Source organism: Nomascus leucogenys, chromosome 16, assembly GCF_006542625.1.
Source record: "Nomascus leucogenys isolate Asia chromosome 16, Asia_NLE_v1, whole genome shotgun sequence".
Taxonomy (NCBI): Eukaryota; Metazoa; Chordata; class Mammalia; order Primates; family Hylobatidae; genus Nomascus; species Nomascus leucogenys.
In genome coordinates, this window is record NC_044396.1 from 35,944,054 (window position 1) to 37,097,486 (window position 1,153,433).

At 42.3% G+C, this 1,153,433-nt stretch overlaps 7 protein-coding genes, 1 long non-coding RNA gene, 3 other non-coding genes and 5 pseudogenes across 26 annotated transcripts; 7 read left to right on the top strand and 9 right to left on the bottom strand.

The window, feature by feature from the left end:
* The first annotated feature begins 42,378 nt into the window (after positions 1 to 42,378).
* On the top strand, positions 42,379 to 550,404 carry SPIDR (scaffold protein involved in DNA repair). 13 transcript variants are annotated; one of them, XM_030795010.1, is made up of 20 exons: positions 42,379 to 42,430; positions 65,282 to 65,437; positions 69,635 to 69,701; positions 77,624 to 77,701; positions 80,457 to 80,620; positions 185,619 to 185,869; positions 197,001 to 197,101; positions 230,852 to 231,071; positions 405,691 to 405,886; positions 408,871 to 409,121; positions 488,560 to 488,700; positions 515,121 to 515,208; positions 516,438 to 516,581; positions 516,673 to 516,732; positions 526,787 to 526,997; positions 527,615 to 527,767; positions 541,619 to 541,712; positions 543,338 to 543,507; positions 543,818 to 543,871; positions 549,715 to 550,404. In XM_030795010.1, exons 1-19 carry the CDS (start codon positions 42,398 to 42,400, stop codon positions 543,862 to 543,864), a joined length of 2,625 nt encoding a protein of 874 aa, XP_030650870.1. In that variant the 5' UTR covers positions 42,379 to 42,397; the 3' UTR covers positions 543,865 to 543,871; positions 549,715 to 550,404. The 13 variants fall into 13 exon arrangements, with proteins under 13 accessions (XP_030650870.1, XP_030650869.1, XP_030650874.1 ...); XM_030795009.1 differs by having other exon boundaries at positions 543,338 to 543,452; XM_030795014.1 differs by lacking the exon at positions 543,338 to 543,507.
* Positions 270,320 to 287,265, top strand: LOC115830630. The gene is made up of 3 exons (XR_004026158.1): positions 270,320 to 270,331; positions 271,207 to 271,208; positions 287,178 to 287,265. It is a non-coding gene; the product is annotated as an uncharacterized LOC115830630 (long non-coding RNA).
* Positions 303,008 to 305,021, bottom strand: LOC105739668 (annotated as a pseudogene). The gene is made up of 2 exons (XR_001115629.2): positions 304,990 to 305,021; positions 303,008 to 304,551 (listed from the first exon to the last, which is right to left on the bottom strand). The product of XR_001115629.2 is annotated as an NSFL1 cofactor p47 pseudogene (transcript).
* LOC100585560 lies at positions 345,855 to 347,003 on the bottom strand (annotated as a pseudogene).
* LOC100584130 lies at positions 401,943 to 402,766 on the bottom strand (annotated as a pseudogene).
* Positions 480,624 to 480,730, top strand: LOC115830773. The gene has a single exon (XR_004026312.1). It is a non-coding gene; the product is annotated as a U6 spliceosomal RNA (small nuclear RNA).
* Positions 550,405 to 551,266: 862 nt separating the features above from the next.
* Positions 551,267 to 553,336, bottom strand: CEBPD (CCAAT enhancer binding protein delta). The gene has a single exon (XM_030795023.1). It carries the CDS (start codon positions 552,471 to 552,473, stop codon positions 551,664 to 551,666), a length of 810 nt encoding a protein of 269 aa, XP_030650883.1. The 5' UTR covers positions 552,474 to 553,336; the 3' UTR covers positions 551,267 to 551,663.
* Positions 553,337 to 597,776: 44,440 nt separating this feature from the next.
* Positions 597,777 to 782,548, bottom strand: PRKDC (protein kinase, DNA-activated, catalytic subunit). Its single transcript, XM_030795536.1, has 85 exons — positions 782,361 to 782,548; positions 779,795 to 779,871; positions 779,611 to 779,703; positions 778,351 to 778,425; positions 777,130 to 777,238; positions 776,604 to 776,716; positions 776,417 to 776,516; positions 767,112 to 767,167; positions 766,990 to 767,020; positions 766,346 to 766,503; positions 762,784 to 762,930; positions 759,603 to 759,767; positions 758,975 to 759,143; positions 758,299 to 758,348; positions 757,259 to 757,384; positions 756,305 to 756,457; positions 753,968 to 754,083; positions 753,146 to 753,305; positions 752,383 to 752,469; positions 751,075 to 751,194; positions 750,498 to 750,657; positions 740,960 to 741,066; positions 738,005 to 738,095; positions 736,587 to 736,750; positions 735,088 to 735,240; positions 727,568 to 727,675; positions 725,262 to 725,488; positions 723,076 to 723,170; positions 721,167 to 721,266; positions 719,861 to 719,994; positions 715,811 to 716,059; positions 712,621 to 712,844; positions 711,390 to 711,598; positions 710,892 to 711,024; positions 709,939 to 710,097; positions 708,348 to 708,551; positions 704,325 to 704,510; positions 703,826 to 703,930; positions 701,148 to 701,275; positions 687,961 to 688,168; positions 686,788 to 686,966; positions 685,769 to 685,937; positions 685,458 to 685,523; positions 684,280 to 684,352; positions 682,995 to 683,143; positions 682,229 to 682,366; positions 681,897 to 682,016; positions 680,515 to 680,658; positions 678,558 to 678,709; positions 677,420 to 677,551; positions 676,032 to 676,143; positions 672,746 to 672,870; positions 672,521 to 672,670; positions 663,411 to 663,584; positions 662,547 to 662,645; positions 660,597 to 660,804; positions 659,716 to 659,905; positions 657,874 to 658,074; positions 655,197 to 655,309; positions 653,985 to 654,116; positions 651,556 to 651,735; positions 650,088 to 650,293; positions 647,219 to 647,357; positions 644,968 to 645,156; positions 644,082 to 644,306; positions 642,787 to 642,895; positions 640,871 to 640,982; positions 630,542 to 630,731; positions 626,688 to 626,862; positions 624,163 to 624,356; positions 623,160 to 623,340; positions 622,189 to 622,349; positions 618,195 to 618,406; positions 613,095 to 613,182; positions 612,850 to 612,993; positions 609,118 to 609,322; positions 607,740 to 607,807; positions 606,397 to 606,617; positions 606,181 to 606,273; positions 603,084 to 603,173; positions 602,808 to 602,879; positions 602,539 to 602,740; positions 601,764 to 601,952; positions 600,916 to 601,055; positions 597,777 to 599,050 (listed from the first exon to the last, which is right to left on the bottom strand). The coding sequence occupies exons 1-85, from the start codon at positions 782,512 to 782,514 to the stop codon at positions 598,846 to 598,848; spliced, it is 12,219 nt and encodes a 4,072-aa protein (XP_030651396.1). The 5' UTR covers positions 782,515 to 782,548; the 3' UTR covers positions 597,777 to 598,845.
* Positions 782,549 to 783,285: 737 nt separating this feature from the next.
* On the top strand, positions 783,286 to 801,443 carry MCM4 (minichromosome maintenance complex component 4). Of its 3 annotated transcripts, none has more exons than XM_003278463.2 (17): positions 783,286 to 783,396; positions 783,513 to 783,596; positions 783,898 to 784,062; positions 784,432 to 784,595; positions 784,684 to 784,785; positions 785,141 to 785,236; positions 785,323 to 785,418; positions 787,265 to 787,403; positions 788,876 to 789,096; positions 790,052 to 790,172; positions 792,465 to 792,724; positions 793,182 to 793,547; positions 794,013 to 794,140; positions 795,824 to 796,031; positions 797,690 to 797,918; positions 798,666 to 798,799; positions 799,955 to 801,443. In XM_003278463.2, the coding sequence occupies exons 2-17, from the start codon at positions 783,527 to 783,529 to the stop codon at positions 800,045 to 800,047; spliced, it is 2,592 nt and encodes an 863-aa protein (XP_003278511.1). In that variant the 5' UTR covers positions 783,286 to 783,396; positions 783,513 to 783,526; the 3' UTR covers positions 800,048 to 801,443. The 3 variants fall into 3 exon arrangements, with proteins under 3 accessions (XP_003278511.1, XP_030650884.1, XP_030650885.1); XM_030795025.1 differs by having other exon boundaries at positions 783,300 to 783,375; XM_030795024.1 differs by having other exon boundaries at positions 783,293 to 783,396; positions 783,513 to 784,062.
* A 1,276-nt stretch (positions 801,444 to 802,719) lies between these two features.
* LOC115830785 lies at positions 802,720 to 802,824 on the top strand. The gene has a single exon (XR_004026322.1). It is a non-coding gene; the product is annotated as a U6 spliceosomal RNA (small nuclear RNA).
* Positions 802,825 to 834,667: 31,843 nt separating this feature from the next.
* Positions 834,668 to 894,139, top strand: UBE2V2 (ubiquitin conjugating enzyme E2 V2). Its single transcript, XM_003278451.4, has 4 exons — positions 834,668 to 834,722; positions 869,716 to 869,864; positions 876,833 to 876,958; positions 890,084 to 894,139. Exons 1-4 carry the CDS (start codon positions 834,707 to 834,709, stop codon positions 890,228 to 890,230), a joined length of 438 nt encoding a protein of 145 aa, XP_003278499.1. The 5' UTR covers positions 834,668 to 834,706; the 3' UTR covers positions 890,231 to 894,139.
* LOC100582564 (uracil-DNA glycosylase) lies at positions 883,506 to 885,530 on the bottom strand. Its single transcript, XM_030795537.1, has one exon. The coding sequence runs from the start codon at positions 885,465 to 885,467 to the stop codon at positions 884,526 to 884,528; it is 942 nt and encodes a 313-aa protein (XP_030651397.1). The 5' UTR covers positions 885,468 to 885,530; the 3' UTR covers positions 883,506 to 884,525.
* Positions 894,140 to 1,092,313: 198,174 nt separating the features above from the next.
* Positions 1,092,314 to 1,092,743, bottom strand: LOC115830665 (annotated as a pseudogene).
* A 1,624-nt stretch (positions 1,092,744 to 1,094,367) lies between these two features.
* Positions 1,094,368 to 1,094,939, top strand: LOC115830680 (60S ribosomal protein L7-like 1). Its single transcript, XM_030795374.1, has 2 exons — positions 1,094,368 to 1,094,787; positions 1,094,898 to 1,094,939. The coding sequence occupies exons 1-2, from the start codon at positions 1,094,368 to 1,094,370 to the stop codon at positions 1,094,937 to 1,094,939; spliced, it is 462 nt and encodes a 153-aa protein (XP_030651234.1).
* Positions 1,094,940 to 1,125,419: 30,480 nt separating this feature from the next.
* Positions 1,125,420 to 1,125,526, bottom strand: LOC115830767. The gene has a single exon (XR_004026306.1). It is a non-coding gene; the product is annotated as a U6 spliceosomal RNA (small nuclear RNA).
* Positions 1,125,527 to 1,142,848: 17,322 nt separating this feature from the next.
* On the bottom strand, positions 1,142,849 to 1,143,560 carry LOC100582909 (annotated as a pseudogene).
* Between the last annotated feature and the right edge of the window lie 9,873 nt (positions 1,143,561 to 1,153,433).

The following is a 1,153,433-nucleotide window of genomic DNA, read 5'->3' on the forward strand; positions in this document are numbered from 1 at the left end:
AATAAATAAATGGAAGTAAAAACAAAAAGCAAAAGCTGCAAATGAAAGTCAGAACCCCAAGCTGAGCCATTTCCTGATTCTCCCAATAGAGGGGCTCTCATTCTGTCTCTCCCTGCTTTGATTGTTCAAACTGACATATTGACGCCTGCTTGAGAAGATTAAAAGAGGACAGAATGTGGGAGTCCCTGGGGGAGGTATCCAGGCACCTACTTCTGCAGGGGCCTCTGTGGACTCTTTGCACTCGGATGCCTGGAGCTGCGGGGCTTTCTGTCTCCAGGACCCGGATGCAGCAAGAGCTGCCAACACCTTCCAGCTGCCTCAGGACTGGGGCTGACTTTTCTTGCCATGCAACTTTCTGAAGCCCTTTTCTCACCTGTCAGAAGGGACACAGCATCCTCCTTGGCATTGCCTTTGTACCACTCGACCTGTCCAAGACTGTGTGGCCTGGAAAGCCTGGCCCCAGCAGCCTGAGCAGAGGGGTGCTCAGGGTGGGTCAGCAGGTGGTGGCCCTGGGTGTTTGTGATTATGATGATGTTGGGATGCTGATGGTGCTGGTGATGGTGCTGCACAGAAACCACTCTCTTGGTTTGCTGGGGACAGGGCAAGTTGGGGAGGAAGATATAGAACAGAGGTCAAGGTCCTTCCTCACTCTCTGAGGCCCTCCTGCACCCCCACATCTTTCATATTTTGCTCTTAGACTTGGAACTCAGCCAACAGATAGACACAGAAGAATGGGGCTTTCATGCCACTCTCATGAGGATCATTTAGCCTGTGGGGGCCCTGAAAGCTTTCATGTGTTTATTTACTTTGCATTGGATTTTCCCCCCAAGCATTTCATTTTGTGGTTACTACAAGAAACATACATTTTCATTTTTTGTTTGTTTGTTTTGTTTTTTTGAGACGGAGTCTCGCTCTGTCGCCAGGCTGGAGTGCAGTGGTGCAATCTCGATTCACTGCAACCTCCACCTCCTGGGTTCACACCATGCTCCTGCCTTAGCCTCCCAAGTAGCTGGGACTACAGGCACATGCCACCACGCCCAGCTAATTTTTGTATTTTTAGTAGAGACGGGGTTTCACCATGTTGGCCAGGATGGTCTTGATCTCTTGACCTCGTGATCCACCCGCCTCAGCCTCCCAAAGTGCTGGTTCACTTTTAAAATATAAGAAAATTTAGATAATCAAATGAAATAACATTTTTCCAATAAGCCCACTTCTCTCACCACTTTTATCATGTTGATATGTAGCTTTATAGAACATTTATTTCATATAAATTACCACCTTTTAAAGTATACACTAAATTACAGATACCGTGATGTAGGATTTTTTCTTTGCTTTTTAGTGGATAGAATAAAGAAAAGAAAGCTTGAAATGATCAGATGGAGATGGGATCTTCATCCCTGTTAATGGAAAAAACAAACTCTGTGACATACTTTGAAGGGGTTTATCTTGAGCCAATGTGAGTGACCATGGCCCAGGGTATAGTCTCAACAGATCCTGAGAAAATGTGCCCAAGGCAGTTGGGTTATAGTTTGGGTTTATACATTTTAGGGTGACAGGAATTGTAGGTAACATCATAAATCAAAATATGGAAAGTGACCATTGGTTCAATCTGAAAAGGTGAGATATCTTGAAGTGGGTGGCTTACAGGGTATAGGTGGATTTAAAGATTTTTCTAATTGGCAGTTGGTTGAAAGGCTTAAGCTTTGTCTAAAGACTTGAAGTCAGTAGGAAGGAATGCTTGAGTTAAAGTGAGGGGGTTGTGGGGCCAAGGTTCTTGTTATATACATGAAGTCTCATAGGTAGCCTACAGCCACCAGAGAGGATAGAGGGTTAGTCTCTTCTCAGATCTTAGAGGTGTCAGGCTCTCAGTTAATCTCTCCTAGATTTGGAAAAGGCCTAGAGAGGGAGGCCTGGCTGCATGAATGGAGATTCTCTACAGATGCAAATTTCTCCCACAAAAGACAGCTTTGCTGGGCCATTTCAAAATATATTAAAGTATATTTTAGGGTAAAATATTTTTATTTCCTTCAGGGTCTGCCATCTGCCATGTGATGCTATACAAGAACCAGGTTGGAGTTTGCTATCTCATTGCCAAAAAACCTCTGTTCTGTCAGTCTCATGATCTTTATTTTAATGTTAATGCTGGCCAGTTGTGCCTAAACTCCAAAAGAGAGGGGGTATAATGAGGTGTGTCCAACCTCTCTTCCCATAATGGCCAGGAATTGAGTTTTTCAAGTTCCCCTTGGCCCAGATGGAGTAAGTTCAGTCAACTGGGGGGCTTAGGATTTTATTTTGGGTTGACACTCGATATAAGGGACTCCCCCAGTTTGCACAATGAGACCAAGGTGGGTTGTACCTTGATGGGGAGGTGTGGTGGGCTTGGGTTACAGGGTGACCACTGACCTCAGCCCCTGTCCATGCAGCCTCAGTGCTGCAGGAAGAAGGTCCTTCAGTGAACAAGGTTGGAAAACATGAGCATGTCCCAAGCAGGAATTTTCTAGTAGTTGACCTGGGTTCAAGTCCCAGTTCTGCAATCTGTGACTGTGAGCCCTGGGACAAGTCACAGACATTCTCTTAGTTTCTGCAATTGAGAAACAGAAAATAGAATTATAAAACTCTCAGCATAGTTGTGAAAAATAAATGGAATATTGTTGGAGAAGCTTGTTTGTGACCACAAACCCTTGATGTTCTGTTCATCTTAACAGCAAACCCATGGTTATAGACATTTCTCATATGATACCCACAAAGAGCATATTCTCGACAAAACTACCTCCCCCTTCCTTTTACAGTAAAACCAGGAGTAAGTGTGGAACTCCTTTTGGGATCAAGACAGCATTATTAGGCCACATCTTTCAGGTTTGGTCACTTAACAAAGCACAAGTGGCAACCCCTGGTGCCTTGCAGGAAGCAGGGCTTCCGGAGCCTGAACATGGCTGACCACCAGACCCTGAGCTACCCACCGAGCCTGCCCTGTAGTCCAGGGCAGCACAGAAGGAGCTGGGATCCAGCCACAGTTTGTGCTTTCCTCTCACAGGAAGAAGCAGAGAGCTGCGGAGAGCAAGGTCTGTGGACCCAAGGACTAAGGGGGCCCCAGCATGTCCATCAGCAGGGTCACAATTGAGAAATTGGACCTTGTTGTCTGATGAGTCAGCCTCCAGGCTATTTATTCACCAAAATAACCTGCCCTGTCTCCCCTGCCGTGTCCAGGCCATTCCTGAGTTCCATCTACAGGCCATAACTAGAACTATCCGAGCAGCCACCAGGACATTTTGTTTTCTGGCCCCATCCATGTGGCCTCCTGGGGCTGTGGAGTGGAGCCAGGCTGAGGGTGTCACTGCAAGAGCCAGGGGAGGACTGAAGCAGCTATGCAGGGGCTTCACAGACACCACTGCACACAGCACTGGAGCAGCTTTAGAAGGGATAGAGGAGAGGCAGTGAGTGAGGGGCTGAAGCAACTGAAAAATTGGACCCCCTGAGTCTCACCCCTTACCCTCCATCAGACCACCTAACACCCTGTTTCCATGAGGCAAAGGAGGGGATCATGCCCATGTTACCAGTGGAGACACAGAGGAGGCACGAGACTCTGGCACAGCTTCTTGAAGTGTCAAGGGGAGGACCAGCCAGGCAGCTGAATTTCCAGGTAGCACCTTCTCTGGGAGAGTGCAGGGCCTGGGATCCTGTGGCCCCTCTTGCTAGGTGGACAAAGTTCCTCCTGCTTTTCACAGGAGCCTCTTCAAAACCATCATACCCACCACACAAAAAAGGTGAGGGCAGCTAGGCTCCTGTGGGAATACAACTCCACCTCTCTCTTCTGAGTGCTACCCTGAGCCTGCACTGAGCTGCTAGGCACTGAGGGCTCCAACAATAAACAAACCACTGCCAACTTTGCAGAGCTTTCCGTCTTGTGACAGAGACAACACGTTGACGAAGAGCAATAATATTGTGGGGCCAGAACTTATGTGGGGCTCATGAACTCTGCCTGGGCTTCTGCTGGGCTCCACCATACTCTACACTGCCTGCACGGTCAGAAGCCAAGGCATTCAGACCACAAGTGGGAAATCCAGGAGGGAAGCCACAGCTGTCCAGGGCCTGGGATTCTCTCTTTCTGTGCCCAGAAGAATCACTGCTTCTGGAGACATTCAGAGCAGGGTGAGGTCTCAACAGGTGGATCAGCAGGCAGTCAGAGCTTCCTATGTGGTTTCTGTGGCCTACCTGGAGGACAATGTCACATTGGCTAGAACTTTCCCATGTCGATTGCTCTCACATACCTTACTTGCCTTGCACTTGTTGTCATCCCAGCTGCAAGGTGACTCTGGACACACTGCTCAGATCCTCCGGGCCTACTGTCTTCATCTGAAATAGTGAGACATTAATACCTGCTTCTTAGTACTGCTGTGAGGAAGAAATGAGACAATGCCTGATGAGAGCTCACTGCAGGCCCTATCACAGCATATCCACCCCATAAATAGTGTTTTCACTATTGCACTGTTGCTGTGAGTATTATTCTTACCAACATCTTCACTATCAGCAACACCATCACCATCAGCAACACCATCATTATCAACAACATCATAATGATCACCAGCACCATCACCAACCAACACCATCATCATCAACATCCTCAGCATCAGCACCATCACCATCCCCAGCATCCTCACCATCCCCAGCATCATCATAATCACCAACACCATCACCATCACAAACATTATCACAACCCCAGCATCATCACCATCCACAGCATCATCACCATCACCAGCATCATCACCATCCCCGGCATCATCACCACCCCTAGCATCATCACCATCTTCAGCAGCATCACCATCACCAACATCATCACCATCATGAGCATCATCACCATCACCATCCCCAGCATCATCACAATCCCTGGCATCATCGCCATCCCTGGCATCATCACAATCCCTGCCATCATCACCATCACCGGCATCATCACCATCCCTGGCATTATCACCATCACCAGCATCCTCACCATCACCGGCATCATCACTATCACCAGCGTCATCACTATTATCATCCGCAGCGTCATCGTCATCCCCAGCATGATCACCATCACCAGCATCCTCACCACCCCAGCATCATCACCATCCCCAGCATCATCACCATCACCAGCATCCTCACCATCCCCAGCATCATCACCATCACCAGCATCCTCACCATCCCCAGCATCATCACCATCCCCAGCATCATCACCATCACCAGCATCATCACCATCACAAGCATCATCACCATCCCCAGCATCATCACCATTCCCAGCATCATCACCATCCTCAGCATCATCACCATCACCAGCATCATCACCATCACCAACACCATCGCCATCCCTAGCATTATCACCACCCTCAGCATCTTCACCATTACCAGCATCATCACCATCACCAACATCATCATCATCACTAGCATCATCATTATTATTATCATAATAATATTACTGAGTCTAACAATTGTCCTATAGGGCAGAGAAGGCATTATCATCCCCATTTTTAAGGTAAAAATTGAACCTCATCAAGTCTATTAGGAAATACTTGATTATTCCAATGTAACTTATTATGCAGAGTTGCCTTTTCTGACAAATGAAAGCTGCTTCCATAAGCAGAATTGTTAACAGAAAGGTTTTCAGCAGGCAAACAATCTCAGCTTGGAACCTGCCTATGGCTCTTGTTTCTCAGCATAATATACCATTAGGGACAGACTCCAGAAAAATGCCCAAGAAGAAGTCCAAATCCTGTGTCCTGTGCCCATCAGGCCAGACTGTATAATCCTGAGCATTCAGCCAGCATTGTTTACACTCTATAATCATTTAGATCTACTCTCCTATTGGATCCTCAACATCTCTGTTCAGGACAGCCACCTAGTGTGCAGAGCCCTGTCAGTATAAACAATTTCATTAAATGACACATTGCACAATTTTTGCACTCATGTGATTTACAGGGAATAATCAAGAAGAATTTAGAATAAGGTAGAGAAAAGATACTTGCATATTTGCTTCATGTCTTATGCACATGAAGATTCTAGTAGAACATGGCACAATCTTTTCCTTTCAGTTATCTTCTTTCTTGTCAGATGTGTCATTCCTGGATAATTTCATATCTCCCAGTGGCAGAAAAGGCAGCAACACAGTTATTACTCACAGTGCCATGGCTCTTCAGAACCTATTTGCATGGAAATGACACCAGTCACCTTGCCTCTGCAGTCTCCTAATGCAATTTATCTGACGCTGGGTCTATCTCACTCATGATGCTGTGTCACCTGCCATGCTGCAGTGAACACTGGATGCCAGTGACTCTCCCAAAAGTTATTGTTGTGCTTCATTCACAGTGACCATAGATTCAAGTGTATCCAGAGTGTGCAGAATGTGAACGATAATTTAATTTCTGCCCCATTAACTTAACTCTCAGAATTTTACAACACAAGTGGAAAACAACACATTTTTCTCTTGACTTCCTCAGGTCATAACCACGGTGCTGCTAGACGTGATCTCTTCCAATGTTGGTTTTGCTCCTGCCTGCCACCCAGTACCAGCAGGAAGGAGAGGCAGGGGCTTGTGGAGGAGTGAGAGCTGTGGACCCACTCACACATGGGATGACTGTTTCTTGCCCAGGCAGGGTTTGGGAGCAACCTGGGAGAGAATAAGTTCACCATAGCAATGAGAAACAAGAGAGAATGTTGATCAGAAGATCGGAAGGACCAATAAGTATTATGTGACCACAACCTGCAAAGTCCTCTGAGGGGGTATCCTAGACGACTGCCTGGCATTTGAGTTGGGGTCTCTGTGTAGAGGTTGATGTCCCTGGATACTAGAGGCAGAGGCTACATAGGGTAAAGAATGCCTGCCACTGGCCCTGCCACCCTCACAGCTATAGTCCAGAGGTGGTGCTGTAGTCAGAATATGGACAGGCCAGAGCACACTCATGTGCCCCCGCTTGGCTCAAGCCCAAGTACTAGACGTGGGGCCTCCACAGCTGGAGCCCTGAACTAACTCATCCTGTGCCCAATGTGAGAGTCACCCCAAATTAGCATGTTACCATTCTAGTAGCCCAGTCTTGTGTGATTCTTTGAGAGAAATTCTAATCCACCCAATGAGAGAAATCTACCTCCTGGATCTGGGGACCTGGGATGACCCCACTGAACAAGTCCGAGAGCTGCTCCTTGAGGCATCTGATCAACCCCATGTGTGGCCTACAGGGTCGGAGCATGCCCTGACATAGGGGACGTGGGTTCTGGTATGAGTTCAGGGCATCCTGTTCAGATGGCACAGTCAGCCCTGGCTGGGCCTAACTACAGGAAGAAGATTTAGAAAATTTTGCTTAAGGCAGTTCCAGGCCAGGACCCCTGAGGCATGGAGTTCTGGGCCAGGACCCCACTTGCTTAGGTCTAAGGAGGTGCCCTCCCTGTGAAGCTATCAGGGCAGACCTGATTCTGTTTGACAAATGAGAACAGGAGGTGCAGAAGGGTTATGATCCCTGCCCAAGTCGCCCAGCAGACCCACCCCATTGTGGAGCTGAGAGTGGAGCCTGGGTCTTCAGCCTCCTTCCTGTTCAGTGTCCCCCTCTGCTGTGCTGAAGCTCTGAGCCACTGCCCTTTAACATGCATGGACTCCTGCCCAGTTTCACTGTGTAGCAGTGGGCGTGTGTGCAGGTGGGAGTGATTTCTTTCCAGAAGTAGCTTGCTATATAGTAAATAGACCAGGGCTGATAATCAAAGAAGTGGGTTCTAACCTTATCCCTGATATTCATGTTCACAGCTTTTGAATATCTACCTTGAGTCAGGTGCTATGTTTATATGCTTCCTATTGATTCTTCACAGCAACACAATGAATTAGATACTATTATGACTGCCTTACAGGTGAGGAAAGTTAGCTTCAGAGAGAAGGGATTTGTTCAAAGTCATAGATTGGCAAGTGGTGGAGTTAGGAAAAGTCACTCTGTCTCATGGGCCTCCGCAGCCTCACCTGAGTGGTGAGTGGGGGCCTTGGGTGCCCACTTGGGCACCCAAGCATGCAACATCCTATATTTCTGGATGCACAGAAGAGTGGGGCACTGTGCAGGAGGCTGAAGACCGCGGCTGCAGTCTCAACTCCTGTTCTGCCTTTCATTCCCTGGAGGAAGTAACAGAAGTGACCATAAAGTCTGGCAAATGTCGGCTGGATGCTATGGCTCACACCTGTAATCCCAGCACTTTGGGAGGTCGAGATGGGCGGATCACGAGGTCAGGAGATCCAGACCATCCTGGCTAACACGGTGAAACCCCGTCTCTACTAAAAATACAAAAAAATTAGCCGGGCGTAGTGGCAGGTACCTGTAGTCCCAGCTACTCGGGAGGCTGAGGCAAGAGAATGGTGTGAACCTGGGAGGCGGAGCTTGCAGTGAGCCGAGATCGCGCCACTGCACTCCAGCCTGGGTGACTACTGAGCAAGACTCCGTCTCAAAAAAAAGGCTGGCAAATGTCTGCTTCAGGTACAGGTACACCAGTGGGGAAAGCAGGAGTGAAGTCTGGGCTGTGGGGGAAACGAGTGATGTCTGGACTTGGGCATGGCTTGTTACATCCTCTGAACTTTTTTCACCCTATGAAACGCAGAAACCAAATAATGATGTTGCAGTTCTTGTTACCCCAACTTTCACTCTCTGAAGCCAAAGCCAAATTGATCCAGATAGTGAGGGATACATCTATAAAAGTGTTCGGAGACTCAAAAAGTACTAAATACTATTATTTAAGCAGTCAATCAAAATATATTTACTGAGCTTCTATTGTTTGCCAAATGCTGCCCTAGGAGCTGGGGATGCAACTGCTTTGAACAACATTTCTCTCTCTCTCTCTCTCTCTCTCTGTCTCTCCCCCCTCCCTATCTGTCTCTTGCTCTCACTCTACGGACCTCATGTAAGTGGAATCATACAGTCTTTTTGTATCTTTCTTATTTCACTTAGCATAATGTCCTCAAAATTCATCCATGTAATAGCATATGTCCGAATTTTTTTCCTTTTTAAGGTTGAATAATATTCCTTTGTATGTATATACAACATTTTGATTATCCACTCATCTGTTGATGGACACTTGAGTGGCTTCTATCTTTTGGCTATTGGGAGTAACACTACAATGAACATGGGTGTATTAATATCTCTTCAAGATTCTACTTTTTAGCTGGGCATGGTGGCTCACGCCTGTAATCTCAGCACTTTGGGAGGCTGAGGTGGGAGGATCACTTGAGGTCAAGAGTTCAAGACCAGCCTGGCCAACATGGTGAAACCCCATCTCTACTAAAAATACAAAAAAAATTAGCTGGGTGTGGTGGCACACGCCTGTAGTCACAGCTACTTGAGAGGCTGAAGCAGGAGAATTGCCTGAACCCAGGAGGCTGAGATTGCACCACTGCACTCTACCCTGGGTGATAGAGTAAGACTCTGTTTCAAAAAAAAAGATTCTACTTTGAATTCCTTTGGATATATACCCAGAAGTAGAATTGCTGGCTTATGGCAATTCTATGTTTAATTTTTTGAGGAATGGTCATACTGTTTTTCACAGTGGCTATACCATTTTACATTTTCACTAAGTGTATAAGGGTTTCAAAATCTTCTTATCCTCACCAATACTTATTTTCTGGGGTTTGTTTTTTTTTCCACAGTAGTCCAGGGGTGTCCAATATTTTGGCTTCCCTGGGCCACATTGGAAGGATTGTCTTGGGCCACATATAAAATAAACTAACACCAACAATAGCTGATGAGCTTTAAAAAAATCACAGGAAAAAAACTCATAATGTTGGTTTTTTTTTTTTTTTTTGAGACAGAGTCTTGCTCTGTCACCCAGGTTGGAGTGCAGTGGCGCAATCTCGGCTCACTGTAAGCTCCACCTCCCGGGTTCACGCTATTCTCCTGCCTCAGCCTCTCCGAGTAGCTGGGACTACAGGCGCCTGCCACCACGCCCGGCTAATTTTTTTGTATTTTTAGTAGAGACGGGGTTTCACTGTGGTCTCGATCTCCTGACCTCGTGATCCGCCCGCCTCGGCCTCCCAAAGTGCTGGGATTACAAGCATGAGCCACTGCGCAAAAACTCATAATGTTTTAAGAAAGTTTATGGGCCGGGCGTAGTGGCTCACGCCTGTAATCCCAGCACTTTCGGACGCCGAGGTGGGCGGATCACGAGGTCAGGAGATCGAGACCATGGTGAAACCCCATCTCTGCTAAAAACACAAAAGATTAGCTGGGTGCGGTGGCGGGCGCCTGTAGTCCCAGCTACTCGGGAGGCTAAGGCAGGAGAATGGCGTGAACCCAGAAGGCGGAGCTTGCAGTGAGCTGACATCGCGCCACTGCACTCCAGCCCGGGTGACAGAGTGAGACTCCATCTCAAAAAAAAAAAAAGTTTATGGATTTGTGTTGAGCCGCATTCAAAGCCGTCCTGGGCTGCATGTGGCCTATGGACCGCGGGTTGGAGAAACACTTTGGGAAGTTGGGGCAAGAGGATTGTTTGAGCCCAGGAGTTTGAGAACAGCCTGGGCAACATAGGGACCCTCTCTTCATCTCTACAAAACAATTTTAAAATTAGCTGGGTGTGGTGGCTCGTGGCTGTAGTCCCAGCTACCTGGGAGGCTGAGGCAGAAGGATTGCTTGAGTTCGGGTGGTTAAGGCTGCAGTGAGCCATGTTCATGCCACTGTACTCTAGCCTGTGTGACAGAGTGAAATCCTGTCTCAAAAAACAAAAACAAACAAAAAAACAAAACACAAGAGCTGTAGAACAATTGCAAAAGGTGTAACTACATGTAATAAAAATATCAGAAGGAGAAGAGAAAAAGGAACAAAAGAAACATTTGAAGCAATAATGACTGAGAACTTCCCTCAAATTAATCTCAGACAATAAATCAAAGATCCAAGAAGTTCAAACTGGATAAATGGGCAAAAAACCCTACACCTAGGCATATCATTTTCAAACTACAGAAAATCCAGATAAAGTCCTGAAAGAAGCCAGAGGGAAAAAGCATCTTACCAAAGCAAGGGCAAAAATAAGAATTACATCTAACCAACTTCTCAGAAACCATGCAAGCAAGAAGAAAGTAGAGTGAAGTATTTTAAATACTGAGAGAAAAAAAAACCCACACCTAGAATTCTATACTCCATAATAGTATCCTTTGAAAGTGAAGAAGAAATGCTTTCTCAAAATTGAGGACATTTATTGCCAGTAGATCTGCCTTGTAGGAAATGTTAAAAGAAATTCTTCAGAAAAAAGGAAAATGATATAGGTCAGAATTTTAGACTACAAAAAGAAGGGAGGAGCATCAGAGAAGAAATAAATTATGGAAAAATAAAAACTTTTTTTTTTTTTGAGACAGAGTCTCACACTGTCGACAGGCTGGAGTACAGTGGCATGATCTCAGCTCACTGCAACCTCCACCTCCCGGGTTCAAGTGATTCTCCTGCCTCAGCCTCCTGAGTAGCTGGGACTACAGGCACGTGCCACTATGCCCAGCTAATTTTTGTATTTTTAGTAGAGACGAGGTTTCACCATGAGGCCAGGATGGTCTGTATCTCCTGACCTCATGATCTGCCTGCCTCGGCCTCCCAAAGTGCTGGGATTACAGGCGTGAGCCACCACTCCCGACACTATTTTTCTTATTCTTAATTGATGCAGTTTGTTAAAAGTAATAAAAGCAATAATGCTATTCAATTACTTATGCTTATGAATATATACTATATATGTTTAAATGATATGAATGACAGTAATGATATAAGGATTGGGAGGGAGAAATTAGGATTATTTTGTTATTAGAAGGTACATAAACTACCTGTGAAGTAGTATAGTGTTATTTGCAAGTGAGATTTGATTAGTTGTAAATGTATATTGCAAACTCTAGGGCAACCCGTGAAAAAAGAAGTATAATGAATATGCTAAGAAAAGGAAAAAAAGAATCATATACAATGCTCAATTAAAACCAAAGAAGGCAGAAAAAGAGTGGAAGACAAAAATAAGAACAAAGACAATAAATACAAAAATAGTAACAAATATGGTAGATACTAGTCTAACTATATCAATAATCATGTTGAATGTCAGTGGTCTTAAATGCACCAATTAAAAGATTGTCAGACTGATTTTAAAAACCTGTTTTAAATGTAAAGACACATGTAGATTAAAAGTAAATGGATATCGGCCGGGCGCTGTGGCTCACGCCTGTAATCCCAGCACTTTGGGAAGCCAAGGCGGGTGGATCACGAGGTCAGGAGATGGAGACCATCCTGGCTAATATGGTGAAACCCCGTTTCTACTAAAAATACAAAAAAATTAGCCAGTGGTGGTGGGAGGCGCCTGTAGTCCCAGCTACTCACGAGGCTGAGGCAGGAGAATGGCGTAAATCCAGGAGGCGGGGTGTGCAGTGAGCTGACATTGAGCTACTGCACTCCAGCCTGGGAGACTTCTTCTAAAAAAAAAAAAAAAAAAAGTAAATGGCTATCATGCTAACACCAATCAAATCAAAGCAAGAGTAGCTATACTAATTGCAGGCAGAATAGACTTCAGAGCTAGAAGAGTTATAAAGGATAAAGAGGGGTATTACATTCAGCACTTTGGGAGGCTGAGGCGGGCAGATCACCTGAGGTCAGGAGGTCAAGACCAGCCTGGCCAACACGGTGAAACCTCGTCTCTACTAAAAATACAAAAATTAGCCGGGAATGGTGGTGGGCACCTGTAATCCCAGCTACTCAGGAGGCTGAGACAGGAGAGTCACTTGAACCTGGGAGGCAGAGATTGCAGTGAACCGAGATTGTGCCACTGCACTCCAGCCTGGGCAACAAAGAGTGAAACTCCGTCTCAAAACAAAAAAAAAAAAACAGGGGTATTACATAATAATGAATAGATCAGTTTTCCAAAATGACATAACACTTCTTAACATGTATGTACCTGACAACAAAGTGTGGAAATACCTAAGGCAAAAACTGATAGAACTGCAAGGCTGAGGCAGGCTGATCACCTGAGGTCAGGAGTTCAAGACCAGCCTGGCCAACATGGCAAATCTCCATCTCTAGTAAAAATACAAAAATTAGCCAGGTGTGGTGGTGTGTGCCTGTAATCCCAGCTACTCGAGAGGCTGAGACACAAGAATCGCTTGAACCTGGGAGGCAGAGGTTGCAGTGAGCTGAGATCATGCCACTGCACCCCAGTTTGGGTGGCAGAGCAAGACTCAAAAAAAAAAAAAAAAAAGAAAGAGAGAAAGGAAGGAAGGAAGGAAGAAAGAAAGGAAGGAAAGAGGACATTACATAGATCCCATGGACATCAAAAGGATAATAGGCCAGGCATGGTGGCTCATGCCTGTAATCCCAGCACTTTGGGAGGCCGAGGTGGTCAGATCACAAGGTCAAGAGTGCAAGACCAGCCTGACCAATATGGTGAAACCCTGTCTCTACTAAAAATACAAAAATTAGCCGGGTGTGGTGACACACGCCTGTAATCCCAGCTACTTGGGAGGCTGAGGCAGGAGAATTGCTTGAACCCAAGAGGCGGAGGTTGCAGTGAGTTAAGATTGCATCACTGTACTCCAGCCTGGGTGACAGAGCAAGACTGTCTCAAAAAAAAAAAAAAAAGAAAGGATAATAAAGGAATACTACCAATATCTCTATGCCCACTAATTTGATAACCTAGTGAAAATGCACCAATTCCTTGAAAGACACAATATGCCACAAGTCACCCAAGAAGAAATACACAATTTGAATAGGCCTATATCTATTAAGAAAATCAGATCAATGTTTAAACTTTCCAACACAGAAAGAACCAATCCCAGATGTGTTCACAGATGATATCTATCAAACATTTAAAGAAGAAATTATAAAAATTCTCTACAACCTCTTTCAGAAGATAGAAGCAGAGGGAATACTTCCTAACTCATTCTATGAGGCTATTATCTTAATGCCAAGACAAGAAAAGGACCTTACAAGGAAAAAGAACTAAAGACTAATATCTGTCATGAACATTGATATAAAACCTCGGCAAAACTTAGCAAATCAAATCCAACTGTGTAGAAAAAGAATTATATACCACAACCAAGTGGGATTTATCCCAGGTTTGCAAGGCTGGCTCAACATTTGAAAATCAATTAACATAACCTATCACATCAACAAATTAAAGAAGAAAAATAATATCATATAAATAGATGCAGAAATAGCATTTGACAAAATTCAGCACTCACTCATGATCAAAACTCCCAGTAAACTAGGAATGGGGAGGAACTTTCTCAACCTGATAAAGAATAACAACCAAAAATATCCCTACAGCTAACATTATACTTAATGATGACTAAGCAGAAACATTCCCACTAAGATCAGGAACATGGCAAGGATGTCCCCTCTCACCATTCCTTTTCAGCCACATACTGGCAGTCCTAGCTAATGCAATAAGATAAGAAAAGGAAATAAAAGGTACACTGATTAGGAAGAAAAAAATAACACTGTCTTTGTTCACAGATAACATGGTCACCTAGGTAGAACATCCAAAAAATGACAAAAACACTCCTGGAATAATAAGCACTTATAACATGGCTGCAGGATACGAGGTTAATAAACAAAATTCAATTACTTTCATATATGCCAGCAATGAACAAGTCGAATTTGAAATTAAAAACACAATACTGGCCAGGCATGGTGGTTCACACCTGCAATCTCAGCACTTTGGGAAGCTGAGGTGGGGGAATCGCTTGAACCCAGGAGTTCAAGACCAGTCGGAGCAACATGGCAAAACCCCATCTCTTCAAAAATATACAAAAATTAAATAGATCTGGTGGCACGCACTTGCAGTCCCAGCTACTCGGAGGCTGAGGTAAGAGGATCACTTGAGCCTGGGAGGGTGAGGCTGCAGAGCCATGATTGCACCACTTAGATTCAATAAAATCCCGATGAAAATCTTAACAAGTTACTTTGTCAATATTGACAAACTGATTCTATAGTTTATACTGAAAGTCAAAAGACCCAGAATAGCCAATACAATTTTGATGAGAAAAATGTTGGGGGACTGACATTACCAGACTCTGAGTCTTACTATAATCCTTCAATAATCAAGACAGTGTGGCAGTGGCAAAACAATAAACAAATAGATTAATGGAACAGAAAGCAAGCTCAGAAATAGATCCACCTATATATAGTCAACTGATCTTTCACAAAGAAGCAAAGGCAATACAATGTAGCAAAGTTGGTCTTTTCAACAAATGGTGCTGAGACAACTGGACATCCACTGGCAAAAGAAAAATGAATGTAGACATAGACCTTATTCATTTTATAAGAATTAACTCAAAATGGATGATGGATCTAAATCTAAAACTCAGAAATATAAGACTCCTAGAATATAACATAGGGGAAAACTTAGATGACTTTGGGTTTGGTGATGATCTTTTAGATAGAACACTAAAACCATGATCCATAAAAGAAAAATTGATAACTGGGTCATATTAAAATTAGGAACATCTGCTTTGTGAAAGACAAGAGAATTAAAAAGAATTTAATTCAAGAGAATTAAAAAGCCACAGACTAGGAGAAAATATTTGCAGAAGACATATCTGTTAAAGAACTGTTATTGAAAATATACAGGCCGGGCGCGGTGGCTCACACCTGTAATCCCAGCACTTTGGGAGGTCGAGGCAGGTGGATCACGAGGTCAGGAGATAGAGACCATCCTGGCTAACACAGTGAAACCCCATCTCTGCTAAAAATACAAAAAATTAGCCAGGCGTGGTGGCGGGCGTCTGTAGTCCCAGCTACTCGGGAGGCTGAGGCAGGAGAATGGCGTGAACCTGGGAGGCGGAGCTTGCAGTGAGCCAAGATTGCGCCACTGCACTCCAGCCTGGGCGACAGAGCAAGACTCTGTCTCAAAAAAAAAAAAAAAAAAAAAAAAGAAAATATACAAAGAAGTCTTACAATTCAACAATAGGAAAATTAGCCCATTTAAAATTAGTCAGAAAACCTTAACAGACACCTCATCAAAGAAGATATGCAGATGACAGACAGGTATATGAAAGATGCTCCACATCATATGTCATCAAGAAAATGCAAATTTAAACAAAAATAAGATATCACTACATGTGAATTAGAATGACCCAGATCAGAACACTGACAGCACCAAATGCTGGTGAGGATGTGGAGCAACAGGAACTCTCATTCATTGCTGGTGGGGATGTAAAATGTTGCAGCCACTTTGTAAGATAGTTTGGTAGTTTCTTACAAAATTAAATATACTTGTACCATGTGATCCAGCAACTGTGCTCCTTGGCATTTACCCAGAAGAATTGAAAACCTATGTTCACACAAAATTTGCATACAGATGTTTATAGCAGCTTTTGCCAAAACCTGAAAGCAACCAACATGTCCTTCAGTAGGAGAATGGATAAATAAACTGTGGTTCATCCAGACAGTGGAGTATTTTCAGCCCTGAAATGAAGTGGGTATTAAGTCATGAAAAAACATGGAGAAAAAAATGCATATTACAAAGTGAAAGAATGCAGTCCGAAAAGGTCTGTATACTGTATGAATCCAACTATATGAAATTCTGGAAAAGGCAAAACCAAAGAAACAGTAAAAAGATCAGTGGTTGCCAGTGGTTAAGGAAGAGAGAGGGATGAGTAGGTACAGCACAGAGGATCTGGGGGCACTGAAACTACTCCGTGATGCTATAATGGTGGATAAATGTCATTATACATTTGTTAAAACCAATAGAATACATAACACTAAGAGCGAACCCTAATGTAAACTATGGACTCTGGGTGATAAGGGTAGGTTAATGTAAGTGCATCAATTGTAACAATCAAAGGTGTTATTCTGGTGGGGATGTTGATAATGGGGAGGCTATGCATGTGTGGGCAGAAGGTACATGGGAAATCTCTGTACCCTCACTCAACTTTGCTGTGAACCTAAAACTGTTCTAAAAACTGAGGTCTATTAGAAAAGAAAAGAAGCAGAAATGAAATCACTAAACAAAGTAATACATGCACTACACATTATTAATAGTGTTGACTTGGTAATGCATACACATAGCTGTGTTTTAAAATATTTTCCCAGTCAAAACAGTAAAAGCACATAAACTCACAGAGTGAGCATGCAAACACTGCTAAGCACACTTTTGTTTTTTTTTTTTGTTTGTTTTTTTTTTGAGACGGACTCTTGCTCTGTCGCCCAGGCTGGAGTGCAGTGGCATGATCTCGGCTCACTGCAACCTCCGCCTCACAGGTTCAAGCAATTCTCCTGTCTCCACTTCCCAAGTAGCTGGAATTACAGGCATACACCACCATGCCCGGCTAATTTTTGTATTTTTAGTAGAGATGGAGTTTCCTGGTGTTGGTCAGGCTGGTCTCGAACTCCTGACCTCAGGTGATCCGCCCGCCTCAGCCTCCCAAAGTGCTAAGATTACAGGCATGAGCCACTGCACCCGTCCCACATTTTTTATCCCATAAACACACACATGCACACACACACACAACCTCCCTAGCTTAGCAGTGGTTCGTATATATCACTAAACACAGAAGTTCAGTATATATCACTAAAGTGTGAAGGATGTGCATCCATATGGTTAACATACTCTTTCACAAATATTATTTTCTGTATCACATGAACCACCTGTATTAAACAAGTTCCAACGTATATTATTAAACCAAGTAGAACATGCACCCCACATGTTAAACCCAGTGTCCCACACATATATCACAATGTTGGTTACACACACTAAACTCGTTAACACACATACAGAACTCTGTTAAACAGTTTCAACTTATGTCACTAAACCACATATATATGCATAACACACTTCTACACACATTTCACACATATCACTCTACTCAATTAAACAGGCACTTAGCTAAGACAAATACAGTTTTTCAGCATAAATCTCTAAGTAAAGTAGTATATGCACTCCACACTGCTAAACGCAGTGTTTCCTGTGTATATTCCAATCCTCAAGATGGTATGCACCTAGTCTTGTAAGCACAGTGTTCTAACATATCCCAAAACAAAGCAGTATCTGCACCACATACATCTCTCTTTTAAAAACTAGCACATTTAGTAGGTGCTACTAACTTATCCCATATTTCATATATCCCTTATATCACTATATGCAGGCAACACATGCACCTCTCCTAAATGCAGTTTCAAAATGTCACTAAACAAAATAGTGCATGCACCTCACACTGCTAGCACAATGTTTCACACATATATCACTACATACAGGAACACACAACACTATCTTTGTGGGTTTTTTGTTTGTTTTTTGTTTTTTTTTGTTTTTGTTTTTGTTTTTTTTTGAGACGGAGTCTCGCTCTGTTGCCAGGCTGGAGTGCAGTGGTGTGATCTCGGCTCCCTGCAACCCCCGACTCCCCGGTTCAAGCAATTCTCTTGCCTCAGCCTCCCGAGTAACTGGGATTACAGGTACATGCCACCACATCTGGCTAATTTTTGTATTTTTAGTAGAGACGGGGTTTCACTATGTTGGCCAGACTGGTCTCGAACTCCTGACCTCGTGACCCGCCTGCCTTGGCCTCCCAAAGTGCTGGGATTACAGGCGTGAGCCACTGCGCCCGGCCAACACTATCTTTGTTAAACACTAAGTCCTACATGCCTCACACAGTGTAAACTCAACTGTTTTTCATATGTATCATTATACTCAGTAACATGGGCTCTGTAAACAGTGTTTCAATATATGTCACAGATAACAGCACATGTACTGCACACTGCTAAACAGGATGTTTCAAACGTACATAATAATACTCTTACCCACCACTCTTAAATATATTATGGCATATCATTTAGCAAAGTAACATACACACATATTAACCCCATGTTTTTGTTTGTTTGTTTTGTATATATTCATGGGGTACAATGCAATTTTGCTACGTTGCTACATTGCATTGTGGTGAAGTCAGCCTATCCATCACTGGAGTAATACACATTGCACCCAGCAAGCAACTTCCCATCATCCACCCCTCTCTCACTCCCACTTCAAGTCTCCTGTCCATCATTCCACACTTGGCTTAAATGCAGTGTTTCTAACACATATCTCAATACAGGGTAGCATGCTCACCTAACACTATTAAACACGCTGTTTCACATATATCATTAAAAAGGTAAGGGTCAGACTGAGGCACAAGGTACAGGTCAGGGCCAGGACAGGTTCAGGATCATGGTGAGGTTGGCTCAGGGTAAGGGTCAGGGTTAGGACAATGTTCAGCATGATTCAGGGTCATGGGATCTTCATGATGAAAATAAATGAAAGAATTCATGTCAGGGTTCATATCAGGATGAGGGTCAAGGTCAGAGTCAGGGTCAAAGTTATGAAGAAGGTTATATTCAATATTAGGGTGATTACAGGACAGGGGGTGGTCAAGGTCTAGCTCTAAGTGAATGTGAGGGCACAGGGTAGAAGAAGGTCAGGGTGAGGGACATAGAACGTTCAGGATAATGGTGAGAGTCAGGCTCAGGGTCATGGTGAGGGCCAGGATAAAGCCTAGCTCTGGGTGAGTGGCCGTGTCAGGGCTGGGGCCAGGAGGAGGGTCAGTGTCAGGCTAAGGCCAAGGGAAATGTCAGATGCCCTGTCATAGTGAAGGTCAGGGTGTCTATTCATTTCCTAGGGTTGAATAACAAAGTGACACAAACAGAATGACTTAAGACAATGGAAATTATTATCTCGTGGTTGTGCTGATCAGTCTAAAATCCAGGTGTGGGCAGGACCACACCCTCTGAAAGCTCCAGGGAAGGATCCTTCCTTACCTCTGAGGCTTCTGCAGGCTCCTAGAGTGCCTTTTCTTGTGAGCATCACTCCAATGTCTGCCTCTGTCTCCACATGGCCATCTTCCTGTGCATCTCCTCGAAGTCAGTCTCCTCCTTCTCTGTGTTTCAACACATGTTCCTAAACAAATGTACACATTCAATCCACTATGAAGCAGTGTTCCACACTCCCATCTCAAGGTTCTTAATTACTTCTGCAAAGACTCAATTACCAAATCACATTCGTAGACATCAAGAGTTAAGACATGGACGTACCTTTTTGAGGTCACTATTCAACCCAGTGTAGAGTCAAGGTCAGATACAGTCGAGTCAGAGTCAAGTCCAGGTTTCATAGTCAGCCTAAGGGTAGTGTCAAAGTAAAGATGAGGGGTTAGGTCAAGGTCAAGGGCAGGGTGAACTGCAGGTTCAGATTAACAGATGAAGGGGAAAGTGATGGTCATGACCAATGTCATGATGAGGGTCACAGAGAAGTCCAAGTCAGCATATGGGTGGGTGCCAAGTTTAGAGTTAAGGTCTGAGTGAGGGTAGTATTAGAGTCAGGGTCATTATCAGGGTTAGGTGCTAGCTCACAGTGTGGTTAAGGTCAGAGCAATGCCACAGTAAGGAGAAGTGTGAGGTGGGGCATCTGAGGATCTGTGTCATGATCAGACTCAGTGTAGGCATATTCAGGTCACAGCCAGCATCAGGGTGAAAAGGCCTTTCACGGATCAGCATCCAAGTCAATGTCAGGTTCAGACTCATGATGAGGGTCAGAGTCAGGGTCATGTGAAAGGCAGATGGAAGGTAAATAAGGTGTATTGCCATGGTCAGCAGTAGAGTGAGGTTCAGGGTTAGGATCTGTGGTGGTCAGGAGTACAATGAGGCTAGGGGTTATGGTCAGGGCCAAGATCATAGTGAAGATCAGGGTCAGAATGAGGATACAGGTCAGGCTTGGGTGAGGGTAAGTTCAGATATTATTATGGGGATATTATCTTGGATTATCCAGGTGGGCCGAGTCCAATCACATGAGTCCTTAAAGGCAGAGGACCTCTCCCGGCTACAGTTATAAAGCGAGATGTGACTAGAAAAGGAAGGCCACGGAAATGCAGCACCACTGGCTTTGATGATGGAGGGAAAGACCATAAGCCAAGGAATGCGGATGCCTCCAGAAAGTTAAAAGGTGAAGAAACAGATTCTCCTTTAGAGCCTCCAGCAAGGAATTTCAGGCCAGTGAGGTCTGTACCAGACTTACAAAAGCTACAGAACTATAATGTAACATTAAAAATTTGCATCCACTTAAGCCACTAGGTTAAGGTCACTTGTTATGTTCTACATAACAAATTATGTTATGTAGAAAACTAATAGTTAGGATCATGTTGTCTGTTAAGTTTAGGGTCCATGTGAGTGTCGGCAGGGGGTCAGGGTCATACCAAAGGTCAAGGGCAGGTTTGGGATCAGAATGAGGGTCTGGATGAGGGTCAGAGACAATGTGATGGTCAGGGTAAGCGTGAGTTTGATGGTCAAGGTCAGATTCAGTGTCAGGGTCCAAGCAGAAATGAGGTTCAAGGTCAGAGCAAAGGCAAGAATCAGAAATAGTGTTAGGTGAACATCAGAGTCAAAGTGTGAGGGCCAGGGTCATGTCAAGGGTTAGAATCTACTTGAGAGTCACACACAGTGTCAGGGACAAAGTAAGTGTCAGAGACCAGGTCAGGGGAGAATCAGATATGGGTCAAGGTGATGATGAGGCTAGGAGCCAGTGTCAAGTTTGAGGTGAGTGTCATGGTCAGGGGTAGGGTGAGAGTCACCATCAGGGTGAGATTCAGGTTCAGGATAATGGTTAGAGTTGATGATCAAGGTCAGAGTGAGCAAAATGTTGGGGGTCAGAGTCAGGGTGAGGGTCAGGGTCAGAGTGGGGGTGGTCTGTTATGGGGTCAAAGTCAAAGTCAAGATCAGGAACAGCATTAGGGTCTGGCTGGGTCATGGTGGTCATCACAAGCAGTGTCAGAGTGAATGTCAGTACCAGGCTGTGGGTGAGTGTGAGATCCATAGATAGGATCATAGTCAGTGTGATGTCAGGGTCAAAGTGAAGGTCACCTTAAAATAAGGATGTCAAAGTGAAGGTCACTTTAAAATAAGGATGTCAGAGGGAAGGTCAGCATCAGAGTCAGTTCCAGGGTCAAAGCTAGTTCAAGGTAAGAAAGAAAAGATAGTCAAGCTCTAGGTTGAGTGTGAGAGTCGAGGTCATGGTCAGGTTTAGGCTCACAGCAGGGGTGAGGTTTAGGATCAGGGACAGAGTCAGGATCAGGCTGAAGGTGAGGGTCAGATAATTTTCAGGATGGGTGTCAGGATCAAAAATAGAGTGAGAGTCAGGTGAGGGCCAGTGGATGGTCACGGTCAAGATCAGGTTCTCAGTAAGGGTAAATTAAGGACGTGGGTTAAGGCTGGAGCAAAGCCCAGGTCTATGCAGCATAAGGGTTATAGTCTTTCAGTGTCAACTTCATGGTCAGGCTGGGTGTCAGGGTCAGGCGACTGTCAGGGTCTTTGTGGCTCCATGTCAGTCATGGTGAAGGGTCAGTTAAGTTCAAGGTCAGGTACAAGCTACTGTGGAAAACTGAGAATGTTCAAAGCTGTGACTTTCACTAACATTTGTTAACTACATTTTTTCCCCTAGAGAGTGCAAATTGACCTATTTATTCCAGGCAGAGAAAAAAGGCAGAAAAGCCCAGGTGCTATGAGAAAGCAATTAAGAAGGGCCTAGACACCCACTAGGTCAGCGTTAAATCACAGCCCACCTGAGCCTAAGCCCCCCCAAAGAGAAAGGTGTCTAAACCACAAATGCAGACAAGTTCCCTGCCTACTGATGATTAATAACTTGAGGATAGCCTCAAGAAACTAAAAAAGCATTGGATGTTGGAGCCAGACTTGGTCAAAGCAGGGTCTGCACCAGAAGCTGTGGAGTCGGCTTGGCTGCGTTTGAATAGGGCTGTGCCACTTACCGGCCCTAGGCCCTCTGCTAACTATACTACTACCGTCCTTGGGCCTCAGTTTCCCCATATGTAAACAGGAACATCCTATCTCCCAGGGAGCTGTTGTGAGAATAAATGAGATGAGGCCAAATAAACAAATAAACTGCAGCTGTTGCTATTCTTATTTCTTACTATGGTAGATTATTTTAACAGAGGCTCAGGAGTTAGGTACGACAAATGAACACTTCCCCAGGGGACAAGGTAGATGCAGGCCCCTGAGAGCCTGGGTCAGAAGGCCAGAAGACCAGCCTCCTCTTGGTCCACACTCTGATTGCTAGCCACCGCCCCGCCTCCCACCCACACTTCGGTTCACCAGTGCACTAGGCAGAGGCTGCCATGCAAGTCCCAGCCTTCTCTCAATGCCATGCAGGTGCACTCTCCTTGGTCCATGGTGCTTCCAGCCCCTGCCACATGCCAGCCTGCACAAACCCAACTTTCTTTTTTTCTGTTTGTTTTTGAGACAGGGTCTCTTTCTGTCACCCAGGCCGGAGTGCAGTGGCGTGATCTCGGCTTATAGCAAGCTCCACCTCCCAGGTTCAAGCGAGTCTCCCACCTCAGCCTCCTGAGTAGCTGGGACTACAGTCATGCGCAACCACGCCCAGCTAATTTTTGTATTTTTTGGTAGAGACAGGGTTTCACCATGTTGGCCAGGCTGGTCTTGAACTCCTGACCTCAAGTGATCTGCCCACCTGGCCCTCCCAGAGTGCTGGGATTACAGGTGTGCACCCTGTAGCCAGGCCTCAAGTTTCTTTAGAAAGGACAGGTGGTCACCTTACTTCCAGGTCCTTCTCTCCCCTGGGGGAGAAAGGGGATTGTAATATCCCTCAGCCCATCTCTATGTGTAACCAGGCAGCTTAACTTCAAAATGCATTTTAAAACTTCTTTCCCTTTCTCTTGGGTTTCAAGATATAACCTTGAAGAAACTGTAGAAGCCTTTTCCTTAGCCTTAAAATAGCTTCCACATCCCTCCCTTTCTCACCATCAACTCCTTTCACATTTCTCTAATTGTATGCTAATATCTAATTATGTGTCTTTTTAAAAGTTCCAGGGGCTAATCTTGAGATGGACAGACAGACCTAGCCTGGAGACCCAGCTGCAAAATTCCAGAAATTACTTCAAGTCAGCTAGTCAACCACCTGGGCCAGTGTTGCGATGATCCTGGCCCATGCTCCAGGTGGACTGCGACCCAACATAGCCACAGAAACAAGACACACAGACCTTGTACTCAGTACAACTCCTGCATGCCTCCCATATCATGTTCCCCTTTTTTAAACCATTGCCTTCTCCCCAGAAATTCAAACTGGTTGCTTTAGATGGGAATATGGCCACTTCCCCATTACGTTTTGGTTAATAAAATCTCTTTCTACCAGACCTCTTTCTTGTTAATTGGACTCTGCAAGTGGCAAGCAACTGAATCTGTCTCTGGTTACATATATCCTCTCCTTCTCCAGTGAACCAGGTCAGATCACAAGTTTTGACGCTTTCAATTTTTCTTCTTAAATTGAGGTGAAATAAACATACAATAAAATTAAGAGTTTTAGAGTGAATGCAGTGGCTCATGCCTATAATCCCAGCACTCTGGGAGGCCAAGGCAGGTGGATCCCTTGAGGTCAGGAGTTTGAGACCAGCCTCACCAATATGGTGAAACCCCATCTCTAATACAAATACAAAAAGAAAAAAAAAATTACCTGAGCGTGCTGTAATCCCAGCTACTCAGGAGGCTGAGGCAGGAGAATCTCTTGAACTCAGGAGGCGAAGTTTGCAGTGAGCCGAGAGCGCGCCACGGCACTCCAGCCTGGGTGACAGCGAGACTCCGTCCAAAAAAAAAAAGTTTTAGAGAGTACCATTCAATGGTATTTTGGACATTCACTAGGTGGTGCATGCACCACCTACCTCTAGTGTTAAAACATTGTCAGAAAACAATGTACCCATTAGCAATCTCCCCTCCCCACAGCAATGGCAACCACCAACTTATTTTCTGTTTCTATGGGTTTGTTCTAGATTTTTCATATGAACTTTATGTCTGGCTTCTTTGTTTTGTTTTGTTTTTGGAGACAGAGTCTTGCTTTGTTGCCCAGGCTGGAGTGCAGTGGTGTAATCTCAGCTCACTACAACCTCCACCTCCCAGGTTCAAGCAATTCTCCTGCCTCAGCCTCCCAAGTAGCTGGGATTACAGGTGTGTGCCACCACACCCAGCTAATTTTTGTATTTTTGGTAGAGACGGGGTTTTACCATGTTAGCCAGGCTGGACTCAAACTCCTGACCTCAGGTGATCCGCCCACCTCGGCCTCCCAAAGCGCTGGGATTACAGACGTGAGCCGCTGCACCCGGCCTTGGCTTCTTTGTTTTCAAGGTTCATCCACGTTGTAACGTGTGTGAGTACTTAATTTCATTTGGTGGTGAATTCCATCATATGTATAGACCATATTTTGTTCATCCATTCATGCACTGATAGACATTTGCGTTATTTCTGCCTTTTGGCTATTGTCAATATTATGAATATTTGTGTCCAAATATTTGTTTGAGTACCTGTTTTCAATTGTTTTGACTATATACCTGGAAATGAAATTACTGAGTTGTTGTTTTTTTTAATAGACGTTGAGTGGTTGTAAAATGGTATCTCCTTGTGGTTTTGGTTCACATTATCCTCATGATGAATAATATTAAGCATCTTTTCACATGCCTATATCTTGGCTATATCTTCTTCAGAGAAATGTCTATTCATGTCCTTTGTCATTTAAAAATTAGGTCATTTGGGTTTTAAAAGTTAGGTTGTTATGTGTTCTTTTTATATTCTGGCTATGAGACCTTTATCAGATATATGATTTAAAAACATTTTCTCTCATTCTGTACATTGTCGTTTCACTTTCTTGATAATGTTCTTGGTTACACAAAAGTGTTTCATTGCCATTAAATCCATTTGACCTATCATTTCTTTTGTTCCTCCTGCTTTGGTGGCATAGCTAAAAATCCATTACCAAATCCAAAGTCAGAAAGACATAACTGTATGTTCTCTTCTAAGGGTTTTATAGTTTTAGATTTTTTATTTAGGTTGTTGATCCATTTTGAGTTTTTTTTTGGTAAATGGTGGGAAGTAGGGATCCAACTCCATTCCTTTTCATGTAGATATCTGGTTGTCCAGTATCATTTGTTGAAGAGACTATGTTTTCTATATTGAATAATCTTGGTTCCCTTGTTGAAAATCAATTACTTATAAATATATGGGTTTATTTCTGGATTCTCAATCCTGTTCTATTGGTCTATATGTCTATCTTTATGTGAGTACCACACTGTTTTGATTAGTATAGCTTTGTAATACATTTTTTCTGTTATTATTTTAATTGACAAAAATTGCAAATAATACATTGCAAGAATAAATATATGCAACTATAATAAATATGTACATGTTGTTTTGAAATATGTATACATTGTAGAATGGCTTAATTAACCCGAAATAAGTTTTAAAATCAGGAAGTTTGAGTCTACCAAGTTTGTGCTTCTTTTTAGATTGTGTAGGCTTTTTGGGATCCCTGCAGCTCCTTCTGAATTGCAGAACTGACTTTTCCACTTCTGGAAAACCAGCCATTGGAATTTTAACAGGGATTACATAGAATATATAGATCATTTCATATATTAATATCCCAACAACATTCAGTTCTCCAAAATATGAACATAAGATGTTTTTCCATTTATTTGGTTGCAATTTATTTATTTCAGCAATATTTTGGTGTTTTCATTGTGCAAACTTTCCAGTTCCTTTTTTTGTTTTTTATCTTTTTCTTTTCTTGAGAAAGAGTCTCACTCTGTTGCCCAGGCTGGAGTGCAGTGGTGCCATCTTGGCTCACTGCAACCTTGGCCTCCCAGGTTCAAGTGATTCTCCTGCCTCAGTCTCCCGAGTAGCTGGGATTACAGATGTGCACCACCATGCCTGGCTAATTTTTTGTATTTTTAGTAGAGATGGGGTTTCATGATGTTGGCCAGACTGGTCTCAAACTCCCAACCACAGGTGATCTGCCCACCTCAGCCTCCCAAAGTGCTGGAATTACACGTGTAAGCCACCACACCCAGCCTCCAATTTTATTATTTTAGGTGCTATTACAAATAAATTATTCTCTTAATCTTCTTTCTGGGTTGTATAGAAGTATAAATGACATTTGTATGTTGATCTTATATCTTACAACTTTCTGAATTTGTTTATTAGTGCTAACAGGTTTCTTTGTGGATTTTTGGGATTTTCTATTTATAAAATAATGTCAATGGTGAATGGAGATAGTTTTACTCTATTTATTTGTTATTTATTTCTTTTTCTTCTCTAACTGCCCTGACTAGAACTTCCAGTATTACATCTAATAGAAGTGGAAAAAGTGGCATCCTTGTCTTGTTCCCAGTTTCTGAGGGAAAGCTCTTAGTATTTCACCACTAAGTATGCTATTAGCTTTGGGTTTTTCGTAACTCCTATATCCAGCTGGGGAAGTTTCCTACCAGTTTGTTGCATGTTTTGTTTTGTTTCTCCATAAAAGGGTGCTAGATTTTGTTAAATCCTTTCTCTGCATCAATCGAAATGATCATGTGGTTTTTCTCCTTCATTCCACTAATATGATGTATTATACTGATTGATTTTCATATTTGAACCATCCTTGCATTTCTGTGATAAATCCCATTTGGTTGGGCATGTAGTCCTCTTAATATGCTGCTACACTCAGATTGTTAGGATTTTGTTGAGGACCTTTGCATCTATATTTACAAGGGATATTAATCTGTAGGTTTTCTTTTTTTTTGGCAGTTGGGGGAATGGAGTTTTGCTCTTGTTGCCCAGGCTGGAGTGTAATGGCGTGATCTCGGCTCACTGCAACCTCCACCTCCTGGGTTTAAGTGATTCTCCTGCTTCAGCCTCCTGAGTAGCTGGGATTATAGGAGCCCACCACCATGCCCGGCTAATTTTTTTGTATTTTTAGTAGAGATGGGGTTTTGTCATGATGGTCAGGCTTGTCCTGAACTCTTGACCTCAGATGATCCACTCACCTCGACCTCCCAAAGTATTGGGATTACAGGCGTGAGCCACCACGCATGGCCAATTTTTCTTTTTTAAAGGAATTTTGTTATGTTTATTTAAGGTATACAACATGATGTTATGGGACACATATAGATAATAAAAAGGTTACTGTAATGAAGCAAATTAACACATCCATCATATCACAGCTACCCATTTTTGTGTGTGTTTTTAACAAGAGCAGCTAAAATCTCACTTAGCATGAATACCAAATACAATACAACTTTATTACCTGTAGTCTTCATGTTGTACATTAGATTTTTAGACTTGTTCATCCTACATATCTGCTACTTTGTGTCTTCTCACATCTCCGCATTTCCTCCCTGCCTCCTCCTGGTTTTTGTTTTGTTTTGTTCTCTAGCTCTGTATATTTGTTTTTTTTTTTTTTAAAAAGATTTTACATAAGATCATGCAATATTTTTTTTCCTGTGTCTGGCTTATTTCACTTAGCATAATGTCCTCCAGGCTCATGCATGTTGTGGCATATGGCAAGGTCTGATTCTTTTTTAAAGCTGAATAATATTTTAGCTTTAAACATACTGCAGTTTCTTTATCCATTCATCCACTGACAGACACTTAAGTTGTTTCCATATCTTGGCTATTGTGAATAATGGTGCAATGAACATGAGAGTGAAGATGTTTCTACAAGGGTATATTTCCCTTGGGTAGATGTCCAGGAGAGGGATTGCTGAGTCATATTGTAGCTCTATTTTTAATTTACTTAGAAACCTCCATACTGTTTCCATAATGGCAGTATCAATCTACATGCCTACAACAGTGTACAAGAGTTCCCTTTTCTCCACACCCTCACCAACACTTGTTATCTTTTGATTTTCTTATAATAGCCATCCTGGCCGGGCGCGGTGGCTCACGCTTGTAATCCCAGCACTTTGGGAGGCCGAGGCGGGCGGATCACGAGGTCAGGAGATCGAGACCACAGTGAAACCCCGTCTCTACTAAAAATACAAAAAAAAAAATTAGCCGGGCGTGGTGGCGGGCGCCTGTAGTCCCAGCTACTCGGAGAGGCTGAGGCAGGAGAATGGCGGAAACCCGGGAGGCGGAGCTTGCAGTGAGCCGAGATTGCGCCACTGCACTCCAGCCTGGGTGACAGAGCGAGACTCCGTCTCAAAAAAAAAAAAAATAGCCATCCTAATGGGTATGAGGTGGTATCTCACAGTGGTTTTTATTCGCATTTCTCTGACTAGTAATGATGTTGAGCACCTGTTTATATACCTGTTGGCCACTTTTATGTCTTCTTCAGAGAAATGTCTATTCAGGTCTTTTGTCCATTTTTAATTGGGTTATTTGCTTTTCTACTATTGAGTTGTATGAGTTGCCTGAATATTAACCCCTCGTTAAATGCATGGTTTGCAAATACTTTTTCCCAATCCACTGCCACTTTGTTGATTGTGTTCTTTGTTGTGCAGAAGCTTTTCTTTTTTTTTGTTTGTTTGTTTTTATTTTTTTTTGTTTTTTTTATTAATTTTTTTGCACACAAAACAATAAACATTTTCTAAAAATACATACAAACAAAAAGATGCGTATCAAACATATTAGGAAGGTTGCACATGGGAAGATGGGGAATAGAAATGGGGAGTGGGAATTAAAGAAAATGAATGAGAGAGGGACTTTGTATGGATCAATGATAATAACTCAATCCTCTATTTGACAAAGAAGAAGGAGAAGGAAGAGGAAGAAAAAGAAAGTGGGATAAAGGATCAGAAAGGGAGGAAAATAGAAAATATTAGAGTATGACTCCAGGGTAGACCTGTTTTGTTGTCGCTGGGTTGGTTGGTTGGTTTATCTGTTGTATTTTTCATATGTTTCGCCATGTTGGCCAGGCTGGTCTCGAACTCCTAGCCTGAAGTGATCAACCCGCCTCGGCCTCCCAGAGCGCCGGGACTACAGGCGTGAGCAACCACATCCAGCCCTCACATTGCTTCTGGCCTCCGTGGTAGACCTCCCAGAGGGGGCGGTCAGGCAGAGGCACTCCCCACATCCCAGACGGGGCAGCCGGGCAGAGGTGCTCCTCACTTCCCAGACGATGGGTGGCCGGGCAGAGGCGCTCCTCACTTCCCAGACGGGGTGGCCGGGCAGAGGCGCTCCTCACTTCCCAGACGATGGGTGGCCGGGCAGAGGCGCTCCTCACTTCCCAGATGGGGGCGGCCGGGGCAGAGGCGCTCCTCACTTCTTCCCAGACGGGGCAGCCAGGCAGAGGCGCTCCTCACTTCTTCCCAGACGGGGCGGCAGGGTAGAGGCGCTCCTCACTTCCCAGACGGAGCGGCTGGGCAGAGGCGCTCCTCACTTCTTCCCAGACGAGGCGGCCGGGCAGAAGCGCTCCTCACTTCCCAGATGATGGGTGGCCGGGCAGAGGAGCTCCTCACTTCCCAGACGATGGGTGGCCAGGCAGAGGCGCTCCTCACTTCCCAGACGGGGCGGCCGGGCAGAGGCGCTCCTCACTTCTTCCCAGATGGGGCGGCCGGGCAGAGGCCCTCCTCACTTCTTCCCAGACGGGGGGGCCGGGCAGAGGCGCTCCTCACTTCCCAGACGATGGGTGGCCGCACAGAGGTGCTCCTCACTTCCCAGACGGGGCAGCTGGGCAGAGGCGCTCTGTGCAGAAGCTTTTCATTTCATGTAGTCCCATTTATTTATTTTAGCTTTTGTGGGCTGAGCTTTTGTGTGATATCCAAAAAAATCATTGTCAAGGCCAATCTCCAGGAGCTTTCAGCATGTAATCTTTTAGGGGTTTTATAGCTTCTGATCTTACATTTAGGTCTTTATCCATTTGAGTTTAATTTTGTGTATGATGTAAGACATACGTGCAATTTCATTCTTTCAGATGTGGAAATCCATTTTTCCATGAACCATTTATTGAAGAGACTATCCTTTCTCCATTGTGTCCTCTTGGTGCTCATCAAAAATTAGTTGAACACATAATTGAATTTATTTCTGGGCTCTCAATTCTGTTCCACTGATCTATATGTCTGTTTTAATGCCAGTAACATGCAGTTTTGTTTTTTTTGTTTGTTTGTTTTGTTTTTGTTTTTGTTTTGGGATGGAGTCTTGCTCTGTCGCCCAGGCTGGAGTGCGGGGGTGCAATCTTGGCTCACTGCAATCTCTGCCTCCCAGGTTCACCCAATTCTCCTGCCTCAGCCTCCTGAGTAGCTGGGACTACAGACGCATGCCACCATGCCAGGCTAATTTTTTGTATTTTAGTAGAGACAGGGTTTCACCATGTTGCCCAAGCTGGTCTTGAACTCCTGAGCACAGGCAATCTGCCCTCCTTGGCCTTCCAAAGTGCTAGGATTACAGGCATGAGCCGCTGTGCCTGGCCTGCAGTTTTTATTACTATAGCTTTGTAATATAATTCTAAATCAGGAAATATGATGCCTCCAATTTTGTTTTCCTTTCTCAGAATTGTTTTGGCTATTTGAGATCTTTTATGTTTACATATGAATTCAAAGTTTTTTTTTTCTGTAAAGAATGCCATTGGGATTTTTTTTATTATTATACTTTAAGTTTTACGGTACATGTGCACAACATAAAGGTTAGCTACATATGTATACATGTGCCATGTTGGTGTGCTGCACCCATTAACTCCTCATTTAACATTAGGTATATCTCCTAATGCTATCCCTCCCCCTGGGATTTTGATAGGCATCGCATTGAATGTGTATATTGCTTTTGGTAGAATGGTAGTAATATCATTAAAATTAACCATATTAATTCTTCTTTGTGTTTTATCTGTGTTGGGGATCCTTTAAGCTTCATGGATGTTGATGCTCCTATCTCTCCCAAGGTTTGAGAAGTTTTCAGGAATTATTTCATTAAATAACCTTTCTGTTCCTTTCTTGGTCTTGTCTCTTTCTTTAAAATCCACAATGCTTTCTTTAAAATCCTAACAGTGTCCCACAAGCCCCATAGGCTGTCTACACTTTTTTTCATTTTTGCCCTTTTTCTGAGTCATTTCAAAAAACCTGTCCTCAAGTTCAGAGATTCCTTCTTCTGCTTGATGTAGTCTGCTATTGAAGTTCTGTAATAAATTTTTTAGCTTCTTCGGCTCTAGGATTTCTGATTCTTTTTAATGCTACCTATCTCTTTGCTGAATTTATCATTTAAATCATAAGTTGTTTTTCTAATTTCATTGACTTGTCTATTTGTATTCCCTTGCATCTCTTGGAGTTTCTTTTCTTTTCTTTTCTTTTTTAGAGACAGAATCTCACTATGTTGCTCAGGCATGTCTCGAACTCCTGGCCTCAAGTGATCCTCCTACCTCAGCCTTCCAAAGTGCTGGGATTACAGGTCTAAGTCACCACACCCAGCCTAGTTTCCTTAAGATAATTAATTTGAATTCCTTTTCAGGTAATTTGTAAATTTCTATTATTTGGGGTCAGTTACTAAAGAAGTATTGTGTTCTTTTAGTGGTGTCCTGTTTCTTTGCTTTTTCATGTTCTTGTGTCCCTGTGTTAATGTGTGTGCGTCTGGTGGTGCAGTTACCTCTTCTAAACCTTTCAGATTGGCTTTTGTAGGGGAAGACTTTCTCCTATATATGGGTCTGAGGGTGTTGGTTAAGCAGGGTGCAGTGGCTCTGTTTCTGTGTCAGTGCATTGGTGTAGTCTGCATGCAGTTTCTTCAGTTGTGACGAATGTCAGCAATGACTGCAGTGCCTGGGTGGTCTAGGTTGCAGAAGTTTGTGGAAGTGACAATGGCTGTGTAGGTTATTAGGGCAAGGGCCTTAGGGATCCATCTATTCCTGTCTTACCCACAGTGGAGAGTCTTCACTAAAGGGACCTCTCTTGGTGTAGAGTCTGACACAACCCACTGGCAGCCACAATGGCACTGGGATTCAGGGCATGGGTGCATAGGTGTTCAGAGCAGCTGTGAAGCTGGGTTCCTGGGCTCAGGACTTGAGGTACTGGTTCCATTTCCAAGGCACAAGTAGATGCAGTTCTCTTGCTAAGATAGGGTCTTTTGCTGAGGCACACTCCAGCAGTTTGGGCCGAGGGGGCTGGGATGTAGCTATAGTTCTGACCCTGAGGGCAGGGTGGAAGCCCTGACACAGCTACGGAGTAAAGAGGTGCTCTGGAGGCTCAGGTCCTGGGGAGCAGGACACAGCTGCAATTTGGAACACAGAACCAAGAGGGTACAAAAACAGCTTAGGCTCTGGGAGATGAGGTACCAAAGTGGTCACTCTGGACCCTGGGATGGTGGGACATGGCAGTAGCCAAGTCTCTGCGAGTCTAGGGGCAGCAACAGCAAGGACTTGGACATGGCAAGATGCCCCTGTGCTTGGGACCTGGGGGGAATAGAGCAACACAGCAATGACTCCACTCTCCACAGAGGTAGAGCACCTCAGCAGCTCAGACTTTGAGGGACTAGTCTAGTTCCAGGTAGGTGGGGCACTATGGATGTTTAGCCTGGAGGTTGACATGACCCAGCTCAGGCAAAACCCTGATTCCCTGGGGTGTAAGGTGCAGCTAAGACCCAGAAAGCATGGCTACATGGGTCAGTGGAGGCTCAGTTCCCTAGGGCATGGTTCTATATCAGCTGTGGCACTGGTGGGTGCAACTGCTCCAATGTGCCAGAGGCTCAGAGCCCCAGAGCAAAGTGCTGCCTCACCTGTGGTGGCTCTGGAGTGCCAAAGACATAAGGTCCCTGGGGAGCAGGGCATGCCTCAGCCATGGCACCAGGATTGTGTCTGCTGTGGTTTGTAGGATGCTTGAGGTCCCTGGGAGGTGGGGAGTCACTTCAGCTCAACCATAAGGGGAGGGTGCACCAGTGTCTCGCATGGGGGTGATGGAGCTTGGCCCTAGGGGATAGAGCTTGGAACAGCCTGTGTTGGAGATGACGTGCTACTGGGTAAGACGGTTTTAGTGTTGGCAAAGCCACAGGGATGAAGGGGTACATAGCTGCACGCTCCCAGAGCACAAACACTCTAGCAGTGGCTCTGGTTCCAAGATGGTGCAGTGCAGCAGCAGCACAGACCATGGTGGAGGGCACAGTATCAGCTCTTTCTCTTGGATAGCTCAGCATGTGAACTCTGGGGAGCTCCCTCAGTTGGGCTCAGAGCTTGTGAGGACTGTGGGAGCCTCTGGTAATGAAGACTGCATGTGTCCACGGTGGTGATGGGGGTTGCCAGGGTTCTCCTGCTCACCTTTTCCCTGCAGGAAGAAGGCTCTCCTGGTTCCAAGCTGATCCTGAGTGGATAGGGTGGCAGAGATGAGGTGTATCCTTTCCTTCCCTGTGCATCCATCCTGGGTTTCCATACTCTACAGAATTTCTGCTGTTTCTTTTATTGTTCTCCAGAGCTCTCCTTTAGTTATTTTGATTGAAATACAGTTGTTTCTTCACTATATTTTGATTTTTTGTTGGAGTTGGGGATGAACCTAGGAGCTTCCAGTCAGTCAGCCATCTTGTGACATCCAAGAATTACTTTCTATTTTTCTTTTTGTATGGTATTTTTGCCTGGCATTGGTATCAGGGTAATACAGGCCTGATAGAATGAATTGGGAAGTGTTCCTTCATATTTTATTTTTTAAAAGAGATTGAGAATAACTGGTGTTAATTCTTCCTTTTTACTTTCTTCCTTTTTTTTTTTTTCAGACAGGGTCTCACTCTGTCACTCTGTTACCCAGGCTGGAGTGCAGTGCTGCAATCATGGCTCACCGCAACCTCAAACTCCTCACCTCAAGCAATCCTCCTACCTTAGCCCTCCCAAGTAGCTGGGACTACAGGCATGTGCCACTATGTCTGGCTAATTTTTTTTTAAATTTTTTTGGGCCGGGTGCAGTGGCTCACGCCTGTAATCCTAGCACTTTGGGAGGACAAGGTGGGCAGATAACGAGGTCAAGAGATCGAGACCATCCTGGCCAACATGGTGAAACCCTGTCTCTACTAAAAATACAAAAAAATTAGCTGGGCGTGGTGGCACGTGCCTGTAGTCCCAGCTACTCGGGAGGCTGAGGCAGGAAAATTGCTTGGACCCAGGCGGTGGACGTTGCAGTGAGCCAAGGTCACGCCACTGCACTCCAGACTGGGGACAGAGTGAGACTCCGTCTCAAAAAAAAAAAATTGTGGACATAGAGTCTCACTATGTTGCCCAGGCTGGTCTCAAACTCCTGGGCTCAAGCAATCCTCCTGCCGCAGTTTCTCAAAGTCCTGGGATTACAGGGTGTTACTTCTTCTTAAATGTTTGGTAGACTTTACCAGTGAAGCCACCTGGTCCTGAATTTTTCTTTGTTGAGACTTCTTGTTAATAGGGTCTCTTAAGTGCATTTGTAAATTCCCAGTAATTTAAGCCTAATTTTGTGTCACTAAAGCAAATGATAATGTGTTGTAAAGTTGTGGTGAGCGATTTTCATTTAAAAGATCATTTTAGAAATTAAAAAAATGTTTTATTGTACAACTTTGCCTCAATAAAGCAAGTTTGGTACACCCCAGATACGTGTTAGCCAGTAAGAACTCCAGGCAAAACAATAAAAACTCTTAAACTCCCAACCAAAACAAAGGCAACCCATTTTAAAAATAGGCAACTGATTTGAATAGATATTTCTCCAAAGAAGATAGAGAAATGGCCAAAAAGCACGAAAAGATGCTCAATATCATTAATTATTATGGAAATACAAGTCAAAGTCAGTAAGATACCATTCCGTAGCCACTAGCATGGTTAAAATATTTTTAAAGGGGAAAATTGTAAGTATTGGCAAGGATGCCCTCTAACATGGCTGTAGGGAATATAAAATGGTGCAGCTTCTGTGGAAAAGAGTTTTGTGGTTCTTCAGAAAGTTAAACATAAAATTGTAAATATAATCTAGTCATTCCCCTCCTGCATGTATACACCCAAGTGAAAACAGGTGTTCAAACAAAACTTGTCCACAAATGTTCAGGGCAGCATTATTCATAATAGGCAAAATGTGGAAACAACACAAAGGTCCATCAACTGATTAATGGATAAACAAAATAGTAATCCACCCAATGGAATATTATGCAGCCATTAAAAAGGAATGTAAATTAATATAGCCATTAAGGAAAAACAGTATGGACATTGCTAAGAAAACTGAAAAATGAAACTACTATGTGATCCTGCAATCTCACTGCTGAGTATATACCCAAAGGAACTGAAATCTGTGTGACAAAGAGATATCTGCACTGCCATGTTCATTGCAGCATTACTCATAATAGCCAAGATATGGAATCACCCTGTGTCCATCAACACGTGAATGGATAAGGAAAATGTGGTATATATACACAATGGAATACTATTCAGTTTAAAAAAAAAAGAAAATCCTGTCATTTGCCACATGTATGAAGCCGGTGGACATTATGTTAAGTGAAATAAGCCAGACACAGAAACACAGATACTGCTGATTTCATATGTGGAATCTAAAAAAGTCAAACTCATAGAAGCAGAGAGTAGAATGATGGTTATCAGGGGCTGGGATGAGAGGTGGATAGGACAGGCCAAATTTCAGTTAGATGGAGAAATAAGTTCAAGAGATCTATCTATTGTACAAGATGATGACTATAGTTAATAACAATGTATTGGGTGGGCACACTGACTCATGCCTGTAATTCCAACACTTTAGGAGGCTGAGGCAGCAGGATTGCTTGAAGCCAGGAGTTTGAGACCAGCCTGGGCAACATGGTGAAACCCTGTCTCTACAAAATTAAAAAAAAAAAAAAAATAGTCAAGTGTGTTGGCATGCGCTTGTGGTTCCAGCTACTTGGAAGACTAAGGCAGAGGATCTCTTGAGCCCAGGAGGCTGAGGATGCAGTGAGCCGTGACTGCGTCATTGCACTCCAGCCTGGGCAACAGAGTGAGACCCTGTCTCAAACAAACAAACAAAATGTATCATATACTTGGAAATTGCTAAGGGTAGATTTTAAGTGTTTTCAACCACAAAAAAGTTAAGTATGTGAGGTAATGCATGTTTTAATTGGCTTAATTTAGCCATTCCACAATGTATACATATTTCAAAACATGTTGTACACCATAAATATATACAATTTTTGTCAATTAAAAGATAAGTTTAAAAAAAGAAAGTGGGACTTTTGGCAGTGAATAGGTAATGAGGGTAAATCCCTCATGAATAGGGTGAATGCCTTTAAAGAGACCCCAAAGGGATAACTAGCCCCTTCCGCCATGTGAGTGAGAATACACTAGAAGTGCCATGAGGAATGGGCCCTTACCAGACACTGTATCTGCCAGTGCCTTGATCTTGGACTTCTTAGCCTCCAGAAGTTTGAGAAATAAATTTCTATTCTTTTTTATTTCTTTTTTTGAGACGGAGTCTCGCACTGTCACCCGGGCTGATGTGCAGTTGTGCAATCTCAGCTCACTGTAACCTCTGCCTCCTGGGTTCAAGCGATTCTCTTGCCTCAGCCTGCCAAGTAACTAGGATTACAGGGGCCCCGCCACCATGCCTGGCTAATTTTTTTGTATTTTTAGTAGAGACAGGGTTTCACTATGTTGGCCAGGCTGGTCTTGAACTCCTGACCTCGTGATCCGCCCACCTTGGCCTCCCAAAGTGCTGGGATTACAGGTGTGAGCCACTGTGCTTGGCCTAAATTTCTATTCTTTTTAAGCTATGCAGTTATGGGTTGTTAGTTGATGGGTTGTTATAGTAACCCAAATGGACTAAGAAAACCAACTAAGGCCTAAGGCCTAACATAAGCTGGCACATAGTAAACTTCAATATTTGTTTGTTGAATGAATGAATGAATGCACATTCCTTGAATAATCTGCATTTGACTCTATTTTCCACTCCTACTTTTTATGTATATAAAAACCATTTGTATACCTTTGAGAACCTAGATCCATAGTTCTCAAAATGCGATCAGGAAAAAGAGATAAAGTGAGATTCACCAAAGTTGAAAACCTCTGTGCTTTGGGCTTTACCACTTATTGGATTTGTGGCTTTTTGCAAGTTATATAACATGTCTGTAGTGCAATTATCTCATATGTAATCATAATTGTACTTCACACAATTGTCATAGAGATTTTGTGAGATAAATGATAATAATAATTGCTAACACTTCCTGGGCACTTACTATGTATCTGCTGTGTTCTAACCCATCAGGTGAGGTTCGTTTCATATAAAGAGATTAACATTGCCTGCACATATAAATGTCATATTATTATTATTAACATTATTGTAGTCAATGATTAAAGAAAAGGCTGATGAGGCCTTTTCTTCCCACCCTGAGTACATGGATCTCCTAGTAGGATGTTTTGTGGGCGACCACTGTGCAACAGCCTGTTACTCCGTGCAATTGCATCCAGTCCAGTGCTTCTCACAGGTGAGCATGCATCAGAGTCAGTTGAAGGGCTTGTCAAAACAGATTGCCAGGTCTTGTCCACCAGGTTTCTGATTCAATTGGTCTAGTATGGAGTCCAAGAATTTGCATTTCTGACAATTTCTCAGATGCTGCTGATGCCAGCCCCTCACCAAACATTTTTAAAATAATTATTTTATTGAAATATAATTCAAATACCATAAAATTACCCTTTAAAGTGTACCATTCAGTGATTTGTTACAATATTCACAGTTGTACAACCATCATCATTCTAGAACAAAGTACACATTTTTCTTAATTTTTCAATCTGTTTTAAAAATAGGTATACAAAACAACATAAAAAAGTAGAGATGGAGAAGTTTTCCTCCCCTCATCCCAATCACTTGGTTCCTCCCCTCCACTAGGTAACCCCTTTTATTTCCTATACATCTATTTCGATGTAGCATTTCTTCATGCAGATATAAGCAATATATGGTCTTTTCCTGTTTTCTTGTACTAGAGAGGCAGCACACTATGAATCATATTCTGTCAATTTTTTTTTTCATTTAGTAAAGCTGGAGATCATTATGAAGGTATTACCGTGGCACATTTAACAGTCTCCTTACTCTCCAAGTAAACAAATATTCAATTTTTTCTAGTCTTTTGCTATTGCAAACTATGCCGCAAAAAATACCCTTACATACATATCATTTCACATGTGTTATCATTTCATATGTGTCTCCTCTAAAATTCAGGTGTTGCCAAATAGGCCATGAAGACTCCTCCATCACTAATGGGATTAATGCCCTTAAGAGGCTTCATGCAGTGCAGCATTTGGCTAGCTTGCTTTCTTGCCCTTCTGCCTTCTGCCATGTGAAGATGCAGCAAGAAAGCCCACACCAGACACCAAATGCCAGCTTCTTGATCTCAGATTTCTCAGAGTGATAAAGTAAGTAACTGCTTTGTAAACTACCCAGTCTCAGATATTCTGTTATAGCAGCACAAAACAGACTAAGACAATATGTGTGCAGGTGTATGTGTAGGATTAATTCCCAGAAGTAGGACTGCTAGCTTAAAGAGTAAATACACTTACAATTTTGAAGCATATTTCCACAGTCCCATTGATAGGAGTTGCATAATTTTGTACTTTTGTTAGCAATACATGAGAGGGTCCTTACCCCAATATGTGTTGTCCAGGACTTGGATTTTAGCCAATATGGTAGGTGTGCAGTTTAAATTTGCATTTCTCATGTCATGAGTGAGACAGTACATTTTTCATATGTATAAAAGCCATTTGTGTTCCTTTCTCAGTGAACTGCCCTTGTCCTTTGCCCATTTTCTACTGGGTTTCCCCCAAGGAATACTCTTGCTTACTCCTCCAAGAGTAATTTATACTTTAGGGGGTTGTTTCTATATAACATCAATATGAACTATTCTTCAATTTTGCCATTTGTCTTTGCTTACTGTGTTTTTTTGCCATGCATAAATAGAGTTTTTATGTAGTTGAATCGATCAATCTTTCCTATTATGACTAAGGCATTTTGAGTCATAGTTGGAAAGACTTTCTCCCCTTTCCCCCACTCTAAGATTATAAAGGAATCTGGTCATGTTTTATTCTAATACCTTGACATTTTTTCACATTTAAATCTTGGATTCTTTTGTAGCGTAGAGCACTGTCATCTACCAGACTAAAAAAGAATATGGATGAGTAGATTCTAAACATTTTCTCCCCATATTAGATCTTTCTTTAAATACAATCTTGCCCCATATATAAGACAGATGGAAGGAGAGCTGCCCTGAAGGTGCAGCAGAGACCCGCTTGTGAGTCGCACCCTCCCCAGACTCCATGGATCTCCATGGAATCCTTAGGATGGCTGTAAGCAGAGTGAAGACCACAGATATCTGCAAAACAGCAACTAGGCCAAATAGTTTGATGAGAAAAAAAGTTAAAAGAAGGACTTTCTGGTTTGTCTTGATGTTTGCCATTGAGTGTTTGTTGAGGAGGAAATGAGACAACACTGGAGAGGACTTAAGAGTCCCTTTCTGCAGGGGCTCATCTTTCTTATCAACAGTTCCCTTTTGCTGAGTTCATATGTTCTAGTGAAAAATTCCTCATGATTCTACTATGATCTGATTGGTGTAGTGGAGAATGCATGGACCTTGGTATCACATATGAGTTCTAATCTTGAACACTTACTAGCTGTGCAGCCTCTGGCAAGTCATTTCTGTTTCACAATTAGTAGTTCATCCATAGTAAATAACTGAGTACTTTGTATATATATGGAAGACACTGTGCTAACTGATAGAGATACAAAAACGGAGAAGATAGAAATGGTATTACCTTACAGCATGGAGGCAGAACCACATGGTAAACAAATAACTATCGTAATTATTTAGATTCTAATTGTCATAACATCTTCAACAGAGCATGGGGTCCTGTGGACATGAAGAGCAGGGAGGTTCAGGCTTGCTAGTTTAGGGAAGCTGGCCACCAGATTCAGGTTTGACAGGTGCATAGGAAATGACATGGCAGAGGGAGGCCAGAGCCTTTTAGGCAAAAGGAAGAGCAAATGCTTATTAGACCCCAAGGCTGCAGGAGCTAGACACGTTTGACCACCGAAAGGAAGGCCAATGTAGACAGTATCAACCTCACTGTGGTCTGTGTTGAGAATGGATTGTATGTGTGTGCTGTGTGAGGGGCAAGAGTGGATTAGGGGACACGGGTTAAGAGCTATTAGCAGTCTGGGCAAAAGACACTAGTGGCCTGGGAAACAGTGGTGGCAGTGGAGAGTGGACAGATTGGTAAGACACACAAACGTGTTCACAAAAATTCCTAGGTTTCTGTGTGAGCTCTGGCCAGGTAGATGTCCATGCCACTACTGAGATGGTGAATTCCGAACAAGAGGAAGTTTGGAGAAAAACCCCAACATTTCGGCAGGACAGCACCTCCTGGTGGAGATGACAAGCGGGAGCCTTACCACAGGCCTGGTTGTGGGAGTGAAATGGGGGACTCCCGGCACGGTTGGGTGCACTTACTGTGCTAAGACAGCGAGGCCCCGCGGAGGCGGCAATGGCAGACCTGGTTTCTTGGCGGAGTCCCAGTGGGAGGCCCGGTGTCCAAAATCCTCAACTAGATTGGGCATGCCGTTTATCCTGTTCCAACTGTTGACAGTAATGGCACTAGCAATAATGTCCTTCTCAGGCAAAGATGGTTTTTCTTCCGTGTTTTCAGCCACTGCAGAGTGGACATCTACTATGAACCAAGTATCTGCGGCTTTAGGTACCAGATTCAAACACAGGATGGTGGCAGAACACGGACTAGGACGGAGAGAAAACCTGAAGATGGATCAACCAGAAAGCAATGCATTCTCACAGAGGCACAAAAAAATGCCTCTGAAGCAGAAGATTCACTTCCACTTCTGCGTCCTTTTGAGACAACTTTCTGAGCATCCTTTCCTCCTCCCCAAGCCAACGCTTTACACCTTGTTAAACTACCCGATAGCTTTCTTCATGGGAGGCGCCTTCTTCACAGTCCTCGGACCCAGTCAGACTCGTGGCCTTCCCTGGCTTCTGCTGGGCCGGCTATGGTCGACGCCGCACGGTCTCAGGCCTTCTCCCGCGGGAGCGGCGGCCCCAGCGGAGCCCCTGTGCGCCCCGGCGAACGGGGTAGGAATGCAGTCTCCCGCCCCTTCAGACTGGCACCCCGTAGCCTTTCCTCAGGCTCCACGAGTTCTCCCGGTGATGTGATGACAGACATGCCGTCTGGGCTCTGGACACTTAGACTTTACTCCTTCGCCCCCGGCCCCCAAACATGGGGAAACCACACCCTCTCTGCTCCAGTCACCAGCAGCCACTCCCATTCCTTCAGTATCTATTATTGCATGTGTAGCCTATTGCATGTGTAGTCTACTTCTGGTTTTGATTTTTATTTAAGGTCAGTTGTTGGCTGACAACACAGACGACAGTAACTTAGTTCGAAAGACAACACTTGGAGGCGGCCCCCGCTCCAGGTACCAGCCCAGCAGCTCCCCCGAACTCCCCAGGAGCTCGCGGGCGAGCAACGCCACAGCCCAGAGCGCTCTCCGCAGACCACCCCAGCCCCGGGCGAGGAAGCTCTACCCTCCGCGGCGCACTCCTTCCGGGTTCCGGGCCCAACTAGGCCATCCGGCAGGCCCCGGAGCGCTGGGGCCCGGAGAAGCCCTGCCCCCCGCCGAAGCCCCGCCCTGCGCCCGAGCGCCCGCCAATGGCAGGGCGCGGTGCGGCGCGCCGAGGTGGGACGGCGGCGCGCTGAGGAGGCGGTGCGCTCAGGCGGCGCTCCGGAGATGCCTGGAGGCAGCCGCTCTCGAGGTTCCAAGGTAGGCTCTGGGGCGGGAGTGGGCGCTGCGCCGTTTCCCGCGTTGCGGGGAAGCGGCGGGCCGGCGCGGGGCCGGCCCTGGGCTGTGGGGTGAGAGAGGGTGGGCTTTGGGGGTGGAGGGCTAGGTGGGGGCGGAGGGCTAGGTGGGGGCGGGTCCCGTCTGCGCGCGTGGAGCATGCCCGCGCAGCGGGGTGCCGCCCCCAGGTCCGGCTCCGGTCCAGGCGTGCGGGCCGGGCCCTCAGCGGCGGTACGGAAGGCGAGGGGTGGGGCCGCCGAGGGATGCAGCGGGCGGGAGCATATGTCCGCCTCGGGGGTACTTGGCGGTACTTTTGTCTCTTTTTGATTCTGGTGTAATGTACTAAATAGCAGGGAATCCTGGCTTGGCTTTGCCCGTCTCCGCGGATAATTCACTGTCAACTCTGTCTCTCTTCCTGCCGCACTCGGAGGGGACTGTGCGGCTGACTGCCCAGTCCGTGGGCACCGCGCTGCCTCGGGTTCCAGAACGGGAGCGGGTGCCTAGGAATCGTTGCTTGAATGGTGTTTGATTGCACCTGTATCCGCGAGTGCATCCTTTTTTGTTCTGCTAATTGTGCTTGTCCTGGCATGTGTCCTTTATCGTTTTAAAGTTCCTTCTAACTTGCTTTCAAATACGTTTGCCTCATAGTAAAACAGTTTTTAAAAAGCAAGCACAGGACCTCCTTTCTTGACTCTTCCCTTTACTTGAAAACTTCCTGGAAAAAGTAGTCCACATATACTGGTTCAACTTCTTTACCACTACCATGCTTTCTCGCTTCTCAAATACCATTGATTATCAGCCCACACTATCAGTTTTGTGACTGGCTTTAGGGAATAAAGAAATTCATTTCAGGCACCTCTGTTGATTATAAGATACAGTCTGATTTCTGAAGTATTAATGTGTGAAAAAAATCAAGGAAATATATAAATTTGCTAAATCCAGTGTAAGTTGTTTACTTGGTCATTGGAGCATTTGACACATTCACCACCTGGTTTTATTTCTTTTGGGACATCCCTGATTGTCTTCCTGTCTTGCAACAGCTCATTTTCTTCTCTTTACTGTGTTCGTGCCATGTTCTAATTTTTGACCTTTTGCTTTTTCTCATTTTCCTTATTTGCTTTGGACAACGTCATACATTGAAGTTAACTGTATAGATGACTTTCAGATCTATATTAGATCTTTCCCTAGAGCTCAAACTTGGTGCATCACATAATCATCATCTCACCCTTAGTCCTCCAGGCCCTAACAGTTTCTCTTGACAGAAATCTTAGTATTTTTGAATTGACGTTCACTTCTGGTCTCTTCATCTTGTCATTTTTCAAGACTTTTTTTTTACTCAATTTTTTTTAGTAGTCGTACAGTTGTCTATTGTGTAATACGTTGCTGAAAACTGAAGTAGTTCATAACAAATGTTTATTATAGAGTTTCTGAGAGTCAGGAATCTGAGAACGGCTCAACTACGTGGTTGTAGTTCAGGCTCTCCCACAAGGCTGCAGTCAAATAAAGGGTCGTTGGAGCTGAAGAATTCAGTTCCAAGCTCACTCACATGGTTGTTTCTTGACAGCTGCGTAGGGCAGCTCACAACAGGGTCCTGGCTTTCCCAAGAGCAAGAGAGAGAGCAACAAGATATCCGTCCCTGTGTCTTTTATAGCCTAAACTCAGAAGTGACATCCCATTCTCCTGTCTATTCATTACATGGACCAACCCGGTACAATGTATGAGGAGACTATAGAGGATCCCCAGGAGGTGGGGATCACAGGGCCCACGTTGGAGGCTGGCTTCCACAGTATTTCCCAGGAATTTTGTTTCTGTCTCCCTCGGTCAGTCTCAAAGTACTTAATGGTTGGAGTGTTGATGTGTAGTTCCGGCTAGCATGCTCCCATTCCATCTTCAGAGGTGACTTTCCCTTAGGCACTACTTTGATGATATTGTTAGTCCTCTACCTAAATCTCATTTTACTTCTTACTGGCTACATCATAATTTATTTCAGACTTACCCTGTGTTTAGTGCTTTATATGTATTAACTAATTTAATTATTTTAACAGTCCTGTGAGGTAGATACCATTAGTCTCATTTTATGGATGAGGAAACTGAGGCTCAGAGAGGCTAAGTAATTTGCCTAAGGCCACACAGCAATTAAGGGAAGAAGCTAGGATTTATATCCAGGTAGTCTGCCCCAGACCTTGCTTTTGTTCAGGCTTTCAGCCTGTTATTCACAGCCTTCATAATATCTTATTCCTTAACTTTACAGCTTTGTTCATTATTTATCTTATAGGTAAACTAGACTACCGCTGTCACTGTACTTTCTTGCCCCTTGGTGGTAATTGCATATGTTCTTGGTTTGGAATAATGCCAGTTCTCCCATTTCTGCTGATTGAAACCTTTTTTTTAATTTATTTTTTTTTGAGACGCAGTCTCGCTCTGTCGCCCAGGCTGGAGTGCAGTGGTGCGATCTCGGTACAGGCGCCCACCACCACACCCGGCTAATTTTTTTAATTTTTATTAAAGACAGGGTTTCACCATGTTAGCCAGTATGGTCTCGATCTCCTGACGTCGTGATCTGCCCGCCTCGGCCTCCCAAAGTGCGGAGATTACAGGCGTGAGCCACCGTGCCCGGCCATGAAATCTTAATCATCCATTGAGGCCTACTCCAAATCCCACCTTCTCCCAAATTATCCCAGCTATAAATGAACTTTATTCTGTATGTTCTTGGTTTGGAATAATGCCAGTTCTCCCATTTTTGCTGATTGGAATCTTAGTCATCCATTGAGGCCCACCCCAAATTTCACCTCCCAAATTATCCCAGCTGTAAATGAACTTTCTTCTGTAGTCTGTGGAATTTTATGTAAATAACTCTTACTATTCCATGTCTTACATTAGATTTATTTGTGTCTATACCTTTATTCCCTTGTAGTCTAGACATTTAAGATTAGGGACTATTTCTTCAGCCCATATTCCCCAGAGTACCTGTCATATCCCTTGTATGTACTAGATATCCGATGAATTAATGAAAGGGGAACTAGTTTAGATTTGCAAGTATTCCAGGTGTGAAGAAACAGGAGGAAATACCCTAGTCCAAAGACTTGGATATCAGCCTCAGCAATACAGCTGAATGATTTTGCAATTTTGGACAAGCCACACAGATATATCAGGACTCTTAAGATGAAAGGTGATGTGGTTATGGACTAAAGTAGTGGAATTAGGAATAGAATAGAAAGGACTGAGTTGATAGACTACAAATGGAAGGTGAGATTTAGGCAACTGCATTTGAAAGAGGAAGAGAAGGAAACCCGTGGTGATTCAGAAAGTTGAACCTGTGAGAAGTGGGAAAGTTGTTTGCCTCTTAATTGATGTTAGGATATATAGATATGTATCCTATGTATCACATATATAGATACGTGGTATTTAAGACCCAGGGAGATTAGGGCAGTCAGTTGCTCAAAGGCTGGGGTATCTTAGTTCTTTCCGCACTCCCCTCTCCTCCATGGGTTTCTCCTGCCCTCACTATCTCTTAACATGCTGTGATTCTTCCCTTTATGCCTTGTGTTCTCCCTTTCTTTATGAAGTAGCCAAGGACGACCACATATACTCCTGTTCTTGGGCGGCAGCTTGCCTTTTGAGATTTTCTTTTTTTTTTTTTTTTTTTGAGATGGAGTCTTGCTCAGCCACCCAGGCTGGAGTGCAGTGGCCTGATCTCGGCTCACTGCAACCACTGTCTCCTGGGTTCAAGCTCTCTGAATAGGGCAATATACCTAACATTGAGTTGTTGTTTCTTTATAAAATGGGGTTAATACCTATATTGCTGGGTTGATGTGAGGATTAAATGATGAGAATGCATGCGATGATATACTGAGCATGTAAGCACTCAATAAATGTTGGTGATAATGAAAGCAATTAATAATGAAACACCATGATAATTAAAGAAATCATATGAGGACAAAGATATTGTACATCCTCTACTGCTTTGTCTCTGGATTTCCCTGAAATTGCTGTCTTTCAGCTTGTTGAACAAGAAATAGGAAAAAGGCTCATTTTCAAGTTTCTCAGTGATGGCAGGAAATTCTCATAGTTATCTTGGTAGGAGTACCTCATGGTTCCAGTTTAAGGCCTTGATAGTCTCATTGAATGATTTACTGGTGGCTCTACATCTCAGAATTAGACTACTTAGTATTGACATCTCAGTTGTCTTTTTTTTTTTTTTTTTTTTTTTTTTGAGACAGTCTTCTGTCGCCCAGGCTGGGGTGCGGGGCGCTATCATGGCTCACTGCAGTCTTGAGCTCCTGGGCCCAAGCGATCCTCCCATTTCGGCCTCCCAAGTAGCTGGGACCACAGGCCATGCCACTGCGCCTGGCTAATATTTAAATTTGTTTTGTAGAGATAGAGTCTTGCTGTGTCACCGAGGCTGGTCTTGAATTCCTGGCCTCAAACCATTCTTTCTCCTTGGCCTCCCAAAGTGCTGGGGTTACAGCGTGAACCACTGTGCCTGGCCTAGAGGTTGTCTTATTCCTCAAACCAAAGGGAAAGAGAGGAAAGAGAGCTTTTATTGAAAACTTTCTATACGTCAAGCACTTTGCATAGAGTACCTCACTTAAGGGAAAACGTGTTTCCTTTTTAGTCAAAATAATACATGTTCATAGATAAGGTAAAATAGTACAAAAAAGTGTATTGTAAAACCCAGCAGTCCCTTGCACATCTCGTTCCATTTATTTTTATCGAGATAATTGTAAATTCACAGACACTTGTAATATAGAGAATAATTGTTTTATAAACTAATTCTGGAGGTTGGGCCTTGCTACATCAAAGTGTTGACAGATTTCATGTCTGGTGAGGGCCTGCTTTCTGGTTCATAGACAGCCATATTCTTACCATGTCTTTATATAGTGGAAGAGGTAAAGGAGCTCTCCAAGGTCTCTTATAAGGGCATCAATCCCATAACTTATCATCATCTGCCAAAGGTCCCACCTCCTAATACCATCAGGTGATCCGCCCGCCTCGGCCTCCCAAAGTGCTGGGATTATAGGTGTGAGCCACCATGCCCAGTCTGAGGTTTTTTTTTTTTTTTTTTAAATACAACATAAAACTCTCATGATTTATCCAAGTTGTTGTGCATATCAGTAGTTTCTTTGTCTTTTTTTTTTTTTTGAGCTGGAGTCTCGCTGTCTTGCCCAGGCTGGAGTGCAATAGCGCAGTCTCGGCTCACTGCAACTTTCCGCCTCCCCAGTTCAAACAATTCTGCCTCAGCCTCCCGAGTAGCTGGTACTACAGGCACCTGCTGCCATGCCCGGCTAATCTTTTGTATTTTAGTAGAGATAGGGTTTCACCATGTTGCCCAGGCTGGTCTTGAACTCCTGAGCTCAGGCAATGCAATCCACCCGCCTCGGCCTCCCAAAGTGCTAGGATTACAGGCATGAGCCACTGTGCCCGGCCGATAGTTTCTTTGTTTTAATTGCTGAGTAGTGTTCCATATAATGGATATACCAGAGTTTGGATTAACATTTATTATTGAAGGACCTCTAGGCTGTTTTCAGGTTTTGGTTATTACAAATAAAACTGCTATAAACATTTGTGTACAAGTTTTTGTGTGAACATCATTTCTCTGAGATAAATGCCTAAATATGTAATTGCCAGAACCTATGGTAATTTGATGTTTAACTCTATAAGAAACTGACAAACTTTTCCAAAGTGGTTGTATCTGTATAATTTTACAGTCCCATTGGCAATGTTGTTATTCAGTTTTATAGATAACAAAATCTATCCTTTTAAAGTGGAAAATCCAGTGGTTTCTAGTATATTTACAGAGTTGTACAAATGTTCCTAATTGTAGAATATTTTCATGACCCCAAAAAGAAACCAAGAAACCCCATAGCTATTACTAGTCACTCCCCATTCTCTCTTCCCTCATCCATTGGCAACCACTAAGCTACTTTCAGTGTGTATGGATTTGCCTATTCAAGACATTTCATATAAAGTGTGGTCATTTTGTGACTGGCTTCTTTCATTAAACATAATGTTTTCCAGGTTTATACATGTTGTTGCATGTATCAGTACTTCATTCCTATTTATTTTGAATAAATTTTTCATTGCATGGACATACTGCATTTAAAAAATCCATTTATTAGTTGATAGACATTTGGATTATTTCCACCTTTGGGCTGTTAAGAATAATGTTGCTTTGAACTTTTTTTTTTTTTTAATTGAGATGAGGTCTCATTATATTGCCCAGGCTGGTCTCGAACTCCTGGCCGGGCTCAAGAGATCCTCCCATCTCAGCTTTCCAAGGTATTGGGATTACAGCCGTGAGCCACCGCGCCTGGCCTGCGTTGAACATTTGTATATGCATTTTTATGTAGACCTAAGTTTTTCTTTCTCTTGCAGTGGAATTTTTGGGTCACATAATAACTGTATGTTTACATTTTGGATAACTGTTAAAATTTTCCAAAGTGGTTGCACCTGTTGCAGTCTCACCAGCAAGGAATGAACATTGTAATTTTGCCACATTCTTGCTAACACTTGCCATTGCCTGTCTTTTACTTTTAGTCATCCTAATGGTTATGAAGTGTTACCTCACTGTGATTTGGTTTGCAGTTCTCTAATGAGATTGAGCATCTTTTCATGTACTTATTGGGCATTTCGGTATCTTCTTGAAGAAGTGTTTATTCAGCTTATTTGGCTGCGTTTGCATTGGGTTATTTGCTGTTTTATTGTGGAATCATGAGTTCTTTAAAATTCTGTATACTGTTCCCCTATAAGATGTATGATTTGCAGATATTTTCTCCCATTCTTTGGGTTTTCTTTTCATTTTCTTACTGAAGTACAAATGTTTTCAGTAATTTTGATGAGGTCTAATTTGTTTTTTCTTTTGTTGCTTGTGCTTTTTGGTGTCATGTCTAATAAATCATTGCCTAAACCAAGGTCACAAAGATTTATTCCTATGTTTTCTTCCAAGAGTTACAGTTTTAGCTCTTACATTTAGGTCTGTGATTCATTCGGAGTTAATTTTTCTACACACTGTGAGGTAGGGGTACAACTTCATTCTTTTCGATGTGGATACCCAGTTGTCTCAACACTATTTGTTGAAAAAATTGTTCTTTCTCCTTGAATTGTCTTGGCACTTTTTTGTTTTAATTGAAAATCAGTTGACCATAAAAGTAAAGGTTTGTTTCTGGCCTGTGAATTCTATTCCACTGATCTGCATGTCTGCCTTTATTCTAGTACCATACTGTTTTAATTACTGTAACTTGGCAGTGTTGAAATTAGAAGTGTGAGTTTCTGACTTGTTTTCTGTTTTGAGATTTTTTTTTAACTGTTTTGGGTTTGTTGCATTTCCATATGAATAATAGCAGCTTGTCAATTTCTGCAGAAAGCCATCTGGGATTTTGACTGTGTTGAATATATAGACAAATCGGAGAGTATTATCATCGTAACAATATTATTTCCCGTGAGCATGGGTTGTCTTTAAGTTTATTTAGATCTTCTTTAATTTCTGTCTATGTTTTACAGTTTTCAGTGGAAAAAGTCCTGCACTTCTTTGGTTAAATTTATTCGTAAGAGTTTTATTCTTTTTGATACTATTTTGAATGCAGTTCTACTGGCACATGCTACTGCACCTGGCTAATATTTTTTGTTAATTTTTTGGTAGAGATGGAGTCTCACTGTGTTGCCCAGGCTAGTCTCAAATTCCTGGGCTCAAGGGATGCTCCTGTTTTGGTCTCCCAAAGCTCTGGGATTATAGGCATGAGCCAACTGCACCCAGCTCAATTGATTTTTTTAAATATTGAGATTGTATCCTGCAACTTTGCTGAACTCATTTATTGGTTCTAATAATTGTTTGGGTTTTCTCAAGTGTGGATTCCTTAGGATTTCCTATGTACAAGGTCATGCAGCTAGGCATGGTGGCTCACACCAGTAATCCCAGCACTTTGGGAGGCTGAGGTGGGTGGATCACTTGAGCCTAGGAGTTCAAGACCAGCCTGGGCAACATGGTGAAACTGAGTCTCTACAAAAAACACAAAAATTAGCAGGATGTGGTGGCTCATACCTGTGGTCCCAGCTACTCGGGAGGCTGAGGCAAGAGGATTGCTTGAGCCGAGGAGGTAGAAGCTTCAGTGAGCCATGATTGTGCTACTGCACTCCATCCAGCCTGGGCAACAGAGTGAGACCCTCTCTCTTTTTTTTTTTTTTTTTTTTTAAGGAGATAGAAGCTTCACTGAGCCATGATCGTGCTACTGCATTCCAGCCTGGGCAACAGAGTGAGACCATCTTTTTTTTTTACCCCCCCAAGACAGAATCTTGCTCTGTCACCCCGGCTGGAGTGCAGTGGCACCATCTCAGCTCACTGCAACCTCTGCCTCAGCCTCCTGAGTAGTTGGGATTAGAGGCGTGTGCCACCATGCCTGGCTAATTTTTGTATTTTTAGTAGGGACAGGCTTTCACCATGTTGGCTGGGCTGGTATCGAACTCCTGACCTCATAATCCACCCACCTTGGCCTCCCAAAGTTCTGGGATTACAGGCATGAGCCACCGCACCTGGCCAACCATGTCTCTTGAAAAAAAAAAAGAAAGAAAGAAAACAAAATACCATGCTGTCTGTCAGTAGAAATAATTTTACTACTTCCAATTTAGACATCTTTTATTTCTTCTCCTTGCCATGGCTAGAACCTCCAGTCAAATATTGAATGTAAGTGGGAACAGTTGACATCCTTTCTTCTTCCTTCTTTTAGGGTTAAAGCATCCAGTATTTCACTATTCTGTATGATGTTAGCTGTGGGTTCTTTGTATATACATTTTTATCAGGTTGAGGAAATAACCTTCTATTGCTAGTTTGTTGAGTTTTTGCTGTGGAATAGTTGTTGGCCTTTGTCAGTTGCTTTTCCTACATCTAATTGAGACAATACTGTGGTTTTTATCCTTTATTTTGTTAATACATGACATTGATTGAATTTTCAATATTACATCAACTTTGTATTCCTGGGAAAAATCTCTATTGGTTATGGTGTATAACTCTGTATATGTTGCTGGATTCAGTTTGCTAGTATTTTGTTGAGGATTTTTGCATCTATATTCATAAACAGTTTTACTCTGTGCTTCCTTGTTAGGTTTTGGTTTTATCAGGGTAATACTCGTTTCATGGTGTGAATTAGGAAGTATTCCCTCTTCTGTATTTTGGAAGAGTTTGTGAAGGATAGATACTGTTTCTTAAAATGTTTGGTATAAATCACCATTGTACTCTGAGCCTCAGCTTTTCTTTGTAGGAAGTTTTAAAGTTATGACTCAATCTCTTTATTTGTTATAGCTCTCTGATCAGTTTTTTATTTCTGAGTCGGTTTTGCTAGTTTGTCTTTCCCGGAATTTGTTCATTTTATTTTAGTTATTTAATTTGTTGGTATGTAGTTCACATTATTTCCTTATAATGTTCTCTGTAATCTTTTGGGTTTCTGCAAAATTGGTAGTGCGTCCTCACTTTCTTCTATTCCTGAGTTTTGTAGTTTAAATCTTCTCTTCCCCACCCCCAAACCTCCTTGGTCAGCCTAGCTTGTCAATTTTGTTGATCTTTTCGAGGAACTAACTTTTTATATTCTTTGTTGTTTTTCTATTCTCTATGTCACTTATTTCTGCCAGATGGAAGTTTTATTGACTAAAGATTTTTCTTCTTTTTAAATGTAGTCATTTACAGCTACAGATTTCTCAGTAAGTACTGCTTTAGCTGCATCTATAGGTTTTAGTGTATATTGTTTTCATTCCTTTTAAAATTATCTTCTAATTTTCTCATGATTTCTTTTTTTGATCTATTGGCTGTTTAGGAGTGTGTTTAATTTTTGCATACTTGTGAATTTTCATTTTGTTTTTATTGTACGGTTTAAATTTCATTCTATTATTGTCTAAGAACAGTGTTACTATGATTTCACTCCTTTTAAATTTATCGAAGCTTGAGTTATGGCCTAACGTGGTCTGTTGGAGAATGTTTCATGTTTATATTAGAATAATGTGTATTTTGCTGATCCTCGGGGTAGAGGGGTGTCTTCATGCAGCTGTTACGCTTATTGAGGATCCTTTGTATATGATGAGTTTTGTATATGATGTATATTTTCTTTTGCTACTTTCATAGTTTTTTCTCTTTTTCACCAGTTGACATGGTATGTTTAGGGTGGATCTCTTTAGATTTTATGCCATTTGGAGTTTTTAAGCTTCTTGGTTGTATAACGTCTCATCAAATTGAGGAAGCATTTTGGGCTTTGTTTCTTCAAATATTCTTTCTACCTCTGTCTCTCCTTCCTTCTGTGACTCTTACTATGCATATATTTGTGTGTCTGATGGTGTCCCACAGGTCTATGAGGCTCTGTTCATTTTTCTTTACACTCTTTTTTTCCTGTTTCTCAGCTTGGATAATCTCATTTGTCTGATTTAAAGTTTGTGAATTCCTTCTTTTGCCAGGCCAAATCTGCTGTTGAGCTCCTCTGGTGAATTCTTCATTTCAGTTACTATAGTTTTCAACTCCTGAATTTCTGTTTGGTTCTGTCTTTTTATAATTTCTGTGTCTTTATTGATATTCTCTATTTGGTGAGGCGTTTTTATAATTTTCTTCACTTTTTGGATATAGTTTCCTTTATTCCTTTGAATACGTTTATAGTAAGTGATTTAAAGTCATTGTCTAGTGAGTCCAACTTCTGGTTCCTCTCAGGGACATTTTCTCTTGACTACATTTTTTCCTTATCATGCTTTCCTGTTTCTTCATGTGTGTTATAATTATTATTATTATTATTATTTTTTGAGACAGAGTCTCGCCACGATGCCCAGGCTGGAGTGCAATGACATGATCTCAGCTCACTGCAACCTCCGCCTCCTGGGTTCAAGCGATTCTCTTGCCTCAGCCTCCTGCCTCAGCCTCCTGATCCTGAGTAGCTGGGATTATAGGCATGTACTACCATGCTGGGCTAATTTTTGTATTTTTTTTTTTGAGACGGAGTCTCGCTCTGTTGCTCAGGCTGGAGTGCAATGGCACAATCTCGGTTCACTGCAACTCCTGCCTCCTGGGTTCAAGCGATTCTCAGCCTCTTGAGTAGCTGGGATTACAGGTGCACACCACCACACCCGGCTAGTTTTTGTATTTTTAGTAGAGATGAGCTTTCACCATGTTGGCCAGGCTGGTCTTGAACTCCTGGCCTTGGGTGATACACCTGCCTTGGCCTCCCAAAGTGCTGGGATTATAGGCATGAGCCACATCGCCTGGCCTGTAATTTTTGCTTGAAAACTGGGCGTTTTAAATAGTATGATTTAAATTAATTCATATTAATTTCTGGATATTAAATTCTCCCATCCCCTCCCCAGGGTTTCTGTTTGTTGTTGGTGCTATAATTTTGTTTAATGATTTTCCTGGATGAATTTTGTAAAGTTTGTATTGCCTGTTGTGTGTAGCTAATGAAGACGTTATGTGGTTCGTTTAGTTGTCTGTGGACTATTGGATAGAGATTACCTTAAATGCTTTGAGCCAGTAAGTCTGTCATCTTTTACGGAGGGACTCTGTTGAGATGTATGCTTTGGCAGTTTGTAATGCCAGTTTAACCTTCATTTCCTCCTTGTGCAGAGCCTCAAGATGATCCAGAGTTCAGAGGTTAGGGCCTTTTCAGTTTTTTCCTGGGCATGTGCATAGTGATGCAGGGTTTTTTGCTCCTTAGTTCAGCTAAAATCCGGGTTCTTGTCTCATGATCAGGAAAAATTAGGCACACGGACACACTGAAAGGTGAGGAGAGCAGTATTTATGAAAAGAAAGCTGTCGGTGGAAGAAAGGGGGTCCTGCCAACAGGCTCCCACCTCACAGATTGAATACCAGGCCACCCCACATGAGCTGAAGAGGCCAGCCTCCTCCCTGCCCCCACCCATTGCCCTAAGGCGTGAATTCCTGTTGGCTCCACCCCCATTCTCCCAGTTCACAGGCCGGGCTTTAGTCTGAGCCACTCCACGTTGATTTATTTCCCTTACTGTGCCTGTGTTAAGGGATGGAATTTTTCACCATTGGCATGTTTAGGCAAGCCCCCGTGCACAATGACATGGGTGGCATTTGGCTTACTCCTGTGTCTGTCATAATTAACATTGTTATGTTTTCCTAGCAAATTGATCCTCTTATCATTATGCATTCTCTCTCTTTGTAGTAATTACCTTTGCTCTGAAGTCTCCTTTATTAGATGTTAATACTCTTATTCCTGCTTTTTTGATCAATGTTTGCCTGGTATAATTTTTTCCATTCTTTTACATTCAGCCTCCCTATAATGTTGAATTTAAAGTTAGCTTCTTCCAAACAGCGTATGATTGGTTTATGATCTTGGCTCACTGCAACCTCTGCCTTCCAGGCTCAAACCATCCTCCCACTTCAGCCTCCCAAGTAGCTGGGACCACAGGTGTGCGCCACTATACCCAGATAATGTTTGTGTACTTTTGGTAGAGACGAGGTTTCACCGTGTTGCTGAGGCTGGTCTCGAACTTGTGAGCTGAAGTGATTCGCCCACCTCAGTCTCCGAAAGTGCTGGGATTACAGGCATGAGCTACTGTGCCTGGCCTATTTAAGATAATTACTGATATTGTTAGTGCTCAAGTCTGCCATCTTATTTTTACCCCTTCTGAGCTCTTTCCTGCTTCTCTTTTTTTGCCTTCTTCTTGGGGTTACTTAAACAAGTTTAGGGTTCCATCTTTTTTTTTTTTTTTTTTTTTTTGGACACAGAGTCTCGCACTGTCGCCCAGGCTGGAGTGCAGTGGCGCGACCTCGTCTCGATGCAAGCTCTGCCTCCTGGGTTCACGCCATTCTCCTGCCTCAGCCTCACAAGTAGCTGAGACTACAGGTGCCCACCACCACACCCGGCTAATTTTTTGTATTTTTAGTAGAGATGGGGTTTCACCGTGTTAGCCAGGATGGTCTCGATCTCCTGACCTTGCGATCTGCCCGCCTCGGCCTCCCAAAGTGCTGGGATTATAGGGATGAGCCACCGTGCCCGGCCCCCCCGTTTTTTTTTTTTTTGAGGTGCAGTCTCTCCCAGGCCGGAGTACAGTGGCACCATCTTAGCTCACTGCAACCTCTGCCTCCCGGGTTCAAGCAATTCTCCTGTCTCAGCCTCCCAAGTAGCTGGATTACAGGCGCCCGCCACCATGCCTGGCTAATTTTTGTATTTTTAGTAGAGATGGGGTTTCACCATGTGGGTCAGGCTGGTCTAAAACTCCTGAGCTCAAGTGATCCGCCCGCCTTGGCCTCCCAAAGTGCTGAGATTATAGGCGTGAGCCACCATGCCCGTTTTAGTTTTCTTAATGGCTTCTTTAGGTATTATAATATACATATGTAACTTACCACAGTCTACATATGCAACATTTTACTACTTCAAATGAGTTGCAGAAACTTGACTTTTCACTTAGGTACCCATAAAAAGGAAAAACAAACTGTTTTCCCCTCTTCTCTCATACTTAACACAGTACACTTCTATGCCCAGATGTGTGGGGTGTTTTATCTTGACACCAAGCATCCAGCAGTCACCAAGTGGGTATCCTATAATTTAATCCAATTTTGATGCTCTCTACCTGGAGATGGTGTGGGATCACACAGGTTGAGGGCTCAGTCCCACGAGACTGGCCCCACTTCAGAGGCCAATCGCAAGTAGTAGGTTGTCACTCATACTTCTAATCAATTGAATATAAATAGGGATTCCCAAACCTTCCTCCTTAGGTTCAATTAATTTGCTATGTTGGCTCACATAAGTAAGGGAAATACTTAACCTTTACTGATTTATTATAAAGGTATTCAGTAGAAGCAGATGAACAACCAGATGAAGAGATGGATAGAGCAAGACATGGACATTATAAAGGAATTCAATAGAAGCACATGAACAGCCAGATGAAGAGATGGATAGAGTAAGACATGAACAGGTTGAGGGCAGGTGGTGTGCTTGAAGCTTCCATGCCCTTTCTGGGCGAACCACCCTCCCAGTACCTCTGTATGTTTAGCAACTGAGAAGCTCATTGAATCTTGTTAAAGAGTTTGTTTTTTTTTTTTAATTGTTCATTTGTTTTTTTTTGAGATACAGTCTTGCTCTGTCACCCAGGCTGGAGTGCAGTGGCTTGAACTTGACTTACCGCAGCTTCGACCTCCCAGGCTCAGGTTATCCTCCTACCTCAGCCTCCTGAGCAGCTGTGACCACAGGTTCATGCCACCACATCTGGCTGATTTTTGTATTTTTTTGTAGAAATGAGGTCTTGCTATGTTGCACAGGCTGGTCTCAAATTCAGGCTCAAGAGATCCTCCACCCTCGACCTCCCTAAGTGTTGGGATTAAAGGAGTAAGCCATGGTTCTGGCTGTTAAAGTGTTTTTATAAAGCTTGATCTCCAGCTTCCCCCTTTCCCAGAGGTCACTGAGTGGTGCTGATAATACCAACCCACTAATCCTCTAATCCCTTGGCCCTCTTGCTAAGTGACCCCATTCTGAAGTTATCTAGGGGCCCCACCCTAAGTAACCTCCGTAGGGTAAACTTAGGAGTTATCAAAGGGATTCTTTATAAATAACAAAAGATATTCCTATCACTTAGGAAATTCCAAGAGTTGTAGGAGTTCTGTGACAGGAACCTGGGATAATGACCAGATATAGTTCATGTTATAGCACGGTATCTTTACCTTCCCTATTTAAAATACCGTATTGAGTGTCAAATGATTTTACAATTTTTTCTTCAATCACTGATTATAATTTATTTATAAAGTTCATGAGGAACATTTTAGTTGCACAAGAGTAAATAATTGCTACATATTTTCCTTTGCATTGTTCTCCATCTCCCTGTACTTAAATTTTTAAATTCTATGCTCATTACTAGTCAGACAAGATGTCTTCTTTCCTTCTCGTTGAGATACATTCTCCAGTATCTTCCTAATAAAGGAATCACGAGAAGTAAAATTGTAAAGTTCTTGCATGTTTTAAAAATATCTTTATTTTTTTCCCCTTGATAGTTTGGCCGGGAATAGAAGTCTAGATTGGAATTCAGTTTTCCTCAGAATTTTTTTTTTTTTTAGATGGAGTCTCGCTCTATCACCCATGCTGGAGTCCAGTTGCGCGATTTTGGCTCACTGCAACCTCTGACTCCCAGGTTCAAGCAATTTTCTGCCTCAGCCTCCTGAGTAGCTGTGATTACAGGCGCCGCGACCACACCCGGCTAATTTTTGTATTTTTAGTAGAGACGGGTTTTCACCATCTTGGCCAGGCTGGCCTTGAACTCCTGACCCTGTGATCCACCCACCTCAGCCTCCCAAAGTGCTGGGATTACAGGCGTGAGCCACCGCGCCCGGCCTAGAACAGTTTTAAACAATTGTTCTCATACTAATCATAAGAATAATACACAGCTGTTGTGGAGCTGCTAGAAAATAAAGACTACAATAGAAAATATCCCCCATAGGCCCCGCGCGGTGGCTCACACCTGTAATCCCAGCACTTTGGGAGGCCGAGGCGGGCAGATCACGAGGTCAGGAGATAGAGACCATCCTGGCTAACATGGTGAAACCCCGTCTCTACTGAAAATACAAAAAATTAGCCGGTCGTGGTGGCGGGCGCCTGTAGTCCCAGCTACTCGGGAGGCTGAGGCAGGAGAATGGTATCAACTTGGGAGGCAGAGCTTGTAGTGAGCCCAGATTGCACCACTGCACTACAGCCTGGGTGACAGAGCGAGACTCAGTCTCAAAAAAAAAAAAAAAAAAAAAGAAGAAAGTAAATATCCCCCATAAACCTATAAAACCTATAATCAGCATAACATAAGCATTTTGATAATGTAAGCATTTGGATCTGTTTCCTGCCCGTTTTTATACGAATGCTTATATATATTTAAAAATTTGTGCATTATTATTTTAAAATTTAATGTCATTAGTTTTACATGGATGTGTTGTTTGAAAAATGGGTAAGAATAATATTTTCCATTCTGATAAAATCAAAAGCAGAGTATGCATTCTTATGTGTAAATAAGATTTCCATTGGCTTTGCATATATTTTTGTTTTAGTTTCCATTCTACAATGAGTGGAACCTCTGTATAAAGAAAATATTTTATTATTTTAAATAAACAAAAGGAGCAGAATACAACACTGTCTATTTTACAGTTATAACTGGAAGATAATGTCTAATCAGAAGACTCAAATAGGGTAGGAAAACATTAAAATAGTTATGTCACGTTGGTAGCTGGGTGCCCCATACGTAATTTTGTATTTAGTAAATATTTTTGGAATGTGGACGAATAGACCATGATGACTTTTTTCTATTTATTTATTTTTTTAAATTTTCTGTGTGTGTGTTTTTTGTTTTTGTTGTTGTTTTTTGTTTGTTTGAGACTGGAACTTATTTCTGTTGCCCCGGCTGGAGTGCAGTGGTACGATCACAGCTCACTGCAGCCTGGGTCTCTTGTGCTCAAGGAATCCTCTTGCCTCAGCCCCCTGAGTAGCTGGGACTACAGCAACATGCCACCATGCCTGGCTAATTTTTGTATTTCTTTTTTGAACAGATGGAGTTTTGCCATGTTCCCCAGGCTGGTCTCAAACTCCGGGGCTCAAGCGATATGCCTTGCCTTGGCCTCCCACAGTGCTGGGATTACAGGCATGAGCCACCATGCCTTGCCTGTTATAATGTTAAGAGAATAAATAAAGAAGGTGTAATTTCTGGCTGGGCGCGGTGGCTCACGCTTGTAATCCCAGCACTTTGGGAGGCCGAGGCGGGCGGATCACGAGGTCAGGAGATCGAGACCACGGTGAAACCCCGTCTCTACTAAAAATACAAAAAATTAGCCGGGCGCGGTGGCGGGCGCCTGTAGTCCCAGCTACTCGGAGAGGCTGAGGCAGGAGAATGGCGTGAACCCGGGAAGCGGAGCTTGCAGTGAGCCGAGATCGTGCCACTGCCCTCCAGCCTGGGTGACAGAGCGAGACTCCGTCTCAAAAAAAAAAAAAAAAAAAAAAAAAAAAAAAAAAAAAAGAAGGTGTAATTTCTTTTTTTTTTTTTTTTTTTTTTGAGACGGAGTCTCACTCTCTCCCCCAGGCTGGAGTGCAGTGGCGCGATCTCGGCTCACTGCAAGCTCCGCCTCCCGGGTTCACGCCATTCTCCTGCCTCAGCCTCCCGAGTAGCTGGGACTACAGGCGCCCGCCACCGCGCCCGGCTAATTTTTTGTATTTGTTTAGTAGAGACGGGGTTTCACCGTGTCAGCCAGGATGGTCTCGATCTCCTGACCTCGTGATCCGCCCGCCTTGGCCTCCCAAAGTGCTGGGATTACAGGCTTGAGCCACCGCGCCCGGCCAGAAGGTGTAATTTCTGTAAATATTTATACACACCTGAATAATTTATTTGAAAGTTACCTGTCCAGTTTGTATAGCTCTAGATTATATTCTGTACTTGTTAAATGCTCTGACCAAAGAAAAGCAGTATACAATATCATCTGTCCAAGTGCTAGTTTATTTATAGAAAAAAGCAAAACCTACTTTGTGCCTGAGTTTTTATGTACTTTTACCAAGATCTTGAAAATATTTCTCTTTGTACATTACCCTGTAAGATCTTCCTTATTTCAAACCAGTGTATTGAATTTCATGTTGTTCTTTGTCATTTACACATTAATAAAATGTAGGTAACAAATATACTTGTACATCTATAATGTGGACAAATACAGTAACCAAGGGGAAACAAAATAAAAAACTAAAGAAAAAACCAAAGGGAAAACAATTTTGATGGAAAGACTAGTAAAGAATTTGCAATGGTTGGAAAAATAAATAAGATATTCAAGTGGATAACTATGTATAAGGCTGCTGGAGAAGGGAGTGAGCAAGCTAGATGGTGTCAAGGTGAGGGAGAGATTTTTATGGTGTTTAGTGTTAGAGACTTGAACATGACTGAATGGTGGACTTAGTGATGGAACTGGTTAAAGTGGAGGGGATTGGAATCCTGATTGCTATGTCTCATGGTCAGCACCCTGTTCTTCTGTTCAGAATTTCCTTTTTACAGCTTCAAACCACTGAAATGTAAGGCATTATGAGTTTCTTCCTCAGCCTTTTTTTTATTTTTTTTTTTTTGAGACAGAGTTTCACTCTTGTTTCCCAGGCTGGAGTGCAATGGCACGATCTTGGCTCACTGTAGCCGCCGCCTCCCAGGTTCAAGCGATTCTCCTGCCTCAGCCTCCTGAGTAGCTGGGATTACAGGCATGCGCCACCGTGCCTGGCTAATTTTGTATTTTTAGTAGAGACGGGGTTTCTCCATGTTGGTCAGGCTGGTCTCGAACTCCTGATCTCAGATGATCTGCCCGACTCGGCCTCCCAGAGTGCTGGGATTACAGGTGTGAGCCATCGTGCCTGGCCAACCTTTTTTTTTTTTTTAAACTTACCAAAGTTTGTGATATTTTTACTGTTTTACCCAACATTATATACTCCAATAAAAAATTTCAAGCGTGCACAGAGAAGCTTGTGGTTTTGAATTAGATCCTGAGGATCTAAATTTTGTGTTTAATTTACCTGTTACAGATTGAATTCTTTATTTTTATTTTTTTATTTATTTATTATTTATTTATTTATTTTTTTTTTGAGAGGGAGTCTCGCTCTGTTGCTCAGGCTGGAGTGCAGTGGCGTGATCTCCGCTCACTGCATGCTCCGCTTTCCGGGTTCCCGCCATTCTCCTGCTTTGGCCTCCCAGGTAGCTGGAACTACAGGCGCCCGCCATCAAGCCCAGCAAATTTTTTTTTTTTTTTGTATTTTTAGTAGAGACGGGGTTTCACCGTGTTAGCCAGGATGGTCTCAATCTCCTGACCTTGTGATCTGCCCGCCTCAGCCTCCCAAAGTGCTGGGATTACAGGTGTGAGCCACTGCGCCCGGCCTACAGATTGAATTCTAATCCAACATGCTTAACAGTGGTCTCAAACATTTGTGGAATAAGAATCAGCAGAGATGGTTGTCAAAATGCAGATTCCTGAGCCTTGCCTCTCTCAAAATTCTAACTTGTGATTTGGGTACCAAGGTATCTGTAATAGCATCCCTGATTCTAATGTGCATGTTCCCTGGATTGCATTTTTTAAAAATTTTGAGATATATAATATATATGCTGTGAAATTTACTGTTTTAACCATTTTTAGGTGTGTAGTCCTATGGTATTAAATACATTCATATTTGCTGTAGATTGAATGTTTCTCTCTCTCCAGTATTCAGATGTTGAAACCTCCTTCCCTACGTGGTGATATTTAGAGTTGGGGCCTTTGGGAAAAGATTAGGTCATGAGGGTACCCTTGTGAATGAGATTAGTGCCCTTAAAAAAAAAAAAAAAAACTACCCAGAGATTCTCTTCTTCCTTCTGTCCCATGGGGATGTAGTGAGAAGATCCAGGAAACCATCAGTGAACCAGGAAGCAGACTCTCACTGGACACTGAATCTGATGGCCTTAATCTTGAACTTCACAGCCTCTAGAACTATGAGAAATTTCCTTTGTCTCTGTGCCACTCTGTTTATGGTATTTTGTTACAGCTCCCAAAACAAAGATAGCATCGTTTTTCAACCATCACCACCATCCATCTTCAGAACCTTTTCATCATCAAAATGGAAATTCAGTACTCATTAAACTATGACTCCTCATTCTTCCCTCCCCATCCCCAGCAGCCATTCTACTTTCTGTCTTTGTGAATTTGTTTCATAATATGGGTCAATTCTGATTGACCTCATATAATGTTTGCCCTTTTGTATCTGGCTTATTTTACTGAGCATAATGTTTTTGAGATTCAACCATGTTGTAACATGTATCAGAAATTCATTCCTTTTTAAGGCTGAATTAATATTATATGTTCCACATTTTGTTTAGTTATTCATTGATGGACATTTGTGTTCTTTCCACCTTTTGGCTATTGTGAATATTACTGCTATGAACATTGGTATACAAGTATCTGTTTGAGTGTTTTTTTGTTTTTTTTTTGAGAAGGAGTCTTGCTCTGTCACCCAGGTTGTAGTGCAGTGGCGCGATCTCGGCTCACCGCAAGCTCCGCCTCCTGGGTTCAAGCAGTTCTCCTGCCTCAGCCTCCCGAGTAACTGGGACTACAGGCGCCCGCCACCATGCCCGGCTACTTTTTTGTATTTTTAGTAGAGACAGGTTTTCACCATGTTAGCCAGGATGGTCTCTATCTCCTGACCTCGTGATCTGCCCGCCTTGGCCTCCCAAAGTGCTGGGATTACAGGTGTGAGCCACCGCGCCTGGCCCTGTTTGAGTTTTGGGTATATACCGAGCAGTGGCATTGCTAGATCATGGTTGTTTTATTTTATTTTATTTTAATTTATTTTAATTTGTGTTATGTTACGTTATGTTACGTTACGTTACGTTATGTTTTATGTTACGTTAGACAGTCTTGCTGTGTTGCCCAGGCTTCAGAGCTGTGGCGTGATTATAGCTTACTGCAGCCTCAAACTCCTGTGCTCAAGCGGTTGTCTCGCTTCGGGCTCCTGAGTAGCTGGGACCACAGATGAAAATTCCCACCCCTGTTAATTTATTTTTTGTAGGGACTTGCTGTGTTTCCCAGGCTGGTCTTGAACTCCTGGGCTCAAGTAGTCCTCCTGCGTTGGTCTCCTAAAGTGCTGGGATTACAGGTCTGACCCATTGTGCCCTACCCTGTGTTTAACTTTTTTTTTTTTTTTTTTTGAGACAGAGTCTTGCCTTGTCACCCAGGCTGGAGTGCAAGTGGCTCAAACTTGGCTCACTGCAACCTCCGCCTCCTGGGTTCAAGCAATTCTCCTGCCTCAGCCTCCCGAGTAGCTGGGACTACAGGCGCACGCCACCATTCCCGGCTAATTTTTTGCATTTTTGGTAGAGATGGGTTTTCACCATGTTGGTCAGGCTGGTCTTAACTCCTGACCTCATGATTCGCCTGCCTTGGCCTCCCAAAGTGCTGGGATTACAGGCATGAGCCACCATGCCCAGCTGTGTTTAACTTTTGAGGCTCTACCAAATAATTTTTAACAACTGCAACATTTTACTTTTCCACCAGCAATGCACAAAAGTTATAATTGCTACACATGCTTGGCAGTGCTTGTCATTTTTTTTTTTTTTTTAATAATAGCCATTCTGATGGGTGTGAAGTGGCATATCATTGTAGTTTTTTGCTTTTTGTTTTTGGAGATAAGATCTCACTCTGCCACCGAGGCTGGAATGCAGTGGCACAATCAGTGATGCAGCCTTGACCTTCCAGGCTCAAGTGATCCTCCCACTCCAGCCTCTTAAGTAGCTGGGACTATAGGCACATGCCACCACACCCAGCTATTTTTTTTTTTTTTTTCAAAGACAGGATCTTGCTCTGTCACCCAGGCTGGAATGCAGTGGTGCAATAATGGCTCACTGCAGCCTTGACCTCCTGGGCTCAAGCAATCCTCCTACCACAGCCTCCCAAGTAGCTGGAACTACTGGCGCGTGCCACCATGCCTGGCTAATTCTAAAAAAACAAACAAACAAAATTTGTAGACATGGGGTCTCACGATGTTGCCTAGGCTGCTGACTGATTTTTCGTAAGGACACTAATCACATTTGTGGGGGCTCTGGTTTCATGTTCTAGTCACCTCCAAAGGCCTCATTCTCTCTCTCTCTCTCTTTTTTTTTTGAGATAGAGTCTTGCTGTGTCGCCAGGCTGGAGTGCAATGGCAGGCTCTCGGCTCATTGCATCCTCTGCCTCCTGGGTTCAAGCGATTGTCCTGCCTCCGCTTCCTGAGTAGCTAGGACTACAGGTGCATGCCACCACGCCCAGCTAATTTTTGTTTTTCCCTAATAATAATTTTACGAGATTTAGCTTTTATACCTTCCTGTTGCTTATTTTTATGTCTCTGTCTTCTGAAATGATGGAAGGTGGCAGGATTCAGGATAGCTTTTCTTTTCTTTTTCTTTTTTTAAGGACGTGGACTCTCACTGTGTTGGCCAGGTTGAAGTGCAGTGGTGCAATCATAGCTCACTGCAACCTCAAACTCTTGGGCTCAAGCGATCCTCCTGGTTCAGCCTCCTGAGTAGCTGGAACTACAGTCGTGTGCCACCATGCCCAGCTCACTAAAAAGTTGTTTTTTTTTAGAGATGGGGTCTTGCTGTGTTGCCCAGGCTGGTCTTGAACCCCTGGGCTCATGGAATCCTCCTCCCTTGGCCTCCCAAAGTGTTGGGATTACAGGTGTGAGCCATGGCACCCGGCCCAGCGTAGCTTTTATACCTTGTGTTGTTTTCATATGGCTTGTAAAAATATGGCCACTTGTGTATTTGTCTTGTAGACTCTCCCTGACTCTGCTCATGTGGACCTTTTCTGTGTGTCTGCCACCCCTGTGCTGCTGAGTGGATTCCACTTCCAGCACTTTCTCAGTGACGGGTCCAGAAGGGAGTCCAGGGTGACCAGTTTCAGGTGGCCCAGGCTGCTCTCATCTCTTCACATCTTCTTATGGTAGAGCCCCTGCTCTCACCTAGTTTCAGGCGCTGTTCTCAGTTCTATCAGATAACTGTTCTCAGATCTGTCGCCTGCTCTGCTTCCTAGTGAGCACTGATGTCTAGGTTCTCAGGGCCTCCTTGACTCTCTTACTTTCCTTGGCTTCTTTCCTCTCAGATACTGCTACCATGCTGGACTTCGGAGGGTTGGTGGTTTGTCTTTACCCGCTTGTGTTTGGAGTTTGCTGATTAATCGTATTTCTGTTTTTGGCTTTGCTGTCCAGTTGCTCTTTATGTGAAGATTTAGAGACATTCAAAAACTATGCCTTTACTGATGGCACTTCTAGGTTTTCAGATTGTAAATTGTGAACTTAATGTCTATTTAATGAAGTTGATTTTGTTTTTTTGTTTCGATTTTTCTTTTAATAATCATCTCCACAGAGAAAAAGGAGTTGGAATATAGAATGCCCATCCTTTCCAGGAGAAAGACCACTGCAGGTCAGAAGAGCAGGTCTCAGGACAGCAGGGGCAGCTGCCTCTCTATCTGAAGCATGGCTCAGGTGTGGAGAAGGGTTTCAGGACACTTCTGGGACTCTGGTAAAGTATCTGTAGAATTGTTTTCCCTGAATGCCAAAGAGGAAATCCTGAGTGTTCAGAACATTGTAATTACATTTCATTGTGATTCCCTTTCTTATTCTTTCAGGAGACTGTAACTGGTACACTCCTTTTCTTCCCTTTCATTCCTTGAATTCCTTTAATAATCGTGGCAAGTTATTAAGTTAGTATTCACCCTTTTTTTTGGAGACAGAGTCTCACTTTGTTGCCCAGGCTGGAGTACAGTAGTGCAATCATAGCTCATGGCATCCTTGAACCCTTGAACTCCTGGGCTCAGGCTATCTTGCCTCAGCGTGTCAAATAGCTGGGACTACAGGTATGTGCCACCATGCCTGGGTAATTTTGTTTTGTTTTTGTTTTTGTTTTTTTTTTTTTTGGAGACGGAGTCTCACTTTGTCACCCAGGCTGGAGTGCAGTGGGGCTATGTTGGCTCACTGCAACCTCCACCTCCCGGGTTCAAGCAATTCTCCTGCCTCAGCCTCTCGAATAGCTGGGATTACAGGTGCGTGCCACCACACTCGGCTGATTTTTGTATTTTTTGTAGATACTGGGTGTCACCATGTTGGCCAGGCTGGTTTGGAACTCCTGACCTCAGGTAATCCACCCACCTTGGCCTCCAAAGTGCTGGGATTACATGCGTGAGCCACTGTGCCCAGCTGCCTGGCTAGTTTTTTAAAAACTTTCTGTAGAGACAGGGTCTTGCTATGTTGCCTAGGCTGGTCTCTAACCCCTGGCTGCAAGTGATCCTCCCACCTCCGCCTCCCAGAGTGCTGGGATTACAGGTGTGAGCCCCTATGCCCAGCTCACACCTGTACCTCTTTAATCTATGCAGAACCTTTCTACTTTGTTTGTAAATGAAGGATATTTACCAAGAATGTTCTCAGAAGATGAAACCATTGAGCATACCACTCTTCACAAGAAATGTATGTTTACTCTGGAGGCATACTCTGGAGATATTGCAGGTTTGGTTCAGGACCAACACAATAAAGTGAATATTGCAATAAAGTGATCACATGAATTCTTTGGTTTCCCAGTGCCTATAAAAGTTATGTTTATATTATAATGTAGTCTGTTAAGTGCAATAGTATTATATCTAAAAAAGCAATGTATATACCCTAATTTAAAAATACTTTATTGCTTAAAAAAATGCTAACAATCATAGGAGCCTTCACCAAGGTGTAATCATTTCGCTGGGGGAGAGTCTTGCCTTGATGCTGATGGCTGCTGACTGATCAGGTGGTTGGTGGTTGAAGATTGGGGTGGCTGTGGCAGTTTCCTAAAATAAGGCAAAAGTGGAGTTTACCACATCTATTTACTATTCCTTTCATGAAAGATTACTGAGTAGCGTGTGATGCTGATAACATTTGACCTGTAATAGAACTTCTTTCAAAATTGGACTCAATCCTTCCAAAGCCTGACACTGCTTTATCAACTAAGTTTATAGGATATTCTAAATTCCTTGTTATCACTTCAACAATGTTCACAGCATTTTCACCAGCATTTATCTCCAGATACTACTTTATCTCCAGAAACTACTTTATTTGTTCATCCATAAGAAGTAACTCTTCTTCCATTCAACTCTTAGGAGATTGCAGCAATTCAGTCTTCAGGTTCTACTTCTAATTCTAGTTCTCTTGCTGTTTCTATCACATCAGTTTTTCTGCTGAAGTCTTGAACCCCTCAGTCATAAACAAGGGTTGGAATCAACTTCTTCCGAACTCCTGTTAATGCTGTATTTTGACCTTCTGTCATGAATCATGAATGTTCTTAATGGCACATAGAATGGTGAATATTTTTCTGAAAGTTTTCAATTTACTTTGCCCAGATCCATCAGAGGAGTCACTATCTGTGGCAGCTACAGCCATATGACATGTATTTCTGAAATAATAAGATTTGAAAGTCAGAATCACCCCATGATCCATAGGCTGCAGAATGGAAGTGGTGTTAGCAGGCATGAAAACAACATTAATCTCCTTGTACTTCTCCATCATAGCTCTTGGGTGACCAGGTGCATTGTCAATCAGCAGTAATAGTTTGAAAGAAATCTTTTTCTTCTGAGCAGGTCTCAACAGTGGGCTTAAAGTATTACAGTAAAGAATGCTGTAAAGAGATGTGCTGTCATCCAGGCTTCGTTGTAACATTTATAGAGCACAGGCAGAGTAGATTTATCATAAGGGCGCTAGGATTTTCAGAATGATACATGAGCATTGGCTTCAACTTAATGTTACCAGCTGCATTAGCCCCTAATATGAGTATCAGTCTGTTCTTGGTGAAGCTTTGATGCCAAGCATTGACTTCTCTCTAGCTACGAAAGTCTTAAATGGCATCATCTTCTAATATAAGGCTCTTTCATCTATATTGAAAATCTGTTGTTTAGCGTAGCTACCTTCATCAATGATCTTAACTAGATCTTCTGGATCACTTGCTGCATTACCTTGTACTTTTATGTTATGGAGATGATTTGTTTCTTCAACTTCATGAACCAACCTCTGCTAGCTTCAGACTTTTCTTCTCCAGCTTCTTCACCTCTCTCAGCCTTCACAGAATTGAAGAGAGTTAGGACCTTGCTCTCGATTCTGCTCTGGCTTAAGGGAATGTTATAGCTGATTCAATTTTCTATCCAGATTGCTAAAGCTTTGTATTAGCAATAATGCTGTTTTACTTTCTTATCATTTGTGTATTCACTGGAGTAGCACTTTCAATTTCGTTCAAGAGCTTTCCTTTGTATTCACAACTGGCTTAACGGTTTGGTTCAAGAGGTCTAGCTTTTAGCCTATCTTAGTTTTTTTTTTTTTTCTCTCTTTTTTTTGTATTATTATTATACTTTAGGTTTTAGGGTACATGTGCACAATGTGCAGGTTTGTTACATATGTATCCATGTGCCATGTTGTTTTGCTGCACCCATTAACTCGTCATTTAGCATTAGTTATCTTAGTTTTTGTCATGCCTTCCCTTCCTACCTAAGCTTAATCATTTCCAGCTTCTTTTTTCTTTTTCTTTTTCTTTTTCTTTTTTTTTTTTTTTTTGAGACGGAGCCTCTCTCTGTCGCTTGGGGTGGAGTGCAATGGTGCGATCTTGGCTCACTGCAACCTCCACCTCCCAGGTTCAGGTGATTCTCCTGCCTCAGCCTCCTGAGTAGCTGGGATTACAGATGCCTGCCACCACGCCCAGCTAATTTTTGTATTTTTAGTAGAGACGGGGTTTCACCATGTTGGTCAGGCTGGTCTCGAACTCCTGACCTCAGGTGATTTACTCGCGTTGGCCTCCCAAAATGCTGGGATTACAGGTGTGAGCCACTGTGCCCGGCCATTTCCAGCTTTTGATTTAAGGTGTGAGACATTCAGCTCTTCCTTTGCTTGAGCACTTTGAGGCCATTGTAAGGTTATTAAATTGACTTAATTTTAATATTGTTGTGTTGCAGAAAATAGGAGGCCTAAGGAGAAGGCAAGAGATGGAGGAACAGCTGGTTGGTGGAGCAGTCAGAACACACACAGCATTTATTAATTTTGCTCTCTTATATTGGTTTTGACTGCGGCACCCCAAATCAGTTACAGTAGTAATACCAGAGATCACTGATCACAGACCATCATAGCAGATTTAATAATAATGGTAAAGTTTGAAATCTTGGGATAATTACCAAAATATGACACAGAGACACAAGTATATAGGTGAGCAGATGCTGTTGGAAAAATGGCGTACAGAATTGCTTGACACAGGATTGCCAGAAATTTTCAATTTGTAAAAAAATGCTTTATCTATGAAGCACAGTAAAACAAGGTATGCCTTTATATTCAGAATCTTTTGGCAATGAGATATTCTGGATAATTTTTGTGTTTGTGGTAACTTACAGAGTAATACTATTACAAACTCAAGATAATTTGGGTATGAGTAGTAATGAGTACCTCATAGGCAATCGGAGTCATATGTATGAGCAGGTATTACATTGAATGTTAACGTGAAACATTTTGGTCAGTCAGATCTTTTTAGATTCTGGAAAAATAGAATGAATTTATAAATATACAAGGAGTACATGCTTTGGGAATACTGAAATTGGTGAATTGGTAAAGGAAATCAGAGAAGAATATTTTAAGGAGAATGTACTTTAAGATTTTGAATATTTTATAAAAGTTTTTTTTAGCATTTGTCACATAAATTCCATGATTGTTATTTTGCCTGCAGTCATTAACAGCTGAAGAGAAGACGATTACAGAAAAGCACCTTGAATTATCCCCTAGACCCAAGCAAGGTAACTATTTTGTTGATTTCTTGACAGAGAAGATATAAGACTAATAAATCCTTCTGTGATTATTTTAAAAATTTGCTTTTTTAAAAAAGTTATGTGGTTTGGGTAGACTATATTCATAGTTAAAAAACATCAAGATAAGGTAAAAAGATATTTTTGAGAACTTTGTCATCGCTGTCACCATCTACCCCATTTCTCCTGCCTGCCTACAGTTAACTAACATTTTTCGTGTGTCCTTCCTGAGTTCATTTTTATCACAGAGCCCAGTAGGTTAGCTCATGCTCATAGCTCCAGGGTTTTGTTTCTTTGTTTTTAATCTGATTTGGGAAAGAAATGTGACCTATGCCATAAGAACTACACTGCTTCAGGCTCTGAAATTCTTTCTTGATGAATTAGGGAACTTTCAATAAGTAGTAGAAAACTCTGTTCAAACACTAGAGTATTTGGATAAATGAGGTTGAATTTGTCTCCTGCAGCAGGACGTCCACAGGGCTAGATTGTTTCTGAATTCTGTAGCCTGAGTGTGGAATTGGTTCTCATGGTCAGGAGGTGTTGACTGAATTCTGCAGGCTGAATTCTTGGAAGAGTGTAGGTGCTGAGGATTTTCGCCAAGTCAGCTTTGCCTTTCCTTTGGGAAGGAATGCCCTTCCCAGTACCTCTACCTTCGACTAGAACCTGTTACAAACGGTCACCTCCACTAAAGATACTTAAGTGAAATTAAGGATTTTTAGATAGGTATGTTGCTGCTAAAGAAAACTGGGGTTATTAGTAATGAAGAGGGGGTGGATATCAGGTAGGCCGCTGGTTGTGCCGCCATAGGCAGTCAGCCCCGCTGTGGGTGTGTAGGAAGAGTGAGGGCTTGTAACTTCCGGGATCTTGCTGTGTCCTGGCTCTCTAATCTGTGAAAACTAAGCTAAACATTCGCAGTCTGTTTTGTATCTGGAGAATAGGCATAATCATTGGGTTATCATGAATATTAAGTGAGCTGAAAATAGTAGATTAAATGCCTAATTAAAGGTGCTTTAGTAGGTACTTGATTGAGGACAGCAGTTGCTCATATGTCTGATGACAGAAGGAGCTATGTGAAAGCCTACTCAGAGTTCTACAGAGTGAACTAACTTTCTGTGACATTCTAAATCATGTTACTATTTCAGTGAGACAGAAGAGGTTCTATGCAAATGAAAAATAAAATTTGCCAAAATGTTTCTTTAAAATTTATAAAGTGTTGCTTTATGAAATAGACTAGTATACATCTTTTAAATTCTATAATCTTCTGATAGAATTGCAGAAGCTGTTGGCAGAGACAAGCCTCTGACCTTAGGCACACATTACAAAAGCATGTTCCTCACTCTGCTTCCCAGCTGTCATAAAAATACTACCTCCTCACCCAAAATATAGTATAGAATTTTTATCTTGGAATTTTTATTAATAGGATGTCTTAAACTAATACTTCAGTATTAGTTCAAATGAACCAGTTTAAATGAACTTGTTAAAAATGAACCATTTCTACAAAATTCCTCGAGTCTGTTTTTCTATCAATCTCCACTACAAATAGCAAGCCTTTATTAAGTTATTAACAATGGTTTTTTGCCTTAACAAAGCTGCATATGTTATAAATAAAGTAACTATACATTCATACAAGGTCTTTTAACCTTTCAGAATATATTGATCATCCTGTAGAGTAGAAAGTACACCAGAGTATGGGTCAAATAAATACTGGCATGGGAAAAATCATCCAAAAATAAATTTTTGTTATGAAATACAAGGTAACAACTTCTTTAATATTTCTTTTTCAAAGTTGAATTTACTTATACATGTTTAAAATCTCCAGAAAAGATTCAAGCCATATGTGTTTAAAGAAAAACACTTTTCTCCCCCACATATTATAAAGGTTTAGAAACCAAAATTAACTTGAACTTTGAATATTATAGTATTTGGCAGTAATGAGAAAAGGAGAAAACTAAAATTAACCAGCTAATAAAAAATTGCTAACTACTATTATTATTTCTTGACCTGCCTGTTTCCCCACTGGACCACTGGCTTCTTAAGGGCAGACCCCATCTCATCTTTATATCCCTGCTGAACTAGCACTACAAACTGGGTGGCTTAATCAGCAGAAACTGACTGTCTCACAGTTCTGTAGGCCAGAGCTCCAAAATGAAGCTGTTGGCAGGGTTGGTTCCTTCTGAGGGCTGTGGGGGAAGAATCTGTTCTAGACCTCTCTCCTTGGCTTGTAGATGACTGCCTTCTTCCTCTCTCTCTTCCCCAGGTCTCTTCACATTGTCTTCTCTGTGCATGTCTATCTTTGTGTCCAGATTTCCCCTTATAAGGATTTCAGTCATCTTCGATTAAGGCCCACCCTAATGACCTTATTTGAATTCGATTACCTCTTTGAAGACCCTGTCTTCAAATAAAGTCACATTCTGAGGTACAGAAGGTTAGGACTTCAACATATGAATTTTGGTGGGGGAGGGGGCAGTTCAGCTCCTAACACCAGGTGCTAGGACAGTGCCTAGCACACAGTGGGCACCCAGAAATGTTCAGTCTGGCTAATATTTATCCTACGGTTCCATTGGAATGAGCCTTGATATCAAGGACACCCTCTTTACAGCAAGTAAAATGAGTTACTAATCAATTCCTGGTAGTGATTTTAACTATCTAGTTGTGCAGTCAGGTGCCTATAATTCATGGGTTTATAAATCTAGAGTCTTGGTCTGTGAGGTTTTGAATGACGTAACTAATGATTATCCTGTCTTTTAAATTAGACGGTACAGAAGCACCAGACAGTTACATATTTTCTTAGATACTCACACTAAACTAATGGTGAAAGCAACTGCAGGTCTCTGACTTGGGAGCTACGCATAATGGTTAAGAACATGGACTCAGAAGCTCAACTGCCTGGGTGTGCCTCAGGCACCACAGCTGCTGGCTGACAAAAGGCATTACACTTGGGAAGTCCTTTCCAATGAATGACTCATAACATAGAAACTGTACGAATAAAGCTGGTAAATTCACCTAAACATAAAGGGAAAAACAGCATGGCCAAAATTACATATATAAGTCTGGTAGAGTGGCATACGTCTATAGTCCCAGTTACTTGGGAGGCTGTGGCAGGAAGATCACTTGAGCCCAGGAGTTTGAGGCTGCAGTGTGCTGTGATCATGCCTGCATACAGCTGCTGCAGTCCATCCTGGGCGACATAGCAAGACCACATCTCCTACAAAAAATTACACGTACATACACAAAATTTAAAATTCAGAAAAACCAGGGAAAATATTGTGGCTCATGTCACAGACCAAGGCTGATCTTTCTAATAAAGAACCATCAGAACTAATCTAGGGGGAAAAAGGTAACTATTGCAAAAATAATGATTATGGAGGAACTGCTTTCAAAAAAGGAAATATAAATGATTTTCAAATCTATGAAAAGATGCTCAGCCTCAAGGCAGTGAGAGGTCATTTTTTTCTGATCAGATCATCCAAAATCTTACTATATGTCTTTCTGTTTGTTCTTTTATGTTCTTTTGAAGTCTTTTAAAAACAGGTACTTTGTCTCTTAAGTATTGGGGGAACCCGCCCACAATATTTCAACGTAGGTTCTTTCTATTTTCCCTAAGTGTTGGCTGGCTGAGAAATAAAAAGAAAGAATAAAAGGAGAGGAATTTTACAGCTGGGCCTCCAGGGGTGACATCACATATCAGTAGGACCGTGATGCCCACCTGAGCCACAAAACCAGCAGGTTTTTATTAAGGACTTCAAAAGGGGAGGGGGTGTATGAACAGGGAGTAGGTCACAAAGATCACATGCTTCAAAGGGCAAAAAGGAGAACAAAGATCACATGCTTCTGAGGCCAATAAAGATCACAACACAAAGGGCAAAGCAAAGATCATAAGGCAAAAGGCGAAATCAAAAACTCCTTGATAAGGGTCTGTGTTCAGCTGTGCACGTATTGTCATGATAAACATCTTAAACAACAGAAAACAGGGTTCAAGAGCAGAGAACTGGTCTGACCTCAAATTCACCAGGGTGGATTTTTTTTCCCCACCCTAATAAGCCTGAGGGTACTGCAGGAGACCAGGGTGTATTTCAGTTCTTACCTCAACCACATAAGACAGACACTCCCAGAGTGGCCATTTATAGACCTCCCCCCAGGAATGCATTCCTTCCCCCAGGGTATTATTAATATTCCTTGCTGGGAAAAGAATTTAGCAATATCTTCCCTACTTGCACGTCCGTTTATAGGCTCTCTGCAAGAAGAAAAATATGGCTGTATTCTGCCCAACCCCACAGGCCATCAGACCTATGGTTGTCTTCCCTTGTTCCCTGTAAATTGCTGTTATTGTGTTCTTTTTCAAGGTGCACTGATTTCATATTGTTCAAACACACGTTTTACAATCATTTTGTACAGTTTAACACAATAGTGGTCCTGAGGTGACGTACATTCTCAGTTTACGAAGATAACAGGATTAAGAGATTAAAGACAGGCAGAAGAAATTATAAAAGTATTAGGGCCAGGCGCAGTGGCTCACGCTTGTAATCCCAGCACTTTGGGAGGCCAAGGCGGGCGGATCACGAGGTCAGGAAATCGAGACCACGGTGAAACCCCGTCTCTACTAAAAATACAAAAAAAAAATTAGCCGGGCGTGGTGGCGGGCGCCTGTAGTCCCAGCTACTCGGAGAGGCTGAGGCAGGAGAATGGCGTGAACCCGGGAGGCGGAGCTTGCAGTGAGCCGAGATTGCGCCACTGCACTCCAGCCTGGGCGACAGAGCGAGACTCCGTCTCAAAAAAAAAAAAAAAAAAAAGAAATTATAAAAGTATTATTTGGGGAGTGATAAAGGTCCATATTAAAATGAAATCTTCACAATTTATGTTTAGAGATTGAAGTAAAGAAATTGTAAAAGTATTAATTTTGGGAACTGATATATGTCCATATTAAAATGAAATCTTCACAATTTATGCTTCTCTGCCATGGCTCCAGCTGGTCCCTCTGTTCGGGGTCCCTGACTTCCCGCAACGCTTAAGTTTCTTGTAGGTATTTTATTGGTTGTTGCTACTGCTTTAAATTTGATTTCTGTATTGTAGTTTGTACCTTGCCACCTTTATTGGACTTTCTTATTAACAGTAGTAATTTTTCAGTTGGTTTCTTGACTTTTCCATGAATTCATTTTATAATCTGCAAATAGTGATAACTTCCTTCTTTTTTTTTTTTTTTTCGAGATGATGTCTCACTGTGTCACCTAGGCTAGAGTACAGTGGCGTGATCTCTGCTCACTGCAACCTCCGCCTCCTGGGTTCAAGCAATTCTCTGCCTCAGTCTCCCGAGTAGCTGGGATTATAGGTGCCCACAACCATGCCCGGCTAATTTTTTGTATTTTTAGTAGAGATGGGGTTTTGCCATCTTGGCCAGGCTGGTCTTGAACTTCTGACCTGGTGATCACCTGCCTCAGCTTCCTGAAGTCTGGGATTACAGGCGTGAGCCACCGCTCCCTGCTGATAACTTCCTTCTTGACTTATTTTTCAGATGCATAATAATGATAGAGATTGATAATGTCTTTTGCAAGTACTCAGTTTATTTTATTAGCTATTTAGATAGATATAGAATCTTAGAATATTCTGAATAGTTTATTTTTCCTTTTGTGACATGAACAATAGGCCACTTCAGTAATTCTAGATGTTTGTGGCACAAAGTAGTAAGTGTTCAGTAAATGTTGACTATTCCATGTTTTTGTGCCTTTGTAAGTACTATTTTTTCAGTGAATCCTCTTTTCCTGATCAATGCAAAGTGGAACATACCGTTTTTTTGTGCCACCATTATTCCATGACATACATCTGGTATATTGTTAGTTTTTTTCATGATTAGTGTTTCCTTCCAGACCACACATATTCCTTGTGGGAAGGAGTTTTCTTTTCTTTTCTTTTTTAGAGATGGGATCTTTGTCACTCGGGGTGGAGTGATGTGGTGCAATCATAGCTCACTGCAGCCTCAAACATTTGCTCTTAAACTCGTCCTCCTGCTTCAGACTCCCAAGTAGCTGGGACTACAGGCATGCACCACTATGCCCAGCTAATTTTTTAACTTTTTGTAGAGATTGGGTCTCATTGTGTTGCCTAGGCTGGAGTTTTTTTTGTTGCTTCATGGTTTACTGTATCAGAGGGGTTCTGTAAATATGTATTTAATGAAGCCTAGGTTTATTTTTTGTAAAACATGAATTTTATAAATATCTAATCTCTTAATTTCATAGTGTATTAAAATGCGCTTTGAAATATATCAAATACCGTACTGCATAGGATAAGATACATGTGTATATATGTACATATATATGTTTTAGCATTATATTTACAATTATGAATATAAACAGAATAATTGATTTTTATTAGGTATATATTCCTTTTCTGACCAATATCAGAGAAGTTTGCTGTTGACTTTTGATTCTGCCAAGATGAAATAGCCCCATTCTGTCTAGGTTTTCCACCTATCAGAACGGCTACAATAAAAAATAGTGACAATACAAAATGCTGGTGAGATTGTGGAGAGACTGGATCACCACTACATTGCAGGTGTGTAGTAAAATGGTACAGCCATTCTGGAGAACAGTCTGGCAGTTTCTTAAAGACTAAACATGCAATTACCATATAACCCAGCAACTGCACCATTAGGCATTTGTCCCAGAGAATGAAAATTAAATTCACATAACATCTTGTACACAGATGTTCATAAGCAGCTTTGTTCATAATAGCCCCAAACTAGAAACAAAACAGATGTCCTTCAGTAGGTGAATGATTAAACAAACTATGGTGCATAGTACCATGGTGTACTATTCAGTAATAAAAAGAAAATAAATGTTGATACACACAACTTAGATGAATATCTAGGAAATTATTCTGAGTGAAAAAAGCCAATCCTAAAAGGTTACATAGTGATTTTATTTATATAACCTTTTGTTGTGTGTGTGTGAGATGGAGTTTCACTCTTGTTGCCCAGGCTGGAGTGCGGTGGCTTGATCTCGGCTCACTGCAACCTCTGCCTCCTGGATTCAAGTGATTCTCCTGCCTCAGCCTCCCTGAGTAGCTGGGATTACAGGCGCCTGCAACCATGCCTGGCTAATTTTTTGTATTTTTAGTAGAGACAGGGTTTCACCATGTTGGCCAGGCTGGTCTCGATTACATAATATTTTTAAAATGACAAAATTACAGAAATGCAAAACTGAGTAGTGGTTGACGGAGTTCAGGGATTGGTATGGGGCCAGGAGATGGTGTAGCTATAAAAAGGTAATACAAGGCATCCTGTGGTGATAGAATTGATCTGTATCTTGACTGGATCAGTGTCGGTATCCTGGTTGTGTTGTACTACAGTTTTGCAAGATATTACCGTTGGAGGGACTGGGTGAAGTATACAAGAGTTTTCTCTTATTTCTTACAACTATATATGAATCTAATATTATCTCAAAATAAAAAGTTTAATACAAGGTTTGGTCTTAAGTGTTTTTTAAGCACCCTGCTCCCAGAGCTCTTAGCATAGCAAAGGAAGCACACAGGAGCATTCCTGTTACTCGTAAGTTTTGACTTTGTGTTTTGCATTTTAAACAATTTTTTGTTTTCATCAAATACCCCAGGAAGTTATACTTCTATAAATGTTATTTCAAGTTATTTTTCCGGTTTTCTTTTGTGCTGTAGTCACTTTCCTTTTTTTGTATAACTTAACCAGTTCTACTTCTTTTTCTTCTTGGAACTTGGTTTTGAACTCAGAGAATGTTAGTGAGATTGTACATAGAACTTTAGGTAGGAAGATTTGACGTAGACATTGCTTTTCCTATCACAGAGTTTTGTGTATTTGTGACTTTGGCAAAATTACATGCATAAAATTGTATTCTGATAAATGACCATATAAGGAGATCATATTTATGTGCTTTCTTTTTCTTCAACAGAAACCACCACATCTAAAAACACCAGTGGGCTTACAGACATAACATGGAGTTCCAGTGGAAGTGATTTGTCGGATGAAGATAAGACACTTTCTAAATTACAGAGAGATAATGGACATTGCTCTAGAATAGACAGATTTTGTAACAGGAACATTTTGTGTCCAGAAGATTGGACTAGTGAAGGTAAATTGATAATTTTGTTAGAAATCCAGTTTCTGTTAAATATTGGATTTAATATTGGAAGAAACTTACATTCTTTTCTAGTATTTATCATTAACATTCCAACTATCAGAATGGCACAATAAAAAATAGTGACAATACAAAATGCTGGTGAGGTTGTGGAGAAACTGGATCACCAGCACATTGCAGGTGTACAGTAAAATGGTACAGCCACTCTGGAAAACAGTCTGGCGGTTTCTTAAAGACTAAACATGCAATTACCATATAGCCCAGCAACTGCACCTTTAGGCATTTGTCCCATAGAATGAAAATTAAATTCCTTTCTAATAGGATTTAATGAGTCCCACCCTCTATGCTAAACACTTCAGAAACATTTTCTTGTTTAATATTTCTCAAAACAACTCTAAGAGATAGGTATTACAGATATTATTTTTACAGTTAACAACTTAAGCTTGGACTGATGAGAATGGATTGGGATTCCATTTTAGGTCTCTTTGTTCCATAGCCAGTTCTTTCAACTTCTACACAGTGCCACACCCACACTGCCTTCTCCCCAACCTGTTCAGTAAATACTGTGACAACCAGTGTGTGGTAGAGGTGTAACATACTGACAAATTTCTATTCAGATGGCGTTTTATATTGTGTCATGTTTTAGACAGTTGAAAGCAGAGTTTCTCATCCTTGACACTCTTGACATTTTGGGCCAGATGATTCTTTGTCATGGGGAGCAGCACCTTCCTATGCCTGTAGGATATTCTGCTGTGTCCCTTGCCTTTACCTGCTGGGTCACGGTAGAATCCCAGCCACAGTGATGATAACCAAAGATGTCTCCAGATGTTGTCAAGGGTCCCACAAAGGACAAAAATCACCCCTAGTTGATAACCACAGATGTTGAATTATGGAAATCATGTCCTTTTAGAATTTTTAAAATTACAACTCATCTATAGAGTATTTAAATGTCTTAATGTTTTCAAAGTAAGCTTATGAGTTCTAACTCTTGACAGTTCATGTTAGTTACCTAGGGTTCGGTTTGTACAGACAGCTTCTCGGGAGGGTAGTTAAATTCTTTTGACCACTTTGTATGTCATTTTGGTAACTATTAATACCATTGACATTTTAGTAGTTACCAGGTGAAGTGGTATTTTAAGATTATATATAAGCTGATAGCAGTTCTATTATTAATTCAACCATATTAAATGAAATTTATTGTTACTTGGTTTATCTTCATACATTTCAGAATACAAAGTTTATAAAAATGGGTAAATAGTATGGTTTGTGCCTCCCAAAGTGCTGGGATTACACATGTGAGCTGTCGCGCCCAGCCTCCCTTCCATTCGGTTTTTACCAATTGTCTAAAAGATTTTATAACTTTTGGAAAATCTCTTAAATTATTAGAGACCCAATTTCCTCATCTGTAAAATGCAAATTTAAGTGTAATAGTAGCTTCCTGCTTTTTAAATGTTTTGTGACCACAAAAGTTTTGTGACGAAAGCTCCAGTTATTTCATAGCATGCATCACATTGCAATATGTATTAATCTGTGGGCTACTTCAGGTTAGGAATGGTGCTGTTTTCTCTATTGTATTTATTTTGTATTGTGAGTATCTCGAATGGTGTGATGGGCTCTTTTTAGGCACTTGCTTTGTCTAATGAATGAAGGAGTGAATGAATGAAGAAGTGAATGAATGAATGAGTGCTGCACAGATGTGTGATACCGGCAGCAGCTCTGAGGGCACTTGTGTTTTTCCCTTCTCTCTCCCTGGCTTCCTGTTGAGAAGGTTCAGCAACCTGGAAAATCTCTAATGTGTTCCCCTGCCTGGCTTCTGTGGACTAAATTTGATGTTAATGTGGGAAGCAGTTGCCATTATGCGTCTGCTTCTCTCAGTGGTGGTCTGACCTTCAGTCTGTTATGATCGTTATAGTGGCTGTTTTTTTTAAGAGATGAGGTCATGCTCTTGTCACCCAGGCTGGAGTGCAGTGGATCATAGCTCACTGCAGTTTCAAACTCCTGGGTTCAAGTGATCCTACTACATCCTCTTAATCATGTTTAGTGAAAAAGTCTAGCTGTGTAAGAAAGGAGGAAAAACATAACAATACATAGTTTATGTGCTTAAACATGCTGGAGAAACTCTACAAGGATACAGAAACACCTAATAAAAGTAGTTAACTTAAAATTGGGGTTGGGATAAGATTTGGGAGAAACAGTGATTTGAGATAAGAGTAGAAATATACTTTTCACTGTCTTAAATTTTTTTGAGACAGAGTCTCGTTCTGTTGCCCAGGCTGGAGTTCAGTGGAAAGATCTCGGCTCACTGCAACCTCCACCTCTTGGGTTCAAGCGATTCTGGTGCCTCAGCCACCTGAGTAGCTGGGACTATAGGTGTGCGCCACCGTGTCCAGCTAATTTTTTGTATTTTTAATAGAGACAGCATTTCATCTTGTTGGCCAGGCTGGTCTTGAACTCGTGAGTTTTGGCATTCCGCCCACTCTGGCCTCCCAAAGCGCTAGGATTACAGGCATGAGCTATTGTGCCTGGCCCTGAATATATTTTTTAACATTATTGAGTGACATGGATATATTAACTACTAAGAATAAAAGAGATTTAAAAGTGAAAGATTAAGGAGATAATTAAGCAAGTTAAAAATTGTATTTTTTAGATGAATTACAGTTTATCGACTGGGAGATTGACAGTGACAGGGCAGAGGCTAGTGACTGTAATGAATTTGAAGATGACAAGGGTGCTGTGGAAATCTCAGACTGTGCTTCTTGTGCAAGTAATCAGTCTTTGACAAGTGATGAGAAGCTATCTGAACTTCCCAAGGTAAGAATGAAGTATTTCAAAACTTTTATTCACTTTATAACATTTGCTAATCACAGTTGTCTTGTTTTTGTTTTTGTTTTTGTTTTCCTGTCCTTCCTCAAGAACAACCACTTTTGACTCTTAGGGGATTCTTTTGTTCTTTACTCACTTTTCTCTAAATAACATGCTTGTGCTGTACTTCTCAACATGGATAAATATTGATCTCACTTCTCATTCACTTCCCACCCTCACTGCACACCGAACGTTTTTTATCCTACTATTCTCCCGGTGCAGATATATCAAAGTTTGGTTAGATTATATTCATCATTTACACAATAGTGAATAAATAATATTGATAGCCAAGGGAAATATTAATTATTATCCTTTGCAACTATTTGCTTTCCCTAGACTTAATAATTATTTTGGTTTTTGTTCTAGTTTTACTTATTGATGAAAAAAATACTTTTTCACCATTGCCTAGCTCTCTTGTTAAGATTTTCAGACAGCAGTCATTCTGTGAGTTTCATTTTTTTGGAGAACTCTCCCACAACCTCCTAGCTGCTCCAGTTTGAACTCAGTGTCCTCTCTCCTTTTGCGTACATTGTCACCCGGACTTTGCTCTCATTCTGGGAATTTGTTAACCTCTCTCCTGTATTGAGCTCCTTTATCCAGGATTTCATGTTTTCCTCTTTCTTGGTTTTCACCCTGTTTTGATTGAACACATCTTACCATAACTTCCTGAGGAATTATTTGGCATGTCAGAAGATGCTTTTGTCCTATTTTGATGTGTGATTGAAAATTTGTATAGAATTTTTAGGTTGGAAATAGTTTTCCTTCAAAGTTTTGAAGGCATTGCTTCATTATCTTAGCTCAAGTTGCTGTCAATAAGCTTGAAGCTATTCTCATTCTTGACCTTTTAAGATTTTTCTCTTTATTACTGGTTTTATGCAATTTGATTGTGATATGCCTTGGTATGATTTTTCAGTTGGTGTTTGTCAAGCCTTTTGAATCTATGGTGTTTTGGGGATTCCCCAAGACCACCGCCAGGTTCAGCAGTTGACTAGGAGGATACACATGACTTAGCATATAGTCATACTCGTGGCCATCGTTTATTACACTGAAAGGATACAAATCTATTTTTATTTATTTAGAGACAGGGTCTGGCTGTGTCACCCAGGCTAGAGCGCAATGGTGCGATCATAGCTCACTGTAGCCTTGATCTCCTGGGCTCAAGTGATCCTCTCACCTCAGCCTCCAGAGTAGCTGGTCCTACAGGCATGTGCCACCACGTCTGGCTAATTGTTGTATTTTTTGTAGAAAGGGGGTTTGCCATCTTTCCCCAGGCTGGTCTCGAACCCTTGTGTTCAAGGGATCCATCCACCTTGGTCTCCCAAAGTGCTGGAATTGCACGTGTCAGCCACCATGGCCGGGCAAAAAGATACAAATTTAAATCAGCAGTCTTCCACAAGTCCTCTCCCAGTGGAGTCGCACAGTATATGCTTAATTCTTCCAGCAAAATGTTTAGACGACATGTGTGAAGTGTTATGTACCAGAGAACTCATTAGAGACTCAGTGCCCAGGGTTTGTATTAGGGGCTGGTAACATAGGCACCCTTGCCCTAGAATCTACCCAAATTCCAGACTTCAGAAAGAAAATGGGTGTTCAGCATAAACCATATTGTTTGCACAGTTTAGGCACAGTGACCCACCATTATTTATTATTTATGGAATGATGAAGATTCTCCTGAAATCTGTTTTTAGAAGCTAGGCAACGACCAGCTTTGCAAGCAGGGTTTTCTAAGGATAGCTACTTTAGGCCAACTATGTTAACTCTTTTCTGCATATATGTGAGTTTGTAGTTTTCATCACATTTGGTAAGTTTTTGGCTTTGACTTCTTAATTTTTTTTCTGACTCCCCTTTTCGTTTCCTCCTGTGACTCCAATTACATGTATATTAATTAGGCTGCTTAATGTTGCGTCATGTCCCATTTTTGCTGTCATTGTTTTTTCCCTTTCATTTCATTTTGGGTGGTTTCTGTTGCTACATCTTCTAGTTTAATAACTTTTTAAAAATTCTTCAGTATATTCTGCAGCTAATACTATCCAGTGTATTGGTCATCTCTGACATTGTATTTTTCATTTCTAGAAGTTTGATATGAGTCTTTTTACATTGTCCATGTCTTCTCTTAACGTGACATATTTTCTTCTATATTTTGAACATATAGAGTATATTTATAATAGCTGTTTTTAATGACTGTTTTGGTAAATCTATCTGTGTCATTTCTGTGTCTATTTCTCCTCCTTATGGGTTGTATTTTCCTGCTTTTTTGCGTGCCTATAAATTTTAAAAAATTATAAAATACAATGCACTATTATTATAGTCATCATTCTGTGTATTAGATTACTAAAGCATATTCCTTCGGTCTAAATGAAATTTTGTATCCTCTAGTCAGCATCTTCCCTTTCTCCATCCACTTTTCTCTCCCAGCCTCTGGTAACCAGCATTCTACCCCAATTCTGTGAGTTCTACGTTTTTAGATTCCGCATGTAAGTAAGATCATGCTGTATTTGTCTTTGTGCACCTGGCTTATCTGAGTTAACGTAATATCCTCCAGGTTCATTCATGTCGCAGATGATAGAATTTCCTTCTTTATTAAGACTGGATAGTATTCCATTGTGTATATATACTACATTTACTTTATGCATTCATCTAGACACCTAGATTGCTTCCAAATCTTAGCTATTGTGAATAGCACTGCAATTAACATGGCAATGGAGATTTTTTTTAGCATACTGATTTCAATCGTTTGGCCCAGAAGCGGGATTACTAGATTATATGGTAGTTCTATTTTTATTTTTTTCAGAGACCTTCATACTATTCTCCATAATAGCTGTGTTAATTTACATTCCCAGCCACAATGTACAAGTTCCCTTTTTGCTACACGCTCACCAACACTTGTTATCTTTCATCTTTTTGATAATAGTCTTTCTAATGGGTGTGAGGTGATACCTCATTGTGGCTTTAATCTGCATTTCCCTGGTGAGTGGTGATGATGAATGAGCATTTTAATATGTATCTGTTGGCCATTTGTACATCTTTTGAGCAATGTCTAGGTCCTCTGCACATTTTTAAATTGGGTTCTTTGTTTTCTTGCTATTGAGTTGTTTGAGTTCTTTATGTATTTTAGATATTAGTCCCTTATCAGATATATAGTTTGTAGATATTTTCTCTCAATCCATGGCACATCTTTTGCTCTATTGTTTCCTTTGCTGTGTATAATCTTTTTAGTTAGATGCAATCTCATATGTTTTTGCTTTTGTTGTCAGTGCTTTTAGGGTAATATTTAAGAAATCTTTGCCCAGACCAATGTTATGGAGCGTTTTCCCTATGTTTTATTTCAGTAGCTTTACAGTTTCAGGTTTTATGTTTAAGTCATTTCCATTTTTAGTTGATTTTGGTGTATGGTGTGAGATAAGGGTCTAATTTCATTCTTTTGCATGTGGTTAACCTATTTTCCCAGCACCATTTTTTGAGGATTGTCCTCTTTCCATTGTGTATTCTTGGCACCTTTGTTGTAAATAATTGACCACAAATGTGTGGGTTTACTTCTAGGCTCTCTACCCTGTTTGATTGGTTAGTTGGTCAGTTTTTATGCTGTGCTGTTTTGGTTACAATAGCTTTGTAATAGGTTTTAAAATCAAATAGTGTGATGCCTCTAGGTTTGTTCTTTTTGCTTTGGCTATTTGGGGTTTTTTGTGGTTCCATATGAGTTTTAGGATTGTTTTATTCTGTGAAGAATGACAAGGGAATTTCGATAGGCATTGCATTGAATCTGAATATCACTTTGGGAGGTATGAATAGTTTAACAATATTCTTGCATTCCGTGAATATGGATAGCTTTCCATGTGCTTGTGTCATCTACTGTATCTTTCATCAGTGTTTTGTATTTTCTAGTATATACATCTATTGCCTCCTTAAATTTACTTCTAAGTAGCTTTTTAATGATGCTACTGTAAATGGGATTGAGTTCTTAATTTCTTTTTCAGGTACTTCATTGCTAGCATAAAGAAACACTGTAGATTTTGTATCCTGCAACTTTCCTGAATTTGTTTATCAGACATAACGGTTTTTTGGTGAAGTTTTTAGCATTTTCTATATGTGAGACCATGACATCAGCAAACAGATGATTTCTCTTCTTCCTCTGATATGGATGCCTTTATGTCTTCCTCTTGCCTAATCGCTCTTGCCAGGACTTCTAACTATGTTGAGTAGTAGTGGCAAGAGCGGGCATTCTTACCTTGTTTTTGATCATAGAGGAAAAGCTTTTACTTTTTTACCATGGAGCATGGCAGCTGTGGGCTTGTTACATATGGCCTTTATTATGTTTATGTATATTCCTTCTATACCTAATATGTTCAGTTTTTATCAGGAAGTGATTTTGAGTTGTATCACATGCTTTTTCCATATCTATTTTTTATTATTATTATACTTTAAGTTTTAGGGTACATGTGCACAACGTGCAGGTTTGTTACATACGTATACATGTGCCATGTCGGTGTGCTGCACCCATTAACTCGTCATTTAACATTAGGTATATCTCCTAATGATATCCCTCCCCGCTCCCCCACCCCACAACAGGCCCTGGTGTGTGATGTTCCCCTTCCTGTGTCCATCTGTTCTCATTGTTCAATTCCCACCTATGAGTGAGAACATGCAGTGTTTGGTTTTTTGTCCTTCCAATAGTTTGCTGAGAATGATGGTTTCCATCTTCATCCATGTCCCTGCAAAGCACATGAACTCATCATTTTTTATGGCTGCATAGTATTCCATGGTGAATATGTGCCACATTTTCTTGATCCAGTCTATCATTGTTGGACATTTGGGTTCGTTCCAAGTCTTTGCTATTGTGAATAGTGCCGCAATAAACGTACATGTGCATGTGTCTTTATAGCAGCATGTTTTGTAATCCTTTTTGGTATATACCCAGTAATGGGATGGCTGGGTCAAATGGTATTTCTAGTTCTAGATCGCTGAGGAATCGCCACACTGACTTCCACAATGGTTGAACTAGTTTACAGTCCCACCAACAGTGTAAAGTGTTCCTATTTCTCCACATCCTCTCCAGCACCTGTTGTTTCCTGACTTTTTAATGATCGCCATTCTAACTGGTGTGAGATGGTATCTCACCGTGGTTTTGATTTGCATTTCTCTGATGGCCAGTGATGATGAGCATTTTTTCATGTGTATTTTGGCTGCATTAATGTCTTCTTTTGAGAAGTGTCTGTTCATATCCTTCACCCACTTGTTGATGGGGTTGTTGTTATTTTCTTGTAAATTTGTTTGAGTTCATTAAAGATTCTGGATATTAGCCCTTTGTCAAATGAGTAGATTGCAAAAATGTTCTCCCGTTCTGTAGGTTGCCTGTTCACTCTGATGTTAGTTTCTTTTGCTGTGCAGAAGCTCTTTAGTTTAATTAGATCCCATTTGTCAATTTTGGCTTTTGTTGCCATTGCTTTTGGTGTTTTAGACATGAAGTCCTTGCCCATGCCTATGTCCTGAATGGTATTGCCTAGGTTTTCTTCTAGGGTTTTTATGGTTTCAGGTCTAACATGTAGTCTTTAATCCATCTGGAATTAATTTTTGTATGAGGTGTAAGGAAGGGATCCAATTTCAGCTTTCTACATATGGCTAGCCAGTTTTCCCAGCACCATTTATAAAATAGGGAATCCTTTCCCCATTTCTTGTTTTTGTCAGGTTTGTCAAAGATCAGATGGTTGTAGATATGCGGCATTATTTCTGAAGGCTGTGTTCTGTTCCATTGATGTATATCTCTGTTTTGGTACCAGTACCATGGTATTTTGGATACTGTAGCCTTGTAGTATAGTTTGAAGTCAGGTAGCGTGATGCCTCCAGCTTTGTTCTTTTGGCTTAGGATTGACTTGGCGATGCGGGCTCTTTTTTGGTTCCATATGAACTTTAAAGTAGTTTTTTCCAATTCTGTGAAGAAAGTCATTGGTAGCTTGATGGGGATGGCATTGAATCTGTAAATTACCTTGGGCAGTATGCCCGTTTTCACGATATTGATTCTTCCTACCCATGAGCATGAAATGTTCTTCCATTTGTTTGTATCCTCTTTTATTTCATTGAGCAGTGCTTTGTAGTTCTCCTTGAAGAGGTCCTTCACGTCCCTTGTAAGTTGGATTCCTAGGTATTTTATTCTCTTTGAAGCAGTTGTGAATGGGAGTTCACTCATGATTTGGCTCTGTGTTTGTCTGTTATTGATGTATAAGAATGCTTGTGATTTTTTGCACATTGATTTTGTATCCTGAGACTTTGCTAAAGTTGCCTATCAGCTTAAGGAGATTTTGGGCTGAGACGATGGGGTTTTCTAGATATACAATCATGTCATCTGCAAACAGGGACAATTTGACTTCCTCTTTTCCTTATTGAATACCATTTATTTCCTTCTCCTGCCTGATTGCCCTGGCCAGAACTTCCAACACCATGTTGAATAGGAGTGGCGAGAGAGGGCATCCCTGTCTTGAGCCAGTTTTCAAAGGGAATGCTTCCAGTTTTTGCCCATTCAGTATGATATTGGCTGTGGGTTTGTCATAGATAGCTCTTATTATTTTGAGATACGTCCCATCAATACCTAATTTGAGTTTTTCGCATGAAGGTTGTTAAATTTTGTCAAAGGCCTTTTCTGCATCTGTTGAGATAATCATGTCGTTTTTGTCATTGGTTCTGTTTCTATGCTGGATTACATTTATTGATTTGCGTATGTTGAACCTGCCTTGCATCCCAGGGATGAAACCCACTTGATCATGGTGGATAAGCTTTTCGATGTGATGTCGGATTCGGTTTGCCAGTATTTTATTGAGGATTTTTGCATCGATGTTCATCAGGGATATTGGTCTAAAATTCTCTTTTTTTTGTTGTGTCTCTGCCGGGCTTTGGTATCAGGATGATGCCGGCCTCATAAAATGAGTTAGGGAGGATTCCCTCTTTTTCTGTTGATTGGAATAGTTTCAGAAGGAGTGGTACCAGCTTCTCCTTGTACCTCTGGTAGAATTTGGCTGTGAATCCATCTGGTCCTGGACTTTGTTTGTAAGCTATTAATTATTGCCTCAATTTCAGAGCCTGTTATTGGTCTATTCAGAGATTCAACTTCTTCCTGGTTTAGTCTTGGGGAGGGTGTATGTGTCGAGGAATTTATCCATTTCTTCTAGATTTTCCAGTTTATTTGCGTAGAGGTGTTTATAATATTCTCTGATGGTAGACTGTATTTCTGTGGGATCGGTGGTGATACCCCTTTATCATTTTTTATTGCATCTATTTGATTCTTCTCTCTTTTCTTCTTTATTAGCCTTGCTAGCGGTCTATCAATTTTGTTGATCTTTTCAAAAAACCAGCTCCTGGATTCATTAATTTTTTGAAGGGTTTTTTGTGTCTCTCTTTCCTTCAGTTCTGCTCTGATCTTATTTCTTGCCTTCTGCTAGCTTTTGAATGTGTTTGCCCTTGCTTCTCTAGTTCTTTTAATTGTGATGTTAGGGTGTCAATTTTAGATCTTTCCTGCTTTCTCTTGTGGGCATTTAGTGCTACAAATTTCCCTTTACACACTGCTTTGAATGTGTCCCAGAGATACTGGTATGTTGTGTCTTTGTTCTCATTGGTTTCAAAGAACATCTTTATTTCTGCTTTCATTTTGTTATGTACCCAATAGTCATTCAGGAGCAGGTTGTTCAGTTTCCATGTAGTTGAGCAGTTTTGAGTGAGTTTCTTAATCCTGAGTTCTAGTCTGATTGCACTGTGGTCTGAGAGACAGTTTGTTATTAATTTCTGTCCTTTTACATTTGCTGAGGACTGCTTTACTTCCAAATATGTGGTGAATTTTGGAATAAGCGCGGTGTGGTGCTGAGTAGAATGTATATTCTGTTGATTTGGGGTGGAGAGTTCTGTAGATGTCTATTAGATCCGCTTGGTGCAGAGCTGAGTTCAATTCTTGGATATCCTTGTTAATTTTCTGTCTCGTTGATCTGTCTAATGTTGACAGTGGGGTGTTAAAGTCTCCCATTATTATTGTGTGGGAGTCTTAAGTCTCTTTGTAGGTCTCTAAGGACTTGCTTTAGGAATCTGGGTGCTCCTGTATAGGGTGCGTATATATTTAGGATAGTTAGCTCTTCTTGTTGAATTGATCCCTTTACCATTATGTAATGGCCTTCTTTGTCTCTTTTGATCTTTGTTGGTTTAAAGTCTATTTTATCAGAGACTAGGATTGCAACCCCTGCCTTTTTCTGTTTTCTATTTCCTTGGTAGATCTTCCTCCATCCTTTATTTTGAGCCTATGTGTGTCTCTGCATGTGAGATGGGTTTCCTGAATACAGCACACTGATGGGTCTTGACTCTTTATCCAATTTGCCAGTCTGTGTCTTTTAATTGCAGCATTTAGTCCCTTTACATTTAAGGTTAATATTGTTATGTGTGAATTTGATCCTGTCATTATGATGTTAGCTGGTTATTTTGCTTGTTAGTTGATGCCGTTTCTTCCTAGCCTTGATGGTCTTTGCAATTTGGCATGTTTTTGCAGTGGCTGGTACCGGTTGTTCCTTTCCGTATTTAGTGCTTCCTTCAGGAGCTCTTTTAGGGCTGGCTCGGTGGTGACAGAATCTGTCAGCATTTGCTTGTCTGTAAAGGATTTTATTTCTCCTTCACTTATGAAGCTTAGTTTGGCTGGATATGAACTTCTGGGTTGAAAATTCTTTTCTTTAAGAATGTCGAATATTGGCCCCCACTCTCTTCTGGCTTGTAGAGTTTCTGCCGAGAGATCCGCTGTTAGTCTGATGGGCTTCCCTTTGTGGGTAACCCGACCTTTCTCTCTGGCCGCCCTTAACATTTTTTCCTTCATTTCAACTTTGGTGAATCTGACAATTATGTGTCTTGGAGTTGCTCCTCTCGAGGAGTATCTTCGTGGCATTCTCTGTATTTCCTGAATTTGAATGTTGGCCTGCCTTGCTAGACTGGGGAAGTTCTCCTGGGTAATATCCTGCAGAGTGTTTTCCAACTTGGTTCCATTCTCCGTGTCACTTTCAGGTACACTAATCAGACGTAGATTTGGTCTTTTCACATAGTCCCATATTTCTTGGAGGCTTTGTTCATTTCTTTTTATTCTTTTTTCTCTAAACTTCTCTTCTCGCTTCATTTCATTCATTTCATCTTCCATCATTGATACCCTTTCTTCCAGTTGATCAAATGGGCTACTGACGCTTCTGCATTCGTCACGTAGTTCTCGTGCCATGGTTTTCAGCTCCATGAGGTCCTTTAAGGGCTTTTCTGCATTGGTTATTCTAGTTAGCCATTCGCCTAATTTTTTTTTTCAAGGTTTTTAACATCTTTGCCGTGGGTTTGAACTTCCTCCTTTAGCTTGGAGTAGTTTGATCTTCTGAAGCCTTCTTCTCTCAACTCGTCAAAGTCGTTTTCCGTCTAGCTTTGTTCCATTGTTGGTGAGGAGCTGCGTTCCTTTGGAGGAGGAGAGGCACTCTGATTTTTAGAGTTTCCAGTTTTTCTGATCTGTTTTTTCCCCATCTTTGTGGTCTTATCTACTTTTGGTCTTTGATGATGGTGAGGTACAGATGGGGTTTTGGTGTGCATGTCCTTTGTGTTTGTTAGTTTTCCTTCTAATAGTCAGGACCCTCAGCTGCAGGTCTGTTGGCGTTTGGTGGAGGTCCCCTCCAGACCCTGTTTGCCTGGGTATCAGCAGCGGAGGCTGCAGAACAGCCAATATTGGTGAACAGAAAATGTTGCTGCCTGATTGTTCCTCTGGAAGTTTTGTGTTAGAGGAGTATCCGACCGTGTGAGGTGTCAGTCTGAGGAGGCAGTCTGTCCGTTCTCAGATCTCCAGCTGCGTGCTGGGAGAACCACTACTCTCTTCAAAGCTGTCTGACAGGTACATTTAATTATGCTGAGATTTCTGCTGCCTTTTGTTTGGTTATGCCCTGCCCCCAGCGATGGAGTCCACAGAGGCAGGCAGGCCTCCTTGAGCTGTGGCAGGCTCCACCCAGTTCCAGCTTCCCCGTGTTTACCTACTCAAGCCTCAGCACATCGGTCACCCCTCCCCCACCCTCGCTGCTCCCTTGCAGTTTGATCTCAGACTGCTGTGCTAGCAATGAGCGAGGCTCTGTGGGCGTAGGACCCTCCAAACCAGGCGCGGGATATAATCTCCTGGTGTGCCGTTTACTAAGACCGTTGGAAAAACACAGTATTAGGGTGGGAGTGACCTGATTTTCCAGGTGCTGTCTGTCACCCCTTTCTTTGACTAGGAAAGGGAATTCCCTGACCCCTTGCACTTCCAGGGTGAGGTGATGCCTGGCCCTGCTTCGGCTTACGCTCAGTGCACAGCACCCCCTGTCTTGCACCCTCTGTCCAACACTCCCCAGTGAGATGAACCCAATACCTCAGTTGGAAATGCAGAAATCACCCGTCTTCTGCGTCGCTCATGCTGGGAGCTGTAGACTGGAGCTGTTCCTATTTGGCCATCTTGGCTCCACCCCTTTCCATATCTATTGAGATGATCATATGGATTTTGTCTTCCATTCTATTAACTTGGTGTATCACATTTATTTATTTGCATATGTTGAACCATCCTTGCATCCCAAGGGTAAATGCCACTTGATCATGGTGAATGATCCTTTTAATGTGCTGTTGAATTCAGTTTGCTGGCATATTGGTGATTTTTGCATCCTTGTTGATCAAGGATGATATGGTAGCTTGGATTACAGGTGCCTGTCACAATGCCCAGCTAATTTTTGTATTTTTAGTAGAGGCAGGGTTTTACCGTATTGGCCAGGCTGGCCTTGAACTCCTGACTTCAGGTGATCCACCCACCTCGGCCTCCCAAAGTGCTGAGAGTACAGATGTGAGCCACCGCACCCGGCCTGCGGTATTTTCTTTTAGGACATTTAACAGATGTGTTTGATTACTGATAAGAGTTTCCATATTAAGTTGATAGTACTTTGTATTCTTGTCTGGGTTTTTATAATTTATCTTATTGGTGTCTTCCAAGAAGCATTTGCTATTATGGTTTGAATGTCCTCTCCAAAACTCTTGTTGAAATTTAATTACAATGGTTACAATATTAAAATATGGGACTAGTATAGTTTGGGTCTGTGTCTCCACCCAAATCTCATGTTGAACTGTAATTTCCACTGTTGGAAATGGGGCCTGGTTGCAGGTGACTGGATCATGGGAATGGATTTCTCATGAATGGTTTAGCACCATCCCCCTTGGTACTGTCCTCACAATAGTGAGTGAGTTCTTATGTGAGCTGATAGGCTAAAAGTGTGTAGCGGCCAGGCACTGTGTCTCCTGCCTGTAACCCCAGCACTGTGGGAGGCCAAGATGGGAGGATCAGTTGAGCCCAGGAGTTTGAGACCGACCTGGCTAACATAGCAAGACCTCATCTCTATTAAAAAAAATTAAAATAAATAAATACGTAAAAGTGTGTAGTACTGCCCCCTTTGCTCTCTTGCTTTCACCATGTGAAGTGTCTGCTCCCCCCTCCCCCTGCTTTCCCCATGTGAAGTGCCTTCACCCACTTTGCCTTCCACCATGAGTGAAAGCTCCCTGAGGCATCCACAGAAGCATATGCCACCATGCTTCCTGTACAGCCTACAGAACTGTGAGCCAGTTAAACCTCTTCTTTTATAAATTGTATACTTCTGGTATATCTTTATACCAATGTGGGAATGGTATATATTGAAAGAATGATATATATTAAAATAACCTTTTAATGGTTCCTGTATTAGGATTAGGCTATGAGGGCCTTGCCCTCATGAATAGATTAATATCATTATCACAGTAGTGGGTTTGTTACCACAAGAATGTGTTGTTACAAAAATTTTCTGTCCCTTGCTCTCACCCCCGATTGTCTTTCTGCTTTCTGCCATGGGAAGATGTAGGACAAAGGTCCTTACTAGGAGCCAGCACCTTGATATTGGAATTTTCAGCTTCCATAACTATGAGAAATAAACTTCTTTTTTTGTAAGTTACCTACCTTGTATTCTGTTATAGCAAAGCAAAGTGGGCTGAGACACCATACCTACAGAGGGCAGCAGAGACATAGCAGTGAATTCTCATAACCTAATTTTTCAGGAAGTGTGAAGGAAATTGGATTTAGGTGAACTTTGTTATGTAATTCTCATATACTTTATGTAGTGACTCCTATGCAAATACAGGCTAATAGACATAATGAATGTAAAGTAATGTGAGTGAGACTCAGGCACGTTTGTGAGAAGGTAAACAACAGAAGCTGGCTGGCACAGATAAGAGATCTGAAAGTAGTTCATGTAGTATTAAAGGAAAAGTAAATGTGGCTTTCAAATTTGAAATATGGATTCATTTTTATGAAACAGATATTTTGTTTGTATTCTTATCAGTAAGGGTAGGAAAAATGATTCAGTAACTCACAGAAGATGGAATTACGGAAAAGTTTAAAAAAACAGGAATAAACAAAATTTTGTATTACATGGGAGTGTATTATAATCTTGCAGAAAGTGATCTGACAAACCTTTAAAAACATTTCTAAATTTAATGTGCATATATATAATTTTCTTTATTTTTACTTATATAAATTTTTGAAAATAATTCAGTTTTGCTTTTAATCAGTTTTAATAGTGAGTTAGAATAAAATGATGACTAGGTGTACTAATTGTTAATGACTAAGAACTGCCCATTGTTTTCATCTTTTTTCCCAATGTTTTACATTGTAAAATACACATAACATAAAATTTACTATTTTGACCATTTTAAAATGTGCAATTCAGTGGTATTGAATATCTTCATAATGTTGTGTGACTACCATCACCACCATCTATCTCCAGAACTCTTTTCATCTTGTAAAATTGAAATTCTGTACTCATTAAACAGTAACTCCTCCTTCTGTCTTTCCCTAGCTCCTGGCAACCACCATTCTACTTTGTGTATGATTTTGACTACTGTAATTACCTCATATGAATAGAATCGTATAGTATTTGTTTTTCTGTGACTGGTTTATTTCACTTAGCATAATATCCTTAAGGTTAATCCGTGTTGTTAGAATTTTTTATTTTTATTTTTTGAGATGGATTCTCAACTCTGTTGGCCAGGCTGGAGTGCAGTGGTGCGATCTTGACTCACTGCAACCTCTGCCTCCTGGGTTCAAGTGATTGTTGTGCCTCGGCCTCCTAGTAGCTGGGATTATAGGCGCATGCCACCATGCCCAGCTAATTTTTGTATTTTTAGTAGAGACAGGGCTTCACTATGTTGGCCAGGCTGGTGAACTCCTGACCTCAAGTGATCCACCCACCTCAGCCTCACAAAGTGCTGGGATTACAAGCATGAGCCACTGAGCCTGGCTAGAATTTCCTTCTTTTCAAAGGCTGAATAGTATTCCATTGTATGTTTATACCACATTTTTTACTTAATTTGTGGCCTAACATATGGTCTATCCTGGAAAATGTTCTATATTCACTTGAGAAGAATATGTATGCTATTGTTGGGTACAGTGTTGTGTATATGTCTGTCAGATCTAGTTGGTTATTGTCTGAGGTCCTCTGTTTCCTTACTTATCTTCGATCTGGTTATTCTATCCACTATTGAGAGTAGGCTGTTGATTTAATCATCTGTTATTTAGAAAGGTCTGTTTCTCCCTTCAATTCTGTCCATTTTTGCTTCATGTATTTTTGAGGTCTTTTAATTGGTGCATAAATGTTTATAATTTTTGTCTTATTGTTGTATCAAATCATGTATTCATATATAATGTCCTTTGTCTCTTGTAACCTTTTTTGATTTAGACTGTTTTCTCTGATATTAGTATAGCCACCTCTACTCTGTTCTGGTTACTCTTTGCATGGAATATCTTTTTCTATCTTTTAATTTTCAAACTGTTTGTGTCTGTCTCTAAAGTAAATCTAGTATAGGCAACATGTGGTTGAATCCTCCGTCTCCATTCTGTCAATCTCTTGTCTTTTGATTGGAGAGTTTAATCCACTTGAATTTAAATTATTTGTACAGAAGGATTTCTGTCATTTTGTTATTTGTTGTTTATATAACTTACTGCTTTTTGTGGGGGCCCTCATTTCCTGCATTACTGTCTTCTTTTGTGTTTACTTGATTTTTTTCATGAAATGTTTAAATTCCTTTCTTATTTCTTTTTTTTTTTTTTAATGGAGTCTATCGCCCAGGCTGGAGTGCAGTGGCACGATCTTGGCTCACTGCAGCCTCTGCCTCCTGGGTTCAAGCAGTTCTCCTGCCTCAGCCTCCTGAGGCTGGCATTACAGGCATGTGCCACCACGCCTGGCTCATTTTTGTATTTTTAGTAGAGATGGGGTTTCACAATGTTGGCCTGGCTGGACTCGAACTCCTGACCTCAGGTGATCGATGCACCTCGGCCTCCCAAAGTGCTGGGATTATAGGTGTGAGCCACCGCACCCGGCCTCTTTTCTCGTTTCTTTTTCTTTTCTTTTTTTTTTTTTTTTTTTTTTTTTATTTTGAGACAGAGTCTCACTCTGTCACCCAGGCTGGAGTGCAGTGGCACAATCTCAACTCACTACAACCTCCGCCTCCCAGGTTCAAGCGATTCTCGTGCCTCAGCCTCCCTAGTAGCTGAGATTACAGGCGTGTGCCACCATGCCCAGCTAATTTTTGTATTTTTAGTAGAGACGGGGTTTCACCATGTTGGCCAGGCTGGTCTCAAACTGCCGACCTCAGGTGATCTTCCCTCCTTGGCCTTCCATAGTGCTGGGATTTACAGTCATGAGCCACTGTGCCCGGCCTAGTACTTTGAACAACTTTAAAACAGTTGTCATAAAGTCTTTCTCTGGAAGATCTGCCATCAGGTCTTTTTCAAGGACAGTTGTGTTGTTTTATTTTTTTTTCTTTTGAATGTGTCATGCTTTCCTGTATATCTTGTTATTTTTTGTTGAAAACAGGGCATTTGAATATAATGATGTGGTAAGTCTGGAAATTAGATTCTCCCTCTTCCCCAGCATTTGCTGTTTGTTTTGTTTTGTTTTGTTTTGTTTTGTTTTGAGGCAGAGTCTCACTCTGTTGCCCAGGCTGGAGTGCAGTGGTGTGATCTCGGCTCACTGCAACCTCCACCTCCTGGGTTCAGCCAATTCTCCTGCCTCAGCCTCCCAAGTAGCTGGGATTACAGGTGTGTGCCACCATGCCCAGCTAATTTTTGTGATTTTTAGTAGAGATGGGGTTTCGCCATGTTGCCCAGGCTGGTCTCAAACTCCTGACCTCAGGTGATCTGCCCACCTCAGCCTTCCAAAGTGCTGAGATTATAGGCATGAGCTACCATGCCCGGCCTGCTGTTTTTTTTTTTTTAATGTTATTGTTTTTGTTTATCTTTATTGTTTTAGGCTTGTCTCTGTGAAGGATCCGCCTGAGGTATAAACTTAAGATTCTCTGAGTCTTTTCTAAGCCTGAGTTTTTCTCCAGGAATGTGCAGGAAGTTTCTAATTTTTCCCTTATATACAGTTGCTTTCAAATGCCCTAGTCTTTAACATCTGACTCCCAAAAGGGAAAAAGAGAAAAACTAAATCCTTTAAATCCCCAGCTGTTACTTTGTGGGTGGGGGTGGGGGTGGGAGAGGGCTTGTAACGGTGAGTGGATGAAGCAACAATGTGTGTGTCCACCTCTTTGTCCCATTTCTGTGATCAGAAGTAGTGTTCAGTGATCAGGGCACACATCCCCTATATTTGGAAGAGAGGGTCCTTTTTCCCTGTCCTTGGTTCCTGTAAGGTGCATGCAAGCTGCTCCTCAAAATGCATGCACAACTGCCTGCCTTAGGGCTGAGGGTGGCAAATGGATAGCTGCTACTGTGCTAATACCTGCAAGTGGTTAAAATTATGTTCAGGCCTTCCCCTGGACATTACAAGCCTTCAGTAGATTCCAGAGTTTCAAAATAGTTAAATAGAACAGATTTATGAATGATCTTCTAGGTGGAGCAACACATTCGTGGTGCTTCCTACTCCACCATCTTCCCAGAATCCTCTGATTGCATATAATTTACATATAGTTGAAAGAGTTTAATTCTGATCATCATACATTTTAGAAACCTCTCATATATGTTTATATAAAAACTGATAAAATTTAGTGCTCGTAAATGGAATTCTGGAGTTCTTAGTCAAGCTTTTTGTGTGATTATATTTTAAAGATTTAATTATAGAAACATTGTACTGAAGTCTATATTCCAGTGTGTTCTCATGGTAAAAAGAAAAGGTTGGAGATTTTATTGAGGAGTCTGTATTTTTTTACTATTATTTTATATTATAACTCATGTATTATATACTATATCTGTTCATTATCTTAGTATAGCATTTTCGGGCTTTTATTCTCTTTATGAAAGTGGGTAACTGTAGGTACCAATATCAATTGTTGCATCTGTGCCAGAAATTATATTTTATCTTTTCATCATCTACCTTCTTGTATAGCTGAACTTTAGCTTAAAAGATGCCAGGACAAGGAGTTTGTCAGATTGTTCCTTTTCTTTGCATGAACCTTCTTCTCCTTTCACTATCACTGGGTCATCTCATTTCCCTTCATTCCCCTCTTTCTTCTTCATCTTTTCATTTCTCAAATACTTCTGTTTTCTGATATAAGAAGGACTATAACAGAAAAGGATTGCTTTAGGAAATATTGTTACAACTATGTAATGTTAAGTAGTAAGTTGGCCAGGTGCAGTGGCTCATGCCTGTAATCCCAGCACTTTGGGAGGCTGAGGTGGGCAGATCACGAGGTCAGGAGATCAAGACCATTCTGGCTAACACAGTGAAACCCCGTCTCTAAAAAATACCAAAAAAAAAATTAGCCGGATGTGGTGGCGGGCGCCTGTAGTCCCAGCTACTCAGGAGGCTGAGGCAGGAGAATGGCGTGAACCCAGGAGGTAGAGCTTGCAGTGAGCCGAGATTGCACCACTGCACTCCAGCCTGGGCGACAGACTCTGTCTCAAAAAACAAAGTAATAAGTCGGCCAGCGCAGTGGCGCATGCTTGTAATCCCAGCACTTTGGGAGGCCGAGGCGGGCAGATCACGAGGTCAGGAGATTTGAGACCATCCCGGCTAACGCAGTGAAACCCTGTTTCTACTCAAAATACAAAAAATTAGCCAGGCGTGTTGGTGGGCGCCTGTAGTCCCAGCTACTTGGGAGGCTGAGGCAGGAGAATGGCGTGTGAACCCAGGAGGCAGAGGCTGCAGTGAGCTGAGATTGCGCTGCTGCACTCCAGCCTGGGCGACAGAACGAGACTCCATCTCAAAAAAAAAAAAAAAAAAAAAAGTCACTATGGATGTGACTTTATAGTCTTCTAGTATTATAAACAATTCTTTGGAGTTGTACTTTTATTTATTTATTTATTTATTTATTTATTTATTTATTTATTTATTTTGAGACGGAGTCTCTCTCTGTCACCCAGGCTGGAGTGCAGTGGCGCAATCTTGGCTCACTGCAAGCTCCACCTCCCGGGTTCACGCCATTCTCCTGCCTCAGCCTCTCCGAGTAGCTGGGACTACAGGCGCCCCCCACCACACCCGGCTAATTTTTTGTATTTTTTAGTAGAGACGGGGTTTCACCGTGGTCTCAATCTCCTGACCTCGTGATCCGCCCGCCTCGGCCTCCCAAAGTGCTGGGATTCCAAGCGTGAGCCACCGCGCCCGGCCTGGAGTTGTACTTTTAATAATTACAGAGTGGCACATGTCGGACTACCTTTCCTGAAAATAACAATGGCAACTTTTGGACAAAATATAAAAAAAGTATGTGAAAGCACAGTAGGAGGACAGAAAGTAGGAAGAAACTGAAGGATGTTGACATTTGGAAGATAGAATGGTATAAGATGAGCATTTCATTTTTTGTGGATGTTTACCAGGGGACAGGACTCAGTCATTGGTTGTGTAGGTGATGGAAGCTTGAATAAAAACCACAAGACAGAGTTAGGGGTGACTCTAGCAGCTAGAAAGTTAGTGAGTATAAAGTAGTCTTTCATAAAGAAGGGTGTCCCAAATTCTGCATAAAAGTCTTAGGCTAAAATAACTAAAGATATTTCATTTGCACAAGAAAGAGTTTAGAGGGGTATAGCCAACTTACCTACATATTAAGCAAAAAAAAACAAATAATCTTCAGAAGAACATAATCAAATTCAGAGTTTCTAAAAATGTACTATGCACAGTGTCCAGAATACAATCCATATTCAGTAGACACACACATACACAAACAGAAAAATGTGACCCATACTTAAGTGAAAAGCCAATTAATTGAGACTGGCCTTGTTATGACTCCTATGTTAGAATTAGCAGCTGTTATAACTCTTCTTAAGGATATATAAAGAAAATATGTACACCATGAATAAACAGATAAGAAACCTCAGCTGAAAAATGGAAACTAGATAAAAGGACTAAATGAAAATTCTATAGGTAAAAAATACAATATTTCAAATGAAAACTGATTAGAGATTACAGAAGGTTAGGAAAAGAAGAGTCTTTGAAGTTGCTAGATTCATAGAAGTTATTCTTTCTTAAAAAGTGAAAAAGAGATTTCAAAAAATGAAGCTAGCCTCAGTGGCTGGTAGGACAATATCAAAAGGTCTAACACTTGGAGTCCTAGAAATAGAGGCCAGGGGAAATTGGGTCAAAAAATTCTGGAGAAATTATGGCTGGAAATTTCCCTAAATTGGTAAAAAACATGAATTTACATGTTGAAGAAGTTCAGTGAACTCCAAACAAGATAAATACAATAAAATAACACTTAAGTACATTATCGTGAAGCTGTTGAAAATAATAGACAAAAAATCTTGCCTAGGTGCAGTGGCTTATTCCTGTAATGCCAGCACTTAGGGAGGCCAAAGAGGGGGTATTGCTTGAGCTAAGGAGTTTGAGACCAGCCTGGGAAACGAAGTGAGACTTCATCTCTACAAAAAGAAAAAAGTCTTGAAAGCACCCTGAGAAATGCTAATGAATGGCAGCTGACTTCTTATCAGAAGTAATGCAGGCCAGCAGGCTATAAACACCTTTAAAGTACTGGTAAAATAAAAATCAACTCAGAATTCTGTAGCCAAATAAGAAAACATACTTTCTAGCTAAGAAAATCTTTATACTACAAGAAATGTTTAAGGAGATACTTCAAGCTGAAGGAAAGTGCTACCAGCTGAAACTCAGAACTTCAGGAATGAAGAGCACTGCAATTGGTAAAAATGTAAGTCTTCCCCACTCCATTAAGAAATATACAATTCTGACTGTTTAAAGCAGAAATTATAATGTTACAATATGGCATTTATATATGACTGCTGGGCATAAAGGATGAGTCTAGGTAGATGGAGCTATGTGCTTACTGTTGCCTTTATGAAGGGGTAGAATTAGCTTTAAGTACACTGTGCGAAGTTAAAGATAAACATAATTCCTAGAACAAACACTGAAAAAGAAAAAAATGCGAAGAGGTGATAGCTAAAAAACAAGAGAAGTCAAAATGGAATTCTAAAATGTATTTAGAGAAAATGAAAAAAGGTATAAAGGAAGGAACAGCAGAATATAAAACAAATGAGATGTGTATCAGTCTGTTCTCATACTGCTAATAAAGACATACTCGAAACTCGGTAATTTATAAAGGAAAGAGGTTTAATTGACTCAGTTCAGCATGGCTGGAGAGGCCTCAGGAAACTTACAAACGTGGAGGAAGGGGAAGCAAACATGTCCTTCACAGGGTGGCAGCAAGGAACAGAAGGAGAGCAAAGTTGGGGGAAAGCCCCTTATAAAACCATCAGATCTCCTTAGAACTCACTCATTGTCACGAGAATAGCATGAGGGTAACTGCTCCATGATGCACTTACCTCCCACCAGGTCCCTCCCACAACATGTGAGGATTATGGGAACTACAAGATGATATTTGGGTGGAGATACAGCCAAACCATATCAGGATGTAAAGAAAACAAATAGCAAAATTACAAACCTAGGTCAGGTCTATCAATAATTACCTTAATTGAAAATAGATTAAGTGTTTTATTTGAAGGTAGAGATTCATACACTGGATAGAAAACAAGACCTTCCTGTATTCTGTCTACCAGAGATGCATTTTAAAAATAATGACACAGATAGATTGAAAGTAAATGTGTGAGAAAAGGTGTAGCATGCAAACAGTAAGTATAAGATGGAGTTGTTATATTAATATTAGATAAAGTAGACTTCAACACACTATTGGAGATAAAGAAGGGCATTTCATAGTGATAAAACTCATTAGAAATACATAGTAATCATAAATTTGTATACACCTAATAAGATCTACAGTTATAGGTGGAAATTTTAACACTACTCTGTAACTTATAGAAAACCTAGACAAAAAATCAGTTAGAATATAGCAGATCTGTAAAATACTTCAACCACCTTGACCTAACTGACATTTGTAGAATATCATGGGCAACTAAAATAGAGTGTACATTCCATTCAAGTACACATGATATGCATACTGAGATAAGTAATATGTGGGTCCTAAAATATGTCTCAGTGCATTTCAAAAGTTTGAAATCCTAAAGAGTATATTATGTAACTACAGTAGAATTTAAAGTAGAAATCAATAGCAATAAGATATTCAGGAAAAATCTGAATATTTGGAAGTTAAACAACACAGTTATCCCTAGTTGATCTATGAATTTAATGTGATTCAAATAATTTTCTTAGCAGGACTTTCCTGTTTTGGTAGAAACTGACAAGTTGATTATAATATTTATATGAAGATAGAAAGGACCTATGTTATACAAAGCAATCTTGATGACTTACAAGGTGGAAAACTTAAATTTCCTTATTTCAAGATTTACTCTAATAATACAGTAAGCAAGACTGTGATATCAGCATAAGGATATATAGGCATATAAATGGAGCAGAACAGAGAACTGATAAATTATTTTTAACAAAGAAAGCTATCCAATGAGGGAAAAGAAATGCTTTTAAATAAAAGTGCTGAAACAACTAGACATTTGTATGGATGAAAGTTCACCTTGACTCCCTACCTCACATGGTACCCAAAAGATAAATCAAGATGAATCATAGATCTAAATGTTGAAGCTAAAAGTATAAAGCTTTTAGAATAAACAAAGAACAGGCAAAGGTTTCCTTGATAGGATACAGAAAGCAGAAACTGTTTTAAAGAAAACACCTAACACTATAAACTTCTTCAAAATAAAATACTTCTGCTCATCAAGAGACATGAAGAAAATAATAGCAAAACCTGTATCTGTAAAGGACTTGTATTAAGACTATGTAAAGAAATTCTACAACTGAACAATGAAAATACAACTTGATTAATTGGAGAAGGATTAGTACAGATACTTCATAAATGATGCTGTATTGAATGGCCAGTGAACACATGAAAATGTTACTAAACATTGTCAATTATTAAGGAAATACAAAGTTAAACGGCAAGGAGATGCTACTTTACTTGTCCCGTTAGCTTAAAGAGTAATACTATCCATATGTACAGCAATGAGAACTCTTATAAAATTAAGAGTTTTTATACTCTAACCCATGACTTAGCAGTTCTACTCCTAGTTATTTACTTAATAGAAAATGAAAACACATCTACAAGATTTGTTCAAAAGTGTTTATAATAAGCTGAAACTGGACACAGCTCATATATCCACTAGTTGGAGACTGGATCAACAAATAGGTATAGTCATAAATGGAATGCAACTTAGCAATGAAAAGGAACACTGTCTTGGTACATCAACAACATAATGAATTTCAAATACATGGTAGGCGAAAGAAAGCTTACACAAAAGAGTACATTCTGTATTCCATTTACATCAAGTTCTAGAACTGGCAAAATTGATATATAATGGAAGAAAAAGCAGTGTTGTCTTCGATAGTGGGGTGAGAATTAATTGCGAAAAGTCTTAGAGGAACTTGCTGGGTGATAGGAAGTATTTTATTTCTTGTTTGGAGTTTGAGTTCAGTGCTATATGTATATGTTAAAACTTATCAAATGGTATGTCTTTTATTGTATATAAAACTTACTGAAAAAAGTACATATTAATAGAAATATGCATTGAATTCTTGTTATTGATGTTCATGCTGAGATACAATGGGGTGATGTGATCTGCAACTTTGAAATGCATCAAAAAGTAAGATGGATTGGTGGAGCCAAGATGGCCAAATGGGAACAGCTCCAGTCTAGAGCTCCCAGCTTGAGTGACACAGAAGACGGGTGATTTCTGCATTTCCAGCTAGGTACTGGGCTCATCTCACTAGGGAGTGTCGGAAAGTTGGTGCAGGACAGTGGGTGCAGTGCACCCAGCGTGAGCCGAAGCAGGGCGAGGCATTGCCTCACTCAGGAAACGCAAGGGGTCAGGGAATTCCCTTTCCTAGTCAGAGAAAGGGGTGACAGACGACACCTGGAAAATTGGGTCACTCTGACCCTAATACTGCGCTTTTCCAACTGTCTTAGCAAACGGCACACCAGGAGATTATATCCTGCGCCTGGCTCAGAGGGTCCTACACCCACGGAGCCTTGCTCACTGCTAGCACAGCAGTCTGAGATCAAACTGCAAGGCAGCAGCCAGGCTGGGGGAAGGGCGCCCGCCATTGCCAAGGCTTGAGTAGGTAAACAAAGCCACAAAGCCACGGGGAAGCTGGAACTGGGTGGAGCCCACCACACCTCAGGGAGGCCTGCCTGCCTTTGTAGACTCCACCTCTGGGGGCAGGGCATAACCAAACAAAAGGCAGCAGAATCCTCTGCAGACTTAAATGTCTTCAGCTTTGAAGAGAGTAGTGGTTCTCCCAGCACGCAGCTGGAGATCTGAGAACGGACAGACTGCCTCCTCAGACTGACACCTCACACGACTGTTGGTGGGACTGTAAACTAATTCAACCATTGTGGAAGTCAGTGTGGCGATTCCTCAGGGATCTAGAACTAGAAATACCATTTGACCCAGTAATCCCATTACTGGGTATATACCCAAGGGATTATAAATCATGCTGCTATAAAGACACATGCACACGTATGTTTATTGGGGCACTATTCACAATAGCAAAGACTTGGAACCAAGCCAAATGTCCAACAATGATAGACTGGATTAAGAAAATGTGGCACATATACACCATGGAATACTATGCAGCCATAAAAAATGATGAGTTCATGTCCTTTGCAGGGACATAGATGAAGTTGGAAACCGTCATTCTCAGCAAACTATTGCAAGGACAAAAAACCAAACAGTGCAGGTTCTCAGTCATAGTTGGGAATTGAACAATGAGAACACAGGGACACAAGAAGGGGAACATCACACACTGGGGCCTGTTGTGGTGTGGGGGGAGGGGGGAGGGATAGCATTAGGAGATATACCTAATGTTAAATGATGAGTTAGTGGGTGCAGCAGACCAACATGGCATATGTATACATATGTAACAAACCTGCACGTTGTGCACATGTACCCGAAAACTTAAAGTATAATAAAAATAATAAGAAAAAGAAAAGTAAGGTGGATTAATGGATGGAGAAATGTGATAAACTGGTCATAGCTAAATAATAATAATTGTAAAGCCTTGGTGATGTATATATTGGTTTTTGCTAGTATCTCTTAAAAATTTCTGATCAAAATTTGCATAATATTCTGTGTGAAAAATCTTCTCAGGGAACATAGAACTATGTTTTTGTATTTATGTAAGTAGTTGTCATATAATTCTTTGATCTTAGAGAATCTGAAGTTTCCAATGTGGGTGTACAGTGTTTCACCACCACCTGAGTTTATTTCCGGTTGTTGTAAGACAGTACAATTGATAATAAAATTTTTTTGATATTTTTGCCTTAGACATGGAATATATAGTGCTCTAGGTTTTACTTTTTGAGAGACAGAAAAAGGCCCTGAGCATTGGTTTTGTGTCAATCATCCTAGGCTCAGATCTCCATTCTACCTCTCACTCAATGCTTGGCCTTAAGCAGGTATTTAACTTTTTTTAGATCCAATTGGTTTGTCTCTTAAATGACTTCAGTAACATATTCCTCACATAGTTGCTGTGAAGATTGGTGAGTCATGGCACAGCACACAGCTGAACATAGAAGACATTCAAGCAATGCCAGATTCCTTTAGGATGCAGGTAGACATTCCTAGGGCTTATAATACATTTAGAAGTGGAATTAGTCTTTTACTTCTTCAGATCTCCTTTGAAGTCTGAGTGACTACAGAACCCATGGACACCTTTATTTACTAAATGCTGTGTTTCTGGTCTCTAAGGCCTGGTTGCATCTTGATTGGGAACTATTAAACATTTATAAGAAGTAGTACTGTAACTTTTGTTTAAGCTAAAAATTTTTTTCTTGAATTTTAGTTTATTGGTCTTAGTTAATACTGTAACCTTTACAGTGCTAAAAAGTTATAATCCAGTTGTGTTCTCTGGTGACATTAACTGAAATATGTGTTCTTTTCTAGAGACCTTTATTCTGTAATTCATAATATAAAAATATATCTTAAGAAATTAAGTCTTTATAGATATCTCATTTAATTCTTACCATTCTATTAATAAAATACATTTTTATATTACTTATATGTATTGAGTATCTTGTCTGAAATCACGCAACTAGAAAGTAGAAAGTTGTCATTTGAACACAACTCTGTGTGATTCTTAACCTTGTTTTCTTAGCCATTTTGCTGAATGGCCTTTCCTTCTTTCCCCATCCCCCATTTTCATGTATGTGTATGTTGTCATTCTCTACTAGCTTTTTCTTCTTATGTACAAATAGATCAGATGTCTACATTGAAATAAACAGGATCTTTAACCCTGCTGCTCCCATACTCAAGACAAATTGACAAGTATGTTATTATCTGTGCTGTGAAGTGAAATTAGATCTTTTGATTTCAACATCAAAACCTTGTAAGATATTTTATCTTTTTTAAAAGTCCTTAATCGCAAGTTAGAGCAATTAACATCTATATTACTAATAATATTTCCAGTAGTATGGATGCTTTGGTTATGGTTAAATGGTTCTGAAATCTACACATGAGATGCTTCCCTTAAAGGGGCTTTTTGGCCAGTTCACCAATTACTTGGAAGAGGAAGAGAATGTCTAGGTTGATTATATTGCTTTGAGTTAGAATATCTGAGAAAGTGGTACTTATATTAGTTTGCTAGTGCTGCTTTGATAAAGTACTATATACTGGATGGCTTCAATAACAGAACTTTATTTTCTCACAGTCCTAGAGGCTGGAAGATCCTCTGGGACAAGTCCAGGTGCTGGCAGGGTTGATTTCTCCTGAGGCCTCTCTCTGTGGCTTGCAAGGTGGCTGTGTCTTGACATGGCCTCTTCTCTGTGTGTCCCTCCCCCTTCTTAAAAGGATGTCAGTCAGATTGGATTAGGGCCCACCCTAATGGCAGCATTTTAACATTCACCTATTTAAAGACCTTATCTCTAAGAACATTACATTCTGAGGACCTGAGACTTCAGTGTATGAATTTGGGAGGACACAATTTAGCTTCTAATAGTGCTATAAAGAGAAGTTCAAAAATGAAGATGGAGATTTTATTTTTTAAGCAAAAAAATAAGTTTGCTTTTAGAGTGTTAAATTGGGAATGTACACTAGATATTTGATGTTGTCAGTTGGGATTTGGAATAGAACACAAGGTTGGTTGCTTGATTTGGAAAGCATTTGCTTAGAGGTAGTATATTAAAATTAGAGCAACATAAGGAAATTGATTTTTCTCCACATTTCTGGGACAAGAGGAAAAAATAGTATAAGTAATCGTAAAAATTCTTAGAAAGTATGAAGAAAGGAGCCCACAAGAGAAATTTGAAGGATAATATTTGTTTCTCATGGACTTATTTCAGTTGGTCAGTTTATTTTCCTTTTTTTAAATGCCAGAAATTTTAAAACATCAATTGTAATGAAAATATTTTTCAGATTAGAAATATTTTGGAAGGGATTTACTTAAAACAAGTTACTGATCTAACCAACTTCTTGAGATCCAAAGCCATGGAGACATCTTATGGTGCTCCAGACAGTCTATCCCTCTTTCTGTCCCTGGCAGCTGTAGCTTCAACATTCGAGACAGAGTTATGTGATTTGTGCCCTTTCTTTGAGAGTGGAGGACTCTTCTGGGCATGGATGCCTGATGTCCTGAGGTGGGATCATTGCCTCCTCTTTCTGTTTTCCCCACATGCCTCTGCGATGTCTAGGTTGTTGAAATTTTCCTGGGCCTAAGCACTATTTTAGGGGATCTAAGAGGAAGAAAGAAGTCTTCCAGCACACCTAAAGGTGAAAGGAAGGTAATGGCAACTTGACTGTCCTTTCTTTTGACCATCTCTGTATCTTTTTCCAAAATAAGTTTCATCCACACTTTTTTTTTTTTAAGACAGGGTCTGGCTTTGTTTCTCACAGTGGACTACAGTGGTGTGGTCTCACAGCTCACTGCAGCCTCCACCTCCCCAGTCTCAGGTGATCCTCCCACCTCAGCCGCCCAAGTAGCTGAGACTAGTGGTGCATGCCACCACGCCCTGCTAGTTTCTGTATTTATTTTTTTATTTTATTTTTTTTTTTTAGAGAGACAAGGTTTTGCCATGTTGCCCAGACTGGTCTCAAATTCTTGAGCTCAAGCCATCTGCCTGTCTCAGCCTCCCAAAGTGCTGGGATTTCAGGCATGAGCCACCACACGTAACTTCTTTTATGTAATAATGGAAAGTGCAACTCTTTTCTTTACAGAATGTTTGCTTTCAGCCTTGCCACATACATACACATCTTTAGCAACATCCAGTTTGTTACCAGGTCTCTCAGTTTACTTTTTAAAAATTTTACTTTATTGAGGTGAAATTCACATAGCATCAAATTAACATTCAAAAGTGAATAATTCAGTGGCACTTGGTGGATTCACAATGTTTTGCAACTAATACCTCTATCATTCTAAAACATTTCATCACCCTAGAAGGAGACACTATACTATTAAGGATCCATTCCATATTCCCCACCTCATCTCAGTCCTTGGTAACACCAGTCTGCTTTCTGTCTCTGTAGTTTTACCTGTTCTGTTATTTCACATAAATGGAAATCATACAGCATGTGACCTTTTGTGTCTGGCTCCTTAACAAAATGTTTTTGAGGTTCCTCCACACTGTAGCATGTATCAGTACTTCATTCCTTTTTATACCTGGATAATGTTCCATTGTATGTATATGCCACACATTGTTTAGCCATTCATCCACTATGTGTATTTATTTCCTCCCTTTGGCTACTGTGAATAGAGCTGCTAGAACCCTGGTTTACACATTTCGGAGTACCTGTTTTCAGTTCTCTTGGATATATATGAAGGAGTGGAATTGCTGGACTATATGGTAATTTTATGTTACTCTTTGAAAAACTACCTGTTTTCTGCAGTGACTGAACCATTTTACATTCCTGTCAGCAACGCACAAAGGTTTCAGTTTCTCCACATCCCTTGCCAGCACTTACATTATGGTCTCTTCTACCCACTTAAAAAAAAATCCTAGTGGGTGTGAAATGATACCTTATTAAGGTTTTGGTTTGCAATTCTCTAATGGCTAATGATGATGAGCACTGTTTCATGTGCTGGTTGGTGATCTGAATATCTTCTTGGAAAAAATATCTATTCAAGTTTTCTGTTGATTTTTTTTCTGGTTGTGTTATAAGAGAATGATCTATATACTCTGGATACTAGACCCTTGTCAAATATATGACTGGCAAATGTTTTCTCATATTCAGTAGGTGGTTTTTTCACTTTTTTTTTTTTTTTTTGAGACAGGGTTTTAATTCTGTTGCCCAAGCTAGAGTGCACTGGCACAATCATGGCTCACTGTGGCACTGCAGCCTCAACTTCCCCAGGCTCAGGTAATTCTCCCACCTCAGCCTCTCGAGTAGCTGGGACTATAGGCACGCACCAGCATGCTTGGCTAATTTTCCCCCCCCCGCCCGAGGCAGAGTCCTGTTCTGTTGCCCAGGTTGGAGTGGAGTGGCACAATCTTGGCTCACTACAACCTCCACCTCCTGTGTTCAAGTGATTCTCCTGTCTCAGCCTCCCAAGTAGCTGGGATTACAGGCACGTGCCACCATGCCTGGCTAATTTTTGTATTTTTAGTAGACACGGGGTTTCACCACGTTGGCCAGGCTGATCTCAAACTCCTGACCTCAGGTGATCCACTTGTCTTGGCCTCCCAAAGTGCTGGGATTATAGGCATAAGCCACTACACCTGACCTGATTTTTGTTTTTGTAGAGATGGGTTCCGCCATGTTGCTCAGGCTTGTCTTGAACCCCTGAGCTGAAGCGATCCACCCACCTTGGCCTCCAAAAGTGCTGGGATTACAGGCGTGAGCCACGACACCTGGCGGTGTTTTCTTTTTTTCCACTTTTTTGACAATATTCTTGGATGCACAATAGTTTTTAGTTTTGAAAAAAGTTCAGTTTATTATTTCTTCTGTTGCTCATAATCTTGGTGTCATATCTAAGAAACAATTGCCAAATCCACGATCGTGAAGATTTATTATCTATGTTTTCTTAGGCTTTTATAGTTTTAGCTCTTCTGTTTAGGCCATTGATCTATTTTGAGTTAATTTTTGTGTATGGTGTGAGGCAGGTGGTCCAACTACATTTTTTTTTTTTTTTAAAAGAGATAAAGTCTTGCTCTGTCACTCTGGCTGGAGTGCAGTGGCATGATCATAGCTTACTGCAGCCTTGAACCTCTGGGCCCACCCAAGTGATCCGCCGACCTCAGCCTCTCAAATAGCTAAGACTTCACCAAGACTGGCTAATTTTTTTTTTTTTTTTTTTTAGAGATGGTATCTTGCTGTGTTACCCAGGTTGTTCTCAAACTCCTGGCTTCAAGTGATCCTCCCACCTAAGCCTCCCAAAGTGTTGGGATAACAGGCGTGAGCCACCACGCTGGGCACCAACTTCATTTTTTTTTTTTCAGATTTCAATGACCAGCTTTATTATTACTTTTTTGCACAAAAAACAATAAACATTTTCTAAAAATACATACAAACAAAAAGATGCGTATCAAACATATTAGGAAGGTTGCACATGGGAAGTCGGGGAATAGAAATGGGGGGTGGGAATTAAAATAAATGAGAGAGGGACTTTATGTGGATCAGTGATAATAACTCAATCCTCTGTTTGACAAAGAAGAAGGAGAAGGAAGAGGAAGAAAAAGAAAGTGGGATAAAGGATCAGAAAGGGAGGAAAATAGAAAAAATTAGAGTATGACTCCAGGGTAGACCTGTTTTGTTGTCACTGAGTTGGTTGGTTGGTTTGTCTGTTGTATTTTTCATGTTTCGCCATGTTGGCCAGACTGGTCTCGAACTCCTAGCCCGAAGTGATCAACCCGCCTCGGCCCCCCCAGAGGGCCGGGACCACAGGCGTGAGCCACCACATCCAGCCCCCACATTGCTTCTGGCCTCCGTGGTAGACCTCCCAGACAGGGCGGTTGGGCAGAGGCGCTCCCCACATCCCAGACGGGGCGGCCGGGCAGAGGCGCTCCTCACTTCCCAGACGGGGCGGCCTGGCAGAGACGCCCCTCACTTCTTCCCAGATGGGGCGGCTGGGCAGAGGTGCTCCTCACTTCTTCCCAGACGGGGCGGCTGGGCAGAGGTGCTCCTCATTTCTTCCCAGACGGGGCGGCCAGGCAGAGGCGCTCCTCACTTCCCAGACAGGGCGACCGAGTAGACGCGTTGCTCATTTCTTCCCAGACGGGGCGGCTGGGCAGAGATGCTCCTCACTTCTTCCCAGATGGGGCGGCCGGGCAGAGGCGCTCCTCACTTCCCAGACAATGGGTGGCCGGGCAGAGGCGCTCCTCACTTCCCAGACGATGGGTGGCTGGGCAGTGGCGCTCCTCACTTCCCAGACGATGGGTGTCTGGGCAGAGGCGCTCCTCACTTCTGAGACGATGGGTGGCCGGGCAGAGGCGCTCCTCACTTCCCAGACGATGGGTGGCAGGGCAGAGGCGCCCCTCACTTCCCAGATGGGGCGGCCGGGCAGAGGCGCTCCTCACTTCCCAGGCTATGGGTGGCCGGGCAGAGGCGCTCCACACTTCCCAGACAATGGGTGGCCGGGCAGAGGCACTCCTCACTTCTTCCCAGACGGGGCGGCTGGGCAGAGGCGCTCCTCACTTCCCAGGCTATCGGTGGCCGGGCAGAGGCGCTCCTCACTTCTTCCCAGACGGGGCGGCCGGGCAGAGGCGCTCCTCACTTCCCAGACGGGGTGGCCGGGCAGAGGCGCTCCTCACTTCCCAGGCGATGGGTGGCCGGGCAGAGGCGCTCCTCACTTCCCAGACGATGGGTGGCCGGGCAGAGGCGCTCCTCACTTCCCAGGCTATGGGTGGCCGGGCAGAGGCGCTCCTCACTTCCCAGGCGATGGGTGGCCGGGCAGAGGGGCTCCTCACTTCCCGGACGGGGTGGCCGAGCAGAGGTGCTCCTCACTTCCTGGATGGGGCGGCCGGGCAGAGGCGCTCCTCACTTCTTCCCAGACGGGGCGGCCGGGCAGAGGCACTCCTCACTTCCCAGACGGGGTGGCCAGGCAGAGGCGCTCCTCACTTCCCAGACGATGGGTGGCCGGGCAGAGGCGCTCCTCACTTCCCAGGCTATGGGTGGCCGGGCAGAGGCGCTCCTCACTTCCCAGACGATGGGTGGCCGGGCAGAGGCGCTCCTCACTTCCCAGACAATGGGTGGCCGGGCAGAGGCGCTCCTCACTTCCCAGACGATGGGTGGCCGGGCAGAGGCGCTCCTCACTTCCCAGACGATGGGTGGCCGGGCAGAGGCGCTCCTCACTTCCCAGGCTATGGGTGGCCGGGCAGAGGCGCTCCTCACTTCCCAGGCGATGGGTGGCCGGGCAGAGGGGCTCCTCACTTCCCAGACTATGGGCGGCCGGGCAGAGGCGCTCCTCACTTCCCAGACTATGGGCGGCCGGGCAGAGGCGCTCCTCACTTCCCAGACGGGGCGGCCGGGCAGAGGCGCTCCTCACTTCTTCCCGGACGGGGCGGCCGGGCAGAGGCGCTCCTCACTTCTTCCCGGACGGGGCGGCCGGGCAGAGGCGCTCCTCACTTCTTCCCGGACGGGGCGGCCGGGCAGAGGCGCTCCTCACTTCTTCCCGGACGGGGCGGCCGGGCAGAGGCGCTCCTCACTTCTTCCCGGACGGGGCGGCCGGGCAGAGGCGCTCCTCACTTCTTCCCGGACGGGGCGGCCGGGCAGAGGCGCTCCTCACTTCTTCCCGGACGGGGCGGCCGGGCAGAGGCGCTCCTCACTTCTTCCCGGACGGGGCGGCCGGGCAGAGGCGCTCCTCACTTCTTCCCGGACGGGGCGGCCGGGCAGAGGCGCTCCTCACTTCTTCCCGGACGGGGCGGCCGGGCAGAGGCGCTCCTCACTTCTTCCCGGACGGGGCGGCCGGGCAGAGGCGCTCCTCACTTCTTCCCGGACGGGGCGGCCGGGCAGAGGCGCTCCTCACTTCTTCCCGGACGGGGCGGCCGGGCAGAGGCGCTCCTCACTTCTTCCCGGACGGGGCGGCCGGGCAGAGGCGCTCCTCACTTCTTCCCGGACGGGGCGGCCGGGCAGAGGCGCTCCTCACTTCTTCCCGGACGGGGCGGCCGGGCAGAGGCGCTCCTCACTTCTTCCCGGACGGGGCGGCCGGGCAGAGGCGCTCCTCACTTCCCAGACGATGGGTGGCCGGGCAGAGGCGCTCCTCACTTCCCAGATGGGGTGGCCGGGCAGAGGCGCTCCTCACTTCCCAGACGATGGGTGGCCGGGCAGAGGCGCTCCTCACTTCCCAGGCTATGGGTGGCCGGGCAGAGGCGCTCCTCACTTCCCAGGCGATGGGTGGCCGGGCAGAGGTGCTCCTCACTTCCCAGACGGGGCGGCCGGGCAGAGGCGCTCCTCACTTCTTCCCGGACGGGGCGGCCGGGCAGAGGGGCTCCTCACTTCCCAGACGATGGGTGGCCGGGCAGAGGCGCTCCTCACTTCCAGACGATGGGTGGCCGGGCAGAGGCGCTCCTCACTTCCCAGACGATGGGTGGCCGGGCAGAGGCGCTCCTCACTTCCCAGACGATGGTGGCCGGGCAGAGGCGCTCCTCACTTCCCAGACGATGGGTGGCCGGACAGAGGGGCTCCTCACTTCCCAGACGGGGCGGCCGGGCAGAGGCGCTCCTCACTTCTTCCAGGACGGGGCGGCCGGGCAGAGGCGCTGCTCGCTTCTTCCCGGACGGGGTGGCCGGGCAGAGGCGCTCCTCACTTCTTCCCGGATGGGGCGGCCGGGCAGAGGCGCTCCTCACTTCCCAGACGGGGTGGCCGGGCAGAGGCGCTCCTCACTTCTTCCCAGACGGGGCGGCCAGGCAGAGGCGCTCCTCACTTCCCAGACGATGGGTGGCCGGGCAGAGGCGCTCCTCACCTCCCAGACGGGGCGGTGACCGGGCAGGGGCTGCAATCCCAGCACACTGGTAGGCCAAGGCAGGCGGCTGGGAGGCGGAGGCTGCCGCGAGCCAAGACCACGCCACCGCACTCCAGCCCGGGTGAGCGAGACTCCGTCTGCAGTCCCAGCACCTCGGGAGGCGTGCAGAGCACTCGGGGTCAGCAGCGTGACCAAGATGGCGAAACCGCGCCTACAGGGAAAGGAGAAAAAGCAGGCGGCGAGTGCGGGCAGTCACAGGCAGTCCGCGCTGCGGGGCAGCAGCGAGTCGAGTAGATGGGAGCCTGGGCCACAGAGGGAAAAGAAAGAAAGAGAGAAAGAAAGAAAGAAGGGAGGGAGGGAGGAAAAACTTTAAAAATTAAGGACCGGGCGCGGTGGAAGGAAGGAAGGAAGCCAACTTCATTTTTTTGAATATGGAAATCTGGTTGTCCCAGCACCATTTGTTGAAAAGATTATTCTTTCCTTACTAGCAGGTCATGACACCCTTGTTTAGTGTATTGCATCTCTTATACAGAGTATACAGTGGAATCTTCACTTTTTTATCCTGCATGACAGTCTCTACCTTTGGCTGGGTTAATTTATATGCATTTGGTGTTATTATTGATGTAGTTGCATTTATGTACACCAGTTTACTTTTTCTAAATGCTTCAGGGTTTTTTTTCTCAAGTCTTTCCTCATTTACTTTAAAGCAATATTTTCTTTGGTAATATTTAGTTCTTCTAATGTCATTTTCACAATTTTTTTTTTCTTTTTGGAGACAGCATCTTGCTCTGTTGCACAGGCTAGAGTGCAGTGGCAGAATGTTGGCTCATGGCAAACTCCACTTCCTGGGTTCGAGCAATTCTCGTGCCTCAGTCTCCCGAGTAGCTGGGATTACAGGCATGTGGCACCACGCCTAGCTAATTTTTTTTTTTTTTTTTTGAGACAGAGTCTTTTTCTGTCACCCAGGCTGGAGTGCAGTGGTGCAATCTCAGCTCACTGCAACCTCCGCCTCCTGGGTTCATGCCATTTTTCTGCTTCAGCCTCCCGAGTAGCTGAGACTACAGGCACCCGCCACCACGTGCAGCTAATTTTTTTTGTATTTTTAGTAGAGATGGGGTTTCACCGTGTTAGCCAGGATGGTCTTGATCTCCTGACCTCGTGATCCTCCCGCCTCAGCCTCCCAAAGTGCTGGGATTACAGGCGTGAGCCACTGCGCTCGACCCAATTTTTGTATTTTTAGTAGAGACAGGGTTTCACCATGTTGGCCAGGCTGGTCTCTTAAATCCTAGCCTCAAGTGGTCTGTCCACCTTGGCCTCGCAACGTGCTGTATGACAGGCGTGAGCCATTGTCCCCAGCCTACAATATGTTTTTGAGTGAGATTTCATGGGTTGCTTTAGTGCTTATGTACATCTCAACCAAATCTCCCTCAGATTTGTTACTAGTTTTATGCCAGTCAGGCATAGAAATCTTACCACTATATGGCTCTACTTTTTCTTCCTCCTTTTTATGCCATTATTGTTATACATATTGTATCTGTTATAATTATTAGTATAATTTTGTCTTTTATAGAAGGGAAAAGAAAGGAGAGCAAGTATACATTTATAGTGTTAGATGACCCTTCTGATTTACCATTCTGTGTTCTCTTCGTTGGTTCCTATGGAATCCTCTTACCATCTGGTGGTGTTTCCTTAGTTTGATAAAGCTTTGTTCCCACCCACCACTCTTCTGTTACTCACAGATATATGACATTTCTATATGTTATAGGTACAATAGTACAATTATGTACATATTTTATGCAGTTTTTTAAAATCAGCTAAGAGAACAAATGCACACATATGCTGAGTTTTAATTAGATAATTACTTTTAGTGACACCCAAATTTTTCATGTGGACTTGTGCAGATTCTTAGGTCACTTTCCTTCAGCGTTAAGAAATTCTGTGTGTATATTTTATCAGGTGGATCTGCAAGCAATAATCAGTTTTTGTTTATCTAAAAATGTATTTATCATGCCTTCATTTTGTTGGTGGTGGTGCTTTTCTTAAGGTGCTTTTTGTGTTTTTTAAAGCATCTTTAGTTTTACAGAAAAATTGAAAGGAAGGCACGGAGATATCCCATAATTCCCGCCCCCACATATGCATAGCTTTCCTATTATCAACATCCCCCACCAGAATGGTATATTTGTTACAGTTGATGAACCTGTGTATACACATCTTTCTTACTCAAAGTCACCAGTTTCTATCGGGGTTATTTCTTGGCGTTGTATATTCTGTGTTTTAACAAATGTATAAAGATATATATCTACCATTATAATGTCATACAGAGTGGTGACACTGCACTAAAAATCCTCTGTGCTCTGCCTAGTAATCATTCTCTCCACCCTAATCTCTGGCAACCACTGATCTTTTTACCATCTCTATAGTTTTGCCTTATCCAGAATGTCATACAGTTGGAATCATATAGTATAGCTTTTTTGGAGTGCCTTCTTTCACTTAGTAATATGTGTTTAACTTTCCTCCATGTCTTTTCATAGTAGCTTGATAACTTATTTCTTTTCAGCACTGAATTATGTTCCATTGTCTGGATATAACACTTTATCCATTCGTCTACCGAGAAACATCTAGGTTGCTTCTAGGTTTTGGCAATTATGATTAAAGGTGTTATAAACATACATGTGTAAGTTTCCATGTGGAGATAAGCTTTCAACTCCTTTGAGTAGATACCAAGCAGAGCAATTGTTGGATTGTATTGGTAAGAGTATTTTTAGTTTTATAAGAAACTGCCAAACTGTCTTCCAAAGTGGCTGTAACATTTTGCATTCCCACCAGCAAAAGAGTTCTGTTGCTCCATATTCTTGCCAGCATTTGGTGGTGTCAGTGTTCAGAATTTTAGCCATTCTAGTAAGTATGTCATGATATCTCAGTGTTGTTTAAATTTGCATTTCTCTGTTAATATATGATGTGGAGCATCTTTTCTTGTACTTATTTGCCATCTGTATCTGTATCTTCTTTGGAGAGATATCTGTTAAGGCTTTTGGCCAATTATTAATTTCTAAGGTAGAAGCTTAGATTATTGATTTTAGATCTTTTTTTTTAATGCAGTCACATGTCATTTAGTGATCAGAATACATCCTGAGAAATGTGTCATCATTAGGTGATTTTGTCCTCGTGCGAACATCATAGAGTGTTCTTACTCAAACCTAGGTGGTTTAGCCTACTATACACCTACACTATATGGTAAAGCCTATATCTAGGCTGCAAACCTTTATAGCATTTTACTGTACTGGATACTGTAGACAATTGGAACACAATGGTAATTATTTATGTATCTTAAGCATAGAAAAGGTACATTATAATAGGGCACTTACCATGAATGGAGCTTGTAGGACTGAAAGGTGCTCTGGGTGAGTTAGTGAGTGAGTGTTGAGTGAATGTGAAGGCCTAGGACATTACCATACACTACTATCAACTTTATACACATAGTACACCTAGACTACACTAAACTTACTTTTAATGTTTTTCTTTCTTCAATAATAATCTTAGCTTACTATAACGTTTTTACTTCTTTAACTTCATTTTTTTCACTTTTTGACTCTTTAGTAATACCACTTCGTAATAGCTCTTTTGTAATAACACTTAGCTTAAAACACAAACATATTGTTCAGCTGTACAAAAAATTTTTTTTTGAGAGGGAGTCTCTGTTGTCCAGGCTGGTGTGCAGTGGCGTGACCTCAGCTTATATATCCTTATTCTGTCAGCTTTTTTTCTATTTAAAAATTTTTTTTTAACTTTTTTGTTAAAAACTAAGACACAGACACACACATTAGCCTAGGTCTACACAGGGTCAGGATCATCAGTATCACTGTCTTCCACCTCCGTATCTCGTTCCACTGAAAGGTCTTCAGCGGCAGTAGCATCTTGTATGATATCAGTGCCTTCTTCTGGAATACCTTCTGAAGGGATGTGCTTGAGGATCTTGAGGATGTTTTACAGTTAACTTAAAAAAAATAAGTGAAAGGAGCATACTTTATTATTATTGTTATTATTTTTTGAGATGGAGTCTTGCTCTGTCGCCCAGTCTGGAGTGCAGTGGTGCGATCTTGGCTCACTGCAACCTTGGCCTCCTGGGTTCAAGCAATTCTCCTGTCTCAGCCTCCCAAGTAGCTGAGATTACAGGCAGGCACCACTACACCTGGCTATTTTTTTTGTATTTTTAGTAGAGACAGGGTTTCACCATGTTGGCCAGGCTCGTCTCAAACTCCTGACCTCAGGTGATCCCCACCTCAGCCTCCCAAAGTTCTGGGATTACAGGCATGAGCCACCACGCCTGGCCATGGAATATACTTCAAAATAATGATAAAAAGTATAGTATAGTAAATACATAGATTAGTACGATAGTCATTATCAAACATGTACATAATTATATGTGCTATAATGTTATACAGCTGGCAGCATATAGTAGGTCTGTTCACAACAGCTTCACCATGAACATGTGAAAAATGCATTGCACTATAAGGTTACAACTGCCATGACATCATTAGGTAATGGGAATTTCAGCTTCATTGTAATCTTACAAGACCAGCGTTGTATATGAGGTGTGTCACTGACAAAAACATCATTATGTGGCACATGACTGTATATGCGTTTAGTGCTGTAAATTTCTCCTCTAAGCATTGCTTTCACTACGTCCCACAAATTTTGATAAGTTGTGTATTATTTTCATATAGTGAAAACATTTATAAATTTCTCATCAGATTTCTTCTTTGACCCATGTGTATTTAGAAGTATTTTGTTTAGTTTTCACATATTTTGGGATGTTCCATGTATCTTTCTGTTAATTGATTTTTAGTTTAATTTTATTTTAGTCTTAGAGAAGATGTTGTATAATTTCTGTTTTTAAAAATTTGTTAACATGTATTTTATGGCCTAGAATGTGATGTGTTTTGATGAATGTTCCATGTAATCTTGATACGTATTCTGCTATTGTTGGATGAAGTGGTCTGTAAATGTCAATTATATCCAGTTGATGGTGGTGTTGTGTTCAAATATATCTTTATGGATTTTCTGCCTGCTAAATCTGTCCATTTCTGTGAGAGATCTTGAAGTCTCGGATTATGAAAGTGGACTAATTTATTTCACTTTGCAGTTTGTTTTTACTTTATGTATGTTAACACTCTGTTGATAGGTATATACATGTAAAGGATTGTTGTGTCTTGGACAATTGAATCCTTTATCATTGTGTAATGCCCCTCTTTATCCTTGATAACTTTCCTTGCTTTAAGTCTATTCTGCCTGAAATTAATAGGCTACTCCTGCTTTTCTTTGGTTAATGTTAGCATGATACATCTTTCTTCAATCCATTTACTTTTAGTTTATATGTATCTTTACATATGAAGTGAGTTTCTTGTAGACAACATGCAGTTGGCTCTTGTTTTTTATTGCATTTTGACAATTTGTCTTTTAATTGGTGTGTTGACTTTTAAAATCATCATTGGTATAATTGGATTAATATCTACCATATTTGTTACTGGTTTCTATTTGTTGTTCTTGTCCTTTGTTCTTATTTTTATTTTCCACTCTGAGCATTTTATATGATTCTATTTTTTTCTCATTTTCTTTTTTTTTTTTTTTTTTTTTGGAGACGACAGAGTTCCGCTCTTGTTGCCCAGGCTGGAGTGCAATGGCGCGATCTCGGCTCACCACAACCTCCGCCTCCCAGGTTCAAGCAATTCTCCTGCCTCAGCCTCCCGAGTAGCTGGGATTACAGGCATGCACCACCACGCCCGGCTAATTTTGTATTTTTAGTAGAGATGGGGTTTCTCCATGTTGAGGCTGGTCTCAAACTCCTGACCTCAGGTGATCCGCCCACCTCGGCCTCCCAAAGTGCTGGGATTACAGGCGTGAGCCACCGCGCCCGGCTCTCATTTTCTTAGTATATCCCTTACACTTCTTTCTTAGCTTTTAAAATGGTTGCCTTAGAGTTTGCAGTATACATTTACAACTAATTCAAGCCAACTTTCCAATAACACTGTTACACGTTTACAGATAATGTGGCGTATAATAGCAAAATTATCCTAATTTCTCCTCCTGTTCCTGGCATTCATTTTACTTATATGTAAGCATACATAAATATATATAAGAGCATACATAATTGAATATATGTTGCTGTTACTATTTTGACCAAACCATTATCTGTTAGGTCAATTAAGAATAAAAAAATAAAATTTCACTGTCTAATGTATTCCTTCATCAGCTCTTCCTTTCTTTATGTAGAACTGAATTTCTGACCTATATTATTTTCCTGCTTCTGTAGAACTTCTTTTCATACTTCTTGCAAGGCAGTTTTATTGGCAACAAAGTCACTCAATTTTTGTTCATCTGACAAAATGTTTTTTTTTCAGTTTTGAAGTATAATTTTACTCACTACAGAATTCTAGATTGGTAATTTTTTTTCTCTCGACAGTTCATTATGTGTGTGTGTGTGTGTGTGTGTGTGTGTGTGTGTGTGTTTTCTTTTGAGATGGGAGTCTCCTTCTCTTGCCCAGGCTGGAGTGCAGTGGTGCAATCTCAGCTTACTGCAACCTCCACCTCCCAGGTTCGAGTGATTCTCTTGCCTCAGCCTCCCGAGTAGCTGGGATTACAGGTGTGCACCACCACATCTGGCTAATTTTTATATTTTTAGTAAAGACGGGGTTTTGCCATGGTGGCCTCAAGTGATACACCCACGTCGGCCTCCCAAAGTGGAGATTACAGGCGTGAGCCACCATGCCCAGGCCTCTCACAACAGTTTAAACATTTCACTCTACTGTTGCTTGCACTATTTCTGAGAAGTTACCTTTGCTTCTCTATAAATAAGGTATTTTCACCCCCTTCAACTTCCTTCAGAAATTTGTTTTTGTTAGATTTTTCTGTAGTTGAAAAATGATATGCCTAAGTTTTTGCTTTTTTTCTTCTGCATTTATCTAGCTTGCTGTCGTTAGTTTCTTGGATCTGTGTGTGATTCGGTGTGTGACAGTAATTTGGGGAGATTCTCAGTCGTTTCAAATATTTCTAATGTCCCTTTTTCTCTTCTACTTCTGGTATTCCCATTAAGTGTATGTTTTATCTTTTATAGTTTTCCCACACTTCTTAGATATTCTATTTTTTTCATTCTCTTCCCTGTTTGCTTTCCAGTTTTGGAGGTTAGTAGTAGTCGATTGTATAGATGTAGCACATTTTAAAAATCTGTTCACCACTTGTTTTATGTTTGGTGTTTTTACACTTTTTGCTATTATGAATACTGTTGCTCTGAAATTGATATGCAAGTTTTTCTGTGAACATACTGTTAACTGAAACACCAGGGGTTTGGTCTAGGTTCTGTTGCTTGCTGCACAGAAAGCCAATGACTGAGAGAGTATTGCCAAAGAAGAAGGCTTTAATTGGGTGCTATGGCTGGGGAGATGGGAGCTCAGTCTCAAATCCCTCTCCCTGACCAACTAAAATTAGGGGTTTAGGTAGCAGGGAAAAATGTAGCAATGTGTAACAAAACAGGAGCTAGGGAGGGGCAAGGAAGCAATCATGATGAAGCTTCCAGCATCTCATTGTTTGGATGTGGTGATCTGGTGAATTTCAGTTCTTTGATACTTTTTGAGAGCAGAAGGTCATTTTCTGAGGAAAGAACTCAGAGCAGAAGGTTGTTTCCTGAGGAAGGAACTCAGATAAATATAAGTTTTAAGCTTAAAATAATTTCATATGTTTATGTTAAAAAACTGTGGGACTGTTGAGTTGGTTTCAATATGTGTGTAGTTCTCTTGTATATATACCTAGAAATCAAATTGTTAGATCATGTTATCTTTGTATTTCACTTTTTAAGGAATTGACATTTTTCTCTGAAGTGGCTGCACTGTTCTGCATTCCCACTAGAAATGTTTGAGGGTCTCCAGTTTCTCCATATTCTTATCAACACAGCCCGTCACCTCCTTTTTCATTATAGCATTCTAAGTGGGTGTGGAATGGTATCTTTTTTGTTTTGATTTGCATTTCTCTAATGGCTAATGATATTTTCATGTGCTTATTGGCCATTTGTATATGTTCTTTGGAGAAACGTCTATTTAAATTCTTTGCCCATTTTTCAATTGGCTTAACTGTGTGTGTGTGTTTTGTTTGGTTTTGCTTCTTTTTTGAGACAGTCTTGCTCTATCGCCCAGGCTGGAGTGCAGTGGCCTGATGATAACTTATGACAGCCTCAACCTCCTGGGTTCAACCTGACCTTCCACCTCTGCCTCCCGAGTAACTGGGACTACAGAGGGGCCTACCACCACCTCTGGCTAATTGTTTAATTTTTTTGTAGAGACAAGATTCTGCTGTGTTGCCCAGGCTTGTCTTGAACTCCTGGGCTCAAATGATCTTCCTGCCTCGGCCTCCCAAAGTGCTGGGATTATAAACATGAGCCACCACACCTGGCCCTTATTTGTGTTTCTTTTATTGACTTGTAAGAGTTCTGTATGTATTCGGTGTACAAGTCTTTTTTTTTTTCCAAATGTATGATTTGTAAATATTTTTTCCCATCATTGGGTTTTATTTTCACCTCCTTAATACCATCTTTTTCCATAAAAGTTTTTGTTTTTAGTATGTTTCTGGTTGCTGCTGCTTTTTGTGTCACATGTAAGAAACCATTGTTTAAAAAAAAAAGGTCATGAAATTTATACCTGTGTTTTCTTCTAAGATCTTTATAGTTTCAGCTTTTCAATTTAGATGTATGGTCCGTTTTGAATTAACTTTTTTGGTGGTGTGTTAGGTAGGTGTCCAGATTTATTACTTTGCATGTGAATATTCAGCTGTTGTAGCACCATGTTTTAAGAAGAGTGTTCTTTTACTATTTAAAGGTCATGGCACCCTTGTGAAAAATTAGTTTACTGTAGGTGTATAGGTTTATTTCTGGATTTTCTATTCAGTTCCATTGGTCTATATATCTATCCTCATGTCAGTTCCACCTTACCTTAATTAATGTAATTTTATAATAGGTTTTAAAATTGGAAAGTGAGAGTCCTATAACTGATTTCTTTTTCAAGGTTGTTTTGGCTCTTCTTATTCTTTTGTGTCTCTGTATGAAGTTTAGAGTAAGCTTTTCCATTTCTGTACTCTTTTCCCCAGCCCGTAGACCTACGGGTCTCTTGCCTATCCCTTTCCTGGTGGTGGTGTGTGGGAGGCCGGAAGTGCATTCCAAATGGAAAGAGATTACATTCTTGTAATGATCTAGTGGTAAGCTTGGTCTGAAGATTTCAAGATGGGGCATGGTTAAAAGATATGTTGTTCTACTTTTATGGTATGAAATTCCCCATATAAATTTAACATGATCAGAAATTTTGAGCTTGTCAAATGAAACACAGTAACTACCTTTGAGAGAGTCATTGGAAGTTTGTATTCATATATATTACAGTGGAAGATGCAGCATCATTAGTAATGATTGAACCAGCATTAAATAAATGGCATTAATGAACTGCAGCAGATACATGTTGTTTGAATACTAAGATGTCATAGGAGCCATGGCATTGTGAGTAATATGAGTGTTGTTGCCTTTTTCTTGGGTGAAAGTTAAGAAATCAGCCAGGAAAAGCAGATATAACAATGAAGAACTTAGAGATGGTGCCTGGACACTTTGAAGAAAGTTCATGTGCATGATTGAACAATAAATAAATACTTGAGTGTCTATTTTCTATCTAATGTTCTAAAACTTTATTGAAAAATCATTCTAGTGTCCATTGGCCCATGATTTTGTGATATACTTTAAAATCAAATTATTTATACATAAAGAGGCCTCACAAAAAATTATTTGCCCAGGGCTTCCACGTATCCTAAGGGTAGTCCTGCTCAAATTTACGTTAGTAGATAACCATGCCAGCTGTTGTTGGGGGGTCAGCCTTGATGTCTTTCAGCCTCAATGGCTTAACGTAGGTGAGAATAGGGAATTACTTTTAAGAGTAAAGGACAAAATGAATAAAATCAATTGAGCTTGCATTGTTGTAGTTTAGATGAAAGTACTACTTAGAGTGAGTGTTCATGAGCGAGAGGTCAGTATGAGGAAGTAAAGAATTTCCTTAACTAGATCTATGAATTTGTCTTAGTACAACTGCTCAGAGGGGTTTTAAATATTTAATATTTAACATTTCCGTTTTAAATATTAACTTTAACAAATGATTCACCTTTCAAGAATTAATGTGTCTGGAATTGGTGGGTTCTTGGTCTCACTGACTTCAAGAATGAAGCCGCGGACCCTTGTGGTGAGTGTTACAGCTCTTAAGGTGGTGCGTCTGGAGTTGTTCGTTCCTTCCGATGTTCGGATGTGTTCGGAGTTTCTTCCTTCTGGTGGGTTCGTGGTCTCGCTGGCTCAGGAGTGAAGCTGCAGACCTTTGCGGTGAGTGTTACAGCTCTTAAGGCGGCGTGTCTGGAGTCGTTCGTTCCTCCCGGTGGGCTCGTGGGCTCGCTGGCTTCAGGAGTGAAGCTGCAGACCTTCGTGGTGAGTGTTACAGCTCATAAAAGCAGCATGGACCCGAAGAGTGAGCAGTAGCAAGATTTATTGCAAAGAGCGAAAGAACAAAGCTTCCATAGTGTGGAAGGGGACCCGAGCGGGTTGCCACTGCTGGCTCAGGCAGCCTACTTTTATTCTCTTATCTGGCCCCACCCACGTCCTGCTGATTGGTAGAGCCGAGTGGTCTGTTTTGACAGGGCACTGATTGGTGCGTTTACCGTCCCTAAGCTAGACATAAAAGTCCTCCACGTCCCCATTAGATCAGTTAAATACAGAGTATGGACACAAAGGTTCTCCAAGGCCCCACCAGAGCAGCCAGACACAGAGTGTCGATTGGTGCATCCACAAACCTCGAGCTAGACACGGGGTGCTGATTGGTGTGTTTACAATCCCTGAGCTAGACATAAAGGTTCTCCACATCTCCACCAGACTCAGGAGCCCAGCTGGCTTCACCCAGTGGATCCTGCACCGGGGCTGCAGGTGGAGCTGCCTGCCAGTCCCGCGCCGCGCGCTTGCACTCCTCAGCCCTTGGGTGGTTGATGGGACTGGGCGCTGTGGAGCAGAGGGTGGCGCTCGTCGGGGAGGCTCCGGCTGCACAGGAGCCCATGGAGGGGGTGGGAGGCTCAGGCATGGCGGGCTGCAGGTCCCGAATCCTGCCCCGCGGGAAGGCAGCTAAGGTCCGGTGAGAAATTGAGCGCAGTGCCGGTGGGTTGGCACTGCTGGGGGACCCAGTACACTCTCTGCAGCCACTGGCCTGGGTGCTAAGCCCCTCACTGCCTGGGGCCGGCAGGGCCGGCCGGCTGCTCCCAGTGAGGGGCCCACCAAACCCAAGCCCACCCAGAACTCCAGCTGGCCCGGAAGTGCAGCGCGCAGCCCTGGTTCCCGCTTGTGCCTCTCCCTCCACACCTCCCCCTCCACACCTCCCTGCAAGCTGAGGGAGCCGGCTCCCGCCTTGGCCAGCCCAGAAGGGGGCTCCCACAGTGCAGCGGTGGGCTGAAGGTCTCCTCAAGTGCCGCCAAAGTGGGAGCCCAGGCAGAGGAGGCACCGAGAGCGAGCGAGGGCTGTGAGGACTGCCAGCACGCTGTCACCTCTCATTAAGATTTAACACAGAATCATGGGATTAGATTTTTGGAAGTTTAGCAATTTTGTGCCTTTTTTATAAAAAACAAACTGAAAATGTTCTAGGTTGTGCTTTAATAAGATTGCCCCTTCTGTTTAATTTACTGTGTTTCTAGTGAGAACGAATTTACTATGATCTTACTGTTTTTCTATGGAGAACTAACCTAACATGCTCCTATTAAAAACTAATTCACCATGTTTGTGTGATTGTAGCCAGAGAAAAATATTTGAAGATGAAAATTTATTTACCATTCTTTTTATGTAATTAACCTGTATCTTAATAATTTCCATGTTTTTCTCACTTACCTGAAGAAGATCAGTAGATGAGAGTGAACTAAGTACTGGGGCTTGTGAAAATGGGTATTTATTTTAAAAACCCACAAGATAAGGATATTCTTTACATTTTGAGGACTTGTTTAGAGTGAAAAGGAAAACTCACTTTTTTATTTAAAACAAAAACTTTAAGCTGAATACATGTTGAGCATAACATAATTGTTTACAATCTTTTCTTTTTTGAGGTGGAGTCTCGCACTGTCGCCCAGGCTGGAGTGCAATGGCGTGATCTTGGCTCACTGCAACCTTTGCCTCCCAGGTTCAAGCAAGTCTCCTGCCTCAGCCTCCCAAGTAGCTGGGATTATAGGCTCCCACCACCACGGCTGCCTAATTTTTTGTATTTTTAGTATAGACGGGGTTTCACTATGTTGGGCAGGCTGGTCTGGAATTCATGACCTCGTGGTCCGCCCACCTCAGCCTCTCAGTGCTGGGATTACAGGCGTGAGCCACCGCACCTGGCCTGTTTACATTCTTCTATTGCTGCTTTCATTTCTATCCATAAGTGTAAATGTAGTCTTTCCATAAATGTATTATGGATGTGGTATAATTCTGTGAGGCTTTTCCAGTTTTTCATGCTTATTATTTTTAGTGGCTGTTATAATTTTATATTATGCCTTCTTTCTTCACCTTCCAAGTAGATAAAGTTTGTAACACAAAAGAGGTTATGGGCTTTATCAATAAATGTGTGCTTTAGGGGCATTTTGTCCTGTATGGCTACGAGTTCCCAAGGGGAGATACAACCATGGGACTCGAAGTTTAAGTTCAGTTTCTGGCTTTTTCTCAACAATAAACATTAATAGGCCAGGTACAGTGGCTCATGCTTGTAATCCCAGCACTTTGGGAGGCCGAGGTGGGTAGATCACTTGAGGTCAGGAGTTCGAGGTGAGCCTGGCCAACATGGCGAAACCCTGTCTCTACTAAAAATACAAAAACTATCTGGACATGGTGGCACCCTGTAGTCTCAGCTACTCAGGAGGCTGAGGTGGGAGAATCACTTGAACCCAGGAGGCAAAGGTTGCAGTGAGCCGAGATTGTGCCACTGCACTCCAGTCTGGGTGACCGAGTGAGACCCTGTGTGGAAAAACAAAACAATAACAACAAAAAAAACCCATCAAAAATCCTTGGAGTGTCTTTGTTACGTAATTAGGTGGAGATCTCTGAAGGCTCATCTCTAGAAATACCAAGCACATGTTTAGAAGGCTAGGAATTCAGCCGCCTGAACTCTAGGGAGGTCACTGATGTAATCAATCATTCCTGCATAATGAAACTTAAAATTCTGGATACTAAAGCTCAGTGGCTTTTCCTGGTTAGCAAACACATCAGTGTCTGGAAGCTGATGCATCCTGGCTCCACATCATGGAGTTAGGAGAGGTTATGGAAGCTCTGTGTCTGGGACCTTCCCAGACCTCACCCTGTGTGTATCTTTTATAGTTAAACTAGTTGTAAGTGTAGCACTTTTCCTGAGTTCTATGAGTTGTAGTGAATTATTAAACCTGAGTGGACTGTGGGAGCCCCTCTGTAGCCAGTCAGCTTGGGGGGATGCCTGTTCCTGAGACTGACATCAGAAGTGAGGGCAGCCTTGTGGAGGACTTTACCCTTCATCTGTGGGGTCTGTGCTAACTCAGGTAGTTAATGTCAGAATTGAATTGCAGTACACTCAGTTGGCTTTAGAAAAATTGGAGTTGAAACAGTGTACTGATAGATAACCTTTCCTGACATATTTACCTATGTCATTTAATTCTCACAGCAAGGGTATGAGGTAGTACGATATTCCCTTTCCAGATGTAAGAATATGTTCTTAAAAGTGTCTCATAGCAGAAGAATTTCTGTGTAAGTAACTTAAAACCTATGGGAAAAATAATACCAGCAGGACTTTGGTTGCAGGTCAGGGCCTTTAGAGATAAATAAACATGCATGGTTTTTGTTTTTTTTTTAAAAAAAATTGGGAACTAAAAAGTATTTCACACATTTAAATTAGTAATAATAGGTTAGTAAATACTAAATTCCATTTTCTGTTCCGTTTTCAAATTTTTTTTCTCAGTTTAATGTTTTACTTTGTTGCAGATAATTCTTATGCAAAGCAGAACTTTTTTTTCCCTACACCTGGGTCTCCACCCCTGTGTTGGCTGTTGTCTAAGTTTTACATTGTTGATACCCACTTCCTAAGTTTTGGTTTCCAGAGCCACTAGTAACATTTGTCCCTCATGGTGGAAAAACACATGGGAATATTCCTGTGTGCATCCAGGAGCGTTTTTCAGATTCTTCTGCTAAAGCTTTATTGCCATCTATGATAACTTCTCATCACAGCACATAGAAAGCAGCAGCACTATCTGACTTGGCATTCTCAGCAGCTCCTGCAGAATCTTCCCCTCTGCAGTCCCTGCCAAAACCACACAAGACATGTTTCTCGGAGTTGCGCATGGAGAATACCACCAATGTATTTGCTGCAGCTCTGCCTTCTATTGGGCTTTTTTCCATTCTTCACCTTTTTATTACTATTTCTAGTGATCTCAAAAAATATTTTATGTGAAATTGTGTATTTAAGGAAACTGTTAAAGAAGTCTAACTATTTGTACTAAGATTTAGTATGGGAGGAGGATTTTGTCTAGTTTGGGAGACATTTCCATTTGTTTATTGTCATACGGAATTGTCTGAATTTTAGAGCTGGGACAGCAGCCTAGGGCAGGCCTGACCTCCTGCATGGGCTCCCCCATGCTGCCCTACGTATTTAGTTGTCATGGGAACACAAGGCAGATTCTCTTCCTCATATTTCTCACCTATCTTCTATTGTACTTTTAAATGTCTTTTTTTTTTTTTTTTTTGAGATGGAGTCTTGCTCTGTCACCCAGGCTGGAGTGCAGTGGTGAGGTCTTGGCTCACTGCAGCCTCCGCCTCCTGGGTTCAAGTGATTCTCCTGCCTCAGGCTCCCGAGTAGCTGGGATTAGAAGCGCACGCCACCACACCCGGCTAATTTTTGTATTTTTCATAGAGAAGGGGTTTCACCGTGTTGGCCAGGTTGATCTTGAACTCTTGACCTCAGGTGATCCACCTGCCTCGTCCTCCCAAAGTGCTGGGATTACAGATATGAGCAACTGCACCGGCCTGAAATGTCTAATTTTTTATATTTTTAAAGGTAGCTTTTAGCACACATTGTACACTCTTTTCTTATTATTTCCTTTCTTATCGACGCTGGTGTTTAAATGTTTATGTACCTTTAGTGCAGATACCTCTCTTGGCTACCCTTTCTTTCTGACTTTGGGCTCTACTGTATTAATAAAGTAATTGTGAGCATTTTCCCAGCATGTTCTTAAAACCAGACTAGTCATATTTATGAGCAGATATTTCAGAATATGTACATAATTTATAAAAACAAATCTCCCAGTCGCATCTAGGATTCTGTTTGATTGGAAATTGTTGAGACACACACTCTCTAAGCTCATTATCTAGCTGTTCTAACTTTATTATACTAGTAAATTAATATCATGTTTAGGTGGGTGTCGTATCATCCATGTTAACTCTTAGAAGTTTTGAAGATTGTAGCCTTGTTTTGTTTGTTGATGGTATTTTTTCTCTTTTAAATACCCATTACAAATTCTGGTGTTTGAGAATACAGAGTGCCTTTAATATAAAAAATTTATTTGGAATATAAAAATCTGATAGTATTAAAATTAAGATGCAAAATAGGAAAACAAAGATTCCCTTTATCTGTACTATTTTTGACATCAGGTATCTGAAAACTGGACTTTTGTGTTCGAGGAGAGACTTGAGTCTCTTCTTTAGGTTAAGATTTCTCATTCCCAGTACCTAGCATAGAGGTTGGCATGTGCTAGATACTCACTAAATGTTTGTTGAATCAATGAACTAATGGAGTGGAGGATGTGAAACAGGGTCACTGTGCACTGGTTACCAACTTGTCCAGGTTCAGTGAGACACAACTTACATGAAGCTGCTTTATTACTTACAGACAGGCAGTGACGGCCAGAAGAAGCCTGAGGATTTCTTGTGCGCCAGTCTCAAGGCTGAGGAAAGCTGCCTGGGGTGGATGGAGTCTCATCTGCGTGTGCTTCACTTGCAACACAGTTGCAGGACCTCAGAAAGCGGCGTGACATGGGTTTTCTAGGGGCCACAGAACTGTTGGGCTAAAGTGTGGAAGGACATCCTGTTTCGGGCAGGGATTTAAACAGAACCTGGGCTTTTCCTGCCAGTCCTTCCGTTTCTCAGGATGTTTCATTCCCAGAACGTTCTACAGTTAATTCTTAAGAATACAAGGAGGAGCAAGGAGAACTGGATCCATCCAAGGCCACCTGGATAATTGTCCTTCAGGGGGAAAGAGAAAATGCTTGTAGGACATTCTTACGTATTTAATCTTCTGTGGCAGAGACTCTACTGGGTCATTTTATGTATTTTGTTGGCTTTTTCTTTTTTTATTATTATTATACGTTAAGTTCTAGGGTACATGTGTACAACATGCAGGTTTGTTACATACGTATACATGTGCCATATTGGTGTGCTGCACCCATTAACTCGTCATTTACATTAGGTATTTCTCCTAATGCTATCCCTCCCCACTCCCCCAACCCCACGACAGGCCCCTGTGTGTGATATTCCCCACGCTGTGTCCAAGTGTTCTCATTGTTCCATTCCCACCTAGGAGCGAGAACATGTGGTGTTTGATTTTCTGTCCTTGTGATAGTTTGTTCAGAATGATGGTTTCCAGCTTCATTCATGTCCCTACAAAGGACATGAACTCATCATTTTTTATGGCTGCATGGTATTCCATGGTGTATATGTGCCACATTTTCTTAATCCAGTCTATCACTGTTGGACATTTGGGTTGGTTCCAACTCTTTGCTATTGTGAATAGTGCTGCAGTAAACATCTGTGTGTATGTGTCTTTATAATAGCATGATTTATAATCCTTTGGGTATATACCCAGTAATGGGATGGCTGGGTCAAATGGTATTTCTAGTTCTAGATCCTTGAGGAATCACCACACTGTCTTCCACAATGGTTGAACCAGTTTACACCCCCACCAACAGTGTAAAAGCATTCCTATCTCTCCACATCCTCTCCAGCACCTGTTGTTTCCTGACTTTTTAATGATGGCCATTCTAACTGGTGTGAGATGGTATCTCATTGTGGTTTTGATTTGTATTTCTCTGATGGCCAGTGATGATGAGCATTTTTTCATGTGTCTGTTGCTGCATAAATGTCTTCTTTTGAGAAGTGTCTGTTCATGTCCTCTGCCCACTTTTTGATGGGGTTGTTTTTTTCTTGAAAATTTGTTTGAGTTCATTGTAGATTCTGGATATTAGCCCTTTGTCAGATGGGTAGATTGCAAAAATTTTCTCCCATTCTATAGGTTGCCTGTTCACTCTGATGTTAGTTTCTTTTGCTGTGCAGAAGCTCTTTGGTTTAATTAGATCCCATTTGTCAATTTTGGCTTTTGTTGCCATTGCTTTTGGTGTTTTAGACATGAAGTCCTTGCCCATGCCTATGTCCTGAATGGTATTGCCTAGGTTTTCTTCTAGGGTTTTTATGGTTTTAGGTCTAACATGTAAGTCTTTAATCCATCTTGAATTAATTTTTGTATAAGGTGTTAAGGAAGGGATCCAGTTTCAGCTTTCTACATATGGCTAGCCAGTTTTCCCAGCACCATTTATTAAATAAGGAATCCTTTCCCCATTTCTTGTTTTTGTCAGATTTGTCAAAGATCACATGGTTGTAGATGTGTGGTATTATTTCTGAGGGCTGTGTTCTGTTCCATTGGTCTATATCTCTGTTTTGGTACCAGTACCATGGTGTTTTGGTTACTGTAGCCTTGCAGTATAGTTTGAAGTCAGGTAGCGTGATGCCTCCAGCTTTGTTCTTTCGGCTTAGGATTGACTTGGCGATGCGGGCTCTTTTTTGGTTCTGTATGAACTTTAAAGTAGTTTTTTCCAATTCTGTGAAGAAAGTCATTGGTAGCTTGATGGGGATAGCGTTGAATCTGTAAATTACCTTGGGCATTATGGCCATTTTTACGATATTGATTCTTCCTATCCATGAGCATGGAATGTTCTTCCATTTGTTTGTGTCCTCTTTTATTTCATTGAGCAGTGGTTTGTAGTTCTCCTTGAAGAGGTCCTTCACATCCCTTGTAAGTTGGATTCCTAGGTATTTTATTCTCTTTGAAGTAATTGTGAATGGGAGTTCACTCATGATTTGGCTCTCTGTCTGTTATTGGAGTATAGGAATGCTTGTGATTTTTGCACATTGATTTTGTATCCTGAGACTTTGCTGAAGTTACTTACCAGTTTAAGGAGATTCGGGGTTGAGACGATGGGGTTTTCTAAATATCCAATCATGTCATCTGCAAACAGGGACAGTTTGACTTCCTCTTTTCCTAATTGAACACCCTGTATTTTTTTCTCTTGCCTGATTGCCGTGGCCAGAATTTCCAACACTATGTTAAATAGGAGTGGTGAGAGAGGGCATCCCTGTCTTGTGCCAGTTTTCAAAGGGAATGCTTCTAGTTTTTGCCCATTCATCATGACATTGGCTGTGTGGGTTTGTCATAAACAGCTTTTATTATTTTGCGATACATTCCATCAATACCTAGTTTATTGAGAGTTTTTAGCATGAAGTGCTGTTGAATTTTGTCAAAGGCCTTTTCTGCATCTATTGAGATAATCATGTGGTTTTTGTCTTTGGTTCTGTTTATGTGATGGATTACGTTTATTGATTTTCGTATATTGAAGCAGCCTTGCATCCCGGGGATGAAGCCAGCTTGATCTTGGCGGATACGTTTTTTCATGTGCTGCTAGATTCAGTTTGCCAGTATTTTATTGAGGATTTTTGCATCGATGTTCATCAGGGATATTGGTCTAAAACTCTCTTTTTTTTTGTTGTGTCTCTGCCAGGCTTTGGTATCAGGATGATGCTGGCCTCATACAGTGAGTTAGGGAGGATTCCCTCTTTTTCTGTTGATTGGAATAGTTTCACAAGGAGTGGTACCAGCTCCTCTTTGTACCTCTGGTAGAATTTGGTTGTGAATCTGTCTGGTCCTGGACTTTTTTTGCTTGGTAGGCTATTGTCTCAATTTCAGAACCTGTTATTGGTCTATTCAGGGATTCAACTTCTCCCTGGTTTAGTCTTGGGACGGTGTATGTGTGCAGGAATTTATCCATTTCTTCTAGATTTTCTAGTTTATTTGTGTAGAGGTGTTTATAGTATTCTTTGATGGTAGTTTGTATTTCTGTGGGATCGGTGGTGATATCCCCTTTATCATTTTTTATTGCCTCTATTTGATTCTTCTCTCTTTTCTTCTTTATTAGTCTTTCTAGTGGTCTATCTATTTTCTTGATCTTTTTAAAAAACCACCTCCTGGATTCATTGATTTTTTTTGAAGGGTTTTTTGTGTCTCTATCTCCTTCAGTTCTGCTCTGATCTTAGTTTATTTCTTGCCTTCTACTAGCTTTTGAAGGTGTTGGCTCTTGCTTCTCTAGTTTTGTTAATTGTGATAGGGTGTCAATTTTAGATCTTTCCTCTTGTGGGCATTTAGAGCTATAAATTTCCCTCTACACACTGCTTTAAATGTGTCCCAAAGATTCTGGTATGTTGTGTCTTTGTTCTCACTGGTTTCAAAGAACACCTTTATTTTTGTCTTCATTTCATTATTTACCCAGTAGTCATTCAGGAGCAGGTTGTTCAGTTTCCATGTAGTTGAGCGGTTTTGAGTGAGTTTCTTAATCCTGAAATCTAACTTGATTGCACTGTGGTCTGAGAGACAGTTTGTTATGATTTCTGTTCTTTTACATTTGCTGAGGAGTGCTTTACTTCCAACTATGTGGTGAATTTTGGAATAAGTGCGATGTGGTGCTGAGAAGAATGTATATTCTGTTGATTTGGGGTAGAGGGTTCTGTATATGTCTGTTAGGTCCACTAGGTGCAGAGCTGAGTTCAATTCCTGGATGTCCTTGTTAACTTTCTGTCTCGTTGATCTGTCTAATATTGACAGTGGGGTGTTGAAGTCTCCCATTATTATTGTGTAGGAGTCTTTAAGTCTCTTTGTAGATCTGTAAGGACTTGCTTTATGAATCTGGGTGCCCCTGTATAGGGTGCATATGTATTTAGGATAGTTAGCTCTTCTTGTTGATCCCTTTACCATTATGTCATGACCTTTGTCTCTTTTGATCTTTGTTGGTTTAAAGTCTGTTTTATCAGAGACTAGGATTGGAACCCCTGCTTTTTTTTTGTTTTCCGTTTGCTTGGTAGATCTTCCTCCATTCCTTTGTTTTGAGCCTGTGTGTGTCTCTGCAGGTGAGTTGGGTCTCTTGAATACAGCACACTGATGGGTCTTGACTCTATCCAGTTTGCCAGTCTGTGTCTTTTAATTGGGGCATTTAGCCCATTTACATTTAAATTTAATATTGTTATGTGTGAATTTGATCCCATCATTATGATGTTAGCTGGTTATTTTGCCCATTAGTTGATGCAGTTTCTTCCTAGCATCGATGGTCCTTACAGTTTGGCATGTTTTTGCAGTGGCTGGTACTGGTTGTTCCTTTCCATGTCTAGTGCTTCCTTCAGGAGCTCTTTTAGGGCAGGCCTGGTGGTGACAAACTCTCTCAGCATTTGCTTGTCTGTAAAGGATTTTATTTCTCCGTCACTTATGAAGCTTAGTTTGGCTGGATGTGAAATTCTGGGTTGAAAATTCTTTTCTTTAAGAATGTTGAATATTGGCCCCCACTCTCTTCTGGCTTGTAGAGTTTTTGCCGAGAGATAAGCTGTTAGTCTGATGGTCTTCCCTTTATGGGTAACCTGACCTTTCTCTCTGTCTGCCCTTAACAGTTTTTCCTTCATTTCAACCTTGGTGAATCTGACAATTACGTGTCTTGGGGTTGCTCTTCTCGAGGAGTATCTTTGTGTCGTTTTCTGTATTTTCTGAATTTGAATGTTGGCCTGCCTTGCTAGGTTGGGGAAGTTTTCCTGGATAATGGATAATATCCTGAAGAGTGTTTTCCATCTTGTTCCATTCTCCCTGTAACTTTCAGGTACACCAATCAAGGGTAGATTTGGTGTTTTCACATATTCTCATATTTCTCGGAGGGTTTGTTCATTTCTTTTTACTCTTTTTTCTCTAAACTTCTCTTTTCGCTTCATTTCATTCATTTGATTTTCAGTCACCTTTCTTCCACTTCAATGAATCGGCTACCATAGCTTGTGCATGCGTCATGTAGTTCTCGTGCCATGGTTTTCAGCTCCATCAGTTCACTTAAGGTCTTCTCCACGCTATTTATTCTAGTTAGCCATTCGTCTAATCTTTTTTCAAGGTTTTTAGCTTCCTTATGATGGGTTTGAACATCCTCCTTTAGCTTTGAGAAGTTTGTTATTACCAATATTCTGAAGCCTACTTCTGTCAACTTGTCAAAGTCATTCTCCATCCAGCTTTGTTTGATTGCTAGCAAGGAGCTGCGATCCTTTGGGGAAGAAGAGGCGCTCTGGTTTTTAGAATTTCAGCTTTTCTGCTCTGGTTTCTCCCCATCTTTGTGGTTTTATCTACCTTTGGTCTTTGATGATGGTGACCTACAAATGGGGTTTTAGTGTGGATGTCCTTTTTGTTGATGTTGATGCTATTCCTTTTTCTTTGTTGGTTTTCCTTCTAACAGGACCCTCAGCTACAGGTCTGTTGGAGTTTGTTGGAGGTCCACTCCAGACCCTGTTTGCCTGGGTATCACCAGTGGAGGCTGCAGAACAGCAAATATTGCAGAACAGTAAATATTGCAGAACAGCAAATGTTGCTGCCTGATGCTTCCTCTGGAAGCTTTGTCTCAGAGGGGCACTCGGCTGTATGAGGTGTCAGTCAGCCCCTGCTGGGAGGTGTCTCCCAGTTAGGCTGCTTGGGGGTCAGGGACCCACTTGAGGAGGCAGTGTGTCTGTTCTCAGATCTCAAACTCCATTCTAGGAGAACCACTGCTCTCTTCAAAGCTGTCAGACAGGGATGTTTAATTCTGCAGAAGTTTCTGCTGCCTTTTGTTCAGCTATGCCCTGCCCCCAGAGGTGGAGTCTACAGAGGCAGGCAGGCTTATTGAGCTGCAGTGGGCTCCAGCCAGTTCGAGCTTCCCGGCCAGTTTGTTTACCTACTCAAGCCTCAGCAGTCGCCTGGGTTCAAGCGATTCTTCTGCGTTAGCGTCCCACTTAGCTGGGATTACAGGCATATGCCACCATGCCTGGCTAACTTTTGTATTTTTAGTAGAGATGGGGGTTTCACCACGTTGGCCAGGTTGGTCTTGAACTCTCGACATTAAGTGATCTGCCTGCCTCGGCCTCCCAAAGTGCTGGGGTTACAGGCGTGCGCCACTGTGCCCAGCCTAATTTCTTAAATAAAGGAGCAAATGTAAACTTTAGTACTTTATTATTTTGCGACCATATCTAATATCTTTTCCTAGCTGTTGACCACAGCCCTCATCATAGTATGGTCAAGAATGGCTGGCTTAAATGAAAGTTTAAATTTGAAAGCAGTACTGTAACATTTGAGAAACAACTTTTGTGTGATACACAGTAATCCCCCCTTAATCCACAGTTTGGTTTTCTGAGGCCTGAGTTACTTGCGATCAGCCATAATCTGAAAGTATTAAATGGAAAATTCTAGGAGTGATTAATTTTAGAGCACACACACACCATTCTCAACTGCATGATGAAATCTCTCGCCACCCCATTCTGTCTCATCTGGGACATGAATCCCCTGTTTTGTCCCACCTATCCATACTGTAGATGCTCCTGCCTGTTAGTTTCTTCGTAGCCGCTCTGTTATCAGATTGACTATCCCAACATCTCAGTGCCGTGTTCACATCACTCTTACTTTACTTAATAGTGACCCCAAAGTGCAAGAATAGTAATGCTGGCATGTTGTTATAATTGTTCTATTATTATGTTGTTAATCTCTTTACTGTGTCTGATTTATAAATTAAGCTTTATCATGGCATGTATTCATGGGAAAAACTATGGTGAATATAGCATTTGGTACTATCCATGTTTTCAGACATCCACTGGGGCTCTTGAAACGTATCCTCTCAGAATTGATTATTATTTTGAGGTCTCATGTTTTAAAAGCAGTGTGAAGAAGGTAGGTGTGTTCAGAAAGGAAACTGAGTTGGGTTTTGAAGACAGAGTGGGATTTACCACATTTAAAGTAGAAAATGTGGTAAAGAGCTGGGATGAAACAGGTGTGTTTAATTGTCATGCAGGCTGGTGTATCGGACCGTAGGGTGGGGAAGATGTTACCTAGAACTTAACTTTTTGAACACAAGTTGAACAAAATGATGTCTTAATTTTGAAAGCATAACTTTTAAAGTACAGTTGGCCCTCCATATCCACGGGATATGTGGATTCAATCAACCATGGATCTAAAATATTTGGAAAGACAAATTTTACAAAGTTCCAAAAACCAAAACTTGATTTTGCCACACTGAGTACTACACTGAATGAAGTGATATGTAGGCATTGTGTTAGGTATTATAACTAGTCTAGAGATGAATTAAAGTATACAGGAGGATATACAGAATGTTATATTCAAATACTACATCATTTTAGATCAGGAACTTGAGCATCCTTGGATTTTCTTGTCATCAGAGTGAGCAGGTCCTAGAAGCAATCCCCCATGCTTACTGAGGGATGACTGTATATTATAATTTTGAAAGAACAAGATGTTCAGAATCCTTTAAACATTTTACTGTGTTAGAGGATAATTTGGGCCGGGCGCAGTGGCTCACGCCTGTAATCCCAGCACTTTGGGAGGCTGAGACAGGCGGATCACGACATCAAGAGATCGAGACCATCCTGGCCAACTTGGTGAAACCCCGTCTCTACTGAAAATACAAAAATTATCCGGGCGTGATGGTGCGTGCCTGTAATCCCAGCTACTCAGGAGGCTGAGGCAGGAGAATCACTTGAACCCGGGAGGCGGAGGTTGCAGTGAGCCAAGATCGCGCTACCGCACTCCAGCTTGGTGACAGAGCCGGACTCTGTCTCAACAAAAAAAAAAAAAAAAAAAAAAGAAAGAAAATAATTTTACCGTGTACTTCTTGTTTTCATCTGGAGTCTAGGCTATAAAATATAAACATTACAGTTAAAGGCTTTATATGTCTATTTGTCTTAGCCTAGACATTGGATATGTATTGCTATAGGATGGGAGATCTGATTTATTTTAGCCACTAGCAGTAAATGTGGTGAAAAATTAAGACTGAAAACTACAATGTTGAGGGGTGAAAGGAAGGGCTAAACTTTTTTCATTGTGGTGGATTCTGCCAGCGTAGACTGCTAAATGTTTGTGGTTTGGATCTTGTTCACTCTGAACGCTTTAGGTATTGTGTAGGTTTTCCCCAGAGTATGAGGTGGTTGTGAACTGCTTTTGCTAATAGTGAGAATGAACTATCATGATGTTATATAACAAGGATGGCATTTTGGGAGACCCAAAATTTAAAGTAGGGGAAAAGGAGGATGGCAAAAACTAAGTTAGTAAAGTAACTTGAAAAGTTATTCTTTCTGCCGGGCGTGGTGGCTCATGCCTGTAATCCCAACGCTTTGAGAGGCCGATTCGACGAGGTTGAGAGATCGAGACCATCCTGGCCAAAGTGGTGAAACCCCATCTCTACTAAAAATACAAAAATTAGCTGGGCGTGGTGGCATGCACTTGTAGTCCCAGCTACTTGGGTGACTGAGGCAGGAGAATTGCTTGAACCCGGGAGGCAAAGGTTGCAGTGAGCCGAGATCACGCCACTGCACTCCAGTCTGGTGACAGAGTGGGACTCTGTCTCAAAAAAAAAAAAACAAAAAAAGTTATTCTTTCAAAATAGGATACAATTTTGTTCAACTTAATTTTGTTAAGTTTTTGTTCAAAAAGTTAAGTTCTAAATAACATCAAACATGGTGGGAGTCAAAATAATTAAAATAGTATTTTTTTCTGAAAGTGTATAGACTGCCTGCATACTTATATATATGCCAGATTGTATTTTACTTGCCTTCTCATTTGCATCTTACCCTTGTGGCTGAATTAGCAGGACCTGTGTGGGAGTGACATAACTTTACCACCTCTTACCTGCTCCAGCTGCATCGCGTGAGAGTGCTGAACTGTGGCCTAGATTTTTCTCTAGGGCTTTCCACGGAAGTGAGTCAACACATTATTTCTGGCTTTACTTGCTGTCCCTCCCTAATATGCAAGCTTAGGGTGCTTTGGAATTTTCCAGGTACAGTGTTGGAGAAGTTGTAACACAGGAGGAGGCCAGAGCGTAGGTTCAGTGTGGTAGGGAGAGGGTTGGAGCAATTATTCAAGGGAAGCATTGAACGTGACCAAAATGGCATGAGGATAAAAATGTTACCTGAATTAAATATGTACCAAACACTGAAAATCCCTTATTATATTTTAGTGTCTTTTATCATTGTATTTTAAAATTGATTTAAATCTATGCTGAGTTTTTTTTTTTTTTTTTAGTGTGGATTTCAACACTTTTTTTGTGCTTTTGCCAAGAACACAGTGTTCTGTTAAGTCATTCAGTGACGAAGATTGCTGGCTTGCTGCCAGCCCGGGTCAAGTTCATTCACATAAGTTTCAGTGTGGATTCTGACTGAGGAATGTTCATCTTGTCTTTGCATGTTAGGTGGGTCTGGGAAATCAGTTGTTTTAAAAAGGCTTATTGATACTTTTGTTTTTTTCAGGGTTATGGGGTTTTTTTTGTTTTTAAGGCTTCATATACAGACAATGCTTTGATACTAGTATCACATTCTTGTCTATTTACTGATTTTCCATGCCTGATTTGGTGAAATAACAGCTCTCCTAACCATACCAGATTAGAACCTACCGTATAAAGTATTGACTCTGCTGTATCATTTTAAGGTATTATTTTATATCTTTAAAGAAAATATATTCACAAAGTGCTTTTCTCAATCATATATGTGAATTAAAAAGTTGGGAAAGGTGACTTAGAAGCTACAAAAATATAGTGTTTGATAAGGTGTATATACCTATGAAGATATATTCATTTTTATGTATTTTATTAATTCCTTCACTCATAGTTCTTCCTCAGTTTCTTTTATTTCGTTTGCCATCTTTTTTTTTCTCAGCCACAGAAGTGCATTGACTTTTTTGCATTAAAAATGCAACCAGTATACAAAAAGCTAAGGATTGGAGCTTATGGATCACTCATTTTGGCACTTAGCAGTTTTGCCTGAAATTACGCATATTTAAATAATTTTTTTAAAAAATTTGATTTCTGAGTGAACAAACATATTCTGCCTTACAACTAGCTTACAAGACATTCAGATGATAATGTTTTTTTCCATTCATTGTAGTATTTAACCAAGGTAATAAATTTATGTTGATACTGATGACTTTTAAATTTTTTATTTTTTTTTAGAAACAGGGTCTCGCTCTGTTGCCCAGGCTGAAGTACAGTGGTGCAATCATAGCACACTGCAGTCCTGAATTCCTGGGCTCAGGTGATCCTCCTGCCTCAGCCTCTTTAGTAGCTGGGACTGTAGGCGCGTACCACCATGCCTGGCTAATTTTGAAATTTTTTGTAGAGATGGTGGTCTTGCTATATTGCCCAGGCTGGTCTCAAACTCCTGGACTCAAATGATCCTCCTGCCTCAGCCTCCCAGACTGTTGGGATTACAGGCATGAGCTACCACACCAAGCCCTAATGAAGGTTTTTTGTTTTTGTTTTCTTGAGCTGGAGTTTCACTTTTGTCACCCAGGCTGGAGTGCAGTGAAGTGATCTCGGCTCACTGCAACCTCTGCTTCCCCAGTTCAAGTGATTCTCCTGCCTCAGCCTCTTGAGTAGCTGGGATTACAGGCACCCGCTACCATGCCTAAATAATTTTTGTATTTTAAGTAAAGACCACATTGGCCAGCTGGTCACTAAACTCCTGGCCACAGGTGGTCCACCCACCTTGGCCTCCCAGAGTGCTGGGATTACAGGCGTGAGCCACCGTGCCTGGCCGATGAAGGCTTTTTGTAAAAAAAAAAAAAAAAAATACTGCCTTAATGTCTGTTGGAATGTGTGATTTTTTTTTTTTTTTTTTGCTCATGTCTGGTAATTAGCATTTTTGTGATCATTCATTATGTCCTTATTCATTAATGCCTTTCTAGAATCTGATAGAATGCCTAGCCTACAGTTGCTCACAAGGTACTCAATACCTGAACAGTGAATGGGTAACAACCACATCTCAGATTCGCAGTAATGAAGCATTTATGTCTGGAAACCTGTTTGATATCACACATATATGAAAAATAAGTGAAGCAAATAAATCACAAGTATATGTTTTTACAGACATAGAATAAGTATTTAAAACCAAACATATCAGAAAGCTATATTTATAACCATTCCTTTGGGACGTTTTTCTGCATGGGTTACATTGGCTGGGCTACTTAAAATCAGAGTCCAGTGAAGTTCGAATGGAAGTTACATATTTTCCCATTAAATCGTCCTTTGACAAAAATATTTATTCATTGTTCTTCCAAGGACCTCTAAACACTATTAAATATTTTTTAAATGTAGATTGAATGTGCATAGATTTCTCAGAAAACCTTTTCCTGTTAAATTCTGGAAGGAGTTTACTGCTTCCTCCCACTTCCCCTCTGGTGGCTCTTTTGCAGTTGTTAGTTAAGAGCTGGGCTTGGGTATCACATCACAATAGTGCCAAGAGCCTTGGCATAGCTCTTGGTAATCATTTTCTTATTTACCTCTCTCCCCAAATAGGCTGCAGGTTCCTTGAGGGCCAGGATCATCATGAATGAGTGAGTGAATGAATGAATGTAGCAGACACAACACATGTGGACAAGTAGTGGCAGGGACTAAAACTGGTGGCAAAGACTTGTATGCTCATGAGCTAATGATCAAACTACCTATATCTATGATAACAGCATAATAGATACAACTGTTTAAACATTAAGTCCTCTGGAAAATAGAATTGGTGATATTATACTTTTTGGTTTATACTTACTCCCTTAAATTTCTCTACTTTTATCAAACAGTTTTACTCCTGAAATGAAGGTGATGGGATAAAGTTAAGGGATCAGAGTCGCTGTCTTGGGAGCATAATTTCTCATTCAGTGAAGGCTCCCTCAGAGCATTCATCAATATCGACGCATTCCTATGGGAGCTGAGAATATTTAACCAAATATGTCTCCTGATATAATCAAAATTTTCAACCATGAGAAGAATTAAGTGGAGAAAGATTCTGCACTTAATTAGGAAAAATAGTTAAAGAAAGGAGTGTCTAATGATCACGTGGCTTGGTCATTTGAAAACTTATTACCAGGATTATATATGATAGTTAAATTTTAAGTAGACTGCTCATTAACAAAGCTGAAGTGTCCCATGGGTTGACCATGTGGCTATGATTGTATAACTTATATTTCCAGAAGAAATGTTAGTGGAAAACATGATTGCACAGACAGTACATTTGCAGTGGGTGGTAGCAGGGGATAGGGGGTGGTTTGCAACTGTTACCTAAAGTAAGACCAGTATGAACATAAAGTCCTAGAAAAATTTGGATACTGAACTTTGGTTTTTAAAATGCATACAGTAAATGAAGCTGCTGTTTTGTGAGCACCTACCTACTATGTGGGGTGCTGCAGAATCTATTTTACACATATTTTCTCACTCAGTTTCCTCAATGACCCTGTTGAAATGGGGTTTATTTTGCATATGGGATAACTTGGCTGTGTCTCAAGTAAATTAAAAAGTTGCCTAGCATTACTTGCCAAGAAGGGGCAGAATGAGAACAACCAAGGGAATGTTAGAATTAGGTCATAAGAGAAGTATCCCCTTGTGTTCTGCCAGTCAGTTTAAGCTGAGTGCTTGTGTAACATATTTTCTTAAATAGGTAGGAAATTAGGGGAAAGAGTGTGAATTTATCGGCTAGGCTTATAAGAGAACAGTTAAGCTTTCTGTGCTAGCCTGCTTCTTGTTCATCTTTTACTAAGAGTCTGGCATCCAAATTTCTGGACCTTGGCACACTTTGGTATTTGGTATGAAGAAAGGAAAATCATTCCACCTGATTCCCATGTCCCGACACCCACGCCATAACTACCTGTCAGAACTCGCTGTGCTTATCTGTCCTGCGTGGGAGATGGCAGCACTCTGCCCTGCTCAGTGTATGTCTCGTGGTTACTTGAGACATCCACCAGGCTTAGCTCTAGGATATCTGCCCGAAGAAAAGATGGGGTGGAGGGGCTTAGATGGCCAAGAGAAGAAAGAAATTCACTCAAATCAAACTTCTTTATTTATCTTATTTTTCGTCCATCGTTTTACTCTGGTTATGGGTTACATTCTTTCTGTGGTATGATGGAGCAAGATAGCATTTATTTTCCTCACCATATAATTTTTGGTTCTTTTGTTTCAATTGAATTGAACTTCTAAGAAGGCAAGCACAATGAGCGTAGTACTCATTTCCATAAATATGTGCTTTTGTTTTGTTTTTCACTTTTTTTTTTTTCTGGATATATACTAGGCTTTTATTTTCTTTACTAATGTATATAGTTTTTTTTATTTTTATTTTATTTTATTTTATTTTTTATTATACTTTAGGTTTTAGGGTACATGTGCACAATGTGCAGGTTTGTTACATATGTATCCATGTGCCATGTTGATTTCCTGCACCCATTAACTCGTCATTTAGCATTAGGTATATCTCCTAATGCTGTCCCTCCCCCCTCCCCCCACCCCACAACAGTCCCCGGAATGTGATATTCCCCTTCCTGTGTCCATGAGTTCTCATTGTTCAATTCCCACCTATGAGTGAGAACATGCGGTGTTTGGTTTTTTGTCCTTGCGATAGTTTACTGAGAATGATGTTTTCCAGTTTCATCCATGTCCCTACAAAGGACACGAACTCATCATTTTTTATGGCTGCATAGTATTCCATGGTGTATATGTGCCACATTTTCTTAATCCAGTCTATCGTTGTTGGACATTTGGGTTGGTTCCAACTCTTTGCTATTGTGAATAGTGCCGCAATAAACATACGTGTGCATGTGTCTTTATAGCAGCGTGATTTATAGTCCTTTGGGTATATACCCAGTAATGGGATGGCTGGGTCAAATGGTATTTCTAGTTCTAGATCCCTGAGGAATCGCCACACTGACTTCCACAGTGGTTGAACTAGTTTACAGTCCCACCAACAGTGTAAAAGTGTTCCTATTTCTCCACATCCTCTCCAGCACCTGTTGTTTCCTGCTTTTTTAATGATGGCCATTCTAACTGGTGTGAGATGGTATCTCATTGTGGTTTTGATTTGCATTTCTCTGATGGCCAGTGATGATGAGCATTTCTTCATGTGTTTTTTGGCTGCATACATGTCTTCTTTTGAGAAGTGTCTGTTCATGTCCTTTGCCCACTTTTTGAAAGGGATGGAGGAAGATCTATCAAGCAAATGGAAAACAAAAAAAGGCAGGGGTTGCAATCCTAGTCTCTGATAAAATAGACTTTAAACCAACAAAGATCAAAAGAGACAAAGAAGGCCATTACATAATGGTAAAGGGATCAATTCAACAAGAAGAGCTAACGATCCTAAATATATATGCACCCAACACAGGAGCACCCAGATTCATAAAGCAAGTCCTGAGTGACCTACAAAGGGACTTAAACTCCCACACAATAATAATGGGAGATTTTAACACCCCACTGTCAACATTAGACAGATCAACGAGACAGAAAGTTAACAAGGATATCCAGGAATTGAACTCAGCTCTAAACAAAGTGGACCTAATAGACATCTACAGAACTCTCCACTCCAAATCAACAGAATATACATTTTTTTCAGCACCACACCACACCTATTCCAAAATTGACCACATAGTTGGAAGTAAAGCTCTCCTCAGCAAATGTAAAAGAACAGAAATTATAACAAACTGTCTCTCAGACCACAGTGCAATCAAACTAGAACTCAGGATTAAAAAACTCACTCAAAACCGCTCAACTACATGGAAACTGAACAACCTGCTCCTGAACGACTATTGGGTACATAATGAAATGAAGGCAGAAATAAAGATGTTCTTTGAAACCAACGAGAACAAAGACACAACATACCAGAATCTCTGGGACACATTCAAAGCAGTGTGTAGAGGGAAATTTATAGCACTAAATGCCCACAAGAGAAAGCAGGAAAGATCCAAAATTGACACCCTAACATCACAATTAAAAGAACTTGAAAAGCAAGAGCAAACACATTCAAAAGCTAGCAGAAGGCTAGAAATAACTAAAATCAGAGCAGAACTGAAGGAAATAGAGACACAAAAAACCCTTCAAAAAATTAATGAATCCGGGAGCTGGTTTTTTGAGATCAACAAAATTGATAGACCGCTAGCAAGACTAATAAAGAAGAAAAGAGAGAAGAATCAAATAGATGCAATAATAAATGAAAAAGGGGATATCACCACCGATCCCACAGAAATACAATCTACCATCAGAGAATACTACAAACACCTCTATGCAAATAAACTAGAAAATCTAGAAGAAATGGATAAATTCCTCGACAAATACACCCTCCCAAGACTAAATCAGGAAGAAGTCGAATCTCTGAATAGACCAATAACAGGTTCTGAAATTGTGACAATAATCAATAGCTTACCAACCAAAAAGAGTCCAGGACCTGATGGATTCACAGCTGAATTCTACCAGAGGTACAAGGAGGAACTGGTACCATTCCTTCTGAAACTATTCCAATCGATAGAAAAAGAGGGAATCCTCCCTAACACATTTTATGAAGCCAGCATCGTCCTCATACCAAAGCCAGGCAGAGACACAACCAAAAAAGAGAATTTTAGACCAATATCCTTGATGAACATTGATGCAAAAATCCTCAATAAAATACTGGCAAACCGAATCCAGCAGCACATCAAAAAGCTTATCCACCATGATCAAGTGGGCTTCATCCCTGGGATGCAAGGCTGGTTCAACATACGCAAATCAATAAATGTAATCCAGCATATAAACAGAACCAAAGACAAAAACCACATGATTATCTCAATAGATGCAGAAAAGGCCTTTGACAAAATTCAACAACCCTTCATGCTAAAAACTCTCAATAAATTAGGTATTGATGGGACGTATCTCAAAATAATAAGAGCTATCTACGACAAACCCACAGCCAATATCATACTGAATGGGCAAAAACTGGAAGCATTCCCTCTGAAAACTGGCACAAGACAGGGATGCCCTCTCTCACCGCTCCTATTCAACATAGTGCTGGAAGTTCTGGCCAGAGCAATCAGGCAGGAGAAGGAAATAAAGGGTATTCAATTAGGAAAAGAGGAAGTCAAACTGTCCCTGTTTGCAGATGACATGATTGTATATCTAGAAAATCCCATTGTCTCAGCTCAAAATCTCCTTAAGCTGATATGCAACTTCAGCAAAGTCTCAGGATACAAAATCAATGTGCAAAAATCACAAGCATTCTTGTACACCAATCACAGACAAACAGAGAGCCAAATCATGAGTGAACTCCCATTCACAATTGCTTCAAAGAGAATAAAATACCTAGGAATCCAACTTACAAGGGATGTGAAGGACCTCTTCAAGGAGAATTACAAACCACTGCTCAATGAAATAAAACAGGATACAAACAAATGGAAGAACATTCCATGCTCATGGGTTGGAAGAATCAATATCGTGAAAATGGCCATACTGCCCAAAGTAATTTATAGATTCAATGCCATCCGCATCAAGCTACCAATGACTTTCTTCACAGAATTGGAAAAAACTACTTTAAAGTTCATATGGAACCAAAAAAGAGCCCGCATTGCCAAGTCAATCCTAAGCTAAAAGAACAAAGCTGGAGGCATCACGCTACCTGACTTCAAACTATACTACAAGGCTACAGTAACCAAAACAGCATGGTACTGGTACCACAACAGAGACATAGATCAATGGAACAGAACAGAGCCCTCAGAAATGATGCCGCATATCTACAACTATCTGATCTTTGACAAACCTGACAAAAACAAGAAATGGGGAAAGGATTCCCTATTGAATAAATGGTGCTGGGAAAACTGGCTAGCCATATGTAGAAAGCTGAAACTGGATCCCTTTCTTACACCTTATACAAAAATTAATTCAAGATGGATTGAAGACTTAAATGTTAGACCTAAAACCATTAAAATCCTACAAGAAAACCTAGGCAATACCATTCAGGACATAGGTGTGGGCAAGGACTTCATGTCTAAAACACCAAAAGCAATGGCAACAAAAGCCAAAATTGACAAATGGGATCTAATTAAACTAAAGAGCTTCTTCACAGCAAAAGAAACTACCATCAGAGTGAACAGGCAACCTACAGAATGGGAGAAAATTTTTGCAACCTACTCATCTGACAAAGGGCTAATATCCAGAATCTACAATGTTTTTCACGTTAAAGAAAGAAATTTGAAGTGTGGAATTTGGAGTTCTGAAACAAAATTAGGGAAGGAAATGGAGAGGAAATGAGAAAGGAAAGGAGATCTCATACATGTTGATCATCTAGTGTTTAAGGCCACATGAAGGTCAGTAAATGATACTGGAGAGCATTAAATAAGAAGTACTCACCTGTGATTTCAGCAGGCTTGCATGTAGTCACGCATATATGTGTGGTTTACATTCACTCTGGCAGTCTTTCCTCTCCAACCTGGTGAGAATTAGCATCCTTGTTTTCCAGACCTGTTAACCAGTAAATGACTGTTCGGCAGACTATTTTATTTTTCATTCTTGTTTGCGTGTTTGTTTGTTTTAGGTCTCACTCTGTTGCCCACAGTGGAGTGCAGTGGCTGTTCACAGGTGTGATCATGGCTCACTGCAGCCTTGAACTCCTGGGCTCAAGGAATCCTCTAACCTCAGCCTCCTGAGTAGCTGGGACTACAGACATGGCATACCACAGTAGCTAATTTTTATAAAAATTTTTATAGAGTTTCACTATGTTGCCCCGGCTGGTCTCAAACTCCTGGGCACAAGTGATTCTACTGCCTCAGCCTACTGAGTTGCTAGGATCACAGATGTGAGCCTCCTTGGCTGGTCATTTATTTTTTTTTTAATTTTTAAAGAAATATCGAGAGATTATCTTATTTTTTCTCAAATACCTTATGTTAGAAATGATAAATTTACAATGTATACTCACTTCTGAGTTTGGCCTGCTTTCCTGAGGTGTCAGAAGACAGGATCTAACACTAGATTTTAAGATTAAGGTTTGAGGCTAAGATCTCTCTACAGCTTTCCCACAACAATCTCGTGAAGAAGAAATGATGAACTCAAGCCATGTCATTTCTCCCTGTTGCTATTTCTAAACATGGCATGGCATTGGCTTGGATTGTCTCATTAAAATTTGTTTTGCAGTTCAATTGCATTACCTGATCCCTATATTTCTTCAGTAGCAGAATTTTAAACATTTTATATCCATTTTCTGCTTTTATGGGCTTTAGTCCTGCCCATTGGTATTTACATTTAGGAAGTTAGGACGTAGGATACATATATACAGACATACTCCTCCCACCCATTCCAGCACAAATAAATATCATTGATTTTTGTCTCTATTAATAAAATAACCCGTGATCACATAAATTTCTGGTAGTCTCTAGGTGGAGGCAATTGGAGTTAACATTTTTGTACAGTTTGTTTTCATGTTAAGACACTAACTGTAGCATGACTAGGATTTCAGAGACATCTGTTTATAGGATTGAGCACAGAGATCTGATTCCCTCCCACCAGTTAAAAAAAATTGTTAAAAAAAAGTTTTTTTTAACAAGTTTCGTATAGTTCTGTTTTATAATATCCACCTTGGCACATTCGATGAAAGTTTCAAACTTTGAACTTCTCTTTTTTGGAAAGCACCATGGGTCAAGGGCCCTGTTTGTTTAGGAGTCCTGGGTCCCCTTTGTGTGTTAGAGCATGTAAAGGAAGCTGGAACAGCCTTTTTTCTGGGCTGTCCTCAAAGGGGCAAAAAGGAAAAAAGAGTTGATGAATGCAAGATAGTGATTTTATGACTCACCTTTTCTGCAGTGACATGCATGGGTAGAGGATGAATTTGTTTAAATTCTTTTTTCCCATATTTCTAGAAAATCAATTACTACAGGTAGATGTTAAATGAGATTTTGATCGCTCAGCATTGTGCCCTATAGAGTTTGTGATTATTCTGTAGCGGGTAGAGAGCATCCTGTCTCTGTAGAAAGTATAGTCCTTGTTTCTGTGTGTTATGAGTGTTTTTTGACTCAAGAATATATCATAATTAGTGGTTTTCATTTTGGAATGTGCTGCCAGCCTCTTTCTCTAAAAAAGTGGGACACTTCGTAAGAACAAGCTATGATATTGTGGTAAGTATTGGCTTCCATGCTATATTGTACATATGTATGCATGTATGTCAAAGTGTTTGAAAGAGCCCGGAACAATTTATCACTCTCTCTCATTGAAATAGAAGGACTGGGCTGGGTGCGGTGGCTCACGCCTGTAATCCCAGCGCTTTGGGAGGCCGAGGCGGGCAGATCATGAGGTCAGGAGATCGAGACCATCCTGGCTAACATGATGAAACCCCATCTCTACTAAAAATACAAAAAATTAGCCGGGCGTGGTGGTGGGCGCCTGTAGTCCCAGCTACTTGTGAGGCTGAGGCAAGACAATGGCGTGAACCCGGGAGGCGGAGTTGGAGTGAGTGGAGATCGTGCCACTGTGCTCCAGCCTGGGCAACAGAGTGAGACTCCGTTTCAAAAAAAAAAAAAGAAAAAAGAAATAGAGGGATTGGCTTTCCCTGGAGAGAGGCAACAAGAATCAGGCTCTTTGTCTAATTGCTGTGTGATTAGTGATTTTTCTACTATTTCTCAGTAGTCCCTAAATAGCCAAACTGTATCATTCTTCTGTTTTAATTTGGTGAGCCAGGAGAAATTAATTTTGCTCAAGTTGTTTGTCATTGATCTATTTTAACTATATTACAGAATAAGCTCCAGGGCAGGAGCCTATGAATGCCTGTGGACCAGGCAGGTGGTGAAAACCCATAGGCTTAGAGGGCTCTGTTTGACTGGAGAGACTGCCATGGCTGAGCACCGGGGCTGTTGGTAAACTCCAGCCAGCTACGTGTGCCCTGAAAGGATGTGATTCCAGCGTTGTCAGGTCTTCTCAATTTTAAGAGAGCTGGCTGTCCAGATAAGTATGTGAAATCTCCCACTTTCTACATGTTGGCAGCTAGTTCAAATGAAAAGTAAAACAAAAAACAGAAGTGAAAAAGTCTGTGGGACAAAAATTTGTCTGCTGGTCGCCAGTTTGTGTCCAGTGCTTGAAGGTATCTAGTAGTGTTTTCAGCCTTCTTCTTGGACGTGCTGGACCACAAACACTTCTTTGGTGCTGTTTGTGTTCATGGTAGGATAAGACTTTGATTCAACCAGTACTTCTGGAGTGTATGGTGAGCATTCACATATTATTTCACACTTTTAAAAAATGCTGATGATTTTTTAATATTAAAAATAAATAAGTGATGCTGATAAAAGTGTAAAAAATGTTCAACTGATAAATGGATTACATGACCACAGTTACCTAAAAGAAGGTAGCAAAAGTCCCAGTGCTGTGATCTCAGGTACCTCTGACCTCAGTTTTATCATCTGTAAATTGGGAATGGTAATACCTATTTCTAGAACTTGTGATGTTCATATGGAGCATCAGGAGGAGGAAAACTGCATTGTCAGCCACAAGGCAGTACATGAATTTATCATGGGAATAGATCATTAATTTTTATAAGAATTCAGTTGAGCCTTCCATCCCTCTGACCATTGGTTAGGAGGAGACAGGATGAGCACTCAGTGCTGCTGGTTTGTGGATCTGTGGCACACTGTGGCTCCCAGGAAGGGCCTGGGTGGGGATGGGCATCCCACTTGTGAATTGGGCAGTCCACAGTCCCAGAGCTAATGAGCTTAGGTTGGATGAGGCTGGGTTAGGCAGGTAGGAACCAAAACCAAATACTCACACATGAGTGCTAGTTAGAGCTGTGTTTCTCAAAGGATGCTCCTCCAACCACTGACTACAGCAGCTGGGAACTTGTCAGCAACGCACATTCTCAGACCCTTCAGCCACCTCTGAATCAAACTCTGGGGTGGGGCTCCACCCTCCTTGTTTTAACAGCTCTACAGGTGGATTCTCTGGTTTGAGAGTCACTGAGATCTTTGAGAGGGCCATGCTGAGCAGCAGGCTTGTAGGTGGGAGAACTACAGTTTAGGGGAGATGAGGAATGTAAGACGGATGAGGGCAGGCAAGGGCAGGAGCACCAGCCTGAGGCCAGGCTTTATTTTAGTTGGCTCCATATGGTTTGAGAGAACAGGCCCTTCATGATGAAAGTTAGGGATGCAGGGACCCTTAGTTATGAGGGACAGCACATGTGCTCCCAGACTGCCGTTTGGTATAATTGTCCAGACCAGAGGCTCCACGTGCTACACATTTTTTTCAGCCCTTGATAGTCAGAGGTAGACTTTGAAGTATCCAGAGTGGGCCCAGCACAGTGTATTGGTGGCCAGAAGTGTGATCACAGGTGCCAAAGCCTGGCAGGTGTGGAACTGGGTGCTGCAACAGTGGGTGTGCCACCTGTGTATTTGCATGCAAGTGTGGTACACTCATTTGAGGTCAGCTCAGTGGAGGCCAGCTCTGCTGTCCTAGACATGGCGTATGGTGCCGCAGCCTGAGAGATTCTGCTGAGAGTGTGACTGCCTTTTATAGTGCTGACAGAATCCATTGTATCACTTCTAAAGACCTGTAATGATTGTGATTAGCCACAGAGTTGAAAACTCTCTTAAGTGCTATTGCTTACTACTGGGAGTCAGGACTGATGTGTCCTCCTGTGCGTCCTATGGCTTGGAAGACTGCCTTGAATACATCTCCCCTGGTATGAAGGGCCCGGACCCAGCGTCATCTCCAGCATTTCCTCCCCTTGCTCTTTGACCACACATCACTACACATTGGCATGCCAGATCTCTGCCGGTTTTAGAATGTATATTGATTGTGTCTTCCTCTGTCTTCGTTTTAAATGAAATAGATCAGGCACACAAAAGTGTAAAGAGAAAAAACAAAAAAATGTAAAGAGAAGGAATGAACACTCATATATGGTGGGTTTTTTTGTTTGTTTTGTTTTGTTTTTTGAGACGGAGTCTGACTCTGTCGCCCAGGCTGGAGTGCAGTGGCACAATCTCAGCTTACTGCAACCTCCACCTCCCAGGTTCAAGCGATTCTCCTGCTTCAGCCTCCCGAGTAGCTGGGACTACAGGCATATGCCACCATGCCCGGCTAATTTTTTTTTGTATTTTTAGTAGAAACAGGGTTTCACCATGTTGGCCATGTTGGTCTTGAACTCCTAACCTCAAGTGATCCACCCGCTTTGGCTTCTCAAAGTGCTGGGATTACAGGCGTGAGCCACCACGCCCAGCCAGTGTTCTTTTTGCTGACCAACATCGCCCATTAGACAACATACCTATTCTCACCAAATCCTATTCCACCTGCAGATGGTCAGGCCAGATGTGTCGTCTCTACCTAGCAAATTGACAGGCCAGTGAGTTTCTCAGGGCTCACATTACAGTAAGCTCCACAGAGTCCCTTAGACAAGTTCATGTAGCAAAAGCATCTCTGAGGGAATTAAAAGGTATAGAAATTAAAGCTGTTTTTTCTTTTTCTCTCTTTTTTTTTTTTTTTTTTTTTTTTTTTTTGGAGACAGAGTCTTGCTCTGTCACCCAGGCTGGAGTGCAGTGGTGCAATCTCAGCTCGCTGCAAGCTGTGCCTTCTGGGTTCACAACATTCTCCCGCCTCAGCTTCCCAAGTAGCTGGGACTACAGGCGCCCGCCACCACTCCCGGCTAATTTTTTTGTATTTTTAGTAGAGATGGGGTTTCACTGTGTTAGCCAGGATGGTCTCGATCTCCTGACCTCTAGATCCGCCCGCCTCAGCCTGGGATTACAGGCGTGAGCCACCACGCCCAGCCTTTTTTTTTTTTTTTTTTTTTTTTTAAATTAGGTCAAAGAGTATTTCAGACTGTTCACTCTCCTGGTTTCCCTTCTTTCGGCCCCAGGCTCTGGCAGTGATCTCTGGGGAGGAAGCTTGTTGGATAGCTACTTTCCACAATGCTTATGTTTGGAACCGTAGGGAATAGTTATTTATGTTACCGAAATGATATTTAAAGAAAAATACTCCCTTTCTGATTTTGCCGTCCATAGAACTGAACTGTGCTCTATGCTACAGTTCAGTTTGGGGACCCCTGAGCTCACATTCTAGTTAGAAGGGTGTGGTGGCCAGCTACCAGAGTGGTATCTAGGTGGTTTTTCTGTTTTGTAGGTTGTTTTTTTTTTTCTCTCTCTCTCTCTTTCATTTTGGTGGTGGGTAAGGAAAACCACCTCACTCTCTTCTAGCAAGGTCTATGAGCTATTTTGGGGACATGAAGGAAGGTGGTGGATATCCATTTAGAGGGTCTATGCTCATTTGAAGGTAGGAGTCTTTGTTCTAAATACACTTGGATTATTGTTTCAGGAGAGAACATGGAGAAGGGGAAAATAAGCTCTTTGTGCTCAGCCATTGCTTCTGTAAAAGTGTTATTCTTCAGCTAAATAGGAAATAAAACGTTTGGTTTTTGATGAAAGTATTTCGTACATTTTGCCTAGAACAGTAACTGGTCACATTTAATCCTGTATAGGCTTGAAACTGACCTCAGCCTCTTCCAGACTCTCACAGGGCTTCTGCCTTCTTGGACAGCAAGCCAGGGTTACTATGAGTTGATATTCCTTTGGTACCTTCTGTGTCCTTGACCTGTATTCTGCAGCTGGAGCCTCCTGGTAGCTCCCAGCCGAAGTTCACCTGGAGAGTTACTGCCATTGTGTTGGCCTAGTTTGGGTCAAAAGTAATCAAAAGAACCCTAGCTCTTGTTCCAAGAAGTGTTTTTGATGTAGAGCTTAAATGCAAGTTTTGTTTTTCAATATGTAAGGTGTGACGAACCTACCCCAGGAAGAGGGAGTCATTCCACTAGTTGGTTCAGGGTGCTCAGTTGTTTAATTATCAGTTTTTCAGGCCCCAGTTTTTCTTCAGTTTACAAATAGAATTCTCATTTGGAATATATCCAATGTTCATTTGGTTTCTCTCAGTTGCAGCAAATCTTACTATGATTTGAGTTTTTTAAATACCATGTTTCTCAGGAAGTCTTTACAGTGGCATTTTCTGATAATGCCAGCCTCATAATCCAAAAAAAAGTCTGTTAAAAAGCAGATTTGCCTGTAATCATTACCTTTTTTCTGAGTTTGTAATCAGACCTTGTCTTGAATCTGTAAATCCTGTGGAGTCTCAGGTGATTTTCCTGACTTTCCCTGCATGCACGGAGGCAGGTAACAGATGGATGAGCCTTTATGCCCTGTCATGTGCAGGTGCCCTGGCAGAGCCCTGCTGCTGCCCTCCGTCTTCCCCACAGCAAGCCTGCGGCCTGTACAGCTTGTGCTTCTCTGTGCATGTACAGCACAGCATCTGTAGCAAAAGCAGTCTGCAAGTATTTTGGAGAGTAAGACCTGCATGGCTTGTTTCCTTCTGCCAGAGAACCTAGAACAGGCAAAGACATGTGTTTTTCCTTTGGAGGCATCAAGCTCGTTCCTGGACGTTGAACTTTATAACAATCTGTGGGTGAATCTGCCCTGTTCCTGGACTTGCAGAGAGGATCTACCTGGCCTCCTTCCACATTCACGTGGTCCAAGTGGCATGAGAAAGGATGGCAGCCTCCTCACACCTGTCCCCATTTACCTAGAGTCCCCTTTCCCTCTTTGCGTTTCTTCTCTGGAAGAACGCAAACACCATTATTGCGTTCTTCCAGAGACTTAAATAAATGTTTTTGAAGATCTGTTGCCTGCCCTTTATAGACACATGGCAGCATATTCCACAACTGCTCAGGAGACCCATGCACATTTTAGCATGCCTCGGGTCTTTTCCGAGCAACATGGGAAGGTTTCTTTTTTAACCCCCATGGTGTGCAGCCTCGCATTGTGTGGCAGTACCCTCATCTGTTTAGTTGTCCTCTCTAGGTGGACTTTCAGATTGTTTCCCATCTTTTGCATGTGAAAATGCACATTTTCCAAGTTCTGTTCCTTTTCCTGCTTTAAAGCTTCTTGACCTTTTTCCTAGAATTTTTTGTTTACTCCTGTTTTAAGAGTTTTAAATTTTATTTAATTGAAACATGAAATAAATGTACTTTTCTATGCCTCTGGGCTGTTATTTATGCTGTCACTTCATTCATGCAGAGGCAAGGGTGGATGACCTATTTTATTAACCTCTATTCTAAAGACTGTTCTTCCAGGCAAGTAAAGATAAAGAGATTATAAAAATAGGTGAAAGGTCAGGAGAGGAAATGGAGATTGGATTGTGAGAAAAAAGAAAAGCAAAATTTGTTTAATTTCTTGTGTGTGCTGCATAAATGCTATGGGATAAGAAAAAATATGTATGTTTACCCGTACATGCACAAGCACACACACACACACACACACACACACAAACACACAGAGTTCCTGATACAGTGGGAAAGGTAAACTGTACCTATTAAAAAAATGACATGAAGCCAAACTAAGGTAAAGATAAAACCAGGTGGTATAGGTCAGAGGACAGCAAGTAAGTTGCAGATGAGAGCGATGAGACGTCTTTTTGGAGCTGACCCTTCCCTGCTAGGGTGTGTCTGCCTGAGAGAGCAGCTGAGCAGAGGCTGAAGGTGGGGTCAGAAGGTGAGGTGTCCCAGGGACTGAGGGTGTGGTGTGGCATTGGATGACGGGGTTTGGAGTATGACTTTGGGGTCCAGGGGACACTGTTAGCCTTGAGTGCTGGGATGAGGAGCTTGGATAGCTGTGATTAGATTGAGGGGGCTGTGGTTCCTGAAGAGGAGAGCATGGAGCACAGTGTTAGGGACTTCCTTGGGAGATATATGTAGGATAGGGCAAGGCTGTGCACAGACAGAAAGAACAGGAAAGAGAAGCGAGATCAGTGTAGGAGACCAGTGTTTCTAATGATTCTGCTCTAGGTACGAAGTGTGTTTCAGAGTGGCGAGGAAGGGCAAGTTGTTAAGATTGGTTGTTGAATTAGTTTCAGTTTGATGTTAAAGAGAACATAGAGTAAATGATAATCCCTCGAAGGTGGAGATCTTGGCAGGCTGGCAGCCTGGTGGTGTAGTAGAAATCTGAGAAAGGGGGAGGTTATTAAGTCAGTTTTATCAGGTAAGGTTGAATGAAATAATCAAGTTTAAGTGCCTCTTGGGTATTTGCAAAGATGTATAGATTAAGGCTAAAAGGGTTGGAGAAATAGATTTGGGAGTTGCCTATGATTTTTTTTTGGTTATTCTGCTCTCAGGATTGAAAACTAAAGAATCTCAGAACCATATTTCTAATTAGTGCCATAAAATTCTTTATTGATGCCAAGTTTTTGTTTTTTCCTTGTAAATTGTGGTAGGTAGAATTCTAAATGACCTCCAGTAGACCCACTACCAGTATACATTGCATAATCCATGGGACTGTGACTAGGGTGGCTTATACTCCTGTGATTATGTTTAATATATGGCACAGTTGACTTTGAGAAGGGAATTTATTGTCAGTGGGCCTGATCCATTTGCCAGAGCCCTTTAAACCTGTATTTAGAGGTCAGAAGCTGAGGAGGTAAGAGATTCGAAGCAGGAGAGGGGTTTATGTGCTGTTGCTGGCTTGGAGATGGAGAAGACTACCTGGCAAGGAATGTAGGAGTATCCAGGAGCCCAGAGCAAACCCCAGTCGATAGCCAGCAAGGAAACAGGGACCTCAGTCCTATCACCGCAGGAACTGAATTCTGCTAGTACAAAGAATGAGCTTGGAATTGGATTTTTCTCCAGAGCTCCCAGAGGAGAACTAAGCTCCACCACCACCTTGATTTCATCTTTGTGACACTCTGAGCAGGGGACCCAGTTAAAACATGGCCAAACTTCTGACTTCTGGAGTTGGGAGCTAATAAATGAGTGTTGCTTTAAGCCACTAAGTTTGTGGTAATTTGTTACACAGCAATAGGAAACGAACAGTTTTTGAACAACAGTTGAAAGTTGCAGGTAGTATGGACCATTATATAAACTCACAAATTTAAGACAGTGGGAATATGGGAATAGAAAGAAGTTAAATGGCTGGCAAGAAATTCTACCACTTAGCCCCCATTGCCACCCTTCCCCTGGCCAGCCCACTCCACTCCTTTCATAGCACTTAGTGGAGTGTGTCCATAACCTGCCCAAGTCTTGCTCAGTGTTGTAGCAGCAGCATTGTAGTAGATACTTGGTTTTCAGCCTGATTGTATTCAGTGAATGAATGTAGGAAGGAATTGTGAAATGCTAGTTGGAGAAAATAAGCAGCTGGAGGAAAGAAGGCAAGCTGGAGATTGTAGGAACACAGTGATTCAAAGCCAAATTACAAATTGTAGGACGATGCTTGTTATCCTAGTCCATTGGGGCTGTTGTACCAAAGTACCACAGATTGAGTGGCATATAAACAATGGAAATGCATTTCTCACAGTTCTGGAGGCTGGGAAATCCAAGGTCAGGGCATCAGCAGATTTGGTGTTTGGTGAGGGCAGCTTCCTGGTTCATAGGTAGCCATCTTTTTGCTGTAACCTCACATGATGGAAGGGACAAGGCAGCTCTCTGGGACCTTTTTTATAAGGGCACTAATCCCATTCATCAGAGTTCCACCCTGTTAACCTAATTACCTCCCAAAAGTCCCACCTTCTGATACCACCACATTGGTGATTAGTTTCAATGTACAAGTTTTGGGGAGGACACAACATTCAGTCTATAGCATATGTCAGTGGTTGTTAACAGAGTCAGAAGGAGTTGAGAAGTCAAAAAAAAAAAAAAAAAAAAGATTTTGCTAGGGAGATCCCACTGCTGAGTGCAGATGGCTTTCTGTGAAATACTGAAAACTAAGATAAGATTTCAGTAATTAGAATTAAAAAGCAGATCCTTGGATCCTGATGTCATCTTGCCAGCCATCTTGGTAAACATGCTGTGGTCTTGATGAGACAAGAAAATTGCCATGTGTGGGCATGTTTTTCATGCTTGCCTTCAATGCACATGTCTTTTCTGTGCAGAAGTGGTTAACATATGACTATATGGAAAAGAAGGTCATGTGTGGTCTTTTATGAAAAATTATCAATAGTCTCCTTGTTAATATCACTAATAACTTTATACCGCCTATTGAGTGTAAAACATACATGCAATATTCAGTTTCCTGTTTAATGATGGAAAAGGTCTGTTCTGTGAATGTTTATTAGCACCAAAGAATACTGGGCACGATTTTTAAAAACTGAAAAGGGAAATAAGTAGGTGAGATACGAAGTCCCCATATGGTTGAAATGTCTAGAGATGAAAGGGCTGGAAACAGCTTCTAACAGAGGTTTGTTAGAACTTATGAAAGTTGTAGTAAACTGCTGTGATGCCAGATAAATGACTGGTAATGTGTCTCTGTGTCCAGTATATGTTTCTAGGCACGTGAGAACAAACAAACTTTAGAAGGTAGCCATTTATTATATAGAAACTAGAAGCTTATTGGGGAGTGGGTTTGTATATGAAGAGGACATTGCAGGATATCATAAAATGAAGAGAAATGTGACTAAGATTCTCACATTGTGCAGGAGCAGGTGAGTGAGAGTGTTCTTCCCTTCTGCCGCTTTCAGTTGGTATCATTATCAGGTATTTTTTCAGAAAAGGTTTCTGCAAGGAGTAAGAGAGGCAGCTTCTAACAACAAAGGTTACACAGATGTGATTTACCTTTTGTGGACTAGCTTTACCCCAAATTGCATTGTTAAAGTTTTGAATTTATAATTAATGACAGTGTGGACTACTTAGTGTTTTAACTGTATTTGAGACCACAAGTAGTTTCTTCAATATTTTCTCAAGCCCTTAAGACACTTAATTCTCCCTCTTGACTTCCTCTTCATCTTAGAAACTGCAATTTCCTTTGTAGGAACAACTTCCTGCTGGGTGCTGCCCTCTTTGGCCACTTCTGTCTTGGGTGCCTATGTTTTTATCTAAAGCCATAAGTGCATTGCAACACTAGCCATTTCATCATCATGTGAATTGAGAAAGTCTAGCAGGAAGTCACAAGTTGATTGTCCCCAATACAAGCCCAAATGTTTTCTTGGTTGCTGTGTCATAGTAGGCAGTTGGTGTTCTGAATGGCAGTTATGAAGAGGATACTTTGTAGAAAGGACTTCTTTTCTAGAGATATATTTAAGAGCCTGATCATTGGAGAACAAAATGCATGCGGAAAGGAAATATTTTAACCACAGTCTAAAAAAGATCTTATGGTCCAGTGCTGTTTTCCTTATAGTCATATTAAATTCATTAATTTCCAATGGGGACTTTCTTGGCTTGTCTAGGTTTTTTTTTTATTTTTTAAGGGGTCCCTACCCCCCATTATAAGGGAGAGTCTTTTCCTTTAACACAATGTAAAGAAATCTCTTTTTTTTTTTTTTTTTCATCTTCCATTGTCTTTATTTTCTGCACTGCAAGTCTCTTCTGTTAGTTTCATCTTTCTGTTCAGGACCTGGCTTCATGATTGTCTCCTAAAAAGATGGTTTTGTAGGCACAACGATAGGTCAGCAGTAATTAACCTATGAAGTGAGTAGTGATTACAAATGTGGTTGTGGACTCTGGAGTGTCTTTTCCTGTGTGTAACATCTTATGGAGAAAGAAATCTGTCTCCTCAGAAGGCAGAAGGGACCTCTTTAGTTGCCTTCTGCATCAACTGCATAGGAGGCGCAATGTTGATTTTCTCTGTTGCTATTCATATAGAGCAGTTGCCTGTAGGGCTACCAACACATAAGAAACAGTATATCACAAAAAAAATATTTTTCTGCTATTGTTATTTAGAGATCAGATAAGCAGAAGATTTTGAGTGAAGTGGTCAAGATTTTTTTTGTTGTTGTTGTTGTTGTTTTTTGGTTTTTTGACGGAGTTTTGCACTGTCGCCCAGGCTGGAATGCAATGGTGCAATCTGGGCTTACTGCAGCCTCTGCCTCCTGGGTTCAAGCGATTCTCCTGCCTCAGCCTCCCGAGTATCAGGGATTACCGGTGCGCGCCATCACGCCTGGCTAATTTTTTTTTAACCTTTAATAGAGACAGGGTTTCACCATGTTGGTGAAAGGCTGGTCCCAAAACTCCTGACCTTGGGATCCACCCACCTCAGCCTCCCAAAGTGCTGTGATTAGAGGCGTGAGCCACCATGCTTGGCCAAGATTTATTTATTTTATATTCTCTCGCATAGTACATTTTTCTCAAAGAAGGGACAGATGTGTATACAAGTTATTGTAGTACACAGAAATTAAGTAATAGAAACAGTATAATAAGTGGTGGTGACCAGCCCTCTGTGGCTTCAGAAAGACCCTGTAGTAGATGATGCTAAAGCAGGTATAGGGTAAGATGAATTGTAGAACCTAGGTGGATGTCTACTAAAAATATAAAAAATTAGCCAGGTGTGGTGGCATGTGTCTGTAATCCCAGTTACTTGGGATGCTGAGGCAGCAGGTGGAGTTGCAGTGAGCCGAGATTGTGCCACTGCACACCAGCCTGTGTGACAGAGCGAGACTGTCTCAAAAAAAAAAAAAAAAAAAAGAACCTAGGTGGATGCCGTCAGATTCACTCATCATAGACCGTTGGGGTGGGAGAAAGGCTTTACAGATGAAGGAAGTTTCAATAAAGTCTTCTGCACTGAGTAGAAGTTTGCCAGGTGAAGAAGAAAGAGGAAGGGCATTCTAGGTAAAAGAAACAGTATGTTAAAAATATGAAAAAAAAAAAAAAAAAAAAAAAAAAGACCATCTAACTTTCTGGTGGAAACTTCAGTAATTTGGTGTAGCTGAGTTAGGCATTTTTTTGTGGAAGAGCAGCAGGAAATGAGATTAGACAATTAAGATCATAAGGGTCCTGGATTGCCAGACTGTTTGGTTTTTATTTATGCTTGTAAATAATAGAGTTTTTTTCATGTGTGTATTTAAAAATCTAGTAACTGGCCACTGAATATGAAAAAAAAATTTTAAGTTAAAAAAAAAAACTCACCTTTTTCAACCACAGTTCCCTGTAGCCCCTGCCACATTTCCTGCTCCTGCTTAACAAACCCCCTTGAGATAGTTGTCTAGGTTTGCTGTCCCTAGTGTCTCCTCTCCCATCCCCCCCATGCTGACTGCAGTGCAGCTTCTGCCTCTGACCACTGTGCTGGTCACCAAGGACCTACACAAGGTAGAATCCAAAGGCAGACTGTCCAGCCTACATGGCTTACAAGCAGCACTGGGACTGTTGATCACTTGTGCCTCCTTGGATAACACAAGGAGGGATTTTTTTTTTTTTTTTTTTAAGGAAAAAAAAGAAAACCATTAAAGTATAGATGCCACTACATGAAACTGTTGTTTCAGTTACTGACACGTCAGGTGAAATGTGTGTTGTGGTCCAAAGAAGTTTGAAAAAAAATTGAAAAAAAATTGAAAAAAATTGAAAACCCTTATTTAGATCACAGGGATTAACAGCATGGACAACCTGGACTCAGATAGCCAGTTTGGAGCCCACTGGTCACTAACTGTGCCTGGAGCAAATTACTTAACCTTTTTGAGTCTCAGCTTCTTAGGTGGCTTATAAACAACAGAAATTTCTCAGTTTTAGGGGCTGGAAGTCAGAGCTCAGGGTGCCAGCATGATCTGGTTCTGGTGAGGGCGCTTTTCCAGGTTGCAGTCTGCCGACTTCTCATATGCTCACATGGCAGAAAGAGAACAAGCTAGCTCTTTGAACTCTGCTTATAAAGCTCTACTCTCATGACCTACTCACCTCCCAAAGGCCTCACCTCCACGTTGTGGATTAGATTTTAACATACGAATCTTGGGGGGAGACACATTTCAGTGTAATGGTTTACTTCTCTGTAAAATGGGTATAATAATTTCTATCTCATAGGGCTGTAGTAAGGATCAAAAGAGGTCATGGAATAAAGCCTCTGTCACATAGTGCATTGCTTCAAAAAATTAATAGGAAGTAACTGGCTAGATTCCACCAGGTAAGACAGAAATCTTCTGCTTGGAGCTTTCTGGGATGTATTAATCTCCTTTCAGCCTAACTACTCATATTGTTTGTCCCCTGGTTCTGCCGTATTGACTACATGGTGACTCTCCAAACATGGTGGACCATTCAAGTGTTCATTCCTCCATCTCTGTTCTCCTGCTATTGCTTTGCAGGAGCACCCTTCTCTTCCCAGGCTTGGCCCCAGCCTATGAAACATTTACTCATTTTCAAGTCGCCTCTTCTGGGAAGACTTCCCCATCAACTTCCATGCCTAGAAACTCAAGTCCGCCCATGTCCCTGATCTATTACAGCACCTGTGACTCTGTTGTTTTTGATGTATTTGCCTTTCTGATCCTTCTTCTATACTTTGAGTTTCTGAGGTCAAGAAAAATGTTTTATTTATCTTTTGTCCCCAGCCTAGGACATTATCAGGCTCACAGTAAACATGTAATTAGTGTTTGATGAGTGAATAACAACAGGAAAGCTTATCTTTGCATAGCCGGTGCTGGGCATTAGGGAGACAAGCTACTATCCTTGTCCTTAAGAATTTTAACTTTGGGAGTCCAAGTTGGGTGGATCACCTGAGGTGAGGAGTTCGAGACCAGCCTGACAAACATGGTGAAACCCCATGTCTACTGAAAATACAAAAAATTAGCCAGGTGTGGTGGTGCATGCCTGTAATCCCAGCTACTTGGGAAGCTGAGGCAGGAGAATCGCTTGAACCTGGGAGGGGGAGGTTGCAGTGAGCCGAGATCGTGCCACTGCACTCCAGCCTGGGTGACAGAGCGAGACTCCATCTCACAAATAATAATAATAATAATAATAAAATAATAATTTTGTAGTGTCTTTCATTTAATCCTCATGATGACTTTGTGGAATAGGTATTATTCTTTTACAACTTTTTAAATTTTAGATTCACAGGGTACATGTGCATGTTTGTTACATGGGTATATTGCATACTAATGGTGATTGGGTGTCTAGTGTACCCATTACCCACATAGTGAACATTGTGCCTGATAGGTATTTATTATTCTTTCTCTGAAGTTGGAGACAGTAAGGCTCAGAGACTTTGCAAAACCAGGTTACACCACTAACAGAACACTATGCCTGAAATTCTTAGCAGGGGTTAGGTACTGTGTTAGTCATGAGGGCAATGAAAAGGAAGAGGTGATAGGGCTAGGATTAGGATTAGGATCTCCAAGAATTTATTTCTTAATTATGAACCTTGTGATCTAACTGGAAATTGGAGATACCCCTGAAAATACTCAGTGCACTACTGTGGAATGTATTCCTGGAATGATAGTATAAAATTATTAAAAATCTTCAGTTCACCAGAGAAGTAATATTTCAGATAGGAGTCTCCTATCTCCTAATTGAAAAGCATAAATTTAAAAAAATCATATTTGTTAAAAATTCCACAGACTAATTTCCTAACTTGCCAATTTTTATATCAAAAGAATTAGAGACTATCAATCATTGTGTCACTCTTATTTAGGGTATATTAAACATTTCTGATCCAAGCAAAGTTTTACTTATAGTGTGGAGAAAATTGGGCATATGGTTGGTACACATTAGTACTTTGTGTGGTGTTTGGCAATTTGAGGGAGATGTGCATTCAAAGCACTTGAAATTTCAAGGTTTAAAATGCGGCAGTAGTTTAGATGGGATTTTTTTCTTTTTTAAAAATTCTTATTTTTGTTATTATACTTTAAGTTCTGGGGTACATGTGCAGAACATGTAGTTTTGTTACATAGGTATAAAAGTCAATGCTTTTCATTATGTGAGTGTGAAGTATATGCTGTAGCCATATTGCTTCGGTGATTTTCAGTAGATTAAAAGTAAGTCATCCATCGTCTTTGCAAATCAAGGAGGGTGTTAGTGGTAGGCCCAAACTGCTATTATTTAAAACTTCTATAGAACTCACATTAATATTTGATTGTGTTGAAATGCAGTTTTCTGGCTTAAAATCAGTTTTTTAAAATTCCAAATTAAAAAGATAAATGTGAATGGTAATGATTTTCAGTTATTAATAAATATACAGGGGCACAGGCCTAGGAGAAATAAGTTGTGGTAAGTGCTTACCCTTGAGGTTTACTTTTTAAAGTGCTACATACAGTCAGCCCTGGTAGGCATGTGTTTCTGTTTTATTTGTTCTTGTAATGAAAGTTGAGCTGTTTCTGACCTGTTGGTGTATGCTGTTTTAGGTTTGCTTATTTTATTCATTCTAGGTGTGGTGATGGTTTCTACTGAGCCATCTTTTTTCTCTTGTTCATCTGGAAAATTTAAAAACTAGGATTACGGACAGATTTGGAGAAAGTCTATCAAAAGGGATTTTAGAAGAAAATAAATAGATAAACCTGACATTTCTCTAGAAGTTAAAACAGGATAATAGAAAGCAGTTCCATTAAAACCTTATTTGCTGGCCGGGCATGGTGGCTCACGCCTGTAATCCTAACACTTTGGGAGGCCGAGATAGAAGGATCACTTGAGCCCAGGAGTTCGAGACCAGCCTGGGCAACATAGTGAGACCCTGTCTCTTAGGGAAAAATAAATTCTTATTTGCTTTGTGTCCTGAGTTACTCATTTAAACTTGTAAAATAATGACTGTATCTATTCAAAAGCAATTAAACTTTATTGCCTGGAAATATAAATTGTTCCATTTTGGTTATATTTTCAAATTATTTGGGCAGAATTATTTTGTCTTGCATATGTAGTTTTAAGTCTAAATATCCAGCCAGGTGGACTTTTGGTTTACTTCTTTTTCATGTGTCAGAAGAGAATATCTTCCTGTTTGTCTCCACCCCAGGGCTTTTCATGAATTTAGTTTTAGATGCTTTCTTCATTTTTAGCTAAGTTTTAATCTTCTAATTTGTTATGGACAGCTCGGCTTTCAGTTATACCTAATTTAATCAAGGAGACAAAGCCTTCTGTTTCAAGAATGTGACTTAAAAACACACGTTTAGGTGGGGCGTTGTGTCTCATGCCTGTAATTCCAGCACTTTGAGAGGCCAAGATGGGCAGATCACTTGAAGTTAGGAAGTTTGAGACCAGCCTGGCCAACATGGTGAAACTCTGTTTCTACTAAAAATAAAAAATTAGCCAAGTGTGGTGGCGGAGACCTGTAGTCCCAGCTACTCAGGAGGCTGAGGCAGGAGATCACTTGAACCCGGGCGGTGGAGGTTGCAGTGAGCTGAGATTGCACCACTGCACTCCAGCCTGGGCGACAGAGCAAGACTTGGTCCACCTCCTCCCCCAAAACACCCCAGACATTTAATTATAACAGACAAGGCCAGAGAGATTGTGTAGCCAAGGTTGATGGACAGTTTTCAAGGGATATGATTTTCTTATTTTGCTTTGTCTAGTTTAAAAGTTTTATCCTTTTGAGGGGCAGTAGGGAATAGATTGAGTTAAGAGTTAATAGGCTTTTTTTTTTTTTGGAGCCAGAGTCGCACTCTGTTGCCCAGGCTGGAGTGCAGTGGTTCGATCATGGCTCACCACAACCTACACCTCCCAGCTTCAAGCAGTTCTCCTGCCTCAACCTTCCAAGTAGCTGGGACTACAGGCGCACACCACCAGGCCCAGCTAATTTTTGTGTTTTTAGTAGAGACAGGGTTTCACTATGTTGGCCAGGCTGGTCTCGAACTCCTGACCTCATGATCTGCCCGCCTCGGCCTCCCAAAGTGCTGGCATTACAGGCGTGAGCCACCGCGCTGGTTGTTAATAGCTATTAAGAAAACAAAAATAACAATTGTTTTCTAAAGCATGGCCTTCAAAGAAATAGGTTTAATTGTTGCATGTTCTCAAGCTACTAGAAAAATTTTTTTAAAGAGACAATGTCTGGCTGTGTTGCATAGGCTGGCCTCGAATTCCTGGGCTCAAGGGATCTCCCTGAGTAGCTGAGACTACAGGTGCGCACCACTGTGCCCAGAAATGTCTTGTTTTGTTCAGTTTCTTTTAATATAGCTGTCATTAAATCGGTAAGTTGTAGATGATGAAGAAAGGAATTTGAATACATTTGGGGCTCTTACAAGCATTATTAAGAATCTAGCACAATAGAAAAGCTTTTTAAGTTTGACTTAATTCAAAGTTCTACATTACCTGAATGCTTAAGATTATGTTAATGCTGAGACAGTGTTCCCAGGAAGTTTGTTATTAATCCCAGGAAATCCACCATTTTACATGACCTTAGGATGGAATTATTTCTAAGAAAAAAATCATTTCAAAATCATCTCTCACTGTGCCTTTTTAGGGACTTTGATTGTGTTAGACACACTTTAAGGTCTCTGAGCAACACTGAATCTAGGTAAATTAAACTTTTTTGTTTTAAGAGCCAGTTACAGGAACTGAGCAGGAATTGAAGAGCAAAAAGATTATTTCTGGCTAGCTTTAAACATGGATGAGATCATGTGCCAAGTAATGTGAGCAGCCTTTTGAAGTTGAGAGCAGCCTCAATTGCGTGCAAGGAAACAGGGACCCCATTGTGGAAGGAACTGAATCACACCCCAAGCAGGTGTGATTGGAAGAGGATCCCGAGTTCCAGATGACAAGGGAGCCCAGCCAGGACCTTGATTTTAGCCTTGGGAAGCCCTGTATATAGAATCCAGTCATGTCATGCCCAGCCTTCTGTTTACCCCAATAAAGTTTGAAGAGAGCTGTGAGCTAAAAATGGGTAGTGTTTTAAGTTGCTAAGTTTGTGGTAATTTGTTGTGAAGCATTAGAAAACCCATACAGGGCAACGTTAACCAGTCTGGAATATCCCAGTGCCAGTGGCAGGATCCCATACATCAATGTCTCTTCAGAACATTTGATGTTGTACTAAGGTCATAGTAGGTTCCAGTAAATAGTAAGTTGAATTTTCAAAATCACTATACTTGTAGTTTAGGTCATTTGAATTTTAGAGTTTTGTAGCATGTCAAGGTACATTGAGTGATGAGGAAAAACATCTTGGGATTTTCCTTAAAAAAAATTTTTTTTAACATAGAAAAGAAATTGAGAAACATCATTTTTATTGAAGCGCATTTGTTCTGGATTGGGGTTGGCAAACTGTAACTTACAGGCCAAATCTGGCCTATCACTTGTCTCTATAAATAAAGTTTTATTGGAGCACAACCACACTTACTAGTTCATGTGTTATCTCTGGCTGCCCTCGCATTACAGTGGCAAGGTTGGGTATTTGTGACAGACACTGCATGGCCCACAAATATTTACCATATAACTCCTTTATAGAAAAGCTTGCTGACCCCTGTTCTGGATGGTGATTTGCTTTCTAGCCACAGCCACATTCATTTAACCCTAAATGGCTTCCATCTCTGGGGAATGGTATTTCTTTAAGTCCTTTAAGTTACTATTTTTAATGTATTTAGCTATACCTGATTACCAGGGTTGTATAGACTGGTTTTTACATCTCACTGTACTGAAATGATAGGAAATGTGATAAAATTAATAAAATCCTATAAACTTTGTGTGTTTGGGGTCCCTAAGATTATCTCCAAGTTCAGTGATTTGCTAGAAGGAGTCCTAGGACTTAGAAGTGGGTATACTCATGACTACAGTTTATTACAGCAAAGGAAGCAAGCGGGAAAGGTGTGTTGGGAGCAGTCTAGAGGAGACCAGGCACAAGCCTCCAAGTGTCCTGTTCCATGGGTGTTGCACAGGACACACTTAGTTCCTCTAGCAATGAATTATGGCAGTTCATTATGGGCAAATATTGTCACTTGGTCCTAACAGTTCAGGATTTTTATTCTGATTCAGTTTTGTAGATTCACAGTGCCTGTGTGACTGACCACAGCTACTGAAACTGCAGTCCCTCAGGAGGAAACAGCAGGTTTCACCATAAATTATGTTCTTTGCACAGACTATGTAGACAGAGTGGTCAAGGTTTCAAGCATGCAAACATTTCTATCAGAATATTCCAAGAACTCAGTTCCCAAGTGGCCGGGTCAAGGGCCAGTCACCTGAACAGGTTGGAGCAACTCAGCCTGCTAATTCATTCCCAAGCTCTCCATAATAAGAATCTCTAGTGGCATATATTTCAGAAACACAACATGTTTTGCTAGTTATACTTATATTACAAAATGTCCTTTTAGTGCCTTGATTATTTTTATTCAGCAGTATCTTATCTTCATTTAAGAAACATTTATATGATTTTGTAACTCAAGCCCAGGATAATTTATAGTACTTAAAGTTATGGGTAAAGCTACACCAAGATAAACATTGTTTTGTTTGGATTCATAACTTAAACCAAGTGTCTTCCCAAGAGTGGGGTTTCCAGCACTACCTTTGACATTTCTAGTTTTTCTTAGGGACTGAGAGTACCTGGCATTTTTTCCCATAGTTCATGTTCTTGCATGAATAGCAAAGAGTAATTATTTTCAGAGATGACTTATGTCCATAATATTGTTTTAGCTCATTGTGGCCAATAAAATTCCCAACAGTATATTAAAGACTATCTTTTCACTATTGAAATAATGATGAAACAAGCATTATGAAACATGACACCTTTCAAATTCCTTAATACTAAAGTCCTTGGGAAATCACACTTGTTGAATGTCATGGTCATGGAAAAATACATAGGACAAATTTGTTCTTTAAAGAGAATTCATTTTGCCTTCCTTTGTAATTGCAGCTATCAAAGTTAAATGTTATCTACATACATATAGATTTTCCTCTCTTACTCTTCTGGCTTCCATTATTTTCTAGACAGAGCCTGGTACGTTGTATGTAAGATGCTGTGTGGATAGTGGTAGTTCCTGAGATTTTTCTCTTAACTTGTGTGACTGTGAACAACTGCATATAATTCATTTAATCTTGTGTCAGTTTACCTCATTTGTCTTCTTTCACCCCAAAGTAATCTCATGAGGATTATTTTGCTCAAGTTTGATTATTTCAAAGAAGGATCATTATGTACACCTAAGATGGCAAGATGGCACTTGCCAAAAGTCCAGCCAGTGCCTTTGGAGCTAACCTTGGATCTTGAAGGGAGCCCTGGGACTCTGAAATAATTGCTAGTAGATTTGCTTTACAGTTGAGTGTTTTGAGCTCTCAGTGGCTCAACTTAATTGTGAACAAGTAGCCAGATGTAAATCTCTGAAGAGCAGAGCCTATATTTTATTCATCTTTATAGTCCCTGGTGTCCACATTGAGTCTTGCTGTTATCTGGCCCCTAAACCCAAGGCAAACTGGAAGGGGCTCGTGGCTTTGGCATCAGTCAGAAAAGGCTGTTAGGGCAGTCTCCGGCACCCTAGGAGTGGGGCCAGCGAGCAGAGCAGCCTGTAGCCGGAGGGAAGGAAGCCCAGCTGGGAAGCAGAACTGCACTACCTCAGAGTCCAAAATAATGGCTCTCCACAGGAATGCCTGTGGGCTGTCATGAGATTATTTGCCTATATTCAACATATAATAAGAAGCTAGAAGAGGCTGGGCTTGGTGGCTCACGCCTGTAATCCTAGCACTTTAGGAGTGGGCAGATGGCTTGAGTCCAGGAGTTTGGGACCAGCCTGGGCAGCATGATGAAATCCCATCTCTACAAAAAATACAAAAATTAGTCAGGTGTGGTGATGCACGCCTGCAGTTCCAGCTACTCGGGAGGCTGTGGTACACCTGGGAGGCAGAGGTTGTAGTGAGCCAAGATAGCACCACTGCCCTCCAGCCTGGGTGAATTGGGTGAAAGAAGAAATGATGGAAAACTTCACTTGCAAGAGCTTCTTATTAAAATAATTAAAATATAAGATTTTAGAAAATTCAGCTCCATGAGGTGCAGTGAAACACTGGTTAAATTGTGGCTAAAGGAGTTTAGGAAAGACTACTTACTGCAGACTCCTCGTAGAGGGCACAGTGCACACAAGCATATTCAAGGTTTTTGGGGCCTATGACAAGGCCTATTTAACTTTATTCACCTGAGTGTATTCAAGCCCATGTGCCTACGGAGCTCCGTGTTCCCTTGATCCCTGTTGCCTTTGCTCCTTGTGGAGCTTCTGGGTGAGGAGCACCCTCTGGGCCCACAGCTCAGGGCTGTCCACTCACTGATTACTGCTTTTGCTTTTCTTTATTGCTTTTGTTATCCTAGAACACTCACCTGGCTTGATTCCTCTGAAATCTTCTACCTTCTCAGGACTTTTCTCTCAATTTCTTCCATTTTCCCTGTCCATTGTGTAGCATTTTAATTCTTTGCCTTGAATAAAAATAAAGCTTGGCTCATAACCAGAAGCAACCTGTCTTGCCTTGGGTCCAGGGGCATAAGTGAACAGATTTATTTTTAAAACATGCCATCGTGTTTGTTTCTACTAATTTTGAGGCCCAGGTTTTGAGTGTAGGTCTGAGTCAACGACCTCTCAGCCTGCACCACAGCAACGCGTGCTGCCCCTGCCTGGGCCTGGCAGAAGGCACCCTTGCAGCAGCTCAGGACTCACACTCACTGAGCAGGTTTTAAAACACACAGAATGGCCAAAGAGGTCGTATCACAGTTTGTATCAGAATTCCACAGGTGTACGCTAGTTTTTTTTTTGGAGAAGGGGGTACTTTTCATCTGTGATCACTGCAGACAAGATGCTTCAGGACCTCAGAGGACCGTGTTGCTGGGCAGGGCCTGCTGTTTGCTGTGGAGCCCCCTGGCCTTGGTCACTGCCGCCTTCTCCACCCCCTGCTACTGCTTGGTGAACTTTGACTGACCCGGCAGGTGCCTTTCTTGGGCCTCGTGATTCCCCTCCCCTCTTGCCCCGCTGTCTCTCATTTCTCCTTGGGCTCCTCAGAGCAGGTGCCGGGCTGACGATAGGTGGAGGGGGCTTCTGTAAGCCAGTCCATAGGTTTGAGTTAAGTTCTCTCCTTCTCACTGGGCTGCAGCTGAGGTTGGAAACATGTATCTGGTTTGAGGAAGGCAAGCCAGGTGGTTTTCAGAGGTGTAACTATGGGTGTAGCTTGTTAAACCTGTTTACCTCAGAAAAGATTTTTTTCCTTGAATGTGTGAGAAAACCTGTAGCTTTTGTTTTGCCTCTCACTAGCTTGCTGATTTTCACGGATAAAGTTTCAGTCACAAAAAGCACACCATGTAAACAGTGAAAGTAGATCTCTTATTGGTGGCTTAAGCCTTTCTATTGTCTGGAATTGGTGTTGCTTTATTGGTTTTAATTCAATAGAAAATAAAATTTTGTTAGCAACTGGGAGTCCAGTATACCCTTTATTTTGTGCTGTTTTGCTGTTCTTTTCCACACAACCAGTGAAGTTCTTAATGCGTAAACAGAGAGCATTCCACGTGAATTAATGTATGTGTGCCATGACTGCACTGGGGTAATAGACCTGTGGATAAAGACTTTGGGTCCCTCCCTCCCTCCCTCTGCCCATTGTACCCAGAATGATTCCTGATACACAGTAGGCACTCAGTTAATGTGTTACATGAATAAATTTCATTTTAGAAGTGAGAGTGGAAACGCAGGCATATGATAACCAAATTTATTGACCTATCAGCCACCAGTACTCTTTCATTCCCCTCAGTGTGAAGAGCAGTCTTGGTTTTGATGATTTTACTTGCCATGGTGTATCTTCTGTAGCATTTTTGTTGTTGCTCTTACCATCCAACCTCCTTAAAACAGTGATTTGTATGGGATTTAAAAGCTTCTAGGCAGCCAGGGCCTTCTGACTCTCTTGTTCTTTCCTTATGGTGCTACTGACTGTACTCGTTTGTAGTGTGACTTTAAGAAAGGGAGGCTGAACTCAGGATAGGCAGGGTGAACTTGGCATAACACTGCTCTGGGTGTTCTCAGAAGATCCTACTCAGGCAGGTCTGGGCCTGGTCAGTAATTGGGTGGGAGGCCTCAGAGAGCAGAAACCAGCGATTGGCAGGAAGTGGCATGGGGAGCTCACCTGGCCTGCGAGTCTGGGCTCAGCTGGACCTGCCCCACATGGCACCAGGCGCACAAGGTGTCTTCGCAGAGCCGCCCCGTGGCACCCCTTTGCATGTTGGCCAAGACCAAAGACTTGAGACTTTTGTTTTTGCATGAAATATGAGTCAAGTGAGAAGTTTTCTTTCTTATGATTGGTTATCTCAAAGAATGATATTAGTTTAGTTACCATCCTCCCTTTGTTCTACCAGCTGGGTAGCATTTAGCTACAAAGGTGTAATTTTAAAATAAGGATGTGATAATTTATTAGTGATATTCTATTATTGCTCTTGGTGTGACCTTTCTATAAATTTTAGAATTAAGAGCTTTAATTTCTGAACATTAAAGAATGGTATTTCATCTGGCTAATTTGTTTCATACCACAGAGGCACTGCTTCATCTTGAAATTACACTTCAATGTCTTCCTGACTTGATAGCAGACACAGTTTTTCATCTAGGAGGACCCTACACGTGTAGACTGTCATACATGGACTTAGATTAAGATTTGGTTGATAGGAACTGGGACACTGCAGTTCAGGGGTAGGACTTCAGGTATTCAGGGCAATCACAAGTTTTTCTGAACATTTCATAAAGAAGTGTGTAGGTAAGATTACAGGAAGTAACATTAGCTTAAAGAGTAGCAATTGAATTATATAAAGCATTGTGCTAATTAATTTTTAAATTCAAAGTTTTTTCTCATTTTTTGAGATGGAATCTCGCTCTGTTGCCAGGCTGGAGTGCAGTGGTGCGATCTTGGCTCACTGCAACCTCTGCCTCCCAGGTTCAAGCGATTCTCCTGCCTCAGCCTCTGGAGTAGCTGGGACTACAGGAGTGCACCACCACGCCCAGCCAATTTTTGTATTTTTAGTAGAGACGTGGTTTCACCATGTCGGCCAGGATGGTCTCAATCTCTTGACTTCATGGTCCACCCACCTCGGCCTCCCAAAGTGCTGGGATTACAGGCATGAACCACCAGGCCCAGCCTGAAGTTTGTTATTTTTTTTAAAGATAAAGTGATAATGTTGAATATTCACCACTTGAGTGAATTGTAGGATTTTAAAATTGTTTTTTCTGGTCAGCTCCTATAATTATATGCCCGCATTTCTCCTTTTACGCACCCCTTCCCCCCATTGCATACGTTACCAAAACACTGGAGGATTTCAAGTTAGAGAAACAATAGGTCTTTTTCTTATCGTTTTGACTGCCCAGTATTACAGATTGTCAAAATAAAGAATCCCCAAAAGGAATGGAATCATGGAGTCATTTTAACGCCTAGTATACAGCCTGTGGGAGGCTGTCTGTGGTGAGGCGAAGCTGTAGAAATGCACCCGAACTGTTGCAAGCCCAGGAGTTAGGGCGCTGCTGCATCCTCACCCTACCCACCACAGGGGCATCTCACTGGGATCTTTTCTTCTCCATAGTCTCTTTGCCAAACAGCTGCTTTTCCAGCCTCCTGCCAGGTGCTCTGTGTCTTTGTGCTGGTCCTCTTGAGCATTTAAAACTCCAAATAGTATTTTATTTCTTCTTTCTTTGCTCCCTAATATTTTATCTGTTTCAATTAATACCTTTATCCTGGCTGGCATGAACTTTGGCCTCTTCTAGTATATCACTTGAACCAACTGACTCTTTCTCTGAAGTGTTTTCATTAGTACTATTTGGTTACTGAACTGTTTTAGAATAATAGTTATTAAAGTAATGGGCCGGAAATGAATCAGCACTTGCCAGTGTGCTGAATTACTACATTAAAATGCTGTATTAACTTAATTTGCCAGAGCATTTCATCAGTGGAGTTGGAGATGGAGATAAGTCAGAATGCACAGACTTTACCACTGACCCCAAGACCCCAGTGTCTCAAAGCCCTATTTAATGGATGTGGGTGAATTTGCCCAAGTTCATCATCATTCTAAGAAAATACATTTAGAGCGTTGTCCCCACTGCTGATGGTTCTGTTGATTTATTTGCCTTTGTGCAAGAGGACCTGTGTGCTCTCTTTCTATACATCCACCTGCAGGCACACACTTGTATTTAATTATGCTTTAGAAAATTATTTTTATAAGTAAAACTATATATTTGTGTTTTTTAACTATAATCTTTATAATTAATAGAAAGGAGGCTTGGGCTTGCCATTTTGATTATTTGCTTTTATCTTTTTGACTAAAGGACAGAAATTCCAGGTAGTCTGTTCACCTTTTGCAGTGCAGTGTTTCAGTGAACTTGGTAGGCCTGAATACCACCAGGTATTATTAGTATAAAATGTTCATGTTTTGATATATGGTATTTAATTCTTGCAACTTACTGTTTTGGTAGGGCATTCACGAAACTCTAAAACTGGAAAGAGAATTCACCTGAACAAAAATGACAACAGTTTATCAAGGATTCCATTTTTCCCTACCAAATTCTTACGGCTACATTAGCATGTATTGGTTTGTTGAATTAATTAGGGAATGAGAGTTTACCACTCATTTTTAAGCCCACCCAGCCCCCTCAGTAAAGCAAAACGTCAATGTTTCTGGTGAAACTACTGTCAAATCTTTGTTCTTACATAGTTGTATATATACGTTTTTGTTAGCCTTTGAAAAAATACAGCTTTACTGATACTTCTGGTTTTCTACTTACTTTCAAAATACTAAAATAAAGCTTTTATGTTACATAAGACTGATGAAGCCTAGCATTGAAGAAAAGCTGGAAATATTATTAGAAATCACTTTTTCTTTTTTTAGTACTTCGGTGTAATTTGTGTAGAAACTGGTATCCTCAGGCTGTAGTGCGCGTATACCATATTTAAAAACATTTTTTTTTTTCAGTTAGTGGCAAACATTTTAAAATTAGGAAAATTCACTTAGGTTTCAGATTTCTTTATCTTCCCTTGAAGAAACTCTTCTAGTTATTGGGCAGATTGCCCATGTTGCAGGAGGCGGTTCACTCTGAGCAGCAGCTGCCAGTTTAGACAGATGCGGGGCTTCCCTCACACCCCTGCCATCCTCTCCTCCTCCTCCCTCTCACCCTCTGGGCTGGAGGCCATGAACTCAGACCCTCTGCTAAAAAATTCTATTGGTGACTCAAGTCAGTGGCCACTGATATATTTTTGTTTATCTAGATGGCCTAAGAAATATTTCTGTATTTCTTGTTCTGCTCACTTTGAAGGGAGAACAAACATCCCTAGTTACTTAACAGATTGAAATAATGTGTCCTCTCCTACCCATGAGATCACTTCTTGCCAGTCTCTCTCTTTTGTTCCTTCTCCCTCCATTTTGTTTTGTTTTGTTTCCTCTTTTGGCACCTGAGTGTCTGGATCCTCTAAGTGGCTTTTATACTCTCTACTTTTAATTTACTAAATTTTAAATATTTTTAAATAAAAAATACATACTTATGGAAAAAATTTCAATTAGAACAGTAAAGCAAAGAATAATAACCTCAGCTCCCAGAATTAATCATTGTTGTTTCTTGTGTAGTCTTCAAGAACTGTCCTGTGTAGTCTTCAAGAACTGTCCTGTGTATATAAGAATATTTGTATGTGTTCTTCTGTATTTTTTTGTTTTTTCCACCCATAAGATCTTCCTATACATACATTAGTTTTGTAATTTTCTGTATTCTTATCAAGACTTATGGATCTATCACATTGTTTCTAATGGCTGCATGATATTTTCTTGTATAAATAACATAACCAGCACTTGATTAATGGATGATTCCAGTTTTTTGGTTTTGGGTGTTCTTTACATATAAACTATGCTACGCTATGCCTCCATGTACATATGTGTCTGGACAGTTGAATGAATAGACCCTGTAAGAGAATTGATAGGTTAAAAGTATTTACATTTTAAGTTTTAACATACCTTGCTTGCTTTTAGTCTCCCAGCACAGTCACATGAATTCACTCTTTCTCTCAGTGGCCAAGTGCTTCTGCCAGCATCTGGTTCCCAGGGAGACTGATCATCTTGTATTGGTAGTTTGTATCACGTTTCCTTGGAATGCCTGTTTGCATATTTTGCTCATTTTTTCCATTGGGTTGGCTTCCCATTTCTTATTGATTCATGGGAGTTTTTTGTACATCAAAGAAAACAAACTGCTTGTTAATTGTGGCAGATTTTTTCTTTTTTGTCCTCTTTTGTTGTTGTTGTTTTACCAGTTTGCTGTCTTTTAGATGTTTCTACTTGGGGAAATTTTTGGACACAGTTTTAAATTTTTATGTGGTCAGTCATTTCTTTTATGGACCTTGTGTCATACTAGAAAAACCTTTCTCCAGTTTACAATTATGTTTAAAATGTATCCATATTTTGTTTTAGTTCTTTATAAAAATATTTTGATTTTTTGATCTTTTGGAAATTTATTTTGGTGTAAATAGAAAGGGATCCAGCTTTTTTTTTCCTCTCTGGATAGGTAGTCAGTTATTCCTAAGTAAGTTTCTTTTGCTTAGTGATTTGCACTCTTATTTTTATTATTTTTATATGCAATCTTATTTCTATTTAGGTATACTTCAGGAATATCAATTTGGGTATACTTCAGGAATATCAATCATTGGGTGGTCTATTCCCGTGTTGGTACTAAGCTTTTAATAACTATAGTTCTACAGTATGATTTATTATTTGGTAAGTGTAGTTGCCCTTCATTTATTTTCTTTTTTAGAATTTTTCTTGCTTGAATGAAAAAAGCTTAAGGGAAATTCTTTAAATTTAATGGGGTAATTCTGCTTGACGTAAGTATTCATATACTTCATATACGCATATTTTAAAATTTTTTGGTTACAGTGAGGCTCCTAGTTATTAACTGTTGCTTTGAGATTCACTGAAGAAATCAGGTGTGTAGGCCTGGAGAGGTGGGACAGCATTTTGAAAGAGTGGAGTCAGGAGTGGTAGGAAGTGGGCTGCTTCCTGCCTCTGTTACTAGATTGCTGTGGGGGCTCGAGCAAGTCACTGAAGTGTCCCTCATGCGTTCCCACGTATAGGACAGCCTCTCCCAGTACAGTTACTTATATTTAGATATAATGAGTAGTTTTCCATCACTATTTTTCATTCAGTTGTGAGAAATAAATGAGTTAATACATTTATAAATATTTCAAAACCGGTGGAGCCTAGTATAAGAACTTGATGATGATGATATTGTTGTGGTTATTTTTTCTGTTTTACTTTAGTTGAAGGGAGCCTAATTTTCTCATGTTTCAGAAAATAAGGAGGAAGTTGGGGGGACGAGAGGAGAGAGAAAGAGAGATACAGATATAGATACAGATATAGATATAGATATAGATACAGATATAGATTGAACTTCCTGCTGTTGTCCCAGCCCCAGCACTCACCAATTTCTGCTAGGGTGCTGAAGGCAGACCTGTGTGATGAGGGGATATTTAAGCTGAAACCTTGAAACATGAGAAAGACTTAGGGAAAGATTTGGGGTGGGAATGAGGAAGCATATTCTAGGGCAGAAAGGGCTATGGCGTCCACAGGCAGGGAAGAACATAGTGTGGAAACCTGAAAGCATGTCAGAAGGGCCGAGGAGCAGCGAGGAGGCAGACAGCTGTGAATGGAGGCCTGGTGGGAGCAGGGGCCACCTGAGGGCTTAGAGACCCCAGGGCAGGTGGGGGACATTGAATGGCATCCTAGATGTACTGGGAAGTTGTTTATCGGATCTTAAGGAAGAGCATGGAATGCTCTGACTTAGGTTGTTCTGATTGTGGTGTGTAGGGCAGACCCTGGCAGGAGGGCAGGAGCGGAGCAAGAGACCAGCTATGAGTCACAGCCATTGTGGTGCCAGGTGGGAGTGGGTGGAGAGAAGGGGGCACATCCTGGTTAGTTTTAGAGGTAAAACTTAGTCATGAATTGAATATCAAGGGATTTCTGACTTGCACATAGGTGGCATGTGGTATTATTGATCCAGGTGATACTGAGGCAAACAACTGGTTTTGAGGAACATATTAGGAGTTTGATTTTGAACTTGTTGTATTGAGATATTTGTGAATATGTGAATTGAACCCTTTAAGAGAAGATGGGCGGCTCTGAAATGGAGAGAAGTTGGCCGGGATATTTACAGTAACTTACTGCATGAGCATTTCCCTTCTTCAAATACATCCCCGTATGCAGTCTCCACAACAGTCTTCTCAACGTGTCTTCCAAGTTCATCCTCCTTGCCTACTTGGAAGTCTTCAAAAGCTTTCTGCTTTCTTCAGTGGTATCTAAACTGTTAAACCTGACATTCAAGATCCTCCACAGCTTGCTCCTCACCCAATCCATAGGATTATGTTTTTCACATTACTGTCTCTTGCCTCCCAGTATGAACTCTAAACTCTGAGTTGTCTAGACTCGTCTATAGATCATGAAAGTCATTGTACTTTCCTACCTTATGTGCTTTCTTCTCTCTTTTTGCATCTTTATCGGTTGAGAATTTTCTAATCCTCTGAGACCCAGTATAGGTTTTACCTCTTCCACTATGTCTGCTGGTTTTAGATCAACCAGAAATAAGGGCTCCATTTTTTGTCCATTTGGAGCACTAGTGTGAGCCATGCTTATATCTGCTTTATTTTATTTCAAGCTCTTTATGGAAGTGTGTCTCATTATATTTTCTCTATTCCATAATACCTTGTACATGGTGTGTACTGAATAAATATTTATTTAATATTTTCTCTATTTGGAGATATTTTTCAGGTAGATATCCTTTTGGTTGCAAGTAACAGGAACCAAATGCAGCTGGTTTTAAAAGAAGAGAAAATTCACTAGAACAGTACTGCAAATTTTGAGTAACTTAAGATAAAGTTGAAGGATGAACTGAGCCTTGGGGCAGCCCTGGGAACCTCACCAGCAGGAGCTCATGGACTTTTCATCTAGAGGTTTGTCATTAGTGTAGCTTAACTTCCACTTCCCAGACTCTATGTCAATTCAAAATCTGGAGGAAAAAAATCTGATAGGCTTAGCATTGGGCAGTTGTCTACCTGAGGCCAATCAGCTCTGACCCCTGACAGAAGTCTTATCCTAGACACATGGCTACTGAGATGTGAGATGTCCATAACCCCATGGCTGCCAGAGGTTGAAGGGTTTCCTTCTGTGGACAGAGACATTTGTTCTCTGAAAAGAAGAGTCAGAAATAAATTGCAACAGATGTGTACTACAGCAGTATTGCTAACTTTGGAAACAGAGTCAGTATTGAATACTTTATGGTTTTGAGAAATTGCAGATGGCTTTAACCAAGGTCATGTTAGTATATTGCAATGGAAATAGGACCAGACTGTTGTCTTTGTTGACTGGCTTCATAAAAACTATTCCTTGCCTCATGCCAATCTTGTTGTTTGTGATATTTACTCACTAAATCAGAAGACTTCACCTTCCAAACTTCCGTACATCAAGGAGGAAAAAAAGTCCTGATGATAATAATTTTATTGTATTTAAACATTAGCAGATTATGATAATAGCTACATAGTCATTCTTTGCTCTGTGCATTTGACCATTGCAGATGTTTTAATGCTATAAAAGATCCTGACTTACTCGTCTATATTATTTATATAACTGGGCTATATATCTGAAGGAAGTAATCTGTGAAAGTTTCAAGAGGGCATCAGTTGGGTAACTTTGAAAAAATAGGAAAAATATGGAAAATGTGTTTTAAAAGAAAAACAAATTTAAATCTTTGTTCTTGAAATTCATTTATGCAAAGTAATTTTTTTTGTAAGGATGATTTGGTAAAGGATAAAAGTTTCTGGCCAGGCGCGGTGGCTCACGCCTGTAATCCCAGCACTTTGGGAGGCCAAGGCGGGCGGATCACGATTCAGGAGATCAAGACCATCCTGGCTAACACGGTGAAACCCCGTCTGTACTAAAAATACAAAAAATTAGCCGGGCGTGGTAGTGGGCACCTGTAATCCCAGCTACTCAGGAGGCTGAAGCAGGAGAATGGCGTGAACCCGGAAGGCAGAACTTGCAGTGAGCTGAGATGTTGCCACTGCATTCCAGCCTGGGCGACAGAGCAAGACTCCATCTCAAAAAAAAAAAAAGTTTCCATGGAACAAAAATTTCGCCCAAGTACATTGGGTCACTATGTGGCAGCAGTAGGCAACCTATCAGGAATAACTGTGGTTAAGAAATGTGGTTGATGTTTTTAAGGTACTGGGAAAGATGTCAGTGGTGTATACCAGGTCCTTCTTCTGTCACTTAAAAATTTTAATAACAATTTTCTGACCACCTTCTCTCTATGGAACACATAGATCCAGATGATTGAAAAATTCATTTTCTCTCCTACTGGAGAAATGGTTAAAGGATATGAACACACAGGAGGAAATGTGAAGAGCCGATCAACAAGTGCAAAGATGCTTAACCCTGTGAATGATCAGGGATGTGCACACTTAAATAGGAAAGATAAAACATTTCACACCCATCAGATAGGTATGCATTTAAAAGTTTAAAATTACTCAGTGATGCTGATAATGTGCCACAGCTTTTAAACACTGCTGCTGGGCATTTCTGTCAGCACAGGGTCTCTACAGAGCCATCTCACAATTGCCAGTGTAGTTGAGAACAGACTGTCCAAGAATCCACTGGGCTAGTGTATACCACTGAGAAGCTAGCATGTATGTGCCCAGTGAAACAAGTATAGTACATACATGTTACAGTTTTGTTTTAATGTGAAAATTTACAAAACTCATAAGTGTCTACCAACAGTGAAATAGATAAGTAAAAAGTGATATAGTCAGAATACTTTATAGCAATGAAAATTAATGATCTACAGCTGCTGTGTCCTTGCAAAATGGTTCGTTTGTATGTGTGCTATTAAAAAAAATAAAAGCAGATAATAATGAAATGCCAGATTCAGGAGAGAGTTGCCTCTAAGGAGAACAGGCACAGGAAGAGGAATATAGGACATTTCAACCATACCATTAAAAAAAAAACTAAAGAAAAATTTGCATCATGTTAAAATTTGACAGAAGGTGATGGGTACATCTACTTGTTATTTTTTTTTCCTACCTTTCTGTGCCCTTAAATATTTCATAATAAATAGTCATTATCTGTATCTTAAAATATTTCTCAAAGAATTTTTCCATTTTTGGATGATTAAGCTGGGAATGGGGGAGTCAACTTGTTCAAAGTAACAAAGTAATTAAGTAGTTGAGCTGTGATCAAAAACAAGTCTGTCTTGTTCCAAAATTCATGGCCCTCCTTTCTCGTTAGTCTGATTCTACGATGTAGAGAGGAAATATAAGCTTGAACCTATGAACCTGCAGTCGCCTTTGACCTATCTCTGACTATTCCCTCTCTCTTCCACCCTCTCTGGCACACACTTGTCTGTGCACACATGCACACCTGTACATATCATCCTTTCTGAAAGATCGTGTGTTTCTCACAGTCAGGGTCAGTCCAAGACAGCTGGTGTCTGGTGAGCCAGTAGGTCCTCTCTGTCCGTGGTATGAGAGTTCCTCCATGTTCATCTGTGGTTATGGGCATGCGGGATGTTCTAAAATACAGTATGCTAGGCCGGGCGGGGTGGCTCACGCTTGTAATCCCAGCACTTTGGGAGGCCGAGGCGGGCGGATCACGAGGTCAGGGGATGGAGACCACGGTGAAACCCTGTCTCTACTAAAAATACAAAAAAAATTAACCGGGCGTGGTGCGGGCGCCTGTAGTCCCAGCTACTCGGAGAGGCTGAGGCAGGAGAATGGCGTGAACCCGAGAGGCAGAGCTTTCAGTGAGCCGAGATTGTGCCACTGCACTCCAACCTGGGCGACAGAGCAAGACTCTGTCTCAAAAAAAAAAAAAAAAAAAAAAAAAAATGTATGCTAAAATGGTGGCTTCTAGTTATCCTTTCCTAAAGGTGTTTCTTCTGCCTTGGTTCCTGTTGGAAATGACTACATGGGCCGGGTGCAGCGGCTCACACCTGTAATCCCAGCACTTTGGGAGGCTGAGGTGGGAGGATGGCTTGAGCGCAGGAATTTGAGACCATTCTGGGCAACAAAGTGAGACCTTGTCTCTACAAAAAAAATTTAAAAAATAGCCAGGCATGGTGGTACATATCTGTAGCCTCAGCTACTTGAGAGGCTGAGGTGGGAGGATCACTCAGTCCTAGGAGAGTCAAGGCTGCAGTGAGCTGTGTTCATACCACCACACTTCAGCCTGGGCAATGGAGTGAGATCCTGTCTTAAAAAAACAAAAAACAAACAAAGTAAATAATTAATTAAAAAATGACTACACGAAGAATTCAGGATTTGCTCTGCGGGTTAAGACAGTATTTGTCTTTTTGGTTGTCTACAGAAGACATTCTTGGTGTTCCTCATTGTCTTTTGTATAGAAATCTTAGAAACCAAGAGAAAAGTTTTAACAGAAAAATAAATACAAATTTTAAAATATTAAATTTAAAACCAAATGACATGTAAACTATAGGGGCTAAAAAGAATAGCTAACATTTGCTAAATGCTTATATGTTAGCATTTATTACTGCATCTCCAATTTGAAGATGAGGAAACAACCTTATCAAGGAAACTACCTTAGGGAAGTTAAATAAATTCCCTAAGGTAGCCCACTAGTAGGGAGTAGGGCTGAGACCACAACAGTGTTTGAGTCAGACACCACCTTTATGGGGAAAGACCTTCTAGGCTACTACCACTCCAAGTGGTCTTCTCCATTTCTACATCTGCTGTATGCAGGGTACATTTGCTTTGTATTTTTAGTTCAGTTTTTCCTTCAGCTTTTAAATTGGATATAAGGATGCAAGAGCAAGGATGGACTTGAAAATTTCTTTATACTGCTGTAGCAGCTAACATAGCATGTGGGAAGCTGGCATTCAGTATATTCTTAGATATTAGCTAGTTCTCACCGAGGAAGCAATAGCTTAAGCCGAAGGTACCTAAAATTTGTTATGGGTTGATGCTGAGAATTTTGCAGTACTACCTGAGCTGCTAAGTCTCACCAGTCTTACTGATGTTAAATTCTTCACTGAGGAAGTTCATTTGGACTTCATGGTTTTCATGATTTTAACTTAAGCATCGTCGTACCAGGTTGTTCACAGCTGAGCAAATGTACCTTTTTATGCCATCCTTTCTGGGAAAGAAAATTAAATATGCCTATCCAAACTTTCTTTTTTTTTTTTTTATTTTTTATTTTTTATTATACTTTAGGGTTTTAGGGTACATGTGCACAATGTGCAGGTTTGTTACATATGTATCCATGTGCCATGTTGATTTCCTGCACCCATTAACTCGTCATTTAGCATTAGGTGTATCTCCTAATGCTGTCCCTCCCCCCTCCCCCCACCCCACAACAGTCCCCGGAATGTGATGTTCACCTTCCTGTGTCCATGAGTTCTCATTGTTCAATTCCCACCTATGCAAACTTTCTAAAACAAATTATCAGGTCTGCTGTTTTCATTTTATCTTCCGTTTATTCTTTAAGGCACATTCTTACCAAGGTCCCATGGATTTCTTGTGTCTGTACAATTTCTCTTTTGTCAAATGCAGAACACTTTTCAGTCTCTTGTCACCTGAAGACAGCATGAATGTTGTTGATATTTCCAAGGTTCCAATCTGGACCTTCTCTTCTTCCTTTCACATACTTTTCCGTAGATAGTCTTCTCCAGCCCTTGTGCCTTCACATCCTGATTCTCATGATTTCTGAAGTTGTGTTTCCATCCTACATCACTCTTAGAACTCCAGACCTGCAGAGCCACTGCCTGTTGACCAGTTTTTCCCCAGGTATCCCATAGGCACCACAACATTCACGCATCAAAACCAGCTTGAGTATTAGCAACTCCTGCCTGAATGTATTTCCTGCTATTGAATTTGGTCCTCAAGTGTTATTGCATCCTTTTCCTCATTTTCTTTTCAGTCCACCTCTCTATTCCCACTACCTCTCAGATCCTCTCAGTGTCTTGCTCTGACTATGGAAGAGCCTTCTAGCTAGCTGCCCTCCCCCACACCAGTGTGGTTTCCTCCCTCTCTCTATCACCATTCAAATGTTGTTAGAACGGTCAATTCCACATTACAATCTGAGGTTGTTGGCTCCTGTGTCAATCTTGGTCCTCTTCTTTCTTCTCCCTGGAATGTCCTTCCCTCCTCTCTCTGCCTAATTAATCCACACTTAGCATTGAACTTCAGGTGCCAGATTCTAGGAAGCAAACCTCTTTTTTTTTCTTTTTTTTTTTTTTCTTTTCTTTTCTCTTTTCTTTTTCCTTTCCTTTCCTTTCATTCTTTTGTTCTCTTTCTTTCTGTCTTTCTTTTCTTTTCCTTCCCTTCCCCTTCCCCTCCCTTCCCTTCCATCCTTTCTTTCTCTTTCTCTCTCTCCCTTTCCCTTTCCCTTTCCCTTCCTTCCTTCCTTCCTTCCATCGTTCCGTCCTTCGTCCTCTCCTCCCCTCCCCTCCCCTCCCATCCCTTCCTTTCATCTCACTCCGTCGCCCAGACTGGAGTGCAGTGGCGTGATCTTAGCTCACTGCAGCCTCCACCTCCCAGGGTCTCAAGTCATTCTCCTGCCTCAGCTTCCCCAATAGCTGGGATTACAGGTGTGCGCCACCACACCCGGCTAATTTTTGTATTTTTAGTAGAGACAGGGTTTCGCCATGTTGGCCAGGCCGCTTTCAAACTCCTGGCCTCAAGTGATCTGCCTGCCTTAGCCTTCCAAAGTGCTGGGATTACACCCACCCAGCCAGAAACAGACCTTTTCTGACACTGAACTCTTCTCTTTCCCTGTGTCCCTCCTGGCTTTGTTGCCCTTCTTATGTGTTCTCCTTGGAGCCCAAGCAGTACCTCCATGGCAGCATTCCTACCAGTGTTTTATAACTATCTGGGTCTGGCCTTCCCCATCCTCACAAGCAGCATGAATCCTCTTCACGGTTGCATGTGAATCCCCAGCCCAAGCCGCCTTGTGGTTGGTTATTTGTTGACTTATTTCTAGGATAGTGGTTCTCAACTGGAGGTGATTTTGCCCCCAGGGGACATTTGGCAACCTCTAGAGACCTTTTTGATTGTCCTGACTGGTGGGGCAGTGCTCCTGTCATCTAGCGGGGAGAGGCCAGGGTGCTGCCAAGCACCCCATTGCACACACATCGGCCCACCTCATGGTCCAGTCCCAAATGGCAAGAGTGCCAGGGTTGAGAGACGGTGCTGTAGGACAAAGGGCAAAATTTTATGGTACTTAAGAGATGTCATAACAGAAAAGATGAAGTTAATTAAATATGGAGTTCTTAAGTAATGTGTAAAGGGTTTTAGTGTTAGAGAGCTTCGTTTTCATTCTGAACTGCTCTGGATCTCTTGGTGGCCAAATTTGATTGTTTATTCACAATCTCACTTGTGAGGCAGACCTGTGCCCCAGTGGTTACTAATGGGTTAACAGGGACCTGGAGTGAGTTAGGCACAAAACTAAAATGGTGAGGACAGTAGAACTAAGCTCTGCATTTATTTTAGAAATTTAGACATTTACTTTTTCTCATTTTCAGTGCGCCTGATAGAAGGTGACTTCCCAAGCAGTTTTTTTGACGAGGTATGGAGATGAATGGTTCCTTTTTTTGACTCTTAAAAGGAATTTAGCTGGGATTGGTGGTTCATGCCTGTTATCCCAGCACTTTGGGAGGCTGAGATGGGTGGATCACTTGAGGTCAGGAGTTCGAGACTAGCCTGGCCAACATGGTGAAACCCTGTCTCTACTAAATATACAAAAATTAGCCGGGCATTGTGCTGGGCACCTGTAATCCCAGCTACTTGGGAGGCTGAGGCAGGAGAATCACTTGAACCCGAGAAGCAGAGGTAGCAATGAGCCGAGATCATGCCACTGCACTCCAGCCTGGGTGACAGAGTGAGACTCCGTCTCAAAGAAAAAAGAAAAAAGAATTTAACCATATAATCCTCAGAAAAAAGGCCATTTGTTGTATGTAGATTAGCTAATGATGTAAATCCTAGTGCCGCCCCCAATATTTAGGTAGTGAATTAGATGGGACTTTTGGTGCACTGGAAGTTAGGATATTGAAGGATGAATTGTTGCTGACACAGAATAACATGGGATTGACCTATACAATCAAGTGATAGGAAAATAAAATCCTATTGTGCTTTAAATTTGGCATGTGTCTTGGCAAAGACAGAAAACATCAGAGAAGGTTTTGATTCTTCCCGCCAGAATTAGCCATATAATGTTTTTTCTTTTTTATTGGCCATACGATATGAATTCTTGTTTTAATATTATACAGTTTTCAAAAAATTATTATTTTGAAAGTTTAGAAATCTGAGTTGGAGAAAGAAACATTTTAGGAAATGTTAGGAAAAGGAGACAATGACTCATATTCTTAAATAGTTCCTGTTGATATTTGCAATTTCAAACTAGTCTCTGGAAAATAATTATATAATTGTATGGAGAGAGTCAAGTCTTTATCTTTACCCTTGGGGACTTCTTTTGGCAAATTAAATGATTTATACCTGAAGAGAGAATTTAGCTTCGTGTTAAATTTCAAAATCCAAGAAATACTTTCTTTCCAGTAGCTGTCAGATTGTAGTGACGATCATCAGCCTTTCAGATGAGTGTTACTAGTTCAGTTTTGGAGATTTCCTCTATGTGTGGTACTGTCTTGTAGTTTTCTGAAAGAAGATTGAAGTATTTGTACTTATTTTTGTGGGTTCTGTGAGATAAAGTCCGGCTTACAGTTGATTTAACCTCTTCTTATCTTTGTTACTTTTGGATTTTGTCAGAACAGAAGTTTAAGCTGCAGATACTGTATTCAAAAAGGTCCTTCAAGAACTATAACTGTAAGGGAATGGAATGATAGAGGTATATAAATGTGGACTTGAATAAAGTATGCTTTGTATTTAAAAATATGCCTTTCTTTTAATTTTTTTTCAGCGAAGTTCTGTAGAAATTTTAGAGTATTCATCAGATAGTGAAAAAGAAGATGACTTGGAAAATGTCCTACTCATTGATTCAGAATCCCCTCACAAACACCACGTGCAGTTTGCATCGGATGCAAGACAGATTATGGAGAGACTGATAGTTCCAAGGACAAAATCAACAGAGACCATTTTGCATACACCTCAGAAACCCACAGCTAAGTTTCCCAGGACTCCAGAAAATTCAGCAAAGAAGAAGCTTTTAAGGTTAAATTATACCCTTTTAAATACTCTTTTTAAATTTTTCTCTTTCTTTAAAAACCCAAATATCTAAAATGTTAATTTTAAGATACTTGTATACGAAGTCCTAAATTCTGGAGCTGATCAATGGAACGTTCATCCAAGTTGAGGGTCATGGCTTTACTCATGCCCCGCGGATGTGACTGCCTTTCTTAATGGAGATTTATTTGGGTTATCAAATGTTATTGAGAGTCAGTGTTCTAGATGCTGTGGAGACAAGTGTATAATTGTTCTGTTCTTGAGTAACTTATAATGTAAAAAGGGAAATGGAAGTATGTATAGATCGTGTCAGATTACTTTTATGGGAGAGAGGGCAACACTTGCAAGTGCGAAAAAGTATGAGAGAGCAGAACCCACAGACAAGACGTATCTGGTGTGCCATGAACTACAGTGTCATTTAGGGGCTGGCCCGTGGCCATGGTGAGCAAAGCAGGAAAGATAACGTGAAGGAGCCTGTAGGGACCTTCCCCAGCCCTGTGTAATACAAAGTGCTCTTTGTTGTTTGACCAAACAATGCCAAGCAAAGACTCAATGAAAGTAAGAAAGAGGGGCCGGGTGCGGTGGCTCACGCCTGTAATCCCAGCACTTTGGGAAGCCGAGGCGGGTGGATCACGAGGTCAGGAGTTCAAGACCAGCCTGGCCAACATGGTGAAACCCCGTCTCTGCTAAAAATACAAAAATTAGCTGGGCGTGGAGGCGCACACCTGTAATCCCAGCTGTGCGGGACGCTGAGGCAGGAGAATTGCTTGAATCCAGGAGGTGGAGGTTGCAGTGAGCTGAGATCGTGCCATTGCACTCCAGCCTGGGCAACAGGGCAAGACTCCGTCTCAAAAAACAACAACAAAAAAAAGAAAGTAAAGAGAACCTGTAGGAAGCATTGCCACAAAAGCAAAAGTAGTAGAGCATTTCAAGGCAAAGGAGTTTCAGTAGAAAGAGTAAATGTGATCATGAAGAGCGTAGGTGTTGGATCCACGGATGATATTGTCACATCATGACCTGGCGTGCACTGAGGGGAGCCCAGGGTCTGTGGCTGAAGTAGCACAAGGTTCAAGAAGTGAGGACAGGGTCATGGCTCTTATGTGGGAACTGGGGACCAGGTAGGAGGGCTTCGATAACTCTCTTCGGGATTGCCAGTCACCTTGAAAGGATCCAGCCTCTAGAGAGGGTGCAGGGAATAGGCGAGACAGATTTCGAAAACAGTGGGGGTCTGAATAAACAGAGTTTGCACCATGGCTCTATCAGCATCCTGGAGAAGAGGTAGGGAAGGAAGGTGGAGAGGAGAGCCCCGGCTTGAGGACACCAGTGGAGGAAAGAGCTTGAGGATGTGGCCAAGTCTAGTGGGATGGCCAGGGCACAGAGATCCATTTGTGCCTACTCACCATGAGACAGAAGGCCTTATGCCCAAAGTGAGGAAGTTGTGGCCTCAAAAAAGAATGTAATTTGTAATAGTAATAGAATGTAATTTGTAATAGAAGGTGGTTTATAATAGTCTCTGGGAAGAAAGGAAGGGAAGCCCATTAAAGGAATTAGCATGTCTTTGTTGGTGAAGGTGATGCCATGCAATTACAGAAAGTCATGTCCCCAGCCCTGCTGAGGGCCTACCACTTGCCAAGCACTGTTCATGCACAGGAGCAAGCAAAGTGGAATGGTTGCTTATAACAGAGAGCAAAGGTGAATGGAGCCCCACTTGTGTCGAGGGAAGGGTAATAAGGAGCCAAGAAGTAAAATAGATGTCAACTCAGAGAGAGAAATTTTATGGAGAAAAAGCAGAAAAGGGGGACAGAGAAGGGTCCAGAGGTGGGGGAGGACATTTCAGTTTGAAACAGACTCAGGGAAGCCCTGAGGAGGTGCCTCATTGAGCAGCTGGAAGAATGGAGTGTGCAGTGGAGCAGGTGCTTTTGGTTTTGTATCTTTGGTTGACAATCATGAGGCTTTTGGCCATTTTCAGTTAGACATTATACATCTTAGTGGGACTATGAGTCTGCAGTCCACGGGCAGGCCTGGTGTTGGAGATGTGAATGCGTAGACTTCAGTGTCCAGATCTTTTGAAGCATAGCTAGGTCGGGTCACAGGAGATCCAGTGCTGGGCGAGAGGAGAGCCTGTCCAAGGCCTGAGTCCTGGGTGCTCTGCCAAAGTTGGGGTGTGGAGGGAGAGACTGCTGAGGGAGGAGCCAAAGCGAAGGGAGCATGGTGTGCTGAGGCAAGTGAGGAGAGAGGGTGACCCACTGTGACAGATGCTGCCAGGGCTGACCTCTGTGATTCCACGGTGAAGGGCAGGGTGTGCAGCCGTCTCAGCGGTGTGACCAGGCAAAGCAGACTGCCATGGACTCGAGAGAATGGAAAGAGAGAAACTGAAGACAGCATGATGGAACTCTGGAGAAGTTTTGCTGTAAGGGGAGCAGATCAAAGTGTGTTAGTTGAAAGTGAATGTGAGGGTCAAGGTTTCTGATTTTAAAGGTGGTAGAAATTTCATCATGTTTGTGTGTTGATAGGAAAGCCCAGGAGAAAAGGGGAAAATACTGAGGCAGGGGAGGGAGGGGACAACTGATGGAGTTGTCTCTGCCGTGGTGAAGGGAGGCACAAACGGGGGTGACCTTGTCAGGAGTTCAGAGTGTGCACCCATGGCCAGGGCAGGCAGAGCCCACGCAGGTGCCGGGATGGACCTGGTGAGGAGCAGACAGGCCATCCACGGACAGCTGGGAAGGCGGAGTCCCTGCTGTTACAGGCACATGTATCTGGCTTAGGAACTAGTTCTTTCTGATCAATTCTATTCCAGTAAAATAGCGCAGTCCTTCATCAGCTGACAGGGAGGATGAGGAGGGAGTTGCAGAGGTCTGAGGAGGAGAATCTGTGACACGGGCATGTAGTGGGGACAAATGAACTGGAGAAGGGCTCCAGGGCTGTCTGACAGGATCAGGCCCCGTTGGGGAGTCGTGGTCATGGACTGAGTTTGAGACCGATCAGCCAGTGTGGATTCGACCCTTGGGCTGCCCATGTGGGCAAAGCACAAGGATGGTCCAGGGGCACACTAAAAGGGGTTGACAGGAGTTCCGAGAGTAGCTATAATAATGACCCGTGAAGCCTAAGCTGGGTAAGGTGAGAATGAGAACATGCAAGATGTGGAGTATGGTGAGTTGGGGTAGAACTCACTGATTGAGGACTGGGGAAAGGTTGGTCAAACACTTACAGAGTCACGCTACTAGAGGTGATGAGCTGGGGCAGTAATGATGACAGGCGCCCAGAGTTGAGCCACTGGAGGGAGGCAGTTTGGGACTCCAAGATTAGAGTGGCTGAGGCAGGTGGAGGACACCATCTTGGAGCTGGGCAGGCACTGACATCAGCAAGAATGGTGGCCAGAACCCAGGAGATAAGGCCTCTAAGGGTGGCAGGTCAGTGCCAGGTGCCTGCCCTGGCATTGGGCAGGCTGGGTTGGAGCTAGAGTGTAAGGGAGGGTACCAGATGGTCTTGTAGCTGCAGTGAAAAGCAAGGCCATCCTTCCTGGCCTTTCAGGCCCGGTGAGAGGGTAGGGGAGACAACACAGTGCTGTTTAAGGTCACTGTCAGGCAGTCCTCAACAGAAGGTGGAGGGGACATTCATAGAAGTGGCTGGAGCTGCTCAAACAACATGTAATTGATCATTTTCTTCTTGTGATTTCTAGGAACAACTGAATGAGGATGTCTGTTTTGAAGTTATTATACTTAAATACTAAAAATGAGATTGATGTGCTTAGAGTTGTTAGTCTCAGGCCTTCAAACTGGAAGACTTCCTGTTTTACTGAGCTGACTAGAAAGGCCTGTGACTGCCTTGTCTGCCTTTGGTGAAGGGATGGTGGTTTGTGGTGATTAAAAAGAACTTTTTTACCTGATAAAGGCCAGGTAGCAAGGATTGAGAGAGGTAGTTGGCATTTGAAGGATGGAGCACACTGGCCCTTCTCTCTCTGGTTTGCCCTGCGGGAAATGTCACTCAGTCTCTTGGGATTTCTTTTTCTTTCTTTCTTTCTTTCTTTTTTTTTTTTTTTTTAATTCATGGAACTATTCAAAGCATGAGTAACAAACATCAATGCAAAATTGTTAGATATTTAAGTGTGTTGGTAATAATAAAGCTATATCTATCTCCCCAGTTTGATGGTCAAGTTGTCTTTCACAGTATTTATTATATCATGAAAAGACAAAATCTACGTCTGATGGGTGTACCTGAAAGTGACAGGGAGAATGGAACCAAATTGGAAAACACTCTTCAGGATATTATCCAGGAGAACTTCCCCCACCTAGTGAGGCAGGCCAACATTCAAATTCAGTAAATACAGAGAATGCCACAAAGACACTCCTCGAGAAGAGCAACTCCAAGACACATAATTGTCAGATTCACAAAGGTTGAAATGGAGGAAGAAACGTTAAGGGCAGCCAGAGAGAAAGGTCGGGTTACCCACAAAGGGAAGCCCATCAGACTAACAGAGGATCTCTCGGCAGACACTCTAGAAGCCAGAATAGAGTGGGGGCCAATATTCAACATTCTTGAAGAAAAGAATTTTCAACCCAGAATTTCATATCCAGCCAAACTAAGCTTCATGAGTGAAGGAGAAATAAAATCCTTTACGGACAAGCAAACGCTGAGAGATTTTGTCACCACCAGGCCTGCCCTAAAAGAGCTCCTGAAGGAAGCACTAAACATGGAAAGGAACAACCGGTACCAGCCACTGCAAAAACATGCCAAATTGTAAAGACCATTGAGGCTAGGAAGAAATTGCATCAACTAATGAGCAAAATAACCAGCTAACATCATAATGACAGGATCAGATTCACACATAACAATATAAACCTTAAATGTAAATGGGCCAAGTGCTCCAATTAAAAGACAGAGACTAGCAAACTGGATAAAGAGTCAAGACCCATCAGTGTACTGTATTCAGGAAACCCGTCTCATGTGCAGAGACACACATAGGCTCAAAATAAAGGGATGCAGGAAGATCTACCAAGCAAATGGAAAACAAATAAAAAGCAGGGGTTGCAATCCTAGTCTCTGATAAAACAGACTTTAAACCAACAAATCAAAAGAGACAAAGCCATTGCATAATGGTAAAGGGGTCAATTCAACAAGAAGAGCTAACTATCCTAAATATATGTGCACCCAATACAAGAGCACCCAGATTCATAAAGCAAGTCCTTAGAGACCTACAAAGAGACTTAGACTCCCACACAATAATAATGGGAGACTTTAACACCTCACTGTCAACATTAGACAGATGAATGAGACAGAAAGTTAACAAGGATATCCAGGAATTGAACTCAGCTCTGCACCTAGCGGACCTAATAGACATCTACAGAACTGTCCACCACAAATCAAGAGAATATACATTCTTCTCAGCACCACATCACACTTATTCCAAAATTCACCACATAGTTGGAAGTAAAGCATTCCTCAGCAAATGTAAAAGAACAGAAATTATAACAAACTGTCTCTCAGACCACAGTGCAATCAAATGGTACTGGTGTCCCAGTACCAGTATCTCTGGGACACATTTAAAGCAGTGTGTAGAGGGAAATTTATAGCACTAAATGCCCACAAGAGAAAGCAGGAAACTTCTAAAATTGACACCTTAGCATCACAATTAACAGAACTAGAGAAGCAAGAGCCAACACATTCAAAAGCGAGCAGAAAGCAAGAAATAAATAAGGTCAGAGCAGAACTGAAGGAAATAGAGGCAAAAAACCCTGCAAAAAATCAGTGAATCCAGGAGCTGGTTTTTTGGAAAGATCAACAAAATTGATAGGCTGCTAGCAAGACTAATAAGAGAGAAGAATCAAATAGACACAATAAAAACTGATAAAGGGGATATCACCACCGATCCCACAGAAACACAAACTACCATCAGAGAATACTATAAACACCTCTATGCAAATAAAATAGAAAATCTAGAAGAAATGGTTAAATTCCTGCACACATACACCCTCACCAGACTAAACCAGGAAGAAGTTGAATCCCTGAATAGACCAATAACAGATTCTGAAAATGAGGCAATAATTAATAGCCTACCAACCAAAAACAGTCCAGGACCAGACGGATTCACAGCCGAATTCTAACAGAAGTACAAAGAGGAGCTGGTACCATTCCTTCTGAAACTATTCCAATCAATAGAAAAAGAGGAATCCTCCCTAATTCATTTTATGAGGCCAGCATCATCCTGATACCAAAGCCTGGCAGAGGCACAACAAAAAAAGAGAATTTTAGACCAATATCTCTGATGAACATCAATGCAAAAATCCTCAATGAAATACTGGCAAACCTAATCCAGCAGCACATGTAAAAGCTTATCCACCACAATCAAGTTGGCTTCATCTCTGGGATGCAAGGGTGGTTCAACATACGCAAATCAGTAAACGTAATCCATTATATAAACAGAACAAAACACAAAAACCACATGAACATCTCAATAGATGCAGAAAAGGCCTTCGACAAAATTCAACAATGCGTCATGCTAAAAACTTTCAATAAATTAGGTATTGATGGGACATATCTCAAAATAATAAGAGTTATTTATGACAAACCCACAGCCAATATCATACTGAATGGGCAAAAACTGGAAGCATTCCCTTTGAAAATTGGCACAAGACAGAGATGCCATCTCTCTCATCACTCCTATTCAACATAATGTTGGAAGTTCTGGCCAGGGCAGTCAGGCAGGATAAAGAAATAAAGGGTGTTCAATTAGGAAAAGAGGAAGTCAAATTGTCCTTGTTTGCAGGTGACATGATTGTATACTTAGAAAACCCCATCATCTCAGCCCAAAATCTCCTTAAGCTGATAAGCAATTTCAGCAAAGTCTCAGGATACAAAATCAATGTACAAAAATCACAAGCATTCTTGTACACCAATCACAGACAAACAGAGAGCCAAATCATGAGTGAACTCTCATTCACAATTGCTTCAAAGAGAATGAAATACCTAGGAATCCAACTTACAAGGGATATGAAGGACTTCTTCAAGGAGAACTGTAAACCACTGAACAGCGAAATAAAAGAGGAAACAAATAAATGGAAGAACATTTCATGCTCATGGATAGGAAGAACCAATATTGTGAAAATGGCCATACTGCCCAAGGTAATTTATAGATTCAATGCCATCCCCATCAAGCTACCAATGGCTTTCTTCACAGAATTGGAAAAAAATACTTTAAAGTTCATATGGAACCAAAAAACAATCCACATTGCCAAGTCAATCCTAAGCCAAAAGAACAAAGCTGGAGGCATCACGCTACCTGACTTCAAACTCTACTACAAAGCTGCAGTAAGCAAAGCAGCATGGTGCTGGTACCAAAACAGAGATATAGACCAGTGGAACAGAACAGAGCCCTCGGCAATAATACCACACATCTACAACCATCTAATCCTTGACAAACCTGACAGAAAGAATGGGGAAAGGATTCCCTATTTCATAAATGGTGCTGGGAAAACTAGCTAGCCATATGTAGAAAGCTGAAACCGGATCCCTTCCTTACACCTTATACAAAAATTAATTCAAGACGGATTAAAGACTTAAATGTTAAACCTAAATCATAAAAACCGAGAAGGAAACCTAGGCAATACCATTCAGGCCATAGGCAAGGGCAACACCAAAAGCAATGGCAACAAAAGGCAAAATTGACAAATGGGATCTAATTAAACTAAAGAGCTTCTGCACAGCAAAAGGAACTACCATCAGAGTGAACAGGCAACCTACAGAGTGGGAGAACATTTTTGCAGTCTACCCATCTGACAAAGGGCTAATACCCAGAATCTGTAAAGAACTTAAACAAATTTACAAGAAAGAATCAAACAACCCAATCAAAAAGTGGGCAAGGGATATGAACAGACAGTTCTCAAGGGAATACATTTATGCAGCCAACAGACACATGAAAAAATGCTCATTGTCACTGGCCATCAGAGAAATGCAAATCAAAACCACAATGAGATACCATCTCACACCAGTTAGAATGGCAATCATTAAAAAGTCAGGAAACAACAGGTGCTGGAGAGGATGTGGAGAAATAGGAACACTTTTACACGGTTGGTGGGTCTGTGAACTGGTTCAACCATTGTGGAAGTCAGTGTGGCGATTCCTCAAGGATCTAGAACTAGAAATACCATTTGACCCAGCCATCCCATTACTGGGTATATACCCAAAGGATTATAAATCATGCTGCTATAAAGACACATGCACACGTATGTTTACTGTGGCACTATTCACAATAGCAAAGACTTGGAATCAGCCCAGATGTCCTTCAGTGATAGACTGGATTAAGAAAATGTGGCACATATACACCATGGAGTGCCATGCCGCCATGAGAAAGGATAAGTTCATGTCCTTTGTAGGGACATGGATGAAGCTGGAAACCATCATTCTGAGGAAACTATCGCAGGGACAGAGAACCAGACACCGCATGTTCTCACTTATAGGTGGGAGTTGAACAGTGAGAACACTTGGACGCAGGAAGGGGAACATCACACACTGGGGTCTGTCATGTAGTGGGGGGATGGTAGAGGGATAGCATTAGGAGAAATACCTAATGTAGATGACTAGTTAACAGGTGCAGCACACCAACATGGGACATGTATATATATGTAACAAACCTGCACATTGTGCACGTGTATTCCAGAACTTAAACTATAATAAAAAAAAAACCAAAATTTTAAAATACTGTATTTACAGTCATTTTAATTGTTTATTCTTTACCTGGTTGTATAGCTTATTAAAAATATTTTGACTGGAAATCAGTTGGAATATTCTTGAATCTTTATCCTTCTTTACTTCTCCATATTGTTTTTATAGAAATGTTTACCAATGTCAAATTGATACCAGTCATCTTTTGAGATAGGTTACCAGTCTGTTTATAGAAAAGATAATTAGGATATCTTAACTTGCTCAGTGAATTCATCATATTTTTATTCCATCGGAGTTTGGCCTTTATAAATAACTTATCTGGCTATGTTCAAAAGAGTTAATTTGGATATAGATGGCAGGGCCTTCCTGAACTTTTGGTATGATTTAATTTTTTTACATGAGATATGTTTTCACTAGAAATAGGATTGTTGATTAGAGGACATGTTGTTTCGTAAGCTCAAGTTCTTAAGTTCAAGTGCATGTGACCAGAATTCCTTGCAGTACAGGCCCTAAAGGCCAAACTCAGGTGAGATGCAGATTTTTTCTGAGGGCTCCAGATACTGCTGTGTGTAGAGAGCTCCTGTGCATATGTTTACTGTTGCTCTTACCTTTCGTCCTGTAATCCCCACAGTTTTCTTACAAGGTTCTAGGCTTGACTTTAACCAGATAGTATTTTCAGAGTTCATTTTGCCTTTTTTTTTTTTTTCCCTGTAAGGTCACAGCATTGAAAAGCAACATTTGGCAAATAATTATCTAGATAATTGGGCAAAGAATACAGCGTTTGCTTCTTGTATTTACTATGCATATCATTTTAAGTAATACTGTTTAAGAGGTGCTAGGTATATTATCAAGACTAAGAGTTTGAACTCTGGAACTAGACTGCCTAGGCGTGGATCCAGCTACACCACTCATTAGACATTTCACCTTGGACAGATGTTTAACATCTTGGTGCCTCAGTTTGTCATCTCTCTATAAAGTGGAATAATAATAGTACCTACTTCACAGTATTGTGTAAAGGGGAAGCATAAACGAGTTACTTCATATAAACAGAATGATATGAGGAAGGGCTTAATAGGCAGTAGAGGTTGACATGTAGAGGTGCTATGGCATATTTCTGAGCATAAGAGGTTTTAACTTTCTCTGTTACATGTGCTACACACAAGTACATTCAGAAATAGTAACCTATAGGAAAACATACTAGGTTTTTCTATAGGTATTAATACTAGCAATTATATATTTATTAAAATATTTCCATCATAATGGACAGAGCTGTATATAGGCTGCAAGTAAAAAACAACAAAAACAGTTACACCAGTCATGGGCATTTTTTGAAGGTTTACTAAATGCCACGTGCTGCACTAAGTCCATTCTGGTTTTAACAGCTAGTTCCTCATCTGGTTAGTTACGTAATGTTGGAGAAGTTTCTTAATCTTTCTCTAAATTCTGGTTTTATCATCTGTGCAGTGGGTATTGATATCTGTTCTTTTAACCTCAAAGGGATATTATTTGAATAAAGATAATGTAGTGAAACGATTAATGAGTTGGTAATAAGATAATAAACGTATGAGATAATACATTGATACCCTATATAGCATGTAGCTATAGTGGTAATTAACAACTGATCTTGATTTTTCTTGAAATTATAGTTATGTTAGTAGTTGATAACTTCTCTTTCTCTCTACATATGTATGTATTTATTTACTTATATTTATAATTTACATACACCTATATATTTATAAGCATAAATATATCTCAGTAAGTATATGTGTTCATTGATAGGTTAATGCTCTTCTGCAGTGCCTGCATGTCTATCGTTATAAATTGTCTTTCCCTGTACATGGAAGTTTTCTTTTTTATAACATTGGTATCCTTGCTGTGTGTTTGTGATTGATACTCAAATATCTCTGGAGTCCAAATAAGGGACCCATACCCAAGTGCTCTTATTTGAGTGTTCTGTCAACAGTTGGCAAGGTTATTCTTGACTGGAACTCTGAGCCCACTTTACATTTCTTTGTTTCCTCCTATGTGCTGAGCTCATTGGGAGCTTTCCCACCTCCATGGCAGCACTCAGCTGTCCTTGTGTCCCTGGTACCTAACGAAGTGCTAGGTGCCAGCATATAGCAGGTGGTAAGTAAGCAGTACTTGTTTTAGGATTGAATAAGTGAACTAAGAAAGAATAGAAAAAGAGGTAAGCTGATATTTAGCTGTCATATTTCCAAGGATATGATGTTTTTTGGATATAATATTAGCCCATATTTCTAAGAATCAGAAAACCAAGCTTCTAAGAAAACAAAAAAAACGAGGATATGGCCTCTGGGAAGATAATGTGGTAACAAATATACTTAAAATTTTGCATGTTTTATCTGTTTGTCTCTGGTTGGGGGGTATACAATATAAATGTTCCAGTGATTCTGAAGTTTTCCTTTTAACTAAACTTAATAAATTATAATTCATTAAACAGAGGTGGACTAGCAGAAAGACTAAATGGACTGCAGAATCGAGAGAGATCTTCTATTTCTTTGTGGAGACATCAATGTATTTCTTACCAAAAGACACTTTCAGGTAAGGCTTGTGCGGGCACCTGAGACAATGTATAAAAAAATATTTTAGTTAAAAGAATTCTTACATTAAAATATATGAAGTTGATTGTTAATATTTTCATGACTTTTTAAAAAAATTTCCAACATTCTAATTTTAACATATAAAAACCATATATAGTAAATATATTTAACTTGATGAGTTTAAAAATAAGTATACTCTTATGAAAACATCACCACAATCTGTGCTATAAATCTACCCTTGACCTCCAAAAGTTTTGTTCTATTCTTATCGTTAAGAGCACTCTACCCTCTTAGCAAAATTTATTTTATTTTATTTCATTATTTAGAGACAGGGTCTCACTGTTGCCCAGGCTGGAGTGTAGTGACATAATCATGTAGCCTCAAACTCTTGGGCTTAAGCAAATCCTCTCACTTCAGCCTCCCAACTGGCTAAGACCACAGGCTTGTTCCACTGTGCCCAGCTCCTCTTAGCAAAATTTTAAGAATACAATGCAGTATGTTAACTATAGGCACAATACTGTACTGCAGATCTCTAGGACTGGTTTATCTTACATCATCAAAACTTTGTACCCTTTGACGAATACCTTTCTATTGGCAGCCACCATTGTAGTCTCTGCTTCTGTAGCCAGAGCACTGTTAGTCAAGAAAAAGAGACAAAAGATATCCAAATTGGAAAGCAAGAGGTAAAGTTGTCTCCGTTTGCAGATGACATGATCTTATATCTAGAAAACCCTGTAAGACATCCTGCCCCTGCCAAAAAAAAAGTTAGAACTAATAAATGAATTCAGCATAGTAGCAGGATAAAAAATCAACATACAAAAATCAATTGCATTTCCGTATATTAACAATGAAATTTCTGTATATTAACAATGAGATATTTTCTTTTCTATTGGAAATTAAGAAAGCAGTCTCATTTACAGTAACATCAAAAAGAATGAAATTCAGGACCGGGCACGATGGCTCATGCCTGTAATCCCAGCACTTTAGGAGGCCGAGGCAGGCAGATCATGAGGTCAAGAGATCGAGACCATCCTGGCCAACATGGTGAAACCCCATCTCTACTAAAAATATAAAAATTAGCTGGGCTTGGTGGTGCACGCCTGTAGTCCCAGCTACACGGGAGGCTAAGGCAAGAGAATCACTCGAACCCAGGAGGCGGAGTCTTCAGTGAGCCAAGATCGTGCCACTGCACTCCAGCCTGGCAACAGAGTGAGACTCCGTCTCAAAAAAAATGAAAAGAAAAAGAACAAAATACTTGGGAATAAACTTAATCATGGATGTCAAGGACTTGTACTCTGAAAACTGACTTTTTTTTTCAGGTGCCATATAGGTCTCAGAAATTATTCCAAGAAATGAGTTTATTCCTCCAAGGTCTAATGACTGAAAACTCTTGTTTTTCAACAAATTGCTTGATATTGAAGAGATTGCACATGTCTAGAAAAGCCTCCTCTCTTCCTAAACAGTGCTGATTTGGTGGTTTTTTCCTGTGTGTTCCCTCCACTAGAGTGGGGGGATGGGTAGGTGTGGGCCCAGTCATGTATTCCAAACCAACTATTATTAGTCTTTCCTGAGGGATCATTGGGATATACATTTTAATAGGTTCCCAGGTGGTTTCTGCACATGCTAGAATTTAAGAAACATTATGCTTAGAGTTGATCCCCTCATTCCCAATAATATATTCTACTAAATAGATCACTGAACTGTTATGTTCTCAACTGTTATATTACACATTTCTTTAGAAGACTTTTCAATTCTTACCTCATTTATTCCTTTTAAAATCCTTTCCGAGGCCATTTGTGGTGGCTCATGCCTGTAATCTCCATCCTTTGGGAGGCCAAGATGAGAGGATCACTTGAGGCCAGGAGTTCAAGACCAGCCTGGGCAATGTAGTGAAACCCATTCACTGCAAAAATTTAAAGATTAACCGTACGTGGTGGCACACGTTTATAGTCCTAACTACTCGAGAGGCTGAGATGAGAGAATTGCTTGAGCCTAGGGGTTCTAGGTTACAGTGAGCTATGATCGCACCTCTGCACACCAGCCTGTGTGACACAGCAAGACCCTGTCTCTAAAAAAAATACAAAAAACTCCTTTCCCAGCTGTCACTTAGCAATTGCCTTCTCTCACATTCTTGCATTAGGTACTTTAATATGAAATACGTATATATGTATCAGGATGACCTAATATGTACGATCCAAGAATACTTTTTCTTTTTTTATTTTATTTTACCTTTTTTTTGAGACAGCGTCTCACTCTGTCACCCAGGCTGGAGTGTAGTGGCATGATCCTGGCTCACTGCAACCTCTGCATCCTGAGTTCAAGCGATTCTCCTCCTCAACCCGCCGAGTAGCTGGGACTATAGGTGCCTGCCATCACGCCTGGCTAATTTTTGTATTTTTAGTTGAGATGGGGTTTTGCCATGTTGGCCAAGCTGACCTCGAACTCCTGACCTCAGGTGACGCACCCACCTCAGCCTCTCAAAGTGCTGGGATTACAGGTGTGAGCCACCATGCGCAGTCACTGTTTCTTCTATACATATCTGTGGGTCAATCCATTGTTGTACTTACGACTTTGTTTCTTGGGTTTTTTTTTATATTAATGATTATGACATTAAATAATAATCTTTACAGCTCATTTGACCACCCTGAAGGCCAGGCAAACATAAAGGTTGCCTGGTCTTATTATTTAGAGAAGTCTTTTTTTTTTTTATTATTATACTTTAAGTTTTAGGGTACGTGTGCACAACATGCAGGTTTCTTACATATGTATATATGTGACGTGTTGGTGTGCTGCACCCGTTAACTCATCATTTAGCATTAGGTGTATCTCCTAATGCTATCCCTCCCCCCTCTCCCCACCCCACAACAGGCCTCAGTGTGTGATGTTCCCCTTCCTGTGTCCATGTGTTCTCATTGTTCAGTTCCCAGCTATGAGTGACAACACGTGGTGTTTGGTTTTTTGTCCTTGCGATAGTTTGCTGAGAATGATGGTTTCCAGCTTCATCCATGTCTCTACAAAGGACATGAACTCATCCTTTTTATGGCTGCATAGTATTCCATGGTGTATATGTGCCACATTTTCTTAATCCAGTCTATCGTTGTTGGACATTTGGGTTGGTTCCAAGTCTTTGCTATTGTGAATAGTGCCACAGTAAACATACGTGTGCATGTGTCTTTATAGCAGCATGATTTATAATCCTTTGGGTATATACCCAGTAATGGGATTGCTGAGTCAAATGGTAATTCTAGATCTAGATCCCTGAGGAATCACCACACTGACTTCCACAATGATTGAACTGGTTTACGGTCCCACCAACCATGTAAAAGTGTTCCTATTTCTCCACATCCTCTCCAGCACCTGTTGTTTCCTGACTTTTTAATGATCACCATTCTAACTGGTGTGACATGGTATCTCATTGTGGTTTTGATTTGCATTTCTCTGATGGCCAGTGACAATGAGCATTTTTTCATGTGTCTTTTGGCTGCATTAATGTCTTCTTTTGAGAAGTGTCTGTTCATATCCTTTGCCCACTTGTTGATGGGGTTGTTTGTTATTTTCTTGTAAATTTGTTTGAGTTCATTGTAGATTCTGGATATTAGCCCTTTGTCAGATGGGTAGATTGCAAAAATATTCTCCCATTCTGTAGGTTGCCTGTTCACTCTGATGGTAGTTTCTTTTGCTGTGCAGAAGCTCTTTAGTTTAATTAGATCCCATTTGTCAATTTTGGCTTTTGTTGCCATTGCTTTTGGTGTTTTAGACATGAAGTCCTTGCCCACGCCTATGTCCTGAATGGTATTGCCTAGGTTTTCTTGTAGGATTTTAATGGTTTTAGGTCTAACATTTAAGTCTTTAATCCATCTTGAATTAATTTTTGTATAAGGTGTAAGGAAGGGATCCAGTTTCAGCTTTCTACATATGGCTAGCTAGTTTTCCCAGCACCATTTATTAAATAAGGAATCCTTTCCCCATTTCTTGTTTTTGTCAGATTTGTCAAAGATCAGGTAGTTGTAGATATGCAGCATTATTTCTGAGGGCTCTGTTCTGTTCCATTGGTCTATATCTCTGTTTTGGTACCGGTACCATGGTGTTTTGGTTACTGTAGCCTTGTAGTATAGTTTGAAGTCAGGTAGCATGATGCCTCCAGCTTTGTTCTTTTGGCTTAGGATTGACTTGGCAATGTGGGCTCTTTTTTGTTTCCATATGAACTTTGAAGTAGTTTTTTCCAATTCTGTGAAGAAAGTCATTGGTAGCTTGATGGGGATGGCATTGAATCTGTAAATTACCTTGGGCAGTAATGGGCCATTTTCACGATATTGATTCTTCCTACCCATGAGCATGGGATGTTCTTCCATTTGTTATTTAGTATTTAGGGAAGTCTTAATAACACATTGGCTTAAACATAAAAAAGAATTTAATGGTACTTGTAATTGAATGCCACAGAGACCATGCTTCAGGCATATTGGTTGAAAAGGCTGGCAGTCATTCTCTGTGTGGTAACTCTCCTCTTCAAGTCCAATAACAAGAATGCTTTCTTTCCAGTATTTTACCAGAAATGCCCAAAATGACTTTCATTGATCTGGTAGAGACAGGAATCCCTGCTTGAAATCATCCTAATCACTCTGGCCAACATGGGCTACAGTCAGTAGCACACTACCAGCGATATCCTTAACTCGTGATTATTTTATTTCCAGAGTTATTTCATAAAAATCAGCAGGAACTGTTCGTCATTCTACAGCATGTTATCTCATTTTAGTCTTTCAATGATTCTTCATGTTCTCCTGTTTATAAGTATTTGCATGTGTATATTTAACCTCTCAAATGTGAGTGACATGGAACTGGAGTGACCACTGTCTTCTTATAATCTACCTCCCTCCATCCCTAAATAGTTTCTGTTTAATTTGTGTGTCACTCATTGCTTTCAATTTAGTTTGGGGTTCTATGCATTATAAACTTCTTTTGTTCTGTTTGAACCAGAAAAATATTTCCTTGCCACTTAAATTCTCAAATGGCTCCTCCTTCTTTTGACTCCCTTCTTTTGAAGTAATGATATGAGAGAATGGTAAGCTTGAATGTCTTTCAACTGGATATAAATATTTGCATTATTGGGTTTCAGGAAGGCCACTTTTAGTTCTTAGTTGTAACATTAGCTTTGTGTTGGGTTGTGGTGGATGGTGAACTATCAGATGGAAAAGAGGAGCATGGCACACAGGACTCTGGCTACTGGAGGCCTAAAAGGCCAGAACCTGAAGATATCATTTGCATACTGCATTGACATTCATGCAGCGCTTTTGTTTCCTTTTTCCACATGAGGAGATGGAATGCTAATTCTGTGAGGACTCTTAGAGACCTTCCAGTCCAAGCTCCTCTTTGGCAGATTGCCTAGAGGAGGGAGGTGACTTGCTCTGATTATCTAGCCAAGGAAGAGACAGGGCCAAAACGAGGCCTCCTGGTTCCCAGTGCCATGCTCTTTCAAACCCTGCCACTCTTCTGCCATATGAAAATAATCATTTTAATCCTCTTCCAGTTTCCTCTTCATATTACTAGTGGGGAATAACCAAATAGTCCAAATTGGACTTTGTATGTTTAGTTCAGGTAGCTGTCTTGAAGTTTGCTGATGTCATTATAGTATTGACAAATTGTAAATGTCTTCCAAGTAGGAGCAAAACATGGGCGAACTTTGAATTGGATCATAAATTCTTAAATAGTTTGGGTTCTATCTGTCCTCTTTCCCCCTTCAACATGATCCTCATTGTTGTATCACAGTTTGGAGGTTTGATGTTGGTGGGTACAATGCTGAAGGTATTAAATCATTTAGTATGCAAAGTAATCTTCTAAAAGAGTTTGCTTTCCTTATTTTTCAGATGAAAAAAACCATAGGTTGAGTATATGCTATAGATGACCAAGCCCACATTTGAACTGTCAAGTCGAAGTTCTTATTTGCTAATCTCTGCAGACCTTCATTAGTTAATCTGTTTGGGCTGGAGAAAGTTAGGCTTAAGAAGACAAGGGATTAAGGAATTAGCAAAATTAGAAATACTAATACAAATGTTTTTCTTTTGGGAAAAATCTTGCCAGGCACGGTGGCTCAAGCCTGTAATCCCAGCACTTTGGGAGGCCGAGGCGGGTGGATCACGAGGTCAGGAGATCGAGACCACGGTGAAACTCCGTGTCTACTAAAAATACAAAAAAAAAAAAAAATTTAAAAAAAAAAGAAAAAATCTTTAAAAATGTAGGTCTGTATCATATTCTTGAGACAGCACTAATTGGCTAAGCATAGGACATAGGTTTGAAGGTTGCAGAGACTGTAAATTGTGGAACTGTATAGGATGCGCTAAAGTCTTACGATTTTGATGGGAAGTGGCAGATTGTCTTCTTAATTATTGATATTAATATACATAGAATTCACTAGACATTGTCATCCTGGCTACTCACTATAGTGAATTGATCAAATTGTCAAGTATGTAGTTGACAGAGTGTCTTCTGCTTGTCTGGATAGAAAATTACCAAGTTAGACATGTATGACTGGTGGTCCAGAATGATGGGAGAAAAAGGTGATTTTTTTTCTTTGGCTCAAACCAAAACATAACTTATTTGGAATGTTCCTTACAATATCACTTCTTAAATTTTGTTCTAGATATTAAGTGTAGCATGTCAAACTAAGATTCTCCTTATCTGCTTCAGCGATGAGAAATTATGGCTTACAAAATTGATCTGTAGATTATAATGATTTAGCTTGAGATCTTTCTTTCCACGTGTCTTCCATTTGGGGAGTATTTAATTACCCCATGGTTGAGAGGTCTGTTTTTGTCTGTATATTTATCCAAGTTGTTGTGTATGTCAGTATCCCACTCCCTTATATTGCTGGGTACTATTGCATGGTACGAATGTGCCACAGTTTGTTGAACTATTCTTTGACTGAAGGGCCTTCGGGTCGTTTCCATATTTGAGTCATTACAAATAAAACGTGCTGTGAACATTTGTATACCAGTTTTTGAGTGAACATATGTTTTTATTTTTCTGGGATAAATGATCAAACGATTTAAAATGTTTGAATGTCTCTAACACATTATTCTGCCCGTTTTTTTTTTTTTTTTTTTTTTTCTTTTGAGACAGAGTCTCACTGTGTTGCCCAGGATAGAGTGCAGTGGCGTGATCTCAGCTCACTGCAAGCTCCGCCTCCTGGATTCACACCATTCTCCTGCCTCAGCCTCGTGAGTAGCTGGGACTACAGGCACCCGCCACCATGCCCGGCTAATTTTTTGTATTTTTAGTAGAGATGGGGTTTCACCGCGTTAGCCAGGATGGTCTCGATCTCCTGACCTCGTGATCCTCCCACCTCGGCCTCCCAGAGTGCTGGGATTACAGGTGTGAGCCACTGTGCCCGGCCTATTCTGCCCTTTTAAAATACTTTGTGTTTAAAAATAATTGTAGATTCACATGCAGTTAGAAATAATACTGAGAGATCCCTTGTACCATGCCCCCGGTTTCCCCCGGTAATGCCATCTTTTATAACTGTAGAATGACAGGACAGCCAGGATGGTGATCTCTGATACAGTCCATTGACCCTGTTCAGATTTCACCAATTTTACATGCATTTACTTCTGTGTGTATTTTTTGTTTTATGTAATCTTATCACCTGTTACTGTGGTCTGAATTTTTGTATCTTCCCAAAATTCATATGTTGAAACCTAATCACCAATCTGATGGTATTAGGAGGTAAGTATGGCTTTTGGAAAGTGATTAGGTCATGAGGTGGAGCCCTCATGACGGGAATTAGACCATAGAGAGCTAGCTCGTCCTTCCACTGTGTGAGGATACAGCAAGAAGAATCCATCTGTGAGAATATAGGTCCTCACTAGGCACAGAATCTGCCAGAGCGTTGATCTTGGACTTCCCAGCCTGCAGAACTGTGAGAAACAAATTTCTGTTGCTTCGAAGCCACACAGCTCTGGTTTTGTGTTATAGCAGCCAAGATGTACTAAGATATTTGTGTAGATTCATGTGACTGTCACATAGTCCAGACACAGAAGGTTGCATCACCATAAGGATTCTCATGCCACCCTTTATAGCCACAGTCATCTCTTTCCCACTTTCCTCCCTGATGCCTTGCAGCCACTAATCTGTTTAACATTTCCATAGTTTGTCATCTAAAAATGCTCACGCCTGTAATTCCAGCACTTTGGGAAGCCAAGGCAGGCGGATCACAAGGTCAGGAGTTCGAGACCAGCCTGGCCAACATGGTGAAACCCTATCTCTACTAAAAATACAAAAATTAGCCAGGTGTGGTGGCAGGCGCCTGTAATCCCAGTTACACGGGAGGCTGAGGCAGAGAAGTACTTGAACCTGGGAGGCGAAGTTTGCAGTGAGCCAAGATCATGCCACTGCACTCCAGCCTGGGTGACAGAGCAAGACTGTCTCAAAAAATAAAATAAAATAAGTTACAGAAATGGAATAATATAGTTTATAACCTTCGGGGATTGAGTTTTTTCATTCAGTTTAATTCCCCGGAGATTTATCCAAGTTGTTGGGTATGTCAGTAACACACTCCATATTGCTGGGTAGTATTCCATGGTACAAATGTGCCACAGTTTGTTGAACTATTCGTTGACTGAAGGGCCTTTGGGTTGTTTCCATATTTGAGTCATTACAAATAAAAGGTGCTGTGAACATTTGTGTACCAGTTTTTGAGTGATCATATGTTTTTATTTTTCTGGGATAAATGAACAAGATTGCAATTGTCAGGTGTTAGGGTAAGGGCATGTTTTGTTTTGTTAAAAAATGCATATGAATACCAAATATTTCAATGAATTCTTTTTTTTTATACTTTAAGTTTTAGGGTACATGTGCACAACGTGCAGGTTTCTTACATATGTATATATGTGCCATGTTGGTGTGCTGCACCCATTAACTCGTCATTTAACATTAGGTATATCTCCTAATGCTATCCCTCCCCCCTCCCCCCACCCCACCCCACAACAGGCCCCGGTGTGTGATGTCCCCTTCCTGTCTCCAAGTGTTCTCATTTTCCAATTCCCACCTATGAGTGAGAACATGTGGTGTTTGGTTTTTTGTCCCTGCGATAGTTTGCTGAGAATGATGGTTTACAGATTCATCCATGTCCCTACAAAAGACATGAACTCATCCTTTTTTATGGCTGCATCATATTCCATGGTATATATGTGCTGCATTTTCTTAATCCAGTCTATCACTGTTGAGCATTTGGATTGGTTCCAAGTCTTTGCTATTGTGAATAGTGCCCCAATAAACATACGTGTGCATGTGTCTTTATAGCATCATGATTTATAATCCTTTGGGTATATACCCAGTAATGGGATGGCTGGGTCAAATGGTATTTCTAGTTCTAGATCCCTGAGGAATCACCACACTGACTTCCACAATGAATGAACTAGTTTACAGTCCCACCAACCATGTACAAGTGTTCCTATTTCTCCACATCCTCTCCAGCACCTGTTGTTTCCTGACTTTTTAATGATGGCTATTCTAACTGGTGTGACATGGTATCTCATTGTGATTTTGACTTGCATTTCTGTGATGGCCACTGATGTGTCTTTTTGGCTGCATAAATGTCTTCTTTGGAGAAGTGTCTGTTCATATCCTTCGTCCACTTGTTGATGGGGTTGTTTTTTTCTTGTAAATTTGTTTGAGTTCATTGTAGATTCTGGATATTAGCCCTTTGTCAGATGAGTAGATTGCAAAAATGTTCTCCCATTCTGTAGGTTGCCTGTTCACTCTGATGGTAGTTTCTTTTGCTATGCAGAAGCTCTTTAGTTTAATTAGATCCCATTTGTCGATTTTGGCTTTTGTTGCCATTGCTTTTGGTGTTTTAGACATGAAGTCCTTGCCCATGCCTATGTCCTAAATGGTATTGCCTAGGTTTTCTTCTAGGATTTTTATGGTTTTAGGTCTAACATTTAAGTCTTTAATCCATCTTGAATTAATTTTTGTATAAGGTGTAAGGAAGGGATCCAGTTTCAGCTTTCTACATATGGCTAGGCAGTTTTCCTAGCACCATTTATAAAATAGGGAATCCTTTCCCCATTTCTGTTTTTGTCAGGTTTGTCAAAGATGAGATAGTTGTAGATATGCGGCATTATTTCTGAGGGCTCTGTTCTGTTCCATTGGTCTATATCTCTGTTTTGGTACCAGTACCATGCTGTTTTGGTCACTGTAGCCTCGTAGTATAGTTCGAAGTCAGGTAGTGGATGCCTCCAGCTTTGTTCTTTTGGCTTAGGATTGACTTGGCGATGCGGGCTCTTTTTTGGTTCCATATGAACTTTAAAGTAGTTTTTTCCAATTCTGTGAAGAAAGTCATTGGTAGCTTGATGGGGATGGCATTGAATCTATAAATTACCTTGGGCAGTATGCCCATTTTCATGATACTGATTCTTCCTATCCATGAGCATGGAATGTTCTTCCATTTGTTTGTATCCTGTTTTATTTCATTGAGCAGTGGTTTGTAGTTCTCCTTGAAGAGGTCCTTCACATCCCTTGTAAGTTGGGTTCCTAGGTATTTCATTCTCTTTGAAGCAATTGTGAATGGGAGTTCACTCATGATGTGGATCTCTGTTTGTCTATTATTGGTGTATAAGAATGCACGTGATTTTTGCACCTTGATTTCGTATCCTGCGACTTTGCTGAAGTTGCCTATCAGCTTAAGGAGATTTTGGGCTAAGACGATGGGGTTTTCTAGATATACAATCATGTCATCTGCAAACAGGGACAATTTGACTTCCTCTTTTCCTAATGGAATACCCTTTATTTCCTTCTCCTGCCTGATTGCCCTGGCCAGAACTTCCAGCACTATGTTGAATAGGAGTGGTGAGAGAGGGCATCCCTGTCTTGTGCCAGTTTTCAAAGGGAATGCTTCCAGTTTTTGCCCATTCACTATGATACTGGCTGTGGGTTTGTCATACATAGGTCTTACTATTTTGAGATACGTCCCATCAATACCTAATTTATTGAGAATTTTTAGCATGAAGCGTTGTTGAATTTTGTCAAAGGCCTTTTCTGCATCTATTGAGATATTCATGTGGTTTTTGTCATTGGTTCTGCTTATATGCTGGATTACGTTTATTGATTTACATATGTTGAACCAGCCTTGCATCCCAGGGATGAAGCCCACTTGATTATGGTGGATAAGCTTTTTGATGTGCTGCTGGATTTGGTTTGCCAGTATTTTATTGAGGATTTTTGAATCGATGTTCATCAGGGATATTTGTCTAAAATTGTCTTTTTTTCTTGTGTCTCTGCCAGGCTTTGGTATCAGGATGACGCTGGCCTCATAAAATGAGTTAGGGAGAACCCCTTCTGACGTACAGATGGGGTTTTGGTGTGGATGTCCTTTCTGTTTGTTAGTTTTCCTTCTAACAGTCGGGACCCTCAGCTGCAGGTCTTTTGGAGTTTGGTGGAGGTCCACTCCAGACGCTGTTTGCCTGGGTATCAGCAGCGGAGGCTGCAGAGTAGCTGATATTGGTGAACAGCAAATGTTACTGCCTGATCATCCCTCTGGAAATTTTGTCTCAGAGGAGTACCTGTCCTGATGAGGTCTGCCCCTACTGGGGGGTGCCTCCCAGTTGGGCTATTCGGGTCAGGGCCCCACCTGAGGAGGCAGTCTGTCTGTTCTCAGATCTCCAGCTGCGTGCTGGGAGATCCCTCTTTTTCTGTTGATTGGAATAGTTTCAGAAGGAATGGTACCAGCTCCTCCTTGTACCTCTGGTAGAATTCAGCTGTGAATCCATCTGGTCCTGGACTTTTTTTGGTTGGTAAGCTATTAATTATTGCCTCAATTTCAGAGCCTGTTATTGATGTCTATTCAGAGATTCAACTTCCTGGTTTAGTCTTGAGAGGGTGTATGTGACCAGGAATTCATCCATTTCTTCTAGATTTTCTAGTTTATTTGCATAGAGGTATTTATAGTATTCTCTGATGGTAGTTTGTATTTCTCTGGGATCAGTGGCGATATCCCCTTTTTCATTTTTTATTGCGTCTATTTGATTCTTTCTTTTCTTCTTTATTAGTCTTGCTAGCAGTCTGTCAATCTTGTTGATCTTTTCAAAAAACCACCTCCTGGATTCACTGATTTTTTGAAGGGTTTTTTGTGTCTCTATTTCCTTCAGTTCTGCTCTGATCTTAGTTATTTCTTGCCTTCTGCTAGCTTTTGAATGTGATTCCTCTTGCTTCTCTAGTTCTTTTAATTGTGATATTTGGGTGTCAATTTTGGATCTTTCCTGCTTTCTCTTGTGGGCATTTAGTGCTACAAATTTCCCTCTACACACTGCTTTGAATGTGTCCCAGAGATTCTGGTATGTTGTGTCTTTGTTCTCCTTGGTTTCAAAGACCGTCTTTATTTCTGCCTTCATTTTGTTATGTACCCAGTAGTCGTTCAGGAGCAGGTTGTTCAGTTTCCATGTAGTTGAGCAGTTTTGAGTGAGTTTCTTAATCCTGAGTTCTAGTTTGATTGCACTGTGGTCTGAGAGACAGTTTGTTGTAATTTCTGTTCTTTTACATTTGCTGAGGAGTGGTTTACTTCCAACTATGTGGTCAATTTTGGAATAGGTGTGTTGTGGTGCTGAGAAGAATGTGTATTCTGTTGATTTGGGGTGGAGAGTTCTGTAGATGTCTATTAGGTCCGCTTGGTGCAGAGCTGAGTTCAATTCCTGGATATCCTTGTTAACTTTCTGTCTCATTGATCTGTCTAATGTTGACAGTGGGGTGTTAACATCTCCCATTATTGTTGTGTGGGAGTCTAAGTCTCTTTGTGGGTCTCTAAGGACTTGCTTTATGAGTCTGGGTGCTCCTGTTTTGGGTGCATATGTATTTAGGATAGCTCTTCTTGTTGAATTGATCCCTTTACCATTATATAATGGCCTTCTTTGTCTCTTTTGATCTTTGTTGGTTTAAAGTCTGTTTCATCAGAGACTAGGATTGCAACCCCTGCTTTTTTTTTGTTTTCCATTTGCTTGGTAGATCTTCCTGCATCCCTTTATTTTGAGCCTATGTGTGTCTCTGCAAGTGAGATGGGTTTCCTGAATACAGCACACTGATGGGTCTTGACTCTATCCAATTTGCTGATCTGTGTCTTTTAATTGGCACATTTAGCCCATTTACATTTAATGTTAATATTGTTATGTGTGAATTTGATCCTGTCATTATGATGTTAGCTGGTTATTTTGCTCAGTAGTTGATGCAGTTTCTTCCTAGCCTCGATGGTCTTTACAATTTGGCATGTTTTTGCAGTGTCTGTTACCGGTTGTTCCTTTCCATGTTTGGTGCTTCCTTCAGGAGCTCTTTTAGGGCAGGCCTGGTGGTGACAAACTCTCTCAGCATTTGTTTGAAATGGTTATATTTCTCCTTCACTTGGGAAGCTTAGTTTGGCTGGATATGAAATTCTGGGTTGAAAATTCTTTTCTTTAAGAATGTTGAATATTGGCCCCCATTCTCTTCTAGCTTGTAGAGTTTCTGCCAAGAGATCAGCTGTTAGTCTGATGGGCTTCCCTTTGTGGGTAACCCGACCTTTCTCTCTGGCTGCCCTTAACATTTTTTCCTCTATTTCAACTTTGATGAATGTTACAATTACGTGTCTTGGAGTTGCTCTTCTCGAGGAGTGTCTTTGTGGCGTTCTGTGTATTTCCTGAATCTGAATGTTGGCCTGCCTTGCTAGATTGGGGAAGTTCTCCTGGATAATATCCTGTAGAGTGTTTTCCAACTTGGTTTCATTCTCCCCGTCACTTTCAGGTACACCAATCGGACGTAGATTTGGTCTTTTGATATAGTCCCATATTTCTTGGAGGCTTTGTTTGTTTCTTTTTATTCTTTTTTCTCTAAACTTCTCTTCTCACTTCATTTCATTCATTTCATCTTCCATCACTGCTACCCTTTCTTCCCATTGAGCGAATCGGCAACTTAGGCTTGTCCATTCATCACGTAGTTGTCGTGCCATGGTATTTAGCTCCATCAGATTCTTAAATGACTTTTCCGCGTTGATTATTCTAGTTAGCCATTCGTCTAATCTTTTTTTAAGGTTTTTAACTTCTTTGCCATGGGTTCGAACTTCCTGCTTTAGCTCAGAGTAGTTTGATCATCTGAAGCCTTCTTCTCTCAACTCATCAAAGTCATTCTTTGTCCAGGTTTGTTCCATTCCTGGTGAGGAGCTGCGTTCCTTTGGCGGAGGAGAGGCGCTCTGATTTTTAGAGTTTCCAGTTTTTCTGCTCTGTTTTTTCCCCATCTTTGTGGTTTTATCTACAGATGGGGTTTTGGTGTGGATGTCCTTTCTGTTTGTTAGTTTTCCTTCTAACAATCAGGACCCTCAGCTGCAGGTCTGTTGGAGTTTGTGGAGGTCCACTCCAGACCCTGTTTGCCTGGGTGTCAGCAGCGGAGGCTGCAGAACAGCCGATACTGGTGAACAGCAAATGTTGCTCCTGATCATCCCTCTGGAAGTTTTGTCTCAGAGGAGTACCCGTCTGTATGAGGTGTCAGTCTGCCCCTACTGGGGGATGCCTCCCAGTTGGGCTACTCAGGGGTCAGGGCCCCACTTGAGGAGGCAGTCTGTCCATTCTCAGATGTCCAGCTGCATGCTGGGAGAACCACTACTGTCTTCAAAGCTGTCACACAGGGACATTTTAGTCAGCAGAGGTTTCTGCTGCCTTTTGTTTGGCTATGCCCTGCCCGCAGAGGTGGAGTCTACAGAGGCAGGCAGGCCTCCTTCAGGTGTGGTGGGCTCCACCCAGTTCGAGCTTCCTGGCAGCTTTGTTTACCTACTCAAGCCTCAGCAATGGCGGGTGCCCCTCCCCCAGCCTGGTTGCCACCTTGCAGTTTGTTCTCAGACTGCTGTGCTAGCAATGAGCGAGGCTCTGTGGGTGTAGGACCCTCCGAGCCAGGTGTGGGATACAATCTCCTGGTGTGCTGTTGGCTAAGACCGTTGGAAAAGCACATTATTAGGGTGGGAGTGATCCAATTTTCCAGGTGCCGTGTGTCACCCCTTTCCTTGGCTAGGAAAGGGAATTCCCTGACCCATTGTGCTTCCTGGGTGAGGCGATGCCTCGCTCTGCTTTGGCTCATGCTCTTTGCACTGTACCCACTGTCCTGCACCCACTGTCCAACAATCCCCAGTGAGATGAACCCGGTACCTCAGTTGGAAATGCAGAAATCATACGTCTTCTGTGTCGCTCACACTGGGAGCTGTAGGCTGGAGCTGTTCCTATTCGGCCATCTTGGCTCCACCCCTCCTCAATGAATTCTAATACATCTTTCTAGGCTTAAGAAATTTTATTTTTAACATCTTTGATATGTGGATGTCAATTTTTCCTTTCTTCCCTCCTGGGTAGCTAACTTTGTTGGGCTGTTTTATAACTCCTACTTGTAACTTTTAAGAATCGATGTTATCTTCCTTATTGGTGCCTTCTAGTGCATTTCAGTATAAAAGACATATATCTCAAGATTCTTTGTGATACACTGAGAAGGTATTGAGCTTGACTTTAAAAGAGCAGCCAAAGACGGGGCGTGGTGTCTCATGCTTATAATCTCAGCAATTTGGGAAGCCAAGGTGGGTGGATCACAAGGTCAGGAGTTTGAGACCAGCCTGGCCAACATGGTGAAACCCCATCTCTGCTAGAAATACAAAAATTGGCGTGTCGTGGGCACCTGTAATCCCAGGTACTCAGGAGGCTGTTGCAGGAGAATCGCTTGAACCGGGAGGTGGAAGTTGCAGTGACCCGAGATTACGCCACCACACTCCAGACTGGGCAACAGAGCGAGACTCTGTCTCAAAAAAAAAAAAAAAAAATAGAGCAGCAAGAGCCAGGCACAGTGGCTCATGTCTGCAATCCCAGCACTTTGGGAGGGTGTGGCAGCTGATCACTTGAGGCCAGGAGTTTGAGACCAGTCTGGCCAATATGGTGAAAAAGTACTAAAAATACAAAAAAATTAGCCAGGTGTGGTAGTGCACGCCTACAATGCCAGCTATTCTGGAAGCTGAGGCATGAGAATCACTTGAACCTGGGAGGCAGAAGTTGCTGTGAGCCGAGATCGCACCACTGCACTCCTATCTGGGCAACAGAGCAAGACCCTGTCTGAAAAAAAATAAAAATAAAAAAATAAAAGAGCAACAAAAAGCACAGGTATTACACACAACGGCCTTGCAGAGAATGCGGTTTGATGAAATGGCATGGGGTGGGCAGGGGAGCCCAGATCATGCAGGGCCTGAAGGCCTTGGCTGGGTTTCACTTCCAAGGTAATGCCTTGGAAACCTGCACTTTAAAATGTAGCTGTGGCATAGAGAATGGACAGCTATAGAGGCAAGGGGAAAGTATGTTCTATTTATCCTCACGAATCATTGTATTTTTCCTTTTTTAAAAGAGGAAACAGTTTCCCAACATTGCTTTGCTCATTATCTGCGTGATGGTGAGCAGCGATTACTAAGTGATACTCAAAGCATTTTGCATGTATATTAACCACAGTTACCCTTCCAGTTAGGTCCTGCTCTCCATTACTTTAGAGATGAAGACAGTGTGGACACAGGAGAATATGGATGGGTACAGCCCTGTGTGCCTGCCAGTGGGTAGCAGAGCCAGATTTACATTGGGCAGCCTAACTTGGTGGCCCATGTTCATAGCCTACTTGTTTTGGGGGCAGGTCTGGGCAGAACTGAATTCAGGAGATGTGAGTGCAGCAGTGGTTGCACCCTGGCTCCGTTGTTTGATCTCTGTTTAGTAACAGGGTGACAAATTTTTTCACAATATGTTTGATATCATAGTTTTTAAAACTAAAAGTAGTTACAAATGTTCTTTTATTTTTTTGAGTAGGGTCTCCCTCTTTTGCCCAGGCAGGAGTACAGTGGCACCATCACAATTCACTGCAGCCTTAACCGCCTGGGCTCAAGGGCTCCTGCTACCTCAACCTCCAGAGTGTCTGGGACTACAGGCACATGCCACCACACCCAGCTGTTTAAAAAAAGTTTTTTTTTTTCTCTATAGAAATGGAATCTTGCTATGTTTTCCAGGCTGGTCTCAAACTCTTGGCCTCAAGGGACCCTCCCTTCTCAGTCTCCCAATGCATTGGAATTACAGGCGTTAGCCATCATACTCGGACCCTTAGATGTTCTTAAATGCAAAAAAACTTCTTGTATTATACAGAAAGAGAGTAAAGAAAAAAGAAGAACAAGCGATAACAAAGAAATTGATGGGCTTCAGATAAATTATTTTTCATGATCAGATTTTTTGGGGGAAAGGGAAAGGTCTTGCTCTGTTGTGCAGGCTGGAGTGCAGTGGTGCAACCTTGGCTCACTGTAACCTCCACCTCCTGGGTCCAGACAATTTTTGTGCCTCCTGTGTAGGCTAAGATTACAGGCGCCCGCCACCACGCCTGGGTAATTTTTGTATTTTTAGTAGAGTCTGCCTCGGCCTCCCAAAGTGCTAGAATTACAGGCATTAACCACCTTGCCCAGCCTTTACCTGCCTATTCTTAAGCAAGATACTTTATTTTTGAAATTTAAGATCACTTCCATTAGCTAATTTAAAAACAATGATTCTTATTTAAATTATATTATAGAGGGTAAGCAACCAAGTAATATTCTCAGTGTTTTTCAGTCATACAGAGGAAAATTTTGTATATGCTCATATTTCTGTATTTATTCTTGTTGTATGAAGTAAATGCTTTACTGGTCACTATATCTGGTGGTGGAGATGGGATAGTGGGAAGTGAGGGTCACAGGTACCAAGCTGGCAGGTCACACTCATTTACTCAGCAGTTGCTCAGCAGGGGCCTGCAGTGTGCCAGGCTCCTTGCTGGGCTCTAAAGATACACTGTGAATAAGCAAGATCTGGTCACTGCACCCTTAGACCTTCTCTTTTAGTGGGTTAGATGGATGACAAGCAGAGAGAGAAAATCGGGACAGGTTAGTAAAGTGGAGGGTCTGCATGAGTGTGGTGGGAGCTGTGCAGGACAGGCTATGGAAGCGAGCTTCATATTTACAGTGGGTAAATACAAACCTCTGTCTAGTTTCTGAGCCAGAATATCAATGTGAGGTGCCTAAACAGTTTTGGGATGGTGGAAGTTTTGCTATTTGTTCTTGCTAGAAAAATTATATTTTATGTAGTAGATTTTAAATGTTCCATGTTTTATATATTTTTTGTTGTATAAAATTATTATATTTGAAAGATTTCTTTAGGTTATTATTGAAGTTCAGTAAGAAGCAGTTTATTTAGTATACATTATACTCACACAGTAAAAAGTGAGTACAACTTAGACCTTTGGAAAATTGAGGGTGGGACAAAATTTTGGTTTAGGAGTACCTTTGTCATGTGAATATTTGCTTTTATTGAATTATCATTTTGTATTGAAATATAAGAAACTACAGAAAACACAGATATACAGCTTAACAAGTGTTATATAGAAGGTGCCCGTATTACTACCAATACTTAAAGAATAGAAATAGACTGGGCACGGTGGCTCACGCCTGTAATCCCAGCACTTTGGGAGGCTGAGGCAGGCGGATCACGAGATCAGGAGTTCAAGACCAGCCTGGCCAACATGGTGAAACCCTGCCTCTACTACGATACAAAAAAAAAAAAAAAATAACCAGCCATGGTGGCACACGCGCCTGTAATCCCAGCTACTCGGGAGGCTGAGGCAGGAGAATCACTTAAACCCGGGAGGTGGAGTTTACAGTGAGCTGAGATCATGCCATTGCACTACAGGCTGGGCGACAGGGCTAGACACAGTCTTAAAAAAAAAAAAAAAAAACCATAGAATAGAAATAGGTGGTTTTCTATTCAGTATTATTTAACTCACTACAGCAATATTGTAAATTGATGCCTTGTGCCTTTTTATTTTTTCTTGCCAAATGGCTATAATATTTTGGCTAATCTTTTTTTTTTTACTTTGTTCCTTACTACCTTCATTCAACATTTATTAAGAAACAAGTAGATTATCATCGACAGAACTGTCTGATTCCATCATAACATTATAATTCATTTTTCCTTGCTTCCTTTTGTAAGATATTGAAGTTTTATTCTTTCGAAGGAAACAAAACCATATTTTACACTTGAAGATGTTTTAATAACTGTCTTAGTCTGTTTTGTGTTGCCATAATAGAACACCACAGACTGGATAATTGATAAAGAAATTTACTTCTCATCTGTCTGGAGGCTGCGAAGCCTAATACCAGCCTCAGCAGAAGAGAAAACAAGTGTGAGAGAGGGAGGGGAAGGTGGTAGAACTCATCCTTTAATGAGGAACCAACTCCCATGATAATGACATTAATCCATGAGAGCAGAGCCTCAGGGTCTAATCACCTCTTAAAGATCACCTTTCAACACTACTGTGTTGGAGATTAAGCTTCCAACACATTAACTTTGGGGGACACATTCAGACCATAGCAATAACATCTGTAACTTTCCATTTATTGAAGTACGTTTTGAAGAATTAGAAGAAAGAAAGAAACAAAGCCTAAGAGAATAAAGTATTATTTCTTAGGATTTGTAAAGGAGAAAAACTGTGATGACTTACTGCTTGAATAATATTGTATTTATGCAATTTCAAGAGAAACTGAAATCATATACTATTTCCATATTCTGATGATTATGATTAAATACTCAGGATAACACTCCTGGACACTTCTAATGCTTTTAGACTTTCTTCACATTATATAATGGTTTGGAAATATTTGTAAATATTATAAATACTTTATAAATATTATAAATATAAAATAAATTGTCAGAAGCAGTTAACAAGGATTATCATTGGAAAAGGGTTGGGACAGGGGTTTTTTGTTTTAAATATGCCTTTTACAAAAAAAGAAACTTGTCAAAATCAAATATTGTTTTTACCATTATAGGGAGATAGATGTGAAGTGATAGAAAACTCCACCCTGAATTTTACTTATGAAGTACTAAAAAATTAATACTTCTGTGTCAGAAGTGAAAAATTCAATAACAAGACTGCTTTTTATAGTGCGGTAGTTTTCCAGAATGAGGAGTGTAGTGATCCTTTTTCTTTGGACAAGATTATCTGTCAACAGCCTGACAGGCTTGGTATGTAATCTCCCATATTTCTGCACCCTCCTTGTTGCCTGTGTGAACCTTAGGTGAGTGTCTCTGTGCACCAGATGCAGGGGAACAGGGAGGCTGGGGCGGCCCTGACCATCAGGCTACCTCAGGAGCAGTGGATGTGGTGCCCCACAGTGCAGCCCACAGAGTGGGGTTTCCTCGGTCTTGTCGCAAGCATGTAGCCAGAAATCTGGTCCCCCACCTGTTTCTTACTGCTTCCAGGAACTGCTCTGAGGCTGGGGGCCCCTGAGATGGGGCTGTGGTCCAGGGTCACCACTTGAGTGGCTGGGAGAGGAAGAAGGAAAGTTGGGGTCGGCGATTTCTTTTTTCTTTTTTTCTTTTTGTTTTGAGACACGGTCTCACTCTGTCCCCTCAGGCTGGAATGCAGTGGCACAATCTCAGCTCACTGTAACCTCTGCCTCCCGGGTTCAAGTGATTCTCCCGTCTCAGCCTCCTGAGTAGTTGGGATTACAGACGTGCACCACGACGCCTCTCTTAATTTTTGTATTTTTTTGTAGAGACGTGGTTTCACCATGTTGGCCAGGCTGGTCTCGAACTTCTGACCTCAAGTGATCTATCTGCTTTGGCCTCCCAGAGTGCTGGGATTATAGGCATGAACTACCATGCCCAGCCTGGGATCAGCAATTTCTATACAGAAACTGGTGTGAGCAGGAGGATGAACAAAGAATCCTGTGTAGATACGTGGGTGTCTACAAGATTTCACTAATTTCCTTGATGTGGTATTTTCCGATAATTAAAGCTTAATTTGGGGTAGAAAATGGTAGACTGGTCATTCCTACCAAAGCAAGTCAGTTGGTAAAATAAGATCCCTTTATTTAATTAAAAAATAAGTGTTAGAAAATACATATGATTTAATCTGTCTCCTAATATTATGTATTTAAACCCAGAAAAGGTAGGTGTATGGTGAGCTGCTTATTTAGCCAATTCTTGGCAATATTTTATGCCTTTAAAATCTTTAGTTTCTCTGGGGATTTTTTTATGTAATATGAAACATTATTAAAAACAATTTGTTTTTCTAGATTCAAGAAATGCGAATAACACGGATTAAAGAAGGGTTGTTAATTTTGTAGGTCAGCATCTTTTAAAAAGTCATTTAAAATTTGTCCTTAAACTTCTTTGCTACGTTGTCTTCTCCCTCCCTGTGTTTCAGTTGAAGGGATACTGCCAGTGCCCACTCAGTATGGGTCAGCTCTGATTTGGCCAGAGAGGTTTTGCTTCTGTTCCTTTTCTTACATCCCCTTTCCTCTGGGGTCAGGGGAGCTGACTCTGGATTATCTCCAGCTTCCCTCTGACCAATAAAACCACAAAGCCAACTAGTGTTCAAACTTTATTTTTCCCTCTGTTGTATCCTTACCCACGTTTCAGTGCAACAGTGATATTTATTATTGTTCTTTGTAGTCGTGGGCCAGAATATTTTGTATGAATACTGAGGCTGAACTATTCAAGTCAGGAAACAAACTGTGATACTAGTTTGTTCACTGTTAGAGGTAGGATTCCATGTCAGAAAATATCATAATTTCCAGTGATCATTTTAAGTTTGTATTAACAGAACAGTAAAGAGTTCTTATTAGAATTTAATAATGCCAAGTTATTTGATAATTTTATTAAAAATAATGGTGGGACCTAAGAAATAGAGGAAGGGGTACTTAATACCATACTCAGTTCCCTAGCTAACGTATCTGCCACTCTTTAGCTGTCTCCATTTATACCTTTGTTCCTAGAAATACATTATTTCTTCTGAATTTTCATACCTAAAGAACTATGAAGTGAGATTCAGTGATAATTCACAGAATTAAATGATGTGTTTGGATTCCCAGTGGATGTATTTCATCTGTACGTTCTCCATTTCTTTTTCCATGAAAAGAAAAATGTAGTTCTACAGTTTTAAGATTGGTTTCTCATAGACCTGAAGTTTAAGAGATTCTTTCTTTCTACTGTGTTGTAAATGATCCAAAAGTAAGACTGAAAAGTTAGTCTATTCTAAATATATGGTGGGTAAAACATGTTTCCTGTTGAAACTTGTTGATTTCTGTATGTGGCTTGATAAATAAAAATTTGTTCATAGAGTTAAATTGGGATATTGTTTATGATGAAAATTATCTATACATTGAAAACCCTGTTTTTGGCCTTAGGAAAATTATTGATACTGGCAAGGGAGCATTTTCTTTGCTTGCTCAACAAATTGTCATTTTGACTCTCCAGCCTGGTTTGGAATCATGTTAGCATTTTTCCATGCTATGAAATTTTGTGTATGCCATCTTAACCTTTCCACTAATCTGGTTTTCCAAACTTCTTCAGCTCACTTTTATTTTCCAAAGGGTTCTAGGTTTTCTGTTGGGAACCTTTTGCCTTGAGAAGCCTGTTGGAATGCACAAGCCCAGACTGGATTTCTCCTTATCTTTCATGCAGCTTGCTACAGGGGGCGTGGGTCACAAGGCAGGCATCCGTGCTCTGCTCAGCCCCTGGTGAAGATCTTCTGGGAAGGTGATCCTAGAGTGGATCGCTTCTATCATTCGGTAGTTGTTATTTTTCTTACCAGATGGTAAATTTGTTTTTCTATTATAATATAGGGAACTTTTTGGCTGGCAGGTGGAATAAACAAGTTCTTGAGTTAGTAAAATTCCTTATGAAGTTGGAAAAAATGGAAACTTTTGTACTGTGAGAGTGATTTGAAAGAGTATCCTGTGGCCCGCGTTCACTCTCCTTCCGTCCTAGGACTGCACAGTCTCATTTCCACCAGTGTGCAGAAATCGTCATCTTCCTGAGTGCCACCTCCTTTCAGCACATGCATGGCCTGTCACCTGTCTTCCTCAGCTTCAAGGACAGCATTCCTTCTTGGTTTTCTGCCTTCTGTGCTCATTTCTCTGTATTCTTTGCACACTCTTCTGTGTGCTGCTTCAACATGGGCTCCTCAGGATTCTGCCCACGCCTCTTTAGTTCTTGTTCCATGTACCCTTCCTTGGTTTTCGGTGACTTCATGGCTGCTGCCGCCCAGTCTCTATTCTGCTGGATCTCGCAGCCCTGCCCCAGTCCACCTGCACTTGAGCGTCCTGCACGCCTCAGACCCAGCATGCCTCTTGCCTCGCCTTGCCTTGCCTGTTAACTCAGCAGTCTTTGATTGGGCTTTCTCTTAACATGTTTTCTGTTTTCTGTTTTTTGTTTTTTTGTTTTGTTTTGTTTGGTTTGGTTTTTGAGATGGAGTCTCGCTCTGTCACCCAGGCTGGAGTGCAGTGGCGCAATCTCTGCTCATTGCAACCTCTGCCTTTCGGGTTCAAGGAATTCTTCCATCTCAGCCTCCCAAGTAGCTTGGATTACAAGTACTTGCCACCACAGCCGGCTAATTTTTTGTATTTTTACAAAAAATACCAGCCAAGCTGGTCTCAAACTCCTGACCTCAGGTGATTCACCTGCCTCAGCCTCCCAAAGTGCAGGGATTACAGGCATGAGCCATTGCACCTGGCCTCTCTGACATGTTTTCAATCCGTCTGGTCCCCAGATTCGGATGATGATTCCACTTCAGAGTCATCTCTCAAGCAGATCTCCTCATTTACCCCATTTGCTGCCACCTCCGCTCAGGCCCCTATTCTCCTATGCCAGGATTGCCCTGTCAGGCTCCACCTGGTCTCCCTGCCATCAACCTTCCCTTGTGTTCACCCTATCAGGATTATCATCCTAAGAGGCAAAACTGATACTATTACCCTCCTGTTTTAAGACGTTTTCATTGACTGCCCAGTGTCCATGGGACAAAGCTTCATTACCTGTAAACTCTTTTGTGTGACATTCTTTGTCACACACTCAGCCTAGCTGCCTTGGACTCATGTCTCACTGCCCCCTTTCTGTGGCCCCCCACCTCCGTATGCACAGCACGCAATATCTCCATGAGTCAAAGCCGTGGCTTTCATGGGATAAGCTGGGCACCAGGCCTAAGACATGCACTTTTAAAACTCTTAATGGTTTGTTTGTAACTATACTTCCAGTATCCCGTAGTTAATACAGTTAAAATAGAAGCAAATAAGAACTGCACAAAGTGCAAGTACCTATACAAAGATGTATAGGGCATCCCTGAGCCATGCCCAGTAATTTAAAAATGTTACAACATGGCATCAGAGTGCAGAAATAGCCCTCATCAGGCAGTGTTGGTTCTGGTCCAAACTTGGCCAGGGCTGAAGACCTATGTGGGTTACTTCATCTGTGCTGCAGTTTTTTTACTGACAGAGGGTGACTTTGTTAAACCTTGGGTTATTTCCACTTTTTAAATTTGGTATCGCTGTTTTCCCCTGCCTTGTCTGTTATTCCCATGTGAAAGTCTCTCTCAGAGTGCTTTTTACTTTGTGTCTTTTAACTTTTGCGTCTTTTGTGTCTGACGCTGGTGAGCCTTCCCAGCAGTGGCGCTCTCTGGTCTTCTGCACACCTTTCAGGAGAGGCACTTCACGGTAATGGTTGCTCTGTGTTTTTGTTACTACATTATCTATTTTAATCCTTAAGCTAATTTCTCTTCTCCTTTTTCTTCTCTTCCCTACCCATTTGTTGAAATGCCATGGGAAGATGGCAGCAAGACACAAACACCTCCTTGTATCTAGGGGTTATGAATTTGCCATGCTCCATTTGGACATGCCTTATTCTGGTTCAACATAGGTTTTGCCTGTTTCCACCCAACTTAGGATGAATTAGAAGTTGTTCATTAGAACGTCCTTTATCGATAGTCATTATGGCAGGGGCCGGATTGATGTTGGAGTTTAAGAATCAAGGATAAAGTGACAGTGGGGACGCCCTGGATTCTGTCAGTTCATTAGTAAGCATATTTTCAACTCTTGGTGCTACAGAGATTCAGTGTGTTGGCCTCGTGGTAGAGAGGCCGGATGCCCACGTGCTCCTGGCATTCCTCGGGATGGTTTAAAGGTAGGTTTAGGAAGATTATAGTGACCACCCATAATTAGTAACTTGCTATTTTAACATTGGATTCTTGCAGTTTTTCCCAACACATTTGTTTCTCAGTTGATGCCACATTTATAAAAATAGAAATACTTAAATAAATATCTATTTCTGTACTTTGTCATTAGCCATATGACCTTTTAAAAGTTGTTTTCAGTGTGATTACTGGACACCATTTTAATCCTATTTTCTGAGCCAAAATTAGCATCTATAGTTGTATGAAATAAGGTGTTTTAAATGAAGAATTTTTCAAGAAAGAAGAACTCGTATTCTGGATACTCAGAGTGGAAGGCACGGCTGGTCATCAGTGTCAGTGTGTGTGTTGGGCGGTCCTGTATGTATCGCATTCTTCTGTCTCAGCTCAGGCTGCCATCACAAAATCCCACAGACTGTGACGTAAAGAGCAGACAGTTCTTTCTCACAGTGCTGGAGGCTGGTAGCCAGGGCGCAGCATGGTGGAGTCCTGGTGAGAGCCCTCTTACTGGTTTTAGGCAGTCACCTTCTTGCTGTGTGCTCACAGAGCCTTTCCCGTGTGTGTGCATGGAAAAAACAAGTCCTCCAGTCTCTTAGGAGGAGACTAAGCCTGTCAGATCAGGCTACCCTTATGACCTCATTTAACCTCAATTACTTCCTTGGAGCCCGCATCTCCAAATACAACCAGATTGAAGATTAGGACTTCAACATAGGAATTTTGAGGGGACACCAACATTCAATCTATAACACACCCCTGTTGTCTGGCTTAACTTCGCTTAGGGATCTGTTGCTTTTCTAGAGCCTTTGTATGCTTTATTCTTACGTGGAATTTCTTTTAAAATTGGACATTTCATTGCCCACTCACTTTCCGAACAGGCTATTCCTACAGAATGAGTCACAGCGACATGCCCAGTGGGAGGTGGGGTCACTGTGACACTGTGACCCTGGAGGTGGAGGTGCTCAGCTAGGCTTTGACTACTCTCATCACTGCGGATTGTGAAAACATTCTGATCGCCTGGTCAGTCTTGTCTACTTTTTTGTTTTTGGGTTTTTTTTAAGAGTTGGGTTTCAGATTTCTGTTTCATGCTTAGAATAATTGTGGCTTTTGGAGAAGAATATTTTAAACTGGTGAAAAGGCAAAAAATGTGGAATCAAGAAGTGAAAGCACAATTGTTTACAGTTCAGTAAGCAGTTGTGGTAAAGAAATGTGTCTATTCATCATTGCCAGATGACTTTAAATTTTATGGGAGAGCATACATTTTAAACAAAAATGAATTGTGCTGTTTGTAGGATAAATGTGTGAATTTCTTCAGAATTTGTTTTTTTAGATACTGTAATCAGGATCTCTTGCTTACAGCTTTATGAATTTTATCCTGAAGTTATCTGTGAAATGAATCTGATGGCATCTTATAAGATTTACTCAGAAATTAGAATTTTGGTTTACCAATCATTAATAACACAATCAATAATTTAACAGGTATTTACTTACTGAATACTTATGGGAGCATATCAGTGCTATGTGTTTGAGAATCATTGGTAAAATTAGGTGTGGTTGTAACTTCTCAAAAGAAAAAACAATATAAACAAGTAAATACAACTAAGTTTTTAGTGCATGTTAATGAAAAAATGGTACAATACAGCGAATAGATAAAACGTCATTTGGATCTGATTTTGGAACGTATTATTTGTTTTTCTCTTTGGAGCATCATTTGAGTCATAGTTTAATTTGTATTCTCTGGGTACACGCAAAGTGCAGTTGAGATGAAGGGGAGACGGGTCAGGAGCATCATGGTTAGCAGTGAAATCAAGACTGGAAACAGAGTCCCCCACATGCTTTACATCAGTTTGTATTAGGATTCATTCATTTCTTACATATTTATTGGTACTGATCCAGGCGCAACACAGAGTTCATGGTTTAATAGATGAAATTGTTTACTTTTTTAAATCAGAGGTATAAACAAGATGTACAGTGATAACATGAAGAGAAATGATAAACTGCAGAGTGGAAAGGAGAGTCATGCCCAGGGAGAAACTCACCAGGGAGACAGTGATGGAACTGTCTTAATGCACAATTGCTTATTTTTCACCTTGTCATAGAAATAATTTTAAATTGCTTGAAGGAAGCTACGGAATTTGAGGCTAGAGTGATAAGAAGTAACAGGTAACAAAGGACTTTCCATACAATGGCAAGTAGTTTGGATTTAATCCAGTCAGGGTGGCTATCATTACATCTACATTTAAGAATGCCATTCAGGTGGGCCTTATGAAGAGTAGGTTGGAAGAATCAGGTACTAGACTGGGGAGGTTAGTTAGTGCCAGACTATTGTAGTAACTAAGAGGCATCTCAGTCTTAATGTATAAAAAACTTATGTCTTGATATCGGTATTCTCATACTACCTGCACCTCCCAGAAAAGAAACACATTTGTCTAGAAATGTTTACTGTCTCAGTAAATGTTAATTCTGTTCTTATTCTTGCTCAGGCCAAAAACACTGGAGTCATTCTTATACTCTGTCTCATATTCACTCCTAGTCCATTAACAAGTCCTATTGGCTCTACCTTCAAAGAATATCTAGAATCTGACCCATTTCTTACCACTCCTGTCACTCCCTAGATCCCAGACACCATCATCCATCCTGGATTGCTGCAGACCCTCCTAACTAGCTTCCCTACTTAATCCCTTGTCCTCTTCAGTCTGGTCTCAACATGGCTCATATTTGACTTCCCTGCTGGCTTCCCATCACACCCAGAGGAAACACCCTGGTTCACACATCTGAAGATAGAAGAGCTGTTTCTTCCCTGCTTCATCATTCTGAACTGATTCGATCTTCTTTTTCCCTGCCTAGGCTCCAGCTGACCACATTTAGTCCTAGGCAGAACATGAATGGGCTGTTCTCTAAAAAGCTGTGGTGAACTTTTGGGGAAAGCTAAGACTACTAATGGGTATGCTGGGGCCACCAGAATGATAGTCCTTTTTCTGTTTGGTATTTGGAAGGCGTAAATGATCATAAGAATTATTACAGTCAAATCATTTGACCTAAGTCTGAGATATTCTCATTTAAATGCAATCCTAAGACCCTGGTCAGATACTGAATTTTGTTTATATAATTGTGCTAATATAAATTTGTTGATTATTTGTTAACTCTTGGAGTCAGACTATGGCTGGAGCACGGAGATTTGGCATAGGTTATAGGATATACTGTGAACATTAACCTTGACAATGAAAGTGGAATTATGTGGAATTAAAATTGTGTAGCATGTTGGGGAGGAAAAACATAGAGCAGGGTATACACCCTTCTTCATTTTACAATGCTAGGAGCCTCAAAATGCTATGAGAAGTCAGTAAAATAGGGCATATAGAGTTCGTTAAAGATACTAAATTTCACAAGTAACTAACAGAAACACCCCAAATAAAACCATTTTAGTAATGGATACATGTATTACTTTGGGGGGAAAGCTATAAAATACCATTTCAAAAATAGTAAAATGTACACTGAATATATAGCATGGTAGTTTGGAGTGAGTGCAGCAAGATGAATTATTATCATCACAGCTGGTGGTAACCAGTGTCAGAGTGTTTATTAAAGACAGAGGTCCTGTCCACATGGGAAGCAGATGGACTTTAAAACCCCCTGATGTCCATCCCTGACCCCTGGTGCTTGCTGATGATTCTGTGTGTGTGTGTGTGTGTGTGTGTGTGTGTGTGTGTGTCTGCACACTCGCATGCTGGGTGAGAGTGAGAGGGAAAAGGAGTGGTGGACACTTGATGAATTGACCTGAAGAAGACAAAAGTACCAATTTCAGGGAATACTAGAACATATGTTTTAGAGCAAAATAACTGGGTAGGCTAGCCTTTTGGGATATCTCTGAAGATAGAGAGAGACAGAACAATAACGTAGGAGGAAAATTCCAAATTACCATGTGGTCAGTGTTTGGAAAATGGACAACTTAACATTAGTGGCAACAATTATGTTATGAAAAGTATTTCTGTTAGAAAGATTTACAGGTGTTCCTTCCCTCTATTGGAGAATAATTTCAGTATCTCTCCCCTCATACTAACTTGCTTCACTTTGTCCTGTCTTGTATAGTTATTTGTTATACTCATATATTAATTCAATATAACCTACTTAGGAAGACTTAAGTTGACGTGAGTATAATTGGACCCTGACTACCTGTATATTTCAACAACAGCAAAAAAGGCATTTAACTCAGTGGTCACAGACATATTTTGTTATTCTATCATTTGCTCAATTTATTGTTTTGTGTTTCTTTTTTTTCTTTTTTTTTTTTTTTTTTTTGAGAGACACGGTCTCACTCTGTGAGTCAGGTACTTGACTAGGGAGGCCAGTTAGTGCAGTGTGTGATCATAGCTTACTATAACCTCCAATTCCTGGGCTCAAGATAACCTCCTGCCTCAGCCTCTCAAGTAGCTGAAACTACAGTATACTCCACTGTGCCTGACTCATTTTTGTATTTTTATTTTTGTAAAGCTGGGGGGGGTCTCACTGTGCTGCTCAGGCTGGTCTTGAACTCCTGGCCTCAAGCTGTCCTGCCGCCCTGGCCTCCCAAAGTGCTGGGGTTACAGGTGTGAGCCACAATGCTCAGTCATTTGCTCAGATTTGTGTGTGTGTGTGTGTGTGTGTGTGTGGCCTCTTGGTTGTTTAAAATGAAAGACTTTTCAAAGAGCAGTTATCTGATTAAATAACGAATTCATGCAGTTGTTCAGCAAATGTTGTTATTCTTTAAGTTAAATACTGTCTATTTTTAACTAAGAATTCTGTTAAGGCATATGCATGGATAGATCTCTTGGTGTATCTTCTTCATTGAATCTTTCTGTTCCTGTTTCTTAATCGTTTAACATCTTTGCTATTGTATATTAGTATTTGTGGTCTCCATTTGATTTTTATGGCACTTTCTCTTTGATGATTAGCACTTGACAAGTTACCTTCTTTTTCAGTGCAAGTTCTGTTGAAACCCTCACTGTGTCCAGCCACAGCAATAGGCCTCAGAGTCTGTTTCTCAACCTGAAGCATTGTCTGTCTTTGCATTTTAAACAAGCCCTATGTCTTAGCATAATGAAGTAGGGGGAAAAAACCCCATCAATCACAATTTCCTATTCTTGACTGGCATTTATCTGAGAGATATTTTGGTCCTTGGCTTGTAAGGATATTTGATTACTGGGATTAGACCTGCCAGTCATCCTCTCTGTTCTTGAGAAAGTCACGTGAGCAGCCAGCTTTATTTTTCAGTTTTCTCATCTGCCACAAAGGGAGATTAATATGTTCCTTACCTATTTCATAGGGTTGTTGTGGATCAAGTATGAGAATGGCCTTGAAAATGCCTTGAAGAGCTGATGGTGGTGACAGTGGCTGCCATCCTTGCATGGCCAGGCACTTCGTGGTACATTTGCTGTGTTTGCACCTGTGATTGTAGTGCTCTTGGGGTAGCTGCTACTGTGTCCATTTAAAACTGAGAACACTCTTATAAGAGAGATAAAGTATTTGGGGATTTTCAAGGGAAGGAATAGTTGCTTCTGTCTGAGATTCAGAAAACACTTCCTGGACAAGGTGATATTTTGGCTGTCTTGTAGCAGTTATGGAAAATGTTGCCTGGTAGCACTGAAATGGCCTTTTATGTACTAGTTATCTAATTGCAAAACGTTGTTGTTTGTTTGTAAAATGAGTATATCCCCTGCTTGGATTAAAAGCTTGCTTCTGCCAGGCATGGTGGCTCTCACCTGTAATCCCAGCACTTTGAGAGGCTGAGGCAGGAAGATCACTTAGCCCAGGACTTCAAGACCAACCTGGGCAATAAAGTGAGACCCTGTCTCTACAAAAAAATAAGAAAATTAGCTGGATGTTATGGTGGTGCGAGCCTGTCATCCCAGCTACTTGAGAGGCTGAGGTGGGAGGATCCCTTGAGCCCAGGTTATTGAGGCTGCAGTAAGCCAAGGTCATACCATTGTACTCCAGCCTGGGCAACAGAACAAGACCCTGTCTCTAAAAATAAAATAAAAGCTTGCCTCAAGCACATTTTTGGTATAAGTTGTCCCTTGCTTTTTTCTCTCTCAGACAAGGAGGAGCTTACCCTGCTTTATTTTCTTCTGGGAAGGAAGGCCCTGGAGGATGTTTTGTAGAAAGAGCTTTAGAATGCTCAGTGTAAAGGGTAGCCCTGTCCCTGACCTAGTGTCACAGCCATGGGAGCGCCGCTCAGTATTGCTTCCAAGGCCTACTTAGTCACCACATGAGCTGCTGTATGCAGCACTGCAGTGATAGCCGACATCATAAAATGTTATTCTGCAAGTTATTTGGTGCTATAGATCTTGATCAAAATTCATGGTTACTGGAATATTGTCAAGATTTATCATAGAAATCTTTGAAGAAACTGTAGTCAGGCAGTATGATTCATCTTAGGTACATAAGTATTTCTTCTGTAATACTATTTATGTATTTCTATAATAGCCTGCATTTATAAAATCTGTCAGGGTGTATGGGGCCTTGAGCTGCCCAAGACAAGAATTAGTTTCTGAAGAGAGCTTATGCTGCTTGGGCAGGCAGCTGAGCATGGCTGGGGGCTGCCACAGTGCGTGGAACCAAGAGCCTGTGCTCAGCTGGCACACTTGAACTTGAGCAGACCCCTGGGTGCTTAAGAGCAGAAGTGGCCATGGAGCCTTGACAGCTGCTGCTGTCAGTGGGAGACGGGAGGCTTCAGGCCTGTGCATTGCTGGGAATGAGCCCTGAGTTGAGTATCGGTACAAGTTTTAAAAATTCTTAAATTGTGTCTCAAACTGCTCCTGTGGCCACTGTAGCTCCTCAGTCTAGGGCTTTTCCCTTTGCTTCTGAAGACTCTAATTCTGTACACACTGCTCTAGCTGCCCTGCTGAGGAAAAAAATTTTGTGGACTGAAGTGACCTCTGCATTATCCTGATTTCTTTTCCAATTTACCAATTGAAGATGAGCTACTTTTCATTAACAAAACGCCTGTTGTGGCGAAGCATCTGTGTGTTCACTTCTTAGTGCCTTTCTTTACAAGTTGGTTTCATTCCTCTGTTCCCTCCCCTAGAGTGACCAGCAGAAGCTCGTTATATGCTGCTTGTACATTGTGCTTATTCATATCCTTCCCCCATTCTGTTTTCTTGCCTTAAGAAATAGTTGTCCAAGACAGTGCCCAGAAATAGTTGCCTTAAGAAATAGTTGTCTAAGACGGTGCTCAGGGGAGGCAAGGTGGCCCAGGGCCCAGTATATGGGCATGTGCCATGGACACCTAGATAAAGGAAGAGATGAAAAATTTGGGATTGAATGGGAAATGAATGAAGAAAAAGTGAGAGGGAGAAAGAAATACATGATTAAAATCTTACCACCGTCTAAATATTAATTTTTACTATTCACTATTAACCAGTTGGCTGAAGTGGTAGAGAAACTCATATTAGTGAGTATCTGTTATTAATAAGGCAGTATGTTGTACCCTTCATTTTTGTTGTTCTCAATTTATGTATTTTTTAAATTTTTTTAATTAAAAAGCACAGAGAGTAATAGAAACACATAAGCATACTCACTGCCTAGAATTAGTAACACATGTCAATCCTTTGTCTTTTTTTTTTGTTTCCCATACTTTTATAATAGAAACAATATGATATATAAATTTGAAACCCTCTGGGTTCCCCTCCTGAGTCATACTCCTCTTTCTCTCTCCTTAGAGACAGTGGCTTTCATGACTTTTCTGTGAATCCTTCTATTTATATTTTATACTTATCTTGTATTCATAAACATTGATTTCTGTGCTTTTTAAAATTACATTACAGATGTCATACTCTATATATCCTGTTTATCCCCTTTCATTTCTCGAGACCTCTCCATCTGATTCTTAGACGTCTAGTTCACCTTATTTTAAGTGCCGTACAGTGTTCTGTTGTATGAACACACCGTGGTTTACCCGTCTTTCTGATTTATGCTGGGTGCAGTTTTCTACTCTTATAAACAACGCTGAGATGTATATCCTTGTTTAGGTATACTGGTGCATCTGACAGTTTCTGGGTACCTACCTAAGATTTCTGGGGTATAGGCTATGCACACTATCAACTTCAGTTATCTCATTTAATCTGAACAAATGTTTCCTGGGGCAGGTGGCAGGATCTCCATTTTACACATAAGAAAATTGAACAATTGAATGCCATGGAACTTGGCCAACTTAATAAGGAAACCAGTACTTGAATCCAGATCAAATTCCACCCATTTCAATCTAGAGCTCTAATACCCGGCAGTCCACATAACTCTTCAACTGTTGGCCTTTCTGATCATTGGAACAGTTACAGCCAGCTAGTAACATACATGATTTCAAAGCAGAGAATCAAAACAGTTAATAAAGAGGAGGGTCCATCCTTAAGAAGAAGAAGAATCCACAGTGGCCATATTTTCCGTGTGGTCATCAAAGGATTTGAGACTTGGAGTAAAAGGCATGCTCCTTAAAATGATGGGTCTAAGGTTTCTATTTATACAGGACTATTTCTTCATGACAGAAGACTGTTTATTTTATGTTGCTTAAAATCCGTGTATTAAATGCAACATGCAGGCCTATTTTGATTAAAGAAAAATGTTATAGTGAGCATGGTAGAGTGTCTGTTTTACTTTGTGAAATGTGGAGACCATTTTCTCCAGGTGAAGAGTGCTATCTGCATGTGGATCTTTTCTTCATGATGGTTTAGTCACGCTTGAATCATCTGTCTTTTGACTTCATTTTTGCTTTGTTCTTTTCTTCAACTTCTAGGTAGAAAATACGGTGTATTAACTGTGAAAATTTTAGAGCTGCACGAGGAATGTGCCATGCAAGTTGCCATGTGTGAGCAGTTATCGGGGTCACCAGCCACCAGCCTCTCCCGAAGTGTGGCCTCCAGGCCTGGAGCTGGCCTGAAAGTTCTCTTCACCAAGGAGACTGCAGGCTACCTCAGGGGCCGTCCCCAGGACATTGTCCGGATCTTCCCTCCCTGGTGAGTGCGCAGAACTTAATCCAGCAGTCACCAACTGTGAGTCAGCCTCATAAGAAAAGACATTTTTATCAGTTACATTTTTGTCAGTTTATCATAGAGCAGTGCCAGAGGAAGAGAGCCAGGATTGGACGTGGGTTTTCTGTCAGAGAAGCACTGGATTGTCTCTGATAGCTCGTTTCTAGTTCTGTCAGCATATTTCTGATAATTTGGGGTGAGAGGGTTGAGGAAACAACCATATTAAGATTCTTGCCCAAGTGATGTGTTATAAGATCTGGCTGTTTTTGTTTTTATATTTCTTAGAAAAATAATTTTGTTAACAGGCATTATGTGACAATAGGATAACACATTAATTAAATATTTCTTAGTCACTTGAGAGGGGAGGATAAAAAGCATGAATTAAGATATACTAGAGTTTGAACTGCAGGAGCAAAAATGGTCATTATTGGATCAGAAATTATTTTAAAGGATGCTATGTTTGTTGTCTTTTGCAGTGGGATATTGATTTTTACCATGAATAGAAGAAAATCATACTACTTTTGAAGAAAAGTTTGAGCAGCCTTGTTTTAAGAGCTAAATATTAATTTGTTGGTAATTTTTTATAAGTTTTCATTTTGTATGTATGAGGAAGGGCTATAGGATAAATTTTTATAAGTATTATTGCTGGATCAGTGCCTCTTTAATTTTAGCAGACTTTGTCAAATGGCACCATTTTACATTCCCACTGGCAATGCCTGAAGTGCCTTTTTCTTCTCCTTTACAAACCTACTTTGTTGATCTAGACCAAGTTAAAAATTGGAAATACGATGTTTATCATTTTAGTTTGTATTTCTCTTATATAAAATGGGCTTAGGCATTTTTCTCCATGTTTAAGAATCAGTTGTATTTCATTTTATGTCCATTGATGGCTTTTGACCTTTCTTCTCTTTAGACTCTTGGTCCTAGTGATTTCTACCATCTTTTTATAAGTGATCAAAAAAAAAAAGCGCCTTGTCAGTCATATACATTGCAGTTAGTTCGTTCCCCATTTATCATTTGACTTTTGATGTTTTTAGGGGGCAGGGGTTTGTTTTGTTGCTTTGTTTTTGATGAGCAGAACTTTTCTATTTTTCTGTGGTTGATTTTACCCATCTTTTATAGCTTCTGGGTTTTGTATCATAGATAGAAAGGTTTTCCTTACTATGAGGTGTAAAAGTTATTCTATGTTTTATTCTAAGACTTTCATGAATTTAAAAATTTTTGTATTTAAATCTTTTGACACTCCTGGAATTTATCTTTATGTGTAATATGTGAGGTAGTAAGTGCAATTTTTTTTTTCCAAGTGGCCACCAGGAGTCCCAACGTTATTTATTGAAGATTCTCTTTTTTCTTCATACAATTTTAAGGCTGCCTTTATCATGTACTAAATACCTATATATATTTTGGGCTATTTACTCTTTTAATGTAACTGTATTTGTACATGCTAGTATTATACTATTTCAATTACTATAGTTTTATATGGTGTTTTAATAACTGCTAGGACAAACTCACATCTCATTAAGCTTAATTTTTAGAACTTTCCTCCTAATAATTGCTTCCTTTCCTTTTTGCTTTAAATATTTGCCTTAAACATTTATTTTCAAATATGCATTGTAAAAGTCAAAACAATTCAGAAATATATAACTTAGAAAGTGAATCTTCTTACCCTCACCTCTTCAATTAATCACACTCATTCTAGATGACCGCTGTTAACAATTTGGAGTATAATCTTCCAGCATTTTTTAATTCTTAAATACTCAATTATGTATTTAACACATCCCAGTGACTATACATAATCTATATACTGTAAGTTATGTAATCCTGCCTATTTTTCTATAATAACTTTAGGTTTAACTTACTGGATTAAAAACAGATTGATAGGTTTTTTAGGGTAGGCTAATCTCTGCATTCATGGAGTAGGGCTTTAAAGGTAGTGTCTGGCAGGGTTCTGATGTGATGCTCCCCTCTCCGTGTTCATGGAGTGCATAGCAGCACAGGACTTCTATCAGCATCTCTTACCCTGAACCTGTCTTCCGTCCTTCAGAAATCTGTCCTCATTCGGATCTTCTTTGTTCACCTCTTAGTTTTACTCCCTTGTGGAATTTAGCTCTTTCATTAGTGTCAAAGTTCATTTGTGGTGGCAGAGTCTTTTATTGTTATTATTTTTAAAAAGTCTACTCCCTCCTCAGCTTTTTAAATTCTTTTTTTCTTTTTCTATTTTTTGTAGAGACAGAGTCTTGCTATGTTGCCTAGGCTGGTCTCAAACTCCTGGCCTCAAGCAGTCCTCCCACATTGGCCTCCCAAAGTTCTGGGATTATAGGCCTGAGCCACCAGGCCTGGTCCCTTCTCAACTTCTAATTTTTTTGGCACACCTTTATATGTTTTAAAATGCATTTATTAAATGACCTTGTTTTTTTAATACCTAAATATGATTATTTTTCTTCAGGGAAGATGTTTTAGAGGCTTTAAATGTAGGACATTTTCTTGGGCTTATGAGAAGTAAAATTAGATCAGGATTATCTACAAAGATTTATATGACCAAGAATTTCTAAATCCCACTGACTCCTTAGACTTTACAAGTAAATGAGTTATTATCATTAGACTTTGGAATGTTTGTAGGTCTGGATCTTACCAAACAACCCCTGGGTGTTACTCTCCACAGGAATGCCTGTGGGCTGTCAAGAGATTATTTGCCTGTATTCAGCATATAATACTTAAGAAAATAGAAGAGGCTGGGTGCGTTAGTTCACGCCTGTAATCCCAGCAGTTTAGGAGGCCAAGGCAGGCTGATCATTTGAGGTCAGGAGTTCGAGACCAGCCTGGCCAACACGGCGAAACCCCCTCTCTACTAAAAATACAAAAATTAGCTGGGTATGGGTGGTGCGTGCCTGTGGTCCCAGCTACTTGGGAGGCGAAGGTGAGAGAATCGCTTCAGCCCAGGAGGTGGAGGTTTCAGGGAGCCGAGATTGCACCACTGCATTCCAGCCTGGGCGACAGAGCAAGACCCTGTCTCCAAAAAAAAAAAAAAAAAAAAAAAAAAAAAAAAAAAAACACCTCATACTTAATGAAAGAAAACCAAAATAATTTTTTGTAGGGCTAGTCTTTTTCTTTTTCTATGGAAACTTGAGAAATAATAGTGAATGTATTTTTCCTTGTGGGCTGGCTGTCCTTTTCCCACTGGCACCCTTCTGTGTTCATTTAAACTGTTTTTTTTTAACATGGGCACAGTTTTTTAAAAGAATCAATAGACTTTAGATACTCCTGTTGGTCCTGTAGTAATAAATATGAGTTTAGGTACAATGGCTGCTTACCCCGAGGAGCTCAGAGCCCTCTGTAGATATTACCTGGTAAATTCTCATTGGATTCCAGCGAGGTGTAATGCAGCTTTGCCTGTGGCAATCTGAAAATAAAGATAGAAGTAAAATGTCTTGCCTCCAATTAATTGCATTATGAAATAGTCATAGAATTATATAATAGTAACCAACTTTTAAAAAATGCGTTAATCTATATAATTTCAGACATATAAAAATAAAATAGTATAATGAATCTCATGTCCCATAGTTTCAACATTTATTAACTAATGAATGAACAGCTTTTACTATTCAAGCAAACTGAAAGTTTTATAATGATTCCAAAGAAACATCTCACCACTTGAACACAGATATACTAGAAAAAACAAATGAAGGAATTTACTATAATGATACTGGGGAGAGAGGAAGGTAGAAACCATCTGCCTGATTACATCCAGCCATGAAATCTAATGCCAGAATGAGGGCGGATGAGAGGTTAAGTGTGTGAGAGTGTATCCAGAGACAACCAGGACACCTCTCATTCATTCAGAAGTATTTATTGGTATCCCCTGTGCCAGATACTTTGCTTCTCCTCAGAATACACATCCCAGTATGCTGGAAGAGTGAAGTCTGACTTTCCCTGTTGTAATGAGTATACCCTTCCATTGGTCCATTCACATCGTCATCTTTTTAGTCACCACTTAGTATTCCACTATATGGATATGTGGTAATTTAAACATCCTCTTATTTAGGATTGTTAAGATTGCTTTCTATTTTTAGCTGTTTTAAACACTGCTTGGGTGAAATATTTATCATATCTCCCTTGTGATTTCGTTCTTAGATTATTTCTAGAAGTAGAAATTATTGGTCATAGAATACCAGTGGGTTTTGAGCCTTTTGATATATGATTTCCATAGTAACCTGTAAAGGTTGAAGCTGTCTCAGCTGCTGCCAGTTTCTCATCACACCACACTCAACCTTTTTTATGGCTACACAGTGTGATGTAGTTTTTAAAACACTTTCCATATTCTCAGGATGTGGTACATATTGGTTCCTTTACTATCATAAACAGCTATGTAGTAGATATTGTTATATATGTAGTTTGGTATGTACTTCAGATATTGTTTCAAAGTAGCTTTTAGGAACTGTTTTAGTATAGTAAAGGGTATGTGTTTTGTTTTTGTTTTTGCTGTTGCTGCTTTGACTCCTTGACATTGTTAAGTCATCTGTAAACCTCATAGTAGAGTCTCTGCAGCTGGTCACATCGAATATAGCCCACCTCATTTTACTATGCTTTTTTGCTTGTATAGCACTTCACACGTGTTGCACTTTTTACAAACTGAAGGTTTGTCAACCCTGAATCCAACAAGTCTATCAGTGCCATTTTTCTAACAGCATGTGCTCACCTCCTATCTCTATATCACATTTGAATAATTATCCCAATATTTCAGAGTTTCTCATAATTATTATCTGTTATGGTGATCCGTGATAAGTGATCTTTGATATCACTATTGCAATTATTTTGAGGTGCCGTGAACCGTGGCCATATAGGATGGCAAACTTAATTGATAAATACTGTGTGTGCTCTAACTGCTCCATTGACCGGATGTTCCCCCATCTTACTTTCTCTCCTCAGACCTCCCTATTCCATGAGACGCAACAGTATTGAAATCTGGCCAATTAATCACCCTAATATGCCCTCTAAGTGTTCACATGAAAGGAAGAATTGCCCATCTTTTACTTTAAACCAAAAGCTAGAAGTGATTAAGCTTAGTGAGGAAAGCATGTCAAAAGGCAAGATAGGCTAAAAGCTAGGCCTCTTGTGCCAGTTAGGCTTCTTGTGCCAGTTAGACAAGTTATGAATGAAAAGAAAAAGTTCTTGAAGGAAGTTAAAAGTGCTATTCCAGTGAGCACACAAATACTGAGAAAGTAAAGCTGCCTTATTGCTAATATGGAGAAAGTTCGAGTTGTCTGGAAAGAAGCTCAAACAAGCCATGACATTCCCTTAAACCAAAGCCTAATCCAGAGCAAGACCCTAACCTTCTACAATTCTTTGAAGGCTGAGAGAGGTGAGGAAGCTTCAGAAGAAAAATTTGAAGCTAGCAGAAGTTGATCCCCCATAACATAAAATTACAAGATGAAGTAGCAAATGCTGATGGAGAAACTGCAGCAAATTATCCAGAATAGCTAAGATCATTCATGAAGGTGGCTACACTAAACAACAGATTTTCAGTGTAGATGAAACAGCCTTATATTCGAAGAATATCACCTAGGACTTTCATAGCTGGCGAGGAAAAGTCAATGCCTGGCTTCAAAGCTTCCAAGGACAGGCTGACTCTTTTATTAAGGTCTAATACAGCCGGTGACTTTAAATTGAAGCCAATGTTCATTTACCATTTTGAAAATTCTAGGGTCTTTAAGAATTATGCTAAATCTACTCTGCTTGTGCTCTATAAATGGAACAATAAAACCTGGATGACAGCACATCTGTTTACAGAATGGTTTACTGAATAAACCAAACTTTTGAGACCTACTACTAAGAAAAAAAAATTTTTTTTAAAATACTACCCCTCATTGACAATACACCTAGTCAGCCAAGAGCTCTAGATGTACAAGGAGATGAATGTTGTTTTCATGCCTGCTAACACAACATCCATTCTGCAGCCTGGGATCAAGGGGTAATTTTGACTGTCAAGTCTTGCTTATAACTGCCATAGATAATGATTCCTTTTTTTTTTGGAGATGGAGTCTCAGTCTGTCGCCCAGGCTGGAGTGCAGTGGTGCAATCTCAGCTCACTGCAACCTCTGCCTCCCAGGTTCAAGTGATTCTCCTGCGTCAGCCTCCTGAGTAGCTGGGGTTACAAGTGTGCGCCACCACGCCTGGCTAATTTTTGTATTTTTAGTAGAGACAGGGTTTCACCATATTGGTCAGGCTGGTCTCGAACTTGTGACCTCGTGATCCACCCACTTTGGCCTCCCAAAGTGCTGGGATTGCAGGCGTGAACCACTGTGTCCAGCCACCTTTCAAGGATCTGGGCAAAGTAAATTGAAAACCTTCCTGAAAGGACTCACCATTCTACCTCCCATTAAGAACATTCATGATTAATGGGAGGAGGTCAAAATAGCAACATTATCAGGAGTATGGAAAAAGTTGATTCCAACCTTTATCAGTGACTTCAGGGGTTTAAAACTTCAGTGGAGGAAATAACTGCAGATGTGGTGGAAAAAGCAAGAGAACTCAAATTAGAAGTAAAGCCTGAAGATGGGACTGAATTGCTAAAATCTCCTAACTTTAATGGATGAGGAGTTGGTTCTTATGAATGAGCAAAGAAACTTTTTTTGTTTTGTTTTGTTTTGTTTTGTTTTTTTGAGACAGAGTCTTGCTCTGTCAGCCAGGCTGAAGTGTAGTGGCGCAGTCTTGGCTCACTGCAACCTCCGCCTCCTGGGCTCAAGCAATTCTTCTGTCTCAGCTGCCCTAGTAGCTGGGGTTACAGGCATGTGCCACCACGCCCGGCTAATTTTTGTATTTTTAGTAGAGATGGGGTTTTACCATGTTGGCCAGGCTGGTCTCCAACTCCTGACTTCAGGTAATCCGCCCACCTCAGCCTCCCAAAGTGCTGGGACTACAGGCGTGAGCCACCACGCCTGGCCAGAAACTGGTTTCTTTAGATGGAATATATTCCTGGTGAAGACGCTGTGAACATTGTTGAGAGGACAACAAAGAATTTAGAGTATTCCATAAACTTAATTGATAAAGCAGCATTAGGTTTGAGAGGATTTACTGCAATTCTGAAAGAAGTTCCAGTAATGCCATCAAATAGTATCTCATGCTACAGAGAAATCTTTCTAGAAAGGAAGAGTCAATTGATGCAGCAAACTTTATTGTTCTCTAAGAAACTGCCACGGCCATTCCAGCCTTCACACACCACCACCCCAATCAGTCAGTAGCAATCAACATCAAGGCAAGACCCTCTCTCAGCAAAAAGATTATGACTTACTGAAGGCTGCATTTTTTACCAATAAAGTGTTTTTGATTAGGGTATGCACTTTTTTTAGATATAATGCTGTTGCACACCTTATAGGCTATAATATAGTGTAAACATAACTTTTATATGCAATAGGAAACAAAAATTCATGTGACTTGCTTTATTGTGATAATAACTTTATTGGAGTGGTCTGCAGCTATACTTCCAGTATCTCCAAGATATGCCTGTACTTTTTCTTATATTTATTTACTGGTGACAGCTTTTCTTTTTATGGTTATATCACTTAGAATAATAATTTTGTTATTTCCTTCCCAATACTCATGCTTCTTTATCTGATTAATGTCTTATTGCTTTGGCTAAAACAGTCAATTCAAAAATTTTTTTACTACTGTATTCCCAATGCCTAGAATAATACTTGAAACATAGTAGGCACTCAGTAACTATATGATTAATACTGTATTAAATCATCATGAAGATGTTGTCAGCCTTGTTTATCCTCCCTAATTGAATGAGACTTTGTTGATTTGTATATTCATTTAAAAAGATTTACTGAATGTTTACTTACTTACTCTTTAATAAGCCTTGTACTAGAATTCCTGGGAATACAACATTCAACATGAATGTCAAATTGTTTCTGCCTTTAAGGAGCTCACAGTGTGGTGGAAGAGAAAAGTAATATAAACAAGTTATAAAAGACCATTGTAGGCGTAGTAATAGATATCTGTACAGAGGTTGCAAGAGGATTGAGGAGGTAAGCACAACCAGTAGGTAGGTCAGTAGGGTGGGTGGTTATGTATGTGAGTGTATGTGTGAGAATATGTGTGTGCACCTGTGTTTGTGTGTGTGCTGGGGAGAGTACAGACCGAGAGATGTGGTGTCAGGGGTAGCTTCCTGAACTTGGTGATGCCCTATCTGAGCTAAAAGGGCTATGTTAGAAGCAGGGGAGAGACTATGAGGGCATTTGGAGTAGAGGAGACCACATGAGTAAAGACCAAAAAGTCAGAATGGCCTAGTGTAAGACATATGCAGGAGTATATGTAGTGCTTTGTGTACAGAGTGGAAATTCCAAGGCAGTAGTGCAGAAAGTGAATCTGGAGAACCTCCCTGTGTGCAGTGTTAACAAGCTGAGATTTACAGGAGAGGCGTGATGATCTGATTCACCCTTTAAAGTCTGTGGAGGATGACTGAGGGTGGAAGGGCAGAATAAATGCATCTCAGAGGCTGTGGGAGTAGCTCAAGTATGGAAAAAGGTGGTGCTTTGGACTATGATGGTGAATAGTGGATTTGGAATATATTTTGGAGTTAGAGGCAACAGGGTTTGCTGATAGGAAACAAGGAAGACAACTAAGTTTTTGGCTTGAGCAAACAAGTGAATGATCATGCCATGTACTGAAATGGGAGACTTGGAATCGATTTGTGGGGCCCAGTCAATGGTAGTTTTTTGGTGTCAGCAGTAATTAGAGCCTAGAGTAAAAACACAAGAGAGGTTGTGATTCCAAAAGAGAAACTCTGTCAGCTTGTCTGGGTTTTTAGTATAACCCATGTGTGGTAATTGGCAGAGGACAGAGGTAGAGCCCATGGGCCCATTCACAACTGCTTTGGTTCCTGTTTTACATTTGCCACATGAGATTCTTTGAAATAAATAAATTGCTGGCTCCTATTGCAGAGACCAAAGCAGTACTAAAGATGGAAAGTTTGTTTACTGGGTGAGATTATCTTCCTGTTGGGACAACAAGGAATTTAGTCTTTTCCATCAAAATTACAGGGTGTCTTTAAAGGAAATAAGTAGGAAAGAAAATTAATGCAGTGTGAAAAGGGAAAAGATACAGACTATGAGGATAATCTGGATAATCTGAAAAACTGGAAGGAAGAGAAGGAAGGCAGTCATTTATTCCACATGAGGAGGAAGTGAAGTTAGATGACACTTTTCAATGGGGTGTATCTTAGTCTGTTTTGTGATGCTATAACAGAAAACCTGAGACTGCGTAATTTATAAGCAATAGAAATTTGTCAGCCCAGTGCAGTGGATTACGTCTATAATGCCAACACTTTGGGAGGCTGAGTCGGGCAGTGGATTGCTTGAGTCCAGGAGTTCGTGAGCAGCCTGGGCAAACCCCATCTCTACAAAAAATACAAAAATTAGCCAGGCACGATGGTGCATGCATGTAGTCCCAGCTCCTTGGGAGGCTGAGGTGGGAGAATCACCTGAGCCCAAGGAGGTCAAGGCTGCATTGAGCCATGATCACACTACTGCACTGCAGCCTGGGTAACAGAGTGAGACTCTGTCTCAAAAAAAGAAAAAAATTCATTTGTCTTATGGTTCTAGAAGCTGGGAAGTCCAAGAGCATAGCACCACTATTTGTTGAGGGCCTTCGTTTTTCATCTTCCCATGGCAGAAGGTGAAAGGGCAAGAGAGCACAAAAGCAAGAGGGAGCCAAACTTGCTTTTATAACAAGGCCATTCTTGTGATAGCTAGCCCACTCCCATGGTAATGACATAAATCCATTCAGGAAGGTAGCACCCTCATAATTTATTAGGTCCCACTTCCCAATACTGTTGAATTGGAAATTAAGTTTCCAATGCTTGAACTTCAGTAAACACATTCAGACTATAGCAGGTTGTTCATAGAAATATGATTAAAGTGTTTTGTGCTCAAATAAGTTTGGAAAAGGCTCCTCAAATGTGTACCAGTTGTTGTATTGTAGGACTGCTCAGAGTCTCTCATATGCAAATGTATATTGTTTTTTCCAGTAGAGGGAAGCAGAAATGGCAACATTTGAACAAAATATTAGCAAACAAATTACCATGCTCTTCCTAATCTAAGATACTGAGTAAAGAGAGCAACTGAGAAGAGTGATGTCATTAAAATGGTGTAGAGTAGGAAGTTCCAGAAATCCATCCCTCTATCGAAATAACTACCAACCTGGAAGGAACCACATGAAGTGCCTGTTGTGGAACTCTACAGTCCAGTTGAACACTTACAGCAAATATTAAAGCATAATTTGGAAAAATCACAGGTGGACAATTCCAGTCTTCAGCAAATAAGATTCTGCGATCCCTGAGGAGTGGGATAATTAGATTCCTAGAGTTTTTATAAAATACTACTCAAATGTCCAGTTCTTAACAAAAAATTACAAAACACACAAAGAAACAGGAAAATATGGCCCAATACAGGAAAAACATAATTTTACATAGCCATCACTGAGGAAATTGAGATATTGGAATCATTAGTCAAAAATGTAAAATCAGTTGTCTTAAATATGTTCAATGAGTTAAAGGAACCCATAGGTAAATAACTAAGGGAAATCAGGAAAATGGTATCAAAACAAAATGAAAATATCAATAAAGATACTGAAATTATTTAAAAACCAAAGAGAAATTCTGGAGCTGAAAGTACAATAATTTAAATTTCAAAAACACACTAGAGATTGGGTGTGGTGACTTACACCTGTAATCCCAGCACTTTGGGAAGCTGAGGTGGGTGGATTGCTTGAGTCCACGAGTTCAAGACCAGCCTGCACACCATGAAGAAACCCCATCTCTATAAAAAATGCAAAAATTACCTGGATGTGGTGGTGCACTCCTGCAGTCCAACTACTTGGGAGGCTGAGGCACAAGAATGGTTTGAACCTGGGATGCGCAGGTTGCAGTGAGTTGAGATGATGCCACTGCGCTCCAGCCTAGGCAACAGAGTGAAACCCTGCCAAACACACACACACACACACACACACACACACTAGAAAGATTCCACTGCACATTTGAGGAGGCAGAACACAGGCTCATTGAACTTGAAGAAAAGAAAATGGAACTCTTTCTGTCTGAGAAGCAGAATGAAAAAAATGAACAGAGCCTGAAGGACCTGTGGGACACTATCAAACATAGAACCCTGTGTATTATATAGGAGGACCAAAGGAGAAGAGAAGAGAGGGAGGAAACACCAGAAAAAAATATTTGCAGAATAATGGCTAAGGAACAATGTCTGCCAGCTTTTGTGCCATGCCCTCAGTGATCAAAAGCAGCAAATAGCAATCAAAACACATAATCAGCCCTGGTCCCAGAAATCTGAACCAGGATTGTGGAGCTAGGGAATGTGGCATGGTAATTGCTACCACTTGAAAGGCTAATTTGAAATTCTTGAAGAATAACATAACTCCTCAAATTGATGAAAATCTTTAATGCACATACCCAAGAAGGTCAATGTACCTCAAGCATAATAAAGTCAAAGAGGTCCACACCAAGGCACATAGTAGTGAAACTGATGAAACCCAAAGACAGAGACAGTGTATTGAAAGCAGCAAGAGGGAGGCAACTTGTTTCGTATAAGGGATCCTCAATAATATTAACAGCTTATTTCTTATCAGAAACTATGAGGTCCAAAATCAATCAATCAATGAAAAAACAAAAGAAGCAGAAAAGAAACTATATGGGGGCCAGAAAGCAGTGGGATGATGTATTTAAAGACCTCAAAGAATCTTCCCTAACTCATGAGGCCAGCATCATCCTGATACCAAAGCCTGGCAGAGACACAACAAAAAAAGACAATTTTAGACCAATATCGCTGATGAACATCGATGCAAAAATCCTCAGTAAAATACTGGCAAACCGAATGCAGCAGCACATTGAAAAGCTTATCCAACATGATCAAGTGGGCTTCATCCCTGAGATGCAAGGCTGGTTCAACATATGCAAATCAATAAATGTAATCCAGCATATAAACAGAACCAAAGACAAAAACCACATCATTATCTCAATAGATGCAGAAAAGGCCTTTGACAAAATTCAACAGCCCTTCATGCTAAAAACTCTCAATAAATTAGGTATTGATGGGACGTATCTCAAAATAATAAGAGCTATTTATGACAAACCCACAGCCAATAACATACTGAATGGGCAGAAACTGGAAGCATTCCCTTTGAAACCTGGCACAAGACAGGGATGCCCTCTCTCACCACTCCTATTCAACATACTGTTGGAAGTTCTGGCCAGGGCAATCAGGCGGGAGAAAGAAATAAAGGGTATTCAATTAGGAAAAGATGAAGTCAAATTGTCCCTGTTTGCAGATGACATGATTGTATATTTAGAGGGCCCCATCATCTCAGCTCAAGATCTCCTTGGGCTGATGGGCAACTTCAGCAAAGTCTCAGGATGCAGAATCAATGTGCAAAAATCACGGGCATTCTTATACACCAATGACAGACGAACAGAGAGCCAAATCATGAGTGAACTCCCATTCACAATTGCTTCAAAGAGAATGAAATACCTGGGAATCCAACTTAGAAGAGATGTGAAGGACCTCTTCAAGGAGAACTACAAACCACTGCTCAATGAAATAAAAGAGGACACAAACAAATGGAGGAACATTCCATGCTCATGGATAGGAAGAATTAGTGTTGTGAAAATGGCCATACTACCCAGGATAATTTGCGGATTTAATGCCATCCTCATCGAGCTACGAATGACTTTCTTCACAGAATTAAAGAGGGCTGCTTTGGAGTTCATATGGAACCAGAGGGGAGCTGGCATTGCCAAGACAATTCTAAGCCAAAAGAGCAAAGCTGCAGGCATCACGCTGCCCGACTTCAAACTATACTACAAGGCTACAGTGACCAAAACAGCATGGTACTGTTACCAAAACAGAGATATAGACCCATGGAACAGAACAGAGCCCTCAGAAATAATACCACACATCTACAACCATCTGATCTTTGACAAGCCTGACAAAAACAAGAAATGGGAAAGGATTCCCTATTTAATAAATGGTGCTGGGAAAACTGGCTAGCCATATGTAGAAAGCTGAAACTGGATCCCTTCCTTAAACCTTATACAAAAATTAATTCAAGATGGATTAAAGCCTTAAATGTTAGATCTAAAACCATAAAAACCCTAGAAGAAAACCTAGGCAATACCATTCAGGACACAGGCATGGGCAAGGACTTCATGTCTAAAACACCAAAAGCAATGGCAACAAAAGCCAAAGTTGACAAATGGGATCTAGTTACACTGAGGAGCTTCTGCACAGCAAAAGAAACTGCCATCAGAGTGAACAGGCAACCTACAGAACGGGAGAACATTTTTGCAGTGTGCTCATCTGACAAAGGGCTAATATCCAGAATCTACAATGAACTCAAACAAATTTACAAGAAAAAACAGCCCCATCAAAAAGTGGGCAAAGGATATGAACAGACACTTCTCAAAGGAAGACATTTATGCAGCCAGCAGACACATGAAAAAGTGCTCATCATCACTGGCCATCAGAGAAATGCAAATCAAAACCACAATGAGATACCATCTCACACCAGTTAGAATGGCGATCATTAAAAAGTGAGGAAACAACAGGTGCTGGAGAGGATGTGGAGAAATAGGAACACTTTTACACTGTTGGTGGGGGTGTAAACTGGTTCAACCATTGTGGAAGACAGTGTCGCGATTCCTCAAGGATCTAGAACTAGAAATACCATTTGATCCAGCCATCCCATTACTGGGTATATACCCAAAGGATTATAAATCATGCTTCTATAAAGACACATGCACATGTACGTTTATTGCGGCACTATTCACAATAGCAAAGACTTGTAACTAACCCAAATGTCCATCAGTGATAGACTGGATTAAGAAAATGTGGCACATACACACCATGGAATACTATGCAGCCATAAAAAAGTATGAGTTCATGTCCTTTGTAGGGACATGAATGAAGCTGGAAACCATCATTCTCAGCAAACTATCGCAGGGACAAAAAACCAAACACCACATGTTCTCACTCATAGGTGGGAATTGGAAAATGAGAACACTTGGAGACAGGAAGGAGAACATCACACACCAGGGCCTATGGTGGGGTGGGGGGAGGGGGAAGGGATAGCATTAGGAGATATACCTAATGCAAATGATGAGTTAATGGGTGCAGCACACCAACATGGCACATGTATACATATGTCAGAAACCTGCACATGGTGTACATGTACCCTAGAACTTAAAGTATAATAAAAATAAAAATAAATAAAAGACCTGAAAGAAACTGTCAACCAAGATTGTATATCTGAAAACAATATCTTTAAGAATAAAGGAGATGGGGGTGGTGGAGCCAAGATGGCTGAATAGGAACAGCTCAGGTCTACAGCTCCCAGCGTGAGTGACACAGAAGACGGGTGATTTCTGCATTTCCATTTGAGGTACCGGGTTCATCTCACTAGGGAGTGCCAAACAGTGGGTGCAGGACAGTTGGTGCAGCGCACTGTGTGGGAGCCGAAGCAGGGCGAGGCATTGCCTCACTCGGGAAGCGCAAGGGGTCAGAGAGTTCCCTTTCTTAGTCAAAGAAAGGGGTAACAGATGGCACCTGGAAAATCGGGTCAGTCCCACCCTAATACTGCTTTGAAAAAGGTACACCAGGAGATTGTGTCCCGCACCTGGCTCGGAGGGTCCTACGCCCACGGAGTCTCGCTGATTGCTAGCACAGCAGTCTGAGATCAAACTGCAAGGTGGCAGCGAGGCTGGGGGAGGGGTGCCCACCATTGCCCAGGCTTGCTTAGGTAAACAGAGCAGCCAGGAAGCTCAAACTGGGTGGAGCCCACCACAGCTTAAGGAGGCCTGCCTGCCTCTGTAGGCTCCACCTCTGGGGGCAGGACACAGACAAACAAAAAGTCAGCAGTAAACTCTGCAGACTTAAATGTCCCTGTCTGACAGCTCTGAAGAGAGTCGTGGTTCTCCCAGCATGCAGCTGGAGATCTGAGAACGGGCAGACTGCCTCCTAAAGTGGATCCCTGACCCCCAAGCAGCCTAACTGGGAGGCACCCCCCAGTAGGGACAGACTGACACCTCACTCGGCCGGGTACTCCTCTGAGTCAAAACTTCCAGAGGAACTATCAGACAGCTGAATTTGCAGTTCACAAAAATCCGCTGTTCTGCAGCCACCGCTGCTGACACCCAGCCAAACAGGGTCTGGAGTGGACCTCTAGCAAACTCCAACAGACCTGCAGCTGAGGTCCTGTCTGGTAGGAGGAAAACTAACAAACAGAAAGGACATCCACACCAAAAACCCATCTGTACATCACCATCATCAAAGACCAAAAGTAGATAAAACCACAAAGATGGGGAAAAAACAGAGCAGAAAAACTGGAAACTCTAAAAAGCAGAGCACCTCTCCTCCTCCAAAGGAACGCAGTTCCTCACCACCAACGGAACAAAGCTGGACGGAGAATGACTTTGACAAGTTGAGAGAAGAAGGCTTCAGACGATCAAACTACTCCGAGCTACAGGATGAAATTCAAACCAATGGCAAAGAAGTTAAAAACTTTGAAAAAAAATTAGACGAATGGATAACTAGAATAACCAATGAAGGGAAGAGCTTAAAGGAGCTGATGGAGCTGAAAGCCAAGTTTCGAGAACTACGCGAAGATTGCAGAAGCCTCGGTAGCCAATGCGATCAACTGGAAGAAAGGGTATCAGTGATGGAAGATGAAATGAAAGAAATGAAGCCAGAAGGGAAGTTTAGAGTAAAAAGAATAAAAGGAAATTTCGAACAAAGCCTCCAAGAAATTTGGGACTATATGAAAAGACCAAACCTACGTCTGATTGGTGTACCTGAAAACGATGGGGAGAATGGAACCAAGTTGGAAAACACTCTGCAAGATATTATCCAGGAGAACTTCCCCAATCTTGCAAGGCAGGCCAACATTCAGATTCAGGAAATACAGAGAACTCCACAAAGATACTCCTCGAGAAGAGCAACTCCAAGACACATAATTGTCAGATTCACCAAAGTTGAAATGAAGGGAAAAATGTTAAGGGCGGCCAGAAAGAAAGGTCGGGTTACCCACAAAGGGAAGCCCATCAGACTAACAGCTGATCTCTCGGCAGAAACTCTAATGCTAAATGACGAGTTAATGGGTGCAGGAAACCAACATGGCACATGGATACATATGTAACAAACCTGCACATTGTGCACATGTACCAGAAAACCTAAAGTATAAAAAAAAAAAAAAAAAGAATAAAGGAGATGAAGCTGGGCATGGTGGCTTGCATCTATAGCCTCAATGACTTGGGAGACAGGGAGAAAGATTGCTGGAACCCAGGAACTTGAGGCTGCAGTGTGCTATGAGCATGTGCGTGAACAGCCACTGCATTCCCTCCAGCCTGGGCAACACATCAATCTGCTGTCTCAAAAAATAATAATAATAAAAAATAAGAATAAAGGAGAAGTTAACACATTTCCAAATATTATAAAAGCCAAAGTAGTTCACTACTGATAGACAAAAAATGCTACGGCAAGTCCTTCGGGCTGAAAGGAAGAAATACTAAACAGCAATTTGAAGCCAAAAGAAAAAAATAAAGACTGTTGGTCAAGGTAGTTACATAGGGAAACGTAAAAGCCAATGTTACTGTGCTTTTGGTATTGTTTGTTATTTCCCTTTTTCCAATATAATTTTATGGGCAAATGCATTTAATAATACTTACAAATCTATATTAGGATGTATATAACGTATAAAGATATAGTCTGTGACAATCAGAATAAAAAGGGAGGGGGTAGAGATATAGAGGACCAGAGTGCTTGTAGACTATTGAAACTTAGTTGGTATTATTCGAAGGATGTTATTTAAGATACTGATTGTAATTTCCCAGAAAATTTTTAGAAAATAACTAATATAGGGAATGGGAGAAAAGAAGCAACTTAAAATGAAACACACACACACACACACAAACAGAGAAATAGTAATGAAGTAATTGAAAAGCAAAAAAGTATGTAAGGCATAAGAAAAAATTGTATAAGGCATAAGGAAAAAGTGAATTTCTTCTTTATTGATAATCATATAAATGAATGAAATGCAATTCTTAAAAGGTAGCAATTGGTAGAAAAGATTAAAGAAAACAAGAATCCATCTGTAAGTCATCTACAAGAGAATCAAATTAAACATAAGGATACAAAATGGTTGATAGCAAAAGAATGAAAATGCTAAAAAAGAACGGGGTGACTATATTATTATCAGACAAAATTGACTTGTTAAATATAAAAAAGTTTTCAAGGGATGCAGAGGACATTATAAATTGATAAAAGGTTTAGCACAGCAAAAACATAAAATAATTTTAAATATATACACATTTAACAAAGGAGTCCCAAAATATATGAAGTAAAAATGGACAGAATTGAAGGGAGAAATAGATTTACATTAATTGTTGAAGACTTTAATACCCACTTTCAATAATGGACAGAACAAACATGCAGGAGAGCCGTAAGGAAATAAAGGATTCAACAGCTGTATAAACCAATTAGACCTAATAAAAATGTGTAAAACATTCCATTCAAAAATATAATACCCATTCTTGAGTGCACGCATAACATTGTCTAGGTTAGACCATATGTTAAGCCACAAAACAAAGTGTTATGAATTGAATTTTCCTGCAATTTATATGCTGCAGTCCTAACTCCCATTACACTTCAAGCTATACGGAGATAGAGCCTTTAAAGAGGTAATTAAGGTTAGAGTGGGTCCTAATTTAATATGACTGGTGTGCTTTTAACAAGAAGGAGATGTATGCACATAGAGAAAGTGCCATGTGGGGACACAGTGAGAGAGACAAGCCAAGGAGAGAGGCCTCAGGAGAAACCAGGCCTACTTAACATCTTGATCTTGTACCTCCAGCATCCAGAAATGTGAGACAATACATTCTGGCTAAGTCACTCAGACTGGTATTTTGTTATGATAGCTCTAGCAAACTAATACATTTTAAAACTTTCAAATTACCAAATATCTTTTCTGTTCACAATGGAATGAACCTGGAAATCACTAACAGAAGGAAACTGTAAAATTAATAAATATGTGGAAATTAAACAACACAGCCTTATATAACCATTTGGTCCAAGATTTTATTTTCTTTTTTTAAAATTAATTTATTTCCATAGGTTTTGGGGAAACAGGTGGCATTTGGTTACATGAGTAAGTGGTAATTTGTGAGACTTTGGTGCACACATCACCCAAGCAGTATACACTGAACCCAATTTGTAGTCTTTTCCTCACCCACTTCCCACCCTTCCCCCACCCCCAAAGTCCACTGTATCATTCTTATGCCTTTGCATCCTCATAGCTTAGCTCCCACTTATGAGTGAGAACATACGATGTTTGTTTTTCCATACCTGAGTTATTTCACTTAGAATAAAAATCTCCAATCCCATCTAAGTTGCTGCGAATGACATTAATTCATTCCTTCTTATGGCTGAGTAGTATTCCATGGTGTATATATACACCACAGTTTCTTTATCGACTTGTTGATTGGTGGGCATTTGGACTGGTTCCACATTTTTGCAATTGCAAATTGTGCCACTATAAACGTGCATGTGCAAGTATTTTTTTCCTGTAACAGCCTATTTTCCTCTGGGTCAATACCCAGTAGTGGGATTGCTAGGTCAAATGGTAGTTTTACTTTTAGTTCTTTAAGGAATCTCCACACTGTTTTCCATAGTGGTTGTACTCATTTACATTCCCACCAGCAGTATATTAGTGTTCCCTTTTCACTGCATCCACATCAACATCTTTTATTTTTTGATGTTTTGATTATGGCCATTCTTGCAGGGAGTAAGGTGGTATCGCATTACGGTGTTGACTTCCATTTCCGTGATCATTAGTGATGTTGAGCATTTTTTCATATGTTCATTAGTCATTTGTGTATCTTCTTTTGAGAATTATCTGTTCATATCCTTAACCCCCTTTTTGTTTGGATTGTTGCTAATTTGTTTGAGTTCCTTGTAGATTCTGGATATTAGTACTTTGTCAGATGTATAGATTGTGAAGATTTTCCCCTGCTCTGTGAGTTGTCTGTTACTTTGCTGACTGTTCCTTTTGCTATGCAAAAGCTCTTTAGTTTAATTAAGTTCCCCCTCTTTGTTTTTGTTGCATTTGCTTTTGGGTTCTTGGTCATGAAATCTTTGTCTAAGCCAATGTCTACAAGGGTTTTTCCGATGTTATCTTCTGGAAATTTTACAGTTTCATGTCTTAGATTGAAGTCCTTGATCCATCTTGAGTTGATTTTTGTATAAGGTGAGAGCTGAGGATCCAGTTTCTCATTGTCTTACATTTGGCTTGCCAGTTTCCCCAGCACCATTTGTGCTGAATAGGGTGTCCTTTCCCCACTTTATGTTTTTGTTTGCTTTGTCAAAGATCAGTGGCTGTAAGTATTTGGGTTTATTTCTGGGTTCTCTATTCTGTTCCAGTGGTCTATGTGCCTATTTTTATACCAGCACCATGCTGTTTTGGTGGCTGTGGCCTTATAGTATAGTTTGAAATCAGGTAATGTCATGCCTCCAGATTTATTCTTTTGGCTTAGTCTTGCTTTGGCTATGCGGGCTCTTTGGTTCCATATAAATTTTAGGATTGTGTTTTCTAGTTCTGTGAAGAATGATGGTGGTATTTTGATGGGAATTGCATTGCGTTTGTAGATTGCTTTTGGCAGTATGGTCATTTTCACAATATTGATTCTACCCATCCATGAACATGGGATGTGTTTACGTTTGTTTGTGTCATCTCTGATTTCTTTCAGCAGTGTTTTTTAAGTTTTCCTTGCAGCTGCCTTTTACCTCTTTGGTTAGGCATATTCCTAAGTATTTTATTTTATTTTGTTTTATTTTATTGCAGCTATTATAAAAGGGGTTGAGTTCTTGATTTGGCTCTCAGCTTGGTCACTGATGGTGTATAGCAGAGCTACTGATATGTGTACATTAATTTTGTATCCTAAAACTTTGCTGAATTCATTTATCCATTCTAGGAGCTTTTTGGAGGAGTCTTTAGGGTTTTCCAGGTATACAATCATATCATCAGCAAACAGTGACAGTCTGACTTCCTCTTTACTGATCTGGATGTCTTTTATTTCTTTCTCTTGTCTGATTGCTCTGGCTAGGACTTCTAGTACTATGTTGAATAGAAATGGTGAAAGTGGACATCCTTGTCTTATTCCACTTCTCAGACAGAATGCTTTCAACTTTTCCCCATTTAGTATTATGCTTGCTGTGGGTTTATCATACTTTGTTACATTGAGGTATGTCCTTGTATGCTGATTTTGCTGAGGATTTTAATCAAAAAGGGATGCCGGATTTTGAGGGATGCCAGCTTTTGTGAAATGCTTTATTTAAACTGTGTCTGTTGAGGTGGTCATGTGATTTTTGTTTTTAATTCTTTTTATGTGGTGTATCACATTTATTGATTTGCGTATGTTAAATTGTCCCTGTATCCCTGGTATGAAACACACTTGATCATGGTGGATTGTGTTTTTGGTAGTTGGATGCGGTTAGCTAGTATTTTGTTAAGGGTTTTTGCATCTATTTTCATCAGGGTTATTGGTCTGTAGTTTTTTTGCATGTCTTATGTGCTTTCCTGGTTTTGTTATTAGGGTGATACTGGCTTCATAGAATGATTTAGGGAGGATTCTCTCTTTCTCTATCTTCTGTAATAGTGTCAACAGGATTGGTACCAGTTCTTCTTTGAATGTCTGGTAGAATTCAGCTGTGAATCTGGTCCTGGAATTTTTTTTTCTTGGTAATTCTTTTATTACCGTTTCAATCTCTCTGCTTTTTATTGGTCTGTTCAGGGTTTCTAATTCTTCCTGATTTAAGCTTCCTGTATCTTTCCAGGAATTTATTCAGCATCCTCTAGGTTTTGTAATTTATGTGCATAAAGGTGTTTATAGTAGCCTTAGATAATCTTTTGTATTTCTGTGGTGTCAGTCTTGATATCTCCCATTTCATTTCTAATTGAGCTTATTTGGATCTTCTCTCTCCTTTTCTTGGTTAATCTTGCTAATGATCTGTCAATTTATCTTTTCAAAGAACCAGCTTTTTGTTTCATTTATCGTTTGTATTTTTTTGTTTCAATTTCATTTAGTTCTGTTTTGATCTTGGTTATTTCCTTTCTTCTGCTGGTTTGGGTTTGGTTTGTTCTTGTTTCTCTAGTTTCTTGAGGTGTTTCTCTAGTTCCTTGAGGTGTTTCTCTAGTTCCTTAGATTGTCTGTTTGTACTGTTTCAGACTTTTTGATGTGGGCATTTAAGGCTATGCAGTTTCCTCTTACCACCACCTTTGCCGTCTCCCAGGGGTTTTGATAGGTTGTGTCACTATTATCGTTCAGTTTGAATAATTTTTTAATTTCCATCTTGATTTCATTGTTGACCCAATAATCATTCAGGAGCAGGTTATTTAATTTCCATGTATTTGCATGGTTTTGAAGGTTCCTTTTGGAGTTGATTTCCATTTTTATTCCACTGTGGTCTGAAAGAGTACTTGATATAATTTCAGTTTTCTTAAATTATGACTTGTTTTGTGGCCTATCATATGGTCTATCTTGGAGAAAGTTCCATGCGCTGATGAATAGAATGTATATTCTGTGGTGGTTGGGTAGAATATTTTGTAAATATGTTAAGTTCATTTGTTCCAGGGCATAGTTTAAATCCATTGTTTCTTTGTCGACTTTCTGTCTTGATGACCTGTCTAGTGCTGTCAGTGGAGTATTGAAGTCCTCCACTATTATTTTTGTTGCTGTCTATCTCATTACTTACATCTAGTAGAATTGTTTTATAAATTTGGGAGCTCCAGTGTTAGGTGCATAGAATATTTAGGACTGTGATATTTTCGTTTTGGACAAGGCCTTTTATATTAGGTTGGTGCAAAAGTAATTGTGGTTTTTGCTATTTTTTCTGTCCTTTTTAACTGCTGTTGCTTTAAAGTTTGTTTTGTCTGTTATAAAAATAGCTACTCCTGTTCAGTTTTGGTGTTCATTTGCATGGACTGTCTTTTTACACCCCTTTACCTTAAGTTTATCTGAGTCCTTATGTGTGACATAAGTCTCTTGAAAGCAGCAGATACTTCTTATCCATTCTGCCATTCTGTTTCTTTTAAGTGGAGCATTTAAGCCATTTACACTCAACATTAGTATTGAGATGTGAGGTACTGTTTCATTCATTGTGCTATTTGTTGGCTGTATACCTTGGTGGCTTTTTTAATTATTATATTTTTGTTTTATAGGTCCTGTGAAACTTATGCTTTAAAGAGGTTCTGCTTTCATGTGTTTCCAGGATTTGTTTCAAGATTTAGACCTCCATTTAGCAGTTCTCGTAGTGCTGGCTTGGTAGTGGCGAATTCTCTCAGCCTTTGTTTTTCTGGAAAAGACTGTATCTTTCCTTCATTTATGAAGCTTAGTTTCACTCGATACAAAGTTCTTGGCTGATAATTGTTTTGTTTAAGGAGGCTGAAGATAGGGCCCCAATCCCTTCTAACTTGTAGGGTCTCTGCTGAGAAATCTGCTGTTAATCTGATCAGTTTTTCTTTTTAGGTTACCTGGTGCTTTTGCCTCACAGCTCTTAAGATTCTTCATTTTGACTTAGATAACCTGATGACAGTATGCCTAGGCAATGATCTTTTGTGATGAATTTCCCAGATGTTCGTTCTTGTATTTGGATGTCTAGATCTCTAGCAAGACCAGGGAAGTTTTTCTCAATTATTTCCCCAAATATGTTTTCCAAATTTTTAGATTTTTCTTCCTCAGGAACACCAGTTATTCTTAGGTTTGGTCATTTAACAGAATCCCAAACTTCTTGGAGGCTTTGTTCTTTGTTTTAGATGGAGTCTCGCTCTGTCGCCAGGCTGGAGTGCAGTGGCACGATCTCGGCTCACTCCCAGATTCAAGCGATTCTCCTGCCTCAGCCTCCCAGGTATCTGGGACTACAGGCATGTGCCACCACGTCCAGCTAATTTTTGTATTTCTAGTAGAGATGGGGTTTCATCATGTTGACCAGGATGGTCTCGATCTCTTGACCTTGTGATCTGCCCACCTTCACCTCCTAGAATGCAGGGATTACAGGTGTGAGCCACTGCGCCCAGCCTGTTTGTTTTTTTGTTTTGTTTTTTAATTATTTTTTCTTTCTCTTTAATGGCTTGGGTTAATTCAAAAACCTTGTCTTCGAGCTCTGAGGTTCTTTCTTCTGCTTGTTCAGTTTTATTGCTGAGACTTCCCAGAACATTTTGCATTTCACTGTTTTGTTTACTGAAGTTGTGATTTTTTTTTATTTATGCTATTTCACTGAAGATTTCTCCCCTCATTTCTTGTATCATTTTCTTATTTCCTTAAATTGGACTTTATCTTTCTCTGATGCCTCCTTGATTAGCATAATAATTGGTATTCTGAATTCTTTTTTAGGTAAATCAGAGATTTCTTCTTGGTTTGGATCCCTTCCTGGTGAGCTGGTGTGATTTTTGGGGGGTGCTAAAGCACCTTGTTTTGTCATATTACCGGAATTGTTTTTCTGGTTTCGTCTTATTTGCATAGGCTATGTCAGAGGGAAGATCTGGCACTCAGGGCTAGTGTTCAGATTCTTTTGTCCCACAGCGTGTTCCCTTGATGTAGTACTCCCTGCCTTTTATGCTAGGGATGTGGCTTCCTGAGAGCCAAGCTGTGGTGATTATTATTTCTCTTCTGGATCTAGCCATTCAGCAGGGCTGCCAAGCCCTCGACTAGTACTGAGGGTTGTCTGCGCAGAGTCTTGTAATGTGAACCATCTTGAGATTTCTCTGCCAATGATACCAACACAGTATTTAGGGTGTCTCTTGTGTCCTGAAGGAGCAGTCTGCCTCCTTCAGAGGGTCTGTGGATTCTCTTGGCTTTCCTGGTATATTCCTGCAGTAGTTCTGGAGCAAAAGTTCATGATGCGAGTCTCTGTGAGCTGCTGTCTGTCCGGCTGAGGGCTACAATCTAGTCCTGCCTCCTGTCTATCATGTTCCCCCCAAATCTCCAAGAAGAAATTATTGAGATGAATGAAAACGAAAACATAATGTACCAAAACTTACGGGATGACATGAAAGCCTTATGAAGTTGGAAATTTGTGGATGTAAGTACATATACTGAAGAACAGAAAGATAGGTTATTATTAAATCAATAACCGATCTGTACATGTTAAGGTACTAGAAAAAAAGAAGAGCAAACTAAATGCAATGCTAGCAGAAGGATGGAAATAGTAAAGATTAGAGTGGAGATGAAAGAGTACAAACATTAGAGAAAATCAGAGAACATTTCTAAAAACATCACATCTTTGCAGAAGTCAGCAAAATAGACCAAACTTTAGCTAGATTGACCACGAAAAAAACTGGTCAAATTACTAGAATCAAAACTAAAGAGACTATTACTGATTTTACAGAAATGAAAAAGATTATATGAGAATCCTGTGAGCAACTGAACACCAACAAATTGGGTAACCTAGATGAAATGTACAATTTTCTACAAAAACAGTCTGAAAGAACTGACTCATGAAGAAATAAACATCTGAATAGACCTATAACTGGTAAGGATATTAAATCAGTAATAACCTACCAATGGCCGGGCGCGGTGGCTCGCGCCTGTAATCCCAGCACTTTGGGAGGCTGAGGCAGGTGGATCACGAGGTCAGGAGATCAAGACCATCCTGGCTAACACAGTGAAACCCCGTCTCTACTAAAAAATACAAAAAAATTAGCTGGGCATGGTGGTGGGTGCCTGTGGTCCCAGCTACTCGGGAGGCTGAGGCAGGAGAATGCCGTGAACCTGGGAGGTGGAGCTTGCAGTGAGCCGAGAGCACACCACTGCACTCCAGCCTAGGCGACAGAGCAAAACTCCATCTCAAAAAAATAAATAAATAAATAAAATAACTTCCAGTGAAGAAAGACTCACTATCAGATGGATTCATGAGTAAATTCTACCAAACATTTAAAGAAGAATTAACACCAGTTGTTCTCAAATTCCTCCCAAAAATTGAAGGGAAAGGACCACTTCCTAACTCATTCCCTGAGGCTAGCATTACCCTGGTAACAAACTAGACAAAGATTTTACAAGAAAACTGGAGACCAGTATCCCTGATGAATATTGATTAAAAAAATCCTCAATAACATTCTAGCAAGTTGTATTGAGCAGCATATTAAAAGAGTTACACCGCATTTCCAAAAGGGATTTCCCAGAATACAAGGATAGTTCGCAAAAACCAATTCATGTAATATACCACATTAATGGAATGAAGGAGAAAAACCATACAATTGTTTTAATTGATGCAAAAAGCAATTGACAGAATCCAACACTTTATGATAAAAACACTCAACAAACTGGGAACATAAGATTACTTCCTCAACCTGACATACAGCAGTTATGAAAAACCCATAGCTAACATACCAAATGATGACAACTTAGAAGCTTTCCCTCTAAAATCAGAAACAAGGCAAAGATGTTTGCTTTCACCACTTCCATTTAAGATAGTATTAGAAGTTCTGACCAAAGCACTTAGGCAAGAAAAAGAATCTAGATTGGAAAGAAAGAAAGAAAATTATCTCTATTCAGAGATGGCATGACCTTATTTGTAGAAAACCCTAAAGATTATACACACACACACACACACACACACAGAGAGAGAGACAGAGAGAGCACATTAGTAAATTGAGGAAAGTTGCACAATGCAGATTAATATACAAAAATTAGTTGGATTTTTATCAATAGCAGTACATAATCTAAAAAATGAATTTAAGTAAACAGTATCAACTACAATAGCATTTTTTAAAAACCACTTAGGAAAATAAATAGATGCCAGACTTTTACAATAAAAACTACAAAACAGATTTGGGCAAGATGGCCAGCTAGATGCAGTTAAGGTGGAACAGCTGTCACCAAGGAACTGGGAAGACCTGGTGCATTCCTAATAAATCTTCAGAGGGAAGGTACTGACAGTGGATGGAAGGAATAAACAGAAGCTGGGCTGAAGGGATAGGAAGCTGGGAACCTGGCACAGGGTTACTGCATACTGGGACTCCTTCCTAGCTCCCGGTGATTCTGGGGGAATGGCTGAGTTGAACTGACAAGCAGCAACCTGCTCTCACCACAAGCCTCTGGAATCCCAGGAGGCAAAGAACCCTTTTGTCTTGTTCTGTCCTGTCCTGTCCTGTCCTCTCCCATCCCCTCCCCTCCCGTCCCATCCTGTCCCGTCCTTGCCTCACCTCACCTCGCCTCATTTTTCTTTTGGTTTTCTTTTTTTTTTTTTTTTCTATTTTGAGAAGGAGTCTTGCTCTGTTGCTCTCTCTGTCACCCAGGCAGGAGTGTCTTGGCAAAGTTTTGCCTCCCTGCAACCTCAGCCTCCCGGGTTCAAGTGATTCTCCTGCCTCAGCCTCCCAAGTAGCTGGGACTAGAGGCATGCACCACCACACCTGGCTAATTTTTGTATTTTTAGTAGAGATGAGGTTTTGCCATGTTGGCCAGGCTGGTCTTGAACTCCTGACCTCAGGTGATCCTCCTGCCTCGGCCTCCCAAAGTGCTAGGATTATGGGCATGAGCCACCAGGCCTGACCACTCAGCATTCTTGAAGAAAGAAATTCCAACCAAGAATGTCACATACAGCCAAACTAAGCCTCATAAGTGAAGGCAAATAGGATCCTTTTCAGACAAGCAAATGCTGAGGGAATTTGTTACTACCTGACTTGACTTACGTGAGCTTCTGAGGCAAGCACTAAATATCTAAAGGAAAGACCATTATCAGCCACTACCATAAGATGCTTAAGTACACAGAGCAGTGACACTATAAAGCAACCAGACAAGTCTACATAATAACCAGCTACCATCATGATGACAGGATCAGATCCACACATACCAATACGAACCTTGAATGAAAACAGGCTAAGTGCCCAAATTAAAAGGTACAGAGTGGCAAGCTGGATAAAGATTCAAGGCCCAATAGATGGCTGGGCCTGGTGGCTCATGCCTGTAATCCCAGCACTTTGGGAGGTCAAGGCGGGCAGATCATTTGAGATCTGGAGTTTGAGACCAGCCTGGCCAACATGGTGAAACCCCGTCTTTACTAAAAATACAAAAAAAATTAGCTGGGTTTGGTGACATACGTCTGTAATCCCAGCTACTGAGGGAGGCTGAGGCAGGAGAATCACTTGAACCTGGGAGATGGAGGTTGCAGTGAGCCAGGATCACACCACTGCACTCCTGCCTGGGCAACAGAGCAAGACTCCATCAAAAAAAAAAAAAAAAAACAGACCCAGTAGTATGTTGTCTTCAAGAGACCCATCTCACGTGCAGTGACACCCATAGGCTCAAAATAAAGGGATGAAGAAAAAATCTACCAAGCAAATGGAAAACAAAAAGGCAGGGGTTGCAATCCTCATTTCAGACAAAATGACTAAACCAGCGAAGATAAAAAAAGACAAAGAATCACATTACATAATGGTAAAGGGTTCAATTCAAGAAGACCTAACTACCCTAAATATATACGCACCCAACACAGGAGCATCCAGATCCATAAAGCAAGTTCTTGGAAACCTTCAAAGAGATTTAAACTCCCACACAATAGTAGTGGGAGATTTCAACATCCCACTGACAATATTAAACAGATCATCAAGGCAGAAAATCAACAAAGATGTTCAGGACCTAAACTCAGCACTGGGTCAGATGGACATGATAGACATATGCAGAACTCTCTACCCAAAAGCTACAGAATATACATTCTTCTCATTATTACATAGCACATACTCTAAGATTGACCACATAATTGGACATAAAACACTCCTCTGCAAATGCAAAAGAAGTGAAATCATAACAGCCATTCTGTCAGACCACAGCACAATCAAATTAGAAATCAAGGCTAAGAAATTTGATCAAAACCATACAATTACATGGAAATTGAATAATCTGCTCCTGAATGATTTCTGGGTAGATAATAAAATTAGAGCTGAAGTCAAGAAGTTCTTTGAAACTAGTGAGAACTAGGATACAGCATACCAGAATCTCTGGAACACAGCTAAGGCAGTGTTAAGAGGGAAATTTGTAGCACTAAACACATCAAAAAGTTAGAAAGATTGGCTAGGTGCAGTGGCTCACACCTGTAATCCCAGCACTTTGGGAGGCCAAGGCAGGCAGATCATTTGAGGTCAGGAGTTCAACACCAGCCTGGTCAACATGGCAAAACCCCGTCTCTACGAAAAATACAACAACAACAAAAAAAGAAAGATTTCAGTTTAACAACCTGACATCACAACTAAAAGAACTAGAAAACCAAAAGCAAACCAACTCAAAAGCTAGCAGAACATAAGAAATAACCAAAATCAGAGCTGGACTGAAGGTGATCCAGACATGAAAAACCTTTCAAAAGATCACTGAATCTAGGAGTTGGTTTTTTTGAAAAAATATATATAATATACTGCTAGCTAGACTAAACAGAAGAAAAGAGAAGATCCAAATAAACACAATTAGAAATCACAAAGGTGATATCACCACTGACCCCACAGAAATGCAAATAACCATCAGAGAATATTATGAACATCTCTGTGCAAACAAACTAGAAAATATAGAGGAAATGGATAAATTCCTGGATTCATGCACCCTCCCAGGATTGAACTAGGAAGAAATTGAATTTTTGAACAGACCGGTAGTGAGCTCCAAAATCGAGTCAGTAATAAATACCCTGCCAACCAAAAAAAGCCCAGGACCAGATTCACAGCTGAATTCTACCAGATGTACAAAGAAGAGCTGGTATCATTCCTACTGAAACTATTCTGAAAAATTGAGGAGGAGGGATTCATCCCCATCTCATTCTGTGAGGCCAGCATCATGCTAATATCAAAACCTGGCACAGACACAACAAAAAAGAAAACTTCAGGCCAATATTTTTGATGAACATTGATGCAAAAATCCTAAACAAAATACTGACAAACTGAATCCAGCAGCACATCAAAAAGCTTATCCACCACAATCAAGTTGGCTTTATCCCTGGAATGCAAGATTGGTTCAACATATGCAAATCAATAAATGTGATCCATCACATAAACGGAACTAAAGACAAAAACCACACGATTATCTCAATAGATGCAGAAAATGCTCTTGATAAAATTCAAAACCCTTTCATGTTAAAACTCTGAATTACGTATTGAAGGAACATACCTCAAAATAAGAAGAGCCATCTATAAAAAACCCACAGCCAACATCATACTGAATGGGCAAAAGCGGGAAGCATTCCCCTTGAAAACCAGCCCAAGACAAGGATGCCCTCTCTCACCACCCCTATTCAACATAGTATTGGAAGCCCTGGCCAGGACAGTCAGGCAATAGAAATAAATAAAAGGCATCTAAATAGGAATAGAGGAAATCAAATTATTCCTGTTTGCAGAAGACATGATCCTCTATCTAGAAAACCACATAGTCTTGGCTCAAAAGCTCCTTAAGCTGATAAACAGCTTCAACAAAGTCTCAGGATGCAAAATCAGTATGCAGAAATCACTAGCATTTCTGTACACCAGCCATCAAGCTGAGAGCCAAATCAGGAATGCAATCCCAATCACACTTGCCACAAAAAGAATAAAATATCTAGTAATAGAACTGACCAAGGAGGTGAAAGATCCCTACATGAGTACTACAAAACACTGCTTAAAGAAATCAGAGGTGACACAAATACATGGAAAAATATTCCATGCTCATTAATAGGAAGAATCAATAGCGTTAACATGACCATACTGCCAAAAGTAATTTACAGATTTCAATACTATTCCTATCAAACTACCAATGACATTTTTCACTTAACTAGTAAAAACTATTTTCAAATTCACTTGTATTCAAAAATGAGCTCAAATAGCCAAGGCAGTCCTGAGCAAAAAGAACAAAGCTGGAGGTGTTAGGCTACCTGACTTCAATCTATACAACAAGGCTGCAGTAACAAAGACAGTATAGTACTGGTACAAAAGCAGACACATAGACCAATGGAACAGAATAAACAACCCAAAAATAAGGCCACGTACCTACAATCATCTGGTCCTTGACAGTGCTGACAAAAACAGGCAATAGGAAAAGGACTCCAATAAATGGTGTTGGGATAGCTGGCTAGCCACATGCGGAAGATTGAGCCTTGGACCCTTTGCTTACACCATATATAAAAATAACTCAAGATGGATCAAAAATTTAAATGTAAAACTTAAAACTATAAAAAGCCTGCAAGACAACCCAGGCAGTACCGCTCTGGACATAAGATTTAGGCAAAGATTTCATTATGAAGACACCAGCAGCGATTGCAACAAAAGGAAAAATTGACATACGGGATCTAATTAAATCAAAGAGCCTCTGCACGGCAAAAGAAACTATCAACAGGGACAACTATCAAGAGCCTACAGAAAGGGAGAAAAATTTTGCAGACTACACATCTGACAAAGGTCTAATATCCAGCATTTATAAGGAACTTAAACGTATTTACAAGGAAAAAACAAAAAGCCTCTTTAAAAAGTAAGCAAATGACATGAACAGACACTTTTCAAAAGAAGACATTCATATGGCCAACAAGCACATGAAAAAAAGCTGAACATCACTTATCATTAGAGAAATGCAAATCAGAACCACAGTGAGATACCATCTCACACCAATTAGAATGGCTATTATTAAAAAGTCAAAAAAATAACATGCTGGCAAGGTTGTGGAGCAAAAGGAACGTTTGTACACTGTTGGTGGGAGTATAAATTCCTTCAACCATTGTGGAAAACAGTATCGCCATTCCTGTGGAAAACAGCATTGCCATTCCTCAAAGAGCTAAAATCAGAACTCTCATTTGACTCAGAAATCCCATTACTGGGTATATATACCCAAAGGAATATAAATCATTCTACCATAAAGACACAGGCAAGCATATGTTTGTTGCAGCATTGTTGACAATAGCGAAAAAGTGGAATCAACCTAAATGCCCATCAGCGGTAGACTGAACAAAGAAAATGTGGTATGTATATACCACAGAATACCATGCAGCCATAAAAAAAAAAAATGAGGTCATGATTTTACAGAAACATGGATGGAGCTAGAGACTATTATCCTAAGTAAACTAATGCGTGAACAGGAAACTAAATACCACATGTTCTCGCTTATAAGTGGGCACTAAATTGTGAGAACACATTGACACACAGGAACAACAGACATGGGGGCCTACCGGAGGGTGGGTGGAAGGAGGGAGAGGATCAGGAAAGATAACTAATGAGTACCAGGCCTAATACCTGGGTGATGAAATAATCCGTACAACAAATTTCTGTTATGTGTTACCTATATAACAAACCTGTACATGTAGCCCTGAACTTAAAAGGTAAAGAAGAAAACTACAAAACATTGCTGAAAGAAATTAAGGAAGACATAAATAAATATAAGGACATCCCATGTTCATGAATTTCAGGCTTTAATATTGTTAAGATGACAATATCCTACCAAGCAATCTACAGATTCAGTGCAGTCCCTATCAAAATTCCAACAGCATTTTTGTAGAAAATCTATTCGAATATTCATATGGACTATCGGCAGACCTCAAGTAGCCAAAAAATTTTGAAAAGGAGGAGCAAATATGTAGGACTCACAATTCCTGATTTCAAATCTTAATATAAATCTACAGCAATTAAAACAGTAGGGTATTAGTATAAGGAGAGAGATAGAGATCAATGGCATAGAATAGAGGGCCCACAAATAAGAACTCTTACATGTATGGTGAAGTGAGTTTTGTTTTTTGTTTTTGTTTTTGTTTTTTGAGATGGAATCCTGCTCTGCCATCCAGCCTGGAGTGCAGCGACATGATCTCGGCTCACCGCAACCTCCACCTCCCAGATTTAAGCGATTCTCCTGCGTCAGCCTCCCAAGTAGCTGGAATTACAGGCGCCCACCACCACACCCAGCTAATTTTTGTATTTTTAGTAGGGACAGGGTTTCACCATGTTGCCCAGGCTCGAACTCCTGACCTCAGGTGATCTGCCCACCTCAGCCTCCCAAACTGCTGGTCAGTTACGAGCTACCATGCCTGAACATGAAGTGAGTTTTGACAAGGGCACTATGATCATTCAATATGAAGAACAGTCTTTTTCAACAAATGGGAAAATTGGAAATCCCTGTGCAAATTAATGACATTGAGCCCTTGTTTTACGCCATATACAAAAATCAACTTAAAATACATTAAAAGACCAAAACTCTTAAGAGCCAAAACTATAAAACCATTAGATGAAAATATAGGGGAATGTCTTGATGACACTGCGTTTGGCAGTGATTTCTTGGATATGACACAAAAGCACAGGCAACAAAGGAAAAAAATAGTTAAGTTGAACTTTATCAAAATTTGAAAGTTTCCTGCATCAAAGAACACTGTCAAAAGAGTGAAAAGTCAACCCATACAGTGTGAAAAGATTTTCAAATTGTATATCTGCTAATGGATTACTATCCAGAATATATAAGGAACTCCTATAATTATAATTCAATGTCAAAAAAGAAAAAAAAACAGCCCAGTTCAAAAATGAGCAAAGGACTATAATGGACATTTATCCAAAAAAGATATACTAATTGCCAATAAACATATGAAAAGCACTCCACATCATTAGTCATTAGGGTAATGCAAATCAAAGCCACAATGAAATACCACTTTTTGATCAAAGGCCACAGAGAATAACAATTTTTGGCAAACATGCAAAGAAATTGGAACGCTTTTGCACTTCTTTTGGAAATATAAGAAGGCACAATTACTAAGGAAAACAGTTTGGAAAATGAAAGTGTTCTGGAAATAATGTTGAAGTTTATGTAACATCATGTATATACTTAATGCCTCAGAATAGTCCACTTAAAATGGTCAAAATGATAATATGTTTTATGACAATAAAAATGAATATAAAAAGAAGGGAGCAATTAAAAGTTATTATTGGCTCCTTCTTCTCTGGTGTTTGTTTCAGTTCGTAAATTAGTTTTCTAACCCAAATTCATACTGGTGTAGTAAATTTACAATTTATAATAAAATATTTAGTAAAACTTAGTTCTCATATTAGGAATGGGTATATTGAATTAAGGGCAATAACTCCTTTATTGTAATGTCTGTGAGCTCACAAGTTTCCAAAATTCTAGTTATGCCCCAACTGATTAATCATTAGACTTATAAATAGTAGAAGAGTGGTGATTGCAAACTTTTACATTCATGTTCACTGTATGCCGGTACAGTGCCCAATTCCTGAATCTCCTTTAACCTTGCAGTAACCCTCAGAATTTTTCTGTATCTTCCCCATTTTCTATACAGTCTCCCTGAAAGTAGTAAATGCTGCACAGGAAGGCTGCAGTCAAGGCCTTGCTGTGTTGAACAAAGCTGCAGCTTGTTGCAGACGTCCGTGTGCAAGTCTGCTTCTCTGGGGCTAATCCCTCCTTCACATTCTCTCCTAGGAGAGATTGGGATGACGGCTGTCACCCTGCAAGGTCTGATCATGTAACTCAAGAAGGCTTGGTGGAGAGCTTGTGTCTGACTGACCCAAAGGGTGGACACTCTGTTGAGACCACTGATGAGGTGGCCACAGAGGGAGTAGTGATGACCAACGTTCCAGGAGAGTGTTCTGGGTTAAGGGGCCAGTGGGGCAGAGGAGAAATTCTTCAGGGAATTGTAACATAAATATTTTGCAAAGTATTACAGATGTTCAAGGGTCAAGTAAAACACTGTTGATATCACACATGTAGTGTAAACTAAGTGAAATAGAGGTGAGATGTCCTATTTTGTTTCTGAAAGAATGTGAGTTATTGAGAGGATACTGTACTTTTTCTATCTAGAGCACAGTTAATTTACTTCAGAGAAGCTAGACATCACTGACCTCAAAATAAGTAATTTTCATGCAACAACCCAAGTAATTACTTGTCAGAGATATAAAATAGTTTTGACCCAGCTTTGAAGCCCTAGTTAAGAACTTTACTGTTAAAGCAATAAACTTATGGTTAAATATTAAACAGTATTGAATGAATGGAATGCTTCATATCTAATGCAGCCTCTCAGTGGGTCCATTTCTATTCTTTATCACAAAGGTAAAGACTGGAAAAGCAAACAATTACACTGCTTAAGAAAATCTTTCCTTTCTGGCCGTGGTCTTCTGGGGGTTGGGTGTTAACCAGCACACCCATGAGTTACTGGCCTCAGTACAACTCATTGTTGTACCGTGATTGCCTAGATGGTCAGGCTGTGCCAGCCCCTGCACTCTCTCCAGGGCTGCCGCCTGGAAGAACACGCCACTTAGCACACTCGTGCTTTTGGACACATAATACACCCGTCAGGTTAATTATATATATGAATAAAATATTTTATAATTTAATACAGATTTATTCTAGCTTACAAGGTCTTGGAAGCAAGCATATTCTCTGTCTTCTGTGAGTTCACAGCTTAGAAGCGTAACGTGTTACACCCACACATGTCCAAGCTAGAATGAAGAAGGTTTTCCTTACTTTTTCCAGCTTATTTTCTTTTTTCAACATAATCTATAAGCTAAAGGCAAAGGATTAGGATAGAGATGGCCTTTGACTTGGCTTGTTCTCAAAATGATAGGGGCTTATTGTGACCACTGAGGGTTCCCATTGTGTCTCCCTGCTTTGTGGGCTCTGTTAATTCCTCCTGGAGTAACCTTTCCCACCCCTGGTCTGCCTGAAAAGCTCATAATTCTCCTGCTCCTTTTCTTTGTACCTTCACTGCCATCTTTTTCCCAACGCTGGACATACTTGGTCCCTCTATTCTGCATGGCACCATGGTGCCTTCCACACGCGTCTATTTTAGCACATTCAATAGGATCTGTGGTTGCATTTCTGCCTTCTTTTCTACACTATGAGCTTCTGGAGTGCAGGCAAGTATGATTTGTAGCTTCAGTGGAAATCTTGGCTTTGCAAGACCAGTGTAGCCATATAGTCTTAATGTTTTCTCACAGGATCTGGAAATTAGATCCCAACTGATTTGTGAGAAACCAGGAGGAGGATGGGAATTTGTATGCTAGTATTTGCAGCTATGAAAGTACATGGTTCAGTGGATCTTCCTACCCCAGCTAAGATACAAATGGTTGGAAAGTTTTTATTCTCATCCCCACCTTGTAGGTCAGAGGGCTTACAGTAGTAGAGGTAGGTGGTGTTCACTCAACAATAGTGCTTTCTTGCTAAATTAGTGCCAAGCAGACAAGGAGAACACGAGCAGGCATGATCACTGGGCTTCCAGTTGTTCTCACGTGGGTGAGTTCTCTCCAACCTGTGTGGTCGTGCTATCTAGAATCCCTTCAGCATTCCTTATTGAGTGAAAAAAACTGACCAAAAGGAAAAATATCAAACCTGTCTGATGAATGATTGCTAAGTGGAGGTCCTATCTTTCTATATATTTGACCATGAATCCTCAGCATATTGTGGCGTGTAGTTCTCATAAAATAGGTCTTTTAATTCTGTGTCGAATACCCATGTGTATTCTGAAAATTCAAAACTAGTATTTTGAAAATGAGTGTCTTATTTATTTGGGGCTTAATAATTTTTCTCAATAAATATGCCATCTTTAGCTGTTTGAGAGATACAATCTTGTGAGAATAATGCAAAGGGTAAAAATGTAGGAATGCCAATGCCTATTATTCTAGCCCCAGTCACAACATCTCACTCTCAGGAGTAGTTCTGAGTGTTGATTCTCTTTCTGGTGGGAGTGACGGGCAGCTCTTTGCCTTTAGGAGATCTGTGAACTGGTCAGGCTGCCGTCTGGCATATTTTCTCCTTCAGAGAAATCAGTAATGTGAAAATGGAGTTCTCAATCTCTTCCCTTTTCAAAGTTGGCTTCAGAGATTTTTCTGTGTCAACAAAAAAGATAAAACACCTGTTTGATTTATTCTGACATCTAGAATCCTAAGGGTTTTTTAAAGAATTGATTTAAGAAATGAGAATTCAGTCCAACACAGAGTTAATTTATTACCTGTTCTCTTTTGTAGAATGTCAGTAGAATTTGTTATTTTCATGTTACAGATAAGAGTACAGTTTTTAACTGTAGTTCATTTGCTGAAAGCAGTTATATCTGTGGCTAAGCCATAATTAACATTTAATTCTTTGGCTTTTATGTCAGCTTGGGTTTTATCTATTGTCATTTTTCCCAGTAGTTTCAAAAACACAAAGTTATGGAAAGCCAATTCTGTTATGTTGCTTTAAGCTCCTTTAGACCTCTGGTGAAGCAGCTTGATGTTCTGGAAGTGTTTCATAGATTTTCTTCAACTACTAACATGACAGTGGACAAATAAGAGAGTGTGTTGGGAAAGGAAGCTTTTTATTTGTACCACTTGAAACAGCAGTATTGTCCTCACATGCAGCTCAGAAGATGAATGTAGCTGAGTTCGTATACCTGCTGGTCCCTTCTCTCCTGGATTAGCAGATCTGCTAGGAAGACAGGCTGGTAGCACACCCTGCCCTCAATTCACAGTTCTCCCAGGGCATGCCCTGCCGGGCCCAGAGCATGCTCGGATTAGAGTGCAGTCAGGAAAGATAGCAAAGATGTTTGGTCTGTTGTCTCATACTTACTTTATTTTTAACTTACTTCCTACCTGTCACGTAAAGAAACAGATATCGAGGAATAGTTGTGTGTCGGACCATTGTTTTGTAATTAAAATAATCCGAAGATCATGCAGTGATCTTTAAAGCCATGCACTAACTTAAAGAATAATTTCTATTACAATAAAATTGCAAGTAAAATATCACTTTGATAATCTTTAGGTAACTGGTAGCCTTGTATGTACCTAAGCATTTGAATGTAACTCTTTTCTGTGAAAGAAAAATTATAATAAAAGGCTACATGTTTCTTGCCTTTTATATCACTTGGAGAATGCAGTGCTGACTTTACATTCAGTTTTAACTATGGAGAGGAGAGGAAATAATAAGTGTATTGGTACCAGAGCCAAGAAGGCACATATAAAATGACCCAAAAAGATAAGAAGTAAATGGTTAAGATTTCTTTGTCTAAACCAATACAGTATTTCCCCCCCACCCCTTTTTGTAAAGCCAGTCAAATTTAGCAGTGGAAGAGTTGTGGGAGGTTTGATACAATATTATAACTGGAAAAAGAAAAGTCTATTTTTTTGGTTATTGGTTTCTTTTTAATAAAAGACATAGTGTTTAGAAAATGTTTATAGATGATTTAAGAGGAAATACAGTTGTTAGATTTACCTCTGAGGTTTTTCTTACAGAAATGGTTTCTAGCATTCTGTGATCTGTGAATATCAGGCAGGACCAATTTAAGGGTAGCCATTGTAACACAAAAGTTAAAGCTTTTGTGTATCCCTTAACTTGGGTAGCCATTGTGTTACAGTGTCAAAGTGTGACTGTTCTTGGAGCTGTGAGTTTAGGCATTGCTTGATGGATGGTCTGTTGTGTCTACACTCCAGGGGACTGCCATGAAATAACGGGTGTTCAGCTACTGGAGGGCAGAGTTATAAGAGCACTGGCATTGTAGTGATGGCTCTTGAGTTTGTGATCAAGATTGGACAGGCTCCTTGACTGCCATGAATTCCCTTTTCCGCAGCTGTGACACAGCATTTACAGCTACCTCATTAGGGTGATGAGGAGATATGAAAATACCATGTGAAAGCATCCAGCATGCGGCCAATAAGCAGCAGCAGTTCAATAAATGATAGTCCAGATTGATTGCAGTTAAGTTACAAGACACAGTCGTGCCATTGTGAGTCACACAGTTCCCCACAGGTGGCCTTCTGTTCCTCCTGAGACACACCTTGCCCCTTTCTCACCTCACCTGCTCCGAGACTCCCTCCACCCCTGCCTGGACTGCCCCAACCCGGTCCTTCTGATTCTTCACCGAACCAAGGGTGTGTCTAAGTCACCAGTTCTCATTTATTTGCTTGTTTATTTTGCATCCTATCTTGTTTAAAAATTGATTTTAATTTGCTTAGAAAAATACCAGGATTCACAGAATGCACAAATCTGTATGCAAGAGAAGCAGCAGGCTGCGTTAAAGTAGGAGACTCGGTCAACACCAAGGCTCAGGGCTCTGCCCAAAAACAGATTTGTTAACAAGAAAAACAGCAACATCTGGTAGTGACACCTTAGAAAAATTTCCTTATGAGGAGGAAGCTATAATACAGAAATAAAATAATACAGGAGAACAAATATAACCTGTTTAAATGAGGACAGTTTATGTTAATATCTGTTAGTACAAGCTGCCAGAGTAACAGCTCAGTGAAATTGCATATTCTGTGGTATTTATTGGCCCTCTTATCATGGGAAAGTTTTAAGCATCTCTGAGCACAGTTTCCTAATGAGTAAAATGGAGATTAAAAACACTTCAGGGGCTATGAAACACCTAATGAAACATAGAGTCTGGTACCAGAGTCTGTATATAGAAGACGCTGAATATTTTTTTTTTGTTTTTGAGACAGAGTCTCGCTCTGTTGCCCAGGCTGGAGTGCAGTGGTGCTATCTCAGCTCACTGCAACCTCTGCCTTCAGGGTCCAAGCAGTTCTTCCTCAGCCCCCTGGGTAACTGGGATTACAGGCGCTTGGCGAGCACGCCCAGCTAATATTTGTATTTTTAGTAGAGACAGAGTTTCGCCATGTTGCCCAGGCTGGTCTCAAACTCCTGGCCTCAAGTGATCTGCCTGCCTCGGCCTCCCAAAGTGCTGGGATTACAGGTCTGAGCCACTGCACCTGGCCAGTGCTCAATTAATTTTAACTATTTTATTGTTCATAGTAATTGGTAATATTTTATATAGTAGAGGTAATTTTAGAAATCTAGTCCTGGAATATTCCTTAAGCTATCTAGAGGAGAGAGTAAAAGAGCCAAACTTTTAAGCTACTGCTCAATAAATGATGGCTTCTTGCAGATTGTCCCTCAATAAGTATTAAAGTGGCAGTGAGTTTAAAGTTATACTGCTGGCATACTTTCATCCTTTGTTTCATTCAGTAAACACCTTTAGTGTGGAGTGCTGAGGATGCAGCCATTTCAGGGTCTTGGTAGAAATGACCATCCTGTAAGTAGACAGTTGCCATGCAGGGTGCAGGTGGAGCCTGCCAGGGCTCAGAGGGGAGCATGGGGAGGCAGAGCCCTAGGGGAGGCGCCCCCAGGAAAGACAGCTGCGCTTAGCTGGGAAGGAGGAATTGGAGGGGCTGGCTGCAGGATTAGGGGCAGCAAGGGGCAGGGTAACTCGCCCAAGTGAAACATGTGAAGGGGAAGTGGTATGGTTGAAGCTAGAGTTGAAGGTTGAAGCTAGAGTGCTAGCAGCACCCAGGGCGTGAAGGGCTGACACTTTGTGTGAGGAAAAGATGCAGTATGGTAGGCACAAGGAGTACCAGAGGACACGCATCAGGTCTGTGTTTTAGAAAACCCGACAGAAATAATGTGAAGAATGAATTGAGGGTGGGCTGGGCATCCAGCCTGACGACAAACACACCTCTGAGGAGACAAAAAGCAGTGAGAGGAGGAGCAACCAGCGGGGTGGTGACAACATGGTGGGGAGGATTAACCAGCAGCAAGAAGGGACAGGCTTCTTAGAGTGCCATGGATGAGGATTGGGGTTGTGCGTGACAGTTTCATCTTGGAAGTTTTAGGCTGCCATGACTGGGAGATGGTGGCACCTTCACAGAGACGGAAGAAGCAAGAAGGACAGACCTCGGTTATGTTTCATTTCTTGGTTGAGTGCAGATGAACTAACTGCTTTAAAAGTCAGCTGAGGTTGCAAAAAGTGAGGAGCCTTAGAGCAGCATGTGCCAGAACACAGCAGTGGGAAGCCCCTGCTGCAGAGCCACATTCATCCTAGCAAGGACAGTTTGGGTTCATATGAACACATAGTCACTGTGGTTTAAGTCTTCAAGATTCTCCTCCATAAAGTGGCAGCATTTCTCAGTGTTCACAGATACGCATCTCTCCATCAAAAAGGAGATCCCAGTAAAATGCTCATAAAATGTAATTGCAGTGAGACATCAGGTGGACCTTCCTAAATTGGTTATAAAATGTGTAACTGAATGCTTTACCTTCGATTATAGCTCTAAACCTGTTGAATGTAGGGAAATGTTCACCACAGAAGATAGCTTTGATTTCTGAGGAATTAATTGGAAGCCGTGTTTAATTAGCAGAGGCGCTTAATCATCCAAGCCGTTCTTAGCTTCTGGTAATAATACATGATTTGCTTTTGAGTCGTTTTTTTCCATTTGTTCGTTGTTTTTGTTAGGGAGGTATTCATCTCATCCAAAAGTGGTATAAAATCAGTGAAAAAAAAATTTTAAAGAAAGGGATGTGGGGCGGGGTGCAGTGGCTCACGCCTGTAACTCCAACACTGAGAGACTGAGGCAGGCAGATCACTTGAGGCCAGGAGTTCGAGATCAGCCTGGCCAGCATGGTAAAACCCTGTCTCTACTAAAAATACAGAAAATTAGCTGGAGTGGTGGTGGGCGCCTGTAATCCCAGCCACTCAGGAGGCTGAAGCAGGAGAATTGCTTGAACCTGGGAGGCGGAGGCTGCAGTGAGCCGAGATTGCGCCAGTGCACTCCAGCCTGCGCAACAGAGTGAGACTCTCTCAAAAAGAAAAAAAAAGAAAAAAAGAAACGAAAGAAAAGAAAGACATGTGGAGCACAATTCTGTCTTACTTTGCTGGGAAGTATCTTATATAAGAGGAGGTTTCCCCTGCTCTGACTCCCATAGCGGCTACAACTTCTGTCTCAAGGTCATAAACAGTCTCCTGTGGTGAGCTTAGCAGCACAACCCACAGCTGAATTCCACTCCCCAAGTAAAGCGGGGCAGTCAGGGGGAATGCAGGGAGAGCTGCACCTGATCCTGTGGCTGAGGTTCTCCTTCAGGTGGTACAGCAGCCATGAGCAGGGGCTGGGGAGTGGCCTGAAGCCAGCCTGCTCTTTACAGATCAGGAAGGGAGGGGCTCAGGGCAACTTGTCAGAAAGGAATTCGCTACACATTCTAGTGGAAAGTTCTTGTAGACTAATAGAACTGTAAGTTTGGGGGAAGTAAGGCTTACTAGTTTTAGAAAGCAGAATAGCTTGTGCGCAAGAACTGAACAGCAGCTAGGAACACTTAACAGTTCAAGTCCATAGTGCTGTGAGAACTGCAATAGCTTCTTCAGTGTTTACTGTCCAGTTTCTCTTAGTTTGTGCCTCATGATGTTTTGAACTTTAAATGAATCACAGTAAAAAGATTTGACCAGATGGTCTCAGCCAAAAAAGGTGAATTCATCTCATTTGAGGCTCAGGGTGAAAGAAAAGTAAAATAATATCTTGGAGAACTTCTTCGCCTATTTTACCAGTATTTTCCTGTTTAAAATCTACCTAATGAAGGAAAATGTATCCATCCACTACTCATGAGAGCCTGCCTAAGTTTGAGACCAGCCTGGCCACAGTTGAATACTGTGCTGGGCACTGAAGATTTAGAGGTGAATATAAGGAAAAGGCAAGATGGATTTAGTGTCTAAAGTAGAAGATTGGGAGGAAAGCAATTAAGCAGTTACCTGATTTAAAATGTTACCCTTCAGTGTTCATGGAATTGTTTAAAAGCTATGTCTTAGATACAAACATGTTTGTCTCTTAATGTGTGGGTTAAGTATTTGATTAGATGAGTATGTCCTAATTGAGTAATCCAAGAGGAAAGGTCCTAAATCCCTAAAAGTAATAGCATGTACTATTTTGTTAAAATGTAAGGTCTGTACTTGAAACTTTCCAGCTCTTTAAAATGAGGAAATTCCAAGCATTCTGCACTAATAGATAGTGTTAGTGGGTAGTTGGTGGATGACGTCAAATGTCAGAATGGTGAACAGCTTCGTTCATATAAACTGAAAGTGTACAATCTGGGATCAAGTGTTCTCGCTGCTCTCAGGGATCGGCGCACAGCCTGTGTGCTCCCGTGTGGCCTGACTTGGATTTCAGAGTTTATATGAGGCACAGCTGAGAATCTGGAAAAGGCACAGCATCTTCTCCTTCCTGTCCAGATGAGCCAAGTCAGCAGGAAGGGTCTCAGCATCTATTCCTGAGGCCTTATGAGAGGTTTCTTCATTCCTTTATAATGATTAAGCCCTTCATTGGGAATGGGTTTGATTTGTCATTGTGCAAACTTCAGAGGCTTTAATGGTAATTTTATTAACCTTGCCGGACCTTAGGGAATGTTGATAAAAGCAACCACTCTTTGTTATGAAAGCAAAAAGGGATATTGAAAAGTTAATTCAAGATAATTGGCAAAGCCAGCTGCCATCATGAGATTGTTGAATAGTGACAGTGGTAATGGCAGAAAAGGTGAAGGCTCTTTCTTGAAAGACAGCACAGGAATCACCGCTCTAATGCTATCTTTGTGATGTTACTGTTGAATATATGTGAGGTGCTGCTGTCTTCTGACTGACTTCTTGGTCACTATCACAATGTTATGACTGCTATAAGGTGTAATGGTCTTTTCTGGTCATTACATTCCATTTAAATTTTGTATTGTATGAGAGAGATCTGGGGAAAGAGAGATATAATTGGACATTTGTATGTATAATGGTAAGTGAAAAACTGAGAGTTATAATGCAGCTCTAGGTTCCAAGATTGATGGTTGGCCAGATGTGTTGGCTCATGCCTGTGATTCCAGCACATTGGGAGGCTGAGGTGGGCAGATCACTTGAGGCCAGGAGTTCAAGACCAGCCTGGCCAACATGGAGAAACTCCATCTCTACTAAAAAAAAGATAGAAAAATTAGCAAGGCAGGGTGGCACATGCCTGTAATCCCAGCTACTCTGGAGTCTGAGGCAGGAGAATCGCCTGAACCTGGGAGGCTCCATCAGGGCGCTGCCTGTTTTGCTTACCACTGTATTTCTGGCCACTTCAGTGTTTGTGTTCAATGTGTATTTAATGACTATGGACAGAATGAATACAAAGGAAAAAAAAGAACTTGGAGGTAGGAAAACAATTGTGGGAGACCAGCCCATGTGAGTGACCAGGCTGATTATATGATTGACAAGGTTGACTCTACATAATTGAGTTTTAAAAAAGACTAGAAAGGACTACTTGAAGTCATTGAAGAGGAACTCTCTGGAGATAATGGAGTTCTTAGTCTCTGCTCTTTGTTCTTAAAATATTCAGCTACATTTTAGGTAAGGTAGTGATCTGCCTTCAATTGCAAATAGATGATAATATCACTTTTAATGTAGACTAAAGCCAACAGTTTTCATGTATTCTATTCGGAGTGAATAACACATTTTGGCTTGGTTCTTCATGTCTTAGCATCTGTCAGTTTTCATGTGAGGACTCAGTTTACAGGTTATGTACAGCACATGTTGAGCGTGGTCAGTGGGTATTTGTACCTGAAGTATGTACTTCCCTTCTGTTGCTGATATTGTCATGAGCAGTTCCACCCTCAGTGTTTACCTCTATGCTTTGAAATCTTCTCTCAAACGCTTATTCATTGCTATTTTTTGTATCCTTTGGGACTCCTCAATCTCATATACATCTTCCCATTTCTGACCTAATCCCAGCACTTTGGGAGGCTGAGCCAAGCATGGTGGGGTGTGCCTGTAGTCCCAGCTACTCAGGAGGCTGAGGTGGGAAGATCACTTGAGCCCGGGAGCTGGAGGTTTCAGAGAGCTCAGATGTGCCACTGCATTCCAGCCTGGGCTACAGAGCAAGACCCTGTCTCAAAAAAAAAAAAGTCTCATGACTTCGTCTCCTAGATGAGACCATCTCTAGCTGATGCCTTTGCTTGCATTCTCATGTGCAGGGCCAGCAGATACTGATGGAGCAGATGTTCTCTGAGGCTGTAGGTGCTGGGGCACAGATCTTTTCCTCATCCTACTACCTAATGAAGGGGAGAAATGATGAGTGAGGCAACTACAGGTGAAAAGTGTTTGGAGAGAGGTTTCTGTAGGGCTCCAGTCTATGCACTGAGCCCAGGCATAGACTTCAGAGATGCTTCCTGAAAAGAAGTTGGCAAGATATGAGGGAGGAAGGCGCAGCTCCTGATTCCTCTCACCTTTCTGTTGTAGGTTTGATGCCCCCTCCCCAGCTGAGTCCTCATGGGCAGCTGTGTTTTGTTTTGTTTTGTTTTATTTGAGACAGAGTCTCGCACTGTCGCCCAGGCTGGAGTGCAGTGGTGTGATCTCGGCAGCTGTGTTTTTAAGAAGTGTTTCTACTCCTTTCCTTACTCAATCCTGACCCCGTAAAATTCCCACTTGCTGGCTCCCAAGGAAAGGCCCCTCTGCCCCTCGACAGTGGGTGGTGCCCAGAGTCAGGGGACAGGTCTGGGCTTCCCTATTCTTGCTGACCCAGCTATAGAGACCCTGCTGTTTCTCATTCAGAGAGTCATAGCTACTTGGTTTTTTTTGTTTGTTTTGTTGTGTGTGTGTGTGTGTGTGTGTGTGTGTATCATTTTACACTTGGGGTTGTCTTTTTGAAACTTTCTTTTATTCTTTTATCTTGGGATAATTACTTATTTTAAAGTAAGCCTTGTTTGTTTTTGTCTGTTAAAAGTATTTACAGCCATCCAGCTTATATCAACTTTTTTATTTCCTGCCAGTCAACAAGAATTAATAGAAAATGGCAGCCCAAGAGGTAAGATGTGCAGTCTGTCCACACCCCAAACAGGGCAGGATAAATGCCTTTCTTGGTTCTAATAAGCCCTGAAGAGATACTCCCTGTAGCACCAAGTCATTTCCCTCTGCTGCGCCTTTGAGGTGACTGTATGCCCAAAAGTAGTCAGTGTAGAGGAATGGATGGCCCATTTAGGACAGGTAGTTACGCAGATTATCTCTGAGGGAGGTGACTAAGAAGCTGAACTCCAAAGACAAGACAAAGGAATTGATGAAAAGTATTGTCTTAACTCTGGGATAGGGATTCTGTGAAGGTTAATGTATGCTCTTTTTTCTAGGGAGAGGATCCCTTTATATCTGATTATCATGGGGATCTGTGGCCCAGAGTAAAATCAGCAGTCCCAGCTGTATAGACTTTGAGGTTCATTATGGTTGTGATCTGAAAACCTTGGTCACCTCTGTGGTATGTGTCATTGGATTCTAGCTACTTGAGTGAAGTGGCTCCTGTGCATTCTTAGAAGCGAGTATGAGGGAGGATGGGGTGGAGTTCCAGTTTTACTAGAGAAAGCTCTCAAGAGAATTTTGATACCCAACTTGAAACCTGGAAAATTACCAAGCACAGCTTCATGTTTTAAAAAAAAAAAATGTCGATGCGTCTTTATCAAGTTAGCAAACTATTTCTGTGATTGTCTATTTCCAGAGTAATTTGATTGAACGGGTTCTCAGGTTTCCATAGCTGGGGTTGTAGGAGTATTCTCCACAAGGGAAGATAGACCGAGTGCTTGACACGTGACCTCACCCAAAGAAGTCACTTAATAAAGTGCGGAATGAACGAAGGGAAGTTGCAGGTGCAGTTTTCTTCACCAAAGTCAGGAACCCAATAGAAGCAATCATAGCAATGAAAATAGTAACTTTTCATGAGCGCTCACTTGTCTTTTAAGGGCTTTATACATATCAACCCTTTGAGGGCAGATCTCACTGCTCTTCGCATCTGCTGTGAATTTGTTGGTAAGGCCTAACAAGGTGGACCATCTCACCTAGGGTGGGTTCAGCTGTCCTGGGCCACGTCCTGCTCCTGAGGTCCTGGTGAACCTCATAGTCCTGTGTGCAGCACCTCCTTGAAGGTAAATCCATCTTCCAGAGCAGAACATGGTGGCAGAGGCACAGTAACACTGGTCCCTTATCCTCCTCATGCAGTGGCTCAAGCTGTTAGGTTTCCTGATGCTCAGTTGCTACAGATGGGTGTATTTGGGGGAGATGGTCTCATAGTTCTGGACATATAAAAGCAAAAGTAAAAACCAGGTATCAAAAAGCTGATGCCAGACACAATTGTGATCCTGGATTAGAAAAGAATTGTTATAAAAGACATCATTGGGACCAGTAGTAATATTTGAACATGGATTGCATCTTGGATTACAGTATTGTATCAATGTCACATTTCCTGAATGTGTTCACCACACTTGGCATTCAGAGGGAATGGCTGTGTTCTTAGAAACAGATCCAGACCTGGACGGCAGTTCCAAGACGGCCAAACAGGAACAGCTCCAGTCTACAGCTCCCAGCATGAGCGACGCAGAAGATGGGTGATTTCTGCATTTCCAACTGAGGTACCGGGTTCGTCTCACTTGAGCTTGTCGGACACTGGGTGCAGGACAGTGGGTGCAGCCCACCAAGCATGAGCTGAAGCAGGGCAAGGCATGGCCTCACCTGGGAAGTGCAAGGGGCCAGGGAATTCCCTTTCCTAGCCAAGGGAAGCTGGGACAGACAACATCTGGAAAATCGGGTCACTCCCACCCTAACACAGTGCTTTTCCAATGGTCTTAGCAAACAGCACACCAGGAGATTATATCCCGTGCCAGGCTCGGAGGGTCCCACGCGCACGGAGCCTCGCTCATTGCTAGTACAGCAGTCTGAGATCAAACTGCAAGGCGGCAGCGAGGCTGGGGGAGGGGTGCCCACCATTGCTGAGGCTTGAGTAGGTAAACAAAGCAGCCAGGAAGCTCGAACTGAGTGGAGCCCACGACAGCTCAAGGAGGCCGGCCTGCCTGCCTCTGTAGACTCCACCTCTGAGGGCAGGGCATAGCCAAACAAAAGGCAGCAGAAACTTCTGCAGACTTAAATGTCCCTGTCTGACAGCTTTGAGAGACCAGTGGTTCTCCCAGCATGGAGTTTGAGATCTGAGAATGGACAGACTGCCTCCTCAACTGGGTCCCTGACCCCCAAGTAGCCTAACTGGGAGGCACCCCCCAGTAGGGGGAGACTGACACCTAACACCTGACACTTCACCCCTCTGAGACAAAGCTTCCAGAGGAACGATCAGGCAGCAACATTTGCTGTTCAGCAATATTCTCTGTTCTGCAGCCTCCGCTGCTGATACCCAGGCAAATGGGGTCTGGAGGGGACCTCCAGCAAACTCCAACAGACCTGCAGCAGAGGGTCCTGTTACAAGGAAAACTAACAAACAGAAAGGACATCTGTACATCATCATCATCAAAGACCAAAGGTAGATAAAACCACAAAGATGGGAAAAAAACAGAGCAGAAAAGCTGAAAATTCTACAAATCAGAGCGCCTGTCCCCCTCCAAAGGAATGCAGCTCCTCACCAGCAACGGAACAAAGCTGGATGGAGAATGACGACTTTGACGAGTTGAGAGAAGAAGGCTTCAGATGATCAAACTTCTCCGAAATAAAGGAGGAATTTCGAATCCATTACAAAGAAGCTAAAAACCTTGAAAAAAGATTAGACGAGTGGCTAACTAGAATAACTAGTGTAGAGAAGTCCTTAAATGACCTGATTGAGCTGAAAACCACGGCACGAGAACTACGCGACAAATGCACAAGCTTCAGAAGCCGATTTGAACAACTGAAAGAAAAGGTATCAGAGACTGAAGATCAAATGAATGAAATGAAGCACGAAAAGAAGTTTAGAGAAAAAAGAGTATAAACAAACAAAGCCTCCAAGAAATATGGGACTATGTGAACTGACCAAATCTACGTCTGATTGGTGTACCTGAAAGTGACGGAGAGAATGAAACCAAGTTGGAAATCACTCTGCAGGATATTATCCAGGAGAACTTCCCCAACCTAGCGAGGCAGACCAACATTCAAATTCAGGAAATACAGAGAATGCCACAAAGATATTCCTTGAGAAGAGCAACTCCAAGACACGTAATTGTCAGATTCACCAAAGTTGTAATGAAGGAAAAAATATTAAGAGCAGCCAGAGAGAAAGGTCGGGTTACCCACAAAGGGAAGCCCATCAGACTAACAGCGGATCTCTCAGCAGACACTCTACAAGCCAGAAGAGAGTGGGGGCCAGTATTCAACATTCTTAAAAGAATTTTCAACCCAGAAGTCCAGCCAAACTAAGCTTCATAAGTGAAGTAGAAATAAAATCCTTTACAGACAAACAAATGCTGAGAGAGTTTCTCACCACCAGGGGTGCCTTACAAGAGCTCCTGAACAAAGCAGTAAACATGGAAAGCAACTAGTACCAGCCACTGCAAAAACATGCCAAATTGTAAACAACGTCGATGCTAGGAAGAAACTGCATGAACTAACGAGCAAAATAACCAGCTAACATCCTAATGACAGGATCAAATTCACATATAACAATGTTAACCTTAAATGTAAATGGGCTAAGTGCTCCAATTAAAAGACACAGACTGGCAAATTGGATAAATAGTGAAGACCCATCAGTGTGCTGTATTCAGGAAACCCATCTCACATGCAGAGACACACATGGGCTCAAAACAAAGGGATGGAGGAAGATCTACCAAGAAAATGGAAAAAAAAAAAAAAAAGCAGGGGTTGCAATCCTAGTCTCTGATAAAATAGACTTTAAACCAACAAAGATCAAAAGAGACAAAGATGGCCATTACATAATGGTAAAGGGATCCATTAAACAAGAACAGCTAACTATCCTAAATATATATGCACCCAATACAGGAGCACCCAGATTCATAAAGCAAGTCCTTAGAGACCTACAGAGACTTAGACTCCCACACAATAATAATAGGAGACTTTAACACCTCACTGTCAACATTGGACAGATCAACGAGAGAGAAAGTTAAAAAGGATATCCAGGAATTGAACTCAGCTCTGCACCTAGAGGACCTAATAGACATCTACAGAACCCTCCACCTCAAATCAACAGAATATACGTTCTTCTCAGCACCACTTCGTACTTACTCCAAAATTGACCACTAGGTTGGAAGTAAAGCACTCCTCAGCAAATGTATAAGAACAGAAATTATAACAAACTGTCTCTCAGTCCACAGTGCAATCAAACTACAACTAAGGATTAAGAAACTCACTCAAAACCGCTCAACCACATCGAAACTGCACAACGTGCTCCTGAATGACTCCTGGGTACATAACGAAATGAAGGCAGAAATAAAGATGTTCTCTGAAACCAACGATAACAAAGACACAACATAACAGAATCTCTGGGACACATTCAAAGCAGTGTGAAGAGGGAAATTTATAGCACTAAATGCCCACAAGAGAAAGCAGGAAAGATCTAAAATTGACACCCTAACATCACAATTAAAAGAACTAGAGAAGCAAGAGCAAACACATTCAAAAGCTAGCAGAAGGCAGGAAATAACTAAGATCAGAGTAGAACTGAAGAAGATAGAGACACAAAAAACCCTTCAAAAAATCAATGAATCCAGGAGCTGCTTTTTTGAAAAGATCAACAAAATTGATAGACCGCTAGCAAGACCTAATAAAGAAGAAAAGAGAGAAGAATCAGATAGACGCAATAAAAAATGATAAAGGGGATATTGCCACCAATCCCACAGAAATACAAACTACCATCAGAGAATACTATAAACACCTCTATGCAAATAAACTAGAAAATAGAGAAGAAATGGATAAATTCCTGGAAACATACACCCTCCCAAGACTAAACCAGAAAGAAGTTGAATTTCTGAATGGACCAATAACAGGCTCTGAAATTGAGGCAATAATTAATAGCCTACCAACCAAAGAAAGTCCAGGGCCAGACGATTCACAGCCGAATTCTACCAGAGGTACAAGGAGGAGCTGGTACCATTCCTTCTGAAACTATTCCAATCAATAGAAAAAGAGGGAATCCTCCCTAACTTATTTTATGAGGCCAGTGTCATCCTGATACCAAAGCCTGGCAGAGACACAACAAAAAAAGACAATTTTAGACCAATATCCCTGATGAACATCAATTCCGAAATCCTCAATAAAATACTGGCAAACCGAATCCAGCATCACATCAAAAAGCTTATCCACCACGATCAAGTGGGCTTCATCCCTGGGATGCAAGGCAGGTTCAACATACGCAAATTAATAAACGTAATCCAGCATATAAACAGAACCAAAGACAAAAACCACATGATTATCTCAATAGATGCAGAAAAGACGTTTGACAAAATTCAACAACCCTTCATGCTAAAAACTCTCAATAAATTAGGTATTGATGGGACGTATCTCAAAATAATAAGAGCTATTTATGAGAAACCCACAGCCAATATCATACTGAATGAGCAAAAACTGGAAGCATTGCCTTTGAAACCTGGCACAAGACAGGGATGCCCCCTCCCACCATTCCTATTCAACATAGTGTTGGAAGTTCTGGCCAGGGCAATCAGGCGGGAGAAAGAAACGGTATTCAATTAGGAAAAGAGGAAGTCAAATTGTCCCTGTTTGCAGATGACATGACTGTATATTTAGAAAACCCCATCGTCTCAGCCCAAAATCTCCTTAAGCTGATATGCAACTTCAGCAAAGTCTCAGGATACGAAATCAATGTGCAAAAATCACAAGCATTCTTATACACCAATAACAGACAGAGAGCCAAATCATGAGTGAACTCCCATTCACAATTGCTTCAAAAAGAATAAAATACCTAGGAATCCAACTTACAAGGGACGTGAACGACCTCTTCAAGGAGAACTACAAACCACTGCTCAATGAAATAAAAGAGGACACAAACAAACGGAAGAACATTCCATGCTCATGGATAGGAAGAATCAGTATCGTGAAAATGGCCATACTGCCCAAGGTAATTTATAGATTCAATGCCATCCCCATCAAGCTACCAGTCACTTTCTTCACAGAATTGGAAAACAATACTTTAAAGTTCATATGGAACCAAAAAAGAGCCCGCATTGCCAAGACAATCCTAAGCCAAAAGAACAAAGCTGGAGGCCTCACGCTACCTGACTTCAAACTATACTACAAGGCTACAGTAACCGAAACAGCATGGTAGTGGTACCAAAACAGAGATATAGACCAATGGAACAGAACAGAGCCCTCAGAAATAATACCACACATCTACAACCATCTGATCTTTGACAAACCTGACAAAAACAAGAAATGGGGAAAGGATTCTTTATTTAATAAATGGTGCTGGGAAAACTGACTAGCCATATGTAGAAAGCTGAAACTGGATCCCTTCCTTACACCTTATTCAAGAATTAATTCAAGATGGATTAAAGACTTACATGTTAGACCTAAAACCATAAAAACCCTAGAAGAATACCTAGGCAATACCATTTAGGACATAGGCATGTGCAAGGACTCCATGACTAAAACACCCAAAGCAATGGCAACAAAAGCCAAAATTGACAAATGGGATCTAATTAAACTAAAGAGCTTCTGCCCAGCAAAAGAAACTACCATCAGAGTGAACAGGCAACCTACAGAATGGGAGAACATTTTTGCAGTCTACTCATCTGACAAAGGGCTAATATCCAGAATCTACAAAGAACTCAAACACATTTACAAGAAAAAACAAACAACCCCATCAAATAGTGGGCAAAGGATATGAACAGACACTTCTCAGGGGAAGACATTTATGCAGCCAACAGACACATGAAAAAATGCTCATCATCACTGCCCATCAGAGAAGTGCAAATCAAAACCACAATGAGATACCATCTCACACCAGTTAGAATGGCAGTCATTAAAAAGTGAGGAAACAACAGGTGCTGGAGAGGATGTGGAGAAATAGGAGCACTTTTACACTGTTGGTGGGACTGTAAACTGGTTCAACCATTGTGGAAGACAGTGTAGCAATTCCTCAAGCATCTAGAACTAGAAATACCATTTGACCCAGCCATCCCATTACTGGATATATACCCAAAGGATTCTAAATCATGCTGCTATAAAGACACATGCGCACGTACGTTTATTGTGGCACTATTCACAATAGCAAAGACTTGGAACCAACCCAGATGTCTATCAATGATAGACTGGATTAAGAAAATGTGGCACCTATACACCATGAAATACTATGCAGCCATAAAAAAGGATGAGTTTATGTCCTTTTCAGGGACATGGATGAAGTCGGAAACCATCATTCTCAGCAAACTATCGCAAGGACAAAAAACCAAACACCGCATGTTCTCACTCATAGGTGGGAATTGGAAAATGAGAACACTTGGACACAGGAAGGGGAACATCACATACCGGGGCCAGTGCTAGGGTGGGGGAAGAGGGGAGGGATAGCATTATGAGATATACCTAATGTAAATGACGAGTTAATGGGTGCAGCACACCAACGTGGCACATGTATACATGTGTAACAAACCTGCACGTTGTGTACATGTACCCTAGAACTTAAAGTATTATAATAAAATAAAATATAATCATTGAAAAAGACTTTCTACACATGTCAAAAACATTTTAAGCCAAAACTTGTAACTACAAATAGCATGCTTCACATTTTGTGGTACTTCAAACTTTAAAAAGACATATTCAGAAATAAATCAACCAACATGAATACGGAAGTTGTTAAAACAGTATTATAATCATAAATCGGTCTTTTAAGTTTTTTACTGGAAGAATAGCTTTCACTAAATTTTACCTAAATCAAAAAAATAGAATAAACACTGTCAGAATATATATTGAGTTAAAAATGACTAAGTATTTTTATGTTTCTGTCAATATATGGAATTTTTCTTAAAGGTGGTCAATAAAGTAAAATTCTGTCTATTTAAAAGAAAAAAAGAAAGAAACAGATCCAGACCTATTTAGAATTAAATGGCCATGATATCTGCAGTTTATTATCTGTGGTTCAGCAATGTGATAATATCAGTAGCCACAGTGACCACCACTACTATATATATATATAGTTGCTCACCGTTCATGAACCTAGGTCAGGAGTACAAAAGTTCTGGCATGCTTTCTGTAAGTCTGAAACAATTTCAAAAAAAAATGTCGAGGCAGAGCGGCTACCTGAGGTAGCCACAAAACCTACGTGCAGAGATCAGAAGAACACAAATACAGTGAACGTGCTGCGGGCCAGGGGCAGCTGTTCAGAGTTGCTGTTCTCTGCTGTCTGCTTTGGTGTTCCAAAAGGGTGTGGCCCCAGCATTAGCTTGGCACAGTGGCATACACCTGTAGTCCCAGCTGCTCCAAGAGGCTGAGGCAGGAAGATAGCTTGAGCCCATGAGTTCAAGGCTGTAGTGAAGTATGATCCTGCCACTGCACTCCAGCCTGGGCAACATAGTGAGACCCTGTCTCTTAAAAAAAAGAAAGAGGCCAGGCGCGGTGGCTCACGCTTGTAATCCCAGCACTTTGGGAGGCTGAGGCGGGTGGATCACGAGGTCAGGAGATCGAGACCACGGTGAAACGCCATCTCTACTAAAAAAATACAAAAAATTAGCCGGGCGTGGTGGCGGGCGCCTGTAGTCCCAGCTACTCGGAGAGGCTGAGGCAGGAGAATGGCGTGAACCCGGGAGGCAGAGCTTGCAGTGAGCCGAGATTGCGCCACTGCACTCCAGCCTGGGTGACAGAGCGAGACTCCGTCTCAAAAAAAAAAAAAAGAAAAGAAAAAGGAAAAGAAAACCAGCCAATATGGAACTTTTTGTTTTTACAGTGATTCTATGCTGAGGTCTCTAACTACACAGCAACCTACAATGATGTGAGAAGGAGCCAGGCCCCAGAAGGCCAGGCAGTACAGGAGGAACGAGGTGACGCTGTCTTATGGTTAACCATGTGACACTACCCATGGATAGTGCCTAGGTCTCTCACTCCCCAACCTGAAAAGAGACGCCTGCATAACTAGACCCCTGCGCATCAGATTCACCCTGTCCCTGTGCTACATGTGAAGAAGCTGGGTGGACATGATGTGTCAAGAATGGCCCAGGCTGTTCTCTAGTGGCAAACTCCCAACCTACATATCATGTCTTTAGTGCATGGTATGACTCTCCCCTGATTTCCATCTGCCAGACGCAGACGTGGCCTGCACTCCACCCACACATAATTTTATTCTTCCGAAGGTATAAGACCAGTATCTGGCAAGCAGGCAGCCTTCTCACAAAGGCCATTTCCTCTACAGAGGGGTTGGTTTTGAAAATCAGCCAGGTATCTCATCCCCCAGAAACAGATGAACCATGGTGCATTTTAGCCCTAATGAATTCACTTCTTGCACCCTGCTGATTGTAAATCAGTGGTTAGCATGGAATACCAAATTATTAGTGACAAATGAGTGCCTTTTTCCATTTTCACTGCTGCCCTTTTACCTCTTCTCTGAATCATTGCAATGGCCTTTAGCTGGTTACCTGCCTACTTCTGGGCCCTTCTTTTCTCAAGCCATTTTTGGTCCTCCTTTGTGTGTTGTCACAGCTATTATGTAAATTTAGGAAGCATACGTCTGGCCATATTGCTCGTCTGTTCAGAAATCTTAGATGGTTCCTTGAGATGTATGTTAGAGCCTGCTTCTCAGTATACAAGTTTTCCATCAAGCAACTTCTCCAAGTGCATTTTCTGTTGTTCTGCCATTCATTCTTTGGCCCAATTAATGAACTAACTTAATATTTCTGGTATTTCCACCCTCATTGTGCCTGGAGTGTCTTGATTGGTCATTTAAGACATCTCAAATTCTACTTCCCAATGAAGTCTCTACTGATACCTTCCAGCTGGATGGGCTTTCTCTAGTGTTTGAACCATTGGAGAGAGAGAGAAAGTGTTTAAATAGAACTTCGCAGATCGCACCTGTCATATTCTGCTAATGCAAGGGTTATACATAGGTTTGTGCTATCTTTCTGCTTTGGAGACTGCTAGCTCCTTAAGAGCAGAAACAATGAATATGGTATGGTGCCATACACAGGACAGATCTCCAGTAATAGAATTTGTTATAATTTGGAATGACATTGTGGAAAAACTCATATATTCCATATAGGTTTGATGTTATTATCGTTAAACCTGCTACCAATAAGAAACCCAGAGTTAATGCCACAAATACCATTATTATTTTAATATATTAAACAGGTTTTAAAATTTATTTTCCAGAAAACATTTAAGAAAGGAAATTAATGCTGTGGGACTCCAAAAATAGGATGTCTTTCAAGTATTGTGCTTTGTTTTTTAACACTTCAGGATCAAATATGAAAATGTTAAATGTAGATTTTTAAATTTTGAAAGGCTACTTATTTTTCAGTAACACCCTGAAAGAAGAATTGCAAACCCTGATGGCTGCTGTTGTCCTGGTGATCAGAGCAGAGGTCTGGAGCCTGGGAGAGGCCCAGCAGCCTGGAGTGGTAGCAGCAGGGCTTAGATGATGAGAAAATCTTATTGTTTTTTCTCATTCTGTCATAGGACTTGAAAATGTTCCATCTAGTGACAATTCTTTAAGAATACTTTTGCATCCAGGAGTTGATAGATTTTGAAGGTTTTGGGTTTTTTTATATTATTATTATAGTGAGACTCTGGTCCCTTAGGAGCTGGATATTTACTATCTAGAATGAATAAACCCTTCCCCATCCCAAGTTAACACAAAGCTTTATTTATTAAACAGAGCATCCCTTTAAAACAATTTTATGTTCCCTTCAAAAAGCATAAGGGGGAGACCAAATTATGGAAGCTTTCATTGCCTCCCTCCCTCCCTCCTTCCTTCTTTTCTCCTTCCCCTCCCCTCCCCAGGCTGGAATGCAGTGGCACAGTTATACCTCACTGCAGCCTCCAACTCCTGGGCTTAAGCGATCTTCCTGCCTCAGCCTTTTTTGTAGCCAGGACTCCAACACCATGCCTGGCTAGTTTTTAAATTTTTCATGGAAATGGGGGGGGGGGGGGGTCTGTGTTGTCCAGGCTGGTCTTGAACTGCTGGGCTCAAGTAATCCTCCTGCCTCAGCCTCCTAATTAGCTGGGACTGCAAGTGTAAGCCACCATGCCTGGCCTAGAATTTTTTTTTTTTTTTAAGACAGGGTCTCACTCTGTAGCCCAGGCTGGAGTACAGTGGCACCATCACAGCTCACTGCACCCTTGACCTTCCCAGGCTCAGACAATCCTCCCACCTCATTTTTGAGAAATAACATTTTTCAAATACAGTGTCAATGAAAATAGAAATAAATATTAGTGTAAATAAATATTTTAAAAATTACACTGAAACTGTGGACGATTTGTTTATACTGTCAGACTTCATATTGATTGAATTTACAGGATTTATAAATCACAATTTAGTCTCTGATTTGATCATTTGAAACAAAACGGCTTAGGATACTAGATTTCACAAGGCTTTTGTGAGGATCAAATGAGATTATATATCTGAAAGTCTTTGTATGGCTTTTACTATGGCTATTAGGATGTGAGATTGAGACCTTCCTCCTCCCCTCTTGAAAGCAAGAGAGACGTCCTATCTCTAAGGATTTCTTTCACTCTCACTCAGCTTGCCCTGCTAGTTCTTAGGAGTGAAGTGAGATACTTCTTATTTTTCAATCCATCTATGAAAAATTTATGCATCTTTTAGTAGGGTGTTCATCTGCATGATTTATTTGTTTTCACCCCAGTGAAGGGGAAATGATATGGGGCTACAGGTGACTTTTGTAATGTTCTCCATTGATAAGACAGGGCCACCCCAGTGAGTCTTCTGAGTTGTAACCAACTCTATTTCAGTGACAGTATTTTTGTAAAGTTACTGTTTGGAAACTTAGCTTGTTATCTTGTATGTGTATTGCATAGATCAAGGATCTGATTGAAATAACATGGCAACAATATTGCCACCAAGAACATGCATTTTAACCACAGTACCCTTCTATTGCATAGTGCACATGTCCAGGAATTGAGCTGGCTTTTACTAAATGAATATTTTGTATCCAGATCACTTGGGACTGTGGGCACATTGGGAATTTCACCTCAGTCTTTCTCTCCCTGTCCTCTGAGATGGTACAAGTATCATCTAAAAGGATGTATAAAACAGGTATATGAGAGCTGCTTTACCCCCTCCCACCCAAAAAAAAAGATATAATTAACATAGTATACAATTCTTCATTTTAAAATGTATAGTTAAGTGGTTTATTATATACTCACAGAGTTGTACAACCATGAGAACGTTTTCATTACCCCGAATAGAAACCCTGTACCCATTAGCTATTACTTTTCATTCCAGCTTATCTATTTTTTTTATTTTTGTCATGTCCTTTTGGTATCATATGTAAAGAGCCATTGCCTGGTCCAAGGTTTCAAATATTTGCTCTGATTTTTTCTTTCAAGACTTTTATAGTTTTGGCTCTTACTTTTAGATCTGTAATCTATTTTGAGTTAATTTTTGTGTATGATGTAAAAAGGGGTTCAAAATCATTCTTTTGCCTGAGAATATCCAGTTCTGGCACCATTTTTGAAAATATTACTTTCTTCTTCCTGAATTTTCTTGGCACTCTTGTTGAAAATCAATTCACTGTAAGTTCAAGGATCAATTCTTTCCCATTGATTTATACTTCTGTCCTTATGCCCCTATTGGCTTTAGGTCTATGTACCATCCCGTCAAGTATTTTTTGATACTATCGTAAATGAAATTTTTGTTTTTAATTTCATTTTCGTATTGTCTGATCATATAGAAATAAAATTTAAATTTAAGATAAATACAATTGATTTTTGTATATTGATCTTGTATCCTATAAACTTGTTAAACTCATTTATTACTCATAATAGTTTTTTTAAGATTCTTTATTATATACAAGATTACGTCATCTGCTAATAGGGAGTTTTACTTCTTGCTTTTCAATCAGGATGCCTTTATTTTCCCCCCCCCTTGCCTCATTTCCCTGACTGGCACCTCTAGTACAATGTCGAATAGAAGTGTCAGAGCAGACATCTTTGTCCTTTTGTGGATCTTAGGGGGAAAGTGTTCAGGGAAATCATTCACCATTAAGTCTGATGTTAGTTGTAGGGCTTTTGTGGATGCTGTTTGTCAGTTTGAGGAAGTTGTCTTGTATTTCTGAAGTTCTTGAGTGTTTTCATCATGAACATGTATTAAATTTTGTCAAATGCTTTTTCTGTGTCTATTTAGATGATTATGTCACTTTTGTTCTTTAGTGAGACGATTCTGTTACATTAATTGAGTTTCAAGTGGTAAAGCAACCTATGATTCATGGTATAAATATCATTTAGTTGTGGTATATAATCCCTTTTATGTGTTGCTGGATTTGGTTTGCTTACATTTTGTCAGAGTTTTTGCATATATATTCATAAGAGATATGGGTCTGTAATTTTCTTGTGATGTCTTTTATTTTGGTATGAGAGTAATACTATTGACCTCATAAAATGAATTCCCTACTCTTTTTTTTTTTTTGGAGTTTGTAAAAGATTGTTATGAATTTCTCTTTAAAAATTTGGTAGAATTCACCACTGAAGCTATCTGGACCTATGTTTGTTTGTTTGTTTGTCAGAAGTTTTAAGTTACTGACTTAATTTCTTTATTTGTAATAGATTTATTCAGATTTTTAATTTCTACCTGTCAGTTTTGGGAGTTTATGCCTTTCTAGAAGTTTGTCCATTTTATTTCCATTTTCTAATTTGTTGGCGTACGGTTGCTCAGTGTATTTCCTTTTAGTGTGCTATAGAATCCCTTTGCTTTCTGTAAGCTTGGTAGTGCTTCTTCTCTTTCAATTCTGATTTTCACAATTTGAGCCTTCTCTCATTTTTTCTTAGTCAGCCTAGCTAATAGTTTGTTAATTTTGTTGGTCTTTTCAAGCGACCATGTTTTGGTTTCATTGGTTTCCTTTATTGTTTTCTATTCTCTATTTCATGTATTTCTGCCTAATATTTGTTATTTTCTTCCTCTGCGTGCTTTGGGTTTTGTTTTTTCTTGTTTTTCTGGTTTCTTAAGATGAAAGTTTTGGTTGATTTGAGGTCTGTCTTTTTTAATACAGGCATTCACAAATATAAATACTCTTCTAAGCACTGCTTTAGCTTGATGTCATTAGTTGTGCTTTGTTGTATTTTCCTTTTTATTAATCTCAGAGTATTTTCTAATGTCCCTGTGATTGCTTCATTGGCCCATTGGTTATTTAGGGGTGTGTCATTTAAGTTCCACATCTTTGTGAATTTTCCAAATTTCATAGTGCTATTGATTTCAAATTTCATTTCACCGTGGTCAAATAAGATATCTTGTATGACTTCAGTCATTTTGAATTTACTGAGCATATGGTCTGTTTGGGAGAATGTCTGTGCACTTACAAGGAATAAGCTTTTTACAATTTTTCATTTAGCATAACCATAGCTTTTAATTTTGTCTTGATTTTTTTTGGTAAGGCTTGATGGAATTATTAGTTCTACAAGGGTAAAGGGTTTAGTTTAAATTGACACTGCATGTAAATATAGTGTTTTAGAGGGCCTGGAGTATCTGTCTACAGTCCATCTGGTATTTAGACAGCTGTTGTCAGGCATCACTCTAAAGACAGGCTAGCAAGGAAACTACCTAAGGCAGCGTCTTCATGTGGAGAGTCTGTTCATTATGTTAGTTTAACAAAGGGAATTGTGGCAGTTACATACAGTGCATACAGTGCTTCGTTGCTGAAAGAAGGCATGCATTTGCACAGCAGAGTTATTTAGAGGTACCCAAAGAGGAGCGGGTAAGCAAGATGAGCACTGCTTTCTTTTCTGAATTGATCATGACATCAATACAAACATAATGTCAAGAATTAACTGTACCTTTCAATGTTGAAACAAAGAAAAAGACCGATGTGTGTTTTCTTATAAGATTGGAGGACAGATGATGCCTCTTTCTGTCTTTCTCTCCCTTGTTTTGGCAGTGATAGGCCAAAGGGAAGCACATTGTTGGCCAGTTGATCTAAAAGTTCCTATGCATCATTCTGGTAATGAGCAACAAAGGCATTCATTGGCAAACGTTCCATCTTGAATAACTGAGGTCAGCAGTTTCTTTATCAAAGCAACCCAGGTTAAATATGCTCTTTTATGATCTAACACACTGTAATAATCAAATCACCATTTTTAAAAGCAACCCGGCACATTATTGAAAAATAACTTTTTTGTTTTAAAATAAAGCACTAATACAAAACAGTGCTTAAGTTATGGGTTACAATGAATACTTTCAGTGTTTATGACCTTCCCAGATAGTCTGTAGGAAGATTGTCTATATTCTGACTATAAAAATAGGACCAGGATGAAGTTTTTTTGACTGTTACTGCTGGTATATCCTAGATACTCTGTGCTATTTTCTGGACTTTCCCTTTGCTGCCTAAGGGAGAGAGTATCACATCTATCAGGTCAAGACTTGTACATTTGCCACACCAACTTAGACCTAACATGTTTGCATTTATGTTCAATCAGTCCATTGTGTATAATATACTCCATTGTCTTTGCTATAAAAAAAAGGCATAATGTTAAGAATATCTTTTGTATCTCTATTGAGTAATTGTCGTGCCTTTGCCTAGCTGGTTCATTTTGATCCCAAATTCAGTGTTCTTCATTTAGCTTTTTGATGATGTACTGAATAAACAGTATCGCAATATGTACCTATTTTGCTCATTTAAGAAAATATTTGTAATTGCTACCACGAGGGTTTTTCATTACCATCTAGAAGCAAAGACCTCTGTTTTCATTCAGTTAACTTTCAGTATCAGAAATTCTGTTTAGCAAAAAAAAACCATAAAAACCATTTATGTGGATCAGTGAGCCTTTACTGCTATCTGCCCAGGAGGAACTCAATAAATGCCTCTTGACTGATGGAAAATTGCTTTGGTAATATTAAGCAGAGAAAATATGAAGAGTACATAACACATTGCTTGATGCGTGATTCTTGGCTGTACTGCACTGACATGTAACTAAGGACAGAAGTTCATGCGAAGTCTATGACTGTCAGACTTTTAGAATATAGAGTGGTATCATGCAAATGACGGATGTATGTTTGCACCAGTGTTGGCTCCGAAAGTTTCTTAGAGCTTTGGGGTTGCCTCTAAAATATAGTTCCACCCCAGGCTCGCTCTCTCTCCTGTCAAGCAGATTTGAATCCCTGAATGGCTCTAGAACCACTTTGACTTCATTAAAACATTTGAACTACTTGTGTACAATTGAGCACCATGACTTTCAGAAATAGAGACCATCAAATGATACGGCAACATTTCTATTTTTTTTTTTTTACCCTTGATTTTTGTTTTGTTTTATTTTGTTTACTAGATTCATTTAGCCATCTGTGGAAAATTTTTCCAGGAACACAGCCATAATTGTTTTTTTTTAATTATACTTTAAGTTTTAGGGTACATGTGCACAACGTGCAGGTTAGTTATATATGTATACATGTGCCGTGTTGGTGTGCTACACCCAGTAATCGTCATTTAACATTAGGTATATCTCCAAATGCTTTCCCTCCCCCCTCCCCGCACCCCACAATAGGCCCCAGTGTGTGATGTTACCCTTCCTGTGTCCATGTGTTCTCATTGTTCAGTTCCCACCTATGAGTGAGAACATGCGGTGTTCGGTTTTTTGTCCTTGCGATAGTTTGCTGAGAATGATGGTTTCCAGCTGCATCCATGTCACTACAAAGGACATGAACTCATCCTTTTTTATGGCTGCATAGTATTCCATGGTGTATATGTGCCACATTTTCTTAATCCAGTCCATCACTGTTGGATATTTGGGTTGGATCCAAGTCTCTCCTATTGTGAATAGTGCCACAATAAACATACATTTGCATGTGTCTTTATAGCAGCATGATTTATAATCCTTTGGGTATATACCCAGTAATGCACTGGCTGGGTCAAATGGTATTTCTAGTTCTAGATCCCTGAGGAATCGCCACACTGACTTCCACAATGGTTGAACTAGTTTACAGTCCCACCAACAGTGTAAAAGTGTTCCTATTTCTCCACATCCTCTCCAGCACCTGCTGTTTCCTCACTTTTTAATGATCACCATTCTAACTGGTGTAAGATGGTATCTCATTGTGGTTTTTGACTTCCATTTCTCTGATGGCCAGTGATGATGAGCCTTTTTTCATTTGTCTTTTGACTGCATAAATGTCTTCTTTTGAGAAGTGTCTGTTCATATCCTTCGCCCACTTGTTGATGGGGTTGTTTGTTTTTTTCTTGTAAATTTGTTTGAGTTCATTGTAGATTCCAGATATTAGCCCTTTGTCAGATGGGTAGATTGCAAAAATTTTCTCCCATTCTGTAGGTTGCCTGTTCACTCTGATGGTAGTTTCTTTTGCCGTGCAGAAGCTCTTTAGTTTAATTAGATCCCACTTGTCAGTTTTGGCTTCTGTTGCTATTGCTTTTGGTGCTTTAAACATGAAGTCCTTGCCCATGCCTATGTCCTGACTGGTATTGCCTAGGTTTTCTTCTAGGGTTTTTATGGTTTTAGGTCTAACATGTAAGTCTTTAATCCATCTTGAATTAATTTTTGTATAAGGTGTAAGGAAGGGATCCAGTTTCAGCTTTCTACATATGGCTAGTCAGTTTTCCCAGCACCATTTATTAAATAGGGAATCGTTTCCCCATTTCTTGTTTTTGTCAGGTTTGTCAAAGATCAGATGGTTGTAGATATGCTGCGTTATTTCTGAGGGCTCTGTTCTGTTCCATTGCTCTATATCTCTGTTTTGATACCACTACCATGCTGTTTTGGTTATTGTAGCCTTGTAGTATAGTTTGAAGTCAGGTAGCGTGATGCCTCCAGCTTTGTTCTTTTGGCTTAGGATTGACTTGGTGATGCGGGCTCTTTTTTGGTTCCATATGAACTTCAAAGTAGTTTTTTCCAATTCTGTGAAGAAAGTCATTGGTAGCTTGATGGGGATGGCATTGAATCTATAAATTACCTTGGGCAGTATGGCCATTTTCACGATACTGATTCTTCCTATCCATGAGCATGGAATGTTCTTCCATTTTTTGTATCCTCTTTTATTTCATTGAGCAGTGGTTTGTAGTTCTCCTTGAAGAGGTCCTTCATGTCCCTTGTAAGTTGGATTCCTAGGTATTTTATTCTCTTTGAAGCAATTGTGAATGGGAGTTCACTCATGATTTGGCTCTCTGTTTGTTATTGGTGTATAAGAATGCTTGTGATTTTTGCCCATTGATTTTATATCCTGAGACTTTGCTGAAGTTGCATATCAGCTTAAGGAGATTTTCGGCTGAGATGGTGGAGTTTTCTAGATATTCAATCATGTCATCTGCAAAAAGGGACAATTTGACTTCCTTTTTTCCTAATTGAATACCCTTTATTTCCTTCTCCTGCCTGATTGCCCTGGCCAGAACTTCCAACACCATGTTGAATAGGAGTGGTGAGAGAGGGCATCCCTGTCTTGTGCCAGTTTTCAAAGGGAATGCTTCCAGTTTTTGCCCATTCAGTATGATATTGGCTGTAGGTTTGTCATAGATAGCTCTTATTATTTTGAGATACGTCCCATCAATACCTAATTTATTGAGAGTTTTTAGCATGAAGGGTTGTTGAATTTTGTCAAAGGCCTTTTCTGCCTTTATTCAGATAATCATATGGTTTTTGTCGTTGGTTCTGTTTATATGCTGCATTATGATTTGCGTATGTTGAACCTGCCTTGCATCCCAGGGATGAAGCCCACTTGATCATGGTGGATAAGTTTTCTGATGTGATGCTAGATTCGGTTTGCCAGTATTTTATTGAGGATTTTTGCATCGATGTTCATCAGGGATATTGGTCTAAAATTGTCTTTTTTTGTTGTGTCTCTTCTGGGATTTGGTATCAGGATGATGCTGGCCTCATGAAATGAGTTAGGGAGGATTCTCTCTTTTTCTATTGATTGGAATAGTTTCAGAAAGAATGGTACCAGTTCCTGCTTGTAACTCTGGTAGAATTCGGCTGTGAATCCATCTGGTCCGGGGCTTTTTTGGTTGGTAAGCTATTAATTATTGCCTCAATTTCAGATCCTGTTATTGGTCTATTCAGAGATTCAACTTCTTCCTGGTTTAGTCTTGGGAGGGTGTATGAGTCCAGGAATTTATCCATTTCTTCTCTATTTTCTAGTTTATTTGTGTAGAGGTGTTTATAGTATTCTCTGATGTAGTTTGTATTTCTGTGGGATTGGTGGTGATATCCCCTTTATCATTTTTTATTGCGTCTATCTGATTCTTCTCTCTTCTTTATTAGGTCTTGCTAGCGGTCTGTCAATTTTGTTGATCTTTTCAAAAAAGCAGCTCCTGGATTCATTGATTTTTTGAAGGGATTTTTGTGTCTCTATCTTCTTCAGTTCTGCTCTGATCTTAGTTATTTCTTGCTTTCTGCTGGCTTTTGAATGTGTTTGCTCTTGCTTTTCTAGTTCTTTTAATTGTGATATTAGGGTGTCAATTTTAGATCTTTCCTGCTTTCTCATGTGGGCTTTTAGTGCTATAAATTTCCCTCTTCACACTGCTTTGAATGTGTCCCAGAGATTCTGTTATGTTGTGTCTTTGTTATCGTTGGTTTCAGAGAACATCTTTATTTCTGCCTTCATTTCATTATGTACCCAGGAGTCATTCAGGAGCACGTTGTACAGTTTCCATGTGGTTGAGTGGTTTTGAGTGAGTTTCTTAATCCTGAATTCTAGTTTGATTGCACTGTGGTCTGAGAGACAGTTTGCTATAATTTCTGTTCTTTTACATTTGCTGAGGAGTGCTTTACTTCCAACTATGTGGTCAATTTTGGAATAGGCGTGGTGTGGTGCTGAAAAGAACATATGTTCTGTTGATTTGAGGTGGAGAGTTCTGTAGATGTCTATTAGGTCCTCTAGGTGCAGAGCTGAGTTCAATTCCTGGATATTCTTGTTAACTTTCTGTCTCGTTGATCTGTCTAATGTTGACAGTGGGGTGTTAAAGTCTCCCGTTATTGTGTGGGAGTCTTAAGTCTCTTTGTAGGTCTCTAAGGACTTGCTTTATGAGTCTGAGTGCTGCTGTATAGGGTGCATATATATTTAGGTTAGTTAGCTCTTCTTGTTGAATTGATCCCTTTACCATTATGTAGTGGCCTTCTTTGTCTCTTTTGATCTTTGTTGGTTTAAAGTCTGTTTTATCAGAGACTAGGATTGCAACCCCTGCCTTTTTTTGTTTTCCGTTTGCTTGGTAGATCTTCCTCCATCCCTTTATTTTGAGCCTACGTTTGTTTCTGCACGTGAGATGGGTTTCCTGAATACAGCACACTGATGGGTCTGTACTCTGTCCAGTTTGCCAGTCTGTGTCTTTTAATTGGAGCATTTAGCCCATTTACATTTAAGGTTAATATTATTATGTGTGAATTTGATCTGTCATTATGATGTTAGCTGGTTATTTTGCTGGTTAGTTAATGCATTTTCTTCCTAGCATCGATAGTCTTTACAATTTGGCATGTTTTTGCAGTGGCTGGTACCGGTTGTTCTTTTCCATGTTGAGTGCTTCCTTCAGGAGCTCTTTTAGGGCAGGCCTGGTGGTGACAAACTCTCTCAGCATTTGTTTGTCTGTAAAGGATTTTATTTCTCCTTCACTTATGAAGCTTAGTTTGGCTGGATATGAAATTCTGGGTTGAAAATTCTTTTCTTTAAGAATGTTGAATATTGTCCCCCACTCTCTTCTGGCTTGTAGAGTTTCTGCCGAGACATCCGCTGTTAGTCTGATGGGCTTCCCTTTGTGGGTAACCCGACCTTTCTCTCTGGCCGCCCTTAACATTTTTTCTTTCATTTCAACTTTGGTGAATCTGACAATTATGTGTCTTGGAGTTGCTCCTCTCGAGGAGTATCTTCGTGGCATTCTCTGTATTTCCTGAATTTGAATGTTGACCTGCCTTGCTAGACTGGGGAAGTTCTCCTGGATAATATCCTGCAGAGTGTTTTCCAGCTTGGTTCCATTCTCCTCGTCACTTTCAGGTACACCAATCAGACCTAGATTTGGTCTTGTCACAAAGACTCGTATTGTTGGAGGTTTTGTTCGTCTCTTTTTATTCTTTTTTCTCTAAACTTCTCGCTTCATTTCATTCATTTCATCTTCTATCACTGATACCCTTTCTTCCAGTTGATCAAATCGGCTACTGATGCTTGTGCATTTGTCACATAGTTCTCGTGCCTTGGTTTTCAGCTCCATCTGTTCTTTTAAGGACTTCTCTGCATTGATTATTCTAGTTAGCCATTCATCTGATTTTTTTTCAAGGTTTTTAACTTCTTTGCCATGGGTTGGAGCTTCCTCCTTTAGCTTGGAATAGTTTGATCATCTGAAGCCTTCTTCTCTCAACTCGTCAAAGTCATTCTCTGTCCAGCTTTGTTCCATTGCTGGTGAGGAGCTGCGTTCCTTTGGAGGAGGAGAGGCACTCTGATTTTTAGAGTTTCCAGTTTTTCTGCTCTGTTTTTTCCCCATCTTTGTGGTTTTATCTACCTTTGGTCTTTGATGATGGTGACATACAGATGCGGTTTTGGTGTGGATGTCCTTTCTGTTTGTTAGTTTTCCTTCTAACAGTCAGGACCCTTAGCTGCAGGTCTGTTGGAGTTTGCTGGAGGTCCACTCCAGACCCTGTTTTCCTGGGAATCAGCAGTGGAGGCTGCAGAACAGCTGATATTGGTGAATAGCAAATGTTGCTGCCTGATCGTTCCTCTGGAAGTTTTGTCTCAGAGGTGTACCAGGCCGTGTGAGGTGTCAGTCTGCCCCTACTGGGGGGTGCCTCCCAGTTAGGCTACTCCCAGTTAGGCCCCACTTGAGGAGGCAGTCTGTCCGTTCTCAGATCTCCAGCTGCGTGCTGGGAGAACCACTACTCCCTTCAAGGCTGTCAGACAGGGATATTTCGTCTGCAAAGAATTCTGCTGCCTTTTGTTTGGCTATGTCTTGCCCCCAGAGGTGGAGACTATGGAGGCAGGCAGGCCTCCTTGAGCTGCGCTGGGCTCCACCCAGTTTGAGCTTCCCAGCCGCTTTGTTTACTTACTCAAGCCTCAGCAATGGCGTGCGCCCCTCCCCAAGCCTCGCTGCCACCTTGCAGCTTGATCTCAGACTGCTGTGCGAGCAATGAGCAGGGCTCCGTGGGCAGAGGACCCTCCGAGCCAGGCACGGGATATAATCTCCCGGTGTGCCATTTGCTAAGACCATTGGAAAAGCGCAGGGTTAGGGTGGGAGTGACCCGATTTTCCAGGTGCCGTCTGTCACCCCTTTCTTTGACTAGGAAAGGGAATTCCCTGATCCCTTGCACTTCCCGGGTGTGGCAATGCCTCGCCCTGCTTTCGCTCATGCTCGGTGCGCTGTACCCACTTTCTGACACTCCCCAGTGCGATGAATCCTATACCTCAGTTGGAAATGCAGAAATCACCCGTCTTCTGCATCGCTCACACTGGGAGCTGTAGACTGGAGCTGTTCCTATTCGGTACGGCAGCATTTCAAATGCACTGACGTGCAGTCAACTAGTGAGAACACTAGCAGTGCCACCCGGGCTTCCCCACTGAGGATATTAGTGTTCACTCTCTCCAAACCGTTACCTTTTGTGAATTTTTTTCTATCACTTCCCAACCATATGTATACTTAGCCTGTATCTTGCGCATAATTTCAGTGTATGTAATTCTATTATTTTTGAGTATCGCCCTCCTGGCACATTGAATATATCTTCTGACTCATCATTTTCTGAATCTTAAACTATAAAATGGAAAATTATGCCTTCTGTAGATGTTTCTATACTTTCTCAAACCATTTCTGCATATATAGTACCTCCTTTGTTTCTTGTAGTAATGCTACAGGAGTTGAGAGCTCAGTTGCAGATGACAGAATCCAGGCGAGGCTTTCTAAGCAGAACATGTTTGGCTGCTGCCCACCCACCTGGAAATAACACAGGGAGGAGGGCAGCTACTAGACAGTTCAGCACAAATGCTGCTATTTCAGCTGCATGTTTGTGTGTTCTGTGTCAACATAAACCCCCCTTACATTTCCAAACAACAGCACCAACAATTTATTTACACCATCATACAGCTCTCCGCTATAGAAATAATGAGGGTCTCACTCTACCTAGAGGGCAGTCCCAAAATCTCGTTTGTTTCTGCAGTCAGTTCCACCAGTGCAGGTTCTCAGAGTGATCGTTCTTTCTTTCTCTAATTTAGGCAGTGTTCTGTCTTAGAATTCTGGGATCCTGTAACCTATAGAATGAATTGCAAGGCTAATATCACCAATAGACCCTATCTAAAACTGGGGAAATGGAGAAAGGAAATTAGTTAACATGCATAAATATATACTTGCCACACTGAGAGAGGAATAAGTATGCATAATTATTAGACTTCTCATTTGTACAAGTGGTTACTACCCATTTCATGGTCTACATGCCCTAAAGTATCCAAATGTATTACCTAGTGGGTTGACGGACATATGCAGTGTTACTGGCAGACAGTGAAGACAAAACCAAACCTGAGTAGGTATATATTCTAGTGAGGATAAAATGGTATCCTGTCGTGATAGAAGGGATTGAGTGTAATTAACCGGTTATTATGTAGCAGGCGGTCCCTCCAGATCGATTGTTGTTCCTAGCAAGTTGACACTCCACTGTGTTGGGAAATAGCTGAGCTCTGTGCAGGGAGGCTGCCCATGTTGTATTTTTACCACTGTGGTCACTTTGCTGATGAGCCCACTATGCAACCTCTGGGCTACTGTGGAGAGAGTGAGACAAGCATTCATAGGGTGATTTATCATGTCCACCTGGTTTTTGAGAGCCTTCTCTCCAGTAAGCATTCAGATGGACACCGTATCTATCTTACTCCTGGTTCAAGAAATCCACCCATATGCCTCTTCCCAGCCGCCTGCTGCCAGCTCCTCAGTCTTCTTCCTTCTTTGTCTGTGCTGGTCCGTGTAAGTTCTGATTCTTTGTGAGTAGAGGCTTGTACTGCAAGCTGTCTTTCGGTTGGGTCAGATAGTCCATGATATGTGCCCATAAAGCGTGTTCCCAATGGTTTAGCTCAGTAGTTGCTGCTGCCCATGAATCAGTGTGATCCATACCTCATGCCATCTCTTCTGGTCAGACTGGACCCAAGACATGCCATGGGAAGCTCTGCTCCTCTGTCAGGGCCCTCTGTGAAGGAAGCTGCAAAGCTGTAACAGCCGACTTCAGCTGCTCATATCGTGTTGCTCCATCTGGATACCAGCTCCTCGGACAGCTGGTCATGCGGACTTTCCCATGAGCCCTGGTGGGGGCTGAGAGAAGGATGGCAGGATGCAAGAGTAGGTACATCAGTAATATAAGCTTCCTGTTGACGGAACTTAATTTTGGATGCTATTCACACCTAAATATGCTATATATATATGACTTTTACCTGAGGACACAGTATCCTGGACATGTCCTTCTCTGTAGCCCCAATACCCAGTTCATGTGGGTCCCATGGCCATGGTTTCACGGTTAACTAACTTGAAATGTCAGCTGTTCATTCTTCACTAGGAGCCAGTATTAAGCCAATCTGTGTGTATCAAAAGGAAAATAGTTACTTACTATATGGAGTATTGTGTGACCCCAAAACCTTGGGACTTTCCACTATTCTGTTTTGACTTCGAGTATCCCAGTTCATTGGCCACAGGAGCAAGGGCAGAGTTGCTTGCCTTCCATCCTAGCCCATATGGAGGGCTTTTTCTTGACCCATTCAATACTGGATTGAGTAATTATGGGTTACTCAATAAATAGATCAAGGTAGTACTCAAAAGGCTACCCTGGGAGCAGACTGTAAGAATGTGCTCTCTGCCCTCCTGCAAATACTTGCCTTACCAAGCTATTCTCAGGTATTGTTACTTCTCACTAACAAATCCTATCAGCATGATACCATCATGTCTTGTGGGCTGGTAAGATGATTGAGGTTCCTATAGACTGAGTTATGGCACAGAACCAGAATTGACATAGTGCTCAGGCAAGATGGTGAAAGCAAGTAGCTTTCTGTTTTCCTGCTATTGGGATAGGAAAACACGCACATGCAAACACATACCACTTTTGTCATATCAGTAGCTACACACCAGATAAGGGAATGCGTTGACTTGATGTACTGGGTTTGATCAACTGGAGTTTCTCCTTGATAAAATTTGTTATAATCCACTGTCATTCTCAAAGACCTGTGTGTCTTCTGTACAGGCCTGCACACAAAAAAAGAGATGTGATAGGAGTCATCACCCTGAACCTTTCAAGTCTCTGACAGTGGCATTAATTTTTGCAGTTCCTCTAAAAGATGCCGTATTGCTTTCGGTTGCTATTGTGGCAGGGAAGAGAAGTTCAGAAGTTTTCTTGAGCCCCTCGAATTCTAACAATGCTCACTGCATAGGTCAAGACACAACTGTGGAAATTCTCCCTGTGTGTAAGTGTAGATCCCATCTGTAAACCCAGGTTCTGGGCAGGTAATAATACCACAGCCTCCATTTGTGTCTGACTCCCACGCAGCTTCCACCCCACCATCAGGACACAGAGGTGTTGAGTCCTCTGGGAGAAGGTCCAATAAGTGCTGAGAAGTCCAGTTATTTCTTTTTCTCCTCAAAAGTAGCTGCACATCCTTTGGGAATGGGTAGAAGAAAGACTTGTTACATGATTATATATTATGGAAGTGTCCTTCCTTAAAGGACCAACCACTCCTTCAGTGAGAGGCTGTCAGACGAGAGAAGAGCGGCTATTGAGGCTGTCGTGCTGGATCCCTCTAGGCCTCTGTCACCTGCCTACAGATCAGATTAGAGTGTCTGAGGCTTTCCCACTATTCTGGCCCTACAGACCCTCTCATTAACTGCCCACTCCCAAATACCTGGCTAGCTTACACAGACTTTGGCCCTTCGGCTTGTTATGTTAGCCAGATCCTCTTGCCTCTGGACACTTAGCTCTGCTACCTCAGCCGTTCCTGTTCTTGTAGAAATCCGGAAGCCCTTGAGGCAGCATCTGCAATGCTGGCCGGAATTCCTGTCTGTGGCCTCCTGGGAGTGTAGTTACGAGGTGGGTAAGCAGGAGACATGGTAGATCCCCCTAAGTCTATATTTCTACATCTGTATTTTATCAAGACATTCCTGGCATCTAGCTATTCTAGTTTGTATTACAGGGGGCTGTTATACTATGCAGAAGGTAGAAGTTTTAAGGTACTTGGTTTTAGGGCCCAGGAGAGTGCCACTTATAGACTGGCATTTTGGCAACTATGATGAACTCCCAGTTTTATACCTTGGATATCTTTCTCTAGTAACATATTACAACATCTAACAGACAAAAAAGCAAGTCGCGTAACTTTACAGCCTACTTTCACATTTATTTTCTTACTTCCTCTTTAGATAACTGTATGGTATTCATAAAACTAGATTCTTACAGATGAGGAAAGAAATTTAGAAAAGGTAATTAACTTTTCTGGGGCAGAACTAGGTCTACAACATGTATCTCTTGACTTCTTGTCCTCTTTTGTTACAACACAAATACCATAGTGGCACGTGGATATGTGCATGTGTATAATATGGTGCACTCACACATACGTGACACACACACCTCTCATCACATACCACTTATGCACATACCACACACATGCACACACACACATGACACACACTTAACACACATCTGTACACCATACACACACTCCCTATCCAGAAACTACAATTTGTGTCATGTCAAATGTTGATGCTCCAAAACAGCATATATTATTAAGAAACTCAAATACAGCAATTTCTTTTGTTTGGATGAAGGTAAAATCTGCATTTCGATTTCAGCTATAATCATTACTTGCAATGTGGGTTTTTTTTTTTCCTAAAAATTCTCACCTCAGTAGTTGTCCAAAACCCAACTCATGAAGGAATCTTCAGTCTCATTATTAATCAAAGAAACTTAAATTAAAATATCTTGGCAAAATGTCTATGTCAACTCTATGTGTAATTATGTGCCCACACACAAATGCTGACAAAGTTACAGTGGGTAAGCCGAAATGTGTAATTGTCTTACTGAGTACAGTTCTTTTGGAAATTAGCATGGCAATATGTAGCAAATGTCAAAAGAAATTGCATACTTAATCTAGATGTCCATGCCTGCAAGTTTATTCCGAGGAAATTGTTTAGCATAAAAAAATTATGTGCATAAAGCATTTTTTTGCAATGGAACTCTTCTCTCCCTCCCGAAAATTATTTTACAGTTTTAGTGTTTCATAAAGTATGAAAGATCATAATATATTAAATAGAATGGGGAAATATTCAGTAGAGTATTTGCAAAAAAACAAAATGTTGTGTATAATGTAGTTGCACATATAGTTAACAAATATACTTGTTGAATTGTTGGTAGAGTCTAGGAAGTTACAAATGAAAAATTGTATAAGAATTATGTGTATGTTTGGAATTTTTGCAATAATTACAATCTTCAGTTTCTATGTCTATATAATATTTCTTTTTAGTGAAAATACATCCACTACTCGTTTTTGGTTGTTTTTATTTTTTTCACTAAAGTCCATTGATCGTCACAAAAACTCAGGAAATACAACTAAGGAGAAAGCAAATGTTCAACCAAGACCTAAGAACCCAGAGCTATGGAGGAGATGTCACACTGGACTACTGGTGTGCACAAGGGGGCAGGAGCGATGATCCCCATGGGGCATGGCCACTGGCTGTGGGAAACACAGGAGAGAGGCCAGGCAGCTGCCTGGGAAGTTAGGTTCACCACTGCATGATGGCAGCATTGAGCAGGTTGGCTTCCTTCAGGGTCCAGCTCTCATCAGCCAGCTCTTTGTTTGGGAAAGTAGTCATGAGGATAAAGCTGGTGGCAGCCATGGCTGGCCGGGCATCCACAATGAAGAGTTGGATGTTGCTGATCCTGTGGCTGTGGTTAAATTTCTGCACCAGCCTCACACCGTCTGCAAGCCGAATTTGGATGTTTGTGGTAGTCTCTGATTCGACGATTAAGATGGAAGAGCTGGCTTTGGCTTCATTTTCTGCCAGTTGGACTGGAGAGATGGTACTCAACACCTAGAGGGCAGTGCTGCTCAGTTTCTGACCCTCGCCAGTGAAGGCTTTGAAGGCTTATTTGGACTTCATAAAGTCCTCGTCCTGATGGCCTCCATATCCAAGTTCGCTTGTCCACTGTGAGCTAGCCTCCACAGCTCTGCTGGCACCTCCCCTCTGTGGATAGACTCCAGAAACTGGGCATTGGATGGGTCTCAGTAGCTTCTGAGTTCTCCATTATCCAGGCTGAATCCACTCTTGCAGAGTTTCAGTACTACATGAACATCTTGGCTGGAATGCTGTCTCTTTTCTCCTGTCACATAAGCAGACTCTTCCTCTGGTGCTGTCCCAAGGCCATAGCCACCTCCTGCAAATGGTCTTGGTGTACTGGTCTCTCCAGGTCTCTTGGTCACTCGCTCCACAGCTACAGCTCCATGCTCTTTGGCACCTTTAAAGAGATCATCCACCAGCTCATTGGGACTTTTCTTTCTGGGAGGGCCAACAGTCTGCTGTCCACTTCTCTCTGAGGCCCCAGCATGAAACCTCTGGCCTTCCTCCTCTTCCTCATCCTCATCTTGGTCATGAGTGAAGTCTCTAAAGGATGTCACTCTATTATCACTAGGGGCTGTGCCTCTGGACACTGAACGGGAGGTTGCCTGTGAAATGGTTATGATGTCTTCTTTCTCTGTGTCATAAAAGCTCGCTAGCGCAATCTGCAAGTCCCAGGTAGCCGACTCGAAGAAGCAGGCCCGGTCCTCCTCGGTGCCCGTCACAGCCACGAACTCTCTCAGCGCCTCCTGTTGCTCCGCTGCCGTCTTCGTCCCATGCGCCTCCCCACGTCCACTACTTTCTTATCGTTTCCAAAGCATCCTTGAATGGGACTTTTGTCTTTCTCCTGAGAGGGAGCTTAGCAACTGGGTTATTGAGGATGGTTTAATAGAGGGGGACGTGCTAGCTGAAACCCAAACTCTTGTGTTGTTCGTCTCACCCTGTCTACACACTGTTGCCTATGGTGATTGGTCCGCTGAGGATTGTTGTTAATCGCTTTTTACTTGTTTTTCTCCTCCCCCAAATCCAAAAGTGTTTTGAAGATAAACAGTAAATATGGCTTATAAAGCCAGCTCTGTTCCCTCTCTCTCTCTCTGTTTTGGGAGGAAGACATTGTGCATTTTTAAAGCATAACGTGAAGGAGGTTTTAGTATAATATGATTTAGCGCAGGCCTCAGCTGCTATCTCTCCCAGTGGTTTTGCTGGAGGCTGGAGCTTCCCGACAGCCCTGACCACGGAGAGGTGGAATGTGGCGCTGACGTCATGGCCGCTCCTGGGAATGTTTTGCATTCCTCTTCCTGGCAGTGGTCAGGTGGCTTCCAGCAAGAATGAAGGACAGCAGCTTCCAAAGAAGAAAAAAAGAGAGGAGGAAAAGGACAGTTTATAATCAAAGTATTGCGGGGGAGGCACTTTAATTCTGAGCCAAAATTGAAATTAGAACCAGATGTCTTGCATTCCGATGCTGCACGAATGTTAAATAAATTTATTAATGGCTGTAATAACTAAGCTATTTGGCTTTTTACTGAACTTAAGTCTTGAAACTGTAAGAATTATGGAAAAACGACTTCTTGTAGTTGACATTTTAACTATGAAAGCAGCTTTCTGAGTGTAAAAGCAAGGATCCTGATGAAATAACCCTCTAGTTAATCTACAGGCTGTTTTAAGGTCTGTTAATATTCTGAAAGGTCACTTCTGAAACATAAAATCTCGGTAATCTGTTAACATAGTTTATGCTGTTCAAACAAATTTAAGCCAATCATTGAGAGAGGTAAACTATATTTTAGCATCTGCTGCAGAATGTCTTTTCTCAAAATATTTACACTTCCAATGTTATTTCTGTACATTACTGCTCAAACCAGATATTCAAAACAAAACAGATTCTTAACAAACAGGTTTTGCCCAAGTCTTAGAACTCTGCAATAATATGTGTAATAGAAAAATAGACAGTAATTGAAAAGTTTGTGTTTTTCTTGTCTTCCAGCCACCAAAGTACCCCTGTTCAAAATCACTATACTGGTTTAGCTAATTAGAATCTATATGTCTGTATTTTAAAATAAAATATTATACTTTTTAAAAAAACAACTTGTCTTTCAGTAGATTTGCACTCATTTTTATATAACAGCAGTTACATTAACAACAGTTCTCCAGTTTAGGTGAAATCTGTTTGAATACTTCCTGTTATACATTGAAATGGAAAGTTGGCTTCCTCTTGTAGGTCATATTGCTGGTGAGGAATTTCCAGAAATGTGGAGAAGTGCTGACTCATAGTATACAGTGGACTGATCCAGCAACAGTAGGACTTGAGGGGGTTTTTTGAGCTATTGGCTGAGGCAAGCAAAATATGTGGCTGTAATGTTTCATTTTATTTTTAGATATAAGGGTGAAGGTGGAGGAGAGACTGTTGCTTGGCATGGGATCTATGTTAATAGCTTTAAAATGGCTACAAGTTCTAGGGTTAGATGTGTGTCTAAATGTGTGTTTTCCTGCAGTCTATTATTAGAATTTGGAAAACAGGTTGCTTTTGCTGTAGTCACCCTACTGTTGTTCTCTCCGCCTCTTGCCCACAGGTGAACCATGTGCCTTCTTGGGCTGTGGTTGGTGACTCACCATGGGTTCTATAATGTGAAAGTCACTTAGTACTTGCATTCAGGAGAGTGCTGCAGAAAAAGGTCCATGGCATTGCACCTTTTGTGTCTGATCAAAAGTCCCTGAATCTAATAATAACAATTTAAGTATTAGCTGACAGGAGTACAGAGAAAAACTAGCATTTTTTGCCTTTAATATGTCTGCTTGTGTCCTATATATTTTACATTCGTTAAATTGTCTGACTCTGAAGTTACTGATTGAGTTTTTTTTCATTCATTTGGTATAGAAATGACTGCTAGATTGGGTTTGGTACAGGGATTTCTAAAACAAAAACTCACCACCTAAACTCATCCCTGGTCTCATAAAGTTAATATATCCCAAATGCACTTATCTGTCAGTTCTACAAACATGCACTCACTGCTCTGTGTTGGTGCTGATGACATGGAGAAGAGGAAAATGTGCTCCTTGTTACCTGAGGGGAGGGAGGTGCTGGGAGACCACTGCAGGGGATGTGTCTACAGAAATATGTATAGTGTTACTTTTCAGGTACTGTGGTAGAAATCTAAGGAAACAGTGAGGCATAAAAGAGGGGTATACTCAAATCTGTGCTAAAGTCTGTGGAAGTGGTTTTTTGGATGTGATTCTGAGGCTGTCAGAGTTACTGATTGAAAGTGATTTGAATAGGCAATGTTAGGAGAGACATAAAAAATAAAAACCAGAATATGATGAGGGGGATAAGGGAAATATAAGTATGTAGGTGACTGATATTCAGATATCTGAAAAGGAAAAACAAATAAACAATATACTACAAATTATATTTGTATGTGCTTTGAGGCCAACACCCAAAACAGCACACATGGTTTCACAAGCACCTCTGACTGCTTTCAAAGGCTGTAAAAGGCTATGCTTTTCAAAGATATTCTGTCCTTATGTTTCTGAGGTTTATATTTTTCATCATTCCTGAAGAATTTGAATAGCTGTTTGTTAATCATAAGGATTCATAAAATCATAGAAATTATTTTAAACATGATTTCCTGTTTTCTTTAAAATTCAACAAAAGGAAGAGCCACATGTCCTCCTTTTGAACAGAGGTCCCAGGGCAGGGTAGGGGATGGAAATGGGAGGCTGGGCCACACTGTGCTGTGGAGGCTTAACCTCCACATCTGACCCCCACTAGCCTTCAACTGATTGTAGTGTGTTTTCTGACAATAGCCCATTACTTAGATTTTCTATCTGCCAGTTTCTTCTGCTAAAAGATCTTCTGCTAAAGAAACCAGTGACCTATTTTGGTGCTTATGAGGAATTACTTACAGAATTAAGCTCGTAGTTCAAAATATGAGGGATCATTCTCTGCTTTTTTAAGTGTGTGTTCTCCAAACACTTAGCAAAGAAGAACCTTGTCAACATCTACCTAATAATTCTGTCTGAGAATCAACTGAATACTGTTATGTGGTTGTCCTTAGTTTTGATGTCCTCTGGTATAGAAAAGACTGAAAGTGATGAAGGTGGGGTATAATTAAAGCCTGCCCCTGTCCCAAAGGATCCTTGGGAAGTGTCCCAATCCCCTTGGGAGGCTAATCTACAAATCTTAGAACCAGAATAGTGACATATATGGCTCTATAATAGCACTTACAGGACTTTATTATATTTTGTCTCTCATTCCCAATACTGTATGAAATTCTAGGTCTAAATTGTCTGAACTGTTTTTCTATGCAGATCTCATAAGCGTATAGATATTTAATCCATTTGTTGACTGAATAAATGAAATTGCTCTTCCTTGAGGCAGAAATACATTTCCTCTGTAAGCTTTTGTGTGTATACACATACAGTCCATGAAATGCCTTTTTTTCCTTTTTGAGACGGAGTCTCGCTCTGTCGCCCAGGCTGGAGTGCAGTGGTGCGATCTCGGCTCACTGCAACCTCCACTGCCGGGTTCAAGCAATTCTCCTGCCTCAGCCTCCTGAGTAACTGGGACTACAGGCGCTCACCACCATGCCAGACTAATTTTTTGTATTTTTAGTAGATACAGGGTTTCACCGTATTAGCCAGGATGGTCTCGATCTCCTGACCTTGTGATCCGCCCGCCTCAGCCTTCCAAAGTGCTGGGATTACAGGCGTGAGCCACTGTGCCCGGCCAATGTCTGTTTTTTAAGAGACAAAGTCTGCCTTTGTTGCCCAGGCTGGTCTTGAATGTCTGGGCTCAAGTAGTTAGTCTTTGGCTCGGCCTCCCAAAGTGCTGGGATTGCAGGCATGAACCATCATACCCAGCCTCATGAAATGCTTTTTAAAAAAATTGTGGTAAAATATGCATAACATAAAAATTACCATTTTAACCATTTTTAGATGTATTTTCAGTGGTATTAACTACAATCATAATGTGGTGTAACCAACACCACTCTTCATTTCCAGAACTTTTTCATCATCCCCAACATGAACTCTGGTGCCTACTAAATACTAACTCCTAATTCTCCCCATAAGTCCCTAGTAACCTCTATTCTACTTTCTGCCTCTATGAAGTTGCCTATTCTAGGTAACTCTTAAGTGGAATCATACAATATTTGTTATTTTGTGTCTGGCTTTTTTTACTTAGCATAATGTTTTCAAAGTTCATTCACGTTATGTGTCAGAATTTCCTTCCTTTTTTAAGGCTGAATAATATTCTATTGTATGTATATGCCACATTTTTTTTATCCATTCATCTGTTCATCCTGTGAAATATTTGGTTTGTTTTCACTTCTTGACTACTGTGTGAATAATGCTTCTGTGAACATAAGTATACAAGTATCTGTTTAGTTTCTGCTCTCAATTTTTTTTCGGCTATAGATCTAGGAGTGGAATTGCTGGATTTTATGGTTCGACTTCTTAAGGAACTACCATATTGTTTTCCACAGAGGTTGCATCATTTTATATTCCTACCAGCAATGCATGGGACTTTCAGTTTCTCCACATTCTCACCAACACTTATTTTCTTTTTTTGATAATTGCCATTCTAATGGGTGTAAAGTGGTATTTAATTGTGGTTTTGATTTGCATTTCCCTAATGACTTGTCGCCCAGGCTGGAGTACAGTGGCACGATCTCAGCTCACTGCAACCTCTGCCTCTCAGGTTCAAGCAATTCTCCTGCCTTGGCCTCCCAAGTAGCTGGGATTACAGGCACCTGCCACCATGCCCAGCTAATTTTTTGTATTTTTAATAGTGACAGAATTTCCCCAAGTTGGCCAGGCTAGTCTTGAACTTCTGACCTCAAGTGATCAACCTGTCTCGGCCTCCCAAAGTTCTAGGATGACAGGTGTGAGCCACCGTGCCTGGCAGATACACCTTTAAATTCTGAAATACCCCCACTTAAAAAAATAATTATTACTATTACTTGCAAAATAAAAGTCTGCTACTAAGATACAGAGAGTTCCTCATCAATCCTTTATACTCTAATACCAGCCCTCCCCGTGCCCACAGACACTGGGTGCTTGATATGAGGTGCATATCCATGACCACAGATGTCCCTGAGGCTGCTGATCCCTGAGGCTCAGAAAAGAGTGGGCTTCTCCCTCATTAGCTAGTCTGTCTACACAATATTCTGTTGATATATTTGTATCAAATTCATTAGGTATCCAAAATGATTATGTTCATCTATCCTGATTATAGTTTTCTCAGAAAAAAACATGCTTTTAACCTAAAGCTATAAATAATATGTAGGCACTAAATAATTTGAAAAGAAGTTTGTGAAATTATTCACAGTGAGAACATCTTGTAATCATGAAATCAATGAAAAATTTGCTAATTTTCATGGTTTCATTATTCGTATTTAACTCTTTAATCCATCTGAAATCTATTTTGATGTATCATTTGAGGGTAGAGATTAATTTTAATTATTTTTCAAACAATTTTATCAGCACTACTTTCTGAATAATTTTCCCTTACTGATTTTAAATGCTTCTCCTATCGTATATTATATTCCTATACATCATAAGAGTTCTTGCTTCTACATTCTATTTCATTGTGTTATAGCTTTTCTTTTTCATTCTAATCTCTTTCGTTAAGCTAATATACATTCTGTAGTTGGAGTTTTTACTTTAATTTCTAAGGTCATTAATACTGTTAAAAAATATTTAAAGTAATTGTAGGCTATTCAGTGAGTATTCACAGATATTCTCCATGTGAAAAAGTGCATTGGTGGCAATTCATAGATACATTGGTCTGGCACAGCAGCCAGGCACTTTGTTAGTTCCACTTTCACCTCATGCTAGACATGCAGGCATCCTAAAAGTTCAGGTGTATTCTTGTGATGTGCTTATTATTATATTCAGGAACTTATTAATAGAAATTAAATTATAGAACCTGCTGCTCCATTTAATTGGCTACAACATTCTTGCAATGGTAACTATTTTGCCTTGGGCTTCACCTAATTATCTCTGTTAGAAGTGTAGAAATGTTTATAGCATTTCCTTTTTGAATATTTGAAACAAATATTTTTATTTGATTTATGATGCTTTTCTCTTTATTTGACCAAGAAATGATATGGTGGTCCCATTATGTGTCTAGACGCTGTGCTGAAAGCATTGGGAAGCAGGAGCACACTCACACTAGAGCCTCACATCTAGTAACAGCCACTCGCTAGAACTGGGGTGATAGGGCATGTTGTTATATCACTGAAGTCTTCTACTACTTTTTTTTTTTTTTTTTGAGACGGAGTCTCGCTCTGTCGCCCAGGCTGGAATGCAGTGGCGCAATCTCGGCTCACTGCAAGCTCCGCCTCCCGAGTTCATGCCATTCTCCTGCCTCAGCCTCCTGAGTAGCTGGAACTACAGGTGCCTGCCACCGCGCCTGGCTAATTTTTGTATTTTTAGTAAAGACAGGGTTTCACCATGTTAGCCAGGATGGTCTCGGTCTACTGACCTTGTGATCCGCCCGTCTCGGCCTCCCAAAGTGCTGGGATTACAGGTGTGAGCCACCGTGCCCGGCCTCAAGTCTTATGCCACTTTTAAAGTCTTATGTTAGCAAAATGAAGAAATGTGAATAATTGGTGAAACCTTTGAAAGCCAAGCTCTAAGATTCCTGTAAAGAACTGTAGGTTGGAAATAATTTAATAATTCCAAGTACATATGATCAAGAAAATGATAAAGTGGACAGTTCTCTGACCTGGCTATGTGTTTTGTTGTTGTTGTTGTTGTTGTTGTTGTTTTGGAGACAGAGTTTCGCTCTTGTTGCCCAGGCTGGAATGCAGTGGCGTGATCTCAGCTCACTGTAACCTCTGCCTCCTGGGTTCAAGCAATTCTCCTGCATCAGCCTCCTGAGTAGCTGGGATTACAGGCACATGCCACCATGCCTGGCTAATTTTTGTCTTTTTAGTGGAGGCGGGGCTTCATCATTTTAGCCAGGTTGGTCTCAAACTCCTGACCTCAGGTGACACACCTACCTCAGTCTCCCAAAATGCAGGGATTACAGAAGTGAGCCACTGTGCCTGGCCACTATGTGTTCTTTTAAGCCCCATAACAAAGTTTTTTAAAAGATGCTTTGGTCGAGCGCAGTGGCTCACGCCTGTAATCCCAACACTTTTGGGAATCCAAAGTAAGGAGGGAAGATCACTTGAGACCGGGAGTTCAGAACTAGTCTGGGCAATATGGCGAGACCCTGTCTGTAGTAAAAAAAAAAAAAAAAATTAAATTAGCCAGGCATGGTGGCACAGGCCTGTAGTCCCGACTACTTGGGAAGCTGAGGTGGCAGGATTGTTTAAACATAGTCCAGGAGATCAAGACTGCACTGAGCTGTGATGGCACCACTGCACTCTAGCCTAAGTAACAGAGCAATACCCTGCCTCAAAAAAACAAACAAAAAAGATACTTTGATTATATGTGATAGCAAGTTTCCAAACAAAAATAAAAAGAGATTAATTTATAAATACATATGCTTGATTGGAGACATGATCTTTAAAAATTTTTAAACAAGGTACATGATCAAAGACAACTGAATTAGTCAATGAGCATAGAGTGTGACAGATTTTAAAATTCTACCTCTCATCATTATATTTAGCCCTTCTAACAATTGGTATAGCACAAATTCATCCTGAATCCTATGGGAGGAAAAGGGGTTAGCTACCAATAATCTTATAGCCTGAACTTGACTATAGATAATATAGTTGTATTTGAATATGGAGTATCTATTATTTGATTCCCAGTTAGTTATCTTTAGTTTTCCTGAAAACTTATAAACAGGAATTTTAGGGACACGCCTCTTGTAACACGGAGAGGCAAATATTTTATAAACTCTGTACACATTCCTGTATTGATCAGCTGGCTCATTAAATGATCCCCCATCTTGTTAATGATCAGTTGAACGTGTGTAAGCCCCATAGATGGCGGGGACCTGTTCCATTGATCTTTTTTTCTTCCTTTTGAAACTGGTATATGTTGAGTGTCTGATATAAATTGAACAAAAGTTGAATTGTTTAATTTTATGCTTGTATCAAGCAAGCTCCCAGAAGTCTGGCTAAAGAGTAGTTTGTTCATTTAAAAATCTAGCCTTGAGAATCTTTGTACCATGAATATTTTTCTCTCTCAGCCCCAGAGCCAATTCCCACCCCTTTCAGTCTAATCTTTGGCAACACAAGACCGTGTGCTGGAAGTGGCATGAAAATTCTTAACGTATTCCTTTCAAAAAAGAAGCTAACTGTATTTAATGCTTTGTGTAGGCTATTTCTTTTCATCCTTAACACAAATGGAAGGGAGGTATTATTGTAAATTTGCAGGTGGGGAAACTGAAGTCATCAAGGTTAAATAACTTGCTGAATTCCCACCACCAGTGGATCACAAAGCTGTGTGACACTGAGCATGACTTCCCAAAAGAACCCCATCTTGCCATCCTATGATCTGTAGATGAAAGTAGGGTTTGCTGATGGCCCTGAGAAAATCTTAACAAACTGGATGAGGCTCAAAGACTTTTCCAGGGTTATGGCTCCAGAACTGTGACCTTCCCTTTGTGGGTCCAGCATGACCTCATCCTGCTGCTCCATATGGCATCAATGTAAGTATAGACATGGCCTTGCTCTAAAGAAAAGTAAAAAGGCTCCACTTGTTTAGAGGAAAATGCATGTGTACCATTTTGAGAATGAATGTTGGATCCAAGACATCTGACAATAGAGAGGCTCCGAAGAATGGGGTAATACATCACAAAGATTGGATGGGATCCATGTATGCCTCTGAACCCTTCCTTGTTTCTAGGGGGCTGTTCCAAAGCAAAGTTGAGGTCAACCTCATTCAGTTTTACCAGAGATTTAATTGGACATGCTTTGGCTAATCAACTAGTAATAATCATTTTTCACATTTCTTCCTTTCCTTACTGCTTTCTCCTTAAGAGCAAATAATTAATACCAGAAATTTCTGTCTTGGGTATTATGGCACGATTGTGGCTGTAAATGAAGAAATTACAGAACCTACATGGAAGATACCAGAAACAATACCCAGTCGTTTTGTTCTTTTTTTTTTCTTTTTTTTTTGAGACTGAGTCTCGCTCTGTCAGCACTATCTCGGCTCACTGTAACCTCCACCTCCCAGGTCCCTATTCAAGCAATTCTCCTGCCTTAGCCTTCGGAGTAGCTGGGATTACAGGCATGCATCACCATGCCCAGCTAATTTTTGTGTTTTGAGTAGAGATGGGGTTTCACCATGTTGGCCAGGCTGGTCTTGAACTCCTGACCTCGTGATCTGCCCACCTCAGCCTCCCAAAGTGCTGGGATTACAGGCATGAGCCACCGCGTCTGGCCACTCTTTATTTTTTTATTTTCCTCTACTCAAGACAGCTTAGAAGAGAGATCCATTTTGCATTTGGAATTCTTCCAGTTAGTTTTGAAATCTAATCAACAAGATTGGGGAATATTTCATGTTAATGAAATATGTTCCTAGTTCTTAGAAATATATGAATGAGGCCAGGCACGATGGCTCATGCCTGTAATCCCAGCACTTGGGGAGGCAGAGGCGGGCGGATCACTTGAGGTCCGGAGTTCGAGATCAGCCTGTCCAACATGGTGAAACCCCGTCTCTACTAAAAATACTAAAACTGGCCAGGCGTGGTGGCGGGCGCCTATAATCCCAGCTACTCTGGAGTCTGAGGCAGGAGAATTGCTTGTACCTGAGAGACAGAGATTGCAGTGAGCCGAGATCGTGCCACTGTACTCCAGCCTGGCAGCTTGGGCGACAAGAGCGAGGGTCTGTCTCAAAAAAAAAAAAAAGAAAAAAAGAAACATGAATGAGCAGGAGAAAAAGAACTGTGATACTGAAGGGGTCGTCCTCTCCTCCTGTGCTCCACTCTTTCCAATGGAGCATGTGCTTTGACTCTGGGGTTTCTGCAGCATCCGCAATAAATATGTAACTGTATTTTGTATTTACCCACATGTGTTTTCCCTCACATGGTGTCTTTCTCTAAATCTGTGAAGAAAATAACTGTTTTAAAGTTCATGTATTTTCTCCATTTGGTTGTCAGCAGCAGGAAAGGCTGCCGAAGGATCCGAGCCAGCGTGGAAATGGGAAGGGCCAGTGAGCTCAGAGGGAAAGAGGAAGTCTCTATGTCCTGGTTACCAGCATGACCCCAGGTCGAATGACTCCCTCACCCTCTCCTCCTGCCAAGGTTGGTTAGGGTTCAAATGTGTTCCTACCCAAAATCACACAATGTCACTGTGTGGGATGCACAATATTCCATTGCTTTGCTCTGTTAAAAAAGACAGTTAAAAGTAAGAAGTATTTGTTGCAATTTTTAAAAACATGGTTTTTAAAGCTATCTTTATTATTAGTTTTTAATGCTAAAAGCATTTTATTTACTGAAGATTCTTGGTTTTGGATAGGTTTTATTTTTTCTTTAGGTGGCAGTACTCTATTTCTGAGAAAGCTCTTTATTATGCATCATTTGTGAAATCTCTAGTAACCTGATGATGTTTCTGTCACATTGTTTTGAAAGGAATAGTTCAAAGATTTAAAGTGATCTTTTTTTGTTGTGTGTGTGTGTGTGTGGTTTTCTTTCTTTCTTTCTTTCTTTTTATTTTTTATTTTATTTTATTTTATTTATTTTATGTATTTTATTTTATTTTATTTTTTGAGCCAGGGTCTCACCCTGTCCCCCAGGCTGGAGTACAGTGGCACAATCTCAGCTCACTGCAGCCTCGACCTCCCAGGCTCAGGCAATCCTTCCACCTCTCGAATTGTTGGGACTACAGGCATAGCGAGCCACCATGCATGGCTTTTCTTTTTTAATGAAAGTATTTCTTTTGGAATTCGAACTTTAATACTGCTTTGGTGTGTTTTCACCTAAATTCCATTTTGTGAGCTTCTTAGTATTTGATTGAAAACCTATTTCGTTTTACTTGACCCTAACTAGATCAACAAGATAAGGATATTACCCAAAGGTCGTTTCTAGTAGGATTGTAGCCACAAACGTCAATTCTGTAGCCAAGTATGGACTAATGTGGACTGAGAACTTGGCTTGGAGGAAAGACGCATTTCCACCTGTTCAGGGAGGTTTGAAGATTATCCATGTTTTAAGGGAAGAGGCCAGCTGAATGTGGAGAGTGCAAAGGTGTAACTACCACTTGAGCTTTTCAGAAATCCTTCGATGTAGCCGCCAATTTAAATAAACCACCTCAAGTCCAGCCAGTACAGCATCTCTGCTTTATCTTCAGTGTGAGTCTGTCTACCTGCCGGCTGGTGATGGGGGTCAGGCTGGATCATGGATGCGACCACCCTGCACCCAGGCCTGCCCCTCTTTTCCCTGTTACATAGTGCTGGGCAGCCTCTGGGGACCTCACAGATTTTTGTTTTTTAGTGGTGATAACAGCATGATCAGGCCGCAGCCTTCTCAATAAGAAGTGCTAACTTCCTCAGGAAAACAGAAGTGTGGTACGCACCATTACATAACCCAGTTTCTCTGGTGATACAATATTAGTTTTTGAAAGCTGTTTTGAAGTCTTCCCACAGAACTGCAGGCCTCTCTGTTTTCCCGTATGAGGTGAGGAGATGGCAGTTTTGTCCACACACCCATGAAAAAAACACAATGACGGATTAAGTCTCCTGAAGTTTCAGAAGGATACCTGGTGTGGTAGTTTCTAAAATACCACTAAAAGTTATTTTTAGAGATGAATTAATTAGAATTGACACCTGAGTTGGGTTATCAAATGAAATAAAGGGTGCCAGGTGAATGTAAATTTTAGATAAACTACCAGGCACGTGTATACTAAAAAAATTATTCATTGTTTATCTGAAATTTACATTTACCTGGGCGTCCTGTATTTTGTTAGGTAAATCAGGCAACTGTCCACCTGAAACTAGATTATGCAAACTAAGAATTAACATAAAAAGTACTGTCATTGTGTGGATGAGAAATCTCCTCCTCCTCTACTCCTAAACCAGTTTAGGAAGCCTGTGCTTCATCATTTCTCATATACTCTCTTCCCATGTACATCCAGATTAAAATGTGTGTATCTGGCATGTGGCTCACTGTTTCACATGCCTAACTGCAGCCCCTCTGGGAGCCTATAGTCGCAGCACCATTTTGGTAGGTCAGCCGTGGGCAGCAGGTCCTGAACTCTCCTGACCACCCCCGAGGAACTGCAGGCTCTCAGCATTTGCGTGTGTTCCTCCTCAGAGCCCTGGGACAACCCCAGCCAGCTAGAGGCAGAGAGACGGGCACGTAAACCTCCTGGCACATCTTGCGGGTGCCTGGGCCATAGTATGCGAGTGTCCTAATTCTCTGAAGGTCTCAAAGCATTTTCATATTAAGTTACTCAAGTGACCCAGAGAACAAGAAAGGAGTTGCTACTGCATGATGTCAGAGAACACTCAGAGGTTGGAAGGGAATTGGGAGAACTAAGTAATTATTAATAAATTCTAAAACTTTAATAATCAGTATTCAAAGGAGAAAGAGTGGAGCTAACACTTTGTACCAAGGGTGCTGGTCGTGGGAATTAAGACGTCTCCTGCAAAAGATTTCCGATACAATTTAGTAAAATGTAGTTTTTAGGGGAGACCTTTTACAGAAGGAAGCTTTTGTTTCCAAAGGACTTCATGAAAGGTGTAAAGGCCACACTGTGAATTAGAGATGACACACCCTGTTTTGAATTGGATTTCCTGCTAGTTCTGATCCGAGGCATTCTTCCCGGACTAGGGTGAATTCAGTTCCAGTGTTTGCTTGAAAACTGAATCTGGTCATTGTATTTGCAGTTTGGCTTCCTGCCTGCTGTTAAAGTACAGAGCAAACTTCAGCTAGTTACTCCCTATGATTCTGTGTCCTCCTAAAGAGCAGGGAAAGAAGAGGGGAAAACCCAGGGGGTGACTGAGTTCATTTACATGCTGTGCCAAAGGGCAGCTGCTTGCTGCCCTGTCGTCACAAGATTCTGTGGAGAATCCTGATATTCCATTTACCAGAATAGGAGACAGCCTGGAAAACAAAAGGAAAAAAAGTATCTTTCTTTCTATGGTTCTAGCTTTGGCATTACTAACTGAATAACCTACTTTCTTTTTCTTTAACAAACATAGGTGAAAATTTAGAAAATTTTATGTTCTCCCTCTTTCCAAAGTTTTCTGTATGAAGAAAGAACTTATAAAAAGAGGTCACAGCCGGGCGCGGTGGCTCATGCCTGTAATCCCGGCACTTTGGGAGGCCAGGGTGGGCGGATCACTTGAGGTCAGGAGTTCGAGACCAGCCTGGCCAACATGGTGAAACCCCATCTCTACCAAAAATACAAAAATTAACCAGACGTGGTGGCGTACGCCTTTAGTCTCAACTACTCAGGCAGCTCAGGCAGGAGAATCGCTTGAGCCCAGAAGCCACTGCACTCCACCCTGGGTGACAGAGTGAGACCCTGCCTCAAAAAAAAAAAAAAAAATCACAAGGCAGGGTGGTAGCACTGCTGGCTAGTTGGACCTGGCTGTGCCTACTGAGTTGTCCTGAGAGAATACCAGGTTGTGTACATGCAGTCTGGATTTGTGGGAAGTGTGAGGGGCTTACCCCTTTTCCCTGCAGTTGTAGAAAATGTGATGCAATCTGCTCAGTGTAGTTCCAGCCACCCCTTAAGATACCTGGCAAAACTTAGCAGAGTGTGGATCAGAAGGAATCCAGAAGCATATAGTGGCACCAGCCTATGTGTCCTTAGGAATCTTGTATTCCCCTGAGTTAAACTTAGAGCCTCTGAATTTGCGGAAAGGACGGAAAGGAAAGATGTTCTGTTGTGGGGCTGTTCCCAGGCTCAGCTTCCTCACACTGAGGCAGTGCATCTAGTACTGAAATAAGGAACATTGCAGTGATGCCTGGGGTCAGCAAGTGGCCTTGCTGACATCACAACATGTGCATTTCTCACTGTTCTTGGTTATTTAATTCTGGTCTGGTCCATTGGAATAGAGCCAGATTAAACATCAATGAGTTTTGAGTTTACTATTAACAAAGAGCAGAGTCCTGCTACCTTACTGTTACTTTGCTAGGTGCTAAGAGAGAAATCAGAAAGTTTAAGGCATGGATTTTGGTCACAGGGAGCAAAATCTAGTCTTTATTGGCTAAGAAGCCTTAAAAACCATGTAACTGACACATAGTGGCAGACCACAAGCAAAAAGAAAAAAATGAACCCTGCTTCTTCTTGGCTGTTTTATGGAGATGGTGCATTTAGCTGCCTGGTGTTTAGACGAACCAAGTGTACAGAAATGAAACCGTTCAGGAGATTCCCAGAGCTAACTGCAGGGTGCTGCAGGGATGTGGCAACTGAACATCCAGGAACTGTAACAAGACAGTGTTTAAATAGGTCAAAATGAAGCAGTTCAAAGCAGGAGTTCTGACTTCTGGTTTCCAGTCTGGCATGTAAGGCGGGTGGAAGTTGTCATTCCTGTCTTCACAATAAGAAAAATTGAACAAACTAAAAATCAGTGGTTTTTAGCTTCATCAGAGAATTGTCACAGAACAAACAGCTGCCCCCAAATTGGAGCAAATGACAGGCAAATAAACAGAGAATCACAGCTTCCCAGAGCAAAAGACCTGAAGCAGAAGTATCCAGCAGAACCCAGAAGCAGCCTAAGAAAACTTCAATGAATTCACACATTGCCAGAGGCTCGGTGTGGACAAGCTTGCAAGTTACACGCCAGGGGGTCATGTCTTGGAGAGAGGAGGCACACTTTTGTTTTATGTTTTATGTTCTATGTCTAGGAACCCTGCTATGTTCTCACTGTGAAGATCAGGGAACAACCCATTGTGCTTGTATCCGGGAAAGGGAAAGGTAGCCATTTAACAGTATACCGGAGCATTCAGCCCTCAAGAGAAACTATTTTACCAGAGTCTGACCAATTGGGGTTTTATTGGAGCCCAGTTAACTTGGGGGGAAGGAAAAACGCCAACACCAACTCCAGATTTCCTCCAGCCTTCCTGTTTCTCTGGGGAGAAAAAAGCTCAGAAGCACCTGTCAAGATTACAGCCCAGAGGCACAGGCTTACTAAAGACCTAGACCTCATCATAGGACTATAGAACACCTCCCATACCCTGACACCATACCACCACATCAGCAAGGCTCCTGTGTAGTAACAGAGGAATAAAACGGAAAGAACTGAGCATCTCAGACCTTATTTAAGAAGAAGGCTGTAGAGAAACCCAAAGATAACAGGGGAGACAAAAATATGGATACCAGAGAAAATTTTAGCTTTAGAAAACAATAATAATAAAGACAGCCCATCATTAAAGTCGCCAGGTCAACCAGATGTAGCCTCTGTAGGTGTTGGCCTTGGCAACCAGCTTGGGATCAGTATGGTTTGCCAGATGGCCCCCATTGGCACTAGTCTTGGTTGGGTTCACCGGATGTTGCCTGTGGGCTACTGTTTTATTTTTCTATTTCCATCTTTGGACAGAGAGCTACTATTCTTTTATTGGATGTGAAATGGTGAAGGCAAACACACATATTGCTGTCATTGTTTTCTTGCTTTCCTAAATTACTTTTACCAGTGGTATATCTTTTTTTAAAAACTATCTACTTGGAGATGGTGTGTCTTGATTGACATCTCATGGAGAAGTTGATGGGGAAAATACTGGTTCTGTGGAAGGACTCTCTCTCTCCATTAGTGGCTTGCTCATCCAGCTCTGATCTTTCTGTTCCAGGACTCTCCCTGTTTCAGCAACAGCAACAACATGATAATAACAAACCTCACATATGTTGTTCCAGTGGATAATTGTAATTTTTTTAAATAAATTGTTGTAAAACCAAGGACAGTTTCATCACCTTTTTCTATATAGCTGTTCACATGGGGCCAATCTGTCTTTGCAAAAAAAAAGTGAGAAAAGGAATCCTTGATACTTTCCCCTTCAAGTCCAGCATCTGCTTGTTTAAATACATATCTCGTGTAAAATGCGAAAGATAAAAAATATTAAAAAGTGAAGTTTTAAAACCTTATACTAAAGATCTTTATACTGCAGTCTGTCTCACACAGTATATCATGTCTGGCTTTCAACAACAAAAAATTACTAGGCGTTCTAAAAGACAAATAAGTCACAGTTTGAAGAAACAGAGCAAGCATTAGAACCAGACTCAGGTTTTGCAGAGGTGTTAGAATTCATCAGACTAGGATTTTTTTTAGATTAATATGTTAGGGGCTCTGAAGGGAAGATTGGATAACAGGCAAGAACAGGTGGGTGAAGGAGAGAAATGGAAACCCTAGGAAAGATCAAAAGGAAATCCTAGAAACCGAAGATACCATAACAGAAGTGAAGAATGCCATCAGTAGACTAGACGTGGCCACTGAAAGAATTAGTGAGCTTGAAGAAATGTCAACCAAAACTCCCAAAACTAAAATACAAAAAGAAAAAAGAGTGAAAAAAAAAGGGAACATAATATTCAAGAACTGTGGGACATTTGCAAAAGGTATAGCATATATGTAATGGGAATACCAGAGGAGAGGAAAGACAGGAAGTCAAGAAAAGAATTTTTCCAAATTAATGATAGGTTCCAAACCACAGAAGCAGGAAGCTTAAACACCAACAGGATAAATAAAACAAAATCTACGCTTAAGCATGTCATACTTAAACTGCAGAAAATTACAGACAAAGAAAAAACACCAGAGGGGGAGCTGGCAGAAACATACCACCTATAGCGGAAGAAGGAAAAGAATTACATCAGACTTCCCTTCAGAAATCTTGCAAACAAAAAGATGTAGCACAATATTTAAAGTATTAAAGGAGGCCGGACCCAGTGGCTCAGGCCTGTAATCCTAACACTTTGGGAGGCTGAGGCGGGAGGACCACGAGGTCAGGAGATCGAGACCATCCTGGCTAACATGGTGAAACCCCATCTTTACTAAAAATACAAAAAATTAGCCAGGCATGGTGACACGCACCTGTAATCCCACCTACTTGGGAGGCTGAGGCAAGAGAATCGCTTGAGCCCAGGAGGTGGAGGTTGCAGTGAGCCGAGATCGCATCACTGCATGCCTGGGCAACAGAGCGAGACTCCATCTCAAAAAATAAATAAATAAAATAATAAAAATAAAGTATTGAAGTAAACTCACCAACTTAGAATCCTATATCTAGCAAAAATATCCTTCAAAGGTGACAAAAAATTGAAACACTAGCCCAGATAAAAACTGAGACAATTTGTCACTACTAAGGCTACCTTGCAAGAAATGTTAAAAGAAATTATTCAAAAGGAAGGAAAATAATATAGGTCAGAAATTGAGATCTACATAAAGAAAGAAGGATTATAACTGAAGGAATAAATGTAGGTAAAATAAAACCTCAGTTGATCTAACAGATAAGTTTGTTTAAAATAATAGCTAAAATGTATTCAGTGGTCATAGTTCATGTATAAATGAAATGAATGACAGCAATATTATAAGAGATACAAGGAGGAATTAGAAATATTTTGTTATTGTAAAGTACTTGTGCTAACCATGGAGTGGCATAGTGTTATTTAAAAGTGGACTTGAATTACTTTTAAATGCACATCAAACTCAAGAGGAACCACATAAAAAAGTAAAAAAGGAAGTACAATCATATATCACTTAATGATGGGGATATGTTCTGAGAAATGCATTATTAGGTGATTTCATCATTATGCAAACATCATAAGGGCACTTACACAAGCCTAGGTGATATAGCCTACTACACATCTAGGCTGTATGGTATAGCCTACTGCTCCTAGGCTACACACTTGTACAACATGTAACTATACTGAACACCATAGAACATTGTAGCAAAATGATAAATATTTGTGTGTCTAAACATATGTGGTTCATGTCTATAATCCCAGCAATTTGGGAGGCTGAAGCAGGCAGATCACTTGAGGCCAGGAGTTCCAGACCAGCCTGGCCAAAATGGTGAAACCCCAGCTGGGTGTGGTGACACTCGCCTATAATCCCAGCTATTCAGGAGGCTGAGGCACAAGAATCACTTGAACCTGGGAGGTGGAGGTTGCAGTGAGCTGACATCGGGCCTCTGCACTCCAGCCTGGGTGACACAGCAAGACTGTGTGTCAAATACAAAACAAAACACCTTTAGAACCATGGCGTCAGAAAAAAAAATAAACATATCTAAACATAGAAAAGGTACAGTAAAACTATAGTATAAAGGTTAAAAATGGTGCCCCTCTATAGGGCACTTACCTGTAATGGAGGTTGCAGGACTGGAAGTTGTTCTGGGATCAGGGGCCATCACTGAGTGAGTGGTGAGTGAATGTGAAGGTGTAGAACATTACTATGCACTACTGTAGACTTTATATAAACACTGAACACCTAGGCTACACTAAATTTATAAAAAAGCATTTCTTTCTTTAATAATAAATTAACCTTAGCTTACTGTAACTTATTTACTTCATAAACAATTCTTCTTAACTTTTTTATAGTTTTGTATATATACTTAACTTTTATATAGTTTTGTAGTAACACTTGGCTTATAACACACATTGTACAGTTGTACAAAATTATTTCAAAAGTATTTTTTATATCCTTATTCTAAAATTTTTTTCTATTAAAACAAAATGTTTTATAACTTTTTTTTTTAAAGGCAAGATTATGCATCCCCCAGACTGGAGTGCAGTGGCGCAGTCATGACTTAGTGCAGCCTCAAACTTCTGGGCACAAGCGACCCTCCCACTTAAGCATTCCAAGTAGTTAGGACTCCAGGAATGTGCCACCACGCCCAGCTACTTTTTAAAAATGTTTCTCGTTTTGTTGCGCAGGTTGGTCCCAAACTCCTGGCCACAAGTGTTCTTCCCACCTTGGCCTCCCAAAGGTATTACAGGCATGAGTCACTGTGCCCAATCTTTTTAAAAAACTTGTAAAGCTTTTTTGCTAAAAATGGAGATACACAAACATTAGCCTAGGCCTACACGGGGTCAAGATCATCAATGTCACACTGTCTTCTACCTCTACAACTTGTCCCACTGGCTGGCCTTCATGGGCAATAATGTGAATGGAGCTGCATTTCCTATGACAACAATGCCTTCTGGAAAACATCCTGAAGGACCTGCCTGAGGCTCTTCTTGAGGAGATGTCATTCCTTTTAGAAATATATCCATGGTAGATCACTTGGTTTGTTGCTTTATCATCATAGATTTGCTTATAAGCAGAGAATACACCATGAACATTCCTCAACATTAATGAAAATCTTTTGGTACTGGGGTTTGTGTTTTCAGAAGACTTTTTAAGGAGCCTGTTGAGGTCTGTAAAAGCTCCTGCTAAACCCTTCACTGGGAATTTTCTTGGGGATTCTACTTCTGTTTCTTCTCCTGCAGTTTCCTTTTCTCTTACCTCTTCTTCAGGTATGCATTCCTGTTCCAGTTCCAAGAAAGCCTTATTAGTCAATTTCTCAGGACAACATCACTAGGCAGTAAGAATCTTTCAGCTCCATGATAATCTTACAGGACCACTGTCATATATGCAGTCTGCCATTTACTGAACCACCATTATGTGGCATACGACAAAAATTATTACATTAAGAGAAGAAAAAAAAGGAATCATATAAAATGGCCAATTAAAACTATAGGCAGAAAAAGAGTAGAATACAATAACAGAAAGAACAAGGGCAAACAATAGAAGACAGTAACAAATAGTAGATATCAGTCCTGCTATATCAATAATTGCTTTAAAGATCAGTGATCTGAACTCTAATTAAAAGACAAAGATTGTCAGTGGATTTTTTTTTTTTTTTTTTTTTTTTTTTTTTTTTTTTTGAAACAGTGGTTATTTTGTTTCCGGGGCTAGAATGCAATGGCGCGATCTTGGCTCACTGCAACCTCCGCCTCCCAGGTTCAAACAATTCTTCTGTCTCAGCCTCCCAAGTCGCTGGGATTACAGGCACGTGCCACCATGCCTGGCTAATTTTTTGTTTTTAGTAGAGATGGGGTTTCTCCATGTTGATCAGGCTGGTCTCGAACTCCTGACCTCAGGTGATCCACCTGCCTTGGCCTCCCAAAGTGCTGGGATTACAGGCATGAGCCACCACGCCTGGCCCATTTAAACAAAAATAAAACTCAACTACAAGATGCCTATAAGAACCTCATTTTAAATATAAAAACACAGACAGGGATGCTAACATTGATGAAAAGAAAACTGGAGTACCTATATTAATTTCAAACAAAGCCAACTTTAGAGCAAGAAAAATTATCAAAGATAAAGAGGGAGCATTACATAATGAAAAAGAGGTCAGTTCTCCAAGATGGCATAACAGCCCTTAATGTGTATTTATGTGACAACAGATTTAAAACACAAAAGGCAAAAAACTGATAGAACTGCAAAGAGAAATAGACAAAACCATTATTACAGCTGGAGACTTCAACACTCTTTTATAAGTAATTGACAGATCCAGCAGGCAGAACTCAATAAAGGTGTTGTTGACATGAACAACACAATCAACAGAATCTAATTTACATTTATAGAATACTTCATTCAACAGCAGCAGAATATACATTCTTCTCAAGCTCATGCAAAACATTCACCAAGGCAGACCAAATTCTGGACCATAAAACACATCTTAACAAATTTAAATGATAGGATCATACAGAGTATGTTTCAGACCATAATGGAATTAAATTGGAACTCAGTAACAAAATACTTGGAGGTTAAACAGTACACTTCTAACACACATCAAGAAATCTCAAGAGAAATTTAAAATATTTTAACAAAGTGAAAATGAAAATGCAACATAACCAAATTTGTTTCAGTGAAAGCAGTGTAAAGAAAATTCATAGCACTGAATGTACACAATAGAAAAGAAAAAATATTTAAATCAGTAAATCTAAACTTCCACTTTAGGAAACCAGAAAAAGAAGGGAGAATTAAATCATAAATAGAAGGAACAAAATAATTTTTACCAATAATTAATAAATAAGATAATAAAAATTCTCAACTCAAAGTGGATTAAAGAATTAAATGTAAAATCCGAAACTATAAAAACCCTGGAAGACAACTTAGGCAGTACCATCCTCGACATAGGAATGGGCAAAGATTTCATGACAAAGACACCAAAAGCAGTCACAACAAAAGCAAAAATTGCCAAGTGGGATCTAACTAAACTAAAGAGCTTCTGCACAGCAAAAGAAACTCAAAGGAATAAACAGCCTACAGAGTGGGAGAAAATATTTGCAAACTATGCATCTGACAAAGGTCTAATATCCAGCATCTATAAGGAACTTAAACAAATTTACAAGAGAAAACCCCATTAAAAAGTGAGTAAAGGACATGAGTAGACACTTCTCAAAAGAAGACATACATGTGGCCAACAAGCATATGGGGAAAAAAAACCCTCAACATCACTGATCATTACAGAAATGCAAATCAAAACCACAATTACATACCATCTCACACCAGTCAGAATAGCTATTATTAAAACGTCAAAAAATAACACTTGCTGGCGAGGCTGCAGAGAAAAGGGAACCCTAATACACTGTTGGTGGGAGTGTAAATTAGTTCAACCATTGTGGAAAGCAGTATGGTGATTCCTCAAAGAGCTAAAAGCAGAACTACCATTCGACCTAGCGATCCCATTACTGGGTGATAAGGGTTGGCTCTGTGTCCCCACCCAAATCTCACCTCGAATTGTAATAATCCCCACATTTCAAGGGCGGGACCAGGTGGAGGTAATTGAATCATGGGGGCCGTTTTTCCTATGCTGTTCTAGTGATAGTGAGTGAGTTCTCATGAGATCTGATGGTTTTGTGAGTGACTGGTATTTCCCCTGCTGTCACTCATTCTCTCTCCTGCTGCCCTGTGAAGAGGTGCCTTCCACCATGATTGTAAGTTTCCCAAGGCCATCCCAGCCATGCAGAACTATGAGTCGATTAAACCTCTTTTCTTCATAAATTTCCCAGTCTTGGGTGTTTGTTCATAGCAACATAAGAACAGACTAATACACTTGGTATGTGCCCAGAGGAATATAAATCATTATACCATAAAGACACATCCATATGAATGTTTATTGCAGCACTGTTCACAATAGCAAAGACATGGAATCAACCTAAATGCCCATCAACAGTAGACTGGACAAAGAAAGTGTACATACACACCATGGAATACTATGCAGCCATAAAAATGAACAAGATCATGTCTTTTGCAGGAACATGCACGGAGCCGGAGGCTATTATCCTTAGCAAAGTAACACAGGATCAGAAAACCAAATACCACGTTCTCACTTAAAAGTCGGAGCTAAATGATAAGAACTTAAGAACACAAAGAAGGAAACAGCAGACACTGGGGTCAACTTGAAGAGGGAGGGTGGGAGAAGAGAGAAGAGCAGAAAAGATAACTGTTGGGTACTGGGCCTAATACCTGGGTGGTGAAATAATACATACAACAAACCCCCATGACACATGTTTACCTATGTAGCAAACCTTCACATGTACTCTCAAACCTAAAATAAAGGTTAAAAATAAAAATTAGGCAGAAATTAATGAAATTGAAAACAGGAAATTAGAGAAAATCAACAGAAAAAAAGCTGGTTCTTTGAAAGATTAATAAAATTGATAAATGTGGAGCCAAATTAAGAAAAAAGGAAAAAAGACAGAAATTACTAATGTCAGAAGTGAAAGAGTGACCATTACTACTGATCCCATAGATACTAAAAGGATAATAACGTAATATTTTGGAAAACTCTCTGCCCACAAATTCATTAACTAGTTGAAATAGACTGATTACATTAAAGACACACTCTACTAAAACTCACACAAGGAGAAACAGATAATCTGAATAGACCTGCATTTATTAAAGAAAACCAGTAGTAACCTTTCCAAGCAAAAAGCACTGCTGGGTTCACTGGTAAATTCTACCATTTAGGGCAGATGGGTTCACTGGTAAATTCTTTTTTTGTTGTTGTTGTTTTTTGTTTGTTTGTTTTGTTTTTGTTTTTTTAATTTTTAAAATTTTATTGAGTGTGCTTTTTCTGTTATTATTTTATTATTATTATTATTATACTTTAAGTTTTAGGGTACATGTGCACAATGTGCAGGTTTGTTACATATGTATCCATGTGCCATGTTGGTGTGCTGCACCCATTAACTCATCATTTAGCATTAGGTATATCTCCTAATGCTGTCCCTCCCCGCTCTCCCCACCCCACAACATTCCCCGAGTGTGATGTTCCCCTTCCTGTGTCCATGTGTTCTCATTGTTCAGTTCCCACCGAGAACATGTGGTGTTTGGTTTTTTGTCCTTGCGATAGTTTACTGAGAATGATGGTTTCCAGTTTCATTCATGTCCCTGCGAAGGACATGGACTCATCATTTTTTATGGCTGCATAATATTCCATGGTGTATAGGTGCCACATTTTCTTCATCCAGTCTATCATTGTTGGACATTGGGGTTGGTTCCAAGTCTTTGCTATTCTGAATAGTGCCGCAATAAACATAAGTGTGCATGTGTCTTTATAGCAGCATGATTTATAGTCCTTTGTGTATATACCCAGTAATGGGATGGCTGGGTCAAACGGTATTTCTAGTTCTAGATCCCTGAGGAATCGCCACACTGACTTCCACAATGGTTGAACTAGTTTACAGTCCCACCAACAGTGTAAAAGTGCTCCTATTTCTCCACATCCTCTCCAGCACCTGTTGTTTCCTGACTTTTTAATGATGGCCATTCTAACTGGTGTGAGATGGTATCTCATTGTGGTTTTGATTTCCATTTTTCTGATGGCCAATGATGATGAGCATTTTTTCATGTGTTTTTTGGCTGCATAAATGTCTTCTTTTGAGAAGTGTCTGTTCATGTACTTCGCCCACTTTTTGATGGGGTTGTTTGTTTGTTATTTTTTTTTTTGTATATTTGTTTGAGTTCATTGTAGATTCTGAATATTAACCCTTTGTCAGACGAGTAGGTTGTGAAAATTTTCTCCCATTTTGTAGGTTGCCTGTTCACTCCGATGGTAGTTTCTTTTGCTGTGCAGAAGCTCCTTAGTTGAATTAGATCCCATTTGTCAATTTTGGCTTTTGTTGCCATTGCTTTTGCTGTTTTAGACATGAAGTCCTTGACCATGCCTATGTCCTGAATGGTATTGCCTAGGTTTTCTTCTAGGGTTTTTACGGTTTTAGGTCTAACATGTAAGTCTTTAATCCATCTTGAATTAATTTTTGTATAAGGTGTAAGGAAGGGATCCAGTTTCAGCTTTCTACATATGGCTAGCCAGTTTTCCCAGCACCATTTATTAAATAGGGAATCCTTATCCCATTGCTTGTTTTTGTCAGGTTTGTCAAAGATCAGATATAGTTGTAGATATGCGGCATTATTTCTGAGGGCTCTGTTCTGTTCCATTGATCTATGTCTCTGTTTTGGTACCAGTACCATGGTGTTTTGGTTACTGTAGCCTTGTAGTATAGTTTGAAGTCAGGTAGCGTGATGCCTCCAGCTTTGTTCTTTTGGCTTAGGATTGACTTGGCAATGCGGGCTCTTTTTTGGTTCCATATGAACTTTAAAGTAGTTTTTTTCCAATTCTGTGAAGAAAGTCATTGGTAGCTTGATGGGGATGGCATTGAATCTATAAATTACCTTGGGCAGTATGGCCATTTTCACGATATTGATTCTTCCAACCCATGAGCATGGAATGTTCTTCCATTTGTTTGTATCCTCTTTTATTTCATTGAGCAGTGGTTTGTAGTTCTCCTTGAAGAGGTCCTTCACATCCCTTGTAAGTTGGATTCCTAGGTATTTTATTCTCTTTGAAGCAATTGTGAATGGGAGTTCACTCATGATTTGGCTCTCTGTTTGTCTGTGATTGGTGTACAAGAATACTTGTGATTTTTGCCCATTGATTTTGTATCCTGAGACATTGCTGAAGTTGCTAATCAGTTTAAGGAGATTTTGGGCTGAGACAATGGGGTTTTCTAGATATACAATCATGTCATCTGCAAACAGGGACAATTTGACTTCCTCTTTTCCTAATGGAATACCCTTTATTTCCTTCTCCTGCCTGATTGCCCTGGCCAGAACTTCCAGCACTATGTTGAATAGGAGTGGTGAGAGAGGGCATCCCTGTCTTGTGCCAGTTTTCAAAGGGAATGCTTCCAGTTTTCGCCCATTCAGTATGATATTGGCTGTGTGTTTGTCATAGATAGCTCTTATTATTTTGAGATACATCCCATCGATATCTAATTTATCGAGAGTTTTTAGCATGAAGGTTGTTGAATTTTGTCAAAGGCCTTTTGTGCATCTATTGAGATAATTGTGGTTTTTGTCTTTGGTTCTGTTTATATGCTGGATTACATTTATTGATTTGTGTATGTTGAACCTATCTTGCATTCCAGGGAGGAAGCCCACTTGACCATGGTGGATAAGCTTTTGGATGTGCTGCTGGATTCGGTTTGCCAGTATTTTATTGAGGATTTTTGCATCAATGTTCATCAAGGATATTGGTCTGAAATTGTCTTTTTTGGTTGTGTCTCTGCCAGGCTTTGGTATCAGGATGATGCTGGCCTCATAAAATGAATTAGGGAGGATTCTCTCTTTTTCTGTTGATTGGAATAGTTTCAGAAGGAATGGTACCAGTTCCTCCTCGTACCTCTGGTAGAATTTGGCTGTGAATCCATCAGGTCCTGGACTCTTTTTGGTTGGTAAGCTATTGATTATTGCCACAATTTCAGAGCCTGTTATTGGTCTATTCAGAGATTTAACTTCTTCCTGGTTTAGTCTTGGGAGGGTGTATTTGTCGAGGAATTTATCCATTTCTTCTAGATTTTCTAGTTTATTTGCGTAGAGGTGTTTGTAGTATTCTCTGATGGTAGATTGTATTTCTGTGGGATCGGTGGTGAGATCCCCTTTATCATTTTTTATTGCATCTATTTGATTCTTCTCTCTTTTCTTCTTTATTAGTCTTGCTAGCGGTCTATCAGTTTTGTTGATCTTTTCAAAAACCCAGCTCCTGGATTCATTAATTTTTTGAAGAGTTTTTTGTGTCTCTATGTCCTTCAGTTCTGCTCTGATTTTAGTTATTTCTTACCTTCTGCTAGCTTTTGAATGTGTTTGCTCTGGCTTTTCTAGTTCTTTTAATTTTGATGTTAGGGTGTCAATTTTAGATCTTTCCTGCTTTCTCTTGTGGGCACTTAGTGCTATAAATTTCCCTCTACACACTACTTTCAGTGTGTCCCAGAGATTCTGGTATGTTGTGTCTTTGTTCTCCTTGGTTTCAAAGAACATCTTTATTTCTGCCTTCATTTCGTTATGTACCCAGGAGTCATTCAAGAGGAGGTTGTTCAGTTTCCATGTAGTTGAGCGGTTTTGAGTGAGTTTCTTAATCCTGAGTTCTGGTTTGATTGCACTGTGGTCTGAGAGACAGTTTGGTGTAATTTCTGTTCTTTTACATTTGCTGAGGAGAGCTTTACTTCCAACTATGTGGTCAATTTTGGAATAGGTGTGGTGTGCTGAAAAAAATGTATATTCTGTTGATTTGGGGTGGAGAGTTCTGTAGATGTCTATTAGGTCCGCTTGGTGCAGAGCTCAGTTCAGTTCCTGGGTATCCTTGTTAACTTTCGGTCTCCTTGATCTGTCTAATGTTGACAGTGGGGTGTTAAAATCTCCCATTATTATTGTGTGGGAGTATAAGTCTCTTTGTAGGTCTCTAAGAACTTGCTTTATGAGTCCGGGTGCTCCTGTATTGGGTGCATATATATTTAGGATAGTTAGCTCCTCTTGTTGAATTGATCCCTTTACCATTATGTAATGGCCTTCTTTGTCTCTTTTGTTCTTTGTTGGTTTAAAGTCTGTTTTATCAGAGACTAGGATTGCAACCCCTGCCTTTTTTTGTTTTCCATTTGCTTGGTAGATCTTCCTCCATCCCTTTATTTTGAGTCTATGTGTGTCTCTGCACGTGAGATGGGTTTCCTGAATACAGCACACTGATGGGTCTTGACTCCTTATGCAGTTTGCCAGTTTGTGTCTTTTATTTGCAGCATTTAGCCCATTTACATTTAAAGTTAATATTGTTATGTGTGAATTTGATCCTGTCATTATGATGTTAGCTCGTTATTTTGCTCGTTTGTTGATGCAGTTTCTTCCTAGCCTCAATAGCCTTTACAATTTGGCATGTTTTTGCAGTGGCTGGTACCGGTTGTTCCTTTCCATATTTAATGCTTCCTTCAGGAGCTCTTTTAGGGCAGGCCTGGTGGTGACATAATCTCTCAGCATTTGCTTGTCTGTAAAGGATTTTATTTCTCCTTCACTTATGAAGCTTAGTTTGGCTGGATATGAAATTCTGGGTTGAAAATTCTTTTCTTTAAGAATGTTGAATATTGTCCCCCACTCTCTTCTGGCTTGTAGAGTTTCTGCCAAGAGATCTGCTGTTAGTCTGATGGGCTTCCCTTTGTGGGTAACCTGACCTTTCTCTCTGGCCGCCCTTAACATTTTTTCCTTCATTTCAACTTTGGTGAATCTGACAATTCCGTGTCTTGGAGTTGCTCTTCTCGAGGAGTATCTTTGTGGCGTTCTGTGTATTTCCTGAATCTGAATGTTGGCCTGCCTTGCTAGATTGGGGAAGTTCTCCTGGATAATATCTTGCAGAGTGTTTTCCAACGTGGTTCCATTCTCCCCATCACTTTCAGGTACACCAATCAGACGTAGGTTTGGTCTTTTCACGTAGTCCCATATTTCTTGGAGGCCTTGTTCGTTTCTTTTTATTCTTTTTTCTCTAAACTTCCCTTCTCGCTTCATTTCATTCATTTCATCTTCCATCACTGATACCCTTTCTTCCAGTTGATCACATCGGCTACTGAGGCTTCTGTATTCTTCATGTAGTTCTCGAAACTTGGCTTTCAGCTCCATCAGCTCTTTTAAGCCCTTCTCTGCATTGGTTATTTTAGTTATACATTCGTCTAATTTTTTTTCAAAGTTTTTAACTTCTTTGTCATTGGTTTGAATTTCCTCTTGTAGCTCGGAGTAGTTTGATCGTCTGAAGCCTTCTTCTCTCAACTCGTCAAAGTCATTCTCCATCCAGCTTTGTTCCATTGCTGGTGAGGAACTGCATTCCTTTGTAGGAGGAGAGGTGCTCTGCTTTTTAGAGTTTCCAGTTTTTCTGCTCTGTTTTCTCCCCATCTTTGTAGTTTTTTCTACTTTTGGTCTTTGATGATGGTGATGTACAGATGGGTTTTTGATGTGGGTGTCCTTTCTGTTTGTTAGTTTTCCTTCTACCAGACAGGACCCTCAGCTGCAGGTCTGTTGGAGATTGCTAGAGGTCCACTCCAGACCCTGTTTGGCTGGGTGTCAGCAGCGGTGGCTGCAGAACAGTGGATTTTTGTGAACTGCAAAATCAGCTGTCTGATCGTTCCTCTGGAAGTTTTGTCTCAGAGGAGTACCCGGCCGAGTGAGGTGTCAGTCTGTCCCTACTGGGGGGTGCCTCCCAGTTAGGCTGCTTGGTGGTCCGGGATCCACTTCAGGAGGCAGTCTGCCCGTTCTCTGATTTCCAGCTGTGTGCTGAGAGAACCACGACTCTCTTCAGAGCTGTCAGACAGGGACATTTATGTCTGCAGAGGTTACTGCTGACTTTTTGTTTGTCTGTACCCTGCCCCCAGAGGTGGAGCCTACAGAGGCAGGCAGGCCTCCTTGAGCTGTGGTGGGCTCTACCCAGTTCGAGCTTCCTGGCTGCTTTGTTTACCTAAGCAAGCCTGGGCAGTGGCGGGCGCCCCTCCCCGAGCCTCGCTGCTGCGGCCTTGCAGTTTGATCTCAGACTGCTGTGCTAGCAATCAGCGAGACTCCATGGGTGTAGGACCCTCCGAGCCAGGTGCGGGACACAATCTCTTGGTGTGCCGTTTTCCAAGCCCATTGCAAAAGCGCAGTATTAGGGTGGGAGTGACCTGATTTTCCAGGTGCCGTCTGTCACCCCTTTGTTTGACTAGGAAAGGGAACTCCCTGACCCCTTGCGCTTCCCAAGTGAGGCAATGCCTCGCCCTGCTTTGGCTTGGCTCATGCATGGTGCGCTAAACCGACCGTCCTACACCCACTGTTTGGCACTCCCTAGTGAGATGCACCCGGTACCTCAGATGGAAATGCAGAAATCACCCGTCTTCTGCGTCGCTCATGCTGGGAGCTGTAAACCGGAGCTGTTCCTATTCAACCATCTTGGCTCCCTTCACTGGTAAATTCTACCAAACATTTAGGGCAGAAATTATACCTATTTTCTACAATCTCATCCAGAAAATAGAAGCAGAAGGAATACTCTATAATCCTTCCCAGAAAATAGAAACTTAAGGAAACACTTAAGCACTAAGGAAGGATGCCCTTTTCGCCACAGATTGTGATGGATGAAATAAAGCTGTCCTTATTTGCAGTTAACAAATAACTAATTTTATGAGACCAGTATTAAAAATCAGGCAAAGACATTATAAGGAAAGAAAACTAAGGACCAGTGTCTCTCATGAATGTAGATACATAAATATTTAACAACATGTTGACAAATCAAATCTAACACATATAAAAAGAATTATCTACCCTAACCAAGTTTACCATTCAAAAAACAATTAATGTAATCCATCACACCAACAGGCTAAAGAAAAAAATCAAATCTTATGAATAGATGGAAGAAAAAGATTCGACAAAATCCAACACACATTTTTGATGTTAAAAAGAAAAAAAAGTCAGCATACTCGCAATAGAAGACACATCCTCAACTTGTTAAAGAACCTCTGCAAAGAAACCTGCAGCTGACATCGTACTTAATGGTGAGAAACTAGATGTTTTCCCACTAAGAGCAGGAGCATGACAAGGAAGGATGCCCTTTTCACCACTCAGAGATTGTGAGGGATAAAATAAAGCTGTCCTTATTTACAGATAACATGATTATGTATGTAGAAATTCCAGAGAATCACCAAAAAATTCCTGAACCTAGGATGTGATTATAGCAAGGCTGCAGAATATGTTAATAAGTATAAGTCAGTTACTTATATACTAGCAATGTATAGTATATATACTTATACAAAGTAATAAGTCATGTAAGTATAAGTCAGTTACTTATATACTAGCAATGAACAATTGGAGAATAAAAACACAATGCCATTTACATTTGCATCAAAAAAATCAAACAGGTATAATCTAAAAATATATATATATGAGATCTATATGAAGAAATGTACAAAATCCTGATGAAGAAATCAAAGAAGAGCTAAACAGATATTCCATGTTCATAGATAAGAAGACTCAATGTTATTAAGATGTCAGTTCTTCCCAACTTGATCTGTAGATTCAGTGTAATTCCAATCAAAATGCCTATTAGTTATTTCATGGTTATCAACAAACTGATTCTAAAGTTTCTGTTGAAATTCAAAATACCTACAATAGCTGACTCAATACTGAAAGAGAACAAAGAGAAGTGCCATTAGCCAACTTCAAGAATTATTGTAAGTAACCAAGGCAGTGATACAGGCAAAAGAATAGCCAAATAGGTCAATGGAACAGAATATAGAACAAGAAATTGACATAAATATAGTTAACTGATCTTTGACAAAGAAGCAAAGGATATTTAATGGAAAAATAATCTTTTCAAGAAATTGTGCTGGAACACCTATACATCTACATAAAAAAGAATGAATCTAGACACAGATCTTACGCCAAAAAGTAACTCAAAATGGATCATAGACCTAAATGTAAAATGTGAAACTATAAAACTAGAATATAAGATAGAAGAGAATCTAGATGACTTTAAGTTTGGCAGTGACCAAAGGCACTATCTGTGAGAGAAAAAGTTTACAAGATGAACTTTGTTAAAATTTTTAAATTCTGCTCTGTGAAAGACACCGTTAAGACAATGAAGACAAGCCATGGACTGGGAGGAAGTCTTTAAAACACATATCTTGTAAAGAACTTGTACTCTGAATATCCTAAGAACTTTTAAAACTCAGAAAACAGACAACCCAATTAAAAAATTAATAAAAGCTCTGAACAGACAACTCATTAAGGAGATGTACAGATGGCAGATAATCACATTAAAAGATGCTTGACATCATATCTCATCAGGAATTGCAAGTTGAAACAGCAATGAGATACCACTAGACATCTATTAGGATGGCTAACAGTCAAAACACACACCACCAAATGTAGGGAATGATATGGAAGAACAGAACTATGTTCTTGCTGATGGAAACTATGGAAACTATGTATATGCTGATGGAAATGTAAATTAGAACAGCCACTTTGGAAGGCAGTTCAGCACTTTCTTATAAAAATACACGTATTCTTACCATATGATCCAGCAATTGCACTTTTTGATATTTATCCAAATAATTGTTGAAAACATACCTATACAAACCTGAACATAAATGCTTATAGCGGCTTTATTCATAATTGCCAAAAACTTGGAAGTAACCAAGATGTCTCTAGTAGGTGAATGGATAAACATACTGTTGCATATTCATCCACACAATAGAATATTACTCAGTGACAAAACAAAATGAGCTGTCAAGCCATGAAGAAACATAGAGGAACCTTAAATGCATATTGCTAAGTGAAAGAAACCAATCTAAAAAGGCTGCATGCTGTATAATTCTAACTGTATGACATTCTGGAAAAGGCAAAACTATGGAAATATTAAAAAGATCCATGGGGTTTAGAGGGAGGGAGAGATGAATAGGTGGTGGACAGGGTATGTTTAGAGCAGTGAAACTTCTGTGATACTGTAATGGTGGACACGTGTCATTATACATTTGCCAAAACCCATAGACCTGTACAACACCAAGAGTGAACCCAATGTAAACTATCAACTTTACTCAATAATGCGTCAATATTGACTCACCAGCTGTAATAAATATATCACATTAATGCAAGATGTTAATAGGGAAACTGAGATAGGCGAGAGGGTATATGGGAACTCTCAGTATTTCTGCTTCATTTCTTCATAAACCTCAAGCTACTCTAAAACTTAGTATATTAATTTTTTAAAGAATGAGAAAACAGGGCCAGACATGGTGGCTCACACCTATAATCCCATCAGTTTGGGAGGCTGAGGTGGGAGGATCATTTGAGGTCAGGAGTTCGAGACCAGCCTGGAAAACAGTGAAACCCCATCTCTACTAAAAATACAAAAATTAGTCAGGCGTGGTGACTCGTGCCTATAATCCTAGCTACTCAGGAGGCTAAGACAGGAGAATTGCTTGAACCTGGGAGGCGGAAGTTGCAGTGAGCTGGGATCACACCACTATTCCAGCCTGGGCGATAGAGCTAGACTCCGTCTCAAAAAAAAAAGAATAAAGAAAAAATAGGAGTTCCCAGAGGTTGCTGAGAAGATTAACTTTGGAAGGAGAAAATACTATGAAAATAAATTAAGGCTGGGCATGGTGGTTCACACCTGTAATCCCAGCACTTTGGAAGGCCAAGGCAATAGATCACCTGAGGTCAGGAGTTCGAGACCGGCCTGGCCAACATGGTGAAAACCTGTCTGTACTAACAATACAAAAATTAGCTAGGGTGTGATGGTAGGTGCCTGTAGTCCCAGCTACTAGGAAGGCTGAGGCGAGAGAATTGCTTGAACCTGGGAGGTGGAGGTTGCAGTGCGACGAGATCATGCCACTGCACTACAACCTAGACAACAGAGTGAGACTCTGCCTCAAAAAAAAAGAACAAAGTAAGTAAATTAATGTTCACTCTCAGAGACTGCTGTTTTTCTTTCTCAGTTTTGAGCAGCTTTATTCTGGTCCAAGTAATTATATTTAATATTTGAGTTTTCAGTTTTTGCCTCTATAAATTTGATATAGCTCTCTATCTTGCTTTATAAAATAGAGAGTAAACCAAAGCATTCAAAAGGAAATTTACATAAATTGAATCATATTTTTCTCTTTATGAATAGATTTATATTTTTCCAATAATAAGGGCTAGAAATGATTATTGTGGGATATTTGTTTTTTTTCTTTTTTTCTTTTTCTTTTTTTTTTTTTTTGAGACAGAGTCTCACTCTGTTGCCCAGGCTGGAGTTCAGCGGCATGATCTCGGCTCACTGCAACCTCTGCTTCCCAGGTTCAAGTGATTCTCCTGCCCCAGCCTCCCAAGTAGCTGGGATTACAGGCACCGCCACCACGCCCAGCTAATTTTTGTTTTTTTAGTAGAGACGTGGTTTCGCCAGGTTGGCCAGGCTGGTCTCGAACTCCTGGCCTCAGGTGATCCACCCGCTTCAGCCTCCCAAAATGCTGGGATTACAGGCATGAGCCACCGTGCCCGGCCTATTATGGGATATTTGAAAAAAATGCTGAGAGATGTGATAGATAAAGAGACTAGAAACTACCCATTACTGCACTAGCAGAGATTAACCTGTTTAAAAATATATTAAGATTTTAAATACTGGTAATTTTTTCCTTATCAGCACACTATCATATGTAAGTCCTTTCTTACATCATTAAAAGGCACAGAAGACACGGTGGGTATGCAGTGCCCAGAGCGAGGCCACCTCCCTTAGCCAGACAAGGACCACACAGGGCCCATCCTACCTGGGGCTCAAGGCAGTGCTGAGACTTTTCAGTGTTATTAATTGTTATTTTATTTCACTTTAAAAGATAAATGACATCTCATTTTAATTTGCATTTTTTAAATTAAAGAGACTGAACACTTTTTCAAGCATTTCATATGTCCTTTTTTGTGGTTTTTCTGGCCATGTCCTTTGCCCACTTGACTGTTATTCTGGTGTTTTTCTAATCCGCTCACGTAAATGCTTTATAAATCAAGACTCATGTCCAAGAGGGGACTGTATTCAGTCCTGGGAAGTGGGGTTTGGTGCATACCTGACAATCTTAAGGCCTTTCACTTTTCTCCTTAAAAAAAAAAAAAAAAAAAAAAAAAATCCCGTTTTCCCAAGGGACGCTATCAGGTGTTGGTTTGAGTGCTTGTTGTGAGACCTGCAGCCTTGTTAGGACTGCCTGCTAGCAGCTGGGTTCCTCTCTCTCCAAGGTGGGAAGCTGGCCTGGCCTTTCTAGTGCATGGATTATGGATTGGACTGGCTTCCTTCTTATCCTAACCCAACTTTTAAAGAAAGAAGTAAAAATAATCTGTGGCCCTGAAAGAGAACAAATAAGAGGAAAAGGGAAGCACAGTTTTGCTGAATGTATTGCTCCAAGTTGACTGTGTTATTCTCCCACATTATGCTTGACAGGAGGTAAATAAAGCTTGAAACTTGTGTAGTTCACAGTTTGAGGGACTGTGCTGAGACAAGGTTTGAATCCTAAACACTTCCTTGAATAATATCATGAGAAGGTTATAAGGCTAATTTAGGACCAAAACTTCTAATGAAACAGAAGCAATAAAATTGTTCTCTCGGTTTCTCCTTTGATGGAGAGTGTGTAGGCCAGCCTGAAGCATAGGGGAAAATAAATATTGATGTCATCCAAAAAGAATTTGCTAACTTTTTATATTCAGATAAGTGAAAAGGAAAGTAAAATTGTTTATTTTAGCTTACTTTTGAATTTTATTTAAAAAATATCCTTGTTACTACAGGGTGATATTTTTTGAAAACTTATTTTACCAAGAAAGGCATTCAAAAAATATATAATTGTAAAACAACAATAAAATATTTTGACTGTCTTTTAGGCAGTCCCTAGCCCTCTTCTGCCCCTGTGGCTAGCCTACCAAGGCTGGGCATTGCCTCCTCTTAGGAACTTTCTCTAACTACATCTTTAGTTCAGAAGACTAATTTCCAAGGCATGCCTCTAATCTGCATGATTTACCATATTACCAGTACTATTTACCACCCTCTGTGGTCATTTTCTTCTTGTCTTTCCCCCATTGTCCCTAGATAGGTAGTCAGCTTTAAGTCAGGGCCTGTTTTATGAAACTTTGTGACTGGGACATAGTAGATGTTCATGAAATAAGTGAGTTAATGGATAATGGAATTTTTCTGATTTTACTTTATAAAAAAAACAGTGGTTTTAATTAACACTCTTGTTTTGAGCGTCTCTGTTGGCCTAGGCTGGAGTGCAGTGGCGCAGTCTCAGCTCACTACAACCTCCGCTTCCCAGGTTCATGCGATTTTCCTGCCTCAGCCTCCCAAGTTGCTGGGACTACAGGTGTGTACCATCACACCTGGCTAATTTTTGTATTTTTAGTAGAGATGGGGTTTCACCATGTTGGCCAGGCTGGTCTTGAACTCCTGACCTCAAGTGGTCCACCTTCCTCGGCCTCCCAAAATGCTGGGATTATGGGCACGAGCCACTGCGCCCAACCAATTAACACTCTTAAAAGAACATACTACCAACCCGTCTTTGTACTGAATTATTTACATGAATTATCTTATTCAATCTTCACAATAATCCTGAGAGTTAGAAATTGGAGCCATTCTTGTTTTACAGATGAGGGAACTTGCTCATGTCTATACCACCAGTAAGATGCTGAGCTGGGGCTCCAGCCTGGGTCTTTCTGACTCAGACACTTGCTTTTCACCACAATAGTGTATATATCTTCCCATGGGAAGGGCAATATTTATGAAACAGTTTAAAATATAGTGAATAGAAGAACTTTTAAAAATTACTATATTTAGTAGGTGGTTTTCCTTTATGTTAATGCCAGCAACATTCAGAATTAGGCCTATGGCAATTCTTGCACATTTCACATAAAAGCTCAGAAATATAGTAGTTTTATCTTATTTTTACAGTAATTATCAATTATTAGAAGAAAATATGGGCTGGGCATGGTGGCTCACACCTGGAATCCCAACACTTTGGGAGGCCTAGGCAGGTGGATCACCTGAGGTCAGGAGTTCAAGACCAGCCTAGCCAACATGGTGAAACCCCATCTCTACTAAAAATACAAAAAAATTAGCTGAGTGTGGTGGTGCACACCTGTAGTCTCAGCTACTCGGGAGGTTGAGGTGGGAGAATTGCTTGAACTCGGGAGGCTGAGGTGGGAGAATTGCTTGAACCCGGGAGGCTGAGGCTTCAGTGGGCCGAGATTGCGCCACTGCACTCCAGCTTGGGCGACAGAGTGAGACTCCATCTCAGAAAAATAAATATGTGTATACTATACGTACCTAATCCACGTGCATACAATCCTATCTGATCTTTACTGAAAGTCCCCCAGGCACATTCTGGAAACCCCAGTCAAATCAGTTACACACATGCACTTGCTGTCTCTCCTGATCAAATGAAGGTCTACAAAGTCTCAAGAAGAAACTACAGTAAAGTTTTCTTAATTGAGGAAGAAAATTTCTGTAAACAATGTCGTCTTAACTGTCATTTTCTTTTTTTTTTTTAAGTCTTTGTCTAATATCCCCATGTACACCAGAGATTAACTTTCATTTTCTAATGACTAAGATTGTGAAAGAGAAAATTCTGGGCTGGGTGGGTGGTTGCCAACCATTTGTTATTTTATGTGTACCTGGATGAGGGTTGTGAATGTAACCAGAGGCAAATCCGAGGAGATCCTGTGAATGCCCAGAGTTGCGTGAGTGACTGGAGAGTGATAAGGGATCAGAGCAGAGATTTCTGAAGGGGGAAAGCTGGCATTAAAGAAGACTTACCACTCCCTTGGAATACCTGTCCCACTGGTTTCTAATTCAGATTCCACACAGTAGCTAAGGATTTGTTTTAAAAAAGTAAAGCACTTCCCCTGCTTGAAAATCTTTCAATTAATGTATACACCTGGAGCTGATGAGAGGCATCCAAGTGCAGAGATTTTTAATTAAACTTTTTATTTTGAGGTAATTGTAGATTCACATGCAGTTGTGAAAAGTAATACAGAAAGATCCTATGTATCCTTTACCCAGTTTCCACTAAGGGTAATATCTTGCAGAACTGTCATACAATGTAAAAACCAGATCTTGTTATGAATGTAGTCAAGATATAATAGTTTCAACACCAAAGGATCCTTCCTGCCACTCTTTATAGGCATACTATTTTCTTCCACCCTGTCACCCTCCAAAACCCCTAGCAATTGCTAGTCTATCTTATGTTCTTATTATTTTGCGTTTCAATAATGCTATGGAAATGGAATCATATAGTTTGTAACCTTTTGAAATTGGCTTTTTTCACTTGGGATAATTTTCTGGAGATTCATCCCAGTTGTTGCATGTATAAGTAGTTACTTCTTACTGCAGAGTGGACTTCCATGGCATGAGGGTATATCAGTTTGTTTAACTATTCACCCATAGAAGGACATCCAACTTTTATGAATAGTACTGGTATGAACATTTGTCTACAAGTTTTTGTGTGAAGGTAAGTTTTCACTTTTCTGGGATAAATACCCAAGAGTGCAATTACTGAGTCCTATAGTTGTTGCATGTTTAGTTCTTTTAGAAACTGCCAAACTGGTTTTTAGAGTGGCTATTTCATTTTACATTGCCACCAGTAATGTGTGAGTGATCCAGTTTCTCCATACCAGCATTTGATGTTGTCACTATTTTTAAATTTTTATTCTGATAGATAGATAGTGATATCTCATTGTGGTTTTAATGTGCATTTCCCTAATGCTTGTCAACTGAAGAATCATGAGGTTCAAAAATTTGCAAAGTAGAGCTTTATTTCTCATAAAGGGTGGCACACTGCAGGCCAGGAAATGTAGCCTTTGGCAAAAGCTGAGAAAAGCAATTTAAAGGAGGAAAGCCTAACACAGGTATTTATGCCCAATGGGTTGGCTAAGTATACATATTCAATAAGCTATGGGAGTCATGAAGATTTGTGAAAAAAGCACAACTGAGCTTCATGCCTCTTCACAGGTCACATGTTAAAAAAATGATGGCATTAGCATGATCCAGGGGTGGAATTTTTGGCCCTCTGGCATCAAAAGGTGAAACAGAGGACCTGAAAACCCTCATAGCACGTCCTCTGCTAGTCAGTCAGAACTGGTCCAGAGATGTGGTGGTCAGTTTTTAGGAAGGGATGCATTGTCAAGCTGGTGGGCTGTCACATCAAAGCTTCAAAGAGGGAGAGAGAGCCTGGTTTTGGCCTCAGATAATTGGCTGAAGGCAACAAAGGAATGAATTATCTGTTTCTTGTTTTCTGGAGTTGGTTTCCACTTACTCCTTAGGAGAGAATTCTGGTTAAAGGTTAATAAGGAAGGAGCATACTGAGGCGTAACCAACCTGTTATCCTGTCATGGCCCAGGACTTCGTTTTTTAGGGTTTCTCTGGGGTCCCTTTGGCCAAGAGGGTTCTGTTCAGTTGGTTGAAAGGTGTGGGGTTTTATTTTTATTTTGCATGCTAATGGCATCAAGCATCTTTTTTTTTTTTTTTTTTTTTTTTTTTTTTGAGACGGAATCTTGCTCTTTCACCCAGGCTGGAGTGCAGTGGCGCAATCTCGGCTCACTGCAGGCTCCGCCCCCTGGGGTTCACGCCATTCTCCTGCCTCAGCCTCCCACGTAGCTGGGACTAGAGGCGCCCGCCACCTCACCTGGCTAATTTTTTTTTTTTTTTTTTTTTTTTTTTTAGTAGAGACGGGATTTCACCATGTTAGCCAGGATGGTCTCGATCTCCTGACCTCGTGATCCGCCCACCTCAGCCTCCCAAAGTGCTGGGATTACAGGCGTGAGCCACCGCACCCAGCCTCAAGCATCTTTTTATGTGCTCATTTGCCATTTATTTATCCTCCAGTGAAATATGTGTTCGTGTTTTTTGCTCATTTTCTAATTGGATTGTTTGCTATTTTATTGTGAAATTTTGAGGGTTCTTAATATATTCTAGATACTAGTCCTTAATTGCCGTCTCTAGCTTATATTTTTCATATCTTCTCAACGAGGTCTTTCCCAGAATAAGTTTTAATTTTAATGAAGTTCAAATTACCAATTTTTCCTTTTATGATTTGTGTTTTTGATGTCAAGCCTAAGAACTCTTCACCTAGCTGTAAATCCAAAAGATTTTCTCCTGTGTCATTTTGTATTTAACTCTATGATCTATTTTGAGTTACTTTTCATGTAAGGTGTGAGACTTAGGTGGAAGGTTTTGGTTTTTCTGTTTTTTGCCTGTGGGTGTCCAATTTCTCCACCATTTGTTGAAAAGGACATATTCCCTTCAATGAATTGCTTTTGCACCTTTGTCAAAAATCACATAAATCTATTTCTGGGTGTTCTGTTCCATTGATCTTTGTGTGTGTTTCTTTGTACCATCACACAGTCATGACTACAGAAGCTGTATGTCTTGAAATCAGGTTCATAGCACTGTATTCTTTTTCATAATTGTTTTAGCTGTTCAAGTTCCTTTGCCTTGCCACATAAATTTTAGAGTAATTTTATCTCTACAAAAAAATCTTCTGGAACTTCAGTAGGAATTTTGTTAAATGTATATTATTCTGGAAAGAATTGAACTACTAATTATATGACATAATGACGTCTTTCAGTTCATGAACACAGTATGACTCTTCATTTGTATGGTTCTTCTTTTCTTTCTTTCATTAGCATTTTGTAGCTTTCGCATACAACTCTTACAGGTATTTTGTTAGATGTACACCAAAGTCTTTCTTTTTATCTTTTCTTTCTTTCTTTTTTTGGTTGCGACAGAGTCTCACTGTGTCACCCAGGCTGGAGTGCAGTGGTGTGATCTCAGCTCACTGCAACCTCTGCCTCCTGGGTTCAAGCGATTTCCAGCTAATTTTTGTATTTTTAGTAGAGATGGGATTTCACAATATTGGCCAGGCTGGTTTCGAACTCCTGACCTAAGTGATTCGCCCTCTTTGGCCTCCCAAAGTGCTAGGATTACAGGTGTGAGCCACTGTGCCTGGCCTTTTTTTCTTTTTCTGAAATTATAAAAAGTGTTGTTTTTTAAAATTTTGGTGTCTGTGTATTCTAGTTTGCTAGTATATAGAAATATAATTGATTTTTGTGTGTTGATTTTTGTGCCCTGCAGCCTTGCTGAACTCTTTTATTAGTTTTAGAAGTTTTTTGTAGATTCTTTCATAACTTCTCCATAGGCAATCATGTCATCTGTAAATAGGTTTGTTCTCTGATCTGCATGCCCTTTCTTTCCTTTTCTTACCTTATTGCACTGGCTAGAACTTCCAGTGCTACCCTGAATAACAGAAGTGAGAATAGACATTCTGGCTTGTTCCTAATCTAGAGGAAAGTTTTCAGTCTTTCCCCAATAAATATAATATTAGCTATAGGTTTTTTATAGATGTTCTCTACCAAATTGAGGAAATTTCCTTCAATTTCTAGTTTTCTGAGAAGTTTTAACATGAGAGGGTGTTTATTTTTGTCAAGTGGCTTTTCTGTATTGATTTATGTGATCATATGATTTTTTCTTTATAATTTAATGTGGTAGATTACATAGATTGATTTTCAAATGTGGAACTAGCGTTGCATCCCTGGAATAAACTCGTCTTTCTTATGATGTATATATATTTTTTTTACATATTACTGAATTTTATTTGCTAAGGATTTTTACATCTATATTCATAAAGCATATTGGCCTATAGTTTTCTTTTTGTACTCTTTTGTTTTGATACCAGCGTAATTCTGGGTTCATAAAATGGATTGGGAAGTATTCTCTCCTCTTCTATTTCATGAAAAAGATTATAGAGAATGGATACTAATTGTTTCTTAAGTGTTTGGTAGAATTCAATAATGAAAGTGTCTGAGCCTGGAGATACCTGTTTGGGAAATTTTGAAATCACAATATCAATTTACTTAGTAGTCATAGGGCTATTCAAATAATCAGTTTTATATTGGGTGACTTGTGGTAGTTTGTATTTTTTCAAGGAACTGGTTTATTTTACCCAACATGTCAAATTTTGTGTGCAAACTTGTCCATAGTATTCCCTTGTTATCCTTTTGATGTCTACATGGTCTATAGTGATATTCCCTTTTTCACTCCAGATATTAGTAATTCGCATGTTCTCTGTCTCTTTGTCAGTCTTGCTAGACATTTGTCAATCTTATTGATCTTATCCGTGAACCAGGTTTGTTTCATGAATTTTCTTCATTTTTTATTTTCAGCTTCATTGATTTCTGCTCTAATCTATTATTTCCTTTTCTCAGCTTGCTGTGGGTTTATTTTGCTCTTGTTTTCCTGAGTTCCTGGAGAGGGAGCCTTGATTGTTGATTTGAACCTTTTCTAATGTACACATTTTTAAAAATTTATTTTTATTAATCATGCCACATTATTTTTAATTATGTACAAAGATCTAATTTGTCACCCAGAGACCATTTCACCCACTGCTCCGTTTGGCTGCCAGTCTCTTGTCTCTGTCTTCAGCAATGGTGAGGCGTATACCTTTCCTCGGGGAAGAGAAATTCATGGTTTGTTGCCCTTGCCAGTAACAAAAATGTTGGAAAGCCAGGTGGCAAAGCTGTTGCCATTGGCATCTTTTATGTGAACCACATCAAAAGATCAAGGGTGCCTCTCTCTGTGGGTAATGACACCAATTCTTCCCAAGTTAGCACCTCCAGTCACCATCCACAGGTTACCAGTGTCAAACTTGATGAAATCAGTGATCTTGCCAGTTTCCAAATCAATCTGAGTGGGATCATTCACCTTGATGGAGGGGATCAGGGTAGCAGATGATGCAAGCATCATGAGTCACCAGATGAGGGATTCCTTTTGTGCCCACAAAGATTTTTCTCACTTTGCACAACTTGTACTTGGGTTCCTCAGGTGTACTATGATGTACAGCAAAGCAACCCCTGGTGTCATAGATGAGACGAAAATTCTCTCCCATCTAGTCAATGCCCATGACATCTATGAATCCAGCGGGGTGGGTTATATCAGTTCGAACGTTGCCATCGATTTTAATGAACCACTGCATGCAAATCTTCTTTTTATATATTTTTTATTTATTTATTTATTTTTGAGACGGAGTCTCACTCTGTCGCCAGGCTGGAGTGTAGTGGTGTGATCTTGGCTCACTACAACCTCCACCTCCTGGGTTTAAGCAATTCTCCTGGCTCAGCCTCCACCTCCTGTGTAGCTGGGATTACAGGTGTCCACCACCACGCCCAGCTAATTTTTGTATTTTTGGTAGAGACACAGTTTCACCATGTTGGCTAGGATGGTCTTGATCTCTTGACGTCGTGATCCGCCCGCCTCGGCCTCCCGAAGTACTGGGATTATAGGCATGAGCTGCCACACCTGGCCACAAATCTTCTTTACTTCACCTCCTGTCAAGGCATACTTAAGTCTGTTCCTTAGGAAAATGATGACGGGGAGACACTCTCTCAACTTGTGGGGACTGGTGGATGGACGATGAACAAACATACCAGGCAGTTTATCCAGCATCCAATGTTTTGGAGCTGCTACCCACTTTAGATGCTTCTTGGGAACACCAGCCATGGCTGCATTAGGCACGGAAAGAGCGCATGTATGCATTTAGCCCTATAAAATTCCCTCTCAGCACTGCTTTCGCTTCATCCCACCAATTTTGATATGTAATCTTTTCATTTTCATTCAGTTTAATGTATCTTTTTTAATTTCCTGAGACTTCCTGTTTGACCCATAGAGATTTTGGAGTGTGTTGTTTAGTTTCCAAGTCTTTGGAAATGTTTCTGTCATTTTTCTATTGTTAATTAAAAGATAAGAAAAAGTAGCTTTTGCCTTAAACTAAAACTCAATAATTAATATGATAAAGTATGAACTCGTACATGAATTATACAGATGAAGTGAATTGATAATTACATATGCAGTGATTAAGTCTGCTATGCACATTAACACAAAGAAGGGAAGAAAATAGAATAAATAGATGATATTTTAAGCTTTTTTAAGTAAAAATAGGCCGAGTGTGGTGGCTCACGCCTGTAATCCCAGCACTTTGGGAGGCCGAGGCTGGTGGATCACCTGAGGTCTGGGGTTCGAAACCAGCATGGCCAATGTGGTGAAACCCTGTCTCTACTAAAAATACAAAAATTAGCTAGGCATGGTGACGGGTGCCTGTAATCCCAGCTACTCGGGAGGCTGAGGCAGGAGAATCACTTGAAGCTGGCAGGCGGAGGTTGCAGTCAGCTGCGACTGCACCACTGCACTCTGGCCTGGGCAACAGAGTGAAACTTCATCTCAAAAAACAGAACAAAAGGGAAAAAGTAAGAATGATGAAAGGACTAATGAAAAATCATTTTAGGAGACAACTGGAAATATTCTTTCTTGTGTGTTTGAATATCCTCATTCCTCTTTGTGTTTATTTATTTATTATACTTTAAGTTCTAGGGTACATGTGCACAACGTGCAGGTTTGTTACATATGTATACATGTGCCATGTTGGTGTGCTGCACCCATTAATTTGTCATTTACATTAGGTATATCTCCTAATGCTATTCCTCCCTTCTCCCCCTACCCCATGACAGGTCCCAGTGTGTGATGTTCCCCACCCTGTGTGCAAGTGTTCTCATGGTTCACTTCCCACCTATGAGTGAGAACATGCGGTGTTTGCTTTTCTGTCCTTGTGATAGTTTGCTCAGAATGATGGTTTCCAGCTTCATCCATGTCCCTACAAAGGACATGAACTCATCCTTTTCTATGGCTGCATAATATTCCATGGTGTATGTGTGCCACATTTTCTTAATCCAGTTTATCATTGATGGACATTTGGGTTGGTTCCAAGTCTTTACTATTGTGAATATTGCTGCAGTAAACATACGTGTGCATGTGTCTTTACAGCAGCATGATTTATAATCCCTTGGGTATATACCCAGTAATGGGATGGCTGGGTCAAATGGTATTTCTAGTTCTAGATCCTTGAGGAGTCGCCACCCTCTCTTCCACAATAGTTGAACCAGTTTACAGTCCCACCAACAGTGTAAAAGTGTTCCTGTTTCTCCACATCCTCTCCAGCACCTGTTGTTTCCTGACTTTTTAATGATCACCATTCTAACTGGTGTGAGATGATATCTCGTGGTTTTGATTTGCATTTCTCTGATGGCCAGTGATGATGAGCATTTTTTTCATGTGTCTGTTGGCTGCATAAATGTCTTCCCTTGAGAAGTGTCTGTTTCATATCCTTCACCCACTTTTTGATGGGGTTGTTTGTTTCTTCTTGTAAATTTGAGTTCTTTGTAGATTCCGGATATTAGCCCTTTGTCAGATAAGTAGATTGCAAAAATGTTCTCCCATTCTGTAGGTTGCCTGTTCACTCTGCTGGTAGTTTCTTTTGCTGTGCAGAAGCTCTTTAGTTTAATTAGATCCCATTTGTCAATTTTGGCTTTTGTTGCCGTTGCTTTGGGTGTTTTAGTCATGGAGTCCTTGCCCATGTCTATGTCCTGAATGGTATTGCCTAGGTTTTCTTCTAGGGTTTTTATGGTTTTAGGTCTAACATTTAAGTCTTTAATCCATCTTGAATTAATTTTTGTGTAAGGTGTAAGGAAGGGATCCAGTTTCAGCTTTCTACATATGGCTAGCCAGTTTTCCCAGCACCATTTATTAAATAGAGAATCCTTTCCCCATTTCTTGTTTTTGTCAGATTTGTCAAAGATCAGGTGGTTGTAGATGTGTGGTATTATTTCTAAGGGCTCTGTTCTATTCCATTGGTCTGTATCTCTGTTTTGGTACCAGTACCATGGTGTTTTCGTTACTGTAGCCTTGTAGTATAGTTTGAAGTCAAGTACTGTGATACCTCCAGCTTTGTTCTTTTTGTTTCGGATTGTCTTTGCTATGCAGGCTCTTTTTTGGTTCCATATGAACTTTAAAGTAGTTTTTTCCAATTCTGTGAAGAAAGTCATTGGTAGCTTGATGGGGATGGCATTGAATCTATAAATTACCTTGGGCAGTATGGCCATTTTCACGACATTGATTCTTCCTATCCATGAGCATGGAATGTTCTTCCATTTGTTTGTGTCCTCTTTTATTTCATTGAGCAGTGGTTTGTAGTTCTCCCTAAAGAAGTCCTTCACATCCCTTGTAAGTTGGATTCCTAGATATTTTATTCTCTTTGAAACAATTGTGAATGGGAGTTCACTCATGATTTGGCTCTCCCTTTGTCTGTTATTGGTGTATATAGGAATGCTTGTGATTTTTGCCCATTGATTTTATATCCTGAGACATTGCTGCAGTTGCTTATCAGCTTAAGGATCTTTGGGGCTGAGATAATGGGGTTTTCTAAATATACAGTCATGGCATCTGCAAACAGGGACAATCTGACTTCCTCATTTCCTAACTGAATACCCTTTATTTCTTTCTCTTGCCTGATTGCCCTGGCCAGAACTTCCAACACTATATTGAATAGAAGTTGTGAAGGAGGGCATCCCTGTCTTGTGCCAGTTTTCAAAAGGAATGCTTCCAGCTTTTGCCCATTCAGTATGATACTGGCTGTGGGTTTGTCATAAATAGCTCTTATTATTTTGAGATACGTTCCATCAGTACCTAGTTTATTGAGAGTTTTTAGCATGAAAGGTTGTTGAACTTTGTCAAAGGCCTTTTCTGCATCTATTGAGATAATCATGTGGTTTTTGTCTTTGGTTTTGTTTATGTGATGGATTTCGTTTATTGATTTGCGTATGTTGAACCAGCCTTGCATCCCAGGATGAAGCCAACTTGCTCGTGATGGATAAGCTTTTTGATGTGCTGCTGGATTTGGTTTGCCAGTATTTTATTGAGGATTTTCACATCGATGTTCATCAGGGATATTGGTCTAAAATTCTCCATTTTTGTTGTGTCTCTGCCCGACTTTGGTATCAGCATGATGCTGGCCTCACAATATGAGTTAGGGAGGATTCCCTCTTTTTCTATTGACTGGAATAGTTTCAGAAGGTATGGTACCAGCTCCTCTTTGTTCCTCTGGTGGAATTTGGCTGTGAATCCATCTGGTCCTAGACTTTTTTTGGTTGGTAGACTATTAATTATTGCCTCAATTTCAGAGCCTGTTATTGGTCTATTCAGGGATTCAACTTATTTCTGGTTTAGTCTTGGGAGGGTGTATGTGTCCAAGAATTTATCCATTTCTTCTAGATTTTCTAGTTTATTTGTGTAGAGGTGTTTATAGTATTCTGTGATGATAGTTTGTATTTCTGTGGGATCGGTGGTGATATCCTTTTTATTATTTTTTATTATGTCTATCTGATTCTTCTCTCTTTTCTTCTTTGTCAGTCTTGCTAGAAATCTATCAATTTTGTTGATCATTTCAAAAAAACCAGCTCCTGGATTCACTGTTTTTTTTTGTAGGGTTTTTTGTGTGTCTCTTTCCTTCAATTCTTCTCTGATCTTAGTTATTTCTTGCCTTCTGCTAGCTTTTGAATTTGTTAGCTCTTGCTTCTCTAGTTCTTTTCATTGTGATGTTAGGGTGTCAATTTTAGAACTTTCCTGCTTTCTCTTGTGGGCATTTAGTGCTATAAATTTCCCTCTACACACTGCTTTGAATGTGTCCCAGAGACTCTGTTTTGTTGTATCTTTGTTCTCATTGGTTTCAAAGAACATCTTTATTTCTGCCTTCATTTTGTTAGGTACCCAGTAGTCATTCATGAGCAGGTTGTTCAGTTTCCATGTAGTTGAGCGGTTTTGAGTGAGTTTCTTAATCCTGAGTTCTAGTTTGATTGCACTGTGGTCTGAGAGACAGTTTGTTATAATTTCTGTTCTTTTACATTTGCTGAGGAGAGCTTTACTTCCAAGTATGTGGTCAATTTTGTAACAAGTGCGATGTGGTGCTGAGAAGAATATAAATCTGTTGATTTGGGGTGGAGAGTTCTGTAGATGTCTATTAGGTCCGCTTGGTGCAGAGCTGAGTTCAAGACCTGGATATCCTTGTTAACTTTCTGTCACGTTGATCTGTCTAATGTTGACAGTGGGGTGTTAAAGTCTCCCATTATTATTGTGTGGGAGTCTAAGTCTCTTTATAGGTCTCTAAGTACTTCCTTTTTGAATCTGGGTGCTCCTGTATTGGGTGCATATATATTTAGGATAGTTAGTTCTTCTTGTTGAATTGATCCATTTACCATTATGTAATGGCCTTCTTTGTCTCTTTTGATCTTTGTTGATTTAAAGTCTGTTTTATCAGAGACTAGGATTGCAACCCCTGCTTTTTTTTTGTTTTCCATTTGCTTGGTAGATCTTCCTGCATCCCTTTATTTTAAGCCTATTTGTGTCTCTGCACGTGAGATGGGTCTCCTCAATACAGCACACTGATGGGTCTTGACTCTATCCAGTTTGCTAGTCTGTGTCTTTTAATTGGAGCATTTAACCCATTTACATTTAAGGTTAATATTGTTATGTGTGAATTTGATCCTGTCATTATGATGTTAGCTGGTTGGTTATTTTGCTCTTTAGTTCATGCAGTTTCTTCCTTGCATCGATGGTCTTTACAATTTGGCATGTTTTTGCAGTGGCTGGTACTAGTTGTTCCTTTCCATGTTTAGTGCTTCCTTCAGGAGCTCTTTTAGGGCAGGCCTGGTGGTGACAAAATCTCTCAGCATTTGTTTGTCTGTAAAGGATTTTATTTCTTCTTCACTTACGAAGCTTAGTTTGGCTGGATATGAAATTCTGGGTTGAAAATTCTTTTCTTTAAGAATGTTGAATATCGGCCCCCACTCTCTTCTGGCTTGTAGAGTTTCTGCCGAGAGATCAGCTGTTAGTCTGATGGGCTTCCCTTTGTGGGTAGCTCGACCTTTCTCTCTGGCTGCCCTTAACATTTTTTCCTTCATTTCAACTTTGGTGAATCTGACAATTATGTGCCTTGGGGTTGCTCTTCTCGAGGAGTGTCTTTGTGGCATTCTCTGTATTTCCTGAATTTGAATGTTGGGGACGTTCTCCTGGATAATATCCTGCAGAGTGTTTTCCAACTTGCTTCCATTCTCCCCATCACTTTCAGGTACACCAATCAGACATAGATTTGGCTTTTTCACATAGTCCCATAATTTTTGGAGGCTTTATTCGTTTCTTTTTACTGCTTTTTCTCTAAACTTCTCTTCTCGCTTCATTTCATTCATTTGGTCTTCAATCACTGATACCCTTTCTTCCAGTTGATCGAATCAGCTTCTGAAGCTTGTGCATGCATCACGTAGTTCTCGTGCCATGGTTTTCAGCTCCATCAGGTAATTTATGGTCTTCTCTATGCTGTTTATTCTAGTTAGCCATTTCTCTAATCTGTTTTCAAGGTTTTTAGCTTCTTTCCGATGGGTTCGAACATCCTCCTTTAGCTCGGCGAAGTTTGTTATTACCTGTCATCTGAAGCCTTCTTCTCTCAACTTGTCAAAGTTACTTTCTGTCCAGCTTTGCTCTGTTGCTGGTGAGGAGCTGTCTTCCTTTGGAGGAGAAGAGGTGCTGTGATTTTTAGAATTTTCAGCCTTTCTGCTCTGGTTTCTCCCCATCTTTGTGGTTTTAACTACTTTGCTCTTTGATGATGGTGATTTACCAATGGGGTTTTCATGTGGATGTCCTTTCTGTTTGTTTGGTTTCCTTCCAACAGTCAGGACCCTCAGCTGCAGGTCTGTTGGAGTTTGCTGGAGGTCCACTCCAGACCCTGTTTGCCTTGGTATCACCAGCTGAGGCTGCAGAACAGCAAATACTGCAGAACAGCAAATGTTGCTGCCTGATCCTTCCTCTCAAATCTTCGTCTCAGTGGGGCACCTGGCTGTATGTGGTGTCAGTCTGCCCCTACTGGGAGGTGTCTCCCAGTTAGGCTACTCGAGGGTCAGGGACCCACTTGAGGAGGCAGTCCATCCATTCTCAGATCTCAAACTCTGTGCTGGGAGAACCACTAGTCTCTTCAAAGCTGTCAGACAGGTACGTTTAAGTCTGCAGAAATTGTCTGCTGCCTTTTGTTCAGCTATGCCCTGCCCCCAGAGGTGGAGTCTACAGAGGCAGGCAGGCCTCCTGGAGCTGGGGTAGGCTCCACCCAGTTCGAGCTTCCCGGCACTTTGTTTACCTACTCAAGCCTCAGCAATGGTGGACGTCCCTCCCCCAGCCTCACTGCCACCTTGCAGTTCGATCTCAGACTGCTGTGCTAGCATTGAGCTCGGCTCCATGGGCATGGAACCCTCTGAGCCAGGCGCGGGATGTAATCTCCTGGTGTGCTGTTTGCTAAGACCATTGGAAAGGCGCAGTATTAGGGTGGTAGTGTCCTGATTTTCTAGGTACCGTCTGTCACGGCCTCCCTTCCTAGGAAAGGGAATTTCCCCACCCCTTGCGCTTCATGGGTGAGGCAGTGCCCCACCCTGCTTCGGCTCACACTTCGTGGGCTGCACCCACTGTCTGACAAGCCCCGGTGAGATGAACCTTGTAACTCAGTTGGAAATGCAGAAGTCACCTGTCTTCTGTGTCATTCACGCTTAGAGCTGTATACTGGAGCTGTTCCTGTTCAGCCATCTTGGAACCTCCTCTCCTCTTTGTGTTTAAATACATATTGCCCAGTTAAATTTTCAAAAGCAGGTGGCCTGTAAGTTTGATCATTTGGAAATACCAGACTTTTATGCTTCCAGTTCTTGGTCTAGAAATTAATAGCAAATTTTTTTTCCTAAATCTTAGTCTTGATCTAACCTAGAGTACTTATGAGTAAACAAGTGGTATAATCTGTTCCTTTTTATTCTGTCTTCTATCTCTATTTTGCTAGCCTTTCTCCCACTCTGTACTTACGATCATTATGTGACTTTCCCAAAGGGTAGATTTTAGAAGCTGTATATGGACTCCTAGACATAAAGCAATTAGAATATGTTAGAAATGAATCCAGCCATGCCACTTTATTTCCATAAAATAACAATTCCAAGATAAGAATGACTTTCTGAAAGAATTGAGAAATATTCATTCCAGTATGTATCTCTTGGTGCCTAGGATGTGCCTAGCACTTGTTGCATACTGTAGAGATTAAATAGATAGAAGATTCAACTCCAGTCCCTTGCATCACTAAAATCTCATTGGGGAAATAGACACATTCTACAGAAGGAACTGGGAGATAGATACTTGTGTGTAATAATATAATCTAGTAACTTTTAATTTGGTTCCTCAAAAATTGAGCAATAGAATAAGTAATTTTTTTAAAATCTATACTGTTAACAACTGAAGTGTAATGGAACTCATGTTCCTTCCTGTGTATATTCCATTTTAATGGAGGTGCTAACAGTTGGGGCTGGGAGTGGGGCATGTGTGTTCTTTGCACTATATGATGTGGCTCCTTTGTGAAGGGAGACCTGTGATTTTCTGTATACATGGCCTGTATCCTCTGAATGGCCGGTGAGACATTCTCGAGGGGATGGTATGAAGCCACTCTGTGAATGTGAGTTCCTAACTCCATCTGGTAGAAATCACAGTAGCATGGAAATAATACCATACTGTAATTTCCAGCAAAGAAATTTTGGACAGTTCGCGGAGCCTTACTTTTTCATTCATGAAGTCAGAATGTTGACAATAGTCTGTCTATCTGACAGGGTTGTTATGGGAACTAAATAAAATAATAGAAGCAAAAACTCGTAGTTTTCTAAGATTTTAAGGATGGTATAGGTATGTTAATGAGTTTTTATATGACCCTACGCAGATGCCCAATTTCTAATGCTCCCTGAAGGCCATACCAACTCCTGTTATATTATCTATTGTCAGCCAGGGACGATTTTCCATCTCTGCTAGGCCAAAGAGAAGCCAGCCAATGAGAATTAGCCTGTAGGCCTAGCAGCCTCAAGCATAGAACCACAACTGAGATCCGAAGATAGCTGGCTGATCTTAGATGGCCTCAGTGGGGCTGGCTGGCTGGATGTGCAATTTTTGTTCACTGGCTTAGCTTCCCTAATGATTGTTCCATACTGAATCTCAGCTTGCCTCCACCTCTTCCTTCCATTCATTGGCTTCATTCTACTCTAGAGACACTGGGTTTAATCTGGGGCTCTACCTGCAAAGTAAGCATTGCTTCCAAGCCAGAACTGTTTTAGCCCTAGGTACTTGGGCTTACTTGAGGAATGAAATCCTTTGGTTAGCCAGCAACCTATAATGCCTAAACTACATGTTGTAATTTAAATCTACAGGTGGATATTTAGGAGTAGAAGTTGTCACAGGTAATGGGATGAGGAGTAAAGCTTAGTAAGTTTATTTTCCTATTTCGTTTTTGTTTTTTATAGAGATGGAGTCTTGCTTTGTTTTGCCCTGAGTGGAGTGGAGTGGCACAATCACGGCTTACTGCAGCCTCAGACTCCTGGGCTGATGTGATCCTCCCATCTCAGCCTCCTGAGTAGCTGGGACTACAGGTGCATGACACCCCCATGCCCAGATAATTTTTTTAAATTTTTGATAGAGAAGGGGTGTTGCTGTGTTGTCTAGGCTGGTCTTGAACTCCTGGCCTCAAGCAGCCCTCTCACTTCGGCCTCCCAAAATGCTGAGATTCCAGGCATGAACCACTGCGCCCAGCCAGCATAGTAAATATAAATTAAGGTGTTTTTATGTCCCCACTTTGCTACTTTTTGCTTTCTGATTTCAAAGGACACACCCTTAAGTATGAACAGGTTGTTTCCCAAAAGTTCTATGCTTAGAACTTAGACTGCATTTTCCCAGAGGACAGCAGTGGAAATCATAGCTGCATTCCCAGGCCAGCCCCCAAAAGTCTGTTTTATACTAATGCATTGTAACATTTTACTGATAATGGGACTTCGGCTCCTCATAGCCACATTTATAATATTATTTCTCTGAGAAAAATAATTTTGAATCAAGTTCAGATACTGTGGAAGTATGTCCCCATGAAGTGCAGAGAAGGAGAAGATGGAAAAAAGGGGTGAACTTTGGGTAGTCATGCAGCAGGCATATCTGAATAAATTAGAAAAACATTCCTGAACCCTAGGAACCTATGTCTTGATGCTGTCTTAGAGAAGGCGCTTGTCCAGGCAACTTGCTGCACCTCTGTTCTGAACTGATAACAAGAAGGGCAGTTGCAGGGAGATTATGAGCTTCATATGGCAAACTCTTTCATGCTAATCTGTGTACCTTTTTGGTTATGTCCTAAACTGGTTGCAAGTCAGAAACTGATTATATAATCTTTGGTGTATTTATTTCTTATTTTTAAAAAACATGCTAAGCTATGTCATTGTTAACTATATTAAAGTGTGAATAACCTGGAGGGCAAAAACAAGTGTTGGCTTAACCCTTCCTACATAGCCTGAAGACCACACTACGGTTGGCTATCTCTTAAATACTTAAATAATGTTGTTGGCCAACATTATGTATAAGTAAACTCATCTCATTTCTAAGTTCATGAACCTTTGGTGTATCGCTAAAGACAATTAAGACCTTTTGAGATACGCACAAGACTTTTGTGCTGTTTAATTTATTTAAGGAAGACAGTTTTGTACTTTAATGCTTCTATGTAGAAATGGGCTATACTGTTATTCACAATAGCAACGACCTAGAATCAGCCTGGGTGCCCTGTAGCAGTGGACTAGATTTAAAAAAATGTGGTACATACACACCGTGGAGTACTTTGCAGCCATAAAAAATGAAATCAATGGCCTTTGCAGGAACATGGATGCAGCTGGAGGCCATTATTCTAAGTGAATTAACGCAGAAACACAACCAAACACCACATGTAATCACTTGTTAGTAGAAGCTAAATACTGGGTACACGTGTACATAAAGATAGGAATAATGGACACTGGAAACTCCAAAAGAGGGGAGGGAGGGAGGAGGGCAAGGTTGAAAAACTGCTTACTGGGTACTGTGTTCACTGTTGAGGTGACAGCATCAGTAGAAGCCCAAACATCAGCATCATGCAATGTGCTCATTTAACAAACCTGCACGCATATCCCCTAAATCTAAAATAAAATAAAATTTGTTTTAAAAAAGAAAAGAGCCAGGTTGGGTGCACTGTTATATAGTAGTTCTAATGTATTTTTTTAAACAGAGCTCTTTTCTTGAGCTTTGATAGGAATATGTATATCATATAAATATAAATCATATGTCTTGAGTCTTTTTGTAGCTCCGATTGAACACAAATTATTTGCCCCAAAAGAGGATAGGTTCTGCAGTGTTCCAGCAAGACACCAGTAGATAATGGGTAAGTTAAGGTTACACTCAGCATTTGTGAATGGTGATTGTCTTCACAAACCCTGGATAAGTAACTAGCTTCACCTTTTTTTTTGTTTGTTTCTTTGTTTTTTTGAGAAGGAGTCTCGCTCTGTTGCCCAGGCTGGAGTGCAGTGGCACGATCTCAGCTCACTGCAAGCTCCACCTCCTGGGTTCACACCATTCTCCTGCCTCAGCCTCCCGAGTAGCTCAGACTACAGGTGCCCACCACCACGCCCAGCTAATTTGTTTGTATTTTTAGTAGAGACATGGTTTCACTGTGTTAGCCAGGATGAGTCTCGATCTGACCTCATGATCCACCTGCCCTTGGCCTCCCAAAGTGCTGGGATTACAGGCGTGAGCCACCACGCCAGCGCAGCTTCACCGTTTTTTAAATGTAAGTTTGAATTCCAAATTAACCTTGTAACAAGCCAGTGAGATAGGCAGTGATGGATCTTGTGCTGTATCTGGCCCTTATCTGTAGATTTTAACATCCTTTGTGGTTGCTGGTTTTAGTCTTCAAAGAATGTTTGCTCGTTTCGTTTCTCTAGTTTGTCACTAGTTCATTTTGGAGTGTTCCTTTAAACAGTCAACTGTGTAATATAAAAGGAAAATAAAGACACTTTAGTCATACAGAGGTTAAAAAACTCACTTGCATAAATAGTGGACATTTTAAAGTAATATACTAACAATTGGAATAATAACAATTCAATACTGAACAAATGTGTTGCATTTAACCATCTACAAGTATATACCAGTGTGCCCTCTGACCAAAGCTGCTGTACCCTGCCTGGGTGTCTTCCTTACGTATGTGTGTTCCATTGGAAACAGAAGGTTTGCACAGTTCAGTTGACCAGATTGGAACACACAAGTGTCCCCCTTCCTCAGCCTCTGACCCCCTCCCCTGTGAGCTGGTCATCCAGTTACCCAGGCCTTTGCTTGCCTGTCTGCAAGTGTCCATGGCAGCATGAAGAAACGATTGTATGTTCTTCTTTGGAGGGATGAGCCTGATAATTTGTGGGGCCTTTTTTAAATGCAAGTGTTGTTGAGAAGACAGGAGTCTCAGGTATGGCTTGACCCAGAAGTGTCCCCTATGCCTGTTGGAGTGGGTTTAAAGATGAGAACAAGGGGCAGTAGCATGGGGTACCATGTTCCTTGCTTCCTTTGTGAAGAACATGAAGTGAAATAAATTATGAAATAATTGGTAGGAAAGACTCTATATGATTGCATCTTGTATCTTCCATTACCCAAATCCAAGTTTTCTCTTTCTGAGCAGGTTGACTTTAGCAAACACAAACAGAAACTGATTGTTGGTCTCGCTTTTAAGTAATCTGTGAAGGACGACCCGCTGATAAGAATAACATTAACATAATGTTATCTGTTTAAAGTGAAATTCTTATTCCCTTTGGGAAAACAGACATAGATACCCTAAAATCGTAAAATTTCCTTGCTTATATTGATAGGCCACACCTGACAGGTGTGCTTATATTGACAAGCCATATTGATAAGCCACTTACCAAAAGTGGTCATTTTGTTGGCTAAACTAAAGAGCATTTCATCATTTTCCCTGATACTAACTCTTTGACTATGAGATGCAACTGTCAGTGTGAAACTTGGCATTTGCCCAGCTCTTCTGATAGGAATGGCTGTTCTTCCACTTTGTGGGATATTTTTACAATCTTGACTCTCTTTTCCAATATCACTTTCACATATAGTGTTAGTAGGCCAAGGGAAGACTTCTCCTCTCCACTGTCTGTACAGATTCTTGGGCCCAGCATCTTTTCTGGAATCCCCAAATTAGTCCCTCACCAGCTCCATCCTTGTGTCTTTGGGCACTGGGTAGCCTGGTGTGCCCTTTTCCTGTTGTCCCACCTGCAGCTGTCCTCTTGCAGCTGGCTGTTGCTTCGAGTCGTCAGTTCCCTGAAAAGCCTTCCAGTTTCTGCTCATAAGTTCAGACTGTAGAAGCAGTCCACCAGAATCTCCTGAGTTTGCTCAGGTACAAAATTTCCAGAAACCCAGTGTAACTGCTTTTACATGTTCCCACAGAATTACATGTTCATTGTGCCTGTCTGGCTGATAATGATTTTTTCTTCTTTTACTTTTTTTATTTTTCTAAGTTATCTATAATGGCCATTTATGACTTTCATAATCAGAAAATACTTCTTTTGCCTTGCTATTCTCCTATCCTTCCTTTATATGGATCGTAGGGTGATCTAGCCATTTTTAAGTCCGTAGAGACTCCCACATTTTGCCACTTTAAGAGTTAGCATCTGTGTGTATTTTCCTCCAAAGACATACACATTTCACTTTAAATGGTCCCTTCTGTGCTCTGCTGCACAATGAAACTGTTTCATTCTTCAGTGACCCCAGGGCCTCCTTTCTGGGTGTAGCGTTAGATAACCTAAGGCAGAGGTAGTTCACACCTAGCTTCTTCATTCCAGTTTGCCAGGTTGTCAGCTTCCTCAACTTTAAACTTGTGGTACAGTGAGATACCATCTCACACCAGTTAGAATGGCCATCATTAAGAAATCAGGAAACAACAGGTGCTGGAGAGGATGTGGAGAAATAGGAACACTTTTACACTGTTGGTGAGACTGTAAACTAGTTCAACCATTGTGGAAGTCAGTGTGGCGATTCCTCAGGGATCTAGAACTAGAAATACCATTTGTCCCAGCCATCCCATTACTGGGTATATACCCAAAGGACTATAAATCATGCTGCTATAAAGACACATGCACACGTATGTTTATTGTGGCACTATTCACAATAGCAAAGAGTTGGAACCAACCCAAATGTCCAACAACGATAGACTGGATTAAGAAAATGTGGCACCTATACACCATGGAATACTATGCAGCCATAAAAAATGATGAGTTCATGTCCTTTGTAGGGACATGGATGAAACTGGAAAACATCATTCTCAGTAAACTATCGCAAGGACAAAAAACCAAACACCACATGTTCTCACTCATAGGTGGGAATTGAACAATGAGAACTCATGGACACAGGAAGGGGAACATCACACTCCGGGGACTGTTGTGGGGTTGGGGGAGGGGGGAGGGACAGCATTAGGAGATATACCTAATGCCAAATGACGAGTTAATGGGTGCAGGAAATCAACATGGCACATGTATACATATGTAACAAAACCTGCACATTGTGCACATGTACCCTAAAACCTAAAGTATAATAATAATAAAAAAAAAAGAAAAATAAATAAATAAACTTGTGGTAATAATAGCATCTCCTTCACAGAGCCACCGGGATGCTCCACTGGATAAAGCAGCAGAGTGCCTGGCACAATGCCTGCCATGGAACATGAGTGGCCTAAAATTTTTGCTGTTGTTTTAATGACTTCCCCCATGGCACATATGTTCAAGTGAGACCCAGGTTGTACTGCCAGAGTCTATGAAGTATCATGTCTGTGTGGCAGCATAGCAGGTAGAACTATTTCTCAATTAGAGTATTGTATTTCTTTTGGAGTTTCCACCTGGAGCCTCCAAGCAGAACTGATTTAACATTTAATCCCAAACCTGTTCAGTACCTTGCTCATTTGCTTCTCCCTCTGAGCCGTGTCCCCTTAAGCCAGGCCTCAGGACGCCTCCCTCAACCACTTGAAGAAGCTGCCAGCAGCCTCTCTCCACTGTGTGCAGATTTCACATACTTTTCTCAGCCCACTGCAGTTGATCTTTAGCTGCTACTTCTCTGCTGAGATTGGCTGCTCAGCAGTCAGTCTCTGACCAACTAACTTTTAAATCCATTGGCTTTTTCCAACTTGCATCCTTTTTGCCTCCTCTGTACCTTTGCCATTTCTGACTTGCTAGTCTAGCTGCAGTGCCCACCCCTGCCCCTCCTGGGATCCCCCCCATCTCCCTCTGGCAGCTTTCTCACCCTCTTCCTTGGGTCCGTTGTACCATCTCTCCCAGTAGCTGCCCTTCTTATGCGCATCCTGTATGTAAGGGTTACTATAGGTCGGCATATAGCCTTGTATAACATGTACAATAACTGACACATTATATCTCGTACACTGATACAAAGAAGTGGTTTTGAAACAATACTGAGAAGTGGAATACTGAATTTTGTTTGTAAAGCGTGACTACAAACCGCAAAATATGTTCAAAGAAAGAGGTGAGGGAATTACACGAGTGTTCGGCTGTCTGCCTTGTGATTTTTTCCTCCTTTCTTTTCCGATTTTTCCAAGTTTTTTATAATGTTCACTTATTACTTTTATAACCAGAAAAAGATTTGTTTCTCTTGTCTCTTTTATGCTTCCTGTATATGTATCTTAGAGTGATCACATCCGCGTATAAGTATAATTTCACCTAGTTAACAGCTGTAGCCCTAGGCATAATTTTCTTCTCCTCTTGCCATTTGGCATTATATGATGTAGATTTCCCCATTCCTCGGATGGTATTTGTGATCATCTTATTGATGTCATAACATTTCATTGGTTTAAAAAGAGATCTAATTTTAAATAGTTTTTGTTGATTTTAATATTACTTGTGTAACAGTTGGTCAGTGATGGAGGTTGTGAATTATCAGTTTCAAGGCTGAGGACATCAGAGTCCTTGGTTTCCTTCAGGGGTAAAATGAGAACAAAGGACATGCTCTGGGGCACTGGACAGGGCATTGTCTGAAGGGCTTGCCTGGTCTTTGTGAAAGGATTTCTCTCTCCTCTGCACCCTCAGCCCCCATGGAGGCAAGGTTCACTGGTAGGACCAAACACACGGGGCGCTCCACCTCAAAGTCAGCGGAGAGATGATGACAGATGTCATTGTCACCTGAGGTGACTGCCTTTGCCGACGCTGTTGCTGCTGGGTGTCAGAAGGCTGAAGACTGCGTGCAGTCCAGAATCAGCTGCCCTTGTGGTTGCCACTGTTTCATTTTGGCAGCAAAGGACTTAGCTTTCCCCATTTGTGAATGTGTATAGATTTGTTTAAAGTTATAGGGTGTGCGAAGAAGGGAAGAGAACAGCGAAGAGACTTATTCCTACTCTTGTGCCACTGTCCCACCCTTCATCCCCACCAAACCTCACCCCTCCATCTTTCTCTTACTCATCCAGCCTGAATGCACTTTCAGTCTAGCCTTTATCTCTCTCTTGAGAAAGTTTCTGAATGAAGGCTAGAAAGAATTTCTTAACTCTGTTTTGATGTATGACAATTTTTTTCAGCAAATATGCTTCCCAGTATTTAGAATCATTGGGCTAATTAGAAACAGTACTTTACTATTTTCTCTCTCTCTCTTTTTTTTTTTTTTGTCAGTGAAGGAAAGAAATAAGGTAATCTTCATCAAGGACTGCTACATATTTTGTTCATTAAATTCTCAGTAAAGCCCGCTGAGGGAGTGAGGGAGGCAGCTCAGGTCACACAGGCCCTCTTTTTTTTTTTTCTGAAACATGGTCACACCCCGTCACCTAGGCTGAAGTGCAGTGGCCCCGTCAGGGCTCACTGCAGCCTCAAACTCCTGGGCTCAAGCGATCCTCCTGCCTCGGCTCACCAAGTAGTTGAGATTACCGCCGTGCGCCATGACACCCGACTCATTTTTCTTTTTTTTTTTAGTAGAGATGAGGTCTCCCTATGTTGCGCAGGCTGGTCTCAAATTCCAGGATTCAAGCTATTCTCCCGCTTCAGCCTCCCAAAATGTTGGGATTATACAGGTGTGAGCCATCGCACCTGGCCCCACATGCTCTTGAAACCCAAATCTGTGGGATTCCAAATCCCATGTTCTCCACTTGGCCACATGACTTGTCACTGTGCCTCAGGTTGTCATGCACCATTGTGCCCCTGTCGACTGTCACATGCGAGGATAAGCCTGGCTCGGTGCTAGTGGTTAAGAAAATAAGATTTAGAATCTGCAAGGGTCCAGATCGTTGGCATGCTATCAGCTTGGTAAGAATACTCCTAAAGATGGAACTGCTCATTGTCTCTAAGGTGATCTAAATTTTATTCTGATTCTGGGAGAAACTGGGCAAGTTTTCCAAAGTTTTTAAGTCAGGTATTTGAGTAACAGGACATCTGTGTGGGATTAATACCTATGAATAATTTTTTAGTTGCTCTTGTTGGAAGTAAGAGAGAGGAAACGTCTATTTAACACAGTATCTGACCAGACTTTCAGCTACTTGATTACTTTCCTGTTCAGTCTGAGGTTAAATGTCTTTTGATGTAGTAAAACTTATCAAGTGTGAAGAAGAACTTAAATCCAATTCCTTATCCTTAACCATTATTTAGTCCCTTTGGGAAATCATATTTAAATATTTGCTTCTTTTTTTTTTTTTTTTTTTTTTTTTTTTTTTGAGGCGGAGTCTCGCTCTGTCACCAGGCTGGAGTGCAGTGGCACGATCTCGGTTCACTGCAACCTCCACTTCCCGGATTCAAGCGACTCTCCTGCCTCAGCCTCCCGAGTAGCTGGGACTACAGGTGCACACCACCATGCCCAGCTAATTTTTATATTATTAGTAGAGACGGGGTTTCACCATATTGGCCAGGATGGTCTCAATCTCTTGACTTTATGATCTGCCCAGCTCAGCCTCCCAAAGTGCTGGGATTACAGGCATGAGCCACCGCGCCCGACTTTTTATAGAATCTAGTAGTTAGGCTGGGTGTGGTGGCTCATGGCTGTAGTCCCAACACTTTGGGAGGCTGAAGCGGGTGGATCACCTGAGGCTGGGAGTTCAAGACCAGCCTGGCTAACATGGTGAAACCCTGTCTCTACTACCAATTAAAAAATTAGCTGGGTGTGGTGGCACACGCCTGTAGTCCCAGCTATTCAGGAGGCTAAGGCAGAAGAATCTCTTGAACTCGGGAGGCAGAAGTTGCAGTGAGCAGAGATCACACCACTGCACTCCATTCTGGGCAACAGAGCAAGATTCCGTCTTCAAAAAGAAAAAAAAAAGAATTTAGTAGTTAAGGAAATTTTCAACATTCATTATTACATTACGCTTTTCTTTAAAAGTAGATAATCTTAAAAATAAAATAGTTTGATATATATAATACATCATTTCATCATTTTTCAGATAAACCTACTAAAAATATTTCCTTGTTCAACTTGAGCTTATTATTTTGCAGTTCCTTATTGCAAGAAATAGCAAGCAAAATTGGGCACAGATTTATTTTATTTTAGGCTTATTGCCCTTGTGTAAAAGAAGTTCGTTGACGGCCAGGCACAGTCGCTCACGCCTGTAATGCCAGCAGTTTGGGAGGCTGAGGCGGGCAGATCACCTGAGGTCGGGAGTTCAAGGCCAGCCTGACCAACATGGAGAAACCCCGTCTTTACTAAAAATACAAAATTAGCTGGGTGTGGTGGCACATGCCTGTAATCCCACCTGCTCGGGAGGCCAAGGCAGAAGAATCTCTTGAACCTGGGAGGCAGAGGTTGCAGTGAGCCGAGATCACGCCATTGCACTCCAGCCTGAGCAAGAAGAGTGAAATTCCGTGTCAAAAAGAAAGAGAAGAGAAGAGAGAGAAATTGAAGAAGGCTGATTTCCTGTTCGGGGGATGTACACGCATTGGGCAGTAAAGAGAAGCAACATTGAGTTAGATCACAGAGTGATGTTTACACTGAGTTCTAAAGTATATCCAAGGAAATTCTTTTTATTTTAACATTTTAAAAGTGAAAATAAAGAACCTTGTATCATTCTAGGCTTTTAGAAACATTTTAAATAAGTTTAAATATTACCATTAAAATTTTATTTCTGTGGAATCCTTATGATACAGAAAAAAATAGTTTATACCTTTTAAAAATGTAAAATATCCCTAATTATCCCACTATTATATTTAATACAACTACAAATATTTAAAAATATTTTATAGTCTTTACTCATTTGTATTCTTTTTTTATTGTTGCAATTAAATTAGCCATGCCATTTTACATTATGCTTTTTTACTTAATATTTTATTAAACATTTATGCATAATTATATAGTCCTTATATACTATTTGAATATTTACGTAATATTTCTTCATTTGCTGTCTCATAAATTATTTAAACAATCCCATATTGTTTAACCTATATTAACAAGATTTTGGTGTTAAAGGTTTAAAAATAGAAAAAATAAGACAGCAAAGGGGAAATTCTACTATGTGACTGAAAACTATATAACCACCGTATACCAGGTATATTAATAGTTATGGATAAGAATGTGATATTTATATTCATAAATATATATATATATGTATATGTATATTTTTTTTTTGAGATGGAGTTTCAGCTCTTGTTGCCCAGGCTGGAGTTCAATGGCACAATCTCGGCTCACCACAACCTCCGTCTCCCAGGTTCAAGCAATTCTCCTCCCTCAGCCTCCCAAGTAGCTAGGACTACAGGCGTGAGCCACCATGCCCAGCTAATTTTGTACTTTTAGTAGAGATGAGGTTTCTCTATGTTGGTCAAGCTGGTTTTGAACTCCCGACCTCAGGTGATCTGCCTGCCTCAGCCTCCCAAAGTGCTGGGATTACAGGCATGAGCCACCATGCCTGGCATTTTTTTCTTTCTTAAATTTGAAATTTTTTCCCTCCTAACCTTAAATGATTTGTCTGAAATTCCATATTCAGTCACAGATACAAATCTACTTCCCTTTTCTTCCAGTTGGCTAATAATGCAGTTTTAAGTGAGTAGTAATAGAATTGTAGGAATAGAAAGGACTTATAAAGTCCAGCTTCTTGCCTCCAGACAGTAGGGATACTCAGTCACTGAGGTACATGAGTATCTTTTTTTATTTTTGAAGTTCTCCTGGGAAAGAGATTTCATAACTCTATCTGGAAGCACTGTTACTTTTTTATTTTTTTTATTTTTTGAGAAGGAGCCTTGCGCTGTCGCACAGGCTAGAATGCAGTGACATGTAAATCAATCTTAAATGACATTTACTATGGTTTGAGCTCCTTTCACTCAGTCAATAGTTACTGATCACCTGCTATGTGCAGGACACAACATTAGGCACCGAGAAGTACACAAATCAAGGTTTCAGTCCCGAAGACCAGATGAGCCTCTTGTGGGGATTGAATGGCCTTGAATATCACCTTAAAATCTTTGGACTTTATTCTGAGCCATCACAGATATCTTAGTGTAGATGTAACACTGTGGAAGTGATATTTTAAGTAGAATTCATGTGTGGTTCTGGGAAGCAAGGTTTTATTTCTCATTCAGCAAATATTTGGTCAAACTCTAATATATATAAGTCATCAGGTTAAGGAATATGGAACAGATAAATAACTAGAAAACACAATTTGATCTCTGGTTGGAAGATTTTAAATATACAAGTACATAAGTAATTGCAGTGTAAGATAGGGAGTTCTGTGCAGATAACAGAGACAGGTGGGGAGGTCTTTTTTTCTGGTTTCATTTAATTCATGAGAGCAGGAAAATGGGGATTACACTGGTTTTGGAGGACAAACTATATATATATATTTTTTTTTCTTTTTTTTAGTTTTGCTCTTGTTGCCCATGCTGGAGTGCAGTGGTGCTATCTCGGCTCACCACAACCTCCGCCTCCCAGGTTCAAGCAATTCTCCTGCCTCAGCCTCCTGAGTAGCTGGGATTACAGCCATGTGCCACCACGCCCTGCTAATTTTGTATTTTTAGTAGAGATGGGGTTTCTCCATGTTGGTCAGGCAGGTCTCGAACTCCTGACCTCAGTTGACCCACCTGCCTCGGCCTCCCGAAGTGCTGGGATTACAGGTGTGAGCCACCCTGCCCGGCCTGAGGATAAACAGTATTTCTGAAGAATGTGAATTCTGGACTCTGCCGTTGCATTCAAAGATCCCGCTACTAGAAAAACATTTTCATTCAGATTCCAAAAGCTCAGTTACTCAGAGAGTGAGGTTGGTATGGTAGGAAGGGGCTGGCAATTAGGAGACAAACTTATCAGTGCTTTGCCATTAACAGACTCTATGTGTGACCTTTGGACAGTGCACTAACTTAAACTTTTCTTCTTTTCTTTTCTTTTTTTTTGAGACAGTCTTCCTTTGTCACCCAGGATAAAGTGCAGCAGCATAATCACAGCTCACTGCAGCCTTGACTTCCTGGGCTCAAGCATCCTCCTGCCTCAGCCTCCCAAGTAGCTGAGACCATAGGCATGTGCTACCACACCTAGAAATGTTTAAAAAATTTTTATGTAGAGCTGGGTTCTCAGACTGGTTTTGAACTCCTGGGCTCAAGCAGACCTCCCCGCCAGCCTCCCAAAGTTCTGGGATTACAGGTGTAAGACATCACTCCTGCCCTATTTTCTTATTTTCAAAATGTGTAACATGCCTTGATGATTTTTTTTTTTTTTTTTTTTGAGGCGGAGTCTCGCTCTGCCGCCCAGGCCGGAGTGCAGTGGCGCGATCTCGGCTCACTGCAAGCTCCGCCTCCCGGGTTCACGCCATTCTCCTGCCTCAGCCTCTCCGAGTAGCTGGGACTACAGGCGCCCACCACCACGCCCGGCTGATTTTTTTATATTTTTAGTAGAGACGGGGTTTCACCGTGGTCTCGATCTCCTGTTTCTCACTTTATAGAAATATATATTAATATATGGAGAGTTTGGTAGTTACAAGCATGAATCTACCTTGGTTGTGTCCTGGATCAACCATTCCTCATCTCTTTGATTAGGCTCATTAATCTACCTCCATTTGTAAAATGGAGATCTTCGTAATACACTTATTCATAGGGCCAATATGAAGATGAAAAGTGCTTAGAACAATACTTGGCACAGACTAAGTACTCAGTAAATATTAGTTATTATTGGAATGGCATCAGGGTAGATGGCAGAGTAGAAAGCTCCAGGAAATTGTGCCTTCACCAAAACAATTGAATTAACTGTGTGAGGAACTGTGTGAGACAACTATTTTGGAACTCTGAGTATAGAAGAACACTTGTAGCATCCAGGGGCAAAGTCTCTGGTAAATTTCAGAAAATCATGGTCAAGTTCAGCTTTCACACTATAGCAGCTACCATCTTCCACCCTCAACCTCTTGGCAGGCAGCTGTCAGTCCACAAGCCTTCCTGGTGCAGCACACTGGAGCCAGGGTGAGCAAAGAGGATTTTCACATATCAGAAGAGAAAGAGAAAGGGGCAGAAAAAATATTTAAAGAAATAATGCAGCCAAACATCCCCCCTAAAAGGAAAGAACTGAATATATGCCACCATGAGCTCAATGTACTCCAAGCAAGATAAACACTATGAGATTAATGCCAAGATATATTAGAGTCAAACTGTTAAAGCCCAAACATGGAGTGCAGGCATAAATCCTTCTTTATCAGTAATCACATTGAATGTAAATGGATAACAATGAAAAATGGAAAAAATATAAATGGATGAAATTCAACTATGAAAAGATAGAGATTAGAAGATTACATTAAAAAAACAGGATTCATCTATATGCTATCTACAGGAGACATCATTTACATATGAGGACAGAAGGGGTTGAAAGTTAAAAAATGGAAAAAGATATTCTATGCAAATATTAACTAAAAGAGAACCAAGATAGGTATATCATTGTAGATAAAATAAACTTTAAATCAAAAGCAGTTACAGATTTTCTGGGGGGAGCCAAGATGGCCGAATAGGAACAGCTCTGGTCTACAGCTCCCAGCATGAGCAATGCAGAAGACGGGTGATTTCTGCATTTCCATCTGAGGTACTGGGTTCATCTCACTAGGGAGTGCCAGACGGTGGGTGCAGGACAGTGGGTGCAGCACACCATGTGCGAGCCGAAGCAGGGCGAAGCATTGCCTCACTCGGGAAGTGCAAGGGGTCAGGGAGCTCCCTTTCCTAGTCAAAGAAAGGGGTGACAGACGGCACCTGGAAAATCGGGTCACTCCCACCCTAATACTGCGCTTTTCCAACGGACTTAACAAACGGCACACCAGGAGATTATATAGCACCTGGCTAGGAGAGTCCTACGCCCACGGAGTCTCACTGATTGCTAGCACAGCAGTCTGAGATCAAACTGCAAGGTGGAAGTGAGGCTGGGGGAGGGGCGCCTGCCATTGCCCAGGCTGGAATAGGTAAACAAAGCAGCCGGGAAGCTCCAACTGGGTGGAACCCACCACAGCTCAAGGAGGCCTGCCTGTCTCTGTAGGCTCCACCTCTGGGGGCAGGACACAGACAAAAAGACAGCAGTAACCTCTGCAGACTTAAATGTCCCTGTCTGACAGCTTTGAAGAGAGTAGTGGTTCGCCCAGCACGCAGCTGCAGATCTGAGAATGGGCAGACTGCCTCCTCAAGTGGGTCCTGACACCCGAGCAGCCTGACTGGGAGGCACCCCCCAGCAGGGGCAGACTGACATCTCACTCGGCCGGGTACTCCTCTGAGACAAAACTTCCAGAGGAACGATCAGACAGCTGAATTTGCAGTTCACAAAAATCTGCTGTTCTGCAGCCACCGCTGCTGACACCCAGCCAAACAGGGTCTGGAGTGGACCTCTAGCAAACTCCTACAGACCTGCAGCTGAGGGTCCTGTCTGTTAGAAGGAAAACCAACAAACAGAAAGGACATCCACACCAAAACCCCATCTGTACGTCACCATCATCAAAGACCAAAAGTAGATAAAAACACAAAGATGGGGAGAAAACAGAGCAGAAAAACTGGAAACTCTAAAAGGCAGAGCGCCTCTCCTCCTCCAATGGAACACAGCTCCACACCAGCAACGGAACAAAGCTGGACAGAGAATGACTTTGACAAGTTGAGAGAAGAAGCCTTCAGATGATCAAACTACTCTGACCTACAGGAGGAAATTCAAACCAATGGCAAAGAAGTTAAAAACTGTGAAAAAAAAATTAGACGAATGGATAACTAGAATAACCAACGCAGATAAGTCCTTAAAGGAGCTGATGGAGCTGAAAGCCAAGGCTCAAGAACGACATGAAGAATGCAGAAGGCTCAGGAGCCAATGCGATCAACTGGAAGAAAGGGTATCAGTGATGGAAGACCAAATGAATGAAATGAAGCGAGAAGGGAAGTTTAGAGAAAAAAGAATAAAAAGAAATGAACTAAGCCTCCAAGAAGTATGGGACTATGTGAAAAGACTAAATATACGTCTGACTGGTGTACCTGAAAGTGACGGGGAGAATGGAACCAAGTTGGAAAACACTCTGCAAGATATTATCCAGGAGAACTTCCCCAATCTAGCAAGGCAGGCCAACATTCAAATTCAGGAAATACAAAGAACGTCACAAAGATACTCCTCGAGAAGAGCAACTCCAAGACACATAATTGTCAGATTCACCAAAGTTGAAATGAAGGAAAAAATGTTAAGGGCAGCCAGAGAGAAAGGTCGGGTTATGCACAAAGGGAAGCCCATCAGACTAACAACGGATCTCTCGACAGACACTCTACAAGCCAGAAGACAGTGGGGGCCAATATTCGACATTCTTAAAGAAAAGAATTTTCAACCCAGAATTTCATATCCAGCCAAACTAAGCTTCATAAGTGAAGGAGAAATAAAATCCTTTACAGACAAGCAAATGCTGAGAGATTTTGTCACCACCAGGCCTGCCCTAAAAGAGCTCCTGAAGGAAGCACTAAACATGGAAAGGAACAACCGGTACCAGCCACTGCAAAAACATGCCAAATTGTAAAGGCTATTGAGGCTAGGAAGAAACTGCATCAACAAACGAGCAAAATAACGAGCTAACATCATAATGACAGGATCAAATTCACACATAACAATATTAACTTTAAATGTAAATGGGCTAAATGCTGCAAATAAAAGACACAAACTGGCAAACTGCATAAGGAGTCAAGACCCATCAGTGTGCTGTATTCAGGAAACGCATCTCACTTGCAGAGACACACATGGGCTCAAAATAAAGGGATGGAGGAAGATCTACCAAGCAAATGGAAAACAAAAAAAGGCAGGGGTTGCAATCCTAGTTTCTGATAAAACAGACTTTAAACCAACAAAGATCAAAAGAGACAAAGAAGGCCATTACATAGTGGTAAAGGGATCAATTCAACAAGAAGAGCTAACTATCCTAAATATATATGAACCCAATACAGGAGCACCCAGACTCATAAAGCAAGTCCTTAGAGACCTACAAAGAGACTTAGACTCCCACACCATAATAATGGCAGACTTTAACACCCCACTGTGAACATTAGATCAACAAGACAGAAAGTTAACAAGGATACCCAGGAATTGAACTCAGCTCTGCACCTAGTGGACCTAACAGACATCTACAGAACTCTCCACCCGAAATCAACAGAATATACATTCTTCTCAGCACCACACCACATCTATTCCAAAATTGACCACATAGTTGGAAGTAAAGCACTTCTCAGCAAATGTAAAAGAACAGAAATTATACCAAACTGTCTCTCAGACCACAGTGCAATCAAACTAGAACTCAGGATTAAGAAACTCACTCAAAACCGCTCAACTACATGGAAACTGAACAACCTGCTCCTGAATGACTACTGGGTACATAACAAAACGAAGGCAGAAATAAAGATGTTCTTTGAAACCGATGAGAACAAAGATACAACATACCAGAATCTCTGGGACACATTCAAAGCAGTGTGTAGAGGGAAATTTATAGCACTAAATGCCCACAAGAGAAAGCAGGAAAGATCCAGAATTGACACCCTAACATCACAATTAAAAGAACTAGAAAAGCCAGAGCAAACACATTCAAAAGCTAGCAGAAGGCAAGAAATAACTAAAATTAGAGCAGAACTGAAGGAAATAGAGACACAAAAAACCTTTCAAAAAATTAATGAATCCAGGAGCTGGTTTTTTGAAAAGATCAACAAAATTGATAGACCACTAGCAAGACTAATAGAGAAGAAAGGAGAGAAGAATCAAATAGACACAATAAAAAATGAAAACGGGGATATCACCACCGATCCCACAGAAATACATACTACCGTCAGAGAATACTACAAACACCTCTACGCAAATAAACTAGAAAATCTAGAAGAAATGGATAAATTCCTCAACACATACACCCTCCCAAGACTAAACCAGGAAGAAGTTGAATCTCTGAATAGACCAATTACAGGATCCGAAATTGTGGCAATAATCAATAGCTTATCAACCAAAAAAAGTCAAGGACCAGATGGATTCACAGCCAAATTCTACCAGAGGTACAAGGAGGAGCTAGTACCTTTCCTTCTGAAATTATTCCAATCAATAGAAAAAGAGGGAATCCTCCCTAACTCATTTTATGAGGCCAGCATCATCCTGATACCAAAGCCTGGCAGAGACACAACAAAAGAAGAGATTTTTAGACCAATATCCTTGATGAACATTGATGCAAAAATCCTCAGTGAAATACTGGCAAACCAAAACCAGCAGCACATCAAAAAGCTTATCCACCATGATCAAGTGGGCTTCATCCCTGAGATGCAAGGCTGGTTCAACATACACAAATCAATAAATGTAATCCAGCATATAAACAGAAGCAAACACGGCCGGGCGCGGTGGCTCACGCTTGTAATCCCAGCACTTTGGGAGGCCGAGGCGGGCGGATCACGAGGTCAGAAGATCAAGACCATGGTGAAACCCCGTCTCTACTAAAATTACAAAAAAAAACTTAGCCGGGCGTGGTGGCAGGTGCCTGTAGTCCCAGCTACTCAGAGAGGATGAGGCAGGAGAATGGCGTGAACCCGGGAGGCAGAGCTTGCAGTGAGCCGAGATTGCGCCACTGCACTCCAGCCTGGGCAACAGAGCGAGACTCCGTCAAAAAAAAAAAAAAAAACAAACAGAACCAAAGACAAAAACCACATGATTATCTCAATAGATGCAGAAAAGGCCTTTGACAGAATTCAACAACCCTTCATGCTAAAAACTCTCAATAAATTAGGTATTGATGGGACGTATCTCAAAATAATAAGAGCTATCTATGACAAACCCACAGCCAATATCATACTGAATGGGCAAAAACTAGAAGCATTCCCTTTGAAAACTGGCACAAGACGGGGATGCCCTCTCTCACCACTCCTATTCAACATAGTGTTGGAAGTTCTGGCCAGGGCAATCAGGCAGGAGAAGGAAATAAAGGGTATTCAATTAGGAAAAGAGGAAGTCAAATTGTCCCTGTTTGCAGATGACATGATTGTATATCTAGAAAACCCCATCGTCTCAGCCCAAAATCTCCTTAAGCTGATAAGCAACTTCAGCGAAGTCTCAGGATACAAAATCAATGTACAAAAATCACAAGCATTCTTATACACCAATAACAGACAAACAGAGCCAAGTCATGAATGAACTCCCATTCCCAGTTGCTTCAAAGAGAATAAAATACCTAGGAATCCAACTTACAAGGGATGTGAAGGACCTCTTCAAGGAGAACTACATACCACTGCTGAATGAAATAAAAGAGGATACAAACAAATGGAAGAACATTCCATGCTCGTGGATAGGAAGAATCAATATCATGAAAACGGCCATACTGCCCAAGGTAATTTATAGATTCAATGCCATCCCCATCAAGCTACCAATGACTTTCTTCACAGAATTGGAAAAAACTACTTTAAAGTTCATATGGAACCAAAAAAGAACAATGAGAACACATGGACACAGGAAGGGGACATCACACTCCAGGGGCTGTTGTGGGGTGGGGGAAGCGGGGAGGGATAGCATTAGGAGATATACCTAATGCTAAATGATGAGTTAATGGGTGCAGCACACCAACATGGCACATGGATACATATGTAACAAATCTGCACATTGTGCACATGTACCCTAAAACTTAAAGTAAAATAATAATAAAATGGAAAAAAATAGCAGTTACAAGAGATAACGGACACTATATATTATTTAAAAGGTTCAATACAGCAAGAAGAGATAACAGATATATATACACCTAACAAAAGTGCCCCAAAATATAAGAAGTAAAAATTGACAGAATCAAAGGGAGAAATAGACAGTTCTAAAATAATAATTAGAGACTTAACTACTCCCACTTTCAATAGGGATTGGAACAACTAGGAACAAGATCAGTAGGAAATATTGGACTTGAACAACACTGTAAAGCAATTAGACCTAACAGACATGTACAGAATATTCCCACTTAACAACAACATAATACCCATTCTTGTGCACATGGAACATTCTCCAGGATAGATTATTTGTTAAACCATCAAACAAGTCTTAACAAGTTAAAATATTCAGGTCTTACAGAGTATATTTTCCAGTTACTATAGAATAAGAGAAGGATATCCATTTTTACCTCTTCTGTTGAGTATTGTACTGGAGTTTCTACCCAGTACAATTAGGCAAGAAAAGGAATTAAAAAGCTTGCGTATTGGAAAGGAAGAAGTGAAATTTTCTGTATTCACAGATGACATGATTTCAAATGTAGAAAATCCTAAGGAATTCACTAAAAAAAAACTGTTAGAAGTAATGAGCTTAAGCAAGGTTGCAGGGTACGAGGTCAGTATAGAAAAATCAGCTGTATTTCTGTACAATGCAATGAACAATCTGAAAATGAAATTAAACCAATTTTATTTACAGTGGCATCAAAAGGAATAAAATACTTAGAAATAAATTTAATAAAACAAGTGTAATACACTCTGAAAACTACAAAACAATGTTGAAAAAGATTAATAGGGTTAAGAAGGCAATACTCACCAAATTGATCTGTAGGTTCAACATGATTCCGATTAGAATCCCATCTGGCTTTGTAGAATTAACAAGCTGATCATGGGAATTCATATGTAAACCCAAGAGACCCAGAATAGCCAAAACAGCCTTGAAAAAGAACAAAGTTATAGGACTTGCCCTTTCCAATTTAAAAAATTGCTACAAAGCTATAGTATTCAAGACAGTGTTGACATAAAGATAAACATGTCGACCAGTGAAATATATTAGAAAGCCCTCTAAACCCCTCTGTCTATGGTCAGTTGATTTTCAACAAAGGTACCAAGATCATTCAAGGGAGAAAGAATAATGGTCTTCCACAGATGGTGCTGGGACTACCAGATATCCACATGCAAAATAATAAAGATCCTTATCTTAAACATATACAAAAATTAACTCAAAATGAATCAAAGACCTAAATGTAAGAGCCAAAAGTATAAAACTCTTAGAATAAAACACAAGAAGAAATCTTCCTGACCTTGAATGTGGTGTTGGATTCTTAGGTATGACACTAAAAGCATAAGCAACAAAAGGAAAAAAATATTGCACATCATCAGGATTAAGAACTTTTGTGCTTCAAAAGACACTATCAAGAAAGTGAAAAGTTAACCCACAGAATGGAGGGGAGTATATGCAGATCATATATTTGATAAGAGAGTTACATAGAGAACATATAAAAAATTCTTACCACTCAGTAATAAAAAGACAACCTAATTTTTTAAATGAGCAAAGAATCTGAGTAGATTCTTTCTACAAAGAAGATATACAATAAAAGTAATGATTAAGATGAAAGGTTTTAGCCGGGTGTGGTGGCTCACGCCTATAATCCCAGCATTTTGGAAGGCCTAGGTGGGCGGATCACAAGGTCAGGAGTTTGAGACCAGCCTGTCCAATATGGTGAAACCCCATCTCTACTAAAAATACAAAAATTAGCCAGGTGTGGTGGTGGGCGCCTGTAGTCCCAGCTACTGGGGAAGCTGAGACAGGAGAATTGCTTGAACCTGGGAGGCAGAAGTTGCAGTGAGCTGAGACTGCACCATGGCACTCCAGCCTGGGCTACAAAGTGAGACTGTCTCAAAAAAAAAAAAAAAGTTGAACTCGTAGTTACAGAGTAGAAGAGTGTACCAGGGCTTGAGGGTGGCAGAAATGGAGAGATGTTAGTTAAGCGGTCCAAACTTCCATTTATAAGATGAGTAAGTTCTGGAGACCTAATGGACAGCATGGTGTCTACAGTTAATGTATATTTGACATTTGCTGAGAGAGTGGACCTTAAGTATTGTAAGCATACGCATAGAACATGTGAGTAGATGGAGATGTTAATGTTGTGGCAGTCATTTCACACTCCATACGTACTTCAGACATCACATTGTGTCCCTCTTATATGTATTTGATTTTTATTTGCCAATTTTATTTCAATAAAGCTCAGGGGGAGGAGGAAATAAAATAATAATGAAATAAAATGAAAAATAGAATTATATAAATCCTACTTCCCTCCCAGAATTGTTACAAGAATCAAATGAGATAACTTAAGGAAAGTAATTTATAAAATGCAAATTTAATTAATACATAAAATACAAACATTATAGCAATAAGCATAATTGTCATTATTAAACGTTATACTAGTGCCCCCTTATTCAAGGAGGATATGTTCCAAGACCTCCAGTGGATACATAGTACCCAACCTTGTATAAACTGTTTTTGCCTATACATACATACCTGTGATAAAGGTTAATTTATAAATAAGGCAAAGTAAAGATTAACAACAATAATAATAAAATAGAACAATTATAACAATATACTGTGATAAAAGTTATGTGAATGTGGTCTCCTAAAATATCTTACTGTACTGTGCTCACCTATTTTCATACCTTGGTGTTCTGAGGGTAACCGAAACCACAAAAAACAAAACTGTGGATGAGAGAACACTGTGTTAAATAAATATAATAACATTATATTATGCTTTCCCTCTTCTAATAGATCAAACTTACTTTTAAGTTGGTTCTATTGTCGTTTCTAACCATTGGTGTACCAAGTAATCTCTTGTATGTAGTGAATGCTCAGTAAATGTACTAGAAAAAAATTTAACTGAAATAGTGTAATATTTGATATAATATAAAATATTTAGATAGTATTTTGTTTTCCTGAGAGGGTACCACAGACTGTTTTGAATGTAATATCAATAACCTGTTTATTTTGATAAAGGTAACTTAGATAATCCTTATCATTGTATTTATAGCCCAGCACAGTGATAGTTTACAATCTTAACATACATCTGTCTTTAACTATCAATTTTAGGAGGCCAAGAATTCAGTCAGTAGATATTATCAGTAATAAACTGGTCAAAAAAAGGTGTAAAAACTTGTATGAGGGCCGGGCACGGTGGCTCACGTCTGTAATCCCCACACTTCGGGAGGCGAAAGCAGGTGGATCGCAAGGTGGAGAGATCGAGACCATCCTGGCTAACATGGTGAAACCCCATCTCTATTAAAAATACAAAAATTAGCTGGGCATGGTGGTGGGCACCTGTAGTCCCAGCTACTCGGGAGGCTGAGGCAGGAGAATCACTTGAAACCAGGAGGCGGAGGTTGCAGCGAGCCGAGATTGTGCCACTGCACTCCAGCCTGGCGACAGAGCAGGACTCCATCTCAAAAAAAAAATTAAATTAAGTTAAATTAAATAACTTGTACGATTCCTGTATTGTTTCCTTTGAAGATGTGGTTTGCAATTGAGAAACATTTTTGAGACAAAAGATGAAAAAGGCCTCCATCGGATGGGTCTGTTTCCCTCTTGAGCTCACCCACACATTGGCACAGCATCTCTGATGGAGCAGGGGCGGTGCCGCTGCCTGTCTCCAAGGAAGCTCCCTAAGCCCAGTGCAGGAAGAGAAGGGTGCTAAGTAAGATACCCTACAGACAAGAGAATGACGTCGTTGATGAAAACAAATCTTTCTATGTTTGTCTTTATTTTAACAAACAGCATTTTGGGTTTGTTAAGTGAAAACCCATTTACATTAATTTTTCAGGTAATAAGTTTAAGACAAATATACCTAAAGTATAAAATGACTTGAGGTTCTATTTAAAATAAGTTGTCTAAATTATAAATCAGAAAGTCTACACGGTGAAGTTACGAGTGAAAAGTCCACTTGGTGTTTGTCCTGATTGTTTTTCGGCAGGCTTAGCACAGCGAGCCCCTGGGGAGACTTGGAAGTGTGTGTGGGCACAGTAAGTGACTAGTTAAAAGTTTATGTTTCAACTTAGTGTTACCAAACTTGGAGGATGAAGATTTGAAAGTATAATGGCCTAGTACTGACTTCTCTGTAGCCACACACTTTACCTTTAGGCAGGGAACACTCAGTAGTCCTCTGTGATAAGGCAGGAAGGTCAGAGTGTATTGAGGGGTCTGTCATGAGTGCAGTAGCTGCCCAGCAGCCCTCAGGCCCTGCCAGATACCCCCTGCTGAGCCATCACATTTGTAGGGGGCAATATGATGTCGGAGACCAGGGCCAGGTCTATGTTCCATCCTCATCAGCCTGGAGGAAGGTGGCAGGAGTAAGTTGGAGGAGAAGCAAAGTCTGAGAGGCTTTATTCCTGCCCCGGGTGTTTTCCTCTTCGGACTGCAGCCTCTGGTAGCTGTAGAGATGCAGTTTTCCTGCTCAGGCCACAGTCTCACTTTTGGAAGGCCAACAATTGTACATATGTGTCTGACTCTGCTTATTGTAGTGTTTCTCATAGGCAGGTAGTTGAATCTCACCTTAGGGTATTATTTTGATGTTAGCATATGATACACACCCTGCTATAGTTCTGCTGTGCTTTGGTTGCTATGTGACATTCTGAGGTTTTTGCTGTCCTTGTTGCCCTAATTTCTTTGTGAAAATAAGCAGCGTCATTCAAGAGAAATTATGCTTCCTCTGTAAAACACACTTTTAATCCAAGAATGTTCCTACTGCTTTAAGAATTCAAAGCATTGTCTTTTAACCAGCCTTGAACATTTATCTAGTTTAGCTGAGGTTTGTTCTGTTTGAAGCTGAAGCTTAGTACTTGCCTCTATGTGGTAATAAAGTTGGGCGTTGTGATTTCTGAGGACAGTATTTCTTGGTCTTATTTTACTGATTCTTTTATGTTTGTAATGTCAGTTTCATCTCTCTTATGGTCATTGTCTTCCAAAAATCCTTTTATTGCCAGTCAGTGTGAATCCTTTTGTTCTGAATGCCTGCATAAATTTTTGACTGGAAGTTCAATTTAGGATGTTTTGTGGATTTTAGAAAAACATTTTTCAATTCATTTGTTTTTTTCCCTTTTTATGAATACAATCTGAGTATAATCTGTTCTTATCTTGTGCTATCTCCAGTTTTACTTCTGCTTCTACAACCTTGTGACATCAAAACATCCAACCATTAAAACATGTTTTACAGGCCGGATGTGGTGGCTCATGCCTATAATCTCAGCACTTTTGGAGGCTGAGGTGGGTGGATCACTTGAGGTCAGGAGCAAGACCAGCCAGGCCAACATGGCAAAACCCCATCTCTACTAAAAATAAAAAAAAATTAAGAAAAAAAATTACTCGGGTGTAGTGGCAGGCACCTGTAATCCCAGCTACTCTGGAGGCTGAGGCAGGAGAATTGCTTGAACCCAGGAGGCAGCCTGGGCGACAGAGTAAGACTCGATCTCGAGAAGAGAAGAGAGGAGGGGAGGGGAGGGGGGGAGAGGAGAGGGGAAGTTTTACATATGAACAGTGTCAACTTTTGTCAAGGCAATCTGTATTATGGTGACCATTACTACAATTCCTTTTTATACCTTTTAAAGTACACTATTGGCTTTCTGCTTTTGTTGATTTGTAATGATCTAAATCTATTTGCAGATTATTATTCATGTGAATAGTTACTATGATGTTTCTTGATTTTTTTTTAACTTTGTCAGCATTTTCATTTCAACTAGAACTTTAAAACCAGAAAACAAAACAGAACCCCTGAGCTGTTATTGTGATTGGTTCTTCATCCTATCCTGAGTCAGGTTATTCTTCCCAGAACTCTAATAAAAATTAGCCTAAGTAGAAATCGAGTCACTTATTCTGACCCCTGCTTTTCTTGGGAATTGCCACTTCATCTTTTTGTTTCTAAGTGTCTTGTTTTCTTTGAAGGTAGTCCCCACCATTCAGGTTTGTGGTTATTGACATCCTAGAAATGAAGTTGGCCTTGTTACCTGTGTGTTTGGAAATGTATACATTTCTGATTTAAAAGAATACACTAAATATTTCTTAACTTCTGTAGTTAAGAAAAAAGCTTCGGCCAGGCGCAGTGGCTCACACCTGTAATCCTAGCACTTTGGGAGGCCAAGGTGGGTGGATCACGAGGTCAGGAGTTCGAGACCAGCCTGATCAACATGGTGAAACCCCGTGTCTACTGAAAATACAAAAATTAGCTGGGCATGGTGGTGCGTGCCTATAATCCCAGCTATTTAGGAGGCTGAGGCAGGAGAATCACTTGAACCTGGGAGGTGGAGGTTGCAGTGAGCCAAGATCGCACCACTGCTTTCCAGCCTGGGCGACAGAGCAAGACTCCTTTAAAAAAAAAAAAGAAGTTTCTTTTTTTTGTTTAATTTGTAGTTAAATGATAATTTTAAATGATCTGTTATGTGAGAAATACTATTTTGAAAATTTTCTATGATAGACATGTTATAAATTGAATATCTTTGAAGAATAATAAACATTTTTTGACAAGGTCTTTTTTATTATTTATTTATTTATTTTTATCTTATTTATTTATTTATTTTTTTGAGACAGAGTCTCACTCTGTTGCCCAGGCTGGAATGCAGTGGCACAATTTCAGCTCACTGCAGCCTACGCCTCCGGGGTTCAAGCAATTCTCCTGCCTCAGCCTCCAGAGCAGCTAGGATTACAGGCACGTGCCACCACACCCAGCTAATTTTTTATTTTTAGTAGAGAATGGGGTGTCACCGTGTTGGCCAGGCATGTCTCGAACTCCTGACCTCAGGTGATCCACCCACCTCAGCCTCCCAAAGTGCTGGGATTACAGCATGAGCCACTGGACCCAGCCTGAGACAGGGTCTTACTCTGTTGCCGAGGGTGGAGTGCAGTGGCACAATCTTGACTTACTGCAACCTGTGCCTCCCAGGTTCAAACTACCTTCGTGCCTCAGCCTCCCAAGTAGCTGGGATTACAGGTGTGGGCCAGCACACCTGGCTAATTTGTATATTTTTAGTACAGACAGGATTTCACCATGTTGACCAGGCTGGTCTCAAACTCCTGACCTCAGGTGATCTGCCCACCTTGGCCTCCCAAAGTGCTGGGATTACAGGTGTGAGCCACCACACCCGGCCATAAATATCATTTTTATAAAGCAGTCTAATGGATCAAATACCTTCATATCCATTATTGCCTTAAAATGCTCTAATACAAATACCGTTATACCTGTATACAAGATAAAATGGATTCCATTAGTTCAGGTGATATTATGGCTTGTATGTGACGAAACTGAGACTTGAATTCGTGTCTTTAGAATTCATGTTCTATATTTGATCTGCCATACTACAGTACCACTCCAAATAGTTTTCACCTGGAGAAAAATGTGTAACGGTGAATTGGATATTTATTATAAAATGTGTGTATCGTTGGCATGACTTATTGATTCCAAGGATGAGATGCTTAGGAGCCTTTGTCAAATTAGTCAACTGAAGAAAGATGTTCTTCAAATTGTAATTTTCTCTGCAGCAATTGACCTGTGGGCCTAGAGACTTAAGGTATGATTTTTACATTTTTCTTCTATCGCATGGAGTGAGATCTTTATTGTTAGTTAGAAAGCTAGAAAGTTAAACTGTTCATGTCAACAAGTTCATGCATTAAAATCCTATAGCTGTCCTAAGTACAGAAATCAACCTGTTCCCGCCAGGACTGGCAAAGTGGACAGGCTCCATAAAAAGGTTTCTTGTCATTTACCCTACATCCTATCCTGAGAGTTGAGCAGCTGTTTCATCAGCCAAAAAGGGTAAGCTTGAGATGTGTGCTCGGTACAGTTGCACCTTAAACAACATGGATTTGAACTGTGTGGGTCCACTTGTACACAGATTTTTTTCAATAAATAAAGGTGGCCCACCGTATTGGTGGGTTCTGCATCCATGACCAAATGCAGATCAAAATACAGTATTCGCAGGCATCTTGTGTGTATGGAGGACCAACATGAGTATGTGCAGATTTTTGTATCTGCGGGGGTCCTGGAAGCAATCCCCTGTAGATATCTAGGAACAACTCTACTTAAGTAAAATTAGGTAGAGGTAAATGGTCTTGTGTGGGGTTTTTTTAAGAGTAGTAATACTCAAAATTGGTTTTGGGTCCAATAGCATCAACATAACCTTGGACCTTGTTAAAAATGCACATTAGGGGGCCCCACCCCAGACCTGCTGAATCAGAAACTCTGGAGGTGGAGCCCGGCAACCTGTTTCAACAAGGCTGTGATTCTGATTCATGGGAACATTTGAAAATATCTGCTCTAGAGTCACACTGGGAGATATAAGGCTGTAAGATAAAGATTTATGGTTGGCCTGGGAAGAGTAGTGCTGGCAAGAGTGGGAATGTATTTAGATTTGTTTTCATTTAGATACAAAGCATCAGGAGATGCTTTATAACTCAGGGTTGGAATGATAACTTAAAGACTAATCATAACTGATACTAAGGTATTCAGTTTTCTTTCAAGACTACACTATGCACTTCACTTGTTAATACATACATTTGAATCTCATTATAAAGGTTGCTACTTATGATTTTCAAAAAACATAATCAGCCAGGCGCGGTGGCTCACGCCTGTAATCTCAACGCTTTGGGAGGCCTTGGCGGGCAGATCACGAGGTCAGGAGATTGAGATCATCCTGGCTAACACGGTGAAACCCTGTGTCTACTAAAAATACCAAAAATTAGCCAGGCGTGGTGGCGGACGCCTGTAATCCCAGCTATCGGGAGGCTGAGGCAGGAGAATGGCATTAACCTGGGAGGCGGAGCTTGCAATGAGCAGAGATGGCACCATTGCACTCCAGCCTGGGCAGCAGAGCGAGACTCTGTCTCAAAAAAAAAAAAGAAGAAGACATAATCAAATAGGACAAGTACAATTCTTTACCCAGAAATCTTATGTATGGAAACTCAGCCATAGCATTGTGCTACTACTGACCTAGTAACAAGGTGCTTCAATGAAGCCAAGTGTCTGAAACTTGTTACTTTTGAGTGCTAGACTCATAAACCAAACCCTGTAGACAGATCCTACTGCCATAGTATGAATCTAAATTAGAAAAAATACACATTTATTTACTATACTGTTCACTTTCATACACGAATAAATCATATAAAATATGGTCTGTTCCTCAGTGTTGTATTTATTCTGATAAAAAGGGAATTAGACAAGTACACTCGGGGAATTTTAAAGTAGCACATACAATCATAAATGCCAGTCTTTTATAGTCAATATTTTTGTCAGTTTCTTAGTTATATGTAACTGTCTGACTTGGGTAGGAAGGTAGAGAAACACATTTGAATGAAGTCTTGTCAAATAAGAAGCTGAAAATAAAAGGAATATGAGGCTTAAACTTCTTACTTCTGAAATTATCTTTATGCCTCAGTTTAGACTCATTTTCTAAGACTTGTATTTTTAAAGTTTTATTAGAGTAAATCTGATTTTTGGTGAGGAGGAGTGGTACCCAGTCACTAAATGGCTGGGAAGGTGGGCAGAATATTTTGCTATTTTAACAAATCCATTAGTAGCACGCACTATTGACATTGCCTTGTCAATGAGTCATATTTCATGCTGGTGTACTGATGCAGGTGTCCAAAGTCACAAACAGAGGTGGTGTCAAAGCCTGTGAAGTTAGCACTGAAAGTCACTGAGATATCGTAGCCCTTTTCAAATCCAGTCAGTCAAAAAGAATTTACTAAGTAACTAGAATGTGATTTATTGTCTATCTTGAGAACCAGAATTATGATAACCCCACAGAATTTTCTGCATTGATGAAAATGTTCTATTTTTTGTGCTGTCCACTATGGTAGTCACTAGCCACACTGAATACCAGAAATACGGGTCATGCAACCCAGGAACTGCATTTTAAAATTATTTTATTTCATTTTACTTTATTTCATTTAAATATGATTAGCTACATGGCCCAGTGGCTACCTTACTGGCCAACACAATTTAGAAGGTGGCTTTCAAGATTCTGTCACCACAGGGACCCTTGCACAGTAAATATAAATCTTTCCACAGCAACTTGCCAAACTGCCTAACACTTGATAACTGTCAATAGATAAAGAAGCATAGTTTCCTCTACCCCACCGTCCCCACCCCCACCCAATTTCATGCCTTCATGTGAGCCCCATCTAATTGTGTGCCTGGCTAGCCAACTGCCCCGTCAGTTTGCGTTCCTTCCCTTTCTCATATGTTGGTTCCTCCAGGGTTGATTGTGGCAGGATCTTCCTTACCCATATCCAAGTAGGGAGTCCTGTCCTCCCTCCTGGGAGATGGCCTGGTATCTTGGAAAGAGAAAACACTGGCTTTGAAGCCAGTTGGTTTGTGTTATAGCCCTGTCATGGACTAGGACTAGTGGTATACAATTAGTTGGTTGTTATTTAACCTCCTCCGAAGATTGGAATAGTCATGTTTCCCCTGTGGGGTTGTTGTGAAGAGGACTAAGAGCATAGCAAGTGAAGTAAAGCCATTAGACTCTAACCAGCTAGTATGGGTAGCAAAGAAGGCTCAGCGCAAATGTGTATATGAGCAGGTGATGGAAAAGTGATATCCACTGCTAATGATTGTGATTCTTTTTAATATTTAGGAGGATAAAGATAATAGGTTGTAAGTAAGTAACACTAAATAACCCTAGTTTTTGCTAAACAAAAGGCAACAACTAATTTGAAATTGCTGAAGGTATAATTCACAGTAGTGACAGCAGCAGTGCTGACATCCTTCCCACTGAGCCCTTGCACGTGGGAAGCTCTTCTAGGAACTCTGCATCAATTCATTAATTTCATTTTCACAAGAAATCTGTGTAATGCTTACATCTACTCTGAATACTCCCGATTTATAAAAACCGAGTCACAAAGACATTAAATTTGTCCACAGTCACACAGCTTGTAAGTGGCAAAGCCAGGATTTAATTCCAGAGTTTTTAAGTCTAAAACCTATACGTCCTCTCCTTCCTCCCATGTCATTGTGTGCTGTGCATTAGATTCTCACGTGCTTGGTCACTTGCCACCCAGCGTTTTTATTCTAAGCCTTTATTTTAAATTTATGCCATTCTTAGATGCCTACATTAAAACACACGGGACTCAGTTGTTATAAGGTCTGTTTTATCTGTTTAAAATGTACTCTCATGCCTTCCTCTGTTCCCTGTAAATGTGAATGTGTGTATATCCATTAATTTAGTAAACATCTGTTGAGTCCCTTGCACATGTCAGATACTGTGCAAGGTAAAAAGGAAAAAAGGGAGGGGAGGGAAGGAAGAAAAAAATTTCTATTTGCCTTTGTTTTCTTTCTGTCACTGCATTAATACCTATTAATCCACTAATCCTCTTTGCCACTCTCCACAGACAAAAACACATTCTTCCTCGACAGAAAGGTAAAAAAAGAAACAGCTGTTGTATTCTAGAAGTTCAGTTTTTAGTTGTAGAGGCAGACCCTTGAACATGACAGTGTGGAAAGCACCATCGGAGCACAGAGAAAAGAGCAACTTTTCCCAGGAAACTGGAAGAAGGAATGACATTCATTCCAAAATCATTGATTTTCCAGGCACTGGTGAACCACCCAGCCAAAGGCCTTTCTCTCACAGAGGCAACATTCTAGAAAGGACTTAATTAACATGAAGAAGTCCATCTTCTGTCTCCCGTGTAGAAGGCCATATTCTTTCTATTGCAGCACCGGTAACTTAACTGTGTTTTGTTGTTCCCTGGTATATGTCTCTCTTTGAACTTGAAGCCCTCTCAGCTAGCCCCCACCCAGAGATCCTAGTTTATTTTTTATTTCCAGTAAATCTAGTGAAAAACCCAGTCATTTTCATTTTCAAAGTGATTTTAACTCATAGTCTAAATTGAAAAATAATGTTTTCCTAAGTAGATATTAGTAAGTTTGCAAAGCTAGAATTAAACCGGAGGGCTTTCTTTGATTCCCCAGTTATAAGTGGGGTCATGTTTTTGAGTGAAAGGCCGGGTTTTCTCCCCCAAATTAATGAGTCAATTAAAAAATGTACGCCTGTAGCATGATCGCCACAGTATCTCTCCCTGCGTAAGGTGCTCCAGCATGGTAGCCCTGCTGGACAGACAGAAGATGCATCCACCATCCAGCTTCAGCCTTTGGCCAGTAGATCCCAGAGTTGAAACTGAATTGTAAACGACATTATCCCAAGCATGCCTTCCATGAAAAGAAAAATGTAGATTATATTTTCTGACAACTTCAGTTCTCAATCTATCCCCCTTTAGATAGCTAGCCATTAAAAGAGGGAAGGAAAAAAGGGAGGGGAAGGAAGGAAGAAAAAAATTTCTATTTGCCTTTGTTTTCTTTCTGTCACTGCATTAATACCTATTAATCCACTAATCCTCTTTGCCACTCTCCACAGACAAAAACACATTCTTCCTCGACAGTAAACAAGCAAATCGATCCTAATTTATGATTTGGAATAAATACTGTGACCGGGCATGGTGGCTCACTCCTGTAATCCCAGCACTTTGGGAGGCTGAGGCGGGCAGATCACCTGAGGTCAGGAGTTCAAGACCAGCCTGGCCAACATGGTGAAACCCCGTCTCTACTAAAAATACAAAAATTAGCCAGGCGTGATGGCGGGCGCCTATAATCCCAGCTACTCTGGAGTCTGAAGCAGGAGAATTGCTTGTACCTGGGAGGCATAGGTTGCGGTGAGCCACCGAGATTGCACCACTGCACTCCAGCCTGGGTGACAAGAGTGGGACTCCATCTCAAAAAACAAAAAAACTGCTTGTTTTTTAAGGTAGTTATAGTAATCTGCATGTTAGTTACATTGTCCCTATCTACATATTCGGTGTAAACTGTATTCTTGATTTAGTTTGTTGCTAAGCACAGAAAAAAATCAAGAAAACCTAACTAGTAGGAAAATAAAAGTAAACATCTCTCGTGAAACTGGGAATTCCTAAAACAAGTTGCTAGGAGGGTATTTCACATGTTGACAGTGCTGATAGTGATAGAAAATGAAAAGATATTTCACATGGTTTTCCTTCTTTGGTCTTTTGGTCTCAATTACTTTTTCTTAAGTCTATTAAATTGTTCCCTGTTTAATTGAGTTCCATGTATATAACATTCTCAGGTGAGAAGTGGAAATAGTTCATAATGCAAAGCGTGTGTTTGGGCAGCCATTTCTGAGATGTAATCAGAAAACATTCTGGCACATTGTCATTTTTATTGATCATACAATATTCTCTATTTTTTAAAAAAAGCGGCCAGGTGTGGTGACACATTCCTGTAATCCCAGCACTTTCAGAGGCAGAGGCTGAAGGGTCACTTGTTGCCTGGGCAACATAGCAAGACTCCATCTGTATAAAATAACAACAACAAATTATATATACACACACACACACATATATATTTTTAAAAGCTTTCCACCAGAAACTCTAGCACTTAGACTTCACTGAAGACTGTTATGTATAGTTTTTTTTTGTGTAGAAAACTCTTCCACATTTTAGCCTGTCCTACCACTATGGCCACCAACTTCTCAAGTATGCTCTGAGAATTTACTGGAAAGTAAATGCATATCCTCAAAAGTTTCTTGTAAGAAAGCAACCCTGTCTCTACTAAATATACAAAAAAAAAAAAAAAAAAAAAAACCAGGCGTGGTGGCGGGTGCCTGTAGTCCCAGCTACTTGGGAGGCTGAGGCAGGAGAATGGCGTGAACCCAGGAGGCAGAGCGTGCAGTGAGCCGAGATCGCGCCACTGCACTCCAGCCTGGGTGACAGAGCGAGACTCCATCTCAAAAAAAAAAAAAAAAAAAAAAAGTATCAGTGGGAGTCCCACATCATGATAATGTTCATTGGTAGTGTTGGGTATATGTGTGACTTATCACATGAGATTTAACACCTTAGGTTTGCTTTTAGTTTCAGTTCAATCTTCACAAAAGCTAAACATGCTAAATGTTTAGTCTCAATCTATACATGCTATATCAACGTGCTTTTTGTTTGTCATATCACATCTGTGACAATGAGATCTGTCGAGAGATTGTAAAGGCCACACAACGTAGTGTTGGATTGATTGCGGCATAAAAAGAAATGGAAAGTTCATGCTATCTAGATAGATAGCACTGGTACTATAGATATGAATGTTTAAAAGATGTGATTTCCTCTGCCTGCTAATAAAGGAAACAGAACATGAATTTTTTCTGCAGAAACTCGATGATGTGATAGTGTGACATGCTGATTACATTGACTCCAAAGTGCAGTCTTTATCCCTGGGCAGTGCCCATGTGCTCCCTTCCTCTGCCTTCACACACCCACAGCACACTTTGTCCTGCCTCTCCTGGGAAGCCTCCTAGCAGCTCCCAGAGGGGCCGCCCTTGGAGCATCACATTCGAGTCACAACCTTTTCCTTTGCAGTGAAACTATCCTCTTAGCAGCCTTGTTGTCCTGGACTGGATTCCCAGTCCCCTGTCACCGTGTCTGCTATGTCACAAGTGGTCATTAAAGGGAGAGTGGAATGAACCAAATGGACCTGGAGATGGATTTTAAGATCTTTCCCATATCCATTTGCCTCAAAAATCTATTTGATTTGTGCTATTATGTGACTTCATTTCCCAGATCATATGGATCATATCATATTTAGTCACGTTATATTTGTGACTAAAATTTCAGGCTTTTCACATTATGCTGAATCATACTTTAAACCTCATTCAGATTCCCTAATTCAGAAACTATGATCTTTTGGATCTAGTTAGACTAATGCTTACCTGCATAGTTATCTTTGGGGGATAAAGGAGACTTGTGAATATATGAGAAGAATGGACAAGATTTCAAATGTATGTTTACCTTAAATTAGAGAATTACGTATTTTCAATAACATTTCTGCAGAAACAGGTAATATGCTAATCAAAACTTGCTTGTATCTGTTTCAGAGGCTTACTGTATTTTCTCTATCCTAAGGACCATCATTTTGTTACTTAATGAGGTTTAAAGCAACAAACTAAATTTCCTTATGAATAATTTCTGTTCTAGACTAATTCAATTTGAGTAACTTGAGTTGGGAAGAATGGCCTTAACACCTTGGATTGGGCAGAACATACATAGTTCTAATATTGGTATGTTTATCTGCAAACTAGGAGGTTCTAAATACACACGTAATACTTTACCTACTGCTTCCTTCTTCTTAGCTGTTAAAATAGTATTACTTTATCATATCTTTAAAAAATTAACTTGAGAGAATCAAAAAGCTAGAAGTTTATAACACCTTTCATCCATCTGACAGTGTGGATCAGATCTGCAGTCAGCCCCAGACAGTGCCAGACACTGCACCCACCATACGCTTTTATTTTCCTGTGGCTTTCTCTGCCTTTCCCGCTCCTGCTCCCTCTGCCCCTGCCCTTCCTTTCTGTCTTTCTCCCAACTTTTTTCCTTATCTCTGGGTTACCATACCTATAGGCTATTGGCTTAAAATAATACTATGTCAAGTTTGTATTGAAAAAATTATATGGAAATTTATTAGGTATTAGATACTAAGAAAAAAATGTATCTAGATTAGGATGAATGACAATTAGAGAATGAGACTCTACCTCTTGAAAAGAAATCATGGGAGTATAAGCTTTACGTAGAATTAATCATATGCTCTCTGTGTTAGGCAAGTCGAGCCCAGAACATAGTACATGAAGTTAAAAATAAGCATTTTATCTTCTGTCAGGGAAATTTGAGTACTAGAAATTTTGCATAAAGCCAGAACTTAAGTTTGCGTAACTAGTACTGATAATTGGACAGAAATTAGATACTGACCATTGTTAATTGGTGTTTTTTCTTAATATATGGAAGTTTTTTTTTTATTATTATTATACTTTAGGTTTTAGGGTACATGTGCACAATGTGCAGGTTTGTTACATATGTATCCATGTGCCATGTTGATTTCCTGCACCCGTTAACTCGTCATTTAGCATTAGGTATATCTCCTAATGCTGTCCCTCCCCCCTCCCCCAACCCCACAACAGTCCCCGGAGTGTGATGTTCCCCTTCTTGTGTCCATGAGTTCTCATTGTTCAATTCCCACTTATGAGTGAGAACATGCGGTGTTTGGTTTTTTGTCCTTGCGATAGTTTACTGAGAATGATGTTTTCCAGTTTCATCCATGTCCCTACAAAGGACATGAACTCATCGTTTTTTGTGGCTGCATAGTATTCCATGGTGCATATGTGCCACATTTTCTTAATCCAGTCTATCATTGTTGGACATTTGGGTTGGTTCCAACTCTTTGCTATTGTGAATAGTGCCACAATAAACATACGTGTGCATGTGTCTTTATGGCAGCATGATTTATAGTCCTTTGGGTATATACCCAGTAATGGGATGGCTGGGTCAAATGGTATTTCTAGTTCTAGATCCCTGAGGAATCGCCACACTGACTTCCACAATGGTTGAACTAGTTTACAGTCCCACCAACAGTGTAAAAGTGTTCCTATTTCTCCACATCCTCTCCAGCACCTGTTGTTTCCTGATTTTTTAATGATGGCAATTCCAACTGGTGTGAGATGGTATCTCACTGTGGTTTTGATTTGCATTTCTCTGATGGCCAGTGATGATGAGCATTTTTTCATGTGTTTTTTGGCTGCATAAATGTCTTCTTTTGAGAAGTGTCTGTTCATGTCCTTTGCCCACTTTTTGATGGGGTTGTTTGTTTTTTTCTTGTAAATTTGTTTGAGTTCATTGTGGATTCTGGATATTAGCCCTTTGTCAGATGAGTAGGTTGCAAAAATTTTCTCCCATTCTGTAGGTTGCCTGTTCACTCTGATGGTAGTTTCTTTTGCTGTGCAGAAGCTCTTTAGGTTAATTAGATCCCATTTGTCAATTTTGGCTTTTGTTGCCATTGCTTTTGGTGTTTTAGACATGAAGTCCTTGCCCAGGCCTATGTCCTGAATGGTATTGCCTAGGTTTTCTTGTAGGATTTTAATGGTTTTAGGTCTAACATTTAAGTCTTTAATCCATCTTGAATTAATTTTTGTATAAGGTGTAAGGAAGGGATCCAGTTTCAGCTTTCTACATATGGCTAGCCAGTTTTCCCAGCACCATTTATTAAATAGGGAATCCTTTCCCCATTTCTTGTTTTTGTCAGGTTTGTCAAAGATCAGATGGTTGTAGATATGCGGCATCATTTCTGAGGGCTCTGTTCTGTTCCATTGATCTATGTCTCTGTTGTGGTACCAGTACCATGGTGTTTTGGTTACTGTAGCCTTGTAGTATAGTTTGAAGTCAGGTAGCGTGATGCCTCCAGCTTTGTTCTTTTGGCTTAGGATTGACTTGGCAATGCGGGCTCTTTTTTGGTTCCATATGAACTTTAAAGTAGTTTTTTCCAATTCTGTGAAGAAAGTCATTGGTAGCTTGATGGGGATGGCATTGAATCTATAAATTACCATGGGCAGTATGGCCATTTTCACGATATTGATTCTTCCAACCCATGAGCATGGAACGTTCTTCCATTTGTTTGTATCCTCTGATTTCATTGAGCAGTGGTTTGTAGTTCTCCTTGAAGAGGTCCTTCACATCCCTTGTAAGTTGGATTCCTAGGTATTTTATTCTCTTTGAAGCAATTGTGAATGGGAGTTCACTCATGATTTGGCTGTTTGTCTGTGATTGGTGTACAAGAATGCTTGTGATTTTTGTACATTGATTTTGTATCCTGAGACTTTGCTGAAGTTGCTAATCAGCTTAAGGAGATTTTGGGCTGAGACAATGGGGTTTTCTAGATATACAATCATGTCATCTGCAAACAGGGACAATTTGACTTCCTCCTTTCCTAATTGAATACCCTTTATTTCCTTCTCCTGCCTGATTGCTCTGGCCAGAACTTCCAGCACTATGTTAAATAGGAGCGGTGAGAGAGGGCATCCCTGTCTTGTGCCAGTTTTCAGAGGGAATGCTTCCAGTTTTTGCTCATTCAGTATGATATTGGCTGTGGGTTTGTCGTAGATAGCTTTTATTATTTTGAGATACGTCCCATCAATACCTAATTTATTGAGAGTTTTTAGCATGAAGTGTTGTTGAATTTTGTCAAAGGCCTTTTCTGCATCTATTGAGATAATCATGTGGTTTTTGTCTTTGGTTCTGTTTATATGCTGGATTACATTTATTGATTTGCGTATGTTGAACGAGCCTTGCATCCCAGAGATGAAGCCCACTTGATTATGCTGGAGAAGCTTTTTGATGTGCTGCTGGATTCGGTTTGCCAGTATTTTATTGAGGATTTTTGCATCAGTGTTCATCAAGGATATTGGTCTGAAATTCTCTTTTTTGGTTATGTCTCTGCCAGGCTTTGGTATCAGGACGATGCTGGCTTCGTAAAATGTGTTAGGGAGGATTCCCTCTTTTTCTATCGATTGGAATAGTTTCAGAAGGAATGGTACCAGTTCCTCCTTGTACCTCTGGTAGAATTCAGCTGTGAATCCATCAGGTCCTGGATTCTTTTTGGTTGGTAAGCTATTGATTATTGCCACAATTTCAGAACCTGTTATTAGTCTATTCAGACATTCAACTTCTTCCTGATTTAGTCTTGGGAGGGTGTCTTTGTTGAGGAATTTATCCATTTCTTCTAGATTTTCTAGTTTATTTGCATAGAGGTGTTTGTAGTATTCTCTGATGGTACATTGTATTTCTGTGGGATCGGTGGTGATATCCCCTTTTTCATTTTTTATTGCATCTATTTGATTCTTCTCTCCTTTCTTCTTTATTAGTCTTGCTAGCGGTCTACCAATTTTGTTGATCTTTTCACAAAACCAGCTCCTGGATTCATTAATTTTTTGAAGGGTTTTTTGTGTCTCTATTTCCTTCAGTTCTGCTCTGATCTTAGTTATTTCTAGCCTTCTGCTAGCTTTTGAATGTGTTTGCTCTTGCTTTTCTAGTTCTTCTAATTGTGATGTCAGGGTGTCAATTTTGGATCTTTCCTGCTTTCTCTTGTGGGCATTTAGTGCAATAAATCTCCCTCTACACACTGCTTTGAATGTGTCCCAGAGATTCTGGTATGTTGTGTCTTTGTTCTCGTTGGTTTCAAAGAACATCTTTATTTCTGCCTTCATTTCATTATGTACCCAATAGTCATTCAGAAGCAGGTTGTTCAGTTTCCATGTAGTTGAGCGGTTTTGAGTGAGTTTCTTAATCCTGAGCTCTAGTTTGATTGCACTGTGGTCTGAGAGACAGTTTGTTATAATTTCTGTTCTTTTACATTTGCTGAGGAGAGCTTTACTTCAAACTATGTGGTCAATTTTGGAATAGGTGTGGTGTGGTGTGGTGCTGGAAAAAAATGTATACTCTGTTGATTTGGGGTGGAGAGTTCTGTAGATGTCTATTAGGTCCACTTTGTGCAGAGCTGAGTTCAATTCCTGGATATCCTTGTTAACTTTCTGTCTCGTTGATCTGTCTAATGTTGACAGTGGGGTGTTAAAATCTCCCATTATTATTGTGTGGAAGTTTAAGTCCCTTTGTAGGTCACTCAGGACTTGCTTTATGAATCTGGGTGCTCCTGTGTTGGGTGCATATATATTTAGGATAGTTAGCTCTTCTTGTTGAATTGATCCCTTTACCGTTATGTAATGGCCTTCTTTGTCTCTTTTGATCTTTGTTGGTTTAAAGTCTATTTTATCAGAGACTAGGACTGCAACCTCTGCCGTTTTTTGTTTTCCGGTTGCTTGATAGATCTTCCTCCATCCCTTTATTTTGAGTCTATGTGTGTCTCTGCACGTGAGATGAGTTTCCTGAATACAGCACACCGATGGGTCCTGACTCCTTATCCAGTTTGCCAGTCTGTGTCTTTTAGTTGGAGCATTTAGCCCATTTACATTTAACGTTAATATTGTTATGTGTGAATCTGATCCTGTCATTATGATGTTAGTTGGTTATTTTGCTCGTTAGTTGATGCAGTTTCTTCCAAGCCTCGATGGTCTTTACAATTTGGCATGTTTTTGCAGTGGCTGGTACCAGTTGTTCGTTTCCATGTTTAGTGCTTCCTTCAGGAGCTCTTTTAGGGCAGGCCTGGTGGTGACAAAATCACTCAGCGTTTGCTTGTCTGTAAAGTATTTTATTTCTCCTTCACTTATGAAGCTTAGTTTGGCTGGATAGGAAATTCTGGGTTGAAAATTCTTTTCTTTAAGAATGTTGAATATCGGCCCCCACTCTCTTCTGGCTTGTAGAGTTTCTGCCGAGAGATCAGCTGTTAGTCTGATGGGCTTCCCTTTGTGTGTAACCCGACCTTTCTCTCTGGCTGCCCTTAACATTTTTTCCTTCATTTCAACTTTGGTGAATCTGACAATTATGTGTCTTGGAGTTGCTCTTCTCGAGGAGTATCTTTGTGGCGTTCTGTGTATTTCCTGAATCTGAATGTTGGCCTGCCTTGCTAGATTGGGGAAGTTCTCCTGGATAATATCTTGCAGAGTGTTTTCCAACTTGGTTCCATTCTCCCCGTCATTTTCAGGTACACCAATCAGACGTAGGTTTGGTCTTTTCACATAGTCCCAAATTTCTTGGAGGCTTTGTTCATTTCTTTTTATTCTTTTTTCTCTAAACTTCCCTTCTCGCTTCATTTCATTCATTTCATCTTCCATCAGCGATACCCTTTCTTCCAGTTGATCGCATCTGCTACTGAGGCTTCTGCAGTCTTCGCGTAGTTCTCGAAACTTGGCTTTCAGCTCCATCAGCTCCTTTAAGCCCTTCTCTCCATTGGTTATTCTAGTTATCCATTCTTCTAATTTTATTTCAAAGTTTTTAACTTCTTTGCTATTGTTCTGAATTTCCTCCCGTAGCTCAGAGTAGTTTGATCGTCTGAAGCCTTCTTCTCTCAACTCGTCAAAGTCATCCTCCATCCAGCTTTGTTCCGTTGCTGGTGAGGAACTGCGTTCCTTTGGAGGAGGAGAGGTGCTCTGCTTTTTAGAGTTTCCAGTTTTTTTGGTCTGTTTTTTCCCCATCTTTGTGGTTTTATCTACTTTTGGTCTTTGATGATGGTGATGTACAGATGGGTTTTTGGTGTGGAAGTCCTTTCTGTTTGTTAGTTTTCCTTCTACCAGACAGGCCCCTCAGCTGCAGGTCTGTTGGAGTTTACTAGAGGTGCACTCCAGACCCTGTTTGGCTGGGTGTCAGCAGCGGTGGCTGCAGAACAGCGGATTTTCGTGAGACCACAAATTCAGCTGTCTGATCGTTCCTCTGGAAGTTTTGTCTCAGAGGAGTACCCGGCCGAGTGAGGTGTCAGTCTGTCCCTACCTGGGGGGTGCCTCCCAGTTAGACTGCTCAGGGGTGAGGGACCCACTTTAGGAGGCAGTCTGTCCGTTCTCAGATCTCCAGCTGTGTGCTGGGAGAACCACTACTCTCTTCAAAGCTGTCAGTCAGACAGGGACATTTAAGTCTGTGGAGGTTCCTGCTGACTTTTTGTTTGTCTGTGCCCTGCCCCCAGAGGTGGAGCCTACAGAGGCAGGCAGGCCTCCTTGAGCTGTGGTGGGCTCCACCCAGTTCGAGCTTCCTGGCTGCTTTGTTTACCTAAGCAAGCCTGGGCAATGGCGGGTGCCTCTCCCCCAGCCTCGCTGCCGCCTTGCAGCTTGATCTCAGACTGCTGTGCTAGCAATCAGCGAGACTCCGTGGGCATAGGACCCTCCGAGCCAGGTGCGGGACACAATCTCCTAGTGTGCCGTTTTCCAGGCCCGTTGGAAAAGCACTGTATTAGGGTTGGGCTGACCCGATATTCCAGGTGCCGTCTGTTACCCCTTTCTTTGACTAGGAAAGGGAACTCCCTGACCCCTTGCGCTTCCCGAGTGAGGCAATGCCTCACCCTGCTTTGGCTCATGCACAGTGCGCTTCACCGACTGTCCTGCACCCACTGTTTGGCATCCCCTAGTGAGATGAAACTGGTACCTCAAACAGAAATGCAGAGATCACCCGTCTTCTGTGTCGCTCAGGCTGGGAGCTGTAGACCGGAGCTGTTCCTATTCGGCCATCAATATATGGAAGTCTTAAAGACTGGAAACCTCATGAACATAAAATGACCAGTGGGATGATTGAGAGGAATGTTGTTTTAGAGTCATTAATGTTAAACAATGTCTATTTTTTTATTAATTTTTTTATTTTTAGATAATTGTAGATTTACATTTAGTTGTACAAAATAATACAGACGGATCAACTGTCTTCTTTCTCCTTTCCCTACACCCACCCCTACCCCCACCCCACAACCTAAACCCCTGGCAACCACTGTCTTATTTTCTGTTGCTTATAACAGAATACCTGAAACTGGGTAACTTATAAAGAAGAGGAATTTATTTCTTACACTTATGGAGTCTGAGTTTATTTCTTATACTTATGGAGGTCGAGAGGTTGCATCTGGTGAAGGCCTTCTTGCTGGTGGAGACTGCAGAGTCTTGAGATGGCACCACCATTACATGGCAAGAGAGCTAAGGATGCTAGCTCAGGTCTCTCTAGCTCTTGTAAAACCACCAGTCCCACTCCCATGATAACCCATTAGTCCATTAATTCATGAGTGGATTAATCCATTCATGAGAGCAGAGCCCTCATGACCCAGTCATCTCTTTAAGGCCCCACCTCTCAATACTGCCACATTGGGGATTAAGCTTCAACATGAGTTTTGTAGGGGCACATATTCAAACCAAAGCAACCAAAATATGCTCTCCACTTCTTTAGGTATTAGGTTTTTTCACTTAGCATCATTCTCTGGAGATTAATCCAAGTCATTGTCTGTATCAATAGTCTGTTTCTTTTTATTGCTGAATAGTATTCCATGATATGGATTTAACATTTTGTTTAACCATTCACCCACTGATAGACATTTAGGTTGTTGCCAATTTGGGACTATTATTAATAAAGCTGCTAACATTCATATGTAGGTCTTCATATGAACATAAGTTTTCATTTCTCTGAGATAAATGCCCAGGAGTACAAATGCTGGGTTGTTTGGTAGTTGCATGCTTAGTTTTTTTTTCCAAAAGAAAAAAACTGCCAAACTTTTCCAGAGTAGTTATACAATTTTACATTTCTGCCAGCAGTATATGAGCAATGTAGTTTCTCCACATCCTTGCCAGCATTCAATGTTTGATATTATGTTTTGTTTTAGCCATTTTGCCTCACTGTGGTTTTAATGTGCATTTTCTTAATGGCTAATGATGTAGAACATCTTTCCTTGTGCTAATGTGCCATTTATATAGCTTTTCAATGAAATGTCTGTTCATGCCTGTTGTATGTTTCTTAATTGGATTGTTCATTTTTTATACTGTGTGGTTTTCAGAATTCTCTATATGTTCTAAATACTAGTCCTTTCTTGGGTGTGTGGTTTGAAATTGAAATGATTTTCCCTATGTCTCTAGCTTGTCTTTCCATCCTCCAAAGGGGGTCTTTCTCAGAGCAAAAGTTTTCAGTTTCGATAAGTTCTAGTTTATCAAGTTTTTTTGTTTGTTTGTTTGCTTGTTTTTGAGAGGGAGTCTCGCTCTGTCCTCCAGGCTGGAGTGCAGTGGCAAGACCTCAGCTCACTGCAGCCTCCGCCTCCTGGGTTCAAACAGTTCTCCTGCCTCAGCCTCCCGAGTAGCTGGAACTACAGGCACTTGCCACCACACCTGGCTAATTTTTGTATTTTTAGTAGAGACGGGGGTTTCACCATGTTGGCAGGTTAGAGCTTATATTTTTCTGCCTATGATTTAAGCCTATAGATCCATTTGGGGAGCTCCTTGATTTTGGCATCTTTATGATTTTGAGTTGTTCAATCCATAAATATGTCTCCCATTTGTTAAGATCTTTTATTTATTTTATCAGTGTTTTGTAGCTTCAACATATAAGTCATTACATGTTTTGTGAGATTCACACTGACATGGGTTGTTTTGGTCTTTTTTTTTTTTTTAGTTTTACAATTTTAAATGGTATGTTTTCCCATTTTGGTGTCCATGAATTCATTGATAATATGTAGAAATACACCTAATTTTTGTATGTGTTGGTTTCTTCAGCCTTGCTTAATAGTTCTAGGAGTTATTTTGTAGATTCCTTGCCATTTCCTGTATAAGCAATTATGTCACCTGCAAATAAGGACATTTTTATTTCTTCTTTTTAATCTGTATGCCTTTCCTCACCTATCTTGTCTTATTGCACTAGCTAGAACTTCTGGTACTATGTTGAATCAAAGCTGTGAGAGAGGAAATTTTTGCCTTGTTTTCCATCTTAGGTGGCAAGCATCTACTCTTTCATCATTAATTTTAATGCTAGCTGTGGGATTTCTGTTGATAATTCTTTATTAAGCTGAGGAAGTGCTCTTTGTAATTTTCAGAGGTTTTTTAAAATTATTATTAAGGATGGATGTTGAATTATGTCAAGTGGTTTTTCCACATTGCTAATGTAATCATCTGATTTTTCTCCTTTAGCCTTCAACTTGGTGAAGGTGATTTTCAAATACCAAACAAGGCCCTCTTGCCTGGAATTAACACCACTTGGTCATATTGCATAACTTCTTTTATATATTTCTAAATTTTATTTGCTAACATATTGTTAAAGAATTTTGTATCTATGTTATTGAGGTATATTGGTTTATAGTTTGTTTGTTTGTTTTTTTGTACTGTCTTTGGTTTTAGTATCAGAGTAATACTTGCTTTATAAAAGGGATTGGAAGTGTTTCCTCCTCTTCTGTTTTCTCTAAGACAGTGTGTAGAATTGGTGCTAGTTCTTCTTTTCCCACTTGTTAGAATTCTCCAGTGAAAGTATCTGGACCTGGAGATACCACTTTTGGGGGTTTTAAAATTACAAATTTGGCCGGGCATGGTGGCTCACACCTATAATCCCAGCACTTTGGGAGGCCAAGGGCGGTGGATCACTAGGTCAGGGGTTTGAGACCAGCCTGGCCAGCATGGTGAAATCCCCATCTCTGTTAAAAATGCAAAAAATTAGCCGGGCATGGTGGCACACGCCTGTAGTCCCAGCTACTCGGGAGGCTGAGGCAGGAGAATTGCTTGAACCCAGCAGGCGGAGGAGGTTGCAGTGAACTGAGATCACGCCACTGCACTCCAGCCTGGGCAACAGAGCGTGACTCCATCTCAAAACAAACAAAAAACTTACATATTGATTTTCCTTAATAGTTATAGGCTATTCAAATAATCTGTTTCATATTGCATGAGTTGTGGTAGTTATGTTTGTTTCTTTTTGAAATTTGTCCATTTTATCTAAGTTGTGAGAATGTATGTATGTAGACTTGTCCATTGTACTTTACCTAGCCCTGTGATGTGTACAGGGCCTGTAGTGACAGCCTCCGTCTTATTCTTGATATTGGTAATTTGTATCTTCTCCCTTTTTTCATTTTTTAGTCAATTCATTGATCTTTTCAAGTAACTCTATTGCATTGTTTTTTTCTCTGTTGTTTTTCTGTTCAGTTTTATTTATTTCTGCTCTTTAATTATTTCCAGCTGGGTATGGTGACTCATCCCTGTAATCCCAGCACTTTGGGAGGCTGGGGTGGGTGGATCACCTGAGGTCAGGAGTTTGAGACCATTCTGACCAACATGGTGAATGAAACCTGGTCTCTACTTTAAAAATATAAAAATTAGCCGGACCTGGTGGTGGGCACCTGTAATCCCAGCTACTCAGGAGGCTGAGGCAGGAGAATTGCTTCAACCTGGGTAGCGGAGATTGCAGTGAACTGAGATCGTGCCACTGCACTCCAGCCTAGGCGACAGAGCAAGACTCTGTCTCAAAAAAAAAAAAAAAAATTATTTCTTTTCACTTTCTCTGAGTTTATTTTGCTCTACTTTTTTCTAGGTTTTTGAGGTAAGAACTTAGATTATTGATTTGAGACTTTTTTCTTTTTTAATGTAAGCTTTAAGTTCTGTAAAATTTCCTCTCAGTATCACTTCAGCTGTTTCTCACAAGTTTTGATAGGTTAAATTTGTATTTTCATTTAGTTCAGTGTTTGTTTTTACGTTTTCATTGAGACGTCCTCTTTGACCCTTGGATTATTTAGAAATATGTTGTTTAATTTCAAAGTGTTTGGAGAATTTCATGTTATCATTCTGTTATTGATTTTTAGTTTGATTCTACTGTGATTAGAGAATATACTCTATATGATTTCAGTTCTTTTAAATTTGTTTAGATGTGTCTTATGGCACATGCATTTTGTGGGCACCTGAAAAAAATATGTATTCTGCTGTTGTTTGGTGGAGTATTCTATAATGTCAACTAGAACCTGTTTATTGATGGTGGTGTTGTGCTCTTCTGTATTCTTTCTGATATTCTGTCTAGTTATATCAAATGTTGAGAGAGAGAGATGTTGATGTCTGCAATTCTAATTGTGGATCTGTCTGTTCTTTGAGTTTTATCAGTTTTTGCTTCATGTATTTTGAATCTATGTTGTTTGTTGCAGATACATTTAGGATTGCTATGTCTTCATGGCAGATTGATCTTTGTATCATTATGTAATGTGCTTTTCTATATTTGGAGTTTTCTGTGCTCTGAAATCTACTTCATCTGATATTAATATAGCACTCCCACTATATTTTAATCAATGTTTACATGACGTATCTTTTCCCATCTTTTACTTTCATCCTACCTATATGTCTATATTTGAAGTGAGTTACTTGTAGACAGCATATAGATGGATCATAAATTTACTCTGCCAATCTCTGTCTTTTAATTGGTTTATTTAGACCATTTATCCTCAGTGTAATTATTGATACATTAGGACTTAAGTGTACCTTTTCACTTTTTGTTTTCTTTGTTCTCTGTTTTTGTTTTATTTTTCCTGGTTTCATATGGGTTACTTGAACATTAATTTTTTTTAGAATTTTATTTATAATGTTTTGGTGTGTATCTCTTTTTAGAGATATTTTATTGTTTGCTGTAGGTATTACATATATGTAACTTAGCACAGTCTACTGGGTCAACATTTTACCAGTTTCCGTGAAGTATAGAAACCATACCTCCCTTTATATCCCCTTTCCCTCCCTATTTGTTTATTTATTTATCTTTTAGAATAACAAAAAATATTTTACTAAAACATAAGATTTGCAGAAGTTTCCAGACAAGCCTTACAAAATGGTCACAGGCTTTTTTTGAAGGGGGGAATCTACATTTGACAGCAGTGTTATTAGTGAGGGCTGTGATGTTTGTTTAATGTTCCCATTTTGGTTCAAACAATCAAGCTTGTCCATCTACAACATCTAAATAAAGTTAGACTTGGCTAGAGAGCATATTCTAAAGACCTGGTTAGCTGCTTTTAACCAATGCAATTAGACCACCAAAAAAGGGGGAAAGGAGCCCATAAAATTAAAATAAAACTACCTACCCCCTCAAAAAAAATAAAATAAAGCACCCACACTCCTGCAGCTAACCTGACAACTACCTTTATTCACAGTGCTTTATACTTAAACCAGGATGGGGGAAATGAATAAAAATGGGGGAGCCACTGCTTTTAAACGTTTCACAACAATCCAGATGATACTTCTAGCTTCTGCTCATGCTTTATGACAGTGAATCAGGACAAGACATAGATTTGCTAATGTGCATTTAATCACCAAAAGACTGAAGATGTCTGGGCTTTTTTATTCGGTAATGTTTCTAAGACTGTGTCCATTAAATGCAAACAAAAAGGAGGAAGTCTTGGCAGAAGAGTAGAAGTGATGCACACTTGATGATCGGATCAATTTAAATATTATTCATGGCATATATCCTAGTCCATGCTCTAGCTGTTTCTCTATGGCTTGGGCTTTGTTGGTCTTCCACTGCTCCGCTACATCATTTGCTAATGGATCATCTGGATTGGGAGCACTTAACAAGGCCTGGATCGATAGCAGAACTGTGCGAATCTGCAGTGCTGGGGACCACTTATCTTTATAATATCTTTATAATATCTAAACATATTCTTCACAACTTGTCTACATTAGGATGATAAATTTTGGTCATGAAACGTACTTTAGGGGCTGCCATTGAGTATTCTTCTGGAAGGAATAGTTCAAGTTTAAAAGTCCCTCCCTCAAAGGGGGAAGGAATCCTGAGGGCCAGCAATGACCACATGAAAATAACAGGCGTTGCTCTCATCTGGTTCTGCTTTGATGCCAGTAACTGGTTCTGCCAGCAAACGCTGGGTTTCCTTGATGATCCTGCGGGGCAGCCCCGCCATCTTATCAGAACCCGAGTTCGGCCTCTGGTCTCGTCTCCAGCTCCGCTCGCCTCACGCACGAGTAGAAGTCCTCCCTCCCTATTTATAATATGATTGTCTTTAATGTTTTATCTGCATACATTTAGAACCACCTCAGACAATGTTATAATTTTTATTACAATAAAAATTTAGAAAGCTCAAGAGGAGTAGGAAAGCCTCTTGTATTTACCTGTATTATTTTATCTATAGCCTTCCATTTCTATTTCTTTCTTCCCACAGGTCCTTGGTTCTGTTGGGGGTTTTCTGTTTGTTTGTTTTTTGAAGAGGAGTTTTGCTCTTGTTGCCCGGGTTGGAATGCAATGGTGGGTGTGATCTTGGCTCACCACAACCTCCACCTCCCAGGTTCAAGCGATTCTCCTGCCTCAGCCTCCCGAGTAGCTGGGATTACAGCCATGCACCACCACGCCCAGCTAATTATGTATTTTTAGTAGAGACGGGGTTTCTTCATGTTGATCAGGCTGGTCTCGAACTCCTGACCTCAGGTGATCTGCCCACCTCGGCCTCCCAAAGCACTGGGATTACAGGCATGAGCCACCATGCCCAGCCAGGTTTTGTTTTTTTTTTTTTTTAAGTCTGTTTTCCCTTTATTATTTATATTGGGTAATTTTTATTATTTTTATCTTCAAGTTTATTGATTCTTTTCTCTTTCTCCTCCCTTCTGCTGTTGAACCTATTCTTTTATTTTCACTATTTTTTTTACTTCTGAAATTTTCATTTTTAAGAAATATTCTGTTTATTTGCGGAGACTATTTTTTTTTCATTTATCTCACGTGCATCAAGATTGCTTATTAAAGCTTTTTTAAATGGCTGCTTTAGAATCTTTGCCAGATAATTCTAACCTTTATGTTATCTCAATATTGACATCTATTAATTGTCTTTATTCATTCAAGTTGAGATTTTTCATGGTTCTTAGTATAACAAGTGATTTTTGATAGAAACATGGACATTTGGAGTATTATGTTTTGAGACTCTGGATCTTATTTAAACCTCTTTTAGGGAGCATCATCTGACACTGCTCTGGTAGGAGAAAGTGAGGAGTGGAGTGGGTTGTTACTGCCAGGTGGAGAGGGAAGTCCAGGTTCCTCAGTTGACAGTTGAGAGAGGGAGAGACTCCTTGTTCCTGCTGGGCAGGGGTATGAGTTCCAGCTCCCTGCTAAGCCTCTGCTGACACCACCCTGGCTGGGAGGGCCAGGGAAGCCTTGTTGCTGTTCCTCACATGCCTTCTGCTGAGGGGTAGGAGGGAAGGGTGGCCTCAGCACCACTGAGCAGTGGTGAAAATCCTGATTCTCTGCCTTGCTTCCTCTGGCACCACCCCAGAGGGGCAGGGAGTGGTGCTTGGTTACTACTGTCAGGAGGAGGTGAAGTCCAGGCCCCCAGGTGGTCTCCCCACTGTCACGATGAGGGGAGTACTCATTGCAGGCCTGTGGGGGATGAAAGTCCTCCAGGCACGGTGGCTCACACCTGTAATCCCAGCACTTTGGGAGGCCAAGGCGGGCAAATCACCTGAGGTCAGGAGTTTGAGACCAGCCTGGTCCCCATGATGAAACCCAGTCTCTACAAAAAAAGAAAAGAATTAGCAATTAGCTGGACATGATGGTGGGCTCCTGTAGTCCCAGCTATTCGGGAGGCTGAAGTGGGAGAATCACTTGAACTCGGGAGGCAGAGGTTGCAGTGAGCTGAGATCGTGCCCCCAGCTGAGCGACAGAGCAAGACTCCATCTCAAAAAAAAAAAAAAAAAAAGAAAGAAAAGAAAGTCGGCTTCTTGGCCCACCTTCTCTGGTATCCCAGCTGGGATATTGGGGGGCTCTCATTACAGCCCAATGAGGGGGGAAGTCCAGGTCCTCACTTGGCCTGTGCTAGCATGCATAGGGACAAGTCATAGGTTTTCCATGATGTTTACCTAGAGTAGAGCAGTTACCATCTAAGAGTTTTCTGCCTTTCTAGGCTGCCCCTTCCTTGGTCCTTGGCTAAAAAGAGCAGGCTTTGGTAGAGCTTTTTGTCAGCACGTGTTGCTGTTTCCGGGTTGCTGGCTCCTTCAACTCAAAATCTGAGATATAAGAGGCAAAAAGAAAACCCAGGGCCAAGCACAGTAGCTCACACCTGTAATCCTAGCACTTTGGTAGGCCAAGGCAGGTGGATCACTTGAAGTCAGGAGTTTGAGACCAGCCTGGCCAACATGGCAAAACCTTCTCTCTACTAAAAAACTAAAAAAATTAACTGGGCATGGTGGTTCATGCCTGTTATTCCAGATACTCAGGAGGCTGAGGCACGACTATTGTTTGAATCCAGGAGGCAGAGGTTTCAGTGAGCTGAGACCATGCCACTGCACTCCAGCCTGGGCGACAGAGCTGAGACCATGTCTCAAAAAAAGAAGAAGAAAAAGAAAAAGAAAACCCAGGGACTTGCCACTGCCTCATTCCTGAAGTCCTGAGGTCTCTAGGTTTTAGCCTGTCTGCCTCTTCTCTCCACCTCTCGGTATCTTCTTATGTTTATTTTACATATAATGTCAGGCATTTTAGTTGTACTTACTGAGAGGAACAGGGGAAAGTGTGATACTCCATCCTCCCAGAATCAGAAGTCCCAAATTTTTCTTAATATTAAGCAGTGCCATGTTTTAAGGAATAGGCATTAAAGTGTTTTCTCTTGTCCAAGGACTGAGAAGAACCAGGAGAATTTTGTCTGCTCTATTTCCTGACTCCTTTTCTATTAATACTTAAATATGAGGTATTCAGCAACTATAGTCAGTTTGATAGCAAAGGTAGATGCTCCTTTGGCATTTCATGGTATGTTCTTTGAAAGATTAGACCCATCAAAATGTCCGAAGGTTTTATTTGTACATTTTATTTCATTGTTTGGGCACTTTTTTGAGGCTGTTGACAGTTTTTGTTTATCCTCTGTATTTCCCCCGAGGGGTCTTGAGGCCATACTGGGAGGGCACAAGGGAGCCCAAGCCCAGGGACTTAGCCTTCTTCCATCCCTTCCTGACACAGGGCTTTCACTAGAACAGTGAAGTCGGACTACTGGCGGCCATGCTGGAGCGTGAAGGACAGCTGTGCCTCTGTGGGTGGGCTTGGCTCTAGCTGTCCATAGCAGGCCAGTCATTGCTCTTTGCATTGCTGATTTAGCAAGAATATGAGGGGACCCCAATATTGCAAAGAAACTGTTGCATGTTCTTTCTCTTTTCCAGGCAAAAACTGATTATTCCAAATGGAAGTTGCCCTGTTATTCTGAATACTTACTTTTGTGAGAAAGTTGTTGCCAAAGAAGAGTCAGAAAAAACTTGTGAAGTATACTGTCCAGACATACCCCTTCCAAGAAGAAGCATCTCTTTGGCCCAGATGTTTGTAATTAAGGGTCTAACAAATAATTCACCTGAAATCCAGGTAAACTCCTATTGGCTTAAAGGTTTTATGTTTGTAATAATGTTAGTGACTGGATTTGGAAGGGCTTCAGTGTAAGTGAAGATGTTTGCCTTTTGTCTCCCTCCAAAAACCCCACCACAAGTATGTATGCTGCATGAATTTGCTGTTATGCCTGAATATATTATAGTTCAGTTCAGCATTTAGCGGTGCTCTTTTTACAGTATTTCATCTTTCTAATTATGTATCTTTAATCTTTATTCTAATTTATTAAAATAGAGTCATGCATCACTTAACAGGGATATGGTCTGAGAAATTTGTCATTAGGTGATTTTGTCATTGTGTGACCATCATACAGTGCACTTACACAAACCTAGATGGTCCAGCCTACTACACACCTAGGGTATGTGGTATGGCTGATTGCTCCTAGGCTACAAACCTGCACGGTGCTAAGTACTTGTGTATGTAGACGTGTCTAAACATAGAAAAAAGATAGTAAAAATACAGTCCAAAAGATAAAAAATGGTGCACCTGTATAGGGCATTTACCATAAATGGTGCCTGTAGAACTGGAAGTTGCTCTGGGTGAGTCAGTGAGTGAGTGGGGAGTGAATGTGAAGGCCTCGGACACTACTGTAGACTTTATAAACACCGAACACTTGCACTACACTAAATTAAATTTTTTTCTTTAGTAATAAGTTAACCTTAATTTACTGTAACTTTCTAACTTTATAAACTTCAAATTTTTCATTAACTTTTTTACTCTTTTATAGCAACACTTAGCTTACAACACAAATACATTGTACAGCTATACAAAAATATTTTTTCTTTATATCCTTTTTTCTGTTTTTATTTTTATTTTTATTTTTTTACTTTTAAAACTTTTTTGTTGTAAACTAAATACACAATAACCTAGATCTTCACAGGGTCAGGACCATCAATATCACCATCTTCCACCTCCACATCTTGTCCCACTGGAATGTGTTGAGGGATAGTAACATGCATGAAGCCGTCATCTCCTTGGATAACAATGCCTTCTTCTAGATACCTTCTGAAGGACCTGTCTAAGGATGTTTTACAGATAACTGGTTTTTTAAGAAGTAGAATACCGTAAAATAACAATAAAAAGTATAGTACAGTAAATACGTAAGCCAGTAACATTGTTTATTATTATCAAATATTAGATACTATACATAACAGGATGTGCTAGACTTTTATGCAACTGGCAACACACTACTTTTTTTTTTTATACTTTAAGTTTTAGGGTACATGTGCACAACGTGCAGGCTTGTTACATATGTGTACATGTTCCATGTTGGTGTGCTGCACCCATTAACTTGTCATTTAACATTAGGTATATCTCCTAATGCTATCCCTCCCCCCTTCCCCCACTCCACAACAGGCCCCGGTGTGTGATGTTCCCCTTCCTGTGTCCATGGGCAACACACTACTTTTGTTTACACCAGCATCACCACAAACATGTGAATACATCACTAGGCAACCGGAATTTTTCATCTCCATCATAGTTTCCTGAGACCACGGTCAAACATGCTGTCCATTGTTGACAGAAGCATCATTATACAGTGCATGCTGGTATTTGACAACGTTCATTTTCTCTATTCTTGTAATGTCTAAGAATTTTTAAAGCCCTCCTTTATTTATTTAAAAAATCATATTTTGCTTTTCCACAGTATCTATTATCCCTTGGGATAAAAAGAACTGCATAAGCTTGAGTTTATATGCTGGAGTTGTTTTTTGGAATTTTACTGATCCTAAGCCATGATCATGTGCCAAGATGAATTTAGGGAACCACTAAAATTCACTTGCTGTGGGCATGAATGGCCCCTGGGACCACCCTAAGCACTGAATGTTCGTGTGGCTCCCAGTGCACTGGCCTCAAGGTCTCTGGGTTATATAAGTTGTCGCTGAACAGAATGCTTCCTGAGACTGACAGATCAAGGGAGGAAGAATACAAAAGAAAAGTAGACAAACTTTCAGCCTCTTTTGTACCAGCCAGTCAAGCAAAATCTCCCTTTGACTATCAAAAGAAGTATCTGGAGAGGATTATGCAAAAAGGAAGACTCTCGAATCAATTTAATTATAACAGATTAAAAATATGGCCCAGAGCACATTACTGTTTTAACATATAGTTTTAAACAGCTATGTAATATTAATCCCATGAGATTCATTTTTGTCCTATGACAGTGATAATGAAACTACTTGTAGCATAATGGTTAAACGTGTGAACTTTGGAACCAGATGACCTGGTTCAAATCCTGCCTCAGCCACTTCCTGCTGGGTCATCTTGGGCAAGATCTGTGGTCTCGTGTCTCAGTTTTCTTATCTGTAAAATGGAGGTGTGATATTGTCTATCTTCTTGGGTGGTTGTGTGAGGATAAGCGTGTTTAATATGTAAATTTAAAAGCCTGGAATATAGGAAGCACTCTAGAAGTATTGTTTTATTATGACAGCTGATACTACGTAAGGGGTTGTTAGGAGAATATGTGAGCATGTAAAATGCTCAGCCTAGGAGATTGCACGTACAAGAACTTAATAAAATGAAGCATTTGTATTATCCCTAGTCATTCTTTTGTCTTCATTTTTAGTTTGTTCTGTTGGAATTCTTACCTCAAAAGAGAAAAATTTATTGAATTATCATGAATTATTTTATTATTTTATTTTATATATTTTTATATATATATATATATATATTTTATTATTAGCAGAACTTTCTGTGTGGTTTCAAAGACCTGCCTGGTATAGCAGACATCCTGCTGTGGTCCTTGTTCTTTCACTCGCCTTCAGCTTGCAGTCTTAGCCACCTAGCAGGCCCAGAGCCCCACGCCACAAGTTCCTTTGTTTTCATCTTCATCATCACTTCAGTGTAGTGCAGATCCACTGGGTGGCTGCTTAAGGATGTCATTATTTGGTGTGCAGCATGTTGCTTGTTGTTAGCCGAACTGAAACTTGGTGAGTCTTGAAACTGTTTCCTTTATGTGTCTTGGCCAGGTTGTGCGTAGTGGTGTAGCCACTACAGGGACAGCCTGGACCCACGGGCACAAAGAAGCAAAACAGTGCATCCCAACCGACACTCCCCTGAGGGATTCTCTCCTGGATGTGGTGGAAAGCCAGGGAGCTGCCTTGTGGCCAGGAGCTGGAGTCCGAGTGGTGGTGCAAAGAGTGTATTCTCTTCCCAGCAGAGACAGCACCAGGGGTCAGCAGGGGGCCAGCTCAGGACACACAGACCCAGCTGGAACTCGGTGAGTGCCAAGATGCTGGTGTGGGGCAGGGGTAAAGAGTCACTTAGACAGAGTGCACTAGAAAGTGGAGCCTCTTCCCAGAGCACTTTCTTAGCAGCATTCACCATATACATGAGCTGTTTCTGTTTTTCCTTGCATCAAAATTTGGGATACATGGTGTGATAAAGGATTTTATCTATCTATTTAATTTTAAAGTCCTATTAAAAATTAAATTTGCTGCATTTTCTTTTACGTTTAATGGTTCATGTTCTTGAAAGTAATATAAATGCAAGAAATATTGGTATTGTTCTGGAAAAGCCAAGGCATGTGGTTGTCATACCTCAAAAGACCATTTGGAACATCCAGTTTTATATGTCTTGAAAACCTGAGTAAATAATGGCAATTGGTAAACCTGTGGCTTTCAGAGAGTACTGTATCAAACCATCTGCATCAGTACTGCCTAATACAACTTTCTGTAATGATGTAACTGTTGTCTGTCTGCACCATCCAATGCAGTTAAGTGCAGACAAATGTAGTAGAAGTGATGTTGTCTCTATTCAGATTTAGGCCCTTCCTGGTGTTGGTTCTTACAGATAGCTGTAGACGCATGATTGACAGAGAGGTTTGTTTGTTTACATCAGAGCTTCAGCATAGCTCTTTTTCTTTTTGCAACCTCCACCTCTGGAGTTCAAGAGATTCTCGTGCCCAAGTAGCTGGGATTACAGGCATGCACCACCATGCCTGGCTAATTTTTGTATTTTTAGTAGAGACAAGGTTTTGCTATGTTGGCCAGGATGGTCTCGAACTCCTGGCCTCAAGTGATCCACCCGCCTCGGCCTCCCAAAGTGCTGGTATTACTGGTGTGAGCCACCACTCCCAGTCTGGCATAGCCTTTTGAAGTTATCTCTGGCAATGATAATTGCCCTCAAAGAAGTAAGATGGATTTCCGACAGAATAGAAATTAAAAGTATAGATGCTACTTCATCAGTTTTGTTTTGTTTAACTATTAATAAGAAAACATGTACTGAAGAAATAGTAATTAACAATCATCCTGACCAGGCATGGTTGCTCACACCTATAATCCCAGCACTTTGGGAGGAGCCCTAGGCAGGCAGGTCACTTGAGCCCAGGAGTTTGAGACCAGCCTGGGCAAAGCAAGATGGCAAGACCCCATCTCTAATATAAAGACAATGCAATCATCCTATCGTTATGCTACCTTCTGATGCCAGAGAGAGAAACAGGATACCTACACACTCCTGTGTGAATTATGAATCATCTTCAAGTGGAGGCACTTTATTTGAAAATACTGTGAATTTCAGAAAGTCGTCTTGAGGTCTAGAGTTGGAGAACGTTTCTTTTGGAATTACAGAAAAAGAAGATTCTTTTTTGGAATATGTATGTTTGTAAAATCCATTAAATCAGTTTTAAGGTCTTTATCATGGCTTGTAGATGTAGACCAGTCTTGTACCCTTTGCCCTAAATCTGTGGTAAATTTATATAGAATTTTCCAAGACAGTTACACTTCAGACATAGGTTTTTGTTTTGTGTTTTTATTTTGCTTGGCCTTTTTAATGACACATATCCAGTGTTAGGTTTTGAAGAAGGGAATACTAGTTACCTTGGCAATGAGGAACTTGGTAGAGCTTCCTCATCTCAGCACACAGACCACACACTCCAAGGGGACGAGGAAACAGAGACAGTGGGGAACTGAATCAGCCTGACGAGAAGGAACGGCGAAACTGACAGTGCGGTTGCGCCTGTGACTAATCACAACCAATGCACGTTATGAAGGCTGTCCCTCTAGGTCTTTCAGTGGTACTTGTTTTACTTGTTTAGCAAAGAGAGAAAAACTAGAAGCTAAAATCTGGTGAAATGCTACCAATGTGAGTTGCATTGTGAATGCTTTGGAGTTGTACTTTGGAATACACGTGGTGACATATCTAATGAGAATATGCTTGTGGTAGATTGAAAGAAGGCCAGGCATGAACTTCAAAAACAAGAAAACAACATCCAGTTATTCAGAGTTAATGAATATGCATTCTGTGTGATGCATTTTCTGTAGCACATCTGAGATTGCACAATATTGAGGCTAGACGATATTATTCCCACTTTGCAGATGAGGAAACAGAGCCTCAAGGAGGATCTCACTGCTGACACAGGTAGACACAAAGAAAAACGAATGGGTTATAGAATCCTAGATAGCATGGTTGTAGAGTATTAGAGTTTAGAAGAAAAGGGAGAGGCCGGGCGCGATGGCTCATGCCTGTAATCCCAGCACTTTGCGAGGCCAAGGCGGGCGGATCTCGAAGTCGGGAGATCGAGACCATCCTGGCCAACATGGTGAAACCCCATCTCCACTAAAAATACAAAAATTAGTCGGGCATGGTGGTGCGTGCCTGCAGTCCCAGCTACTCTGGTGACTAAGGCAGAAGAATCGCTTAAACCGGGAGGCAGAGGTTGCAGTGAGCCGAGTTCGTACCACTGCACTCCAACCTGGAGACAGAGTGAGACTCCATCTCAAAAAGAAAAAAAAAGGGAGAAAATTGAGTTAGAACCAAGCTGTGTTTAGATTAAGGCTGACCCAGGGTCAAGTTGTCCAGGGCAGCAGAAGTGCAAGTGCCTTGCCCTGGGGAGACTTGGTTGGACTGTGTACAAAAATGAACTTTTGAACTAACGGCCGTAGCGCTAGCCTTGAGTTTGAGGACAGGGCTGCTGAGATGTCTTTGGGTACAAGAAGATTTGATCATTAATATTTTCTAGATTATTTTGCTGTGATAATGATCAGGCTCCCTAGTTTACATATCAAATTAATATAGAAGTAAAACTGTACTTATTCACTACTAATTCTTTGCTAATGTATTTAGAAAGAAAAAGAGAATATATCTGCCTTCGGGACACATTTAGCAGTATGCATTCTAAGGCAGTTTTTTATACATGTATATGTAGCACAAATATTATTAGAAGATGCAGATGTGTAGCCTGGAAGATTTTCTACCTATGATTCCTGCTTTCAGCTTCCTGATCGTAGATGACATATGGAACGCTCTGTGGGTCCCACAGGATGGACGAATTTGGGCTCAGCTAGTACAGATTCATCAGTGCAGCACACACAGAAGAAGGAAAATTGCATAAACAGTGACCCCTTCCAACTAAAGGCAGCTCTAAGTCTGGTCTCCTTGTCTTTCAGAATGGCTTTTCTTGAGCTCTTGTCATTATCTGCTCTACCCCAGAGATCTTTCAAACTATCAGTGAACTTAAAGACAACCTTGATTACTGTGTGTTTTCTGTGAAGTCCAGAAATTACCATGTCAGAAGAAATTAAGCCTGAGTGAAAAGAAACAACGGTGTCTTATGGCAGATTTGTTTGCCACAATAGTTGCCCCTCCCCACCCAGCCCAGGTCAGGTGGTTGCTGATGAAACCCTGCGGTAAATTTCTGTCTTAAGTTTACTTCACACCTTGATCGTAGGTGTCAATCTCAGTCTGTTCCCAGTCCTCGTTCAGTATCACTTTTCTGATACCAGTAACAGCTTATCTTCTGAAAGCTGACAGCTCAACTAGTTCCAACCTCGAAATTAAAAGAAAAATTTTTGAAGCAGCTAGTCCTGTTCAGGGTCAGATAGATTCTCTCAAAAGATTCATGTCCTCTGCACTGTGAAACATTATCAGAAATAGACTTTACATTTCAGAAATATAATATGTTAGAGTCCCCTGTCCATTGTTCTTCTGGATGACTTCCTTTAACTTGAGCTATTAATGAAAACATTTCTGTGAGGTTTCTCAAGGTGTTATAGGTCAGAGTAACCAACGCAAACTTAAGTTTTGTAAATCACCAAAATCAAAGGTAACAAAAAACTGATACAGAAGGTGCTCCCTAACCACAGGGTAGGCAGTCTGTTCAGAGCCCAAACACACCTTTTTTATAGATAGACTACATGTTGAATGAACATTAGATAAATGCATGACTAATAAAGCCATAGGCTTTTTTTTTTTTTTTTTAACAGTAAGGGAGCACAGGCCTTCAAGGTAACTTATAATGAAAACTGAGGCAGAGAGAAAGTGATGATTCCTCAGTGATTCTCTGTGTCCTGGTGGTGCAGGTCCAGACCATATTACCTCACTCCAAGCCCATGGTGATTGCCAGCAGACATCACCTTTCTTTCTCCCTTTCTAAAACATTCTCTTCCTTTCTCCTTGAGATATTTAACCTAGGGACCAGTAATTTATTTTTTTCTTTTTTTTGAAACATGGTCTTGCTCTGTTGCCTAGGCTGGAGTGCAGTGGAGCAATCATGGCTTACTGCAGCCTCAACCTCCTGGGCTCGAGCAGTCCTTCCACCTCAGCCTCCAAGTAGTTGGAACCACAGGCACGTGCCACCACACCCAGCTAAATTTTTGTTGTTGTTGTTGTTGTCGTTGTTGGTAGAGACAGGGTCTCACTCTGTTATCCAGGCTGATCTCAAACTTGTAACCTCAAGCAATCCTCCTGCCTTGGCTTTCCAAAGTACTAGGACTACAGGCGTGAGCCACCATACCCGGCCAACTAATGTAATCTCTATCCTTTAGAGATGCAAATTCTTTCTTGCCCTTCATTGCAGAAATATTTTAAAGTGGAGAGTTAGTCCTTTGCAAGAGGACAGAACTTGCTAAATAGTCGTGTCTTCAGACAAAAAGCCAGAGAAATTCACTGAGCTGAACTCAGAAAAAAAGCACATTTTCCTTTTTCCATACCTTGATGTTTTACTCCTCTTTTTGGTCTTTTGGCCTTTGCTTTATTCTCATGTTGTATATTTATTCCTTCTTTTCACTAAGGGAAAAAAAAAAATCCACCATGCCCTGAACCAGGTCCTGGGCCTGCAGTGGTTAACAAAACCAGATATTTTCTCTGTGCTCCTGGAACATAGTTCTAGTGGGAGATCCCACACAAAATAATTTACAACAAATGCATTTACAAGTTGCAATACGTACCCTGGTGAGAAAAAATAGGGCACAATGGAGGATGGACATAATTTAGTTTAGAGGGTTCAAAGATGGTGTTTTAAGGCAGTACTATTTAAGTTTAGGTGTTAGGTAAAGAGAAGATGAAAGAGAATTGCTCACAGAAGAGAGAATACCTTTGAAAAGCTCTTGGACAGGAGGGAGAAGCCAGCATGACCATGCTGCACGGGCCAGCAAGAGATCCCAGGCACCCAACTGGCCACAGCCTAGTGGACCATGTGCAGGAGCTGCAGTATTTGCTGTGGCTGCCCACTGACCAAGAATGAGGTTGCCCCACTTGAAAGTCAGCTTTAGCTATCAGGGGTTTAGTAAGATGGGCACATGGGGCAGGGCCTTGTGAAAGCAGAGAGACCCAGGAAGCAGCTACTGCCATAGTCCAGGTCAGAGAGGACTGGTGGGTTCCTGAGTCTCCTGTGGCTTTGCCAGAGCTAGAGAAAAGATCCGTGTTCTAGATGTGTGTGATGGCTTCATAATGGATTGGTTGGGGGAGGAGCAAAGTAGAAGGGAATGTTCAGAGAGTGAGCCTCAGCTTGCGTTATTTAGTTGAAGGATGTTGCCATTTGCTGAGATGAGAAAAACTATAGTGAGAGCAGGTCTGGAAGAAAGCTTGAGAATGCAGTCTAGGCCTACTAAGTTTGAGATTCCTATGAGACATCCAAGAAGAGATGTCCTGTGAGAAAGCTGGACATACATACCTTACACCCAGAGGGTTTTAGATTGGATGTAAATGTTTGGGGGCTCTCAGCCTATGTCTGGTCAGTATGTATCTTTGTATGTACATTCATTTTGTTTGCGGATGTCAGCAGGTTATATTTGTTTATGGTGCCAAGCTCCAAAGGCACTAATGGGTGAGAGTGCAAGGCAGCAGTGTCCTGTCACAGCGAGTCTACAGCCAGGGCTGTGGAGGAGGTCACTTTAGGGAAACAATAGAGACAAAGGAAAGAAGAAATGCAGGCATTGAACTCCAAGGTCCTCTTGCATTGGAAAGCAGGTAGAAGAGGAGCCCACTGAGGAGACAGAAGAGGCTGGGCTGGTGAAGCAAGAGGAAACCAGAGCTGGTGGCAAGCGCTCAGGATGGTGCTTCCATGTGGGAGGGGACACATAGTACTGCAAAGTCTAATAAAGTGAGCACTGAAAACCTGTGCCCCAGATTTGGAAGGAGTTGCTGGGTCACTTCATGAGCAGGAGGTGTAGGGAGCAGTGAGCACAGAAGCTCACTTAGCAGAGTAGAGTGGGTGGGATGCCAGAGGAGAAACAAGCTTGGATAACAAATGTTTTGTTGATGCATACGGGGATGACAATGTCCAAGTTTACACAGAAAAACAGAACTGCAATGAGGGCATTCTGTCTCATTTCCTAATGTGTGTGCAGGTACCATTTTTCTTTTAAAAATGCATAGAGGCTGGTGGTTTAATGGAAAGAACAAAAAGTCTGGAATCAGACTGGTGTGGGTTCACTGGTGACAGGACATTTAGCAGGGAGACTGGGGCAAATTGTGTTTCCTTGTCTGTGAAATTGGTATTATAATACTATAATGCAGACTGGTGGTGAGGACTGATGGGGATGATGTATGTGAAGTACTCAGCAGGATGCTTCTCATATGACAAGCACTCAGTAAAAAGCAGCTCACTCACTCTTTAACAGCAAGCATAGATGCTTAAAAAAATAGTGGTAAAGAGCATTGCTACAATAATAGAAACCTGAACTAAGCAAAGACAAGCTATCGCATTACAAATCAGCACTCAGTGTTGTTACTGAGTCTGCCATCTGGCTGCTGAGGAAGCTTGCTTGAAGGTGATTTTTATTTCTATGCTTCTGGCCACCTCATTCCCCTAGCACTCCCATCAACAAGGAGTTGATGCCCATTTACTTTGGAAAAGAAGCATCTGTGTAAATTTGTATGTGAAATGTGACCACCACTGTCTAAATGATGGAGATATGGAAGTTCCTCTGGAATAAACATATTGCAGAAAACTGCCCTAATGCTGGGGCCAGTGTTGAGTGGTGCTGATATTGTGGTTGGAAATTTTTTTACTTTGTCCAGAGCATTAAACAAATAAAGATCCCGGCCGGGCACGGTGGCTCATGCCTGTAATCCCAGCACTTTGGGAGGCCGAGGTGGGTGGATCACGAGGTCAAGAGATCGAGACCATCCTGGCTAACACGATGAAACCCCATCTTTACTAAAAATACAAAAAAAAAAAAAAAATTAGCCAGGCGTGGTGGTGGGCGCCTGTAGTTCCAGCTACTAGGGAGGCTGAGGCAGGAGAATGGCGTGAACCCAGGATGTGGAGCTTGCAGTGAGCCGAGATCGCACCACTGCACTCCAGCCTGGGCGACAGAGCGAGACTCCATCTCAGAAAAACAAACAAACAAACAAAAAACAAATAAGGATCCTAAAGTCCGGATGGTGAGAATGGTTCAGATTAAGGCTGAATGAGGAACATGCACTAGTAGATCGTGGATGTGATGATTAGCGCCATTAGCCTTTGCATGTGTTTGGACAGTGGAGAAAGACTCTTGGGTAAAGCCTACTAGACTCCTTTTGAAAAGCTGGTCAGCTGTGGCACATTGATTCCCCAGCTGTGTGCTTACCTGCTGTGTCCCGCTGGGTGAATACAGCTCTTCTCCCTGGTTGTGAACCTTTACTTTTCTTCCCACTAAACAGTGGGGAGATATTCTTGACTCTGCCTCCTTTTCTCTGTATTGAGATAAGGTGGCATACATTCCTTCTCTGTAACAGTGGCATATCCCTGTCTACAGTTAAAGAGCCTGAAGGGAAGACAGCTCCCTCGTCAGCAACACAGGGTACCATTTCACCTGCTTTTCTTTTATGTACCACCACATACTGCCAGAGTTGGTGGAATGACTATTCATCCATCTGCTTAGCATCACATTTTCATAAGGTGGTTGTTGTCACTCATACTTTCTTTATTTCTGAAGTCTCTTTGCTTCTTCCTGTTGTAGAAAAGTTGGAATTGTTCCTTTTCAATGATTTGAATATTTTTTATTGTAATGTGAAAGATTGTGAGTGCAAAGTATCATTTTTTTTGCATGTCCTTATAACTGATGCCATAGCCCATGCCTTAGGTTTGTTCTTACCTGTACTCATTCAATAAATTTAAATCATCCCTTAATTAATTAGTTCTGTGTCCATGAGTCTTAAGTAAACCTTTTACTCTCAGCTGGCCATCTCTTCTTAACCTTTGCTTGTTTCCTCTCTAAAACAGTTATTGGCAGTCCTTATGATATCTAAGGCCATTTGACATTGTTTCTTCTCAGCCCTGGCTCAGTATTAAAGCCTAATGAGAAACATGCACTAGTAGATCATGGATGTGATGATTAGGGGCCTTAGCCTTTGTGTGTGTTTGGACAGTGGAAAAAGACTCTTGCATCAAGCTTACAAAATTTCTTTTGAAAAGGTAGTCAACCATTTTGACTACCTGAAAAGGTGGTCAGATATTTTCAAAAGGAATCTAGTAAGCTTGATCCAAGAGTCTTTCTCCACCTTCCAAACACACACAAAGGCTAATTCTAGTAGTAGAAGTAGTCTTACTACTGCTTATTCTACCAATTTGACATCCAGACCCTTTATATTCTTTGCCATTCTTCCTGTCCACATGCCAACTTACTGTAAGAATAAAGACATATCAGAACCCATGGAATTACAGTCTAGTGTTTATGGTTCTGTCATGTATACACAGAGAGATCTAGAAATTGGAACTTGACTCATGGGGACCTGAAGGAATCTATCTTATCTCTATCACATTTTTAAAGATCTCTATTGATACATAATCCACATCCCATAAAATTCATTTATTTAAAGTATACAATTCAATTGTGTTTATTGTGATTACAGACTTGTGCAATCATAACTATAATACGATATTAGAACTTTCTGCAACCTCAAAAAGAAACCCCATACTAATTGACTGCCAATTCCCAATTCTTCCCAGCCCCTGGCAACCACTCATCTACTTTTTGTCTCTACAGATTTGCTTATTCTGGATACTTCATATACATAAAATCACAAATCTTTTGTGACTGGCTTCTTTTACCTAGCATAATATTTTTAAGGTTTATCCACGTTGTGACATGTTTCAGTACTTCATTCCTTGTTATGGATGAATAATAATCCATTATCTGTGAATATACCCTATTTTATTTCTCTTTTGAGTTGATGCACACCTGAGTTGTTTCCACTTTATGATTAACATGAATAGTGCTACTATGAATATCTGCATACAAGTTTTTTGTGTGGATATATTTTCATTTCTCCTGAATATATGCCTAGGCATAGAATTGCTGAGTCATAAGGTAACTCTGTGTTTGATTTTCTGAGGGACTGCCACAATATTTTCCAAAGTGGCTACATGATTTTACATTCCCATCAGCAATGTAAAATATACCAGGGTTCCACTTTCTCCACATCCACTCCAAAATTTGTTATTGTTGTTTTATTGTAGCCATCCACATGTGTCTGAAGTGGGTATCTCATTGTGGCTTTGATATGCATTTCCTGATGACTAGCAATGTTGAGCATCTTTTCTTTTTTTTTTTTTTTTTTTTTTTTTTTTTTTTTTTTTTTGAGATGGAGTCTCGCTGTCACCAGGGTGGAGTGCAGTGGCACGATCTCAGCTCACTGCAACCTCAGCCTCCTGGGTTCAAGCGATTCTTCTGCCTCAGCCTCCCAAGTAGCTTAGACTGCACATGTGCGCTACCACGCCCAGCTAATTTTTTGTATTTTTAGTAGAGACGGGGTTTCACCATGTTGGCCTGGATGGTCTCTATCTCTTGACGTCATCATCTGCCTGCCTCGGCCTCTCAAAGTGCTGGGATTACAGGCGTGAGCCACCGCACCCGGCTGAGCATCTTTTCATAGGCTATTGGCCATTTGTATATCTTCTTTAGAGAAATGTCTTTCAAGTCTTTTGCCTATTTTTAAAGTTGAGTTATTTTTTATTGTTGAATTGTAAGAATTCTCTGTATAAGTCCTTTATCATTTGCAAATATTTTTTCCCATTCTGTGGAGTTTTTCACTTTTTTGATAGTGTCCTTTGAAACACAAAGATTTATCATTTTAATGATGTCCAGTTTATCATTTTTGTTATTATTATTGCTTGTGTTTTCAGGGTCATAGCTAAGAAACCATTGGTGAATCCAAGGTTATGCAAACATACTTCTGTGTTTTCTTCTAAGAATTTTATAGCTTTTGCCCTTATATTTTGGTCTGTGATCCATTTTGAGTTAATTTGTGTGTATGGTCCAACATTGTGGGTTGGACCCTCCTTGTGGTTAAAGATTATGTTTAGTACTAGTAGTAGTCTTTATATTTTATTTAAATATGTGTCTTATTTTTGGCATTTGTTGCAGTTTATACTGTTATGTCTTTGTGTGCATAGCATTTCTTCCCTTGTAGGTGGCGGAAAATGGATCCATTTCTCCACCCTTTGTCTCTTTTAGCTTTTATCATTTTATTGATCTAGTGTTTGGTTACAGCTATCTGATTGAAAAAGTAAAAGTTTCAGAGTAGAGTTAGAGGTGTAAATAATATGAAAGTAATATGTACATGCTCTTTAAACACTTGATAATACCAACCTGTATCATTTGACCCATGTTCTCATTTATAGCTATACACGTTGAATAACTTTCTTGGTGAACTTACGGAAAATATGAAAACTGCTGTGAAAGTTTTCATGCTCTTTTTTCCTATATATTAAACCAGTGGTAGACTTGAAGGGAAAAGTGAAATGGAATGGCAGCAGCCTGGGGATGTGAGTACAGACAATTATGAAGTTTTGGTAATAGAATGAAAACAGCAAGAGTAATTTTCCAGATTCATATCCAATCATGGTATGTGTAACCACCATTCTAAGTTTGCATCTTAACCTGGCCATGGTGATTTTCCAGCACCTGTCATCCATGAAGATCGAGAAGGATTTCAAGGTGGCCCTATATAAAAGGCATGGAATTTTTTCCTCCCTGTTTCTGACCTCCTTTCTCTGGAAACTTTTGTTCCTAAAAGAGGCTGGAGACCTGGAACAGTCTCCCCACTCTTCCCACCGTACCCCCACCCCATTCCTGCAGCTGCAATCTGGAGCAGCACTGTGATCACACTAGATCACACTTTCCTGTGAGTCAGATTACAGCTCTAGAATGTGCTTTGCTGAGATGACGGCACAGAAAAGAGCCATGGGAGACAGAGCACACAGCCTGGCAGAGTCTTCAGGGGTGGCCAGATGCAAGCACACAGTGCCACGTGCCTCTGTGGGCAAGAAGCAGAGAAAGGGTGAGATCAAGCCTGACCCAACTTGACTTCCTCCTCCAGCTGAGCCGCCGCACCTTGCTGCCCCTCTCCTCCCCTTTTGCCTCTGTCAAATGACCTACTCTGCCCTCTTTCCCAGCTGCTGCTAGACCCAGAGCACTTGGTGCAGCCAGCTGGCAGGTTTGGTAGGCTCACCCTTGTTGTGCTGATTTATTGGCTCCACAGTTCTCAATGGCTTGAGCCAGCTCAGCTCTTTCTCCACAGGGAACTGGAGCAAAAATCCTGCTGAGCAATTCTTGGGTTGGACACCCCCTTCCCAGGAGAGAGGATTATACATGAACAGATGCCCTTGTTTCTTCCTCACTTGCTGCTCTGGCACTGGTATTATAAATGGTCTGAATTTTCACATTTATTTGCACAGATACAAAAGACAGTGACAGATGCTTGATTATATTGTGAGACCAACAACCAGGTATTAAACATTGCACTGATACTTGTCATTGCCTTCAAAATAAGCTCTACGTGTTTTCTTTACTTCAGTTGTCTCATTTAACCATAAATAAGCCCTCAGAGGTCAGGGGCTGTGACTCACCTGGTTTTGGTACTGGACCATGAATGCAGTAGACACCCAGCAAGTATGTGTTGATGGGAAACAGCAATGGCTGAGCAGCTGAGAAGGTGGGATGAGGTTGTGGCTCCCCTTCTCTTCTCAGGATGAACCAGTCCATGGAGTTGTGCTACAAATGTTGTTGTTTGTCTAAAGAAATTGACAAGAATGCCAGTGAGGTAGAAATTGCCAGGAATACTCTGCTTTGGGACAGAGGTGATGTCTAGTGTGTTCCAATCAGATAGAGGTGAGACACTGGGAACCAAGGTCCCTGAAGAATGTTCAGTCAGTGTCAACAAACAGGGAACAGCACAAGGAGGGATACTTAGGAAAGTGGCAAGGGAGCAACAAGGGCAGCTCTTGGGTGAAGATGTTTATAAAGAAAATAGAGGCCAGGCCCGGTGTCTCACACCTGTTACCCCAGCACTTTGGGAGGCCGAGATCGGCAGATCACAAGGTCAGGAGATCGAGACCATCCTGGCTAACACAATGAAACCCTGTCTCTACTAAAAATATAAAAACTTAGCCAGGCGTGGTGGTGGGCGCCTGTAGTCCCAGCTACTTGGGAGGCTGAGGCAGGAGAGTGGTGTCAACCCAGGAGGCGGAGCTTGCAGTGAGCCGAGATCACACCACTGCACTCTAGCCTGGGCGACAGAGCGAGACTCCATCTCAAAAAAAAAGAAAGGAAAATAGAGAATTCAGTCGATAATGATGTAAGGGTTTTAAAGCATTTATTACAATTAATGTAGAACTGAAAGTTCAAGCAAAAATTAAGCAACCACAGGCAGATGATAGAAGAATTAAAATATGACATTTAACATCGAATGAAATAAAATTACCTGAGAGGAAGGAATTCATCATTTGATTTAAACAAAAAAGGAAAACTGAGCCGTCCAGAGGTAGCTTGTGGGGAGAGACTCCTCAGGCCTCTGGTAGTTGTATCTCAAGGCAACTTTGTGAGGCCTTCCACACGTACCTGGCCTGCCACCTGGTTTCCCATAAGCGCAAGACCACCCTTCCTTTCTTTGGTGTGGAATCTCAATGCAGGTTGTCTACAGCTCCTAGAGAAGGGAACAAGAGGACTAGATTATATTTGCCTGCTATGGAGTGGGAAGAAGAGTGAAATAAATGTCAAAATCTTCTTGATGCCTCCCAATGAAATCAGACTTTTGGAAAACTTCAGAAGTGGCTTATTCAGCTTTGTACCTCAAGTCTTTGCACACAGGTAAGTTAAACAGAACCCTGGCTACTCTGGAATCCCACAGACATTGAATGAGGAGAAGCTGAACATCTCTGAGGACCCATCTCCTCAAGAGTTATGGAAAAGTGGGAAACTGCAGTGACAGCAAGGATACCAGGAAATCATGTCTTTAAAATTTTTTAACGTAATTCTGGCTTGTACTCAGCTCATGGTTGCATCATCCTCTCTCCAGAAAAGGCTAGAACAAGACTTCCTGAAATGATACATGTTCAAGAGCTACCATGTATTTGGGAGAAAGTGTCATTCCTAATGGCAGACCATAAAGGCACTATCTGGTAATTTACTTTTATGTTTCAGTTTTGAACTTCTTCCAGGTGCTTCCTAAATATTAATATCTGCTCTGTGTTTTATGTTTGGGTGGAAAGTTGGGGAGAGTATAGCCCAAGAAGCTGAGGAGCAACAATGAAGCCACATACCTGTGAGCACTGTGACTTTTAGGCCTTGTGGCAGCTATGACTCACCTGTCACCTCTGCCTGGACAGAGTGTGCTCTGTTAATATTGTGGTAAAAACAACACTAAGTATGCCCACTTACTTATATGCATTTATATGTGTCCCCTTTATACACTACCTGGAAGCTTCCATAAGAAGAGACTGTTTCCAGTCACTGCCGCCACGGAGAAAATGGATGCTATGCGGCAGGCTCCCTGAATGCCTGGTAGAACCATGTGAATTTTGTGTGTATGTATGCATTAACTTATATTTATTTGTTTATTTACTGAGATAAAATTAACATAAAATTGGCCATTTTAAAGTGCGTAATTCAGTGGTAGCACATTAACAATGTTGTACAACTACCAACTCTATATCATTCCAAAACAGTTTAATCACACCAGAGGAAATCCTGTACATATTAAGCGGTCCCTCCCCACTAACCCCTTCCCCAGCCCATTGCAACCACCAGTCTGCTTTCTGTTTCTGTGTATTTGTCTATTCTGAATATTTCATACAAATGGAATGATACAGCATCTGACCTTTTGTGTCTGGCTTCTTAAACTTAGGATAATGTTTTCAGGGTTCATCCATGCTGTAGCATGTACCAGCATTTCATTTCTTTTTATGGCTGAATAATATTCTGTTGCATAGATATATCACATCTTATGCATTCATCAGTTTATGGACACTTGTGTTGTTTTCACTTTTTGGCTATTATGAATAATGTTGCTATGAACATCTGCACAGAAGTTTTTCTGTGGACATCTGTTTTCATTTCTCTTGGTGTAGATATGCCTAGGAGTAAGTTACTGGGTCATATGGTAATTCTATGTTTAACTTTTTGAGGAACCACCATACTGTTTTCCACAGTGGCTACATCATTTTAAATTTTCACCAGTGGTGCAATTTCTCCACATCCTCGCCAGCACTTGCTATTTTCTTTTTGTAACAATAACCATCCTAATGGGTGTGAAGTGGTATCTCACTGTGGCTTTGATTCACATCTCTCTAATGACTGATGATGAGCTTCTTTTCACGTGCTTGTTATCCATTTGCATATCTACTATGGAGAAATGATTTTTCAAGTCTTTTTTTAAAATTATGTTGTATTTTTATTGTTGAGTTGTAAGAGTTTTTTTATTTTATTTTATTTTAAGTTCCAGGTTACATGTGCAAGATGTGCAGCTTTGTTACATAGGTAAATGTGTGCCATGGTAGTTTGCTACACCTATCAACCCATCACCTGGATATTAAGCCCCACATGCATTAGCTATTTATCCTGAGGCTCTCCCTTTCCCCACTCCCTACCCCGTACAGGCCCCAGTATGTGTTGTTCCCTTCCCTGTGTCCATAAGTTCTCATTGTTCAGCTCCCACTTGTGAGAACATGTAGTGTTTGGTTTTCTGTTCCTGTGATATTCTGCTGGGGATAATGGCTCCCAGCTCCATATCTGTGTCCCTGCAAAGGACATGATCTCGTTCCTTTTTTTTTTTTTAGATGGAGTCTCGCTCTGTTGCCAGGCTGGAGTGCAGTGGTGGCATGATCTCAGCTCACTGCAACCTCTGCCTCCTAGATTCAAGCAGTTCTCCTGCCTCAGCCTCCCAAGTAGCTGGGACTACAGACGTGCACCACCACGCCTTGCTAATTTTTTTTGTATGTTAGTGGAGACGGGGTTTCACCCTGTTGGCCAGGATGGTCTTGATCTCCTGACCTCGTGATCTGTCCACCTCGGCCTCCCAAAGTGCTGGAATTACAGGCATAAGCCACCGCGCCCAGCCAATCTTGTTCCTTTTTATGGCTGCATAGTATTCCATGGTGTATATGTACCACATTTGCTTTATCCAGTCTATCATTGGTGGGCATTTGGGTTGATTCTATGTCTTTGCTTTTGTGAGTAACGCCGCAGTGAACATATGCATGCATGTATCTTCATAATAGAATTATTTATATTCCTTTGGGTGTATACCCAGTAATGAGATTGCTGAGTCAAATGGTATTTCTGGTTCTAGGTCATTGAGGAGTCACCACACTGTCTTCCACAATGGTTAAACTAATTTATATTCCCGTCAACAGTGTAACAGTGTTCCTATTTCTCCACAGCCTCACCAGCATCTATTGTTTCTTGACTTTTTAATAATCGCCATCCTGATTGACATGAGATGGTATCTCACTGTGGTTTTGATTTGCATTTCTGCAAGAGTTCTATTTTTATATATTGTAGATATAAGACCCCTATCAGATACTTGATTTGCAACCTGTAGGTTGTCTTTTTACTTTCATGATAGTGTCCTTTGATACACAGAAGTTTTAATTTTTTTTTTTTTTAAAGAGACAGGGTCTTGCTCTGTCACCCAGGCTAGAGTGCAGTGGTGGGATTATAGCTCACTGCAGCCTCAAACTCTTGGACTCAGGCGAGCTTCTCAAAGTGCTGGGATTGTAGGGGTGAGTCACTGTGCCCAGCCAAGTTTTACGTTTGATGACACTCAAGTTGTCTATTTTTTCTTTTGTTGCTTGTGCTTTTGGTATCTTTTCTAAGAACTGTTATCAAATCCAAGGTCATGAAGATTTACTCCTGTGTTTTTGTTCAAGAATGTTATAGTTTTAGCCTGTATATGCATTTAGGTATTGGGGACATTTTAAATAATTTGGCTAGTTCATTGCAATTCCCCCTTAATCTTAGGATTGACATTTCCATTTCTGCGAAAATAGCCCTTTTTTTTTTTTTTTTTTTTTTTGGCCAGAGTCTCACTCTGTCGCACAGGCTGGAATACAGTGGCACTATCTTGGCTCACTGCAACCTCCGCCTCTCAGGTTCCAGCAATTCTCCTGCGTCAGTCTCCCAAGTAGCTGGGAATACAGGTGCACACACTGTAATTGACATCTCCACTAAACCCCGGGCACTCCACCATGCCCGGCTAATTCTTGTATTTTTAGTGGAAAAGGAGTTTCGCCATATTGGCCAGGCTGGTGAGCCTTATCAAAAACCATTGGTTTTTGATAAGGATTGCATTGAATCACTATATGGAAGTAGCTTAATAATATTCAGTTTTTCAGTTCATGAAGACAAGATGCCTTTCCATTTATTTCGGTCTTCTTTAATTTCTTTCAGAAATGTTTTGGAGTTTTCATTGTACAAGTCTTATACTTCCTTACTTACATTTGTTTCTATTTTATTATTTTGATGCTATTACAAACCAGTTTGTTTCTTAATTTTCTTTTCAGATTGTTCATTGCTAGTGTATAAAAATACAACTTATTTTTGTTTGTTGATCTTGTATCCTGCAACTTTGCTGAAGTTTTTAGCTGTAACAGATTTTTGTGGATTTTTTTAAAATTTTCTACATAAAAGATTGTCATCTGTGAGTAAAGACAGTTTTACTTCTTTCTTTCCAACTTGTTTTTTATTTATTTCTTTTTCTTACTTAATTGCTATAGCTAGAATTTCCAGTACAGCGTTGAATGGAAGTAGCAAAAGCAGGAGTCGTTGTTTTGTTCCTGATCTTGGGGAGAGCTCTCATTCTTTCACCATTGAGTGTGTTAGCTGTGGAGTTTTCATCAATGCCCTATGCCAGGTTAAGGAAGTTCCTTCTTTTCCTGCTTTGTTGAGTCTTTTTTGTCCTGAAAGAATCTTGGATTTTATCAAATGCTTTTTCTGCACAGTATAATCACACTTTTTAAATTTTATATACTATATAGTTAGGAATCAGAGAAGTGTGTTACCTACAGTGATTCTTAGTAGAGAAGGTGTTTATAAACAAATTACTAAAATAATTGCTTTGAGTCATCAGGATATAGAACCAGTTCAATTCTACTGGATCCTTCTTTGCAATGATATTCTCTGTAGTGGAAATTTACAAATATGTACTTATCACTACTTTTTTATTTAATTACTTTTTACATGCTTCTCATTTTAAAATAGTTTTAGCTGTATAGAAAAGTTTGCGAAGATAATACAGAGCGTTCCCAAATACAGAATGTTCCCACGTACTCCATACCCATTTTCCCCTGTTGTTACATCTAACTTTATTATGCCACATACATAACAATTAATTAAGCAGTATTGTCACAATATTATTCACCGAAGTTCATACTTTATTTAAATCTCCTTAGATTTTCCCTGATGTCCATTTTCTGTTGCAGCACCCCATTCGTGATAGCACATTACATCTCATTGTCATGTCTCCTTAGGCTCCTGTAGACTTTCTTAAATGCTTTTTGCTTTTTATTACCGGGACAATTTTGAGGATTGCTGAACAGATATTTTGTAGAAGATCCCTTATTTTGTGTTTTTTTTTTTTTTATATTTAGACAGGTATGGATTTGGGAGAAAAAGATTGCCTGCATAAAATTCCATTTTCATTACATCCTATCAAAGGTACATACCATCAACATGATGTGTCTCTGCTGGCATTAATCGTAGTTGCTGGCTCAGGTAGCAATAATGATTTGTCAGGTGTCTATGAAGTTACTTTTTAAGAAAATTAAGCTGTTTTTAAACTCCCGTCTTATAATGCCTGGGAGGTGAAGCTGGAGCATGCACTGTTACCTCCATTGGTACCTAAGATAGTCTGAAGCAAGAGCATTTGTGACATAGATGACAACATCAGAGAAGGCGTGATATACAAGCCAAATTTCTGAGTAGTCTTTGAAGTCAACTATTATTCATGTTTGTTTCAGGATTAACGGGATAGGACTGGGGGCAAAATTAAACATAATTTTGCAGTGGATAAATATATCAAATTGTATCTATTCATCAGTTTATGGACATTAGGGCCATCAAAAGATGCAACATCACCCTTCAGTGCTGTCAAATGGAAATAATAAGGCCTGTTTTAAGTTACCTACCTTTTGTTGCAAGGGTTAAATAGGATAATATATAAGAGATGTTGTTCCATTAATAGACCTTTGTCAAGTGCCTACTATGTCACATCATCCTGCAGTGCAAACAGTGGCATGTACAAAAAGAGAAAAAACAGCTCCTGTCCTAAAATATCTGTATGAATAAAAGCCACCTCCATAATAAGTTTTGTCCTGGATGATATGAGCTAACGTTTCCAAAATACTGACCTTAGATTACTTTATGCCATTTGGGGAGTGGGAAGTACTAACTTAAAATGAATATTGCTTCTCTGAGCCACATTGTTGGTGCTCAGCTGCTGCTCAGTTCTTGGGGTGCGCCAGAGACAAGCCCCAGTCTTCAGGGCAGTGACAATCATGTCATCAAGACTTGCCACAGCTTCGGGTACGCTGTGTTCTAATAGATTTCCTTTAGGCCAAAAGCTATCTTTAATGTCAGTAAGTGCACTGCAGAGGTTTAATGTATTGGGCAAGGATCTCTAAAGTCAGGAGATCAATGCAGAGTTAACACGCTCTTGTGTATGTGGTTTGTGTTTGAATCAGAATTCCTCTCGTGTCATTTTCTAGTTGGTTTGGCTGGATTTTTTTTTTAAGTAATATAATTTCATTCCTTTATCTTCTGCAAAAGAGATGCATCTATCGGTGTAAAGGCTTTTCCTGTCATCCTCTTCATTCTATACAGTCCGGCTATCATTATTCAGTCTTGAAGGAAAACCAAACTGAGTTTATTAAAATCTGAATGATATGAATTAACAAAAATTTTTCCCTTTAAGGTGCATACATTAACTCAAACTGTAATATAATATTGCCAAGGGTGATAGATAGGTTGCACAGTAAACATTCTATAAATTTTAGCAGGAATTAATTTTTTTGTTCAGCTATAGATTTTAATAATTTTATTTCTAAATATAAATTTTGGAAACATGTCAGTGCATATTATACACAGAGGAGATAAACAATTGTGTTGTTTTCTCAGAATTACCTGGCAAGTAATTTATTACTATATACAAGGCCTTAGTTTTAAAAACCCACATATAATTGTTTTATATAATTAAAATAGTTTGTGTGTGTGTGTACTTTGAGGTAAGAACAGCTGAGCAACCAACTTTTAAAGTAATCGTTTTTTAGTTCCATTGGTCTTTAGCTTCATTTATGAGAACTTACAACTTAGTTTAGGAACAATATCAATGTCAAAAATGGGATACCATGCTGTCATCTAAAATTAGGGAATGTGAACAGTCTTTCTGTGTTAATATGGAATGATCACAAGGATTATTATAACAAATGAACAAGGTCCAAAACAAGCACAAAAGTGTGTTACCATTTGGCTAAAACAAAGGGGTACCATAGGCACTAATGTTCTTTCTATGCATGAAATATCTTTGGAAGATACACAAGAAGCTGGCAACTTTAATTGCCCCATGGGAGAATGAGGCAGTTAGGAATAGAAGGGAGAAGTTTGAATTTTGAACCATGTGAATGGGTTACCTGTGTTAAAAAGCCTTTTGTAATGAATAATCTAAAACAGAGTCCTGGCCAGCTTTAAGGTTTGTTACTGATTAAGTTGGTTTTAGTCATGGAGTTGATCTTGTGTGCTCTGAGATATAATTCTACACAATGAATCTCTGCATATGTCTTTTTAGGTGGTAGGATTATTCAGCTTTAAATAATTTAGATGTTTGGGGTCTTGGTTTAAATGTCTTTTTGGTGTTAACAGAATCATGGAATCTTAAGAGTTCAATTTGCCCTTAAATACTAGTTACAAATTATTGATTTACTACTTTGTCTCAGCTGCACGTTTGAGCACCTCCCATGGTGGCACATTGCTCTACTGCAGCCCCTGTGCAGCTCTCTTTCCTAGAAGGCTCTCTCCTACCTTGAGTTTGAACCTCTCTCCCTGGATCTTCTTTCCCTTGGAACTGACACTTCCTCTCAGGGTCATGTAGGGTCAGATAGGATCAGTCTGTTTGCTTTTTCTACATGATACTCTGAATATGCATATATGTATATTACCCTTTTTTTTTAAGGGACGGGGTCTCACTCTGTTGCCTAGGCCCAGTCATGGCTCACTGCAACCTCGACCTCCTGGGCTCAAGTGATCTTCCTGCTTCAGCCTCTTGAGTAGCTGGAACCACAAGTCTTTATAGTGCTGAGCTTCACATTCTTTCTTTCTATGCTAAGTCTTTATACTGCTGAGCTTCACATTCTTTTCTTCTCTGATTCTTTAATGTCTTTAAGAGGAACTCTATTAATATTAGTTACAAAATAATTTTAGCCACCTGCTCAGCACATGTATTCTATTTCCCCCACCGTGCTGCCTTTAAGGTGGTGTAGTTAAATGAAAAAAGGAATAAGGAAGAAAGGAAGGAAGAGAAGAAAGTTTACGCTAAAGATTGACCAGAGAATTCTATGATATCATGTCTGTGCTGAAGGAGCCATTATCTTTTCAGGAAGATAGAGAGGATGTATTCATACACATGCATGTGTTCTATTCTAATAGAATGCAAGCTATTAATAGAAAGCGTACTAGCAGGATGCAGATCAGAGATTACAGCAGCTGCCAGGAGTAGTCAAGGAAGACATTTTGAAAGACAGAGTTCAGCCAGGTTTTGAGAAGGACAAGTTAGATCTCTCTGTGATGGTAATATGGGATCATTTGGTTTTGTTTTGATTATGAGATGAAGCTCACCATTTAAACCATTTTATTTTATTTATTTATTTTTTGTTTGTTTTTTGAGATGGAGTTTCACTCTGTCACCCAGGCTGGAGTGCAGTGGCGTGATCTCAGCTCACTGCAACCTCCGCATCCCGGGTTCAAGCAATTTTCCTGCCTTACCCTTCCAAGTAACTGGGATTACAGGCACCACACCTGGCTAATTTTTTTATTTTTACTAGAGACAGGTTTTCACCATGTTGACCAGGCTGGTCTCGAACTCCTGACCCCAGGTGATCCACCCGCCTCAGCCTCCCAAAGTGCTGGGATTACAGGCATGAGCCACCGCACCCGGCCCATTTAAACCATTTTAAAGGGTATACACAATTCATTGGTTTTGTTTTTTTGTTTCTTTGGGTTTTTTTGAGACAGAATCTCTCTCTGTCATCAGGCTGGAGTGCAGTGGCATGATCTCGGCTAACTATAATCTCCACCTCCCGGGTTCAAGCAAGTTCCCTGCCTCAGCCTCCCAAGTAGCTGGGACTACAGGCACATATCACCACACCCAGCTAATTTTTTGTATTTTAGTAGAGACGGGGTTTCACCATGTTGGCCAGGATGGTCTCAATCTCCTGACCCCAGGCGATCCACCCACCTCGGCCTCCCAAAGTGCTGTGATTACAGGCATTAGCCAGCATGTCTGGCCCATTTAAACCATTTTAAAGGGTATACAATTCACTGGGTTTTTGTTTTTGTTTTTTTGAGATGGAGTCTCACTCTGTCGCCAGGCTGGAGTGCAGTGGCACAATCTCAGCTCACTGCAGTCTCTGCCTCCTGGGTTCAAGCGAGTCCCCTGCCTCAGCCTCCTGAGTAGCTGGGACTACAGGCGCACACCACCACGCCCAGCTAATTTTTTGTATTTCAGTAGAAACGGGGTTTCACCATGTTGGCCAGGATGGTCTCAATCTCCTGACCTTGTGATCCACCCACCTTGGCCTCCCGAAGTGCTGGGATTACAGGCGTGAGCCACCACGCCCGGCCGCTTCATATGGGTTTTAGTGTGTTCACAATGTTATTGTGACCATCACCACTATCTAATTCCAAATGTCTGGATCATTCCGTTTTTTAATAATTCCTTACATGAATCATCTTGAAAGTGAAGCCCAAATGAATCATCTGGGCATGTCATGTAGTCTCACCCTGCCTTGGCTGCCTTGTCTGTAGATTGTAGATTTGGGTTATGTGATCTCTTCATCCTCTCATCTCCGTTCTTGCTTCTGTCTTATTGTGCACGCCTCTCTCTTGAAGACCTGAGCGTCTTTGAGGGAAGGGGCTCTGCCCTTTCTTGCCTGTGTGTGCACATATCCATTTGGCCCAGGCCTCTCAGTGCCATCTGGCACAGAGCTGTGTGAATACAGGGCCCCCATAAATGTTTATTAGAGAAATCAAAGGTGTGCTCAGTTCTAAGTTGAGTGCCTAGACTACAGTCAGATTTTCAAACTTTAAAAGTTCAAGTATGGGAGGCCAAGGCAGGCAGATCACCTGAGGTCAGGAGTTCAATACCAGTCAGGCCAACATGGTGAAACCCTGTCTCTACAAAAATTAGCCAGGCATGATGGTGGTGCCTGTAGTCCCAGCTACTCAGGAGGCTGAGGCGGGAGAATTGCTTGAACCCGGGAGGCGGAGGTTGCAGTGAGTGGAGATCATGCCATTGCACTCCAGCCTGGGCGACAGAGTGAGATGGAGGGAAGTCACTGCAAGATAAGACTGGAAAGGTAGATTGAGATCATGTTGCAGAGGGCTTGAGAGTTATCTTATTGGCAAACTGCTGAGGCATTTGATATGATCCAAGTAGTGTCTTAGTGGCAGGCAGAAAGCAGAGTTGAAAGCCTGAATGTCCAGGGCGAGGTGCTCAGCCCTGTCAGCCCTGCAGGGAGGCCCAGCAGAGGAATGGATGCAAGAGAAGGGCTTCTTGAGTAATGGAAAAATCTGGATTCAGCAATGGTTAGGATTTGAAGAGTAAGGAAAAGAAAGACGTCTAAAGATGGCTTTGAAGTTTTCAACCTTGGTAACTTGGAAAATAATAGGCCTGGGGAGAGGGCAGGAGAAGGATTAGACTTGAAGTCAGAGACCCACCGCTTGGAGCAACTGTACAGCCTGTGACGCTCCCTAAGCTGCTGGCCTCCTGGCCACAGGAGGCATAGCCCTCTAAGGGCTGATTAGAGGTAAGACTCGGCCTGAGTCAGGGCTATACTCAGGCACGGCTGACCTAATGCGGGTTTCCTTTGGTGCTCTGCCTCACCTGCTGCAGCCTCACAGCCAGCTAGGGGGTGCACAGAAGGTGGAGATAATGACAGGATTCATGGGAAGTAGGGGCTGGGGTCCCAGGAGGATGGGGTGACTCGAGAGTTAGCATCTGTACTGCAGATTAATGTCCCAGGCACAGCATCGGCCCTGCATGGATGGGGCGAAAACCCTTTCATCCACCAGGATAACTAATTGAATCACACTTTCAGCCTCTTCAAGAAAATGAAAAAATGTCAGGTCAACTCCCTAAATTTTCAGTTGACATTGCAAGTAACCTCATACACTAAAAGGCTAGGTTAGGTCAAGCCCATAATACGAAATTATCCAGGCACCGTCTTTGGTTTATTCTTGGCCATGTTCACTTAGCCACATCTAGAATGAGATGGAGTAGACAAACACTTGTGAGTGCCAGGACACCCATGTTCTTTTTGCCACTAAGCAGTGTGGCCCACAGCAGGCTCAGTATCCGCTAAGCCCTAGTCTGTCCATCTGTGAGATGAAGATGAGAGAAATTGCCACAGGACCTTCTAGCACACTAACAGCTTGGAGTTTTTTAGCCATGTAAAGAATTAAAATAAGGATCATCTCTTTATCATAAAATTGCCTCCTCTTGTAAAGTAAGTCACCGAATAAGAAATAATTCGCCACAGACAAGCAAATGCTGAGAGATTTTGTCAGTACCAGGCCTGCCCTAAAAGAGCTCCTAAAGGAAGCACTAAACATGGAAAGGAACAACTGGTACCAGCTACTGCAAAAACATGCCAAATTGTAAAGACCATCAACGCTAGGAAGAAACTGCATCAACTAATGAGCAAAATAGCCAGCTGACATCATAATGACAGGATCAAATTCACACATAATGGTATTAACTTTGAATGTAAATGGGCTAAATGCTCCAATTAAAAGACACAGACTGGCAAATTGGATAAAGAGTCAAGACCCATCAGTGTGCTGTATTCAGGAAACCCATCTCATGTGCAGAGACACATATAGGCTCAAAATTAAGGGATGGAGGAAGATCTACCAAGCAAATGGAAAACAGAAAAAGGCAGGGGTTGCAATCCTAGTCTCTGACCCCAACAAAGATCAAAAGAGACAAAGAAGGCCATTACATAATGGTAAAGGGATCAATTCAACAAGAAGAGCTAACTATCCTAAATATATATGCCCCCAATACAGGAGCACCCATATTGATAAAGCAAGTCCTTAGTGACCTACAAAAAGACTTATACTCCCACACAATAATAATGGGAGACTTTAACACCCCACTGTGAACATTAGACAGATCAACGAGACAGAAAGTTAACAAGGATATCCAGGAATTGAACTCAGCTCTGCACCAAGCAGACCTAATAGACATCTACAGAACTCTCCACCCGAAATCAACAGAATATACATTCTTCTCAGCACCACACCACACCTATTCCAAAATTGACCACATAGTTGGAAGTAAAGCACTCCTCAGCAAATGTAAAAGAACAGAAATTATAACAAACTGTCTCTCAGACCACAGTGCAATCAAACTAGAACTCAGGATTAAGAAACTCACTGAAAACCGCTCAACTACATGGAAACTGAACAACCTGCTCCTGAGTGACTATTGGGTACATAACGAAATGAAGGCAGAAATAAAGATGTTTTCTGAAACCAACAAGAACAAAGACACAACATACCAGAATCTCTGGGACACATTCAAAGCAGTGTGTAGAGGGAGATTTATTGCACTAAATGCCCACAAGAGAAAGCAGGAAAGATCCAAAATTGACACCCTGACATCACAATTAGAAGAACTAGAAAAGCAAGAGCAAACACATTCAAAAGCTAGCAGAAGGCTAGAAATAACTAAGATCAGAGCAGAACTGAAGGAAATAGAGACACAAAAAGCCCTTCAAAAAATTAATGAATCCAGGAGCTGGTTTTTGAGAAGATGAACAAAATTGATAGACCGCTGGCAAGACTAATAAAGAAGAAAAGAGAGAAGAATCAAGTAGACACAATAAAAAATGATAAAGGGGATATCACCACCGATCCCACAGAAATACAAACTACCATCAGAGAATACTATAAACACCTCTGTGCAAATAAACTAGAAAATCTAGAAGAAATGGATAAATTTCCTCGACACATACAGCCTCCCAAGACTAAACCAGGAAGAAGTTGAATCTCTGAATAGACCAATAACAGGCTCTGAAATTGAGGCAATAATCAATAGCTTACCAACCCAAAAAGAGTCCAGGACCTGATGGATTCACAGCCGAATTCTACCAGAGGTACAAGGAGGAGCTGGTACCATTCCTTCTGAAACTATTCCAGTGAATAGAAAAAGAGGGAATCCTCCCTAACTCACTTTATGAGGCCAGCGTCATCCTGATACCAAAGCCCGGCAGAGACACAACCAAAAAAAGACAATTTTAGACCAATATCCTTGATGAACATTAATGCAGAAATCCTCAATAAAATACTGGCAAACCGAATCCAGCAGCACATCCAAAAGCTTATCCACCATGATCAAGTGGGCTTCATCCCTGGGATGCAAGGCTGGTTCAACACACGCAAATCAATAAATGTAATCCAGCATATAAACAGAACCAAAGACAAAAACCACATGATTATCTCAATAGATGCAGAAAAGGCCTTTGACGAAATTCAACAACGCTTCATGCCAAAAACTCTCAATAAATTAGGTATTGATGGGACGTATCTCAAAATAATAAGAGCCGTCTATGACAAACCCACAGCCAATGTCACACTGAATGGGCAAAAACTGGAAACATTCCCTTTGAAACCTGGCACAAGACACGGATGCCCTCTCTCACCACTCCTATTCAACATAGTGTTGGAAGTTCTGGCCAGGGAAATCAGGCAAGAGAAGGAAACAAAGGGTATTCAGTTGGGAAAAGAGGAAGTCCTATTGTCCCTGTTTGCAGATGACATGATTGTATATCTAGAAAACCCCATTGTCTCAGCCCAAAATCTCCTCAAGCTGATCAGCCACTTCAGCAAAGTCTCAGGATACAAAATCAATGGGCAAAAATCACAAGCATTCTTATACACCAATAACAGACAAACAGAGAGCCAAATCATGAGTGAACTCCCATTCACAATTGCTTCAAAGAGAATAAAATATCTAGGAATCCAACTTACAAGGGACGCGAAGGACCTCTTCAAGGAGAACTACAAACCACTGCTCAATAAAAGAGGATACAAACAAATGGAAGAACATTCCATGTGCGTGGGTGGGAAGAATCAATATCGTGAAAATGGCCATACTGCCCAAGGTAATTTATAGATTCAATGCCATCCCCATCAAGCTACCAATGACTTTCTTCACAGAATTGGAAAAAACTACTTTAAAGTTCATATGGAACCAAAAAAGAGCCCGCATTGCCAAGTCAATCCTAAGCCAAAAGAACAAAGCTGGAGGCATCACACTACCTGACTTCAAACTATACTACAAGGCTACAGTAACCAAAACAGCATGGTACTGGTACCACAACAGAGATATAGACCAATGGAACAGAACAGAGCCCTCAGAAATAATGCCGCATATCTACAACCATCTGATCTTTGACAAACCTGACAAAAACAAGAAATGGGGAAAGGATTCCCTATTTAATAAATGATGCTGGGAAAACTGGCTAGCCATATGTAGAAAGCTGAAACTGGATCCCTTCCTTACACCTTATACAAAAATTAATTCAAGATGGATTAAAGACTTAAATGTTAGACCTAAAACCATAAAAACCCTAGAAGAAAACCTAGGCAATACCATTCAGGACATAGGCCTGGGCAAGGACTTCATGTCTAAAACACCAAAAGCAATGGCAACAAAAGCCAAAATTGACAAATGGGATCTAATTAAACTAAAGAGCTTCTGCACAGCAAAAGAAACTACCATCAGAGTGAACAGGCAACCTACAGAATGTGAGAAAATTTTTGCAACCTACTCATCTGACAAAGGGCTAATATCCAGAATCTACAATGAACTCAAACAAATTTACAAGAAAAAAACAAACAACCCCATCTAAAAGTGGGCGAAGGACATGAACAGACACTTCTCAAAAGAAGACATTTATGCAGCCAAAAAACACATGAAAAAATGCTCATCACTGGCCGTCAGAGAAATGCAAATCAAAACCACAATGAGATACTATCTCACACCAGTTAGAATGGCAATCATTAAAAAGTCAGGAAACAACAGGTGCTGGAGAGGATGTGGAGAAATAGGAACACTTTTACACTGTTGGTGGGACTGTAAACCAGTTCAACCATTGTGGAAGTCAGGGTGGCAATTCCTCAGGGATCTAGAACTAGAAATACCATTTGACCCAGCCATCCCATTACTGGGTATATACCCAAAGGAGTATAAATCATGCTGCTATAAAGACACATGCACACATATGTTTATTGGGGCACTATTCAGAATAGCAAAGACTTGGAACCAACCCAAATTTCCAACAATGATAGACTGGATTAAGAAAATGTGGCACCTATACACCATGGAATACTATGCAGCCATAAAAAATGATGGGTTCATGTCCTTTTTAGGGACATGGATGAAAGTGGAAACCATCATTCTCAGCAAACTATCACAAGGACAAAAAACCAAACACCACATGTTCTCACTCATAGGTGGGAATTGAACAATGAGAACACATGGACACAGGAAGGGGAACATCACACACCGGGGCCTGTTGTGGGGTGGGGGGAGGGGGGAGGGATAGCATTAGGAGATATACCTAATGCTAAATGACGAGTTAATGGGTGCAGCACACCAACATGGCACATGTATACATATGTAACAAACCTGCACGTTGTGCACATGTACCCTAAAACTTAAAGTATAATAATAATAAAAATTAAAAAAAACGAAAAGAAATGATTTACCGTTAGTAGGAATTTCTGATGTCAAAAAACAAATGTTTCCCTTAAGAATTTTGAATATTTGATAAAGCATTAATTTATCTGTGATATATATTTTCATAAGAAAACCAAAGTACCCTAAGTGTGTGTATGTGTTTAAGAAATTGCTCAGGGTACTCTGTCTCTGCTTTTGAAAACTTTCTCTTCCTTCTATGTGTTGTAGAACTAAATCCAAACGGGAAATTTGGCTTTGTGCACTGACAGATCATGTGATTCCTCCCCCCTCCCTGGCCCCCAGCACCCCCATCGGTGCTCAGCTAGTCCCCTGCACACACTGTTCAGTAAACAACTTTATAGAGAACCAGACCCGCCGGTTCATTCACTGAGAGCATTTGGAAAGGGCTGTCTTTGTGCAGCCTTGACGTACTGGCCTGAGTGGAATGGAGAAGTTAGCGTTTGTGTTTTCATTAGTTCTTTTTATAGCAGCGGACCAGCTGGAACTGGTTAACATTAGCCTGGGCTGCCTAGTAGTGCACAGGTCTCTTACGCAGGATGAAGGGCTTCTGATGAAAACAGATTTTGTTACTCATGATACCACTGACTGTGTTTACATGAACTCACTCATTCTGTCATGGGATGTGATTTAGAATGGCTTCCTTAAAATGCAGGAACTCCTTAGGTGCTATTCAGATCCATCCTTAAAAATAAACGAGAGACTCAAAAATATAGATGGCTTTCCCTATTAAACTAGCCATCCTTCCACAGAACATGCTTCCTGAGATAATGCTTTTAAAGAAAGCTAAATTTTGGCTACTTGGGATGTTTTCCCCATGGTGTTTTAAAAATTGGGTAGAGAAGGTTGTTTTTCCTCCAGTCACAGCAAGGAATCATCATCTTATGGGGATAGAGAATAGTTTAACCAACCATTTCTGACAAACAGAATTGTTCATGTTTTCATGGGTAGAATTCTGACTAAAGGCAAAAATTAACAATTTTAAGAGTCATTAGTTTAAGATACATTAATATAAGTTGAGCATCCCTAATCCAAAAATCCAAAATCCAAAACTTGTTGAGCACCAGCATGAGTGGCTGAAATAGTGACACCTTTGCTTTCTGATGAGTCAATGTACATTAACTTTGTTTCATGTATAAAATTATTTAAAATAGAAACAAAATGCATAAAATTACCTTCAGGCTATCTGTATAAGGAATATATGAAACATAAATGAATGTCATGTTTAGACTTGGGTCCCATCCCCAAGATATCTTATTATGTCTATGCAAATATTTTCAAATCTGAAAAAAAAATGCTGTCCCAAGCAATTTGGGTAAGGAATACTCAACCTGTGTATGATGAATACACATATACTGACTTCTGTCTAACAAAATGGAAATGGGAGATAAAAAACATTGAATGGAGAATGTTTGTTGGTTTTTTGGTGTGGCTTGTTTTGGGATTAAAGTATAAACCAACTTAGCCAATATTCTCAAGTAGCTGAAAATCTGTAGGGCTCAGCTACTTTCTGGATCAGTCTCATTGAAAATGTATCCTCCATTTAAACTTAATTTATTTGCAAAAAATGAGTTTAGGGCCTTTGAAAAGTGCTAAACGATTAAGTTGTAAAAATATAAGGACTGAGATTCTCCCTTTAAGGGTCACAGCAGCTGTTTGAAGAGATGCAGGCATCTCTCACAGTTTAGCTACATCACTTAAGGAAAAGTTTTGTTTGATTCTTCCTGATGCTGTCTCTTCCCCTAGAATAGGGTAGACAGTATTAGGAATTTAGTAATCATACGTGTTAGGATGGTAGTAGGGCCTCAATTGTCATCCACCTCACAGGAGATCGTTTAGTAGATTAAGTGAGATAACAAAGATGAGATGCCGGACACCCAGTAGGTCTGGGTTTTGGGGGTTTTACTTTATTTATACATAGCAGGTATTGGCAAGCATATTATTTTAGGACTGGCGGGCCATACCACAGTCTGAAAGCATCAGTCTGAAACACTGAAAGCAGCCTCAGACAGTAATATCTAGATAGATAGATGTGGCTGTGTGCCAGTAAAACTTTATGTACCAAGCGCCAGGTGTGGTGGCTCATGCCTGTAATCCCAACACTTTGGGAGGCCGAGGCAGTTGGATCACCTGAGGTCAGGAGTTTGAGACCAGCCTGGCCAACATAGTGAAACCCCTTCTCTACTAAAGATACAAAAATTAGCTGGGTGTGGCGGCATGAACCTGTAATCCCAGCTACTCAGGAGGCTGAAGCAAGAGAACCATTGAACCCAGGAGAAGTGGAGGTTGCAGTGAGCCAAGATCGTGCTACTGCACTCCAGCCTGGGTGACAGAACGATACTCTGTCTCAAAAAAAGAAATGTTATGTATAAAAATCGGGGACAGGCAAAATTTGGCCCACAGGCCATAATTTGCCAACCTCTGATCTATATAAATAGGTAAATTTCTTTATGTCTGGTATTTCCCTTGACTTTTCTTAAAGGGATAAAAGGGAATTTTCAGCCACTGTTTTACTATAGTTCCAAGTTCCCATACTGCACATCAAAATAATACTTGAAGGTGTAAATATGTACTTATATATTTTGAACTACATGCAGAAAAAATGTAGAATTACAGTGCTGAATGTATTCATATGTTAATTTTTAAATAAAATAGCTTCTGTCACATGAGGTAAAATGATGTGACATTTTGAAATGTCAAGTTTTCTCACCATACTTTGTCTCAAATATGTTAAATTACAAAATAATACATGTAGCAAATTGAATTTTTGAACCAAGATAAAGTAAAAATTAAAAAACCCTTATAGGAGAATTTATTGTTCACAAGTGAAAGAAGGAATACTGGGGAAAATAGAAGCGCCTCAGAAGGAAGAACATGTAAAATATGATGAAAGCAATATTTAATGTAAATGCTGAAAAGAGCAGTAGAGAGGAGTGGAAAAGCATCCAGGATTTGTCAACAAAAGCTCAAAATTCCGGTGCCAGCTCTGGTCTCCACAGGTTTGTGACCTGGGGCAACTTACTTAATTGCTCTGAGCTTTAGTTTTCCCATTATTGAGTGGACAGAATAATATACTTTATACACGTTATTTTAGAGTGTTAAAGAAATGTGTGAAGTGCTTTGCCCTAGAACTTTCCATTGCTGTAAATACTACTGTCCACATAACCGATGCAGCTCCCTACATCCATCCTGGGCAATCTGAAACTGCCTTCTGAGAAGCGTAGTTGGCCTTTCCAGGGCAATAGGACTTAAGAAGACCTGTAGCTTGTCTCAGTTACCCACACATTGGCCTTGGCTGTCATCCCAGCCTTTACAGGTGTGCATAGGTCAAATGTTCTAACTCTTTACTCTGAAAATACCACGTGAGCTGTAGCCCCCTATGGTCTTCCCATGCACCTGTATGGCTGATCTGACGTTCCTGGTTCTTGTTCACATGGAATATAGACCACATCCATTTATCATGCCCTGTTGACTCAAGAAAGTAAAAGCTACAACCACGGAGCAGAAGTCACAGTACCCCTGTCACACGGAATCCCAGGCCTTCTTAAAGGGCAACCTACAGGCTGTGAGAACAAGAACTCAACAACAGCCCCCAGCACCCTGAGGGAAGAGGCAGGCAGAGGCCAGGATGAGGGCCTCGGAGGGAGGGACGGAGAGAGACAGCGATGAAGAGGCTGAGGCCCTCATCTCTGACCACTCCTAAAGGTCACATAGGCACTGGATGGTAGAGGCAGAAAATAAGCCCTTTCTCTTTCCAAGTCTCTGCCCTGCCTCCTGCAACCCATTGATCCTCTGACTCTGAAGTGGGCAGACGGGCACCCTAGACCCAAACTTGTGACTACCCCAAGGCTTTGTAACAGTGGGGAAAAGAAAGATTGCAGTCTTTAGTTGAAGACTTTGCATTCTCTGTGCCCTAGGTTATAGCAATAGGTTTTTAGAAAAATCTGTCTTAGGGTCAATTTACAGTTCTTCAAAGTAAGAGCTGAGGCTTTTGTTGACAGTCAACTGGGTCTTACCTCCTGGTGGTTGCATATGGCATGCATTAATAAATGAATTCTAAAACCACACAAATATTACTGAATATGTTCAAACTAAAAAGCAACACAGAAAAGTACTGGATTTATGAATCATCACAGTAAATTTATCAGAGAAAATGGTGAAAGAGGAAATGTGTGTCTCTAAAACAGATTTAGATTTTATTTCTTTGGGATATATAAAAGAGGAAGGAAGAGTTGATAAAGAATTCTTATTTGACTCTTCAAAGAGTTCACTATTCACCAGAAATTCAGAGAATCAACATACAAATTATAATGGTAGTTTGTTTTCTGGAAGGCCAGTGAAATACAGCTCCTTAATTTATAATGAAATTTACTTTCTAACAAACTAAGTCTTTCTAATGAGACCAACATTCAGAATTCAGCCCTTACCTCGGGATGGTCTGAGAAAACCAAAAGGCCAACTGTTTTATTGCTTTAGATCAGTTAGGTGATGATAACTATGAGCATTTATAATAATATTTTTAAATTGGCCCTGTGAGGCTTGAAGACATAGAACTGAATGTACTGCCAGATATTTTTGCAGGAGTCACAGATGTAAAAGAGAATTCTGCACACGCATCCCCCCTCCCCAGCACCCAAATGCAACATATTTTCAGTTAAACCCTCTGGAATGTACTATTTTTAGAGAAATGGCAGGGGGAAGCATGGCTAGGAAGCATGTTCTTCACAACCTTTTTCATTATGTACCACAAAAAATATTTACGTTTTAATTTAATCATGATATGTGCTGTACTGTGGTTCACCCTTCTGAGAGTGAAACACCAAGTTGAACTACCATTTCATCTTCTTCAAGCAAACTGCAAAGTTTCACCTACTCTGAAATTTGAGAGTTAACACATGGTACCCAGGCCTGGGCTAGGCTTGGCAAAATGCAAAATACAAGCAACATTGCTCAACATCACACCCTTTCACTGCACTCACAGCCCATGTTGTGCATAAAATAATGTGACAGCCTGGTTCATTAGTATTTTTCATGTAATTTTAAGTACCATTATAGGTTTCAAAATTTGCAAAAATAAAAAAATTATTTTAATTCTACTCCCAGTATAATTATTTTACATATTATCTTCTAGTCTGTTTTATAATATTTATTTTAAATTGAAATCATAAAACTTTTTTTTGTTCTTAGCCAAAGAATGTCGGCAAACTCTAATGGTCCTCATTCCCACTGCACAGCATTTCAGTTTGACTTTACATACTCAGGGGTAAAGAAGGCAGCTTGGTTGAGAAACTGCAAGATCCCAAGTGCCTGTTTTTCATCTTTTGTTTAGTCTTGGTTTATTGTTTTTTGTTTTTTTGAGGAACTAATGAATAAAGCACACAAAATCTCCGAGCAGTAGCTGGCCTTTCAGGGGCACGCTGCACAGCAGTTCTGGAGAGGACGGTATCTCCAAGGGTGGGTGAGTTCCCCATTGCTCAGAGGAATCAGCCAAGGGGCCTGCAGCAGAAGCTCCCAGGCCGAGCTGGAACTTGAAACCAGGTCTGTCTGCCTCTGCACCTTCAAGCCAACAAGGACGTAAGGCAATTTGCCTCTATAAATGTAGCATCCAACTTATTTCACATTTTCTGTGCTCAGTAGAACAGTGACCATTTAGAAACACTGGTAACAGCATAAAAACAATTATTCTCATTCACTTTAATGGAAACCACCACTAGTACAGAATTGAAAAATACAAGTAATACTTTCATTTGAGGCATGAGCATTTATCTGTCAGCTTAACTTGTGAGAAACCTGGCTGTCATGGTAAGTGTCTGTAATCAGGAGTTAGGCAAATTAATATTATTTGCATATTATTTTTTGATGTCTAGAAAATATTTATAAACAAAAAGCCAGTCATCTGAGACTCTGATGAAGGAAGGAAGTCAAGACAAGGAAGTGTTTCCTTGTCACCTCCTGCTTTTGTTGACTGTGTGGTAGCCAGGAAAGGACTACAGTCTTCTGCATACGAGGGGGATGGCAGCAGAAACAACAGGGCCATGAACCAAGGAGAATGTTCTCACCTGCTGCTGTTGGACCTCCAGGCCATGCCATCTGATGTGTACAAGAGGATACGGAAAGATTTAGGTTTTTTCTTTTTGAAAACTAGATACGCAAATGATTGGAAAAAAAAAAAAAAAAAGGCATGGTGACTTTGGGAGGCCAGGGCAAGAGGATTGCTTGAGGTAAGGAGTTCAAGACCAACATGGGCAACCTGGGCAGACACTCAGGAAGTGGGGGTGGGAGATACTGTTTACTGACTGCATTCCTCATCACCCTCAGTTAATGTTTATTAGGTATACTCAAAGTACAGGGCAGTATTATGGCTTGAAAAAAGCATAATGAACTTAATAAGTTAAAAATAACCTTGAGGCTGAGCATGGTGGCTCTCGCCTATAATCTCAACACTTTGGGAGGCTGAGGTGGGCAGATTGCTTGAGCCCAGGGGTTCAGAACCAGCCTGGGCAACATGGCAAAACCTGATCTCTACCGAAAATACAAAAACGTAGCTGAGTGTGGTGGTGCATGCCTATAGTCCCAGCTACTCTGGAGGCTGAGGCAGTTGGATGGATTGAGCCCAGGAGATTGAGGCTGCAGTGAGACAAGATCGTGCCACTGCACCCCAGCCTGCGTGACAGAGTAAGACCCTGTCTCAAAAAAAAAAAAAAAAAAAAAAGAATTACCGTGAGTCCTGTCTAGTTAGATCCTCAATGCAACTTTGAAAAACAATGAAAAAAGGGCCGGGCATGGTGGCTCATGCCTGTAATCCCAGCACTTTGGGAGGCCAGGATGGGTGGATCACGAGGTCAGGAGTTCAAGACCAGCCTGGCCAAGATGGTGAAACCCCATCTCTACTAAAAATACAAAAATTAGCTGGGCATGGTGGCGGGTGCCTGTAGTCCCAGCTACTCAGCAGGCTGAGGCAGAGAATTGCTTGAACCCGGGAGGCAGAGGTTGCGGTGAGCCGAGATCATGCCACTGCACTGCAGCCTTGGTGACAGAGCAAGAATCCATCTCAAAAAACAAATTTAAAAAAAAAAATGAGAAAAGAACTTTTCCAAATACAAAAGCGAGAAAGGAAACTTAATATTCTGACTCACTGAATTCCTCCAGTGGAAAACCTCCACTCTTTAGAGGCCCTGAAATTAGTAAGGGTGTTCATTAAGCCATTGTGTTTTTTTAGCATCGTGCACTGCACTGCCCAAGAGTCAGAGGACACCCTGCTCACCTGGCCTAGGCCTGGCTGTGGTACCCCTGCCCACCATGGCTGAGTGGGAGGGCGAGCTGTCATTGAGCAATGCAAACTATTCCCCTGGCTCACAGCCTGTACCCACACCATCCTCTCACGCCTGGGCCAGGCAACCTTTGCTGACTTAGCTTCCACAGAACATTTGTTTGCTGCTTTGTAGTGTACTGCCTCCACAGAAATGAATTGAGAATTGAACAGCTGGAGAAAGTTTTTCACCATCCAGATTTCACCAGTGCATCTCATCCATCTGGCTGTAACATTCGATCACCTGGCCCCAGTAAAGCATTTGTATGATCAAGTAACACTTTTCTTGAGAGTGGAGTCCTAAAGTTTGCTGTGTTGTCAGTTAAAAGAACTGAGGGTTGGGGGAAAGGGAGATGGTTAATGGGGAGGCAGCACTTTGGGAGGCTGCCAACATGGTGAAACCCTGTCTCTACTTAAAAAAAAAAAAAAATACAAAAATTAGCTGGGCATGGTGGCACGTGCCTATAATCCCAGCTACTCGGGAGGCTGAGGCCCAAGAATCGCTTGAACCTGGGAGGTGGAGGTTGCAGTGAGCCGAGATCACGCCACTGCACTCCAGCCTGGGTGACAGAGTGACTGTCTCAAAATAAAATAAAATAAAATAACTAAAAGATTAAATTGGCTTGTTTGTAACACAATGAAAGGATAAATGCTTGAGGGATACTCCATCTACCCTGATGTGATTAAGTGTTGTATGCCTGTATCAAAATATCTCTTGTACCCCCATAAATATATACACCGACTATGTACCCTCAAAATTAAAAAAAAATAATAAACTGTGGAAGAACTACAACCAAGCATCAAAAAACAGATTGCCCTGGCCAGGCGCAGTGGCACCCGTAGTCCCATCTATCAGGAGGCTGAGGTCAGAGAATCACTTGAAGCAAGAGTTTGAGTCTGTGGTATGCTATGATTGTGCCTATGAATAGGCAGTGCACTCCAGCTGGGGCAACATAGCAAGACCCTGTCTCTAAAAAAAAATAAGAACAGATTACCCTAAGAAGAGGATATTTGGGTGAAGGTGCCTCTGACCTCTGGGAGAAAGGAGAAAGCTGACATGCTTACCTGCTTCCCAGTGGGTGAAAATTGGGCAGACATACATGTTGGCTTTCTGTGTAGCCTTGGATAAGGAAACCCACCCACAAAGGTAACTATTTCCTTATATGTAGAGAACTTTAATCAGAAAAGCTTTGCAGTAATTTGTGAATGCTATGCAGGCATGGCTTTATTATGCTTCACTTTACTGCACTTTGCAGATAGAGCATTTATTTACTACTTGAGGGTTTGTGGCAACCCTGCATCAAGCAGTTCTATCAGTATCATTTTTCCAACAGCATGTGTTCACCTCATGTCTCTGTCACATTTTGGTAATTCTCATAATATTTCAAATCCCTTCATTATTATTATCTGTTATGATGATCTGTGATCAGTGATCTTTTATGTTGCTATTGTAATTGTTTCAGGACACCACCAACCACACCTATATTGGATGCCAAATTTAATCAGCAAATGTGTGTGTTCTGACTCCTCTACTAACTGGCTGTTCCTCCATCTCTTTCCCTCTTTTGTGGCCTCCCTATTCCCTGAGACACAACAGTATTGAAATTAGACAAGTCAGGAAGCCTCCAGTGGCCTCAGAGTGTTCAAGTGAAAGGAGGAGTTGCACATTTCTCACTGTAAATAAAAAACTGGAAATGATTAAGCTTAGTGGGGAAGGCATGTCAAAAGCCAAGACAGATCAAAAGCTAGACCTTTGCATTAAACAGCCAAGTTGGCCGGGTGCGGTGGCTCATGACTGTAATCCCAGCACTTTGGGAGGCCGAGGCAGGTGGATCACGAGGTCAGGAGATCGAGACCATCCCACACTCAACAAAAGATTTTCAGTGCAGATGAAACAACCTTCTGTTGGAAGAAGATGGCATCTAGAACTTGCACAGCTAGAGAGGAGAAGTCAATACCTGGCATCAAAGCTTCAAAGGGTAGGCTGACTTGTTAGAAGCTAATGTAGCTGGTGACTTTAAATTTAAGCAAATACCCATTTACCATTCCAAAAATCCTAGTGACCTTAAGAATTATGTTAAATCGGGCTGGGCTTAGGTGGTTCGTGCCTGTAATCCCAGAACTTTGGGAGGCTGAGGTAGTAGAATGCCGTGAGGCCAGGAGTTCGAGAGCAGCCTGGGCCACATAGTGAGACCCCATCTCTACAAAAAATTTTTAAAGCTGGCCAGGTATCATGTTGTGTACCTGTAGCCTCAGCTACTCAGAAAGCTAAGGCAAGGGGATCACTTGAGCCCCTGAGTTCGAATCAGTGAGCTGTGATTGTGCCACTGCACACCAGCCTGAGCGACAGAGTGAGACTCTGTCTCTAAAAAAAAAAATAATGATAATAATGTTAAGTCTACTCAGCCTGTGCTCTATAAATGGAAAAACAAAGCCTAGATGCCCTCACACCTTTTCACAGCATGGTTCACTGAATATTTTAAGCCCACTATTGAGACCTACTGTTCAGGAAAAAAAAAAAAAAAAAAAAAAAGATTCCTTTCAAAATGTTACTGCTCACTGACAATGTACCTGGTTACTCAAGAGCTTTGATGGAGATGTGCAAGGAGATGACTGTTGTTTTCTTGCCTGCTAACACAATATTCATTCTGCAGCCCATGGATGCAGGAGTAATTGAAGAAATGTGTTTTGTAAGGCTATAACTGCTGTAGACAAGGATTCCTCTGATGGATCTGGACAAAGTAAATTGAAAATCTTCTGGAAAGAATTCACCATTCTAGATGCCATTAGAAACATTCATTGCAAACATAAAAAAGAACAAAATTGTGTCCTTTGCAGCAACGTGGATGCACCTGGAGGCCATTATCCTAAACAAATTAATGCAGAAACAGAAAACCAAATACCACATGTTCTCACTTAGAAGTGGGGGTTAACGTTGTGTACATGCAGGCACAAAGAGAATAAACTCTGGGGATTCCAAAAGTGGGGAAGCAGCCACAGAGGGAAGGCTTGCAAAACTACCTATGAGATAGTACATTCATTGCTTGGGTGATGGGATCATCAGAAGCCCAAACTTCAGCATCACGCAATATACCCATATAACAAACCTGCATATGTACCCCTAAATTTAAAATTAAAAAAAAAATTATGATTAATGGGAAAAGGTCAAAATCTCAATAGGAGCTTGCAAGTTGATTCCAACCTTCATGAATGACTTTGAGGGGTTCTGGACTTCAGAACTACCTCAGTGGAGGAAGTAACTGAAGATGTGGTAGAATAGCAAGAAAACTAGAATTGGAAGTGGAGGCTGAAGATGTGACTGAATTGCTGCAATCTCATGATAAAATTTGAATGGGATGAGGAGTTACTTCTTACGGATGAGCAAAAAAAGTATTTTATTAAGATGGAATTGATCCTGGTGAGAATACTGTGAATGTTGTTGAAATTACAATAAAGGATTTAGAATATTACTTAAACATAAGTGATAAAGCAGAGGCAGGGTTGGAGAGGATTGACTCCCATTTTGAAAGAAGTTCTGCTGTGGTTAAAATGCTGTCAAACGGTATCTCATGCTATAGAAAAATCTTTCATTAAAGAGAGTCATCTCAGCAAACATCATTGTTGTCTTTTTGTTGTTTTTTGTTTTTGTTTTTTGTTTGTGTTTTTCTTTTTGAGACGGAGTCTCGCTCTGTCGCCCAGGCTGGAGTGCAGTGGTGGGATCTCGGCTCACTGCAAGCTCCGCCTCCTGGGTTCACGCCATTCTCCTGCCTCAGCCTCCTGAGTAGCTGGGACTATAGGCGCCCGCCACCACACCCGGCTAATTTTTTGTATTTTTAGTAGAGACGGGGTTTCACCATGTTAGCCAGGATGGTCTCGATCTCCTGACCTAGTGATCTGCTCGCCTCCGCCTCCCAAAGTGCTGGGATTACAGGCATGAGCCACTGCACCCAGCCCATTGTTGTCTTATTTTAAGAAATTGCCACGCCACCTCAGACTTCCGCAACCACCACCCTGATCGGTCAGCAGCTATCAACATTGAGGCAAGACCCTTTATCAATAAAAAGATTACAAGTCACTGAAGGCTCAGATGGTCATGAGCATTTTTTAGCAATAAAGTGTTTTCTTATCATATGTACTCTTCTAAGACATGTTATTGCAACTTAGTAGACTATAGTATAGTGTAAACATAACTTTTATATGCACTGGGAAACCAAAAAATGTGTGTGGCTTGCCTTATTGTGATACTTTCTTTACTGCAGTGGTCTGGAACCAAACATACAATATCTCTAAGGTATGCCTGTACTAAGAGATGAGATAGTTGGTTGACAAGGTGGCTCATGCCTATAATCCCAGCACTTTGGGAGGCCAAGGTGGAGGATCACTGGAGCCTAGAAGTTCAAGACCGGCCTGGGCAACATAGTGAGACCACATCTCTAAGAAAAAAATAATTAGCCAGGTGTAGTGTAGTGCCTGTAGTCCCTGCTACTTGGGAGGCTGAGGTGGAAGGATCACCTGAGCCTGAGAGTTCAAGGCTGCAGCAAGTCATGATCGTACCACTGCACTCCAGCCTAAGCAACAGAGCAAGACCCTATCTCAAAAAAAAAAAAAGAGAGAGAGAGATTGTCTAAAATTGCAGCTATTTGGAAACACTTACTAGTGACAGAACAGTAAGATAATCATGCCTGTCATGAGAGTACTGTTCCTTCTGAGGGTATTGATTACCAAATCTCAACCAGGGGCCTCCGCAGGAGGGCAAGGGGTCCTGGAATTGACAGACATTCACCATTGTCTTCGTAGACTCAAATAGTATGTCCAACACAAATATATTCTACTTTTGGAAAGCACGTAGATGTGATTTTTTAATTAACTAAAGTATGTACCTTATTCACATTTCCTTAGTGTTTACCTAGTGTTACCTAATTCTGCTCCAGGATCCCATTCAGGACACCACATTATACTCAGTTGCCATGTCTCCTCAGGCTCCTCTTGGCTGTCACAACTTTTCAGACTTCTCTTTTATGACTTTAACAGTTTTGAGGAGTGTTAGGTATTTTGTAGAATGTCCTTAACTGTGCCCCATGCGGTGGCTTACGCCTGCAATCCCAGCACTTTGGGAGGCCAAGGCAGACGGATCACTTGAGGCCCACAGTTCGAGACCAGCCTGGCCAACATGGTGAAATCCCTTCTCTACTAAAAATACAAAAATTAGCCGGGCATGGTGGCACACACCTGTAGTCCCAGCTACTCGGGAGGCTGAGGTGGGAGAATTGCTTAAACCCAGGAGGCAGAGGTTGCAATGAGATGAGATGGTGCCACTGCACTCAAGCCTGGGTGACAGAGCAAGACTTGTTCTCAAAAAAGAAAAAAGTCTCCTTAACTGGAATTTGTCTGATTTATTACATATGATGAGATTGGAGTTATGTGAGTTATGTGTTCTTAGGAGGAAAACCACAGGATAAAGTACAGTTTTCATCATGTCATATCCAGTGTACACACTGTCAGCACGAGTTCTTGCTGTTGATGCTGACCTTGATCACCTCCCTGAGGTAGTACTTGTCAGGTTTCTGCACTGTGAAGTTACTGTACTTTTTCCTCCTTTCCATCCTGAGGTCTTTGGAAGAAAGCCATCATGCACAATGCACACCTAAGGAACAGAGAACTCCAATCCCCTTTTTTGATGGTAGAGCAGTTATTTGGAATTCCTCTGCAAGTGAGATTTGTCTCCTCTACTTTTTTCCAATTATTTATATCACTATGGACTTGTACATATTTATTTTACACTTTGAGTTATAATCCAATACTATTTTATTTATTTTGTTGTTCAGATTGTTCCAGTTTTTTTCCCTCGGAGTTATTTCAGTTGATGTCTATATCCCTTTGATATACTCCCATAATTTTGAGTGTTCTGTTTTGTTTTGTTTTGAGTACTTCTTTACTCCCTGTCACTGTAAGATGTTCTAGGCTCATCTTGTATATTTTCTGCCTTCATCCTGGAATCAGCCATTTTTCCAAGGAGACCTGGCTCCTTTTTTTCAAGAATGGTATTAGATACCAAGAGGTACAAGAAGATGAAGGAAATACAAGTGCAATTTATTTATTTATTTAAAAAAGAGATGGGGTCTCACTATTGCCCAGGCTGGTCTCAGACTCCTGAACTCAAGTGATTGTCTTCCCTCAGCCTCTCAAAGTGCTGGGATTACAGGCGTGAGCCACCATACCCGACCCAAATGCATTTTAGTGCATAGAGTTGATACTAGCATTGATAGTCATGGCCAGATAGAGGCTTTAGAAGTGTGAATGCTCTGTTGTGGAATGTTTGATATGTACCTCTTGCTACTGTGAGAGCTTCCATAGCCCCAGGAAAAGGTCCTTTTCTCAAAACTGTTCTATAGATAGACTTTATTTAGTTATTTACTAATTTGCTATTTCTTCCCTGTTGCTCATTTTTCAGTATCACTGGTATCCTATCTCCATAGACAATACTTTTATCATTTACTGCCTTCCCGAAGTATTTCTGGAGGAGATAGTATGAGAACTTCTGTCAGCCTCAGTAACTCCCTGTGCCATTCCAGATCCCTGGTGGGCCTCACTCTTCCTTTATCTCCTCTCCAGGCTTCTTAACTACATGCCAGCATTATCACATACTCTAAATCATTTCAGGATATCATCGGCATGAACGGTTCCTATTCAAAATAAGGCTCTCTGAATGATTTACCATTCTTTTTATGAGTCTCTGGTGCCTAGATACCATGGTTTCTATGATCTGTGATGATGGTATTGAAAGAATGTGCATTCTCAAATACTTCTTAAAATATTGTTTGGCTAGATAGGAACTAGGTATTTTGACTACCAATTGTCAAATAGTAAAAGCTTTCTTTTAGCCTCAGAATTTCTGTTTTTATAAAAGTTTGGTATGCTAGCTAAGGAGTGTTCTAGTTATGGTTGTCTTTGGTGAAATGACACTAACAGTACATGGGAGGGAAGGTGGAATCGTCCACATGTGCTCCTTTGTTGTATGTGTGGCTACCATGGAGAAGTTCTGTAGTTCTTCACACATTATAAAAAGTGTTTTGTTGCATAAGTCATAACAATGAATATGTATTAAAATACCTCAGTGCAGCAAATTAATTAAGTCTGCTCTCTAGGGATTTCTAGACTAGGTAAGTGAAATGGTTCACTCCTTATTTCGCTTGTCTCTCAGAGAGATACATTATTTCTGGACAAAAATGGACACAAAATTGTTGGATTTGTTCATGATTTTGTTTTTGACTTTTAGTTGTAGTTGTTGATTTATCTAGGGAAGAGTGTATGGCGTTCCTTTACCCTATAACTTCACTTCCACATATCAAATATTAGATGAGGAATCTTCATATTGACTATATACTGAATGTTTCAGGCCCAGTGATGAATCTTTTCTATCCAACTTAAACAGAAGGAGATTTATTGGCCAGGCGTGGTGGCTCACGCCTGTTATCCCAGCACTTTGGGAGGCTGATGCGGGTGGGTCACTTGAGGTCAGGAGTTCAAGACCAGCCAGGCCAACATGGTGAAACCCCATCTCTACTAAAAATACAAAAATTAGCCGGGCTTGATGTTGCACACCTGTAGTCCCAGCTACACGGGAGGCTGAGGCAGGAGAATCGCTTGAACCTGGGAGGCAGAGGTTGCAGTAAGCCAAGATCGCACCATTGCACTCCAGCCTGGGTAACAAAAAAAAAAAGAGAGAGAGAGAGAGATTTATTAATGGATTTTAAGTGGCTTTTAAGTAATACTGCCGTGGAAGCTGCTGCCTCTTCTATTAATACAACCAGAAATATGGCAAGTCAGCTCACCTGCATCCCTAGAGCCACAGCCAACAGCAGGGAACTGCATGACCCCTGAAGCTGTTGCCTTCCAGCTTTCGAACCACTTAGTGTGGGCTGCAAGCTGAATCAACACACTGGATGCCCCATTCCTGCCATTTAATGCTGCAGAGCTACTGGCCAACACCCTGAGATCTTTTGTTAATGTTATGCCTGCTGGCAGAAGTAGCACATTTAGGCCCTCTGCTCTGATTGACAGGTCCCAAGTCACAGGGGAACCTGAGTTGGGCAGAGTTTGCTGTCCGGCCTCTGGAGTTAGGAATGCCCGTAGAAGGCGATTGGACTCCTTCGTATCCACCAAAAGAGTTAGAAAGAACCTTAGGAAGAGAGAAGTAAAAACATATGAACAAAGCAGACAATAACAACAAAGTCCCACAGTCCTAAAATTTCATTTTAGAATGCCATTAGCTGTAGAATGTAGCATATAAAAAGAGAGAGGGTGGCATGAGGAAAAAATGTTTTGTCCTTTAACTTAATATTCTATCTTTTTAAAAGAATTCAAAGTCCAAATATTTTTATGTGTATTACTTGGTAATAAGTATGAAAAGTATAAAGTTTTATGCTATGGACTACAACCATTGAACTGTGATTTTTTGTTTGTTTTTTGTTGTTGTTACAGTTTTTGAGATGGAGCCTCGCTCTGTCGCCCAGGCTGGAGTGCAGTGGCCTGATGTCGGCTCTCTGCAACCTCCACTTCCTGGGTTCAAGCAGTTCTCCTGCCTCAGCCTCCCAAGTAGCTGGAACTACAGGTACATACCACCACACCTGGCTTTTTTTTTTTTTTTTTTGTATTTTAGTAGAGACGGGGTTTCACCATGTTGCCCAGGCTGGTCTCGAACTCCTGATCTCAGGCAATCTGCCTACCTCGGCCTCCCAAAGCGCTAGGATTACAGGCGTGAGCCACCGCCCTTGGCCAAGCTGTGATTTTTTAAAAGGAAATTTTTAATTAGATGCTGAAAAAGGGTATGCATATTTGAGGTACACTTTAAAATGTTTTTAAATAAGCAAATCTTAATGCAAATAGATATTGCAAACACTAAGAAATTAAATAAATAAGACTAGTTAATTTTTAATTTCATTTTATTTAGAGACAGGATCTCACTGTCACTCAGACTGGAGTGCAGTGACATGATCATAGCTTACAGCACCCTCCAACCCCTGTCCTCAAGCCATACTCCAGCCTTGGCCTCCCAAAGCACTGGTGATACAGGTGTGAGCCACTGTGCCCAGCCAGACTAATCAATTTTGACTTTTCTTTGTACTACTTGCTATATCCAAGCATGAACTTGTGTTATTTTTGAATATTTTTTATTTCTGTGATGTAAGATTTGTTATAGATTCACTCCTGCTTTATATCTCAAGCAAGATTCAATTTGATGCATTTACTTGAGTGCCTACTATAGATGAGACATTTTGAAACAGTATGGCCATTACAAATATATGTTTAATGATAGTGAGTAGTAAGTGCTTAAAGTAATAATGCTAAGCTTTAACAGTTATTGAAACTTAAGTAAAAGGTAGTGGTACTAACACAAGCATGAAGGAATGCCACATGTGGCTGGAGTGCTGCTGGGCTCCCCTGCAGCCTCTCAAGGGAGGAGGATGAACACTCAAGGGATGGACCAACTGAAGCAGGGAAACTTGGCCACTTACTGCCTGACACAGAAGCCCAGCTGACTGCTGCATCTTACCCAGCCCACCATGTGTAAGAACTGGTTGAGACGACACTGAATTCCCCAAACTTCTGGGTGCTCGGTGGTGAACTGAGATGGAATACCTGCCAGCAGCTGGGCAGAGGGAAGAAAGCCAGCACTCTGGGAAGGTAGGCTTCACCTACTTACATCCTAATGGGGACTAACAGTGGCAGCAGAGCTGTGCAGAGCCTCGGGCCCTGGCATGGTATTCCAGCCAGAGTGGACTCAGCAGCCCTGGCATTCACGGATTGCATTGAAGGCCTTGGTTGAGGATGCTGTGAAGGTGGGCACTGTGTGTATGGAGCAGTGACTTTGGGTCAAGAATTCGACATGTGGCTGGGCACGGTGGCAGACACCTGTAATCCCAGCACTTTGGGAGGCCGAGGCAGGTGGACCACGAAGTCAGGAGATCAAGACCATCCTGGCTAACACGGTAAAACTAAACTAAAAATACAAAAGTTAGCCAGGTGTGGTGGCGGGCGCCTGTAGTCCCAGCTACTTGGGAGGCTGAGGCAGGAGAATGGTGTGAACCCGGGAGGTAGAGGTTGCAGTGAGCCAAGATCGTGCCACTGCACTCCAGCCTGGGTGACAGAGCGAGACTCCGTCTCAAAAAAAAAGAATTCGACATGTGCTTGCTATGTGAGGCCAGTGAGTGAACCTGCACTCTGAGGCTCAGCATTTATAGGTCGAGGCAGCCCGCCGACTTCTTTGGGACCTGTCATAAACTCTTTTAAAGTGTTAATGTTTTTCGTATGCAAAAAAGCGCACCAATAAAAGAGGAAACTTTAGGGAAGGTTGAAAAGCAACTGTGGACTGGCCACGGTGACTTATCCCTTTAATCCCAGCACTTCGGGAGGCAGGAGGACTGCTTGAAGCCAGGAGTCTGAGACCAGCCTGGGCAACAAAGTGAGACCCCGTCTCTACTAAAAATTTAAAAATTAGCTGGGCATGATGGTGCACGCCTGTAGTCTTAGCTTCTTGAGAGCCTGAGGCAAGAGGATCGTTTGAGGCCAGGAGCTCAAGGCTGCAGTGAGCCATGATGGCAGCAGAGTGAGACCCTGTCTCTAAATAAATAAATAAAGGGAAAAACAATGGGATTTGATAGAAGGCAGGAACTTGTACAAATACTGCAAATTTTTGCAAATTTGGGAAATTATAAAGATCTTAATCATACATATGGATTCTAGCATATGGACTGTTATTGATTGAATCTGGATTATTTTAATTGATTCTACTTTGTTCTACTGCATTGAAAATCATCGTTAGTATATTTAGTCTTCTCAGCTAACATACCTAGATAACTGTCGAGGTTTATAAAGGCCTTAAAACATGAATAATACCTACACAACTGTGGGATGCTTTTTTTTTAACTGAATATATTGTAAGTCAAATTCAGTCCGTATCTGAAGTCTGAAAATTTTAATATTCAGATGACTAATAGGTATAACTCTTTACATTCTAGTCTGCATTCTGTAGTATTTGTCATACTTCTATAACTGCAACTTCTATTTTATTTATTTTAATTTTTTATTTGTTTGTTTTGAGACAGTCTTGCTCTCTTACCCAGGCTGGAGTGCAGTGGTGCAATGACAGCTCACTGCAGCCTTAGTCTCCCATGCTCAAGCAATCCTCCCACCTCAGCCTCCAGAGTAGCTGGGACTTAAAGCACATATCTCACCACACCTGGCTAGTGTTGTTGTTGTTGTTGTTGTTTTCTAGAGACGGGGTTTCATCATCTTGCCCAGCCTGCTCTCAAACTCCTAGGCTCAAGTGATCCTCCCACCTTGAGCTCCCAAAGTTCTGGGATTACAGGCATGAGCCATTGTGCCTGACCGCAACTTCTATTTTAGAGAAAGCTGCAACTCAATAATTAGTGGAATATTTCCTATGTATATTATATACACAAAAAAGCATTTGCCATGAAAAACCTAAACTGTGTATTCAAAAGCTTTAATATGAACAGTATTATTCAAAATGGAAAGACTTTCATTCCTGCCCTCATGAAATAGAAATTCAGCTATATTTGATCATGACTATAGAATATTACTAGAGATTGGGTTTTTTTATGTTTTGTTCAACTAGATACACCTTTTTGAGGTCATTCATGTAGTTAGTGACATGTAAATGCTTTTTAACTACACTGTTTAAACAGTATCAACAGAGGCTTAGGGTGTGATGTTCACATTTCTGGAACCTATGGGCTGTACCCTCAGTCTGTCCTGGAACCTCTGCATTCCACCCTCAGTCTGTCCTGGCTGCTGTGAAGATGGAGTGCTGGTGGCTGGTCCTTAGCAGTCACTCCACCTCACACCCAAGTTTAGTTAGTCTCATGACCAAGCCAGTCCTGTGGTGTTTATCAAGGAAGAAGGGCCCTGGGGATTGCAGGCTCCACTGTCTGCCTCCCCAGCCATCCCCTTACTTTGCATATCTGGCAGGAAGGGTTAAGTAGGACAGCCAAGCACAGCATAAATCTGAATGGAAGCTGATGTCAGGTCTCTCTCCGTCTTAGCTGTGCCCCACAATCACACAAGGTGTTTCATGTGGCACATTCTGTGATGATGAGGTAATCATGTTACCTTCATTTACTGAGTACTTGCTAGTCATTACAAAATTATGAAGCACCTCCTCCTGTTGGGTTTAGGAATATAGAGCAATGAAGAAAACAGACAAGGGGCCGGCTCTCCAGAATAAAGTAAATGAGATCATTTTCAATTGGTTTGTAGCCAGGTAACCTTGGACAAATTACCTTATACTTTACTTTTCTCATTTGTAAAGTGGAGGTTATGATGGTATCTCCTTATGTGATTGATATATTAATGAGATAATACTCAAAAAGCACTTAGAACAGGTGCTAGTACATGGTGAATGCTAAGTGCTCAAAAAGCACTCCCAATTATTATGAGACATAACACTGTGCGCCATGATATGGAGTAACCTGGGTAGGAGCATCAGGTTCACCTTGGAATGAGCAGTGAGGGGAAGCTGAGGAGGGAGAGCTTCAAGGTGAAACCTAACGGACGAAGTGGAGTCAGCCATGAAAAGCTCCAGGAGACACACTTTCCACGCAAAGACACCAGCTATTGCAAAGAAAAGGATGGACTTGCTGTGTTCTAGGAGCAGAAGAGAGGCCAGTGTACCTGGGATGTAGAGATGTACCCAGGGGCTGAGACAGATGATTAACACAGAGAAGAGCCAGGTGCCAGAAGTTTAGACTTCATTCCAAGGACAGTGAGAAGTCTTTAAGGTTTTCAGCATGAGATACATGTGATCCAATCTGTGCTTTGAAAAGATCACTCCAGCTGCCCCAGATCAAATGGAATGTGGAGGTACAAGAGTAGGAACAGGAAACAAGTTAGGCCATTTCAAAAATCCAGCCAGGTCAGACTGACGACCTGGACCAGAGTGCTTATGGTGAAAAGCAGAAAGGTTCAGGGTCTGTTTTAGAGATACGGTTTACAGTAACAGCTAAAAATCGGATGTGGGATGATAGGAAGTGGGGGCTCAAGGATGACTGTGAGGTTGTTGGACTGGTAGTATTGTGGTGGTTATTCAGGTGAGGGGTGACTGGGGGAGGCCAGAGTTCTAGTGATGGCCTTGTTCAGGTGGAGACTTGTAAGACACCAAGCTGAAGAAGTCAGATTGGATATGCGCTTACCGTGGAGGAGAGGTAAGCACGTGGAAGGCCAGGCACTGGACCCAGGAAGGAATTATCTTCTCTAGTCTTTATAAAAACACTGTAAGATAAATAACATCTAGCTATGGGAAACAGAAATTAATGAAAGCCACTTTCTAAGGTTAATTTTAAGTTAAAGGATGTTTTTCACCTTAATGTAGTAGATAGACCAGTGGAATAGAGAGTCCCAAATATATACAGGAATTTAGTTAATAATACATACATTTCAAATCAATAGGGAAAGATGAACCATTCAATAAATGGGTAAGGACAGTAGGTTAGCCATCTGGAAAAAGAAATGAATTCGATTTATACTTTAATCTTACACCAAGATAGATTCCAAATGAATCAAAGATTTAAAAACTGAAATCGTAAAAGTTCCAGAAGAAATAGTGGGAGAAGTATCTTGAGGTGGAAGTTTTTTCTGTGATTCAACATCCATGGATCCAAAAGAAAATATTAATTAAGCCTACATGACAAAATTAAAAGTTAAATGGCAAATTGAGAATATATGTGTATGATTTGTATTACAAAGAGCCACTCTTTCTAGTACATGAGGTACTCATAGAAATTAGTAGGGAAGACTGACAACTCAGTATAAAAATGGACAAAGGGTATGAATACACAGTTCATAAAAGGAAAAGATGCTCAGTGTCTCATGATAAAAAAAGAATTAAAATAACACTATTATTTTTCCCCTACCAATTTTGCAGAAATCTAAAATTTTAGTAACTTTTGTTTGGTGAGGGGCAATAAACACTCTTCCTTTGGTGGAGGGAGAGTACATTGTCACCACTCCAGAGAGAGCACCTCGGCATGTGTATATACAGATGTGTGTATGTGAATTTTAAACAGGTCAGCTCTCTGACCCAGCACTTCTACTTCTTGGAATTTATCCAACAGATATACTTGTGTATATATGAAATACAAGCTTATTCCTTGCCCCATTCTTTGTGATAGCAAGTGGAAATGGCCTGAAGGTCAGCATTAGGAAATTAAAAATTATGGCACATGCTAATAGTAGAATACTATGCAGCTCTCTATGTGGCTACAAGAAGAATGAGGAAACAATGAACTGTCACAGAAAAATCTATGACATTGGTTACATTGAAGGAATGGTGGGATGCTTGAAATGGGCTATATTCCTTGGATATATAGAGAGAAATTTTAGAAGCATATGTGAGAAACAAGTAACAGTGATTATCTGTGAGGGGTAGCTGGGAACTAGAGGATGGAGGATGGGAGCTGGAGGGAGGGAAACTTGTCACCATATACCTTTAAATTTTGAATTATATATATTCAGAAAAATGAAAGGACTTTATATATAGTTATTTATCTTGAAATTTTTAAATATGATATATGTTTTGGAAAGCAGTATATACAGCAATAATGTTACACTCTTTGACCCAATACTCCCTAGAAATTTAATTCATGAAAACTAATCAAAAACTACACATAAACACTGTTCTTCTTCATGGTAGCAATACCTATAATAATGGGGAAAATAGAAGCAACCTAAATGTCAGGGTGGGGGATTATTTAATATGACATACAGCACGATATAATGTTAAGCAACTGTGTAATATAATTAAGAAGACTATGCTGAAATATTTATCCATTCAACAAATATTTATTGTGTGCCTACTGTGTATCAAGCATTGTTCTAGGTGTTTGGGATACAGTAAGAAATAAGAGCCAACATAAATAAATAAATCCATACACCATTGGAACTGCCATTATTTGGGGGAAGACTGGCCACAGACCAATAGATATAATGTAAGAAAGCAAGATTAGGCGCGATGGCTCACGCCTGTAATCCCAGCACTTTGGGAGGCCGAGGTGGGTGGATCCCCTGAGATCAGGAGTTCGAGACCAGCCTGGCCAACATGATGAAAACCCATCTCTACTAAAAATACAAAAATTAGCCAGACGTGTTGGTGCACGCCTGTAATCTCAGCTACTCAGGAGGCTGAGGCAGGAGAATTGCTTGAACTCAGGCGGCGGAGGTTGCAGGAGCCGAGATTGTGCCACTGCACTCCAACCTGGGTGACAGAGTGAGACTCCATCTCGAAAAAAGAAAGAAGGAAGGAAGAAAGGAAGGAAGGAAGGAAGGAAGGAAGGAAGGAAGGAAGGAAGGAAGGAAAGAAGGAAGGAAATGATGGTTACAACTTCAAATAAAGCAAGATAAGGGACAGTGAAGGTGGAGGGCTGCTATTTTTACGTAAGACTCAAGGAAAGCCTCACTGAGAAGGTAATACTTGAATGGAGATGGGTGAGTAAGTCATGTAAATGTGTAGGGAGAGCATCTCAGCAGGGAGATCTGGTACTTGAGGATGCAAGAAGGGATCCGTTTGGCATGTTTGGAATGACAAGGAGGCCAGTGTTTCTGTGCATCACATACATGAAGGTCAAAGAGGTAGAAAGGGTAGGGTTGGGACTCTGATCATGAGGAAGTCTAGAAAGCCATGATAATAAGGCCTTTGGATTTTATTCCACATGTGATACAAAGCCATTAGAAATTCTGGAACCCCTGTAGAAGTGATTCTAAATGACTATGTGAGAAGCAAGAGAGTCTGAGTCCTCCATTAGGACAAGCTGGTGGATAAAGACTTGGTGCAGAACTGGAGATATCCAAGAGGTAGAAAGGTAATTCAACTTAGCACTCTGAATGATTGGATGTGGGAGGTGGAGAAAAGGGAGGGATCCAGAAGGATTCTAAGGTTTGGGCAACAAGATGAATGGTGATACCATTAAATGAGACAGAAAATTCAGGAGGGAGATCAGAGTTGGAGAGAGCTGAGATGATGGTTTTAAACATGTTGAGTTTGTTGAGGGACCTGTGAGTCACAAATACCAAAAGGGAGAAAATAAAATGAACCCTGTCATGTTTGATCAGAATTAGGGTAGTATAAACTCGTACTTTTCAAGATGGATGGGTGAATGAACAGAAGTCAGTGTGTGTGTATGTGAGAGGGTGTATGTGTGCACACACTTTCCAGCTCTACTAAGAGGCTCTGGGACGGTGATACGTTGGTAGCAATGAGCACACCTAGTGCCAGATAGTAGCTTCTGAATACCTGAAGGGAATTGGCAAAGTGGCTGATTCCAGGTTTGGATGAGATAAAATACAAGATGAGCCTTGAAATCTTGTTATGTTAGAAAGTAAGAATGTTCTCAAAGAATGATGGGGACATCAAAAAGAAAAAGGACACCGAAGCTAGCCTGAAAGAGTCCCCAACTAGCCAAATCTGGGGCAATTCATGCATCAAAATAAGGGATAGTTATGGATTATAAACCATTCAGTAAGACTACATGAGTCACACTGATATAAAAACAAATGAAAAATAATTTAAGAAAATGAACAGATTGGAAAATTGATAAGGAATAGGATATTAGATGGTTTCACAGTATCTCCTACACAATGTTTTTTAACTTCAAAAGGAAAAAGAGTAACTTATGGTTGAGAAGCCTGACAGACATCATCTTAAGTTTTAAAAAGTGAACATCATCAGTATTGGGACAAATTAAAATAATGTAATTATTTTAATACACAGAATGTAATTAGAAGCCAGCCCAGGATGCACACCTATAGTCCCAGCCACTCAGGACACTGAGGTGAGAGGATCACTGGAGCCCAGGAGTTTGAGGTTGTAGTGCACAAGGATCATTCCTGTGAATAGCCACTATACTCTAGCCTAGGCAGCATAGAAAGAGCCTGTCTTAAGAAAAAGTGGAAAGAATGCAAAAAAAAAAAAAAACACACAGCATCACTTCTGTGTTATTTTTACCAATGATACATCAACTGAATCTCACAATGAGAAGAAATCAGACAAACCCAAAATGAGGGTTCATACTCTACAGAATACCTGAACTGTTTCCTTCCAAAATGTCAGGGTTATGAAAGTCAAGGAAAGACTGAGGAACCATTCCAGACTGCAGAGTATTAAGAGACATGACAACTAAATGCAGCCCGATTCTGAACTATCTCCTTTTGCTATACAGGACATTACCAGGGCAATGGGTGAAACATGAGTGGGTAGGAAGATTAGGTGGAGGGAAGATCAAGGTTCATATCCTCCTCTTATGGCTGTAGAGCGGTTATATGGGAAAAAGTCCTTATTTGTAGGAAAAACACACAAAAGTATTTGGGAATGAAGGGGTATCATGTCAGGAAGTTACCCTCAAATAATTCAGGGGAAAAAAAACATGATTTTTACTGTATTTCAAACTTTTTAGTAAATTTGAGATTTAAAACTTTTTAAAGGGATGGTTTAACATATACAGGTCAATAAATGTGATACATCACATTAACAAATTAAAAAAACAAAAATCACAGGATCATTTTAATAGATGCAGAAAAAGCATTCAGTAAAATCCAGCATCCCTTTATGGTAAAAACTCTCCACAAACCTGGCATAGAAGGGACATACCTCACAGTAATAAAAACCGTATATGACGAACCCACAGCCAACATCATACTGAGTAGGGAAAACCTGAAAGCATCCCCCTTGATAACTGGAACAAGACAAGGATGCCCACTGTCACCCTTCTATTCAACATAGTACTGGGAGTGTTAGCCAGAACAATCAGGCTACAGAATTAAAGGGCACCCAGATTGGAAAAGAGGAAGTCAAACTGTTACTGTTTGCCACTGATAGGATTGTATACCTAGAAAACCCTAAAGACTCCTCCAAAAGACATCTAGATTTGATAAACAAATTCAGCAGAGTCTTAGAGTACAAAATCAATGTACAAAAATCAGTAGCACTGCTATACATCAACAATGACCAAGCTGGGAATCAAATCAAGAACCCAGTCTTTCTTACAATAGCTGCAAAAATTAAAATAAAATACTTAGGAATATACTTAACCAAGGAGGTGAAAGATAAAGAGAACCGCAAAACACTGCTGGAAATGATCATAGATGACAGAAACAAATGTAAACATGTCTCATCTCATGAATTGGAAGAATGACTATCATGAAAATGGTCGTGCTGCCCAAAGCAACCTACAGATTTAATGCAATTCCTATCAAAGTACCAACATCATTTTTCACAGAATTAGAAAAAACAGTCCTAAAATTCATAGGCACCAAAAAAGAGCCTGAATAGCCAAAGTAATAGTAAGCAAAAAGAATAAACCTGGAGGTGTCACGTTACCTGACTTCAAGTTATACTATAAGGCTATAGTTACCAAAACAGCATGGTGCTGATATAAAAGTAGAAACACAGACCACTGGAAAAGAATAGAAAGCCCAATAAATAAGGCCAAATACTTACAATTAATGGATCTTCAACAAAGCATATAAAAACATAGATTAGGGGAAGGACACCCTATTTAATCAATGGTGATGGGAAAACTGAAAAGCCACATGGAGAAGAATGAAACTGGATCCTCATCTCTCACCTTATACAAAATAAACTCAAGATGGATCAAATACTTAAATCTAAGACCTGAAACCATAAAAATTCTAGAAGATAACCCAGGAAAAACTCTTCTGGACGTCCCCTAAGCAAAAACTTCATGGCTAAGAACCCAAAAGCAATTACAACAAAGACAAAAATAAATAAATGGGACCTAATTAAGAAGCTTCTGCACAGCAACAGAAATAATCAAACAGACAACTCACAGAATGAGAGAAAATATTTGTAAACTATGCATCTGACAAAGTACTAATATCTAGAATCTACAAAGAACTCAAGCAAATCAGCAAGGAAAAAAGACAAGTAATCCCATCAAAAAGTAGGCAAATGACATGAATAGATATTTCTTAAAAGATGATTTACAAATGGCCAAAAAACATTAAAAAAAGCTCAACATCACTAATTATCAGGGAAATCCAAATTAAAACCACAGTGAGATAGCACCTTACCCCCTCAAGAATGGACATTATTTTGAAAGTTAAAAAACAATAGATACTGGAACGGACGTGGTGAAAGGGGAACACTTATACACTACTGGTGGGAATGTAAATTAGTACAGGTCTATGGAAAACAGTATGGAGATTCCTTAAAGAGCTAAAAGTAGATCTACCATTTGATTCAACATTCCCACTGCTGGGTATCTACACAAAGGAAAGTAAATCATTATATAAAAAAAGACACCTATACACATATATTTGTTGCAGCACAATTCACAATTACAAAGATAGGGAACCAACCTAAGTGACCATCCATCACACAATGAGTAGATAAAGAAAAATCACTGTACACACCATGGAATACTTCTCAGCCATAAAAAAAGAACAAAATAATGGCTTTTGCAGCAACTTGGATGGAGCTGGAGGCCATTATTCTAAGTGAAGTAACTCAGGAATGGAAAACCAAATACTGTATGTTCTCACTTATAAATGGGAGCTAAGCTGCCAGCACACAGAGGCATACAAAGTGATATAATGGACTACAGAGACTTAGATGGGGGAGAGTGGGAGAGGGTGAAGAATAAAAATCTACATATTGGGTACACTGTACACTACTTGGGTGATGGGTGCACTAAAACCTCAAAATCTCAGACTTCAACGCTATACAATTCATCTGTGTAAACAAAAATCACTTGTACCCCCAAAAGCTATTGAAATTTTTAAAAAATGAATAGGGTCAGAAATTAAATAAATAAAAACTTTTTTAAATGATCAGAAAAGTGAGTAGGAGGCAATCAAATGGAAATATGAGGCCCACACTTTCTCAAAGGTTGGCAGGAAGGTTGGCAGGAAAGAGAGAGTGACATACGCTCCCAGCAGAGACTGCACTGAGCATTCGGAGCCAGTGTGTAGAGAGGGAAGAGATACACCTAGGCTAGGTGGCGAGCACTGCAAAGCAAAGTCCTAGAGGCTGTGTTTTGCTGGGCACCCAGGTCCAGTGGAAAGAGCAGGCTGGGCAGGCAGCAGGAGGATGTCAGCTGGGCACAGCAGGCAGTTCCAAGGTGGGCGGGCTGGAAACAAAACTAATTCCTATCTGGGAACCTTCCTTCTCTCTGAGAAACGGAGTTGTCTTCTAAAAGTGGGCATTGTCTGCTGTCTTAAGTACAGTAAACTGAATATGGTTCGTCTTCAAATTTGAAATTACTTCACTGAAAAATGTATCAAAACAATTTAATATTTCTCAGTGATACTGTTCCTAAAACAGGTTTTCTTAGGATTGCAGAATTTACAAAATTACCATTGATATTTGAAAAAGAAGAAAGCCTTGTATGTAGTATGCATTTGCCAAGGCAGTTTGATTTTTTATTTGGTAGGGTCAGAGCAGGTAGAACATGTATGCATACTTCACAAAAAACAGGTGATTTATAAGCCATTGCATTAGACAGGACTGGTTTCCAAGCCAGTCAGTCAGCTTAGAATGTGAAACCCTGATTCAGAAGCGAATCACCTAAGGATGATTCAACACTGTGTTTCCTGTTGTGCTAGTAGGCCCACTACAGTAGTGGTTTACCCCTACCTCACCCAGTTCATTAGACTCTAATCTAGTCCCACACTGGAACTACAGAGCCTGAAGACTATATAAGCAACTGTCTTCTCATTCTCCTTAGACTCTCCATGACTGATGCCATTCACCAGGCACAGGAGGGATGCTAATCCATTCCATGGAGTGGAGCCTCAGGGTTTACAGGCTGTATTCCCTCCAAGAACCCTGCCTCTGAAAGCCTGTGTGACTCTTGTGTGGGCCAACATGCCCTTTGATGGCCCAAGGGAAGCTGTAGGACACTAACTTACCCATGGCACCACCAAAACCTGCATCCCCAGGCCCGTGTCTTGTTCCTTACTCTATATCCAGTTACAAACCCTTGGCCTCTCAGGTTTCAGTGATGAATAGGCATGGGAAAGTAGGAATACCAAATGGCCTCTCATTTGGTAGTCAATTGGGGAATGCATGAGAGAAAATAAGACCACAGTGTGCCCAGGGATGCTAAGCTGATGGCACATTTTGAGCAATAAACTTTCTTTTTTTTTTTTTTTTTTTTGAGACGGGGTCTCGCTCTTTCGCCCAGCCCGGAGTGCAGTGGCACAATCTCGGCTCACTGCAAGCTCCGCCTCCCGGGTTCACGCCATTCTCCTGCCTCAGCCCCCCGAGTAGCTGGGACTACAGGCGCCCGCCACTGCGCCCGGCTAGTTTTTTGTATTTTTAGTAGAGACGGGGTTTCACCGTGTTAACCAGGATGGTCTCGATCTCCTGACCTTGTGATCCGCCCGCCTCGGCCTCCCAAAGTGCTGGGATTACAGGCGTGAGCCACCGCCCGACCTGAGCAATAAACTTTCTTAGTGTAGATCCCTCCTTCCACACTCTCTTTTTCCTTCATTGTTCTTGTGCTAATTTACAACTTCACTAAGTTCTTCGTTTCCCACTTGTATACTTTGTAGCAATATATGTTTTGGTTTGTGAACTACCTCGTATTGCCCCCAAGGGTAGGAACTATGTCTTATGTCCCTTATCCCCGGGAAGGCTGAATAAATGCCTGATTAACTCAACTTGGTGTAACAAACATATATTATCTATAATGCATAAGTCTCTGAGCTAAGAGCTCTGACAGGTACATACGGAATAAGAAATAAGATTCCTGCCTTCAAGAAACTTCCAGGAGAGAGAAAAGAGCTCCTCAAGTTATTATAATACATAGTAAATGTGATGAGAACTAAAAGACAAAAAAAAAAACACTTCTAATGCAAAGGAAAAAAAGGAAAAAGAATTGTTTACACTATGGGAATAAGAGAAGTCTTCATATAAGAGATGGAGTTTCAGTTTGACTTTGAAAAATGATACTTAGATGAGTGGGAATGGCAAGGACTATCAGATTCCATGAGGGGAACAGGCAGGAACCAAGACAGATAGGGGCGTGGTAGCAGCATCTTGATCTTCTTAGGCCCCACCATGTGTGTACCAAGAGGCATGCAGGAGCCATTGGGATACTCCCAAAGTTCTCTGGCCAGGTGAGTGACATGATTAACTCTATTCGATAAGAAGGAGCACTGTAGCAGCAACCTGCAGGAGGGGTTAGAAGAAAGGAAAGAACGGGTTAAGAGACAGGTTGGGAAGCACCTGTCTAATCCATGTAGGTGGCAGGAAGGGCCACAAGCAGGACAAGACCATGACAATGGGGATGAGGAGGAGAATATTAAAAAGGTGATGCGGAGAGGGAAAATAGACAGGTTACAGCAACTGAATGTGAAAGGAAATAGAGTACTCCCAGGTTTTGAGACTCAGTGACTGGGAGAACAGTGGGGCATTCTTCAAGAGGGATCTCTGCATAATGATGGTAAAGTAACAGATCTAGAGAAAGAGAATACTGGCCAGTTACATTAGCTCTGTATTCATTGGCCTAAATAAATGCAGCAGTGATTTTATTCTGTGTACCCTAGGAAATATAGATGCAATCATATAACTCTTTGCCAGTGATAAACGAAAACTCTGGTTGATCTTCTTGAGGTTTAGACCCTTTCCTTTCTTAAAGACCTACACTCATATAAGACATTATCTTTTAATACGACTGTCATGATATATATGTTCTTTTTTTTTAATACTTTAAGTTTTAGGGTACATGTGCACAACGTGCAGGTTTGTTACATATGTATACATGTGCCATGTTGGTGTGCTGCACCCATTAACTCGTCATTTAGCATTAGGTATATCTCCTAATGCTGTCCCTCCCCCATCCCCCCACCCCACAACAGGCCCCGGTGTGTGATGTTCCCCTTCCTGTGTCCATGTGTTCTCATTGTTCAATTCCCACCTATGAGTGAGAACATGCAGTGTTTGGTTTTCTGTCCCTGCGATAGTTTGCTGAGATGGTTTCCAGCTTCATCCATGTACCTACATGGACATAAACTCATCCTTTTTTATGGCTGCATAGTATTCCATGGTGTATATGTGCCACATTTTCTTAATCCAGTCATTGTTGGACATTTGGGTTGGTTCCAAGTCTTTGCTATTGTGAATGGTGCTGCAGTAAACATACGTGTGCATGTGTCTTTATAGCAGCATGATTTATAATCCTTTGGGTATAAACCCAGTAATAGGATTGCTGGGTCAAATGGTATCTCTAGTTCTAGATCCCTCAGGAATCACCACACTGACTTCCACAACAGTTTAACTAGTCCACAGTCCCACCAAAAGTGTAAAAGTGTTCTTATTTCTCCACATCCTCTCCAGCACCTGTTGTTTCCTAACTTTTTAATGATGGACATTCTAACTGGTGTGAGATGGTATCTCATTGTGGTTTTGATTTGCATTTCTCTGATGGCCAGTGATGATGAGCATTTTTTCATGTGTCTTTTGGCTGCGTAAATGTCTTCTTTTGAGAAGTGTCTGTTCATGTACTTCGCCCACTTTTTCATGGGGTTGTTTTTTTCTTTTTTTTTTTCTGAGACAGAGTCTCGCTCTGTCGCCCAGGCTGGAGTGCAGTGGCGCAATCTTGGCTCACTGCAAGCTCCGCCTCCTGGGTTCACGCCATTCTTCTGCCTCAGCCTCTCTGAGTAGCTGGGACTACAGGCACCCGCCACCACGCCCAGCTAATTTTTTTTTGTATTTTTAGTAGAGACGGGGTTTCATCGTGGTCTCGATCTCCTGACCTCGTGATCCGCCCGCCTCGGCCTCCCAAAGTGCTGGGATTACAAACGTGAGCCACCGCGCCTGGCCTTGTTTTTTTCTTGTAAATTTGTTTGAGTTCATTGTAGATTCTGGATATTAGCCCTTTGTCAGATGAGTAGATTGCAAAAATGTTCTCCCATTCTGTAGGTTGCCTGTTCACTCTGATGGTAGTTTCTTTTGCTGTGCAGATCTTTAGTTTAATTAGATCCCATTTGTCAATTTTGGCTTCTATTGCCATTGCTTTTGGTGTTTTAGACATGAAGTCCTTGCCCGTGCCTATGTCCTGAACGGTATTGCCTAGGTTTTCTTCTAGGGTTTTTATGGTTTTAGGTCTAACATTTAAGTCTTTAAAGATATATATGTTCTTAAAAAGACATAATACCTTACATTTTTGGTCCATTGATTTTTGACATGGGTGTCAGGCAATTCAATGGAGAAAGAAGAGTCATTCCAATCAGTGGTTTTGGAATGACTAGGTATCCACATATAAAAGAATTAAGGTGGACCCCTGCCTCATACCATACACAAAAATTACTGCAAAATTAATCACAGACCTAATGTAAGAACTAAATTTCTCAGAAGATAGTGTAGGACTGTATCTTCCTAACCTTACATATTAGGCAATGGTTTCTTAGATGTGACACCAAAATCATAAACAACAAAAGAAAAATACATAAATGAGACTTCATCAAAATTAAAAACTTTAACATCTCAAAAAACAAATTTGCAAATCACTAATCTGATAGGGGACTTGCATCCAGAATATGTAAAGAACACTTACTAACTCAACAGTAAAAAGATACCCAAATAAAAGATGGTCAAAAAATTTAAATAGACATTTATTCAAAGATATGCAAATGGACAGTAAGCACATGATGATCAACATCATTAGATACTAGGGAAATGCAAGTGAAAACCACAATGAGATACCACTTCACAGTCACTGGGATGGCAATAATAAAAAGAAGGACAATACCAAGTGTGGATAAATCCAGATGTGGAGAAGTTGGAATCTTTGCACACTACTAGTGAGAATGCAAAATGTTGCAGCCATTTTGAGAAACAGTCTGGCAGTTCCCCCAAAAAGTTAAACATGGAATTACCACATAACCCAGAATTTTCACTCCTAGGTATATACTCTTGAGAATTGAAAACATATGTCCATGTAACTTCTACAGAATTGCTCCATATCAACATTTCTCATAACGCAAAAATGTCAAAACAACTGCAATGTCTGTCAGCTGACAGAAGATAAATAAATGTGATATATCCATGTAATGGAATATCTTCAGCAGCAAAAAGGAATGAAACACTGATCCATGCTATAACATGAGTGAACCTAGAAAACATCATGCTAAGTGAAAAGAAGCTAGACATAGAAGGCCACATATCATATGAGTCCATTTATGTGAAATAACTAGAACAGGCAAATCCATACAGGCAGAAATCCAATCAATTGTTGCCAGGGACTCAGGGGAGGGGAGAATAGGAGTAATAATGGATGGAGGTTTCCTTTTGGGATGATAAAAATATCCGGGAATTAGATAGTGCTGATGGTTGCAGAACATTGCGAATGTACTTAATGCCACTGTGGTACGCTTTAAAAGGATTAAAATGGTAAATTTTATGTTATGTGTATTTTGCTACAATATAAACAGGTCCATTCTATGGTATGTGAATTATACCTCAGTAAAGCTGTTATAAAAATAAAAGGCATAATAGCTTGTTTTAATTACCAGGGAATTGTGCTGAGGAAAAAAAAAAATCCAATCCCAAAAATTGTATACTGGATGATTCAATTTTTATAACATTTTTGAAATGGCAAAAATTTTAGAAGAGAGGATGGATGAATGTTTTTCTGATGTTAGTCATGAGGGTTGGGAGATGGAAGGAGGTGGGTTATTAAAGGGCAACCTTAGGGACCCTTATGGTGATGGAACTGTTCAATATTTTGACATTAGTAGAAGGTACAGGATCCTACACAGGTGATAAAACTGTATCAAACTAAATATGTGACATACATACAAGTAAAAGAGTGGCAGGTTTTATCAATGTCAGTATCCTAGTTTTGATATTGTACTATTGTTTACTAGTACACATAGTTTATACTATTGGGGTAACTGGGTAAAGTGTACAGGGGTTCTCTCTGTGGTATTTCTTAGGACTGCATGTGACTCTACAATTAACTCAATAAAAATTTCAATTAATAAAAAGGCAGGCTCGAAGCAATGGCTCTTGCCTCCAATCCCAGCACTTTGGGAAGCCAAGGCAGGAAGATCCCTTGAGCCCATGAGTTCCAGACCAGCCTGAGCAATATAGCGAGACCCCATTTCTACAAAAAATTTAAAAATTTAGCTGGACACGGTAGCACAGGCCTTAGTCCCAGCTGTTTGGGAGACTCAGTGGAATGATCACTTGAGCCCAGGAGGTTGAGGCTGCACTGAGCCATGATCATGCCACTGCACTCCAGCCTAGGCAACAGATTGAGACCCTGTCTCAAAAAAAAAAAAAGGAAAAAGAAAAAAAAGGCAAAAGAGGTATCTTTGAAAACTTGTTCCATGGGTAAATGTCTATCAAATTATACAACGTCTTGGCCGGGTGCCGTGGCTTACACCTGTAATCCCAGCACTTTGGGAGGCCGAGGCAGGTGGATCACCTGAGGTCAGAAGTTCGAGACCAGCCTGACCAACATGGAGAAACCCTGTCTCTACTAAAAATGCAAAATCAGCTGGGCGTAGTGGCACATGCTTGTAGTCCCAGCTACTCGGGAGGCTGAGGCAGGAGAATCGCTGGAAGCTGGGAGGCAGAGGTTGCAGTGAGCCGAGACCCACCGCCATTGCACTCTAGCCTGGGCAACTCCGTCTCAAAAAAAAAAAAAAAGTTTGATATTCACCGGTAATAAACAAAGTCCAGACTGGCACCAGTTGTGTCAGCGGTTTTATTTGTGTCTTCCTTAAAGACCAAGCTTGCAGCAGGGTGGTGGTGTTGTTGTTGTTGTTGTTGTTAATCTCAGCAGCACAATGTTTTTCTAAAATAAAGATGGGGTGTAAGTATGGAAAAGGCCTTTCTCAGCCAGACTTGGCTCACGCCTGTAATCCCAGCACTTTGGGAGGTCGAGGCCGGTGGATCGCCTGAGGTCAGGAGTTCGAGACCAGCCTGGCCAACGTAGTGAAACCGCGTCTCTACTAAAAATACAAAAAATTAGCTGGGCGTGGTGGCAGGCGCCTGTAATCCCAGCTACTCAGGAGGCTAAGGCAGGAGAATCGCTTGGACCGGCGTGGTGGAGATTGCAGTGAGCCAAGATCGCGCGATTGCACTCCAGCCTGATCAACCAGAGCAAAACTCCATCTCCAAAAAAAAAAAAGAAAAGACCCTTCTCAGCTGGGCACAGTGGCTCACACTTATAATCCCAGCACGTTGGGAGGCTGAGGCTGGTGGATCACTTGAGCCCAGGAGTTTGAGACCAGCCTGGGCAACATGGCCTAGCCCCGTCTCTACCAAAAATACAGAAATTAGCTGGGCGAGGTGGTGAGTCTCTACCAAAAATACAGAAATTAGCTGGGCGAGGTGGTGAGTGCGCCTGTGGTCCCAGCTACTCTGGAGGCTGAGGTGGGAGGACCAGTTGAGCCCAGGAGGTGAGGCTGCAGGGAGCCGAGATGACAGCACGGTACTCCAGCCTGGGAGACAGAGGGAGGGTGGCCTTGTCTCAGAAGAGAAAAAAGCCTGAAGTTTTTTTCCCCTCTTCTTTTGGTTAAGTCACTTTTAGCAAAGTAAGATTGTTATTCCTTTCGGTTTATTGATATTTAAAAGTTTACATGTCACATTTTTATTTCAGCAAAGAGAAAATATGATTTTTAAATGAATAAAAAAACACATTTCTGTGCAGTAGAAGTCGTGCTAACATCTCATGTTAAAAAGATAAACAACAGGATTAACTGTTTACTTTGGGAGCGCAGAGGCTGGTTGTTTTTGAGAAGAAGAACACAATGTCCTGCTGTCTCTGGTTTCCCGGCCGTCCTCCCAGGCGTCTACGGGAGTGGGCGAGGCCCCCGCCCCCAATGCGTCCCCGCCCCCACCCCGCCCCGCCCTCGCTCTGGCCTCTCTCCCCCTGCTCCCTTTTTTTCTCTCTGTCTTATCACTTCATCCTCTGATTTCTTCTGTTTTTTTTCCTTGGGTTGAAGCTTCGTAAGAGATTATAAAGTGGAGGGCAGGTCTTTGTTGATCTTTAGAGGCTGCTTAAGTTGACAGTGACCTAGAATGAAACAGCCGGGCCTGACTCCGATTCCGGGAATTCTTGGTGGACTGCTAAGAACTGCTCCCATAACTCACGTAAACATCCCACATAGCCACTTAATCTGCCCTCTCAGCACATGCGTGCGCAGGCACACACGTTTGCTGTGCTCTCGCTGTCCTTCATTCGTGTAGCTATGAAACTGAGCCAGTGAATGAAAGAAAGGGAAAACACGTAGCTTTGGAAAGGAGGAAGGGACATTTAAAACTTTTAAAAGAGAAATTAAATTGTACTCCCACAACTTCCCCTACAAAATTAAGAGTTTTATTTTATTATTCCTCGTGATTTGTTCTGTTGCCTTTACAGATAAACAAGACGTATTTTTACAGTTTTTGAAATATTCTTTAATTGGCATAATGGACATTAAGTTGGTAAGAAAAGGAAAAAAAATTCTTAAAGACAAATACTTCATAATGGACTTTTATACTTCCAACGTGAACAAGGAACCTCTTATCTGTATTATTTTATGTTGCTGGGAATGCGCCGTGGAATGTGGTTTCATTTGGCAACAGTTTTAATCGGGTCTTCCAACATGGTCCAGGCCTCACCCTCATGGCTCAGAAATGCACAGAATCAAAGTCCTGCGGAATGGCTGCTGATGCCTGAAACAGGTGATTCTGCTGCTACCCTGTTCTCCTGGAACCACTTTCTGACTGCTGCCTTGTTTTCCCAGTTGAGAGGGGTGGAGTGTGGGTGGCTAGGGGCAGGGACCTGCTGTAGACATGGTATTCTAATGGTTATGTATTGCTTTACCCACAATGGAGCTTTACTTTACAAAGCAAAACAGCCGTAGCTGAACGATGAGGTCACCATCATGAGGCCGCATCTATGTGAAATGGTATGCCCTGTGCCACTCTCAAGCACCTTCCTATGAGCCCCTTCCCATAAGATTAGGCCTTTTATAAAAATGCAGACACCTGGCTTCAGGACTTAGGAGAGCTGGCACTTAATGAGAGGAAACCCTATTTTCTTGTCAGTTAACTACATCTGTAACAATGCGCATTTGTCTGATAGGTGAAGGAAACCAAGATTTTGAGTACAGAAGAGATGCAGGCACCTAACTGGGTGTGAAACAAATGCACATAATCTGGATTGTGCAGATACCCGAACTCCTAGTGCCCGTGTCCATTCGTGTCGTGTGGTGCCTGCTCTCCTGCACCGCCATCTTATAGTCATGAAAGTGGGGGTTATTGGGGTGTGTCTATGGGAGAAGCATTGATCTTAAACATTAAATAAGTAGAATTCACTTGGCGGACTCTTATTCCAAGAAGTTTTGAATGGCTCTCTGGCTGATGGAATCAGTGCAGTTCTGAGACTCTGATTCTAAACACACATGTCCTACTTCTCTGTGAGATATTTTATCATGGCTGTTCTAAGCACTTATCTAAGTTAATCACTCCTATAGATAGCAGCATCCCCTCACACCAGGTATAAGGGACCCACCAACCATGCTCAGTGCTGCATGGGGCAGAGAAGTCGCCTGCAGCCCAGGCCTTAGCTCAAGATCGCTAGCAGCGGAGAGTGTGATGTACTGGATGCATACCTTTGCCTTGGCAGTGAGTATTCTATGGCAGGACAGCAAAGGAATGTACTCAACTGCTTCCCAAAGTGGAAGCTCCGTTTTATGAACATTAATCATATAACTTTAAGATGTCAGATCTCTTGAGCTTGCTGTGGCCTGGCTAGCCACTGGTTCCCAGTATTTCGGAGCTTACTAAGGATCGTACTGGTGTCTGCTGGTTGTCTTGCAGAGCACAGCCACATACGGTGAGCGTCTGCTCCTCAACTTAGGTGCTGTTGCCTGAGCTGTAGCTGCAGTTGCAGGCTTCTCTATAGATAAACATCTGTTTAACGTTCCTTAAACAAAAATAACTGAAAGGACTTCTAGAGAATATCCCCTTGTCTTATAAAAGGACTCTCAGCCCAGAGAGCTTCTGTGCCTTGTCGATAGCGGCAGAGCCGGGATCCCAATGCTCCTGCCCTCCTGTTTTGAGTCACATTCTCCATAGAGCAGTTTGCCCTCCCAGTTCTGTGTTAGTCAGCCCTGTTCTCACTTGCATCCTGCCTCGAGTCACTTGAGCAGCCTCTGGGTTCTTCCACAGCTCCTTGTTCTCTGAAATGAGGCCCATCTTATGCCTGATGCCGAGGCTGCTCTTCACTCTTCACACCTACTCACCTCCTCCGAACCTCAGGCCAGTGCAGGCGCTCTGTCCTGCATCCCTTACCCACAACTGTGCTCTCCAGTCTCTGCCTTGAAATGTTTCTTGAATGCCTTCTCACATGCTGACAGAAGCCAAAGAGGCAAAGAGGGTGGCAGCATCTGAGGAGTGGGACCAGGCATGGAGGGGAGGGCACCAGGATGGACTCACAAGCCCATGCCTCATCCTGAGGCAGCCACTGTGGGTGTTGACCTAGTGTTACCAGGGTTGCAAGTTTCTCAAGATAACTAGAAAGTTGTATTTTATGTAAAGTATTCCAGTTCTTAATTTTAGTTACTAGTTTCTGAAGACTTTAACACTATATAAACAAAAGAAAACATACTAGCCAATGAGCACTACTTTGCACCTTCACTCCCTCCTCTCAGGCATTTGTCATTGATTAGGGCAGTGGACTCCCACTGGGTCTGAGGAGACTGTCTTAAAGTTCTCTCTTCAAGCAAACTCCCCACAAAACCCTTTCCCTCACCAATGCCATTATGCCCTTCCTTCCAAGAGAAAATAATTTTTATCAAATTTTTAATTTTTTCATAAATAAAAGTTTGATTCTAAATTAAGAATAATGCAAGAAATAGTCTTTCCTCTTATCCCTGCTTTCTCCTATTGCTATGGTCTGAATGTTTGCGTCTCCCCCAAAATTCATATGTTGAAATCTTCACCTGCAAGATATTAGGGGGTGGGGCCTTTGGGATTAACATCCTTATAAAAGAGGCCCGGGAGAGTCATTGACCTTCCTCTGTAGGAGGTTGCTTCAAAAAGACAGCTGTCTATGAGGCAGCAGGCCCTCGCCAGATGCCAAACCTGCTGGTGCCTTGATCTGGGACTTCCCAGCCTCCAGAACTGTGAGCAATACATTTCTATTGTTTATGACCCACCCAGTCTGTGGTGTTTTTGTTAGAGCAGCTCAAATGGACTAAGACACCTATCTTGTCTTTCTCTCTTATTATCTTCTAGCCTCCTTCCAGTTTCTCAGCCATGGAAAACCTCTTTCCCATCCTAGGGTTTCATACATGCTGTGCTCTCTATTTTCAGTGTTCTCTCAGCCTTTGCATAACTGGTTGCTTCTCTCTCTTTAGGCTCAGCTTAAAGGTCACCTTCCTTTAAGAAGCCTTCCCTGACGACCCTGACTAGACCATCCCACCACCCCAGTGCTATCTCTCACAGCACTCTATTTCCTTCCTAGCACTCACACAATCTGTAGTTGCACATTTGTGTGTGATTGGTCTCTCTTGCCAAGAAACACAGAGGGCAGGGACTGTTTGACCACTACCCTGTACCTAGCACCTCACAGAGGACCTATCCAGGAGGCAGTCCTGCTGTATTTAGCACATGAATGGATGGATCATTGATTTACTAGAAACCCTAAGAAGGCCAAGGCACTGTTTTGGAGCACAGTGACAAACCCCCAAGTGCTTTTGTTATTAAGGATCTTGTGACACTTACTTCATGGCTCTGCAGCCCTCCATGCCTCACTGCATGTGTTGCACTTCCATTATCTGACTTGGCAATTTTGTACTTGGCTCATTTCTTGTGTTCAAGCAAATCAAGATGTCTCAAGAAATAACAACTCACACTTAAGTCTACAAATTCAGAATGGATAGTTTCCAAATACTCTCAAGACTTATAAATAAGGGCAAAAGAGCCATTTTGTTTTCTCCCACGACACATGCTAATCATCTAGAGAATCTTTATTTCCAATGGAAATAAACAAACAGAAGACCAACTTTCAAAATAGCAGAATGAGGACACAGTGGATTCTCTCTCCAACAAACATTTAGCTGGAAAAAATTATGAAAGACAAGCATTTAAAATCTCTAGAAATTGTCCTAAGGGCATACAGCAAATGGAGAAACATTCTATGAATGGAATCAAAAATAACTACTAAATCTAAGTGAGAACGGCAAGTCTGTGCCCTGTGAACCATGACCCACTCCTCCACCATCCAAACTCATTTTATAGAGACTAACCTGCGGCTCTACTCCAGGGAGTCCAGTCAAGAAGATGGTCCCCTCTTCCCCCAGCCCCCAGTGTAGGGTACATTTCACCCTTCATGGCCAGCCTCCAGCATCTCTCATCACCCAGCAAATGAGTCAGGCCAAGAATACGGCCCTGACTGTCCCACTCCAGCTCACCCATAGGTTGGAGGGTTCATGCTAGAGAGGCAAGCCCGGAAGACTAGTGGGGGTAGGTGGGAAGCAGGCAATAGAAACTGCATTTGGAGAGGTCCAGATGTTTGATTTAGCTGACAAAGGTTCAAACCAGCCATTATAACTATGTTCAAAGAACTAAAGGAAACCATGTCTAAAGAATTAAAGGAACATATGTTAACAATGTCTAATCAAATAGAGTGTCAATAAAAAGATAAAAACTATGAAAAGAACCAAATAGAAATTCTGGTGTTGAAAAGAACAACAACCAAAGTGAAAAATTCACTAGAAGGGCTCAATAGTAGGTTTGAGACAGCAGAACAAAGAATTTGTGGACTTGAAATTAAGATAATGAGGCTGGGCATGGTAGCTCACACCTGTATTCCCAGCATTTTGGGAGGCCAAGGCTAGTGGATCACTTCAGCTCAGGAGTTTGAGACCAGCCTGGGCAACATGGAAAACCCCATCTCTACAAAAAACACACACAAAAAAATTAGCTGGGTATGGTGGACTTGGGAGGCTGCAGTGGAAGCATCACTTGAGCCCGGGAGGTCGAGGCTGCAGTGAGCCAAGATTGTGCCACTGCACTCCAGCCTGGGTGACAGAGTGAGACCCTGTCTCAAAAAAAAAAAAAATTAAGATTATGCAATCTGAAAGGGAGAAAAGAATGGAGGAAACGAAAGAGAACCTCATAAAAATGTTGGGACATGATTAAGTGCACCAAAATATGTGTAATGAGAGTGCAAGAAAGAGAGGATGATGCTGAAAATATTTGAAGAAATAATGGCTGAGCACTTATCAAATTTGATGCAAAATTTTAATAAGTTAAAATTTGTAACATATTACATACACCCAGACACCTTAAAGTCAAAATGTTGAAAACCAGAGATAAAGAGAAAATCTTGAAAACAACAAAAGAAACAGGACTCATCATGTATTAATACAAGGGAGCCCCAGTGACGGTCCAGCTGACTTCTCATCAGAAACAATGGAGGCCAGAAGGCACTGGGATATATCTTCAAAATGCTGAAAGAAACAAATTACTTAGACCATACTTTCTTTCTGGACTTTAATTCCTGAGGTTAGGTCAGTAGGATTGAACGTTAATTGTTTTATCTTAGCTCACCTTTTCATGTTTATAGAAACCAAAGACCACTGTCGTTCATCTTCATTTTGAAGTATGCTAGCTTTTTACTTGTTTGGACTAGAACTAGACCTAATTATTACCTACAGAACCCTAATTCTTATATAAAATTTCCTTCAGTCACAGAACTATGAGAAATTAGTTTGTACTATATAAATATGTTATAGCCACTACAAATTAAATAATGTCATACTTATCTGTGGAAATGTTAAGACTAGTTGTCATAAGATAGGTGATACATTCTTCTGCATATCACCTGCTAAATACTGCTTATACACAATGTGAGGACCTAAAATGTTTTTCTGCATCAGGTGACCACTCAGGGATTCCCTGGCATTCTTGGGTGTAAAATATCATATTATCAAGGAGATTGAACACAGTAGTAATTATGTATGGTTTTGATATGTTAAAATACATTTTAGAAAAAATATTGCTAACATTTTGTTGATAGTGCTAATTTTTGAGAAACACCTATTAATACTCTGTGAATATTAGTGTTGGATAAAACATAAATTTTGTGCATTTTTTTATAAAACATAATTTGGAAAAGCATTAAATTGAAGGCTATTTGAAATAACCTCTTACTTATTTATGCCGTGGTTTCCCTAGTCACTTTAAAAATTCATCACTTTAATTACTGTGTTTGAAAGGTTGATTAACCAATTTTTAAGTATTCATAGTTTTTGGTTCTTCCAGTTCTGTAGGCCTTTAAACTGTGCTGTCCAATAGGGTGGCTACTAGCCACATGTGATTATTTATATTTAAGCTAATTAAAATTAAATAAAATTAAAAATGTAGTTCCTCAGTCACATCAGCCACATCTCAAGTGCTCAGTAGCCACATACGGCTAGTGGCTACCACATTAGACAACATAGACACAGAACATTTATTCCATCCTTGTAGAGAGTTCTCTTAGAACACAGTGCTTTAGACTGATGATCTATTCCTTATTGCTGACTACAGTGGTATATAAATCAATTTCACCTGCACTTGAATTCTGATTGAGGTTTAGCTCTGGAAATTAGGCTGGTATTTCCCCACTTTTATAAATTTAAAGAGATATTTATATCAAATATGCTTATATATTCATTTCATTTTATTGTTAGTTTGCTTATTTAATGTTGTATGGTTTTTGGGCAAGATAGTAAACCTTTCTGATCTTCAGTATTCTCTGTGCTAAATAGGGATAATAATAGCCTAGCTCCTAAGGGCCTTTTGAGGAGAAGAATGCAAATAGAACAGGATCTGGCACTAACTGACTGCTGTCAAGATGATGAACCTCTAACCCACATACACTATGAAAAAAATTAATGTTTGTATTTTAAGCTTCAAATTTGTGGGAGTAATGTGTATAGCAACATTCAATGAATGCAGTAATAGTTAATAACAAAAACATATATTTAAAAATCCCTATAAAATTTGAAAAATACTTCCTATTGGATCAAAAAAGAAATAATGACAATTTTAAAATATCTACAACTGATAAAAAATAAAAATACTAAATATTAAAATTTATGTGATGTCATTAACTTGATATTTAGAATAAATTTTAGTCAAATTAGCTCAACTTTAAAAAGAAGAAAGGGGCCAGGCGCAGTGGCTCACGCCTGTGATCTCAGCACTTTGGGAGGCCAAGGCAGGCAGATGACCTGAGGTCAGGAGTTCGAGACCAGTGTGGCCAACATGGTGAAACCCCCATCTCTATTAAAACTACAAAAATTAGCCAGGTGTGGTGGTGCACGCCTGTAGTCCCAGCTACTTGGGAGACTGAGGCACAAGAATCGCTTGAACCTGGGAGGCAGAGGTTGCAGTGACCCGAGATCACGCCATTGCACTCCAGCCTGGGCAACAGAGGGAGACTCGGTCTCAAATAAATAAATAAAAATAAACGAGAAGAAGAAAGGACTGGACACAGTGGCTCATGTCGATAATCCCAGCATTTTGAGAGTCCAAGGCAGAAGGATCGCTAGAGGCCAGAAGTTTGAGACCAGCCCAGGCAACATAGCAAGACCTCGTCTCTTCAAAAGGAAAAAAAAAATAAAGCCAGGCACGGTGGCATGTGCCTGTAGTCCTAGCTACTCAGGAGGCTGAAGTAGGAAGATAGCTTGAGAGAAAGGCTGCAGATTAATGAGCTAACCCTCCAACATAAGAAATAGGAAAGGCATGATAGAATAAGTCCAAAGAAAATGGAAAAAAAGATTATAAATATGAGTAGAAATTAATGACATAAACAGTGACTAAACAAAAGCAAGAAATAATAATCCTGTGGTAAAATTGATAAAGAGAAGATAAATAATAGTAAAAAGGAAAATTGGGGATATCAGTCCCATCAGGGATTGGAAACATAGATTGTGCTCACTTTGGCAGCACGTATACTGTAATTGGAAAGCTACAGAGAAGATTAGCATGGCCCATGGGCAAGGATGACATGCAAATTCATGAAGCATTACATATTTTTAGTAATATTAATAAAACTTGAAAAAAACAAATGTAAGAATACTGTAGCATCTTTATGCTATTAAGTTTGAAAATAGACAAGATGGGAAAATCCCTAGAAAAACATACCAAAATATCTTAAGAAAAAAATTAAAAAGTTAAAATAGTCCAATTATCATTAGAGATGTTGAGCTGGTAGTTTAGAATCTTCTCAGGAAAGAAAACACTAAAGCTAAATGATTTTATTACCTAATTATTTCTAACTGTCAAAACACAGATTATTTGAGTCATACTTACAATTTTTATCTAAAACTTTCAAAAGAAAAGGTAATCAACTTGTTCTGTGAAGCTGATATAAATGATCTTGATACCAAATGTAGTATGAAAAATAAAATTAAAGGCCAATATCATTAATGGACCTAGAGACAAAAATTCTAAATAAGACATAGCAAATAGGATCTTGGCTTTACATCAAGAGTGAAAAACTACTTTAATACTCAGAAAGAATTTGAAATTGTCATTTGCCACATTAACATGTTAAAGGGGGAAAGCAATTATTTAAATTAATACAGTTAGAGCATTTGATAAGATCCAATGTCCATTCATGATTTTAAAAAAAAAAGATTCCTTAGCAAACTAGGACTTCCTAACTGGGTGAAGGACGTCTGCAAAAAAACAAAAATGAAAAACCACCAACAATAAAAGCAAACATGAGCGACTATAAAACATTCAAGACTTTTTCTTTTTTTTTTTTTTTTTTTTTTTTGAGAAGGAGTCTCGCTCTTTCACCCAGGCTGGAGTGCAGTGGCGCGATCTCGGCTCACTGCAGGCTCCGCCCCCTGGGGTTCACGCCATTCTCCTGCCTCAGCCTCCCGTGTAGCTGGGACTACAGGCGCCCGCCACCTCACCTGGCTAATTTTTTGTATTTTTAGTAGAGACGGGGTTTCACCATATTAGCCAGGATGGTCTTGATCTCCTGACCTCGTGATCCGCCCGCCTCGGCCTCCCAAAGTGCTGGGATTACAGGCGTGAGCCACCGCGCCCAGCCCAAGACTTTTTCTTTAAAGTTGGAACAAAATAAGGATGCCCAGTCACTGGCTTCTCTTCAGCATTGCCCTGAAGGTCCTAAAAGGCAGCCATAAAAGAAAATAAGAAGCAAAATTGGAATTATGAAATGATTGTATAAAAGTACATTAAAAGGATTACAAATAGTAATAAAGTTTAGTAAGGTTGATGGATTACAAAACTTCGATATACAAGGCCATTGTATTTCTACACACCAGCAACACACAACAACAAACAAAACACCATTTAAAATAGAATGCAAAACCATAGACAGTCTAGGCGTAGATCTAACAAAACATGTACAAGAGCTATATGGAGAAACTTATAAAATTTTATTATAAAAATTGACCTAAGTACCCCACCAAGAAAAGATTTATCTACCAGTCACTCTGCCATGCCCCAAATCACTATATCATGTGAATGACTTCAGTGCTCACAACAGCCCTCTGAATTAGATTCTCTTATTTTGTGTTAAAAATGAGTAAGTTCAAGCTCATACAGATAAGCAACTTTTGCAAGATCCAAAGTTATTAACATAATGCTGCCCCCCCGGGAAGCCATTTGTGTTCCATTGAATATGATAAAACTTATGGTAAATACCTGGTAGTTCAGGAAAAACAAGTAAGTCATGGGGACACTTTGCTGCTCAGACCTGTCACACTAGCACTGATTTTAGGAGATAGCGTTTCACTGGGCAGAAAGCATTGACAAGTTGGTGGAATTCAATGCAGGCTGCTGATAAGCTGACGCTGGTCTGGGCAGTCTGTGGAATGCCACAGTTCCAATCCAGTTGAACCAGGGGAGTGCTGACTCCACCTCAGGCCTGAGCCAGCCTGCCTCTGAGCTGCAGCTGTGTGAGCAAAACAGAGTGGGAGAGCATGTGTGGTGGGTGTGAATACCAGGAGAAGAAGAGTGATAACTCGTCTCTAGGGCAAAAGAATAGACAGAAGCACCCTTCCTTGTTATTTGAGACAAAGGAAAATGTCAAGGCAAACTTAAAGGCAAAGGTAGTTGCCAATTCCATACCTCTCCCTTCTCAACACAATCAAAAATATAGAAACTTTGTATTTGGATCTGTGGGGATTTTTGTATTTGTCTTGACTTTTGCATAGGTTAAAAAAATAACATTTAGGCTGGGCACGGTGACTCACGCCTGTAATCCCAGCACTTTGGGAGGCCAAGGCAGGTGGAACACGAGGTCAAGAGATTGAGACCATCTTGGCCAACATGGTGAAACCCCGTCTGTACTAAAAATACAAAAATTAGCCAGGCATGGTGACATACGCCTATAGTCCCAGCTAGTCGGGAAGCTGAGGCAGGAGAATTGCTTGAACCCAGGAGGCGGAGGTTGCAGTGAGTTGAGATTACGCCACTGCACTCCAGCCTGGCAACAGAGTGAGACTCTGTTTCAAAAGAATAAATAAATAAATAAAATAAAATAACATTTAAAGCAAAGTCTTGGGGGTATCAGTAGGAGATGACCAGACCTTAATGTAATCACATGTGGAGGGTTAGGGGCCACCATGGGTTGTTCTCTAACAGAAGAGCCTGGAGACTCCTCCTAGGAAATGCAGCCTGGTCCTACCTCCAGTTCCCCTACATGTCCTGGTCCCCAAGGCTTGGCCTGGACTTCCCTATTTAGATATGGAATGGAGAAGCAAGTCACGTGAGGAGTTAACTAGGAGGTAAGGAGGCCTTTAAATGGTGTATAGACCAAAAAAAAGACATTATAAATTCAACATCAAAATGTATATTTTTATACCTGCTCTCAGGTAGCTTACTGGAAACTAAAAAAGACCTCAGACTTGGAGAGAAGGGAGGGAAACAAAACATGATTGGATTATGAATGGAAAAATTCGTTCCCGTCTAGAAATCTATACCCAGCCAAACTGCCCATAAAGTTTGTGGATCGATTACCAACAACTTTATGAATGGTTTTAAAATTTTTACCTTACACTCTTTTTTCGGGAAACTAGAAGACAGGAACTACTGAATTGAAGAAGTCAATTAAAAGATATGGGTGTAGGAAATAGCACCTCCAACATAGTAGAGCAGCAAAGGGGAACCCCCAGATTTTGTGCCAAGAGATCCCGGGACGATATTGTGCCCAAGTATAGATGCTGACCCATCCACATTGGGGCACAGTAGAAGGATCCAGAAGAGCTCTTCAGGGTAGAATACCTGTGAGGTTCAGCATCCTAAGAGAAGATCTTGGTAATTGACTGAGGTTTAGGGTGGATTTTGTGATGAGTACATAAAAAATTAGTTTTAAAATTAATATAGGGAGCCAGGTGTGGTGGCATGTGGCTGTAATCCCAGAGCTTTGGGAGCCAAGGTGGGAGGATTGCTTGAGGCCAAGAATTTGAGAACAGCCTGGGCAACATAGCAAGACCCTGTCTCTACAATAAATAAATAAATAAATAAATAAATAAATAAATGTATATCAGAAAAGAAATTATGTTTTATTATATTAAAGCCTATAAATTTCCTTATATGTTGATGTAATCCATATATTTTGACATGTGGTATTTTTATTATCAACTAGGTCAAAATATTGTCTCTTTTCTCTGTGATTTCCTATTTGACCTCAGAGTTGAAAAAAACGTGAAATTGCCAAATGTAAGAAGATGTTTAAAATATATATTTTTCTTGGTTTCTCATTTAATTATATTTTAGGCAAAGAATGTGTCCTATATGATAAGATACTTTGAAATTCATTGTGACTTGCTTTATGGCCAAGTGTGTAATGAGAATTAATTAATTAGAGAGAGAGAGAGAATCCGTGTCACCCCTGCTGGGGTACACTGACCAGATCATAGCTTACTGTAGCTCCCAACTACTTGGCTTAGGTTATCTTCCTGCCTCAGCCTCCTGAGTAGTTGGGACTACAGGCACACACCACTATGCCCAGTTTATTTATTTATTTATTTATTTATTTATTTATTTTTAATTTTTATTTTTCTTGAGACGGCGTCTTGCTCTGTCCCCCAGGCTAGAGTGCAGCGGTGTGGTCTCGGCTCACTGCAAGCTCCACCTCCCGGGTTCATGCCATTCTCCTGCCTCAGCCTCCCAAGTAGCTGGGACTACAGGCGCCCGCCACCACGACCGGCTAATTTTTTTGTATTTTTAGTGGAGAGGGGTTTCACCGTGTTAGCCAGGATGGTCTCAATCTCCTGACCTCATGATCCACCTGCCTCAGCCTCCCAAAGTGCTGGGATTACAGGCATGAGCCACCGTGCCCAGCCAATAATACTTTCTTAAAATCCATTTTGCTTACCATCAAAACCACCTTTTCGGCTTTCTTTTGATTAATATTTGCCAGGAACATTTTTTTCTTTCCTTTTACTTTGAACCTTTCTGTGCTTTGGAATGTTTTCTGTCACCAGTTTATTGGAAGACATTTTTTCTTCCTTCAAACAACATGACAAATTCTGTCTTAGACATGTTTAAATCATTTTTGTTCTATTTCTAATATGCAAGGACTTTATCCTTTCACATATCACTTTATATTTTCTTGGCCATATAATGTTTTTCCTTTATGTTTTCCTTTTTGTTTTCCTATATTTCTCATTCCATTTTTTTTCCTCTAGTGATTAGGAGGTTATATTCCCTGTTTCTGTTCTTTGGTGATTATCCTTGAAATTGTACCACATACACTGCACTTAAGTTAATATCTTAACTCCAGGCTTAGAGTGATATGAGGACTTGGGAACATTTGAGCTCCAGTCACTGCCCATTTGATTTCATTGCTATCCATTTTCAGTTTTTTAGCTCTACACCTTTAATATTATTGATTGTGTTGTTATTCTATCCTGTGTTTATTTTGGGTTGTTTGCATTTTTGCTCATTAGTCTTTCTTGTATCTCAGGCCTTTATTCCACGATAATTTCCTTATTCCTAGAGTACATAATTTAGAAATCATTTTATTTGTTTTTTGAGACAGGGTCTCACTCTGCCACCCAGGCCGGAGTGCAGTGGCACAGTCATAGCTCACTACAACCCTCAAACTCTTGGGCTCAAGGGATCCTCCCGCCTCAGCCTTCTGAGTAGCTGAGACCACAACCGTGGGCCACCATACCCAGCTAATTTTTTTATTTATTGTAGAGACAGGGTCTCACTTTGTTGCCCAGGCTGATCTCGAACTCCTAGGCTCAAGTGATCCTCTCGCCTCAGCCTCCCAAAGTGCTGGGATTACAGGTGTCAACCACTGCACCTGGTCTAGAAATCATTTTAGTAATTAGTAAATTAGTAAATACGTCAGGTTCTGTAGTTAGAAAATGCTCCTAGTTTTTCTTTGTCTAAAAATGTCCCAGGCCAGGCGGGGTGGCTCATGCCTGTAATCCCAACACGTTGGGAGGCCGAGGCAGGCAGATCACTTGAGGCCAGGAATTCGAGACCAGCCTGCCCAACATGGAGAAACCCCATCTCTACTAAAAATACAAAAATTAGCCAGGTGCGGCAGTGGGCTCCTGTAATCACAGCTACTTAGGAGGCTGAGGCAAGAGAACCACTTGAACACGGGAGATGGAGGTTGTGGTGAGCTGAGATCGCTCCACTGCACCCCAGCCTGAGCAGCAGAGCAAGACTCCATCTCTAAATAAATAAATAAATAAATAAATAGGTCCTTATTTTACCATCATTCTTGAAAGGAGTTTTGCTGATACAGTTCTGAGATGGCTTTCAGAATTCTGAAAATATTCCTTGTCTTCTGGCTTCATTCATTGCTCTTTAGAAGGTTGATTTAAGTCAAATTTGTATTCCTTTGCAGATGTACTGTCTTCTAAATCTTCTCATTGTGTGTGCTTTTAAAATCTTATTTGTGTGCTTCTTGCTTTTAACAGCTCATAGTTTTTGGTATTCTCCAGGTTCATTACAGTGAGTATATTGGTTGGATTTCCATTTAGTTGTCCTGCTTGGTATTTGTTTGGTCTTTTTCCCCCGCTTTGTTTTTGTTTTGAGACAGGATCTTGCTGTGTTGCCCAGGCTGGAGTGCAGTGACATGATCACAGCTCACTTAAGCCTCAACCTCCTGGGCTGAAGTGATCCTCCCACCTCAGCCCCTGAAGTAGTTGGGACTATGGGTATGCGCCATCACACTCAGCTAACGTTTTTTAAGTTTTTCCTAGAGACAAGATCTCACTACATTGTCCAGGCTGGTCTTGAACCCCTCAGTTCAAGTAATCCTCCCACCTCGGCCTACCAAAGTGCTGGGATTACAGGTGTGAGCCACTATGGCCAGCCCCACTTGGTATTTGTTTTTCTTCCTGTATCTTAAATCAGTTGGGAAAAATTCTCAATCACTGTAACTACATATTATTGCTTCCCCTCCTCTGTCTTGTTTTACTGAAATTCCTATTAGACATGTTAGACCTTCTCGCTCTCCTCTGTATTTCTGCACCTTCTCTCATGTTTTTTTCCTCTCACTTCTCAAGCTATATTCTGAGTAATTTATTCAGATTTATATCTCAGATCTCATATATACACTTTTCAGATGCATATAGCCATTTGTTACACCTACTCAATGAATATTTTTATTTCAATAAATGTAGCTTTCCTTTTTGAAAATGTGATTTCATCCTTCTTCAAATCTATCAAGTCATTTTATGTAGTTTCTTGTCTCCTATTCATATTTTGGGGACTTTTTACCTCTTTAAAACAGTTATTCTGTATTTTCTATTCATTAATTCTAATATCTCAAGTCCCCAGCAGGTCTGGTGTTATTTCTTTTGACTATTCCCACATGATGTTCTGTTTCTTTGTGTTTGATTTTTATTTGAGCACATCTTTGTTTGGTCTTATTCCATGGTGAACTAGCAATCCAAGTAAAGGTGCTTTTTTTCAGACAGGATATATTTTTGCTTCTCTTGCAAACCAGCTGGCCCTGTGGGCCTGGAAGACTTCATTAAGGAGTCTACAGTTCTTGACCCTTTTGCCAAGGCAGCACTTAAGGCTCCTGGCTTCATCTGTTCTCCTCCAACATGTGTTTTTTTTCACATTCTTATCTTTAGAATAGTTTTTATGTCCATTTTGTGATGTTATTTACTGACTATAATTTCTTCAGCCTCCATGAAATGTTTTCTCAGAATATGTCATTTTGTGATAAATAAACTTCATTTACTTCAGTTACAAAATGAGAGGATTGGAAATTCAGTCATAAATAGGCTTTCATGAATAACATCATCTAAACTTAAAAACTGGGGGGATTCCCATCATGTCGCTGGCTGTCCATCATGGCTGTGTTGCTGCAAGCTGGGACACCAGGTTTTATCCTGCTGGGATATGCGTATCTCTAAATGTGTACTGTCTCAGAGAATGCCTCTTATTGTTGTTCTCATCATAATGTTATCCTGCAGCTTTTCTCAGTATTGAGCATCCACACAAAACAAATATTTCTTTCACGGGAAACAGGGTAAAAATGTAAAAAGGAGGCTCTGTTTCTAGTTAATATATGTGGTTTAAGAGAATGGTCATCTTGATGTACTTTTCAGCCATATTTGGCTTAGGTTTTAGTTTCATGCCTATGGATGGTGGTTCAAACACCTGCATGCACACATACAGAAAGGATGTCTTGAATTTACGTTTTTTTTATCCTGACTCACCCATTTAGGAAGATGACTACAGTGGATTTCTTTTTTTTCCCCCCTTGGTTTTTCTTTAATTTCTTTAAATTATATTGACCAGTCACAGCAGTATATGGTGGCTTTCTAATGAAGAAGAGGGAAATCTTGATCTCTGTATTAATCCAAACTGCCTCCTCAAAGAACAAATGTGAATGGTTTTTTACAGAGCCTGCCTTCTGGTACAAGATGCCTGTGGAATGTTCGGTGAAGTGCACTTGGAGTTCACCATGTCGAAGGCAAGACAGTTGGAAGGGAAATCTTGCAGCCTGGTGGGAATGAAGGTTCTACAGAAAGTCACCAGAGGAAGGTGAGAATGTGCAGGAATGGCATCCAATTTGCTACAATTGTTAGTTCTTTTTGTTAGTCTTTTGTCTCTAATTTTTTTTTTTTAATTAAAAGGCAGTAAACCAGGATCTTAGAGTTTGCCCATAAAACAAGGCCAGGAGTTGAGTGGAATCTATAAAGTATCTTTAGGGGAGGAATTGTAATTGACAACAAAAAGAATTAGGCAGATTTCATGATTCATAATTTTATTAAAAGAAGATTAAAATGTTATATATGTGTTTTAATTATGAAGATCTGTCTTTTGTAAGTGTTTTTTTCACTATAACAATAAAGCATCTTTGGGTGGTAGGTTGTATAAATGAAAATCTAATTTAGTGAAAAGACATTTTGTGAGCTTTAAGCAAAATTCTTAAGTTGTCATGTCTTTGCACTTTCCAAAGTAAGCAAGCAAGGTGCCAAGTTTCATGGCACCTCGCCCTAAAATGTTGTTTTTGATAGGCAGAGGTGGAGTGTTACAAAGATCTGGCCTATCTGTGCCTGTTACATCTCCAGTAATCATTCTAATCTATGAATTAGGGGGAAAAAAAAGAAACATTTTTAATGGAACTATCCAGTCATATAGTGAATTGGGGGTTTTCTCAGTCTTCTTGTTATATCTCTTTCTTTAAATGGTGTGTTATTTTAGCTCTCTTGTTGATGTTTATATTAAATTATAGTAACATCTGAGCTGTAACAGTATTGGAGGGAGAAAAAGTCCAGTTCTGAGCGTATGATATTCTGCTTTTGGAACATTTATTGGTAGTATCCTCCAGTAGTTTGCATCATGACCACTCTGGCTGTGGCCATTCTAAATGGTGGATGTTTAGTGAGCATTTCCTTGACTGAGCTCAGTAGGCATTTAGCTCTCCCACAGGCCTTGACTTTGAGTCCTGTCTCTCTTTCCTGTGGCACCGTACTGCTGAGTGACAGCTCTGCCAAAGAGCTTGTTTCCTGGGAGACATATACCCTGTAAGCCCTTAGTAGATAAGAGCACATTTTTATTGATCTGTATAGCTATGTTTTGTTTTGGTTTGGTTTGGTTTTTGTTTTTTGTTTTGTCTTGTTTTGTTTTGTTTTTGAGACAGAGTTTCGCTCTTGTTACCCAGGCTGGAGTGCAATGGCGCCATCTTGGCTCACTGCAACCTCTGCCTCCCAGATTCAAGCGATTCTCCTGCCTCGGCCTCCCAGGTAGCTGGGATTACAGGCATGCGACACTACGCCCAGCTAATTTTTTGTATTTAGTGGAGACAGGGTTTCACCATGTTTGTCAGGCTGGTCTCAAACTCCTGACCTCAAGTAATCCACCCGCCTCAGCCTCCAAAAGTGCTGGGATTACAGGCGTGAGCTACCATGCCCGGCCAGCTATGTTTTATGATAAATACTTGCTCTTGTTTGTAAACAGGCAGCTATATTATAATTTAATTGCATTATGTATTGGGGGAATGCAATTCATCCAGATATTTGGAAAGCATGTCTAGATATGAGAAAAGCTTGGTTGGGTCACATGAGTCTTACCCTTATTAAGACTGAACCTCACTTTAGTCCTCATTAGAATATTCATTGTAGGCCAGGCATGGTGGCTCCCAACACTTTGGGAAGCCAAGGCAGGCTGATCGCTTGAGGCCTGGAGTTTGAGACCAGCCTAGCCAACATGGCAAAACCCCATCTCTACTAAAAATAAAAAATAAAACTTAGCTGGGCATGGTGGCATATGCCTGTAGTCCCAGCTACTTAGGCTGAGGCATGAGAATTGCTTGAACCCTGGAGGCAGAGGTTGCAGTGAGCTGAGATTGCACCACTGCACTCCAGCGTGGGTGACAGAGCGACACTCTGTCTCAAAAAGAAAAGAATATTCATTGTAAACATTTCAGACTCACAAGCATCTGAAGACTAAGTGTAGTTATGGTAACCATCAGGGCCGTTTAGAGGGGAGGGCTCTTTCACTCAGCTGCCACCCACCTGAGCCTGGCAAGGACACGAGGGGGCTCCCGCCACAGGATGTTCCAGCCGTGCTCCAGGCAGAGGCAGCTGTTCTGGCTGGAGACTTCAGGACATAGCATCTTACGGAAATACTGCTGGGGAAGGACACAGCCAGACAGGACCTGGGGAATCTTTGTCTCTCTAAAGGCCCTGTTCTTTCACCATTCTTCTTTATAGCCATACATGTACCTAACATTTAATCTAGTTTTTGTGGTTGGCACTAGAAGCCTTACTGTCTATAACATTTACATGGGAAATGTTTTTGCCATGGGAAATGCATTGAGTAGTCCAACAAATTCATTTACTGATAAACTTTTGAACCTCCTTCCTTGTTAAAGTTGGTGACTAATATTTGATGCTTTTTTAGGTTGGGATTAATTATTTTATATATTTAATTATATTTTGCCATGCAAAACATCCAAATAAATGTTTAGATTGTGTTCTTGTTCTTTTGGAAGCTATATTTCTTCAAAACAAATTATTAAATAGTTTTGGAATGCAGGATGTTATAATTGCTTATTAGTGACATCATCCATCCATGGCCCAGTAAACACAACATTGTCTCTCTTTTTTTTTTTCCAAATTATTGTGTTTCATAGCAACTCTCGTAAACTTTAACAAAATACACTTCTCATAAACCTTAACAAAATATACTTCCCCAAATTCAAGCTAAAATGATTAATTTTATAATTTCAGTATCTAATACAGAAAATAACCTTTTCCCAATTGGAAGATAGTTATATGTTTGGGCTAAGTCACAGAGCCTCTTAGATCTGGCCTACCAGATCTAAATTTCATCTGATCCACAGTTCTGGTGATGAAACATCACTCAGCCCTACCCGCTGTTGAATGGCTGTGTTGCAGGGGACTCGTGACCACAGAGCCACCAGGCAGGCACACATGCTGCCAGATGCCTATGCAAGGAGCACCGCTCCAGCCACCTGCTTTGGTCCAGAGGCTTGCAGAAAAACAGCAGCATAGCTTTTGTTTCTCTGACAGACTAATTTTTTGGATTTGAGTGTCTATGTCGACTGGTCAGAGGAAGAAGAGTCAGAAAAACAGCCTGAGCTTCGGTTTAAAAACTGTACAGTTTTCGCAACAGTGCCAGTCTGATGTATGCTCACCGCAGAACATGCAGCATGGCCTGTGCTTCCTTCCTCTCCAGGGCACTCCTGCTATTCCTCAGTGACTCTGCTAAGGGCCACCCCCCAACCCACCCCCAACCACCGACCCCTGTCCTCCTAAGTGGCCTGTGCGGCACTTTAGTAGGCCAAGCAAGCTGAGAAGTCACATGGCTTTGGTGTCATAATTCTGTGTGTGAACTTTATTTTTTGTTGCTGTTTATTATATGCTTTTATTTGCATTTGCCAGGGCAATACTGAGAAAAAGAAAAGAAATTCCCTGAAATATGTTAACCTAGTCATTTTATGTAGTTTCTTGTCTCCTATTCATATTGTCTCCTCATCATAGGTATAGAAACTATAGCTAACAAATTCTTTTGCGGGGAGTGGGGAAAGGAGACCTCTTTCAGTTCAAAAATCTGGTATTTATTTCCCAACTTGTTAAAACAACCACAGAGTCCAAAATATATTATTAATTTATAGTACTATTTTCTGTAGGCCTCTTGAAGGGCCCTTTTACAGTAATGTACTGGAGAAGCTCTTGCTGAAGAGCATTTTGTCAATACTCAGTGTCTACAGAGGGTGCTGTCTGAGTGTTGAGAATGACAAAGGAAGCAACTGACATGGTCTTTGACCTTGAATTGTGTCCCTTTCAACCCAAAACAGGACAGGCAGAAGTATTAGAGTAGTTAATGATTCAATTAACTAGGTCTTAGCTGACTGATCTCAGAAGGTTTCATGAAAGAAGTGAGAACAAATGCTTTAAACATCTTGATCTAGCAGAAAGAAAAGTGTCTCTAAATTGGTGAGATGTTATCTGTGGAGACAAACGTAGGATTTAGAGAGAGAGAGAGATGCAAAAGGGGAAGTAAGAGGGTTTATTCAAGAGAGATTATGACTGGGTGCAGTGACTCATGCCTGTAACCTAGCACTTTGGGAGGCCAAGACGGGCAGATCGCTTGAGCTCAGGAGTTCGAGACCAGCCAAGGCAACATAGTGAGACCTCCACCTCAAAAAAAAGAAAGAAAGAAAAAGTTAATTCACTCACTTATTCAGTAAATATTATTTAGTCCCTCTTTGTACTATGCTCCCAGCTAGTTGCCATGGTATTGAGCTGTGTGCCAGATTTGGGGGATTTATTCCCAAACCAGAATATACTGAGGTATAAAGTCTGCTAGATAAAGCCTAAATCCTATTATTAGGGATTTTGCATTGGTTCCCGAGAAATGAGCGTCAATATGAGTTTTTGAGTGAAGAAGAGAAGCGGTCATAAACACAAAAATGGAGTAAGACTGTCTTTACTCCTGTACCTACAATAGATGGGAAATTGAGGGAGAGATTGGGATAGGGCCACAAGGCTGGAAACTTTTCCCACAGTTGAAGGAAGGAGAACAGAGAAATGGTACATAGGGAGCTCTCAGGAGCTGTGGCACATGCCAGGAGCACAAAACAGCTCACTTCCTCCACACTCAGGGCAGCATGGGAGCCAAGGGGAGACTCAGAAGGATAGCTGGTGATGCAGCACCACCTAGCAAGCACCCACAGAGAGCGGAGGCTCAGAGCACCCACTTTGGAGGGGGTGCAGAGGGTGGGGTAAGATGTAGGAGCTCTGGAGAGAACAGGAAAGGCATGGGCTAAGGGCTAAAATGGAAGGGAAAGCAAGCTCCCAGGCCCACACAGCCATTTGATCTCCTGGGGAGTGAGGACAAGGCGAGGACCACTGCCCTGGTCAGCCTCCATGAAAAGGTGAGGGGAGGAAATGCATTTCAGAGAATGAGCCAATTGAGAAGCTATTGTCTAAACACCAACTTTGATTTTTATGGCAGCAGATTAAGTGGTGATAAGCTTTATATCAGAAGCCAAGCTCAGTCAACATGCTCAGAAAATAACCAATCCAAGTCAGGATAGAAAGTTCCTTTGTAGCCCCCAGTGGGATTCCCAGCCCACTGCCCTGCTAGCCTCTGCACTAGTTTCCTGGGCTTTATTTAACCCCCTTTTCCCTCACAGGCCAGTCTCATGCTGCACCCTCATTAAGGGCCCAGCATTGCCTCCCTTGCCTCCTGCTGCAACCACCATCAGGATGCCCTCTCCTCTCCACTGGCACCGTGGAGGTAACCTTGCAGCTCACTCTGGTGCCTGTGCCTAGGGCTGTGTGGGATGTCTGCTAGCCTGTGGCCCAACACAGACGCATGTTTTAATGTCAGTGAGCAATGTCACTGGTATAGGTTTGCGTGTGCCCTTTTTTTGATGAATAATATGAGATCATCATGACATTCATATGAGGAGCCCTCCAGTGCATCATAGATGCATCATACAAGGGCTGCTCTCCAGTGCTGGCCCGTGCCACGTCCCTGCCTTCCCCATCCCCTCCAGTGCTGGCCTGTGCCAGGTCCCCACCTTCCCCCGCCCCCTCCAGTGCTGGCCTGTGCCAGGTGCCCACCTGCCCCCATCCGCTCCAGTGCTGGCCTGTGTCAGGTGCCTACCTCCCCCCACCCCTTCCAGTGCTGGCCTGTGCCAGGTTCCCACTTCCCCCATCCCCTCCAGTGCTGGCCTGTGCCAGGTGCCCGCCTTCCCCCACCCCCTCCACTGCTGGCCTGTGCCACGTGCCCGCCTGCCTCCATCCCCTCCAGTGCTGGCCTGTGCCATGTGCTGCGCCACTGGGCTCCAAGTCTAATGGACCTATGATGGCTTCATCATCGTTACAACTTTTCTTGTAGGGTGTCTGCACGTAGACAGTCAGTGAAGGTGTGTCAATTGCATGCCCAGCCACCATATTTCACACTTGCCTGCTGGTTAGTAGGCTCCCTCAGAGCAGATGCTGTTTCTCATTTACCATTATATTTTCTGTGGATAGCAGAATTTCTGACACATGATAAGCAAATAATTTGTATTTGTGGGATGCACATTAGGTGTTTTCTTGGGTTAATCTTAGAACTTTTGTCAGCAAGATTTAAATGTGTATTTTTATACTTCATAATTATTGGAGCTCAATTTTAGCAGTAAGGGTGGTGACCCGCTTGGTGCCAGAGTCTGTGTGCAGTGCAGGTGACAACCACACTAGCCATGTGCCTCTGGACACAGACCCTCGGTGTCCTCACTAATTTAAGGGAAAGTGAGCATGGGCATGTGGTGAAAGCACTTTATCACGGATGGCAAGAGTGTGAGTGTTCATTATGAATTTTTCACAGGAAAAAAAGTTGTATGCATTGCGCTTTTCCCTTTTCCTTTTAGTCTTCACAAAAGTCAATTACAGAGGAGGAAGCTCAGCGTCCACCCATTCTTACAGAAGAGGGCCTGAGACAGAGGTGGGGTGACTGGCCCAGGGTCCACCAGCCAGCCCAGCTGTGACTGGGCAGGATGCTGGGGCCTTCAGTCTCCCACGGGGCCTTCAGTCTCCCACAGAGCCCATCACGTTCCATCCAGCTGAGTGAGACTGGGGTACACCAAAGTCCTGGAGAGGGAACCGTTAGGAATCATTCCACACAAGTTTACTGGGCTGGGTTATTTATTGGAGAATCATTTCAGAGGCTCCTTTAACAGGAAATATGTAGTGGTAAGAGCTCTCCTTGGGTAAGAAACTTCAATAGTAATTTACTTCCTTTGATTTTCCTTCTTCAAAAAGGCCACCCTTTTAAAAAGCCACACACTTCCCTTGGGGTTTGAGGTCCAGAATCTCTTTCTTAATTGCTATGCTTAGAAACCCTGCTTCAAAGGACATTTCTAGGAATTCTTTCATGATTTTGAAAAATAAAATTGTTCCTGGTGACTTCACTGAAGTTTCTGAAAGGAGAATGAAGTATCACTTAAGAAAGAGTGCTGGGCCGGGCTCAATGGCTCACACCTGTAATCCCAGCACTTTGGGAGGCCAAGAGGCAGATCACCTGAGGTCAGGAGTTTCTAGCCAGGCAGGCGTGCCACATAGTGGCATGCACCTCTAATCCCAGCTACTCGGGAGGCTGAGGTAGGCGAATCACTTGAACTGGGAGGCGGAGGTTGCAGTGAGCTGAGCTCACACCATTGCACTCCAGCCTGGGTGAAAGAGCAAGACTCCATCTCAAAAAAAAAAAAAAAAGAGAGAGAGAGAATGTGAATCTTGAGACCAGGACTGCTCAGAGCAGCAGCACTAGACACCTTCTACCTGAGCAGCATGCTGTTACTTCAAGCCCTTCATCAGTTTAGAAGTATGTTTTGTGTTTTCCCTATAGTTTTTTTTCTTTCTGCCAAATGTTACCTCCCGCTAGTATTTTAAGTCAAAATTAAATTTTATTGTCCTTTAAGACTGGGTTTTTTTTGGCCAATATTTAACTATTGTGAAGTATCTCTTTGTAAGGTCTTCTGCTAAAATAATGCATTCTAAGCATCCGGATTGCAATTTTTTTTTTTAACATAGAGCATTTTAGAAGGTACAGTAAGCTCTACAAAACATATTCTTTGGATTGGTTACATTTTAGGAAGATGAAGTCTGTTTTCCTGATTTTTGTTTAATCGCTTTATTTCTGAGTGTCTTTTACTATAAACTGACAATTATTTTTACTAGTGAGTCTAATCAAAGATTAATAGAGATCGTGACTTATTTTAAAGGAAATATATTTTTTAAATCTAAGGTCTTAGTCCCAAGTCACACAAATCATTATTAGAATTTATAACTCTCTAAGACTTCAACTATTTCTTCACTTCCTTATATATTTGGTTGCTTTACTTTGAACACATTAATTGATTCTTATACAAGGAGTCTTTATCTTAATAATCTGCTTAAAGTAATTTTGATAATGTATATTTTGCATAAGAACAATGAAGAAAATCAGAAGTTAAAAAGTTGAATCTTTAATTTACAAAGACTTATTTTCTCATTAGAATAATAAAGGAGTGTGTAGAAATACAGTAACCCGAGCAATATTATACTTCCAAGCTTTAGTTTCTTCATTTTAATCAGCAGCTAAACAGTCATGAATCTTCAGTGATTTAATTAAGGAGGGAAAAAAGGAGGAATTTATGTGCTTAGGCCAGAAGAATATGGGATATAGCACCAATAATAAAATTCAAAGGGATACAGTTAAACCAAGGTGGTCATTGTCCTAAAACATCACCCCAATGCAAACAGAGTAATAGAACTGGAAGTAAAGGAAGGAAACATCTTTAAGAGAAGACATGAAATGGGCCATAAAAGAGGTTTTTATTACGTCCAAAGTGAACTAACTAAAAGGAGCATGCTACAACATGGAGGGACCTCAAAAACATGATGCTAAGTCCAAAAAAAAAAAACAGACACAAAAGGTCTCATGCCTTGTGACTCCCGTATTGTGAAATGTCCAGACCAGGCAAATCTATGGAGACAGCAAGTAGATGGGCTGCCAGGGCCTGAGAGGAGAGGAAATGGGAGTGACTGCTAATGGGGTTGGGGTCTACTTTGGGATATGGAAATATTCTGCAATTTAATAGAGGTAGTGTGTGCACAACATTCTGAATGTACTAAATACCACTGAATTGTGTACTTTAAAATGACTAATTTTATGAGGTTTTAATTTCCTTTAGTTTCTTAGTATAATTTTATGTTATATTAATTTTACCTCAAGTTTAAAAAAGAAAAATGAACTGAATGTCTAGAAAGTGCTTATGCTGTTATGAAAATAACTACAAATATTTCATAAGTTTAGTTGGAAAAGAATAGTTTCTCAATGGAACTTCTGGGCATAATTCCACATATATCAAAAAGGTATAACATAAGGAATAGGGGCTCAAAAAGGAAATGCCAGTTATTAACCTTGGCCAGTAAGGGTATTTTGGGGAAATAAGAACATGGATTTGTTTATTAAAATGGGCACCCCTCTAAACCAGCCATCACTTTTGTCTTTCAGTGGAAGATCTCTTATCCTTAAAATAAGAAACCCGATTTTATATCCACTGTATGTAATCTACTTTCACTATCAATGAGAGTGAAAATCAAGAGTGATTAAAGCATGCAAAGGGAAGACAAGGGACTGTGATCAGGCTTGGAACACCCATCTGTTTGATCACAGGAAGGAGGATGAATGAGAACCACAAACCGTCTGAGAGATTCTGTTTGAACTGTGTAGGCTAAGCATTAACGATTCCCAGCATTCCTGCCCTGAGTACCTACCCTTCTACTACTGAAGCTAAAACTATTTAAAACTTTTAGACTATACTTACCACTACTCAACAAAAATAAGCTCACATTATTGTCAATTAGATAAAAGTTCTGCGTTGACTACAGTCTTCTGTATGTTGCTATGGCTTCACTAATTCATCCAGCAAACAGCACCTTAGCATGGGCTTGTGAAGTCATAGCTCCTGCCCTCAAGGCATTTACACTCCAGAGAGCAGCAGGTTAATAACACTTTTGCTGTAGTGGGTGAACATCCCCCTCATCTGCTTTGGTCAGCAGGGGAGGAGCCCTTTGGCTGGGACTCATAGGTTCTAGTTTCTAGGCAGAGGCCCGTGGGAAAGCACTCAGAGTAAAATGACCTTACCCTCCACCCATAAACTTATATTCCCAGTGCAAGTTGAGCATCCCTTTTCTGAAATGCTTAGGACTAGGAGTGTTTCAAATTTCTGATTTTTATGAATTTTGAAATATGTGCATTATACGTACTGGTCGAGCATCCCTAATGGGAAAATATGAAATCCAAAGTACTCCAAAGAGCATTTCCTTTGAGTGTCACATCAGTGCCCAAAAAGTTTTGAATTTCAGATTAGGGATACTCAACTTTGGTCAGACCAAAAATAGGCTGTTGTTCAGGGCCAAGTGTTATTTTTGTATCCTCTATAGCAGTTAGCACAATGTTCAATAAAAACCCAATTTGGCCGGGCACGGTGGCTCACACCTGTAATTCCAGCACTTTGGGTGGCTGAGGCAGGCGGATCACGAGGTCAGGAGATCGAGACCATCCTGGGCAACATGATGAAACCCCGTCTATACCAAAAATACAAAAAATTAGCTGGGCATAGAGGCACGTGCCTGTAGTCCCAGCTACTCGGTAGGCTGAGGCAGGGAGAATTACTTGAACCCAGGAAGCAGAGGTTGCAGTGAGCCAAGATCACACCACTGCACTCCAGCCTGGGTGACAGAACAAGACTCTGTCTCAAAAAAAAAAAAAAAACCTGATTAATAAATGATGAAATCTGAACCTCACTGTTAAAAATTTTTCTTGGCTATAAAAACAAATTTTTTAGAAGTGTTCTCAAAAGTGATTTTATTCTTCCTCCCTCACTCCACTACCTACTCCCACATAACCAACGAACACAGTATAACCGAGTTAGCTCTGAATTACTTGACTGTGTGGGCCAAGCTTACTCAAGGGGACTTGCCGGTTAAGACAACAACAACAACAACAACAAAAACTTCTAGGAGCATCCTGATCACTGAGGGGAGACAGCTGTGATTCAGCACTGATTCACAGCTCTGGCTATCTTGGTTAATACATTGGTTATTAAATTTGCTGGTTGATTGGTACTAATCCCATCCTTAGTTATCAACAAGGATAAATCTGCTTCCGAAAGTTGTTAGGAGAATTTAATGAGATCACATTCATAGAAGTACCTTGTGCAATGTAAACCACCATGTAAGAAGTTGCTTTTCCCTTCTTCCTCAGACTTTCTCTTTCTACTTCACTGAAAAAGTAGAAATCCAGCCAGCACTGACCCAAGACTTTGTTGTCTTGTTTTTACAAACAAAATGGGTAGAGGAAAGAAATCAGAAGTAATTTAGAAAAGTGATACAGTTTGAAAGTGTTCCGTGTTTTTCCCAAGGAAGAATATAAATCATCCAGTTGGGCATTGCTAGGCATTGTCAATTACCCGATAATGGGAAAGAATGGAAATGAACCCAGTGGGATTTGTACAGAGAGATTTAGTTAAAACAGGGATAAAAGAAACCAAATGGGCCAGGCGCCCATTACAGGCTCATGCCCATAATCCCAGCGCTTTGAGAGGCTGAGGCAGGTGGATCACCTGAGGTCAGAGGTCCGAGACCAGCCTGGCCAACATGGTGAAACCCTGTCTCTACTGAAAATATAGCCGGGCATGGTGGCAGACGCCTGTAATCCCAGCTATTTGGGAGGCTGAGGCAGGAGAATCGCTTGAACCCTGGAGGCAGAGGTGTCAGTGAGCCAATCACGCCATTGCACTCCAGCCTGGGCAACAAGAGCGAAACTCCGTCTCAAAAAAAAAAACAAATGGAAGATCAGCTGATATGACAGCATAAAAACAAATACCACTTATTCCTCCAGGTTAGTAATTTAACTAGTTAATGTACCTTGCAGCACAGTAAGTCTAGAGTTCAGTAAATGGGCAGGGTTTTGTTATATTCTTTTTTTAATCATTTCTTCTCTTAAAAATATTTCCCCCACCCTACCCCTCACTGTCCTTCTTACCACAGAAATCATAATTATCTACCAGTAGGAGGTCAGTGGTTTTATTCATTTTTTTTTTTTTTTTTTTTTTTTTTTTTGAGACACAGTCTCGCTCTGTCACCCAGGCTGGAGTGCAGTGGCGGAGATCAGTGGTTTTAAGACTTTCAGTTTTTTTCTTTTTTTTTTTTTTTTTTTTTTTTTAATCTCTGCTCACTGCAACCTCCATCTCCCAGGTTCAAGCGATTCTCCTGCCTCAGCCTCCCGAATAGCTGGGACTACAGGTGCACACCACCACGCCCAGCTAATTTTTGTATTTTTAGTAGAGACGGGGTTTCACCATGTTGGCCAGTATGGTCTCGATCTCTTGATCTCATGATCTGCCCACCTCGGCCTCCCAAAGTGCTGGGATTACAGGTGTGAGCCACCGCACCTGGCCCTGTTTTTCCTTAATAGAAATCTGTTCAGGCACGATGGCTCATAAGTGTAATCCCAGCACTTTGGGAGGCCAAGGCAAGAGGATCACTTGGGTGCAGGAGTTCAAGACCAGCCTAGGCAACATCTCGAGACCTGTCTATACACAAGGAAAGGGAGGGAGGGAAGGAAGCAAGGAGGAGAGAGAAGGGAAGGGGAAGGGGAAGCTTACAAAACAAATTATGTGAAGTTGTTTGTTCTGGAAGGTGGATGAGTTGGGCCACCATGGCTCCCCACCCAGCTCCTTAGGAGTCCAGCAGCATAGTCTGAAAGCATCTGTTGTGGATTAATTGCTCATATAAACATTTCACATATTCCATAGTTCTTTCTTCCTCTTGGGTTAATAGCTTGCGGCAGTAGTTGCTATCATGGGGACACTGGGTAGCAGTATGATTCAGAAGCAGAATAGAAATGTTCCTGTATTAATCTCAAATTAAAACTCCAAATACTTACTTTAAATATGCTATTATTAGCTGAATTCTCAAAATTGGAAAATCTTACAGATTTGAATTTTGGAAAAAATAACTTAAATCTTTATAATTTGCCAAGAAAATCTCTCTGTTAATATGGAATGCTGAAAGTGGAAAGAAAAGAAAGCTTGAGTGTCACTAGAGTCACTCTATTTTTTTCATTTTACCTTCAAACTAGCTAATAAATTAGATCATGGTATTTATTTTTTAGATAAGACCCTGAAGTTCACTGACATTAAGTAATTTGTATCCCTGTATGTGAGCTGGGTCTTAAGACAGGTGCACCAAATTCCAAAGTCTGATTTTCGGTACTACAGCTGACATTTAATTACTTCCAGTTTTAGGGAAATTCATTTCTATAAATTTCTCATTTGTTTTATAGTTATAACCCCTGGTCCTCAAAATAAAAATCTCAGTATTTCTTGTCAATGATGTTGATATTAATTTAGATTCTTGGTATTTTCCACTGTTTTTGTTAAACAACAGCAATAAACTATCTATAGTAGGATTGTCTTGAGTAACCAGGAGTATTAAATCCATAGTAAATAATTACACTGCTTTTGGTTTAGTTAGGGTTTTTTTTTTTTTTCAAAGTTTACTTAGATATTTATTAACAAAAATAATTAGCTTTTAAAAAAGATTAGTGCGAAAGTAATTGCAGTTTTTGTCATTACTTTTAATGTCATTACTTTTAGTAGTTTTCATTACTGTTAAATAAAAGCAAGATAATTTACTTCTCTTTCTCAAGCCACCAACAACGGTGTAGGTTGTGATGAAGCCATTGAACCTGGACCATACATTTGTAAAAGGCCTCAGATTAGGACTTTCAGTATGATCCATAAATGCAATAATAATATAGCCACTGCTTTTGTTGTTGCTGTTAACAGAATTAACACAAATTATAACAACAATTTAATAATCTCTCTTTTACCTTTTACCCACTGGATATTTACCCCAGTAAGTAATCTTTCACATCTTTCTCCACGAATGTAGACATATCTATAAACAAAAAGATATGATTTGCGTTTTTCACTTAATTTCACCAGGATGTCCCTCTCCTGATAGATATTCAGATTGTTTCTGGTGTTTACCACTTCAAAGCAGTGCTGCAACACACTTCCTTGTATATCTCTGTCTGTACCTCCTTTATGTATTGAGCTTATATTTTAACCTTCTTTACTGTGAAATATAACAAGCATATGAAAGAGGGCATAATTGTAGATTGTAAGAAATAATAAGTGAATAAATAAAGCTCACTCATTAAGCCACCACTGTAATTCAATAAACATGGTGGGTATCCAGAAGCCACCTGCTGCCCCCACACTGATCTAAAGATCTTCACACTTCTGAGAGTGTTTCCATGTTTTTCTTTACAGTTATACTACTTTTTATACATCTTTAAAAATATATTTAGGCTGGGCACAGTGGCTCACACCTGTAATTCCAGCACTTCGGGAGGCCAAGACAGAAAGATCACTTGAGGCCAGGAGTTCGAGACCAGCCCTGGGCAACATAGTGAGGCCTTATCTCTACAAAAAATAAAAAATTAGCTGAGTGTGGTGGTGCACACTTGTAGTCCTAGCTACTTGGGAGGCTGAGATGGGAGAATCACTGGGTGACAGATTGAGACCTGGCTCTCAAAAAAAAAAAAGTGTGTGTGTGTGCATATAGGTTTACCTGTTTTTGAACTTTATGGAAACAGCATCATGCTTACGCATTCTTTGTGTTTTGCTTTTATTTTTTTTTATTTTTTTTTTGAGACGGAGTCTCGCTCTGTTGCCCAGGCTGGAGTGCAGTGGTGCGATCTTGGCTCACTGCAAGCTCCGCCTCCTGGGTTCGTGCCATTCTCCTGCCTCAGTCTCCCGAGTAGCTGGGACTACAGGTGCCCGCCACCATGCCCAGCTAATTTTTTGTATGTTCAGTAGAGACAGGGTTTCACCATGTTAGCCAGGATGGTCTCGATCTCCTGACCTCGTGATCCACCCGCCTAAGCCTCCCAAAGTGCTGGGATTACAGGCGTGAGCCACCGCGCCCGGCCGTGTTTTGCTTTTTTTGCTCACTAGAGATGCCGCGGCCCCAGCTGCACACAAAAGGACCCTGGTGTGGGGGACCCTTACAAAGGAGGACGGAAACAACATAGTTTTAAACCAATAAACCTTGTAAGATTCTTCTGTCTATTGCAGGTAGCTCCAGTTTATTCGTTTTCATTCCATTTTATGCATTTACCACAGTCTGTTTCTTCATGCAGTTGTTCTAGGCATTTCCAGCCACTGCTGGCAGCGGCAGGAGCCCTTGCTATGTATCCCCTAGGGCACAGGTGTGCACATCGTGGGGGTGGGGTGTTCCTCACCTTCAATGGATAATGCTAAACTGTCTTCCAGGAGCGGAGTTCAGCCTCCATTCCTGTTAGCATAGTAGAGCTCCTGCCGCTTTGCTGTCTTTCCATTATTTGGTACGCTTTAGGTGTCTTTTTCATTATCTTTTTTCCGGCCTGCATTTTTTTCAACCTGGTAGGTCTGTAGTGGAATTCACTGTGGTTTAAATTCCGGTTCCTGATTACTGCTGAGGCTGAGAGCCTTTTGCTATGTATTTCCATTTGTGTTTCCACTTTGATGAAGTGCTATTCAAGTCTTTTGTTTATTTTTCTTTTGGGGTGTTGAGCTTTATATATTCTGAGTAGTAGTCCTTCATTGGTTGTATATAATTTATGTGTTGTAGGTGGCTTGTCTTTTTATCGGCAGAAGTACCAATTTTTGGAGTGGGGGCGGATGGCATTCCCAGAGTGGGACTGCCTGGCCAGAGTATGTAACTGGACTTGTTTTCATGACCCTCAGGCAGGGCCCCAGGAAGCATTAAGTGTTTTTGAAATGGCTTCTGGACCCGTAGCTCTCCCGGGTTGGTTGGGTTACCTTTAACCAGAACACTCTCAGCAGAGGCTATGGGTCTGTGTCTCCTTCAGGTAAAATGAGATTAACTTGAGTACCAAGGGAAACAGTGAAGTGTAAAAGTCAAGAGCTACCGTTTATCACAGGCCAATTAGGTCTGTTTTGTGTGATCTTCAAAATAAGTCTCAGAAGCAGATACTATTTTACTCACTTCACAGATGAGGAGCTTGAAGCTCATCAGGAATAAAGATTTTGCTCTATGCCATACAACTGGAAAGTAGGAAAGTGGGGTTAAAGCTCACTTTCACATGGCTCCCAAGCAAATTCTGCATCCATTCTGGCAGCCTGAAGCATAGCCTAGCTTCATGGTACTGGGTACCTTGCAGGGGGAGGCATCGGTGGAACAGAGTCCACACCAGATGTCTGACTGTGACACAAGCCACAGCCCCTTCTCCTCCGCAACTCTCTGTGACTGGGGGTGGCGTGGGAGCTCTGATGAGGCACACTCCAATGCTGGTGTCCCACCCCTCCCCAAGGCCAGCCATGGCACAATGCAGGCTGCTTACTGATTAGGTTGAAGCCCGGTCACTTGATAAAGGGTATTTTGTTGTTTTCCTCTTCAATATTTGGCACGTCAATGTAAATTATTTTAATAGGACTCACAGTTTCAGTCTTTGAAGCATTATATGAGGGGAGGCTACTTGATATGTGAATTCAGGATAATAGAATGAATTGTAAGGAGACGGGTTTTTGTTAAGTATCAGAGCACACTTGTAATATTTGGTTAAAAAAAAAAACTTATGTGTCTATAAGAGATATGGGCTGACAGATTTTGTGTGGAAGTGTGGGTTTTTCCACCTCCACGCTGGTGAGCGAGTGGATCATGTGAGGCTTTTGGAATAATAAGTACCACCAGGACAGAAGAGAGAACTGTTTGCAGAGTTACAGATAGCAACATGTTTCAGGAGCTCTTCATTTCCTGTGAAGTTGAGAGAGAGTGTGTGGGGCAGGGGGGTTGTGTGCGTGTGCGTGCCTGTGTGTGTAATTTCCCGATGAAGTAGAACAGAAGTGTATAAAGAACATTTTTTTTACAAAGTTACTAAATTATACTACTTGATAATTTTACGTCCCCAATCTTGAGTCAAGAGTTGATTAGGAGGATTTTTTTTCTTTATTATTTTTATATAATTTATATATATATTATTTTTAATGCCCTGTCTTTAACAAAAGACATTTTTAAATATAACTAGCAGGCTGGGCATGGTGGCTCACGCTTGAAATCCCAGTACTTGGGGAGGCGGAGATGGGCACATCACTTGAGGCCAAAAGTTCAAGACCAGCCTTGCCAACATGGAGAAACTCCATCTCTACTAAAAATACAAAAATTAGCCAGGCATGGTGGCATGTGCCTGTAGTTGCAGCTACTTTGGACGCTGAGGCAGGACAATCACTTGAACCCAGGAGGCAAAGGTTGCAGTGAGCCAAGATCGCACCATTGCACTCCAGCCTGGGTGACAAGACGAGATTCCATCTCAAAAAATAAATAAAACTAGCAGATGTCCTGTAAAATGTGAGACATTCCAGAGTTACAAATTTATCTTATATAATTATATAAATTTAAGCAGAGATTCAAAGGAATAGTGCAAAGGGCTTAATTTCAGATGTGTGTTTTAATTTCCTTCTTTCAGTTTCTTCAACTAGCTACAACCTGAAAAATATCTTGCTGTCTGGGTGCAGTGGCTCATGCCTGTAATCCCAGCACTTTTGGAGGCCGAGGAGAGCAGATTGCTTGAGGTCAGGAGTTTGAGTCCACCCTGAGCAACATGGTAAAACCCCCTCTCTACTAAAAATACAAAAATTAGCCCGGCATGGTGGTGCACGCCTGTAATCCCAGTTACTGGGAGCCCAAGACACGAGAATCACTTAAACCTAGGAGGCGGAGGTTGTGGTGAGCCAAGATTGCACCACTGCACTTCAGCTTGGGCAACAGAGCAAGACTCCATCTCAAAAAAAAAAAAAAAAGAAAAAGAAAAGAAAAAAGAAAAAGAAAAATATATTCCTGAAATTCAGTGAACTTGCTTTGGAAATGTTTCATAAGTTCCCACATCTATACGGTATTCATAGGCTATTCTTAGCAGAGATCAATCTCTGGAGTCAGAATGCCTGATCAGATTCCCTTCCTGGCTGTCCCACCACGGTGGTTGAAGGGCTGCTCCAGGACACACCAGAAGTATTACTGAAATACTGCTTTATGGTGTGCATTTTACTGTTCTGCAATATCTTATGTCATAGAAGAGGGTTTAAGTATGAAATTCACATGGCCACAGTTTTATATAGATGTGGAAACCCAAGGAAGTATTTTTCTTTGTATTCTAAGCCATGTTCTCCTGTGCTGCCACAAACCCTGGGCCCAGCACAGGTACTGTCTCTGTCCTCTGAAGAGCCACAGTGCAGGGCTGTCCTGTCTGGTGCTCAAGACCCGCTCCTGTGGCTTAGCAGGACCGACAGGCACACCGGGGGTTACATAGAACTAGTATTCCACTAGCTTGACTTAGGAAAAGGAAGCGCAACCACTCCAAAAGTAGAGTGCTGAAGCCACTGGGCTCGCTCCTAGCCCTGTGCTGCTCCTGGGCTCTGTGTCAGCTTTCCAGTGAAGATAACAGCACTACTCTTTTATTGCAGAAGTCCCCAGCTTTTCATTTCCTGGAAGCTTTGAGATTAGTTTGAGCGGGGGCTTTGAGGAAAGAGAAGAAAGATAATGTTTGTAGCAAAATCATTAAGCAGAGTTGAAGAAAGTATAGCAATGGATGTATTTCAGGTCAGGTTTAGTGGTCTCCTGATTAGAGGCCCCTGTCTTAAGTTAATGACACTTTTTAAATAATAGCTTGACTGAGATATAATTTACATACCATAAAATTTACCCTTTTTAAAGTGTACGAATCATTGATTTTTATTTTACTCTCAAAGTTGTGCAACCAGCACCCTAATTCTGGCACATTTTCATCACCTCAGAAAGAAACCTTGTACCTTCAGCAGGAGCTCCGCACTTTCTCTCCCCCGGCAGCCAGTCCTCTGCTTTCCATCTCTGTGGATTTGCCTGTTCTGGACGTTTCCTGTCAGTGGAACCATACAGATGTGACCTTTGGTGTCTGGTGTCTTTCACTTTAGCAGAATGTTTTTAAGGTCCATCCATGATGTAACGTGTCAGAATTTCCTTTTTTTTTTTTTCTTTGAGACCGAGTTTCTTGCTTGTTGCCCAGGCTGGAGTGCAATGGTGCGATCTCGGCTCACTGCAACCTCTACCTCCTAGGTTCAAGTGATTTTCCTGCCTCAGCCTCTGGAGTAGCTGGGATTACAGGTGCATGCCACCACACCCAGCTAATTCGAACTCCTGACCTCCCGTGGCCGACCTGCCTCATCCTCCCAAAGTGCTGGGATTACAGGTGTGAGCCACCACACCTGGCCAGAATTTCATTCTTTTTATGGCTGAATAATATTTCATGACATAGATACATCAAATTTATTTATCCATTCAACAGCTGATGGACATTTGGGTTGTTTCTACTTTCTGGGTATCTTGAATAATCCTGCTGCGAACATTAATATGCAAGTTTCTGTGTGGATGTCAGTTCTCAGTTCTCCTGGATAGACAGCAAGGAGATGAATGGCTGATTGCTGCCACGCAGCTTTCCAGAGCGATGGCCTCATTTTACCATCCCACCAGCCTAATGGTACATTTTAATCACTGCTAATCTAATCTTGTTAGAGTCTCAAGGTTTCCATGGCTCCTACCAGTTTGTTCATGATCTCTTGGGCTATTTGTTGCTGTCTACCTAGCAGAACACATCTTGTTGGAGGAAATCCATTTCAGTATCAAGGCAAAAGTTTAATTCACTCAAGGTTGTTTTTTGTGTGTATAAGGGTGACATAAAAGTAGATAAGCTATCTTCTGGAAGGCATTATTTTTACTCCTTAATTATATACCCAGACTGTATCACCAACTAGCCTAGAGTTTAATATTAAATGAATGAAATGAACAAGTGAATTTAGGTTAAAGAAATGTATCAGAAGCCATGGGTTTCTTACAGAAGAAATCAGGGCTCATGAAAAGTTCTCAGACTGAAGCATTGAGGGACACTTGTGATATGTGACAGGTGCCAGCATTGCTGAAATGCCATGTGTCCTCACTGTGCAGTACTGGCCGGTGGGATTAAAGAGTCTTGCCGGCCCTGCTAGCTAGCATGCCAGATTCATGGCCTCGTGCCATGCCAGTGTTATGCGCCTCCCAGGCACCAGACTGTCATCTAGGCACTGGGATTCCACAGAGAACAGACACACAGAGCCTGCCCTCGGGAGGTTCACATTCTCATGAGGACACAAAACAGGCAGCACTAACTAAGCCAGAGGATCTCGGTGATGACCAGCCCCGGAACACAGGGTGAGGTGGGGCAGAGGTGCCTCGGAGTGGCATCAGGGGTGACCTCTGTGCCTCTTCTCACCTATGTCCTTGTACAAAACCCAACAGTGATTCTTACAGGAATTGCCTCTTCAAGGCTGTTCGGCCTTTGCTGTTTTCTTTGGCACTGATGTGACATTCATGCAGTGGGAGCCACAGCAGCGCTAAGAGCCCTTCTCAGAGGTGGTCCTCCAGGGTCGAAGTGTGGGAGCCTGGCCCTCGCCCCAGGAGCCAGGTGAAGAGCTCCTTTCCGGTCCAGAGAGACTTCCTCAGAGTCTCCACAGGTCTTTCTCAACACTGCAGGTTGGCCTGCTCCTAAAACTACTATTTTCATGTTGAGTGTGAAGCCACAGGAAAGAATGGAGTTACAGGAAGTGTTACATTATTTATAAATAACCCACATGCATTGGCCTAATTTTACAATGAATGGGAAGTTACCTTTGCAACTCAAAATAGGATTCCTATCTAAGTTTATTGGACACTATTAATAATGATTCAGCAACAGATAGGAAATTGTTTCTTAGACTGCATTGAAATTGTATCTTAAAATACAGCCTACCAGATACATCTGAAGTCTGTCGTCTCTGGCATGTAGCGACCCTGCTGTGTGGGGGAAGATGTGTAGTGTGTGGCCAGCATTGGGCAGGAAAGGGAGACAGACTGAGAGAGGGGAGACAATCTAAAGAACATGACCATGTAAAAGATAAGTGGGGAAGAAAGAAAAAAATGAAAATGAATGAGGACTGGCCAGGCATGATGGCTCACACCTATAATCCTAGCACTTTGGGAGGCCAAGGCAGGAGGATCACTTGAGGCCAAACACTGGAGACCAGTCTGGGAAACATAGTGAAACCCCATCTGTAGGAAAAATTTTAAAAATTAGCCAGGAATAGTGGTGCACACCTGTAGTCCCAGCTACTTGGGAGGCTAAGGCCAGAGGATTGCTTGAGCCTAGGAGGTCACACCACTGCACTCCAGCCTGGGTGACAGAGCAAGACTCTATTTCCAAAAAATATACATATTTGGGGTGTGTGTATGTGTGTAATATAAAAAAAATGAGGGCCCAAAGAGGTTTTTTTTAAAAAAATGAGTTAATCAGTATTTACCTTATTAGAAATCAAAACTGAAAAAGATTTAACACATTAGTTTACCTAAAAGCATCTATAATCAACCCATTAGATGACAACCTAAATAACATTTTTAATGAAAAATATTTCCTAAAACACAAAAACATATTTAGCGATGAGAGTCGCATTGCCCTGTGTTTTGCAGGTCTCCTCACTGGTTGAACAGGAGATGATGGATTATCATCTGTGCTCTGCCTTCAGTCTGTTGTAATATCACACATCATGGGCCTCTAGAAAACACCACTGTACACTCATGAGAGAATGGAAGTGAGAAAGAAAAGTAAAGACTTGGCAGAAAACAGTTTTGGCCTTGTAGGCTGCCTGAAAGGCTCTCGGAACCTCCAGCAACCCCCAGACCCCACTTTAAGAATGACTGGTCTAAAGTATTCCACTATCCAAATGAACTCTCTTGGAGAGGTATGAGTCCTACAACAGTAACAGGTACAGAGAAATTAGCAGCAACATGACAAATTTTGAGAACATTTTATACCCAGAATACATGCTTGGTTAAAAAAAAATGATTCCAAGCTCTCTGAGGGTGAGTCTGTCATGGACCAGGTGCTTCCTTGTTATCTTCCCGTTTTCTGTTGTCCACAGCACCACTGTGGCTTAAATCTCCTAGAGCAAATTCCACTCTATCCACACCTAAAAGAAAGTGGTTCAGGCAGTTTTAAATTGCCCTGTGAAGATTTGAGAGTTAGTTGGATGAGACAGTATCAGATGGAAAAAAAAACCCTGAAATAACTAAGAGAATAGGCAAGCAAGCTGGTAATATCAGCTAATGTTCTGGTGTGCAAAGAAGACTTTCCATGTTTACGTTCTTCCAGTGGACTAGAGCATGGAAATCTTGGTTGCCCTTACTTTGAATGGTTGGTTATCCAAATGACATTTGTCATCTACCAATCAAGATAAATAACACCAGCTATAATGTGGCCAGAGGAAGTAGATCATTTGCTACACCAAAATATCCATAAAATGCGTGTAAAAATATGTAAATTTAGCAGTTTCAATGGCAGTGAGGCGGGAACCCTGCTTCCTTCATCCGTTGTGTATTTCTGAGACTCCTCTTGGGCGTGGTGCCACTCCCACTCTCTTCTTGGTCTGCAGCCGATTTCCATTGCCCCAGGACTTGCCGCATCCTCACTTCTGAGCTCATGAGTGATGCTGGGGCTACCTTTTTAGGAATTCAGGAAATGGAGGTACCCAGTTAAAGTTATCTGCACCTGTGTAGCTTACTCATTTCCATGCACCTTTCTTGTCGCATGATGGGAAACCTCAGCTCTAGTTTACAAAGGAGAAACGTCTGTCCTTTGACATCACTTCCAACTCTAGAACTGAATTTGTAATTTTTTCTGAAGATGGTCTCAAGTTGGTTCTCTTCCTTTGTGATTTGTTTTCTACTTAGATTTTGACAGCTTCCAAAATGTTACCAACAACAAAATTCAGACAAGAAAATTGATTTCTTTTCATTCTAAGAAGTTAACTTTGCTCCATATAAATATCTCCATTTGTTTATTCCTAACCCTTTATAATGTTTAGAGTATTTTTTTCTCTCTCAAGGATCTGGTAATTACTAAAACAATGAATTTGAAAATGTTTTTAAAATTAAAGTTAGTGGCTCTGTCTTTGTAAATTTTTCTTTACAAATAGATTGGAAATGTTCCGGTGCAATTCTGCTTTCCACCAGAGAGCACTTTGTAACACAAAAAGTCTTCAGTCAGCCAAGCTCACCTGTCAGCCTGCAGAAGGCACTTATCACAGATGGCTGGCTGTTTCTAGCGCCCCATGCTGCCACACTCGCACAGTAAGGTGTCTGCTTCACCACCCACACCTAACACTGGAGACTTTGGAACCATCTTTCCTCCTCAAACAGAGGCACATGTCAGTGAGGGATAGCAGCAGCACTAGGAATTAGAGAATCACAGAATCCTACAAGGGAGGAAGATGAAGCTGAGAGAGATTCGGAATTTCCACCGTGGAAGGTGGACAGTGTCCTCTTTGTCCCCAAGTCTGCGGCCAGCTTTCCTCTGAGCAAATGCACATCACCCGCAGCATCATGGTGTTGGGAGTGTGCAGGCTCAGCCCTGGAGGACGTGAGTTGGCAGGACCCCCTTCCGCGTGGCCCTCATCTCCAGTACAGCCCAGTCTCAGTCTCTATGGGGCCCTCATGAGATGTAAGTGATGTGGTGCCCCCATCCTTACTCTGTCTCTCTTGAGGGGTGTCTCCAAGGGCTTTTTTATAAGTGAGAACATGTTCTCAGAAAGTGCCTCTTACATTTCAGTGACTAGTCACATGTCGGGGTGGCCTTGCTTTAAAGAGTGTGGAAGACTTGAAAACAGTCTTAGGGTTGGCCTCAGTGAGCCATGATTGCGCCGCTCCAGGCTGGATGACAGAGCGAGAGACCCTGTTAAAAAAAAGAAAAAAGAAATAAGATTAAAAGAACACATTTATTTTTATGGTAAATATAATTTTCATTGTGGTAAAATAACATACTATAAAATTTACAATTTTAACCATTTTAAGTATAACTTGGTAGATAAAATTTTAACATGTGTATAGATCTTGATATGTTTCCACTTAAAAAGTACAGTGGTTACTATAATAAAAACATAGCACTGAAAGTCTTTCAGCTTCCTGAGTGTCACTTTAGGAAAGCTCGTGTGGCCTCCTGCCAGGCTTCCTGCCTCCCTCCTCCCGCCTCCAGGAGCAGCTGCATGTTCTGCAGCCTGTGCTGCAGGTGGGTCTGCCACAGCCCCCAAGTGAGTGCACAGAGGAGGCTCCCAGGCTGTCCCTGTTCCCTGCCTATGCCACATGCCATGCTGTCTCCTTCCTTCTCCGCGTGTCCTGCACCACCCCCCAGCCCTCTTCTTGCTGCTTTTCAAATACAGCTGATCTTTAGAGGTCAGATGAACTGTGACTGTGATGGGAAACGTGGCTCCCCCTTCACTGATGGGTAGCTGACTTGACCCCCCCCATGCTCTCTGGGAATCTTGTGGGAGCTGCTGGGAGAGCTGCTGACTGCTGCAGAGCCTGCCAGACTAGGGACCTGGTGAGTAGGACAGCTGGCCCTGCTTCTCTCCTTGTCTGCTCCACAAATTTTTGTTGTCACAGATTAATGACTAAATTTGTCTGCAGACTCATTTTATGCAATCTATAAATTAAGGTATACCCCATGAAATTTATTCCAACATAATTGTTATCAAATCATAAGCATAATGAATTAATCTGTATGTCCCTTTTTTCTCTAATTAAACTTTATATTTTAAACTTTTTAAATAAAAACGTTTATTAATTTTTGAAAAGACAGACTTATGGTAGCCACTCCTCTGTCAGACTGTTTGTTGCTTAAACATATTTTTAAAGGATCGCTTTTTTAAAAGAATGTTTCCTGTGTAACAAAATGAATAGTAAAGAATGAATTGCAGTGAGAGGAACAATACACTTTTTAACTGTGCCAAAAGTGAGCTTCTGCACCAAGTCTATGCCCAGCAGAGGCGGGAGTCATTTAAATGAATGTGTCAGCTGCCCCCAGACAACTCTGCTTCACAAGGCAACAGTGGCCATCCAAACCATTATCTATTTTTAAAAGTAGTTTTTAAAAACAGTGGAGACGCTGATTTTTTATGAGACTAAGCATTTTATTTAACTCATAGCCATTCTTCAGCTAAGCATTGTGCATTAAATAAATGTATGTCTAAACTTTTTTAATTAGCTGGTAGCATCCTCTAAATAAAAGTCATTAAATTCAAATAGAACTTTCCTATGGCTGTGTGCTTCTAGAACAGCATTTGTCAGAATTCCAAGGGAACACTAGTTTCTCGGGACATTATTAGTGATGACACCAAAAAGGGTTTCATGGTTATAAATGGGAGAAGCTTTAGTTTAAAACAGTATGCCACAGATGCCTTTTACACAGGGCTCTCTAGGCCCTCTGCCATGTCCAGTCCCACTGTAGCATGTGAGGGTCCTGCCAGCCACAGATGCACCACACAGCAACACTGGCCAAACAGGGAGTTCTGTTCTCATGGGTTACACTTCACGGAACACTTTTTGGGAAACTCCAAATTTTTAGGAAAATTGATAAGCACTCTGTCACTATCTGGAAAGGGTTGTTTATTTTTCTATACTGTATGAAGAAAATTTTTTTACACTCATCTTTTATCATGCTCTTAATTTTACTCTGTTTCTTCACAGAGTAACACTAGGATTAAAATCCTGTCTTAAACTGGGCAGATTTTTGAGCAAAACACAGCATAAAAGTTTATGGCTTTAGCAATGACAATACTGATAACTATAGTAACATCAAGTGTCTAATGTGTTGGACACTCACTCTGAGCATAGAAACCCTAGTAGGTGCTGCACATACATTCTTTACTTCCTTTACTCCTTGCAATAATGCCAGCAGCATCCCCCAGTTTCCCAGAAGGGCTGACACAAGGTCCAAGCATTTTCTCAAGGTCTCACAGTGTATAAAAGGCAGAGCTTAAGCAAGATGAGTTTCTTGACTCCAGGGGCCCTGCTGTTCCCCATCTCTGTTAACAAGGGGCTCAGGTAAAGGTTAGAGCCAGGTCTCGGAAGTGCAGTCAGATCTAAGGTGAGAACCGTACAACTGAAATCATAACAGTGTTTGTCCTTTTGTGTCCCTCTATATATTTTACTTCAGATAACTTTTCTTTTTTTTTTGAGACGGAGTTTGGCTCTTGTCACCCAGCTGGAGTGCAATGACGTGATCTCGGCTCACTGCAACCTCCGCCTCCCGGGTTCAAGCGATTCTCCTGCCTCAGCCTCCGGAGTAGCTGGGATTGCAGGCATCCGCCATCATGCCCGACTAATTTTTATATTTTTAGTGGAGACAGGGTTTCACCATGTTGGCCAGGCTGGTCCTGAACTGCTGACCTGAGGTGATCCATCCACCTCAGCCTCCCAAAGTGCTGGGATTATAGGCATGAGCCACCGCACCCAGCCCAGATAACTTTTCTTACATAAGTAATACATATCTGTTTGGGGAAAATATACAAAATACCCAATCCACAGGAAGAAAGTAAATATCACCTCCAAACTCTACTCAGATTACCACTAAAAACATTCTTATAGGCTTCAATCTTTTCCGTTGGCTTAATATATATAGATGCATGCATAGATACACATACATACACAGAGAGAGAGAGAGAGAGAGTGAGAAAGAGTTAATTTGTTGCCTGCTTTTTTCTTAGCAAGGTATCACAAACATGTTTCCATGTCCATAAGTATTTTCTTTGTAACCATTTCAGTAATTGTATAATATTTCACTGTGTGGATGGATCCTAATTTAGTGAGCAAGTTCTTGTTGTGCAGTTGGTTTCCCACAGTGTCTGTCCATCTCTCTGTGTGCCTTCTTTCTTCCCAATCTGAATCACCTCACATCTTGAATTGTAGTTCCATGGCCTTAGGCATTAGAGTCTGTTAAGCATTCTACCAGCTCACTGGCCAAGTACTCAGTAAGGGATGTCTGATGATGAATACCTTTGACTTTTCTTGTTCCAGGACAGCAGGGATTTTCAGTTTGATTGACACCCTATGGCCCCCAGCGATACCTCTGAAAACACCTGGCCGTGACCAGCCCTGTGAAGAGGTAAGCCCGGCACTGGAAAAACTTCCCCAGTCGCAGACTACTCCATGCCAGGTGCCAAGCCAGGAGTCATCACTGTCACCCACACGGTCTATGTCCCCTGCTCCAGTGGCAACAAGGAGCCCCTGTGCAGCCAGTTCCTTTGTGGTGATGCATGAATATGAGCCAGGATTGGGATTCAGGTCCCTGGAGACCAAGCTCTGGCTGCCTTCCCTACTGTGCTGCACAACATTTTCTTGAAGTTAACTTATGATGAATGCTTAAACCACAACCCTCACATACTGTTGAAACAGTTGGGGTCTCAGCCTTGTACTAAAGTAAACATATAGAATTTTTCCGACGAACTTCTAGTCACTCATAAAACCAACACTCAGTTACCAATTGGAGCAGGAACTCAATACAATCCATAGACATTTGTACAACGTCCTGGGTAGCCAGGAACTTCCATTGTCCTGCTTGTTTATGATAGTGTCTCAGAAGCAGCAAAATGGATGAAAAGTGTTCCCTCCTCTCCCTCCTGAGCCTTTTCCAGCAGGCTAGCCAGCTGCTGCTTTGGGCCAGAGGTCCCAAAACAAAACTGGGGCTGTCTTTCTTAGGTTGTGGCTGACTTCTTAGTATTGCTAAGTCTGTGACCCTGTACTGTGACAAACAGCATAGTAGTCGTCAAAACACACGGTGGCTCATGCCTGTAATCCCAGCACTTGGGAGGCCGAGGCAGGCGGATCACCTGAGGTCGGGAGTTCGAGACCAGCCTGACCAACATGGAGAAACCCCGTCTCTACTAAAAATACAAAGTTAGCTGGGCATTGTGGCACATGGCTGTAATGCCAGCTACCCGGGAGGCTGAGGCAGGAGAATCGCTTGAACCCAGGAGGCAGAGGTTGTAGTGAGCCGAGATCGCGCCATTGCACTCCAGCCAACAAGAGCGAAACTCTGTCTCAAAAAAAAAAGCCATTTCTAGATTACTTAAGAGAAAGTAATTTCTAGATGATATTTGCAGTATACCCTGAAAGATTTCTAAAATGAAATCTTGAATTAATAGGTTCATAAGTATGGAAGTTCTTATACTTGGTCCCAGAAGTAAACAGTGTAATCCATTCCTTGTATAGCATTCCAGAGAGAGAATGCACCTGTAAGCAAATATGTATATATTATATAAAGAGGAGATTTTAATCATGTGTTTGAGTCTTTTAACAATACATTCACCTTCTACCTTTGTCTCATTTAAACAGATAAAAACTCATCTGCCTCCTCCAGCCTTGTGTTACATCCTCACAGCTCATCCAAATCTGGGACAAATTGATATAATTGACGAAGACCCCATTTATAAGCTTTACCAGCCTCCAGTTACCCGCTGCTTAAGAGACATTCTCCAGGTAATGTCTTTGTTTCCAACAAGTTTTTTAGGTATTGGCCATGTCTGTGTGCTTCGTATAATGCTGCCAACCTTTTCTAATTCCTTTCCAGATGAATGATCTTGGTACCCGTTGCAGTTTCTATGCCAGAGTGATTTACCAAAGACCACAGGTAATAATCTCTCTCAATCTCTCAATCTCTCAGGCTCTCTCTCTCTCTCTCTCACACACACACACACACACACACACACACACACGGTGTTAGAGGTTTATTAAAGGGTAATCTCTTTTGGAAATTAATGCATTGCCAAAACAGGAAAGTGTTTTTAAAGTCCAGTTAAGCATGCTCCGTATACTGAAGTGGCAGTAAATCTATTCCTTTTACAGATGCAGACTACCAGCCACTGTGCTAAGCACTGGGGTGTAAGACACCCAGGTACAACCCTGTCCCCAAAGCTTCTCAGCCCGGTAATGTTCATTCTTTCCTGACACTTAGGCAGGTTGAAGAAAGGAAAGAGATGCAGAAACCTCATTTATGTGGTGGAAGTGGGAATCTCAGGATCGAGCTCAGCTATTTCTAGGAACTTTTAGAGCCTTCGAAACTGAAAGCCCCCCCATCCCACCTCCATGGTCCCTGTGAGGCCTTGGGCTGTTCTAGGGAGCAGCGGGCTAGAGGAGCTAGCTATTAATCAGCTAGGAGTAGAGGAGGGAAGGAGACCTGCTTGCCAGTTTGAATGCATGGACTACATTCTGCAAGAAACCTCTGCCAGCCCTTACCTTATGGAGGAATATCCATGTAGATCTAATCACCCAAGAGGGATTGAGAACATCCTGTTTGTTAAACTCTTGTCCAGTCATGGGCAGTGTGCACCGGGTGCATCTGCCATGGTGTAGGAGAGAGTGAGTGCCCCACACATTGCCTCCTTGAGGGTGTGTATGAGTGGAGCAAACCAGGCCCCAGATGCCTGCACTCACCTGGGCTGTCGGTGGGTCACCAGCTACCAGAATACTCAGGAATTGCCCAGCAAGGAGTCTCAAGGGAGTGCAGGAGGCTGGCACCTCGGCCAGCAACCTCGGCCAGGTGCCCCAGTGCACCACAAGTCGGGGGACAGTGGTGGGGGTGGCACCAGGAGCTGTCTTCTAATCATACTATGCCTGGTTATCAAGATCTGACACTCACACCCCTCACTTTTCTGTTTGTTGCTGAAGTATGCTAAAGCACACCCAGACCTCATGCCATTTCACCCCGACATGCTTGTTACGAATCTCTTCAAAGCATTCATGCTTGCATACAACCCAATTCAGCTGCCTGGTTTTGGAGCCTTTCTCTTCCGCTTAAGTTATCCAGAGTTATTTTCTGTTGTGCATTTATTTTGAACAAATTCTTTGCATTTCTCTGATCATTCTTAGACAGTGGAAGAACAAGAGAGTGACTAAAAGAATATGTTTCATAACTTCTAGTCAAGTTCTTGATGAATTGCATATATACGAGTATCATTAAATCAGTGTTATCACAAGCATGTTAAATCAACTTCTCTTCCTTCTGCATCAGGAGTAGTGGGCAGACTGTTTCTGTAAAGAGCCAGGTAGTCAATATTTTAGGCTTCTTGGGTTGTATGGTTTTCATAGCAACTACTCAGCTCCACCTTGCAGTGCAAAAGCAGCCATGTTGTCATTCACAAATGAATGAGCAGGGCTGTGTTTCAGAAACCTTTATTTACAGACACCAAAATTTGAATTTAACTTAATTTTTACTTGTCACAAAATATTCTTATGGTTTTTTAGCCATTTAAAAATGTAAGAACCTTGAATAAACATAAAAACCATACTTAGCTGACAGGCCACACATAAGCAGGGGGAAGCCTGGATTAGCCCACAGGCCATGGTTTGCTGACGTTCTTCAGGTGCTGAGCATGGCTGGAGGACACAGGAACTGTGACGCAGAAAGAAAAACAACCCGAGTGTCTCCTGGTGTCCCGTAGGTTGTACTGAATGCGCAGTGCGGTGTGTGTCAGGGAGAGGAGACGGGGAGGGCCATCTACTGACGGCCACCAAGTAGGGTTCAAGCTTGTTACCTAAGGATGCCATAGTGCTGCACAAGAACCCAGCGCTGATACATATGATCATCATATGAAAGTACCTTAAGGCTGTATCTCAATTTAATTTTTACGTTTCAGATGTAAGGAGTGTGCTTTAGGTGATATGCTAGTAACTGTCAATTGTGTTTCCTTTCCCTCTCTGCAAAAAGTGTGTGTGTGTTTCTGCAGCTTAACCTGTGAATTAGCTAGTGCTTGCCAGCGCATAGTGTTTCCCACAGAAAGGAGATCAGAGGGCTGAGTTGTGAATATAAATGAACCACATTTAGCTCTTTATTTTTTTATTATCAATACTTCCCCACCTTTAATTTCTGTGAGAGATTTTTCAGATTTTCAAACCATTCTCATGTACATATCATTTTATCTCAGCAGAGATAGTGTCACTGTTCCTAATTCCAAATGGAGAAGACCAAGGCTAGGCCTGGTTATCTGCTGTCTCTGATACACACAACCAAACCCTGGTGGAGCCTGGTGTGGGTTTCCTGACTCTTACTCAGCCCAGTGTCCCCTGGTGCCTGCTGGCTCCATGGTCCCTCAGTTACCTGGCGCCCTGGGGGTGGAGCAGGGACACAACACACCCTCACCCCCAACCACATGCTGGCTGCCCTTGTGCAGGTACTTCACCGCGTTGTCTCATGTCCTTGTCTGTCAAATGGGTGTAACATTCTCTCACCATATTGGATTGTTCTAGGATGAATTTAGGAGTTTTGAAATACCCTTTTTCCTTTGTTTTCTCTTCATCTGTTCCCCTTTTCATCATTTGACAGCTGATCAGTGCCTCTCATGAAGAAATGGAGAATGATTGACATGAGTCCCTCAGTGGTGCTCCCTGTGAGCCCCCCAGTGTCCGGCTCAGCAGATAGGAGGACAGGTTCCATGATCCACTGAAATTCTATCTGTCTCCTATAGTCTGCTTTTGTGTGTAAGAGAATCACCAGAAACCAGCTCTCTCAAGAAGGAATAGAAATAAGCTGACCCCTGGGGCCAGTCCATAGTTAAGCCAGTGGCCTGCATCCTTGGCAGTTAAGGTTGACTTTCAGAATGGCACCATGAGTCATTGCTGGAACTCAAGTCATAAAAACAGACCCAGACTAGGTGTAGTGGCTCACGCCTGTCATCCTAGCACTTTGGGAGGCTGAGGCTAGAGGATCTCTTGAGGCCAGGAGTTCCAGACCAGCCTGGGCAACAAAGCACGACCCCGTCTCTACAAAAAAATAAAAAATTAGCCAGGCATGGTGCTGCATGCCTGTCATCTCAGCTACTTGGGAGGCTGACATGGGAGGATCCCTTGAGCCCAGGAGGTTGCTGCAGTGAGCTGTGATTGCACCACTGCACTCCAGCCTGGGTGACAGAGTGAGACCCTGTCTCAAAAAAAAAACCAGATTCAGTTGTATTTCCGTCACACTAATGACTAAGTCATGAAGGTGAAAAAGATAGTTTTCGTATTTAACTTTCATTTTGTAATAATTATAGTTTCACAGTAGATTACAAAGAAATATACCAGGGGGTCTGGTGCACCCCTCCACCCCCATGTCAATATCCCACACCCACAGTAACCACAGTAAAAACCAAAACCAGCTGGGCACGGTGGCTCACACCCGTAATCCCAGAACTTTGGGAGGCCAAAGCGGGTGGATCACGAGGTCAGGAGATCAAGACTATCCTGGCTAACATGGTGAAACCCCGTCTCTACTAAAAATACCAAAAAATTAGCCGGGCATGGTGGCAGGCACCTGTATTCCCAGCTACTTGGGAGGCTGAGGCAAGAGAATGGTCTGAACCTGGGAGGCGGAGCTTGCAGTGAGCCAAGACCACGCCACTGCACTCCAGCCTGGGCGACAGAGTGAGACTCCGTCTCAACAACAACAAAAAAAAACCAAGAAACTGACACAAGCACAATCCATGGAGCACATTCAGGTTTCAGCAGCCACGCGTGCACTCTGTGTGTTTGTGTGTGGTGTGTATGCGTGCGCTTCTGTGCAGTTGTGTCACATGTACAGCCTTGCATCACTGTCACTGCAGTCAGAATCCTCTGCTGTGCCATCACCACCAATTCCCGTGTTCACCTTTGTAGCCACGTTGATCCTTTTTTCATCCCTAGCGCTGGCAACCACTCACATGTTCTCTGTCATTATAATTATGTTGTCTTATGGTTGTTACATGAATAGAACCATGCAGTATTTATCTGTATTCGTTTCCTAGGATTACCATATAAAGTTCCAAAAATGAGATAGCTTAAAACAATAGAAATGTATTCTCTCAAACTTCCGGAGGCCAGAAGTCTGAAATCTTAGCAGTGGCCAGGCACAGTGCCTCACGCCTGTAATCTCAGCACTTTGGGAGGCTGAGGCAGGAGGATCACTTGAGGCCAGGAGCCCGAGACCACTTTGGCCAACATAGTGAGGCTCCGTCTCTATTTAAATTTTTTTTTTAGGCCCAGTGCTGTGGCTCACACCTGTAATACCAGCACTTTGGGAGGCCAAGGCAGGTAGATCATCTGAGGTCAGGAGTTGGAGATCAGCCTGTCCAACATGGTAAAACCCCATCTCTACTATAACTACAAAAAATTAGCTGGGTATGGTGGTACACGCCTGTAGTCCCAGCTACTCGGGAGGCTGAGGCAGGAGAATCGCTTGAACCTGGGAGGCGGAGGTTGAGTGAGCCAAGATTGCTCCATTGCACTCCAGCCTGGATGACAGAGTAAGACTCTGTCTCAAAAAAAAAAAAAAAAAAAATTCATTAAAGAAATACAAGGTGTCAGCTAACAGTATTATCTAGAGATTCATCCAAAGGACTAATAATGTTGAACATCTTTTCATGTGTTTACTTGCCATCCATAGGTCCTCTTTGTTCACATCTTTTGCCCATTGTCTAATTGGATTGCTTGTTTGTTGGTTTATTGTTGAGTCGTTTAAGTTATTTCTATTTTTTAAATACAAAACCTTTGTCAGATACAGGATTTACAAATATTTTCTCAAGATCTCTAAATTCTATTTTCATCCTTTTAATGATTTTTTTAACATAGTAGAAGTTTTTAATTTTGATGCGGTCAGACTTACCAAATTTTTCTCTTACAGATCACAGTTTTGTTGTCAAGTCTAAGAGAAGTCAAGTCTCCATGCCTAGTCATAGGTCCCAAAGTTATTCTTTTGTGTTCTTTTCCAGAAGACTTAATTTTACACTTTACCTTCCAAGTCCATGATGCATTTGGAGTTGGGTTTTGTATAAGGTGCGTGGTTTAGGTCAAGGTTAATTTTTTCACGTTTGGATATCCATTATTCCAGGACCATTTGTTGATATATCGTCCTTCCTCCATTAAATTGCTGTGGCACCTTTGTCAAAAATTAATTGGGCATATTTGTGTGGGAAAGATCTATTTTTTCCTGATAAATTTGCATTGGTAATATTTTTGCCTTATTACTAGCATTATAGATGTCTATATCATCTATGCTTAAATACTTTCCCTGGGCCAGGCATGGTGGCTTACGCCTGTAGTCCCAGCACTTAGGGAGGCCGAGGCAGGTGAATCAGCTGAGGTCAGGAGTTTGAGACCAGCCTGGCCAATATGGTGAAACCCCGTCTCTACAAAAATACAAAAATTAGCTGGGCATGATGGCAGGTGCCTGTAATCCCAGCTACCCGGGAGTCTGAGGCTGGAGAATCACTTGAACCTAGGAGGCGGAGGTTGCAGTGAGCCGAGATTGCGCCACTACACTCCAGCCTGGGCAACAGAGCGAGACTCCGTCTCAAAAAAAAAACAAAAAACTTTTCCTGATTACATAGGGCTATAAAAAATTTTGTTAGACTTTTTTCTTTTAGAGCAGTTTTAGGTTCACAGCGAAATTGAGAGGAAGGTACAGAGATTTTCCATACACCTTCTACTCCCACACATGCACAGCCTCCCCATTATCAACATCCCTACCAGGACGACACATTGCTTACAACTAATGAACCTGCACTGACACATCGTACTCACCCAGGGTCCACAGTTTACATGAGGGTTCACTCTTGATGGTGTAATTTTATGGGTTTGCACAAATATGTAATGACATGTATCTACAATCATAGTATCATATGGAGCAGTTTCAGTGACCTAAAAATCTGCTCCACGTGTTTAGTCCTCCTCCCCCTGGCAAACATTCTTATTTTTACCATCTCCATAGTTTTGCCTTTTCAGAATATTGTATAAAGTTGGAATCTTAGAGTCTATAGCCTTTCAGACGGACTTCTTTCACTTAATAATATGCATTTAAGTTTCTGTGACTTCATGGCTAGATAGCTCGTTTCCTTTTGAGCGCTGAATAATGTTCCATTGTCTGCATGTACCACATAGTTCAGTTTAGTTATTCATTCACCTACTGAACGACATCTTGGTTGTTTCCAGGTTTTGGCAATTATGAATAAGAAGAATTTTTTTTTTTTTTTTGAGATGGAGTATCACTCTGTTGCCCAGGTTGGAATGCAATGATGCAATCTTGGCTCACGGCAACCTCTGCTCCCGGGTTCAAGAGATTTTCTTGCCTCAGCCTCTCGAGTAGCTGGGATTACAGGCATCTGCCACTACACCCGGCTAATTTTTGTTTGTTTGTTTTTTGAGACGGAGCCTCTCTCTGTCGCCCAGGCTGGAGTGCAGTGGCACGACCTCGGCTCAGTGCAACCTCCACCTCCCAGGTTCAAGCAATTCTCCTGTCTCCACCTCCCGAGTAGCTGGAATTACAGGCATGCGCCACCACGCCAGGTAATTTTTGTATTTTTAGTAGAGACAGGGTTTCACAATGTTGGCCAGGCTGGTCTCGAACTCCTGACCTCAGGTGATTCACCCGCCTCTGCCTCCCAAAGTGCTGGGATTACAGGCGTAAGCCACGGCACCCAGCCTAATTTTGGTATTTTTAGTAGAGATGGGGTTTTACCATGTTGGCCAGGCTGGTCTCGAACTCCTGCAAGTGATCCACCCGCCTTGGCCTCCCAAAGTGCTGGGATTACAGGCGTGAGCCACCATGCCCAGCCAGAGAAGAAATCTATTTTTAATAAGCTTTTAGCAATGTAGTGGTAGTACTGCTTTAATTAGTTACTGATGTCTTTTTACAGATAATTTTATTGTTACTGACTTTGTTCATAACCCCAATAGTAGGATAATTTTACAGTTAATTTAAAAGGAGATTAGAACATTTTGGTATATTAATAGATTGAAAGAGAGACCACTGGCCAAATCCAGAGTATTTACAAAAGCATCTAAAATTTTTGGACATTTTCAGAACTTCCAACCTCAGATAATCTTATAGAAATCTTTGCCCTTCCTGAAATATTCACAAATTTTTTTTTTTTTTTTTTTGAGATGCTCTGTCAGTCAGGCTGGAGTGCAGTGGTATGATCTCAGCACACTGCAACCTCCACCTACTGGGTTCAAGCAATTCTCATGCCTCAGCCTCCAGAGGAGCTGGGATTACAGGCGTGCACCATCATGCCTAGCTAATTTTTATATTTTTAGTAGAGACAGGGTTTCACCATGTTGGCCAGGCTGCTGTCGAACTCCTGACCTCAACTGATCCACCTGCGTTGGCCTCCCAAAGTGCTGGGATTACCACGCCTGGCCAGAGAAGAAATCTGTTTTTAATAAAATTTTAGCAGTGTAGTGGTAGTACTGCTTTAATTAGTTACTGATGTCTTTTTACAGATGATTTGATTGTTACTGACTTTGTTCGTAACCCCAATAGTAGAGATAATTTCATAGTTAATTTCAAAGGAGATTAGAACATTTTAGTTCATTAATAGATTGAAAGAGACACCACTGGCCAAATCCAAAGTATTTACAAAGAGCATATAAAATCTTTGGAGGTTGTCAGAACTCCCACCCACAGATAACCTTATAGAAATCTTTGCCCTTCCTGAAATATTCACCATATTTTTATTTTTTTTTTTAATTTATTTTATTTATTTATTTTTTTTTTTTTTGAGATGGAGTTTCGCTCTTGTTGCCCAGGCTGGAGTGCAATGGTGCGATCTCAGCTCACCGCAACCTTTGCCTCCCGGGTTCAAGCAATTCTCCTTCCTCAGCCTTCTGAGTAGCTAGGATTACAGCCATGTGCCACCACTCCTGGCTAATTCTGTGTTTTTAGTAGAGACGGGGTTTTTCCATGTTGGTCAGGCTGGTCTTGAACTCCCGACCTCAGGTAATCCACCCACCTCGGCCTCCCAAAGTGCTGAGATTACAGGCGTGAGCCACCATGCCTGGCCCACTAATTTTTTTAATTTTTTTTTTTTCTTTGAGAAGGCAGTCTTGTTCTGTCATCTGGGCTGTAGTGCAGTGGTACCATCACAGCTCACTGCAACATTGACTTCTTGGGCCCAAGCAATTCTCCTACCTCAGCCACCCAAGTAGCCGGGACTACAGGCACTCGCCACCACACCCAGCTTTATTTTATTTTTTGTAGAGATGGGGTCTCACTATATTGCTCCAGCTGGTCTCAAACTCCTGGGCTCAAGTAATCCTCCCGCCTCAGCCTCCCAAATTGCTGGGATTACAGGTGTGAGCCACCACACCCAGCCCACTTATTAAATATCAGTATGGACCAATGAATTCATCTTTTATTCAGCAAGTTGTATCTATTACTGTATTCATTTTGATGCTCAATTTTACCATATTTAAGCTGGTTCCTGTGTCCTTTGGACACATGCCCATCATTCTTTGAATACCTCCTTATTTTCTGACACAGTAAGATGTGTCAAACTCATCTTTTGCTTTCTGTGCTCTGGAATCAGCCATCTTTTCAAGAAGCTCTGGTTGATTTTGATGGAGAATGGTTTTTTGGTTTTTGGTTTTTTTATTTTTAGTTTTAGTTTTTCAGAGATGGCATCTTGCTGTGTTCACTACGCTGGAATGCAGTGGCTATTCACAGGCATGATCTTGGTGCACCACAGCCTCAAACTCCTGAGCTCAAGCGATCCTCTCACCTCAGCCTCCCAAGTAGCTGAGACTGCTCCTGAGTCACTTGTGCCACTGTGCCTGGTTAAGAATGTTACTTAGAAGCCAAGATCTGGGTTCTAGGTGGGCTTCCTGCTACTGGGATATCATTGACTCTCTGCCCTCTCAGTGAACAGAGTAAGGAAATGTGTGTGTATATTCATCCACATACACACACAACTATATCTACTTCTATATTTCTATCTAAAATCATTATTTCATACCAGTACTTCCAACTCTAGAGCATTACCACAGAATTTATTCTAAGTTTTCCTATTTCTCTATGTATAACTCGCTTCTCCAACAGTAAGAAGCTTGGCTTCATTTTCCTCAATATTACTTATTCATACTTCCTGTATGTATTCAACCTCCTGACAATGTAGGCCACCTCCTTCACCCCAACCCTCAGCTATGCACCACACAAGTGACCTTCTCTGCCCAGTCCTGTTAAGCAGCCATGTGGAATCCTCAGCCTGACCACACCGTCTGTGCCAGCAACACCAGCTGAACCTCCAACTGGCCACATCCTCAGGCCCTGGCCCTGCTGACCATCCTTGGCCCCATTTGCGTCTACTGAATCCTAAGCCCTGACCAAAAGGAAAGGGCAGAATACGTTTAATGGAACTTGAAAAGGCATTACAAGTTTTGAAGATAAGAAAAAAATGAAAAAATATAGAAGGAAAGAAGAAAATAATAAAACCTGTTGCAGATGCAACAAATATGTGACACCAGCTTTATACCAAGGCCCTGTACAAAGTGAGGGCAAGTAAGATCTGTTCCTAACCCTCAGGAAACTTACAACTGCCCGGAAAGAATAGTATGTATGTACTACACAGGAAACAATGTTGTCATTAACATTCTAAGTATATAAACAGAGGACCAGGAGGAAAAGAACAATGGATTCAGCCTGAGGATGTCGGTGGACAAATGGAATGCTGCCAGGGAAGGGTGGCCTGTTGCCAGCCAAGGAAGCCTTTAACCAGGTGCAAAGTCGAGGCACCCAGGGCACATGGGGCTAGTGACCAAGATGTGCAAAGTCTAGTGTATGTTTTAAAGTGTTTTTGAAATAATATCTTAAATTGTTAGTATATGTATAACTTCTGCTTTTAAATGCTTTTAAAACATTTTTTGGTATAATAATTAATCTTTATTGTGTCTTCAAATTGTAGCTGAAGAGTCTGCTTCTTCTGGAGCAAAGGGAGATCTGGTTGCTAGTGACCGATGTCACTCTGCAAACGAAGGAGGAGAGTGACCCCAGGCTCCCCAAAACGCTGCTGGTCTATGTGGCCCCCTTGTGTGTGCTGGGCTCTGAAGTCCTGGAGGCACTCGCTGGGGCTGCCCCTCACAGCCTCTTCTTCAAGGACGCTCTCCGTGACCAGGGTGTGCTTGCTTCTCCACAGCTTTGATGCAGGGGCGACTGATCGGTGCCCATAGAATAGCTCTTGTGGCCTCTGGATGCGTCCATATTGCTTGGACGCTGCCGGCACCTTCACGGAGCCCATCACAGACATGGCCCATGTACCAGCCTCCAGCCTTCACTGACCCTGTAGCGGCCACCTGGGCAGAATCAGCTCCATGGAGATGCTATGCTCACTCCAGAATTGTCTGCTAGTGGCACCCCCGTACTGCTGCAGAATCCACAAACAAACCAAAAGCTAGAATATTATAAATGCATATACTTAGATCAGCCAGCCCCTTTTTCCAGGGATCAAACTAAAATCCTGCCTAAACTATCTTTTTTAATTTTTATTGAGTCATAATTCACATACCACATAATTTACCCTTTGTGGATTGACTTGAATCTCACATTTGAGTGCTTTTTTAGCTTAGCTCACGGGGTTCAGGAGTGCGCACACATAATGAATGTGCTGCTGGACACAGTCCCATAACTGCACCTTCACCTGCATGACTCAAGGGATAGCAAAGGAGACTGCCATTATGGGCACAATTCACTTTTTCTTCAAGGCTTCAATAACCTGAAGTGTCTCTGTCGGCAGGTCGGATTGTTTGTGCTGAACGGACTGTCCTCTTGCTTCAGAAGCCCCTTTTGAGTGTGGTCTCTGGTGCAAGTTCCTGTGAGCTGCCTGGCCCGGTGATGCTCGACAACCTGGACTCTGCCACACCTGTCAACTCTATCTGCAGTGTTCAAGGTAGGCAGCTGTCTCACAGGAATTGGTGTTTATACTTCCTTAACTATTATACTTTATATTCATTTATTCAACAAGTATTTGTGGAGCACCCACTAAGTTCCAGACACTGGATACGTAAAGAACAAAAGCAGAAATTGTTGTTGGTATCAGACTCGAGTCTGCACAGAAGGATGTGAATCAGATGAACACAGACAGGCCTATCCTCAGGCTCTGAGTGCTCTAGCCGCTGATACCTGGGCCCACGTCTTAGTGGGGAACTCAGGGAAGGCTTCCCAAAAACAGGAGCCTCAAGCTGAGCTCTGAAGCATAGATGAGACTACTTAGGTCAGGGATGGAGCAGGAGGAACATTCCTGGGAAGAGAGCAGGACTTCGTAAGGCCACTGGCATGAGAAAGCTGGTGAGCAGGGGTGTCTGGGAAGAGGCAGGACAGGCAGCCAGATGGAGGTGGGACCAAGCTGAGGCTGGTGGGCCCACCAGGCTGGTGGTGTCAGGAGTGTGCTCTGTCATTGGTACAGGCGGCCTGGTCTGATGTCCTCCCTGCAGAGCAGAGTGGAGGGACTGGGTGGCAGAGGTAGAGAAGGAAATCCAAGGGTGGACTTAGGGAAATTGTCAGGTTGAGCGATGAATTGGGCATAGATGGAGGCAGAAGACATATCTGACGACCTCCAAGTTCCTGGCTCAGTTGAGGTGACAGTGGTGCTGTTCATTAAGTAGGATGTGGCAGGCAAAGTCAGCTTTGAGGGGACCCTCTCAGTTCTGTCAGGAGAGTTTGCGTGTTTTGCATACATCTGAGATGTTTCAGCAGCTGGTTAGATATGTGAGTCTGGAGCTGAAAATAGCATTATTATTTTCTCTTTTTTAACTTTATAAAACTTAATAATAAAAGTCATACATGTCTAGTGGAACTAGTGAAAAATAAGAGAAAGTTAACAGCCCACCCTTTGTCCCCGGCTTCCTGCCTGCGCTGGCGCATCCAGGAGACACAGCTGCCCACCTTGAGAGGGTGTGTGTGCTTGCAAGTCAAATGATTTACTGCACATTATTCTGCCACTTGCTTCCCTCTAGCAGGGATGTCTTGTCCAGGTGGGGAGAGAGGTCCAACTCAAGAGTTTAATAGTCGCATAGCATCCCCTCATATGAATAAACTCTTCCTCCACTCATGGACATCCAGGATCTCTCATATTTTTGCAATTATTAAACAAGGCTGTAATAAACATTCTTGGACATCAATCCCTACTGATTTCTGTAAAGGAGGATTTCAGCGGTTTGGGGTTCATGGACTTTTTAAACAACTTTATTGAGCTATAACTCAGTAATACCCTATAATTCACTGCTTTAAAGTGTTTTCAGTATTCACAGAATTGTGCAAACTCACTACAATCTAATTTTAGAACAAAAACCCATACCCGTTATCATTCACGCCCCATTACCACCCACCCTCCCACACCCTAGTCTTAGGAAACCACCAGTCTACTCTTTGCTTCTATGAATTTGCCTGTTCTGTTTTTTTGGGAGTTTTGTTGTTTTTGTTTTTGTTTTTGTTTTTGTTTTTGTTTTGAGATGGAGTCTCGCTCTGTCACCTAGGCTGGAGTGCAGTGGTGTGATCTCTGCTCACTGCAACCTCCACCTCCCGGGATCAAGCAATTTTCCTGCCTCAGCCTTCCAAGTAGCTGGGATTACAGGTGTACACCACCATGCCTGGCTAATTTTTTTATTTTTAGTAGAGACAAGGTTTCACCATGTTGGCCAGGCTGGTCTCGTACTCCTGACCTCAAGTGATCTCTCCTCGGCCTCCCAAAATGCTGGGATTACAGGTATGAGCCACTGCGCCCGGCCTATTCTGGACATTTCATGTTAACTGGAATAATATTTAGGCTGGTGCAAAAATAATTGTGGTTTTTGCCATCAAAAGTAATGGAAGGAGCCGCGATTACTTTTGCACAAACCTAACATACTATGTGATCTTTCATGATTAGCATCTTTCAATTAGCGTAATGTTTTCAAGGTTCATCCACAATGCAGTGTGTATGTCTTTTATGGCATAATAACATTTCATCGTACAGATATGCCACATTTTGTTTATCCTTTCCTCAGTTGATGGACATTTCATTTGGGTTGTTTCTACTTTTTGGCTACTATGAATAAAGCTGCTATGAATATTCATGGACAAGGTTTCCTGTTTTGAAATTTGGGGTATGAATCCTAGTCATATGGTAACCCTGCATTTAACCTTTTTGAAGAACACCAGTGTTTTCCAAAGTGGCTACACTAGGGGTTTGTGCATCTCTTTTTTGTTTTGTTTTGTTTTGTTTTGTTTTTTGGAGACAGAGTCTCAGTCTGTCACCCAGGCTGGAGTGCAATGGCATGATCTCAGCTCACTGCAACCTCTGTCTACTGGGTTCAAGAGAATCTCCTGCCTCAGCCTCCCAAGTAGCTGGGACTACAGGCGTGCACCACCACACCTGGCTACTTTTTGTATTTTTAATAGAGATTTTGCCATGTTGGCCAGGCTGGTCTTGAACTCCTGACCTCAGGTGATCCACCCACCTCGGCCTCCCAAAGTTCTGGAATTACAGGTATGAACCACCGCACCCAGCTGGTTCAAAGCATATCAAAATTCAGACTTGCGAGCGTAATGTCTAAGATGGCTGGTGTTCCTCACCCTTACCTGTAACTAGTTCCTGACTTTTTATAATTGATGAACAGAAAACTCTTGTGATTCCATTGTTGCTTTCACATCCTTTTCACTGTGTTGAGGCCATTTGGATTTTCTCTTCTGTGCATCTCCTTTTGGGGTTAATGCTGATGCATAACTGCAGTTATGGGGTGATGGGTCATATGAGGCCTCCATTTTCTCATCTGTAAAATAGGGCTAATGGAATCAGCCTCAAAACACGGTTGAGAATTAAATGAGATAATGCTCAGGAGGCTTTGGGGGCTTTGAAGCTCTGAGTCCAGTGGAGAAAACAGACATCTCAGTACTGGTACCAGGAGTCAGGAAGGGAGGGATGTCTGAGGGCTGCAGCCACTGACTGCAGTGGGTGGGTGGCCTTAGGACTGTCAGGATTTGTCAAGTAGAGTTGGGCAAGGCTGTAAGAGCAGGTGGAAGGGCACATGGAAAACCCACAGAAGTGCTGGGAGCAGTTATAAACCCTCCCAAGTGATGGGAGAGGGGCAGGGACCAAGAAGGGCAGCAGGGGAGCCAGCTGCTTGCGTATTGCTCTACTTTCCCTGGCCATGTGGAGATTATATGGTCAGATTTTTTAATGAAGAAATTCTGGCCGGGCGCGGTGGCTCACGCTTGTAATCCCAGCACTTTGGGAGGCCGAGGCGGGTGGATCACGAGGTCAGGAGATAGAGACCACGGTGAAACCCCGTCTCTACTAAAAATAAAGAAAAATTAGCCGGGCGTGGTGGCGGGCGCCTGTAGTCCCAGCTACTTGGAGAGGCTGAGGCAGGAGAATGGCGTGAACCCGGGAGGCGGAGCTTGCAGTGAGCCGAGATTGCGCCACTGCACTTCAGCCTGGGTGACAGAGCGAGACTCCGTCTCAAAAAAAAAAAGAAATTCTGCAGCCCCACAGACTATGATGTAAAGCAGGGAGAGATGATTGGCAGGAAGAAGTAAGAAGGGCGGAGGGTCCGAAGAGGTGGAGCAGACTGCCTGGCCCATGTGAGCCAGCGTGGAGCTGCTCTTTGGTGTACAGCAGCACTGTGCCCCTGAGCAGACCAGCTACAGGGACAGGGCACATGGTGCAGAGGGGTGCAGCCTTGTCCCTGGGGCACATGTGCTATTTGTGTGCCTTTGGCAGTGACCCATCGCTCACTTCCAGGGCTTCCTGGTCTCCAGGCACATGTATAAGGACATCCCTTCCGCCTTCATTCTCTTCATTGGTTGCTACCTGTTCTTCTCCCACCCCCTCAGCTCTCCCAGAGGCCAGGATTAGTCAGGGGCTCAGGGAGAACATCCCGCAGTGAAGGTCTCAGCTCTGAGTCTGAAAGTCACTGCCATGCCACAAACCAGTTAGGCTGCATGGGACCCTGTTATTTTATGACCAGAAGAATCGCCACCACCCATAGCAGTGTCTCATGAGAAAATATGTACCTGAAGAACCCCAAGGAGGGTTTCCCTAACCCATTCCTAACTACTGCCAGTGAGTGCCACAGGTGCACACAGAGGCAGATCCTCACCTTTTGTGCCCGTGGCAGTAGGCCTGCCTGTTGGTACACTGAGGGAACTTTGCTCTAGGTGGTCAGATTGCAGCCTCATGTGACCTAGTGCAGTGACCTCCCTGTTGGGCATTAGCTGTGTTGGCAGCAGCTGGGAACACTGATGAGGCTCAGCCATCCTTAGGCCCCACCTCACTCAAACTGAACCTTCAAATGGGTATTGAAAACTAAATATGTGTAATGTAATCAATAGGTAGTTTGATCTGTCACAAAGCTCTGTTCCTGGTAGCAAATTTAGGTGTTCTAGAGATCAGCAGTTCAGACTCTTAAGCACCTAACCACTGGAAGGAGAGCAGCACAAGATGCCATTCCTAACACTCAGCTGCTGCCTTCAGACCTCTGTGGGCTTTGCTGAGTATAACACCTTTCTAAAATGAGCACAGCCCTGGGGCACACGCTGTTGGCACCCTCCTTAATCAAAAACAGCTGCACAGGTCCAAGCCTAGTGTCCATATGCCGGACACATTGAAGGACCCTAGAGGCTGGGGTTCCCTGTGTCCAGTCCACCCAAGCCACATTTCAAAGCTTGTAGCCGGGATCTGTGCTTTTATTCCAAGGTTTGAATGGACAGTAATAGTGGAGGCATGCACTATTAAAGCTACGTGCTTGCCTCCATGTGCAGTAGAGAAGGCATCATATCAGTCACATACGGAGACCACACACACATTTGTCCTTTGCTCATCCAGTGCTCTTCCCAACTAAAAGCAAAGAAGCAAGATTTCTAAACGGGGAGGAAACATGCTCCGATTGGTTCATGTATTTTGCATGTATTAAGATGAAAAGTGTTTTTTTTTCTGTGCCCTCATTTTATAAATTGGTGGGATCAATGTTTCTGACTAAGCCAGTTGTATTTAGGCAGTTTTTCCTTCTCAAATTCACTTAAGAAATATGCTTAAACTACTTATCTTTGGCTCTTTTTTTTTTTTTCTTCATTTTTCTGTACCTCATTGGAGGCAAGGGCTCCTTTTTATTTTTTTTTAACATGTGCACTAGTCAGGAAGATGAATTACTATCCTCATGGTTTAAGTCACCTTTCATTTTTTCATTGCACATTGCTAAAACTTTATTTTATAAAGTGTAAAACACAGTAAGACATTCAGACATTACCTATAAACTTCGTTTTCTTTTAGAGAAATATTGAAGAATAGAAATATGGTCTTGGCCAAGCAATGGCAGGATTCTTTTTTTTTTCCCCTCAACTTTTAAGTTCTGGGGTACATGTGCAGGACATGCAGGTTTGTTAAGTAGGTAAATGTGTGCCATGGTGCACAGATCAACCCATCACCCAGGTATTAAGCCCAGCATACATTAGCTATTCTTGATGCTCTCCCTTCCCCTACCCAGGGCTCCTTCTAAATAGAGAAAAGTTGGAAACCCCCACAGGTCTTCCCTGTGAGAGAGCTGTGGGTGAATACTGAGGTGAGGTGGTGAGCAGGAAGGGAGTAGGTACTGGGGGAGGTGGCCTGCATGGCACAGAGACAGCACTAAACACAGGCACCATTGGTTTGCCAATGAGAAGTTCTAGGCCTCTCATGTCAGTTAATAAATGTCCTAGGAACCTAAAGTCACTTTAGTGGCCTGAACAGGGAGGCAGCCCTGCCATCCTAAGCTTCATAGAAAGGATATAAGTACCAGGCTGGGCGCAGTGGTTCATGCCTGTAATCCCAGCACTTTAGGAGGCCGAGGTGGGCGGATCACGAGGTCAGAAGATCGAGACCATCCTGGCTAACACAGTGAAACCCTGTCTCTACTAAAAATACAAAAAAAATTAGCTGGGCATGGTGGCAGGCACCTGTAGTCCCAGCTACTCGGGAGACTGAGGCAGGAGAATGGCATGAACCCGGGAGGCAGAGCTTGCAGTGAGCTGAGATCACACCACTGCACTCCAGCCTGGGTGACAGAGTGAGACTCCGTCTCAAAAAAAAAAAAAAAAAAAAGAAAAGATATAAGCACCAGTTGTGTCTGACCAGTCTGATTACAGCCAGCATTGCCAGCAGCTGGGAATTTGCCTTCTCCAAGCAGTTACAGCTGGCCCAGGCACTGGGCTAACAAGGGGTGAGTGCCCTAGGAGCCAGGCTGGAGGGACCAGGGGTTCCTACACCTGGGAAAGCCAAGGAAGCCAGAGTCAATGCTCCTCACACCCAGGGAAGCCAGGGCCCCCACATCTCCCACACTCAAGGAAACCAGGGAAGCCAAGGCCCCCACATCTCCCACACTCAAGGAAACCAGGGAAGCCAAGGCCCCCACATCTCCCACAGTCAACCCGCACTCAAGGAACCCAATGCTCCTTACATTTACAGGAGCCAGGGCTCCCATGCCCCCCCCACCCCACACCCAGGGGAGCCAGCATTCTCTGTTTGTGCTATACAGTTCTGTTGGTTTTGACAGATGTATAATACCATGTACTACCATTACTATTAGTGTATCACACAGAATAATTTCACCACCCTAAAAATCCTGTGCTCTGGCTCTTCATCCCTCCCTCCCCACTAACTACTGGCAGCCACTCTTCTTTGTACTGTCTCTGTAGTTTGGCCTTCTCCAGAATGTCGTATAGTTGGAATCATGCGGTATGCAGCCTTTTCAGATTAGCTTATTTCACTTAGCAATATGCATTTAAGGTTCCTCCACATCTTTTCATGGCTTGATAGCTCATTTCTTTTTAGCACTGAATAGTATTCCATTGCATGGATGTACCACAGTTTTCTGGTTTGCTTCCAAGTTTTGGCAATTATTAATGAGGCTGCAGTAGACATGTGTGAAGGTTTTTGTGTGGGCATAAGTTTTCAACTCGTGGGTAAATACCAAGAAATATTATTGCTGGATCATATGTTTAGTTTTGGAAGTAACTGCTAAGCTGTCTTCCAAAGTTGGCTGTATCATTTTGTATTCCCACCAGCAATGAATAAGAGCTCCTCTTGATCCACATCCTCACCAGCATTTGGTGTTACTAGTGTTTTGGATTTTTGCCATTCTAATAGATGTGTAGTAGTATCTCATTGCTGCTTCAATTTGCAATTCCTTGATGACGTATGACATTGAGCATCTTTTCATATGGTTATTTGTCAACCTCTTTAATGATTTGTCTGTTGAAATCATTTGCTCATTTTTTAATTGGGTTGTTCATTTTCTTATTGTTGAGTTTTAAGTGTTAACAGTCCTTGATCAGATGTGTCTTTTGCAAATATTTTTCCCAGTTCATGGCTTGTCTTTTCATACTTTTTTTTTCTTTTTTCTCTGTTGCCCAGGCTGGAGTGCAGTGGTGCAGTCTTGGCTCACTGCAACTTCCACCCCCCAGGTTCAAGCAATTCTCCTCCCTTATCCTCCTGAGTAGCTGGGATTACAGGTGCCTGCCACCATGCCCAGCTAGTTTTTGTATGTTTAGTAGAGACTGGGTTTCACCGTGTTGGCCAGGCTGGTCTTGAACTCCTGACCTCAGGTGATCCACTCACCTAGGCCTCCCAAACTGCTGGGATTACAGGCATGAGCCACTGCTTCTGGTCCTTTTCATACTCTTAATAGTCTTTTTACAAACCATAAGTTTTAATTTTAATGAGGTCTCACATCAGTTGTTTCTTTCACGAATTGCATTTCTGGTGTCACATCTAAAAACTCATTGTCAGACCCATGATAATCTAGATTTTCTCCTGTTTTCTTTCTAGGAGTTTTGTGTTTTACATTTAAGCCTATGATCCATTTTGAATTATTTTTTGTAAAAGATGGAAGATCTATGTCTAGATTCATTTTTTTGCCTGTGGAAATCTAGTTGTTCTGGCACCATTTGTTGAAAAGACTGTTCTTTCTCCATTGAAATGTCTTTGTTTCCTTGTCAAAGATCAGGTGACTATATTTATGAGGGTCTGTGTTCCCTTGATCTATTTGTTCTTTCGCTACCAGTACACCATCTTAATTATTGAAACTTTTTTTTTTGAGACAGTCTTGCTCAGTTGCCCAGGCTGGAGTGCAGTGGCACAATCTTGGCTCACTGCAAGCTCCGCCTCCCAGGTTCACGCCATTCTCCTGCTTCAGCCTCCCGAGTAGCTGGGACTACAGGCGCCCGCCACCATGCCCGGCTAATTTTTTTTTGTATTTTTAGTAGAGACAGGGTTTCACCATGTTAGCCAGGATGGTCTCAATCTCCTGACCTCGTGATCCACCCACTTTGGCCTCCCAAAGTGCTGGGATTACAGGTGTGAGCCACCGCGCCGGGCCAATTACTACGACTTTTAAGTCTTGAAGTCAGGTACTGTCAGTTTTCCAGCTTTGTTCTTGTTCTTCAATATTGTCTTGGCTATTCAAGGTCATTTTGCCTCTCCATATAAACTTTAGAATCAATTTGTTGATATCCACAAAATAACTTGATGAGATTTTGATTGGGATAGTGTTGAGTGTGTAGATTAGATGGGGAAAAAATGACATGTTAATACTATAGCCTTCTTATCCATGAACATGGAATATCTTTGCATTTATTTATATCTTCTTTGATATCTTTCAGAAGAGTTTTTTAGTTTTCCTCATACAGATCTTGTACATATTTTGTAGATTTATACCTAAGTATTTCATTTATTTTGTTGCTATTGTAAATAGTATTGTTTTTAATTTCAAATTCCAATCGTTCATTGTGTTTCATAGGAAAACAATTAACTTTTTGATATTAACCCTGCAACTTTTCTGTAATCACTTAGTGGTTTTTTGTTGTTTCTTTGAGATTTTCTCCATAGAAAACTGGGTCATCTGTGAACAGTTTTCTTTCTTTCTTCTCAATCTATGTATCTTTTATTTTATTTTCTTGTCTTACTGCATTACCTAGGACTATCTGTACCATGTAGAATAGCAGTAGTGGGAACATCCTTGCATTGTTCTTAATCTTAAGGGTTAACCATGTACTTTCTCACCATTGATTATGATGTTAGCCAGAGGGGTTTTGTTGTTCCGTTTGCTGGAGATAATATCACTGTGGAAGAAAATAATATTAGCTCTCCTTCCCTTCTTTTATTACACTCTTCCATCTACCTACCTTTGCATCTGCACTTTATATTGTTAAGATTGGTAACATTCTGTTGTATAACTATAACTAAGCTTTGCACACATTTTCTACAGATTGATTCTCAAAGATGAAAATCAATGAATGGCATTTATATTATTATGATTATACAAGTTGAGTATCCCATATCCGAAATGCTTGGAACCAGAAGTGTTTTGGATTTCTTACTGGTTTTTTCATCCTTTTTTTTTTTTTTTTAATGGGGTCTTGCTGTATTGTCCAGGCTGCTGTCAAACTCCTGGGCATGTTTTGGTTTTAATATTTTTAAGACAGGATCATCCAGGTTGGAGTGCATTAGTGTGATCATAGCTTACTGCAACCTTGAACTCTTGAGCTAAAGTAATACTCCCACGTCAGCCTCCCGAGTAGCTAGGACTACTGGGATGGCACACACCACCATGCCCAGTTAATTTTTGTTGTTGTTGTTGTTGTTGTTGAGACCGAGTTTCACTGTGTTGCCCAGGCTGCTCTCAAACTCCTGACCTCAAATGATCCCCCGGCCTTGGCCATCCAAAGTGCTGGGATTACAAGTGTGAGCCATTGTGGCTAGCCATGTGTCTTTATATAAACAACATATAGTTGGTTCTTGTTTTTTGTTCACTCTAATAGTCTCTGTCATTTAATTTGTGTATTGAGACCATTCTCATTTTAACTGATTATTCATATAACTGAGATAATATCAACTGTGTTTATAACTATTTTCTATTCATTGCCCCGCTTGTTTCTTTTTTTGTCTTCTACTCTTTCTGCCTATTCTCATTTTTATTGAACATTATGATTCCATTTTCTCTTTTCTTTCAAAACATCAATTATCCTTTTTTTTTTTTTTTTTTTTTTTTTTTTTTTTGGAGAAGGAGTCTCGCTCTGTCGCCCAGGCTGGAGTGCAGTGGCGCGATCTCAGCTCACTGCAAGCTCCGCCTCCCGGGTTCACGCCATTCTTCTCCCTCAGCCTCCTGAGTAGCTGGGACTACAGGCACCCGCCACCATGCCTGGCTAATTTTTAGTATTTTTAGTAGAGACAGGGTTTCACTATGTTAGCCAGGATGGTCTCGATCTCCTGACCTCACGATCCTCCCGCCTTGGCCTCCCAAAGTGCTGAGATTACAGGCGTGAGCCACCATGCCCAGCCCAATTATACTTATTTTTAAGTTTTTCTGGTGGTTACCCTGGAGTTTGCAATACACTTTACAGCCAATCAAGTCCACTTTCAAATAACACTGTCCTGCTTCACAGGTAATGCAGGTACCTTATATCAGAGTGTTCCTGATTTCTTTTTTTTTTTCTTTCCCATCCCTTGTAACACTCCTGTTATGCATTTCACTTACTCAAAAGGTATAATCATTGATTACATTATCATTATTTAAATTATTATCTTTTCTATCAATTTAGAATTAGAAATGTAAAAGATTTTACCTTCATTTATTCCTTCTCTAATATTCTTCCTTTCTTTATATAGATTCAAGTTTCTGACATTTCATTTTCCTCATATCTCGCCATTTTCATGTAGCATTCCCCGTGGGCCTCTTCTGCTTCCAGGCCTGTTCTACAGCTGCCCTGCAGGCCCGCATGTAGGGCTCAAGATTTGTAAACAGACTTATCACAGAGGCAGGGCTGAGTGCTGCCAGATCCTTTAATGAGAACCAGTCAACTGGGCATTAAGAGAAAACAAACCCCCAGCTGCAAAATAACAAAGCTTATCCAAGCCTCACATGCAGGAATGTCCATAGCAAGGTAGCAGCTAGGCAGTGACCTACTCCTACACAGTCCTCAGCCTGCACACCCGCCAGCCACAGGCCTGCCCACCTCCATCAAATCCAGGCAAGGCTGGAGTCCTCACTACTGTTTGGCAGTAGCAGTTGCCCCCATCTCAGCACCTCAGTCTTGCTCTGTTCTGCCCTGCCCTGGTCCAGAAGATCTCAGTGATGACGTGTCCTCTGCATGGCTCCAAGGGGACCCCTTCACATCTGCAGAGAGTTGGTGCTAGGGCTTGGGCAGCTCTCTCAGCAGCAGAACCAGCTGAGCATCTGGGTCTCAGATGGCTGAGTACTGAACATTTTCTCTGAGTAGAGTTTAAAAGGACCCTGAATATATTCTGAGCATGGAGCAGTCACTCACTGAGAGCTGGCAGCATCCCTCTGTCCATCCAGGTCTCAGTGACGGGGTGAGGGGGAGGCACTCACTCCTTGCTGGTGTCACAAGGCCTCCTTGTCTCTGTTCTCCCTGAGTGGCAGCTCTGGGGTGTGCGGAAATGTTTCTCTGCTGTGTCTTCTGGGGTGAAGTCGTTTGGCAGCGCTGGTTTTCCCTCCCTCACTCTGCTCACCACCTCTCTGTCCACCACTCACTAGTGATGGGACCTGGTGCAGGGCTGCAGGAAGGGATGCAGCAGGCTCACATCTCTGTGGAAAGAGGGGTGAAGTTGTGTCTAAACCCAGGCTCCAGCTTCTAAATAGAAGACTTATGAGCCCTGACTTCTTTCCATCAGGAAATAGGGAGGAAGAGGGTATAGCAGAGTTCAAGTTACTGAAGAAATGTGTGCACCAGGCGTGGTGAGTGCCAGACCCACCCATCCTGAGGACCCTTTGAAAGGACCTTTTTAAAAAGATGTGTTTGTAACTAAGCAATACACCTTTCCCAAACCTAATTACAAGACATTTCTGCACATAAGACAAGCAAAGTAAAGACTTAATGGCAAACTGCTGGCAAGTTCATGAGTATGGTGTCCTCAACCCTGATGTAAACTGTCTTTTTCTTTCTGATGCTCATTTAAGTGAATGTCTTTTGTTTTTGTTTTTGTTTTTTTGAGACAGAGTCTCTCTCTGTCACCAGGCTTGAGTATAGTGGTGTGATCTCGGCTCACTGCAACTTCTGCCTCCTGGGTTCAAGCGATTCTCCTGCCTCAGCCTCCCAAGGAGCTGGGACTACAGGCGCGTGCCACCACGCCCGGCTAATTTTTTATTTTTAGTAGAGACAGAGTTTCACCATGTTGGCCAGGATGGTCACGATCTCTTGACCTCGTGATCCTCCCACCTCGGCTGCCCAAAGTGCTGGGATTACAGGCATGAGCCACTGTGCCCGGCCTTAAGTGAATGTTTAATCATACACTTCCTAGCCATCTCTTGAAATTTATTTAGGGTTGCCAGAAAAGATTTCCACAATGGCTTATGGACCTCAGATGAAATGTGTTTGTTTCCTCAACTCTTGCCTTATTCTCTAATTAGAAGGAAATTGCTTAATCCCATATAAATGTAAATGCTATTAACACCCATGGATATCCTAGGATAAAAAGGAACTTTGGCTGGTAGCAGTCTACTTTTTATTAAGGTAGCAGTCATTTACCAAGCACCAGTAAACCAGTGAGTGGGCTTTTGGTGGGCCTGCAGGCCCTGGGCAGGAGCCAGGCCACGGTGCCAAATGTGCTCTGGGGCTTGGGGATGCAGCCGCTCCTTTCTCCCCTTGTACCTCCTCATGCGCCTGCCTGTTGTGAATTAGTCAACACTGCAGCTGCATTATGAGCCTTTATTGACTTTGCTTTTCATCCCTTTGACCCACTTTGACAATGTCATTAGCTAGGGCAGCCTTTTCAAAATCAAGATCTATTATTTTCATTTTTAAAAAGTCATTCAAGTATGCATTGCATGAATGCACTTTAATAAACCAAGCCTACTCATTCTCATACTTCTGATTTATCCTCTAAAGATAAATTTTCTCCCAATGCTTGTTTTAGTGGGGAATGAAATTTTTTGCGCCAAGAGTGGAAAGGAAGACCCTTCTATTTTTCTAGAAACTCAGATTTTACTTTTTCTTCAAACATCTAATTTCATCACTTTTCAACAAGGACATCTGCGATTTGGTGGTGTATCTAGATGATATCTACAATGCTTCACATCCAAGAAAATCAGACTATCCGAATCCCCAGCAAGCAGTGACCAGCTGTGCTCGCCCTGCCTCAGCCCTGCCATGGTGTGCAGAGTCTGTGTGGCCCGCCCTGGTTGTCTTGTGGAACCCCCTCACTCCCTTCCTCAGGAAGCCTTCCATGACCCTCTGGGATGCTCAGGGGTGTCTCTGACACACGTCTCAGGTGTCTTTTCCATTTGTCAATTTACCATTTATTTCATCTTTTTTTTTTGGGAGCGGGGACAGGGTCTTGCCCTGTCACCCAGGCTGGAGTGCAGTGGCATAATCATAACTCAAACACTCATCACTGTTAAGGAGTCTATATATTATTACTGTGCTACAGAAAAAGCACAGACCTAAATATGCAATATGGGGAATGTTTGAGGGACTGAGGGCCGGCTCAGCTGTGGCGATGTAACTACCTATGCATCTGGAAAAATATCCCAACGAAAATACTTCAGTTAGGTGGTAATATGCAGGCAAGTTTTAAAACGTACTTCTTATTGTTATAATTTTTCTTTGTACAATAAGTAGAAATTATAAAAATCTGAGGAACATGTATATAAACTCACAAGTAAGGCAAAAATCACGAGGCCCCTCATGTTGTCCTCCGCGCGTGGAGAAGCAGAGGAGTCAGAGAGGGCAGAGCCGCCTCTGAGGTGGGCTTTCCTTCTCTTGGGCCTAGGAACTGTGGTTGGCGTAGACGAGAGCACTGCTTTCTCATGGCCTGTGTGTGACATGTGTGGCAACGGGAGATTGGAACAGAGGCTGGAAGACAGGTAAGGGGACAGGGGCTGTCCCGAAAGCCCTAGAACCGAAAGGGCACAGAAGCAACCCAGCCCCAGAACCTGGGCCTTGCTGCCTCAGGTAACTCCTTCGAGAGCTCAAGGGGCAACCTCCGCCTCTGCTGAACGGCAAGGGAAGAGGCCCCTGGGGCCCGGTGGGTTTTCCTTACTGAGATTTCTGCTGTTTCTTGCAGCTGCTCCTGTTATGAGATAGAAGTGCTGGGTTTTGTCCCCACCTCCTTTATTATCAGCCAGGAGAATTAAAAAAACAGGACAAACATGAATAAGTGAAAAAAACTTGGTGACTATATAGCCTGGCTTTTGTGAAAGGTGCAGACGTTTACAGAGACCACGTTTACAGTGAGCAGCTACTGGACAGATGTCCCTGCCCACCCCACTGTGCTGCCCTCCCTCAGGGTCTGGGCCCGTGTCAGTGCAGTCTGTCCCTGTGAAGTCAGTCCTCCGGCCTCCCAAGTGCAGTGTCATGTGATAGAAAGGGACAGGCTCATTACTTTTCTGCTTCTTAAAAAGCAAAGAGGCGGGGCATGGTGGCTCACACCTGTAATCTCAGCACTTTGGGAGGCCGAGGCAGGCGGATCACAAGGTAAGGAGATCCAGACCATCCTGGCCAACATGGCAAAACACAGTCTCTACTAAAAATACAAACATTAGCTGGGCGTGGTGGCGCGTGCCTGTAATCCCAGCTGCTCGGGAGGCTGAGGCAGGAGAATCTCTTGAAACGGGGAGTCGGAGGTTGCAGTGAGCTGAGATCGCACCACTGCACTCCAGCCTGGAGACAGAGTGAGACTCTGTCTCACAAAGAAAAAGAGAAAAAAAAGCAAAGATTGGCCAGGCGCAGTGTCTCACGCCTGTAATCCCAATACTGTGAGAGGTGAGGCAGGTAGATCACTTGAGGTCAGGAGTTCAAGACCAGCCTGGCCAACACAGTGAAACCCCATCTCTATTATTAATTTTAAAAATACAAAAATTAGCCGGGCATGGTGGCACACACCTGTAGTCCCAGCTACTCAGGAGGCTGAAGTGGGAGAATCACTTGAACCAGGGGGAGGTGGAGGTTGCAGTGAGCCGAGATCGCACCACTGCACTCCAACCTGAGTGACAGAGCGAGAGCGAGACTCCATCTCAAAGAAAGAAAAAAAAAACAAAGCAAAGAGCAAATGTCTCCTTGGCATACCTGGGCTGGTGGCCTTACACAAGCCATCACTGGACTGTGTGGAAGAGATGAGCACATGTGCAGGCATGCATGGTAGCACACAACAGTGGCTGTGCTGGCAGCTGAGAGCAGACTTTCTCTCCTGGGCCAGGGGGCAGCCTGACCCCTGGCCTCCCAGGCCCTGACCTCCCTTCCTGGGAGGCTCAGCATCCCCTCCTCTGCTCCCCTCATCGGCCTCCAGCCAGTGCTACTCGAAGCTGATGTTCATCCCTTGGACAGGCTGAGTCCAGGCAAGCTGCAGGCCTCTCTCAGAAACTTGATTCTGAGAGTAAAGCCCCGTTTTCTATCTCAGCAGACACTCATGTTTAGGAAAATGTCTCCCACTGGAGCTTTCCTGACTTGTGCCTCCCGGGGCCTTGTCTTTCCTTGGGTTTTCATATACCAGAGGCGCCTTTTCCTGTGGGGACTGCTCCCGGGTGGTCACATCTCCTGTTCTCAAGAGGCACCTGCAGGTCTTCCTGGACTGCCGCTCAAGACCCCAGTGCAGAGTGAAGGTCAAGGTAAGAGCCAGGCCAGAGCACGCACTCACTCCTAGCTCACTCCAACATAGCGAAGGTGAGACAGAGCTGAAGCAGGTGCATGTCCTCCTGTACGCCTGCAGAGGCGCTGGGACTCGGCTGGGATGGGTTGCATCTGGAGCTCCCTCTAGGTCTTAGGAGCTTCCCTTCGGAAAGGTGGGAGGATGCACCCTGTGTGAACACAGTCTCTCCATGTTAAAACACATCTTTGACCTAAGGCCGTGAGACTGAAGCTCTGAAGACAGGTGGTTTGGATGTAACATGTTAATTTTGGGGAATGAGTAATCTAACTTGAGCACTTACTGTGTTGGAGGGAGTTTAACCCAGCCCTGCTTCTGCTGTTGCAGCTGTTGCAGCGCAGCATTTCCTCCCTGCTGAGGTTTGCCGCCGGTGAAGATGGGGTAAGTGCAGGGGGCCCAGCCCAGGGGGCCGCACACTCGGTAGCCTGCATGAGCAACTCATCCCCAGAGGAAGCCCCCACTCCCAAATGTGTTCTATTACAACCCATCCCACTAGGAAGTGGTGTAGATACTCGAGAGTGAAATGCAGATATGTCTGCCATTCAGACTGATAGGTTCCTTTCCTCTGTGGAAATGAGGTTATTTTAGATCACTGTTGAGGTAGATGCAGGAATCTGTCCCCTGGCTTTTTTGTTTGTATGCTTTTGTTTTTGTTTTTAGACAAGAGTCTCATTCTCTGTCCAGGCTAGAGCACAGTGGCGTGATCTTGGCTCGCTGCAACCTCCGCCTCCCAGGTTCAAGCGATTCTCCTGCCTCACCCTCCCGAGTAGCTGAGACTACAGGCATGAGCCACCACTCCCAGCTAATTTTTGTATTTTTAGTAGAGATGGGGTTTCACCATGCTGGCCAAGCTGGTCTCGAACTCTTGACCTCAGGTGATCCTCCCACCTTGGCCTCCCAAAGTGATGGGATTACAGGCATGAGCCGCTGCACCCAGCCTGCCCCCTGGCTTTGATTACAGCAACACAGTCTTCAGGTTGGAGTCCTACTGCCAAGGTGTCATGTTAATAGGATGGAATTCCCCAAGATGCTTTTTTTTTTCTTTTTTTAAACACTGGGTATTCCAGACTCTGAATAACTGGTAATGTGACTGTCCTGCCCTAAGAGTCACTGTGGTGAATCTTAGTAAAGCGGGGTGGCTCCTCTAAGAAAAGCCACCTAAATATATAATTGATGGGCCAAAGAGTTTCTGCTGTGTGAAATTTGACCCTCATAAATGAGACATCTGTCCTGGAGATGCCACCTGTGTCTCGTGAAAGCCACTTAAAAGCACCACAAGTGGCTCATGGAATAGCCACAGAAGGGGACCAGCCACTCAGTGGCCCCTGGGCACAGCCCCAGTTCACAAGAGACATCTGGAACCAGAGTGGGCTCCACAATCAGGGAGCTGACTTGGGCCACACTGGAAGGGAGTGTGGTGTCTGGGGAGGCCGATCATCCTGGAGCTCTGTGGTCAGTCAAATAAGGAGTCTTTGTCTAATGGGTCCCCATGGCCAGATTCTAGTCCGAATTTTTTTTATTTTTTTTTTAGGCAGTCTTACTCTGTCATCCAGGCTGGAGTGCAGTGACACAACCATAAGCTCACTACAGCCTCGAACTCCTGGGCTCAAACGATCCCCCTGCCTCAGCCTCCCAAGTATCCAACCCAAATTTGTGGTGACTTGACCTGTCCTATGGAGACTCCTCCCTGCCCCACTACCCCTGCCACCCTCTCACCCACTGCACCTCAGGAGGGGCCAGCAGCCCCGCAAGGCAGAGCAGCAGTTTGTCCTCTCTCATCTAAACCATGTCTGTCAGAGTTGGATTAAATTGGAACATGGATAAGTCTATGAGCGGGATCTTTGAGGATCACAAGTGAGAATACACTAGAATCACTTGCAAGCTCTAAAGAGTTTCTGCTCTTGGCTGGGCATGGTGGCTCATGCCTGTAATCCCAGCACTTTGAGAGGCTGAGGCGGGCAGATCACCTGGGGTCAGGAGTTTGAGACCAGCCTGGCCAACATGGTGACACCCCATCTCTACTGAAAATACAAAAAAGCTGGGTGTGGTGGTGCGCATCTGTAACCCCAGCTACTCGGGAGGCTGAAGCAGGAGAATCACTGGAACTGGGGAGGTGGAGGTTGCAGTGAGCTGAGATTGCGCCATACTCCAGCCTGGGCAACAGAGCAAGACTCCGTCTCAGAAAAAAAAAGAGCTTCTGCTCCCTCCTGGCACAACACCCACCAGCTTTAAAGCTCCTCAGTGGCCCTGAGCTCCAGCTCGGAACTGTCCCCTGAGCTGCTGCACACAGGGATTGATGCTGAGGCCGGGCTGTGGAGGCTCATCAGCAAGTGTTACCCAGTGGTGCAAAAGGTGAGTCATCACTACGGGCCAGGAACTGAGCCTACCGCATTCTCACGGTTCCCCGTTCAACCTCCCAATGTCCCAGCAAGGTAGAGCCCATATTTCCCTGCTAGGGGGATGAGTGCAGTGCCCAAGGCAAAGACATCCCACAGAGGGAAGGTCATTGTTACCCCACAGAGTGACCACCTGCAGAGTTGGGAGCCAGCCCAAGGGCATAATGGGGAACAGCATATGTGCTTTTCTGTCCTTAAGGAAGTTTAAGTGTATAACTTAAGTGTATAACAGGCAACCGACCACACAGCAGTGCCTGTCAGCACTTGTCTCCTTGTCTGAATCCTGGGGGGAGAGAGGAAGAAAGGAGGAGGCAGTGCCCAGAAAGGGGGAAACTGCCCACAGCTGACCGGGTAGAAGTTTGAGTAGGTGCTAAAGATGGCAGATCTGAGTTTTCAGGGAACACATCTTGATGGAGAATGTTGGGAGAAAGCATTAGAAACGCCCGTTTGAGAACGCATGACAAAACGAACCAAAACCCACAACCTCAACAGATTCAACCAACACTTGGGCATGGCACACAGCTTTCCAGCTGCTCCATGCTACTCAGAAGGGCGGGGCAGTGCTGTGGTAGTAGCTGCCTGCTTGGCATCCCTGGTCACCATCCAGGAAGCCACCAGCAATGGACAGTGCTTGACACCCCTTCCGATCCCCACCCCTCTTTAGAGATCCAGAGACCAGGAACCCTGGCAGAAATCCTCCTTCCTTCACTTGGTTTCCTTCTGGCTAAGGCGCTTGTTCCTCCTACACATTTAACTTGTCAACCAGAATATTCCCATAGGTAAAAGCCCTGGGAGCTCAAAGGTGTGTGTACCTGAGTGCACGTGTGTGCACGTTTATGCAGTCTGTGTGCATCAGAGCACCTTTGCCCATGCCCATGTGCATATGTGTCCACTTGACTATGCTGTGTATGCACATATGCTTGACACATGCATACATGTGTGTACGTGTCTGCATGTGTGTATGTGTATGCATTGGGTGAGGGCCAGAGGGTCGCAGCAGCCTTAGTATCACCTTTTTGGGTGCTCTGGTTTCAGGGCCAATACCAGTGGACTGTGGGGTAAGTTCCAAGCCTGGAAGTAGACAACTTAGGAGGCTCTTTACCCCATGCCCAGCTCTACTCACAGTGGCTGATCAGGTCTTTACTGCGGATCTGGAAAGCAGCTGATAGAAGATGGGTGCCAGAGTGGCCTGGGTAGAGATGTTAGCTGAGAGATACCCAGTATGGATTCTGTCAGTTTTCTGGATGAGCATGCACATTCACCAAAATTCAGAGAATCAAACTGGGGCTTTCCACAAGAACTGTAACTCCATTCCCTGGGGCAAATGTACTGTTTCGGTTAAGATACTTGAGTGTTAAGTTTTATGCCTTTACTGTAATGTGGTCAAGCTGCAGATGTGAAACAGTAGGATTGTCTGTAGTTGTGCATCTCATTTCTCAATAGTAACATTATTGTGACATGGAACTTGAAGTTTGTTTCCTTAGCTTTCAGAAAAGGAAAAGTTAAAGGAACATATATCGTGATTTTTTTAAAAGAGCACATTTTACACATAGGCAGACACACATTCATATGAATAGTGCTTGGGAGTTTGCTAATATGGTTGTCTAAACCTCTCCATGTTAATTTCTCCCACACATAAAAGATTTATTACTTGGGCACAGTGGCTGACGCCTGTAATCCCAGCACTTTGGGAGGCCCAGTCGGGCAGATCACCTGAGGTTAGGAGTTCAAGACCAGCCTGGCCAACACGGTGAAAACCCATCTGTATTAAAAATAAAAAAATTAGCCAGGCATGGTGGTGCACACCTATAATCCCAACTACTTGGAAGGCTGAGGCAGGAGAACTGCTTGAACCCAGGAGGCAGAGGTTGCAGTGAGTCGAGCTCACTCCATTCCAGCCTGGGTGACAGAGCAAGACTCAGTCTCAAAAAAAGTAATAAAAAATTTTAAACTCCATTTACAGATAATATAGCCAAACCTAACATTTTACAAATAAATGATTTTTTGCTGGCTTTTTCTAAGTCAGAATTGCGTACTTTTACTCCAGAAGACCACAGGGTCATCTGTTTCACACTTGCACAAACATGCAAGACTAACTGAAACTATAAGGCACCAGAAGGGTGTCCAGCATGCTGCCTCCACCCTCCCTCCCTGTGCAGTGACCCCGCTTCTGCTTCTGTACCCCCTGGTGTCCCCTCCAGTCCAGCAGCCTGGAGACTGTCCTGCTCACTGCCATCTCTTCAGTGACGGGCCCACATGGGCTCGTAATAAACCCCCATGCGTGAGCGAGTGAGCAGCTGCACTTGCCATCCATGCCACCTCAGAGCCCTTGGGAAGGCCTCAGCTTCCATTACCAAGTTCCGTGTCTCCGCCTGTCTTGACCAGTAACACCCACTGCCCCCATCACTACATTAAACCATCCTGTTGACTTTATTCTTTTTCACCAAGGAAGCCAAAACTCTTGACAAAGCACACTGAATAGGCACCATGCCTGTCTTACAAATGGGAAAATGAAAGTCCCCCCACAAGTTGGCGTCAGTAGCGTTCACATCCCAGACTGATCCTGACATTTATTCTTACAAAACAAACCATCTCAAAACTTGGTGGCATCAATATTCATTCTGTACACAGAACTCTTGTTGGGACAGGGCTTCATCCGGACAGCTCCACTGGGCATTAGTGGGTGCCCCCAAGGCCGGTGGAAGTCACAGAAGGCTCCTACGTCCAGGCCACAGCTCTGGCCGGACCCCCCTCACAGCATGTGTGTGGATCCCACGGGCCAGCTGGAAGCTGGGCAACTTTCCTAACCAGGCGTGGAACATCACTTGGTGTCCCTTCCACCGCACTCTGTTCATGAGAAGCCAGACACTGAGGCCAGCTCAAACTCAGGGAAAGGCAGTGAGACTCACACCTTTGAAGGGAAGTGCGCCAAGGAGCCACACTCTACCTGCTTTGGCCACGTTGTCTGGCTTCTCCAGCCTCAGTCTCTTTGGCCATGACACCATAACGATGGGAGGGGTGAGTTAATAGACACCAAACAGAACTGCTGTAGCAACTGCCAAATGCCTTGCACAGAGGAGGGGTGTGGGGTACCCATGATATTACTCTGCAAGTGGCATTGCCTTCTAGGGCTTTAATCTCCCAGACGGCCAGAGATGGAATATCTCAGTGCTTTTGAGCCTTTATTTTAGCCCTACCCGCAATGGCATTCTGCAGCTTGATCTATAATGGGGTGCACCCCACCCTCTCAGCCTGGTCAGGAATGGGGGCCAAGGGCTCCCTGTACCTGTCTCATCTGGAGACGAAACTCACCTGGGACTAACCAAAAAGAATTAGAAGAAAAAGCGAAGTCTTATTACAAAAACATGGAGGATTTTAGCCCAGTGTAACTCTAGAAGAAATGGGATCCTATTAAGGAAGGAAGTTTGGGGCAAAGCACCAGGAAATCCCTCGACTGGAGGTGTTGCTAGATTGAGGAAGTGTCCTAAAGGAAGTGGGAGACAGCTGTGGGCACTGTGTGCCCAGCCCCGGCGTTCCCAGCAGAGTCTGTGTGCATGTCCCAAGTAAAAACAGAATTCAGTTACCAGAATGGGGTAGTTCCTTCACTTGCTAAAATAAATGGATATATATATACACACACATATGTATTATGTATGTAGTGGCTCTTCATTTGTTTCTCCTTCCTACCACTGTTCTCAGCCATTTGAGGAGTGGAAGATCGTGGACTGGGGAAAGGGCCTTCCACTCTGGCTCTCTGGTTTTCCGTGTTGTTGGGAACAGTACGTCCCAGGCTGTTTGCTTTAACCAGCGTGCCTTTTATCACTGCAGAGCTACGAAGTGAAGAGTGTCCTCGGAAAGGAAGTGGGGTTGTTAAATTGTTTTGTCCAGTCCGTAACCGCCCACCCGACCAGCTGCATTGGATTGGAGGAAATCGAGCTTCTGAGTGCAGGAGGGGCCTCTGCAGAACACTAGCGGTTGCCGCAGGATCTGTGAACTTTGCAATGTGGCTGCAAGAGTGGTGGTGGTGGTGGTGGTGATTTGGGGTAGTTATTTGTTAACTATGGACACAGTGAACGTAGTTTACGATCTTGAAACTTAGATTTTTCTGGGGAAATGTTAAGATATAGTTTGTGAACTGTAAATCAAAATACCTTTTTCTACAGTTTTTTATTTTCTGCAAATTTAGGAACATATTTACTCTTGTTTTCACATTGAATCTTAAGCTTAAGCTCTTCATTTGGTATTTAGGCAATATATGAGAAAAAAAATTTTGTTCCGTTTGTAATTTTAACAAGTTGAACATTTTACCATGATTGAACATGTTTTTCTTACAGTATTTGTTTTAACATTCCCCCAAAGAATACCCTGCAAAGTGTAAACCTTTGTCCCATACTGTGATATTACTGTTCTGCTACAATAAATGTCAAACCTAAGCACTTTGCAGTTCACTACTTTTGGGAAAATGTTCTAGGGAACTGTATCACAGGTGAAACTGTTAATAAAGTGTAGCTCTCTGAACTGGTGTGATCGTGGCTCTGCTGAATGGTGGTGGGGATAGCTGGCTCCACCACACACCTGCTTTAATTAGGCTGGGTAATGTGCACGGAGAGCAAAGATCACAGACTAAGGAGCAGTCGGTTATTTGCTTTGCTGGCAGAGATTTAAACCAAGAATTAATTATCTTTGGATACTATAAAGACTTTGTTCCCTTCCTTATAGCAATACAATCATGACAGGCCATGGTTAACTACATAAGATACACGTAGCAGCCCATGACGAAGAAATGGTGCCCTAATACCAAGTGTTCTTGGGTTAAAGGCAGGCGGCTTTTTAATTAAATCTTAAAACATTGCAATTACTGGCAAGACAGCTGGTCTTAAGCAGTTTTGTGACTGCCCTTTTCATCCACTACATGACTATTCTGGCCTTTCTGGAGCACTTTTGAAAATCTACTTGACTGTCCACAAGACTGAGGAAAGTGAAAGCAAAGTCCCGGGAAAGCGGGAGATGATTCAGCCCAGGGTTCTGCCCCTCGCCCCTCCAGCAGCCTCTACAGTTAGGGAGCTCTTGGACTGTTCTCAGCAGGGGCCCCCAGTCAACCCTTCCCCAGGTCTGCGTTCTTCGGGAGAACACCTGCTGGAAAGCTGCTGGCTTACCTGAGCTCTGCCATGCTCCACCTAGCTTAGGCAAGTTTGAACCTTTAGTGCGTTTCAAAAGCGACACAGACCCTCTCTCCTGAGCAGCTCGGGCCTCCGCTCCATCCCCCCGCCCACACACACACACCTGGCGCCCGGGCTGCGGGTCCGGAACGCACCCTTCCCGAGCCGGGTCCTGCGCCACCGGCGGGCAGGCGGGAGTCACTGCGAATATACGAAGCAGGTGCGATTTCAAATGCTGCTTTATTCTTACGAATACTGTAAAAATTAATATAAAAAAGTGAGCATGCTCAGTCTTTTCCTCTTATCTACAATACAAAGGGTCTGAAAAGTCTTGTTTTTTTTTTCTTTTTACAAATGTACCTTAGCTGCATCAACAGGAGTAAGATGTAGAAAAAGCTACCATTACAAAAATAATTTAAGGGAAAATAAACACGTTTAGCTTCTCTCGCAGTTCAGTGGTGGTACGTCCAGGCTGTAGCTTCTTTGCGCTCCTATGTCCCAAGAAACTGCAGCGGGCACCCGGCGGCTCTGGCTGCGCCGGGGCAGGGCGCGCTCCGCTCTGGGCCGTCGGGTCTGAGGTATGGGTCGTTGGTGAGTCTCTCCCGCCCCGGCCGCGCGTTACCGGCGGTCTGCTGTCCCGGCGGCCGGCAGGAAGGGCGGGCTGGGCAGCTGCTTGAAGAACTGCCGGAGGCCGGCCAGGTCCCGCGTGAGCTGCTCCACGCGTTGGTGCAACTTCTCGTTCTCGGCCGACAGCTCCACCAGCTTCTGCTGCATCTCCTGGTTGCGCCGCTTGGCCTTGTCGCGGCTCTTGCGCACGGCGATGTTGTTGCGCTCGCGCCGCTGCCGGTACTCGGGGCTGCCGCGGTCCGGGCCCCTCTTGCTGGCACTCTTCTCCCTGGCGGGGCCGGACGCGGGGGTCGGCCCGGGGCTGCTGCGCGGCGGCTCCGGCGACGTGGGCGGGGTGGGCTGCCCTGCGGCCGCCAGGCTCACCACGGTCTGTGCGCACGCGGCCACCTGCGCGGGCAACAGCGAACCGTGCGCGTCGCCGTCGCCCCAGTCGGGCTCGCGCTTGAGCGGGCGCGGAGCAGCAGGGCCCGGGCCCAAGGGGCGCGCGGGGCCGCCGGGAAGAAGCTCCAGGGGACCCGCGCCACCCGCCTTGTGATTGCTGTTGAAGAGGTCCGCGAAAAGCTCGTCGTGGCACAGCTCCAGGGTGGGCACGGCGGCCATGGAGTCGATGTAGGCGCTGAAGTCGATGGCGCTCTCGTCGTCGTACATGGCGGGGGCGGCGGCGCCTGGCTCGCCTAGGGCTCCCGGCTCGGCTCCGCGGCCCGGCTTGCCCGATCGGCCTGGTTCGTAAAAGGGCGCAGGCTCCGCAGGCCAGGGCGCGCCGCGCGCCGGGCCGTCCAGGCTGAAGAGCGCGGCGCTCATGGCAGCGTCGGGCCGGGCTCTGCGTCCAAGCGCGGCTGTCACCTCGCTGGGCCCAGCCCCGCCGCCTTTTCTAGCCCCGGCTGACGTGCACGCCCCGCCCCGGCTCCGGCACCGCGGGGGCGCCCCGGGGCTGCGGGGGAAGGGGCGGGGGCGCCCTGGGAGCCCCCCGGAGCCGCCCCGAGCCTTCCCGGGGCGCGCCCTCTCTCTGCTCCTCCTCGGGGCCCCCTCCCCAGCCCTGGGGACCCCCAGCCCGCGTTGCAGGAGGGTGCCCGCGCTGCTGCTCCCTCCCCGGCCCGGGCCGGCCCGCGCTGCGCTGCTGGGAATGACACTCCCTCTGCCCGCACTCCAGGGCCTTCTCTTCTTCCTGTTTGTGGGCTTGGAACCTCCTCGCTTCTCGGGGCTGGGAGTGAAATCAAAACCAGGACTTGGCCGCAGCGCGCGCGTCCCAGGCCGGCTCCTGTCGCCGGAGGGCAGGGGGTGGAGACCCGTGGGAGAGGACCCGCGCGTCCAAGGACGCCCCCCGACCGTGGACACGCGCGTGAGACCCTTGTCCCGCGCCTCCACCGTGGGACCAGATGCGGGAAGAGGCGCGGGGGACGGGACGTGGGGACAGCCACAGCCTCGTCCTGAGGTCCCCAGGCGGCGGCCTGGCAGGCGGCGGGGAGGGCTGCCCGCACCGCACTCGGGCGCCTCAGGGAATCCGGCCCGGTTCTCGCTGCTCTCCTCGGAGGTCCCGGGTCCGGCCGGCCCTGGGGGTCGAGGCCCAGAGACGCGGCTGCTGCATCCTGGCCGAAAGGCCGACGGGACGCCGTCGCCAAAAGCAGAGCAGATGGGGGAGACGCGGTCACGACATCGCGTCCTCCGCCGGCCCCTCGAGGTGCGGGCTCTCCGGCCGGATGCTACTCCCCGACCCAGCAGACCCGGGCGTCCCCCGCCAGCTCCGGCGCCCGCGTTTCTTCCAGGTCTACGGAAGCAGTGCCATCGTGTGGCGGCATCTTGCGTTAAACCTGTTTTTAGTTCCAGGCTCTTTCCCTGTTATATATTCCAAAAAAGTGCCTTGAACCTAAAGTAGCTGGGTCCTTTTTGGGAGACAGGTAAGATCTACCCGTAGCTATAGCAGGGTGCAGATGGGCCTCGACTCACGATGGGGTTACATCCCGGTAGACCCATCGCACACTGAAAATGTCAAGTAAGGATGGGCTTTGTCGTGTGTCCTGCAATTTAAGGCAGGCATTTCTGGTCAGACCCATTTATTATTTTAAATTAAAAATATGGCCGGGCGCGGTGGCTCACGCTTGTAATCCCAGCACTTTGGGAGGCCGAGGCGGGTGGATCACGAGGTCAGGAGATCGAGACCACGGTGAAACCCCGTCTCTACTAAAAATACAAAAAAATTTAGCCGGGCGTGGTGGCGGGCGCCTGTAGTCCCGGCTACTCGGAGAGGCTGAGGCAGGAGAATAGCGTGAACCCGGAAGGCAGAGCTTGCGGTGAGCGGAGATCGCGCCACTGCACGCCAGCCTGGGTGACAGAGCAAGACTCCGTCTTAAAAAAAATAAATAAATAAATAAATAAATAAATAAATAAATATAAATTTAAAATATGGTTTCTTTCAGCTGAGCACAGTGGCTCATGCCGGTAATCTCAGCACTTTGGGAGGCTGAGGTGGGCGGATCACTTGAGGTCAGGAGTTTGAAACCAGCCTGGCCAACATGGTGAAACCCCATTTCTACTAAAAATACAAAAATTAGCCAAGCGTAGTGGCGTGCACCTGTAATCCCAGCTACTCGGGAGGCTGAGGCAGGAGAATCGCTTGAACCCGGGAGGCGGAGGTTGCAGTGAGCCGAGATCATTCCATTGCACTCCAGCCTGGGCGACAGAGCGAGACTCCGTCTCAAAAAAAAAAAAATTGAGATGGGATCTCACAATGTTGTCCGGGCTGGTTTCAAACTCCTGGGCTTAAGAGATTCGCCAGCCTCAGCCTCCCAAAGTGCCAGGATTACAGGCGTGAGCCACCATGCCAGGCCCAAATCCATTAAATCACTATCCCTAGTCACACCTACTCCATGTCGAGTCTCTTCCTGCGTAGGCCTCTCACCAGATCTGCGTCGGAACACCAAGCTCTACTAACTGCTGTGCAGTTTCTGCAGTCAGTTCCAGAGGTCATTTCTAACCTTGCACTATGGGGTATTTAATAGGTTTCCTAAAGAACAAACATATTTCTTTAGAGTTACTCAGAGGGTGCACAATGATGATGTCACACAATTACCTATTAAGACTCAAATCCAGCAATGCCTAGAGTGTGGACTTACACACATCCAGCAAAAGTTATAGCACAAATTTTTTTGTTCTCATATATTTAAGAAGCCATAGAAACACTATTAAAGCCCTTCCTAATCACTTAGGGAATGCAAAATAAATATTTATAAGGGATAACCATACCCTCCTAAAAACAACTAACTCAGAGACTATTTTCAGTGAGATGATTTACTGATTCCGATAGTCAATATAGTTACATTTTATTTTTATTTTTATCTTTATTTTTGAGACGGAGTCTTGCTCTGTCGCCAGGCTTGAGTACAGTGGCGCAATCTCAGCTCACTGCAACGTCTGCCTCCCGGGTTCAAAGGATTCTCCTGCCTCAGCCTCCCAAGAAGCTGGGATTACAGGCCCTGACACCACACCCGGCTAATTTTTTGTATTTTAAGTAGACAGGTTTCACCGTGTTAGCCAGGATGGTTTCGATCTTCTGTCCTCGTGATCTACCCGCCTCCGCCTCCCAAAGCTACATTGATTAACACTAAGTTGAGTTTACATGACAGTGATGCATATTGAGGTGCTTTTACAGGAAGCGGTTAGAAAGCTCTTGCCTAGGCCTGGTGCAGTAGCTCACACCTGTAATCCCAGCACTTTGAGAGGCCGAGGTGGGCGGATCACCTGAGGTCAAGAGTTCAAGACCAGCCTGGCCAACATGGTGAAATCCTGTCTCTACAAAAATACAAAAATTAGCCGGGCATGATGGCAGGTGCCTGTAACCCCAGCTAACTTGGGAGGCTGAGGTAAGAGAATCGCCTGAACCCTGGAGGCGGAGGTTGCAGTGAGCCGAGATCAAGCCATTGCACTCCAGCCTAGGCCACAGAGTGAAACTCTGTATCAAAAAAAAAAAAAAAAAAAAGGCTGGGCGCAGTGGCTCATGCCTGTAATCCCAGCACTTTGGGAGGCCAAGGCGGGCAGATCACAAAGTCAGGAAATCGAGACCATCCTGGCTAACACGGTGAAACCCCGTCTCTACTAAAACCACAAAAAATTAGCCAGGCGTGGTGGCAGGCGCCTGTAGTCCCAACTACTAGGGAGGCTGAGGCAGCAGAATGACGTGAACCAGGGAGGCAGAGGTTGCAGTGAGCCAAGATCTCGCCACTGCACTCCAGCCTGGGCAACAGAGCAAGACTCCGTCTCAAAAAAAGAAAAAAAAGAAAGAAATTCAGGAGGTTGAAAACGGTTAAAATGTGTTTGAGTTAATTTAAGCTGTTGGGGTCCAAAAGCCAGTCTGGCTTCCCTTCATTCATAGGATGAAGTTGACCATAATCCAGCTCTCTCTCATGCTAGGGATCATATTTGGATACTTCAGATGGCAGAAGAGCAGTTCTGCTCCAAATTACAGTCTGAAAAAATAAAACATTTTTGAGGAGTGCTCTCTAAACGTAAATATGAAATGAAGTTTCAAGAGGTGGGAAACTTTTTAGTGCTTTCTTCAGATTGTTATTCTCAGCTATCAGATTCGATGGTTTTGTTTACCTTCTGCCTTCGGGGTATTTTAACTTTATGGCTTATTTTCCCGAGTTTTGTGTCACAATAGCGATTTTTTTTTTTTTTCTTTTTAGATAGAATCTCGCTCTGTTGGCCAGGCTGGAGTACAGTGGCACAATCTTGGCTCACTGCAACCTCCGTGTCCCAGGCTCAAGCAATTCTCCTGCCTCAGCCTCCCGAGTAGCTGGGATTATAGGCGTGTGCCACCACACCCAGCTAATTTTTGTATTTTTAGTAGAGACGAGGTTTCACCATGTTGGCCAGGCTGGTCTCCAACTGCTGATCTCAGGTAATACCTGCCTGCCTTGGCCTCGCAAAGTGCTGGGATTACATGTGTGAGCCACCACACCCGGCCATGAAATTTTTATATGTTACATGTTTATATCCAAAAATATTGACTTTTTTAGGATGAACCTTATTCCCAATATGTGAGTTTGGAAAAGGAAAGATAGAGTCAAAGGAACAAAACCAGTGGTTGCTGGGGTCACGCACCCCTCATGCTGTTAAAGCTTGTGCATGTCATTGAAACCTGCTGTGATTGGTAACAATTTCTATGTGCACTTCAGCTTCTAGAATCTAAGAGGCTGAGTCCCCAGATTGTAAAGTAGCCAAAACTGACAACAAGAATTGGATTCTGTGGGTTGGGTGTCCCACCTGCCAAATACCTGCTCACATTCTCCACAACAGAAAAGGAAAAGCAATTTGTCTTCCCAGCCTACATTTTTACCAAGTGGATTCATCCCTCCCTGGCCCACACCTGGTAGACCCTCTGCCAGCCTCCTTGCACCCCAGGTCCCCAGCTGCCTCCTTGGTGACAGTGATTCTGCAGCTGCACCTGCTCCCCGAGGAAGGGCGCAGCAGGTCTGGACTCACAGCTTGCTCTCCCTTTCCAATCCATTCTCCAGATGGCCACCCAAGAGAGCTCATCACGTCACTGTGTTCCTTAGAATCTGCTGAAGTTTTCTTGGCCTAGAGAATGGAGTTTCAATTCTCAAGTAGGAGCCCTCCACTGCCCACTTCAAGAAGTCAATTTCCTCTCACAACAGCTGGCACCTGACAACTCCAAATACCCAGGACCTGCCTGGTTTCCTGTGTGTGAAGCTGATGGTTCCACCGAGAGCTCTTTCTCCTCTGCACTACTCTGCTGGCAAGAGCCTTCCATCTGTTACAGACTGGCTTAAAATGTTGCCTGCCTCGATGGTGCTTTCTGTGACTTAATCACTTCCTCATCTGACTTCTCAGGAAAAATACATCCCACATCTTGTCAATTACTAAGTGCACATTTTTTTTATATTTTATTGAAATTGGGATGCATGTGACAATCACTGTTGTCCAGAGTGTCAGTTAGGATATTTGTCTTTGTCCACATATTGGTGCCAGTGGTTGGGAGTGAATCTTGAGGATGATGGTGGAGAGCACTTTCTAAAGAAATGCTACATCGCTCGCTGTCTTGATGGAATGGAGAGCAGTGGTGTGTAAAAACCTGCGGGGCAATGACTCTGAAACGAAAAGTGATTCAGAGGAGACAGTGAGTGAACATGAAAACATTTGGGAATATGTTAAGCAATTTACTTATATTGTCCTTTTTACATGTACCTAAGAGTGATATATTATCAAAATTAATGTCTAAAAGAAACGAAGTTCTTCCTATGAGTACAAAATCAAAATTTTAAGAAATATGAGAGAAGCAATGTCACCAAAAATGGCAGAGTAAAGAATTCCAGTGCTCCATCACTCCACAAATACAACTGGCAAAAGCTGTCCTAATCAACTTTTACAGAACTCTGAAATCTAGCCAACTTTTACAGAACTCTGAAATCTAGCCACAAACTTACAGCAACCAGGGAAAGTATAATGAAGAAAGAAGCTGCTGCAATGCACTAAGAAAGCACTTTGGTGTTTTAAACTGCCTGCTTGCCATCCCTCCTTCTCCAGATTGTTGGTGGCCATGAAGATGGCAGCATGAACTCCCGATGCAGGCTGCTAGTGCCAGAGTGAACAACACAGATTGTGTTCTCAAAGACACAGGGGAGTGTGCTTGGACCTGGCTGGCAGCTCCCTGATGGACTAGAGCAAGGGTAGCGTTTGCATTTGGGCATTTGCCAAGAGTAGCAAGGGCAAACGTACTGGCTGTAGGAGCCTGAAAGACCAAGAAGTCTAGGAAGGAAGAGCTTGAGGAAGAACATAAGTGGGGAATAAGGGCCATTAAAAGCTCTTGCGTGTACCAGGGAATCACGTGCATGCCCAGCATGGGCGGAGTGCTCAGCAAAGGCCTGAGAAGACCTCAAGCCTCCACTTCTGGCTGACCTTCAAGATGTGCACATTCAAGAAGAGAAAGCTAAGACAGAATTATAAACAACCTGGCTAAGTGTTAAAGGAGTATGCCAACACAGAGCCAATCTCTAAAGACTGGAAGAGTTTCTGTAGGTACTTTTTTTTTTCCTCTCTTTCTTTTATGGGTTGGGGGCTTTGGGCATTTAAAGTTACTCTGTTAAAAATACCAGCTGACCACTAAGCTAATGGAACACAGACTTCAGTGGCCTCACACAACAAACAATACAGATGTTACAAAAGTAGTTTTGAAAAGTCAGTAACAAATAACAACAGCCCACAACAAATAGCAACAACAAACCCTTGGCAGGGGTGGAGGGTGGGAGCGGAATCTACTTTGCAGAGTTGCCACAGTGTAATTATCAAAATGCTGAGTTTTTGACAAACATTTATGAAGCATGCAAAGAAACAAGAAAGTATAAACCATTCACAAGCATACTCTGAAGAAATTAATAGAAACTATCCCTGAGGAAGCCAGACATTGGACTTAGTGGACAAAAACTAAATCACATGTCTTTAAAATGCTCAGAGTTGGGGTAAACCATGTACAAAGGACTAAAGGAAGCCAGGAGCATGAAGTACCACCAAATAGAGAATATCAGTAAAGAGAGAGAAATTACCCAAAAGAACCAATTAGAAATTCTGGAGCTGAAATGAAATGAAAAACCACTAGTAGTTTACAACAACAGGTTTAAACAGGCACCAGAAATAATCAGGCTGAATGCAGTGGCCCACACCTGTAATCCCAGCACTTTGGGAGGCCGAGGCAGGCAGATCATTTGAGGTCAGGAGTTTGAGACCAGCCTGACCAACATGGTGAAACCCTGTCTCTACTAAAAATCCAAAGAAAATTAGCTGGGGATGGTGGCGCATGCCTGTAATGTCAGCTACTTGGGGGGCCGAGGCAGGAGAGTCTCTTGAACCTGGGAGGCAGAGGTTGCAGGGAGCCGAGGTCGTGCCACTGCACTCCAGCCTGGGCAACAGAGCAAGACTCCATCGAAAGAAAGAGAGAGAGAGAGAAATGGAGGGAGGGAGGAAGGGAGGAAGGGAAAGAAAAGGAAAAGAAAGAAAAGAAGGAAGGAAGAAAGGAAAGAAAAAAGAGAAAGAAAGAGAGGGAGGGAAAGGGGGGAAAGGAAGGAAAGGAAAGAAAACAAAAGAAAGAAAGAAAGAGAATCAGCAAACTTGAATATAGGACAATTGAAATTATGCAGCCAGGGAAGCACAAAAAAGAAGAAAAGTGAACCAAGCCTAAGGGACCTGTGGGATATCATCAAGCAGATCAACATATACATAATGAGAGTCCCAGAAAGAGGAGACAAAGAGAAAGCAGCAGAAAGACTACCTAAATAAATAATAGGCCGGGCACAGTGGATCACGCCTGTAATCCCAGCACTTTGGGAGGCCAAGGTGGGTGGATCACTTGAGGTCAGGAGCTCAAGATCATCTCTACTAAAAATACAAAAATTAGCCAGGCATGGTGGTGGGCATCTGTAATCCCAGCTACTCAGGAGGCTGAAGCAAGAGAATCTCTTGAACCTGGGAGGCGAAGGTTGCAGTGAGCTGAGATTGTGCCACTGCACTCCAGCCTGGGGGACAGTGAGACTCCATCTCAAAAAAAAAGAAGAAAGAATAGCCAAAATGTCCCATATTTTGTGAGATACATGAATCTACGCATCCAAGAAGCTCAGCAACACCAAGTAGAACAAACTCAAAGAGATCCATACTAAGAAAAACTATAGTCAAATTATTGAACACCAAACAAAAAGAGACAATCTGGAAAGCGGCAAGAGCAAAGTGATTCATCACATACAAGAGATCCTGAATAAAATTAATAATCAGGTTTTCATCAAAACCATGGTGGTCAGGAGACAGTGGGATAAAAGTAAAAAAGTCAACCAGGAATACTATGTCCAGCAAAAATTGAGACATTAAGACATTTCCAGCTAAACAAAAACTGATGTATTTCACAAATAGACCTGCTCTAGAAATCCTAAAGAAAGTCTTCCAGGCTGAAACAAAACATCAAACAGTAACTCAAAAACATGCAAAAATAAAGAACAATGGTAAATGTAGCTACATAGGTAAATATAAAACACCCTTTGGTTTATAAGTTCATTTTTCATTTTACTAAATAGTTTAAAAGACAAACCCCTGAAACAATAATTGTAAAGCTATGTTAATGGGCACACAATATATAAAGATGCAGTTTGTGATACTACAACATAAAGTGTGGGAAGAGGGGCACAACAGAGCTGTAAAGGAACAGAGTCTTTGTATGCTATGAAACTCAGTTGGTATTTAATTAAAACTTGGTTGTTATAATCATTATTCCCCAGAGTAAACACTAACACAAAAACTAAAAATACATACGGAAATGGAAATAAGGGAATCAAAGTGGTGTACTAGAAGATGTCTTCTAGTAGGTGAATGGATAAACTGTGGTACACCCAGTTTCTAGCCATGAAAAGACATGGAGGAAACTTAAATCCATATTAGTGAAAGAAACACATCTGAAAAGGCTACCTACATGCTGTATGATTCCAACTCTGTGATATCCAGGAAAAGGGAAAACTATGGACACAGTAAAAAGATCACTGGTTGCCAGAGGTTCAGAGGGAAGGAGGGAGGGATGACTAGGTAGAGCATAGGGAAGTTTTAGGACACTGAAACTAGTCTGTATGATACTATAATAGTAGATACATGTCATTATACATTTGTTTAAACTGACAAGATGTACACCAAGAGTGAACACTAATGTAAACTATGGACACTGGTTGATAACAGTGTGTTAATGTTGGTTCATGGATTGTAGAAAATGCACCATGCTGGCTCAGATTGTTGGTGGTGAAGGAGGGGGTGTGTATTGGGATGGGAGCAAGGAGGCCTATGGGCATTCTACCTTTCACTAAATTTTTCTGTGAACATAAAACTGCTCTAAACATAAAGTCTGTTTTTTTAAAGGAGCAAAATATCAAGTAAACTAGAGATTTAAATAAAAAGAAAACCTGGTCTCTCCTGATAGAATGCAAATACTGTGAGGTTAAGAGCTGCAACACTATTTTTCTCTAGTATCTCTCACTGTTTTAGGCACATATTTTGCACTCAATAAGATTTTCTGAAATGAAGGGAATTTTGTGTGTGAACTTAGGCAAGTCATTTCTCCCCTCCCTTTTTTTTTCTGGAGATGGAGTCTCACTCTGTGCCCAGGATGGAGTGCAATGGCACAATCTCAGCTCACTGCAACCTCTGCCTCCCCGGTTCAAGCAATTCTCCTGCCTCAGCCTCCCAAGTAGCTGGGACTACAGGCACAGGCCACCACGCCTGGCTAACTTTTTGTATTTTAGTAGAGACGGGGTTTCACCATGTTGCCCAGGCTGGTCTCGAACGCCTGAGCTCAGGCAATCCACCTGCCCTGGCCTCCCAAAATGCTAGGATTACAGGTGTGAGCCACCACACCCAGCCAAGTCATTTCCCCTATCTTTTATTTATTTATTTATTTATTTTAATTAATTAATTTTTTTTTTTTTGAGATGGAGTCTCACTCTGTCACCCAGCCTGGAGTGCAATGGCATAGTCTCAGCTCACTGCAACCTCCACCTGCCAGGCTCAAGCGATTGTCCTGCCTCAGCCTCCTGAGTAGCGGGGACTACAGGCATGCACCACCACACCCGGCTAATTTTTGTATTTTTAGTAGAGACAGGGTTTCACCACATTGGCTGGGCTGATCTTGAACTCCTGACCTCATGATCCACCCATATCAGCCTCCCAAAGTGCTAAGGGGTGAACCACCACACCTGGCCCATTTCCCCTTTCTTTACCTTATATTCTTTACATAAAAAATAAGGGTAATAAGTGGCGGGAAATGGTATGGTAGAAAAAAACCAAACAAAAGAAGGCAATATTAGTTGAATTCAGGAATAAAAATAAAATGAAGATTACAGGGGAAAAAAACCAAATGATAGAAGTGCTCTTTAATTAGTAGAAATGCAGATGGTAAAAAATGTGTTGAGGTGGATTATATGATATTAAACAAAATAGACTTTAAGTCAAAACTTGTTACAGGTTGGGGGGAGCGGGGAGAGAGAGCATTAGGAGATATACCTAATGCTAAATGATGAGTTAATGGGTGCAGCACACCAACATGGCACATGTATACATATGTAACAAACCTGCACGTTGTGCACATGTACCCTAAAACTTAAAGTATAATAATAAAAAAAAACTTTTTACAGGAGACAAATAAAGACATTATATGTAGATAAAATGGTCAATCTATCAAGAAGATTAATCAGTTTTACAGATATACATATCAAAAAAAGTGCCCCAAAATACATGAAGGAAAATTTGACAGAGGTGAGGGAAGAAATAGATAGTTTTATAATAATCGTTGGAGTTTAAATACCTCATTTTTGTTTTTTTTTGTTTTTTTTTTGAGACGGAGTCTCGCTCTGTCGCCCAGGCTGGAGTGCAGTGGCGTAATCTCGGCTCACTGCAAGCTCCACCTCCTGGGTTCACGCCATTCTCCTGCCTCAGCCCCTCCAAGTAGCTGGGACTACAGGCACCCGCCACTATGCCCAGCTAATTTTTTTGTATTTTTTTAGTAGAGACGGGGTTTCACCGTGGTCTCGATCTCCTGACCTCATGATCCGCCCACCTCAGCCTCCCAAAGTGCTGGGATTACAAGCGTGAGCCACCGCGCCCGGCCATAAATACCTCATTTTCAATATGAATAACAAAATAGAGACCTTAAAGAACACTATACACCAACTAGACTTAATGGACATACATTGACTGTTTCACTCAGCAACAGCATAATACACATTCTTCTGAATCGCAAATGGGACATTCTCTAGGACAGACAACATGTTAGGTCACAAACAAGTTTGACAGATTTAAAGGATTGAAATAAGACAAAGCATCTTCTCTGACTACAATCTTTCTCTGGCTAGAAATGAAAAATAGAAGGAAAACTCAGTTTTCACAAATAATGTGGAACTTACACAACATACAATGGGCAAAAGAAAAAATTACAGCTGAAATTAGAAAATGCTTTTTTGGGATAAATCAACACAAAAATAGAACATATCCAAACTTATGAGACATAGTGAAAATGGTGTTCAGAGGGAGATTTATAGCAATATATGCCCACATTTTAAAAAGAGAAAAAGGAATCTCCCAGATCAATCATTTTACACATTAGGGAACCAGAAAACAAAAAGAACAAGCTAAGCCCAAAGTTAGCAGAATAAAGGATTAATACAGATTACAGAAAAAAAAAAAAAGACAGAAAGAACAGAAAAATAATACAATCAATAAAACCAAAATTTGGCTCTTTTAACAAGAGTAACAAAAAATGACAAACATTCAACTAGATATAACTAGACAGAGCAGAGAAAAAGAAGAATCAGATTATGAAAACCAATAAGAAACTAGGCCATCACTATAAACCTTATATAAATAAAAAAGATCATGAAAATAATATGATAAATTATACGCTAACAAATTAAATAACCTAGATGAACAAATTCCTAGAAACAAACTACTAAAACTAACTCAAGAAGAAATGGAAAATCTGAGCGAATTTAAAACATTTTTGAATTAGTAATCAAACATTTCAACAAAAATAAGCTCAGGGCAAGATGGCTTCAATGATGAATTATAACAAACATTTAAAGAAAAATTGGCTGGGCATGGTGGCTCACGCCTGTAATCGCAGCACTTTGGGAGGCCAAGGCAAGCAGATCATTTGAGATCAGGAGTTTGAGACTAGCCTGACCAACTTGGTGAAACCCCATCTCTACTAAAAATACAAAAATTAGCCGGACGTGGTGGCATGTGCCTGTAATCCCAGCTACTTAGGAGGCTGAGGCAGGAGAATCGCTTGAATCCAGGAGGCATAGGTAGCAGTGAGCCGAGATCACACCACTGCACTCCAGCCTGGGCGACAGAGTGAGACTCCATCTCAAAAAAAAAAAGAAAAGAAAAAGAAAAATTAACATCAATCCTTCTCAAAGGTTTCCAAAAAGAAGCAGAGGAGGGAACATTTTCTGACTCATTCTGTAAAGCCATATAAATATTACCTGATGCCAAGGCCAAATGAAGATATCACAAGAGAAGAAAATTTGCAAACTGGCCAGGCATGGTCACTTGAGCCCAGGAGGTTGAGGCTGCAGTGAGCCGTGATCATGCCACTGCACTCCAGCCTGGGTGACAGAGAGAGCCCCCCATTTTTTTTTTTTTAAAGGGAGTCTCACTCTGTCAGCCAGGCTGGAGTGCAGTGGCATGATCTCTCCTCACTGCAACCTCCACCTCCTGGGTTCAAGTGATTCTCTTGCCTCAGTCTCCTGAATAGCTGCGACTACAGGCTAATTTTTTGTATTTTTAGTAGAGACAGGGTTTCTCCATGTTGGCTGGCTGGCCTTGAACTCCTGACCTCAAGTGATCCACCTGCCTTGGCCTCCCAAAGTGCTGGGATTACAGGCGTGAGCCACTGCCCCAGCCCAAGACCCTGTCTTTTAAAAAAAAAAAGAAAGAAAAGAAAAGAAAAAAGGAAAGAAAATTTGCAGAACAACATCCCTATGAATATAGGGAATGCAGAAATCCTCAAAAAAATAAAATAAAAACTAAGAACCTACCAAAGCTTAGTCCAACTACCTTTTACACAGATTATACATATCAACCATGTAGGATTTATTCCAGAAATACAAGGCAAATTCTGCAACAAAAAAAAATCAGTCAATGCTACATTAATAAAATGAAGGAAAAAAACCTATATGTTTATCTCAATTAATGCAGAAAAAGCATTTGACAAAATCCAACACTCTTTCTTGATAAAAACACTCAACCAAATAGGAATATAAGAGAATTTCATCAACAGAATAATTAGCATTTATGAAAAAGCCACAGCTAACATCATACTCAATAAGGAGAGACAAAAGCTGTTTCTCTCTAAGATTAGGAACAACAAGTGTACCTGCTTTCCACACATACCATATTAGAAATTCTAGCCAGAGCAATTAGGCAAGAAAAAGAAATCAATGGCAAACAAAATGGAAATGCAGAAGTAAAACTGTGTCTATTCCAGAGGACTTTATATTTATAGAAAACATTTTTTAATTCACAAAAATCTGTTAGAGCTAAATAAATGAAATTAGCAAAGATGCTGGGTACAAGATCAATGTGCAAATATCAGTTGTATTTTGGTACACTAGCAATGAACAATCTGAAAGAGAAATTAAAAAAAACATTTTACTCATGGTAGCATTGAAAAGAATAAAATATTTAGGAATAAATTTAACCAAAGACCTGAAACATTAAGTATCTTATACACTGAAAATTACAAAATATTGTAAAGAAATGTAAATAAATGGAAAGAAATCCCATGTCATGGACTGAAAGACTTAATATTGTTATGATGACAAAATTGCCCAAAGCAATCTACAGATTCAGTGCATTTCCTATCAAACTCGAAATGCTCCTTTTTGCAAAGCTAGAAAAGCTGATTCTCAGGTTTATATATAATTGTAACAGACCTGAACCTCAACACAATCTTAGGGAAAAAAATAAATTTTGAGGGCTCACACTTTCCAATTTCAAAACTTACTACAAAATTATAGTAAACAACACAATATGGTGCTGCATAGACATATAGATCAATAGAATAGAATCGTGAGTCAAGAAATAAACCCATAAGACCATCCAATGAGGAAAGAATAGTCTCTTAAATGCTGGGCCAGGTGTAGTGGCTCACGCCCATAATCCCAACACTTTGGGAGGCCGAGGCGGGTGGATCACATGAGGTCAGGTGTTCAAGACCAGCCTGACCAATGTGGTGAAACTCCATCTCTACTAAAAATAAAAAAAAAAAATTAGCCAGGAGTGGTGGCTCATGCCTGTAGTCCCAGCTACTCAGGAAGCTGAGGCAGGAGAATTGCTTGAACCTGGGAAGTGGAGGTTTCAGTGAGCCAAGATTCTGCTGCTGCACTCCAGCCTGGGCGACAGAGCAAGACTGAGTCACAAAAAAAAAAAAAAAAATGCTGATACAACAGGGCGTATACAAGCAAAAGATTTAATTTTAGCTCCTATACCACACCACATAGGAAAAGTAACTGAAAATGGATCAAAGATATAAATGTAAGGGCTAAAACCATCAAACTCTGAAGAAAACATTGGAGTAAATCTTCATGACCATCATTTTGTTGATGGATTCTTAGTAATGACATGAAAAGCACAATCAACAAAAGAAAAAAATAGATAAATTGGATGTCATCAAAATTAAAATGTTTGTGCACCAAAGGACGCCATAAAGACAGTGAAAACTGAAGCCAGTGAATGGGAGAAAATATTTGCAGACCATATTCTGATAAATGTCTAGTATCCAGAATATATAAAGAGCTCTTAGAACTCAACAACAAAAAGACAACCCAGTTACAATATAGGCAAAGAACTTGAATAGCCTTTTCTCCGAAGAAGACATACAAATGGCCAACAAGAAATGAAAAGTGCTCAGAAAAAATTGGAGGGTGTTCCAAGATGGCCAAATAGGAACAGCTCCAGTCTGCAGCTCCCAGTGTGATTGACACAGAAGACAGGTGATTTCCGCATTTCCAGCAGAGATACCTGGTTCATCTCATTGGGACGATTGTACAGGGGGTACGGCCCACAGAGGGCAAGCTGAAGCAGGGCGGTGCAGTGCCTCACCCGGGAAGCATGAGGGGTTGGGGGATTTCCCTTTCCTAGCCAAGGGAAGCCATGACAGACTACCTGGAAAAACAGGGCACACCCCGCCCAAATACTGCACTTTTCCCAAGGTCTTAGCAACTGGCGGACAAGGTGATCCTCTCCCATGCCTGACTCAGTGGGTCTCATGCCCACAGAGCCTTGCTCACTGCTAGCACAGCAGTCTGAGAGGCGGCAGACTGGCTGGAGGAGGGGCATCCACCATTGCTGAGGCTTGAGTAGGTAAACAAAGCTCAAACTAGGTGGGGCCCACCACAGCTCAACAAGGCCTACTGCCTCTAGACTCCACCTCTGTAGGCAGGGCATATCTGAACAAAAGGCAGCAGACAACTTCTGCAGACTTAAATGTCCCTGCCTGACAGCTCTGAAGAGAGCAGGGTTCTTTCAGCATGCTGTTTGAAATCAGAACAGACAGACTGCCTCCTCAAGTGGGTCCCTGAGCCTTGTGTAGCCTAACTGGGAGACACTTCCCAGTAGGGGCTGACAGACACCTCATATAGGCAGCTGCCTCTCTGAGACGAAGCTTCCAGAGGAAGGATCAGGCAGCAATATTTGCTGTTCTGCAATTTTTGCTGTTCTGCCTCCATTGGTGATACCCAGGCAAACAGGGTCTGGAATGGAACTCCAGCAAACTCCAGCAGAACTGCAACTGAGAGATCTGAGTGTTAGAAGGAAAACTAACAATCAGAAAGGAATAGCATCAATATCAACAAAAAGGTCATCCACACCAAAACCCCATCTGTAGGTCACCAACATCAAAGACCAAAGGTAGATAAAACCACAAAGATGGGGAGAAACCAGAGCAGAAAAGCTGAAAATTCTAAAAATCAGAATGCCCCTTCTCCTCCAAAGGATCACAGCTCCTCAACAGCAACAGAACAAAGCTGGATGGAGAATTACTTTGATGAGTTGACAGAAGTAGGCTTCAGAAGGTCTGTAATAACAAACTTCTCTGAGCTAAAGGAGGATGTTTGAACCCATTGCAAGGAAACAAAAAACCTTGAAAAAAGATTAGATGAATGGCTAACTAGAATAAACAGTGCAGAGAAGACCTTAAATGACCTGATGGAGCTGAAAACCATGGCACAAGAACTATGTGATGCACACACAAGCTTCAATAGCTGATTCAATGAAGTGAAAGAAATGGTATCAGTGATTGAAGATCAAATTAATGAAATAAAGCTAGAAAACAAGGTCAGAGAAAAAAAGAGTAAAAATAAAAGAACAAAGTCTCCAAGAAATATGGGACTATGTAAAAAGATGAAACCTACGTTTGATTGGTGTACCCGAAAGTGATGGGGAGAATGGAACCAAGTTGGAAAACACTCTTCAGGATACTATCCAGGAGAACTTCCCCAACCTAGCAAGACAGGCCAACATTCAAATTCAGGAAATACAGAGAACACCACAAAGATACTCCTAAGGAAGAGCAACCCCAAGACACATAATTGTCAGATTCACCAAGGTTGAAATGAAGGAAAAAGTGTTAAGGGCAGCCAGACAGAAAGGTCGGGTTACCCACAAAGGGAAGCCCATCAGACTAACAGCGGATCTTTCTGCAGAAACTCTACAACCCAGAAGAGAGTTAAGGCAAATATTCATCATTCTTCAAGAATTTTCAACCCAGAATTTCACATCCAGCCAAACTAAGCTTCATAAGTGAAGGAGAAATAAAATCCTTTACAGACAAGCAAACGCTGAGAGATTTTGTAACCACCAGTCCTGCCCTACAAGAGCTCCTGAAGGAAGCACTAAACATGGAAATAAACAACTGGTACCAGCCACTGCAAAAATATGCCAAATTGTAAAGACCATCAGTGCTATGAAGAAACTGCATCAATTAGTGGGCAAAATAACAAGCGAACATCATAATGACAGGATCAAATTCACACATAACAATATTAACCTTAAACGTAAATGGGCTAAGGCCCCAATTAAAAGACACAGACTGGCAAATTGGATAAAGAGTCAAGACCCATCAGTGTGCTGTATTCAGGAAACCCATCCCACATGCAAACACGCACATAGGCTCAAAATAAAGGGATAGAGGAATATCTACCAAGCAAATGGAAAGGAAAAAAAGCAGGGGTTGCAATCCTAGTTTCTGATAAAATAGATTTTAAACCAACAAAGATCAAATGAGACAAAGAAGGCCATTACATAATGGTAAAGGGATCAATTCAACAAGAAGAGCTAACTATCCTAAATATATATGCACCCAATACAGGAGCACCCAGATTCATAAAGGAAGTCCTTAGAGATCTACAAAGAGATTTAGACCCCCACACAATAATAATGTGAGACTTTAACACCCCATTGTCAATATTAGACAGATCAAGGAGACAGAAGGTTAACAAGGATAACCAGGACCTGAACTCAGCTCTGCAACAAACAGATCTAATAGACATCTACAGAACTCTCCACCCCCAAAACATAGAATATGCATTCTTCTCGGCACCACATCACATTTATTCTAAAATTGACCACATAGTTGGAAGTAAAGCACTCCTCAGCAAATGTAAAAGAAGAGAAATCACAACAAACTGTCTCTCAGAACACAGTGCAATCAAATTAGAACTCGGGATTAAGAAACTCATTCAAAACTGCACAACTACATGGAAACTGAACAACTTGCTCCTGAATGACTACTGGGTAAATAATGAAATGAAGGCAGAAATAAATATGTTCTTTGAAACCAACGAGAACAAAGACACAACATACCAGAATCTCTGGGACACATTTAAAGCAGTGTGTAGAGGGAAATTTATAGCACTAAATGCTCACAAGAGGAAGCAGGAAAGATCTAAAATTGATGCCCTAACATCACAATTAAACGAACTAGAGAAGCAAGAGCAAACAAATTCAAAAGCTAGCAGAAGGCAAGAAATAATTAAGATCAGAGAAGAACTGAAATAGAGACACAAAAAAAACCTTCAAAAAATCAATGAATCCAGGAGCAATTTTTTTAAAGATCAACAAAATTGATAGACCACTAGCAAGACTAATAAAGAAAAAAGAGATAAGAACAGATCAAACAGATGCAATCAAAAATGATAAAGGGGGTATCACCACCTATCCCACAGAAGCACAAATTACCACCAGATAATACTATAAATACCTCTACACAAATAAACTAGAAAATCTAGAGGAAATGGATAAATTCCTGGACACATACGCTCTCCCAAGACTAAACCAGGAAAAAGTTGAATCTCTGAATAGACCAATAACAGGCTCTGAAATTGAGGCAATAATTAATAGCCTACCAACCAAAAAAAGTCGAGGACAAGATGGATTCACAGCCGAATTCTACCAGAGGTACAAGAAGGAGCTGGTACCATTCCTTCTGAAACTATTCCAATCAATAGAAAAAGAGGGAATCCTCCCTAACTCATTTTATGAGGCCAACATATCCTGATACCAAAGCCTGGCAGAGACACAATAAAAAAAAAAATTTTAGACCAATATCCCTGATGAACATCGATGCAAAAATCCTCAATAAAATACTGGCAAGCTGAATCCAGCAGCACTCAAAAAGCTTATCCACCACAAGCAAGTCGGCTTCATCCCTGGGATGCAAGGCTAGTTCAACATATGCAAATCAATAAACATAATCCATCACATAAACAGAACCAATGACAGAAACCACATGATTATCTGAATAGATGCAGAAAAAGCCTTCAACAAAATTCAACAGCACTTCATGCTAAAAGCTCTCAATAAGCTAGGTATTCATGTAATGTATTTCAAAATAATAAGAGCTATTTATGACAAACCCACAGCCAATATCATACTGAATGGGCAAAAAAGCATTCAAAGCATTCCCTTTGAAAGCCAGCACAAGACAAGGATGCCCTCTATTACCGCTCCTATTGAACATAGTATTGGAAGTTCTGGGCAGGGCAATCAGGCAAGAGAAAGAAATAAAGGTTATTCAATTAGGAAATGAGGAGGTCAAATTGTCCCTATTTGCAGATGACATGATTGTATATTTAGAAAATCCCATTGTCTCAGTGCAAAATCTCCTTAAGCTGATAAGCAACTTCACCAAAGTCTCAGGATACAAAATCAACGTACAAAAATCACAAGCATTCCTATACACCATTAACAGACAAACAGCCAAATCATGAGTGAATTCCCATTCACAATTGCTACAAAGAGTATAAAATACTTAAGAATACAACTTACCAGGGATGTGAAGGACCTCTTCAGGGAGAACTACAAACCACTGCTCAATGAAATAAAAGAGGACACAAACAAATGGAAGAACATTCCATGCTCATGGATAGGAAGAATCAATATCGTGAAAATGGCCATACTGCCCAAGGTAATTTATAGATTCATTGCCATCCCCATCAAGCTACCAATGACTTTCTTCACAAAATTGGAAAAAACTACTTTAAAGTTCATATGGAACTAAAAAAGAGCCCTCATTGCCAAGACAATCCTAATCCAAAAGAACAAAGCTGGAGGCATCACATTACCTGACTTCAAACTATACTACAAGGCTACAGTAACCAAAACACCATGGTACTTGTACCAAAACAGATATATAGACAAATGGAACAGTACAGAGGCCTCATAAATAATGCCACATATCTACAACCATCTGATCTTTGACAAACCTGACAAAAACAAGAAATGGGGAAAGGATTACCTATTTAATAAATGGTGTTGGGAAAACTGGCTAGCCATATGTAGAAAGCTGAAACTGGATCCCTTCCTTACACCTTATGCAAAAATTAATTCAAGACTGATTAAAGACTTACATGTTAAACCTAAAACCATAAAAACCCTAGAAGAAAACCTAGGCGATACCATTCAGGACATAGGCATAGACAAGGACTTCATGACTAAAACACCAAAAGCAATGGCAACAAAAGCCAAAATTGACAAATAGGATCTAATTAAACTAAAGAGCTTCTGCACAGCAAAAGAAACTACCATCAGAGTGAACAGGCAACCTACAGAACGGGAGAACATTTTTGCAATCTACTCATCTGACAAAGGGCTAATATCCAGAATCTACAAAGAACTCAAACAAATTTACAAGAAAAAAACAAACAACCCCATCAAAAAGTGGGTGAAGGACATGAACAGGCACTTCTCAAAAGAAGATATCTATGCAGCTAACAGACACATGAAAAAATGCTCATCATCACTGGTCATCAGAGAAACGCAAATCAAAACCACAATGAGATAGCATCTCACACCAGCTAGAATGGCAATCATTAAAAAGTCAAGAAACAACAGATGCTGAAGAGGATGTGGAGAAATAGGAACACTTTTACACGTTGATGGGAGTGTAAATTGGTTCAACCATTGTGGAAGACAATGTGGCAATCCTTGTGGAAGACAGTGTGGTGATTCCTCAAGGTTCTAGAACTAGAATTACCATTTGACCCAGCAATCCCATTACTGGATATATACCCAAACGATTATAAATCATGCTACTATAAAGACACATGCACATGTATGTTTATTGCTGCCCTATTCACAATAGCAAAGACTTGGAACCAACCCAAATGTCCATCAATGGTAGATTGGATTAAGGAAATGTGGCACATATACACCATGGAATACTATGCAGCCATAAAAATGGATGAGTTCATGTCCTTTGCAGGGACAGGGATGAAGCTGGAAATCATCATTCTCAGCAAACTATCACAAGGACAGAACACCAAACACCGCATGTTCTCACTCATAGGTGGGAATTGAACAATGAGACCACTTGGACACAGTGAGGGGAACATCACACACCGGGGCCTGTCGGGGGGTGGGGGACTGGGAGAGGGATAGAATTAGGAGAAATACCTAATGTAAATGATGAGTTGATGGGTGCAGCAAACCAACATGGCACATGTATACCTATGTATCAAACCTGTGCGTTGTGCACATGTACCCTAGAACTTAAAGTATAATAATAATAATAATAAAGAAAAACACTCAACATCATTAATCATTAATAAAATGCAAATCAAAATCACAAGAAAATACCACTTTAGACACACCACACACTAGGATGGTGATTTTTTTTTTATTAATTTTTTTTTGCACACAAAAACAATAAACATTTTCTAAAAATACATACAAACAAAAAGATGCGTATCAAACATATTAGGAAGGTTACATATGGGAAGTCGGGGAATAGAAATGGGGGGTGGGAGTTAAAACAAATGAGAGAGGGACTTTATATGGATGAGTGATAATAACTCAATCCTCTATTTGACAAAGAAGAGGGAGAAGGAAGAGGAAGAAAAAGAAAGTGGGATAAAGGATCAGAAAGGGAGGAAAATAGAAAAAATTAGAGTATGGCTCCAGGGTAGACCTGTTTTGTTGTCACTGAGTTGGTTGGTTGGTTTGTCTGTTGTATTTTTCATGTTTCGCCAAGTTGGCCAGACTGGTCTCAAACTCCTAGCCCGAAGTGATCAACCCGCCTCGCCCCCCAGAGTGCCGGGACCACAGGCGTCAGCCACCACGTCCAGCCCCCACATTGCTTCTGGCCTCCGTGGTAGACCTCCCAGACGGAGCGGCCGGGCAGAGGCGCTCCTCACTTTTTCCCAGACACGGGGCGGCCGGGCAGAGGTGGTCCTCACTTCTTCCCAGATGATAGGTGGCCGGGCAGAGGCGCTCCTCACTTCCCAGACGATGGGTGGCCGGGCAGAGGCGCTCCTCACTTCCCAGACGGGGCGGCTGGGCAGAGGCGCTCCTCACTTCCAAGACAGGGCGGCCGGGCCGAGGCGCTACTCACTTCCCAGACGATGGGTGGCCGGGCAGAGGCGCTCCTCACTTCCCAGATGATGGGTGGCCGGGCAGAGGCTCTCCTCATTTCCCAGATGGGGCGGCCGGGCAGAGGCGCTCCTCACTTCTTCCCAGACGGGGAGGACGGGCAGAGGCACTCCTCACTTCTTCCCGGATGGGGTGCCCGGGCAGAGGCGCTCCTCACTTCTTCCCGGATGGGGCGGCTGGGCAGAGGCGCTCCTCACTTCCTCCCAGACGGGGCGGCCGGGCAGAGGCGCTCCTCACCTTCCAGACGGGACGGCCGGGCAGAGGCGCTCCTCACCTCCCAGACGATAGGTGGCCGGGCAGAGGTGCTGCTCATTTCCCAGATGATGGGTGGCCAGGCAGAGGCGCTCCTCACTTCCCAGACGATGGGTGGCCGGGCAGAGGCGCTCCTCACTTCCCAGACGGGGCGGCCGGGCAGAGGCACTCCTCACTTCCCAGACGATGGGTGGCCAGGCAGAGGCGCTCCTCACCTCCCAGACGATGGGTGGCCGGGCAGAGGCGCTCCTCACTTCCCAGATGGCGGGTGGTCGGGCAGAGGCGCTCCTCACTTCCCAGACGGTGGGTGGCCAGGCAGAGGCGCTCCTCACCTCCCAGACGGGGCGGCCGGCAGAGGCGCTCCTCACTTCCCAGACGATGGGTGGCCAGGCAGAGGCGCTCCTCACTTCCCAGACGGCGGGTGGCCGGGCAGAGGCGCTCCTCACTTCCCAGACGGTGGGTGGCCAGGCAGAGGCGCTCCTCACCTCCCAGACGGGGCGGCCGGGCAGAGGCGCTCCTCACTTCCCAGACGGTGGGTGGCCGGGCAGAGGCGCTCCTCACTTCCCAGACAGGGCGGCCGGGCAGAGGCGCTCCTCACTTCCCAGACGGCGGGTGGTCGGGCAGAGGCGCTCCTCACTTCCCAGACGGCGGGTGGCTGGGCAGAGGCGCTCCTCACTTCCCAGACGATGGGTGGCCAGGCAGAGGCGCTCCTCACTTCCCAGACGGGGTGGCCAGGCAGAGGCGCTCCTCACTTCCCAGACGATGGGTGGCCAGGCAGAGGCGCTCCTCACTTCCCAGACGGGGTGGCCAGGCAGAGGCGCTCCTCACTTCCCAGACAATGGGTGGCCAGGCAGAGGCGCCCCTCACCTCTTCCCAGACGGGGCGGCCGGGCAGAGGCGCTCCTCACTTCTTCCCGGACGGGGCGTCCAGGCAGAAGCGCTCCTCACTTCCCAGATGGGGCGGCCGGGCAGAGGCACTACTCACTTCTTCCCAGACGGGGCGGCCGGGCAGAGGCGCTCCTCACTTCTTCCCAGACGGGGTGGCCGGGCAGAGGCGCTCCTCACTTCCCAGACGGGGCGGCCGGGCAGAGGCGCTCCTCACTTCCCAGACGATGGGTGGCCGGGCAGAGGCGCTCCTCACTTCCCAGACGGGGCAGCCGGGCAGAGGCGCTCCTCACTTCCCAGACGATGGGTGGCCGGGCAGAGGCACTCCTCACTTCCCAGACGGGGCGGCCAGGCAGAGGCGCTCCTCACTTCCCAGACGATGGGTGGCCGGGCGGAAGCGCTCCTCACTTCCCAGACGCTGGGTGGCCGGGCAGAGGAGCTCGTCACCTCCCAGACAATGGGTGGCCGGGCAGAGGCGCTCCTCACTTCCCTGATGGGGAGGCCGGGCAGAGGGGCGGCCGGGCATAGACGCTCCCCACCTCCCAGACGGGGCGGCAGCCGGGCAGGGGCTGCAATCCCAGCACCCTGGTAGGCCAAGGCAGGCGGCTGGGAGGCGGAGGCTGCCGCGAGCCCAGACCACGCCACCGCACTCCAGCCCGGGCCACACGGAGCACCGAGTGAGCGAGACTCCGCCCGCAGTCCCAGCACTTCAGGAGGCCGAGGCGGGCAGAGCACTCGGGGTCAGGAGCCGGAGAGCAGGGTGGCCAACATGGCGAAACCGCGCCTGCAGCCAATGGAGGAAAAGCACGCCGGCGAGCGCTGGCAGTCCCAGGCAGTCCGCGGTGCGGGGCAGCAGCGAGCTGAGTAGATTACATGCAGCCTGGGCCACAGAGGGAAAAGAAAGAAAGGCAGGCAGGCGGGCAGGCGGGCAGGCGGGCGGGCAGGCGGGCAGGCGGGCGGGCAGGCGGGCGGGCGGGCAGGCGGGCGGGCGGGCAGGCGGGCGGGCAGGCAGGCAGGCAGGCGCCACCACATCCAGGCTTGGGATGGAGACTTTTTTAAAAAAAGAGAAAATAAAAGGTTTTTTCTGTTTGTTTTTAATACTTTAAGTTCTGAGATACATGTGCTGAACATGCGGGTTTGTTACATAGGTATACACGTGACATAGTGGTTTCTGTACCCATCAACCTGTCATTTACATTAGGTATTTCTCCTAATGCTATCCCTCCCCTAGCCCCCAACCCCCTGACAGGCCCCAGTGTGTGATGTTCCCCTCCCTGTGTCCATGTGATCTCATTGTTCAACTCCCACTTATGAGTGAGAACATGCAGTGTTTGGTTTTCTGTTCCTGTATTAGTTTGCTGAGAATGATGACTTCCAGCTTCATCCATGTCCCTGTAAAAAACATGAACTTATCCTTTTTTATGGCTGCATAGCATTCCATGGTGTATATGTGCCACATTTTCTTTATCCTATCACTGATGGGCATTTGGGTTGGTTCCAAGTCTTTGCTTTTGTGAACAGTGCTGCAATAAACATATGTGTGCATGTGTCTTTATAGTAGCATGATTTATAATGCTTTGGGTATATACCCAGTAATGAGATTGCTGGGTCAAATAAATGGTATTTCTGGTTCTACATCCTTGAGGAATTGCCACACTGTCTTCCACAATGGTTGAACTAATTTACACTCCCACCAACAGTGTACAAGCATTCCTATTTCTCCACATCCTCTCCAGCATCTGTTGTTTTCTGACCTTTTAATGATCACCATTCTAACTGGCATGAGATGGTCTCTCATTGTGGTTTTGATTGGCATTTCTCTAATGACCAGTGATGATGAGCTTTTTTTCATGTTTGTTGGCCACATAAATGTCTTCTTTTGAGAAGTGCCTGTTCATATCCTTCACCCACTTTTTGATGGGTTTTTTTTTTCTTGTAAACTTGTTTAAGTTCTTTGTAGATTCTCGATATTAGCCCTTTGTCAGATGAGTAGATTGCAAAAATGTTCTCCCATTCTGTAGGCTGCCTGTTCACTCTGATGATAGTTTCTTTTGCTGTGCAGAAGCTCTTTAGCTTAATTAGATCCCATTTGTCCATTTTGGCTTTTGTTGCCGTTGCTTTTAGTGTTTTAGTCATGAAGTCACTGCCCATGCCTATGTCCTGAATGGTATTGCCTAGGTTTTCTTCTAGGGTTTGTTTTTTGTTTGTTTTGTTTTGCTTTTTTGAGACAGAGTCTCGCCCTGTCACCCAGGCTGGAGTGCAGTGGCGCAATCCCGGCTCATTGCAACCTCCGCCCCCAGGTTCAAGCGATTCTCCTGCCTCAGCCTCCAGAGTAGCTGGGACTACAGGCCCGTGCCACCATGCCTGGATTTTTTTTTTTTTGAATATTTAGTAGAGATGGGGTTTCACCATGTGAGCCAGGATGTCTCAATCTCCTGATCTCGTGATCAGCCTGCCTCGGCCTCCCAAAGTGCTGGGTTTACAGGCATGAGCCACTGCGCCCAGCCTAGGATTTTTATGGTTTTAGGTCTTATGTTTAAGTCTTTAATTCATCTCGAGTTAATTTTTGTATAAGGTGTAAGGAAGGGGTCCAGTTTCAGTTTTCTGCATATGGCTAGCCAGTTTTCCCAACACCATTTATTAAACAGGGAATCCTTTCCCCATTGCTTGTTTCTGGCAAGTTTGTCAAAGATCAGATGGTTGTAGATGTGTGGCATTATTTCTGTGGCCTCTGTTCTATTCCATTGGTCTATATATCTGTTTTGGTACCCGTACCATGCTGATTTGGTTACTATAGCCTTGTAGTATAGTTTGAAGTCAGGTGGCATGATGCCTCCAGCTTTGTTCTTTTTGCTTAGGATTGTCTTGGCTATGCGGGCTCTTTTTTGGTTTCATATGAAATTTAAAGTAGTTTTTTAATTCTGTGAAGAAAGTGAATGGTAGCTTGATGGGGTTGGCATTGAATCTATTAATTACTTTGGGTGGTATGGCCATTTTCACAATATTGATTCTTCCTATGCATGAACATGGAATGTTTTTCCATTTGTGTCCTCTCTTATTTCCTTGAGCAGTGGTTTGTAGTTCTTCTTGAAGAGGTCCTTCACATACCTTGTAAGTTGTATTCTTAGGGATTTTATTCTCTTTGTAGCAATTGTGAATGGGAGTTCACTCATGATTTGGATCTGTGTTTATTGTTGGTGTATAGGAATGCTTGTGATTTTTGCACATTGATTTTGTATCCTGAGACTTTGCTGAAGTTGCAAGGTTATCAGCTTTAGGAGATTTTGCGCTGAGACAGTGGGATTTTATAAATATACAATTATGTCATCTGGAAACAGAGACAATTTGAATTCCTCTCTTCCTATTTAAATACTCTTTATTTCCTTCTCCTGCCTGATTTCCCTGGCCAGAACTTCCAATACTATGTTCAATAGGAGTGGTGAGAGAGGGCATCCTTGTTTTATGCCCGTTTGCAATGAGAACGCTTCCAGCTTTTGCCCATTCAGTATGATATTGGCTGTGGGTTTGTCATAAATCGTTATTATTTTGAGATACGTTCCATCAATACCTAGTTTACTGAGAGTTTTTAGGATGAAGTGGTGTTGAATTACATCAAAGGCCTTTTCTGCATCTATAGAGATAATCATATGGCTTTTGCGTCATAGGTTCTGTTTATGTGATGGATTACATTTATTAATTTGTGTATGTTGAAATAGCCTTGCATCCCAGGGATGAAGCAGATTTGATCATGGTGGATAAGCTTTTTGATGTGCTGCTGGATTCGGTTTGCCAGTATTTTATTGAGGATTTTTGCATCGATGTTCATCAGGGATATTGGCCTGAAATTTTCTTTTTTTGTTGTGTCTCTGCCATGTTTTGGTATCAGGATGATGCTGGCCTCATAAAATGAGTTAGGAAAGAGTCTCTCTTTTTCTATTGTTTGAATTAGTTTCAGAAGGAATGGTACCAGCTTCTCTTTGTACCTCTGGTAGAATTCAGCTGTCAATCTGTCTGGTCCTGCTCTTTTTTTGGTTGGTAGGCTATAAACTACTGCCTCAATTTCAGAACTTGTTATTGGTCTATTCAGGGATTCGAATTCTTCCTGGTTTAGTCTTTGGAAGGTGTATACTTCCAGGAATTTATCCATTTCTTCTAGATTTTCTAGTTCATTTGCATAGAGGTGTGTATAGTATACCCCAATGGTACTTTGTATTTCCGTAAGATCAGTGGTGATATTCCCTTTATCATTTTTTATTGGCTAGTGGTCTATCTACTTTGTTAATCTTTTCAAAAAACCAGCTCCTGGATTCATTGATTTTTTGTTTGTTTGTTTTTAGATGGAGTCTTGCTCTGTCGCCCAGGCTGGAGTGCAGTGGTGTGATCTCGGTTCACTGCAGCCTCTGCCTCCTGGGTTCCAGCAATTCTCCTGCCTCAGCCTCCTGGGTAGCTGGTATTACAGGCGTGCACCACCATGTCTGGCTAATTTTTGTATTTTTAGTAGAGATGGGGTTTCACCATGTTGGCCAGGCTGGTCTCGAATTCCTGACCTCAGGTGATCTGCCCATCTTGGCCTCCCAGAGTGCTGGGATTAGAGGCGTGAACCACTGTGCCCAGCTGATTCATTGAATTTTTGAAGGGTTTTCTCTGTCTCTATCTCCTTTTTTTCTGCTCTGAACTTAGGTATTTCTTGTCTTCTGCTAGCTTGTGAATTTGTTTGCTCTTGCTTCTCTAATTCTTTTAACCATGATGTTAAGGTGTTGATTTTAGATATTTCCCACTTTCTCCTGTGGGCATTTAGTGCTATAAATTTCCCTCTAAACATTGCTTTAGCTGTGTCCCAGAGATTCTGTTATGTTGTGTCTTTGTTCTCATTGGTTTCAAATAACTTACTTATTTCGGCCTTAATATCATTATTTACCCAGTAGTCATTCAGGAGCAGGTTATTCAATTTGCATGTAGTTGTGCAGAAAGAAAGAGTGAGTTTTTTTCTTTTCTTTTTTTTTTTTTTTTTTTTGAGATGGAGTCTCACTCTGTCGCCCAGGCTGGAGTGCAGTGGCGTGATCTTGGCTCACTGCAAGCTCCGCCTCCTGGGTTCATGCCATTCTCCTGCCTCAGCCTCCAAAGTAGCTGGGACTACAAGTGCCCACCACCATGCCATGCCTGGCTAATTTTTTGTATTTTTAGTAGAGATGGGGTTTTACCATGTTAGCCAGGATGGTCTCGATCTCCTGACCTCATGATCTGCCCACCTCATCTTCCCAAAGTGCTGGGATTACAGGCATGAGCCTCCATGTCCAGCCTTTAGTGAGTTTCTTAATCCTGAGTTCTAATTTGATTGCACTGTGTGGTCTGAGAGATTGTTTGTTATGATTTCCATTATTTTGCATTTGCTGAGGAGTGTTTTACTTCCAATTATGTGGTCAATTTTAGAATAAGTGTGATGTGGTGCTGAAAAAAATGTATATGCTGTCGATTTGGGGTGGAGAGTTCTGTAGATGTCTATTAGGTCCACTTGGTCCAGAGTTGAGTTCAAGTCCTGAATATCCTTGTTAACCTTCTGTCTCGTTGATCTGTCTAATATTGACAGTGGGGTGTTAAAGTCTCCCACTATTATTGTGCGGGAGTCTAAGTCTCTTTGTAGGTCTCTAAGAACTTGCTATATGAATCTGGGTACTCCTGTATTGGGTGCATATATATTTAGGAGCATTAGCTCTTCTGGTTGCATTGATCACTTTGCCATTATGTAATGCCCTTCTTTGTCTTTGTTGATCTTTGTTGGCTTAAAATCTGTTTTATCAAAGACTAGGATGGCAACCCCTGCCTTTTTTTTTTTTTTTTTTTTTTGGTTTCTGTTTGCTTGGTAAATATTCCTCCATCCCTTTATTTTGAGCCGATGTGTGTCTCTGCATGTGAGATGGGTCTCCTGAATACAGCACACAGATGGGTCTTGACTCTATCCAATTTGCCAGTCTGTGTCTTTTAATTGGGGGCATTAATACTGTTATGTGTGAATTTGATCCTGTCATTATGATGTTCGCTTGTTATTTTGCCCACTAATTGATGCAGTTTCTTCATAGTGTCAATGGTCTTGACAATTTGGTATGTGTTTGCAGTGTCTGGTACCAGTTTTTCCTTTCCATATTTAGTGCTTCCTTCAGGAGCTCAAACATAGGTTTGGTCTTTTCTTTTGTTTTTTATATGGTAAATTTTATTTTTTTAACTTTTATTATTATACTTTAGGTTTTAGGGTACATGTGCACAATGTGCAGCTTTGTTACATATGTATCCATGTGCCATGTTGATTTCCTGCACCCATTAACTCGTCATTTAGCATTAGGTATATCTCCTAATGCTGTCCCTCCCCCCTCCCCCAACCCCACAACAGTCCCCGGAGTGTGATGTTCCCCTTCCTGTGTCCATGAGTTCTCATTGTTCAATTCCCACCTATGAGTGAGAACATGTGGTGTTTGGTTTTTTGTCCTTGCGATAGTTTACTGAGAATGGTGTTTTCCAATTTCATCCATGTCCCTACAAAGGACATGAACTCATCCTTTTTTTATGGCTGCATAGTATTCCACGGTGTATATGTGCCACATTTTCTTAATCCAGTCTATCGTTGTTGGACATTTGGGTTGGTTCCAACTCTTTGCTATTGTGAATAGTGCCGCAATAAACATACGTGTTCATGTGTCTTTATAGCAGCACGATTTATAGTCCTTTGGGTATATACCCAGTAATGGGATGGCTGGGTCAAATGGTATTTCTAGTTCTAGATCCCTGAGGAATCGCCACACTGACTTCCACAATGGTTGAACTAGTTTACAGTCCCACCAACAGTGTAAAAGTGTTCCTATTTCTCCACATCCTCTCCAGCACCTGTTGTTTCCTGATTTTTTAATGATGGCCATTCTAACTGCTGTGAGATGATATCTCACTATGGTTTTGATTTGCATTTCTTTGATGGCCAGTGATGATGAGCATTTCTTCATGTGTTTTTTGGCTGCATAAATGTCTTCTTTTGAGAAATGTCTGTTCATGTCCTTTGCCCACTTTTTGATGGGGTTGTTTGTTTTTTTCTTGTAAATTTGTTTGAGTTCATTGTAGATTCTGGATATTAGCCCTTTGTCAGATGAGTAGGTTGCAAAAATTTTCTCCCATTCTGTAGGTTGCCTGTTCACTCTGATGGTAGTTTCTTTTGCTGTGCAGAAGCTCTTTAGCTTAATTAGATCCCATTTGTCAATTTTGGCTTTTGTTGCCATTGCTTTTAGTGTTTTAGACATGAAGTCCTTGCCCACGCCTATGTCCTGAATGGTATTGCCTAGGTTTTCTTGTAGGATTTTAATGGTTTTAGGTCTAACATTTAAGTCTTCAATCCATCTTGAATTAATTTTTGTATAAGGTGTAAGGAAGGGATCCAGTTTCAGCTTTCTACATATGGCTAGCCAGTTTTCCCAACACCATTTATTAAATAGGGAATCCTTTCCCCATTTCTTGTTTTTGTCAAGTTTGTCAAAGATCAGATAGTTGTAGATATGCAGCATCATTTCTGAGGGCTCTGTTCTGTTCCATTCATCTATGTCTCTGTTGTGGTACCAGTACCATGCTGTTTAGGTTACTGTAGTCTTGTAGTATAGTTTGAAGTCAGGTAGTGTGATGCCTCCAGCTTTGTTCTTTTGGCTTAGGATTGACTTGGCGATGCGGGCTCTTTTTTGGTTCCATATGAACTTTAAAGTAGTTTTTTCCAATTCTGTGAAGAAAGTCATTGGTAGCTTGATGGGGATGGCATTGAATCTATAAATTACCTTGGGCAGTTGGCCATTTTCATGATATTGATTCTTCCAACCCATGAGCATGGAATGTTCTTCCATTTGTTTCTATCCTCTTTTATTTCATTCAGCAGTGGTTTGTAGTTCTCCTTGAAGAGGTCCTTCACATCCCTTGTAAGTTGGATTCCTAGGTATTTTATTCTCTTTGAAGCAATTGTGAATGGGAGTTCACTCATGATTTGGCTCTCTGTTTGTCTGTGATTGGTGTACAAGAATGCTTGTGATTTTTGTACATTGATTTTGTATCCTGAGACTTTGCTGAAGTTGGTAATCAGCTTAAGGAGATTTGGGGCTGAGACAATGGGGTTTTCTAGATATACAATCATGTCATCTGCAAACAGAGACAATTTGACTTCCTCTTTTCCTAATTGAATACCCTTTATTTCCTTCTCCTGCCTGATTGCTCTGGCCAGAACTTCCAGCACTATGTTGAATAGGAGTGGTGAGAGAGGGCATCCCTGTCTTGTGCCAGTTTTCAGAGGGAATGCTTCCAGTTTTTGCCCATTCAGTATGATATTGGCTGTGGGTTTGTCATAGATAGCTCTTATTATTTTAAGATACGTCCCATCAATACCTAATTTATTGAGAGTTTTTAGCATGAAGGGTTGTTGAATTTTGTCAAAGGCCTTTTCTGCATCTATTGAGATAATCATGTGGTTTTTGTCTTTGGTTCTGTTTATATGCTGGATTACATTTATTGATTTGCATATGTTGAACCAGCCTTGCATCCCAGGGATGAAGCCCACTTGATTATGGTGGATAAGCTTTTTGATGTGCTGCTGGATTCGGTTTGCTAGTATTTTATTGAGGATTTTTGCATCAATGTTCATCAAGGATATTGGTCTGAAATTCTCTTTTTTGGTTATGTTTCTGCCAGGCTTTGGTATCAGGACGATGCTGGCTTCATAAAATGTGTTAGGGAGGATTCCCACTTTTTCGATCAATTGGAATAGTTTCAGAAGGAATGGTACCAGTTCCTCCTTGTACCTCTGGTAGAATTCGGCTGTGAATCCATCAGGTCCTGGACTCTTTTTGGTTGGTAAGCTATTGATTATTGCCACAATTTCAGAACCTGTTATTGATCTATTCAGAGATTCAATTTCCTGGTTTAGTCTTGGGAGGGTGTATTTGTCGAGGAATTTATCCATTTCTTCTAGATTTTCTAGTTTATTTGCATAGAGGTGTTTGTAGTATTCTCTGATGGTAGATTGTATTTCTGTGGGATCGCTGGTGATATCCCCTTTTTCATTTCTTATTGCATCTATTTGATTCTTCTCTCTTTTCTTCTTTATTGGTCTTGCTAGCGGTCTATCAATTTTGTTGATCTTTTCAAAAAACCAGCTCCTGGATTCATTAATTTTTTGAAGGGTTTTTTGTGTCTCTATTTCCTTCAGTTCTGCTCGGATTTTAGTTATTTCTAGCCTTCTGCTAGCTTTTGAATGTGTTTGCTCTTGCTTTTCTAGTTCTTTTAATTGTGATGTTAGGGTGTCAATTTTGGATCTTTCCTGCTCTCTCTTGTGGGCATTTAGTGCTATAAATTTCCATCTACACACTGCTTTGAACGTGTCCCAGAGATTCTGGTATGTGGTGTCTTTGTTCTCGTTGGTTTCAAAGAATATCTTTATTTCTGCCTTCATTTCATTATGTACCCGATAGTCATTCAGGAGCAGGTTGTTCAGTTTCCATGTAGTTGAGCAGTTTTGAGTGAGTTTCTTAATCCTGAGTTCTAGTTTGATTGCACTGTGGTCTGAGAGACAGTTTGTTATAATTTCTGTTCTTTTACATTTGCTGAGGAGAGCTTTACTTCCAACTATGTGGTCAATTTTGGAATAGGTGTGGTGTGGTGCTGAAAAAATTGTATATTCTGTTGATTTGGGGTGGAGAGTTCTGTAGATGTCTATTAGGTCCACTTTGTGCAGAGCTGAGTTCAATTCCTGGATATCCTTGTTAACTTTCTGTCTCGTTGATCTGTCTAATGTTGACAGTGGGGTGTTAAAATCTCCCATTATTATTGTGTGGGAGTTTAAGTCCCTTTGTAGGTCACTCAGGACTTGCTTTATGAATCTGGGTGCTCCTGTGTTGGGTGCATATATATTTAGGATAGTTAGCTCTTCTTGTTGAATTGATCCCTTTACCATTATGTAATGGCCTTCTTTGTCTCTTTTGATCTTTGTTAGTTTAAAGTCTATTTTATCAGAGACTAGGATTGCAACCCCTGCCTTTTTTTGTTTTCCATTTGCTTGATAGATCTTCCTCCATACCTTTATTTTGAGTCTATGTGCATCTCTGCATGTGAGATGGGTTTCCTGAATACAGCACACTGATGGGTCCTGACTCCTTATCCAGTTTGCCAGTCTGTGTCTTTTAATTGTAGCATTTAGCCCATTTACATTTAACGTTAATATTGTTATGTATGAATCTGATCCTGTCATTATGATGTTAGTTGGTTATTTTGCTCGTTAGTTGATGCAGTTTCTTCCTAGCCTCGATGGTCTTTACAATTTGGCATGTTTTTGCAGTGACTGGTACTGGTTGTTCCTTTCCATATTTAGTGCTTCCTTCAGGAGCTCTTTTAGGGCAGGCCTGGTGGTGACAAAATCACTCAGCGTTTGCTTGTCTGTAAAGTATTTTATTTCTCCTTCACTTATGAAACTTAGTTTGGCTGGATACGAAATTCTGGGTTGAAAATTCTTTTCTTTAAGAATGTTGAATATCGGCCCCCACTCTCTTCTGGCTTGTAGAGTTTCTGCTGAGAGATCAGCTGTTAGTTTGATGGGCTTCCCTTTGTGTGTAACCCGACCTTTCTCTCTGGCTGCCCTTAACATTTTTTCCTTCATTTCAACTTTGGTGAATCTGACAATTATGTGTCTTGGAGTTGCTCTTCTCGAGGAGTATCTTTGTGGCGTTCTCTGTATTTCCTGAATCTGAATGTTGGCCTGCCTTGCTAGATTGGGGAAGTTCTCCTGGATAATATCTTGCAGAGTGTTTTCCAACTTGGTTCCATTCTCCCCATCATTTTCAGGTACACCAATCAGACGTAGGTTTGGTCTTTTCACATAGTCCCAAATTTCTTGGAGGCTTTGTTCATTTCTTTTTATTCTTTTTTCTCTAAACTTCCCTTCTCACTTCATTTCATTCATTTCATCTTCCATCAGCGATACCCTTTCTTCCAGTTGATCGCATCTGCTACTGAGGCTTCTGCAATCTTCGCATAGTTCTTGAAACTTGGCTTTCAGCTCCATCAGCTCCTGTAAGCCCTTCTCTCCATTGGTTGTTCTAGTTATCCATTCTTCTAATTTTTTTTTCAAAGTTTTTAACTTCTTTGCTATTGTTTTGAATTTCCTCCTGTAGCTCAGAGTAGTTTGATCGTCTGAAGCCTTCTTCTCTCAACTTGTCAAAGTCATCCTCCATCCAGCTTTGTTCCATTGCTGGTGAGGAACTGCGTTCTTTTGGAGGAGGAGAGGTGCTCTGCTTTTTAGAGTTTCCAGTTTTTCTGCTCTGTTTTTTCCCCATCTTTGTGGTTTCATCTACTTTTGGTCTTCGATGATGGTGATGTACAGATGGGTTTTTGGTGTGGATGTCCTTTCTGTTTGTTAGTTTTCCTTCTACCAGACAGGACCCTGAGCTGCAGGTCTGTTGGAGTTTACTAGAGGTCCACTCCAGACCCTGTTTGGCTGGGTGTCAGCAGCAGAGGCTGCAGAACAGCGGATTTTCGTGAGACCACAAATTCAGCTGTCTGATAGTTCCTCTGGAAGTTTTGTCTCAGAGGAGTACCCGGCCAAGTGAGGTGTCAGTCTGTCCCTACTGGGGTGGGGGGGTGCCTCCCAGTTAGGCTGCTCAGGGGTGAGGGACCCACTTTAGGAGGCAGTCTGTCCGTTCTCAGATCTCCAGCTGCATGCTGGGAGAACCACTACTCTCTTCAAAGCTGTCAGACAGGGACATTTAAGTCTGTGGAGGTTCCTGCTGACTTTTTGTTTGTCTGTGCCCTCCCCCAGAGGTGGAGCCTACAGAGGCAGGCAGGCCTCCTTGAGTTGTGGTGGGCTCCACCCAGTTCGAGCTTCCTGGCTGCTTTGTTTACCTAAGCAAGCCTGGGCAATGGCGGGCGCCTCTCCCCCAGCCTCGCTGCCGCCTTGCAGCTTGATCTCAGACTGCTGTGCTAGCAATCAGCGAGACTCCGTGGGCATAGGACCCTCCGAGCCAGGTGCGGGACACAATCTCCTAGTGTGCCGTTTTCCAGGCCCGTTGGAAAAGCGCAGTATTAGGGTGGGACTGACCCGATATTCCAGGTGCCCTCTGTTACCCCTTTCTTTGACTAGGAAAGGGAACTCCCTGACCCCTTGCGCTTCCCGAGTGAGGCAATGCATCGCCCTGCTTCAGCTCGTGCACAGTGCGCTTCACCGACTGTCCTGCACCCACTGTTTGGCACTCCCTAGTGCGATGAAACTGGTACCTCAAACAGAAATGCAGAGATCACCCATCTTCTGTGTCACTCAGGCTGGGAGCTGTAGACCGAAGCTGTTCCTATTCGGCCATCTTGGCTCCACAACCCAGGTTTGGTCTTTTCACATAGTCCCCTATTTCTTGGAGGCATTGTTCATTCCTTTTCATTCTTTTTTTTTTTTTTTTGAGACGGAGTCTCGCTCTGTCACCCAGGCTGGAGTGCAGTGGCGCAATCTCGGCTCACTGCAAGCTCCGCCTCCCGGGTTCACGCCATTCTCCTGCCTCAGCCTCTCCAAGTAGCTGGGACTACAGGTGCCCGCCACCACGCCCGGCTAATTTTTTGTATTTTTAGTAGAGACAGGGTTTCCCCGTGGTCTCGATCTCCTGACCTCATGATCCACCGGCCTCGGCCTCCCAAAGTGCTGGGATTACAAGCGTGAGCCACTGCGCTCGGCTACGCCTGGCTAATTTTTATAATTTTTAGTAGAGACGGGGTTTCACCACACTGGCCAGACTGATAACTCCTGAATTCAGGTGATCCACTCACCTCCGAAAGTGCTGAGATTACAGGCGTGAACCACCGCGCCCGGCCTGGGTCGTTGTTTAAATGGAAGTATTTTTCTTTCTTTGTGGCACATAAAGTCTGGGTGCATCTTAGATTCCGGCATATCTGAAGTGAGCTGAAACCCGGTACTCAATTGTAGACTCATTTAGTTGTGTGCGCCTCTTTGCCGTATGTGACTTTTACTGTGTTGTGTGATGGTGTGATGGGGTGTATTGTGGGTGTGTGGTGTATGATGCTGTGTGTGCGTAGTTGTGTGAGGGTGTTTGTGTGGGGTGGTTGTGTGTGTTGTCTGATGGGGTGTGTGTGATGGTGTGTGGTGTGTGTGGTTGTGTGTGGTGTATGATGGGGTGTGTAGTGTGGTTGTGTGTGTTGTGTGATGGGATGTGTGGTGTGTGTTGTGTGGTTGTGTGTTGTGTGATGGTGTGTGTGGTGTGGTTATGTGATGGCATGTGTGGTTGTGTGTCGTGTGCGATGGGGTGTATTGTGGGTGTGTGTGGTGTATGATGGTATGTGGTGTGTGTGGTGTATGATGGGGTGTGTAGTGTGGTTGTGTGTGTGTGATGGGATGTGTGGTGTGTTGTGTGGTTGTGTTGTGGTTGTGTGATGGGGTGTGTGGTGTGGTTGTGTGATGGCGTGTGTGGTTGTGTGTGTGGTGTGTGATGGGGTGTATTGTGGGTGTGTGTGGTGTATGATGGTGTGTGGTATGTGTGTGATGGGATGTGTTTGTTGTGGTTGTGTGGTGTGCGATGGGGTGTGTGGTGTGGTTGTGTATCGTTTGTGTGGTGTGTGATGGAGTGTGTGTGGTGTGGTTGTGTGTGCCCCTCTCCCTTACCGCTGCCTGCTCTGGGCCTGGCCCCTGGCGCTCTGCAGCATTGAAAACGTTGTGTCTCGCCTTCCAGGCCGGAAGCTGGACCCCAAGGGGGCTTGAGGCACCTCCCTTCCCCAAGCGTGGAGAGCAGCTGGATGCGCGCGGCAGGAGGTGGTGCTGTGAGAAGGCCCCGGGACCCCGCGGACAGAGGCGCCTTCCACACCATCAAGGGCGTGGTGGACACCTGCAGGCCCGGGAGACCCAGCAGCTCTGAAGACGGAGCGGCACCAAGTCCGGCTGGCCGTCTCTGGGGAAACTGCGTCCCCATCAGGTCCCTGGCACTGGGGTTTTACTCAGTTTTCCCAAAACAAGAGGGGTGTGGGTCCAGGGCTCGCAACCCGGTGCTGCATCCTGAGACTCTGGCGTCCCAGGTCGGCCGCAGGGTCTGGGTCGCAGCCAGGAGGGAAGGACTCTCCCCTGCCCCCGGGGGCCCTTCTCATAAGCAGGGGTGCCACAGGCAAGCAAGGAGGCCCCGGGGACAGGGCCGCCCACGCGGACTTTCTGCCCGCAGAGGAGGGGGCACATGGGATGGCGGCTCCCACGGGTCTCCTCTCATAGCTCCGTTTCCCACCTACCTGCACCCTCTCTCGGGTCTGTTCCCCTCGGGTGCACCCCCCTTAGCGCAGCCTAGGCACCAAGGAGCTGCTCTCAGCAGTGCATTCATGAGATACAACGGATTGACCAGATCTGTCATAATTGATGGCTGTTCCTTCAGAAGCTCATTCCAGTTGCCCCACTTCCCGCTACTGCCTTTGGGTTCCCTCATCACTCCACTGGAGAGCCCAGGCCACTTGATCCTTTTGGTTTCTGTGGTCTCCAGGGACTTTGTACATAAGGTTTCATTTTCTATCAATTTGACCAATTTTTTTTCCTCCTTTGTCTCAGGTGAGCATAAAAGCATTTATCATTAACCACTTTGTGTATCAGTAGAGTTCAGAGTGTTGCGGAAAGTCAGGGACCCTGAACGGAGGGACCAGCTGAAGCCACGGCAGAACATAAATTGTGAAGATTTCATGGACATTTATCACTTCGCCAGTCAATACTCTTATAATTTCCTATGCCTGTCTTTAATCTCTTAATTCCGTCATCTTCGTAAGCTGAGGATGTACGTCGCCTCAGGACCCTGTGATGATTGTGTTAACTCCACAAATTGTAAAACATGTGTGTTTGAACAATATGAAATCTGGGCACCCTTAAAAAGAACAGGATAACAGCGATGTTCAGGGAACAAGGGAAATAACTGTAAGGTCTGACTGCCTGTGGGGCCGGGCAGAACAGTCATATTTTTCTTACTGCAAAAAACGAGTAGGAAAACTATCGCTGAATTCTTTCCCCAGTAAAGAATAACCCTGGGAAGGGAATGCGTTCCCAGGGGAGGCCTATGGACCGCCACTCTGGGGGTGTCTGCCTTATGTGGTTGAAGATAGGGGATGAAATACGCCCTGGTCTCCAGCAGTGCCCTCAGGCTTGCTAGGATTAGGAAATTCCAGCCTGGCGTTCTAATCAGACCGGTTCTCTGCTCTTGAACCCTGTTTCCTGTTAAGGTGTTTAACAGTGACAATGCGTGCACAGCAGGACATGGAACCTCACTGGTAATTCTAATTTCACCCTGGCCTTGTGACCTTGCTCTGCCCTTCTGCCCTTGTGATCTTTTATTGCCATTTGAAGCATGTGATCTCTGTGATCCACTCCCTATTCATACCCCCCTCCCCTTTTGAAATCCCTAATAAAAACTTGCTGGTTTTGCAGCTCAGGTGGGCATCACAGAACCTGCCGACATGTGATGTCACCCCTGGAGGCCTAGCTGTAAAATTTCTCTTTTGTACTCTTTATTTCTCAGACCGGCCGACACTTAGGGAAAATAGAAAAGAATCTACATTGAAATATTGGGGATGGGTTCCCCCGATACAGAGGACTTTTGTTTATTATTATAAAGTTAATGTGTGGGCCGGGCGCGATGGCTCAAACCTGTAATCCCAGCACTTTGGGAGGCCGAGGTGGGCAGACTGTTTGAGTCCAGGAGTTCGAGACCAGCCTGGGCAACATGGTGAAACCCCATCTCTACTAAAAATACAAAACATTAGCCAGGCATGGTGGCGTGAGCCTGTAGTCTCAGCTACTCAGGAGGCTGAAGTGGGAGAATCACCTGAGCCCAGAAGGTCAAGGCTGCAGTGAGCCATGATAGCACCATTGCACTCCAGCCTGGGCAACAGACTGAGACCCTGTCTCAAAAACAACAGAAGAGGACATGAAAAAAGTGAAAGATATTCCATGCTTATGGTCTTGAAGAATGAATATTGTTAAAATGACAATTCTGCCCCAAAGCAATTTACACATTCAATGCAATCCCTATCAAAATACCAATGACATTCTTCACAGAAATAGAAAAAAAAATCCTAAAATTTGTATGGAACTAAAAAAGACGCCGAATAGCCAAAGCAATCCTGAGCAAAAAGAACAAAGCTGGCATCACACAACCTTTCTTCAAAATTTATTACAAAGCTATAGTAACCAAAATAGCATGGAACTGGCATAAAAACAGACACATAGATCAATGAGACAGAACAGAAAATCCAGATATAAATCCACGCATTTATAACCAACTCATCTTCTACAAAGGCACCAAGAACTTACAATGGGGGAAATGACAGTTTTCAATAAATGGTGCTGGGAAAACTGGATATCCACATGCAGAATGTGGAGACCCCTAACTCTCACTTTACACAAAAATCACAGAAATGGATTAAAGACTTGAATCTAAGACCTGAAACTGTGAAACTACTAGAAGAAAATGTTGGTTTGGAAACTCTCCAGGACATTGGTCTGGGCAAAAATGTTTTGCATAAGGCCTCAAAAGCGCAGGCAACCGAAATGGACAGTTGGGATTACATCAAGCCAAAAAGCTGCACAGCAAAATAATCAACATCGTAAAAAACAACACGCAGAATGGGAAAAAATATTTGCAAACTATCATTTGATAATGGATTCATAACCTGAATATAGAAGGAGCTCAAACAACTCAATAGCTAAGTTGTATCAATTCAAACTATATTCTTAGAAATTTAAGCTATTAATTATAATCACCAGGATAACCACTAAGAAAAAACTTCAAAACATACAGAAAAAACGAGGGAATTCAAATGGAATACTAGCAAAATCAATCAAATACAAAACACTATTGGAGGAATTTAGGGGAAAAAGATTGAAACTTACAGAAAACAAATAGCAAAGTGACAGAAGTTGTTCCTAATCAGAAATCATTTTGAATGTAAATGTATTTAATCCACCAACTGAAAGAGATTGGCAGAATGGATTTTAAAAACATGACCTAACTACATGCTATCTACAGGTGACTTAAATCCAAAGACACAACGAGATTTACAGTGAAAGGATGGAAAAATATTTTCCACGCATTAGTAACCAACAGAAAGCTGGCATGGCCGAGATTGTGCCATTGCACTCCAGTCTGGGCGACAAGAGCAAAACTCTGTCTCAAAAAAAAAAAAAAAAAAAGAAAGAAAGCTGGCATGACTACTAATAACAGAAAATAAGACTTTATAAGACTTTAAGTCAAAACTTGTTACAAGAGATAAAAAAAGGACATTAGATATTGATAAAAGGTCAACCCATCAAAAACAATGTAAGAATGATAAAGACACAAACGCCAAACAGCAAATCTCCAAAACATATGAAGCAAACACTGAACTCAAGGGAGAAAGAGAGAGATCGAAAATAATAGTTGGAGGTTGGGCATGGTGGCTCACTCCTGTAATCCAGGCACTTTGGGAGGTCGAGGTGGGTGGATCGCTTGAGGTCAGGATTTCGGGATTGGCCTGGCCAACATGGCAAAATCCCGTCTCTACTAAAAAAACTAAAAATAAAAATACAAAACTCAGCTGGGCATGGTGGCAGGTGCCTGTAGTCCCCGCTACTCGGGAGGCTGAGGCAGGGGGATTGCTTGAACCCGGGAGGCGGAGGTTGCAGTGAGCTGAGATCACGCCACTGCACTCCAGTCTGGGAGATGGAATGAGACTCCATCTCAAAAAAATTAAAATAATAGTTGGAGACCTCAATACCCCAGTGTCAATAATGAAACATCTAAACATAACAATAAGGCAATAGCAGACTTGAACAACACTATCAACCATCTAAACCTAAGGAACACAAGTCTCAATCACTTGGGATCAGGAATTCAAGACCAGCCTGGCCAACATGGTGAAACCCTGTCTCTACTAATAATACAAAAATGGCCAGGCGCGGTGGCTCATACCTGTAATCTCAGCACTTTGGGAGGCCAAGGCGGGTGGATCACCTGAGGTCAGGAGTTCGAGACCAGCCTGGCCAACATGGTGAAACCCGGTCTCCACTAAAAATACAAAAATTAGCTGGGTGTCGTGGCAGGTACTTGTAATCTCAGCTACTCAGGAGGCTGAGACAGGAGAATTGCTGGAAGCCAGGAGGCAAAGGTTGCAGTGAGCCAAGATTGCGCCATTGCACTCCAGCCCAGGGAACAACAGCAAGACTCCGTCTCGAAAAAATAAAAATAAAAATAAAATACGAAAACTAGCCAGGTGTGATGGTGGATACCTGTAATCCCAGCCACTTGGGAGGCTAAGGCAGGAGAATCACTTAAAACTGGGAGGTGGAGGTTGCAGTGAGCCGAGATCACGCCACTGCACTCTAGCCTTGGCAACAGAGACAGACCCTGTCTCAAAGAAAAAAAAAGGAAAAACAGAATCAACAAAACAAAGTTGGTTCTTTGAAGAGGCTAACAAAATTGACTCACCTTTACCTGTAAAGCTAAAAATGATTAAGCTATCTTAAGAAAAAGAAAACACAAATAACTATCAGAAATGAACACAGGGACACTACCACTAACCTTACCGAAGTAAGCGCCAGTGCATTAGATAAACTGGATGAAATGGACAAATTCCTAGAAATACACAATTACCAAAACTGACTCAAGAAAAAATAGAAAATTTGAACAGATCTATAACAAGCAGTGATTGAAACAGCGATGAAAAACCTCCAACAAAGACAAAACTAGCACCACATGCCTTCACTGTTGAATTCCACAAAACCTTTGAATAATTAATACCAAATCTTCCTCAAACTCTTCCAGTAAACATCAGAGGAAGGAAAACTTTCTAACCCATTTTATGAAGCCAACACTACCCTGATAACAAGGTCGGACAAAGTCACCACAAGAAAACTAGAGACTTAATATCTCCTCTTGATGCAACAAACTATTAGCAAACAAAATATTAGCAAACTAAAACCAACAATTATAAAGGATTATCCACCATGGCCAGGTAGAATCCATCCCAGCAAAGAAAGTGTGGTTCAATATACAAATATAAATCAATATAATACATGACATTTATAGACTAAAGGAGAAAAACCACAGGTTCATTTTGATGCCAAAAAAAAAAATCATTTGGGAAAATTCGCCATTTCATAATAAAAACACTTACCAAACTTAGAAGGAACTTCTTCAACATGATAAAGGGCATTTATGAAAACCCACAGCTGGCCGGGCGCAGTGGCTCACACCTGTAATCCCAGCACTTTGGGAGGCCAAAGCGGGTGGATCATGAGATTAGGAGATCAGGACCATCCTGGCCAACACCATGAAACCCCATCTCTACTAAAAATACAAAAAATTAGCCCATGTGGTGGCACGCACCTGTATCCCAGCTACTCGGGAGGCTGAGGCAGGAGAATCGCTTGAACCTGGGAGGCAGAGGTTGCAGATCACTGCACTCCAGCCTGGGCGACAGAGCAAGACTCTGTCTCAAAAAAAAAAAAAAAAAAAAAAAAAAAAAGAAAACCCACAGCTAACATCACACTCAATGGTAAGAGATGAAAACTTTCTCCCTAAGATTGGGAACAAGAGAAGGATGCCCACTTTTACCACTGCTGCTCAGCATTGTGCTGAATGTTCTAGCCAGAACAATTAGGTAAGAAAAAAGAAAAGGTAGTCGAATTGGAAAAGAAATAAAACTGTCTCTACACACAGATGACATCATCCTATATATAGAAAATCCCAAATACACAAAATAAGTACTAAAGCTATTAAGTTAATTCAGCAAAGCTGCAGGAGAAAAGACCAACACACAAAATAAGTTGTTTGTATACACTAGCAACGAACGATCTGGAAACAAAGTTGGGAAACAAACAATTCCATTTACAATAGTATCCAAAAGAACAAAATAGCTAGGAATACATTTAACCAAGGAAACAAAACATTAGAAATATTTAAAACTATTGAAAATTGCAAACCATTGTTGAAAGAAATTAAACAAGACATAAATAAATGGAAATGCATTCTGTGCTCATGGACTGAAATACAGTATTGTTAAGATGGCAATTACCCAAAGCAATCTGCAGATTCAATGCAATTCCTATCAAAGCCCAATCGCCTTTTTACTTTTTGAAAAGCTGATCCTTAATTTCTTCTTTTGAGACACTGTCTCAAAAATAAGTGTCAGTGTCGCCCAGGCTGATGTGCAGTGGCATGATCCCTACATTCTTTACTTTCATAAAATATTCAAAAGCAACTTCATGCAACTCCAGAGCTGTATTTTCATTTTAATGCAGACAACATTCTGAAGCTCAAAGAATTTTTGGCAGGACAGGTGCAGTGGCTCACGCCTGTAATCCCAACACTTTGAGAGGCTGAGGCAAGCAGATCACCTGAGGTCAGGAGTTTGAGACCAGCCTGGCCAACATGGTGAAACCCTGCCTCTACTAAAAATACAAAATACAAAATTTAAAGTACAAAAATTAGCCGGGCGTGGTGGTGCGTGCCAGTAGTCCCGGCTACTCGGGAGGCTGAGGCAGGAGAATCACTTGAACCCAGGAGGTGGAGGTTGCAGTGAGCTGAGAAAGCACCAACACACTCCAGCCTGGGCAACAGTGAATCTCAAAAAAAAAAAAAAAAAAAAAAAAAGGTACTGGTCATTAGTTAATAAATGGTGCTTTAAAAATTCTCATCAGTCAGTGAAATAATTTTTATGTACTAATTTTTTTGAGACAGAGTCTCGCTTTGTCACCCAGGCTGGAGTGCGGTGGCGCCATCTCAGCTCACTGCAAGCTCCACCTCCCTGGTTCATGCCATTCTCCCGCCTCCTGAGTAGCTGGGACTACAGGCGCCCGCCACCACGCCCGGCTAATTTTTTCTATTTTTAGTAGAGACTATTCACCGTGTTAGCCAGGATGGTCTTGATCTCCCGAACTCGTGATCCACCCGCCTTGGCCCCCCAAAGTGCTGGGATTATAGGCATGAGCCACCGCGCCCGGCCAATAATTTTTCTTATAGTAGTGTTTAAAAGTTGAATTCTTTACTAAATTATTCCTATGGCTTTGTTCTGTTGACTATCATGTGCCAGACTATCAGGTGCTGACAAGATAGTGATTAGGACACAGTACTTGTCCTAAAGGAGTTTATTATATACTTGGGTTTTTAGTCTGACGAAGTACTAAAATTAATATTCATCAGCATGGGATCATTCAAGTCTTCATTAAGCTTAAATCTGAAACTTCCTGGATTATTTTGGGGTTGAAAAACAAATGTTTCATATACAACCTGAATATCAAAATCTGTTTATAATGTAAATATTACCATTCATATTAATATCATTCATATTTCCTTGTAATTGTAATCAGTTAAGTGTTTTTTGTTTCTTGGTTTCCAAATCAAATATTCTTATTCAGCAAGAATCACAAGTTAAAGTTCGAGCCCCAGTGATGATTCAGATGTGCAGTTCCTTCATTGTGTAATGACCATTTAACATCTAGTGTAACTTTATGAATGTTTTCTGAATGCTGTACACAGCATGTTTCTTCTTACTGCATTCTCGTGAGCAATGATGAACTTTTTGAGCACACAGCTTTGAGACTGGACCCACACACACAACCTGTAACAATCGACTTTTTTTTTTTTTTTTTTTTTTTTTTTTGAGACTGAGTTTTGCTCTTGTTGCCCAGGCTGGAGTGCAATGGCACGATCTTGGCTCACCGCAACCTCCGCCTCCTGGGTTCAAGCGATTCTCCTGCTTCAGCCTCCCGAGTAGCTGGGATTACAGGCATGCGCCACCACGCCTGGCTAGTTTTGTACTTTTAGTGCAGATGGGGTTTCTCCATGTTGGTCAGGCTGGTCTTGAACTCCCGACCTCAGTTGATCCACCCGCCTTGGCCTCCCAAAGTGCTAGAATTACAGGCATGAGCCACCACACCTGGCTGTGACAATCAACTTTTATTGATATGAAAAGTAGTCATTAAAAAAACAGGGTTTCCCACAATGTAGGTGATCCATTTAATGAATGTAGCCTGAATTATCAGGACTCAAGCAAGAATTATAGCTAATTAGTTGTTACAGAAAACAATATATTATCAACTCTACTCCAAAGTGGGCTTACTTTGGTCATTTTTGTGCAAAAATATTTACTAGATCATGTGTACCAGATTTTTCACATACACGATTACTTATTTTTCTTTACAGATGAAATTTGGTTCAATAGGTGTCATTTGTAGAGAAGATAAATTTGTTATTTTTAAAAATAGACATGGGATCTCACTATATTGCCCACATTGGTCTTTAACTCCTGGACTCAAGGAGTTCAAGCCTTGGCCTCCCAACGTGCTTGGATCACAAGTGTAAGCCATTGTGCCTGGCCATAAATGTTTATTTTAAATGCCATAATGTATTTAACCTGCATTTATCAGAACAAACTAGGCAAGTAATATAATAAACTATTTTGTAAGATGAGTATTTTGCTCTTGAAACTGCATAAAAGAGATACACACTACTTTTGGAAAAAAACTTTATTAAACACTCAAGAGTATACTTCTCAAAATCACAGAAGAGCTTCCAAATACAAGTGTTAGAAGGAAAAAAAAACCAAAACAACAAAAAGCTAAAAGCCAATCAGAAACAGTTTGGGTGTGCAGGGGACTGCAGGCGGGGACAGCGACTGCACATGGGAAGGAGCCACTTTTGTATTCCATAATTTGATCTTCTTGTGCTAGAATGCATGCTTTTTTTCCTCCAAATGAGGAATTCATTTCAAATAGGAATTTCTTTTATTCTCCTGGAACTGAAATGCTTACTACTATCCCTAACATCAACCATGGGATTTTTGAAGTTATCCCAAATTTGCAATACAAAGCACTTTTATGTATCTTCCAGTTGTAGATTGGAACAGCAAAAGTGAATGCTACGACCAAAATTTTTACCCTCCTAAATAAAGACGTTCCCTTCTAGAGAGCAAATCTATCATAAAATGTCAAAACTAGAAGAGAAAAAAATGAAAGGAAAAAACCTAGAAAAATATCCTAAAATATCAAATGCAGTCATTTCTAAATATAAGCCATAATTATAGCTTTACCTATTGTTATTGTTCCTATGCTGCTTCTACAATGTTACATCAACTATACTTAGCTTTACTCTCCCAAAATCTTGGTGATGAAGCCTTCTGAGTGTGCTTTCCAATGTGCCAGAACCAGAAGGGCATTCCAAGGCTCCCCCACATTTCCTCCGTTTATGGAGACAGCTGTTTCACTAACTTGCAGCACTTGTAAATGCTTTGAAAGCTGATCACATACTATATTCTTGACTTAATACTTTGGTAAGCCTGGATATATATCTTTCTATAAACCTCACCTAATCTTTGATGTTACTATAACCTTATCTTTGATTTAACCCATATACATTTACTCATCATAATCTTGATTTAAACTCATGCTACAAAACTGTAGCACAAAAGACATTTCTCTTTAGCGTTTCAGGAAAATCAGCTCATGGAATGCTGCCAACCAAAGTATAGTAGATTCTTTAAACAATGTAATGCTTTCTATCTACAGACTCCCACAGACCTCACATCCAGGGCTCCCATCCTTCCCAGGTTCTGCCAAGGATGTTGGGGTCTGTCGCCTGGTCCATCAAGCACTTCACTTGAATCTCTTCTGAAAGCCCACCCTCTGGTTCTCGGGCACGAATGTTGTGATCTTTGCTTCCTCGTGCCACAGCCACATAGTCTCTGAAGGCAGGGGCCTTCTCATGACCCAGGAGTAGCTCATCACTGGAAAAAGAACAAACACAGAAAACACAAAGCATGTGTTATTTTCCTTTGTTGCCTGCATCCCTAGTGATCCTATCCAAACACATTCCCCAAGTCATCACTCACAGTGTATTTTCTGTGGCTTATAACCTTGAGGTCAAAGACTAGATTTGTAGGAAAACAGAACATGAATTATGCTGCTCAAGTTTTTGTGTGAATGTATGCCTTCACTTCTCCTGAGTGAATTCCTAGGATTCACCTAGGAGTGGCATTGATGGGTCCAATGGTAACTCTATGTTTAACTTTGTGAAGAACTGCCACTTTCCCACAGCAGCTACATCCTTTCCCACTCCCACCAGCAGAGTATGAGGAGTCCACCTTCTCTACATCCTCAACACTTGTTAGATTCCTTTTTTTTTTTTTAAACTAAAAAAAAAGAAAGTTTAAAAAATTTTTGGTAGAGATAGGGTCTTGCTATGTTGCCCAGGCTAGACTTGAACTCCCGGGCTCTAGTTATCCTCCTGCCTTGGCCTCCCAAAGTGCTGGGATTACAGGTGTGAGCCACTGCATTAGCCCCATTTAAAAACTATAGCCATCTGGCGAGGTGTGGTGGCTCGCCTGAGGTCAGGAGTTCGAGACCAGCCTGGCCAACATGGCGAAACCCCATTTCTACTAAAAATACAAAAATTACCAGGCGTGGTAGCATGCACCTGTAATTCCAGCTACTCAGGAGGCTGGGACAGGAGGATCACTTGAACCCAGGAGGTGGAGGTTGCAGTGAGCCCAGATCGTGCCACTGCACTCCAGCCTGGGTGGCAGAGCGAGACTTTGTCTCAAAAATAAATAAATTAATTAATTAATTAAATAATAGCCATCCTAGCAGGTGTGAGGTAGTATCTCACTTGGATTTCCCTGATGACTAGTGATGTTGAGCATTTTTTCATGCTGCTTATTGGCCATTTGTATATTTTCATTAGAGAAATGTCAGTTCAAGTCTTTTGACCATTTTTTTTTTTTTTTTTTTTTTTTTTTTTGAGACAGGGTCTTGCTCTGTCACCCAGGCCGGAGTGCAATGGCGCGATCTCAGCTCACTGCAACCTCTGCCTCCTGGGTTCAAGCGATCCTCCTGCCTCAGCCTCCCTAGTAGCAGGGATTACAGGCATGAGCCACTGCGCCCAGCCCTGACCATTTTTAATTGGGTTATCTGTCTATCTATTATTAGGCAATAAGAGTTTTTTAATGTATTCTAGATACAAGGACCTAACTTCATTCTTTTGCCAGCGCTATTTGTTGGAAAGGTCACTGAATGGTCTTGGCACCCTTGTCAAAAATAAGTTGACAACAAATTGCCACTATTACTTAATTCTAAAGTCCAACTTTTTTCATTCCTGTGAATCATCTCCATAAATTTCTATTTGCTTTAGACCTCAACAAGAAAAAACTTTAAGGCTAACCTAAAAGCCAACCCAAATTGGATTCTCATCTAACAAGCCCACACCGTGCTTTTCATACCTAGGTACTATATCCATCAGGGTCAAACACCCTAAAAAGGACAAAAGCAAATTTAAAACCTAAGTCTCCTCATGCATGTAACAATATTCTGGCAACTGTCTAAGAGTGCACCTTCTGTTTCTCCAATTGGCACCACTGTTCCAGAGACTGAGTGTAAACCTCAAGACAGTGCAGGGGTCACATACATCAGAGTTGCAGGCCTTGCCCTGGCTTTGGGGAAGTCAGCCTCTCTAAGCCCTGCTTTCCTCCTCAATGAAAGCAGAGGTCATGCTAACAGAGTATGAAGTGCTCAGCACTTTGTACATATGTTGGTTCCTCGAGAAACAGTAACATGTTGGTAGTCCGTTAGTTTTTTCCACATATAAAAATCTTACCAAGTAATGACTGCTGGATTGGCACCTGCTAACTTTCTCTTAGCGTAACATATTTTCTGTCGAGGGTACCAATTTTTTTCAGCAACATTTATTTCTTGAATCCATGACCCTCCTTTTTTCAGCATTTTCTGTTCAAAATTCTAGAAGAAAAGAATATGATTTTCCCAGTTGATCATAATGGTATATACAATCATGCCCAAACAGATTAAATCTAGTAATGATCTTAAAGTAAACAAACATCTATAACCAGGAGCAGCCTTGCTTTCCTCTCTACAGCTACAAAGCTGTTCATACAGACTCCATGGCGCACACATCACGAGACAAGGGGCCTCAGCAGGCCCCTTATTTCTCCAAATAAAGGTTTTGCCTCTTAACTTTTTTTTTTTTTTGAGGCAGAGTTTCACTTTTGTCGCCCAGGCTGGAGTGCAGTGGCGTGATCTCGGCTCACTGCAACCTCTGCCTCCCGGTTTCAAGCCAGTCTCCTGCCTCAGCCTCCCAAGGAGCTGGGATTACAGGTGTGCGTTACCACGCCCAGCTAATTTCTGTATTTTTAGTAGAGACACGGTTTTACCATGTTGGCCAGGCTGGTCTCCAACTCCTGACCTCAGGTGATCCTCCCGTCTCTGCCTCCCAAACTTTTGGGATTATAGGCGTGAGCCACTGGGCCTGGCCTCAACTGGTTTTCAAGCCAGACAATCCTAAATACTAACTTTGAGAAATGCTGTACAAAATAATGCAAATATTTTCATCAACATGATTCAATGCACTTCCATCATACACGGGAGATACCAGCTTGATCATGGGGACACTGTCACAAAAGTGAAAAGTGCACATGAAACAAAACCTACTTTCCAATCAAATGAGGGCTCCTTGACAAACACATCCATGGTGTTGGTGAGCAGGCCAGGGTCTGAGCGGAAGGCCCGGAGCGCGTGTACCATGACGCTGTACATAAGGCCCATTTCTTTCATTGGTAACATCAGATTGATAAATTGGCGAGTTAGCCGAAAAGGCATCAACTCAGGGACTGGAAGAAACTAAACAAGAAAAAAAGGCAAGGAGCAGACTATGTAAGCCAGAACTCTCAAAGTACCGAGCACAAACGGCAGCATCCTCACATAGTTACTGTTCACATTTAGTAAAAATACAGACTCTGCTTCCCTTGAAATCAGCTACACAGATGTGAGTTCCTACGCTCAAGAGTAACCACCTCGACTTGCATTATCCCTCAGTGCAAAACCCACGTGCACAGGATACGGGGCCGCAGAGATTGAGAAGGATGATCCAAAACATTCAGAGGTTAACCAGAGAAAAGATCTGTATCACATTTTTTACCAGACATTTTTTATTATGGGGCTTCCTAAAACTTCCTTAGGGTCTTCCTTTGATCCGTGAACACATTTGATTCCCGGCTCTGATGATATCACTGATCACCATGACTTCTGTGACCTGACTGAATGAGGCTGAACTAAGTGATTATCCCTTTCTGCATTCAATGACCATGACAAAATGAATCTAACTAATATGTTGTTTTTCCTTAAAAACTGTCTATTTCTGGAGGGTGTTGAAAGTCCTATGATGACTCTCGCCTCGCCCAGGATCACGAGAGCACGGCAAGCGCACCTGTGTAGCAGATCCAAACGCATGCCCAAAGTCGATCCCGATCATGCCGCCGGTCTCCATGGCCACCATAAAGTTGTTCAGATGTCTGTCTCCAATCCCGAGGATCCAGTGGCTGATGCATATCAGAGCGTGAGAGCTGGCGAAGTGGGAGCGGAGCGCCAGGAAAGCCTCAGGGCTTGTACTCATCCTCACAAAGGCCCGCCTACAAGAAAGACACTGCTGTGCGGCTGCTGTGATCCCACTAAGGGTGAGGGCAGAAGGGTACTTACTTTAAGAGATCAGCAGGCACTTTACTTTCTCGTTTTCTAAAAGATGTGACTGTTTCAGTACGATTAGCGCCCCTATGATTTAATAATAGAAACATCTAATTAGAAAAAATTTCTCTGACTTAAAATTTAAATTTTAAAACTTTTTGTTTATATTGAGACTCTAATATCGAATAATCTTGATGATCTCTCTGAGGCAAAGCTTTCTAAGAATCAAAAGAAAACATGCAATTTGCAGAAGAATGAACTAATACAAAGAAAAATCAAAACCAAACTTACTTATACATTAGCATGTAAGCTCCAACATCATGTTTTCCTGACATTTTTGTCAGCCAATCTTTATATTCACATGGTGGTGCCTTGGGATCACTAATGAGTGAGAAAAGGGGAATTGGAATTAGGAAGATTTTAGCATTATGTGATTTCAAAGGCAAAGATCACCAAGAATTCATTGAAAAATAGCAAAGATGCAGGAAAAAATAATATGACTTTTAACCATATTCAATATTAACACTGAACCCACATTACTCTGGATCTTGAATTTCAATATACCATTATTCATTCTTAATTACTCCTAAAGAAATCCAAGCAATTGCCTATGAAAAATTCAGGTACGAAACCATCAGATCCAATAAATTTCCCACTGACATAGAGAGGAATAAGATGAACTAAACATAACTGTTTATTAACCAGGCATGCAATTCTGAAACTTTGACCTAGAAAGAACCATAGCAAGACGGCGACAGCACCACAGGCAGCTGCTGGAAGCCTCAGGCCGTGTCACTACCATAGCCAAAAAGCCCGCACAGTTTTGCTAAAGATGGATTATGTCTGTTTTTATCATTATTTAGACCACTTCCACATCTTTTTCTTTTTCTTTTTGGCCCACTGCAACCTCTGCCTCCTGGATTCAAGTGATTCTCCTGCCTCAGCTTCCTGAGTAGCTGGGATTACAGGCAAATGCCACCACGCCCACCTAATTTCTGTATTTTTAGTACAAATGGGGTTTCACCATGTTGGCCAGGCTGGTCTTGAATGCCTGACCTCGTGATCCGCCCGCCTCGGCCTCCGAAAGTGCTGGGATTACAGGTGTGAGCCACCACGCCCGGCCTCTTTTTCTTTTCTTTCTCTTTTTTTTTTTTTTTTTTTTTTTTGAGACAGAGTCTTACTCTGTCACCCAGGCTGGAGTGCAGTGGTGCAATCTTGGCTTGCTGCAACCTCTACCTCCTGGGTTCAAGCAATTCTCATGCCTCAGCCTCCTAAGTGGCTGGGATTACAGGTGCCCGCCACTACGCCCAGCTAATTTTTCTATTTTCAGTAGAGACAGGGTTTCGCCATGTTGACCAGACTGGTCTCGAATTCCTGACCTCAGGCGATCCAACCACCTCGGCCTCCCAAAGTGCTGGGATTACAGACGTGAGCTGCTGCACCCGACCAGTGCCACATCTTTCTTCATATTTCCAATAGGTAGATATACACACAATCCCTAGTAAGTATGAGAAAATATTTTTTCTTTTTTCTTCCAATAAGCCCTCTGCACTCCTATGAGAAAGTATTTTCTTAAATGACAATGGATGCTTAAGTGAACTTGAAAAGCTGTTTTCAATGTTTCCTAGGAAAAAGGCAGTACCTGGGCAGTGGGAAACAATGTGATATACGTATGTTTAAGTACTTTTGTGTGAAAAGCTTTAACAAGTTTTCCCAATAAAATCTAAAGACAGAACAGTTTCATGTGTGACTTAGCAATTCAGTCACTTCAGGTGAAATCTTTTCTGAGTTGCTACTACAGTTAACTTTAAAAGTAGTCCACTCCATCTTAAAATTCTCTCCTCCTAGTTTAAAGTGAGATGAAAATTCTTAGGTTATAAAACTGTAGGCCAGGCACAGTGGCTCAGGCCTGTAATCCCAGTACTTTAGGAAGCCAAAGGGGGTGGATCACAAGGTCAAGACATCAAGATCATCCTGGCCAACATGGTGAAACCCCATCCCTACTAAAAATACAAAAATTAACTGGGCATGGTGGCGCACGCCTGTAATCCCAGCTACTCGGAAGGCTGAGGCAGGAGAATTGCTGGAACCTGGGAGGTGGAGATCGCAGTGAGCCGAGATCATGCCACTGCACTCCAGCCTGGTGACAGAGAGACTCTGTCTCAAAAAAACAAAACACTGTAACATGCTGAATTAAGAAAAACAATAGCAAGGATTTAAATAATGGGTACTGGAAGTGTCCTGTAAAAAGGCAGTTGGGAATTATTTTCATAATTCCATTATGTAAGGTGCTTTCAACTCTCCTGGTACCTATGTTAACCCTGTGCGGTTCCACGCTACCATCCCATCCCAAAAATGCAGGCAGGTACCATGGGAAAGGCGATACCTGCTTGGCACCTGCATTGTCAGGCAGAGCCTCAGTGCCAGGGCCAGATCTGGAATTTGTGAGACTCCAGGAAGCGTGCTCATCAGTTGTCCTGTCTTCCAGGAAAAGTAGAAACAATTCTAAGCAAAGGACTCAAATGTCTGGAACTAAAAGTTGGTGAACACTGCCCTGTAATTATCACCTGGGAATGAGTTTGATAAGAATATGCTTGATTTTTTCAGAAATCTTTCCGGACTGAAGGGAACACTGCACCTATTTAAAAACTTTTAAGAAAGAATCAGAGGACATCAAAGAGAAATAAGCCCTGAAGCTGTTCCTTCATCCTACAGCTCGTCACCCAAACCTGTCAACTTTGGTTGTCAAAACCTGTCAACCCTCAAAATGTTTCTCATGTTGTCCTTATTTTTCTTTACAAAAACAAAAAGGAAATAAAAAAAAAACCTTGTGGTTAAAATATACATGTTAATTGTAGAAAACTTGGAAAATAGAGAAAAGGATAAAGAAAAATAAAAAAGCATCCATATCATGACCTAGAATTAATTATTAGTAATCCCAGCTACCCCACTTTACAGGCTAAGTGACACAGGACAGGTTACTTCACCTTTCTGGGCCTCAGCTTCCTCAACTGTATAGCAGTGATAATAATACTTACCTTGTAGGTTGTTGGTGAGAAGTAAATTGGTTCATACATGTTAAAAATTGAGAACAGTGCCTAGCCCACAGAAAATGTTTTACTACATGTTATCTGCTAATTTTATTATTATTTATTTCCTTCAACAATTTTTCTTCCCCCCACCCAAAGTTAATAAATATTTTGTATTATGGTAAAATATCTGCAACTACTGGTTAGCAGCCAGCACTCCATTTGGTTTATTGACCCAGCCAGCAGACTGCGGGGCAGGCAGTGTGGGCTCTCAAGCACGCCTGTCACGGCCCCGACCTGCCACTGGAGAAGTGAGGGGAGGCGACTGCTGGGGGAGCAGGGCGTGTGGCCGCCCTTACCTCAGGTAAGCCGCCTTCTCCTCTTGGGACATGGTGTTCAAAAGAAGGTCCTTCAAGGTAACAGTATTTTCAAGCCACTCAATTAATCCTAACCTGAAAGGGAGAATAAAAGGTTAACGAGTAAACCCAAACTGCTCTTTCTTCACTAGAAAAACAGTCCCGTGGACGCCAAGCAATATGCAGCAGCCTACTAGCTGGGAGCAGCCTGGCAGTTACCTGGAGGTCATGGGCACCACGCTATAGGTCCTCAGCTGCAGGGCCCTCTGGCTGCAGGCGGAGTCTCGGGCCAGGATCCCATTCATGACCTGGAAGAGCTGCTCCACGCGCTGGTCCTGCCGCAGGTCCTCGCCACCCTTCACCAGGAAAGGGTGTTCCCTCTCGTCATGGCCACGGATGATGATGCGCTTGGGCCTTCGCATAGACGCCATGACTGTCACCTTCAAAAATCAGAATGTCACTTCAGGGCACAGGCTAGCCGCGTGTCAAACTCAGAGGGAAAAGCCAGACTGGCTGTGAGCATTCCTCCGCGGAGCCGCCCTCTGAAGACAGTGCCAAAGAGCAGAGCGCCCAAGCCAGCAACGAATTTCTGCTACCTGCTTGTGCCTGACTGCTGTGCCCGCAGAAATGTTGTATTCCTGATTATAAATACTTGCTTATGATACCTTTAGCAAGCAGCAACAGCAAACATGCAAACTTTCTACAGTAGTAAGCTAATGCTACACATATTTTATAGTGGATACTCACACACAGCCTACTCTTTCAGTTTATATCTTAAATAGAACTGTTGTTCAAACACTGGAGACATTATATTAAGAAACTCAGGGCCGGGAGCGGTGGCTCACGCCTATAATCCCAGCACTTTGGGAGGATGGGGCAGGTAGATCACTTGAGGTCAGGAGTTCAAGACCAGTCTGGCCAACATGGTGAAACCCTGTCTGTACTAAAAATACAAAAATTAGCCAGGCATGGTGGTGCACACCTGTATCCCAGCTACTAGGGAGGCTGAGACATGGAGAATCGCCTGAACCCAGGGTGTGGAGGTTGCAATGAGCTGAGAATGCGCCACTGCACTCCAGCCTGGGTGACAGAACAAGACTCTTGTCTCAAAAAAAAAAAAAGGCCAGGCATAGAGGCTCACACCTGTAATCCCAGCACTTTGGGGAAGCAGAGGTGGATGGATCATGAGGTCAGTTCAAGACCAGCCTAGCCAACATGGTGAAACCCTGTCTCTACTAAAAATTAAAAAAACAGCTGGGCGTGATGGCGTGCACCTGTAATCCCAGCTACTCGGGAGGCTGAGGTAGGAGAATCGTTTGAACCCGGGAGGCAGAGGTTGCAGTGAGCCGGGATCGCGCCATTGCACTCCAGCCCAGGCAACAGGGCAAGACTCTGTCTCAAAAAAAAAAAAAAAAAGGAGGAATTCAGTAAATATGCTAAACTTGATATATCTGCGATCAACATGGGCCGCTGTCTCTTATTTACTAAAGGCAAACAGATCATTCTCATATCTGAAGAACGTTCATCAGGACAGGGACTGGGTCACACACCCTCACACCTACCCGCTCATCAAACCCGGCGATTCGCACGTGGTACTCTGGCAATGGTTTTCCCCTACCGTCATATTGACCTAAAACAAACCAGAACCTTGCTTAGAAACAGCTCGTTAGACAACTGCCTGTATTTTAAAACATGCCTCTTGATCTACTTTTTAAAAAGCCAATCTAACACGATAAAACCTTTTACTGAAAAGTTTTCACTTAAAGGAAACTGACTTTAAAAAAATGTTATTTTTTGGCCAGGCACAGTGGCTCACGCCTGTAATCCCAGCACTTTGGGAGGCCAAGGCGAGCAGATCATGAGGTCAGGAGACAGAGACCATCCTGGCTTACATGGTAAAACCCCGTCTCTACTAAAAATACAAAAAATTAGCCGGGCATGGTGGTGGGCGCCTGTAGTCCCAGCTACTCGGGAGGCTGAGGCAGGAGAATGGCGTGAACTCGAGAGGTAGAGCTTGCAGTGAGCCAAGACTGCACCACTGCACTCCAGCCTGGGCGACACAGTGAGACTCCATCTCAAAAAAAAAAAAAAAAAAAAAAAAAAAAAAAAGTTATTTCTCAATTTGACTGATCTATTCTAATAGCATGGACAAATCCTAAATAGAAAAAATGATGCATTGACTAGAACACTGCATATTCTCAAGGCCAATCAAGCTGCACATGACAAGGCTGACATTTAAATGTTTTTCTTGAAATGAACCATATGTAACTGCATAGTCATTATTAATAACAAAGAAAAGTGTTTCTCCAAATATGTTTTTCTTATACCCACTGAAATGAGAACATGAATTACCAGATTAAAACTTTTTTTTCCTCTAGCAAATTCGGGGTGAAGAAAATGGAATGAATGTACACAGGTTTCCTCTGAAAAAGTCACGCCTTGAAATCTGGCCAATTTGCTGTGCATCTCTATCCTTAATATTATGATCTTTTTTCCTGCAGGTCAGTGACTTATCATTAACTTGTCACTTTTTTTTTTTTTTTAAACTTGTCACTTTAAATGGAACTGTGTACACATCCCAGGAAGTAATCTGCCTCTATATCTGTATTATATTTCTGAAGAAAAGTTATTCAGGAGCATAGCATGAATACGTTCAGAGGAAATCTATGATTGCTGTTTACCATTATTACCAAATGAAAATCTGAACATTTGTCAGAATCAGAAATATAAGAACTATAATCTCATTAAACATTTAGTAATGTGTACTCATTCATAATTAATGGATTTTCCTAATGATGAAAAATTCAGTGAATTTTAAAATTCTTTAAAAAAAGAGATAACTGTCAATATCCCAGTATCACTATTCCAGAAACCACAAGTTCTTATTACAGTGCTGTGCTCCTGACAGTACAGTTTTGTCACCCCTGGAGGTTAACTCACCAGGAATCTCCAGCTCATTTCTCAGGAACTCCACTTTGAAGTCGCTCATCCAGGGCGAACATTCTTTCAGATTCCCAGGGGGCTTTGAGTCTTTGTTCATTTTTAAAAGTAGCATGTTGGTAATGTCGTTGAAGTCACTGAGCTTCATTCTCAGTAGCTTAGAACCTCCTTTCCCAAAATGTTTATCAAATTCTTTTCCAAAAGTCTGAAATTAGTAAGAATTTACTATAAAGACTGACGTTTAGTTTGGACTTTGGAAAAGGCTCTAAGCTTATAAGTGTAATGAATGGAGTGCCCAGTGGTATATGTTTCTTCTCTGCTTTTAAGATGCATAGTTTTGGTTGGGCATGGTGGCTCATGCCTGTAATCCCAGCACTTTGGGAGTCCAAGGTAGTACGATTACTTGAGCCAAGGAGTTCGAGACCAACCCGGGCAACATAGCAAGACCCCATCTCTACAAAAAATAAAAACGTTAGCTAGGTGTGATGGCACGTGCCTGTAGTTCCATCTACTCAGGAGGGCTGAAGCGGGAGGATCACTATTGAGCCCAGGAGTCTGAAGCGACAGAGAACTATGATGATGCCACTGCACTCCAGCCTGGGTATCTGAGTGAGACCTTGTCACTAAAAAAAAAAAATTATAGTTTTGCTTTCCTTGAATATTTCAATATTCTAAAACATCCAGAGTCTGCCTTTTGTTTCTTGTGTTCCATTATAAGTGACATGGTTAATGCCTGTAATCCCAGCACTTTGGGAGGCCGAGGCAGGTGGAACACTTGAGCTCAGGAGTTCGAGACGAGCCTGGCCAACATTGTGAAACCCCGTCTCCACTTAAAATACAAAAAATTAGTCGGGTGTGGTGGCTCATGCCTGTAATCCCAGCTACTTGGGAGGCTGAGGCAGGAGAATCGCTTGAACCCAGGAGGCGGAGGCTGCAGTGGGCCGAGATCGCACCACTGCACTCCAGCCTGGGTGACAGAGTGAGACTCCGCCTCAAATAAATAAATAAATGACATGGTTGACCGGGCGCAGTGGCTCATGCCTGTAATCCCAGCACTTTGGGAGGCTGAGGGGGGTGGATCACGAGGTCAGGAGCTCAAGACCAGCCTGGCCAACATGGTGAAACCCCGTCTCTACTAAAAAGAAAAAAAAATTAGCTAAGCATGGTGGCACTCGCCTGTAGTCCCAGCTACTCAGGAGGCGGAGGCAGAATAATTGCTTGAATCCAGGAGGCGGAGGTTGCAGTGAGCTGAGATCATGCCACTGCACTCCAGCCTGGGCAACAGATTGAGACTCGGTCTCAAAAACAAAAAACAAAAACATGGTTAGTAGTGACTTTTAGTTATAAATCCTAATAAGGGCTTTAAAAACTTGGCGAAGTCATTTAACCTCTGTGCATTCATTGTCTAGTTACTAGTCTATATCATTATGATGACACAAATAACTAGGAACAAAGTTAAAAACAAAAAAATAAAGGAAGTAGTTCAACAGAAATATATGGCTCATAATTTTTGATACCAGCTGAAGAGAAAAATTTAAGAATGCTACTTTCTTTATTAAGAGTCTTTCAAGCTATTATTTTGGGTAATAAACCAGAAAAAATATTATGTAATCTTTTTTTTTTTGAGACAGAGTCTTGCTCTGTCACCCAGGCTGGAGTGCGGTGGCACGATCTCGGCTCACTGCAACCTCCGCCTCCCAGGTTCAAGTGATTCTCTTGCCTCACCCTGCTGAGTAGCTGGGACTACAGGTGCACACCACCGTTCCCAGCTAATTTTTGTATTTTTAGTAGAGATGGGTTTCACCATGTTGGCCAGACTGGTCTCGAACTCCTGACCCCATGATCCGCCCGCCTCGGCCTCCCAAAGTACTAGGATTACAGGCGTGAGCCACCACGCCCAGCAGATGTTTATTTCTAAAAGCAATTATTATAAGTACTCTACCTTAGAATATATTAATTATCTCTTTGCATTAGCCTCTACTCAGATATTTACTTGAATTATAATTCTGATATCAAATAAAAAATAAATCTCAAGAGCATTACTAGCAGTTACTCAACAGTTGTCAAGATTTACCTGATCATCTCTAATTAGAAATGTTTTTACCAAATTTATAACTAATGTCACAACATAAATCTGGTGTAAATGAAACGTGCTCTATTTTAAGACAATCCACTATAGGAAAATTGACATATATAAAACAGATTTCTTCTTTGATCTGTAAGTGGATGAAAAATGTAGAAACAATCGTCGATTCTTAGAAAGATTAGCTATTTCCAAACATAATCAGCATCATCCTATCTGAAAGACACAATGCCCTTAAGGATCCTCTAAAGTAATATTTGAGGCACTTTGCTTTGGTAGATTATTCTTTGAACAAATGCAAGTTATTTTTGATTTGGTACAAGGTGGAAAGTTCTGGACAGATTTTCTGAGGTACTAGAAATAAAACTCCAAACATATCTCCTGCCTGAAAGGAACAAAGGAGGCCTTTCTGCACCCTGCAGGCTTGGGCAGGATCAGGTGCTGCTGCAGGGGGAAGAACTGTGCTCCCCATGGATGGCCCTGCAGAGCAGTCTCAGGGCTTCCAGCAACAAAGTGGCCATGAATTCTGACACAATGTGCACACTGGCTGAAGTAGCAATGTGCTGGGGGCAGGCTAGGCTGGCGGCTATGTGGAGGCCGTGATGCTAATGGGTATGGGTTTCTTTTTGTGGTGATGAAAATGTACTAAAATTGATATGGTGATGATTTCATGACTTTGTGAATATATGTAAAACTACTGCATTGTATGCTTTAAATGGATAACTTAAGGGCCATGTGAATTACATAGTAACAAAGCAGTTACTTAAAAAGGATAAAGCTCTTCCTTTGCCCTATACATAGTGGAACTTGAGAACTCTGGCAACAAGAGTTCCAAGACTTATCTATGCCCTTAAATTTCTTGAGGTTTAATGAATAAAAGTAATTTTGACAAAAACTACAAAGAAAAGTCAGTATGACCCATGCTAAACAGAGAGATTGTAAAGTAAGGTGTTTTAGGTGAGAGAGGAAGAACACTCGACTCTTCTGGAGATCACTGCGTGGGGAGGGTTGAGAAAGGATCTAAAGGAGAAATGATGCTGACGCTAAGCCCTAAGGGCAAGTCTCCAGATGGAGGAGGGAGAGAAGGAGCCAAGCAGGCTGCAAAGGCTGACCGCAGTCTACTTGCTCCATCATTCCCATCAAATGATGGTGTGTTTTCCTTTCAACTCCAGCACTATCTGAAAGATCTCACACTTACCACACTTGTCCTAGGCACAGCTCTTGGTGAGCAGTTTTGTCATACAAACCCTTTGTATTGGGGGACTGGATCTGTCTTTTCCATATATCTCCTGAGCACCCAGAACTGTGCCCCGAACTAAGTGCTTGAAAATACTTATCAGCTTATTTAACACACAAATATTTTCTTGACCCAATATTCAAGCCATTTGAAGAACTGGAAATACCAATCTATATGTAACTTTCAGATCTAAAAATTTGAGCATGAACAACATGTAACGAAACTCTGAGGTTTTACCTACTGACCCACCTGCTACCAGCCGACCTAAAAATGTTATCAATGTGTCACAGAAAGCATGAGATCTAAAGCATTCAACAGACATTTTTAATCCAGAACTGTTCAATCATTAAATGTAACTACTGACCGTCACAACGACTCTGCTATCAAAAAAGCAGGCTGTGCCAGTCCATACCTGAATAAACTTCCTTCTAAAGGCCCCCAGGCCTGGAGCCTTTGGGTCACCCAAGGCTGCATACATTCTTTCATACATTTTTTCAATGTTTTTTTTATTTACAGGGGTTTTTGCTAGTTCAGCTCTTACATCATTGCTCCAATCCTGTCAGGGGAAAAAAAAGGTAAGAAAAAAATCAAGCTAGATTGCAATTAAGTTTTACCCAACTTCTATGTTTTATGTGCCAGAAGCTGTTCTATCATTACCTTAAAGAGCAGTTCAGGATTAGAGAGCTGATCTAAGGCATTAATAAAATCTTGAATCACTCCTCCTTGATCCAACTTACTTTTAATCCTATTAAAAAAAAATTTACAAAGTTTAGGCAATCAAATATCTTCCAAAAATCAATATATACTTTATATACTATACATATATAAAAAATGTGTTATATATTACACATATATAAAATAATGTATGTTATAGATAACTAGATATAATTTATACATATCATATATATATAACCAACTACATAGTAATTTAAAATTCCACCCAATGTTAAATGAAGCAAGAAGCATCTATTCTATCAAGAGATGAGGTTCTTAAAAAAGAATACCGATCCTACTCAAACTATTCCAAAAAACAAGGGAGGAGGGAATACGTCCAAACTCATTCTACAAGGCCAGTATTATCCTGATACCAAAACCGGACAAAGACATATCAAATAAAAGGAAAACTACAGGCCAATATCCCTGATGAACATTAATGCAAAAATCCTCCACAAAATACTTGCAAACCAAATTCAACAGCACATTAAAAAGATTATTCATCATGACCAAGTGGGACCTATTCTAGAGATGCAAGGATAGATCAACATACACAAATCAATCGTATCAACACAACAGAATAAAGGACAAAAACCACTGATCATTTTGACTGATTTAATTTAACTGAAAAAGCATTTGATAAAATTCAACATCCCTTCATGATAAAAAACTCTCAAAAAGTTAGGTATAGAAGGAACATACCTCAACACAATAAAAGCCATGTACGACACACTCACAGCTAGTGTCATACTGAACAACGAAAAACTGAAAACCTTTCTCTAAGATCTTGAACATGTTAAGGATGCCCACTGTTATTCCACATACTACTGGGAGTCTTAGCTAGAGCAAGCTGACAAGAGAAAGAAATAAAGGGTATCTATATTAGAAAGGAAGAAGTCAAATTATCCTTGCTTACAGATGATACGATCTTATATTTGGAGACACCCTTAAAGACTCCGCCACAAAACCATCAGAACTGATAAATTCAGTAAGGTTGCAGATACAAAAATCAACATACAAAAATCAGTAGCATTTCTATATGCCAACAGTGAACAATCTGAAACAGAAATTATAGAAGTAATTCTATTTACAATAGCCACAAATAAAAGAAAATACTTAGGAATAAACTTAGCCAAAGAAGTGAAAGATCTCTACAATGAAAACTGTAAAACATGGATGAAAGAAATTGAAGAGGACTCAAAGAAATGCAAAGTTAATACATGTTCATGGATGGGAAGAATCAATACTGTTAAATTTGTCCACGCTACCCAAAGCAATCTACAGAGTCAACACAATCCTTATCAAAATACCAATGACATTCTTCACAGACATAGGAAAAACAATCCTAAAATTTGTATGGAACCACAAGACCCAGAATAGCCAAAGCCACCCTGAGCAAAAAAAATAAAACTGGCACAATCACATTATCTAACTTCAAATTATATTACAGAGCTATAGTAACCCAAATGGCATGACACTGGCATAAACACAGACACATAAGCCAATGGAATAGAATAGAGAACCCAGAAATAAATTCACATACCTGCAGTGAATCCATTTTTTCATAAATGTGCCAAGAACATACATCAGGGAAAGGACAGTCTCCAATAAATGGTCCTGGGAAAACTGGGTATCCATATGCAGAATAATGAAACTAGACCCCTATCTCTCACCACATACAAAAATAAAATCCAAACGGATTAAAGACTTAAACCTAAGATCTCAACCAATAAAACTACAAATACAAAAACAGGAAACTCTCCAGGACACTGGTCTGGGCACAAAGATTTCTTAAGTAATACCCACAGGCACATGCAACCAAAGCAAAAATGGACAAACAGGAGGATCACATCAAGTCAAAAAGCTTCTGCACAGCAAAGGAAACAATAAAGTGAAGGGACAACCCACAGAATGGGCGAAAACATTTGCAAACTACCCATCTGACAAGGAATAAATAACCAAAATATGGCCAGGCACGGTGCCTCATGTCTGTAATCCCAGCACTATGGGAGGCCGAAGCAGGCAGATCATGAGGTCAGGTGTTCGAGACCAGCCTGGCCAACATGGTGAAACCCTGTCCCTACTAAAAATACAAAAATTAGCGGGGTGTGGTGGCGCTCGCCTGTAATCCCAGCTACTCAGGAGGCTGAGGCAGATGAATCGCTTGAACCCGGGAGGTGCAGGTTGCAGTGAGCAGAGACTGCACCACTGCACTCTACCCTGGGCAACAGAGCAATACATTGCCTCAAAAACAAACAAAAAACAACCAAAATATATAATAAACTCAAACAACTCAATAGGAAAAAAAATCCAATCTCATTTTAAAATGGGGCAAAAGATCTGAATAGACATTTCTCAAAAGAAAACATACAAATGGCAAACAGGTACATAAAAACGTGCTCAACATCAATGAACATCAGAGAAATGCAAATCAAAACCACAACGAGGTATCATCTCACCCCCAGCAATAACAAATGCTGGCAAGGATGTAGAGAGAGGAACCCTTGTATACTACTGGTGGGAATGTAAACTAATATAACCACTATGAAGAACACTATGGAGATTCCTAAAAAAAACTACAACTAGAAGTACCATATAATCCAGAAATCCCACTACTGGATATATACCCAAAAGAAAGGATATCAGTATGATATCTGCACTCCCATGTTTATTGCAGCACTATTCACAACGGCCAAAATTTGGAAGCAACCTAAGTGTCCATCAACACACGAACGAAGAAAATGCAGTACATACATGCAACAGAGTACTATTTAGCCATAAAAAAGAATGAGATCCTGTCACTTGAAACAACATGGATGGAACTGAAGGACATTATGTGAAATAAGTCAGGCACAGAAAAACTTCACATGTTCTTACTCATTTGTGGAAGCTAAAAATTAAAACAATTGAACTCATGGGGAGGGGAGGTGGAAAGTGGGGATGGTTAATGGGCACGAAAATAGTTAGGAAAAACAGGATCTAGTATTTAGTGGCACAACAGGGTGACTACAGTAAAACTTTTTTTTTTTTTTTTTTTTTTTTTGAGACGGAGTTTTGCTCTGTCGCCCAGGCTGGAGTGCAGTGGCTTGATCTCAGCTCACTGCAAGCTCCGCCTCCCAGGTTCACGCCATTCTCCTGCCTCAGCCTCCCAAGGTGCTGGGACTATAGGTGCCTGCCACCATGCCCGGCTAATTTTTTGTATTTTTAGTAGAGACGGGGTTTCACTGCATTAGCCAGGATGGTCTCGATCTCCTGACCTCGTGATCCGCCCGCCTCAGCCTCCCAAAGTGCTGGGATTACAGGTGTGAGCCACCACGCCCGGCCTGACTACGGTAAATTTTTATTGTACATTTAAAAATAACTAAGAGTATAACTGGAATGTTTATAACACGAAGAAATGATAAATGCTTGAAGTGATGGATATTCCACTTCCCCTGATGTGATTGTTACACACTGTATGCCTGTATCAAAATATCCCATGTACCCCATAAACATAGACACCTACTATGTACCCATAAAAATTAAAAATTAAAATAAAGAGCTGCTCTTAGATAAAAGCAAATCTTGCAACTGATGTTGACATTTTGACGTATATAACTCAATATATATAGTTTCTGAAGTTACATTATGAAAGAAAAGGTCACTTTTTAAAAAACAGGGTCTCATTATGATGTCCAGGTTGGACTGCAGTGGCAACTCACAAGTTCAGTCATAGCTCACTGCAGCCTTGAATTCCTGGACTCAAGCAATTCTCCCACCTCAGCCTCCTAAGTAGTTGGAGGTACAGTCACGCACCACCATGCTTAGCTTATTTTTATTTTAATATTTTAGAGATGAGATCTCACTATGTTGCCAAGGCTGGTCATGAACTCTTGGCCTCAAGCGATTCTTCCACATTGGCCTCCCAAGTAGTTGGTATTATAGGCTTAGACCATCATGCCCAGCAAGGTCACTTTCTTGACACACTGTCTCTCACATCTTTTTCTCTTCTTTCATTTTTCAAGACAATAGCTGTCTGTTCAGAGAAACAATATGGTGGGCAGGGCCTCAGTAGGGCAGGGGTGTGTTCACAGATAAGCCACCCACTAACCGCAACAGAAACTGGGCCTCAGCCGGGCATGGTGGCTCACACCTATAATCTAACTTTGGGAGGCCAAGGTGGGCGGATCACCTGAGGTCACCTGAGGTCAGGAGTTCAAGACCAGCCTGGCCAAGGTGGCAAAACCCTGTCTCTACTAAAAATACAAAAATTAGCTGGGCATAGTGGCACACGCTTGTAATCCCAGCTACTCGGGAGGCTGAGGCAGGGAGAACTGCTTAAACCTGGGAGGCGGAGGTTGCAGCTGAGATTGCACTGCACTAGGTGACAGCGCAATACTCCGTCTCAAAAAATAATAATAATAATAATAATAAAGAAATAAAAAAACAAATTTAAAAAAATTAAAAAAAAAAAGATGCCAACGCTTTTCTTCATCTTGTCAAAATCGATACATTCAAAATGAGGCAGATCTGCTCATAATTAAAAACAAACAAACAAAAAAGCCCCAAAACCTCATGATGCAGAATGTCACTAAAACACTACACAGTTTGTGTACAAAGCATCCCTGAAATATTTGCACACTATTGCTCACTCATCATCGGTCTCAACTCATAAATCCATTTAAGAGTGGACAGGATGACACCTGAGGCCATCTACTGAGTCCTAATTAAAAGGAAGAGTTGTTCTGTGTATTTTAAATTACAGGACAATTTCAGGAGCTGATTTCAAAAATCATCTCATCTAGTCTATCCCAAGCAATCATGACTATATGAGCAGAATGTTTTGTTAGCAGTGTAAGATGAAAGTATTTTAAAAGGAGATACACCCTTTAACAAGTAACATACCCAGAATAGACATATTCAACAAAGCGATGGCTAAGATTATTCTTCAATGACAACTCTAATTAATTTGAAAACAAACGTAAGTGTCCACGTGTGTGCTTTAACCACATTTTTATAACCTGTAGTATTTGATCAACCTATTCTTTCTGTAATATTACCTACCTTGCCACAAACTCCTTATTCTTATGACCAGTAGAAGTATCCTTGAAGGAATAGCTTTCACTGCTTATGATGAAGGGATAAACAATAGCCTGCGGGTAGTTATCAGTGATTTCTTCCACGGTGTGCTGAACAGCAATGGCTTGGTCTTTGTCCAGTAAGGCCACCATGTGGCTGATCCAGTCGATGAACTGCCAGCAGGGAACGGAAGAGATCTAAAACAGAGAGCTGAAACTTAATGCTGAGTAAAACATCTCACATCATCTGTTATAAAGGTAACATATGTCCAAAATAAAGAAAACTCGGAAGTATAAAAACACAAGTACAAAACAAGTTTTCCATCCCTCAGCTCTCTTCTGCTGTGGCAACCACTGGACTCTCCCAGGCACTTTCTGTGTAGAACAGTCTTTTGTTGCAAGAATGGAATCACACAAGACAGCTGCTGCTGGTTGTTCTTAGACAGATGTACAGAAAAATCTTCTACTTCATTCCTCCTGGTGGCTGTGTAGTATTCCATGTTGTTTACTGCTCTATAATGAATATTTCAATTTTTTTATCACAGGTAATGCTGCAGTAGACATCTCTGTACACATAATTTTATTTATTTATTTTTTTTTAGATGAAGTCTCGCTCTGTTGCCAGGCTGGAGTGCAGTGGCATGATCTTGGCTGACTGCAACCTCTGCCTCCTGGGTTCAAGTGATCCTCCTGCCTCAGCCTTCCTTCTGAGTAGCTGGGACTACAGGCACGCCACCATGCCCAGCTAATTTTCGTATTTTTAGTAGAGATGGGGGTTTCACCATGTTGGCCAGGATGGTCTCAATCTCTTGACCTGTGATCTGCCCACCTTGGCCTCCCAAAGTGCTGGGATTACAGGCGTGAGCCACCGCGCCTGGCCAACTCCTTTTTTTTTCTTGAGACAGAGTCTCATTGTCACCCAGGCTGGAGTGCAGTGGTGTGATATCGGCTAACTGCAAGCTCCACCTCCCAGGTTCACGCCATTCTCCTGCCTCAGCCTCCCGAGTAGCTGGGACTACAGGCGCCCGCCACCACGCCCAGCTAATTTTTTGTATTTTTAGTAGAGATGGGGTTTCACTGTGTAAGCCAGGATGGTCTCAATCTCGTGACCTCGTGATCCGCCCACCTCGGCCTCCCAAAGGGCTGGGATTACAGGCGTGAGCCACCGCGCCCGGCCTTTTTTTTTTTTTTTTTCTTTTGAGATGGCGTCTCACTGTATCACTCAGGCTGGAGTGCTGTGGTGTGATCTCAGCTCACTGCAACCTTTGCCTTCTGGGTTTTAGCAATTCTTTCTACCTCAGCCTTCCAAGTAGCTGGGATTACAGACACTCGTCACCACGTCCGGCTAATTTTTGTACTTTTAGTAGAGACGAGGTTTCGCCACGTTGGCCAGGCTGGTCTTGAACTCCTGACCTCAGGTGATCCACCCGCTTTGGCCTCCCAAAGTGCTGGGATTACAGGCATAAGCCACCGTGCCTGGTCCCCTGTACACATAAGTCTTTGTGCTATATATCTGTAGGATAAATTCCTAGAACTAAAATTACAGTGTCAACTTTAAAAATTGTAATAAACATTGGTATGGAATTTTTTTTTTTTTTTTATGAGACAGAGTCTCGCTGTGTTGCCCAGGCTGGAGTGCAGTGGCGCCATCTCGGCTCACTGCAACCTCTGCCTCCTGGGTTCAAGTGATTCTCCTGCCTCAGCCTCCCAAGTAGCTGGGACTACAGGCATGCGCCATCATGCCCAGCTAATTTTTGTATTTTTAGTAAAGACAGGGTTCCACCGTGTTAGCCAGGATGGTCTCAATCTCCTGACCTCATGATCCGCCCACCTCGGCCTCCCAAAGTGCTGGGATTACAGGCATGAGCCATGGTAAAGAATTTTTCAAATTTCATTTATTTTCTGAAAGTATTAGACTGACTACTTTCCAAAGTCTTTACCAACACTGCACATAATCAACTTTTAAAATCGCTGTCAAGCTGAGATCGCGCCACTGCACTCCAGCCTGGGTGACAGCGAGATTCCGTCACCAAAAAAATAAAAATAAAAAAAATAAATAAATAAATAAATAAAAATTAAAAAATCACTGTCAATCTGAGAAGTGAAAAATGTCTAATTTAAATTTTCATGTTACATTATTAGTGAGGCTGTATGTTCCATGTTTATTTGCCTTACATCCTTTAATCACACATGCATTTCCTCTCACCATTTTCTACTGGTCTATTGTGACCATTTATTTTGTAGATTGCTGACGTCAGCTTTTTGTTTCCTGTATGTGCTGCAAACGTTTTTCTTCGTTTTTTTTTTGTTGCTGTTGTTGTTTGTTTTTTTTGAGACAAAGTCTTGCTCTGTCGTCCAGGCTAGAGTGCAGTGGTGCCATCTCGGCTCACTGCAACCTCCACCTCCCAGGTTCAAGTGATTCTCCTGCCTCAGCCTCCCGAGTAGCTGGGTTTACAGGTGCTCGCCACCACGCCCAGCTAATGTTGGTTTTTTTTTCAGTAGGGTTTCACCGTGTTGGCCAGGCTGGTCTCAAACTGCTGACCTCGTGATCCGCCCACCTCGGCCTCCCAAAGTGGTGAGATTATAGGCCTGAGCCACTGCGCCTGGCTTTTTATTTTTTTAACTTTGTATACGGTATTTTCTTTTTCTGTATAGAAGTACTTCTTTTCTTTTTCTGTACAGAAGTCAAACTATTTTCCTTCATGGATTCTGGTTTTTGTCTCTTCATTCCAAGACCATTTAAAAAAATGTGTTCACATTTTCCTCTGATACTTTTAAGGTGTCCTTCTGAAGATAAAATCTGATGTGTCTGGAATGCTGGCGTGAGGCTTGAGTATGGGCAAGTTTCCTGAGTGCATGTGTGAGCTGAGGACAGCATGGCGTGTGAGGAAGGATCAGTCCACACAGCTCATGTAAGCTCACGAGAGAGGCTGCTGGCTCCAATGCACGTGTCTACTGGGTGTTTTGACAACGTGGAGTGAATACTTCATGTCTTCACAAATTCAAATCCTGTTTTTATCATGTATAAATATTATATTGTATTTTTAAAAATCATAATGAAGTTATTTGCTCACTTATCTTGAAGAAAAACACATACATATTGCATTTCTGAATTTACCTTAACCTGTTTAATACCTACTGAGAAAGTCTACTATTCAGAATGCAGAAAAAGGTGGAGGGAGTGGTTAGGGCCCTAAAAGTCAAACTGGGTCCCTGCAGCCCAGAGATCAACATTATTTAAAAACTCACCATGCAAAGCTAATACAGAAGGAACCATGTAACCCTTTTTGAACTATTACATTTTCAACACAAAGCTTGGCCCTATCTTCCAGTTACACATCTATAAAAGTCAACTACGAAGCCTTTCAGAGGCCCTACACTTTGCCAATGAAGTCAGTGGAGCCCTCCTGCACACAGACAGAGCCCAAAGGACAGGAGTGCAGCTGGCAGTTCAGCCCTTGGTGGGGCCAAGGGGCAGGCCATGTGGAAGGGTGTGGGTTCCTCCCATGTTCATACACTGACCCCTCACTCATGCTCCCAGACCCCTCTGGACACCGTGCTGCTGGCAGATGCTGTGCTCCTGGGAGGTGGAATGCAAGCTGAACCTTGCTCACTCCCTCTGGGCTAAATGACAGGTGAGCACTGGGCACAGCAAATGTGACTGGCCACAGCCTCATCTGCAGGGGCAACAAGCTTCCCACACAAGATCCTGTTACCATCCCACACACCCCGCCTCCATCTCTCTGGGTCCTTGTTCAGACACAGTGTTTTTATCAACACCCACAGAGGAAAATGGGTAAATGCGAAAACTCATTTTTGCAGCTTTAAATTACCTACATCCTCAGAATGTAGCAGAATTCCCAGCTGGCTGGGAAAAGCTATAATACATGCACTGCACACACTAAAGCCTTTGGATATAAATAAGCGTATCTTTAAGTTCTGTAAAGTTCCTTACCGCCAAGTAGAATAAAGACACCAACCTCTTTTGTCATGAGACTCAAAGTCTCCTCTGGATACCGTTCTATAATCTGAAGTAATCTAGGAAACTTCAATCTGGCTTCATTGGAATTTAATTTTAAAGCTTTCAACATTTTCTCCACCACAAGTGCTGGATACGCCTGCAGTTCTGCAGAATCAATAACTATCAAGGACACCAAAGAAGAAAGCAATGGTCAATATATCCAATTATCCATAAACTATGACCTTAAATGCTAACATTTTCCCTTTTTGGCTTGTATTTTGTAGTGTCATTGTTCTCTTCTTAACTACCACTTTACACCAACACACACCAGGTACGGTTTTGTATCTATCCTGGAGCCAAATCCTTCCATTAGAGTGCCCATTCTGCACGAGGCACAGTTTGAATCCTGGGCTGGGAACATAAGGGGCAGCTGGTGGTTATTGTATTCCAGGAGCATGAAGCAGGCCACACGAGCCAGTAATATTGAAGCTGCAAGCAAAATACCAAAGTACAAATTAAACAAATGGAAACAGAGGACCACTTGACTCCATTTAAATGTAGGTCATGTTGCTTAAAGAGGCCATTGTCTCTCTCTTTTTTTTTTTTTGAGATGGTGTCTCGCTCTGTCACCCAAGCTGGTGTGCAGTAGTGGATATTGGCTCACTGCAACCTCTGCCTCCTGGGTTCAAGCGATTCTCCTGCCCCAGCCTCCTGAGTAGCTGGGACTACAGGCATGGGCCACCACGCCCAGCTAATTTTTTTGTATTCTTAGTAGAGTTGGGGTTTCACCACGCTGGCCAGGCTGGTCTTGAACTCCTGGCCTCAAGTGATCCACTGAGCCCGGCTGCCATTGTCTCTTAAAAAGACAATAGGATTTTCAAAATATTTGTAATTTGAAAACAAACAAATAGGAGACCAAAGGTATGTACAAAATTCGTAAGACTTTATGCTGACATAATGGAACACTAGCTTTTTAATTTTGCAATTCACCTGATGCATTCTCTTCCTCCTTGCGCAGCTGTTGGTCACAGAAATCTGCCAGCGTCATGTAAGCATCAATCACTCCAGCTGCAGGCCCACAGCTCCAGGAGGGAGGCTGGGCCTCCTCCTCAGCCGCCTGCACAGCCTCAGAGAGGTGCTGGAATGCTCTCTGGTACAGACCCGCGATCACCTGGAATTCACAGAGACCTCAACCCATGAGCATGACTGAAGCTTTCTCAAAGAACTCTGCTTTCCATTTGTGACTCATGACACATAAATGGATCAACAGCTCCAAAATAACACTGAAGCTATGGAGCTGGAAAAACAAGAGTCCGCCCTGGCTGTGAAGGAGCAAGCAATTCCAGTAAGATCCTCAGCACGTAACAACCGGCCAAACAAAAATGCAAGCCCAGCATGGGCCAGATGGTGCACAAGCAACACAGAGCTGGGTCTGGTCAGTGGAGTGCGTGGCTGTCGGGAATATAAGAGGGAGCTGGAAGTCGGCTCCTGCACTCAGTGTCCTGCACAGACACTGGTAGCATCATGGAAAGAGAAGACAAGGCCCCACAACTGAGGTGAGGCAGGACATAGTGAATGAGAAGGAAGCAGGTAACTATTGAAAAAAACCAAAATAATCGGCACGAAGCTAAGCAAAGCAGGCACTAAATAAAAATGCAGAAAAGGCTGATTTGTTCCATAAGCTGGCGGGATGTCTGAATGGTGATGGGTGGGGAAATTTAATTAACAAAAGTCATAAAATTACTGTCTACAGTTCTTTTAATTAAAAAAGTTTAAAATTCATGATTTCTAATATTAAAAAATTTGTATCATTCAAATAAATAGGAAACACAGAGTATGTCAATTTTCCACATAAGAAAACTGGCTGTGCATAACTGTCAAATATATTTTAAAAACACAAAGCAACACCCTTATTATTACTTTCCTGTGGCCTGAACACTGCACATTGAAGACATACACAGCACACTAGCGTAAAACATTCCTCCAGTATTACCTTCTCTGAATCCTCTGAACTGGATCCAGAAAGCTCTAAGATTCTTCTAGCCTTGTCCTCCTCGATTTCAGCAAGGCAGGCTGGCTCACTGCTGAGAGCATTCGCTATGATCCTGTAAGTTGTACCCAAGAGAATGTTCTGGTCACGGAAAGCCAGAATATTTTTGCTTAAGTAGCTCGACACGTTGTTCTCATCTGTTGGATTAAAAAAACAAACAAAACAAAAAAAACATTTTGTGTGTGTGTGTGGAATTAAAAAGAAGAAATTCATTGTCTACAAAAGTTTTCTTTTCCTTTGTTTTTGGGATAGGGTCTCACTCTGTTACCCAGGCTGGAGTGCAACGACACGATTTTGGCTCACTGCAACCTCTGCCTACCAGGCTCAAGCGATCCTCCCACCTCAACCTCCCAATTAGCTGGGACTACAGGCTTGCGCCACCATGCCGGCCTATTTTTTGTATTTTTGGTAGAGATGGGGTTTTGCCATGTTGCCCAGGCTGGTCTCGAACTCCTGAGCTCTAGCAATCTGCCCACCTTGGCCTCCCAAAGTGCTGAGATTACAAGTGTGAGCCACCGTGCTTGGCCTAAAGGTTGTTTTCTATTAAGAAATTAATAAAAATAAATGTTGAAAGTATAAGAAACTGACTTAAAATACTGGCTAGGGAATTTCTTGAACTCACATATTAATGAAAGATGTTCTTTGTTAGAAGTAACTGTATCAAAGCCCACAGAGGCTAAGCAATTGAAACTTTATGAATTAACTTTTTATTCAAGCATCATCATTCTGCAATTTTTCAAAGCACCTAATTCTGTTATAAAGAATAGGAAATGGGTACTAATGCATTTGTACATATATTAATAATCCAGGGTAGATTTTTAAATTGGCACTGGGGCCCATAGCTAATGAAGCAACAGGCACTGCTGCATTTGAAGTTCTAGTTCTGCTCTGATTGTGTGGTTCTGGGCAAGGAGCTGAACCAGCGCTGGTTAAGTCTGCAGTGTCCAGAGATGCGACAACAGTGTTGAAACTAGGAGGCCTGATCAACCACATGCCCTCCTTGCCCATGATCTGACAGTTCTCTGCCAGAGTTATCTCACATACAGGATCACAACTACTGGCTCTGCTTATCATGCAAGGCTGTTACGAACTACAACCATATTCTAACTGTGTAATTATTATTATATGGGTATATGGATACTAATATTAACATCAGCAAACTCCCCCTCCTCCCCTCAAAAAAGCTCATATAATTATTTAGCAATCATCAGGATAATTTTCTCTTCTTCTTCTTCTTTTTTTAGACATAGGGTCTCACTATGTTGCCCAGGCCAGAATACAGTGGCTACTCACACAGGCACAATCATGGCTCACTGCAGCCTCGAACTCCTGATCTCAAGCCATCCTCCCGCCTCAGGCTCCCCAGTAGCTGGGACTACGGGTGCGTGCCACCACATCCAACTAGGATTATCTTCTGCTCTTGGGATCAGTGTACAAAGAGTGCTTCCCCCCTAGATACCTTTATTGAGGCTGATGCTTAAGAGCTGGTCTGGGAACCCAGCTGGATCATGCCTGATCAGAGTGCTAGCACACACCCTCAGACACAGGGCAACAGAGCGGGGGACCAGACCCAAACCTGCCCAAGAAAGCTTTCTTTCTTTAATGCAGTCTTAAAGACTAAACTATTTTTGGAGGAAATGGATTTTTTTTTTTTTTTTTGAGACGGAGTTTTGCTCGTCACCCAGGCTGGAGTGCAGTGGCACGATTTTGGCTCGCTGCAACCTCCGCCTCCCAGGTTCAGGCAATTCTCCTGCCTCAGCCTCCAGAGCAGCTTCGACTACAGGCACCTGCCACCACGCCTGGCTAGCTTTTGTAATTTTTTTTTTTCTTTTTGAGATGGAGTCTTGCTCTGTCGTCCAGGGTGGAGTGCAGTGGTGTGATCTTAGTTCACTGCAAGCTCTACCTCCCGGGTTCATGCCATTCTCCTGCCTCAACCTCCTGAGTAGCTGGGACTACAGGCGCCCGCCACCATACCTGGTTAATTTTTTTGTATTTTCAGTAGAGACAGGGTTTCACTGTGTTAGCTAGGATGGTCTCGATCTCCTGACCTCATGATCCGCCTGCCTCAGCCTCCCAAAGTGCTGGGATTACAGGCGTGAGCCACCACGCCCGGCCTAGTTTTTGTATTTTTAGTAGAGATGGGGTTTCACCACGTTGGCCAGGATGTTCTCGATCTCCTGACCTCGTGATCCACCTACCTTGGCCACCCAAATTGCTGGGATTACAGGCGTGAGCCACTGTGCCCAGGCTGAAATGGCTTTTCATGTTTGTTTACATCTTATATGCAAACACAAAGTTTTCAAAATAATTAAACTATCATTCTCTGGCTCACTTTGCTATATTCACTAAAATTACTGCAAAGATTTACCTCCCAAATGTCAGATGATGCAGCACAAAGAAGAAGAAGATACACAAGACAATATAACACAGCACTTTAAGATATATGTGGATAAAAGCGGTCAACTTACCCAACAAAGAGACTGTTTTCAGCACAGTGAGCACCTGCTCAGAGCAGCCCTGGGACCGGCTCCGGCAGTGGCTCAGGCGGCAGTAGCTCTGCACCCAGCTCACCAGCCAATCGTCTCTGGTTTTTGACTCTTTATGCAGCTCCTTCAGTAGTTTCATGGCAAGTGAGAAATTGTTCTGTATTAATAGAAGAAAAAGAGAGAAGGTGGTATGATGATACACAAGTGACAGAAGTTTCTACTTGGCCTGCTTCCTCCTTTGCACGACACAATCCACCTTAGAGTAGCGAATCCATTTCTTTAGCTTCAATTATGTCTCTAAATTTATCACTGAGATATAATTCATATTTAAAGAGTACAACTCAGGCCAGGTTTAGTGGCTCAGGCCTGTAATCCCAGCACTTTGGAAGGCCAAAGAGGGAGGACTACCTGAGTCTAGGAATTTGAAACCAGACTAGGCAACATGGTGAGACCCTGTCTCTAAAAAAGTTAAAAAATTAGCCAGCACCATGGCACGTGCCTATAGTCCCAGCTACTCTGGACACTAACGTAGTAGGATCACTTGAACCTGGGAGGTTGAGGCTGCAGTGAGCTTCTGTGTACTCCAGCCTGGGCAACAGAGCAAGTCTCAAAAAAAAATAAAAAAATAAAAAAATAAATTCTGGGGGGCGGGCGTGCAGGGTGGGTACAATTCGGTAGTTTTTAGTATATTTACAAAGTTGTACAACCACCACCCCTAATTCCAGAACATTTTCATTACCCCAAAAAGAAATTCATTGTCTGTTCAGAGTCACTACCCAGCCATTGGCAACCATAAATTCCCTTCCTGTCTCTACGGATTTGCCTACACCAGACATTCTGTAACAATGGTATCAGAAAATAAGTGGTGATTTTGTGTTTGGCATCTTTTACTTAGCATGATGTTTTCTAGGTTCATGCATGTTGCAGCACCTGTCAGCACTTCTTTCCTCCTTATGGCTGAATAATACTCCATTGTACAGACATGCCACCTGTTTTGTTTTTGTTTTTGTTTTTTTAAGATGGAGTTTCACTCTTATTGCCCAGGCTGGAGTGCAATGGCACAATCTCGGCTCACTGCAACCTGTGCCTCCCGGGTTCAAACAATTCTCCTGCCTCAGTCTCCCAAGTACCTGGGATTACAGGCGTGTGCTACCACATCTGGCTAATTTTTGTATTTTTAGTAGAAACGGAGTTTCGCCACGTTGGCCAGACTGATCTCAAACTCCTGACGTCAAGTGATCCACCCGCCTTGGCCTCTCAAAGTGCTGGGATTACAGGCCTGAGCCACTGCACCTGGCTGGACATGCCACATCTTATTTGGGTTGTTTCCACCTTCCCAGCTATTTTGAATAATGTTCCTGTGAACATTTGTGTATGAATTTCCATGTGAGCTTAAGCTTTTGTTTCTCATGGGTCTGGGAGTGGAATTGCCGGGTCATATGGTAACTCTAGGTTCAACTGTTTTTTGTTGTTGTTGCTTTTTTTTTTTGAGGCAAAGTTTAGCTCTTGCCACAGTGGCACAATCTTGACTCTCTGCAACCTCCACCTCCCAGGTTCAAGCGATTCTCCTGCCTCAGCCTCCCGAGTAGCTGGGATTACAGGCACATGCCACCACGTCCGGCTAATTTTTGTATTTTTAGTAGAGACGGGGGTTTCAACATGTTGGTCAGGCTGGTCTCGAACCCCTGACCTCAGGTGATCTACCTGTCTCAGCCTCCCAAAGTGCTGGGATTACAAGCGTGAGCCATCGCGCCTGGCCTCAACATTTTTTTTTTTTTTTTTTAAGTATAGTCAAGTGAAGCATCAGAAGTGGAGAATCAACAAAGAAATCTTAAATGGTTGTGACCAGTTAGTTGTAAAAACCACTGCACTTGGACCAGCCTCTATGTTTAACTTTTTGAGAAAATGCCAGTTTTCCACAGTAGATGTACCATTTTACATTCCCACCAGCAGTGCAGAAGGGTATCAGTTTCCCACATCTTCTCCAAGGTTTGTTATCTGTGTATTTGCTTCCAGCCATCCCAGTGGGTGTGAAGCGGTCTCTCATTGTAGATTTGATTTGCATTTCCCTCAAGCCTAGTGATACTGAGCATCTTTGCATGAGCTGGTTGGTCATTTGCCTATCTTCTTTGGAGAAATGTCTATTCAAAAACTTCATGCCCATTTCTTAATTGGGTTGTTTGACTCTTTGTTGTTCAGTTGTGAAGCATTCTTTATGCATTCTGGATACTAGACCCTTATCGGATATGTGATCTGCAAATAGTTTCTCCCATTACATGAGCTGTCTTTATACATTCTTCAGCTTCTCAGGTAAGGCACGACAGTTTTAATTCTGAATACAACTGACCCATTTTTTGTTTAGTTGCTTATACGGATGTCTTTTTAAATCTACACCTCTAATTCTCTCTCAAGCTTCAAAAGACATTTTCATCAGACTTTGGTCTTCCTAATTACTGCCCTTTCAACCACCCAGGCTAGAAATCCAAGTTGTTCCCAGCCAGACACTCTCATCACTCCTGTCACCTCGGGTTCTCCTGGATCTCCTTACAGAGCACCTCTCTTGCCCTGCTCACTACCACCCCACTCCCCAAATGTGGAGCTTCCTGGTCTTTCTCTGCCTTTGCTTTCCCCAGAGCTGTCAATCTCCCACACAGCTTACAACTGGCCAGCATGCATGGAACCTTCAATGCCCTCCTGATCCCTGCAAGGATGCAGTCTCCTGCCCTCTGCAAACCTAGTGCCATCCCATGTCCAAATCCTTCCATGCCCATGAAGCCTACCGTAAATCACATCCCCCTTCCCCAGACACCTCCCTGTCCAAGGCAGAAGCTCTTCTCTTCCCTGCGTCCTCCAAGCTTTGCTGACATCTCTCTTCTTTGCCCACCAGTGCTGTTGTCATCATGTGTGCAGCCCCCACTCTCACTAGACAGTAACAATGGCAGGGAACATGTCTTTCCCCTCATCATGCCAGACAATTTCCTAACTACACTGGGGTACTCTCCCCATGACCCCAACTCCTTCACCACTAAGTCCTTCAGTTCAGATCGCCCCTTCTGGCCACACCCTGCTCTTCTCTCATCCAGTTCCTACTCTGCCTGCCTCTAATTGGATTTTCTGTTATTTGCAATATAAAAATTCTTACTAGATATTACATTCATCCAAAGAAAAATCTATAAATGAGCATTTAAAGCTACAAAAAAGAAGTGTTATTTCTACTAGAATATCATCCTTTGCCTTGCAACAGCAATTGATGTAGGGTCATTAACATAGCAAGCTTCTGTAGTATGTTTAAAGATTATATACATTTAAATAGATTACATGCAATTTTTAAGCAATGTATACTTAATCTCAAGAAGGGATCCTGGTATTAAATGATAATTCCTACAAAGTAAACCTAAAAATAATTTGTAACTAACTGGTAAGGATTCATTTTGTTGAAGATCAAACTTGACATTAGGTTTATCTGCTTTTCAAATAACAGATAACAATCATTTTGAAATGATTAACAGGAATATAATAAACTCTAGAGGCTTTCTGGAGAGTTTTGAATAAGTGCTCCTTCAAGTTTCCTTTTTCTTTGGGACAGGCTCTCATTCTGTTGCCCAAGCTGGTCTCTAACTTCTGGGCTCAAGTGATCTGCCTGCCTTGGCCTCTCAAAATGCTGAGATTACAGGTGTGAGCCACTGCACCCGGCCAAGTTTACTTATAAAGAGAGAAAAAAAATAATACCTACCAATTATTTTAAGGTTCACACTCTAAAGAAAAGCTAAAATTAGAGAAAAGCTAATTTAGCAAAATCCTGTGACACAGCAGGGAGGACAGACACGAGTACCCACCTGCTTCCGGGCACTGTCTATCATCTTCATTTTCATGGAAAACTTGCAACTCCTGATCAGGGAGCTGATATCTTCTTCCTGCTCTTGCACTTCCATCCTGTCACTGGGGTCTCCATCTTGATCCACATTCATACTATTGTCTTCTGGAAGAGGGGTAAGCTTCTCCTCTATTTTGCTGAGAAAGAAACATCTACACAAAGAAAAATGAGACAATGTCACAGACTCAGGAATAAGAAGCTGCTGGATAGCAATTACAGGCAGAAATTCTACACCTTAGTAAATCTTAGTAAATGTTTGTTCTTTTTTTTTTTTTTTTGAGATGGAGTCTCACTCTGTTGCCCAGGCTGGAGTGCAGTGGCGTGATCTAGGCTCACTGCATGCTCTGCCTCCCGGGTTCATGTCATTCTCCTGCCTCGGCCTTCTGAGTAGCTGGGACTACAGGCACCTGCCACCACACTCGGCTAATTTTTTGTATTTTTAGTAGAGACGGGGTTTCACTGTGTTAGCCAGGATGGTGTCGATCTCCTGATCTCGTTATCCGGCCACCTCGGCCTCCCAAAGTGCTAGGATTACAGGTGTGAGCCACTGCACCCGGCCTACTTTTTTCTTTTTTGAGATGGAGTCTCATTCTGTTACCCAGGCTGGAGTGCAGTGGCACGATCTCGACTTACTGCAACCTCCACCTCCCAGGTTCAAGCGATTCTCCTGCCTCAGCCTCCTGAGTAGCTGGGACTACGGGCGTGCACCACCACACCCAGATAATTTTTGTATTTTTAGTAGAGATGGGGTTTCACCATGTTGGCCAGGCTGGTCTCGAACTCCTGACCTTCAGGTGATCCACCTGCCTTGGCCTCCCAAAGTGCTGGGATTACAGCAGTGAGCTATCATGTCTGGCCTAAATTTTATCTTTTGATGAATGGGTAACATACCCTGTGTTGAGCCATTTTGCTCCTTATATGTCCCAACTTAAGGTGATAAATATATAACAGTAAACAGTTTATAATCACTGAAAATTTTCTTTTTTATTTATTTTTTTGAGACAGGGTCTTGCTCTGTTGCCCATGTTGGAGTGTAGTGGTGCAATCACAGCTCACTGCAGCCTCGACCTCCTAAGCTCACACAATCCTCTTCCCTCAGCCTCCCAAATAGCTGGGGTTGGTTACAGGTGCGTACTACCGCATCAAACTAAGTTTTACATTTTTTTGTAGAAATGGGGGCTTGCTATGTTGCCAGGCTGGTCTCGAACTCCTGGGCTCAAGAAATCCTTCTAAAGGCTGGGATTACAGGTATGAGCCACCATGCCCAGCCATGAAAATTTAAAAGATAAGTCTAGGTTGCTATTAAATTATTAGTATTATTATTTTAGAGACAGGCCTCACTATATTGCCCAGGCTGTAGTGCAGTAGTTATTCACAGATGTAATCATAGCACACTACAGCCTTGAATTCCTGGGCTCAAGCAATCCTCTTGCCTCAGCCTCCCAAGAAGCTGAAACAATAGGCGTGTGCCACCATGCCCAACTTCAAAATTCTTTTCATTTGAATCATAATTTACATGTATGATTCTGTCCAAGTAATTTTATTTCTATTAATATTAGTAACACTGACAAAGGGCCCTAATATATAAAGCTCATCCCTGATCAACAATCGAGTAAGTTTCTGTTGTTCTTCCAGGAACTGATTTCCAATTTCTTAGAAACACTATGGCCAGGGAGTTCGAGAACACCCTGGGCAACATAGTGATACCTCATCTCGACAAAAAATGTAAAAATTAGCTGGGCATGGTGGCGTGAGCCTGTATTCCCAGCTACTCAGGAGGATCGCCTGAGCTCAGGAGTTTGAGGCTGCAGTGAGCTATGATTGCACCACTGCACTCCAGCCTGGGTGGCACAGCAAGACCCTGTGCGTGGAAAGAAAGGAAGGAAAGAAGAAAAGGAAAGGAAAAAGAGGAAAAAAGGAGAGGAAAGGAGAGGGGACAGAAGGGGAGGGGAGGGGAGGGGAGGGGAGGGGAGGGGAGGGAAGGGGAAGGAGGGGAGGGGAGGGGAGGGAAGAGGAGGGGAGGGGAGGGGAGGGGAGAAGGAAACACTGTAGGCAGATAAACCATCATGCTTCACATCTCTTTTTCCTTTTCCCTCTTTTTTTGTTACTCCCAAGATACAAGCCTTGCTGGCCATTTCCTGTTCTCACCACACTGCTCTGGGCTCCTCATCCCCACACCAACCACAGTGCTGGCTCATTCCCCAAAGCTGCCATTGATTTTAAGCTTTCACTGTTTTTAATCATAAAAATAAATACAAGTGGGTACTGGATTAACATTTCAATAAATAATGAATGACTGGATCCATAAATATCTCCTACCAGTGTGAATAAAGTGCCTGGGATCTCAGGAAAGGGAGGTGGACACATCCACAGAATGAGACAGACTTCCTTGGGCTGTGAAGGGTGCATGCAATTTTAGGAGTGGAGTTGACAAGGGAGTCCCATACAGAGGGAACAAATTAAACAAAGGCAGAGAAGAGTTACACTGCGTGACATGTTCTCACATCAAATCAGGGAGAATAAACCAAGAAGAGAACCATCTTTTCTAAAAACAAGAGTCTGGATCTGGTATGGCACTGTGAGCCCCTTGTGGCCTATCCTCTGCTGACAACAACTAGAAACTGGATAAAATACAACTCCCCAAGAACTCTGAGTGAATAAAAGATGGCAGACTGTATGTATGTGCAGGGAAATCAAAACTGGGAGGGTCTGCTATTGGGATGAGCTTCCTGTTTCCTCTCTGTCTTACTCTCTTTTGCCCCTGTGGAGTGTGGTGGCAATGTGACTGAGATCCTTAAGGCAAGCCTGCTGCACTCTACCCAGGGGATCAGGAAAAGGAGCCCAGGCAGACAGGGGCTACAGGGAAAATCCTGAAGGGGAGAGAACCAGAGAAAAATCCTCTAGTTCTGCACATGAACCCACCAGGCTCAGGCTGCCCTGAAGTGTGCATATGCAGACAGACTCAAAACAGCATAGGTTTGGACAGGAACTGAAGTTTCAACCTACAAAAGGCAAGACAGAGCCTACTATCTAAACAGATCGCCAGCTACAGAATTATAAGCCAGCATCTACACAAGAGAATCCAGTAGTCCCCCTTATCTCACCTGCAGTTTTGCTTTCCCTGGCTTCAGTTACTGGAGATATAGTGCAATAAGATATTGTGAGAGAGAGAGACCACACTCACATAACTTTTATTATAGTATACTGTTTGAATTATTCTATTTTATTATTGTTATTGCTGTTACTCTTACTGTGCCTAATTTATAAATTAAGCTTTATCATATGTGTGTATGTATAGGAAAAAATAGTATACATAAAGTTTGGTATTATCCATGGTTTCAGGATTCCACTGGGGATCTCTGAACTCCTACAGATAAGAAGGGACTACTACATTCACAAGTTACATTCAAAAATTAACTGATAAAAAGAATCAGGAGAATGTATCCATCTCAACAGAAAACAGATGCCAACTCTATGCTGACCCATATGTTGGAATGATCATATAAGGACCTTAAAGCAGCTATGTTAACTATGCTCCAGGAGGTCAAGAAAAAAACACATGCAATAAATGAAAAGGTGCGTATCTCAGCAGAAAACGAGAAAATATTTCTTAACAAACCAAATGGAAAGTTTACAACTGGAAAATACAATACCTAAGATAAAACAGTCACTAGACGGACTTACTAGAAGAACAAGTAAGACAAAAGAAAATAACAGTAAGATTGAAGACAAATCAATAGAAATGATCTAATCTGATGAATAAACAACAAAAAAAGACTGAATAAAAATGAACAGTCAGGGACCTATGGAACAATGTCAAAAGGCATGATGTATGTGTAACTGCATTCCCACAAAGAGACCAAGAGAAATTTGGACAAAAAGTATTTGAAGAAACACAATGACTGAAAACTCCCCAAATTTGGTGACAAAAAGGTACAGATTCAAGGTCAGTGAACTTCAGACGGGATAAATTCAAAGAGAACCAGGCCTAGACATATCATAATGAAACTGCTGATAACCAATGATAAAGAAAAAAAATCTTGAAAGCAGCCAGAAAAATATGACACATTACATATGGGCCACAACAATGGGAATAACGAGGACATTATCTTCAGAGACACAGCAGCCAAAAGATACTACAAGGGGCAGGGAGAATCTACCCAGATTATACATTCTGAGAAAGTGCCCTTCAGGAATGACAGAGAAATAAAGATATCTTCGGAGAAGGAAAAAAATTAACAAGAGTTCATCAAAGTAGACCTGCATTACAAGAATCGCTAAACGAAGATTTTTAGGCTAAAGGAAAATGACACAAGAGAAAAACTTGGGTCTTAGGAATAAATGATGAGTACAGTGTGTTAAGTATAAGAAAGGACACATACTTATGTTCTAAAGAATATGTGAGGAAAACCACATATGTTCTTCAGAATATGTATGACTGCTGAAAGTACAGTATTATCTAGTGGTGTTTTCATTATATATTACTTCATAGATAAACACACATGAAATCCATCCGCACACATCAATATATCATTACTTCATAATGATAAAAGAAGTATTTTGGCAGGGCACAGTGGTTCACACCTGTAATCCCAGCACTTTGGAAGGCCGAGGTGGGTGGATCACCTGAGGTCAGGAGTTCGAGACCAGCCTGACCAACATGGCGAAACCCCGTCTCTACTAAAAATACAAAATTAGCTGGGCGTGGTGGCACATGCCTGTAAACCCAGCTACTCGGGAGGCTGAGGCAGGAGAATGGCTTGAACCTGGGTGGTGCAGGTTGCAGTGAGCCAAGATCATGCCACTGCACTCCAGCCTGGGCAACAAGAGCAAAATTCCATCTCAAAAAAAAGTATTTCCACCATGGCATGTGTATACCTATGTAACAAACCTGCACATTCTGCACATGTATCCCAGAACTTAATGTATAATAAAAATAATTTCATTAGGAAGACAGCAGTTATCCATGTATATGTGCCTAATAACAATCAAAATACAGTACGTAAAAATACACAGAATTAAAGGGAGAAAAAGACAATTCTACAATCATAGGAGATTTTGACATCCTTATCTCAGCAGTGATGGAACTACACAAACAAGCAGTAAAGACATGGAAGATCTGAAAAGTATCCCTGACTACCTTGATCTCATTGAAATTTATAAAACCTGATACCCAGGAACTGCAGAATATACAAAATTTTTCAAGTTTACATGGGTATTTACTAAAATAGACCATATGTTGGCACATAAAAGAAGTCTCGATAAAATTTAAAAGGATCAAAACCATACGGAGGGTGTTTTCTGACCACAGTGGAATTTAGAAATCAGTAAGATAGCCAGAAAACCCAGGTATTTGGAAATTAAAACACTTTCAAATATTTAATGGATCAAGTCACATGAGAGTTAGAAAAATATGTTGAACTGAATGACATACCAAAATTTGCAGAATGCGGCTAAAGCAATACTTTAGAGGGACACAAATAACTTTAAATGCTTATATTAGAAGGAAGAAAAGGTATAAAATCAACAGTTTCCACCTAAAGAAACTAGAAAAAGAAAAGCAAATATAAAGTAAGAGGAAAAGAAAAAAATAGTAAAGACGATACTAGAAATCAATTAAATAGAAAACAGACAGATAATAAAGAAAATTAACAAAGTCAAAAACTGGTCCTTTGAAAAAGCAAAACTGACACAAACCTTTACCCAGATGAATCAAGTGTTAAAAAAGAGAACACAAATAACTAACATCTGGAATGAAAAAGGGGGTTCCCTCCACAGACACTACAAATAATAAAAAGGATGAGAATAATGTGAACATTATACCAATAATTTGATGACTTTGATGAAATGGACAAATTTACTTTAAAAACAAATAAAGAAGGCAGGAATTTAAAAAGAAAACGGACAGAGTGATTGAAAAATACAATTTAACAAAAATGACACAAAAATAAATAGAATTTTAGTTTTATTTATTTATTTATTTTGAGACAGAATCTTGCTCTGTCTCCCAGGCTGGAATGCAATGGCACGATCTCTGCTCACTGCAACCTCCACCTCCTGGGTTCAAGTGATTCTCCTGCCTCAGCCTCCTGAGTAGCTGGGACTACAGGTGCCCACCACCACATCCAGTTAATTTTTGTATTTTTAGTAGAGGCAGGGCTTCACCATATTGGCCAGGCTGGTCTCCAACTCCTGACTTCAAATGATCCACCCACCTTGGCCTCCTAAGTGCTGGGATTACAGGCATGAGCCACCATGCACGGCCAGAAGTAGAAAGTTTAAATTCTCTATGAGTATCGACTAAGGAAATTATATACATTATTAAAAATCTTCCCCAAGGGAAAATCCATGCCCAAATAGGATAGGTTTCACTGGTAAATCCTATCAAATATTCAAGTATGAAATAACGAGGATCTTATATAATTTTATTTTTTCCTTTGGAGATGGAATTTTGCTCTTGTTGCCCAGGCTGGAGTGCAATGGTACGATCTTGCCTCACCGCAACCTCTGCCTCCCAGGTTCAAGCGATTCTCCTGCCTCAACCTCCGAGTAGCTAGGATTACGGGCATGCGCCACTATGCTCAGCTAATTTTATATTTTTAGTAGAGACGGGTTTTGTCCTTGTTTGTCAGGCTGGTCTTGAACTCCTGACCTCAGGTGATCCGCCCACCTCGGCCTCCCAAAGTGCTGGAATTAGAGGCGTGAGCCACCACGCCTGGCCATAAACTTTTTTTAAAATAGAGAAGGGAACATGCCTTACTCATCTTATGAGGCCATGATAACCCTAATACCAAAACCTGATGAAGATATTGCAAAAAAGAAAATTACACACCAATATCCTCCTTGGATGTAGATGCTAAAATCCTTAAGCGATCATCATGACCATATTGGGTTTACCCCAAGAATGCAAGATTGGCTTCATATTTAAAAAGCATCAAAGTAATGCTTCATAAACACAATAAAGGAGAAAAACAATATGATTAAGCTGTTGCAGAAAAAGTGTTTGATAAAATTCAACACTCATTCATGATAAAACAAAACTCTCAGAAAACCAGGAATAGAAGGGAATTTCCTCAATCTGATAAAAGGCATTCACAAAAAAATTATTTTTTAAAGCTGAATGAGTGAACTGTCTTCTCTAACATCAGGAATAAAACTAAGATGCTCATTTTAGCACGTATATTCAAGATTGTACTTGAGGTCCTCAGGGTTTTAACAAAGCAGGAAAATGAAATAAATGGCATAAAGTTCAGAAAGAAAGAAAGAAAAGTGACTCTATCAGCAGATGATATGATAGAAAATCCCAGAGAATCTGCGAAACAAGAACTAAAACTACCACGTTAGCAAAGATACAAAGTTAATATATAAAAAGCAATTACATTAGCAGCAAATAATTGGAAATTAATACAATTTTAAAAATCCATTTATAACAGTGCCAAAAAACATAAAATACTTAGGAATAAATCACAAAAGACATCCAAGATCTCCATACTGAAAAAACACAAATCACTGAAATTAAAGATATCTAAATGAACAGATATGCCATATTAATGAACTCGATAACTCTATATTGTTAAGATAGCAACTCCCCCAAATTGAACTATAGTCAATACAGTCCCAATCAAAATCTCAGCAGTTTTTCTTTCTACAAATTGACAAGCAGATTCTAAAAAGTAAATATAAATGCAAATCAACTAAAATAAAGTAGTTTTCATAAAGAAAGTTGAGCCAGGTGCCATGGTTCATGCCTGTAATCCCAGCACATTGGGAGGCTGAGGCGGGCGTGTTGCTTGAGCCCAGGAGTTACATACCATCCTGGGCAACATAGTAAAACCCTGTCTCCACAAAAAAAGACAAAAAGATTAGCCAGGCATGGTGGCACATGCCTGTGGTCCCAGCTACTTGAGAGGCTGAAGTGGGAGGACTGCTTGAACCTGGCTGGCTGAGACTGCAATGAGCCATGATCGGGTGACAGAGTAAGACCCTGTCTCAAAAAAAGAAAAGTTCGAGAACTCATCCTGTCTGACTTTAAAACGTACTATAAAGTGATATAAATGAAGACAGTTTGCTATGGTGAAAAAAAAACACAAAGCAAGGGCTACAATAGAGCATCCAGAAATAGACCCACACATACGTGGTCAATTGAGTTTCAAAAAAATTGCCAAGGTGACTCAATTATGAAAGACTTTTGAACAAATGGGGCTAGATAGATATCTATATGGAAAAAGTAAACACCTACCCCTACCTCACACCATTTACAAAAATTTTCTTCCAATGCATCAGAGACCTCAGTGTAAGACCTAAAACCATAACATTTCTAAAAGAAAACAGGAGAAGACAGGTAAGATGAGCCTGATTTGTCAGCTTAAAGGGGAGCCTGCTGGCCAAATCTGAGATAACTGAACAGAAAATAAATAAGGACAGTAGTAGGTTATATCCCACTAAATAAAATTGGAATCCCTGAGTCTTTATTGATAATCTTTAAAAAGTAAATAAGTAAGTAAACAGAAGGGAGGGTGCCTGCTTACAATAAGATGTAGACTAATATAAATGAATGGTAGAGTTAGAAATTATTATTTTGCAACCATTATTGTCAACACTGGTTTGGGCCAGGAGTCATCCACAAATGCGAAATATGGAGGGATAAGTCTTAGGAGAAGCAGGACATTTGTATGTCTCAAAGCAGCTCCCACATTTATTTGTTAGTTGCAAAAGAAAAACAAAAAAATGGCATTATACAGTGGAGAAACCAAACAATCAAAATTATTATCACCAGGCTGGGCATGGTAGGTAATGCCTGTAATCCCAGTACTTTGGGAGGCCAAGGCTCACTTGAGGATCACTTGAGGTCAGGAGTTCAAGACCAGCTTGGCCAATATGGTGAAACCCCGTCTCTACTAAAAATACAAAATTTAGCCGGGCATGGTAGTGCGTGCCTGTAATCCTAGCTACTTGGGGGATTGAGGCAGGAGAATCGCCTGAACCCGGGAGGTGGAGGTTGCAGTGGGCTGAGATTGTGCCACCGCACTCCAGCCTGGGCAAAAAGACTCTGTATCAAAAAAAAATTATCACCAGTAAAAGGCAGATGGACACTGTGCCCCACGTGTGATTTGCTAGCCTGAGAAGTATTCTGGCCAGAGACAGATCACCTGAGTCCCACCATGAGGAAACATAAGACAAACCTAGACAGAGGAACATTCCTCAAAAGTGGCAGTACTGGATACACAAAGCCTTTCAGGAGACTAAGAAGACACATCAAATAAATGCAGTCCATCATTCTCTACTGATCTTGTCGTAGAGGTAGAGAAAATGCAACAAAAGACATTACTGGGACAACTGACAAAACTGAAATTGGGCTGTAGAGGAAAAATGAAAGCACCGAGGTGCATCACTGAACAGTAGTTATATATAAAAAAATTCTTTTTCTTAAGAAATGAACACTGATCTATAACGAGGCAAAGGGATGTATCCAGCTTACGCTCACAACTGGTTCAGAAAATAAATAATATGTAGGGTCTGGTAGAAAAGAAAAAAATACAAATACTAATATGGAAAAATGTTTAAAACATTATTTAAAAAATCAGTGAATCTGGGTTGAAGCACCCAGGAGAGTACTATTTTTCTTGCAACTTTTCCACAAGAACTCATCTCAAAATAAAAAGTTAAAAAAAAAAAAGTAGTAGTGGAGGAAATAATGGAAGAACATGACACTTGGGGTCAGAGTCCTTAAGTCCTATTTCCTACGCACATTTGTGTGCAATAAACCTCTCTGATTTTATTACATGGTTAGTACCTGCCCTATGGATTCCACAGGGTAGTTACAGGATGGGAGAAGATGAGGACATGAAAATGACCTGAGACCTGGGAAAGTGACACATGACTGTGTAATGGAGTTGGGAGGTAGGAGGCAAGAATGTAAAAATCCTAGTTATAAAAAAATAGGATAATAAAAATCATTACGTAGTCGTCTTCTTTGATGTCATCTAACTACTTAACATTCCGTTGTGAGAGGAACAAATGCACACTGACCCTGTCTCCCTTCCTGGAGGTGCAGGTTCAGGATCAGCCACCAGCACCTCCCGACAGCAGCGTCCCCACAGGGCAAGCGGGAAAGAGGACACTGCAGACACAGAGAGCTCTATTGGAACTACTTACATGGGAAACAGGAAGGATGGAAAACAGCTGCGCTAGGCTCAAATCCCACATTTCTCTAAACCATGGTTTGGAAGAAAAACCATTCCAACAATTTCAAAAAACAATCCACATTTGACTTAAAGGGACCACGTCTTACCGATTTGTGATGATGTCATCCCAGATGTTCATTGGATCCATTTTAGCATCTGGATATCTGTTTGTCCAGGTGTTCAGAAGTCTCTTAAGGGGAACTTGAGATGATAAATTGCCTAAAAATAGTATTAGAGGGTGACTATACCCACAGCTCAATTATAAGACTAAATGACAAAGGTCATTATCAGTAAATAGAAAATTCAAACTTCCTGCCCAAATTACAAAAAAAGTCCTTTCTTTCACAAAAGGAACACAAAGTTACCATACTTAATTTAATATATTCTGACATTTAAACTCAATTGCTTAAGGACAGAGAATAAAGATGGAGAAATAAACATGCAGAAATTCTTTTTACATTTATTACAGGTCTACAGTCCATCTGTAATATCAAAACCTAAAAAGCATTGATAACTAAAAAGATTTTCATAGGGTTGCAGCAAATTTTCTTGGCAAAAAAAATCTGATCTTCATTGGTATAGGGCTACTTAGTCTTTGTTTATGGCATCAATGTGAATATTCATAACTTAAGCTGGAGAGTTATAGAATACTGCCCTAGCTCTTAGCATGTACACAGGTAATATTTCTAGTGTCCAAAACATTCTGGCCTCAAGGGTCTCAGAAAAGAGATTCACAATAATCTTCACAAAACTGAAAATTCACATTGTTAATGTGTTTTTCTTTCTGTTGGGGGAAAACAGCAGTCAGGAACACAAGCTTAGATGAGACAGTCCTGGGTTCAAAATTTAAGTCTTTTACTTATTAGCTTAGGCAAGTCATTCAATCTCTATAAGCCTCTAAAAAATGAGGAGAAAAAAATCCATCTCATAAAGTTGTTATAAAGACTAGGTAATATTGGCCAGGCGCAGTGGCTCATGCCTGTACCCCAGCACTTTGGGAGGCTGAGGTGGGCGGATCACGAGGTCAGGAGATTGAGACCATCCTGGCTAACACGGTGAAACCCCGTCTCTACTAAAAATACAAAAAATTAGCCAGGCGTGGTGGCGGGCGCCTATAGTCCCAGCTACTCAGGAGGCTGAGGCAGGAGAATGGTGTGAACCCGGGAGGCGGAGCTTGCAGTGAGCCGAGATCCCGCCACTGCACTCTGGCCTGGGAGACAGAGCAAGACTCCGTCTCAAAAAAAAAAAAAAAGACTAGGTAATATTGATAAAGAGATTAACATAGCTCCTGAAAGTAGAATGCACTTAATAAATGACACATCATTAATATGTACTTGAAAAATAATTTTCCAAAATTAAAATAGAAAATAACTAGGTAGACATAAATATCAGTTTTTATCAGTATTCTGAAAGCATCTTTTGTAATTATTTTTAAAAATTCAGATTAACAAATAAAACATTTTACCTTTGCAAAGATGCACTCCTCCCCTTAGATTCTTGGGTGGCCTCCCATAGGCACTGGGATAAAACCCACTCATCAGCGATACAAAGGCCTTCTTGATGTGGGCCCTGCTGCCCGCAGCCTTCCTGCCCTCCCTTCAAGCCAGGGCACCCAGGGCCCTCAGCGTGCACCTCAGGGGCACCACAGCTTTCTGTCTGCAAGCCCCTGCCTCTTCCCTACTGCTCAAGACCCTCCTCCAGGAGTCCTGCACCCTCTCAGGCCAGGGTGGGCCCCACCATTCTTTTGGGCAGGTATCCTCTGGAGTCACCCCGCTACTCCAAAAGCTTCATTAAGGTAAGCAACATGTTTTCTTTCACTTTGCAGCCCTGATGCCTAGAATTCTGCCTGACCATTTTAAACATTTATTTCAATGATCTGAAAATATATATTTGTAGAGGAAATTCGATGGAGTTCCCAACCCATACATTAAGAAACATGCACTTTCACTAAGCAGAAAATAATTTAGATGCTAAAACTCTTCCACAATTAAAAATGAAAAAAATGACAGATGAAAAAAATTACCTTGTTTGCTTATAAAGCCGATGAACTCCTGAATTTCTGTTAAAGCCTGTACAGACTGCAATTTGGTGAGTCTACTTTGGTGTAAGAGGACATCAATACTAGAATAATTCTAAAAAAAAAACAAAAAAACAAAAAAGGTATTTACAAATGCCGTGTTATAAATCAAGCTGTGACTTTTAGTTTTTAACAGTACTCTAAATTACGAAATGTAGCAATTATTCTATAAATATGCCTCAGAATGGTTAATTAGGTCACAGACACAGTTAACAAATAGTTCAAATTAAAAAAAAAAATTTAAGGTTTCAATCACATTTTGGCTCAATGAAATCAATAAAACTGACATCACCAGGCTATCACTGCCTCGACTTGCCACCAAGTTTTAACAATCCTAACATCCTATAATGTAAAACTGCTGACTACAGAAGCCAATTCTTTTTTTGATAAACTTCCTCGAGAGTGCTAATCAACTTCAACACATTAAATAAAAATGAAAACAATGAATGAATATGCTTCTATGCTAAATGTCACTAACCTATACTAAATGTTATTAACAAACTTTATACAAGACATTCACTTACAAACCAACAACTGTCAGGAAAAGATTCGCAGAAAAGGAAAAAGGAAAGAAAGAGTGGCAGCAATCAAGGAAGATCAACCCCCGCTCTTCTCCACAAAGCAACCAAACTTCCATTCCGCTACCCCAAATAGAAAAGTCTACTCTTGGCCAGGAGCGCTGGCTCATGTCTGTAATCCCAGCACTTTGGGAGACTGAGGCAGGTGAATCACCTGACGTCAGGAGTTCAAGACTAGCCTGGCCAACATGGTGAAACCTCGTCTCTACTAAAAATACTAAAATTAGCTGAGCGCCTGTAATCCCAGCTACCCGGGAGGCTGAGGCAGGAAAATCACTTGAACCAGATTGCGCCATTGCATTCCACTGTCTAGGCGACAAAAGAGAAACTTAGTCTAAAAAAAAAACCCTACTCTCAAATGTTCTTTAAGAGTATGAGAAAGGTAACAAAAGGGGAAAAAAAATGAAACCTTTCTAAAACAGAAAAATAAGATGAAAAAAGGCATTAAGATAAAGGACAGAATGAATAGCATTATTGGAAGAACAGAAAGAAGGAAATAGGTGGTATGAAAATAGTACTTGAAAATTTTTGTTGATTTTTTTTCATGAGTTTACTGAGTTTTAAAAATATCCTAAAAATAGTATATTTCAGATAGATCCACATTACAATATATATATACACACTATATATATACAAACATATATATATAATATATAGTATTACCTGCATAAAACTCTGAATGCCATTTTGAATGTAATATTTGGCTCTGTCAACATCATCTTGCAGGAGATAAAGCAGACTCAACTCTTGACTGTAATGAAGCTCTAGAATCGCCTTCTGGAGCTCCCCGTGCATAGCTTTGTCAATAAATGTCAGCAGGGACTGGTCAGCCTCTCCCTGGAGCAGCAGCTTCAGCTTGCTGCGGATCATGTAAGGTAGATATGTTTCCTAAGGAACATAAAAATATACTTGTAACTACAGAAAGCCAATTTGAGTATGTCTAATTATTTTATTTCTATTATATTCTTTACTATACTTTCATAGGTCAAGATTTAGAGTCAAAGCGATGATGTTTGATGTCTGAAACAGTAACCTCCAATTTTTAAAACGAATTCATCTAAAATAGCTTGTTTTGTAACCACAAAATATATAGGAACATGTTCTACAAAAAATGGGAACTACTTTTAGCTGGAAGATGATTTGGATGTTACATACAAACTGAGGAATTTACAAGCACGGTCAGGATAGGTATGGTGTGGAGAAAAGAGGAGAGCCTCTTGTCCCAGGAGCTGGGAGGCCTGTGTTTAGCCAGTGATCCGGGGCGACTTCTTGTAATATAAGAGACAACAGGAAATATGCTCCTATGTAGTCATACTAGGAATGTTAATATTTATTTTAAAATGCATTGCATTCATTTTGAAAAGATGATTAGCTAAAAGTGGTAAGAGATTTTAACAATACTATGCGGTTTGTAGGTGGACTCAGGTCATGCAATTCCCTAGTGCTTCACAAGTACTACCTGTTTTTGAAACGTTTTAAACAACTTTGTTAACTAGACAACACCTATCTAAAATATTTCTTTCAATCACTTAAAAATAATTTTACCCACCTGATAAAATGGTTCACTCCAGATTTTATTTAGGTCTGGGGGGTTCTCACTGTCTACACTGGCTGTAGAACAGTATTCAAGTGATTTCCACTCAGCAAGGTGGTTGTAACAGTCAAGGGATGCAAGTTCCCAAAAATCCTTCTCGGCTTCTGTGGGCTCACCATCTACCCAGTCTTGTTTATTGAGACCCTGGTGGAGAAAAGTTAATAAAATTATTTTACAAAGTTGGAAAGAATACCAATAAGAACATATAAAAAGGAGGAATCACTAAAAACAATCCTTTTCAGATTTATGGAAAGGAGAGAGAAAAGAGAAGCTATTCAGAGTAACACTGAATGGAAGAAAAACCAAAAGGAATCTTGCAGTACTAAACGAATAGACAAACACAGCTGGGAATGCTGGCTCACGCCTGTGATCCCAGCACTGTGGGAGGCTAAGGCACATGGATCACCTGAGCCCAGGAGTTTGAGACCAGCCTAGGCAACATGGCCTACAAAAAACACAAAAACTCTCTACAAAAAACACAAAAACTAGCTAGGTATGATGGCAAGCACCTGCAGTCCCAGCTACTTGGGAGGCTGAGGTGGGAAGATCACCTGGGCCCAGGAGGTTGAGGCTGCACTAAGCTGAGATTGTGCCACTGCACTGCAGCCTGGGTGACCCTGTTTTAAGAGAGAGAGAGAAAAAAAAAAAAAAAACCACAAAAATCCTAACTAGGAGGAAGTCATTTCTCTGAGAAACTTACCAATGAAACCAGTTACTAAGACTAACCAATTACTAAGACTGAAGACTTTTAATCACAATAACTTGATTTACGTCTCTACTGGGGGTTATTTACCACGTAACAAGTTCTTAGAATAAAATCAGAATACAGGACATTTGTAGAAAATTGCAGAGGATTTTAAAACCTGGACTGCTCGGCCAGGAGCGATGGCTCAAGCCTGTAATCCCAGCACTATGGGAGGCCGAGGCGGGCGGATCACGAGGTCAGAAGATCGAGACTGTCCTGGCTAACACGGTGAAACCCCATCTCTACTAAAAATACAAAAAATTAGCTGGGCGTGGTGGCGGGCACCTGTAGGAGAATGGCGCGAACCCAGGAGGTGGAGCCTGCAGTGAGCCGAGATTGCACTACTGCACTCCAGCGTGGGCGACAGAGCGAGACTCCGTCTCAAAAACAAACAAACAAACAAACAACAACAAAAAACTGGACTGCTCATTGAAGAGTCTCACAGGTCACAGACCCTGAATTTCAACACCTACACTTGAATAGCCACTGATGAAATGTACAAAACTGAACTTATAGTCATCTTCCCAAATTCTTCTTTACCTCTGACGTAATTTGAGTATGTGTCCCCACCTAAACCTCATGTTGAAATGTAATCCTCAGTGTCAGAGGTGGGGCCTGGTGAGAGGTGTTTGGATCAATGGGGGCAGATCCCTCATGAATGAAGTGGGCCGTTCCCTTGGTGATGAGTGATCCTAGCACTTTGGGAGGCCCAGGCATGATGGCTTGAGCTCAGGAGTTCCCAACCAGCCTGGGCAACACAGTGACACCTCATCTCTACAAAAAAATTTCAAAAATTAGCCAGGCAGGTTGGTGCATGCCTGAAGTCCCAGCTACTCAGGTGGCTGAGGTGGGAGGACCGCCGGAGCCTGGGAGCCATGATCATGCCACTGCACTCCAGCCTGGGTGACAGAATGAGACCCTGTCTCTAAATAAATAAAAGTATATGGCATCCCCTCCCCAACTGTCTCTCTTTTCCTACTGCCTTTCACCATGTGAAGTGCCTACTCCTGCTTCGCCTTCTACCAATGAATAAAAGCTCCCCAAGGCCTCCCCTGAAGCCAAGCAGAAGCCAGCACCATACTTCCTGTGCAGCCCGTGGAACCCTGAACCAATTAAACCTCTTTTCTTTATAAATTACCCAGTGTCAGGTATTTCTCTATAAAAATGCAAGAACAGCCTAATACAACTTCTTTATAATTTTTTTTTTAACTAACTGAAAGAAAACAACCTATTCAAATAGAAACTGTATAAGAGCAGAGAAATAATATACAGTTTCATAGTATGGTAGGCCCTAACTTAAGTGAACCTATAAGGAAACCAATTTTCTTCCTCATCAACATTGTAACGAAGAGACACTGAACCAACAAGGATCTGCTGTACCTCGTTTTGCTTAAAGTCATAGTTCAGCAGAAAACAAAAGTGTTGAAGTAAATGTCATATTTTGCCAGAAATCAATCTTACCTCATCATACTGCTTAGCAGCTTCAGAATAATCACTTCTGGCTTCTGCTAATAATGCACTCTGAGTGATTTGCTTTGTTCCTATCTCACTGGTAAAAATCCCACGGAGGACGTCGTATTCTCCAATTGATCTATACAGCCTACAAAACAAATCAAAAAGGCCAAATCGATGAACACCCCAGTATTTTAAAAGTATTTATTCTAATGAAATGATAGTAAATCAAGTTGCCACACATTTTATTAACAAAAGAAGAGACAAAGTGTTACTTTAATTTTGCTAAAAATATAAAATTTAAGAAACTACGAAGTTACCCTTAGGTTTTATAACTTTAATCACACATAAGGCAGAAATTATTCAGATGTGCATTTCAGGTGGAATCTGGGACGGGGTGGTGGCTCACGCCTGTAATCCCAGCACCTTCGGAGGCCAAGGCGGGTGGATCATCTGAGGTCAGGAGTTCAGATCAGCCTGGCCAACATGGTGAAACCCCGTCTCTACTAAAAATACAAAAAATTAGCTGGGCATGGTGGTGTATGCCTGTAGTCCCAGCTACTTGGGAGGCTGAGGCAGAGAACTGCTTGAACCAAGGAGGCGGAAGTTGCAGTGAACTGATCGCCCTACTGCACTCCAGCCTGGGCAACAGAGCAAGACTCCACCTCAAAAAAAAAAAAAAAAAAAAAGGTGGAATCTGAAAATATCAAAGGTTCACAGTGTATAAGATGTGTCATTACATAAGGTTCTCCAGTATTAATCCATTATAATATCTGCAGGCGAACCATTTGGAATCCTTGTCTAGCCCCAAAAAACCCAGAAGCAAAGAAAAAATAATCCTGACTGCTGATGCCATGTTTAATCCATGTTCTATGGACCATCTCAATTTGTTGGAGCATTCATTCATTTCTTTACCTTAACGAAATTCTGGCTTGACCCTTTCAATCAAGCTTCCCAGTCTATGATATTCTCAAAGCGTTTATGAGGTTTGTTCCCTTCCTCCAGGAAATTTCTTTCCATCTTGCAGTCTCAACCCAAATGTTATTTCTTCCTAAACCAGCCAGCCAAGGACTACTCCCTCCTTAGTTCTCCTGCCGTTCAGTTCCCTTCTGGCTACTAAGTCTCTTGCATTTACATCAAAAGAGCCCTAAGGTTCTCTCCTAGAGCTTATGAATTCTGGATTCAATAAAATCTAGTAGATGCAGCTCTCTTATTGCCCTGATTACAGAATGTTAGGGGTAATAAATCAGCAGTAAAGGTGGGTGGGTGGGTGGGTAGGTGATGGAGCAGCAGCTCATGGCCCCAGAGTCAGGGAAGAGGGAGAGCTACATTCTGCATAGACTCAGGAAGGAGATCACCTACATACCCCTATGCTGGTTCCCCGGTCCCTGGATTATGTTCACTATAACATGGTTAGAACAATGGCCATGACATATCAAAAAAAAAAAAGAAGGCTAAGGCCAGGTGCAGTGGCTCATGGCTGTAATCCCAGCACTTCGGGAGGCCGGGGTGGGCGGATCACGAGGTCAGGAAATCGAGACCATCCTGGCTAACACGGTGAAACCCCATCTCTACTAAAAATACAAAAATTAGCCAGGCGTGGTGGCACGTGCCTGTAATCCCAGCTGCTTGGGAGGCTGAGGCAAGAGAATCGCTTGAACCTGGGAGGTGGAGGTTGCAGTGAGCCGAGATCACGCCACTGCACTCCAACTGGCCACAGAGCGAGACACTGTCCCAAAAAAAAAAAAAAAAGCTAAACTATGTTCACAATGCTCTGCAAGGAATGCAAAAATATCACAAAAGTATGACAATGTACTTAATACAGTTAGAAAAAAATGTTTAAAGTTTAGGCCCTTAAAAGTTTTTTGCTCCACTTACTTAGCAAATACACATTATATATGTTTACCACTCCTGGAAATAGTAAACATACAAGGTGTCACTTCCTGTTCACTTACACATCTGAAGCAACAGGAGGAAACAGTTCCTAGGTAAAATCAGCATAGCTCAGAGGCCCTCTCTGAATGGCCCTGGCATTTTATCTTGTCTATCTCAGTGCTCGCCACCTCCTACTTCAATTATGATTTATTTATGTGTAAAGTACATACATTTCCTACTAGATTGCTAGTTTTGTGAGTCTGTGATCAATGTCTAATCCAATTTCATGTCTCTTTGGTGCCTGGCACAGCACCTTGTACACTCAGTACTCTATCAGCACAGACATGAATTAACTACAAAACAGCATGAAGCACAAGGATCTCCTCCCTTACTTTTACTATCTTTTCTCTGAGAACCTAAAGCTCTAAAAATCTGCACTAAAAATGAAGTTCAAGTTAAATTTCAATCTTAACCTAACAACCTCCTCAGAATGAGGCTTTCATATGATGAGACCACAGATAAGGGAAGAATCAGACATAATGGAAAATGTTATAACTAGAAAATGGAATCTGTTTATCCCAAATAAACTAACCGATTTAAACTCTTTCTAAAATCTTGAGTCCTGCTGAAAATACTAAATCATCCTCCATTCAGTGTAGTGAAGCAGGAAATAACATAAAATATTAGGAACTATGATTCACAGCTACACTTTACAGGAAACTAAACTTGGTGAATAAGACTGAGTCCAAAAAATCATATACTGAAAGAAACCAGCAGGTTTAAATAACATTCTCTTTCCTTGAGCAAGACATTGCTTGCTGTGGCAACTGTTCTTGCCTTTGAGAATGGTACTCAGCCTGAAAGACTTTTTTTTCTTTTAAATTTCACACTAGTGTTACTATCAACTTTATTAGCTCATTTTCTGCCAAATGAAGCCAAGTGTTTTCCGTATTGCTTTGGTCAAATCCAGTGTGCTCCCAAGAGCACTTGACCTCATACTTACTTAGCAAGCTCCACCCATCTGAGGACATCAGGAGGCAGGCGGGCCTTCCCGCGGACTCGCTTGGTAGGCAGCTCAGCAGGCAGAAGGCGGAGCAGAGCCTCCTCTAGCAGGCGGATGCCCACGGGCTGCTGTAGGCTGGCCAGGCAACCAGCGCTAACAGCCGCTGGGTCAAGGCTCAGCAGGGCTGCGTGCTGACAGCTGATGTCCTGTGAAACCACACATACAACCAGCTGTTTAGCTTGTGGTACTTGGACCACGTCTTCACAAGGAGTAACATACTTTACTAAACATAAAAGGTACCAATGTGAGTAGTGGTATCACCAGAAGTTTCTCTGTGTAATGCTATTAACAAATTTTCCAACAATATTCAATTTGCTCAAAGGAGGAAATGACCTTTTAATTTTACACTTCCAATCCAGGGAACAATTTAAAGCAAGAAAAGCACTATCAAAATATGAAGATCACACACACATGTAAATCAGAAAACAATAAAAAACGGAGCTAATGTATAAAGAAATTTATACTGACAGTTTCTCGTTCCATCAAAAAGAATAAAACAAAAAAACTAAGTATTTAATTTCAGAAAAATATTACCCAATTCGTTTGTAAACCGATACTACCGATAAACAATATTGAAGAATATAAATTAGTAATTATTTCAGAAAAGGTCACTAGATACAAAAATACTAAAATGAATCAAAAAGATGTTCTACTAGGGAATTTTATATAATCCATACTTTGGCACAGAAAACATTTCCTACATGAAAAATAATCTTCTGACAAATATATATAAGTAGTAACTGAATATTAAATTAGATTTTCTGCTCAGGCTGTGTTGCCTTGGAAAGGACTTCTCTGACCACTGCATCTAGGCACTCACACCCTACCCCATCAAGAGGCACCTGCTTACCTGCTTCATTACTATCTTACACTGCTTTAATACTTCCCTATTATTCAAGTACTATGACACTTACTACTACCTAATGTCCTGTTCTACATCTCCCTGTGGGTTGCCTATTACCCATCTATTAATGGGAATGTAAGGTCAGGAGGAAAGGAATTTTTGCCTCTGCATAGATGTGGCCCAACCACCTAGAACAAAGCCAGGCGGGTACTCAGTCAACATCTTTTGATAGCAGTCAGGAAGTAGAACGAATTTGGTGAAATACTACATAAGGAAAAACGACTAAATAAACGAAGGGTTTCACCAAAAACACTGAAGGGACTGGCTTACTACAAAATAAAACATAACATGTTTGATTTCTGGTTATTCTGTCACATATCGGTTTTTCTGGGGGGAAAAAATAAATTACATCTACCCATTTGGGAAGTGGTAACCCAAATAGTACATCTACTCTGTTAAACACCAGGTTATTAAGAGTTTCAACATGGGAAACAGTGATAACGGAAAGGCCATGTGAAGCCACAGCAAACAATGTATATTTGATGAAGTGTGTGCAGACTTTACCTGAATACAAGAGACAAAAGGTGGAAAGAAAGAGAAGGTGGTATTAAGAAAACGATTGAAGTCTTGGAGCAACTTTTGAGTGATGTTGTTTTTTTCAGACAGTGTCTTAAATTTATCCATCTCTTTCAAAATTCCAGAAAACAAGCTGCTAAAGAGTTGTTTTGCAATTATTGGGTCTCTCTGTAAAAAATTCAAAACAAAGACAAATTAGGATCTGAAGCAAAAATGCTATAAATCACCAATACTATCAAAGCTTGGAAAATACAAACTGCTGCAAGCACATCTATTATACCTCTCAATTCTATTTGGAAAGATTTAGCAGGCATTGACAAGGGGAGCATTTGGAATTTAACCAAATACATCTGTTTGAGGTATGTTATGGAAACATGGACTTCTGGTCCAGAGAGATGAATTTAAAAGCTGGCTTAATCAATACATAATGACATAGCTTCTCTCCTGAGTTGAGTCTGGGTCTCCAATCTTTAAATGGGGGCTACCAGAACACATCACATTGGGCTGTGGGGAAGATTAGCCCAGATGATGTGCAGCCAGGGCTTAGTGCAGCACTTCATAAAATCTCAGAGAAAGATTAAATGTTTAGGTATTTTCCTCCTATCAGCATCGTGGTAAAGCTTAAAATAACTGATGAGCTTAAATAAAATGCCAGTGTTAATTTTCAAGGTCCCACCACCTGACCACTTTAAACTATTGAAACCATCGGAGGCTTCTTCTGAGCATCAGCTCCCACAAACAGCACACTACTTAATCATTTACAGCCCTAACCCTCACACACTTCATGGCCACAGGATACTCTCTTTATTTATTTATGCTGTGACATCAGTACCAACAAAAGTTCCTGGCATATAGTGTCTACCTTTGCTAAATGGAGGCATGAAAGCATGATAAATAAAATTTAAAAATTACTTTGTGTAATCTTCTAGGGATCTTCCCTGTTAATAAGTTTTCTATCATATTATAATTGACAGGTCAATTCTGTTAATATCTTTTTGTTAATTTTGCTACACGTTTGCTTCTGAAGGAGGTGAGACGTGTGCTGCTTTTTGGGATCATGTTCTTTTTTCCTGTCTAAGACCTATTTTAATTATGTTTATAATATAATGATAATCCATTTTTGATGTTTTATGAACAAATTACATTATTAAATGAATGTTGTTAAATCAAGTGTGATTTTTGCATATTGTCGAAAAGAACATTAAAAGCAATGGTTTACACTTAGTTATCATAGCCAAAAATTAAATACTTGAAAAGTTTACTGTGAAATTCTACTGATTTAAGATTATACTTAATATTTAAAAAGTAAATCTAATTATCAAATGCAAAAAATTACTTTGATAAAAGCTATGTATGACTAAAACAAATTTGATTTATTCCTTATTGTTTATTTTAAGTAATATATTTATCTTATTATAAGAAGTTCTAGTGATTACTATATAAAATTTTAGAAAATATGGCTAAATCAAAAGCACAATCCTATTTACAACAGCCACAGAAAGAATAAAATACCTAGGAATACACTTAACCAAGAAGGTGAAAGATCTTTACAAGGAGAACTAAAAAACACTGCTGAAAGAAATCACAAAAGAACGACACAAATAAAGGGAAACACATTCCATATTCACGGATTAGAAGCATCAGTATCATTAAAATGGCCATTCTGCTCAAGGCAATCTACAGAATCAATGCTAATTCTATCAAACTACCAAGATCATTTATCACAGAACTAGAAAAAACTATTCTAAAATTCATATGGAACCAAAAAGAGCCCGTATAGCCAAAGCAATCCTAAGCAAAAAGAACAAAACTAGAAGCACTGCACTACCCAACTTCAAACAATACTATAAGGCTGCAGTAACCAAAAAAGCATGGTACTGGTACAAAAACACACAGACAAATGGAACAGAATAGAGCACCCAGAGAATGTGGTTTAGGAAAAAAGAAAGTAAGTATCGCCCATAATTATACCATAAAGAGATAAGTCACTGGCACGAGTCTTTTACTGGTGTGTACACTTTTACACCTGTTTCATAACCTGCTGTTTTTATGTTAACACATGGTAGACAGGTTTCCATGTCTACAATCCACTGATTCCTGAGTGCTAGGTACAAATTCCTTCATTTATGCTCCCTTTGTTCAGACAAATGCAGTGGTAATCCTGATAAATAATGATAAATAATGTCTTCAGCAGGGATGATCTCAGAGTCTCAGCATGTGTAAAGAAGTCATGGAAGTAGGAAATGGCAGAGCCAGGACTTGGAGCAAGGTCTTTACACCAAGTCCACTGTTCAGGACAAACCAGTACCTCATCTGTGTTGCAGGACAGCCTCAGCCATGTTTCCTCACATAGGCAAACCCCTAAACTGGAAACAGATTTTAACCTGTCAACAGAAAACGCAGTGGCAAGAACTGACCTGGGCCACGGCCTGTAACGGGGTGATGAGGCTGCTGTGCTTGATCTGAATGTCAGGAAGGTCTCCATGCCGGTAGCTTCTGTACAGAACGACCTGGGCATCCTGCTTCATTTTTAACTCACTCTTGATTTCCTATAAGCACCAGAACCAAGAAGAAGATGAGCATTCTCATTGAAGGAAACTAGTCGTGCATGAGCTATGAGGCTGCCAGGATCCCCTGAACCACAAAGGCGAAGCGGTGGGAACTGATGCTCGCAGAGGCTCAGTCACTCTACTTTACAAACGTCTAGGGCAGACACTGCATCCAAAATAAAATCACTACGCAACAAGCAGTGGAAAGGCTTTAAACATTCCCTATAATCAGAATATTTATAAAATCGGAAAATTTGATTTAGAAGTATTTAAAAACCGGCTGGAGGGCTGCATCTCTGAAAAGTCTCACCGAGAACGAGGCTGGCAGCCGGTGCCCACTTCCGCCCCAAGGTCCTGCCCTCCGGCTGCCTCTGTTCCCAGGCAGCTGCAGAGCCCAAGGCTCCCATCCGAAGGGGCAAAATAGTGCCCCGTGGGGAAAGCCCGGGAGGCCTCAGGCTCCACAAGCATGGCTGGGCAGCAGGGCTTGGGGAGGGGGCCGGCACAGCGCCCCACTTCGAGGGCTTCACACCCAGATGTGGATGGAGCCGCTCCCGTGGCAGCGGCGGCTGGCGCTGAACTGGAGCCACCGCGAGGGATTTTTCTTAACAATCCGTCCTACCCCCTTCTTACAAATGCATCCTAATGAGCCATTTCTAGGCGGAATGGACGCCGCGGCTACGGAGTCTCCACGCCATGGGAAGGCCCTCCAGGCCACCCGTCCTCGGGGCCCCGTGGGTCCCAGCCTCCAGCTGCCCTCCTGCCGCATTGGTCCCTGAAGCGAGGGCCAGTGAAGTCCTGCCAGGGCGCGGGCCTTGAGGTAGGCCCGGGATCAGCCGGCTGATCCCGGGCCGGCCACGCTTCCACCCGCAGAGAGAACGGGACGCACTCCTGGACCCCCACCAGGGCGCCACGGGGGCTGCATCCCTGTGGGGGAGCCCCAGGAGGCTGGCTCGGAGCAGCCCCGCCACCTGGTTTGCAGGTGACATTGGAGCCAGTGTCTGGCAGGAAGCTTGTTCACTTCATCTGTATCCTGTGACAGAAACTGCATCATTCTGATCAAATTCTTGACAAGATACAAACCTTCTCTCGTTTTTGCTCAGCAATGCCTTTTCTGGCATACATCAAACTGAGCTTCTCCTGGTCCCTCATAAACCGTCTGCGCAGTCGCAGGAGATCCGTCCGGCCGGCCGCACCTGGAGAGGGAAAGCAGGCCCAGTTACTCCCCGCCGCCCAGACACTTGGCTTTGCTGGTTCATTTTCACCTCGGGTTTCCTCAAAGACAAAACCTAGAGGTGCCGCAGAGGCAGCGACCGGGAGCAGGAGAGCAGGGGCCACAGCGGCAACTGGAACTGCTCAGCAGTGGATTCAGCAGGCATGAGCGCTGAATGGGCCAGGCCCCTCCAGAGGGAGGCCCAGGGAGGGCACGCAGCCACCTTCTGAACCCCCGCCCAACTCGCTCGGGAGTGCTTTGCCTCTGGCTAACTGAATAAGAGAGGAGCTGCCTTGGAGGCTTCAACACCCGGTGCAGACCAGCCTCCCTCGGGACTGTGGCAACCTGACCAGGGACATGTGACCGCAGCACTCCTAACCCGTATGATACCAAACGTCTGTTTAGTACCCCACCAGGAGACACCAGCCTTAACCTCCAAATCACGACAGGTTCTAAGGAAGGCTTCAAATATGAACAACAGAAGCCAAAGTAAGCAACAAGGAAAGAGCAACTGTTAAAAGCAGATCACGCAGGAAAAAATTTCAAAACATGATCATTTATCAGAAAGACAAGAGTAGGAACTAAAGAAATGTTCAGGCCGGGCGCGGTGGCTCACGCTTGTAATCCCAGCACTTTGGGGGGCCAAGGCGGGCGGATCACGAGGTCAGGAGATCGAGACCACAGTGAAACCCCGTCTCTACTAAAAATACAAAAAATTTGCCAGGCATGGTGGCGGGCGCCTGTAGTCCCAGCTACTCGGAGAGGCTGAGGCAGGAGAATGGCGTCAACCCGGGAGGTGGAGCTTGCAGTGAGCCGAGACTGCGCCACTGCACTCCAGCCTGGGCGACAGAGTGAGACTCCATCTCAAAAAAAAAAAAAAAGAAATGTTCAGAGCATGAAAAAAAGCTCATGGAAACTGAAACATGTCATAACTTAAAAGCACAGGTTGAAAGATAAGGTTGAAGGGATTTCCCAGAAAAGAGGCAAAGGAAAAAATATAACACCTCAGAAAGACATTCACGCAGGTGTGATATCTAAGCACTAGGACTCCAAAAAGAGAAAACAGCAAACTGAGATAAAGAACTCAACAAAATCACCTGTGATGATGCTCCAGAACTGGAAGGTGAGAGCGGCCTGGAAGCTCCCACCATATGCCCAGAAAAACAGACTGAAATGGACCTACGCCCAAGGACCTTGTGTGCAATGTCAGAACGCTGGTTTAAAAGAGAAGATCCCGAGAGCATCCACAGAGAAAAGACCCATGTACTCACAAAGGATCCCCAAGGAGGATGGCACCAGGCCTGGCACCCACAGCCCTGCAAAGCAGGGAGTCCGGGGGCCGCGACTATGGAGCTCCACAGCAGCACTCCAGCCAGACCACCAAGCCATCAGCTCCCAGAGAAAGCTCCCTGCTGCTGACCTCATTCTCAGCACCCAGGCGGCTCCACCTGAATGACCGCCACCAGCACTCCTTCAACTCACAGCACATACCAAAGGGTGGGCCACACTGACCTCTCCTGGTTCCATTTAGAGAACTGTGTGTGGGTCACAGGTTTGTGACTGAAAAGTATGAGAGAGTGGTGGAGTAAAGCAAGTTATGTTGCCTGTGTTTTAGTTCCTACATTTAGATAAGAAGGCAGGGAGCTTTGCTTCTAAGTTCTTCTAAGTTTACTTCCACAGAGCTGAGCTTCCCTGCTGGCGCTCCCCCAGGGTTCTGTCATGGGCCCTTTCCTCTCTGCACATGTCCTTCCTCTGGGCCCTTGTTCCCTCCCAGAGCCGCACTTCTCACAAACAGCTGCTTCCAGCCTCTCGGCCCCCATCTAGCTCTGGTCATCTGTTAGCCAAGACTAGGTCCTGGTGCCTGTGGTCCCTGCCTCCAGTCCCCATCACTCCACTTCTGCCCCACACAAACCTCAGAGAAGGGCATTCAGTCCCCGTGCCTTCCTCTGCTTGGTGCGTTACAAGGCTGCTTCCTAAAGCTGAAGTTCCACACACACCCCCGCACCCACAAGCCTGGCCTCGCAGCACCCTTTGCCGTTACTCTAGCATTTCCTGAAGCATCCCTTCACTTGGACTGCACAATCGATCTGAGCCTGCCCACCCTGACACTTCTCCATCCCTGTTCTTTTCATCCTTTCCCTTCCCGCACCCCCAGCTCCAAGGCTCTTCTCAAATGCTCTTCCTTCACCCAGTCTTTTCGGACGCTCTCCCCGTTCTCCACCTGTATTAAGCCCTCTAGCCCTAGATCATGCTTGCTAATTTCACCTCATCTTACAATCACCCCTTTATAAATGCCTCACCCACTCCTAATGCTCCAGAAGGTCACTCAACAATGGATCGAGTATAACTTACTGAAGGATTCTTCTGGAACTCCCAGAAAATAATGTCTTCAGCATGGTAAGTGCCTAGGCAACATTAACTGAATTTTAAGGGGCTTGATTACGAATGAGAAGGAAACAAGGATACAGTCAGAAATGTCCCCAGACCTGAGCTCTGCAGTAATTTAGTGGGGAAGCTATTTTAAGCACACTCAGCAACCCAGCTTACCTTTCACTTTGTTATCCACCTCATCCCCTGGAAGGCCCAGCCTTTTTTTCCCAAAATCAGGCCCCACTGACTTCAAGGGTGCTCTCTGTAACCTTTCACTCCTCTTGTGGGCAAACAGCAAGGAGTCAGATGAGGGACTGGTGTGGTCGCCCAGCGGGTCAGTGCTGCTCCCAGTCAGCCAGTCAAACGAGCTTCTTCCATCTGCGACATGCAATCAGAGAGGTCAGGCACTCAGCACCACCCAGCTCTGTGCGTGGGGAAGGACCACCTGCCAGGACACACCTGGTGGCACCCTAGACCTCCATGCTCACCTCCAACCCTGGGCAGAGGCTCTGTCATGTCCCAGGGTATGCCCCAAGGAAAACTGGGTACATGGGCCTCAGTGCCCCTGGACAGCAGTGTCCCCATTTGTAAAGTAAGAAACACGCCACTTGCTCCCACCACAGGAATAACACTTTGTTATCTACTGAAAGGTGCTAAGAGCCCCTGACTTCTAATATTAGTGTCACAGAATTTCAACTGTGATTATTCAAATTAGTCCCACTTCCAGAACCAACAAAATGTAAAAAAAATTACATAAAGGAAAAACGTTAAAGAGTTTATATAAAAGGATTAAGATATGTTACTCTACAATTTGTACTTTGCTCATCAAAGGAAGCAGTTAAACCATCTGAGAAAGAATAGTTTAATAACTGTAAATCTAGTAAATGAATTTGGTTTACCTCTACTCTGCTTTGGTGATAAGATGTCTTAAATTTGCTGCACTATGTTTTTCTGTACCAAACCAAAACCAAAACATACATATACCGAAACTTTCCCTGATTTTTCCGGTCAGAAATAATCCATTTCTTTTTTAGAAAAATTGTAGCAAAACAGGCTGTGCGCGGTGGCTCACAAGGTCCGGATATCGAGACCATCTGGCCAATGTGGTGAAATCCCATCTCTACTAAAATATAAAAATTTAGCCAGGCGAGGTGGTGCGCGCCCGTAGTTCCAGCTACTCAGGAGGCTGAGGCAAAGGAATCGCTTGAACCCAGAAGGCAGAGGTTGCAGTGAGCCGAGATCGTGCCACTGTATTCCAGCTCCAGCCTGGTGACAGAGAAAGACTCCGTCTCAAAAAAAAAAAAAAAGGAAAATATACATAAAATTTACCATTTCAATCATTTTTAGGTGCACAGTTCAATGGCATTAAGGACATTTACACTGCTGTACAACCATCAACATCTTCCATGTCCAGAGTTGCTTTGTGGTTTTTTTTTTTTTTTTTTTTTTTTTTTTTTTTTTTTTGACAGGGCCTTGCTCTTTTGCCCAAGGTAGTAGGGTACAGTGGCGTGATCACAGCTCACTGCAGCCTTGAACTTCTGGGCTCCAGCCATTCTCCCGCCTCAGCTTCCCCAGTAGCTGGGACTAACTACAGGCGTGCGCCACCATGCCCAGCTAATCTGTAAAATTGTTTTGTAGAGATGGAGTCTTTCCATGTTGCCCAGGCTAGTGCGGAACTCCTGGGCTCAACTGATCCTCCTGCCCCAGCTGGAACAACAGGAATGAGTCACAGCACCCTGCCTCCACAGCACTTTTCCTCTTGCAAAACTGAAATTCTGTACCCATTAAACTATAAATCCCCATTCCTCCTCCCCACCCTGGCACCTAGCACTCTACTTTCTGTTTCCATGAGTTTGACTGTCATAGGAACCCCCTCTTTTGACTGACATCTTCCTTGGGTTCTTAATGCTTTTTGCTATTATCCCTTACTTCTCTCGCAAAAGCCCAACACTGTTGTGACAGAAGCTGCCCAGAGGTCAGGGTGCTGTATACATGGCCGGCAGGCAGGGTCACTGTTACCTGCAGTCTGTGTCAGTGTGAAGTCATGCTGCTGCTGGGTGGCCCTTATCTGCCCCGCCATTGGCCAGCGAGCTGAGAGGGACCCTTCCTGGGTACGGGTCTGTAGAGTGCCCTGGGAGGCCTGGGTCTCCACAAACATCGGAGTGAGAACAGTACTTCGGAAACGCCAATCAGAATCAATGGTATATTCCTGTACATAAGAACGTTTCAAATGAAATAAAGTTTCAAATGAAATAATGCTCCTTTTTTAGGAACACTGATACATTTCTATTTAAAATCTAATGGTACCATCAGCATATTTGTACCGTTACTTCATATGCAGCTGAAGAAGAACCTTCTCTAATTTAAAAGGTTTAACTAAGTGATTTGCCAACTAGAAAAACTAGTTAACTATCGAGGGAGAAAACCCAGCTTTCTTAATGTTTGCATAAAAAGGCTTGATATGCTCAGCACCACAACCCAAATGCAACGAGTCAAGTGACCCAGCTTGTCCACATACACACGTGCCCACTGGGACAGATCCTGAGCTTGTGAGCAGGACAGGAGGAGCCCTACCCCAGGAGCTCTCTGCAACCTGCCCATCATTCCCACTGTTAAGGCTGCTGCGAGAGAGCAGAAGCTCAGCATCCACTGTGGGTTGGGAGGAATGAGGGGAGGGAAAGCAATGGTGATCCTGACAAGGGAAATCTAGTGGAGGCCAAGAGGGTGAGGCCAGGGGACCTCCAGGTGGCTGAAGCAGAGGCATGAGCCTTCCCTTTCCTTTTCAGAAAGGAAAGTGTGAGTATTCCGAGAAGGCAAAGAGCCAGTCAAAACTATTAAAAATGTTCATGAACAGGAAAAGCTTATAATATTCACTACTATGAGAGAGAAGACCACATTACCTGAAATTCACATTCTGACAGAGGATGCTCGAACATGGGATTTGGATAATCTGGGCTCATGCTGGTCATTTCGAGCAGAAAATTTGTTGCTAAACTTAAAAAGTGCACTTCTATCTTAGGAGAATATAAGGAATTTAGTGCTAGCAACCGGTCCAAGGTATTTGAAGGTAACCTAGTTTCATGGCTCCAGAAATTTCGAATAATTAATCTGAAAAGCAAAGAGAAAAAAGTATATTGCTTAGACAATCGCAAATGGGAAAGAATGTGCTGTACAGGGTGTCCTGTGGAGAAGGCACAGCTCTTCACCCACATGAAGCTTAACAGAGAGGGAAACCACATTCAACTATATCAAAAATATAGTCTGAGTTAAGAAACATATCAATTGAAGGAAGAGAATATTACAAAAAATGTAGCATATTTTTTATGCCACAGAGGGCAGGGGAGAAACTGGGTGATTTTATTCTCTTATGTCTATTCGCTGGGAAGTTTTCAATGATGAGTACATAATATTAACTATTTGAAACAAAAAAAAATTTAAGAAATTACACAAAATCCTTCACTGCCTTGCCAAAACAATCCTTTATAAAAATTACTGCCATAAAATACTCAAAACATATATTAATTAAATACCAAATTAGGGGTCAGGTGCGGTGGCTCAGGCATGTAATCCCAGCACTTTGGGAGGCCGAGGTGGGTGGATCACCTGACTTCAGGAGTTCAAGACCAGCCTGGCCAACATGGTGAAACCCCGTCTCTACTAAAAATACAAAAATTAGCTGGGCGTGGTGGCGCGCACCTGTAGTCCCAGCTACTTGGGAGGCTGAGGCAGGAGAATCGCTTGAACCTAGGAGACGGAGGTTGCAACGAGCCAAAATCGTGCTGCTGCACTCCAGCCTGGGTGACAGAGTGAGACTCCATCTCAAAAAAATAAAATAAAGTAAATGTATGTATGTAGTTAGTGCACATACATACATATATACATACATACCAAATTAGGTCTTATAATTTATGAATGCATATCAAATCCAAATACAATTTTAAGAAGCTCAATGAATTTTAAATTATAGCAGAATGGAAAAATAAGTAATATACAGAAACATATAAAAAGTATATGGCTTCTTATATTGAGGCTGGGTGCAGTGCTCACATTTAAAATCCCAGCACTTTGGTAAACCAAGTCAGGAGGATTGCGGCCAGGCATTGAAGCCTAGCTTGGGTTAACATAGCAAGACCCTATCTTCACAAAAAATAAAAAATCAGCCACGACTGCTGGCGTTATGCCTGTAGTCCCAGCTACTCAGGAGGCTGAGGGAGGAGATCATCTGAACCCAGGAGTCAGAGGCTACAGTGAGCCACAGTTACACTACTGCACTCCAGCCTGGGTGCCACAGCAAGACCTCATCTCTAAAAAACATAATAATAAAAAAAAGTTTACCCCTCTTCTTATATAGTCAGTATTTGGTAAGAAACACATATAACTGACTTACTCAGGACAGGCATTTTAGAGGGTAACAATCATCATTCACACTTTCATATATAACTAATATTACAGTTTCCTCTCATTTCTAAGGTTTCAAACACTTTATTTTCAACATTAATACTTACAGCATTATCTGAACTATGTGTGTTAAATGGGAAACAGAAGAACTGTCATTACAGACTTTCTTTTCATTCTGAAACACTTTAACTCACTGCCCTAGCATAGAGCATTTGGTCCATACGACTTTTTCAAGAGTGTTATTTTTAAGTTGTCAGGATTGTAAAGCCTTACTCTTCATAATGTGCTTTAAAATACTCTTTTACTAAATATTGTGAAATGCAGAAAGCAGAGAAAATGCTAATACTGCAAATACATTTCTAAAACTCCTGAAAAATACTCTGTGCTACCTTTGAAAGCAATACCCTTAACATTTAATTGTCCCAGCCCAGTTATTCAGGGGGAGCACGTACTGAAGTCCAGGGTTCTCATCGATCAATCCTTGAATCAGCACATCTTTTGCCAACTTAAATATTTCCTGGGAGTCATTATCTGTCTCACTTTCTGGATCTCTGCTTGAGAAAACAGCAAAATGTCACAACATTAATGCTCTCTTCTAGCCCTTTTGTTCAACTACAGTAACACCATCTAGAATTCAATTTTAAAAGGCTGGTTTTCCCATTAGACTTCAGATCTCCAAATCACAGCTTGTCCCACTCATGGGTGTGTGCACAAGCCTTGAGAACCCATCCTCGCTCCCAGCAGGAGCAGAGTGGAACAGGAGGATGGGCCCACAGGAGGCCCAGCGGTCCTGTGACGCTCAGCTGTGGTGGTGTGGTAGTGCCCGGTGGTCCTGGCAGAGTTCATCTCCTTAGCCTTTGCAAGATCTTAAAAGGACAACGATGAAAATAGGTTTTATAGGCACAACACCACACTTTTTCACTCTGATTATTTCACACACATATGTGAAATGAGTTTTTAAAAGGATACAATTAGATATACCAAAATACATATTTTAATTATTAATCATATGGTTAAAAAAAAATGTGTTATTATGTTCCAGATTGCTAAGGGGACCCAAATGATCCCTAAAATGTTAATGTTGCCCAGGCAAAAAGGCGAAACCCTGTCTCCACAAAAAATAAACAAAATTAGCCAGGTATGGTGGTGCACACCCATAGACCCAGCTATGCAGGAGGCTGAGATGGGAGGATCAACTGAGCCCAGGAGGTTGAGACTGCAGTGACCTGTGTGTGCCACTGTACTCCAGCCTCATCGACAGAGCAAGACCTTATCTCAAAAAAATAACAAAATAAAATAGTCAATGTGTAGCTTACCTGTAATTATCATGAATCCACATGAGAATATTATACATTTGTTCCCTACATGTTGTAGAAGGATGGGAAACAAATTCCACAACGGGGTTCAGAAGTTCTCGGAGTTCTACTGGTTTTAACTTTGGCATCATCTTATAAATTATGTCCAAACATACTTTTTGTCTTTCATCATCTCTATGGGAGAGATTTTAAAAACACACAAATTTAGCTATTTTTATTATTGTACTTTCAAAGTATGACAGGCAACTTTTTCTTCGTTTTAAAATTAGTTATAATAGATAACACTACATTTATATAAAACTTATATTCTTAAAATAATCATGGACTAGATTATTAAATATAAGACAAATTACTGCATGTGCTATCCTACACTGGATCCTGAAATAGAAAAAGGATATTAGAAGGAAATTGGTGAAATGGAAGTAAAGTCTAGTTTGGTAAATAGTAATGTTCTAATGTTAATTTCTTACTTTTGGCAAATGTACCAAGATTATGTAAGAGGGGAAAGCTGGGTAAAGGGTGTATATGGAAATTATGTGTACTATCTTTCAACTTTTCTGTAAATACAAAACTACTTCAATATAAAAAGTTTATTTTTAGAAAAACCTAATAATGGCAAAGTATTTTTTAAAAGGACTTCAAGTGCTACCTGGTATGGTGTACAGCGAAGTGCAATCTGAGCTCTAAATGAGGCAAATATCTCTATTTCCTTGTTTTCACTCCTTATAGCACCCAGCTGAATGCTTCACACAGTAGATACTCAGTGAATGTAAGGATATTAGGACAGTGACATACATTCTTTGTTACTGACACAATGCATGTTTATTGCTGTGTAAAAATATTTACATAGGAAGGGGACAAGATGGCTGAATAGACATAGCCAGGAGAGCCTCTCCCACCAAAACAGAGCAAAATGAGTAAGCCAACATGCTTCGAAGAGATCTTTGGAAAGAAAGCACTGAGCATCAATAGAGAGAGGCAACACAGACACTGAGGCTGAAGAGGGAGGAAGCTGGGAAGCCTGCACAGAGTCTCTGGGTGCCAAGACCTGCCCCTGGCCCTAATCAGGTCCTAAGCAAGGGGTGAGTGGAGTGACTATGGGGCAACCCATGCTCGCCGTGGACCTCTGGGATACTAGCCACAAGAGATCCCACAACCCCCAAAGACATTTGAATTGGTAGGGAACTGTCAGAGAGAAGGCACAGGCAGAGCACCAGCCTATGTGGAGCCCAGCAGGTCTCACTCAGTGTGGGGCAGCTCCAGCAAAATGCAACCCCAGGCACCCATGCCCCCAGGTTCTCACCTTGCTCTGAGTCACTCTAGCCCCTGCTGAATGCTGGGCTGGGAAAGAGCAGGGCTGTCCTTCCTGTGGGTCTGGGGAGAGCCTGATCAACATGTCTATCTGTCAAGTTCCCAGGCACTCCCAACCCCAGCTGCTCCCACAAGAGCATACACACAGCACAGCCTCCACTACCCAGCCTGAGTGCTTTGCCAGTGGCCGTGGAGCACTTCGGCCACCCCAGCACAGTGCTTGATTCTACGGGGACAGAGGACAAAGCCGTGGGCCTGGTCTCTGCCCCGCAGGGTCTAAGCACATCGTTCAGGAATACAGAGCTGAGATCTGTGGCCAGAACATAAGCTCTGCTTAGAACACTGCGTAGAGTGAGACGTGGGTTTGTGTTCCAGCATGAGTGCTGGGTGAGTCCCCTTCCACAAGGCTGGTCTGGGAAGCGTGAGGCCTGTTTGCCAGCTTTGCATCTGCCTGAGGGACCCTGTGGCTTTAAACACCTAACAGCCCAGTGATCTGGGCGCAGAAAGCATGGCATAAAACTGGGTGGTCAGGCTAGCTACAGGGGCAGACACCAGCAGACTTGGTTGAGGGAACGTGAGCTGGGCAGTCCCCACAACTGTCTGCTGGGCAAAAAACTCCAGGCTGTGGGCACCTCACCAGCTGCACAACCACGACAACATCACCCTGCCCTGAGATCCCCCACCCTTGACCTACTATACCAACAGACCACCCACAGACATACCCCACAACCCTCTCTGACTTTGCCAAGCACAGAGGACCAGTGGGCCTCCAGAATGCTGCGGGTCTCCTGGTGACCTAACCTTCAGCTCAGGCCACTGCTAAGGGATGGGGAGCACAACCCACCAGGGCCCCCCTTGGGGTTCAGGAAATGTGAGTATGGTGCTAGTGATTGGAAGGGGCTCCTCTAAAGCCTGGGAATGAACTTGGTGAGGGGGTCATCTCCCTTCCCCTACCCCCAGCACAGAGCACTGTGCTGAACACACTGTAATCTAAGAGTCTATCTGCTAGCCCTTACCCTTAAGCACCATATACTCGATCATAGCCTGAATTACATCACTAAAAAAAATTATTCTAGTATCCATCACCTGTGAAACCCAATGCAGGAACCTAGCACAAAGAGAGATCCTATACAGAGCCTTAGCCCGCTGAAAACACCCAGAAAGGAAGCCAATCGACTATACTCAGCATACACCACAGTCAAACCCTCAAGCAAAATGATGAATAAGAAAACAAAAGGCCCCATCCAAGCAGAAGCAACTCCAAAAAGATAAACGAACACCAGCTCTCTCAGATGAGAAAGAATTTGTGCAAACACTCTGGCAATTCAAAGTATCTCCTCACCTCCAAACAACTGTACTAGCCTCTCAGCAATGGTTTTTAGACAGATTGAAATGGTTGAAATGACAGAAATAGAATTCAGAATCCGGATGGCAAGAAAGCTCAAGATCCAGGAGAAGGCTGAAATTCAATCCAAGAAATCCAGTAAAATGATTCAAGAGTCAAAAGGCAACATAGCCATTTTAAGAATGAACAAGCCAGGCGTGGTGGATCACACCTGTAATTCCCATCACTTTGGGAAGCTGAGGCAGGTAGATTGCTTCAGTTGGGGAGTTTGAGACCAGCCTGGGCAACATGATGAAACCCCATCTCTGCAAAAATATAAATCATTAGCTGGGCATGGTGGCGCATGCCTGTGGTCCCAGCTCCTCAGGAGACTGAGATGGGAGGATCACCTGAGCTTGAGAGGTTGAGGCTGCAGCAGTAAGTCATGGCCACACCACTGCACTTCGGTCTGGGTTACACAGCAAGACCCTGTCAAAAACAAAACAAAACAAAACAAAACAAAACAAAACAAAACAAAACAAGGGAAAAGAAAAGGAACCAAACTGAACTTCTGGATTTGAAAGATTCACTATAGGAATTTCATAATACAGTTGGAAACATTAACAAAAGAATAGACGAAGCTAAGGAAAGAATCTCAGAGCTTGAAGACCAGTCCTTCAAATCAACCCAGTCAAAAAAAAATGAAGAAAAAAGAATTTTTAAACAAAATCTCTAAGAAATAATGGATTATGTAAAAAGAACCAAACCTATGACTTATTGGAATTCCTGAAAGGGACAACTTGGAAAATATATTTGAGGATATAGTCCATGAAAATGTTCCCTACCTCACTAGAGAGGTGGGCATGCAAATTCAAGAAATTCAGAGAACCCTGTGACATACTATACAAGACCAGCCCCAAGACACATAGTCATCAGATTTTCCAAGGTCAACGCAAAAGAAAAAATTTTTAAGGCAGCTAGAAATAAGGGTCAGCTCACATACTGAGAGAACCCCATCAGGCTACCAGCGGGCCTCTCAGCAGAAACCTTAAAAACCAGAAGAGACTGGGGCCTATTTTCAGCATCCTTGAAGAAAACAAATTCCAACCAAGAATTTAATATCCAGCCAAACTAAGTTTCATAAGGAAAGAAAAAATAAAGTCCTTTTCAGACAAGGAAACATTAAGGGAATTTGATACCATCAGACCTGCTTTGTAAGAGGTCCTTAAGGGAGTGCTAAACATGAAACAGAAGAACAATACCCGCTACCACAAAAACATACTTAAGTACATAGCCCACAGATACTATAAAGCAACTACACAGTTAAGTCTACAAAACAACCAGGTAACAACATGACAACAGGATCAAAACCTCACATATCAATATAAACCTTGAATGTAAATGGTCTAAAGGCCCCTCTTAAAAGCCACGCAGTGGCAAGTTGGATTTAAAAAAATAAAACTCAACTATCTTCTCTCTTCAAGAGACCCATCTCACATGTAACAACACCCACAGGCTCAAAGTAAAAAGATGGAGAAAGATCTATCACAAAAACAGAAAATGAAAAAGTGCAGCGGTCACTATTCTTTTATTAGAGAAAATAACTTTAAACTAACAATAGTTAAAAAGGACAAAAAAGGGCATTACATAATGACAAAGGGTTCAATTCAATAAGAAGACTTAACTATACTACATATATAAGTACCTAACTTTGGAGCACCCAGATTCATAAAATAAGTTCTTTTAGACCTATGAAGAGACTTACACAGGCACTCAATAATTGTGGGAAACTAACACTCTATTGACAGTGTTAGATAGATTGGGAAAGCAGAAAACTAACAAATTATGGACGTAAACTCGACACTTGAACAATCGGACCCAATACATCTACAGCATACTCCACCTAATATACCAGAATATACATTCTTCTCATCTGCACATGGAACATACTGTAAGATCAACCACATGCTCAGCCATAAAGCAAGCCTCAATAAATTAAAAAAAAAAAAAAACTCAAAATCATACCAAGCACACACTCAGACCACAGTACAATAAAAATAGAAATCAATACCAAGACCTCTCAAAACCATACAATTACATAAAAATTAAACAACCTACTCCTAAATGAGTGTTGAGAAAACAACAAAATTAAGGCAGGAATCAAAAAATTTTTTTCAATTAAGGAAAACAGGGACACTAAATGCCTACATCAAAATATTAGAAAGACCTCAAATCAATAATCAAACATCGCATATAAACGAGAAAAATAAGAACAAACCAAGTCTGGGTGCAGTGGCTGACGCCTGTAATCCCACTTTGGGAGGTTGAGGCAGGAGGATCATTTGAGGTCAGGAGTTTGAGACCAGCCTGACCAACATAGTGAAACCCTGTCTCTACTAAAAATACAAAAAAATTAGCCAGGCGTGGTGGTGTGCACCTGTAGTCCCAGCTACTCGGGAAAGAGGCTGAGGCAAAAGAATAGCTTGAACCCGGGAGGTGGACGTTGCAGTGAGCCGAGATCGCACCACTGCACTCCAGCCTGGGCAACACAGTGAGACTCCGCCTTAAAACCAACCAAAACAAAACAAACCAACCCTAAAGACAGCAGAAGAAAAGAAATAACCAAAGTCCAGAGTGGAATTGAATGCAATTGTGATCCAAAAATCTACACAAAGATTCAACAAAACCAAAAGTTGATTATTTGAAAGAATAAACGAGATAGACCACAAGCTAGATCAATAAAGGGAGACAGAGACAGACAGACAGAAGATCTAAATAACCACAATAAGAAATGACAAAGATAACATCATACCTGATCCCACAGAAATACCAAAGATCCTCAGAGACTATTGTGAACACCTCTACGTAAGCAAATTAGGAAATCTAGAGGAAATAGATACATTCCTGGAAACATACAACCTCCCAAGATTGAACCAGAAATTAAAAAAAAAAAAACAAAAAAAACCTGAACAGACCAATCAGGAGCTCCTAAATTAAATCAATAATGAAAAAAACTTACCAACCAAAAAAAAAAAAAAAAAAAGCAGAAAACAAAAACCCCAGGGCAGATGGATTCACAGCTGAATTCTACCAGACATACAAAGAATTGGTACGAATGCTACTGAAACTATTTCACAAAACCAAGGAGGAAGGACTCCTCCCTGACTCATTCTATGAAGCCAGCATCATCCTGATACCAAAATCTGGCAGGACACAATGAAAAAAGAAAACTTCAGGCCAAAGCCCTGATGAACACATATGCAAAAATCCTCAACGAAATACTAGCAAATTGAATCCAACAACACAACTAAAAGTCAATGCGTGACAATCGAGTGTGCTTTATTCCTAGAATGTGCGGTTGGTTCAACATACACAAATCAATAATGTGATTCACCACATAAACAGAATTAAAAACAAAAGCCATATGATCATTTCAATAAATGGAGAAAAACCTTTCAATAAAATCCAACATTCTGGGCCGGGCGCAGTGGCTCACGCCTATAATCCTAGCACTTTGGGAGGCCGAGGCAGATGGATCATTTAAGGTCAGGAGTCCGAGACCAGCCTGGTCAACATGATAAAACCCTGTCTCTACTAAAAATACAAAAATTAGCCAGGCATGGTGGCATGTGCCTGTAATCCCACTTACTCAGGAGGCTGACGCAGGAGAATCGCTTAAACCTGGGAGGCAGAGGTTGCAGTGAGCTGAGGTCACACCACTGCACTCCAGCCTGGGTAACAGAGGGAGACTCTGCCTCAAAAAAAGAAAAAAAAGAAAAAAATCCAACATCCTTGCATGATAAAAACCCTCAAGAAACCAGGCATCAAAGGAATATTCCTCAAAATAGTAAGAATCATCTATGAGAAACCCACAGCCTACGTGATACTGAATGATGGCAAAAACTGGAAGCATTCCCCTTGAAAACTGGAAAAGACAAGGATGCCCACTCTCATCACTCCTATTCAACACAGTACTCGAAGTCCTACACAGAACAATCAAGCAAGAGAAAGAAATAAAACGTATTCAAATAGGAAAAGAAGAAATCAAACTATTCCTCTTCTCTGATGGTATGATTCTATACCTAGAAAACCCTAAAGACTCTGACAAAAGGTTCCTAGAACTGATAAATGACTTGAGTAAAGTTTTAGGATATAAAATCAATGTACAAAAATCAGTAACATTTCTATACACCAATAACATTACAGCTGAGAGCCAAATCAAGAATGTAAGCCTATTTACAATAGCAAAGAAAAGAATAAAACACCTAAGAATACAGCTAACCAAGGAGGTGAAAGATCTCTACAAGGAGGACTACAAAACACTGCTGAAAGAAATCAGAGATGACACAAATAAATGAAAAAAAGGATTAGAAGAATCAATATTGTTAGAATAGCAATTCTGCCCAAAGCAATCTACAAATTCAGTGCTATTCCTATCAAACTACCTATGTCACTTTTCACAGAATTGAAAAAAAACTATTCTAATATTCATATGAAACCAAAAAAGAGCCCGAATAGCCAAAAGAATTCTAAGCAAAAAGAACAAAGCCAGAATATCATATTACCCAACTTCACTATACTACCGGGATACAATAACCAAAACAGCATGGTACTGGTGGGGGGAAAAAACAAAAAACAAAAAAACACAGACACACAGACCAACAGAACAGAATGCAGAACCCAGAAATAAAGCCGAACCATCTGATCTTTGACAAAGTCAACAAAAATAAACTGTGGGGAAAAGATGCCTTGTTCAATAAATGGTGCTAACTGGCTAACCATATGCAAAAGAATGAAACTAGACCCCTGCCTATCACCATATAAAAAAATTAAGATGGATTACAGACTTCAATGTAAGACTTCAAATTAGAAAAATCCTAGAAGAAAATCTAGGAAATACCCTTCTCAATATCAGCCTTAGCAAAGAATTTATGACTAAGTTCTAAAAAGAAACTGCAACAAAAACAAAAATTGACCAGCAGGACCTAGTTAAATTAAAGAGACTCTGTGCAGCAAGAGATACTATCAAGAGGGTAAACAGACAACCTATAGAATGGGAGAAAATATTCAAAATATTCACAAATTATGCACCTAATGAAGGTCTAATATCCAGAATCCATCAAAAACTTAATTCAACAAGTAAAAAGTGACCCTATTAAAAAATGAGCAAAAGACATGGATACTTCTCAAAGGACATAAAAGTGGCCAACAAATATATTTATATAAAAAAGTCATCATCACAAATCATCAGAGAAATGCAAATGAGATACCATCTCACACCAGTCAGAATGGTTTTCTTAAAAAGTTAAAAATCTGGCAGATATTGGCAAGGCTGTAGAGAAAACGGAACACTTACACATTGTTGGTGGGAATGTAAATTAGTTCAGCCACTGTGGAAAGCAGTTTGGAGACTTCTCAAGGAAGTGAGAGTTGAACTATCATTTGACCCAGCAATCCCATTACTGGGTATATACGCAAAGGAAAATAAATCATTCTACCAAAAAGACACATGCACCCGTATGTTCACCATAGCACCATTTACAACAGCAAAGACATGGAATCAACCCAGGTGCCCATCAATGGTGGACTGGATAAAGAAAACAGTACATATATACCATGGAATATTAGGCAGCCATAAAAAAGAATGAAATGTCCTTTGCAGCAACATGGATGCAGCTGGAGGCCACTGTCCTAAGTGAACTAGTGCAGACACAGAAGAGCAAATACTGCACGTACTTACTCATATGTGGGCGCTAAACACTGAGTACACATAGACATAAAGTCAGGAACAACAGACACTGGGGAACAGAATAAGGGGAAGGGAGGATATGAGGCAAGAGTTGAAAAACTAACTACTAGGTACTATGGTCACTACCGGAGTGACAGATTCATCTGTACTCCAAACCTCAACATTACGCGATATACCTTCGTAACAAACCTGCACTTGTATCTCCTTATTCAAAAATAAAAGTTGAAAAAATGGGAAAAAAAAAAAAAAGGTATATAGACTAATAGACTAAGACCGGAAAAGAGAACAGGGACAGGGAAATAATATAATGTAAGTGATCAGCAGCTTTCTCTTTTAACATATACTTTTATGCTATGTTGCAATTTTGAAAATAAATGAACAATTTAAACACATTAACAGAAGCCTCTCACCTGGCAAAATAGGTACAGAACTCAAAAGCATACATTTTAAATCTGAAGAGAGCCAAGGTAACCCCATAGGCCACCTCCTTCATTGATGGATGAAACACACGCCCTGGGATGTGGCTCCCCAAGATGCCAGGCCAAGGGAGCAGGGAGCAGGCCCACCTCAGCAGATATCCTATTCTTATGGTGCCTTCACCTTTTCTTCAGAGATTTCAACTTCACAAATGTGAAACCCACAGGTTCTTCTTGAGTTGGAGACATCTGAATAAATTAACACTTTATGAGCCAGTGGGACCCAAGAGCAGGGCTAGTGTTCACTCACCTATGCCTCATGACTTGAACGAAGTCCTTGCTCTTTAACTGGAAGTACAGCTCTGTCATTCCCTCCACACGACAAAGTACCACCTCCAGACAGAGTGTTTTCAACACTCCATGAAATTTTGGCAGCAGAAAGAACACAGCATTCATGAACCTGGCGGGGAAGGGAATTGGTGAGAGGAGGGCCAAGGACCCTCCTGCCCCCACAGGATCCCTGGACTGCCCATACCTGTCTGCAAGAGGAGGAAAGCTCTTGGTCACTTTGTTCAAGCACACAATAAACTTGTCCTCCATAGTATTCTGATGTTGCTTCAATTGTTTTGCAACCAGTTCACACAGAGACTCCTCCAGTATCTGAAAAATGAAGTTTATTTTCAAATACACAAAAGTGGAAATGTAGGTTAAGCACTGAAAGCAAGGTTTATCTTGAGTATTTAAGTGAGCCCAATGAAGGTGCTCAATGTTATCACCTACAACAAGGTAGATGATGGGACAGTAGGTGCTGGGGATGTCTGCTGGTCTACACTGACCATCGCACACCCTTAGGCTCCGGATCCTTGAGTTCCTACACCTCAGTGAGCCAGTCCACATCACTGTGCTCTGTGCTGAGCACCCAGGTGTCTGGCTCATGTAGATGTCAGACCAATGAAGATTAGTGTTCCCTACTGACACCAAAACACTTGGTAGGACCAGTAAGTCCTTTGAGAAGCTAAGCTAAATATTATTTGAGACATATTTTATGATGTTCAGATTTCTGATAAAAAATATTCACATGGACTAGAATTTTCAAGCAATTCTATTCACACAGCAGTCCCTATCACTGTACTGTCTGCTCACGTCCTGCCTCTTTTCACCAAGTGTTGCTACCTGTTATATATTCATCTGTGTACCATCTGTCTCTCCTCCCCAACTGCCAGCTCCTCAAGGGCAGGGACATGACCTGTCCTGTTCCCTACTGCATCCCTAGAACCAGAAAGTCCTCAAATGTCCTCCACACAGAGAAGCACTCAGTAGAGTCCACTGGAAGGAAGCAACGGAAAACACTGCTGTCCTTTCTGACTCACCTCCTTCCTCACAAACATCAGAAAGAGGCATAGGCAACGTTTCAAAGTCACAAAGACAGAACAGTTTTTCAATGCAAACTCAACACAGACTGAGCGCCTCAAATCTGAAAATCCAGAATCCTCCAAAATGTAAAACGTTTTGAGCCTCAGAATGACACTCAACAAAACGTTCACTGGAGCATTTGAATTTTGAATTTTTGAATTAGGGATGTTCAAACAGTAACTATCATGAAAATATTGCAAAACCAGAAAATGGAAACACTCCTGGTCCCAAGCATTTTGGAACAGAGATACTGAATCTGTAGTATGAGGCTATTTTTAAATTATCTTAAGAAAAACCCTTAACACAAAATCACAAATTTCAACGGCCTGAACCCCATATAGAATACATATAGTATTACACTACCAATTCATCAGATGTCTTTTTATTGAAAGTATTTAATATAACACAATGAAATGATCACAATCTAGCAAGTAAAGAAAGCAAGTTATAAAACAGTATGAATAACAGAGACCAAGGACAGTGGAGCTGTGTGCCACAGGTGCTGAGGGACGTTGCGTGGGAAGAGTGCGAGCCTCTCTTACTGACTTCTTTTTATTTTTTTTGAGATGGAGTCTCACTCTGTCGCCCAGGCTGGAGTGCAGTGGTGTGATCTCAGCTCACTCCAACCTCTGCCTCCCAGGTTCAAGGGATTCTCCTGCCTCAGCCTCCCAAGTAGCTGGGATTATGGGCGTGTGCCACCGTGCCCAGCTAATTTTTGTATTTTTTGTGGAGGCAGCGTTTCACTATTTTGACCAGGCTGGTCTTGAACTCCTGACCTCAAGTGATCTGCCTGCCTTGGTCTCCCAAAGTGCTGGGATTACAGGCATGAGCCACAGCACCCGGCCTCTTACCAACTTCTTTATGTTTACTCTGCTTTCTAAATTTCTACGATAAATCTGTATCACTTTTATATTCAGAAAAATATATGTAAAACAGAAGTGTTTTTTCTTCTTAAGTTGAAATTTAAGTCATGAGAAATTAAACCTGGGGATCTACTGTAACTTGCTCCATTTATGGTGGAAATGAAGCATATTATGTAAATTTAAACCTCATATTTAGGGATGTTAGAATCATCTTGTAAAAAAGTTATACTGAATTTAAAAAATCTGTTTATTTACAAAAATAGCGGATAATCCCTAAAATGAATTACAAGTAATGTTTGATCTTCCCAAAGGGGTCATCTTAATTTTATTTTAAATCCAAACAAATCCATACTTGGTGACATGGACAAGGGTCCAATCACAGCACTGGGCCGACTGGTGCCTGCTCAGGACCACCTGGCTTCTCCTGAGCCTCTCCTCATCCAGCCCGACAGTGACTGTGGCCTGGACTCTACTCTGTCCTTTCTTTCAGGAGAGTAACTGAGCTGGGGGTGCAAACTTGAGAATCATGAACACAAAGGCAGTCTATATAAAGCCATCAGGCTGGATGAGGTGGGCAGGGGAGCAGTGAGTGAGGCCAAAGCCAAGCTGTGGAGGTGGTCAGGGAAATGCAGCTGAGGAAAGGGAGAAGGGGCTGCCACAGGAAGAGGACAGGAGCCAAGAGTGTCCTCAGGGTGTGACCAGCTGGGCCACCCAGACAGGCTCTGCAGCAGCAAGATCCCCAGGGATCCACAGAGCACCTTATCCCAGTGATGACCCTGAAACCCACTACCCTGCTTGGGCAACATGGCGAAACCTTTTTTCTACAAAAAATACAAAAATTAGCCAGGCATGGTGGCATATGCCTGTAGTCCCAGCTACTCGGGAGGCTAAGGTGGGAGGATGGTTTGAGCCCAGGAGTGCAAGGCTGCAGTGAGCTATGATTACACCACTGCACTCCAGTCCAGGTGACAGAGCAAGACCCTAGCTCTAAAAAGACTTTAAAACAATAAAGAACATGTTACTTCTTCATTCATTCCTCTTATCTGAACAGCGCACTGCACTTAAAAACGTTCAGTTAGGCTCATCTCAGTCCTGTCCAGTGGGCAAAGCAGCAGAGCTGAGAGGGTTGCCTGGGAGGTCCCTGCCCCTGTTCAACAGCTACACCAAAAACTGCAAGGGGAGGAATGGACTGGGAGAGGACAGCAGCTATCTACCAGGACAATTTCCTCCACAAGGAAATCCTGAGACCAAGTTCACAGTAATAAAAGCTGGTTAAATACTCTCATCCTGATTTTACATTACCAAGTCGGTTGCTGATCTCTCCACGTTCACCAAGTTTCCAAGGTGTTTAAAAATCATGTGCCCTCTCTAAAAAACTGAGTATTATATTTGCTATATTATAGTAAGAAACAGTAAAATATTAATAAATGCAGATGCCCATTTTGTTTCTAATACCATTCAAGAAATAAACATGTAAGTATCAAGGGTCATAACAAATCAAAATAGAGTAAGAGGTATTTATTGAAAATTGCGTAGCACACTCACGTTTTTCCTCTCCATAACATATCGAAGTATAAGTCCTAGAACTTCTGCTGCAGCGGCATACACTTCTTTATATCTTACAAAGGACATATTATTCACCAAAGCCTGAAAGTATCTACAATAAACACAGAAAAGACATATACATCAAATAAACCATTGTTGTTCCATAAATATAAATGACATTTTTCCCTCTCATGTCATATTGACAGCCTAAGTGGAGGAAATCTAAATATAGAATGTGATGCAAATTCCATGCACAAATGCACACATCAGCATGTATGTAAGGGTGCCCGATGTCATAACCGCATATAAGGCAGTCTGCTGTCCTATCATGCAGAACCGCTGCAGCTGGACCATCCCACAAGGCTGAACAGACAGAAAGGTGCAGTGAAAGAAAGAGCTACTATCCAAGATCACGGGACACTGACTCCCTTTCAAAACCCACCTACTATAGCAGGACAAGGACAATAAAATGAGAAAGAGCATACTCCCAGTGCCGTCTGTGTGAGGAGGCTTCCCAGGGAGCCGCCCATTCACTGTCAGCACTCAGGGGACTCTGCAAGGTTATCCTGGCGTAGAAGCCAAAGCCCCAGCCAGTGACTATCTAAAAGGAGCCGTGTTCCCACTGAGGCTGCTACAAAGCTGGCTGCCTCAGCCCTGAGGTCATGTGTCGTCTCTGGCACCAGTAACTGGTCCGACGGTGCTGGGGGGCCAACACGGAGGACCAAACAGAGAGAGTGATTGGGCAGGGCAGGCGGAAACCCAGGGAGTGGCCAGGAGTCAACACTGACTTCACAACCCTCATTCCCGGGATGATGTCCCGGAACCATCTTTCTGAGGCCTCTTGTCTTGGCATGTCACACCCAGCTGCCCTAGCTCCCAGGCAGGACGGTGCAGCCCAGCGTCTACCAGCCCTCACGGTCAGAGAGCCCAGAACAAAGCCTCCTGAGGGGCCTGCATTACTTTTGGGGATAAATGTTCAGAATATCAGTTTAGAAAATAAGAAATACTTAACACCTCTCACCTGCCAGTATGTATATGAAAAAATTACACTGTTTTAAACACCTACATTTCTCATTTGCCCCAAGCATATTTTTTCTTCCAAAAAAATCTAAATCCATCTTCCTAAATTTAGGTAGAAAAAAATTTTTTTTGCTACAGATGGGGTCTTGCTATGCTGTCCAGGCTGGTCTCAAACTCCTGGACTCAAGCAATCCTCCTGCCTTGGCCTCTCAAATGTGTTAGAGTTACAGGCATGAGCCACCATGCATGACCCAGAAACATTTGTAACATGGGCCTGGTCCTTAAATTTATCAAAACTGCACCATAGTGAAGTCTGTCAATCCAGTTTGGGTAGACGTGACCTAAAAAATAATCAAGCAAACACGTACTCGCTACTCTGGATGCCACACTGAGGGTCATAGGGAGGCAGGTCATTGGCCATCACGATGCCTAGCAATTGAATCCCTACTGAGTTGTCTTTAGAATTAGGATCTTTACCGGAAAACTTTTCAAATATTAACCTGAAACATAAGCACAAAGGAGAAAATTGAGACTGTCACATAATCAAATAAAAAGCAGGAAGACAAATACAGAATTTTATTTTTTTGAGACAGAGTCTCACTCTCGCCCAGGCTGGAGTGCAGTGGCGCGATTGGGACGGAGTCTTGGAGTCTCGCTTTGTCACCCAGGCTGGAGTGCAGTTGGCGCAATCTCGGCTCGCTGCAATGTCTGCCTCCTGGGTTCATGCTGTTCTCCTGCCTCAGCCTCCCAAGTAGCTGGGACTACAGGCGCCTGCCACCACACCTGGCTAATTTTTTGTATTTTTTAGTAAAGACGGGGTTTCACCATGTTAGCCAGGATGGTCTCAATCTCCTGACCTCATAATCCACCCGCCTCGGCCTCCCAAAGAGCTGGGATTACAGGCGTGAGCCACCGTGCCCGGCCAAATACAGAATTTTCTAAAGCTAATCTTCAGGGTAAGAAATGCTTTTTCTTTATTTCTGTTTCTTCCCCAGGTCTAGCTTTGACTTTATAGAAATGCTTTCTTTTTCTTTTCCCATATCCAATACCCCTGCTTGCTAACACCTCCTGTTCACATCCAGGTTCCTCCAGCTTTGTAACACTGGCAATTTTATCGCCCTCATATTTTAATTATTTGCCTAAATTCTCCCTTAGTTGATAGCAAAACTTTTTGAAAGTTTTAGCTTGCCTTAGGCTACAAAAAAAGGAATTACACACAAGTCCTACCCACCTCCCACCACCCTCTACCCCATGGGCCAATGGAGGGTGGTGCCCCTCCCCAGAGTGGGGACATCAGAGGCAAGCTGAGGCAGAGGGCAGGGCCACTGGAGGGCGCGAGACATGCATCTGGTGCCACACTCTGGAGGCTGTGGTTTTATAGTAATAATAAATTATTTTCTTCCTCCTATCATTTCATGTAATTAAATTTCACTGTAATCATCATTTACCACACACCATATTTTAACCTAAATTTCTAAACAATACTGCAAAAACCAGTAAACATACCTATAAGGGATGGATAAACAATCCTTCCAGCACTCGACAAGGGTCTTTATAATTTCAAGGTTGTGTCTAAACACAGCTCTTTTTGGATGAAAGACATGTTTCATTAGGAAATTAAGCAATCGATTTGCTAACACTTCATCTTTAGGGACCCCCTGAAAAGGTAGAGAAATTCTATATTAATATGCGGCATTCCACTCTGGAAAAGCATTTTTTAACTCGAGTTCATTTATAAAAGAAATCTGGCATTTTACATGAGTCTGGCTCCTGTTCAAAGCCCTGTGATTTTTCAGAAACAGACAACAACAAAGGCTGACCTGGCAAGAGGACCAGGCACCGCCGGCGCTGCGGTCTCGGAGCTGCCGTCCAGGGTGCAGGCTGCCAGCCGCCATGCCCCATGCAAACTCCTCTGCTTTCCTCCCTGGAGCCTCCATGCCTAGGACCCTTTATCTGAGGCCCTGGACAGGGGTCACTTGCAGGGCAGGGGAGCAGCATGAAGGCACTTTCCCCACTCTGACTCAGTATCCAGTGCTTTCTGACTCAGCTCTTCCCCATAAAACTGCAGAGCCTCCTGTTCGGGGCCTCTCAACGGTGAGACGGCCCATGTCTGTGCTAATCCATCTGGATGCTGAGCAGTGCACCACTCTAAGAGCAAACAGAACAGGGGGAGTCTCCCTCCAGTGTTAGCCTCTCACTTCCATGACTCCAGAGTGAGTAAAACCTTCATGGCAACCTTCTTTCTGGCTTGCTGTTGCTGTATTCAGCTACCCCAAGCCTGGCAGTTCCACTCTCTTGAGTTCAGCTGAGCCGCTGACAGCTACATCAATCTCTTCCAACGGACCCTTAGTTAAACTAAACCCCTCTTAATTTTTTCATTTTATTAAGCAGAAAACAAAGTATTTCATTACACTAGGACAAAGAAATCTAAGTTTGGTTAACTGTGAAACAAATGAGATAGGCACATCCAGAGACAAGCTTATGAGAAAGCTCCATGTATTTTTGTGTGGGCGGGCGGGGGTGTGGGGGTGTGGGGGGTGGGGGGTGGGGAGAGCTGGGGGAACATAGTCTCACTCTGTCACCCAGGCTGGAGCACAATAGTGCAATTTCAGCTCACCACAACATCCGCCTCCCGGGTTTAAGCAATTCTCCTGCCTCAGCCTCCCGAATAGCTGGGATTATAGACATGCGGCACCACGCCCAGTTAATTTTTGCATTTTTTCAGTACAGATAAGGTTTCACCATGTTGGCCAGGCTGGTCTCAAACTCCTGACTTCAAGTGATCTGCCTGCCTTGGTCTTCCAAAGTGCTGGGATTACAGGTGTGAGCCATCATGCCTGGCCCCGCATGTGTATATTATATTTAATACAGACTGTTCCTACTATCTCCTCACATGAAAACGTTTGTATGCTATCAGTGTCCACAGTTTTAAACGAGTAGGCAAAGCTCCAACACACATGTCTACACTGGTGGGTATTGCATTTGCCTCAACATAACATGGTGTTATCATCTGGCAGCTACTGCTTTAGCCCTAATCTTGCCATTCCTGGTATCAGTCAATACTCTGGGAGTAGAGAAGCTGGCACAAATGCCAACATCCAGGGAATTGAGGACAGAAGTCCTCAGAGCCTCCCATTCAGGGTTGGTTGACATTCAGTTTACACATAGTTTTAATAAATTTGCAATCTCATTTCTAAGGCAAGTAAAGGCAGCAAACAAAACAAAACAAACACCTGACAGCTTCACAAGAAAAGCAAGGTCAGACGAATTACCAAAGGCAAAGGAAACAAAACAAAACCAAAGCAGGCTGAGGCCATTTGGTTTAGGAGCACACCAGCAATGTAGCAACAAATGCTGAAAACCATAGCACAGTCAGTGAGAGGGACCTGAATTATGTGTCACAGGCTCTATAGGCTATTGGCAAAGGATAATATATTAACATAAAAGATGCATCAATCCTTACTGTCGGAGTGGCCAAGCCTGTCCATGAAAGAATAGTGGCCACTATCTCAACCACCATGTAGTGAATTCCTTCTCCTCCATTGTTTTCAGAAGCAGCCAGCTGCAGCAAGGGGCTAAGCCAGTGCTTCGCGTAAGGGCGAAAGACCTACAAGAGGATGTAAAAGTCAAACATCAAAGAATGGTCTTAAATTGCCAAAATATTAATACAAGACTGTATCTTCCATCAGCTAAAATGGTATACTATGACTGGACCTAAAGCCAAAAGGGAGGTAAGCACGTTAAAGTGAAGTCATTAGTGTGGGCCCTAATCCAGTATGACTGGTGTCCTTATTAAAAGAGGAAATCAGGACACAGAGACAGATACAAGGGGAAGATGTGGCGAAGACACAGGGAGAATGCCTCTGACACACCACACAGTGCTTGAGGCTGCCAGAGGCTGGGTGCAGCCTGGACCAGGCTCTCTCATAGCTCTCGAAGGAACCAACCCTGCCAGCAGCTTGATCTCAGGCCACAGCTGTCTGAGTCCCCCCAGTATGGCACCCTGAGACCACGTGCCCAGGGTGTGAAGAATCAAGTGAGCCCTGAGGAAAGCAGGTGCTGCTGCAGCCCTAGAGCAATCTGTCAGGGACCTCCTGACAGACTCGCCACGTCTGCAGAGCTGCCCAGAATGACCTTCTACGGAGCCAAGTGGATGGTGTCACCCCACCACTTAGTGCCCTTAGTCGTTCCCTGGTGCTCAATGAATGAGCCCAACCCTCTGCATAGCTCTGGATGGCCTGGCCTGGCTCTGGTCCAGGCCACACTCCCACAGCCCAAGCAGTCAGTGCAGACCTGCATGGCTCACCCAGGGACCACCCGTGCTATGCTACTCCTTCCCTGCCTAGTGCAAACTCTCACTGCACTTCACCACGTCTAGCTCAAAGGCCTTTCCAAAATCGACTCCAAGATGCTCCTACCTTACAAACTCAGCAACTGCCTAAGAGTCAGCCGTTTTTCATATAGAGTTAACAGGAATATTTTCTCCCCGCCTCCACCCCCCGCTTTTTTTTTTCTACTATAAGGAGAGAACGTTGGCAGCCATTAGAAAGCGGCTACACGTACTTTATACAAACACCACTTCTAACTCACGAGAGGTGAATTTACATGTGTTAAAAACGATAAAAGAATGGTGATGAACAAGTAGATAAATATTGGATGGCTAATCAGAGAACAAAAATGTCATGCTCTGTCCCTTTATATTTTCCTTTTTTGTGTGTTTTTAAGTATATTCACAGAATTGCAATTGATTCATTCATAGAATTGAATAAACAGACTTATAGAATCTATTCAAAGAATAAACAAATAATCAATTTTCAAAGAATAAAGAAATAATCAATTACTTACCTCTTCTGTATTAATAACAAGCTTGGCTAAGAAGAGACGGATATTTAATGGTACTAATGGATTTCCCAGTTTGCCATGGAGGAATTTCATCCAAGGAGGAAGATCTCTTGGCACTGAATCCTAAAATAAAACATTCAAAATTACCTTAAAAAGTGGAATAAAATAATGATACATTTTGATATTATGGAAAAATAATGATAAAGTAAGACATGAACAAAAAAAATCACATTTATTTGATAAGCAGTTTGGTTTTGTCTTCAATATTAAATGTTCATTCTCAATATGACACCAATGAATATAGTGTTAACAGGTAAGATGAGTGGGAAAAGCACCTCTTCTCCTTGAGGCGGGCCCAGGCTTCTGTGCATGTGCTTCACCAGGGCCGTCAGGGCCGCCATGCACTCGTGCCGATTGAGCTCGTCCATCTCCAGCTCCAGCACATCATCATGCACCCCGGGGTCCCGCTGCTCCTGCGAAAGGGAGGGCCCAGGAGAGCAGAGGGTACAGTTAACATTCAGTGGACAAGGCAGTGGATGTGGGAGGCTCTTTCTGGGAGAACAGCATATAACAAACACTTAGGTAATAATGATAATTTGGTAATAATATCAAATACACTCACACTGTACAATTAACACATAAGAAAGATTTCATGTCTTCCTTGCATCCCAAGTACATAGTCCCCCTGCCCTGTCTGCCCAGTCACTCCACAGGGTGGCTCCTGAGGTCAGATGTCTCTGTTACACTGACCCCTGACCCCCATCTATGGTCAATCCCCAGGGTGGCTCCTCAGGCCAGATGTCTCTGGTATGTTGACCCCCTGACCTGTCTGTATGGTGACTCCCCAGGAGTGCACCTCAGTCAAAGCATCTTTGCTATGTTGATCCCTGACCTCCTACTGTGCTGATGATATCTGACTGCTGAGTCTACAGAATAAAAGGCTAGGAATTAGATCTTGGGAAATTCTCCAAATTAACTCTATACTCCAAGGGTTGTCAATGGACAGAGAACTGGCTTCCTGTAGTAACAGCAAGGCATAGCTGTGACCCCCTTTCTTCACAAACATCGACAATATTCTTTTAGTATGTGAAATGTGATCACCCTTCTCCGAAAACGACCAGTGGCAGGTCTAGGGTCTTGGGAGCTGTATGAATAGCTCTGAACTCCGGTTGAGAAATCAAATTGACTCATTTCCTCACTCAGGGTACTGTCTGCCAAATATGACAGGGAAGACATATAGGAAGGACCATCTGAAATATAAAAAAGGAGAAAATTACATGTATTCAAATATAATCAGTAAGAAATGTATTTCTCTAAACTCAAATGATATGAAAATTAAAGGGTATTTTAATCTAAGGTTTTCATCAAGCTGGTGATTATTAACCTATTATCCAGATTAAGAAAGCAAAAAAGAAATGGGGAAGAGACCTCATTTTCTTTTTGTTGTTATCAAGCAGTTATTCTGTCATAGACAAGGAAATTGTTATACTGGTCCAATTTTGCATATGATTAACAAATTTTCTTCGCATTTAAAATTTTGATGATGTACATTTTGCCCATTAAGTCTAACATAAATGTGGGAAGAAATACTACTGAAAAGTAGCTAATCCAAAACACCTAAGGGATTTAGAAAACTGGTCCAAATTTTATTCTCATATCAAGAAATGATGATAAAGCTATAAGGAAAAATTAAGCAAAAAACAAAAACAAGGAGCATATAGAGGGATAGTGGACTAATTTTAAATAGGGAGGCCAGGAGGAGTCTACTTCAGGGGTTGACATTAAACAAAATGTCATGAGGTATGCTGACACTTGGGGTTGTGGGTATTAGACAAAACTGCAAGTGCAAACGACCTGGGGCAAAAGCAGGCCTGGCACCTACAAGGCACAGGCAAGGGCCATATGCTGGAGTGAGCAGGAAGAAGGGCTGCAGGGGAGGGGGTCGGCAGGTCAGGGGCCTTGAGCAGCTCTGTCCTGCTGGAGATGGTAACCCACAGTGAGGTTGGGCACAGACTGGCTGGAAAGGACTTGTATTCTAATGTAGACTTCTGAATATATCTAAATAACATACAAATACAATCCATATGCAAACAATAAGACACCAAGCTAATTTTGTACTTTTAAAAAAGTGTAACATATCTGAGCCCCATCTGGCCGCTCTGAGACCTTTTTATGCAGCTAAGTTTAGCTAAGTACATTTCTTTCAAAATATAATTCCATTTGCCACTTAAAATACTTTTTCAAACTCAATTTCAATGTTTTAGGGTACTTAAAGTATTTTCTATTTACATAAAAAATACCTTACTCCTCTACTTGTCTTAGAACCAAACAAAACAAAACAACCCATCGATTTGAATCCTTTCTCGTGATTTTGAAAACATCCTACCTGAATCCCCATTTGCTGCTTCTCTGGCTTCTTTCCTAATTTCAATGTACTTTTTCTTTCTTTCCATAGGAAGCTATTGGGCAGAACAAATAAACAATGTAAAACATTTTATAATAAGTCATACTTTTTCTGTTTTAATAGCAATCTGGCAAAAAAAAATTACAAATTTTTAAACAAAACAAAACAAAAAATTTTAAAACAAAACATATTTAAAAGCACTCAAAAATAACCTCAAAAAGAGACTAGTGAGTGTCCCTTAAGGAAAGCCCTTCCTGCAGATTCCCACAGAACTCGGCCCAGGCACTTAACCTCCATCTCAGCTCTGGTACAGCTCACTGCGTACAGTGTGTACCAAGCTCTTATGCCTGGATTGCTGATAAATTTTATTTATCTCTGAACCTCAATTTCTTCAAATCTAGTTATGATATATCATAGTACCTGTAATTGTTGTAAAATATAGAAGCAACATACAGCATGTGTCTACACACTTAATAAACTGGTGCTAATTTTGTTGTTTTTTAGTTCTTTGAACATATGCCTAGAAAACAATCCTAGTCTTGTTCAGAAGTACAAGGCAGGATCACCATTCACATGTAGTGGTGAAGCACTAAGACATGGTGGAGATCAGCAGCTGTGTGGGGAAAGTGCATGCCATGGTGGATGAGCTCAGCTCTCTGCCCACCTTCCCATTTCCAATGGGTGGTGAAGGCAGCAACCACCACATTCTCACCAACTGCCCAACTGCTGAGGTTGGCATGTCAATCTGAGCTTGGCTAAAACAAACCTTGTCCTATCTGCCAGAGCATGTCTTCCAGTTAACCCATGACTTCTCCATGATCCTGCCACGTTGCCCAAGCAAAGCCACAGTAAGGATCTCAACTTCTTTGACTGGAGCAATTCACTCAGAAAACAACTTCTGGGATATGTCCTAACACTTCCTTTTACTGGCACCGTCTTTCCTTCACATGTCAAGAGATGAAATCAAGTTCTGACAAATTTTGTAGTTGCCTGAGATTGTATCTTAAGCTACAATTGCCAGATTTTGTAGAAACTACATGAAACCACCAGTTTTTGTTGAAAGCCGGCTTGAATATTGGCAACTTAACGTGTTTGACATAATATGGTTTTCCTTGTGAGCGCTTGGTAAGTTTTTTTTAACTTAGAACATTTTCACTCACCTCAACTTCTACAGGAAAATTATAGCGGCGCTTCAGGTCGATCAGATTTTCAAAAATAAGCAAGTTCTGTAAATACAAAGAATCATGTAAAAATAGCTGAATGGTGAAGATCCTCATAACCGATGTTACTTTAGAATTAATGCTATGTAATAGCTCATGGAAAAGCACTCCAGCTTTAAATATACCTATGCAGAATTAAACGAACCACATCTTTAATATAAGATGGTGCAAATTATCTGTAAGTTTAACTGATATAACCTAACTTTTGAACTCCTACAATGACAATAGTGCACACCTTAGGAGAGGCCTACCTTTTCTGGCTTTTCACTAAACAGAAAACCTTGGTAAAATTTTAACTCATTGAAGACACAGCAGATGACAGATATGGCGCAGTTGTATGCTGCACAATGGTAAAGTCTTCTCCTCTCCAGCAGCTGATTCTCTCCTGCCATGTTCTCTGTAAATGCATCATAGCACAATCTGCAGAGAGATCCATGTGACAAATCAATTCACACAACATGGCAATCACTGCTCAAACCCAACAATGCCGGACAACAGGACCTAATGCCATTCAGCCTTTCTCGAGGGTCAGGCTTGTGCCAGGCAGAGTACTGGGCACTGGAAATATGAAAAGGAGCATGTCACCCATCTCACAGCAAGGGCAGCATACATACAAGGATCTTGCAACACAGTGGTCAGTGACGCAACGGCATCAAGTGCAGTAAGTAAAGAGAGGGAAGCAAGGAGAACAGACAACAGCCTAGTCATGACTGAATGGTGACATCATTCACTGATGAGGTAAGATAGCACCAAGTAAGAGGAGGGTAATAATGAATTTGTTTGGAGATGCAAAATGAGACATGGCAAAAGTCTGTGTTCAATATTTACTAGGAGGAGAACTCCATTAAAAGACAAGTTTTAGAGAAAATACATTTGATTACTTTTGTACTGTTTAGAATGCCAGTTAAAAAATATTTACTATGCCTTTAATTTCAAATCTCAGAAAAAATAAAATACTCTAAATCTTTTGTTACTGAAAATCACAGCACTAAAATAAACATCAAGCTATTCAAGGGGAAAAACAGCAGGAAAAGAACAGTAAAAGGAAAAAGTTTTATTATTTGTAAAATATTAGTACAAGATAAAACAACTGTTATCTAATACACCCTAAATTAACGCCCTAAAATTCACCTAAGTGGTTTGTAAGAAGAAAACTATAAAAGCTCAGTATCTAAATAAAATATTTATTCACACTATATACACACATAAAAATATATGTACCCAAAGCATTGATAAATAAAATAGAATCCAAAATTAAGTAAAATCTTACTTAATCAGTGTCTTTGTAAGTTCATTTCCTTCTGTAATACACGAGCCATGGAAAACTTGATTAATTTTTGATTCCTTAGCGTGAACATCATCTTTGGGAAGACGAGAATACATCACATCTAGAATCTTATAGTAGCCCATCTTTTTGGTGATTTGGGTATCAAAGGTTGATTCATTTAGCTTCAAAAAGGTAACAAATAATTATCTTTGGTCTTATTAAACATGAAATATATCTTATAGAATATATCAAATTTAATACTTAATATCCTTTAGACAGACAGAATTTTAACAGTCAAAAATGCTAAATCACTTCAATAAGAAAGCATGCAATTGTCCAGGTCTAGAACACGAATATAAGCATTGATATGTTACACTGGTGAAGCAGGAAATAATGCATGACATCCAAATAGTGAGCCAAGGGTAGAAAATGTTTGCACAAAATCTTACTGAAGACATGGGAACAACAGATGAAAATCCAAAATTCTCAGCTATTTTGAAGTTTGCATTAACAATGTGGCATCTGGGTATTCATAGTATTTCCCAACAGGATTCCAAGAGAGGCTGAGTGATACACCCTGCCCTCGCCCCACAAAAAGGATCCACAAGATGCCCTCATCCCTAAATCCTACCTCCTCATGTGGCAAAAAAGGACTTTGTAGACAAAATTTAGTTAAGGGCCTTGTGATGAGGAGATTATTTTTGACTGCACAGGTGGGTAGGCCATAAATGAAATCACAGGCAACCTTGTAAGAAGGATGTGTAGGGAGATTAGATAGACAGGAAATGGAAATGTGACCAGAGAGGAAGAGACCAGGGTGAAACCAGCACAAGCCAAGCAATGTTGGCAGCCCCCAGAACCTGGAAGAGGCCGGGAACAGCTCTTCCCTGAGTTCCCAGAGTGAGCGTGGCCCTGACAACACTGTGATGTTAGCCCAGTGAAACTGATTCTGGACTTCTGGCCTCCAGAAGTGTAAGAGAATATCCAAATTTGCGTTAAGTTATTACAGAAGCCACAGGAAATAAAGGCAGATCCCATGTAGCCACAGACTGTTACGTGGCACACTCCTCGAACAGCAGAGGCCATGTGACTGAGCACACAGCAGTGTCTAAGCACACCAGTCAAGCAGGCTGCTTACTTCTTATTACTATTTAACTGATTTAAGGCGTATGATACCTTTGTAAACCTGGACTTCAACACATCAATGGCATCCACCACAATTGTGCTGAAGAATTCTCTCAAAGCATCCAGGCTACAGTGCCACAGCAGAGTGAGGAGGGAGCGGTCCACAAAGGATTGGCGTGTGAAACTTAGGCGGGGGTCATCCTTCCTGAACATTTCATACACGCTTTCCAGAAGGCCTACTTGTGTGACGCATGAACCCCTAAGAAAACAAGATAAAATTATATGAACATCCCTGCTTTGAAGAGGAACTTTATGAGTGCCTACTACGTAACAGGCAAAGTAAACACCAGTGATTACGAATTACAAAAATAACTTTAAGGACTATATATATGCAAAATCCACAAAATACAAAAAGCATTTGCACATGAACCATACTACTTTTATCCACTCCCCAAAATCTTCAAATCAAACGTGGGCATTAAAAAGAAGAATGTTTCATTTACTTTCAAATCTGGTCTTGCTTAAAGAACATCTGGAAGGCTCTGGAAGAATCTCAAGACTTAAAATAGACACATTTCTAGGATATAAAACTCAGAAGTTGGCTGGGCGTGGTGGCTCATGCCTGTAATCCCAGCACTTTGGGAGGCTGAGGCTGGCAGATCATGAGGTCAGGAGATCGAGACCACCCTGGCCAATATGGTGAAACCCTGTCTACTAAGAATACAAAAATTAGCTGGGCGTAGTGGTGTGCACCTCTAGACCCAGCTACTCTGAAGGCTGAGGCAGGAGAATCGCTTGAACACGGGAGGCGGAGGGTGCAGTGAGCCGAGATCGCACCACTGCACTCCAGCCTGGCAAAAGAGCGAGACTCCATCTCAAAAAAAAAAAAAAAAAAAAAATTCAGAAGTTATGATTTTAAAATTCTAGTTTCTCCCTACCAGAGAACCACCATTGCTATTTCCCAAACAGAAATATACCTGTCTATCTGGTCCTTTATTTTCTCACCTGAAAATAATGTATTTGAATAATCATCTATAAAGTTTTGTCTATAAATCTATAAATTAAGAATGCAGAGTTAGTATCTTCATCTGTAAAAATAAAGAGGGTTAAGACTAAATGGCCATTAAAATTCTGATGCCATGAAGTTAGATAACCAGGTCAAAAATACTAGATTCAGAAGGTAACTCAGTCATAAAAAGACTCTAGGACACTACTAGATGCCATACAGGATTTGCAAAGTTTATTTGGGTACTATAATGGACTGAATGTTTAAGACTCCCCAAATTCCTATGTGGAAACCCTGATCCCCAGTGTGATTGTATTAGGAGGTAAGGCTGCTGGGAGGTAATCAGTGCCCTTACATAAGAGGTCCCAGAGGCTGGGCGCAGTGGCTCACGCCTGTAATCCCAGCACTTCGGAAGGCCGAGGCGGGTGGATCACCTGAGGTCAGGAGTTGGAGCACGTGGATCACCTGAGGTCAGGAGTTTGAGACCAGCCTGGCCAACATGGCAAAACCCTGTCTCTACTAAAAATACAAAAATTAGCCGGGCATGGTGACAAATGCCTGTAAACCCAGCTACTCAAGAGGCTGAGGCAGAAGAATTGCTTGAACCCGGGAGGCAAAGGTTGCAGTGAGCTGAGATCGCACCATTGTACTCCTGCCTGGGCAACAATAAACTACGTCTCAAAAAAAAAAAAAAAAAAAAAAAAAGAGGCTCCAGAGAGTTTTTTGCCCCTTCTACCATGGATGACTCAGAGAGAAGGTGCTGCCTACAAGGCAGGCAAGCGGGCTGTCATTAGACACTCCATCAACTGGCAGCACATTCTTGGACTTCCCAGCCTCCAGAACCATGAGAAATATATTTCTGTTGTTTTATAGGCCACCCACTCTGTGCTATTCTGCTATAGCAGCCTGAAAGGAATAACATAGGCACCACCCTAGGTTCATTTTCTCTTGAGGAGCTTTCCACTAGCAAGCACTGCAGAGATGCACATAAAACATCTGACTCTTACATAAAAAGCTAAGATAGTAAGGAGAAGCAAAATAAAAAGAGCAAAGACCTAATGTTAAAAATGGGCCCACAGATGATTTACTGAAAAATGCAAATTAAATATTAAAAATATGCCTGACTTCACTCATAATAAAAGAAAAATTAAGGTAACAAAGGGAAACCCTTTCTCACCTATAAATTGGAAAAAATCTAAATGTTTCACAATGTTGGCAAGACAGTGGTGAAACAGATACACTAGTACATTACAAATAAGGGAGGAATGCAAATAATACAGCCCCAAAAGAAGCAATACAGAGATACCTGGCAAAATTACAAATATACTTACCCTTTCATCTGCATTTAGGACTCTACTCCAAAGATACACGGGCAAATACAAGATGATATAAACAGAAGGCTATTCACAACAGCATCATTATTATTTTTTAAAAATATTTTTTTTAACGATGGAGTTCTGCTATGTTGCTCAGGCTGGTCTCAAACTCCTGGGCTCAAGTGATCCTCCTGCCTCAGCCTCCCAAAGCACTGGGATTACAGGTGTAAGCCACCACATCTGGCTTCCCTGTGGCATTATGTTTAACAGCAAAAGATTGAACCCAGAAGTCCATTGGCAAGGGGCTACTTTAAAATACTATGATACTTCTTTGCAACGAAGAATTAAACACTAATTTTTTAAGACAAAGAATGAGAAAGATTTCTATATGCTGATAGGGCGAGATCTGTACAAGACACAAGTGGAAGAGATAGGAAGGTGATGGGGCAAAAGAGGAACAAGAGAAGGGCCCAAGATGGAAGGAAGATCCTCTGAATTGCAGCTCATTATATAGCTTTGATTTTACTCATGTAAATATCGTACATGTTCAAAATGAAAATTGAGTCAAAAGAAAAAACAAAATTTCTAAAATTTGAAAATTAAATAAGCACTACTAATTGGTATAATAACCACCCATCAAGAAAAAACTACATCAAATGATTTTGGAATACAAAATTTGACTGTATATCCTTAGATGGCATGTACTAAGAAAATTATAGCTAAAATGAAAAATTTAAACTTCATCTAGCTGTCATTATTCTATGTAATAATACTGGTATTGTTATTTTTGAAAGTATTTTGTGCATATTGTAAAGCCATTGAGTAATTATAGACTACCATTGGGAACAACATTAGAAAGAAGAGAACAAGATGCACAGTGTAAAGGAATAAGAAGTTACATTAAAATCCTGTAAAACAGAAAAAAGTAAGAAAAAAATTTTAATAATAAAAAATTTAGTTGCCTTTTATTTATTTTTGTTTATTTTTTCAGGCTCTCTGGCCTTGTTCCCAATCGCAGGAGGAAGCATGCAGTCCTTCACTATTACATATTTTGTTGGCTATTGGTTTTTCATAGACAGCCTTAGTCAGTTTTATCATAAATGGATGTTGTAGTTTGTCAAAAGTCTTCTTGCATCTACTGAAATTATAATGAGTTTGTGTCCTTTATTCTATTAATACGGTATCTAAGACTAACTGATTCCCAGATAGAAAAGCAACCTTGCATTCTTACAATAAACACCAATAGGTTATGGCGTATAAAGTTTTGTGGATGTTGCTGAATAGGTTAATGTATCTTTAAAAAATTTTGTGTTTATATTCATGAAAGATACTTACTGGTCTATAGTTTTCTTGTGCTGTCTTTCTCTTATGTTGGTCTTGTTACTGGCCTCACAAAAGGAGTTGGGAAGTATTCCTTCCTCCTCTATATCCTTAAGGGTTTATGAACTACTGGTACAATTTCTTTTTAAATATTTTAATTCCGGGTACGGTGGCTCACATTTGTAATCCCAGCAATTTGGAGGCTGAGGAAGAAGGATCATCTGAGTTCAGGAGTTCAAGACCAGCCAGGCAATTTAGGAAGAACCTCTCTACGTTTAAAAAAACAACAACAAACAAACAAAACAAAAAACAAAACAAAACAAAAGGCTGGGCGTGATAGCATGCCTGTAGTTCCAGCTACTAGGCAAGCTGAAGGAAGACCACTTGAGCCCAGAAGTCAAGGCTGCAGTGAGCCATGATCATGCCACTGCCCTCCAGTATGGGCAATAGAGCAAGACCCTATCTCAAAAATAATAAATGAATGAATGAATGATAAAATTCAATGGAAGGAGTGGACCAAGAAGGCTAAACAGAAGCCTCCAGTGATTGTCTCCCCTGCAGAACGCCAAAATGAACAACTATCTGTATAAAAAAGCACTTTCGTAAGAACCAAAATCAGGTGAGTGATCATAGTACCTGGTTTTAACTTCGTATTAAGGAAAGAGGCACTGAAGAAACTAAGAAAGATAGTCTTCAATCAGCTACACCACTCCTTCCTCATCTCCCAGCAGCAGTCGCACACAGGACACAGAAGCTGTGCACTTGGGTGAGGAAAAGCACAGTGACAGGGCACTTTGCATTGGAACTCAGTGATGTCCTGTCACAGCAGAAACCAACCCAGGGCAGAATTTAGCCAGCACTCACTGGGAGAACATTTAGACCAGCCCTAATCAGAGGCAAACTGTCCATCCCAGTGGTCAGAAACTACATTCTGGCAAGCCCTGCCACCATGGGCTAAAGTGCCTTGGGGTCCCAAATAAACTTGAAAGGCAACTAAGATGACAACAGCTGCAATTCTTGGGCAAGTCCTGGTGCTGGGCTGGGCTCAAAACAAGTGGACTTGGGGGGCACATGACCTGAGATACTAGCTGTGGCCACTATGGGAGTGCTTGGCCATGCCTCCCCAAACACAAGTAGTACAGCTTGCAGGAATAAAAGTGATTCCTTTCTTCTGCTTGAGGAGAGGAGGGGGAGAGTAAAGAGGACTTTGTCTTGCAACTGGGATACTCAGCCACAGTAGAACAGGGTACCAGGGAGAATCCTGAGTCCCTCACTTCAGGTCCTGGCTCCCAGATGACATTTTTAGACACACTCTGGGCCAGAAGGGAACCCGCTGCCTTGAAGGGAAGGGCTCGGTCTGATGGGATTCATCACCTACTGACTAAAGAGCCTTTGGGTGATGAATTATCAGTGCTAACCAGGTAGTACTTGCCGTGGGCCTTGGTTAAGACCCAGGGCCACGCTGGCTTCAAGTGTGACCCAGCACATTCCCAGTTGTGGTGGCCACAGGGAGAAACTCCTTCTGTTTGAGAGATGGAGAAGGAAGAGTAAAGGAGCCTTGCATTATGTTTCATGCCTTGCAACATGGGCACCAGCTTGGCCACAGAGGGGCAACATCCCAAGCAGGCTTCTGAGGTCCCTTAGGACTTCTGGACCTGCCCTGGGCCAGAGGGGAGCCCACTACCCTGAAGGGAGAAACTCAGGACTGGCAGCATTCACCACAAGCTGACTACAGAGCCCTTGAGCCTTGAGTGAAAATCAGCAGTAGCCAGGCAGTCCTCACTGCAGGCCTGGGGCAATGGTGACCACAGGCAGAGACTTTTCTATTTTAGGAGAGGGAAGAATGAAAAGGACTTTGTTTTGCAGCTTGGGTGCCAGCTCAACTACAGTGGAATAGAGCAGGTAAATTCCTACAGTTCCCAACTCCAGGCCTGGCTCATAGATGGCATCTCTTGACCTACCTGAAGCCAGGGAGAAATCATTGTCTTGAAGGAAAGGACACAAGACTGGCTAGATTTGCCTCCTGCTGATTGTACAGCCACTGGGCCTTGAATGAACACAGGCAGTAGCCAGGCAGTGGTCACTGAAGGCCTTCAGTGAGACCCAGTGCTGTGCTGTGCTGTGCTTCAGGTCTGACCCCATGCGATCCCAATGGTGGTGGCTACAGAGGTGCTCATATTACCGTTCCCCCAGCTACAGGTAACTCAGCACAGACAGAGAGACTCCATTTGTTTGAGAAAAGCAAGTAAAGGAAACAAGAGTCTCTGCCTGGTAATCCAGGGAATTTTCCAAGATTGTACCAAGACCACCAAGGTGGTACCTCTAGAAGTCTGTAAGAACCACAGTGTTACTGGGTTTGGGGTGCCTCCTACAGCAGATTAGGACTTAGGGTGGCCCCTAAAGCAGATATGGCTTCAGTGACTAAAGACTTAGATCATACCCCCAAGTACCTTCAAATACCTGGAAAGTCTTCCCAAGAAGGATGTATATAAACAAGCCCAAAAGACTACAATAAATACCTAAAATCTTTAATGCCCTGATATCAATGAACATCCACAACCATCAAAACCAGCCAAGAAAACATGACTTTACCAAATAAACTAAATAAGGCACCAACACCAATCCAAGAGAGACAGAGATATGTGACCTTTCAGACAGAATTCAAAATAGCTGTTTTGAGGAAGGCCAACAAAATTCAAGGTAATACAGATAAGGAATCCAGAATCCTATCAGATAAATTAAACAAAGAGATTGAAAAAATTAAAAAGAATCAAACAGAAATTATGAATCTGAAAAATGCAGATGACATACTGAAGAATGCACTGGAGTGTCTCTTAAAAGCAGAACTGATCAAGCAGAAGAAAGAATTAATGAACATGAAGGCAGGCTATTTGAAAATACACAGAGGGGACAAAAGAAACAGAATAAAAAACAATGAAGCATACCTACAAGATCTAGAAAAGAGCCTCAAAAGGGCAAATCAAAGACTTACTGGTCTTAAAGGAAAGGTAGTGGGAGACAGGGGTAGAAAGTGTTTTCAAAGGGATAATAACAGAGAACTTTCCAAACCTACTGAGAAAGATAGCAATACTCAAGTATAAGAAGGTTATAGAGCACCAAGCAGATTTAACCCAAATAAAACTATCTCAAGGCATTTAACAAGCAATCACCCAGAAGTCAGGAATAAAGAAAGGACCCCAAGAGAAGCAAGGGGAAAGAAACGAGTAACACACAAAGGAGTGCCAATACATCGGGCAGCAGACTTCTGGGTGGAAACTTTACAGGCGAAGACAGAGTGGTATGACATATTGAAGATGCTGAAGGAAAAAAAACCTTTTTTTCCTAGAACGTATATCCAATAAAAATATCCTTCAAGCATGAAGACTTTCCCAGAAAACATAAGCTAAAGGATTTTATCAGTACCACAAGAGAAATGCTACAAGAAATGATAAAAGGAGTTTTTTTATTTGTTTTTGTTTTTGTTTTTTGAGACGGAGTTTCGCTCTTCTTGCCCAGGCTGGAGTGCAGTGGCACAATCTCAGCTCACTGCAACCTCCACCTCCAGGGTTCAAGCGATTCTCCTGCCTCAGCCTTCTGAGTAGCTGAGATTACAGGCACTTGCCACCACGCCTGGCTTATTTTTAGTAGAGACAGGGTTTCATCATGTTGACCAGGTTGGTCCCAAACTCCTGACCTCAGGAGATCCACCAGCCTTGGCCTCCCAAAGTGCTGGGATTACACGCATGAGCCACCACCCCTGGCCAGGAGTTCTTTAATATGAAAGAAAAGGACATCAATGAGCAATAACAAATCACCTGAAGGTATAAAACTCACTAATAAGTACAAAGAAAACCACAGAATATTGTAACACTGTAATTGTGTTATGTAAACTACTTATATTTTGAGTAGAAAGACTAAAAAGATAAATTCATCAAAAATAATAACTTTTCCAGACATAGACAATGTAATAAGGTATAACTTGAAACAGCAAAACATTTAAAAAGTGGAAGATGAGATTAAAATGTATAATTTTTATTAGTTTTTTGTCTTGCTCATGTGTTTGTTTATCCAATCAGTGTTCAGCTATCAGCAGTTTAAAATAATGAGTTATAAGATATCATTTGCAAGCCTCATGGTAACCTCAGATCAAAAATAACATACAACAAACACACAAAAATAAAAAGCAGGAAATTAAAACATATGACCCGAGAAAATCACCTTCACTAAAAGGAAGACAGGAAGAGAAGTAATAAGGAGGAAAGACCACAAAATGACCAGAAAACAAATAACAAATGGTAGAAGTCCACACTTATCAACAACAACATTGAATGTAAATGGACTAAACTGTCCAATAAAAATAAAGTGGCTAAATTGATTTTAAAAAGTAAAAAAAAAAAAAAAAAAAAAAAAAAAAAAAAAAAAAAAAAAAGATCTGTTGCCTGCAACAAACACACTTCACCTATAAAGACCCACATAGATTGAAAATAAAGGGATGAAAAAAGATATTTCATGTCAATGGAAACCAAAACAGAGCAGGAGTAGCTGTACTTACATCAGACAAAATAGATTTCAAGACAAAAAGTACAAAAAGGGATTTTTGAAGGCATTATATAATGATTAAGGGGTCAATTCAGCAAGAGGATATAACAATTGCAAATATATATGCACCGGTCACTGCAGCACTCAGATATATAAATCAAATATTAGGGCTAAAGGGCGAGACAGACCACAATGCAACAACAGCTGAAGACTTCAACACCCCGCCTTCAGGACTGGACAGATCTTCCAAACAGAAAATCAGTCAACAAAGAAATATCATACTCAATCAGCACTCCAGACTAAATGAAACTTATAGATATTTACAGAACATTTGACTCAATGGCTGCAGAAGACACATGACCCTCATAGGCACATGGATCATTCTCAAGGATAGAGCATATGTTAGGCCACAAAACAAGTCTTAATACATTCCAAAAAACTGAAATAATGTGGACAAAGGATATAAATTGTACAGCCAGTATGGAGAACAGCATGGAGGTTGCTGAAAAAATTAAAAATAGAACTTCCATATGATGCAGCAATCTCACTGTTAGGTATACACACAGCTTGGGTGACACGGCAAGACTCCATCTCAAAAAAAAAAAAAAAATAGGCCAAGTGAGTTGGCTCAAGCCTGTAATCCCAGCACTTTGGAAGGCCAAAGCGGGTGGATCACCTGAGGTCTGGAGTTCAAGATAAGCCTGGCCAACATGGTGAAAACCCATCTCTACTAAAAATACAAAAAAAAATGAGCTGGGCAAGGTGGCGCTCATCTGCAACCCCAGCTACTCGGGAGGGAAGCTGAGACAGAAGAATTACTTGCACCTGGGAGACAGAGGTTGCAGTTAGCCGAGATCGTGCCACCGTACTCCAGCCTGGGTGAAGAAAGGAAATCAGTATATCGAAGAGGTATTTGCACTCCCATGTTTACTGCAGCACTACTCAACAACAGCCAAAACTTGGAAGCAACGTATATGTCCATCAACAGACAAATGGATAAAGAAAATATACACAGTGGAGTACTATTCAGCCATCAAAAAGGAATGAGATACTATCATTTGGAACAATGTGAAATTAGTATGTTATGTGAAATAAGTAAGGCACAGAAAGACAATCTTTGCACGTTCTCACTTACTTGTGGGATCTAAAAATCATTAAAACAATTGAACTCATGGAGATAGAGAATAGAAAGATGGTTACCAGAGGCTGGAAAGGTTAAGAGGGAGGGGGAAGTGGGGATAGTTAACGGGTACAAAAATATGGTTAGATAGAATAAATAAGATCTAGTATTTGACGGCAGAATAGGGTGATTACAGTCAATGGTATTTTACATTTTTTCTTTTTTTGTTTTTTTTGAGACAGAGTCTCACTCAGTCACCTGCCTCCCAGGTTCACGCCATTCTCCTGCCTCAGCCTCCCCGGTAGCTGGGACTACAGGCGCCCACCACCATGCCCGGCTAATTTTTTTTTTTTGTATTTTTAGTAGAGACGGGGTTTCACTTTGTTAGCCAGGATGGTCTCGATCTCCTGACCTTATGATCTGCCCGCCTCGGCCTCCCAAAGTGCTTGGATTACAAGCGTGAGCCACTGCGCCCAGCCAATATTTTACATTTCTAAATAATTAAGAGTATAACTGGATTATTTCTAATGCAAAGAAGGGATAAATGAGGTGATGAACACTTCAGTCATCCTGACCTGATTATTACACATTATACACCTGTATCAAAATATCTCATGTACCCCATAAAATATATGCACCTATGTACCAACAAAAACAAAAATATATTATATATCTGGGCTGAGCACTGTGGCTCAAGCCTGTAATCCTAACACTTTGGGAGGCCGAGGCGGGAGAATTGCCTGAGCTCAGGACTTTGAGACCAGCCTGGGCAACATGGCGAAACCCTGTGTCTACTAAAAATACAAAGCATTACCCAAGTGTGGTGGTGTGTGCCTGTAGTCTCAGCTACTCAGCAGGCTGAGGCACAAGAATCATTTGAACTCGGGAGGCAGAGACTGCTGTGAGCCACTGCACTACAGCCTGGGAGACAAAGTGAGACTCTTTTGACAAAACTCACTAGTAGCTATCTGGAGGCCAGGCGCAGTGGCTCATGACTGTAATCCCAGCACTTTGGAAGGCCGAGGCAGGCAGATCACTTGAGCCCAGGAGTTCAAGACCAGCCTGGGCAATATGGCAAAACCCTGTGTGTATACAAAAAAATACAAAACTAGCTGGGTGTGGTGGTACATGCCTGTAGTCCCAGCTACTCACGAGGCTGAAGTGGGAGGACTGCCTGAGCCCAGGAGGTCAAGGCTGCAGTGAGTCTTGACCACTGCACTCCAGCCTGGATAACAGAGTGTGACCTTGCATCCAAAAAAACAAAACAAAAAAGCTACATAGGTCTGGGATTTCCTTCACAGAAAGATTTTTAATTATTAATTCAATTTAATTACTTGTTGGGGGTGTATTCGTACATTTTATTTCTTCTTCAGTCAGTTTTGGTAATTTATGACTTTCTATGAATTTGCCCATTTTGCTTAAGTTGCTGAATTTGCTGGCCCAATATTTTTCGTAATATTCACTTATAATCTTCTTACAGTTTCTGAGAGGTCAGTGGTAACATCCACCTCTTTTCATTCTTAGTTTTGACAAACTGTGGTTCTTCCTTTATTTTTGGCTAGTCTAGCTAATGGTTTGTCAACTCCTTTAGCTTTGTGAAAACAAATACTGATTTTTCTCCGCCATTTTTCTGTTTCCTATTCCCTTCCTTTGTATTACCTTTGATTTAGTTTTTTTCTTTTTCTAGATTTTAAGGTAGAAAGTTCAGATTACTAATTTAAATCTTTCCTATTTTCAAACATAGAAATTAAAAGGTATAAATTTCCCTCTGAGCACCTATTTAGTTGCATCACATTTGGATAAGCTTTATTCTTATTTTATTCAGATCAAAATGCTATCTGACTTCCTTTGTAATTTCTTATTTGACCCAAGGGCTATTTAGAAATATGTTATTAATTAGTTGATTATTTACAAATATTTTCAAATTCTCAAAATTTCCTTGTGTTGTTGAATTCTAATTTAACTTCGCTTTGGACAGAGAACATACTTTGTATGATTTCAATCTTTTAAAATTTATGAAGATTTGTTTTTATGGTCTAGTATATAGTCTGTCCTAAAGAATGCTCCAGGTATGCTCAAAAAGAATGTGTTCTGCTGCTGTGCAGAATTCTGTTTTATAGTTGGTTAATTATGATATTTTTTAAAATATCAGTAGAAAGGAATGAACTATGTCATGGATGAACATCAAAAATATTATGCTGAACAAAGAAGCCAGGAATAAGAGATCACATATCGTATGATTCCACTTACATAAAATGTCCAGAGAAGGCAGATTTATAAAGACAGAAAATAGATTAGTGTTTGCGTGGAGCTAGCATCAGCAATGGCAGTCAGCTGTAAATGGTCCTGTGAGGTCTTACTGGGGAATAAAAATGTTGTATGGTGCTGGTTGCATACACAATAAAGTTCCTAAAAATCATGGAAATATATACTTACAGTGGGTGAAGTTTATGATCTGTAAAATACAACTCAAGACAAATTTACATGGATATTTACGAATTCAATATAGACAAATGCCAATTTTAAAAATTCATTGGAAGTTTACTATGAGAAGTAGCCATGGCATCAAACCCTTACTTCAAAAATCAATAATCAGGGCCAGGCGGGATGGCTCACATCTGTAATCCCAGCACTTTGGGAGGCCGAGGCAAGCAGATCATTTGAGGTCAGGAGTTTGGGACCAGGCTGGCCAACATGGTGAGACCCCATCTCTATTAAAAATACAAAAACTAGCCAGTGTGTTGGCGAAGTGCCTGTAATCCCAGCTACTCGGGAGGCTGACGCAAGAGAATCATTTGAACTCGGAAGACGGAGGCTGCAGTGAGCCAAGATCATGCCACCGCACTCCAGCCTGGGTTAGAGCCAGACTCTGTCTCAAAAAAAAAAAAATCAGTAATCAAATATGTCCTATCTTTCCCACTGTATTTTTGCTAAAATACTAAATTGTATTTTTGGTAACCAATCAATCCCAGTGATGAGACCTTCATTACACTGTAATTCCAGGCACTAAATTTAGAAGGAATAAAAGAATCAGAAAAATGGCCATTTGCAACTCTTAATGAAATAAGTGATTCAGGGCAATCATCATAAATGGAGCTAAACCATGAGGAAAATACAATCGTGCACATGGCTAGTCAATCCTAGCATCACTAAAAGCAGGACCACCAGACATTATGCACCTCCTAATGCCATGAATAAGAGGTATAAAGTATCAACTATTAGTCTTGCCAAAATTTCAACCTGAATCTAACTGTGCTTTTAGACATAACTTTCCATTTACAGAAAACCCAAGGGCTAGAGGAAGAAGTTAAATGAAAGCAAAAGAATCAGATAAATCCAGAATATAAGACACTATACAGGACAAGTGTCCAAGTATCTCCAAAAACAAAATAAATAATAAAGGAGGAGACTGTTTTAAATGCAGACTGAAGAGACATAACGGTGAAATGCCATGTATGAACCTTGTTTGGATCAAATTTCAAATAAGCCAACACTGTCAGCATGTTTGAGACTACTGAGGAAATCTGACTATGGAATTACTGATAATTTCGTTCAGTTGATGATGGTACTATGGCTATTCAAGAAAACTGCTTTAAGAGATATATACAGAAGGATTTAAGAGGTGAAACGACATGGTGTCAGAGATTTGCTTTGAATTACAATAGCAGCAGCAAAAAAGAAAAATGATAAAAGGCCAAGATGAAGCTTGGAAAATGCTGAACTTTGTTCAGTCTGGGGCCTTATTTATACTCTTCCTCTAGCTTTGTATATGTTTGAAAAATACAATAATAAAAGTTTTGTTTTAAATACAAAAAACTAAAATAAAGTTTAGTAGCAAGAATGTAATTGCCACTCAGCTTTTTTTTGGAACAGAGAAGATAATTTCCCACAAAACTGAAATGCGTATGGTCTGACATCCCAGGCCAGAATGACTTACCTTCTGGCAATCCTCTTGAAACTGGATTGAAATAATTCTTCCATGACATGCTGCTGTTCCCGACAAAGAACTTCTGTCATCAATTCCAACAACATAGGGCTTTGAGATAATTCCAGTGCATCTAGAAACTAGAAAAAATACATCAACATCGTCAAAATTCTGTTGAGTTTTACTTTTGCTTCAATAGTTAAATTATATACTAAAAATATAAAAAGTTTCTTATATAATAAAAATATATAACATACAGAAAAATACACCAGAATTTCACAGACTTAATAAATACCAGTATTTCTGTCATTTTTACAGATACTGTGAGTGGCTAGTATATATCAATGTTCACTATATACTGAACCTAGATTCTTTTTAGGCTTTTTTTTTTTTTTTTTTGAGACGGAGTCTCGCTCTGTCACCCAGGCTGGAGTGCAGTGGCACGATCCCGGCTCACTGCAAGCTCCGCCTCCCGGGTTTCACGCCATTATCCTGCCTCAGCCTCCCGAGTAGCTGAGACTACAGGCGCCCGCCACCACGCCTGGCTAATTGTTAGTATTTTTAGCAGAGACGGGGTTTCACCGTGTTAGGCAGGATGGTCTTGATCTCCTGACCTGGTGATCTGCCCTCCTCGGCCTCCCAAAGTGCTGGGATCACAGGCGTGAGCCACTGTACCCGGCCCCTATTCTTTTTAGGTTTTGCAGATGTTACTCTTCTCTCTATCTCAGGTTCTGAGAGTACATGGAGACGTGCTTTCAACAGGCCCTCCTCCTTCACCATGCCAGGGGCTCTTGCCCTTACTTTGATTCTGGTAATGTGCATCTTTTCCTCACCGTCCTCGCTACAGAGGGGATATCCCAGGCCACTCCCCCGATGTTCTCATCTTGACTCTCCCCTTCTCCATCTCAGTTTCTGTTCTACTTTCTAGGAGATACCCTTAATTTTATCTTCAGAATAGAACAAGTATGTTTTATTTAAATTTTGCTTCTACATATTTAATTTCCAAGGTCATTATCCTATCTCGTTGACACAATACCTTCTTTCATCTCTGAAACTATTCTGTGCAGTTTCCACTGCACTCCAGCCTAGACGACAGAGCAAGACTCTGTCTCAAAACAAAAGAAAACAAAACAAAAAACACCAATGCATTTCATGTCTACGTCTAGACTTGAGTCCTATCCCCGGGGTATCTCATGTATACACAAACATTCCAAAATCCGAAACACTTCTGGTTCCAAGCATTTCAGATAAGCGATGCTCAACCAATCATATTAGGGATAATCACGAAATGCTTCTCAAATAATCGCTACTCTATTAAATTTTAGAAACTGGAAATTATTGGTAATATTCTATTTCTTAGCTTCTTTTGGTATTACTGTTCATAAGGTACATATACTTTATACATTCCATTTTATGCATAAAATATTTCACAATTAAAAATGGGAGAAAAAAACAAATTCCAGTGGATTCACATATACTCCTGTCACTGCTTTCCAAGTGAATCAAATGAATTCTCAGGCCATACACACATAAATAAATGGGACATGGTGCTGATTCAGTATGTGCTTCCTCTTCTACAAATAATGACCCTAGTAAAAATGTACTGTACAAGCTTTGTGTAGAAAGAACATTTTGAATAACCTAAGGAGGAGTTTACAACTACACATTGCAGAACTACATAAGAACTTCATACTGAGCTTAACAAGAACTAGGAGTTGATTCCTGTTCTCCCTCGCATGGCAGAAAATTCCAAGACTGTCTATGGAGAACTGGGAAACTTGATTAATCACACAGCAGAAAATTCCAAAGAATTATCCCCTTTATCCAGTAAAAAGGTCCCTTGAATAATGCCACTTTTCAATAGGGTTTAAAATCTAATTGTTCTAGGACTTTAAAATTAGTAACCTTAAAATGACAGTATTTATTAATTCTTGACCCTAAAAATCACCAAAAGTTTTTATATTATTTTTAATAGAAAAATGACTGAGTAATAAAGTCATTACAGCACAAAAAGCCAATTTAAATCATATGTATGCAAACACAAATGTTAATTCATCCAAATATGATAATCTTATACTTTAAAAGAAATGTTCTAGGCCGGGTGTGGTGGCTCACACCTGTAACCCCAGCACTTTGGGAGGCCGAGGCAGGCAGATCACTTGAAGTCAGGAGTTTGAGACCAGCCTGGCCACTATGGTGAAATATACTAAAAATAAAAAAATTAGCCAGGCCTGGTGGCGCACGCCTGTGATCCCAGCTACTCGGGAGGCTGAGGCACAAGAATCACTTGAACCCAAGAGGCGGAGGTTGCAGTGAGCCATGATTGCGCCACTGTACTTCAGCCTGGGCAACAGAGCGAGACTGTCTCAAAAAAAAAAAAAGAAAGAAAGAAATGTTCTCATGTCTTGGAGAGGCACACTGAACTGAAGCAGATACAGGTCAGATAACACGCTTGGCCTGCTTGGCGTTCCTTGCCTGCTGATGGGTGGGTTGACTGCACAGGTGAAACAAACACCCACAGAGGATGGTTATCCAGACTGGCTAATAAGTACAGGGGGATTACTGTGCTAGTCTCCCTACTTTTGAACATGTTTGAAATTTTCCATAATAAAAAATAAAAAACATCACAAATAAAAAATATGAAAATAGAGGAGAATGTAATCCAAAAACATAAATACTTCACTGTTTACCTTTAAATGTAGATCCAGCTTTGTGTCAGCAAGTAGACTAATATATGTTGTAAAGACTTCAGGGAATGAACCATGACTTGTATTAAAAGATACAGATGAATCAATCTAAAGGAAGGAAAAGAAAAACAGGACACATTTGTATATTACATCTCTATTTCCTTTAGCCCACTGCTCAAATGTTTAAATTCCAGAAATGAACTGTAAATTTAATTTTGAGCTTCAATAATATTTTCACAATCTTATTGTAAAATATTGTAATACTATCTGTTAGGAAAATACATGCAAAGGTACCTTAAAAAGATATAGCATAAGAAATAGTAAGTCTAATAAATAATGGAAAAAGTTTAAAAAGGTAAATATAAGCAACTATCCTGTCAAAATATTTTCTTATTTGTCAAACCAATGAGCTTATGGAGTAACCTCCATCAAATTTTAAAGACACAAGTTACAGAGTTCAGAAGAATAAACATGATTGCTTTTTAAAGGAATCTCAAAATACCTGTAAAATTTTTGCCAGTAAGGCCAGCACTGCCATTTTAGTTTCGAGAGGGGAATCTTTGGCCCACCATGAATCACACTTCTTCCAGTGTTGCAGAATTGTAGTTGCAAGTTTCAGTCCTTGGTGTTTCTGGCTTGCTCGCTCCCTGAAGCTCTGGTCTAACATGCCGTTCAAAATGGCACTCACCTGAGACAATTTCGTTGTGAGTGAAGAAAAATTCTTAATTTTGAGAATGACAGAAAACAAAATTTACCTTTATTTCAAAGCTATTCTTGGAAAATAAATAAGCTATTTCTATAATAGATGTTTATCTACTTCAAAACTCCTCGAGTTTGATTTGAGGTACACTTCAACCATAGTTTTTCCACAGAAAGTACAGGGTGGCCTTAGCTATGGCATCAGGCTCGCCCGGCTTCTCCTGGCTTTCCTCGTCTGGGCAGTCTAGGAAAAAGGAGTCAGCTCTCTTCTGTCACCACCACCACCACTGTACATGCATGCACAAGCACACACAGGTGTACACATACAAGCACACAAATATGCACATATGCACAAATGCACACTTCCTGTCCCACCACCACTGTACATGCATGCACAAGCACACACAGATGTACACACATAAGCAAACATGCACCCAAGCGCATACTTCTGGTCCCACCACCACCATACAGGCACACACTAGCACACACAGGTGTACACACACAAGCAAACATGCACACGCACAAACGTACACTTCTTGTTCAACTACCATCATACATGCACACCCACATTTCCTGTGTCACCACCACTCCTGCAACAGAGTGACAGGCTAATTTTGGTCAGATTAACATTGACTATTCCTGTCATTCTGACTATGCAAACATTTTTCACAGATGTTCCAAGTAGAAACAATGCTTTTCCCTTTTTGCACATTTTGTACTCTCTGAAGCTAACCTTGTTTGCTTTCATTGCTCTTTTCAATGTGTCTGTCATTAATTCGTCATCAAACTCTCCCAAGTTATGAAACTGCTGCAAGCCCTCTAAGCCTATCAGGTCTATCTGCCCCATTTCTGTGGCAACTCAGCTCCTGATCTGCAATGCTGGTGCTGGGCCATCCATGCCTCTGTGCGGGGCCGACGTACTATCCAGCACCTTCCCCTGTGTTGGCTCACTGCCTGATCACTCTCTACCCAGCAGCATCGTGATGAGAGTGCACAGGGACCTCTTGGGGATCTGGCATGTCTAAAACATCTGCATTCCAGTCTCACATAATGGATAATCCAGCTGGATTCAGAACTCTAGGCTGAAGATTTCTCTTATGAACTGTGGAAGAAATCTGGTTCAAGTCTTGCAGTGTCCACACTGCTGCTGAGAAGACATATGTCATTCAATTTCTAGATCCTTTCACACATAACTGCTTTTTCTCCAGTGGAAACCTGAGAATCTTTTCTTGTAGTGAAACCCCACCGTTCTGAATTCTCAAGAAATGTGCTCCAGGTGGAGCTGTTTCTGTGCACCATGCTGGACACTCCATGGCCCTCTTCCACCTGGAAACTCAAAGCCTTTGCTTCTGGGCTCCTCTGGAGCTGTGTCCTCAGCAAATGCCACTCCTGGCTCCTGACCTCTGGAGCCAAGGCCCTGCTGCTCAACCTCGTGCGTGAATCCCTAGTCTCCTCATTTCTCTCGTGTTTTCTGTTTTGTCTTTCACTCTACTCTCCGTGAGAGTTACTCAAGTTTACCTTCCAAACTCATTTCATTTTTAATTTCTGATGCCTATGCTTAATTCCCAAGAGAACCTTTTTGTTCTCTGATGTTCATTCTACATAGCAATTCTTATTTCACAGTTTTGTCTCTCATCTTTCAGTTTTTTTTCTCCACCTTACATTTCCATCTCAGTGAACAGGCCTTGCCACAGTTGCCTGTGTCCTGCTACGCCCTCTGGCGTCGCTTTCCTCAGGTGTCTGGGCCCCCGGGCTGCCGGCTCACAGGTATCACCCGCCTGGAAACGCTGTGCGGCGTGCAGGGCTCGCTGGTGGGGAGGATCACTGTCACTGACCCAGCTGGCTGTGATGCCTGCATCTTTATTTTCTCTTAGGGCTTGTCAGGATATTCTGGTGCCCTGCCAAGGGCAGACGCTGAACTGAAAGTATTCAGAGGGAAAGGGCAGACAGCCTGAAAGTCTAGAATTTAGGTAGGCTGCACTTAACTTTCCTCTTTTCCTGATGGTATCCATATATTCAGCCATGCCAGAGCCCCCCAGTCTGGAGGTCTCTATCCTCTCCAGGGAGTCACTGCCTCCTGCCTTCTCCTCAAGTGGGGAGGATCAGACCCCCAGCAGCAGAGACAGGAGGCTGCCCTGCAGGGGAGAGCTGGCCTTTGCCCAATCCTCTCTTCTCAGCCTCTGCTCACCCCTGCTCCCATGTCTGCCCTGCTGGGGCTCAGCACGTGTGGACCCCAACTTCCGATGGCTGCATCACCTCGCAGCTATCCCAAACTCTGCATGCAGTCTGCCACACCTGTCCTTTTGATTTACAACTCTTGTCACTCTTAGAAGTCCTTTTCTCTGTGTCCTTTGAGATTGTAGTGGTGTTTTCAAAATCTCATTCTGTTACTTTAGAGGAATTTAGGGAAGGAACAGAGGTTAAAGGCATATGTTTTTTCTATCATTTCCATCAGAGGTCATAGTTTATGAAATCAGAATGTTAAATCTGAGTGTCATCTACTACGATTTTATTTCTAATTTTAAAGAATACAAATTCCTACTGCAATCTACCACAAAAGATTCCCCTACAACACACAAGCACTGTTTGCAGTAAAAGCTCAACTTAGGAAATCATGTACTCTCCCTTAAAATGGTCATATCAACAGTTAACAGTTTCTGTCCACAGAACAAGTTAAATTTCAAAATCCCAGAGGTTTAGCAAACGAAAGTCAACTATATATTAAATACTGATCTCCAGAGAGTCAATGTGAGGGGGAAAGGGGGACACAGCAGGAACATGCCGGAAATGATAACTCAGCATCGAGGCCACGAGAGAACTCTGAGAACAGAGAGGTCTACTGGGGTGCGGAGACCTGCCTGCAGCTGGTATGAATGCAAAGCCAGCTCTGGGCCCCAGGACGGGTTTGTAAGCTCCAAGGCCATATCTTGGCAAATGTCAATATCCTGCATAGCTGTGCCTTATAATATTTAGGCTTAAAAATTCGCAAAGCATAAGGGAATAGAAAAAACAATCAATGTTTTAACATCCAATAACACTCGTTAGCTATTTTTTACTTTTTTGAGACACAGTCTCGCTCCATCACTCAGGCTGGAGTGCAGTGGGCATGATCTCAGCTCACTGACCTCTGCCTCTCAGGTTCAAGCAATTCTCCTGCCTCAGCCTCCTGAGTAGCTAGGATTACAAGTGCACACCACCATGCCCGGCTAATTTTTTGTATTTTTAGTAGAGACAAGGTTTTGCCATGTTCGCCAGGCTAGGCTCGAATTCCTGATCTCTGGTGATCCGCTCACCTCCGCCTCCCAAAGTGCTGGGATTACAGGCAAGAGCCACCATGCCTGGCCTAACATTCATTAACTATTGATAAGGTGTATGTTTTGGGTTTTTCTGAGTTTGTTAAAAGCAAGAGCTTTTAACCTTCTAGGAAAAAGTCTTATCATACTTTAACGAAATATTTCAGGAATATGGCAACCCTTTTATAAGGATTATATAAGAAAATGCTGACCAGGTGCAGTGGCTCACGCTTGTAACCCCAGCACTTCAGGAGGCCAAAGTGGGCGGACCACGAGGTCAGGAGTTCAAGACCAGCCTACCCAACATAGTGAAACCCTGTCTCTACTAAAAATACAAAAAATTAGCTAGGTGTGGTGGTGGGTGCCTGTAATCCCAGCTACTCGGCAGGCTGAGGCAGAAGAATCGCTTCAATCTGGGCTGCAGAGGTTGCAGTCAGCAGAGATTGTGCCACCGCACTCCAGCCTGGGCGACAGTGCAAGACTCTGTCTCAAAAAGAAAAAAAAAAAGTTTATTTAAAGGGAAATTTTGTTACCATTTTGGGATTATCCACTGATGACTGCATGAGCTCCAATACAGCAAGATCCAGATTCTTCAACAATTCCGTGTTGATCGTTTCTGAGAACAAGCTATAGAAATACTCCCCATGGGAGAAGTGGATGACGCTGCTCTGTGAGCTGCCCAAGGATGCCGTGGACAGCACTGCTGGGTTCAGGAGAAGACTCACAAGGCGCTCACACTGGGAAAAAGAAAGGAGAGGCACATCTTTGCATGGCACAGAAAGACCCTTGGGCAACTGGTAACTTTGAAATTAGAAAACGACACAGGTCTAAAAAGAGCCTGATATGTGAAGCCTGGATTCAAGCTGAAATTGTATATATTTCAACTAGCCTCCATTTTCTAGGTTTCATTTTGGGAAACAAATCTTCCTTGACCCATATTTCTTCCAAATGTCCAAAAATCTTGTTGTTGTTTTTATTTTTGAGACAGGGTCTCACTCTGCTGCCCAGGCTGGAGTACAGTGGCGCAATCTTGGCTTACTGCAAACCTCCACTTCCTAGGTTCACGCAATTCTCCGGCCTCAGCCCCCCCGAGTATCTGGAATTACAAGTTTGTTCTACCACACCTGGCTAATTTTTGTATTTTTAGTAGAGACAGCATTTCACCATGTAGTTCAAGCTGGTCTCGAACTCCTGACCTAAAGCAATTCACCCACCTTGGCCTCTCAAAGTGCTAGGATTACAGGCGATAAGCCACCCTGCCCAGCCTTGTTGTTTTTTAAAGACAGGGTGTCACTCTGTTGCCCAGGCTGGAGTGCAGTGGCATGATCATGACTCACTACAGCCTTGACTTCCTGGGCTCAGGCGATCTTCCCACCTCAGCCTCCTCAGTAGCTGGGACTACAAGCATGTGCCACCACACCTGGCTGATTTTTAAAATTTTTTGTAGAAACAGGGTCTCACTATGTTGCCCAGGATGGTCTCAAACTCCTGGGCTCAAGCCATCTGCCTACCCCAGTGTTGTTGCATTGAGGATAGAGTCTATTAATAAGGGTGAGTATTTTTAGACAATTTAAATATGTAATTGTTTACATTAATTGGACAAAGGGGTGAAAAATGGGTTTCTGCTACAGAAGAAAGGAAGTTGGGATGGAGTGACCACAGAGGGCTGGCTGCAGATTTCAGCTACAGCAGGGACTATTTAAGGCCAGCCCTGCATGGTTCAGAGCCATGAGAATATTTTTTTTGGAGACTCTGGTTCCTCTGGGATTATCCTTCACAGGCCCTCCCAATCATCCATGTGAAGGCACACCAAGGAGAGGAGAAGAGGCCACATGTCAGCACGACTCAGCTTCACAGTCACAAAACGTTCTCTTGCTAATTCCTTTTCGAAACAAAGTGGGATAGACAAAACCTCAATTTAAAAAGAATGTTGTTCTATTCCGTTTTTTTTTTCCTGAAACTATTGAGAAAATAATCTTTTAGAAAGTTGGCTCATGCAAATCATACAATACTTGTCCAGCTAAAACCTTACTACCCAAATTCCACAGTTTCTAGAGACACCTGCAAGTGACATATATATTTCTATTATTAGGGGAGTGCAGCATGCAGAGGTGTTTTTCCTACCAGTCCTCCAAAAGCAAAGGCTAACTCCAGAAGTCCGCTGGCCAGCTGCTTACAACTGAGGTCTAGAGAAGGCAGACACTGTCTCTCATCTCCAGGGGCAATGCCTTTATAAACCAGGGAAAGAAGTTCTGTGCCAATAGAATGATGCAGATCTGTGGACTGAAAGAAAGCCAACACTGAAATGCCTAGCAAAAAGATATTTCTTAGAAAAAACAACTTCACTCCTCTCATTAAATAAAAAACCCACTTCAGATGGCACTGACAATTACCTTCCAATATTCAGAAAAATTTTAATTCAATTTTGCTTTTGTTGTTCTTGCTATTTTGAGACAGGGTCTTGCTCTGTCGCCCAGACTGGAGTGCAGTGGCACAATCGTGGCTCACTGCAGTCTCAAGCTTCCAAGCTCAAGCAATCCTCCCACCTCAGCATCCTGAGTAGCTGGGACTATGGGTCCATAGCACCCACTCCTGGACAAGGTTTTTTTTTTTTAATTGTTTGTAGAGATGAATTCCTGCCATGTTGCCTGGGCTGGTCTCCAACTTCTGGCCTCAAGCAATCCTCCTATCTGAGCCTCCCAAAGTGCTGGGATTATAGGTATGAGCCACTGTATCTGGCTCAACCTTGCTTTCTATACTAGATTCTTCATTTGTGTTGTCTTGCCACAAAGGCACAACTGCAGTTCCTAAAGTTTTTCAGAAAGCTGCACTGGAAATACCTAAATGTCCTTTATTTTACTTTCATTTTATATTTATAAATTTTTACATTTGCTTTCATATTTATATTGATATATCATAGATATACAGATAATATCTACATGTCTAGAGCAAGTAATTCTATAATTCCCATTTCAGCATGCTCAATACATAAAGGACTTTTAAGAAATAATATAAATAAATACACTAATTATCATACTAAAGCTAAAATAAATGTAAAAACAGTAAGTTATAGTTACCTGAGATGGTAATATACTATGCAGAAGCCCAGCTCTGTGAAGCTGTTTACAGGCAGACACAACAGCAGCCAGCCTGCTCCTGTCTACTTGCGCATCAGGGCCATACAAGTTGACAGCACAAAGCTCCTCAATGCTGGCCATGTGACAAAAACAGTAAATTAGGTGAGCTCTGATCTCATTAAATTATCAAGATACACTGAAAAAAATGTTTGCACTGTTATGAAAGCAAACAGAGGCAACGTCTAACAGGATCCATGCGCACTAAGCTAGCACGGAGATCAAACATGGCGCTAACCATGTCTGAAGTTTGCTTAAGTTTGGTACAGGGAAGGCACTGGTTAAATGTGATTTCTAAACAACTATTGAGGTCACTGGCAGCAAACATCCCACTGATATGAGCCTTCCCTGAGAAAGCAGGAGCAGCTGCAGGAGCACGGCAACATATTAGGGCCTGAAATTCCAGGACAACATGTCCCCGATTGTGACCCAAGTACCCACCTCTGTGCTGTTATTTTCTCTCTCAGATGGGTCTCTAGGATATCTTTGTATGGGGACATCTTTAGCGCTTTCATCAGGTTCACACAAACATCAGGAAGATGAGCCATAACCTGGACGTCTCCGATGTTGAAACCTACGCTTGCGGGCTCACACAGTGTCTGCACCAGGACTCTCATCAGGTGTGTATTACACAAGTCCTTCTTCAGGAGCTGTAACAGATTGTTTGATAAAAACACTTTGTCAGACAGCATTTCTATTTTCACCAAAGTGCAGGGCCCACGAGGTTGGGAACTTCTGCCTAAGGGAGAGGTGGGCAGAGTTTCTCTATAAAACGGGGGCACAGTAAACACTTGAGGTTTGTGGGTTAGACAGTCTCTGCTGCAACTCCTTACGTGTCTGATAAGAAAGCAGCACAGACAACAGGTGGACAGAGGCGCACAGCCATGCTCCTATGTAGCTTTATCTATGGAGCAGGCAGCAGGTGGGGCTATGTCCATGGACAGGGTTTCCCCGCCCCTGACTCAGGACACTGCTGCATCCCAGGGCCTGGTGTGCCACAGGCACCTGGCAGAGAGTCCCTGAATAAACTGACTGGAGTTTGTTTACACAATAAGCCTCATGGATACATCTATAAATATTTGCTAGTGTGTGTTTCCTAAGGTAGATGTTTGATGATAGCATAAAATACAGCATCCAATAAAACAATTAGAAAAAACTATTTTGTATTTCATTCACACAGTGAAACTCTGAAGGACATGCAAAGTTGCATGATTTTCAATAGATCGTTCATCATGATGACTGTAGTTAATATAACGATGCATTGTAATTTTGCAAATTGCTAAGAAAATAGATTGAAAAGTTCCCATCACAAAAAATGTTACATATGTGAGGTAACAGATACATTAATTAGCTTGATTTAGCCATTCCACAAGGCAAACCATATCAAAACATCATGCTGTATACCATAAATACAGTTTTTGTCAACTAAAATAAATTGACAACTTGATTTTGACATATAACTCTTCTGACAATGCAAAGTTTTAGAAAAGCCAAAACCTGGCCTTCTCTTCCTGGTTCTTCCCGAAGTCAGGAAAAGCTGGGTTGAGAGGATGAAATATAATAATAATAATAATGATAAATTTTTATTAAAAGCCAAAACCCCTTCTAACAGAAACCTTTGAAGTAGTTTTCCAGTACCAAAAACTGACCTCAAATTAATAGAGCAGCCTACCTTCCATCCTTCTGGGGAGGTGTTCAGCAGAGTCGTGGTAAACTCCATAATCCGGACCACAACGGTGCATTTGCTGTAGCTGTACCTTTCTCCCTCTTGAGGGCTTGGTCTGTTATCTGCTGCCCCCGTGCCAAAGCACTTTTCTGCTGCTATAATGTCATGCATGGCAATGCTTTCTAAAAAGAAAGCCACTGCTTTCAAAAGTGAAGACTGGGCTTCAGTACCTAGAAGCAATTATATTGAAATATTAATATATGCTTCCTTTCAACTCCACTAAGATTAATATAAAATTGCTTCTCTAAGCATAGGCATGATGTACGTTCAGTAAAAATTCAAAATTTTTCAAAAGAAACAAACAGCTTAATAATAGCTGAATAAAGTGGCAGTTATTTCTTCTCATATCAAAAGGACACACTGATGGAAGGTCAGGTCTTTATTCCCAAACATTACATGTGAGAAGATAAATTAATATGCTCATTTTAAAGGGCGATTTGGCAATTTATACCAAGTTTTTAAAAATATGCATGCCAATTTCTATCAAATGTTTAAAAACTCATTATGCTTTGAATCAGCACTGAAATTTTAACCTAATGAAATGACTGCAGAATTGCAGAGATGTGGTTGTAAGAATGCTCTTTTTAGCACTGTTATTAATAATGAATGTTATTAATAATGAAAAAATAAAAATCCTGTCCTTCAAAGGACAGAGACAAATTATGGAGCAGTCTTCAAGCAGGTGTGGATGGGCACCAGTCATATCTTATGGAATCAACTTTCAGATCAATCCTCAAATGGGCTTTGTCATAAAACTCATTTGTCTGAAAACATCCTGGAGCTGGTTCTCCTTTCCCATCTCAGCCTGTTCATCAGGACTCTCCTGCTTAATGAAAGACAGACCCACCCTCACCTCTCTCCAGTCTAACTGTAGTTTATTACTCCAAGGTGCACAGCCCTTCAGAGCGCCAAGAGACAATTTAAAATACTTGCATACTGTTGAAAGAGTAAAAGCAATGATTGAGTAGGAAAGCCTTTTTGTAAGTCTCATGGTTTCTAATTCTGTTTCCAACATAATTTAAGGAAAGTCAATCAAACTGTCAACTGACCTCATTAAAAATAATTTTGATAACATGTATTTTGATGTATTCCAAGAACTGAGATAACTTATATTAAGAATTATTCTCAGCCGGGCGCGGTGGCTCACGCCTGTAATCCCAGCACTTTGGGAGGCCAAGGCGGGTGGATCACGAGGTCAGGAGATCGAGACCACCTTGGCTAACACAGTGAAACCCTGTCTCTACTAAAAATACAAAAATTAGCTGGGCGTGGTGGCAGGCACCTGTAGTCCCAGCTACTAGGGAGGCTGAGGCAGGAGAATGGCACGATCCCGGGAGGCGGAGCTTGCAGTGAGCCAAGATCGCGCCACTGCACTCCAGCCTGGGTGACAGAGACTCCATTTCAAAACAGAAAAAAAAGAATTATTCTCAAAAACCAAATATCCTTGAATCCAACAGAATACTGGATTGCAAGACACACTGCAACCGTGGACCTGTTAAATATGGAAAAATGTACATTTTAGAATAAATCAAATATGGCCCTTATTTATGTGAACAAGTATTTTTGGTTTTGGTTTTATTTTCTGAGACGGTGTCACCCAGGCTGGAGTGCTCTGGTGCGATCTCGGCTCACTGCAACCTCCGCCTCCGGGGTTCAAACGATTCTTGTGCCTTAGCCTCCCAAGTAGCTGGGATTAACAGGGACCTGCCACCGTGCCTGACTAATTTTTGTATTTTTGGTAGATATGGGATTTCGCCATGTTGGCCAGACTGGTTTCGAACTCCTCACCTCAGGTGATGTGCCCGCCTCGGCCTCCCAAAGTGCTGGGATTACAGGTGTGAGCCACCGCATCCGGCTATGAACAAGTTTTTTTTAATACTAAAATCTATACATACGAAAATAGAATTCCAACCACATAATTTTACATTTTATATGTAATAATTATCAAAATTTTTATATTTGTTGTTTTGGCATTAAAAAATGTAATGTGACTAATAACAAATGTAATAATAACATAGAAGAAAATTTTTTTTGAGACAGGGTCTCACTCTATCACCCAGGCTAGAGTACAGTGGCACAATCACGGCTCACTGCAGCCTCAACCTTCCAGGCTCAAGCGATCTTCCCACCTCAGACTCCCCAGTAGCTGGGATCACAGGTGTGCATCACCACGCCGCACTAACTTCTGTATTTTTTGTAGAGATAGTGTCTTGCCGTGTTGCCCAGGCTGGTCTCAATCTCCTGGGCTCAAGTGATCCTCCTGCCTCGGCTTCCCAAAGTGCTGGGATTACAGGAGAGAGCCACTGAGCCCAGCCAAGGAATCTTTAAATATGTACATCTTTTCATTAAAAAGACGTAGATAGGGATATAGTAAAATCTTAAGCAAAAAAACTTAATACTTTAGGATAAAATCATTTGAAGGTTAGGAAATGAGAATATGGGCCGGGCGCGGTGGCTCACACTTGTAATCCCAGCACTTTGGGAGGCCGAGGCGGGCGGATCGCGAGGTCAGGAGATCGAGACCACGGTGAAACCCCGTCTCTACTAAAAATACAAAAAATTAGCCGGGCGTGGTGGCGGGCGCCTGTAGTCCCAGCTACTCGGAGAGGCTGAGGCAGGAGAATGGCGTGAACCCGGGAGGCGGAGCTTGCAGTGAGCCGAGATTGCGCCACTGCAGTCCAGCCTGGGCGACAGAGCGAGACTCCATCTCAAAAAAAAAAAAACAAAAAAAAAAAAAGGAAATGAGAATATGAATTCAGGAACTCTGCAAAATTTCCAATAAAGCAGCTATATTTTAAAGCCAATGACGCTGTATATAAAACGGCTATAGTATTTATTGTTCATGGAATACATTTTTTTAAAGTAATATTAACAGTTTTGTGTATTTAAAATGTCAACATTTACAACACACCAGAAAGTATAACTTTTTCAATTATATAACGCTATGAGAAAAACTGTATTTGTCAACTTTGAAGTGTGAAGGAAGGAACCCTTGCGGAGAGGTGACATGAAAGCACAGGCAAGGTGGCTGCACAGCACCTACCATCATGTCGCTGGGATTCTGACCTGGCAGAGCCACTGCCCAGGGTGACTCTGGCAGCACGACACACACCAGCATGAGGCAAGGGTGACCCACCTAGGACCTGGAGCGCTCCCACAGTTCTCTCGCCGATGAACGTGTTGTAGCACTCCAGCGCGGCCAAGAGCAGGTCCAGCCAGCACAGCGTGGCCTGCAGGCTGAATGGCCCCCGAAGGTGCAAGAGGGTGGGCTGGGCCAGGATGCCCGAAGGCTGGCCACAGCCGCCCCCCTCAAAGGTGCTGATGAGAAAAGAGACACCTTCTTCCTTGAGAACATCTTTCAGCCACAAATTAGGGGATCTGTTGCCTTTAAAAAGAAACAAAATTAAAATACACACATATACCTACATTTTTTCAATCCAATCTTTGTACCTAAAATTTCAAAATGTTATGGGACAATCTTTTTTCATTTTACTATGCATTCAACTTGTTTCACTGTAATTACTTCCAAGAAGGTATTTTCCACCACAGCCATTCTCTTCAGGTTTCTTAAACATTATAAAAATAGTTGGACACCATTTGGAATAGCTGCATACTAATACTCTTTCCCCTGCCTTTTTATTTAAAAATTATTATTCCTTTAAGTCACAAAACAGGATTTGCAAATGAGAACAATAATATCTACCTCTTGGGCTGTTACAAAGATTAGCAGAATTAAAGTAGCTAATATTTGAACATGCTCTTAGAATAACATCTACCACACAGTAAGTGCAGTGTTTGTTAATAAGACAATCAAATGAGCCGTTTCTTCCAGGAAATTTTCTTTTAAATATTAAACTTCTTCTAAATTAAAAAGACAAATACGTAAAACTGCATTTTGTATGCTCTGAAATCAGTAGCACTGAAAATGTCAAATCATTCTGACCCTAATGAAGAATTCAAAATATGTATCTCTGATGTATTAAAAACAGAACATTCAGCTGGGGGTGGTGGCTCAGGTCTGTAATCCCAGCACTTTGGGAGGCTGAGATGGGCGGATCACTTGAGGTCAAGAGTTCGTGACCAGCCTGGCCAACATGGTGAAACCCCATTTCTACTAAAAATACAAAAATCAGCCAGGCGTGGTGGTGCGTGCCTGTGGTCAGCTACTCAGGAGGCTGACGCAGGAGAATCGCTTAAACGAGGGGGAGGTTGCAGTGAGCCAAGATCACGCCACTGCACTACATTCTCAGCTACAGAGTGAGACTCGGTATCAAAAAAAGAGAGAGAACATTTTGTATATTAAGAGGAGGAATATTCTGTAATGTTCTGTTACTTTCACCAAGAAGAGACAAAGAAATCTATAATAATGAGCAAAAAATAAATAGTAAGATATTTAAATTCTACATTAAGAGTGACAGAAGAAAAATGATGGAAAGAAAGGACACAGAAAGGCAGATCGAGACAGCAGACAAGGGTACTTCACAAGATGACAGAGAAGCTGAAGACACAGACAAGCACGCTTGGGGTTGGGGAGCCTGCCCAGCCCTACTTCTTCCTTGGTCTCCACCGAGGACCTGCTGTCTGTTTCTGGGCCTGGACCACACTGAGTCTCAGTATTCAGAAGCCGCCAGGAGCTGTCTCTCTTGGACATATGTCAGAGGGACAACCCTGCACCTGTCGTCAAGTCCTACTGATCTGGGTGTTCCTGTAGCCGGGACTGCTGCTACACAGTGAGCTAAAGAGACACCTGACACAGACACTTAAAAACCACTGAAGGAAGCTAGATGCAATGGCTCGTACCTGCAATCCCAGCACTTTGGGAAGCCAAGGCAGGAGGACTGCTTGGGGTCAGGACTCAAGACTAGCCTGGGCAACATATTAATACCAAGACCCTATCTCTACAAAAAAAACTTAAAAATGAGCCAGGCCTGGTAGCACATGCCTGTGTTCCCAGCTACTCATGAGGCTGAGGCAGGAGGATCCCTTAAGTTCAGTTTATGGCTGCAGTGAACTATAATCGTGTCACTGCAACCTACCTAGCCTGGGCAAAAGAGTGAGACCCTGTCTCTTAAAAACAAACAGGTGCTGCACACCTGCAGTCCCAGCTACTAAGGAGGTTGAGGCAAGAGGATCACATGAGCCTAGGAGTTTGTGTCCAGCCTGGACAACATAGTGAGACTTTGACTCTAAAACTGAAAAGGAAAAAAATAAATCAAAAATACCCACTGGGGGATAAAGATACCAAAGGAGAAAGGTGGCTACACCCTGGAAGGCCAAAGAAGAGATAAATCAAGGAAGGCTCCTTAATGTTATACAAATTACCTCTTGGAAGAAGGGCAAGGCTCACCTACTACCTAGCAGCCTTTGTCCAACAAAACACAATGCTGAGAGGTGGAACTCTATTTAGTTCAGAATACATGAGTTCCATATCATAGGCAACTGAGAAGAGAATAGCACTAGAAATGCCTGAGATCAGTACAGCTGAGGTCACAAGAAATCCTATGTGCTACCAGAGTCACAGACTCAATGTGAGACAGTGGTCTGACCATAAGCAGCTCTACCAACATGCTATCAGGGTCTCGGTTTCTACTAAATATAGGAAAAATGCTGCCCACTGCCCTCCAGCCCTTCCCCAGCCACTGGTCCACTCTTCAATGACTAATTTCATAAGGTTGCTGTGAGAATGACTTAACATATAAAAAACAATTGTTAGCTAAACACATTAAGCAAATTGAAAATGCTAGGCCAGGCGTGGTGGCTCAAGCCTGCAATCCCAGCACTTTGGGAGGCAGAGGCTGGCGGATTACGAGGTCAGGAGTTTGAGACCAGACTGGCCAACATGGTGAAACCCCGTCTCTACTAAAAATACAAAAATTAGCCGGGCGTGGTAGCACGTGCCTGTAATCCCAGCTACTCTGGAGGATGAGGCAGGAGAATTGCTTGAACCCTGGGCGCAGAGGTTGCAGTGAGCCAAGGTGGTGCCATTGCACTCTAGCCTGGGCGACAGAGCAAGACTGTCTCAGGGGAAAAAAAAAAAATTTTTTTTAAATGCTAACGTTTTTTAAACAATTATCTAAATTAAAACACAGATACACATTTCTATTATATATGTAAAATGATATAGTACAGTAAATTTATACTTTATTATTTATATAGCATATATAAAATAATTGAATTCAGTTATACTATGTATTTATACATACTCTATAGTATATAATATATAGTATATAACATTATAATATATCCTATAGATAACACAATGTAGAGTCCTTCTTAGTTTTAGAAGCCTGGAAATATATAAAGTAACTTTTTTCCTCTTGTTCCATGAAGAAAAAGTCCAGCCAGAACTCCATCCCAGGCCGGGCGCAGTGGCTCACACTTGTAATCCCAGCACTTTGGGAGGCCGAGGCGGGTGGATCACGAGGTCAGGAGATCAAGACCACCCTGGCTAACATGGTGAAACCCCGTCTCTACTAAAAATACAAAAAATTAGCTGGACGCGGTGGCAGGCACCTGTAGTCCCAGCTACTCGGGAGGCTGAGGCAAGAGAATGGCGTGAACCTGGGAGGCGGAGCTTGCAGTGAGCCAAGATAGCGCCACTGCAGTCCAGCCTGGGCAAAAGAGCGAGACTCTGTCTCAAAAAAAAAAAAAAAAAAAACCCCACCCCAACTTTTGCCAAGGAACCAGCACACCCATCTCACCCGAGGCACTCTCCACGCATGGCACAGGGCTGTGACAGCCCACAATGGGGGAAGGCAGGGCCTGATCTGTCCTGAGCACAGCTTCCCCACTCCCAAGCTATCAAACCTGGGTTTGGACTTAATGGACAAAACTGAACAATACATTTATTCCTGAGAAACTTGTCATTATTTCAGTCCATGAGCAGTTTAATGGTTTAGTAATTACTGAAAAGTACAGGTTCACTGCTTTCCTTTAATACACTGATTTGAGATCATTCAGACTTAGGATGCTGGCAAACACGTGCTTACAATCACATGCTTAGGATGCTTACTAATCACATGGTGAAACAGAACTGCATTACCTCATCAACTGTTAATATTCTGAATCTTAACTGAATACCATGTTAACTGCAATGATCACCCAATTACTCAATTCTTCTTTACTTCTTTTAAATGGGATAATAAAGCAAACTGTAGTGAAATTAAAGATATACAGATTACCATACCTGGCAATAAAGGAACGAATTTATAAAAGAGTTCAATGGATTTGTGTCGACATTCTGTCTGGGGCCTCCCACAATGAGCTAAAAGCCACTTGACCAGATCCAATAAACACAATGACGCGGAAGGTGGAAATCCTCTGCACAGAGACAGCATACTGTCATTAGTCCCTCTCCAACATGCAACATTCAGCAACCAAGGCTCTAGAAATCATAAACTAATCTTTATCACACAGATATATGTAGAAACCTCACTAAAAGGCATTCGACTTATTTTTAATGTATTATAATTAGAGTGCAATCAAAATAACACAGGTGAAATGGGTCCTAAATGCTGCTCATGTTCATTTTTTCATGTGGGGAAAAATTAAAAAGTTCTCCTTAAAAGAACAGCACTAAGTATTTTCATGTTTCTTGTGCAATATACCTTGTAAAGCAGTGCTTCTCAAAGTGTGGTCCCTGGTCGGCTGTTCCAACATTACCTGTGCACTTGTTATAAATCCAAATTATCTGGCACTACCCCAGGTGTACATAGAAATTGAGGGTGGGGCCAGCCGCAATCTGTGTTTGAACTAGATCTCCAGGCAATTCTAATGCATGCTAAAGTTAGAACCAATGAACTAAACTGATATCATAAGTTAATAGTAGAATCTGGAAGAATCAACTTTTAAAATAACAGAGAAAATATTAATAATCCAGTCCACATGGGACTGTGCTTCTCCAGAGTGGCGGTCACTAGCATGGATAACAGATGTCCCCAGACACCCTGCAGAGATCTGGAGGGGCTTATGGAGGGCACTCACCCTATTGGAGAAGGCAATACCACTAAGATGGAATAAGGGCAAAAACTGGAAACCACTGGCCAATATCCCAGCCTTGGTTGGCTCTAAGTAGTTTCATTTCCTAATTTTATGATTCCATGTCTGTCAAAATGTTACTATTTGAACATTCAGTTCATACACTTCAAAATTTACGGAATAATGGCTCATGCATATTCTAGTCAAATCATCCACATCAAAACATGTTCAAAATTAGTGCACATTAAATAAAACGTGTTACAAAACTAATTTTCAATTTCTATCTACTATCTCAACCCAGATCAAATACCTTATACCTTATCCCTTAAACCAAGTATTTTCAAACACAAAGCTTTTAAACATTTTTGGAAACTGAACTCTTCATACTTCCACACATTCCTTGTTTAGGAAGTAATTCCTTATACTTCCACAGATCCATCCCAAGTTGTCCTTCGTTAGCTGCGAATTAGTTTTATGTTGTGGGAAAAGACGGAAAAGGAAGCAAGATCACCTACCGCGGCAAACGTCGTTTCTTTGCTTTATTTAAAGAAACATGCTTCTTTTCAATGATGCGGCATAGGTGATCAATGGCATCACAACACTGTTGAATTGTACCTGTTCTCAAGTACAAAGACATATTTCCAAAGAAGGCATACATAGCTGATTATTATTAAATTTGTATTATAAATGTGTTGGCCTAATTTTTAACTGAAAAGGTAATTTTACTATAGATTTAATATGTTTTCATCCCTAAGAATAATAAAATTAGATAAATGATTCACACTCCATATTCAAAAATGAACACAAAACCCATACTTAAGACTGCAGGATAGCATGGTGCGTGCACGCACAAACACACGCACACACACAGAGCAATGCCATACCTAACTAGAAACTGTACCACCAACACCTCGGCCACCCAAAGCACAGCCTCTCCTAATGGACCTGAGATGCAAGAGACCTTGCAGGTATTACAAAACCCACATACCAGGCCAGAGCCTGTGGACTTCAATTTGTGGCTGTTTTAAAGGGGTGTTAAGTCCCTTGACCTCCCTTCCTAAGCAGGATAAACTATGGTATCGTTTGGTAACACAGCCTCTGGAGAAGGACAACAGGTAAGACGGTGAAGTCACCCACAGAAGTCTGGAATTATTTAGGAAAGGAACCTTATACATCTTATTTTGACCTGTGTCACCAAGAAAAAGTTTTCTATGTTTTTTAAATATGTCAGTGATCACAAAAAAAGTTTCACTTGTTGAAAAAATTCACCTATATGGGAAATCAAGACAAACAAAGCAAATTTAAGCTATTTGACAATGAGGACTAAATTTTAAACATTTTTGCCCACAATAGACTATCAACATGAAGGATAACAGAGCTCAGTTTGTCTTTTTAAAAAATAAAGTTGCCAGGCGCAGTGGCTCATGCCTGTAATCCCAGCATTTTGGGAGGCTGAGGCGGGTAGATCACGTAAGGTCAGGAGTTATAGACCACCCAGGCTAACATGGAGAAACATCTCTACTAAAAATACAAAAATTAGCCGGGCGTGGTGGCAGGCTCCTGTAGTCTCAGCTACTTGGGAGGCTGAGGCAGGAGAATCGCTTGAACTCAGGAGGCGGAGGTTGCAGTGAGCCGAGATCGCACCATTGCACTCCAGCCTGGGGGACAAGAGCAAAACCCCATCACAAAAAATAAATAAAATAAAATAAAATAAGTCAAGACCCGTATCAGTGATAAATTCCTGCCACAGCTGTGTGGCCCTCAGTCAATGACATGCCTGGGCCTCTGTGCCCCAACTACATCATGTGCTGGGACCAATGGGGAGTTAAGAAGTCTTCTAGCTCAACAACTCTATGTAGTTCCTAATAGCTTCTTGCATAGAATTTAATTGTAATCACTTATTACTCTCTTAGCTATTTTAGCCTACTTCTGACTTAATATCTTTATAATATTCCTTCATCATGGATGAAACAGCTTTATCACAGTCCTGTAACGAGACCCACTTTCTACTTTCTAAATGATCACCAGTGAGTGCAGAGGCACTGACAACATCTCAGTGGTTATCACATCCAGCTTCTTCAGCATCATATCTGCACATTTTCATGTTCTGTCATCATAGCATCACAGTGTCTGACTGGCTTTGTTGTCTCCCCTGCCCTGGGCAGGATCTGCAACCAACCAGGGTCAAGCTCAATGGCCACCAGGAGTATATGGTGAGTCAAAGAGAATGAGGGCATGAAAAAATTATTAACAAGCTGGATTTAAGGCACTGAAGGGGCTTCTCTTCTCTTCACATTTATTAATTTATACAACTCTTGGAAAAAAAAAAAAAAAACCTTATAAGAGAATCACACAAGCCTTAACTCCTCATTGGGGAAACTCTTCAGACCTGTAAGGCAGACAGAACACTGAAGCGAAATGTACCTAAGGACTTCTCATCTGCATGTGCTAAGGCCAGACTCTCCATGTATATCACCAAGGCTTCAAACACAAACTGTTCCACCAGAGACTCTTCTTCCCTGTAAAATAAAGAATGGGAAACCTCACCTAAGAAAACAATAAAGCAGAAAGGACAAAGAAAAGAAGGAATGGAATTAAAGAAGGCACACATTAATTAAATTTGTTTTTTGTGGCTGGGTGTGGTGGCTCACGCCTGTAATCCCAGCACTTTGGGAGGCTGAGGTGGGCGGATCACGAAGTCAGGAGATGGAGACTACGGTGAAACCCCGTCTCTACTAAAAATACAAAAAATTAGCCGGGCGCGGTGGTACACGCCTGTAGCCCAAGCTACTCGGGAGGCAGAGGCAGGAGAATGGCATGAACCCGGGAGGCAGAGCTTGCAGTGAGCCGAGATCCTGCCACTGCACTCCAGCCTGGGCAACAGAGCAAGACTCCAGCTCAAAAAAAATAAATAAATAAATGTTTCTTTTTGTTGTTGTTGTTGTCGTTTTTTTAAAGGCTCAGCTGGGTGTGGCGGCACATGCCTATAAAAAATCACTTGAGCCCTTGAGTTCGAGACCAGTCTGGGCAAAAAAGTGACACCCTGTCTCTACAAAAAATAAAAATAAAAAAAAATTAGTTGGGTGCAGTGGCGCACACCTGTGGTCCCAGCTACCTGTGAGGCTGAGGCAGGAGGACCACTTGAGCTCAGGAGGTTGAGGTTGAGTCATGATCCCCCCACTGCACTCCAGCCTGAGCAACAGAGCAAGACCCTGTCTCAGAAAAGAAAGGGGGGGGGGGGGCGCTCAGTGTTTTAAAACATGAAACAGGTGTGGTGGCTCACACCTGTAATCCTAGAACTTTGGGAGGCTGAGGCAGGGATCACCTGAGCTCAAGAGTTCAAGACCAGCCTGGCTAACATGGTGAAACCCCATCTCTACTAAAAACACAAAAATTAGCCAGGCGTAGTGGCAGGCGCCTGTAATCCCAGCTACTCGGAAGACTGAGGCAGGCAAATCGCTTGAACCTGGGAAGCAGAGGTTGCAGTGAGCCGAGATCACACCATTGCACTCCAGCCTGGGTGACAGAGCAAGACTCCGTCTCCAAAAACAGAAAAACCGTGAAACAACCTAAAATACTTCTCAAAGATACCTCCTCAAGAGCAGACTAGAGGAAAGCTACATGAACCAAAGAGGCAGCACACGCTCTGTTTCCACACAAGTGCCTCTGTCCCTTGCATCTGCAAAACTGCTCATTTGCCTATGGGGCTAATTATTATCCATGTGTCCTTCTGCAATGTAACCCTCATGAAGGGCTATATTGTTATACTTCTAACATGGACACAGGCGTGGCACATCATTTTTTTTTTCTTCAACTTTTAAGTTCAAGGGTACATGTGCAGGATGTGAGGTTACACAGGTAAATGTGGTACACAATATTCCTAATAAGGAATGCTGGATGAATGAATGAACACCACTACCTTAGGTCAGTGACCACTTGTCTTTTTTCTTGGACCTCTGAAATGGCCTCTTCACTGGTGTCCCAGTATTCAGTCTACTCAGACCCACTCTCTACACAGCTACCAGCAAGTGGATTTTAGGAGGAAATCTAAATGCATCTCTCCCTGCACCCACTACTCCACAGATCCTCTGTCACTAGAGGTGACCTACGCTCCTTACTACAGCAAGCAGAGCCCTCCTCACTAGCCTCACAACACCTGCCTCCAAACCTCAAAGGACTTCAGACACCTTCCTCTTTCTTATCTCTATCCCCCACCACCCACTAACTTTGATCTAAAATGCCTTGGCTGACTTCCATTTATCCTTCAAGTCTCATCTGCAGTATAAACCCAAGCAAGAGGCCACAGCTAACCTGCTCACCCTGGATTAGCTACTCCTCCTCTGTGCACCCAAAGCCCCTGTATATGCGTCTTTTGTTGCATTTCCAAAATGGCTGAGACAGTGTTTACATGCATTTCTCAGCAGTTTCCAAGCTTCTGGAGTGCAAACTGAATTTTAATTCACCTTTTAATCTCCAGAGGACAGCACAGCATCCAGCACATAATTACTTACTAAATGCAGGATATATATGACACATGGATACACAGAGTGAAACTCCAAGTCACTTTTCAAAACCACAAGTTTCTCTTCCCTGTTGTGTAGCTTACAAACCTGAATTCCCTGTAGATATTATTAAACGCAAGTGATGCTCCCAGCCTCTTGAAAGCATTGGGGTGAAGCGCGAGACTATAAAGTCGCTTGAAAAGCGATTTGGTGTTTACTGGACTCTTCTCCTGCTGCTGTGGTGTTATTTGCTTAATGGACCATTGAAGGAATTCTCGAATACACCGACCACAAAAATCTCTTAAAGTACTGTCAACAGGGTCCACAATTCCATCCTGAAACAAAACAAAGAGACCTTGATTGTACTAATTTTTATAACCACTGACAACTGAATACAAGGGTATAATTGGTCTATCTCTGAGCATAACTAAAGTATGTTAAAAATTAATTTATAGCACTAGTCAAGAAAAAAATAAACACTAGTAAAACCAATCTCCATAGTGTATCCAGAATCTAGGCTTGAATAACTATTTCCTTCTGATATAATGAAAACATTTTCTTTTAAACAAATTAATAAACTGAAAAGCCATGAAGAGGGGAGGGAAAACTTTAAGTTAAACAAAACAATCTTTCCTTTCCCTGAAAAAAAAAGAAAATGGCTATATCCTAAGAATTTCAGAGGAATTCTGATTGTTGATTTTACGCCATAACAGCTTTTGAGACACTTTGCATATTGAAGTCAAAGAGAGTAAGACCCTTGGAAGTTCCAAAGAAACTGTACTGCTCCATAAAGGAAAATCCTATGGAAGCATGAAGAGCAGCCCCCATAAAGGCCCTGCCGAAAACATCTATGGACATTTGACCAACGACCACACAGAGATGTATTCTACTTTATGCTTTGTTTCATTCTAGTCATGATGCTCTCTCAGATCTACAAAGGAAAAGTTTAACTTGAAAACGTACACTCAACAATGAATTAAGAGAGTTCTGCCTAACACTTCCAGTTATTTGCTACATATAAAATCCTTTCTTGCAGAGGTAATTAGAATCCAAAAACGTAACACAAGCCACGGTTATGGGAGGAGAGGGCGCTTCCTGCTTTTCAGAGCAGAGGTCACTAGCACCATGCAGTGATGCAGGTAACAGCAGCTATCACCATGAAACCCACGGCCCTCCTTCACTTGAGTGCTGTGCTACCGAGTTCACGCTGCTTCTTTACCTTTTCTTTCCTCAACTATCTCGTTTTACTTATCAGATTTCTTTCTGAAGCTCTTACTTAATCTACCTTCAAGGATCAAAAGGGAGAAAAGAAACAGAAAACAACTAAAATAAAAACTTTTTAACAGAAACATTATAATGAAAACATCTGAATGCAAATAAGCCATAAATTAACTTCAATGAACTGTATTTATTATAGGTAGGATTCACTGGTAGACACTGCAGGGAATTAAACTACAGGTTTAATTATGTCACCACCCTAACGAATGTTCAGTCACTCTCCCCTGCCTGTAACATGACTAAGAAAGGTCACACTCAGAGTACACTGCCAGCAGCATAACCAGGACTGTGCAGGCGACATAAACTTATTTGCACAGGTTCAAAAATTATAGTAAAATAAGCATCAAAAGACACTACAATTTAGCTGGCCTCACTGCCTCTGCCCTCAGTGAGCTGGCAACCAAATTCTAAGATGCTGCTTCTCTGTGTCAGGAGAGTTCTATGTAAAAGGTGAACTGCTGTTTCCAGGGCCCTTTAGTTATTGAATCTGAGTATAGGAGAAAATTGGATATGCTCAGAAATTCTTATTCTTTGTTTTTGAGACAGAGTCTCACTCTGTCACCCAGACTGGAGTGCAGTAGCCCAATCTCAGCTCACTGCAACCTTTGTCTCCCAGGTTGAAGCAATTCTCATGCCTAAGCCTCCTGGGGAGCTGGGACTATAGGTGTGTAACACCACGCCTAGCTAATTTTTCTATTTTTAGTAGAGACAGAGTTTCTCCATGTTGGCCTGGTTGGTTTCCAACTCCTGGGCTCATGCAATCTGTATGCCTCGACCTCCCAAAGTGTTGGATTACAGGCGTGAGCCACTGTGCCCGGCTCACCGCCAAGGTGGGTGGATCACTTGAGGTCAGAACTAAGACCAGCCTGGCCAACAAAGTGAAACCCCGTCTCTGCTTGAAATACAAAAAATTAGACAGGCATGGTGGTGTGCGCCTGTAGTCCCAGCTATTCAGGAGGCTGAGACAGGCGAATTGCTTGATGCTGGGAGGCACAGGTTGCAGTGAGCCAAGATCGTGCCATTGCATTCCAGCCTGGGCGACGGAGCAAGACTGTCTCAAAAACATAAATAAATAAACAAACATCAAATACAACTAATCGATGGGAATAAGAGGAAAAGAATCAACTATTACTTACCAATATAGCTTCTAGTAAGGCGACAGTATCCTGACTTTCAAATTTCTTATTGTTAGTGAACCAGTGAATCAGCTGCATAACTAGTGGCTCATACAGTTGCCTTGTCACCTGAAGAAAGAATTAAAGTTAATTCCCTTCATGTTAAAGAAATGTTACGCTGTAAAGGGTTCCATTTAAATGCCATTTGCAGTATAAAATTAAGTAATACTACTACCATGGTTGTATTAGTTTCCTTTTTTAGTTCAGGCTCAAGTGGTCCTCTCCCACCTCAGCCTCCAGAATAGCTAGGACTACAGGCATGTACCACCACACCCAGTTAACTTAAAATTTTTTTTTGTAGAGACAGGGTTCCACTATGTTGCCTAGGTTGGCCTTGAACTCCTGGCCTCAGGTGATCCTCCTGCCTCAGCCTCCCAACGTGCAGGGATTACAGGTATGAGCCACCATCCCCAGCCCCATTAGTTTCCTTTTCCAGTTTAATTCCATGATGAAGAGTCCAGCAAAGAAAAATATGCAACAAAAGCTCATTGTTCCTCTGATTGGGAGGGCAATTTAGGATAGATATTGTTGGGTTTGTAATACTCATCTTTATTCATTTGATCTTGAACGTGCACACAAGATATCCTGGATTACAGACAATCTGGTCGCTATTCAACTATTATACAAAGCAAATAACAACCCTGTGGTTCCCCACAGCCTAACTGTCTCCCCTTGTGGTGACAAAATGAAAGCCCAATCAATGTCCTATATACACAAATTCAAAGCCTATACCACAGGGGAGGAACACAGAAAAACAGATTTAACCTGTTTATATACAGGACAAAGAGGAAGCTGCCTCTCCCACCACTGCCAAAAGGAGGGAGAAAGATCTCTATGGAGATGGGATGAAAAGGATCCTAGGTCTAACCTTCTGGAACATAAATAAAGCCTCTCCAGGGGCCAAGTAGCCCCGTGCTCCCTGGCTTTGTAAAATCCAAGATGTCTCCAGGCCTGGGCTCCTCCCTTATGACAAGTAAATCCATACCCAAGGAGGCAGAGCTCCTGTCTTCCTGGAAGCTTGGAAGTGTAACCTAGTGGCCTGGTGGAGGTGTGACCATGTGGTCATCTTAGAGCAACAAGAGAAGTGGATCAGAGCAATTAGCTAGACAAGCTGCTACAGATCTAACCCTCATTATACATGAGAGTAAAATGCTGGCCAGGCGCAGTGGTTCATGCCCATAATCCCAGCATTTTGAGAGGTCAAGTCAGGAGGGTCTTTTGAAGCCAGTTCAAGACCATCCTGGGCAACATAGGAAGACCTTGTCTCTAAAAAAATTATTTTTTAATTAGCTAGGCATGGTGGTGCGTGCCTGTAGTTCCAGCTACTCAGGAGGCTGAGTCAGGTGGATGGCTTGGGCCCAGGAGGTGAAGGCTTCAGGGAACTATGATTGTGCTACTGCACTCCAGCATGGGTGACAGAGGGACACCATGTCTAAAAAAAAAATTAAAATGGCCAGGCACGATGTAATCCCAGGACTTTGGGAAGCTGAGGAGGGCGGATCACTTGAGGTCAGGAGTTTGTGACCACCCTGGCCAAAATAGTGAAACCTCTTCGCTAATAAAAATCCAAAAATTAGCCGGGTGTGGTGGTGGTCGCCTGTAACCCCAGCTACTTGGGAGGCTAAGGCAGGAAAATCGCTTGAACTGGGAGATGGAGGTTGCAGTGAGCCGAGATCGTGCCACTGCACTCCAGACAGAGTGAGACTCCGTCAAAAAAAAAAAAAAAAAAAAAGTAAAATGCTTGTGGTGGAAGTTAAGGCAAACACTCCCACACTGATATCCTGTACATTTCTGCCTCAGAGGCCAGGGCTTTTATAGGAGCACTGAGCCATCCAGCAGACCGTTATTCCCCACAGTTACTGAGCTCAACAATTAAGTACTTTGATATTAGAGGTCCATACTGTAGTTAATATCACCTCAAAAATGATGCAATATGTCCCAGGGCTCAGACTAAACAACACAGAGACTCTTCCAAATAGTCTTTCTAGTCTTTGAAGCTATTTTTTTCCCCTAATACCTTCACTGGCCTCTATGAAGCAATTTTTTAAATTAATCAATATAAAAGGGTCTTAACTTTCAGTTTGAAAGCTTAACCTGGTCTTAAAGCATCACTTATTTTCCACAAAAGAATCATACTGGTGTTTTTGTTTTTTTTTTTTTTTTTTTTTTTTTTGAGACAGAGTCTCGCTCTGTCGCCCAGGCTGGAGCGCAGTGGCGCTTGGTCTCTGCTCACTGCAAGCTCTGCCTCCCGGGTCCATGCCATTCTCCTGCTTCAGCCTCCCAAGTAGCTGGGATGGCAGGCGCCCGCCACCATGCCCGGCTAATTTTTTGTATCTTTAGTAGAGATGGGGTTTCACTGTGTTAGCCAGGATGGTCTCGATCTCCTGACCTTGTAATCCACCCACCTCGGCCTCCCAAAGTGCTGGCATTACAGGCCCTCCCACCGCGCCCGGCCAAGAATCATACTGTTTTATTCTTAGTACCTAAGTTTTTTTAATACATGTATACATAGCTAGATATATATATACAATATAGACATACCCCTTTATAGAAAACCATCCCTCTACAATCCTACATCCCAAAGGTAACCACTGTCAACTTTCAAAATATTTTATTTATATACTTTTTTTTTTTTTTTGAGACAGAGTCTTACTCTGTCACCAAGGCTAGAGTGCAGTGGTGCAATCTGGGCTCACTGCAACCTCTGACTCCTGGGTTCAAGTGATCCTCCTGTCTCAGCCTCCCAAGTAGCTGGGATTACAGGTGTCCACCATCACGCCCGGCTAATTTTTGTATTTTTAGTAGCAACAGGGTTTCACCATGTTGGCCGGGCTGGTCTCAAACTCCTGACCCCCGGCCAATTTATGTACATTTAAATATGTGTATATACACGTGTAAAAATAAAAATAAATCTGCCAAGGAGACAGAGCTCCTGTCTTCCTGGAAGAAACCAGTAACTGGTTTCTTCTTAGAGTACTTTCCATGTAAACATATGCACTCTACCAGTGTTTTCACTAGCCGCCCAGTACCTCAACTATGGACGTAACACAACCCAGCTACCAGAACTGTACTGCTAGAAATGAAAGTATTTCTAAATTATGACTACCATACAGAGTGGAGAGTCCTGAGCACACTGTTTAAGCAGCTCTCTTGTAAGGAAGCTGCTAGGCCAGGGCTGTGGTCACCCAATCCAAGCCCAGCTGCAGAGCACTATGCCTGCGTCGCCCCACCAACCATGACGTGCAGGGTCCTTTCCTTGTGCCCTTGACAACACCAAACATTGTTCATCTTTTAAATATTTGACAGTAGCCAGTATCATTTTAATTTGAAGTTCCTTGTTTACAAAAAGGTTGACTATTTTAAGATACATTCCATCGGCCATTTACATTTCTTCTTTTATGAGCTGCCTATTTTTTTCTTTATACATTTGTCCATTTTTAAATCTGATTTCTTCAGTAGTATGTTGCACATTATGTATGTGTTACAATGTTGGTTTTATGCCATTCAGTAGTCTTAAACATTTATAAGGTCAAAACTATCAATACATTAACACTTTTATGTGTCTTCCTATCTGTACAAACTTTATAGAAAGACACAGAAGGATGCCGATTATGGAAAAGTAATGAAATCCATCCAAGGAGCAGAAATAACACTGCACACAGAAGAAAATGTTTTGAAATGCTATGGGTCTACTTTTTGTTAACAAAACATCTATGCACATGTCAAGATGTGTTATTATAAAGACATTCTCCAGACTTTCCAGAGGATCTAACATCTTTTCCCAGGGAACAAGCATGTGAAAGGGGTGACGTGAAGGTTCATTTTTATCTTTGAACATTTTTATATTATAAACTGATGTTTATCAACAAAAAAGACCTAAAGATATACACAGACAGATATGCTATGTGGTCATTACATTTTTCTGTAATTTATTTATAGTTCATTTTTCCTTCTAAATCATTGATTTACAGTTAGTTTCTTCACTTGTGACAAAGACCCTCTTCCTTGCCCTAACTCTAGTCAGGCTCCGCTGAACTCTTCTCAACTAGGCCTTGACTTCTGGGCTTCCATGTTCATCTCTATTAGTCCAGTTTTACCAAGAACTCCGCTGAGTCAGTTCAGTGAAAACCTCTCCCCTTGATATATAATCTAATTCCTCATCTCCCACCAGCCCCCAGGCAGTGTCTGGTCACCCTGGCCCATCTTCAGCCATAACACTCTTAGGATTGGTTTAGCCACAATCCTCTTTATGCCTGACATTTCTTCTGTTGTGGGAAGTCAGGGACCCTGAATGGAGGGACTGGCTGGAGCCGAGGCAGAAGAATATAAATTGTGAAGATTGACATTTATCAGTTCCCAAAATTAATACTTTTATAATTTCTCACACCTGTCTTTACTGCAATCTCTGAACATAAATTGTGAAGATTTCATGGACATTCATCACTTCCCCAATCAATACTCTTATAATTTCTTATGCCTGTTTTTACTTTAATCTCTTAATCCTGTTATCTTCCTAAGCTGAGAATGTACGTCACCTCAGGACCACTACTGTACAAATTGATTATAAAATATGTGTGCTTGAACAATATGAAATCAGTGCACCCTGAAAAAGAACAGAATAACAGCTATTTTCAGGGAACAAGGGAGGGAAGATAACCATAAGGTCTGACTGCCTGCGGGGTCAGGAAGAACACAGCCACATTTTTCTTCTCACAGAAAGCCTATAGACGGATATGCGAGTAGGAGAAATATCGCTGAATTCTTTTCCCAGCAAGGAATGACCCTGGGGAAGGAATGCATTCCTGGCAGGAGGTCTATAGACAGCTGCTCTGGGAGTGTCTGTCTTATGCAGTTGAGATAAGGACTGAAATATGGCCTGGTCTCCTGCAGTACCCTCAGGCTTACCAGGATTGGGAAATCCCAGCCTGCTAAATTCTAGTCAGACTGGTTGTCTGCCCTCGAACCCTGTTTCCTGTTAAGATGTTTATCAAGACAATGCATAGCGGGACATAGGCCCTCATCAGTAATTCTAATTTTGCCTTGCCTTGTGACCTTTATTGCCCTTTGAAGTATGTGATCTTTGTGACCTACTCCTGGTTCGTACACCCCCTCCCTTTTTAAAATCTCTAATAAAAATTTGCTGGTTTTGCAGCTCCGGGTTATCATCACGGTCCCAGCTGTAACATTTCTCTCTTTGTACTCTTTCTCTTTATTTCTCAGACCAGCCGACGCTTAGGGAAAATAGAAAAGAACCCATGTTGAAATACTGGGGGCTGGTTCCCCTGATATTCCTCTTAGTGATTTCCATCCACTGACCCTGACCCTGCTCCTTGGCTATCAATCCCCCTGGTCAGGAAGTATTTGGAGTAGAGCCCAATCCCTCTCCAGCAGTGTAAAAGCCCACTGGAGTAGCCTCCCCTTTAGTAGTTTTCCTTAACATCTTTAAAGAACGTCATGAATAATTTTTTCTTTAACACGTTAGTCATTTGACCTAATACCATTTATTAAATGACCCATTTCCCACTTAAATGAGCCCCTACCACAGACACAATTTTCATATACACACAAGGGGCCACTTCCCGGCCCCTAGCTCTCCCACTGAGCCATATGTGCACTGGTTCAGCCTCTTATACTCCATAAGGCCACTTTTCAACATCTGCTACACAAGACTCCCTACAGCGTGCAACCCTTTCAAAATGTGTCTTGCTTATTAGGCTCAAGCAATTACTCCTTCAGATTATTCTTTTAAGTTCAAAAATAAAATTAATTCTGGATTTTTTACTGGAATTACACCAGAGCTATCAATTGATTCAGGGAAACTTGACATTTTTTTCAATAATGACTTCTACCTCAGGTACATAAGCTATTCATCTTCTATAGTCATAAAATGTTTGCCTGGCACACTGAAGTTTATTCCTAGACATTTTTTTTTTGATGCTGTTATGAACAAGATGTTATAGACGTATTTTCCAAGTGGTCAATACTAATATATGAAATATATGTGAATAATGTATGAAAAAAGATATATGAGAATTATGTGTTTATAATTCATCAGCTTTTTCCTTTATTAATTCTTAGAATTTATCAGCTGATATGCTTACTCTTGGGCCTTCCAGATTTTGAAAACAATTATAATAATCTTTTCTCCTTCCTAATATTCCTTCTATGATTTTCTTATCTTACAGTATTGAATAGAATCTCCCAAATAGTTAGTGGGGTTGATGTCCTAGCCTTACTGGCCCGCTGACAAGAGTCTTTTGATTGCCAAGTGCCAAGTGCTGGGGTAGATGCTGAAGAGGGAGCAAGGAACACCAGGCTCTGTCCATGCAGAGTTTAACTAACTCCAAGTAAAGCACTGACCGCTCCCACAAACAGGCCGTGCTCTCATGCTGGGTGGAAGCGCAAGGGAGTGTCAGTGCTTCACACAGTGGATGACCTGGCTGCAAGATTCAGGCAGACATTCTATCACATTAAACATCATATGAAACTACTGCTAGTTTATCAGGAGCTGCCAAATGCCTTCCAGGCTTCCATGGAGAGGTTCACTGCTACGTTAAATCTACCTCTGTGGTAAGTTTCCAGTTTTCACCATGAGCTCTATTTAATCACAGTGCATCTGAACATACTGCTGCACTATATCCACTCATGCATACTGCAGAATTTTCCAGGTGCATTATGAATGAGTTTTGCATTTCGTTTTCTTTTTTGCATGTGTACCCTGATATTCAGGTCATGCTAGATTCATAAAATGAACTGAGAAGATTTCTTACCTTTTTCTGCTTCATGGCAGCAGTGAAGGATTTGTCCATAAAGTCACAGTATAGGCCACTTGCCAGCCATGGCTTTTTTTGAGAATGAGTCTCGCTCTGTCTCCCAAACTAGAGTGCAGTGGCGTGATCTCAGCGCACTGCAATCTCTACCTCCTGGGTTCAAGTGATTCTCATGCCTCAGCCTCTCGAGTAGCTGGGATTACAGACGTGCGCCACCACGCCTAGGTAAGTTTTGTATTTTTAATAGAGACGGGGGTTTTATCATGTTGGCCAGGCTGGTCTTGAACTCCTGACCTCAGGTGATCCGCCCACCTCAGCCTCCCAAAGTACTGGTATTACAGATGTGAGCCACCACGCCCGGCCCATGGTTATTTCTCTCTTCTTCCCTCTGTGAAAGACTGTTTGTCCATGAGAGGGGTGACAGCTAATTCACCTTTAGATGCCTGGACTCTCAGTAACTTTTAACTACAACAGCGATTCCCAAACTCCGAGACATACTGAAAGTGGAGGGGAGAGCTTTTAGAAGTCCTGGTGCCCAGGTCGTGCCTAGGTCATGCCCATGACCAATTAAACCAGAGCACCTGGGGTAGCAGTCAGGGAGCAGTATCGTTCCTAACCATCTCCAGGTAATTCCACTGCTCTGCTGACCACTGAATTAGACAAACCAAACTTTTAAAAGTTTTACAACTATTTCAGATTCAAAGCCCTTACCTGATCAACATCACACGCAAGTCGAAGCAGCACAGGAAACGTCCGCTTATAGAGCTGGTACATGGGTGGGGCTCCCTGTCCCCCTTCTGGCATCTGCGTGGCTTTGCCCAACATAAACATTACCATGCTATGTAAAAGTTCACAGGCTGCAACCTAAAACAGACCAGGAGGTCAGCAATGTTTAAGTTATCACGTTGATGACGAGAGAATATTTGAAATGTCACTCAATTTAGCCCTTTAAGAAGAAAAATTTCATTGCACATAACTATCATGTAACCCAAATATAAATTAACTGGAATTAGTATTTCTTGTTGTATAAAACTAATGATTCTGTTCACTTTGTTTTTTTTATCCAAGAACGAAGAATTAAAATTTAAAAGCTTTAGAAACTGGGAAGTATATTTCACTGTTGCCATATTAAAGAACTATATAACTTTGCTTCATCTGTTAGCACATTTTCAACTATCACTTTTAGTAAAAATATTTTTTGAAGCACTATAGAAAATTTACAAATTAATACACGCATACCTCATTTTATGGCGCTTTGGACACAATGTGTTTTTTAACAAATTGAAGGTCTGTGGCAACCCTGTATTGAGAAATTCTATTGGCTCAATTCTTCGAACAGCATGTGCTCACTTTGTTAGCATTTTTAAGCAATAAAGCATTTTAAAGTATGTATATAAAGTTCTAATGCTATTGCACACTAAATAGACCACAGTATAGTGTAAACGTAACTTTGACATGTACGGAAAAACCAAAAAACCAGTGTGATTTGCTACACTGAGATATTAACTTTATTGCTGTGGTCTGGAGCAGAACCTGCAGTATCACCAAGGTATGCTATGCCTGTATGAAAATTCGAGATTATCTGTTTCTAATCTCCCAGAGTTAAGAGGATAACCAAGAATAGATCGAATATCACTCTCAAATGCCCTTTATATTGCATTTTATATAATGAAGAGCTTTTGGTATATTAATGTTTTGAAAGGCAATTTTTTTTTTTTTTTTTTGAGACAGAGTCTCGCTCTGTCACCCAGGCTGGAATCCAGTGGTGTAATCTCGGCTCGCTGCAATCACTGCCTCCCAGGTTCAAACGATTCTCCTGCCTCAGCCTCCCGAGTAGCTGAGACTACACTTGCACGCCAGCACACCTAATTTTTGTATTTTTAGTAAAGATCAGGTTTTACCATGTTGGCCAGGGTGGTCTCAAACTCCTGACCTCAAGTGATCTGCCTGCCTCGGCCTCCCAAAGTGCTGGGATTACAGGTATGAGCCACCATGCCCAGCCCAATTACCTATTAAGATGATTTATGCTTAACTTACATTTATCAATGACACTGACTTCTAATTAGTAAGTAGTTTTCTAATTACTATATTACAGAAAATACAAAATTACTAATATTGGAATGGCTGAAATGTGTTCTCTATATCCTAACCAATATGTATTTTTAAAGCAATAGGCTCTAAATAATGGGTGAAATGAAAAATAGAAGTACTTTAGTTTGTCTGTCACTGGCTGTGAGCGCTAATTCTGTGACTCGAGGCAGGAACACGTCCAGGAAAATGACAGGTTTCATCTCTCTAAAGGGCACTGCAAAGCTCAGCCGCTTCTCTCTGTCCCAGGCCATATAGCTCTTCATCATCTCATCTGAGGACATGACTGTTAGAAAAGATTTAAGAAGAATGAAACATTTTTTTCTTTTTATTAGTGTCAGAATTATTCACAAATCAAAACATTTCTAATGCCAGCTGTTCTACATTCTATTAAAGTGAAGCACTTCATTCATCTTTCCCTTTTCTTTTGCCTCAGATATGTAATTACAACACCAGAAATCACTCAATTTAATTTAAAGTAAAATTACTTTTAAATAAGCCTAATAGTCTCAGATGTTTAATATCCAAATTCAGTAAGACTTGCTTAAAGTATTTTGTGGAAGAAAGTCAATGAACAAAATTTTTACTTAAAAAAAAAAATATCTTTATAACACTTTCCAAATACAGGCTCTAACTCCCTAAATAACCAAAAGTCACTGGTATATTTAACAACACATTTCAAAAGTAAAAATACAGAGGAATTTTTACTAATCAAAAATGTAGACTTTTGGCCAGGCACAGTGGGGCATGGTGTCTCACACCAGTAATCCCAGCACTTTGGGAGGCCGACGCTGGTGGATCACTTGAGGTCAGGAGTTCAAGACCAGCCTGGCCAACATGGTGAAACCCCATCTCTACTAAAAATACAAAAAATTAGCCAGGCATGGTGGCATCTGTCTGCAATCCCAGCTATTCAGGAGCCTGAGGCAGGAGAATCGCTTGAACCTGGGAGGCGGAGGTTGCAGTGAGCCAAGACTGTGCCACTGCATTCCAGCTTGAGCAACAGAGCGAGAAAAAAAAAGTGGATTCTTTTAAATTAAAATAATAGAGACAGCTTCTTGCCATGCTGGTGCCCAAGCTAGTCTCAAACTCCTGAGCACAGGCAATCTTCCCACCTCAGCCTCCCAAACTGCTGGAATTACAGGCATGAGCCACCACACGCAGCCTACTAATCAAAAATGGCAATTCTCATTTGGAAAAATTTCTAAAAATATCAAAATATTAACAATATTGGATCTCAAAGAGATTAAACTTGGAATTCCCGACAATAATATGGAAAAGAGTATCAAATTACATTGTTTCAAACTGGATAACATGCTTAACAAGTCAAGCTAGAACATCTGTTCTACTAGTATACTGAATTATTCCAATTTCACGGATACAGTCAAACCATCAGGCAAGATATTATTCTTTATAATCTTATTTAAAAATATATAAATCACATATAGGAGCAAATATTCAGAACATATTATGACCTGGATACATCCAAATAAAAGCACAAATATATCTACAGAGGTTATTTATTTTAAAAGAAGTTTACCTGTCAGAAGATTTTTGTTTATTTGTCCTCCTAGAGAGCCAAGCATTTGTACTACTCTAATTCTTATTTCTTCTAAGGATATTGCTTCATTCTGTAAATTTGAGCAATTGTATATATGTGATTACAAATGGGTTAAAGATTAAATAGAAGACATAGGAAAAAACTCTTTGCCACCCACTTGGATGTCCATTTCCTAGAACAGCAGTTCCAAACTTTTTGGGAGGCTCCTTTCCACTCTTAAGAAATATCAAGGACCCCCAAAGAGCTCTGTTTTATGTAGGTCCTGTTTATCAGTATTAATGACATTAGAAATTGAAACACAGAAACTATGTAAATAGTTATTTAAACTACTAAACCCATTACACGTTATAAAAAGTAACTATATTTTTCAAACAAACAAAAACTCTGGGCAAAGTGGCCATTCCACAGTAGTGCAGATCCCTTTACAGTCTAGCTCACTGGGAGACAGTTTGGGCCTCACACCGATACGCAGTTGGAAAACCAGGCAAGAAATTTTAAACAGTCTTTTTAGCTAACTGTAGTTATTCTTCTTTGATATTACATCAAAACTGAACCAGCGGTAGTTTCTTAAAGGTTAGTTACAATGTCGAATCTGAATTCTTATCATGAACTCTACGTACTCTACTATGTTAAAATCTAGTGGCTGATCTTGCACTTTGAGTGGATTTTTCATCCATGTATAATTTGGAAACATCATGTATTCCTCATCTGAAAATACTGGTTCACTGGATTGTGCAGATACTCCAAATGTTGACACATTTCATCACATATGCAAAAAATCACATAAGCAAATATCACCACCAATCTTATTAGAAAAAAATCTTAGGCTGGGCACAGTGGCTCACACCTGTATCCCAGCAGTTTGGGAGGCCAAGGTGGGCGGATCACGAGGTCAGGAGTTGGAAACCAGCCTTTCACCAACATGGTGAAAGCCCGTCTCTACTAAAAATAAAAAAATTAGCTAGGCGTGGTGGCACGCACCTGTAATCCCAGCTACTCAGAAGGCTGAGGCAGGAGAATCGCTTGAACCCAGGAGGTGGAAGTTGCAGTGAGCACTCCAGCCTGGGCAATATAGCGAGACTCCATCTCAAAATAAAAAAAAAAAGTCTTTAAGTAATGAGAAGCTATCAAACTTACTGCAATAGTTACAAGTTCTCCAAAATTTTACAGTTCACTTAAAGCTTGAATTTTATCATTGGCAACAGATTTTCAGAAGTTTTCCTCAAAGTGGCAGGCTTGGTTCATTTTAGAGAAAATGTCTGCATATATCCACCTATGAATAACCTCAGTGTGCCTTTCAGTTGTCATTTCAATAAAAATTGTGTCCACAAAGTAGTGGCTACTTCAGCTCCCAGTTCAAAGCACCACACAGTGCTTTTTCTCCAGATAGCTGTCACACTTTTCTACGCAGGCCTGCTTCATGTGCACCTCCTGCCTCACGCACAGAGTATTTTTAAAAATCTGTGCTCAGAGTCAATGCTAGAGAATCAACAGTGTTCTCCATCATAACACCGTCGTGCAAATTAATGGAGTAAAAATAGCTTTGGCCTTGCACCCTGGATACCCCAGGGGTCACAGTTAGAGAACCATAGTGCTAAGGAACAGGCACTGTGTACCTGTACAAAAATTTTGGCAAAGCACAGTGGCACACGCCTGTAATCCCAGCATTTGAGAGGCTGAGGTGGGCGGATTGCTTGAGCCCGGGAGTTCAAGACCAGCCTGGGCAACAATGCAAAACCCATCTCTACGAAAAATACAAAAATTAGCTGGGCATAGTGGCACATGCCTGTGGTCCCAGCTACTCGGGTGGCTGAGGCGGGAGGATCACTTGAGCCTGGGAGGTTGAAGCTGCAGTGAGCTGAGATCACACCACTGCACTCCACCCTGGGTGACAACATGAGATCCTGCCTCAAAAAAAAATTAAATCGATAAGAATAAAAGAAATTTTATTTGTAAAACCAGAGATATATTTAAGTTATTTTATCCTGCTGTGTCACAAAATTATAAAAACTTTTATGCTGCCATTTCTAGTTTCATTCTAGTCTCTCAATCAAAAGGTGCCCAAAATAATGAGGTGAGAAGAACTGACCCTAGAGTTTGCATTATCAGTTTTAGATGTTAAAAGTTTTTCAAATTTTAATTCTTACTTCATTCCAAAAATTGCTATTTTCCCTATTCTAACTCAATTTTCTCTATTTACGTCATTTTTTACTATCACATCATATGGCTCATCTCGAGAAAACTGGCCCGAAGGAATTATCACTAAAAAGCCATAAAAGAACAAAAAAGAAAACTGGAACAAACTGAACCTGATAATATGACATATTTCAGGTCTAAGCATAAATGAAAGTCTTACATATCCCTGGTATCAGTATTCTGACTTGCTTATTTAATATGAACCAGTTTACCTTTTATTATCCACTAAATACATTTGAGGGCAGGGATGAACAGAAAAACAAGACCAAAAAAATAAATGAAACAGTTAATATAGTTTATATTTTCATAGCTAAAAATGTATTTTTTTTTAGTCAGGCCACTCCCATTGCCCAGGCTGGAGTGCAGTGGTGTGATCTTGCTCACTACAGCCTCAACTTCCTGGGCACAGGTGATTCTCCCAGCTCAGCCTCCCAAGTAGCTGGGGCCACAGGCATGTGCCACCACACCCAGCTAATTTTTTGTATTTTTTAGTAGACAGGGTCTTCCTATGTTGCCCAGGCTGAGCTCAAGCGATCCACCCACCTCAGCCTCCTAAAGTGCTGGGATTACAGGTGTGTACCACCATGCCTGGCCAATATATTAAAATTATTTTTATATTGTACTCTACTTTGTATACAAAAACAACTAACATTTTAAATGAAGATTTTTACTTTTCACATGTGTTAGAATCTGATCTCTGCATTATGTAAGGTACAGAAAATACAAAGGATTTCTTACTGATGAAAGGTTCTTTGTCTTCTTCAGATGCTTTAACACCACTTTATTAAATCCTTTCTGGGCAGCCCGAGAAAGAGCTGACACTTCCCAGTTATTCTTGGTCTCATCTATCAATAGTAAACGAAAATAAATTTAAAATAGCATTCATTTATTCATTTAATGTACATTAGAGACAACAAACTGTATTGTCAAATAGAAACATTAAAATCCTAAATTATGATTTTAAAAATTAAGTTTCTAAAACAAAAAATATAAATGGTGGTTGCTTTTAAACATCACTGTCTGCCAAAAGGAACATGGCTCCTTGGGAAGTGTCTGACTCCAGGGTCGAGAAGAGCATGAATCATCTCGTGGAGCAGGAGTGGCTCCCACGCATCACACTCAGGCCAAATCTGGGACAATGTGAGCATCAAAACCAATCATGATGGCAAAAGATTAGACCCACTGAAAAAATAAGAATCCACAAATCTTACTAATACAGATAAATAAATAAAAGGGAAAACTGTTTCTTGCAGCAGAACATCAACTAGGATGAAAGAAATGATGGGGGTAGAAAATCACCATTTTGCAACCATCAAAGTAATACCTGATTCAGAGGAATAGTCAGTGGATACTAAAACTATTATGGTGAGCTTGATGAGGAACAAGAATATTTACAGTGTTGAAGTACCCCAAATAAATTCCTTTTTTTTTTTTAAGCAATCATAAACTTACAGAGGATGGAGAGTATATAACTTCTTTCCTGAAGCACTGAGGGTAAGTGACCGACTCAACACCCCACTGCCCCGAATGCTTCACAATGTGTGTTTTCCACAAGGACAGTCTCCCACACAACTGCCACACAACCATTCAAACCAGATTACCAACATCCACTCCTCAGCACCACTCCGAGTTCGGCATTCACCTAAGTATGTTTTTAATTCAGGACAGCATATTGCACTTAGTTGACCTATCTCTTTAGTCTCTTTTAGACTGAAGCTGTTCTTCGGTATTTCCTTGCATTTCATAATTTAGACATTTAAAAAATCATATGCCAGTAATTTTATACATGGTCTCTCCCTATGCATTTGTGTAATGTTTTCTCATGATTAGACTCAGGTTACGGGAACCAGTTGTAACATTTTACTATTTATTAATAGCTGAATTAAACTTTGACACATGTTCATTTTCTCTCTGCAGTCATAGTTCTACAACTATAAAGTCATTTCCAAAAGTTCTGAGAAGTCCAGTGCATTCACTGACACGGCCAGGTGAGCTGCACCGCGGGAGGGCACCTCCCAGTGGTTTAACCCCAGCAAGTCTTCTCTTGGTTCCAGAATGAATCCCTGGCAGTGGGATCTTAGCTCTGCTCTGTCTCTCTAGCTTTTCCTTTCTATAATTCTGTGGTCCATTTGGTAACCTTCTATGGGTAGATGTTACAGAGTTCTACTCTCTGATGGGCCAGAGATGATAACAGAATCTAGTTTTTAGTGTTTTTTTGTTTGTTTGTTTTTTGAGCTCCACTAAGTTAAGAATTTTTAGTTCACTGGAAAAAAACAGATCTTTGATTTCTGGACTATTCAGCATTTTCTATGTCTGTTGGAAACAGTTCCCCAAATCTGGCCATAAACTGGCCCCAAAACTGGCCGTAAGCAAAATCTCTGCAGCACTCTGACATGTTCGTGATGGCCATGATGTCCACGCTGAAGGTTGTGGGTTTACTGGAATGAGGGCAAGGAACACTTGACCCACCCAGGGCGGAAAATAACTTAAGGCGTTCCTGAACCACAAACAATAGCATGAGCCATCTGTGCCCTAAGGACATGCTCCTGCTACAGGTAACTAGCCAGAGCCCATTCCTTTGTTTCAGCCCATCCCTTTGTTTCCCATTTAGTTAATCCATAATCTATAGAAACAATGCTTATCACTGGCTTGCTGTCAATAGATATGTGGGTAAATCTGGGTTCCTGGCTCTCAGCTCTGAAGGCTGTGAGCCCCCTGATTTACCACTCCACACTCTATATTTGTGTGTGTGTGTCTTTAATTCCTCTAGCGCCGCTGGGTTAGGGACTCCACGACCGAGCTGGTCTCGGCAATGTCTGTATCTCCCGGTTTTTGGCTCAAACTGCAGAATTGAAAATATTTACTAAGCTCTCTATGTGTCTTTGCAAGTATGTGTCTATAATTAACAAAGGCCTATATCTAATTTTGTGTATAATGTTCTGCTGTATTTGGAGGGTACTGATAAATTAGATTATGAAGTCTCTTAAAGGAGCTCTGTTCTGATTTATACAGATATGTAAATTGAGAATTCCTAAAATTCTCCAAAAATAAGGAAGTTGAACTAACAGTGCTTTAAATGTGCTAGATTTTAAAAATCGTACAGAAAACAATTTGGGGTCATTTAGGAATATTCACATAATTAAGGCACATCTGTGGTAAACTGACAAGTTTAACATTTTGGTTTAAATAAATGTATTTTATCTATCAGTATTAAATATAATACGAACACGCACTTTCTACTTGGGTTTGTTTTCCCTATAGTTATTCCAGCTAATAAGCTAACATTACTTCTCATAACGTTTTTTAAAACTGTGGTGTAATATACATAATATGAAATGTACTCTTTTAACCATTTTTAGGTATATAATTGAGTGGCATTAATTACATTCACGACGTTGTGCAACAATCACCACATCCATCTCCAGAACTTTTTTAACATCTGAAACAGTCCCATACAACTTTTAAGATTATGAAAAATGTGGCTGGGCACGGTGGCTCACATCTGTAATCCCAGCACTTTGGGAGGCCGAGGAGGGCAGATCACGAGGTCAGGAGATCTAGACCATCCTGGATAACATGGTGAAACCCCCATCTCTACTAAAAATACAAAAAATTAGCCAGGCATGGTGGCGGGCAGCTGTGTTCCCAGCTACTTGGGAGGCTGTGGCAGGAGAATGGCGTGAACCCGGGAGGTGGAGTTTGCAGTGAGCCAAGATCGCGCCACTGCACTCCAGCTTGGGCAACAGAGCGAGACTCCATCTCAAAAAAAAAAAGATTATGAAAAATGCAATAAGTTTATATCCAACTAAATTGAATCATCTGGGTAAACTTTTTATTTCCCCAGCAATTACGCTGTGCAGCATGCCAACTGGAAGATAATCTCTATTATCTTTAGGCAATTTGCAACCTTGGACTGAGTGAGTTAATGGATACCTTGGACGGTTGGGTACTTTGATAATTTCTAAGTAAAATATTAATAGAATACTGAAATATTGATGAAAAGGCACAATTTTTGTGTTTATGTGCTTTTCCTTTTTTGCTTTTATAGGCCGTTGAAGGTAGGGGTCTTGGGTCATGCTAACAGGCATGTGCATGCTGTCTCTTGGGGGGCTGCAGACAGTGGTATCTGTGAGCTCCATGAGTCTGACATACTGCTAGTGTGTAAGGCTATTCTCAGTTACCCACTCCAGTTTTCTAGGTGAAATATGAGTTTAGTAATTATATAATTAACAAGTGGTTGTGTGGCTATATTAGAAGAATAGTACAGAAATACAACTGCCATGCTTTTGATTTTTTTTTTTTTTTTTTTTTTGAGACAGAGTCTTGCTCTGTCACCCAGGCTGGAGTGCAGTGGCACAATCTCCACTCACTGCAACCTCCGCCTCCCGGGTTCAAGCAATTCTGCCTCAGCCTCCTCAGTAGCTGGGATTACAGGTGCGTGCCACCACACCCAGATAATTTTTATATTTTTAGTAGAGCCAGGGTTTTGCCATTTTGGCCAGGCTGGTCTCGAACATGACCTCACGTGATCTGCCTACCTCAGCCTCCCGAAGTGCTGGCATTACAGGCGTGAGCCACAGCACCCAGCCTGATTTTTCTTTTTTCTTTCTTGAGAAAGGTCTCACTCTGTCACCCAGGCTATGGTGCAGTGGTGCAATCATGACTCAGTGCAGCCTTGACCTCCCAGGCTCAAGCAATCCTCCCACCTCAGTCTCCCAAGTAGCTGAAACCACAGGCGTGTACCACCACATCCAGCTAATTTTTAAAATTTTTGTAACAAAATTAGCCAGGTGCAGTGGTGCGCACCTGTAATCCCAGCCACTTGGGAGGCTGAGGCAGGAGAACTGCTTGAACCCGGGAGGCGGAGGTTGCAAAGATCACGCAACTGTACTCCAGCCTGGGTAACAGAGCGATACTTCATCTCAAAAAAAAAAAAAAAAACAAAATTTGTAAAGATAAGTTCTCCTTATGTTGCCCAGACTGGTCTCAAACTCCTGGCCTTAAGTGATCCTCATCCCTCAGTCAAAATTGTACCTGGGATTACAGGTGTGAGCCACTGCACTCAGCCTGCTTTTCATTTTTAAGTAAGGAGGGTAGTTCCTCATAAAACAGTGAGTCTCAAGACTTTTTCTTTTTTTTTCTTTTTTTTTTTTTTTGAGATGGAGTCTCGCTCTGTACCCCAGGCTGGAGTGCAGTGGTGCGATCTCGGCTCACTGCAAGCTCCGCCTCCCGGGTTCACGACATTCTCCTGCCTCAGCCTCTCCCAGTAGCTGGGACTACAGGCGCCCGCCACCACGCCCGGCTAATTTTTTGTATTTTTAGTAGAGACGGGGTTTCACCGTGGTCTCGATCTCCTGACCTCGTGATCCGCCCGCCTCGGCCTCCCAAAGTGCTGGGATTACAAGCGTGAGCCACCGCGCCCGGCCTCTCAAGACTTTTTCATGTCTGGATCTCTTTCCAGAATTGGGACTTACCCCATAAACCTTTGTTTTGTGGGTTAGAACTAGTAGCAGTTACTATATAGGAAACAGAAATAATGTTTTAAAGACTTATTGATTGATTTGGAGGTCACGTTAACATGTATAACATCTCTGTATTTCTATGAGAAGAGTTCTGATCTCCCAGACACCCTGGGAACCGGTGTTTGAAAGTTGTGTCAATTGGTTTCAGAACCTGAAAGGACATAACACAGGACAAATCTCGGAAAGTGACAATCTGAGCCTGAAAAGATAATATGAGATGAGTTAAATTTTTAGCAAAGGTCACTTAATCTTGAAAAGTTTGCTTCTTTGGTTTACTGATCAAGGACTTTGCCCATACCATGAGTGAGAAGTCATTCTTTTTTTTTTTTTGAGATGAAGTCTCGCTCTGTCGCCCAGGCTGGAGTGCAATGGCGCAATCTTGGCTCACTGCAACCTCTGCCTCTGGGTTCAAGTGATTCTCCAGTCTCAGCCTCCCAAGTAGCTGGGATTACAGGTGTGCACCATCATGCCTGGCTAATTTTTTGTCTTTTTAGTAGAGACAGGGTTTCACCATGTTTGCCAGGCTGGTCTCAAACTCCTGACCTCAGGTGATCCACCCAAGTTATGAGATTACAGGCGTGAGCCACTGTGCCCAGCCAAGAAATCATTCTTTCTATGCAATCTGCCGAGACAGCAAAGATTCACTGTCTTACCAGATAAATTTTCTGAGCTTTACGCTGACTTCACTGTCTGAAAAAGGAGATTCAGGCCATGTGTCTTTGACAGAAGAGGCCCAGAGTGACACTGAGTTCCAACTCAGCAAGTCACATCAGGATGCACGTGTGGCCCACAAGTCCTACTGCTAGTCAGTGGGCAAAGAAGGGCTCTACCAGGTGTCTCTGCTGTAAAGTCACTATTTTCACTCTCAATCATTAGTACGTGTTTGGGTGAGGTACTTTAAAACCACGGTATTTCAAAAAGTGCCATGCTGGCTGTGAAGGTGTAGGGGCCACCTAGGAGGACACTCAGAGGCCTCCAAGAATTGAGAATCATGCTCCAGCCGTCAGTCAGCAAGGAGACAGGAACCTTGGTCCTCCAATCACATGGAACTGAATCCTGCCAACAACCTAGATGGGGAGTGAACAAGCCTGGCCTAGCCAACACCTTGATTTCAGTCATATGACTGAACAGAGAACCCAGCTGAGCCCATCTGAACTTGTGTCCTATAAATCTATAAAATAATCAATGGGTGCTCATTTAAGCTAAGTTTATAAGAACTTATTATACACCAAACAATCAAACAAAAAAAAACCACTAGGAAACTTTAACTTACTCATTTTACTTATTTATATCTGTACATGCTCACTGCTTCCTATTTGATTACATGGGTTATAATGTTTCTAAAGTTATTTATTTCGATGCTCAAATCATCACTACTTTTGCCTGTGACATTTCCCCCATCATGCTTTGAACAGGTCCTTACTTTCTGGATGTTCTATAAAATACAGTATTCTAGGTTCATAATGTATTTTCCCGGCCCCAGGTTGGAACCAAGGAGTCCTGGTTCCATTAATGGAAAATGAGGTGTGGGTCTGGGCATGGTAGCTCATGCCTGTAACCCCAGCACTTTGGGAGGCCGAGGTGGGCAGATCACTTGAGGTCAGCAGTTCAAGACCAGTCTGGTCAACATAGTGAGACCCCATCTCTACTAAAAATACAAAAATTAGCTGGGCGTGGTGGTGCATGCCTGTAGTCTCAACTACTTGGGAGGCCGAGGTGGAAGGACCACTTGAGCCCAGCAGGCAGAGGTTTCAGTGAGCCAAGAGTGCGCCACTGCACTCCCACCTGGGCAACAGAGTGAGACTCTGTCTCAAAATAATAATAATAAAAAAAAAAGAAAATGAGATTTGGCGGCCATGACCTGGGTGCCAGGTTTGCTTTACTATTCAGGTACCACACTCCTAGAGGTCCCTTCAGTGGCCAGAGTATATTTAACACAGAAACACACACACACTCTCTCTCTGTTCTATTTTCACATTTATTTAGATGCATCCATATGTGAATGCACATATATAACTGGGGAGAGGCATAGGGAGATGGAGGACCATGGGTTCACACTGATATGCTCACTTCCAATGCAACTCCACAGTGTCCACTCCAGTTTCCTGTCTTTCTGTATTTGTAGCTCACTTCAACATGAGAAACCTAGTTTCCCTTATTCTCAATGAATTTATGTATTTGTTCAATCTCCCGTATGTAACCAAATTACTACCTCCATCGCCCTCCTTACCCTGCCTGCACCCCAACACCCCAGACAGCTGTCCCAACACGTGAGTGCCTCATCTGTCTTGGGTAAACCCCGTGCCAGGCCACCCCATGGGGTATGACCTCCTCACGCCCTTGGGAGCACCTGGGACCTCCCCCTGCCCAGCATCTACCTTCCTCTGTACCACCTAAAGGCCTGAGGACTGATCACTCTAGGAAGTGGAGCACGGAATGCCTCAAATTACTAACTCACACAGAGAGAAAAATAGTAACTTGACAACCACAAAAAGATGATGCAAACACTGACCAAATGGTTAGAGTGGAAACAACCAGCAAAGGCACCAAGTGTCCTGAAGAGAACCCAGGGTCTGTCGAAAAGGCATAGCCCAAAACTCATCAAGAGGAAATATCAGACAAACCCACATAGAAGGACACTGTACAAAATAACTGGCCTGCAGCCTTCAAAATGTCAAGTCATGAGAACTAAGAAAGGTTGAAGAACTATCCCACATTTAAGGAGGCTAAAGAGTTACAACTAAAAGTAACACATGATCCTACACTGAATTCTAAACCAGGAAAAATGCAGCTAAAAAAAGAAATTAATAGGGCAAGTGAAAAATGTGCCTATTGACCGTTACTTAGAAGAATATGTATCCATGTATTTTTCCTGATTTTGATAATAATACTGTAGTTACGTAAAAGAATGTCCTCACTCTTAAGAAATAATACAATGGGCCGGGCGCGGTGGCTCACGCTTGTAATCCCAGCACTTTGGGAGGCCGAGGCGGGTGGATCACAAAGTCAGGAGATCGAGACCACGGTGAAACCCCATCTCTACTAAAAAAATACAAAAAAATTAGCCAGGCGTGGTGGCGGGCGCCTGTAGTCCCAGCTACTCGGAGAGGCTGAGGCAGGAGAATGGCGTGAACCCGGAAGGCGGAGCTTGCAGTGAGCCGAGATCGCACCACTGCACTCCAGCCTGGGCAACAGAGCGAGACTCCGTCTCAAAAAAAAAAAAAAAAAAAAAAGAAATATACAATGAAGTCTTCAAGATCTATGACACCTTCAGCTTATTCACAAACAGTTCCAAAAAAAAGTCCCATGTAAATATAAAAACATGCACAAACACACAACAGAGAAAGTACATGCAATAACATAAATGGTATAAAACCTTAATAACTGGTGAATCTAGATAGAACACATGGAGTTCTTTTTACTGTTCCTGCAATTGTTCTGGAAGTTTGATACACCAAAAAAAGTTATTAAAACACTAACTTTTGTCTCTAACATGATAGATTTTGTTTTGTCACCTAATTTTGCTTACTTTCTGCTTTTCTCAATTATCGAATCATCTAGATAGAGTACATGTTTAACAGGCAAATCCTTTAAAACAATCACAGTAACTTCCTTTATTAATCTAAAACTTTTCAATGAGTTAACAGAACTCAAAAAAGAAAATTAAATACTACAAAGATACATGCTATCACACATATTCATTTTACTAAGTGATGTATTTGTCACGAATACTCAAATAATGGCACTCCTTATATAAATGTGAATTTTAAAAGCTATAAAGGTTAACTAGTTTGTAATTTTGGTCTCTAAAATATACTTGTTATTACAATCTGTAAGAAAATTGTGACTCTTTCTTCATGAACTCTGCATATGTACTGAGGATGTCACAAAAAGCAGACACAGTGCATGAAATCTGTCATACAACTTTCACTTAATGTTTCCAAGTCAATAAGATTCAACAATAAAATAATGATTTACATAGGTAAAACCTCACAATTTTTTTTCCGTATTTCTTTTTTTGGCCTCATTAATTTGTATTAATTACAAATTAATACTTGACTTCTACTTTGAAGATAGTAAAGCTTAAATTCTTACAAATACTTCAGTCTTTCTCCCAACAGAATCTTTTTGCTTGCATCGGATGACAATGTCTCTTTTCATTCCAGTTTAAGTAAGTCTGTGCCCCACCCCAACTCTGAAGTCCTACTTTTTCTTTTCTTGACTAGTAATATTTTGACCTGGGCAGATAATTTTTTTCTTTGACTCTTTTCCCAAACCTATTTTTTCTATGATGACATTTTTTTTCCCAATTCTTAGCTACCGTTAGTGTGCTTCACCAGTTATGTTTTAAAAAGCAATAAAAATCTAGTGAAAGTAAAAATACAAAATTACTGTTGAATTTTCTGAAGTTTTTAATTCCTGACTGATTTATTCAACAAGTTTTTTTTTTGCAAAGCAGTGTATTAGGAGCCATAAAAATTTCAAGGTATTTAAGACAGTACGTGTCTTTGAAGATTTTATAAATCTCAGTAAGCTATAAGTGAGTAAATGAAAAATGTTTTTAATACCTCAACTATATTTCTTTATCACAATTAGAGTCAGATAAATTAGGGAAATTACAAAAACAGCAATCAAACATATTTTGAACACGCTCGGTTTAAATTTCAGAAGTTACAAAAATACAGTCCTGCCTATTATAGTTACTCCATTTCCATTTTAATTACAATACACATCACAATTCTTCTAAACCTTACCTGACAAGGCTGAAGTCTTCAGGTATCCATCCAGGCAGGGGAGAATGTCTTTGTAATAAGGCTGCATTACATGTTTGTCAATATAAATTGACCATTCTTCTAGAGCATTCAGGCCTACTTCTGCCAAGGGGGTATAGCTCAGGCCCAGTTTGAAAGCCATCTGTATGTTAATACAAACAAGTTAAACTGAAACACAGGAAATATAAGATTTAAAGAAAAAAAACACCAAGCAATTGTGGTTTCTAATTAATACTCCTTTTTATTGCTGGATGCCCAACACCGCTGGAGAATGCAGTCCACGTAATTAGGAGGAAAGCAAGCAGCTGTCTCTGTGGCTGTGGTACACCGCAGCCTTTTAAGGCACACAGGTTTAACTCTCACATTGACCTCCAAGTGTAGTTCAGAGTCACCAAGGGTCTAAGTCCCAAAGCCAGTAAGTGGCAGAAGCAGACCCTGACCCGGGCATGCCTGTGAGGAAATGCCTGCTGGGACTGCCAGGGCAAGAGGATGGTGTTTCCATGTGTTCTGGGACTCACAACAGCGAGGAAGAGATGGCTGTGTTCAAGACAACGCCTACCTGCAGCGCAGGAACGTAGGCTCTAACATCGAGTTCAATGATGTCGTGTGGCAAGGACAGAAGAAAGGTCAAACAAGAGGCCAAAAGTTCATCTTTGTACTGCTTCATTTTAACTGCCACCTTAACAAGAAAGACAGTAATGTATACCTGAATAGAGTCTACATTTGAAAATCAACTAAAAAGTATCTGCCCTGTTCTCAAATACAAAAATGGGCACGTAGCCTATATCGACATGACCACATTCACTTACAAATTACACACTAACCTCCAGGAAAGTTAATTTGTTGAAATGCTTAATATCTACTACATGGAAAAACAAGAATCTATTTCATCTTGAGTTGTCATCACTCAACTGAATTATGTTAAGAGAACTCGAGGGACTTTTTTTTTTTTTTTGTAATCTAGAGTCGTGCTGTCAGCCAGGCTGGAGTGCATGGTACAATCTCGGCTCACTGCAACCTCTGCCATCCTTCAAGTGATTCTCCTGCCTCGGCCTCCCAAGTAGCTGGAATTACAGGCACACACCACCACATCTGGCTAATTTTTTGTATTTTTAGTAGATGGGATTTCACCATGTTGGCCAGGCTGGTCTTTAACTCCTGCCCTCAAGTGATCCACACACCTTGGCCTCCCAAAGTGCTAGGATTATAGGCATGAGCCACCATGCCTGGCTGAGGGACTTTTGAAGCACAATAACTTCCTCTATTAGTTTTTTTAGGACCTTACTCCCGCTCTAGATTTAGCAAACACATTTTTATTTTTATTTATGTATTTATTTGAGACACAGTCTCGCTCTGTTCCCCAGGCTGGAGTGCAGTGGCACTATCTTGGCTCACTGCAACCTCCATCTCCCCGGTTCAAGCGATTCTCCTCCCCCAGCCTCCTGACCCGACACAATTCTTTTTTTTTTTTTTTTTGAGACAAGAGTCTTGCTGTGCCGCCCAGGCTGGAGTGCAGTCGTGCAATCTCAGCTCACTGCAACCTCTGCCTCCAGGGTTCAAGCAGTTCTCCTGCCTCAGCCTCACAGCCTCCTGAGGAACTGGGATTACAGGCGTGCACCACCACACCTGGCTAATTCTTGTATTTTTAGTAGAGATGTGGTTTCACTACGTTGGTCAGGCTGGTCTCGAACTCCTGACCTTGTGATCCTCCTGCATCGGCCTCCCAAAGTGCTGGGATTAAGGGCATGAGCCACCGCAACCAGCCCCAATTCTTAAAATAATTATTTATAATCACTAGGATTTTTTCAGTAGACATTCATTTAAAAACAGTTCATGATGACACTAAGATAAATCATTTGAAAATTACCTCTTTGCCAAATTTCACAAATAAAGCAAAGCAAGAATACTTTTCTGGGTCTTCTGGAGAGTGTTTCAGACTCTTTGGACTAACTCCCTGTCAAATAAAACAGCAAGTTAGTACACTGAACAAGAATCAGGAGACTATATCCCAATCCAATAGTGCCCAGCCTGTCTTCAGAGGGGTGAATCCATTTCAAGTTACCAACATCTAATGAAGACAGGAGGCAGAATCAGCTCTGCAGACATTTCAAGGCACAGGCCAGTCAGAACAAGAGGAGGGAAGGTGGCAGCTAGTGAGAAGCCATGGACACAGCTAAGTCCATTCCCTCTTCCTCATCTCACCCTGTAATTACCCAGGTGGGCTCCTCATGTGACTGACTGGAGCGTCGAGAATGCTAATCCAGTTGTTCTCAAACTTCACTAGGTGCCAGAATCACCTGGGGGCTCCTAGCACAGGCGGCAGAGCCCTGCCCCCAAGGTTTGTGATGCAGGAAGCAATGCTCAAGGCTGCTGGTCCTGGGACCATACTTTGAGAGGCTTTGTTAATCTTACATAATTAGCCAGGTGCTTGAGCATCGGGGCAAAAAATGCTGCTAACCTTTTAGAGTGCTATCCAACTGCCACTCACATATCAATTTTTTTTAAATACATATAACAAAATTAGTAGACTTTAAAACCGCACAGGCCACAATCACATATTTTATGATACATTTATATATACTCATGACCTAAAAAAACGCAAGATTCAATGTCCTGCAAAAAAGACTCACCTCGAAATATTTTATTTTCTTGGCATTTCTTACTGTAATAGAAAGCAATTTGTAGAAACCACTGATGAGGGGCAACCTTGTAGATTGTAAAATTAATTCATATGAAAATGAGTACACCCATGGTTCAAAAAATTCTGCTTGTTTCTCAGGGAGAATCTCTCTGTAAAAACAAATTAGAAATTGAAGGTAGAAATTTGTATCATTCTGATCTTAAAATTATAAGGGACATAATCAAACAACTAAGCTACAATCCCATCGCGTAACATTTTGAGGTATCCTAAAATGTTTAGTTATATCTATAATCCATTTTTCTCTACCTGAGGATCTTTTAAATATAAAAAATAATGAAAACTGTAAGCTAGTACACTTAGATATATTTTAAAGACCTATATAATCGATTATAGATCTTGCCTTTTATTATTATTATTATTTTTTTTTTTTGAGACGGAGTCTCGCTCTGTCGCCCAGGCTGGAGTGCAGCGGCGCAGTCTTGGCTCACTGCAAGCTCCGCCTCCCGGGTTCACGCCATTCTCCTGCCTCAGCCTCCTGAGTAGCTGGGACTACAGGCGCCCGCCACTACGCCCTGCTAACTTTTTGTATCTTTAGTAGAGATGGGGTTTCACCGTGTTGGCCAGGATGGTCTCGATCTCCTGACCTCGTGATCCACCCGCCTCAGCCTCCCAAAGTGCTAGGATTACAGGTGTGAGCCACCGAACCCGGCCTATTATTTCATTTCTTACATCTATATAAGGAATTTCCTATATTACAGCCAATAACTAACAATCATTTTCATTCTTAAATAATTAGAATTTTACAAAATACCTGCAAAATTCCACCAGGTTAATGAAAGCCGAAAAATCTTTAGGTTTAGCCGGATGCAAGTTAGCCGCTGGATCTGAAGTCGGGATCATCCAAACACCAGGCGCCTCATCTCCGTTCTTAAAGAGTAATTGTAGCAAAGAAACATTGTACCATTCACTCAGGAATCACTCAACAAATAACTTTCCAACTGACTTCATGGTCAAGGCCTGATGCTATGAAGAAAGTGCAACAGCGAGAAAGACCAAGATGGGTGCTCAAGACCTATGGTCTGATAAGAAGGGCAGGACTTGCAGAAAGCGTTAACCAAAGGACTCACAGGAAGCGATGAGAGAATGGGACAAAAAGGAAAATGCCAGAAGTGGGCAGCACTTCTTGAGGGAGCTAGCAATAATGCCTTGACAGAGACAGAATTTTAATAGATAACCTAGAGATTTCCAGTGAAGAAAAAGAGAAATACAGAAATTATTAACAGTATTAAGAAAGATAAATGAAAAATATGGTATTTTGGAAGTGCATGAAGATCAGTTTTAAACACGTTAAGTTTGTGTCACCAAATCTGTGTTACCAAACACAACTGTGTATTCAAATTAAAATGTTGCACAAGTAGTTAGAAATACAGAGCAGGAACCAAAAAGGGAGGAGGAGGCTGGAGACCAAACATATCTGGGAAGTGCTAACAGGTGGTCACTGATCTGTTGGAATGAAGCTGCAAGGGCAGGGAACAGAGGAGAAAGGGAAGCCAATGAAGACAGCAACGAACACACACGTGTTCTAAAATGCAGGTCTGTCAGCTGACACAGTTCCAGGAAGTCCCTTTGGGCAAGTTTTTTTCTTAAATAAAATTATTTTAGACATTTGCAAAGCACAGAGAGCAATAAAGCACACATCAGTGTTGCTACCTATCATCCCGCATGAAAAAGAGAATACTCCAAGTGCAACAAAGGTGATGTGACCACGGGCTTGTACTGTTTCCCTTCATGTTTCCTCTGCACATCCTCCCCATTACCTCTTGTCTAACTTCTCAGGACTGCAGTGGAGGTACTGACGCATGAACTCGAATCAGCACCATCTGGTCTGAAACAATCACTGCAGTCGAAAGCAAGCAAGACGCCTTCCAGGGATCTCAGCTCTTTCTCACCAGCCAAATTACCATGGAGTCCAGTTACCACCAATGCCTCGGACCAGAGCAGGGCAGCTCCAGGCTGGTGGACTTAAGCCATGACTTATCCTTTTGTTTTTCTGAGATGGAGTCTCGCTCTGTCGCCCAGGCTAGAGTGCAGTGGCGCAATCTCAGGTCACTGCAAGCTCCGCCTTCCGGGTTCACACCATTCTCTTGCCTCTGCCTCCTGAGTAGCTGGGATTACAGGCGCGGCCACCACGCCCGACTCATTTTTTTTGTATTTTGTTTGTTTGTTTTGAGACGGATTCTCACTCTGTCGCCCAGGCTGGACTGTAGTGGCCCAATCTCGGCTCACTGCAACCTCCGCCTCCCAGGTTCATGCCATTCTCCTGCCTCAGCCTCCTGAGCAGCTGGGACTACAGGCGCCCGCCACCATGCTTGGCTAAATTTTTGTATTTTTAGTAGAGACGGGGTTTCACCGTGTTAGCCAGGATGGTCTCGATTTCCTGACCTTGTGATCCGCCTGCCTCAGCCTCCCAAAGTGCTGGGATTACAGGCATGAGCCACCACGCCCGGCCTTTTTTTGTATTTTTTAGTAGAGACGGGGTTTCACCGTGTTAGCCAGGATGGTCTCAATCTCCTGACCTCGTGATCTGCCTGCCTTGGCCTCCCAAAGTGCTGGGATTACAGGTTTCACCCACTGCGCCAGGCCTAACCCATGACTCATCTTTAACTCAGGCTAGGAAAATGGGATGCGAAAAAAAGGGAGGGCATTTTCTTATTTCTCTTCCTATTATCTATATTTTCCTATCTCAGGAACACATTTAACACCTTGTACCATAATTTGGAGTTTCCTTAACTATAAACAAGAGCAACCCCAGGTTTCCCTATCCTACACAGGCATTTCTACATAAAATAAGATTTCTGTCACTCTTTACTATTGCTAAGGAATAAGAAACAAATGAACCTAGTAAATAAATTTTTCAAAAAACAAAAAAATTAACATATATAAATTACTTTTTGAACCTTCTAGTAATAACATTTTCTATACAATAGGTTACATCCAACAGAAATGCATCAATGGCACATAATAATCCTGAAGAACCAAATTTTATCCAGTTCTCCTCTACAAATGTGCTATTATCCCCTAAATATTTATATGCAAAAACAGTTGATACAAAAATGATGAAAAATTACTACTGATAAAAATTTCTAACCTCTTGTTCCCCAACAGTCTGTGTTTCTAGTGTAAGATCCAATTTCTCAACAATCTTCAGAACGGATTTTACAAATTCATCATAAAGTAAATGATTCAGACTTTCACTGGAGGAATTCACAGAGAAAAATGTTTCATCCGCTAAAATGGAGTCCTTTAAATAAAGAAAAACAATAAACTTCAAAATCTTGTGCAAAAAAGTATTAGTATGAGTATTTTATAAGCATTAAGACACATATACAGATATGTGTGCCGATTTGCATATTATGGAAACAGTGATGATAAACTATAGCAGATTTATCTGGAAGTTTTCAAGTTGCAAGATACCTTCCTAAATTATTATAACAGCATCGTTTCAGTCAGATATCATTTATCCAGTCATGTAACAAATACTTACTCTGTATATAGCAGTAAGTGAGAAGATTTAGGCCAATCCTTGTCAAAGCATTTACCCCAATTAATCTGTGGATGTGTATGTATAAACACAAATATGTGTAATATGCATATATAGACACTATATCTTTTATGTCTGTGTACATGTAAGTATATGCACATATACTTATGTGCATAAATAACTAAATATGCACGCATATATAAACATACACATACATACATACATACATACAAATACATATATATCCATCCTCAGGCTGGACCTGTTAGGAAGAACAGCTTAGCATGAGCTGTACCATCCTGCTATTTAAAGCTACATGAGGACTCAGCTACAGTCACTAATGTTAAAGGAGTTCTATGTCTGTGTTTCTTTCAATTCATTTATTTCTACTCTCATTCTAACTTCCTGATTCATACTGTTTTAATTTTTTATTTTTGAAGTACACTGTTTTAAACTTTTGAAAGTTAGTAAAATATAATTCTGAAATAAGTCTTATGTCTAAACTACGGAGACTAATAAAGGAAGTAAGGTACATTTATAGCTTTCAATGGTAAACGTTACCATCATCTGGTCAGAGCTCAGGAGATGTCTGAAGAGATCCACGTAGTCTCTGTATGTGGGCACCTTCCATTTGCCAGTTCTGACTTCCCCTGAAGCACGGTGGTCTTCAGATTCAGACTCAGGGCCCTGGCCAGAAAGACAGCATAACAATATGTAGTGATGGATTCTCAGAAGCAGCACTGCTGCCAGAACATGCTGGTTTTCAGAATTTTCTAAATTAAACTTCCACCCATAGGAGACCATATGATTAAGGAAGACATCATATTTAAAAAGCATAATTTAAAAAGCTGAGGCCAGGTGCGGTGGCTCATACCTGTAATCCCAGCACTCTGGGAGGCCAAGGTGGGCCGATCACCTGAAGTCAAGAGTTCGAAACCAGCCTGGCCAACATGGCGAAATGTCTCTACTCTAAACACAAAAATTAGCTGGGCAAGGTGGCGGTTGCCTGTAATCCCAGCCACTTGGGAGGCTAAGGCAGGAGAATTGCTTGAACCTTGGAGGGGAAGGTTGCAGTGAGACAAGATCGCGTCACTGCACTCCAGCCTGGGTGACAGAGCGAGACTCTGTCTCAAAAAATAAATAAACAAATAAAAAACAGAAAAATATGTGATTCTTCTGTGACTAAAACTGTGATACACCAACAAGTATTTCAATACAATATCCACTGAATGTGCTATAATCATTTATCTTGCTTTCGTACACAGTTCAATCTTTCATCTCATCATATGTCCTATAATTTCTGGGAACTAAGATATGCCTCCCTCAGCAATTTGTCCTAGAGTTTCAAGAGAGAAAACATTTCTGGTTTACAAAAATGTATAAAACCTAAAGTTATGCTTAAAGATGTTTCACACCTTAGAAGTGTATTCACCCAACAAAATACAGAGGTATTATGTCCTACACTTTTCAAAATGTAAGGCATTGCTAATAACTAAGAAAAAAACGGCCACTTTTGCAAAATTATATTCGAAAACCTCAGCAACATTCCTAGCTTTCAGTGATAACAGATTAATTTTCTAAACATTAAATTCAGAATTTACCTTTGGAAGGACCACTGGTTTAGAACATATTCTGATTAAACCCTGATGCACTGAAAAAAGAAAAAGAAAACAAAAATGAATGAAACACTGAAAAACAGAATCAAAACTCAAAAACAAAAAAAAAACAGTCATATTTTGGAACCCAACTTTACCTCTCAATTTATTTTCTAAGTTCATTAACGGCTTTAATTTTAAAACTTAAAACTATTGGCCAGGTGCAGTGGCTCATGCCTGTAATCCCAGCACTTTGGGAGGCTGAGGCAGGTGGATCAAAAGGTCAGGAGTTCGAGACCAGCCTAGCCAATATGGTGAAACCCCGTCTCTACTAAAACTATAAAAATTAGCCGGGCATGGTGGCGGGCGCCTATAGTCCCAGCTACTCCAGAGGCTGAGGCAAGAGAATCCCTTGAGATCGTGCCACTGCACTCCAGCCTGGGAGACAGAGCGAGACTCTTGTCTCCAAAAAAAAGAAAAAAAAAACAAAACTTAAAATTATTAAAATTCAGAGGTAATAGGATGAAAAAAGGAAGAGATTTTGGTCCACCAAAATTTAGGAGTTCATCAAAAGTTGTGTCAAAGATACAAAAGAATTTGGTAACCAGATTCTCTTTACCTATATCAAATAATGTGTTAATTATCCCTCATTACTCATAAATACAATAAATTGCAAACTTACCCACAGTACTAATGCAATTCCTGAGAACTGGCCCTTTTGCTGCCAAAGCTAGGAACACCTTCACTATGGCTCTGCAACACACCAACTGCATTTTTGGACTGTACTGTGGGAAACTGTCTATCTGCATCACCACAAGGTGCTCCAGAACTGGAGTATACACCTCAGGAACCTACCGGAAATAATCGGCAAACCGTGAGTTAGAGGAGGTAATCAATGAATACAGGAATAATACAAATATTCAAAGTAATTACAACTGAATTAGATACTTATTAAAAGAAAAACATGGTTTGTCATCTAACCTGCTGCTTAACATTTATCACTGTGACTGCCTTAAAACACACACACACACACACACACACACAGAGTAAAAATTGTCTTGAGGTGCAATTCTATCCCAAGCAACAATTCCAAATCTTTCAGAAAGATGGAAAGAGAAACAAATATTTTCCTGTTCTGGATAACAAAAAATCAAGTTTCATGACAATAATTCTATTGCCACAAAATACTAACTAAAACTGTCACGTTGTTCCCAACAGTGCCTACACTAAATGTATCGTATGACTCCATCGAATTATTTGAAGAAATGAAGATTAAATACTTAAAACTGTGCTCAGTTTAGTTCACTTACTGTGTCAAGGTACAGCAAGACGCTTGCAACAGACTGGAGGAAGCTTGGCATCTGATAAACACGGTCGTCACCAGTGTCTGTCTGGGTGAGGAACATCTGCTTGCAGCGTTGAATGAGCTCAACGTACATGAAGTCAACATCTTTTGCGTTTATAACCTTGCAGGGCTTTAGAAAAGGTAAAACAGAAGTCTTCATCAATCTTATCAAGATCAAAATAATATTTAAGGTGCCATGTTAAGCCATGTGATTAAAAACACAAGTTTAACAAGGCTTCTTTTTTTTTTTTTTGAGACGAAGTTTCACTCTTGTCCAGGCTGGAGTGCAATGGCGTGATCTCAGCTCACCACAACCTCCAACTCCCAGGTTCAAGTGATTCTCCTGCTTCAGCCTCCCGAGTAGCTGGGATTACAGGCATGCGCCACCACGCCTGGCTATTTTTTTTTTTTTTGTATTGTTAAGTAGAGACAGAGTTTCTCCATGTTGGTCAGGCTGGTCTCAAACTCCCGACCTCAGGTGATCTGCCCGCCTCAGCCTCCCAAAGTGCTGGGATTACAGGCGTGAGCCACTGTGCCCAGCCACAAGCTTTTTAATTAAGAAGAAATACAGATATAAAATACAGTATCTGGCCGGGTGCAGCGGCCCATGCCTGTAATCCCAGCACTTTGGGAGGCCGAGGAGGGCAGATCACTTGAGGTCATGAGTTTGAGACCAGCTTGACCACCATGGTGAAACCCCATCTCTACTTAAAAAAAAAAAAAAAAAAAAAATTGGCCAGGCATGGTGGCACACAACTGTAATCCCAGCTACTCATGAGGCTGAGGCAGGAGAATCGCTTGAACCCAGGAAGTGGAGGTTGCAGTGAGCTGAGATCACGCCATTGCACTCCAGCCTGGGTAACAGTGAGGTTCCACCTCAAAAAATAAATAAATAAATAAAATATATCTCATTATAAAGATGCTTTGTACAATAATCTCTAATCACAGCTTAAATATGTATTCACACAGGAAGCATTTATTAGTTGTCAGCTATGTTCTGGGCACTGTTTAGACAGTGGGTACTGAGGACAAATGAGAGGCAGTCCCTGCCCCAAGGCTGTCCACCTACAGGAGAGGCCAAGAATCCATACATGACTGGAAGATGTTCCATGTCACACACTATACCACACCAGAGCCATTTTTTCAAACTCACAAATGTGCTAATGTAATTGCTCAATTTCAGACTTTTCCAAGGCTTCTTTTCTAGGACTTCTGAATCCAGTCCAGACTCCCCAAGGATCTGATGGTGCACCTCTTCAGATCCATTTCCCCTCTCCTGTCTATCATGCTCTAGCCACAGGGACAAGATCAAGTGGGGATAGATCACTGTGTAAAGGGAAAATCCCATGCGATCTTTTAGCTCAGAGCCTTCTGCCATTCTGTTTCTTCTGCCCTAAGCATATTTAAAGTAGCCAAGAGACAAATGGAGATGAAGATTAAGAGAAAGGGAAAGGCTGGGCACTGTGGCTTACAGCTGTAAGTCCAGTGCTTTGGAGACTGAGGCAGGAGGTTTGCTTGAAGCCAGGAGTTCATGACCAAGTCTGTGTAATGAAGTGAGATATCGTCTCTACAAAAGATTAAAAAATTTGCTGGGCACGGTGGCTCATGCCTGTGGTCCCAGCTACTCGGGAAGTTAAGGCAGCAAGATCGCTTAGCCCTAGAGGTCAGGGCTGCAGTGAGTTATGATTGTACCACTACACTCCAGCCTGAGAGGCAAAAAAGAAAAAGAAAAGAAAAAAGGAGAGGCCAGGAGCGGTGGCTCACGCCTGTAACCCCAGCACTTTGGGAGGCCAAGGTGGGCGGATCACCTGAGGTCGGGAGTTCGGGACCAGGAGAAACCCCGTCTCTACTAAAAATACAAAAAAAAAAAAATAGCCAGGCGTGGTGGAGCATGCCTGTAATCTCAGCACTCGGGAGGCTGAGGCAGGAGAATTGCTTGAACCCGGGAGGTGGAGGTTGTGGTGAGCCGAGGTCATGCCATCGCACTCCAGCCTGGGCAACAAGAGCGAAACTCCAACTCAAAAATTAAAAAAAAAAAAAAGAAAGAAAGAAGAAAAAAAAGGGAGAGATTGGAGAAAGGAAAAGGAAATCAGTTGTTTTTTCTACAAAGCAGAAGTCACAGAATTCCACTAAGAGGAAATAACTAGGGTTATTCTTAATATTTTACATTTTTTTAAGAGATAGTGTCTCTGTTGCCCAGACTGGAGTGCAGTGGCTCGATTACAGCTCACTGCCACCTCTGCCTCCTGAGTTTAAGAGATTCTACTGCCTCAGCCTCCCAAGCAGTTGGGATTACAGGTGCGCGCCACCATGCCAGGCTAATTTTTGTATTTTTAGTAGAGACAGGGTTTTACCACCTTGGCCAGGCTGGTCTCAAACCCCTGACCTCAGGCAATCTGCCCGCCTCGGCCTCCCAAAGCAGTGAGATGGTGAGATTACAGGTGTAGGCTGCCACACCTAGCTAATATTCTTAAATATATCTCTTTCTGTCATATAAACTTTTTTTTTTTAACTTCTCTTTCTAAAACTTTGTGAAATCAACTACAATTTTACTTTAGGAATAAGGAGCAGCATAGCACAGAGGGGAAACATGGTGTTTCTATTCTTCACACTTGGACTTATGCCTTGGTTCTGTCAATTCTGAGTCTCTTGACAAGTTTCCTAATTTCTCTGCGTCTCAGTTTGCTAATCGGCAAAACAGAGTAACACTCAGCTCCTAAGGGTTAGGAGAATTTGAGAGAATGCATACAAAGAATTCTAGTACACAACAGACACTGAAGAAATCTTAACTGTTAATAAACACTACTAATACAGTGACCCTCAGGATATGCGGGAGGGATTGGTTCCAGGCCTCCTCAGTATACCTAAATCCATGCATACTCAAGTCCCACAGTCACCCTGTGGAAGCCTCATATACAAAAAGTCAGCTCTCTATATAAGTTTCACATCCAGCACACACTGTATTTTTGATCCGTATGGTAGAAAAACATCTGCACGTAAGTGAGCCTGCGCAGTTCACGCCCATGTTATTCAAGGGTCTACTGCGTTGTTACAAGTATTACACACTATTCAAAATGCAATGAATTAGGTTCCTTTAAACAATCACGTGAAACCAAGACAAAATAGAGTAAGTTAATGAGACATACTCCTGCAAAAAGTCCATATCCACGGATAGCAATAGATAACTCCTTGTTGTTCGAATCCACATTTCTGATGATTCCATAAAACTGCTCCATAAAGTACTGCAGTTTACTTTTATGCATTTCTGCATTTTTCGCCACCATATTAGAAACCTGCAAATACATAATATTTATTTTTTTGGAAATATTTAATAGCAATGGAATCTATACAAACATGGAAAAACTAGAACTGTTTAGATGCTACTAATGTACTGTTATAGTTACACGCAATTGCTTTTAATCATAAAGACCCTTTGCTTCCATTTTGCTTAGTTTCAGGTTCAGAAAAGTATCTTAAATAAGGCTATGTGATACATTTTTCTTAGAGAAGGGTCTAAGAGACCAAGGACATGCATAAGTCTGAAAACAAAAACAAAAACAGGTTTTGAATTAAGGCTCTCTGAGGAAGCAAAGAGCAGTCTTTAGAGCTCACCTGTCACCCACAGGGTGAAAGAGAGCTGTCAGGGGACCAGTGACTTCAGACGTCATCAATAAATAGAGTTCAGAACAATCAGAAAGACAAGGCATCTCAGTTTTCAAAAAAAAATAAGCTACAAACTATAAAGCTTAAATTAAGTGATGCAAGGGGAAAATGTCGTCTGAGAAGCAAATAGATCATTATTTACCAAACCAAGAGACAAGAGCCTAAATGCAAGAACTAATACAGGTATTCAAAGAGCATTCCCCATTTCAGCACAAAGACTGTCCAGAATAAGAACGGAAGGAATCTATCTAGACAATTATCAAAGGCAGAAAAAAAACCCACCTTCCATTGCCAACTTATCCATACACTTCCCAATCCCCCTAAAGCCACTAGGTCTTAGAGCTTGACCTTCGGGGAACTTTGCTCCCTATTTGTTTTAGAAGAATGAAACATTGTATATACTGTCTCATAATTTCCTTCTTCACAAAACATATCATAAATGTTTCTCAAGAAGTAAACAAACAACATCATTTTACTTAATTACAGAATAGCAAATATTATATACTATGTGTAACCACCTAAACACTGCTAATTTTCTATTATTTTATTCCCAGTAAGCATGTTTTTAACGCATCTTTATTCAACTATTTCCTGTACATAATATTAAAGACTTGAAAATAATTATTCAACAGTAGCAGACAGAGGACAGATTAAAACATTATGGCTCATAAATATCATATATTACACTGCCACTGAAAATTAATCACACAGATGTCGACTGGGCGCAGTAGCTCACGCCTGTCATCCCAGCCCTTTGGGAGGCCAAGAAGGGTGGATGACCTGAGGTCAGCCTGGCCAACATGGTGAAACCCTGTCTCTAACAAAAATACAAAAATCATCCAGGCGTGGTGGCAGGTGCCTGTAATCCCAGCTACTTGGGAGGCTGAGGCATGAGAATTGCTTAAACGCAGGAGGCAGAGGTTGCAGTAACCCAAGCTCGCGCTACTGCACTCCAGCCTGGGCAACAGAGCAAAACTCAATCTCAAAAAAAAAAAAAAAAAATCATATAGATGTCACTGTGAGGAAAATATATTCAACATAGTGGGAAAAAGGCCAAAAAATTATGTATCCTTTATGTAAAGTCCTCTTTCCCTCTTTCTTCCTCTCTCCTCACTCCCTATTCTGAAGAAGGAGGGAAAGAGGGTGTCTCTCCTTGCCTGGGGCCTCAGGTCGCAAGGGATGATCTAATAATGGGACTCAGGGTGGAGCTGACCACACCCAGTAACAATGTGACTCGGAATGGGAGCTTTGGGTCACACAGCATCCCTGGAAGCCGAGACCCAACAACCCACTATGCCTACAGGGTGGGGCCCCAAGGGAAACCCCAAACACAGAGGTTTGAGGGAGCACCCAGTCAATGCTCCACACATGCTGTCACACATGGATGCTGGGAAAGGAATGCTGCCCTGACTCCGCGGGGAGAGGACCAGGGAAGCTCCACATTTGGTACTTCATCTCCGCACTGTGTGCCGCTTCCTTTGGCTGATTTTTATCTGGGCCCTTTAGCTGTAATAAACCATAGCTGTATCAAATTTGAGGGTATATTGGAAACTCCCAAACTTGCAACAGGCATCAGCCCTGAGGGCAGCATTGAGGATAGTTCTCTTGAACTTCTCCCCTGACTAAGCTTAAGTAACTTTCTCACGAGGTAGAGATTAGCAGGTAGAATATATTTCCTCAATGAAACTCTAAAATCTATTCAATGTAGTTTTTGTTAAGAATTGGAGTAGAGGACTGAAAAGTCTCTGGCAAGGATGTGAAACAGAGATGTCTGCGTGGCTCATTAAAGACAACCAGCGCAGTGGAGGGAGGGCTGGCAGGCTTCCCTGCAGGCCCACACCCCACCCAGCCCTGCGCTAGGAAAGGCAGGCATCACTAGGGAACAAGGCCCCCGGGGTGCCACCAGGGATGATCCCCCTACACACATTCTGGACACTCCTCCTTGCTAACAAAGCATGAAATTCTCTCTGTCAAGATGTTTATTGCAGTAAATGTTTACTGAGATCCAAACATATTCATATGAATCAGTAAAAAATAATTCCTCAGATTTTTATTTCCCTTAGCAAGTAAGGCCAGCCAAGTTCAGCGGAACAGGAGTTTCATGAAGAGGACCAAGAGGTAACCTCAAAGCCAAGAGTGACTGCAGGGAGAACACAAGTCTGACGGGAAGGCCAAGTACAGCAGGGAGACTAAGGAGGCGAGAGAGACAGGCGGCAGAGGTAGGGGCCAAAGACGAGGCCTATCGGCTCAATTTTTTGGGAGGGAGGCCCAGACCTGAAAAAAAGGATGGCAGTGCTTTCTCTTCTCCTTCCACACATCCCAGCTGTGACTCTCAGGCTAACACAACTGCAACACTGTTCACACAGGTTTGCATGGATAGCCTGTGAATGCTACAGTTTACCCATATACAGCAGGGCCCCTAAGAAAACATTTGTTGTGAATCTCCAGTGCTTTCCCTCAGAGCAACCCCAGAAGTCCCTTCCTTAGTGGCCAGGCCCCTGCGGCCACCTCTGGACGCCCAGGACATCCTGGAGACCAGCACTCAGTACGACAAGCATGGTCTCCTCAGCCGACCAGACAAGCTTCCACATACGCAGGTGCAGATTCTGTAACCACCTCCTATCCAGGTAGAAAATCCACAACGGCAAAGAGGCACCCCTTGTTTTCAAGTTGACACACAAGCATCTATCTATTCCCCAGAGACAGCTAGCCTTCCTCTTCCAGGAGAGATGGGGCTCCCCTCAGCCCTCCACCCACTCTCCAACCCTGACCTCCCAGCCCTTCCGGCCGCCTCCTCACCATGTCTTCGCTCCATTACACTTGTGTCAATCTAGGCTCTGAGGCCCTAATCAAATCTGGCATCTCCCTAGCTCTCTTTCACTCTGGCTGCCTCCCATGTGGCTGGCTGATCAACATCTTTCTGCTTTAAATACTACAGAAGCTATAGATCAACTTGTATTTATTTTCAAACATGCATGCATACAATGGGAATTTAATTCTGTGTGTGAAAGAAATATTGTTAAATGACAGTTGAATTTGTGGTACCTGTTTCAGAAAGGATTCCAGGGCTGAAAGTGCAGCTTTTTTCAATTCTACATTTGTGTGGGCACACCACTTTAACAAGACTTCAAATAGAGACACGTAGTTGTCCAGAAGGCAGGTGCTAAACTGAGATGCATGCAGGGCAAATAGGCGCAAGCCAGCTGCAAATGCAAAAGCCATTATATTTAAAATCAGATGACATAAGATAGAACAGAAAACCAACAAACCTGCAGGGATATGTCAAAGTCAACACTGTGCTCAGGAAGATCTAGTACCATTACACTACAGTAACCCAGGGATCCCTGTCAGCGCTCTAACACCGCCAATCAACAGGCCCATAACTTGGCTGACAAATCCCAAAACAAGGGTCAGAAGTGGAATCAGGATTCATTGAGGCAAAGTCAGAATCAAACAGCCTGGATCCCCTGAAAGATACCCTAAAATAAAGTGCTTTCAACCATGTAACCTGAGAATCACCATTTCAACCAGACCTTACTAAGTCACCGAAAGCATCCCTGTAAATAACTGTGTGTGAAACATCACAGATGTTATCACATTTGCTTTCATTCAAAGTTTAAGCAAAAGCTTACTTGAGATGTTAATTTAGTAATCTAAAATATTATACTTCATTATAAACAGAATCCTACCTGAGGGCACAGCATATCTCTTCAGATCAATCTATTTTTAGAAAAGAATAATTCACCATCAGTATTTGAAAGTCTGCACTGTAAAGGCATTAGAATAATATTAATAGTAATATTAATCCTACCTGAGGACGAATTGCCTTTAGTACAAAATTAAAAATCTCCCTTGAAGTCTGAGGATCTAGGGAAATACCAAGAAGGCTCTGTTACAAATCGTAATAACAGTATCACATGACACACTTTACAGACAGCTTGACACCTATATTAACCATTAGTCTCTTGTGAATTCAGGAGAAACATCCTTCATCATTCCATCCAGCTAAAGTTGCAAGTTATTACTGCTGCGTGGTTATGACTGTGAGAAAACAGAAAGAAAATCTGGAATAACAAAGACATGGTTTAAGCACCACCCCATCACTTATAAGCTCTGAGAGATTTAAACACCAACTCATCACTTACAAGCTCTGTTAGATAATCTCTCAGAGCCTCAATTTTCTTATTTGCAATAGGGACAGTACATACCTTTTAGGATAGTTTGGAGGATTAAATAAAGTAACTTACTCATCGCCAAACATACCATTTCTCCCCAATACACCCAGGCATTTATTCAACACATAGTACATGTAAGAAAAAGATTAAAAAAAAAAAAAAAAAAAAAAAACAGAAAAAAAACATAGTACATGCCAAGATATTATGACAATTACAAATACAAATAAATTATGATATTTGACCTCAGCATACTTATTAACTAAAAGGGAAGATAAAACAGGCACACATCTATAACATGAGGCTCTAATCCTGGCCTGACTGACATCACAGTTATTTGCATGACTGCCTCCCACCAGATTATTCATTGTAGCTATAGAGTCATGCTTTACTCATCACTAATTTCTCTATCTTTCTAACAGTGACTTGTAATCAGCAGAGACTCAAGAACTGTTTGCTTTCATTGCAAGGACTGACATATTTGAGACAGAGCCCTGATGATGATGTGATAGGCGCTGGAGAGAGAATGTGGTCAGAGAGGTCTTAAAGCAGAGAAACATCTGTATGGTTGCAGGATGGTGGCATAAATGAGATACAAAAAAAGCTACTTTGGAATTCATGACAAGCAGATTTCTTCTGACTATGAGTATTCTATAAACGCTTTCCCGATATGGTAGCATTTGTTCTGAGACTGAAAGAATAGGTACTAGTTTGGGAAAAGGTCATTCAAATAGAAAGTAATCATGTTAATACACACAAGTGTGCAGACACAAGGACACCCACAGTACACAGTGGGTTTAGGGTTGGGGACTTGGCAAGGACAGACTTCTCCAGGCTCTGCCCTCCACGGTCCACTCTCCTGCAGCCCCTCCCTCTAGTGGCCCACTCCCTGTAGAAGCATGGTCTTGTATCTGTTTTTTTCAATGTGGTAAAACAGACATATTTATCATTTAAACAATGTGTACAGATACAATTCGTTGGCACTAAATATATTCACACTGTTGTATAACCATCACTGTCTATACCCAAAATGTTTTCACCATCAATAACAGAAGGGTGCCCATCAAACACTAACTCCCATTTCCCCTCCTCCAGCCCCAGTAACCTCTATTTTAATTTGTCTTTGTGAATCTGACTACTCTAAGTACCTTGTGTGAGTGAAACCATACACTGTTTGCCTTTCATGGCTGGCTTATTCCACTTAGCATCCTGTCTGCAAGGTTCATCCATGCTGCAGCATGTGTCAGACTTTCCTACCTTTTTAAGTCTAAATAATGTTCCATTCTGTCTACGTGCCACATTTTGTTTATCCATTCATCCCTGGATGAACACTTGGGTGGTTCTAGCCCTTTGGCTTACTGTGGATTTGCTGCTAGGAACACAGGTGTGAAAATTCTTTTTTTTTTTTTGAGACAGAGTTTCACTCTATCACCCAGGCTGGAGTACAGTGGCACGATCTCAGCTTACCACAACCTCCACCTCCCGGGTTCAAGCTATTCTCCTGTCTCAGCCTCTCGAGTAGCTGGGATTACAGGCGCCTGCCACCACGCCCGGCTAATTTTTTTGTATTTTTAGTAGAGATGGAGTTTCACTATCTTGGCCAAGCTGGTCTTGAACTCCCGACCTTGTGATACACCCGCCTCAGCCTCCCAAAGTGCTGGGATTACAGGTGTGAGCCACCGTGCCCGGCCTGCTTCTATTTTTTTAAACCCTCTCTTGGCCAGGTGCAGTGGCTCAGGCCTGTAATCCCAGCATTTTGGGAGGCCGAGATGGGCAGATCACCTGAGGTCAGGAGTTCGAGAACAGCCTGGCCAACACAGTGAAACCCTGTCTCTACTAAAAATAGGAAAAATTAGCTGGGTGTGGTGGCACACACCTGTAATCCCAGCTACTCGGTAGGCTGAGGCATGAGAATTGCTTGAACCCGGGAGGCAGAGGCTGCAGTGAGCCAAGATCGTGCCACTACACTCCAACAAGACTCTGCCTCAAAAAAAAACCCTCTCTTAACCCCACATCTCCCATCAGCCACAGCCCATTTCTTTGCTCTCTTCCATTACAAGATTTGTCTAGCGTGTTCTCTACAAATGGCCTCCACTTCCTCCTGCTCTTCACTCTAGAGGTCCCATTTCCCCAATGTTCAATGGATGCGGTTCTCGTGGAGCTGAACCCACCACTTACTGCCAGTTCCTCCTCCTCCCCAGACTCCACCGGATGCGAGGCAGCCCTGCACTGCCTCCTCAGCACTCTCCTGAGACCCTCCGCCTGGTCTCTGCACTCTCACCCCCTCCTCATCTTGCTCATACTCCTAGCTTTAAATACTACCTATGTGATGAAGACCTCCAAATGTGTAGCCTGAAGTCTGATTTCTGCTGCAAGATCCCATGTTTCATGTGCAACTGCACACCTGACATCTAAGCCTGGATGCTTCCTAAGTGTCTCCAGTTAAACACATCCAACACAAAAGGCCGGGTTTCTACAAAAATCCCAGTCTCTCCCATCTCATTCAGCTTAGGAGTCAGTGCGCAGCCCTCAGTCCCTCACTCATAGTCTCTCAATCCTACACTAACTCACATCCCACACCCAACAGCAGTCAGGCAGACCTCTGTGAAACATCTCCTGGCCCACATCCACTCCTTTTTGAAAAGCTCTGGCTCCCATTCCATCTGGAATAAGATCCCAGCTCAGAAAACCGTCAAACACCAACCCTGTGTCCTTCCCATCTCACCCTGGCCCACTTTGTGTACCTCCACACTCTTGACATGCCAGCTCTTGTGGACCCTCGGACTACTGCACGCAGGCTAAGCACAGGGCCAGAGATTGGCCGAGCACGGGGCCGGGTGCTGAGCAGCTGCTGCCTGGAATGACTGCTCTTCCCAGCACTTCTCCAGCTGTCTCCCTACCCTCCTTCTGAGCACAACTTCTGCGTTACATCCTCAGAAAGTACCAGTGGGTCGTGTGCTCCACCTCTCCAAATTCTGGCATTCCTCTTCACTACACCCCACCTCTGTTTGTTCATCTGTCTCCTCCACTAGACTGAGCTCATGATGGTAGGAACTTGGTGATTTCAATCACTGGTTTAACACCAAGTTCATCACTCTTTAGCTAGATGGCACCCATGGCCAGGCACGGTGCCTCAAGCCTGTAATCTGAGCACCTTTGGGAATGTGAGGCGGGTGGATTGCTTCAGCTCAGGAGTTCAAGACAAGCCTGGCCAACATGGGGAAACCCCATCTCTACAAAAAATACAAAAATTAGTTGGGGCCGGGTACAGTGGCTTACACCTGCGATCCCGGCATTTTGGAGGCCAAGGCAGGTGGATCGCTTGAGCCCAGGAGTTCAAGACCAGCCTGGGCAACATGGTGAAACCCCGTCTCTACTAAAAACACAAAAATTAGCCGGGCATGGCATCGCGCACCTATAATCCCAGCTACTTGGGAGGCTGAGGCACAAGAATCACTTGAACGCGGGAGGGAGAGGTTGCAGTGAGCCAAGATCGCACCACTGCACTCCAGCCTAGGTGACAGGGCAAGACTCAAGTCTCAAAAAGAAAAATAAAATAAAAATTAGCAGGGCATGGTGGCATGCACCTATAGTCCCCAGCTACTTGGGGAGGGCCACAGTGGGAGCATCATTTGAGCCCAGGAGGTTGAGAATGCAGTGAGCCCATATCATAGCACTGCACTACAGCCTGGATAACAAAGTGAGACCCTGTCTCAAAAAAATATATATTTACATATACATACACACACACACATACACACGTTTATATATATATATTAAAAAAATTTTTTTTGAGATGGAGTCTTGCTCTGTTGCCAGGCTGGAGGGCAGTGGCGCAATCTCAGGTAACTGCAGCCTCCGCCTCCCGGGTTCAAGATTACAGGCATGTGCCACCATGCCCAGCTAATTTTTATATTTTTAGTAGACGGGATTTCCCCATGTTGGCCAGGATGGTCTCGATCTCTTGACCTTGTGATCTGCCCACCTCAGCCTCCCAAAGTGCTGGAATTACAGGTGGGAGCCACCTTGCCTGGCCTTATAATTATTTTTATAACTCATTCATACAGTCTGTATTTCCTGGGTGCCTTATGTACATGTACAAATGAATTAGTATTTAGTGCTTGAAGTCACATGATCATGGCATCACAAAAAAAAGTATAAATTTTAGCCTCAGACCAAGGCTTAAATCCCAGACTTGCCATTTGTTAGCTATATTAGTTTCCTAGTTTTGCCATACAACTTACTGCAAACTTAATAGTTAAAAACAATACAGATTTATTACCTATAGTTCTAGAGGTGAGAAGTCTGAAATGATTCTCATATTGAGCTAAATTTAAGGCATCAGCAGGGCTGTGCTCCTTCCGAGAGGCTCTAGGGGAGAACCCTTTTCTCACTTCTCCAGACTCGAGAGGCGCCCTGATGCCTTGGCTCCTGCCACCTTCCAGATCCCCTTCCTCTGACCTCCTCTGTGCCTCCCTCTTCCACATTTAAGGACCCTGTGATCATACCAAGCCCATGGGGATGATCCAGGATCATCTCTCCAGTTCAAGGTCAGCTGATTAGCAACCTTAATTCCGCTATGCCATGCAGTGTAACAGGGATTAGGATGGGACACCCTGGTGGCCATTATTCTCCTAACCACGCAAGTCACTGTGCAACTTGGGGCAAGTTACTTAACCTGTCTGAGTTGCAGTTTACTAATCTATACAACAGAGACATTTTACCTGCCATGCAGTCATTACAGGAACTTGCCTTGCGACATGTCTAGAGTAGTCCTTAACACACAATAAATGAGCACTAAGTGCTACTGTTTTCCTTCCACTATATATGTTTGCTGAGTGCCAATTTATAAGCCAAGTAAACACAAAGACAAATAAGCAACATCACCTGCCAACAGGGTCAATGGAGAGAATTAAACATATGACCTAACATACTTAAAATATGACCCTAAGTGCTGTCACAGAGGGGAGTACAGAGGCCAGAGGAAGTGCTCACCTCGGGGGAATCATAAATGCTTCCTAAGAGGGGTGACGGTTGAAAAGAAGCTGAGGAAGTGGGAGCCACAGGATACAGGAGAGAGGAGAGAGAAGACAGGACGGAAAATTACACAGGGCTACTCTAACAATCTTGATAAGCAACGAAGAAGGCATGGGTAGAAACATTGGCTTAAAATGAAACTGCTGCCTATATAGGTTAAAAAAAATCATTGGATATAAGCAATTTTGTAAGTTTCAACCTAATGGAGGAAAAACAGAGTAGGTACAAACATTTGGTAATTACTTGAAGATAAAGTGATAAGGAGACCAGGGGTGGTGGCCCATGCCTTGTAATCCCAGCACTTTGGGAGGCCAAGACAGGTGGATCACCTGAGGTCAGGAGTTGGAGACCAGCCTGGCCAACATGGTGAAACCCCATCTCTACTAAAAATACAAAAATCAGCTGAGCATGGTGGCACACGCCTGTAATCCCAGCTACTTGGGAGGCTGAGGCAGGAGAAAGGCTTGAACCCAGGAGGCAGAGGTTGCAGTGAGCCAAGATCGCGCCATTGCACTCCAGGCTGGGTGACAAGAGTGAAACTCTGTCTCAAAAAAAAAAAAAGTGATAAGGAAGAGCACAGGAGTTTTTTCCCTGCCTTAAGATTATTTTAGGATCGGCCAGGCGCAGTGGCTCACACCTGTAATTCCAGCACTTTGGGAGGCCAAGGCGGGCGGATCACGAGGTCAGGAGATCAAGACCATCCTGGCTAACACGGTGAAACCCGTCTCTACTAAAAATACAAAAACAAAATTAGCTGGGCGTGGAGGCGGGTGCCTGTAGTCCCAGCTACTCGGGAGGCTTAGGTGGGAGAATGGCGTGAACCCGGAAGGCGGAGCTTGCAGTGAGCGGAGATCACGCCACTGCACTCCAGCCTGGGCGACAGAGCGAGAGTCCAAAAAAAAAAACAAAAAGATTATTTTACGATAAAAAGCTATATTTATCTTTTCAAAAAAAGAAAAGAATTTCATTGGCCAGGCGTGGCAGGTCATGCCTATAATCCCAACGCTTTGGAGACTGAGTTGGGAGGATCACTTGATGGGAGGAGTTCAATACCAGCCTGGGAAACACAGCGAGACTCCATCTCTGCAAAATATAAAAGGAGCCAGGCATGGTGGTGCCTATAGTCTCAGCTATTTTTGATGCTGAGGTGGGAGAATTGCTTGAGCCAGGAGTTCAAGACTGCAGTGAGCCGTGATTGCATCTGTGAGTAGCCATTGTACTTTTGCCTGGGGAGACCCCATCTCTTAAAAAAATTAAAAAAATTAAAAAGCTGAACTTCGGCAAAATAAGGGATTTTTGTGTACCAAAGGACATAATCAACACAGTGAAAAGGCAACTCAAAAAATGAGAGAAGGGCCAGGTGCAGTGGCTCACACCTGTAATCCCAGCACTTTGGGAGGCCAAGGTGGGCAGATCTCTTGGTTGGAGACCAGCCTGGGCAACATGGGGAAACCACGTCTCTTCAAAAAGTACAAAAATCAGCCATCTGTGGTGGCACATGCCTGTGGTCCCAGCTACTTGGGAGGCTGAGGTAGGAGGATCACTTGAGCTCAGGAGGTGGAGGCAGGCAGAGAGCCATGCTCACATCACTGCGCTCCAGCCTGGGCAACAGAGTGCGACCCTGTCTCAGAAAAAAAAAAAAGAAAAGAAAAAGACAGAAAATATTTGCAGCTCATATATCATATATCTGTTAAGAAACTGGGATCTGGCTAGGCACAGTGGCTCACACCTGTAACCCTAGTACTTTGGGGAGCCAAGGCAGGAGGATCATTTGAGCCCAGGAGCTAGAAACCAGCCTGGGCAACAAGGCAAGACCCTGTCTCTACAAAACATTTTTTAATATCAGGTATACACCTGTGGTCCTAGCTACTTGGGAGGCTAATGTGGGAGGATCCCTTGAGCCCAAGAAGTTGAGGCTGCAGTGAGCCATGTTTGAGCCACTGCACTCCAGCGTGGGTGACAGAGCAAGACCCTGTCTAAAAAAAAAAAAAAAAGAAAAAGAAAGAAAGAAAAATGATATCTACAACTCAACAAAAAGGCAAAAAAACCAATTAACCTAAAAAATGGGCAAAAGATCTGAATAGACATTTCTCTAAAGGCACACAAGTGGCAAGTAAGTACATGAAAAGATGCGCAACCAATATCATTCATCATCAGGGAAACACAAATCAAAACCACGAGACATCCCTTCACAACCATTAGGCATTAGGATGTCTACTACCAAAAACACAGAAAATGACAAGTCAGTAAGGATGTGGAGAAACTGCAACCCTTGTGTACTGCTGGTGGGAATGTAAAATGCTGCAGCTACTATGAAAAACACTATGACGATTCCTCAGAAAATTAAAACTAAGGTTACCATACTACCCAACAATCACAATTCTAAGTATATATCCAAAAGAATCAAAAGTAGGGACTGCCAACAGATTTCTGTACAACAATGATCATGGCAATACTACTGAGAATAACCAGTAAGCAGAGGCAAACCAAGTGCCCATACATGGATGAATGAATCAACAAAATGCAGTAAATACACGCAGGAATATGATTCAGCCTTCAAAAAAAAGACAATGCTGACGCATCAGGATATGGATGAACTTGAAAGACACTATGCTAAGTGAAATAAGCCACACAGGAAAAGCTACATACCGTAAGTTCATCTGTGCAACTTTTTGAAATGACGAAACCACAGATGGAGACAGATGAATGGTTATTAGGTGGCCAAGACGGGGGAAGAGGTTAACTATGGCTCTAAGTCAGTAGCACATGGGACCCTTGAGCTAATCAATCTACTCAATACCTTGACTACAATGGTACGTACACGTGAAAGAATTACACAAAACTCGCTGGGTGTGGTGGCTCAAGCCTATAATCCCCGCATTTTGGGAGACCAAGGTGGGCAGATTACTTGAGCCCAGGAGTTCAAGACCAGCCTGGGCAACATAATGATACCCTGTCTCAATTATTTAAAAAAAAAAAAAGAATTAAAAAGGGCCAGGTGCAATGGCTCATGCCTGTAATCCCAGAACTTTCCGAAGCCAAGGCAGGCGGATCACTAGAGCCCATGAGTTTGAGAACAGCCTGGCCAACATGGTGAAACCCCATCTCTACTAAAAATACAAAAATTAGGCCGGGCACGGTGGCTCACGCCTGTAATCCCAGCACTTTGGGAGACCAAGGCAGGCAGATCACTTGAGGTCAGGAGTTCGAAACCAGCCTGGCCAACATGGTAAAACCCCATCTCTACTAGAAATACAAAAAAAAATTTGCCGTTTACTGGCAAGCGCCTGTAATCCCAGGTACTCGGGAGGCTGAGGCAGGAGAATCACTTGAACCAGGGAGAAGGAGGCTGCAGTGACCTGAGATCGAGTCACTGCACTCCACCCTGGGGAACGGAGCAAGACTCTGTCTCAGAAAAAAAAAAAAAAAAAAAGAAAGAAAGAAATTTGCCAGGAGTGGTGGTGCATGCCTATAGTCCCAGCTATTCAGGAGGCTGAAGTGAAGAACTGCTCGAACCTGGGAAGCAGAGGTTGCAGTGAGCCAAGAAAGTACTACTGCGCTCCAGCCTGGGCGACAGAGCAAGATTCTGTCTGAAAAATAAATAAATAAAATTTTAAACAACTGCAAAGAACTAAATACACATACACGAATATGTGCATGTTAAACTGGTGAGATCTGACAAAGCTCAGTGGACAACATCAATGTTAACGCCCAGCTTGCTGTTGTGCTATAGTTGGAAAAGATGTCATCATCAGGGAAACTTGGGAGGGCCCACAGGTCCCTCTAGATTATTTCTCACTACTGTATGTAAATTCAGGATTGGTTAAGAGTTCAAAGAAATAATCAGGCATTGCTGGTTAGACTTACAGTTTTTGAATAAAGAAAATCAAGTGAAGCCAAGCAATACCTTCTTCCATGGACTTAGTGAAGTTGCACAGAAGTGAGGACAACCCCTTCAGACATCCTGCCAGAACAGGTAGTTTGGGCTCTCTTACTGCTGATGTCATCTAAAAGAAAAGATTTAAGAAGATGTCATTACAAGAGAAAAACACAACCACATCTATGGAAGCAGAATGTCATAAAGTTCATCATACCTGGGTCTTAAGTTCACCCAGAAAAGCACGGAACAGGTTTTCTGCATTATTTATCATCTCACTAGGATGAACTTCACCCAATAATCCTAGGAGCTCATATACTTTTTCTAAAACTGAAAAGAAAATTTTAGACAAGTGAAGGCCTCAAACTACATTTAAATAAGTTAAACTAACCAAAATGTATGAAGAAAATAAACTAAAGTTCAAAATTGATTTTACAGTAAGACACATAAAATATAAAGCTTTTAGGACTGCATTCTTTCCTAAGTTTTATGCAAATGTATTAATCATATTTGACATGTCTTGTGAGTTTTCTATTTAAAGGAATAATTTTGTAAAAATTAACATTTTTATGAAGGGAAGTCTTCACACATTGTTTTTGTTTGGTTCCATTTTGGTTTATTTTCAGCAAAAAGGATTCGACTGTAAAATAAGACCTTGGTAGAGAAAACCTAAGTCTTACGCTAATAATTTGTTAATATTAATTTGCTAAACTATTTGAAAATAACATGTAAATGCATCTCACCTGTATCTGGTATTTTTTTTTTCAATGCAAGTTCTCCATAGAATTTACTAAATAATTCTCCAATTTTAAATTCATCCATGAGTCTAGAACTTCTAAAAGTCTGAAGTAACTAAAAGAACACAAATTAGGACATCAATGTAGTGTGGGAATCAAGAAAAAAAAAAATACAAATTAGCATTCTCTCTAAAGAGGGAAATAAAGGGATTCCTCTATCTCAGTGCATCTGTACACAGCAAAGGTTCAGAATTAGGTGTGTCTCAAGGATTTACACTTGGTCTCACAGGATTCACATCCACCCAGCTTATCTGGGAATTAAAGGTTGGGATGGGTATGGTGGAAGAACATCAGGGGAAGAATGCTCTAGGCTTAATTGTTACCTTCCCAAGAAACCAACAACATGACTAGAATCTTTCTCCCAGAAGCCTACAAAACAAAGGACCAACCAGAAACAAAGGAATTCTAAAATACAAATACAAAAAAAAAACCAGAAACAGGTCACAGTGACCCCAACAACCACTTAACTGCAACGTATCAACCGATTCCTGCCAGACGCAGTGGCTCACGCCTGTAATCCCAGCACTTTGGGAGGCCCAAGCAGGCGGATTACGAGGTCAGGAGTTCGAGACCAGCGTGACCAACATAGTGAAACCCCGTCTCTACTAAATATACAAAAATTAGCCAGGCATGGTGGCACATGCCTGTAATCCCAGCTACTCAGGAGGCTGAGGCAGGAGAATGGCTTGAACTCGGGAGACAGAAGTTGCAGTGAGCCGAAATCGCGCCACTGCACTCCAGCCTGGATGACAGAACAAGACTCTGTCTCAAAAAAAGAAAAGAAAACATGTGAACTCTTTCCCATTGCTAAGGTTTTAGGAAAAACCTCAGAGATACAAGGTGATCTTTCAGCAGTTCCTAATAGCATTAGGTTTTGCCAAAGCCAGTAAGGGTGATAAATGAAAGGGCAATAAATTCCTTAGTCATTTTCCTCCTTCATTCTCCTCACAACTCACAATTCTTCTTTTACTACCCAGAATAGTCTGAGAACAAAATGCCAGGGTATTGTCAGGTGATGGTTGGAAAATGTGCATCCTACCCATACATCAATGTGATTAGATCCTATCCTTCCCCAAACACATCACCCAAAACACAACTCAAAACTCTGACTTTCTTTTAAAAGTTATACGTTTAATGTAAAATACGTGTACTTAGAAACATAATTACCTTAATAAGAAGGTCCAGGGCTGGAATTTTACATTTAGCGGCTCTATCTTTTGTATAAACACTGGTACAAGTATTCTAGGTTTTAAAAAAAATAACCAAAATCATCAATAAGATATAAAAACTAAGACTCAGCAATACCTGAAACTACGTCTCCAAGAGGAGCAATACCAAAATTCAGTATTTAGCTGTGGAAAATATAACATTAGGCCAGGCGTGGTGGCTCATGCCTGTAATGCCAACACTTTGGGAGGCGGAGGTAGGCGATCACCTGAGGTCACAAGTTGGAGACCAGCCTGGCCAGCATGGTGAAACCCTATCTCTACTAAAAATATAAAAATTAGCAGGGCACGGTGGCACACGCCTGTAATCCCAGCTACTCAGGAGGCTGAGGGAGGAGAATCGCTTGAACCCGGGAGACGGAGGTTGCAGTGAGCCAAGATTGTGCCACTGCACTCCAGCCTGAAAGTATTCACCGAACTCTGTGGTTCACGCCTGTAATCCCTTTGGGGATTACAGTGTGGTTCATGCCTGTAAGCAATTTGGGAGGCGGAGACGGGAAGATCACTTGAGCCCAGGAGTTCAAGACCAGCCTGGGCAACAAGGCGAAACCCTGTCTCAACAAAAAAAAAATACAAAAATTAGCCAGGCATAGTGGCACATCCTGTGGTCCCAGCAACTTGGGAGGCTGAGGTGTGAGAATCACCTGAGCCCACGAGATGGAGGCTGCAGTGAGCCATGATCGCACCACTGCACTCCAGCCTGGATGACAGAGCAAAACCCTGTCTCACAAAATAAAAACAAATAAACAATAAAAATAAAAATAAAAATATACAAAATAAAAATTATTATTATTATTTTTTTGAGATGGAGTTTCGCTCTTGTCACCCAGGCTGCAGTGAAGTTATGAAGAGGCCGTCAGGGCCCCAGGGAGCCCAAGGTGCCACTGCCACCTCCTCAGGAAAAAAAATTATTAAGATAGTTATTAAAAAAAAATTATCAAAGTAGTTTCTCTGACAATGGCCTTAGCTTACTCAATCTAAATAACTAATGGGCAACAAGAGCAGAACTCCATCTCAAAAAAAAAAAAAAAAACTAATGAAGAGCCCACTTCATTTGTAACACAATGAAGCAGAAGTAAGCAAATTCCCCAATGAGAAAGGAAAATGTTTTACCTTTAAAATAAAAATCCAAGTTCCTTACACCATAAGTTAAAAGAGATGTTGATATATAATGTAATAAGGTTTGTTTTTTAATTCTCACCTTAATTTCAACAGAGTAAGGTGCGATCTTCTGGCCCATTTTTTCTAAGAAAATACATAAAAACTTTAGGATTTCTTCTCTACATTCACGAAACTGTAACGAAAGAGATACATATTGTAAATACGGGTAAGAGGAGTCACTCCAGGAATATACAAGAAAAGCAAAACCAAAATTGTCAACTTACTTCAATACTGTTGAGTGACTTCCGGACAAATACAAGCAAACCGAAATCTCTGGAAAAAACTAAAGATGTCTGTAATGCTGTTCAAAAAAATAAGTAAGCAAGTTAAGAGAGTGCCAAGAGCATCACGTAAACCACTCCTAAAGGGGTTGCAATGATTTTATTATTTTTTTTGAGACGGAGTCTCGCTCTGTCGCCCAGGCTGGAGTGCAGTGGCGCGATCTTGGCTCCGTGCAACCTCCGCCTCCCGGGTTCATGCCATTCTCCTGTCTCAGCCTCCCAAGTAGCTGGTACTAAAGGTGCCCACCACCACGCCTGGTTAATTTTTTTTTTTTTTTTTTTTGTATTTTTAGTAGAGACGGGGTTTCACCGTGTTAGCCAGGATAGTCTCGATCTCCTGACCTCGTGATCCGACCGCCTCGGCCTCCCAAAGTGCTGGGATTACAGGCGTGAGCCACCGCGCCTGGCCAAGGTTGCAACGGTTTTCAAGGCAGCCTGCCTTATAAATATAAAACACTAACCCAAGGTTGCTGTATTAAAACAAAGCAGAAAATTCTAGACAATGTTCCACAGGGATGCAGTATGCAAAATAATGGCCCCAAAGATGCCTGCATCCCAATCCCTGGGGTCACATCTTGTGAATATGTTAAATGTATATAGCAAAAGGAAATTGAGCTTGCAGATGGAATTAAGGTAGCTAATCAGCTAACCTTAAAATGGGAAGATCGTACTGGATTATCCAGAGAGCCCAATGTAATCACACAGGCCCTTAAAGTAAGGAGATGAAGAAGCTGGGAAAGCCAGAGATTCCAAACCTCTAGTTAGGGAGATTTGACATGCTGTTGCTGGCCTTGAAGACCCAGGGAAGGGAGCTGTGATCCAAAGAAAGGGGACAGCTTCAAGAAGTATGGAATGTCAGGGACCTCAATCCTATAACCTGAATGAATAAGGCAATGGATCCTTCCCAAGAGCCTTCAGAAAGAAAGCAGCCCTGCCTGGTACTTTGGTTCTAGCTTGGTGAGACCTGTGGGAACTGTAAGAGTAACAGACCTGTGCTGTTTTAAACCACTAAGCTTGTGGTAATTGTTACAGCAGCAATAAGAAACTAATACACTTCCCCTGGAATCTCTCAAGTGAAAGGAGGTATGTCATAAATGGAAGGTAAACTTGGAAGTGCTTTAGAAACAAGTTACTAAACGAACAAAAATGAATTCTAAATTTGAAACCCTGAGAAGAGAAAGTAATCAATGTTAGTTTTTTGTTTGATATTTCCCCATTGTTAATATATTCTTGACAACAGATAGAATATATAGGATACATGTATATAGCATCTTTTTTTTTTTTTTTTGAGACGGAGTCTTGCTCTGTCGCCCAGGCTGGAGTGCAGCGGCACAATCTCGGCTCACTGCAACCTCCCTCTCCTGGGTGCAAGCGATTCTCCTGTCTCAGCCTCCCAAATAGCTGGGACTACAGGCGCGCGCCACCATGCCCAGTTAATTTTTGTATTTTTAGTAGAGACAAGGTTTAACCATAGTGGTCAGGTTGGTCTCCATCTCCTGACCTCAGGTGATCCACCTGTCACGGCCTCCCAAAGTGCTGGGATTACAGGCATGAGCCACCACGCCGTGCCACATATAGCATCTTGTTTAAAATGTGTAAGTTACTCCTACACTATATTCACTACTAGACCCTCCGGAAGAAAATCTCACCTTTTAATAGGGCACAACATCAAGGTCTGCATACTCGTGTTTTAGAGAAGGAATACAGGAGTTTCCACACAATTAAATATTTGAATATTTAAAATGCTAAAAAGAGGCACTTTTACTACAAAGGGGAAAAAGTTCCCATCCAGGCATTGCTAAAGAGTTAAAAGAAGATGACTTCAGTTACATTTCTTCAATTTTTCTCAAAGTAGTAACGGCAAATAGAAGGGTTTGGAAAAGGTACTGGTGGGATTAGGCGAGATTCAAGTTAAAGAAAATACTTTCTCTTGGCCGGGCCCAGTGGCTCACGTCTGTAATCCCAGCACTTTGGGAGGCCGAGGCGGGCGGATCACCAGGTCAGGAGTTCGGGACCAGCCTGACCAACATGGTGAAACTCCATCTCTACTAAAAATACAAAAAAATTAGCCGGGCCTGGTGGCACGCGCCTGTAATCCCAGCTACTCGGGGGGCTGAGGCAGGAGAATAGCTTGAACCCGGAGGCGGAGGTTGCAGTGAGCCGAGATCGCGCCACTGCACTCCAGCCTGGGCGACAGAGCGAGACTGTCTCAAAAAGAAAAAAAAATTATTTATCTTGCCCTGCCCCCGACTCTGCATAGCAATGATTGCCATATTAGGGGTCGTTTTCACCAACTTTGGCTTTAAAATATCTTTCCCTTAATACTACGGAGTAAAAAGCAGTATGACAAATCACTTTATACACATGCACAGAAATTCCCCCCAAGAATCTAACTGTTGTACTTCAAAATACCGTCATCTAAACAGAGAGAAGCGCCGGGCTGCCTAGCTCCAGAACGACTCGGGAAGCCACGACCCACCCGCGCGGCCCAGCTCGGGCCGGTACCCACCCAGCACCGCGGAGCTGCTGCTCAGGACGCATTCCTGCCCCAGGCCGCGGATCAGTTGATGACCGGCCAGGGCAGCACCGCAGCGGTCCGCGGCGCACAAGGTCTCCTGCAGCCGCAGCAGGGAGCAACGCACACCGGCTCCGGAGCCCGCCATGCCGCCGAGTCCCGCTCCCGCGCGTGCGCCCGCTCGGCCCGGACCCGGAAATGCCCCTACGCGCGGGGGCGGGGCTACGGGGCACGGCGGCAGGAAATTTCCCGGGGACCCCTGCGGGAAGGCCTGGCCTGTAAGCGTTTGGTCCGAATCAACCTGGAAACCTAAGGAGAAACGCCATTCATCGGTCTGGCCTGCGGAAGTAGTTTGGGTGGCTACTTGGTGTTGGACTTGGCTAAATAAATACCAGAGGCAGATAAAACAAGCGAGGGGCCTAGGTCAAGAGCTCCAAGTTTGCTCCTCAAAAAATGAGAAACGCTGTCGGGCGCGGTGGTGCCCGCCTGCAGTCCCAACACTTTAGGAAGCTGAGGCGGGGGGATCGCAGGAGTTCGAGACCAGTCTGGGCAACATAAAGAGACCATCCCCACCACCGTCCTTAATTTTTTTTAATAAAAAAATCTTTAAATGACAAATGCATCTGTAATGTCCTTATTAACCAAAAACGCCTAAGGGATAAAGAAGCACATGCCTCCTAGCCAACACTAGAGGAACACACCCCGAGAACTGGTGCTGTCCGACCCAGTTTTCCCGCGAAAGCGCGGCCGCGCAGGGGGTCAAACCATCTGGACCGAGGGGGGCCGAGCGAGGCCTACTTCTGGTTTACGCACGGGCGCTGAAGGAAGCGGCACTGTCCCCCCCTACCGGTGCGCAGTGGCGCCTCCCGGAGGCGGAGCCACGTAAGAGCGTCGCTGTGATTGGTGAGGCCCCGCCAGGGGCGGAGACGACCTTGCCGCCGGCGGGAACTCTGGGTCTCGCTGTTCGGGAGCGCGACCCACCTGGTGGACTCGGAGTCCGCGAGCTTCGGCAAGCGGCCGCCTTTCCCCCGTAACCGCGTGCCGGCGGGGAGGGCGTGGCGCGGAGCCGACGGGAACGTCCGCGCTGCGGAGCAGGGCAGGGAAGCCAGGAGGCGGGCCCGGCCCGAGCTTGTCCTTGTCGCGCAGGTACCCCGAGCACCATGTCGTCCCCGGCGTCGACCCCGAGCCGCCGCGGCAGCCGGCGTGGAAGGACCATCCCCGCCCAGACGCGTGAGTCCCCCGAGCCGGGCCCACTACAGCCCCCGGCGCCGCCACGTCTGCTCTCTCTTGCCGCAGCTGGCAGCGCTGGGTGGGTGCGCGGGCCCCGGGTGCTCAGCCTCCGGCTGGGCGCTACCGCCTGGTGCTCACAGACACCCACAGCAGGCTGTGGCCTGGGTGCTGCTTAATTCGATTGCCCATTTGCCTCTGTTTGGTTTGGTTCAGTGGTGAGTCATAATGCCCCAAGGGACAGACAAATCCAGGAAAGGGCCTGAAAGTTCATGGCTGTCTTTTGTGTTTTGTATGACACAAGCTCGAAGTGAGGATGCCAGGTCATCTCCCTCTCAGAGACGTAGAGGCGAGGATTCCACCTCCACGGGGGAGTTGCAGCCGATGCCAGCCTCGCCTGGAGTGGACCTGCAGAGCCCTGCCGCGCAGGACGTGCTATTTTCCAGCCCTCCCCAAATGCATTCGTCAGGTGCGTGTCTGAAGATCTAGATTATGCTGTGCTTGATACACAGCTGATGCTTTATCTGCTCAGGTTTACTGGCTTTATAACAGTTGTCATGCCTAAAGCATCCCCTCTGCACCTAAGTGAGCATGTTCTTAACCAGAGGAGCTGAACGGAGTGAAGAAAATAGTGGTTTTAGGGCTTAGTGAGCAGAGGAAGCAGCTTCTCTGGTGCTTTTTTTTAATAGAACATTTAAGAGTGCTCAGAATCTCAACCACCACAGGTTGCAGTAAATATTCAGTTTGCTGTTGTGATTAGATGGTATAGATCAACAGACAACATGCTGTAATTTCATGTTTGATATGCCACCAGAATTTCCTAATTTTGTTTTTATAGCTATCCCTCTTGACTTTGATGTTAGTTCACCACTGACGTATGGCACTCCCAGCTCTCGGGTAGAGGGAACCCCAAGAAGTGGTATTAGGGGCACACCTGTGAGACAGAGGCCTGACCTGGGCTCTGCACAGAAGGGCCTACAAGTGGATCTGCAGTCTGACGGGGTGAGTGTGCAGTCTCCTGAAACCATCTTATGGCGGATATCATGTGGGTAACTCCATTTTCATGATTCTGTCATATTTTTCTGTGTAGGCAGCAGCAGAAGATATAGTGGCAAGTGAGCAGTCTCTAGGCCAAAAACTTGTGATCTGGGGAACAGATGTAAATGTGGCAGCATGCAAAGAAAACTTTCAGGTGAGCTATATGTATTAAAATTCTTACTTTGGGCTCTGAAAATGTTGGGAGACCGTGTTTCTAATCTATATCTAAGTAGCCATAATGACTAGAAGGGCCCCCTGTGGTGGCTCACACCTATAATCCCAGTACTTTGGGAGGCCAAGGTGGGAGGATCACTTGAGGCCAGGAGTTTGATAGCAGCCTGACCAATATAGTGAGACTCCATCTCTAAATTAAATTTTACAGAAGAAAAAGGAAGAAAAATATTATTTATTTCTGTCTCCTGATAGTGACATACTGTAACTTTGTGTGTTTTTAGTAGTTGCCTGTTCACAAATGCTATATGCCTAATATGTTTTCTCTCCACTTGAAGAGATTTCTTCAGCGTTTTATTGACCCTCTGGCTAAAGAAGAAGAAAATGTTGGCATAGATATTACTGAACCTCTATACATGCAACGACTTGGGGAGGTAATCAAATACTCTTTAAATTCAAGTTAATGTGTTTTAAAATAGTTAAATTAACAAAGTATAACTTGTTCACTTTTATTTTCTAGATTAATGTTATTGGCGAGCCATTTTTAAATGTAAACTGTGAACACATCAAATCATTTGACAAAAATTTGTACAGACAACTTGTCTCTTACCCACAGGTAAGAATTTAGCTTTGACCTTAATGAATTTTAGTAATTGTCTAGAAAGAATGTTTCCAGTAACAGAAATTCCTCAGTAATGAAGATAGTATGTGCAAACACGTTAAGATACCGAGTGTCATCTCCTTTGGTCGGGTGTGGTTGCTCACACTTATAATCCCAGCACTTTAGGAAGCTGAGGCAAATGGATCACTTGAGGTCGGGAGTTTGAGACCAGCCTGGCCAACAAAGTGAAACCCCATCTCTACTAAAAAATAACAAAAATTAGCCAGACGTGGTGGTGCGTGCCTGTAGTCCCAGCTACTCGGGAGTCTGAAGTGGGAAAATCACTTGAACCCCGAAGGCAGAGGTGCAGTGAGCCGAGATGGCACCACTGCTCTCCAGCCTGGGCAACAGAGTGAGATTCCATCTCAAACAAACAAACAAAAAAAACCATGTATCATCTCCTTTAAGATGAACATTTTTTTTTTCACGTTTTAATGTTCCTGAAAGTGGGATTTGTATTACTATCAATGACAGGTTATGGTTTACTTGGCAGTGTTTCTCATGTAGAAAAACGATGAATCTTGCAACTGATAGCTTCTTGGGTTTCGTAAAGTAAGTTATCTTAAATGGAAATACTTCAAATGAATTACATACTTCGTGCTGCTTTTAAAGAATGTATTTATTGTACTGTAGACTTTTACTTCTAAGCCTCAGGTCAGTTTTTATTAATGAAGTATCAGCTCTGTTGACTCTGGGTGTAGTCTTTGGAGGCAAGCAGACTTGGTTTTTCAATCTGGGTTTTGCTAATTACTGGCTGCATAACCTTGGTCAAGTTCCTTAGCCAACCAAAAGCTGTTTCCTCATCTGTAAAATGGGAACCATATGTTAAGAAATTTGAATAAATATGATTTAACTTACTTTGGTATGGCCAGGCACAGTGGTTCATGCCTGTGACCCCAGCACTTTGGGAGGCCGAAGCAGGTGGATCACCTGAGGTTGGGAGTTCAAGACCAGCCTGACCAACATGGAGAAACCCCGTCTCTATTAAAAATACAAAATTAGCCAGGTGTGGTGGTACATGCCTGTAATCCCAGCTACTCAGGAGGCTGAGGCAGGAGAATTGCTTGAATCCCAGAGGCGGAGGTTGCAGTGAGCCAAGATCATGCTGTTGCACTCCAGCCTGGGCAACAAGAGCGAAACTCTGCCTCAAAAAATAAAAATATGGCCGGGCGTGGGGGCTCACGCTTGTAATCCCAGCACTTTGGGAGGCCGAGGCAGGCGGATCACGAGGTCAGGAGATCGAGACCACGGTGAAACCCCGTCTCTACTAAAAATACAAAAAAATTAGCCGGGCGTGGTGGCGGGCGCCTGTAGTCCCAGCTACTCGGAGAGGCTGAGGCAGGACGATGGCGTGAACCCAGGAGGTGGAGCTTGCATTGAGCCGAGATTGCGCCACTGCACTCCAGCCTGGGCAACAGAGCGAGACTCCGTCTCAAAAAAAAAAATAAAAATAAATAAATAAATAAAAAACTTTACTTTGGTATCATTTTATTTTAGAAGGAAAATAATCAAAGTGTGAGGTCAAAATCTTTTTCCCTTCTAATAGAAAGCATAAAATATGCCAGTATACATCAAGAAGGCACTTTCATATAAATTATCAAATTTAACCCAATTGAGAATATGCAGAGATAGATAGTTCAGCATACCTAAATTTGAAAACAGCACGTGCATGATTCTGTAGGGTAATACTTTGGGGGCATGACATGTTGTCTTGTTTTTATACTTTGCTAATCTGACATGCCTTTATTATATTTAACACTGAGATACGAATACAAATACATCTTCATATTTGTTTTTACAGGAAGTTATTCCAACTTTCGACATGGCTGTCAATGAAATCTTCTTTGACCGTTACCCTGACTCAATCTTAGAACATCAGATTCAAGTAAGACCATTCAACGCATTGAAGACTAAGAATATGAGAAACCTGAATCCGGAAGGTAATGTATTTTTCATAGGATTACTTTTGTTGAAGGAAAATGCCTTACATGAAAATAGCCTTGTTTCATCGAGAAATTATGAAAGAAGTAATTGGTGGTGGTAGTCAAGGTGACGGATTATAAATTGACAGTAATACAGATTCAGTTATCCTATATACTTATGAACCCTCTATACTTTTTAAATTTAATTGAAGTTTCTGATATAAGAGATATGACTGTTGGCCGGGCACAGTGGCTCACGCCTACAATCCCAGCACTTCAGGTGGCCGAGGCAGGCAGATCACCTGAGGTCAGGAGTTCGAGACCAGCCTGGCCAACATGGTAAAACCCCTTTACTAAAAATACAAAAATTACCAGGGCGTGGTGGCACACGCCTGTAGTCCCAGCTACTCTCGGAAGGCTGAGGCAGGAGAAACGCTTGAACCCGGGAGGCAGAGGTTGCACTGAGCCGAGGTTGTGCCGTTGCACTCCAGCCTGGGTGACAGAATGAGACTCTGTCTCAAAAAAAAAAAGAAAAAAAAATTAGATTTTAAAGACTTGAGGATCACTTGAGGCCAGGAGTTTGAGACCAGCTTGGGTGACTAAGAGACTCCATCTCTTTTTAAGAAGAAATTAGCAAGGCACAGTAGCTCACACATGTAATCCTAGCACTCTGGGAGGCTGAGGTGATGGGCTTACTTGAGCCTGGCAGGTTGAGGCTGCAGTGAGCCGTGATTGCACCACTGTACTCCAGTCTGGGCAACAGCTTAAGACCCCATCTCAACAACAACAAAATTGTAGAGGTCTCATGAATCAGTGGCAGGATAGGGTGATCTTCACGGCTAGCAGTGGCTAAATACAGGCCAGAACAGGGTAGCTCGTCTGAAACCAGCAGGGGAAATTAGTTGGGGGCAGTCGGACCTTCAAAGGGGAAAGTTGTCTGTCAGGAAAGGTTCAAATAATAGAGGAAACGAGCAAGAGTGAAAGACCATCTAAGGAGTTCTCCTGTGTGCATAGTAATGACTGTAAAGTATAGAGGACTTTTTCTCTACCAGGTGCTCTTACTAGGCTTGAAGTACACTGGCACGTTCAGTCCTTGGCTCTGGGGTAGGTGCTGATACCACCCCATTCTATAGAGGACACAAAATGTGCACAGAGAGGCTAGGGTCAGGACTCAGTCCAGGCTGTCTGGCTTTTTTCCTGACACAGCAGGGTGTCATACAGGAGGCCAGGTGAGTGAGGCAGGAGGCAGGGAGCAGGGTAGGCAGACAAGAAGGGAGCGAGGGATGCCTGCTGGACAGGGGCCCTGAGGAAGAAGGGCCAGAGGTTCGCTGGGCTTGAGAGTCTCCTGAAGACATAGCCTGCAGACGACTGGACACAGAAAGGTCACTCTAGGCAGACTCTTGGGCACCTAGCGCCTGCCTGTGATCCCAGCTATTCCTGGACCTCTGCACCTCAGGTCAGGTGTGCTGACCTCTCTTCTCCCCTCACAGACATTGACCAGCTCATCACCATCAGCGGCATGGTGATCAGGACATCCCAGCTGATTCCCGAGATGCAAGAGGCCTTCTTCCAGTGCCAAGTGTGTGCCCACACGACCCGGGTGGAGATGGACCGCGGCCGCATTGCAGAGCCCAGTGTGTGCGGGCGCTGCCACACCACCCACAGCATGGCACTCATCCACAACCGCTCCCTCTTCTCCGACAAGCAGATGGTGCGCAGCCACCCTGGCCCCCCAGGCTATGCTTTGCCTGTCTGTATCCTCAAAAGGCCAACTGTAACTTGTCCCTCGGACCCTGAGCCTCACTTCCCGAATGGCATCCATCCCTCTCTGGTCTTGTGGGTTTCATTAGTGGCCGATGGGCTAAATACACAGAACACGCAAAGCCCCTGCTTCAGGGCACTGTCCCTTTGCTGTTGCCAGTAGCACTGTCTGTTAGAGACACCGTATTTTCATGGCCTAAAATGCTTCAAACGTTTGAGATGAGAATTCTTGGTTAAATGTCATTCTGCAGTTTTTCCATTTGTAAAGGATTGAGGAATTTTTCTGAAATTTTTTCACAAATTTTACTGTCTAAGAAGTTTGGTCTTTTTCCTCTCTATTCATGAAATTTTAAGGTGAAGTTATTAAAATGACAGAAAAAAGTGAGGGGATGGTAGAAAATTGCTTATTTACCATGATTGTAACTGTAAAGATGTGGGAGGACAGGATTTTGAGTTTTTCTGTGACTGTGTGTGCATGATTTCTTTAATGTTGCATGGGACGGAGAGCTGGAGACAGAAAGGCAGGCACCCTGCTCCCCAGGAGCACATGGCCTCCTATTCTCAGAATCCTGCAGGCTCCCAAAGTGGCTTAGAGAAAAGCCCAGCATCCTTAGGCCTCTCAGAGGGTACCTGGTTTGGAAAGGCCTTCCTCGCCCCTGCTTTATGAAAAGCATCTCAGCTTCCCCCACCGCAGCTCCCTACGTTCCTTCCCGTTTTGTTGCTGTCTGCTGCAGCAACTTCTTTAGAAGAAGCAACTTCTAAAGAAATAATGAGAAACATGGACAATCATTTATGCGGGGATATGCACTGCAGCCTTACATGGCAAAAGCAGTACAAAGACATGCAGATTTTGTCCCCCTGCACTCTCTTTGTGGCCCACATGTTCTCTGTTTGCTGCCCTTCAGATCAAGCTTCAGGAGTCTCCGGAAGACATGCCTGCAGGGCAGACACCACACACAGTCATCCTGTTTGCTCACAATGATCTCGTTGACAAGGTCCAGCCTGGGGACAGAGTGAATGTTACAGGTAAGAGTAGGTTTGCACCGGCACTTGAGCATGTCTGTCTTGCTTTCAATGCTGTGCTTTAGTGAGTCATTGGACTTGGTCACAGGTCCGGTTCTGCCTCCAGTTGTCAATGCTTGTCTTTGAGACTGTGGGGTATATGCCCGCTTTATCTGCCACCTTTTTAACTGAGTACCACGGCCCAGCAGTATGAAATTGTTCAGTTCTTCCCAAACTTGAATGTTGGAGCTCATGGTTCGTGTGGTCACTTGCCTCTTGATACCTCAGTGTCCTGGAGCTGTGTGTGTCTCAGGTCACTACTGTTGGCATGAGAGAGCAGCCTCAGACAGGCTTATATGGGTAAAGTTCGAGTTATGCCATCAGCTCAGAGAAGTATTACTCACCAATGCTGGAGTTTTGAGTAATTTTTACTTATTTCCCAAATGTATAGCCAAAGGTTAACATTTGTTTGTTACAGAGAAAAATGGGTCAGAGTGACTTGTTTCCATGCGTAGAAGCTGAGGTTCAGGGATGCATAGATAGCAGTAGCTCAGATGCCACAGTAAATCAGGACCCAGGACCCAGGTCTCCTCTTGCTGCCACAAGAGTGCTCTTTGCACAGCACCACATGAGTGTGGCAGTCTTCCTTTTGATGCTGTAGAGTCACAATGGATTTTGGTTGGGGGCAAGGGAGTGTTGATGGCAGCACGGTTCTTCATTGATGGGCAAGGTGGTGACGGTCACAGAGTGCCTGAATCTGCTCCTGAGCGGAGGGCCTAGGGCACACCACGTATCGGCTCTTGTCTTCAGCGAGGCAGTGCTCACCCTGTTTCTTCCCCAGTGTGATGTCCCGCAGTTATCACTGGCAATCTTCCGTTGTAAAAGTACTTGAAGTCATTGAGAATTTGAAAGAATGCGTAGTCTTCAGTGAGTGACGTGCGCATTTCCAGTCCTGCTACCCTGAAACCTTTGATAAAGTATTTAGTCCAATATTTTAGTTTCCTCACCTACAAAGTGGAGTTAATGTGATGATACATGTGTGAGAGTATTTGGGGCCAAGGGGCTGTGGAAAGTGCTGTGTAGATGTGAAATAAGTATCAGTGCTGCTCTGTGAGATAAATCATCCTGGGCCACTTTAAACATAATTGTCCATCCCTAGCCTATATTGGTGTGAAGAATAGTGTGTATTCTAAGAATGTGTGTAAACTGGTTTGTTGTGTTAAACAAGAATTACACTGACCCACTAAATAAACAAGGACAGTGCTCTGTGCCATTGCGTTGAGATAGCTATAACGGGGAAAGGCCGGGCTTTCTCCAAAAGCTGCAGGAATCAGCCTGGAGTTAAAGCCTTCTGGTTTGAAATCCAGAAAAGACGAACATCAGATCAGACCTCTGTATGTGGGGAGCCTGGCTTCCAGAAGAATGCATGATTTGCATGCTTTTGTCGGGGGTGGTGGGCGAGTTGAGGGGACCTAGTCTAGTTTTAATAACTGGAGGATTTTAGCATTTTGTTGCAGTCAAGTAAGTGCTAGGCAGATTCTGTATATTCAACTTAGGGAAGTAAAAATACTGCTTATTAAAAACAACCGCAAACCCAGCATTGAGCTAGAAGCACAGCAGCTCCATTTCACCCTCAGGGTGACTGTGTGCCCGTGGGCGTGCTCACGTAGCTACAGTTGCCCTGGAGCAGTGCTGACTAGTGGGCCCAGGTGAACACATCCTCGGGTCTATCATTTGCAGAAACCTGGGTTCTTTCTCTCTTTTTTTTGTTTTGTTTTGTTTTGTTTTGTTTTGTTTTGTTTTTGAGACGGAGTTTCACTCTTGTCGCCCAGGCTGGAGTCCAATGGCACGATCTTGGCTCACCGCAACCGCAACCTCCCAGGTTCAAGCCATTCTTCTGCCTCAGCCTTCTGAGTAGCTGGGATTACAGGCATGTGACACCACGCCCGGCTAATTTTTGTATTTTTAGTAGAGACAGCGTTCTCCTTGTTGATTAGGGTGGTCTCGAACTCCCGACCTCAGCTGATTCACCTGCTTCAGCCTTCCAAAGTGCTGGGATTACAGACAGGAGCCACCTTGGTTCTTTCGAACTTGTCTGTTTCCTGCTGCTGTTTCCCCGCTTGCTTATAGCGGGCGGGAGCTTTGCAATGTGGGTCTGAGTCCTGGGCTTGGGAGGGTCATTTGGAGCTCACCCTTTCCAGGGCCAGCCCGGCGTGGTGCCTCACTCTGAAGTGCACCTATTGCCTATGCTGGTTGCTGAGCCCCTCGGAGGAAGATATGGGAAGGTAAAAGTGCATCTCCTGGTTGTGCCCTCAGGCATCTATCGAGCTGTGCCTATTCGAGTCAATCCAAGAGTGAGTAATGTGAAGTCTGTCTACAAAACCCACATTGATGTCATTCATTATCGGAAAACGGATGCAAAACGTCTACATGGCCTTGATGAAGAAGCAGAACAGAAACTTTTTTCAGAGAAACGTGTGGAATTGCTTAAGGAACTTTCCAGGAAACCAGACATTTATGAGAGGCTTGCTTCAGCCTTGGCTCCAAGCATTTATGAACATGAAGATATAAAGAAGGTAACAGTGGATTTTAAGCTAGGGGTTGGGATTTACAATTCTTTGGGATCAAATAGTATAAACATCTACTCCGTCACTCGAGCCATCCGCCATAAAGGACAGAGTTGTGGCCTGTTAGAGCAAGTGCTGGCAACCTGATTTGCCATTGGTTGAGAAGAATCATAGCATTGTCTATCCTCATCTCTGGTCTAAACTTAGGTTTCTAAACAGAAGAGGCCACACAGTGTCAGAATAGGGACTTGCATGGCCACCATTCTGGCGTAATGATAGGTGCTGATGAATTGGTCAGTGATAACTTAGAGCATATCAAGCACTTTCATGAGCCTTTTTATACCTTCCTGTGATTTCTTAATTGTAGTTCTTTATAAGAGAGAAAAGTACCTCTAAAGTTTAAACTACATCTCAGTTACTGTGCAGAAAATGAATGTTTTAGGCATGTCTCTGTTTGATTATTTAGGGAATTTTGCTTCAGCTCTTTGGCGGGACAAGGAAGGATTTTAGTCACACTGGAAGGGGCAAATTTCGGGCTGAGATCAACATCTTGCTGTGTGGCGACCCTGGTACCAGCAAGTCCCAGCTGCTGCAGTACGTGTACAACCTCGTCCCCAGGGGCCAGTACACGTCTGGGAAGGGCTCCAGTGCAGTTGGCCTCACTGCGTACGTAATGAAAGACCCTGAGACAAGGCAGCTGGTCCTGCAGACAGGTGCTCTTGTCCTGAGTGACAACGGCATCTGCTGTATCGATGAGTTTGACAAGATGAATGAAAGTACAAGATCGGTATTACATGAAGTCATGGAGCAGCAGACTCTGTCCATTGCAAAGGTGAGTCACCTTCTCCACCGTGAACGTGGACATGTTTAAATTATGAGGACCCTTGAAAGACAGCGTCTGTGGAACTGTGCTGTGCTACCTTGGTTCTAATTTAGGGAAATTGATAAGTGCTTTTCACATCATATTTCAGCTAAATCTCAACATGTCTTCTGCAGGTTATCATGTTTTTGTCTTTATTGCTGTACTAGCCTTGAATTTGTCCTAAAGCTCTTGCAAGGTGCCTGCTTCCTGAGAAAGATGTGGTTATAGCACACATTCATCTAAACTCAGTCCTTGGCATGAATCTGAGGACAGGGCTTATCCAGGTGAACTGCTGAAGTCAGTAAAGGCAACATGGCTCAGGCAATAGAAACGCAGTAGAGGGAATATGGGTTTAGTAGGTGGCCGGGCGAAGACGGGGCTTGTTAATTGCCAGCGTCAGGGAGAGGCTTCTAACCACACTCTTTTCTCTGATAGGCCGGGATCATCTGTCAGCTCAATGCGCGCACCTCTGTCCTGGCAGCAGCAAATCCCATTGAGTCTCAGTGGAATCCTAAAAAAACAACCATTGAAAACATCCAGCTGCCTCATACTTTATTATCAAGGTATTAAAACAGATTTTTATTTTGTTCATTTGTAGAATATTCAGGGTGAGATTGAAAAGGAGCTACTAAGATTCAGCAACTGCTAATGGAAACTCTTCACTCTTATCAAGATGTTTCAAATTTGGTTGGTCAAGAGTTTTCACAACAAGGATGATGTGTGTTCTCATTTGTTTTTGAAGCAGTTGGGATGTTTCCCTCCCATGCCGTTTTCACATGGCTGTCACTCACTACCCTTAGTCCTAAAGCCACTGCTGAGAATCAACAGAGAACAACTCCGTACGGTAGATGAGGCTCTGAAAAGTTAGATTTATTAAAGTGCAATCATATAATCTTCACTTGGCCCCACTACAAATATTGGACATTTTTCATAAATGGATTTTAGGTTTTAATTGCTTGCTTTTTTTTTTTCTTTTTTTTGACAGAAATTTTTTTTTCCCCAAAAAACAGTTGAATGTGTTTTCATTCAAATCTTTCCATTGTTAGCCAGGTACAGTGACTCACATCTGTAATCCCAGCACTTTGGGAGGCTGAGGTGGGTGGATCGCCTGAGCTCAGGAGTTTGAGGCCACCTTGGGCAAATTGATGAAACTCCGTCTCTACTAAAATACAAAAAATTAGCGCGGTGTGGTGGCACATGCCTGTAATCCCAGCTACTGGAGAGGCTGAGGAGGCACAAGAATTGCTTGAGCCTGGGGGAGTGGAGATTGCAGTGAGCTGAGATCATACCACTTCACTCTAGCTTGGGCTACAGAGTGAGACTCTGTCTCAAAAAAAAAAAAAAAAAACAGGCCGGGCACGGTGGCTCACGCTTGTAATCCCAGCACTTTGGGAGGCCAAGGCGGGTGGATCACGAGGTCAGGAGATCGAGACCACGGTGAAACCCCGTCTCTACTAAAAATACAAAAAAATTAGCCGGGCGTGGTGGTGGGCGCCTGTAGTCCCAGCTACTCGGAGAGGCTGAGGCAGGAGAATGGCATGAACCCGGGAGGCGGAGCTTGCAGTGAGCCGAGATCGTGCCACTGTACTCCAGCCTGGGCGACAGAGCGAGACTCCAGCTCAAAAAAAAAAAAAAAAAAAAAACTTTCCATCGCCAAAATTATAGTAACCTTTCCCTAAGGGAAGACTTCCTTTGACTCAGCTGATTGGTCCCCAGTCATTCCCTGGGCCGACCTAAGGGCTAGGGACAGCACAGGATGAATGGGGTGAGTGGATGGACACGAAGGCCCTTTCCACACCAGGCAAAGATGCTTCTCCCTGGGGGCGCTCCCAGGGTGCACATTCACTGCACATCTGTGGTGCTCAAGCAGTCTTTAGTACGTCGTTTGTAAGTGTATTGGTGTCTCAACTAGGAAAACAGTTTTTTTGTTGTTTTTTGTTTGTTTGTTTGTTTGTTTGTTTTTTGAGACAGAGTCTCCCTCTGTCGGCCAGGCTGGAGTGCAGTGGCGCGAACTTGGCTCACCGCAACCTTCACCTTACAGGTTCAAGTGATTCTCCTGCTTCAGCTTCCCGAGTAGCTGGGATTACAGGCACGTGCCACCATTCCTGGCTAATCGTTGCATTTTTAGTAGAGACAGGGTTTCACCTTGCTGGCCAGGCTGGTCTCAAACTACCAACCTTAGGTGATCCACCCGCCTCGGCCTCACAAGGTGCTGGAAAAACAGTATTTTTACTTTGTTTTCTTAGGTTTGATTTGATCTTCCTCATGCTGGACCCTCAGGACGAAGCCTATGACAGGCGTCTGGCTCACCACCTGGTCGCACTGTACTACCAGAGCGAGGAGCAGGCGGAGGAGGAGCTCCTGGACATGGCGGTGCTGAAGGACTACATTGCCTACGCGCACAGCACCATCATGCCGCGGCTAAGTGAGGAAGCCAGCCAGGCTCTCATCGAGGTAACCCTGCTGAAAAAAGGCTTACTGTGCCTGTAGACCACAGCATTCATGTAATTGACCAGTCATCTCCTTTAAAATATTAATTATTTTGTTATGAATAACATACTGTTTTCTTCCTTGTTTTGAGACAGAGCCTGGCTCTCTTGCCCAGGCTGGAGTGCAGTGGCTTGATCTCAGCTTACTGCAGCCTATGGCCTGTGCTTCTGGGTTCAAGCAATTCTCCTGCTTCAGCCTCCCTACTAGCTGGGATTACAGGTGCCCACCACCACTCCCGGCTAATTTTTGTATTTTTAGTAGAGACAGGGTTTCACCGTGTTGGCCAGGCTGGTCTTGAACTCCTGACCTCAAGTGATGTGCCAGCCTCTGCCTCCCAAAGTGTTAGGATTGCAGGCGTGAGCCACCATGCCTGGCCTGAGAATAATATATTTTTTGTGTGTGTGTGTGTGAGACGGAGTCTCGCTCTGTCCCCCAGTCTGGAGTGCAGTGGCGCGATCTCGGCTCACTGCAAGCTCCACCTCCCAGGTTCATGCCATTCTCCTGCCTTAGCCTCCTGAGTAGCTGGGACTACGGGCACCCGACACCACGCCTGGCTAATTTTTTGTAATTTTAGTAGAGACGGGGTTTCACTGTGTTAGGATGGTCTCGATCTCCTGACCTCGTGATCCGCCTGCCTCGGCCTCCCAAAGTGCTGGGATTACAGGCGTGAGCCACTGTGCCCAGCAGTATACTATTTTTTATAACTGTTTATTGTTTCCTCCCATATTGCAAAATTGACTTTTCCAAATGTTGCAAAAGGGAGAAATAGTTCATTTATGTAGGTGGTACACACACTTTATATGTTTAAATACTTACAAGCATAGTGAATTTAAGATCAAAGACCTGGTTTCAAATAGAGGCAACACTACGTAGTAATTTGGAAACTGAAAAAGTCATCCAGTTTCTATAAGCTTCCTTTTGCTTGTAAAAAACAGAATGAGCAGTCTTTTAGGCTCACTTTTCAGCATCCTTGTACATGAGCTGAAGTGCACATTAGGTTATTCAAGCATTGTGATATTAAGAAGGTTCCTGGTGCTTTGATGAGCTTTACATCCTAACTGAGCTCCCAAAAATTCTAAGATGAAAGTTACAGACATTATGTAATTTTTTTATGTGTCATGGTCTTGGGGGTTGTTCATGAAGAAATAAGACCGTGTCATCTGTATGTGAAATTGATACAACTTACTTTTGCAGCATTCTCCCAGCAATCCTTATGTGCCCCATTGTGCCCCATGTGAGCACTTTTCCCAGACAGGCCCTGATTGATTCTCCCCATGAGTGCTCACAGCCTGCTCCTCTCCCCACATGCCACATCCCTTTCCTCTGCCACGCCATGCCCGTCTCAGTTCTTCAGAGCTACGTTAGATGCCACCCTCTCCAAGAATTCTTCCCAAGCATCTCCCAGTTGGAATATGTTCACCCACCACTGCACGCTGCACATTGATGTCTTCACCTGCGATTTCTGTGGTCTGTCTGTGTAGTCTCTACCACTTGATGAGCTCCGGGTCCCAGGACCATATCTGAGTTCCGTTTACTTAACGGAAGCCTAAGTGTTCAAAATTCAACCACAAAACTAAAGTTGTCACCAAGGAGGTTTGCTTTTGTTTTTCTACCTACAATAGGCTTATGTAGACATGAGGAAGATTGGCAGTAGCCGGGGAATGGTTTCTGCATACCCTCGACAGCTAGAGTCATTAATCCGCTTAGCAGAAGCCCATGCTAAAGTAAGATTGTCTAACAAAGTTGAAGCCATTGATGTGGAAGAGGCCAAACGCCTCCATCGGGAAGCTCTGAAGCAGTCTGCAACTGATCCCCGGACTGGCATCGTGGACATATCTATTCTTACTACAGGTTCGTTATTTTCAGTGAACAGAAAAGCTTTTGAAAATTATTTCAATATGTATGTAGTTAATATGTCAGATTTACGCTAACAGTTAAATCATTTGAAACAGAAGTTCTTAACCTTTTTTGGATTAGGACCCCTTTGAGAATCTGATGAAAGTTGCCCTTTAATCTTATCTTGATAAAAATATTCATTAACACACACACAGTTTTGTGTATAGTTTTTTTTTTATATATATGTACTTTAAGTTTTAGGGTACATGTGCACAACGTGCAGGTTAGTTACATATGTATACATGTGCCATGTTGGTGTGCTGCACCCAGTAACTTGTCATTTAACATTAGGTATATCTCCAAATGCTATCCCCCCCCCCCCCCCACCCCACAACAGGCCCCGGTGTGTGATGCTCCCCTTCCTGTGTCTGTGTGTTCTCATTGTTCAATTCCAGTTTTGTGTATAGTTTTAAGGAGATTCTGTCTCCTTGACTGTCTGGGAAGTTTTGTTAACCCATTTTAGAGAAATTATTTGTTTCTTAGCAGCAGCTGCATGCTGCACAGATGTGTAGACCGTTATAGAAAGCAGCAGCTAGTGGCTTACAGAAAATTCCAAATAATTCAAAACTCATTCCCTTCAAATGTACTCAGCCCCTGTCCCCTTATCTTTCTACGTGATACTACTAAAGGAATATTTTTGAGAACTTGAAACATTTCATTTCATAATAGCAAAAATGTTTTCATTGATTCCTTTTTAATCAGGGATGAGTGCCACCTCTCGTAAACGGAAAGAAGAATTAGCTGAAGCATTGAAAAAGCTTATTTTATCTAAGGGCAAAACACCAGCTCTAAAATACCAGCAACTTTTTGAAGATATTCGGGGACAATCTGACATAGTAAGTGTTTATATGTATTTTTTGTTTGATAGAGCTTTCTCTTTTCCTTAATATTGCTTTTGGGTTTTTTCCCAATATTTATTAAATAATAAATACAGATAAGAATGAAGAAAAGGGGCCGGGCGCAGTGGCTCACGCCTGTAATCCCAGCACTTTGGGAGGCCGAGGCGGGCGGATTACAAGGTCAGGAGATCGAGACCATCCTGGCTAACACGGTGAAACCCCGTCTCTACTAAAAATACAAAAAATTAGCCGGGCGTGGTGGCAGGCGCCTGTAATCCCATCTACTCGGGAGGCTGAGGCAGGAGAATGGCGTGAACCCAGGAGGCGGAGCTTGCAGTGAGCCGAGATCGCGCCACTGCACTCCAGTGTGGGTGACAGAGCGAGACTCCGTCTCAAAAAAAAAAAAAAAAAAAAGAATGAAGAAAAGGAAGATGAACCATAAGCCATCATCAAGAAATAATCACAATTAAAATTTTTGGCTGGGTGCCGTAGCTCACACCTGTAATCTTATTTGGGACGCCGAAGTGGGCAGATCACTTGAGGCCAGGAGTTTGAAACCAGCCTGACCAATATGGTGAAAACCTGTCTCTACTAAAAATACAAAAATTAGCTGGGTGTGGTGATAAGCACCTGAAATCCTGGCTACTCAGGAGGCTGAGGCAGGAGAATTGCTTGAACCCGGGAGGCAGAGGTTGCAGTAAGCTGAGATCCCACCACTGCACTCCAGCCTGGGCACCAGAGCGGAACTCCATCTCAAGAAAAAAAAAAAAGAAAGAAAAAATTGTTATGCCCCTTTCGTAGTTGTTATAAGTTTGCTTTAGGTATGAAATATTTGGGTGTCCTTTTTTAAATAAGTAAGGTAGTTGTTTAGTGAAAAGAACTATGCAGGCTTTCAGTGCTGGTCCACTTTCCGTCGCTGTGTTGTCACTGAGAGGGCAGAGTTGATAGTTACAACGTAGACTATACAGATGCCAAGTCTACCATATGGACCATCTGGCCACTCCACTCCTGATTTAGAGCATAAGGCATGTGTACAGCCACCAAAAAGAGAAAGATTCTGGGTGGTACTTTAACATTATAATTATTGTGTTTCTAACAGGTAAAGGAGGGACTTGACGTGTAAAATATTTATTTTCTTTCTCTTCCCCACAGGCAATTACTAAAGATATGTTTGAAGAAGCACTGCGTGCCCTGGCAGATGATGATTTCCTGACGGTGACTGGGAAGACCGTGCGCTTGCTCTGAAGCCTTGTGAGCAAGGAAGGCTGCCTGCATGTCCTGCTTGCTGCACGCCACATGGGTGTGGTCTGCATCTCAGTTGGCCGCCATCAGTGTAAATAGAGCTTAAAGTCATGTTTGGCTGCATAAAAATTTTCTAACTTGAGTTCAATATTTGTAGTGAAGTATCTGTTTTCATTTTTTTCACATTATAAATAAAAATACTATGCTGGCCGGGCGCAGTGGCTCACACCCGTAATCCCAGCACTTTGGGATGCCAAGGCAGGTGGATCACGAGGTCAGGAGTTCAAGACCAGCCTAGCCAAGATGGTGAAACCCCATCTCTACTAAAGATAACAAAAAATTAGCTGGGCGTGGTGGCACACGCCTGTAATCCCAGCTACTCAGGAGGCTGAGGCAGGAGAATCGCTTGAACCCAGGCGGCAGAGGTTGCAGTGAGCCAAGATCGCGCCACTGCACTCCAGCCTCAGCAACAGAGTGAGACTGTCTCAAAAAAAAAAAAAAAAAAATACTATGCCAATTTTCAAACATACTGTAGAGATTATTTTCAAGTGCCATTTTATAGTATAGCAGCAGGGCTTTTACTCTGTGTATGCACGGATGCAGTCTGGGGCATGGTTTGTGTGCTGGACTTTTTCTTGGCCATCATCAGTATGCTTATGGATTTGATGATAGGCATAGACAGGGCATATCACCTCAGTGGTAAAGGGCTAGAGCCTTTCTTTTTTATGGCACTTTTTTTTTTTTTTTTTTTTTTTGAGACAGGGTCTTACTCTGTCACCCTGGCTAGAGTACACTGGTACAATCACGGCTCAATGCAGCCTTAACCTCCTGGGCTCAGGTGTATGTCACTATGCCCAGCTACTTTTTGTATTTTTTGGTAGAGACAGGGCTTCGCCATGTTGCCCAGGCTGCAAGCGATATGCCTGGGCACAAGCGATCTGCCCACCTCAACTTCCAGAAGTGCTGAGATTACAGGTGTGAGCCACTGCACCCAGCCTTTGTTTTATTTTTTATTTTTTGAGAGGTATAATTCTTTCTAGAGGTTTTTTCTCATGGCTACTATTAGATCAGGAATGCGTGATTGGAGATTATTAGATTGTAGGTTAACTTCTACCCCTTTACCCTAATATGTAAAACTTTTTCCTAAATAAATGATAGAAGGAATAATACTTGGTTATCTGGCATTATTTTTCAGTAAGAAAAAAGCTTTACTAACCACTACATTCATGGAAATTTGTAGGGGTAAGTATTTTATAGGTCATAAAAAACACCATAATATAACAAATCTCGTTTCCTTTAAATATGAAGTAAATCCTAACAGTCATCTTTATAAAATGACCGTAGGCTAAAATCTTGCGTGTAAGTACTGTTACAATAAATAATTTCTGAAACCTTTAAATCATATGAGTTGGGCCTTTTTTATAACTTAGAATCAACATTTTTTAATAAAGTATCCATAGAAAATGATAGGTCTGGCCAGGCGCGGTGGCTCATGCCTATAATCCCAGCACTTTGGGAGGCCGAGATGGCTGGATCACGAGGTCGGGAGATCGAGACCATCCTGGCTAACACTGTGATACCCTGTCTCTACTAAAAATGCAAAAAAAATTAGCCGGGCCTGGTGGCGGGCACCTGTAGTCCCAGCTACTCTGGAGGCTGAGGCAGGAGAATGACATGAACCCGGGAGGCAGAGCTTGCAGTGAGCCGAGATCATGCCACTGCACTCCAACTCCAGGCTGGGCAACAGAGTGAGACTCCATCTCAAAAAAAAAAAAAAAAAAAAAAAAAAAAAAAGAGATCTAATTGAATATTTAAATAGCATTAAAATGTTAGCAGTAGAATGCTGTATTAAATATCCTAAGTCAAAAATGTTTTTAATACACCTAATCTACCAAACATACCTTAGCCTAGCCTACCTTAAAAAAGCTGAGCATACTTAAATCAGCCTATGGTTGAGTAAAATCATGCAAAACAAAGCCTATTTTATAATAAAGTGTTATGGTTGGGTGCAGTGGCTCATGCCTGTAATCCCAACACTTTGGGAGGCCGAGGCAGGTGGATCCTGAAGTGAGGAGTTCGAGACCAGTCTGGTCGACATGGCCAAACCCTGTCTCTACCAAAAATAAAAAAAAAATTAGCGTGGTGGTGAGTGCCTATAATCTCAGCTACTCAGGAGGCTGAGGCAGGAGAATTGCTTGAACCCCGGAGGTGGAGGTTACAGTGAGCCGAAATCATGCCACTGCACTCCAGCCTGGCGACGGTGTGAGACTGTCTCAAATAAATAAAGTGTTAAATGTCTTGTGTACTACATTGGTAACACAAGAAAAGGTCAGTCAAAATTCAAAATTTGAAGAACATTGAAATTTTAACAGCTTTATACCATGTAAAGTTGAAAAATCATAAGTTGAAAAAGAATTAAATAATCTGTACTTATTGACTAAGTTGGTTTCCCCCTGAAGTTTATGTACTAGTAATATTTTTCTAAACCTAGTATTTGAATACCAAGTTGAAGGTATATTCCACTGTAAATGAAGTGTGTGTATATAGTTTCATTTTAAGGGGATTTTAGTAGAATGAAAATAATGGGGTTGTCCTGTTGCTGTCAGGTTCCATCATAGTGAATCTCAGTTTAATTGAGTAAACTTTGTTTTCTCCAGAGTCTAAAATAATTCAGTGCTTGCTTCAGCCACACATATGTGAGAATTGGAATGATACACAAAAGATTACCATGGCCCCTGCACAAGGATGACGCACAAATCCATGAAGCATTCTATACTTTAAATAAAAACTGTAGTTATTTGGCCGGACGCAATGGCTCACGCCTGTAATCCCAACACTTTGGGATGCCGAGGCAGGCAGATCACGAGGTCAGGAGTTCGAGACCAGCCTGACCAACTTGGTGAGACTCCATCTCTACTAAAAATACAGAAATTAGCTGGGCATGGTGGCGGGTGCCTGTAATCTCAGCTATTCAGGAGGCTGAATCTCTTGAACCCAGGAGGCGGAGGTTGCAGTGAGATGAGATCGTGCCCTTGCACTCGCCTGGGCGACAGAGTGAGACTCCATCTCAAAAAAAAAGTTGTAGTTATTTAGCAAACTTGTTTATGTCTATAGCTGTCCACTGGTCATAAGTTTCTTGAGAGAAGGAATGGTCGTATCCTTCAGTGCAGTGCCTGGTGCTTGGTGCTAGATGCTTGTTACATGTTCGTAGAGATAACTCTTATGAAAGGAGGGTGAAGGTGTAAAAGTCAGAAGGCATTCTTGAAAACAGCGAAGTATCAGGCTGTGGAGTGGAGGAATAAGAGGAATTACAGTCCTGCCCCATAAATTCTTATAAATATTCCCTTAGAGGGTATGCCTCATCATCTCATGGAACTCAGGGGATACCCAGTATTGCTAATTAAAACGGCTTGCTTTATTTGTTTGGAGAATGCATGTGCCATTCTCCTTCAGCATCCATCATAGATAAAACCAACTCCATCTAAAGGAGTGCACAACTAACAAGAGAAATGAGGAAACCCAGAATTTAATGACTCAGCACATCAGTTAGGAAATACTTTTAAAAACTGCTGTTGCTTACTAAATCTAAGAAACTCTTAAAATGCCTCTGTAATTCAATTTTTTAAACTTTTATTTTGAAATAATTTCACGACCGGGCACGGTGGCTCACACCTGTAATCCCAGCACTTTGGGAGGCTGAGGTGGGTGGATCACCTGAGGTCAGGAGTTCAAGACCAGCCTGGCCAACATAGTGAAACCCCGTCTCTACTAAAAATACAAAAAAATTAGCTGGGCATGGTAGTGCATGCCTGTATTCCCAGCTACTCAGGAGGCTGAGGCAGGAGAATCGCTTGAACCCGAGAGGCAGAGGTTGTGGTGAACCAAGATCGTACCACTGCATCCCAGCCTGGGCAACAGAGCAAGACTCCATCTCAAAAAAAAAAAAAAATAGAAATAATTTCAAACTTACACAAAAGTTGCAAGAACAGTATAGTTTCCATATACCCTTCACTCTGACATTCCTTTAACGATATTATTTTATGAAGTTTGCTTTTATTTTATTTTTTTTGAGACAGTCTCGCTCTGTCACCCAGGCTGCAGTGCGGTGGCGTGATCTCGGCTCACTGCAACCTCTGCCTCCCAGGTTCAAGCAATTCTCCTGCCTCAGCCTCCCCAGTAGCTGGGATTACAGGCGCCCACCACCAGGCCTAGCTAATTTTTTTTTTTATTATTATTTATTTTTTTAGTAGAGACAGGGTTGCACCATGTTGGCCAGGCTGGTCTTGAACTCCCGGCCTCAGATGATCCGCCCACCTCGGCCTCCCAAAGTGCTGGGATTACAGGTGTGAGCCACCATGCCCGGCAGTGAAATTATTTCAAAATACAAGTTTAAAAAATTGAATTATAGTGGCATTTTAAGACTTTCTTAGATTTAGTAAGCAACAGCAGTTTTTAATAGCTATTTCCTAGGCTGGGCGCAGTGGCTCACGCCTGTAATGCCAGCACTTTGGGAGGCCGAGGTGGGCAGATCACGAGGTCAGGAGATTGAGACCATCCTGGCTAACATGGTGAAACCCCATCTCTACTAAAAATACAAAAAATTAGCCGGGTGTGGTGGTGGGCGCCTGTAGTCCCAGCTACTCGGGAGGCTGAGGCAGGAGAATGGCGTGAACCCAGGAGGCGGAGGTTGCAGTGAGCCGAGATCGCGCCACTGCACTCCAGCCTGGGCGACAGAGCGAGATTATGTCTCAAAAAAAAAAAAAATTATTTCCTAACTGATGTCATAGTAGAGATGGGGTTGCACCATGTTGGCCAGGCTGGTCTTGAACTCCTGACCTCAGGTGATCCGCCTGCCCTGGCCCCCCAAAGTGCTGGGATTATAGGTGTGAGCCATCATGCCCAGACTTTTTTTTTTTTTTTTTTTTTAAAGACAGAGGGTATCGCTTTGTCACCCAGACTGGAGTGCAGTGGTGTGATCGTAGCTCACTGCAGCCTCAAACTCCTGGGCTCAAGTGATCCTCCTACCTTGGCCTCCTGAATAGCTGGGACTACAGGCACACATCATGATGCCTAGCTAATTTATTTTTATTTTTATTTTTAGAGATGGGGTCTTGCTACCTCACCCAGGCTGCTCTCAAACTCCTGGCCTCAGCAATCATCCTGCCTCTGCCTCCCAAAATACTAAGATTACAAGTGTGAGCCACTGCACCCAGCCTATAATGGATGCTTTTTTTTTTTTTCCTGTTGCCCAGGCTGAACAGAAGTGATCTTGGCTCACTGCAACCTCCACCTCATGGGTTCAAGTGGTTCTCCTGCCTCAGCCTCCTGATTAGCTGGGATTACAGATGTGTGCCACCATGCCCTGCTAATTTTTTTTTTTTTTCGTATTTTTAGTAGAGACATGGTTTCACCATGTTGGCCAGGCTGGTCACAGACTCCTAACCTCAGGTGATCTGCCCACCTCAGCCTCGCAAAGTGCTGGGATTACAGGTGTGGGCCACCCTGCCCAGCCTTTATTTTTTTTTTTTTTTTTTAATTTTTTTTTTTTGAGACGGAGTCTCACTCTGTCGCCCAGGCTGGAGTGCAATGGCGTGATCTCGGCTCACTGCAACCTCCGCCTTCCAGGTTCAAGCCATTCTCCTGCCTCAGCCTCCCGAGTAGCTGGGATTACAGGCGCTGCCACCATGCCCAGCTAATTTTTTGTGTTTTTAGTAGAGACGGGGTTTCACTATGTTGGCCAGGCTGGTCCTAAACTCCTGACCTCGTGATCCGCCCGCCTCGGCCTCCCAAAGTGCTGGGATTACAGGCGTGAGCCACCTCACCTGGCTATTTATTTTAGAGATGGGGTCTCACTATGTTGCCCAGGCTGGTCTCAAACTCCTGGCCTCAAGCAGTCCTCCTGCCTCAGCCTCTCAAAGCACTGGGATTACAGGCATTAACCACTGTTCCTAGCCTCATTTTAGTAATTTCTATCTCTTTGTTGATATCCTCATTTTATTCATATGTTCCCTCGATTTCCTTTTTTTTTTTTTTTTTTTTTGGTAGTTGTTGTTGTTCTTGTTGTTTTTGAGACAGAGTCTCACTCTGTTACCCAGACTGGAGTGCAGTGGTGTGGTCTCAGCTCACTGCAGCCTCCAACTCCCAGGTTCAAGCGATTCTCCTGCCTCAGCCTCCCAAGTAGCTGGTACAACAGGCGCATGCCACCACACCTGGCTGATTTTTGTGTTTTTAGTAGCAACAGGGTTTCACCATGTTGGCCAGGCTGTTCTCGAACTCCAGGTGATCCGCCCACCTCGGCCTCCCCAAGTGCTGGGAGTACAGGTGTGAGCCACCGCACCCAGCCCCTGCGTTCAATATATTTTATAGCCGGGCTTGGTGGCTTACGCCTGTAATCCCAGCTATTCAGGGATTAAATATAAATATATAAATAAATATATATATATATATTTTTTAACTTGTCTTGCTTCCATGAACACCTTATGAAGGTTTTCTTATGGTCTGGTGCTGCCTTGTCTGCTCAAATAAACTTTAAAATTTGAATATATATGCCTAAGTTTATCTCATAACAGCCCTGTCAGAAGTGAGGATCTGAAGGAGGGCCCTGAGGGTGGCCCCTGCAGCAATGAGCCACCTGTCGGGGGCACTGGTGAAGCCATTGTGCTTTTCTACCTGCATCGATAAGCCCCCTTGATAGATACAAGTTTTCACAACTTGTGGCAACTTATCTGAGTTTACTTGAGCATTTTTCATTCAGACTAGGGCCAGACATCAGATTGGATTCAACCTGGGTTCTGCCGGAAGTCTCAGGTAGATAATGTTTCAAGAAGTCAGAAAATAATAGGTTCATCTGAATCCAAGGAGTCTGGGACTCCTGCTCAGAACCTGTGCATTTCTAGAGATATGGGTACATATGATAAAAAATAATGCCTAAGTGCGGTGGCTCACACCCATAATCCCAGCACTTTGGGAGGCCGAGGCAGGTAGATCACCTCAGGTCAGGAGTTCGAGACCAGCCTGACTAAAATGTTGAAACTCCATCTCGACTAAAATGTTGAAACTCCATCTCTACTAAAAATACAAAATTAGCTGGGCATGGTGGTACATGCCTGTAATCTCAGCTACTCAGGAGGCTGAGGCAGGAGAATCGCTTGAACCCGGGAGGCGGAGGTTGCAGTGAGCCAAGATCGTGCTGTTGCACTCCAGCCTGGGCAACAGGAGTGATACACCGTCTCAAGAAAAAAAAAAAAATTAGAATTATGGTGGCCACAGTTGGAAAGTTTGTGGGTTTGGGGGAGGTGTTTCGTTTTGTTTTGTTTTGTTTTATTTTGTTTTGTTTTGTTTTGTTTTGTTTGAGATAGGATCTTACTCTGTCGCCCAGACTGGAGTGCAGTGGTGCAATCACAGCTCACTGCAGCCTTGACCTCCAGGACCCAACTGATCTCCCATCTCAGTCTCCTGGCTAGCTGGCTGGGACTACAGGCATGTGCCACTGTGCCAAGCTAATTTTTTTTGAGACAGAGTCTCACTCTGTTTCCCAGGCTGGAGTGCCGTGGCATGATCTCAGCTCACTGCAACCTCCACATCCCGGGTTCAAGCAGTTCTCCTGCCTCAGCCTCCCGAGTAGCTGGGATTACAGGCATGTGCCACCACGCCAGGCTAATTTTTTATATCTTTAGTAGAGATGGGGTTTCACCATGTTGGCCAGGCTGGTCTCGAACTCCTGACCTCAGGTGATACACCACCTCAGCTTCCTAAAGTGCTGGGATTAGAGACGTGAGCCACCGAGGCCGGCCAACACCCAATCTTTAAAAAAATATTGGCCAGGCACAGTGGCTCACGCCTATAATTCCAGCACTTTGGGAGGCCAAGGTGGGCAGATGATGAGGTCAGGAGATCGAGACCATCCTGGCTAACACCATGAAACCCTGTCTCTACTAAAAATACAAAAAATTAGCCAGACATGGTGGCAGGCATCTGTAGTCCTAGCTAATCGGGAGGCTGAGGCAGGAGAATGGTGTGAACCTGGGAGGCAGAGCTTGCAGTGAGCTGAGATCACGCCACTGCACTCCAGCCTGGGCGACAGAGAGAGACTCTGTCTCAAAATAATAATAATAATAATATAAATAAATAAATATTGGCTGGGCACAGTGGCTCACGCCTGTAATCCCAGCACTTCAGGAGCCAAGGCAGGCGGATCACGAGGTCAGGAGTACTAAAAACATAAAAATTATCCGGGCGTGGTGGTGCACGTTGGTAATTCCAGCTACTTTGGAGGCTAAAACAGGAGAATCACTGGAATTTGGGAGGCGGAGTTTACAGTGGGCCAAGGTGGCATCATTGCACTCCAACCTGGGCAACAGTCTCAATCAATCAATCAATCAATGATGGAGTGTTGTTCTGTCACCCAAGCTGGAGTGCAGTGGTGCAATCATGGGTCACTGTAACCTCAAACTTCTGCTTCAAGCAATCCTCCTGTCTTAGTCTCCCAGGTAATTAGGACTATAGGCATGTGCCACCATTCCCGAATAATTTTTTTTATTTTTTTATTTTTTGAGACGGAGTCTGGCCCAGGCTGGAGTGCAATGGTGCAATCTCGGCTCACTGCAACCTCTGCCTCCTGGGTTCACGCCATTCTCCTGCCTCAGCCTCCCGAGTAGCTGGGACTACAGGCGCCCGCCACCATGCCTGGCTAATTTTTTTGTATTTTTAGTAAAGACGGGGTTTCACCGTGTTAGCCAGGATGTTCTCGATCTCCTGACCTCGTGATCCACCCGCCTCGGCCTCCCAAAGTGCTGGGATTACAGGCGTGAGCCACCGCACCCAGCCAATTTGTTTATTTTTTGTAAATACAGGGTCTTGCTATGCTTCCCAGGCTGGTTAACATGTTGTGAGCCATGATGCCTAGCGTTTAGAATTCTGAAGTAAGAAGAAACTGTGGCTGAGTGCAGTGGATCATGCCTATAATCCCAGCACTTTGGGAGGCCCAGGCGGGCAGATCACTTGAGGTCAAGAGTTCTAGACCAGCCTGGCCAATATGGTGAAACCCCATCTCTGCTAAAAATACAAAAATTAGCTGGGTGTGGTGGCACACACCTGTAGTCCCAGCTACTCGAGAGGCTGAGGCAGAAGAATCGCTTGAACCTGGAGGCAGAGGTTGCAGTGAGCCAAGATCGTGCCACTGCACTCTAGCCTGAGCGATAGAGTGAGACTCTGTCAGAAAAAAAAAAAAAAAGGAAAGAGAAAGAAAGAGAGAGCTGGGCGCGGCGGCTCACGCTTGTAATCCCAGCACTTTGGGAGGCCGAGGCAGGTGGATCACGAGGTCAGGAGATCGAGACCACGGTGAAACCTCGTCTCTACTAAAAATACAAAAAATTAGCCGGGCGTGGTGGCGGGCGCCTGTACTCCCAGCTACTTGGAGAGGCTGAGGCAGGAGAATGGCGTGAACCCGGGAGGCGGAGCTTGCAGTGAGCCTAGATCGCGCCACTGCACTCCAACCTGGGTGACACAGCGAGACTCCGTCTCGAAAAAAAAAAAAAAAAAGAGAGAGAGAGAGAGGGAAAGGAAAAGAAAGGAAAGGAAAGGAGAGGGAGGGAGGGAGGGGGGAGGAGGAGGGAGGGAGGGGGAGGAGGAGGGAGGGAGGGGGAGGAGGAGGGAGGGAGGGAAGGAAGGAAGGAAGGAAGGAAGGAAGGAAGGAAGGAAGGAAGGAAGGAAAAAATTGTAAGAGGTTTTTCTTCACCTTTTCAGTAATCTGCCAAAGAAAGACTTTGTGTTTTATCAAAATAGTTTCCTGTACTTGATCTTGTATTTTATCAGGTCTTTCATTACTCAAGAAAATTGAGTCCTCTCTATTAAAAGAGTGGATGTTTTCCCTACAACTCGGTAACTTTCTGTCTTTGGCTTTAAAATCTTTTGTCTCTTTGTATAACTGAGTCTCATTCTGTTGCCCAGGCTGGAGTTCAGTGGTGCAATCTCAGCTCACTGCAACTTTCACCTCCTGGGTTCAAGTGATTCTTCTGCCTCAGCCTCCTGAGTAGCTGGGATTACAGGCTCGTGCCCCCATGCCTGGCTAATTTTTGTATTTTTCGTAGAGACAGGGTTTCACCATGTTGGTCAGGCTGGTCTCGAACTCCTGACCTGAGGCAATCCTCCCACCTCGGCCTCCCAAAGTGCAGAGATTACAGGTGTGAGCCACTGCACCCGGCTCTTTGTGTAACTAAATATCGTTTCACAGTGACCTGTGGTGCTATTTATTTATTTTAAACCTTTTGACATTTTTTACAACTTCCCAAAATCAACTTCTAAATTAAGTTCTTTTGACCTTGAAATAACTTTGAAATGTTCCAAGGGCCCCTACATTATCTCAAAAGAATTTTTTTCCCTCCTTAGGGAAGATATTAAAATAATTAAGCTTATTTGATATGTTAAATTTGCATAGGAAGTATTATCAAATGAAAAGTGATGCCGGGCGCGGTGGCTCACGCCTGTAATCCCAGCACTTTGGGAGGCCGAGGTGGGTGGATCACGAGGTCAGGAGATCGAGACCACGGTGAAACCCCGTCTCTACTAAAAATACAAAAAATTAGCCGGGCGTGGTGGCGGGCGCCTGTAGTCCCAGCTACTCGGAGAGGCTGAGGCAGGAGAATGGCGTGAACCCGGGAGGCGGAGCTTGCAGTGAGCCGAGATCGCGCCACTGCACTCCAGCCTGGGCGACAGAGCGAGACTCCGTCTCAAAAAAAAAAAAAAAAAAAAAAAAAAAAAAAGAAAAGTGATGTTTTACCTTCCTTAAGTCATACATTTTTGGGTATATTTAGTACTTGTGTTCAAGAAATTACATAAAGTTCCTAGAAATCTGATAGTCCTGATACTATAGTATTAGTCATAATTCTAGTTATTATCTTAAAATATTGTATGTCTTGAAATAACAAAATTTCCTTGTCAGTATCATTATAATGTGAATACCATTTTCTTTTCTCCTAAGCTATCTATTGCTTACAGCAATTTGGTAAGTTATAATTTTGTACAAAGAATGTAAACATTTCTGTTCTTCCTACTTGATCCCTGCAGAATTCAGAAAATATTAGTATTTTTATTTTCATGGCAATATAATTATTTGCATAAGTTCAGTAAGAATCTGCTCTCTTTGTACCAAACACAATTGGAAACATTAGTCATGTTACCAAAGCTTTGACTGAAATGTCATATTTTCAGATATAATCACACAATTTTCAGGAACTAAGGTTGACTCCATGGAGCCAATACGGCCCCTTGAAGGAAAAAGCTGGCCTTGTATCTCGTACACAAGATTCCCTCACATGTTTCCCTTGCGATGTGTAAGGGACAGTCACTTCGCACAGGTCCAGGAACCTCAGGACATTTTGGGGATCGCAAGAAGAGAGAAAGTCACTGAAACCTATAGGACAGCAGGACCTTGGCTAGGCTTCCTAGGATGGAGAGGCATTTAAAAAAAATAATTAATTACTTTTTAATTAATTATTTGTGCTGATATAATAAAATATCTGAGACTGGGTAATTTTATTTTTTTATTTTTTTTATTTTTTTATTTTTTGAGACAGAGTCTTGCTCTGTCGCCCAGGCTGGAGTGCAGTGGCACAGTCTCGGCTCACTGCAAGCTCCGCCTCCCGGGTTCACGCCATTCTCCTGCCTCAGCCTCTCCGAGTAGCTGGGACTACAGGCGCCCGCCACCACGCCCGGCTAATTTTTTGTATTTTCAGTAGAGATGGGGTTTCACCGTGGTCTCGATCTCCTGACCTCGTGATCCGCCCGCCTCGGCCTCCCAAAGTGCTGGGATTACAAGCATGAGCCACCACGCCCAGCCCGAGACTGGGTAATTTATAAAGAACAGAATTTATTCCTCACAGTTCTGGAGGCTAGGAAGTCCAAGAGCAAAGTGCCAATAGGTGTGATGTCTGGTAAGGGCTCAGTCTCTGCTTCCCAGATGGCTACCGGAATGCTGCATCTTCTGGAGGGCAGGAACACATGTGTCCTCACATGGCGTAAGAGATGGAAAGGGAGCTAGCTAGTTCCCCTGAGCCATTTTATAAGGGCTATCATCCATTCATTACGGCAGAACCCTAATGACCTCATCACCTCTTAAACGTCCCACTTTTTTTTTTTTTTTGAGACGGAGTCTCCCTCTGTCACCCAGGCTGGAGTGCAGTGGCGTGATCTTGGCTCACTGTAACCTCCACCTCCCGGGTTCAAGCAATTCTCCTGCCTCAGCCTCCAGAGTAGCTGGGATTACAGGCACACGCCACCACACCAGCTAATTTTTGTATTTTTAGTAGAGATGGGGCTTCGCCATGTTGGCCAGTCTGGTTCTTGAACTCCTGACCTCAGGTGATCCACCCGCCTTGGCCTCCCAAAGTGCTGGGACTACAGGTGTGAGCCATCATGTCTGGCCCAGAGTTTTATTATTACTCCAATCAGTCTCCCCGAGAATTCGGGAATTGGAGTTTTTAAGAATAATTTGCTGCGTGGTGCGGTGGCTCACTCCTGTAATCCTAGCACTTTGGGAGGCCGAGGCGGGCGGATTGCCTGAGTTCAGGAGTTCGAGAACAGCCTGGGCAACATGGTGAAACCACGTCTCTACTAAAATACAAAAAATTAGCTGGGCATGGCAGCGTGCGCCTGTAGTCCCAGCTACTCGGGAGGCTGAGGCAGGAGAATTGCTTGAACCCGGAGGGTAGAGGTTGTAGTGAGCTGACATCATGCCACTGCACTCCACCCTGGGCGACAGAGTGAGACTCTGTCTCAAAAAAAAAAAAAAAAAAAAATTGCTGAGTAGGGGGCCAGTGACTTGGGAGTTCTGATTGATTGGGTCAGAGATGGGAGTCAAAGCTGTCCTCTTGTCACTGCTAAGTCAGTTCCTGGGTGGGGGCCACAAGACCATATGAGCCAGTTTATCGATCTGATTGGTGCCAGCTGATGCATCAAGTGCAGTGTCTGCAAAATATCTCAAGCACTGATCTTAGGTTTTGCAATAGTGATGTTATCCCTAGGAGCAATTTGGAGAGGTTTAGAATCTTGCAGCCTCCAGCAGTATGGCTCCTAAACCGTAATTTCTAATCTTGTGGCTAATTTGTTAGTCCTGCAAAGGTAGTCTAGTCTCCAGGAAGGAAGGAGGCTTGTTTTGGGAAAGGGCTGTTGTTTTTGTTTCAAAGCTAAACTGTAAACTAAGTTGCTCCCAAAGTTAGTTCAACCTAGGCCCAGGAATGAACAATGACAGCCCGGGGGTTAGAAGCAAGATGGATCTCTTTCACTGTAATATTTTTCTCAGTTATGATTTTTTCAAAGGCAGTTTCAGTATTTTGTTTTAAATTTCAGATTCTACTTGATGATTATGGTATGCAATTAAAATCAGATGACTCCAAGGATTTTGGCCTCAGCAAGAATGGATTTGTTGTTTACTAAGAAAGAAAAGGCTTCTGGCCGGGCACGGCGGTTCACGCCTGTAATCCCAGGACTTTGGGAGGCCGAGGCAGGCGGATCACGAGGTCAGGAGTTTGAGATCAGCCTGACCAACATAGTGAAACCCCATCTCTACTAAAAATGCAAAAAATTAGCTGGGTGTGCTGGTGGGCGCCTGTAATACCAACTACTTGGGAGGCTGAGGCAGGAGAATCGCTTGAACCTGAGAGGCGGAGATTGCAGTGAGCCGAGATCGCACCACTGCACTCAGCTGGGGCAACAGTGCAAGACTCTGTCTCAAAAAAAAAAAAAAAAAGAAAAAGAAAAAAAGAAAGGAAAAAGAAAAAAAAGGCTTCCAGTAGAACTCTGTTGGGGGAGAATATAGGAGTTGAATTAAATTTGAGACATCTAATAGCCTTCTAGATGCTAACCTGAGTAGGCAGTTAGATATTAGAGCATATAACTTATGGGAGGGGTTCAGGCTTCAGATAAGAAATTGGGAGTGGAAATATACGGATGCTGCCCGGGCGCAGTGGCTCACACCTGTAATCCCTGCACTTTGGGAGGCCGAAGCGGGCAGATCACCTGAGGTCTGGAGTTCGAGACCAGCCTGGTCAACATGGTGAAACCCCATCTGTACTAAAAATACAAAAATTAGCGAGGCATAGTGGTGCATGCCTGTAATCCCAGCTACTTGGGAGGCTGAGGTGGGAGAATCACTTGAACCTGGGAGGCAGAGGCTGCAGTGAGCGGAGATCGCGCCACTGCACTCCAGCTTGGGCGACAAGAGCGAAACTCCATCTCAAACCAAACAAACAATAAAAAAAAAAAAAAAAAAAAATGGATGCCACTTAAAGTGATGAGCGTAATTATGTGATCACCAAGTGAATGTAGAGAGAGATAAAAAGATATCTGTAAGATCAGCCGAGAGAAAGGAAAAATAGACCCAAAGTCAGGTGAGCAAGTTTTTATTAACCTGTCGGCTGCCCCCTTAATAGTCAAGGGAAGCAGCACCAAGCTTACAGAATGAGGGATTTATATTGGGGAGGGGAGTTTGAGGGAGTTTTTTGGTATGGCCACATCCCAGGGTTGTTTGCTGGTTAATTTTGCCACATATCACCTTGTGACATTTATTACAGGAGGGTGTAGTAAAGTTTGTTTATGCTTCCCACAACCTCCCCCTGTGCGGTCTGGTTGGTTTGTAATTGGAGTTTGCTTATCGCAGCAAGGTCTGATAAGTGAAGTCTGTTGGCTTCACCGCAGCGACTATATAAGGGCTTAGAAATGTAAAGAGGCTTGGGGAAGGGTGGGCGGCATGGAGAAGAATTGCAGAGCACTGGGGGAGGGGTGGGCAGCACAAAGAAGCTTTCTTGGGGCAGTTTCTCCCTAACATTCCAGCCTTTTAATAGGTAATAGAAGAGGGGCGCCGTTGTCATCTGGCTGCTTCTTACTGGGAAAGGGCGACCGTTGTGGGGGAAGGCTGGACGGTAGGGACTGCCGTTCTTGGAGCCGTTGGTATTCCTGGAGCAGCATCATATCTTGTATTGTCCCATGGGTGAAGGTGCTGATAGGGTCCTGTAAAAACTGGGTGAGAAGGCATAGGAGACAAGGGCTGAATGCTAGAAAAAGACGAATAGTTATGGCCAGGCCTAGGAGGGGCATTAGCCATGGAAACCAGCTACTAAAGGACTGGGAGGGCCACGCTGGCCATCGCAGGATGTTTTCTTTAATTTTTTGTGCTCGGTCCTTTAGTATTTTTACAGCATCTTGTACTAAGCCAGATTGGTTAAAATAAAAGCAACACTGTTCATCTAGAAAAAGGCAGAGTCCTCCTTTTTCGGCTGTGAGTAGGTGTAAGCCTCTGCGGTTTTGAAGAACCACCACCGCTAAAGAATCTATTTGTGATTGGAGAGTTGTAATGGATTTGGCTATCTCTTCCAAGCTATCTGTGAGATCTTTGGAGAGGGATTGGTAATAGGAAACGAAGGTGGTTAATCCCGTAATCCCACTTCCAACTCCTGTAATTATTCCGAGGGCTACTAATAGAGGTATGAATTGTATAGCACGGCGGTGTCGGATGGGGTATTGGTAGGGGTGTCGGATGGGGTATTGGTAGGGGTTGGTTTCCTGGGGCAACATTGATCTTTGGACTGAGGAAAACCAGGGTGCAGGTGCCCGTCCAGTTAGAAGGGAGGCAAATATAAGTTGAAGTACCACCTAGGAAAAGTATACCTTAGCTTGGTAGACAGAACTGCTTGTGTGTGCTAAAAAGATGTATTATTTTGTTATTCTCGTGCATCCATACTCCTAGGGTCCTGGCCAGGGCTGCTGCTATAAGTGGTTGTAAAGGGGTGTTTGGTTTAGGCCGGGAGGCTTTTGGGTTCTTTTTTCCTAGTGTAAGAGGAAGTATTTTGTGTCCACTAAGATCCATGTGGGAGTGTTGTTGAATGTTGGGATAAGCAGGCAGTCGCAGGTGGTGGGTGCAGAGATGGTGCATGGAGACGGCAGCCAAGGGAAGAGGGATAAACAGGGGAAGTGTCGGCCGTTACAGTACTCCGAATTTTTATTAAGGAGGTGGGAGGTGTCAAGGGCGGGGGGGCTGGGGGGAGGCTAGAGAAACGAAGCCTGTCTTTATTGTTGGTGGCTTTGAGAGTAGTATGTTCAGTGGAAGGTTTGAGTTGTAGGGTATAGTTGCACAGTTTGGAATTCAGGTTGCCGAGGGGAATGCCAGAGGGTAGAAGTCGTTGGACGCACAGTGGTGCTGGATAGGATAAGATTGTGTGGGTTGTTATGGCTCCTAATATGGGTTTATAATGGCTGTGGTAGGGGGATACGTTGGGTAAGTAGGGATGTAAGGTTGTAACAGCTAGAACTCGCTAGCTAACTGGGGGGAGATTTCTGTTAATGCCAGCATGTTGAGTTCGAGGCGGCTGTTAATGAGGATTTCTGGATGGTAGGTTACTTGGGTGGAAGTCCAGTTATAGGCTGAGGCAGGGATTGCATTGTATGTTGTGGAGAGGAGGGATACACAGAGCCAGCAGTCTCTTGCCAGGGAGGAATTGGAGTTTTTTAGTAAGGAGTGTGTGAGATTAAGTGTTCTGTATAGGTGTTCAGGGGTTATAGGTATTGGTTGGGCTGAAAGAAGGGCTGGGGTATTGATTCTGAGATGGGTTAGAAAGGCAGAGAGTGAGCAGAAAAGTAAATAGTTCAGTTTCACCAGAGTGAAGCCATAGAGAGCCTTGGAAGAAAAGGTCGGTTATTGGCCGGGCACAGTGGCTCATGCTTGTAATCCCAGCACTTTGGGAGGCCGAGGCGGGCGGATCATGAGGTCAGGAGATCGAGACCACGGTGAAACCCCGTCTCTACTAAAAATACAAAAAAATTAGCTGGGCGTGGTGGCGGGCGCCTGTAGTCGGAGAGGCTGAGGCAGGAGAATGGTGTGAACCCGGGAGGCGGAGCTTGCAGTGAGCCGAGATTGTGCCACTGCACACCAGCCTGGGCGACAGAGCGAGACTCCGTCTCAAAAAAAAAAAAAAAAAAAAAGAAAAGGTCGGTTATCCACTCAAAAAAGGCTTCCAGGGTGTTGTTCCATGGGCAGAACCAGGAAATATCTTGTGAGAGGGAGTGAGGAAGAGAGTGAAGCAGCAGGATAGACAAAAGCAGGGCATCTAGGGAGGATGTGGGAATGTTTGTTTGTTAGTGATTGTGATTCCTGCTATAAGCATAACGATTAGGCAGAAGGCTAAAGTGAGGGAGAGTTTTTGGCTGGTATTCCAATCGAAAGGAATTACACTATACAGGGTAAGTACTATAATGCCTGCAATTAAGGTGTAATAGAGTGTTTCCATTAAAGGAGGCTAGTTGTAATAGCAGTTTAAACCTGTTTACGATGGATGGATTTACCGATATGAAGTTTCTTCTGGGATGGATGTGAGGCAGACTCAGTTTGGCCCGAGGAATGTGCTAGAATACCGATTAGAAGTTGGTGAAGTGCAGGTCGGTAGATCAGAGGTGGGAGCTCTCTTTAACCTGGAAAGGTGATACCAGGAGGTATGTCCTGAGAGTTTGGCTGCAGTAGGGGTTGTAAGGATGACCTGGAAAGGGCCTTCCCCTTTTGGTTAAAGGCTGGTTGGGTTAAGGGCTTTTAGGAAAACAAGTTCTCCTGGTAGGAGGGTCTGGTCAGTGGGGACTTTATGCAGTTTTAGGAGGGCCTGGTCTGCCTGTTTGCGGAGGAGATGGCAGATGAGGGAGAGTGTTGGGAGGTATTCTCCTAATTGAAAATCAGAAGGAGGCCTGTTTTGTAAGAGGAAAGGGCATCCATACATTAATTCAAATGGGCTGAGGAAGGAGGGTGCCTTTGGGCTGGCTCTGATGCGGGCTAGAGCTATGGGTAGGAGGGAAGTCCCGGGCCTCTGGACTTCTAGAGTGAGTTTGGTCAACTGAGTTTTTTTGTTTTTTTTTTTTTTTTTTTTTTTTTTGAGACGGAGTCTCGCTGTCTCCCCGGCTGGAGTGCAGTGGCGCGATCTCGGCTCACTGCAAGCTCCGCCTCCCGGGTTCACGCCATTCTCCTGCCTCAGCCTCCCGAGTAGCTGGGACTACAGGTGCCCGTCACTGCGCCCAGCTAATTTTTTATATTTTTAGTAGAGACAGGGTTTCACAGTGGTCTCGATCTCCTGACTTCGTGATCCACCCGCCTCGGCCTCCCAAAGTGCTGGGATTACAGGCGTGAGCCACCGGGCCCAGCCTCAACTGAGTTTTAAGGATTCCGTTTGCCCTTTCAACTTTTCTTAATGATTGGAGTCAATATGGGATATGGAGGCACCAGTGGACGCCAAGGGGCTGGGAGACCTGTTGGGTGATTTGGGAAATGAAGGCAGGGCCATTGTCTGATTGAATGGAGCAAGGGAGACCAAACCTAGGGATGATTTCTGTGATAAGGATCTAGGAGACTACTGCAGCTTTCTCTGAAGAGGTAGGAAATGCCTCCACCCACCCAGAGAAGGTGTCTACAAGAGTGAGAAGGAATCTTGTGTTTTTGACAGGAGGCATGTGGGTGAAGTCTATTTGCCAGTGTTCCCCTGGGAGTGTTCCTCTTAGCTGGTGTGCGGGAATAGATGGGGAATGGAGGGCTCCTTGAGAGGAGGTGACAGAGCATACACAACAATTTGAAGTTATGTTTTTTAGTGAGGTGAATAGGTGAGGGAAGAAGAAATACGGGTGGAGGAGGAGATACAGGGGACATGCACCAATATGGAAGGATTGGTGGAGGGATGTCAGGATTTTGTCGGTTTGTCCCTGGGGAAGGACTAGCTTCTGGTCCTTAACTATGCAGTCCCCCTGGAGGAAGGTTCCTTGTTGCAGTAATAAGGCCTTCTCAGTAGGGGAGTATTGAGGTTGGATTGCAGGGGTAATGAGGAGGAGGGAGGCAGGAGCGGAAGAAAGGGAGGCTTCTTTTGCTGCCTCATCAGCCTTTCTGTTCCCTCTTGAGATTTTATCTGTTCCCATTTGATGTCCCTGACAGTGTACAACTCCTGCCTCAGTTGGGAGATGTGTGGCCTTAAGGAGTTGGTAAATAAGGGGGCCGTTAGTGATAGGGGTCCCTTTGGCAGTGAGGAATCCCCTCTCTTGCCAGATGGTGGTGTGGGAATGAAGAATGTGATATGCATATTTGGAGTCTGTGTAAATGTTGACTCGTCTGCCTTTGGAAACAGTTAGGGCTCTGGTGAGAGCTATGAGTTCAGCTTTTTCAGAGGAGTTCCATGGAGGTAGGCGCTTAGCTTCAGTTACTTGGTCAAAGGAAACAACTGCATACCCAGCAATTTTGGGGGAGCCAGTGGGCCAGGAAGAGGAGCCATCTATAAATAGCTGGTCATCAGGGTTGGTGAGAGGCTCGGAGGAAATGTTGGGAAAGTATGGCTGCAGGTGATCTAGGATGTCAGTGCAAGAATGAGTAGGAGGGGAAGAAGATACAGGGAGTAAGGATGCTGGGTGAGGTGAGCATTTTTGGCAAGACTGAATTTGGGATTTTTGATAAAGAGTATCGGGGGAACCAGCCCCCAATATTTCAATGTAGGTTCTTTCTATTTTCCCTAAGTGTCGGCCGGTCTGAGAAATAAAGTGAAAGAGTACAAAGAGAAAAATTTTACAGCGGGCCTCTGGGGGTATCATCACATATTGGTAGGACACAGTGATGGCAACTCCAAGCCACAAAACCAGCAAGTTTTTATTAGGGATTTTAAAAGGGGAGGGGGTGTATGAACAGGGAGTAAGTCACAAAGATCACATGCTTCAAAGGGCAGTAAAGGTCACAAGGCAAGGCAAAATTAGAATTACTGATGAGGGCCTATGTCCTGCTGTGCACACATTGTCTTGATAAACATCTTAACAGGAAACAGGGTTCGAGAACAGACAACCAGTCTGACTAGAATTTACCAGGCTGGAATTTCCCAATCCTAGTAAGCCTGAGGGTACTGCAGGAGAGCAGGGTGTATTTCAGTCCTTATCTCAACCACATAAGACAGACACTCCCAGAGCAGCCATCTATAGACTTACCCCCGAGAATGCATTCCTTCCCCAGGATCTCAATTATTAATATTTCTTGCTGGGAAAAGAATTCAGCAATATTTCTCCTACTCACATGTCCATCTAGAGGCTCTCTGCAAGAAGAAAAATATGGCTCTGTTCTGCCTGACCCTGCAGGCAGTCAGACCTTATGGTTATCTTTCCTTGTTCCCTGAAAATCGCTGTTATTCTGTTCTTTTTCAGGGTGCACTGATTTCATATTGTTCAAACACACATATTTTACAATCAATTTGTACAATAGTGGTCCTGAGGTGACATACACTCTCAGCTTAGGAAGATAACAGGAATAAGAGATTAAAGTAAAGACAGGCATAAGAAATTATAAGTGTATTGATTGGGGAAGTGATAAATGTCCATGAAATCTTCACAATTTATGTTTAGAGACTGCAGTAAAGATAGGCATAAGAAATTATAAAAGTATTAATTTTGGGAACTGATACATGTCCAAGAAATCTTCACAATTTATGTTCAGAGACTGCAGTAAAGACAGGCATAAGAAATTATAAAAGTATTAATTTGGGGAACTGATAAATGTCCACAAAATCTTCACAATTTATGTTCTTCTGCCTCAGCTCCAGCCGGTCCCTCCATTCAGGGTCCCTGACTTCCCGTAACAAAAGAGGGCATGAAGTAATTGAATCTGGGAAGGAGGAAGGGAGCCTAATGCTTGGGAGGAGAGGAGATGCTGTAGATTATGAGGACTGTAGATGGTGGTATTTTGACTACATGTTAGTTTCCTGCTTTCTAGAGCTAAAGCAGCTGATGCTGCTAGCGCTCTAAGACAGGTTGGCCATCCTCTGACTGTGTTGTCTAATTGTTTAGAGAGGTAGGCTACAGGGGCCAAGGAAGGAGGGTCTCCTTTCTGTTGCCCTAAGACACCAAGGGCTATTCCTCAGCTTTCAGCAGTATAGAGAGTGAAAGGTTGGGAGAGATCAGGTAAGGACAGAGCTGGTGCAGTGACAAGAGCGGTTTGAAGTTTGCGGAAGCTGGGGACTATGTTATGTGAGGGATTTAGGGGCTCATTGAGGGGGCCTTTGGCTGCTTCATAGAGGGGGCGAGCTAGGAGGGCAAAGTTGGGAATCCATATTTTAAAAATACCTGCTAGTCCTAGGAAGGAAAGGACTTTCCTTTTGGTGGGGGAGGGGGGCAGATTATCTATTAGTGCCTCTTGGGCGGGGTCATAGCCTGGTCCCCCGGGGAAAGTTGAACTCTTAGGTAAGTTCCTATGGAGCTGGAAAGTTGAGCTTTGGAGGGGGAGACTCTATACCTTTTGGTGGCAAGAAAGTTTAAGAGAGAGACTGTGTGGGTTTGAGAGTCTTCTAGAGAGGGGCTGCAAAGGAGAAGTTTGTCCACGTATTGAAGAAGACAGCTGGGGGAAAGGTTTAAGGAGGTGAGATTTCAAGCTAAAACTTGTCTAAAGAAATGAGGGCTATCTCTGAAGCCTTGAGGGAGGACAGTCCAGGTGAGTTGTTGTGACTGGGGGGTGTCAGGGTCACTCCAGGTGAATGCAAAGAGGTTTTGGGAGTCAGGGTGAAGGGGAATAGTTAAAAAGGTATCTTTCAGGTCAATAGCAGTGTAGTGGGTGATGTTGGAGGGAATGAGAGAGAGAAGTATATAGGGGTTAGGGACTATGGGATGAATAGGAAGGATGACCTGATTGATGGCTTGGAGGTCTTGGATGAGTCGGTATGAGCCATCTGATTTTTTTTTTTTTTTTTTTTTTTTGGGACGGAGTCTCGCTCTGTCACCCAGGCTGGAGTGCAGTGGCGCAATCTCGGCTCACTGCAAGCTCCGCCTCCCAGGTTCACGCCATCCTCCTGCCTCAGCCTCTCCGAGTAGCTGGGACTACAGGCGCCCGCCACCATGCCCGGCTAATTTTTTTGTATTTTTAGTAGAGACAGGGTTTCACTGTGGTCTCGATCTCCTGACCTCGTGATCCACCCGCCTCGGCCTCCCAAAGTGCTGGGATTACAAGCGTGAGCCACCGCGCCCGGCTGAGCCATCTGATATTTTAACCAAGAGGATGGGGGTGTTATATGGAAAATGTGTTGGCCTAAGAAGACCGCGTGAGCAGAGCTTGTGACTGGCTGTGAGCCTTTTTGGTGGGTTAGGGAGAGGGGGTATTGGGGGACATTGAGAAATTTAGAGGGGTCTTTTAACTGGATTTTGATGGGGTCACGGTGAGCAGCTAAGGAAGGGGTGGTGGTGTCTCATACTATTGGATTTACAAGAGAGGTGGGAAGTGGGTACTGGGAAGGGGGCTCAGGGGCCGGAAATATCGCAAAGGGGTAGGAGGGACTCTGGTTGAGGAAGGCAGAAAAAGGTGATAGAATCTTTGAATTTGGCTAAAAGGTCTTGGCCTAGGATGGGGGGTAGGGCAACGAGGCATGATAAGGAAAGAGTGTGAGAAAACAGTATCAAATCGAGAGCAAGTAAGGGGTCTGGTGGCACGTGGACTGACGTGAGATGAGTCCGTCAAGCCCCACAAGTGAGACCTAGGAGGGATGAGTGGGTGCTGAAAATTCAAGCAAAGCCCAGTAGTTGGCCCCGCTATCGATTGAAAAAGAGATCGGCTTACCTGCTACCAGTAGAGTTACACTGGGCTCCATGCAGTGGGGGCCAGGGGCCCTGGGCCTCATCAGTCTTCAGTGGCTAAGCCGAGGAGCTGTGGGAGTGCAAGCAATTCTTCACTTTTTGTCTTGTTGAAGGGGTGGTGGCTCTGAGGAGCAGGCTTGTCTGTCCGTTTGCTGAGAGGACAGAGGGACTTCCAGTGGCCTGTCTGCTGGCAGACTGGGCAAGGGCTCTTTGGCACTCGAGGGTTAGGACACGCCCATGCCTAATGGCCTTCTTTGCCACACTTAAAACAAGGCCCAGGAGGGTTGCTGCTATCAGATCTTTGTGCCCTTGGGTAATATGGCTGGGCTGATGGATAGCCGCTGCTGAAAGTTGGTATTTAGCACGATCTCTTTGGGCTTTATCTAATTTATTTTGCTCATCCCTGCTATTAAAGACTTTGAAAGCCAGGTTAAGGAGGTCTTGTTGTGGGGTTTGAGGGCCATCTTCAGCCTTTTTAAATATGCGCCGGATGTCGGGGGCAGATTGGGAAATAAAATGGATGTTAAGAACAATAGTTCCTTCCTGGGAGGCAGGATTGACATGGGTATATTTTTGGAGAGCCTCTGTAAGGCGAGAAAGGAACTGGGCAGGGTTTTCATTGGCCTTTTGGGAGGTTTCTTTGAGTTTTTCGAAATGTACAGCCTTATGGGCAGTTTTGTTAAGGCCTGCAATGAGGCAAGTAATCGTATGATTACGGGAGGCCCGGCTGGGGTCTGTGGGTTAATATTCCCAGGTAGGCTCTTCCCAGGGGGACTGCAGCGGCCCCTACTGGCCTAGTAAAATCTTGCCAATGGAAGTCATCCGCATGGACCTGGGCTGCAAGTCACATTCTTTCCTTTTCCGGAAGGAGGGTAGAAGACACAATAATATAGAGATCATGCCAAGTAAGTTCATAAGACTGGGTGAGATATTTAAATTCTTTGATATAAGTGTCGGGATCGGAGGACAAGGACCCCAGACGTTCCTCAGTTTGGGAGAAATCGGAGAGGGAAAAGGGGACGTGGACACGGACGATCCCTTCGGCCCCTGCCACTTCCCGGAAAGGAATCAAGGGAGCGGGCTGCTGGGCACGTTGGGCTCGAGGACGAGTAAGGGGTGGAGACGGGGAGGACTCAGAGTCGGAGGCGGGATGGTTGGAGAGAGGGAGGTAGAGCCGGAGTGGAGGCATACGGTGGGGGGTCATGCTGTTCTGGTGGAGGATTAGGATGTTGTCGAGGAGAGGAAAATCAGCGGGATCAAAGGAGGCGAAGTCATCGGCTGGGGCTATTGGGGTGAGGGGAGCAGGAGGCGAGTGGAGTTTGGAGCGGGCGAGGATAATTTGAAAAGTAGAGCAAGACTGGCAGAGGGAAGGATGACTACAGAGAGTAAAGAAAGCCAGAACATAAGGAATCTCAGACCACTTCCCATTGCGGTGGCAAAAGTTGTCTAAGTCTCTGAGCACGTCGGAATCGAAAGTGCCATTTTCGGACCATTGGGAGTCATGATCTAATTTGTATTGAGGCCACACGGTATTACAGTAAAAGATAAGCCTTTTTAGGGCGGATTTCTGAACGGAGGCCAAGAGTATTGAGATTGCATAGGAGGCACCCAAAGCAGGTAGTTTTAGAAGGAGCAGACTGAAAAGCTGAAATGAAGTATGGGGGAAGTAGGGGGGCGCGTAGAGGAAGAAGAGACTGCCTGTGACAAGGACGTGGAAGAGGGTGTCCCCTTTCCCGCGGAACTTGTCCGGAATAGAAAAGGTAACCGCCGTGTCAGGCGTCCCTGAAACAGAGGAACCAGAGGCCTGGAGGCCAGAGGAAGTCCTTGACCCAGCGCTGGGTCTTTTGGAAACTGAGAGACAGGCGGTCAAGGGTTTCAGGGAACAGCAACAGTCTCTTTTTACTCACCCTGGCGGAGGCTTTGATGGTGGATGAAGTCGTCAGCAATGGGAGAGTCTAGGAGATTCTCTGGGTCTTCGGCAGGTTCAGGGAAGAGGAGAGGTTGGCCAAGAGATAGGTGATAGGGGAGGGAGGGAGAGAGGGAGAGAGAAAGAGAGAGTGAGAGAGAGAGAGAGACAGAGAGCGAGAGCCGGCCAGAGTCTATCCCCTTCCTGGGTTTTGGCACCAGAATGTAAGGTCAGCCAAGAGAAGGGAAAAATAGAACCAAAGTCAGGCGAGCAAGTTTTTATTAACCTGCCGGCTGCCCCCTTAACAGTCAAGGGAAGCAGCACCAAGCTTACAGAATGAGGGGTTTATATCGGGGAGAGGAGCTTGAGGGAGTTCTTTGGTATGGCGGCATCCTGGGGTTGTTTGCTGGTTAATTTTGCCACATATCACCTTGTGACATTTATTACAGGAGGGTGTAGGTAAAGTTTGTTTATGCTTCCCACAACCTTCCCCTGTGTGGTCTGAATGGTTTGTAATTGGGGTTTGCTTATCGCAGCAAGGTCTGATAAGTGAAAGTCGGCTGGCTTCACCACGGCCCTTGATAAGGGCTTAGAAAAATGTAAAGAGACTTAGGGAAGGGTGGGTGGCACAGAGAAGAGTTGCAGAGCATTAGGGGGAGGGGTGGGCAGCACCAAAGAAGCTTTCTTGGGGCAATTTGTCCCTAACAATATCCAAGGACTGAGAACTGAGGAGAGCAAAGATCACCTGGTGGCTATCAAGCAGACCATCCAGAGGCAACACTCCTTATCTGAGGAATTCATAAGTAATTAGACTTCCTTTTTTTTTTTTTTTTTTTTTTTTTTTTTTGAGATGGAGACTTGCTCTGTTGCCAGGCTGGAGTGCAGTGGCACAATATTGGCTCACTGCAACCTCTGCCTCCCGGGTTCAAGTGATTCTCCTGCCTCAGCCTCCCGAGTAGCTGGGATTACAGGCGTGTTCCACCATACCCAGCTAATTTTTTTTTTTGTATTTTTAGTAGAGATGGGGTTTCACCATGTTAGCCAGGATGGTCTTGATCTCCTGACCTCGTGATCTGCCTGCCTTGGCCTCCCAAAGTGCTGTGATTACAGGCATGAAGCACTGCTCCTAGCCCAGACTTCCCTATTATCTAAAGCCAGCATCTGGTACCAAGCTTCTTTACAAAAAACTTATAAGTAACTATGTAGCAGGACAAGCCACAAACAAAACTCCTCAGACACTGGGTTAAAGAAGGAAGGAGCTTTATACGGTTGGGAGCATTGGCAGACTCATGTCTCAAAAACCAAGACACCTGAGTGAGCAATTTCTGTCCCTTTTAAGGGCTTACAACTCTAAGGGGGTCCACGTGAGAGGGTTGTGATCAATTGAGCAAGCAGGGGGCTTGCATGCACCAGTAATCAGAATGGAACAGAACAGGACAGGGATTTTCACAATGCTTTTCCATACAATGTTTGGAATCTATAGATAACATAACCGGTTAGGTCAGGGGTTGATCTTTAACTACCAGGCCCAGGGCATGGCGCCGGGCTGTTTGCTTGTGGATTTCATTTCTCCTTTTAGTTTTTACGTCTTCTTTCTTTGGAGGCAGAAATTGGGCATAAGACAATACGAAGGGTGGTCTCCTCCCTTAACTAGAATTTCTATACGTCTCTGGAATGTATGCATGTTGAAACTCATTATGCAATCCTTGCTGACATCATGGCACCAAACTGTCTACAGATGTAATCACTTATCATGACATGTGTGGCTAAGATGGTCCAGATTATCCTTAGCCTCCCACTTTAAGGTCCGTAAATACTCCTAAGTAAAATCCACTGTGCAGCTCTGTCCTCTCTTGCTGAAGCGCCCTGTTGCAGTCTGCTGCAATGTGTTATCTAATATAACTTTCCTTTTCAAACCTATACTGTTGTTGGTAAATTCTTTTACCACCTGCAAGCCAGCCACTCTCTGCTGCTGGGGCTCTGATAAGGCCACTAAGAACTAGTCCTCAATGGCCTGGCGCAGTGGCTCACGCCTGTAATCCCAGCACTTTGGGAGGCTGAGGTGGGCAGATCATGAGGTCAGGAGATCGAGACCATCCTGGCTAACATGGTGAAACCCTGTCTCTACTAAAAATACAAAAAAATTAGCTGGGTATGGTGGCGGGCACCTGTAGTCCCAGCTACTTGGGAGGCTGAGGCAGAAGAATAGCACGAACCCGGGAGGCAGAGCTAGCAGTGAGTGGGGATCACGTCACTGCACTCCAGCCTGGGCAACAGAGGGAGACTTTGCCTCAAAAAAAAAAAAAAAAAAAAAAAAAAAAAAGTAGTCCTCCATACTATGAATTCATGTAGAAGAGGAAGACTCAGAATAAAAGGCAAGTGAAGTAGCAGAAGGACCAGGTGTTTCTCTGTATTTTGATGCATTGACGACTTGGGGTAACCGACAATTAAGGACAGCCCTTATGCCTCAGAGCCTGCTTAGCATTTGCTTAGCAGCCAATGCTAAGCCTGCTTATCATCCCTTTCCTGTTCCTTCCCATGGAAAATACAATTAAGGCTGTTACCCACATTTTCCTCTTGCTCCTGCCTCCTGACCAAACCTACTACCTTTAAAACACTAGGACATGCCTGTAATCCTAGCACTTTGGGAGACTGAGGCGGGCGGATCACTTGAACTCAAGAGTTTGAGATAAGCCTGGGCAACATGGTGAAACCCGTCTCTACAAAAAATACAACAAATTAACCAGGCATTATGGCATGTGTCTGTAGTCACAGCTACTCAGGAGGCTGAAGTGAAGGATCACTTGAGCCTGGGAGGTTAGGGCTGCAGTGAAGGATCACTTGAGCCTGGGAGGTTAGGGCTGCAGTGAGCTGTGATGGTGCCACTGGACTCCAGGCTGGGCAACAGAGTAAGACCCTGTCTCAAAAACAAAACAAAACAAAACAAAACAAAACAAAACAAAACAAAAAACCACTATGAAAGTGTGGTAGCTTTGAAGCCAAGTGAAAAATTGGTCCTCCAGAAGAAACAACCCACAGAATGGGAGACAATATTTGCAAACCATACATCTGAAAAGAGCTTAATATCAAAAATATATAAGGAACTCAAACAACTCAAAAACAAGAAGGCAAATAACCTGATTTTAAAATGGGCAACAGGCTCAGCACAGTGGCTTATGCCTGTAATCCCACCCCTGTGGGAGGCCAAGGCAGGTGGATCACTTGAGGTCAGGGGTTTGAGACCAGCCTGACCAACATAGTGAAACCTCATCTCTACTAAAAATACAAAATGAGCCGGACATGGTGGCGCATGCCTGTAATCCCAGCTGCTTGGAAGGCTAAGGCAGGAGAATCGCTTGAATCCAGGAGGTGGAGGTTGCAGTGAGCTGAGATTGCGCCATTGCATGCCAGCCTGGGCAACAAGAGCGAAACTCCGACTCAGAAAAAAAAACGGGCAACAGATCCAAAAAGACATTCCAAAAAGAAGCAGAGGCTTATGATCTAATAATTAATTAAAGGTCGTAACTCTTAACATTGTTGCATTGGGGATTAAGTTTCCCACACTTGATCTTTGGGGGACACATTCAAACCACTGCAAACATTATTCACAATAGCCTCAAGATACAGAATTGACTTGTGTCCATCAATGGATGAATGTATAAAGATAATGTGGCATATAGGTACACAGTAGAATACTACTCAGCCTTAAAAAGAAAGAAACACTGTCATTTGTGACAATGTGGGTGAACCTGGAGGACCTTATGTTAAAGTGAAATAAGCCAGGCACAGAAAGATAAATATTACATTATCTCACTTACTTGTGGAATATTAAAAAATTTCAACTCAAAAGTAAGGAATGGAGGCCAGGCATGGTGGCTCACACCTGTAATCCCAGCACTTTGGGAAGCCGAGGTGGGCAGATTGCTTCACCTCAGGAGTTGGAGATTAGCCTGGGCAATATAGTGAAACAGAGAGGAGAGGAGAAGGGAGGAGAGGGGAGGGGAGGGGAGGGGAAAGGAAAAAGGAAAGGAAAGGAAAAACAGTGGTTACCAGGGTGTGGGAGGATTGGGGGGATGTTAGTCAAAGGATACAAAATTTCAGTTAGGAGGAATAAATTCAGATCTATAGTTAATAACAACGTACTGTATTCTTGCAAATGGCTGAGAATAGATTTTAATTCTTACCAGAATATTATATGTATGGTAATGCCTGTATTAATTAGCTTGATTTAGCCATTCCGTAATGCATACGTATTTCAAAATATCATGTCGTTAAAAAAAAAAAAGAGAGAATTGGCCAGGCGCAGTGGCTCATGCCTGTAATCCCAGCACTTTGAGAGGCTGAGGAAGGCGAATCATGAGGTCAGAAATCGAGACCATCCTGGCCAACATGGTGAAACCCTGTCTCTGCTAAAAATACAAAAATTAGCTGGGCATGGTGGCGCACGCCTGTAGTCCCAGCTACTTGGGAGGCTGAGGCAGGAGAATCGCTCTGACTTGGGAGGCGGAGGTTGCAGTGAGCCGAGATCGCACCACTGCACTCCAGCCTGGGCGACAGAGCAAGACTCTGTCTCAAAAAAAAAAAAAAAAAAAAGAGACAGAGAGAATTTAGTTCTCAGATAACAGAATTGTTGATTGCTCTAGAAGCTGCTGGCAGGTCAAGTGGGATGAGCACTGGGAATTAACCATCAGATTCCATAATTGGATGGCACCGTAAACAGGGAAAACATAATGAAAGTGGAGAAGAGTGAGCTTTAGACCAAGCATTTTAAGTGGTTGAACTTTGTGCCCAACAGGAGAAAGAAGCCCAGCTCCAAATTTAAATTGCAGCGGAGATAGCATGCAAATGTCAAGGCAACAATGTTCCCAGGGTGCATAATGGGTTTTTTTGTGTGTGCATGTGTGTGAGTGTGCTTTGATCGCAGGTACTGAGCTTCCTGTTAGTGGGAGGGTCCATGAATGTCTTGGCTATTGAGGCCCCACAACTCTGAGGGTTAAAAAGTCAAGTGGATTAAAATGGATCTGATTTTCATGTTACAGAGAGAACATATTAGTTTTTTTGCTGTTCTAACTTCTTAATACAGACTAAAAGAGCAGATCAGTTTAACGAAAATACAAGAAAAATAAATCAGGAAAGGATTCAGAGAAGTGGGATTTCAATTGGGCCTTAAGGAAGGACAGGATGTTGAAAGGTGGAGGAGAGATGCGGTATCTCAGGTGGAGAAACAACCAGGGCAGTGGCAATAGTGCACCTGAGAGGCGGCTTGGCTGAGTGTGGGCATCCACTGGAGAGAGATGGGAAATCATTCAGGAGACGTCAATGGAGGCTGGGTTCTGGTAGGTTGTGAAAATCAGGCCGTGGTGTTTGGGCTTGGCATCCTTGGCCAGGTTGGTAAATGGACCATTTTCTGCTATAACTCCCTATGGTAGTTACATCAACATGGGATAACAAGACTTTTTTTCTGCTGAGCTTGGATATAGTCTTAGAATGGCTCTTCGGATAATCATTATTGGCAATCAATATGAAACTTACTACCAATCTGGTGGTAGGCAAAAGGAAGCAAATGCAGGTTTTCTCAATCAGTAAGGACATAATAAATGCGGTGTTTAAGAAGTATTGATATTCAGGATAGGTCAGCTAGAGGCTGTTGCTAAGTATGTAATGCTGAGGTCACTAGAACTCAGCAGACAAACTTGGGGAAAATTTAATAATTTGATGATAATATTAGAGTTTTTCTCTGCACTGGTAAGAAATTTCAGTTAGGTTATTATGTCAGGTCCCTTTGTGAGAAAAACAGTCTCATTTTGGCTTGTCAAATTAGAGTGGCTTGACAGTAGATAAGGATACCATATTATGATTCTTCTTTATTTCCTCTTCTGTTTTTTTTTTTTTTTTTTTTTTTTTTTTGAGACAGAGTCTCTCTCTTGTCATCCAGGCTGGAGTGCAGTGGCATGATCTCAGCTCACTGCAACCTCTGCCTCTTGGGTTCAAGCAATTCTCTGCCTCAGCCTCCCAAGTAGCTGGGATTAGAGGTGGCCGCCACCATACCTGGCTAATTTTTGTATTTTTAGTAGAGAGAGGGTTTCACCATTTTGGCCAGGCTGGTATTGAATTCCCCACCTCGTGATCCACCTGCCTTGGCCTCCCAAAGTGTTGGGATTACAGGCGTGAGCCACCGCACCTGGCCCCCCACTTTTTTTTTTTTTAAGACAGTGTCTCATTCTGTTGCCCAGGCTGTATTACAGTAGTGCCATCATAACTCACTGAAGCCTTAACCTCCTGGCTCAAGTGATCCTCCTATCTCATCCTCCTGAGTAGTTGAGGCTACAGGCATGAACCAGAATGCCAGCGCTTTTTTCTTTTTCTTAACTACTTTTTCTCCTTTTTTTTTTTTTTAATTTAAGTTCTGAGGAACAGGGTCAGAACATGCAGGTTTGTTACATAGGTATACACGTGCCGTGGTGGTTTGCTACACCCATCAACCTGTCATCTTCATTAGGTATTTCTCCTAATGCTATCCCTCCCCTAGCCCCCAACCCCTGACAGGCCCCGGTGTGTGATGTTCCCCTCCCTGTGTCCATGTGTTCTCACTGTTCAACTCCCACTTATGAGTGAGAATATGAGGTGTTTTTTTTTTTTTTTTTTTTTTTTTTTTGAGACGGAGTCTTGCTCTTTCACCCAGGCCAGAGTGCAGTGGCGCGATCTCGGCTCACCGCAAGCTCTGCCTCCCGGGTTCACGCCATTCTCCTGCTTCAGCCTCCCGAGTAGCTGGGACTACAGGCGCCCGCCACCGCACCCAGCTACTTTTTTTGTATTTTTTTTTTTAGTACAGACGGGGTTTCACCGTGTTAGCCAGGATGGTCTCAATCTCCTGACCTCATGATCCGCCCGCCTTGGCCTCCCAAAGTGCTGGGATTACAGGCGTGAGCCACCGCGCCCGGCCTGAGGTGTTTGGTTTTCTGTTCTTGTGATAGTTTGCTGAGAATGATGGTTTCCAGCATCATCCATGTCCCTGCAAAGGACATGAACTCATCCTTATTTATGGCTGCATAGTATTCCATGGTGTATAGTTGCCACATTTTCTTTATGCAGTCTATCACTGATGGGCATTTGGGTTGGTTCCAAGTCTTTGCTATTGTGAATAATGCCACAATAAATATACATGTGCATGTATCCTTATAGTAGAATGATTTAAAATGCTTTGGGTATATACCCAGTAATGGGATTGCTGGGTCAAATGGTATATCTAGTTCTAGATCCTTGAGGAATTGCCACACTGTCTTCCACAATGGTTGAACTAATTTACACTCCCACCAACAGTGTAAAAGCATTCCTATTTCTCCACATCCTCTCCAGCATCTGTTGTTTCCTAACTTTTTTAATGATCACCATTCTAACTGGCGTGAGATGGTAGCTCATTGTGGTTTTGATTTGCGTTTCTCTAATGACCAGTGATGATGAGGTTTTTTTCATGTTTGTTGGCTGCATAAATGTCTTCATTTGAGAAGTGTCTGTTCATATCCTTCGCCCACTTTTTGATGGACTTATTTTTTTCTTGTAAATCTGTTTAAGTTCTTTGTAGAGTCTATATATTAGCCCTTTGTCAGATAGATAGATTGCAAAAATTTTCTCCCATTCTATAGGTTGCTTGTTCACTCTCATGATGGTTTCTTTTGCTGTGCAGAAGCTCTTTAGTTTAATCAGATTCCATTTGTCAATTTTGGCTTTTGTTGCCATTGCTTTTGGTGTTTTAGTCATGAAGTCTTTGCCCATGCCTATGTCCTGAATGGTATTGCCTAGGTTTTCTTTTAGGTTTTTATGGTTTTAGGTCTTATGTTTAAGTCTTTAATCCATCTTGAGTTAATTTTTGTATAAGGTGTAAGGAAGGGATCCCGTTCCAGCTTTCTGCATATGGCTACCCAATTTTCCCAGCACCATTTATTAAATAAGGAATCCTTTCCCCAATGCTTGTTTTTGTCAGGTTTGTCAAAGATCAGATGGTTGTAGATATGTGGAGTTATTTCTGAGGCCTCTGTTCTGTCCCATTGATCTATATATCTGTTTTGGTACCAGTACTAGGCTATTTTTTTTACTGTAGCCTTGTAGTATAGTTTGAAATCAGGTAGGTAGTGTGATGCCTCCAGCTTTGTTCCTTTTGGTTACGATTGTCTTGGCTACGTGGGCTCAATATCCCTGATGAACATTGATGAGAAAAGACTCAATAAAATTCTGGCAAACCGAATCCCGCAGCACATCAAAAAAGCTTATCCACCACGATCAAGTCGGCTTCATCCCTGGAATGCAAGTCTGCTTCAACATATGCAAATCAATAAATGTAATCCATCACATAAACAGAACCAATGACAAAAACCACATGATTATCTCAATAGATGCAGAAAAGGCCTCGACAAAATTCAACAGCCCTTCATGCTAAAAACTCTCAATAAACTAGGCATTGATGGAATGTATCTCAAAATAATAAGAGCTATTTATGACAAACCCACAGCCAATATCATACTGAATGGGCGAAAACCGGAAGGAAGGATTCCTTTTTTAATTTTTTTATTTTTTTTATTTTGAGATGGAGTCTCGCTCTGTCCCCTAGGCTGGAGTGGAGTGCAGTGTCGCCATCTCAGTTCACTGCAAGCTCCGCCTCCTGGGTTCACACCATTCTCCTGCCTCAGCCACCCGAGTAGCTGGGACTACAGGGGCCTGCCACCACGCCTGGCTAATTTTTTGTATTATTTTTTTTTTTTAGTAGAGCCATGGTTTCGCCGTGTTAGCCAGGATGGTCTCGATCTCCTGACCTCGTGATCAGCCCCCCTCCGCCTCCTAAAGTCCTGGGATTACAGGTGTGAGCTACCACGCCCGGCCGGAAGCATTCTCTTTGAAAGCCAGCACAAGACAAAGATGCCCTCTCTCACCACTCCTATTCAACATAGTATTGGAAGTTCTGGCCAGGGCAGTCAGGCAAGAGAAAGAAATAAAGGGTATTCAATTAGGAAAAGAGGAAGTCAAATTGTCTGTTTGCAGATGACATGATTGTATATTTAGAAAACCCCATAGTCTCAGCCCCAAATCTCCTTAAGCTGATAAGCAACTTCAGCAGTCTCAGGATACAAAATCAATGTGCAAAAATCACAAGCATTCCTATACACTAATAACAGACAGCCAAATCATGAGTGAACTCCCATTCACAATTGCTACAAAGAGAATAAAAATACCTAGGAATACAACTTACAACGGATATGAAAAATCTTTTTTTTTTTTTTTTTTTTTTTCAGTTTTATGTAGAGACTAGGTATCACCATGTTGTCCAGGCTGGTCTCAAAGTCTTGGGTTCAAGTGATCCTCCTGCCTTAGCCTCCCAAAGTGTTAGGATTACAGAAGTGAGCTTCGGCGCCCAGCCTGTATTACTTTCCTTTTTCTTTCTTTTTTTTTTTTTGAAACGGAGTCTCCCTCCGTTGCCCAGGCTGGAGTGCAGTGATTTCTGCTCACTGCAGCCTCACCTCTTGGGCTCAAGTGACCCTCCCACCTCAGCATCCCTAGCTGTTCAAATTTATTGTCCAACTCTTTTGAATCGTTTATCAACGCAAATCTGTCAATGCCCACTTATTTTTATTTATTTTTTTGAGGCGGAGTCTCTGTCTGTTGCCGAGGCTGGAGTGCAGTGGCTTAATCGCGGCTCATTGCAACCTCCGCATCCCCGGTTCAAGCGATTCTCGTGCCTCAGCCTCCCAAATAGCTGGGATTACAGGCGCGTGCCACCACGCCCGACTAATTTTTGTATTTTTAGTAGAGACGGGGGTGTCGCCATGTTGGCCAGGCTGGTTTCAAACTCCTGACCTCGGGTAATCCGATCGCCTCGGCCTCCCAAAGTGCTGGGATTACAGACGTAAGCCACCGCGTCCGGCCCTCATGAACTTATTCTTTAGCGTTTCATTTTGAGAGCGGATTCACAAGGGAATTGCGGAAACAGCAGCGACGCCCCGCGACCCCTCGGCCCACGTGCGCGCTGTCTTGGCTCTGGCAGCCCGGCGCCCGCCGTGGGGCGGAGTCCGCTGTGACGCGTGCAGGGCGGCGCGCTCCCGGAAGTGACGCGCGACGGTTCGTGCGTGCGTGCGTGCGGCTGCGTCGGGCTGCAGGAGAAGATGGCGGTCTCCACAGGTCGGTTCCCGGGCTGGGCTGCCTGATTTTCTGCTCCGACCCGGCTCTGCCCCTCCGTCTGCTGCTGGCGCCCGAGCGCTGACCGTGCGGGAGAAGCCCGAGTGCGCCGTCTCGAATGCCGCGCTCTCCGCGGAACGTAGCCTGGGACCGGGTGGGACCGGCGCCGAGGCCCCGGTGGCCGTCGGGTTGGCGGGTCGTGCTCGCGCGTCGGCCGCGCGCCGGCGGGCTGGGGGCGGGGTGGCTCCCGCGCGGGCGCACCCGTAGGGTCCGGCGGGCGCGGGTCCGAGTTGTAGGCTGAAGGCTCTACGGGAGGGAGGCCAGGAGGCCCAAGGTGGGCGGGTGTCAATCTCCGGCACCGAAGATGGGTCAGGCCAAGAGGTGTCCTGGATCAGAGTAGGGGTCCCATTCGCTTGGACTCTCCTTGACATGGGTTGGGGAGTAGAGGACGATTGCTCCTTAAAATAAGAGAGAGAGGATCATTCTTACCTGACTGAATACGTGTTATCTTTTTATTATTTATGAGGAAAACTGCAGTGCAAACAAAATAAAAGACCAGAGCAAGATGAAAGCTAATTGAAGAACAAGTGGTTTCTTAGATAAGCTGTTCAACTCCTCTTTCCTACTGAATGCAATGTTTGGTTTCCTGTGAGCACACAAGTATTAACGTTGAGGTTTTAGACATTAGACCATTTCAAAAATGTTAAAAATGTTAAGTTTTAGTTTACATTTAAAAATGTTAACCCGTATGATCTGCCTTTTTCTTTTCATTTCTTTTTTTTTTTTTGAGTCAGAGGCTCACCCTGTTCCCCAGCTGAAATGCAGTGGTGTGATCTCGGCTCACTGCAACCTCCACCTCCCAGGTTCAAGCGATTCTCCTGCCTCAGCCTCCCAAGTAGCTGGGATTACAGGCGCGTGCCACCAGGCCCGGCTAATTTTTGTATTTTTAGTAGAGACGGGGTTTCGCCATGTTGGCCAGACTGGTCTCGAACTCCTGACCTTAGGTGATCTGTCCACCTCGGCCTCCCAGAGTGCTGGAATTACAGGCGTGAGCCACCGCGGTCGGCCTGATCTGCCTTTTTGTAGACTTCGTTGAAACTAGATTATAGAGCAGTGTGATTTAATAGTTTATGCCATCATTGCATAATAAAATGAATTTTCAAATCTGTATGTACTGCAATGGAAGGCTTTGAATATATGTTGTAATTGTTGCTTTAGAGTAATACCTCAGGATACATTCTGCATACATTTTAATTAAGTGGTGTCTTTTATATCTTTATTACATACAGGTGTCATAGGTTTTAAGATCTTTAGCAGTTCTAGTGTTGGGGTAGTATACATACTTGGGTTAGAGCTAACTAGTAAGGCAAGGATTATTTTAAAAGTGGAATTTTAGTGTTATGACTACTGTGCATGCTGAAATCTCATCTGTGTGCTCGTTAACGGGGCCATATCTTTTTAACAGTTGTGCTTAGGACCTCTTACAGATTTTTGAAAATTTAGTAATAAAATAATGCATTTTAATTTAATACTTTTCATTTTCATTTTGTGGATTGCATCATTAAACACAATTTTTTCATAACACTATACATGAGTGAATGTTAATATTTTGAAAAGACCAAAGGTTAGACGATATTAATGGCAAATACTTTTTGTTAATCACTTTTAGTTGTTTTGGAAGTTGAATATAACTTATAAAGATTACTGATAAATTATGAGCATATTGTACATAGGGAGTCTGTATTTTTTTTTTTTTTTTTGAAATGGGGTTGGCTGCGTTGCCCAGGCTGGAGTGCGGTGGCATGATCTTGGCTCACTGCACCCTCCTCACCTCAGGTGATCCACCCAAAGTGCTGGATTACAGGGGTGAGCCACCGTTCCCATCTACTAGTTTTTTTTTTTTTTTTTTTTTTTTTTTTGAGATGGAGTCTTGCTCTGTCACCCAGGCTGGAGTGCAGTGGCGCGATCTCGGCTCACTGCAACCTCCGCCTCCTTGGCTCAAGCCATTCTCCTGCCTCAGCCTCCCGAGTAGCTGGAACTACAGGCACGTGCCACCATGCCCAGCTAATTTTTTGTATATTTAGTAGAGACGGGGTTTCACCACGTTGGCCAGGATGGTCTTGATCTCTTTTTTTTTTTTTTTTGAGATGGAGTCTCGCTCTGTCACCCAGGCTGGAGTGCAGTGGCACGATCTCGGCTCACTGCTAGCTCCGCTTCCCGAGTTCACGCCATTCTCCTGCCTCAGCCTCTCCGAGTAGCTGGGACTACAGGCGCTGCTACCACGCCCGGCTAATTTTTTGTATTTTTAGTAGGGACGGGGTTTCACCGTGGTCTCGATCTCCTGACCTCGTGATCCGCCCGCCTCGGCCTCCCAAAGTGCTGGGATTACAAGCGTGAGCCACTGCGCCCGGCCGGTCTTGATCTCTTGACCTCGTGATCCGGCCTCCCAAAGTCCTGGGATTACAGGTGTGAGCTACTGCGTCTGGGTTTTTATTTTAATTTTTTATTTTTTTTGAGACTGAGTCTCGCTTCTTTGCCCAGGCTGGAGTGCAATGGCGTGATCTCGGCTCACTGCAACTTCCACCTCCCTGGTTCAAGCAATTCCCCTGCCTCAGCCTCCTGAGTAGCTGGAATTACAGGCCCATGCCACCACGCCCGGCAAATTTTTGTGTGTATATATATACGTATGTGTATATATATACGTGTATATATGTGTATATATGTGTATATATACGTGTATATATGTGTATATACGTATATATATGTGTATATATATATACGTATATATATGTGTATATATACGTATATATATGTGTATATATATATACGTATATATATGTGTATATATACGTATATATATGTGTATATATACGTATATATATGTGTATATATACGTATATATATGTGTATATATACGTATATATATATATATATATTTTTTTTTTTTTTTAGTAGGGACAGGTTTTCATCATGTTGTCCAGACTGATCTCAGACTCCTGACCCCAGGTGATCCACCCACCTCAGCCTCCCAAAGTGCTGAGATTACAGGTGTGAGCCACCGCGCCCAGCCTACTAATTAGTTTTAATTTTACTATTAGCTATACTTTTGTTTGCTTTTTGGTAACATGGGAAGTAAATAGTACCTGTGTATTTGTGAAAGCAGCATGATACAGCTTAAAATTTAAAATTAGATGAGCTACATGGATGTAATGCACATGTTTGAGATGGAGTCTCGCCTTGTTGCTCAGGCTGGAGTGCAATGGTGCGATCTCGGCTGACTGCAGCCTCTTCCTCCTGGGTTTAAGCAATTCTCCTGCCTCAGCATTCTGAGTAGCTGGGATTACAGGCATGCACCACCATGCCCAGCTAATTTATTGTATATATATTTTTTAGTAGAGATGGGGTTTCTCCATGTTGGCCAGGCTGGTCTCAAAACTGCTAACCTCAGGTAATCCATCCGCCCCAGCCTCCCAAAGTTCTGGGATTACAGGCATGAACCACTGAGCCTGGTCTAATACATGTGTTTTTTTATTTAAGCCAGAGTATCTCGATAACAGTTGTTTAAGAGACCAAAAAGAAAAACCCCTGGCAAATATGTTTTGATCTTTAGTTCAGTGTGCATTGTATACCTTAGCCCCTTTAACCCTTCCTTTTACTGGAAGATAATTTTGGAAGGAAAAAACTTTTAATTAGACTGAGACTTTTTGAGACGGAGTCTCGCTGTGTTGCCCAGGTTGGAATGCAGTGGCATGCGATCATGGCTCACTGCAGCCTCGACCTGCTGGGGTCAGGTGATCCTTCTACCTTAGCCTCCTGAGTAGCTGTGAACACAGGCACGCATTGCCACACCTGGCTAATTTTTAAATTATTTGTAGAGACAGGGTCTCCATATGTTATCCAGTGTAGTCTGAACTCCTGGACTCAAGTGATCCTCCTGCCCTGGCCTGAGGTTAGGATTATAGATTTGATCCACTGTGCCTGGCCAGATGGAGACTTTTAAGCAGAAACATTTTTGGCCATACCATCTGGTCTTATTTTGCAGATGAGAAAACTGAGGCTCAAACAAGTAAAAGGCTATATATGTAGTTATTAGTACAGGCAAGACTAGAATCCAGGTCTCTTACCCTTAGTCTGATGTGCTCTCCATTATGAAGAACTCTGAATTTGGAATATTTCTCGGAACATGAATCTTAATTACTCTCTTTCACACTTCCCTTTGTAGCACAATCCTTGTTTCAGACTCTTAGATCCTTCTCATGGATGAAAGGGGAACGTAGCCCTCACCAGCTAGGTTCTCCTTTTCCAAGAGGCAGAGTCACCCATGCAATTCAAGAGTATTTCACAGGACAAAGGTTAAGAAGCTACTCTCGGGAATAGAAATTTGATACTGTTTAGTACTCGTGATTCAAAATTTTATTAGATTCCAGCATTAATAACAATTAGTTTAGATAGAAAAGTATGTGCAGGCCGGGTGGGGTGGCTCACACCTGTAATCCCAGCACTTTGGGAGGCCGAGGCGGGTGGATCACCTGAGGTTGGGAGGTTGAGACCAGCCGGACCAACATGGAGAAACCCTGTCTCTACTAAAAATACAAAATTATCCGGGCGTGGTGGCACATGCCTGTAATTCCAGCTACTCGGAAGGCTGAGGCAGGAGAATCTCTTGAACCGGGGAGGCAGAGGTTGTGGTGAGCCGAGAGCATGCCATTGCATTCCAGCCTGGATAAGAAGAGTGAGACTCCATCTCAAAAAAAAAAAAAAGGATGTGCAATAGTTTTAAAAAAACACAATAGTTTTAGTTTTACAGAAAAGTTGGGAAGATAGTACAGAAAGTTTCCATGCACCTCACATTCAGTTTTCCCTGTTAATTTCCTTTTTTTTTCTTTCGACACGGAGTCTTGCTCTGTCGCCCAGGCTGGAGTGCAGTGGCGTGATCTGGGCTCACTGCAACCTCTGCCTCCTGGGTTCAAGCGATTCTCCTGCCTCAGCCTCCTGAGTAGCTGGGATTACGGGTGTGTGCCATCACACCCGGATAATTTTTTGTATTTTTAGTAGAGACAGGGTTTCACCATGTTGGCCAGGCTGGTCTCAAACTCCTGGCCTCATGATCCGCCCGCCTCGGCCTCCCAAAGTGCTGGGATCACAGGCGTGAGCCACCGCGTCTGGCTTCACTGTTAATTTCTTACATTGGTATGGTACACTTGTCACAATTAAGGAACCGATATTGACACATTTATTATTAACTAAAGTTCAGATTTCCTTAGTTTTTCTTTAATGTACTTTCGCTGTCCTAGGACCTCATCCAGGATACCACATTACATTGTAACATGAAACTTTTTTTTGAGATGGAGTCTTGCCCTGTGGCCCAGGCTGGAGTGCAGTGGCGTGATCTCGGCTCACTGCAAGCACCGCCTCCCGGGTTCATGCCATTCTCTGGCCTCAGCCTCAGGAGTAGCTGGGACTACAGGTGCCCGCCACCAAGCCCGGCTAATTTTTTTTTGTATTTTTAGTAGAGGCGGGGTTTCACCGTGTTAGCCAGGATGGTCTCGATCTCCTGACCTCGTGATCCACCTGCCTCAGCCTCCCAAAGTGCTGGGATTACAGGCGTGAGCCACAGCGCCCGGCCCACATGAAACGTTTTACATTTATCACTTAGGTAATATTAGTGGTACAGTGAAGCTCTGGTCTCTTTGACTGTAGATGCCTGGGAAATGTCTTTGAGTAATGAGAAACTCAGAAAAAATTGATTAAAGAATATGTTTTCTGCTATGTAGGCAGAAAACAAAACCAAAATATAACCTACTAATTGCCTTCTTCAGAAGTGGGTAGCATTGTATATACTGGAAGAACTAGTATAGCAGTGTTCTGAGTTCCCTGCTGCCCCTGACAGACTACTGTGCCACAATGGGCATGTCAGTTAATCACTAAACATTGCTTTTCCCATCCCATCTGTGAAAATATTGAACAACATGATCTTGTTTTCCTCTTTAGATGAAGATATGTGGATATGGACAGAACTTGGGTGTGGTAATAGAAGAAAATTACATAGTTTAAATCATAACCTAGAACTTGGGAACTAAACGATAATAGAAGAGCTGAACTATGGCAGTCTAGTGTATTTCCCTCTTGAGGCTTCCATAACTGGCCTGGTTGGTTTTTCTAGGTCATCTGGGGGCCTGAATTCTTGATAAACATATGCTTTTGATAATATGGTACAACCTCACTGTACAGGCAGTCCTTTGAACAGTGGTTTGCAGAGGTAAAAATGGCCATGCAAAAAACTACACAAAGCAATCTTAATAATTGGGAAAATTATGATTATTCTGAGACCTTCAAAAATGTCAAAACATTAAGAACTCTCCCTGTTTAGAAATGTGCAGGAAAGGGCCGGACGCGGTGGCTCATGCCTGTAATCCCAGCACTTTGGGAGGCCGAGGCGGGTGGATCACGAGGTCAGGAGATCGAGACCATTCTGGCTAACATAGTGAAACCCCGTCTCTACTAAAAATAAAAAAAATTAGCCGGGTGTGGCGGCGGGCGCCTGTAGTCCCAGCTACTCCGGAGGCTGAGGCAGGAGAATGGCGTGAACCCGGGAGGCGGAGCTTGCAGTGAGCCGAGATCACGCCACTGCACTCCAGCCTGGGCAACAGAGGGAGACTCCGCCTCAAAAAAAAAAAAAAGTGCAGGAAAATGAAAACAGTAGAATTAATATTTAGTATGTCATAATTTAAAGTATCAGATATTAAGAATTAAAATGTTTTATTTCATTAAAAAAAGCTTGTTGGCCGGGCATGGTGGCTCACGCCTGTAGTTTCAGCACTTTGGGAGGCTGAGGCGGGTGGTTCACGGGGTCAGGAGATAGAGACCATCCTGGCTAACACGGTGAAACCCCATCTCTACCAAAAATACAAAATCTAGCCGGGCGTGGTGGCAGGCGCCTGTAGTCCTAGCTACTGGGGAGGCTGAGGCAGTAGAATGGCGTGAACCCAGGAGGCGGAGCTTGCAGTGAGCTGAGATTGTGCCACTGCACTCCAGCCTGAGTGACAGAGCTTGACTCCATCTCCAAAAAAAAAAAAAAAAAAAAAAAAAAAAAAAAGGCTTGTCAAGAGTAGCTTGAGGTTGAGGCTGGGTGCAGTGGTTTCCACCTGTAGTCTCAGCACTTTGGGAGGTTGAGGTGGGTGGATTACTTGAGTCTAGGAGTTCAAGACCAGCCTGGGCAATATAAGAAAATCCCATCTCTACAAAAAATACAAAAATTAGCTGGGTGTGGTGATGTGTACTAGTCCCAGCTATTTGGGAGGCTGAGGTGGAGTATGGCTTGAGCCTGGGAGGTTGAGGCTGCAGTGAGCTGTGTCGTGTCACTGCACTCCTGCCTGGGCGACAGAGCAAGACACTATGTAAAAAAAAAAAAATTAATTTGAACAATGCTTGCTAATGTTTTGAAGTACATTATATGTACATTGTGGAATGGTTAAATCTAGCTAATTACCAAATACATTATCTCAGAGTTATCATTTTTGTGGTGAGAATACTTAATATCTACCGAGTATTTTTCAAGAATACAGTATGTCGTTAACTAGTCACCATGCTATACAGTAGTGCTCTTGAACTTGTTCCTCCTGACTGTAATTACATATCCTTTGTCTAACATCTTCCCAATCCCCACCCCCATAACCCCAACCATCCTAACCTCTGGTAACTGCCATCTCCTGTCTACTTCTGTGAGATCAGTTTTGACTCCATATATGAGTGAGATAATATATATATTTGTCTTTCTGTGCCTGTGTTATTTCACTTAACATAATGTTCTCCAGGTTCATCCATGTTGTTGGAAATGAGAGAATTTCCTTTTTTATGATTGGAACAGTGTCCCAGGGTATACGTATACCACGTGTTCATCCATTTGTCTGTGTGTTTTTTTTTTTTTTTTTTTTTTTTTTGAGACAGAGTCTCACTCTGTCACCCAGGCTGGAGTGCAGTGGCGCGTTCTCAACTCACTGCAACCTCCACCTCCTGGGTTCAAGCAATTCTCCTCCCCTCAGGCTCCCTAGTAGCTGGGATTACTGGCACCCGCCGCCAAGCCCGGCTAATTTTTGTATTTTAGTAGAGATGGGGTTTCACCATGTTGACCAGGTTGGTCTCAAACTCCTGACCTCAAGCAATCCACCCACCTCGGCCTCCCAAAGTGCAGGGATTACAGGCGTGAGCCACCGCGCTGAGCCTATCCATTCGTTAGGTTGATTCTATATCTTGCATATTTTGAGTAGTGCTGCAATAAAATGGGAGTGCAGGCCTCTCTTTGACATACTGATTTTATTTTCTTTGGCTATATATGCAGTAGCAGGATTGCTGGATCATATGGTAGCTCTGTTTTTAGTTTTTTGAGGAACCTCCATACTCTTCTTTCTCCATATGGTTGTACTAATTCACATTCCCACCTACAGCGTGCTTAGATTATCCTTTATCACCACATACTCACCAACACTTGTTATCTTTCATCTTTTTTTTTTTGAGACGGAGTTTGGCTCTTGTTGCCCAGGCTGGAGTGCAATGGCGTGATCTCGGCTCATTGCAACCTCCGCCTCCTGGGTTTAAGCAATTCTCCTGCCTCAGCCTTCTGAGTAGCTGGGATTACAGCCATGCACCACCACGCCCGGCTGATTTTGTATTTTTAGTAGAGATGGGGTTTCTCCATGTTGGTGAGGATGCTCTTGAACTCCCAACCTCAGGTGATCTGCCCGCCTTGGCCTCCCAAAGTACTGGGATTACAGGTGTGAGCCGCCGTGCCCAGCCCCCCCCCCTTTTTTTTTTTTTTAATTGAGACAGAGTCTCGCTCTGTCGCCTAGGCTGGAGTGCAGTGGCGAGATGTCAGTTCACTGCAACCTCCACCTCCAAGTTCAAGCGATTCTCCTGTCTTAGCCTCCTGAGTAGCTGGGATTACAGGCACCCGCCACCATGCCTGGCTAATTTTCATATTGTTAGTAGAGACATGGTTTTACCATGTTGGCCAGGCTAGGCTGGTCTCGAACTCCTGACCTCAGGTGATCCACCCTCCTTGGCCTCCCAAAGTGCTGAGATTACAGGTGTGAGCCATTGCGCTTGGCCTCATCTTTCATCCTTTTGATCATAGCCATTTTAATGGGAGTGAGATGATATCTCGTGGTTTTTTTTGCATTTCTTTGATGATTACTGATGTTGAGAATTTTTTTCATATACCTCTTGGCCATTTGTATGTCTTTTGAGAAATGTCTATTCAGATCTTTTACCCATTTTTACATGGGGTTATTTTCTTGGTATTGAATGGAGTTCCTTATATATTTTGGTTATTAACCCCTTATCAGATGTATAGTTTACGAGTATAGTGAACCATTCTGTATGTTCTCTCTCTCTCTCTCTTTTTTTTTGGTGGAGTTTCGCTCTTGTTGCCCAGGCTGGAGTGCAATGGCATGATCTCAGCTCACTGCAAGCTTTGCCTCCTGGGTTCAAGGGATTCTCCTGCTTCAGCCTCCTAAGTAGCTGGGATTACAGGCATGTGCCACCATGCCCTGCTAATTTTGTATTTTTAATAGAGACGGGGTTTCTCCATGTTGGTCAGGCTGGTAATAAACTCCCAATCTCAGGTGATCTGCCTGCCTCAGCCTCCCAAAGTGCTAGGATTACAGGTGAGAGCCACTGCGCCCGCCAGTTCTCTCTTTATTGTTTGCTGTGCAGGAGATTTTTAGTTTTATGTGATCCAAATCGTCTGTTTCTGCTTTTGTTGAGTGTGCTTTTGAGGTCGTATCCTCCAAAAATCATTGCCCAGACCAATGCCATTGACTTTTCTTCCTGTTTTCTAGTAGTTTCATAGATTGCCTTTTTTTTTTTTTCCCTGAGACAGTCTCAACCTGTCACCCAGGCTGGAGTGCAGTGGCATAGTCACGGCTCGCTGCAGCCTCAACTTCCCAGGCTCTCACCTCAGCCTCCTGAGTAGCTGGGACTACAGGTGCACGCCACTACGCCTGGCTAATGTTTTGTATTTTTAGTAGAGACGGGGTTTCGCCATGTTGGCCAGGCTGGTCTCGAACTCCCGACCTCAGGTGATCCACACGCCTCGGCCTCCCAAAGTGCTGGGATTACAGGCCTGAGCCACCATGCCCAGCCGCATGATGCCCAATTTTGCCACTTCTGTTCAACGTAATACTGGAAGTCCTAGAAAGAGCAATAAGACAAGAGAAAGAAATACAAGGCATCTTAATTGGAGAAGAAGTTAAACTGTTCCTGTTTGCAGAAGACATATGATGTCAGTGTTTATTGTTATAAACTTCTGTCTTGAAACTGCTTTTGCTCTATTCCATAGGTTTTGTATGCTGTGTTTCAGTTTTCATTTGTTTCAATAAACTTCCTAATTTGTTTTTTAATGTCTTCATTGACCTATTGGTTGTTCAAGAGCATGTGTTTAACTTCCATGTTTTTGTGAATTTTCTGAAGATCCTCCTGTTAATGATTTCTAGTTTTATACCATTGTGGTCAGAAAAGATATTAGATATGATTTTCATCTTCTTAAATTTGTTAAGACTTATTTTGTGGCTTGACATATGATCTATCCTTGAGAATGTTCCATGTGCAGCTTAAAATAATGTATTATGCCACTGTTGGATGGTATGTTCTGTATATGTCTGTTAGGTCCATTTGTTCTATAGTGTAGCTTAAGTCTCATGTTTCCTTGTTGACTTTCTGTCTGCATGATCTGTGCATTGCTAATTGTGAGGTGTGAAAATCTCTTACTGTTACTGTATTACAGCCTATCTTACCTTTCAGATCTATTAATATTTGCTTTATATATTTAGGTGTTTTGATGTTGGGTGCATATATATTTACAATTGTTCTCTTGCTAAATGGACCACTTTATTATTACATAATGAGCTTCTTTATCTTTTTTTACAGTTTTTGATTTAAAAATCTGTTTTACTGGGGGCCAGGCATGGTGGCTCATGCCTGTAATCCCAGCACTTTGAGAGGCCAAGGCGGGCGGATCTCTTGAGATCAGGAGTTCAAGACCAACCTGGCCAACATGGCGAAATCCCATCTCTATTAAAAATACAAAAATTGAGGCCGGGCGCGGTGGCTCACGCTTGTAATCCCAGCACTTTGGGAGGCCGAGGCGGGCGGATCACGAGGTCAGGAGATCGAGACCACGGTGAAACCCCGTCTCTACTAAAAATACAAAAAAAAAAATTAGCTGGGCGTGGTGGCGGGCGCCTGTAGTCCCAGCTACTCGGAGAGGCTGCGGCAGGAGAATGATGTGAACCCGGAAGGCGGAGCTTGCAGTGAGCCGAGATTGCGCCACTTCACTCCAGCCTGGGCAACAGAGTGAGACTCTGTCTCAAAAAAAAAAAAACAAAAACAAAAAACAAAAATTGGACTGGGAGCAGTGGCTCACACCTGTAATCCCAGCGCTTTGGGAGGCCTAGACAGGTGGAGCACGAGGTTGGGAGTTCAAGACCAGCCTGGCCAAAATGGTGAAACCCTATCTCTACTAAAAATACAAAAATTAGCCAGGTGTGGTGGCAGGCGCCTGTGACCCCAGCTACTTGGGAGGCTGAGGCAGAGAATTGCTTGAACCTGGGAGGCAGAGGTTGCAGTGAGCCGAGATCACGCCACTGCACTCCAGCCTGGGTGACAGAGCAAGACTCCTGCTCAAAACAAAACAAACACAAATTGGGCATGGTGGTGGGCTCCTGTAGTCCCAGCTACTCGGGAGGCTGAGGCAGGAGAATCGCTTGAACCCAGGAGTCAGAGATTGCAGTGAGCCTTGATTGCGCCACTGCCCTCCAGCCTGGGCAACAGAGCGAGACTCTGTCTCAAAAAAACGGCAGGGCATGGTGGCTTATGCCTGTAATCCCAGCACTTTGGGAGGCTGAGGCTGGCGGATCACGAGGTTAGGAGTTCGAGACTAGCCTGACCAACATGGTGACACCCCGTCTCTACTAAAAATACAAAAATTAGCCGGACGTGGTGGCACATGCCTGTAATCCCAGCTACTCAGGAGGCTGAGGCAGGAGAATCATGTGAACCTGGGAGGTGGAGGTTGCAGTGAGCCAAGATTGCGCCACTGCACTTCAGCCTGGGTGACAGAGCTAGACTCCATCTCAAAAAAAAAAAAAAAAAAAAAAAAAAAGCCAGGCATGGTGGCATATGCCTGTAATTCCACTTGGGAGGCTGAGGCAGGATAATTACTTGAACTCAGGAGGTGGAGGTTACAGTGAGCTAAGATCCTGCAACTGTACTCCAACCTGGGCAACAGAGTGAGTGAGACTCTGTCTAAAAAGAAAAACAAAAATGATTTTATCTGATATAAGTGAAGCAATTCTTCGGCTTTCTCTCTCTCTGTCTCTCTTTTTTTTTTTTTTTTTTTTTTTTTTTTTAAAACAGGGCCTCCCTATCTAGGCTAGAGTGCAGTGGTGTGAACATGGCTCACTGCAGCCTTGAACTATTGAGATCAGTGATTTTCCTACCTCAGCCTCCTTGTAGCTGACCACAGATGCATGCCACTATGCCTTGCTACTTTTTTATATTTTTTGTGGAGATGGGGTCTCAACATGTTGCTCAGGATGCTTTCAAACTCCTGGACTCAAACAATTTTCCCTCCTTGGCCTTTCAGAGTGCTGGGATTACAGGGTCTTGTTCTCTCTTGATTTCCATTTGCATGGCATATCTTTTTCCATTCCTTCACCTTCAGTCTACATGTGTCCGTACAGGTGAGGTGAGTCTCTTGTTGGCAGCATATAGTTGGGTCTTGTTTTTTTTAACCATTCAGTCACTCTATGTCTTGATTAAATAATTTAATTCATTTACATTTAGAGTAATTATTGATAGATGAGTTAATATTGCCATCCTGTTAATTGTTTCCTATTTGTTTTGTAGCTCCTTTCTTCCTCTCCTATGGTCTTCTTTGGTGGTTTATTTTCTCTAGTAGTATGTTTTTGATTCCTCGCCTTTTTTTTTTTTTTTTTTGAGACATTGTGTTGCTCTGACATGATCATAGCTCACTATAACCTCCAACTCATGAGCTCAAGCCATCTTCTTGCCTCAGCCTTTGGAGTAGCTAGGACTATAGGTGTGTGCCACCAAACCTGGCTAATTTTATTTTCCTGTAGATATGGGGTCTTGCCATGTTGTGTAAGCTGGTTTGAACTCCTGGGCTGGAGTGATCCTCCTGCCTCAGCCTCCTGAGTAGCTAGGAATGCAGGCATGTGCCACCATGCCCAGCTAATTTTTTTTTTTTTTTAATTTTTGTAGAGACAACGTCTTGCTATATTGCCCAGGCCAGCTTTGAGCTCCTGGCCTCAAGTGCTCCTCCCATCTTGGGCTCCAGAGCACTGGGGTTTCAGGCATGATCCACTCCGCTGGTTTGTTCTTGCTTTTTATTTTTTATCTATTATAGGTTTTTTTTTTTTTTTTTTTTTTTTTTTTTAAGATGGATTTTCACTCTTGTTGCCCAGGCTGGAGTGCAATGGCGTGATCTCGGCTCACTGCAACCTCTGCCTCCTGGGTTCAAGCGATTCTTCTGTCTCACCCTGCCTAGTAGTTGGGCTTACAGGCGGCCACCACCACGCCCAGCTAATTTTTTGTATTTTTAGTAGAGACAGGGTTTCACTGTGTTGGCTAGGCTGGTCTCGAACTCTTTTTTTTTTTTTTTTTTTTTGAGATGGAGTCTCGCTCCGTCACCCACGCTAGAGTGCAGTGGTGCGATCTCGGCTCACTGCAAGCTCTGCCTCCCAGGTTCATGCCATTCTCCTGCCTCAGCCTCCTGAGTAGCTGGGACTGCAGGTGCCCACCACCACGCCCGGCCAATTTTTTGTATTTTTAGTAGAGACGGGGTTTCACCGTGTTAGCGAGGATGGTCTCAATCTCCTGACCTCGTGATCCGCCCGCCTCGGCCTCCCAAAGTGCTGGGATTACAAGCATGAGCCACTGTACCCGGCCGGTCTTGAACTCTTGACCTCAGGTGATCCACCCACCTCATCTTCCCAAAGTGCTGGGATTACAGTTGTGAGCCAATGTGCCTGGCTCTCTCTCTTTTTTTTTGAGATGGAGTTTTGCTCTGTCACCCAGGCTGGAGTGCAGTGGTGTGATCTCGGCTCACTGCAACTTCTGCCTCCCAGGTTCAAGCAATTCTCCTGCCTCAGCCTCCTGAGTAGCTGCCATTACAGGTATGCGCCACCACGTCTGGCTAATTTTTAGTAGATACCAGGTTTCACCATGTTGGTCAGGCTGGTCTGGAACTCCTTACCTCAGATGATCCACCTGCCTCAGCCACCCAAAGTGCTGGGATTGCAGGGGTGAGCCACCACGCCTGGCATATAGGTTTTTGCTTTGTGGTTACCATGAGGCTTACAGAAAAGATCTTACAGTTACAAAAGGTTATTTTAAGCTAATAACAACTTAGCTTTAATTGCCTAAAAAATCCTTTATACTTTTACCCTACTCTCCCATTTTGAATTTTTGATGTCACAGTTTGGATCTTTTTTTTTTTTTTTTTTTGGAGACAGTGTCATTCTTGTCACCCAGGCTGGAGTGCAATGATCTGATCTTGGCTTACTGCAACCTTCGCCTCCCGGGTTCACGTGATTCTCTTGCCTCAGCCTCCTGAGTAGCTGATTACAGGTGGCTGCCACCACGCCCCACTAACTTTTGTATTTTTAGTGGAGATGGGGTTTCACCATGTTGGCTAGGCTGCTCTCGAACTCCTGACCTCAGGTAATCCACCCGCCTTGGCCTCCCAAAGTGCTGGGATTACAGGCATGAACCACTGCGCCCAGCCTGCATCTTTTTATATTGCATATTCCTTTACAAATTATTGTAGTTACTTTCAATAGTTTTGTCTTTTAACCTTCCTACTAAAGATACAAGTAATTTACACTCCACCATTACAGTATTAGTGTATTCTGAAGTTGACCTTGTGTTTACTTTTCTCAGTGAGTTTTATACTTTCAGATGTTTTTGTGTTACTCATTAGTATCCTTTTCTTTCAGCTTGAAGAACTTCCCGTAGCATTTCTTGTAAGGCAGGTCTTGTGGTGATAAACTCCTTCAGCTTTTGTTTGCCTGAGAAAGTCTTTATCCTTTGTTTCTGAAGAAAAGCTTTGTCCTGGGACAGACAGCTTTGTTTAAAGGACAGTTTTTTTCCTGGTCACATTTTTTTTTTTTTTTCAAAGAGAGGCGAGGTCTGTTGCCCAGACTGGTCTTGAACTCTTGGGCTTAAGTGATCTGCCTGCCTCAGCCTCCCAGAGTGCTGGGATTACAGGTGTGAGCCCAGCCCCTGCGAGCGCTTTAAATGTATCATCTCACTCTCCACTGGCCTCTAAGTTTTCTGTTGAGAAGTCTGCTGCTAGGTATATTGGAAGTCTCTTATATGTTATTTGCTTCTTTTCTCTTGCTGCCTTGAGGATTCTCTCTTTGTCTTTGATCTTTGACAATTTGGTTATAACATGTCTTGGAGTAGTCTTATTTGGGTTGAGTCTGATTGGAGACCCTTTAACCTGTAGCCATATACTTATAACTTTCTCCGTATTTGTACAGTTTTTTTGCTACTTTTTCTTTAGAAATACTTTTTTTTTTTGAGACAGTATTGCTGTATCACCAGGCTGGAGTGCAGTGGCACGATTTTGGCTCACTGTGACCTCCGCCTCCTGGGTTCGGGTGATTCTCCTGCTTCAGCCTCCTGAGTAGCTGTGACTACAGGCGCGCACCACCATGCTCAGCTAATTTTTGTACTTTTAGTAGAGATGGGGTTTCACCATGTTTGCCAGGCTGGTCTTGAACTCCTGACATCAGGTGATCCGCCTGCCTCAGCCTTCCAAAGTGTTGGGATCACAGGTGTGAGCCATCATGCCCAGCCTAACATAAAACTTGATAGAAGTGGATATGAGGCATGCAAACTAGAATAAACAGTAACATTCAGTGTTCAGGCTGGGCGCAGTGGCTCACGCCTATAATCCCAGCACTTTGGGAGGCCAGGGCAGGTGGATCACCTGAGGTCAAGAGTTCAAGACCAGCCTGACCAACATGGAGAAACCCCGTCTCTACTGAAAATACAAAATTAGCTGGGCGTGGTGGCACATGCCTGTAATCTCAGCTACTCAGGAGACTGAGGTAGGAGAATCACTTGAACTCGGGAGATGGAGGTTGTGGTGAGCCGAGATCGTGCCATTGCACACCAGCCTGGGCAACAAGAGCTAAATTCCGTCTCAAAAAAAAAAAAAAAAAAAAGAAGATTCTTAAATACTGCTTCTGTATCACACTGTATGCTATGTATGCCTTGGTTGCTTTTATTTCCTGGAAACCCAGTGATGTTATTTTACAGATAAATGCTGTTAAGGATCAAGACAAAATACTTGATAGAGTCTAAAGGCATTAATAGATTATTAAAACTCCATGTTCTTTTAAGGTGTGAAGGATTTTATTGAAATGAGTAACAAAAATTTAGAAAAAGCGATTTCAGTGGCTAAATGCTGGTCAATATTCACATAAATCTTTTTTGTAGGCACATATTTGGTATTGCAGGTAAATACATATATATTATTTGTTCCCTTAGTGATTTTTTTTTTTTTTTGTCTTTAGAACGAGTCTTGCCCTGTTGCCCGGGCTGGAGTGCAGTGGTGCAATCTCAGCTCACTGCAACCTCCACTTCCTGGGTTCAAGTGTTTCTCCAGCTTCAGCCTCCCGAGTAGCTGGGACTACAGGCGTGTGCCACCACGCCCGGCTAACTTTTTGTATTTTTAGTGGAGACGGGGTTTCACCGTGTTAGCCAGGAGATGGTCTCGATCTCCTGACCTCATGATCTGCCTGCCTCGGCCTCCCAAAGTGCTGGGATTATAGGCGTGAGCCACCATGCCCGGCCGGTGATTCTTATAAATCTGTGATTTTCTTTTCTTTTTTTTTTTGAAATGGAATCTCACTCTGTCATCCAGGCTGGAGTGTAGTGGTGCGATCTCGGCTCACTGCAACTTGTGCAGGGTTCAAGCAATTCTCTTGCCTCAGCCTCCCGAGTAGCTGGGATTACAGGTGTGTGCCACCATGTGTAGCTGATTTTTTTTTTTTTTTTTGTATTTTAGTAGAGAAAAGGGTTTCATCGTGTTGACCAGGCTGGTCTTGAACTCCTGACATCAAGTGATCCGCCCACCTTGGACTTCCAAAGTGTTGGGATTATAGGCGTGAGCCACCGTGCCTGGCCTAAATCTGGATTTTCTTTTTTTTGTTTTCTTTTTTTCTTTTTCTTTTTTGAGATGGAGTCTTGCTCTGTTGCCCAGGCTGGAGTGCAGTGGCACGATCTCGGCTCACTGCAAGCTCTGCCTCCTGGGTTCACGCCATTCTCCTGCCTCAGCCTTCCGAGTAGCTGGGACTACAGGTGCCCGCCACGACGACTGGCTAATTTTTTTGTATTTTTAGTAGAGTCAGGGTTTCACCGTGTTAGCCAGGATGGTCTCCTGACCTCGTGATCCGCCTGCCTTAGCCTCCCAAAGTGCTGGGATTACAGGCGTGAGCCACTGCACCCGGCTCTGGATTTTCTATCTCAGGTTTATCTAAGGGAGGGGAGGGAAAGGGAGGTTATTGGGAGTGTTGTAAATGTTTGATAAAAACTTATCTCTGTACCGGGGTAGAATTTACAACATGATGAGTTATCCTAAACATTTCAGTATTGCAGCTGTTATTCCTAAAGTGACCCTTTAGAACATTTAGTACTGTTCCTTTCTTTCTTTTTTTTTTTTTTCGTTTTATTCTTCCTTTTACCTACTTCCCCAAGTAGGCTGCCTCTAGATAAGACTGTATATTATCAGGTAGGAAGAACTTGGTTCCAGGAGTTTTGGGACTGAGAAGATTGGACAACAGCTATGTAACCCGGGCTGCCTCTTCTCTCTAGGGCTTATGAAGTGGTTACTAAAATCTAAAGTTCTATGGAAAAGGGCCAGTTTCCTTTAGGATTTGACCACACCTTTGAGGGATGCTTCATAAGAAAGCTGAACTTCTGGTGGATGGAGATGTAAATGAATATTGAGTTTGGTTTCAGGGAGCTGTTTTTTCAAAACAGCTTTACTGAGATATAATTCACATACCATACAGTTGTCTATTTAAAGTGTACAGTTCACTGATTTCTGGCATGTTCACAGATATATGCAGCTGTGGTCATTTTACAACATTTTTATCACCTCAGAAAGAAACCCTGTACCCTTTAGCTCTCACTGCTCTATACCTCCAAACCTCAGCCCCTGACTACTATAATCTGTCTCAGTAGATTTACCCATTCTGTACTTTCATATGTGTAGAGTCATATATTATGTGGTCTTTTGTGACTGGCTTCTTTCACTTAGCATGATGCTTTTAAGGGTCATCCGTGTTGTACCTTGTTATCAGTATTTACATGTTGTTATGGCTGAAGAATATTCCACTGCATTGGATACACCACATTTTTGTTTATTCATTCATCATGTTGGTGGTGTTTTCCACCATCTGGCTATTGGGAATAAGGCTGCTGTAAACATTTATGTACACTTTTTTTTTCCCCCACTTGAGTAGATACCTAGGAGTGGAATTGCTGGGTCATGTGTTAACTATGTTTAGCTGTTTGAGGAACTGCTAGGCTGTTTTCCAAAGGGAGACTTCTTTTTTTTTCTTTTCTTTGAGATGGAGTCCCGCCCTGCTGCCCAGGCTGGAGTGCAGTGGTGTGATCTCAGTGCACTGCAACCTCAGCCTCTTGGGCTCAAGTGATCCTCCTGCCTCAGTCTCCCATGGAGCTTGGATGACAAGCCTGCGCTACCATGCCCGTCTAATTTTTGTATTTTTAGTAGAGACTGGGTTTTGCCAAGTTGGCCAGGCTGGTCTCGATCTCTTGATCTCAAGTGATCTCCCCGCCTTGAACTCCCAAAGTGCTGGGATTACGGGCATGAGCCACCGTGCCCCGCCCCAAAAAGGAGACCGTTTTACATTCCTACCAGCAGTATATGAAGGTCCCAGTTTCTCCACATCCTTACCAACACTTATTGATCTGACTTTGATTCTAGCCGTTCTAGTGGGTATTAAGTGGTATCTCATTGTGGTTTTGATTTGCATTTCCCTGATAACTAGTGATATTGAGTATCTTTTCATGTGCTTACTAGTTTTTATTTATTTATTTATTTAATTTTTTGAGACAGGTTCTTGCTCTGTTGTCCAGGCTGGAATGTAGTGGTGCAGTCTTGGCTTACTGCAGTCTTCACCTCCTATACCCAAGTGATTCTCCTGTCTCAGCCTCCTGAGTAGCTGGGACTACAGGCATGCGCCTCCATGCCTGGGTAATTTTTGTATTTTTAGTAGAGATGGTGTTTCACCATGTTGCCCAGGCTGGTCTTGAATTGCTTGGCTCAGTGATCCACCTGCCTCAGCCTCCCAGAATGGTGGCATTACAGGTGTAAGCCACTGCACCTGGCCCTTTACTGGCTATTTATATATCTTCTTTGGAGAAATGTGTATTCAGATTCTTTACTCATTTTTTTTTTTTTTTTTGAGACAGAGTCTCGCTCTTGTCCAGGCTGGAGTGCAGTGGCGCGGTCTTGGCTCACTGTAACCTCTGCCTCCCGGGTTCAAGCGATTCTCCTGCCTCAACCTCACAAGTAGCTGGGATTACAGGTGCCCACCACCACGCCTGGCTAATTTTTGTATTTTTAGTAGAAACGGGGTTTCACTATGTTGGCCAGGCTGGTCTTGAACTGCTGACCTCGTGATCTGCCCGCCTTGGCCTCCCAAAGTGCTGGGATTACAGGCATGAGCCACTGTGCCCGGCCCCTTTACTCATTTTTATTTATTTATTTATTTTTGAGCTGGAGTCTTGCATTGTCATCCAGGCTGGAGTGCAGTGTCGTGATCTCGGCTCACTGCAACCTCCATCTCCCAGGTTCAAGTGATCCTCCCACTTTAGCCTCCAGAGTAGCTAGGATTACAGGTGTGTGCCACCACACCCGGCTATTTTTTTTTTTTTTTTTTTTTTTTACAGAGTTTCGTTCTTGTTGCCCAGGCTGGAGTGCAATGGCATGATCTTGGCTCACTGCAACCTCTGCCTCCTGAGTTCAAGCAGTTCTCCTGCCTCAGCCTCTCAAGTAGCTGGGATTACAGGCATGTGCCACCATGCCTGGCTAATTTTGTATTTTTATTAGAGATGGGGTTTCACCATGTTAGTCAGGCTAATGTCGAACTCCTGACCTCAGGTGATCTGCACACCTCGGCCTCCCAAAGTGCTGGAATTACAGGTGTGAGCCACTGTGCCCAGACCAACACAGCTAATTTTTTTGTAGTTTTAGTAGAGACGGAGTTTCACCATGTTGGCCAGGCTTGTCTCAAACTCCTGACTTCAAGTGATCTGCCTACCTCGGCCTCCCAAAGTGTTGGGATTACAGATGTGAGCTACTGCACCCGACCCCTTTACCCATTTTTAAATTGGGCTGTTTGTCTTTTTATTGTTGAGTTATCAGAGTTCTTTGTATATTCTGGATACAAGTCCTTTATCAGATGTATGGTTTGCAAGTATTTTCTTTCATTCTGTAGATTGTCTTCACTTTCTTGATGTTGTCCTTTGAAACCCAAAAGTTTAAAATTTTGATGAAGACCAATTTATTTTTTTTCTACTTCATTTAAATGCAGATTCTGGCTTTTTGTATGTAGCTCATCATCTAGCTGGTACTTTGTTTTAAAAACAATAATGTTTCAGGCCAGGTGCAGTAGGAGGCCAAGGTAGGCAGATCACTTGAGGTCAGGAGTTTGAGAGCAGCCTGGGCAACATACCGAGACCCTGTCTCTAAAAAAAAATAAAAAAATTAGCTGGGCACAATGGTGTGTGCCTGTAGTTCCAGCTCCTCAGGAGGCAAAGGTAGGAGGATCACTTGTGCCCAGGAGTTCGAGGCTGCAGTGAGACATGATTGTACCACTGCCCTCCAGCCTGGGCAACAGAGTAAGACCCTATCTCTAAAATGAACACACAAACATCAGAGAACCATGTTTCATGCAGGATATGGTCAGAAACTAAAATATAAATGAATAAAAACAACCTGATGAAGTACTGTGAGTTCTAGTTGATGCTCTGGTTGTGATTACTGTATGACAGAAGGGCAGGAGTCTGAGCTCACCTTGCCAGGTGAGGTTTAATCTCAGTAAAAAAAGTTCGATAGCCAGACACCACGCATACTGTAAACAGTTTTATTCTTTGGAAGTAGTATAATTATGCCAGAGGTTTTTCAATTTATGGATTGGAATGTTCTTGAAAAGTACAGACAGTGCATTGCTTGGTGTACTGCTCTTCATGCCTTTGTCGTCTGCTACCTAAATTATTGATTGTTGTTTACTAAACAGTACTCATGTAAATGGTTATGTCCTCAGAGGAAATACTTATGTTATTGAGAAGTCTTTAATTTTCTCAAGTTTTTACCTCATAAACAGTGATTTGGAGAGATATCTGTTTATTTTGCTTAATATGGCTTTCTGACTGTGGAAGCCAGCTACAGCTTCCTGGACTCACAGGTGAGCAGTTATGCCCATTTAATAGTCTCTGTCAGAAGACCTCACATCTTTTAAAGTGCATGCCATCCTAATTTTACTTAGAAATTAAAACTAGAGAGGAACCAGAATATATTAGCTTACTTAACTTTCTTCCACTCCCTAGCGTATTCTAAAGGGAGTCTCTCTTCATAGTTCTGCAATAAACATTCTTAGCTACCTTACTGGAGAATGCGAAGTAACTGCTACATTCGTTGGCTTATCTCATTGGGATATCTGTAGTGTATCCAGGTGAAGTCTTCTGCAGTAACTTACTGCATTCTATTTGGATGTATTCACTTACATGGTTGTCTTCCCTACTAGATAGTAATGTCCTGGGGAAAGGATTCTGTGTTCAGTATCAGCAACATCTGCTGTCAGTTTATACATATTGAGAGAAAGATTAAAAGCAAACATTTGCCATAAACTCACCAGGTGTTTATCGAGTGCCTGTTGTGTCATCATTTTCTATGGTACAGTTTCTTTCTATGTCAGGGATTTAATAATGAAAAAATAAATGACTCAAGTAAAACCTAGCTTTTCAGGCTGGGTGCGGTGGCTCACGCCTCTAATCCTAGCATGTTGGGAGGCCCAGGCGGGCAGATCACTTGAGGACCAGCCTGGGCAACATGGCGAAACCCCATCTCTACTAAAAATACAAAAATTAGCTGAATGTAGTGGCATGCGCCTGTGGTGCCAGCTACTTGTGGGGCTGAGGTGGGAGAATTGCTTAAGCCCAGGAGGTGGAGGTTGCAGTGAGCCGAGATCGTGCACTCCAGCTTGGGCGACAGAGCGAGACCCTGTCTCAAAAACAAAAAACAAAATCTGGCTGGGCATGGTGGCTCACTCCTGTAATCCCAGCACTTTGGGAGGCTGAGGTGGGTGGATCACTTGAAGTCAGGAGTTTGAGACCAGCTTGGCCAACATGGTGAAACCCCGTCTCTACTAAAAATACAAAAATTAGCCAGGAGTAGTGGTACAGGCCTGTAGTCCCAGCTATTTGGGAGGCTGAGGCGGGAGAATCTCTTGAACCTGGGAAGTGGAGGTTGCAGTGAGCTGAGATTGCGCCATTGCCCTCCAGCCTGGGCCACAGAGCGAGACTCTGCCTCAAAAAAAAAAAAACAAAAAAACCAAAAAAAACCCAAAAACACAAAAACAAAAATTAGCCAGGTGTGGTGGCAGGCACCTGTAATCCCAGCTACTTGGGAGGCTGAGCCAGGAGAAGCACTTGAACCCGGGAGGCAGAGGTTGCACTGAGCTGAGATGGTGCCACTGCACTCCAGCCTGGGTGACAGAGCAAGACTCCATCTCAAAACAAACAACCAACCCCCCCCCCACAAAAAAAAAAAAAAAACTTAGCCTTTCCTTTTTGTAGATTGTAATATTTCACTTTTATTTTTAGTTTGCTTTTCTGAAGTAAAACTACTAAAAGAATATTTCAGTTCATATATATTCATTAAATCTAAAATCATGAAGCCGCTTATTTTCCCCTTATCTAGCTGAGTTAGTATCTAACAAATAGATTCTAAATGAACTCTCCATATAGGTGGTGATTTTTTGGCAGTGGCTAGGGGCAGGGTGGTTTTGGTTACAACCTAAAGAGTAACAGTAGTATGATTAATTTCTCCTGTATGTAATGTATTCTCCACACCACAGCATTGAGATACTTTGCAAATCCTCTAATCCAGAGGTTTTTCCACTTGTGTTTGAAAGTGTAGTACAGATGCTTCAGATGTATGAAGTTTGACTTGAATTTTTTTTTTCTTTTTTGAGACAGAGTCTTGCTCTGTCACCCAGGCTGGAGTGCGGTGATGTGATCTTGGCTCACTGCAACCTCCGCCTCCCAAGTTCAAGCGATTCTCCTGCCTCAGCCTCCTGAGTAGAGGTGTGTGCCACCACTCTCGGCTAATTTTTTGTATTTTTAGTAGAGATGGGGGTTTCACTATGTTATCCAGGATGGTCTCAATCTCCTGACCTCATGATCCGCCCGCCTTGGCCTCCCAAAGTGCTGGGATTGCAGGTGTGCGTAAATTTTGTTTTTATAAATTACATTTTTATCTGCTATATTTCATCAATTCTAAAACACATTGAAATATCCAAAGTGGATATATATGTTATAGTTTAATTGGTAGAGTTTTTAAATTTTTTAAAATTATGGTATCATGTAGTTGGTTATGCCATCTTAGATTTGATGAAAGACAGTATTTAAAAAAACTGTTAAGATGCCCACGTTGAGGTGAATATATAATAGATTTCAAATACTGGATTCTACAAACATACTGACGTGTTCTCATTTATTAACTGAATACTAAGCAATTGTGATCAATTTAAACTTAAATGTATTCTATTGAAATATATTTTTAATCTCATACAATTTTTTGAAATATTTTAGAGGCTAAAGTTGAAAATTGGTTTATCTGGTAAACCTTCATTTCAGCAAAAGAATATTACCTTCTGATTTTTTTTGGTGAATTATGTAAATATAATTTTTAATATTAAATCTATTTGTATAAATGCACAGGGTCTGAATGATGGATGTATTTCAAATTTAAAGTTTAGAAAAAGTGTAGCTGGGCATGGGGCTCACACCTGTAATCTCAGTACTTTGGGATGCTGAGGCAGGAGGACCCATTGAGCCTGGGAGTTTGAGACCAGCCTGGGCAACCTAGCAAGACCTTGTCTCTCCTAAAAATATTTTAAAAATTAGCTGCATGTGGCAGTGCATGCTTGCAGTCCCAGCTACTCTGACATGGAAGGATCTCTTGAGCCTAGGAGTTTGAGGCTGTAGTGAGCCATGATCGCACGACTGCACTTCAGCCATGGCGACAGAGTCCCTGTCTCAAAACAAACACACAGACACACATGCACACACACCTCAGCATATGCTTTGATGTCAATAATTGTGTATTATTGACATTATTATTATTATTATTTTTTTTTTTTTTGAGACGGAGTCTTGCTCTGTCCCCCAGGCTGGAGTGCAGTGGCACGATCTCAGCTCACTGCAAGCTCCGCCTCCCGGGTTCACGCCATTCTCCTGCTTCAGCCTCCCGAGTAGCTGGGAGTACAGGCACCCGCCAACACGCCCAGCTAATTTTTTGTATTTTTAGTAGAGACGGGGTTTCACCGTGTTAGCCAGGATGGTCTCGATCTCCTGACCTCGTGATCCGCCCGCCTCGGCCTCCCAAAGTGCTGGGATTACAGGCTTGGGCCACTGCGCCCGGCTATATTATTGACATTATTAATGTCAACAAATAGTGTTCTTGAGAGCGGGGTTGTAACTGATGTTTTTGAAACAGCCAGTGGGGGTTATGGGCCCAGTTAGGATTCTGGAACAATTTTCCTGAGTGTAGAACTGTGGTGGGGCTTATGATTCATACTCATTTCTTTGCTGGATGAATGTTAAAAGCAGATAGGATGGCAGACCCACGCAGCAAGGAATTCCACTGAGGATGCCTTGAAAGGAGCAGGGGCATACCATCCAGAGCACAAGACAGAGTAAAGTTATCGCATGAAGGACTCATTTGCTTGAAAAGACTTGACTTTTCTTAGTGTCCTCAGATATTCCAACAACTTTACAAGGCAAAAAGACTCAGTGATTTTTTTTTTCTTTTTCCTTTTTTTTTTTTCCTGAGACAGTGTCTCTCTCTGTTGCCCAGGCTGGAGTGCAGTGGTGTGATGTCAGCTCACTGCAACCTCTGCCTCCCAGGTTCAAGCGATTCTCCTGCCTCTGCCACCTGAGTAACTGGGATTGTAGGCTTTCACCACCACGCTGGCTAATTTTTGTATTTTTAGTAGAGATGGGGTTTCACCATGTTGGCCAGGCTGGTCTTGAACACCTGGACCCAAGTGATCCTCCTGCCTTGGCCTCCCAAAGTGCTGGGACTACAGGCATGAGCCACCACACCTGGCTCATTTCTTGTTTTTTTTTTTTTTAAATAAAATTTATTGTGTGTATTTAAGGTATATATATCATGTTATGAGATATATAGTAAAATGGTTACTATAGTGAGTCAAATTAACACATTCATCATCTTACAGTTGCCTGTTTTTCCTCCCTGTAGCAAGAGCAAAAGTCGTGACTATAGCAAACTCTTATTAAAAGTCCTCATGGCTGGGTGCAGGCTCATATCTATAATCCTAGCACTTTGGGAGGCCAAGGCAGGCCGATCACTTGAGCCCAGGAGTTCGAGACTAGCCTGGGCAATGTGGCAAAACCCCGTCTCTACAAAAAAATACAAAAATTACCTTGCATGTTGGCATGCGACTATAGTCCCAGCTACTTGGGAGGCTACGGTGGGAGAGTTGCTTGAGCCCAGGTGGATGAAGCTGCAGTGAGCTTTGATTAAGCCACTGTGCTCTAGCCTGGGCAATACAGGGAGACCCTGTTGCGAAGAAGAAGAAGAAAGTCCTCATGCTGTTCATTAGATCTGCAGACTTGTTCATCCTACGTACCTACTACTTTGTATCCCTTGATCTACAGCTCCCTATTTCCTTTCCAGCTCCAACCTTGGTAACCACTGTTTTTATTCTGTCTTAATATTTGACCTCTGTTTTCTTTTCCCTTTTTTTTTTTTTTTTTTTGAGACGGAGTCTCGCACTGTCACCGGGCTGGAGTGCAGTGGTGCCATCTTGGCTCACTGCAACCTCCACCTCCCGGGTTAAAGCGATTCTCCTGCCTCAGCCTCCCGAATAGCTGGGATTACAGGTTCCCGCCACCACGACGCCCGGCTAATTTTTTTGTGTTTTTAGTAGAGATGGGGTTTCACTATGTTGGTCAGGCTGGTCTCGAACTCCTGACCTTGTGATCCCCCTGCCTCGGCCTCCCAAAGTGCTGGGATTACAGGCGTGAGCCACCGCACTCGCCCTGTTTTCTTTTTTTAAAGATTTCTCACTCCCAGTGAATTTAAAAAGTTAATTGTAGTTTGTCTTTGGATCCATACTGATGTATACATGAGAGTTTTTTTATAATTATGATCAAAATATATGTGTTGCTATTAGGTCTCCCCCACCCACCTTTTTTTTTTTTAACTTATACACAATTAATATAATTCATGTAGTTTAAAATGACTTTATATAATATTTTAAATTATGTGACATAGTTTGCCTGAATGTATACCAATTGGCTTCTTAAGTTTTTGCACTGCCAAGTAAACGTTTTTGTTCAGATTGCTTTTCCAACCCCCCTCCCTTCATTTATTTATTGCTGTGTAACAAATTACATCAAAACTTTGTGGCTTCAAACGATGATTGATATTTTTCTCATAATATGGGAGTTGACTGCATGGTTCTTCTGCTGGTTTCACTTAGAGTCGCTCATGTGGTTGCATCAGCTGGTGAAGGGATAGGCTTGTTGCCCAGGACGCCTTGCTCCCCCTCCCTGCAGCCTCTCCAGGTGGCCAGTTAGGACTTCCTCACATCCCGGTGATGTCAGGGTGTTCAGAATTCTTACATGATGGTTGGCTTCCAAAAGAATGAAAGCAGAAGTTAGCATTCCTCTTACAAGGTGAGTGCCAGAACTGGCCTTAGCATTGCTGCTTCCCTATTTATTCTTTTTTTTTGGAGGCAGAGTCTCACTCTGTCGCCCAGGCTGTGGCGCAGTGGCACAATCTCGGCTCACTGCTACTTCTGCCTCCCAGGTTCAAGCGATTCTCATGTCTCAGCCTTCAGAGTAGCTGGAACTACAGGTGTGCACCACCATGCCCAGCTAATTTTTTTTTTGTATTTTTAGTAGAGATGGGGTTTCACCATGTTGGACAGGCTGGTCACAAACTCCTAACCTGAGATAATCTACCCACCTCAGCCTCCCAAAGTGCTGGGATTACAGGCATGAGCCACCTCGCCCTGCCACTGCTTCCCTATTCTATTGATAAAACAGGTAGGAAGGCTTGCACAGCTTCAAGGGGAGGAGGGGTGCTCCTGGGCCTGGAGGGGGAGGATGGCTCACAGCACTCTGCAGGCATTCTGCACCCTGGTTTTTTGTCCTGAGGGGAAATTTCACAAAGTAGCATTTAAGTCAAATCATTATACATATTTTAAAATTATTGTTTTTCATGTATGTATATATAGATATGTATTTTTTTTTTTTTTTTTTTTTTTGAGACTGGGCCCGAGTTCAAGTGATTCTCCTGTCTCAACCTCCGCAGGAGCTGGAATTACAGGTACATGCCACTACGCCAGAGCTACTCAGGAGGCTGAGGCGGGAGAATCACTTAAACTCATGAGGCGGAGGTTGCAGTGAGCTGAGATCATGCTACTGCACTGTAGCCTGGGTGACAGAGTGAGACTCCGTCTCAAAAAAAGAAAAAAAAATTGAAAGTTGTATACCTTGTAATTATTACTTTTCTCCCTTTGCCTTTAATTTCTTTTTTTTTTTTTCGAGACCGAGTCTCACTCTGTCACCCAGGCTAGAGTGCAGTGGCGTGAACAAACATGGCTCACTGCAGCCTCTACCTCCCAGGCTCAAGTGATCCTTCCACGTTAGCCTCCGGAGCAGCTCGGACTACAGCTGTGCACCACCATGCCTGGCTAATTTTTGCATTTTTTGTAGAGATGGGGTTTTGCATGTTGCTTAGGCTTGTCTTGAACTCCTGGGCTTAAGCGATCCTCCCACCTTGGTCTCCCAAAGTGTTAAGATTACAGGTGTGAGCCACCACACCTGGCCAATTGAAAAAAAAGATTTCTTAGGATAGGGTCATGTCTGATGTTCTTAAGTAGTGCTCCAAATGAAATGAAGGAATATTAAAGGAGGAGGAAAATCAGACTTCACCTATTAGTGGGAGGAATAGCAAAGAATTTGTTGTCCATCTTTAATTTCGTATAGAGTGTAATGATTCTTGACTCAAAAAAATATATATATATTTTTTGAGACAGAGTCTCACTCTGTCGCTGAGGCAGGAGTGCAGTGGTGCGATCTTGGCTCACTGCAACCTCTGCTACCCGGGTTCAAGTGATTCTCCTGCCTCAGCCTCCCAAGTAGCTTCGATTACAGGCGTGCATCACCACGCCTGGCTAATTTTTTGTATCTTTAGGCTAGAGATGGAGTTTCATCGTCTTGTCCAGGCTGCTCTTGAAATCCTGACCTCGTGATCCACCCGCCTTGGCCTCCCAAAGTTCTGGGATTACAGGCATGAGCCACTGCCCGGCCGACTCAAAAATATTTTTTCAATTGATGTTGATACGTAATATTTTACATATTTTGTGGGGGTACATGTGATGTTTCATTGTGTGCATAGAATGTATAGATCAAATCTCAGGGTATTTGTGGTATCCAGATTCTTGACTCATGACAGATAGTTAATATATATGAGTTGGCCAGGCACGGTGGCTCACGCCTGTAATCCCAGCACTTTGGGAGGCCGAGGCGGAGAGATCACGAGGTCAGGAATTTGAGACCAGCCTGGCCAACATGGCAAAACCCCGTCCCTACTAAAAATACAAAAATTAGCCAGGCATCGTGGCAGGCACCTGTAATCCCAGCTACTCGGGAGGCTGAGGCAGGAGAATCACTTGAACCCTGGAGGCGAAGGTTGCAGTGAGCCGAGATTGTGCCATTGCACTCTGTCCTGGGCGACAAGAGCAAGACTCCATCTCAAAAAGGAAAAATACATATATAGGTTATGAAGTTTTAGGAAGTGACATTTTGGGCATCACAGGGATAGGTTGTTTCCTTTAGAATCAGTCTATGAAAGGGTAAGGCTTTAGAAATAATGTGTTTCAGCAGGGATTCTGACTAGGAATAGAGGTTGGGGATGGAAGCAAAGCGATAGGATTTCTCCTTTCTTTCGCCTCTTCTCCCCAGGGCAGTGGGTTGCCTTCCTGTGCTAGGCTCTTGTGTGTTGGTCATTGAGATATGTTGGGGTAGACAAAAAGTCGTGTGTACATCACTGATGCAGTTTAGTCGAAGTATGCAAAGTATAAAAAGAAAACACTTTGCTCAGTCATCTGGCTAGGTTCTTAGTAGAGCAAAACTCTCACTTTATGATGTTATTTCCTTCTTACGCTTCTCCTTCTGTAATCGTGGTTTCTGTGTCTTAAATGCCCTGCTGAACTTTAAGCTCCACAAGAGCAGGACTTTGACTATCACGGCTAGATCAGGGGCCTAGCCACAATTCTCTGGCTCACAGTAGACATTTGGTGCTGTTAAAATGGAAATAAATAAATAAAACCAAAGAATTACAATAGTAAAATGAACCACAACTTTCTCAGTCAACTGAGTGCTTAACACTTCTTCCCTGATCATCCTGTTTCTTGGTCTTTTGTAACAGCTGATACTTTTCTCCTCCTCTTCCCTCCCAATCCATTCATTCCCACGTTGCAGCAAAGTGAAGTTTATGCTTGAAACCCCTCCCTGAATCCTCATTGCTGCAGATAAAGGCTGAATTGCTAAGGGTGCCCTTCCAGGCCATTTCTGACTCTTTGCTCTCATACTCAGTTGCAGTCCCCAAACATTGCCCAGCATTCTCTCTCTTTTGTAATGTCCTCCCCACGCCTTTTTTGGCTCCACCCGCCCAATCCTTCCTTTTCTTTTTAAATAAAATATTTCAAACACCAGAAAAATATGTGAATACACATGTACCCACCCTCGCTATTCACATTCTAATAAATTCTTGCTTCAGATTGTTTTTTGGAAACAGAACATTTCTAGTACATTTAAAGTCCTATTTTCACTTCTAAGTCCTAGGCCACTTTCTCTTTGCCCAGAGCTCATCAATATCCTGATTTTTACTATTTGTATTTATTTATTTATTTTGAGAGCGAGTCGGACTCTGTTACCCACAATGGAGTGTAGTGGCGTGATCTTGGCTTACTACAACCTCTGCTCCCTGTTCAAGTGATCCTTCCGCCTTAGCCTCCTGAGTAGCTGGGACTATAGGTGTGCACCACCATGCCCAGCTAATTTGTTTTTTATTTATTTATTTTTTTTCTTTTGAGATGGAGTCTTGCTCTGTCTCCCAGGCTGGAGTGCAGTGGCGCAGTCTTGGCTCACTACAACCTCCACCTCCTGGATTCAGGTGATTCTCCTGCCTCAGCCTCCCAGGTAGCTGGGACTACAGGCGCACGCCACCATGCCTGGCTAATTCTTTTGTGTTTTTAGTAGAGATGGGGTTTCACCATGTTGGCCAGGCTGGTCTTGAACTCCTGACCTCAAATGATCCACCTGCCTCAGCCTCTCAAAGTGCTGGGATTATAGGCGTGAGCTACCATGTCCAGCCACCCAGTGAGTTTTTTGTATTTTTAGTAGAGACAGGGTTTCACTGTGTTGACCAGGCTGATGTCGAACTCAAGTGATTTGCCCATCTCAGTCTCCCAAAGTGTTGGGATTATAGGCATGAGCCACCACACCTGGCCCAATAATCCTGATTTTTTTTTTTTTTTTTTTGAGACAGAGTCTTGCTCTGTCACCCATGCTGAAGTGTAGTGGCGTGATCTCAGCTCACCGCAACCTCTGCCTCTTGGGCTCATGCGATTCTCCTGCCTCAGGAGAATAGTAGAGACGGGTTTGTATTTTTAGTAGAGACGGGTTTCACCATGTTGGCCAGGCTGGTCTCGAACTCCTGCCCTCAGGTGATCCACCTGCCTTGGCCTCCTAAAGTGTTGGGATTACTGGCGTGAGCCACCGTGCCTCGCCCGACCCCTGATTTTTAAATATCTTTTCCACTAACACCTTTATACTTTTTGCTATGTATGTACATACGTATAAAAACCATGCTTGTTTATAGCTTCTATACCAGTTTATTCTAATCGCAGCAGTGAATGAACTTCTAATATCTACATCTTTGCCCAGATCAAGAATTATCAGACTTAATATTTGTCAGTTTGGTGGCTAGAATAAGCTGTTATGATTTCCCTGATTACTGATGAGGTTGAACATATTTTTATGTTTGTTGGTCATTACTGTTTTCTGTAAACTTTATTCCTAATATGTTCTCATTGTTCTCTAGGGTTTTCTTTTCCTTGTTGATTTCTAGGAGGAATTATTTCTGTATTTTGAATAACATTCTTGTCTCCTATATGTTATTCATATCTTTTTTCAGTCTGTGGCTTGTCTTTTCATTTAATCTGCCTATAATTGATTTTTATGTATACTATGAGATCAGATTGGGTTCTAATTTTATTTTTTCATATTGGTAAAATGTTCCAACACCATTAACTTTTCCTACTTTTTTTTTTTTCTCTTTTGAGACAGGGTTTCACTCTGTGGCCCAGGCTGGAGTTCAGTGGTGTGATCACAGATCACTGCAGTCTTGACCTCCCTGGGCTCAGGTGATCCTCACCTCCTGAATAGCTGGGACCACAGGCATGTGCCAGCCACCAAACCTGGCTAATTTTTGTATTTTTTGTAGAGCTGGGGTCTTGCCATGTTGCCCAGGCTGGTTTCCAACTCCTGGGCTCAGTTGATAGGCCCACCTTTGCCTCCCAAAGTGCTGGGTTTACAAGCGTGAGCCACCATGCCCAGCCTTTTCTACTTTTTTTGTTTCTTTGTTTTCTTTTGAAATACCTTCAGATTTGCAGAAAAGTTACATAAGTAGTACGAAGGATTCCCATATACCTTCATGCAGATCCATCAAATGTTAGTGTTTAACATTTTTGTTTGCTCTTGTGTGTACTCTCTCTTCCCCACTTCCTTCACATTCGATTTTGTTTTTTGGGGGAACCATTCAAGGGTAAGTTAACAGATACTGTCTCTTCACCCCTACATACTTCAACTAGGACATTTTCTTACAATATAATTATCAAAATCAGGAAATTAATGTTGATAAAGGACTATTACCTACCAGCCCTATTCAGATTTCACCACTACTGTTCTTAAAAGCAAAATAACGATAATAATACTTTTCCTGATACCAGGGTTGCATTTGGTTGTCATGCCTCTAGTGTCTTTACTGACTTTTAGTGTTGCCTCTACTAAAAAGCACATTTTCATATATGATATGTCTGCTTTGGGGCTTTTCTTTTTCATTAGTCTGTCCATTTCTGCACTAATTTCACATTTTCTTAATGATTTCTTTAGCTGATGAGGAAGTCTTAAAATCTAGGAAAGTGTCCCCTCTGTTTTTTCTTTTTTTGTTTTGTTTTTGTTTTTGAGACAGTCTAGCCCTGTCTCCCAGGCAGGGGCTTGATCTCGGCTCACTTCAACCTCCACCTCCTGGGTTCAAGCGATTCTGCAGCAGCCTCCCAAGTAGCTGGTTGGGATTACAGGTGTGCACCAGCATGCCCGGCTAATTTTTATATTTTTAGTAGAGATGGGGTTTCATCATGTTGGCCAGGCTGGTTTTTTTTGTTTTGTTTTTTTGTTTTTTTGTGAGATGGAGTCTCGCTCTGTCGCCCAGGCTGGAGTGCAGTGGTGCGATCTCGGCTCACTGCAAGCTCTGCCTCCCGGGTTCATACCATTCTCCTGCCTCAGCCTCCTGAGTAGCTGGGACTACAGGCGCCTGCCACCATGCCTGGCTAATTTTTTGTATTTTTAGTAGAGACAGGGTTTCACCGTGTTAGCCAGGACGGTCTCGATCTCCTGACCTCGTGATCTGCCCACCTCGGCCTCCCAAAGTGCTGGGATTACAGGCGTGAGCCACTGCACCTGACCTTTTTTTTTTTTTTTTTTTTTTAAGACAGAGTCTCGTTCTGTCGCCTAGGCTGGAGTGCAGTGGTGCGATCTCCGCTCACTGCAGCCTCCGCCTCTGAAACATTAAATGTTCCAGACCAGTCTGGCCAACGTAGTGAAACTCCATCTTTACTAAAAATACAAAAATTAGCCGGGCATGGTGGCGCATGCCTGTAATCTCAGCTATTTGAGAGGCTAAGGCAGGAGAATAGCTTGAACCTGGGAGGTGGAGGTTGCCTCGGCTACAGAGCGAGACTCTGTCTCACACACACAAAATAACACAGCAGGTGTATGAGGAACATTAAATGTCTTTCCTAACTTACTGTATGCAAATAAAAGTAGATACTTAAGAAATTGTCTAAAAATATTTAGTAAACCCATTTCTACACAGATAGACAAATTAAAAGTTCTGAGAAATCAGGCTAAAATAACCTCAAATTTATAAGGTTTGATTAATAAATATTTACCTTTGCATATACATGAAAGCAAAAAAAGGTAGGAATACTTTCAATTTCAGATAACAATAAATTGAAATCAAGTACAAATTTTGACTCCCCTTCCTAAACTGAATACACTCTTAAAAAGCAGACACACTTGTGTAAACCCTCTTTTCTTTTTTTTTTTTAAACAGAGTTTCGCTCTTGTTGCCCAGGCTGGAGTGCAATGGTGTGATCTTGGCTCACTGCAACCTCCACCTCCCGGGTTCAAGCGATTTTGCTACCTCAGCTTCCCGAGTAGCTGGGATTCCAGGCATGCGCCACCACACCCGGCTAATTTTGTATTTCTAATAGCGATGGGGTTTCTCCATGTTGGTCAGGCTGGTCACGAACTCCCAATCTCAGGTGATCTGCCCACCTCGGCCTCCCAAAGTGCTGGGATTACAGGCCCAGCCGTATCCACTCTTTTAAATTTAGACATCCATGTCACTGGAATTATGTTTTTCACAGGATCACTTTTAAATTCATTAAGAAGTTTCTTTATGTATAAGCCTATTCATTTTACTTGAAAGGTTTTCTGTCTTCCCAAAGTCAAATCCTTACTAACTAAAATTAGGAATTTTGAAAAAGCATCCATGAAAATCTCACAAACACATTTAAAAATGTATTATCTAAGGTGCGTAAAATTAAACTCCGTATTACCAATAGCATTTAAGAAACTCATATAAAATGATAGTGTTTTCTTTAAAGAGACATACTGAAAGCCAAGCCAGTTGTTCACAGGAGGTGGTTTTGCACCATTATTTGAACTTTGATGTGTGAATTTGCTTTAGAAGTCCATGGTCTATTTACTGTCTGACAGATTCTGTTTTCACATGCCCCTCACATGAAGGTTCACTCCTCATTCTTTTTTTTTTTTTTTTTTTTTTTTGAGACAGGTTGGGTGGGACTGCTTCAGGATTCTAAAAGACAGTACCTTCTGGTGCACTTTCTAAGATGGAACATGATTCTACTCTTTAAAAATCATTAGAGAGTATATATTAATGAACTTTGGCTTTTATGAACTTTCTGGGCATGCCTGTTTGATTGGTGCAGAGTCCTTGGCTGTAACAGGAACGTCAAGTAGGGAAAATGATTTCCTTATGGTTGATTGACTTATGCCAGTATAAAATGGATGAGGAATTTATATACACGTTGTCTACTGCTGTTAAGGTTTGGTACAGTGCTTTCTTTAGCGTTTTCATTTTGAGGGGTTATTAGATTCAGCATTTTCTGGAGCAGAATGCTTTTTAAAGGGGATTTTGTCTTTTTGGGAAATAATTTATAGAGGTTAATTTGGAAAAAGCTGAATTTAAATATGTGTAGCTCTTATAATTACGAGCTTTTTACATTTACACTGACGTTCTTTTGTATAGGAGTTAAAGTTCCTCGTAATTTTCGCTTGTTGGAAGAACTCGAAGAAGGACAAAAAGGAGTAGGCGATGGTACGGTTAGCTGGGGCCTTGAAGATGATGAAGATATGACACTTACAAGGTGGACAGGCATGATTATTGGGCCACCAAGGGTCAGTGTTATAAATTATATTTTTTCTATTAATACTTATTGTTACTTTAAAGTTAACGTTTAATTTTATACTATTGATATTAAAATAAGCAATTATGGTAACTTCTAAAATAGTTCCTTTTTATTTTGTTTACATGTATTGATACTTCCCACATGCAGGATATAATGCTCGATTACGTAGAGGATTGGGGGAGGAAGGTTGATATGGTCATTGCCATCAAAGTTTTGCAGTTTAGTACAGGAGAAAAAATCAGTACAAATGACAGATTCTAAATATGACAGAGCAAGTTCACTACGGGACTTTAGAATATGTTTCTTCTAGCTGGAATAATTGAGGAAGGCTGAACAGTGGAGGAAGTTGCCTTTGGAATGAGCCCTAAAGGACTGATTGGTAGGATTTCAGAAGGTGGTGATGGGGATGGAGAACATTCCAGATAGAGAGGAGAAAAGGTGAGGAAATGGAGGGCGTATGTGGGGAGAGCAGTCATTTTGACGTAACATGTTACCTCTTGTGTGAACCGGAGGGTTTCTAAATTGGTTTGCATTGAGTGCATGTTGCTATTTGCCCTCTGACACTTCACATGCCATAGAAATGCTGTAGGTCTCAGTTTCTTCATCTATAAAAAGTCTATGATTTGTACATTTTTTTCTAGTATGGTTGGCAGCTGGCCCATTGTACTTTGTCTTTCTTGGGTTTATGAAGTTTTATTTTTACTCAAAGTCTTTTTTCCTAGCTTGGGATTTTTTTTATTTTTTTTACATCGCATTCCTTACTTAATGGTCCCATCCACTGCACTCCCTGCAGTGAATCTTTGAAATGTGTATCTGTAATGTTTTTGGCTTGTTGGAAAGAGCACACATTTGAAGAGTTTTTTAAGTCTTTGGTTTTGTATACTGGTTGCTACCTTATGATGAGAGCGTTTTAACTGTTTTGCTCTTGGGTAGAGTTTAGAGTTCCTCCTGATGATGATGATGATGATGATTATTATTGAGACAACATCTTGTTCAGTCACCCAGGCTGAAGTGCAGTGGTGCGATCTCAGCATACTGCAATCTCAGCCTCCTGGGCTCAAGCGATCCTTCCACCTCAGCCTCCTGAGGTGGTGTGCACCACCACTGCTGGCTTATATTTGTAGTTTTTGTAGAGATGGGGTTTCACCATGTCGGCCAGGCTGGTCTCGAACTCCTGGCCTCAAGTGATCCACCTGCCTTGGCCTCCCAAAATGGTGGGATTACAGGTGTGAGCCACTGCACCCAGCCCCTCCTGATTATTACAAAAGAAAAATGTATCAGGTGATTAGCAACATTAATTATAGAGAATGAATTAGTGTATGTTTTATGTTGTTTTCTGGTGTTCCTTTGCAAAATTCATGCACACTCCTAAACTGATAGGCTCCCTGTTTACTCCCTTGCTCTATTTTTTCCTGAAGACATTTGAGGAAGGAAATGTAATATTGATGGATAGAGTTCCTTATAACTTGGTATATATAATGAAAGCCTTGATTTTCACTGCCTGTGAACATTATTACTATGGTCTGTTTGGTTTAAAAAAAGCGCTTATAATTGATGAACATTCTGACTTACTGATTTGAAGATTTAACAGTCAGAACTTGGTAGAATATAAATTTGAAATTATTTAGATTTGGTTTTTCTCCAGCCACTGCCTGAAGCAGACTTTATTTTTTTTTTTTATTTTTTATTTTTTGGAGTCGGAGTCTTGCTCTGTCGCCCAGGCTGGAGTGCAGTGGCGCAATCTCGGCTCACTGCAAGCTCCGCCTCCCGGGTTCACGCCATTCTCCTGCCTCAGCCTCTCCGAGTAGCTGGGACTACGGGCGCCCGCCACCACGCCCGGCTAATTTTTTGTATTTTTTAGTAGAGACGGGGTTTCACTGTGGTCTCGATCTCCTGACCTCGTGATCTGCCCGCCTCGGCCTCCCAAAGTGCTGGGATTACAAGCGTGAGCCACCGCGCCCGGCCAGCAGACTTTATTTTTTAAGAATGTTTTGGAACTTGTGTTGAGTTCATCAGTGGTCTTGTGGGCTGACCCACAGCACAGTTCCTAGCTGTGGTGGACTGGCTCCTGCTTGGTCTTTCACCTGGTTGGGGTCCCCTGCAGGATGCTCCAACTAGTTGCCATTCCTGGTGTCACTGAACCTCAGGAAACTCCGTCCACTGGGGTGGGGGTGAAGCAACTCTCTCCCCTCTCAGGGCACACAGACAAAATGCTACTGCGGTCCTCCATTCTCTGTGGGTGGTGGTTTTGGAGCTGCAGGGGAGAAAAGGTCATAATAGCTTTTCCTCACCTGTCTCAAGCTTCATGCTGAGGCACTTATAATAAAAAGCAGAGAAAAGCATACAAATTTATTTAAGTTTTACATGACATGGGAACATTCAGAAAGGAAGACCCAAAGAAACAGGGAAACCTGTGTTTTTTTATGCTAAATTTGATGAAGAGTGGACAGTGATGCAACAGCGTGATTGGATCTGATGGTAACACACTAGGTAATAAACTGGGGGAACTTACCAGGGCCTGTTTGTTCACATTATTCCTGTGTCTTTGGATTTCATTCCTTTCTTGGCATAAGACAAGACCCCTTTGGAGTGGTTCTCATGACCTACTTCATGGGGAGGTCAGCTAGATTTTAGGGTCTGCTTCAGGGGAGAAGGGGGCAAAGGTAAGGTAAGAGTAACCTTGCTTCTGCTGTTTTCTTAAGTGCCAAGGTGCCGTATTTTGGGATAGTATGTCTTGAACTTCATCAAAGACCCCCTCACTTCCTTTGAGTGCCAGGCAGAGGTAGGAGGGGTGTACCCTGTAAAGGCACAGGCTTCTTCTGGAGCTGGCCTCTGCTCACCACCTGATGATCTTCTCTGCATCACCCTCTCAGTTCTCTTGAAGGCAGGTCACAGCGGGCATATTCAGTTGCCTTTTCATAAAACAGGCAGGAGTTGGTGTCTTACCACAGTTGTTTTCTCCTTAGAAGGTGCGATGTTGAGAACAATTTTGTCCCCAGGGTAGAGTGTCTACATCTAGCCAGGAGAGGAGGAAGACTTTTTTGTTTGTTTGTTTTTGAGACGGAGTTTGGCTCTTGTTGCCCAGGCTAAAGTGCAATGGTGTAATCTTGGATTACCGCAACCTCCGCCTCCCAGGTTCAAGTGGTTTTCCTGCCTCAGCCTCCCTAGTAGCTGGAATTACAGGCATGTGCCACCACGCCCGACTAATATTGTATTTTTATTTTTTTTTGAGACGGAGTCTTGCTCAGTCGCTCAGGCTGGAGTGCAGTGGCACAATCTCGGCTCACTGCAAGCTCTGCCTCCCGGGTTCATGCCATTCTCCTGCCTTAGCCTCCCAAGTAGTGGGACTACAGGGGCCCGTCACCACGCCCTGCTGATTTTTTGTATTTTTAGTAGAGATGGGGTTTCACCGTGTTAGCCAGGATGGTCTCGATCTCCTGACCTTGTGATCCACCTGCCTCGGCCTCCCAAAGTGCTGGGATTACAGGCATGAGCCATTGCGCCTGGCCTAGTTTTGTATTTTTAGTGGAGACAGGGTTTCTCCATGTTGGTCAGGCTGGTCTCAGACTCCCGACCTCAGATGATCTGCCCGCCTCAGCCTTCCCAAAGTGCTGGGATTACAGGCCTGAGCTGCTGCACCCAGTCGAGAGGAGGAAGACTTTTAACATGTTACATGGTTGGTTGTTTTTTATTTTTATTTTATTTTATTTTATTTTGAGATAGTCTCACTCTGTCACCCAGGCTGGAGTGTAGTGGCCCGATCACACCTCACAGCCTGGACCCCCTGGACTCAAACAATCCTCCCACCTCAGCCTTCTGAGTAGCTGGGACTATAGGGGTACACCACCATACCTGGCTAATTTGTGTGTGTGTGTGTGTGTGTGTGTGTGTGTGTGTAGAGACGGGGGTCTCACTGTGTTGCCCAGATGGGTCTCAAACTCCTGGGCTCAAATGGCCCACCTGCCGTGGCCTCCCAAAGTGCTAGGATTATAGGTGTGAACCACTGTGCCTGGCCAGTTGTTTTTTATTTTTTGTACTTCATTGACTAAGGTCCCTCTTTTTTTTTTTTTTTGAGACGGAGCTTCGCTCTTGTTGCCCAGGCTGGAGTTCAATGGCACTATCTCAGCTCACCGCAACCTCTGCCTCCCAGGTTCAAGTGATTCTCCTGCCTCAGGCTCCTGAGTAGCTGGGATTACAGGCATGCACCACCATGCCCGGCTAATTTTGTATTTTTAGTAGCGATGGAGTTTCTCCATGTTGGTCAAGCTGGTCTCGAACTCCCGACCTCAGGTGATCCGCTCGCCTCGGCCTCCCAAAGTGTTAGGATTACAGGCGTGAGCCACTGCGTCCAGCCAGATCCCTCATTTTTTATGTTGTTCTAGTATTTATTTGGATTTATATGATTAGCAGTTTTGTTTTTCTATGTTTTTGTGTTCAGTTTTCTGAAGCAATATTTGTTGTCACTAGAGTTTAGTACTTTTTCAAGTTTTCTCATATGTAAATGAAGGTCCTGTCCCCATCTTTAAAATAGAAACAGTGTGAGAATTAAGTGAAATAATGATTAGATAATAGAATACCTGAGTACTTGACTTCTTAATATTAGTTTGTTTTTCTCCTCTTTTTTTTGCTCTTGCTTTTAAGATACCAGAAAAACTCGGTTGTTAATTAAAAATTTTTTTTTTTTTTTGGAGACAGTCTTGCTTTGCCACGCAGGCTGGAGTGCAGTGGCATGATCTCAGCTCACTGCAACCGCCACCTCCTGAGTTCAGATGATTCTCCTGCCTCAGCCTCCCTACTAGCTGGGATTACAGGCGTGTGCTACCAATTTTTGTATTTTTAGTAGAGACAGGGTTTCACCATGTTGGCCAGGCTGGTTTCGAACTCCTGACCTCAGGCAGTCTGCCCACCTTTGGCCTCCCAAAGGGCTGGGATTACAGGCATGAGCCACTACGCCCAGCCTGTTAATTTAAAATTTAGAGGGGATAAAATCAAAGGTGTCAGAAGTTAGGGTGATATTTACTGTAAGAATTGGATTAGATTAATAGGCTTGCTTTGGGATTAAATTTTTTTTTTGTTTACATAAAATCTTTCAGAAAAGAGCTTTGGGTTTTTTTTTTTTTTTAAACTTAAAAGGAATTGAGGTAGAATTTACATGTAGTGAAATGCACAGATGTGCCATGAGTTTGACAAATGTAGCTTGTTACCCCTACTGAGATACAGAACATTCCCATCATTCCAGAAAGCTCCCTGTGCCCTTTCCCACACCTGAGAGATTTGCATGTTGTAGAGCTTTGATAAGGAGGGTCATGTAGTGTGTACACTTAACGGTTCTCGTCTTTACTCAGCATGAAGTCTGAGCAATTCAGTTGTGTTATCTCAGGTAGTAGGAGTGTGTTTCTTTTTATTGTTGAATAGTATTTTACTGTATGGATATACCACAATGTGTTTATCAATTCTTTTTATGGACATTTGGATTTAATCTACTTTCTTGCTTTTACAAATAAAGCTGCTATGGGCATTCTTGTAGAAGTCTTTTTGTGAACATATGTTTGTTTCCATTTCGCTTGGGTAAATGCCTAGGAATAGAATTGCTGTATCATAGGGGAGTCTGATATGCATCCAGATTGGAGAATCACAGCCAAGATAATCATGAGATCTATCTGATTTTAGTCATTTTTATATATTGAAAGTGCTGGGGATATTATTAATATTTGCTTGCTATTAATCTCAGACGAGTTTTATATAGCTCTTTTTTTCTTAAAGTATTGAAATATTTAATAACATACATATAACATTGTTGCATAGGTTTTAACATTAGAGTAGTTTAATACTGCAAATCTGACCTCCATTTGAATAGCTCTTGTTTATGGGGATGGGATCAGTTTGAGTAGGTGAGATCTGTAGATGGTTGATTAGCTTCCTCCCTCTCTGGTCTTATACAGCAGCCAGCAGGTATTAAATTTTTCACTTTCATTTATTTATGTATATATTTTTATGTTTTAATTATAATTTAGAAAATTTAAAGTTTCAATAATTATAATTCTCTTTAAAACAATTTTTTTTCCTTTTAATCTCTTGAGTCAAGGTGAGGATTCATTTATTTTTTACTTTACTGTTTTAATGGTACACTAATAAGTTAACCAAGTGAACAAAAGCCATAGGAGAAACAAGAGTTAATTTATAGGCATGAAAATAAGCCCTGGATAATCTAGAAGCTTTAAGTTTGATACCTATTTGAAAATGATGTGTAAACATAAAGTTTGCCATTGTATCTCTGAATTCAGATAATGGGATTTAATGAACCTCAAAATTAATGAAGTGGCAACGTAAGTATAACTAACAGGACATAAAATAATTATGTTTTATTACTGCAAAATGGTATAATATGGGGTTTTCTCTTTTGCTGGAAGTTATTGATTGCCATATTAAGTAGGATAATCATATAATTTGTTATCCAACAAGACCCTTTTGAGAATGAAAGGAGGCACTATTAATAGTCAATTCTGGGACAATAGGAATAAGCAGAACTGTTCTGTAAAACAGAAACCTTCATATATGTTTGACACAAGTCTCAAGTAGCCCCTCCCTCTACAATGTAAACTTTTTAGCAAAATCTAAATTTAAGTGGTTGGCTTTTTCGTTTTTCCTTCTTCCTTCTAATTTGTTACAGGCATCATTTTTATCACAAAAGCAAGTTGGGATCATATTGATAATACATTGTAGAATTAATTTTGTAAAATCTCATGGAATTAATTTTGTACAATCTCAATTTTTAAATATGCTTATTGCAGTTTTTTCACCATATAGGTGAAATAAATTTGAATGTAGAAAAATAAATTCTTAATCATAAACACTGTCTTATGTACATTCATATTATACTTTCCTTTTTTTTAGCACTTAGACATTAATATTTTAGGTATTGTTATTTTGATTGTCCTTTTGTTTTTTGTCTTCCAGACAAATTATGAAAACAGAATATATAGCCTGAAAGTAGAATGTGGACCTAAATACCCAGAAGCTCCTCCGTCAGTTAGATTTGTAACAAAAATTAATATGAACGGAATAAATAATTCCAGTGGGATGGTAAGTTAATATAGTCATTTTGGTTTTATATAACATAATGTATAGAGTTACATATTAATTATACGTTCACACACCATAATATATGTAAGATATTAATATGTAGTTAGGAGAAAGTTTCTAAAAGAGGACCTTTGTTAAGTCAAAAGTCTAAAGAAGGTTGCATTATGTTGTTTTTCTTTTATTAATATAAATTAGGCCATCCTTAAAAACCTTAATGTACTTGCCTAGAATAGGTGGTTAAAACTTTTTTTTTTCTTTTCTTTTTTTTTTTTTGAAACAGAGTCTCACTTTGTCACCCAGGCTGGAGTACAATAGTGCGATCTTGGCTCACTGCAACCTCCGCCTCCTGGGTTCAAGTGATTCTCCTGCCTCAACCTCCCGAGTAGCTGGGATTACAGGCACCCGCCATCATGCCTGGTTAATTTTTGTATTTTTGTAGAGACGGGTTTCACAGTGTTGGCCAGGCTGGTCTCGAACTCCTGACCTTAGGTGATCCACCCACCTTGGCCTCCCAAAGTGCTGGGATTACAGGTATGAGCCACTGTGCCCGGCCAAAAGTTTTCTTACAGTTTTAATTGGCTTAGTAGTCATATTTCATTTGATCTTTATTTGGTAAAAAGATGACCATTATTGGGTGGGGCATGGTGGCTCACGCTTGTAGAGATTGTGCCACTGCACTCCAGCCTGGGCGAAAGAGTGAAACTCTGTCTCAAAAAAAAAAAAAAAAAAAAAAGATGATCATTATTTCTCTTTGAATGTTACTTTTCTGAGGGTTAAGGTACATTTGGTGGGATTAAAAGGAAAGGATGACTATTCATGAAAAGGATGAATATTCATGAAGTTTTTTTCTTTAAGGAGCAAGTATGTCTGTGTTAAAACAGTCATGGCTGAGCATCATTGTCTATTTTTGGGTTTTACTCTGTCCCCCAGGCTGTAGTGCAGTGGTACTCCCCCACTTCCCGTGGCCTCAAGTGATTCTCCCACTTCAGCCTCCTAAGTATGTGAGACTACAAGGCACATGCCACCAAGCCCAGCTAATTTTTGTATTTTTTGGTAGAGATGGGCCATGTTGGCCAGGCTGGACTCAACTCCTGACCTCAAGTAATCTGCCCACCTTGGCCTCCCAAAGTGCTGGGATTACAGGCATGAGCCACTGTGTCCAGTCCATTGTCTCTTTAAACAAAATGACATGCCCTGCTTAACCTACACAAGTTAGTTAGTAGAAACAGCTGAATTTCCAGTAGGAGCAGATTGTTAAGTTCATGATAAGTCTTTGAAGCCTAGGTTCTCTTGGTGCCATGTTGAGAGCACACCACATACAAAATACATTTTAGGAAGCAAAATAACATATCATCATCATAAAATGAGTATCATCCATCTTAGGAAATAGGGCCTCATTATCCTTGATTTCTCATCCCATCCCTGTGTTCCCTCTCTCTACCAGTGTATTTTGTACTACAAATGTATCACATATGTACACAAATTCATCCTCCTTTCTTCTCTCCTTCTCTCTTTCCTTCTCATCTGTTTACCATCTGTTAAAAATAACGAGTTTATACTAACAACTCCCACTAATTTTATTCTAAAACTATAGGGTTTGTTCTATGATTCTTCCTTTCCATTTGAGAAACCTGGCTCCCATGCTTCCCAGTGCATTTACTTATTTACTCAATTTCCCCTTCATATAACTGTGCTTCTGGCAACAAGTTGAATCTTGGATTCACAGCCAGCTCCCTGCCCCTCAACTCCAACCTAATATGCAGTTCTGAGGCGGGGCTCCAGATTGGCTGGTGCATCCAGCAGGGAGGCACCAGGCCAAATAAAGCATGACCCTGAGAAAGGAAGAAGGTGGGAAAGGTCATTGGAAACCTTAGCCCTGCACCTGCTGGGCCATTAACGCCCTCCACCCCTGTGCCAACTCAGAGCTGGGACCTGAGAGTCTCTCCAGCCCTCACAGTCCTCAGTTGGTCAGTCTTTGTGATTTACTGGGAGCGTTTAGTCCATTTACATTTAATATACATACTTACTGACATGTTCAGTTTAAGCAGATCATCTTAGTTGGTGGTTTCTATTTTTCTACATGTTTCTTGCCTACTTTTGGAATGGTTGTTCTCAACTTCTTTCATTCTGTTTGTGTTCTTTCAGTGGTTATTCTAGAAATTATGCACACATCTGTTTTTAAGAAATTTGATAGGAGCAGGATTATAAAGCATATGAGTACACAGAAAGGATATTATTTAGGGAATGTCCTGTGTGACACACAGCATTGCCTTTATGAAGACCTTTGTTAGATTTTGCTACTAGACATACCTGTTTTTCTCCACTACTGTTTTGTTTTTACGTTATAGCTTCTGTAAATTAAGTAACTAATGGTGTGTTCTACATTGTCATGGAAGCTAGGAAATTTAGATTAAATTTCAGACCTACCTCTAATAAGCTTATCTGATCTCTTGGGCTTTTGGTCCATTAGTTGATATTTTGCCTCCCCCTCTACCTCCCTTCCCCCAACCCATTTATCATTAAGCCCTGTCAGTTTTATGTTCCAAATGTAACTCGATTTAGGTCTTATTTTTCTATTTACATTGCCACCAACTGAATATTGGCCATCATTTATTTCCTGGACTCTTGCAACAACGTCTCTGATTCTACTTTTTTTTTTTTTTTGAGACGGAGTCTCGCTCTGTCGCCCAGGCTGGAGTGCAGTGGCGCAATCTCGGCTCACTGCAAGCTCTGCCTCCCGGGTTCACGCCATTCTCCTGCCTCAGCCTCTCCGAGTAGCTGGGACTACAGGCGCCCGCCACCACGCCCAGCTAATTTTTTTGTATTTTTAGTAGAGACGGGGTTTCACCGTGGTCTCGATCTCCTGACCTCGTGATCCGCCCGCCTCGGCCTCCCAAAGTGCTGGGATTACAAGCGTGAGCCACCATGCCCGGCCTCTGATTCTACTTTTTAAAATCCCTTCCAATCTTTCCAAAGTTAGCAGCCAGAAGATCCTCCTAAGAGACAAATTGCGTCATGTCATTTCTGCACTTCAAATTCCTTTAGGGCATCAGCCTCAGCATGCATGCTTCTTGCCATGGCTCACTGGGAGTGCTCAAGGTGCACACTGGCCTGCATGCCTTTCGTTTGGTCTCAAGACCTTTGCACTTCTGTTCTTCCTCCTTCCTCCCCAGTCTGGCTAACTCCTATGGGTCCTTCATTTCTCACTGTAAATTCCACTTTCTTTTTTATTGAGACAGAGTCTCACTGTGTCACTCAGGCTGGAGTGCAGTGGCATGATCTCGCTCACTGCAACCTCCATCTCCCGGGTTTAAGTGATTCTCCTGTCTTAGCCTCCCAAGTAGCTGGGACTACAAGTGTGTGCCACAACACCTGGCTAATTTAGCACAGATGGGGGTTTGCTATGTTGGCCAGGCTGGTCTCAGACTCCTGACCCGCTTTGGCCTCCCAAAGTGCTGGGATTATAGGCGTGAGCCACCGCACCCAGCCTAAATTCCACTTTTTAATTGAAGTCTTTATTGATGTTCCAACTTGAATTATGTCCGTTCTATTTCTTTGTTAGAGTCACTCTTATTCTTTTGTTGCATTTAACTATAAATTTATTTTTTTTGTTTTTAAAAGAAATGTTTCTAACATAATAGAAGTTTTAGAGAATGATAGAACCAGCATCTATGTGTCCTCTACCTAGCTTTGTCAAATGTTAACATTTGTCTTATTTGTAACAGATCTTTTAATTTTTTTTTTTTTTTGAGATGGAGTCTCACTCGGTCTCCCAGGCTGGAGTGCAGTCACGTGATCTTGGTTCATTGCAACCTCTGTCTCCCGGGTTCAAGCAGTTCTCTTGCCTCAGCCTTCCAAGTAGCTGGGACCACAGGCATGTGCCACCACGTCCAGCTAATTTTTTTGTATTTTTAATAGAGACGGGGTTTCACCATGTTGGTTAGGCTGGTCTCAAACTCCTGACCTCAAATGATCCGCCTGCCTCGGCCTCCCAAACTGCTGAGATTACAGGCGTAAGCCACCCCGCCCGGCCAGATTTTTTTCTTATTAGTACAAAGACTACATTATAAATAGAGTTAATTCTGTGTGTGGCTTTCTCTTGTTTCCCCTTCCTTTTTTTTTTTTTTTTTTTTTGAGATGAGGTTTTGCTCTTGTCGCCCAGGCTGGAGTGCAATGGCACGATCTCAGCTCACTGCAACCTCTGCCTCCTGGGTTCAAGCGATTCTCCTGCCTCAGCATCCCGAGTAGCTGGGATTACAGGTGCCTGCCACCATGACTGGCTAATTTTTGTATTTTTAGTAGAGATGGGGTTTCACCACGTTGGCCAGGCTGGTGTTCAACTCCTGACCTCCAGTGATCTGCCTGCCTTGGCCTCCCAAAGTGCTGGGTGGGATTACAGGCGTGAGCCACCATGTCTGGCCAAGTTGAAAATTTTTAAATTAAAATGTTCTCCGTCAGATTGCTGTAAAACTTTCTAAATTCTTACTCTCAATTGCAATGTTTATCTTGTCAAGGAGCAATAGAATTCAGTTCGTGGCCTGCCCCTTTCCATGGACATACCTTGAGTAGCGCTACTCTCGGGAATACATCTAGAAGTGTGCCGTGGCGTGGGGCTTTCTTCAGCTTGAATATTGCCAAGCTGCTCTCCTCACGGCTGGGTCAATGTCATCCCCACCAGTGGTGTATAACAGGACCCTCTGAATGTATATTCCCACCAACCCTTCTTACTGTCAATCTGGAATGGGGACTGGGAAATAGAAAAATAAATACTGATTTTAATCATTATTGGAGTGCAGATGTGTGTATAGAGGGTTGTGGGTAGGGTGAAGATATTGGACATCTGTTTTTCTCTTCATTTACATCTAAGAGTTTGGATTATTACTTTTATAACTAGTAAATGGTACAGAATTTCACACTGGTGATTGTGCCAGGATAGTTTTTATATTTTGAGGCTCTTTAAGTATCTCATGAATTGTAGTTCATAGGCATTGATGGTGGGTGTTGCTTTAGTAATTTTAGTTTATATGTATTTAATACGACGAGGCAAAGTTATTCCCTGTGGGTGGTTAGCACTCTGAAGTGTAAATTTCATTGTCTTATGCAGTGAGATCTCACATTTTGGAGGTCATTGTATGTTGTAGACTGATAAGATGCAGATTTTGTTCTGACATATTTATTTTCTCATGCTCTTTACTGCATCCTCTCTCTTCATCTTTTTTGTTTTTCTTTTCCTCCAGTTTTTTTTTTTTTCTGCACCCTGTTGGTATTTCACAGGATTTGCAATTACTTATGTTTATTTAGCTACCATTTACAGCTGGAAGTGTTTGTTTCTGCTTTAGAAATAGGTTGGTATTCTCTCTACTTATTTTTATAAACTGTTCAGTTATGGAGTCTATTTAAAATAGGCTAAGGAGGTTGCCACTCTTTAAAGTGAAAGTGTTAGAGGAAGCATTTTAAATGTACCTTACCATTGTAACATTTTTCTTACTCTTTTAGTTAGTTTCTTTTCTTCTCTTTTTTTTTTTTTTTTGAGATGGAGTTTCGCTCTTATTGCCCGGGGTAGAGTGCAGTGGTGCAATCTTGGTTCACTGAAACCTCGGCCTCCTGGGTTCAAGTGATTCTCCTGCCTCAGCCTCCCTAGTAGCTGGGATTACAGGCGCCCACCAACATGCCCAGCTAATTTTTTGTATTTTTAGTAGAGACGGGGTTTCACTATGTTGGTCAGGCTGGTCTTGAACCCCTGATCTCAGGTGATCCACCCACCTCAGCCTACCAAAGCGCTGGGATTACAAGTGTGAGCCACTGCGCCCAGCGTTAGTTTCTAAAATAAATATCACTCTAAAATTATCTTTCTTTTCTACTTTCAAACACTTTTATTGTGATATAATTCACATACCATACAATTCAACCATTTAAAGGGTAAAATTCAAGAGTTTTTAGTATTCACAACATTGTGGAATCACTGCCATGACCCAGGTTTGGAACATTTTTATTCTTCCCAAAGCAAATCTGTGCCCATCAGTTGTCATTTCCCATCCCATCTCCCTCAACCCTAAACAACCATTAATCCACTTTCTTTTTTTTTTTTTTTTTGAGGCACAGTCTCACTCTGTCGCCCAGGCTGGAGTGCAATGGCTTGGCTCACTGCAAGCTCCGCCTCCTGGGTTCACGCTATTCTCCTGCCTCAGCCTCCCAAGTAGCTGGGACTACAGGTGCCTGCCACCACACCCGGCTAATTTTTTGTATTTTTAGTAGAGATGGAGTTCCCCGTGTTAGCCAGGATGGTCTCGATCTCCTGACCTTGTGATCTGCCCGCGTTGGCCTCCCAAAGTGCTGGGATTACAGGCGTGAGCCACTGCGCCCAGCCCACTTTCTGTCTTTATAGATTTACCCATTCTGGATGTTTCATATAAATAGAATCATAGAGTATGTATTCTTTGGTGACTTAACGTAATGTTTTCAAGATTACCCATGTTTGTAGTGTGTATTGGTACTTTATTCCTTTTTATTGTTTTTTTTTTTTTTTTTTTTTTTTTTTTTTGCACAAAACAGACTTTTATTAACAAACCTCGCGTAGGGCCAACTCTAACCCGACTAACAGCAAAAACAGCATTGCTAACAAGATCAAGGATGGAGGTGCAGACCCAGTAAAGACTGTCTCTTAAAAAAAGGATTGGGAAAATATATATATCTGCATGAGTACTTTTTAAAAAACTAAAACTTTCCAGTGTTGCAGAAAAAAATATCCCAAAGTGATTTCAGTCGGCTAAAAAAAACAGCACTTGGCAGTCTGTGCTGCCTTAAAAACCCCAACTGGAGATAACCCTAGGAGAAAATCACCCCTACCCCATAAAGACAAAATTCCCTTTTCTCCTCTTCCTTGTTCAAATTCCACTGCTTATTCCAACCAACACCCAAGGAATAACAAGACCCAGCTTACTTCTCTCAGTCCCTTATCTGATAAGGCTCACAGCAATCTTAACCTCTACTACAATCAGGAAATTGAGCCCTAATTTCTGGGCCAGATTCTGGAAAGTTGCAAAACATCCTTATGCTGTGAGGGGCCTGAGGACTCCTTCAAAGATCAAGGGGGCAGTGGAACTGGCAGAGACTGGCATGCCTTCCCTGCAGGGCTGAGACAAGGTGACCTTTCTAAGCAAAAACACCCCAACACGTGTCACTGAAAGTCTAACCAGGCAAAACCAAGGAGCAGCAGGCGCCAAACTAGGGCTGTGCCTAAAAGGTGCACATCTCCCCCGTTTTGCCATAAAGGCAAGGGAGATAAAGAGAGCCAACTGAGTATTTGACCTCATCTGTCTTCTGAGAAGTCTGCGTATTTTAGGCTGAAGCCATGTTGCAGAGAAAGACATTTGGTCAAAGGGTAGCCTTTGTTGTTTGTGGTTGGATACAGTTGCCATTCCTGGACAGCCTGGTTCGTGGCTGCTTTCTGGAAGCTTTTCCCCCTTACGCAGAGTACTTAAGAATTAATAGGAAAAATTTCAGTGGAACTTCCTAACTGACAAATATGTCAAAAGCAGATTCTCAAAGGCCACCCCTCAGCTGATGATCACAGCTCCTTCCAGTCGATGGGCTTCTTGCCAGACTTCTGCAGCAGCTCATTGGTCTTTGAAAAGTGTTTACGTCCAAAGAACCCTCTATACACCGACAAAGGGGAAGGATGAGCCGTCTGTAGTACATGGTGCCGCTTCCTATCAATGGCACTGCCCTTCTTCTGAGCATAAGAGCCCCAGAGCAAGAAAACAAGGCCATTCGAGTTCTGATTTAGCCAGGACACAACTGCATCAGTGAATTGCTCCCAGCCTCGCTCCTTATGAGAGTTGGCTTGATGGGCCCGAACCGTGAGGACAGCGTTGAGTAGGAGAACACCTTGCTTGGCCCACCCAGATAAATCTCCATGGCCAGGATGAACAAAACCCTCTATGTCTGTAGACAGCTCTTTATAAATGTTCTCCAAACTGGGGGGAGGCGGAACAGGCCTTTGAACACTAAAGCAGAGCCCGTGAGCTTGATTAGGTCCATGATATGGATCCTGTCCCAGGACGACAACCTTCACATCTCTTATGTCACACATCTGGGTCCAGGTGAAGACTTGGTGTGGGGGTGGATAAACAGTGTAATGCTTTCTTTCTTCTGCAACAAATCCCATTAGCTTGATAAAATACGGTTTCCCGAACTCCCCGCTGAGGTGCTTCTTCCAGCTCTCTCCAAAGCCCACGGGCACGTTGCGGGCCGCGAGTCTGAGCAGGGCCGCGGCCTTGTTCCTCTGGATCCGGTCCAACTGCTCAGCACTCAGCGGCGAGGAGGGCGGCGTCCCGGGCTCCTCCTGCCCGGCCGGGGCCTTCTTGGCTGGGATGGCCGCCGCATCTCCGCTTTCCTCAGGCACCCCCTCCGCGCCGGTCCCCAGGACGGCCGGCTCGGGGCTGGGGGCGCGTCGCTTCCTGGCGGGGCTAGGGGAGAAAAAGGAGTAGAGCGTCTTCTGGCCGATCATCCCGGAGCTGAGGAGACAGAGAACGGGCGCCACCCGGGAACCCACGAGGCTAGCCCTGGCTGTGGCGGTCAGCAATTGGCCTATTCCTTTTTATTGTTGGACAATATTCCATTGTATGGAGATCCCATTTTATTTATCCATGGTAGATATTTCTATTTTCCTACTTTTGGCTGTCATGAATACTGTTGCTATGAATATTTGTGTACAAGTTTTTGAGTGGGCAAATATTTTCATTTCTTTTGGATATATATTTAGGAGTGGAATTGTTGGGTCATATGGTATCTATGTTTTAGTTTTTGAGGAACTGTCAAGGCGGTTTTCTAAAGTGAATAGGCCGTCTTACATTGCTACCACTAGTGTATGCAGGTTCCCAGCTTCTCCACATCCTTGCTAACCCCAAATAAAAAATCTACAACACAAACACAAAAATAAAAAGCAAGAAATTAAAACATAAAAACATAAACAATCACCTTCAAAAAATGGAAAAGGAGACAGCGTTTCGTCATCTTGGCCAGGCTGGTCTCGAACTCCTGGGTTCAAGAGATCCACCTGCCTATCTCTCCCAAAGTGTTGGGATTACAGGTGTGAGCCACTGCACCTGACCTGCCTTTCTGGACTACTGTAGCTTTGTAGTAAGTTTTTTTGTTTGTTTTTGAGACAGAGTCTTGCTGTGCTGCCCAGGCTGGATTGCGGTGGTTCGATCTCGGCTCACTGGAACCTCCACCTCCTGGACTCAAGCAGTTCTCGTGTCTCAGCCTCCCAAGTAGCTGGGATCACAGGCATGTGCCACCACGCCTGGCTAATTTTTTGTATTTTTAGTAGAGATGGGGTTTTACCATGTTGGCTAGGCTGGTCTTGAACTCCCAGCCTCAAGTTGATCTGCCTGCCTTGGCCTCCCAAAGTGCTGGGGTTACAGGAGTGAGCCACCACGCCTGGCCTGTAATAAGTTTTGAAATCATAACTTTGTTCTTCTTTTTTTAATATTGTTTTGGCGATTCTGGGTTTCTTGCATTTGCTTATGAATTTTAAGATAAGCCTGTTCATTTCTGCAAGCAAGAAAAAAGCAGTTGAAATTTTAATAGGAGTTGTATTGAATCTCTAAATTAACTTGATGAATATTGTCATCTTCACAGTAATATGTCTTCTGACCCATGTGTATTTATTTAGCTCTTTAATTTCTATCAACTGTATTATAGAGTTTTTAAAAATTATTTTTATTTATTTATTTTTTTGAGCTGGAATCTAGCTCTGTTGCCCAGGCTGGAGTGCAGTGGCATGATCTCAGTTCACTGTAACCTCTGCCTCCTGGGCTCAAGCAATTCCTGTGCCTCAGCCTCCCAAGTAGCTGGGATCACAGGCACGTACCACCACGCCCGGCTAATTTTTGTATTTTTAGTAGAGACGGGGGTTTTGCCATGTTGGCCAGGCTGGTCTTGAACTTCCAACCTCAGGTGGTCTGCCTGCCTCGCCCTCCCAAAGTGCTGGGATTACAGGCATGAGCCACTGCACCCGACCTTTAAATTATTTCTATTTAAATTTTTTTTCTCTTTTTTTCTGGGGAGGGAGGGAAAGGGGGAGGTAGGGTGGTAGGAAGGAGGGAGGGGAGCTATTTTACAGTTTTCAGTGCACAAGTTTTGCACTTTTGTTAAATTTATACTTAGGTATTTTATTAATTTTTATTTCAGATTGTTGCAAGTGTAAAGAAAAACTAATTTTTGTATATGGAACCTGTATCTTGTTGCCTTGATGAACTTGTTTATTAGCTCTAATAATTTCTTTAGTGGATTCCTTAGAATTGTCTATATACCAGATCATTTCTTCTATTTCCTCTGCAAACAGAGGTAGTTTTACTTCTTCTCTTTCTAATCAGGGTGCCTTTTACTTCACTTTCTTAATTGTCCTGGCTAGAACCTCTCCAATACAGTGTTGAATGGAAGTGATGAGAACGGGGCCAGGTGGTGGTGGCTCATATCTGTAATCCCAGCACTTCGTGAGGCCGAGGTGTGTAGATCCCTTGAGCCCAGGAGTTCGAGACCAGCCTGGCCAAGATGACGAAACCCTGTCTCTATAAAAAATACAAAAATTGGCCGGGCACGGTGGCTCATGCCTGTAATCCCAGCACTTTGGGAGGCTGCGGCGGGTGGATCACGAGGTCAGGAGTTCAAGACCAGCCTGGCCAACATAGTGAAACCCTGTCTCTACTAAAAATACAAAAAATTAGCCGGGTGTGGTGGTGAGCACCTGTAATCCTAGCTACCTGCGAGGCTGAGGCAGGAGAATCGCTTGAACTGGGGAGGCATGGGTTGCAGTGAACCAAAGTAGCTGGGCCTGTGGTGGTGCACGCCTGTAGTCCCAGCAACTTGGGAGGCTGAGGTGGGAGGATCACCTGAGCCCAGGGAGGTCAAGGCTGCAGTAAGCCACAATTGTGCCACTGCACTGTAGCCTGGGCAACGAGTGAGACCCTGTCTCAAAAAAAAAAAAAAAAAAAAATATATATATAATATATATATATATATATATATATATATATATAAAAAGAAGGGATGAGAATGGACATCCTTATCTTATTCCTCATCTTAAGAGGAAAGCATTTGGTCTTTATTAAATATGATGTTAGCTCTAAGTTTTTTGTAGTTTCCTGTTAGGTTGAGGGTTAGTTTCCTTCTATTCCTAATTTATTGAGTATTTATATCGTGAATGGTTGTTGGATTTTGTCAAATGCTTTTTTGCATCCATTGAGATGATCATGGTTTTTGTTCTCTGTTCTGTGAATGTGATATATTACTCTGATTTTTAAAATATTGAATCTATGTTGTGTTTCTGGGATAGGTCCTACTTGTGTATAATCTTTTTTGTTTGGAGACGGAGTCTCGCTGTGTCGCCCAGGGTGGAGTGCAGTGGCATGATCTCAGCTCACTGTAACCTCCGCCTCCCGGATGCAAACAATTATCCTGCCTCAGCCTCCCGAGTAGGTGGGACTACAGGTGCACACCACCACGCTAAATATTATATTATTATATATTTATAAACACAAATATTATTGTATTTTAGTAGAGATGCGGTTTCACCGTGTTGCCCAGGCTATTCTCGAACTCCTGAACTCAGGCAATCTGCCCACCTCGGCCTCCTAAAGTGCTAGGATTACAGGCGTGAGCCACCATGCCCAGTCTGTATATAGTCTTATATGTTGCTTGAGGTCAGCTGTAGATGACAGCTTATGGCCTTCTCATCTCTTTCATAAGTCTGTGCACAGCCCTACACATGTGTGTGGTCTTCTAGATTCCCAGGCCTGTTTGGAGACACCTCATTTCCCAGCTTGTCTGCTTAAGTATTTTGGTTACCTTCCTGTTTTTTTTTTTTTTTTTTTTGGAGACAAAGTCTCGGTCTGTTGCCCAGGCTGGAGTGCAATGGCGCGGTCTTGGCTCACTGCAGCCTCCACCTCCCAGGTTCAAGCGATTCTCCTGCCTCAGCCTCCCAAGTAGCTGGGAGTACAGGCACGTGCCACCACACCTGGCTAATTTTTGTATTTTTAGTAGAGGCGGGGTTTCACTATCTATGCTGGCCATGCTGGTCTCAAACTCCTGACCTTGTGATCCGTCCGCCTTGGCCTCCCAAAACGTTGGGATTACAGGCGTGAGCCACCGCATCCGGCCCACCTTCCTGTTTGACTCAACTTTTTTTGACAAATGCCCAAGGTAGGAGGTGAGTGAAGATATGTGAGCTCTGAGGTCAGATAAAGGAAAGCTCTCTGTGAGTGGAGTTTTCCAGGGAACTGCAGGACAGGTCAAATGCTGACAGTTAACTGGGAATGGGCTTCCAAGGAGCTCCATCCCTATTCTGTTGCTCTTTCACAGAAGATTAATTTGAGTTGGGTGCTGTGGTTCATGCCTGTAATCCCAACACTTTGGGAGGCTGAAGCAGGTAGATCACTTGAGCTCAGGAGTTCGAGACCAGTCTGGGCAACAGGTGAAACCCTGTCTCTACGAAAAATAGAAAAATTAGCCTGGCGTGGTGGTGGGTGCCTGTAATCCCAGCTACTTGGGAGGCTGAGGCAGGAGAATTGCTTGAACCTGGGAGGCGGAAGTTGCAGTGAGCCAGGATCGTGCCACTGTACTCCGCCTGGGTGACAGAGCGAGACTCTGTCTCAAAAAAAAAAAAAAAAAAAAAAAAAAAGAATAATTAGGAATAGTGCATAGAATACATTGGAAAGAAAAATCTGAAAGAAGAGATCAGGTTAGTAGCTTTCGTCTGAATCTCAGTGTGAGATAATTCCCCAGATTTTGGGCAGTGGCATTGGAAACAGAGAGGAACCTTTTGACCTTATTCCATTAAGAAAGAATTGGTAAATTTATTTACAAAGTAGTTATTTAGTATAACACTTATTTCTGATGACCAAAGTTCACTATATGTTTTATATCTTTATATTTTCCCAAAATATTAAACTAATTATGATAAAATATACTAATTATGTTATTAGTAATTTCATAGTGTATGTTTTGTGAAAATAGAGGCAAGCTATGAATTCTCAAAATCATTCTTATTAAAATATGCTTAACAAATTGGTGCCATAGTACTTTAAACTTGCTAGTTAACTGTACTCTTTCCTCCCCTTTCAGGTGGATGCCCGGAGCATACCAGTGTTAGCAAAATGGCAAAATTCATATAGCATTAAAGTTGTACTTCAAGAGCTAAGACGTCTAATGATGTCCAAAGAAAATATGAAGCTTCCACAGCCACCAGAAGGACAAACATACAACAATTAATTTTAGTGGATCTCAAACTTGTCTTAAATCAACAACCTTCTACTCATGTTAATGTCTTGATTAAATATCACAATGCAAAATACCCACACATTAAGTAAAAGAATTCCAGCTGGTAAACATGACCTGGACATTTGTAAGAATATATTTAATATATGTACATCCATTATGTTTTCAGGTAACAGGAGGAAAAATGCAGCACAATTTTTTTTCTCTTGAAAGGCACTGTCATTTAAACATAAACCTGGAGTACTCGAAATAGAATTCAGGTTTACAAGATGAAAGCGTGTGGAGAAGTGTCAGATGGCAGTGGAAACGTGTGTTTCTAAAAAGTAAAAATCTCAAGAAAGAAAACAGAAATGGCATGCTTTACCCATCTTGCTTAGTGAAAGAGAGCTGCAGTTGAAATTGTTTAAAAAGTAGCAGGTACAACGAATATTGTCACAGATGTGTTAATTTTTGAAGCAATGTGGGTGCTGACTACTAGTATCAAAAATATGTTCAGGATTGTTTTGATACCTGTATTTATAATAAAAAATGTTGGGGGGAGTTGATGAATTCCTGTTAAAAGCTGTTCTTGTGTGTTACATGTAACAGACATGGTAAATATTTGTTTACAGTCTTTGTTTAACAAACCATGCATTTAAGTTTAAGTGAAGTCAACAAAAAGGAAATAGGTGTATGGATATGTGATTTTGAGATTAAAGTTAGTCTTAAAATGTAAATAAAATGTGGAACGTGTCCTCAGAGACTGTGCCATTTCTATTATGTTGATGTAGTATATGTACAGTACCTTGCTAGGGAAGCAAAAATTGGAATTATTGTAGCTTTTCATGTAGACACACTTTTATTTACCCTATTTTGTGTACTTCTTGTGAATTACAATTTGCAGACTATTTCAGAAAAGAAATTATCTAGTTTAATTTCTTCTTTGGACAAGGAGGAGTCCTAGGTATTATATTTTGAGTTTGATTTCACCAGAAATAATAATTAATATTAAAAAGATCTTTGCATTCTGGCAGTTCTTTTAGGATTATAGGTTGCAAATTATCCAAATATATATCCCATTTTTTAAAGCATAATATCTTTTTTAGTTGTTTTTCTGTGAAGCTTTTGTTTAATAAATAGGGTCAACTAATTGGAGACTTTTCTCTTCCAGTTAGGGATTTTAATACTAACAAGGATAACTTTATTCATCCCACGTATTCTCTACTCTGACAAATATGAACTCTAAAGTTGAAAATTCATTTATGTTCTGCTTTCACCACAATGACATGAGGCTTTAGGTCACTGTTTCGCTTCAAAGTACCGGATACAAAGCTTTGTTGAAAATGCTGTTTGATGAATTCACTGAAGAATATAGAAAGGTGGTCAGGTAAAGTCTTCTTTTATTTTGTCAAGCTTAATAATTTGTCTCATGCTTTACCCCGGTATATATAGGCAAACCAAAACCTTATCAAATATTAAATTAGATGTTTAAACTTTGCTTATAAAGTATTGGCCATGTGGTGGCTCACGCCTCTAATCCCAGCACTTTTCGGAGGCTGAGACGGGCAGATCACTTGAGATCAGGAGCTTGAGACCAGCCTGGCCAACATGATGGAACCCCGTCTCTACTAAAAATACAAAAAATTAGCCAGGTGTGGTGGTGGGCACTTGTAGTCCCAGCTACTCGGGAGGCTGGGCAGAAGAATTGCTTGAAACTGGCAGACAGAGATTGCAGTGAGCCGAGATCGCACCACTGCTCCAGCCTGGGCAACAGAGCAAGACTCCATCTCAAAAAGAAAAAAAAAAAAAAAAAAAGAAAAATATTAATAATTGACCTTGGCTGTATATTAAAATAGTTACTTTTGTAGTAGAGCACATTTCTCAAACATGCCCTCAAAGGCTTTTATCAAGCTCATATACAGTTAAAGCTTTGAGCTACCTTTTCTTGGCCAATAAAGTCACTGACAGTTTATGTAAACATTAATTTCAACATGGCTGTTCCATTTTAATTATCAAAAATGTTTAAAATGCTTTAAGATGACACATAGAGAACATACACATACATAAAAATTAGTGCATGTGTAATTTGTTAAATTTGAAATGAACTATTACCTTGAAATATAGTCTTTAAAAATTTTTAATGGTTAAAGAAGATTAAGTTGAATGAAACTGTAGTCTAATGGTAACTGATTATCTGAATCCATTTCTCTGATAACCTCCTTTCCATTTTGAAAATGTGTCTTATTATACATGGAAGCTAGTAACTACGTGAATGCTGTTGGCAGGATGAGGGTCTGGGTACTTCAGTCTCTTGTCCTCTTTCGTTCCCCCAAATCCACCATTGTGAAGTTGCCAACCCCCTGCCCTCTTCCCCTGCCAAGTACATGTTGTCAGAGTCAGCCCTTTAATGTTCATTTGCCCTCTTGTTTGTGGGATTATGGATCTCTGCAGAAATCTGCATGCCAATTAACCCATTTCTAAAGCAGAATCCATTTTGCATGTCACAATCAAGATGTACTTGGCAATCTAAGACACACTGGGAGACTGTAAGAGGAATTAATATAGAAAAGCTCTTAATTATAATAACATTTGGAAGAAATTTTTCCTTTGTTTTATAAAGTGGCTAAGGTTGTAGGAGTGTGTGGTATTTATTACCTTTTAAATGAACTGTAAAATTGCCTTAGAAATTTGTTTAAAAGGCTAGCAAGTGAGACCCTTGAGGATGATCATATATCAATAAAGATTACCAAAAGAAACTTCCTGTCCTGTTAGGTCAGTGTTATGATTTAATGCTTTTAATTACTTAACCAATTTTAAGAATTGATAATTTTTAAAAATATTTTTTTCTACCATTCTAAAATAATGTCTTTTGTTGTGGGTTTATGTGTAACTACAGGATTTTGGAACATAAACATTTTGAAGGATAGTCAATGGTATTTAGTCTTGGATATAAAAATAGAGAAAATTTATAGCTTTATGTTATTAAAATAATTGATCACACTTAGAGTGATTTGAGGTTTTTGCAGAGTAGATTTGTTTGACTCATGGTTTATTAGTCTGGATTACTTAAGAACAATATGTTGATTTTAATGTTAATTCCCACTAAATATATACTGTTGATAAATACGTGTGAAATTAATATTGTTTTGAAAATGTAGAGGACACAGCTGGGTATTATGAATGCTTTTTTCTTAATAGGTTTGGTGTGTGTGGCTTTGGATGGTTCTGCTGATGCATCATGGAAAGACAGCAGGGAACTGTAGCCTGCCATCAAAACTGTATCAACTCTTTTAATGGGCATGTGACTGTATTAGGTATATTTTGAAGAATATAAGTACTGATGATAAAGTCTAGTATGCATAATAGGATTTTGGAGGCATTTCAGGAATTTTCCTTTTATAGTATGTTTTTTAGGCATCTGTATGTGTGATGTCATGGTATCATTTATTGCTGGGATGGATCGAAAAGCACTGCTTTTACTTTTCTGATAAGTATCAAAATAATTTTCCAGTACCAACTCGACTGGCTTTTAATTATTGTCACACACACACAAAATTCAACTCCTCAAGGTTTGGGAAAATTGTGTATTTTTTTGTGTACAACATAAAAGTGTCATAAAAAGAAATGGATGAATTGTTGATAGGAACATTACCAGTTAATTTTTACCTGATACTGAGTTTACTGTAAAATAGGAAATGCATAGGAAGGAATACCTCTTAAATAATATGCCTTATAGAATGATGAAATCTTACCATAGTTCATACTGAAAATGTTGTTTATTTAAAAGTATTGTAGAGTGTTGAAAATAAAGATACACAATAAGTATTTTCTGAAGAGAAAATTAATGAAGGTATTTAATGATATAGGAAATAAGTGACAAGTTAAAGTCCATTTTGTTGCAATAAAGGAGTTGTGCAAACTCAAGGAGTGAGTTACGTGATTGAAAAAAATCATTGGATACGAGGAGGTTGCTATGGTGTTTATATCCTTAGTAGGATCTTTTCATCTAAAAAATCCCCAAGAATCTGCTCCATCTCATGTTTAAAATTAAAAAAGAATTTTTTTTTTTTTTAAGAGAGGGTCTCGCACTATCACCCAGGCTGGAGTGCGTTGGTGCAATCATGATTCACTTTACCCTTGGCTATCCTGGGCTCCAGTGATCCTCCCGCCTCAGCTTCCTGAGTAGCTGGCACTACAGGTGCACGCCACCATGTCTGTTTTTTTTTGTTGTTGTTGTTTTGCTTTTTGTGTTTGGTAGAGACCGGGTCTCACTATGTTGTATAGGCTGGTCTGAAACTCTTGGCCTCAAGTGATCTTCCTGCCTTAGCTTTCCAAATGCTGGGATAACAGACATGAGCCACCACCCCTGGCTGGCATCTCATATTTCTGTGTAGTCTATAAGACCGTCTCAAAAGTTTTTGCTTCAGGTTAATTTGTGAAATAAATGATAAAGGCTGATAGATCTTGTTTTCTTATAGAGATTCCAGGGATTATCCTTTCTCCAGTGTTTAACTGACCAAATACCATGTAAGTGTTGTGCAGTGATCCATTTGCTGCCAAATATATAGACTCAATGTGTGAATTCTTCTATCTTCTCCTTGTCAATAGTGAGCAGCTACTTTATCTAGAAATTTTGGCAGTTAAAAGATTATACAAAAGCAGAGTTGTTCTTCTTAGTTGGCACTAAGAAAGCAATAGTCAAAAGAAACCTGTGGTCAGTAGAAAAGCAAATTGCTGATCTTATCCATAGCGAATACTTTGCATTGCTTGTTCAGTACAGTAGTTGAGTAATGAAAGAAAAACATTGTTCAAAGATTACAAGGAGGCTTTTTTTTTTTTTTTTTAAACAAGCAGTCCTCCTGCCTCAGCCTCCCGAGCAGCTAAACCACAGGCACACACCACCACACTCGGCTAATTTTTTAAAATTTTTTTGTAGAGACGGTCTCGCTATGTTGTCCAGGCTGGTGTCAAACTCCTGGCCTCAAACCATCCTCCTGCTTTGGCCTCCCAAAGTGCTGGGATTACAGGCATGAGTCACCTTGCCCAGCTCAGTTTTTTTTTTTTCCTTTTAATAATAGATTACAAGGTAATATTGAAAATTCACATTATAATGAAATGAGATTTTAACAGGACATCCTCATATTAAAATGTAGTAAAATTCGTTTTAATACTGAATGTCCTGTTTTTTCATTTAAAGACTTTCATCCATTTATAATTAATAAACATGATACTTGATACTTGCTAATGTTTTATTACATTTGATAGCCCTTGAAGTTTATCAGCCTTTAACTTGAAGAACAGATTTTTTCCACAGTTGATAATTGATAAAGATAAATGTATTGTTTCATTCTTTATCAAGCCACATTAGCCACTTAAGTAATGGTGGTCAAATGTTCCAATTACATCCATTATTATAAATTATCTTTTTGTTGCTGTAATGTAAAAAAATCTAGATAATTGCAGTGATTATTCAGATAAATTTAAAGTGGGTGATGGGTATGTTTTCAGTTATCCTAATACTCAAGTGAAAATAATTGAGTTCACAAGAAGAGTAAATTAATTGCATCGGTTTTTAAGTTTTAGTAACATATGGATCCCTTTGAGAAGGAAAATTCTTGTGGATTTAGTATTGTCTTGAATTGTTTTTGTTAAAATATTGTTTAGTGCATACATCGTTTGAACTTAGGCTCTTAGATCTTTTTTTCTTCTTCTTTAGACCTGTAACAAAACTGCAAGATCTTTTAAAATTATAAAGTGGGCCCGGCAGAGTGGCTCACGCCTGTAATCCCAGCACTTTGGAAGGCTGAGGCAGCCAGATCACCTGAGGTTAGGAGTTCGAAACCAGTCTGGCCAACATGGTGAAATCCTGTCTCTACTAAAAATACAAAAATTAACCGGGCATGGAGGTGCGTGCCTGTGGTCCCAGCTACTTGGGAGGCTGAGGCATGAGAATCGCTTGAACCAGGGAAGTAGAGGTTGCAGTGAGCTGAGATGGTGCCACTGCACTGCAGCCTGGGTGTCAGAGCAAGACTCCATCTCAAAAAAAAAAAAAAAAAGAAAAAACTTTACTGCTAAAAACTAGGTAATATTTTATGAAATGAAAACTTTATTGAGTTCTGTTTATCAAACATGTTGGCATGCTTGTTATTAAACCCTCCCCATGTTAAGTCCTTATAAAAGGCTACTTACTTGGTTCTTGTATGTAGATGATAATATTGAGTTCATAGGTAAATATATGTACATTATTGTCAACTCTTGGTTACAGAGATGATGATCAAGTCTGCTGGTCCCTCATCTGGCACCTCCTATTTGGTAGAGTGTAACTACCTGTTAGCATAATGTTCTAAGCGGAACTGGATAGTAATATGGATAAGTGAAGCCATTGGCATGATATTCTAAACCGAACTGGATAGTAATATTGTGAAATGAAGCCATTAGCATAATGTTCTAAGTTTAACTGGATAGTAATATGGATAAATGAAGCAATTATCACAATGTTCTGAGCTGTACTGGATAGTAATATGGATAAATGAAACCATTAGCATGATGTTCTAAGCCGAACTGGATAGTACTATTGATAAATTAAGAGCAGTCCAGAGGAATCTACTGCAAATCCTAGGGAAAACACCTATTTTGCCCTCTGCCCTGTGACTGTGGGCAGTTAGCCCCATAACCTTCAGTTTATTCTGTAAAGGCTGTGCTTGCCTCTGAGTTGTCATTTAATGAAATAACATGAATGGGTTTAATCACAGTCTGATGCAGAGTGATTGATCAATAAATGGTAGCATTTCTTAATGTTATTAATCTAAGAACGCTTAGTCTATGTTAAAATTTGCATTTGTGGCCGGGCATGGTGGCTCACGCCTGTAATCCCAGCACTTTGGGAGGCTGAGGCAGGTGGATCACAAGGTATAGAGATTGAGACCATCCTGGACAACATGGTAAAATCCCATCTCTACTAAAAATACAAAAATTAGCTGGGCGTGGTGGCGTGTGCCTGTAGTCCCAGCTACTCAGGAGGCTGAGGTTGCAGTGAGCTGAGATTGTGCCACTGTACTCCAGCTTGGCAACAGAACGAGACTCTGTCTCAAATAATAGTAATAATAATAAAATATACATTTGCATCAAGCCTGTACTTCTATGTAAAGAATGGGTTGGTTTTTTAAAAGAGGTCATATGGGATGCCATTAAGGCATTTGTGCATTCTGAATTAAGTTAATTTCTGCCCATGGTCAAAGGTGAACAGATATGCTTTTGGATGTTCGTGATTCTTGATGCCCCCACACTGCTGAGAGGATGCCCCCACACGTCTTGCCGCAGGGGCCCTGATGGATGCATCTCAGGTTGGGCACAATTGCTTTAGTACCAGTAGCAGGCCGTTAAGATGAGGTCCATTGCAAAGAGGTAACTTACTGGTAACGGAAAGCCAGGTTCACAAAGCTCGGGTTGGAAAGTCCATGGTTTAACTACATTATAATAGAAAACTCAATTCTTCATATATGCAACCTATGTAAAGTAACATGATTAATTAGAGAAGGGAGATTACATTTTAAGCTTATCTTTTCCACTAGTCACTTGTGAATATTATCACAGTGAAGTCATATGAATTGTGAAAGAAAGTCAATTTCTACTTTTAATAAGCATCAGTGGGTGGTGCTTCCAGCAAATCTTGAGACTAGGGCTTTTGTCTTATTAATCCTTGCCTTTGGGCAGGCACTGTTAGATGCTGAAGATATATAGCCTCTTCTCACATGTAGAATGTGGTGGAACTTAGAGATAGGCTGTTTATTTATTTAAGATGGAGTATTGCTGTGTCACTCAAGACTAGAGTGCAGTGGCACCATCTCAGCTCACTGTAACCTCTCCCTCCTGGGTTCAAGCGATTCTCGTGTCTCAGCCTCCTGAGTAGCTGAGACTACAGGCGTGCCCCACCATGCCCAGCTAATTTTGTGTATTTTTAATAGAGATGGAGTTTTGCCTTGTTGCCCAAACTGGTCTGGAACTGCTGGACTCAAGTCAACCTCCCTTCTCGGTCTCCCAAAGAGCTGGGATTACAAGTGTGAACCACCATGCCCAGCCAGGACTAAATTTCTGAGGTTGTTGAAAAGCCCTACAAGTGTTATTAATAGCTTGCCTTTTAAGGAGAATATAAACTATACCTAAATATAAAGAGTCTGCTCCTCATCCTGGTGTTTGGTAACTGTATTCATTAAAGAGGTAAGCCGGGGCCGGGCGCGGTGGCTCAGGCCTGTAATCTCAGCACTTTGGGAGGCCGAGGCGGGTGGATCACGAGGTCAGGAGATCGAGACCATCCTGGCTAACACGGTGAAACCCCGTCTCTACTAAAAAAATACAAAAAAATTAGCCTAGCGTAGTGGTGGGCGCCTGTAGTCCCAGCTACTCAGGAGGCTGAAGCAGGAGAATGGCGTGAACCCGGGAGGCGGAGCTTTCAGTGAGCTGAGATTGCGCCGCTGCACTCCAGCCTGGGCGAGAGTGAGACTCTGTCTCAGGAAAAAAAAAAAAAAAAAAAAGAGTTAAGCCCTGCGCGGTGGCTCACGCCTGTAATCCTAGCACTCGGGGAGGCCAAGGCAGGTGGATTGCCTGAGTTGACGAGTTTGAGACCAGTCTAGGCAACATGGTGAAACCCCATCTCTACTGAAATACAAAAAATTAGCCAGGCATGGCAGCGTGTGCCTCTAATCCCAGCTACTTGGGAGGCTGAGACAGGAGAATCGCTTGAACCTGGGAGGCAGAGGTTGCAGTGAGCCAAGATCATGCCACTGCACTCCAGCCTGGGCGACAGAGCAAGACTCCATCTCAAAAAAAAAAAGAGTTATATTGTTGGCTGGGCACAGTGGCTCACACCTGTACAATCCCAGAACTTTGAGAGGCCGAGGTGGGTGGATCACTTGAGCCCAGGAGTTTGAGACCAGCCTGGGCAACATGGTGAAACCCTGTCTTTACACAAAATACAAAAATAGCTGGGCATGTCCCAGCTACTTGGGAAGCTGGGGTGGGAGGATCACTTGAGCCCAGGAGGTCAACGAGGCTGCAGTGAGCTGTGATCTCACAACTGGACTCCAGACTGGGTGACAAAGACCCTGTCTCAAAAAAAAAATTTTTTTTTTAAACTTTTAGGTTTGGGGGTACATGTGATGGTTTGTTACATAGGTAAACATGTCACGGGGTTTTGTTGTACATATTATTTCATCACCCAGGTATTAAGCCTGGCACCCAATAGTTATCTTTTCTGCTCCTCTCCCTCCTCCCACCTCTAGACCCCAGTGTCTGTTGTTTCCTTCTTTGTGTTCACAAGTTCTTATTTAGCCCCAATTTATAAGTGAGAACATGTGGTATTTGGTATTCTATTCTTGTTAGTTTGCTAAGAATGATAGCCTCCAGCTCCATTTATGTTCCCGCAAAAGACATGATCTTGTCTTTTTTTATGGCTGCGTAGTATTCTACGGTATATATGTACCACATTTTCTTTTATCCAGTCTGTCATTGATGGGCATTTAGGTTGATTCCATGTCTTTGCTATTGTGAACAGTGCTGCAATGAACATTTGCATGCGTCTTTATGGTAGAATGTTTTATATTCCTCTGGGTATATACCCAGTAATGGGATTGCTGGGTCAAATGGCAGTTTTGCGTTTACCTCTTTGAGGAATTGCCACAGTGCTTTTTACAATGGTTGAACTAATTCACACTCGCACCTACAGTGTGTAAGTGTTCCCCTTTCTCCACAACCTTGTCAGCATCTGTTTTTTTGGCTTTTTACTAATAGCCATTCTGACTGGTGTGAAATGGTATCTCATTGTGGTTTTGATTTGCATTTCTCTAATGATCAGTGATATTGAGCTTTACCTCTTAGACTCTGGACAGCCCACACATTCTCAGGAATAGTTTAGTCTTGACAAAATGGAAACTGGAGTAGTCAGTTTCTTAGACACCTTTGGTGCTAACTTCTCAGTCATTTAATCTATGTGTGTGGTGTGTGTGTGTGTTTTGAGACAGGGTCTTGCTGTGTCACTCAGGCTGGAGTGCAGTGGCGGTATCTCAACTCCCTGCAACCTCTGTCACCCAGGCTCAAGTGATCCTCCCACCTCAGCTTCCTTAATAGCTGTGACTATAGGCACAGGCCACCACGACCAGCTAATTTTTGCATTTTTTGTAGAGACAGGGTTTTGGCATCTTGCCCAGGCTGGTCTTGAACTCCTGAGCTCAAATCATCACCTGCCTTGGCCTCCTAAAGTGCTGGGATAACAGGCATGAGCCACTGTGCCCGGATAATTTTTGCATTTCTTGTAGAGCTGGGGTCTTGCCATGTTGCTCAGGTTGGTCTTGAACTCCTGAGCTCAAGTGATCTGCCTTTCTTGGCCTCCCAAAGTGCTGGGATTACTGGCATGAGCACTGTGCCCAGCTAAATTTTGCAGTTTTTGTGGAGATGGGGTCTTGCCATGTTGCCCAGTTTGGTCTTGAACTCTCAAGCTCAACTGATCTTCTTTTCTTGGCCTTCCAAAGTGCTGGGTATAAGGCATGAGCCACTGTGCCTGGCCTACACTGTGTGTTCTAAAAGCATAGAATGCTTTGTGGTGTATGGAACCTTGCTGGTCCTGTGGGAGGCACACAGAATGATACAGTTTTATTCACATGTAGTGTACAGCCTGTCTTTTGAAAGGACATTATTTTGGTATACACCAGTGCTTCTCAGATTTTAATGGCATTCCTGGGGGTTTGTTAAAGTGCAGATTCTAATTCAGTAGGTCTATGGTTTCTTACAGGCTTCCCATGATGGCCACTGGTTGGTAGACCACACTTTGAGGAGCAAAGGGCCTAATAAACAGTGGTTTGGGAGGAGGCTTAATGGAAGTGTGTCTGGCGGGCACCGTGGAGTAGGAAATGTAGACCATGTTTGGGGTGCATATACTCAAATTCTCTTTACAGAGGAGCAGGCACAATCTCACCACGGTGTCCTTGGCTGTTTTGGTTTTGTCTCCCTAACACCCTCCCCACTCACTTTTCATGGCCCTCTGCTGGAACTTGCTCTGGTGTTCTCCAGCCCCAGACTTTTGACTTGAGACCTTCTGACTCTCAGAGCCTGTGTATTTGGTATATTTGTGTGTGTGCAGGGATGGGCATAGAGGGCAATTTCACCACAAATATTTAAATTTTAACATTGCCACATCACGAAAATCAGTTTCCTTTTAAATGTTCCCATCTGGGCTGTGTGTACAATAATCTTTATGATGTCTCCGGCACATCCGCTTGCTGAGCTTGGGCACCTTGTAGATGATCTGTGGGTGTGCACCTGCAGCACTGAGTCTTCTAGGCTGTCTTTGCAGGGCCCTTCACCTGGTGGGCATTTCCTGATGCCACCTCGCAGATTCTAACCTTCATCTCCGGGCACACTTGCCCTTTCCCCAGGCCTGGGAAGCTCCTCCTCCTCATCCCTGTTCCAGGCACATGACTGCTTCCTTTTGCAGAACAAATGAAATTTATTTCAGGGAAAAACATGGTAGGTTTTATCCTAAAAGTGTCCTTCCATCTGTTAAGGCCAAGTTTAAATGTTACCTTTTCAACTAAAAATTGCAGGTCATGCTTATTTGTCTCTCCCTCAAGCTGTATTGATAAAGGGAAATAATGAGATGGAAGTCACAAAGTGCTTGTCGTGGTGTGTGTGCCGTGCCCGCCAGCACCAGCCATCCTGCCTGCTGCTGGCAGAGCACCTGGGTGTGAGGGTCAGGGTGGGTAGAAACAAGCTGTGGGGTGAGGTAGAAACGCCAGTGTACAGCGGAAGAGCGCGGCCTCTTGCTCAGGTCTCAGCACAGCAGAACTGTGGAGGGGCTTTAACTCAGTATATACTCCTGAAACATTTTTAAATGACCAGGGTCAATAGATATATGACAGATAGATACAAATAGATACATAGTAGATATATTTGTCAATTTGTGAGGTAGAAAGCCTTGTAATGTGTTCCAAGCACTACAAACATTTTTCTGAGATTATGTTGTTATTTATCTAAGGCCTCTGTTAGCACTTTTGGTTGAATATGACTCTTCTCTAATTTTGAGATAATTTCTTTTTTTTTTTTCTGAGACGGAGTTTCACTCTTGTTGCCCAGGCTGGAGTGCAATGGCATGATCTTGGCTCACTGCAACCTCTACCTCCCAGGTTCAAGCAGTTCTCCCGCCTCAGCCTCCTGAGTAGCTGGGATTATAGGCATGCGCCATCACGCCTGGCTAATTTTCTTTTCTTTTCTTTTCTTTTCTTTTCTTTTCTTTTCTTTTCCTTTTCTTTTCTTTTCTTTTTCTTTTCTTTTCTTTTTCTTTTCTTTTCTTTCTTTTCTTTTCTTTTTCTTTTCTCTCTCTCTCTCTCTCTTTCTTTTTTTTTTTTAGACAAAGTCTTGCTCTTGTCCCCCAGGCTGGAGTGCAGTGGCACGATCTTGGCTCATTGCAACCTCCACCTTTCGGCTTCAAGCGATTCTCCTGCCTCAGCCTCTGGAGTAGCTGGGATTACAGGCATGTGCCACCACGCCCAGCTAATTTTTGTATTTTTAGTAGAGATGGGGTTTCACCATGTTGGCCAGGCTGGTCTCGAACTCCTGACCTCAGGTGATCCGCCTGCCTTGGCCTCCCAAAGTGCTGGGATTACAGGCGTGAGCCACTGTGCCTGGCCTGTATGATATGTCATTGTTATTATATAGTCATCCTACAGTCATACAGAGCACTGGAACTCATGCCTCCTATCTAGCTGTAATTTTATATCCATGAGAAAATCTATCCCTATACTCTCCCTCCCCCTAACTTCACCAGCTATTTCTTATTTTAAAGAATTAACAACAACAACAACAACAACAACAAGAAAATCCTGTAAGCCAAGTGTAAGCTCCTTGGATAGCTCTTAATTCTGCAGTCTACTTGGGTTCTCCCATGTTTTAATATTGAACAGAGCAACTGAGCCTGTAGCCTGTGTACTGTGGATGGCACACTTCCCCTAATCTATCCTTCAAATCACGGAGCAGTGACCACTCACAGGGTCATTGTTGTTTCCAGGATCCTGCATCTGTTGAAACCTTGGATATCTGTTCTTAATCTTGCCTCCTATGACTGCTACTCACTCCTTTCCCTCCCTGCCCAATTGGACAGGACTCTGATCCCTTACTCCACTAATGAAAGCTGATATCCTGTAAGTGATAGCAGCTTTTTGGGTTTGGCCAATTTTGCTGAAGACTTGTGCTAGTGGAGGAGGGTTGAAGCATAGTTTAACACAAGGACATCAATATTTTAAAAAATTCATGGTTCTCTCCCAACCATGGGCTGGGAGAGGATAATGGAAACAACAAAACTACACGGGCCACAGTTTTACTAGGAACATCCTTCTGCCCATGGAAACCACACCCCAGAACCCAGCGACAGATACCCAGATGTCTACCACACATAAAGCACTGTATTCTTGATTTAAAAGGCCACAGTGATAAAATGCATACTTTCTTTTAGACATGAGTAAGAATTATGGCATCACACCAGGGCTCATCCTCTGGCCTGGCTTGTGAGGGATAGGGGGAAGCCTGTTAGACTGTCTGAGTTCAAATGCCATCCCTCCCACCAGCATTAGAGAAACCTGAGTCAGCTCACCCAAACCCAGGCTGAATCCCTGCTGGGCTCTGCCTCTGCATATCTACCTCCTAGCGATCTACCCTAGGGCTAGGTAGGGAGCTTTCCAAGATGCTACCTCGGAAATCACTTTTTTTTCCTTTAGGATGTAAAGAAACACTTTTGTATGTATATGAACACACAAAAGCCCACACTGTGCCCAGCCATGCCTGGCTAATTTTCTATTTTTAGTAGAGACTGGAGTTTCTCCACATTAGGCTGGTCTCGAACTCCTGACCTCAGGTGATCTGCCTGCCTCAGCTTCCCAAAGTGCTTACAGGTATGAGCCACCGCGCCTGGCCGAAATACTTTCTTTTGAGAATATTTCTCATTGAATGGTGGCTCTATTTGGTTACCACTGAGTTTCAAGATGTGTTCCCTGGGCCAGGAAGAAGTCAGCTACTTGTCAAGGATCAACTATGTTATAGGTGGATCCTGCTAGAACCAAAGATGGGAATAGTTTCATTATGAGCAACCTTTGTGCTGAAAATAATTTCATCCCTGAGAAGTATGTTTTTGTCAACAGATGTACTGCTTTTTGGAATTGTTTTCTCTAGGCAAACAGTAAAGGTACAAATAATCCCCCACGATGGCTCAGAACATTTTTTGTCAGCTCAGGTTCTAAATATTTATGTTGTAGCCTGGAATGAAATTTTCATGACTTCTGTATAATTTGAAAAACATTTTGCAAAGCAGTGTGGGAGACACCCACTGTTGGCCTCTTTGCTTTCATCTGAGAGGTGGACATTGATTAGTGGCCCCTGAGGGCAGATGTGTGTGACATGGGAGAGAGGGGATGCTGTGGGCCATAATTCCCCATGTGAGGGTGAAAGCAGTCTGAGAGGACAAGCTGGCCCACGGAGACAGACGTGGGGTTGGACAGAGGGGAAGGTGCTGTGACTCAGGGCTGGCTCCTGTGGTTTCTGAAGCCCAGCTCCATGCATGCCCTTTCCATGGTCACGTGAGCTATGAGTAGGTTTATGATTGCCTTGGTTTTCTGTCCTAATACAAGCTGTAGATGGAATCTGGAAGTGTTGTTCATGGTGTAATTTATTCATGCTTCAGTCAGTCTTTATCAAGTGCTTACTGGGGCCCATGTATTGGCACATGCCCTGCTGGTTGGTGCGGCCCACCAGAAATATAGACCTTTCAGTCTCCAGGGTAACCATGTAGGGGCTAGAGAGGTCCCCTTTGGATGTGTCAGATGCACCCTGGACATGTGGAGGTAGAAGCATGTAGGGGAAGCCAGTCCACCTTTGAGTTAACTTCATATGAAACACTGCCCAGTGGGCTTTTTTTTTTTTTTCCTGAGACAGAGTTTGGCTCTTGTTGCCCAGGCTGGAGCGCAATGGTGCGAGCTTGGCTCACTGCAACCTCCATCTCCCGGGTTCAAGCAATTCTCCTGCCTCAGCCTCCTGAGTAGCTGGGCTTATAGGCATGCATCACCATGCCCGGCTAATTTTGTATTTTTAGTAGAGACAGGGTTTCTCCATGTTGGTCAGGCTGGTCTCAAACTCCCGACCTCACGTGATCCGCCTGCCTTGGCCTCCCAAAGTGTTGGGATTACAGGTGTGAGCCACCGCACCCGGCCCCAGTGGGCTCCTTATTAGAGGGGGGTGACCAACATCCACATCAGACCTACTCTTCTAAGCATGAATGACTGGTATGCCCAGGGTGGTCACTAGACTTGAAGTCATGTTGACCAGTGCTGGAATGTGGCCCTGCCATTCCATGAGGCCCACTCAGTTCTAACCTTGGTGGTGCTGAGCTCGGAGGACAGGAATGGCTGGGAGGTGAGGTTCTGTTATGCCTCTATTACCATGGGCTTTTCATTTCTATTTATTTTTTATCTGAAATATAAACTACATACCATAAAATGCACCATTTTAAAGTGTACAATTCAGTGTTTTTTGTTATAGCCACTAGATTGTGTAACCATTACCACTAATTCCAGAACATTCCAGAATGATGGACATTTGGGCTGTTTACACCTTTTGGCTATTATAAATAATATTGCTGTACACGTTTGTGTACAAGTTTTTGTGTGGATGTTTTCATTTCTGTTGGGTAGGGGTGGAATTGCTGAGTCATACAGAAGCTATGTTTCACCATTTGAGGAACTGTTAGCATGTTTTCCAAGGTGGCTGTACCATTTTACATCCTCACCAGCAGTGGATGAGGGTTTCAATTTCTCCCTGTCCTCACCAACACTTGTTATTGCTCGTCTTTTAAATTCTAGCCTTCCTGGTGGGTGTGAAGTGGTATTTCATTGTGTGCGTGTGTGTGTGTTTTTTTTTTTTTTGAGATGGAGTCTCGCTCTGTTGCCCGGGCTGGAGTGCAGTGGCACGATCTCAGCTCACTGCAAGCTCCACCTCCTAGGTTTGTGCCATTCTCCTGCTTCAGCCTCCTGAGTAGCTGGGGCTACATGTGCCCACCACCATGTCCAGCTATTTTTTTTTGTATTTTTAGTAGAGATGGGGTTTCACAGTTTTTTTTTAATTACTAGTGCTGTTGAACATCTTTTCATGTGCTTACTGGTTATTTGTGTATCTTTGGAGAAATCCTGTCAAACTCCTTTGCTCATTTGATTTTTTAAATTTAAATTTAAATTTTATTTTTTATTTTTTAAGATGGAGTCTCTCGCTCTATTGCTCAGGCTGGAGTGCAGTGGTGCAATCTCGATTTACTGCAACCTCTGCCTCCCGGGTTCAAGCGATTCTCCTCCCTCAGCCTCCTGAGTAGCTGGGGTTACAGGTGCGCACCACCACACCTAGCTAATTTTTGTGTTTTAGTAGAGACAGGGTTTCACCATGTTAGCCAGGCTGGTCTGAAACTCCTGACCTCAAGTGATCCACCCACCTCAGCTTCCCAAAGTGCTGGGATTACAGGCGTGAGCCAGCATGCCTGGCCTTTTTATTTTATTTTATTTTATTTTTTGAGATGGAGTTTCTGTCTTGTCACCCAGGCTGGAGTGCAATGGCACGATCTTGGCTCACCGCAACCTCTGCCTCCTGGGTTCAAGCAATTCTCCTGCCTTAGCCTCCAAGTAGCTGGGATTACAGGCATGTGCCACCACACCTGGCTAATTTTGTATTTTTAGTAGAGACGGGGTTTCTCTATGTTGGTCAGGCTGGTCTTGAATGCCTGACCTCAGGTGATCTGTCTGCTTCGGCCTCCCAAAGTGCTGGGATTATAGGCGTCAGCCACTGTGCGCCTGGCCTTTTTTTTTTTTTTTTTTTTTTTTTTTTTTTAGATGGAGTCTCTCTCTGTCATCCAGACTGACTGGAGTGCAGTGGTACGATCTTGGTCAGCTCACTGCAACCTCTGCCTCCTGGGTTCAAGTGATTCTCCTGCCTCAGCCTCCCAAGTAGCTGGGATTACAGGCACATGCTACCACGCCCAGCTAATTTTTGTATTTTTAGTAGAGACGGGGTTTCATCATGTTGGCCAGGCTGGTCTCAAACTCCTGACCTCAACTGATCCACCTGTCTCAGCCTCCCAAAATGCTGGGGTTACAGGCGTGAGCCACTGTGCCTGGCTGTTTTGCTCATTTTGAAATTTAGGTTATTTGTCTTTTTTTTTTTTTTTTTTTTTTTTGAGATGGAGTCTCGCTCTATTGCCCAGGCTGGAGTTCAGTGGCATGATCTCGGCTCCCTGCAAACCCTGCCTTCTGAGTTCAAGCAATTCTCCTGCCTCAGCCTCCTGAGTAGCTGGGGCTACGGGCGTGTGCCACCACGCCTGGCTAATTTTTGCATTTTTAGTAGAGACGGGGTTTTGCCATATTGTCCAGTCTGGTCTCAAACTCCTGACCTCAGGTGATCTACCCACCATGGCCTCCCAAAGTGCTGGGATTACAGGCATGAGCCACCGTGCCTGGCCCATTTTTTGTTGACTTGTAAGAGTTTTTCTATATGTATTCTGGATACTAGATCTTATCAAATATATAGCTTGTGAATATTTTCCCATTCTTTGGATTGTCTCTTAATATTATCCTTTGATGCAAAAAAAGTTTTTAATTCTGATGCAGCCCAATTTTTCTATTTTTTTTTTTTTTTTGGTGACTTGTATTTTTGGGATCTTATCTAAGAAACTGTGCCTAGTCCAAGGTCACTGTAGAGGGTTCTCCAGAGAAACAGATCTATTGTTTCTCTGGAGAAACAGAACCAATAGATCAATTGATAGAGATTTATTATGAGGACCTGGCTCACATGATTATGGAGGTAGAGAAGTATCACCATGTGCTGTCTGTAAGCTGGAGATGCAGGAAAGTCTGAGTTCAAAGACCTGAGAACTGGGAGAGCTGATCATGTAAGTCTTAGTCCAAGGGCAGGTGAAGACTGATGTCCCAGCTGAAACATCAGGTAGAAGGGACAAGTTCTCCCGTCCTCCACTTTTTGTTCTGTTCAGGCCCAGTTTTATTTTTCAAGACTGTTTTGGCTATTCTGGGTTGCTTGCATTTTTGTATAAAGTTTAGGATCAGCTTGTCCATTTATGCCAAAAAAAAAAAAAGGCTGTTGAAGTTTTGGTAGAGATTGCAATGAAGCTGTAGATCGCTTTGGGGAGTATTGCCATCTTAATATTACATCTTCCAACACATGAACATGAGATGACTTTTCATTTACTTACATCTTTAGTTTCTTTTAACAATATTTTGTGGTATTCAGCATATAAGTTTGCACTTCCATTTTAATTTATCCCTACATATGTTACTCTTTTTGATACTATCATACCTGGAACTGTTCTCCTAATTTGAATTTTGGACTATTGCTACAACTGGTTTTTGTATATTGGTCTTGTATCCTGCAATTTTGCTGAAATAGTTTATTAACTCTAATAGCTTTTCTGCATAAACTATTTAGGCTTTTCTATATCTAAGATCCTATTAATTGCAAATAGTTTTTCTCCTTTTCCAATCTAAATACTTTTGAATTCTTTTTTTGTCTAATCACTCTTCCATTATCTTTTTCCCCTAACTTTACAATTGGTTCATTGGGATATTAAATGCATTTTTGAGTTATGATGGGTTGATCAGTACATAACACCATCGAAAATCCAGGAGTAGCTATATAAGGCAAAAAAGGTGTAACTAATGAAAGGATACTAAGTGACTTGAAAGAAACCAGTAGATGTTTACAATTGATGGGGAACCATGGGAGAGAGACTCTGGTACATAACAACAGTGAAATTGTACTGAGAAGTCTCAAGCATTTGATGTGGAAACATACAGGAAGTAAGAAAGGGAAGGAAGGAAGAAAGTAAAGGAAGGAAAGGGGGAGGAGTAAGGAAGGGAGGAAGGGGAAGATGCTTGGTGGTACTAAAAGCAGAAACTTAATCAGTTTCTCAAATTTAAACATTTGAAATAGGAGATAAAAAGGGAAATTTTGGCATAGTTCAACTATAGTGTGGACTTGAATGTCGAATAGAAGAAAAATCTCAAAACAGAGCAAAAATGCAAAGTTATTTTCATCATGACTAGAAATATGAGTCCTGAAGGAGAGTTCTTGGAGAACTAAATGTGAAACATAAATATCAATTATCAGTATCAATAAAAACAAAAACCACATGACAATCTCAATCGACACAAAAATTGCATTTGAAAAAATACAACCCACTTCATAATATGAACACTTAAAAAACTGTAAACAGAGGGGAGCTTCCTTAACCTGATAAAGAACAGCTACACACACACAAACACACACACAAAACCTACAAAAAACCAATGTTTAATGGCAAAATACTGAATGCCTTCCCCTTCACATCATGAATAAGAAAGACAAAGATGTCCACTTTTGCTACTTCTATTCAAGATTGTACCAGAGTTTCTAGCCAGGGAAATTAGGCAATAAAAGGCATCTAGATTAGAAAGGAAGAAGAAAAACAATCTCTATTCCCTGCAGACATTATCCTACATATAGAATATCTTAAGGAAACCATTAAAACAACTATTAGAACTAAGAAATGCGTCCAGCAAGGTTTCAGGATGCAAGATCAATATACAAATGTCAATTAAATTTCCACACAATAACAATGAACAGTCTGAAAATGAAATTTAACAATTCCATTTACAATAGCATCAAAAAGAATAAAATACTTGCAATAAGCCTGACCAAAAAATACAAAACATATACCTTGAAAACTACAAAATATTGTTGAAATTATAGATGGCATAAATAAATGGAAAGACAAAAAAACGTTCATGGATGGAAAGACTTCATATTGCTGGGATGGTAATAATTCCCGAAGTGTTCTACACATTCTGATAGTGACAGGAGGCAGCCAAATGCCCAGGCAGATAGGGGCGAGTCCCCTGTGAAACCCCACCTCCAAGCTGAAGGCAGTTTAAAGCCTGAAAGCCAAGCTACAAGTTAAATCTTCGGACTGGATTGAGAACCTGTCTTCCCATTTGGCATGCTTTCTCCTCTGATTGATCCCCACCCTTCACCTATTTTACATATACCTAATCTTTCCTAATTGATTTTCTACACTGTCGTGTCCACCTTTGAGTGGTGTCTTTGCTTTAACCTTTTTCGCATACTCACAAACCAATCAGCAAACACTTCCCATTCTGAATTCATAAAAAGCCCGGGGCCCAGCCATGCTGAGAGAAGAAAACCACCTGACTGCGGAGGTGGGGGACAACCTTCCCCACCCTTCCGCATCCCCTCTCCACTGAGAGCTGTTCCATTGCTCAATAAAATTCTCTGCCTATCCTTACCCTTCAACTGTCAGTGTATCCTCATTCTTGGACACAGGACAAGAACTCAGGAACCACCAAGCTGTAACACAGGTGGGCTGGGGCACCACCAGTGGCAGTCCCGGGGCTGAGCAAGGCCCAGGGTTGGGGGGGCGTTGCCAGCCAGAGGTCCCGACTGGCAAAGTAACTGAGAAAATTCCTGTGTCAATTCCACATACTTCCCATCAAAAGCCTAGTTGGCGAGTTCACAGAAATTGGTAAGCTGATCCTAAAATTCATACAGAAAATGCCAAGGACCCAGAACTAAAACAATCTTCAAAGAAATAAACAGAATTAGAAGACTCTTCTCTATGTTAAAGCATCCTGCAAGATACAATAATCATGACCATATGGTACTGGGATACAAACATAGAGATATAGATGAAGGGAATAAACAGATCCCAGAAGTAAGCCATTGCGTTTGCAGTCCATTGATTTTCAGAGTGTGCTGAGAAAACTCATTGTGGGTAGGAATCCTTTTTTTTTTTTTTTTTTTTTTGAGATGCAGTCTCAATCTGTTGCCCAGGATGGAGTGCAGTCGTGTGATCTCAGCTCACTGCAAGCTCCGCCTCCCAAGTTCAAGTGATTCTCCTGCCTCAGCCTCCCGAGTAGCTGGGATTACAGGCGGGCACCACCATGCCCGGCTGATTTTTGTATTTTTAGTAGAGACGGGATTTGACCATGTTGGCCAGGCTGGTCTCAAACTCCTGACCTCTCAGGTGATCTGCCCGCCTTGGCCTCCCAAAGTGCTGAGATTACAGGCATGAGCCACCATGGCTGGCCAGGAATCCTCTTCTTATCAAATGGTGCTGGCACAATGGGATACCCTCATACAAAAGAATAATGTTGGATACCTTTCTCAGACCACACAAAAAAATTAACTCCAAGGTGACTATGGATCTAAATTTAAGAGCTAAAAAGATAAAATCTGGCCGGGTGCAGTGACTCACGCCTGTAATCCCAGCACTTTGAGAGGCTGAGGCAGGTGGATTACCTGAGGTCAGGAGTTCCAGACCAGGCCTGGCCAACATGGTGAAATCCCGTCTCTATTAAAAAAAATACAAACATTAGCCAGGCGTGGTGGCACTTGCTTGTAATCTCATCTACTCGGAAGGCTGAGGCAGGAGAACTGCTTAAACCCGGGAGGTGGAGGCTGCAGTGAGCGGAGATTGTGCCATTGCACTCCAGCCTGGGCAACAGAGTGAAACTCTGTCTCAAAAGAAAAATAAATAAATAAAGATAAAATCTTAAAAAATAAAAAATAATAAAACAAAAAAAGATAAAATCTTAGAAGAAAATATCACTGCAGGTGAGATGAAGGCTTTTAAGATGTGGCATCAAAACCACAAGTGACAAAAGAAAATACAATAATCGTACTTTATAAAACGCAAAACCTTTTGTGTTTCAAATGTGAAAAGACAACCACAAAATGGGACAAAATATTTGCAATCATATACCTGATAGGGAACTTGTATTTAGATTACAAAAAGAATTCTTACTACTCAATAAAAAGAAGAAAAATAATCCAATTTTTAAGTAGGCAAAGAATTGCAGTAGATATTTCTCCAAAGAAGATACACAAATAGACAAGAAACACATGAAATGATTCTCTGCATCCTCAGTCCTTAGGGAAACGCAAGTCAAAACAACAATGGTGCTACTTCACACTCACCAGAATGGCCAGAATGGAAAAGCAGATAATGACAAATGCTGATGAGGATGCAAAGAAGCTGTAACATTCCTGCATTGCTGGTGGGACTGTCAAATGCTACAGCCACGTTGGAAAATAATCTGGGAGTTCCTCAACATGTCGTAAGTCTTCATATGACCCAGGAGTTCCACTCCGGGGTATACACCAAGAGGAAAGATGTCCAAACCAAATAGTGTACAGCAGTGTTCATAGCAGCATTATTCACAAAAGCAAAAAAGTAGAAACAACCTAATGCCCATCAACTCATTAGCATCCCCAGGAGCATATTCATGCAATCGAGTATCACTTGGCCATAGAATGAATGAAACTGTGGGTAATTCTACAATGTGGATGAACCTTGAAAACATTATGCTAAGTAAAAAGACAGTTGCACAGGCTCACATATTGTGTTATTCTGTTTACAGGGAATACCCAGAATAGGCAAATCTATAGACATAGGGGAGAGCTCTCTATGGAGCTGTTACCTAGGGCCGAGGTTGTTGGGGGTGGGGCTTGGAGACAGTGTGAGGAATGACTAATGTTTATAGGGCTCCTTGGGGGAGGGGTGATAAAATGTTATAAAAGTGTGATCTAAAATCGACTATGCGCAATTATGAATATACTAAAAGCCATTCAATCCATCACCTTAAATGGGTGAATCTTATCTAGGGCATCCATATTGAGACTGGGGCAGATGTAGTGAAAAAGGGAAAAAAATGAGAAAATGTTTGAAATGGAGGCAGAAACAGAGAGAATGAGACGTCCTGTGAATGGAAGAAATAGAGAGAAGGGAACATTGTCATATTTACAAATCAGAGATCTGAAAATGGAGGTTCACACCAATAGTGTCACTGCCAGACAGGAGGGTCACCCGCAGGGCTGCAGACAGACTGGGGTTCACATTGGCATGGGCGCTGGCAGCCACGTCGGCAGGCAGGAGGGTCCAGATGCCCAGCTGAGGGGTAATGATAGCCTGGGTGGTGATGTCAGCCATTAGAAGGGCCTCTTCTGCTGGCAAGTGTGTGACAGCAGCAAGAAGGACAGGCCTGTGTGGAATGCAGGAGGGGCTCTTCTGTGGCTGGATGTGGGACCCTGACCAGGAATGTGGGGAAATGGACAGGTAAGCGGATCATGCTGGCCAGTAGATTGGCCAGCACTATGAGCTGAAGGACAATAATGGGGAGTGGCTGTGAGGCCCTGGGAGTGTCTGAGTGTGAACGGAGATGGGTGCGGGCCACTGGGGAATATGTGGGGGCCACTGCTGTGTAGACGGAGGTTGTGGGAGAATAAGCTGGTGAGGTCTGTGAGTTTCTAGGGGTCTCCTGGGTGCCTGGGGCTGGCTCCTGCAGAAAACTGAAGATGGTTGGAGCAGAGCTGGGAGACACAAGAGTCCCTAAGGAATGGGGGTGAAGAGGTGAGAGAGATGGGGGAGGATCTCAGGGAGGTCTGTGGGTTTTTAGGTGATTCCTGGGTGTGGGGGGTTCGGAAACTGGGGATGGTTGGAGAGGAGCTGGGAGACACGGGAGAGTCCCTGAGGGCTGGAAGTGGAGACATGGGGGAGGATTCCAGGAAGGCCTGTGAGTTTCTAGGGGTCTCCTGGGTGTTAGGGGCTTCCCCCAGGAGAAATATGGGGATGGCTGGAGAGGAGCTGGGAGACACTGGAGAGGCCCAAAGGGCTGCAGGAGAAGAGATGAGAGAGCGTGGAGGAGGGCACTCAGATTTGCGTCTGTAGGTGATTCTGGAGTGTTGGGGAGCAACAGTCAGTTGGAGACATCTGGGGATGACTAGAAAGTAACTGGGAGACATGGGAGAGTCCCTGAGGGCTGGAGCTGAAGGGGTGGGAGTCATAGGGGAGGATCCCAGTGAGGTCTGTGAGTCTACTAATTCCTGGGTGTGACGGGCTGACTGTGTCAGAAATCCGCGGTGGTTTGGGGAGTAGCTGGGAGACACAGGAGAGTCCCTGAGGGCTGGGGGTGAGCTGTGGGGCGATGGCAGTAAGAACATGTGGTATATTACTGATGCACGTGGTGACTCTGAAGAAGCCCCAGGGAAGGGCAGAGCCCAGTGGCTTCTGTGACTGTCCCTCATGGTTAGGAAAGGGAAATAGGATATTGTGGGATTTTGGTAAAGACGGAAGTGAGTGTGGTGAAGCCTTAGGGGATGATGAAAAGTACCCCGGGGTCCTGGTGAGGAGCCCCCTCCTGGGTCTGAGTTTCTGGAAGGGGAGAGGGAGAAGCTGGGTGAGGCTGGCATGGATCTTGAGGCCAGGCTGGGGGACTGCTCACAGGAGGAGCCAGGTGAGACCCCACTGTTCTTAGATGCAGACATGATTAGAACCTGCACTCCCAGGGTCCTTACTCCTTTTCTGACCCCTAATAAGAAGGGTAGAGTGAGTGAGTGTGCATGTGTGGTGAGAAGTATGTGCTCCTTAAGAAAGTGGGAATAAACAAATGAGACAGACAGAGATTCACTTACCCAAGTGTTCTGTCCTGTCTTCTGAATCCGCTCCCAGGTCACAGGTTGCGGTAAGCTCCTGGGTGCACCCAGAACCAGCAGCACTCTCTAACCGCTGCCGTCCCCTGCAAGGATCTGAGCACCAGCAGGCCAGGGTGGGCTTAAGTAGCCGTGGGCGGGGCCTGACAGCAGAAAGGGCAGAGCTTTATGCCTTTTTCCCTGAGTCTCACCCAGCTTTCCCAGGCTCCACCGCATAGGAAGATGCTCTCCTGATTTGCTTTCATGTGAAACATTTGGGACAGTCGAAAAACTTAGAACTTTTGTTGGCCAAATATATGATGAATTAATAGCACTTAACCCTGAAAACCGTCTAGCTCTGTGGTTCTCACATTGTGGCCCTGAGACCAGCAGCATCCTTTTAACTCTCAAACCCGGAGATCTGCAGATCTGTGTTGTAGGAAGTCTTGCCCCTGCCCCTGATGCATGGCAGTTTAAGAACCATGCGTGTTCGCCAAAAGATCTGTAAGAAAAAGTGGGGATGTCTTTTGTTTAAATATTATTCTGCTCTGGAGTCATCTGGAGAAATCAGGGCCAGGTGGGGAGAGCATTGATTGGAGGAGGGTGATTCTGAATAATTATATTAATCAGACTGAGACTGGCAATGCTCAGGTGTGACAAATACCCGATTTTACGTAAATATTTACATCAGAACATAATCTTTTCTACCCTCGTTTGCCTGGTGGCCTCATTAAGGGTCAACAGCTTTCTTTTCCCAGAGTTGATGTCTCATTCCAAGGAATTTTAGGGACACGGAGGGTGAGGGGAGAGGGATTTCTGACACTGTTTCATTCTTCGTTGCTTTGTGAAGAAAAGAACATTTGTTTTATACGTATATTACATTCTCCTTTCATTACAATTCTTCGTTTTCTCCAAGCCTCCTGAGATAACTTATGACTTTAATTCATCTTCTCTTTGTCTTAATGATTTACATCTAAAATAAATTTTGGTGACGTATTATACCACTCTCACTCTATTCTAAATTTGAAGGATATTCTCATTTCCTTCAATGAACCCACTAGCTATTTTAAGAACTTTACTTATGTTTCAAGTTCAGCTGTTGATGAATCATGACTATTTTGTTCAGATGTTGGTAATATTCCTTTTCTTTTTTTTTTTTTTTAAAGACAGAGTCTCACTCTGTTGCCCAGGCTGAAGTGCAGTGGCACAATCTTGGCTCACTGCAACCTCCACCTCCCAGGTTCAAGTGATTCTCCTGCCTCAGGCTCCCAAGTAGCTGGGACTATAGGCACCCGCCACCACACCTGGCTAATTTTTTTTGCATTTTTAGTAGAGATGGGGTTTCACCATGTTGGCCAGGCTGGTCTCAAAGTCCTGACCTCAAGTGATCCACCTCCCTTGGCCTCCCACAGTGCTGGGATTACAGGTGCGAGCCACTGTGTCTGGCCAATGTTGGTAATATTCTTTGCTGATTAGTAGATGATTAATTTTACCTTACATCAATAGGCATTTATGAGGGACATTCATGGCTTTTGTACAACACTGAAATTGTCATTAAACCAGCAAATCTAACATTCAACCATGTCATTTCTTCCTTTACATGACTCGTATAAGTAAGATGTCAGCTTAAATTTGAGCATATTTTACTCTTTAATGGTGCAAAACAAGTTTGACGCATTCAGAACTTCATTGAACTGCCTGGGAAAAAGTCTCATGTGTGCAGTCTTTGACCCCACTGGGCCACGTAAGACTGGACCTGGAGCCCGGAATACTTCCATTCCAAGTGACACTTTCCCTGTTTCAGACTCATTGTTCCTTTATTTCGCTTCAGAATGTGCATCAATGACTCTCAGGTGTACCCCCAGCATTCAGTATTTCACACTATACTGACAGAAGTCAAGGTCCTTCTGGAGCTGCTGCAGGAGAGGGGTATGAGCAGCCAAATTGCCCTCTGTCCTGGAGTGGTGTTAGGGTTGGCTGCTAGCCATGGGGGACTGACGGACACCACTGAAGTTGATATTCCACTTCCACTCTCTCCTCTCTCTGCATGTAGGTAAAGCCTTGTTCCATCCAGTGCTTGTCTGCATTATGTTCACTTGGTGAATGCTATACCAAGATGCAATGGATAGACATATTCAGAGTCGTCCTCTGGGATTGGTCATTACTACACCTTCTGCTGCTCCCTCGGGATTGAGAACCATGCACATCTCTACAGTGCAACAGAAATGTCTCAAAGCTCATGACTCTTGTATTTTCCAGTACTGGTAACAATGTTTTTATCATTCATTACTTTGAATATTTTATTGTAATTTTCAAAGGAGGGGTGGTCATTTAAATGCTTGGACTTAATGGGATTAAAATCATGGAGTATATCCATGACTTATGAAAAAGCAGTCCTGTGGCGGGGCATGGTGGCTCACACCTGTAATTTCAGCACTTTGAGAGTTGGAGATGGGAGGATCTCTTGAGCCCAGAAGTTTGAGACCAGGCTGGGCAACATGGCCTAAATCCTAGGAATCTTCAAAGTGATGTCTTTTTTTGGATGCATGCTAATGAGCTGACTGGTGGCTGGAGGCCCCTAGGTAGCTCCAGGATGGCGCTGCTCATAGGAAAGAGCAAGGCAACATTAGAAGGGTGAGATTTTCAGCTCCAAACCCAATTTCCATGGAGGGGAGAGAAGCTGAAGCTAGAGTTGATCACCAATAGCCTATGGTTTAATCCATCATGCCTATGTAATGAAGCCTCCATAAAAACCCCAAAAGGACTGGATTTAGAGACCTTCTGGTTAGAACTTCCTGGAAGGTAGTGCTTGGCTCCCCCCATACCTGGCCCTATGCATCTCTTTAGCTGTACTTTTGCAATATCCTTCATAATAAACTGGTAAATGTAAGTGTTTCTCTGAGTGCTGTGAGCTGCTCTAGGCGGATTAATGGAATTCAAAGAGGGGGTGGTGGAAACCTGATTTATAGCCAGTCTGTCAGAAGCACAAATAAAACAAACTGGGGCTTGCCATTGTCATTAGAAGTGGAGGCCAGTCTTGTGGGCCTGTGGGATCTGATGCTATGTCCAGGTAGATAGTGTTCCAGTTGAATTGGAGGACACCCAGATGGTGTCCACAGCAGAATTGATCGTGTGCTTGTTTAATGGAAATCCCCACATGTGTGGTCATAGAGTCTTCTGTGTTGATTACTGTGGTGTGAGAGCAGAGGAAAAAGTTTTTGTTTTTTTCCACTCAGCCTATAATGTAAAAGGGTCTATTTTCTCACATATTGAGGATCACTGGACTTATAATAAAAATGTATCATCTTTGTCAACTTGATATATAAAAAGGATATTGGTTTTAATTTCTTTTATCTTTTTTCTTTCTTGCCTTTTTTTTTTTTTTTTTTTTTGAGACAGAGTCGCGCTCTATTCCCCAGGCTAGAGTGCAGTGGCATGATCTCAGCTCACTGCAACCTCTGCCTCCCGGGTTCAAGCGATTCTCCTGCCTCAGTTTCCCGAGTAGCTGGGATTACAGGTGCCTGCCACTATGCCTGGCTAATTTTTGTATTTTTAGTAGAGATGGGGTTTCGCCATGTTGGCCAGGCTGTTTTTGAACACTTGACCTCAGGTGATCCACTCGCCTCGACCTCCCAAAGTGCTGGGATTAGAGGTATGAGCCATTGCACCCACCTGGTTGTAATTTCATTGCTAACAATAAAGGTGGTCATAGTTGATAACTTTTTGTCATTTCTCTGTTCACAGCCTTCTCAAATATTTCACTCATTTTTCGATTTCTAAATTTTTTTTTTTTTTTTGAGAGAGTTTCGCTGTTGTTGCCCAGGCTGGAGTGCAATGGTGTGATCTCAGCTCACTGCAACCTCTGCCTCCTGGGTCAAGCGATTCTCCTGCCTCAGCTTCCGGAGTAGCTGGGATTACAGGCATGCACCACCATGCCTGGCTAATTTTGTATTTTTAGTAGAGACAGGGTTTCTCCATGCTGGTCAGGATGGCCTCGAACTCTTGACCTCAGGTGATCCTCCCACCTCGGCCTCCCAAAGTGTTGGGATTACAGGCAAGAGCCACCTCACCTGGCCTAAATTTTTAATTAAAAACATTTTTTTAGAGACAAGGTCTCTGTGCCACCCAGGCTGAAGTGCAGTGGTGCAGTCATAGGTTACCAAAGCCTCCAATTTCTGGGCTCAAGCAATTCTCCTGCATTGGCCTCTTGAGTAGCTGGGACCACAGGTGCACATCACCACGCCTGGCTGTTCACCCATTTTTCAGTTGTTCATTTGTCCCCCCTCATTGTTTTGTGACCATCCCTTCTTAAGGAAATTAGCTACTATCTGTCATATGTATTGAGGATAATTTCCCCCAGTCATTTGCCATATGTTTTAATTTTAATATGCTATCAAATTCATAGTCTTCACTTTATGGCACCTGGGTTGAGAACCATTATTTCAACCAAAAATTGGTCTGTCACTTTTTTGGTTTGAGCCTTTATTTTGCCAACAGTGTTTTTTAAATGTCTGCGTATTTCTAGGACTTTCTCATTTTGCTAATGTAAATTATATATATATATATATATATTTAAGATAATATTTGTTTATTTTTAAGAAAAATGTTAAAATGCAAGCCCCTATTCCTACAGCAACCTCCTCTCCCTTGTTAATTCCATTTCTTTCCCAAAATAACCACCTTTAACAATTTTGCCTTTGTTATTTCAGATTGGTTTCTATATATTTACATACATATTTATGTAAGGTTAGAAAAAGAGTTTGGGAGTATGTGTGTTTGTTTTTACTTAAGTGGTACCATATTGACTACATATCCTGCACATATTTTTGTTGTTTTTTACATTGTCTTGGAGATCTTTCCATGTTTATACATATAAATTACCTTTTTCTTTTTCATTGCTCACAGCATTCCATGCTATGGGTGTATCAGGTTAATAAACTGCTATTGGCGAACATCTACTTTTTCCTCTTAATAATTCTGCAGTGAACAGCTTTTGTACATACTCTTATAAATGCGTATTTCTGTAGGATCATTCCCTAGAAATGGCAAACTCAAACATTTAAGAGAAAGCTGCCAGATTTTCTTTACAAAGGCTGAACCAATTTATATTCTAACCAAGAGTAGACAACATAATCGATTTCCTCAAGCATACAGATTGAGACAGGGTCTCAATCTGTTATCCAGGCTGTAGTGCAGTGGTATAATCAGAGCTCACTGCAGCCTGGAACTGCTGGTCTCAAGTCATCCTCCTACCTCAGCCTCCCGGGTAGCTGGGGATGCACCCCTGTGCCTAGCTCACTTTTTTTTTTTTTTATGCATGGGGACTTGCTATGTTGCCCAGTCTGGTCTCAAACTCCTGGGCTCAAGTGATCCTCCTGCCATGGCCTCCCAAAGTTCTGGGATTACAGGTAGGAGCCACCACGCCCTGCCTGGTCATCTTCTAATAAGCTTATTCCTTTGTATTTCCCTTGCTATTTACTCCTTGTTTGTTTTTTTCTGTTTAGGTATTCGTCTTATGCATGAACTCTTTTTGTATATTTTTCGAAGTTTAATCTTTTTCTTCTGTTATATGTATTAACAACAAAGTTACTTCCAACCTGTTGATCAACTTTTAACTTTTACGGTCATTTGTTTTAGAAAGTTTTTTTTTTTTTGAGACAGTCTCACTTTGCCCAGCCTGGAGTGTAGTAGTGTGATCTCTGTTCACTGCAACCTCTGTGTCTTGGGTTCAAGCGATTCTCCTGCCTCAGCCTCCCAAGTAGCTGGGATTACAGGCACCCGCCACCATGCCCGACTAATTTTTGTATTTTTAGTAGAGACGGGGTTTCACCATGTTGGCTAAGTTGGTCTTGAACTTCTGACCTCTGGTGATCTGCCTGCCTCAGCCTCCTAAAGTGCTGGAATTACAGGCATGAGCCACTGGGCCCAGCCTAGAAAGTAATATTTATTAATAAGGCAAGTTATATTGCTAAATGTAGTAATGATAAATTTTCCATGCGTTACTGTTGTACTATAATAATTTTAATATATTGATGGCTTTTGTATGCTACTTTTTATAAATATTTGCAGTTTTATTCATAGCGACATTTACCTACTGATTTGTTAGCATTTTTGAGTTTTTCTTAATTGTTCTGTTATAGTATAATTTGGTTATCAGGGTTATACTAGGATTTGTGGTAGTAAGATAATGAATTTAGAAGCTTCCCAACATGTTCTGCTCTGTGGAACAGTTTATAATAATAATAGGCTCATAAAAGCTTTGGTATAATTCTCCCTTAGAGCATTCAGAATATATCACCTATTTGGGGATTAACCTTAAACTTCTGAGGTTATTGTTTTCTTTAGTATTTATACTACTTGTCAAATATATTTTGTTCTTTCTATATTTCTTGAAAATTATATTTTCCATTTCATTCACTTCTGTTTTTTTTCTGTATTATCTGCTCTCTGCTTGCTCTGGCTTTTTTTGCTGTTTTTATCTGAGTTATAGGTTCAGTGTTAACAGCATGGGCTGTGGAAGCTTCCTCTCAGTTTGTTGTACCAGTGTGTTTAGTAGATACTGAGCCTCAGTGCCCTCATCAGTAAAATGACAATATAATCATGCCTGTATTGTAGTGTGGCATGAGAATTACATGAAGTAATACACATGAAACACTTAGAACATACGAACCCTCAATGCATGTTAGCTACCATTGTTATTACCACTTTCTCGTAGTGGAAGATGAGTTAATTTATTTTCACTCTTGTTTTTCATGAAATCAATGTTGCAAGTTTTCCTTTGAGTATGACTTTAAACTATTTCCTACTGTCTTGAATGTGTACTGCCTTTGTTTGTTTTCAAATAGTATGTGATGATTATTATTATTTTTTCTGAGACAAAGTCTGACTCTTTCGCCCAGGCTGGAGTGCAGTGGTGCAATCTCAGCTCACTGCAGCCTCCACCTCCCGGGTTCAAGCGATTCTCCTGCCTCAGCCTCCCCAGTAGCCAGGATTACAGGCACACACCACCATGCCCAACTAATTTTTGTATTTTTAGTAGGGATGGGGTTTCACCATGCTGGCCAGGCTAGTCTCAGACTCCTGACCTCAGGCAATTGTTTTGATTTTTAGATTCCCACAAATAAGTGAGAATATGAGATGTTTGTCTTTCAGTGCCTGGCTTATTTCAACAGCATAATGACCACCATTTCCATTCATGTTGTTGCAAATGACAGGATCTCATTTTTTTTTCTTTTTTTATGGTTGAATAGTACTCCATTGTATACATGTACCACATTTTCTTTATCCATTCATTTGTTGATGGACACTTAGGATGCTTCCAAATCTTGGCTATTGTGAACAGTGCTGCAACAAACATGGGAGTGCAGAAATCTCTTTGATAGACTGATTTCCTTTCTTTTGGGTATATACCCAGCAGTGAGATTGCTGGATCATATGGTAGCTCTCTCTTTAGCTTTTTGAGGGACCTCCAAACTGTTCTGCATAGTAGTTTTACTAATTTACATTCCCACCAACAGTGTATGAAGATTCCCTTTTCTCCACATACTCACCAGTATTTGTTATTGCCTGTCTTTTGGATAAAAGCCATTTTAAATAGGGTGAAATGATATCTCATTGTGGTTTTGATTTGCATGTGTCTGTTCTCTGATGATCAGTGATGTTGAGCACCCTTTGTATACCTGTTTGCCATTTGTTTGTAGGTCTTTTTTTTTTTTTTTTTTTTTTTTAAAAGACAGAGTCTCACTCTGTTACCCAGGCTGGAGTACACTAGCATAATCTTGGCTCACTGCAATCTCCACTTCTCAGGCTCAAGCAGCCCTCCCACCTCAGCTCCCTGAATAGCTGGGACTATAGGCACATGCCGTCATGCCTGGCAAATTTTTGTATTTTTTGTAGAGACAGGGTTTCTCCATGTTGCCCAGGCTGGCCTTGAACTCCTGGGCTCAAGTGATCCTCCCACCTCAGCCTCCCAAAGTGTTGGGATTACAGGCATGAGCCACTGCACCAGAACTTGTATGCCTTCTTTTGAGAAATGGCTATTTCAAATATTTGGGCCATTTTAAATTGGATTATTAGATTTTTTTCCTATAGAGTTGTTTGAGCTCCTTATATATTCTGGTTATTAAGCCCTTGTCAGATGGGCAGTTTGCAAATATTTTCTCCCATAATGTGGGGTTGTCTCTTCACTTTGTTGATAGTTTCCTTTTGCTGTGCAGAAGCTTTTTAACTTGATGTGATCCTATTTGTCCATTTTTGCTTTGGTTGCCTGTGCTTGTGGAGAAATTTTTGCCCAGACCAATGTCCTGGAGAGTTTCTCTTCTGTCTTCTTGTAGTAGTTTCATAGTTTGAGGTTTTAGATTTAAGTCTTGAATCCATTTTGATTTTTTTTTTTAATATAGTGAGAGAGGTCTACTTTCATTCTTCTGCATATGGATATCTTGTTTTCCCAGCACCATTTATTGAAGAAGCTGTCTTTTCCTCAGTGTATGTTCTTGGCTCCTTTGTTAAAAATCAGTTCACTGTACATCTGTGAATTTGTTTCTGGGTTTTGTATTCAATTCCATTGGCCTGTGTGAATGTTTTTATGCTAGTACCATTGTTGTTTTGGTTACTATAGCTCTGTAGTATAATTTGAAGTCAGGTAATGTGATTCCTCCAGTTTTGTTCTTTTTGCTTAGGATAACCTTGGCTATTCTGAGTCTTTTGTGGTTCCATATAAACTGTAGGGTTCTTTTTTTCTATTTCTGTGAAGAATGTCATTGGTATTTTGATAGGGATTGCATTGAATCTGTGGATTGCTTTGGGCAGTATGGATATTTTAACAATATTGATCCTTCCAATTATGAACATGGAATATTTTTTCATTTTTTTGGGATCCTCTTCAATTTCTTTCATCAGCATTTTATAGTTTTCATTATAGCGATCTTTTATTACTTTGGTTAATTCCTAGGTATTTAATTTTATTTGTGACTATTTTAAGTTGATTACTTTTTAAAATTCTTTTTCATATTGTTCACTGTTGGCATGTAGAAATGCTACTGATTTTGTATACTGATTTCGTATCCTGCAAATTTACTGAATTTATCAGTTCTAATAGTTTTTTTGTGGTTTTTCCAAATATAAGGCCATATCATCTGCAAACAAAGATAATTTGACTTTTTCCTTTCTGATTTGGATGCCCTTTATTTCTTTCTCTTTTCTGATTGTTCTAGCTAGGACTTCCAGTACTATCTTGAATAACAATGGTAAAAGTGACATCCTTGTCATGTTCCAGATCTTAGAGGAAAGGCTTTTTTAGTTTTTCCCCATGCAATATGATACTAGCTGTGGGTCTGTTTCTCATCATCAATTGAAATGATCATATGGTTTTCTTTTTTTCTTTTCTTTTCTTTTCTTTTTTTTTTGAGACAGAGTCTCGCTCTGTCGCCCAGGCTGGAGTGCAGTGGCAAGATCTCGGCCCACTGCAAGCTCCACCTCCCAGGTTCATACCATTCTCCTGCCTCAGCCTCCCAAGTAGCTGGGACTACAGGTGCCCGCCACCACGCCTGGCTAATTTTTTTGTATTTTTAGTAGAGACGGAATTTCACCGTGTTACCCAGGAAGGTCTTGATCTCCTGACCTTGTGATCTGCCTGCCTTGGCCTCCCAAAGTGCTGGGATTACAGGCGTGAGCCACCACGCCCGGCTGGTTTTCTTTTTTTTTAATCATATGGTTTTCATTTTTCAGTCTGTTGATATGGTGTATCATATTGATTGATTTGTGTATGTTGAACCATCCTTGCATCCCAGAGATAAAGCCCATTGGTCATGATGAATGATCCTTCTAAAGTATTGTTGAATTCAGTTTGCTTGTATTTTGTTGAGGATTTTTGCATCAATATTCATCAGAGATATTTTCTTTCTTTCTTTCTTTCTTTCTTTCTCTTTCTTTTCCTTCCTTCCTTCCTTCCTTCCTTCCTTCCTTCCTTCCTTCCTTCCTTCCTTCCTTCTTTCTCCTTCCTTCCTTCCTTCCTTCCTTCCTTCCTTCCTTCCTTCCTTCCTTCTTTCCTTCCTTCCTTCCTTCCTTCCTTCCTTCCTTCCTTCCTTCCTTCCTTCCTTCATGTGTCTTTATTTGGTTTTGGTATCAGGGTAATACTGGCCTTGTAGAATGAGTTTGGAAGGATTCCCTCCTCCTTTATTTTTTGGAATAGTTTGAGTAGGGTTGGTATTAGTTCTTTAAATGTTTGGTAGAATTCAGCAGTGAAGCCATTGGGTTCTGGGCTTTTCTTTTTTTTTGGTTTTTTTTTTTTTTTGAGATGGAGTCTCACTCTGTCACCCAGGCTGGAGTGCAGTGGTGCAATCTCAGCTCACTGCAACCTCCACCTCCTGGGTTCAAGCAATTCTCTTGCTTTAGCCTCCCAAGTAGCTGGGACTGCAGGTGTGTGCCACCACTCCCAGCTAATTTTTGTATTTTTAGTAGAGATGGGGTTTCACCACGTTGACCAGGCTGGTCTTGAACTCCTGATCTCAGGTGATCTGCCTGCCTCAGCCTCTCAAAAGTGCCAGACTTTCCTTTAGTGGGAGACTTTTTTATGGCTTTGATCTTGTTATCTGTTACTGGTCTGTTCAGATTGTGGTTTCCTTCGTGGTTCAGTCTTGGTAGGTTGTATATGTCTAGGTATTTGCCCATTTCTTCTAGATTTTCCAATTTAATTGGGATATAGTTGCTCATAGTAGCTACTAATGATCCTTTGAATTTCTGTGGTATCAGCTGTTAATGTATCCTTTTTCATCTATGATTTTATTTATTTGGACCTTCTTTCTTTTTTTCTTAGTCTGGCTAAAGGTTTGCCAATTTTGTTTAACTTCCCAAAAAAGCCAACTTTTTGTTTCATTGATCTTTTGTATTGTTTTCTTCATTTCAATTTCATTTATTTATTCTCTGATTTTTATTATTTCTTTTCTTCTACTAATTTTGGGTTCAGTTTGCTCTTGCTTTTCTAATTCTTTAGGATGTAACTTTTGATTGTTTCTTTGAAGCTTTTCTTCTTTTTTGATATAGGCACTTATAACTATCAACTTTCCTGTTATTCCTGCTTTTATAGTACTAAGATTTTGGTATGCTGTGTTTTGTTTATCATTTGTTGCCAGAAATTTTTCAATTTCCTTCTTAATTTCTTCATTGACTTACTGGTCATTCAGGAGCATATTGTTTAATTTCCATGTATTTGTATAGTTTCCAAAATTCTTCTTGTCATTAGTTTCTAATTTTATTCCATTGTGGTCCGAGAAGATGCTTGATATTATTTCATTTTTTTGAATGTTTTTAGACTTGTTTTGTGACCTAACATATGGTCTATTTTTGAGAATGATGTACATGCTGAAGAAAACAATGTGTATTCTGGCCCAGGTGTGGTGGCTCATGCCTGTAATCCCAGCACTTTGGGAGGCCAAGGCTGGCAGAACACCTGAGCTTAGGAGTTTGAGACCAGCCTGGGCAACATGGTGAAACCTAGTCTCTACTAAAAATACGAAATTTGGCCGGGCATGGTGGTGCACTTCTGTAATTCCAGCTACTTGGGAATAACGAGAATTGCTTGAACCTGGGAGGCGAAGGTTGCAGTGAGCCGAGATCATGTCACTGCACTCCAGCCTAGGCAATAGAGTTAGACTCCACCTAAAAAAAAAAAATAAAAAAAGAGGAATGTGTATTCTGCAGCCATTGGATGAGATGTTCTGTAAATATCTATTAATCTATTAGGTCCATTTGGTTTATAGTGCAGATTAAGTCCAATGTTTCTTTGTTGATTTTTGGTCTGAAAGATCTGTCCAGTGCTAAAAGTGGGGTGTTAAAGTCTCTAGTTATTATTGTATTGGGGCCTATGACACCCTTTAGCTCTAATAATATTTGCTTTATATATGTGGGTGTTCCAGTGTTGAGTGCATATATATTTAAAATTGTTATATCCTCTTGTTGAATTGATCTCTTTATCATATAGCGACCTTCTTTGTCTCTTCTTATAGTATCTTTAAATCTATTTTTTTCTGATATAAATACAGCTACTCCTGTTCTTTTTTGGTTTCCTTTGGCACAGAATTTTATCTTTTTCCATCCCTTCAGTCTATGTGTGTCTTTACAGGTAAAGTGTGTTTCTTGTAGGCGACAGATTATTTTTTAAAATTTATTTTATTTATTTATTTTTTTACCCATTCATTCACTCTATATCTTTTGATTGAAGAGTTTAGTCCCTTTGCTTTCAATGTTATTACTGATATGTAAGAAGTTACTCCTGCCATTTTGTTATTTGTTTTCTGGTCATTTTGTGGTCTTCTCTTTCTTTTCTGTCTTCCTTTTAGTGGAGATGATTTTCCCAGGTGATACGATTTAGTTTCTTGCTTTTTATTTTTTGTGTATTCATTGAATTTTTTATTTGAGGTTACTATGAAGCTCACAAATACTATCTTATAACTTATTATTTTAAACTGATACCACTGTTTGCATAAAGAAACAAACAAGCAAAAAGAAAACTAATAAAGACTCTATGCCTTAACTTTATCTCCTCACTTTTACACTTTTTGTTGTTTCTATTTATATTTTATTGTACTATCTGTGTCTCAAAAGTTGTTGTAGTTATTGTTATTTTTCTTCTTGTGGTTATTATTTTTGATTGTTCATTATTTAGTCATTCTACTTCAGAGTACTTTAAACACCACAGCTACAGTATTATAATATTCTGTGTTTTTCTGAGTACTTATTATTACCAGCAAGTTTTGAACCTTCAGATGATTTCTTTTTTTTTTTTTTAGAGACGGAGTCTTGCTCTTTCGCCTGGGCCAGACTGCAGTGGTGCTATCTTGGCTCACTGCAAGCTCCACCTCCGGGGTTCATGCCATTCTCCTGCCTCAGCCTCCTGAGTAGCTGGGATTACAGGTGCCTGCCACCACGCCTGGCTAATTTTTTGTATTTTTAGTAGAGGCAGGGTTTCACTGTGTTAGCCAAGATGGTCTCGATCTCCTGACCTCGTGATCTGCCCGCCTCGGCCTCCCAAAGTGTTGGGATTACAGGCATGAGCCACCACGCCCGGCCCCCAGATGATTTCTTATTGCTCATAATGTCCTTTATTTTTTCTGATCAAAGTCCTCCCTTTAGCATTTCCTGTAGGACAGGTCTGGCATTGATGAAATCTCTCAGCTTTTGCCTGTCTGGGAAAATCTTTATTATTCCTTCATGTTTGAAGGATATTTTCACCAGATATACCATTCTAGGGTAGAAGTTTTTTTCCTTCAGCACTTTAAATATGTTATGTCACTCTCTCCTGGCCTGTAAGGCTTCCACTGAAAAGTCTGCTGTCAGACGTAATGGAGCTCCATTGTATGTGTTTTTTTTTTTCCTGCTTTTAAGATCCTTTCTTTATCCTTGACCTTTGGGAGTTTGTTTATTAAATGTCTTGAGGTAGTCTTCTTTCCGTTAAATCTGTTTTGTGTTCTTTAACTTTCTTGTACTTGGATATTTATGTCTTTCTCTAGGTTTGGGAAATTCTGTTTTTATTCCTTTGAATAAACTTTCTACCCCCATGTTTTTCTCTACCTCCTATTTAAGGCCAGTAAGTCTTAGATTTGACTCTTTGAAGTTACTTTCTAAATCCTTTAGGTGTGCTTCATTTAAAAAAAAATTCTTTTTTTTTTGTCTCCTCTGTGTATTTTCTTTTTTTCTTTCTATTTTTTTTTTTGAGGTGAAGTCTCGCTCTGTTGCCCAGGCTGGAGTGCAGTGGTGTGATCTCAGCTCACTGCAACCTTCGCTTCCCAGGTTCAAGCAATTCTCCTGCCTGAGGCTCCTGAGTAGCTGGGATTACAGGCACCCGTCACTACACCCAGCTAATTTTTGTATTTTTAGTAGAGATGGGTTTCACCATGGTGGCCAGGCTGGTCTTGAACTCCTGACCTCAGTTAATCTGTCTGCCTCGGCCTCTCAAAGTGCTGGGATTATGGTCATGAGCCACCATGCCCAGCCTTCTCTGTGTATTTTCAAATAGTCTGTCTTCAAGCTCACTAATTCTGCTTGATCAGTTTTGCTTTTAGAAGACTCTGATGCATTCTTTAGTATGCCAATTGCATTTTTCAGCTCCAGAATTTCTGCTTGATTCTTTTAAATTATTTCAATCTCTTTATCTGATAGAATTCTGAATTCCTTCTCTGTGTTATCTTGACTCTCTTTGAGTTTTCTCAAGATAGCTATTTTGAATTCTCTGTCTGAAAGGTCACATATCTCTGTTTCTCCAGGATTCATCCCTGGTGACTTATTCAATTCATTTGGGGAGGTTATGTTTTCCTGGATGGTCTTGATACTTGTAGATGTTCGTTTGTGTCTGGGCATTCAAGAGTTAGGTATGTATTGTAGTTTTCTCTGTCTGGGCTTGTTTGAATCTGTCCATCTTGGGAATGCTTTCCGGATATTCAAAAGGACTTAAATGTTTTTATCTAAGATGTATCTGCATTGGGGGTCAGCCCAAGCCCCTGTGGTTCTTGTAGACTTGTAGAGGTATGGCCTTGATGGTCTTGGACAAGATCTGGAAGAATTCCCTGGATTACCAGGCAGACTGTTGTTCTTTTCCCTTACTTTCTCCCAAACAAATGAAAATTCTCTCTCGGTTCTGAGCTACATGGACCTGGGTATGAGAGACACAAGTACCCCTGTGGCCACCACCACTAGGACCGTGCTGGGTCAGACCTGAAGCCAGCACAGAACTGGGTCTTGCTCAAGGCCTGCTGTAGCCACTCCCTGGCTACTACCCAAGCTTTCTCAAGGCCCTGGGACTCTACAATTAGCTGGTAGCAAAGCCAGCCAGGCCTGTGACCTTCCTTTCAAGCTGGCAAGTTCTCCTAGGCCCTGGACAGGTCTAAAGGTGCTGTCTGGGAGCCAGGAACTAGAATAAAAAACCTTAGAAGTCTACTTTGTGTTCTACTGTACTGTGGCTAAACTGGCACTGAACCCACAAGATGCAGTCTTTCCTACTCTTCCCTCCCCTTTCCAAGGCAGCAGAGCCTCACCCCATGACCACCCACAGGGAGTACTGCCAGACTATTGCCAGTGTTCTGTTGAGTCCCAAGTGCTCTTCATTCAGCTTATGGTGAATGCTATCTGGCCGAGGACTCACCCATCAGGGCAGCAGGCACCCCTCTGGCCAAGTCCTGGAATCAGGGACCCAACAGCTCACTTGGTGCTTTACTCCCCTGTGGCCTAGCTGGTACCTAAGGTGCAAGACAAAATCCCCTTTACTTTTTCCTCTCCTTTCCTCAAGTGGAAGGAGTCTTGCCCCATAGCCACCACAGCTGGGAATGTGCTGAGCCTCAGAGTCTCAGCCAAGGCCCTAATGTAGTACCTGGGTGTCAGTGCTGGTTATTCAGGGCTCAAGGGCTCTTCAGTTAGCAGGTGATGAATCCGCCAGGACTGGGTCCTTCCCTTCAAGGCAGCAGGTTTCCTTTTGGCCCAGGGTGTGTCTAGAAATATCATCTAGGCACTAGGGCCTGGAAAGGGGGCCTCGTGACTCTGCCCAGTGCCCTATCCTGCTAGGGCTGAGCCAACATCCAAGATACAAGACAGTCCACCCCACCCATCTGTCTTCTCTCCTCAAGCAAACAAAGGGGGTTTTGTTTGGAGCCACGAGCCATGCAGCCTGGGGTTAAGGGAGGAGTGATGCCAGCACTCCCTTAGCTGCCCTGGCTGGTGTCTCAGTATGCCATGTGCCCCCCCAGTCCTCTGGCTCTGGGCACAGTTGAGCACTAGGATGTCCTAGAAGTTGCAGTCCTTATGGCCTAGAGTGCCTTTCTAGTTGATGTAGGGTGGCAGAGCACTTCAGCTTATGGTGGCAAGGCTTGTAGGAACTCAGATTCAGATCACTGGGATGGGCATTTCCACTCTGGCCAGGGCTGATTTAAATGCTCCCTTCCTGGGTGAGCATCAGCTGAGTTTGGTCTGGCTTTCTTTTTCTGCTATAACAGGGTAGCATTGAGTTTGAGGCCTCACGACTGCTATGCTCTCCCTCTCCCCAGTGCACAGAGATGCTCTGGGCACCATGCAGCCACTGCCAGGGGTTGGGGAGGGGTGGCATTGGCAATTCAGGACTGTTTTTCCTAACTCCTCAGTGCCTCTTTCAGTGATATGAAGTTACAACCAGGTACTGTGAGTGTCCACCTGATTTTCGGTTCTCATAAAGGTTTTTTTTGTGTGTGTGTGTGTGTGTGTGTGTAGATGGTTGTTAAACTGGTGTCCTTGCAGGGGAAGGAAGATTGGTGGAGCCATCTGTTCTACCATCTTACTCTGCCTCCTCAGTTTTTCCAGGACTGACGTTCCTGGTTGGCAATATGCAAAGAAAGGAGTGGAATATTGCTAAAACTGGAGCTGACTGAATTTTGAAATACCAGCTCATCAAGTAAGTTGTCAATTCCCATCCGGCTGAATTGGGAAGTAGTGGAGACACCTAAAACTTAAGCTAAATAAAGAACACCTGAATAACATACTGCTTTCTATTCTATTGTTAAAGTTAACAGCCTTGATGATTCAGAGAAAAACAGTACTAATCTGAGTGAGTAATGGTGTCACTTGGCAGTGCTCTGGATAAAGGATTACCTGCAAAAAGCCCATCTCTGTTTCTTCTGACCTGGTAGTGAAGGTAATAGCTGGAGGTGACAAGACTGACTTGAAAAGAAGCAGGCTCAGCAAGGCAGCCATTTGAGGAAATTCACCGGGGCTGATGCAAGACTCAGAGAGAAAGAAGCTTGACATAGCCCATTTTCATGTATTACTTTCCAGAGCAGCTTCTTTGCTATTTATAGGCACATGTGTTATCTTGGCCTTCTGGGAGCAAAAATTCCTGTGTTTGACCAGAACTGTTTTTGCCAGTAGGCAGTTCCTAAGAGAAACAGGGCATTTGTTTGTTTTACTTTTGGTTTTGCTAAATAAAAGCTGAAATTTTGCAAATACCAGACTTGTTTAGTATCAGGCATTTTATAAAAGTAAAAAATGTGCATACATGTTTTATTGCAATTGCCTTTCATGTGACACAACAGAAATCAGAGCCGACCATAGCATTCAGCGCTGTGTACATGGAGGGAGTCCAGCTTGGGCGAGAGGAGTGTGTGCATAAAAACACAGGTCTCTAGAGAGACTCATCAGAAACTAAATGCATGTCTTCAGAGCATGAAGGTGCTTTTCCTTTTTGATTCTCCTGAAGATTCACTTTTTATATCATGCTGTGAACACATAAGTGAAACCTAGATAGTTCTGAATCCCTTTGTCTTCCTCTGCTGCTCTTAAAAAAGTAGGTTACCTTGAGTACGACTCCCTTCCCTTGTAGTTCTGAGTCTGTTGGTGGAAGACACGCGGTGAGGTGGAGCCAGCCTGGCTGTGGGAGGCACGGATGAGGGTTCAGAAACCTGCGAGGGGAGCACGCCCACACTTCCTTTTATGAAATGCTATGTACCATTTCAATATGTGGCAACCTTGTTCAGAGAAACTATAGATAGAGTTTCCTCAAATGATCCTGGCAGTTTTATTTTTATTGATTAACTGATTGATTGATTGATTGAGATGGAAGCTTGCTCTGCCGCCCAGGCTCGAGTGCAGTGGTGCCATTTGGCTCACTGCAACCTCCGCCTTCTGGTTTCAAGTGATTCTCCTGCCTCAGTCTCCTGAGTAGCTGGGATTACAGGCACGTACCACCACACCTGGCTAATTTTTATATTTTTAGTAGAAACGGGGTTTTACCATATTGTCCAGGCTGGTCTAGAACTCCTGACCTCAAGTGATCTGCCTGCCTCCGCCTCCCAAAGTTCTGGGATTACAGGCATGAGCCACTGTGCCTGGCCCCTGGCAGTTTTTAAAAAAGGAAAACCCATTGTAAACAGAGACTGATCTTAGATAAGCAAACAGAGAATGTACCAGAGTCACCCAGGGACATAAAACTGTTGATTAACATAAGAATATTGGTTGAGAAAACCAAATGCCAGGAGGGCTATTGTCTGCTTTCTGATTGAATTTCTAGTATTTCCAGTATTGAATTAGAACCCATATTTTCTCTAGGGCCCTAAATTATTATTTTATCACTTTTGCCACTTTATTTGGTTATGTCTCAACAGGGATTTGACTATAGTCTTTATATCTACAGGGTTTATCTTGTTTCAATATATTGAAGATCATTTAATGAATTGTGATAAAATTATAAGAAAATTTAAAATATTGAATTGCTTAGATATCTTGCTATATTCATTTGATAAACTAAATAGAGATATTAGGATTAATATGAAGTTTATAAATATGGCATCTATAAAAATTAAAGTTCTAGGAAGACAGATATCAGAATCATCTTTTTGTGTCAGGCCTTGCAAATAGCCTTATATGATTTCAAGGGCTTGTTTTTATTTGGTAATTTCTGGCTTTTGTGGCAGGAAAAGAGACCTCTGAGAAAAGAGGAAAGAGGCTGGGCACAGTGGCTCATGCCTGTGATCCCAGCACTTTGGGAGGCAGAGGCAGGCAGATCACGTGAGGTCAGGAGTTCAAGACCAGCCTGGCCAACATGGTGAAACCCTGTCTCTACAAAAATACAAAAATTAGCCAGGCATGATGGCAGGTGCCTGTAATCCCAGCTATTCGGGAGGCTGAGGCAGAAGAATTGCTTGAACCTGTGAGATGGAGGTTGCAGTGAGCCGGGATTGTGCCATTGCACTCCAGCCTGGGCAACAGAGCAAGAGTCCATCTAAAAAAAAAAAAAAAAAAAAAAAAAAAAAAAAAAAAAAAAAAAAAGGAAAGAAAGGGAAAGCAGAATGGAAAGGGGGATACAGTAACTAAATCTCTATTTCTCCTTGACTTATCAGAGTTGGCAGTTTTCTTAGGGAGCCATATTAGCCATATTTAAGTCATTTCGGGATTTGTATGACTTTGCCTGTTTTCATGTTTTGCGGGGATTAAGAATAGCACCTTGTGAATAGCACCTTAAGAACAGCACCTTGCTTTGTGTCACTATGGATCAACTCACCGAAGACTGTTGATAGGGATCACTTAGCTGACTGCAGAGACATTATTTTAGTGTGGTTTAATCCAGTTTAATCATAAGCTCTCCTCCAGACACAACCCATTTTCCAAGTCAGAAGACTGATGTTCTCATCCTTGCTGTCATATTCAAGCCAAGCAGTTCTGTGTTTTTTTTTTTTTTCTTTTTGAGACAAAGTCTTGCTCTGTCGCCCAGGCTGGAATGCAGTGGTGCGATCTCAGCTCACTGGAACCTCTGTCACCTGGGTTCAAGCGATTCTCCTGCCTCAGCCTCCCGAGTAGCTGGGACTACAGGCATGCACCACCACGCCCAGCTAATTTTTTGTATTTTTAGTAGAGATGGGGTTTCACCATGTTAGCCAGGCTGGTCTCAAACTCCTGACCTCAGGTGATCTGCCCTCCTCAGCCTCCCAAAGTGCTGGGATTATAAGCATAAACCACCATGCCCAGCCTCTGTTCTGGTTGTTTTAAAATTCACACAGGGCATATTTTATTTTATGATTTTTATTTACTTAATGCAAGTTACATCACAGCCTGTGGCTGCAAATGGGGTCCTTGTTGTTGTTAAGTGTATTTGCCAGTTTAACAGCTTTCTTCTTCTTCCCTCTTGGAATCCTGATTCTCTAATCCAGAGGCCCAGACCCTGGATGCACCTTCAGGTCTGTGAGCCGCTGCCTGGATCCCTTGATGGAAACTCAGAGATCAGAATCAACTGCTTTGTCTTTAAGAACCTAACACTAGACTGTGCCTAGCCGTCTGGTCCGGACCAACAGCGAGGTGTGTGGAGAGGTGCCCACACACACTGGCCTGGGCTGGTCTTTCTCTCTCTAGCCTGGCCCCCTGTTGCAAGTAGTTTTCCCGGACGCGGGCTGTGAGGTGGAGCTTTTCATGCAGAGAGGTTGTAGAGAATTGCTCCTGGGAGCAACACTCCTGGGAGTAAAAAGATCAGGATTGGGCAGAGGGAGAATGTGAGCTGTGATGCGGTCACAACAGAGGGACGGCCCTTCAGAACCGTCTGAATTTAGGGAGCTGGGCCTTTATGTCCGCCAGACAGTCCTGGTCCTGGCTGCCCCTAGGAACAGGGTGTGAAGCAGGAAGGGCTGACCCATCCCGAGGGGATACCTGTTCCAGGCAGGGTGAAGCCACCCTTCCCAGGGAAAGGGCTCCAGCAGACCCTCTGTGCCCCAGGGATCTGGTTGACCATCTCTGGCATGGTGGTGTACAGGGCCCTGTGTCAGTTGCTGTCACAAGTGGGTGGGACACTGAACAGCGGCGGTTGGAAGAGTGGCCTTGGGGAGTGGAAGCCCAGGCTGTGGCCCTGTGGCATCCGCCTTTCCTTCTACTGTTGACACTCTCTGCAGGCGCCTGCTGTGCCGGCCCCAAGGTGGCTGATGACAGACCCGCTGATGTCGCTGCTGAGCTGCTCTGCTTGCCTGGGTGTTGGGTGTCTCTTCTGTGGTGGGTGTGGTGCCCGCGCTCTGTGCCACTCCCACAGGGCCGCCGCGGCCCCTTCCTTCGTCCTCCATGTCTCTGGCTTCCCGTTGTTTTCCTTCAGGCCCCTCCCTGCCAGCCGAGCCTGCTGCCTCTTCCACAAGTCCCTGTGTGTTCCAATTTCAGGCCGCAGGGATGGTGGGTGTGGGCCAGGGGCTGCCGCCTCGCGGGGCTGCCCTCGGTGGGGCTGCCCTCGGTGGGGCTGTGGTGCGCTCCAGGGACCAGCACTGGAGCTATGTGGGCCTTGCTTTTCCTGGATGAGCTGGTCCAGAGACTTCTGCCTCCCAGTGTGGCCACAGGTGTGCACCGGGGGAGGACACTGAGGTGATGATGGGGGTGATGTGATGTTCAGAGCGCTGGCTTGTGAGCTCGCTGCCCCTTCTGGTCCAGATTGTGCCCGACCCCGGGCACCCCTTCCCTTCCCAGTGGCTTGCTCCCTGCAAGGTGAGGTGATGGGCTCACTGGACCTGTGGCTTGGTGGGTCTGACAGAGCCTGCCATCGTGGCAGCCCTGGCTGCTCGGCCACCTGGTTGGCTATGATCATGCACACTCTCTCTCCCAAGGCCAGTAGTGCACCAAGAGCCATTCTCGAAAGGTGTAATTGTCTGCTCCAGCCAACAGGGCATTGCTTAAGGCCTGGCAGTCCCGGAGGGACCTGCCTTAAGACACTGCTCCACCCGCTGTCTTTCCTTACCGCAGATATCTCTAATATCATAGGCTTTCCTGAGTTGTGTGGCCCAAGTGGCAGGGCCTCTGCACCCCAGAAGAGGGTTGAGATGTGAGGTGGTCACAGTAGAAGCTGCAGCCAGTCCCTGAGGTGCTCTGAAGCTGGGGAGGCCCTTTAGAGTGCTGCGGATCCAGGGAGGGCACTGGGCCCTCGGACGCGTGCATGGACCAGCGTTGCATGTGCACTGCCCCCAGAAAGGACTTAACCTCAGGCAGGGGGATCTCATGTGAAAGCTGTCAGCTGCCAACTTCTCTCCCTTCCCTTTCCAATTTTTGATTAATATATTTAGTTGCCAGTATTTATAATATTTGTATTATTCTGTAATCATATTTGTTTTAATGTTAGTCCTATTCTTGCCACCCCCACTTTTTTTTTTTTTTGAGACTGAGTCTTGATCTGTGGCCAGGCTGGAGTGCAGTGGTGCAAACTTGGCTCACTGCGGCCTCTGCCTCCCGGGTTCAAGCGATTCTCCTGCCTCAGCCTCTTGAGTAGCTGGGACTACAGGTGCATGCCACCATACCTGGCTAATTTTTGTATTTTTAGTAGAGATGGGGTTTCACCATATTGGCAAGGATGGTTTCGATCTCTTGACCTCGTGATCCACCTGCCTCAGCCTCCCAAAGTGTTGGCATTACAGGCATGAGCCACCACACCTGGCCCACCCCTGCTTTTTTTTGAGACAGGGTCTTGCTATGTTGCCCAGGCTGAAGTGCAGTGGCTTGATCATGGCTCACTGAAGCTTCAACCTCCTGGGTTCAATTGATCCTCCCACCTCAGCCTCCCAAGTAACTGGGACTACTTGGCGTGTGCCACCACACCTGGCTAATTTTTGTATTTTTTTTTTAGAGATAGGGTCTCACTATGTTGTCCAGGCTGGTCTTGAACTCCTGGGCTCAAGTGATCCTCCTGCACTCAGCCTCCCAAAGTGCTAGGATTACAGGTGTGAGCCGCCACAACCAGCTTCTTTTTTGCAATAGTTTTTCCTGTTATGTTTGGTTGGCTGACATTCATTCTTTGGTAGTTTCTAAAGCCAAACTTATGGAAAACAGGAGGCTGAGCCTTTTTAATCTTTTACCTTAATTCTCAAATGACAGCTTGGCTGTATATAAAGTTCTCAGGCTATTTGTTCTTTCCTTGAGCACATTTATACTTGCTCCACCGTCTTCTAGCATTGAACATTGATGGGCAGAGCCTTGGGGTCAGCCTCATCCACTCCCTGCTGCCTCTACTTATGGGCGACTTGAACTTTTTACCTTGATGTACACAGGCTTTTTGTTTTCTTCTTCTTTTCTTTTTTTGAGACAGAGTCTTACTTTGTTGCCCAGGCTGGAGTGCAATGGCACGATCTTGGCTCACTGCAACCTCCGCCTCCTAGCTAGAGTTCAAGCTATTCTCCTGCCTCAGCCTCCTGACTAGCTGGGATTACAGGCACACCCCACCACGCCTGGCTAATTTTTGTATTTTCAGTAGAGATGGGGGTTTCACCATTTTGGCCAGGCTGGTCTTGAACTCCTGACCTCAGGTGATCCACCCGCCATGGCCTCCCAAAGTGCTGGGATTACAGGCGTGAGCTACTGTGCCCAGCCTATACAGGCTTTTTGGAATATGCCTCAGTGTTGAATGCTTTGTGTCAATTTTTTCTTGGACATGGTAGATTTATGTCTTCTCCTAGTTCTGGAACACTTTCTTGAGTTATATTTTTAAACATTTAGTTTGTCTCATTATTTTTGTTTTCATCTTATACATAAATTAGGCCACCATTGCCATTCATCCATAGCAGTTAGTTTCTCTCTGATTTTTTTTTTAATTATTTGCTTCCATTTCCTTTTTCCTGCTTTTCTAATTCTCTCTTCTCCGGCTCTTCCTGGGTTTTTGGCAATGCTTAGTCTCCCTTGTATTACTTCCAGTTTTGCTTTCATTTTTGTGATTTTCTTTCCTTCTACTTCTTTTCCAAGGTCTGCTAGTCATTAAAAAAATATTTCCTTATCAAATATTTTCTGTGTCCTCATATTTCCTCTTTGTAGTGGTTTGAATCTCCTGCATCATATTGGCAGTTGCTTCAACAACATGAAAAAGTCCATGATGAAATACTTGTTCATAATTTCACTTGTTTCGCTTGCACAGATAAGGATAGACATTTCTTTAACAGGGACCAAATATATTCTCTTACCTGAAACAACCAAAAATCCAGACAGAAGATATAAAACCACAGATATCAAGCAGTGAAGACGGGAAACAAGGGAGCTGAGTCCTGCAGACGCCCCAGCTTGCTGCGTGCAGGGAGTTTCCAGGTTGTGGCATGAGAGGGAGAACCCAGGAAGAGCCCACAGCCTCCCTGACTTGGGAGGCAGAGCTGGGAATCTGGGAGGCCAGGGTGGCTGGATTTTGTGGGGCAGAGTGCTGGAGAGGAGAGAGCTGCACAGTAAGAAAGGTCCCCACTGAGTATCCAGCTCAGTACAGAGTAATATGAGTGTGAGAAAAGCACCTGAGGCTGGGGAAAGAGTCACCTGGGATGAGCCGAAGCCCACTCCTCAGAGCTCACCTGGGACCTGAGACAGAGCCTCCTCCCCCAGCAGTCAGGCAGAACACCCAGAAGGGTTTTGCCTCAGTCGTGAAGATAATTTTTCCCTTGAAAACTCCAACTTTTAATATTGAAAGACAGCTGGATAAACGGGGAAAATTCAGTTTGTTATGAGGATAAATTGACCAGCGACTAAATGCTGACCTGGTCCTGCTTTGCAAAGTTTAAAAGCAAGATCTAAAAGGATCAAACTGTTTTTAAGAAATGAACTATGGCTGGGCGTGGTCGCTCATGCCTGTAATCCCAGCACTTTGGGAGGCTGAAGCGGGTGGATCAGGAGGTCAGGAATTCAAGACCAGCCTGACCAACACAGTGAAACCCTGTTGCTACTAAAAATACAAAAATTAGCCGGGCGTGGTGGTGGGTGCCTGTAATCCCAGCTATTCGGGAGGCTGAGGCAGGAGAATCACTTGAACCCAGGAGGCAGAGGTTGCAGTGAGCCAAAATCGTGCCACTTCACTCCAGCCTGGGTGACAGAGCAAGACTCCATCTCAAAAAAAAAAAAAAAAAAAAAAAAAAAGAAAAGGAAAAAAAAAAGAAATGAACTATGTCCAAAACTCAAGATTATTTTAGGAATATAAAAAAGTCTAGCACCTGACAATCACATTGGTAATAAAAAAAATTGCCTAGCATGCAAAGGAATAGGAAAATAAGATCCACAATGAGGAGAAAAATCATCAAAACTGACCCAGAAATAACGTAGATATAGAATGAGCAAACAAGAACATTACAACAGTTATAACTGCATTTGATACATTCAAGAAGCTACAGGAAAGATCGAACATGTTAAGTAGTGACATAGAAAATATATAAAAGATTCAAGTTGAACTTCGAGAAGTAAAAACCACAATGTCTGAGATGAAAAGTAGAATTGATAGGATGAGGAATTCATCCTAACTGAATGGGATTAATAGATTAGACACTGCAGAATAAGTAGTAGTGAAGTTAACTACATAGCAATAGAAAGCATCCACAATGAAACACCAAGAGAAAAAAGAGTCACAAAAGGGCTCCTCAAGTAAGAGAAGGTTCCTCCTGCCTGCCTTTGAGCTGGGACATTGGCGTCTTCCTTCCTTCAGACTCAGACGAAAACACTGGTTCTTCCTGGGTCTTACGCCTCCCTGCCTCAGCCTGAAGCCTTCAGTCCCCAACTCTCCTTACTGCTGGCTCACTCTGCAGATATTCAGACTGGCTGGCCTCCAGAATCACACAGGCCAATAGCTTTTTATTTTTTTTTCTTTTTTGTGGGCAAAGGGCTGAGATTACAAGTATGAGCCACCACGCCTGGCCCAGTAAATTCCTTATAATAAATCTCCCTCTCCCCCTTTCTCAGAATATATATGTGTTTTTAGAATATATTCTGTTTCTCTGGAGAACCCTGACTAATACAGTATCTCTCCATTTATTTATTTATTTGAGATGGAGTCTTGCTCTGTCATCCAGGCTGGAGTGTGCAGTGGTGTAATCTTGGCTCATAGCAACTTCTGGCTTTTGGGTTCAAGCAATCCTCCCACCTCAGCCTCCCAAGTAGCTGGGATTACAGGTGTGCACCACCATGCCTGGCTAATTTTTTTTTGTATTTTTAGTAGATACTGGATTTCACCATATTGGCCAGGCTGGTCTCGAACTCTTGGCCTCAAGTGATCTGCCTGCCTCAGCCTCCAAAAGTGTTAGGGTTACAGGCATGAGCCACCACTCCCGGCCTTCCATTTATTTTTGTTTTATTTGATTTATCTCAATAATATTTAGTAGTTTCAGTGTACCCCCAATCTTTTAGTTTTTTATCCTATTATAAATAGTATTTTTTGTCAGTTTATGAGTTCTAGCAGAGTTAGAAGTATATAAATATGTAACATGAAAACATAAAGTATATACAATATAAGATACTCATAAACCCCACGATTTTTATGTACAGTATGTGAACCAGATAAAAGCGGCTCAGCTGTGAGTGAGGGGCGGTGCTGGAGGAGCGTGGAGCCCTTCCCCTGACCTCCCATCCCAGTGCTCCATTTCTCTGAAGCAGTGAGGAATTCTGCACCAATTGATTTGCAAATTGTTGGTCTAAAACACTCTAATCAGACATCTTGGGACACTCTTTCCTTCACTAGATTGATGTGCTCCCAACAAGAAAGTAATTTATAGACTCCCATGGTCCATGTTACATTTATCTTCCAAAATATCAATAAGATTGATTATACAATAGTATTATCCACTGGGAAATGCTGCCGTGAAAATATATGTGCTATAAAAATGCATCTGGGAAATTTTTGTGAGGTTAGCATGTCCTATTAGTAAGATAATTATAAGTTTGCAAGTATTTCTTGCTGGATTGTGTGATTACTGTATGTGTCTCAGCATCTGCAATGACAGAAAGTGGAAGGTAGGGTAATACTCTTATTTTATATTGACATTCTTCTTTGCCATGTCCTAACCTCTATTTTTTTTTCTTTTTTGAGACAGGGTCTCACTCTGTTGCCCAGGCTGGAGTGTAGTGACACAATCATAGCTCACCACAGCCTCAACCTCCTGGACTCAAGTGATCCTCCTGCCTCAGCCTCCTGAAGAGCTGGGACTACAGCTGTGCACCATTATGCTAATTTTTAAATTTTCTGTAGAACTGGAGTCTTCTTATGTTGCTTAGGCTGGACTCCTGACCTTTTTGAGGTCAGAGCCATTACACACACACACACACACACACACACACACACACACGGTGTAGTCCTGTGAAAGTGACAATGCTCCCAATCATTCCTTTCTGAATCTGTAGGAACGGACACAGGGCTCAGTTAAGACCCAACTCTGTGATTGCTTCTTGTATCAATTCTCTTGAGTCTCTATAACAAAATAGCATAGTTTGGGTGACTTAAAAAATGGAAATTTATTTCTCACAGTTCTAGAAGCTGGGAATCCAAGATCAAGGTGCTGGCTGATTTGCTATCTGGTGAGGACCCCTTCCTAGCTTGCAGCCAGCCACCACACTGTGTCCTCACATGGAGGAGAAAGAGACAGCCCTCTTTCCCTCCTTATAAGGCTACCAACCCCTTCATGAGGAGCCTACCCTCATGGCCTCATCTAACCCTAACCCCTCCCAAAGGCCCATTGCCAATGATACAATGATATTTGGGGTTAGGGCTTCACCATATGAATTTGGGGGAGATACAGTTCAGTCCATAGCACCCTCCTTCACTCATTTGTTCATCTCTGATGGGTAGGGAGGAGCTTCTCACTGCCATCAGCCTAGCAAGGCTGATGTCACCTTGATCTAGCCACAGTTACTCTTTTATTTAAGTTTTTGACTCTTTGTTTACTGTTTAAATCTGAGAGTCAACCTGCTAGATTCCTCATCTGTAATTAGTAGAGCAAGCCTCAGTCCTCCACATGGCATAGATAATGTTCACTGCTCTTCTATGTCTTTCCCTCCCTCCCTGCAGGATCACGGCTGTCCCGAGAGTGCGTGTGTAGTGCCCTCCTGCTTCTCAACGTTCTTACCACTAAAATTGATGCACAAATTGATGGACAAAATGAGCCCGGGATCTTAGGGAAAGACTGTAGAGAATGTGAATAGTTGCAATCAAACTTGTTCTTTTCTGGAACAAACTGTTATGACTTGGATGAGCCTGATTCCAGGTGATGCTGCAGCTGGAGCTGTGCATCGAACTTTTAGTTCTGCTCAGATCTCTCTCTCTCTACCTCTCTATTTTGGGGTTAGTTCAGGTGTGTGTGTGTGTGTGTACACTTGCACACTGTGTGCAGGGGCACAGATGTGAGTTTCAAGGAAAGGTCGCTGTGAAGGCTGCTTCTCTCATGTTATTATCTTGTCCTTGTCCAGGCCACCACCGATATTAAGACTTAAGTCCAACTTTTATCACTTCTTTATTATAGAGAAGAAATGAACGGCCAATGGCCCATATCCTTTAAGTGCACGGCACATGAGATGTCCTTTCCTTTCCCAGGCAGTGACTTCAGGAAGCCATAGCAGTAAGGCAGATACAAGGACCCTTTTGTCCTTCTGAAAATTATGAGACTGTCTGGGTTTCAGGTTCTAACATTTTAGTACTTAGGTCATCCACTTTGGAGGCTGGTTAAATAATCTTAGTTAACAGAGGGAAAATGACTTCAAAGTAAGTTGATCATGGATGCTACATATATTTTCTTTCTTTCTTTCTTTTTTTTTTTTTTTTGAGACAGAGTCTTGTTCTGTCTCCCAGGCTGGAGTGTAGTGGCGTGATCTCAGCTCACTGCAACCTCTGCCTCCCAGGTTCAAGCGATTCTCCTGCCTCAGCCTCCAGAGTAGCTGGGACTACAGGCACACACCACCATATCCGGCTAATTTTTTTTTTTTTTTTTTTGAGACGGAGTCTCTCCCTTTTGCCCAGGCCGGAGTGCAGTGGCGCTATCTCGGCTCACTGCAAGCTCCACCTCCTGGGTTCACGCCATTCTCCTGCCTCAGCCTCCCAAGTAGCTGGGACTACAGGCGCCCACCACCGCGCCCAGCTAATTTTTTGTATTTTTAGTAGAGACGGGGTTTCACCACGTTGGCCAGGCTGGTCTCGAACTCCTGACCTCAAGTGATCCACCTGCCCTGGCCTCCCAAAGTGTTGGGATTACAAGCATGAGCCACCGCACCCGGCCAGGATGCTACATATTTTTTTTTCGAGACAAAGTCTCGCTCTTGTCCCCCCAGGCTGGAGTGCAATGGCATGATCTCAGCTCACTACAACCTCTGCCTTTTGGGTTCAAGCAGTTCTCTTGCCTCAGCCTCCCAAGTAGCTGGGATTACAGGTGCCTGCCACCATGCCCGGCTAATTTTTGTATTTGTAGTAGAGATGGGGTTTCACCATGTTGACCAGGCTGGTCTCGAACTCCTGACCTCAGATGATCTGCCCACCTCAGCCTCCCAAAGTGCTGGGATTACAGGTGTGAGCCACCATGCCCGGACAATGCTACATATATATTCTAATGATATTATGTGTCATTGTTTGATCATTCTGCTGGTTTTAATTTTTTAAATGGAGTCAAAATGTGAAACTTGTGCTCAACATTTGCTGAGGTTATTTAAGCCTTTGGCTTTGTAGAAATAAAGTTTTCCAAAATAGTTACACAGGGTCAATTTCAATGCTATTTGAATGTCATTGAGGGGAAGCAAAGAGAGTGTGATTCTGGAGCATGCATGGAGGGATGAGCGCTCACTGACCCACCACTACACATGAGAGTGGGACTCAGATGGCATCTGGTGTCTCTTGACACCTTGAGTTCTGCTGAGTCTGTACATGGGCAAAATTGACAAGCCTTTAACTAGACTGACCAAGAAAATAAAAAGAGTGAAGACTGAAATGACTCCAATCAGGGGTATTATTACTGACCTTAGAGAAATAAGAGGGATTATGCCAACACGCTAGATAACAAAGACAAGTTCCTAGAAAGACAAAAACTAAAAAACTAACTCAAGAAGAGACAGAAAATCTGAATAGAACTACAAAAAGAAAAGAGATCGAATTAGTAATTAAAAAAAAACTAACCACAAAGAAAAGCTCAGGCCCAAATGCTTTGCTGCTGAACTCTACCAAACATTTACAGAATTCACACCAACCTTTTTTTTTCTGATACAGAGTCTTGCTCTTTCGCCCAGGCTGGAGTGCAGTGGTGCGGTCTCGGCTCACTGCAAGCTCCGCCTCCCGGGTTCACGCCATTCTCCTGCCTCAGCCTCCCAAGTAGCTGGGACTACAGGTGCCTGCCACCACGCCCGGCTAATTTTTTTGTATTTTTAGTAGAGAAGGGGTTTCACCGTGTTAGCCAGGATGGTCTGATCTCCTGACCTTGTGATCCGCCCGTCTCGGCTTCCCAAGGTGCTGGGATTACAGGCGTGAGCTACTGCGCCCGGCCCAACAAATCCATTTATAAAATATTAATAGCTGGTTTCTCAATAGTTGGTTTTAAGTACACTTAAAAAACAAAAATAAAATGCGCATTTCTTACAGCCTTGGAGAAAGTCCATTATTCTTGTGTTTACATATTTTTAAAACAGCATAAATGAATTTATTCTACACGTAATGCTCCATGGCTTGGTTTTCTTTTTTCTTTTTTTTTTTTTTTTAAGACTGAGTCTTGCTCTGTCGCCAGGCTGGAGTGCAGATGCGCGACCTTGTCTCACTGTAACCTCCACCTCCTGGGTTCAAGTGATTCTTGTGTCTCAGCCTCCCGAGTAGCTGGGATTACAGGCACAGGCCACCATACCAGCTAATTTTTGTATTTTTAGTAGAGACAGAGTTTCATCATGTTGGCCAGGCTGGTCTCAAACTCCTGACCTTGTGATCTGCCCCCACTTGGCCTCCCAAAGTGCTAGGATTACAGGTGTGAGCCACTGTGCCCGGCCCTCCCCACCCCCACATTGTTTTTTTTTTAATCTAACAATGTGTTTCATCAGCCTTTCCCTGGCAGTACATGTGGCTCCACCCCATGCTTTAAGTGGCTGCATGTCACTTTGACCCCTGCACACAGTTGGTCCAACATTCAGGTCAATTTTTAGTTTTCACCATGACTGATGATGCTGCAAAGAATAAATTTGTATGAACCTCTTTGTGCACATGTGTGAATATTTCTAGAGGACAGATCCTGTGTGTAAAATTTTGTATCTCATTAAGATTCAATCTATATCTCCATAATGACTGATGATATTGTGCTCATTTTCGGATATTTATCACCCATTTGCATTTCTTCTGGGAATTTCTTTTTTGAGGGGGGAAGTATCTTTTTTTCCCTTTTTTTTTTTTTTTAGACAGAGTCTCGCTTTGTCACCCAGGCTGGAGTGCAGTGGTGGTGCGATCTCGGCTCACTGTAACCTTCACCTCCCGGGTTCAAGAGATTCTCCTGCCTCAGCCTCCCAAGTAGCTGGGATTACAGGCTCCTGTCACCATGCCCAGCTAATTGGCCCTGTGTAACTATTTTGGAAAACTTTATTTCTACAAAGGTAAAGGCTTAAATAACCTCAGCAAATGTTGAGCACAAGTTTCACATTTTGACTCCAACACACACCTGTAATTAGTTTTTTTTAAAAACAAATTTAAATTTTCAGCTTTATTTAAATAATTTTTTCATTTTCTTTCTTTTTTTTTTTTTTTGAGATGGACTTTCACTCATCGCCCAGGCTGGAGTTCAGTGGCGCGATCTCGGCTCACTGCAGCCTCCACCTCCCAGGTACAAACAATTCTCCTGTCTCAGTCTCCCAAGTAGCTGGGATTACAGGCGTGCACCATCACACCCAGCTAATTTTTGTATTTTTAGTAGAGACAGGGTTTCATCATGTTGGCCAGGCTGGTCTCAAACTCCTGACCTCAAGTGATCCACCCTCTGTGGCCTCCCAAAGTGCTAGGATTATAAGCATGAGCCACCATGCCCGGCCCCCTATTGGTTTTGTAGAAACTGTTGATAAATGTTGGCTATTAATCCATTGGTTTTATGTGCATTGAAAACAGTTCCTCCCAGCCTGTCACTTTTCACACTGCTTATATTCTATTTCATCATTCAAAAGTTCTAGTTGTCCGCACATAGTAAGCATTTTTTCTTCCGTTCTAGTACTCTTCCTTTTCTTTGTAGCATTGGTTTGAACCTCAGCTTTGTTAGAGAGTGTTAGTGGTGAACGTCTTGTCTTTTTTGTTTGTTTGTTTTGAGATGGAGTCTGGCTCTGTCACCCAGGCTGGAGTTCAGTGGCATGATCTTGACTCACTGCAACCTCCGCCTCCAGGGTTCAAGCAATTCTCCTGCCTCGGCCTCCCAAGTAGGTGGGATTACAGGCACCAGACACCACACCTGGCTACTTTTTGTAATTTTAGTAGAGATGTGGTTTCACTGTGTTGGCCAGGCTGGTCTAGAATTTGTGACCTTGTGATCTGCCCGCCTTGGCCTCCCAAAGTGCTGGGATTACAGACCTGAGGCCCAGCCAGCCAGGCCCGAATGTCTTGTCTTGTTCCTGCTTGAACAAGAAGATGTTGTTAGTGGTTGTGTTTGCTGAAACCTTCCATCAAAGGTTGACTCACACTTAAGGAAGTTTCTGGTCTTGCACAGTTAGTTTGATAATGGCTTTGATTAGGCACAGATGTGACTTTTTTTTTTTTTTTTTTTTTTTTGAGATGGAGTCTGGCTCTGTCGCCCAGGCTAGAGTGCAGTGGCACGATCTCGGCTCACTGCAACCTCCGCCTCCCAGGTTCAAGGAATTCTCCTGCCTCAGCCTCCCGAGTAGGTGGGACTACAGGCGCCTGCCACCACGCCCGGCTGATTTTTTTTTTTATTTTCAGTAGAGACGGGGTTTCACCATCTTGGCCAGGCTGGTCTCCAACTCCTGACCTTCTGATCCACCCGCCTCGGCTTCCCAAAGTGCTGGGATTACAGGTGTGAGCCACCGCGCCCGGCCCAGATATGACTTTTTATCCATGTCCTTCATGGAGTGACCTGCACTGGGTGTGTCACATGCATCACAGGCCAGTAAAAATGCAGTTGGCTGCCAAGGAATTGGTTGCTTCATGGCTTTGGCCTCTGTGTGAGCTTTTTCACAGGGGAACTCCTGCACTCTCACACCTCACTTTCCACCCACGAGGTGGAGGCAACCCTAGGCGGGATCTCTTCTGCCTGGAAACCCAGATTGCCACCCCTCAGTTGCTCCTGTGGGATCCTGGGGTTGCTGCCTGCTCTACCTGGCCTTTCCTTTCCATCCAGGAGCCCAACCACTCATTGTCCTCATTTGCCAGGCCCTCTGGCCTGGGTGAATGGAAGCCCTCTGGCCTCCAGCAAAAACTCTGTAGCTAGTGGATGGGATGGGCCACACTCAGACCATAGGGACTGAGGTGGGGTATAGGGGTCTTTCCAAGGACACTGCTGTGAGGGGCAAGCAAACACATAGGCATTCATGATAGTCTCCTTCCTATTGACAACCATGTTGACAACCTAGGCTTCTGGCCTCCCAGGCCCATAGAGGACTTCTCCTCCCCTCCTGCAGAGCATCCCCTTTCCTGTTATTTCTGCAAGTCCCCAGAGAGGCAGCTTACATGTGCTCACAAGCATGTCTATGATCCCAGCCCCACTGCTCCTTAGAGAATGTCCCAGTGTGTGCTGAGGCTGCCTGCCCTATTCTTCCATGGCTCCCGGGGCCCAACAGCCCTGGGTCTGTCGAGCAGTGTGTGGAATGGGCCTTCCTGCCTGTGCGGTCCTCCCTCGAGAGCAGGGAGCATCATGCGGCCGTTCGAATCACAGCTCAGGAAATCAAAAGGGCAAGGCAAGAGTGTAAAGCTTTGCCACCATTGTTTTTTTTTTTTTTTCCCTACTACAAATCCTGGGACTACATAGGCTGTGTTTTCTGTAATCTTAGTGGGTGAGAGATGTAACATGAAGAGTTGAGGAATGACATCTTTGGTGTTGCACTAGAATGGTAGATGCCCCCATTGGCCTTTTTCTTTCTTTCTTTTTTTTTGAGACAGATTCTCGCTCTGTCGCCCAGGCTGGAGTGCAGTGGTGCGATCTTGGCTCACTGCAAGCTCCAGTTCCCGGGTTCATGCCATTCTCCTGTCTCAGCCTCCGGAGTAGCTGAGACTACAGGCACCCACCACCACGCCTGGCTAATTTTTTTGTATTTTTAGTAGAGATGGGGCTGGTCTCGATTTCCTGACCTTGTGATCCACCCACCTCGGCCTCCCAAAGTGCTGGGATTAGAGGCATGAGCCATCATTCCAGGCTCATTGGCTTTTTTTTTTTTTTTTTTTAGACAGGGTCTCAGTCTTTTGCCCAGGCTGGAATGCAGTGGTGCAAGCACAGCTCACTGCAGCCTTGACCTTCCAGGGTCAAGCCATCCTCCTGCATCAGCCTCCTGAGTAGCTGGGACTACAGGAGCGTGACATCATGCCTGGCTAATTTTTCTAATTTTTGTAGAGACAGGGTTTCACCGTGTTGGCCAGGCTGGTCTTGAACTCCTGGGCTCAAGTGATCTTCCCCACTTGGCCTCCCAAAGTGCTGGGGTTACAGGTGTGAGCTACCATGCCTGGCCAGCATTGGCTTTTGATGTTAGGAGCTTTCACAGCCCTTACCTCCAACACCTTGTTTGACCCCAGAATTTTCTTGTCGTTATTAATATGAGGAGGGGAAGGGAGGTAGTCACGGGGTAATTTGAAGTAGTTAAAAAAACTGTTTGGCATTGTATTAATCTGGGTTCTCCAGAGAAACAGAACTTAACAACTTGTAGGTTATAACAAATGAAACGAACTTGTGCAGCTACGTCTGGACTAAACAGTAAGACTTCATCGAATGTATGAGCGAGTAGGAAGTGAGATTGTGTGCACTGTTGGGAAGTATTAATAAAAGAAATGTCACTTCTCCCTGATTAATTAGTACAATACCAATCAAATATCAACCGACTTTTGTTAAAGCCTGAGATGTTGATCCCAAGATTCTCTTGGAGACTCTAACAGCTGTAAACAGTAAAAACCCAATCTGGAGAGGAAGTATCAAGAGAGAATGCTATTCCTACCAGATAGCAAGTCCCTTTATATAATTATGTAATTAAGAGACAGAAATAGGAAATAGCTCAATTAAGCAGAGGAGAAAAAGCCCAGAGACAGACTCACATGTATATGGAAACTAGATCCAAGGCAGAGGGATCTTTGGGAACTCCTGGGGAAGAATGGACTCTTCCATATGAGGCGCCGGGAGGAGAGGTTATGCAGACAGGAAATGAATGAGATTCCCCGTCATACTCAAAAACCAGTTCCAGATAAATGCAGGCCTACATGTGAAAAGCAAAACTCTAAAACTTTGAGAGAAAAAATATAGCAGACTCTTCGGGGTTGATTTGTGTCCCTCCAAGAAGATCACCTGAAGTCCTAACTCCCAGTATATCAGCATGGGACCTTATTGGGGAATAGGGTCTTTACAGAAAAAGACAAGTTAAGATGAGGTCATTAGGGTGGGCCCTAATCCAATATGGACTGGTGTCCTTATGAAATGAGGAAATCTGGATGCAGATCCGACAGAGGGAAGACAGTGTGAAGACACACAGGGAGCCTCCATGCCCATGGTAGTGAGAGTGTCTGAGTACACATGGGGATGATGGAAATGCTTTCCTCTGGGGAGGAAGGGTGGTGCATCAGCTTCAACGTGATCCATGAAGTTACGTTCATTAGAAAAGGAAGTAAAGGCAGGGTGCTGTGGCTTACGCCTGTAATCCCAGCATTTTGGGAGGCTGAGGTGGGTGGATTGCTTGAGCCCAGGAGGTTGAGACCAGCCTGGGCAACATGGCAAAACTCTGTTTCTATGAAAAGTACAAAATGAGTTGGGTGTGGTGATGAGCACCTGTAGTCCCAGCTACTCAGGAGGCGGAGGTGGGAGGAACACTTGAGCCCGGGAGGCTGAGGCTGCAGAGAGCCAAGATCATGCCACTGCACTCCAGCCTGGGTGACAGACCTTGTTTCAAAAAAAGAGAAGAAAATGTGACAAAATAATATTTCTTATTATCCATGTTCTTTATGCTTGAAATAGCTCAGTAAACAAGTACCTAGAACATCTTGTTAAGTGCTCAGCCGGCGAACGACCACGAGGATGTGGGGCTGGGGTGGGAGGTCTCACTTCTTTTCTTCCTTTTTTTTTTTGAGATGGGGGTCTCACTTTCACTCAGTCTGGAGTGCTGTGGCGCAATCGCGACTCACTGCAGCCTCGAAATCCCGGACTCAGGTGATCCTCCCACTTCTGCCTCCTGACTTGCTAGGAATACAGCCATGCCACTGTGCCTGGCTAATTTTTTTTTAAAAGTTCTTTTTTGGAGACAAGGTCTCACTGTGTTGCCCAGGCTGGTCTCAAACTCCTTGGCCTCAAATGATCCTCCCACTTCGGCCTCCTGAAGTGCTGGGATTACAGGTGTGAGCCACTGCGCCCAGCTCCAGGTTTCACCTTCTAATAGGAGGCCAGGCCGGCCTTGGTGGAGGTGAGAAGGGAGGCCCAGGAGGAGGGGGAGCAGCCAGGGTGGTGAGAGGGGTCAGAGCCCGTGGGCCAGTCAGTGAGGACACTCTTTTCCCCCTGAAAGACATGGGCAGCCACTTCAGGGTCTTGAGCTGAGGAGGGATATGTATGGACACACATTTGGCACTGTCCCACTGGCTGCAGCATTGAGGGGCGAGAAAGGGCCCTGGAGGACTGCAGGGTCAGCGCGTGGAGGAGGGAGAGGTGCTGGGGCATGGGGAGCAAGAGACGCTCAGACAAGCGCCTCTTCTTGCATTTCAGACGTTGGCCCGCCTGTGCCTTACACCTTTCTGTCTGGCGTGGGGTTTCATCTCCTTGAAGGCTAGGATCCCTAGGATGGTATAAACAGAACAGGGCTCTGGAACACCAGAGGGCTCAGGAAACTCACAAGTGACTTTTCCTTATGCTGTGACAAAATGGTTCTCTGCAGCATTTTGAGCTTAAGATGAATTTGTACAGCACTTGGATTTTACTTTTGACTGCTTTGTGAAAGGGTCCCTGTCAACGTCATGCAGCTGTAGGATGAACTTGCTGCTGGAGCTCTTCCCTGGAGGCCTGGCCTCCAGCCCTAGCCCCTCCCCGCCTGCACAGTGCTGATGTTGCCTGGGGAGCCCTCAAGTCTCCCCAGATGCTGTGTATTTTAATAAAAATATTAGCGTATTTTTTAGAACTCATAAACACCATATTGATCTCTTTTTTTACATTTTTAGTAGGAGTCACAAGAAATCTGGCTTCAAAATAAGGTGAAACAAGGTGATATTTGACACAGAAATAGCAGTGCCTGTAGATGCCAAGACCCTCTCAGAAGCTGGACATTGAAGGTGAACGTGCTGAGAGGTCTGCGTGAGTTGTTATTTGTAAAGTGCTGGACATGAGCACTGGCCTTCTGAAATGTCATCTGCTAAACCAAGAACAGAACAGGCCTTTCTCTCGGGAGGTTTTTATAAGCTGAAGACCCATGGCAGGACAGAGTTCACTACACAACGTGGAGAACGCACAGGCGAGACTGCCTGGTGGGTGGTCTCCGCGCAGGACTAGGGGAGCCCATGCTTCCCAGGATCGAGAGTTAGACATGGAGCGGATGCAACTTTGGAAAATCTTTTTTATTTCCCCAGTTTAGTCACTAGGAGGAGCATGCACATAGCAAGTCCGTGTTACTTTGCAAATCCTGATGAATTTCCGGAATTACACTTTTAAGATTAAGTTGAATAAGTTCTGAGCTCGATTCCCCATCCATGGGTGACTGTTTTGTTTGGAAACAGTTTCATTTGCTGTAAGAACTAAATGAGATTATGATAAAGAGGGTGCAGAAACCGTAGAGAAGCCTGTAAGTTTTGCAGTTGCTCCACGGGCCAGCCCTACTTTAGTGATGGAATTGACTGAAAGTCAATTATAATTTGGGTCAGTGTCAGGTGCTTTACACAACTGTTCCTTATACCCAGGATATTTGTGCAACTTTTCCTGGGCATGTTTGGAACTGAGAGAAAGAAATGTAGGTGTGTCGGGTTTCAAAATACTCTGTGTAGGAAGCATGCCTTGTTTTGATCAGTCACTTTCCTAGTTCTTATAAATATCTGGGGGGGATTGTTTTCTCTCAACTGAGTTTTATCAAAGCTGGAAGTGATTTTTTTTTCTGTGTGCAGCTTATGGAGTTATAAGGTTGAAATGTTTTGAAAATGTGGAAGGTAAAAGTGATTTTTTAAGGTGGTGGGATAGTAAGTGTACTACAAGTTACTTTCATTAATTTTGGAATGGTTTTATTAGGGCAATACTAACAATACTAATGGCTTGAGAGATTTTTTTTCTTCAATTTTAAAATTAAGTGCTTTTTCTTGGCTCTGCCAGGTAGGGATGAATTTGTACAGCACGTGGATTTTACTTTTGGTTCTGTGTTATGAGAGGGTTCGCATCACTGTCGTGCAGCTGCAGGATGAACTGGTTGCTGGAGCAATTTCTCCTGGAGGCAGGGCCGTACAGGCTCCTCTCCTGGGTGTGCCCTGGGGAGAATCATCCCCCCCACCTTCTCCACATCACCTGTAACATTTGTATTTAATAAGTAGCAAAAATATATCTAAACACAAGAATGTCACTTTCATTGCATGGGGAACCTGCAGCTTTTTCTTTTCTTTCATTTTTTTCTTTTTTTTTGAGACAGGGTCTTGCTCTGTCACCCATGCTGGAGTGCAGTGGCACAAACACAGTTCACTGCCACCTTGACCTCTCAGGCTCAAGCAATCTTCCCACCTCAGCCTCCCAAGTAGCTGGGACTACGGGAGTGCACCACTGCACCTGGCCAATTTTTGTATTTTTTGGTAGAGACCGGGTTTCACCATGTTGCCCAGGCTGTTCTCCTAGGCACAAGATCTACCTGCCTTGGCCTCCCAAAGTGCTGGGATTACAAGCGTGAGCCACTGTGCCCGGCTGATATGGTTTTAAAGTACTTTATATGGGCTTTCAAAAATCAAACTTATTATTTTCCAAATTACCATGAAAATAGTAACATTGTGTGATTCAGTGGGACTCAATCAACGCTACGTTTTTGATTTCAGGGATTTCTTTTACGTGCTGGGTGACAGGTATTGTTTTCTGTTGTAGTGAGTGCTCCTTTGAAAGATGTTATTGTGTCTGACAAACTCAGAAATTTTAGAGTTCTTCGTCCTCTGCAAACATCCAGATTTTCCCAAAGGCTTTTACTAAAATGTTTCCATTCCCAGTGGCTAAGTATGTGTGGGAAGGGGAAGAGCAGAGAATCTTTTATATCAGATGAGTGGTTTTTAAGAATGTTTTATTCTTGAAAGCAATAGCTTTTCTTCATGACAGTAGACCTGACCCCACAACAGGAAACTTTTCTATCTCAGAGCAGGTAGAACCCTGTTGCCCGGAACGGGGGATTCAGCCTGGTTTGCTCCGTTTGCCTGCACTGGCCTAGAGAAGGAAATGGGGTATTCAAATCAGTGTTTCACAGCAAACGGGAGTGGGGGGCTTTCTTCCACCTGAAGAAAGGGGTGGCAGAGACAGACTCTGTAGAACAGCTCCCGTGTTCCCCCCAACCTGGGCAGAAGCAGAGAAGGTGGTGAGTCCTTTGCAAAGTGAGTCCAGGCTGTGATTTGGCTGTTTGCTGTCATTTCTTGGGAACCTGGCTGGAGCCACCAGCCCTTTGGGAGCCCCTTTCTCCCCCTAGGCCCTGGGCCAGAGTGGAGACTCTCCCAGCTGCAGCATAAGTGGAATGGAATAAAGGTGAATCTTCTTCTGAAGTTAAGCATTGAATTTTCAGGTGGAGATCACTGAGGCTGTTGAAGGCGAAAAAGTCCTGTTCATAGAAAGTCTCGTTCACATGTCAGAGGCAGGCAGCAGCAACCAAGTAGGTGCCTAGATCCTGTTTATTCACTGGGGGGCCTTGACTTGATCAGAAGCGTTTTAGAGACCACAAACAATGCTCTCAGCTCTTAGATGAGGAAAGAACGTTTCTGTGATGGGCAGATAGCATGTTTTACATTACTCGTTCTCTGTAGTGAAATGTCTTCTGCGATACAAAGGTTATGTTTTTCTTAAGGTGGTCTCTTTTGTCATTAAATGAAGCTATGTGCCCCTGCTGTGACCTCTCTGCTCCCAAGGCCTGCTCAGCTGCATCTGTCTTGAGCAAAATCTTTGCTTCCATAAATACTCCTTCCATTCTGTTGCCACTCATCTCTAAGACCTCTGCATCCCATAATCTGATTTTCCATCTACTGACGCATTATGATCACACAGATGTTCACTGTGAACCCCAGGAGTCTAGAAGAGAGACAGCTTTTTTAGAAGAGTAAGATATTAAAAAGTCGAATTCTCAAAGAGCAAGTGCGTTCCAGACCCAGAGTGTCCTGAGAGTTTCCGGTCTGTGGGTTTGGCCCCTACAGCCACAGGCGCTGCTGGGAAGTGCCTGCAGACCCCTGGCAGTCCCATTTTAGCCACAGTGGTCTGCCCTAGATCTTGACTGTGCAACAATCAGTAGCCGTGTTAGAGGAGTCTTGGTGCATCTATAAATGCCAAATTTTAGTCCCCAGGAAGTGGGTTCTTATGATCTGGGCCCCTCCTTGACCAAGTCCAATCCAAACCAGAGGGCTTTGGAAGATGCTTTGAGTGTTTACCTAGATTTTGAGGCATCTGTTTCTTGTTGCAGTGAATATTCCTTTGAAATATTTTCCCTTGTCTGACAAATTCATCCCTTTGGTCCATTGCTGGTGGCAGGCTTGGTGGCCTGCCACGGCTTCTGCTGCCTGGCATGGTAGCTGAGGGGGCTCTGACTGTGAAACCACGAGCCTGAGGTCCAGTTTTTGCTGGATGGAATTGTGGAGAGCTGAGGCCCCTTCTCTTCTTAAGCCATTCGGATTTATGGACTGTGGCCCCAAGAGAAGGAGAGGGGGAGATTTAGGCTGCTATTTGGATAATGGAGCCAACCCCCAAGACACTCGTTAGCTTAGATTACTTGGGTGATTTATTTGGGGTCTGGGCATCTGGTCTGAGGTGGGGGCTCCTGGAGACACACTCAGCCCTGCCCTTCTGGCAGAAGCGGGCCGAGCCCTCCCCAGCTGAACATACCATGTGCTGCAGATGAGCGAGCTTAGACTTGCAAAAGGTTCTAACACTCCCTGGTGAAAGGCACCACATGAGTCTGGACATTCAAATGCTTGTTTTACCGAACGGCTCCAGAGACACAACAAGACAGAGGTGCCATGAATAAGCTTAGGGTCCAGGGCCCCTCTGAGTCCAAGATCCAGCTGCCCCGGTCACCAGAAGTGACTATCAGACTCCAGGAACACCAGGCCTTACCTGTTTTGTGGCATTCATCAAGCATGTTTACATTAAATAAATGCATATAGAAAGCTTGAGGAGAATAATTTGTTGTTTTCAGTTTTGCTCTATTGAGTCTAAGGTTACTAGAGGAATTCACTGCCCTGCCTGGCTCTGGGCACCTTCAGTTCTCTTGACGAACGAGTTGAAACAAAACCAGGTGCTTAGAAGTAGATTGAGTTTATTTTGTTGGTTTAAGCAATTGGCTGATTTTAGCATTCGGATTCTCTCATTTCAATTTTTTTTTTTTTTTTAACAAAGCTTCAATGTGCTTCCTGAAAAGGTAGAGTCCAGAAGATGTTCTAACTCAAATGAAATCAGGGACTGCTTCTCTGCTTTGTTGAAGTCAACAGATAAAGTTTATCATGCTGTTTTCACTAAAGAGTAGCTGTTGGATTTAACCTTGGTTCATGTTCATGACAGCTTTTGTTGTTTTTAAATTTTTTTTTTTTTTTGAGACAGAGTCTTGCTCTGTCACCCAGGCTGGAGTGCAGTGGTGCGATTTCGGCTCACTGCAACCTCTGCTTCCTGGGTTCAAGCGATTCTCCTGCCTTAGCCTTCTGAAGAGCTGGGACCACAGGCACGCGCCACCATGCCCCACCAATTTTTGTGTTTTTAATAGAGGCGGGGTTTCACCATGTTGGCTAGGCTAGTCTCGAACTCCTGACCTCAGCTGATACGCCCATCTTGGCCTCCCGAAGTGCTGGGATTACGGGCGTGAGCTGCCATGCCCAAACCAAATGCTTGTCATTTCTTTACACTGGAAACACTGGGACTGTTCTAGCTACTTTGAAAGACAAAGTGGGTTGCTGTTCACCATGGTCACCCTACTGATGGGCTTTGGGCTCAGGCACCCCCTGTGGTGCTGGCCCGGCTGCCATGCTGAGCAGGAGGGCTGTGCGGCGCTCATTTTCAGTGTCCCTGGTGCCTGACCAGGGCCAACTTGAGGAGCACATGCACTGTGTCAGATGAGCTCTGTGTGCATTTCATTCTTTGTGTGTGGAGCTGGTACCATCCACTCCCGGCAGTAGACACAGTCTGGCTCTTCCCTGCAGGGCAGCTATGCTTCTGTATCCCCCCGACCCTGCCCGCTTCTCGCTGGTTGGCGGAGACTCAGGCTGAGGCCTCTGTGCCGAGGTGGCCCTCAGAAGGGAGGGTTTGCCCACTGAGGTCTGCGCTCCCATGAGTAGCCAGGGGCTCCTCCTCCTCTGTGTGCAGGTGTCCCTTTTGTTCTCTGAACTTTGCTGGAATCCAGGGCTGATGGAGAACAACCTGGTCTGGGCACCCACAGGACAAGGTTTGACTCAGGTGGTGTGGGGTAGGGCTGTGAGATGACCAGGGCCAGAGAGAAAGGGTGCTGCCTCCTGTTCAGCCTCCATCTGGAATTGGTTGGAAGGGAGAGAGATCCCTGCCCTTTTATCAAATATCTTTTCTCCCCCCATTTCCTAGTGATCAACAGAAGGGAGTGCCTGTTCTCATAAAGGAAGAAAGGCCCCTGTGCTCTGCGAAAGGAAGCCCATTCCATGTGGGCATAGATACATCTGGATGGAGCTGGGGCTGTGTCTCTCCCCTGTTCTCCTCAAAACCTATTCTCTGGTGGAGAACTTATCACTCACACACGTGTGCATGGTAGACTTTCCTCTGCTCACCCATTTAGCATCTCTGGCAGGTTGTTGCTATTTCTCTCAATATGGGCATTAATAAAGCGCAGAGGAAGCATATTCATGTGTTTCTGAAGACAGTCTTGAAGGAAAATAGGCCGGATTCGGGAAGCCATATGTTTCTGGTAGGCACAGAACCTTATTTCCTTGGTTAGGGAAGAGCACATGATTGATAAGGGTGAATCAGTCATGCAAAGAGCTGTGCTGCTGGCTGACTGCTTCCCGCCCGGGCCCTGCTGAGAGTTGAGGGTCCATTCTAGAATCAAAGTGGGATGTGGGGGGGCACAGGTGCTGGACTGGGAGGCCTGAGGCATGAGCCATGCCAGCAGCTTGGGCCCATTCTGCATTTTGTTACTTTCTTCCTTCATCCATGTTTCGGGTCCAGAGCACAACCTCCTCTCCTAGTGCCTGTCTCTTGGCAAGGTGCTGACATCTGCAGGGAGAGAGATGGAGCATGGCCCCAGGTGTATGTGGTCCCCAGAGTTCATGAGCACTGACGTGGCCCCACCGCATCCATGCTAGAAATCTGACTTCTGCTGGCTTTGAAATGCACTTCTGTTCTGATTATGTCCTCCACTTGGCTCGTCATTTCTTTGTTTTATACATTTGAATGATATTCATCCTTTGGAAAATAAGAAATGTTTCTGGTAAGTTCAGAATCTCCCCTTGTATGGTTTATTTATTTATGATTTTTTGAGATGGAGTCTTGGTCTGTCGCCCAGTGCAGTGATGTGATCTTGGCTCACTGCAACCTCTGCCGCTGGGTTCAAGCGATTCTCCTGCCTCAGCCTCCCGAGTAACTGGGACTATGGGTGCATGCCACCATGCCTGGCTAATATTTTTTTTTGTTTTTTTAGTAGAGATGTGGTTTCGCCACGTTGGCCAGGCTGGTCTCAAACTCCTGACCTCAGACGATCCACTGGCCTCGGCCTCCCAAAGTGCTAGGATTATAGGTGTGAGCCACTGTGCCCAGCCCCCTTGTATAGTTTAGTAGCTTTCATGAGTATGGCAATCTGGAATACTTGCTTTTTGCCATAACAACCATTAGGAGGAAATAGTGGAAGAGGACACATGCCTTCTCTGTGGACAACCTAGACAGGGTCTGAAACAAACTCCAGGCTGAGTCTGTGGGAAGGTGCTTGGTGGGCGTTCACCACTCTGTGCTCCTCTGCAGGAGCTGAGGAGAGGAAGGGCCTGGGCTGTTCTGTTGGGTGAGCTGCAAGGCCAGAGGGATAGAGTAAATCATGTTACATAATTATTGACAAGGCTATGTTTTTTTTTTCCCCTGAGAGGGCATTTATGTCTTTTATCTGAAGCCAAAATATGTCAAAACCTTTTATTACCATTTTACAAACTTGGCTATTTCCCACTGTCTCCTGCAAATACCTTTCCAGCCCTATCTTGTATTAATTTAATCTTCACCTGCTTAAGCTATTTATTGTACTTAGACATAATAGTAATTCGCAATGAGGTCTTTGTGTGCAGGTATTTCTCCTGGAATGCCTGCAGCGCTCTCCTGGCCTAGGACCCAGCTATCAGGTCCCATCCTCAGTGGCCCCCGCCCCACTGCCAGCTCTGTCCTGCACCCCCGCATGCGTGATGCATCCACACATTGTGTTTATGCAGTCATCCATTGACTAACATTCGGGCCATTTCCACCTTTTGGCTGTTGTGAATAATGCTGCTGTAAACATGTGTGCACAAGTCTTTCTCTCAGTGCCTGTTTTCACTTCTTCTGGGTATTAGAATTACAATTGTAGAGTAAGTTCCTTAAAGGAAGGAGTTGCGAAGTGTGCTTATTTGGTTGCCCATAGAATTAAACTGCAGTGCTCCCAGTGGCTTGCGTGGTGCACACCTTTTCCCCGCCCTTCTATCCGTCTCCACCTCAATCTCATTGCCTCACTGGCTCCTTCTTGGAAGGATCCTCTTATGTTTCTGGTTACCAAAATTTGCCTTTTCTTTTTTTTGAGACGGAGTCTTGCTCTGTCCCCCAGGCTGGAGTGCAGTGGCACGATCTCGGCTCACTGCAAGCTCCGCCTCGCAGGTTCACGCCATTCTCCTGCCTCAGCCTCCCGAGTAGCTGGGACTACAGGTCCCCCTGCCAATACGCCCGGCTAATTTTTTGTATTTTTAGTAGAGATGGGGTTTCACCGTGTTAGCCAGGATGGTCTCGATCTCCTGACCTCGTGATCCGCCTTCCTCGGCCTCCCAAAGTGCTGGGATTACAGGCTTGAGCCACCGCGCCCGGCCCAAGATTTGCCTTTTTATAGAAGTGATCATCTTGATTGATGTATTTTCCCTAAATGCCACACTGCCACATCCATCCTTCCTTCCTTCCTTCCTTCCTTCCTTCCTTCCTTCCTTCCTTCCTTCCAACCAACCTTCCTTCCTTCCTTCCTTCCTTCCTTCCTTCCTTCCTTCCTTCCTTCTCTCTCTCTTTCTTTCTTTCTTTTTCTCTTTCTTTCTTTCTTTCTTTCTTTCTTTCTTTCTTTCTTTCTTTCTTTCTTTCTTTCTTTCTTTCTCTTTCTTTCTTTCTTCTTTCGGAGATGGAATCTTGCTCTGTTGCCCAGGCTAGAGTGCAGTGGCGCAATCTCGGCTCACTGCAGCCTCTGCCTCCCATGTTTAGGCGATTCTCCTGCCTCAGCCCCCTGACTAGCTGGGATTACAGGTGTTCACCACCATGACCTGCTAATTTTTTTGTAGTTTTAGTAGAGATGGGATTTCACCATGTTGGTCAGGCTGGTCCCTAACTCCTGACCTCAGGTCATCCACCCACCTCAGCCTCCCAAAGTGCTGGGATTACAGGCATGATCCACCATGCCTGGCCCAAGTGCCACACATTTGTGATCATTTTTGGGACTGTTTAATCACTATGATGTTGTCTAAGTTTAGTTGGATGTCCTTGCTTTGGCCAGGGTGTTACAAACACTCATAGATCACAGCTCCTTTCTGGCTTTTGACCCCTCCATCCTGCTTTCTTTTGGTTACTGGACCTTATTGACCTAAATAATGAAAAAAGTGGCTCAAAAACGTAATGGATGTTTGAACACTGAAGACTTCCGTCTCAAGTCTTTGGAAGCCTCCTTGGTTTCTTGTGTGGTATCAGCTTTTTGGACACGGGGTAGAAACAGATGCAGCTGTTTGTTACAAGCCTTTCCTTTTACAGATTTATGGGTGAATATATATATACATATTTGAGATGGAGTCTCGCTCTATTGCCAGGCTGGAGTGCAATGGCGTGATCTCGGCTCACTGCAACCTCCACCTCCTGGGTTCAAGCGATTCTCCTGCCTCAGCCTCCCGAGTAGCTGGGACTACAGGTGCATGCCACCACGCCCAGCTAATTTTTGTATTTTCAGTAGAGACGGGGTTTCACCATGTTGGCCAGGATGGTCTCAGTCGCTTGACCTTGTGATTCACCCGCCTTGGCCTCCCAAAGTGCTGGGATTACAGGCGTGAGCCACCCCGCCCTGCCTATGGGTGAAAATTTTTTAGGAGAAAAGCACTAAACCTCTCTGATGCATTTGTATAAACTGGATTTGCCTTGTTCCATTTCCCTTTTGCCAACATGATTGTTTTTTTCTTTTTAGGGAGAGGTAGAGAAGAAAGAGGAAGCGCCTGTGGGCATCTGAAGTCTGATTGGCTCCTTGGAGACCCAGCTACATTTGCAAGGAAGCAGCAGCCGCCCAGGCCCGAAAGGCACAGAGAGCTCAAGGCGTAGGAGTTCGCTGGACTCTGTCAAGCTGAGAGCTTCAACTGGGGAGCTTTGAAGATTTGAACAAGACGTGAAGAATGTTTATAGACTGTGCTTTAGAAGCGCCTATGCTGTGATTTTTCACCACACCAGAAAGGCGCCCAGTGGTTATTTTTCCAAGAGGTCAGAGGGCAAATGGACCGTTTCCCTTAATTCGGCGGGAAAATGCTGCTTGACAAGACACCATAATTCTTGTGCTCACACAGAGGCGATAAGCGGAGATCTGGCGAGGACTGCCTCTTCAGGTGAGCTTCTCTGAGATAACAGAAATTTTCCTGCTGTAGCGAATTTTCCTGCTGTAGCTTCCTGGCACCAGGGACATTAATGAGTCACAGGGTGTCTAGGATCCACAGCTACGGGTGATTCCAGGTGACCTCCGCGCAGTGATCCTGGTTTGGGGAGCGGACTGGCAGGACACCGGGTAGCTGAGCGCCCACAGTGGAGGAGGCGGCCCCAGGAGTGGCCAGAAACAAGTCCCCTGAGTTGAAATGGCAGGACTTGGGCTTGAGGTGAGATGGAGGTCAGAAACTAATTGCAGGGTCTCTTCACCATCCCTGGCCTCGTCATTGCCAGCCCTTCCCGATAGCACCCCCTTTCCTCTTCCTCCTTGACATCCCTGAAAACGTTTACTGGGAGCAAATGAAAAAGCTTACGATGGATGCTGAATATGAGGGCGTCAGCAGCTGCCTCAGGATGTGGCCTGAAGGAGGAGCGTTTGGGAGGAGAAAGAGAGAAGCTGTGGAGTGGAGATTCAGAATAGCCTTGCTTCCCCCTTACCCCAACACACAGTGAGACCTGGCTGGCTAGCAGAGGAAAGCACGCTGGGCGGCGGCCAAGGGCAGAATGTGGACCGTGGTGGAGAGTGGCGGCCAGGGGTCCTCCCGCTTCTCCCTACTGCTCCCTCCCTGCCCGCCTCTCCTAGTGATGAGCGGCCCAGCCGTGCTCCTTTACTCTCGTGCTCCCACACTTAGGAAATGATAATGTGTGTTTGGTCGACGGGGCGGGCGTCCCCGGGGTCGGGGTCCGAAGCAGCTGCCTGAGCGCGGGCCTTGGGAATGGCAGGGAGGTGGCACCCTCCTTCCCCTCCATCAGTTTCAGTGAGAATCAAGTGGTTCCCACGGAGCCTCTCGGTTTCCTTTTATTTTTGTAATTTTGAAAATATGCATAACATGTACTTAACTATGTGTGTAATGCCCGTAGACTCAATTTCCAGTTTAAGTAAAAGGCCACCATCCTGTTTGAGGTCTCTGGGTCCCTCCGGAGCCATCCCTTTCTTCTGTCCCCTCCAAGTACTGTATCTTAAATTTTGTGTTTATCCCTCCCTTGATTTTCTTCACAGTTCTTCCACACGTTTGTTATTTTAAACAACAGCTAGTTTGGTTTTTCTGATTTTTGAGTTTAAAATAAACAGAATCATACTTTATATAATTATTCTGTGATTTCTAGTTTCATTCAGTTCTGTGTGTCTCTGAGATTTATCCATGTTTTTTGTGTGACTGTGATTTATCTACTTTCCCTGCCATCTGGATTTTAGTTGAAGGAGTATATCATCCTTTTGTTATGGACATTGGATTGGCGTCTGGCTTTCTGCTACTACAGAAAGAGCCAGTGTGCCCACTCTCTTCCAGCTCTTCCTGCACAGACACAGCAGGTCTCCAAGGCCCTTATTTCCCCAGGGGTTGAGTTGAGGGGTCATAGAGCACATGCCTTCTTCACATTTTCTAGACTCTGCTCAGTTGGTTTCCAAATGGGTTTTTTTTTTTTCCAAATGGGTTGTAACAATTACTTTCCACTGGGCATGTGCACAGAGTTCCACATCCTTCCCAAGTGCTGGTATTGTCAACGTTAAAATCTTTGCCAGTCTGCTGGGTGTGAAATGGTTTCTTGTTGTGGATGCTAATGAGCTTGTGTGTTTTCATGTACTTACAGCCGTTTTTTATTTCTCTCTGTGAAGTGTTTTCAAGCCTTTCCCCATTTCATCTCAGAGTTGTTTACTGATACAGTTCTTTATATATGTTATAGACAATAACCCTTTGTCAGTTACAAGTGTGGCAAATATTTTCTCCCAGAGAATTTTTTTTTCATTCCCATTATAAGGTCTTTTTAGAACAGAACTTAAACACTTTAGTTTAGTAGAAATCATCAATCTTTCTCTTTATGTTTTTGCTGTGGTATTTTAAGAAATTCCTCACTGTCTTGATGTGTTCATATTTTGCCTTTTAAATTTTGTGGTTTTTGCCTTTCTCCTTTGTCTTCAATATACTAGAATTGATTTTCGTATATGGTGTGTGCTAAGAATCTAATTTCATTTTTTTATATGTATAATCGATGTCCCACCACCATTTATTGAATAATCATCTTTTCTTTGCTAATCTGCAATACCAGCTTAAGCATACAGAAAACTTCCATTCGTGTGCTGGTCTATATCTAGCCTCCATTCTGTTCTCTTTGTCAATTTGTCTGTTTCTAAATAAGTACCACATTGTCCTACTTTCTACAGTTTCACAATGATTTTTGATATCTGTGAGTCAATTCCTTGCACCTTATTCTTATTTTAGGAGTGTCTTGGCTATTCTCTGCTTTTTACTACTCCTATGCATTTTTCAATCAGTTTATCAAGTTTCACGAACAAACTTGTTGGGTTTCAAATGAAATTGCATTGAATCTATAGATCCACTGTGGAAGAAGTAATATCTCTATTATATTTAGTATTTTAATCCACAAGCATGATTTCTTATTTCTCTGTTTAAATTCTTTAGAAAGGTATTTTAATAAAGTTTTATAATTTTCCTCACAAAAATCTTATTTATCTTTTGTTAGATTTAGTGTTAGTTGTTTTGTATTTTTTTCATGTGTGTCTTTTAAAGAATACATTTTCAAATGGTTTGTTACTGGGATATTTTTGCTGAGTCCTAGGGAATTTCCAGAATCTAGAAATTCTTCACATTTTCTAGATTCTGCTCAGATTTTTAAAAACTTCCTATTTGAATTAATTATAGGTTCACAGGAAGGTGTGAAAATGTATGGGTAGATTCAGTGCTTCCCCCAGTTTCCCCCAGTGGGTACATGCTTTGTAAACATAGTGCAGAATCAAAGCCAGGACCTGACACTGGTTCGAGGTGTGTGCGGTTCTGTTTTTCATGTGGGCAGGTTAGGATAAGCAGCACCAGAGCCAGGCTGGAGCTCCTCCAGCCCCACGACAATACCCCTGTGCCACCCCTTCACAGTTCTCCTCCCACCCCGGGCCCCCATCATCACTCACCTGGATGCTCGTCTTTTTTCCATTTCTCTAATTTCGTCATTTCAAGGACTTTATATAATGGAATCATACAGCATATGACTTTTGATATTGGCATTTTCCCCTCAGCCTAATGCCCTTGAGACACACCCAAATTGTTGCATGTATCAAGCGTTCTTTTTTCTGCTGAGTAGGGGGCCATGGTACAAGGGCATCACAATTTGTCTAAACATTCACCTGCCGTAGGACATTTGAGTTATTTCCAGTTTTTGGCTATCACAAATAAGGCTGCCATGAACAATTGTGTAGAATCTTTTGTGTGGGTATACATCTTCATTTTTCTGGTACAAATGCTCAGGATTGGTGGTATGATAGGTATATCTTTCTTCCTCTTTTTTTTTTTTTTTTTGAGACAGAGTTTCACTCTTGTCACCCAGGTTGGAGTGCAGTGGTGCAATCTCTGCTCACTGCAACCTCTGCCTCCCGGGATTAAGCGATTCTCCTGCCTCAGCCTCCCGAGTAGCTGGGATTACAGGCACATGCCACCATGCCTGGCTAATTTTGTATTTTTACTAGAGACGAGGTTTTACCATGTTGGCCAGGCTGGTCTCGAACTCCTGACCTCAGGTGATCCGCCTGCCTCAGCCTCTCAAAGTGCTGGGATTACAGGTGTGAGCTGCCGTGCCAGCCAGGTATATCTTTCATTTGTGAAGAAGCTGCCGATTGGTTTTCTGAGTGACTCTACCCTTTTACATTTCCACTAGCAATGTATAAGAGAATCAGTTTTTATGTATCCTCACCAGTGTTTGGTATTGTCACTATTTCTAATTTTAGCTATTGTAATAGGTGTGTGGTGATTCTCATTGTGTTCTTTTCCTTTTCTTTTTTATTTTTGAGACAGCCTCACTTTGTCACAAGGCTGGAGTGCAGCGGCATGAACATGGTTCAGTACAGCCTCGACCTCCTGGGCATAAGTGATTCTCCTGCCTTAGCCTCCTGAGTGGCTGGAACCACAGATGCATGCTACCACGCCCAGCTAATTTTTGTATTTTTGGTAGAGACGGGGTTTTGCCAGGTAGCCCAGGCTGGTCTCAAACTCCTGAGCTCAAGCGATTCACCTGCCTTGGCCTCCCAAAGTTCTGGATTACAGGCGTGAGCCACTGCACCCGGCCTCATTGTGTTCTTAATGTTCATTTCTCTAATAGCTAATGATGTGGAGCATCTTTTCATATGCCTGCCATCCATATGTCCTCTTCAGTGAAATGTCTCTTTATGTGTTTTGCTCAGTTTTTAATTAGATTTTCAAAAATTACTGTTGAGTTTTGAGAGTTCTTTATGTCTTCTAGATAGGAGACCTTTGTCAGGTGGGCGATCTGCAGATATTGTCTCCCAGTCTGTAGTCTGCCTTCTCATCCTCTTAACAGAGTCTTTGCAGAGCAATAGATTTTACTTTTGGTGAAGTCCAATTTACTGATTTGTTTTTCTTTTATGAATTGTGCTTTTGGTGTCAGATCTAAGAAATCTTCCTAAGCGCTACCTAGTTCCTAAAGATTTTCTCTGTTTTTTTTTTTTTTTCCCTAAAAGTTTTGTAGTGTTATGTTTAAACCTGAGATCCATTTTGAGGTAACTTTATTTATTTATTTATTTTGAGATGCAGTTTCGATCTTCTTGCCCAGGCTGGAGTGCAGTGGCACGATCTCAGCTCACTGCAACCTCTGCCTTCCGGTTCCAAGTGATTCTCCTGCCTCAGCCTCCTGAGTAACTGGGATTACAGGCACCCGCCATCATGCCTGGCTAATTTTTATATTTTTAGTAAAGATGGTGTTTCACCTTGTTGGCCAGGCTGGTCTCGAACTCCTGACCTCAGGTGATACACCCGCTTTGGCCTCCCAAAGTGCTGGGATTACAGGCATGAGCCATCATGCCTGTCCCATTTTAAGGTAACTTTTATATGAAGTGTGAGGTTGAGGTTGACATTCATTTTCCTTATAATTTGTGGATCTCCAATTTGTTGAAATAACCATTCTTCCTCTACTGAGTTACTATCCTTTGGCTGTACTTTTTTTTGTTTGTTTGTTTGAGATGGCGTTGTTTGAGACGGAGTCTTGCTCTGTCACCAGGCTGGAGTGCAGTGGCACGATCTGGGCTCACTGCAACCTCCACTTACCGGGTTCAAGTGATTCTTGTGCCTCAGCCTCCCGAGTAGCAGGGATTATAGGCACGTGCCACCACATCCAGCTACTTTTTGTATTTTTAGTAGAGGCAGGGTTTCACCATATTGGCCAGGATGTTCTCGATCTCTTGACCTCGTGATCCACCCGCCTCGGCCTCCCAAAGTGCTGGGATTATAGGCGTGAGCCACTGTGCCTGGCCTTGTATGCATTTTTATGTCTTTTCTTAGGTGAGCCCAGTCTAATCATGTGGACAAGATGCAAGAAGAGTCAGGAGAGGCAGGAAGCAGGAGTGGTGAGATGCACAGGTGCTGGCTTTGAAGATGACGCCCACTCTTCCATTTTACGTAATGTTGCATGCCTGTTTGTCAGATTTTCTGGTTTTCCTCCTTATGATACCTCTCACAGTGGGAAGTTATGCATCACCACATTTTAAAACTCTGGAGCAGCTACGTATATACGCCAGGCCAATGAACTGTGTGCAGAGTGAATGTGAGCCGTTTCCAGGCAGATGCTTTTGTAGCTGGTATGGGGATGGCCTCTTTATTCTTGGCCATAAGACTGGATGTGCTTTGAATGGAGATGCTCTGTTGACCCCGTTCTGGAGGAAGATGACATGGAGCAGTGCTGCACTTGGCCCTGGAGAGCGTGACTGCTATAGAAAGCTGTGGGGATCGTGGGTTGTTGGTCATGACCAATGCCCTCTTCCTCTTTGATACTCAGGTCACTATATTTCCACCTTGCTCATCCTGCTCCATGTGATGGAAAGCTGGTCTCTGTTGCCTGCATCTGCCAGGCTCCCTTTCCTTCTGGCTTCTGGTTGGGCTCAGCCAATGGGAGACCCCAGTGGTACAGTGGAGAGGGGAGGAGAGAGCACCCAAGATGTTTATGCCCTGGCTTTTCCCTGCCAGGCAGTGGGTTAGGGATGGCTATGTTCCTCTACCTGAGGTCTCAGTGAGCTGGTAAGCACCCCTCCCCTACCCCTCAGACACGGAGGTAATGGCCTTTTGCTGTCGCTTCATCAGGTCAAACCTGTCATCTCCCTTAACTTCACTACTTCACTAAACCCCTCAATTACTCCCTGAGTCCTGACTGGTACCCTGGGCATTGTTGCAGGGCGGATGAAACAAGTGAGAATGAGCCCATTGGGCAGTTGCCACTCCTGGAGGGACCTTCAGAACGTGGTCCCTTTCAGTGGGCAGGGCAGGCACTAGAGAGCATTGTCTGAGAGAATTAGGGTCAACACAGCATGTTCTACCTGCTGAGGATTTGTGCTGCAGCAATCACATATTTGCAAACAAATGTTTGACCTGAATTTGCAATCATTCTCATGATGTGCTGAATCCTGAAAAAGGGTTGTTATCCCAAAATTATAGGAAAGAAAACTGCCAATTTGGGAACTTCATGACATACTACAGGCCACCTACAAGGAGGCATGCAGCTGTGTTCATAGCTGTGGTAAGCAGAATTTCTAAAATTGCTCTCAAAGATGCCCCACTCTGCCCCCAGCAACCCTTCAGCAGGAGGAAATACTTTTCCTTGCTTACCTCACATTCTGTGGCACAGGCGGTAAGGAGATCAGCCTGAGTTACCTGGGCGGGGCTACTGTTATCACAGGAGCCTGTAACAGCAGGGAGCTCAAGAAAGAGCTGCGGCAGAAGTGAGAGAGATTCAAAGCATGAGGATTCCATGCACTGCTGCTGCTTCAGTAAGCTGAGAAGGTTTGCCATTTCATCATATGTGCCTGCCTGATATGGTGACCAGAAAATCTATGCAAACAAATGTAGGGCAAATCTAGGAAGGTAGAGGCTATTGCTGGCAGCAACCTGAAGGAGATGGTGACTGTTGTTTGTTTCGATTGGAGTATCTCTGCTGTGATCTAGGCATGTGGAGTGTATTCGCAGCCCTCAGTCTCCCAGACAGGGCCATGTGGGGTTGCCACGCCATGCCACAGCATGGCGGTAAATTTTCCTGAGTCTTTAAGTTGGACTGACACTAGTCTCTCCATGAGCTCTGGTGTGAACCAAGCTCTGAGCTACTTGACTCAGTGGAACAGAGAAAGCTCCTTTATTCATGGAAAGTTGGGCCACGTCACCTGCACACAGGAAGAGCCAAATTCCAATTTCAGCTGATTGTGTCACATGGTCACAATGGATAATGAGGGATCCACATCGATACTACAAAACAATTTAAAAGTGTGTGTTCTGCAGACAGTGAGTGGGTATGTTAGAATCTGGAACTTAGCATTTCTAATTTTTTTTTGGCTCAATATGGGTTTATGCTATTCGTGCATGTGGCCGTTTAGCAATCTGTGGTCTCCCAAAGGTCTGCAATGCAGGTGCTCATTTTGAACCATTTATTCAAATTATGTGTATTGCCTGATTGATGGTATAATTTTTTTTTTTTTTTTTGAGATGGAATCTTGCTCTGTCGCCCAGGCTGGAGTGCAATGACATGATCTTGGCTTGCTGCAACCACCACCTCCCAGGTTCAAGCGATTCTCTTGCCTCAGCCTCCCAAGTAGCTGGGACTATAGGCACACACCACCACGCCTGGCTAATTTTTGTATTTTTAGTCGAGATGGGGTTTCACCATGTTGGCCAGGCTGGTCTCGAACTCCTGACCTCATGATCCGTCTGCCTCAGCCTCCCAAAGTGCTGAGATTACAGGCGTGAGCCACTGCACCCAGCCTGTGGTAGAAGTTTTTAAAAGATGATATAATTAGGCCAGGCACAAGGGCTCATGCCTGTAAATCCCAGCACTTTGGGAGGCTGAGGTGGGCAGATTGCTTGAGCCCAGGAGTTCGAGACCAGCCTGGGCAACATGGCAAAACCCTATCTCTACAAAAAAAAAAAAAAAAAATTAGGTGGGTGTGGTGGTATACACCTGTAGTCCCAGCAGCTACTTGGGAGGCTGAGGTGGGAGGATCGCCTGAGTCCGGGAGGTCGAGGCTGCAGTGAGATGAGATCAAGCCACTGCACTTCAGCCTGGGTGACAGAGTGAGACCCTGTCTGAAAAAGTAAAAAAAGATGCTATAATTAAAAGTTGCTTATACACACCCGGAGACCTTGGACAGCATGGACCATGCATTTGAGGAATTAAAAAAATGCAATAAAAAATAAACAGAAGTATAACTGTATCAACTATTTCCATGAGGTTTGAAACAAAGTTATCTGTATAGTCAGTGAAAGCCAATTTGCTCTTGTTCACTGTGAGAAGGAAGTTCTGCCAGGTGGCGGTCATGCCTTAAAGGACAATTGCACAACAGAAGTGAGCTGCAGCATGCTGGTTTGATCCACTCAAATAAATCAGTTTGTGGTAATAAAGTGTTTTCTTTCCTTTTGAAAAAGTCATGAAAACCGTGTCACCTCTAGAATCTATTGTTTCACTAATCTCTCCCAACTTTCTTGACTATTCTTGGGAAGAAAAGCTTTTCCTCTTGAAATATTCCCTTTCTTACTTTAAGCCCTAACAACCTGCAAATGTCAGTGAAAGAACAAAGGCCTTTCGCAGAGAAGCTGCCATGGAGGAAAATCGATGGAGACACAGTGGTTTCATGGGGGCTTTCCTGGTGACACGCCAGCAGTCACCCAGCCCCTCCCATGTGGAGGGCACAGCCTCAGCGGCAGTGCAACTGCCTCCAGCAGTGGCCTTTCCTTGGGGGGAGACAGAGATTTGAGGCTGCAAGGAAGTTGACAAAGACTGGAAACCATTGGTGGACTTTGAGTAAGACTTTGAAATATATTTTGATAACTTTTCTGTTGACCAAAATATTTTCAAATTGATGTGGCCTAAAGGCTACCACATCACATCATCTGTCCTTGGATATAGAGAAGTTGGGGCCTGGGAGAGTGTCTAATGAGGAGTAGAAAAAGGATGAACTATCCAGTAAATGCCTTTGGGAAGTTGCCTCCCCAGTGGAGGGAAAAAGAGTCCTGCCTTTCACCAAATACACAAGAAAATTCTAGAGGAAATAACATTCCGAAAATGGAAAACCTAAACCTTGAAAAAGTGCTATAAGAAAATATAAGGGGATATTTTCGTGACTTTGGGGTCACAAAGGGTTTACTAGGCAAGACTCAAAATCCAATAACCATAGAGTAAATGATAGACAGATTTGACCAACAAAACCAAAACAAAATAGAAACCCAAGCCACTTCTTTTTTTTAATTTTTAAATTTTTAGTAAAGATCCGTCACTTTTATATAAAAGTGTAATCTACAAGAACCTATATTTAATCATTCCCCTCAAACATCTGCCCAGAAATACATAATGAAACTAGAAACGGTGCTTTGGGGGAAAACTTGATTTTGGAATTGTACCAATAGATGTGAATTCCAGGTGAGATTTCAGTTACTCACTGGGTGATCTTGAGCAGGTAACCTCTTTTAATGCCTAAGATTTTTACTTTAAAAAAATTAGAAATAATAATACCTATGTCATAGAGATGCTGTAACTATTAATGAAATATATGTAAGAGACAACATATGCATATTGTTGGTGTAAATGTCAGTTTCCCTTCTCTTTCCCTCCTTGAACCAAACCACTTCTGATTAGTGAATGACACCATAAGCAAAGTTTAGGCACAAGCCAAAGAGCCAGAGAAAATATCTGCCACACATGTAACAGAAAAAGGGTCATGGGTGTAATAGTTGAAGAGTTCACATCAGTCAATGAAAGAAGAAGACAAATGATAGAAGAGGCAGTAAAGTCAAGCCCAAGAGGGAAAAGAGAAAAAAAAACCCTACTAATGACCAATCAATACTGCAAAGATGTTCACCTTCACTAAAAATGAGGGGAATGTAAATACAAACATCAGTGAGATGCCATGGTTCATTGGTGAGATTGGACAACGTTCAGGAAGCTGAGACTGTATCTGAGGAGGTGGGGCCCAGGGAAAGGTGCCCTCTCACCCCCCAGTGCATTCGAGCGCAGCTGTTTTGGTGCCATTTTAGCAATGGCCGTCAAAATTTGGCAGGATCTGGAAAAGTTAAAAATGCACATTTTTGACCCAGTATTTCTATTTTTGGAATATGTCTTATATGAATACTTGCCTATAGACAAAAAATGAATAGACAATAACATATATCTTGCATTATTACATAGTGAAAATTGGAAGCAAGCTTCATGCCCATTAATAGGGGAATAGTAAACATTTTTCGTACATATATAGATCTTGTGAAATATTATAGGGTATTACAAAACACAAGTTAGATATATAGATACAGACATACACTTATTCTCCAATATATATTTGGTGAAATTCTTGTTTATCTCAAAAGCAGCAAGAAAAAAAACTTTATGCACAAGGGATCTAGCAGATAACAGGCACTCAAAATGTGCTTGTTGAATGAAATCTATGTAAAATATAGAAAAAGTTCTGGAAGGGCATGCAGCCAAGTGTCCTCAGCAGTTACCCAGAGGGAAGGGACAGGATTTGCGAGAGAGGGAAGAGGACTTGTACATCATGCGTTTCTGTATTGTTTGCATTTTAATTTTGTGACAGTTTTAAGGAAGTTGTGCCCTTCCAAAAGGAGGTGACTTCACTGTCATTTATACAGTAAAGATGGTCATGGTGCCAGTGATTTCAGAGCAAATGTTATTTCCCTTCCTGGTGTTTGGGAAAGAAGCCTCGGAGCTGGAAGGATGGGGAATGCTGGCCACAGCTGAACGCCCAGGAAGGACGCGGTCTCCCTGAGTCATCCCTACTCACTCACCTCTTCACTCCACAAACAACAACAATCTGGCTTTTGCTCCCACTGTCCCCAAAATGGCTTTGCTCAGATTACCAAAAACTTCTTGGCTACCGAGTCGAATGAGCATGTTTTAGTTCTTGTATCACTTGACCGCTCCTCTTTGCAATATTCTCATAACTTTCATAAAATCATGCACTTCTGGTGTTTTCTTCGTCTGGGCTACTTTTTCTCAGTCTCTTCACAGTTTCTCTCTCCATGCTTCTCAGATGTTAGTGCTCTTTAGGGTTTGTCTCCAGGTGTTTTCTCTTCCTTTTCTAGGTTCTCTGTGGTCTTCCTGCATGACCCCCACACTCCCAAGGCTGAACTCCAATCTCCAGGCCCTGTTTCTAGGACAGACTCTTCCTCTATGCTCCAGACCTGTGTCTCTGATGGTAACTGTGCATCTCTACCTGGGAATGTCCTGAGTGTCTCAAAATCAACATATACAGAATCAGACTAATTTCCTCCAAATGCAAATCAGCTGCCCTGCCAGGCCCTGTCTCCATGACTGGCACCACCCTGTCCATACAGAAGCCTGGATGTTGTTCTTGATGCTTTCCTTTCATTAACTCACCGCCCTCAGTGGGAGGCCAAGCTGCCAATCCTTTACTAATGCCTCATGAACCCAATCCATTCTGTATTCTCCATCCCAAAGCCACTGTCTTTGGTTTGAGTCACATTTCTTGGCCTAGACAAGTGGAACAGTTTTCTGAATGGTCTCTCCCCTCCTGTCTGCTGTGCTGCAGTGTATAGTGCTCTTTCTCACAGTTCATCTGTGGCTGTCCATTAATCTTAGGATACAATGTAAGGCTCTTAAGGATCTGGCATTTACCTCTCATTCCCTCCGGCCTTCTCTGCTAGCCTTGCACACAGAAATACTTGCAGTCCTTCTAATGTGCTGTGTTCTCTTGCCACATTTTATTTAAAGGATATTTACTGAACACTTATTAAGTACCAGGTTGTAATCTACATGCCCCCTTGTCCCTGTCCTCGTGCGGGCATACATTCTAGCAGGGGAGGCAGAAAATAAATGTGCAGGCCAGGTATAGTGGCTCATGCCTATAATCCCAGCACTTTAGGAAGCCGAGGCGGGCGGATCACCTGAGGTCAGGAGTTTGAGACCAGCCTGGCCAACATGGTGAAACCCTGTCTCTACCAAAAATACAAAAAGTAGCTGGCTGTGGTGACTCCTCCAGCTACTCGGGAGGCTGAAGCAGGAGAATCGCTTGAACCCAGGAGGCGGAGGTTGCAGTGAGCCGAGATCATGCCGTTGCACTCCATCCTGGGCGACAGAGTGAGATTCCATCTCAAGAAAAAAAAAAAAAGCGTGCAGATAAATAGGACTTTGTAATGATAGATGCTGTGGGGTAAAGACGGCAATAAGACAGAAAATGTGGCATAAAAGCGGTGTGGGAGGGTGGTCCTCTAGCTAGGAGGTCAGGGAGGTCCCTGTGACCAGGTGATGCTTGAACTAAGACCAGTTTGGTGAAGATTCTGGACAGCGCACTCCACGCAGGAACAAGCAATGCGAAGGCCCTGTGGCAGGAGCACGCTCCAGAGAGAAAGGAGGCCAGCCATGCGGCCTGGAAGAAGGAAGCGCAACCTCATGATGCTTTTGGATGCGGGTAAAATAAACCCCAACTCAGGTTGACTTAAACTGTAGGGAAACTGGTGATCTATTGCCGACATTCTAAAATAGGTGAGCAGGGTTTGTCTGAGACACCACCATGTCGCCAAGGCCCCAGGACTGTCCGTCTCTGGCTTTGCTTTACTCTTCCGCTCTTGCTTAGTTATGGGACCAGAAGCTAGGTGAATGCCAGAGCCCCCACAGTCAAATTCTCACACAGCCACATCGGGCATAAAAGGGGGACTTCCCTGCCTGGGTTCTCTCGCGAGGAAAGCCCTTAGGCCTGGCGGCCTTTCCCGCAGGGTTTGCTGTGCACAGCGAGGCGGCATGTGTAGGAGGGCGAATGTGCTGGAAGCAGAGATGGGCCATGGGAAGCCTCTGGAAGTTTGAACATGTAACTCAGCTCCAGGTTGCTGAATCTCCTATGGAACTGTAACCCCCAGTGTTGGAGGTGGGGCTTGGTGGGAGGTGTTCTGGTCATGGGGTTGGGGTGGGGGGGAGGATAATCCCTCGGAGTTCGGTGCTGTGCTCCAGATGGTGAGGGAGTTTGCCCAGATCTGGTTGTTGTAAAGGGTGACACCTCTCCCGCTTGCTCCTGCTCCCACCATGTGGGACGCCTGCTCCCCCTTCGCCTTCCGCCAGCTATTGGAAGCTTCCTGAGGCCTCCCCAGAAGCAGATGCCCCTGCTATGCCTCCTGTACAGCCTGCAGAACCGTGAGCCAGTTTTTCTTTTGAAGTACTTACTCTCAGGTATTTCTTTATAGCAATGCAAGAGCAGCCTAATACACCCTGTCTCTAAACAAACAAACAAACAATAACAAAAAACAGAAATAAAAATTAGCTGGGCCCAATGCTGTGTGCCTGTGGTCCCAGCAATTCAGCAGGCTGAGGCGGGAGGATTGCTTGAGCCCAGGAGGTTGTGGCTGCAGCAGGCTGTGATCGGGCCATTGCACTCACCACTGCACTCCAGCCTGGGTGGCAGAGCCAGACCCTGTCTCAAAAAAATAAACAAAGAACAACCAAGCCCTGGGACACAAGAATCTGAAGGCCAGGAAGAGGAAGAGGGGCCAGCAAATACACGCAAGAGAAGCAAGAGAAGCAAGAGAAGCAGTCAGGTGAGTGAGGAAAACCCAGTCTCCCAGGAAAGGTGCAGTCATTGGTGGTTTCAAATGCTGCTGAGAGAGCAAGTGCCCAGAAAGCAAATGATAGGTCACTGAGTTAGGAATTTTGAGGCTATGGGTGGCCTGAAAAAGCTTTTTCATGAAGAGATGAAGACAGAATTCTTACTGGAGTGCAATGAGGAGAAAGTGGGAGGTGAGGGATTGGCCACAATTTGTTGGGGTTCAATCAAGGAAGCAGCACCACTGTGCGTGGAGTGGAGTGAGATTGTGGATGCAGGGAATGTCTTGCAAAACTGTGGACAGGCTTGGGAGGTGAGGGTCCATGGGAGGGAGGCTGCAGGGTGAGGAGTGGAGGGGAGGGCCCGCAGGAGGGTGGGGAAGGTAGGGCAGTTGGAGGGTAAAGAGAGGTGGGTCCGCGGGAGAGTGGGCAGAAAATGAGCAAGGTCTCTCACCAAGGCCACAGGGCCGGGGTGGGCTATGGAGGCTGTTTCCTCTGCCTCAGGAGAAATATTCCATCCAGTGACATTTCCACTTCCCCTGCCCATCCACTGGGTTGTTTTCTTTCTTTCTTCCTTTTTCTTTTCTTTTTTTCTTTTTGAGACAGAATCTCGCTCTGTCACTTAGGCTGGAATGCAATGGTGTGATCTCGGCTCCCTGCAACCTCTGCCTCCCAGGTTCAAGTAATTCTCCTGCCTCAGCCTCCCGAGTAGCTGGGACTACAGGCGCATGCGTGGCTAATTTTTTTTGTATTTTTAGTAGTGATGGAGTTTCACCATGTTAGCTAGGATGGTCTCGATCTCCTGACCTCGTGATCTGCCCACCTTGGCCTCCGAAAGTGCTGGGATTACAGGCGTGAGCCACCGCGCCCGGCGTTCTTTCTTCCTTTATTTTTTGACTGGAATGCAGTGATGCGAGCTCGGCTTGCTGCAACCTCTGCCTCCCGGGTTCAAGTGATTCTCCTCCCTCGGCCTCCCGAGTAGCTGGGACTAACACACCACCACACCTGGCTAATTTTTTTGTATTTTTAGTAGAGACGGGGTTTCGCCATGTTGGCCAAGCTGGTCTGGAACTCCTGACCTCAGGTGATCTGCCTGCCTCAGCCTCCCAAAGTGCTAGGATTACAGGCGTGAGCCACCGCGCTCAGCCCCATTTTCTAATCATCCTTTAAAATTCCACTGGGGCTGTACCTCCCTGAAGCCTTTCTGGAACTTTCCGGTGCTTCCTTCTGCCTGGCTGAAGGGCCCTGTGTGTGATCCGGGTGCCCTGTGCGTCTTGCTTGGCAGCCCCCACAGCTATTGGTGCAGCTCCCGGTGATTAGAAGGCACCCCAAATGTTTGTAGGATTGGTGCAGACCCTTCCTCCCAAGCTCCTGGAGGGCGGGTACTGTGCAGCTCCATTAATACGGGCCTGAACCCACTCAGATGCGGGGAGCCAGGAGGGACAGTCAGTGGCATAAGGCCGGGACCTCGGGTCATGCGTTCTCACCCACTGCTCCTTTCACTTGTGCTAAAATGACCCCTTAATGTTCCTGGGTCCTACTTCCCAGGAATCAGAAATTCTGGGACTCAGCGAGCACATTCACACTTGGCTTCTGTAAATCATTTTGATAGTATGTTTTGGGTCGTTCATCATCTTTCTGAATTATTTTCGTGGAAAGTCCCTACCAACACTTCAATTGATGCCCTTGGCGTGTTTCTTTTTTTTTTTTTATTTGAGATGGAGTCTCACTCTGTCGCCCAGGCTGGAGTGCAGAGGCACGATCTCAGCTCACTGCAAGCTCCGCCTCCCTGGTTCACGCCATTCTCTCGCCTCAGCCTCCCGAGTAGCTGGGACTACAGGTGCCCGCCACCACGCCCGGCTAATTTTTTATATTTTTAGTAGAGATGGGGTTTCACCGTGTTAACCAGGATGGTCTCGATCTCCTGACCTCGTGATCTGCCCACCTCGTCCTCCTAAAGTGCTGGGATTACAGGTGTGAGCCACCACACCCGGCTGGCATGTTTCTTCTTTGATCTGCCCTTTTTAGTGTGAAACATCAGCACAGGTTGTGACATCAAAACTGCCAATGTGTAATGCTCTCATGCAGCTTTGAGATTTGTGCTCTGGGTAAACTATGGAGAGACCTGTCAGAGCAGTAGCGTGTAAATTAGTTATGCCTCATGTATATATTTAGACAAGGCTAATACTTTGGGAGGCCGAGGTGGGCGGATCACCTGGGGTCAGGAGTTCGAGACCAGCCTGGCCAACATGGTGAAACCCTGTCTCTACTAAAAATACCAAAAATTAGCCCGACGTAGTGGCGGGTGCCTGTAATCCCAGCTACTCAGAAGGCTGAGACAGGAGAATCACTTGAACCCAGGAGGCGGAGGTTGCAGTGAGCCGAGATCACGCCATTGCACTCCAGCCTGGGCAACAAGAGTGAAACTCTGTCTCAAAAAAAAAAAAACAAACCCAGAAACCAAAACCCCGCCCCCATAAAACCAAACAAGGCTAATAAGGGCACAGCCCAAAGCCTCTAACCCTGCAGGTGGCAAGGGCACATCCTCCCTGAAGCAGAAACAACTCTGCCTCCAGGATTCTCCGAAGACTGCCCTTTGCATCCAGAGCTTCTTGACGTCATGGAGGAAACAAAAGCTCCTTCTGTGATCCCGAGGTGCCAGTTTGGCCAGCGAAGACAAAGGGACATTTTAATAAAGTCTCCAGACATTTACTTAGCCTCAAAATTACTTCTCCAAATTTGCACATTGTGCAACATTGTAGATCTTCAAATGTATTTCTGTGACTGGGAACTGGCTCCAATATGCCTTATGTTGTAATTTTTCTTTTTGTCATGGGGAGGGAGTAGGAAAGGGATTAGTTGTCTTTTTTTCCCTCTTCCAGAGAACTGCCAAAATAATTTCGACTCTCCCAGATGAAGTAAGTTTTAAAATTGTGGTTCTCCTGAGGTTCATTTGGAAAAAGACGGAGCAATTCTGAGAAACCAGCAGTAGGGGCTGCCAAGACACTCATTTCCCTGGCCATGGCTTCTGTTTCCTTGCACTGGGGTTGGCACGGGATTGCCAGTGTGCAGGCTTGGAGGGTCCCATTCAGACACTTGTCCTTGCTTGCTCAAAAGCCAGCTGCCTGGCTCAGTACTTTCACTTTCAATTGCTGATTGTAATCCGGATCTAAGAGAACTGTTCTGTAGACTCCCTTCCACCACCCGCCCTGGGGTTATGCTGCCTTTTGTGCCAGCAGGGGAGGCTTTCCTCCTGTTGGGTGGCGCCTGGGCAAGCTTGGCTCAGGCTGGTTTTAGAGGTGCTATTTCCGGGAACTAGAGATTGCAACACGCCAGTGTTGTATCTCTTCTGCTGCATCCCAGGGTTTGGAGATAGACAGGGAAGGGGCATGGTGAAGGATTGGAAAGGATTACTCAGGGGATAGGAACCCTAGAATGTCAGAGCTGCACGTTGCTTTTAGACAGAGCTGTGGAGTAGAGGGACAGAAGCGATGGAGGCCGACTGACAGAGACGGGGCAGTTCAGGCGGTGTGTGCCGACCTAAGACACTGCCTTGGGAGCATCTTCATACTCCAGCTTCATACTCCTCGGGGATATCAGTAATGCAGCAATTTTGAAATGGAAGTTTAGGGATGTTTAGAAAAGAGCAGCCCCTGGGGCTGCCTTCCTGAGTACTGTCCTACCACTACCAGAGGATAAGGACATTTAGCCTCTGAGTCTCCGGACTCTCTGTTCTGCTGTCTGTGAAATGGGGCTATGGCGAGGAAATAATGGGATTATATGCTGAGCAAGGCCTAACAAGTAGCAGGTGGCCATAGTAAGTGCATGCATCATCATCTATGCAGTTCTTTTATTTGAAAGCAGAACACAGCAAAGCCTACACAAGCTTAGGAGATTTGCCCAACGGCACACAGCTTTCAATGGCAGAGCTCAGGAGCAGACCATCTCTCCTGACCCTTTCCCATTTCACCTGCTGCAGTTCAAATCTTTTGGTTACATCCTCATAAAAGAGTAAACGGAAATGTTTTAATTAAAATTTTTCATACAGCTGCCCAATGTCTGGGAAGTGAGGAGAGCCTCTGCCCGGCCACCCCGTCTGGCAAGTGAGGAGTGCCTATGCCTGGTCACCCTGTCTGGCAAGTGAGGAGTGCCCATGCCTGGTCACTCCATCTGGCAAGTGAGGAGTGCCCATGCCCGGCCACCCCGTGTGGGAAATGAGGAGCACCTCTGCTCGGCCAGCCTTGTGTGTGATCTTTTCTGTCTTCCCCAAGTTTGCATTTTTGACATTAAAGTTTACTTTTTAATTAAAAGTTTTAAATTGGAGAATATAAAAAACAAACAAACAACAAAAAAAGTTTATCATAGCCTGGGCAACATGGTGAAACCCCATCTCTACAAAGAATACAAAAAAAAAAAAAATATAGCTGGGCATGGTGGTGCACACCTGCAATCCCAGCTACTCAGGGCTGAGGTTGGAGGATCACCTAAGTCCAGTAGGTGGAGGTTGCAGTGAGCTGTGTTTGCACCACTGCATTCTACCCTGGGTGACAGAGTGAGACCCTGTCTCAAAAAAAAAAATTTTTTTCATGGTTACCTTTTTCAACTTCAAAATAATAGTGTGGAAATGAGAGATTTCATGGTGAGTGTCTGTGTGCAAGCAGGAGGTAGTGGCCAGTCTGCCCAGGTTCTGATGTTGTGGGGACACCGTCTTTGTGGAAACCTTCTCCAGGGTTGCTCTGTGCAATTTCCTGAAGCTTGGGCTGGGAACAAAGGAGGAAAGTCACTGCCCCTTTCCCCTCGTTGTTCGTGGGGGAAGGCAGATTAGGGAGAAAACCATTGACAACGTTGCTTAATAAACCAGTACAGTCATAGTATAGGGCCTGATGGTGGCCGACGCTCAGTGAGTGGCAGTGGTTATTTTTGAGTGCCTTCCACAGGGGCACAAGCTATTGGTGCAAGACAGGCTGGCGCCAGGCACCTGATGCTGGCGCCACACATTGCCATCTTCCTGGTGTGCTAAGGCCATGTGGGAAAATGAAGTTCAGAAATGGTGATGAGTAATATCCTCACTGCACACTTTGAGGATTGCCAAGAACTCTCATATTGAGCGTGGAAGTTAAGAACACAGACTCCAGAATCAGATTTTCTGAGCTTGAGTCCTGACTCGGCCGCTTCCTGGCTGTGTGGTGTTGGGAAAGTTACTGAACTCCCGAAGCTCCATTAGGTCATTTGTACAAGGGTAAAAATAGTGTCTATTTCAAGGGATGGGATGAGATAACACTTGGAAAGTTCCTAGAAGTGTTGACTAGCACAGAATAAGGAAATCATTAATGCTAGCCATTGTTGTTATTATATTCATTATTTCTTTGGATCCTTACTCTGTACAGCCAGATAGGCAGTGTAGGTGGTGTTGCTCCTGTGTTGTCGGTGGCCATGGCCATATGACTTGCTCAAGGTCACAGAGCTAAAAGGGAGGATCACAGTCTCCTGAGCCCCATTTTAGTGCTTCACATATTTTGGCGTTTAATGTCTCTAAAGACAGGAAATAGTTGGTGTGTAACCCCACAAAGGTAAAATTAAGCCCAAAGGGTGAGGGTTGCATTTCCTCCTCTACCACGAATGCCTGACCACACCATTCCTGGGCTGTGAATCCTGTGGAGAGGTCTGGTTTCTCCCAGGCTACATACACTTTCTGCTCATCAATTTGTCTATTTCCACCAAACTCAGTTATGAAACTAGTGCCCTAAGTTATTCCATGAAAATAAATGGTATTGTGGTCAAATCAATTTGGGAAATAGAGCTACAAGATTTGTTTAGAAATTCATGATGCATATTGGTATACCAGAGGTTAAAAAGTCATGCAGAACTTTGTTGAACCCAGGGTCTCTCTTAGTTATTTGTCCATAAGACAAATTCCACATTACATCTGTTATTATTCCACCAAACTAGTGCTGAGAGGAGGACGCTCTGGGAAACATGGTGAAGCTGATTTATCTCCTGTGCTAGGACCTAGATGTGCAGGTTCCCTCATCTGTCTGCTCATTCTGTAGATAGTCATGGAATCCCCACCTCGCGCCAGGCTCTGTGCTGGGCATGGAGAATTCTGTGGTGAGCCCTGCAGGCACATGGTCTAGCACTAGGGCAGCTGTACCCTCATGGGCTCTGCAGGCATTCAGCAAGTAATCCAATAAAATAAATATACAATTAGAAACCGAGAGAAAACTATTTAGAAAACTATTCTGTAGTATCCTTCAGTGAAGGAGATGGATGTGTCTGGGGAAGTGAGGGGGAGGAGCTGCGGGGAGAGAGCCTACTGCAGGGAGAGAAGAACATGTGCAGAGGCAGGGGACGGGGAGGGCCACTGAAGAGGGGAGTGGAGGCCAATGTGACAGGGGCACAGATGATGGGGATGGCAGTATCCGGGGTGAGGCTGACAGAGAGGTGGGGCCAGTTCCCGCAGCGGACCCTCATTTGTGTAGTTAAGAACCATGGGAAGCCAATGAACTGGTCAGGGCTGGGATTATGGTGGGGTGAGTGAGGGACTTGCCTTAGGCACAAATTTAAGGATCCCCCCCAAAAACTCAATAATTAAGATAAGCAATGCAATATTAAAAAAATCAGTATTAGTGCCAAAAAATCCAGGATGAACAAAATGTCAAACTTCTAGGCAAAGAGAGGATCCCACAGTACCATGACAGGCCTGTGGCAAAAAGGAAGATGTAGCCCCAAGTACGTCCCCCCTTATCTGTGGTTTTTTGCCTTCTGCAGTTTCAGTTACCTGCAGTCAACCACAGTCTGAAAATATTAAATGGAAAATTCCAGAAATAAGCAACTTACATGTTTTAATTTGTATGTCATCCTGAGTAGCATGATGAAATCTCAGACTGTCCTGTGTTGGGATGTGAATCATCTCTTTACCCAGAATATGCACCGCTGTACATGCTATCTACTCATTAGTCATTGAGCTCATCTGCTCCTTGACAGCCAATCATTATGGCTTGATGACTCAGGATCGCCTGGAGCAGGTGAGTCTCCTCAAGGGTGGCCAGAAGGTCAGAGGTAGCCTAATGCTAGGTCCTAATACCCACACCATTCCCCTAGCTTCATCTCACTGTGTAGGCATTTTATCATCACAAGAAAAGAGAGGAACATACTACAAGAAGATAATTAGAGAGAGAGAGAACACATTCACTTTACTTTTATTACAGTGTATTGTTGGTGTTCTTTTTCTTTCTTTCTTTTTTTTTTTTGAGACGGAATCTTGCTGTGTTGTCCAGGCTGGAGTGCAGTGGCATGATCTCGGCTCACTGCAACCTCTGCCTCCTGGGTTCAAGCGATTCTCTTGCCTCAGCCTCCCATGTAGCTGGGACTACAGGCATGTACCACCAAGCCCAGCTAATTTTTGTATTTTTAGTAGATATGGGGTTTCACCATGTTGGCCAAGTTGGTCTCGAACTGCTGACCTCAGATGATCTGCCTGCCTTGGCCTCCCAAAGTGTTAGGATTACAGGCGTGAGCCACTGAACCCAGCTTGTTAGAGTTGTTCTATTTCATTATTAGTTACTATGCCTAATTTATACATTAAACTTTATCATAGGTATGTATGTACAGAAAAAAGCAGAATATACAGAAGTTGGTACTATCCATGTTTTCAGGTATCCACTGGGGGTCTTGGAATGTATCCTCATGGATAAGGGGGCTATTGCATACCTTTTTGATAGTTACCGTTCTGCAGAATATTAAAGTAGAAGATGTAGATTTTGAAGACATTATTAATGAGTTAGCATCCATTAAAGCTAGAAACGTAAAATTCACTTCTGGTTTTGTGTAATAAAAAATTTAAATTTAAACGTACTGTTGTGAGTTTTAATAACTGGTGTTAAAATTTTTATTTCTTTTACCACTTTAATTTTCTTCCAAAAAGTTAACCATTAAAAAATATATTAGCTGGGTGTGGTGGTGCATGCCTATAGTCTCAGCTACTTGGGAGACTGAGGTGGGAGGATCGCTTGAGCCCAGGTGATCGAGGCTGCAGTGAGCCATGATCGTGCCACTGCATTTGAGCCCGGGCGACAGACTGAGAACCTGCCTTAAACAAACCAAAATGCAAACTGAAAAACATGCATGTAGGGCACCCATTTTTCCTTTGGCCTCAGGCTCCAGTGTTGCTCAGCACGTTGCTGGACAAGGAGTTGATGGATCAGACACGACTTTTGCGAGAGTTTCTCTGAATGAATTAGGAGAAGATTGGTGAAGGGAGAAACTGATCAAGAGTGACTCTCTGATGTCTCCATTGTATAACAAGGTGGCTGATGGTGCCAGTCTCTGGTGGGGAAAGCTGGAGGTGTTTTTGGGGAGTGCAGATAATGATTTTTTTTGAATATGTTGAAGCTTGAGGTACCTTTAAGCTTCAACTGTCTGATAGTTGTAATTTCTCAAAGAAGAGTTATCAAAATCAGGCAGTTGCATAAATGGGTCTGGAGGTCAGAGGAAAAGTAGGAGTTAAAAGTTTGATTGGGAGTTATGAATTGGCCAACAGACAATAACTACAAGAGGCAAGGATAACTATGGCAGGTTCTCAGCCCTGGGTGCACAGTGGAGTCACCCAGGAGTTTTGATTTTTTTAAATTCCTGATGTCCAGGCACCACTCCAGGCCAATTAAATCAGTCTTTAGAAGTGGGGTCTAGGCAGAGATATTTAAAAAAATGCTTCCCACGGACTTCTGTTTCCAGGAAGATGGAGTAGATGTACTTTCCCTGCTTCCTCTTGCTAACTGCAACTAAAAATCTAGGACATTGCATATGTAACAAACATAAGAAGGCTCCAAAAGGTGGAGCAAAGAAAGACTGGAGGGGACCTTGGAACTGAAGGAACAACGGGCTGGCAAGTGTCCTGGGTTTTCTTTCTGTCTCATCTATTCCAGACTTGGAGCTGAAGAACGCAGCAACCTGGAAACAGCAATGAGCACAGACAAATAAAGACCCCACAAAGCCTGCTCTCTCCAACCAAGGGACCAGGGAAGGGGCAGCTCAGCAAGGCAGAAAACTTTCAGATGGTAACTGCTCTACTCAGGCAAACACCGCCAAAAAGCTATGACCCGTCTCCATGCATGCCAGCAAAGGCTGAGTAGGGAGCCTGGACTTCCACCCTCATGAGGCTCTAAGGAGGCCCTCTACCAGGGCTGTCTGGGTGACGTCAGAGAAGGCCACGTAAGGGGCGAGGTCTATTATTCCTCCTGGCTGGTAAGGGGCTCCTCTCACACTGTGGTGGCCATGGAGACCACGTAGAGAGCCTGGACTTCCACCTCCACCTGGCAGTAACTAGGTGCCCATTCCTTTCCCAGCAGGGTCTTGAAAAAGGGGCCTAGTGAAGAGTCAGGACTTTTACTGTCACCCAGTGGCAATAAGTCCATCCCCTTTGTGGTGTCATTGGGGACAATGAGTTGGGACTCCCACCCCCTCCAGCAGTAATGAGGAGCCCCTTCCCACCCTGGATGTTAATAGTGGCCGAGTACGAATGTGGATTTCTAACTCTTACCTGACATCAACGAGGTAGCTTTTTACTTCCCTTCCTCTGCTGGAGTGGTGTCAGAGACATCTAGCTAAAATAGAGGTTTATATAAGATTCAGAATCTTATAATATAAAAATGGTTCAGGCTTCAGTAAAAAATCATTGATCATACCAAGAACCAGATGACCTCAAATAAATGAAGATAATCAATACATGGCAAAACAAAGACGCTAGAAATGTTAGATTTTCTGACAAAGGGGTGGCATCAGCAAGATGGTGGAGGAGGAAGCCCTGGACTTGCCTGCCCTCTACCAACACATCAGTTCAACAATACACAGAAAAATTTCCCTTGTGAGAAATCCAGTAACTTTTCAGAGGTTTCTGCATCTCGGGCAAGCGTGAAACCAGCCACATCTAAGTCAGTAGGAAAATTTGAAACATCCTTTCAACCAAATCTCAACCCCTGGCCTAGCACCATATATTTAAATGAAAATCCCCAGCTCTCAGCCTCTCCCTGGGAAGGGAAAGATTTGGACTGTACATCAAGTAGTACAACTTCTCTGGGGGCTGCCCAAGGGACTGGTTTCTGTCTTGCTTGTCTCAAGGCACTGATGGGAGCCAGCATGCTCTAGATGACTGGCAGCCAGTGAGAACATAGATGGTGATTTGAGATTTGAACTAGTATACAAGCTGTTGCCATAGCCTCTCTCCTCAACACAGAGTGAAGAAAACCCCCAAAACCCCAGAAACCAGCTTCTTCCTGAAAAAAGGGGAGTTGGATCATGTGTCCAATATTCCAACTTTTCTGGGGGCTGCCCAAGGGATTGGCTTCTGCCTGGTCGGCCTTGGAGTGTTGCTAGGACCCAGCATGCTCTAGAAGCCTGGGTGCCAGTGAGAACAAAGATGAAGTTCAGACTAGCACGAAGGTTTGAGAGGCCACCGAAATCTCTGGGCAGGCTGATTGGCGAGGATCTTCTCTTGTATGAGGCTATCTACAAAGTCTGGGAGAGATGGTTGTTTTCTGTAATGCACAGATGGTTGTTTTCTCTATTACAGAAACAAACCTATAACTAGTAGGGAGATTGAGTCAGTAATCGAAAACCTCCCAAACAGAAACACAAGGAGTTAGGAAAATGAAGAGACAGGAAATATGTCCCAAACAAAGGAACAAGATACATCTCCAGAAGCTGACCAAATGAAATGGTGATATATGATTTATTTGACAGAGAATTCAATTAGCCACCATAAAGATGCTCAATGAGGTCAGGAGAAAAATGTATGAATAAAGTGAGAATTTCAACAAAGTGATAGAACATATTAAAAAGCACCAAACAGAAACCTTGGAGCTGAGAATACAATGATAACTGAAGAATTCACTAGAGGGGTTTGATAGCAGACTAGATCAATCAGAAGAAAGGATTGGTGAACTTGGAGAAAGATCATTGAAAATTATCCTGTAAATCATTTAAAATTTTAGTATGAAGGGTAAAAGACAAGATTATTAAAAGTAACTAAACTATAAAATATTCTAATGTGACATCAATAACGTAAAGTGTGTGTGTTTGTGTGTATATGCATGTGTGAAGTAAAATTATAGGGTTTTTGTATGTGATTGAAGTTACGTTGTATCAGCTTAAAATAGATTATTGTAACTGTAAGATGTTTTATGTAACCACAAAGAAAATGCCTGTAGAAGATATACAAAAGAAAACAGAAAAGAATAAAACTACAATAGATTAATGAAACACAAAGAAAGATAGCAGAAAGGAAAGAGGGACAAAAGAACTACAAGACAGACAGAAAACAATAAAAAAATTGGCAATGGTAAGACTTTCCCTATCAATAATTAAGATTAAATAAGGCCAGGCATGGTAGATCATGCCTGTAATCCCAGCACTTTGGGAGGTCAAGGCAGGTGGATTACTTGAGGTCAGCCTAGCCAACATGGCAAAACCTTGTCTTTACTAAAAATACAAAAATTAGCCAGGCATCATGGCGCACGCCTGTAATCCCAGCTACTTGGGAGGCTGAGGTAGGAGAATCACTTGAACCTGGGAAGCGGAGGTTGCAGTGAGCCGAGATTGTGCCACTGGAGACCAGCCTGGCCAACATGGTGAAACCCTGTCTCCACTAAAAACACAAAACAATTAGCTGGGCATGGTGATGCATGCCTGTAATCCCAACTACTTGGAAGTCTGAGGCAGGAGGATCCCTTGAACCCGGAAGCAGAGGTTGCAGTGAGCCAAGATCACACTACTGCACTCCAGCCTGGGTGACAGACTCCATCTCAAAACATTAAAAAAAAAAAAAAGGTAAATAGACTAAACTCCCCAATAGAAAGACATAGAGTGGCTGAACAGAGTTTTAAAAAAGATTCAATTATATTCTGTCTACAAGAGACTCACTTTTGCCATAAGGACACACATAGACTGAAAGTGAAGAGATGGAAAAAGATATTTTACACAATGGTAACTAAAAGGGAGCAGGGGTGGCTATACGTAAATCAGACAAAATAGACTTTAGTCAAAACACTCACAAGAGACAAAGAAGGTCGTAATATATGTTAAAAGGGTCAATTCAATGGGAAGATATAAAAATTATAAATATACATGCACTCAATGTCACAGCACCTAAATATATAAAGTGAACATTGACAGAACTGAACAGAGAAATTGACAGCACTACAATAATAGTAGGAGACTTCAGTACTACTTTCAGTAAGGGATGGAACATCCAGACTGATAATTAATAAGGAAACAGTGGACATGAACAACACTTTAGATGAAATGAGTCTAACACACACACACACACATTATATATATGACATTCCATTCAACAGCAGCAGAATACACATTCTTCTCAAATGCACATCAAATATTCTCCATATAAATCTCATGTGAGTTCACAAAACAAATCTTAATAAAGTTAAGAAGACTGAAATCATACCAAATATCTTTCCTAACCACAATGGAATGGAATTAGAAATTAATTGCAGAAGGAAAACTAGAACATTCACAAATATGTGTAAATTAAGCAATACATTCCTGAAAAACCAATGGGTCAAGGAAGAAATTGCAAGGGAAATTAGAAAATATCCTGAGACAAATAACAAAAACACAACATACCAAATCACACAGGATGCAGCAAAAGTAGCACTAACGGGGAACTTCATAGCAATAAATGGCTGCTTTAAATAACAAGAAATCTCAAACAAACATCTTACTTTATACCTCAAGAAACTAAAAGAAAGAAGAAAAAAAATAAGCCTGAAGCTAGCAGAAGGAAGGAAATAATAAACACTGGAACAGAAATAAATGAAATAGAGACTAGAAAAACAATAGAAAAGATTAGCAAAACTAAGACTTGGTTTTTAAAAGAGGTAAACGAACTTAACAAACCTCTTGCTAGACCAAGAAAAAAAAGAGAGAAGACTCAAATAAATAAAATCAGAAATTAAAGAGGAATCGTTACAACTGATGCCACCAAAACAACAAGGGTTAGAAGAGACTACTATGACAATTATATGCCAACAAATTAGATAACTTAGAAGAAATGGATAAATTCTGGAAACATACAACTTGCAAGACTGAATCATGAAGAAAAAGGAAATATGAACAGACTTATAACTAGTAGGAAACCTCTCAAAAAGAAAAGCCCAGGACCTGATGCCTTCATGGGTGAATTCTACCAAACATTTAAAGAATAATTAGCTCCACCCTTCCTAAACTTCCAAAAAATTGCAGAGGAGGAAATATTTCCAAACTCTTTTATGAAGATTATTGTGATACTAAAGCCAGACAAAGAGACTGTAAGAAAACTATAGGTTCTAGTGAACTTAGATGCAAAAGCCCTCAACAAAATACTAGGAAACTCAATTCAACAGCACATTAAAGGATCATACCCTATGAACAAGTTGGATTTATCCGTGGGGATGCCAGAATGTTTCAACATATGAAAATCAATTAATGTGATATACTACTTTAATGGAAAGAAAGACAAAATCACATTTCACAAAATTCAACATTCTTTCCTGATAAAAACTGTCAACAAAGTAGAAGTTGGAGAAAATTACCTCAATATAATAAAGGCCATAAAGGAATAGTCCACAGCTATCATCATACTTAACACTGAAAAACCGAGAGCCTTTCCTCTGAGGTCTGGGACAAGGCAAAGATGCCTACTCTCACCAGTTTTATTCAACACAGTACTGGAAGTCCAAGCCAGAGCAGTTAGGCAAGAGAAAAATAAAAGATATTCAAATTGGAAACAAAGAAGTAAAATTATCTCTGCACATGACAGGATCTTACATGTAGAAACCCTAAAGGCTCCACTGAAGAACTGTTAGAACTAATATATTAATTCAGCAAAGTTGCAGGATACAAAATCAATGTATAAAAACCACTTGCACTCTTTTTTGTTGAGACAGAGTCTCACTCTTGTTCAGGCTGGAGTGCAGTGGTGTGATCTTGGCTCACTGCAGCCTCCACCTCCCGGGTTTAAGCAATCCTCCTGCCTCAGCCTCCTGAGTAGCTGGGATTACAGGTGTGGGCCACAATGCCTGGTTAAGTTTTTTTTTTTTTTTTTTTTTTGAGACAGAGTCTCACTCTGTCACCCAGGCTGGAGTGCAGTGGCACAATCTTGGCTCACTGCAAGCTCCACCTCCTGGGTTCACACCATTCTCCTGCCTCAGCCTCCTGAGTAATTGGGACTATAGGGGCCCGCCACCATGCCCGGCTAATTTTTTTGTATTTTTTTGTAGAGATGAGGTTTCAACGTGTTAGCCAGGATGGTCTCGATCTCCTGACCTCATGATCTGCCCACCCTGGCCTCCCAAAGTGCTGGGATTACAGGTGTGAGCCACCACGCTTGGCCTGTATTTTTTTTTTTGGTAGATATGGGGTTTTACCATATTGGCCAGGCTGTCTGTATTACTTCTATTAGTAGCAAAACAATACCCCTGTCCCCCAAGTTTCTTTGTGGCAGGAATTCACACAGCCTTCACGTCTTATTTGCAGGTAGAATCTCCACAGAAGGCTATAATATGCAGTATTTCCCAGGCTATGTGGTCGCTGAGCTCTTGTTGCCTTCCTTTTGGGCCCACTTCATGACATGTGGAGGATTTGCTTCTCTCTGGAAGCCTAGCAATCAATCACCCTGGAGAGAGAAAACTGTGGGCTCTCTGCAGGCTTAGTTGGCTGCCCGCCCCTCACCTGGAGACCCTGCCAACATTTGGGCCTGTGAGACTGTCCAGCCCCTTGGAATGGATGAACTACTGTTAATTTGTAGATAGTTTGAACCTGATTATGATCAAATCTTACTAACCTGGAATCATTCAGTCTCTTCAGTGACTTGTACATTTTATTTATTTATTTATTTTAAGACGGAATCTCATCCTGTCGCACAGGCTGGAGTGCAACGGTGCGATCTTGGCTCACTGCAACCTCTGCCTTCCAGGTTCAAGAGATTCTCCTACTTCAGCCTCCTGAGTAGCTGGGATTACAGTGCCCGTGGCTAATTTTTGTATTTTTAGTAGAGATGGGGTTTCACCACGTTGGTCAGGCTGGTCTCAAACTCCTGACCTTGTGATCCGCCTGCCTTGGCCTCCCAGAGTGCTGTGATTACAGGCATGAGCCACTGTGCCCGGCCCCTAATTTTTTGTATCTTTAGTAGAGATGGGTTTTCACCATGTTGGCCAGGCTGGTCTCGAACTCTTGACCTCGTGATCCGTCTGCCTCGGCCTACTAAAGTGCTGGGATTACAGGTGTGAGACACTGCACCCAGCCGACCTACACATTTTTGTTTTTATCTGTTGTTTGCGATCTGATTTGGAGTGTGTGGCAGGTCGGAAAGTGATAATGTTTTTTTCTCCCCTGGAGGAAATTCAGTCTGTAGTTTCTCATTGATAAGTCAATAGGACCATGGATAAAGGGAAGGCCATGGCGTGGTTCGGAGCATGGCTTTGAAAGTTCTGGATCTGAATCCTGGCCTTTCTGTGATGTTCAAGTTGTGCTCCCTCTCTGCATCACAGCTTTACTGGCAGACCCTGGAGTTCTCTCCCCAGAGCTGGTTGTGGGATTGACATCACATCGAGTGACCGTGCCTGGCTCCCAGCGCTACACACTTAGAACCTTATACTTGTCTGCACCCCCCTTTTCTGATCAGATCCACAATAATTCTCAGTCTGTTCTTCCTTAGCCTTGGGGATGAGGCTTCAAACCATGGGTTTCTGGATTATAAACTGAAAGGCTTTTTGCAAACCCCAGCACAGCATCCATCCTATTAGAGTGTCTCCATACATGTCTACCGAGTGACAGAGCTTGGGATGAGATGTGTAGGACAAGATCTCGGTCGGGGTGGGACCCCATGGGAGCCACCTGAGGGGTTCAGCCTGGGACCCTTTGAAGGAGGTGGTGAGTGGGGAGGGGAGGTTGGGCAGGGAATGGCCCTGGGCCCTAGGGGCCACAGCAGGAGAGGGGAACATAGAGGATAGCTGGGTCAGTGGTCTGGGGAGGCCCATGGAACTTGTCCTCCATGCTTCACAGAGCTCCTGGTGCAGGGCAGACATCCAGGTGTATGGTGCTGGCCTGTGGAGGCTGTGGGAACAGGAGACACAGCCCAGGATCAACTGCATGGGCTAAGGTGGGCACAATAGATCTCCAGGGGCAGGACTGGGAACAAACAGGGTCCCAGGCAGCTGGCCAGTGAGCCAGGTTGGCTGAGGCTCCCAAGGGCACCAAGGGATGCAGTCGTCTGGCTGCTGGACCTAGGCCTCTGCGAGCCTGTGTGTGTGTGCACATGTGTGGATCTCCTCACCAAGGCACCGACCGGCTCTCCCCGCCCAGCATGCAGGCAAAGTCCTCAGGATGGCTGCCTGGAAACCAGGCAGCAAAGATGGCCCTTTAGTGAAGACAACTGTTAGAACACAGTCACTTGCATGTGCTGGGGAGTATATGGTAATCCAGTTAAGACAATCTTCCTGGATACAGAGATGGGCCCAAATGGATCAACGACTATTCCTCTACCACAACTGTATATATGGCCTGTGCACACAGTAAGGATATTTATTTCTGATTTCAAAGATAACAAATACACAACAGAAGAAAAAACAAGTGTAAAGATGCAGGAAAAAAATCACTAATTTTCCCATCCCCACAAAGCAACCAATGTAAACATCTTGGCATAATGTCTTTTAGTTCTGTTTTCCTTATACAGTTAAGCAAAGCTGAGGTATATTTACACATGGTTTTTGTGTCTTGTGTTTTTACTCATTTAATTGAAACACATTCTCATGGCCTTAAGAATGCTTGTGGGCAGACATTTTAATGATTCCTTAGCAGTCTTTCGGTGAAGATTCTGTATTGATGCCACCAGGTGTCCAAGGCTGAGCATGTAGTTCTCTCTGGTTCTTCCCAGTGAGAAAGACCCTGGGAGACAGCCCAGGTGGGGAGAGCACACATCTCCATTTAGGTGGCCTGGCCTCAAATCCTGCTCAAGTCTGTGGGACTTTGGGCAAACTATTAAACTCTTTGTGCCTCACTTTCAGGCAAAATGGGTAGTGATAATACTTATGTTGTGATGATGAAATCAAATGAATTAATATTTTAGAGCACTTAGCCTGAGATACAGTAGAAGCTATGTGTTTATTAAATAAATAACAACCTCCTCCCATGTTTTATTTAATTTTTTAATTTTTTTTAAACTTTTATTTTAAGTTCAGGGGTACATGTGCAGGATATGCAGGTTTGTTAAGTAGGCAAATGTGTGCCATGGTGGTTTGCTGAACAGATCACCCCATCACCCAGGCATTAAGCCCAGCATCCATTAGCTATTCTTCCTGATCCTCTCCCTCCCCTTGACAGGGCGTGTGTTGTTCACCCCCATGTGTCCATGTGTGCTAGTTTGCTGAGGATAATGGCTTCCAACTCCATCCATGTCCCTGCAAAGGAGATGATTTTGTTCCTTTTTATGGCTGCATAGTATTCCATAGTGTATATGTACTGCATTTGCTTTATACAGTCCATCTCATTGATAGGCATTTGGGTTGATTCCATGTCTTTGCTATTGTGGATAGTGCTGCAGTGAACATACTCGTGCATGTATCTTTATAATAGAATGAATTATGTTCCTTTAGGTATATACCCAGTAATGGGGTTGCCGGGTCAAATGGTATTTCTGCCTCTAGGCTTTCTAGGTATTTCTAGGCCTCTAGGAATCATCACACTGTCTTCCACAATGATTGAACTAATTTACACTGCCACCAGCAGTGTAAAAGTGTTCCTTTTTCTCCACAACCTTGCCAGCATCTGTTGTCTTTTGACTTTTTAGTAATAGCCGTTCTGACTGGCATGAGATATCTCATTGTGGCTTTGATTTGCATTTCTCTAATGATCAGTGATGTTGAGCTTTTTTCATATGTTTGTTGGCTACAGGTATATCTGTTCATGTTCTTTGCCTACTTTTTTTTTTTTTTTTTTTTTGAGATGGAGTTTTGCTCTTGTTACCCAGGCTGGAGTGCAATGGCCTGATCTCAGCTCACTGCAACCTGTGCCTGCTGGGTTCAAGTGATTCTCCAGCCCCAGCCTCCCAAGTAGCTGGTATTACAGGCATGCGCCAGCACCCCTGGCTAATTTTTGTATTTTTAGTAGAGATGGGGTGTCACCATGTTGGCCAGGCTGGTCTTGAACTCCTGACCTCAGGTGATCTGCCTGCCTCTGCCTCCTAAAGTGCTGGGATTACAGGTGTAAGCCACTGTGCCCAGCACCTGTGCCTGCTTTTAATGATTTTTTTTTCTTGTAAATTTGCTTAAGTTTATTGTAGATTCTGGATGTTAGGCCTTTGTCAGATGGCTAGATTACAAAAATTTTCTCCCATTCTGTAGGTTTTCTGTTCACTCTGATGCTAGTTTCTCTTGCTGTTCAGAAGCTTTTTAATCAGATCCCATTTGTCAATTTTTGCTTTCCTTGCAATTGCTTTTGGCATTTTTATCATAAAATCTTTGCCCATGCATATGTCCTGAATAGTATTGCCTAGATTTTCTTCTAGGGTTTTTATAGTTTCAGGATTTACATTTAAGTCTTTAATCCATCTTGAGTTAATTTTTGTATATGGTGTAAGGAAGGGGTCCAGTTTCAGTTTTCTGCATTTGGCTAGCCAGTTCTCCCAGCACCATTTATTATGTAGGGAATCCTTTCCCCATTGCTTGTTTTTGTTGGGTTTGTCAAAGATTAGATGGCTGTAGGTGTGCAGTCTTATTTCTGAATTCTTTATTCTATTCCATTGGTCTATGTGTCTGTTTTTGTACCAGTACCATGCTGTTTTGGTTACTGTAGCCTTGTAGTATAGTTTGAAGTTGGGTAGTGTGATGCCTCCAGCTTTGTTCTTTTTTTTAAATTATACTTTAAGTTCTGGATACATGTGCAGAATGTGCAGGCTTGTTACATAGGTATACACGTGCCATGGTGGTTTGCTGCACCCATCAACCTGTCATTTACCTTAAGTATTTCTCCTAATGCTATCCTTGCCCTAGCCCTCCACCCCCTAACAGGCCCTGGTCTGTTATGTTCCCCTTCCTGTGTCCATGTGTTCTCATTATTCAACTCCCTCTTATGAGTGAGAATATATGGTGTTTGATTTTCTGTTCCTGTGTTAGTTTGCTGAGAATGATGGTTTCCAGCTTTATCCATGTCCCTGCAAAGGACATGAACTCATCCTTTTTAATGGCTGTATAGTATTCCATGGTGTATATGTGCCATATTTTCTTTATCTAGTTTATTATTGATGGGCATTTGGGTTGGTTCCAAGTCTTTGCTATTGTGACCAGTGCTGCAATAAACATATGTGTGCATGTGTCTTTATAGTAGAATGATTCATAATCCTTTGGGTATATACCCAGTAATAGGATTGCTGGGTCAAATGGTATTTCTGGTTCTAGATCCTTGAGGAATTGCCACACTGTCTTCCACAATGGTTGAACTAATTTACACTCCCAACAGTGTCAAAGTGTTCTTGTTTCTCCATATCCACCCCAGCATCTGTTGTTTCCTGACTTTTTAATGATCACCATTCTAACTGGTGTGAAATGGTATCTCATTGTGGTTTTGATTTGCATTTCCCTAATGACCAGTGATGATGAGCTTTTTTTCATATGTTTGTTGGCCATAGAAATGTCTTCTTTTGAGAAGTGTCTGTTCATATCCTTTCCCCACTTTTTGGTGGGGTTGTTTGTTTTTTCTTGTAAATTTGTATAAGTTCTTTGTAGATTCTGGATATTAGCCCTTTGTCAGATGGATAGATTGCAAAATTTTTCTTCCATTCTGTAGGTTGCCTGTTCACTCTGATGGTAGTTTCTTTTGCTGTGCAGAAGCTCTTTAGTTTAATTAGATCCCATTTGTCAATTTTGGCTTTTGTTGCCATTACTTTTGGTGTTTTAGTCTTGAAGTCTTTGCTCATGCCTATGTCCTGAATGTTATTGCCTAGGTTTTCTTCTAGGGTTTTTATGGTTTTAGGTCTTATGTTTAAGTCTTTAATCCATCTTGAGTTAATTTTTGTATAAGGTATAAGGAAGGGATCCAGTTTCAGTTTTCTGCATATGGCTAGCCAGTTTTCCCAATACCATTTTTAAATAGGGAATCCTTTCCTCATTTCTTGTTTTTGTCAGGTTTGTCAAAGATCAGATGGTTGTAGATGTGTGGTGTTATTTATTTCTAAGGCCTCTATTCTGTTCCATTGGTCTATATGTCTGTTTTGATACCAGTACCATGCTGTTTTGGTTACTGTAGCCTTGTAGGATAGTTTGAAGTCAGGTAGCATGATGCTGCCAGCTTTGTTCTTTTTGCTTAGGATTGTCTTGGCTATACAGGCTCTTTTTTGGCTCTATATGAAATTTAAAGTAGTTTTTTCTAATTCTGTGAAGAAAGTCAATGGTAGCTTGATGGGGATAGCATTGAATATATAAATTACTTAGTGCAGTATGGTCATTTTCACAATATTGATTCTTCCTATCCATGAGCATGGAATGTTTTTCCATTTGTTTGTGTCGTCTCTTATTTCACTGAGCAGTGGTTTGTAATTCTCCTTGAAGAGGTCCTTCACATCCCATGTAAGTCGTATTCCTAGGGATTTTATTCTCTTTGTAGCAATTGTGAATAGGAGTTCACTCATGATTTGGATCTCTGTTTGTTTATTGTTGGTGTATAGGAATGCTTGTGATTTTTGCACATTGGTTTTGTATCCTGAGACTCTGCTGAAGTTGCTTATCAGCTTAAGGAGATTTTGGGCTGAGATGATGGGGTTTTCTAAATATACAACCATGTCATCTGCAAACAGAGACAATTTGACTTCCTCTCTTCCTATTTGAATACCCTTTAGTTCTTTCTCTTTCCTGATTACCCTGGCCAGAACTTCCAATACTGTGTCAAATAGGAGTGGTGAGAGAGGGCATCCTTGTCTTGTGCTGGTTTCAAAGGGAATGCTTCTGGCTTTTCCTTACTCAGTATGATATTGGCTGTAGGTTTGTCATAAATAGTCTTATTATTTTGAGATATGTTCCATCAATACCTAGTTTATTGAGAGTTTTTAGCAGGAAGCGGTGTTGAATTTTATCTAAGGCCTTTTCTGCATCTATTGAGATAATCATGTGGTTTTTGTTATTTGTTCTGTTTATGTGATGGATTACGTTTATTGATTTGCGTATGTTGCATCCTTGCATCCCAGGGATGAAGCCGACTTGATTGTGGGATGAGCTTTTGTTGTGCTGCTGGATTTGGTTCGCCAGGATTTTTGCATCGATGTTCATCAGGGATATTGGCCTGAAATTTTCTTTTTGTTGTGTTTCTGCCAGGTTTTGGTATCAGGATGATGCTGGCCTCATAAAATGAGTTAGGGAGGAGTCCCTCTTTTTCTATTGTTTGGAATAGTTTCAGAAGGAATAGTACCAGCTCCTCTCTGTACCTCTGGTAGAATTCGGCTGTGAATCTATCTGGTCCTGGGCTTTTTTTGGTTGGTAGGATATTAATTACTGCCTTAATTCCAGAACTTGTTATTAGTCTATTCAGGGATTCGACTTCTTCCTGGTTAAGTCTTGGGAGGGTTTATATGTCCAGGAGTTTATCCATTTCTTCTAGATTTTCTTGTTTATTTGTGTAGAGGTGTTTATAGTATTCTCTGATGATAGTTTGTATTTCTGTGGGATCAGTGGTGATATCCCCTTTATCATTTTTTATTGTGTCTATTTGATTCTTCTCTCTTTTCTTCTTTATTAGTCTGGCTAGTGGTCTATTTATTTTGTTAATCTTTTAAAAAAACCAGCTCCTGGATTCATTGATTGTTTTGAAGGTTTTTTCGTGTCTCTATCTCCTTCAGTTCTGCTTGGATATTAGTTATTTCTTGTCTTCTGCTAGCTTTTGAATTTGTTTGCTCTTGCTTCTCTAGTTCTTTTAATTGTGATGTTAGGGTGTTGATTTTAGATCTTTCCTGCTTTCTGATGTGAGCATTTAGCGCTATAAATTTCCCTCTAAATACTGCTTTAGCTGTGTGTCCCAGAGAGTCTGGTACATTGTGTCTTTGCTCTCATTGGTTTCAAATAACTTATTTCTGCATTAATTTCGTTATTTACCCAGTAGTCATTCAGGAGCAGGTTGTTTAGTTTCCATGTAGTTGTATGATTTTGAGTGAGTTTCTTAATCCTGAGTTCTAATTTGATTGCACTGTGGTCTGAGAGACTGTTATGATTTCCATTCTTTTGCATTTGCTGAGGAGTGTTTTACTTCCAATTATGTGGTCAATTTTAGAATAAGTGCAATGTGGTGCTGAGAAGAATGTATATTCTGTTGATTTGTGGTGGAAAGTTCTGTAGATGTCTGTTAGGTCAGCTTGGTCCAGAGCTGAGTTCAAGTCCTGAATATCCTTGTTAATTTTCTGTCTCATTGATCTGTCTAATATTGACAGTCAGGTGTTAAAGTCTCCCACTATTGTTGTGTGGGAGTCTAAATCTCTTTGTACGTCTCTAAGAACTTGCTTTATGGATCTGGGTGCTCCTGTATTGGGTGTATATATATTTAGGATAGTTAGCTCTTCTTGTTGAATTGATCCCTTTACCATTATGTAATGCCCTTCTTTGTCTTTTTTGATCTTTGTTGATTTAAAGTCTGTTTTATCAGAGACTAGGATTGCAACCCCTGCTTTTTTTGGCTCTCCATTTGCTTGGTAAATATTCCTCCATCCCTTTATTTTGAGCCTATGTGTGTCTTTGCACGTGAGATGGGTCTCCTGAATATAGCACACTGACGGGTCTTGACTCTTAATCCAATTTGCCAGTCTGTGTCTTTTAATTGGGGCATTTAGCCCATTTATATTTAAGGTTAATATTGTTATGTGTGAATTTGATCCTGTCATTATGATGCTATTTGGTTATTTTGCCCATTAGTTAATGCAGTTTATTCATAATGTCTGTGGTCTTTACAATTTGGTTTGTTCTTTGCAGTGGCTGGTACTGGTTTTTCCTTTCCACATTTAGTGCTTCCTTCAGGAGCTCTTGTAAAGCAGGCCTGGTGGTGACAAAATCTCTCAGCATTTGCTTGTCTGTAAAGGATTTTATTTCTCCTTTGCTTATGATGCTTAGTTTGGCTCGATATGAAATTCTGGGTTGAAAATTCTTTAAGAATGTTGAATATTGGCCCCCACTCTCTTTTGGCTTGCAGGGTTTCTGCAGAGAGATCCACTGTTAGTCTGATGGGCTTCCCTTTGTGGGTAACCTGACCATTCTCTCTGGCTGCCCTTATCATTTTTCCCTTCATTTCAACCTTGGTGATTTTGACGATTATGTGTCTTGGGGTTGCTCTTCTGGAGGAGTATCTTTGTGGTGTTCTCTGTATTTCCTGAATTTCAGTGTTGGCCTGTCTTGCTAGGTTGTGGAAATTCTCTTGGATAATATCCTGAAGAGTGTTTTCCAACTTGGTTCCATTCTCCTCGTCACTTTCAGGTACACCAATCAAACATAGGTTTGGTCTCTTACTTAATCCCATATTTCTTGGAGGCTTTGTTCATTCCTTTTCATTCTTTTTTCTCTAATCTTGTCTTCATGCTTTACTTCATTATGTTGATTTTCAATCTCTGATATCCTTTCTTCCGCTTTATCGATTCAGTTATAGATACTTGTGTATGCTTCACGAAGTTCTCGTGCTGTGTTTTTCAGCTCCATCAGGTCATTTATGCTCTTCTCTAAACTGGTTATTCTAGTTAGCAATTTCTCTAACTTTTTTTCAAGCTTCTTAGTTTCCTTGCATTGGGTTAGAACATACTCCTTTAGCTTGGAGGAGTTTGTTATTACCCACCTTCTGAAGCCTACTTCTGTCAATTTATCAAACTCACTTTCTGTCCAGTTTTATTCCCTTGCTGGCAAGGAGTTGTGATCCTTTGGAGGAGAAGAATCGTTTTGGTTTTCGGAATTTTCAGCCATTTTGCGTTGGTTTTTCCTCATCTTTGTGGATTTATCTACCTTTGGTCTTTGATGTTGGTGACCTTTGGATGGGGTTTCCATGTGGACTTCCTTTTTGCTGATGTTCACGTTATTCCTTTATATTTGCTAGGTTTTCCTTCCAACAGTCAGGCCCCTCTGCTGCAGGTCTGCTGGAGTTTGCTGGAGGTCCATTCCAGACCCTGTTTGCCTGGGTATCATCAGCGGAGGCTGCAGAACAGCAAAGATTGCTGCTTGTTCCTTTCTCTGGAAGCTTGATCCCAGAGGGGCACCCATCAGATGCCAGCTGGAGCTCTGCTCTATGAGGTGTTTGTCAACCCCTGCTGGGAGGTGTCTCCAAGTCAGGAGGCACAGGGATCAGGGACCCACTTGAGTCTGTCCCTTAGCAGAGCTTGAGCACTGTGCTGGGAGATCTGCTGCTGTTTTCAGAGCTGGCAGGCAGGAATGTTTAAGTCAGCTGCAGCTGTCCCCACAGCTGCCCTTTCCCCCAGGTGCTCTGTCCCAGGGAGATGGGAGTGTTATCTATAAGCCCTTGCCTGGGATTGCTGCCTTTCTTTCAGAGATGCCCTGCCCAGAGAGGAGGAATCTAGAGAGGCAGTGTGGCTACAGCAGCTTTGATGAGCTGCAGTGGGCTCAGCCCAGTTTGGACTTCCTGGTGGCTTTGTTTATACTGTGAGGGGAAAGCTGCCCACTCAAGCCTCACTAATGGCAGATGTCCCTCCCCCCACCAAGGTCGAGCATCCCAGGTCGACTTCAGACTGCTGTGCTGGCAGTGAGAATTTCAAGCCAGTGGATCTTAGCTTGCTGGGCTCCGTGGGGGTGAGATCCACTGAGGTAGACCACTGGGCTCCCTGGCTTCAGCCCCCTTTCCAGCGGAGTGAATGGTTCTGTCTTGCTGGCATTCCAGGTGCCACTGAAGTATGAAAAAAAAAAAAAAACTCCTTCAGCTAGCTTGGTGTCTGCCCAAAGAGCCGCCCAGTTTTGTGCTTCAAACCCAGGGCCCTGGTGGCATAGGCACCCAAGGGAATCTGCTGGTCGGCTGGTTGCAAAGACCTTGGGAAAAGCAAAGTATCTGGGCTGGAGTGCACCGTTTCTCACGGCACAGTCCCTCATGGTTTCCCTTGGCTAGGGGAGGGAGTTCCCTGACCCCTTGCACTTCCTGGGTTAGGTGACACCCCACCCTGCTTCGGCTTGCCCTCCGTGGGCTGCACCCACTGTCTAACTGGTCCCAGTAAGATGAGCCGGCTACCTCAGTTGGAAATGCAGAAATCGTCTGCCTTCTTCATTGATCTCACTGGGAGCTGCAGACCAGAGCTGTTCCTATTTGGCCATCTTGCCAGCCACTACCCAGCTTTGTTCTTTTTGCTTAGGACTGACTTGGCTATTTGGGCTCTTTTTTGGTTCCATATGAATTTTAAAATAGTTTTTCATAATTCTGTGAAAAATGTCAATGGTAGTTTAATGGGAATAGCATCAAATCTATAAATTACTTTGGTCAGTATGGCCATTTTCATGATTCTGATTCTTCCCATCCAGGAGCATGGAATGTTTCTCTATTTGTTTGTGTCCTCTCTGATTTCTCTGAGCAGTGGTTTGTAGTTCTCCTTGAAGAGTTCATTCACATCCCTTGTAAGTTGTATTCCTAGGTATTCTATTCTTTTTGTAGCAATTATGAATGGGAGTTCATTCGTGATTTGGTTCTCTGCTTGCCTGTTAATGGTGTATAGGAATGCTAGAGATTTTTGCATATTGATTTTATATCCTGAGACTTTGCTGAAGTTGCTTATCAGCTTAAGAAGCTTTTGGGCTGAGATGATGGGATTTTCTAGATATAGGATCATGTCGTCTGCAAACAATGATGACTTCCTCTCATCTTATTTGGATATTTGAATGCCTTTTCTTTCTTTCTTCCCCTTGCCTGATTGCCCTGGCCAGGACTTCCATACTATGTTGAATAGGATTGGTGAGAGGGGGCATCCTTGTCTTGTGCCAGTTTTCAAGGGGAATGCTTCCATCTTTTGCCTATTCAGTATGATGTTGGCTGCTCTTTCCACATTTTAGATTACTTCTTTTTTTTTTTTTTTTTTGAGATGGAGTCTTACTCTATCTCCCAGGCTGCAGTGCAGTGGTGCGATCTCGGCTCACTGCAACCTTCGCCTCCCGGGTTCAAGCGATTCTTCTGCCTCAGCCTCCTGAGTAGTTGGGATTACAGGTGTGTGCCACAATGCTTGGCTAATTTTTGTATTTTTAGTAGAGACAGGTTTCACCATGTTGGCCTGGCTGGTCTCGAACTCCTGACCTCAGATGATCCACCTACTTTGGCCTCCCAAAGTGCTGGAATTACAGGCATGAGCCACCACGCCGAACCTAGATTACTTCTTTAGAATGCATTCCCAAAAGTGAGACTGCTAGGGTGAGGGCTTCACATATTTTAAAGGCTTTTGGTGCATCCCTGTAGTTGGTCCTGATGCCTCCTCTCTCCAGCAGCCTCCCAGCACATCCTTTGCTGCTGCTCCTGTTTCCTGCTTCCTGGACAGCATTAGAATTGGGGACTTGAATTAAAAACACTTTTCACAAATTGGATGCATAAAATATAGCACCCTCTTATTTTAAATATTTCATTAATTGAAACATTTTCCGAATGTTCACTAATACTTTGTGTTTACCCTTTTGCTAATTGTCAGCTGCTGTGCTTTGTCCACTTTAGAAAAATTAAGTTTGTCCTGGTGCGGTGGCTCACACCTGTAATCCAAACACTTTGGGAAGCCAAGGTGGGAAGACTGCTTTAGGCCCAGGAGTTCGAGACCAGTCTGAGAAACATAGTGAGACCCCCATCTCTACAAAAATAAAAGTAAAAATATTAGCTGGGCATCTGTTTGTGGTCTCAGCTACCTGGGAGACTGAGACAAGAGGATTGCTTGAGCCCAGAAGTACAAGGCTGCAGTGAGCTATGACTGTGCCACTGCCACTGCACTCTAGTCTGGGCAGCAGGGAACTAAAAAAAAATGGAGTTCCAAGGATTTTTCTGGCTTATTTATATGAGGCTTTTTATGTGAAGGTTATTGACCTACATGTTTATTGTTTCTTTTCTTGTTTTTTGAGACAGAGTCTCTCTCTGTCGTGCAGTGGTGTGATCTTGGCTCATTGCAATCTCCGCCTCCTGGGTTCAAATAATCCTCCTGCTTCAGCCTTCCAAGTAGCTGGGATTACAGGTACCTGCCACCTTGTCCTGCTAGTTTTTGTATTTTTAATAGAGATGGCGTTTCACTATATTGGCCAGGCTGGTTTGGAACTCCTGACCTCAAGTGATCCGCCCGCCTCAGCATCCCAAAGTGCTGGGATTACACGTATGAGCCACCATGCCTGGCCTGTTTCTCTTTCATTTTGAATGCTCTTCTTATAGGAACTCTGGCCTCCATATTCTGATAGTTATTTGCCTCTGTTTTTTACCTGTAATGTCAAACACACGGCTTGGTTCTCTTTTAGAGTCAGGCCCACATCTGGCAGTATCATCAGCGTGGCCCCACGACTGGCTGACAGAGGCCTCTCTCTCTTGGTCTCCTATGTGGCTGCTATTCAAGGAGAGGGCAAAGGAGGGGTCTGCGAAACAGGAATTGAGTGCAAAATAGGACTACATAGAAACAGTAGACATTGTGCATATTGTTTATTTCACTCATTTCTAAAGGAGCTTGAGGCTGTTAGGGAGGAGCAAATGAGTTCTGAGCAGCTGTAAGACAAAAATCAGAAGAAATGAGAAAGCCTCGGAGAACTGCTAAGCCGGCGCTGCAGTAAGCCCGGAATCCGCTAGGTGTCAGGGCAGAACTCTGCTGCCTGAGTTCTGCGGGGAGACAGGCTTCCATTTACTCCCATCCAAAGTCAACAGCGCGCTGCTCAAGAGAATATTAATTTTTGAGAAGAAACAAAAGGTCTTGGATATGATAACACACAAACACAGTTAAAAGTTTGTCCCCTAGCTCACAAACTGCAGAGACTTTTCCTATATCGCCGGATAGAACTCACAAAGAATTCAGAACGTTTGTCTTGGCATTTCAGGGCACCTTCCATTTGGAAACACTCGTGACTGTGAACAGGTTGGTAAAATCCTTTCTCTTCTCTTTGTGGCCCCCTCACAAGATGTCTACCTGCTTCTTCACCTTGGGCTGCCCTTTTCCACCCCTGACCCCATTAAGCTCCATAATCCTCGCCCCTTCCTTAGTGGTGGGGGCCACGGCCTGGCACAACATCCTCTGTCCTAGAAGTTACCTGGAGGACCAGAGTTGGAGAGGGGACACCCAATTCCCGAAGCCCCGTTCTGGTCCCAGCTCACTCATTAGATGCCTCATTGGGTGCATTTAAATCAGAGTGGCTGTTTCAGGCTCTGGCCCCAACTAGCAACTGATTGCTCCTGGAGCTGCCTCCCTACGGGGGTTTCTGTGAGGGTCCGGCTGCTCCACCCTCTTCCTCCTGTCCACCCTCCAGCAGCACCCTCAGGGAGCGCCTTGTCTTCTCCACTGTAAATGCTTGTTGGGTAAGGGGATTGTGTGCAAGTTCCGCGGGGCTGGACTCATCCCTCTTCTTTGTCAGGGAGGGCCACACAAGAGCTCAGGGGAACGGGTGGCCTTTCTGCTCCCACTTGCAATGCGCCCACGTCGAGCAGTCACAGAAGTGTGTGTGTGTGTGTGTGTGTGTATGAAGTCAGTCCAGGGACGCTGGGGTGACAGAGCTTATCTTAGGCATTTTGGGCTGCTGTAAAAAAATACCAAAGACTGGGGGGCTTAACCAGCAGACGTTGGCTTCTCATAGTCTGGAGGCAGTGGGAAATGAGGGTGCAGCCCTCATGCTGCGTTCTGGTGAGGGCCCCTCCCAATGGCAGATTCCAGACGTGTCTATCCGCACACAGCGGGGAGCAGAGAGAACAAGCTCTGCGTCGCTTCTTGTAAGGCACAAATGCCACCATGAGGACTCCACCCTCACGACCTCATCACCTCCCAAAGACCCCCTCCAAATACCATCACACCGGGGGTTAGGGTTTCAGCATATGAGTTTTGTTGGAGGATAAATAGGCAGACCATACCACAGCATAGCCAGTATTCACTTGCATAAGGCATGTTGGAGTTGCTAGGGCTCCTCTTTTCCTCTACCAAGTCCTGAAAGTGTTTTGGGTAGCCCATGGGCAATGAATAAGGGGGCTTAGTACTTACAGTGGGGGCCCTCCACCTGCCTTTACTCATACTAAAAGCACTTTGCATCAAGCTTTTGACAGCAGCTTAATGAATAAGATTAATGATTAAATTAATTAGGCAAATTTTCATTCAAACAATCACTTTTTGATGTGAAGGAGAAATCCACTTTCACCATGAATTGGATGAATCGGCCTCTGGAACTATTTTGGAATTTTTTCGACCTTTCACACGAACTATCTTTTTGTTTTAAGGAACAGGGAAGATGTGAAGACATATGGTGGGAATTGCCTTGGGCTGAATGTGGCCCAAGCGGGGTGTGTGTGTGTGTGTGTGTGTGTGTGATGTAGTGTGGTGTGTGTGGTGTGGTGTGTGTGTGGGTCAACGCCCAGTTCTTCTCAAAGCCCTTCCTTTCTGAGCTTGCTTTGCAAATCTGAAAATGGAAATTAGAATACGTGTTCTGTGTCCAGTACAGCACGGTTGTGAAGATCAATAAGATAATCTGTGTGAAAGTACTATATAAACAATCAGCTGTAGTTTACATATGCTACGAAAGTCATCTGAACATTCATTGCCATTTGGCAACATCCCATCCTAGTTTACATCTTCAATTTCCTTTTGCGCTATTTATTTCAAAGGCCGGGGCAGGAAGTGTATCAGTCATGGAACACATTCACTTCCCAATCCCCGTGCCTTTGTCTTCTCCTCATTAGGAGACACTGGATTGGACTCTTCATGTTTACTATAGGGGTCTCTGTAAAGGGCTCCGCTCGTTTTGTGGCTTCTGCCTCTCCTCTTCAAAGCTAGGAAATCACTTCAGTGAAGAAATGAATTATGCATCAGTGTGTCGGGGCTAAGGAGAGAGTAAGGGGGCCAGCTCCACACCCTGAGGGGCTTGAGGATTATTTGGGAATTTAGTGTGGAAGTTGTTGGGTTGGATAGGATAAGGGAGGGAGGAAGGTAAGGTTTGGGGCGTGTGTGGTTTGTGTGTGTGATGTAAGGTGCATGTGAGTGGTGTGTATGTGTATATGTGTGGTGTAGTGTGTGTGAAATATGGTGTGGTGTGTGTTTGTGGTGTGGTATGTGTGGTGTGGTGTGATGTGGTGTGTTTGTGTGTGGTATGTGTGTGATATGGTGTGGTGTGTGTGTGGTGCAGTATGTGTGGTGTGGTGTGTGTGTGGTGTTTGTGTGGTATGTGTGTGATATGGTGTGGTGTGTGTGGTGTGGTATGTGTGATGTGGTATATGTGTGGTGTGTGAGTGTGGTGTATGTGAGCAGTGTGTGTGTGGTGTGTATGATACGGTATAGTGTGTGTGTGGTGTGGTATGCGTGGTGTGGTATATGTGTGGTGTGAGTGTGGTGTGAGTGTGGTGTGATGTGTGTAGTCTGTGTGTGATATAGTGTGGTGTGTGTGGTGTGGTATGTGTGGTGTGGTGTGTGTGGGATGTGGTATGTGTGGTGTAGTGCGTGTGTGATATGGTGTGGTGTGTGTATGTGTGTGTTGTGTGGTGTGTGTGGCATGGTGTGGTGTCTGTGTGGTGTGTGTATATGGTGTGAGTGATGTATGTGTGTGATATGGTGTGGTGTGTGTGATGTGTGTTGTGTGTGGTATGGTTACATGTGGTGTATATGTGATGTGGGGTGGTGTTGGTGTGTATGTGTGTGATGTAGTGTGTGTGATATGGTATGGTGTGTGTGTGTACAAATGATATGGTGCAGTATGTGTGCTGTGTGATGAGGGTGTAGTGTGTGTGTGGTGTGATTTGTGTGTGGCATGCATGTGATATGGTGTGTGTGGTGTGTGTGTGATGTGATATGGTGTGGTGTGTGTGGTCCAGTGTGATGTGTGTGTGTGTGATATGGTGTGGTATGTGTGTGTGATGTGGTATGGTGTGGTGTGTGTGTGATGTGATATGGTGTGGTGTGTGTGGTGCAGTGTGATGTGTGTGTGTGATATGGTGTGGTGTGTGTGTGGTATGGTATGTGTTGTGTGGTGTATGTGTGGTGTGTGGTGTGTGTGTGTGTGTGTGTGTGTCGTATGTGTGTGATATGGCCTGGTGTGTGTGTGGTGTGATATGTGTGGTGTAGTGTATGTGTGGTGTGTGGGGGGTGTGTGTGTGGTGTGTGTCTGTGTGATATGGTGTGGTGTATGTGTGGGGTGTGTGTGGGGTGTGTGTGGTGTGTGTGTGATATGGTGTGGTGTATGTGTGGGGTGTGTGTGGTGTGTGTGTGTGTGTGATATGGTGTGGTGTATGTGTGGTGTGGTGTGTGTGGTGTGTGAGTGATGTGGTGTGTGTGGGGTGTGTGTGTGTGATGTGGTATGGCCTGATGTGGTGTGCGTGTGATGTGGTCTGGTGTGGTGTGTGTGTGATGTGGTATGGTGTGGTGTGTGTGTGTGATGTGATATGTGTGGTGTGTGATGTATGGTGTGGTGTGGTGTGTGGGGGGGGGGGGGGGGGGGGGGGGGGGGGGGGGGGGGTGTGTGTGATGTGTGGTGTGTGATGTGTGTGGTGTGTGTGTGATGTGGCATGGTGTTTGTGGTGTGTGTGTGATGTGGTCTGGTGTGGTGTGTGTGATGTGGTATGGTGGTGTGTGGTGTGTGTGGTGCAGTGCGATGTGTGTGGTGTGCGTGTGGTGTGGTGTCCTGTGGTGTGGTGTCAGTGGAAATGATCCTGTGTTTCTTGGGGACTGGGGCCTCAAGGCTTGAGTTCCTGGATTCCACCACCAGAAGGGGCTCTGATAACGCCCACGCCCTGTCACCCCAGCTACGGCTGCGTGGCCCTTTGTGGCCACTGGCCTAAGCACAATGCTTTGGCAACACTGGTTGTATGCTAAGCACAATTCAGTGTTAGGTGTCCCGTAAGCACAGGGGTGGCCCCAGGAAGGAGCTAGGCCATAGATGGAAGTGTGGGTGGGGCTGCTCCTCGGGTGGAAGGGAGTGTGGAACAGTGCGGACAGTCTGCAGAGCATGAGCAAGCCTGTTTCTGCGTGGCTGAGGTGAGTCCTACTGGAGGCCGGTGCTCTTGAAGGTAGTGGTGAGCTGCTGAGAAGTGTGTCAGGAGACATAGGGGCCTGATGGACTGGGAAGGTGAAGAGTAGTTTGGGGTCACTGAGGCTGGGTGTAGTGGAGAAGGGGTTGGCAGCCGCCGACTTGCTGATTTAGAACACGTGGGATGGTCGAGGCCGTGGGGACAGGGTCTTGCCTGACTCTGGGGTTAAGCAAACGTTATATCCCAGCTTAGAATGATGTGTTATCAAAACACATTTAAATTACTCCATTGCTTTACTATTTAATTTATATTTGTTTAATCCATGTTCTAAATCTCTTGTTTCTTCACTGGTAAGCTTCCAGCAGACAGAAACCATTTGTCCAGCGGTTTCGTGCAGCTTTGAATAGAGGGCCCTGTGTAGGATCATAGCCTCCTTTTTATCCTGACTTGAGCACTCATTTGGGTAAATGCAGTTGATTTCTGAAATGTTTGGTAAAATACTGTGGTTGGTTGGGTAATTTTCTGTGGCCAAAAAGATAATCTCTTAGGCCCCACCTAGGTTACTAATATCCATATGAAAATGTATGATAATTTCCTATGCAGCTGTTAATTTTTTAATCAAAATACTTTGTCTGTTTTTTATTTTGTTATTGAAAATAGATGAAGCAATTAGAACGTTTTGGGGCCTAATTGCTTGCCAAATATAACTTGCTTCCAAACTGAAATGGTCTTGGAGCTGTACTGCCACAAACAGTGTTTGCAACCAGTAAGCTATATTTATTTTTAGCTTTTGAAACAGCCAAATAGTTTGCCCTCAATTTTCAGAGGAAAAAAATTCCTTCTGGGCTAAAGCCTTGTGTGCTGAGCATCTTAATGCTGGACCATTCCCATCTGAACCCAAATAGTGGAAAACAAAAGTTTCTAGTGATTCACTCTTAATAACAGTTTGGCTGGTGTCATTGCTTATTAAATGCTAGGTTCTTAAATTATAACGAAGGATGTAGTTATAGGCTGAGTAGATTTAGTCAAGCACATGAAACCAGGAGGCATTACCGCACTGTGAGCAATTAGGTGGGGGCAGGGCCGAGCCCGCTGGGTCAGAGCCTGAGATGAGCTTTCCGATGAGAGATTCTGTGGCTTCGGGTTGACCTTGGATGTGGGAACTTGAGCCAGAGAAATGATCAATCTGATTTCAGATCTGGTTGAGTGGAGGAAAAGGGGCATATGTCCCAAGCCCTGTGTTCTAGACATGCTATCTCCTTTAATCTGATTTAATTGGCAGGTACCAGTATTCTCTCCTTGTTGGACCATGAGGTCCCACAGGCTGAGGGGCAAGTCACCTGCCTGGGGTGTCGCAGCTTTGGTCAGCAGCAGTGCCGGGACTCAGACTTGGCTCGCCCAGCCGCAGGGCTCCCACCCTTCCACGGCTGCACGCTGTCTGTATAAAGTGGTAGTTTGATAAGTTTTTGAAAAGTTTTGCTATGTTTTGAATGTAGATGGATTTAGTTCTAGTTGGCTGTAGAGTTAGCAAAGTAGGTGTGTATATATTTTTAAACAACTCAAAACTTTGCTTTTGTTATGGCTGAGTGGAAGCGGGCATTGACCTTTGGCCTGTCCGCATGCATTTACCCAATTTCAGATTCTTGCTATGTTAGGTCACAGGCCAGGTCTCCCTGGTTTCACCCAGTGTGGCCAGCACAGGTCACCCCTGGACGCCCCGGCGCTGGAAGAAGATCACAGGGACATCCTCTCTCTTCATGTCCTGGAGTGGCTTTCATTTCAGTCCGTACCAGAAAATTTCCAGGACAAAACTGTGATCAGAACCAAGGAGTAAGCAGCCCCATTTTGATGTAGTTGGGTGCTGGATGAGTTTGCAAGTGTGAATGGGCTGTAGGAATTCGCCGGTGTGTGCTGTCTTCCCTTCCTTACCCTTCCTGCCCTGTAATGTTGTTTTTACCCATGAAATCTGCAGCCTTGTCAATGTCTCCATGCAAACTTCAGGGAAGAGGGTGTCATGCCACATTCTGGTAGAGCGAGAACATGGGCTTGAGCATTCGATACTCCTGGCTTTGAATTCTAACTCTGTGGCTTCCCAGCTGTGTGACTTGGGGCAGCTACTCCGAGGCTTTGTTTTCTCTTCTGTAAAAGGTAATAATCATAACCCCTGCCTCCTAGGATTGCTGTGAAAAAGAAAATGTTTGTAAGGCTCTAAGGATAGCACCCAGCATATATAATTCAGTGTGATTATACATTATTTAGTTTTAAAATTTTGGGGTAGTAGACATCCTTGAGGCCAAGCTGGCATATTTATTTCTTGAAGGCATTGTATGCAGAGGACAAGGAAGCTAGTCCTTTGGGGTTTTAATGCTACTGCCGGCTTCTTCCGTGACTGAAAGGAACTCCTTTTCTCCATCTGTGCCCACCTGCAGCATCTGTCACATTCATCCTGTCTGGGGTTTGGGGCTGTGTGAGAGTAAGTCATGATCCTGGAATCGCCCCTGCGGGGTGGCTCCATGTTTTCCTATGTCCAGCCCCAGGGACACAAGAAGGAAAACTTCTGAGAGGTTCTCACCAAATGCAGAGGAACTGGAGCCCCACAGAGCCAGGTCCTGCTGTGCTAGGGAGACCTCTGAGGCCCAGTAGTGAGGGACACAGCGATATGTGCCTTCTGGAGGGGGGCCTGGGGACTGGGGAGTCGGGGTTGGGGTGACAGGAGAATACCCAGTGTCTGCAGAAAGCCAGGACCCAGGCTCGCCTCTGACCCTGGGCTGGTGTGACCACAGAACTCTGTCCGGGCTGCACGAGTGTTCTGGCCTCTGTGTTTGCATGAGGGCTGCAGTTCTCGGAGGAGGAATGCTCAGAGCCTTCCATGCTGCTGAGCTTGGGCTCCCGGGAGGGGCAGAGATTCGAAGGCCAGGTGTAGTGACTGAAGCACATCCATCTGCTCCTCACACGCGGAGTGTTTAACTATTGCTGAGAAGGTATTTCAGAGAGTTATGACCCTTGCTACCACCAGAGCTGGGACGGGCAGCGCTCCGCAGGCACTGACTATGTTGTGGGCAGTGTGCTAACTACCATATATGTGTATGTTGACATGCATGTGTATAGTCTAATTGAATCCCATGGGGAAGACATTTCAAGCCCCATTTTCTAGTAAGGAGGACTGAAGCAGTGGAAAGGGCAGAGATGATGGGGTCCGCCCAGGTCTGCCCAGCGGACAGCTGGTGAAGCCAACTGCAGGTGTGCCTTGCCCAAAGCCCTGGCTCTGAAACACCAATGCCAGGTGGCCAGGGCCTTCTAGTAGAAGGTGTTAGGAGTAGGGCAGGCAGAAGCAGTCACTCTTACTATGTATGAGGCCTGGATTTAGCTTCTCAATCTTGGTGTTCTTACGGGGTGTCTGTGAGGAGGGCAGATTTCATATTTAAATTGTATACATAAGCATTGTTGGACATTTATTACATATAAAACTGGGTTTTCTTCCTTTTCCCCTTTCTCTGCTGTTGAAAATGAAAGTAGAAAATGCCTAAAGGCAAAGATTTTCTCCTAGCAGTTTCCACTGAGATTATCCGAGACCTGTAATATAGATGAGGCATTGAACTGAATTCTCAGTCACTTCCGTGTGTGTGTATGTGTGTGTGTGTGTGCATGTGTGTGTGTGTGTGATTTAATGTTTGAGTTGTTGCCATGTCCCTTTGATGGGTCATGTTTACTGAGGTTGTTAATAAAATGTCTAAATATTTGTCATGTAATAAAGCTGAACCCAAATGCAGGAAACTGAAGTGGTGTAATATAGTGGAAGTCTGGGACAGATAAACAGTCAACAAGGAAGAAAATAGCTAGAGTTGAAAATTACAAAACAGGCACTCAGGAGAAGAATAACCTTTTGAAAGAATGTGGGAGAAGCAATTTTGAAAAACACTGTGGTGCTCCTGGTCCCATCCCAAACCTTCTCATGTCTCTGCATTGCCTCTGTTCAGCACAACACCTTTGGGTTGTTAATCTTGCTGTGCCCTTTTTCTATACAAAGCGATCCCCTGCCACTATATGAGACTGACTTCTATGAATGTAGAATCTTTCATCCGAAAGCAAAAAATTCATCTGAACAAGACAAGTTTGGATGAAAGGAGAGGCAGGGGGCCCTTTCAACTTTCCTGCTTGTAATTTATGACATCCATAGTCTTATTTTGCAAATGCAAGTCTTGTGCTATCTCAGAAACCTCAAGGAAGAGACTATAATTAGGCTTCAATGTCTGGTTAGGACCCTCCAAAGCCTGAAAACCAGGGTGAATTCCTGAGACTACCACAGCAAATTGTGCTGTTCTCCCAGAACTACCCTAGCCCTGTGTCCTGCCCTCCCTGTTGCTCTGCCTTCGCCCCTTCCGACGGCCTCCTTGTAGGTGGGACTGAGCTCCCCTAGCCAAGCCAGACCCTACCTTCTTCTCCTTGTGGAGGGCTGTTTTGCCACAGCTTCATTCTCATTGGTAAATATCAATTTCCATATTGATATCACAGTGCCTACTGTACAAGAGCCTAGTGAACACTTCTACTTGAATTATTTCGCCTGCCTCTGCCTTGGACATGTCTGAGTTCTAACCTCATCGTTCCTGTCAGCTTTTAGGGCTGGAAGGTGTGAAGGATCTTCCTGTGGCTCCCCTTGGGTGCTGTGTGCAGCGGCTGGGTGGGCTTCGGGCTCAGGCTCACTCCAGCATTCATCCTCCCTCGGCAAGTGTTCACCTCCAGGTGCCGCCCATGGGAGGGGCAGTGGACCAGGTTGCCAACGGTCTTGGGACTCCCCTGGAGGACCTGCCGCCCTGCAGTGCAGCTCGGGAGACACTGTCACGGCTGCAGGCCTGCACTGCACCACACTCTGTACTTGGGAAGGGATTATTGACCCATTGTCCATTTCTTGGCCATTGAAAAATATGCATTTTTTTTTCAGGAAGGCCTTGGCATCTCTTATTTTGACTAAGTAAGCAAATTAACTTTTCCCTTTTATACTACACTTTTGTTTTAAGTAAAGGTCTTAACCAGAGCTGGCAGTTTGGGTCTTTGCCATGTGAGACTTGAGAAATAGACACACATTTTTCAAGGATGTAATCAAGGAGACTTTAGTTACATGCATGATTAATGCTAGGAATAAAAAACTATGCCAAAAAATTAATAAATCTGCTAATTGCTTTTGGTGACATGTGTTTAATGAGATCTTTTTAGCCTTGACTTATTTTATTTACATTTGACTTAAATACATTTGGGTCCTTAGCCAAAGTGAAACTGAAAAACAACTCACTGCAAAGATGGAGAGGACTAAGAAAACTATTTTTTTAATTGAGCTTGAAAAAACCTTTTTCATTAAAAGAGAAGTTTTAATGCATAAGAGTTTGTGTCTTGCTTTGATCCAAAGAAACTACTAACCATTTTTTAAAAATAGAAAGTGGTTATTATGTTGTATGTTCATAATAAAGGATTCCAAGGCTACCAATGAACAGAGAATTAACTAGGTCAAACCAGAAAAGCAGTCACGTGGCTCTGCTTCCCAAGGTCCGGGAAATTTGAGGGAACCACTTATAACAGCTTTCCATTTTGTGGTCTTTCAACTTAACCTTAAATTGCAATTCACGATAACATGGAAACTAAAGTGGGGGAGAGTGAGGAGAAGGAGAAGGGGATAAATTAAGAATAACAGCCACCATATTCTTGCAATTCATGCTATCAAAAACAGTTTTACTAATAGTCTGAAATATCAAGGTAAGATTTGCAAATTTTTTTTTAATATTTCTCAAAATATGCTTTATAGATTTAATGATCATGGCATATCAGTTTCCTGTTGCTATTGTAACAAATTACCACAGACCTAGTGGCTTAAAGCAGCACAAGTTTATTAGCTTGCATTTCTATGCACCAGGAGTCCAACATGGGTCTTACTTGGCTAAAATGGAGATGTAGCCCGGACTGTGTTCCTCTCTGCAGGTTTGAGGGGGGAGCCCAGGGTTCTTCCAGCTTCGAGTGGTTGTCCGAATTCTTTGACTCATGGCCCCTTCCTCTACCTGAGCCTGCAGTGACAGTTCCTCCTCACATCACATCACCTAGATGGGCTCTTCTGGTCCCCTCTTCCACATTTAAGGATCTGTGATCACATTGGACCTCCTGATAATACAATATAATCTCCCTTCTTAAGGCCAGCTGATTAGCACCCTTAATTCCATCTGCCACCTCCATTCCCTATGGCCATGTGATGTTACATATTCATGGGTTCTGGGAATCAGGGTGCTGGCCATCTTTGGGGACCATTATTCTGCCTCCCTCCTGTGTTGTTGCTTAGGCTTTCAATGTAGTCTGTAGTTGAGAATAGAAATGCAAAAGGTAAAAGATGTTTACCCAAAGCCTTTAGGTATTTATTCCTTTCTCAGGATTTTACGTGACATATGTGTTTATGATGTTTTGATAGAAATATGTTATTTCATAGGTTTCTCACATCTGAAGCAGAATAGCCATTCTATCCTGGTAGGTTTACAAAGTAAGGTGAACATTATTTCTCGTTCCCTTTGATTAGAGAGTTAGACGTAATCAGAGGCCTTAGAGAAACTCATACTGGGACTGAAGGCTCCTCTCCAGGGGCATGAGGCAGATGAGAGCTGGACTCTAGGCAAGCCAGAAACATGCCTCAACTAACAAATTATTTTGTGGACATCAAGAAAGTCACTCTAAAGTTTATATAGAAAAGTAAAAGACCTAAGATAGTTAACACAATATTGAAAAAAGCAGAGTCAGAGGACCGATGCTACTCCATTTCAAAGTTTACTATAAAGCTATAGTAATCAAGTAGACGTGGTATGGCCAAGGAATAAACAAATAGATCAATGGAATAGAATAGAAAGCTCCAAAACAGACCTACACAAATTTAGTCAACTGATCTTTGACAAAGGAGCAAAGGCAATTCAATAGGGAAGGCATAGTCTTTTCAACAAATGTTGCTGGAACAACTGGACGTCCACATGCAGAAAATGAGTCTAGACACAGGTCTTACACCTTTCACAAAAAATAATTCTAAATGAATTATGGACCTAAATGTAAGCTGCAAAACTATAAAATTAGAAAGCACAGGAGAAAATTTAGATGACCTTAGGTTTGGCAATGACCTTTTAAATGCAACACTAAAAGCATGATGTTTCATTTTCTACATAATAAATTACCCTCAAACTTAGTAGCTTTCAATAGTCATTTTTATTATATTTTTGATTCTGTAGATCAGAATCCTGGCAAGTCACTGTGGAAATAGCTTGTTTCTGTTTCTTGATGTCTGGAGCTTTCTCTTGATAGACTCCATAGCCAGAGGTTGGAGTCATCCGAAGGCATCTTTACTCACTTACCTGATGATTGACACTGGCTGTCAGCTGAGATTTCAGCCTTGGCTTCTATAGAGCATGGCGGCTTAGAGTAGATTTCTTAAAAAGTGTTTCATTACCAGCTTAAGGAGATTTTGGGCTGAGACAATGGGGTTTTCTAGATATACAATCATGTCATCTGCAAACAGGGACAATTTGACTTTCTCTTTTCCTAATTGAATACCCTTTATTTCTTTCTCCTGCTTGATTGCCCTGGCCAGAACTTCCAACACTATGTTGAATAGGAGTGGTGAGAGAGGGTGTCCCTGTCTTGTGCCAGTTTTCAAAGGGAATCCTTCCAGTTTTTGTCCATTCAGTATGATATTGGCCGTGGGTTTGTCATAACAGTTCTTATTATTTTGAGATACATCCCATCAATACCTAATTTATTGAGAGTTTTTAGCATGAAGGGCTGTTGAATTTTGTCAAAGGCCTTTTCTGCCTCTATTGAGAAAATCATGTGGTTTTTGTCTTTGGTTCTGTTTATATGCTGGATTACATTTATTGATTTGCATATGTTGAACCAGGCTTGCGTCCCAGGGATGAAGCCCACTTGATCATGGTGGATAAGCTTTTTGATATGCTGCTGGATTTGGTTTGCCAGTATTTTATTGAGGATTTTTGCATCGATGTTCATTAGGGATATTGGTCTAAAATTCTCTTGTTTTTGTTGTGTCTCTGCCAGGCTTTGGTATCAGGATGATGCTGTCCTCATAAAATGAGTTAGGGAGGATTCCCTCTTTTTCTGTTGATTGGAATAGTTTCAGAAGGGATGGTACCAGCTCCTCCTTGTACCTCTGGTAGAATTCGGCTGTGAATCCATCTGGTCCTGGACTTTTTTTGGTTGGTAAGCTATTAATGATTGCCTCAATTTCAGAGCTTGTTATCGGTCTATTCAGAGATTCAACTTCTTCCTGGTTTAGTCTTGGGAGTGTGTATGTGTTGAGGAATTTATCCATTTCTTCTAGATTTTCTAGTGTATTTGTGTAGAGGTATTTATAGTATTCTCTGATGGTAGTTTGTATTTCTGTGGGATCGGTGGTGATACCCCCTTTATCATTTTTTATTGCATCTATTTGATTCTTCTCTCTTTTCTTCTTTATTAGTCTTGCTAGCGGTCTATCAATTTTGGATTCACTGATTTTTTGAAAGGTTTTTTGTGTCTCTATCTCCTTCGATTCTGCTGTGATCTTAGTTATTTCTTGCCTTCTGCTAGCTTTTGAATGTGTTTGCTCCTGCTTCTCTAGTTCTTTTAATTGTGATGTTAGGGTGTCAATTTTAGATCTTTCCTGCTTTCTCTTGTGGGCATTTAGTGCTATAAATTTCCCTCTACACACTGCTTTGAATGTGTCCCAGAGATTCTGGTATGCTGTGTCTTTGTTCTCGTTGGTTTCAAAGAACATCTTTATTTCTGCCTTCATTTCATTATGTACCCAGTAGTCATTCAGGAGCAGGTTGAGGATACAAAATCAATGTGCAAAAATCACAAGCATTCTTATATACCAATAACAGACAGAGAGCCAAATCATGAATGAACTCCCATTCACAATTGCTTCAGAGAATAAAATACCTAGGAATCCAACTTACAAGGGATGTAGACCTCTTCAAGGAGAACTACAAACCACTGCTCAATGAACTAAAAGAGGACACAAACAAATCAAAGAAAATTCCATGCTCATAGATAGGAAAAATCAGTATCATGAAAATGGCCATTCTGCTCAAGGTAATTTATAGATTCAATGCCGTCCCCATCAAGCTACCAATGACTTTCTTCACAGAATTGGAAAAAACTACTTTAAAGTTCATATGGAACCAAAAAAGAGCCCTCATTGCCAATTCAATCCTAAGCCAAAAGAACAACACTGGGGGCACCACGCTACCTGACTTCAAACTATACTACAAGGCTACAGTAACCAAAACAGCATGATACTGGTATCAAAACAGAGATACAGACCAATGGAACAGAACAGAGACCTCAGAAATAATACCACACATCTACAACTATCTGATCTTTGACAACCCGGACAAAAACAAGAAATAGGGAAAGGATTCTCTATTTAACAAATGGTTCTGGGAAAACTGGCCAGTCATATGTAGAAAGCTGAAACTGGATCCCTTCCTTACACCTTATACAAAAATTAATTCAAGATGGATTAAAGACTTAAATGTTAGACCTAAAACCATAAAAACCCTAGAAGAAAACCTAGGCAATACCATTCAGGACATAGGCATGGGCAAGGACTTCATGTCTAAAATACCAAAAGCAATGGCAACAAAAGCCAAAATTGACAAATGGGATCTAATTAAACTAAAGAGCTTTTGCACAGCAAAAGAAACTACCATCAGAGTGAACAGGCAACCTACAGAATGGGAGAAAATTTTTGCAATGTACTCATCTGACAAAGGGCTAATATCCAGAATCTACAAAGAACTCAAACAAATTTACAAGAAAAAACAACCCCATCAAAAAGTGGGCGAAGGATATGAACAGACACTTCTCAAAAGAAGACATTTGTGCAGCCAAAAGACACATGAAAAAATGCTCATCATCACTGGCCATCAAAGAAATGCAAATCAAAACCACAGTGAGATACCATCTCACACCTGTTAGAATGGCCATCATTAAAAAGTCAGGAAACAACAGGTGCTGGAGAGGATGTAGAGAAATAGGAACACTTTTACACTGTTGGTGGGACTGTAAACTAGTTCAACCATTGTGGAAGACAGTGTGGTGATTCCTCAAGGATCTAGAACTAGAAATACCATTTGACCCAGCCATCCCATTACGGGGTATATACCCAAAGGATTATAAATCATGCTGCTATAAAGACACATGCACACGTATGTTTATTACGGCACTACTCACAATAGCAAAGACTTGGAACCAACCCAAATGTCCAACAATGATAGACTGGATTAAGAAAATGTGGCACATATACACCGTGGAATACTATGCAGCCATAAAAATGAGGAGTTCATGTCCTTTGTAGGGACATGGATGAAGCTGGAAACCATCATTCTCAGCAAACTATCACAAGGACAAAAAACCAAACACTGCATGTTCTCACTCATAGGTGGGAATTGAACAATGAGAACACTTGGGCACAGGAAGGGGAACATCACACACTGGGGCCTGTTGTGGGGTGGGGGCAGGGGGGAGGGATAGCATTAGGAGATATACCTAATGTAAATGATGAGTTAATGGGTGCACCACACCAACATGGCACATGTATACATATGTAACAAACCTGCACGTTGTGCACACGTACCTCAGAACTTAAAGTATAATAATAAAAAAAAATATATATATAAAAGTGGTTCAGGTTTCCAAAAGCAAGTGTCCCAGTGGACAAAATAAAGACTTCACTGCCTTTTATGGTTTATCTTTGGAAGTTGCACAACATCATTTCCCAGGAATTATATGATTACATGCAAGTAATTAAAATTGGCTGAGATTTATGGGGAAACATAACAGTAGGTTATATTCTTCCAGAAATTTGTCCATTTTATTATTTTAAAATTTATTGGTATAGTTATTGTTAGAATTATGTTTATCTTAATTTGTTCACCAGCAGTAGAAAAAATTACGTTTATGTTTTAAATATCTGCTCAACTATAATTATCTGCATTTATGTTATATATTTGTGTCTTTTTTCTTAAAGCCAATATATCTGTAATTTTTTTAAACAAACATGGATTTGTTGATTCTCTCTATTTTAACTTTGTTTTCTATTTTGTTGCTTTCTGCTCCTTTCTTTTAACTCCTTGTGTTCATTCTGTTTTTCTTATTTTTTAAAAAATTAAAAATTATTTTCTAGTGACAGGGTTTGTGTTGCCCAGGCTGGAGTGTAGTGATATGATCATAGCTCACTGTGACTTCAGACTCCTGGGCTCAGTAATTCTCTTGCCTCAGCCTCCTGAGTAGCTAGGACTGTAGGCACATGTCATTACACCTGACTAATTTTAAAATTTTGCTGTATAGATAGGATTTCAGATCCCTTCTTGGCCTTTTGGCTGAGCTCAAGTGAGACAGGATTTCACTGCATTGTCCAGGCTGGTCTCAAATTCCTGGGCTCAAGTGATCCTCCTGCCTTGGCCTCCCAAAGTGTTAAGTGTTGGGATTACAGGTGTTAGCCACCATTCCCAGTCCTGTTTTTCCTATTTTTTCTCACTTTTGGCTTTATACATAATTCTTGGTTGACTACTATTTTCTTTTAACACGTTGTAGTTATTCCACTTATCTTCTGGTCTCCATTGCTGTTGAAAAGTTTGCCTTCGTTTATTTCAGCTGCCCTTCCTTTTAAGTGATATAGCCCTTCTTGCTCTATACGTTCATGATGTTCTCAATTTTGGTGCTCTCTAGTTTCACTATGAGTGATATCTTTATTAAGTTTTCTCAGGATATGTAGTGATTGTTGGGTCCATGGATTCATAGTTAATATAATTTCTGGAAAATCTGCAGCCGGCCATTATATCTTCAAAACTCTCTCAGTTTCCTCTTTTGGATGTCACTTAGTAGGTATTATATCTTCTCACCTTCTATATGTCTTCAGTTCTTTTTCATATTTTTCATCTTTTTCTCTCTTTGCTACATTCTAAATTCTTTGAATATGTCTTCCAGTTCACTAATTCTCTTGTCAACTGTATCTAATCTCTGTAAAATTTGGCCCAATTATTTGAGGTTTTGAATCCATTATACATTTTATTCTTGGAGGTTAGTATTTAAAAATTCTGTCTGTTCATTATTAGTAATTTATTTTTATATACTCATTTTTGTAATTTCATCCTTCATTTCCTTAAACATTTCATATAAAGTTCTTTAGTATGTTGTATCTCTTGCTGAATAGCTAAACTTCTGGTGTGTTTGGCAACACACCAAACACACCAGTGGGTTGCCAGGGAAGCAACAAGCCCGACCTGGGGGAAGCTTTCTTCCCAGGAGAATTTATTCTTCTATGAATAGCTTGGGGGCATCCCTACTTAGGGTCTACTTCAGCCTTTCCTGAAGGTTTTGTGTTAGAATGGATATCTCAAACTTGGCTTCCTCCTCAATGATCTTCTGTAGGTCAACATTCCTGCAACTGTCTAGCCATATAACCAAGGACTCAGGGTAGCCAACCTCCACTGTGGGTCCATGCTGCTTAATTCCCACATTGACTCCACCCTCTGGCTTTCTGCTGTTCTGCCAATGCTTCCTGGTGTTCTTGCCCTGACAATTCTACCTGCCAAATCCTTAACTCTTGTCTACTCCAGCCCTACCCTTTCCACGCTCCCTCACAACAAGCTCTAGCTCTCATTTGTTGTTGTTGTTTTTTGGAGTTGTCCCTGAAGAACTCTCCTACATTTTGGAAGAGTAGAAACACCTCAAAGAGTGTCATATCTGTTTCTGTGGACTACTTGTGGATAGGAAGTTTCCCCAGCATGCCTAGCTACTCATGAGACCAGAAATGGAGGCCTACTCTGTTTTCATTGTTGAGTTTTAAATTTTTCTGAATAGAATTTCCACTTACCAATAAAACTTAAAGGATGGAATTGAGCACATCCTCTTTATCAAAATCAAAAGGAAGGAACTTAGAGATTTCTCATGTTGCATAGAATTTGTCTTTCATGGAAACTCCAGTAGATGGGCCTTGGCTTCCTGTAATCCTGGTTGAAAAGAATTCTAAGGCCATGTCCAGACTTAGTGGAAATAGACCATGATTAACCAGCATTGCTCTAAAGGTATAGGAAGGTGGAATGACAGCACATGAACTTCATAGCTCATCCTTGAATATCATTTAGTTCAAACTTTGGATTTCACAGATGAGAGAAATGAATTCAGCTTAATTAATTGACCTGCCCAAGGCCACATAGTGAAAGTGGCTACTAAGATGACTAAGATGAAGGCTTCAAAACTCAGTCCAGCACATGTTCCTCTATGCTACACCTCACACAAGAGTTCTCCTTCCCATTTCCCTGTTATTGTCGGGATACTGTTGATTATCCAGGAATTTCTGGTCAAAACCTAGAAATTGTGCTATTCATTCCAGTCTTTCATCCTTCAACAGGTGAATCTGTTGCTTTAGTCTTTGAAATAAATCACAACTCTCCTTTCCTTTCCTATCTCTTTGCATCACTGTAGTCGGGGACATCAACTCAACCTAAGTTTCTGTGAATGTTGTTGCTCTCACTGTCTCTGGACTTGTTCTAACCATTGTGAAACATGGAAGGTGGCCAGGCTTGGAGGCTCACGCCTATAATCCCAGCACTTTGGGAGGCCAAGGTGGACAGATCACCTGAAACCCCATCTCTACTAAAGATACAAAAATTACCCGGGTGTGGTGGTGGGTGCCTGTAATCCCAGCTACTCAGGAGGCTGAGGCAGGAGAAGTGCTTGCACCTGGGGGGCAGAAGTTGCAGTGAGCTGAGAGGGCATCACTGCACTCCAGCCTGGGCAAGAGTGAGACCCTGCCTCAAAAAGAAAAAAAAAAAAAAAGAAAAACATGGAAAGTTTTATATTGTTGTTAAATTTTTAGCTGTGTGTTTCATATTTTTCCACAAGAGAAGCCTATTTAAGCTATAAGCCTTGTAATTTTCTGATTCCATCACCCAGAGCCTTGGCCCTTGCACTCAGAACTTTTCTTTCCTGGCTCCTAATCTCTGGCATTTTGCCAACAGGGCTGGGAGGTGGCCAGGCCAGTGCCCTGGAGGCATAAAAAGGTGGCAGGCAGGGTTAGTGGCAATGGAAATAGAATGACCTGTGTTGTCAGGTTAATTGTAGATGATGATAATAGAATGAGCTACTCCTTTAAAGAAGGAATTTAGGTCCTAGAACTAAATTTATAGCCCTTTTTTTTTTATATGGACTTGTGAGCAGATTTTCCCGTTTCCCAGTTCAAGTGACCTACGCACACATTTTGAGTAGTAACAGGAAATGTGAGATTCCAGTTATTTTACTCCCACTCTTTTCCTTGTCTTTCTGGGGGAAAATGCTTCCATACTCATAGTAATATACATATTTTAAACAAGAAAGAAGATAACAAGGTTAATAATGTAGGAATGAGTGGCGCAGTAGTCTTAAAAACAACGAAGAAGTCACATAGTTATCTGCAAAGAAAAAATAAAAAAGATCAACATGTAGTTAAACTCTTTGGAAACATTGCTTTAAATGAGACCTAAGTGGACTTAGGAATCAGACATGAAATACTGCTGGAAGAATGTGAAGAGATCAGGGATTGGCATTTTTGGTTACAAGAAATAAAGCTACATTACCAGATTTCTCCTGCCATACATGGTTTGAAAGCACATTTTAGAGACAGCAAGACCAGTTTCCAATGACTAAATCTACTTAGGTCTAAGGCATGGTGAAATCTTCTCAACTGCAACCCCTGGGGGATGTCCCAGGAGTGCATTGCTTTTCTTTCCCTTTGGAGTCCCAGCACCATGTCTTGGCCCAGGAAACCCCTGGCCCTCTGGACTGGCTCCAGGCCATGCAATGCTGTGCATCTCTGTGGCTCTGTCCCTTCCCCCATTTCCCCTTAACCTATGGAGCTTGGTATCTGTGTTCTGTGGCCAAGTGTGGCTCAACTCTTCCCCAGGGTGTAGACTATTCCTGATTTAATAGTGGGTCCTTACAGCAGCTCAGCTTGGCTTGTTTGTCCTGCCTGAAATGACGCTCAGCACACAGTGGGCTCTATTGCAGAGTGTTGGGGTGCTCTGTGGCTCCAAGCAATACTTCACACCACCATAAACACCATCCTCCCACGTAAAGTTCAGTTGGAGTCTTTGGTTGCCAGGGAATGCTATTTAATGAGGGTAAAGAGTGCTTGAACACATCTACAACTTGGCAGCCCTTCTACTTCTTATAAGCTACCATATGCATTGGAGAAAAAAGTCTTCCATAGGCTACTTTTTAATGGGACAAGTTTACTTAAGAGCTGAGAGGAGATGGTGCCAGTAGTCTTGTTTTGTTCCTGTCCAATATTAGCCTTGTCAAAAGTCTTATAGAGTTTCCTGGGTATTTCTGTATTACATTCCATATAAAGCTCTCCTGGGGGGCCAAGAATTTTGGCTGGAGTATATATAGAGGGCTCATTATATGGGTGTGTGTGCAAGTGTGTTTGTTTTTGAGTTTTAGAGGTAGCCCTATAAAAAGGCAATGCAATAATGATGAAGTTCTTGCTATTTCCTTCTTATTGTTGATGAAATTCATCAATCTCCTTGCTGGTGGAAGTGCAGTCTCTTACTAAAGTCTGGATGTCTTGTTAGATTTGCATTAAGTAGAACAATGAAACACATTATGCTCAATACTATTTTAATTAAAATTAATACATGCCTTTTAGTTAGAGTGGGTAATATAAATTTGAACTGGGTTAAAAATTATTTTTCTCATGATACATTTTGGAAGGAACTATGCCTTTTAAATGAATGCCTATCAGCTGGCCATCTCTCCCACAAATTCCTGAAAGGTGCTGGGAGGTTATGCAGGGGTCTAACTTTTCGAGCACTCTTTATAAAAGGCTGCATAGGTTTGCTTCTCTCTGGCTGAGGACCCGCACTGGTTCTCTGGGAGCATAATGAATGCAGTGATTCCTCCTAGTTTGGGCCCTGGGACCTACCGCTTCACCCAGGTCTTCAACTGGTCTTGGTTTGTTTCCCATGTTTATCATCTGTATGACTGGATCTGAGTGTATATGCTAATGACATTGATCTGTAGTATTGTTCAGGTCTGTTGAGATACTAGGTGACGTTTCAACACGGAAACATGTCTGAGACAGACCACATGTGAGTGAAAGGAAAGTCCAAGAGCCACTCTCAGAAGCAGGGTCTCAGAAGCTCAAGGAGGCTTGCCTGGGTCTGAAGATGTCTGCAAGGAGCAAGTGCTGAATATCTGGATCGGAGAAGAACTACGCTTTTCCAGGGTAGTGGGTCAAAACTAGTTTTAGCCCTATTTCCTTTTCATTCATTCATTCAGTCAATACTTATTGGCTGTGTACTTGAGTACTCTGTGCCAGGCGTTCTATTTCTTTGGGTACTGGGCCATGAATATGAATGGAATGAAATCCTCTCTTTCCCTGAAGACCACTGCCTATTGATGGGGAAGGCAGAGGCATGCAAACAGTTTTAGTCCTTCAATCATGCAATACACATTTGCTGATGCCTATTGAACACCAAACACTGTTCTAGGTGTGTTGAGGGTACAGCAGAGAACAAAATAGGCAATTCTTATTCTTGCCTTTGTGAAACTTATTTTCTAGTCAATAATGACAATTTGGTGCCACCAGACACTGCCAGGCTGCCTGCTTCTGTCAGGAAAGGTTTCACAGAGGAGGAAGCAGCTCAGCTATAATGCAGGTGATTAGTAGGTCTACTTTCTGTCTCTGTGGATTTGCCTATTAATGGGCATTTCATATAAATAGAATCATATACTATGACGTCTTTTGTGGCTGGCTTCTTTAATGGAGCATGGTGTGTTTGAGGGTCATCCATAGTGTGGTATGCATCAGTACTTCATTTTTAAAAATCACCTGGCCAGGCACAGTGGCTCATGCCTGTGACCCCAACACTTTGGGAGCCCGAGGTGGGCAGATCAATGGAGGCCAGGAATTCAAGACCAGCCTGGCCAACATGGTGAAACCCCGTCTCCACTGAAAACACAAAAAAATTAGCTGGGCATGGTGGCACACACCTGTAATCCCAGCTACTCAGGAGGCTGAGGCAGGAGAATCATTTGAATCTGGGAGGCAGGGGTGGCAATGAGCCGAGATTGCACAGTGCCACTGTACTCCAGCCTAGGTGACAGAGTGAGACTGTCTCAAAAAAAAAAAAAAAATCACTGAATAATATCGTATTTTTTTTTTCGAGACAGAGTCTTGCTGTGTCACTCAGGCTGGAGAGATGTGGTATGATCTCGGCTCACTGCAGCCTCTGCCTCCCATGTTCAAGCAATTCTCCTGCCTCAGCCTCCTAAGTAACTGGGACTACAGCCACGCACCACCATGCCTGACTAATATTTGTATTTTTAGTAGAGACGGGGTTTCACCATGTTGGCCAGGCTGATTTTGAACTCTTGGCCTCAAGTGATCTGCTGACCTTGGCCTCCCAAAGTGCTGGGATTACAGATGTGAGCCACTGTGCCCAGCTTCCCAAGCCTTTTTTATAAGAGCACTAATTCTATTGACGAGGACTTCGCTCTCATGACTTAATCACCTCTTTTTAAAAAATTTATCAAAAAACAAAACCAAATAGGAGTTTACTGAAAGCAGGTACATTTTGGTAGCTCTGATTAGAAGAAATTAACTTAGAAATATCGTTACTCAGGAAAACAATATGTACGAAATTCTCAGGAAAGGGAGAATAACGCAACTTGCAAAGAATTCGACTTGAACAGGCCTGAATTACTGCAAATGTCATGTGGCAAAATCATACAAAACACAACAGAGAGCCATTCATGAGAAAACTGTGTGCTTCAGGCCTGGAAGTGAGCGCTCTAGTTTCCAATTTCTTGGCGAACAGCCCATGATTCTCTGGGGCAGAGAGGCTGGCTGGAGCATGATGGTCTCACTGCCGACTGCGCAGAACTAGCCCACACCCTGTGTACAGGCTAAACACGTGGAAGGAGGCCACCAGATGAGTCACCCCCATGAATCCTGGAAGAGAGGAGTGCTCTCTGCAGAGTGTACAGACCTAGCAGGGACCGCTGGACCACAGTGACATAGAGATGATTACTCTGTGCCCGTCACTGAAAACCCTAGACTAATCTAAGCCCTACAATTCCCTTACCCAAATTACCACTAACTAGAAAGGTAGAAGAGAAGGTAGAAGCTGCCTCCAAACCAATTTTTGGTCTTTGGTAAATAGGACAAACACAAAACACTGTTCCACAGGCAGTTAGAAAAGAACTGCTGGGTACAGCAGGGAGAAGATCTCAAGTTCCATTTAATGCTCTTCCCAGCAGGAGAGGGAGGATAAGTAGGAAGAGGAGGAGGAGGAGGAGAGGAAGGAGGAGGAGGAGGAGGAGAAGGAGGAGGAGGAGGAGGAGAAGGAGGAGGAGGAGAAGGAGGAGGAGGAGGAGGAGGAGAAGGAGGAGGAGGAGGAGGAGGAGGAGAAGGAGGAGGAGGAGAAGGAGGAGGAGAAGGAGGAGGAGGAGAAGGAGGAGGAGGAGAAGGAGGAGGAGGAGAAGGAGGAGGAGGGAGGAGGAGAAGGAGGAGGAGGAGAAGGAGGAGGAGGAGAAGGAGGAGGAGGAGAAGGAGGAGGAGGAGAGGAGGAGGAGGAGAGGAGGAGGAGGAGAGGGAGGAGGAGAGGGGAGGAGGAGGGAGGAGGAGGAGGAGGAGAGGAGGAGGAGAGGAGGAGGAGAAGGAGGAGGAGAAGGAGGAGGAGGAGGAGGAGAAGGAGGAGAGGAGAAGGAGGAGAGGAGAAGGAGGAGGAGGAGGAAGGAGGAGGAGGAGGAGAGGAGAAGGAGGAGAGGAGAAGGAGGAGAGGAGAAGGAGGAGGAGGAGAAGGAGGAGGAGGAGGAGAAGGAGGAGAAGGAGGAGGAGGAGAAGGAGGAGGAGGAGGAGGAGCTGGGATTGGAGGGCAGATGCCTGTTTTGCTACTGTAGACACTGGACTTGTCTTGCTCTACTGCCTGGGCCCATGTGTCCATTGCCCCCCACTTTCTGGATGTGCCCTTTCAGGGCCCAGAGCTCTCACTTCTCTGAGCCTAACCTCCCAGCCTCAGGCATACACAGAGTAGAAATGCTGGATGCTGGGGGTCCTCTGAGGAGGGTGAGTAGGCAGTTTTCCTGAGAACATGGGGTTCTTCCACATCACCCCCATTGCAGGTAAGGTTGGGCAAACAAGAGACTGAGTTACAGGAGGCAGAAGGCAGCTGTCCTGAGAGCAAGATAATTCAGCTGGAAGAGTGACAGGAAGCTTAGGTGCATGGAGGCAGCAGGGAGTGGCCAGGGTCACCTGGACAGGGAGGCATGGACAGCACAGCTGTATCTAAGTGATACAGGGACAGTGTATCTCCCCCTCCTGAATTCCCCAGAGGAACATTGCTTCCAGCTCTGGAACTTCACACTCAAATCATCAAGGAACCTGAAGTGAAGAGGTCTCTTGAGGTCCCAGATAGCCCACTGAAGGCCCATCTGTGAAGGCTGGCTTCTCATCGATGGGTCTGTAGGCTGCTGCAGATTTGGGCAAAACCACTGGAGAGCTTCTTGGTGCTTTCCAAGGCCCTTGGATCTAGTTTTGCAGTGTGGCCCCTGGCAAGTCACTGGCCCATAACAGCAGCCTTGCTCTGATGGGCCTCAGCCAGGGAGAGCTCTTTGCTGCTGGAGAGAGGGCTGCCATGCACTGAGATCACAGGAATCCATGCTTTGGCTGCTGGTGCACTGGCTAGGGGGCTTGAAGAACCCTTGTGCCAAGCCTGGGTGTCAGGCCCTATGTTGACTTCACCATAGGCAGCTCCAGCCAGCCCCCACTGGGGCCACAGTGCCGCAACGGCTTTGACCTCTTGCCTTTCCTTTTCCTAGTATAAACTGGGTTCTCTTCTTCCATGGAGGATCCCTTTTGACTCTTGCAGTTTGAAGATTCTTCTGTTTATTTTCTCTTCTTCCACCGTGGTTTCATCCACTTGTATTACCTTCTGTGCTGTGGCAGGTTTCAGGGCTGTCTGCAAAGCTCTGGCTGTGAGTGCGTGTATTTCTGTGCCATCCAGGTCAGCTGCCACCACCTCTTGGTCCAGGCACTGTTTGTTTCTTCCAAGTACAAAGTAGTTGAGCTGGGGCATCTCCTGCAGCACTGTGGGGAGCTGAGGACGCTATGGTTGTGCAGGTTCTCGCTCTCTGTGAGGAGTTCTGCCTGCCTCACTGAGTTGGCTTAAATTGTACTGTCTTCCATGGCTGAAGTCATTAAGAAAGGACTTGAAGGAGTTGACTACAGTCTCAAAATGTATTCCTCCTATAACCTTTGACCAGCACCAAAGGATAAAAAATTAATTATTCTTTACTCAATGCTGTCACATTCGCCATTAAGTGTGGTGGACACCTTCATACCATAGTGATGTGTTACAAGGGCCATCACATTCTCTCCATTGCAGACCTCCGATGGTCTCAGTGTGGCCCAGAGCATTGCATAAGGAAGGCTCTCCCAGAGAGCCTTTATTTAATGGCTGACAGAATGATGCTGTTACAGTGATGAAAATGGTATTTTTGAAGAGAGGCCAGCAATTGTAACAGAAATAATAATCTGTTTCTAGTAAAAAGTTCATATTAAAACCACTTGTTCCAGGAATCAGTAGCAGGGGCAGAATCCTCATGCAAGCCCAGCTCTCTGGAGGGTAAAGTTGTTTAGGGCACAGGGTTTTTGCCTTATGGATTCTTTGTTTATTTATTTATTTATTTTTAGAGACAGGTCTCACTATGCCGCTCAGGTTGGAGTGCAGTAGCCCAATCATAAATAGCTCACTGCAGCCTCAACCTCCTGGGCTCAAGGGATCCTCCTGCTTTGGCCTCCCAAAGTGCTGGGATTACAGGCATGAGCCACCACATCAGGCTGTTCATTTGTTTGAATTTCCATGGATTTCCTAATAAATAAATATGAGTGGAGAGAGTAAGATTAGAATACAGTAGTCCCCCCTCATCCACAGTTACCTGTGAGGTATTAGTTACCTGTGGTCAACTGTGGTCCAAAATATTAAATGGAAAATTCCAGAAATAAACAATTTATAGGTAGTGTGATTAATAAACAATTTATGGGTAGTGTGATGAACTCTTGCATCATCCCCACTCCGTCTACCATGGAACGTGGCTGCTCCATTTGTCCTGCGAATCCATGCTGTATACCTCAGTCACTTAGTAGCCACTTGGTTATCAGATCAACTATCATGGTATCACAGTGATTGTGTTCAAGCCACCCTTATTATTATTAATTAATTAATTTATTTATTTACCTTTTTTTTTTTTTTTTGAGACAGGATCTTGCTCTGTTGCTCAGGCTGGAGTGCAGTGGTGCAATCCTGGCTCACTGCATCCTCTGCCTCCCGGGCTCAAGCTATTCTTGTGCCTCAGCCTCCTGAGTAGCTGGGACTACAGGCATGTGCCACCACGCCTGGCTAATTTTTGTACTTTTAGTAGAGACGAGGTTTCACCAGGTTGGCCAGGCTGGTCTCGAACTCCTGGCCTCAAGTGATCTGCCCACCTCGGCCTCCCAAAGTGCTGGGATTACAGGTGCCACCCTTATTTTACTTAGTAACAGCCCCAAAGTGCAAGAGTGTTGATGCTGGCAATTTGGATATGCCAAAAAAAAAAAAAAAAAAAAAAGCTGCCAAACGCTTCCTTTAAGTGGAAAGGTGAAAGTTCTCCACTTAATAAGAAAAGAAAAAAAAAATTGAATGCTGAGATTGCTAAGATCTATGGTAAGAACTGTGAAAGGAAAATATCTTGGGCCCCCAAAATCACTAAGCTAAAGGGAAAATTCAAGCTGGGAACTGCTTAGTGTAAACCTGCCTTCCATTCTGTTCAAAGTCATCCTCCCGCTCACTGAGATAGATGCATATCTGATTCCCTCCTTTGGAAAGAGTAATCAGGAACTCAAAAGAATGAAACCATTTGTCTGGACCTAGAAGCCCCCTTCCGGCTTTGAGTTGTCCTGCTTTTGCTTCCAGTTGTCTCACCTTTCTGGACCAAACTGGTGTTCATTTTATATATGTCAATTGATGTCTCATGTCTCCCTAAAATGTATAAAACCAAGCTGTGCTCTGACCACCTTAAGCACATGTCCTCAGGACCTCCTGAGGCTGTGTCACAAGCGTGCATCCTCAACCTTGGCAAAATAAACTTTCTAAATTAACCGAGACCTGTCTCAAATTTTAACGGTTCGCAGAACTAATCTTCTATCTGTGAAATTGTGAAGAAGGAAAAAAACTGTGTTAGATTTAGTGTTGCACCTCAAACTTTATCATATGTATGTATGTATATATAAGAAAAAAGAACCAGGCACAGTGGCTCATGCCTGTAATCCCAGCACTTTGGGAGGCCATGGTGGGAAGACCACTTGAGCTCAGGAGGTCAAGACCAGCCTGGACAACGTGGCGAGACCCCATTGATATAAAAATTATAAAAATAAGCTGGGCATGGTGGCATGCACCTGTAGTCCCAGCTACTCGGTAGGCTGAGGTGGGAGGATTGCTTGAGCCTGGGAGTTTGATGCTGCAGTGGGCTTTGATTAAAAAGAAAAGAAAGAAAAAACATAGGAGGCATGGGACTTTGGGTTTGGTACTATCTCATGTTTCAGGCATCTACTGGGGGTCTTCGAACGTATCTCCTGCACATAAGGAAAAAGACTGTTTATGTTACTATAGTTGATAGTTTTCTAGAAATCCTAATGATTGACAACCCTTTTAACTGCAATTGACAACCCTAAAACCCTAAAAAATGCAACTGGACATTTTGAAAAGCTTACTGTATGGTTTGCAAATTTTTTAGTTGTTCAGAGATGAAGGGCAATTAAAGATTACTTGTTAATCAATCAATGATGCTTAATGATTGCCTTCTCTGTATGAAGATATTGAGTTAGAGGCATTTTGGGATTCAGAGGTGAGTAACATACAGTCTCTGCCCTCAAAGAGTTCATAGTCTCTAGAGACAAATACATAAATATTGCAATACAGTGCAGACTACCATTATATCTAAGAGGATAGAGAAAGCATTTTTGAGATTTATAAGAAGGAATAATACAATCTGGTAAGGGAATCAAGAAAGCTTTATGGAAGAGTTTTTACTTGAAATGAACATTGAAGACTAGGTGGAAAGCCACTGGAAGAGGTGGTGAGGGAGGACGTTGCCCAGGCAAATGTGCAAAGCAGAGAGAGCAAGGCCTGTGCAGAGCCCTGGGCTGTGCTGAGACATGGGAAGGGAAGCAGAGTAGATGGCCGCGGGAGGGGACAGACATGTCATGTGCATAAATATTGAAACCCTGGCACAGGGATCCCTTCTGACATCAGCAGCAGGTGATTGCAACACAGTGAGACAAGCTGAAAACCTAAGTAAGTAAGCTGCAGCTCCTTAGTCAAATCCACTGGCTCTTGGAATCTACGTACAACGCCCCCGGAGGCTCTTAAAATTCCATTAGAGATATGGTTGAGTGAGAGAATTCCCGCAGAGCAGCTGAGGCTGCGGCCAGAGAACTCAGTTTTGTCACTTTGGCCGGGACTGTCCTACTGCATGGGAATGCAAAAGTAGTTGTACATCTGGGTATGTTTGAGGGCTGTGTGTGTGTGTGTGTGTGTGTGAAATTACTTGAAGATGGCTAGTGACTATAATCTGCTAGCAATTACCTTGAAAGTTTAGCAGGATGTTAGGAGTTTTCTAGGAAGTTGCAGTTCTCAGCGGTAGGGTTTTGTATCTTTTAGAAAACTGTTTGAAGGACGATGTTGTGAGGGACCTTGAAAATGTCTTGTGACAAAGAACCTTGACCAGCCCTTTGTAGGAGAATAAAACCAAGGTCAACTAATAGAATGGGCAAGAGATAGCCACACTCCCGAGGAAGGCATCCCAAGCCCGGGCCTCCCTGGCCTGGGGTTGAACACCCGTGTGTGCAGTGTAGAAAGCAGGGGCCTTTGAAGTGTGCCCAGGGCGAGCTAAGCCAGTATATCAAAACTGTCAATTCATCATCAGTCTCCCTCCTCCATCTCAGAGAGACTTCTCTCACTTGTCATAGAAAATGAACTCACCTAGGGGCAGAAGAACACAAGGCAGAGAGGAGACTGTGTGGGAGCGGAGCACCACAGGGGAGCATGCCCACCTAGCCCTGCCCCAGGGCACCTTCTCCACTTGCTGCCCTCAGTTTCCCCGCCATGGAGGCCAAGGAGTTGGGCTGGGAAATTCTAGAATCCTGTGATTACCCCTGTGTGGGATTTCAGGCAAACAGGAGAGTCTCCAAGCTGGGCAGCGAGCCGGGGGGTCCCGGCAGTGACCTTCCTCAGGGGGACCTTGCTCTGCAGATGAGAAGGAGGGCGGCGCTGTGTGGGGCTTGGGAGCCTTGATCCTCAGTGCCCTTCTCTGATTCCCAGACTTCTCTCCACTTTCCAGTACCAGAACATATAAGGGAAAAGCTTTTCTTCACTAATCCTCATCCTTTAATCCCTTTAAGAAATGCCTTGTATATTTACGGTTACCTCAAAGCTAGGCCAGTTTTCTTTTCCTTTCTTTTTAATTAAGGCAGCACCAGAAGACAGAAGGCATTTGAAATTCCTGTGGGCTGAGAGGGCATGCAGTAGGTGTTCAAAATTTGGAATATTGAGTGATCAAACCTGGAGGATTTACTGTAAGTGGCACATAAATATGCAACTTAATAGAGTTCAAACTGAGGGCTGAGAGTGTCAAGGATTCCAGGTAAAGTAATAATTCCTCTTCAGTTGCATAGCACATGAATTTTCACAGCCAGCTTCGAGAAGTTATCTCAACCCCGCATTCACCCTCCAAAGAGAATAATTCCCACTTAGCAATGCAGTGATTAAAAATATACGAAAAAGTCATAAAAGGTAGACCCAAGTCAATGGCTAAAGTGCATACTTCTTTAAGAAAACAGACTAGGAAAACTTTAAACAAAATGCTGGACAATCTCTGTAACGTTTAACCAATTGGTTTGGCGCCAATTCTGTTTTTATTAGACAGAAATCCAGTCGCTGAAAACATGGCGTGGGGCTGTGACTGGCTGCCTGCCAGCCAATGTCTGGGGGCCTGGTCAGCCTTGGCTGCAGCGAAGGGCCGCCAGGGTTGTCGCCGTCAGTCGTGGTAGCTTTGCTCCCTGGGAAATGCACCTCCCGCAGCTCCCGCGTGTTCCCGCTGACTTGGGAGCCGCCACGCAGGCAGGCGGGAGTGGGGACATCCATTTACAAGAAACAGCTCAAGTTAAGTTTGCTTATGTTTACAAACGAAGCCAGGTTGGGGTCACTCATGAGACCTGATTGACTTTATCTGTTCAGGGATTGTTCAGGCCTGGACTCCATTTTAATTTACTTTAGCCCTGTGTCTTCATCCTTTTCAAGTCTTTATTATTCAGAATGTCTTTAAAAAACCCCCAAACCTGCCAGATTCTGTCATCTGTAACTTTATATGCCATTTTAATGGAATTTTTATTGTTGTGAAAAATTTGCTTTGTCCCACATTGTACATCATAATCCTTCCTCCTTAAGTCCCTAGCACTGTCCCCTCCTCTCCTCCCTCCTCCCTCTCTCCCTTCTTTCAGGTTACGTAGTTTTGCATATAAATTTGACATCCTTTTAACCTTAAGATTTGAGCTACTTCCCTATGAAAACGCTCCATGAGTGGTTTCTATGGTTGCTTAGCTTCAAAGATATCATTTAAAAATCACTTGAGTTCTGAAGTCAGAGATTATTACTAAAGAAGCAACTTCCTGAATTTACTGGGAGCACTAATCCTCCAATGTTAGACAAAATTATTTCCCATAGAATTACAATCACCTAATAATTTGCAGTCACCCATATTTCTTAGACCCTAGAGGGAATGCAAACGCATGAGCAGAAAAGGCCCAGGAGGGAATGCTCATGGGGATTCATCTCTGTAGGAATCAGATAACTGAGAAAGCCATGCTGTGTGTATTATCGAGCTTGTCTATTGACTGTTTTAGAGCACTTTCAGCTCAGTTAGGTCTTATTCACAAAGAGTCGATTCCTAGGTGACATTTTGTCCTGAACAGAACATTCCAAGGTCAGTCTAGGTCGTCTAGAGCACTGGCTTCCCAAACAGTTCAGACTAATAGGCATGTGCATGGCACAAAGAGGGGCTGCGTGTTCTGTGATTAATGATATGGTTGTTTGCTCGCCCTCCAGATGCTGTGGGCTCTTAAAAATCGTGAGCTGCATGGGCACATGGGGGTCCTGTGCTTGCCTTCAGCTCTGGGCTTGCCCTTGTCTTGTGGCAGCCATTGAAGCCAGAGTTCTCGCGGTGGGAATGTTTGCCTACCCGTTACCCACAGGATGTCTTGCTTTGGATGGTATTGAGTTTTATTTGGGCTTCCTGTAAACTGTCATTTTATGACCCCTAGCAGCTATTGGGTCTTACATAAATAATTCCCAGGAGTTCATTCTGGGTTTTCTTTGTATTTGAAATGACTGATTACCTGTAGATGGAGAAGATTTACAGGTAATAATTCACTTATGTAGATGCTATATATTTGGTTACTTTTGCTGCAAAGATCCCAAGAACTTTAGTCATCTCTTGCTTTTCATGGTTTATTCTTACAGCTTCTTTTCTTGTAGTTTGTGTAGCTCAGCTAAGTTGGTTTTCTAGTGGGTTTCACTTTGTGGTTATCTAAAAACTAAGTTGCTTATTACAGCAGAATTAAGATATGTTTAAATGTTTGCAAAGCATATTATTTTGGAAGTTTCAGATGGGGGACTTCTCTGTTTCTTTATGCAATCCAAGTTTTTTTTTCAGACTGCATGGTCTTTGGGTAGGAACAAGGCCACAAAGAGAGAAGCTCAATATTGCTCAGCGTATGTCTCCACACATAATTTAGGAATTCTAGTTCGTCCTTAAATGTCTCCCAGCTGTTTCTGGGAGTCTCTGGAGGCTGTCTCACGTGTCCTTGGGGACTGACTCTCTGAACCACCTGATGTCTGTCATTTCCTGGTTTTCTGCTCTGGCTTTGTGGGTGATTTCTCCCCGGGCTGCCAGAGCTGTGTGAACCCCAATGTGCTAGGCTTGGGAGTCTCTGGGACCGTCATCCAGGCCTCCCCTAACACGTGTGGCCCACGTACCATCTATGTGATATTTAAAGTTACAAATCAAGCTAACAAACAGTTAAGAAATGTACATAATAAATCTTTCTATCTTGATAAATGTCTTCATAATGACAAAAATATGTGTAAAACCATGATTTTTATATGACTGAAAGCAAAATATCAAAGATGAATTTATTACTTCACGTGTGTGTTTTATAGATGCTTCGATGGATAATAAAATAAAATATACACAACTCAGGTATATTTATCAGATAAAATTTATTTTTCTTGCATTCATTTCAGCTACATCACTAATTATATGGGCGTAATAAAGATTTTTACATAATTTGTATTCAGTTGACAGTAATAATCTAAATGATTAAAATGGAAATATATTTATAAAAGTATACATTAAAATAAGCATACGGTTTTAAAGTTAACATTATTTCCATACATTTTTGAAAAGTTATCTTTTAAAATACTAAAAATTAAAATTAAAGTGAAAAACACAAATGTCAAAAATGAATATTCACTTTTAAATGAAAATTGTTTAAATAGGCTGTGCACAGTGGCTCACGCCTGTAATCCCAGCACTTTAGGAGGTTGAGGTGGGTGGATCACCTGAGGTCAGGAGTTTGAGACCAGCCTGGCCAACATGGTAAAACTCTGTCTCTACTAAAAATACAAAAATTAGCCAGGTGTGATGGTGCATGCCTGTAATCCCAGCTACTTGGGAGGCTGAGGCAGGAGAATTGTTTGTATCTGGGAGGTGGAGGCTGCAGTGAGCTGAGATTGCACCACTGAATTTCAGCCTGGGCAGTGAGTGAAACTCTGTCTCAAAAACAAAAAAAAAACAAAAAAAAAAAAAAAAGAAAAAATATTATTTAAATAAAGCTGAAAATTTAAATTTGTTTTTTAAAAAAACTAATTACAGGTAAGTGTTGCTTAATGACGGGGCTATATACTGAGGAAAGTGTTGTTAGGTGATTTCATCACTGTGAGAACATCACAGAGTGCACTTCCACAGACCCGGGCGGTATAGTCTACTACACACCTAGGCTCCTACACAGCATGTGACTGTACTGAATACCGTAGGCAATTGTAATGTGGGCAATTTGTAACATGATGGTAAGTGTTTGTGTATCTAAACATAGAAAAGGAACAGTAAAAATATACTATTATAATCATATGGGACCAGTCTGTTGTTGACCAAAATGTTATGTAATGCATGACTATATATTTTATATAATTTTTATTTTTTTAATAAACATAAAACAATTTACAGTTCTAGCATTTAATATTTATCTGGATGCCAATGTAAATAATTGATATTATGTTTTCTACATTTGATGTCTAGATCAATGTATATAGATTTAAGAGTAATAGAAATTGTTTAATGTTGCAAAATATTTCTCAGTCACCATGTGGTTTCTTAGCAACTGTGGTAAATACTGCATTGATATGTGGCTCCCTCAGGAACCATGAATCGGCAAATCAAGAAAAGTAAGAAAATGAAGTCTTGGCAATATGGAATGCTGCTGAGAACTGATACGTGATTATGCAAGAATTTGTTGCATTTATGCTGAGGAAAGATTGAAAAGGTAAATTAACTTTTCAAAGTATGTGTGTGCGTTTTGGTCCTTTCTCACATCCATGCATTCTCCTATCAATTCCTCCCTGCATGCACAGGCAGTGTTGACCCCAGCTTTGTGGGTAAGTGGTGGTACAACACACAAACTTTTATAGTGTTTGGACACAGCCACCTTTGTGTTGAGGACGTTGGGCAAGAATGCATTCTGGTGCCTGGGATGGAGTTGCTGTGTCCTAAGGCTGGGTCAGGCTATGCCTGGTACCAGACCTCGGGTGAAAGAAGTGTCTTCTGGGATGGCATACTTTTTTGGCTTGTTGTTTGCGATGGGGGGGCTCCAGTGCAGCAACCCCTCTTGCCTAGCCTAGGTCCTAAGCTGTGGATCCTACAGGAATTTCTTCCCTTGACTCTTGCTTAATTATGTCATTGCTATCTTGAGTATAAAAGAAACAGACTTGTGCTCTCCATGTCCTGAGGGAATCAGGTGCCATGGTTTTATTTTTGCATGCTGTTTATTGCATGCCTCTCTCCGTAGGATTCAGGCACGAGTCCAGGAAGCTGGGTGGAGGATCACTGGAGCAGCATATGCCATTGTGCTGTCCCCAAAGAAACCCTTACGCTTTGGCTTGTACTATCTGGATTCGGCTACATCTGTGGCCCTTGACTGTCTTCCTTTACAAAGACGTCTTTCTTTGGAAGCTTCTTGAACTGTCATTCACATATTCCCCAGGTGGGATCCCCCATCTGTCTTCCAAAAATACCCTAGACATTCATCCCCTAGACCTGCCTGGTTTAGCCCCATCACATTTATATGATGTTACAAAGTATGGAAATGGGAAAGAAGATGAACCTACCAGCTTGGCATACATGTAACACTTTAATTAAATTGCTAAAATTAATAGCTTTGGGAAAAAGTTTCATAATTTAGGTTATGTTCCTTTTTTGTCTAGTGAAGGGAACTTTTTATTTGATATTAGGACTTTGTGTATGTTATCTTATTTAATTTTCACAGTATCCCTGCAAGGAAATGGCTGTTTTCTCCATTTTTTTTTTCAAATGAGAAAATGGAGTTTTATAGATTAAGAAGTAACTTGCCTAATTAGTAAGTGCTAACATCAATATTTGAATACTGCTTGATTTCAAAGCCTTTGTTCTTTTTGATAAGCCATTCCCTGGTTTTCACCATCACAAGTAAAATTTTACTTAAAAAAGTTCTCAAGTGGGAGACACATTCTTTCTTGTATTTAAATTTAGAGGAATGAATGAACCTGTGATATTTAAAAGCCGTCAATAATGATCTTCTTTGACTCTTAGTGATTCTGGCACCTGGAAGGCTGCTAGACATCTGTTGGCTGTGCCCTCTGAGGAGGCTTCATAGCTGGGAACCTTAGTTTATGATTCATTAAAAACAAAAATAGCTGTGATGCAGGGTTTTGATTATGGAATAGATGTTAGTAAGAACATTAAGAAGACAGGACAGAGAAGACTGACATAACACTTGATTATGCTATTCTTTTAAAACTTAGAGAATTAGAGAACAGTGGAAGGTTTGTTTACTGGATGTAGCTGTTAGGAAGCTGGTGGAGGTATAGAACATGTTGGACGAGATCATCCGAAAGCTACAGTGAGGAAAATCCAATAGACTAACTAATATGAGTTAATTTGTAGATTTCTGCACTTAGGTTCAAAAGACCGCTACCTTAGAAGTTCCAAAATTGCTAATAAAAACAGTGAAATAACATAAAAGAACTAGGGGTGGGGTGATGTTAGCAAAGTGATAGAGTAGGAAGCTCTAACTGCTCATTCCCTTACAGAAACCGTTAAAAGCCAAAACTGCCTCAACTAACTTTGTCAGAGCTTTGGAAAAGAGTCAAAGGTTTACATCAACCAAACAGATGCCCAATCAAGAAAAGGTCATCTTCAAAATGGCCAGAGAGTTTTGTGATGTTTTTCTCATTCTTGCCTCACTCTTTCCCTGGGGTGGTAGCAGTCTTGTTCTTGAAACGGCAGCAGCCCAGTTCCGTTTTGTCTTTTAAACTGGAGGAAGCAGAGCAGACTTTATTGGTAAATTATTGCTTATGTCTGTTCCAAACCACCTGGGGAAATACCTGAAGGACTAACATGAAGCATTCATCTCTGTTTTTCCTAACTCAGAAGTCAGGTGGGAAAAGCTATGGACACTGCTCATAACCACTGTAAGGCAACTACTGATTCGCAGATTCCTGGGGCAAGAGATTATGGAGGCAGACATATAGCAGGCAATTTAAAGCCTGGGGGAGAAGCTGGGGCAAGACTGGAAATTAAGGCATTCAAAAGCAGCCCTGTATATGGGGGAATTTAGCAAGCCACACACATGCAGGCAAGGCACATGCTCAGAAAAGACCTGAGAAGACATTAAGCTTTCGCTTTGGGCTGATTCCTAGGCTAAGAGAAAGCCTAAATAAGTGTTGAAGGCTCCCCAGCATAGAGCCAACCTGCAAAGGTGGGGAGAGATCTTGGTATTCAGGGAAATCTCTGCCAAAACATTAGCTGAACACAAGCTAGAAGGACAAACGTCAGTGATCACATGTGAAAAAGACTAGTCTTTGCAAAAATAGTTTAGGCAAGTCTCAAAACCACTGGATGATTATAGCCTTCAACAATAAACCAATCAACCAACAAATTAAGAACCCCTAGAGAAGGAGGACAATCTGATTTTCAAAGATTTCATACTATAATCCATGCTACAATACTTAAAAACCCAATTTTAAGAAAAAAAATCACAAAGCATGCAAAGAAACAGGAAAATATGGCACATCAAAGGATCAAAATAAGTGGACAGAAACTGCCCCTGAGGAATCTAAAACATTTGACTTACTAGACAAAGACTTTAAAACAACTGTCCTAAACATACTCAAAGACCTAAAGGAGGCTGGGTGCAGTCGCTCACACCTATAATCCCAGCACTTTGGGAGGCCAAGGTGGGTGGATCATGAGGTCAGGAGATTGAGACCATCCTGGCCAACATGGTGAAACCCCGTTTCTACTAAAAATACAAAAATTAGCTGGGCGTGGTGGTACACACCTGTAGTCCCAGCTACTCGGGAGGCTGAAGCAGGAGAATCACTTAAACCAGGGGGAGGTTGCAGTGAGCTGAGATCGCGCTGCTGCACTCCAGTCTAGCTACAGAGCGAGACTCCATTTCAAAACAAACAAACAAACAAAAAAACAAAAAGACCTAAAGGAAAACATAGACAAAGAACTAAGGGAAATCAAGAATCTGAAATGTCAACAAAATGAGAATATCAACAGAGATCGAAATTATAGAAAGGGCCAAGCAGAAGTACTGCAGGTGAAAAGTACAATAACTAAAATGAAAAGTTTACCAGAAGGGTTCAGTAGGAGATTTGATCAGGTGGAAGAAAGCATCAGTAAACTTGAAGATAAGACAGTTAAAATTATTGAGTCTGAGAAACAGAAAAAATAATAAAGAAAAGCAAAGAGAACTGAAGAGATTTGTGGGAAACCATAAAGCCAACCAACATGTGCATTATGGGAATTCGAGAAGGAGACATGATAATGGTGCAGAAAGATTATTTGAAGAAATAATGGCTGAAAAGGAAAGCCATGAGTATAAAAAGTGCAACAAAATCCAAGTAGAATAACTCAGAGACCCACATGTGAACACCTTGTAACCAAACTGTCAAAAGCTGAAGACAAAGAGAGATTCTTGAAAGCTGTAAAAGAAAAGCAACTTATTACATGTAAGGTATCCTCAGTAAGATTATCAGCCTGTTTCTTAGCAGAAATACTGGCATCCAGAAGGCAGTGGAATGGTATAGTAAAGTGCCGAAAATAAAATTGTCAGGCAAGGATTCTATATCTCACAAAACTGTCCTTCAAAAAATGAAGAAGAAATTAAGACATTCCCAGAAATGAGAAATTTATTAACAGACATGGGAAGTTAAACAAAAGAAGTTTATTACTACCAGACTTGCCCTGCACCGCCGAGCCCAAAATGCTAAAGGAAATCTCCCAGGTTGCAATGAAAAGATGTTAGACACTAACTAACAGTCATATAAAGATATAAAGATTTCCATTAAAGGTAAATGCATAAGAAAATATAAAAGCCAGTGTTATTAGAATTTTCATTTGTAGCTCCACTTTTTGTTGTCTATAGGATTTAAAAGATAAATACATAAAAATAGTTAACAATCTGTGTTTTTTGGCACACAATGTATAAAGATGTAATTAGTGACATCAATAACATCAAGTGGGAGATAGAACTGTATGGAAGTAGAGTTTGCATACGTGATTGAAGTTAAGTTGATGTCAATTCAGATTTGATTGTCATAACGTTAATGTAATTTGCACAATAACCACAAAGAAATTATCTATGGTATATACACAAAAGGCGGTGAAATGGTAATCAAAATGTGTCACTCCAAAAACAACAACAACAACAAAACAAACAACTAAACACAAAAGAAAGCAGTAATGAAGGAAATGAGAGCCAAAATATGGTATAAGACATGTAGAAAACAAACAGGAAAATGGTAGAATTAGTCTTCCTTTTTAAAAATAATTATTTTAAATGGATTAAAGTCTGTAATCAAAAGGCGGAGACCAGCAGACTAGTTTTAGAAACATGATCCAATCACATGTTATGTACATGAGACTCATTTTAGATCTAAAGACACAAATGGTTGAAAGTGAAAGAGTGGAAAAACATATTCCATGCAAATTGAAAGCAACAAGAAGCTGAGTAGTTATACTAATAGGAGAAAATAAATTCTAAGTAAAAAACTGTTACAAGGGACAAAGAAGGACATTAGTATTGATAAGAGACTCAATTATCAAGAAGATATAAAATTATAAACATTTTTATGCCAACATCAGAGCCCTACAGAGCAAAACTGAAGGGAATACTAAACAGATTTACAATAACGGTTGGAGACTTTCAGACTCTACTTTTAATTGTAAATGGAACCAAAAGACATAAGGCAAATAAGGACATAGACTTGAACAGGACTATAAACCAATTAGACTGAGCTAACTATCTTAAATATATATGCACCCAACACAGGAGCACCCAGATTCATAAAGGAAGTCCTTAGAGACCTACAAAGAGACTTAGACTCCCACACAATAATAATGGGAGACTTTAACACCCCATTGTCAACATTAGACAGATCAATGAGACAGAAAGTTAACAACGATATCCAGGAATTGAACTCAGCTCTGCACCAAGTGGACCTAATAGACATCTACAGAAATCTCCACCCCCAAATCAACAGAATAGACATTCTTCTCAGCAACATACCACACCTATTCCAAAATTGACCACATAGTTGGAAGTAAAGCTCTCCTCAGCAAATGTAAAAGAACAGAAATTATAAGAAACTGTCTCTCAGACCATAGTGCAATCAAACTAGAACTCAGAATTAAGAAACTCACTCAAAACCACTCAACTACATGGAAACTGAACAACCTGCTCCTGAATGACTACTGCGTACATAATGAAATGAAGGCAGAAATAAAGATGTTCTTTGAAACCAACAGGAACAAAGACACCACATACCAGAATCTCTGGGACATATTTAAAGCAGGGTGTAGAGGGAAATTTATAGCACTAAATGCCCACAAGAGAAAGCAGGAAAGATCCAAAATTGACACCCTAACATCACAATTAAAAGAACTAGAGAAGCAAGAGCAAACACATTCAAAAGCTAGCAGAAGGCAAGAAATAACTGAGATCAGAGCAGAACTGAAAGAGATAGAGACATAAAAAACCCTTCAAGAAATCAATAAATCCAGGAGCTGGTTTTTTGAAAAGATCAACAAAATTGATAGACCACTAGCAAGACTAATAAAGAAGAAAAGAAAGAAGAATCAAATAGATGCAATAAAATATGATAAAGGGGATATCACCACCAATCCCATAGAAATACAAACTACCATCAGAGAATACTATAAACACCTCTACGCAAATACACTAGAAAATCTAGAAGAAATAGATAAATTCCTCGACACATACACCCTCCCAAGACTAAACCAGGAAGAAGTTGAATCTCTGAATAGACCAATAACAGGCTCTGAAATTGAGGCAATCATTAATAGCTTACCAACCAAAAAAAGTCCAGGACCAGATGGATTTACAGCCGAATTCTACCAGAGGTGCAAGGAGAAGAAGCTGGTACCATTCCTTCTGAAACTATTCCAATCAATAGAAAAAGAGGGAATCTTCCCTAACTCATTTTATGAGGCCAGCATCATCCTGATACCAAAGCCTGGCAAAGACACAACAAAAAAAGGGAATTTTAGACCAATATCCCTAATGAACATCGATGCAAAAATCCTCAATAAAATACTGGCAAACCGAATCCAGCAGCATATCAAAAAGCTTATCCACCATGATCAAGTGGGCTTCATCCCTGGGATGCAAGCCTGGTTCAACATATGCAAATCAATAAATGTAATCCAGCATATAAACAGAACCAAAGACAAAAACCACATGATTATCTCAATAGAGGCAGAAAACGCCTTTGACAAAATTCAACAGCGCTTCATACTAAAAACTCTCAATAAATTAGGTATTGATGGGACGTATCTCAAAATAACAAGAACTATTATGACAAACCCACGGCCAATATCATACTGAATGGACAAAAACTGGAAGCATTCCCTCTGAAAACTGGCACAAGACAGGGATGCCCTCTCTCACCACTCCTATTCAACATAGTGTTGGAAGTTCTGGCCAGGGCAATCAAGCAGGAGAAAGAAATAAAGCATATTCAATTAGGAAAAGAGGAAGTCAAATTGTCCCTGTTTGCAGATGACATGATTGTATATCTAGAAAACCCCATTGTCACAGCCCAAAATCTCCTTAAGCTGATAAGCAACTTCAGCAAAGTCTCAGGATACAAAATCAATGTGCAAAAATCACCAGCATTCTTATACACCAGTAACAGACAAACAGAGAGCAAAATCATGAGTGAACTCCCATTCACAATTGCTTCAAAGAGAATAAAATACCTAGGAATCCAACTTACAAGGGACAAGAAGGACCTCTTCAAGGAGAACTGCAAATCACTGCTCAACAAAATAAAAAAGGATACAAAGAAATGGAAGAACATTCCATGCTCATGGATAGGAAGAATCAATATCGTGAAAATGTTCATACTGCCCAAGGTAATTTATAGATTCAATGCCATCCCTACCAAGCTACCAATGACTTTCTTCACTGAATTGGAAAAAACTACTTTAAAGTTCATATGGAACCAAAAAAGAGCCCGCATTGCCAAGTCAATCCTAAGCCAAAAGAACAAAGCTGGAGACATCATGCTACCTGACTTCAAACTATACTACAAGGCCACAGTAACCAAAACAGCATGGTACTGGTACCAAAACAGAGATATAGAACAATGGAACAGAACAGAGCCCTCAGAAATAATACCACACATCTACAACTATCTGATCTTTGACAAACCTGACAAAAACAAGAAATGGGGAAAGGATTCTCTATTCAACAAATGGTGCTGGGAAAACTGGCTAGTCATATGTAGAAAGCTGAAACTGGATCCCTTCCTTATACCTTATACAAAAATTAATTCAAGATGGATTAGAGACTTAAATGTTAGACCTAAAACCATAAAAACCCTAGAAGAAAACCTAGGCAATACCATTCAGGACATAGGCATGGGCAAGGACTTCATGTCTAAAACACCAAAAGCAATGGCAACAAAAGCCAAAATTGACAAATGGGATCTAATTAAACTAAAGAGCTTCTGCACAGCAAAAGAAACTACCATCAGAGTGAACAGGCAACCTATAGAATGGGAGAAAATTTTTGCAATGTACTCATCTGACATAGGGCTAATATCCAGAATCTACAAAGAACTCAAACGAATTTACAAAAAAAAAAAAAACAACCCCATCGACAAGTGGGTGAAGGATATGAACAGACACTTCTCAAAAGAAGACATTTATGCAGCCAAAAAACACATGAAAAAATGCTCATCATCACTGGCCATCAGAGAACTGCAAATCAAAACCACAATGAGATACCATCTCACACCAGTTAGAATGGCGATCATTAAAAAGTCAGGAAACAACAGGTGCTGGAGAGGATGTGGAGAAATAGGAACACGTTTACACTGTTGATGGGACTGTAAACTAGTTCAACCCTTGTGGAAGACAGTGTGGTGATTCCTCAGGGATCTAGAACTGGAGATACCATTTGACCCAGCCATCCCATTACTGGGTATATACCCAAAGGATTATAAATCATGCTGCTATAAAGACACATGCGCATGTATGTTTATTGCGGCACTATTCACAATAGGAAAGACTTGGAACCAACCCAAATGTTCAACAATGATAGATTGGATTAAGAAAATGTGGCACATATACACCATGGAATACTATGCAGCCATAAAAATGAGGAGTTCATGTCCTTTGTAGGGACATGGATGAAGCTGGAAACCATCATTCTCAGCAAACTATTGCAAGGACAAAAAACCAAACACCGCATGTTCTCACTCATAGGTGGGAATTGAACAATGAGAACACTTGGACGCAGGAAGGGGAACATCACACACTGGGGCCTGTTGTGGGGTGGGGGGAGGGATAGCATTAGGAGATATACCTAATGTAAATGACGAGTTAATGGGTGCACCACACCAACATGGCACATGTATACATATGTAAGAAACCTGCATGTTGTGCACATGTACCCTAGAACTTAAAGTATGATAATAATAATTAAAAATATATATATATAAATAAACTGGCCGGGCACAGTGACTCACGCTTGTAATCCCAGCACTTTGGGAGGCTGAGGCGGGCGGATCACGAGGTCAGGAGATCGAGACCATGGTGAAACCCCGTCTCTACTAAAAATACAAAAAATTAGCTGGGTGTGGTGGTGGGCGCCTATGGTCCCAGCTACTCGGAGAGGCTGAGGCAGGAGAATGGCATGAACCCAGGAGGCAGAGCTTGCAGTGAGCTGAGATTGCACCACTGCACTCCAGCCTGGGTGACAAAGCGAGACTCTGTCTCAAAAACAAAAACAAAAACAAAAACAAAAGAAACACAACCAATTAGACCTAACAGACATATACAGGTCATTCCACCCAACAACAGCAAAGTATACATTTTTCTCAAGTGCACATAGAACAATTCTATGTTGTGTGTTTAGAATGCCTGTAACATCCTGGCCAACCAGAGGTTGTGAGTCTGACCATGTGACAACTTTACTGCTAGCATAGCCAGCATTCGAGAAAAACAGCACACTAAACAAAACTTCAAGCAAGAACTCTGACAGAGTCCACTTCACTCCTCTGCTACCTCCAATGGAGCAGATGCTGGTATCCATGTCTGAGAGATCTGAAGACAGATCACATCACAGGACTCTTTGCAGTCACTCCCCAGTACCAGCCTGGAGCCCAGTAGCTCTGCTGGCTGGCTAGACCCAGAAGAGGAAAAACCATCACTGCAGTCTGGCTCTCAGGAAACCCTATCCCTAGGGGAAGGGGGAGAACACATTAAGGGAGCACCCTGTGGGACAAAAGAATCTGAAAAGCAGTCCTTGAGTCCCAGATCTTCCCTCTGACATAGTCTACCCCAATGAGAAGGAACCAGAAAAACAATTCTGGTAATATGACAAAACAAAGTTCTTTAGTACCCTCAAAAGGTCACATCAGCTTACCAGCAGTGGATCCGAACCAAGATGAAATCTCTGAATTGCCAGAAAACGAATTCAGAAGGTTGATTATTAAGGCTAATCAAGGAGGCACCAGAGAAAGGTGAACTCCAACTTAAAGAAATAAAAAACATGATACAGGATATGAAAGGAAAAATCTTCAGAGAAATGGATAGCATAGATAAAAGCAATCATAACTTCTGGAAATCAAGGACACACTTAGAGAAATGCAAAATGCACTGGAGAGTTTCAGCAATAGAATCAAACAAGCAGAAGAAAGAATTACAGAGCTCAAAGACAAGGCTTTCAAATTAACCCAATCCATCAAAGACAAAGAAAAAATAATTAAAAAAAGATCAAATTAACAACTTACATTTATACCTTAAGGAACTAGAAAAAGAAGAACAAACTAAGTCTAAAACTAGCATAACTAGGGAAATAAGAAAGATCAGAGCAGAGATAAATAAAACAAAGAATAGAAAAACAATAGAGAAAATTAATGAAACCAAAAGTAAGTTATTTCTCAAAAAGATCAAGAAAATTGATAAACCTTTAGCAATACTAAGAAAAAAAGAAGACTTAAATAACCAAAACTAGAAATGAAAGAGAGGACATTACAACTGATTTACAGAAATAAAAAGGATTATTAGGGAGTATTATTAACAATTGTATGACAACAAATTTGGTAACCTAAATGAAATAGACAAATTTCTAGATACACAAAACTTACTAAGACTGAATCACTAATAAACAGAAAATTTGAGTAGATCTATAACTAGCAAGAAGATTTAATCAGTAATCAGTAATCAAAAATCTTCCAACAAAAAAAGCCCAGGATCAGATGTTGGTATAGTATAAATGTATTCCCCCCAAATTCATGTATTGGAAACTTAATTTCCAGTGCAACAGTGTTGGGAGGAGGGGCCTTTTGTGATGTGTTTCAGTCATGATGGTTCTGCCCTCATGAATAGATTAATGCTATTATAAAGGGCCAAAGGTTGGAGGGAGTTAATCTCTTTTGGCCCTTTTGCCTTCTATCATATAAAGATACACAAGTTTCCTCCCTTCTTGAGGATGCAGGATTCAAAGCACCATCTTGGAAGCAGAGACTGGACCCTCACCAAATTTGCTGGTACCTTGATTTTGAACTTCCTAGTCTCCAAAACTGTGAGAAATAAATTTATCTTCTATATAAATGACCCAGTTTCAGATATTTTGCTATAGCAGCACAAATGGATGAATACAGATATCTTAATTGATGAGTTCTACCAAACACTTAAAGAACGCGCACCAATATTTATCAAATGCTTCCAAAAAAAAAATGAAGAGAAGGGAACACTTCCTAACTCATCCTATGAGGCCAGCACTATATTGACACCAAAGCCAGACAAAGACAGTACAAGAAAACCATAGACCAATATCCTTTATGAATACCAATACAAAAATCCTCAAAAAGACATTAGCAAACTGGATTCAGCAACATATTGAAAGGATTATACATCAAGACCAAATGAGATTGATTCTTGTAATACAAGGATGGTTCTACACATAAAAATCAATGCAATATACCACATTAACACAATAAAGGGAAAATCCATGATCATCTCAATTGAGGCAGAAAAAGTATTTGAGAAAATCCAATACCTTTTCATGATAAGAACACCCAGCAAACTGGGAATAGAAATACCTCAATATAATAAAGCTCTTATATGAGAAATTCACAGCTATCACTATACTCAATAGCTATACTATACTCAAAAGACTAAAAGCAATTCCCCTAAGATCAGAAATAAGACAAGGATGCCTGCTTTTGTTACTTGTGTTCAACATAACATTGGAAATTCTAGCTGAAGCAATTAGGCAAGAAAAAGAAATAAGAGGCATACAAATTAGAAAGGAATAAATAAAATTATTTCTGTTTGCAGATGACACAATCCTATATTTAGAAAATTCTAACAATTCTACACCAACTTTCCCCTGCCCCTACAACAACAAACAAAGATAAACTAAAGAAAACTGTTAGAACTAATAAATGAATTCAGGGGCTGGATACAAACTCAACATGCAAAAAGCAGTTGCATTTCTCTATAGTGACCATGAAAAATCTGAAGTGGGAATTTAGAAAACAGGAGGCTAAATAATTGTACATGGAAAACTACAAAGCATTGCTGAATGAAATTAAATAAAGTATTAAAGAATGGAAAGACTTCCCAGGTTCATTGATAGGAAGACTTAATATTGTTAAGATGCCAGTTCTACTCAAAGCAATCCACAGAATCAATGCAATTCCTATCAAAGTTCCAATGACTTTTTTGCCAAAATATAAAAATTCATCCCAAAATTCATGTGTAATATTAAGGGTCCCAAATAGTGGAAACAGTATTGGAAAAGAACGAAGTTGGAGGACACTGACTTCCTGATTTCAAAACTTACTGTAAAGCTTCAGTAATCAAAACAGTGGTTCTGGCCAGGTGCAGTGGCTCACACCTATAATCCCAGCACTTTGGGAGGCCAAGTTGGGTGGATTGCTTGAGGCCAGGAGTTTGAGATTAGCCTGGCCAACATGGTAAAACACTATCTTTACCAAAAATACAAAAATTAGCTGAGCGTGATGGCACGTGCCTGTCATCCCAGCTACTTGAGATGCTGAGGTGGGAAGATCGCTTGAACCCAGGAGGCGGAGGTCACAATGAGTTGAGATCAAGCCACTGTACTCCAGCCTGGGTGACAGAATGAGACTTCATCTCCAAAACAAAAAGCAAAAACAAACAAACAAACAAAAAAAACAGTGTGATTCTAGCATAAAGACAGACATAGGCCAATGGAATAGAATAGAGTGCCCAGAAATAAACCTTTGCATACATGGTCAATTGATTTTTGAAAAGAGTGACCAATCAATGGAGAAAGGATAGTCTTTTCAATAAATGATGTTTGGAAACTGAATATCCACATACAAATGAATAATTTTGATTCTTACTCTATACCATATTACAAAAATGGATCAAAGACCTAAATGTAAAACCTAAACTTATAAAATTCCTGGGTGAAAACATAGAGAAAAAGGTTCATGAAACAGGATTTGGGAATGATTTCTTGGATATGACACTAGCGTTTTACTACTGACAAAAGAAAAAATAAATAAATTGGACTGTATCAAAATCAAGAACTTTGTGTATCAAAGGACACTGTCAACAGAGTGAAAAGGCATCATACAGAATGTGAGAAACATTTGCATATCATTGATCTGGTGAGGGATTAATATTTGGTATGCATAAAGAAATCCTAAAACTCAACAACAGAAAAAACAAACAACCTAATTCAGAAATGAGCAAAGGACTTGAATAGATATTTTCCCCAAGAAGATATACAAATGGCCAATAAGTACATGAAAAGGTTCTCAACATCACTAATTAAAATATGCAAATTGAAAGCATGAGATACCACTTCATACCCATTAGGATTGCTATGAAAAAGACAACCCAGAAAATTATTGGCAGGGATATGGCAAAATTGGCACCTTTCTGCATTGTTGGCAGGGATGTACTACCTCTGTGGAAAACAGTGTATGGTGATTCTTAAAAAGAATTAAATCTAGAATTACTATACGGTCCAGCAGTTCCATCTCTGGATATATATACCCAAAAGAACTGAAAGTAGGGATTGAAAGAAATATTTGTGCATCCATGTTCATAGCAGCATTATTCACACAATATATCTGAAAGGTACAAACAATCCAAACATGGACATCAACAGATGAATGGATAAACAAAATGTGGAGTGTACACACAGTAAAATACTATTCAGTATGAGATTCGAATACATGCCATTGTATGGATGAACCTTGAAGAAATTATGCTAAGTGAAATAAGCCAGACACAGAACAAATACTGTATGACTCCTCTTATATGGTGTACTTAGAGTAGTGAACATCCTAAGAGACAGAAAGTAAAATGGTGGTTGCCAAGGGCTGGTGGGAGGGGATGGATAGGGATTTATTGCTTAATGGGCACAGAGAGTCAGTTTGGGATGTTGAACAAGTTCTACAGTGGTGTTGCATAACACTGTAAATGTATTCAATGCCATTGAATTGTATACTTAAAATGATTAAAATGGTACATTTTATTATATATATTTTTATCACAATAAAAAAAAGCCTTGGGATGAGACAATGTGATAATACTGTCAAAACAACGCTTAGACTGCATTTTTCAACCTATGATGCACTGGTCTGGCCACACCACAATTCATTATTTAACTCATTTATTAATGAATTAATCCATTTTTCCCAACCATGCAACTGCTGTAGTCATAGGTGGTGGGATAAGAAGAAAAAAAATCCCTAAAAGAAAGCTACAGTCCAGAGTATGGTTTTTAATTTAGAGTCCACAGATAGACATCAGGGAGTTTGCTTATCTCCTATAGCTGTATGTGAAAGCTGTTTTTTTTTTTTCTTTAGAGGTCTCTCTTTCACTCCATTCTCAAAGATAATCAGTGATCTACAAATGAGAAAGGACTGGAGAGCAAGAGAGACAAGTAAACACTGAGCAACAGGACAGTGTGTTAGCAGGGGCTTTGCTGTGTCCATTCAGGAGTTAGGGAGGAGAAGCACCTCACACTGCACTCAGGGAGAGGTACCAGGAATGAAGGGTCTAGAAATTGATGTGTATCAGGAATGGTTGAAACAACTGAGTATGTTTGGTGTGGAGAAAGCCTTCATTGCTACTTTATTTACTTGAAGGACTATTTTTTATCAGCCATGTTCTCATTTGGAGTCAATTTCCTTTACTGGTTTTGGAAAAGTAGGAATCTGGCAGACTCCTGTTCTTGCGAGGTCCATCTGATGCCTCTCATGCCACCTCACGGTGGCCACCATTGGGGGCCTGCACTCCTCGGCCCCCTCTCCTTGATAGGATGCCCTCCCCTTAAAATCAGGGGAGGCAGTTTTTGCATTTACTGCTCCATCCTGACAAGGATAAAACTTAATGGTGCTCATCCTATTGATGTCTGTGTTGGACTAGAGGAATAGCACTAACAAAGTTGAACTACTGAAATTAAGGCATCCCTGCAGACTGGGTTGCCTCCGCCTCTCCTTGAAGCTTCAGATGCATCCCATCCTGAGGTTTGAGATCACGATTTTGTCACAGTTCTCTAGACATGGTTTTATAACCATAGTTTGCCAGCATTGCCCTAGGTGTTTACTGTAATCTTTAATAAACATAGGAGGGGAGGAGTATTCACAGGATGCCTTTCTTACACAGGAAGCCTGGAAGTAGGCTGTTGCAGGGGAACCTGTGGTGCACATTGCCACAAAGGTCCCCTTCTGTTTTGCCCTCACTGGTCTGGTCCTTAGGTCTGCCTCTTATCGAGGCAGTGCGTCTGCTGCAGTTTGGGTGTCACATGTAGTTGCAACAAGGTTTGGTCAAGGAGGTGGTACCTCTTCCCATGCCTCACTAGATTATTTATTAGTGGGGAAATCACTCCAAGATTCTTACAGCCGAGTTCCCCCAGGACCTATGGACCGTGCCCTACTGCAAGGTTGGGAAAGTAGACATCCAGCATATCTAGACTCTATCTTGGAGGTGGGCACTGCTAGCAAGGATAAGGAAGTAGGATAATAGCTTTTGAGAAGAATATCAACAATACTCAAAAGGGAGACATCTTCTTCACTGCTGTTTAGTGAGTGAACATAGTTAGAGTAGATTAAAAAAACAAACTTCCAGAAAATTAAAGAGGAAGAATACCTCCCAGCTCACTACAGGTACTACTCTGTACTACTCAGAACTACTCCAGTACTAAAACTAGACCAAAATATGAAAGAGAATTTAGTGTTGGAATATTATTATATTAGCACCCACAATGGCTTTAATGATGCTCATCTCACCTGACATGATAGTACAAATTGAATTGCTTCTAGATAAAAAGAGATATGAAATACAGCTTGCATTTAAAGATGAAAATAGTGGTCCTGAGAAAAGGGTGGGAGATATTGCATTTGATCAAGGAGAGAATTTAGGTTATATAACCATTTTGACAGTGATGTTGTTAGATAGGAATGCAGTCAACTTAGAAATTAATAATTAAAATATAGCCACCCTTTTTAGGTTTAGAAGATTGTGATAAATCTAAATAATTCATGTGTTCAAGAGAAAATAACAATGGAAATTGTAAAAATATTTAGAAATCAGCAACAACAAAAGCATTACATTTTAAAACTAAAGGAGTACTTAAAGAAAATTTACATCCTTGAGTGCATTTATTAGACAAAACCAAGATAAAGATAAATTAGCTAAGTCTTTAGCTGAAGCAGCTACAAGAGAGCAGCACTGTAAACTCAAATCAGAGAAAAAGAAATAGGGACAAAATTATAGACTAATGCATTATGAAGCAATAAAAATAGATGATTGACAAAATCATAATCTGATAATTTAGAAGACTAAAACATTGACAAACTTTTGCCTTGATTGATCAGGAAAAGGAAGAGAGAAAAATTAAGTGAATAATATTAGGAATGAACTAAAGGCTATTACTATAAATACAGTACAAGTGCAAAAATCAGACACAAATTCTCTGAAGATCATTATGCCAAACAATTTGAAAAGTTAGTGAAAAATAGCAAATTTTTATGTAAAATGTAACATGAATAGTCCTATATCTATTAAATAAAGAACTTTCTACAAAGAAAACTTTAGGTCCAGATGGCTACAATGGTGAATCCTTCAAAATATTTAAAGAAGAAACCTGCTGGGCACCAGCGCTAACGCCTGTTATCCCAGCACTTTGGGAGGCTGAGGCGGGTGGATCACCTGAGGTCAGGAGTTTGAGACCAGCCTGGCCAACATGGTGAAACTCTGTTTCTACTAAAAATACAAAAATTAGCCAGGTGTGATGGTGCGTGCCTGTAATCCCAGCTACTCAGGAGACTGAGGTAGGAGAATCACTTGAACCCAGGAGGCAGAGGTTGCAGTGAGCTGAGATAACACCACTTCACTGCAGCCTGGGTGACAGAGTGAGTCTCTGTCACAAAAAAAGAAAAAAAAGAAACCATATTAATTTCACGAAAATTCTTCAGAAAATTTCTAACTCATTGTATGTACTACTCTATGTACTACTTTGTATTATTCAGAATGGCTCTGATACTAAAACTAGAGAAAAATATTACAAGAAAACATTATGCCAATATTTCTCATGAGCATAGATGCAAAAATCCTTAAGAACATGTTAACAAATTAAATCCATTAATATATTAAAATGACAATAAAAAGAGTAGTTTTTTCTTGAAATGCAACTTTGTGTTAATGTTAGAAAATTAATCAATATCAATTCATCATATCAACAGTGAAAAAAACTCATGTGTATTTTAATCTCAGTAGATGCAGGGAAAAAAACTCTTAGTAAACTGGAATAGAAGGAAACTTCCTTAACTAGATTAAGATCTGCAAAAAACTAACAGCCAGCACCACACTTAATTCACTTAATTCTGAAAGTGAATACTTGTCCCCTAAAATAAAGAATAAGGTAAGGATTTCCACTTTACCATTTCTATTCAACATTGAACTGGAACCTGTACAGTCAGACAAGAAAAAAAAAGCCATCATTGGATAGGGAAGGAAGAAAAACTCTTTTTTCACAGACAACATGGTCATCTACATAGAAAAGATTATGAAATTGATAAAAAATGTCAAAGAGTGGGTTTAATAACTGCAGGATACAAGATCAACATACAGAAATCCAGTTGTATAAAAATTAGCAAAAACGGTTATTAAAATGCCACTTAAAATATCATAAAATGGAAAATATTTAGATATTAGCATGAGAAAAGTTGTATAAGAATATTACTGAAAACTACAAAGTATTGCTGAGAAAAATTAAGGAGTACATAAATACGAGAAACATGAATTGGAAGACTCGAAATTGTTAAGATGTAACTTCACCCAAAATTGACCTGTAGATTCAAATGCAAACCCTATCAAAATTCCTGCAAACTTCTTTTTTTTTTTGTAGAAATGGACACACTAGCCAGGCATAGTGGCTCACACCTGTCATCCTAGCACTTTGGGAGGCCAAGGCAGGAGGATCGTTTGAGCCCAGGAGTTCAAGACCAGCCTGGGCAACATAGTGAGACCCCCGTCTCCATTTTTTTTAAAAAAGAAATTGATATACTGATTCTCAAATCCATAAGGAAATGCAAAGCACTTAGAAGAGCTAAAATGTCATTAAAAAAGAACATTGGAGGACTTATACCATCTGACCTGAAACTTATAAAGCTACAGTAATCAAAACAGAGTGGTACTGGTGTCAAGATAGACATACTGATTGATGAAACACGACAAAGAATCCAGAAAGAGCCATATATATAGAGGGCCAACTGATTTTTGAAAAAGGCACAGAGGCAATTTAGTGGACACAGCATATGTTTTTTTCTCCCAACAAATGGTCCTGAAACAATTTGCTATTCCTATCTGACCTTGGATCAGGTGAGGATATACAGAAATACACAACACCAAAAGCATGGTTCATAAAATAAAACAAAATTATTAAATTTGACTTTATTGAAATTAAGAATGTTGCCTTTTGAAAGACACTATTAGGAGAATGAAATGATAAGGCACAGACTGGGACAGAATCTTGTAAGAAAACAAACAACCCAATAAAAATAGGCAAAACATGAACAGACACTTCTCTGGAGAAGGCATATGGATAACAAGGACATGAAAAGATGCTTAACATCATTAGTCATTAGGGAAATAGAAATTAAAACTACAGTGAGATGCCACTACATACCTACTTGAATGGCTAATGTGAAAATGACCAACTCAAGGGTTGGTGATGAGATGGAGCAACTGGAACCCTCATACACTGCTGTTTGGATGTAAAATGGCATAACCATTTTGAAGAAAGTTCAGCAGTGTCTTAAAAAGTTAAAGATACACTTAGCCATTCCACTCTTAGATATTTACCCAAGAAAAATAAAAGCATATGTTCATACAAAGACTTCTATACAAATGTTCATAACAACTTTGTTTATTTAAATAACGTTTATTTGATCCTTTCATGAAGCTTTCCCTTTCTTTACATAGATGCATGTGTCTGACATACAGCACTTTCCTTTCTGAAGAATTTCTTTCAACATTTCTTGAATGGCATTGCTACTGGTGACAAATTCCTTCAATTCTTGTTGGAGAAAGCTTTATTTCTCCTTCAGTTTTGAAGTATGATTTTCCTGAATACAAAATTTTAGGTTGGTGTTTTTTTTTTCTTTCAATGCTAAATATTTCACTCCACTCTCTTCTTGCTTGCATGGTTTTTGAATAGAAATCCAATATAACTCTTATTCTTGCTTCTGTATCGAAGGGTATATTTTCCTTTGGCTTCTTTCAAGATTATCTGCCTTTAATTCTTTGCAGTTTGAATATGATATGCCTAGATATAGACGTTTTGTTCTTTATCCTGCTTGGAGTTCACTGAGATTCATGGATCTGTGGCTTGGTGCTTGTCTTAGTCCATTTGTGTTGCTATAAAGGAATACTTGTGGCTGAGAAATTTGTAAATAAAAGAGATTTATTTGGCTCATGGTTCTGCAGGCTGCACAGGAAGCATGACACCATCATCTGCTTCTGTAAGGGCCTCAGGAAGCTTCCACTCACGGTGGAAGGGGAAGGGGAGCTGGCATGTGCAGATGATGTCAAGGGGAGAGGAGGCATGAGGGAGGTACCAGACTCTTTTTTTTGTTTGTTTTACTTTGTCTTGGTCATTTTTGATATGTTCTATATTCCTCACATTTCTACAACATATGTTCTTTTAAAATTATATTTTATTTCAGTAGTTTTTGGGGAACAGGTGGTGTTTGGTTACATAGATAAGTTCTTTAGTGGTGATTTCTGAGATTTTGATGTACCCATCACCCAAGCAGTGTACACTGTACCTGATGTGTAGTCTTTTATCTCTTATCCCCATCCCACACTTTCCCCTAAGTCCCCAAAGCCCATTGTATGATTCTTGTGGATACTCATAGCTTGGCTCCCACTTATGAGTGAGAGCATATGACGTTTGGTTTTCCATTCCTGAGTTACTTCACTTAGAGTAATAGTCTCCAATTCCATCCAAGTCACTGTGAATGCCATTATTTCATTTCTTTTTATGGCTGAGTAGTATTCCATGGTGTGTGTGCATATGTGTGTGTGTGTACATATATATATATGTATATATATATAATCACAATTTCTTTATCCACTCATTGGTTGACAGGCATTTGGGCTGGTTCCATATTTTTGCAATAGTGAATTGTGCTGCTATAAACATGCTTGTGTATGTATCTGTTTTGTATAATGACTTCTCTTCCTCTGGGTAGATACCCAGTAGTGGGATTGTTGGATCAAATGGTAGTTCTACTACTTTTAGTTCTTTAAGGAATCTTCATACTGTTTTCCATAGTGGTTGTACTAGTTTACATTCTCACCTGCAGTGTAAAAGTGTTCCCTTTTCACCACACCCCTGCCAACATCTATTTTTTATTTTGATTTTTAAATTATGGCTATTCTTGTTGGAGTAAGGTGATATTGCATTACGGTTTTGATTTGCATTTCCCTGATAATTAGTGAGGTTGAACAAGTGTTTCATATGTTTATTGTCCATTTATATATTCTTTTGAGAATTGTCAATTCGTATCCTTGGCCCACTTTTTGATGGGATTATTTGTTTTTCTTTTGCTGATTTATTTGAGTTCTTTGTAGATTCTGGATATTAGCCCTTTGTCAGATGCATAGTTTGCAAACATTTTCTCCTATCCTGTGGGTTGTCTGTTTACTCTGCTGATTATTTCTTTTGCTGTGCAGAAGCTTTTTAGTTTGATTAGGTCTCATTTATTTATTTTTGTTTTTGTTGCATTTACTTTTGGGTTCTTAGTCATAAAGTATTTCCCTAAGCCAATGTCCAGAAGAGTTTTTCCCATGTTATCTTGTTGAAAGATTCAGGTCTTAGATTTAAGTCCTTGATCCATCTGGAGTTGATTTTTGTGTAAGGTGAGAGATCAGGATCCAGTTTTATTCTTCTACATGTGGCTAGCCAATTATCCTAGCACAATTTGTTGAATAGGGCATCCTTTCCCCACTTTATGTTTTTGTTTGCTTTGTCAAAAATCCATTGGCTGTAAGTACTTGGGTTTATTTCTGGGTTTTCTGTTCTGTTCCATTAGTCTGTGCTGTTTTGGTGACTATAGCCTTGTATAGTAAGTCAGGTAATGTGATGCCTCCAGATTTGTTCTTTATGCTTAGTCTTGCTTTGGCTGTGTGGGATCTATTTTAGTTCCGTATGAATTTTAGGATTGTTTTCTCTAGTTCTGTGAAGAATATTGATGGTGTTTTGATAGCAGTTGCATAGAATTTTTATATTGCTTTTGGCAGTATGGTCATTTTCACAATATTGCTTCTACCCATCATGAGCATGGGATGTGTTTTCATTTGTTTGTGTCATCTATGATTTCTTTCAGCAGTGTTTTGTAGTTTTTCTTGTAGAGGTCTTTCACCTCCTTGGTTAGGTATATTCTTAATTTTTTTTTTTGCAGCTATTATAAAAGAGGTTGAGTTCTTGATTTGATTTTCTGCTTGGTCGTTGTTGGTGTATAACAAGGCTACTGATTTGTGTACATTGATTTTGTATCCTGAAACTTTACTGATTTCATTTATCAGGTGTAGGAGTTTCTTGGATGAGTCTTTAGGGTTTTCTAGGTATATGATCATATCATTGGTGAACAGTGACTGTTTGACTTTCTCTTTACCAATTTGGATGCCCTTTATTTCTTGTGTCTGATTGCTCTGGCTAGGACTTCCAGTACTGTGTTGAATAGAAGTGGTGAAAGTGGGCATCCTTGTTTTCTTCCAGTTCTCAGAGGGAATGCTTTTAACTTTTCTCCATTCAGTATAATGTTGGCTATGAGTTTGACATAGATGGCTTTTATTACCTTAATGTATGTTCCTTCTATGCTGATTTTGCTGAGGATTTTAATCATAAAGGGATGCTGGATTTTGTCAAATGCTTTTTCTACATCTATTGAGATGATCATGTGATTTTTGTTTTAAATTCTGTTTATGTGGTGTATCACATTTATTGACTTGGGTGTGTTGAACCATCCCTGCATTCCTGGTATTAAACCCACTTGATCATGGTGGATTATATTTTTGATATGCTGTTGGATTTGGTTAGCTATCATTTTGTTGATGATTTTTGCATCTATATTAATCAGTGATATTAGTCTGTAATTTTCTTTTTCTTATGTCTTTTCCTTGTTTTGGTATTAGGGTGATACTGATATAGGAGTTAAGAAGGAATTACTTAGGCAGATAGCAAGGACATGTGAGTCCTCATTAAGGCTTTTCTTTTTAATGAAAAACAGCCCCAAATCATTTTCCAACAAACAGCAGCCTGCAAGCTGGGAGCTTGCATGGGTGAATGCTGGCAGGAACTAAGGACTAGACATTTTCAAAATGGCAGCTCCATCTTCCCTTCTCTGTAAGCCCTGTGTACCATAAAGGAGCAGAGAAGGTGGTACCAATCAACTGGAAAGCCCATTTGCATAATATTAGGGTGGGTGGCCAGCCTTCCCCACACACTATGTAGACATCATACCTAATCAAACCAATCTGTGAGCCCTGTGTAAACCAGACGTTGTCTTCTCCAGCCTACCTATAAAATCTGCCACAGTCCACCACCTTCCCCCTTTTTCAGATGTCTGTCTCTCTTTTGCAAGGAGCTGCCCTCCTCTCTCCTTTCTTCTGTTTATTAAGCTTTCCACTCCTTAACTTACCCACATGTGTCTGTGTCCTGAATTCTTTCTCAGTGCGTAACAATAAACCCCAGGGAATATACTCCAGACAGTGTAGCTGCTTCATAATGGAAGCTTGGCTGGGATACCAAGGTACAACATTCATCAAAATGGTGAGTAGAGTAGCAGACTCCAACTCTGTCCTTTCATTCTGAGGCTCTCAGCCTCCATTTTAGACCTTTCACGGAGGGCTTAGCCATCATGTGGGGCTGGAAGAAGTCCTGGGGCAACTGAGGATTTCTGGCTGGGGCTACCCTCTGGTGTTATCCAAAGGTTTCTAGACTGACCCCAGCCTCCAACTGCCCTGATGGGGTGTCGGCAACAGGATCTCCAACTTTCCTATAATAATTTCCTCCTTTCCTGTCCATGACCATCATATCTCTTATCCTTTTTGTGTATGCAATGTGTGGGAAGTTTTACAGTTCAGGGAATTAATCTCATTTGACAAGATCAGGGAATGGGGATATAACTCAAGGGAAGGTGTCTATGATTTTCTAGGAACAGAGAGTTTCCTTCTCCCCAAGGTGAGCCTCTCCCTCTACCCTTGGTCTGGAGAGCACATGGCATTCCAGGTCTCTCTCTGCCCTTGGTCTGGAGAACACAGGGCACGTCAAAGTCACTCTGCCCTTGGTCTAGAGAGCACATGGTGTGTCAAGGTCAACAGCACCACCTAGTGGAATAGGGATCTTCTCCATGAGGCACATTGTTGGTCCTTCACTGAAACACCCTAGCTTCCCAATTCTCTTCCTTTTTGCTCTTCTCTACTAGAAAACAGGCTTCATGCTGCTTCTGTAAACAGGAAAATTCTGCCTTCAACAATTAGGGGTAAAATATCCTCCAAAGCCAAATTTTAGTATTGACACTGCCCAATCAGCAGGAAAATGGTCATTCAGTCCCTATATTCTTTTAAGGCACCTATTCTGCCTCCAATTAGAGTGGTAATTAGTAAGGTGATTTTCAGTTCAGAAGTTAATGGGAACTGTTTTCTAAGGGCAAATGCTTCAGCAGGGGCCACAATAGGAGGATACAGAGTTCAATTTAGGAAACCCCCTTCATTAAAGGGGCCTTACCCAACTATTACATGGTTTTTCTTGAGATCCATTTTTTCAGGAGCCAGGCAGGTCACACAAGTCTAGAAGTGAAAGGGAAATCACAGGCAGAAGACTGAGCCACTTGGGTGGGTGTGGCTAGCCCCAATTGATTAGTTCCTCTGGCTCCATGGCTAGGGGTCATGCCTGCAACTATAGATGGCACATTCAACAAGGTGCCAGGACCCAGGAACCATGGAGGGAAAACAGCATGGGAACGCTCCCACTGTCTTCCTCTCCACTCTGGGTCACACCAAAAGAAAGGAGACTAAAGGGATTCCTTTTTCTCACTTTCCTTTCTAGATGAGTACCATCCTCAGCACTCCTCTGGAGTGCATTCTGAAGCACAAGGACTCTTTTGACCCTGAGACTTTAAAGAAAAAGTGGCCCATTTTATTTTGCACAAAGGCATGGCCTTCTTACTAGACCTTTTGCAGGCATTACAAAATCAACCCAGTCCTTTTAGCAATCATATTGGGAAGGCCCAAAGAGAATAATTCTTCAAAATGAGAGAAAATCAGAGGGGAATCATCCGAGGATCCCCCTTAGTTGGGGCCCCTTCAAGTTCCATTTTCACTGCAGGATCTTAGGCAAGTAAAGGGAAACATAGACTGATTTTCTGATGACCCTGTCAGGTATATACAAGCCTTCCAAAATTTAACTCAGGTATTTGACCTCTCATGCAGGGATGTTATGCTGCTCTTAAGCCAAACCCTGACCACAGCTAAGAAGTAGGCAGCTCTGCAGGCAGCAGAGAAATTTGGAGATGAGCAATATGCCTCCTATAATAGGCAAAAAGGGAAAAGAGAATATCCGGAAGGCGAATAAATAGGGGAAACACCATTCTCAATAGGAAGAGAGGCAGTACCTCTTGATAACCATAACTGGAATCCCCAGACTTTTCTATGGTGTTTTTCTTTCTTTGACAGTTTAAAATGGCTCCTATCTCTTCTTTTATAATGTTCCTCCAAACTAGGAAAAGTTAATTTCCCCAAACCTTAAAATACTTGGCTTAGAATTGAGCTAGGGGGAAGGGAATCTTAGAAGCCTGACATGCCAGCAAAAGGGTAAAAGTTTTTTTTTTTTTTTTTTAAACTAGTGAAGCTTTTGGCTCCTCTCTCCCTGTGCAAAGTGGTAAAAAGGATAATAAGGATTATTGTATATATTCTCTGTAAACTTTTAATTAATGAAAAAGGATTTGTGAGGTTGGTCTTAAGCTGTAGCCAATCTTGCATGCTTTGTGTGTCTTTCTATATGGTTTTGTCAAAAGAAGGGGTATTTTAGGTTAGGATGCAGACCAAAGACCCCATAAGCCTGCTGTTCAAGCCAGCCCAACAAAATGCTCAGTAATGAACATGGCTACAGTCCTCCACCTTGTTTCATGTCTTTGTGAACATGGCCTGTAGCCATATGGGAATACTTTGTTTTAGTCTCTGCCACTTTACAGTGGTGGCTGTTTTCTCATGCTAAGTGAGTTCCTGGGTGAGGGCCATAAAATCAGATAAGCCAGTTTATCAATCTGAGTGGTGTCAGCTGGTCCATCAAGGGCAGGGTTTACAAAATATCTTAAGCACTCATCTTGAGAGCAGTTTAGACAGGGTCAAAATCTTGTAGCCTTCAGCTGTGTGACTCCTAGGCCATGGTTTCTAATCTTGTGGCTAGTTTCTTGGTCTGGTCCCCAGGCGAGAGGGAAGTATATCTTAAGAAGGGACTGTTATTATCTTTGTTTGAGACTACACAGTAAACTAGGCTCCTCCCAAAGTTGGTTTGGCCTACACCCAGGGATGTGCAAGGACAGCTTGGGGGCTAGAAACAAAATGGAGTTGGTTGGATCAGATCTAATTCACTATCTCAGTCAAAATTTTGCAATGACAGTTTCAAAAACTGCTTATCACCCCTTTGAAAATCTCTTGTACACTCACGGTTAAGTCATAACTTAATTAAGGCTTGTTGGTTTCACCTGTAGTTTACTTTTTATAAATTTCAAAAGCCAAAAATCTTAACTGCTTAGTGTGGCTACAGTCGAGTAACAAGGGATTTAAAAGGGTTTTCTCAGCTTAATTAAAAGTGGATATTCAAGTTATATGTATATTTAAAATGCCTTTATGTGTTTTTCTTCTTGGATCTTGTTTTTCTGGATAAAGGCTTTTTTCTTCTCAGTTGACCGAATTATTTTTCTCCAGTTTTTTTCTTGCCACTCTTAATGCATGCATGAGAGGCTCTAAGATAACTTCTGGTAGCATGGGACTCCTTGGGAAAAGCAGAGGAGGCACCATAGACTCCATTTTGGGAAAAGAGCCCCTCTGTTTTCCTCATAAAACCCCAGAAATTAAAAGTGATAGTTACTTCTCAAAATCAAAGAGTCTGTTCTGTTTTGCATTGTGTTATCTGTCCATTTGGAGTTTGGGGGTATCAAATTAATTCACTTTAGGAGAGGGCTTTGTGTAATAACTAGGTTAGAAATACACTTTAAGGGATGGCTAACAATAGTTGTAAATAAGAGAAGCATGCTTTTGGCCACCTGAAAGATATGGAAACATTCCCACTCCCCACTGAGAGTTGAGAATCCTGTGGGAGATGGGCTGATTATGAAATAAGCTGATTGGCTTTGGGTTGCCTTGCAATGAAATGCATGGTAGAAGCATTGCACTATATTCTCCCATAGTATCTCCCTCCTTTAGGGGATCCAAAATCCAGTATAAAATGTCACCCTTAATTTTGGGGATCTGCCTTTGCCTTCAGCTGTGCTTGTTTATTACGCCCTAGAAATGCATGCCTTCCTGGCCCTGTTTCTCCAAGGGCTCCACCCTGAAGCCAGTAATCCAGTTAAGAAACTGGCAAACGAAAAATCCTGCAGATGCTGAACCTTCTGTCTGTTTGTGTCACTATATATGTTTTGTGTGTAATGTCTATAAAAAGAGCTCTAATTGATTGGCTTAAAGAAAAATAAGCACTTTGGCTGGGCACAGTGGCTCACACCTGCAATCCCAGCACTTTGTGAGGCCGAGGCAGGTGGATCGTGAGGTCAGGAGATCGAGATCATCCTGGCTAACACGGTGAAACCCTGTCTCTACTAAAAACACAAAAAATTAGCTGGGCATGGTGGAGGGAGCCTGTAATCCCAGCCACTCGGGAGGCTGAGGGAGGAGAATGGCATGAACCTGGCAAGCAGAGCTTGCAATGAGCCGAGATCATGCCACTGCACTCCAGCCTGGGTGACAGAGCAAGACTCTTCTCAAAAAAGAAAAAAAAAAGAAAAATAGGTACTTAAATCAAATATTTTTTAATTTCATGTGACTTTATTTTTATTTATTTATTTATTTATTTAATTATTATTATACTTTAAGTTTTAGGGCACATGTGCACAATGTGCAGGTTTGTTACATATGTATACATGTGCAATGTTGGTGGACTGCACCCATTAACTCGTCATTTAGCATTAGGTATATCATCTAATGCTATCCCTCCCCCCTCCCCCTACCCCACAACAGTCCCCGGAGTGTGATGTTCCCCTTCCTGTGTCCATGTGTTCTCACACATGGACTACAGCTGGGAGCTGTAGACTGGAGCTCTTCCTATTTGGCCATCTTGGCTCCATCTATTTCACGTGACCTTAATCTTTAAGAAATAAAAAATAGTCTTAAGGATTATTGGTAAAATGCAAATATCATCAAAATGCAAATAGTTGGTCTAAATTGTACAACTTAGATACTAGGTTTGCTAAATGTTCTAAGGTTGTACACTGCCTGCTTTAGGAAAGGTAAGGCCTGGGACACATGGAATTAGATGCTGGAAAGAGTTAAACTTTATCTGCATTCTTTCTGGGTCCTAGGCTTCACATCTGGTATATAATTAAAATTCCTTACTAGGCCGGGTGTGGTGGCTCGCCTGTAATCCCAGCAGTTTGGGAGGCAAAGTTGGGAGGATCACTTGAGTTCAGGAGTTCAAGACCAGCCTGGCCAACATGGTGAAATTCCTTCTCTACTAAAAGTACAAAAATCAGCTGGCTGTAGTGGCAGGCGCCTATAATCCCAGCTAGTCAGGAGGCTGAGGCAGGAGAATCACTTGAACCTGAAAGGCAGAGGTTGCAGTGAGCTGAGATTGCACCACTGCACTCCAGCCTGGGTGACAGAGTGAGACTCCGTCTCAAAAAAAAAAAAAAAAGATTAGATGGAATTGTCTATAAGGTTTCTTTTAAACAGTTTGAAGTTAACATTACTAAATTAATGAAATTAATGCAAGGGTAAAATTTGGCTTTGAACAGGATTTTCATGTAATAGTAAAGGCTAATTAAAGGGTTTTTCCTTTTGAGTCATCATTTTGGCAAAACAAATAATTTATGGCAATTTGGAATTCTATTGCATCATCCCAAAGTCAAACTCCAAGTTTCAAAATTGTCTTTCCTGATTTGTGGCTTTCTGGATGGGTCAGAGGGCCTCTGAAACATCTAGAGAAGAGGTGAACAGGATTATTTGACATGTTTAGTTACATGGGATTGCTAAAGTGATTGCTAAAAATCTTCTTTAGGTTATATTTTGGTGAATAATACTAATATATTTTCTAAAATTGTATGGAGTTTCTAAAATTCTAATGTCTGAATATATGCTATCAATCATAATTAAGGGTAAAGTTGTTGTAAGCCACAGAGATAACTAAACTCCTTTGTCAGTCATGTTTTTAACTGTGTCTATCCTGGAAATTTTGTCATTTACAGATAATTGTTGTCTTGCTTTGTTCCTTCTCAAAAGATGGGTTATAATCAAGCTATATTAAGGACCTTACCAGGTATTCTCAACTGCGAGTTTTTAATAGCTTGAAAGATTGTAACACTGAAATAGATAAAGAATGTATGGGACTTGTGAAGACCTGGAACGTTCATGTATGTCAAGCAAAACAAGAGTTAGCTAAATGGACTGCACTCAGAAAGTTAAAGCAACCTTTTTGACTTTTGCTTGAAATATTGCTGATCCTTGTTTCATTTTTCAGAGTCGAGGAAACTTATTTTGAACTATTTATGGCCCTTAATAACTGAGTAAGGCATTATGTGAACAAAATTTGGAGCATGTTTGTTTCTCTCTGCCTGGTTCCTCTAGAATTTTGAAGCTATCTGTAAGTATGCTTAACTTATGGCAATATAGTTGTTTGCAGCAATGTAATAGGAATCCATTTTTTTTTTCCAAGAGGACACAATTGTAAAAACTGGTTATTTCATCAAGGCTTTGACCAGAAGTGTATGCTTCCCTTTAAGGAGTCAATCTCAACTTGCAGAGCCAACAAAAGCCCTGTAGAGAGAAGTGGCCTCATACCTTGCCTACACAGTCCCTGCACAGGGTTTCTAACCTGTGGTCAGTAAAGAATGTCACTTTCTTTTTTTGTTGTTGTTGTTGTTTTAGAGATGGAGTCTCACTCTGTCACCATGCTAGAGTGCAGTGGCACAATCTCAGCTCACTGCAACCTCCACCTCCTGGGTTCAAGCAATTCTCTTGCCTCAGCCTCCCAAGTGGCTGGGATTACAGGTGCACACCATTACACCCGGCTAATTTTTTTTGTATATTTAGTAGAGATGGGGTTTCACTATGTTGGGCAGGATGGTCTTGATCTCTTGACCTCATGGTCCTCCTACCTCAGCCTCCCAAAGTGCTGGGATTACAGGTGTGAGCCACCATGCCTCACCAAGAAAGTCACTTTCTAACAGGTCCAGGAGCTCCCAATTTATCTTGGGACCTTAAGAGAAAAGGATCACCCAACTCACAGGTATTTGAGGATACAAACCCATGGCGGAGCTCGGCTTTAAAAGGTCTTATCTGAGATTCCTTGTGGAATGGAGCTCCATCAAAGCCAATCAAAAAGGCCTGTGTTGAAATAAACATTCTTGCTGCACTTTATGCAAGCAGTCAGGCCATTTATAAGGCTAAAGTTTATTCTACAAATAACATGGTCCTATCATAACTTGTTTTAACCAAAAGGTAGGACTGGAGAGAGAAATTATGTTCCAAAGCTTATTATACATTTGTCATGAAATCCTAGTCTTAATAATTGTTTTTAAGATTTTGGCCTACATTTTAGACTAACCCTGCTTATTCCTGTGAATCAAGTGGTGATCTTCTGCAGCTTGAAAGAAACAAAAAGGGATGGGTAATGTAAAAATCTGAATCAATATGCTACTTCTGGGCAATTATCCTGCAAATTCTGCCAGGTAATAAAAGTGAGTAGGGTGCACATAACCTAGAGGTTTCTTTGTTTGGGAAAATAAATCCAAGGAACTTCATAGAACCCCAAAGGGAAATTCTATATGTTGGCAGATAAAATTTTAGATGTAAATAATCTACTACATCACGCTTGCAGGAATTGCTGTACTTATTCTACTATTTGCAGTAGAGCTATACATGGTAGCATCTTCTAACTGAAATATTGAACAGAGAGTTTCCATTGCTGTAGTATTGAGAGTTGAAGCCAGCTATACTTCCTGGGTTGAGTGGGGACTTGGAGAACATTTCTGTCTAGCTAAAGGATTGTAAATGCCCCAATCAGCACTCTGTAAAAATGCACCAGTCAGCCCTCTGTGTCCAGCTAAAGGATTGTAAACACACCAATCAGCACTCTGTAAAATGGGCCAATCAGCACTCTGTAAAATGGGCCAATCAGCAGGATGTGGGTGGGAACAAATAAGGGAATAAAAGCTGGCCACCCCAGCCAGTGGTGGCAACCTGCTTGGGTCCCCTTCCATGCTGTGGAAGCTTTGTTCTTTTTCTCTTCACAATAAATCTTGCTGCTGCTCACTCTTTGGGTCTGCACCACCTTTAAGAGCTGTAACAATAGCCACAAACGTCCATGGCTTCATTCTTGAAATCAGCAAGACCATGAACCCATGAGAATGAAGAAATTCCACACTCATCTGAAGGAAAAAACTCTGGACGCACCATATTTGCGAGCTGTAACACTCACCACGAAGGTCTGCAGCTTCATTCTTGAAGTCAGCGAGACAAAGAACCCACCTGAAAGAATCAACTCCAGACACATCTTGGTGACCCAGATGGGACACATCTTGGACCCCTTTCACTTGCTATTCTGTCCTATTTTCCTTTTGGTATTTAGTCCTTAGAATTTGGGGGCTAAATACTGGGCACCTGTCACCAGTTAAAAGCAACTACCGTGGCCACTGGACTAAAGACACGGGTGTCAGGCTTTCTGGGAAAGGGCTGTCTAACAGCCCCCAACTCTTTGGAGTTGGGAGCACTGGTTTGCCTGGAACCAGCTTCTGCTTTTCCTGCATTTCTGGGCTGAGCCAAGGGTCAACAGAGAGGAAAGCCATTCAGCTCCGGGGTCCTGACAAAAAGTTGGTTGACCCTGTAGCCGTGAGCAGAACTCTCCAAGTCATGTCCCCCAAGCGAGATTTGCCCATCTATCCTATCTATCCTGACCCTTGCCTCCTGGGTCCTGATGCCTGTGAGACAAACTTCCTCTCGTCTCTCTTCTCTGAGGCTAGTCCCACTTCTAAAAACCACTCCTTGTCTCTGGTGCTTTTCTAGTTTCTCCTATAAGAATGATTTCTGGTATAAACTTCAGGACTCTGTTCCCTTCTTTAGGCACCTGGGCTCACCAATCAGAAAGACATAATTTTTGCCCAAAGTCCCACTGGGTGGGGAGAGCAACTATCCTTTTAGGATCCTTCCTCAGACAAGCAGGCCTAACAAAAGCTACTCCTGAAGCTAGGATATGGGGAGCCTTAGAAATTATATCCTTCCTATTCATATAAGTGAAGACAAAAGGCATCACTCTTCTAACCCTGGAAATCCCTTCCCTCCCTCAGGGTATGGCCCTCCACTTCACTTTTGGGGCATAACATCTTTATATGATGGGCTAAGGTCCCAATACTAACAGGAGAATACTTAGGACTCTAACAGGTTTTTGAGAATGTGTTGGTAAGAGAAACTAAATCCAATTTTTTTTGGTCCTCTTTGTGGTCTAGGAGGACAGGTAACGGTGCAGGTTTTCAAGAATGTGTCAGTAAGGGCCACTAAATCTGACCTTCCTTGGTCCTCTTTGTGGTCTAAGAGGAAAACTAGGGTTTCTGCTGCTGCATCAGTGAGCTCAATTATTCTGATCAGCAGGGTCCAGGGACCATTGCAGGTTCTTGGGCAAGAGGGTTTCTGCTGCTGCATCAGTGAGCGCAACTATTCCAATCAGCAGCGTCCAGGGACCGTTGCAGGTTCTTGGGCAAGCAGGGCTTCTGCTGCTGCATTGTTGAGCGCAACTATTCCAATCAGCAGGATCCAGGGACCATTGTAGGTTATGGCGGGGGGGGAGGAAAAACAAACCAAAACTGGGGGCAGTTCTTTCTTTCAGATGGGAAACAGGCATCAATAGGCTCACCTTTGACATGCATCCTAAGCCATTGGGACCAATTTGATCCACAAACCCTGAAAAAGAAGCAGCTCATTTTTTCCTGCACTGTGGCCTGGCCCCAATATTCTCTCTGATGGGGAAAAATGACCACCTGTGGAACGTATAAATTACAATACTATCCTGCAGCTTGACCTTTTCTGTAAGAGGGAAGGTAAATGGGGTGAAATACCTTATGTCCAAGCTTTCTTTTCATTGAAGGAGAATCCATAGCTATGCAAAGCTTGCAATTTACATCCCACAAGAGGACTTCTTAGCTTACCCTCATATCCTAGCCTCCCTATAGTTCCCCTTCCTATTAATGATAAGCCTCCGCTAATCTTCTCCACCTGGAAGGAAACAAGCAAAGAAATCTCCAAGGGACCACAAAAACCCCCTGGCTATTGGTTATGTCCCCTTCAAGCTGTAGGGGGAGGGGAATTTGGCCCAACCTGGGTACATGTCCCCTTCTCCCTCTCTGATTTAAAGCAGATCAAGGCAGACCTGGGGAAGTTTTCAGATGATCCTGATAAGTACATAGATGTCCTACAGGGTCTAGGGCAAATCTCCGATCTCACTTGGAGACATGTCATGCTATTATTAGATCAGACCCTGGCCTTTAGTGAAAAGAATGCAGCTTTAGCTGCAGCCAGAGAGTTTGGAGATACCTGGCATCTTAGTCAAGTAAATGACAGAATGACAGCTGAAGAAAGGGACAAATTCCCTACTGGTCAGCAAGTCCCTGGTATGGATCCCCACTGGGACCTTGACTCAGATCATGGGGATTGGAATTGCAAACATCTGCTGGCCTGTGTTCTAGAAGGACCAAGGAGAATTAGGAAAAAGCCCATGAATTATTCAATCATGTCCACCGTAACTCAGGGAAAGGAAGAATATCCTTCTGCCTTCCTTGAGTGGCTACAGGAGGCCTTAAGGAAATATACTCCCCTGTCACCCAACTCACTTGAGGGTCATTTGATCCTAAAAGATAAGTTTATTACCCAATCAGCCACAGATATCAGGAGAAAGCTCCAAAAGTGAGCCCTGAGCCCTGAACAAAATCTGGAGGCATTGTTATTATTATTATTATTTTGCAGTTGCAAGATCTAATAGAATGAAATAGAGTGAAAACAGAGCTCCCATACAAAGGGAGGGGACTCAAAGGGGGTTGCTGTTGCTGGCTCGAATGCCTGAGTTTATATCCCAATCCTTGTCCCTCCTGCTGTGCTCTCAGGCTATAGATGATTGGCTATTTCTTTACCTCCTGTTTTTGCCTAATTAGCATTTTAGTGAGCTCTCTGGTTGGGTGGGGGCTAAGTTGCAAGCCCCATGTTTAAAGGTGGATGCAGTCACCTTCCCAGCTAGGCTTAGGGATTCTTAGTTGGCCTAGGAAATCCAGCTAGTTCTGTCTCTCAGTTCCCCTCTCAACAGGAAAATCTAAGTGCTGTTGGGGAGGTTGGCTGATGACCACTCTAACTGCTTCCTGCTGAATTGGGGCATAGTAGGGGTTGTGCAGTTGAGATTTCCTCAGGAGGGGTGTCTTCAATGTCATTAACATTGGAGCGTGGGCTAGCAGGCCAGTCCAGGGGTCCACACTGGGTCTTAGTCATGGACTGCATCTGGAGCTCCATTTGAAGAACAATTTGTAGTTTTATAGTTTCAATTCTGGAAGAGACAAACTTACCAAGGAGGTTAAAGATACAGGGATTGAAATGTGTGGCCTGCAGTGTAGGGGATTATTTCTTTGGCACACTTCACAGGCCCTGACTATCTGCTTGATAGTTTTGAAAAGGCCTGGTCCAGTAAATAATAATTTAGCCATCTAATGGGTGCTATCAATGCCTAAGTGGAAGGTTTAGTGGAGAGTTTTAAGTAATTTTTATTGGTTAGCTGCAGGCAAAAATATCTTTCCTTCTTTGGTGGCTAGCCATCTGGAGGGGAGGGAAGTGTGTCCTCATGAGGTTCCCTATTCCATTTTTCCTGCTGAGTACTGGGGCTTGGTTTCCCGGAGGGGATTACCCCATACTAGGGGTCCTTCTATAAGCATTTCTAATGGAGGGTCTTGCCTTGCAGCCCTTTTGGCTTCAATATCCGCTTGGCTGTTCCCTTCTATTTCCCTTTCCTTTCCTTTCTGATGACCCTGGCAGTGTAAGACTGCTACCTCTTTAGGTTTCTGTGCAGCCAATAATAATTTCCTAATGGCTTCCTGATGTTTGATAGGTGTTCCCTTGGAAGTTAGGAATTCCCTTTCTCTCCACATTGCTGCGTGGGCATGGAGGACTAGGTAAGCATACTTAGAGTCTGTGTATATATTTACCCATTTTCCTTCTCCTAATTCTAGTGCCCGAGTGACAGCTGTTTTGCCAGCTGAACACTAGTTCCTGGAGTGAGGGGATTACTTTCAAGTATTCCGTTATCACTGACCACTGCATACCCCACTTTTTGAAGTCCTTTTTCTACAAAGGAACTTCCATCAGTACACAAGTTAAGGTTGGGATCAGTCAAGGGAACCTCTAAAAGGTCCCTTCAAGTGGCGTAGGTTTGAGCAATTACTTGTTGACAGTTATGTTCTATCTTTTCTTCATTGTCTGGAAGAAATGTGGCTGGGTTAAGAGTTGTACAAGTGCACAGTCGCAGCACTAGCCCTTCAAGTAACAGAGCCTGATATTTAAGTAAATGGTTGTCTGATAGCCACAAGTCTCCTTTAGCAGTGAGTATGCCATTCACATCATTAGATGTCCACACGGTAAGATCTCTTCCCTGTATTATTTTAACCGCTTCAGATACTAAGACTGCTACTGCCACCACTACCTGTAAACAATGAGGCCAACCCTTTGCCACTACATCTATTTTCTTACTCAGTTATGCCACAGATTGCAAGCTCGTCCTTTGGACCTGTGTAAGGACTCCTAGAGCTATTCCTGTTTTTTCTGTGACATATAAAGAAAAGTCTTGCCCCATTGGCAAGCTTAACACTGGGGCTTGGGTTAGGGCTTTCTTTAGGGCCTGGAAAGCTGCTTCTGCTTCAGGTGTCCATCTTACTGAATGGGTATTGGCTTTCTGAATTTCCTTAATTAGTGTATATAGTGGTCTGGCTATTTCGTCGTACCTGGGAATCAATATTCGGCAGAAACCTGTTATGCCAAGGAACCTTCTTAGTTGCTTTAGGATTTTGGGATGAGGATAAGCCAGTATAGGTTGGATACATTCCTCACTGAGGGCCCTGGTGCCTTTGGATAATTTTAGCCCTAAGTATTTAACCTGCTGTGAGCAGAGCTGAGTCTTTGGTTTGGAAACCTGTAGCCACAGGTAACGAGGAAATTTAAGAGGGCTTGGGTGGCTTGATGGCACAAGGTTTCTGCACAGGTGGCTAAAATTAAATCATCCCTGTACTGAAGGACAAGAGTGTCCAGGTATGAGAATTGGGTCAAGTCTTGGGCTAATGCCTGGCCAAAAGATGGGGGCTATCCTTGAACCCTTGGGGTAAAACAGCCCAGGTGAGTTGAGACATTGGGTTAGAAGGATCTTTAAAGGCAAACAAGAATTGAGAGTCAGGACGTACAGGGATGCAGAAAAAGGCATCCTTAAGGTCCAGGACTGTAAACAACTCTGCTTCCTCTGGTATTTGGGAAAGCAGAGTATAAAGGCTAGGTACAGCTGGGTATAGAGGAACAACAGCCTCACTGATAATCCTGACATCTTGCACTAACCTCTACTATCCATTGGGTTTCTGTACCCCTAAAATTGGAGTATTGCAGGGGCTACTGCATGCTTGGGTCTTTTAGGTCCTCAACAATCTTTTGGAGTCCTTGTTGGGCCTCGGGTCTGAGGGGGTACTGCCTTTGGTAGGGAAAGGAGGTGGAATCCTTTAGTTTAACTTGAACAGGATGGGCATTCTTTGCTAGTCCATATTGTCCTTCTGTTGCCCAGACTTCAGGATTAATTCCTTCCTCAAGCAGGGGACAATAAACGGGTGCTTCTTCTCCTATGTTCAGGTGTATAATGGCCCCTGCTTTTGCTAGAATGTCTCTCCCTAACAAGGGAGTGGGGCTTTCAGGCATAATTAGAAAAGCATGTGAAAAGAGTAAAGTTCCCCAGTCACAACTTAGTGGCTGGGAGAAGTATCTAGTGACTGGCTATCCTAGGACGCATCAGATAGTGACAGATCTGGAGGACTGTTGTCTGGGACAAAAAAGTAAGACTGATAAGTCCATGCCAGTGTCCAGGAGACAGTTAACCTCCTGGCCCTCAATGGTCAAGCATACTCGGGGCTCTGTGAGGGTGATGGCATGGGCTGGCGCTTGCCCCGGACACCCTCAGTCCTACTGCTGGATCATCTTGTTAGTGGCTTCTGACTCAGAGGACCTTTGTCCCCTGGGGCAATGGGACTTCCAGTGATTCCATTGACATAAGGGGCATGGACGAGGGGGCGGCTTATTTCTACCTGGACAATCTTTTTTAAAGTGTCCTTGTAGACCACACTGCAAGCAAGTCCTATTAGGCATTTGATTTGCCCAGCTTTTCCTTTTTCCAGAGCCTCTGGAGGCATTATTAAACCTGGCAACCTCAATGTTCTATAATTGGGACCAAGAGGAACAGGCTGAAAAGGAAAAGTGAGATCAGAGAAAGGCCATAGCCTTAGTCATGGCTCTCAGACAAACAAACCTTGGTTGTTCAGAGAGGACAGAAAATGGAGCAGGCCAATCACCTAGCAGGGCTTGTTACCAGTGTGGTTTGCAAGGACACCTTAAAAAAAGATTGTCTAACAAGAAACCAGCTGCCACCTTCGCCCATGTCCACTATGCCGAGGCAATCACTGGAAGGCGCACTGTCCCGGAGGACAAAGGTTCTCTGTGCCAGAAGACCCCGACCACATGATCCAACAACAGGACTGAGGGTGTCTGGGGCAAGAGCCAGCTCATGTCGTCACCCTCACTGAGCCCCAGGTACATTTAACCATTGAAGGCCAGGAAATTAACTTCCCCCTGGACACTGGTGCGGCTTTCTCAGTGTAAATCTCCTGTCCCAGACAGCTGTCCTCAGGGTCCGTTACCATCCGAGGAATCCTGGGACAGCCTGTAACCAGGTATTTCTCCCACCTCCTCAGTTGTAATTGGGAGACTTTGCTCTTTTCACATGTCTTTCTTGTTATGCCTGAAAGTCCCATACCCTTATTAGGGAGGGACATATAAGCCAAAACTGGAGCTCTTATCTACATGAATATGGGGAAAAAGTTACCCATTTGTTGTAACCTGCTTGAGGAGGGAATCAATCCTGAAGTCTGGGCATTGGAAGGAACAAACTCAAGCTCCAGCCTTAAGCCTTCTCATGGGACAAAACTTCTCCTTATACATCACAGAGAGAGCAGTAATAGCTCTTGGGGTCCTTACTCAGACTTGAGGGACAACCCCACAACCAGTGGCATACCTAAGTTAGGAAATTGATATAGTAGCAAAAGGCTGGCTTCACTGTTTATGGTTAGTTGTTGTGGTGGCCATCTTAGAGTCAGAGGCTACCAAAATAATACAAGGAAAGGATCTCACTGTCTGGACTACTCATGATGTAAATGGAATACTGGGTGCCAAAGGAAGTTTATGGCAGCCAGGCACGGTGGCTCAAGCCTGTAATCCCAACACTTTGGGAGGCCGAGGCAGGTGGATCAAGAGGTCAGGAGATTGAGACCATCCTGGCTAGCATGGTGAAACCTCGTCTCTACTAAAAGTACAAAAAAATTAGCCAGGTGTGGTGGTGGGCGCCAGTAGTCCCAGCTACTCGGGAGGCTGAGGCAGAAGAATGGCATGAACCTGGGAGGTGGAGCTTGCAGTGAGCCGAGATCGTGCCACTGTACTCCAGCCTGGGCGACAGAGCAAAACTCTGTCTCAAAAAAAAAAAAGGAAGTTATGGCTATCAGACAACCACCTGCTTAGATACCAGGCACTACTCCTTGAGGGACCGGTGCTTCAAATATGCACATATGCAGCCCTCAACCCTGCCATTTTTCTCCCAGAGGATGGGGAACCACTCGAGCATGACTGCCAACAAATTACAGCCCAGACTTATGCCACCCGAGAGGATCTCTTAGAAGTCCCCTTAGCTAATCTTGACCTTAACCTATATACTGATGGAAGTTCATTTGTGGAGAATGGGATACAAAGGGCAGGTTATGCCATAGTTAGTGATATGACAGTACTTGAAAGTAAGCCTCTTCCCCCAGGGACCAGTGCCCAGTTAGCAGAACCAGTGACACTTACATGAGTCTTAGAACTGGGAAAGGGAAAAAGAATAAATGTCTATACAGGTAGAAAGTACGCTTATCTAATCCTACATGCCCATGCTGCAATATGGAAAGAGAGGGAGTTCCTAACCTCTGGGGGAACCCCCATTAAATACCACAAGGAAATCATGGAGTTATTGCATGCAGTGCAAAAACCCAAGGAGGTGGCAGTCTTACACTGCTGAAGCCATCCGAAAGAGGAAGGAGAGGGGAGAACAGCAGCATAAGTGGCTGGCAGAGACAGGGAAAGACCAGCAGAAAGAAAAGAAAGAGAAAGAAAGAGAGAGAGAGAGGAAGAGACAGAGAAAAAGAAGGAGTCAAAGAGAGAGAAAGAGAGAGATAGAAGTAGTAAAGAAAAAACAGTATACCCTATTCCTTTAAAAGCCAGGGTAAATTTCTGTCTACAAAGCCAAGGCCTATCCTTCTTATATGGAACTTCAACCTATATCTACCTCTAAGACCGTTTGCAAGAGATAACTAAATCTATCTTTACTCTACCATCCCAAATAGACTCTTTGGCAGCAGTGACTCTCCAAAACCACTGAGGCCTAGACCTCCTTACTGCTGAGAAAGGAGGACTCTGCACCTTCTTAGGGGAAGAGTGTTGTTTTTACACTAACCAGTCAGGGTTAGTAAGAGATGCCACCCTGCATTTACAGGAAAAGGCTTCTGAAATCAGACAACGCCTTTCAAACTCTTATGCCAACCTCTGGAGTTGGGTGACACGACTTCTCCCCTTTCCAGGTCCCGTGACAGCCATCTTGCTATTACTCACCTTTGGGCCCTGTATTTTTAACCTCCTTTTCAAATTTGTTTCCTCTAGGATTGAGGCCATCAAGCTACAGATGGTCTTACAAATGGAACCCCCAATGAGCTCAACTAACAACTTCTGAGGACCCCTGGATTGACCTGCTGGCCCTTTGGCTGGCCTAGAGAGTTTCCTTCTGGAGGACACTACCACTGCAGGGACACTTCTTTGCCCCTATCCAGCAGGAAGTTCTAGAGCGGTCATTGCCCAATTCCCAGCAGCAGTTGGGGTCTCCTCTTTAGAGGGGTGATTGATAGTTGAAGCCAGCACGACTTCCTGGGTCGAGTGGGAACTTGGAGAACTTTTCTGTCTAGCTAAAGGATTGTAAATGCACCAATCAGCACTCTGTAAAAATGCACCAATCAGCACTCTGTGTCTAGCTAAAGGATTGTAAATGCACCACTCAGCACTCTGTAAAAACGTACCAATCAGCGCTCTGTGTTTAGCTAAAGGATTGTAAACACACCAATCAGCACTCTGTAAAATGGACCAATCAGCACTCTGTAAAATGGACCAACCAGCAGGACATGGGTGGGGACCAATAAGGGATAAAAGCTGGCCACCCCAGCCAGCAGCAGCAATGCGCTCAGGTCCCCTTCCATGCTGTGGAAGCTTTGTTCTTTCACTCTTCACAATAAATCTTGCTGCTGCTCACTCTTTGGGTCCACACCACCTTTAAGAGCTGTAACACTCACCACAAAGGTGTGCAGCTTCATTTTTGAAGTTAACAAGACCACGAACCCACCAGAAGAAATAAACTCCGGACACATCTGAAGGAACAAACTCTGGACACACCATCTTTCTGAGCTGTAACAGTCACTGTGAAGGTCTGCAGCTTCATTCTTGAAGTCAGTGAGACCAAGAACCCAACTCCAGAAGGAACCAACTCCAGACACAGTATTTTGCTTAATTATTATTCTTATAACTGGGATTATAGTTACTAATGAAGAGGAAGCATGAAAGTTTTACTATCACTGAGTCTGCAAGGACTTTTTATTGGATTTAGTGATTACATCACACCCTTTAGCTCCTACAGTATCAGCCATGGCCCATTTGTACAACAAGACTAATTGCTGGGTCTGTCCCAAGTGGTTTCCTCTGTTCAGTAACACTAAGGAACCTGCACTATGGTAGTAATGTTCCCCAAACTATTATTTTTAAATTCCACTGACATGGCTGCATCATCTGGGGACATTCCTAACCTAGGTTCCTTTTTAGGAAGTGCACTATCTCAGACATGCTGAACAAAGAGATCTATCATTTCCATATTCTCATATGGAAATTTAACTGAAAGAGAAGATTTGGGAGGGCATCCACATGACAGTCCCATCTTAGAAAGACTATGGGTGGGGAATTCTATAACCAGAGGCCTCTTCTGGTTTGCTGGTATTCCTCTCCTTGAAAGATCAGTACTTTTCTATTATGATGCAATCCGGGTGGAAGACAACAGTAGGAGTCATAGAAGCACAAAATCAATCTATAGACTCTTTAGGTTCAGTAGTAGCACAGAATAGATGGGCCCTGGATGTCCTTACAGCCGAGGTAGGTGGTATATGTGCAGTCTTACATGAAACATGCTGCTTCTGGATCAACACCTCTAGTCAAGTTGAAGAAAACCTACAGGTGCTTAAAGATCAAGTGAAAATCATTGACAGATTAAGAGAAAATGCAGGCTCCAGCCCTGGAAGGCTACAATCCCTCCTTAATAAATTCCAGTCTTCATTGTGGAACTGGTTAGCTCCATTATTAAGCCCCCTGTTGCTCCTATATTTTATATTAATGTTTGGACCTTGTCTACTCAATACTATAACTCAAATTGTTCCCTCTTGCCTAGAAGCAATGACACTAAATGGTGCTGCAGACTGAGCCGCACATGGACACACCTTTCTTCCAAGGACCCTTAGATCAAATCCAGGAGGAGCCCTAGCTGCTATTCCCCACACAATGCACCTTTACAGCAGGAAGTAGCCAGAAAGAGTCGTCACCCAATACCCACTAACAGCCATTACGGTTACCACTCCAGAGGGGAGAATGATATAGGAGCTAAGAAGGAATTACTTAGGCAGATAGCAAAGGCATGGGAGTCCTTGGTAAGGCTTTTCTTTTTAGTGAAAAACAGCCCCAAATCATTTTCTAAGAAAGAGCAGCCAGCAAGCTGGGCGCTTGTGCAGGTGAATGCCAGCAGGAGCTAAGGACTAGGCATTTTGAAAATGGCGGCTCCATCTTCCCTTCTCTGCCAGCCACTTGTACTGTAAAGGAGCAGACAAGATGGCACTAGTCAACTGGAAAGCCTATTTGCATAAGAAAATTAGGGTGGAGCAAGCAGCCTTCCCCACGCATTATGTAGATGTCATACCTGATTGAACCAATCTGTAAGCCCTATGTAAATCAGACACTGCCTTTTCCAGCCTGCCTATAAAATCTGCTGCAGTCTGTTGCCTCCCCTTTTTTTTTTGGACATCTGTCTGTCTTTTGCAAAGAGCTGCTCTCCTCTCTCCTTTCTTCTATTAAACTTTTCACTCCTCAACCCACCCACATGTGTCTGTGTCCTCAATTCTGTCTCGGCATGTGACAACTAATCCATCTGTCCTGGACTTTTTTTTTAATTACCATTTTAATCACACTGCTTATTATTGGTCTGTTCAGTTTCTATTTTGCTGAGACCAGCTCAGTCAGGGAGACCCAAACCCAGTGGCACTATAATTAAAGGCACACACACAGAAATAGAGAGGTGTGGAGTGGGAAATCAGGGGTCTCACAGCCTTCAGAGCTGAGAGCTCTGAACAGAGATTTACCCACATATTTATTAATAGCAAACCAGTCATTAGCATTGTTTCTACAGATATTAAATTAACTAATAGTATCCCTTGTGGGAAATGAAGGGATGGGCCAAAATAAAGGAATAGGTTGGGCTAGTTAACTGCAGCAGCAGCATGTCCTTAAGGCACAGATTGCTCATGCTATTGCTTGTGGCTTAATAATGCCTTTAAGCAGTTTTCTGCCCTGGGTGGGCCAGGTGTTCATTGCCCCTCATTCCCGTAAACCTACAACCTTCCAGTGTGGGCGTTATGGCCATCACAAACATGTCACAGTGCTGCAGAAATTTTGTTTATGGACAGTTTTGGGGCCAGTTTATGGTCAGATTTTGGGAGGCTTGTTCCCAACATGTCCCCCTTCTTTGATTTGCAAATCGATAAAAGCAAGGGCAACTTTGTCACAGTGAACTACTTCTCACAGGAGTCAGAATCCACATCTGCAGACTATACAAAGACAACACAGATTAAAAGCACAATCATCATTGAAATCACAGAGCTTCCAGGTGTTTTTATCCATTTTAATGGGTTACTAGCTGCTAATTTGTCTGCATCTCCTTTAAGCACTCCAGTTCCTGGCATTAAGGTCAGGTGTGCCTGGGATGCTTTAAATATTTGTTCTTTTAATTTTGCATATCAAAAACAAGTTTCTAGTGTCCTTCTAGATGCTTTTCTATTCTTTCCCAAATTTTGATCTTATTAAGAGCTATTAATAGTTTCCACAAATCCTTATGTTAAGCTCCTAGAGCGGGCCATATCATTTGAGGTTGAGGTGCCACTATACCACCATGGTTCCATATAATAAGAACTCTTGCCATACTTCTCATTATATCTGCCATCTGACCGTTTTGTTCAGATCATCTGAACATAGTGTGGCCATGGCATGCAGACTGAGAGGTGCAATTTAAGCTAAACATCCCCTTAGGGGACCAATTAATAATGATTCCATTATTGTGCAGCACCTCTGTCTGTTCTGCTATGCAATCTTCCTAAATAAGTACATTCATTTTTTCTGGTCAGGTTCAATTTTGCTTACAAATAGGCTTTTGAGGGCAGTATGCCTCAATTATAGGAGCAGATTTGTTATGGTAAATACTGAGATCAGAAAGCATATGTAACTGTGTCATAGAGTAATTATATCCAGGCATTATTGCCAGCCAAGATTGAAAAATATGCCCAATAAGTATAATTATTCTCTGTGTCAGCCCTTGTTGAAGGAATACACATGGCAATGGTGATCCCTGCTATCATAGCTACCATTAAATTACTCATTGTGACTGGTTGTCCCGTTTTCCTCAGGTTTTCTTCTGCCATCTGTGACAGCTTCTTGATCTGTCCCCAGGTGGGTGGCTGTGTTCTACGGGTGTTGCTTATGACAGTTGTGGTCCTCCTCAGTGTCAGCCTTGACATGGCTGCAACCGGGGGGTCCTCAGGATCCTCCTGGAGTATCTTCCTCAGCATCTGGCTCATGATAAGGTTTCAGAGGTCTTGATGGTATCAAAATTGGCTGTTGATTTTGGCCTGGAGGAACACAAGCATAACCTCTACCCCAAGTTATTATTTTACCTATTTCCCAACTTTTTGTTATCAGATCTGTCCACAAAATCAGTTGTTCTTCTTCTGTCTTTGCAGCTGGTTTCTGTAGATGCTGTTCAGCTGCTGCTAACATCTGGCCTTTGAGCAGGCTCAAAAAATTTAAAGTTAATAATGCTAGATTCAGTTGTATCTGCAGTGTTCCATATTCTCTGTTTCCCCTTTTCTGCTTTTGTAACTGCTGTTTTAGGGAGAGATTCATTCTTTCCACTATGGCTTGTCCTTGAGAATTGTATGGGGCACTAGCAATGTGTTTAATATTCCAAATAGAGAAAAACGTAGCTAGAGTTTGGCTAGTATAGCCTGGGGCATTATCTGTTTTAATAGAAGCTGGAATGCCTATCTCCACAAAACACTGCAAAAGGTGACATTTAACACAGGCAGAAGACTCTCCTGATTGGCATGTAGCCCAAAGTGAGAAAAGGTGTCCATACATACATGTACATAAGCTAGTCTCCCAAACGAGGGAACGTGTGTGACATCCATTTGCCAAAGAGAGTTAGGTTCCAGTCCTCAAGGATTAACTCCTGTAAAAGATGAGGAATGTACCATTTGGTAAGTTGGGCATCGCTGGATAATAGCTTTAGCTTCTTTCCAGGTAATGCTGTATCTGCGTTTGAGACCAGAGGCATCAACATGGGTTAAATTGTGAAAGTGTCTAGCATTAGATATTGCACTAGCAACTAGGTGATCAGCTATTTGATTTCCTTCAGTCAAAGGTCCTGGAAGAGGTGTATGAGCCCTAATGTGAGTGATGGAAAAAAGGTGCATTTTACTTCTAACTGCTATTTGCAACTGCGTAAATAAAGTCATGAGTTGTTCATCTGTATGAAATCGTAACTGAGCCTTTTCAATTAACTGTGTGGAATGAACCACGTATGAAGAATCAGAAATCACATTGATAGGCATATCAAAAGCAGTCACTACCTCAATTACAGCTACAAGCTCCACTTTTTGAGCTGAAGTATAGGGCATCTGGAAAACTTTACATTTTGATCCAGAATCAGAAGCTTTACCATTACTAGACCCGTTTGTAAAACAATGAAAATGCTTAGCAGGTTGCAGGTTGTTTACTGCAGGAATTGTAAATGCAAATTGTTTACAGTCTTGCTCAGCTAAGGGAATAGTAAAGAAACAGTCTTTTAAATCTGTGACTATTAAAGGCCAATTTTTTTGAATTATAGCAGGAGAAGGCAATCCTGGCTGTAATGCTTCCATAGGTTGTGTAACTGAATTTATGGCTCTTAAGTCAGTTAACATTCTCCATTTACCTGATTTTTTCTTAATTAGGAAAACTGGGGAAATCCAAGGGAGAAAATGTTGGAGCTATGTGCCCATTTTCTAATTGTTCCTTAACTAATTTCTCTAATTAGCAGCCATTGTTCTATCCAAATTGGCTTATCTGTTAACCATTTTAAAAGTGTAGGTTTTGGAGGCTTAACAATGGCCACCATCAAAAATGATATCTTAATCTTTGGCGGGAATTTTGTCTTTCCACTTGAAGTGGTTCCTTCAAACCTTGCAAATTTTTTTTCTAGTCCCATACCAGGGACATGCCCCATTTCATGCATCATATGTTGACTTTGAGGGCTATATAATGGTTCTGGAATTAGAACTTGTGCTCCCCATTGTTGTAATAAATCTCTTCCCCATAAATTTATAGGTACAGAAGTTATAATTGGTTGAATAGTCCCAGGTTGTCCATCGGGCCCTTCACAATGCAAAATATAACTACTTTGATATACTTCAGGGGCTTTACCAACTCCAACTATGTTAAACTGAGTGGGTTGAATTGGCCACGTGGACAGCCAGTGCTGTAGAGAAATGACTGAAATGTCCACTCCTGTTTCTACCAAACCTTTAAATTTCTTTCCCTGAATAGTTATTTCACAGGTAGGACGTTTATCAGTAATTTGATTTACCCAGTAAGCTGCTTTGCCTTGTTTATTTGTGCTTCCAAATCCCCCTGTTTGTTTAATTTCACTTTTTCCCATTCCCACATATGGCACAATCAGGAGCTGTGCTATACGCTCTCCTGGCTCTGCTTTCCAGGGAACAGAAGTAGATATAACAATTTGAATTTCCCCTTTATAATCTGAATCAATGACTCCTGTATGTATTTGTACCCTTTTTAAACTTAAACTAGACCTTCCTAAAAGTAATCCTATTGTGCCCACTGGCAAGGGTCCGCAGACTCCTGTTGGGATCTTTTGCAGGGGTTCCCCGGGCAGAAAGCTTACAGCTTTCATGCAGCATAAATCTATTGTGGCACTATCGGCTGTAGTGGGGGACAGACATTGTACAAGGGTGATGGAATGGCCTGAGCTGGAAATGCCCCGGTTTAGAACAGGGCCCAGGATGGGCCCCACATGGTGTTTCCTGAAATCGGGTTCCCTTCTTTATCAAACTTAGAGTGACACTGATTAGCCCAGTGTTTTCCTTCTTTACATTTTGGACATATTTCAGGCTCAGCAGTTTTCTTTTTTCCCCTATCTGGAGGCCTGACTCGCTGTTTTTTTTCTACATTCTTTTTTAGTATGACCATGCTTCCCACAGTTAAAACAAATGCCATGAAATGGAGTATTTCCTTTAACCACTCTCGGTCCTGCCATTGCCTGTGCCAACAAATTAGCTTTATGCAGATTACCTCCGATACCATCACAGGCCTTGATATAATCAACTAAATGTGCTTTCCCTCTGATAGGTCACAGAGCAGCCTGGCAATCGGGATTAGCATTGTCGAAAGCTAATAACTGCAACACTATATCCTGAGCAGCTGAATCTGCAATCATCTTTTTAAGAGACTCCTGTAACCGAGCTATAAATTCAACGTATGGTTCTTTGGGTCCCTGTTTTACAGCACTAAAGGAAGGGCATTGTTCTCCACCTGAACTGATTTTTTCCCAGGCTGTAATGCACACTCCTCTAAGCTGTTCTATGGCATCATCCTGCATGACCAGTTGTGGATCTAAACCAGCCCAGGCGCCAACCCCCAAAAGTTGGTCTGCAGTTATATTAATTTGAGGTTGGGCCTGGGCATTTTGAGCAGCCTGAATGGCAGCTTCATCTGCCCCCCAAGTTTTAAATTGCAGGAACAGAGCAGGAGTTAGACAAGCTCAAGTAAGAACATCCCAGTCAGTAGGAATCATCTGACTGGAAACAGCAACATTCTTTAACAGTCCCATTACAAAAGGAGAACCTGGTCCATACTGATTTATAGCTTGTTTAAATTCTTTGAGTAATTTAAAAGGAAAAGTCTCAAATGTAGCTATAATATTTCCTTGTTGATCTGGGAGGTGTATTCTAACAGGGAACTGCCAAGCTTCTAAATCACCCTCTGGTCTAGCTTGCTGAATTCCTGCCTGAATAGAACTAAGAGCAGTTGCTCAAGGCACTACCTGAACAGTCACTGGGGCAACTACTTTTCACCCAGTGTCTCTGGAAAAAAAGATCTGGAGGGTCAGGCCACTCTTTTTCTCAAAATAATAATGAGGGTGTGCAGAGGGTAGGGATGAACCTCTCCTTCCTTTGCCGCTTTAGCTTTAGCTATCAAATAAACATGCTCTGTAACCTCTTCTATATACTTCACTATACTCTCCTTCTTCCTCATCATCAGTGTGAAAAAGTTCCAAGGTGGAACGAACCACAGCCCACACTTGTCCCATTGTTACCCTGATGCTTCTGAGCTCCCCTGCTTACTCACCATGGGGATTGCTTTAAGAGTACTTGGGTGTCCTCCAGCTTAGTTCCAAGTTCTCCAACTGTTGCTCCAGTGACCCTTCAACCTGGATTCGAGCCCCCACGATGGACGCCACTTGCTGAGACCAGCTTGGTCGGGGAAACCCTAACCCAGTGGCGCTAGAGGAATTAAAGACACACACACAGAAATATAGAGGTGTGAAGTGGGAAATCAGGGGTCTCACAGCCTTCAGAGCTGAAAGCTCCAAACAGAGATTTACCCACATATTTATTAACAGCAAACCAGTCATTAGCATTGTTTCTACAGATATTAAATTAACTAAAAGTATCCCTTATGGGAAATGAAGGGATGGGCTGAAATAAAGGAATAGGTTGGGCTAGTTAACTGTAGCAGGAGCATGTCCTTAAGGCACAGATCGCTCATGCTATTGTTTGTGGCTTAATAATGCCTTTAAGCGGTTTTCTGCCCTGGGCAGGCCAGGTTTTCCTTGCCCTCATTCCCGTAAACCCACAACCTTCCAGTGTGGGCATTATGGCCATCACGAACATGTCACAGTGCTGAAGAGATTTTGTTTATGACCAGTTTTGGGGCCAGTTTATGGCCGGATTTTGGAGGGCTTGTTCCCAACACTCTTTCATTGAATGATCTTTTGTATCTCTGTGGTATCAGTTGTAATATTTCCCATTTCATTTCAATTGAGCTTATTTGGATCTTCTCCCTTCTGTTCGTGGTTAATCTTACTAATGGTCTGTCAGTTTTGTTTACCTTTTCAAATAACCACCTTATTGTTTCATTATCTTTTGTATTTTTATTTGTTTGTTTCAATTTCCCTTAGTTCTGTTCTAATCTTTGTTATTTCTATTCTTCTGCTGGATTTGGCTTTGGTTTGTTCTTGTTTCTCTAGCTCCTTGAGGTATGGCCTTAGATTGTGCTCTTTCAGATTTTTTGATATAGGTATTTAATGCTATGAACTTTCTTCTTAGCTCAGCTTTTGCTGTATCCCAGAGGTTTTGATAGGTTGTGTCGCTATTATCATTCAGTTCAAAGAACTTTTAAATTTCCATTGCAATTTCATTGTTGATTCAATGATAATTCAGGAGCAGATTATTTAATTTCCATATATTTGCATAGTTTTGACGGTTGATTTTGGAGTTGATTTCCAGTTTTATTTCACTGTGGTCTGAGAGAGTACTTGATATAATTTTGATTTTCTTAAATTTATTGAGACTTGTTCTGTGGCCTATCATATGGTCTATCTTGGAGAATGTTCCACGTGCTGATGAATAGAATGTATATTCTGCAGTTATTGGGTAGAATGTTCTGTAAATATCTGTTAAGTATATTTGTTCTGAGGTATAGTTTAAGTCCATTGTTTCTTTCTTTCTTTTCTTTTCTTTTTTTTTTTTTGAGACAAGTTCTCATTGTGTCACCCAGACTGGAGTGCAATGTCATACTCTTGGCTCACTGCAGACTCTGTCTCCTGGGTTCAAGCAATTCTCCTGCTTCAGCCTCCCAAATACTAGGATTACAGGCATGTGCCACCACACCCAACTAATTTTTGTATTTTTAGTAGAGGCAGGGTTTCACCATGTTGGCCAGGCTGGTCTCAAACTCCTGACCTCAAGTGATCCACCCACCTTGGCCTCTCAAAGTGGTGGGATTACAGGCATGGGCCTCCTTTCCTGGCCTGTGTCTTTTTTGACTTTCTGTCTTCATGACCTCTCTAGTGCTGTCAGTGGAGTATTTAACGCCCTCACTATTATTGTGTTGCTATCTCATTTCTGATGTCTAGTAGCAATTGTTTTATAAATTTGGGATCTCCAGTATTAGGTGCATGTATATTTAAGATTGTGATATTTTCCTGTTGGAGTAGTACTTTTATCATTGTATTAATATCCCTCTTTGTCTTTTTTAACAGTTGTTGTTTTAAAGTCTGTTTTGTCTGATATAAGAATAGCTGCATCATCACTGGCCATCAGAGAAATGCAAATCAAAACCACAGCGAGATACCATCTCACACCAGTTAGAATGGCCATAATTAAAATATCAGGAAACAACAGGTGCTGGAGAGGATGTGGAGAAATAGGAACACTTTTACACTGTTGGTGGGACTGTAAACTAGTTCAACCATTGTGGAAGTCAGTGTGGCGATTCCTCAGGGATCTCGAACTAGAAATACCATTTGACCCAGCCATCCCATTACTGGGTATATACCCAAAGGATTATAAATCATGCTGCTATAAAGACACATGCACACGTATGTTTATTGCGGCACTATTGACAATAGCAAAGACTTGGAACCAACCCAAATGTCCAACAATGATAGACTGGATTAAGAAAATGTGGCACATATACACCATGGAATACTATGCAGCCATAAACAATGATGAGTTCATGTCCTTTGCAGGGACATGGATGAAATTGGAAAACATCATTCTCAGTAAACTATCGCAAGGACAAAAAACCAAATACCGCATGTTCTCACTCATAGGTGGGAATTGAACAATGAGAACTCATGGACACAGGAAGGGGAACATCACACTCCGGGGACTGTTTGGGGTTGGGGGAAGGGGGAGGGACAGCATTAGGAGATATACCTAATGCTAAATGACGAGTTAATGGGTACAGGAAATCAACATGGCACATGGATACATATGTAACAAACCTGCACATTGTGCACATGTACCCTAAAACCTAAAGTATAATAATAAAAATAAAAATAAAAAAAATTAAGAAAAAGAACTTGAAAAAAAAAAAGAATAGCTGCTTCTGCTTGCTTTTGGTTTTCATTTGCATGGAATATCTTTTCCACCCCTTTACCTTAAGTTTATGTGAGTCCTTATGCTTTAGGTGAGTCTCTTGAAGACAGCAGATACTTGGGTGAATTGTTATTCATTCTGCCATTCTGTATCTTTTAAATGGAGCATTTAGGCCATTTACATTGAACATTAGCATGGAGATCTGAGGTACTATTCTATTGATTGTGCTAGTTGCTACCTGAATACCTTGTTTTTTTTCATTGTGTTATTATTTTATAGGCCCCATGAGATTTACACTTTAAGGAGGTTCTATTTGTGTATTTCAAGGTTTTGCTTCAAGATTTAGAAATTTTAGCAGTTCTTGTAGTGCTGGTTTTGTAGTGGTGAATTCTCTCAGCATTTGTTTGTCTGAAAAAAAACTTTATCTTTCCTTCATTTATGAAGCTTAGTTTTACTGGATACAAAGTTCTTGGATAATAATTGTTTTGTTTAAGTAGGCTAAAGGTAGGACCCCAATCCTTTCTAGCTTGTAGAGTTTCTGCTGAGAAATCTTCTGTTAATCTGATAGGTTTTCCTTTATACATCACCTGATGCTTTTGCCTCACAGCTTTCTTTGCTTGATTTTAGATAACCTGATGACTATGTGCCTAGGTGGCGATCTTTCTGTGATGAATTCCCTGGGTGTTCTTTGAGCTTCTTGTATTTGGATGTCTAGATCTCTAGTAAGGTCAGCAAAGTTTTCCTCGATTATTCCCTCATGTAAGTTTTCCAAACTTTTAGATTTCTCTTCTTCCTCAGGAGCACCAATTACTCTTAGAACTGGTTGTTTAACATACTCCTAAACTTCTCGGAGGCTTTGTTCATTTTTTTGATGCATTTTCTTTGTCTTTGTCTAAATTGGGTTAATTTGAAAGCCTTGTCATTGAGCTCTGAAATTCTTTCTTCTACTTGTTCAATTGTTGAAACTTTCCAGTGTATTTATTTTGCATTTCTATAAGTGTGTCTTTCATTTCCAGAAGTTGTGATTGTTTTTTATTTATGACATCTATTTCCCTGGAAATGTTTTCATCCATATCCTGTATTTTTGTTTGATTTCTTTAAGTTGTTTTTCACCTTTCTCTGGTGCCTCTTTGATTAGCTTAATAATTGACCTTCTGAATTCTTTTTCTGGCAATTCAGAGATTTCATTTTGGTTTGGACCCATTGCTGGTGAGCTAGGGTGATCTTTTTGTGGTGTTGTAGAACCTTGTTTTGTCATATTACCAGAATTCCTTTTTTGCTTCCTTCTCATTTGGGTAGACTATGTCAGAGGGAAGATCTGGAACTCAAGGGCTACTGTTCAGATTCTTTTGTCCCAAAGGGTACTCCCTTGATGTGGTGTTCTCCCCCTTACCCTAATGGTGGGGCTTCCTGGAGCCAAACTACAGTGATTGCTTTTGCTCTTCTGGGTCTAGCCATGCAGTAAAGCTACTGGGCTCCAGGCTTGTACTAGGGTGTGCCTGCAAAGAGTCCTGTGATGTGATCCATCTTCAGGTCTCTCAGCCATGGGTACCAGCAACTGCTCCAGTGGAGGTAGCAGGTGAGTGAGGTGGACTCTGAGAGTTCTTGCTTGTAGTTTTGTTTAGTGTGCTGGTTTTCTCAAATGCTGGTTATGCTAGCAATGAAGTTGTCATATGGACAGACTCAGGACTTCTGGTTAGCCAGGATGTTACAGGCAGTAGAATTAGCTGTTGTTTTTTCCTTCCTTGAAGCAGGATTGGTTGTTATGATTTACTGTAATGGCTTGAGTGTGTTGGTCCAGCAAGGAGGTAGCACTTTCTAGACAGCATCAGCTATGGTAGTATAGGGGATACAAGCTTGCCCTAATGTCATATGAATAAGTATTCAGGTTTCTCAGGTGATGGGCAGGGCCATAGAGCTCTCATGAGTTTATGCCTTTTGTCTTTGGCTACCAGGGGAGGTAGAGAAAGATGACCAGGTCGGGGCAGCCTTAGGTGTGTATGGGCTCAGAGTCTTCTTGGGGAGGGCTTACTGCAGTCACTGTGGGGGATGGGGGAGTGGTTCTCAGGCCAATGGAGTTATGTTCCAAGGGGGATTATGGTTACCCCTGCTGCTTCTTACAGGTCGCCAGGGAAGTTGGGGAAAGCTGGCAGTGACAGGCCTCACCCAGTACCCAGGCAGCCAGCAAGACCAATCTGACTCCAGCCTGCCATGCTTCCACAACTGCCAACAGAGCCAAATTTACATCCAGGCTTCCATGCAGGGCTGAGATCTTGCCCTAGGCAAGCCTCAGCCTCCTTGCTGAGAAAGCAAATAGGGCTTTTAGGCCTTGCCCCTCCCTGCCTGCCAAGGCTTTTGTGCTTGTATCTGCATTTCCTGTTTACTCCCTCAAATTCTGCCCAGGAAAATTTGTGCTTGATCAAAATTACTACAAAGTTCAGCTGGAGGTCTCCTTCTCCCTGTGGCCCTTCCCCAAATCCACTGACTGCTGTCCCTAAGGACCCCTCTGAGATAAAATCAGAAATGGCTTCCCTGGGGACAAGGAGTGCCTATAGGGCTCTTCTCGCTGTTTCTTCTACTTTTTTATTTTTCTCTGCTTGACAGTGGGGTTATCAATCATGGGAGTTAGCAATTGCTCCTGGGGAAGTGGGAACAAACTGGGGGGAGGGGGGTGCCTCTTAATGGATATTTCTAATGTGCAATGATCTACAGATTTTTTTTTTTCTTCACTTAAACAGCTCCTATGCCCTGAAATTAGGAGAGTTAAATGCTAGACTGTGCCATATTAAAATGTTAGTTTCATTACGTTTTTGTGCCAGGTCTTCTTTTTTAAAAAAAATTAGAAAAGTGTTTATGGAATTGCAATAGAAGGCATAGGAAATACCTGTATAGAATGTATATTTTTATTTCACATGTAGTTTATTTTGAACACTGTAATTCATAAAGCAAAATCAGTATGTAGTGCTAAGTTTCTCAAGGATTTGATCATGAATACTTTGGCTGCCTTAGGTGTGGGAATTAGAAAACTGAATGGAGCCCTGTTCTGCCTCTTGCTCTGTAACACATGTCTTGTGTCAAACACCAAAAAATCCCTAAATAACACAGGCTAAACAAGTCCTGGTTAGCCATGTTTGTGCCAGGCTGTGATCCACTGAGGTCCATTTTGGATGAGCCCAGCTGTACCATTATTGTTGAGTCTGTTTTATGAGGGATAATATCAGACTAGAGATAATGTCCTGAGAATTTGGATCAAGATGGTGAGGGATACTGAAATCATGGCATTTGGGGGATGGCTGAAGGAACTGGGAATGTTACATGAGGAGGGGAGAAGATTCATTATGCTCTATCTCATCTCTGGATGTTTGGAAACTCTGCTTCTTCTGTGCAATTGATCCCCTCCTCTTTGAGTAACTCTTACCAGCCATCAGCCTAGCTATCTTCTCCTCCAGGAATGCTTCTGTGACACTGTAAGAGAGGATTAGGTGACACTTCTATACACCTCTTTAACTCGATGTCATCCTAGTGATAGCATTTATCTCACAGGCCCATTCACTTGTTTATCTTACACTGGTCCATGAAAAGGCCCCCATCTAGCTCTTTGCTGTAAACCCATTCTTTATCACTGAGCCTGCTTAAAGTAGATGTATTGGAATAAATGAATGGATGAGTGAATGATATGACTGTTGCCTTTGCACATACAAAAACCTGAGATGTGGGAATGATTACAGATTTATTCTGTGTTTGTCCAGCAAGAAGTTGTAAGATTAACAGATGGAAGTTACATGAGTTGAGTCTGATTTTACTTCAACACAAAGAAGAACTTTCTAAAAATTAGAACTTTTGAGAAATACAAGGGTAGGCAGACAGTTCCCCATTCCAGTAGAGGTCAGTTGGTTAACTGTCAAGAATAATGTCAAAGAGCTTAGTCTAATGTGACCTAGGGGTCTTGCAAATTGCAGTCTATGAACCAAGGGATGTTTTTCTCCATGGGTGTTCCTGTGGGACTCGAGACAGTGAGAAATCACCAGGTGTTAATTAGAGGGAAAAAGTGCTCCAGGTAGAAGGTTAAGCAGGTTTCCTCACTGAAGGCTATGTCAGAGCCTTGGTATGTTGTTGGGAGCAAACCCCCCAAATCTGGCCATAAACTGGCCCCCAAACTGGCCATAAACAAAATCTCTTCAGCACTGTAACATGTTCATAATGGCCATAATGCCCACGTTGGAAGGTTGTGGGTTTACGGGAATGAGGGCAAGGAACACCTGGCCTGCCCAGGGCAGAAAACCGCTTAAAGGCATTCTTAAGCCACAAACAATAGCATGAGCGATCTGTGCCTTAAGGACATGCTCCTGCTACAGTTAACTAGCCCAACCTATTCCTTTAATTCAGTCCATGCCTTCGTTTCCCATAAGGGATACTTTTAGTTAATTTAATATCTGTAGAAACAATGCTAATGACTGGTTTGCTGTTAATAAATATGTGGGTAAATCTCTGTTTGGAGCTCTCAGCTCTGAAGGCTGTGAGACCCCTGATTTCCCACTTCACACCTCTATATTTCTGTGTGTGTGTCTTTAATTCCTCTAGCGCCGCTGGGTTAGGGTCTTCCCAACCGAGCTGGTCTTGGCAGTATGTAAATTGCTGTGAACTTCAAGAAGGGCATAGACAGCAAGGCACGGTGGCTCATGCCTGTAATTGCAGCACTTTGGGAAGCTGAGGCAGGTGGATCACCTGAGGTCAGGAGTTCGAAACCAGCCTGACCAACATGGAGAAACCCTGTCTCTACTAAAAATACAAAATTAGCTGGGCATGGTGGCACATGTCTGTAATCCCAGCTACTCAAGAGGCTGAGGCAGAAGAATCACTTGAACGGAGGTGGAGGTTGTGGTGAGCTGAGCTGAGATCACACCATTGCACTCTAGCCTGGACAACAGGAGCAAAACTCCATCTAAAAAAAAAAAAAAAGAAGGGCATATACTATTTATCACTTCAAACTCATTTGATTAACAAACTTTATTTTTACAAAATATTGTGGTACAAGCGTTCTGCAGAACTTACTTTGGGAAACCAATCTACATCAATAATTCCCAAACCAGGATCCATAGAGAGAGTTACTGCAATAGAACAACCTGGGGAGATTTAAAAATACAAATCCTCCTCCCTGACACCTGTCTTAACTCACTCCTAAGCACAGCAATGTGCTAGGGAGTGGGGAAGCCATTTGTGTTAGTCCATTTTGCATAGCTATAAAGGAATATCTGAGGCTGAGTAATTTACAAAGAAAATAAGTTTATTTGGCTCACAGTTCTGCAGCCTGTACAAGAATCGTGGTGCTGGCATCTGCTCCTAGCAAGGGAACTCAGGAAGCTTCCTTTTTTTTTTTTTTGAGATAGAGTCTCGCTCTGTCACCCAGGCTGGAGTGCAGTGGTGCAATCTCGGCTCACTGCAACCTCTGCCTCCCAGGTTCAAGCACTTCTCCTGCCTCAGCCTCCAAGTAGCTGGGATTACAAGCACCTGCCACCACGCCCAGCTAATTTTTCTATTTTTAGTAGAGACGGGGTTTCACCTTGTTAGCTGGAATGGTCTCAATCTCCTGACCTCGTGATCCACCCACCTCGGCCTCCCAAAGTGCTGGGATTACAGGCATGAGCCACTGCGCCCAGCCATGGAAGCTTTCAATCATGGTGCAAGGGGGAGGGGAGGAGTTGTGTGGAAAGGGAGAGAGGGGAAGCAGTGCCAGGCTCTTTTATTTTTTTTTTTATTTTTTTTTTTTCAACTCAGCTTTATTGAAATGTCACAAAGATTAAAATACACAGATTTTAAGTGTCAAATGTGATGAATTTTGATACACGCAAACATTTGTATAAATGCTACTTTAGTCAAGAAATGGAAAATTTCCATCACCTAGGAAAGTTCCCTCTGTGCCCCTTTGCAGTCAGTCCTCCCAGAGGCAGCCATGTTGTCTAATTTCTGTTACCATAGACTGCTCTAGAACTGCATATAAGTGATATCAGGCTGGTCGAGGTGGCTCAACCTATAATCCTAGCACTTTGGGAGGCCAAGGTGGGAGGATCACTTGAGGCCAGGAGTTTGAGACCGTAACAAGACCCTGTCTCTACAAAAAATACAAAAATTAACCAGGCATGATAGCTATAATCCCAGCTACTTGGAATGCTGAGGCAGGAGGATTCCCTGGGCTCAGGAGTTTGAGGCCATAGTGAACCATGATTTTGCCACTGCACTCTGGCCTGGGTAACAGTGAGAACCTGTCTTATAAATAAATAAATAAATACACAAATAAATACATGAATAAATAAATAAGTGGTATGTGCTTTGATGCCTAACATCTTTTGCTCAATAGATTTTTGAAAAATTTTTTTGTCATTGTAAGTATCAATAGTTCATTTTTATTCCTGGAATAGTATTCCATTTTATGAATGTACAACAATTTGTTTATCCGTTAACTTGATAGAATTTTTGTTTTCAGCTTTGGGCTATTATAAACAAAGTTTCCATAAACATTTTTGTGCAAGTGTTTTTGTGGATATTTGTATTCATTTATCTGGGAGAGGAATGGCTGGGCTGTTTGGTATGTGTATATTTAACTTAAACTTTTCTAAGTGGTGATCCTATTTCATACTGCCACCAGTAATGTATGAGAGTTATAGTTACTGCACGTCTTCACTAACATGATATAGTTTTTCTACTTTTAGCCATTCTAGTGGGTATATAATAGTATCTTATTTGGTTTTAATTTGCATTTCTCTGGATAACTAATGATATTGATCACAGATTAGGATGCCGTTTGGCCATTTGTGTATTCCCTTTTGTGAAGTGTCCAAACTTTTTGCCCATTTTTTTTTTTTTTTAAGTACAATTTCCATTTTATTTTTCTCCAGAGAATAGTCTGTCTTCAGTCTTTAAGAACTCAGCTCCTTACATGGGCTTTGGTGGGGGACGTGGGGCAGCACCCACAGGTCTAAATTGGGGTGGGGGTGTTCGGTCCTTGCGGGCTTCACGAGATCAATTCCTGACTACTTTGCTGTGAATTGCACAACTCACACAGTAATGTAGCTTCACATACAGCTTGGGAAGCACATAGGCATCGAAGACGCTCGCTTCAGAAATGTCCCTGACTGTTGCGGCCTCCACTATGTTTTGAATGACGAATTTCTTAATGGCCTTGTCCTTGGGCACGCATTGGGCACAGTTAGTGCAGCGAATAGGCTGCACGTGGCCGCAGCCCTTTTTGGCACGACCATTGTTCCTTCTTTTCTTTGTCATTTTGGAGGCACGGACCGGAGAGAGGACTTTTTGTCCATTTTTAAATCGAATTGTCTTTTTGTTATTGATTTGTAGATCTTTATGTTTTTCATACAAGTCCCTGAGAATATTTTCAGCCAGTGTGGTTTGTCTTTCCATTTTCTTTTTTCTTTAGAGTCTCACTCTGTCACCAGAATATAGGTTTCACAAGTGCAGAGATCTTCATCTTTTCGTTTACTAATGGCACGTGTCACTCAGTGGCATGATCATAGCTCACTCCAGTCTTGACTTCCTGTGCTCAAGAATTCCTCCAATCTCAACCTCCTGAGTAACTGGGACTGCTGGCATGTGCAACCACACCCAGCTAATTTTTTTCTATTTTTTGAAGAGATGGGATCTCACTATGTTGCTTACGCTGGTCTCGAATTCCTGGGCTCAAGCGATTCTCCCACAGCAGCTTCCCAAAGTGCAGGGGTTACAGTCGTGAGCCACTGCACCCAGCCTCCATTTTCTTAATACTGTCTTTCGATGAGTAAAAGTTTTAAATTTTGATTAATACCAGTTATCTTTTTTTTCTTTTTCAGTTTATGGTTTTTTTGTCCTAGCTAAGAAACCTCTCTTTATCCCCAGGTAGCAAAGTTATTCAGTCTAGTCTTGTCTTTCTTGTCTGTCTTGTCTTGTCTTGTCTTGTCCTGTCTTGTCCTGTCTTTTTTCTTTCCTTTCCTTTTCTTTCCTTTCCTTTCCCTTCCCCTTCCCCTTCCCCTCCCCTTTCCCCTTCCCCTCCCCCTCCCCCTCCCCCTCCCCCCCTTCCCCTCCCCCTTCCCCTTCCCCTCCCCCTTTCCCTTCCCCTCCCCCTCTCCTCCCCTCCCCTCCCCTCCCCTCCCCTCCCCTCCCCTCCCCTCCCTGTCCTGTCCTGTCCTGTCCTGTCCTGTCCTGTCCTGAGACAGTCTTGCTTTGTTGCTCAGGCTGGAGTGCAGTAGCATTATCTTGGCTCACTGCAACCTCCGCCTCCTGGGTTCAAGCAATTTTCATGCCTCAGCCCGCCGAGTAGCTGGGACTACAGGCTTGTACCACCATACCTGGCTAATTTTTGTATTTTTAGTAGAGATGGGGTTTCACCATGTTGGCCAGGCTGGTCTCAAACCCCTGACCTCAGGTGATCCGCCTGCCTCGGGCTCCCAAAGTGCTGGGATTACTGGCATGAGCCACTGTGCCTGCTGTATTTTCTTCTAGAAAATTTGGGTTTCAGTTTTTATGTTTACGTTAATGATCCATTTCCAATTTGATTTCATTTATGCATGTTACACTTATTCTTAATTTATGGAACAAATATTTATTGAGCACAGTCTCAGTACCAGCCACTATTTAAGGTACTGGTGTTCATTAGTAAACAAACAAATGAAAATCTCTGCACTTGTGAAACTATATTCTGGGGAAGTGACAAAAAATAAACTGATAAGGAAATTATACAGCATGATGAAAGGTGGTCAAGGATCATGGTGGAGGGAACATGATAAGGTAAGGTAAAGGGGTGGTGAGGTTTCTGGTTTTAAGAAGGAGTAAAAATAGGCCTCATTGAGAATATGTCATTTAAAAAATGACTTGGGGTGGGGTTGTGCATGATCAGTCGTTCAACACTAGAAAGATGGCAGAGCAAGAGCAGATTAAAATCCCTTTGGTTCCAGAAAATCTCCTGAAAAAGAGGAAGGCTTATCAAACCCTCAAAGCCACTCAGGCAAAGCAGGCACTTTTGGCAAAGAAGGAGCAGAGGAAAGGAAAAAGGCTCAGGTTTAAGCGACTGGAATCATTCCTACATGATTCCTGGAGGCAGAAATGTGACAAGGTGCGTCTCAGACGACTAGAAGTGAGACCTCATGCCTTGGAATTGCCAGATACACATGCCACGGCCTTTGTTGTACACATCAAAAAGATTAATGGCATGAGTTTACTGGTGGAGAGAACCATTGTAAGACTTCGCCTGAAGAAAATCTTTAGTGGTGTCTTTGTAAAAGTCAACTCCCAGAACCTAAAAATGCTGCTTATAGTGGAAACTTATGTGACCTGGGGATTTCCAAATCTGAAGTCTGTGTGGGAACTCACTTTGAAAAGTGAACAAGCCAAGGTCAAGAGTAAGACCATCGCTCTGACAGACAACACAGTGATTGAGGAGCACCTGGAGAAGTTTGGTGTCATTTGCTTGGAAGACCTCATTCATGAAATTGCCTTCCCAGGGAAGTGTTTCCAGGAGATCTCATAGTTCTTGCGCCCTTTCCACCTTTCGGTGACCCATCATGCTCAGGCTGGAGTGCAGTAGTGCGATCTCGGCTCACTGCAACCTCCACTATATACCAAAAATATAGTGGACTTCCTCAAGGAGGTGGGCTAACATGGCTATCAGGGTGAATGCATCAGTCAGCTCATCTGCCAGCTGAACAAGACCCAGAATATTTGAAAGCACAGTGCAGTGGAAGCATGTGTTATTGTTTTGGGGGAAATTATCATCAGGTATCTTCAGAGAAGATTATTCCCTGCCTTATCTTCAAAAATTGGAAAGGAAGGGTTAAAGAAAATATAGTAGCTTATGTTCATGGCAAGCACCTCTCATCACAGTCCAGTTCTAAGGAAAAATTCCAGTGTTTTCTATATTGGCTGCTGCCTCATCAGAAATCAGCACATGCCATGGAAGAAGGAGTCCTGCTTTGTTGCATTTTCTATCCTAGGGTTTATTGTTGGTAAATGAGTAACTTAAGCATTTGTACGAGGCTCCCTAAGACTCCCGCAGCAATGGACCAAGCCCAGAGACATAATTTAATCTGGAGAGTCCTGGGGCCTTGTTTTGAAAAGACTTGAAATACACATAAGAAGAAAGGCACACAAATAAATGTTCAGTTGTCAAGAAAAAAAAGACTTGAAGATGAGGGAGTAGCCATTCAGATACCTGGGAAAAGAGTGTTCTGGGTAGAGAAAACAGCCAGTGCAAAGTCCTTAGGTTGAGAGCATGTCTGGCATGTCCCAGGAAACAGCCAGAAGGCCAGTATAGTACAGGGTAACAGTGGACAAGGTTACAGGGATATGGGAGGGCAAATTGTTTAAACTTTTATAAGACATTGTTAAGATTTTAGCTCTTTGAGTGACATGAGAAGCCATTTGACGGTTCTATATACTTAATATACATTTTAAAACAGCACATATGTACTCCTAAATATCACTTAGAGATTTCATAGTATTGATTCTTTAGGTATCTGCTTAATAGGTGTGGAAGCATTTTTTTTTTCCTGATAGGCATACTTAATATTATAATGGTTTTGTTATTTCAGAAAGATACAGATTACCTGAAGCTATGGTTGGACACTTTTGTTTCTAGCTATGAACAGTTTTTAGACGTTGACTTTGAAAAGCTGCCTACCAGGTATGTAGAAACACTAATTTGTTACCCTTGGATGAGTTTTTCATTTTTGGCACAAAGATTTCATTGATGACATATTACAAGGATGGCAATTATGTTGCCCTCTTGATACTCATGAATAACCCTATTCTCATAGAGACATAGCTAATTGATGACAATAGTCTTTCTTGATGATGGCCAGGCTCTTTTAAACAAGCAGCTCTCCTGTGAACTCATAGAGTGAGAACTCACTCATTGCCACAGGACAGGATGGTACAAAACCATTCATGAGGGATCTACCCCATGGCCCAAACACCTCCCATTAGGCCCACCTCCGGTATTGGGGATCAAATGTCAACATGAGATTTGGAGGGGATAAACTTACAATCTGTTTCAACCATCATGAGTGCAACATCTTTGAAGGAGCACTGTCAAACTATTATCAGTGTGATGTACATCACTAAAGTTCACTAAGTACCTCAGGGGAGAGGTGCAGAGACCTGGGTCATTTTCATCAATGGTGGATTGTGAGGGAGAGCACTGAAGATTGGGGCAGCCTGGAGCAGGTGCAGGGTTGGGCATGGAGATGCATGGCAATGGCAGCTGCCTGAAGAAGAAATCGTGGGGAGAGAACATGCTGGCGGAAAGTGAGGCAGGTGGGGACTCAAGCCAAATCTTGCCCACTTCCACGATCTGCAGAGCTGTGAGCTACCACTCCTCACACCAAGAAGAGGCCCTTTCCCTACATGTGTGGGATTAAGTTTTACGCCAAATGTAAAGTATTTTATGGTCATGGTTTTCCTGAATTATCTGTACCTATTTTTCCCCTCAAATTGAAAACGGAGTCTTTCATCCTGACCACTGCCTCCTCTTACTCCTGGAGGCAGAATCACCACGTGAGCTGAAGATGGTTACTAAGTGTCTTTAAGCAAGCAAAAGGTCCTGATAAAACCAGTCATTTTGTAGCAGCTCTGATGTGAGTGTGCAATTTTAAAGGCATCCTCCCAAGAGTGCCATTAAATGGAAGTATTTTCCTACAAGAAAAGTCCTACAAGAAGTCCCAGAAAATCTGTGGATAAATTATTAGAAGTAATAATAGCTAAGCAAGGTTAATGAAGGTCAGATCAATGTACAGTACTCCATTATACTCCCATACCTCAGTTATAAACACTTAAGAATGAATTTTTAAAAGGCACTTTGAGAAAAATTATAAAAATATTTAAGCATCTGGCAATAAATTCCAACAGAGGTTATTTTTGTGATCTTAAAAGTCTGCTTCTAAAATTTACATAGAGTAGTAAAGGTTGGTTTCCCACATGGGCTCAGTCTTCATGATCCCTGCCTCTGTGCCCTTGACAATGTGAACTGGCCGCTCCCTGCACCAAGGAAGTGCCTTCCTTATCCTTGGGGTCTGGGCTGGCCTCATGTCATGCCTTGGCCAGTAGAGAGTGGCTCAAGAGGCTTTGTGTGTTTTGTTTAGTCTCTTGCTACTTGCCTTTGCTGTGGCTAAGCCAGCTGGGTGATGAAAGACAGGTGGCCTAATTCTCCCCTTTGCCCCAGGGGCAGCAAGCTGCAGACGTGTGAGCCAGCTCAGGTGAGATCAGAAGAACCATCCAGCTGAGCTCAGCCCAAACAGCTGACCTCAGGCTTGGAGAAGAAAATAAATAACCTAAGACTTTAACTGTCTAAGTTTTGAAATGGTTTGTTGGGAAGCAATAGCTCACTAATACAATAGCCAAGATAATTTTTTAAAAAACAGAGCAAAATGGAGGGACTCACCTATCAGATATTAAGATTTGTAATAGGGCTTTAATAATTAGGACACTATAGATACATATCAACAACCAGACTGATGGCTAAGACTAGGGAGTCTAGAAAGAGATGTATAAAAATAAGACAACTTGATATATGAAATAGGGGACATTATAAATCAGGAGTGGCACTGGAACAATTGGTTATAAAAATGAAAAATTTAAATTCCTACTCCACACCAGTCTCAAAAACTCATTTAAAAATTTTAGAAGAAGATATGGGAAAATAGCTTTATGACTTCTGGGTAAGGTAATATTTTTAAGATACAAAAAGAAAAGACTGTAAAAGATATATATTTTGTTTATTTTAAAATAAATCATGATATATTCAGACCATTGAATGAAATAGAGTAGAGAAAATGAATCAAATAAGAGTACACAATAACATGGAAAATTTTTCAAAAGCATGTTGGACACATAACTAGAAAGGTGCAGGGTATTTACAGCACAGTGTCATTTATATGAGTTTCAAGCATATTAAACAGTGATATAAATGTCTTTGGGGCATATATATATATTCATATTCTATATACCAACTCTTTCTACCTTTCTATCATCTGTCATATCCATTCATCTATCTATCTATCATCTATCTATCATCTATCTATCTATCTATCTATCTATCTATCTATCATCTATCTATCTATCTATCATCTATCTAATCTGTCATCTCTGCATCCACCCAACAGTCTGTCTGTCTACACATCATCTACGAAGTGAAAGAACGTGCTTGGGAATGATCAACACCTGAAGAAAGAGAGGGGACCTTAGGAGAGGATCTTGGAGGAGGCATGCATGAACTTCTGCCGTATGTGTAAAAATTTTCTTTCTTAAACTGGGTGGAGGGGCCTTTTTATGCGTTGGAAACGCTTTTTTAGTGAAACTAAACTGAAGTACTTACCGAATAGCTGAGCTGGGCGGACTGCGCAGGAGCCCAGGCACCAATTGGCGTGAACTCTCCAGTTCTGGACCCACATCCAGAGGTGTGTGAAGCCACCCCCCAGAGCCCAGCCAACGGTAAATAGGACTGTGACCTGGGAATCAGACAGTTCCCGAGCGCCCCCTGTGTGTGGTGTTCCTTGGGTGGTGGGGCCCGCTGTGTTCAGTCCGTCCTTGGAAGAGGCGAGGGGGGCTGCTGTGGGAGGTAGAGAGAAGGGCAGGGGTGTGGTGCTCTTTGTTTCCATTCCTACTTCAGCTAAACCATCATTGCCACTTTTATCTGGTTTGTGCCGCAAGCTCTTAACTACGCTCTTGTTGGTTGGCGGCTTTCGGGCACGGAAACGGGCAAACGTGGACGCGCGCAGCCAAGGCAGGAGCGGTGGGCAGGGGGCTGGGCCGGGCAGGGGCTGTGCCGCCCCCGCTTCTGGGTGGGAGCGGCCTGTCTCCTCTCCGAGGGTCTGAGAGCACCCGCACCCACCTTCCTTCCCCAGGGCATTCCGGCCTAGGGGAAGGGCGTCTGGAATGGGAGCGGGCGCTCCACCGCCTGCAGGCACACAGTCGACCTGGCCCAGCACTGGGCGTCCGAGCTGCACCCAAGGGGCAGCACCCACACCTACCAAGCCCGCAACACCTGCGGCAGCACCTTGCGCTGGGAGCTTCAGAAAAAGCGCAACAGGAAAGGTCCCCAACCCCCTAGCAACGTCGCCGAGAACCTACTGCACAAGGCCACTCCATAGCCCATGTTTCCTGTACTGGGGGGTCTGGCAGCACTGCTTAGGTCTGAAATAATTGGCTGGGTTTCCCTGGGAGGTTTTTCATTTGTAGAGGGAAATTAACAGTGGTGCCCATCTCACAGTATTGCTGTGGCAATTCAGTGAAATCACACATGTGTAGCACTGGGAGCTGAGCCTGGCACAGGTGGGCGCACTGACATTTTAGTTATTGTAATCATAAAATAATTTGTCTGATTTGCTCATATATATATCTAAACATGCCTGGAGACCTTGGCGAAAGTGCCATGATTCTTATTATTTTCATAGAAGACCTCGCTTCATTCATCATTCAACAAATATCCGTTGAGCACCATGCCAGAGATTGCTCAGGCTCTGGGGACAGCAGTGAGGGAAACCCAGGAAGCTCTGTCCCCATGGAGTTCCATTCCAGTCAGGGGGTGTGGGACAGGCTCACAGCAAGCCAGCAGGTAGGGGAAAGGAAAGCCAAGGAAGCTTCCCTGGAGAGGGCTCGTTTGAGGGGCAGAGCAGGAATGTGCACCCCAGAAACCCCAGTGTGGGATGGCATTGGAGAACAGCAGGGTATCCAGTCCCAGCTCCCCTACTCATACGGGCCTGAGGCTTTTAGAATTTGAAAAATGTGACCTGTAACAACCTCGCTTTTGTCATTCCAGGGTCTGTTTAAGCACTTGGCCTTCACAGAGAGCCAGGCACCCTGAATGCAGAGCAGAGGCCAGTTCTTCTACCCATGGGACCGGACGGTGCCAGGGGAAGAACCGCTGTCACAGGGCCTTGCAGTCAGGCGGACAAATAGCAGCTATGGACACAAACATCTTCTGGAAAAACACTCTCAAGAGTTGCTGCAGTAAGAGTTAAATGTTAATGCTGAGTTGCATTTTTTTTTTTTTTTTGAAAGTTTTGTAGGTTTCTGGTTTTCATCTCATTCTGGGCTTCCAATTAGCAGCTGTGCAGTTGCCTGCAGGTGATGTGCACATGGGCTTTGCCTCCTACGGTGTCTTATGTGATATTTTTTTCTGACTCCATGATAAGAATTTTTAGCAAAATGGAAAGTAAACAATTGGACCTGGGTACTCTATTTTTAGTTGACACATCTGAAGCAGAAGTAGTCAATCTTGCCACGGACACGGGGCTTCCTTTGAACTTGTGTTGAAGAAGTGACAGCATTTATCATGTGGTGTCAGCCCAACACTGTAGCACGGGGGAACGAGCATGGAGCTGGAAATGAGGATTGGCTGTGCGATTTGTGCACAACTTTCCAGGGGCTAAGCGGCTTTCCTTTCCGTAAAGTGAGGCCTTTTGACTCAGTCTCCAAGCCTTCCTCACTTTCCATCTTTGGTCACTGCTTCTTCCTTGCCTCAGAAGTGTTGCTTTACACTTCAGAGGTGTGTGTTAAGAATCTAGTTTAAAACCCACAAACTCAGAAGGGCTGGCGGAGGTGACAAAGATGATTCAGCGAGGTCGGAGTTGACAGTGAAGCCACCTACTCCCATCTAGGGAAGTGGAATTCTCAAATTTTGTTGAAATGGAGATGATGTTCTTGGAGCAGGCACAAAACAACGTGATCTCAGTGTCTGCGTGGACCGTGAGTTAGGCTAAGTCTGGGCGGTGGCTTGGACGAGATCCTGGGTGGAAGCTGCGTTTTTACTGTGTAAGAGGTGCCTTCCTGCCCGAGGCTGGCCGGGTAGTGTCTGCATGCCTGGGGGAGCCCCCTCAGTCCGCCCTAAATCCCATCATTTAGAAACATGCATGACTGCTGTCCTCCAGTTTTACCTAATGAATTTCAAACGATTAAGTGTGATTTGTTTAAAGCCAATAAGAAATTTAAATGGTTTTAAAGATATACATAAGTGAAATTACAGATTCCCATAAAATAATATGAAAAAACCCAATAACTTCCCTATTCCTTGAAGGTGAAGGGGTTGAGAGCAGTAGAACGTGGGAGGTTTATTGATTTTTATTTTTACAGATGGAAGGGGTACAAGTGCAGTTTCATCGTGTGGCCATATTTCAGAGTGGTGAGGTCTGCGCTGTTTTAGTGTACCCATCACGCAAATAGGTAATCTTTCAACCTTCCTGGGAGATTTTTGTGTTTGAGAATCATTTTGTGTTTGGCTTTTCCCCTATGAAAGCTAACGTGCAACCTAGGCCAATCTGCAGGAAGGCGGCTGGGAAGACGGGAGTGCGGGAGGGCTGACTACCGGCTCTTGTGACACCCACGTAGGGAGGCCGAGCCACACACCTGGTGGAATTTATCTTGTGTCTTGTTAGCCTAAGTTTGTGAGAGAACATACTGCCTACTCACATACACAGAGGTTGATAAGCAATTTTGTTAGTCAATGTTTTAAAAAATTTATGAAGAAAACTGATTGGTTTTCAGCTTGAAGTAATTTACTGACACTTTATAACATTATCACATGCCGACTCGGAGAGTTTGCACTTTTTCATGTTGCTGAATGGCCTTCGGCTCCCTGCTGTGTGTCTCTGGGGTTAAACCTCCTGTGCCCCAGGAGCCTTGTGTGTGGGTGCCCACTGTGCTGCTGGGGCTGAGTCCTGGAGCCCGTGCTGATCCCTGTGCGAGGGATTGGTGAGCACTTCTGTCAGCAGGAGGCCTCTCCCTGAGGGGGCAGGGCTGCAGCGACGCAGCGTGCAAGGGTGGTGGACATACCCTTGAGTACGGAGCACCCTTGAGTACAGAGTGTGTTTGGGATGTATGTTACATGACTTCTATGTGTAATTGTTGACACTGATGAAAATGCCTTAAATTGTTGGAGAGCCCACCCACAGGGAAAACATTTCTCACCTTTGATATTAGTTTGGGCTTGTATGTAGCCTCTGGTAGAGGCCGCAGAAGGTTCAATGAGTTTGTCTAAAAATGAAACTGTCTTTTTGAAAATTACCTGGCATAAAAGCCTCATGACCTACATGATGCACACTGTGTACCAATCTTCAACCAAACCCCGTGTTTTGCTGCCAAAGAACATGGCTTCAGTCTCCCACTCCCAGGTCAGGTGGATAGAGACCCAGAGAAGGCTGTGGAGGTTGGCAGCAGTTGCAGCTGTGGCCATGAGCCAGCGACGGTGATACACTGACATCCAGGGGTAGGCACTGTCTACACTGGCTTTCCTAGTCCCCCTGTGGACACAAACAGGGCTGTCCTACCCCAAGCACTGGGAACTGTCTACGTGGGGGTCAGACATGTGGACCTGAACCCTGGCTCTCACACGGAGGAGCCATAGAACTTTGGGCAAGTGTCTCTACTGCCGTGAGCTTCTGCTTCATCATCTGTAAAACAGAGATAGTGATGCTGCCATTAAAGGATGCTATGATGATCAAATGAGAACATAGGAGGGAATACTTATCGATTGACTGCTGATGTCTTATAGATTAACAGGCTGCATAAATAAAACTGGTATTTTGCCTGATGTGGAAGTCAGCACAGAGAATCTGATTTAGGGATCAGCTGACATCAAGGAAAGTGACAATGAAGTAGCTTGTTCCAGAGCTTAAAACACTGCTGAGCCAGCAGCTTGTGATTTCTTTGAATGTTAAGTTGCTCACATCTGCAAAAGCACCATAATTAATATAGTTTGCTTCAACGATCCATGGTTTAGAAAACATCAGCAACTGTTTGGAATTAGAGAAAAACAGTGATTCACCAATTTGAGTCTTCAAGGGTTGCTGGCAAGATGAGCTCCGAACATCAGAGTCACGCAGCCGAGTCATCTAAAGGCCACCTGATGGCTCGGGCTGCTGAAACCTGGGCCTCCACGTGCAGCAGCTTGTCTCAGGATGGCGCCTTCAGTGCTTTCCCCCTGGTGGTCTTTCCCTTCCCAAAGGGCCCCTTCTCCACCCCTTGGAATCTGGGCTGACCTGTATGACTCCTTTGACTCCTAGCATGGACAGAAGGGGAACTGGGCAAGCTCTGAAACCAGCCTTTAAGGCGGACAGCATCCTCTTCTCTCAGAACACTGCCATGGGGCCAGGCACGGTGGCTTACGCCTGTAATCCCAGTACTTTGAGAGGCTGAGGTGAGTGGATCACCTGAGGTTGGGAGTTTGAGATCAGTTTGGCAAACATGGCAAAACCCTGTCTCTACTAAACATAGAAAAAAATTAGCTGGGCCTGATGGTGCACACCTGTAATCCCAGGTACTCAGGAGACCGAGGCAGGAGAATCGCTTGGACCTGGGAGGCAGAGGCTGCAGTGAGCCGAGATCGCATCACTGCACTCCAGCCTGGGCAACGGAGGGAGACTCCATCTTAAAAAAAAAAGAAAAAAAAAAAAAGAAGGAACACTGCCATGGAAGCTAAGATACCCACAGTCCGAGGAAGCCTCAGCTGGCCCTGTGCAGAGGCCACAGGGAGGGCACTTGGCTGCAGGTCCCCAGCTGGTGCATGTGTCCTGACCCAGCCCCCAGACAGGCTGGGAGAGAGCCATCAGGAGCATGCCAGCCCCCACAGACAACAGGAGGAGGAGAGCTGGAGCCACTGCAGGGTGCCGGGCAGGCTGTGCCACCAGCTCCGGCCGACGGCATGGAATACACCAGCCACTCCTGTGTCCTGCCTGACTTCCCCATGGCTGGAAACTCATGGCTGCTTCCAGGCTTACTGTCTTGTTTTTGTCCCTGGCCTCCATGGCACAGCTCTGGCCACTTGTGCTTCAGAAGGCAGGATGGTGGGAGCCAGCCGAAGGCACCCAGTCCTCTTATTTAGGGAGCTCTTGGTCACCTGCCTATTGTCTGGACTCCCCCTGGTGAGAAGCAGTGAGACATGGTCATGGTGCTGTGGCTGCGGCAGGTGATTCTGTTAGCACTGCACAATCACTGTCCACTGTGCAGATCCCCAGCCCCTTCTGCATATTCTCGATGTACACAGAGCGGGCCTGATGAGACTCAGCATTCATCCTCTGGCCTTTCTGATCTCCTTCTTCCTGGCCATCCCAGCTTGGTTTTGGGGGGACACTATGCTGGGCTGATACCAGCATATTAATGGTCATGGGAGGTGACAGATCACAAGCCCAGGGCCTGGAGCAGTCAGGGGAGCCATGAGCCACACATTTGAACTCAGCACTTTCTGAGCAGCTTTTACTCTACATTCATGAGTTTTCTTTTGTTGTTTGCCTCTTTAGTCTGCTTTTGTGAGGGGAAATATGGATAACACACACTTGTGTGCACATGCATGTACAACTGTGTGTCCACAAGTGTGCAGAGCTTTCCTAGGTACATGTTCCCACAAACACGTGTGGCCACGAGGGCACCTTATGAGTAAACTTCAGCTTGAAAGTAAGGGACTGGACTTGGTTGGCAGGTGCCATGGTCCCTGGGTTCAGAGCCGGCTCAGCACGGCCTGCTTCAGACACCCACTCATGGATATCCAGGCTGTGCACTTCAAAGTCTACCTTGATCTCACCAAAGTATCTGGTCTTTCTGGCAAGGTGATGGGTGTGCAGTAGGGACTGGGTGAGTTAAGTAACTTGGTTTTCACATGGAACTCACCCCGGGTGTTTAGGGTCAGCCTTTCCAAGCAAGCTGAGCTGGTACCTGGGCTTATTGGAGACCCCTGGGAATGAATGAAGACTATTCCCAAGCAGAATGACCACGTTGCAGAGATTGCTGTTCTCCCACCATGATTATAGAATCCCTGGAGACCAACCATGAATGCAGATTGTGAAATTTTAACTTGAGCACTTGACGCTTATGATTGAGCCTCAAGAACTGAAGTAGGTTTCAGGGTCTGACTAATGAGGTGTCAAAACAGGGCAAGTTATCTCAATCAGTTGGAATTGTATTTGACTGAAGTGATGAATAGAAATTCAATCCATCATGTTGGAAGAGCATCTCTCTTTTTTTCCTTTCTCAGAACAGCCAGAGGGAGGCAGCCTGGGGCTGGTGCAGATGCCTCAGGGTCCTTTGCTTCTCCCGGCTTCCTGCTCTACCCTCCTAAGTTGGTAGCTTTTGTCCCTCTGATCTCAAAGATGCCTGCTCCATAGCCAGACATCACTTCTGCATTCCAGGCAGGAAGAAAGAGCAAGAGCAAAGGGCCAAAGGTGTCCACATGCTGAGGCTTCCTTTTTATTAAGAAAACAATGACTTGGAGACACTACCAAATAGATTATCCTTCATCTCATTGGCCAGGTCATGGCTGTCTCAGCTGCACAAGTTGTTTCTGTTAGTAAGGAAGAAAGGGAGAAGATATTGTGATGGATTCCAGTGGGATGCAGAATTAACATTTAACATTCTCATGTTAAATGAGGAAGCTTATTTAGGAAGTGCTATCCAAGTGGGGCTTGAACAAGCCAGGGAGGCTATTCTGTTGAGTGCTGGAGACAGGAACCTTCACTGGACCTTGGTGGGCCACACGGGAAGCCTCTGCCTAGGGAGGAAGGAAGGAAGAGTGCCATGCACCCTCAGCGCGTGGGTGTGAAGGTGCGCAGAGACAGACGGGAGGGTGGCCCAGGGTTACAGAGAAATGGAGGTGGGCATGGCTATGCGAGACTGGTGAATTATTTTTGAGGCTCTGAAAAACACAAAACATAGCTATAATGGGTTTTTCTTTTAACACAAAAATTTAGATGATCGTTAATGTCATTTTAGATGATGATCTTGTCTGATCTCCTAATTTGCCAGGCAAGACTGCATGAATACGTCTATTGGATGGATGTGAAGACCAAGGTCTGGGAGTCCCAGTGTTTTCGCCATTCCCAGGTCTCATAGCGGCCAGGTTTCAAATCCAGGTCTTTGGGCTCTTGAGTTCATGCCTCACATTCATGACAGTTGACGCCCATTTTTACCGAACTGCTCCTTGCCCTTTATCTCTGTTTAATCCTTTAGGATCAAGAATCCAAACATTTCTTGATGTCTAGAACATTTGTTCTAGAAAATGTTCTTGAACATTTTCTTTTATTTGTTGAGAAAGAAAGTGGCAAAAAGAATAGCATTTCTTTGCTCCTCGGCATTTGCCTGGAGGAGCAGTGCCTGGCAGGGGGCGGGCCCTCTCTGCGTAGCCTGGCCCCCATGCTTTCTGGGTGTTGTCCTCACCAAGCTGGACCTGCCCTGGGCACCGCCTCTGGCATCTCCTCATTCCCCTACTGCCTTTGTCGGTACCTGCTTCATTCCTTTTGAAAAAATATTGCTGGTTTAAAAAATGGTAGCTGCTCATTATAAATTTTATACATTGTTATATGCATTATATACATTATTATGCCTATCTACCTAGAAAGAAGAACAAGTAAAGAAATGAAAGTTAGACAAGATCCCAGCATTCAGAAGTAGTGATTCTGTTAATTTGTTGGTTTTACACCATTCTAGAATCTTCCTGTGTGTATGTAAATATGCAAATATAGCTAGATAAATATTTATCATTTTACATAAGTAGGATGATGGTTTATATGTGGTCCTGTTACCTAAGTCTTCTTGCAACAATATGTCATAGGCTTGTATTCATGCCAACAAAACTAACTGCATCCTTATTTTGAATGGCTGGTAGAATTCCACTGTACATGTGAACCATAATTTAGGTAACCAGCCTCTTGTTAATTGACACATACATTGGTTTCTATTTTTTTCTTTAAAAAAAAGCAAAGCGGCCGGGCGCGGTGGCTCACGCTTGTAATCCCAGCACTTTGGGAGGCCGAGGCGTGCGGATCACGAGGTCAGGAGATCGAGACAACAGTGAAACCCCGTCTCTACTAAAAAAAAAAAAAAAAAAAAATACAAAAAAATTAGCCGGGCGTGGTGGCAGGCGCCTGTAATCCCAGCTACTCGGAGAGGCTGAGGCAGGAGAATGGCGGGAACCCGGGAAGCGGAGCTTGCAGTGAGCCGAGATGGCGCCACTGCACTCCAGCCTGGGCCACAGAGCAAGACTCCGTCTCAAAAAAAAAAAAAAAAAAATCAAAGCAAAGAGAGGTGTGCCAGGTCTCCATGACCCGGGCTGGCCCAGCATCTTGGGTGGTGGGTGACGTGCTGGGGTCCACTGGGAAGGTGCTGGGACAGGACCTGGCATGCTGTGCAAGGCTTTGGCTGTAGCCAATGCTGATAGGAGCATGGTGGAGAGCACTGAGGGGACAGGCGGCTGGAATCCGTTTCCATGAGAACAAGTGATGCACTGGGCAAGTTGTTCTCCTGCCTGTGACCAGAAACCATGGGTGCATCATGAGCTGCTCTCGGGCAGGCAATTCTTCCCTGTTGAGGATGTGGTTCTTGTGCAAAGAAAGCACACCACTTCCCTCGTGCTTGCAGAGTCCCTGCAGTGTCCCGGTGAGGCACTGCCCCATCCTACTCCTTCAGGATTCCATTCCAATCTTTGGCCCCACTGGCAAGTCAGCCCTGTGAGTGGCTTGGCATGAGTTTTTCTTCGGCTGGGTTCCTGGATCACTTGAGAGTGGGTCACCCCAGATCTTGGGATGTCCTATCGCTGGTCTCTTCTCAGTGGCACAGAGCCTCCTTTCTACTTGTAAACTGTGCAGTGGTGGGTCGGGGCTCACTGATGGAGGGGACAGAGCAGCTGTTACCAGTAACAGTAACGACATAATTGCTGAGACAAACATTTTCATGGTGATGCATGAGAACACTAAATCCAAACCACATTGTTTAGCTTTCACTCCAGCAGAGGGGAATGCCACATCCTCTAAAGTAAATGGAAGAGATCAGAGTTTAGAAAATATGACAGAGTTGAAAACTTAAAGCTGTATCGCATAGTAACATCCTTTGGAGGCGAAAACAATGGGTAGGAGCCAGTGTCTCTGCATTTCCAGGGCAGCAGTGGCTGTGAGTCAGGGGTGCCTCGGGCAGGCAGCTAAAGAGGCGGGAACTCCCACAGTCACGGTTGGGAGGGACACATGTGGACAGACCGGAGGAATGTGGTGGACCGTGAGAACCGTCTTCACGGCCGGCTTCCGTTCTGTGTTTGTTTCAGGCTGACATTGAACGCCATACATGGAGCTGTGCGACCCTGATATTTACATGCTCTAGTTCCCTGTTTTTCTTGTGGATTGAAAAATCACTAGGAGTCTGTAAACACTGTGCAACAGTGTTAGATTTCACAGAGGCCAGGGCAGTCTCTGGGGGAAGGACCAGGGTTGTGCAAAAAGAGCCCAGCAGAAGTGCAGGGTGAAGGTGCCTCTCCCAGCCCTGGCAAGGAGCAGAGGCAGGTTTACCGTGCAGTGAATACTTCTCAAGCTTCAGGGCCCTCCCTCCCTTGCACAGGCTTGATGGGAGACGCGGGGAGGTACAGAGTGTTCCTGGTGAGGAGAGGAAGCCAGGTTGCTGTCAGCAAGCTTTTCAATGCAAGCATTTCTGGTAAATTAAAGAGATTTCAGAAAAAAGGGTCTAAATTCCCAAAGCTCAATTGATGTGTTGCAATTTCTTTTTTCATTCTGGCAAAATGTTGATTTCGTATGTAATTTTATATTTGTAATTGTGTACTCAAGAGGGACCATAACTTGGTAAGATTTTGATCTCGTAGGACCTGGGGCCAACACTATAAATTTTGGCCCATGCTGTCCTTGAAATCTGTATACTCAGGGGAGATGGTCCCAAGGAGCCCTCTGTGAACCCCAACATGGTTTTGTCCCCGTTCCTTGGCAGAGCAAGTCATCCAGTGGGTGGCCACACAGTGGACACGTGCCAATGTCTGTAGCACCGGAAGATAGAATTCCGGAATTGATTCCTAAGCTATGCAAGGTGCTTCCTCTGTTAGGAAGCAAGTCTGGAGGATGTGGAGGCAGAGTGGCCACCACAGCCCTTGCTGTGGTGAGCGTCTGCGTCCAGCACTCCAGCTCTGGGCAGCCGCTGCTGGGGCACGGGAAGGTTTCAGTGAGGCCTGGACTTCACGTACAGGAACTACCTCTGGCACTGCTGTTGGCCAAGGGCAGTGAAAGCTTGTGAATGAAGGAGCCAGGTGTTCTCCGTTTGGTACCTTATGTGGTCAGGACTGTGGAGAAACACTATGCAGCACTACAGGCACCAGCCGTTGGAATTTGCAGAAACCTGAGATGCCATCTAATTTAATCTCTCATCTTACAGATCAGAAAACAGGTCAGGAGAGGTCTGCAGCTGACCTGAGCTGCAGGCAGGATGTGTCTTGATGGTAGGCTCGGGGCACAGGTCGGGGAGGAAGCCCAGTGGAGGCTCAGGCTGGGCAGGTCCCGTGAAGTTCAGTGTTGGTCCATGAGGCCTGTTCCTTCAAGGATGTAGCACGTAGGAAAGCAAGCCAGTGTGCCACATGTTACAGATTTAGGGACTTTATCTGGCATCCAGAGGATGTGATAACTTTTTCCATTATGTTGTAACAACTTTTGAGAGCTTGGAAACCTCACGTGCTGCAGGTGTGTGCTATAGGAGAGCTGTGTGCCGTGTGCACTGTCAGAGGGTGTGAGGATGCCCCTAGAGGTGCCCTGTGGGCACGCCTGCCTCAGGTCTTCACCTGTTTCTGCCACTGGAGTGCCCAGAGGGCCTGAGTGTTACCTCCTGGGCTGCCTTCCCTATGCCTGGCACTGGCCACTGGCAGATGTAGGCAGGAAGTGCAAGAGCAGGATGTGGTCCTGCCAGAGTTTGGCCTGGGAAGCTCAGCAGGACCCATTTGAACAGACCCAGATTTGGCTGCTCCAGATCACACTTTTCCACTCGAGCCATTAGTCAATTAAAAAGCCCTGCAGCCTGGCTCTTGAGTGGTGCCAAACAGCATGAAACACAGCTCTCCCAGAAAGAGGACATGTATGCTTTTTCCCTGTTCAAAGTCTTAGCAAGATAGGCAGCCTGGTGGAGAAGCGGTGGCTCTGCTAGAGTGGCCAGGACAGTGGCTGTTTCCCTGCAGACCCTCCCGGGTGCTTTCTGAGGTGGTGGTGGTCTGTAGGCTGGCACCTCAGGCAGCCAAGGTCATTGACCAGCTGGCCCCATAGGGCAGTGAGGCCCTGCTCTATGGGGCCTCTGCTCTAGCAGCTCTGATGCTCCAAAACAAGCACTGTTTCATGCTGCAGTTGTGCAGGGAGATAAGAAGCCACACTAGACATGGCCTGAGAGAACATCACCCTGTGCATGTTTCAAAGAGTGGTGCTGACAGCAGAGTGATGCCTTAGGAAGGGGCCGGCAAGGGACTGGGGTGTCGTGCTCAGACCCTGGAGCTGCCTTTGTCACCACCATGGGGCACTTACCTGCAGGGGCCCATTCAGGCCTGGGCCTGGGGTGCCTTGTGGGCTTTAGCTTTTGGATTGCAAGAACACCAGTCTACTACGTCCCAGGCTGGCCACATAGGTTCTCAAGCCTGGCCGTGCAAGAGAATCACTGGGACACATTAAAGTCAGGGTGCTGGGCTCCACCTACAGAGCGTATGACTTAGCAGGTTTGGATGGGTCTTAACAACCAGCAGTTTTAGGGGTGTGAGGACTGGGAATAACTGCTGCAGACCAGGTCACTGCCTTACATTGGGTTCGTGATTCTCAACTGGTGCTGCAGTGGAACCATTCAGGGGCGTCACCAACCCCAGTGAATCTGCTGCTAGACTTGGAAGAAGAAAAACAAGAGTTTGGTGCACTGCCTCTTCCTCTCTGGAAACAACCGCACCATGAGCCACGTGGAGCACCAAGTTCCTGTACAAGCGGGACCCACTGTGAGGTGTGCCACCCCATAAGGCTGTGTGAGGACCTTTTGATGCCATCAGCAGAGTGGAGTAGAAAAGAGTTTAGTGTCTCCCCAAATCACTGGGTTCTTCAAAAAGTTGTTGGGCAAATGCTCAGAACCCAAGTTAAGCTCTCAAACAAGTCAGGCAGTTGCCTTCAGGAAGGTGACTAGAAATGTGAAGCAGCCCAGGAGTAGCTGGGTGCCCTGCGGGTGGCCTGGAGCAGGTCACACATGCATCTTGTTGACCCTGCTTGCACCTGTCTTAAGGCACCTGTTCTGCAAGAAGCAGGAACCAAGGAAACACACACTCCTGTCGTGCTGGGAAATGGTTTAGAATAAATTTAGAATAACTTTAAAGTTCATATGGAACCAAAAAAGAGCCCGCATCGCCAAGTTAATCCTAAGCCAAAAGAACAAAGCTGGAGGCATCACGCTACCTGACTTTAAACTATACTACAAGGCTACAGTAACCAAAACAGCATGGTACTGGTACCACAACAGAGACATAGATCAATGGAACAGAACAGAGCCCTCAGAAATGATGCCGCATATCTACAACTATCTGATCTTTGACAAACCTGACAAAAACAAGAAATGGGGAAAGGATTCCCTATTTAATAAATGGTGCTGGGAAAACTGGCTAGCCATATGTAGAAAGCTGCAACTGGATCCCTTCCTTACACCTTATACAAAAATTAATTCAAGATGGATTAAAGACTTATATGTCAGACCTAAAACCATTAAAATCCTACAAGAAAACCTAGGCAATACCATTCAGGACATAGGCGTGGGCAAGGACTTCATGTCTAAAACACCAAAAGCAATGGCAACAAAAGCCAAAATCAACAAATGGGATCTCATTAAACTAAAGAGCTTCTGCACAGCAAAAGAAACTATCATCAGAATGAACAGGCAACCTACAGAATGGGAGAAAATTTTTGCAACCTACTCATCTGACAAAGGGCTAATATCCAGAATCTACAATGAACTCAAACAAATTTACAAGAAAAAAACAAACAACCCCATCAAAAAGTGGGCAGAGGACATGAACAAACACTTCTCAAAAGAAGACATTTATGCAGCCAGAAAACACATGAAGAAATGCTCATCATCACTGGCCATCAGAGAAATGCAAATCAAAACCACAGTGAGATACCATCTCACACCAGTTAGAATGGCCATCATTAAAAAATCAGGAAACAACAGGTGCTGGAGAGGATGTGGAGAAATAGGAACACTTTTACACTGTTGGTGGGACTGTAAACTAGTTCAACCATTGTGGAAGTCAGTGTGGCAATTCCTCAGGGATCTCGAACTAGAAATACCATTTGACCCAGCCATCCCATTACTGGGTATATACCCAAAGGACTATAAATCATGCTGCTATAAAGACACATGCACATGTATGTTTATTGCGGCACTATTCACAATAGCAAAGAGTTGGAACCAACCCAAATGTCCAACAACGATAGACTGGATTAAGAAAATGTGGCACATATACACCATGGAATACTATGCAGCCATAAAAAATGATGAGTTCGTGTCCTTTGTAGGGACATGGATGAAACTGGAAACCATCATTCTCAGTAAACTATCGCAAGGACAAAAAACCAAACACCGCATGTTCTCTCTCATAGGTGGGAATTGAACAATGAGAACTCATGGACACAGGAAGGGGAACATCACACTCCGGGGACTGTTGTGGGGTGGGGGGAGGGGGGAGGGACAGCATTAGGAGATACACCTAATGCTAAATGACGAGTTAATGGGTGCAGGAAATCAACATGGCACATGGATACATATGTAACAAACCTGCACATTGTGCACATGTACCCTAAAACCCTAAAGTATAATAAAAAAAAAACAGAATAAATTTAGAATAAAATTTATTCTATATATTATAGAGATATATATATTTATATTTATAATATAAATTCTAAATAAATTTAGAATAAAACAACAACAACAACAACAAAAATCCAGCTGAATCAAAAAAGAGCCTGTACAGCCAAGACAATCCTAAGCAAAAAGAACAAAGCTGGAGGCATCATGCTACCTGACTTCAAACTATTCTACAAGGCTACAGTAACCAAAACAGCATAGTACTGGTACCAAAACAGATATATAGACCAATGGAACAGAACAGAGGCCTCAGAAATAACACCACACATCTACAACCATCTGCTCTTTGATAAACCTGACAAAAACAAGCAATGGGGAAAGGATTCCCTATTTAATAAATGGTGCTGGGAAAACTGCTAGGCATACGCAAAAAACTGAAACTGGACCAATTCCTTACGCCTTATACAAAAATTAATTCAAGATGGATTAAAGACTTACAGGTAAGACCTAAAACCATAAAAACCCTAGAAGAAAACCTAGGCAATACCATTTAGGACATAGGCATGGGCAAAGACTTCATGACTAAAACACCAAAAGCAATGGCAACAAATGCCAAAATTGACAAATGGGATCTTGTTAAACTAAAGAGCTTCTGCACAGCAAAAGAAACTATCATCAGAGTGAACAGGCAACCTACAGAATGGGAGAAAATTTTTGCAATCTATCCACCTGACAAAGGGCCAATGTCCAGAATCTACAAAGAACTTAAACAAATTTACAAGAAAAAAGCAAACAACCCCATCAAAAAGTGGGCAAAGTATATGAACAGACACTTCTAAAGAAGACATTTATGCGGCCAACAGACATATGAAAAAAAGCTCATCATTACTGGTCATTAGAGAAATGCAAATCAAAACTGCAATGAGTTGCATTTTTTGCCTCAAACATGTTTCAAGCATGAGCTTAAGATGCAAAAATTGTGTTTTTTAAAAGATAAGAAATACATTTCTCCTTTAAAACAAAAATGATGCTCACCGCAGGCCCTATCATGCTCCAAGAATGACTCATGTCCTAAGTGAATTTGCTTAAGTTTGGAAAAGTTTTAAAAAGTTTAAAAAGGCCAATATTTCTAACCCCCTTCCTCCACTCCTTAATCAGGCCCCCAGCATGTGGACTTTTCATTTCCCCAAACTGATGTACTTTTCTGACTGAAAAAAAAAATGCAGTTGGGTCCTTGTCATTCCTGGTGAACACATTGTTTGTGGCAGAGGTGTTCGAGCTGAGGTTGTGTTATCTGAGTAGAAGTGTCTTGGAGCTGCTTGTCAGGATGGGCCTGAGTCAGGGCTGTCCTTGCTGGGCAGCCCTCAAGTGCAATTCATGACTTAAGGGTTCTAATTAGGGGTTCTGTCCCCCAGATGTAAATACAAAGTGGGTGAGCAATTCCAGCTTCTGCAATCACAACCCAGCACTTCCTGTCGGGCCTGGAGGAGGGCAGGGAGCCCCTGGGGTCTGCCTGAGGGGGCGTGGTGGAGGGGCTGGAGGAAGCAGCAACATCAAAGGGTGCTGGGCAGAGCTTCTCGGCGCTCCAAGGTCCCCAGACAGATGCTCGGCTTTTTGCTCCGTGACACGAGTCTGGATCTTTATCAGCTGCAGGCCAGCACCTCCTTCCTGCTGTGTGCTGGTCTCTTTTCCGACGTGCCAGATTTTCCCCACACTTTCAAATCCTCCCTGAGCAACTCTGCTGGCTGGAGCTCAGAGCGCAGGCCATCAATTCCCAGCTGCCAAATCCAGGCTCCAGATGCCCGGGCAAGGGGGCTCACATGCTTGGGAGTGGGGTTGCAGGCTTCCTTTTCCCTGTTTTCGAGAAATCTGGCCTGTGCTTCACCCTCGCCCTCCCCGAAGCCCTGGAAAAGACCTGGGTCACCTCCGTACAGTCTCTGGGGTCTGATTCCTGGAGGCAGGGGTCTCAGGGGCTGCCTGAAGCGGAATGATCTTGCAAGGGACAGAAAAAGAGTCCTCTCCAAATCCTGCGAAAGCTCCCTGGCTTGGCACTAGGGGTGTGCAGTAAGCCAGAGGTGGTGATGTAGGTGGACAAGAGACAATGCTCCACACCCCTTGAACTCTCTGGTATGAAGGAGAAGCTTTTTTTAATCTCTAATTTTTAATGTATAACAGATTTATAATTTTATGTTATGATAAAATAAATAAAAATGAAATAAGAAAGAAGACATACAAGTACAAGTTCAATAGTTTATTTTCAGATTTGACAGCCATCAGATTATTCTGATGAATTGCAGTGATGGTTTTTGAACCTTGAATCCCAATTTCTGTCCTTATTGTGCTGTAGACCAGGAGCAGAGAGTGAACAGGCACCATTCAAAGCACTGCATCTAGAGTAGTTTGGTAAGTCCTGGAGTGTGTGTGAATATATGTGCATGAGTGTGTGGATGTGAGTCTGAGAGTGCACATGTGTGTGAGTGGGTGTGTAAGGGTGTGAGTGTGGAATAGGGGAGAGGAAGGGTGTGCTTAGGCTGGGACTCGGAGGAGTACCTAGGGGGCTTAGACTATGCCTGTCCCCATGCATGGGGTCTATTTAATGGGTGCCTTCAAGAGGGGGTGCACACCCAGGACAGGTGTGCAAAGAAAGGCGTGGAGACAGGGAGAAGCCTTTCCCATGGAGCAGACTGGCCAGCCAGGAGGGCAGGCCTGTGTGCTGGTGGCTGGGCCGTGGCTGGATTCAGCGTGGATCTGTCCCGTATGCAGGCAACAGCCAAGCGTGTGCACATCTTACTCAACCCAGCCCTCCCAGTGTCCCTTGGAGACGTGTTATCATCAGCTCTATTTTGGAATGGGGACACTGAGTCTCAAAGCCCTAGGGGCTTGCTGAAGTGACAAGGCTGGACACCAAATCCACTTGTATTCCCAACTCCAGTTCTCACTCACAGCATTACAGCAGCCCCCGGGAGCATCCCCTCTGCTGAGACTAGTATTATCATTGTTGAGTTCTGTTAGGAGAGAAATCGGTGTAGAGAGAACCTTTCCATGGCTGCCTCTGGGAAGCATCGTCCTCCAGTGAGAAGTCTGGTCAATTTGGACTGGGGTAGAGGGGCTGTTGTAATCAGAAATATATAATAAAATAAATTATTTCAAACAGACTATTATAACTATCCAGGCATCGCCTTTGCAAGAATTGGTGGGGGAGGGGATGGGGCACAAAAGTGTTTTTAGTGTTCTAAAGAAATGTTTCATTTTCTATTTAAAAAATGTTAAACAGACATTTTCTGAGTTTTTACTCAACACCAAGAGGCAAGTTTAGTTGTAGTTAAAGGTTTACCTTCTTATCTATTGCAGGCAGCTGTCTTCATGCAGCCTTCTGAGGATGGCTGAAGCATGCGGCCTGGTGCCCTGTGCATCTGGGCAGGAGAGGCTGACCCCAGCAGCCAGCCATGGGGTTGTGCCCCTCGAGGGCCTGTGCCTGCTGGCCCGGCATCATCTGTGCCCTGCACCATCAGGGCTGCATGCTGTCTGGGCTCTGCAGGGCTGCGGGTGAAGACTTGGTGGAGGCTCCAAGTTCTCCAGGTTCCTAATCCGCTGCTTCCTCAAACATAGGTTGTAGGAGAGCCCCAGGAACCCCATCATACAACATTCAAGATTTGATGTAAAGAAACTGCGAAAACTGCCCTTTAAAATAATATGTATCTATACACCATGGAATACTATGCAGCCATAAAAAATGATGAGTTCGTGTCCTTTGTAGGGACATGGATGAAACTGGAAAACATCATTCTCAGTAAACTATCGCAAGGACAAAAAACCAAACACCGCATGTTCTCACTCATAGGTGGGAATTGAACAATGAGAACTCATGGACACAGGAAGGGGAACATCACACTCCGGGGACTGTTGTGGGGTGGGGGGAGGGGGGAGGGACAGCATTAGGAGATACACCTAATGCTAAATGACGAGTTAATGGGTGCAGGAAATTAACATGGCACATGGATACATATGTAACAAACCTGCACATTGTGCACATGTACCCTAAAACCCTAAAGTATAATAAAAAAAATAAAAAAAAATAAAATAATATGTATCGATAGACCACCGCCTAAGGCAGATGGAAGAAGAGTCGATAGTGGCCTCTTCGAGCTGGTCTTTATGGCTTCCCTCGCGGGTTTCTCCCTCTATGGCTATGTTGCCCTGCTCTGTGAGGCCCAGACACTGAGTAGGAGGCCAGAGGCGCTGTGGGCAGCAGCTCTCCCCGCAGAGAAGTGCATATGGGGAATGCACCTAAGCTGGGTTGTGGGGTGTATGTGGAGCCTAAGCTGGGTTTTGGGGTGTACCTGGTGCCTAAGCTGGGTTGTGGGGTATACCTGGAGCCTAAGCTGGGTTGTGGGGTGTGCCTGGAACCTAAGCTGGGTTGTGGGGGTGTGCCTGGCACCTAAGCTGGGTTGGGGGGTGTACCTGGAGCCCAAGATGGGTTGTGGGGTGTACCTTGTACCCAAGATGGGTTGTGGGGTGTACCTGGCATCAAAGATGGGTTGTGGGGTATACCTGGTGCTAAAATGGGTTGTGGGGTGTACCTGGTGCCTAAGCTGAGTTATGGGTGTACCTGGCACCTACACTGGGTCGTGAGGGTGGGCCTGGTGCGTAAGCTGGGTTATGGGATGTGCCTGGCACCTAAGCTGGGTCTGGGGTGTACCTGGCACCTAACCTGGGTTGTGGGGTGTGTCTGGCGCCTAACCTGGGTTGTGGGGTGTGTCTGGCGCCTAAGCTGGGTTGTGGGGTGTACACGGAGCTTAAGCTGGATTGTGGGGTGTACCTGGTGCCTGAGCTGGATTGTGAGGTGTACCTGGTGCCTAAGATGTGTGTGTGAGTGTACTTGGCTGGTTCTGAACAAGGTGGGGGTGATGCAGTATTTGTTTTTTAGAAAGAATGCCACCTTGGCCAGGCATGGTGGCTCATGCCTGTAATCCCAGCAGTTTGGGAGGCTGAGGCAGGTGGATCACTTAAGGTCAGGAGTTTGATACCAGCCTGGCCAGTATGGTGAAACCCCATTTTTTACTGACAAAAAATACAAAAATTAGCTGGATGTGGTGATGTGGGCCTGTAGTCTCAGCTACTCGAGAGGCTGAGGCAGGAGAATTGCTTAAACCCGGGAGGCGGAGGTTGCAGTGAAAAAAATGGAACCTGGAACCAGAAAGGCAGAAGACCTAGATGGAGAGAGAAGCAATACACGAACAAGATGAGGTTGGGCATATTTGACTTGGCATTGGACACTGAAGAAGGTTATGCATGAACCTGGGATGGAAGAGACAAAAAGAAGATAAAATTATACAGATTTTTGCCTCTTGGCCCTTGCAGTCATGTTTGCATTTCGGGATCAGGAATGAGTATCTCACTCCTCCCTTCCTGACTTGGAAAGGAATTTGTGGTGAGCACCATTTTTAGCTGTCTGACTTTCCCCTGGCTTCTGAAGCCAGTCGACGGGTTCTGTTCAATAAGTCTGGGAGGGTTCTGTTGGGCCAGGGTGAAAAAGGAAGGGGGGTGCCCCTTGGCCATGGTGTGAATGTCCTGGGCCAGAGGGCAGGCGCCTTCTTGGAATCAAGTGAATGTGCTGAGGTCAAGCTGGAGAAACATGTCTGTAGTGTGTGGTCAGAGCATGGGTAAATACCAGTAGCAGAGGTGCAGAGCCCAGGAGGACAGGACCGGGAGAAGCTGGCCAGGCACGGTGAGGGACTGGCATCAGGGCAGCAGACACCCCTGAGGCCTGGCTCTCTCCCAATGTACAGCGAGACCAGGTCTGGGGCTGGGCCCTTCCTGAGTGGACACCTTTGCCCCTCCCCAAGGGGGCTTCTAGTGCCCCAGGCCTTGGTTTCACCTTCCAGTTCTTTATTTTCATTCTACCATTCTATTCTTTCTTTTAATTACACTGGCGATATAGATGCAGATATCTCACTGCTGATGCATATATTTGTATTATACATATAAAAATAAAGTAAAAGATCCCTATCACCCTCTTTTATAATCCTGTCCTCTTCCCAGAAACGCACTCTTATCAGTTTGGTGTGACATGCACTATCTTTTTTTTTTTTTTTTGGTGTTATCTGCATACACTTATGTGTACATACAAAAATGTATAGATATAAAGGCATGCATGGTGTCATATACTATACATGTTTCACAAACTGGCTTTTACACTTGGCATATTTTATCTTAAAGACCTTTCTGTGTTTGTTTAGCAGTTGCATTGCATCACAGTTAATTTAGCCATTTTATCTATTGACAAATATTTAGGATTTTCTGATTGGTCCCAATACAAATATTGCTGCTATGAACATCCTTACATGTGTCCCTTTGTGCCCATATTTGTGTACTTTTCTAGCATAGATATCTAGAAGTGAAATTCTGGGACTCAATATTTCATCTTTTCTTGTGAAGTAGATGTGTGTAGGGTATTAGCTGTTGGGTTTGATTGGTGACCAGTTCCTTTGCATAAGATGGCATGTTGCTCAGTAGAGATGATGATTCCTTGTGCACAAGCATAGTCCTTGGCTCATGCTTAAACAGCCAGTGGCCTCTCTCAGGGGTACGGCAGTGACCTAGAGTGGGAAGGATGCCATGTCCCACAGTCTGAACTCATGTGGTCTGGAATCCTCCAGACTCTGCTATGTTCTCTTAGACCTCCAGCCTGGTGTTTTGGGTGGATAATCCAGACAGAGGGTAACTGAAACCTTTCTGGGAGCTTTTCTTCACTATGGGTCAACCATCATATGGTCAAATAAATCTTGGTACCCTATGGGAAGAGGGAAGCTCTCCTTGGTGGGAAGGTGAGATATTGCAGCTCATGTTGCTTGCCACAAAACTCATTACCAGAGTGGCCTTTCCAGATTGGTGTCATCCCCATGGTAACTGGCCGTCCCCAATCTCCCACATCCCTGGCATGGCACTGGGACAGCTGGAACTTCTCCCAGAAGAAAAGATAGAGAGTTATTAGAAATTTCCAAGGTTTTAATCTGTTGAGTTATTCATCATTTGGAACTGTGGCTAGTCTCAATTGAGAAGCCATCAAGTTTAATCTTCTTGATCAAGACCTGAGTTTCCAACCTCTGAATGGGAGTAAGTCTTATGCAAAGCAGTGGTCTTGGGCTTGTCTTCTGTGGTTCGATAGCACAAGGTGTAAATATCTATCATGTTAAAAAGTTGCTATTCCCAATCTGGAAAGGCCACCCTGGTAATGAGTTTTGTGGCAAGCAACATGAGCTGCAATATCTCACCTTCCCACCAAGGAGAGCTTCCCTCTTCCCATAGGGTACCAAGATTTATTTGACCATATGATGGTTGACCCATAGTGAAGAAAAGCTCCCAGAAAGGTTTCAATTATCCTCTGTCTGGATTATCCACCCAAAACACCAGGCTGGAGGTCTAAGAGAACATAGCAGAGTCTGGAGGATTCCAGACCACATGAGTTCCTGGTCACAGAGAAGGAAGCATTCGTGTGGAAGGGCCCTGGGGACTTGGTCATTTCTTAATCTGCCATTCAGTGACTGTGACCGGGTGTTGGGGATGTTCCTTCTTTTGTAAAATGAGGGACCTGAAGCAGATCTTCTGAGTTCAAGTCCAGCTCTAAGTCTCTGAGTTTGATTAAGTGCCCTCTCTTTTCTGGGAACTTTTTGCAAAGTTACAGTTTGCTTTTGTAATCTGCAGAAAAGGACAAATTTCTGCAGAAAAGGAATACATGTTCTTTCGATGCTGTCATCAGGCTAGGGGATTTTTCTGGAATTAAGGGGATCTAGTAAGCAGAGACTTGAGAGGTCTGAATCAGTGTCTCAGCATTGCTTGAGCCTGGCTGAGGGCTCTGGTCCCTGTTACCAACCTGAGTGCACATTTCCTCACCCTGAAAGCACAGAGGAGGCAGGCCTCTGTGGCTGACACTGAATCCCTTGTGGTTCCCAAGTGTTCACTTTTGTGAAAAGCAATCTCACTGATTCTTTTTCTCTGCCTGGCATTATCTTGCCCATTGCATCATTTCTCAAAGATGGAGGTTCATCCTGCAAATCCAACCCCAGGAGTTTAAAGCTCACCCCTCTACTTGATATCCCAATGGGTTAGAGTGGCTGCAGTGATAGCGAGCTCAGAGCCTGGGTGCAGGTGGCAAAACAAAACCAGGCTGGGTCTGTAGCCTTGTTGGACAGCGCAAATAATGTTGTATTTGCTCAGTTTCAGGGCTGGTCCCATGCAAACCTCAAAGGAGGTGATGGTGTCTTTGGGCTTCTGTGTTCCTTTTCCTGTCCCTCTATAGACATTCTCCTTTCTATCAATCAATCAGCATCTACCTGTTCACCCACTTCCTATGCCAAGTCTGCTTTTCTAGGAAGAGATTCGATAATTTGATTTACATTGTTGTAAGTGAATTTTATCATTGCGACCCTAAGAAGATAAAGGCACAAAAACCATCAAACTGCATTTCCAGGTAAGCGACATCATGGTGTTTTAAGCACTTTCTCCCCTTCAGGGCTGGGGCGACAGAAATGAGTAAGACTCCTGTTGTGTGTTGTTTTGCTTTGCTCTGTTGCTGTAACCCTGTGAGATGCTATCACTGACAGGTATTCATAGCACCCCTGTGACACATAAGGCGTATGCTCTCCATTTTTTTTTTTTTATTTCATGAATTTTTTTTTCTTTTTTTTTTTTATTATACTTTAGGGTTTTAGGGTACATGTGCACAATGTGCAGGTTTGTTACATATGTATCCATGTGCCATGTTGATTTCCTGCACCCATTAACTCGTCATTTAGCATTAGGTGTATCTCCTAATGCTGTCCCTCCCCCCTCCCCCAACCCCACAACAGTCCCCGGAGTGTGATGTTCCCCTTCCTGTGTCCATGAGTTCTCATTGTTCAATTCCCACCTATGAGTGAGAACATGCGGTGTTTGGTTTTTTGTCCTTGCGATAGTTTACTGAGAATGATGTTTTCCAGTTTCATCCATGTCCCTACAAAGGACACAAACTCATCATTTTTTATGGCTGCATAGTATTCCATGGTGTATATGTGCCACATTTTCTTAATCCAGTCTATTGTTGTTGGACATTTGGGTTGGTTCCAACTCTTTGCTATTGTGAATAGTGCCGCAATAAACATACGTGTGCATGTGTCTTTATAGCAGCATGATTTATAGTCCTTTGGGTATATACCCAGTAACGGGATGGCTGGGTCAAATGGTATTTCTAGTTCGAGATCCCTGAGGAATGCCACACTGACTTCCACAATGGTTGAACTAGTTTACAGTCCCACCAACAGTGTAAAAGTGTTCCTATTTCTCCACATCCTCTCCAGCACCTGTTGTTTCCTGATTTTTTAATGATGGCCATTCTAACTGGTGTGAGATGGTATCTCACTGTGGTTTTGATTTGCATTTCTCTGATGGCCAGTGATGATGAGCATTTCTTCATGTGTTTTTTGGCTGCATAAATGTCTTCTTTTGAGAAGTGTCTGTTCATGTCCTTTGCCCACTTTTTGATGGGGTTGTTTGTTTTTTTCTTGTAAATTTGTTTGAGTTCATTGTAGATTCTGGATATTAGCCCTTTGTCAGATGAGTAGGTTGCAAAAATTTTCTCCCATTCTGTAGGTTGCCTGTTCACTCTGATGGTAGTTTCTTTTGCTGTGCAGAAGCTCTTTAGTTTAATGAGATCCCATTTGTCAATTTTGCCTTTTGTTGCCATTGCTTTTGGTGTTTTAGACATGAAGTCCTTGCCCACGCCTATGTCCTGAATGGTATTGCCTAGGTTTTCTTGTAGGATTTTAATGGTTTTAGGTCTAACATTTAAGTCTTTAATCCATCTTGAATTAATTTTTGTATAAGGTGTAAGGAAGGGATCCAGTTTCAGCTTTCTACATATGGCTAGCCAGTTTTCCCAGCACCATTTATTAAATAGGGAATCCTTTCCCCATTTCTTGTTTTTGTCAGGTTTGTCAAAGATCAGATAGTTGTAGATATGCGGCATCATTTCTGAGGGCTCTGTTCTGTTCCATTGATCTATGTCTCTGTTGTGGTACCAGTACCATGCTGTTTTGGTTACTGTAGCCTTGTAGTATAGTTTAAAGTCAGGTAGCGTGATGCCTCCAGCTTTGTTCTTTTGGCTTAGGATTGACTTGGCGATGCGGGCTCTTTTTTGGTTCCATATGAACTTTAAAGTAGTTTTTTCCAATTCTGTGAAGAAAGTCATTGGTAGCTTGATGGGGATGGCATTGAATCTATAAATTACCTTGGGCAGTATGGCCATTTTCACGATATTGATTCTTCCAACCCATGAGCATGGAATGTTCTTCCATTTGTTTGTATCCTCTTTTATTTCATTGAGCAGTGGTTTGTAGTTCTCCTTGAAGAGGTCCTTCACATCCCTTGTAAGTTGGATTCCTAGGTATTTTATTCTCTTTGAAGCAATTGTGAATGGGAGTTCACTCATGATTTGGCTCTCTGTTTGTCTGTTATTGGTGTACAAGAATACTTGTGATTTTTGTACATTAATTTTGTATCCTGAGACTTTGCTGAAGTTGCTAATCAGCTTAAGGAGGTTTTGGGCTGAGACAATGGGGTTTTCTAGATATACAATCATGTCATCTGCAAACAGGGACAATTTGACTTCCTCTTTTCCAAATTGAATACCATTTATTTCCTTCTCCTGCCTGATTGCTCTGGCCAGAACTTCCAGCACTATGTTGAATAGGAGCGGTGAGAGAGGGCATCCCTGTCTTGTGCCACTTTTCAGAGGGAATGCTTCCAGTTTTTGCCCATTCAGTATGATATTGGCTGTGGGTTTGTCGTAGATAGCTCTTATTATTTTGAGATACGTCCCATCAATACCTAATTTATTGAGAGTTCTTAGCATGAAGCGTTGTTGAATTTTGTCAAAGGCCTTTTCTGCATCTATTGAGATAATCATGTGGTTTTTGTCTTTGGTTCTGTTTATATGCTGGATTACATTTATTGATCTGCGTATGTTGAACCAGCCTTGCATCCCAGGGATGAAGCCCACTTGATTATGGTGGATAAGCTTTTTGATGTGCTGCTGGATTCGGTTTGCCAGTATTTTATTGAGGATTTTTGCATCAATGTTCATCAAGGATATTGGTCTGAAATTCTCTTTTTTAGTTATGTCTCTGCCAGGCTTTGGTATCAGGACGATGCTGGCTTCGTAAAATGTGTTAGGGAGGATTCCCTCTTTTTCTATCGATTGGAATAGTTTCAGAAGGAATGGTGCCAGTTCCTCCTTGTACCTCTGGTAGAATTCAGCTGTGAATCCATCAGGTCCTGGACTCTTTTTGGTTGGTAAGCTATTGATTGTTGCCACATTTTCAGAACCTGTTATTGGTCTATTCAGAGATTCAACTTCTTCCTGGTTTAGTCTTGGGAGGGTGTATTTGTCGAGGAATTTATCCATTTCTTCTAGATTTTCTAGTTTATTTGCACAGTGGTGTTTGTAGTATTCTCTGATGGTAGATTGTATTTCTGTGGGATCGGTGGTGATATCCCCTTTTTCGTTTTTTATTGCATCTATTTGATTCTTCTCTCTTTTCTTCTTTATTAGTCTTGCTAGCGGTCCATCAATTTTGTTGATCTTTTCAAAAAACCAGCTCCTGGATTCATTAATTTTTTGAAGGGTTTTTTGTGTCTCTATTTCCTTCAGTTCTGCTCTGATTTTAGTTATTTCTAGCCTTCTGCTAGCTTTTGAATGTGTTTGCTCTTGCTTTTCTAGTTCTTTTAATTGTGATGTTAGGGTGTCAGTTTTGGATCTTTCCTGTTTTCTCTTGTGGGCATTTAGTGCTATAAATTTCCCTCTACACACTGCTTTGAATGTGTCCCAGAGATTCTGGTATGTTGTGTCTTTGTTCTCGTTGGTTTCAAAGAACATCTTTATTTCTGCCTTCATTTCATTATGTACCCAATAGTCATTCAGGAGCAGGTTGTTCAGTTTCCATGTAGTTGAGCGGTTTTGAGTGAGTTTCTTAATCCTGAGTTCTAGTTTGATTGCACTGTGGTCTGAGAGACAGTTTGTTATAATTTCTGTTCTTTTACATTTGCTGAGGAGAGCTTTACTTCCAACTATGTGGTCAATTTTGGAATAGGTGTGGTGTGGTGCTGAAAAAAATGTATATTCTGTTGACCTGGGGTGGAGAGTTCTGTAGATGTCTATTAGGTCCACTTTATGTAGAGCTGAGTTCAATTCCTGGATATCCTTGTTAACTTTCTGTCTCGTTGATCTGTCTAATGTTGACAGTGGGGTGTTAAAATCTCCCATTATTATTGTGTGGGAGTTTAAGTCCCTTTGTAGGTCACTCAGGACTTGCTTTATGAAAAAATATGGAATGCTTCATGAATTTGCGTGTCATCCTTGCGCAGGGGCCATGCTAATCTTCTCTGTATCGTTCCAATTTTAGTATATGTGCTGCTGAAGCGAGCACTGCTCTCCATTTTTTAACTCTAGAACATTTAGATGTGTCATATTTCCTGTGACAGTATGCTCAATAGATTTGATTTTCAAAGACCGTATCAACTTGTGTGCTAAGACAGCTGTGCCACTTACCCTCATTTTGAGTGGCTTAAAAATAAGGATACATCAGTGAGGATGGGAGGTGTATATCCTCCCAGCTTCACAAACACCTGAAGCTCTGGGAAATACTTGTCAACATGTCCATCCTTTTCCTCTGGCTGGAGGAGCCAAGACTGAAGGTGAAATGGTGAAGTCAGCTGTTCTTTTTAGTGAGGTGTCTTTGAACATGGGAATTGTTAGCACATCTTTTTTTTTTATTGTACTTTAAGTTTTAGGGTACATGTGCACAATGTGCAGGTTTGTTACATATGTGTCCATGTGCCATGTTGGTGTGCTGCACCCATTAACTCGTCATTTAGCATTAGGTGTACCTCCTAATGCTATCCCTCCCCCCTCCCCCCACCCCACAACAGTCCCCAGAGTGTGATGTTCCCCTTCCTGTAGAAAATTTTCACAACCTACTCATCTGACAAAGGGCTAATATCCAGAATCTACAATGAACTCAAACAAATTTACAAGAAAAAAACAAACAACCCCATCAAAAAGTGGGCGAAGGACATGAACAGACACTTCTCAAAAGAAGACATTTATGCAGCCAAAAAACACATGCAAAAATGCTCATCATCGCTGGCCATCAGAGAAATGCAAATCAAAACCACAATGAGATACCATCTCACACCAGTTAGAATAGCCATCATTAAAAAGTCAGGAAACAACAGGTGCTGGAGAGGATGTGGAGAAACAGGAACACTTTTACACTGTTGGTGGGACTGTAAACTAGTTCAACCATTGTGGAAGACAGTGTGGCGATTCCTCAGGGATCTAGAACTAGAAATACCATTTGACCCAGCCATCCCATTACTGGGTATATACCCAAAGGACTGTAAATCATGCTGCTATAAAGACACATGCACACGTATGTTTATTGCAGCACTATTCAGAATAGCAAAGACTTGGAACCAACCCAAATGTCCAACAATGATAGACTGGATTAAGAAAATGTGGCACATATACACTATGGAATACTATGCAGTCATAAAAAATGATGAGTTCATGTCCTTTGTAGGGACATGGATGAAACTGGAAATCATCATTCTCAGTAAAAAAATGTCCCTGTCTGACAGCTTAGAAGAGAGTAGTGGTTCTCCCAGCACGCAGCTGGAGATCTGAGAACAGGCAGCTGCCTCCTCAAGTGGGTCCCTGACCCCTGACCCCCGAGCAGCCTAACTGTGAGGCACCCCCCAGTAGGGGCAGACTGACACCTCACACGGCCAGGTTCTCCTCTGAGACAAAACTTCCAGAGGAATGATCAGGCAGCAGCATTCACGGTTCACAAAAATCTGCTGTTCTGCAGCCACCGCTGCTAACGCCCAGGCAAACAGGGTCTGGAGTGGACCTCTAGTAAACTGCAACAGACCTGCAGCTGAGGGTCCTGTCTGTTAGAAGGAAAACTAACAAACAGAAAGGACATCCACACCAAAAACCCATCTGTATATCACCATCATCAAAGACCAAAAGTAGATAAAACCACAAAGATGGGGAAAAAACAGAGCAGAAAAACTGGAAACTCTAAAAAGCAGAGCGCCTCTCCTCCTCCAAAGGAATGCAATTCCTCACCAGCAACGGAACAAAGCTGGACAGAGAACGACTTTGACGAGTTGAGAGAAGAAGGCTTCAGACAATAAACTACTCCGAGCTACAGGAGGAAATTCAAGCCAAAGGCAAAGAAGTTAAAAACTTTGAAAAAGAATTAGACGAATGTATAACTAGAATAAGCAATACAGAGATGTGCTTAAAGTAGCTGATGGAGCTGAAAGCCAAGGCTCGAGAACTACGTGAAGAATGCAGAAGCCTCAGGAGCCGATGTGATTAACTGGAAGAAAGGGTATCAGCGATGGAAGATGAAATGAATGAAATGAAGTGAGAAGGGAAGTCTAGAGAAAAAAGAATAAAAAGAAACGAACAAAGCCTCCAAGAAATACGGGACTATGTGAAAAGACCAAATCTACGTCTGATTGGTGTACCTGAAAGTGACAGGGAGAATAGCACGTCTTTTTTATTATAGTAGCACTAGCCTGTGTGTACTTCAGCTAGTACAGTTTAGAATTTTTTTGCCTATGAAAATAGGAAGCTTGTTTTCTCCCTTTCCTGTGCCAGCTTCGAGGTTCTAAGATGTCACTGTTTTTCTCATTAAAAGTCACACACCCCCTCCCTTGCCTTTCTCTTTTATTTTTAAATTACAGATTTAAAGGCCCCATTTACCCATCCACTCACCCATCCATTCGCCTATCCATCCACCCACCCGTTCCACACAGAAAGTGCTGAATCTTCTGTAGGTACAGAAAGTCCTGATATAAATAAGGTAGTCTAATAATACTCTTCTGTGCTGCCTGGTCATCAGTGATCTAGATAAGGAGGGTTTTATGGTATAGTTTGTTTTAAAAGATACGTCTGGGCCAAGAAACCGTGTGAGCATTAAAAATGGACTTGGTTACTATTTTTACGGAGGTTTGGGGACAATCTCTTTGTTGAGGTCTCATCATGTTGACAATGATCAAGTGTCTATAATAATTTATTGACATCAATGCCTAGCCCTGTAGCTTGAATACTGGATTCTCAATAAATATTTGATCGGTTGATTGAATGATAAAGCTGATTGGTGAAGAAGTCTGCACATGAAATGATAAATGTGAATAGACTTTTGGATTCAAGGTGAAATGGCTCAGTGGACACCATTGCACCATCATAATGTTATAACTTTAATAACGTGATACTATTTTGTTATTCTTTTAAGGCTTGGTACAGAAAAGGTTGTGTCTTATAAATGCCAGAATACTGTTACTTCAAATGGGTTTTTTGTGCAATGGGACTTGTTTATTTCCTTAGTGCACCCTTGGTCCCAGTAGACAGTGTTTTCTGGGAAGAAAGATGCTGTATTCCAGAAATGTAATGTCACAGTCTTCCTCCACAGTTTGCTGAGAACAATCCCACACTCTGGGTGGGTGTTATTTCTCCTACAAATCAGAGTGAGTTCTGGGGCTAATTATTTCCTTCTGTCAAACAGGGCAATAGCAAATGGTCATCTCTTTCATCATGACACACTATGATGAGCTCAGCCACTTCCTTGCTCTAATTTCCTGGATTGCTACACAAAAGGTCTGTGGAGTGCAGCACAGCATCCTTTGGAAATCACAGCAGAAAGTTCTTTCTCTCCCCAGAAGGAGTATGAAGAGAATGGAGCTGACACAATAGCTTTGTGTGTAAATAGCAATCTCCTTTATGAAACTGGGACCACTTTTCTGTGCAGGATCTCTACAGGAATATCAAGGAGTGGATGTGACATGTTATTGACCTTAGCAGATATTTTACAACCTGGGGTTATAATAATCTCAGGAATTCCCTTGACATCATTTTCCCCTGCATCATTTCCCCCCTTACCACCCCCAGCAGCACTCAAGTCCATTAGGGCACAATCCTTCCCACACAGACCGGTCCTGGGTGGCCTTACCTGCTAGCAAATCACCCGCTGTGCACTGTTCTCGCCTGCGAGCACCCAGAGGAAGTTCACCGCCACCTTCCCCTTCTCCCTTCTGCCATCTATGAGAAAAGGCCACCCTCTCTTGGCTTTGATCCCAGAGCTTTGGGTTGAAGGCAGGGACTTCCCATGCAAGTAGAGTAAGTGAACAGCAGTGGGAGGATGCCTGGGAAGGCAGGTGAAGAGGGTGAGGGGTGTGCTCTCTCCTCACTCTAAACACGGTGAAGGCTGTGTCCTTTGACGGCGTCCTGAACATCCGGGCCTGGAGCTGTGGTTATAACTGCGACATGTACTCTGGCTCTCCTGCCTTTGTGCTCCAGGTGACTTGACCTTGGGTGCCTCCCAATGTGAGCAGCTGAGAACCAGCACATTACTCACGCCCACTTTTGCTTGGCTACCACTCGTGCTTCCCACTCCTGGACTTCTCTTCCACACCCACCCATACCCCCAGTCCTCTGTGGACCAGACGCTGATGGGGTGTCTGCTCTGAGCCCCATCCTGCACTGGGCTCCCCAGAGGCAAAGGTGGAGGGACAGAGACAGTGAGGAGGGAGGGGTAAACAATGGTCATGGTGCAGTGTGGTGTAACACTGCAGGAACATGTCAGGAGGTGTCCATGGGCCAGCCTGATTGATCATGGCACTGGAGTAGCGCTCATTACATTGAGAGTCAGGATTCCCAGAGACATACTGTAGTTCCAGGTCCAGTCTCATAGCAGCTCCGGCTGAAGATTCAGATCAGCTCGCAGCTACCTGATGAGATCTTAGGTGTTTCAGGATGACTGTGTCCTCCTCCAGCCAGAGAGTAGATATCTGAAATTTTGCCATTAGACATTCATTTCTTAGACATCATTCTTTTGGTTCACTCCTTGGTTAAAATAAACATTTATGTAGAGTGGAGCCAACTTAATCTTCAGCTCATTAATCCTGGGGTGTAGGTGTCATATTGCTGTTTAAGAAAGATGTTTGGAGGAGGGGTGGGTGGAGAGAGTGGAGGGAGTAAGCCTGTGCTGACTAGGGGAGGAGGGCAGCTTCTAGCAGAGGCTGACCATCTAGCTGCTGCCTTCACGGGCCTTTGGCAGTGTTGCCTGCTGTGGTATAGGGACGGGCCCGGGCCCCTCACATGCACTGTCTGCTCCCACATTGCCTGGAGTCTGTGGAGAAGTTCACGTGATGAGCTTACAGGGCGAATTGTTGCCTCTTAATTGTTTATTGGTGCAAAGCTAGAGAAGCCTGGTGACTGGGGTGGTGTAGGGGAAGGACAGCATTGTCCGCCAAAAGGGCTGTGCAAGGAGATGGTCACTCAGGGGCTGCTATGAGTCTCAGAAACCACCAAATCCATCTCATTTATTGTTTGGATAATAAATTGGAGATGCCGGCGGGGGGGAAAGGGGCATTTCCTAAATCCAGGGAGAGATGGTAAGGCAACGCTCCTGACTTCTGGTCCAGGAGCTCACAGTGAGGGAGCAGCGCTCTTGCCCTGAGGTCCTTTCACCAAGCCCTCTGGATTCCCCACATCCTACTCCACAGACAACAGGCAAGGTCGCTGTGCTGGGGCTGAAAGGCGCTCTGCACACCTTCCGCAGTGCCGCTGCCTCGTCCTTGCCCTGCTGGAAGAAGCAGCAGGAGGGAATGGGTTTGAGAGAGAAGGATGAAAGCCTATTGTGGAGAGACAGAAATTTACTGCAATATAAGTTTAGGTCAAAGACTTAGTTCCACATTGTAGGGTTGGCAGAGTCTGATTTGTGGTTTTGACTCAGTTGTGAGGTAGGGGTGGGCCAGTTAGCAGCTGAACCTGTGAGCTCATGGAGTGAGTGGGCCACACGGGTTCTCCTAGACATCCCAGTGCCAGCAGAGCACAAGGTGTCAAGCAAGTGCTAAGTTCATGAAGTAAATGATGAATGCAAATTGTGGCATGTTCTGCTTAGTCTCCACTGTGCTGTGGTAAGCTTTGCTGTGGATAGTGGAGTAGAATAGAGTATGGCATGGTGCAGTACAGCCTAATGCAGACAGCACAGTCTACTGTTGAATAGCACAGTGCAGTATGGCACAGTGCAGTGTGACACAGTGCTGTATGACAGAGTGATGTACGGCACAGTGCTGTATGACACAGTGCTGTATGACACAGTGCTGTATGACACAGTGCTGTATGACACAGTATTGTATGACACAGTCAGCACTGTATGACACAGTGCAGGACAACACAGTGTGCTACAGCATAGCACAGTACTGTATGGCAGGGTTAGTATGGTGCAGTGCAGGTCAGCATAGTATAACACAGTCTCGTGTGGCATAGTACAGTATAGTAAGTGTAGTATAGTACAATGTAGTCCAGCATAGTACAGTGTGGTACAGTACAGTACAGTGCAGTATAGTTAGGTGTAGGGTGGCTGTGCCTTTGAGTAGAGAGGGAGGAAACACTTGTTTGACTTTCCTTCCTTCCTTCCTTCCTTCCTTCCTTCCTTCCTTCCTTCTTCCTTCTTCCTTCCTTCCTTCCTCCTTCCTTCCTTCCTTCTTTCCCTCTCTCCCTCCCTCCCTCCTTCCCTCCCTCCCTCTTTCCTTCCTTCCTTCCTTCCTTCCTTCCTTCCTTCCTTCCTTCCTTCCTCCTTCCTTCCTTCCTCCCTCCCTCCCTCCCTCCCTCCCTCCCTCTTTCTTTCTTTCTTTCTTTCTTTCTTTCTTTCTTTCTTTCTTTCTTTCTTTCTTTTTCTTTCTTTCTTCTTTCTTTCTTTCATTCTCCCTTCTTTATTTCTTCTTTTTTCATTTTTAGGATATTTTAATGCTTGCTTTCAAAAAACAGCTTTATTTTGGAAGCACTCCCCTTGAAAACTAGAACAAGACAAGGATGCCCTCTCTTACCACTCCTATTCAACATAGTAATGGAATTCCTTGCCAGAGCAATCAGGCAAGAGAAAGAAATAAACAACATCCACATAGGAAGAGAGGTAGTCAAACTATCCCCTGTTGCAGACAACATGATTCTATATCCAGAAAACCCCGTAGTCTCTGCCCAAAAGCTCCTTGAGCTGATAACCAACTTCAACAAAGTTTCAGGACACAAAATCAATGTTCAAAAATCACTAGCATTTCTATACACCAACAACAGTCATGCTGAGAGCCAAATCAGGCACGCAATCCCATTCACAATTGCCACAAAAAGAACAAAACACCTAGGAATACAGGTAACCAGGGAGGGGAGAGATCTCTACAATGGGAATTATAAAACACTGCTCAAAGAAATCAGAGATGGCACAAACAAATGGAAAAACGTTCCATGCTCATGGACGGGGAGAATCAGTATTGTGAAAATGGCCATACTGCCCACAGCAATTTACATTCAATGGTATTCTTATCAAACCGCCAATGACATTCTTCATAGAACAGAAAAAACCATTTTAAAATTCATATGGAACCAAAGAAGGAGCCCGAATAGCCAAGGCAATCTTAAGCAAACAGAACAAAGCTGGAGAAGTCATGTTGCCTGACTTCAAATTGTACTTTAAGGCTACAATAACCAAAACAGCATGACACTTGTACAAAAATAGACACATAGACCAATGTGACAGAATAGAGAGTTCAGAAATAAGGTTGCACACCTACAACCATCTGACATTTGACAAAGCTGACAAAAACAAGCAATGGGGAAAAAGATTCCCTATTCAATAAATGGTGCTGGGATAACTGGCTAGCTACATGCAGAACGCTGAAACGGGACCCCTTCCTTATACCACATACAAAAATCAACTCAGGATGGATTAAAGACCTAAATGTAAAACCTAACACTCTAAAAATTCTGAAAGATAACTTAGGGAATACCATTTGGGCATAGGAACTGCCAAAGATTTCATGACAGAAATGCCAAAAGCAATTGCAACAAAAGCAAAAATTGACAAATGGGATCTAATTAAACTAAAAAGCTTCTGCACAGCAAAAGAAACTATCAACAGAGTAAATAGGCAACCTACAGAAGAGGAGAAAATTTTTGCAAACTATCCATCTGATAAAGGTCTATAAGAATCTATGAGGAACTTAAACAAAGGTACAAGCAAAAAGCAATCAACCCTATTAAAATGGGCAAAGGACATGAGCAGACACTTTTCAAAAGAAGACATACATGAGGTCAATAAGCATATGAAAAAATGCTCGGAATCACTAATCACCAGAGAAATGCAAATCAAAACCACAATGAAATGCAATCTAGCACTAGTCAGAATGGCTATTGTTAAAAAGTCAAAACATAACTGATGCTGGTGAGGTTGTGGAGAAAAGGAAATGCTATACACCGCTGGTGGGAACGTAAATTAGTTCAGCCACTGTGGAAAGCAGTGTGGTGATTCCTCAAACACCTAAAAACAGAACTACCACTTGACCTAGCAGTCCCATTATTAGGTATATACCCAAAGGAATATAAATCATTTTACCATAAAGACACATGCATGTGTATGTTCTCTGCAGCCCTGTTCACAATAGCGAAGACATGGAATCAACCTAAATGCCCATCAATGATAGACTCACCATGGAATACTATGCAGCCATAAAAAAGAATGAGATCATGTCTTTTGCAGGAGCATGGATGGAGCTGGAGACCATTACCCTTAGCAAACTAATGCAGGAACAGAAAACCACATATCACATGTTCTCACTTATAAATGGGAGCTAAATAATCAGAACACATGGACACATAGAGGGTAACAACACAGACAAGGGCCTACTTGAGGGAGGAGGATAGGAGGAGGGAGAGGTTCAGAAAAAAATAAAAAGCTATCAGCCACCATGGTTAGTATGCCAGTGACAAAATAATCTGTACAACTAACCCCCGTGACACAAACTTACCCATATAACAAACCTGTACATGTACCTCTGAACCTAAAATAAAAGTTAAAAAATTAAAAAATAAATAAATGAGAATTTAAAAACAAACAAAAAACTAAAAAGAGCTTTATCAAGATGTCATCAACATACCATGAAAGTCACATATTTAAGGTGTGCAGTTCGTTGATTTTTAGTATATTCACATAAACGGCACCACCATCACCATTGTCAATTTTGGAGCATTTTCATCACCCCGGAGGGAAACTCTCTACCTATTAAACAGTCACTCCCCTTTCCATATTCCTCCCAGCCCCTTGCAAGTACTAACCTGTTTCCTATCTCCATGGATTCACCTGTCCTGGACATTTCATATACATGGAATCCTATAATACGCGGCCTTTTGTGACTGTCTTCCTTCACTTGGCATAATGTTTTCTAGGTTCATCCACGTGGACTTGTCAGTACTTCACTCTTTTGTTCATGAATATATTGCATGAATATAACATATTTTGTTTATCCATTCATCCATTGAGGGGCATTTGGGCTGTTTTTACTTCTTGGCTGTCATAAGCAGTGCTGCTGTGAACATTCACACATAAGCGTCTCTGTGGACATGTGTTTTCATTTCTGGCGGGTGTATACATAGGAGTGGAATTGCTGGGTCAGATGGTAATTCTATGTTGAGGCTTTTGAAGAACTGCCAGACTGTTTTCCAAAGTGGCTGCAGCAGTTTCCATTCGCACCACAAATGTATGTGGATTCCAATTTTTCTACATCCATGACTTTGTTATTACCCATCTTTTTGATTACAGACATTGTAGTGAATCCTTCTTTTATTTTTCTAAGGAATATTTTATGTAATGCATACACATAACAAAAAAATTTAACAGTATAAAGCAGCATAAAAATAACAAGCAAGGCTTCCTTAGATTTTAAACTTGTGGTCCTCCAGTACCACTCCCTCCAGGTATCCACCAGTTGCTTGAGATCCTTCTTAATGATATCCTAAACCTATATAGGCAAATACAGACCCCTCTTTTAACGAATGCAAATGGGAGCGAGTTTTCTGCCATCTTGCATGTTTGTGCACTCATCTGTGATAGCTGGAGGCTCTCGGCACATAGCTCACACCTCACACTCCTTCACAGCTGCGTGGCATGCTGAGATTTAGCTGCACCACCATCTGCTTAGTCAATGCTCTCATGGTGGATGTGGAGGCTGTTTCTGGCCTTTTGTCTGTATAAACAATGCTGCTGTGAGCATCATTGAATATACGTGTCTTTGTGCACTCGTGATTATTTCTCCATCACCTCTTCCTTCTGAATGAGAATGAAGACCTAGAGTCAGAAGGGTCTTGCTGAAGCCTTTCCCATTCCTAGTGCTGTGTGATGGTGTGCAGTTGGCTGTGGGGGACTCTCGAGTGCGGCTGCAGTGTGTACGCCAGTTATCTGTGGCACCACACAGTGCGAAATCCATCTAACTATTCAAGCTTCAGCTGGAGAACCTCAACAGCTGCCTCGGTGGGTCAAGGGTGAGATTTGGGGCCCTGTTCTGCCCCTGCAGGCTCTGGGACGGGGAAGCCTTGCCTGGCCTGCAAGTGGAAGTGGCCTGGTGCACAGCGCAGCACAGATCTGTGGTATCAGCACCTCTTCATCAATCTGGTGAGACCAAAGCCAACTCTCAAAACAAACATTTCCTGTGTGAACAATGTGTTTGTTATATTTTCCTCATTTGTTTATGATGGCTGTGTCGGCCACACTGATTTACATAAACACTGCCAATCTTGGGATGTTACACTCTCAACAAAAGTAGTTGAGTACAAACAGCATTCCTTAGTTTTAATTCATATTGTCTAAACATAGCAGATGTTGATAAAATGAGCCAATAAGAAAATACAACAAAGGAGACCATTTTGAGGGGGGCTTTTGATTCAAATGCATTCCAGATTGACACAATGATACAATATTAATAGAATGGATCATTTAAATGTCATATTTGGCTCCTATAGAACCATAAAACAGGCTTGCCTTAAGCTTTTGCAGCTCCCAGACTCTAAATGCATAGGATGGCTGTGTCTGCATCTGCTGCCCGCCCAGTTTCTGTGGTCTCACTCCTCCATCGCTGATTTGGTTGTTTATTTTTGCACATGTGCTGCTGCTGCTGAGTTGCAGCCTCAGTCCTGGACACACTGAGAGGTGGAACTCTCCCAGAGGATGCCCCTGCTCTTCCATGGACCATGTCAACCCATGGGTGGTATTTCCAGGGCCCAGCATGGGGCAGGGAGAACCTCTTCATCTCTCCTTAATGCGATCCGGGCAATCAGGTGTTCCTAATCCAAGGAGGTGTGATTGCAAATAAGGAGACACCAGCAGACGATTCGTCATGCTTTCTATTGGCTACCTGTGAATAAATCCCAAAGGGCACTGGCAACCTCCTGGCACTGAGTCACTGAACATTAGGCTACAGTGAGCAGTAGGGCCAGAATCTTCCATAGTAAGGGGTGACATATTGACTTTGAATATGGACAGTGAGCCTTTGCTTATTACAGTGAGCCAGAGAAAGAGATAAAATGTGATATTGTATCTTTGCCTTTAAATGAGAATTTGGATTCTAAGAGAGTCTTTGAAATCAGCTGCAGTTGTCCTGGGACCCACAGTCGCTCTGGCTGGTGACCCTGGTGGTGGGAGAACTTTCCCGGTGCAGTTCTGGCCCAAGAGCTGACCTTTCTCAGGCTCTGTTGGAGCGCAGTCCGCGGCAGGCAGCCTTCAGTGGGCTTGGGGAGGCCTGGAGAGCGCTCTGCTCTCTGGAGCCGCTGCATGTGTGTGCACAGCCTGCTGCTGGGTATGGGGCTGCTGCTCTGTATTATATGCCTAGAGTAACGCTCATTGCCTTCAGCTGCTTTAAAAAACTAAACTCTGGGACAGGCCTGGTAGCTCACGCCTGTAATCCCAGCACTTTGGGAGGCCGAGGCGGGCAGATCGCCTGCGATCAGGAGTTGGAGACCAGCCTGGCCAACATGGTGAAGCCCTGTCTCTACTAAAAAAAAAATAAAAAAATAAAAAAAATCCAAAAAAAAAAATTAGCTGGGACGGTGGCACCCGTCTGTAATCCCAGCTACTTGGGAGGCCAAGGCAGGAGAATTGCTTGAACCTAGGAGGTGGAGGTTGCAGTGAACTGGGATCATGCCACTGCACTCTAGCCTGGGCAACAGAGTTAGACTCTGTCTCAAAAAAATAAAATGAAATAAGATAATAAAATTAAACCCTATAAAGTTCTCAAAATAGAACTAATGTAATAAACACCCCATAAATGGAAACTATTATTATTATTATTGAGATTATTGGGTTTGTTCTTAGATCATGCACATTCCTGCTCACCGAAGACCATTCACCCCTGCTTGTGTCATGTGGAGGATGAGCTATGTGGAGGATGTGGGGGAGTCCTTCCAGTTGGCAAGGGAGTGGGGCTCAGTGGAGGGACAGAGGTGCTCACCTACATGTGGGGCCTTTGACACAAGGAGAAGGAAAAAAAAAAACATAACCAAGTGCTTCTTTGACTAAAGGCTCATTAAAGAGGAGGCATGAAACAGGATGATATATCTTCGTCATGGCATAATGTTCATTCCATAGAATTAACATTATGGTTTATAATGCAATGGCAACATTCAAGTCCATTTTGTGGGTGGAGAAATTGAGACCAAAGAGGTTAAGTGAGTTTTGCAGCACAGATTCTGGAGGCATCTCTAAACTTAGGCTAGTGTTTGGCCCTTGTCTATACTGCCCTTTTTAGTCAAGCTTTCTATGATCTCTAAACCAAGGAACCCATTATACTGCTGAGAGGAAAGACTATGGTGTTTAATGCCCAAGTAAGTACAGTAATTTGTTCAGTGTCTTTGCAAAATGTTCATGAAAGACGAACACTTTCCAGCTGCAGGAGATTGTAGACGGGAAGCAGTAAAAGTGACAAAAACCTTTTTTTTTTTTTTTTTTTTAATTCCTATTCAGCTTTGGACACCAAAGAGTTGTCATTAACTTTTTAAAAAATTGAACTTTTAATTTTGAAATAATTGTAGTTTGATATGCAGTTGTAAAAGCAAATACAGAGTGATTGATACTGATCAATACAGAGGGATCACATGTTACTTTACGCAGTTTCCCGCCACGGTAACATCTTGCGAATCTATAGAACAATACCATGCCTAGGGCATGAACACTGACACAGTCCAGGCACAGAACCTTTCATCACCATGAGGACACCTCCGTTTGCCCTTTTGTAGCCATACCCTCCTCCTTCCCCTGTGCACCCACCTGAAATGTGGCAACCACTAATCTGTTCTCCATTTCTAGGACTTTTTATTTATTTTACAAATTTTCTCCAGTGCCGCTTGCCAACATTTCGGTGATTTCGTAATTTCAAAAATGTTATATAAATGAATCCTATGGTGTGTGACATTTTTTCACTCAGAATAATTTTCTAGACATCCATATATGTTTTGTGTACCAATAGTTCATTTCTTTATATTGTTATGTATGTAACACATTCATTTAACCATTCACTCAGTGAAGGACACCTGAGTCCTTCTCAGGTTTTGGTTATTACAAATAAAGTTGAACATTCTTGTACAGATTTTCGTGTGAACATAAATCTTCATTTCTCTAGAATAAATGCTTGAGAGAGCAACTGCTAAGTTGTATTGTCATTGTATGTTTAGTTTTTTATTTTCAAACTTTTATTTTCAAATTGTTTTATTTCAAACTGTTTTATTTTCAAACTGTTTTCCAGAGTTCCAGAGTGACTATGTCATTTTACATTCTCACCAGCAATGTATGAGTGATTCAGTTTCTCAACATCCTTGTTAGCATGTGGTGTTATCACTATTATTAAATTTTAGCCATTGTGATAGGTATGCAGTGGTATCTTATGGCTATGCATCTTATTTAATTTGCATTTCTATGGCTAATGATGTTGAGCATCTTTTTATGTGCTCATTTGCACCTATATATCTTCTTCAATGAAATGTCTCTTTATCTCTTTTGCCTGTTTTTTAAAGGATTTTTATTTTCTTTTTTACTGTTGAGTTTTGACAGTTCTTTATATATTCTAGATAGGTTCTTAGTCAGATGTGTGTCTTACAAGTATTTTCTCCTCATCTGTAACTTGTCTTTTTTTTTTTTTAAGTATTTTAATCTTATTTATTTATTTATTTTTTGCACACAAAACAATAAACATTTTCTAAAAGTACATACAAACAAAAAGATGCATATCAAACATATTAGGAAGGTTGCACGTGGGAAGACGGGGAATAGAAATGGGGGGTAGGGATTAAAGAAAATAAATGAGAGAGGGACTTTGTATGGATCAATGATAATAACTCAATCCTCTATTTGACAAAGAAGAAGGAGAAGGAAGTGGAAGAAAAAGAAAGTGGGATAAAGAATCAGAAAGGGAGGAAAATAGAAAAAATTAGAGTATGACTCCAGGGTAGACCTGTTTTGTTGTCGCTGGGTTGGTTGGTTGGTTTGTCTGTTGTATTTTTCATATGTTTCGCCATGTTGGCCAGGCTGGTCTCGAACTCCTAGCCTCAAGTGATCAACCCGCCTCGGCCTCCCAGAGTACCGGGACTACAGGCATGAGCCACCATGTCCAGCCCCCACATTGCTTCTGGCCTCTGTGGTAGATCTCCCAGATGGGGCGGCCGGGCAGAGACGCTCCTCACTTCCCAGACGGGGTGGTGGCAGGGCAGACGGGCTCCTCACTTCTTCCCAGACGGGGCGGCCGGGCAGAGGCGTTCCTCACTTCCCGGACGGGGCTGCCGGGCAGAGGCGCTCCTCACTTCTTCCCAGACGGGGCGGCCGGGCAGAGGGGCTCCTCACTTCCCGGACGGGGCGGCCGGGCAGAGGCGCTCCTCACTTCTTCCCAGATGGGGCGGCCGGGCAGAGGCGCTCCTCCCTTCCCGGACGGGGTGGCCGGGCAGAGGCGCTCCTCACTTCCCGGACGGGGCGGCCGGGCAGAGGCGCTCCTCACTTCTTCCCAGACGGGGTGGCCGGGCAGAGATGCTCCTCACTTCCTAGACGGGGTGGCGGCCGGGCAGACTCGCTCCTCACATCCCAGATGATGGGCAGCCAGGCAGAGACGCTCCTCACTTCCTGGACGGGGTGGCGCCTGGGCAGAGGCGCTCCTCACCTCCCAGACGGGGCGGCCGGGCAGAGGAGCTCCTCACAACCCAGACGGGGCGACCAGGCAGAGACGCTCCCCACCTCCCAGACGGGGCGGCGGCCGCGCAGAGGCTGTAATCCCAGCACCCTGGGAGGCCAAGGCAGGCGGCTGGGAGGCGGAGGCTGCAGCGAGCCAAGACCACGCCACCACACTCCCGCCCGGGCAACAGCGAGCACCGAGTGAGCGAGACTCCGTCTGCAGTCCCAGCACCTCGGGAGGCCGAGGCGGGCAGACCACTTGAGGTCAGGAGCTGGAGACCTGCGTGGCCGACATGGCGAAACCGCGCCTCCAGCCAAAGGAGAAAAACCAGGGAGGGGTGGTGGCACGCGCCGGCAATCCCAGGCAGCCCGCAGGCCGGGGCAGGAGAATCACGGGAGCCGGACGCAGGGAGTCTGCAGCGAGTCGAGTGTATTCCAGACTGGGCCACAGAGGGAAGAAAAGAAAGAAGAAAGCAAGAAGGAAGGAAGGAAGGAAGGAGGAGGGAGGGAGGGAGGGAGGGAGGGCAGGCAGGCAGGCCTGTAACTTGTCTTAATAGGATCTTTCACAGAGGAAAAATTTTGAATTTTGATGCAGTCCAATGTATCAATTCTTTTCTGTTATTAATTGTGCTTTTGATATCTATTTAAGCACTCTTTGACAAAAGCTATATCACATATATTTTCTCCTATGCATTTCCTAAAAGTTTTATAGTTTTACTTTTTAAGTTTAAGCCCATGACACATTTTGGGTTAATTTTTGTACAATGCTTGAGACTTAGGTTGAGGATCATTTTATTTTGCCTTTGGATGTCCAATTGCTCCAGCACCATTTGCCCATAAGCTATCTTTACACCATTAAATTGCTTTTGCAACTTTGTCAAAAGTCCGTGGGACATATTTGCATGGGTTGACTTCTGGGTACTTTAGTTGGTCCCATGATACACATGTTTATCCCTCTGCCAATACTACACAGTCTTGATTAATGTAGTTATATAAGTCTTGAAATTGGGCACTGATTCTTCCCATATTATTCTTCTTTTTCAAAATTATAGCTATTCTCATTCCTTTGCCTCTTCATATATCTTTTGGAATAGTCTTGTTTATATCTACAAAAACTTTTGCTGAGATTATGATAGAAATTTTGTTAAACCTGTTTATCAGTTTTGGGGAGAATTGGCATCTTTCCTATTTGAGTCTTCCAATCCATCAACACCATATATTTCTCTGTTTATTTAAATTATCTCTTATTTCATCAGCATTGTGTAATTTCTGCCTTACAAGTCCTGTGTATGATTTGTTACATTTGTACTGTTTCTTTTTTTTTGATCAATTTTAATGGTATTGAATTTTTACTTTCCATTGAAAGGCCATGTTTCCATGTGTTTATTGCTGGTACATAGAAATACAATCGGTTTCTTTATATTTATTTTGTATCCATGACCTTGCTGAGCTCACTTATTAGTTCTAGGAGTTTTTTCTCTTCAGGTTCTTTGTGGCTTTATATGTAGATCACGTGTCATCTGCAAATAGGGGCCGGTTCATGAGTTTCTTCTCTGATCTGTGGCCCTTTGTTTCCTTTTCTTGCCTTTTTGCAATGGCTCGATAGAACTTCCAGCACTATGTTGAATAAGAATGTTAGAGTAGACATCTTTACTTTGTTCTCAACCTTAGGGAGAAAACATTCAGTCATTCACTTCTAATATTAAGTATAATGTTAGCCTCAGGGTGTTTGTAGACGTTCTTTATCAAGTAGAGGAAGTTTCTCTCTATTCTTAATTTTTTGAGAGTTTGTAAAAATCATGAATGAATTCTGAATTTCGTTAACTGCTTTTTCTGCATTGTTAGGTACAATCATGTGATTTTTCTCAGGGCCATAGCTCGGGGTAGAGCATCTGACTTGACTACACAATCATGTGATTTTTCTTTTTTAGTCTGCATTATAGTGGATTGCAACGATTGCTTTTCAAATACTGAGACAGCATTGCATCTTTGAAATAAAACCCTATTGGTACTGAGTGTAATTCTTTCTACATATTGTAGGATTCTGTTTGTTAATATTTTGCTAAAGATTTTTATACTATATTCATGAGGGACACCAGGCTTTGTTGCTTTTGTTGTACTGTGTTTTTCTAGTTCCGAACTGGGACGTGTTCATTCCTCTTCTATTTTCTGAAATGATTCTGTATAGTTGGCATCTATTCTTTTTTAAATGTTTGGTAGAATTCTCCAGTGACACCACCTGGATCTGCAGATTTCCTTTCTGGGAGATTGTTAATTATGAATTCAATTGTCTTAATGGTTTTAGGGTCAACACAATGATCTTTGAAATAATTATTTAGTATTGTAGTAGTTTGAGTTTTTCAAGGAATTGCTTCATATCATCTAATTTGTCAGATTTATGTGTATAGAATTGTTCATTGTATTCCCTTATTATCCTTTTCTTTGAACAGGTTAAATTCAGTTTTATTTGCTCTCTCTCATTTTACAATAACCTCCCTCATAAACATCTTCTACAAACAGAGCATATATCCCGGGTGTGTAATACAAAGTTATAAGTTAATTCTTTTTTCCACACAAGTTGTAAAGTATCAGTGTATCATATGAGAGTTCCCCTAATAGGGAACCAAATTTAAAACAAAACAATCATTTTAAATTTACCAAGTAGAGAATTTTTTCAGTAATCATTCATCTCTACATTCACATTCTATGTATTTTCTTGTGGTAAACAAACTGATTCAAATGATTTAAGTTATCCCACCATTTAATAAGAAAAGCCTCTACAATAATTTGAAACCATGGTGTTCTCTTAATTTTACAAGTAGCTGCTATTTTCAGAAGTTCCTCTAGTTCTTCCTTTGAGATAGCTTTTAATCTCATTGGGATCTAGACTCAAAGTGACATTCTTCCTCACAAATAAAATGTAATCAATTTCATGTTCACCCCAGATACCATCAGACTGAGCTTCATAGTGAATTCATGTTAAATAATTAATTTCTTCTGGAGGAACTGCTTCCATGGGGATTCCTAACTCAGCTTTCAGATGCTTCTGCACTGCTTGCCTTACTTCAAAGTCATCACTTTCCTCAAGCCTGCCTGAATTACCTAATGGATGACCACAACAAGTATTGGTAAAGCAACCCAGAAAGGGAATCTTAGCATTTGAGCTTTCCACTAGCAGGAGCTTATTTTCGGTGTTGAATAAGAAGACACTAAAAGTCCAATGCAATAATCCTCTTTCAGTGTTCTCATTCAGGTGACAATTCTTCTCGGTCTCAGCCCCAATTTTATTGTCATTTTCATCAATAAGGTTACACGTGTCTGCCAAGAGCTGAACCTGTTGCTCATAGAGATGGCTGGTATTTATTTCAAGCATTGTTACAAAGTGTCAGATTTGTCCTAGAACACTGAGCAGCCTCCAGCTTGAACACCAGGCAGCCCAGGTGTGTGCCTTTTTGGGTTCTGTCCTCTGCATACATCGGCCTCTTACCCTTTGGATGTCTGCGAGGAGAGTGATATCTCCAGTTTCCTTCCTGATATTGATGTTTTGGGTTTTCTCCCTTAATCGTTTGTCAATTTTGCTAGAGGTTTGCCAAGTTTATTGATCATTTCAAAGTACTAAATTTAAAAAAACCTGACATTCTTTCTTATTTTTCTTTTTTCAGTATCATTGATTCCTGCTCTTACTGTAATATATTTCCTTCCTTCTGCTTGCTTTAGTTAATTTTGTTCTTTTTCTAGGTTCTTGGGGTGGGAAATTAAATTATTAATTTGAAACTTTCCTCTTTTCTAATGTATACACTTAGTGGTATACATTTCCCTTCCAGGATGACTTTAGCTGTTTCCCACAAATTTTAATATGCTGTATTTTCATTTTCACTGACTTCAGTGTATATTTTTGTTTATCTTGAGACGTCCTCTTTGATCCATGGATTTTCAGAGGTGTTTCAGAGAGTTTTTAGTTTCCATATGTTTGGATATTTTCTCATTTTTGATTTCTGGTTTGTTTCTATGTGGTCAGAGAATGACTTCAATTCGTTTAAATTTGTTGAGATTTTTAAAAATGGCACAGAATGTGGTCTATCTTGGTGTATTTTCTCTGGATCTCTGAAAAAAAAGAGTACATCCTGCTCATTAGGGGAAGTATTCCATAAATGTTGATTAGAAGCTGTAGTGTTGTTGATTTATTCCGTATCTTTGCTGATCTTCTGCCTAGTTGTCCTAAAAATTGTTGAAGGACAGACATTGAAGTCTTCAACTATAACTATGGATTAGTTAATTTCTTTCAGTTCTGTCAGTTTTTGCTTCATATATTTTGTGGCTTTGTTGTTTGGTGCATACACATTTAGGATTACTATGCCTTCTGATGGATTGACTTTTTATTATTATGTAATGTCCCTCTCAGTCTCTGGTATTTTTTCTTTTTCTTTTTACTCTTTAGCCTGGTTTATCAGATATTAATGTAGCCACTCCTCCATTCCTTTGATTAATATTTGCATAATATATGTTCTTCCATCTTTTTACCTTCCACCTGGCTATAGCATTATGTTTGAAATGAGTTTCTTATAAACAACATATAGTTAGGATATGTTTAGACTATTGTGGTTAGTGTATTTATAAGTTAGGAGTTAAGTATGTTTTATATTTCGGTTTCTGTTTGTTCTCTGTTTTTCTTTCTTAGAAGGAACTTAGAAAGCACTTAGAAGACTTAAGAGAAGGAAAGTCTGTTGTGTTTACCCATATTCTCACTTACTGTGTTTTTTCTTCCTTCCTGATGTACCAAGATTTCTTCTTTTATTCTTTCCTTTCTGTTGAGAGAACTTGTAGCCATTCTTTTAGGGTAGTCCTGTTGGTAACAAATCCTCTTGGTTTTCCTTCATTTGAGGATCTTTTGAATTTCCTTTTATTCCTCAAGGATATTTTCACTGGATGTAGATTTTTAGTCTAACAATCCTCTTCTTTCAGCACTTGAATCGTTGTGCCATTCCTCTGGCCTCCATGGCTACCAATGAGAAATCTGTCACTTCAATTGTTTTCCCCTTATAAATGAGGTATTGTTTTTCTTTGGATTTTGAATTTTTTGAGAAATTTGCTTTGCTTTGTCTTAGTTTTTGGAAGTTTAATTATGATGTTTTAAATTATGACTTGATTCCTTTGGGTTTCTTCTATTTTGGATTCACTTTGCTTCTTTAATCTGAAGGCTTGTCTTTTGTTAAATTTACAAAGTTTTCAGCCATCATTCCTTTGGGCACTTTTCAGGCATGTCCACTTTCTCTTCTCCTTCTGAGACTCTGTTGACACAAATGTTAGAGGTTCTGTTGCAGTCCCACAGGTTTCTGAGAATCTGATTTCTATTTCTTTCAGTCTGGTTTCTAGGTTATTCAGATTGGGTACATTCTACTATTTTGTCCTCCTCTTCACTGATTCTTTCCTCTGTCCCTTCCATTCTGCTGTTGAGACTATCCATTGAGTTTTTAATTTTGGTTATATTTTTCAGTTCTAAAATTTTTATTTAGTTTTCTCTTCTATTTCTTATGAGGACTTTCTGTTTCTTTGCTAAGACCATGTTTTCATTGGTTTCAAGCATGTTTGTATCTGCTGATCAAAGTATTTTTATCTTGGCTGCTTAAAAATTTTTGTCAGATAATTCTAACATCTGTCATCTCAGTGTAGGCATGCAGTGATTTTCTTTCATCATTCAATTTAAGATCTTCCTTTTCCTTGTTATAATGTGTGATTTTAGATAGAAACCCAAACACTTAAGTATTATGTCATGAGACTCAAGATCTTATTTAAACCTTTGATTTTAGTGAGCTTCCTCTGACACTGCTGGGGATGGGGGTGGGGTGCTGCCTCATTACCTCGAGGTTGGATAGAAGCCTAGGTTTTCCACTCAGTCTCCATTGACAATGGTGGTGTCTCCTCACTGCTCTAGGTGGGGGTGTTGGGAGTTCCATCGATATGTCCCTGGTTATGAAGAAGAGGACCATTCCTCAGGAGGCCTCCCCTGATACCCTGGCAGGGATGGTCTCATTGCAGTGGGCTACACTGACATTCCTGACTCTCCTCTAGGCCTCTCTGACACCACCACAGCTGGCAGAAGGAGGGGCACTTCATTGGTGCTGAGTGGGAGTGCAAGTCCAGCCTCCTCATGTGGTGTCCACTGACACCACCCTGGTGGGGTAGGGGGCGGAGTGGAGGGGCACCCCCTTATAGTCCAGAGAGAGTGGGAATCTAGGCTCCCAACCTGGCCTTTGTTGACATGGTATGAGAGTGGGATCATCGTTATTTCCATGGTGTTTGGCTGGGGCAGGGAGGTTATCTTGTGAAAGTTTTCTGTCCTGATAGGCTACCTCTTTCCTGGCCCCTTGCCTAGGGAGGATCAGCTTTTGTTAGGGCTTTTTAATGCCTCTTCCTGTTGGCGCTTCCCGGTTGCCAGCTTCTTCAGCTTCAAGTCTGGGATATATGAGACAAAAAGAAAACACAGGAAACCCATATCATGTTCCTCGGGTCTCTAGCCAGCCTGGCTTCTTCTCTGCACCATTCAGTGTTTTACATGTAATGTCCAGCGTTCTTAGTTGTACTTGGTGGGAGGAGAGAGGAAGAACACACCTACTTCATCTTCCCAGAAGTCCTGTCTTAGCTTTCAAATGTTTGCCAAGTAGCATAAACAGCAAGTGGAAAGCAGAAAGTCTGAGACTTTGTATGCAAATTCATAATCATGATCCAATAATGTCCACTTCCAGAGAGGACTTTGAATTCCTTTCTGGTTGCTTACAGTGCTGTGGGTGTTAATGTTCCCTTGAAGTAGGAATCACTTACTTTCGACTAGCTTATTTTATATTGGGTTATTCTAGGACCCTTGCATTGAATTACCTAAGAACAGCCACGGCAGACAAAGTGTAAATTTGCTTAGCAGCAATTACTTAAAAATGAACCTAAATGCTGCTGCAAACAATGGCTCAGTTTCTGGAGTGGGGAGCTCAGATCATCCAGTCTCTTAGGGAAGGGTAGGGTATGAGTGTTGAACACGGAGACTTCATAGCTCACATCATTAAGCAGTGATAGATTTAAGTGACTGTTCCTGGACAAGACACATTAGTAGCTTTCCTGTGGCACTTCATAATGAGCAGTTAATTTTAGCCTGCTCAAAGGAGGAAGGCGTCCCTGCTGGCTTACCAGCTTGGTTTTCAGGGAATCACTATAGTGACAAATACTGTTATAAAATATACAGAGGAAAGTGATTAATAAGTGCCCACTGATGATGAAGTGTTGCCAGATTTCCTGTGAAATGGAGAAGTGGTGTGAAGATCAGGCCACCTATTGGCATCTCTTGTAATGAGTGATTAATGTGCCTTTGAACCCAACTTTTCCACTTGTGTGTTGTTTCTAACCAGGGATAGAAATGGAAACTATTTATCTTTGGATCCAAACCCTAGACACATTTAGGAGTTCAGAATTCATAAAAGCGAAGACTAAGAATGGATTAAAGTGACTTTGGAAATGTAGATTATTTTACAAGTTATTGATGCACCTGACCGGGAACAAAATACTCTGGTTCAAATTACAGCTGCTCCTACACAGCAGTTGATTCCCATCACCTTCACCACCACATGTCACAAACCAAAAATCTTATGCTTGGCACATGAATATTCCAAATGCCCCAGTCCAAGCTAGCCCTACTCATTTGTGACATGGAATTTAGTTTTCTAAATGTAACTTACTCTGGTATTCCAGGGCCAGGCCCAGTGTAAGTGCTCAACAAATGTTTAATGAACGAATGGGCTATGGGAGACATGCAGACTCCATGGCCCCAAAGCAAAAGGAAGGTTGGAGTCAATTTCAATTTGGCCCATAAAATTGGGTTGACCTTCCGATGAGTAAAGACATTTATTTAAGTTCAGGGTTCTGGGTGTACTTTTCTCAGAAGACTTGAGCTTTAGAAACAACCATGAATTAGTATGGACACTATGGCTTGGGCTTCAAGGAACACAATACTGTTAACAATGTTCCCCCCGCCTCCCCAGCACACACACACACACACATACGTTTCCCTCTCAACTTCTAGATGTGTTTCGTTGTTTGTGGTGGCACATTACAGTGCTTTATGTAACACTTTGGCATTTCCTTGTGTCACAGTGTCTTACAGTTTAGTTGAGTTGTCTATATAGAGACAAGTGTCCCCCTTGTTCATGACAGTTACAGTTGGGTTCTATTGCATTCAAGAGAGTCACTCAACCTCAGTGGTTTTACCAGACTTGTTGTGAACAGTGTCATAGAATACACCTGGCTGCAAAAGAGCCTGAGAGGGGTTTTTTTTTTTTTGTAATAGGAATGTTGCTGCCCCAGACAAAATTGGGTTATGTTGATTAAAAAAAGAAGATAAAAAGAGAATGGCTATTTAGTTGACAATCTGTATTTTCTGACACACTACTGAAGTGTGTATTTATATCCACTCATTTACCTTGGGCTGGAGAGCCTCCAAGCATGAATTTTTTAATGCTCGTTAGCTTGAAAACACAATCACACACTTATGTTTTTTCTTTGGAGGGATGGCGTGGAAAATCTGTGAACTTGCTTTCTGGCCAAATGAGTCAACCAAAGATGGGAACATTAATTTGTTGGAATAGTTGTGTATCAACATCAAACTGAAGACAGAATTACAGTAATATATATTCTTAGAGAAATAGGGAATGCTAAGTTAAAGACAGTATTCCTGCTCACAGCAGCTAACAGTGAACCTACCTAGGAAGAGATGGCACATGTCAGTAAACTGCTCTGCTAGGGCAGGGACTCTGGAGTCTTTGTTGGCTACAGAATTCTGGGATTCTATGACCCCCTACTGTGGAAATGCATTTGAAAATAAGCCATCTCTAATCACTCACCTGGGGTGAGCTCAGGAGCTGGGGTTCCCATTGTTCACTAACTCTCTCTCCCCCACCAGTCCATTTTCAGCCACTGTATCTTCCATATGAAAGGAGATGGCACAAAAGACTTGCCACAGTTGAAACTCTTTATAATTAATGAATTGAAGACATTTGTTGAAGCTGCTTATTTTTAAAAATAATGTGACCTCTTCTTTATAACTATAAGGTGTGGGAAGACAAGGCCATTCTTGATTCTACAGATTTCAGGTTTGTACATTGGAAGAGAATCTGTCTTTTTAACTTGCTATGTTTGACAATAATAATGGCTCATATTTTTTGAGCACTTAATATATGCCCATTGAAGGCTTTACATGTGATATCAGTTAGGGTTTGTTTGTCAGTTAGCAAATGACTACAGAACTTAATGCCTTTTATGAACGAAATGATTGTGCATCCTACCACCAAATTCACATGCTGAAGCCCTCCTTCCCAATGCAATGGTATTAGGAGGTGGGGCCTCTGGGAGGTGATTAGGTTTAAATGAGGTTGTGAGGGTGAAGCCCCAACGATAGGATTAGTGCCCTTATAAGAAGAGGAAGAAAGTGCAGCCTCTATGCTGTGTGAGGACACAGTGAGAAGGCACCCACCTGCAAGCTAGGAAGTGCACCGTCACCAAGGACAGAACCTGCTGGCACCATGAACTTGGACTTCCCAGCCTTTGTAGCTACGGAAAATAACTGTGTGTTGACGAATCCACTCAGTCTACGGTATTTCGTAGAGTAGCCTGAGCTTGACTTAAACCAAGAACCATTTATTATTCCTCATGAATCTCTGGGTGGATGGGGTTCCACTTGGCTGATCTTGGCTGGGCTTGTACTTTTATCTGTGGTCAGCTGGAGGGTGGCATGGCTGAAGCTGGCTGGTCTCAGAGAGCTTCACTCAGATCTCTCATTGTTAACCATCGGATGGCAGGGGTCATAGGGCAACTGGGCCACTTGTCTCCCATCACCCAGCAGCCTGGCTTCATTGTGTTTACAGGGTGGCAATGGGGTCCCAAGAGGGGAGGTGAAAGAATGCATGGCCTCCTGAGGCTGACTCAGAAATGGCAGGATGCTACTTCCACCCAGTTCTATCAGCCAGAACATCACAGGGCCAGCTCAGACTCAAGGAAGAGACTCTGCCTCTCTATGGGAGGAGCTGCAGAACCACATTGCAAAGATGTGGATGACATAGGAAGGGATGGAGGTGTGGCCATTTTTAATCTCCCTCACATGTGTTAATGCTGTTAATCCAGCAGTCCTGTGAGGCCATATGATATACTCTTATACCCATTTTATACATGAGAAAACTGAGGCTTAGCAGGGCTAAGGAACACCATTCAGAACTAGGACTCAAGCATTTTTTCTCTAGAATCTGTTCTCTTACCTATTCCCTCACTTTGGACTAAATATCAAAACTAGACATCAAAGTCAATTCATGTTAATTTCACCACCGTATAGATAAATTCCAGAAAGCAACAGCCATCTAAAAGGGTTTTGAGGAAGGTTCATAAACTGTGCATGGCTCACTTAGAGAAATGCAGTCAATGTAGGTTCATGACTGCACCTCTCTCCTTCCATCCCTTCTTAAGAGGCAGCACCAAACATTTCTGAACATCCTGAGTGTCCAAACAGCCACTATTTAAACTCTCAAGTGTCCTGGATCTGTCCCTGTGCCTGTCCCTAGAAAATATACTCCCAGATTTTCCCAGATGTTGGTGGTCTGATCATGGCAAAGGCCGTGGACAGATTCAAGCAGTTACTTCTCAATTGCAGCCAGGCTGAGACTCCCAGAGAGCAGAGCGGGCACTTTGAGAACAAGGCCACGGATGAGGGTGGCTGTGTTATAGGAAGTGAGTCAGTTGCCATCAGATGTGTCCAGTCACGGTTGCTGAGGCTCCTGGGCCCCTCCCTTGTTTTGCAAATATCGCCAACCCCAGGGTCTTGATACTTTGACAAATATGAGGACACAAAATCTGCTGATGTCTCCGGGAAAACAAGCAAAAAGATGAATCTGGCTTTCAAATGCCTGGGAGGCCAACAGATCTCAGCCAGGGCTGTGCAGCAGAGTGGAAGGATGTGTTTGTCCAGAATCCCAGCTCCACATTGGTCCTGGAGTGTTAAAGAAGAGGTGTTGAGTTCTCTCCCCCTAGACTTCTCCTCCCTGACTCCAGGCCTACATCCCAGGATGAGGATGGATTTATGATATCTAGAAGTGCTGAGGTGAGAGTGATGAGGCCTCAGCAGCGTGGAGAGCATTATTTGTGCTCTGCTGGAGAAGAAGTTAGAAGAGCAGCAGTCATGCACTGGTGCTCCCAGCTCTTGGCACCCTGTCTGGGTTGAGCCATGTAAGCTGGCACATCCTGAAAAGAATAGGTTTTCTGTAGAATAAATAATCACTTCCTCAGGACAGTGACTAATGGAGAGCCCTAATCCTCCAGTACAAGTTTCTGCATCACCATGAGATTGAGAACTTCCTGGCCAGTGACCACAAGTTGCTGATGGGCAATAATGCCAAGACTGACTTTCTGCACTCAGTGGATGACAAAAACGCTGAGATTTCAAATGCATCTCCTGGAGAGCAGACAGGCAAATGTAGAGCCAGTAGGGAGCCTGAACATCAAGATGGCTGTGAAGCCAAAGGTGAGCTCCCAGGTCAGAGGTGCCATGCACACATACCTGCTCTCAGCCTGAAGTAGCTTTGGAGTGAGTGACTTTTTTATTGATTCAAAAACAATCTCTTCCCAGTTGTGTGCTTTGAAAAACAAGTGGCCCGAGGGAACTGTACCAGAGCAGCAAATGACAATAGACTGACGGTTGACTGTGTGGACGAGACACATTACAAAAACACGAGGAAATGAAGGCAGACCCTGCCCAAGTCAGATGCGCAGACATCAAGTCAGGAGCCTGGAGGGAGAGGGCTTTGTGTGCCACACAGGGCCACAGAAGTGAAATAACTTTGTAACAGTGGGGAGCACTCTGCACATGTTCCCATCTGAAGGGCCCATGACAGAGTTTGGATGTTGCCCTACTCAAATCTCATGTTGAATTGTAATCCCCAGTGTTGGAGGTGGGGCCTGGTGGGAGGCGACTGGATCATGGGGATGGATTTCTCATGAATGGGTTAGCACCATCCATCCCCTTGATGCTGTCCCCGTGATACTGAGTGAGTGCTCATGAGATCTGGTCATCTAAAAGTGTGTAGCACTTCCTCCTTTCTCTCTTGCTCCTGCTCCTGCTGTGTGAGACGCCTGCTCCCACTTCCCCTTCTGCCATGGTTGGAAGCTTCCTGAGGCCTCCACAGAAGCCCAGCAGATGCCAGCATTTTGCTTCCTGTATAGCCTGTGGGACTGTGAGCCAACTCACCCTCTTTTTTTTTTTTTTTTTAAACCCAGTCTCGGGTGTTTCTTTATAGCAATGTGAGAATGGACTAAAACAGCTCAGACCCACCTAATTATTAGTAGTGCCTCCTCCTCTCTCTTCCTAAGGAATGTCTGCAAGGACAAACTGTTCTCTATTTACTAAAAGCTAAGTGAGCACTTCTGTATAACTCTTTAAAATGTTGGGATCAGAAGTGTTAGTGCTGCTCCATTTTTGTCTTACCAATACTCATTTAGTTCAGTGTCCAAACACTCTCACTTAGAAAAGTACTAGAAACAGATGAGATGCCAGCCTAGGAGGCAGCCTCCCCTCCACACGGAACCCCCACTGACCATCACTGCACTGTCAATCAGGGCAGTATAACAGGGAAGAGACAGCAGCACCATGGGACCCTGAGCCTTGGTTGAACTCGCCAATGCAAAGCAAAACGAGGAAAACAAAGGCTCTCCATGGAAAAGGAGCTGATTTATCATGAATTTTATTGTAGTCACATGACAGAGTACCTCACTGAAGACAGATAAATGGGTAGAAAGCTATTCCCTGGAGGTGTTAGACAAGAAAAGCTCTGTAGCAATGTGAATTTGGGAAATGTTGAGTTAAACAAGTTAAATAAATTTCTTTCCTGCAGGATTTCTCAGAATATTCTTATCCTAATGTGCACTGTGAGTCTCCAAGAGGGGAATATGTTATGCAGGACTTCCCAAATTCATGTAGCCACAGGACTCCTGTTTTTCCTTCTCCCTCAGGCAGTGGCTTGGTGCTGTGGTAAGCATGTGGGCTCTGGGATCAGCCTGTCGGCTTGAATCTAGGATCTCCCTCCTCTGAGCTGTGCGCCATTGGACAAGTCACTTAACCTCTCTCAGCTTTGGTTTCCTCATCTCTAAAACGAGTATAACAGTAGCACCTGCCTTATAAGGTTTTTGTAAGGGTGTGGAAAATAAATTAGTTAATTCATATGAAGCATTGCATTTATCCCATGACCTCAGCGACCGTTAAAGC

Bases quoted from the DNA above. Each gene is read 5' to 3' on its own strand.
- LOC100582564 (XM_030795537.1), bottom strand. From the start codon at position 885,467: ATGATCGGCCAGAAGACGCTCTACTCCTTTTTCTCCCCTAGCCCCGCC.
- UBE2V2 (XM_003278451.4), top strand. The intron at 869,865-876,832 runs GTCAGTGTTATA...TTTGTCTTCCAG, and splicing joins TGATTATTGGGCCACCAAGG to ACAAATTATGAAAACAGAAT. The intron at 876,959-890,083 runs GTAAGTTAATAT...CTCCCCTTTCAG, and splicing joins TAAATAATTCCAGTGGGATG to GTGGATGCCCGGAGCATACC.
- PRKDC (XM_030795536.1), bottom strand. From the start codon at position 782,514: ATGGCGGGCTCCGGAGCCGGTGTGCGTTGCTCCCTGCTGCGGCTGCAG. The intron at 767,021-767,111 runs GTAGGATTAATA...TTCTAAAAATAG, and splicing joins TAAAGGCAATTCGTCCTCAG to ATTGATCTGAAGAGATATGC. The intron at 672,871-676,031 runs GTGAGTGTGCTA...TTCATTTTTCAG, and splicing joins ATGTTATGGAGAGGAAAAAC to ATACTGGAGGAGTCTCTGTG.
- SPIDR (XM_030795009.1), top strand. From the start codon at position 42,398: ATGCCTGGAGGCAGCCGCTCTCGAGGTTCCAAG. The intron at 65,438-69,634 runs GTAAAGTATCTG...TTTTGCCTGCAG, and splicing joins AGGACACTTCTGGGACTCTG to TCATTAACAGCTGAAGAGAA. The intron at 80,621-185,618 runs GTAAGAATGAAG...ATTTTTTTTCAG, and splicing joins AGCTATCTGAACTTCCCAAG to CGAAGTTCTGTAGAAATTTT.
- LOC115830680 (XM_030795374.1), top strand. From the start codon at position 1,094,368: ATGGCAGAGCAAGAGCAGATTAAAATCCCTTTGGTTCCAGAAAATCTC. The intron at 1,094,788-1,094,897 runs GGATTTCCAAAT...TGAGGAGCACCT, and splicing joins TGGAAACTTATGTGACCTGG to GGAGAAGTTTGGTGTCATTT.
- MCM4 (XM_030795024.1), top strand. From the start codon at position 783,822: ATGCCCCAAGGGACAGACAAATCCAGGAAAGGGCCTGAAAGTTCATGG. The intron at 790,173-792,464 runs GTAAGAGTAGGT...TTGTGCCCTCAG, and splicing joins GGACAGAGTGAATGTTACAG to GCATCTATCGAGCTGTGCCT. The intron at 796,032-797,689 runs GTAACCCTGCTG...TACCTACAATAG, and splicing joins CCAGCCAGGCTCTCATCGAG to GCTTATGTAGACATGAGGAA.
- CEBPD (XM_030795023.1), bottom strand. From the start codon at position 552,473: ATGAGCGCCGCGCTCTTCAGCCTGGACGGCCCGGCGCGCGGCGCGCCC.